Source organism: Rhinatrema bivittatum, chromosome 1, assembly GCF_901001135.1.
Source record: "Rhinatrema bivittatum chromosome 1, aRhiBiv1.1, whole genome shotgun sequence".
NCBI lineage: Eukaryota > Metazoa > Chordata > Amphibia > Gymnophiona > Rhinatrematidae > Rhinatrema > Rhinatrema bivittatum.
In genome coordinates this window covers 639,420,930-640,305,073 of record NC_042615.1, presented here as the reverse complement: position 1 = coordinate 640,305,073, position 884,144 = coordinate 639,420,930, and the positions used below count along the sequence as shown (strand labels likewise).

The window sequence follows — 884,144 nt, the reverse complement described above, 5'->3', positions numbered from 1 at the left end:
AAAATAATAAAACAAAGTAAAAGAAAGAAAATAAAATTGCATTTCCTCGTACTAGCTATTCCTTTTCTTCCGAAGGATGTGAATGATCCAATTGAAAGGTTACTAAATTGCTTGCATGGGATGCATATTTGGCTTGGCAAGAATTACTTACCTTTAAGTATTAAAAATTCAGAAGCTTTAATGATGTACCGCTCAACTTCAGAATACTTACCCTCTTTATCAGTCAATGGGATACCCATATGTTTTTCTTGGTATGTACGTGACTTAGGAATTTTGATGGACTTTCATTCGACTTTAAATCCTCAGATACAATCAGTGTTAGAGTTTGCTTTTTACAAATTAAGATTAGTCAAATGGTTAAAATATCTGCTTTCTGTTTCATATTTCCTTACCGTTGTTCAAGCTTTTACAATTACCTCTCTTGATTATTGTAATTTGCTATACAATGGTTTTCCTAAAATGCAATTAAGGGTCTTACAACTATTACAAAATGCTGCAGCATGGTTAATTAGTTCAAGATCATGCTCTGATCATATTATCCTAGCCTTAAAGTACCTTCATTGGTTGCCAGTACAGTAGAGGGTAACGTAAGTACTGATATTAATATTTAAAACACTTTGTGAGGGTAAACCAAAATATCCAAAAGATTTTTATAACCTTACATTCCCAAGCACAGTTTGAATTCATAGGATCAAGATCTGCTCTTGATTCCTTCAGTTAAGAAAGCAAGATTGATGACTACTCAAATATGCCTTTTCTGTGTCCAGTTCTACATTATGAATGCCTTACCCAGGGAGCTTCAAGCAATTACAGATTTGAAAGCATTTCTAAAAAAAAAATAAGCAAAACTTTGAGTTAGCATATGGATAGTGTTTTATGTGCTTGTTTCTTATTGTTGTGCTGTGTTTCTCACTGACTGTTATGGGAGTCTGTTTAGTGGACCCTTGGGCCGATCTGCTGGAGACTGGGAAAGGTGGTCAATGTCTCTAGTGAATAGCAGGCCGGGAGGCAGATGTTCAGGTAAGACGTAGATGCTCTTCACCCTGGAAGCTGGTACTCCCCGGGAGGAGCCCGTAGGAGTCCAACCACTGGGACTTAGGTGGCTTCACCCTTGGAAGCCGAAGACCCCCCGGAAGGAGCCCGTAGGGGCCCGACCGCTGGTTCTTAGGCGGGTTGTGGACCAGGACAGGTAACTGGAACCAGACTAAGACAGTAGCAATACTGTAACTGGGTTCGGGTTCTGGAACCAGGCAGGAACTGTAGCAAGACTCGGGTAATGGAACCAGGCAGGAACTGTAGCAGGCAGGCTGGAACTGTAGAAGGCAGGCAGGAACCAAGCAGGTACTGTAGCAGGCAGGCAGGAACCAGCAGGTACTGTAGCAGGAGGCAGGAACGAGGCAGGTACTGTAGCAGGAACGGAGCGACGAAGTGAAGCGAGTCACTCCGGGGCACAGTGCAACAGGAAACCGGGAGGCTAACCCATTGCAAGGCAAAAACTGGATGGCCACGGCCGGCTTATCAAGGCCACGGCGTCTAACGTCAGGAGTTGGGTGGAGTCACCACTGGCGGGAAACGGCCTAGGAAAGCACCCAAGTGGCGCGTGCATGTGCCTAGGAGCCGGGCGTCCATCGGAGGTCTCGCAGCAGCACAGCTCCAGCGGGGACGCCGCCAACCAGGCCGTAAACCAGGCCTCTGGAAGCGGGAGCAGGCCCGGGAACCCGGAGGTAAGGGCCTGGCCATGGTGCTGGCCGCAGTGTTCGCGGCCAGAACCACAACAGTACCTCCCCTCTTACGCCCCTCTAGCCGGTCCGGGTTTACTTGGGTGGTCCAGATGAAACTGCCGTAATAAGTCCTTGTCAAGGATGTTACCGGTTCCCAAGAATTATCCTCGGGTCCACAACCCTCCCAGGCAAGCAAGTATTCCCATCGGCGTTGATGAAACCGGACATCCAAACTTCACGCACTTGATACGTGACCTCATTCGGTACTGAGGGATCCGATGGTTCAGGAGTCCGGGAGTGGTACCTGGATAACACAAGAGGCTTCAGCAATGACACATGGAAGACGTCATGTATGCCCATGGAGGAGGGTAGGCGCAGACGGTAAGAGCTGCTCCCACATGTTCGGCGACTCGAAAAGGCCCACAGAATTTCGGTGTGCTAGTCATCTGGATGGGATTTGTAGCTGTAGATTTCTGGTGCTAAGCCAGACACGGTCTCCTGGAAGGAAGATGGGTGCTGGCTGACGATGCCTATCTGCCCACTTCTTAGCGGACAGGGCGGCCTTATGGATCTTTTCCTGGGTAGAGATCCACAAGCTGGCGAAGCTGGTGAGCTGAGAGTTGCACTGCCGGGAGTGCACTAGGTTCAGGCGAAGGTAAGGGCGGATGAAGTTGCTTCCCATAAACAACAAGGAACGACGAACTTCCAGTAGCAGCATGCGTGTGATTATTATACGAGAACTCCGCCCAGGGAGTAATTTAGCCCAATTATCTTGACGTTCGTTCACAAAGGAAAGTCTTCAAAGTTCAATTGGTTCGTTCTGTTTGCCCATTACTTTGAGGATGGAACACTGACGAAAGACTAAGTTGCATATTGAAGCGTTTGCATAAGGCTTTCCAATAACGAGCTGTAAATTGGGGTCCTCGATCGGAGACTATATCCTGCAGGAGACCGTGAAGTCTAAAGATATGCTGGGCAAACAGGCCGGCCAGGTCAGGTGCAGAAGGTAGCTTAGGCAAAGGGACAAAGTGCGCCATCTTGGAAAATCGGTCCACGGTTACCCAAATGACCGAATTACCTCCTGAGGCAGGAAGGTCCACGATGAAAACGGTGGAGATGTGTGTCCGGAATCAGAGTACTGACTCAGTACGGCCCCCACTGCCACATTGGAGGCATCAACTTCCACCACGAAGGGCCAGCTGGGATCCGGATGGCGAAGGCAAGTGTCTAACAAGAAGGCTTCTTTAAGGGCCTCAAAAGCTTGACAGGCAGAAGCGGGCCAATCCACTGCATTAGCCCCCTTTCGGGTGAGGGCAGTTAACGGTGCCACAATACGAGAGTAATTGGGAATAAAGTGATGGAAGAAATTAGAAAAGCCGAGGAAGCATTGCAACGCTTTAAGACCCCTTGGCTGGGGCCAATTCTTGATAGCCGCCACTTTCTCAGGATCCATTCGAAAGCCAGCTGCAGAGACTATATAGCCTAAGAACGGTAGGGACGTCTTCTCAAAGCTACATTTTTCCAGCTTTGCGTACAGACCATGCTCCCCAAGTATCTGAAGCACTTGTCGGACATGCTGACGGTGCAACGACAGATCCTGGGAGTAGATTAACACATCGTCGAAGTAAACAATTACACAGGTGTTCAAGAGGTCCCGCAACACCTCATTCATCAGGTGCTGGAACACCGCCGGGGCATTACATAAGCCGAAAGGCATCACGAGGTACTCGTAATGCCCGTCTCAGGTATTAAATGCGGTTTTCCACTCATCCCCGGGACGGATCCTGACTAAATTGTAAGCTCCTCACAGGTCCAACTTTATGAAAATCTTTGCTCCTTGAAGCCGATCAAGGAGCTCCGAGATTAATGGGAGCGGATAGCGGTCTCGCTTGGTAATAGAATTTAGGCCTCGATAGTCTATGCACAGCCTCAGTGAGCCGTCTTTCTTGCTGACGAAAAAGAAACCTGCCCCTGCGGGCGACTTGGACGGGCGGATAAAGCCCTTGGCCAGGTTCTCCGCTATATACTCGGACATGGCCCGAGTCTCAGGTACGGATAAGGGATAAACCCTTCCTCGGGGGGGCATAGTACCCGGTAGCAAGTCTATAGCACAGTCATAGGGACGATGCTGCGGAAGGATCTCTGCCTTGGTCTTGGAGAATACATCCGTAAAGTCCTCATAAGGTGCCGAAGGCACCACGGCAGAGTGCATCAAGGGAAGTACGGGAGTCCTAGGCACCTTCATACAATTAGCTAGGCAGAAAGGACTTCATTTGACAATCTGTAGCATATCCCACTGAATCGTGGGCGAGTGTTTCTGCAACCACAGCAACCCTAGCACCACAGGGTGGACAGCCTTCTCCAGCACTAGGAAGGTTATCTCCTCTGAATGGATCGCCCCGGTGCGGACCATAATGGGTGCTGTGGACATCTGGACAGGTCCTGGAAGAAGCGTCCCCTGGATAGAGGTAATTCGAATCGGGACCTCCCGTCTATACGTAGGGATTCGCAACTGGGAGACTAAGTCCTGCAGGATGAAATTACCTCCGGCTCCGGAATCCAGGAACGCCATCGTCTCAAAGGAGCCTCCGGGATATTCCAAGGTAACAGGGACAGTACATTGAGGAGCTGTAATACAACCTAGGAGGAGCTCCTCCCGACCTCCTAGGCTTTGGCGTTTTTCCACATGCTCCTGGCAGTGTGCCAAGAAGTGGCCCTTCTGGCCACAATGCAGGCACAATCTCAACGAACGCTGACATTGCCTTTCTTCAGCAGAGAGCGGGGCCCATCCCAGCTGCATAGGTTCGCAGGTGGGAGCGTCTGGACAAGAAGTCTTGGACGAGGGCACAGGTCTCAGCCCACGAGCCGGACTATGGCGAGAGGAGCGTTGCTCCTTGGCCCGTTGTTGTAGGCAGCGGTCAATGCAGGCAGCCATCTCGATCAAGGCGTTGAGGTCCTCCGGCAGATCTCAAGCAGCAATTTCATCCTTTATGCGTCCGGAGAGTCCTTCCAGGAAGATGGCCTTAAGACTACCATCTTGCCAACCTACTTCTTGGGCTAAAGTCCGAAACTCCATTGCATAATCTGCCAAGGAGTGAGCCCCCTGACGAAGTTGCAGCAGGTCAGACGTAGCTGTGGCTGCTCGGGCAGGCTCATCAAAGACTTGGCGAAAGTTCATGATGAACAGTTGTATGTCCATTAGTGAAGAATCATTGTTTTCCCAGAGGGGAGAAGCCCAAATTAAGGCTTTCCCATCAAGCAGGGACAAGATATATGCCACTTTCACCGCATCCGAGGGGAACTGCCGAGGCAACAAGGAGAACCGTACAAAACATTGGTTCAATAAGCCACGGCAGGTCCTTAAATCACCAGCACAATGAGAAGGTGCCGGTAGCTGAGTCACAGAGGAGCTGTGACCCTCGGGGGCCCCGACAGCGGAAGGCAAGGACTCCAAGCACGAGGATAGCCGTTCCACTGTGGCTGCCAAACAATCTATGCAACTCTGGTGCTGTAGCTTCCTCCGGGCCATCCTGGGCAGATCCGAGGGAGCGGGTGCACCCGCCGAGTCCATGGCCTTGCAATCTGTTATGGGAGTCTCTATTTAGTGGACCCTTGGGCCAACCTGCTGGAGACTGGGAAAGGTGGTCAATGTCTCTAGTGAATAGCAGGCCGGGAGGCAGATGTTCAGGCAGAACGTAGATGCTCTTCACCCTGGAAGCTGGTACTTCCCCGGGAGGAGCCCAACCACTGGGACTTAGGTGGCTTCACCCTTGGAAGCCGAAGTCCCCCCGGGAGGAGCCCATAGGGGCCCGACTGCTGGGACTTAGGCAGGTTGTGGACCAGGACAGGTAACTGGAACCAGACTAAGACATTAGCAATACTGTAACTGGGTTCGGATTCTGGAACCAGGCAGGAACTGTAGCAAGACTCGGGTAATGGAACCAGGCAGGAACTGTAGCAGGCAGGCAGGAACCAGCAGGTACTGTAGCAGGCAGGCAGGAACCAAGCAGGGACTGTAGCAGGCAGGCAGGAACCAGGCAGGTACTTTCGCAGGAACGGAGCGACGAAGCAAAGCGAGTCACTCCGGGGCACAGCACAACAGGAAACCGGGAGGCTAACCCATTGCAAGGCAAAGACTGGATGGCCGCGGCCGGCTTATCAAGGCAGCGGTGTCTGATGTCAGGAGTTGGGCGGAGTCACCACTGGTGGGAAACAGCCTAGAAAAGCGCCCAAGTGGGGCGCGCGCACGCCTAGGAGCCGAGCGTCCATCGGAGGGCTCGCAGCAGCGCAGCTCCAGCGGGGACGCCGCCAACCAGACCGCAAACCAGGCCTCTGGAAGCGGGAGCAGGTCCGGGAACCCGGAGGTAAGGGCCTGGCGCGGTGCTCGCGGCCAGAACCGCAACACTGACATTTGTGTTTGTTTGTACCTCACTTCAGATAACTGTTAAGATAAGTAGGTTATAAGAAATTTTAAATAAATTATATAAAAGTTAGAGACAAACTCCATTATGTATATTGTTCCTTATCCACCTTATCCTCCTGCGCTCAGGGAGGCCACCCACCACCACCATCGGGCACCCTGCAGCACCCACAGCCTTGAGAATAAAAGAAAAGAAAGTAAGAATTCACCTGGAACTGAAAAGGGAAGGGCCATGTAAGATCCCGATCAGGAGACCCGCCCCGGAACACCAGGCGTCGCGCGCCAAAGGGGCACCCCCCTTTGTGCATCCCTTCGTGCAATCCGTAGTGCTAGTTCTAGTTAATATCTTTGTAATTGGAGGTCACTCATGTGTGTTTAATATGCATCTTGTTATACTTTTTGCTTAATTGTTAAATGTATTGCAAGTTGAACCTTGCAAACCATTATGTTGGCTTTACCGAATAACGGTATATAAAACTCAACAAATAAAGAAAGAAAGAAAGAAAGAAAGAAAGAAATGTAATAAAACCTATGCTAAAATCCAAGGCTTAAAAAAAGAGGTGGTGGCCTCCTCCTCGCAACTTAAAAACACCTCAAACTCAAACCTCTAAACATCAATGCGCCCCCCCCCCCCCCCCCCAGATTTCCCACGTTAAAAAACATGCACTAAAATGTCTTCTTGCTAATGCATCTCTCTCCATTGCCCTGTAATAGCTAATAACTTTGTTTACATATGATTTGAATGCACCTGCACTAAGCATACCATGGGTTTCTTAGCACAGATATTTTCTGTGCTATAACCATGTAACATACATGAGTAAAGTTAGCTCCAAAAACCTTCGCTAAAACCAGAGTAGGCCCAGCGCGACTTATTACATCAGCTCCTATGAAAGAAATCTGTATTGAATAAGGTACTGAAAGCTTATGAGCCAAGGGTCAGTCTGCTTCTCTCTAACCAGGGATCTCACAGCAAATCCTCAGACAGGGGAGGAATCTGCAGCTAATGAAAGAATGATGTACAAGCCTTGAGCTTCTAAACACAGACACTTAACTGCAGAGAAGGCTCCGTGAACTATTATCTTTCCACCGAGCCATGCGCTGTGTACAAAAGACTCAGTTTCAGAAGTGTATATTATACATGCTTTCCTGTCAAAGATTGCCAGTGTCCCTGTTTGGGAGGGGCTCTCGGTCATGACACAATGGTGGTACCTTGTGGCCAGTATCAGGATGTTTGGTTATCAAGTTGTGGACGGATTCATGATCTGTGGTTTCTGGCCAAGGTCTATAGTTGCAATGGTTGGGCTAGTTAAACCAGAAAATTAGAAAATCGTGAAAAGCTCCTAGGGTATGAGTTGCAAGTTGAAGGCTTATGATGCCATCACCCAAAAGAGACTCAGTCCAGTTTAGCTGGAAGCCCAAAAGAATCGGAAAACTGCTGGAGGCCGTTCCACAAAAGTATTTTTTAAGTTAAAAATTACCTATACAAATGAGCAAGAAACATTTTACTTCCAAAAATGGCAACACAGTCATCTGTTTCGCCTTCCCAAATTCAGTAAGCACTTATGGTGATCTTTGCTGTGCAATGTCTTCATATTTCATAAATTGGCAGACACAGAGCAAATATAAATTATAAATGTGGCACTATACGGTATTAATATTTCATTTGCATATAGAAAAATACTTCGACAGTGCAGTAGCACTTATACAAATTAATTTTTAACTTCCTCAAATAACTTTATGATCACTTTTAATCTATTTTATTTTTATTAAAATATTTCATATATCTTTTTGTATGCTTATTCATCCATTACATTCTGTTAGTGTTTTTTTAAATGTTGAAATATTCATGCCTTTGATTTTTTTTTGTAAAGGTTAAAATGCACATTTTCTCAACTTTTCGAATTTTTTCACAGTCAGGCAATTGAATTTTGTTAAGAGCAAATATGATGAACATCTATAAACATATTCCATACACTTCTCTAAGAGAATGTCTGTGCCAATGGGGTGGAGATGGGGGGTAGCATGGGGACTGTAAACATAGTTTTTTGTGTCTGTTAAAAGGAGTGGACAGGGTTCCATTTTCAATCCCAATGCTAGGAGACATGGCTGACCCGAGACAACCTGTTGTTGTTTTAGTAGTGGTAAGAACAAGAAAGCCAATCATTCAGAGACAGAAGTTGGGGGGGGGGGGGAGTAAGCAGTGAGAGAATATAAAAGAGATAAGAGAGCCAGAGAAGGGGAGGGAACAGGACTAGGAGAGGGGGATAGAGTGTGGTAGAGGAGATGGAGTGGAGAAAGCATGAAAGGTGGGGCTTGGTTGGTGGAGGGGGGGGGGGAGTGTGAAAAAGGAGTGGGGGCAGATTTTGATGTCAGCATCCCACAATGCAGTGGGAGGAAAACTTGGCTGGCCTGAGTAGACTCAGATATGAGCTACAACTTTTCTGAAACATATTGCACAATAAGAAGGGATTATTATTTATTTATTTATTTATTGACTTTTAGATACAGTCATTTACATATTTCAACAGGGGACATTAGAAATACATATTTCAATAAGGGGATATTAGGATGGGTATTACAAAGATCATCCACAAGGTAAGGTTAAAAGTACATGGATAATAAAGGTAATAAGTTAACAAACCATGTGAAAAAGTGTTACATTTATAACTGGAGATGAATCAGAGTTATGAATTCATTATGAGTTAAGCATGTTGAAGTTCGTTTGGGAGTTATGGGGGTTAGTTTCTCCTCTCAAAGGCCCAACCAAGTACAACTGCTCTGCATGTGCAGCAGAACTAAGAGACCATACCAGTTAAGAGGCAGATATCCAGATAAAAATAAGCAGCTTTCATTTTGACCATAAATGTAAGCTGATTCGTAAGAAAGTCAGGGAAAGGAAAGAGAAAGATCCACCTAAGATCTGCTAAGAAAATAAATAAAGGGGGTTGTTTTTCCTCCCTTCTCAACTGTATACCAGTTTCATCTGTGTACCTGTCCAAGCTCATTTCTGCCTGCCTTCATGCATTTTTTTAACACTTTATTTATAAGTTTAATCAAATATACAATAATATATTTGAAAAGAAAAATAGGTAATATACATATTGAAATAGAATTTAAAAGAAAATTAAAGCATAAAAAAAAAGAGAAGAACAATATATATAATCACCAAATTTAGGCCTGGATTTACTAACACCACTGGGCTCTCTGAATCCTGTGGTACAGGGAAGCGGGGGGGGGGGGTCCTGCGATAGCGGCAAGCAATCGCACCTCCATGGTGTGATCGCTGCCGGCGCTGAGCCACGCCTCCAGGCCAAACTGGGAGAAGCTTCAGATGCGGCCTAGCCACAGATGCGGCCACAGATGCGGCCTAGCCACGAAGATGGCAGCGACTCTGTGCCGCGGAAGACAAGCAGCGCTCGATGGCAGCCTCCAGGCTGCAGGAGGAGCGGCGGTGGTGCAACGAAGATGTCAGCAGCCTGTGGGCCGCAGGAGGAGCGGCGGTGGTGCAACGAAGATGTCAGCAGCCTCTGGGCCGCAGGAGGAATGGCAGCGGCAGCAACAGTGGTGGAACTGGTGTCAGCAGTGGCGGCCTCCAGGCCCCGCTGACAGGCTGCTCATGGGCCTATCCCACAAGCAGAATTGTAACAGCACCCCCTCCTCAAAAGTCCCTTCCCCACGTCTTTTTCTACCACAGAGAGGGGTCAATGAACTGAAGCTGGAACTTCTTGTGGAGGACTGAGGCGATGACGAATTCAAAGCTGGAAACATGAAGCTGAAGTTGTGGAAGATCAGGATTCAGAGAAGACGTAGATAAACACTGAAGGCCAACATTGCAGTGGTAAGAATGGAGATGTTCCCTGGAACAGTGGCAGGCACCTCCTGCAGGTCGAGAAGGTTCTAGGACCGGACTGGACCTGGAGATCTGGATGCAGGCACCTCCTGCGGGTCGTGGGATCCAGACAGCTGAGGAGAAACAGAGAAATGAGAAAAAATTTGGCTAGAAACAAGATATCGAATGTCCAGGAAACTGGGAACAAACAAGCTGGTAACAAAAACACAAAAACAATTTTTAAGAAAATTGGGGCACAAATCATTATTGAGAAAAGGTTCTTGGTGATGAACAGATGCAGCACAGCAAGGCAGCATTTCAGATTCTAGAAGTTCAGGGTGGAAGAGATTGAAAACAAGGAGTTCAGGTTGAATCAGATACACAGATGAGGTCGCGTTCTTGGAGTATAGTCTGGCACTTGGTTCTTAGTTGATCAAGACTGAAGTGGAAAGCACACAAGCATCATCTTTTTGGTGATAACAATGATGAAGACCAATGAAACATCAAACTGGAATTTTTAATGCGAAAGTGATACCACTGGAGAGGGGTAGATGAACTTACAGATTCCCCCATGCCCTTGGGTAGGCATGGGTACCAGTAATGCCCAGTGGCACAAGACATCCCATGAACATTGCCAAGGATGGAAAACTGATTGTGGAAGCATGGATATTCCTTTCGATAATAGGTGGTACTTGGCAGAGATAAACAAATGGAAGGAACTTTCAAGGTTACTGATTCCAGGCATTGGCAAGGCTGGATGGTAAGAGAAGTCCCTTTAATTCGGTCAAGGAGAAGATTGTCTCTCAGGAATGTCTGTATATTCACATAGACTTCCAATGGTGGTAAAGCTACTCCCAAGAGGAACTTGGTAATCCAAAGACATCATGGTGATACTTTATTCAGGGTACTAATTCATTGTAAGGTATCTCCCAGTTGACAGCAAGGATGAGAATTCATCAGGTTAGAATCAGATGAGCCGCTTAAGATAGCAGTTAAGCTCTGGAGACAAGGCTCAAGGACAGCAGAGGATTCCAGTAGGTGATCAGGAACAACGATGAGGTGAGCAGTTCAAATTATGGAAAACTCTGGAGAAGATGGTCACAAGAACTCTCATAAATTCAAGGACAGCAAAGTGGAATATCGACTGTGGCCTCCAAGGAAGACAGGGTCCTTCCAGGTGGATAAACAGCAAGACTATACAGGCTTACCAGACAAGGTGAAGGATGGTAACTGCAGTGCTTAGCTTGGCAGCTCGGAATGTTGAGTGAAGGACACTGAGGACTGATGGCGGCGAGTTCAGGATGTAGGACAACTCGCTATGATGGAGATGAGAGATCGAAAGGCGACATCTTATGAACTTGGAATGATGGAAAGGTAGAAATTCTGCATGCACAGCAAGGACTGGAGCGCAGCTGTAGATTACAAGTTGACGCACCATGTTGATGTTATGGAACAGGAAAAACAGCTAGATGATGTCTCTGAAGACCTGGAGTGGAATCCAGGGCTGGAATCACCACTTGCACAGGCAAGGACAAGGTCTTGACTGTAGATGGTCCCAGAGCGAGACGGAGCCAGGTCTAGGGTGCAGGCACCTCCTGCAGGTCGTACAAACCCAAGGACTTGCAGTTGCTGAGTGTACACTCGGATTGGTTATATACTCCCAGAATCTTGAGCATACTTGGCGATGAAGGAGGACTTAGTACTGGATGTGGAAACCTGGGCACAGGCGCCTCCTGCAGGTCATATGGAACCCAGGAAGAAGAGCCAACATTGCAGTGGGAAGAACGGAGATGTTCCCTGGAACAGTGGCATGCACCTCCTGCAGGTCGAGAATGTTCTAGGACCAGAATGGACTTAGAGATCTGGATGCAGGCGCCTCCTGCGGGTCGTGGGATCCAGACAGCTGAGGAGAAACAAACAGAGAAATGAGAAAAAATTTGGCTAGAAACAAGATATCGAATTCCAGGAAACTGGGAACAAACAAGCTGGTAACAAAAACACAAAAACAATTTTTAGGAAAATTGGGTCACAAAATATTATTGAGAAAAGGTTCTTGGTGATGAACAGATGCTAGTTCCTCCTGCAGATGGTAAAAAAAAATTTTCAAGAAAGCTGGTGCCTCCAGCAGTTCGAAGGATACCCAAAAGTTCAGGACACAAAGTTCAGAAAAAATATTTGAATCAGGAACTCTGGAACAAGGCATGGGCCCATCACAGGAACACGCTCACCGGACACATGGCCTTCGCAATCTATTGAGGGTGCGCTAGGGAGCAGTCCCGATTCCTGGGGAGATTGGTGTGCCCTTGGACCACAGCACGACTGCAGAGAGCTCCGTAGAAGTGCCGAGGCAGGCAAGACGTGTCCAAGCATGGGCAGACAGGCTGACCACCGAAGCCCTAACCTCTGCTGAATCGGCACACACCAGGAGAGACCCAGCAATGCAATGCTGGTCTCTGGGGTAGCCCTCCAGCCACTCAATAGCCCTTACGGATCTGCCACCTAGGAGCGGCAGATTCGACAGGACGGACAGAGGTTGAGGACAGGTGATGGTACTGGAACTAGGAGACTTGGACAAGGCTATAAGACTTGAACAAGACAAGGACACTTGGAACTTGGAACTCAGACGAGACGAGGACGCTTGGAATTTGGAACTCAGACGAGACGAGGACGCTTGGACCTTGGAACTCAGACGAGATGAGGACACTTGGAACTTGGATGTAAGATGCTCAGGCATGGACTCAGGGAAGTCAGATGAGGACTCCGGATACTCAGACAAGGACTCCGAATACTCAGACGAGGACAAAGGCTCAGGAAACTCAGACGAGGACTCAGGATGCTCACAGACTTAGACAGGCACAGCCCCTCAGGGCGCTCTACACCACCGACAAGGGCTGGTCATGGACCACCCTGTCCCACTGCGTGCCCTACACAACCTGAAGCGACTGGTCACGGACCATGCAGAGAGCGGGACATGTGCAGGACTGAGGCTCAGGATGAAAGAGGTATCCGGGCAGTGCTCGAGGAAGGATCCAACCGGAAGAGGACTCCAGCCACCGGAAACGGACACCGGATCGATACGGATTTATTCCCAGGAAGGTCAGCTGGAGACAAAGTCTAGGGCGAGGCAAAGCTGAACCAGGAGCTAAGAACTAGTGGTTCCTTCAGGATCAGAAATGGACAAAGGACATCAGGAACCGGACTCAGAACTTGGAACTCGGAACTTGGAGCATCAGGATCAGGACTCTGAACATCAGGATCAGGACTCAGAACCTGGAAACATCAGGACTGGAAAGTCGGGCATCGGATACAACAGGACACTGGTACCTCTGGACACCAGGACATCAGGGTGTCTGAACATCTAAGGCATCTTGACATCTGGGACCGCTGGACATGAGGACATCAGAGACATCTGAAACACGAAGCATGGCTCATCAGGTACTTCTGGACTGAGGACATCAGGACAAGGAACATCTGGAGACAAGCCATCAGAAGACAGGAAAATTGGAACATCTAGAGACAAGGAGATCTGGACATCTGGAGACAAGGGGATGGGATCCGATGAGAGACCAGGACATGGAATGAAGATGAAGGTTCAGGAACCACCAATGAAGACAAGGAATACCAACGAAGAACAGAGTGCCTTTAAGAAACAAGGAAGGATCACGGAAGTCTCCTGGAATGAAGAGCTGGAACGGAGAATCCAGGAGCAGTCCAGCTCCATGACTGGCTCCTTGTGAAGGCGAAGACTGACTGAAAGAAGGCCCTCTTTATAGGGCTGAAGAGGGAGAGGCCTAGGAAACGTCATTAGGTGGAGTCACAGGGCCCTGTCCAGTGCGGGTCCTTTAAATGAAGGGAAGAGGCACGACCGCGAGCCTAGGAGGAGGGCAGGACTTTGGAGAGTGTCATCCATGCCACGAAGGAAGAGCAGGCCCTGACATTGGCGGCTCCCTGCCGCGAAGAGAGAAGATTGAAGATGACTCCCTGCCGCAAGAAGAGGAGCTCTAGAGCGGCCTCCAGGCTGTGGAAGAGGACGTGAACAACGGCGGCCTCCAGGCCACAGGAATGGAACGGTGGCAGCAGCAGTGGTGGAACTGGTGTCGGCAGCGGCGGCCTCCAGGCCTCGCTGAGGTGAGAGGCTGCTTATGGGCCTATCTCACAAGCAGAATCGTAACACATATTAATGAGATTTGTCCAGTGGGAAAGTACTTAGCTGGCTAATTAATGCATTTAAAGCCTGCTAGATAGTATTCCCTCCGCTTTTATTCTTTTTATGAAATTGTTATTATTAAATGTTTGAAAATTAATAAAATTCTGTTGTATTTAATTGTATCAGTAAATAAACTTGAATAGCACTTTTAAATGTTTCTATTAAGAAACACTTTCTCTTCAACAGGAAAGAGGAGTCAATAGGAGAGATTGAATGAAATCATGCCGGCAAGTATTTTATGAACTTATCACTCTTTCTCCGATTTCTCCAATTCCCAAATGTCCGACACCACACAGCATTTCAGCAGACAATACTGCCAGCCTCAGTGCTTGAAAGTGTCTTGTAGAGCTGTGGCCAAGTTCAAACGGCCATCTTCTCTAGGGTCAGGGAGATGACTGGCATGTATGTGTGTGTGTGTGTGCACGAGAGAGAGAGAGAAGAGAAAGATAGATTGGTCAGGAAGGTGACTGGTGTTTGTGTGTGTGTGTATGTGAGAGAGAGAGAGATTGGTCAAGGAGGTGATTGGTGTGTGTGAGAGAAAGAGAGATTGGTCAGGGAGGTGACGTGTGTATGTGTGTATTTGTGTGTGAGAAAGAGAGATTGATCAGGGAAGTGACTGGTGTATCTGTGAGAGAGAGCGATTAGTTAAGGAGGTGACTGGTGTGTGTGTGTGTGTGAGAGAGAGAGAGATTGGTCATAGAGGTGACTGGTGAGTGTGTGAGAAAGAGAGATTGGTCAAGGAGGTGACTGGTGTATGTGTGTGAGAAAGAGAGACCGGTCAGGGAGATGACTGGTGTGTGAGAGACAAATATGTTTGTGAGACAGACTAGTCATGGTCCCTAAGTAAGAGGACCATGAGGATAGACCTTCAGCAGTCATTGCTGCTTCTGGTGTGTGTTATTGGCCTGCAAGGGAAAGGAGTAGGAGAGTTGCTGGAAAGAGTAAGTAAAGATGGCTTTTTAAGTTTCATTCTTGATTGACTGCCATTTTAATTAATGAGTATTATGTGGTTTGTCTGACGCTTGAAATATTTTATTGGTGTTTGGAGAATTTTTAATAAATTTTTATGGTTTTAATGATTGGATGTTTTTCTATTTATCAGTTGTTTTAAAACATTCTAGTTTTAGAATTATTTTATATTTCTTGAGGAATGTATAAATAGAAATGTGTAAACAAACTGAACTGGAAACAGCAAGAAGCTAGACTGAGTGTATGCAGTGCAACAATGGAAAAACAAAAACTAACTTGATGGTCACTTTATTCTGTATTTGGTGAGGGTCTGTCTGTTTCTGTGTGTGTGACCCAGGTAAGGGTATTCTGCAAGATTATAGTTTCTGTGTAGGGATCTATAGCAGCTTGGCTTGTTCTCTTTTCTTAATAGGAGGTGTATTGGTGTTTAGTGCCTAGTTAAATATTTGTAGCATTGCCTTTTCATAGATAGGGTTGTTACTGTTTGAATGAGTTCCATAATACAGGTGTAACTTTGTGCAGATGAATTATTGTACATTATTGCAGATCATGGGAGTCTGTTAAGTGCTATATTTCTGTTTCCATTTCTCCAGTTTTGCACTGTATGCAGATTAGCTTTTTGGGGTTTTCATTCCAGTTTCTGTCTCCATATTTGTAATCTTCAGTCTTTCTGTTCTTGGTGAAGGTTGATTGTGTGTGTGTGGTTGAGGTGAGGTATTTTACTAGCATGTAGGTATTTGTATCAATCTTATTTTTATGTTTTCTCAATAGGACATGCATGTGTTGCGGTCTCCACCGCTTCCCCTTCTTTTGCTCTGAACAGTGCTCACCTCCGCTGCTGGAAACACCGCGTTCCGCATGCCCGGGACTCCTGCGGCTCTGCCGGTTCCACGTGGCGACCGCCATTGCTTGCCCGTCTCCCTGCTGCCTCGCGTGCGCGTGAGGACGCACACTATGTGCGCACAGCTCCTGGAAGTCTGGCCCCGCCTGTGCTATGACGCCACGCCCTAAGCCTGATATAACCGGCGTCCGGACGCCTTCTCTTTGCCTTGCAACGAGGTTCACTACTGCCTAGTAGTTCTGAGTTGCGCTTCGTCTGTTCCTCGTTCCTGACTTGACCTTTGGATTGCCTTTGACTTCACTTCAGCCTGCCGCCTGCCTCCGACCTTGGTCCGTTCCTGACTTCGCTTCTGCCTGCCGCCTGCCTCCGACCTTGGTCTGTTCCAGACTTCGCTTCAGCCTGCCGCCTGCCTCTGACCTTGGCCCGTTCCCGACTCCGCTACAGCCTGCTTCAAGTCCACAGCCAGCTACAGACTCCATTCCAGTCTACAGCCTGCTCCAGTTCACAGCCAGCTACAGACTCCATTCCAGTCTACAGCCTGCTCCAGTTCACAGCCAGCTACAGACTCCGTTCCAGTCTACAGCCTGCTCCAGTTCACAGCCAGCTACAGACTCCGTTCCAGTCTACAAACCCTGCCTCACGGTCCGGCTCGCTACAGGTATCGCTGCCGCCCGCTGTCCTGTCATCAGCTGGCCCTCGACCTGCACTGCCGGCCTACAGACTTTCTTTCTCTCTTTGGACTTTTCCTTCTACACTCCCTGCCCAGGCTTTCTCTGCTATTTGACTCTGAGCGTGCTCCCAAGTCCCAAGGTCCCAGGACCCTACGGGCTCCTCCTGGGGGATTCCTGGTTCCCGGGTGAACACCGACAGCCTGTGGCTCCGCCTCCCGGCCTACCCTGTCACCCTGGGTAGACCGGCTCAAGGGTCCACTATCCTGACTGCAGCACCCAAGTGCAACAGCATGGGAGATAAATTACTGTCTTTTCATAAGGAGAGCTATTACGCCTGGTAGAAGAGAAAGTTTATGTTGCAGTTACTGAGATGACTCCAAAAATATCTTTTTTTTCTTTGGTAAATTGAACTGGGAATGTCCTAGTTCTGCTCTGCACCCATTGTTGGGGAGTCAAGGCAGATCCTGTAGATACAGAGTATGTGTTTACATTTAGCCCCGTGACGATCATGTGTTCAGTGTGTCACGCATGTGAGAACCATCTGTCAGATGTGTCCCACAAGAAAACAGGTTGAGAACCACTGGCCTAGTGTATATGGATAACATCCTGACTACGAGTGCCAATTTCCCACACTACCTGGCAGTGATTAAACATGTGTTTTGAGGGCTTGGCGGGCACTTCAGAGCAAAATGAATTTATCTACTATGTTTCCCATGATTTGCCTCTGGAAAACAACTCAAGTTTTCCCCCAGAGTATATGTACACTTTTAAAAACAATATACTGGGAAATCTTAGATATTAGCAGATTTTATTGACAAAGAGCATTAGACATTGCAGACATAGTAAACAATAGTTGGGATTAGCAAATAAAGACTATATAATTTATTTGGAAGCATGTAGTTATATTACTAAAATGTTATACAACAAAGATCTTCCCATCACCTACCCAGCATATATGAAAAATGTGCCTATACGTGAATTACTACTTAGTGTCTTACATAGAACAATTATTTCTCCGGTACGAGTCCAACTAATGGAAATATCAAGAGATAGCAAAGGTAAGAAATGTAAGTTTTCTCCAGCAACTTTGGGAGATTGTCTGTGGAAGTGTCCGGTAATACTAAGATTTTGGGGAGATGTTATAAGGACTTTGACTAATATGACAAATAAATCAACACCTATCAACAGAGCTTTTGCTCTTTTGGGACATACTGTATTTCAGTGGGACTATTGATAGGAACTGCACATAAATTATTCTTAACCAAAACTTTCCTCATAACTAAAAGATGTATTCTCTTAAAATGGCTGGATGAATCATCTCCAGATGTTGAGATGCGGCACCTGCTCGGAATGGTTTCCATGGAATATTATACAGTGGATCTGAAGTCACAGAAAGCTAAAAAGCTATACGACAAAGTCTAGGAACCTTTTTAAAAGGCGCTTCTACCCAACATCACATGAAAGTATTCTTTTTCCTGAATTGTCTATATCAGTGGTTCTCAACCCTGTCCTGGGGACCCCACCAGCCAGTCGGGTTTTCAGGCTATCCACAATGAATATGCATGAGAGAAAATTTGCATTCACTGCCTCCATAACATGCAAATTTCTCTCATGCATATTCATTGTGGATAGCCTGAAAACCCGACTGGCTGGGGGGGTCCCCAGGACAGGGTTGAGAACCACTGGTCTATATGGACAGTTCATTCTATTGATTACACTTATACTCATCTGTTAGGGCAACTTTATATTTTTAATGTAAGAAATGACGGCGGGGGGGGGGGGGGGGAATAAAGCAGGGATTTCAAATGGAGATCTGGCTAGTTTTTATATTATGTTGTACTAGTGCAAATCTCCAATAAAAAGTTGTTACAAAAAAAATGTGTTTTCTTCAGGAGCTAAACTTTCCCTATATAAAGGTCAGTGGTGCAGGAAATCCCTTAATTACTTGAGAATTTCATATATTACCTGAGGTATTAAATATCTTCTGATGGGCTGCACCTATAAAAGAAGAAAATAGAATCTACAAAAGCTCAAAAGACCAACTGCTTTAACAAAGTTGCATTCCTTTTTGGGAATATGTAAATATTTCAGACAATTCATTGATCAGTATGCTGAGATCTCGTGTCTCTTTCTTTTTAAATCGAGCCCTTAACCCACAGGAAGACTTTACCCTTGCTCCAGGCAGACATAAAATTTGTTGGGTTAAAAAGTGTGCCTCAGGCACACGGGGATTTTTTGCATCACAGGTATTAGCTAATAGCCTCATCTACATGGAATTTACATGTGATAAGCGCTATTAGCTATGCGCAGGTTTGGACATGCTGATCCCCTTATTGCATCGGGGGTTATGGACACACATCCAAAATGCACATCCAAGCACTTGTTAACCTGTACACTAGGCTCAGCGCACAATATTGCATCAGCCTGTTGGTCGTTCTTAGAAAGGATGAAGCATGGACCTGAGCAGGAAGCAGCCTTGGAAAAGATGAAAGACTTCCTGAGCAAGGACCCTTGTCTTGGCTCTAAATCTACTGGCTCTCCAGAATGACATGACCATCTACTGGAAAAGGTGAAAGGACATTCTAAGGTATACAATGCAGACAAAATTTGTAATGATCTTGCTGATCAATTGGCAAGAGGGGGTGCCATCCATATCATTAAATTCATGGCAACTGGAGGATTCTCCACTGCTGGCTGTCAGTGTTGTTACCAGACAACAAGTTAAGTTATCTGTCCCTTCAGTTATACAATGGTATAGTGAACCACCCATCTTTGACTTAGTGGGTGCACAAAACCAGATCCTACCATTGGAAAGTCTATTTGCATATACAGAATCCCAATGATTTCCCGCTGAGGAGGAATGTCAGAGCAATGAGGAGTTGAGAATTCTCTATGCTTCCAGAAAGATCTATTGATCTGAACAAGTAAGAATGGAATCACACAGTGAGTAGTTTTACGAATCCCGGCCGCAGGACTCCACAGCCGGGCCCTCACCTTCCTTGCTGCTGGCTCCTGCCGAGTCGCGGCATTCTCCGGCCTGCCCCAGGCCATGGCTGGGCCTCTCCGCAGTGGCTTCTCCACGAGGGAGATGCCACCGAGCTTCTCCGACAAACCCTGCTCCTCAGGTGCGCGTGCGCAAGGGCTCGGGATTTAAAGGGGCTGCGATGGGAAACCTTGGCCCGGCCCCTAGGATGACGTCAGACGCCACTGGGTATTTAAACCCAGCAGCTGCTCCTATGCTTTGCCTTGCAACAAGGTTCACTCTTTGAGTTACTAGTTGCTGATCCTGCGTTCCTGCTCCTGATCCAGTTCCAGCCTTCGTGTTCTTGTTCCTGCTAGCCCAGTCTCCGTGTTCCTGCTCCACTCCTGTTCTCCTGCTCCAGTTCCTGATTCCTCTTCGGCTTGTCTTCCTGGTTCCTGACTTCGGCTTCGCTCCTGGTATTCCTGTCTGCTGCCTGTCCTGATCCTTGGTTTGTCTTCGGCCTCCGTCAGTCTGCTGCCTGTTCTGACTCCTGATCCGCTACTTCGACTTGCATTGCTGCCGCCTGCCTCGACCTCAGGATTTCCTTGACTTTGCTTCACCTCCGCCTGCCTCGACTTGGATTGTGTTCTGACTATTCTTCACCTGAAGATTTGTTTGGTCTCCTGCCTCTGATCTGCCTCCAGGCTTCGGGTTCCACGGCAGGCCTCCTTTCAGCTGGCTCAAGGGTCCACTTCACAACAAGTAGTACCCCAGTCTTAGAGAAGTATCATGCTGCAGCATGTGCATGATGAAGCCTGTACAGAACATAGAGGTAACAAAATTACTTATAAGCCCTTGAAACAGGTGGTCTACTGGCCAAACATGTATCAGATGTAAAAATGTAAACAAGTGGTTGTTTAACCTGTTGTAGATTCTAACTTATCTCTCCATCACATAGATCATCTTTATTCAGCAAAGGAATAAGCATGTCTTAGTGTTATGTTCAGATAGGTTGGATTGGCCTTATAGTCCAGTCCTCCAGAGCAATGTTCCCTGTAAGGGTTGGGTTGCTGTGTAAAAATACTTTTGCTCATGAGCAATCAATTTTGGTTTCATTACCATGTGAGCTCTACTTTCTTTGATGAAAAAAGTCTTATCAATTTTATGCTCACAACAACACAATCCTTAGAGTGAACATTGCAGCAGCATGCACACAAACATTCTCATATACACACACACACATGCAAATTCACACTTATACTCTTTCACACATATATATGCTCATTCTCATAAACACATACATACTCACTCTTATTCTTCTCATTCACTCCCCAAACTCTCAAGGACATGCATATTAATTTTTCAACCTCTTCCACATACCCACTCATTTCAGTAACTGAAAATCCTTCATTGCTAAACACTTTGGGAAGTAACACAAACCCCTCAGGACTCAAACAGCAGTAGCCTTATCTATGACATGGTAGCAATGCAAATATTATACTATGCCCTAGACACTAATACACTACCTACTGGGAATTAACAGAACAGAGCCCTACAGAACAACTACATACCAGCAGAAATACTGCATCTCAGTTACACATGCAGAACACTGTCAGACCCTCACCTAATACAGAATAAGAGACTACAAATTAGAAACATGCAGACAAAAATAAATGGAAATCCAGAGAAACCATTCTTTGAACAGTGGAATACTGAATAAAATATTAATATGTAATGCACATTCCCAAAGATAACATATGCCAATTACTAAAAAAATTCAAAATAATTTTTTTTTAACCTTTCTTGTCTGATCTTATTTTTCTAATTGGTTGGTTCCAGGCCTTTTTCCCTCTTGTTCCCTTCCTCGGACTTTTCACAATTCCTTTTACAGTGTCTCTTTTTTTCTTTGTTTCTTCTGTCTCCATCTATCTTCTTCCCTCAAATACACACTCAGGCTCTCATTCTCACACATACTGTCTGTCTCTCTCACATACCCAGACTCCCACTCTCACATGCTTTCTCTCACACAGACACTCGGTAGTCTCTCTTTCATACATACACACCAGCTTACTGTCACACGCACACGGATTCTCACTCTCACATGCTATCTCACACATACAGGCTCTCACTCTCACATGTTCCCTCACACACACGCTCTCACACACATGCTCTCTCTCACATACAGAGGCTCCCACTTCCACATGCTCTCTCTCTCACACACACACACACCCTGGATCTCACACACCACATGCAGGTACTTACCAACAAACACAGGCCCCTCATCCCCACACACAATACAGTCAGTCACCCCCTAATACACACAAAAGCAGTCATCCATACACTCAGGCAGTCACCCCACAAATACACCCACATTCACAAGCAATTACCTCCATACACACACTCACAAGCAGTCACCACACATACAGGCAATCACCACCCAGGCTCTCACCCAGTCACACACACATACACACGGGGCCTGGGCCTCATCTTCTGCAGCCAGCATGATGGGGTCCACTGGTAGCCTCCACATCTTCTCTCGCTATCTCTCTCTTCAGCTGCCTCAGGACAGGTTCCGCAGTGGCCTGCCGAGTTGTGGGGTGGGTGGCAGCAGAAGTCGCGTTTATCCGAACATCATCTCAATCCAGTGGGAGTAAGAGAATAGGATCACCTTGCTGGTGGCTGAAGAGAATCAGTAAGTACTGCTTGGAGAAATGTTAGAACTTAAAAGTTTTGGGGAGAAGTAAACTATTGGGATATATTTTTAGTGTGTTTGCTTGTCTGTATTAAATAACTAGTGAGAAGGCAGGCAAAAAAAATAGGAGTTTTTTGTGTTTTGTATTAAATAGCTAGACGGAGGGCAGGAAAAAACCAGGAGTCTGTGTTTCTGAAAGAGCTAAAAAATGAAATTTCAGACTTACTACAATTAGGGGTAGATTTTCAAAGGGTTGCACGTGTAAGATACCTAGCCCTGCCTCCCCTGCGCGCGCTGAGCCTATCTTGCACAGGCTCAGCGGCTTGCGCAAGCCCCGGGACGCGCGTAAGTCCCGGGGCTTGAAAAAATGGGCGTTCTGGGGGTGGGACCGAGGCCTCCGGAACAGCCACCGGGCCAGGGGATGGAGAGCCGGTGCGTGCAAGTTACGCCTCTGGGCAGGCGTAACTTCCTCAATAAAGGTCAGGGGGGCTTTAGTTAGGGCTTGGGGGGCAGGTTAGATAGGGGAAGGGAGGGGAAGGTGCGGGAGGGTGGAAGGAAAGTTCCCTCTGAGGCCGCTCCGATTTCGGAGGGAATGGAGGCAGGCTGCTTGTGGTAAGGCAGACTGCTTGTGGTAAGAGCTGCAAGACTGGCCCTGCAGCACCAGGAGATGATGTTCAAATAAACATGATTCCTGCTGCCTGGGAGGGGGTGTAGGTTGGTGGATGCCGCAGATCTGTTTGGGCAGGGGTTTGGTTTATCCCTGCCCAATCCAATCCCTGAGCAGGGGAGTAAAAGCTATGTGTTGCCCAAAAAAGGTTGTGCGCAGCTTTGCACGAACACAGCTTATGAAAGTAGTCTCTGATCAAGGTTTCCATTTTACTGGGTAAGTGATCAAGCATATGTGGAAATTACTAGGAGCAAGCTCCACATCTGTTATCCAGAGTTTTCAGGATGTTAAAAGAGCTAATAAAACCATTATTAGCATTCTGAAGAAGTATGTATCCTCTTCAAGCAAAGAGTGGGACATTAAATTGCTCCTGGTGCTGATGGCTATGAAAGACACTCCCCACCGCCCTACAGGAGTGTCATCATTTGAAATGATGAGAAGGAGAGAAATGATTTTACCTATGCATCTTCTGCACAGGGCACAAGACACTAATCTAGCTAGTGCAACAACTGCACGTAAATATATGGCATACCTAAGGCAATATCTACAGAGTACCTTTTGCCTTTGCTCAAAAGAACCTCTTAAGATCTCACTAAAGAGTTTGAAATTGGTGATAAAATTTAGGGTGTGCAGGGGGAAAAAAATTCATTTTCATTTTTGGTTTGTTTTCAGGAGGTATTTTTTCCAAAAATTTTGGTTCATGGATTGTTTGATTAATTTCATTCATGAGAAAAAAAACAAACCAAACATTAAAAAAAAAATCAGTCAAAAAAAAAAAAAAAGAGGCCTCTCAGGGCCTCCTGACCGAAAAAATACCAAGGTCAGGATTGCCCCCCGGCCCCCACTTACCAGTGGGGATCTGCCTCCAAAGCCTCTGGTCAGGCCGAAGCCTTAGTCTTGCGTAGGCTAAGGATGTAGGAGGTTGCCGCAACTCGGCCTCAACCCTCTCAAGGCTGACACCTCGGTTGGATCAAGGCCCGATTGCAGGGCCTGGCCTGGAGGCTGAGTCCCGACCCCTGGGCATTGTCCTAGGCCGGAGCCCAGTCCCAGGCCTGATGCTGTGAATGCCAGGCCTCGAATTAGGCCAGTGCCTGCAGTCAGCCCCAATGCCGTGTCCGAACCTGGAGTCCCAACACCTGGACCTCAGCTTAGGCCAGAGCCCAGACTCAGACCCGATGCTGCGACCCAGCCTGGAGGCTGGGTCTCGATGCCAGGGCCTCAGCCTAGGCCAGCACCCAGACTCAAGCCCAATGCCATCACTCAGCCCAAAGGCTGAGTCCCAACATGGGAGCCTTAGCCTGGATCCAGGCCAGATGCCGTACCAGACCCAGAGTCTGTGTCCTGATGCTAGAGTCTCGGCCTGGACCCAGGCCCAATGCTTCATCCCGACCCGGAGGCTGGGTCTCAATGCTTGGGCCTCAGCCTAGGCTGGAACCTGACCCAGGCCTGACGCTGTGACCTAGCCCGGAGGCGAGGTCCTGATACTAGGGCCTGGGCCCAGATCCAGTTCCGACACCACAACCCAACCCAGAGGCCAGGTCCCAACACCTGGGACTCTATCTAGGCCAGAGCCCAGATCCAGGCCCAATGCCAAGACCCGGCCCAGAGGCCAGGGTCTAATGTCAAGACCTTGGTCCAGACCCAGGCCTGATATCATGGCCCAACACAGAGACCAGGTCCTGACCTGGGTGCCTCGACTTGAACCCAGGCTGAACACCGAGGCCTGGCCTGAAGGCTGGGTCCCAACGCTTCAGCCTAGGCTCAGTCCCAGGACTGGAGCCGAGGCCTTGAAGCTCCTTGCATGCTATCCTCCCTAGAACACCTCCTGCCCACCATCGGAATGCCCCCTAGAATTTAGCTGGATAAGGGCTGAATATAGCTGGGTAAGCCATTTAGATGATAACTATTACATTATCCATCTAAAAGGCTTTTGAATATGGATCTCCATGATATTAGGAAAAATCTGACAAACTTTTAAAATGATTGCAATTTGCCATTTTATTAGGGTAACTGATTAATTTAGCACTAAAATACTGGTTCCTTAGATTTTGCTGCCAGTACTGACTTTCATTACTAATGCACTTTTCAAAACTGTCTACCATTTTTTTTTAAGCAATAAAAAGCTAGCTTCACTCCCACAGCTCAACCAAGCACCAGCTTACTGAATCACTTATAGCACCAAACTATGGGCCTTGTTCAAAAAATAAATTTTGCCCCATGGAGAAAGAAAGTTATTTCAAAAAGCTTTGTATCATCTACTCTGAAAGTTGTTTCTTATATGCTTGCCCTGTTATTAGTTTGGTATTCCTGTAAAGGAAATGTGTTAAGGAAGGGTCAGTTGTATTCTATGCGTTTTTACTGGGCAGCATCAATTGCTCCATCCTCAGAAGCCAACAGTATTCACTGCAATAAAAACATTGAATAGAGACGCCCCCCCCACACACACACACACACATGCAGACAAACAAACAAATTAAGGAATAACTCCAAACCCAGCCTCTCTATTCTGACTTCACAGTGATACAAAGTGCCCTGTCTTGGGCAATTATGGAGCTAGAATGAAATGACAAATTGCTAGTAAAGCCCTGTGACAGGGCCCTAGGAGGGCCCTGTCACAGCTCTTTTGCCACATTTAGGGAACTGAAATGCTAGCGGGGTGAGTCACTTTTCCCCCCTCACACTTCCATTCGCTTCATCCCAGGCGCTTGTCAGAGGAAACAAATTCAAAAGCTGCTCCACTGGGCCTCAGAGGCTGCTAGCTGGGGTGAGGGTGGAGTTCAGCTGAACTGAAGGCCCTCGTTCTGACACAAATCATACTGTTCTAGAATGTCTGTCCCCATGGCAACCCGCTCTTACTCTTCCCTAATGAGACCTGTTGAAATATAAAGGGGCATTCAGCTGGAAAGGAGTTATGTTCGCTTTATTAGTTATTTGGGATGCCTTCCTTTTTAATGTATAGCGATGGCGTCTGGGAACTGCTGATCAAGCTATAAACCTTAAATGAAGCTGTACATAAAGAGTAAAGCTAATTGAGATCCTTGCAAAATTGTTATTTCAGCTTCTAATATAAATAAAAAGTGCAGGAATGTTGCTTTTTTTTTTTTTTTTTTTTAAACCTACTTGCGGTCATGCCTGGATTGAAATCCCAGTGACACTGGAGCTTTCAACTAATAAAGCAATCATTAAGCCTGTCAAAAGCCCTCAAGGCCCTTACCAGGCTAATAAATGCCCTGGCTAAGAAAGGTAGGCTAAAACCTTGAACCTTTATAAGAGCTTTATGTGTCCATCAGTCTTTCATATAATAATCATGGTATTTGCACGGATTCCATGTATTTTCTAGACTACTGTGCCAGCTGCTGTCTGGTTCTTCTCACAAGCCCCAGCCTTGTCACGCCTTCAAACATCCATGTGTCAATGACATTGCTCCTGTATACCCCCCCCCCACCCCTCACTACCTCTGCTCCTCCACATACCCCTCACCTCATAACCACTAGTGCCATTCTTCCTACTCCTCCTTCCACCCGGTTCCATGTCTCTCTCTCACTCTCTCTCTCCTTCCCTCCACCTAATACCAGCACTATCTCTCTCTCTCCCTTCCTTAACCCACCTGATGCTGCCACTAGCTCTCTTTCATACCTTCTCCCTTCCTTGCTGTCCTCGCTCACCTTTTGCTTTCCTCCTGGTGCTGAGAGCTCAGCCGAATTAATGTGAGCTGTGCGGTGCCAGTAGCCCCTGGCTGTTCTCGCAGTACTGGGGGGAAGTCAGCCAGTAACACGGTGCCTATGGGATTCAAATTTCATTTCAATTGTAGGGAAGCAGGTGGAGGGAGGAGGGGATGGAAGTGAACAAGAAAAGAAGAGGGAATACAAGGAAGAAGGGAAAAAGCTGGCTAAAAAGGTGTAGGTGTAATCCACGATTGCTTTCTCTAATTAATGCTTCCAGGCACTCTTGTGCAGAAGATACAGAATGATCTAGCAAGGGTGAGTGCTGGGAACACTTAAGAAGGAATAATTCAGAGTCGTAGAGAGTGTTCCAGGGAGCCGCAGGCTGAGAACCAGGGACGCTTTGTACACTGATGATCCTTATGATCTTGGGCAAGTCATTTTGCCCTCCATAGCCCCAGCTACCAGTGCAGGGCCAGATTTACTAAAGTTTTTTTTTCCCATTTTGTGTCTATGGGGAAAAAAAAGTTTAGTAAAAGCCCCCCTTAAATTGTAAGCCTTTTCTGGAGTAGAGACCTATCTACTGTACTAGTATTATAAAGCATGGCTTTAGAAGGAGAGTAATTAAATGCAATAATCAATCCACTCCAGGTTGCGTGCCCTGGCATGATGGAGTTCTTCTTCCACCTGTGAAATTTCCATTTTGGAAGCATCTCTGTTAGAGAGTTTGGCTGTCTGAGTACACTAAAATGTCTCATTTTAGTCCAAAGAGAAGCAAACTAAGATATGAACTCCAACAAATGAGAATATGTGTGCCATGCTAGGAATTTAGTATCCACATCCTAACAATCTGAGTAAACATCCCAATACACTACTACATGTCCTGTGAACTGGAAACTCTGTGTTCTGTGCCACATAAATGAAGTCAGCAAGTTGGAATTTTACTTCTAGGTCTGGGCTATTGTTTAAAGTCATTTAATGGACACACAGAAAGAATCACGGAGAGAAAATTGTCTTTAACAAGGATGGAGTGCATGAGGTCTGTTTCTGCATTTGAAAGTCCATGGCACTGCCGTAAGGAAACCCATAGCCCACTGGTGTGCTGGCCAGAGAAGAAAGGAAGCAGCCTGGGAATGGGAAGAAAGGATAAAGGAGAGAGACTGCCAAGCTTCAGGAGAAGGAAAAAGGTGGATCAGGCAGCAAGAAAATGACAAAACTAGGAAAGATATGCTGAACAACAGAGGGAGAAAGATAGAAGGATGACCTGGGCTCTCAGGAGGAAGGAGGAACAGACAGACCAAGCTGGGCAGAAGGAAGAGGAGAAAAGACAAGTAAGGTCTGCTGTAGCTCAGTGCAGAAAGAGGAGCCTCCACCAAGAGATACTAATGAGGCAAGGGGAGGCACTGGAACTTAACTCAACCCTCTCTTCTGGGTATTGACAAAAGCAGAGGTCTTTTCAAACCTAAAATTTAACACACCTATAGTGAGCTCTGTTATTTTATTAGAGAATCAAGTAATGATTTATTTGACTGGTTTCAATGAGATACATAGCATAAAAATACACCCTTACATAGTAATTTTTATTTGATTATGGGTATAAAGGACAATTTACAATGACTCCACTGGAATTTTCTGACTACCAAATGCAGAACTTGTGGTAGGAACTAGAATTAGCAGCTGAAAAGGGATAATTTACTAAGGAGCATATACACCAAAGAGCATTAGCATTAATGGTCACATTTAACATTTGTTAAGCAGGCTAACATCCATGTACCATGGCCATTAAATGTGTAATTTGCATGCATAATAGCATTCCCACTGGATTTCCTTACATGTTTAATTGCCCCTGGGGGTTCATTATCATTAGTGGCCCTAGTCTTACTCCTTTAGCTAATGCTGTGTAGGTCAGCGATTCTCAACCAGTGTGTCGCCAAGCATCAGCAGGTGTATCGTGGCTCCTGGTATCCTACTGCCCTGGTTGTGCTTCCCTTCTCCTCAGGAGTGGATTGGCTTATTAGAGGATCGGTCATTCCCCGGTGGGCCAATGCAGTTGGTTACGGAGGGACACCATGTGCCACTGCTGGAGGCCAAGCCGGCAGTGGCCGAAGAGCAGAGGGATACCCGGTACCACACCTGAGGCTAGGCCAGAGGTGGCTGAAGAGCAGAGAGAAGCCGCTACCAGAGGCCAGGCTTAGTGGGCAGAAAAATGAGAAAACGCTCCACATGAGAGAGGAAACTTACTTATGTGTGTATGTGAGTGGCAGCTTATGTGTGTGTACGTGTCTGAGAGGCAGCTTTGTGTGTGTGTGTGGTAGAATGAGTGCCTGGGTGCATGAGTGACAGCTTGTGTGTGTGGTAGAATGGGAGCAAAAGCATTTGTGTGTGATTGAGAGCTTGTATGTGACAGAACATGTGTGTGATTGAGAGAGAGACTGGTCGGAGGTGATGTGTTTCTGAGAGAGAGAGACTGCTCAGGGAGGTGATATGTTTTTGTGAGAGAGAGAGACTGGTCAGGAAGATGATTACTGTATGTGAGAGACAGAGGCTGGTCAGGAAGGTAACTGGTGTGTGTGAGAGAGACAGAGACTGGTCAGGAAGATGACTGGTGTGTATGAGAGAAAAAGACTGGCCAGGGAGGTGTGTGTGAGTGAGACAGACTGGTTAGGGAAGTGACTGGTGTGAGAGAGACAGAGACTGGTCAAGGAGGTGACAGGTGTCTGTGTGTGAGAGAGACAGACTGGTCAGGGAGGTGACTGGTGTGTGTGAGAGACAGAGCCTGGTCAGGAAGATGACTAGTGTGTGTGTGAGAGAGAGAGACTCGTCAGGGAGGTGACTGTGTGTGTGTGTGTGTGTGTGAGAGAGACTGGTCAGGGAGGTGACTGGTATGTGTGAGGAAGAGAAACTGGTCAAGGAGGTTCCTGGTGTGTGTGAGACAGAGACTGTGTGTGAGTGATTGGTTGTGGGCCCTAAGGAAGTGGACTGTGAGGACAGAGCTTCAGCAGCCATTGCTGCTTCTGGTAAGTGCTATTGACCTGCAGGGAAAGGAGTAGGAGAGTTGCTGAAGAGGGTAGGTAAAGGTGGCTTTTTAAGTTTATTTTTTTTATTGACTGCCATTTTAATTATTGGGTATTATGTGATGTGTCTGCTGTTTTGAAATATTTTATTGATATTTGGACAATTTTTAATAATTTTTATGAGTTATTAATTGTTGGATGTTATTCTGTCATCAGCTGTTTTGTAAAATTTATTAGTATAGCTTTACAATTATTTCTGTGTGAGGATCTATAGCAATTTGGCTTATTCTGTTTTCCTAATAGAAGGTGTATTAGTGTTTAGAGCCTGGTTTAATATTTGTAGTATTGCCTTTTCATAGATAGGGTTGTTACTGTTTTGAGTCTATTCTATAATACAGGATTAGTTTGTGTGCATTATTGCAGATCCTGGGACTATGTTAGGCGCTATATTTCTTTTTCCATTTCTCCAGGTTTGCACTGCATGCAGAGTGGCTTTTTTGGTTTTCCATTCCATTTTGTCTCCATATTTATAATTTGTGGTCTTTCTGTATTTGGTGAAGGTCAGTTATTTGCGAGTGACCGCGATGAGGTATTTTATTAGCATATAAACATTTGTATCAATCTTAATTGTTGTGTTTTCTCAATAGGACATGCATTAGTGGTAAATTACTGTCTTTTCATAAGGAAGGCTATTGTGCCTGGTAGTAAAGGGAGAGTGTTTTCCTTTTATTGAGATGTTATCAGAACCAGTTCTGCACTCATTGCTGGGGGTTGAGGGGATTCCTGTGGATGCAGAGTGCATGTTTACATTTAGCCCCGTGATGGTCACATGTTCAGCGTCTCACGTATGTGAGAACCATCTGTCAGGTGTGTCCCGGCCGAAAAAAGGTTGAGAACCACTGGTGTAGGTTACAGCATGAAGGGGGGGGGGGGTTTCCATTTGGTATAGCCCCTCCCTTTCAGAGTGCTAAGACGGTCATTCCCTGGATAGGATTTATAAGCAGCTCTCTACTGAGAGACTGCAGGCAGTGTTTTGAGCTGAAGTTAGGTGACAGTACAGGCATGTTTTTTTTAGTTGGTTTTTGGCCTACTTAAAGATTCAGGAAAGCCCTGCCTGGAGATCCTGAGTGAGGTCGGGAGGCTGCACTACCCGTTCACTAACGGTCTGTTTGGCCTTACCTCTGCATTGTTTTGCCAGGTTTTAGCAACATTTTAGTTCTAGGAAGCTCTGAGAGACCCCTGGCTGTTGCCTGGGTTCAGGGCACAGGAAATCCTGTCTTTGGGGGACCCAAGGTAAGGTGTTTGTACTCAAGTTGTACTCAGTTCAAGGGTAAGGATTTTTTTGAAAGAACCAGGAAGGAAGAGTTCTGCTGCCCCTTCCTGCCTGATGAGGAACACTGAGAGGATCCCTCCCATCCAGGATTCTAGAAAACAACTAGAGACACATTCTGCTAACAGTGAGTAACTTCATCTTGAGACCATTTGAAGACACCCAATCAGAGTCTTCAGCCACTGGGGAGAGAGAGTTTGGACTCTGTGCAGAAACTGTGTTTGAACCTTTTGCCTAATTGGAGGGATTTTCCTGTCCCATAAAAGGATATCCTGCTCAGTTGGGAGCATCATTACCTCCACCCCCTGCCTTTCAGTTTTGTTAATAGAGACCCCTTCACAGAGACTCAAAGGTGAAGGGGAGGAATATGTAGAGGCTGATAAGGAAAAAGCAAAGTTACTTAACAAATATTTCTGTTCACTGTGGAAGGGTCTAAAGCACAAATAAGATTGGAAGTGAGGTAAACCTCAATCGATTTTCAGAACAGTATGTACATGAGGTGCTAACTAAACTTAAAGTAGACAAGGCAATTAGGTCGGATAGGATACTCCGAGGGTGCTAAAGGAACTTAGATCCTCGCATCTACACTGGCTGACCTTTTCAATGCTTCCTTAGAGTCTGGAAAAGGGTGGATGTGGTTCCTAAGAACATAAGAACATAAGAAAATGCCATACTGAGTCAGACCAAGGGTCCATCAAGCCCAGCATCCTATTTCCAACAGTGGCCAATCCAGGCCATAAGAACCTGGCAAGTACCCAAAAACTAAGTCTATTCCATGTAACCATTGCTAATGGCAGTGGCTATTCTCTAAGTGAACTTAATAGCAGGTAATGGACTTCTCCTCCAAGAACTTATCCAATCCTTTTTTAAACACAGCTATATTAACTGCACTAACCACATCCTCCGGCAACAAATTCCAGAGTCTAATTGTGCATTGAGTAAAAAAGAACTTTCTCCGATTAGTTTTAAATGTGCCCCATGCTAACTTCATGGAGTGCCCCCTAGTCTTTCTACTATCCGAAAGAGTAAATAACCGATTCACATCTACCCATTCTAGACCTCTCATGATTTTAAACACCTCTATCATATCCCCCCTCAGTCGTCTCTTCTCCAAGCTGAAAAGTCCTAACCTCTTTAGTCTTTCCTCATAGGAGAGTTGTTCCATTCCCCTTATCATAAAAGTGGGAGTGAAGAGGCTGGGAACTACAGGCCAATTAGTCTGACCTCTATAGTGAGCAAACTAATGGAATCGCTGCAATTTTTGGAATCCATTGGTTTGCAAAATCTAAGGCAGCATGGTTTTATCAGAGGTATATTTTGCCAGATGAGTCTGATCAGCTTCTTTGATTGGATGACCAGAGAGTTGGATTAAGGAAGAACACTAGACGTAGTGTACTTGGACTTCAGCAAGGCCTTTGACACAGTTCCGCGCAGAAGACTTCTAAATAAATTGTGCACTCTTGGTATAGATCCTGAAATGACTGAGTTAGACATTGGCTGAGTGGGAGGTGACAAAGTGTAGAGTTTTCTATGAGGAGAGGGTTGTTACTAGTGGTGCGCCTCAGGGATTAGTCCTTCGACCGGTTCTTTTCCACATTTTTGTGAGTGATATAACAGAAGGGTTGTCAGGAAAGGTTTGCTTTTTACTGATGATACCAAAATCTGTAACAGGGTAGACATCCAGGAAGGTGTAGAAAACATGAGGAGGGATCTAGCAAAGTTCGAGGAATAGCAGCAAAGATTTAATTCTAAAAAATGCAGAGTAATTTTTTAGGATGCAAAGGTACAGTATTGGAGGTTAAATTCTTCTAAGCCCAAAGCAAGACTGGGATCTGGGGATAATTGTATCTGATGATCTTAAAAGGGCCAAACAGGCAGATAAAGCAATGGTAAAAGCCAGAAAGATGCTTGGCTGCACAGGGAGAGGAATGGTCAGCAGAAAAAGGAAGGTGATATTGCCCCTGTATAGGTCCCTGGTGAGCCTTCACCTGGAATACTGTGTACAATTCTGGAGACCCCCACCTTCAAAAAGATATAAACTGGATAGAGTTGGTCCAGAAGGTGGCTACTAAAATGGTCAGTGGCCGAAAGCATATGGGGATAAACTTAAATGTCTAAACATGTACACCCTAGAGGAAATGCGAGGTAGGGGAGATATGATAGAGATATTCAAATCTTTCAAAGGTTTCCATGCACAGGAGACTCTAGAATGAGGAGTCATGAGATAAGGGTGAAAGAAGGTAGATTCAAGAGTCATCTTAGGAAATATTTCTTTACAGAGAGTGTGGTGAATGCATGGAACAGCCTCCCAGTGAAGGTGATGCAGACAAAATCAGTATCTGAATTCAAGTAAGCATGGGATAAATACAGGGGATCTCTAAAGTGTGATGCTAAATTAGTTGGACAGATGGGCAGACTGGATGGGCCATATGGTCTTTTTTCTGCCATCATGTTTCTATGTTTCTAGACTGAAGGAAAAAGACTGTAATCTGACATTTGCTGTGGTGCTGATGATTTTGTTAACTGTGCCATTATTTTACCTGATTACCCATTTTTTGGACACTAAACCACTTACAGCACCCACAATGGGGACAGAAAGAGTTACTTCTCCACTGGGGAAAAAGAGGAAGAAGGCACCCCTGTCAGTCCAGGCCCTGAAAGGGAATTTCTTTTCCCCCAACAAACAAAGGACTCAGGCCCTGGGGAAAAGAGACAGTGTAACAGCTAGCAGGAGTGATCCAGCCCCAGAGAGACTAATAAAAACATTTATGACCCCATTGGTGTTAGGACTGCACCTGGGAATGGAGTTACACATGATTTGGTGAGCATATTATAGTGTCAATGGCACTATTAGAAATTTGGCATTGCTGCTCATAAGAGAAAAAAGAGGTTCCCTCTTGCCAGTGAAGAATTTTACATACACTAAACTTCACCCGGTGTATATTTTTATGTATTACATAAAAATATACACCGGGTGAAGTTTAGTGTATGTAATGTATTTATAATCATTTGGTGAGGATCTATATTTAGTTAGATTGTTATATAGTGAAGAATTTTAGGCAACCTAGGGCGAATAGGAAATGGTGGTAGAGGGGTTGAAGCCCAGAAACCTTTACAGTATTTTGGGGTCTGGATTAGAGGCACTTTATGAATTTTGGGAACAGTAAGGCATAAAAACTCAGACACAGAGGTCCTTTTATAATGTAAGAAGGGGGTCGGTGATTCCCTTATTAATGAGCGATTTCACTTTGGGACAGTTAGAGCAAGCAAAATTGAGATACCCAATGAGGCAGCATTACAATGGAAACAATCTCCTTTAATATTTCCAAAGTAATACTGCCATGCAAGGGTAGCAACCACCAGTCAGGTCCGGCGCTAGCTTCTGTGCCACCCTGTGCATAGAGACACTGCCGCTGCCCCATGCCACACCCACGCTGCTCCACCACCATCACCATACCCCAGCAACCTCTGTTTCTTTGACTACTGGAAGAAGATATGAGCTCATATCTTCTTCTAGGGGCCAAAAAAGGAGAGAGCGCTACTGCTCTCCCCATCCTCCATCATGCTCTCTCCGTTCTCAGCCGCCACCAACCGGCTGACCCGCCACCTCCCCGGATGTGCTGCTCCGTGTAATTGCATGATTTGCACACCCGGTCGCGCTGGGCTTGCCGCCAGTCCACATGGATACTGTGAAGGAGTATATAAGAAACTCCCTCAAAACCTATGCCAGAATTACAAATCTTTGATTGTTAACACAAGGGACTGCTGAGGTAAGCAGTCTTTATGCTGTATTTTTGTTTTCACCTGTAAATAAAATGTTTGCTTTTCTGGAACCAGCTGGAGCTGGGCCTCCTTTTTGTACTCCCGGATGTTTCCCAACCCGTGACTGCTCCCAAGCGACCACAGATACCAGTCCACTCAGCATTTCAGGATATCCCTAACAAATATTTATTTATTTATTTATTTATTTATTTGTGTTTTTTCTATACCGGCATTCACGGAAGTTCGTATCATGACGGTTTACATAAAACAAGGGGTGAGCAATACATTATAATATGCATGAGATAGGTTTACATCCAGTTGGAGCAATGTGCATATAAATCTATCTCATGCATATTCATTAAGGATATCCTGAACAACTGAGAAGACTGGTGTCCACAAGGACTATAAGTTGCCTACCCCTGCTGCATAATGTGTACCTTACAACCTAAATTAAAAATCAACAGATAACACTCATTATCCACTGGTTTTACTGTGGATAAATACATATAACTGTAAAAATGATATTTACAAGTATGTACATATTTGATGATTTATTAAGGAAGAAGTGTGGGCTAATATCAGAGTAGGCACTTCTGGACTGCGAGAGTCCCTAAGCAGTCTGGTTTTCAAAATAACCCTAATGACTATCCATGTGTTATCCTCACATTGTGGGGTATACTGGATTAAGCGAGGTTACACAGTTCCCAGGGCAGTTCCTCAATATCCCACATCTATCTTGCTTTCACACACTGTCCATGCCAGCCTCTGGGAATGCCGAGCTTCATCCAGCTGTGGGGGAGGTTCAATCTCCTGGACCCCTGGTTCAATAATAGATATGAACTCACACCCAAACTCTCTCTCTCCCTCTCTCTCTCTCTCTTTTATTTTCACTGGTTGCTAAATACAATAGAAGAGTCTTCTTGGAGGAAAGGCACTCTTGAATAACGTATGGAGTCGAAGGATGGTATTCAACTACAATTTACTTTAATTTAAAAATCAACATCTTGGCTAGGATCATAAAAATCATAAACAGCAAAATAAAAATCCTAATAACAAAAGCAATGGTCTATTTATGCATAGCTCCTCCTCTATTCACTCGTCTTTCTCTAACCAAACTAATTTCCAATATCCCTTCCTCGTGGAGGGTGGGAAAAGTCTCTTCAGGGGTCAGATGGGAAAAAATCCCCTTGTTCCAAAAATTAGATGATTCTAAATACTCTTTAAAAACCCTTACAGCATCAGCAGTCTCATCCTGGATCATTGGTTGTGGGATAAAACAGTCAACTTTCAACTCCCACAGCACGGTAAAACTGGCTTCACGGTTGGAACTAGTCACAAAAATCTCTAGAATAATATTTTCACTTCTAAATTATTTCCCTTGATGTTTGCTGGAAGCAAGCAAAAACCTGTTATGGAGTCTCAGTTTCGTGGACCCTTGGGCCGACCTGCAGGAGACTGGGAAAGGTAGTCAATGTCTCTAGTATGTGGCAGGCCGGGAGGCAGATGTTCAGGCAGGATGTAGAGGTGTTCTTCACCCTGGAAGCTGGTACTCCCCCGGGAGGAGCCCGTAGGAGCCCAACCGCTGGGACTTAGGTGGCTTCACCCTTGGAAGCCGAAGATCCCCCGGGAGGAGCCTGTAGGGGCCCGGCCGCTGGGACTTAGGCGGGTTGTAGATCAGGACTGAGAACTAGAACCAGACTAGGACAGTAGATAAGTACTATAAGAGGGCTCGGGTTCTGGAACCAGGCAGGAACTGTAGCTGGGCTCGGGTACTGGAACCAGGCAGGAACTGTAGCAAGACTCGGGTACTGGAACCAGGCAGAAACTGTAGCAGGCAAGCAGGAACCAAGCAGGTACTGTAGCAGGCAAGCAGGAACAGAGGGAGGAGCAAGGCAACTCACTCCGGGGCACGACGCAACAGGGAACCAGGAGGTAAGCCCGTTGCAAGGCAAAGACTGAGTGTCCGCGGCCGGCTTATCAAGGCCGCGGCGTCTGACGTCAGGAACTGGGCTGAGTCACCACTGGCGGGAAACGGCCTAGAAAGCATCCTAGAAGCAGGGCGTCCATGGGAAGCTTCCCGGCGGCGCGGCCCCCGCGGGGACGCCACCAAACAGGGCGCAAACCAGGCCTCCAGAAGCGGGAGCAGGTCCAGAAGCACGGAGGTAAGGGTCTGGTCGCAGCGCTCGCAGCCAGAACCACAACAAAACCTCCGATCAAACCCAGTCCTTCTAGAGAGGGAGAAATTAGTCTTCCTAGTAAAGTACCGGGCAAAAATATCTCCAAAGCTCTTTCTCTAGCTGCTTCTTCTCCCAGCTCTCAGACACCTCTGGATCTATCCACTAGAAAGCAGAAAGACCCTTTGCACATACTCAGGGGACAATTTATATCCCTAAGACCCATCCCAAAAAAGGGGAAGGCCAAAAGAAGGGAGGAAGGACTCCAAAATGGCAAAATTATTTAATAGCTGGAAAACAGGAACACTATTAGTGGCAGAGACAAGACCCTGGTACACATGAAATGGATTTGCACACAGTTGAGGTAGTGGGCATTTAAATCCATCTTGTGAATATTCATTAGAGATATCCTGAAAACTTGACTGGTTGTAGGCCTTCAAAGACCACAATAGCCCAACTCCTTGGGCTAGTAAACAGTAGTTGTCATAAAGCCCTCCTCTATTGGTGAAAGAAATAATTGCAGCTTTAAAAAGTTTCTACTGTTTGGCAAGTAGGAGGCTATCCTCATGATAGAGCTGCTATCTTCAAACCCCTGTTTCTGGTTCCAGTCTGTTTGCTCATTGACTATTTATGGGCAAATATCTTCATGGGCTTTGGTTTTCCTAATTTAACCACAAAACAAAAACTGCAATCACAATATTTGTTCCTTTTCACCTTTCCTCTTTGGAAGGTCTCATTGCAATTGACTATGAAAATTAATAGCCAGAATTTCCTACTCGGTAGATATCTGCTTCTTTCTAAACCTTTGTCTCAAAATAATGAATAAAAAGCTGCTGTTATCCAGTACCTGAACATTACTATTATTTAGTTATTGATTATACAGTTTATTATTTGTAATGCTGAGTGATAAATGGCAGAACAGTAAAATGTCAGCATATGTTCCAACACTAAAAGATAATGTTGCTATGAAAAATCTGCACGTAAACTGCAATATATTTCTGCTCTGTGTCTCTGCTTAGCCTTATGACACAGCAATGTTTGTTTTTCCCAGATACTCTGTTGGTAAAAGCAAATTGTCAAATGAAATAATACCCGTAACACTGCAGCAGAACATGTCATGGATACTGAGGTGCTAGCTTTAAAATGTACTGCTATTTTCCTTTGCGCTTTGAGAATCATCAAAAGGTTCATAAATCAAATCCAGTAAGACTTTGCTCTCAGTCTTCCAGAAAGCCTCAAACAAATTGTTCAATCTATATACACCACTCTTCAGCCTATACAAGACCACACTGTGCCTACTCTCGGATGGCTTCAATCTACTCACTTCCCCTTGTTGTAGGAGGAAATGGGAGACTCTCAACCCTATTTCCAGGATCCAACCGGGCACAGGTTTTCTTTTCTGGTCCCAAATGGTCCTGTCACAGTTTGTTTTCTTTTATGTACTTTTTACTCTTAGATACAAATTCCAGTTACTTCTCTCAGGCTCCCTGAGCCACTATTGGGGCGTCTCTGCCAACTCTCTCCCCTCTATTCAGCTGCTGCTTTCTCTTAGCTTGGTGATTCTGTGGGAGCCTTGCTCTAACCATGGTAATATACCCTTTCCAAAATCCAGCCCTTGGGGACTGAAGGGTCTATCAGTCAAAGTGTTACCATACCCTGCCTCTGACCATTAGATGACCCCACACTTTCTGGAACCTCTCCTCTTCCATCTTACCTCTATCAATTTCCCTGAGGAGGAAGCAACAAATTATCACCGTTAATCACTCTTCAATCTTCTCTGTGGCACACAGGGGGTCACATGTGCATCTTCGCTGACCTCTTACCAAAAAGAAAGCTGGCCTGCTCGCAGACCTTGCAGACTAACAGCTCCCTTTCATTCACTGAGATCCTGATGCCTCTAATGTGTTTCTTCTTGGGCCTGACTGTTGCTGGGTCCTGTCTCCTCCTCTGTCTCTACCTTGGTTAGCTGCTTCAGGTCTCTCCATGCCTGACTGTTCCTCCCATTTCCAGCTTGTCATCTCCCTCTACTTTCCTTTTCCTAGACCATCCTCCCAATATGGTATTAAGAAGGGAGAGGCTACATTTTAAAGTTTTGTATTCTTATTTCCTAACGTAATCACTCATTATGCAACAATTGTGATAGACCACAATTTTATCTTCAAGAACCATGCAAGCTCAGCATTTGCTCTTTCATTAAGCTGCTAAGTATTTAAAATTTGCTTACAGGCTATGAATCATTTTCAATGCTAGATTAATGAAAGGCTCTGCTTCTGCGTTATTTGATTTGGTTTTTTTTCAATTACATTACTACAAATCTTGATAAGCTCATACAACATGCTTAAAAATACAACAAACATTTTCTACATCCCAGATTTATTTTTAATTCCCTTGGAAGCTTTCACCTGCTTTTTACGTTTCCATCCAATAATGTTAAATCTTTTTATGAAAACAAAGCATCTCACCACTTCCATGGTGATACTGGCACCACTTCCATCCCAAAACAGGACCTGACCTGGTCCCAACATCACTTTCCGATTGTTTTTCATACTTGGGAAGTCATTAGATCTCCTAGAGCCTTCCAGTGGTGTACATAAAGTATTTGGCACCTGGGGTGGATACTTCCTTTAGCACCCCCCTCAGATTCCCTTCTCCATCCCACCCGCCCGCCTGCCCAGTGATCACCGGTTCCCCTCTCCCTCACACAGGTTCTCACTCTCTCTTGCACACACCTTCACACACCCCTGCACACAGGCTTCCTCCATTTCTCTCTCTCATACATATACACTCCTTCATACAGCTCCCTCTCTCACACACAACATGCACCCTCAGTCCCATACATACACACACACAGACACCAACACACTCTCTTTCACTTCCTACCCCGCTCCCCTTCAGAAGCACAGCAGCAGTTTCCTCCTTCAGCCCCCGCGGCTCTACTTCCTGCATCTGTGGTGGGGAGGGTGGGGGGGGGGGCAGTGTTGTTAGTCTTCCTCCTGCTTCAGGCTGCTACTGCATGGCCTTTCCTTCTTCCTGCCTGCATGGACCCACCACTTCCTCTTCCGGGCCGCAGGGGGCGAGAAGAAGAAAAGGCTACGCAGTTGCCAGCTCCAGACTCATGGCGCTCTAGGCAGCCACCCAGTGTACCCATCGCTTGCGGCCTGCTGACCTCCCGGCTGTCACCCGGGGTGGACCACACCCCCGCACTCCTCCTTAGAACGCCACTGGAGCCTTCTGGTTTGAATTCTAACTCTTTGTCTCAAGGCGAGTGCCCAGTATTCTCTATGGCCTGATGAGGACTTCAGAATTTTTATTCAAGAAAGCGACAGTGCAACTATATTCCAAAAGCACTGCGAGAGAGAGAGAGAGCTGCCTCTCCCTTCTCCCTTTGTGAGCAGCGCTGGGGCAGCATATGCAGAAAAGAGGAACTTCATCTCCCGCTCAGCTCTTTTAGCACTGTTAGCTATCATGAGGAGGGGGAAGAAGAACAGACAAGGGCATGAAGGGACTGATATAGGGGCACAAGAGTGGCGGCAGGAGAGAGGAGCATAGAAGATGGATTGGAAGATGGAGGGAAGGATGAGGAGCACAGGGGAGAGAGGCAGAGGACAGCATGGCATAAGGACAAGAGAGGTGAGGAAAAGAGGCAGAGGAGATGGCTCAAAAGCTGGTGTAAAGAAGAAGGTTTTAGGTTTATTGGAGGCTAGGGCCATAAATGGACTTCTAAAAGGCTATAGTGTAGTGAAAGTCCACTTCTGTCTGTGAGAGGAACAAAGATCTTAGGTGAGAAAGTCAGTTCATATCTTAACAGGTCTTTAAACTAGAGGAGGTGGGTGGCAAATGAAAGTCAATTGCTTCATGTTGCAGCCCCAATGAACATTTAAAAATAGTGGAGAAAAAAAACAAACATGAGGACTTTACAAGAAGATCTATAACCAACAGGGCAGATAAGAGCAGTATATATATATGAGACTATACAGAACGTAGACAAGGAGAGGATAAACAGCTGGAAAGAGAGCATCACCAAAGCTGATAGACAAAAAAAAATATCCCAGTACTGCAAGCCCTTATGGCAGAGTCAGATCTATGGTATATGCTCAAACAACAAGAAATATAATATTATAAACAGTAGAATGCAGAAAACATCCAATAACTTCACAGTCGTAGATTGTAACTAACGCTCAGGCAGTGCTAAGCATAGAAAAACAAAGTGCAGCATCACAGGCCATATCATGAGATTTCCACCCCTTTTGCTAAACCCAAATAACCTGCACTAACCCACTCCCCAAACTAAAAAAACAAAACAAACCAGGAACCAGGTTCTAGCATGCTGTAAAAAGTTAGGAATGTATCAGGGGTTCTTGGTCAGATGTGATACCATCTTACTGGATTAACATTAGGATAATGAAAAGATGATGTCTTCTTAAGTGACATATGTATGGTCCTTCATTTTCAGTTTAAACCAATTTTCACCCATAAATTTGATTTTATTTACTGTATTAATTTATAACCCACTTATATATATATAGCACTAAGCAATATACATAAAACACACAAAATCATTAGAAATGAATAGATAAGGCAAAACTACACAGTAGATATTTGGTATATAGGTAAAACTATTATAAAATTAATATAAAACTTATAAAACTTATGACTCATAAGTTTTAAAAGCTTATATACAAGGCAACTCGCAACAACTGTGTAGTCGCAAGTCCTGTTTGATGAGATAAAAAAATTTACAAAAAACTTGTCTAAATTAAAAGGTATTTAAAAGACTCTTGAATGTCTTAGAGCAGCTATCTAGTTGCATAACTTGAGTCAACCCGTTCCAAAGGGGAGGCAAGGCCACAGAGAATGCTCGCTCTCTTGCGGTGCACAAAGGGGCATGTCTTACAGATGGAACTTCAAGAAGGCCGCGATCCAAGCCTCGTAGAAGCCTGGTTGGTTTGTAGATCTTCAACAGCGCGTTGATCCATAGACAACAATTTATACACAATCGATATGATTGTATATTCAATTCTCTATTGGACAGGGAGCCAGTGTAATTCAACCAAAATTAGTGTTATATGCTCTTTCATCTTGTAGCCTGAAATTAATCTTGCGGCTGCATTCTGCAGCAGTTGTAGACTTTACTTGCTGCCTTAGGTAGACCCAGATAAATAGAATTACAATAGTCCACAGTGGGAAGTACTAATGTTTGGACTACTGTGCAAAAAACAGGATACAGTAATGATTTCAAATTATGAATTAGTCTGATTTTAGAAGCCAGCCTTAATAACTGCCTTCATTTGAGGACCAAAGCTCAAGGTTGAGTCAATGATGACCCCTAGACTTTTCCCTTGGTCCATAACTCATAATTCATCTCCATTAATCTTCACAGTTAGGGATGACTGGTTAGGAATGGTCTGTTGAATAACAACAATCTCAGTCTTGGTAACATTTAATGCTACCTTATTACGTGCAAGCCAAGTTTTAATCGTAGTAAGACATCACTGATGTTTCTTCCCAACTATTCTCCAATGGGAATTAGAATTGAATATCATTAGCAAACATGTAAAACCCTGCACAGATACTCTCAAGCAGTTTACATATTAGGGCAAGGTAGTGAGTGAATAATAAAGAGGAATAGGGTTGATCCCTGAGGTACACCTAGACATCATATTATGCCAATTTGAGTGAACTTTACCAATGACTATTTGAGTTTTTCTATTAGTTAGGTAGGAATGGAACCAGTTTAACAACGAGCCAGCAATTCCAGATTCCTCCAGTCTATATAGTAAAATCTTGTGAGCTACTATATTAAATGCTGAGCTAATGTCCAGCATAACTAAGGCAAATTCCCAGATTTTTCAAAGGTCACAACTGGTTTAAACTGATTCACCCTAATTTTAGGATGATTAAAAAGCTGCTCCAGAGATGCAGCTGCAGCGTTTCAAGGCCTCTAACCACTACTGTAAGCCAGGATGGGCCAAAGCACATGCTGTGTGTTTCAAGTGCCACGCATGCCATGTTTAAAGTCCCACCTTCTCACACCCTAAGTAGCTAAAGTACCTGCTGTCTGTAACCACAAATGCATCAAGAGGCCTTGTCCACCAGAAACCCTTCTTGGCAGGCTCCCTGCACAAAAGCAGACATGCAGTGTTGCAGAGCGCAGGAGCCTCAGTATGTATGCTGCTGTGCTGAAGGAGAGAGGAGAAGCCTGGGGCTACTACCAGTAAGATAAATGCTGTTGTAGTGTGAGGGGAGGTGGGAAGGGAGATTCTTGGTGGTTCAGGGCAAGGAGACAGAGAATGACATGTAGGGAATAGGGATGAGGGTAGATAGAGTGATGCTGCAGAGTTGGATGAGTGGGAGAATTTACTTAATAATGTTTTATTGTCCTGGCTTCTGTCCACAAAAATAAACTCCAGTATTTACAGGAAAAATGAGTCAATCGTTTTCAACCGATTTTCTCCTGTTTTTGTTCTCATCACAATAAACCCTCATAAATTTCCAGGAAAAATAAAGAACAATAAAAACCAAAAATGAAGTCCCTACTTATATGCTCCCAAAAGCTCATGTACTATCACATGTTTTGAATGAATTGTTTGTTGGTTCTATGAAAGATATCACAGCCTCTAAAGAATGCAATTCCCTTCACGTCATTATAGAATGGCTAGAATTCTGCACTAGGAAACATGGCTGGAAGGAAGTGAGAAGTGATGAAAGCCCCTGGAATAACTATGAGCTACCCCTGATGAAACGAGGGTTGAGACAAACTGAAAATGAATAGTCAGTTTGCCAGTTGCTCTTCGTCTTTGTTACAATGTTAGATGTTACAATGTTAGATGAAAAACTATACTCTTTATAAACTGAAATATAGTCTTTTGAATGCACTCATGACATTAAGTAATACCTTGTTTGAGCTGCTAATGTTTCCATGTAGTCACTGTGGGCCTCATTTTCTAAAGTATCGCAGGCCTGCGATACTTTAGGGAATAAGGGGCGGGGGGCCGAAACGGGGGGGCGGACCTGCACTAGCCGGCAGCGATCGCACCCAATAGCGCCACCATAGGAGGTGTAGCTATTGGGAGCGAACTCGGACGCGAAAAGGGCCTTACCTTTTCGTCGTCCACGGTGTCTTCGTGGAGTCGGCCCCGGTGACGCCCCAACTCCTCCTCTTCCGGGGCCGACTCCGCCCCCATTTTGGTATCGCACACGAAAAGGGACATTTCGCGTGCGAAACGTCCCTTACCACGTGCGATACGTTTAGAAAATAAGGCCCTGTGTCATGTTTTAAGCGACTTCCTTGCAGTTTCTCTGAACCCCTGAGGTGAGGAAATGTCATGTTTGGGACTAGACCCACAAGCCTTCTAGTGAAGAGGTAGCAGCTCTGCTGATCAGCCTGAATAGTGGCACTTCCATTGGTCAAGCAGTAAGCAGCTCCTGTGTCTGTCTTCTGCTGTAGTTATCTCTCACCACTAGAGGGGCTCATTATACCTGGAGCAATCAGGTTTGGAACCATATCACAAATTACCTTGTGAGCTCCGATTGATTCATAAAGTGTAATATAATGCCATCTTTGGTATGGTTGATTATGGCTCCTCTCAGAGGAACTGTGGGTAAAAGAATTGAAAAACGAATGACTAAACAGTGACATTTGTAAGTGATACACAGCGAGTATCACTGTTTGATGTATTGTTGGGACGTATGCTACGGTACATAATATTGTGTGGCAGAGTGTTATAATTCAGGTCCCTGCTCCCATGAGCTTGCATTTGTGTGAGGATTTGGCAATACATGGACAATGAGTGCTATTGAATTGCTGCATTGTACCTCAGGTTTGCTAATAAAAGTTAGGCACTCATATCAGCTAGCAAGTCCCCTGCTACAAGGAAACCAAAAGGACCAGTCTGTGGGGTGATAAATACTTGTTTCACTGCAGCAGCTTCTACCGCTTCAGAGTCGGATGTTACAGGATTAAAAGCCTTAGGAGCAAGAAGCTTTCCCGTCTCTTCCCGATAACAGAGTAGACCTATTTTGCAACAGTCTTCGGGGCAGAGCCATCAAAGGATTCTCCGCTCCATTTGGGCAAACAAGCAGATGAACAGACTTAAACCAGTTCTCTGTTTGACAGAAAAATGCCAGAGCAGAGTCTTCTAGGCAATCTGCTCTGATTAGTAGCAGCCCATTCATAAGAAAACCAATGTCGGGAGATCACGTGATGTGGTGGGCTCGGTAGGACGCTACCCTCCGAGCTCCGGCTACCCCCTCGCCACATCCTTCCCCATCCAGCGTACTGTTCAACCTGCTGGCAGTCCTAGTACTACTAGGCACTCTTCTGGAGCTTTGCTTTCCTAATACCTTTTCCGGGGCATCGCATGGCGACCCGATCCATCCGAAAAGAGAAGGAGAAGTCGAAGGCCCCTGATCTCAAAATGGCCGCCGCTCAGGAATCAGATCTCCACCCTGAGGGCGAATCGCTGGAAGAAAAGATCTCGCAGGCGGTGGTACAGGCACTGGATGTCAGGCTCCATCAGCTATCTGAACAAATAGCTGACGTTCGTGCCTCACTGAATGAGTTTGACTCTCGCACGGAGCGCATTGAGGGCCGCATGAGCCTTGTGGAGGACGACGTGGGAGCTCTGGAAAAGCGAGTAGATGAGCTAACTAAGCAAGCCAAGGCCAACGAAGAGAAAATTGATGAACTAGAAAATCGATCGAGGCGGAACAACATTCGTTTTGTGGGGTTCCCGGAGTCCCTACCTGAAGCTGAGCTCCCGCGGGTTTTGGAGGCGTGGTTGCTCGGCGTGGTGCCCTCCTTGGCTTCTCCCTCCGGGGGCTTGTTCGAGCGGGCGCATAGGCTGGGCCGGAGGGCCGAGGGGGACATGGCGACGAGACCTCGTGTCATTATCGCTCGATTTCTACACTTTGCACATCGGAATCTGGTCCTGCAACACTATCGGAAAGCTCGTGAATTCCGGTATGAATCTACAAAGATTCTTGTGTTTCAAGATTTTTCGCCCCGAGTCTCTTTGCAGCGGAAAGCCTTCCATGAGGTGTGCTCTGAGTTGGTCAACCGGGACATGCGGTTTGCCCTCATGTTTCCAGCCCGACTCCGGATTACTCACCAAGGCCAAATGAAATTCTTTGATTCGGCGATGGAAGCGCGAGCCTTTGTGCGGGACCTCCCAAGAAGTGAATCTGCCCCGCCACCGTGAATACTCCTGCAGTCGGGAGGGGATCCCTACATCGCTTTTCTCTGGCCGAGCGGGATGATTTCGTGTCAACTTCGGGTCTTTGGGAGGCATTATGGACTACAGACTGCTGTATAGCACAGTGTTCGCTTATGGTTAACCTATTTCTATTTTAAAGTTTTCTTCGTGTTCTTTTTACATTGTTTTGTTCTCAGTTATAGCCTATATAAGGATGCTCTGCAGATATTATGCCAGATCATCGGGATTATGGGATGGTGGCGCACTATACTTGAAGTGTTATTGTATTTGTGGGGCGGGGGGGTGGCCGAACACATTTTTTTTTCCTCCCCGTGGTCTCTAACCCCCTTTGGGGTAGTAGCATTGGTAATGGGGTATAGGGGAATACGTAGGTCGAAATGGTGCCTATGGGGGAGATATGTTGCACTCCCAAGGAGCTTTTTTTGGGGGGGGGGGGGAGGGTAGGGCTGTGGGGTGGGAAGAATCTCTGGTATGTGGGGAAATTTCAGCATTGTTCTTTGGATGGCTGTGGGTTAGCCGATCAACTCATAGTGCATATCTGGTTTGCTGGCTCCTGATGTATGACTCCTGGGCTCGTGGTTCTGGGTGCGCACTACTTAGTGCTCATGCAGCAGCCGGCCAAGTATATCTCTCTGTGTTGTATGTATGGCGTTAAACATGATTACTTGGAACGTGGCTGGCATGGGGACTCCTGTCAAGCGGGAAAAGGTCTTTGCTAGGTTAACCAAATTACAGGCCAAAATTGTATTTCTACAGGAGACACATATGCTTCCCACTGAGATTCTTAAACTAAAGAAAAAATGGGTGTCCCAACTGTACTATGCGTCCGGCTCCTCTAAAAGTAGGGGTGTGGCAATATTGTTTCATCAAAATACTTCTTTCCAACTGTTGGAATCCGTGGTGGACCCTCAGGGGCGTTATGTGATTGTGAAGGGGTTTCTCATGGGCACTAAGGTTTTATTGGCTTCCATTTATGCCCCAAATGCTTACGATCACACCTTTTACACCCAACTTTTGTCCCTGCTTAGCAAAATGGGGGACTGCCCAATGGTTCTGGGAGGGGATTTCAATTTTGTAATGGACCCTGACCTGGACAGAATGCCTGCTAGGGGGGGACAGCAAGCGAGTGAGCGGAAAGGGCCCCGATTTCTGTGCCGTCACTTAGCACTGGTGGATCTGTGGCGAGTACTTAACCCTGGAGACCGGGACTTTACACATATTGCAAAAGCCCACCCTACTAAGTCCCGGATAGATTACTTGCTTGTCTCCGAATCCCTCTTTCCCAAATTTACTAAAGCATCCATAGAAGCACTGGTGATCTCGGACCACTGTCCTGTATCTGGGGTTTTTTCCCCTGGTGGTGGGGCCGCTCCAACACAGTGGAGATTGCCAGCTTCGCTGGCCACTGATCCTGGTTTTCCTGCCTTTTTAAAAGGGAAATGGAAGGATTTTTTTTCCTTCAATCAGCAGCATATAGATCAACCAATTCTTTTGTGGGAGACAGCTAAAACGGTATTAAGGGGAGAGATCATTAGCTATGTTAGTTTCCAGAAAAAGCAGCGGGACAGAGAGATCATATCCCTGGAAAAAAGACTTCGGGTCTTGAAGCGTGGGCTTCATCATACATCAGACCCCAAGGTGACTTCCCAGTTCCGGGAGACTCAGGTTGCTTTGAATGGCTTGCTACATACAAGAGCAGCCCATGTGCTCCGGCACAGACAATTTAACTTTTACCGGTATGGCAATAAGGCCGGCAAATTGTTGGCACGACTGTTGAAAGCGCAGGAAACTTCCAAACATATAGCAAATATTCGTAATACCCAGGGAGACGTGTTAACCAAATCCACAGATATAGCGGCAGTCTTTTCTGACTATTATCAGACACTCTATTCGGCGGATCAGGTTCAGGAAGGCGACATAACTGACTTTTTACAGCGGATTGGCATGCCATGTCTCTCGGAAGCACAAATTCTTGGTCTTCAGCGACCGATTGCAGTAGCTGAGGTCGTGGAGGCGATTCAATTGCTCCCTAATCAAAAAGCACCTGGCCCTGATGGCATGAATTCCACGTTTTATAAACATCTGCAGGAGGAAGTGGCCCCCGTGCTGCAACTCGTATATGAAAAAATGGCTGACCAGCAAGAAATGCCCCCCACCATGAGGGCAGCCACTATTGTAGTTTTGCCCAAGGCGGGAAGGGACCCCCTACTTCCGTCTTCATATAGGCCCATTTCATTACTCAATTTGGATATCAAAATTTACGCTAAAATATTGGCTAATAGATTGAAACCTCTAATGCCTTTTCTGATTTCTCCAGATCAGGTGGGCTTTGTGATGGGGAGACGGTCCACGGTGAATATACATAAAGTAATGACTGCTCTGGAACTTAGCTCTCAGGGCTTGATCGATGAACCGCTCCTGGTCACATGCGATGCAGAGAAGGCGTTTGATCGGGTGGCCTGGCCTTTTCTGCGCCAAGTTTTGACTAAAGTGGGGATTGTGGGTAGGATCTTTGAATATATTAACCTTCTATATTCTAACCCAACAGCGAGGATCTTGGTGAATGGGGACCTTTCAGGGGAATTTGGTTTGCATAGGGGTACCCGCCAAGGGTGTCCCCTATCCCCACTTTTGTTTATCTTAACGGTTGAACCCCTCATCTGCAAACTGAAGGCTGATCCTATAATTACTGGCATCCCCGTGGGGACCCAGTCCTACCTTACACTGTTATTTGCAGATGATATTTTGCTGTTGTTGTCCAAGGCGACAACGGCTCTTCCAGCTGCCTTGGCTATTTTTCAAGAGTATCAAGGGCTATCGGGTTTTAAACTGAATCTCGATAAGACTGAGGCGCTGGACTTGTCCGGCTCCTTGAAAGCTTCTTGGGACCGGTTTCCAGTTAAGTGGGCCGTTTCCACGATCAAGTACCTGGGCATCAATATTCACCCGGATCCTCGACAGTGGTATGTGCTCAATATTCCACCTACGATTCAGAAAATGATCAATAAATTGAGAAGTTGGAAAGCTTTGCCCCTATCGTTACAAGGTCGCATAGCCATTCTCAAGATGATACTGGCGCCCCAGCTATTGTATAAATTGTTGATGCTGCCCTTCCTGCTACGCGCAAAAGACCGTCGTGGCCTCTATCGAGAGATACGTAGTTTTCTGTGGCAGGATAAAAGGGCGCGCCTGTCCATGGCTACCTTGATGGGACCTAAGGTCGAGGGTGGATATGGGCTCCCAAATTTTTATTTTTACTCCTTGGCTGCAAATTGGCGCTTTTTGGGGGACTGGTTGTTTGATACTGCTGAATATACTGACCCTGTTCTGATACGCATGGTGTGTCTCCCGTTAGAACCTAGACTGGTACTTCACCTTTCAGCTGAAGCTTTTTTACGCTTGCCTAGACGATTTCTCTTGGCCCAAACTGTGAGGACGGTATGGGGTATCCTACGTAAGATGCTGGGTTTATCACCGGGTGTATCCCCTCAATACTCACTGCGTGACGGGTCATTGGTGGCTAAATCTTTACTCCCTGTGAACCATTCCTTTAATCTGAGTCCTCATTGGCTCCTAGGTGAGCTGCTGGACATGACCACTGGGACTTGTTATACTTTTGATAAATGTATAACTTTATTTGCTTTCACTCCCCAGCACTTTTTGTTATATGGATCTGTTCGGGCACTGGTGAATGACTTGGTGCGGGGCCTGTCTGGGAAAATCAGTAATGTTAACTATTCTGCTCTTATGACGTGTTTTCAAGCCCGTAAGGGATCTCTCTCGTGCCTTTATTCTTTTTCCCATGTTATACAGGTATACACCATTTACCAACGTTTGCTTCCTAAATGGTCTCGTGATTGTCATGAAGAGCTGGAGGTGCAGATGCTTAAGCATTCGTATTTGTCCATTAATCTTATGACGAACAATGTGGCTCTCCGGGAAATGCAGCAGAGAATTTTTCACCGGATTGTCTACTCTCCGGCTCGAGCAGCCTGCATGGGACTCATAGCTTCTGCGGGTTGTCTGAAATGTTCATACCCTGAGGCTTCTCTCATTCATTGTTTTTGGGACTGTCCCCAGATCCAAAAGTTTTGGACCTCTCTTCGACAGTTCATGTCGCAACTGCTTGGAACTGACATTCAATGGTCTTGCTCTTTTTGTATTCTTAACAATGATGTGGGAGAACACAGTTTAAATGTTGATAACGTGGGGTTGATGGCAAAAGTGTGTCTTATGGCTAAGAAATGTGTATTGGTAAAGTGGGTGGTTGCTGACTCTCCGACTTTTGCAATGTGGTCCTCTCTGATGACAGAAATGTACCAATTGGAATATGGGTCGATGTACAAGCGCTTTTCCCCCCGGAAGAAACGGGTTTTCGAGGAGATTTGGGGGCCTTACTATAGAGCGTTATCACCCCATGTGCGAAAGCTGGCACCCTTGGAGAGCCCATAGAGTCCGGCTACTTTGCAGGTCGGCTAGCCCCGGAGAGGGAGCAGATTAAGGTGTTTTGGTCGCAGGGATGCCACACAATGCCCAGAGATTCTCATGGGGTGGGGGGGGGGGACAGGGGAGGTGTGGAGGGGGGGGAATTCTATTGGAAAACTGGTGTGGGTGCAATTGCTGTGTTATATTATTAATCTGTTGTTTGTTCAATGTGTGTGATTAACCCAATAAATACATTTGGAAAAAAAAAGAAAACCAATGTCACCCCACAGCCCGTGGGGGCACAGAATAGAAACGGTTCTGTTGCAAACGAAATGTCCCGTAGATATTGTGAGATATCAGGATGCCAGGATTGTGTGGCTATCCATCCAGAGCACCAAGGAGAAGGGTGCAGGAACAATTATGCTTAGGTTCTGAATCTTACAGTATCCAGTTCCCCACATGTGTAAATTAAAAGAATATAAGAGAGGTTGGGGGCTTTCCCCCTGGCCCATAGATTGTAATTTGAGGGAAAAAGAATCTTATTCAGATTAAGGCTCACATGAAGTTTTCTTCATTTTTGGTTTCAGTAAGGAACATCATGGTTTTAGTACCTAGTGACAGGGATTTTGAAGGTTGGAATGGAACATGATGCGTGGCTACAGGTCACCGAGGGAGTATTGGTGATACCTTTCTTCTTAGAGCACTGTGTAATACGAGCGTGCCATGATTCTGGCTTTCTTCTTTTTGAGTTCTTTTGATTTCATTTTAGTAATAGTATTTAAGTTGTGGTAGGAATAATTATCATCACTTGTTGGATTTTGTGCTAATAACTATGGTCCCACTCCCATGGGATACCACATAAAAAAAGGAGCAAGTACATCCATAACTTGTTATCCAAAGATGGTATGGACATAACCACAAGAGCTAGGCCTGGGGGAGGGTAATCAAATAGGGGCGAAAAAGATAAAACAAACCCTAATTTTAAGGGAATAGAACAAAATCCATTACCTCAATATCTAAACCAAGAAACTCAATGCTCCTCTACTTTCCTCATTAGGGAAAAAAATTGCCCATCACAATTCTAATTCATGATATCCTTTAATTAGCATGTTTACGCAGCCAATGTCAGAGCATTTACTCATAAGACACTTTTCCTGAAGTCCTAAATGTCATAAAGGGTTACATATCAATTAGCTTAGATGTTTCCGTCTTTTTCAGGAGGGGGCGGGGATCCTGGAACCCAGCGAGCATAAGTCAGAATCTCCAAGGGAGGCCCTGTACTTGACTCTCCATGTGCCCTACCACAGAAACTTTCCTCTTGCCAACAGGCGTTAGGAGATCTAGCTCCTGGCTCGCAGTGCATTTCTCTCTCTCCCATTTCCTGTGTTTTGGGGAATCCGGCATTGAAGTAAGCGGTAGAAATGCTGCATCTACAGCTGAGCTCTTGACTAGTTCAGGGATCTTATTTCCAATCTTCCTTCTTTTGGGTCCAGCTCTACTTGCATTAAGTGAGCTTGACTGGATAATAAGGAGGGAGATCCATCTGCTGCAGTGTTCATTAGAGAGGGCATCGGTGCTAGCTGTGCAGTCCCTGGGGACTGAGATGACTTTGGGCCTTTTGGCTTTCTCCCTGAACCAGGGGCTGCTGAGCGATATCCCCTTTTTTCGCTAACACCCTTACCTGCTTAGGGACAGGGAGCAGCACGGGGTGGAGTTAACTTTTGAGGGTTTTCCCCTTTTCTTAACTTTTTCTTTTTCCTACTTCTTTCCTGACTTTTGTTAAGAGAAGATACTGAGAACCATCGCAGAGCCGCCTGGCAGCCTGGAGGCATACCCTGCAAAAGATTTCAAATTTCACAGACATCTGGATCAACTAAACTGCAGGTGAAATAAAGCTTAGAAGGGGGTTTAGGTATTCCTGATGAGGTCATCTGGCCAGCTGCACCAGGAGAGCAATATATACATATGTAGTAAATTGATTTGTTTTAGTGGTATTGCTCATTTAGCTTTGAACTCATTAATCAGAACACTCTTTTTGTTTATTTTTGTTGTTTCCTAATAGGAGTTCATGATTGGGCTTCTGTGTCCAGGGGGCGGATTGTAATGGAATTTACTGAGACTAGTTTCAAGGCCATGGGCCAACTTCTCTGTGACATCATATTTACAGTTTTGTACTGTGAAATGTTAAAAAAAATTCCTTATGAACAGGCAAGAATCTGAGAACTGTAGTGTCAGCAGTTTTCAGATGGGAAAGTAAACAATTTATTTATTTAGATTTTTTTATATTCTGCTTTTTGGCACTTCAAAGTGTACATCAAAGCAGAAAACATTCAGGTACTATAGGTATTTCCCTATCCCCACAGGGCTTACAATCTAATTTTGTACCTGAGGCAACAATTCAGTGATACCAAAAGCTTGAGAGAGGAAAGAACACCAGAGCTGTGCTTGGAATGGATAAAAACACAGAGAGGAGGTCACGTGAGGGGATGAGCTGAAGCAGACGTGCCGAGCTTCGGCTCCCTGCTCCACGGCATGAAATCACCGGCGAAAGTTCTTTAACACGGCGCAAATATTCACTTCAAATCAGGAAAGGGCAGCACATGTTGATTGTAAACTTTATGAATCGATCGCCGGGAGTAATGACGAGTAAAAGTACCAGAAAAGAGAAAGAGAAGGTGAAACCGGCTGCTGAAAGCAAGATGGCCGCGGCAGCGTGCGAGTCAGGGCAAACGCAGCAAGGCTCCTTAACTGCAGAGGCCTTAAAGGACATAATCGCTACAACTCTGGATGAAAAATTAGCGGGGATATCTGAGAAGTTGTCAGAGGTAAGGGAAGCCCTCACGGAACTCGGACCCCGAATTGACCACGCAGAGGGTCGCATCTCATTGCTTGAAGATGATATGACGGCGCACACGGGGAAATTGAGTAAGCAGGAGGAAATTATAAAAGAATTACAACTTAAACTAGACGACCTAGAAAATCGGTCGAGGAGGGCAAACCTCCGATTTTTGGGGCTACCGGAGACGGTAGATGAAAAACAGCTAGAGACGTTTTTGGAAGACTGGTTACCGGAGGCCGTGGGGGAACCCGAGCTTAAGGGCAAGCTGCATGTTGAAAGGGCGCACAGGGTAGGCCCGCGAAAAGACACAGACAACCGCCCCAGGATAGCAATCGCAAAAATTTTAAGTTATGCCCACAAACAAAAACTATGGTTGGCATCAAGGAAGAAAGGGGAAATCGAATACAAGGGGCATAAAATCAGAATAACCCAGGATTTTTCGACCAAGGTGTCCCAACTAAGGAGAGCATTTTCACCTACCTGCTCTACTCTGATAGAGAAACAGATTAAATTTGCTATGCAATATCCAGCAATCCTCAAGATATGGCATGGGGGGAAAGGACACACGTTTGATTCCCCTGAGGCAGCTCAAAAATTCCTTACCTCGCTTACCTCATAAGGACGCTGCTACTTTTAGAATAAGTATGCTCCCACATAAATAATGACTGTCTGAAATTACATGGTGCTGTCATGGAGCAGGGCCGCTTCAATAACGTGATCTCCAAGAGCCTCTGGAAAGAGGACTTTCTTCATTTAAGTGATCCCTGACAGGGGATTTATTGGGTTGGGGTAATGGGAAGCGGGCGGGTAGGGGTTTGGGAATACAATTTGGGATCTGGGTTAGGGGGAAATCGCACATGTTTTGAACAGAATCTGGACTATGTTGCCACGCTTTTGGAACTGCAGGAGGGGCAGAAATGGATGGGGAAGGTATTCGCTGAGCGTTATTCGGGGCACCTTTGGAGTGCTGAGGGACAGGTTAGGCTGGGAACCTGGGCCTCTCATGATACAGTCTTTCTGGATTTTCCTAAATGTTTTGAAATCCCTACCGATGAGTAAGTTTAGGATAATATCATGGAATGTGGATGGATTGGGTTCTCCAATAAAAAAGACGAAGGTATATCAGCATCTCAGACGACTAAAAGCCAATATTGCCTGCCTCCAGGAAACTCATCTTCAGGACAAGGAAAACAAAAAATTGAGCAGGGAATGGGTTTTGGATTGTTATTATTCTCCAGCTAAAGGAAAAAAAGGGGGAGTAGCTATTTTAGTTAATAAAAATACCCCTTTCACGCTAAGCAAAGAAATAGCGGACCCTGAGGGCCGGTATTTGATGCTTATAGGCACCTTGGCAGGGAAACCCATAACCTTGTGCAATATATATGGCCCAAACACGCCCGAACAGTTTTTTTTCAGTAATATTATTAATTTATTGTTGGCTAATGCGCAAGGAGACATAATGGTGGCAGGGGACATTAACTGTGTCATGGACGCAATGCTGGACAAATCTCAACTTCCAAAAGGATATCGCCAAAAACAACAGACAGGAGTGGTGCAGCTGTGTAAACAGCTAAATCTGATTGATCCGTGGAGAATATTGAACCCGACGACTAGAGATTATACTCATGTGTGGAGAGCTCACGGAACTATGTCCCGAATAGATTATCTACTGGTGGCTAATAACCTGTTCTCAAAAGTGGATTCGGCAGACATAGGAGCCATGGCAATAGCAGATCATGCACCAATCTGGATAGATCTGTGGTCATCCTCGGACAGAAAGTCGCACAAATCCTGGCGCTTACCTGGCCATCTTCTTCAGGATAATGAATTTCATAAGTATTTACAGTCTCAATGGGACATTTTCCAAGAACATAATAGTCAACATAGGGAAGATATATCTTTATTTTGGGAAACAAGCAAAGTGGTGTTGCGTGGTGCAATAATTGCTTATACAGTGCAAAAGAATAAACAATTGAATAATGCAATTCTCGCTTTGGAAGCACAATTACAACAAGCGAAGGCCCAATTGGCAGCGGATCCCTCTAAGATTAATAAAGTATCGTATTGGACATGCTTACAATCTCTGAATGCACATTTACATTTACGATCTGTGAATTCTATTAAATCATCGGATCACTACCTCTTCCGGCATGGTAATAAATCCAGCAAATTATTGTCACGAATGGTCGCAACAAAAAGGAAAAAATCTTACATCACAGGATTGCAATCCCCCTCGAGTACTTATATGACGTCAACAGATGGAGTCTTGGATGTATTAAGGCAATTTTATGAACTCCTTTACCGAGAAGATCGGGACGGAACACAGACAGACGAAGACAACTTTTTCAGGGATATTGAAATGCCATCTATTACAGACCTACAAAAGGAGTTTCTCACTCGACCCATTACAGCGGGGGAGGTGCTGGGAGTGATCAAGATAGGCAAGAGTCATAAATCACCAGGACCGGACGGATTCCCGGCAGGATATTACAAGATTCTACGAGACCAGCTTAAGGAGGTTCTAGCCTCATTTTATAACCAAGCTTGGAGGGGGAATGGCTTTCCACCTAAATTCAATAAAGCCTTTATCACAGTTTTACCTAAGCCAGGGAAAAATCCAGAGCAAGCTGCCTCCTATAGACCAATCTCCCTACTGAACTATGACTTGAAACTCTATGCAAGGATCATCGCAATTCGGATGGGGGCAATCATGCCTCATATTATTTCACCTTACCAAGTGGGCTTTATGAGTGGAAGGAACGCAGGAGCACATGTACTCCGGTTGGTGGCGGCAATGGAGACTTCCCATCACTTCCAGATTCCGGCCATGGCAGTGAGCTTTGACTCTGAGAAAGCTTTCGACCGTGTGTCATGGACTTACATGTTTTCAGTTTTGAAGCGATTTGGCTTTCCGGACATAGTCATCAAGGCAATTTCTATCCTATATGACAATCCAAAGTCGTTCATTGTGGCCAATGATTCCATATCAGCAGAAATCCCAATACAGAGAGGCGTAAGGCAGGGGTGCCCCTTGTCGCCGATTCTATACATCCTTTCTTTGGACCCTTTGCTCCGGAATCTGGCTCATTCCCCGGACATCCATGGACAACAAATTGGAGGGGACAATTTCACAGTAGCGGCTTTCGCAGATGACATGCTGGTTTATATGACTAATCCCATGACGGCCCTGTCACACGTCCTGAAGCTACAATCAGATTTTGGCAAATTTACGGGCTTAAAAATTAATGTGGACAAGTGTGAAGCCTTGGATGTCTCTGGATGCCTGCAGAACAGTTGGCCGGGTAGCTTCCCTTTAAAATGGGTATCCACTTCCTTAAAGTACCTGGGAATCCAAATCCCGGCACAGCCTAAAGATATTTATGCGCTGAATGTAATCCCTCGGAAGCAAAAATTTATTCATAACCTACAAGCCTTGCAATCTCTGCCGTTATCACTCTCCGGTAAAAGTTTACTCCTTAAAATGACAGAGATTTCTAAATGGCTATACCTATTTAGCATGCTCCCACTATGGCTGAAGAAAAAGGATGTGACGAAGATGAATTCAGTGTTACGTAAATATTTGTGGAACAGGAAACGTGCACGAATCCCATTACCAACCCTCATGAGACCAAAATATGAGGGGGGCCTGAATTGCCCTAATTTGAGAGCTTATAATTGTGCAAGCCTTATGAGACATATAAAGGACTGGATATACACAACGGAAGGCTGTTCGCCTACACAATATGTCACGCGTTGGGTGGCTCCCCTGAATCCGGGTACACTCCTACAATGCCCAAAAAAGATGCTGCCACAACACCTCAAGGCAAGTGTGATCGTACAACCGTTAAGATTGGCTTGGAAACATATCTGCCTCTTATTACACATACGACCGGAGAAAACTATTTGTCAATCGATCACGGGGAATCCAATGTTTACACCGGGGACTTTACAAGGGCTTTTTCAGCGCTGGTGAAAGCAAGGATTGTCAACGGTTATACAAATGTTCGATTGGTCAGCTCACCCAGTCCACCTACATAGCTTTCAAGATTTACAGGACAAATATGATATACCTAATGTTGATTTCTATGGCTACCTACAAATCAGAAGCTACATTCACGAACATCTTCAAACCATTTCGTCCTTTCCGACATCCTTCCATCTAATACCTATCTTACAAGGCCCGGACGGTAAAAGATCACGGTGTGCCGAATACTATCAGGCAGTCATGAAACTATCGCACCCAAAAACATTTTCTGCATTACAAGAGAAATGGAATAGGTGGTTACCTAGCCCCATCTCAGAGAAGGGCATGGAGATTTGTTTTCGTAGAATTCCCAAAGTCAGCGAGAATGTAGCTTTACGGGACAAATTATATAAATTCTATTACCAAGCCTTTTATCCTCAGTTCACCGCCTTCCAAATGGGCCTCACCCAAGAAAAAGCTTGTATTCGATGTACGGCAGACAAACCAGATTATTACCATAGCTTCTGGACATGTCCGGTAGTGGAGAGTTTCTGGCAATACCTACAAAAGATCCCGATTAAGTTGTGGGGCATTTCTATACCACTGGATCCCATTTTATGGTTGTTTGGAGTAGGAGCAGATGAGAAGGTTTTCGTGGACCAGTATCAATCTCAATTTTTTTGCAAACTTACTATGACAGCTCTCGACACTATACTAGCCCAATGGCTAACACCAAAACCACAATATCCGGCCGTTTAGAAAATTAAATTTCACCAACTACTTCAACGGGAACAGTTAACGGCATCTCAAAAATCTGTTACATTCCAAAAAACCTCGACAAAAATTTGGAAAGACTATTTGACATTATTGCCGAAGGAAGCGGTACCATTTCTGCAATGCCTAGGCAATATCCGAGGGACTGATTAATTTTGCAATTGTCCTCATAGATCTTGGGACTCTCAGTGTTCTATCTTGGAGATGCCTTACTGACAGTGCAGCTTGGGATGTTGGTTCCTGCAGGGCAAGGGAGGTGAAGGGAAGAAGTATTTGGAGGAGGAAAACTCTAGGTAACGACGGACATCATCCTCCAAAAACTGGGAGACAACATCAGTTTCATTAAAAGATATCATATTATATAAAAGCCTGCTTTTATATTGACTATTGGTTGGTCTTTGATGCTTGTATGTATATTTGTTTGTATGTTTGTTAAAAAAGCAGATGTAACCAAACTTGGATTGCACCACTTTGTCACAAGAACAGGTAGTGTAGAATTGTTTCAGGATAAAGGGTACCAGAGGCTGATTATAGAGAGTACTTGCAGTTTAAGTGGTTGCCTATAATGGATACCCCCTGCAGATGAAGCTATACAAGGTCCAGATTTGATCACCAGTATTATTTTGACCTAAAGGGAGGGGGAGGGTGGGGGGCAGGAGTGGGTGGGAGGTAAGGGAGGAGGGGTGGGAATCTTACAGATTAACTTATCCTGGAACATAGATTTGATACCTAGAGCGTGGGATCCAGAGACTCAGGATTCGTAGGACCAAGGGGGTTTGGGGAGATAGAGAAAATAAAACAGCGGAGGGGCATATCTTGACAAGGAGTGTCGACCCTGAATCACAGAACTCATGTTATGGCAGATGATTAGAAAAAGAGCAGATTGCAGAGCGAACCAATATGTATTTAGCTATCTAGGTTCTCAGATATGAGAGTATATTTGGTTCAGCTAATTACCCAGCAAGTCAATTTTGCCTCATTATTTTGTATAGGATTGTGTAATGTAAAGTCTTTACATACAGTGAGGTATTACAGTTGGGCAAAGGGACACGGAGAGTCTGTTCTGTCTTGATCTTGATCTTGCTCTGTAATGTTAGGTAATGTTTTTTAGGGAACTTTAAGGTACTTTAATGTTCTTTCATGTTCTTTGATGATCTTTGATGTTCTTTAATGTTCTTTAATGTTCATTCATGAGATGTAATGCATGGATATGCACTGCTATGTTATGAGATGACGTGATACTGTTGAATCATGATACTGTTTGTCCAAGTGCAGTCTTGTACATGAATAATATGCTGTTAATAAATATACTTAAACAACAAAAACACAGAGAAGGAGGGGTCATTGCTCCTATCTCAAGCAATTGCCAGTTTTAGTGTATAAAATGTGAGAATAGCTAGAGAGAGAGCGAGAGAGATCATTTCCTGGACATGACAGAGCAGACTAATCCTTTGGAAATGTAAGCTTTGCTATATATATATTTATAGGTATTCTGTTTAGTAATTGTTATGATCTACAGTTAACTCTTCTGTATTATCTAATTTTATTTATTCTGTTATATTCTCTTATTGCTCAAATAAACCTAAATTTCATAAAGACCTGGAACTGTGATTTACTGAGTCAGAGTGCATGTGAGCATCTGTGTGGGGAACTGTGTGTGTGTTTACAATGGGTAAATCCTTGAGGTACTCTTGGGTACTCCTGGGAACAGCCCTCGGGCCAGGAGAGCCTTCCAAGATGGCGACCTGAACGGTTGTGGCGTGAGGAGCTCCTGATATTTTTCAGCGTTACTTGTTACTTACATGCCTCGCACCAAACAGAAAGCCCGGGTGAATAGTGATTGTCCCTTGACAGCAATGAGCTCAGCAGCTGCAGTCTCCGAGAGGACTCCCGTTGCCATTCCCTAGTTCAGGGGAAAGGGGGTCTATTCTGTGTTTTCAGAGAAGGGGGTTACTGGTGCTCCTTCAAGCCCTGCCACTCCCACTGTTTCCTTTCTTCCTGGGAGGGGAAGCGTCTTTAAGGAACATGACGTTTCCTTTTCGGAGGTTACATGTGTCCAAGGGGAGGGGAGGGGGGCTTTCCTGGGGGTTTGTGGATAGCCAGAGTCTCTCTCCCCTGAAGTTCAAGGGCAGCAGGATATCCCTCTTCTTGCTGACTAAGAAGGTATGGACTATCCTGAAATATGTCTTTTTTCCACTTAATGGATCAGTGGTAGTTTGTTACTAGCAATGGTTACATGGAATAGACTTAGTTTAGTTTTTGGGTACTTGCTAGGTTCTTATGGCCTGGATTGGCCACTGTTGGAAACAGGATGCTGGGCTTGATGGACCCTTGGTCTGACCCAGTATGGCAATTTCTTATATTCTTATGATTTTTAGCTACCACTGAGTCAAGGGTGATTGGGAATTGATTTTTTGTCATATCCCTCCCTAATCATTTTTTTGCAGACTGTCACAGGAGAGAGACAGCAGGAAGGCCCCCTCACCTGGATTATCTGCCCTTGGGTGTCATTTCCTTTAAAGAGCGGAGAAATTTTGGCCACAAGGAATTTTCCCACACTCTTCGTCTTTGTCATGGTCTTTAATATTCCACTTATCAGCCATGGTTAACAGGAAGAAAAAGGCTGTTTCCTACAGCAGTTCCGGCACAAAGGTTCATGGTTTTTGTTTTAACTTTTTAGTCTTTTGAGCAGCTATGATTTAGTTTACAGACGTTATGTTTATTTAGTATAATCTATATGTTTTATTTTATGTTGGACTGCGTGTGTTGAGTTGTAAGCCGCTTCAGGCTAAGGCATTAGCGGCCTATAAATGCGAATAAATGAATAATTCCAGCAGTGTGTATAAGGAAACTGAAGCTCCTTTCCCAAAAGCAAGGAGTGGGGGAGGGGCTCTTCTGCTCCAAAGTCCAAATTCTATTTCAGCAACTGGGGAGAAGGATCTTCCAGTGGTTACACTGCTCCTCCCCAGGTGCAAGCCCCACTCAGCTGCCCCAAAGAAAGGACTCAACCTTCTTGCAACTGCTGGTGGTGGTGGTGCTGGGTAGGGGGGTGGGGTTTCAGCCGGTGAGCAGGCCCTGGAGAAGAGCAGATACATGAACCAAAAGAGAGGCTGGAGGAGGGGGAGAAGAAACAAGCAAGCTTGTTTGTTTTTTTAGGCAAGGGCATTGGTGCAGCAGTTGGAAGGGGGGAACAAAAGAGAAAAAAAAGTGGTAGTGGTAGGGGAAAATAGAACATTAATTTTCCCCCCAAAAATCATTATTACTTCAGGCTGGCTGGCTCCTTCATAGTGGCTTATTTTAACTATTGGATACTGGGGGCGGCCCACCTTAGCAGAAAAGGTAAGGATGAGGTAGTGCATAGCCCCACATCCCAAGCTATGTCACGCAAAAGGGGAAAAGAAACGTGTCCAACTGTTTAAAACTGAATATCCTAAGATGTCTATGGATAGGTTGCGGGCTCGGAAGGTTCTGCAAGTTGCCTTTGCTTCAGTGTGAAATAAGCCATCCCAGCTTTCTCAATGTAAATATTAAAGAAGGTGAAAAAATTCAGTCTGTTCAAATAAAATATACTGCTGAAACTTAGAAAGGAAACACTAGCAGTAAAACTACTAGTGTCCTTTAGCTCATTGTTACAAACTGAATTTACACACTTCCAGGAACCTGGGATGGTAACTTTAACACACAAGCGTGTGGATGGTTAAGCGGACATACTCTGGAATTGTAAATCATGCATGCACTTGCGTGCATATGATTTAAAATATGCCTACCGCAAGTGTGTGGGGTCCTAATCTTAAGCCATTACTCAAGCAAACGTACTTCGTGTATTTTCCTTAGGATCTTCTTATCACAGATAAGTGGATTTTAAAACAACTCGCATGAATGACATTCCCAGTTTTACCAAGTAGTCCACCAGTTTGCCCAGTCCATTTCGATGTCATCCAGACCCCTCTGATTCTTCAGCCTGCACTCCCCCAGTGGACTCGGGGTCCCCTCAAGTTGTCGAGTTAGGCTTATAAAGCAATTTCTGCAGACTTACACTTCATCAAGCACAGCAGTAAATGCACATGGCTAACAAGCCGCTGCACGCTGTGGCCACCGGGTTTAAAATATAGATATATGCAAATAACTGTTGACCTGTGCAGATTGCCCAATGCACTATGTGCCAGCTCAGATCACCACTGTGCTTAGGTATAGAGTATTTTTATAGTAAGCCTTCATTCATGGCCCTTCCTCACCACTGATGACACTCCTACATATTGTATCTGGATGGGAAGAAAGGGCAATATGTTGTATTGTATGCAAAATGAGGAGATAAATAACTCCCCTCAGCGTTGCCTCAGAATGTGCTGCAATTATATCCTGTCTACTGAAGCTCTTGGGCAGGGCAGGTTGAGCAGAGAGAGGAGGATGAATGACAGGGCCTATACACAGATCTGAAGGAGGGAGATGAAAATCTGGCACGAACTTCGGGCCTGCAGCCTGCACCCCCCCCCCCCTCCCCCCGAGTGGATAAGAGAATGGGTGCCATGGCCTGAATGGGACTTGAGACTATGACAGATGGTGTATTTCCATCCACTGTGCCACTTTGGCCTGCTGCACCCATGCAGTCGGTCGTCCAACCAGGGGGTATTTGTGGTTACAGCTGAGGGTGTATGCCCCAGGGGACTCCTGAGTTCCCCATACCAGAACGGGGGCACAGAGAGAGGTTCCTCCAGGTACTCCTCAGGGGGGACAGCCCAGCTTCCTCTTCACAGAAACCATGTACCAAGACTTAAAAAAGTCTTGTTAGAAGAGCAGCCGTGTTGACAGGTCACAAGCGTACCCTCTCACTTGAGTAAAGACTTGCCAACTGCGCTGTAACTCGCTCCACCCGGCTTGAACAAGAAAATGACCAGGGGGGTGCCACAGGAGAGAGGGGGTCTGTATGCATAAATCTTTCCAGGGCCTGTAAACGGAAGTGTATACCTGGCTTTTCAGGCACATGAGTCCTTGTCTGCCCTCTTCCAGGGGAAAATACAGGGTATCTGCAGAAACCCAGTGCTTCTTGCTGGCTCAGAAGTAATCCAGCAGTTTCCTCTCACGGAGGCACCTGACCACCAACCTGAGTGGTCGGTGCGCCTGCCCCCGAGGAACCGGGTTGTTATAGTCCTGAACCCGAATGGTCCCATAGCCACACCTTCTGACTTCTTGGGTCGTGGAGCCACAGCGCCTTTCTGGGGCTTGCGGGTCAGGGTGAGGTGCTCTCGCCTCAGGGTACCTCTTTGTACTCTGGATTATGTCAGCGGAAGCACCTCTCCTCTCCAGCTGAGCAGTACACCTTCTAGGGGTGGTCCTCCAGGAAGCTGGATTATCAACTGGCACCTGAAGGATTGTAAGTGCTGCCGATCTACTTCTTGGTGCCCCAGGAGAATTCTGGTGATTCCAGAGGGTGTGCAGGTGCGGCTGCAATATGTTATCCAGAAGGAAGAGTGGCACGACTGAGAGTACAACCCTCGTTCCTGGTTCCTTCAGGGGCTGTAGCCGCTGGGCGGTGCCCCCCTATTTTGATGTCCTGCCTTCGATATTGCCGTCATGAAAGTGAAGAGGATGACTGCTTCCCTGCTCACCTTTGTGGTTGCAAGTAACCCTTTAGGCCCACTATGTTTGCTGTGGCAGAGGCAAAATTGTGAATGTTAAAGCCTGGCAGCCTCAGACATGAAAGCGTGTGCTGCCTACCCATGCCTCCCCTGTCTCATAGGTCCTTTCCTGCTGGGCAGGGTATGCCTGCCCATCCTTTTCTCATAGAAAGTTCTCCATGGTCAAGCGTTGAGATTTAGAAGACACCTTATGACCTTCCTTTGTTTTCTCCTCCTTTCTCAGGGGAGCTTTAGTCTCCCGCTGTGACAGACTCACTGCGCTTTCGCGGCGCGCATTGTAGGAGAAAACGTCGCTAGAGGGAAGGAGGGTTGGGAAGTCTAGTTCTGAGGACTGGAGTCGGAAGTGGATCAAGAAGTTGGTGGCATGGGGGGACTCTTCTAGGTCTTAATTGCAGCTCCTGCTTATTAAGAGGGGCTCTCTCTTCTTCCTCCATTTCCAGTATACCGCCATGCTGTGGTTCAGGAACATCCAAAGGGACCGATGCAATACCATGGGCTCAGCCAAGCGCACTGGTTAACCCGTGGTTGGATGCTCGTCCACAACCCCTTACGCACTAAGGGGATTAGCACGTCCAAAATGCGCATCCATCCTCCCCTTGAAGCTGATAGCACTCATCACGTGTAAATTCATGTTGATGAGGCTTTTAGCTATTTCCCTCTGATGGAAAAATGAAATGTGTCCGACTTTAATATTGTGGTGATATTAAATGGGAGGAACACAAAAAGGAGAACTGACAAAAAAAAAAGTTTGCCTGCATCCCTTTTCCTAATTTGCTGACAGTCACCTCTCCTGGGTGCCTGCTGCTGAGGAGCCGCTAGGGGAGCACAATTTCCCTTAGTGCCTTCTTTTTACCATGGCAGCTCATTTACATATTGCATCAGGCGCCCGGAGAGATCGATCGGTGCGCATTAGGAAAGCGGATGCTCAATCATGAGTGCCTGTTTTCCATGCGCCAGTATTGCATCAACCCCAAAGTTGTTTCTGGTTCCTGATCAACTTCTGCTCCCCCCTTCTTCCTCCTCAACCAATCTTTCTTCTTGGAGGTCTGGGGTACAGTGCATTGCATCCTTCTGAGTGTCCTTTTGTATCATTTTCCTATTCCCTGTTTCCCTTATTGAAAGCTGGCAGAGATCAGTCAGTGATCGATATGTCCAAGAGTCCCCTCTGATTCTCAGAGCTTCCTCCTCTTTGGGGCAGGGGAGGGGGGGGGGGGGGTGACGTGTCCAGTGTCTTTGGGAGAGGGGTTCTGGCCTTTCCTCATGTTCTGCCTCTTCCTCTGTTACTTCTCCCAAGGATTGTTCTGCAGCCAAGAGGTTATCATCAAAGACGGGTGTGATACTTTCTCTCTGAGGTTCACACCCAGCTGCGGGAGGCTCAGTGGCCTTCTCTCTGGGGCCACCTGCAGCAGCAATGGAGTTTCCCAGAGGACTGGGGGTGGCCAGGAATCCTTCCTCCTGGGTCTCTGGGACAGAGGGTTCTGTTCCTCATTACTTAGACGTGTTTAACCCTGCAAGGAGGTGAGTGAGTGTTATGTGTAATTGGGGAACCAATGATACTTATTTATTTATTTATTTTGCACTTTTATATACCGATTTTCCAATAACAGAGCTACTGATCAATTCGGTTTACATTCTGAACAGAACAATGACAAGTTAATGTCTTACAATGAACAGGTAAAAGTAACTTGGATACAGCTATATGGGGTAATAACATAACATAACGTAAATGCTACAGAGCCTAATGTAGGCTAAAACAAAGAAGCAAGGTATCAATCTGGGAATGGATTTAAGTCTGTTAAGGATTCAAAGAAGGCCTGAGAGTTCTGGATATGATCTATATAGTTCTCTGGGGGGGTTACTAAAGAAGGGTCCTTGGCATAAATAGTTCGGCAGGCTGTTGCTTATACTCCGCCTCTCCTCTGTTCCTTACTTGTAAATATCATCCCTCTCATTTGCAGTTCCGGGGAGAGGCCTCCTGTGCCACTTCCTGACTTTTAAAAAAATTAACCAGTGGAGGAGAAGAGGAAGTTCTGAACTTCTCTCCCTTGAGGTGTCCATTGGCCGTTCCTCAGAGTCTGGCAGTGGCTCCAACTGTGAAAAGGGGGGGGGGAAGAGTTGGGCCTGTAGCACTCTGCTGCGGTCTTGGCCCTTGAGGGCAGGAAAGGAGGAAACTAGGAGTACAGTTACCAACCTCGCTTATTTCTCTTGAGTTTGGGCTTTTTTTCAATTTGCAGGTTGCTTCTTATTGGGTGTTTTTTTTTCTGCCAATCGTGTTTTGGGGCTTGGTGGGTGGGATTTATGCCCTGCTGTTGCTGTGGTTGGCTGCTACTGCCGATGAGGCCTGTCCCTAGCAGGCCCACCCAAAATTATTGCAGCAGCATAGTCAGCCAGAGCTCGCAGGAGCATCAGGGCAGACCCTGCATGGCAAGCAACAGCTTTGGGTGACCAAGAAAGCTCTTGTGCTGCACACACAGCAGACCTGGACACTGTAGGGAGTGTAGCACTCAGCTGGCTGCAGTCAAAAAGAAGAGGTATCAGGAGGGGGTAATGAGTGTGAGGGGGCCAGAGATGTGCATGGAGGGGAATGAGTGTGAGGGGCTGTTGTGTTTTTTTTTTTACACCATTTTTTATTTTATCTAATTATGTTTTTTTTTTTGTTTGTTTCTTCTCCCTGCAGAAGATCACCTTTGTAAGAAAGCCTGTCCATGCCCGCTGACTACAGGTAAAAAATAATGTGACATAGAATCCTATAATGGTATTTTTTTTTATTTGTTCTACAGCACTTTGATTTCACCTAACTTTTTTTCTCACATGTTTTGGACTTTTTTTTTTTTTTTCAGAAATAGCGCTTGTTCTCTTATTATAACCTGGCAATCCATCTTGTCACAGCAATAGTGGTCCTGTTTGAGAAGGCTCGGGCATCTGACTTTGTTGTTTTTTTTGTCTCTCGAAAGGGATGGCTTAAGCATTCTGCTTTTCTTATCTCCCTTTTGGCATTGGGGCAATTTTTCAGCTCTAGGTAGGGCCGTTAGAAAAGTGGGGTAAAAACTGGGTAACCAAGCTGCTTTCCCTTCAGGCACAAGCCTCCACAAACAATTCCCACTACCCCTGCAAATGTAATATTCTGATTTAGTAAGAGGTTGTGACGTGTTTTTTTTTTTTTTTTACCTTGCAATTCTAGAGCAGCAGGAACGGAGGGCGGTAATCCTGTCCCTGGAGGGAATTAGCAGCGGCAGGACTCTGGCTGGTGAATAGCCTAGGGGCAAAAAAAAAGCAGCAGGCAAAAAAGAAAAGGGGGTGGGGGAGGGAAACAGCTGATCTCTTTCCAAAGCAAAGGGGGCTGCTGATGGTGATAGAAGTAATTGGGGGGAGGGGGGAGTAGGGAAAAATCTGAGTAGTGGGTCCCCGTCCCCCCCCAAAAACAAAAAAAATCTACTACCACTTTAGGCTGTCTGGCTCTTGCAGCCTCGCTCAGAATGGGCTGACACAGGAAGAACCCATGAAAGCAACGGGGAGTCAGCTGCATTTGCCCGGGAAGAGGCGGGCTGCTAGCTGTTTGTTTTTGTTATCTGTGGGGTTTTTTTTTTATTAATTTTTTTTTCTTTGTACTGAGAGAGGAGGACGACTGGGACTGCGTCCTCCTGCATTGCCCTGGAAAGAGAGAGAGAGAGAGCTGTGCCTGAGAGGACTCCTACCAGAGCCCACCAGATACGCTGTCTCTCCAACGGGATTCAGATAAGGGAACGGGTTTTCCTGAAAGTGTGTAGCAGGAACTGTAGTTGCTTCCCACAACTTTATTGCTCTACCACTGCAGCGTGTGGACATAGATTTCTTCCAGCTTGGAGCACCCGCTTGCAGAGTGTTGCCAGTCACTGCCCAGGAAGCACAGTAAGTTAATAAGTTAATCACAGAAAGAATAAAGCACGTCCTGGTGTGCCTGCTCGTGTGTTTGGGGGCGGGGAGCTGATGGAGAAGCTGGCAGATGAGAGGGAAGGAGAGAGGTCCCAACAGGAAGCAAAAAGGTCTCAGATTGAAAACAGACTTTCTCTTCAGCTGTGGACAAGTGATAGAGCAAACTCCTTAGAGAAACCTGCAGACAGACAACAGTCCCTTGCAAGGCAGAAGGATCATAGACTAGCCCCTTTGTAATCTGGAACCTCAACTCAGAGCTACTGCTCTTTTGAGAGTGCACAAGAGGGGAGAGACACATTTGATAAAGGAAACACATGCACAGAGAGATGATAATTTTGTTTGTGGGGCTGTGTACTTTTTTTTTTTTTCTCCTGAGCTATAGATTACCAGTTATTTTTCCTACCCTCTGGGATTTTTTTCCTCCCATTTTGTTTTGGGCTGGTGGTATGCACATTGAGCAAAGGACAAACTCCTAGTAATAAATATTGAACAGTTTTTTGAGAGACTCCCAATAATTTCAGAATCTGTAAACTGAGGGGGGGGGGGTTCTTTGTTGCAACTTTATTTAATGCATAACTACCTGCAGTTACATTGTTCATTGATGTCCCTACTACTAAATGTGTTACTTATCTGAAGTAAAGAGCACAGAAAATAAATCAGTGTGGTGAGTTTTCCTGGTATACCCCATTCCTGGAGTGGGGTGCGAATCACAGGGTCCCAGAGAAAGAGTTTGGGGACATTTGGATTATCTATCCCAGTGTCACTAACGCAACCCCCTACTCTGTCCCCTCATACCCATGGGTACAAGTGGGAGTGGTGGTGGTTCTTATGCAGCCCCCTCTCCTCTGGCAGAACATATATATACATTGGGGGGGGGGGTGTATTACAATGGCATAGTGTTTTTTTTTTTCTGTAGTATTTTAATAAGGGTTACCTTTTAGGTGTAAAACAGGAACCGTCACTTATGAAACTGAGTTCTTTGCATTTGGTGTATATAGAAAAAGCATGCGTGTACCTTCCTATTGCTCGCCTCTCACCCTGAGCTATGTGGCCAATTCTGATTTCCTTGCAAATGTAATTTTTAATTAGTATGTGTTGCCAGTAGAGCATATATAAATAAAGAAATACTAAACCGACATTACCCGGACAGGAGGAGCTTTCTTCTGTCTGCTTAAGGATCAGAAAGTGTGAACAGATAATCATAACCCAGATTGTTAAATATAGTTGGGACAGTGCAGCAGATGCATGTGCAGAAGAACTACATAAGCAAGAGAGTGCTAATAAGGAGGAAAGGAAATATAAAATGGATTTATAGAAGGGAAATCGTGATCAGTAAACTCAATAGAAGGTCCCATATGGAACAGTATTTGCCTATTCCATTCTGTTCTCTCCCTCCCTCTCATTTTTTAATCTACTAATTTCTTGCTACTAATTCTATACTTCCAGTTCATTTGGAACTAGGCCTGGGATCTGAAACCATGAGCCCCCATTTGCAACCATTGGGGATCTTTCCTTCACCAGGGGTCATGACTGCTGCCCCTCAAGGCTTCTGCTTCTCTGGCATCCCTGGCTGATCCAGGAAGTGCAAGACCTGCTCAGAGAATTGAACCCTGATCCTTTTGAGCCCCTGGGCGCAGGCCCTCATCGTGTTCTCGAGTGCAGTCGTCTTCTCCATTACTAATCTGGCCCTGATCTTTAAGGGTAAGCTGATGACTTCATAGTTTCCAAATGGAAAGTAGGCTTTCCATTTGGATGTAATCACCATCTGAGCACCCAATCCGGTTTTTCTGACTCCCATCCCAGTGCTGACTGTCATCCCCCTCCCTCCCTCGGCATACATTGGGATAACAGTTAAATATAGCATTAGCCTAACATTTCAGGATGGCAAGGAGGGGTAGGCCTGACTCTGTGAACCTGTCTTGCTGCTGTGTGACGAGCTGTTGCATTGATCAGGGGCAGGCAGCATTGCTGGGGTAACAGCAAAGTTTTCCTACAAGCAGCAACACCTGCTGCCCATCTGACACGCAGTATTATCAGAGCTCTGGCAAAAGCTACATCTATGTGCACACGGAGGCTGGCAACGGGAGACTTTTTTTTTTTTGTTTTGCAGAGGAAAGTTGCCTTGCAGGAATATTACCCTGAAGCCAGCATTAAATATTAAATTATAGCAAACAAAAATCTAGTATAGGCAGCTTATGCTTCATTGACTTAAAGCAGCAGTAGCTCCTGTTTACTGCAGAGTGTCTGAAGGCAGGCTTAAACTGGTGAAGGATAAAGAACCACTGGCATGGTCCTGACTACAAAATATAACAAAACAGTTTTACTAAAAAAAAACCCCAAAAAAAACAGAACCCCAGTAGCATGTCTCTGCCTGTCGCCTTCCTCTGGAAGCCACCATGGTTCCCGCTGCCAATCGGATGTCCTTTCTAAAGCACTCTGTCAGTAACCAGGCTGATGGCCGTTTGGCAGCTAGCAGAAGAGGGAAGGAGAATCTGCACAGCTTGCAGGGATATCTTGTTAATATTTTATAGAGTTTTCTGCAGCAGGCTCTGCTTTAGTTAAATAATTCTTAGTGAGCCTGTATCCTGATTTAAGCTTGCCTTCAGACTTGCTGTATATTTATTTAGTTTCATGGTTTGAGAATCATCTACAAAGCATTCTCTCCCCCTGCCCCTTAGCTTCATCTACGATCTGGGAGAATTCTCATGATAAATGAGAGGCTCTAAATTAGTCTAACAACTTTCATCCAAACTGAAATAAGTTAACTAACAATGAGCAAAAGGCTTGGAATAGATAACCTATAAGTGAACCTGACAAATCAGGGGCTCTATCTACTACAATAGGTGAAGTAAAATTTAAGTAAAAATAATATATTATATATATATATATATATATATGGATTGCATCTTCCATAGTGTAGTGTGTGTGTAAGTAATATTACTACTATGGAAGATGCAATCCTTCTAAAACATTGCTATTTAGGGCCAGAGTCCAATAACGCCCTACTCCTGGGGTACTGATATTTTCAATCAGAGCCCTGTACAGCATGGAATGTCAGAAATATTGTCCACTGGTGGTTATGTATTGCTGTGACTTCACATCATTGGTTTAAGAGTGAAACATTTTTTTCACACCCTGTCCTCTTTGGTGCATCTATGAACAATGTGCTGTCTCTCTCTTGGAAGCTGAATAAACCTTTTGCTGCATTGAAATAACTGAGGTTAAGGACAGAGGAATTTTGTTTTTGGTTGGGCGGAGAGGGAAGCAAGCCAACCAACCCATCCCCTCCCGTTGCTCTTCAATCGGGATCAATCTCTCTCCCCTTCCCACACCCTCTTACTCTTTTTTTTTTTTTTTCTTTTTTTTTGTCTTCCTCCCCATCCCCAAGGAGAAGGAGTGCCCTGTTCTCCCCCTCCCCCCCCCTGCTGGCCTGATTGCTGCTTTGACCTGTGTGGCTGTGCAGAGTTTGGTGTGGTTCAGAGTAGCAGTTGGCCCCCCAGAGATGCAGAGGTGGCGGGTGCGGCCAATGCTGCTCTTCCTCTTCCTCCTTCTGCTGGATAGTTACTGCCTACCCAACCCAGCCCTGGATCTCCTGCCGCAACTCTGCAGCAAGGGCCAGGTTTTGCTTGGGCCATGACTTTTGTGGCCTACTCTGTTTTAACACCTATGACGTGAAGTGCTGTTGCTGTTTTTTGTAGTGTTAAGATAAACAGTAGTAACATCGGAAGCTGACGCTTCTTCTTTTTTTTTTTTTTTATATTGATTATACAGCATTTGGCAGTTTTAAGTAAAACTCACTATAAAATGTGTTGCCTACAAAGACAGTTCGGAGAGGACAGGATCCTCGCTGTCTTCTTAGCACAACTTTAACAACTGGGGTCCTGTAGGGTTTCCTCTTGATCCACCAAGTTCAATCTTTATTACAACTCAGTTCGTAAATTACTAGCTGACTTGGATGTGAATTATAGCATTTACATAGATAATATCCAGATTTATTTTTTTTTGCCAGTATGTGCTACTATGTCTAGTCCCTATTCCAGGTTTCTTCGTGTTTTAATCTCAAAAACTGATCGGATGAAAATTAAACTTGCATTGAATCTTGCAAAGACTGAACTGAGAGTCCTCAGTCAGTGATGGATGTAGGATTCTGCCACCCCCAGGCGCACTGATAGTGCTGGTTCCCTTCCCCCTCCACCCACCCCCAGTATGGTTGGACAACAGGGAGCGGGTCTAAGGCACAGCCCCAGTGTTTCTTGCTGCAGCTGAGAGGTAGATTGTGACAAAAATATGAAAATTCTGAAGTACATTGACAAACATTACCATCTTTTATATTATATACTTTGCTTGTATTTGTATAATTTATTGGGCAAAAAAAAATGATTGTAGGTATCAGTACATGGAAGAGAGGTAAGAAGACCATGAATGAAGGGAGGAAGGGCAGAGAAGACTGAGGACCATGGATGGGAGAAGAGGAGAGGGAGGGAAGTTCCAGGATTGAGGAAGGATCCAGGGAGAAGAGAGGTAGGAAGGATTGGAGTTTCCTGGATCTGGAGGATAGAATCCAAGGTAAAGAATGTGACTTGCAGTGTGGGGATGGTGTGAAGAGATGGCAGGTGTGCCTACCATGCTCTGGTCCTGCTCTACCTTGCATCCCCTCTCTCCAATCTGATATAGTCATGGACACACATCCAGAGCCTTCTTTCACACACACAAAAACAGTCTCCTTTCCCCATCCCCCTTTCTCTTATTCAGAGACACATGACCTCCCATCTGATCCCTTCTCACCTCCCAGTGATCTCCCATTCAGTCTATCCTTATCTATCTATCATGGCTAAAGAGGTTAGGGCTGTTCAGCTTGGAGAAGAGACGGCTAAGGGGGGGATATGATAGAGGTCTACAATATCATGAAAAGACTTGAACAGGCAAATGTGAATCTTGTATTATCCAAAAGAGTTATTAACAGGACTATGGGGCACTCCATGAAGTTAGCAAGTAGCACATTTAAAATTAATTGGAGAAAATTATTTTTTACTCCACGCACAATTGAGCTTTGGAATTTGTTGCTAGAGGATATGGTTAAAGCAACCAATGTAGCTGGGTTTTAAAAGGTTTGGATAAGTCCGTAAACTGCTATTTAATTAATAGAGAATAGTCACTGCTTTTGCCGGCATCAGTAGCATGGGATCCATTAAATGTTTGGGTACTTGCTAGGTATTTGAGTCCAGGATTGGCCACTGTTGGAAACAGGATATTGAGTTTGGACCCTTGGTCTGACCCGATATAGCATATCATATGTTCTTATGATCCTCTTTGCTTTACTGGTTCCAGGCTTACCCTCTCCTCTTCTGTTCCCTGCATGCTGCCTGGGAGGAGAAGATCTGGATCAGGAATCGGAGAACTGTTTTCTGCTGAGTGAAACTTAGCACAGTTGAAGGAAGTAAATCTTCAGCCAGCTTGCTGCCTTACAGATTTTTGCCATCCTAGGCATAGGCACAGACCCATTGACAAATCCAGGCATGTCCTCAGCAGGTTTGAATCGCCAGAGATACCACAGTTCTTTAAGTTTGGGGAATTTTCCATTACTATCTATGCTCTGGTGAGAAAACTTGGTGGGTTTTTTTTTTTTTAGATTGGAACCAGTCTCTTCGACCACATGTAAAAGCTGTAGTGAGAGGTGATTTTTTTTTTTTTTAAACTCTGCATAAAATTTCTTGATCCTTCCAATTTTCGCACTGTTGTATAGTCTTTTGTTCTAATGGGCCTTGACTATTGTAGTTCAGTCTCACGAGTTTGAGCCGTGCTAGTGCCTGTAGTCTCATGCTGAATCTGGCGAGACTACAGGTATCAGCTTCATTGCTCAAACTCGCAGATCTGCCATGCCTGCAGGAATGCTTCCAGGATGGTGCAGGGTCTAAAGCTGCCTACGTGTTGGAAGTCCAAGGCTGATTGGGGGGATGTCTCTCGCTGGGGTTCCAAGGCTGGCATTTTCAGGCTGGCTTGTAGGGTCTGAGGCTTTGGGCTATGGGTATAAGGCAAGTTGGAAGCTCCACAGCTGGCTAGGGAGGATCCAAGGGGGCTGGGGATTCAAGGCTAGAGGGTCTGAGGCAGGCTGGCATTCTCTTCTCATCCTTGTTGCACTGGTGTGGGGGGGGGGGGTGGAAGAGAGGAGGAGAGTTGCTGCTGGGCATGGGGGAAAGAGACAGGGTTTGGGGAGATTCTAGAAACATGAGAGCATAAAAATACCAGATGCCTTTATAAATCTGCTTATCTAAACTAACTATTCCGCTTTACAATCTCTGCCACTCACTCAGAGATCCCCCTGTGCTTGTCACGTGCTTTCTTGCATTCAGTACTGTCCTTGTCTCCACCTGCACGGGGAGGCTGTTCCATGCATCCTCTACATCCTCTGTAAAGCAATATTTTCTTAGATAACTCCCAAGTCTACTTCCTTTCTACGCGCATTCCCTCATTTTAGAGCTTCCTTTCCTTTTGAGAGAGGCCTGCCTTCTGTGAAAGGTATTTAAATGTCTATCATATTTTCCCCAATTCCACATTTTCTCAAGGGTGTACATGTTTATATCTTTAAGTAGTCCCCATATGCTATAGAATGAAGACCACTGATCATTTTAGTAGCCACTCTCTGGACCAATTCCAACCGGTTTATATCCTTTTGAAGGTGCGGTCTCCAATTGTATACAGTACATCAGTTGAGGTCTCACTAGGGAGCAATATCACCTCCTTTTTTTTTCCCTGTTGTCTATTCCTCCCTATGCTGCTAAGCATCTTTCTGGCTTTTGCTGCCACCTTAAGATCATCAGATGCAATCACCCTTAAATCTCAATCTTCTTTCACGCTTAGAAGAATTTCACCCTCTATACTATACCTCTCCATTTGTTTTTGTTTTTTTTTGCAGCCCAAATGCATGACTCTGCATTTTGTAGCATAAAATCTTGGCTGCCAGACTCTAGACCATTCCTCAAGCTTTGGTAGATCCCTAATAAGGGGCAAGGAACTTGATTTCTTTTGTAATCCCAAAGAAGGATGGTACCTTTCATCCCATCCTAGATCTAAAAGGGGTCAACAAGATTCTCCAAGTTGGCAGCAGTAAGATGGAAAAAAATATATAAATAAAGAGGTAAGAAGGGGTGACCTTGTCTGGTTGCTTTGACAGTAGACTACTGGCAAGGGCCTTCGAGCACTCCCCCCCCCCCCCCCCTCTATAGCTACAAATGAGGTCATGAAGGGAGTATCCCCGCTCTCTCTGGCAGCTGAGGTGTGGGGAAATCCCAAGTGTAAGGACTCGTCTAGCAGGACTCAAGGAAAGAAAATGATCTGGTAAGTACAATTTTACCTTATGCACTTATTTGCCAATAGAAAAGTGTTAGGCACTCCGGTGCATGGATATTGAAAATGTGCAGTATAGTGCTGCTTTAAGCCTTTATTTGGGGGTCTGCCTGGGAATTACTTGGGACTAGATGTGCATACCAAGGGCCCAGTTGCTCAAGCTTTTTTCCCCCCTAGACACAGAATGAGAGAGAAAAGCCATAGTAAATCAGACTCCAAGTCAGACAACTTCTTTCAGGCCCCTTGTGTAAAGACAATTAAAAAGATTTTCTGCTTTTGGTCACAACCACCTGCCTTCTCTCTTTAGTCTATAGTTTCCTTTTTATAATATCACAGTCTTCGGGATTGTGGGTTCTGCCTAAGAACAAACAATATGTACAGAAGGAAAGAAAGAAACAGAGCATGTTTGAGGTCTTGTTTTTTATTTTCCTCCTTACAACAAATGCTACATGCGTTTCTTAAAATACCAGTTTGCTGCCCTCGGTATTATGCTGTCTGTCTTTTTCAGCATGAGGGCTTCAGGTGGTCAACCCACACTAATAATTAAATTCCCAGGAGACAAAGGAATGTGAATAATAAATTCAGACAGCTTCTTATGTGCTGGGTGTGTCCATAAACACTTTGCTCATTATCACATTTTGGCACAAAGCTGAACTCTACTAAAATATTTCCCAGCCGTCTCCTGGAAGCAAACCTAACCAGCCAGCTTTTCGGGATATTCATAATGAATATGTATGACAGAAACTTTGGATACCTAATGTATGCTTATTCACTGTGGCAATCCTGAAAACCTGACTGGTTGGTTAGATAAGCCTCCAGCAGAGAGTTGGGGAAAACTGCTCTACTAAATGAGAAATCTAATCATATTGCAACACTTTAAAGATGAAATCCCAAAAGCTATCTGCCTTGTACGGCTGAAAATGTGACCACAGAATGAAAAACAGAGTAGTTCTTCTGTTACAAGCCCCAACAGTTTGTATTTCACGCTAATGGGCTGCTTCAGGGAGGTTATATCTGACACATCTAAAATTCTACATCACAAGAAGTTAGAAAGTCTACACAACAGGCATTGCTCTGAGACACATTTCCCTATGTCTCTTTTTCTCCTGATAGACCAGCCCTTACATTTGGGATTTCCCTGCCCCTCAGCTGCTGACGATAGAGGGCACCCCCCCCCCTTCGTGACATTTATTTCTGCTATAAGTGGGGAATGGCCATAGGCTCTTGCCAATAGAACATAAGATTTGCCATATTGTGTATCAAGCCCAGTATCCTATTTCCAACAGTGGCCATCTCACAAGCACCTGGTAAGATCCCAAAAAGTAAATTAGATTATGTACTGCTTATCCCAGGGATAAGCAGAGGATTTCCTCAAGTCCATCTTAATGGTTTATGGACTCTTCCTCCAGGAACTTATCCAAACTTTTTTTAAACTTAGCTACATTAACAGCTTTCACCACATCCTTTGGCAACGAATTCCAGAGCTTAATTATGTGTTGAGTAAAAAAATATTTTCTCCTAATTGTTTTAAATGTATTACTTAGTGGCTTCGTTGCATGTCCGCTAATTTTTGTACTTCTTGACAGAGTAAACAACCGGTTTGTGTTCACCTGTTCCATTCCGCTCATTATTTTATAGATCTCTATCATATCTCCCCTCAGCCATCTCTTTAGCCTTTCCTCATAGGGGATTTGTTCCACCCCTTTTTATCGTTTTGGCCACCCTTCTCTGTATATTTTCTGTTTCTGCTATATATTTTTTTTTTGAGATATAGTGACCATCATTGCACACAATACTCGAGCATTGGTTGCACCATGTAGCAATACAGAAGCATTATGATATTCTCTGTTCTATTCTCCATTCCTTTCCTAATAATTCCTAGCATTCTATTTCCTTTCTTGACTGCTGATGCACACTGAGCAGATTTCAACATATCCATAATGACGCCTAGATTCTTTTCCTGAGTGATGACTCCTAATGTGGAACTTTGCACTGGGTAGCTATAGTTTAGATTCTTCTTCCCTATGTGCATCACTTTGCACTTGTCCACATTAAATGTCGTCTGCCATTTGTGTGTCCAGTCTCTGTCTTGCAAGGTCCTGTTGCAATTTCTCACAATCCTCTTGTGAATTAACAGTTTTGAATAATTTTGTCATCTGCAAATTTGATCACCTCATTCCCATTTCCAGGTCATTTATTAATATGTTTGCAAAAAACAGTGGTCCCAATACAGATCTCTGGGGCACTCCACTAATCCCCTTCCATCGAGAAAATTATTATTTTTTTAAAACCAGTTCTCAATCTACAATAGAACATTGCCTTCTATCCCATGACTTTTTAATTTCCTCAGGAGTCTCTCATGAAGTACTTTTGTCAAATGCTTTCTCAAAATCTAGATAAAACATATATCAACTGCTGTCAAATAAAATGTACTAAATGTAGAACCCTGGATAATATAACATGTGACCAAATCTAAATAATATAAGACCTGTTATATGGATGTCAATTGAAGTCTGAGTGTACCTTCATACGATGCTGATGGGTAATACAGCTATCGTGTCTATGAGCCTAGAATAAGGCTTCAAAATCATTAGGTACCTCAGTGATGTAGCTCTTTGTGTTGGAATGTCCACTTCCAGACTATTTCATTGATGGCAGCTGAAATGAAGCCATTAATCTCACTTATCTTTTATTCTGTAGTCGGTCTAGCACAGCTGACATCTAGATGTTTCGGAGACTAGCTCCTTCTTCAAGGGCTGAATATTCTCAAGAGAGACTCGCAGAACTCTGTATGATTGTGCTATAATGGCAATATTCATTCATCAAATGTAACCTCAGCTTTGAAGTCTACAAACCTTGAAGATGTAACCGTTAGTTCTTGTAGATTTAAACATTATTCTGAAGATGTAAACTTAGATTTTGAAGACTGTAATCTGTAAGCATTTGTATTCATTGTAAGAATTTGTATTTATTATTTAGCTATTTACATTGATCTGTTACCACTTGGTCCTGTTCTCTCCTTTACCTCAAGTTCTAAGTTCCTACAAAGTTAGCCTTGTTATTTTATACCCACTTGTTTGATGTAATTTTCCAATATTGGTTCTGTGTAAACCGAAGTGGTATGTACTAGTACATGAACTCCGGTATATAAAAGCCTTTAAATAAATAAATAAATGTGGACTGTATCATAGCGGTCTGTGGAGCTCCATGCATTGAAAGCAGCCGCTGATACAGTTTTGAAATTAATTTCTCTATTTTATCTGCCATTATACAGTACCCTTCAAAAAGAGATTGACCTTTCTGTAAATCCCTCTGTACCTCATCCGTGAGTTAAAAACAAATGCTTCAACTGTGTGTAGGCTAGAAAATCTTTGGCTTCCAAACCAAACCAAAGGTGGCCTGAAGGTCAGAGAAAGAAGTGATCGCCCCAGTAGCCCACATCTGCCCCAAACATGTGATCCATTTCTCCTCCCATCTGCGAAAAAATGATATTCTGTCCCTGCTGGGAATTCAGTTAAATGACTGATTGGGGATAATCCTGAATAAGCTACCTTGCCTGTTAATTTATATTTCCATCTTTTCTAGATATACATAATACATCCCAAGCATGGAGAAACCTGACCCCAATCTGACACAGGCATTGTCTTCATCCAAAAGATCGAATGTATAGGTATTGATCCCAATAGTCCTTGCTCAATTTGCACCCAGTGCTTCCCTGATCCCAAAATATAACACTCTATTATACTTTTAAGCTGGGACACTACATAATATTGCAAAACATTTGGCACTCCCAGCGCCTCTTCATTCTTGGCTCGATATAGCACCCCTCTAGCCACCCTTGGAGGGCTCCTAAGCCAGGTATAAGAAAACACCTGCTGCTGCAGAGTGTGTAAAATGGATTCCAGGATTATACATTGTAGAGCTTGAAACAGGTAACTGATTCTTGGTAACAACTTCATTTAATTGTCATGATCCTGCCAAGCCATGACAAATTTTAGCCTTTTCCATTTACCCTAGGTCTAGCTGTAAAGACTGAAATAAAAGAGTATAATTATATCTAAACAGATCCTTGAACTCCAAACTGATGTTGACTCCAAGATACTTAACTGGTCCCTTTGTCCACCGAAATGGGTGCTTATTTTTTAGAACCACACTTTGTTCCTTTGAAATATCAATAGGAAGAATTTTAGATTTGTCATGACTTACCCGAAATCTAGAAACGTATCCAAACCGCTCTAATTCCTCAACCACAGCTGTTAAAGATGACTCTGGCTGCATGAGAAAAACCTCAAAACGTGGCTCTTCCGACAAGCCTATTCGGAATCGCAGAAACAATTCGACACAGGTCAAAGAGCAAAATAGCACAATATAAAGTCCACTACCGACTTTATACCCTTAGGACCTTCAGGACCTTATCTGGACAGTCCACCCACCTGCTATGAAAAACCATCTCTTGAAGCATCAGCTTTCCAGCTCATGCTCTTCCCATAGTTATTTTATTTTATATATCTTTTTTACGTTTAATATTTAATATTTATTGATCTACGTTCTTTTGTTCAATAAATTGTTGATTGTTTAATGTTACGCTGCACGTTCTCTGTTCAATACTTTGTCTATTGTTTAATGTAACGCCTTACCGGCGACAGTTTTGTTATATGGAAACCGACTTGATTTGATATGTATATCGAGAATGTCGGTATATAAAAACCCTAAATAAATAAATGAGAGAGAAAATATCTGCATACAAAGAAATTTTGAACTGTTCAATCCTCTCCGCGTGTTGAATAGCTTCCACTAGTGGTTCCATACTCAATGGGGCAGATTTTATAAATCTGCGCACACGCGTACTTTTGTTCGCACACCAGGCGCGAACAAGAGTACACGGGATTTCAATAGATACGCGCGTAGCCATTAAAATCCGGGGTCGGCGCACGCAAGGCTGCCCAAAATCGGCAGCCTGCGCGCGCCGAGCCGCGCAGCCTGCTTCTGTTCCCTCCGAGGCCGCTCCGAAATCGGAGAGGCCTTGGAGGGAACTTTCCTTCGCCCACCTCCCCCCTACCTCTATCACGAAAGTTACGCCTGCTCGAAGCAGGCGTAACTTTGCGCACACCGGGCCGGCTGCCGCGCTCCATGTTCCGGTCTGGGGGCCAGGGGCCGCTGTCACGCCCCCGGGCCGGAACCATGCCCCCGAAACGCCGCGTCCCGGGGCTTGCGTGCGCCGCCGAGCCTATGCAGAATAGGCTCGGCGCGCGCAGGGGGGGTTTGGAGTAGGTTTTCGGGGGGTACGCGCGTATCCCTTTGAAAATCTACCCCAATGCAAATAGCAATGGAGAAAGTGGACACCCCTGACATGTGCCACGGAGAATGGGAAAGGTCTGTGTACCCTCCATTAATCTTTAGGCAGGCCGCCGGTCTGCGATATAACTCTTGTACCCATTGCAAAAATTATACCCCTCTATGCCCATTTTCCCCATTACCGAGAACAAAAAAGGCCAATGAACTGTGTCAAAGGCCTTTTCAGCATCTATAGTGAGTAATAAAGATGGGATTCCCTTAGTTTTAGCTACATGTAATAAATCTAAAATTTTCCTTATGTTATCAGCTGTTCTTACAGGCATGAAACCTGTCTGGTCAATTTTAATAAGCTTCCCAACCATCCCTCACAGTCTCATCGCCCAAATTTTCAAGTCTGTTTGAGCGATTATAGGCCTATATGACCACAAATAATAGGGTCTTTACCCGCTTTGGTAAAATAATGATTCCAGCTACATGCCCATTGGAGTAACAAGACACCCCTCTCGCAGGCAATTAAACATCATAGTTAGGGGACCTGTAAGTAGATCTTAAAATTGTTTGTAAAACAGTGGAGTGAAGCCATTGATCCCCCATGGGATTTTCCCGACTTTAAATCTTTTATCGCCCACTCAACTTCCAATTCTGAAATGGGCTTCCCTAATTGTAGCTGTTCCCTTGTAGATAAAACAGGTAACTTGATCCCTTCTAAATATGAGGATATCTCCCCCCTCCAGTCGCCAACGTTTCTTTTAGAGTATAAATCCTGTATAAAATTGAAGGAATCGTGCCCAGATATCCTTTGCTTCCAATAGCATATGTCCTTCCTTATCTTTTATGCAGTTTATTTTTTAACCTATTGGCTACCATCTTGCTACTTTTATTCCCAAACTCATGTTGTTGCTTAAGCAGGTCCGGACATGATCTCATCCATTTTCTGATCAGGTTTCCACACAGGAATTGACCCAGGAGGGTGTTCTAATTTTACTTAATTCCTGTATTAGAGTAAGGCATTTTTCCCCCTCCCCCCCTCCCCTCCCATATCGCCAGCTTCAGAATGTCCCAGATTGAAATAGGAGATATGTCTGCGGATTCATTCAAGGAAATATATTCTTCTAAATCCTTTCTAATCCACTTATTATTTCCCACATCCTTTATAAGATCCCAAATCCTTCCAGAATCTTCTGCCAAACTTCCTCTCTAATGGGAAAACCTCCCACCAAATGGGTGCATGATCCGACTTGTAATACATTGTTTCAGACCTACACAGGTGAGGCATGAGTCCTTGGCTATTAGAAAGAAATCTATCCTAGAATATGAGTTGGGTGGACGAGAGAAAAAGTGTAACTTCTACTAGATGGGAACATAAGGTGCCAAATATCAATCAGATGCCAATGATTTTAGTTTGAGATCCTACCTCTCTTGCCCCCTCTGACTTTACCAGAGGATGTGTCCAACAATGGCAACCTAGTGATATTAAAGTCTCCCGCTATTAGTGCTTCCGCTGGCATATGCCTAAAGCTTTACACAAATCTCATTGAACATTGCTTTTCGAGCTTTATTTGGGCAGTAAATGTTGACTAAGATAAATCTACTATTGTTTATATCTACATGGAGTATTATATAATGGCAATTTGGATCGTTATAAGATGCCAACACGAACCACTGCTTGATTGGCGAATAGGATCCCCACTCCACTATACCAACTCCCTGGTGCAGTGGGGGTAATGGTGAGAAGCTAGCAATCGCTCATCTCTGCGACGCAAATGTGTCTCCTGAATGAACGCTACTGTTGTGTGTAGCCAATTCAGATCTTGAAACAGCATTTGGCGCTTAAAAGGGGAATTTAGCCCTTTTTGCATTAATAGAAAACATTTTTATATTAGCCATATATCAACCCCCCCCCCCCCCCCAGGTTCGGAGTGCCCTTCTAAGCCTCCACTTACCAACCATGAAAAAAAAAAAATAAAACCTCCCTTGTTCAATTCTTCCACCCTTACCTCTTGTGGCTTTATCCGGCTCCCTTAAACTTGCTGAAAACTTAATTATCTCAACCCAAAATTGCTCCACCCAACATCCCCCCTCCCCCCACCTTGAAATACCTGTCCAGCCCATATAACTAAACTCCATCTACTAGCCTGTAGATCCCTCCTGAAGGGAGTAGTGAGATACCTGTCCGTCCGTCCCCCCCCCCCCCCCCCTTACCCTATAATACATAAAACAATCCCTACCTCTTACCATCCTCCCCTCTTAAACACTTAACCAACTGATTTACCTAAACACTTCATAGCAACCCGCTTTCAAATAACTATGATAAATATCTTTTTAGAGTCCAAGTAATAAATCCATCAGAACTCCTGCAGGCCAATAACCAGCCTGCCTGACACTGGAACTGGAGTCCTCATTCTGCTCAGCCCCTCCTATTCCTGCCAGGATCAGGTGGAAAGGAGTCACTGGATTTGGGTAGACAGCACACCTAGATGAGTTGATGAACCTCCAGAGCCTCAGGTAAGGCTCCCCCCCCCCCCTCCTTTTCCAGTATGTTGCCATTTTGGTGGATCCAGGACACTCAACTGATCCATTTGCATCACTGAGCTAGGAGTAGAGACGCCTGCCGCAGTAGAAATTGTGTAAGCTTCATCTAGGGTCTTGATTTTTGATGTGTAACCCCTTGGATCGTGAAAGCAAAACCATCTATACCACATGCTTTCTTTCCTAAGAAGTACCATCAATGGCTGAAGTTCTCTTCTTCTTAGTGTGCCTGGGGACATGTCATAGAATACCAGCTCGTGCCTTCCCAGGAGAATGGGCTCGACTTTCTAGCACAGTGCATAATATCTTCTTTCATCAGGAAACTATGAAAGCAGGCACTAATATCTCTTGGAGCGTTCCGTGGGGTATTCCCTAGAGCCCTAAGCGCCCTTTCTATTACCATATCTGGCTGTGTATTCTCTATTCCAGGTTCTGCCGCTGCGGAAAGTAGTGCGGAGCAAATCCATTGCACCACTTGCATAGCATTAGCATTTTCTGGTGTTTCTGGGAGCCCCCGAATCCATAGATTAGATCTTCACAATCTATTCTCTAAGTCCTCCTCCATTTTTTATACCATTTCCTCCTGTTTCTTATGTTCAGCCACTTCTGTAGTGATAGAGGATAATTTAGTCCCTTGATCTTTGAGTAGGGCCTCCACGTCTTCTTCCCTCTTGCCCAAATCTAGGAAATCTGATTGGAGATTGGCTGTAGTCGCACAAAATTCTTCCTTTAAAGAGCAGATATCTTGCTTAATATCAAGAAACCAATTATCAAAGTCTTTTTATTTATTTTTTAGTGTCCGCCATTCCACTTTCGCTGGGAAACAGTGTCTTCCGTTTTGGCTTCTTGCATGTCTTATGCCACTGTGGGTAGGCTGTTCAAGGCCTCATATCTTGATCCACTCGCATCAAACGAGAATTGTTTCAGATCCATCTGCTTTTTCTTGCAGGTCATAATCGCAGTAGTTTCAAGGCTGCTATTTGTGTATTTCATGCTTTTAAAATCTGGAGTGTGTAGGTATAAATGCTGAAAACCCGGGAAAGGAGTGGAGAGAAAGCATAGATGTCCATTAGAGACCGATGATGTCACTTCCTCCATCACCTCATCTTTTAACCATGCCGGCAGTTATTTGGCCTTTTTTCTACTTTTTTTGGATAAGTGGCATATGTTTGGCCTGGGCTTCCAAGATGGTGTGTTTAAATAATGTCCATGCCTGATGTAAACTCTTGACCTTTACAGCTGCTTCTTTCAGTTTTTTCCCCCCCTCATTGTCCTCATTTTATCATTTATTTATTAATAAAATTCTTATATACCGTCATTCAGACTGGCCATCACAACGGTTTCCAAGCATAAAATGTAAATAAAACCATAAATAAAAATAACCAGATAATATGCACTTACTCCTTAAAAATAGATTAAATTAAACAAAACACAATAAAATGCATTCATAATAAAATACATGATATTTAAGTGCTTTTATATCTCTCACTCTCAGTTGAAAAAGCTGGCTGCTTCATGTTATATTAATAAATACTTAAAATGGTACTTAGTTAAAATAGTTCTCAGTCAGTCCTCCAAACGCAATTCCAAAAAGCCAGGTTTTCAAATTATTTTTAAAAGATTTCCTATCCGCTTGGATCCTTAACTCAGTAGGAGGCTCATTCCACAGCTTAGGGCCGGCCAGGGAAATACTTCGATCTCTGACCTGACTAAGATGTGCTGAATTTACCGATGGTATTGTTAGAAGCCCTTTATTAGCTGATCTCAGGTTTCTCTGGGGTTTATGTAGATGAATTGCTGTATTCAACCAGTCAGTTTCTTTTCCATAAATAATTTTATGTAAAATGCAGAGTACTTTATATTGGATGCAATATTTTATAGGTAACCAGTGAAGTCTTGGCAAGATAGGTGTTATATGATCACTCTTTTTTGACTCAGTTGGTACCCTTGCTGCAGCATTTTGTAATATTTGTAAAGGGCGTATTGTTGAGGCTGGTAGTCCTAGTAACAGGGAATTACAATAATCAGTACTCGAGAAAATTAATAACTGCAGCACTGTTCTGAAATCTTCATCCGTTAATAATGGTTTCAATCGCCTCAGTGTCATCAGTTTACCATAGCCGCCTTTAATTTTCGCTGTGATATGTTTTTTTAGATTGAGCTCTGTGTCTATAATTATACCAAGATCTCTAGTCTGATCTGATGGTTTAATCGTTATATTGTTTTCATATGATATGTCAGGAAGAGGTTCCTCTTTTTTTTTTTTTTTTTTTTGTCTGGTACAGTGATCTCAGTTTTATTAACGTTTAGGACTAGTCTCATATGTGTGAGCATTGCTTAATAATATTTAGATATATAGCTGTCAGTTTATATGCCTTTGAGTGTATCATTTACTGGGACTAGAATTTGAATGTCGTCTGCATAGATAAAATGTGTTAAGCCTAGCCCGGTTAGCAGGTGGCACAATGGTAACATATACACATTGAACAAAGTAGTTGATAAGGAGGAGCCTTGCGGAACTCCTGTATCAAGGGTAATTTTATCTGACCTTACATTATTAATTTACACTATATATGAACGGTTTTCCAGAAGTGATTTAAACCATTGCAAAGTTGTTCCAGTTATTCCAATTTCTTCTAATCTGTTGAGAAGTATAGTATGGTTAACTGTGTCAGAAGTGGCCGAGAGATCAAGTAATATTAGGAGGTAGCTTTGTCCACTGTCAAAACCCCTTAGTACCGTATCTATTAGTGCTAATAATAAAGTTCCCGTACTAAAGTTTTTCCTGAAACCGAATTGTGTTGGGAAAAGAAATTGTTCTTTTGCAGATGCTGTCAGTTGTTTTTTGACTACTTTCTCTAAGATTTTAGCTAAAAAAAAAAAAAAAAAGGAAGATTGGATATTGGTCTGAAATTATTTAGACTGGTCGGGTCTAGATTTTGATTTTTTAATATTGGTTTGATTGTAGCACTCTTTATTATCTCCCTCCTTTAATGAGAGATTAGTTATTGAAGTTACGATTGGAGCAATTGTGTTCCAATTGCTTTTAACAAAAGTATAGGGACTGTGTCTAGAGCAGTGGTTCTCAACCTTTTTTTTTTTTTTTGGCCGGGACACACCTGACAGATGGTTCTCACATGTATGACACACTGAACATGTAACCATCACGGGGCTAAATGTAAACATGCACTCTGCATCCACAGGAATCCCCTCAACCCCCAGCAATGAGTGCAGAGCAGATCTAGGGCAATACCCTGTACAGCTCACCATACAAAAAAGATATTCTGGTTCTGATGACATCCCAGTAAAAGCAAAACAAACTCCCTTTACTACCAGACGCAATAGCCTTCCTTATGAAAAGACAGTAATTTACCACTAATGCATATCCTATTGAGAAAACACAACAAATAAAATTGATACAAATGCCTACATGCTAGTAAAATAACTCACCTCGGTCACACACCCAGAACTGACCTTCAACAAGTACAGAAAAACCACAAATTATAAATATGGAGACAGAAACTGGAATGGAAAATAAAAAAAACCACTCTGCATGCAGTGTGAACCTGGAGAAATGGAAAGAAATATAGCACCTAACAGACTCTCAGGATTAGCAATAATGCACACAAAGTTACTGTTTTGAGTGTGTTCCATAATACAGGTGTAACAACCCTATCTAAGAAATACAACTATTAAACCAGGTCCTAAACACTAATACATTTCCTATTGGGAAAACAGAATAAGCCAAGCTGCTATAGAGCCCCACACAGAAATAATTGTAAAGCTATACTAAAAATGTTGCAAAACAGCTGCTGAACAGAATAATATCCAACAATTAAAAACTCATAAAAATTATTAAAACGTCCAAATATCAATAAAATATTTCAAAGCAGACATCGCATAATACCCAATAATTAAAATGGCAGTCTATCAAGAAAAATAAATTTAAAAAGCCACTTTTACTTATCCTCTCCAGCAACTGTCTTACTCCTTTCCCTTCCAGGCCAATAGCACTCACCAGAAGCAGCAAGTGCTGCTGAAGCTCTGTTCTCACAGTCCTCTTCCTTAGACGCACGCTCTCTCTCGCTCATGCTCTCTCGCTCATGCTCGCATGCTCATGCTCTCTCATGCTCTCTCTCGCGCGCTCTCGCTCGCTCTCATGCTCGCACTCGCGCGCTCTCCCTCTCGCTCTCTCTCATGCTCTCTCTCGCGCGCTCTCCCTCTCGCTCTCTCTCATGCTCTCTCTCGCTCTCATGCTCTCTCTCTCGCTCTCATGCTCTCTTTTTTTATATATAAGATCTCAATCACACACAAATGCTGTCACCCAGGCTTCCATTCACACGCATACAAGCTCTCACCAAAAACAACTTCTTCCTTCACTGCAGGGATGGGCTCCAGTTCGCTGTGGCTTTACTCCGGGCCTTCTTTTTTCGCCGCCACGGGGATGGGCTCCCGTGGCAGCCTTGCTTGGTTGGGGTTGGGTTTTCCTCTTCGCCGCCACGGGTTTCGACACCGCAATTCCTCCCACTCCACCCCCGGTTATACGATGCCTACCTCACCGGCCAATCAAAGGCTTCCTCCCTTTTTCCTACTTCCACTGGCAGGTGGAAGGGAGGAGGCTTCCGATTGGCCTGCGTAGGGGCAGGCAGAATGAAGGAAGCTTCCCATTGGGGGGTGGGGGGGTGAGAAGAAAGGAGGCTTCCAATTGGCCCGCGGGGGCTGGAAAAAGGGAGAAGGAAAGTACAACAGGGCAGAGGGACACCAGGAGACGCGACACATTGGTTGAGAAGCGCTGGTCTAGAGGATGGTTGGTGGGGTTTAATGTCATAAATCTTTCTATTTCCTCTGAAATTTTCTCAAAGCTTGACCATTTATCTATTTCTTTGATTTGCATATTTATTCCTTGATTTATAGTGGGATTCATGCTCTCTATTAAGTTAGTTATTTTATTCCTGAAGAAATAAGCTATGCCATTACATCTGTGTTCCAAAAACATAATATTGTTATGAGCATGTGTTTTTGTCAAATCAGTGACTGTTGAACAAAATTCTTGGGTTGTGGGTAAATGTTTGAATTTTATAAACAAAATTATTCCTGTTTTGCCTGATTTTATCAGTTTCTTGTAATGAGCTAGAAAAGATTGAGTGTTTGGTCAGATTTATTAGATCTCCAATTTCTTTCCTTTTTTTCTTAATCTTTTTTTACTTCCATGATTTGCTTCTTAAAGGATTTTTGGTTTTTTTGTTTCTTAAATTTGTTTTCAAGGGGTTTATTTTGTCTGCTGTAATCAGTGTTATCATACCAGGAAGTAATGGCATTGGTTGTACTGGAAAGGTCAATATTATCTCTGTAATTTTTAAATTCCTTATTTAGTTCCTCTGTTTTAAATGGAGGGCAATAGCTAAAAGTAGTTGGAGAAAATCTATTTGCGTTCTTTTTTTACTTAAATTTTAAACTACTGTTTATTAAATAATGATCTGACCAAGGTACAGGGGTACATTCAATATTCTTAACTGGAGTTTCTAAGGTGTTTGTGAAAATTAGGTCCAAGCTGTGTCCAGCTTTATGAGTTGAGCCAGAGGGTATTAAATTAAAACCAAGTGCTGCAAACGAGTCTATAAGGGTGCTACATGCTATGGATAAAGGTTTGGAATAATTGTTGGCTTATGGGAAGCTCAGCCAGAAGGTCTTCCAGTTGATAGTAGAAAGATGTGGACTAATGGCATCCTGAGCGAATGCCAAAGCTGGCAGGTTCTTCAGTCAATGGAAGGAGACAGATTCCAGTGGGTTAGATGCCAAAATCCAACCTTGACCAAAGGGCAGGCTCCTATATATTTTTTTGCTTTGGCTCCTGATAGGCAAAGTGATAAGTATAGAGGAGCACCCCTCAGAGGTAATATTGATAGCCCTGGATTGGCTGAGGAAATGTTGGTATGCAGACCTAATAAAGCTTCTAACAGGAACCCCCATGCAACTCCTAGAAAACAGGGATTGCTGTGGGAGGATCCAGTTGCAATGGAAGACTCCTCTCTGTTCTGTCTTACAGCCTGGCTCTTGAAAGGGCACGGCTACAAGGCAAAGTTTATTCCGTGGTGGTTGAGACGACCATACTGAAAGCACATAAGAGTTCAACCTCGTTAGCCTAGCTATTTGAAACTTATTGCTGGGAACATAAAATTTTCCCATGGAGGTTGGACATCCCACAAATCCTAGACTTCTTGCAGAAGGACATGGGCATATGCTTAGCACTCAATTTGCTGAAGGTTCAAGTTGCAGTCATATCCTGCTACAGGGGCTGAATTTAAAAGTACCCAGGTAGCAGCACATCCAGATGTAGTGTGCTTTTTTTGAAAAGAGTGACATGTATATGACCACCTTTCAGACTGATTTTTCCTCAGTAGGATCGCAACTTGGTTCTCAGAATACAATCATTAAAAACTACCTTTATGGTAGCAATCTGCTCTGCCAGGTGCATTTCGGAGTTAGACTTTCATATGCAGAGAACCTTATTTAGTAATCTTGCATCACTTAGTCACCTTCCAACTGATACTCTCCTTTCCATTTGAATCAGATAGGGTTGCTGTCAACATTTAGAAGAAAAGAATATAAGGAAAGATTGCACTTCCTGGATGCCCGCTGGGTACTACTAAGGTGGCAAACTCCTTCAAGAGGTCAGGCAGATTGTTCGTGCTGTTGAGAGGACTGTATATAGGACAGGCAGCCTCCAAGGCCACATTAGCTAGATCAGAGGGGGCCAATTCTGGTCCTCAAGAGCCATAAACAGTTCTGGTTTTCAGTGAATATCCACAGTGAATATACATGAGAGAGTTGTGTGCATGTCCTCCATTGTATGCAAATCCATCTCATGCATAGTCATTGTGGATAATCTGAAAACCCAGCCTGTTTGTGGCACTTGGACTGGAAACACCACCTCCTTGCCTGAGTCCAGGGCACTGCCTTCTCATGGGGGCTGCTGTGCCAGGACCTTGTTGGTGAAGGCAGTGGCTCACTGATCATGTGCAATGCCTTGTCCAGCTCAACCGAAGACTGGGCAGTGCTGGGTGAGAGTGAGAAGACTGGATCATTCCCCTACCATGTTCCACAGCTGGTTCAGCTTGCTCCTGTCCACAGGCTCTTTAACCTGCAGCTGCTTGGAGTACAGGTCCTTGGCGGGATTGGCAGCCATGGGCACTCTGATCAATCACTCTTTACTGTCATAGTTGGCCTGCCAGTAGCCCCAGCACTACTGTTGCTAGCTGTGCACTGCCTTTCACACTAGGCAGAGATGGATTTAGGATTTTTTCCACCCCTAAGCACTTTTGGTGCTTTCACTACCCTACATCCTGCCAGAGTTTATTACAGGATAGCAAAGAGCTATTAACTGCTGAATGAGATTAAACAGAATGGAAAGCAGCCAGTCTGGTGCCCCTAAACATTTGCCGGCATAGGCATAATGGGTGCTGCTTATGCCTAAATCCAGGGCTTGACACTAGGTTGCCCTTTTTCCGGAATCCCATGACTCATGCACTGACTTACTGATGTGCAGTGTGCATGGTTGTGCATGCATACGGGCAGGCAGATAAATGGACACAGCCTCAACAATAGGTGCTGTCCCTTCTTGCAAATCAGTGTCTTTAACAGTCTGTGGGGTTTTTTTTTTAATACTGTTCTTTGCGACACTTTAATTTGGTCAATTCCAAAAAAGGTAGCCTTCTCCTATTTGTCTGTTTCTTTTTCAACCATAAAGCTTTTATTTCTTAACTTCTTGGATTAATGGATAAAAATGCATTTTTTAAAAATTTTATTTTATTTTTTTTAATATAGGTACTATACTCTGATCTGAGAGCTACTAAATGAGAGTTTCAGGAGGGGGGACTTTAGAGGCCTGTCCTAGTTTTTGAACTTGCACCCAATGCAGTAGGATGAATATCAGGATAGCCAGGGCTAGCCTACAGTGTCCCTCCAGGATCTGGGTAGCTTGGTAGCTTTGCTGTCTCGCAACAGCCATACCATGGTTGTATCAAAATGACACTGACACGGGTCTTTGCCTGTGAGCATTACATTAATACCTGTTAGTTTGGTCTATAGTGGCAAGATAGGCACATCAAGATCTCCCCTTACTTCATCACTGTAATAGTAAAAGAACATGTAGTAAAGATGACACTTTTGTAATAAAGGGCTGTTTTCACATTTTTCCACATCTACTTATTCTCAACCAACATATCTCCAGGGGCAATGACTGTTCCTTGTGAATTGTTAATGTATATTGGGTTTTTCACATCTGATGGGATGCACCTGTGTGCAGTGACGAAGGGATAGAGCTATAAAATTAAAATGTAAGAATTATGTCCGGATGTGTCTGATCGAATGCAGATGTTCAAATCCAATTCAGATGGTGGTCTGCCATATAGCAGTAGCATGTCACAGATGTGCATGCCACTGTTTCTTGGGTATAACATATGGCAATGTGGGTTGTTTTTTTTTTTTTTTGTGCATGGACACTATCAGTTTCTGAAAGGAAGTTGTAAATCTTTTCTAGTTATTAGAACAGCTAAATATGGACTATTCAGCTTTACAGTTTAAAAAAAAAATCACTCATTACATGTTCTCTGCAAACCAAAACTGAGTGTTTGCTGTGTCCTGATATAGATGTGGTAAAAGCATTGATGACTGTTGCGTTGCTTTGCATAACTTTAGGACTTCTGTAGGGTAAATTGGACAGAATGGAATCCTCTTGATCTTCATCATGGTTGACATGCCATAGTTTTAATTGTGCCTGTTAATTTCCTTTTCTTGAGTTCTGTTAGAATAGGAACCTCCTGAGAATGAAGCAACTACCAAACTGTATTTCTTCTTTGCTTTTGTCTCTGTTGCTAAACTTCTTCATGGAGGCATAATGATTATATGCTCCTAAGGACAGAAATGACTTTGCTCTGTGTCATTCATCCTGTTGCCACCTCCTTACATCCTTAACTCTCCATGCCTCCTTAGAGGTTGCTGTTAGAGGTCTCTTCTCTCCCCTTCCCCTTTGTTTTAGTTTAGATATTATTTAAGTCAAGATTTTGCTGCACTGCTTTGATAGATTACTGGCACGTGCCTGGATTGCACCTCCCTTTATATAACCAGTGTTGATGCCATGGAAAAAGGTGTGTGTTCTCGTGTCTCCATCACCCAGAAGGTGGAGTAAACCCGTTTGTCTGGATTGGTCAAGCAGGACTCAAGGAAAGGAAATGAACAGGTAAGATTAAATTTCTCCTTTTTAGTTTTTTTTTAATATTCTTACTGTAAATTGGAATTAAAGAATATTATTTTTGATGATGATATCCAACTTTTGGCCTCTTTGAATAAAAGGGAGGAAGGGACTATTTTCCAGTTAAATGAATGTCTGTGAACTATTGCTGCATAGTTATGAGAATGGGCTGGTGTCAAATCCTGAGAAAACAAATTTATTAAGATTGGTATCAGGACAATGGGATTCCTTGTTCCTGGTTAGGGGGCATGGCGTTGTCTCAAAAGATGTGAAACCTTTTTGGGGTAAAGTTAGATTCATTGTTGACTTTGGAAAAACAGATTTCATTAGTGATGAGGATGGCATTTCAGAGATTGAAATGGGTAAGACTGCTAAGACTGTTCTTGGAAACTGAAGTATTGAAAAAGGTAACTTTTATGCCTTTGCATTGTGGCAATTGGATTACTGTAAGACATTTTACTAGGTAAAGTGATTAGGAGGCTTCAAGTAATCCAGAAAGCAGCAGCATGCATAATTTTGGGATATGCACGGAGCGTATCAGCTGTTCCATTTACTTTTGAAATTGCGCTGGCTTTCCATTGTGCAATGGTGCAAATTCAAATGTTTAACATTGGCCTTTAAGGTTTTTACTGGAGTTGGTTCACCCCTTCTTAGAGGTCATATTCAGTGGTATAAAAGTGAGTGAGAGTTGGAGCTCATAGTCTCAAAACTATTTGATTTGGCTCCGCCTCCCAATTGGAGGTCTGCACTCAATTATAGTGGTGGTGAAAAGCAGATCATCTAAGAAAGGGGGTTTCCCTAAGATCACAGGGCTGGCTAGTACTTGCGAGAGCTGTGAGCCTTCAGTGTTGGGGAGCTCACTGTCAGGAGTTGATAGCACAAGGGTGTTGGAGTGCAGAAGAGTCCTTTTGGAACATCAATCGGCTGTAAGCCCGTGTGGTCCAGTTGGCATGTTTGCGGTTCAGCAGCAGATTGCAGGGTCAAGTGGTCTGGGTAATGTCGGACAAAGCAACGACAGTGGCTTACATCAATCTGCAAAGAGGAACCAAGTGCCAGCAAGTGTCGCAGGAAATAGTCCAGTTTATGGAATGGGCAGAACTGCATCTTGAGGAGATCTCAGCCTCACCAATTTCAGGAAAAGACAATGTAAGAGTCTACTTTCTCAGCAGACAATCTGGATCCAGGAGAATAGGAATTGTCAATCGAAGCGTTTCAGCTAATAGTGGATCGCCGGGGCTTTCCATTTTTATGGACATATTGGCGATTGCTTGCAATGCGAAAATTCCTCGCTTCTTCAGTTACAGGAGAGATACAAAGTCTTTGGGCATCGATACCCTCATGCTGGAGTAGCTGGAGGACAAGATGCTGTATGCTTTCTCCCATGGCCCATGTTGGGCAGAATGATTCAGAAGATGGAGAGTCGCAGGGGAATGGTGCTTCTGGTGGCACCACATTTGCTCAGAAGATCGTGGTATGCAGTTTTGTGAAGGTTCCTGTGGACTGTCCCCTCCAGTTTCCAGCACTCAGAGACCTGTTCTTCACGAAGATCCAGATCGGTTTTGTCTTAGGTATGGCCCTTGAGAAGGCTCAGTTGCTGAAGGGACGATATTCTACTGTGATGATTGCCACCTTACTACGAGCAAGAAAGTTCTCCACTTCCTTAGCTTATGTGCGAGCTTGGTGTGAAGATTGTGGGGTTCTTCCTCGTTCAGTTAAGATCCCACTCATTTTGCAAATTGTACAGGATGGATTAAGTAAAGGGTTTGCCCTTAATTCATTAAAGTTACAGGTGGTGGCTTTTGCCTGTTTCTGAGGTCAGGTGATTGGTGGGCCTTTGTCGGCTCATCCAAATGAGGCATGTTTCTTGAAAGGAATGAAGCAATTTCATCCTCCTTTGCGGTTACCAATGCCCTTGTGGAGTCTTAATCTATTTTTTTTTTTTTTAAGCTGTGCATGAGGTTACTGACCTTAAAAACCTGTTTTTGTGGCAATTTGTTCTGCACATTATCTGAACTACAGGCCTCATCTTGTCAGAAGTCGTTTCTACAAGTGACTCCAGGGGCAATACAGCTGCCTTACTGGTCCTTCCTTTTTGCCAGAAGTGGTCTCTGATTTTCATTTAAATCAGTCTATTTCCCTGCTGTCTCTGGACAGAGCAAGAGATGTGAAGGAATATCGCCTATTACAGCCCTTGGATGTCAAGAGACATATTTTGAGGTTTTTAGAGGTTCCCAACCTCTCAGGAAGACTGACCAGCTGATTAGTCCATGGTGGGAGTAAACAGGGTGAGCCGGTGGGTCACGGGCTACAATAGCCCACTGGATTAAGGAGGTAGTCATGGCCGCATATGTGGATGCTGAGCAGCCGTTACCTAGTCAGGTTAGGACTCAGGAAGTGTCATGGGCGGAGGTTAAATTGTTTCCCATTTGACATTTACTGAGGTGTGACATGGTCCTATTTACACACATTTTCCAGTCATTATCGCCTGGATGTGCAGGCCCAGGAGGACACAGCCTTCATACGTGCAGTTTTGACTGGACCACAGGCAATCTCTTACCCTATTCAGGAGTAGCTTTGGTATATCCCACTGGTTTTGGATTCACTTGTCTGATCACTAAGAGGAGACATTACCTCTTACCTGATACTTTCCTTTTTCTTTAGAATAGTCAGGTGAATCCGCCTTCCTACCCTTGGTTGCCAAATAGTTGTGCTATGGTCCTCCTGCGTGGCTGTGTTCCTGTTGGCTGAGGGCTGGAATGGTTATCTGTTAATCAAGTTTGGATAGTTTGTCCACTGGTGGGCTGATGTCACTGCAGGGGTATATAAACCGTAATGTCAGCTTTGCTCCATCTCCATCTGCTGGTAGAGGTACATAACCGACTGGTTTTGGATTCAGAGTGCCTTGCGGGATTTTGCACTTCAAAAACAAATTCAAATCTTTTCCCCCAAAGCTCTAGTAATATACGTTCTATGCAGCAATTTGAACTGAATCTCTCACACATTGGCCAATATCAATAAGCGATTTAGGGACTTAAAAGCCTGAAGATGTACCTCTTCTAAGTCTTCCCCAAGATCACTTCCCCATAAAGTTGTCAGCTTATGTATATGGGAACTGACCACATCTTTATTAAGCATCCTTATCGAAAGAGATATTTTGTTAAATTTTGGATGTCATTTTCCTCATCTGTGAAGCTAACTGCCCAAATTCACTTGCCCCTGCAGCTGACAGTAACTTCTTGCCTGTTAATAAGGAAAAAAAAAAGTTCCTCCAGAAGGGACCATGTTTCTTGCAGCTGAGGAAATGTATATAATTTGCTGGAGTCAGGATCAATCAGTTGCCCCACTCAGTAAAATTTCCTATTTTCCCAGTCAAGAAAGGCAGCTGAGGTGAGCCCATCTGGGAAATCTACATTACCCCGGAAAGGCAACCCAGTCACTTTGCGTTTTAAAATTTTCTCCAGTATTGCTAAGCTTTAGATTTTTTGTTAGCTAAAAGCAATGGGTGTGTCACCTTCCACAGTAGACATTCTGGATTTTATTTTTACTTAAAACAGATTCCTGAATATATCGCAATAAACATGCTACATTATATAAGCACATATCCGGCAAAGCCAAACAACCTTGGTCCTTATCAAAACACAATGTTTTATAACTTGGATGCATGCTTCTTCTTTGCCAGACAAAAAATGTTACCATGGATTTAAAACTATATCTGTTTGCTTTATCCACACCGGCATCATCTGTTTGCAGAACAATATTTTTGGAAGAACTATTTTAATTAATGCTCATTTTCCCAATAAGGACAAAAGTAGTTCTCTCGAACGATGCAATATTCTTTTTTAATGGGTTTCAAAGTAGTAATAAAATTTTAGATTATATAGCCTTTGCAACAAAAGGGTAAGATGAATACCTAGGTACCTAATTGAGACGTCTGCCCATCTTAGTGGGAAGGGAGCATCCCAGTCTGTACTCTCTGTAGGATACAGGGGAAATGCTAAAGATTTAGATGGGTTGGTCTTGAAACCAGAAAAAGTGCCAAATGATACAATTAAATTCAGAATATTTGAAAGAAATAAATAGGATTGCTCAAAAAAAAGATCAGCAAACAAGCTTAGATGTATTGTTGTCTTGCTTGCTTGCTTCCCTCAAAACACTCCATGTTTTATAGTGCAATTGCCAATGGCTCAAGTGACAAACAAAAAAACCCCAAAAGTTATTGGAGCTAGTTTTTGACCAATAACTGATAAAATGTAGTGATACTCTGATTAGTAGTCCTCTTATGTTTCAGAGATGTTCATTTTGTTTGCACAATATATTGGGTGTTTTGAATTGTACACCGATCTGGGCCATGGCATGTAGCAGTATGTAAACTTTACTAAAGAGAGGGATTTTGTCAGATGCCTTCTGAAAATCCAAATATATTATATCAACCAGCTTACCTTTTGTCTGCATGTTTATTTACACCCTCAAAGAAAATCTACTAAATTGGTAAGGCAAGACTTTTCCTTTGCAAAATCCATGTTGACTTCCCCCCCCCCCCCCCCCCCCCCCCCCCCCCATTAAACCATGTCTAGTTGCGTGGTTAGTAATTTTGTTTTTAAGAATAGCTTTGACCATTTTGCCTGGAACAGACATCAGGATCATCTGTCTATAGTTTCCTGGATCACCCTTGGAGCTCTTTTTAAAAACTGGCGTCACATTAGTCACCCTCCAGTCTTCTGCTACAGTAAGATGTTGGTAAACCTACTCCATAAGATAAAATTAGGCATACTTGTTTACTTTAAGAGGCAAAGGGGCGGATTTTAAAACCCCTGCGCGCGTAAATCCTTCCGGATTTACGCGCGCAGGGCCCTCGTGCGCCGGCGTGCCTATTTTGCATAGGCCGCCGGCACGCGCAGAGCCCCGGGACGCGCGTAAGTCCCGGGGCTTCCTGTCGGGGGCGTGGCGGGATGGCGCGGCGTTTAGGGGGCGGCGCACGGTGTTTCGGGGGCGGCGACATGGGCGTGGTTTCGGCCCAGGGGCGTTCCGGGGGCGTGGCCGCGGCCTCCAGAACAGCCCCCGGGACTGGACCACAGAGCGGGGCAGCCAGCTGATGCGCGCAAAGTTAAGGGGGGGGTTTAGATAGGGCCAGGGGGGTGGGTTAGGTGGGGGGAGGGCGAAGGACAGTTCCCGAGCGGCCTCGGAGGGAACAGGCAGCGTGCGCTGGGCTCGGCGCGCGCAGGTTGCACAAATGTGCACCCCCTTGCGTGCGCCGACCCCCGGATTTTATAAGATATGCGCGGCTACGCGCTTATCTTATAAAATCCAGCGTACTTTTGTTCGCGTCTGCTGCGCGAACAAAAGTACGCGCTCGCGCAAGTATTTAAAATCTGCCCCAAATTGAATAATCTTAGCTGTCTCCAGTCCCTACTGTAGGGAGAAGAACGTATTCTGAGACTTTATGTCTCAAGAGGCAGGGCTCTTTGGGTGGCTGTGGGGGTGTGTTTTGTTTTTTGTCTTTTTTTTTTAAACTCCTTTTCCATTCCCTGGGTTACTTCACCACTTCACTCTCCAGGAGGAGCTGCCAATATAAGGATAAGAAAGAGGACATGAATTGCTCATCACTGTAATTTTTGAGAAACAGATTTGCAAGTCATTTACTCAAAATCAAAACTGTGTACTAAAAGGGTAAGCAAGACCGCTATGTTGGCACAACCAAGCAAAACGTCTAATTATAGGGAAACTAGAAAACGACGAGGTGGAATCTAATGTAAATTTCACTTGATTTAAATCTGAGGCTCTGGAAGCACAAGAAAATACATTGTATGATTATTATTTTTGCATTGACTGAACAATGACTTCTCGGGCTGGCTGGAAAAGAAGCATGAAAAGCCAAGGTCTTGTTCTGAAGGGAGACTATTCTCAGTATTGTGCAGGAATACATCCCCTCTAGGGTTCACAGTTCAGGCTATATGGAAACCTTGTAACATTTGGAGGAACAACTAAAAAAAAAATTAGTAACAAACTGGGAATGACTGTGCAAAGCCCAGTAGCCGACGCAGAATGCCTGGTGGCTTACACTAAAATGGAAACAAATAATGAGGATATTATCCTAGCCCTGTTAGACAAATTTGCATTTAGAATATGGATTGAATTTTGGGATAATTATTTCAACCAGAACACCCAAACATTAGTTTCCCGTCTAACTTTTTTGTGCATTAATAAAGGGGTCACGAGGCTTAATGCTGAAAGGTTGCCCTCACTCAAGCTCCTAACACTTCAGGAAAAAAAAAGTCATTTAAGGAGTACCCATTACAAATATATCAAAGGACCCTCCAAGAATTGCACAAGTGAAATTTTGTCAAAGTTGCTTCATCCAAAACAAGGAATCTAAGATTTTACTACCTTCAATGAAATGGGGTTTTTTGTTTTTTGTTTTTTTTTATTACTCCAAGTAGTAAAATTATGGAAAGCTTGTCAGCAGCAGTCCTGGCTGGCTACAACAGTCAGTCAATTGAAAATTGTATGTCTGTTTAGAGAAAAAAAGATGCTAGTGGTTATTTTGACAGTTATAAACCAGGGGGAAAGTTCTACATTGCAACTCTGATCTGATGGCCATATTTGGGATCAGAATAATTTTTTTTCCACTGTTGCAGAATCAGCTACAGTTGCCTTATATACTTTTTTTTTCTCTTTCCCTGAATTTCCATTAAGGTGAATAAAACCCAATCTTTAAAAAAAAAAAAAAAAAAAAATTCAGTATTTTTTTTTTTTTAAATTTGAGAATCCAAACTACTAAGGGGGCCGATTTTAATTCCTACGCACACGGGGTACATTTGTGCGTGCTACCCGGCGCGCACAAATATACACCCGATTTTATAACATGCGCGCGCTACCGCGCGCATGTTATAAAATCCAGGGTTGGTGCACACATCTACACCTTGCGCACGCCGAGCCCGAGGGGAGACCCGATGGCTTTTCCCGTTCTCTCCAAAGCCGCTTCGAAATTGGAGCGTCCTCAGAGGGAACTTTTTTTTTTGGATCCCCCCTACCTTGTTCAATGGAGTTAGGCAGGCGTAACTTGCGCGCGCTGTCTGGCCAGGTCCCGACACAGGCCGCTGTGTCGGGGCACTTGTCCGTGCTCCCGGACCGCCCATTTTAGCAAGCCCTGGGACATATGCGTGTCCCGGGGCTTGTGCGCGCCGCCGAGCCTATGCAAAATGGGCTCGGCGCGCACAGGGGCAGATTTCCTCAGGTCATGAGCGTAGCTTTTGAAAATCTGCCCCTAAGTTTCTTATCTTTCTCATCACAAACATGCTAAACCTACACTTATAGCCTCATAACAATGAATTGACAGCTGACACACTCACACCCAATGAATCACCTACCAAACATGGTCATTCATTATTTTTTCATTTCATGATAATGCTTGTAGTTTGTCCAGTAACTACGTTCTGACTTCTGGAAAGTTGTCCGCTTTCAGTTTTGTTTTTCATCTAATTAAAATCACACATGCAAAGACCATGGACTGGATAGAAATGTTGTGGTTCTGCTGCTCGGCCAAGCAAGGCAGAGGATTTAGTTAAGACAGAGCGAGACAATGCAGTAAAGGACAGGGGCAGAGTAGAAAGGGACAGTGGTTGGAGTGGGCTCTATAGGAAAAGGGAAGGCATGATTCAGTATACACACACCTGCTTCCTATATTCCACCACTATTTGTCACAGAAATGTGAGGGACTCTCTTATGCCCAGAAACAATATCTGGGAATATTTTGAAGAAATTCTTTCCCTGGAGGGAAAAAAAAAACCATGTCCAGTGTAAGCCATGCAGGGCCTAATTACAAGAATGAAACTTCATAATGAAAACTTCTAATTGGGAGAAAATGATGTGGATATGTCTGTAGAATGAGGATGATATTAGTAAATTTAAAGAATACGCTTAGCATTGCAAAGTGACTTCTTGTTACTGTTATATTTGAACTGTGTATTAGTTTCTTTTGTTCATCGACGTGTAAAAGTGGCTTATCAGATCAAATCTTGATTTTTTTTCTGTGCCTTTTTTGTATGTGTTTTAGCAAGTGACTTCTCAACCTGTTCTAGCGATCACATTCACACTATTGTTTAAGAAAAATATGGGAAGTAATATGGCTGAGGGACTTGATTTAAATCACTCTACCTAGATTATCATACAGAGAGCTGTCATGCAATTAGAAGAAGGTGGAACTGAATGTACTCTACTCTTCTTTCAACTTAACCAACTATGGGGCCTATGCAGTAAGACTTGTGTTAGCAATGTAAAATTCTAATGTGCATGTTAAAATGATGCTTAAATTGTATGAAATGAATTTTATTTTAACATAGTCAATGATGGCAGAAAGACACATGGCCCATCCAGTCTGCCCAGCAACGTTTATAGGTTTATAGCTGTTCAGGTTATCCCCACATGTTCTATTTAGGGTTGTAACTGATGCTCCAGCTCAGGTCACCCCAGTGCTTCATTACTATCCTAGGGATCCTTTTTGTTTTGTCACAATGCCTTTTTTAGTTTGAAACTTTTTTTTTTATTGTGATCAGAACACAAATACAGAAGCCAGTGCATATGTGACACTGATGCGTAGGACAAGCAAATAAGAGAATTACAGTTTACAAATGTTATTTCCTCCCCCCCCCCCAAGATAACCATTCCCACCTCATCCCAAACATTCAGAAATATAACTAAACAATGGAGCAGGAAAGAAAAGAAAAACAAAGGAATATACAATAAATGTCCATCCCAAACCTCTCAGGGATAGTTAAGGCTTTGGAGACCAAGATTAAATATACTTGTCCCATACAGACACAAATTTCAGTTTACTCTTAAAAGATCCAGTAGTATCCAAGTTTTCCATTTGCATTAACACATGTAGACTATTCCTCCATGTCCAATATGCAGGGGTCTCCGAAGTACACCAAACAGAAAATACAGCTTCCCCCCCCCCCCCCCCCCAGTAACCATGCCTTATGAAGATGGTGCAGCCGGGGGTGGGTTTTTTCCCCACCCCCGGCTGCACCATCAAATAATACTTCTTCAGGAGAGAGAGACATAGAAGCCTGTATGATGCATTGTAAATGTCTCTTTAATTTATCTCTCTAATTTATCCCAAAGATCTTGTACAACCGGGCAGGACCAAAAATAGTGCCCCAACATACACCTATACTTAGGTGCTATTACCTGCTGTTAATTAAATTGACTTAGAAAATAGCCACTGCATGAAATAGACTTAGTTTTTGGGTACTTGCCAGGGATTTATGGCTTGGATTGGCCACTGTTGGAAACAGGATGCTGGGCTTGATGGACCCTTGGTCTGACCCAGTATAGGCATGTTCTTATGTAGTGCATGTAAGGCATGTCGGATAGTAACAACCTTGCCTTAAATAGCCTAACTTGGTGGCTAGTACACTCACATGAAAAATTGTGTATTGCAATTCCCTTAAATTTTCATTCCCTATCAATCCAGGGAGACTGCCAAACACAGATAACAATTGCTTCCCCGTTTATATGAAGCGGGAGCTCAGTCCTCCATTTCCCAAAAAAGGTTCAAGGGTAGGTGAACCTCAAACTCGAGAGGGCCTTATAAAAACAAGAGACCCATCTTCCGCCTTTCCCCTATTTGAAAGAAATCTTTAACTTGTACCTTTTAAATTAATCCCAAAGATTGTCGCTAGAGAGGGCCCGCCAATAGTGTAGAAGTTGATTATAAGCAAATCACTATCCCATAGTCTTGCCAAAATGTTCAATATCCTGAGGGAAAGAATCTTCCCATCCATATGTACTGTCTGTGCCACATGATTTGTCCCCTTATGTTCCCAATCCACAAAAGATTTAGAAGATAACCCAGGGAGGAAGTCTCCATTGCCCCGCAGAGGTAAAAACATAGATTCCTGAAAACTATGCTGGAATCCAGTACAGAGGAACCGCCAACCATGTTGAAGGGATCTTATAATCCAATGAATACACAAATGGACTGGTATAGACTGGTCTGCTGCATGCAATGCAAAATGCAAGGCTGATGGCGCTAACCACCCTACTTCCCAAGACTAGGGTGTATAAAAAGAGGCATCAAATAGCCAATTCCGAAGATGACGAAGAATACAGGCTATATTATACATCTCAGTGTAGCGACACCCAAACCTCCTGCACTCCAATGAATAGAAATACGAGAACATCTGCCCCGCCACAAAAATCTAGAAATCATAGCATGACCTAATCATATATCCCACTTTTGTAAGAAGATAGGTAAAACTTGTAAAACATAAAGCCAGCTAGGCCAAAGCATCATTTTGAAAAGATTGATATGTCCAGACATCAATAATGGCAGCAAATTCTAACGGAGAAACTTGTCTTTTATAGACTTCAACAAAGGAGAACATTAATGTCATAAATGCGATCCAATTTTAAAGTGAGAAGGATCCCTAAAGAGACAAAAGAACCATCAGCCCACCTTAATGGAAATGCATTTCCTCACAAAGACTACACCTGGGATCAGAAGCCAAAGCCTCGGACTTCTCCATATTGAGCTTAAAACCTGAGGGTGACCCATACACTGACATTACCTCCAGTATCGCAGCCAAGGATTCCAAAGGCTTGGAGAGATGGACTAATAGAGCCAAAAGAAATAACAATGGGGAAAGAGGACACCCCTGCCATGTCCCCCTCTGAATATCAAACTCATCAGCCAAATGGCTATTGACCAGAATTTGCACCTTTGGATTAGAATACAGTAACCGCACAATATCAGAAAAGACCTAAAAAATACCAAATCTATCCAAAATAATAAAAAAAAAAACCCCAGATATTCCCAATCCACGCTGTTGAATGCTTTCTCAGCATCAAAACTGACAAGTAGAGAAGAAGTATGTGCAGAAACGCTTCAAGAGATAGAAATTACCTTGCGCACGTTAAAGGCAGCTTGCCTCCCCCACACAAACCCTACCTGATGTTCCGCTATAAGGGTAGGCAGGAGACAGGCAAGCTGATAAACAAATATTTTGGCAAGCAATTTATGGTCAAAATTAAGCAATGAAATTGGACTATAGGATTCTGGAAGCTGCAAATCATTCCCTTTTTTGGAAGAACTGTAATCGGGGGGGGGGGGGGGCCTTATTGGTATTAAAGGGAAATTGTTTTGCATCTAACAATTGAGAAAATGTGGCCTGTAAAGGGCGCACAACTTGCTCTTTCAATAATTTATAAAATTCTCCCCCGTAACCATTCGGGCCTGGCGTCTTATATAATGCAGCCTGCCTGATCTGCACTTGAACCTCCATGGGCATTATGGGTGGATTCAGAGCTTCTAATTAAGAGTGTTAAGCGAGGTAAAGAGAGAATACTGAAAAACAGACCACTAATCCCCAGGTCACCCTCCCCACCAGCGTACAAATACTGAAAAAAGTCTTGAAAAACCGTATGAATATTGGTGGCATAGTTGATCACCTTTCCCTTGACTAGTCCTAATGAAGCTATCCGGCAAATTATCTCTGTTCGCTTGACCAATGAGGCCAACAGCTTACCAGATTTATCATCATATTTAAACAGTTGATATTTTCAGCCCTCTGATGCAAAAGAGTTCAAAGCCACCTGAGATGACATAAAAGCTGCCTGATAAACTGCAGTTTGCTACCTCATCTAAAACTGCTTATCTTGCCTCACCTGTTTTTCAACATCCTCCACTTCCAACTTTAGGTTATGTCCCCCCACAGAATAACCTTGGCTGCCTCCCAATAAAGAGCAGGATTAGAAATGTTCCTCCTTATGCTCATAAAAATCCTTCACTTTCCCTGTAAGAGAGACCCAAATCCTGCATCCCCATACAGGTGGGCAGAAAACCGCCAATGTCCAGTCCCTCTAGTCATTTCTCCCCAGTGAAAATCCACCCAAATAATAGCATGGTCAGAAATTTCCAAGGGGCCTATTACTGCCCGAGTGATCTGAGAAAACACTGATGGAGAGGCCAAAAGGTAATCAATCCTGGATTGTGTGCCATGTGCTCTGGAGACACGCATGAAATCCCTTTCAATAGGATGCAAAATTCTCCAGGCATCTAAAAGTTCCAGCTGGTCACAAAACCAGGGAATCCCTTTATGCCTGATCACCTTTTCTCCAACCGGACAATGGGACTTTTCCCACAGATAAGCAGGAGCAATTAGCCATACGGTCTGGGGGATGTCCCTCCGGGATGCCAAGCGGAGCTTGACAAAGCTGACAGAGCTTTGCTCTGTGTGTGGCTGCGCATCCTTTCCCGCACAGTGCCATCTTCTCCTCAATGTGCTCTTTTCCATGCTGCAGGCTGCTCGCAGAGCTGCTTCTCTCCTCGGAGATCAGTCTTTAACAAAAAAAAAAAAAAATAAAATAGAGAAACATGCCGCCGAGACCGCCTGGCTTCAAGTTCTGCCAGTGCAGCAAGATAATGTCGGCCACTGACGGGCACAACTTTATGACCAGTTAAGCAGAGGAAAAGTTATAATTAACCAAATAAAGCACTTCAGTGTTATGATGGTCCTTAAGAGGTAGAATATTATTAAGCCTTTGGGTATTGAGAAATTTTAAATTTGGATGCCCAAGTGTGTTTTGTTTTTTTTTTACAAGACTATCCTTTTAGCCACTATCTTCCATTACTCCCATAACCTCCCGCCCCCGTCTCAGGCCAATCCACCCTTTTTCAATTTCCTTGAACCACCACAATCCCCAACCCACCCATCTCCACACCTTTCCCATCACCAGTTTCCAACATCTCCTCCCAGTGCATATTCCCCTATGCTTTTCTTGCCACTCGCTCTATTAGGTACAATCCCTGGCCCCTTATCTGCCTGTTGGCAGAAACCGTAAAGAAGAATTGGTCACATCTGGGAGGTGGGGGGGGGGCAAACTTTAACTAAACCTTTTAAACAATTACCAACCAGACTATAAACTCAGACCAAACTCAAAAGAGACAGATTCGCAAATCCAGATATCAGTGTCCCACTTCTGCCTGTAAATAACCAGCAGTTCAAGTTTTTAGATGTTTCTTCCCTGGTCCTACTTGTTGCCAACGGAATAACACCTCTTTAGTTGAGGAAGACAGACCCACAGTCTTTATTTGTTGCTTGGGAAAGGTCAGCCACCTCCAACCCCTGTGGTTGTCATTGCTGCTATCGCCACTTCCAGCGTTTTTAGCCCTGTAACTGGTACCACTTTCAGTGAATAAGATACCAAGGGGGAAGAGCCAATGGTACCTAACATTCTCTTTATGTGGCTTATTGGTGAATTTCTTCATTTCTTCTCTCCACTTCAAGGTAGCAGGCACCCAGATCACTGTAGATAGCCAGTGAATGTTCTTTCAAGGAAAATGAGCCTTGCACCCTGGCACTGGAGACACTTTTTTTTTTTTTCCTTGATAGGGAAAACTTTTAAACAGACCACAACATCCCTCGGTAGATTCCCCCTTTGGGGCCCCAGTGCCCACTATGCCTAGTCCACTATAATCACTGTAGCTCCCTGCTTCTCCGAGTTAGCTGCGATGCCAACATAGCATCTGTATAATCCTCCCCCTCGGGGACTCCCCGGATCCGAATATTATTTCTTCTAGATCTATTTTCTAGATTCTCCATCCTATCAAACATTTCTGTATGTTGCTGCTGCACAAAACTTTAGTTTCTTTCTCAATTCCATTATCTGACCTGCCTGATCCTCTAACAGTTGCTCTGCCTCATGTACTCTGCCACAGAGTTCTGTTATCGCCTCTCTCATCTCCGACACCACTTCCATGATTTCACTTTTAACCACCAAGATATCGTGGCGGAGTTCTCGAAGCCAGCTTTTCATCTCTTCCGAGTGATCGTCCACTCACTCTCCTTTGTTTTCTCACCTGGCAGACGTTCTTTGTTGGATTCTGAGAGCGAGGATTCCCGTGCAGCCTGCGACTGGCTCATGCGCCGCATTGCCCGGCTTAAAAAGGCACTTACCCTCCAGGGTCTTACGGTAGCCATCTCCCCCAGTTATCTGGTTATGACTTATCGGCAGGATTTTCTGTGACTGGGTCTTCTAAACTTCCACTTTTATATCACATCGAGAGGGAGCAAACAGACTAGGCTTCCATCTCAGAGTGTGACATCACTTCTACCTCTTTATTAACTTTTATAAGATAGTTTAGTACAACAAAGAGTACAAGAATCAGCAACAGTAAATCCCTAACTGCACACACTATGTCCATGAACTCTTGGGTATGCAAATGCCCTTAGAGAAAGAAGCTGGGTTCCAAATTCATCATTTGTTAAGAATTAAAGACGAGGCTTCTGGCTTGGGGCAATAGAGACATCAAGTACTCATGCCAAATATCCAGAGTAAGCTCACTAGGCATCCCAGCATTCTTCTGGCTCTAGCCACCTCCTTGTCCCATTGTTGTGCTACCTTGAAATCATCAGATGTTGTTGTCCTCAGGTTTCTCACCTGGTTTGTGCACATTAGATTTTAACCCATCATCTAATATAGCTCCTTTGGATTTCTATACCCCAAATGTATGACTTGGGCACTTTGGTTTTACATTGAATCTTAGCTGCCAAGCATTTGAGAACTGCTCAAGTTTTCTTATGTCGCCTCTCATTTTGGCTACTCCCTCAAGTGTGTCTACTATGAAGATTTTAGTGTCATCTGCAAAAAGGCAGACTTTTCCTTCTAAGCTTTCTACAATATTGCTCACAAAAATATTGGACCGAACCAGCCCCATGACTGATCCCTGAGGCATAGTTAGGTGGCGTCATTCTAAATTTGGTGGCTTTGCTAGCTTGAGGCCCTGAGGTCCCTCCTGCCTGTGAAGAAAGCAGGCACCCTGTGAAATGATAGATGCCCATTCCAGAAGGGTGGGGTTGAATCGGAGGCTTGAGGTAGCTTCAGAGAGGATATTATTATTCTTATGTGGGGTTGCCCTGAAGGTGGGGGCGCTGTCTCATTTATGCATTTGGGTTTTTTGGGGGAGAAGAGGATTGGAATAAGTATGGAAGGTAATCCTAGAAGAGGCTTCTGCAGTTTGGTGTATGTTAGGGGTTTAGACTTTGGAGTACCCTGGGACTGCAGGGATGGAGGAGAGGGAATCAGCATGATCTTTATAGGATGGGGGTTGGGGACGAAATCCCCTCTGCAAATTGGCCCTTCACTTTGTGGCATCGTGACCCACTAAAATGTTAATACCTGATTTGATGCGGGGGTTAACATTGGCTTTATCAGGCTTATGGTAAATAGCAGATGAAAGGAAGCATACCATGATACGTACTGGAAGCCTGGTAAAAGCCTCATTTCTATATGCTGCTCCTTCATTTACACATTCTCGTGTTAGGGGATCATCTTAATGTGCAACGTGCAGCTTTATTGCACAGCAAGCTATTTTTAGCATGCACAAAAAGGCCTTAACATGCCCGCTAAACTTTTAATTGCATAAGTCCTTGTATGTAAGTAAAACCTCCTGCCTTCTCTCCTGAGGTCCATACTGTGTGTTATGCAACTGAATGGTTTATTTCAAAATAATGAAGGGAATACAATGTGTGTAACATTCTGTATACACACAATTAGCTAGTTACAGTGCTCTGTGATAGTGTGATCCATCTGTGTGTACATTTATATGGATGGCTGGACAACTATGACCAGCCATGTTACATTGTTATATTCTCTAGTCTTATTAAACTCACATTTTATAATAAATTAACGTTCATGGTTTACTCTATTGCTTAAATTCTTTCTCAAGTATTTGGGGAAAATAAACACTCTAGTCCTTATTTCTAAAGATTTTCTCCCATTCTCTGTATTTGAGAAACAGTTTAGTTAAACCGGGCAGTGAAAGCTGTTTTCTCCTGTGCTGGCATACTGCACATAAATCCATTTAAGTGGTCCGGTCGGCTGACCACCCTCAAAGTTGACAGTAATTAAATGGAGCAGGCTTCCTTCATTGTAATGGCTAAACTTAATTTGTTTTTTGGTTGTGGACAATACTTTTCATCTCCCTGTTAAGTGCCAAGTTCTGTGTCTGTTCCAGATAATGCCAACAAACAATTTTGTTTCCTGTGAGCCCATGATCTTGGATCCCTTTGCACTGTGGAGGATGTCATTGACCCCTATCATTCCACTGTACTTCTCAGTGCTGCCATGAGATTGATTTGTCACTGAGCAGTAAAATATTCCATTAGATGAATGAGAATACCAGGAGAGAGGAGGCCACCGGGCCGGAGTACGCAAGCTCTGTTCCTGGAGATAGCAATCAAGATTTAGATGGTGAACCAGTGGCAAACGGAGATAAGGGAACAGAGCCAGATAAGAGGGGAGAAAAATGAAAAGCAAGATGCAAAATAGAGGGGTGTGTGTGTGTATATGTGAATAAATATATTATAATATAATTTAATCTATGTAAATTCATTTTGGGTCTTAACACCTAATGAACTTCTCTCTGTAGCAATTAATTGGAAACCCTGAAGTCTTAAGCTGTCGATCGCTAGCGTGACACCAGAGGAGACGTTCTGCAGCCTGGGTGCTGTACGTGACAGACTGAAGTACTGCTGCCTCATCAAATGGGGGTGCGTAGCGGCACCTACTGACCCTGGGCAGTTCAGACTTCAGAAGGAGCCCTCCGAGGAGGAGGCAACCGCAGGGCAGAAGCACTGTTTTCCTCCTGAAGTCCAGCAGGGATAATTATGTGGGAGGGGGAGAGGAGGAATGTGGGGTGGGCCCACACAAACTTATTTGCCTCTGGCCCTGTATCACCCTAGGGTTACTGCTGTGAACACCAGAACCACAGTAGCCATTTTATGGTGAGCCTCGCAGAGTAGCTGAAGCACTGGCTCCTTAAAAAAAAAACAAAAAAAAAAAAAACTAGTGCCTACATTTTTGAAATATTTTCCCCAGCACATGTGATAGTATTTATCAGCAGTAACAGTTTCATGCGCTGAATTGTTTGGGGGGAACCTGCCTGATACCCTCCTCATTTTCACGTTCCAAAGCTGTCAGTTGCTATGAGGGTGTTTTCCAGGCAACAGTGATAAGCAAGTATTAATCCTCTTTGTTTTTATATACAGCAATGCCTTACCTAATGTTTTTTCTTTGGGCTTTTTGCGTGCACTCTCTCTCCCCCGATGAATCGGGAATAGGAATAAAATGAGAACTCCAGTACTGGCATGCATAAACCAATAAATGTTATTGCATCAAGTGACCATGTTCCCACACCAGAAAAAAAGCAAGACCTTCAAGCTGAGCTGTTTTTCTCTCCGCCTGCTTCTTGCTTTACCTCCCCCTTCCTTTCTCTGCTATTGGTATCACCTCCATAGAGCTGTGACTGGGAATTATCTACACCAGCAGGGAAGAAGTGCAAACTACCCTCACACACTCCTCCCAGGCTGCAAGTCTAATTCTTCCAGGGCTGTCTCTGAAATCACAGGACAGGGAGAACTAAAGGACCTATGCCTAACGCAAAAGTTGTAAATTAAAAGGCCACCTTCTGTCTATAGCCATATACCTTTTTTTTTTTTTCTTTTTTTTTATAAATCTACTGATGGTGCTGTGATGCTATTTCTGATCACAGGATGGTACCTGAGGGAGTCCAGTTTATCAAGGGATGCAAAAGACTGGAGCATGACCTGACAATAACGGGAGCATGAGGTGCACATTTGTAGCCGCTGCCAGCAAGGAACCTTATACTCGTGCAAATTTTGGATCTTACACTCTTGATCTCCCCCAAAGAACAGTTTTCAGGCCTCCCTGGAAAGCATGCTTACAATGGAGGGCCATGATGTGGGAATCCTGTCAGAGGCGTACCTAAAGTATTTGGCACTCGGGGCGGATACTCCCTTGGCACTGCCCGCCCCCCCCCCCCCCCCCAAAAAAAATATAATTTTAAAATTTCCTATACATCGATTAAACTATTTCAAAACAACAGACACATCAAATAACACCCAATAATTAAAATAAGGACTTTAAAAATCTCCTGCTCTCCATATCTGTCATCCTAAGATTGTCTTAGACTGGGGGTACGTGTGCGCATACATGCTTGGTGAGAGACAGAGGGAGCGCGTGTGTGTGGAAAAGCAGAACATCACTATTCCTCAAAACAATACAATCAAGAAATATAAATCAATTGGAATAGTAAAACCATACTAAAAACTTATACATATCAAAACAGATGAGTAGCATTACCAAACACTAATAAAATATTTCAAAACAACACACATATCACATCTAATACTTCTTTTTTATGTTAGTTTAATTATCTCACTCTCCATACCTGGGAACTTTAGATTTCTAGTCATCCTGACATTGTGGATTGAAGGAGAGTGCAAAAACTTTAACCCCTCTCACACACACAAATAGAGGCGCACAGGCTCGCGCACACACCCTCTCATGCACGCGCACTCTCTCATACGCACATGCTTTCACAAAGCTAATCTCTTGCTCTCTCACACACGTTTTAGACCTCTTCTTCAGCGGCTGGATGCAGAGCAGGGTCTCTTCATCTGCCGCTGTCTCCGAGGAAAGGCCGGCAGCATGGCAGGGTTTCTTCATCTGCCGTTAGCTCTGGGCAAAGGCCGACAGCACCGCAGAGACTTGTTTTTTGCTGGTGGGGGAGTAGTAACCCTGGCAGAACGTTACTTCTGTGTGTCGCCGCGAGACCGTGGCAATGGCGCCCCCCCCTTAGTATGCCTCTTGTCAGTAAGCATGTTGTTAATGCCCATCAGCTACAGTAGATCCTGCCTCGGTGGCAGCAAACTCCTCTTGGTGCAAAGAAGCATTGATGCAGATAGCAGCAAGCATTTTCTGTTTAAAAAACAAAATAAAGAGCTCCTATGCAGGAGGGTTAAAAGTAGAGAAAGCTGGAGAGTGATGTGCTGCACATCACTATAGACTCCTACCTAATGCTGTGGAGACAGAGGCCAAGGTTGAATGAAGCTTGTAATGAGTGTGGGCTAGTGTCAGGCTGAGGGCAGTTCTTTCAATAGGGCCTATGAGCTAAAGCTTTTTTTTTTTTTTTATTAAAAATGTATTAATTGCTAATGTAGTTGCTCTAGAGCGATGGACAAATAACATACATAATAAAAGTAAACATTAAAGAAGAAAGGACAAGAATGAGTCAGCTAAAATGACATTAAGAAACAATTTCTGCAAAATTGGATTCTGAGATGAGATTTCATAAGGAAATATTCATCACTACACTACTTTGAACTCAACAGCAAGTAAAAGATCTTAAAATCATAAATAAGCTTGTTTAAAAAACGAATCTTTAGCAAGGTCTTAAAAGACTCTCTCTAATCAGCCACAGCTCGACTGGGAGGGGGGAGTTCCATATTACCGGGGCAGTGACTGAGAAAGCACTGTCCCTCGGGTCTGCAAGACTAGCTTGTCTAATAGATGGCACGTCCAGTATTTTACAATTTGCACAAAAATGGGAAGAACTCCTTGCTGCAGAGCATCTTATGTGATGTGATGTGATTCATTGCTGTACCATACATGACTGGCAGGGTAATTCCTTTTAAGTCATCTATTTGTAATAACTGTATTTTCATCCATAAGATTTTTGTGTTCCCCCACCCCATGGTGAGAAATGCTTTGACTTGCCTATAGTATCTGAAGCGGCTTTGCATGATTGATTTATAAAATTACAGTTTTTAATAAAATTCTCATAAAGGACAATTATCCTTGTGAATCAGAAATCTCCCACCGTGAAGGTGGCAATGAATTAGTACGTTCTGATCCTTAGAGTGATTTAATTCTCTAGATCATGTAAGAAAAAGATGTTTACTCTTGGTTGGATAATCTGCATTTCACTCTATAAGTACTCATTCACAAAGGGCGCTGCAGAAAGGTGTCATACTGAAGTTATGAGGAGCAATACTGTGTTTCTAGCTCCTCTCTGGTCTTACCTCTGTCTTAGATGTGAATTAACCAAGATCAACTAACACAAGAGCCTCCAGCAGGCATGGTTTATAGGATATTCACAAGGAATATTACCGAGAGATCTGCAGATGTTTTGTTTAATAACTGGGCCGCTGTGTCCAGCTGCTGGTTTCCATATTCAGCTGTTGGCAGCCCCTGTATTTGAGTAGATTGGACTCCCATTTTCCAGCACTCTTTGCCCTCCTGGCACTTCCCAGGTCCTTTCCCTGGGTAGTAACTCTCAATACAGAACCTAGCTTTGTGTAACTAACTGTAGTTGGAATTATTTTTTCCTATGTGCACTTTGCATTTTTCTACATTCATTTTCATCTGCCATTCAGTTGTTCAGAATTCTAGTCTCACAAGGTCCATCTGCAGTCCTTGCAGTCCACTGCTGTTTTAGCAAATTTGAATAATTTTGTGTCATCTGCAAATCTTTACTTTGTCCATCATGCTCTCCTATTGTTTCGTTTTTCTTTTTTTTTTTTTAGGTTCATACCTCTTTCTACACAATCTCTCATTGCATTGTTTCTTGTGTCCAAGTCTGCTTCATTTACTGATGATCCTATTACCAACTGTATTCTTCTCAGAAATATCAGTTTCTTTCTTCTCTGGCATGGCACCCTATACTTTCAAGTATGCTTTCATCAGCCCTTTTTTTGACTCTGATGTTAGTTTAAACTGTTAGCCCATCTCTTATGCCTTTTTCTCTCCCAAAGATACAAAGGGCAGTCTAGCAGCAAATGCTGAAAGAAGAAAAGTCCATCTGATGCCATCAGTCCCTGCCAGTCTGACTTCATAGCCTCATACTATCAAATTTGTTCTTTTCCATCTGTTCAATTATCTTCATGCTTCCATTAAATCCTGCCCACCAGCTATTCTTATCCTTTTTAGACCTCAGCAGCCTTTGACACAACAGACCATAATAATTTTCTTCTCATATATTTTTAAATGCCATGATTATATGAATCTGCTTTCCACAACTGAATTCATTTGCGGTTTAAGCAGCATATATGAGCAGTTGCCCTAAAAAATACAAAAAACTTTAAAATATTTTAAAGTTTGATGTGACTTTTGATGTGATTGTCCCAAAAAATCAATCTACTGTTGGAATTTACCCTCAGCTGAGCCATAGATTGATTTTTAGGGGTTTTAACTTGTTTTCTGTAACAATCTTCTTGCCATTCTCTCATCACTGGTATTCCTGGTTTTTCTTTTTATCTCTCTAAGTTCTTAGTGTCCAGTCAGATGAATCCAGAACAAGTGGTTATGCACCTCCTACCAGCAGATGGAGATGGATGAAACTGACGTCACAGTATATATAATCCTGCAGTGACATCAGCCTGCCAGTATTCTCTCCTCCAACCACTCTGAGATCCCGAAGGAATCTGATTACAGCACTTGCCAGTCACCTTCCCGCTGGCTGTCTCCTTCCCTATGTAAAACTTAGCATGCTCCAAGGGATTATATACCCCAAGAAGCCTTTCCCCCAAAAAGGTGGGGTTTTGGCAAGAGGAGGATCCAAAGAATGCAAACCCCACTCCCAATGCCTAAAGATGGAAAAATACTGGGGAATATATTAGTGACTGGCAAAGACCCCGTTCCACATACTTTAGATGTCCCTCAAGAATCTGACTTTTCTCCTGTTTACACCTGGTCTCTGCTTTTTAATCCCTTTCTTTTGAAGAGAAATAAATCTTTTTCTCTCTGGCCCTTCTTCCTTGGTCTCTTCCTTGTTATCCTATTGGCTTTCTGCTGCATCTTCATGGATGCTCTCATACTTTATGGTGAGCTCCTCCAAAACAGAGACCTGCATCTTCTCTTCTTCTCCCCATGTACCTTTTAACTCCTTGCTTTCTCTTGACTCTCTTCCTCTATCCCTTTTGTGGTTTGACCAGAAGTCTTTTAGAAACCATTGACCGTGGACTGTTGTGTGTTTGTTTTTTTAAATAGCCACATTCCTTGCCTTTGCCCCAGTGTTCATTTTCAACACTATATCTATGTGCTTCAGTCCTCTTTCACAGCTTATCTTTATGTAGTTGCCTTCTCTCAGCTGGACTATTGTGAGAGTCTCCTAGCTGATTTTCCTGACTTCCCTGCAGCATCTTCAGAACTCTGCATGTATTCTTTTTCAGCTACCTTGCTACTCTTATGTTACTCTGCTTATCTCCTTGTTATACCGGCTCCCAGAGTGAAGCACTGAATAATTTTGAAGCTTCTTGATTTTACTTTGAAATAGACCCATGCTCAAACTCTACAGTAGTCTTTTCTCTAAGATGTGTGGAGGACTGCCAACACCTCTTTCCCTGCCAGGTGTGCTCCAGCTAATTTTGCAGTTTGAACCACCCAGGTTCCTGTAGTCTGCAGGAGCTGCCAGTCCTGAACAGTGCAAACCATGAAAAGGCTGGAGCGCGTCTGGCAGGGACGAAGGTGTTGGTGGTTACCTGTGCACCCTAAAGGGAACATTGCTTTAAGTTTGTATAATCTTTCTGCTCGTCTGTCACTATGCTCCATCTCACTCAATCCATTCTGAGCCATGCCTACTTCTCCACCTTCCGTGTACCTCTCTTTGGTTTCATTTGAATAAAATATATATATATATGTGTGTGTGTGTGTGTGTGTCCAAGAGGCTTCTCTGTTGGCAAACCTTTGGTCAAAACTTCTCTCTCGTTAATGAGCCCATCCTAATTCTTGACTCGTAATTACATTCTCTTTGGTTCACTGTCATTCTTTTAATATGTATCTTATTGATTTTTCATTGTGCATGTCTTGTTGCAAAGCACCTTGAATAGGGTGTCAAATTATAAATAAATTTTACATGATTTGGTTACTCTTCTATCCTTGGGCATTGTGCATCATCTTTTTGGCATGCTTACATTTTGTTCCTCTAGAGGTCAATTTTCTGAGCCATTTAACTGGCTAACTCACTAACTATCTGGGTAAGTGAATATTTGGGCACTTATACAGCTAAATTTACCGGATATCTTATCTGGCAAAATTTAGCTGGATAACTTAGGGGCATTCTGGGGGCGTTTCAGGGAGGAGCTGCATTAGTTGGGTAAATTATCCAGCTAACTCCAATATTCAGTTAACCGGCTAACAGGTCGATACAGTAAAGTGTGCTCCGTCGGAGCGCACTGTCAGCCTGCTCTGGACGCGTGTTTTCCCTTACCCCTTATTCAGTAAGGGGAGGAAAACACGCGGCCCACCCGCGGCACCTAATAGTGCCCTCAACATGCAAATGCATGTTGAGGGCCCTATTAGGTATGCGCGCGGGATCCAGTAAGTAAAATGTGCAGCCAAGCCGCACATTTTACTCTAAGAAATTAGCGCCGACCCAAAGGTCGGCGCTAATTTCTTCCGGCGCCAGGAAAGTGCACAGAAATGCAGTAAAAACTGCTTTTCTGTGCACCCTCCGACTTAATATCATAGCGATATTAAGTCGGAGGTCCCAAAAAGTAAAAAAAAAAAGTTAAAAAAAAAATAAAAATTTGAATTCAGCCCGCGGCTGTCGGGCCGAAAACCGGACGCTCAATTTTGCCGGCGTCCGGTTTCCGAGCCCGTGGCTGTCAGCGGGCTCGAGAACCGACGCCGGCAAAATTGAGCGTCGGCTGTCAAACCCGCTGACAGCCGCCGCTCCAGGCCAAAAGGAGGCGCTAGGGACGCGCTAGTGTCCCTAGCGCCTCCTTTTCCTCGTTTGCACCGCGTCACCTCATTTAAATACTGAATCGCCCGCACCGGCGAAGGGCCGGTGCGCGCGCCGGGAGAGCGGGCGTTCGTCCGCTCTCCCGCGGTTTTACAGTATCGACCTGTAAGTGTGGTGCCGTAGAAGAGCTGTCCTAAAATTTGCCAGATAAGGTTATCCAGCAAACATTGGTTATGCGGACAGTGTCTGAATATGTACCCCCTACTGGCCAGATTAGCTTTTGTTTTTATCACATTTTCATGCTATTCATCCTTCAGTTTTTCAAGCTTTCTAAATGCTATGTGTGGTGGTATGCAAAGAGAGGCCACTGTGCAAAAATGAACTGAATTTCTGAGTACATGGGGTTTCGTGAAAAGTATTTATTTGAAGTTTTCTTATTTTGGGTGAAGTTAAAGAACAAATTACTACTAATAAAGACTACAAAAAGGAGGTGAAAAATAAATGCTAACCATGTACGTATAGAATGTGAATTGCTGCTTCGGCAGAGGGGAGGAGGGAAGAATAACAGAACAAGAACAAACTAGTCACTGTATATGTGAGACAACAGATTAAAGTAGCTGACTAGAACTAAGGAATTATAGGCAAGGAGACCATGTGGCCTAAACAGCATATTCCTTCCATAAACAGATGCTGTTAGCCTTCATGACTCTAGGCACTTGAAAAAACAATCATGAAGTGTTTGTAGGCCCAGATGGTGCCAGTTAAAACTAAAGGCTACTTGTCTGTCTGCCTGCCTGCCTGCCAGTAAATGATAATTAATCAGGTCTTCTTGAGGAAAATACTCTTAATCAACTATTTTGAAGCCAAAAAAAGGATTTTGGCATATCATCCTCTGTCCCATATTGGCCTCCGGAAGCCATCTTGAAAGACTTGGCTCCTGGAGACTCATGAAGCATTTATATAAACAAAGGTGCCCTGTCTGCCCCAATTTTTCTAGCAGATTATCTGCACCTGCGTTTATTTGGTGAGACAATGTGATGTCAAGCTGTTTATATATAAAAAAATAAATTTACAGTTTAATCACAATCTTTTATAAAGTAATCTATAATGTAAATAGTGCCAAAATAGAGCGACAGGCACATTGTAACAAAGAGAAAATAAAGTTTTAATTAAAAGCTATTTTTTCTGTAGTTATGGAGCTTTCTTCTGGGTACTACGTACATACCTAGCTGATTGGGGAGCTGCCGCAGGAGCCTAGGGCTCCTCAAACTTGGGAAGGGAATATAAACCTCATTGTATGTATTTTATGTGCCAGCCTATAGGAGAATAAAACTTTGAATTACTGTTTTCTGCTAATGGTATGTGTTACTGTCTATCTTGGGAAGGTATAGCTGGTTAACCTTTTATTCCAAAAACTATAAAAAGTAAGAAATACAATATGACTAGAAAAAAGGAGATCAAAAGGTCCAAGAAAAAGGACACATTGATGTTTTGAAGACTCTAGGGGATGTTCTTAATCTTGCAAAGTTAATGAAGTCGGCAGTATACAGTAATGATTAGGATAAATTCTACCAGCAGTTTATAGCCGCTCTTTGCAACTCGCCTTGTGAGTGAACAAATCTCCTCACTTAGTTCTCGTGGTCTTTGAAGGAAGGGCCCTTGTAACAAAATAATTTGTGTATAGCACTGTGTACGTTGACAATCCTATATAGTTGCAATCTTCAGTTTCCTGTGGCAGTTAAGGGATAGATTCTACAGCAAGAGTTAGAAAAATTTGTGGCAGTGTTTATGAAAGTCTGTGGTGGTTTGCATACATTTGTATCTTTTTGTACAGTGAATAATGTAAATGTTTTACATTCTAAAAATAGTTATTTTTCAATTTAGTGTCTGGAATTTTGGGTTGCGAAGAGAGAAGGAAATGTCAGGCTTAGGGAAAGAGGAGAGAAAAGGGAGAGAAGAAAAAGCATGGAAGAGGACACAGGTTTTGCAATTGGTGGAGAGGTGGGAGAGAATCTTAGATGAGGGAGGGAGGATCATGATTGGGGATGGAGGAAGGGAGACTTCCCTCCCCTAGCTTGGGCCTGGCCAGCCGCCTGACCCAGTTCCTGGATTTCCCATGATTCCCCAGGCAACAGGTAATTCCGTGGCTAGAGCTGGATTTTGCAGCCTTTGCTGCTGCCATGGTGTCATGGAAAACAGGGGGCTTTTGTGTAATTAATAAGTGTTAGGTCAGATAGCTCAAACCCTACTAGTGCTTCTTTTTCTTCCTTTGTCTATTTAAAATCCAACATTTTAGTGTTAGCAGCAGAACGTTTGCTAGGACTTATTCTGTCCCAGGCATTTCTTTATGGGCTATGAATCCAAACTGGATGGAAGGAACTTAAGTGGGTCAAAGATATATATTTTTCCTAGTCCTTTGTGCCAACATCATTTAGAAAAGCCACAGGGACAACTTTACAGTTCCAGATTTGCAAAAGGTCAGGTTAAACAAGTAATCTAACAGCTAAATGTGCCTGAGACCAAGAATTGGGAAAACAAACTGTGGAGCTTAGAATCCAACGGGGTTCATTACGAAATGAAGCCTGGTGGTTTTAAAGTTGCATGGGGATGTTTGAGGACTGGAAATGTGTTTTCCTTTGCTGCCTCTCAGCATAGCCACCAGCCTGGGGAGACCTTAAAGACTGCTGGTCTGTAGCAGGACAAGCTAAACAAATAAGAATCTGTGGTGTTCCATGCTGCTTGTTTTCACAGTTAAAATGTATTGGCTAAAGCATTATTACTGAAGGGGAGGGGTGCACTGTGATCATGGAGAACACTTTTAGAATGGTCTCTTCTAGAAATTATGGAACTTGATACTTATAAATTGTTCCTAATGCTTTATTAATAAACTCTTTGGGCCTGATTTTAAAAAGCTTTTACACACTTAAAACTGGATTTTAAACATGTAAATGCATTTTACCCATGTAAGTGGGCTTTTGAAAATTGCTACAATATATGCCATTGAATTGTCCATAGATTTTACATGGGTAAGGGCACTTTATGTGAATAAAAGGCTTTTCAAAATTGCTATGATAGTATTTTATATTTACACATGTACCTCCAAAATGCATAAAACTCAAGGAATACTCCTTTTAGCAGCAGATTTAATCCTCCTGCTTCGGCAATGGTCAGAGCATCTCTGTATTTCTGATGGGCTGGGGGAGCACGGCATAAACCTGCCCATATTGTACAGGTCCTCAGTCTAAGTCTTAGCCAAGAGAGTGCTTTCCTCTGCTTGGAGCTCAGACCGTTCACTTGGGTCTTAGCCAAAAAGCTGAGGAAACAAAATGACAGCTCTCAGATTTTATTTATATACAGTCACACATATACTGCAAAATCATAGTACATCAATGCGGTTTACATATTTATAATACAGGCATAAAATCTAAAACAAAATAAAAAGACAAAATGCCGTTCTGAGATCAACTGTTCAGTCGTGCCCAAGAGACACATCTATTCGCTTCCTCTGCCTAAGAATATGTTAGGGTTCTTACCAATTAGGAGGCCACTGGTACAATAAAATCATAATGGGCACCTTTTTCCCACTGACTGATTTAGGATGATATTGCCCTTGCTGATCCTCCTGTTTCTGGTAGATTTTATAGCAATAAAGTCTTCATCTCTGCAGGATATTCCAGGAGCAGAGTAGATCGAAAATCCTTTGCATAAGCTAGAGTGTGAAAATAGTTGTTACAAAAAGAAATGTCATGAAAGAATGAGTGGCATTTTCATATTCCTTTATTTTTTTTTTATTTTCCAGGTATATTCCATTTTTTAATGTGTACTCACTTGTGTGGGGTACATTTTTAGAATAGCAACTATTGGTTTACAGTCATACAACCTGGCATAAGCCACAGAAAGGTATATGGGGAACAGCACAAAACAGTATGAGTTGAAAACCCCAAGTAGAATTGTAAATATCATAACAGCCTGAGCTCATATTCATAATGAACCTACCATTTACTTGTATTGCGCACCATCAGACCCTGAATTCAAAGCTTCATGTGTGTCTCATAGTCCCATAGAAAACACCTTGACCAAGTCAATAGCAGGCAAAAGTGGGTGAATCAGAAAAATATGGGATAAACCCCAGTCGCCCCCAACACAGTTATTCTTTGCTCTGTCACAGGTTCTGTGACATGGAATAAATTCTGGAAAAACTCCAACAGCAGAAAAGAACTGGAGTAACTTTATGCTCTGGGAGCTCTAAATGCCAAGATAAGCTCCTGTGGCTCACTAATCAAATGTACTCCAGAGGGAAATGGTGGCTTTAAAATGCAAAAGAAAAAAAAAAAAGTGCAGTATCTGCAAATCCATAAGTGAGAGTGGCCACTTACCAAATAGTTTTGCATTTTTTTCAGAAAATGTGATTTTCAACTTTGTAAATTGCTAAAATATTGAGAGAGAACTTGCAAGGCTGCAATACAAATGGAAAGGTTGGGTTCAGAGAATTCATTTGTTTCTTTGCATTGTGTAAGAGTTCGTGCTGCGTATGGACACTGCTTCATCTGGATAGAGCCTGCTGATTCTCCAGACATGTTTAATGCAGAAACTGTCTGGGTTTTTTTTGTGTTTGGTTGGTTTTTTTTTTAAGTGCACATAATTTATGAACACTGTTTAAAAGAGAAGAAGTTTTTCACACAGAACTAATAGGGAATTTTTTCATTTACAAAAATCAGGGCATCTTGTTGGATGAAAGGATTCAGTTGGTTGTATTGTGTGATATGTAGGTTCTGAGCTAGCTCACCTTGAAGAGGACTTCTTGCTGTTGCTATTGAATGTCCATTCATGTCAGTGTGTCTGTCTTGGTTGAGGAAATGGGGGGGATTCTTGTGCTGCTGCTGCTGAGCACAAGGAACCCTCATCCCTGGTGAGATGCTTCATGACATGGTTGTATCTAGTGTTTTTTATTTAACTAGGCTGGGGGTGGGGGTGTCCTGGAAGCTGGAAATCTTGTCTTCAGAGCAGCATATCTCTCAGGTAATTTGGAAAGCATTTTGGAAACTTAAAGTGGATATGAGAGTGCACCCATGTTTTTGGATGCTCAAACATTTAAAATGACGACCCAAGCAATAGTAACTTATTAACTGCTTCCCCATTTCAAAAAGAACTGTCTCAGGTGTTATACAGTAAAATAAATAAATAAATCCAAAAAAGCACAATTAATATAACAATATAATAAAACATAACATAAAACAAATACAGATAAGTACATATTGGAAGGGAAAATAAGATCTCACATGAATCTACATTATTTAACTTAGTCTTATCACCTACCACCATCCTTTAAAAAAAACCAAACCAAACAAACCCATAATTGGTATCCTTATTCCAACTTTTTTATATTAATCAGTCTTGTGTTTTATTTGAAAGGTAAGATAACGTCTTTCTGATCTAATATCTATGGGCAGTAAGTTCCACAAGGTTGGTGCCACAGTTGAAAATGCCCTAGTTTGTAGCTGTACCTATCTCATTTCTTTAAAGGAAGGAATAGTTTACAATACCCCCTGACTTGACCTTAATGATTTGGGGTATACTATCTCAATTTATTGTACAGGTAATCTGGCCCAAAACTTCACAAAACCTGGAAGGGCAGCAAAATTATTTTAAATTGGATCTGAGTGTTCTGCCTCCACAGCATATTTAAATATGTGTGTGTGTGTATATATATATTTCTTTATTACCCTGCTGCCTGCATACATTTGCAATAAAACGAATGCTTATTTCTCACTATGTAATGGACTTATAAGACAGATTCACTGTGAAAATCCAGCAACCATCATATTGCACACCGGTTCCCATGTGTGTATCGGGAAACTTAGAGGAGCTTTGAAGTGCTTCACCGGTTGCTTTTGGATTTTATGTCTCTTATAGAGCTGGTCTATAACTCAGCTGAATACAAGTTAGTTGAATACTTAACTTGTGTATGATGACAGAGAAATGTCCTCTGAATTTAAGTGTTGTCGAATGCCACGTTGAGTTGTAATCAGGGAAAAGGTCCCTTTCAGGTACGTGTATGCGATGTGCCGATTAAGGCTATTTAAATAGACGTCCTGTCAAAGGGTTCCTTTCAGGTCTTCGTGCCGCTCTCTGACAAAAACGCCCGACACTGCAGGGTTTCGGAGTCTCTTCCTTCCTCAGGGGTGCAGCAAGCAAAATGATGTCTAAGATCAGCGCTGATTTTGAAAAATCTTCCTGTCATGCAGTCATCATACACAAGTTAAGTATTCAACTAACTTGTATTCAGCTGAGTTATAGACCAGCTCTATAAGAGACATAAAATCCAAAAGCAACCGATTAAATATCTAGCACGGTGAAGCACTTCAAAGCTCCTCTAGGTTTCCCGATACATACACGGGAATCTGTGTGCAGTATGATGGTTGCTGGATTTTCACAGTGAATCTGTCTTATAAGTCCATTACATAGTGAGAAATAAGTATTTGTTTTGTTGCACATTTATTTTCTCACAATAAGAGGTTCTTTCTTGCTTAGCATTATGCCTGCATAAATTTTGTCATTGCTTAGCTTAAGTTCTCATCATGTTGTAGAGCTAAGCCTCCTTATTAGTTATTGTTTAAACATTGCTGAGCTTCTGATTGGATGTGTTCCTGTTTGCTCCTCCTCTGTCTGTTCTCTTGCTTCTTCCTTGTTGGTCTTTTGCCCCCCTTGGAATTCCAGAGAGACACGACTGCCTTCTGAAAGTTCAGCTTGGAACTGGCTGTAGACAAGCTTGCAGCTCTCTTGAATCCTATGCAGGTTCCTAGAAGCATCACTCTTTTTTTCACCTTGCTTCCTATCCCTCCTGCTGCTGGATCTGCTGTCTGCCGGCAGCAACAACTTCCTCTATGGCTGCAGTCATCTGCCTTTGACTGAGCTCTCGGAGTTCCTCATCACAGCTGTATCAATTCTGCCATCTGTGCAGTTATCTTCAATGCCATTTGCAGCGAGTGTTTATCATTCAATACACGTTTTGGCATTAAGATCTGAGTTCTCGCTGACTTTTTGGAAACTAAAAAAATGATACAGTTTAACTTTTGTATAGGCTCCCAAGGTAGGAAATCGGGAGCTGAGGACAGGACTGAGCCTTAATTGGGCGCAAGTGTAAGGAACGCAATGGGGATATAGCTCTATACGAGCACCTTGTCACCATCCATACTGCTACATTCCTGGACCATTTGCAGCCTGTGAGAGGGAGATCCACACATACGCCATTACACTTGTTCAATTGAGAAGAGATTTTAAATAAATAAACGATAGTCAAACTGCAAATTTTAGCTGGGCTGTTGAACACATCTGTGTAACTAAATCTGATAAGCATATCTTGCAGCTCTTGGTGTTTGCTCAACGAAAGATTACAGGAAAATTGCCAGGCCAGGCAGCATTAGGCACAGTAGATACCATTAAAGGTATCTATCTACTGTGCCAAAGAACTGCGCTGCTTGCACCACTAGGGGCTCTTTTCCTGTTCCTTCAGATTTTCCTTTTTGGTTGTAGCTACTTGGACAGAAATCAATGGCACTATCAAGTGAAGCAGAAAAACATCAAACATGTTCCATGTTTTTCTCATCCATTTCTCACTTTTTTGTCTTGCAATCTGATATTTTTCTTCCTTCCTTCCCCTTTTGCAGTGATATTATGGACAGAATAGTAAAACAAAAAAACAAATATATATATATAGATATAATTTTGTGCTTACCAGTTTTTGGGGGGGCAACTGTGTCCCTGGAAGTGCCCCCTGGCAGTGATCTTCATGGTTAGGTGGGTACTTAGATGGCTGAGGAAGGTTGGAGAAAAGGGGCTGTTCCAGCCTAGGTGCAACGGCCGGTGGCCTTGGGGAAAAGCCCCTGCTGCACTTTTGATGACCCAGCAGAAGCTGGAGGTGAAGTACAGCTCTGCTGTTTCCGCAGCACACAGAACATAATAAATGAGGACATATTCAAGTATTGAAGTGCCCTGGGGAAGTTTCCATCTCACCTAATGAAATTTGAAGGGATATTTGTTTAGGCCAGACGGAGCACAGATAAACAGGTGCCTCAGGGTGTGTGGACAAGACAGTAAAAATATATCTAAAAGGGGGTTGTTTTTTTTTGTGCTTACCTATTGATGGGGGGCACCTCTAGCCCTGGAAGTACACCTTGGCACTGGCCATCATGGTCAGGTGGATAGAGGATGGCTGGGGAAGCTTGCGGAAAAGAGCCGTCAGCCTGGGTGCGGCAGCCCGGGTTCTTGGAAAAGCTCCTGCTGTGCTTTTCATGACTCCTGGAGAATCCATTGGTGAACTGCAGCCTTGCTGTGTCAGCAGCACTGGGAACATGAATGAACCCTCATTTATTTAAGAGTTGGGATGCTCCCACCACCCCTAAAGAAGCTTGAAGGGCACATTTGTTTGGTCTAGAAGGAGCACCGATAAACAGGCTAAGAAAATAAAATGTGCCACAATGGGTCAATTCAAGGTCCATCAAGCCCAGCATCCTGTCTCTGACAGGGACCAATCCAGATTGGAAGTACAGATTCCATAATGTAGATCTAATTCCATTACTCACTCCCAGGGATAGCAATAGTTTTCTTTAGTCTACCTGGCTAATAATATGCTATGGACTTTTCTTCCAGGAACTTGGCCAAACCTCTTTTAAACCGTGCTGTGCTAGTCGCCATGGTCGTGTTCTTCGGCAACAGATTCCCAAACTTGATAATGCACAGAGTAAAAAAAAGTACTTTCGACAATTTGTTTTGAATCTGCTGGTGGTTGTTTTCATGCAGTGTCCCCTTGTTTTAGTATTATTTGAAAGGTAAATAACCATCCTTGATCTGATTTATTACATCCAATGTATATAAAACTATCATGTCCCATCTCAGTCTTCCAAGATGAAGATCCCTAGCGTGCAAAGCCTATCAGGTATCCTGACAAATTGCCCTCCATGCCTGCTTGGGGGCCAATAGTGCATCAGGAGGTACTGATAAGGAAGTTCTCTATCTTCTTAATGGCCAGAGTGGTCAAACCTGTCCCTCCAGGGCAAAGAGGGTGGGGAGTCTACTCCTGGTACTTTCTGATTCCAAAGAGAACAGGAGGATTCTGTCCCATCCTGGGCCTTGAACAAGTTTCTAAAAAGAGAAAAGTTCAAGATGGTTTCCCTGGGCACCCTAATTCCTCTCTTGCAAAAAGAGGACTGGCTATGCTTCCTCAATCTGAAGGAATGATACACTCACATCGAGTTCTTCCCAAGCCACAGGAAGTATCTCAGATTTGTGGTGGGAAAACAGCACTTCCAGTTCAGAGTGTTGCCATTCGGGCTAAGGTCGGACCCATGTGTCTCCACAAAATGCCTGGCTGTGGTGGGGGAGAACCTCTGCAGGCTGGGACTGCATGTTTTCCCTTTATCTGGATGATTGGCTAGTCCAGAGCACATTTCAGGCAGGAGCCACTCTGTCCATGCATTTGATCATTCGGGTGTTAGTTACTAGGGCTAATCATCAACTGCCCGAAGTCCCATTTCAGCCCATCACTTCAGTTGGACTTCATAGGAGCCCTGCTAGACAGGGCTCAGGCAAAAGCCTTCCTGCCACATTCCAGGGCTGTCACCTTGACATCCATAGTGACAGTGATTCAACAGAGCCAGCAAGTGTCAGCTCGGCAACTGTTGAGGCTGTTGGGTCACATGGCCTCAACCGTCCTTGTTATTCCTTGGCATGTTTGCACACACGCAGAGCCCATTGGAGCATGAGGTTGCAGTGGCACCAGGCCACATAACCTCCAGGATCGCATCTGAATCACCTTTCTCTCCGGGACTTTGTCCTGGTGACAGGCACTCTCAAATTTGGAAAGAGGAATACCTTCCAAAATCCCCCTACCCAAATTGTCATCACCCAAGGTGGATGCATCCATGGTAGAGGAGCTCTTGTAGAGGGGCTTCACACTCAGGGCCACTGGTTCGCTCAGGAAGCATGTTGTCATATCAGTTTCCTGGAGCTCCGGGTGATCAGGTACACACTGTGGGCTTTCAGAGATTGGCTGTCCAATAAAGTCCTGATCTAAACAGACAACCAGTAGCTATGTGGCATGTCAACAAGCAGGGAGGCATAGAATCATACCTCCTGTGTCAGCCAGTGGTCCAGATATGGTCTGGACCCTGTCCCTCAGGGTGGTATTCAGGGCCATGTATCTGGCTGGAAAGGAGAACGTGATAGCAAACAGGCTGCGTCATGCCTTCAGACCCCACAAGTGGTCACTGGACCAAGGGGTATTGAACCAGATCTTTCACCTCTAGGGGAGCACAGATGTGAATCTGTTAGTGGCCCCTCTGCAGCAGAAAGGTGACTGTTCTGCTCCCTGTACAGAACTGAGCCTTGGAAGCCTTTGCCCGCCAATGGGGCAAGGGTCTTCTATATGCGTATACTCTGATTTCCCCTAGTGATAAAGATTCTTTTGAAGCTTTGCGAGGACAGAGGGACTATGATTCTCATAGACTCTCATTGGCCGAGACCGGTCTGGTTTCCACTCCTTTGGGAGTTGTCCATTTGGAAACCGATCAGACTGGGGACTTCCCCAGAACTCATCACGCAGAGACAGAGGCAGGTTGTGGCATCCCAGCTTCCAGGCCCTGTTACTCACTGCCTGGATGTTGAGAGGCTAATTCTGCAACTGCTCAATCTCTGAGGATGTGTTTTGGCTCCTGGTAACTTCCAGAAAGCCTTCCGCTAGAAAGTCCTATGGACTGAAGTGGAGGAGGTGTTCCGTGTGGTGTGAGCAGAAGGCCCTGGATCCATTCTCCTGTCCCAACAAAAAAAAAAAAGCTTGATTAACTTTTACACCTATCGGAGGCTGGCTTAAAAACCAACTCAGAGTTCATCTGAGTGCAATTGGCGCATGTTACCATGGTATAGATGGCACACTCACCTCTGTACAGCCTATAGTTGTACATTTCATGTGGGACCTTCAGTTGAAGCCTACCCTAAGGCCTCCCACTGTGTCTTGGGATTTCAGCATGGTGCTGGCTCAGCTGATGAGAGCTCCTTTTGAGCCACTGCGCTCAGGTGACCTGAAGTACCTGTCCTGGAAAGTTATATTTTTGGTGGCAGTTATCTCTGCGTACAAGGTCAGTGAGCTCCAGGCCTTAGTGACTTATCCACCTTACACTGTTTTTCCATGACAGGGTGGTCTTGCATACACACCCTAAGTTCCTGCCTAAGGTGGTGACTGATTTCCATCTTAACCAGTCAATCGTCCTGCCAGCATTCATTCCCAGGCCCCATTTGCACCAAGGCGAACGAGCACTGCACAGTTTGGACTGCAAGAGAGCCTTAGCCTTCTGTCTGGAGCAGACAGAAGCCCATAGACAGTCCACCCAACTTTCTATTTCTTTTGATAGGAATAGTTTGCGAGTTGCTGTTGCCAAACAGACACTATCCAATTGCTTAGCAAATTGCATCTCCTTCTGTTATGCCCAGGTGGGACCGAATCTTGGGATTTATGTCAAGGCTCATTCTGTCAGAGCATCAGAGCATGGCAACTTTGGTGGCCCACTTGTGAGCAGTTTCCTTGGAGGAGATCAACAAGGCTGCAACGTGGAGTTCTTTCCACATACTTGCATCCCATTATTGTCTCTATAGGGATGACAGACATAACAGTAAGTTTGGCCAGTCTGTCCTCAGGAATCTCTTCGAGGTGTAGACCTCAGCTCTCCCTGCCTAGGGCCCATTGTTTGGGTTCAAGCTTATCTCCCCCTCTGTTACAACAGTACTGTGGCTGTTGGTCCCCTTTTGTGATGGGGAGCAGCCTATAGCTAGGCATTCACCCATGTGTGAGGACTACCATCTTGCTTGTCCTAGGAGAAAGCAGAATTGCTTATGTGTAACAGGTGTTCTTCTAGGACAGCAGGATGTTAGTCCTCTCAAATCCCACCCGCGACCCCACAGAGTTGGGTTTCTCCATATATTTTCAATTATTATAATTCTATGTTACAAGACTGAAGAGAGACCCCATGTAGACGTGGTATATGGCATGCTTAGCGTGTCTAGTCAAAGTTCCAGAAACTTTGATATAAGTTTTCCATGCCGGGTTCCATCCAATGATGTCCCTCTTGTGAGGACTAACATCCTGCTCTCCTCTGAGAACACCTCTGCTTTTATTTTTTTGACTGCCACCATGCACTGAGCGAAGGATTTCAATGTATTGTTTACAAGGACTTCAAAGTCCTTTCCCTGGGAAGTGACTCTCAGTACAGAATCCTGCATCATGTGCCTGTAGTTGGGATTATTTTTCCCTGTCTGTATCACTTTGCACTTTTCTGCATTAAATGTAATCTGCTATTCAGTTGCACTGTCTTCTAGTCCCACAAGGTCCTTCTGCAGTTCCTCTCAATCTGCTGCTGTTTTAATAGATTTGAATACTTTTGTCACCTACAAATTTGTCCAACCCACTTGTTTCCTTTTCCAGATCATTTAAGAATGTTAAACAGCACAGGTCCCAGTACCGATCCCTGTGGTACTTCACTAACTTTCTCCATTTGGAAAACTGACCAATTAGCCCTACCCTCTGTTTCCAGCCTTTTTACTAGTTAGAAATCCACAATCAAACACTGCCTCCTATTTCATGTTTTTGTAATTTCCTGAGTAATTTAAATGTCTTCTGAAAATCCAAATCAATGAACCGACCAGCTCACCTTTATCTACGTGTTTGTTTACACTTCAAAAAATTCTAAAAGATTGGTAAGACGGGACTTCCCCTTGCTAAAACCGTGTTGACATTTCCCCACTAAGCCATATCAATCTATGTGGCCAATGATTTTGATTTTAGAATGGCTTCTATCATTTTGCCTGGCACCAATGTCAGGCTCCCCGGTTTATAGTTTCCCTGATCACCCGTGGAGCCCTTTATAAAGAAAAAATTAGTGTTGCATTGGCCATCTTGCATGTTGCATCTGCTCTTCAGGAATTGTGGCAGTTTTAAACGAAAGTTTGCATATTATTAGTAACAGATTAGCAATTTAATGTTAGATCTTTTGGAACTCTGCGGGGTTGCCATGTTAACAGACGTGCTGAAGGCAGCAGCTTCAGCGAAATGGAGAGCCTTATGGCTGTAAACGGGGAAAAAAAAAGCAATGTAAAATGCCAGGGGAGCACGGAGACTGGCTTCCCTGGAATGTTTAGGGACAATATAGCTAATTTTATAAATCTGAAAATGAACTAGAAGTTGTAACCTGGAGTAGGATACTGAAAAGGTTGGCAGATATAAAGATAAGGAATGTGAGGACTTTTTAAAAATGCACTACTTTGAGTGATGGGCAGAGCTGGGATTTGCTCTCTAAGAAAAGAATTGCCATTGAAACAGTTAAGGGGAAGATGGTTGGAGTTTGTGAAAGACAGAGGCATGACTCAGCTCTCCCAGGACCAATATAAAATGTAGAGAAAAATGCCAACCACTTAAGGGGAACATTTATGGGAATATTTAATAACTGATTAGTGTGTGAATGTAAAGGATTGAATGGTGTATGAGTGATTTTGACCGATGAAGTTATCAAGTAGCTCACTTAAAACAAATCAGAGAAAATTCTTTTTCACTCAACACATAATTAAGTTCTGGAATTCATTGCTAGAGGATGTGGTTACAGCAGTTAGTATAACTGGGTTTAAAAATGGTTTGGATAAATCCCTAGAGCAGAAGTCCATAAAATGCTATTAATCAATATGGATTAGTAGCTTGGGATCTATTTATGTAATGTTTGGTACTTGCCAGGTACTTGTGACTTGGATTGGCCACTGGACACAGGATACTAGGCTTGATGGACCCTTGGTCTGACCCAGTATGGCATATCTTATGTTCTTTTGTAAGGTTGTTCCTAACTCCCTCCAACCAAGTATGGGAAAGAGTAGACAATTGCATAGAATAGAGCAGGAATGTAGGAAAAATGTACCCTTGCTCTTATATAGAGGATAGTGTGAAAAAGTGTGTAAGGTCACAAGAGAGACATTTTTCCTAATAGAAAGCTGCCTCTGAAGGAGAAAATATTTTCTCCCATTTATTGATCGCCACTGTCACACTGCTGTAAATCCTCCTAATCCTTAAACCTATTGAAAGCCAAAGCCATTAACAAAAAATAGGTCTAATCCTGCTTCTCAGGTTTTCTCAGTCCAAAGGGGGATTTTTGGGTTATCACGGACATCAGAAAGGGGGAGAGTGGCGAAGCAACTCAGAGGCTTACAGGCAGCTAATTTATTAAAGCTAAAGGAGCAGGCTGTTTCCTGGCCTTTCTGGAAGAGAAATCTCTCAATATGTTAAAAAAAAAAAAAAAGTCTTTCATAAACTAGAGATCAACAGTTTTTTATATTTTAATAAATTATAATAAAGCTATGAACGAATGAATATAAGAATTCACCAACAAGATAAGACAGGGATTCTTGATTATCCATTTTTTTTTGTTAGTAATACAATTTAGTAAGCTATTGAACACCTCTCACTAGGGAACATTTAGAATGCAGAAGAGAGACAGTAATAGGAAAAATGCAGCTTTTTAAAATTAATTTCTTAAAGTCAGGTAAGTAGGAAAAAGGACAGAAGAACACTAATGAAGCACAAAATGCATGCTTAACCCAGGACCATAGCAAGGTAGGTTCAAGAAGATTGAGAGATAAGTGAATTCATACCACACTGAAGAAACAAAACACTTGGGGCCTTTACTTGAGCAAAACTAGTTTTTGCTCGAGTAAATACACTTTACTCAAGTAAGAGGGCTTTTCAAAATTGCTACAATATATGCCATTGAATTGTCCATAGGATTTACTCAGTAAGTGCACTTTACTCGAGTAAATAGCTTTTGAAAATTGCTACGATAGTATGTCACATTTACATGCGTAACTCCTTTGAAAATTACCCCCTAAGCCTAGCCAGATTATAAAGCATTTGTGTACACAATAGTAAATCAGACAGTCTGAGAGAAAAAACAGACCCACAAGGGAAACATTTCTGAAGAAATCCCATGCAAGAGCTTGTAAAAGAAAAACACCAAGAATTAATTTCTCTAACACAAACTTGAAAACAAAATGACAGTACAGCACAAAGAGAAATAGAAACCAATGCTTATCTGACTCAATGTCACATTCAGCAGAAGTTCTTAAAAGGCAAAGAATATAATTGATCATGGTAATTTAAATAATTTAGCTGTTAAGTATTCCTACATTTTAAATGGGTTTTTTTTTTTTCATGAAAAGTGAATTTGACACATTGAAAGTTCCAAATTATCTACTGAGTTATTTACTGCCGGCTGATTTTATTTTCTTTAATGCAATAAAATTGTTAACCTCTTAGATGCTGGACATATCTTACCCTTTGGAGACCGACTGGGTGTTTTATACCCATTTATCATACTAAACCCAGTAGGAAAGAGGGTTTTTAGTTGTGACTCCTCCGAGGAAATCATCTTGGGTCCCTACTTACCTTTTAAACTTATCGGCCTGGGACACCATAGCAGGAGGGACTCCACTCAGAGGATGGTTTATAATATGTCATTTCATATCAAGAGCTTATTGTCATCTCTGCTTCATGTGGTTGATACTGCTGGGTTTCATAAGCTAGTTTAAGAAAGGGCTTCTGTTGCTTCTCAGGTTAGAGACATTGTCCGTCTATCTTGCAGCTCTAGAACACTTCATGGAGATTGCTGTCTAAGACTGAGTTGGGTCTGTAACTTCAGCTACTCCAGGTCAAATCTGGCAAATTTCTAGGTATACAGATTAATAGTTATTATAGATATGTTGAAAGCTAGACCTGTTTGTGGCAGGCAAACATTCTTTAAATACTCTTGAACTAGGCAGGTGGTTCCCAAATTTGACCTGGGGGACACCCAGCGAAGCACATTTTCAGGATATCTATAATGAATATGCATATGAGAGATTTTCATACTCCCTGTATTGCATGCACATTTATCTTACACATATTCATTGTAGATACCCTGAAAAACCTGTCTGGTTAAAGATCCCCCAGGACAGGTGTGGGAAACACTGAGCTAGGCAGATAAATCACCTTGCTGGACATCATCCCCCCTCCCTCAGTCTACAGTTTTCAGTCTTCAGCTTTTGATTTCCTCTCTGCAGTGGTAAGTAGAATGTGCTAGCTGCTGATTAAACATGCTATGAGCTTGCGTATCTCCCCCCACACACACACTTCTTACTGTTCCTTGCTCTACGTTAATATTAGATGAAATAGAAACCTTTCAGTGTTCAGAATAAAATGTTGGAAATAGCAAATAACCATGGGACTGTTCTGATACATGGTTTTTGTCTTTGGGTTAGACTTACAGGGAGGGAATTTTTAGTGTTTTAATTAGCCCCGAACTGAATGCATGAGTTTGTTCTATGTGGAGTCAAGTCATTTTAAGAACTTCACAGATTGTTTCTTTATACAGCACTGTTCAACTGCTAATTGCTGTTGCTAGCACTTTTTTTATTCAGATCGGATCATGTAGGTCAAATTTCTATAGTGTTGGAAAATATATAGCACGATGACTGCAAAAGTTACTAATTAACTATAAGATTATTCTGTAGCTTACAGAAATTTATTGTCAAACTGAGCCATTGTCATGTGGTTCTTAACTTGGCATGGTACGAGATGAGATTTTAAACTTTTCACTTGCTACAGATACACCCGTTCTTAATAGGCTGTGCACATTATTCTTTCCACTGTCTGATTAGGGCTTATTTACATTTCACTTGAGTATAGAACTGCATTGTAAACTAGTAAAGAGAGAATAGCTGTGCTTGAACAGTGATAACCATAAAGCAGCAGTGTTTTATACTTACTACAAACGTTTGAGTTGAGTACAAGGAAAATGCTGTACAAAGCAAAACAGCAGAATCTAGTGGGACCATTTCTACTAAAGTGAAGCTGCAGAAGAGAGAGAGAGCACTTTGTTCTTTCTTTCTCTTGCTCTCGCGCTCTCTCTCGCTCTCTTTTCGCACTCATAACCCACCGTTTGAAATGAAATGCCTTCTGCAATGACTGACTGATTTGGGGAAAAAATTCTTCTTCTTTACCTTTCGAATCACCTGACTGTCCGGGCTGATTCGTTCCGGGCATGATATGCAGGTGCTGTGCCTAGGACCCAAGGAGAGGAGATGGTCACAACGCTGGCAGTCCCTATCAGCCAGTGGAAGGCACTGACAACAATATTTGAAGAGATGCCTTCCAGCCTTTGGGCCAGCAAGGGTCCATGAACTGCCAAGGTATGTAAGAGATTTTAATCTTATAAAATTTGGTGTTTCTACAAAGGAATACTGGAGCTCTCTTTGGCTGTATGATTTCGGTTTCAGCCACCTAGTTGCACTATTTGTATTTAGGGATTTTAGCCTTACATGGTTTATCTGATATTTAAATCAGATAAAATAGGGTCCAAGCTCATGTAAAGACAGCAGAATGTATACACCTTTCTTGAGGCTATAATGAGAATTTTATTCTAATAGCATAAAATGGTTTTATGTATGGTAGGTCTTGTTTTCCGGTTTCTGGGATTTAACAGAGCAAATCACTCTTGTTACAAAGGTTAGGTAAACCCCTGCATTTAACTCAAAAGTTAACTTGCACTCGTCAAATGCAATGTCAATTAAACTTCCCCAGCTTAAAGTAGAAATTTAGCTAGTTTCTTCAGCTGTCCAAGAATGCAAGAAGACATCTCAGGGAGGGTCTTGGACTTGCTCAATGTTTGGAGAATTAGGTCCAGTCTTAGTATGGAGGGCAGCCAGCTAGACTTCCGGCAGGCAAATGACAGGTTAACACTACCTTCCCAGGGCAGCAGACACAGAGGTGCTTACAGATGCTCTGTAAGTTATGCAGGCAAGAGATGGGGCAAAGATAGCTTGGCCTGCCAAGGTTTAGGCAAGGATAAGGTTGGCAGATACTCGATAGTTAATGAAACAGGGTCAGGCTAAGCTGTGTGCCCAATCTTGAAGTTTAGCTTACTTCACGAAAAGTTTCAGGTGCCAAGTTCATGGGTATGGAGTTTGTGTGAACGGAAGCAAGCAGCATGGTGCTGTACATCAGGCCAGAATCTGTAAGTTCAAAGTCTTTTTATTTCTTTTTTGGACTTCATACATATGTATGTGGATATGATCCAAAGATTAATAATCTTGATTGGATGTTGCAACAGTCTTTTGACCTTGGATTGGTGGGCATCATCTTAGCTGATGTGTATATGCATATTCTCACAAAAATGCTGGCATGGGTCAGAAGAGATCTGTTGAACAATATCCAGCTTCATTGCTAGAAACAAGGCCACAGCTTAGGCAAGTTTGTGTTTGGCTGTACCTAAAATTCTAAGGTAAAGATATGAAGAACAATAATCACTGCTTCTTCTCCTCTGTGTAGTTGATAAGAAAAATAACCACTGCTCCTCTGTGTAGTTCCTACAGGCATTAAAACTGCAGGGGCAGCACATGGCTGGACTTCAGTCTTGTGTTTACTCAGACCTCCAGAATTAGGTTCAGTTGCATTCTCCTTTTTAGGGTGACTTCTGTATTATTTCTACCTCAAAGGTTGGAATAATGCAGAAGCAGCAAAACATTTTTTAGTGGAAAGGGAGTTGTACATTTTACATTTATTTAGAATTTGTGAGTCGCCTAACATTCATAAAATTTAACATATAAAAGGCAAATCATAAAATAATAAAATCAAATTTAAACTTCATAAAAACAAAAACATTAATGGGAGCAATAAATAATAAACCAGACCAAAAATAAAAGCTTGACTAAAGAAAAGCTAATTTAAAAAGAGAGGTTTTAATTAGTTTTTTAAAGGTCTTAAAAACATAAGAAATTGCCATGTTGGGTCAGACCAAAGGTCCATGAAGCCCAGCATCCTGTTTCTAACAGAGGCCAAACCAGGCCACAAGAACCTGGCAAGTACCCAAACACCAAGAAGATCTCATGCTACTGATGCAGTTAATAGCAGTGGCTATTCCCTAAGTCAACTTGATTAATGGCAGTTAATGAACTACTTCTCCTCCTCCAAGAACATATCCAAACCTTTTTTGAACCTAGCTACAATAACTTCACTAATCACATCCTCTGGCAATAAATTCCAGAGCTTAATTGTGCATTGAGTGAAAAAGAACTTTCTCCGATTTAGTCTTAAATGTGCTGCTTGCTAACTTCATGGAATGCTCCCTAGTTCTTCTATTATCCGAAAGTGTAAATAACCAATTTTACATCTACTCATTCAAGGCCTCTCATGATTTTAAAGACCTCTATTATATCTCCCCTCAGCCATCTCTTCTCCAAGCTGAACAGCCCTAACCTCTTCAGCCTTTTCTCATAGGGGAGCTGTTCCATTCCCTTTATCATTTTCGTTGCCTTTCTCTGTACCTTCTCCATCGCAACTATATATTTTTTGAGATGCAGCGACCAGAATTCTACACAGTATTCAAGGCGTTGTCTCACTGTGGAGCGATAGAGGCATTATGACACTTTCCATTTTATTAACCATTTCCTTTCTAATAATTCCTAACATTCTGTTTGCTTTTTTGGCTGCTGCAGCACACTGAGCTGACGATTTCAAAGTACTATCCATTATGATGCCTAGATCTTTTTCCTGGGTGGTGGCTTCTAATATGGAACCTAACATCATGTAACTACAGCAAGGGTTATTTTTCCCTATATGCAACACCTTGTACGTGTCCACACTAAACATCATCTGCCATTTGTATGCCCAATCTTCCAGTCTCGCAAGGTCGTCCTGCAATTTATCATGATCTGCTTGTAATTTAACTACTCTGAATAATATTGTATCATCCGCAAATTTGATAACCTCACTTGCCATATATTGAAAAGTACCGGTCCAAGTACAAATCCCTGATGCACTCCACTGTTCACCCTTTTCCACTGAGTCTTAAGAGAATCGCACTGTCTGATGTCTACTGGAAATGAATTCCAGAGGGTTGGTCCTGCCACTGAAAATGCACATTCATGAGTGATGTGGAGATGGATTGTTTTTGGAGATGGAATTTCTAGAAGGCCTCGCTGAGAGGAACGTAGTAGTCGTGTAGTTTGATAGAATTTCAGAATAGCATTTGCCCAGTGACTAGATCTTTTGAAAGTTAGCATGCCTAGTTGATACGCTCTTCGATGGGGAGCCAGTGGAGATCTATCAACATGGTGATGAGATCCTGGCGCTTCAGGCCTGCTAGAACGTGGGCAGCTGAGTTCAGAAGTATCTGAAGAAGGTGAATGGTGGTCTTAGACAAGCCTATGTATAAGCTGTTACAGTAATTAAGAATGGGAGAGATTGACATTTGAAGCACTGTGCGGAACTCAGGAGGATGTAGCAGTTTTTTAAGACCAGAAAGCACTCGTATTCTGTAGAAGCCATGTGAGATGACTTGCTTAATCTGTGGCTGGAAGGAGAAGGTATTATCAAGTAGGACACCTAGACTTTTGATTTGAGATTGAAGTGGAAAATGCTGGTCATTGAAAGGGATAGACTTTTGATGAATGGTGGTATTAAGACTGTGGATGATGATGAACTCTGTTTTGGTCATGTTAAGAAAAAGTTTGTTATGCTTTAACCAGCTGGTAATAGTAGAGAGACAAATTTGTAGATGTTCAACAGTGTCTTGCCATGAAGAGTGTAGATGAATCACAAACTGAATATCATCCGCGTATAATTTGTAAGAATCTGTAACAGAAGAAAATATTTTACAAATTGGTGCCAGATATATATTGAAATAGACAGGCAGAGAGAGCAGAGCTCTGTGGAACCCCAGTTTTTATGGGGAGAGGAGAGGATGTTCCGAAATGTAATAGTTTGAGAATGATCAGAGAGATACGATTTGAACAACTTTAGCACTGCCTGTGAGACCACATTCCTGAAGACTGAGAAGTAGGATATGATCAATGGCATCAAAAGCTGAGGATATGTCTAAGGAGACAAGGAACTGGTGGCTATAGTCAATGCCCTGTCTCAAAGTATCCGTGAGAGATAAGAGAAGGAGTTCAGTATAGAGAAAACATCTGAAACCATATTTGGTGGGGATCCAGGAGTTCAAATTTTTCAAGATGTTCATATAATTGTTTTAAGGCAGCAGATTAAAGTATTTTCGAAAAGAAAGGAAGATTAAAATGGGCCTATGATTGCTGGGGTCAGACGGGTCAAGATGGTTCTTCTTGAGAAGAGACCGAACCATGGCTTTTTTGAACAAGAAGGGAATGACACCTTCACTGAAAGACAAATTGCTCAGTTTAGAGAAAATGGGAGCAAGAACATTTCTAGAGGCTTTTAAAGAGGAAGGAAGGACATTTGACTAGAGGGGCATAAGGTGGTGTTGGAGTTCAAAATTAGTGTTTCAACCTCAGTTGAGGAGATATTTTCAAACGTATCCCAGGAGGCTAAAATAAGTGATGTTGGATTTGTGTACCAGCATGGGACTGAAGAGAAGGAGAAATTGAGTTTTTCAGCCTTAAGATTAAAGGAGATCATGAAAGATTCAGCAGATGTTTTCCAGAGGGGAACTGGAGGAGAGGGGAGGGTTGGTAAGTCTTTTGGCAATGGCGAAGAGAACTTTAGGGTTATAGCCTATTTCTCTGAATTTACGGGAAAAGTGATCTTTCTTCGCTTGTTGAACAAGTGTTTGAAAGGAAGTAAGCTGTGACCAAAACGTTTGGGTAGATTCAGAAGAGGGATGATTCCTCCAGCATTGTTCTGCTTTCCTGAGATTTTTTTCTGGCATTGCTAATTGGTTGTGTTCTTAGCCAGGGGGAAATTTTGGATTTAAAGTGAAATATTTTGATAGGAGCTAGTTCATTAATAGCTGCTTCAAAAATGGAGTCCCATTGAGGTAGTGCCTCAGATTCTGGAATGAAGGGGAGTTGAGAAGTGGAGAGATTTTTTTAAAGGAAGTCAGAGGGGCTTGTACAGTCTGTGGAGCAGAAGGATATTGAAATATAATCAGAAAGTAGTCTGACCAAGGAACTGGGGAAATATCTATTGATTCAACGATAGAGGATCAGGTGATGGCATTTACGAAAATCAGGTCAAGTGTGTGTTCAAGCCTGTTGGTGGGGACTTCGACCAGTTGAAACCAGCTTAAGGACTGGAGTATGTCAAGAATTAGCAAGCATTGAAGTTTCAATGAGTAGATTAAAGTCACCCAGAATAATCTAACTTAAGTCAAATTTGCATAATAGTAATTGCTCAAAAAAAGGAGACAGATCTGAAGATAGCAGTTTTGGCGGGGCATATATTAAGCATATGGTCAACTGGTTAGTAGAAACAAAAAGCATCTCTAGGGATAAATAACCCGAAAGATGTTGTATGTTGACGTTCTAGGTAGATTTATAGATAAGGCCACTACCATGCTTTTTTGGGCGTGGCTACGAAACATAAGAGAAGCCTGGAGGACAAATTTGATTTAAAGTAAGGTGATCTGAGTCGAGTAACCATGATTCAGTGAAACAATAAAAATCTAAGTTATCACTAGAAATGAAATCGTGCAAAGAGTAAACTTTACTTTTCACAGATTGAATATTGAGACATAGAGAAATACAAGCAAAAGGGTCAAGATATGAGGCTCAGTGGAGGTGAACTCAAGAAGGAAGTGGGCAGTGGAGTGCCTCAGGGATCTGTATTGGGACCCTTACTTTTCAATATATTTATAAATGATCTGGAAAGAAATACGACGAGTGAGAGAATCAAATTTGCAGATGACACAAAATTGTTCAGAGTAGTTAAATCACAAGCAGATTGTGATAAATTGCAGGAAGACCATGTGAGACTGGAAAATTGGGCATCAAAATGGCAGATGAAATTTAATGTGGATAAGTGCAAGGTGATGCATACAGGGAAAAATAACCCATGCTATGGTTACACAATGTTAGGTTCCATATTAGGTGCTACAACCCTAGAAAGAGATCTAGGCGTCATAGTGGATAACACATTGAAATTGTCAGTTCAGTGTGCTGCGGCAGTCAAAAAAGCAAACAGAATGTTGGGAATTATTAGAAAGGGAATGGGGAATAAAACGGAAAATGTCATAATACCTCTGTATCGCTCCATGGTGAGACCACACCTTGACTGTGTACAATTCTGGTCGCCGCATCTCAAAGATATATACCGGTAATTGCGATGGAGAAGGTATAGAGAAGGGCTACCAAAATGATAAAGGGAATGGAACAGCTCCCCTATGAGAAAAGACTAAAGAGGTTAGGACTTTTCAGCTTGGAGAAGAGACGGCTGAGGGGGGATATGATAGAGGTGTTTGAAATCATGAGAGGTCTAGAATGGGTAGATGTGAATTGGTTATTTACTCTTTCGGATAATAGACTAGGGGGCACTCCATGAAGTTAGCATGTGGCACATTTAAAACTAATCGGAGAAAGTTCTTTTTTACTCAACGCACAATTAAACTCTGGAATTTGTTGCCAGAGGATGTGGTTAGTGCAGTTAGTGTAGCTGGGTTCAAAAAAGGTTTGGATAAGTTCTTGGATGAGAAGTCCATTAACAGCTATTAATCAAGTTTACTTAGGGAATAGCCACTACCATCATCACATGCTACTATCAGTAGCATGTGATGATCTTAGTGTTTGGGAAATTGCCAGGTTCTTATGGCCTGGATTGGCCACTGTTGGAAACAGGATGCTGGGCTTGATGGACCCTTGGTCTGACCCAGTATGGCATGTTCTTAATAACACTAGAGGTTATTCATATGATATTCAGTTAGTATTCCTTGTAAAGAGCTCCATGAATGATATAGCAAATACTATCGAGACTACTATTGAGGAAGTAAATCGGTGGCTTAAAAATAATGGCCTAATACTGAATATAAAAAAAACAGTGCTCCTACCTGCAGAAGAGGCAATCCAGTTTTTTAAAGTGATTTTGGATGGAAGTGAGGTAGGGGTCTGTAGAAGTTGTCTTGTATTTGGGTATTATTTTGAATAACTCATTTTCATTTCAGAGCCACCTGCAAAGGGTTGTGAGGAATGGATTTTTCAAACTACATAAATTGCTGCATTTAAGGTTTAGTTTTAAGTCAGGATGATTTAAAAACCCTGTTTCATTCCTTTGTGTTATCTTCTCTGGATTATGGGAGTGCTTTGTACATTAGTTTACCAAAATGCCACATGCACTCGCTCCAGTTGCTGTTGAACTCTGCTGCTTGGTTGGTGGTCAGATGTGCATTAAGAGATCATATTTCACCGGTTTTGTATCAGCTGCCCTGACTGTCAATTGAGCAATGGGTGAAATTTAAGATTTTTTTGTTGGTTCATCACATGCTTTATGGCCCTTGTCCCGACTATTAAAAAAAAAAAGTTCTTCCATTGTATCAGTTGCAATGATCTTTAAGATTTAGTAATAAGCGATTGCTGTCATTGCCTGAGCTGTCTGCCAGGCCCCATCATACGAGTACCTGCTTTTTCTTTGGTTACTCAATTTTTATGCAATTTCCTCCCTGATAATATCCACTTAATTTCTGATTGCAAATGTTTCTCTTAGGGCAAGCAGGATAGTAGTCATCACACATGGGTGACATTGGATAGAACCTGGCATGGAAATCATATGTCAAAGTCTGTGGAACTCTGACTAGGCATACTAAGCATGCCCTATACCATGCCATGTGAAATCTGACCTTGCAAACAGTATACAGCCAAATTGACCTAAAACTTTCAGGTCTATTAACATGGTACTGGAACGACTTGTGTTCAGAATTCCAATCTCCCCCTCCCCCATCCCTTGTTCAATGTTGGTGAGACTGAGAGTCACACACCAACCAGTGGAGGAGGATCACGCGTCTTCTACGGTGAAAAATTTTAACAGACCACTCTCAATAGCCTTCCAGATCCCTCTGTATTATCACATAATGTACAAGAATTTTCCGGACCAGCTATCTCTTCTGGTCCATAATGAAAACCATTTCTAGATGACCAAAAGTAGCAAACATTAAAGCGGGTAACCTGTTTTATAGTAGTATTTTTGACAGTTCAGAAACAATTGTCCAAGCTTCATCCTCTTCCGCTGTTTTTAGAAGACATCTAATCTCCTGAATTCCTCTGTAGTCGCCACCTTCCCATCTCCACCCGTTGCCATTTTGGTAGATCTTCCTTTGCTGGAGTTGGAGGTGGTTTCTGACTATGAGGTGTTTTACCCATCATTCCGGCAGCTGCCAAAATGGCCTCTGCCTCGTGCAGTTTTAACTTTTGAGATGACGCAATGAATCGTGAAGGCCAGGCCCAAAGGAACAGCCACCTGAACCGATGCGCTCTTTGCACAATGCTGCTGTTACTTCATGAAAATCCAACCTTTTCTTCAAGGTAATTGGGGCAAGATCTGAGAATACCACAATCCAGTGAGATTCCCACTGCCATATTTGCTTTTGTTACGGCCGTGAGCACCGTGACCAGTCCCTTACCTCCGTGTTCCTGGACCTGTTCCCGCTTCCCTTGGCCTAGTTCGCGGCCTGTTCGGCGGCGTCCCTGCGAGGGCCGCACCGCCGAGAAACCTCCCATGGACGCCCTGTCTCTAGGTGCGCACGCACCACTTGGGCACTTTTCTAGGCCATTTCCCGCCAGTGGTGACTCCGCCCAGTTCCTGACGTCAGACGCCGCGGCCTTGATAAGCCGGCCACGGACCCTCAGTCTTTGTCTTGCAATGGGCTTACCTACCAGATCCCTGTTGCTCCGTGCCCCAGAGTGAGCTGCTTTTGGAACTCACTCCGTTCCCGCTTGCCTGCTACATTACCTGCCTGGTTCCCGCTTGCCTGCTACAGTACCTGCCTGGTTCCCACTTGCCTGCTACAGTCCTTGCCTGGTTCCAGTACCCGAGTCTTGCTACAGTCCTTGCCTGGTTCCAGTACCCGAGTCTTGCTACAGTCCTTGCCTGGTTCCAGTACCCGAGTCCTGCTACAGTTCTTGTTAACTGTTCTAGTCTGGTTCCAGTTTCCAGTTCTGCTCATCAGCCTGCCTGCTCCAGTCTCAAGATCATCAATCTGCCTAAGTCCCAGCAGCTGGGCTCCTACGGGCTCCTCCCAGGGGAGTACCAGCTTCCAGGGTGAAGAGCTCCTCTACGTCCTTCCCGAACATCTGCCTCCCGGCCTGTGGTGCCCTAGAGACTTTGAACACCTTTCCCAGTCTTCTGCAGGTTGGCCCAAGGGTCCACTAAACTGAGACTCCCTAACAGATTGCAAGGCCATGGACTCGGCGGATGCGCCTGTCCCCTTGGACCTGCCAGGGTTGGCTCAGCAGCTGCGGTATCAACAGCAGTACCTCGAGGCCCTTACTGATTCGGTAGGGGAATTGTCAGCTCGGTTGGATGCCAGGAACCCGTCCACCTCCGAACCAGCACCCGAGGGTCAAGACACTTCGGCGACTCAGCTGCCGGCACCCTCTCGTTATGCTGGGGATTCAAGGACCTGCCACGGTTTTTTGAACCAATGTTTCATACGGTTCTCCCTGTTGCCTCGGCAGTTTCCGTCGGATGAGGTGAAAGTAGCCTACATCCTGTCCCTGCTTGATGGGAAAGCCTTGATATGGGCTTCTCCCCTTTGGGAACACAATGATCCCTCGCTAATGGACTTACAACAGTTCATCTCTAACTTCAGTCAGGCTTTTGATGAGCCAGCCCGAGTAGCTACGGCTACATCTGAACTGCTACAGCTTCGTCGGGGGGCTCGCTCCTTGGCAGATTATGCTATGGAATTCCGGACTTTAGCCCAAGAAGTAGGTTGGCAGGATGGAAGTCTTAAAGCCATATTCTTGGAGGGCCTTTCCGGACGCATAAAGGATGAGATTGCAGCCTGCGATCTGCCGGAGGACCTCAATGCCTTGATAGAGATGGCTGCCCGCATTGACCGCCGCCTACAACAATGGTGCCAAGGAGCAGCACTCCTTCTGCCACAGTCCTGCGTCTGGGTCGGTGAGACCCGCCTCTGTACCTAAGACTTCTTGTCCCGACGCTCCCACCTGTGAACCCATGCAGCTGGGACGGTCCCCGCTCTCTGCTGAAGAGAGGCATCGAAGCTGTTTGTTGAAATTGTGCTTGTATTGTGGCCAGAAGGGCCATTTCTTAGCACGCTGCCAGGCGTGTGCGGAAAAACGCCAAAGCCTAGGAGGTTGGGAGGAGCTCCTCCTAGGCTGCGCTACAGCTCCTCAATGTACCGTCCCTGTTACCCTGGAGGATCCAGAGAGACTATTGCGTTCCTGGATTCTGGAGCCGGGGGTAATTTCATCCTGCAGGACCTTGTCTCCCAGTTGCGTATTCCTACGCATAGACGGGAGGCCCCGTTAGAATTACCTCCATCCAGGGGACGCTCCTTCCAGGTCCAATCATGATATCCACGGCACCCATTACTGTCAGCACCGGGGCGATCCATTCGGAGGAGATAGCCTTCCTAGTGTTGGATAAGGCTGTCCACCCTGTGGTGCTAGGGCTGCCGTGGCTACAGAAGCACTCGCCCACGATTCAGTGGGATACTCTACAGATTGTCAAGTGGAGCCCCTTTTGTCTAGCTAACTGTATGAAGGTGCCTAAGGCTCCTGGACTTCCGTTGATGCACTCTGCCTTAGGTCCTCCAGCACCTTATGAGGGCTTCACGGATGTCTTTTCCAAGTCCAAGGTGGAGATCCTTCCGCAGCATCGCCCGTATGACTACGCTATAGACCTGCTACTGGGAACTATGCCTCCCCGAGGAAGGGTATTTCCCTTATCGTTACCTGAAACCCGGGCCATGTCTGAGTATATTTCAGAGAATCTGGCCAAGGGGTTTATCCGCCCGTCCAAGTTGCCTGCAGGGGCGGGCTTCTTCTTTGTTGGCAAGAAGGACGGTTCGTTGAGACCGTGTATAGACTATTAAGGCCTAAACTCTATTACCAAGTGGGATCATTACCCGCTCCCGCTAATCCCAGAGCTCCTCAATAGGCTCCAGGGAGCGAAGATTTTTACAAAGTTGGACTTATGAGGTGCTTACAACTTAGTCAGAATTCGACCTGGAGACGAGTGGAAAAGCGCTTTTAATACCAGGGACGGGCTTTACGAATACCTTGTGATGCTTTTCGGCTTATGTAATGCTCCAGCAGTGTTCCAGCACCTTATGAATGAGGTGTTATGGGATCTTCTGAACACCTGCGTAATTATCTATCTTGATGATGTACTAGTCTACTCCCAGGATTTGTCTTCACACCGTTCGTCCGTTTCCAGGATACCACGAAACCTTAAGTTACAGCGCTGATTTCTATTTTCAAGATCTTTGAGATTTGATTGCACAAAAGCGGACTCGTCCACCACAAGTTGAAGATTATTTGAAGATTTTTTATTTTGTCGGTTTGGGCTTCCAATCGCACATCACATTCATCCATGCGGTGGCCTATGTCCGCCATTTCCTCCTTCAGATCAGCCATCATTGCAAGAAGTTCTTTCTTTGAATCTCTCATGTCCTTTCTAATATCACAAAACCGCTGGCGAAACTCATCACGGGTAGGTGTATTAGTTTGTAGCGTTTCCGGAGTCACTGCCATCGTGGGACAGTCATCCGATTTGTATGCTTGCTTCACCCTAGTTAACTAGGCCTGTCTTGTCGTGCTGCTCCGAAGTCATTTTCACATAAGAAAACTGCTGCAAATCCAGCTCAGCTTTAACAGCCATCGATCTTGTTTTGCGACCAAAAAGTACTCTTTGGTCACCTTCTAAGTTTGATGGTTTTAGATTTGCTTTTGAGGGGATCTGGGTAGCTAGAGCTCCGGATCATGCGGCCATCTTGCTCAGAAGCTACACCTCCCTCCTTATGATGTTAGTCAGAAGCATGGCAATGTCGGTGGCCCCCTTGCGAGCAGTTGACGTCTAGTTCTCTCCACACATTCGCTTCCCTTTACTGTCTGAATAGGGATGGCCGACATGACAGGTTCACCAAGTCTGTCCTCATTAATTTCTTTGAGGTGTAGAACTCAGCTCTCCCTGCCTAGGGCCCATTGTTTGGGTTCAGGCTCCCCCTCTTTTTTTTTACCAACAGCACTGTGGTGGTTGTGCCCGGTGGCATCTGGCTGGTGCTTGTTGGTCCTCTCTCTCGTTTTGTGGAGCAGCCTGTAGCTAGGGATTCAGCCATGTGCGAGGACTGCCATCCTGCTTTACCTAGCCCCAAGATATACATTTTTTATGGTCCTTTAGGATACAGACAAGCCACTAAAAAGGGGTTACATAAGTACACATACGGTCTATATCAAAATAGAAATATGGAAATAAAGTTAAAACAAAGTGATTGAACAGAAAATAATTAGAAATTGGTACTGTAATACAAAGTTAAATTAAATAACTCCATACTCTGGTGTAACATGCTTTAAATTCTTCTGTTTTAAAGAGCATGAGATGATGGTGATGAAGGTAAAACAGAGCAGAATGTCTTTAAAAAAAAACCAAAAAAAACCTCCTGTTAAAACCACCCTTTTAAACAACCCGTTGCTACAATAAATATTGTAATAGATAAATGACCACTTATTGGGAGCTCATCAAGCTCGACTCACATGTCCATGTTACCAAGATTATCACTGGTTTAATTACATACTCTCTTTAAATGCCAAATATATTTTATTGAATTTGGGGATTAGTTGCTAATCTTTACAGCTGTCTAATTTATGGGATCCCGCCCCAAGAAGAGATTTTCAGTTGGCACTTTGGACCATACTGATATATAATGATGAAATCTGTAGTATATAAACTTTAACCAGTGCCAGTAGAATATATTGTCCCTGAAAATTACTATGATGTTGTGAGAGAAGATCAACAAGGAGTCAAAGCACAATGAAATACCATTATAAGAGGTTTAAAGTAGTATAGTAAGACATCTTAAAATAAAACATAATCAGACTGAACAATTTATTTGCATAGGTGGCTAACTTGGTTTATGAGCATTTCAGAGACATTAAAAAAAAAATTCTGCTCTCATAACTTAATTTTCAATTTGTTCAACTGGGACCAAGCCAGCTGGAGGTGGATTTAGCCAGTGGTTGTGAATTTTAGACCTTAGCATATGATTTGCCCAAATCAAGAGTATGGACACATTCTCCCACTTTTGTCTTTATTGAAAGCTGCTGAATTTAATGAATCTGCTTTGCTGAGTGGGCTCCTGTACTTTTTTTTTCCTAGGCCAGGGTTAGACAGCTCTGGTCCTAGAATGTCATAAACAGATTTGGTTTTCAGGATATCCACAAGGAATATGCTGAGATATATTTGCATGCACAGCATCTATTGTAATCAAATATCTCATGCATATTCATTATGGATGTTGTGAAAACCAGACATGTTCATAGCACTTTAGGGTTGGAGTAGCCTACCTCTGTTCAAGGCTATAGTGCTTTTGAACTGCAACCAGGAGACATTCCGTCCTTTCCCTCCGTAGGCTTTTTACCTGGAGGAAGTGCAAAACATCTGAAGAGTTTCCTATACTAACCTAGGGCCTCTGGACCATGTGTTAAAACATTGACTGGGATTTAAGTAAAGAGGATTAACTGCTATAAAGGTGGCCAACTCTGGTTCTCAAGAGCCACAAACAGCATGAGATAATTATGCATATATTGAAGGCAGTGGGCGTTTGATGGTATCCTGTGATTCTTCAGAGTGTGAAATTCTGCAACAATGGTCAGAATTGTTTAGTTTATGTTATGTATTTTCCTAAATCCTCCCAACCTCCTCTGTTAATCTTTGTATATGCCCAATTTCTCCCCCTTCTCCCCCCCCCCCTCGCACCCCCCTTACAATGCTTTGTATATAAAATAATCTACTGCACTTTGCCCAAATCAAGTTCTCTGTAAACTGTTATGTTACCCCCTCCAAGTTAGTTCCCTGTTCTTTGTACAGTGTTTCAAGTTCCTTGTAAACCGATATGACGAATACCGGTATAAAAAAGCTTTAAATAAATAAATATATCCCACCTTTCCATGGTTTAAGCCGAAGAACTGAGATGGCTAGGGAGAACTGTGGAATACAAACGTATTTTCCTAGTAGTTCAGGGGTAGCCAAATTTGGTCCCTAAGAGCCACAAACAGGTCTGGTTATCAGGATGTCCATAATAAATATGCATGTGTGAGAGAGATGCATGCACTACCTCCACTGCATGTAAATGTAATTCATGCATATTCGTTGTAGAGATCCTGAAAACTAGACTGGGTGAATGGTACTGGAGGACTCCAGTGAGAAACACCTGTGTAAGCAAACATATCAAATTAATATTTATCTCAGGTATCTTGACATCCAAATGATCAGAATTGGAGAGTTCATACTGTCCACTCTTTCATTGGCTGATCTATAAATGACTTTATCCTGAGCTGTATAACACAAATGTAATTTATGTCGTATATTTTTCAATTTCTAGATGGTAAATTGTCAGTGCTATAGATAAGAGAATTTATAGACCCTGGTATTTCCGATAACCTATATCAGTATTTCCCATCTCAGTCTTGAAGGCTCATCATAAATTGTGGATAACCTAAAAACTAGATATATGTGAATAAGATAAATGTATATGCATTGGAGACCAGGGCATGGAAATAGTCACAGTGAGTACATGGGAAATATATCTTGAAAAGCAAATCTATTAGATAAGGCTGAAGGACCAGGATGACAATTGTGCCAGGGCGCAGGGCAAAGAGTCTGTCCTATTCTGGGGCTGGTTGTCACTGAAGGAGGGAGATCCAAAGGGGCTTGCTCATTTTGGGAGTAATACTTTGCTAATTTTGCAGCTAGGTTTTGCTATCTACAATGGTGGGTGTCGAGGTAGTGGGTGGTAGTAAATGGTGGTGGGGAAATTCACAATTTAAAATATAATTCCTCTTTCATTCCTAATCAATCCCTGTCTCTCTTTTAGATGACTGTTAGTGCATTTTATTTGTTTTATTACTATCTTATTGCCTGTATTTTTTGACGCATCATGCCTTGGATTTCTTCATAGAAAGGCGTGAAAGAAATTAAAGAATAAAATAGGATGGGAAATGCCGACCTGGATCGGGACCAGGTCTAGGATACAAATAAACCAGGTAAGGTCCTCAGGCAAATGGCAGCCCCCAAACTGGTTGTGAATTTGAGTCAGTCCTGGTCACATGGTAGCAATTATAAGTGCTGCAAAGCAGAGCAGTAGATTGCAGGGGTGAGCTCTGTTCCTACCTTGCTCTTCACGTAGTCGGTGAACGGCCTCTTCTCCAGAAGTAGTAGGACCGGGGGAAACAGAGCAGAAGCAGGCAGCAGTATTTTTTTGCCCCAAGTAAGAATAGCAGCAGACCATGGGGGGGGGGGGGGAACCCTCCCTAATCAAATAAGGTTTTTATTTTTCTTAGCAGGCATAGAGACAAGCTGTGAGCTGCTCTGCAGGGGTGAGGGTAAAGGATCCCCCCTAGAGATGGGACATGCCCTTTGGGTGTGCTGCTGTGGAAGAGGAGGGGGGAGGCCTAGTTATTAAACATGCAACAATCCACTAAACAGAGGTAAATCACATAATCAATATATCAAGTATTTCAAATACACATTTATTAAATGTATACAGAAGCAATAAAATAAATACTGGTCTATGTGACCAAACAACAACATATATAATACATGAGATGCACTCCAATTTTCTATATTCCTTGTTTTCTAAAATATCACAGATCTTAAACATAACATCCAGTCATCCATACATCAATCACTCAGTCATCCCACCTATCATACATAGAACACATTCATACTCCAGCATCCTCCAACATTCATTAAAATAAATCTGTGCAAATAAATATTCCCAAGTTCAAAAGCCATAAACTATCCAATTTGCATATTCCGTCAAGTTCCCAAAACACCAATACTGTCCCTTCCCGATTCTGTCCCTATTCCCAAATCCAAAAAACATGGACTATCCAACTTGCATTATGCACCGTTCCCAATTTTCGATTCTGTCCCTTCCCAGTTCCATTCCAACAAGGTCCCTTGTTTCACCCGTTAGGGTTTCTTCAGGGGATACAGTCATAAAATAAGCTAATTGGAAAACTTTATAATATTCAAACGTTCCGGCTCCAATAGATATCATTCAAATAAGGTCTGCAGATCTAGTGGATAAACTCAAGCGTTACGAGATGTCCAGCAATTTCTGATTCATATAAAGGATATAAATCGTTGGGTCACCTACTTATTTCAATGATATCTATTAGAGCCGGAACGTTTGAATATTATAAAGCTGCTTAACTATGCACTGAGTGAAAAGAAAATTGTCTTCGACTTGTTTTAATTGAGCTACTTGCTAACTTCATGGAGTGCCCCTGGTCATCCTATTATCTGAGAGAGTAAATAACCGATTTACATTAACTTGTTCAAGTCCTTTCATCTCATGGATATCCTGAAAACTAGGCATGTTTGCAGCTTTTGAGGACCTGAGTTTGCCACCCCTGCATTAGTGGTATCCCACTGTCTGCATGGTCTTAGCTCTGAGTACAACGGGGCATATTCTGTAAAACAATAAATAAATAAAATTATGCTCTTGCCAGAGCCATGAGCTCAGAGACATCTGGACCAATAGGAGGATAAGGGGGCATGCTGGCATTGGCCTGATTTTTGCAGGGGATGTGTGCTGGGGATACGGTTAGCCTGGGGAGGTGGGGCAATATATCTCTGAATTTTAATATCGCTATTGAATTTTAAACTGATTAAAGCTAGTAAGTGGAAATAGCTTAACCAAGGGCACCAAATCTTTTTGTGTCTAACTTCCTGTTTTTGATTTGCATGTCAAATGTTTCTGTAGAAGGGATCTTAACCCTAATGTCTTCATTTCACCAGACAAATTATTTAATTGCATTTCAGCATCTAATCAATAATAGTGACATCTGCGCCTTTTTAGAACTTTCTATTCATTAAACTGAGTAGTGCCAAATCTAATACAGATACGTGGATTTTGATTTTAAATTTTATTACTTTCCAAATCCAAGCCTGCTACTCCACCAACACCATTTCTACTTTTCCCAGAGGTATCGCTTTATGGAGAAGGTCAGATAGGCCTCTGTTTGGAATTTTTATTGTGCATATCTCCAACATACATGAAGTAATGACTCTGCAGACTCCTTACATTTTGCACATACAGCAGGTTGTAGCTAGATAGTTTGATGTGGTTTCTCTAGTGTTCAAACTTTAATTGAATTATCAGCCAAAGTGTTCATCTTGAGGCTATTTCCTTTGGAGAAACAAGTTTAGTACTTGTCATTTAAGAATGTTTCCTCCTTTCACCATATGTCTTTGTCTTTCTAGTTCTGGGATGATAGTGTTGTAAAAGCCCAATTATCTAGTACTCAACCAATTGGAATGTCAACTAACCAGTATTTAGCAGTGCAATTTTTTTTTCTTCATTTTAACTGCGTGATTTCATTGGGGGAGGGGGGGTCCACAAGTCAGAGAGGGTGTATACATATTGCTTATTTATGGCCCCACACTGAGCTGGGACCTGCTGCTTTCAACATTTAAAGGTAAGCAAATGAGACTGCTGGGGGGGATGGAGAAGGAAGACAGAGTATGGGAAGGGGCAAGGAAGAGAATTGGGGGAAGGAAGAGTTTTTTGGTTGGAGGGACTGCACTGAAGGTAGAGCTGATGCTTGTGGGCGGAAGGGGCAAGGAAGTGGTGAAGAGGATCCCTTGTTACATCTTGGGACCAATAATTTTTTTTTCTAGAAAAAAAAACACCAGGCTTGCCTATTCTGCAACTATGGCTATTAGTGATCCAGTAAGTGGAGGACAGAAGCAAAAATGTATTGTATTGATGATTATGCATAAACTGGACATGAGTGCCTGGAAAAAGGAGAAAACAGAAGCAGGTTGATGCAGGAATTCAATGTCAGCTTGTCTACAGTCTGATGTCAAGGCACAGAAGGCAGAGTTGTTACAGTTTGTGACAAGTTCTGAGACGAGCAAAACAAGTGATCAGCATTGTGTGCTACTGCTACACAAAGCAAAACTGAAACATTTAGGTAAGGTATGAGTGGTTTTGCTTTAAAACATTTGGGCGGAGCTTCAGTTTATGTTCCAGTACTGACAGAAATCTTTTGCCTTTTCAATCAACAAATAGAAATTACCAGGGCCTGCAACTTTTCAGATGAATAGTTGTCTCGCTTTTACATTTGCCATGGTATCAGAAGGTTTGATATGTTAGGAGGAAAAAAGTTCTGCTGGTCCTGAGGCTGTTGAAAATATTGTGCATTTTTCAAGAAGTTTGTTCAGAAGAATGATTTAAACCCGGCACATCACATACATGCTGATGAAACTGGCCTTTTTTTGGAGGCATTTGCCAGCTTTCTACCCTGGGTGGTGCAGGGGAGACTGGTGCAGGTTTTAAGCAGAACAAAGACTCTGCTTACATATATGCAAATGCAGCAGGATATGTAGAGTCAAACTGTTGTAGGGAAAATATAGGCAACTGAGAGCATTTACTTTTGAAAACAAAGCACAACCCAATACAGGGGTAAACAAACTGGGGTTTGCTCCACAATCCTGAAGTGGGGGGGGGGGGGGGGAGGGGTCCACTGGCTGCCCAATTGTGGAATTAAAAAAAAATGGCTATGCTATGGAGGCACAGTGCAAGTTCAGCAGAGAGGGAGCTGCCAGAATCTTGTGATATCGTTGTAATCATGCCACACCTTTGCTAGATCTCTTTCGATGGGCCAGGAAAAGAAGCTGCTTCTGTTTTTTCACAGGCTTGGGTAGGGAGTTGCTCATTTTGTGGCAGAACTGGACATGGGAGCAGCCACTGCAGTGTTCCACAACCCAGGAAGGCCTGCCACCATCAGGCCTCAGCCCGGGAGGAGTTCTTGCTGCCCTCTGGTCTCTAACCAGGGAAAGAGATCACAGTTTCTGCCCACTGGGGGAAAAGAAGTTGTGAGATAGGGGAGGGGAATGAGCAAAAAAGCTAGAGAGTGAGGAAATGGAAGTGGAGGGTAGAGATGGAGGTGAGGGAAGAAAGAATAAATGCAAAAAGTGTATTTAAAAAAAAAAAGTAAATCAAAACATGAGGAAACTAAGAAAAATAGAAAACATTTGTGAAACCTTTAAAAAAAAAAAAAAAAAGCAAAAATAAAATTGGCCAGGGTAGGATGGAGTTTTTTCAGCGCTTTTTGGCTGGCATGTAAAGTTTTTAGAGAAAATTTCCAGCTCTTGCCATTCTGATGTATGGTTTGCATGTCTGGGGGTAGTTTAGTATGTGTATCTGGTGGACTTTGGTTTGTGTGTGTGATCTGTCTCTGTGTGGTGTGGCTTGTCTGGCTATGTCTTTTTCTGTGTATGTGTGAGGTGTGTCTGCTGTGTGTCTCTGGGTATGTTGTGTCTATGCCTCTCTCTGTGGTGTGTGTGTGTGTGTGTCTTCTGTCTGGGGGTAGTGTGTTTTGGCAGAAAGCTGAGGATCAGCTGGAGTAGTGCATGGTGCTAATGGACGGATATATGGAAATACTGGCAGCGTAATGCTGAGGGCAAGTCATTAGTGCAGTGGTTCTCAACCCTGTCCTGGGGACCCCCCAGCCAGTCAGGTTTTCATGATATCCACAATGAATATGCATGAGAGAAAATTTGCATGTTATGGAGGCAGTGTATGCAAATTTTCTCTCATGCATATTCATTGTGGATATCATGAAAACCCGACTGGCTGGGGGTGTCCCCAGGACAGGGTTGAGAACCACTGCATTAGTGCCACATGAAAACTTTGTACTGACTCTGTGGTGCAAGAAAATAAATGATAGCCAATCACAATATAGTGTCTAGGAAGGAAAAGCAGAGGCTCAGCAAATCGCTGAACACCCTAAGCTCCTCCTTGCTTATGTCCCAATCCTTACAAGGCTTATATACATTTTTTCCTGATTTCCTTTGCCAAATATTGATCTTTTCTAAATACATCATTCTGGCCTGGCTTCCCTTCCCTAGACCACATGCACCCAAACATTCATTCTTTCTTTTGTGTCCAAATGTTTGTTCTCCTTCTGTATTATCTCCCCATGGCTTGTAGGAAGACATTGATCATCCCTTATCAATGCCTGCACTTTCCTTTGTAGTTGGTTTCCACACAGACCACACATGTATCCTACGTGGGTCATTCCCATGTCCTTCACTTTCTGCTGACTTAGCCCACATCCTGCAGCTGCACATATTGTCACATATTGGCACACAAGCTTAGTAGAACACAGTTCAGTAAGCAGCTTTATACAACTTATGGCAGCCACTCTATTTCCTGGTAATATCACCTTTTGCTTATTTGAATTCTGATTTGAATAAGAGTATTAGCTCTTGAAAGCTAGTCAAGACATATATATTATATTTTTATTTACACACACACAGTGATATAGTAATGGTGGCAGAAAAGGACCAAATGTTCTCCAGTCTGCCCACCAAGCTTCTTATACTAGTATTTGCCACACTGTGCAGGTTTACCCCATATTTCTCTTAAGGGTAGTAAATGCTGCCCGGTGCAGTTATCTCTAAGTCTTATGATAAGGGTAGTAATATTTAAAATCAAAACCAAGCAACTGTTAAACCCATAAAAAAAAATTACTGCTAGCAACAGTTTTACTGGATGAGAAGTATTTAAACATCTGACTATAAAGACCAGCTGTAAGAGTCAAAACAATGAGACGTTTATTATAAAGAAATGCATCTTTTCTTTGGAGCAGCAAGCAATACAAAGCAATGGTTGTACGCTCAAGCCTACTCAGCGTTAAACTGCTAGTGCACAGCTTTTTAAAGGGGTACCTTCAGCCAATCAACAGGTGTCTGCATTTACCCACCTCTTATCCCTTGTCCAATTAATAAATTTGTGCATGTATGTACGTGCCTGGTTACTATGGGCAGAAACCACTTATTTGCAAAGAATGAGTCCAGTTTTAAGTTTTGTTTTCTGAAGTATGATGTCATCTGTGCTGGCTGTTAATCCAGTAGGTTTCGTTTTGTGCTGGCTAGTCATACATTCCCCCCTTTGAAGGGTTTGCCTAGGAACCCTTCACACCTATCTGCGTCGCACATTGCCTGTCTTAGGTTGTTCCGCCTGACCAAGGCTATTCCTTAGTGGCTTGACCGACACCAGCACGCCCGAAGCATCTGGGAACTGTCGGCAGCTTTAGGCAGCCGCCGCCCACCCGCTGAGACCGATTACCCACGGAGGGTAGTGTTGGACCTCCCAGGTTTCGGCACCAGATATTTAAACATCTGACTATAAAGACTAATAAAGACCAGCTGTAAGAGTCAAAACAGTGAGACGTTTATTATAAAGAGAAGCCACCTTGAAAATTCAGACAATGCTGCTTGACGTGCTTTGCTTTCGGACTCGGCTGTAGAAGCAGTCCTGGGCTTTTTTTCCCTTATGTCTGCACATCAGTACCCCAGACCATAAAAGTTGGGGCCCTCAGTTGTTGTCTGAATCCAGTTCACTTTTATCCCTCTACTGTTGAAGTGGAGAGTGATGTTGCACTTGTATCAAAAGCATAAAGGCTTATTGGTTAAGGGTAGTAATACCCATTCCTTCTGTTAAGGTAGTAACTGCTGCACTGAGAAGATTACTCCCATGCACTCTTTTCTTCATTTCCATCCTTTAGTCTTTAGGGATCCTCAGTATTTATCCCATGCCCCTTTGAATTTTCTCACACGTCTTCTGGTTTTCACTACCTCCTCCAGAAGGGCATTCTAGGCATTCACCACCATCTCTGTGAAGAAATAGTTTCAGAACCAACGTCAGAAAATATCTCCCTGGAGTTTCATTTTGTGACCCCTAGTTCTACTGATTTTCTTTCCAATGGAAATGGTGTGATGTTTGTACATCTTTAAAACCTTTGGTATCTGAAGGTCTGTGTCATATCACCTCTGTGCCTCCTCTCTTCTAGGGTATACATATTCATACCCTTCAGTCTCTCTTCATAGGTTTTCTGATACTCACCCCACACTATTTTGGTAGCCCTTCTCCAAACTACCTCCATCCTGTCTCTATCCCTTTTGAGATAAAGGCTCCTGAACTCAGTACTCCAGATGAGGCCTCACCAAGGACCTGTACAAGGGCATTATCACCTCCTTGTTCTTAATGGTTATTCCTCTCTCTGTGCAGCCCAGCATTCTTCTGGCTTTAGCTATCATCTTGTCCATTGCTTTGCCATCTTCAGATCGCCAGATACTGCCACGCCAAGGTGTCCTGCTCTTGGTCCATGCATATCACCCCCCCCCCATCACATACAGCTCTTTTGGATTACTGCACTCCATACGCATGACTCTGCAGTTCTTGGCATTGAATCCCAGCTGCCAAATCTTCGACCACTCCTCAAGCTTTCGTAAATCAGTTTTCATTCTCTCAACTCCTTCAGTCGTGTCCACTCTGTTGCAGATCTTGGTATCATCTGCAAATAGTGAATGACAGCAGATAAAGACCAAATTTGTTTGTTTGGTCTGCTCAGCAAGTATTTTTTTAATTTAAATTATTTTTTTAAGGGTAGTAGCTACTGCCTCTCTGTGCAGGCTATTCCCAGGCAGAAATGTAAACTTTGGGTGTAATAGTAAAGTTATCCCATATGTTCTAGCCAGTGTAAGCAGTTGGCTGGTATGAATGGGCAGACTAGATAGGATGTATGGTCTGCTGTCTTGTTTCTATATCTAAGAACATAAGATATTGCCATACTGGGTCAGACCAAGGGTCCATCAAGCCCAGCATCCTGTTTCCAGTGGTGGCCAATCCAGGCTACAAGTACCTGGCAAGTACCAAAACACTAAGTAGATCCCATGCTATTGATTCCAATAATAGCATTGACTATTCTCTAAGACAACTTGATTAATAGCTCTTAATGGACTTCTCCAAGAACTTCTCCAAACCTTTATTAAACCAAGCTACACTAAATACACTAGCCACATCCTCTGGCAACAAATTCCAGAGCTTAATTGTGTGTTGAGTGAAAGAATTTTCTCCAATTACTTTTAAATGTGCTACTTGCTAATTTCATGGAGTGCCCCCTAGTCTTTCTATTATCCAAAAGAGTAAATAACAGATTCACGTTAACCCATTCTAGAACCCTCATGATTTAAGACCTCTATCATATCCCCCCTCAGCAGTCTCTTCTCCAAGCTGAACAGCCCTATCCTCTTTAACCTTTCCTCATAGGGGAGCTGTTCCATCCTGTTTATTATTTTGGTCACCCTTCTCTGTACCTTCTCCACGCATGACTCTGCATGTGTGTGTGTGTATGTATATGTGTGTGTATATGTATGTATATATGTATGTATATATATATATATATATATATATATATATATAAACTCAAGGTGCAGTCTCACCATGGAACAATACAGAGGCATTATGACCTTTTCCGTTTTAGTCATCTTTCTGTTCCTAATAATTCCTAACATTTGGTTTGCTTTTTTGACTGCTGCAGCACACTGAGTCTTTTTCTTGGGTGGTAGCTCCTAATAAGGAACCTAACATCGTGTAACAGCAAGGATTATTTTTCCCTATATGCATCACCTTGCACTTGTCCACATTAAATTTCATCTGCCATTTGGATGCCCAATCTTCCAGTCTTGCAAGGTCCTCCTGTAATGTGTCACAATCTACTTGTGATTTAACTACTCTGAATAATTTTGTATCTGCAAATTTGATTACCTCACACTCGTATTCCTTTCCCGATCATTTATAAATATATAGAAAAGCACTGGTTCAAGTACAGATCCCTGTGGCACTCCACTGTTTACCCTTTTCCACTAAGAAAATTGACCATTTAATCCTACTCTATCCCTTCTATCCCATGACTTTTTAGTTTTCTTAGAAGCCTTTCATGAAGGACTTTGGATTTTCAGAAGGTATTTGACAAACACATTACATCTACTGGCTCACCTTTATCCATCTGTTTACTAACCCCTTCAAAAACAAACGAAGCAGATTTGTGAGGCAAGACTTATCTTGGGTAAATCCATGCTGACTGTGTTCCATTAAACCATGTTTTTCTATATGCTCTGTGATTTTGATCTTTAGAATAATTTGCACTATTCCAGGCACTGAAGTCAGGTTAACTGGTCTATGGTTTCCTGGATCACCCCTGGAGCCCTTTTTAAATATTGGGGTTACATTGGCCACCTTCCGGTCTTCCGGTACAATGCATGATTTTAATGATAGGTTTCAAATTTTAACTAATAGATCTGAAATTTCATTTTTGAGTTCCTTCAGAAGCCTGGGGTGCACACCATCTGGTCCAGGTGATTTGCTACTCTTTAGTTTATCATTCTAGCCTATTACATCTTCCAGGTTCACAGTGATTTGGTTCAGTTTATCTGAATCATCACCCTTAAAAACCATGTCTGGAACCGGTATCTCTTGAACATCCTCATTAGTAAACACAGAAGCAAAGAATTCAGACCTTCTGCAATAGTTTTATCTTCCCTAAGAGCTACTTTAACTCCTCGGTCATCTAACGGCCCAACAGGCTCCCTCACATGGTTCTTGCTTCAGATATATATAAAGGTTTTTTTTTTTAGTTTTTGCCTCTACGGCCAACTTCATTTCAAATTCTCTTAGCTTGTCTTATCAATGTTTTACACTTAACTTGACAATGCTTATGCTTTTTCCTATTTTCTTCAGATGGATCCTTCCAATTCTTGAAGGATGTTTTTTGACTAAATATGTCTAGGTAGTACGTAGGGAGGTCAAGGGAGGAGTTGGGATAAGCAGCATGTGTGTGGAGGGTCATCATGGAGGAATCTGGCTGTTTCTAAATCATTAGTTGGATTTGAATAAATACTATATAAAGTTATAAAAATAAGTGGACGTACTTTTCATGAAAGAAAAACTACTTTACTTTTGTGAAAGACTATCAGATAACTGGCATATTCAGTAAAGCAGCCTGGACTATTTCCCATGTATGACAAATACTGGAGCTTCTGCTGTAGCAATAATATATAAATGAAAGGTTAGTTTAATTTGGTTAGTTCATGATAATATCAGTAGGGAATAGGATGTTGTATTATCTGTATGCCCTGACAAAACTGAAGTTATTGATAAATATATTCTTACTGTAGGTCAAACTTTTGTACACCCTCATCCAGAATGTTTATACCTAATAATACCTCTCTTGGCCCATCCAGTGACCCTATATAGGGAGAAAAGTACAGAAATGTTTTTTCCTTTTGAGAGTGTGCCTAGTGCAAGTTTTTTCTTAAAAGTCAATATATTGCCAAGCAAACCATGTATAGGGAGCTTCATTTTCATTTGGTTTTTTTTTCTTTATTTTTTTCCCCTGGAATTTATCAAGGTTTATTATGACAAAAAAAAAAGGAGAAAATCAGTGGGGGAGAAAATATCATTATTTTTCTGTTTAAATATTGTAGTTTATTTTAGTGGACAGAAGCCTGGATAGTAAACCAGTATAAAACAGACTCTCCCATCCCCTGCCTAACATGTCCCTTTTTCTCCCTGCTGCCACCAACAATCTCCCTTTCTTCCCCCACTGTAACTGCATTTATCTTTTCTGGTGGTGGCTCCAGTTTTCTCATCTCTCCTCCAGCAGCATTCTTGCTATGGCTCCTGCGCTCTGCAACACTGCACTTCTGCTTTTTCTAGGCCAGGGTGCCTGATGGGAAAGGATTATGGGAAGGGCCACTTCAAAGGCCACATTAGTGGCACCAGACAGCAGGCACTTGAAACGTCACACCAGTGATTGTTTACACAGGTGGAGGGGAGAGCGGGATTTGAAACGCAATGCATGCTTTGGTCTGCATTGGCAATTAGCAGTGATGGGAGGCCTTGAAATGCATCTGCAGCTCTGGAGCTGCTTTATAATAAGCCTAAAATTAGGGTGAAAATCAATTTAAACAGATTGTTGCCCTTGGGGAAAAGTCTGGGAATTTATGGGTGAAAATTGGTTTAAATTGAAAATGAAAGGCCTTGGCCATGAAAAATGCTTCATGACCAAAATATCCCTCCAAATGTTTTTTTCTTTTCTTCCTATTTCCCTCTGCAATGTCTGCCAGCCATGCTCTTCCTGATATGATTATGCCTAGGTATGGCCAGGTTCCCCTGGCTGGCCCTGGACCTAGAGAGGTGTGTGCCTCTCTCAAGGTTTACCCTTCGTATTGCTGGTGGGCCAGTAGGTCTACCACTTATCGCAGTCTTCCTTTCCTCTCCTCTCTAGGCTTAGTTGGGCCAGTACTGTGGCTCATTGGCTCCTTTGAGCAGAAGGATCTGAACCTGGAAGCACTGCCTGGAGCAGTGCAGCCTCAGTCGTGGAGCCAGAGCGTCACCCCAAACTTTTAATGCTTTTATGGTATAGAATGCCAGATGACCCTACAGGGTTATAACTCACCCTAAATATTCTGGCGCTGCTTACATTCTACTCGCCCACCCTAAGGTTATTGGGCATAATAAATAAATAAATAAATAAATAATCACTTTTAAATATCTTTCCTGTTTGGTGATACCTCACTGTAATGGTGTACTGCTTTTCTGGATTTCTATGCCCTCATTTTATTTTTGTACTAAATTTTATTTTCACACTGTTATACTCTTTTTAGATTTTTTTGCTGAATCCTTTGTTTTGCCACTGTCCCAGAAATATTGACTCTGTTATAGATCCTTGCTGCTTCTGACAAGTTTTACCTTCCCTGTCAACACCTCTACAAAATTGCTTATGAAGGAATTAAATAGAAATAGTCAGAGGGACTGATCCCTGTAACACTGTGATGGTTATTCTCCTCTCCCTGAAGTGGGTTCTGTTTACCACTGTGTCCTGTTGCTTAATCAGTTTCTAACAGTTTAACACGATTGAATTAACCCCCAGGCTTACCCCTCTTCTTTATGAATCTCCTATGCGTAAAGGTGTCAGTGGCCTTGCTGAAATTTAAGGTGACCAGATCTTTGCTATGCCTGTGATTAAATTCCCTGGCCTCCTATTCAAAATAGTCTCAGATTAGTTTTACATGACCACCCTTCTCCCACCCCTACGGAATGTATGCTATTTTGGATCCTGCAGTGCTCACTCCGAATGCCAGATATTTCACAATCCTTTCTTTCAGTAGTGATTCAATTAATGTACTTACCACTGCTGGCATGTAACTACTCCCTCAGAATTGAATACCACTTCAACAGGTTGCCATTGGGACAAGCTCCTCCACAATGCATATATTTCTAAGTCACAGACTTGAATACATGGATTGTGAACTTACAAATGTTTCCTACTAAAAGCTGCTTCCAACAGATTGCAGGATTCATTAGGCAGTTAATGTGATCTTCTGATCTCCCAAGTACTTACTATAACCTGTCTTGTAGTACTTAGCTGTGCTTCATAACGTAGGATGAAATTATTGGGTTCTAGTTGGAGGATATTGGTTGAGTGACAGGAAGTGAAATGTTCAAAAGACAGGATCGGTCACGAGATGGGAGTTTCCTTTTCTAGTTATGTTAGCTGTTTCCTGTTTGGGACACTCTGTGCCAATAAATGTTGCATCATCTCAAAAACATACTGTTTTCTATGCAGCGTTGTGTCTGAGACCTTTTGCTGAAACCAAACACACAGTCACTTTTGGCAGTATCTGAGAGACCTGTGCTTACTATTTTTCATGGACTAAATCGATTGAAACAAAATACTGAGAAACTATTTTCTTAAAAAAAAACACCTTTTTTTAAATTTGTACTCTTGCTAATATAATACACCTAAAATAATCTACTTCTACAAGATGTAACAGACCCAGAAATTAAAAGTTACAATTAATATCTCCTAAGCTTTAAAGTGTAGGCCTTCAATATTGTATACAAACAAGGAAAAAGTACTACAAAATAAAGTAGAAAAAAAATCAGTATGACAGGTGAAAATTCACAGAAAAACTTTCACCTTATATCAAGTTCTGATCAGTGTAGTTCTGATATATACTACAAACACTAGTGTAGACAAATCAACTTTTCTTTCACTCGATTTTTAGTTTTTGATATTAGCAGGTTGAGCAACATTGAAAAGAATTAGAACCATATCTTGGTATTTAATCTTGTATTTCTTTGGATACTTAAGCATAAACTCTGCTCCAAGCCTCATCAACCCTTGTCTAAAATATAGGAATTTCTGTGCCTGTCTTGAGTTGGTCATGATATGTCTGGATGTATTCTGATTTTTGACTCAAAAATTCTTTCTTTTTTAAGGGATGTCCTAAGCAGATTTATCTGGTTCAAAAAAAAAAACTGTCACAAAACAAAAAGATGTCTTTATCGTCAGCATAAATGTGTGATTTGGATTTCTTGCCACCTGAAGCATGTGATGCTGAAACATTGGCTGGTGTTGCGGTTTCCAACATGCTGGTGGAGTTGTATGTTTTGGCTGCCTGTGCCCCTCATTGCTATCGATTGGGGAAGATTTATTTTGTTTTTGGAGTTCAGTTTTTCTCATAACACTTGAACATATGTTTGTTTCATTGTCTGATGCTGGATCTCATGTGATACCGTTGGCTTTAAAAAGAGGCACATTTTCACATGGGTTAAGCAATTGTTACCTACCGGCACATCAAGATGGATGATACCTCTTGCTTTATGACAGTGTTTTTTCTCATGCTTTGATGGTAAACTCTGGTACACAGAGCACTTTCTCGCACTTATTTTTTCATCCCTCCCATTTTTACTTAAAATGTTAACCAGCAATATTCCTTTTTCCGGAGCAATTTCCAATGTTTTTAATTTGAGTCAGATTGAAGGTCTACTTCTGGTACCTTGCATTGTTAGAAGATATAAAGGAAAAATTGATGTGCATGCTATTAAAGCCTATTAGTTCTACATTGTTTTAGTATGTGCCTTGTGTTTCCTGTTGGCCACCAGCACATAAAGTCTCAATCTGAGGGGAATATGGTCATTGCAGGTAGAAGACACCTTGCCCCTGCTCCATTTAGAACCCTTCAGTCTCACCCTGTCTGCACTACCTATTCTTAACTTTGGGATCACACCTCTGGCTGATTGTACATTTACTTTTACCTCTGCAAATAAGATGAAAATCAACTAGCAAAATCCCCACATTAAACAGCTGGAAGAATCCACGTTTTCACTTTTCTTCTGAATGTTAATAAATTTGTATCCTGATATCAAGGGGTGGGCTGTTCCAAAGAAGAGATGTAGCCATGGAGAAAGCCCCAGCTGTTCCATTAGCAGAGCACATCTTGTGCACAGGTGGTACCTTCAACAAGGTCTCGTGACTTGACCGGAGTTTGTGACCTGTATCTTGCAACTTGTTAGCTAGAGTTGTCTAATCTCTTTAAGGCATGAAAGGTAAACTCTAGAACTTTGACTATCTTTCTAGTTAGTAGCTACAATAGGGAGCCAGTGTAATTGACAGAGGGCCTGAACCTGCTTGCCTACACATACCTGTTATTCTGAAGAATCTGGAGCTTGTCATCTTAGCTGTGCGATCCTTATAAAAGACAGTAATTAATTTGTGATGAAACTAATGAATACATCATCATTTTAAAAACCTTAGGGGCAGATTTTAGAACCTACATGCGCGGCCTACATTTGTGCAGGCTACCCGGCACAAATGTAGGCCGCGCATGTAGGTTCTAAAATCTAGGAACCCAGGAGATCAAAATTAGCTGTAGTAGCTTGCACCAGACACTGACAACATCAAGCAATTATTAGAAATAGGAAGGGTGTAATCATCAGAAATGAGGGAGAATGCTGTTTTCCCCTAGGCAAATGCATGCAGGTGTCCCTGTTGCATAGTCAGATAGTATAGTTTACTTCAATAGTTTTTACTGGTAACGAGCTCTTTACCACCATTGCCTCTGGAACTGTGTGCTGAAATGCTTTGGGTCGCAATAGTGTTTCTGGGCTGAGCAACCTGTCAGTGTTTGTTTGAGGAAAGAAAACCAATGACTGCCAACTGCCCAAGCGCTGAAGACTTAAAGTAACACTCTTATTTTCCTCTTGCATGTCACTATGATGGAAAAGCAGCCATTATATTCCCAACCAGGGCTGCCAGGAGTAACCATCACATCAGTTCACAAAGCTTATAACGTCATAATCTTGTGCATCTCAACTATATTTAGTTTTAAGGAAATAGTACATAAAGTCTGAAAACTGGGGAGATATTACCAAGAATTGTGTAGTACCCAGTTCTTTTTTTTTTTTTTTTTTTTTTTTCCAAATTTGTATGTTTTTATTGGAATAAATTTTGTATATATTTCCAATAAATTGCACGCCATCATTTGAAATTTTTGTAAGGTACCTGTAGCTCCCTGTCAGAATTTTGACCTTTGACAGTTGCAGGTTTAAATAATATTTTAATTTAATTTCATTTTATTTTGTAAATGAATTATATGGATGCAGCACAATGGTTTGGTGCCAAGACGAGCAGTAGTAGCATGAGATTTTGAGAGGGGTACCTAGCTTGCTAAATTGTGATAATCTGGAAAAACTATTATTAGATGTGATTGCTGCAAAAAAAAAAAGTTTGTTTTATTACCAAGGTGGTAGTATTAACTAGACTGTTTAGATTTATTTGCCTGGTTTTTTTTTTTTTTTTTTTAGGTGCTATTGTTCCCTCTTACGGTCTTTATTTCCTAGATGTCTTTCTTTTTCTTTGTATTTGTATTTTTACACCATCTGATTTAAGCTAGGTGCAGCGCTATTGGTTAATCTAATATATACCATCCCTTGTGTCCTTTGAAAATATACAAAACAAAATAGCTTTTTATAGGGTCAGAAAAAAATGGTGGTAGTCCTTTTGTATACATTTTTTAAATCTTTTTCCCACCTAGGTTTGGTGGGATGCATGAAAAATTCTCAGTTTTAGACCTAGCTGTAATGACTGTGTTGGTGGTTGCATTAGGCTTCATTAGTAGTGACAAATATTTTGGCAGCAGTAGCTAGCAGCAGGGATCGAACTCCCCTCCCCCAAGTCTGGGAAAGTGAAGTCCATTGTTCACTGAGAGAGATTTCCCTTGTCAATTTCCTTACATCTTTCTCCCTGGATCACTTTTATCAGTTCTTTCACTGTCCCTCTTCATTATTAATTTTTCTTCCTCACATCTTCCCTTGCTCCTTCCCTATTTTGTAGATATATAAAGGAGAGATAAACAACCAAAGGGGGACTAGTTGGTAATAAAGGAGAGAATGAGATTTGCGAAGATGAGGTGCAGCAGAAGGCAGACATCTTAAGTATTTTGCTCATTTTCAAAAGAAGGGGAAGGTGGATCTTCTATGGCAGGAAAATGCTTCAGTGAATATGAAATGATTATAAACCCATGTATGGAGGAGTAAATACTTGAGATACTTACACAGATGAGTAGATAAGGTCATGGGACCAAATGGAGTAGACCCAATGATACTTCAAGAGCTCAGGAAAGCGCTGACTTTCAGCCCTTTGAACTCTATTCAACTTGTCCTTGAAGATAAGGGAAATTTCAAGGGACTAGAGGAGAATGGATGTAGTCTTGCTACACAAGTAGGAATGAGGAGGAGGTAGGCAACGTAAGACCTGTTAGACTAAATTTAGTAGTAGGCAACACAGTCCTGATAGTAAAGTTAGTTGGATAAACTTATACGGCTATCTTTGGAGGCATATTCAACAGTGCAGTCACGCTTTTGAATATAGCCAGCTATCTTAATTAGTTAGCTGGCTAACTTTAGGTCAGCTCTTTGACTTGACCAGACTTAGCCGACTAAGTTATCCAGCTAACTCTGAATATCGGTTAACTTAATTCATCTCCTCCCGGTTACACCCCTGAACTGCCCCAACTTATCTGGTTAAAGGTAGTGATGGATCATACAAAAATCAGGGTCCTGGAGTTAGAGTATTGATTTTTTTAAAATGGGGGTGTACTTAAGGAAGTGAGCATATCTAATAGGACAGTGGGTTAGGCCAGGGGTTCTCAATTGTCCTCAGGACACACCCCACCAGTCAGGCTTTTAGAATATGCACAATGAATATGCATGTATGCAAATCTATCTTGTGGATATTGTGAAAACCTGACTGGCTAAGTGTGTCCCTAGGACTGGGTTGTGAAGCAATGGACTAGACTAAAAAGAGCTATAGTAAATGCTACAAATCTTTAAGAAAATAAAATTAAGAGGAAAAGGAGATTAATAGTTTCCAAAGACAGTGATTGAAAATGTAGGGGCAAAAAGTGTTGTGTTTGTGGCATTGTGGACCCTTGGTCGTTGTGGAGATGACTGCCCATGGGGAGGGGCCACATGGGGAAATACAGCGGTAGGCTAAACTCAGCAGTCACTGAATGAATGGAAGGCTTTATTGTACTGCTGTAGATAGATGGTATGAAGCAGGAAGGTAAGGCACTGAGGTCCGCGAGGTGCCAATATGTTCAACAGTCTCAGATGTAGAATGTCACCCAGATGTTCAAGAGAGGTGGGGACCCGTGATGCGGGCAACACTGAGTCTGGTGGGTGGAATTGGAGCACCGGATCATAGAGGTACTCACAGGAGTGTGGGCGTCTTCCTGGTAGTGAGATGGTGGGACCGAAGGTCCGTGGTTCAGGATACATAGACTGGTAGGTCCTCGAAGAGCGAGTACCTGATATTCCAGAGATCCTGAAAAGAATGAGCGACCCCCCCCCCGAGGAGTGGTAGTAGAAGCCCTGAAGGATGCTGGAAGTGAGAGACCCCCGAGGAGCGGGTATCTAGAGCTTCTAAGGGAGCAAGGCCCTTGGAGTGTAGAGCAGTGTCTAAGCGTGCAGCTTAGAGTGGTCAGAGCAGCTTAAACCGAAGTCCTTGCTAACTCAAAGGTGGTAGTGAAGCGGAGGCTTTAAATACCCAGAGGTATTGATGTCATGGGGTGGGGACGCCCCTGATTATCCCGCCATGACATGTATTTGAGTGTAGGAGATGTGCGCGCGCCCTAGAAGGCCATGGGAGTGAGCATGGCAGACTGGAACACCCATGCTAAGCTGGAGACACGGAGGCCCGAGGCACTCTTCACCGGAGGCAGCCATCTTGCCCAAGGAGGAGGAAAAGGGAAGAAAAGAGGTAAGGCAGAGCGGTCACAACAAAAAGTAAAGCAAGGGATCTCAGAGTAGTACAGGAAAAAATATCTAGAAAAGGTTAGGGAAGCTGGATAGGCAGTCAAGATGCTGAAGGCAAGAGTGGAAGAAATGGCTAAGGTAGTAAAGAGTGACAAGATTCTCTCTCTCCAAGATTCTGTGAAATGAGAAAGTGCAGAGGTGGCATTGTAAGGCTGGGAAGTAGAAAGGACAACTGTGTGTGGATGGTGATGAGGAAAAAGCTGAAATGCTAAACATACTTTTATTCACGTTTTACCGAAGAAAGGGTTTGAGAAAGACCGCAGATAGTTGGAAGGTATATATATTATACTGGCATATATGCCACGTTATTTATGGAACAGAGTGTTTGTTTGCATGGAATGAATAAAACACTAAAGTAGAAAAAGCTAGGGGACTACATGAGATATATCCCAGATTATTAAGGGAGCTCAGAAGTTCTGGTGGACCTGCAGAAAGATCTGTTCAGTTAGTCTTTGGAGACAGGAGTGGTTCCTTGGCTTTGGAGAAGGGCACATATTCTCTCTTCATAAGCGTGGTAATACAGTGGAGGTGGGAAATTACAGGTGGGTTAGCCTCACCTCTGTGGTAGATAAACTACTACTATTATTACTACTACTACTAAGCATTTCTATTAGCGCTACACAACATATGCAGTGCTGTACGAACATACAAAAAGATAGTTCCTGCTCAATAGAACTTATAATCTAATAGGACAAGCATATAGGACAAGAGACTTGGGATATTTCATAAAGCAAGACAATGGTTAAAAAGAAATATTTATCAAGACTAAAAGCCGAGAATATGGTATAAGATTTAAGTGGTTTCAAAAAGCTGGATCTTTAGATGAGATTTAAAACGGCAAGAGAGGGAGCATGACACACCAATTCAGGAAGATTATTCCAAGTACATGGCACAGCCAGGTGGAAAGTACTGAGTTGGGAATTGGTAATAGAAGAGAAGGACACAGATAGGAGTGACTGGTCGATGAGCGGGGTGTAGAGAAAGGTAAGAGAAGAGAGGTAATGAGGTGCTGCAGAGTGAAGACATTTTGTAGGTGAGAGGAGCTTCAACAGTATGCGGAGTGGATAGGGAGCCAATGCTGTGACTTCAGAAGAGGGATTATGTGAGTAGCAATTTTGACAAAAGATAAGTTGTGCAGCTGAATTTAGGTCAGATGGCATCGGAGAGAGCGAGCTTGGAGACCTGTGAGGAGCAGGTTGCAATAGTCTAAGCGGGAGGAGATGAGAGAGTGGATAAGGTTTCTGATAATGTGTTCAGAAAGGAAAGAATGGATTTTGGCAGTGTTATAAAGAAAGAAATGGCACATTTTAGCAGTTTGGGATATGCATAGAGAAGGAGAGAGACAAGTCTGAGGACTTCAAGGGTATGGGCTGATGGGACCGGGATGATGACTGGAGACTCTACTGAAGGAAAGTATAGTGAAAAATTTTGACTCTGAGGTATGAAGAATCTGAGACAGCATGGGTTTACCTAAGGGAGATCGCATCACAAATCTAGTTTTCTGGTGACCCAATCAAGAAAAAAAAAATTCAGATCAGGATCATGCTCTAGATATGGTATACTTGGAGTTCAGCATCGCGTTTGATGCTGTCCCACATAGGAGGCTGATAAATAAACTAAGTAGCCTAGGGGTAGGTCCCAAGGTGGTGTACTGGATTAGAAACTAGTTGAGTATCCACAATATTAAATGTCCTGTGATTTAGGAACCGGGAACATTTTCACATGCTGTTGGAATGTGACATTATCTACAGCTTGCATATTAAAAGTATATTGCATGTAAAATTTGGCATTTATGCAATATGTTTACCTCCTACTCAGGTTTTATAAGATCACCAAAGGTGGTGTCCCAACTTAAAAACTGAAACATTGGTATAACAATAATACATTTAAAGCAACTAAAACGGGAACTAAATAAAATCTATTCATCTCGACATCTTAATATTGCCAATCTGACCACTTGTCTCAATTCTGGAAAGAGGTATGGCTTAAATTTGTTTCCTAAAAGATGACACAGTTGGCTCTTGTCGAATAGTTGCTGGGAGTTTACTCCAAAGAGATGGGCCAATCTTTGACAAGTGGACCCTAAACTGGAAACTTTTTTTTCTTTTTTCTAAACCTCTTTAAAAGTAAACAAACCAAAAGCACAAAGCAACCTGCTTTGATGGGAATAAAATTGTGGTGACAAAGTGTACCGCTCCAGTTTATCATGCAGATAACTTGGATCCACACACAAAATCTTTAAATGTGTCTAAGTTAATTGGCAGCCAGTGGGAATGGTGTAGGAGGGGGAAATGCTGCTATATACCGTGAGTTGCCATAGATTATTTTTGCTGCCAACTTGTTTTATGGAAATCCATTGCTTTGAAACAAAATATTTAATCCAAAGATAAAATTATTGAAAATCCTTATAGCACTAAAGTTATTCCTTAATAATTGGAAACAAAGTGATCATTATTAATGAACAAGCATGGTGGAGTTTAGTGATACAGGTCAACATAACAGAATAAGGTACTACACTAGTGTTTTGGCTATGTAATCAAATGAGTCCATGCAAAATTAGTGCTTTGAATTCAGACCACAGTATATATTGGTTTAAAATTTGTTAGGTTTTTTGTGAATGTTTAATTTTGTGAGTTTATTTAAAATCATTAATTGCTTAACTGATAAAAAAAAAAAAAAAAAAATCTCTCTAAGCGATATACAACATATGTCTGTCTTGATACATATGTTACAGCTTATTATTCCCAAAATTAAAATTCACCTCCTTAGATTAGAAATCAAACTTCAGCAACATCACCCATTAACCAGGCCTTTAATTATTTGCAGAATTTCAATAGGTCCCTCTTCTCATTCAATTTCAATGGAAGATCATGCCATAGAATTGGTATTGTGGAGAAAAAGGCCCTGTTTTGGAGATGAGTGACAAAAAGCTTTGGCCACTAGAATGTGTAACATCCATTTTTTTTTTTTTTTTTAGACTAACGTAAATTCCTTCCAAACTCATGCCACTTAATCATTTCTGTTTCTTTTTGGACTTGAATTGTCACTTTTTAGGTTCATTCTGCAAAAGGCAAGACCATCTATTTCGGTGGCTCATGCCACATGTTTGGGTGCTGGTCTGGTGTGCATGTACGGTTGTGCAGCATTAGTCAAGTGGCTGTGCATGCTGCACGTCAGGGGAGGAGAGTGAAATGAGCAATGGGAGCCTGAGGCATTGCTGTTTTTTCAAATGTCTACAGGCCCTGCTTCATCCCACCACTGCTGCTGGAGATTTTTTTTAAATTTTATTTTTATTAAATTGTACGTATCTTAAGATACAATTCTGTGTATCGTCTGTGTATTGTATCAGCCATGAATTTGTATTAACATTCAATGTATTTTATCTAAGAATTACAACATAAGATAATTGGGATTTTGGAGAAAAGAAACTAGGTCAGAAAAACTGCATTTAGATAAGATTGAAGGCTGGAGACTCTTTTAGGCTGGGGGCCATGTCACGGACCCCCATCTTGCTGCTGCTGCTGCTGCTGCTGGAGGCTGTCCTGGGCCAGGAGGTATCAGTCATAGACCTCATCCTGCTGCTGCCACTGTGGCCTAACCGACTCCAGGAGACACCAATATGCTGAGGGGGAGGAAATGCAGAAGGGGACACGAGACCTGGAAGTGGAAGTATGAGAATAGGAAAGAAGGAAGGGTTGAGATTCAAAGGGACATAGAAGAGGAAAGATGAGGGGAAAGGGACAGATAGGAAACATGCCTCTGTGTAGTGCTTCTAGCATGCACTTTAGAACTTGTTTGAAACAAATCAGGAAAAACAAAATTGTATAAATTGTGAACACACGGAAAATAAACTGAATAATAGACAACAAAGGGTAGTAGTTAAGAATGTAAGAATTGATTTGCTGGGGCAGACCAAGGTCCATCAAGCCCAGCATCCTGTCTCTGACAGTGGCCAGTCCAGTTCACAGGTACCTGGCAGATCCTATGAAGAAGATTTATTTTGCTGTTAGTCTGTCCCTGGGATAGCAATAGTTTTCTTTAGTCCTACTTGGCTATTCCTCCAGGAGCTTATCTAAACCTCTTACGCTAGTCGCCTTGATCATATCTTCTAGCAGCAGATTCCACAGCTTCATTGTGCACTGAGTGAAAAAGTGCTTTCTGTGATTTGTTTTGAATCTGCTGGTTGTTAGTTTCATGGAGTGGCCCCTTGTATTAGTATTATTTGAAAGGGAAAATAACTATCCTTTATTTACCTCTTAAACCTTACTCATGATTTTATAAACTTCTGTCATGTCCCTTCTTAGCCATCTTTTTCCAAGCTGAAGAGTCCCTAGCCTATGAAGCTTCTCATCACGGGAGAGATGTTCCATCCCCTTTTTGTTGCTCTTCTCTGCAACTTTTCTAGTTCTGCTAGAACTGCCAGAACTGCTGTAATTAAACCTGAGCCAGATCTGCTGTAATTAAAACTGAGAAGGAAAGACATGGACATGATTAATCACATTTAACAACGAACATTGATAACAAACTATGTTACCGAACCTTATGGGACCTATGTAAATGGACAAATTGTAGTATCATTACGTTTATGTGCCTTAATGTAAACCGTTGTGACGGTCCCCACCAAACGACGGTATAGAAAAGACTTAAAATAAATAAATAAATAAACTGTATACGAGGTGTGGTCACTCAATGGCTTGATACAGAGGCAATATGATATTTTCTGTTTTATTGTCCATTCCTTTTCGGGATCATTCCTAACCTATTTGCTTTTTTTGGCTGCCACCATACAGTGATTAGCGCCTTGAGAAGGCTTCCCAACAGGGGTCTGTTTTCGTACCTTTGAGCAGTATTACAGAGGAGTTAGAAGGAAGTTTGCTTTTTGAAATGTCACTAGGATCTGTAACAGAGTGGACAGCAATGAAGGATTAGATAGAATGAGAGGTGGTCTAAGAGAACATGAGTGGTTAAATGCTTGGCAAATGAGATTCAATACCAAAAAAGTGTAGAAATCTGAGGCAGCGATTCATGATGTGGGTTGAGATACTGATGTGCACCAACTTGGAGAGATCTTGGACTAATTACATCTGATGACCTCAAGATTGTGAAACAATATAAGACTCTGGTCAGAACAATAGAGATGCTAGGAATGTATAGGGAGATGCATAATTAGGAGCAAAAAAGGAGGTGATAATGTGTCTGCACAGGTCATTAGTTAGATCTCTTCTAGAATACTGTGTCCAGTTCTGGAAGCTATGCTTCTCTGACAGAATATAGAAAGAGTGGAGGCAGTCCAGATAAGGGCTATCAGAATGGTACAAGATCAACACCAAAAGTCCTATGAGATGACACTTAAGAACCTAAATATGTATATCCTAGAGGAGAAGGGGAATATGATAGACATTTAAATCCCTTCTTGTGAATGCACACAAAGCAAACCTTTGTCATAGGAAATAATGCTCTAAAACAGTATTTGTCAAGCCAGTCCTGAAGTACCCCCTAGTCATTGTAGCTTTCAGAATATTTACAAGGAATATGTGTGAGAGAGATTTGCATGCATTGCCTTCAGTAGGCTGGTGGTAAATCATCCAGCAAGACCACAGGGACCTAGAAGGCCATATGTTTGTGAAACAGCCTCACTAATTTTGGTAGCTGTTTAGATTGTTAGAGTGAGCAATGGAATGTGAGCAGGTTGTAAATTTTTTTAAAAATAAGCTTGATGAGGGATAGGGTTAGATTATGTATGCGAACTTGGATGCTTATCTACACAGGATAGTAAGGAACCTAAAAAGGAAGGCAAAAAAAAAAATGACTTGGATAAGGAGTGATGTTCTACAAGTGCTCAAGCTTCTGTGAGTAGCAGCTGGGATATATCTTCAGTGGTGTGAACAGAAATAACTGAGCAGACCAAATGAGTGAGTTGGTCATTCTGCCATCATCTATGTTGCACTGCATGTTTTTAAACTGCTACAGACTATCTTAAAACATTTCTTTCTTAGTATCATTGCTTTAAGAGCAAGCTATTGACAGTTCTCCCATTCTCTGATAAGATCAAATGTAACAGGCAGATTTTAATACATGCGTGCACTTCCCGACGTGCACACATGGATGCGGGGATTTTCTAACGTGCGCCGGCGTGCGCGTGTTATAAAATTGTTGGGCTGTGCACACGTGCACGCCGGATTTTGTAATCCGCGCGCACAAGGGGGAGTGGAATAATGCAATTTTCGTACGGCGATGCATCCCGGGCTTCCCCAGTTTCCTCCCAGTCCTCTCCAATTAAGGAGCAGATTGGGAGGGAACTTTCCTACCCCCTACCTTAACCTGTCTACCCCTGTGTTTTTTTTGTTTTTTTTAACCTTTTGCTCCTCAACAGGAGCAGTAGCAAGTTGCAAATGGCTGCTGTACGGGTGCCTCAAGGCCTGCCCCCTCCCCGCCCCTTTTCTTCAGCCCAGCACTTCTGTGTACCGCACGGAAGGGCCCGGCTGTGCGCGTGACCCCCGGATTTTACGCCCACAACAGATTAAGAATTTGGCCGTAAGAGTAAATTATTAACCTAAGCAGGGTATGATTATCCTAGGTGAGTAGATTTTTTTTTTTTTAATTGAAATTGTTATTCACTTCCAGTAAACATATATATGGTCATAAAGAAAACTCCATTCTACTGTAACATAAACATGAAGACGCATCATCGCTTGTAGAGTGGAAAAAATACATCATGAATTGCAGTCCTTTACATACATCTGTGATCTTCTGTTTTCCATTGTGTCACCACGACCCCCATCCCTACCTCTGCTCAGCATATTGTAAAATGACAAAGGAGATAACCAAACTAGGAATATGGGAATCCTAATCTGTGAAAGAATAGCCTCTAGCGGTCATTCATCTGATTTTTCCAGTTAACATATGATTGCCAATACTGTGAAAAATTACCCAACTGAGTTATTTTCAATGCTGTTAATTTGTTCATATAATAAATTTTATGTAAATGTAAACACACCTTTGATAAAGGAGTCCTAGGATCCTTCCAGTGGAAGGCCATTTCACATCTGGCTGCTAAACTAATTTGGCCACAAATCTAATTTGTTGCATTCAAAAGTGGTTACATTTAACAGAAAAAGTACTGGATCCTTAGGTACTATCCTCCCCAATATATCATACATAAGCTGTACGATTGCATCCTAAAATATCTTGGTTTACACATTCCCACCACATGTTAAAAAAAAAAAAAAAAAAAAAAAAAAAGTCTCCTGTTTACTACAGCTTCTCCAACACTTATCCTCTAAATTTAGATACAGCTTATGCAGACAGTCTGAAGTCATATACCACCAGAACAAATATGTATAGCCATTTTCAACAAGATTAGCTGAGTAGAGCCATTTTTCACTTGTAAGAAACATGAATCCCACTCTTTTTTTTTTTTTTTTCCCATGACTGGAACCAAGTCCCTTTCTCATGCCAGAATATGAGATGGTTTGTGCTTTAATTCCCCATTCAACAAAGCATATGTTTGGAAATACCTCGAGTCACTCTATGCACTCATGCGCTATAACCTTCAAAAAGGGATTTTCATTTAATCAGGACTTCAAAAGCCTCTTTTGACCTTAACTAATGACTCTGTAAATAAAAATAATCTACATCCGACATTTGTAAAATCCCTCCCAATTATATCAAAATCTACGATCTGGTTCCCATCCCACATTTGCTCTAATTTAGAGCTACCCTTTTCTCTCCACAGTCACAGCCATAGCACTATATCCTGGTGTAAACTCCTTATTATAATGGAAGAATGTTTTATGAAAGTATTTATCTCCTATCATTTGTACTTTCCAGTTCTCCCAAATGTTAAGAGTGAGAGCAACAGCTGGATATAGCAACCTGGGCAGTATTCTTGCCCGCCTGGGAAGCTAAACCATAACCTCTGGAGGTGTTTCATTTAGCATCACCTGCTCCACTCCAATCCATCTCTTACTTTATTCTTCTTTATGCCACTCTAATACCACTTTGAGCTGTGCAGCGACATAGTAATATTGAGGACAAGGCACCCCCAGCCCACCTCTATCCTTGGACAAATATATCACTCGTCTTGCCACCCTAGGTGGTCTCCTTTTCCAAATAAATCGGTCTAATTTGCGTTGCAATGGAGTGATACACCCTTCAGATAAGAAGACTAGCAAAGTTTGGAGTCAATATGAAATTCTGGGCAAAAGGTTAATTTTCCAACAGCAATTCTGCCTAACCAAGAAAAATCCCCCCTTTCTCATCTTAACATATCTGCATCTACTTTGTTCCATAATTTAATCCAAACAAGTCCTTTAACTGGGAACCAATTTTCACTACTTAATATTTCACCCTTTAGTTACTATTTTAAATGGAAAAGTAGCTCTAATGTGTGACATCTGCTCCTGAGTAAGATATTAAAAGCTCTTATTAATCGGCATTCATTTTATACCCTGAAATCCTACCAAAGCTCTGCAGATCAGTTAGTAATAGGGTAAAGATTGTTCCGGTTCCACTAACTTAAACAGAACATCAGTGAACAAAGAAAGTTTATCAACCTTATTCCCTACCCCTAAGCCCCTGGATTTCAGCAGCATTCCTTTCCTCACAGCTAATGGCTCCAAATTGAGGGCAAATAGGAGAGATAGGGGACAATCCTTCCTAGTATCCCTCTATCAGAAAAGTTGGTGAATAACCCCCATTTGTCTTAATGTTTGTACTTGGTTTAGTGTATAATTTTCTTTTCCAACATATATTCCATCCCAGACCATATTTTTCCAACACTTATACACACCGCAGGCGAATAGCTAAGGGTTCAAGAGACATGATAAAGAGCAATGGGGAGAGAAGGCAACCCTGTCGGACTCCACAATGCAAAGCAAGCGATGGCGTCGGGGCTCCATTCACTAGAACGCTAGCGCTGGGCTTACTATAGAGCAACTCAAGCCACTGCAGAAATGCCCCCGAGATTCCATACTGTCACAGTGCCCAGAATAGGTATTCCCAGGACAATGAATCGAATGCCTTTTCCGTGTCTAGGCTGAGGATCGCTGCCTCCTCCCCAGAAGAGTAGCTGAGAGACTCAATCAAGCGCCGCACATTGCGGACACCCTGGCACCCCTGACCAAACCCCCTTTGGTCCCCATGGATGAGAGAAGGGAGTAAACCATTCAGTCGCGCAGCCAAGATAGCTGCCAAAAGCTTAATGTTGACATTAAGAAGAGAAATCGGCCGGTACGAGCCTACTTTGAGCGGGTCTTTGCCCGGCTTCGGGAGGACCACTATGACTGAGTGATTTAAAGCTGCAGACAGCGAGCCGTGGTCCAACAGCTCATTATAAAATGTCCGAAGCGGTAACAGTAAAGAAAATCGCAACGTTTTTATAGAATTCGAGCCTAAACTGTCCTGCCCCACAGCTTTCCCCAATTTGAGTTTCTGTATAGCTGCATGTATCTCTTGTTCGCTAATTAGGGGCATTGAGAGCCAGTAACTGCTCCGAGGAAATGCGCGGTCATGGGTGTGCTGAAATAGGGCCTCAGTGACCACCCGGTCTTGCGATTTTTCCCGAATATAATTGTTGATAAAATTCTAAAAATCGGGCAGAAATGTCCCCTTGGGCAGTATGATGGTTCCCATGCCGATCTTGAATGCCAACAATCGCTTTCCCATGGTCCCGAGGTCGCACTAAATTAGCCAATAATTTACTGGCATGGTTCCCGTACTTATACAACTGATATTGATAGTACTTAAGGGACTTAGATGCCCTTTGGTGGAGAAGGCTGTTGAGGACTTCCTGCGCTTGGTTAACCTGGCCCTTAGCTTCCGGGGTCATATCAACCTGGTGTTTCTGCTGTGCCTTCTTGAGCACCTTTGTGAGGCGCAGTATTTCAGCATTTTGCTGTCTATTGATCTTAGCAACATAAGCAATAATTTCCCCCCGCATAACCACTTTCCCGGCCTACCACAGTGTAGCCGCCGAAATGTCCGGGGTAGTATTAAACTTCACATACTCCTTCCAACAGCGCTGCAAATGGGTATGGAAATCTTGGCTTAAATAGAGATCCAGTTGCATGCGCCAGGAAAACGGGGGCCTCTGGCCTCGCGCACAGGTCAGCAGGACCGATTCTGGGACATGGTCTGATTATAGATATAACCCCAATATTAGACTCCTCCATCCTGGAGAACCACCTGTCCGAGATCAATAAATAGTCCAGGCGCGAATAGGTCTGGTGTGGATTGGAAAAAAAAATATAATCCAACTCCCCCGGATGCAGGACATGCCACATATCCAGGCCTCCCTAAGACCAATGTCTGGGACCTGCCGGTGCACTATTGTAAAGCACTGTTCCAGGTATTGTGGAGTAATGGGCAGGGCGAGGTCCGTGGTCCACTTGGCCTCCAGATGATCCAGTCTGCTCTCCATTCACAAAGTCCAGCCAAGGTTGACCCAGCTGGATATGGTATTGGCCTTGGTCGCAAATGCGGATTCCGCCAGCAGGATCTCTGGTGTCCAATGAAAGGAGATCAAATAATGCCTTGCTTGCAAATAAGCAAAAAAATGTTTGTTAGGTAGTTGATAAGTAGCAGCCAAGGTAGCATAGTCTAGCAATACATGCTTATCATGATCATAACAATGGAAAGCAAACACCGCTCCCTGGCAGGACCAAAACTGGAATAGGGCACTACAGTCCCTTCCCGGCACAAACCCCACATTTCCCAAAAAATGGCATCAACATCGACGTCAGCCCCGCTAAGTCCCTTAAGTACTATCAATATCAGTTGTATAAGTATGGGAACCATGCCAGCTCTTCAGGACGGGCTGCGGGCAAGTGGCTATGAGCCTGATTGGCGCAACCCCCGAGTCTCAGTTGGGGGGGGGGGTGGTAAGAAGGCAGGGGGTAAGTGACAGCAGGGGTAGCATGTGGTGCTGTGCATGGGGATGAGTGAGAAGTAAGTGTTGGATGGTTGGTGGGATTGGATCTGGGGGTAAAATGGAAAATTAAGATGGGATAGAGACATGAGGAAGATATTGATGTTGACAGTTTGTGTTAAACATTTTGATTTGTATTGGTTATTCCATACATTGGTTGTACCTGCTATAGAGCGGGACTCAGTGTCTGTTCATGTTTCATCCCAATAAAATTATTTTGAAAAAAAAAATACACAGTGAACCATATCAAATGCTTTTTCAGCATCAACAATCTGCAAAATTGCAAGACATTGTGTCGTCTGAGCTCACCAGACCAGATTCAACACCCTACATACATTATCAGAAACTAATCTTCCCAGGACAAAACCTGTCTGGCCAAATGAATCAACCCTGGTGCTATAATTCCCAACCTCTGGGACAGAGTTCTTACTAAGATCTTCAAGTCTATGTTAATTAAAGATATGGGTATGTAGGACCTACATAGCTTAGCATCTCTACCTGGTTTGACCAAAACCATGATCCTTGCTCAGTTGGAATCTTCTGCTACATTATTATCCAATAGGGATGTGAATCATTTTTATAACGAATTGAAATATCATACGATATTTCTTAATTCGTTATATATCGGGTAAAAAAAGAAAAGAACATTTTCCCCCTGAATTTTCGTGAAAATCGTTTTTCGGATTAGCGCGCACTAACTCCCGTTGGCCCGCACTAGCAAAAAGTAACAAAAATTAAGAAAAATAAACGTGTTTTTGTTAGTGCGGGCCAACGGGAGTTAGTGTGCGCTAACCCGAAAAACGGCACGCACTAAACCGAAAACCTATTTTTCACGGAAAAAAAACATTGATCTGCGGGAAAACAAGATTTTCCTGTGGTCAGATGAACCCGAAAGCGGGAACGATCGGGCACCCGATTCACATCCCTAATATCCAATAACAAAGAATTAAACGTAGTCAGGGGAACAGCAATGACTGACATTGACTTATAAAAACCTGCAGAAAAAATATCTATTCCTGGGGCCTTCCTTAATCACTTGATGGACCTCCTCCACTGATATTTATTTATTTTTGTTCACAGTTTTGTATTGCATTAAGTAATAAAGTAGGTAAACAATCCACAACCTAAAAAATACAAGAAATTATACAAAATTTTCAACAGGGTAAAGAAAAGGACCAAAACAAGAAAAAATCAATAATAAAATATCAAGAAGGCTGCATTGGTAGATTGACATTCATGAATGACAATAAAATATCAGTTGGCAGTGGATCAACACAGATTAACCAAGGATTCAAAATATTCATCTAGAGGTTTCCACACCTGAGTCCACGAAGCAAGCCGAAATGTAACAGCAACATCATATTACATATTATCATATTTACAATATAAACGAACAGAATTCCACCAAAAATGTTCATTGTGCTTCCAGAATGACCAAAAATTAAATGTATAGTGACCGCAAGGAAAATATCCAATAATTTGCGATGTGGAGGAGCAAGATGGAAAGGCAGAGAGCTGCCCCCCTGGAAAATAACTATGCAGTAAGTGAGAGGCATTTATGTGCAAAACTTGATCTAACACTCCAGACTTGACGCCAGAAGGAGAGCACGGTAGGGCAGTAAAATAACATATGTGATAAGGAGGCCTTAAAGGACAAACAAGACCAACAATGGTGAGAGAATGTTAAACTTGCCCTAAAGAATTTCCAGAGAGTCCACACTACCCCATGGGCCCCAAAAATTGAAGTTTGGGTCGAACTGGAGAACAGTGAAACATGCAAAGAAAGACTCCAAAAAAAGACCACCAATTGAACTCTGCCTGCGGGCAGTCCGTATCTGAGGTCCACAGATTCTGCAACCCAGTTGAAACTTGAAAAAGGATGCCTTTAAAAGATTTATAAATCCGAGAAGCCAAATGACCTAGAGCAGTGGTTCTCAACCGGTGTGTCGCCACACTTCCTGGTCCCCCGCTGGCCCAGCTGCTCCCCCCTACCCAAGCGAAATAGGTCCTCCACCCGGGCGGAATGCAGCAGGACAGCTGCAGTGAGCAGCACCGGCATGCTCTCTTCTCCTCCCCCCCCCCCCCCCGGCGGCCTGGAAGAGGAAGTGGTGAGCAACAGATGCATGCGCAGGAAGAAGAGACCATGCTAGTGCAGGCAGCATCAGCCCGAAGAAGAGAAGAGAGGCACGGCCTGAGGAATGCGCAGCACGGCTCGGAGTAAAACAAACTGTCAACCCCCGCGGACGATGGGACTCCTTTCTCCGTGAGGATTGGGAGGAGGCTGCTGCCGCCACTATTTCAGGTGGGGGGAGAGTGAGTGAATGAGCAAGCATATGTGTTTGAGATCCTGTGTGTGTGTGACAGCATGTATGTGAATGAGAGCCTGTATATGTGAAAGAGAGCCTGTGTGTGAGAGAGCACAAATGAACGTGTATGTGTAAGTTTGTGATTGAAAACCTGTTTGTGTGAAAGAGTATGTGTGTGTGATTGAGGTCCTTTGTGTATGAGAGAGATCATGTGTATGTATGATTTAAGAGCCTGTGTGTATAAGTAAGAGACAGCATGTGTGTCTGTGTGTGATTGTGAGCTGGTTTAGGTGAGGGAGCATGAGAGAGCCTGTGTGTCAGAGAAAGACAGCATGTATGTGTGTGATTGAAAGCCTGTGTGTGTAAGCGTGAAAAGACAGACAGCATGTGTGTAACTATGTAATTAGGAGCTTATATAAGTGAGAGAGAGAAAGCATGTGAGAGAGGAGAAAGTTGCAAGCAAACCATCCCCCCTCCTACTAATTCAAAACAATCTCAGGGCACCTAGATATCAAATGTTCCCAGGTATGAAGAGCAAAACATTTTGTATCCTTATTTTTCATTATTGGGCTTTTGTCTGCTATTTTGAAATATTTTATTGGTATCTAGAAATTTTTGATATGAGTTTTTGATCGGTATTCCATTCATCCGCTGTTTTGAAATAATCTGTTCTTTTTGTTAGTATGGTTTTGCTGCTATTGACTTTATATTTCCTGATTTTGTTTTAGAAGGACTGGTGATGTTTCTTTTTTTCCTTTGTTACACTGCATACAGAGACTCTGACTTGTTGCAGTTTCCAATTCAGTTTTTGTCTGCATGCTTCTAGTTACGTGTTTTGGTCTCTTTATTCTCTGTTAGGTGAGGGTCAGCACATGTGATTCAAGTGAGGTTTTCTGCTGGCGTGTAGTTTCTGTGTAGGGCTCTATAGTAGCCTGGCTTGTTCCGTTTTCCTAATAGGAGGTGTATTGGTGTCTTAAGGCCTGGTGTAATATTTTCACTGTTGCCTTTTCTTAGGGAAGGTTTTTACTGTTTGAGTACTGGAAATTGGTGCTATTTTGGTGTGGGATATTTACTATTTATGCAATTTCTGTTCAGACAGAATACGTATCTTTCCCTTGTCATTCTTAACAACACAAATAATACTGGGCCTTTTATTTTTTATTTCCACCATGAATTGTAATGAGCAGTGTGTCCCACATGTGAGTGTGGTCTGTCAGGTGTGTTATGATGGGAAAAAGGTTGAGAACCACTGACCTAGAGGACCAAAATCTTGATATAGTACATATAATGCAGGGAAATCAGAAAAATGAAACTTGGTGAGAAGAGAGGGAGTCAGGCATTCATGAAGTTGTAGCCAGGCGTGAAACTGAGATTGGGGGAGAGAGTAAGCATCTTTCAAAACTGCGGAGGAGAGAGAATCACCCTGATAGAGGTTAGATACCAGATAGCTCAATTTTGCCAGGTCCTCCAATTAATACCATGACCCTCAATTGGATATGCAGATGAAACCATAAGGATGCCAGTTTTGAGAAGTGCCAGGGAGGGGTGGGGGAGGACATTAGGTGATCGTAGTCTAAGAAAGCTGTATAAGTGGAGGAGAGAATGAGATTGTCTTGACTGCACAAATGGGGGACATCCCTAATGTTTCTAGGGGAAATAGGAGCAATAGCACACATTCTATTGACACCCACCAGGGAATATCAGACAGGGGTAGGAGGTTAGCGAACCACTGATAATCCTGTTGTAAAATGTATGCCTGATACCTGTAGAAATCTGGGAAATTAAATCCTCTGCGATCTTTGTCTGCTTTCAATTAGAGAGCGCAATCTGGGGAGATTTTTTGTGCCAAAGAAAGCAAGCGATCCACTTGCTTATAAGAATCTCCTGGAAAAAAAAATGGGAACCATGGAAAATACAAAATTAGGACGAGGAGCTAGCACCATCTTAATGGTACCTAGACTCCCCCACCAAGTTAAGTGAAGAGGGGACCATTGTACAATAGGGTCACATAACATTTGTAAAAGGGCAACTTCACAGTGGGAGAGAGTGGAGGATAACTGTGAAAAAATGAATACCTAAATACCTGAGGCCTTGGTCCGAGCTATGAAAGGAATAAGCAGACAGATCTTCTCGAGACCCCAGAAAATTTAGAGGCAGTAGCTCAATTTTATGCCAATTTTCTCTGTATCCAGAGAAAGAGGAAAAAGTAGAGCTGAGAGAAACAAGGCGGTAAAGGAAGAAACTGGAATAGCAATAAATACAAAAAAATCATCTGCATATGCGGATAACTTATAAATGTCAGAACCACAGACTCTTCTCGCAATCGCAGGAATATGCTGAATGGCAAGTAGTAGTGGTTTCAAAGCCAGGTTAAAAAGGAAAGGAGATAAAGGGCAGCCCTGCCTAGTGCTTCTATGTAACTCAAAATGGGGGGGAAAGCCTGTTCAGATATAAAAAAGTGGAAGGTGTTGCATATAGGGGAAAAATAACCCCTGTGTTAGGAATTATTAGGAAGGGAATGGTTAATAAAACGGAAAATGTCATAATGCCTCTGTATCGCTCCATGGTGAGACCGCACCTTGAATACTGTGTGCAATTCTGGTCGCCGCATCTCAAAAAAGATATAGTTGTGATGGAGAAGGTACAGAGAAGGGCATCCAAAATGATAAAGGGGATGGAACAGCTCCCCTATGAGGAAAGACTAAAGAGGTTAGGGCTGTTCAGCTTGGAGAAGAGACGGCTGAGGGGGGATATGATAGAAGTCTTTAAGATCATGAGAGGTCTTGAACGAGTAGATGTGAGTCGGTTATTTACACTTTCAGATAAGAGAAGGACTAGGGGGCATTCCATGAAGTTAGCAAGTAACACATTTAAGACTAATTGGAAAAAATTCTTTTTCACTCAACGCACAATTAAGCTCTAGAAATGTAGTTAGTGCAGTTAGTGTAGCTGGGTTCAAAAAAGGTTTGGATAAGTTCTTGGAGAAGTCAATTAACTGCTATTAATCAAGTTTACTTAGGGAATAGCCAATGCTATTAATTGCATCAGTAGCATGGGATCTTCTTGGTGTTTGGGTTCTTGCCAGCTTCTTGTGGCCTGGTTTGGCCTCTGTTGGAAACAGGATGCTGGGCTTGATGTGCCCTTGGTCTGACCCAGCATGGCAATTTCTTATATTCTTAAAGCAACTGGATCCAGGCAAGAAATGTAGGACCAAATCCAAACCATTGTAAGGTAACAAACAGATAATTCCATTCAACTCTATTGAATGCTATTTCCCTAGATGCTGAGAAAGCAGTAGCCGGAGACGATAAGGATTTGACTATTGTCTGGATGTGCAAAAATAAGCAGGTATTATTGGAAATGTCTGTGTTTGATGAAACCTGATTGGTCCAGGTATATAACAGTACCCATAATATCCGTCAAGCGATTAGCTAAAATGTTTGTAAAAAACTTATAATCAGTATTGAGATGGAAGATAGGCCGATAGTTAGACAATCTGAGTATTTCTACCTGACTCTGGAAGCACCACCACACATGTTTCAGCGAAAAATGAGCTGGAACTGGGGAAAGAAGTATCAGTGTAAAAAAAAAAAAAAAAAGTATGAAGCTGAGGGATGAGAAAGTTCTGAAACGTAAGGTAAAAGTCCACAGTGAATCCATCCAGCCCTGGTGCCTTCCCACTCTTCAGTGTGGTAATAGCATTGGAGTTCTCAGCTTGAGATATAGGATGATCCAATCCTGCTTGTTCCGCAGTAAGGGTGAGATGTCCAGCATAGCTCTCTGCTTCAACGGCAGGGGAGAAGAAAAACTGATACTACACGCATATCCAGCATAGCTCCCTGCTTCAACGGCAGGGGAGAAGAAAAACAACCAATAAGGGCTGAATAACATAGTCTGGGTAAAACAAATAAACATGGGTGTAGCTTGCTTATTGCGGCGGTTACTTCCCCTACTACCCCTAACTAATCAAGCTTGATATTTCACTTGGATGCAGCTCCATCACTGCTCTCTACATTAATGGTGGGGGTGGAAGGGAAATAGAACCAAAGAGCTAAGAGAAACATATAAGTATGAGAAAAAATGTGTGAAGCTTGCTGGGCAGACTGGATGGGCCGTTTGGTCTTCTTCTGCCGTCATTTCTATGTTTCTATGTGACAACTGAGAAAGAAATTGATTAATAGCAGAAGTAGAAGAAAGCAATTTGGAGCTATATAAATCATAAGTCATGAAATTCTTGAAAAATATCGCTGTCTGATAACAGCATGGCACCAGATCAAGATTTAAGGGCATGAATATTTTTTCTGCCTTTTCTTTTTAAGGTAGTTTGCTAAAAGTGTTGAGGCCCCCCTTGTTGTTTTCTGCATTGTACTGTTTCTGTATGAACAAGGATTTCCCAGCATGTAAGCTTAAAAGCTTATTGTAAGCATAGTGTGCTTTATGCAAAGCAAGCAGAGTAGTAGGGAATGCGTGAAAAATATTTTCCTGCTCTGAGCTACCTCAACTTTTAGAAGAGAAAGTTCTATTTTCTGCTTCTTGTGAGACCAGATACTGAAACTAATGATATCCCTTCTATTGGGGGCGTTAAATACCACCCAAACCGTGGGTGAGGGAACAACTGGGTTGTTGTCATGAGAAAGTCAACAATTTTAGTGCAGAATCATTCAAGAAAAGCAGAATCCTCCAATAGAGCCAAATTAAACCTCCATAGGCAGTCTTCATGAGAAGGAGATGTGAGAGACATGGAAAGAGAGACTGTTGAGTGATCGGAAACCAGTATAGGGTGAATAGTAGCGGAATGGAAATTGGGTACCAGTGGGCAAGAGATCAAAAAAATAGTCTATCCAGGAGTAAGTGGAGTGAGGGAGAGAAAAAAAATAAAATCTTTATCCGTGGGATGTAATAACCGCCAAGGATCTACAAGGTCAGAGGAGTATATGAGATTAAGCAAAACCTTATGCGCCTTAGCATAGAACATCTTGGCATGGGATTATTTGTCCAGAACCAGATCAAAGGGTTGGTTAAAATTGCTCCCAAGGATCAGTTGGGATGATCCAAAGTCCAGCAGCTGAGAAAAAACATCTTGGAAGAAAGCTGGATCATCTGTATTAGGAGCATACAGGTTAAAAAAATTTTAATTGCTCTGGCTCAATTCCTACCTGAACCATCAGGGTCAGCTGATTGATGAAAGACCTGAATTCCCAACCTTTTGTGGAACAAAAGAGCAACCCCTCGCTTCTTGTGAATAGCGGGAATAAAGAAAACCTCCCCAACCCATGATTGTTTTAACTTGAGAGATTCCAGAGAGGAGATATTAGTCTCCTGGAGCATGGCTATATCAGCTTGCAGTCAGTGGAAATATGACAAATTCTTCCATTTAATAGGGTGTGAGAGACCATTAACATTTAAGGAAACTACCTGTAGGGTGGAATTAGAAGCCATAATTGACACACAAACAAAAGTAGGGAGCTTAGCATGCTCAAGAAAGATGCACATAACACCAACCTGCATGAGAAGAAAGGGTTAGGCAGCCTGTAATAGGAAGAAAAAACAGTGAAGGAAATAAGTACATGACATAGAGAAATATAGTAATCAAAAACCATAGCCAAAAAACGTGGCAACATGTACAAAATGAGACTCAGGGCAGAACCAGCGGCTGGACAAGATCCAACTGGAAAAAGAATGAGAAAAATACCTCTCCCAAGTAAATCTTGAGAAAAAAGAAAGCAAGTTGCTGAGCCATTGTTGAGAGATCAGATCGAATTGCTGCTGTGTTGTCCATGTTTACCTGAAGCATATCCTTAGGTTGCTTCAGCTCCGCGAGGACCAGTTCGGCAGACGCCATAGGTTTTTAACGTGTGTCGCTTTGTCAGGAGAAGGGGGGGGAGGGGGGGTCCTGCTTCCATCATTTAGTACCAGCAACTGCTGCAAAAGTGTCTTCAATCTTGCAAGGTTTTGTGCCGGACATCCCCAAACTTAAGAGAAAGAAGGTCAGAAGACAGACTTGCGAGCAGGACGGGGAAAAAGATGATAAATAGCACAGATCTTGAAAAGCAATTGAATAAAACAGCCGTCTTAGTCACTGCTCAAAAAAGCCCCCTTCTCCACCGATATTTCTTTATTAAACTTACTTTATTGTTTCTCAGTGAGTTGGGGAAGGGAGACCTCTTCAAATATCCCTCAATATACTCCATTTTAACATCCTTCTGTTTCTCATATAGTTCCTGAAAGAACTGAGAAAACTGCCCACTAATACCGTCATTATCCACATTTTCCCAGTTCTATCCTTGGATCTGGGTGATTCGCTGTTTTAGCTTCCTAGCTAATAGCCTACTCGCCCTATTACTACTTTACTTTATCCAATTGGAAAAGTATATCCCCCATATCCAAATTCTTCATTTCAGATCATAAAGCCACCAATTTAGAACTGATTTGAGAAGACTCTTCTCATTTATATAATATTTCCAATTTGCCTATTTCTTGTAGCAGCTTCAACTTAGACTGTTCCTTTTGGGGTTTTTTTCATCTGGGAGGCCCTAGCAATGATTTTCTCCCTAGCTACAGCTTTTAAACATAGAACTACCTCTGAAACTTCTTCATTATCTCTCGGGTATTGTTCAAATTCCAATTTTAAATGAACACAATAATCTCAATCTTCCAAAAAACTTTCATTGAGTATTCAAAACCTCCCAGTATGATCTCCCAAATCCGATAAAGTAATCTAGACTGGTGCGTGATCTGACCATGTAATCCTATATCTGTCACACCCAGATTATTTACTAAAGATTTATCTATCAGGAAGTAATCTATTCTAGAGGACAATACATCCACCACAACATTCTTTGAAAATAGCACTCCTACCCCAACATAATTGTGTTTAGCTGTGGCGGACACAAACTGTTGTGGAAAATACTGCATAGCCATTAATCTCTCATGCTTTTTCTTTAAATGGGTTTCCTGACACAACACAGTATCAGCATGCATCTGTATTTCATCTTTCAAAAAATGTCCTCTTTCCATATGTATTTAACCCTTTTACATTCCACGAAATAATCTTTAATGACTCATACTACAATTTGGATGTCTCATCCCCCAACTACCTGCTCGCTAGGCTGAAATACAAACCCCCTCATAGATAACATAACTACAACCAAACTGATTACTCCATCGCCATCTGAGTTTACATTCACAGTAATGCCACCACCTCCATCTTCCACTTCTACCCATCCTTCCTCCAACCTAAACCACCCTGTCCCCCCTGCCCCACCTCTGTCAAAAATCCATCTCCTTGAGGATTCACACATACCAACTACTCAGGTACCCACCCCTTCCCCCACACATGAATACTTTTTTCAAAAGGGACAACCCTCCAAAAAGAAACTTTTTTCCTAACCATAGGCAGCAAAAAATAACCTGCAAACCGTCGTGTATCTAAGCATTCTCTGATAAGAAATGCACAACCATAATTCAGCCTCCATATTCCAAACACCTCCACTCATCCTTTAGGAGTACAGCTTTGTCTGTATTTATGTGTCTTCATCTCTTGAGGATGAGGAGCCATCTGATTGTCTATGAAGTCGTCTTCCACTCGATTTCACTCTGCCATCTCCCGATTGGCTCTTTGGCATAAGGTGGTGGAGAATTACCTGAAACCTTGTCCACTCGCTTTTTAAGCCCACTGCTTGCAGAATCTTAGCCACATCTTCCACACTTTTAACCCTCTAGGCCACTCCATTGATCGAGAATTGTAATCCAAATGGAAATAGCCATCTATATCTGTGATTATCTTTTCTCAGGATTTAGAGAGTATCTTTAAATTCCCTTTGTATCCTGATATATTTCCACCTTATGGCCTTGCCATTGAAAGTCCTTCAGTTTTTTTGCATGAACCAGTACTTTTTCTTTGAATAATTATGGAAGCAAACCACTATATCTCTCGCCATATTGCCCTGTGGTTCAGCTAGGGCTCGGTGCACTCAGTCAAATTCTATGTTGAGTACTCTCTCTGCTCCTTTATCTTCCCCAAGGATCGCCATGCAAATACTGTTGGCAACTTGAGCACAGTCCGTATACATTGGCCCCTCCGGCAAACCACATATCTGAAGATTGCCGCGCAGTGATCTGTTTTCAAGATCCTCCATCCCAGCTTTTAATTCATCATTCTTTTCTTTCAAGGTTTCTATCCCTTTCTGAGTGTGTTCCAGAGCTGATTCCATCTCCTCCACCCTGTGTTCTGTCATTCACGCATTCTCCCAGGTCCAGGCAATCTTTGCGAAGGTCACGAACAATAGTCAGAAGTCCCTGCTTCAGCATACCCTTGTTTTGCCTGAACTCATTAAACCTGCTTTGAAAAACTGCCCTGGTAAGCATTTCTAAGCCAGGCCCAGACACCAAACCTTCTGTTGCGTCATCTTCACGGTCTCCTGTCTGTCATCTTCTCCAGCCTTCTCCCTGCCGAGGCATCTTCCCTCTGCGCTGCACCAAAATAGTATGAGATTTGCTTTAAGTTAACCAATTTCGTCCTCACCTACATGGTGCAGAAATCTGCAGCTCTGAGTATTTTTAAAAGGCTGTATATTGGTGGATTGCAGTGATTATGGAGGGGTTTGTAAGACGGGTTGGGAGCAAAGTCCTTAGGGAACCATCTGTGCTTGTGACATCACTTCTTCGAGGAGAGTGAATTTTTTTCATTGGGCAAAGTAGTGTCCTCTCTGGTGCAATCAGGGCCCCCAAGAGGAGGAGGTAGTGTCTTCATTTACCAGTCTGGGCCCAGTAGCAATAGTGTCTGATCCTCCTGATCTGGACCCAGGAGGAGCAGATGGTGCCTTCAACCCCTGTTTGGGTTCGGTGAGTTGGGGCTTTGGGGGAGGAGAGGAGGAGCAAAAGTGAAGGTGTAGGGGCAGAGACTTTAATTAGAGGATGGAGGGGAGAGGGGGATGAACAGGTGGTAGGGAAGAAGACAAGAGTAAAGAGATGGAGGGGGAAGAAAGAGAACTATATCTGGGTGAGACGCAGCAGCAGCAGTTCTATACCTCCAGCTACGTTTAAGCAATGAGCATTTGGCTGCACCCCCTCCCCCACTCAAGATGCTGCAGCACCATGGTTGATGTAAAACAAGTGATTTTCATAGCAGGGCAGCAGCCCCACTTGGGTGGCCGCCCATAGCCACTTGCTTACCTATTGGTAAATTTTCCCCTGGGGAGTGGTGGAGGAGGAGAACAAGAAGAAGGGTGTGGGAAGGAGTTGTATGCTCAACAGGGAAGTCGTGCACTCATAGAAACGAAACATAGAAACATAGAAACGACGGCAGAAGAAGACCAAATGGCCCATCAAGTCTGCCCAGCAAGCTACGCACTTTATCCATTTTTTTCCCTTTTTCTCTCTCCCACCTGTTACTATTGGCTTCCAGTACCCTCCAGCCCTAATTCCCCTCCACCCAATTTAGAGAGCAGCTTTGAATCTGCATCCAAGTGACATCCAGCTCAATTGGGGGTAGCAACTGCTGCAACAAGCAGGCCACCCCCTTGCCCCATACTCTTACCCCCTTGCGCCATACTCTTACCCACCCCTGTTTTTATTATTTTGTTTTGGTTTTTTTTTTGGAAATAGCATCCCTCCATCCTTCCGCTCCGTGAAGGTGGAACACCAACTACTGGCCACTGGCATCCCGCTCCGTGAACGCCTCTGTGGCTACTGCCGCTCCGTGCAGTGTTTGAATGCCGCTGTGGCTACTGCCGCTCCGTGCAGTGTTTGAATGTCTCCACTTTATTCATGCCCTCTAGACTTGATGGATCCACAGTGTTTATCCCACGCCCCTTTGAAGTCGTTCACAGTTTTAGACTTCACCACTTCCTCCGGAAGGGCATTCCAGGCATCCACTACCCTTTCCGTGAAGAAATACTTCCTGATATTGGTTCTTAGTCTTCCTCCCCGGAGCCTCAGCTCGTGACCTCTGGTTCTGCTGATTTTTTTCTGATGGAAAAGGTTTGTTGATGTCTTTGGATCATTAAAGTTTTTCAAGTATCTGAAAGTCTGAATCATATCACCCCTGCTACTCAACATATATACTCCTTCCAAAAGAAATTATTGGAGGAGGGGGCAGGTGATAGGAGTCCATAGCAAGTGCATCTTGTCCTGGAAGAATTTTTCAAACCCTGAACCAAAGTCAACCATTTGCTAGCATACAGGCCGATTCAGTAAACTGTGCGGGAGAGCTGGCACTCCGAGGTGAGCACCCGCTCTCTCAACGTGCGCCCAGGCCACTCTCCTGGGCGCGCGATTCAGTATGCAAATGAGGGCCCATGCTAATAAGGAGGCACTAGGGACACTAGCGCGTCCCTAGTGCCTCCTTATTGGCGGAAGCGGCGGCTGTCAGCGGGTTTGACAGCCAACGCTTAATTTTACCGGTGTCTGTTGTCTAACCTGCTGACAGCCACGGGTTCGGAACACGGACGCCGGCAAAATTGAGCATCCATTTTCCAATCTGCGGGCTGTGGGCAGATTTATTTTTATTTATTTTTTTTAAGATTTTTTTTTTTTTTTTAAATTTTTGGGGCCTCCGACTTAATATCGCTATGATATTAAGTCGGAGGGTGTACAGAAAAGCAGTTTTTTCTGCTTTTCTGTACACTTGCCTGGTGCCGGCCGAAATTAACTCCTGCCTTTGTCAGGAGTTAATTTCTGAGAGTAAAATGTGCGGCGTGGCTGCACATTTTACTTTTTGTATTGAGCGTGACTAACTAACTAATAGTCTCATCAACATGCATTAAACTGAGTAAATCATATATCCTCTTGTTATAGAGAAGCTGACTCTTTGCTCAATATATGAAGAAGCCTTGGTCTCTTGCCTCCTTTGCCCACACCAAACACAGAGCTGAGAATTATTTTTCACATTCAAGTTTGTTTGATTGATGCAGTCTTGAAGGGAAAGGTTGGCTCGCTGCCAAGAGAATTTGACTTGCCTGTTTTGGGAATTGGCATGTCTACATAGTAACATACATATTGGTATTATAGTTTATGTACATTAAGGCTTTTATTTTCAGAGCATCTGTCTTTCTTCCTGTGCGAAAAAGTTTAAATGCCCTGCGTGCATAGACAAATTGCAAAGCATTAAATGTGAGCAGTGATGCTGGACCCATGATCCCTTTTGAGTTCTCTGTGCCTGGATAATCCCAATGTATTAAATACATTGTTCAAAGATAATTTATTAAGCATGAACCCTACTTTGAGCTGCATGCTAATGTAAAATTAAAATCTGAATGCTTACATATAGGCAGAAAAGTTATTTTTAAACCTATTTTTCCTGTGTGGGTTAAATAAATTAGGCAATTGGATTCTCATATTAGCTTGTTGCCTTTGGAATCAGTTAATTAGAAATCTATTGAGTGGGTCATGAAATGTCAAGACAGCAGTCCTACTTTGTGATTACATGCTGGAGGTGGCATTAATGTCCCAGAAATGCCCAGTACAAGGCAAGCTTATTTTCAGTAGTATTTAGAGCTGCTAAGAACACATTTTTCATTTTATTTTGAGGCAGAGAGATAATGTACTGTATATATCTGTAAGTGTGTGTGTGAGATACTTTATGGACTGTAATAACCTTCTTGAAAGTAGCATTTCACTCACTGATTCCTTGGCAGTTTATAAGCCTTGGGCAGTTGTTTTCTGGAGCTCTGCCTTGAATCATTTCTTACATAAGTTGGGTGCAAAATAGGCATGGAATAGCCCGCTGTGATACAGGAATTAGCAGCAATATGATCTATGCTCAGGCATCTTTTGAGAATGGAAGGTAATGTTCAGAAAACTGGGTGGGTGGGTGTACCTGGAAAATTTACAGGATTTACTGTGTTCTGGTTGATAGATATTTATGTAGAGGTTTGATCTGGCACTGACTAAGCTAGGTGTGTAGTTTTGCGTCAGCATCTCGTTGGCCACCCTTTGTAAGCCAAAAAGCATTGGCTCTGACAGCTCCTTTGTGATGAACAGTGCATCTGCTAAGTAATACTATGGCTAAGGGTAGAAAATATATACAATCGCACATGAAAGGACTCTTGCGAAGATCTGTCAGGATTCGCACAGCATTTTCATTATCCCACTTTACAGTACTGCAAGGTTTTGCAGCCAGGAGATCCTTATATTGCATATTTTGAGAAAATAAAAATGACACTCATATCCATGTAATCTTTTTTTTTTTTTAATTTAAATTTAAGTGCTGCCACCATTTCACTATATGTTGATTCAAGTAGAAAAGAGAAGGTTATCTTATAGGGCATTTTTATGTATGTATATTCGAGTAAAAAACTGTTTCTTTTTTTTTTTGTGAGGGGGAACTGAAATTTGAGGAAAAATTGATACATAATGCTTTTTTTTAAAAAGTTTTTTATAATATTTAAACTTACATTACTGTTTTCAAGATACAAAATGACCTATGTGCAGCTCAGCATATAAGCATATATACTTCTAAATTTCATAAATATATTGAACAGTTATTTATGAATATAATCCAGGGCTATAGATTGACCTACAAACTGCTGCAGCCTGAGTTTCCGAACAGATCTGAGTTTTTCCCATATGAAAAATTGGGGTTGGAGTTGAAAATAACCTATCAATGCTGTAGTAAATAAAATAACTTTTTCAAAATGTACAAGACATAATCTTTTAGTCAAATACAATTTCATTCGAGGTTAAATGCTTAAAAGCATAAATTATAATTTATAATGCTCTAACAAACTCTACCAGGGGAGGTATCAGATATAGTGCTCACAGTCTCACAGGCTCTTGCCCTATACAGGGCTGCAACCCTTCTCATGTATCGGCACTGTTATATTTTACGTCATCTACCATTACCCCATGGTGAGCCTGTTATTTTTTGTGTATAATAAATTACCAAAAGTTTTTAAAAGAATTTTTGATTTTTTTTACCCGTGAAAACTATTCACCATTATATGTGATCTCTCTATTTAATATCTCTCTATTTAATTACTCAATATTATAACATCACTTATCTTTTTTACTTTGCGCTCATTTGTTTGTTGTCAGCTGGCTTCCTGCCCGACATTGGCAATGTTTCGGCGCAACAAGTGCGCCTGCTTCAGGGGCTTACTGCTCAATATTTCTACAAAAAACACATTTTTTTGTTATTATCTTCTTAAAAATACATTTATTAATGACCAAACTCTAAAGGGTACTTACTATTCAGGTTAACGCTTTTTCACCCACTCTCTCACCACATTCAAATATGGCGCCTAAACGCCTTCTCTATCTCAATGCCGGAAATGCATAGACTCTTTATTTCCTGTTAAACATTGTTACTGCACCTATCAGCTGATTAAACTTAGAACACTGACCAATCGACCTCCTTGTTGAGCCCATCTGGGGCTACTGTTTGTAATTTAAAAATCCACTTCTGCTCATGTTGTAATAAACGTGAGTTTAAATTGCCTCCTCTTTCATCCTGCTCCACCACCTCTAACACCGTACTTTTTAAATTCCAAAAATCATGTGATTTTTCTATACAGTGTTGCACTAACGGGGCCTCCAATCTGTTACGTTTGAGCGCACTCTTATGCTCTATTAAACGAGTTTTTAACTGTCTTGTTGTTTTGCCTATGTAGAAAAGACCACAAGGGCACCATATAGTATAAACTACAAAGCTAGAATTACAGGTTGACTTTTTTATAGGTTTAAACCTTCGAAGTTTATCTAAGGGGATGTTGATATTAGAATGGGCTAAAGGGCACATAAGACACGACCCACATGCAGAATGTCCTTCTCGATTTATTTCATACTGTAAAGAACTCTGAAAATGTGATCTCACTACTTTATCCTTTATATTGGTTCCTCTTTGAAAAGCTATTAGTGGTCGAGATCCAAAGGCTGTATGTACTTGAAGGACATTCCAGTGGCGTCTAATGCTCCGTGCTACCTCATTCGCCCCCTGAGAATACGGCAAAACACACGTTAAACATGACGAGGTTCTTCTCTGTTGTGGTTGTAATAAGTTTTCTCTGTGATTCCAACGGGCTCTCTTGCAAGCTTGTCTTACAATTTTTAATGGATAACCCCGATCTAAAAATCTCTGACTCATTTCTTGTGATCTAACTTTGTATTCTCTTGTTGTCGAACACAATTTTCTAAGTCTTAAAAATTGGCCAAACGGAATACTATTTTTCAAAGGAAGCGGATGACAACTTGAATATTCCAGCATGTATTTTTAAGAAGATAATAACAAAAAAATGTGTTTTTTGTAGAAATATTGAGCAGTAAGCCCCTGAAGCAGGCGCACTTGTTGCGCCGAAACATTGCCAATGTCGGGCAGGAAGCCAGCTGACAACAAACAAATGAGCGCAAAGTAAAAAAGATAAGTGATGTTATAATATTGAGTAATTAAATAGAGAGATATTAAATAGAGAGATCACATATAATGGTGAATAGTTTTCACGGGTAAAAAAATCAAAAATTCTTTTAAAAACTTTTGGTAATTTATTATACACAAAAAATAACAGGCTCACCATGGGGTAATGGTAGATGACGTAAAATATAACAGTGCCGATACATGAGAAGGGTTGCAGCCCTGTATAGGGCAAGAGCCTGTGAGACTGTGAGCACTATATCTGATACCTCCCCTGGTAGAGTTTGTTAGAGCATTATAAATTATAATTTATGCTTTTAAGCATTTAACCTCGAATGAAATTGTATTTGACTAATTGATAAATTTTGAGGTATTGAGCCGTTGTATAGGTTTTATACAAGACATAATCTTGACAGAAATATGAAAATGAGTGGAGATAATAAAAGTAATAAACTATTACATCATTAAAGAAATTATTACACACTCAAACCCTTTTTACAAGTCCTTAAACAGGAGAGATCCAATCCCCAACCCAAAGTAAACAATAAGAAAGAAAACGATAGTCAAATACAACAACCATACCATCTAATGGGGAACAGAGTATGCTTATGACTGGAGGTTGTCGATAGACAGCACAAGGTGTTCTACCAATCGAGAAATGGGTTAATTGGGGGGGGGGGGGGAATAAAAAAAAATGTAGGAATTATTTTGATACTTAATCATGCATTTGCATGGAAATTTCAGGAAAAAAAATACCCCCTACTTGCTGGACCTGCGGCCACATCATAAGAAGTTGTCTCTGCTTAACTTTAAGCTGTAAGAACAATTCAGATCTATGACGAAAATAGTCTCAGTAACCAATCTTTATCAGGTTCAAGAGCTAAGGTCACAATAGGCGTTGCTGGAACTGCCAACTCTGTGTCCGATGTTTCACGCATAGTAGACAGTCAACAATTGGTTCCCTCGCTGGAACTAACTGTACCGTTCTGTTTCCTTATATAACATCAGAAGCCCTTTTAAACTGTAGTAGATAATATATTTTAGACACAGAAGGAACTGCATTTTCAGGAACCTGTAAGATCTCGATTAAGTATTTCCTAAACATCTCTCTAGGAGATATTAGAGACACTTTGGGAAAATTAATAAATCTCGTGTAGATAAAAATTGTTGTCCTAGATCAGCAGTTGTATTTGACAAAACAGAAACTTTTTTCTCCAAATCATTATATATCAATACCAGAGGAGAGAGCTGTTGGGAGATTGAGCTCCGAAGTTCCACTATAGCATCCTAGATAATATCCAATGAAATAACTATAGGTCTGTGAACAGCAGTTTACAATAAAGAAGGTGTTAGCAATGGAGTTGCAATGCCATTACTATTGCTCTCGATGCCTCCCAGTCTAACATCTCGAATAGTGTCCTTTACTGGCTGTCCACATGCGAAGACTGGACTTGCAGCTGCAGAGATTGCCCCATTGCTCCCCACTGGAAACGGCACACCTATTTCCAGGCCTGTTGGTGTCTCCCCCGACTCACAGGCAGGATTGCCGGGTGGTGTTCCCTCAGAGGGGCTTAAGGGTGAAAGAGAGCCAGGGAGAGAGGGGAGCTCCGATTCCCCTCCCACTCCCTCCAGCGGCTATAAAAGATAACTTTTATTGTCTGAAATTACAAACAGTCTTCCTGCAGTCAGTATTATCTGGATTAGGAAAAGAATTCATTTTTTAAGCTCCTTTTTCTTGAGTTTCAGTTTCACTCCCTCTTTCAAATTACCTTTGATTCTCTGAAAAAAATAATCCTGTCAGAATCTCAGAATTAACTAGCAGTAAATATGGATATTCAGTTACATTATTGTTCCATGTTATGAAGTTTGTCATCTTCTACGAAGAATATTAAACCCATGTAAATAATCGTTTACACAGCATCTCTAGTTTTGGTCTCGAATCGGAATCTGTCCAAGAGATGAATAGCATTGTACACGGTGGCCGTATGGGAGTATATTTTATATTATGTCATAGATCACACACAAACAAATATTGCAAAAACAAAATTTAGTTTACTAAATGTAAATATATGGATAATAAATCAGCAAAGATAAGTAATATCAAAATTGAATACAGTAACACAGGTTGTATAAAAGTAGGTAAATAGGAAACAGACAGAAATAAAGATAGAATATTAATCAAAAGATAACAAAGAATACCTCCCTTATGTCTTCCTCTATATAAGCCAGTTTTCTTGGAAACCTGGAATGTTACGAGACTCCGGGACCATAAAAGAAACCAGCTGACTGTTCCTTTCAGCTCATCCAACTAAAATAAGCAAATGCAATGCCTTCTATATATCCCTCTGCAAGTTAGATGTTTCAATTTGCAGTTTAACCATGAAGGTATTTCAGTACTAGTCTTATGATCTTGCTATTTGTTAAGACACCAAATGTCTTAACTCCTTATCAGCTCATTGGTAATGGTACTAGTCTTTAGCATTTGATCTTTCCAGGTGTTGAGATACTAAGGGCCGGATTTTAAGATGTACACCCAATTTTATAACATGCTTGCGCAGCTGAAATCAGAGTGGCCTCAGAGGGAACTTTCCTTCGGCCTTCCCCTATCTAACCCGCTGCTCAGCCCTATCTAAAACCCCCTACCCTTATTTTGTAAGTTAAGCCTGCTGGTGCGCGATCCCCCGGCACAGCATCAAATGGCCGCTGTGCCGGAGGCCTCAGCTCCGCCCCCTGGCCACCCATTCTTAAAAGCCCCAAGATATATGCGCACCGCCGGGGCTTTTGAAAATAGGCCCGGCGTGCATAACCCCTCTACGTGCGTAAATCCTCATGGATTTACGCGCGTAGGGCTTTTAAATGTCTTAGACTTTGATCTCCCCAGAGACACCAGATGTTCACTGAGGCCATCCCAGCTCTCTTGTGGCCAGGATATCTTGGGAACAATGTCATGCCTTTATACAATCTCTGGACTTGAATTATATGCAATATATTGATTCACACTCATCAATCATTAGATTCTGTTCTGATCCATAGCTCTCTATTTGTTGTTTAAAGTCTTTCAGGGATCTAAGCTGTCTAAAATTATCTTCTTACAAGCATCTGATTCACAAGTTAAATTTTTATTTTCATGAATTTTGTTAAACTGAAGATTAGCATGGATTGAAACAAGTTGCTTTGCCCTTTCGCGTGTGAGTGTGTTTCTTGATGTGCTGTGTGTTATTTCCAAACATAGTATAACAATCTAAAAGGAACTTGCTCATTTATTGCCAAAATTCTCACTTTTAACACATATTCTTCAACATGTATAAACCATATTTATTATATATATAGCAAATTAAATACAATTCTAAAATTGTCTATAATTTGTGAGATAATATACAGTAACTAATGACTTGGTAAATTTAACATCAGGATATGCTAGAGACTTAGTTACTGGATGCAATAAATGGCTGCTTCATGGAACAATTTGGTTCAGGAACAGATGAGAGTCGGAGCTATTTTAGATCTAATTCTTAGTGAAACACAGGATTTGGTGAGAGAGGTAACGGTGGTGGGGCCACTTGGCAATAGTGATCATAACATCAAATTTGAACTAATGATTGGAAGGGGGACAATATGTAAATCTACAGTTCTAACACTAAATTTTCAAAAGGGAAACTTTGATAAAATGAGGAAAATAGAAAAAAAACCTTTAAAGTGCAGCTGCAAAGGTTAAGTGTTCAGCAGATGTGGACATTACTTAAAAATATCATCTTAGAAGCACAGGCTAGATATATTCCATGCATTAAGAAAGGTGGAAGGAAGGCCAAACGATTACCGGCATGGTTAAAAGATGGAGGGCTATTTTAGACAAAAAAACAGCCTTCAAAAACTGGAAGAAGAATCCATCTGAAGAAAATAGGCAAAAGCATTGTCAAGTTAAATGTAAGATATTGATAAGACAGGCTAAGAGAGAATTTGAAATGAAGTTGGCCATAAAGGCATAATAAAAACCTTTTTTTAAATATATCCGAAACAGGAAACCTGTGAAGGGAGTCTGTTGGAGCATTAGATGACTAAGGGAAGATAAGGCCATTTCAGAAAGACTAAATTAATTCTTTGCTTCTGTGTTTACTAATGAGGTTGTTGGGGAGATACCAGTTCTGGAAATGGTTTTCAAGGGTGATGAGTCAGATGAACGGAACCAAATCATGGTGATCCTGGACAATGTAGTATGCCAGATTGACAAACTAAAAAGTAGCAATCACCTGGACCGGATGGTATGCACCCCAGGGTTCTGAAGAAACTAAAAAATGAAATTTCAGATCTATTATTTTAAAACTTGTAACCTATCATTAAAATCATTCGTTATACCTGAAGACTGGAGAGTTGCCAATGTAACTCCAATATTTAAAAGGGCTTCGAGGTGTTTTGGGAAACTATATAGATCGGTGAGCCTGACTTCAGTGCCGGGAAAAATAATGGAAACTATTCTAAAGATCAAAATCACAGAACATATAGAAAGACATGGTTTAATGGAAAGGGCCATCATGGATTTACCCAAGGGAAGTCATGCCTCACAAATTTGGAGGATAGAGGTGAACTGGTAGATGTAGTATATTGGAATTTTCAGAAGGCGTTTGACAAAATCCCTCATGAGAGGCTTCTAAGAAAACTGAAAATTCATGAGATAGGAGGCGATGTCCTTTTGCAGATTACAAACTGGTTATAAAACAGGAGACAGAATATGATTAAATGGTCAATTTTCTCAGTGGAAAAAGGTAAACAGGGGAGTGCCTCAGGGATCTGTACTTGGACTGGTGCTTTTCAATATATTTATAAATCATATGGAAAGGGATAAGACAAGTGAGGTAATCAAATTTGAAAATACAAAATTATTCATAGTTAAATCACATGTGGATTATGATAAATTTCAGGAGGATCTATGAGACTGGAATATTGGGCATTCAAATGGCAGATGAAATTTAATGTGGACAAGTGCAGGGTGATGCATATAGGGTAAAATAAGCCATGCAGTGGTTTCACGATGTTAGGTTCCATATTAGGAGCTACCACTCAGGGAAAAGATCTAGGAGTCAGAGTGAATATTACATTGAAATTGTCTGCTCAGTCTGCTGCGGCAGTCAAAAACGCAAACAGAATGTTAGGAATTATTAGGAATGGAATGGTTAATAAAACAGAAAAAGTCATAATGCCTCTGTATCACTCCATGGTGAGACCACACCTTGAGTACTGTATACCAGTAGTCCCCAACCCTGTCCTGGGGGCCCACCAGCTAGTCGGGTTTTCAGGATATCCACAATGAATATGTATGAGAGAAAATGTGCATGTTGTTGAGGCAGTGCATGCAAATTTTCTCTCATGCATATTCATTGTGGATATCCTGAAAACCCGACTGGCTGGTGGGCCCCCAGGATAGGGTTGGGGACCATTGCTGTATACAATTCTGGTTGCCGCATCTCAAAAAGGATAGTTGCACTGGAAAAGGTACAGAGAGAGAAGGGTGACCAAAATGATAAAGGGGATGGAATGGCTCCCCTATGAGGAAAGGCTAAAGAGGTTAGGGCTTTTCAGTTTGGAGAAGAGATGACTGAGGGGGGATATGATAGAGGGCTATAAAATCATGAGAGGTCTAGAATGGGTAAATCTGAATTGGTTATTTACTCTTTCAGATAATAGGTCTAGGGGGCACCCATGAAGTTAGCATGGGGCACATTTAAAATAAATCAGAGAAAATGTTTTCACTGAACGCCTAATTAAGCTCTAGAATTTTATTATCAGAGGATGTGATTAGGACAGATAGTGTAGCTGGGTTTAAAAAAGGTTTGGATAATTTCCTGGAGGAGAAGACCATTAACTGCTATTGATCAAGTTGACTTAGGGCATAGCTACTGCCATCACTAGTATTAGTAGCATGGGATCTACTAAGTGTTTAGGTACTTGCCAGGTAGTTGTAACCTGGATTGGCTACTGTTAGAAACAAGATGCTGGGCTTGAAGGACCCTTGGTCTTACCCAGTTTGGCAACTTCTTATGTTCTTAAACAATATATTTATCAAAAATATAGTGCCTTCTTAAATTTCTCCCAACATAATCAAAATCATTCGTTACCTTATTAACATTACACAATTATCTATAAATACTGCATTTTAAAAATAAACATGTGTACTCCAGTTCTTCAAAAATATTTATAATATTGTCCAGAATTTATAACCACTTTTCCTAAAAGTTCCCTAACTTCTCCTATCTCTCTTATAATTCCCAGTTGTCCCCTCTTCCTTGCAATTCCCTTCTTGTAATTCCCGATGTAGGGACCCTCATTTCACCCTTTTTGGGCTGCTTCAGAGGACGAACCTCTTCGAGGCTTTAATAATAGAAATTGTATAACATTTTGGGATTGTATTTGTATTTATTTAATTTGCTACATATATGTAATAAATTTGATTGTTTATACATATTGAAGTATATTTGTTAAATGTGAACATTTTGGCAATATGTATAAATATGAGCACAAATTCCTTTTGGATTGTTATATTCCATAGGTATAGTGAACTCTGAATGTTTTCCTTCAGTTGTATTAAACCTTACAGATTTCCAAACAAAGCTCATTTTCTTTCACTTCCTGCAGAGACTGTTTGTATAAAGGTTCAACTATCATACTACAGGAGCAGTGTGCTTGGCAAAGTCCCAGACCAAACACCTGCTGCTTGTCCAGTCAAATGCAGTAGCAATGCCGCCATCAGTGGTAACATTTTTACCTTTATATTTTGGCTCTATCAGAGTTGCAGCAGTGTGAATTGGTTGGCAACACACCTAAAATAACATATTAGAGAATCACGTGATATGGTGGTCTGGGGCAGTCGCTTTGCTGCTGGATCCAGGTGCCATCCCCCGAATTTTCACTAATAGTGAAGGCATCTGAGGCAATATCCCTGCAGCACATGATTTCATAAGCTCATATGAATATAGACCATTATATGCAGAAATCTCCCTCTGGAATGCCTGCTAAGCTGGTAAGGAAAGAGAAAGATAAGCTGAAAACGGGAGACGAGAAAATGGCTGCGGTGGCAGAGAACTCAATTCGGTGTGCCATAAACGAATCTGCTGATATGTTATTCATTAATGAATATGCCTGTGGTTGAACCCTATGATATATATGTAACTAGAACTTAGGACATACAGCAGCACGGATATGCCACTGAATGTACACAGATAAGTTATAGCTGGATATCTTTGAATATTGGGCCCTATATTTTTACTTCACTTGGTTGGGGTTTTCTTTCTATTTCAGTGTCTTGCAAGGTCAAGCTTACTAATACAACTAAAACTTTGCTGAGACACTTAAAGCTCCTTTACGCTTTTTTTTTTCCCCCTCTAAATTTGGTCAAAATGCTAACTGCTTCCCAAGCATCTTACAGCCAATTTTGTTTTAGAGTTGTACAGAACTGTTTATTTTCTTGTTCCTCACAGAATATGTCTGCATAAAAAATACTTCCATGGCTTCCATTATGATATGACTTAAGACATTTGGGGGGAGGGCATGTAATAAGATGTACACAGTTTAATTCTTAGTTGCATGCACATTTTTGTGCAAGGAATTATGGGCATAGAGTGTGCTCGGATTAGTCTCATGCAGATCCTATGCTAATGATGTCATTAGCTGTTCTCCCCCTCCCCTTTTTTCACCAATGTAGAGAGCTGCACTTTCCAGGGTAAATCTCTAGGTGGAAGCTGGAGTTCTGGCTTCGGACCTGTTGCCAGGATTTATGCACAGAAAACCTATTTTATGCATGTTTTTTGCACATAAAATGATTAATATGCACAAAAATGTTTCCAGCACTGAAAACACTTATTTGTGTACAAAATTGTATTTTAGGGCAGTAAACACACAAAGCATGTTTCACATGTGTCATTAATACCCTTCGGGTATTTAAAATTCTGTATCATATCTCCCCTGTCCCTCCTTTTCTCCAGGCTATACATATTTAAGTCCTTCAGTCTCATTTAATAAGTCTTTCTTTGCAGACCACACAACATTTTGATCACCTTCTCTGGACCATTTCCATCCTGTCTCGCTCCTTTTTTTAGGTATGGTATCCAGATGTATAGGGGGACCTGTACAGGCCTGGATTTGTCAATAGGAACACCAGGCTTGTGCCGTGGGCAGCAGGCTGGCTGAAGATTTGCTGCCTTTCACCTGTGCTGGATGTCACTCAGCCGAAAGCAGCCCTCTCCTAATCCAGTTCCTCCCCTTCAGGTAGCATGCAGGGAACAGGACAGCCTGCAGCAGACAGAGCAAATGGGGATCACTTTGGGGAGATTAGGGGGGGGGGGCTGAATAGAGATCATTGGAGGGTGGAGGCTTGGAAATGAGGGGGATTGGCTGGGGGCCATATGTCTGTATGAGAGAGAGGGGAACAAAGTGTTCATGTGGGTGAGAGAGAAGGGATTGGTGCAAAGTGTGTGTATGTCATATTGGGTAGGATGTTGGAGAGGAGATGCAATGAGGAGCAGGGCCGAAGCCTGGTCTCTCCTCCTCCCTCCCTTGATCTTGGATTCTATCCCCAGATCCTGTAAACATCCTTTCTTCCTACCTGGCCCAGATCCTTGAACTCCCTAACGCTTCCTATTCCCCCCCTTCCTCAATCCAAGAACTTCCCTCTCTCTCTCCTTCCCTTTCCCCATCCCAGATTCCTATTCTTCCTCCTCTCTCATCCTCCCGATCCCTAGTCCTTTCCTTTTCACACTTGTCCTCCTTTCTCCTCCCACCATTCCTGATCATAGTCCCTTCCTCTCTCCATATTTGTCTTCTCCTTCAACAGATACTTGAGATCACATGTCTTCACCCAAAAAAAATAACAAAATATTATAGTGTAAAGCTACTATATTTTATATATATTACATTATAAAAATAAAGAAATCTTTGCCAATTTGCTTCAGAATTTTTTAATTTTTGCAATAGGATTCATCCCTGAGTTGCCACAGGAAAGTAGGATACAGTGCCTTAGACCAGTGGTTCTCAACCAGTGTCACCAAGGGGTGGAAGGTGTGTCACCAAAAATTTGACATAGCAAGCCTATGTTTTCTATAACAGCCACATGTGCTTGCTGCTTGAGGAGAGTGCAGAGTAAGGAGCTGGTACTTAAATTTCCTCATCACTGCTCCCTGTTGCTGCTTTTCCTTCAACCCTAGCAAATCACTGCCCCCACCAACCGAAGCCCGAAATGGTGCAGGCATGCTGTATCTTGCCCGCCATACCTCCCCCTTTCCTTGACACTTCTTGGAGTTTGTTTTTCTCTGTATGCTTGTTTATAATTTATGGTCTTTAATTCTATATTAGATAAGAGTCAGTCTGCATGTTTGATAGAGGATTCTGCTAACTAGGATGTAGATTCTGTGTAGGAATCTAGAGCAGTCTGGCTTTCTTTGTTTTTCCAATAGTAAGTGTACTGTGTTCTGTATTTGCAGTCTTGCTTTTTCATAGGTAAGGTTGTTGCTGCTCAAGTCCTGTGGGTGTTAGTGCTCTTATGGTATGGCTGGTATATTTTATATAATTTCTAAATGCCTTTTTAGCAGGCTTTTATGTTATTTCACAAAGTGGCTGGCAGGAAAGGGATTTTGAAGGTACTATTACTGAGGGGATATCAGAATTTGAGTATATTTTTTTAATATGGTGAGTTGAAAGGGAAATTTTCTAACTCTGTATAAACGCCTGAAGAGGTCAGAAATTTCTGAGGTTGACAGTGAGATGCATGAGAGTTTGTATCGAAAAACTGTATGCGGCATATGCAGATGTGTCCCAGATTTCTCACTGAAGCAGTAAGAAAGATTACAATTTTTGTGAAAAAATTAACTATTTTATAAGCAGTTATTGAAATTAAAGAATGTTATCTTTCTCCTGCATCATTTTCAACAATAAAATATCTAGGATTTTTTTGTTTAAGTGTAGCTGTTAAATGTAGTGTCACACGCATGTGAGCATCATCTGTCAGGTATGTCATGACGGAAAAAAGGTTGAGAACCACTGCCTTAGACCTTCTTCTCCCTGTTGTCCAACCATGGGGAGGGGTGGGGTGGGGAAGAGGGGTTGACAGGGTCAGCAGTGCCTAGGGATGACAAAATCCTAGATCCCTCACTGGGACCTGTACAGGAGCATTATTGCATCCTTTTTCCTGCAAGGAATGCCATTCCTTAAGGCAGGAGTCACAAAGCTAAATGCTTTCTTCCTCATTTCCATCAGCTTGACTTGTTATGTCCAAGAAAGACAAAAAGTGGGTTTCCAAGCTTTTTTTCTTAAATATACTCCTGATACATTTGCATATTATTTGCTTATTACATTGGGAGATTTTTTTTTTCTGTGTGGGTTAAAACCAAAATCTGCACTGCACTTCAGCACATAGTTTTACCACGTACCTTATTACATCGGGCCCATGGGTAATCATAAAGAAAGAAGCCGGCAAATGTTTTTAAGTTATCAAACAGAGAAGGTTTTTTTTTTATTAATTCAAGTCATGTTATATACACAATCAAATAAAATGAATTGTGTATTATGGGATTTAATAATTTTTATTTTTGACCCATTCTTGTTTCCATTGCTGACATTTTCCTTTAAAGCAAAAATATCCTTCATGCTCACTCCTCTTCTTAGCTTACAAATTACATTTTGTGCACATAAAAGATGGTTTGTGAGCTGGGAGAAGCACATATGAAAGTTATTTTTGTACTGCTTCCCTGATTTCACCAGATTCTTTTCCAGCACCCGCCCGACTCCTTGGAGCATGCGGCAGGAGCAAGGCGCAGCTCCCAGGCATGGGCTGAGCCCCTGGCCCCGGGTAGGAAGGAAGATCCAAGGGCTACAGAAAAAAAAAGAGGAAAAGCAGCCTTCCCCCATCCTTTTATGCGCAGAAATGAAGCCTTTTCAAGAGGAAAGAAAGCTGTCGTTCTAGGGAATATAATATGAAACGCCAAGGGTTTAGACTCAGGAATATTATCAGGAAATAGTTTTTCACAGAGAGGGTGGAGGATGCATGGAATGCCCTCCTGGAAGAGGTGGAGATGACCAGAACTATTTATTTATTTATTTAGCCAAGCCTTTCAGGACATTTAACTCATCTTCCATACAACATTTCTCTCTGCTATCTTTTTCATCAGCCTATCCCTCTCACTCACCCCTCCCTCTGCCTTTAGGATGAGTATTTCAATTCCTCTTTATTTTTGGATGAGCTTATTATCTGATATGTTTAAATAATTTCCCTTGATCTTAAAAGGCTATGTTTAGTCCAGAGTGTTACATTTCTTTTTCCTGTTAAAATTGTTGAATTTTCTAACTTGTTTACTGTATTGGCGAAATTGTTTACTGTATTGGCGAACTTGTTTACTGTATTGGCGAAATTGAAGTTAAATGTAAACCGGTATGATTTGTATCTCTACAAGAATGTCGGTATGGAAAAAAATAAAAATAAATAAATAAAATAGAATTTAAAAAAGATGTGGGATCCCTAATGGCTAAAGGATGGAAACGAAGAAAAGGAGTAACCTGGGGTAACTGGGGAAACCTGAATGGAACAGCAGTTACCTCCGAAAACAAATTTTAAATAAATAGAAAGAAGCTTTCTGGGCAGACTGGATGAACCATTGGTCTTTTTCTGCTGGTATTTACTATGCTACTAGATTCGATCCTTGGTAACTTACATTTCAGAAAAAAAAAAGAAACAAACTAAACCTGCCTTTTTAGTCAATATTTTAATAAATTAGGGGTGATCATGTGATTTATTAGTTATTGACCTATAATTCCCTTGGTACTAAGGAGAGCCAAAATTATTATACATAATTTTTTTTCTTGTAATTATATTATGTTCCTTATGGATTTACAATTGAGGATTTTATTGTTCTGTGACATGGGTCCATTTTGGAGCAGAGTTGTTTGGGATTTTTTCTTTTTAATGCTTATTCATGTCTGCCTTGGCCTGTTCTTACATGTAATTTTGCCATGATGTGTCTATTTTAACTAATTATGGGTTTCTGTAATCTGCTTAGTAATAGATGTCACAATAAGCAAAATAGCAAGACAAACTATTTATAAATAACTGTAACAGGTGGAGATTGAAAGTGGGAGATGGAGTATTTATGGTGGTGATGGTAGAAGATGTATTATTGTATATGGTGAATTTGAAGAAGCTCATAGTAGGATTTGGGATTAGAGATTATTTATGGAAAGAATGAACCTGCAATTACGCAAACAGATGGAGAGAGGGGATTTGTTTTAGGATGTGGGAACTCAGAACTTCTTTATCAAGGTGGGAGATTGAGAACTATAAAAGTGTTTATATTAGATTACAATTACAAAAAATAAAATTTCGACTTTCAGAGAAATGTGAAAAGAGACTAGATTATATAACCAGAGGGACAGAAGATCACTTGCTCATGTTTGACCAAAATTGGGGTTGTCATTGCTGCTTCATATATATATATATATATATATATATATATATATTATGCATTGTGACAAGAAATCTGCAATACAGTGACTTTTCTGTTCTATATACAGATTTTAATCCTTAAGTATTGTTTGAGTCTTCCTTATTGTTAGGGATGTCTGATCCATCTACTACCTCGAAAGGGCACTCACTCTGTCTCTAATTATGAGGTGATTGAGCATTGCACAGTTGATTTTATGTTGGAAATCGCTTTGGGTCATTATTGAGGAAATGCAATTTGTAAATTGAATGAATAAATAGCATCAAAGCCCAAGCCTGCATGCTCTATTGAAGTGAAATTAAGAAATCAGAATCTGGACTAGATCTTTCCCAGGAAGGAGCTCTCTGTTGATCATTCTGACCTTGTTGATTGATATACTTTAGACAAGGATGGAGAATGAGTATCCTCTGTTCATCTCCTGTGGAGGGTCCTAATACTGTCTATAAATGTCAGAAGTTTTATACCCCCACCCACCTCTCCTTTTTTTTTTTTCTTGATCTCTATTTGAGAGGTTTGAATTGCATAAAATGGCTTCTTTAACTTGGGGTTTACATTTGCTTGAATGGAAGGTTCTGTTAGTAGGAAAAGGTTTGTGGGTAGTGTGGTGTGTGTGTGTGAGTGTGTGGTGGTGGTGGTGGGGGTGTTTGTTTTTTTGCAGATGACACTAGTATCAACAGGTTTGGAAGTTCCTGAGGAAGTGGATGGAATAGAAGCTTGAGGACTAGTTGCAGCTAAGATTCAATGCAAAAACAAAAGTGCAGACATCCAGGGCAGCAACCTGTGATGGGACATGAAATACTGATGTCCAAGCAGGAAAGACCTCAAACTAATATCAAATTATCTGAATGTAGCAAAACACTGTGACAAGATGGTGGCCAGATCCAGAAAAATGCTAGGGTTCATAGGGAGAGACAGAGTTGGTAGAAAAAAAGGTTCTGTCACTGTGCAAGTCATTGAGCCTTACCTGGTGTATGTGGCCAATTCTGAAGGCCATATCTTATAAAGGAGAGTGTAGAGGTTGTCTAGAAAAAAGCTACCCTAATTGGACTAAATATATATACCCTGGGGCATAGAAGAGAGACATTCAGATACCTTGAAGGTATAAAATGCACCTTTTCAGTGGAAAAAAATTCCTAGAACAAGAGGTCATGATGTGAGACCCCATGGGGGTAGACTTGGAATAACATCAGAAAATGCTGCTTCACACTAAGGGTGGTGGGTGCATGGAATAGCCTTTCAGGGGAGGTGGTGGAGGCAGATATAGTAATTGAATTCAAAACAGCAAGGCATTAAGCACAGATCATCCCTGAGTGCGAAGAAGTGAAGCAAAATGTATTGAGGGCTATGGCATGCACCAGAAAATAATTTGGGCAGACTAGGTTGGCCTCGCGGTTCTGGTGTGGTCATGTTCTGTCCTTCTATGAGATGACCTTCCTACTGTGGTATACTATGTTTAATGCAGTTATGGGTTTTTTTTGTTACACTTTCTGCTTTCACTCTTTCTATTAACAATTACACAAGACTGAACCCACTAATATAGATAACTGCACAAAACCTGGGTGCTCTCAGCTGTCATTCCTCAGGACCTGAATGCATCTCTGCAATATATCTGAACCCCATGGTTCTGTTAAGCAGAAAAGACTGTTTTGCATGTCACACAGTTGCTTTCAAGGCACTGAGTTAACTATATAATTTTCATTTACATTTTTTTTGGGCTAGAAGTTTCGGTAGCAGATCTTTTTTATGGCTGTGCATGACAGTAGTATTTTATATGCTGACAAATGAAAATAGATATACCTTGAATCTAATAACAAAACTGCAACAGTTTAGAAAAGGTCAGATTTAAAAAAAAATATATAACTTACCCCACTGTTTGCATACTTAATGGATTGTTCAAAGGTCTTTGTTCGTGATTCATACGTTTTGTATCCTCCTTTGTTTGCTGAAGTATATTTATGTAAATATAGATCTGAATTACAGCTGCATGGCTCAGTGACTTACTACTATTTTTAGTCTTTTACAGAATGCTACCAGTCATATGCTGTGCTGTACAGAAACAAGAGAGAGGCCTGCTCTGTGGTGCAAACAGTTTATTGAAGACAGACAAACAAACAAAAGGCTTGAGTTAAAAAGAAAAAAAATCCATGCAGCAGAAAACCATATTTTCATATGGAGATTTCTTTTAAACATAAGAAAATGCCATGCTGGGTCAGTCCATGGGTCCATCAAGCCAGGCATCCTGTTCCCAACCGTGGCCACTTGGAAAATCTGAATGAGACTGAGGTTAATATTCAAATAGTTTGTTCAAAACATTTGCAGCCAGCCAGATAAACTAAAATGTTTACATTTTTCACAGATAACTTCATGGACCAAATTTTACACTCATTGGGGGGCATTCCTCGGATGTGGTTTCATTTTCCCCAGACAATGCTGCCCAGGCAAAGTTACCTGATAGGCTTAAAGTTACAGAGACTACTCTGTCTGGGTAACGTTACACCAGCACAGATTTGGACCGAATATCAAGGAAACGTTACTCAGACCAAGTTGTCTAGGTAATTTTACCCAGACACGGCTGGCTGAATATTGATCATCCGTCCCCTGCCTTGCTCCTTTCTTTCTCTACTTTCAAATGCTCTCATGAACAATTCTTATATGAAAGCAATTGCTATGAACTGAAGCTAAAATGAATAGGGATGTGCAGCAGGGACGGAATCATCCCATTCGGATTCGTAGGGGCCTAAATCCATTGCATCTGTTCTCGGGGGGCCCCCGATCCGTTCATATGTCAAAAATACATTCGTTCCCCCCAAAAAAACCCCATTCCAATCCTTTAAAGTTATTTATCTACAATCCCCCACCCTCCTGCCCCCCCCCCCCCCCCAAGACTTGCCAAAAGTACCTGGTGGTCCAGCGGGGGTCCTGGAGCGATCTCCTGCACTCGGGCTGCCGGTATTCAAAATGGCGCCCATAGCCTTTGCCCTTCCTATGTCACAGGGGCTATAGGCACCATTTTGAATACCCGCAGCCAACAGCCTGAGTGCAGGAGATTGCTCCAGGAATCCCGCTGGACCACCAGGTACTTTTGGCAAGTCTTGGGGGGGTCAGGAGGGTGGGGGGCCTATTGGGGTTCACCATACATTTCGGAACCCCCACGAATACAACAAATATGGCATATATGTTGCGGATTCACAATACATCGAAAACGAATACACACCACTAAAAATGAACTTCTAAACAATTCAACAGAGTGGTCCACTTTAAGGAGCAATATGCCTTTTGTGAAAATATTCAGTCAATCAAAATAAACTTTGCCTGCTTTGAAATGATACTTATAGAAGATACGCCACCAGCAAGGACATGCTTTAGTAAAATGGTAACATGTTTGTTCCACTCAGTGTAGAAGTGTGAACTTCAGGAATCTCTGAATAAGAATGACTGGTATTTTATTTGGCAGGAGGTGCATTTGATCTCCATGTGCATGAAAAGTGTGGGATTTATGGTATGTGTGGTAACTTGGCAGAAACAGCCAGAAGGAATGAGTCGTCGGACTCTGGCTGTTTCCTTTATGTGCAGTTTATTTACAGTGAAAGAGTGTCGAACAAATGCAGCTCACCTTAAGTTCAAGTAGCATGCAGATATCACACATCGCAGGTCTCTGTATAGAATGAGTTCCTGACTGCTCTGCAAGGCCTTTCTAACCCTTCCAGGCCCCAAGTTCTTGCACACTGGTGAGGTTTCTCCCTTCATCCAGGATTCCTTGTGGGTCTGGATCTTGAGGTAGACTAGGTGAAACAGCTGTGCCTGGTCCCTTAAGGTGGTCTGAGGGAGTTTCCTATAGACTCCCTCAGTGTGGTGTTTGCATCGTACATACCATTACCCAATTTTTTTTTTTTTTAAGAAAACCTTCTCCATATTCTCCTGTGCAGTGCTGGAGGGGGTGCTGTATGGAAGGGACACATACATATGTGGTGGTCTTTGTACCCTAGTGCACTCCTTTTGGGGGGGGTGGGAGTGGATTGTGAGATCCAACATCTGTCTGGAAAGGATGTTTCTCTCGTGCCCACTTTGTGTCTGGAGTACTGGTTTGGAGAATGTTTAGTAACCCTGTTAAGGATAGAATATTAATTAAACAGGGAATCCATGCTGCCAAGCAATACTATAGCTTTGTTTTGGAAAAGCACACCTATCCTGGGCAGTGGAAGTCTCAGTAGTTCCAGCTGGCTTTAATTGAAAAGATTACCTACTCTTTAAGAGGGAAAGTTGATAAATATGACAAAATCTGGGGACGGTACTGGATTACGTGAAAATCAGGGGAGTCTGAGGTGGGTAGTGAGTGTATGGTTGGGGTTCCAGATACAGTTATCTGAGATTTACTTCTTGGATTCTTATATATCAGTTGTTACTTTTGTGTGTTTGGCACTACAGTATTGTAATTAACCGTTCCTTCTATGTATATTGACTGTGGTGGTGGTGGTTTTAAAATAGCTTTAAAAAAAGATTCAAGATTTGGTGAGATTTAACAGATTTAAGAGTAAAGTCTCCACCCTCTGGGAATATGTATAAGAAACACAGGAAGTGGAGTGGGTAGATGGGACACCTTAAGTCAGCCCTTCCTTCATTGGTACAACAGGGGCAGCATCTCTGCACTAAAATATAGACCAAACTATCTTTAGACAGGCAGTTGTAAGCCAGATCTGGAAATTAATCCATAAGACATTACTAACTGAAGCTTACACAACTGTTAACCAGTAAGGCACCTTAAAGCTATAACTTTGATGAAACCACTCCAAGTTGAGTTTGAGTTCTGTTTCATTTCTTTGCTGCAAATATTTCTTTGAAGAAATAAATAAGATGTATTGATTCCTAAAATAGTGTTTTATGCTAATAGATTCCTTGTGAGTTGCTACTTTAGGCCTGCAAAAATATATAAGAAGCAGATCTGTTGTTATGGTCCCGAAGCAATGGAGATTTACTCTTTGCTTAGGTTTGGCAACTCCATCCTGTCAGGTGGATTAGTGTCCTCACTGTCCTGGAAGGGAAGGCACCTGTGAGGCTGAACACTTGAGGTAAGATGTCAACATGAGCCTTTCCCCTCCTTGGGTCCCAAACATAGAACTTCTAAGATGATGGTACCTACACCTAAATTAGAGTTGGAGAGTTGGATATATAGTGTTTCTGTTTGATACTACCATAAATCTGCTTCTTTTTCTCTAGTATATGGTAATGTAGGTCTTATAGTGTTTACCAGTATGTTTGGATTGGTCAATCAGCTTTTCTTGATATTTTGGCCAGGGGTAGGCATACAATGGGTACAGCACTGCACTGTAAATGTCCTCATGCATACTCTTTTTGTAGATGTTCTGAAAACCAGACCTGTTTGTAGCACTCCAGAACTGGAGTTGTTTTGCCTTGTATTGGAGTAAAGCAGGGATATAACTGTAGCTAAGCTTATTTTAGGTTAGAAACATCAAACTCCTAACACTGAGTGGAACAAATGTTACCATTTTACTAAAGTATGACCTTACTGGTGGCATATCTTCTATAAATAGCATTTCAAAGCAGGCAACGTTTATTTTGATTGACTGAATATTTTTACACAAGGCATATTGTTCCTTTTGTAAACCCAATTACTATAGTTTATAGCAATTGGTTTCACACAAGAATTGCCCATAAGAGCATTTGAAAATAGAGAAAGAAAGGAGCAAGGAAGGGCCTGATGGTCAATATTCAGCCAGCCGTGTCTGGGTAAAATTACCTGGACAACTTGGTCTGAGTAACCTTTTCTTGATATTCAGTCCAAATCTGCGCTGGTGTAAAGTTACCCGGACAGAGGTTTCCAGGAAACTTTAGGACTGACAACTTGGGCAGAATTGCCTGAGGAAAGTGAAATTCCACCTGAGGAATTGCCCCTAGGGCGGGTAAATTTTGTCTGTGAAGTGATTTGTGAAAAATGTAGGCTGGCTGCAAATGTTTTGGACAAACCATTTGAGTATTATCCTCAGAGTCATTCAGATTTTCCAAGTGAGCTAAATTCAGCTGCAGGGATTTTTTTTCTTTTCACTGGTAAGCACAGGAAGAGACCTGCTTTGAAGCTCATCGTGGGGTGGATAGAAGGGGAGAACGGAGACTGGGTGAGGGAAGAACAGTAGTTGGATTGTGTGGGAAGAGGGGAGGGAGTGTGGGGATTCAGAGATTGCGAGGGAAAAGCTGGGACTTGGAACAGGGATTGAGGGGGGAGACAGCCACTGGAGCGAGAGTGTTAGATTGGCCCGGGTGTATGAGTGGGTGATACGAGTTGGGGCTATTGGTGAGGGGGAAAAAAAAAGAGGGGGGGGGGCCCTATCTGCAAAGGTTTGCCCAGAGCCTTTTTAGTGGTTAAAGCAATCTTGATCCAGGACAGGAGAAGCACTAGTCACGAGTAGATATATGAAATATTAGCTGCAGAACTTTTCAATATATATTTGATCAGAATGTAAAAACCAGTATTTTCCTGATGTAACCCCACCCCGGTATGCCTGTCCTGCATGGGTAAGGCCTTAGACTTATTTATGGTCTCTTTGGGGCAGGGACCCAGGCTAGCAGTAGACACTGTCTTTCTCCTCAAGGTGTGGGTCCTTTGTTGTTTGGGGGTGGGGGGAAGTTACCTTTCGAGGCCCCAAGTGCTAAGGGTGTCTCTGGCAGACTTGTGTACTCCTTGGAGAGGAGTATTCCCATAAGAAAGTACATACTGAGGGCCCGTTGTACAATAACCAGTCCAAAATGAAAGTTTACTTGCAGAAAAGCAGTAGTATATGGGCACAATTGATTCAGTTCTCAGCCCCACAATTAAGCTATTGACCGTTCTTTCTCTCAATCTGTGAAGAAGTATCCCTCACAGGGACCTAGGGTATTCCCACTTCCTGGAAAGTGGATTCCCTGGGTGCAATAGGTGCCCGCTTTTGTTGTGTGGCAGAGATTCCTCTCCAACCCTGGATATTTGCAAATCCTCTTTCTTCTCAAGGGTGAAGACTCCTGTGAGGTGTCCTGTGTTCTCAATTGACTTGTTACTCAGTTTGTTGTTCTCACTGTCTGTGCTAGGATCCCTTCTGGGAGGAATCCAGATGGAACAGCAGCTTCTAATGTTCCCTTCAGGTAGGAATGGACAGCCAAATCTTTTCCCTTAAAACAAGTTAACACTGGAGTGTCCTGGCACTAGGTGACCACCTCCTCTGTCCTCATTGTGGTGTAGAGGGGCAGGTCTTCTCTAACATGGGCAGCCACTAACAAAAACAGCTTTCCCTAATCCCTGTGTCCAGGTGGTGCACAGGGTTTCACCAGGCCGCCTACCAAGAACATATAAAACCCCTGAAAATATACCAGAGGGATATACATCTCAGCTAGTGAGTAGACCCGATGGAAACCTTCCTGCACTGGTCAGCTTCCACAGGCTGGGTTAGCCTGCTTTTCCTGACTGGGCCTGAAAAACAACAAAGGCTAAGTACTTCCTCCTAACTCTTAAGCAAACCATAAAGGACTGCCCAGTCTCCCTCTAGGGAGCTGCTTAAAAAAAACCTCTCAGGGGGACGGCCATTCCAGATCTCTTAAAGGAGGGGATGATTTTGAATGGTATCCTCCCTCTCATACCTGGGAACTCTCCGGATTTGACCTGCAGACTGGCATTCTAATGGAATTGCTGGGTCTCCGGGCCAACACCTATAATCTCCAGGTGCCCTGCTGTGCTAGTGAAGCAGCCAGACTAGAAGGCGTCTGATTGGCCTACATGGGCCAATTGAATGCCTCCTTCCTTTTCCCTGCCCTGTGACCAATCGGAGGCCTCCTTTCTTCTTCCTGTGCCTGCAGACCAATGGTTTGCCGCCTCCCTTTTTCCTGACTGTGCTGGCAGGAAGAAGGGAGGAGGCCTCCGATTGGTCTGTGGGGACAGGAAGAAAGGAGGAGGCTGATAGCAGAAGCAGCAGTGGCATCCACTGCTGCTGCTGTTGGCTGGATGAAGGAGTCCTCCCAACAACCCCAGGAGGAAGTTGCTGCTGCTGGTGAGTTTGGGGTGGGGAGAGGTAGTGATTGGGGAGGGGGGTATGTGTGCATGTGTGTGACTATGTGAAGGGGCATGTGTGTATATATGTGAGGGAGTGTGGATGTATGTGAATGGGTGTGCATGAAGGAGGGAATATATCGGAGGGGAAGAGCATGTCTGTAAGAGTGAGTGTGTAGGAGGAAGAGAAGTGAAAGTGTGAATGAGCATGGGTGTGAGGGTGAGTGAGCTTATGTGTGGAACAAGGAGAGATGTGAGTGTGTGTATGTGGGGAAATGAAGAATAAGAGCATGTAAGAATGAGCATGTGTGTGAAAGTGATCGGGAACATGAGTGTGTTAGTGTGTGTGTGTGTATGAGAGTAAGTTTATGCACATCTGGTCCCTCGCCCCTCCTCGCCCGCTGCATTCACAGTAATCTCAGCGTGACTGGAAATCAAAAGTTCCAGATATGCTTCCCTTTACTGACCTGCAGTGCTCTAACTTAAAAACAAGACTTACCCAGGGCTTACCAGTAACCAAAAATGGCTATCTGTTACACTATTTTCTTTTTTATAGATGCTACTTTCCTGCAGATATTTGAAATTGAAGCAGGGCTTGGTAGGCTTGTATGAATAAGGAACAGCAGAGAGAGAAACTGATGTGTAGTCGTTTTTTTTTTTTTTTTTAACCACTTTCAACCAAGGCTGAAAGCACTATCTGGAAGCATAACTTCCATGAAAATTCACCAAGCAGATCCAAACTTGGGGATGGGGGGTGTGTGGAAGGAAGAAGGGGGTAGAGCATGTGCCTAGCACCTACCATATTGAAAATTGCCTTGATCCGAAAAGGATGGAGGTAACTTTCAACAGGGTCATGGCTGAAAAATGCTAAGCATAGTTTTCACTTCTATCCTTGTGTATTTTTTTTCTATTCTATTTTCTATCCCTTTCCCAACTCATTTTAGCCTAGTTATTGCAACAACTAGCCTCACAAGGGAGCCATAGATGAGGGCCTCTTCCAAACCCGGAATCATGGGCCTTAAGTTGCACTATGACTGGGGCTTGTGAATGCCATCTCTGTGGCATTCCTAGCCTTGGCCAGCTGGGGAAGCAGAGTCTAGGCCTAAGAACTGAACCCAAGTCCTGTGTTTGATAGCGCATAGTGTCTGTCACTAAGCCACTAGGACGACCCATCTAGTTGTGTAACTTTCTATAGTGGCTGTCTGTCTGATTCTGAGCACTTCATGGCAAATCCACCACCTGTTCAGTAGTCTCGGCATTTATTCATGTCTCTTAAAATCTGCTTAGAAATTGGAGCAAATCCATTTTCATGGGTATGAAGTACCTTCTTTTGGATGAAAAGAGTATCATGGGTAGAACCTCCTGTTCAGAAATAGGGAAGTAGCAAATAGGTAATGCTTACTGTTATGAATGTAGGTGGAGAAAAAATGTCAGATTTAGAATATATTAATAGCTCTCAGTAAACTACTGCTATCGACGTGAGTAGTCTCACTTTAATCCTTAAGGTGCAATATTCTCAATTCTGCCACTTAGCCTTGGGGTTTCCCTAATGCTTACTGATAGCTTATTCCAACGATATAACCTTAACTTAGAAGAAGAGGTGAATTTCTGGACCCTAGATAATATGCCCTAATTTCAAGGCAGCACTGAAAGTTCTTTTTCACTGACCTTTCTTCATAAATCATCAGAAAAATTAATTTTAATAGAAAACCTGTTTTTCCTCAGGCTCTAATCATAAGTGTTGTAGAAGGCAATCAAAGTAAAATCCGTCGTCAAGGTATTAACAGAATGTAATTTATGAATAGTGTGGAACTGTTTTATTTAGATTTCTTCAGTGATATTAAATGTATTTAATTTTTATTGTTCCCACATTTTATTTTTTGTAACATGCTCAGTTCAAATTACAGTTCGCCCTAGTTGTTCTTGCCCCCCCCTGTATTTTTTACCTCCCCTTTATTGTTCAACTTTTTACGCATTGTTCATTGTTCTCTATAAAGCTTGTTCAGCTGCACTTTTTGTTCACTGTGAACCGATGAGATGTTCCCAACGTTCATCGGTATATAAAAGCCTCTAAATAAAATAAAATAAAATAAATATCACTTCCACAGAAGCCCATCTGGTGTAGCTAAGGACCTTTGTTTTTAGTTTTTTTACCCAGGAATTTCAGTGTTTATCAAAAGAACAAAAACAGGAGAAATCAGTGGAAATAAATAATTCATTTTTTCAAGGTAAATATTTTTACTGATACATTTCTGGGAAAACAAAAACAATGGAAAGCCAAGGTCCCTGTATAGTAACAGTAGATAATGACAGGAGAAAGGACTGACTCACCCAGTTTGTCCACTTATTCCTGTTCACATAGCTAAAGATGTATCCCAGTTGTCAACCATAGAACAGCCCTGCTTGAAAGACATCACTCCTTAACCAAGACAGTTTTCTTCCATTGCAGTCCACCCCGTTTGGATAGATGAGCATACAAGATCTTATTTAGCTTACCCCCTGCATTCCTCTTTTCTCGTATCTAACCACAAAGCTTTGTAATAATATAAATAGCTACTAATACCAGTGTGGCCAATGTTTGAACATCTGGCTTTCTAGGACCCTATGGCATTTTCAGACAATGCCCCCATTACCACCAATCTGCTGCACGGATATGGTATTCTACCTGACAGCAGTTATGTGAGTAACTGAGTTTATGCTAAGATTTCTAGTTGTTAATATACTTGCAGCCTGCCAGACAGACCTGCCTGCAATTCGTTCACTGTTAGTGCCAAGGTAATGGCCACAAGGAACACCATCTTCCAGGTGAGAAACGTCAGGTCTGCTGACTCGAGCAATTTGAAGAGATGTTTCATAAGTTGAGCCAGGAACATATTGACACCTGTGGTTTACCAACCAGAAGTTTGGTATGCCATAGTCTCTTAAGCTTTGGACACCAAGGAATGGAGAGAAATAGGTTTTCAGTCCACTTGAGGACTGCAGTGATACTTAAGTGCACCTTGACAAACTATGTACCAAGACCCATTGACAAGAGAGAAGCAATTATTGGAGACAGTTTCTGATCACAATTGAAGGGGTCCAGAATGCCAGTCCCACAGCATTCATAGAACCTCTTTCAATTGACACTATAAGGTTTCCTGTTGGACCCTTGAGCAAAGACCTCTGGGTCTATTCAACATTGCAAAGAGATTGGTGAGAGAGTGGTTGGGATTCTTGATTCCACAGATTCTTGAGGGTTAACTGGAAGCCACATATACTGAGATATGCCAAGGAAGCCACTGCCAATATGTAACCTAGCAGGATGAGGGCTAACTGTGCTGACATATATCCCCTTTCCAGAACTGTCTTCATGAAGCTCACTAGAGCCTTAGCTCTCTGATCAAGTAAGAAGGCTTTCTCCTAGAGCAAGGCAATGAAAGCTCCTATGAACTAGATTTTCTGGGATGGGGATCATATTGGACTTTGAGAAATTCATGATGAACCCCAGTGACTGAAAAATCTGAATCATTTGGAGTGACTCCTAGGTGCCCTCTCAGGAAAGGATCACCAGCAAACAGTTGTTTAAATATGGGAAAACAGATTTCCTGCTGCTACAGATTAGCAACCACTACCATGAAGCATCTCAGGAATACACTTTTTGGGTAGCCGAGACACTGAATAGGAGCACTTTGTATTGAGTGCGTCTCCCACCACAAACCCAAGGAACTTCCTACTTCCTTTGGGCTGAATGAATGGGAATGTACACATATTGCATCCCTTAAGTCCAAGACACATAGCCAGTCCTTCAAGAAATGTTCAAGATGATTCTCCCATTCATTCAATTGAGTTAGCAACTTGTTCAAGTTCTGTAGATTCAGAATGAGTCTCAACATCCCCCCACCCATCCCCCAACTTCTTGGGATTTAAGAAGTACCAGCAATAGAACTTTGTGCCATATGCCTTCGAAGAGACAAACTTTATGGCCTGCTATTTCAGAAGAGATGTTATGTCAATTATAGCTGAGCAGACTGCAAGGAGTTGAATTGGGGGTAGTTCAGGGGAGGATGATAAGTACAAGCAGTAACTATACTGTACAGTTCTCAAGATCTACCTAGCCTTCATGATTTAAGTCCATTCCAGCAAGGAGGACTTAACCCTTCCACCTACTGGGCTAGACAAGGCAGGTGGTTGTTAGGAATGACAAAACATGCCCCAAAATTGGGGCTGCAATGGTGGTGGTGCTTTAGGCTATCTCCTTTCTTTTGGGTAGTGCCTGGAAGGGAGCTGCTGAGGTTGAAGTGGTGGGACCCTGTTGCCTCTGAGCAGGATAAAATGGCCGCCTTTGGAAGAAGGGCTTCTTATAAGAGAAGTAAGACCTTCTGGAGGAATGCTGGAATAATGGAGAGCAATTGTGTTGCAAGTTCACTCTGTGGGTTTGGCAACATGAGCACAGAGGGCTGGTATCCCCCAGACGGCTCTGCTGGTGAGATCCGCTACTCCAAACACAAGACTGATATTCTGCAGATTACCTTCCTGACAGGATCAACTGCACAAAGCACTTCATGCCACATGCATGCATTAAGTCAGCACAACTGTAAGATAGCAATAAACTCCTGTAGATTCCAGGACATGTGCTTGATGGTGAAAATTTTGTTGAACCTTCTTCAAAATATATTTAAAAGTTAAGAGAGTGCCTCTTTTTTGACAGAAAAAAAAATATAGCAAGTGATACTTTTTTTAGTGGACTGACTTAATACCTTAATTGATTAGCTTTCGAGAGCTAATATCTTCAGGTCAGAGTTTGAATAAGAAAAAGATGGTATCTGAAAATATAAAGTGAGCCATAAGTGAACAATAAATGGCATTCCAGTGATAAGGGGAAGGAGGGGTATGGATGGGTGATCAGAAAGTTACAAGTAGTATAACCTTTATGGCTCATAATGTGATGGGAACCCTAGTTCACTGCATTCTGTTTAGGGTTGCCAGCTGGCTCCAGATTTTCAGGACAGGTTGATCTACTCCAGGTTTTACTCCATTGCATGCTGTGACTTAGTCTGATTTATCTATTGAATTCCCTAAGAAAAGACTATAAGTACCTGCATGCAGGGGAGTAAAACCAGGACTGTCCTGAAAATCTGGAGCCAGTTGGCAACCCTAGTTCTGACCCTTGTCAGCTCCAAAGTGTCTCATCAATTTAACTTGCTTTCTTGACAAAAAGGACTTGACAGAGAGCTTGGTTTCCTATCACATTATGAGCCATAATAATCAGCAGACGAGGACTGAGACATTTTTTGCCGCTGCCGCAGCAGTAAGAAAACTACAACAGCTGAAGCAGAGCGGGCCGCGGCGTTGTTGGCTGATGAGATCACTTAAGCTCCGGCCCACCAATGCCCCCCCCCCCTTCTCCTATCCCTCCAGATACAGCGTCAGAGGTGAGTCCTCGAAGAACTGAAATTATAACTGGACTTTCCTTTAAACCTGATATTGATATAATGAAGGGAGACTTACCTAGACGCTGTGAGGTGAGGGAATTGAAAGCTATCGAGGAGATTGTGAGGGGGAGCACACCAAGAAGGGAAGCTATGGGGAAGGAAACCTCAATAGATATTCTAATTCCAATGGAGAATCGAAAGCCATTAATATGGACACTCTTTGATATGCTATAAAAAGTCTGGAAACAGCAATAGTAAACCTGATGAAACTAACAGCTGAGTCAAATCAGAGATTTCTAATTATTGAAAAAGAGATGAGCTCACAAGCAAATAAGATTCAACAATGGATACAAGAGTTTAAAAAATGGAAAAGATACAGACTGAGATCTTAAGAGTTGAAGATGTGAATCTAAAGAGATTAGAAAATCTGGAAAACCAGACAAAATTCCTGAATTTAAGAATTCTTAATTTTCCTTTTGTGAGAGAGATCTCAGCGCATGAGTGTTGTGAAAACGAGTGTAGCTGTTCCATCTCTGGTGTTTTCGTGTGTCCTGGGTCCCGATACAGCCACAGAGGAGCTCCGGCAAGAACGAGGCAGGAGAGAGGTGCCCCAGCATGGGCTGAAGATGAAGACCAATTACCTCAACCACAGCCACACCTACATGCAGCAGAAAGAGACCCAAACACAATGTTGGTCTCACGAGTGGTTCTCAGACTATTCCAAGCCCTTTCGGACCTGCCGCACAGAGCTGCAACTGTGACAGGGCAGACAGTGGTCAGAGGATGAGGACATCAAAGACGAAGACTTGAAGTGAGACGAGACTCAGGATACGTGAAGTGGAACATCACTCTGGATACGAAGTAAGACTATACTTCGATACATGAAGAATACAGTCTGGATACGTGGAGTGAAGAGGAACTCTGGTCATGAATATGAAGAAACTTTGGAAGGCCATGAGTTGCTTGAAGAAGACTTGGTCGGTACTGGACATCACGCGCCCTACACAACCTAGCCAGACTGGTCTCGGACCACGAAGGTGGCACGCCCTACACCGCCAGGGTAGGCTGGTCGTGGACCACGCTAGAGGGTCCCCACACAAATTGGCAGAGCTGAGTCTGTACTGCACATCATGCGCCCATATACTCAGCCAATGAAGACAGGTCATGGACCACGCTGGTGGTTCCTCTACAACGAAAATTAAAATAAGAAGCTGAAACCTTTTGGAGACTTGCGCTGCCAGGACGAAGAGAACAACCGGAAAAGGAAGACATTAAGTTGAGACATCTGGAGACCTTGAGACGACGAAGACGTAGCGTGAGGATATCATGAAAACACGGGATCCCACATAGAACGAAGTGCCTTGAGAAGCAGATGACAAGAAGTCCTAAGGAGGACTGGCTCCTTGCGAAGGCAAGGAAGGAATGAAGGCAAGACCTTTTTATAGGCAGAAGAAGCGACTCTCTGATGACATCACTGGTGGGCCTCCTCCCTTGCTGTTCCTTTAAATGCTGCAGAGAGAGCCGGCCTCGCCCCCTAGGAGGAGACAGGAAGTTCAGGACCACGGACAGCGGCCCTGCTACTATGCTGAGGACAAGAAGCAGGCCCCGACACTGGAACTAGGCCCCAGGACAGTCCTGAGGTGAGTGGCAGCATTCAGGCTGCTCAGGATGAAACTCAGACAGCATCGTGCCATAGGAAAGGTCAGGGATGCAGGCCTACTCCCCACGGAGGGGACAAGTAGGGTGGGTGGCCTCCAGGCCACTTAGGAATACTGAAGTGCGGCTCCGGCTGCATATAGGGACTTTGGCGGCCTCCATGCCGCTTGCAGGAGAGGCAGCACGGCTCCAGCCGCGTAAGGGAGTTCCGGCAGTCTCTGGACTGCGAAGATAAAAATAGCACGGCTCCTGCCACGTGGGACAAGCATCGGCAATGAGATGTTTAAGACTTATTTGCTTAAAATATTAAAGATACCTGAAGAAGGCCTACCGGTCTTATCAAGAATCTATTACTTGCCAATGAAAGAAAAAAGGAAGAAGATCAAGAACTGAACAATGATTCAAATCTGACTCAAATATTGGAAATCTCTGACACAGAAATCTTAAACAGAATGACCTTGTTTGTCTCATGCACATTCGTAGCAGACAGAGAACTGATAATGAAAAGATTTCTGCGTAATCGCTTAGAATTGTTTCAAGGCAGAAAAGTATGGATATATCCGGATATTTCAAGACCAACCCAAGAAAGACGGAAAGAATTTCTAACTATGCGACCAGAAGTGTTATCCAGAGGAGCTATTTTCAATCTTAGATACCCTAGTAGGTGTATTATAAGACACCAGAACTCAAAATATATATTTTTTGATCCCCTAGTTGCAGAGGTTCCTAGAACAATAGCCTCTGAGAATCCTGATGTGTGATTAGTGCAGTTATGTTATGTTACCTGCTAATTCACACCGTGAGCTAGTTATAATATTGGAATAATAATTTGTAATTCAAAATCCGCTTAATTTTTTCCCCTATGGATTTCTTAGAAGTTCAGATAAAAAATTCTGTGAAAATTTTTTGTAGTTGTTGTGCTATGATTTAAGATGTACCTGGTGCTGGCAAAATATCTGTATAGATATGATGTTGAAAATGATAAAAACTTAAAAAAACATTATAAGCCTTCCTCCTATCACTAAAATGTCTTTTATAGTTCTCTTATGGTAACCACACTGTTATATTGTCTGTCATATTTTGCTCATTTGAATTCTGATCTGAAGAAGAGTACTAACTGTCAAAAGCTAGTCAAGAAATGTATTACATAAATCCAATAAAATGGTATTGCCTGATACATATTTTTGTTTCTATTACCTTTATTTCTATGCAATCAAGTGGACTAACATGGCAATCTCACTAGTCTATTGAGGCAGGGATGTATCTTGATTTTGTTGCTGGACTAGACTGGAGTGGGTGCTGAGGTGTGACTGCTCTTTGGGCTGAATGAGAGTGAATTCAGATGCAGAAGTATGTTCAGAGAACAGAAGACCTGTCTGTCCTCACTTTGCTTAGAGATTGGTTTTTCCCCCTTGAATGAGTATAAATCAGCTAACTCGTAACAGGTTCTGTTCATTCCTGGCTCATAAAACTCTTGCTTCTGAAATGTTTGTCTCTACTAATACAAAGTCACATTTTCTGATGCTGCAGAAAAGTTCTGCAACAAAATAACTTGTGTAATTTGTTTCTTTGGGATTTGTGACTCTCTAACAAACAGTAACTTGGACTAACCTGGGCATCAACCTTTGAAAATGATCTTAATTGATTTTCCACGTTTAAAAGCCAAAGGATGACTTCTGGGTACAATTTGCGTGGAAAGCTGTAGCGCAGTGACCAATAGCAGACCTGACCTGTGGATGAACGCAGAGTTTGTTTTCACTAGCACTAGAATCACGCAATGCACAGATCTGCCCAGCTTTTCAGAGCAGGTCCAAATGCTGGAGAAAAATCCATCTCTGTGTCTTTAATGAGATATTGACAAGCAGAGTGTGAAAACAATATGGGAATGCATCTTCATTCACCGTGTAACAGTATCATTTTTGACCTCTGAACAGTGCCACAGCTTCAGATGACAATCTCCTACCACTAATGGATTTAAGGCTCTGACATTTTGTCATTTAAAAAGGGGGGGGGGGGGGTGGAAAAAGTCATTGCATCACAGTTAATAGATTCAGGATTCGTTGAAGTTCCTTGGCACTGTCACCCTTCTTCGCCTGCGACAGCCTCATTTCCTCCTTAGCAAATCGAAGCCCTGTAGCTGGAGCCCCGGGAAGTTGTTCAGGCAATTAAAGGCTTCTGTCTCTCAGCACATTGCCCGGTTACCATAGTATCCTCTGCTTCCAAGTCTTCACGGATGATGTCAGGAGACACGCAGGGGCTGTTCAGAGCGTGTACATGAGAATGATTCACCCCTAGCAGAAGAGCACAAGCCCCTCTCGGGCTCCATATACTGCTGCATCTTCTTTAGCAGCGGTTTAGAAAATGCAGACGCAAGAGAGGTAAGCCATTTATACTTCATTTTTCAGCCATTGAAAATTGCTTTTTTTTTTTTTTTTTTTTGCGCTCTGTAAGAGGTATAATCTTCAAAGCAGTATTTCTACCTTCATAATGTATGCATTGTTTTAATCAATCTGTCACCATTCAAACTTAGGAAATCATTTTTACAGGTGTTACTTTTTCTAGTCCTTAAAAAAAAAAAAAAATTTGCAGGTAGAATAACAAAAATAAATTAAAATCCCTGACAGACTGAAGTGAATTCAGCCAGTGAGAAAACAGCAAAGTTAGTGATTCATTTTTTTTTGCCTGTCCTTTGGTTTGTTCTGTAAGTCAGTGCAAATACTCTGAATTGCTTAAAGACTGGTATGTCATGACATAAAAGATCACTGCATTATTGGAATGGAGGGCAAGATTCCAGTGATCATACTAGAACTAGTAAAATTATTCCATTCTGTGCATCTCAATTCCCCAGGAAGATCTCTCCCGTCTGTACAACCAGATGCTTGCCTCTCTTCCTTCAGCAGAAGGAGAAGCAGCTTTAGTCTGTTTTAGATCCATTGCTATTTTCTGCTTGTTACCATAATTTAACAATAAGCATGAAAAGCAGCAGTAGGAATGCACAGTTTTCACAGGCAGTTTCAATAAATGCACAGAGGCAAGGCAAAACAAAGCTCACAAGAGCAACCCTTTCATATGGACATTTTCTGACAAGCAAAATGCTTTATGGGCTCAGCTTGAAAACTAAGCCCAGTGGTTAATAGAAACATAAAGGTGCTTATGCATCTTATAGAATCGCCAATAAAATCTCAGCCAATCAAGTAAACAAGGTCTTTTAAACAATGTGCCTTTGCATTTACTTTTATGGCATATTTGAAGGTTTCAGAGCTGTTGATGTTTTTAAATCAATATTCAACACTGCTGAAAAAAGTGTTGGTGTTTTCATCCGTTGAAAAAGTCTGTGTTTTATCACTCATGGGCTGAGACAGTTGTCCTTTATACAAAACTCTAGGATTCCATCAGATAGTAATCAGTTTGGGGCCATAGGTTTGAACCTTATTTTGTCTTTTTCCCCTTCTGGTATAGGTTTTGACTATGGCACTTTTCCTTGGCCTGGAGGTTAGATTTCGTCTGTGCCTTATTGAAATGGCCTTCAATAAGGTTCTATAGATCTACATTAAGAGTGCCCCCTTTATCTACTATGTAGGTTCAAACTAATGACATAGCCATGGATGGGCTTTGGTGGGGTGGTGGCACTGTGCCCTCTCCCATTTGACTCAGGCCCCCACTCCTAGAAGCAGGACCATGTCCCATCTGAATGACCCTTAAAAGTGCAGCATTTAGAGGCATTGGAATCACTGCCAGTCCTTGATCCACTCCCCCCGCACCTTTAAGGGGATTTGATGTCTTTGGGTTAGATATGTAAAAGTCTGAGGCAGGTAATTATTTATCCCCATTCTTTCATCCCCTTAAAAGTCGAGGAATGCCTGGGCTGGATGGAAGCCTATTTACATCATTTCTCTTTAGCGACCTGAGATATTATCCTGTAGCTACCCTAACTGTGGAGGAAAGTGAGAAACAGCAGAGGCAGGACAGGAAGATAGTGTTGCCAGAAATTGATAGGGTTTTGTAGCCACTACTGTGAAGACTCACATAGAATGGAGGAAGGCATTGTCATAGTGCCCACCCATATTAACACCCAAAAAATTCATTTCTGGCTATGCCCCTGCTTCAAACTCATGACAATTCCTTCTTTACTACTACTATCAATAATGTATATAGCACTCCAAGATGTATGCAGTGCTGTAGAGACATCCTAAGAGAACGTCACTGTCCCATGAAGCTTTCAATCTAGTGGAAAGTCCCAGACTAGCCAGAAAAAAGTTTTCAGAAACTTAAGTAGCAGTAGAGAGGGGGGACAGGGGAAGGAGGTGGAGAATGTGTATAAAGCAGGGAACAGATCATCAGGTCTCTCTGCCCTCTAAAAGTCTGTGGGGTCTAGTTAGTAAGCTGCAATTTCTTTTATCATGGAAGGGCCAAAAAAGCTCTGGGAGGTGCAGTCTCTCGATATATTGTCCCTCCCCAACCAACTATTGCAGCGTTATTGCCGTGTTCTTTTGTATCGCAGGAAAAGTTCTGTGATACAAAAGAACATGGCTGGGGCCATGTTCCTAAATCTGTGATGGCAGCCTCCTACACATGCAGCCCAACATTAATCCCCATAAGAAAGTATTTAAAAAGCCACCAGAGGGTCTTGCTAGACCTGCATCCACCTCAGGGCTGCCTTTTGAGTCAGCCCTGCAAAAAAAAAAAAAAGGAATAAAAAATAGAATAAGTAACTGTGTGGCGATGCCCCTCCCCATTAAATAAAATACCCCCTTCTGGTCTGCCCCCTCTTCCATTACTGATACCCCCACATGGATTTCCCAAACCCCCCAAATTACCCTGTGGGCTAGTATTCCTGCTCCCATACCTTTTAACATGCTAATTGGTGGTGAGTGGATGCCCCCTAGCCCCAGACCCGGACAGTGCCATTTCCAATACAGCTTTTGCCCTACCACATGTTTTAACGTGCATTTATAGCCCTATCACAGCTTAGTAAGTATACCTCACATAAGAAAAACAGGGCGGGAGAATCTCATAAAGCTCTTTCACAGAGCACCCATAAATAGCAGGTTTTAGCCTTGCCCGTGTTCTTTTAGGTAATGACAATTATCTTAGTGTCTTCCGGGCAGTGATTTATATACCTATCTATATTTAATCTTTTCCAGCTGTTCTCATATCATCCTTTTACCTCTTCCCATCCCCAGTAATTAAATTAGTTCCACTTATTTTCAATTTATTTAAATATTTCTTTTTAGAGAATCAGCAGGTCAACAAGGATCAAGATCTGGTTCAAGAACAACAAAAAATTAAATCCTAAAAATAGCTTCTGGATGTATCTTTGTTGAGGCGAAAGTTATTTCCTAGCATCCAACAGGACCATTCCAGACACATGGGATGTTTCCCTCCTACCAGCAGGTGGCAGCAGAGAATGACTCTTTGGCTGGCTTCTCGCTGTATATAATCAGGTGCAGCAGGAAGGGCCCCCAGTAGTTCTCTGCCTCCAGCAGATGGTGGAAGATGCAGAGCAACAGTCTCTTAGGCTGATTTCCCTGGTAGAAGACTGGGCTACGTAGGAGGTAACAGGAATGAGTCAAAAGTTAATCTTCCTGAAGATCCAGGGGTTTCAGACCTAAGGAATCCCAAGTTCTGTTAGAAATGGCTTTCCTTTGCTCTGAATGGGAACAATAAAGAGAGCCGCAGAAAGGTTTTTCCAAAGCTAGCAATGCAGCATGGGGCCGTCAGCTTGCAGTGGTTACTTGGCCCCAACCTCCACCTACTAGGGATGTGAATCGTGTGATCGATCGTCTTAACGATCGATTTTGGCTGGGGGGGGGGGGAAATCTGATCGTCTTAGTTTTTTTGGTTAAAAAATCATTTTATCGGGGGAGGGGGGAGGGTGGGAAAACCGGCACACCAAAACAACCCTAAAATCCACCCCGACCCTTTAAAATAAATCCCCCACCCTCCCGAACCCCCCCAAAATGTTTTAAATTACCTGGGGTCCAGTGGGGGGGTCCCGGCGCGATCTTCTGCTCTCTGACCATGGCTGCATTAATAGAAATGGCACCGGTGGCCCTTTGCCCTTATCATATGACAGGGCAAAGGTAGCGCCGGCGCCATTTTGGTTCCTGGCTCCCGACGTCACGCGTGCAGGAGATCGCTCCCGGACCCCCGCTGGACTCCCAGGGACTTTTGGCCAGCTTGGGGGGGCCTCCTGACCCCCACAAGACTTGCCAAAAGTCCAGCAGGGGTCCGGGAGCGACCTCCTGCACACGGGCCGTATTGCCAATATTCAAAATGGCGCCGGCGATACCTTTGCCCTCACTATGTCATACGGGCCGCTGCTGGGGTTGCGCTGGATGCCTGGCACATCCTTCTCAGTGGAGGGCGCCATTTTGCTGTTTTAACTAACTCCGGTGTGACCCCCAGTGAATAGCTTCTTTAGAAGAAAGAAGACCACCTACGAAAAGGACCTCTGAGGCTTGACCCTAGGCCAAGACTCTGTCTCCAGGCCAAGCCATTCCGGGTGTTGTGCCTGGGTCTGGGTCCAGGCCGATTTCCCAGCATCATGACTTTGCCTCTGTGCTAGGCTGTGGTGTCAGGCCTAGCATTGGGCCCCGACTCAGGTCAAGGCCCAGGCATCGGGACTCTGTCTCTGGCCCAGGCCCTGGTATCAGATTTGGGCCTAGGCCAAGGCCTAGGAGTTGGATCCTAGACGGGCCCTGCATCCGGGTTTTGGCCGAGACTCCGGCATCCAGCTGAGGCCCTGGCGTTGGGCCTAGGCAGAGGTGTCAGGACCAGGCCTCAAAGCCTCAATCTTTCAATAATCTTAGGCATGGGGACCTTCTGTGGTCTGGCTCTAGACCTCACCAGTGGATCCCCACTGCACTGGGTAAGCGGGGACCAGGGAGGATTCTGGCCTTAGGAGGTCTCGTTTCCTTTTTTATTTTTCTTTGTTCTTTTTTTAATGTTTGATTCATTTTTTTAAATAAATACTAATTAAACATTAAATGAAACAAAATTTGTGGGGAAAAGACATCCTGAAAACGAAAACTTAATTTTTTATCCCTGCATATACACACTCACACTGATGAACCTTTTTACCTTCTCTTCTCCCTCTTGTCTTTCACTTCCTTCCTCCCCTTCCCTCTTACTCACCTTTCAGACATTAATTTCCCCATCCCTCTCCTCCCTTCTCAGTCACGCATCTTCCCACTCAACCCTTCCCTGTCATTCACCTCTCAGTCCCTCTGTCACTCATCCCTTCCTCCCATTCACTCTTCTTTTCTGTCACTCTCCCTCCCACTCAGTCCCCTTTCTTTCCCCCTCTCATTCTTATCCCTTCCTTCTGTCACTCCCTCCCTCCTGACTCACTCCCTTTCCTCTGTCACTTTCCCTCCACCTTCCTCATCACTGTCCTTCTGCACTCATCCTTTTCTTCAGTCACATACACCCTCTTTCTCCCTACCCCAGCTCCCTCCCCGACTCACTCTTTTCCCTTCCCTTTCCTCTGTCACGCACCATCCTCACCCCCTTTCCTTCCCTTACTCATACCCCTTCCCTTTACAACCCACTCCTGCCTGCATCATTGCCGTTGTCGTCTTGCCGGCTGGGTACTGGAAGCCTGCTGGCAAATCAGCTTCGGGCCCACCACCATGTAGGACCTCTTGCGGGGGAGAAACCCCTCTAAAATGTCACTCAATCAGCATGTCACTTCACAGAGCTATGGGCCTCTTGCTTCTGGGAGCTGGGAACCCTGCCTGTACATCACTCCATGCACTGCAACACAGGTCCTCATCTTGCTGACGGGCGGTGGGAACCCTCCAGTGCTTCATTAAATAGCACCAACGCTCTGACCTACGTGACATCAGTTGAAGTACATCAAAGACAACATTTGGGCAGGCAACTAGGAGCAACAGGCCACCTATATGATAAGGTGGACCAGAAAGATGGTGATGGGCCAGATGTGGCCTGCAGGCTGCAGTTTGCCCACCCCTAATCTACAGAGACATCTACCAACCAGCAAGCTTATGCTGGGCTCCAGAGGGGGAGCTGTGGTCCAGGCCTCCTTGCCCAGATTGTCACTGTGATAGCCAGGGTGAGAAGGGGGATAAATTATAATGAGGGGAAAAATATGCACTAGGCCTGTGAGTGAAGGCTCTGGTAGTGCAAGAAAAGAAACCAAGCAGAATTTAACACTCATCATCAGGACATACAAACTCAGAAGCTGTACACACGTCTTGACACTTCTCCAATGTTTACAGTTTATGGGTGAATTTATTCCAGCTCTATTGGAATTCAAGAGGCACAACTACTGTTTGATAATAGATGAAGTTCCATTAATGACATCCTACCAACCTTGGATTCCAAATATTTGCCATTTTGTAGAATCTTAGATCAAAAAGATTTCCCATCTTTTAGTTCACAGGGTTCAATTTCTGCAATTGATAGGCTGTCATTTTGATCTCTAGGTGCAGATGTGCATTGAAAGTATATACCATACATATGGCACAGAACTTGTAAACTTAAAACCAATAAAAATAAAGTGTTCTCCATTTTCAGGCTTGTCAGAGTGTGTATTATTGCTTAGCAGCTATAGCAAATCCTTGTATGGTCTCTGCACTATTTTTTGATTACTTAATGGCAGTTAGAACATTGGAATACGATGAGTGAGATTATCAAATTTGTGGATGATACAAAATTATTCAGAGTAGTTAAATCACAAGCGGATTGTGATACATTACAGGAGGACCTTGCAAGACTGGAAGACTGGGCATCCAAATGGCAGATGAAATTTAACATGGACAAATGCAAGGTGTTGCATATAGGGAAAAATAATCCTTGCTGTAGTTACACGATGTTAGGTTCCATATTAGGAGCTACCACCCAGGAAAAGGATCTAGGCATCATAGTGGATAATACTTTGAAGTCGTCGGCTCAGTGTGCTGCATAAGACAAAAAAGCAAACAGACAGAATGTTAGGAATTATTAGGAAGGGAATGGTTAATAAAATGGAAAATGTCATAATACCTCTATATCACTCCATGGTGAGACCACACCTTGAATTCTGTGTACAATTCTGGTTGCCGCATCTCAAAAAAGATATAATTGCGATGGAGAAGGTACAGAGAAGGGCAACCAAAATGATAGAGGGGATGGAACAGCTCCCCTATGAGGAAAGGCTGAAGAGATTAGGGCTGTTCAGCTTGGAGAAGAGACGGCTGAGGGGGGGTGGGGTTATGATAGAGGTCTTTAAGATCATGAGAGGTCTTGAATGAGTAGATGTGAATCGGTTATTACACTTTTGAATAATAGAAGGACTAGGGGGCATTTCATGAAGTTAGCAAGTAGCACATTTAAAACTAATTGGAGAAAATTCTTTTTCACTCAATGCACAATAAAGCTCTGGAATTTATTGCCAGAGGATGTGGTTAGTGCAGTTAGTGTAGCTGGGTTCAAAAAAGGTTTGGATAAGTTCTTGGAGAAGTCCATTAACTGCTATTAATCAAGTTTACTTAGGGAATAGCCACTGCTATTAATTGCATCAGTAATAATGTAGAAAAAGCCTTAGTGGATGATACGAGAGAATAAACTACAATGAACATATATTCATCAGAAATGACACAAGTAATATTTTTCTATGGGACCATTCTATAAACCCCAAATGTTAATATCTTTTAGAGTATTAAATGTGCTCCATTGATAGCTCAAAGGGGTACGGTTTTAATCATTGGTCCAAATTTTTGAAGTGTTTTTTTAAGCATTTCGCTCACAAATTTTTTTTTAAGTGCACTATGTCCCTTAATCAAAGAAATAAATTCATGCCCAACACGGTACCATGTTTCGCAAAACTGCTGCTTCAGGGGCTGGAATCAGTATATTTCAGAATACAAAAATTTCTCTTTTCTTTTCAGTCCCGTAATTATTTTTCTGTAAAACAATAAACGCATGTTTCAATGTCTCAATAAATATAGAGCAAAAATTACAATGGGAAAGCAATTTACATGAGTTGACACCGCTGCTTGTTTCTTCAAGAAGGCATTTTTACCCGTCACAAACTCTGTGTTTTCACAGAGTTAAAGAGCCAGTTTTTGAATTTGTGTTGTGATGATGTAACTCCGATGCTCCATCAGGGAAAATTAAAGGACTGCCAGAGATTACCGGACATGAGGAGCCATGGGGTATTCGGCGGTAGAGATTAGCTTGTCGCAAGCAGACCCAGGGAGGGCTGGAGAACAGTGCAGGATGCACGTAAGCGTGGTTGCAGCTGTCTGCGACCGGGCATAACAAACAGGATTCATTTGCAAGACGACTATGCCATATGCTTGTTCAATTTTTGTCAAATTTTAGTGAGGCATGTGATGATCTTTTGCTCCTTTTAGCGAAGTTAGCCGACTAATTCTTGTTCTGTGCAGAGATGGACAAAAGTATCATGCAAGATCTTGATCGTAATGCTGGAAAGGATTTTATGAATTCCAAAAAACTTCTGAGAAAATCACATGAAATCTAATATAGTCCTATGGACTTTGAATTGTCTGTGTGATTTGCAATGGTACTGTATTTCAAGACAGTGCTTTACATGGAGGTCATGGTTTATGATGACTTTACCTGTCTCTGCTTTTGTATTTTTTCTATATTTGTAGTTTAAAAACTTCAAAATAATTTTTAAAAATACATTTTGGGGATCCACAAGCAGGCTGTCCTAGATTTTGTTGTTAATACAATATGTGTGTTACTTTTTTTAAAGTAGTGTCTATAGAGTTATATTGTTTAATAGTACTATGGAAACTGTGCTTAGCGAGAACATTGGATGTGTAAGTTTAAAAAGTGAAGAGTTGCAGCATCTTGTACTAGCAGAACCAGTAGAACAGTGGTGGCAAACTCCAGTCCTCGAGGGCAACAAACAGGCCAGGTTTTCAGGATAACCACAATGAATATGCATGAGCTAGTTTTGCATACATTGGAGGCAGAGCATGCAGATCTATCTCATGCATATTCATTGTGGATATCCGGAAAACCTGGCCTGTTTGTGGCCCTCGAGGACCGGAGTTTGCCACCTGTGCAGTAGAGGTTTTGGGAGTAATAGAGATGGGCATAAAAGTTATTGGGTAGAAAGAGGGACTGTGAAGGGACTGAGTGCAGAGAGGGTGAGGCTGTGGGGGAGGGTTGTTAAGGATGGTGGGTAGAATGGGGGGTGATAACAAGGGTGAGGAAATAATGAAAATGAAACTGCAAGATGAGCAAGGCAAGGAGGTGGAAGGAGGGTGGGGCACACCTTGTCTTTTGACTCCAAGAACTGTACCATCTGTTAGAAGTAATGTTGTGCCCTCTTCCTTTTGGCAGAAGGCTGTGTAACAGAAACAACTTACATTGTTGCCACTGGAGGACTTTTATTAATCTCATTTATCACTCACCTTTCCAAATATGCTTAAGGCGAGATATAGCAGAATTAAAAAATCAAACCAACCACAGTATAAAACTTTAAAATTAATAAAAGAGAAACAAACACCTCAGTGACATACAGCAGTCTAAAAAAAAGAAAATACATTTATAAGATTTGATATACTGGGTCAGAGCAAAGATCCATCATGCCCTGTATCCTGTTTTCAACATTGGCCAATGCAGGTCAATAGATTCCATGCTGCTTATCCCAGGGATAAGAAGTGATTATCCCCAAGTCCACCTTAAGGGTTTATGGACTTTTCTTCCCATATCAAATGCTAATATAATACTAAAATAAAATATAAAATGAGTAAAAATGAAAATTTAAAAGCAAATCTCATTTAGTAATTTGCACCTACTTGTCAGCCATAAAAACTTGGTTTATCATGGATAAGCAGACAAATTAGATACTTGGTGTTCCATAGAACAATGATTCTTAACCTGGTCCTTAGGCCCTTCCCGACTGGTCTGATTTTCAGTCAATATGCATGAGAGATATTTACATGCATTAGAGCCTGTATATGCAAATATATTATGCATATTATACATTATGGATATGGCCTGGTTTGAGCACCTCTGTGCTAAAGCAGTGGTTCTTAACCTGCTCCTCTAGACCAGTGTAGGCAATTTGGTTTTCTGGCTATTCAGAATGAATGTGCATGCTATTATGGCTCTCCCTTGGTCCAGTCTATGGATTACCCCTTCGCTTGGAGTGGGGAGTTCCACATGAGAAATTATATTTACTAATAGGATTTATCTTCGGGTTCATAGCCTGAGTGGGGAATGAAACAGGGTCCCGGTCACCCTGATACCACAGTTCTGTACCTTTCTTAAACAAGCTCACTTGTGGCACCACAGACCAGATAAAATCATCACACCAGAATAAAACAGTAATTAATTTTACTAGTACTATGTAAGTAGACTGTAAATTCAACCAGAACATTAAATGGGAAAAGTACAGTAGTGAAGTATAATATAAACTTGCAGTTTTATTTTAAATCAAGCAATGCAAAAATAACACTGGGTATGGCCTGTTAGCTAAGGCAACCATCATACTCATATGGATAGTAAAAAGAAAAAAAAAAAAAGGAACGCTAATAGAGAGAGAGGATGGGGTGGGGGGAAAGTAGTGAAGCACACAGCTTTCAAAAATTCTTTATACCTTAGTATGCAGGGGGGGGGACATATCCACCCCAATTCACCAGTTTGTAAAGGGTGTAGAGAAAAAAAAATCAAGAAAATGAATAAGTCCTTCTTGATGGTGGAGCTGGCTAGATGACAATCAAACAGATCAGCACTGCAGTGTGTGAAAGGTCTCTCTCTTTCTCCTGGGGAGCTTCCCCAAATGGTTTACTTAAGAACATAAGAAATTGCCATACCTGGGTCAGACCAAGGGTCCATCAAGCCCAGCATCCTGTTTCCAACAGAGGCCAAACCAGGCCCCAAGAACCTGGCAATTACCCAAACACTAAGAAGATCCCATGCTACTGATGCAATTAATAGCAGTGGCTATTCCCTAAGTAAACTTGATTAATAGCAGTTAATGGACTTCTCCTCCAAGAACTTATCCAAACCTTTTTTGAACCCTGCTACACTACCTGCACTAACCACATCCTCTGGCAACAAATTCCAGAGCTTAATTGTGCGTTGAGTGAAAAAGAAACAGAAAGTGGACCTGGCTTGTCTCTTGCAGAAAGACCACTGCCCATCAGCTTCTCTTTCCCTGCCCTGTCTTGTGTGGCTATGGTAAGGTTTTACGCTTGAGTTTGGCTGAAAGGCTGAAGCAGTTAAGATGAGATACTGAATTTGTGACAAAAGGCAAGGAAATAAACCTTCTCCTTCCTCCAAGATACCCTCTGTACAAAGTTTAAATTACTTAACTCAGTCTTTTAGGAGGGTGATCTAGCCATGTGCTCCTGGGCCTGGATATCTCTAGAAGGGAAGTCTCTCATCTTCTGGCTCCTCTGGCCCTTGTTGGGATTTTACATGTAGCTCAGCTATGAAGCAAGAACAGCTGTCTCTATTTCCTCAGAGCACAGACTTCTGTCTCTCCCTCTTTGATAAAACTGGTCTACATCAATTTTGCTGACTACAAGATAACATGTAATCTTTATGTATTTTAGTGTGCTGAATCCAAAAATCACATCTGTTTCCTCCAGTCACGTCTGGTTTTTCTGCAAAACGCTGTCAACTCATTATTCCTCAATACCATGAAAACCATAGAAAAGGATGCTTGATCCGCTTTTTCTGAAGTGATTACAGACTTTCTTGGCAACTTCAGGGCCGAAAATTATAACCTTTTAGTTCAAAATTCATTGATTGCTTTTCAAAGCCTGGGAGCAAACATGAATGTCAAATTGCATTTGCTTGATAGCCACCTGAACTACATCCCCCCCAAATCTTGGAGCTATGAGTGAAGAACAAGGAGAATGTTTCCATCAAGACCATGGAACTAGATATCAGGTCAGATGGAACACAAACATGATGGCAGACTACTGCTGGTGTTTACAGCGTGACAACCCTGATCATAACTATTCCAGAGCATCCAAAAAGAGAAAACTTCTTCCTAACAATTAAAATTTACACAACCTGTTCTCTTGGTTAGACCATAGATTCGTTTTTTGCATGAAACAAATATATTACGTGCTATCGCTTCTTCAGAACTTATTACCCTTGATATTCAACTTTATAAACTTTAATCAAACATTTCACATTTGTGAAAAAATGACGTATTGCATATTTTTTTACTTCATATTTGGAATCGGCACCTTTCATTTCGGTAAAATCAGCAAAAATAATTAGGTCAGCAGAAAACCTTTTTTCAAATGTTAGACCAGTGTAATTAGTTCTTCATGAGAAGAACTGATTGCAGAGCTGCCAGATACATTCCTTTCTCCCTGGCTCCAACTCCTGGCTGCCCCTGTCTCTCACACACAGACAGAGCCAGCCAATGTGTGCCTTTTCTTCCTTAAATGGTCTCTCAACATTCCTTTGGCTTCCTCCTCTGCTAGCTATGTAGTGCTGTCCTCTGGGTAGGCTAAACAGTAGAGTCATTTCCCCAACTTAATACTATGAGCGTTGTATACTGATTCTTGCAGAACATTTGTCAATCACGGGAGAGCATAGTGGTTTTGATGTATTTTTATCTTCCTTCACCATGGCTGCGCGGCTTGCAGTCTCTGCAGGGTTGAAAACCTCTTTCTGGCAAGTCCAAAACAGATCACTCTGATCAAGACGCAGCTCAGACCATATTGTAAGGCTGCAACATATAAGCTCTTGGGGGCAGGAACCTGGTTTATAGTAGCTTGCTACACTATTTTTGTATGTATCCAAATATATCTCATGCACATTCATTGAAGATATCCTGAAAATCAGACTAGCTAGGTGGGTCTTATGGACTGGCTGAAGAACCATTATTCTATGAAATACCAAGCATCTGTGTTTTAATTTCAACAGTCTCCTAAATCTTATCCTAATCTCAGACAGCAAAGGTCAGGGCTTTCATTTGGCTATGGCTTGGCCAACAGCTGCAGAATCAACTTTTGCCTCAGTATGGTAGTTGCTGGCACTGCTCCCTCTTCTTCTGCCAACACTGCTAAGCTCCTTCCTTGTTGCTTTTCTGTACCTGTTCACCTATGCTGCTCCTGCTACCTCATCCCAACTTCCACCCCCTCCTGTTCCTGGCTGCCCGACAGCCCTGCTTTGATTTGGTAAAGCTAATGGGAAGATGAAGCCTAGGTCCCCAGAGGAACTCTAGAGAGGGAGTTGGTTGGGAGAAGGAGGGGAAATGACCTGCCTGAAAGGAGGGTCTGACAGAGATGATCTAGCATTGGGGAGGTGCAAGGCTGATATGGGAAGGAAGGGAGGAGAGAAAGTTTGAACAACTTATTTTCTCAGGTTGCTTGCTCAGTGTCCAAGCAGGTTGTATTTTAATATGCTACTCGGCCATGTTAATATTATTTTATACAGCAGTATGACGGCTAGAGAAGGAAACGTGTTAAATCTGTTTATTCCTTCCAAACCGTTTTCTTTCTGGACCCTTTCAGGGTATCTGTGCTGGTGCAATTTATTTATTCTATTTAGAATTACTTTTATCTCGCACCCTCCAGAGTTTGGGTAGGGTTATGTAGTATGCATATGTAATCTAAAAATATAAAATAAAATACAATATGTTCTCTAAAAGGAGCCAAGAGGGACTGCAGGTTATCTGGGAGCAAAGCATTCCACATATTCTTTTAGATATATGTTTATAGGCACAGCAGGTACAGTATTTGTGCTTTATAAAATGTACAAGACTGAGGGAGATTTCTGATTGGTTCAGTGTGCTTTCTGACATCCACGTGGTTTAAATTAAATTTGTTCTCATTACTGCGTCTCTTACAGCTATATCCAGGAATGTAAAAACACATATTGGCTAAAGCTGCTATCAAAGCAACCAAAATTCGAAGAGACAACTTCAACAAATCATCTTATAAAACTTGCTTCTTAAGAAAAAGAAAACGGATCCCTTTCTCAATGTTTCATATTTTCTTAAGATAGAATCCAGAAAGAAAGAATCACTCTGTACAAATATAACTGTTAACCAATATTATATATAGACTGAAAGGAAAACATCATATGAGTGCTGTCTTCATTTCTGTCAACATGGCTATCCGGTTTCATCATTTTGTTTTTCTTTGAAAAAATTTTTTTGTTTTAAAGCTCGGTGTATCGGAGCACCAAACAATGTTTTCTTAAAACGTGTGAGAGTCTGCAGCTGCATAACAAGTTAAAGACACTTGAAGTCTATGTAACAAAAACTTCTCTTGAACTTGATGAGCCTATGACTTAACCACTACTTTCAACGTAACAGGGCCAAGATGGAACTTTGAGGGTTTGGGTGGGAGAAGACAATCAGCTTCCCTCTATTTTTTTGTCTATGTAGATGGCACATTCATCCACGCGGTTCCCTCTGCCCATAACCTTGGGGGGGGGGGGGGGGTCTGTCTCCTCCTTTTTCACATATTCAAAACATTGCCAAAGCTTATCATTTCTTAGTGATTAACATTGCTAAAATCTGTCACTTTACTTTTTTGTTTTTTTTTGAGCAGGCTACTAAAACATTTTATACACTCTTCTTTACCTCCTCCTCATACTACTGCAACTTGTGCTTCATGGCCCTCCCACTGAACCATGTTTTTTTTTTTCTACTGCAGTATATTCAAAATTCGACCTCATGACTTATCTTCTGTCAGTGTCGCTGTGATCATGTAACCCCCCCCCCCCCCCTTCTCGATTCACAAGTTTGGCTTCTCATCCACTTCTGGATATGATTCAAGCTTTTCTTACTGGCTGTAACAGCTTGCTAGCAGTCAGGCTTGAAAAGGCCCTGGAGGATGAAGGAGCTGGAATCCGGTGGGTTCTGCACAGAACTTTTATTATGTACACAAACAAGACAGAAGCGACAGGCTGCTTACAGTAGCAGTCCTTACCAAGATTAAACACAGACAGCTCTCATATATCTCTGGTGTCCTTGTCCACTCTGGGGGGTCTCTGTTCCCTCTGAACCTGACTTCTTATCCCCAGGTGCAGGATATGCCCTGAGATCACAATCCTTTCCTGGGTTGTTCCTTAAGGTGGACCAGGCCAGTTATCTGCAGCTGGTTGTTTAAGGCGTGCTTGGACTCTTTCATGTATACTCTTATCACATTTGCCTACAAATGCATTCACCCTGAAGCTCCTCATTACCTATCTCTGCGCCTCTCTCTCTCTCCCTACAATCTTCCTCATGAACTCTGTTCATTGGGAAAGTTGCTCTTGTCTGTGCCCTCCTCCTCCACTGGTGGCTCCATGCTTTCCTTCTTTCTGTGAGGCACTATATGCCTGGAAAAGACTTTCTCAATTGGTTCATCATGCTCCCTGTCTGGCCACGTTTTTAAATCCAGGTTAAAAACTCACCTTTTCGAGGATGCTGCTAAACCCTAATCGCGTCTCTACAATAAATACACTAATATTTTTCTCCTTCTCTAGTAAGGTTTGAGTCAATCTGCTTGTTCAGGGTCAGAATTAGGTGTGCAGCAGAAGCCTCCATGCCTCCGGGAGAAATGCTTAACTGTGAAGTAGAAATGACTTGGAAATGACTTGGAACGCCTGCAAACAGGAGTTAATAGCTGAGCAATAAATGTGCGTCTGAGACGCACATTTATTTTTTTGCATTTGGAGTGAATGAGTAATAGCCTCATTCACGTGCATTTGCATGTGATGAGCGCTATCTCATTCACTCCGCGTCGGACGCGCGTTAAATAGGCGCCATTCCCCCTATTGCATTAGGGGGTGGATTTGCGTCTATTTAACCTGCGTCAGACTGTGGGTTATACAGTGCACTTGGCTGAGTGCACTGCATTGCATCGGCCCCAGGGTTGGGGGGCAGGGAAATTTGAAAAACTGCTGAAAGAAGGAAGGACTGCGAGAGGCTAGGCAAACTGGAGAGAGAAAGGGTGAGATGGAATGTGGAGAGGCTGGGAGAAGTGGGGTTAGGAAGGGGAGAAAGAGAGCCTGGGTGGCCTTTGGGGCTGGGGGAGAAGAACCTGGGCTGAATGTGGAGACTCAGAGTGAAATTGTGGCAGTAGGGAAAAGACAGGAGACTTCAGAGTGGAGAGAGACAATGAGAGAGAGTGGCCGGGAAGAAGGTGGAGGAGAGACTGAGGGGCTGGATAGAATGTGGAGAGAGAGAGAGAGAGAGAGAAAGTGACCTAGGCAGAGTATGGGTAGGGGAGAGATGCTAGGCAGAGGTGATGGTGGGGCAGAGCATAAGAGAGGTTGGGCAGAGTATGAGAATGGGGGGGGGGGGAGGAGAGGCTGGGCAGAATGTGGAGAGACAGAGTGAGAGAGAGAGAGACTGAGAAGAGTAAGAGGCTGGGCAGAGTGAGAGAGTGGGGAGGAGAGGGAAGCTGGGCAGAGTGTGGAGGTAGGAGAGAAACATAGAAATAGGGTAGCAAAGAAAGACTGTTAAGGTCCATCTAGTCTGCCCTTCCAATCAGAGAGAGAGAGAGACTGGACAGTGAGTAGGAAGTGGTGGGGATACAGAGAGACTGGGCAGAGTGTGGGGATTGGGGAGAGAGAGGGACAGAGAAACTTCCGTTCTGATGGCGAAACCGAATGACGGTATACAAAAAAACGACAAATAAATAAATAAACTGAGCAGTGTGTTCAGAGAGGACGCTAGCAGAGTGTGGGGGTGGGAGAGACAGGCTGGGCAGAGTGTGGGGATTGGGGGGGGGGGGGGGAAGAGAGTATTCACAATCTGCCCAGCCTGTTTTTCTATTTTCACTATTAATTATCTTTTGTAATAACTTATTACTGCTTTATACTAGTTATATCGGTATTACAGGCTCACTATCATGTGGAATGCATGATAAACCTCATCATTTACAACTAAAACAAACTCAGAAAGTGCCTGTATATATGCAGGGTGGGGGGAAGTAATTCGGAATATTTGCCACAGGCGCAGAAAAAGCTGCTCCTGGCCTTTTCTCACTGTAAGGGCAAACATTTGCAGTTTCCAAGAGGATTAAACTGTTTGCCCTTAGTCATTATTTATCCTGCTGTCTCTTACAGGTCTTCTGTCCTTTCACCTCCTCAGTAAGGGATGTGTGTGCCCAGCCTCAACTTTCTTCCCTCTGTTCTCATACATATAGGCTAGGTACTTCCACGACATCTATGGAGAGAGAGAAATAGGATTTTGCGTGCTCTGGTGCTTACTGTTGGCTAACCATGAGGTGATGTGTAGGAACAGGACTTGGCCTAGTGCTCCTCTTTGACTGTGTGTCATATTAACAAAAATAATCAAAGCAAAGAGCAATCCTGAGCTGAGAGCCCTGCTTTTCCACAAGGCAGAACCTTGGCCTTCTCATGGTCTGCTTTCCTTTAAAGTTCAGTGAGTGTATGTATTAATACTTTTCTCTCTCTTTTATGATTTCAGCTAATGAGAACTCCTTGATCCCATGTGTGTTCAGAACCATTCAACACCAGACTGTCAGTAAAGGTACGTGAATTTCAAATGGAATTGAAAGCAAAGGGCTCATTTTTTCTACATTTATTATTTTCAAATGACATCTAATTTTTCTGTCATTCTCCAGTGGGTCTTTGTTTAGGCTGGCCATAACGGAATAAGACATTACTCTATTTCTCTTTTTCAGAATGGATTAATATAATCTTTCTGGAAGGTAAATAAGGGACCATGCATACTACAGATCACTGGAACTTATACTGAAGAAAAGATTTATGCATATTCAGACCTCTAAAATCAGTTGTCATCTAAATGTGTATATATGAAACAGAAAAATATATGTAATGAAATAGCCAATCCAAAATCTAACAACGAACAAGCCTAAAAATATTACTGCAGATAATTTACAAAACAAATCAGTTTGAAGACTTGATTACATTAAATTAGTTGAAGATATTCTACAATAAAGCACTTGTGCAACCATTGGGCAGGATTTTCAAAAGCCTACGTGCGCCGGGCCTATATTAAAAAGGCCTGGCCACACGCGTACAGCCCCAGGACGTGCATAAGTCCCGGGGCCGAAGAAAAGGGGTGGGGAGGAGCGGTCCGGGGGCGGGGATAGAGGTCCCCCAGCACAGCGGCCATTTGCTGCTGTGTCAGAGGATTGCATGCAGGCAGGGTGCCGGCGCGTGCAACCTGCCCCAAGGCAAGCACAAGAGGTAAAATAGAAATTTTGGGGGGAGTTTTTGGCTGGGGTAGGAGTAGGTTAGGGGAAGGGAGGTTAGTTTAGGGGGTTGGGAAGTTCCCTTCCATGCCACTCCGAAATTGGCCTGAGAGGGAATGGGGGAAGGCTGCATGTGCCAACCCCCGATTTTATAGCAATCGTGCACCGGCGCACGCATGTTATAAAATCGGGCGTCCATGGGAGATCACGTGATGACTTACACGGAGCAAGATGTAATTTCACTTGCTCCATGTGTCCCTCGAATACGATCGGCATTTTCAGTGTCCTAAATCTCTTTTTCAAGGATCTGACTGCTACGGGATCAGCTCCCTAGGTGGCCTGGAACACAATTCTGCGGCATGCACTCTCGCCTGGTGGGGAGAAACAGAGAAGCAACGGAAAAAAGACGCTCCCACTCTACAATCACTAAAATTGTGGACACCACAGCAGAACTCGGAGCCTCCTCTTTATCGGGGCGGCAGTAGTAGCCACATTAGAGCCCGAATTTAAAAAAAATCTTTAAGTTAGATGGGGTATCTAACAAACGGCTGATACAGTAAAGTCCGTGGGAGAGCGTGCGAATGCTCGCGACTCAGTATTCAAATTAGGCCTGACAGAAAAATAGATAAAAAGAGGCGCTAGGGACACTAGAGCGTCCCTAGCGCCTCTTTTTGGACAGGAGCAGCGGCTGTCAGTGGGTTTGACAGCCGACGCTCAATTTTGCCAGCGTCTGTTCTCAAACCCGCTGACAGCCACGGGTTCGGAAACCAGACGCCAGCAAAATTGAGCGTCCGGTTTTCAAACCGCGGGCCGACTTCAAATTTTTTTATTTTTTTTTAACTTTTTGTAACTTTTGGGACCTCTGACTTATTATCGCCATGATAGTAAGTCGGAGAGTGCACAGAAAAGCAGTAAAGACTGCTTTTCTGTGCACTTTCCTGGTGCCCGGAGAAATTAGCACCTACCTTTGGGTAATTTCTGAAAGTAAAATGTGTGGCTTGGCTGCACATTTTCCTTTCTGAATCATGCGGGAATATCTAATAGGGCCATCAACATGCATTTGCATGTTGCAGGCGCTATTAGGTTTGGGGGGGTTGGACGCATGTTTTCGACCCCTTACTGAATAAGGGGTAACGCTAGCGCGTCAAACGCGCGTCCAATTGCGGGTTAACAGTGCGCTCCACCAGAGCGCACTGTACTGTATCGGCCTGAAACTGGCTGCGTTTGAGAATTGGATGGGGGAAGTGGAGCAGAGTTTCTGCAAATCAAGACGCAATAGAGACGACACCCTCCGGGCTCACAGCAGTACAAGCAACAATCAAAAAACACGAGGACCGATTGGAGGACCTGGAGAACAGGTCCGGACGGAATAACATCAGGCTGGTGGACCTCCCCGAGTCCCTGCCCGAGGCTAAACTGGCCTCCTTCCTGGAAGGTTGGATAACTTCAGAATTGGGCCTGCATCTTGAAAGGGGGCCACTAATCTTTGAGTGGGCACACAGGATAGGAGTGCAACAGGAGCGCTCAGAACGCCCGCGGGTAGTTATCACCAGATTTCTGGACTTTGCTTATAAAGCGGATATTCTCCGGGAAACGCGTGCAGGTAAACAGCTGACCTATGAGAACAAAAACATTTTGGACTTTCAAGACTATTCGGCCAAATTTGCGTTAACCAGAAAGGAATTTTCTCCCGCATGTTCACGTCTTTACCAGCTGGGATTGTGCCTGGAACTTCTCTACCTTGCTCGCCTAAGAGTTCACCTGCCAGAGGGGGTGAGATGGATTTATACCTCTAAGGAGGTGTTGCAGATGGCAGACCAGCTGGAACAGAAGAGCAAGGCCCTAAGGATGAAGGAGGCATCCATGTTTTGTGGTTGCCTGTGATAAGGCCTGGATAATTGAGGTAAACCTGGAGGATCTTGGATCATCTGGAGTGTGCCCTTCTCACAAACATGTTTGAGGACAGAGGAGAACTTAATGTATGGGTTCAGCTTTTGCACACCTAGACATCGGTAAAATAAGGATGGCTAACCTAGATAGAACGCTTTGGTCAATATTCCTCGGCCATATTAAGTAATATGGTGGGTAGAGGATTCGGTGGATTGTTTAAAAATGTATTGACTACTGGGACTGCTTCAGCCTAACTGACAAAGGAGATGCAACATCCTTGGTTTAGGAAGTCTTCGTACGAGTCAACTATGGCACCTCTCTGTACCGGGAGTGCAGAGAGGTATCTGCGAGAAGGATTCTGCAGCACCCTGACTGGCAAACCGTTCTTAGAAGGGGAACTGTAGACTTATACTCTTGCTCTGTTATTTGCCTTTTTTTTTTTTTCTCGCTTTTTATGAATAGCTACATTTACATCTTTGATCGTGTAAAAATGGGCCTAATGGTATTCTCTTTCTGCTCATGATGCCTAGGGCACAATTTGGAGGGCAGCTGGCACTCATTAACTCTTCTTCAGATCTCTCTTAGACTGCTGGCGGTGCTTGTGGGGAACAGGGCATATGGGTACGTGGGTGATCTTAGACTCTATGGGATTAGAGGGGCTGGGATTGGTTGGGGGAAGGGGGAGAAGGGGAGAGGGGAGGGGAACTTATAAGGCAATGTTTGGGATGGTGTTTAGATAGACCTCATCAGAACCAGGTAATTTACCATTGGCTGGCTGTGGATGGGCTCCTTAGCTGTGAAGGAGCTCACTGCTCCAATAGATTACATTTAATGTTCTTTCTACACGTAGTTGCTCATCAATATGCCTAAGGGATAGTTAGTTAGTGTCTTGGAATGTATGTGGGATAGGAACTCCCATCAAACGATGTAAAACTCTCTCTGCGCTGAAAGACAGTGTTTTGGAACTTGTCCTACATCAGAGGAAAGGGAATTCCTCAAATTCCAAATTGTGTTCTATGGGGTGAATTTTCCAAACTTTACACATGCAAATATTAGCATATACATGTATAAGTAGCCTCTACTTGCATATTCTGTATTTTATGAAAGTCAAAAATGCATGTGTATTTACACTTTTGCATGCACATGAACGTGTGTAAAAAAAACAAAAAACAAAAAAAACTCTTTCTGAGGAGGGGGCAACCCTTAATGCACGCATGGTGCTATTTTAAAAGAAATGTGTGTACATTTGCCAACTTACCTTGCATACTTTTGCATCTGCTAATTATCTGGCATAAGTGATATTAAACGTGTCTAGTGTGCAGTACTGACTGGGTGGGAGATCTGAGTAAATTGTGGGGAATTCCGGCTGGTCGCCATGACCTGGAGCAGGACTGGGTGAACTGGTGGACTAATTGGTAAACTGGTTAATTTCATTTACGCACGCTTGTTTTAAAATATGCCAACTTACGCAAGTTAGTCCTACTTTACTTTCACGCATAAAATATTCGTGCCTATGTTTTTAAAATAGGAAAAATATGTGCATTCAATCCTTTGATATACATGGTTTCATTGCATTGCATTTATTTGCGCATAAGCATACAAATGTATGTATGTTGCGGGGTAGAGATAAGTGTATTTTATAAACATGCATATATCTAAGCACAGTTTATAAAATACTTGCATATATCTGCTCATGGCCACAAACCTGTGTAGATGCTGAGACGCACATTTGTTTGAAAGTTATCCTCCCTATGTCCAGCAGAGCACAAATTTATATAAACACCAAGGATTAATAATCAACTTCCAGGGAGAGGATGCCAAGACAACTTAAATGTCCCCTCCTGGTGTCATTGTATGTGAAAATAAATAAATAAATAGTCCACTTGTCCACAGTTCACTTAAAAGTACAGCTTCAGCTGTACTTTTATCCAACACTGGATCCTCATATGTTGCATGGTGAGTGCTTTGATACCCCACAGATCTGCTGTTGAGTGCCCTTCTCCCTCAAAATGCCTGATGCTGGTATCATACATTTTAGTTTTAAATAAATAACACTAAAATGTATAACCTAAATCTTTCATATACTGGACTTCATTGGTACTCAGTGTTGTCCAGCATAATTTTTGGATGTAAGGTTGTCTGTAAATGTTGGTCACCTTTTGGTGTGTATTGTTTTTAAAGAAATAGTTTGTATATGCATACATTATTTCTGTAGCTCATTTTAAGCATTTGCACAGAAAGGCAGATAGAAAAATAAATGAAATATAGCAAACACTTGTGATTTACTGTTACAAATTCCCATACCATGTACAACTTGTAATGAACACTCAGTGGCAAACTGTTATGACTTGTAGGTGTGTGGGCCCTTGAGCCACGGTGAGAGGTGGTACCACCCATAGGGAGGAGCCCTGTGAGTCTCACCGCTGGTAGGCGTGGTCTCAGCAGACATCAGACACAGCTATGGAACAGAGTCTTTATCATAAAGGTAGAAAGGCACAGCCTGCGGAGCGGGGGGGTGCAGGAGAAGTAAGCAGAATAGAGCAGAGGGGTATACCCAGGAGGGGGATACCTCAGATGTGGAGATCTGGTAGTGGCCTGCGAAGCGGGGTATGCCGAGGGTGCTGTAGATGTTGCGGTAGTGGCCTGCAGCGCAGGGTACACAGAGGGTGCTGTAGATGTTGCGGTAGTGGCCTGCAGCGCAGGATACACCGAGGATGCTGTAGTTGTCGCGGTAGTGGCCTGCAGTGCAGGGTACACCGGAGCAGTTCCTCACAAGAGGACCCGGTACTGACCTGACGAAATGGGTATACCGGAGAGGTCCCACAATGAGATAGGAGGTAGAGGTGCTCACAGAGTAGTAGTTCCAGGAGAGGTCCTGGGGACAGGAACAGACAGCGGACTAAGGCAGAAGGCCCTCCGAGGAGCGGATAGCCAGAGACAAGGAAGGGCCCCCCGAGGAGCAGGTACCCAGAGCGTCTCGCCAAACTGTAGTAGCTGGAACAGGAAGTCCGTAAGGTGAAGCAGATTCAGCAACAAAGGAACTCCTTGCTAACTAGTCAGTAGGCAGGGCCGGTCAGCCTATGTACAGCAGGGGTGAACACGTCATCCGGAGGGGACACCCTCGAGGTTCCCGCCATGACGTGTTCAAGACTGACCTTTGTGCGCGCGCCTATGTGATCCCGAAGGCAAGATCGCGGTCGGCAGCGCCCACACTGTCCCGGGAACGCCAGGAACGTCATCTGTAGCTGGCCGAAGCTGCCATTCTCCCCATAGGTGACAAGGCAACAAAGAAAGAGGTGAGCATCAGTGGTTGCAGCCGTCTACGACTGGGCGTAACACAAACAATTATCATACGCAACTTTACATAAAGATACTACCTAAACAAACTTATATTCCATTGAAAAATAAAGGGAACCATCTGCATACAGTGATAATTCATTGAATTTCCTCAGTACCCATGCCATAAAAGTACAACATGCTCAAATACATTTGTCCAGCACAATGCTCATAAAAAGACAGATCAGTCAAGTTTTTTTACTTTAACCCATCCCTGATCCAATCTTCTCAAACATACTGTAAATCCCAGGCATCCATGGAATAGGACAGCGCACATACCATTGTACCTAGTATGTTTTATGATGTCTCCTTAGCTGAAAATATGTCATTTATTGCAATATAAAGCCCATTTACAGTCCATGTTAAACTACTCATATGGGTATCTGCTCTAAATTGTAGAATCACTATCTGAACTTGCTCCTTAAATAGTGAAACATCAGTGTATAGTTACCGTAAGCTCAAAAATGTATAACAAAGAGTTGTGCAAGTGGATTATTGTGGAGTGATTTCCAGCTGTGAAGAGTGCTTATTGCACAGAATGAGTGATGATCAGTGGATTGTTTAGCTGATGGGGTTTGAATTTTGCTTCTGATATAATTGGGTTAGTGTTATATTAAATTAGTTGCATAATTGGACTTCTGTGCATATGTACAAGTGAATGCTAATCATGATTGATAAAGAATTTTAATGAGAAATTAAAAGGGGGAAAAAGAAAAATGTGCACTCCTACAAAACCACATGGATGCTAGGAAATAAAATATCCAACACATGTTTTGGTCACTCTGAAACTGACCCGCGTCTGGGGTAATGTTGAAGGTCGTGAGTGCAAGTGTCCTCACTTAACTGTACTTATAGCAGATGGCTGCGGTTTGAAAGAACAGAATCAATGTTGGCTATGGACATCATCGAATGAGGTTGGAATCATTGTAAAAAAGAATATGGGGAGGGTTATTATGCTAAAAGAATGAGCTCAGAAGCAATCCACTAAGCTTACAGCATGTTAGTAAAATAAGATTTAATGAAGTTGAATAAAAATCTATTGCAATGGTTGAAGGAAGACCTGGGACGATGCATAGATTTGAATTGTAAAGATGCTAAACATGGTTTGCCCACCACTGAATTGGACAATTAATTGTAAAGATAAAGAAGAAAAAGTGTGTGTAAATATTAAAAGACCTTAAATGATACAAATCAAAATGCGTCACGTTCCCTTGCACATTTTGGTTTGTGTATCAGCACATCAAGGCATTTTATACAGATGTTTTGTGTTATATTTTGCATTGGAATCTGGTTCTATTGTACTGTCTTCTTTTATTCACAGAAAAAAATATATTTTCTCTCTGTATGTAAAATATAATCTTTACATTGCTAGTTTTCAACCAGTCACTTTTTCAGCAGTTTCAGCCTTAGTTGACAGTGACAGGGTTGTCCAGTGCAGATCTATTGATTTTGTTCTTTCAGACCGCAGACATCTGCTGTAAACAGCAGTTAGGAGTAGGACACTTGCACTCATGACCTTCACAATTACCCCTGTAGTGGGTCCATTTCAATGTGACATGCTGGGTATTTTTTTCATAGTTCTATTGTATATTTGCTGAAGGAGTGCACTTATTAAATATATATGTGTATATATAATATATGTAATTTGCATTCTTTTCCTAATTTCTCTTGTTTATTGTTCTTCATAAGCATTCAGTTGTACAGATATACAGAAATCAAATCTGATTTAATGTATATTCATGCCTGAATTTGTTTTGTGCTTATCTGTTTTAATGTTACATTTTGAATTTTTGTTTAGATTGGCTATTTGTTTAAATATTTTTTTTGCTTTGATTATTAAGTGATTTTAGAGCTCTGGATATCTATCCATACATCTTTTTTTCATTTGCATACTCTGCCAGTTAAAACAGAAAATGAGAAGTCTTTTGAAGTAATGTATATAAAATTCTATTTTAAAGCTACATTTTCTACCTCTTTCCCTCCTCGCTTGCCTTTCAATCTGTTGATCTTCCTTCATTCTCCTCTGCCTAAAGCATTGCAGGAAAAACTTCTCGGTTACTGTCTCACTGAGAAATCTAATTTGTTTCTACCTCTAATGAATGGGGCTAGGACTATAGCTCTATTCTGAGCCTTTCTGCTGACCAGCTACAATGGGATTTAAGTGATTACTAATTATAACTATTGGGTTAATGACACGTGTACAGTGAGAACTGAGCTGGGACCACAGGATCATTTCACAGCATTCCTCAAACCTGTGCTAATGGCTTAAAGGTGATGGCGGTGTTCTCACTTGTTATCTGGGATTCTGTGCAGAAGATATCTCTTATTGGATCATTGTGGAAACTGTGCAAAGGTATGGTTGGTTGTGAGTTTTGAGACTACACTGACTCCTTCATGCACAAGGATGTTATATAATTCACATGTTGATTCAATAAGATTTACCAAACCTGCAAAAAACAAAACAAACCCCAACAAATCCCCTTTTTCTCTTGAACCAGTTCATCTGTTAATGTGGCTTATTGCATAGGATCTTTTTAAAGCAAACTGCGATGTCAAGCCTAATGCTTTTTTGCAATTGTATACATTTGCATTAAGAAATCTAATAATGGCAGTGGTGGATTGGTTAGAATAGTCCTAAAAGCAAATCAAGATATAAATAATAGCTTTCAGACAGGAAAGTAAGAAAGTATTCAGCATAAAACTCATAACTGCTTACACTTTATACCAAATAGAACTTGACCTTTGAGTATCCTCATATTTTATATTACAAGTTCAGCATCCCATGCCACTTATTGCTGATGCAGTTTGGTTTGTCCCTTACTTAGACTTCTGCACACTCATTAGCTGGTACTGTGAACCATGCAATGTTTCTGGTGCTCATATACTGTATGGAATACATGAAAGATGCATTTCATACACTAAGCCTAGCAGTCAATTAAAAGCTTCAAAATGCAATTAGAAAAATCATAACCATGGAGAGCAAGCAATCCATATACATGGAGTTGGAGCGCTTTGCAACTTTTTGTCCTTTTGAAAATGACATCACTTATTAGGTTGATGTCATCAATATTATAAATGCCAGGCCTAGGGTCAACCTTCAGGCTGCCCTTCAAAATTTCATTACAGTCCGTTCACTGGCAGTCAGATTATCATGTCTCTGGATGGCTAAATGGGTTTAACCATTGAATTAGTGCTTTCCAGCTTTGAGTTTAAAAAAAAAGAAAAGCAATAAAAAGTGTTTTCTTGGTATTTGGCCATAGTCACACAAAATACCCAGTAAGCCCATTAACTCAACTAATAGTGACTGGGCTTTTATATGTAGGATGGCTGCCTAAAACATTTTTATATGCTGAAAACAAACTTGAGGTCAAACTACTATTTTGTTTTTGATAGTTTGCAAATAAAACCTCTTTTATGAGCTAACATTTTTAAATTTAAAATCATTCTTTAATTGTCACAAGCGTACTTAGCTGTGGTTAATTGTAATAATCCATTAAATCCACCCTGACATGATGCCTTATTTCATCAAAATCTGCATCAGGGAGTCTTCTATTTCTACTCAAGCTCACAGGCAATGGTCCGCAGGTCATTTCAAAATTCTCTGAAAAATGGAGAAGAGATGCTGTTCATTAAAGGAAAAAGGAAGTGATGTCATAGAGGAGAAAGACAGGAAATTCCTCCAAAAGCAATTCAATATATTAGTAACTCTTCTAATACCAAAATATTGTGATCCCCATGGATAACCCATGAATTTGTGTGTAGAACTGAGATCGAAAACAAAACCAATTAGATGTCAAAGTAATCCTTGCTGGATCTATCAAGAAAGATGTGGGAACCCATTGTGGATTTTGCCTCTATGATAAAACATCTTCCATCAATGATAGAGCCTCAGGTTGAGGAATATTTATATATAATGCTTCCACTAGTACTTGCCAGGTACTTGTGGCCTGGATTGGCCACTGTTGGAAACAGGATGCTTGGTCTGACCCAGTATGCAATCTATGTTCTTAAGGTCCTTTATTCTTTGTACAGGCTAACATCTGAAAGGTATCATATATGTAGGAACGCGCCTGTATGACACAAGGTTTAAAAAAAAAATAAATTGCCCAAAAAATGGATTAAGGTTCCAAAAGAGATTCTTGACCGGACACTATTGGGCATTCTGATGGCTTATCCACGCTCTTATGTATCTTTGGGCAGTGCAAAAAAATTAAAAAACTTGGAACTTCCACCTTTTAAGAAATGAATCTCTTTGGAGGTAAGGAAACCCTGCTTATAATCCTTAATCAATCAATTCTCTAATAGTATACTAAATTGATGGTGTGGGGTCAGATACTAAAAGCTGATAATTATGAACATCTCCCAATCAGTGCTGTGCCACCACTATGTTTTGTTGACAATCCTGTAAAACAGTAGCCCCACCTTTATCCGCCAGCTTGACTACAATATTAAAGGCTTTAGCCATTGTTAACAGGGCTTGAAGTTCCTCCTATCTTAAATTGACAAACTGATCTGTATTCTCCTGATTCTCTGACTCCTCCAAAAGTGTAATATCACATAACACCAACTCCATAAGTGTAAAAATATGTCTGGCAAACCCAGAGGTAACCAAGCAGACTTTGGTTGGACTATCGAAATATTTGCTGGTAAATTCTGCTTTTGAAAAAATAACCCAATTTGTAAGGAATGGAAAAATCTATATAAATCCACCCAACATTGAAATGGATCATGTCTAGTCAGGACAAAAGACAACCCCCCCCCCCCCCCCCTTGTTACCACCCTAAGAGCATCATTGGATATGGCAGCCCCAGTTAAATTTATTATCACTAAAAATGCTAAGTATTCTTGTGATAATTAAAGAATGATTTGAGTTTGAAATATTGTTGGCTCACTGCAGATGCTTTATTTGTAAAGAACTATCAAAAAATACAAAAAAGTAGTTATTTAAACAATTTATATTCCGCTGATCCATAAATCTCAATGGATTACAAGTAACATACAATAAAATATTTAACGACAGCATCATGGCAAGACTTGTTCCTTTACAACCACATGTGAATGATTTTAACTTTGCTGCAGGTTCATTTGTACTGCAAAACTGCATGCTGTTTATCCAAAATGACACTAAGTGACATTTACCATATAAACTGAGCCACATATACTTGAGTGTTCAGTTTGTCTATGGGAAAAAGCTTAGTAAATCTGGCCCAAAATCTGTGATATAACCACAGAAAATCTCTCATTACAGGCTTTAGAGAGCCACAAGATGCTGAATAGTTAAGTGCTTCACCTCTTGTGTGACTGATACCTGATTTAGCAGAATAAATAATACCTACTATAGGGTAAACTTCATTATTTACAGGCCTGTACTGTTCTATGAAATCAGTGTGCACTGTGTTGCTACCTGTACAGCTTTGCATTGTTTAGTTCCCGGTTTTATGTTCTTATGGCCACTTCCCCCCACCCCAGATACAAATCATTTCCTTCTTTATAATTCGCCTTGTGCCTTTCCTAGGACAAGGCAGAATATGAAACAGAAATGAATACATAATAAATATGATAAAATAATTATCTTACAAAAAAATCTCAAGGCAATTTGCAATATATCAACTAAAAACATACATTTTAAAACAATGAAAATGCATAAAGCACCTAACACATAATCCCCAGGTACCAACCTGGTACTTATCTTTACCTCACTGTTAAGCGTAAATTTACAATAAAACCGTAGGTATCCACCCACGAGACAGGTACCAATAGACATCTTACGTCAGAATTCAAATAGTTCTAGTGATTCAGTTGTTACCAATTATTAATGGCACCTTCATTGTAAAGTTTTTTCTTACTATTTCTTTCTATGTGTGCCCTATTGTAAACCATTATGATGGTAAATAGCTTAATGACGGTATAGAAAAACTTTTAAATAAATAAAATAAATACTAGAGCTTGGATATGAATAATCTTAACAGGCAGAATAAATATTACAAAGGGGTATAATTACAAAGCTGTGACTTTTTTTTTTTTTTTTTTTAATAGTAGGAGGGGCCCAGTATCACGGTGCAATTTTTATCACGACACAAATATTACAAAAAATTCATACTGTGAAACTAGGCCTAATTGTGTGATGGCAGCCCAACAATAGCCAGGGCAGCCATTGTATTAAAAAGACAAGCGACTCGAAACACACTCCCCTTCCAAACCTCCCAAATCACTCCAGGGGTCTTTGGAGACTACTGCCTGCTCCCCCTGCCACCTTGTGAGGCAGCTCTGGCCCCCCTTTGCCTTCAACTCCCCCAGCAGCCCCTATCCCTTACAACCCTCCTTCCCGTTCCAATTAAAATATCCCTGGCGTCTAGTGGCCCCCTCAAGCCCACGCAAATAAAAACCCAGGTTGTCTGGGGGTGCACCCCGACCAGAGGTGACCGCGAGCTATCCAAACTTCAGTCTACACAGCCTCAGCTTCCAAAGGCTCCGTGGTCCTTGCAGAAGTGAACCGGAACACACACACGTCAGAACTCCTTACTATAAATTTATTAGTGATTTGATACAGAAGGAATTTTAATTCAAGACAAGTCAATAAGGTGGGCAAGTAATTAGTTACAAGTAGATTAACTGTGTTTTGAGGGTTGCTGACATAAAATAAATCAATAGACATTGTACTTTAGATTATCTTTATCCCTTAGAAATTTTAACTCAATAAGAAATCAATAAAATTAAAACATGGGGTTTGTGTGTGTGTGTGTGTGTGTGTGTGTGTGTGTGTGTGTGCTGTAAGCAGCCATCCAAGATGGACACTTGAGGGTTGTGCTCCTCGCCTCGAGCTCTCAACCCTCCACCCAGCCCAGCAAAAGAACAGTTTTTTTTTTTTCTGGCCAAATCAAGAGCCCAAAATCGTACCAGATTCTGTGATGACCTCCAAATGGAAAACGACTGATCTGAAGCATTATGGCTTCAGTAAGCAGCTACCCAAGTTTGCTCACCCTGATGAAGGGCAGGCCGAAGGAGCTCACTGTGGGGCCCCCATCGCTGACTGGACACAGACCTCGTCGGCAGAATCAGGCTTATCTGATTTCCCCCAACAGATGAGATTCGGGGATGGTTCATGGAATTCAGAGAGGACCTGAAGCAGCACAAATCCGAAATCATAGACTCCATTGCTAAAATCTGTGAAGATTTGGCAGCCATGAGCACGAGAGTCGATGACCTGGACTCGTGGTTAGAGAGCTACTTGGCATTCATTTCCAACTTGTCGGCTCAGCAACATAACTATAAAAAACCAAAGTTGAACTACAAGAGAAAATTGAGGACCTTGAAAACCGGTCCCGCCGGTGCAATATAAGGATACAAGGGGTCCCTGACACACAAGCATACAAGGACGCAATGAACATGGCAGAAAGGGTACTAGAATTTGCTCTATTAGCTCCCTTTCCACACTCCCATTTATAATTTGGTATAGCAAGTCTCATTTCATTATGAAATATGGAGGCTCAGGCGTGATCATAAAAGCTCCTGGAAACCCTTTACTATCTATCCTCTGTAGGTGCTCCCTAGCCCACTTAAAGGAATCATCTTCCCTCTGGGTGCATTTGAATCCCTCTGATTTACCCTTCCTTTCCCAGTTAAAGGGGTCCATCATCAGATTCAAGCTGAGATGTGGTTCTTCCTTTGACTCTGAGGTAACCTCCCCCTCTGACTCTTGGCCAGCTACAAAACTATACTTGTCCTGTCTCTGTCGCCAGGATTTTTGACATTTTTGAGACCTTAGGAAACAAGTCCATGTCCTTTATGGGGAAGAATTGGGGAAATGGTCACTCCTCATTATTGGTGATGAATGACCCCATTGGTGAGAAGGGTCCCAAAGACTGTTAAATTTCAGACAGTCTCTTCCAATTAGGATGGGGGTAGGGGAACTATTTTGTCAAGGTTGATGGGTGTCTTTAACTGCAGTCAGCAAGTTGGAATGGATATTGTCTGTGGTCGCCATGTATGCAGGTCAACAGTATCATAGTTGATTTAGACCCGTTTCATATAGAAACATAGAAATGACGGCAGAAGAAGACCAAACGGCCCATCCAGTCTGCCCAGCAAGCTACGCAGTTTATCCATTTTTTTTTTATCTTCCCCCCCCCCTTTTTTTTTTTCTCCCCCTCCCCCGTCACTATTGGCTTCCAGCACCCTCCGGCCCCAATTCCCTTCCACCCCTCCACCAATGCAAAGAGCAGTGCCGTATCCGCATCCCAATGAACATCCAGCTCAATCAGGGGTAGCAACTGCCGCAATAAACGGCTACACCCCTGCCCCATACTCTTACCCACCTCTGTTTTGTTTGTTTGTTTTTTGTTTTTTTGTTTTGGTTTTTTTGTTTTTTGTTTTTTTGGAGATGGCAGCCCTCCAACCTTCCGCTCCGTGAAGGTGGAACACAAACCACTGGCATCCCGCTCCGTGAATGCCTCTGTGGCTACTGCCGCTCCGTGCAGTATTTTGCTGCCTGAAGGTGGAACAACTACTGGCCACTGGCATCCTGCTCCGTGAATGCCTCTGTGGCTACTGCCGCTCCGTGCAGTGTTTTACCACCACCTCTATATTTATGCCCACTAGACTTGATGGATCCACAGTGTTTATCCCACGCCCCTTTGAAGTCTTTCACAGTTTTAGACTTCACCACTTCCTCCGGAAGGGCATTCCAGGCATCCACCACCCTTTCCGTGAAGAAATACTTCCTGACATTGGTTCTTAGTCTTCCTCCCCGGAGCCTCAGCTCGTGACCTCTGGTTCTGCTGATTTTTTTCCGTCTGAAAAGGTTTGTCGTTGTCTTTGGATCATTAAAGTTTTTCAAGTATCTGAAAGTCTGAATCATATCACCCCTGCTCCTCCTTTCCTCCAGGGTGTACATTGTCGTTGTCTTTGGATCATTAAAGTTTTTCAAGTATCTGAAAGTCTGAATCATATCACCCCTGCTCCTCCTTTCCTCCAGGGTGTACATTGTCGTTGTCTTTGGATCATTAAAGTTTTTCAAGTATCTGAAAGTCTGAATCATATCACCCCTGCTCCTCCTTTCCTCCAGGGTGTACATATTTAGATTCTTCAATCTCTCCTCGTACGTCATCCGATGAAGATCCTCCACCTTCTTGGTTGCCCTTCTCTGTACCGCTTCCATCTTGTCTTTGTTTCTTTGTAGATACGGTCACCAGCTCATGTTGAATGAGGGTCTTCATGCTTCACAAATCTACCAGGGCCTGTGTTGTGACATCATCTTCTTCGACTGAAATTAGAAAAGCGCTGGTCTCTTGCCTGGGAATATCCACAAAATAACAATAATATGGAGTCACAGCATTAATGTCCATAGCTGCTTCATGGTGGAGACAGTCCTGGGCAAAATGGCCACTTTCTCCACAAGTGAAACATGGGGGTCTCCCTATGTTAGGCTCTGGAATTATGACTCTCATTTGGACCTGCTTTTCTGGCAGCCGGAACCTCTGAACTTAGAATCTCATTGGTCTCTATGTCCAGCCTATAACTCCTCAAGGGAATGCAATGTCTCTGGCATAGTGAGCCTAGTAGTAGTCCTTAGTCACTTCTAAGGCTTTTTCCAGTGTCAGACTCGGTTGTTGATAGACCCACTGCCACAGAATTAACTTTTTGACTTCCTCGCCAGTCTTCCCCCTCCTAACGGAGCCACTCCTAGGTAGGTCACCTTCCTATCCTCCAGCCAGCTGGTCAGTCTAGCGGTTTTAGTCTTCTCTACCTTCTCTGGAAGAGCATTTCAGACCACCACCACGCTCTCTGTGAAGAAATATTTCCTGACTTTGGCTGTGAGTTGTCCCACCCCTAGAGTTTCATTTCCTCTTAAAAAAAAAAAAAAAAAAAAAAAAAAGCTGGAAGACTCAGCGTGTATAGCACTGAATGAAAAGGTAGATATAATTGGCATCTGAGGCCTGGTGGAAGGAAGATAACCAATGGCACACAGTGATACCAGGGTAAAAATTATATTGAAATGATAGGATGGATCACATTGGTGGAGGGTTGGCACTATATTTTAAAGAGGGCATTGAGTCAGGATACAGTTCTGCATGAAACAAAGCAAAAGTTGAATGTTTATGCATAGAAATTCCAGGTGAAAAGGGGAATAAAATAGCAGTAGGGGTGTAATACCATCCACCTAGACAGAATGAACAAACAGAATATGAAATGCTAAAAAAAAATTAGAGAAGCTAACAAAATCAGCAGCATAGTAATAATGTGTGATGTCGGTTAGTCCAATATTGACTGGGTGAATGTAACATCAGGACATCATAGAGAGGTAAAGTTCCTAGATGAAATAAAGGACTACTTCATGGAGCAGCTAGTCTTTAGTGAAACACAGGATTTAATGCAAGAGGTAACAGTGTTGAAGCCACTTGGCAATAGTGATCACAACATGATCAAATCTGACATAATTGGAGGGAGGATACTAAAGAAATCTATTGTGAGGTATAACTTTGAAAAGCGTGACTTTGATAAAGAGGAAAATGGTTAAACAAAAGGAGCAACTGCAAAGGTTTATATTAGGCATGGACCTAAAGTTTGTTTTCAGCCTATAGAAATGTTTTAGTCTGTAGACGCAGTGGTCCTACATATTTAAATCCTAGTCATTATAGTTGAGCTAAGGGGATTTTGGGTGACTGTGGTCCCTTTTCTCAAGACAATTTTAGAATTTTGGGCTTGTTTTCTTATTGGTATTTGGACCAGGTTTTTTTTTTTTCACTTTATTGAACTGTAATATTTATACAATATTCTGAAAGAATTGTGTGTTTAGTAGTTGCCACTTTATAAAATATTTGAACCAGAATAGAAAAGGAAGATAGTCTATTTAGAGTCCTTTCTAAATTGATTGGTTTGCGGAAAAATCTATTTTTAAAAGTTATTTCATGAGTGTATTCTTTGAAGGTACACACTCTTTTTTTTTTTTTAGCTTGCTGTTGTATACAACATGTGCACACATATATAGACCACAAAAAAAGCATGTGTTGTATGTCTGAGAGATGCTATGAAAATGAACAATGCTGGCATTTGCAGTGGATGGTTTTGCTATGGTAATTAAAGCACAGATGGAGCTCCTTTCCTACCCAAGTGTTTGCTGATTGGCAGGTTCAGTGTGATCAACAGTACTGTGTGCTGAACACATTGCAGGAACCATCTGTCTTTTGGTTTGCTTTCATAGCCTGGTCTCAGTAGAATTTAGTAATTATCACGCAAGCCAAATTTTACTGCCCGTTAGGGTATAAGAGTTTTACCTATCGTTTGTGCAGAGGACAATTTTAGGAGTATTGATAGTAGTAAGGGTACTAGTAATTTAAATATTATGGTAACCTATATAAATAGTCTTAAGTCATCTCGTGGTGTACTGTATTTTCAGAATTGGCTCAGTTAGTTCACCATATTTCCAATGTAACCAGTTTCTAACCAAATTAGGCTGTAGATTTTGATTTCTTTTAAGTCTTAAGTACAAATGTAAATATGGCAGATAACCATAATGTTCATGGATAATCAAATTTTAAAATTTTACTACTGGTTTTTAAAGGCATTGGTGGCCTAGTCTCCTCTACTTTAAATGCAGTTCTTAGTCTCTATCTGCCAATTTGGAGTCTCAGGTCAGCCTCACAAAGACTTTACATGTACCATCTTTTAGACAAATTAGGCTAGGTGAGTTCCAGGAATGCCTCTATGTACAAGGCCCAATTTTATGGAATATGTTGCTGAGAGAAATTAAAGATGTGTTCTCTGCTGAAATTTAGAAAAATAGTCAAAAAGCATCTTTTCCAGCAGGCTTTTACTTAAGGCAATTTTTCTTTATAGTACTTTGCCAAAAGCAGTCTATAGTGAGGCTATGCACGTTAGTTAATGCAGAAGAGCAATGAGATTCCCTTGTTTAGTATGTAGCTTTTATTTTATTATTTTATTCTTCTAAGTATTGTGTTAATATTACTTTTTTTAATCTTATGATTTTATATTTTGTTTTGTAGTTTGTGACTTTTAATTGCATTTTATCTGTTTTATGGATTTTTGTATTATGATTATATACTTTTTTTGTAAACCGCTTAGGATTGCAGATTGGTGGTATATAAATTTAATATAGTCTGACCATTTTTTCTTCCCTCTACAATACCACAAATGTTTGATCTCCAAATTTACTGTTGCTTCCCCATAGTTAAAGATCTATTTTTGCTTGTTCCATGTTTGTTGAATTCAGTCCTATTTTTTACTTTACTGCCTCCAGTGGATGCTGATTCCATGCATCCACCACCTTTTCTGTAAAGAAATATTTTCTCTTGTTACTTTAGTGTCTATCTTCTTTCAGTCTTCTATAATGACCTTTTGTTCTAGAACTTCTTTTCCACTGAAAAATGCTTGACTTCTGTGCATTTTTTATACACTTGAGGTATTTGTATGTCCCTGTTCAATATCCTTCTGTCTCTTCTAGGGTATGCATGTTTAGGTCCTTAATCTCTGTTCATACAGTTTATTGTTAAAGACTCTGAACCATTTTGGTTGCCCTTCTCTCTCCTGCCTTCTACTCTGTATCATTTTGAAGATGTGGTTTCCAGAATTATACTAAGCACTTCAGATGAGGTCTTACCAATGATTTGTATAAAGATATTATCATGATTGTATAGAAAGATGTCATCATGTCTGTTGATTATACCTCTTCCTGTATACCCTAAAATTCATCTGGCTGTGGCTGCAGCCTTGCTGTGTTATTAGCAACTTTGAGATCATAGATGTGATCACTCCTTGAACCCTCTATTTGGTACATATCATTACCTTGCTTATCCCCACCCCCTACTCCCCTTTGCACATATATACTGTCTGCTTGGAGTTCAGTGTCTCGAATGAGTTATTCATCACTTCCTTGCAAATCATAGCAACATGATAGAGAAGCCAGGCACATCAATTCACCAACCCAATAAGGACCATTTTAATATGTGTAAAAACTTGTTTTGGAGTAACGATGAGAACCCCTATCAGAGCTGAGAAGCATAAAGGCAACAGACTATATTCAACCAAATTGCCATCTCATATCTAAAAAAAAAAGTCTACTCTGTTCCAACATGGAAAAAATTACATCATATCAGACATTTGTCCCATCTTTCTCTTGTTAATGCAGCAAATAGAAAAAGATAGTTCAGAATACATTCTCCAAGGATACTGGAGGCATCACGAACAGTGGCACATCCACTCATTCATAGAGACCATCATTTACAAGTGCAGCAAATTTTATTGTACACTGTTAGAAATAACTTGTGTAGTAATACGTCAATATTACACTTCAAAGAAATGAGGAAAAATCTTTTGAAATAAAGAATACTAATCAAATAAACAATGAAATAAGTTATTAAATAAACCATGTCTGTGAGTGATTAATAAATGCTAAAGCTGGAATAAAGTAAGATTAAATCTGTCACTCAGCTATATAAGTGACATCCTTGCCATATCTGCATGTGTGGAGGTCTTTTTCTGTTGCTGTAAATCATTTTTCTGCATTGTGGAATGAGACGGGAAGTAGCTACATGTAGTCGGTTACGAAGCTCAGTTTAGGAGCTCTGGGGGGATAATCTAACTACTATCTTATACCCAAAAGGTTAAAAGAGACGTGGACCCTTTCTTTCTGAGTGACATGAAGGGGAATGATTTGATTGGGATCAAACAGCCAATAGCTGATCTTTCTGAGCTGATGAGCCCAAGCAGAAGAGAAGGAAAGTTGCTTCTGTGTCTTTCTGGAAGGACAATGAAATAGGATCACAGTTCCAGTGCTCCTGAAGGAAGACCCTGATTGAGCTTTGCTGGTCTGCTAAAGTATGTGGAATCTGTCTCTGTTGACCCACGTGTATTCTGCCTGCTCGACAGAAAGAATGCTGCTAAGGAGTTGCTGGATTTGAGAACTAGAGTTTACCTCCCCTACAAAACCCTTTTGTTTTCTGCAAATGCAGTGCACAAACATCTGTTGTGACTCAGTCTGGCAGAGTACCAAGTTTCCTAAGAGAGCCCATAGTTTGGAAGGTACGGAAATACCTTTAAATAAATAAATTGAGGAGTTGGATATTTTTGAGAAATAGAATTGCAAGGTAGGTTTAGGGGCTGAATTCCCAGAGATTGCCATGCGAGGAAAGTGTCCAACATCCCCATGAACTGGAATATTAAACAATGAAATGAAAGATATACCGTAATTGGCCCAAACGGTGCTCAGACTAAACTATGCACAGATGATCAGACTAATATATCAGATTCATAGGACTGACAAACTTGGCGCCTCTGTGCAGCCAGAGGATTATAAGCGGTAATGCTCATCTGTACCATTCCAGTCTGCTTAAGGAATTCTGACTTGACATCTTTATCAAACTTGCCAATTGTTGTATAGACCCATGAGTCAATAATTTGTTTGATGGAAAAATTTAGATAGCACTGAAGCGGGAAAATCCAAAGCCAGGGTTAAATCTGGAAAGTAAGGTACATCTACCAGAGTCAAGACTGCTACTTATTAATACATGTTAGTTCATAAGAAACATGTTTAATAATTTTTCCTGTTTAAACATTTTGGAAACTACGTATCCAAACTGAACATCCAGAATGCTTTTCATAAGTAGAATCTTTGCTTGGTTTCTACCTCACTGCTATATTTTCATTTTCTATCCTCAAAAACCTCAGAGATGAGGCTGCATGATATTTTCCTTACAATGATTGCCAAGTGATATTGGTTTCTCACTTTTTTTTTTTTCTTAAAACACTTCCGTGTTCAAAATAAAATTTCTGATTTCCTTTGTTTTCCCCACACAACATAAGCCATATGTGAATTTCAGCAAGTAAATTACAAAGTCTGTATCAAATGTAATTTAATTGGAAATAAAGGAGCTGTTCTTAAATGTGAAAAGAATTTCCAATGGTAATGTAACTGCAATCAGCACTACCCAAACTTTGGCGCTCCTGCTCATACCTTTGAAGCTTGTGCTGATTTCAATCTTTGTATTTTGTTCCCCCCTTCTTGATGGATATGCAAGTATTTTTCTGTGTAATTTTAAAAGGCGAACTTTACCTACTGGTCTCTCTCTAATATTCCTTAAGGAAATAGTGCATAGAACTAACGTTTGGTTTACTTTACTGCTAGCATTCCTTTCCTTGGTGTGAGCTCCAGTTAGTCACGGTTCATTACCATATCCCAGAACTTTTAATTTAGACACTGAGATTTTTATCGATGGGTGGGGGGACAGGTTGGGCGATATGCAAGTAAGCTTTCTCCTCGTTCATACACACATGCTCTATGACACACTGGCATGTTCACTCTTATGCTCTCTCTTACAAACACATGCACACTCACATATTCTCTATCCTTTTCCCATATCTACACACACACATTCACATATATGCCCTCCCCCTCACATATACTCCCTCCCTCCACACTCACAATCTTTCCCCACCCCAAACCCACCAGCAGGAGCAACCTTCTCCTTAGGGGTCCCCATGGTCAATGGAACAACTCCTGTTTCCTGCCATGCCATCTTCTGCTTCTGCCCTGGGCCTACAGGATTGCCCCTTCTTCCTGCTCTGAGGCCACCTCCTTTCTTCCTGTCAGCACGAGCCAATCCAAGGCCTCCTTGCTAGAGGGGGCAGGAGAAAGGGAGGAGGTATCCAAATGGGCCATGTGGGCCAAGCTGATGCCTTCCATTAGAAATCCAGTCTTGGGGGCAAATCTGGAGAATTCCCAGGTGTCTATAACAATTTATAATCCAGTGCTAATTTAGGACCCATCAAAAGGCTAATCAGCTTGTTAGTACATCTTCTGTGCAGAACCGTGACAAGGCCTTACTAAAATCAAAGTACACCTCATCCAGTATTTTCCTCCTATTTAAATCCTTAGTCATCTTTTAAAGAAAGTGATCAGATATATTTGACATTACCTCCCTTTAGTAAGACCATGCTGTCTTGAATTCTGAAATCTGCTGGATTCAAGATAGTCAACTATCCATTAATTTCCCACAGAGGTAAGTTTTAAGTGGATATAGTTCACAATCTCTTCCCTATGACTGCTTTTGAGAAGAGGGATTCTGCCTGTCACTAGTTTTCTAGAACCACTCCCGTTTCCAACGAACGATTGAATAGAACTATTCCTGCCACGTCAGCATCTCTTTAAGCTCCTTTAATATCCTGTTTGAATACTGTCTAGCCTCATTGCCAATGTATCTAATTTCTAGCCAAAACAACCTTCCTAAATTAAGGTCAAGAACATGTTTCTTTTCAGTTAATTAGCTTTGTAAGCTTTAATAGATTTTTTTAATATTCAGAGCTGTTCAAATTTAAAAACAGAATATAGGCTTATGAAACAGGCTATAGTTAAGGGTCCTTTTTTCAAACTATTTTCCCAAGGGCAAACAGTTTTGAATGCAAAGCCTAAAGCTGTTTCTAGATAAACAGTTCAGTAGATCCTATACTTATGGAAAAAAAAAAAAAAGCAAGCTTTTAGTATAATTAACCTTTGAACAGAGACGTGTCTGTGCTCATTTGCAAAACAGAAGGGAGTTGGCTGGAAAAATTCACCTGAATTATTTATTTATAGATGTTAAATTTAAAAGCAGTTATTCATGTTGCCTGCCAGTTATTATGGATGCATGGCAAATAATTCATAGTTGGGGTTCTTGTATAGTCACAGTAATCATTCTTGCTCCTGAGATTGCATAATGATCGTTTTGGTCAGCAAGAGGAAACAGGGAGGATAACGAACAAGTTATCCATATAAATAGCAAGCTTCTGAATATTGAGATGCTTATTGGGCTAGATTTTAACTGGATAAGTGATTATCTGTCTAAAATCAAGCAGGATAGAGAGGCATTCTGGGGGCTTTTCTGTGGCTAACTTAGCCAAACATTAACTTTAGACCTACTTTAGAGCAGGTCTAAAGTTATCTGGCCTTGTATAACTGGATAACTTACTACTTAATCAAATTATCTGCAAAAGATATCCAGTTAAGTAGCAATGTCAAAAAATAAAAAAAGGGCCTGTGGCCTGATTTCCTCCTCCCCTTCAGATTTCATAGATGGCCCCCATCTGGCTATGCACCCGCCACCCTACATTCCTTCCTAAATAAAATGTTCTGGGGTCCGCTGCTGGGCCACCTCTTTCCGGGTTCTATAAATGTATAATTCTGGTGCTGTCACTGGACCCTACAATCTTGTACTGCTACACCCCTGCCCCTGGTCTCTCCCTCTGTCTCCTGGAAACATACAAATCCCTGCCAGGAGTGAGGTCTGACTTACCCCTTCCAGTGCAGATTCTGTCACAAGCTATACTGAAAGCATAAACTGCACACAGATGATATTTCCAGGTTATATTTCTAGCTGGATAACTTGTCTGCTCACTGATTTAACTAAATATGGATCTCATAGTTTTCTTGTTAAATAAAACAGGACATGTAGAGGTCAGTTTTGAATAGAGCTTGTATCTAAACAGAACAACCCAATTTTAAAACATAGGCAGCCATATAATTTAGGTTTGAATATTGAGTTGCTTTGTTAAATATACATGTTACCTTACACATTGCAAAACCAGGGCTGAATTAGCCATGATGTGATGTCGTCAACCAACAGTGCCAAACAGACTCATCTCTCAGAGCTCAGTAATGTCGGATGTCTCCTAGGCCCCAGTAATTAAGGGCCTGGAAGATGGAGGATCTCCAAAGAATGCTCAAGGAATGCACCCATGAGTCCAGTCATAAGAGTCGTTCCTCTGCTCAGTGTTAAGCTTTGAGATTCTTCCAGCCCCCTCCTGTAGCTCCAGATTTGCTGCAGTGGCAGGGTTGTGAAAAGCACAGAAGTGCTTGGTACAGGAAGGAGCATGGACAACGATGCCTAAATGGGGCTCTTCCTGGAGGCAGAGGTCTTTGGAGTCAAAAGGAAAAAAATATGATGCCATGGCTACAAGTCTTTTGATGGTGCTGACTCCTGTCTGCATGGCACCACAAGTGTCTTTGTCCTTTTGTGCAGAATGTTCCTATGGTGCCAGATCACCTTTTCTTCAAGATTTCCATGCATCCAGGGCCCTGTGGAATGCGTGTTCCACACTGAAGCTACCGCAATGGATTTAATAATGAGGCTTGAAACTCCAGTGCTGATTCCATCCATTATAATAATGGTGTTAGTAAAGAAGATTCTGCTGGTGCCGATGTCAATCTGGACAGCAGAGCCTGCCTTAATTGGCAAGGAGGTCTCTGAACCCACCTTCCTTGTTGGAACCAGGTTTTTCAGCTCTACACCAGCTAATGGAGAAAAATCCTATTTGAGTCTTCAAATCTGGTCCAATGAGTACAACAGCCAGTGGATGAGTTTACTGAGTTGGTGAAGAATTTCTTTGCTTCCCTGATTTCTGTGGACAGGAGAGGTGCTTTGGAACCTTTCCTGTTCAAAATGGGTGAGAGATTCCCTCAGAGGATCCCACCAGCTATACACCAAGGCATAGCCCTCTTTAAGAGTTGCCAGCCATAGGTGTTAGTCTTCAAGTTGGGCAAGCTCTCACCTGCAATTGGAAAGTCTTGTTCTGAGATGAGGATGCTTTGACTTGACATGTCTTCTCTAAGATGACAGGTCTTCGACCTGGTTGCCCTCTTTTAGTGTCATGAATAAGGGTCCCTTCACTATTTGGATCAGAAGAAGGTTTGATAATTCTTTTGGACCCCTTGCCAGAATTACCATAGCGCTCTTTACCATCTGAGGACCTTTGCTATTCCAAGTTAACTGGACAAGTTGGCAAAGGCATTAAACATTAATGTCAGGAAGGAAGCGGATCTGAGAATGAAAGTTTTTGACCTACTGGAGCTTATAGTGCCCTCAGCAGATTCAGTGGCTATCCCTGTACACAGATTGCTCCATGATCTCCAGTCCAAGATGAGGCAGAATACTATGTGCCTGCCTATAGCCTGGAAACTAGATCTAAAGTATAGGATGAAACAGCTCCTGGATTTGGTTTGGTACAGTAGTGGAATCAGCTCTCAAGATTGCCAAGAAAACTATGGAAATCTGTCACACACTGTAAGGACACAAAGCTACTTAGACACTTTTTGGAAGAAAGTTTTCCAAAATTACATGCTTAGCTCTCATATAGCAACACATCAGCTGTATATGGTGCAGTACTTACATGAGTATATTAAGATGAAGTCCCTCCCAGAGTCCTTAGACCTAGAGCAAACTGCAGTGCATAAGACAGTTGAGGATGCCGAGGACTGTGAATGGCATCTGGTCCACTTAGTCTATAAAGCTTTCAACGCTGTAGCAAGGACTTCAGCAGCCACTATTGGAGACCATACACTGGATTGGTTACGTGTAAGCATTCTGAAGGAAGATGTCCTTGATCGAATTGGAGATAACTTATTTGGGGACAAAGTCAAGTAGACTAGTGCAGATTAAGTAGCATCAAGCTGCTATTCAGTCCCTGTTGAAAGGAGGTGGAGATCAACTTCCAGTTCCCAGGCTCCAATGCTTCTTGTAGGCATGTTGTTGTTTTTTTTTAATACCAGACACCCCTTCCATTTCTTACCAGCATCCTCAATCCGCCCCTGCCACATAGCAGCAACTGCTTCCTGCCAGAGGGTGGGAAAAGGAAAGAAAAAGTCAACTTAAAATTTTGCAGCAACTGCATATGAAACCTGGACCCAATTTTTTAATGTGTCAACCCCGATGTTCCGTGTTCTCCGGTGGGATGGGGGAAATTTCAATCTTTTCTCTTGGAATAGAAAAAGATCACCAAGGATCATTGGGTTCTGAAAATTGTGGAGTGCGGTTACCGCTTGGGTTTCTCTCGCCTACCCTTGACCCAGTTGTTTTCAGTCTTCAGTTCAGACCCATCTCAGTCAGCCTAGAGGTGGAGTTGCTTCTTCAACAGAGATCAATAGAGTTGGTCCCTCCTCAAGAACAGGGCCAGTGATTTTACTCCCATTACTTCCTTATTACCAAGAAAACTGGGGACCTGAGACCTATTCTGGATTTATGAAAACTAAACATATTTCTGAAGTGCGAGAAGTTTAATGAACTCCCTTCACATGCTTTTTTTCATTTATTCAAACAAGCAACTGGATGTATACCCTGGACCTCAAAGATGCCTATGCTTAGATACCAAATCATTCACACTGGAGATACTTAAGTGTAAGGTTGGTTTTTTTTTGGTCTGTCTATAGTCTGATGTATTCATCAAGTGTCTGGCAGCAGCTGCATACTTATGCTGATGGGATCTGTGACTTCCTATACCTGGATGATTGGTTGGTGACAGATTCCTCCCAGTTGAAAGTTCTGAATTCCAGATAAGCATCTGACTCCTTCAGTCCCTAGGTTTTCTGATTAATTTTGCCAAGTCGAGCCTCGCTTTTGTCCAGAGCATTCAGTTCATAGAAACGTGGATAGACTGATTGTGACCAAGTGTTCCTCCCACAAAAATATATCCACTTATTACAGTCTAAAAATAATCACATGCATTCAAACAGGCACACTCATACATACAAAACATATTAAAAATATACAAAAAAAACCTGCCTCCCGACATGTTTTGCTTAAAAAATGATATAGTTGCACTGGAGAAAAGATGACCAAAATGATAAGTTCTTGGAGGAGAAGTCCATTAACTGCTATTAAACAAGCTGACTTAGGGAATGGCCACTGCTATTACTGGCATCAGTAGCATGGGATCTTCTTAGTGTTTGGGTGCCAGATTCTTGTAGCCTGGTTTGGCCTCTGTTGGAAACAGGATACTGGGCTCGATGGAACCTTGGTCTTGACCCAGCATGGCAATTTATGTTTTTATGTTCTTAATCTCATTTCCTGGCTCACTGCTGCCATCGCTGCCCCTAATTTCAACCCCCAGCCCATGCGGGCCTGTTGCCACTACTGCTAATTCTCCTAGGAGTAGAGCTTCATGAAGAGGCTTAGTCCCTGGGAGACTGCAAGAAAGAAAACTTTCTCATTAGCCATAGGTTGGAAGCTACTGAATTAGAGAAAAGTAAAGCTATTGGGAACGTGATATCTTTGTATGATGCGTGTTCCTTTAGCCATGACTATCTATTTCAGGACACAAATTAAAAGCCTGGCTCTTTTGTCAGGCCTTTAATATTAAATCCAGAACTCAAAGCTGCTAAATTTACTATGGGGAAATTGCCGACATCAACTTCGATGTTCGCCTTAACTATGCTACTACAAACAAATGCTTTGCTAAACTGTTTATTCTTAATTGTCACTAGTACTTCTGCTGTGTTGCTGGTAGAGCTTAGTTTGTATTTGTTGATCTGTTTAAAGTAAGTCCTAAAGGTACACCTTATGTTAAGTTTTGTAATGTGATTTTTTTCTGCTATTCAAATCACAATTGCTCTTTTTATTGTGAAGCTGCAAATAACCTCTTTGTATGCTGCTGTAGCTGCTATTCTAATATGCGGTAACCCTCTTTTGGTGAGTCTCATATTCAGAATGGCGAGTAATAAATCCAAGTAATAAATAATAAATATTCAGGCATCTTTTAGTGATTAATCAATAAGAGGCTATCATGTTGACTAGGTGGCAGTGCTTCGTTCTGCCCTGCAGATTTGAGTTCAGTTCCCAAGCCTAGCTTCTATTCTGTGGGCAGGCTGACTGGCTGATTGATGCTGCTGCAGAGGGTTGATGCTCAGGAAGAGAATTCAGGCTTGGTCACAAACTGCTTCAGTGGAAATTCAAAAAGCTACACTTTGTAAGTAGTGAAGAGTTTCGCAAACCTTTCCTGGTTATTCCATAGCCAGTCGAGTTTTTAGGTTATCCATAATGAATCTACAGGAGATCAATTTGCATACCCTGAAGGTCTAGCATATGCAAATTGATTACATGCATATTCTTTGTGGATATCCTGAAGTTACAACTCTTTATGGGGTTGGGAAGTCCTGATGTAGTACAATACAGGAGAAACAGAAATACATTTCCTATTGTACTGTGCAAGGATATGAGATGTTCAAATATATAAGACCAAAGAAATGGGCAAAGATATATAAGATGCATATATCCCAAAGCTGACAGAGAAAATAAAACTTCATGCAAAAGAATCTTCAGGAAAAGCTTTCTGTAGCCCTTAGGGAAATGGAAGAAAAAAGCAATATAACAGGTCATGTAAGATGACAGAAGATATCGAAGATCACCAGAAACTGAGAATTGTCCTTGTACTTAAGTACTTATTCACTTTTTCCCATTCTATGTCTATGGAAATTGATTTTAGTGAACCAACTCCTTACTGTATTACTTAAACACATGTACAAACTGTCCCGCCAATAAGGTTTCTTAATTTTGAATCATATTTCACAGAGTAGAGGTAGTTATAAATAAGAGCACTCTCTCCCCACCTCTTACATTGTCTCTCTCAGTCCTGGGAAGTTGGCTTCTAGCACTGCAGGGGTAAAGAGAAGGCTGGTGTGTTAGGGAGTGATCCCGCTTCCGGGGAGAGTGGTGTGCCCTTGGACCACAACGCGACTGCAGAGAGGAGCTCTGAGGAAGCCCCGAGGCAGGTGAGACGTGTCCAAGCCAGACGGACAGGCAGAAGACCAGGGACTTGGTCCTCCACCGAACCTGACGCATCAGTAGAGACCCAACAACGCAATGCTGGTCTCTGGGGTAGCCCTCCGGCCACTTGATAGCCCTTTCAGACCTGCCATATGGGAATGGCAAATGCACCAGGACGGACAGAGGTCGAGGGCAGATGATGGAACTGGAACAAGACAAGACTTGAAGACTGAAGACAATCAGACAATTCTTGAAGACGAGGGCTTGATAAGGAAGAGGCAAAGCTGAAGAGAAGATCAGGAACACTGATGAAGATGCTTGCTGGGTGGAAAGAAGAATTAAAACTCAGTTTGAAGGGATCCAGCCATGACCATAGCAGAATCCATCCTGAACTGAGCTTCGGGGACCAGGTGTGATCGGCACAGGCCAACCTGAACAAGAGATGGCTTCAGACCCAGCATGGAAGACTAATCTGAAGGTCATCCGAAGTTGAAGAGAGGACAATCCACTAGGAGGTAGATTTGGACCCAGGATATCCAAGAAGGCTACCCTGATGAGGGAGCTAAAGTCTGAAGGCTTCCTTGACAAAGGAGCAAAAGGGTCTGAATGCTTGGCAGCAAAAAGAACTGAAGATGAGGTCATCAAAAGGATTCTGAAGATGAAGACTACTTGACATGAAGACGTCCGGAACGTCGGGACATCTAGACTTCAACCCTCAGGACACTCAGTCAAGAGCATCGCAGAGGTGTCGAGTGAACTGGAGAACAAGACATCTGAAAAGAGGAAAATACCTCAGCACTGGTATTTTTCTGAATAAATTTGTCAGAATTTAAACCAGTTGTTACAATCATGGATCTAAAAACCTCTAGCAATTCTTTTATTAGAAATATATTTTTTTTTCTTTTTTTTGTTAACTTTTGATTAAAATTCACACAAAATGGTATCTGTTTGATTCAAATCAGTTCTATGCCGACAAAAAAATATTTCTTATAAAAGCTCAGAATTTTTGGAGCAAATTTTGACATCATTAATGTCTTGAATTTTAATCAAAAGTTATCAAACATAAGAACATGCCATACTGGGTCAGACCAAGGGTCCATCAAGCCCAGCATCCTGTTTCCAACAGTGGCCAATCCAGGCCATAAGAACCTGGCAAGTACCCAAAAACCAAGTCTATTCCATGTTACCGTTGCTAATGGCAGTGGCTATTCTCTAAGTGAACTTAATAGCAGGTAATGGACTTCTCCTCCAAGAACTTATCCAATCCTTATTTAAACACAGCTATACTAACTGCACTAACCACATTCTCCGGCAACAAATTCCAGAGTTTAATTGTGCGTTGAGTAAAAAAGAACTTTCTCCGATTAGTTTTAAATGTTCCCCATGCTAACTTCATGGAGGGCCCCCTAATCTTTCTACTATCCGAAAGATATATATATATATATATTTCTAATAAAAGAATTGCTAGAGGTTTCTAGACCTATGATTGCAACAACTGGTTTAAATTCTGACAAATTTATTCAGAAAAATACCAGTGCTGAGGTCTTTTCCTTTATCTATAAAAACTTTTCTTACTTTCATAGTGGTCAGTACAAACATCAATATACACCAGCCATTTTTTCCCTTTTTTATGTGATTATACAGTGGTGGTTCCTTAAGTATTGTTGCAGAACAAGACATCTGGACCTCAGACCCCCAGGTCACCCAACCACGAGCAGCGAGGAGGGTCCGAGAGGCAGAACAACAGGATGATGGACTTCAGGGAAGACAGGACATCAGAAGATGACTTCAGGAAGATCTGAAGGTGAAGACATCAGGAGGGTCAGACGATGACGAAGACATCTGAAGACAAGGACTTAAGATCAGACGAGAGACCAAACTTGAAACGAAGATGAGATGAAGGATCAGTACCACAAAGGAAGACAAAGGAATTCCCACGAAGAACAGAGTGCCTTGAAGAAGTGGAGGAGGACATAGTCGGAGACTCCTGGACCGAAGAGCTAGAACTGAGGATCCAGGAGCAGTCCAACACCAGAACTGACTCCTTGTGAAGGCAAAGAGGAACTGAAGGCTGAGCCCTTTTGTAGGGCTGAAGAGGAACACCCAGGATGACATCATAAGGAGGAGCCAGGAGACTGGCCTTTTAAATCCAGACAAGAGGCGCGGCCCTGCGCCTAAGGAGGCAGGACCAGGGACAGCAGCCATGCTGTGAGGAAGAAAGCAGGCCTGTGAGGAAGAAAGTCATCCTGCCACGAAGTGAAGCTGAGGAGGACTCCACACCGTCCAGGAGGAGCGAAAAATGGCAGTTCTGCCAGCGCTGGAAGATGGAGTGTCGGCGGCCTCCGGGCCGTGAAGAGGAGCTCCGGGGCAGCCCCCCAGCTGCAGAAGAGGAGGAACGATGGCAGCATTCCCTGCCACAAGAAGACTGCGTCGGCGGTCTCCTGGCCACATCAGTACACGGCGGCACGGCCTGCCGTGCGGGGAAAGATGTGTGCGGTCTCCTGACCGCAGGAGCAGCAGCGGCGATCTCCTGGCCGCAAGAGCAGCGTCTGTGGCCCTGGCTGGGTGGAGACCACGGCAATGAAACAGGCAGGCAGACGGAGAAGCAGGCTGAAAAAGGTGAGAGACTGCTCACGGCTAGGCCCACGAGCAGAATCTTAGCATGGTGTCTTAATATTTTTATTAAACTGGAAGATTTAGTCATCCTCAGGTCCTCGGTGAGGGTATTAACCCCCAAATTTCTACAGTTTCTCAATTTCAATCAAAAGGGAAAAGAGGGGCTATTCATAGCTCAGCCCCTATGCTTGGATCTTAGCTAAAAAGAGGGAAACTTTTAAAAATTTGTTCAAGCAAAATAGTTTACTCAGAAAATGTTAAATTTTGCCATAGCAATCATTAGTGCAAGATCACATACTACATTGCAATGTTAAAACAAACAAACAAAACAGCAGTTACATAACAGGTTACAAAAGGCATTTACATACTGACATAAATGAAATGTTATGGCAACTGTTATTGTTCAATATCACATTATCAGATGTATTGCTGTTATACAAAAAATGTCATTGAGTTTGTTCATGCCAGAGTATAGAAAGTATTTAGCTGTTAGATTAACATAGTAATATAGTTATGTAGATGACAGCTAGCCACCATCAATCTGCCAACAGTGATCTTGTTGGGGATTTATAGTTTGGTTGTAATCCATCTATCCTGTGGCCTGCGCTGTTGCTTGATTACTTATTGTAGAAGCCTTTTCATTCCTCATCTTTCTCCTTAAGTCTGTCAATGATGGAGTAAGCCCTGGATCAGTTTTAATCGGGCATAGCTGGAAATCACCTTCCTTTGGAGCACAAGTTGATTCCTGGTGAAGAAGACATTTTGATGCAGCAGAGCCTGCAAATGTTTTGGAGGCTCCCTACATGTGTCTCTTTGGGAACAATCCATAGAATATTGGTTAATAAGTCATACAGTTCGTTAAGATCAGTCTCCAACTTCCCTGGCCACTGCCTTCAATATGTCCTATGTGAAAGGGCACACCCAGAACAGATGAAAGTTTGTCTCTTTTGCTGTACAACCTCTCAGGCACCTGCAGAGGTCCCATACTTTCATGAATGCCTTTGTTGCCAAGTTGTCCTATATGGTCTGCCATGCAATGGCTTTGTACTTGTTTCTCATTCTCATGGATATGAAGAGTTATCGCACAACGGTGCAGGTGGTTTCTGTTAGCTTGGTCAGCGATTTTTGTGCTGTCCTTTGTGAAGATCAGCTTGTAGATAATCATTGGTATCCATAAGACTGGCATGGTATGTTTGTAGTCTGAACTTCTTCAAAAAAACAAATCCTCCTCATAGTACAGAGGCGGCAGTCCAGTTGTAGGGCAGTGAATTATCCTACTTAGCCCAGCCAGTCATCTTCAGACTAGGAGGAAGAATAGGTCATTTGAGGTATTATGTATGGTTTCTGGCGTTTTTATTTCTGATGTAATTGCAGATACTAACTCCAAAGCATGGTGGTGAATTAAGAGACTTCAGGTGCTCTGTGAAGAAAACTGCACTTTTCATATCATCTTCATCTGGAATTCAAGATGGTACAAGTGCCCTGATGAGAGCTGTGGCCACTGTTACTGGAGGAGACCACAGCTGCATGTATACTGTACATGATGAGAATCTTGTTTGATTGCCAGGTCTTTTCTCTCAATAGACAGCTACCTTAGTCTCCATACTCCCAGCTTTTAATTGACTTTCATAAGTCTCTCTCCTGCCAGTGCTTTAGGACTAATTTGTGTAGCCAAGATTAGAACCCTAAGATATTAATCAAATCTATGCTGCTGGGGAAGGGGAATGGATCAAAGGCCAGCTCTCAAAATCTGAACATATTCTCTGACTTCCTATAGTTCAATTTTGATTCCAAAGTTCTTCCAAAGATCATATGTCTGCTGGCATTTTCACCACGGTCTGGTCTGTGTAGGTGGTAATGTCCATGATGTAGAGAGAGCACTTCACATTCTGTTCTCTGTGAGTGCCTGTAACAGGTTCTCTCTGTTGGTGGGGTGCTAGCTTATGTTTTGCAAGAGCTCTATAACTCAAATAGAAGAAGCAAGGGAGGGCAACCTTGATTAATGCTTGACCTGACTGGAAAGGGTTCTATTTTCCAAACATTAAATACTTTGGGAAACTTTGATTAAATGAGGAAAACAGAAAAAAACTGAAAGGTGCAGCTGCAAAGGTTAAAAATGTTCAACAGGCATGGACATTGTTTAAAAATACAATCTTAAGACGTGCATTCCAGATGTATTCCACACATTAAGAAAGGTGGAAGGAAGGCAAAATGATTATGACATGGTTAAAAGGTGAGGTGAAAGAGGCTATTTTAGCCAAAAAAAAATCCTTCAAAAATTGGAAGTAGGATCCAGCTGAAGAAAATAGGATAAAACATAAGCATTGTCAAGTTAACTATAAAACATTGATAAGAAAGGTAATGAGAGAATTTGAAATGAAGTTGGCCGTAGAGGCAAAAACTCATAATAAAAACTTTTTTAAAATATATCAGAAGCAAGAAACCTGTGAGGGAGTTGGTTGGACTGTTAGATGACCAAGGGGTTAAAGGGGCTCTTATGGAAGATAAGGCCATTGCAGAAAGACTAAATTAATTCTTTGCCTCTGTGTTTACTAATGAAGATGTTGGGGAGATGCCAGTTCCAGAGAGAGTTTAAGGGTGATGAGTCAGGTGAACTGAACCAAAGCACTGTGAACCTGGAAGATGTAGTAGGCCAGATTGACAAACTAAAGAGTAGCAAATCACCTGGACCAGATGGTATATATCCCAAGGTTCTGAAGGAACTAAAAAATGAAATTTCAGACCTTAGGTTACAAATTTTAACTATCGTTAAAATCATCTAATGTACCTGAAGACTGAAGGGTGACCAATGTAACCCCAATATTTAGAAAGGGTTCCATGGTGATCGGGGAGACTATAGACCAGTGAGCCTGACTTCAGTGCTGGGAAAACTAAAGATCAAAATCACAGACCATATAGAAATACATGGTTTAATGGAACACAGTCAACTAGGATTTACCCAAGGGAAGTCTTGCCTCACAAATCCTCATTTTTTTGAAAGGGTTAATAAGCAAGTGGATAAAGGTGAACCAGTAGATGTGGTGTATTTGGATTTTCAGAAGGCGTTTGACAAAGTCCCTCATGAGAGACTTCTAAGACAATTAAAAAGTCATGGGATAGGAGGCGATTTCCTTTCATAGATTATAATCTGATTAAAAGACAAGAAACAGAGTAAGATTAAATGGTCAATATTCTCAGTGAAAAAGGGTAAACAGTGGAGTGCCTCAGGGATCTGTACTTGGACTGGTGCTTTTCAATATATTTATAATTGATCTGGAAAGGAATACGAGGAGTGAGGTTATCAAATTTACAGATACAAAATTATTCAGAGTAGTTAAATCACAAGTGGATCATGATAAATTGCAGGAGGACCTTGCGAGACTGGAAGATCAGGCATCTAAATGGCAGATGAAATTTAATGTGGACAAGTGCAAGGTGTTGCATATAGGGAAAAATAACCCATGCAGAAGTTACACGATGTTAGGTTCCATATTAGGACCTACCACCCAGGAAAAAGATCTAGGCATCATAATGAAAAATACATTGAAATAATCAGCTTAGTGTGCTGCAGCACTCAAAAAAACAAACAATGTTAGGAATTATTAGGACGGGAATGGTGAATAAAACTGAAAATGTCATAATGCTTCTGTATCACTCCATGGTGAGACCACACCTTGAGTACTGTGTACAGTTCTGGTCACCACGTCTCAAAAAAGATATAGTTGCACTGAAGAAGGTACAGAGAAGGGTGACCAAAATGATAAAGGGGATGGAGCAGCTCCCCTATTAGGAAAGGCTAAAGAGATTAGGGCTGTTCAGCTTGGAGAGGAGACGGCTGAGGGGGGATATGATAGAAGTCTTTAAAATAATGAGAGGTCTATAATGGGTAGATGTAAATCTGTTATTTACACTTTTGGATAATAGGACTAGGGGGCACTCCATGAAGTTAGGAAGAAACACATTTAAAACTAATCAGAGAGAATTATTTTTCACTCAGTGCACAATTTGAATTTTTTTTTCACTCAATGCACAATTTGAATTTGTTGCCAGAGGATGTGGTTAGTGCAGTTAGGGGTAGATTTTCAAAGGGGTACGCGCGTACCCCCCGAAAACCTACCCCAAACCCCCCCGCGCGCGCTGAGCCTATTTTGCATAGGCTCGGTGGCGTGCGCAAGCCCCGGGACACGTGTAAGTCCCGGGGCTTGCATGGAGGGGCATGTCAGGGGGTGTGCCGCGAGTGATGCGGCGTTTCGGGGGCGGCCGCGAGTGACGTGGCGTTTCGGGGGCGGGCCCGGGGGGGTGGTGCCGGCCCAGGGGCATGGTCGAGGCCTCCAGACCAGCCCCCGGGTCGGGTGATGGCGCGCCAGCAGCCCGCTAGCGCGCGCAGATTTACGCCTGCTTTCCACAGGTGTAAATCTGCCAACAAAGGTAGGGGGGGGTTTAGATAGGGCCAGGGGGGGTGGGTTAGGTAGGGGAAAGGAGGGGAAGGTGAGGGGAGGCAGAAGGAAAGTTCCCTCCAAGGCTGCTCCGATTTCCGAGCGGCCTCGGAGGGAACAGGCAGCGCGCGCTGGGCTCGGCGCGCGCAGGTTGCACAAATGTGCACCCCCTTGCGCGTGCCGACCCCGGATTTTATAAGATACGCGCGGCTACGCGCGTATCTTATAAAATCCAGCGTACTTTTGTTCGCGCCTGGTGCACGAACAAAAGTACGCCCGCACGTACATTTATAAAATCTACCCCTTAATGTAGCTGGCTTTAAAAAAGGTTTGGATAAGTTCTTAGAGGAGAAGTCCATTAACTCTATTAATGAAATTGACTTAGGGGATGGCCTCTGCTACTACTGGTATCAGTAGCATGGGATCTTCTTAGTGTTTGGATATTTGCCAGGTTCTTGTAGCCTGGTTTGGCCACTGTTAGAAACAGGATGCTGGGCTTGACTAACACTTGGTCTGACCCAGTACGGCAATTTCTTATGTTGATACTAAAAATGTCAGTATATATCAACTTGACTTCTTTACAGAACAACTTGCCCATCCCGATCCTGTAGAGCACCCTATGCAGAAAGTCATGTGATACACATTTGTATGCTTTCTCCTGGTCCAGGCTCACAAGAGCAGAATGCAGTCAGTTCACACACAGTATGCTGCATCTTGTCCCTTATCAGGGCCAGGCTGTCCATGTTCCTGCACCCTGAGATGCTGCAGGTAATCACCTGAAAAAAATGCCCTTCAGTCAATGTGATGATTCACTTAGTTTTTCTTTAGTCCCTGCACTTCAAAAATCAGGATTTATAAACAGTATGCTAATAAGATGGATGCCGGAAGGACTACAAATCACAGAAGTCTTAGGAGTAGGTTGCTAGGACGATTTGAGTAAGCAGGTGTGGCAGACAGGGCGTGGCTATGCATTCCTGCAGTAGTAGGTAGCACCTATATAAAATGAGTTCTGCCAGGAATGGAGGAGGCAGAGAAGCACACAGCAACCCAGAAAGTAGGGCCACGGAGATTGAGACCTCAAGACCAGAGAGGTAGCTCAGCCCAAGAGCTTAGTGAAATGAAGGAAGAGTCAGAGGACCGAGATCCAGAATAAGGATTTAATAAGCAACTCACAAGATTAAGTTAAGTGAAGTTTTCCTTTCTAGAGAGAGAAAGCTAAGAAAATTGGTATCTAAGTTTCAGGACTATGTTTTTCCTTGTGAGGAATAAGTAAAAGAAGATTTCCTAGAAGTCCTGTGGGGAACCAGATAGAACTAAATACATGAGAATGCAGGGTAATCATACAGAATCTTGTTCCCCTGTGTTTGAGGGTTTTTTTTGTTTTGGTCACTTAGCTAGTGCTGAGGTAAACAGCCGTATGTTTACTAAGAGGCAGGACTTGTTGCAGTTTAAGTGAGAAGCAAACAGCGGTTTTAAAAAATAAATAAAATAAATAAGATAAGGACATTAAATTTAGGATGGATTATAAGATACTGTGTCTCATCCATAAAATTCTATATAAATGAAGATACAATCTGGTTAGGTACATCTTTATACTTATTTACTCCCCAATGCAATTTAAGATCCTCTAACAAAGGGCTTCTGGTTGTTCCAAGTATATCTCAAGCACATTTAGGAGAGGTGAGGAATTGGGTAATATCTGTGGTGGGTCCATTACTTTGGAATAAGATGTCAGAACAATTACTGATTCAAAATTGTTCAAAAAGTTGTTTAAAACATGGCTTTTTAAATTGGCATTTATTTATTTATTTATTTATTTATTTATTTATTTAATTTAATATTTTGTTATACCGACTTTCATGACTAGAATCACATCAACCCGGTTTACAATTAACAATGTGGGTAAGGTAGAGAGTAACATAGTAATCAATATTCCCAATTCAAACTTCAAATACAGTAAACAATATTATGGATGTGAGAAAGTTACAATAAAACAGGGAAAATTAACTAGGATCTGGAAAGGGGGAGAAACTGAAACAAAGAAATATTTACATTTCAGCCAATTGCATCAATTAATATAGTTGTGTAGCAAAAATGAATATATATGATACAGTTGTGAAGGACGATAATATGGTGCTGTGTATGAGTGGGAAGTTGGTGGATTCTTATTTCAATCCAATTTTTGAATACGAGTTTGTGCTGATGGGTGGAGGTTTTAATCAAGGCCTGGGAATGCTTTTTTGAAAAACCAAGTTTTTAGTCTTTAACTAAATGTTAGAGTGCATGGTTCTTGTCTCAAGTCAGGTGGGATAGAGTTCCATAGAGTTGGACCTGCTGAGGAGAAAGCTCTGAGACTGAAGGATTTATGTTGGTAGGTTTTGGCATGTGGAACCTGAAGTGATTCTTTGTAGTATTCCCTGATGGGTCTGGCAGATGTGTGTTTTTTAAATGGGATTTGTTGGTCGAGTTGAGTGTGTTGGTGGATGGCCTTGTAGATGATAGTGATGGATTTGTACATGATTCTGTAGTGGATCGGTAACCAATGAAGGTCTTTGAGGATAGGGGAGATGTGGTCGATTTTCCTGGAGTTTGTAAGGATTCTGGCTGCTGTGTTCTGTACCATTTGTAGAGGCTTGGTATAAGAAGCTGGGAGGCCTAGTAGTAGTAGTGAGTTGCAATAATCTAGTTTGGAGAAGATTATTGCTTGCAAGATTGTTCTAAAGTCCTGAGCGTGGAAAAGTGGCTTTATTCTTTTCAGAATATGTAATTTGTGGAAGCAATCTTTGGTGGTTTGGTTAATGAATGGTTTGAGGTTAAGACGGTTGTCTAAGATGGCTCCTAGGTCTCTTACATGAGCGGTTTGAAGGAGGGCTGGTGGCTTTGAATGTGTGTTGTTGTTTTCCGGTGATATAAGCAGGTATTCCGTTTTCGAAGCATTGAGGAGTAGGTTTAGGCTGGTGAGGAGGTGTTTGATTTCTAATAAGCAACTATTCCAGTATTCCATTGTTTTCGAGATTGATTCTTTTATAGGGATCACAATCTGTACGTCGTCTGTGAAGAGGAAGTGTTTCAGGCTTAATTTTGTGAGTAGTTGACATAGTGGTAGCAGGTAGACATTAAAAAACGTGGGTGAAAGCGATGAACCTTGCGGCACCCTTCGGGTGGAAGGGTGATATTGGGATTTTGGGATTTTGATATTTGAGAAAATATTTTTTGATATTTGAGAAAATCCATGGCATAAGAAATTTTGAATATACACACTTGTAGTTTATCATTCATTTAATGATTTTATTAGAGGCTTTTGTAATTATATATTTCATTTTTGTTTTTGTTGTGCTTATATATTAGCCTTTTAAAGTAATTTTTATTAATTCTATTTGATTTTATAGCATTCTCATGTAAGAAGTTGCTATTGTAAGTATGCTTTTAGTATTATAAGGTTTTTGTTTTTACTATTCATTTATGCTTTGTTTTATGATTTATGAATGTTAAATTGTAAGATGCTGAACCTTGAATAGCGACAGATAAATTTTATAAGTAAAAAATAAATGATACCAAAGTAAAGCTGAGAGAGAAGCCCAGCAGGGGTTAAGCATTATTTGTTATAGCTGCCTTGGGAGGAGATTGAGTAAGGGATAGCAAGAGATACAGAGAGTCTGCAGCCAACCCTAATTGAATATCAGCTGTTTTGTGTTAAGCCTAAAGCACGGGACTGCTACAGCCTGTGAGGATACTGCGACTGGTGTTTCACTGCTAAGAGGCTGATTTCAGTACAATGTGCCAGCCACTGTGCATGGCCTAACACGACTGGACGCACGCCCATAACACCTGATCCAATGTAGGGATTAGCACGTCCAAATCTCTGCGAGCTGATAGCGCTCATCACATGTAGATGAATGCTATTAGCTAACCCCCACGATCCAATAAATTTTCCTTGAGACAAATGCACCCTTGCAACGCGGCAAATTTTATGCCAGCCCGGGCTTGGCGTAACGGTATGTGACGCTCAAGGGTGCATTGGAAAAAAAAAAAAAGAAAAATCCTACTTTGAGATTCTTCCTAATAGTATCGTAGCGATACTATATAAGAGGAACTAAGTAAAGCAGTATTTATTTAAAAAAAAAAAAAAAATTTGAAAAAAACAATTTTGGACGTCCAGTACACACATAAGATACATGGTCCAGGCCATGTATCTTGTGTGTGTATATGTTGATAGCAGGAGAAAATGGACACTTGTATTTCGATCATCTATTTTCCCAACTGGTTTGATAGGTTGCTTAAAAACCACCTCTCCTGTGCGCCCAATTCCAAGAAGGCGCTAGGTACACACGTTTGTCCCTAGTGCCTCCTTTTTTAGCACAGCCCCTCATTTTAATATTGGATTGGGAGCCCAGGAGAAGTAGCTGGACGCATATTAGGAAAACAGGCACTCGACACCGAGCGTCCGTTTTCTGCGCACATTTATTGCATTGGCCCCCATTGTGTATTATGATTTTTGTTTTGAACTATCTGCCTTGCTGTGAGGAGTGATATGAATCTGCTGAAGTGAAAATGTGCAAAACATCTACCAATAAAAAGCTGCTTTTCTTGAAAGCCCTGCTGTGTTTTTATTTTTCAAAAGGAGGAAAAGGAAAGAATGACCATGCAATCAGAGGGATTGAAACCATGCAGCTTCTGGGTCCTGGGAACAGGAGCTAAAGCCAGATAAACAACATTGGGATTGAGAGTTTAAGGGGAATTAAGCCACTATATAGGAAATCCCAGCTATGCTGAATGTTTCTGACTTAAAATCACAATAAAGGGATTTAAAGTGACATTTGGAGCCTGAAGCTAGTTTGCTAATGGAGCTAGGCAAAGTAGTCTAGACTACTGGAGCATTTCTGAAATCCCCCAAGAGGTTGAAATAAGATAAAATATTTGGTCTATGTTGGAATAAGATGACTGCAAACCAAGGGGCAATACTGCTGGTTAATGCTAAAGAAAGAAGTCAATAAAGGTGCTGAGTGTTCTTCTCTTGAAAGTAGTTGAAGTGACTCCAGGGTCAGCCTTGAGCGCAACCAGCCCATGTTTTAGGGTGGGACCATGAGCAGTGTGTCTTAAGTAAGGCATCTCTAATTACACATAAATATTTTTCTTTTGGTAAATGCTTAACTATTATCCATGCTGTCATAGGATCAGCCTTCTTTCAAGGACCACTCTGCAGGTCAAGCCTCACAGTACCCAAGCATACACCTTGAGATGCCCACCTTGCGACAATTAGCCATTTTCTTTGGCAGGATCTTGTAGTCCATGTTGAGGAGAGAGATGGGGTGCCAGGTTTTTAGGTCGCATCTCTCTCCCTCCTGTTGTATAGAAAAACATAAGCAGTCCCTATCTCAGCATATGGCATACTGCCCTCCTCCAGGGAATCTGATGAATTTTTACATCTTGAGAGAGAATTTTTGGCTATGAGGTAGTCGCTGCCTGAAGGTCTGTCTGGCTTTAAGAATTTGGTGCCTTGACCCAGCTTCTGAAGCATGAGAGATTTGTTAATGCTGCTTTTCTTGTGGGATCTGAAGACTTGGCAACTCCCTCCAGGAACTTGGCAGCCTAAACTGACTAAGGTAGTATAGATCCTTGTAGTTTGTAACACTGCTTATGGCATCCTCTTTCTCACCCCCCTGGGAATTCCATTACCCTCCGACTAAGCTGTGAGACTGTATGTGTGACATGGAACCTCTTTGAGAAAGGAGTAGCTGCATTTTTCATTTCTCTCTAGCTACTCTACTTTGAGGAGGCATCTATGAAAATCATCTTTCATTTCAAAGTGCATTTTAGGTCATATATTCCATCCATGGTGCTGGAGGTTGAGCAGGGTTTGCATTGCATGCCCCTGAATGAACCTCCCTTTGCCCATGCATTCCTGCTGTCCTTTTCCTGAAAAGCTGCAGAACCTCACCTTCACTCACTCTTGCTACTCTCTGATGGCATGGAAGCATTCCTTTGTAGCTTTCCATACCTGTTGGCTTCCTGCAGTTGTTTTACTAACTTCTCACCTTTCAGTAGGGTGTTGAATTTTCAGGAGTTGAGTTCCATTGGAAAGCATCCTTGCATTCCCCCTGGAAATGGTTTGCTCTGTAGTCTATGAAGTCAACGGTCACCATGGAGAACTGTGTCACTTGTAACTGCTAGGTTGTGAAAAGGAAGTTGAGAACACACTGAGTCATCAGATTGAGTCTACAAGACTTTTGTGGAGCTGGGCTATATGGACCTTGGCTTGCCCTGATCATTTCTTTGAGCAACCTGAAGTAAAATCCATTTGGTGCATGCTGCTTGCACTGCATGCTCCCTCCTTGCTCATACAGTTGAAAGTTCCTGCCATCACTTTGGTTCTGGAGGTTATAAGTTGCAGACTAAGGATTGAAACAGTTCCACATACTCGTTCTTGTCATGGGAAGTTGTATATGATGATGAGCCTTAGCTGCTTTTCTGCTATAGTGACTTCCATGATCAGCACTCTTCCATGGATAAGCTCCTGGACAGACTGAGTAGTGAAGTGGCTTCCCCTGAGCCTCTGATTTATAGCTGTTTCCACCAGACAAGAATTAGTGACCCAGGGACTAATGCCAATAAAGGTAAGTATATGACTTTGTATATGGGATACCAAAGTCCAGGAGCATGTAGATTTCACACTTCTGACTGGCTAAAAAGGAATGTGATTTAACATTTTAAAGAGAACAGAGAGAAATGCATAATTGTTTTGAGAATGAAGTTAAAAAAAAATAGCATATCATTTCAGTATATATATTATTGAGAAAAAAATAGCAATATTAGTTACCACTTCCTTGGACTTGGTTGATGCTCATCTGGGCTGCTCTGTCGGTTAGGTCTGTGGGACTATCAGACTTGTCTCCATCACCTGTAGTGTTGCAGGGAACATGACTGCAGGGAACATGACTGCCATATCTTCTAGGGTGCCAATCCAGTGGGTGAACACCTTGCCTTTGGATGTCAGATAATAATAATAATAATAATAGTAATGTCAGAGGTGGGATGGGAAATTATGCTGGTTGGTCAGATAGTGGCTTTATCTTCTTCATTGCTGCTTCTAGGAGGTTATCCACAGCTCAGTGTTTGGGTCCTAGAATTCTTCTTGGATATCACTTCCAAGTGATTATTATAGTCCTAAGTATATGACTAGATATTATTTATTTCTGAGACTAGATATTATTTATTTCTATGTTAGCCATGACTCTGGCTTTTCCTCCTCCCAGTTCAAGTGCCCCTGTTTTATTGTAACTTTTATTCACTTTTTCACTCTTCGCCTATTGTTCACATTGATGTTAATGTGATTGCACCGCTGTTTATTGTAAACCGATACGATGTGATTGGTATCATGAGTGTCGGTATAAAAAAAGCCCTAAATAAATAAATAAATATCATGAAACTTCTTGAGCAGAGGGTTCTTGCTGGCTTTTGTCTTTTTTTTTTTTTTTAAATCTCTGATTTCTTCTGGTTATTCTTAGGTTCTTTCTGATTATCTATTGTATTATTCTTGGTTGTAGAAGTGAAGGTAAGTACTGAGGTATTTTATCCTACTTTCAAAGGAACAAGGATGGATCCTCTTCTGACATTGATATTGGGTGCAAGTCACCAAGGGTTCTGTCCTTGCTGTTGTCTTGCTTTGTGCTATGGTATGGGCATATGAATATTCCTTCTGGGGATACGTACGTACGTACGTATGACTGCTGTCTCCACAGAGGCTACACATGGTGATCTCTTTGCAGTCCTTTTGCCTCATATTTTGGTTTCCTACAGTCTCTGCAGATCTTTATTAAGCACTCTCTTGCCCGGTGACCAAAGACACTACGTCTTGTGAAGATCTGGGGTTGGCCTGGGAGCCCCGGAATCTTCCTAGAATGAAGGTTGTCCAGAGAGCTGGAGCACATTCTCTCCACTCAGGTCTGATCTCTGACAAATGTAGGTCACCCATTTGCCAGTCTAGAAATCTTGATGGTATTCCATCCTTTCCAGACCATTGATGATGTGCAGATCCAGCTGGGAAAGGTGCTTGCCACATTCCTGGGGAATTTGGGGCTCTGGAGACTTCTTACTACAGACTTCTTACTACAGCAGGGAGTCCACATCCATGGATTAAAAAAGGGGCTTCAGGCTTTTTTGCCTGCAGCATGGTCCATATCTCTAATGGTTTCCTGCTGAAATGAAGCTGATGTGGAGCAACCCACTTAGAAAAGCTCTGCAAGCAAAAGATCTCTATGGGAAGAAACTTATATCAAAAAACTTTCTGAAAAGTGCCAAAGGCAAGGTGTACTCATCTATCTACTTCATAAATAGCTGAACTATGCTTTTCAATCTGGGGTCCAGTTTAGGGGCCTTAAGCTGAGGTCTGTCATTTCCCAAAGTGGGCATGTTCTTGGTCATTTAATAACCTGATGAGGTTGTAGAAGAAGAGACTTATGAAAAGTTGGAGGCAAGTTTTCATCAAATCTTTTGAGTAGGTAACTTCTTCAGCTTGATGATTTGGGGTAGAGATCTCTGATCAGAAGGCAGGAATTCAGGCAATTTCAGGTTGAATACTTGTGTTGGCAATACTGGTTCCAAGGCATGTCTTTTGACTGGCTTGGCCCAAGATTATGGAAGCTTCCCAATGATGATGACTCTTTTTTTTCTGGGTTCCACTTAGTTTAGTAAGGTTTCTGGAAAGAGTTCATAAATAGTAGTGAGGGCGAAACTCAGCTTTTGATAGGATTTTTTATTTAATTTTGGAGACGTTTAGAGTTCATCTTGGATTATGTAACTGCATAACTTTAGGAATGCTTAAAATAAGCAACATCCAATCATGGCTGAGTTCTTTGTTTCAGGCTAGGCCAGAGTAAATAGTTTCTGGGGCCTTGTCAAACAAAGCTTATAATCTTGTTTTTCTGTAATGTCCATATTTTCCACGCAGAGGGTTGTTCACCTCCAAAAGAGCAATCCTAAGGGGATTGCCCCTTAAGAGCACTCTGGGAACAACTGGTGCTCCTGAACCTCTTATGTATTTTTACTATTTGGCTTTGGGTAGCAATTTTGATTAAGAACCTCAGGCCTGAGCATGTTTTCGTAGTCTTTTAGTGTAAGTTCTTTTTTTTGGGGGGGTGGGGGGATATGTATGGTATTTGAATTTAGCTTATTGATCATCTGCATCTTACATCTCTGAGTAGTTGGATTTTTTTTTTTTTTTTACTTTTCTTTCTTCCCTTTGTTTGGCAGAAGCTTCTTTAGAGCATATGGTGTGTTTTCAAAACTGGCCAGCTTTGCCCCCCTCCCCTTCAGGCTTTCCATTATTCAACAAGGGAGAAATAAGAATGGGGAGGTGGAGTGGCTGTGGTTTATTGGTCTTTATTGTCTGCAAAGAGACTATTTATTTATTTATAAGACATTTGATATTCTGCCTTTTACCAAGAATGGCCTCAAGGCAGATAGATTATACTAAATTAAAAACAAATTGCTATTGAGATAATTTTCTGTGGTGGTAAAATTTATAGTTGAGAAATGCATTGGGAATGCAAGGTATATAACTTTAAGTCCTTACTTGGAAGAATGAGGAGTTGGAATGGGGTCTCTGCAGGGAAGGCCTGGCTGAAAAATCATGCCTTGTCTTGTTTCCTGAAAGTGAGGTAGCAAGGCTGAAATCGTAGGGATAGTACTAACTTGTTCCAGATTTTGGTGCATAACAGCTGAAAGATAGCTCAAAGTGCAGAACAATCTGGCAAAGGACGGAGACAGAGAGGAAAGAAGAACCATTTGGGAGCATCAGAGGTCTCTTGTGGGTGTGTAGGAGAAGAGAGGTTGGGAAAGGTACTCTAGTGCTTGCTTACTCACACACTTATGGATGAAGCAGAGAGTTCTGAATGATGATCTGCTTTTGATTGGGAGCCATTGCAGTTGGTGAAGTATAGATTTTATGTGGTTGGTTGATCTAGCTTTGACTAAAATTCTAGCAGCAGTAGTTTGAAGGAGTTGGAGATGCTTTGTGCTGTATTGTGTGAGGCTATTAAATAGGGACTTGCAATAGTCAGTTCAGCAGGTGATTACTGCATGGATTACAGTAGGGTTGTTTTTTGAGGTAGTTATGTAGTCAGTGATCTTTCACAGGTACATAAAAGAAGGCCTTACCACATTTGTAATGTGAGATTCTATGGTGAGGTTTTGTTGGAGCTGAACCCCTAGGCTTCATATTGATTGTTTAGGCTGTAGCGGTATGCCCGACAGTAAAGGAAATGATCATATGGGATGACCTTGTTAGCTATTAGTGGTACAACCAGAGGATTGTGAATGCTTCTGGGTTTATACTCCCTGTTCCCCCAAAACTGTGTTTCTGAATTGTCTCTTGTGCATCCAACTCTCAGATACAGAGTCTTTTGAATGTTATTTCCTTTGTTACATTAGTGATTGATTCATTAATAGTACCTTTTCTGTCCAAAATAATGAAGCTGTGGTGTTAAGCAAACTCCAGATACCTCTTAGGGCCCTTGATCTTTTGAACCATCATCAATCTGGGTATAGAGTACATTTGGAATGGAAACTTTTCTCTCTTATGGATGATTTTGTGGCATTGCCTGCTAAGACTGAAGCCATTGCAGTTAGTCCAGAATGTGGCAGCTTGTGGACTGGTCAGATCTAGCCCATGAGATCATATCTTTCTTTACTTTGAGCAGCTTCAATGGCTGCCTATTGCAAGCCAAGCTAAATTTAAGACCTTATGCTTAATATTTAAGGCCTTGAATGAGCTTGGCAAGGATTGCCTCAATGACCATCTTTTTAAGTCTTGGCAATCGTAAAATAAGCTGCTAGTGAATTCATCATTCAGGAAAGTTAAATCTTCATGTAACTCCATCCCAGTGTGCCTATCCCGTATGAGTAGGGCCATGAAAGTATTTGTAAGTTCTTTGGGGCAGGGACCCTGGCTAGCTGTAGACACTCTTTTCTTCCAAGGTGTGTGTGGGTCCTTTGTTGGTTGGGGGGAAGTTACCTTTCAAGGCCCCGAGTGCTAAGGGTGTCTTATAAGTCCATGTACACCTGGGAGAGGAGTACCCCATGAGAAAGTTCACGCTGTGGGCTTATGGTGCAAAAACCACTCCAGACTCCAAAGTGGTGTGCAAATCAAAGTTTACTTTTGGATAATAGAGTAATGGCACAATTTACTTTGTCATTATCTCCACAGGTAAGATTAACTTGATTACAGTTCTTTCTTTCAGTCTGTGCAAGATATTTCCTCACAGGAACCCCAGAATCCTCCACCCTCAAGGGTGTGGAAAAGTGAAGGCCTTGGGTAGGGAAAGTACCTCTTTTAGGTGACAGGATCCCCTTTCAGCCCTGGAGAGTTGAAAATCCTCTTTCTTTCCCCAAAGGCGAAAACTCCATGTGGGTGTTCTCTGTGATGACAGAAAAGTTCTTACTCATAGTTTGGTTTGGTTTCCTGATATCTGGATCCCTGATGGGAGGGATCCTTCTGGAACAGCAGCTCCTGAGGTTCCTTTCAGGTAGGGAAGGGGCAGCCAAACGCTTCGTCCTTGAGTCTCAAAGCAAAATCTCTTCATTTATAAAACAATTTAAAACCGGAGGGTCCTGGCACCGGGTCACAACCTTCTCCGTCCAAATTGAGGTATAGAGGGACAGGTCTTCCCTAATCTGGGCAGCCCCCAAAACAGGATTCCCCAATTCCTGAGTCCAGGTGGTGCACAGGGTTTCACCAGGCCTCCTACCAAGAAAATTGTAAGAAGCCCAAAATATACCCACAGGGATAGCCCAACCAGCTAGTGAGTAGACTGGATGGAAACCCTTTCGACCCTGGCCACATTCCACAAGCTGGGTTAGCCTAATCCCCCTGACTAGGCCTGAAAAACAACAAAGGCTAAAGCTCCAACTACCTCCTAACTTCTCAAAACCATGAAAGGACTGCCCATAGACTCCCTCTAGGGTGCTGCTTAAAAAAACCTCTCAGGGGAGTGGCCAAAGCAGGACTTATCCAAGGCTTATTAGTAACCAAAAAATGGCTATCTGTTACATGCAGTAGTTAATAGTAGAGCTACCATTTTGCACCCTCCCTTTGGAACTGCTTTTCAGAGGAGTTCAGACTCTCAAAAGTGGTGCTTTCTTGTCACAAGCTGCTTAAAACCTTGCTATTTACTCATACATATACAGTCTGTAGTTCATCATGCTTAGAGCTGGGTCTCTTGATTTGTTTTGCTTGATCTCTATTCTGGAATCCATGGTCTTGATTATTCCCTGGGTTTAGAAGAGTGGGTGACTGGCTGGGCGGTAAGGAATCTACAAGTTTCATTACTCTTGGGTAGAAAACCTCAGTGTTGGTGCCAAAAAGAGGACACATTGCTTCTTCCATTGACTTCAATGGACAATGAATGAACAAAACAAATGATATCTTTGTATCTGAACAAAACAAATTACTGAGCCATATGAACTTAAATAACACACTGAACGGAATACCAAGTGGGGGGACCCTTGCTCTTCCACTAGCTGGCCCTAGATCCCTGCCTGGTAGGTAACAGCTAGGAGGGACAGACCATTCCTTGCAGCACCTTCCCCTGAGGATGCCTGCAGTGGTTCTGTCCTTGTCCAGAAGGGGGTTCTGGAGCCTTAGTGTGTGTGTGGTCAGTTTGGTTTAGGCTTTATTGAGCTAGGAGCTGTTTTACTCTTGTTCTGGTTTTGGATTGGGAGATTGCTCTTTTTCCAGTCACTCCTTGCGTGGTAGGGGGGATTTCCCTTCGTGAGAGTAGAAAGGACTTTAGTAAGAAGACTTTTTCAGGATTTTGTTTGTGCCTGGGTGAATCCTTTTCCTGCTGGTGAGGTAAATCGTGAAGCTACAGGGCAAGAAGGAAAGGACCTGGTTATTCCTTTCCAGCCAGTGAGTACTACAGTGACTCGTCATTCAGTGGTGAAGTTTTGGGTTTTTTTGAGAGTTGCATTTTTTTGTACCAGCCCTCCTCACTGTGTGACTGGACTGTGAAAGCCCTGTTGGTGTCCAGAAGAGAAGAGTTTCAAGATCAATTGGAGACCCCAACTGGATCTCCACCCTGGGGAACGCAGGACACAAGCTGGAAACATCTGGAAGTCTGTTGGACTACAGGTATGAGACTTTTTTGGGGGATTTAGGGGACTATCCTCAAGAGGTTTTGCTTCCCAGCTGGGACCTTGCCCCACATACAAGAAAAAGGGGTGAGCTGCTCCCAGGGTGTTAGTGCTAAGGGACATATGCACAGAGTGAAGAAGGGAAAGTTCCCTATGTATGGTCCAGATTGAATACAGATGTGAAATAAGACAAGTAACATATTGATTGGAAGTTTAATTTCTGCAAATCAAATTAAAGTTTCTTTTGAACACCCACATTGTGACCTCCCTGTTTCTACGGTTCTAACATCACCAAAGGGGAAAGTAACACACTTCAGGAAGGATTCCTGTTCAACGCCTGGGCCTGAAAGGTTAAGCTATTCCCCCCATAGAAAGAATCCACTCCGTGGGACTTTTGTTAAAATTGGGGAAGTGGCAAAAGGAGATTAGAAATGTGCATTCGTTTTTTCTGAATTGGAAAATTTCAATGAAATTGTCCAATTTGGCTTTCGGGGACCCCGAAAAATGATTGGGATTTTCCTGTATTTTCACGAAAATTCGTTTTTTGGATTAGGGCGCACTAACTTCCCGTTAGTGCGCACTAACAAAAACTAACAAAAAGTAACAAAAAATAACAAAATCTAACGGTTTTTGTTAGTGCGCTCTAATGGGGAGTTAGCACGCACTAACTCAAAAAATGATTTTTTGTGAAAAAAAACCCCCGAACCATAAAAAAACTACGTTTTCAGCCGCGGCTGAAAAACGAAGAACAACATGAACACAAAAAACGATTCACATCTCTAAAGGAGATAACCCCAAGAGAAATTCTTTTGTGCACCCTTAGACTACCATAAAATCTGAAAAAGGGTTACACTAGCAAATGCTCATTCATTCCTTCTAACTCCTCCAACATCTCCCGTGGCTGACATCGTGCCCTTCCCTCCTACGACAGGCCTTGGCTCTGGTGATGAAGCAGCATGGTTTGGGTAGAAATGGAGACTGAGAGTGCAAAACGGAATGTGAGGATGCTCTTTGCTTGGAGCTCTTCCAATATACAGCAGTGCTGAAAGACTGGACTGCTTCAGCGCTGTCGTGGGAGTGAGGAAGCACAAGATGTGGAAAGATAGAACCTGTGTTTTTGACTGGCGCTATACAAGCAGACAGAAAAGCCACTTTTGTAGCAATTCAGCTGTCCTTTGGAGAGCAGAGTTAAATGCTAGGAAAATATATACAAAAACAGTCAACTCTCTATCATTGTAATTGATTTGCATGCTGGGAAAAAAAATCCTCCTTTTACGTCATTACTGACCTTTTTTTTATTGTTCTCTTAAATGTTGAGGAGGTGCCGAGGCTAAATGATTGATAAAACTTTTATATTATGAAGAGGGATGAAAGGATGAACAGGCAAATGTATCCGTGAACACAATTCCATGTATATTTTGCTTTATTGTTAAAGGACATGCTGGTGTCTCAGGAAGCTTCTTTTGTTTAGTGTTTTGCAAATGTTTGTTGTCATTTCTGCTTTCTATAGCATGTGAACCATCAGAATCCTTGTATAATAAGACCTTGAATTTTACTTAGGGCATCCGAATATGAAACTTAGCATTGGATTTCCTGTGGAATATTTTCTTGTCACAAATAAGACAGTGTGCTTAAACTTTAAAACATGTGGGCTGGTCAATTTATTTCAACAGAACACAAACTGATTTTGTGATGGTTATGAATTTGTGCCAAAAACAGATGAATCATCTCTGCAAAGCTGATTGCTGATCTTTCTTTGTGCGTTTGTCGCTTGTTAGCAATGAAATATGACCATAAACTGCAGCGAACTTAGTACTTTGTCTTATTTTTTTTTTTTGCTGTGTGGTCCCAGAAGAGTGTTTCCCAACCTTTTCAAGCTCAATGCACACCTACGTTAACAAAAATGAGTGGCACACCTGTCTCCATGAAGCAGGCAGTGCGGATATGGAGAGGACTCGTATAGCCAAAAGAAGAGCTAGACGAGCACTGAAAGTCCTATCATTCTCTCGCTCACAAATTTTAAAACAAAGGGAGAGACGGGGCAGAGACATGATGGACCAGCTCCCTCTATATACAAGGGCAGGAGAAAGCAGAAGTCTTTATGTGAGCAGCCAGCTAAGGGCCCAATTCAGCACACTTAAATTTTTACTGCAGCTTAAAAAAAACAAAAACAAACACCTGAAGTAAAAAAAAATTGTATGCTAATGCATCAAGAATTAAACTCTAGGGGTCACGTGATGAGATGTAGCTGAACAGACGTGTCTGTCTCGGCTCCGTGCGCTCCCCTCCTGCAATCCTCAGACATCCTTACTAAAACCTGTCTGATTGTCTCCCTAAACCTCGCGCCTTGAACGTGGATGTCTATAGACAAATTTATGCTGCGAGGATCGGGGAGTATGCCCTTAAAAGGAAGTAAAAAGGAAAAAGAAAAATCTGGCCCGGCGACCCACAAGATGGCGGAAACCACGAGCAAGCCGACGCCTCCAAACACCCCAACCGCTATGGTTCCCCAGGCAGACCTTACTCTCAACGTTACGAATGCAGTGGTGGCAGCACTCGATGGTCGATTTTCTGAGCTCTCATCTCAAATGAAAGAGCTAAAGGACTCCTTTGCGGAACTACCCCCTCGCATTGCCGAAATGGAATCTCGCATTTCGGAATTGGAGGATACCTCCCTCGCCACGCAGAGCAGGGTACAAGCCCTGGAAACCACTGTCGCCACCCAGGCCGAAAAAATTGATGATCTAGAAAACCGTGCTCGAAGGAACAACATTCGGCTCTCTGGCATACCCGAATCAGTGGGAGAAACTAATTTAGAGGCCATACTGGAAGCGTGGCTGCCTGAAGCGTTGGGCCTCCCGGAGCTCGGCCAAGATTTTCACATTGAAAGAGCCCACCGCTTGGGACGACGACGAGATGGAGACAGCCGCCCACGCTTTATAATCGCAAAACTGCTGAACTGGTCGCAGAAACAAAAAATATTTCAGGCCTATCGTACCAAACAACCTTTGAAATATAAAGAGGTGGAAGTACGGTTATTCCAAGATTTCTCAGCAGCCCTAGCCCAAAAGCGCAAACAATTCAGCCCTTTATGTACCGATCTCTTTAACAAAAACATTCGCTTCCAGCTTGCTTACCCGGCCATCCTGAAGTTTCGACACGGCGGTAAGGAACATGTTTTTACGACTGTAGAACCGGCTAAGGAGTGTATCGCGAAGCTCGGAGAGGTCTAAACAAAATGGCTGCGATATCACTGGTGGTGAGTGGGCGAGCGTTTAATTTTTGGTTACCGGCCTTAGACTGAGCATTGCTAAACCTTATCCAGCCTTCCCTTTTTTTTTAATTTTTTTTTTCCTTCTCTCTGTCACTGCTGTTATTTCTGGAAGCGGATATTGGGGACTTGGATCAATCATTGGGGAACTGACGCATCCCGATTCTGGCAAACGTTAAGGAGTACCTGCATCCCTACAAGGGGGTATTGTGGTTATAAACGGGTTTCTTTTACCCTACCAACTGGATACCGTTTGCGGCAAAAGGGGACGAGGGGGCCCACTTGCTGGGACATGCCTGAGCTTGCATGTTGAAGGGACAACACTTCTTAGCGAGCCCCGGATTTGTACACCCGGTTTTTTTTTTGGCGCGGAGCACCAGTTTGTTATGGCAGACGCGGCTCCACTATCAGCTGGCGATTCTTATTATGCGTGCTCCATTGATGTGGGGAAATATTCCGCTAGGAGTCTCGGGCAGGTACGCTAGACAGTTATTGCTCTTCGAACACTGAGATGGCGCGGCGGACGTGGGGAGTTCTTGCGCCCCTGGATGCCAAGCTACAACTGGCGGGAAGTAACGTTTACTCAACACTTTTGGTACTTCTCTGGAGCAGTCCTTCGCCTACCCACCACTTCTATTGACTGATGGTTTCCTGAATCCGGGTTACAGGATTGTTTCTTTTACAATTGATTCTTGCTTTGTCTGTTATTTTTGCAGAGGAGAGGCAGGGGACAACGCTGACTACACCACCAGCAAAGAACAGAATGCTGATATGGTTATGATTGTTGATGGTTTGTTTCTGTATAATATTTGATTGCAGGAGGTGGAGTGCACATCGCATCCAAGTGCACCTCCCTGAGGATTTCCCTGAAGAAGGGACCTCAAGAAGTATAAGGTTATGGTTCTGGGGAAGGGTTTGCGGGAAGGAGGGGGTCGGGGGAGGGGTAAGGGAGGGAGGGAAGGGCAAACGGATGGCGTATGTAACGTGGGGAACTTGCTCAGATTATTTAACATGCTAATGGTAATGCAGAGGATTAAGTCATGGGTACTCGAACCAGGAGTATGCTGGAGTATGGCAGACAGTAATTGGATGGTGGGCTCAGGCTGGGGAGCCTGCCACTTCTTCTCCAGAATGGATCGTGGTTTTCATTTAACTACCAATGTCCGGGTAGGAATCACATGAAACTTGCCAGCCTAAATGTCAATGGCTTAGGAAACCCCATTAAAAGGGCAAAGGTTTTGCAATTTTTAAAGAAAGCTAAAGTGCAAATAGCAGGTATACAGGAAACCCACCTCACAGAGCTTGAATCCAAAAAACTTAGGCGGGATTGGGTTGGCCAATGTTTTTTTTCTGCTGCCTGTGGGAAAAAAGCGGGCGTAGCGATCTTATTCCACAAAAATGTCTCCTTCCAGCTAACTAAAGAAATTATTGATCCAGACGGGCGCTATATTTTTATTACTGGGAAGCTCAATGGGAAAGACATATCGATTGGGAATATCTATGGACCAAATGTACCTTCTTCAAAATTCTTTGCCAATATTATTACTCTCTTTAACACTTATGGCACGGGCAGACAGCTGCTATTGGGGGACTTTAACAGTGTCCATGACCCCTCTATGGATCGATCCTCTAGTAAAATGCCTGGCATACGGTCCACTGCCCCCACTTTCATTAGCCAGATATGCCGTAATTTGAACTTTCTCGATTATTGGAGAGTACTTCACGCTGAGGAAAGAGATTACACTCATATCTCTAAAGCACACGGTTCTCTCTCCCGTATAGATTATATACTGGGAGATTCTATGCTATTTCCCCTTGTCTCTGATACGGGGATTGGTTCCCCAGGGGTCTCGGACCACGCCTTGATCTGGGTTACTATTGACTGGGATGATAACATACCTCATAGCCAGTGTTGGAAATTCCCCACTTATATTAAAGATGACAAAAATTTTAGGGAGTACCTTAAGACTAAGTGGGCTCAATTTCAAGACACTAATAGCCAACATAGAGATGCCCCTGAACTGTTTTGGCAAACGAGTAAAGCTGTTATGCGCGGGGAAATTATTTCGTTTTTGAGACATAGAAATAAGGTTTTGACGGCGAGTATTGTACAACTCGATTCCCAATTGAAGCGCGACAAACAACAACTGATTCAAGATTCCTCCCAAGCCAATTGGGCACAATACCACATGACGTTAGGAAAGTTGCAAGCACACTTGCAACAGAGGGCTCTAAAGTCCTTCCACTTTAAAGAACACTCATTCTACCGATTTGGGAACAAGGCCGGAAAGCTGATGGCAAATCTGGTTCGGGCCCGACATAGTAAAACTTATATTGAAAAATTAAAAACTCCCCAGAACACATGGGCATGCAGGGGTGATGAGATCTGTGAAATCCTACGCACGTTTTACTCTCATTTATACACCGAAGATAGATTGGGGGACTCTGTCGAGGAGCAGGCTTTTTTTGAGCAATTGCATTTACCCCGGCTCACGGAAGCACAACTGAGCCACTTAAATACCCCAATAACGAAATCGGAACTTCTCTTAGCTATAAAAAATAGTAAATCTGGAAAAGCCCCCGGACCTGACGGGTTCACGTATGATTATTACAAAATTTTGGGGGAGGATGTCATTGATATATTACAATCCTTTTTTCAATCCGCTTTAGCCACAGGTAGATTTCCAACGGATTTCAATAAAGCATACATAACAGTACTCCCAAAACCAGGCAAGGACCCACAATTAGCTGCGTCATATCGCCCTATTTCATTGTTAAACTGCGATTTGAAACTGTTGGCTAATGTCTTGGCAATGAGATTGAGTAGAGTTTTGCCAGATTTGATATCTCACTCTCAGGTTGGCTTTGTGAAGGGGCGTGCATCTAGCTCCCATATAGTCAAATTACTTGCAGCCATGGAATATTGTCAGGCTCGTAATATCCCTTCCATGGCTGTAAGTTTTGATTCGGAAAAGGCCTTTGACAGAGTCTCCTGGGATTACCTTTTCTCCGTTTTAAAACGATTTGGTATACAGGGTGCTCTTCTGGACTATATCGCTTTACTATATACTGACCCGTCTTCCCATATCTTTGTGAATGGCATGCTTTCCCAAGCATTTACCCCACAACGAGGAGTACGGCAAGGGTGCCCTCTCTCACCGTTACTTTATATACTCGCTATAGACCCGTTGCTCCGTTACATGGCGCAAGACCCCCAGATCACAGGCCTCGACATTGGAGACCAATCTTTTAAAACGGCAGCATTTGCTGATGACATATTAGTCTTTTTAACCAACCCACGAATAGCACTCCCCCAGGTCCTTGCTCTTCAGATCCAATACGGCCGTTTTTCTGGTTTGAAAATAAATACGGATAAGTCAGAGGCTTTGGAAATAGCTGGACAATTACACACGGCCTGGGGCTCTGCTTTTCCCCTTAAATGGGCACCGGGATGCATAAAATATTTGGGCATACAAATCACGAATTCTATACCCAACCTATATCGAGTGAATATACAACCGGCTCTCGACAAGATGCAGAAACGGTTGTCCAATTGGCAAAATCTTCCATTGTCACTCACAGGCAGGATCCAGTTGATTAAGATGGTTGAATTGCCTAAATGGTTATACATCCTGCAAATGCTTCCTTTATGGCTAACAAATGCTGATGTCCTGGCTATTAACAAGTCCATGCGTAGGTTTATTTGGAAAGGTGCAAGAGCGAGATTAGCCTGGTATCATCTCACCCGGGCAAAAGAGGAAGGAGGACTGGCGTGCCCGGATTACAGGCAGTATAATCTTCTTTGTATGCTGCGACATATTAGGGACTGGTTACTGAGCACTGAATATTTCTCCCCTACGGGATTTCTAAGGGCGTGCTTACACGGCCTTTCCCTAGCAACAATGATACAATTGGATTATGCCTCGGTACCGCCGGATTGCAAACATATGTTCTTGGTGCAGATGGGCAGGAAAGCATGGGGGTACTTATGTGGGAGATTGGGTATCAACTCGTTCCATACAGCCTTTTTACCTATCAGTGGAAACCCCCAGTTTCCCCCAGGAATGGAGCATAAAGTTTTTACACAATGGGCGGCCAAAGGCCTTACACATGTTATCCAGGTAATACATCCAGATACTAACTATTTGCACAGTTTTCAAGAACTTCAAACAATTTTTGGGCTCCCCACACGAGATTTTTTTGCATTCCTTCAACTTAGGCATTACGTGCAGACCCATGGACTGCATTTGATGTCCAGCACCCATAGGACTCAATTGGAGGGAATTTTGGGTTTCAAATTCAGATGGAAGATGTCTTGCTCCACATTCTCTAAAATTTTGAAACATTTGACCGGGCTCACGGCTTTTGATGTTATCAGTGCAAAATGGAGGGGAGTGGAAGGTGTACAGCTGACCCCAATTATTGCTAAAAAATATTTTAGTAACATGAAAAGCCTTACAGAAAATGTACTTCTAAGAGAGCTCCAATTCAAATTTATATGGCAATTATATACCACCAAAGACATAGCATTTAGAATGGGGCTTAGCGACTCCTTTCAATGCTTAAAATGTAAGAATGATCGAGGAGACTTCCTTCATAGTTTCTGGACTTGTGTTGAGCTTCAGCTCTTTTGGGGCCAAATCCAGACGTTCTGTTCCACAGTGTGGGGAACGGTAATCCCTTTGACGCCACAACAGTGGTTGATAGGATGGGAGGAGCCGCAGACAGCTAATCTCAGCAGGCACCTAACTCTCTTCCTGAGCAAAGCGGGTTTACTGGCTAAACAGACTATATTAGCTAATTGGATTTCCACTACACCCCCGCAATTTCGGCATTGGTTGAACAAGATGATTAAATTAGCAGCTTTTGAAGGTATGACTGCTACTATACAAAATAATAGAAAGGACGGAGAATATTTTAAGGTATGGGGGCCGTTCCTTAATCATCAACACTGTGATATCACACCATCTTAGGCTGCTCTAAATAATGTATACTGTACCATGCCTAGCTGTTTGTGATCTACTCTAATACTCTAATACTCTTGGCCTCTGGATACAAGCATTCAACGGGTTTATGTTTGATTCACTGTTTGATTCACTGATGACTCTATACTGTGTATCTCTACTATTAGCCTCTGCAGAAAATGAAAATGAAAATGAAAAAGGAAATGAAACTGACAATGCTATGCAACGGAAAATGTTCTGATATCCTATAGCTGTCCGAGGGGAGGGGGGAGGGGTAAGGGGGGTTGGGGATGGGTGGGTTTTGGAACAGTACAGTATCCCCAGTTACTACTGCCGGTTCCTGACGGGGCATAACACTTGGGGGAATGTGGAATTTATCTGGACCTGCTGTAATTGGTGACAGTTGATATTTTTTACTATGCAAGGGGTTTGATCTTGTTTACCAGACGAAATAATTGTTACCACATGTTGTTTTTGTTGCATTGGTATACCTGTCTTTGGTTTTAATGGATCTGTATGTTCCTTATATTAACAAAATTCAATAAACAGATTTAAAAAAAAAAAAAAAAAAAGAATTAAACTCTACAGTATTCAATAGCATCGCCTTTTTTTAAAACCAAGATAAAATGTGCGTTCAGCCTTTTGCACATTTTAACAGGTGAGAAAAAAGTCTCTTGTGGCATGATTTATGCATACAAAAATCAAACAAATGTTTTGTGTGCATAAAAAGCTTTTATGTGCCTAAAGCATGTGCTAGTTTTGTGTGCATACAATATGATTTATGCTCACAAAAAAGCTTTCCGCACAGAAAACATTTTGTGTGCGCACAAAGCATGGTGTGTGTGTGGTGGTGTGTTTTTGTTGTTGTTTTTTTTTTTTTTTTGCATAAATAAGGATGACAGATCCCGGTATCAGAACTCCTGCTTCTGCCCATAGACTAACACTAACGCTGGTAAAATTTCCAGCACTAAAAAAACACGAGGTAAGCCAGCGCGCCTCTCTGCCGTGCAGGCAGAGTGGGTGGGCTGGGTTAGCTAATGCCTTCATTAGCGTGGGAATTCCATGTGAGGGCACTAAGCAATGTGCAAGGTTTGACAAATACATTTTTGGGCCCAAAACTTGCTGCATCAGGAGTTAGGTATATGCACCAAAAAATGTGCAGCATGACTGCATGCACCTTATTACATCGGGCCCTAAGGGACAGATAGTTTTTAACACAGTTCTTATTCTACGTCCTGAAATTCAGCGCACTGTTTCTTAATGCATAACTATTTTTTTAAACTCTTGATGCAGTAAGCTAATGGTATGTAAATGCATCTGGAGTTTAAAAAGTGCGCAAAGAAAAGGCTTATTAGTGCACAGAAAAACATGATTTATGAGCAAAAATTATGCTTTTTCGGCATTAAATATTATTTATGAGCACAAAATATATTTCCCGCGCATGAAATACAGAGTAAAGGTCCCAAGACTAGCACTAGAAACATTGCTCTACTTCAGGAGTAAAGGTTTCAGCATTAACAGGCCAATACAGTACAGTACGCTCCAGCGGAGCGCACTGTTAACCCGCAGTTGGACGCGCATTTTCGACGCGCTAGCTTTACCCCTTATTCAGTAAGGGATAAAGCTAGCCCACTCTCCGCGTTTCTTTCTGTATCGGCCTGTAAGAGAGCAGGAATTAAGCCTCTCGGCATTGGGGGAGGGTAATAGCTAATGCTTTTATTTACATAACCAGCTGGAAAGTACTGTGTTCAGTTCTGGAGTCCATATCAGAAAAAGGATAAAGACTGGATGGAAGTGATCCAGAAAAAGGTGACCAAAAAGATGTGTGGTCTGCAATGAAAGACTTATCAGATGAGACTGAAAGAACTAAATATGTATAGCCTGGAAGAGAGAAGGCTCAGGGGAGATATGATACAGATACCTGAAAGGTTTAATGAAGCACAAACTTCAAACATTTTCCATTGGAAACCAAAATCAGTAGAACCTATGGTTCACAAAATTAATTCCGGGGGGGGGGGGACACACACACAACTCAGAACCAACATTAGGAGACGGTTGTGGATGCCTAAAATGCCCTTCCAGAAGAGGTGGTGAAGATGGAAACAGTGAATGACTCCAAAAAGGCAGGGGATAAGCACTGTGGGTCCCTATAGGCTGGAGTTGGAAAGTCCGAGAAAGATGCATGAGGGTAGCCTGCACAGAGCGGCAGCTATTACCCCTAGCAGAAGGCATGGGGATTACTACCCTTAACCAATTAGCTTTCATGATTTTGATGCAACTGCAACATCACTCTCCAGGATGGGGGGGGGGGGGGGGGGGGGAGGGAGAAAGAAGGGGAATAGTAAAACTGTCTGAGGTACTGATACGCAGACATGAGGGAACGTCCAGGACTGCTACAGCCAAGTCTAAAAGCATAGCATTTTCTAGCAGCATTGTCTGAATTATCAAGAAGGCTGCTCACCATGTAAAAAAATGTTTTTAGCAGTACTTTTGTTATGGGCTTGACAGTTGCTTGGTTTTGATTATTATTACTACCCTTAGCATAAGGCTTGGGGATTGCATGCACGGAGCAGCAGTTACTACCATAAGAAACTTGCTGGGCAGACTAGATGGAACATGTGGTTTTTTTTTCTGCCATTGTTACTATGTTATGTTACACGGGATTTCCATACAAGTGCGCTAAGCAGTACATACAGATTTTCACACACTTTTTGTGCCACAAACTCCTTATTGCATTGGAAGTAAAGTTTGTGCAGAAAAAATGTGTACACAATTGCGGGTAAAACTGTCTGCTCTGCTGAGTGTAGCTCATCACATCGGGCCCTAAGTTATTTAACTTGGCTGCAGCATATGGCTGCCAGAGCTCCCAGCAGTCAGAGTATGTCCCATCAGTGCTCTGTGCATATTCTCCCCAGCTCACTCACCCTGGGGATGGGACAGAGGCTGGAAGGACTCAGAGGAGGAGGAGGCTCAGGATGAGGAAGAAAAGGAAGTGCAGTGACAAGTGTTTGTGCCACACTAAGCAGACCCCAGCTACCTGTGCCCTGCATGCTACTCATTAATTACCACACCAAGGGGCTCATGCTGTAGTTAGGAAGAAGAGGCACGCATGATTACCCATGTATTCAGAAAGGAGCACCTACATGTTTAAGAGCCACCTTCTGGTGTCTCTTGTTGCGAGGTGCAGAAAACAGAGTTCAGGTGCTGGTCTGAATCGGAGCATCAGGCAGTAGTGACTTTACCACGTCACACTAATTGGAAAAAAAAGTGCAGAAGAATATTCAGCAAGCCTATTAAACTTGATTTCTTATTTTTTTTTTTCTGTATGGGTTTTTCCATCCAAATCCCTTTTGAATTATACTGGGAAGACTGAAAGTCAGATGACCTTCAAATCTTATTGATTAGGACAACAAGGAAACATATCTGGTACTGCTTTACAACACAGTGCTTATGAGCACCCCTATTTTACATGGGGCCACTGTATGTGTGTGTGTGTGTGTGTGTGTCTGTGTGTTACTCAATAACAGAAGAGCACATAAATAGAAAGGAAAATATATTTTTACTTAATTGTCTTGACTGCTGTAGCTGGTGGTGTAGCTTTTTCTCTTGAGCACCCGAATAATAAAAATAATTTTTCTTGGGTTTTTTTTTTTTGGTTTTTTTTTTTTTTTTTAAGAGCTTTTTGATTAGTCGGTTGTCTTATGTGGTGCCGTGTGCATGTACTGCTGTACCAGCTTTGGAAATGAGTGGCCTTGCTAAGGGGAGCAGGCACGGTCTGATTAGAGCAGCGAAAGTAGAGGGGTGGGGGGGGGGGTCTGTGGTCGTGCAACTTTCAGATTGACTCTTCCCACTGCATGAACACACATCTAGGATATGAGCGTGAAGTAAAAGGAACAGAAATGACTGCAAGGCCAGGGGCATTTTAAAATGAAGATGGAACCATAACAGCCAGCGTTATATGTCTTATTCTGAATAAATGTTAAAATATCACAAACCAAATATTTTGAATTAAAAAAAAAAGAAAAATGAAAGGGAGCCTAGGCTGAGAGCAAGGAAGAGAGGAATAAAGGTTTGAAACGGGCTAAGCTAAAAATGTGACCACCACAGTAAATATAGTTTTCTCCCTCTCTTCACTCTGCTATTCTCAGCACTTTTTGGTCACCCTTTTTCCCCCCTCGACCCCATTCTCTCCAGTAACTTTTTGCCATTTTAAGATGTGGAGAAGTTGCAAATGGTTCTAGAGGTTGTTCCCGTCTTCATTCCTCGGCCCAGATTATCTGCAGACCTCTCACATGCACATATAAAGACTTCCTTCCCTTGCCTCCTCTGAAGTACAAGCCCCTCTTTTCACCCTGGCTAACTTTTTGCATTTTGAATTCTTTGTGCCCTTGCTCTTAACTGCAGTCATCCCTTTTTTTTTTTCATTTTTTGGTCTCTGAAAATGCGCAGTTAGCAAATCACCCAACCCATATTAAAAGAAGGAAAAATCACCTTGTGTATTTTTGTATGTGTGTACTGTCTTTGAAATAAACTTCATTTGCACTGGATAATTACACTTAAATACTTCAGTGATCTTTCATTTATTATGTATTGTTAGGTCTGTGGACATTCATTTAAATGTTTGCCGAAGAATTCCTCTTGTAGTATCCTCTGTGAATAATGAACTATAGGGAAAAGAATGCCTATCTTGACCTTTTGCTTTCTCCAGTTACACTGGAAAAATGATAGTGATTTAAATATCAGCAAATAAAAGGAGATGATTTGTTTCCTTATGTTTTGTACACCTTTTAGGTAAATCATTCATACTGCATAATTTACTCATTTTGCTGAGACTGTCGGCATTTAGTTGAGATGATACTGCTGACATAGGGTGGCAGGGGAATTTGGATATTTGACGTCTATTCTGAGTTGAAACCGAGCAAGTTAATTTATTACATTATATAGTGGAAGACCCAGCTATGATATTGAATTGAAGGGTACACAGCTCCAGTTGTGGAAGGGCCATGGATGGGTCTAGTATTTTCCCTGAGAGTGAGCATTTTTCTCTTGCTTCTGTTTCCTTTCAGGTCAACTTGATTGGAAGAATGTCACCATCTTAACCATATCAGTAACTTCCACAAGTGTTCAATAGCATCGCCTTTTTAAATGTCTAACTATTGAAAGGCCTAAAATTCATGCTCATTAGTCATTCGGCACAAATAAGTGCTAGGTTAGATTACCTACGGGTCCTACTCAAAACAGTAAGAAGGGAATGATGAGGTTCTGTAGGGGACCCTCATTGTGATTCTTTATAGACTGTGCAAAGCAGAACTGAATACGATGTCTGTTTTGTGGCTAAAAGATTAAAATACAGTAAATACAGTATATTTGTGGTTCTATGGGACATTGAACCACTGTTTTCCAGCAAGCTAAGTACCACAGGTTGAATATCACTGGCATATATGCCCTGTGAGAATGATATTAAGACGATAGTTTATTCTTTAATCATGACTCCCCTTGATTATTGTAATGTCCTCTTCCTGGAGTTACCACAGACCTCAGTAAGGGGCGCTTCAGTATGTTCAAAATTCAGCTGCATGAGTTATCTCTGGAACTTCAGTGTGCCAACGTATATCTCCAGTTTTAAGACATAACCACTGGCTACCAATTGTGTTGTATCAAGTTCAGGTTTTATTTTTCGTGTTTAAGGGCATAAATGGCTTGGTATCATCTGCTTTTAATTTAGACTTTAAGCTTTATCAACCTTCGAGGCCTCAAAGATCAGGAGCACAATTGTTGTTAGAAGCTCCATTTGTAAATACTTGCAGTTGGATGAATCTTGCGAATGACTCTTTGTGATTCAAGGTCCTGTTTTGTGGAATTTGCTACCAGCAGAAGTAAAAAAAAAAAAAAAAAAAAGAAACATCTCTCCTTAAGTTTAGGAAATTGATTAAAGCTTTGCTATTTAATCAAGCCTAGGAAACTTCATAGATGAAGCAGTACAGGTCTATGTAATAAAGCAGTTGCAGTGCATTTATTTAATTGGAAATGATACAATTAATTATAATCTCAAAGCAAAAGTTACTAGTGGCTACAGTAATCATTTTAGTTTGAGTAATTGAGATAAGCAGCCATTTTTCAATTTTTAGGTTGTCCTGATGACTGTCATTTTGTTAGGTTTTTGGACATATTGTGTACTTTTTATTATTAATTTTTTTTATTGTAAACCACTTAGAAACTTTGTTAAGGGGTATATAAGTATTTTAAATAAATAAATGTAGATAGAGTTGGTGGATTTTCCCAAGGGGGAAGTCTTGCCTCACCAATCTGCTACATTTTTCTGAAGTGGTTAATAAACATGTGGATAATGAATGTAGTAAATTTGGATTTTTAGAAAGTTTTTGACAAAGTCCCTTATGAGAGACTCCTGAGAAAATTCAAGTGTCATGGGATATGAGGCAATGTTCTATTGTGGATTACAAACTGGTTAAAAGATGGTTAAAAGATGGTTAAAAGACTAAATGGTCTGGTTTTTTTTCTCAATTTTTATTTTATTTTATTTTATACAATCACTTGCATACCATAAAGTAATAATATATCAATGCGGTTTACAACTGTGTAATCAGGGCTAAAACCATTCACTACTTCTGCCTATGATGCTATTGGTCCAAAATATCTCAGAAATAGCCAAGTTTTTAAGCTTTTCTTAAATTTGGGAGTAAATAATTCACCTTGCAATGATTCTGGAAAATTAGTCCATAAGATAGGATCACCTATGGAGAAAGTTTGGTCTCTAATCTCACCTATATGCACTGTTTTGATTGAAGGGATTTCTAGTAAAGATCGCGAGGGGATATACATTCTTAAAGCTGCACCCCAAGTCATGGGGTGTTTACCTGATTGATTAACTTATGGATAAGCATGAGAATTTTGTATTCAATTCTTAATGATATAGGCAGCCAGTGTAATTTAGCAAGGATAATATGATCAAACCTTGTGCTTCCCGATAAGCGAGCTGCTGCATATTGTAGCAGCTGCAATTGGCATATTGTTGAATCAGGGAGACCAAGCAAAAGAGAATTACAATAATCTAAATATGCCAGATGCAAAGACTGAACGTCTAAACTCTGAGAGTTCTAACAGGGATTTAAGCCTCTTCAACAAAAGGATCTTATGAAATCCAGTTTAAAAAAATGATTCAATTTGAGCAGACATTGTTAGCCTAGAATCTAACATGACCCCTAGATATCTCACAGCTGATGACATTTTTATTGTGACCTTTTAAAGAAAACTCAAGCTTTACGGGGACGTCTTTGGTTCTAGATAGAAACACTCTCTAATTTAGAAAGATTCAAAACCAATAGAAATAATGTAAATAAGTTACCTCTGTAAATTTTTACGCTACTATCCTTATTTCCTTCCTCTCCCAGTTCTACAACCTTGTTTTATTGTAACTTTTGCTTCCGTTGCACTTGTTAAAAGAACAGTTTTTGCACCCCCTGTTATATGTAAACCGGCATGATATGATCTTATCATGAATGCCGGTATAGAAAAACCTTAAATAAATAAATAAATAAATAGATTGAGACATCCAATACTGAATTGCCTCCAGATAGATTTTCAAATAGTCCATCACGGAGGCAATTGTACCTTTTATTGGAACCAAACATTGAATGTCATCCGCATAGATAAAAAAAAAAAAAAAGCCCCAGACCTGCCAAAAGTTTGCACAATGTAATCAGGTATATGTTGAATAAGGTTGCCGATGGGGCAGAGCCTTGCAGAACGCCAGTAGAGACCTTAATCCGGTTTGAAAAATGTTTTCCAATAGTAATTTGTTGGACTCCGTCATTAAGATATGGCTAAACCATTGTAATGGTTGACCACCAATACCAAGTGATTTCAAACAGTTAATCAAAATGTTATGGTCCAAAGTATCAAACGCCACTGATACATCCAACAATACTAGTAAGTAAACCTGACCACCACCAAAGCTTTGCAGCACAGTATGAATGATGGATAGCAATAATGTCTGTGTTGCTATACTTCCTAAAACCAAATTGATTTGGAAACAGTAATGAATTATCTTCCAAAAAATTTGATAATTGTGCAAAGACAAAATTTTGCATTGATTTGGCAATAAATGGGAGAGATGAAAGTGGCCTATAATTGTAAGGAGAATGTGGATCAAGATTCCCATTTTTCAGTAAAGGCCTGATAATAGCTTGTTTAATTGAGCTTAGCAAGTGGCCTTCTGTCAAAGAAAGAATAACAAGGGGTGCTAAAAATGGAGCTATAACCTCTCTCACCATCTTTAAATGACCAACAGAAATAGGATTTAACTTATTTGGGGTGGGATTTAATTTCATAATACTTTGTTGGACTTCTTAGACAAATATTGTCTCAAACTCATTCCAAACAGAAACAGCTGGAAGAGGAAGATATTCTAAGCCACCGTCAATAGGTAAACAGTTGAGTGGCCCAGAGATCTGTAGTGGGACCAGTGCTTTGATATATATTTTTAAATGATCTGGAAAAGGGAACAATGAGGTGATCAGATTTCCAGAACACACAAAATTATTCCAAGTTGTTAAATCACAAGTGGATTATGAGAAATTGCAGAACCTTATGAGACTGGGCATCCAAATGGCAGATGAAATTTAATGTGCACATACAGGAAAAAGTAATCCAAACTGTAGTTACATGTTAGGTACCATGTTAGGAGTTACCACCTAGGAAAAGGCATCATTGTTGACAATATGTTGAAATCTTTGGTTCACTGGGTGGAAGCGGTCAAAAAAACAAAGGAATTATTAAGAAAGGAATGGAGAATATCATAATACTTTTGTATGCTCCGTGATGCGACAACATGAATAATACTCTGAGTGATTCTAGTTGCCTCATCTCAAAAAAGATATATCGGAACTGGAAAAGATTCAGAGAAGAGCCTCCACAATGATGAATGCAATGGATCCCCTACAAGGAAAGTTAGAGATTAAGGCTCTTCAGCTTGGAGAAGAGACAGCTGAACGAGATTTAAAAACATGAGTGAAGTGGAACAGGTAAATGAAATCAGGTGTTTACTCTTTCAAAAAATACAAAGACCTAGGAGATACTCCATAAAGTTACTAAATAACACAGTGAAAATTAAGGGGTAAATCTTATAAAGTACGCGCGGGCATCCATGTGCATGCAGTTCTTGGCGTGTGCACATGGACGTGCCGATATCAATCCGCGCATGTTATAAAATCCGATGCCCATGTGCTCGCCCAATTTTTATATCAGCGTGCGCATGGGCATGCAGGTGCCCACTTGCAAGCGCAAGGGAGGGATTTTATTTCAAAGCGTGCGGCAACGCGATTGGGCCTTCCCAAGTTCCCTCCCAGTGCACTGAACTTCCCTAACCTCCTAACTATCCTTCCTCCCTCTTTCCCTCTCCTCCCTGGCCCCTAACCCCCCCCCCCCCCAAACTATCTTTTTTAAAATGTTTTGCTGCTTACTTGCTCTCTCCGGAGCCATAGTAGCTTCCGTGCACCAGCAGGTGTTTCAGTGGGACAGTGTCTAATGGTGCTGGCCTGGCCGGCCCCCACCCCGCCATGCCCCTTTTGACTGCAGCTGGTTTTCCACGCGTATCAGGAGATATGCGTGTGGCCGGGCTGCTTAGAAACTGCACACAGCGCGTGTGCAGCCCGGCCACGCGCACATATTTGTGCGCACCGAGGATTTAAAATTTCCCCGTAATTGTAGAAAATGCTTTTTCACTGAACACCCAGTTAAGCTCTGGAACTCATTGCCAAAGGCGGTGAAAAAGATAGTTAACGTAACTGGGTTTAAGAAAGATTTGGACAAGTTCCTGGAGAAAAAGTCCATAAACGGTTATTAACCACATTGACTTGGGGAAATCCATTGCTTATCCCTGGATGTTGGCGGCATGTGGGATCTATAATATCTATCCCTTCAAGTACTTGTGACCTGGATTGGCCACTGTTTTTTTAATGCTTATGTAAATTCTTACAATTTTGGACATTTGGAAAGGAATCCATATTTATACTGGGCAATTTATTTCAATAGGAATATAGTCAGAACTGCAGAAACAGAGTGGGGCCGATGTGATAAGCTGCACTGAATATAGCGTGGCTTTTAACTCCCGATCTAACATGGGTTTGTTTTTTTTTTCAGTACTACGATAACCCCAGTAGGTATTGGGGGTTTAGTACTGAGAAAACATGTAGTAAAGCAGGAGTTAAAACTTGTTCTAGGATTAGCAGGTCACCATGCAAATTGCAGGGTAATGAGTTTATTAGCTATTACCCTGCAATGCAGGGCAGCAGGGCTGGTGCAAGAGTATTAGGCACCCTAGGCAAACCTTCAGTCTTGCCCCCCCACTCTCCAGTCCATATACAATTAAAAATTCATTTATAACAGATTTTACATGGAAAAGGACATTCAAAGTACACTTTTCTCAATTAAAAATATCACTTATAATGTATATATAAAATATAAACATGCATTGCTGTATGCAAACCAGAAAACCCTGCTAAAAGGCAAAAAAAGACACTTGGAATCCATATGGTATTAGATCTATTTTTACACATGTTTTGTGTAGGCTTGGCATGTAGAAAGGCATGAGTAAACTAAACTGAATTACAATTACAATATAGTAAACCTCCCATACCAAAACAGCACTACCTGTGTCATGAACCACGCTGCCCGCGGGTTCCCTGTAAGCAGACTTACCTCCCCACGCTGCTTCTTCACCCGACGCGGCAGGAAGCCGCCGTCGGGCCTTTCCACGTGGCTGGAGCTGTGGTCTCGCTTGCTCCTCGCGGCCCGGAGGCTGCCCTGGATCATCACCGCTTCCGTGGCTGGAGCCGCGGCCTTCCTATGGGGCTGGGTCCGCCCCCGATGCTTCCTCCATCTTTGTGGCGCTAGGCCGCAAGCCCCGGTGCCATCCGGCAGCTGGAGCCGCCCCCGGGGCTCCCCGCAGCGCCTGGAGCCGCTGCCGACATCAGGGCCTGCTCCTCAGGCCCTGCCTGCGTCTGACGCACAGACGCTGTGCAGGCCGCAGGCCATGGTCCTGCACAGCCCCTGTTTCCTGCTCCTTAGGTGCTGGCCCGCGCCTCTGTGCCAGATTTAAAGGGCCAGGCACAGGAAGTGTGCTGGCCCCACCTTCAAGTGGACTTCCTGCTCTAGCCCTATAAAGGGCTGCTTTGTCAGTCTGTTCTTCGCCTTGCATCGTGGTGACTTCCCTCTGGAGGCTCCTGCCTGCCAGATCCTTGTAAGGTCTTCTGTTCTTCGTGGAGCTCCTCGTCTCGTCTGCCTTCGTACGAAGTCTTCATGTCTTGATGTCTTGCCTGAGGTCCCTGACCATGTCCTGATGTTCCGCCATGATCTTCCTTGTCCTGATGTGTCTTCCTGTCCAGGATGTTCTTCCCTGTGTCTTCGTCTGGTGCTCCTGAGCCTTCTGTTCCTGTAGACCGGTGGTCCTCGGATGGAGTATTCCCGAGCTTGCTGCGGTCTGCAGGTGGGATTGGTCCCTGCGCTCCTGAGCCTCTGTTCCTGCCAGCCATGGGGGAAGCTTCGGATGACACCGGCTTCGTCATTGGAGTTCCTCTTTGCCTGGTCCTTCCCTGCACTTGTCCCGTTCTCCTCGTGGTTCGTGACCAGCCTGTAAGGGCTGTGTAGGGCGCGCAGTGGGCAGGGTGGTCCGCGGCTCAGTCCCGCAGGTGGGCTGAGTAGGGTGCCCTGAGAGACAGTGCCAATGTCCATGCCTTGTGTTTTGCCTGTTTGGATGTCAAGTTCCTTGTCCGTGATGCCCATGCATCAACCCAGTGTTGTCAAGTTCCTCTTCATGCCCGTGATGCCATCGAATCAGCCAAGTGTCTTTGTCAAGGATGCCGTTGCATCAACCCAGTGTCTTCGTCAAGATGCCGTCGCATCGACTCTTGTCTTGTCTTGTTTGGATCAAGTTCCTCGCCATGCTTGTGATGCCGTCGCATCAGTCATAGTCCTGTCTACATGTCAAGGCCTCCATCTGCCCTCACCTCAGGCCAGGCCTGCTGCTCCAATGCCGATCAGCGGCAGGTCCGAAAGGGCTCAGAACAGTCTGAGGACCGTTCCCCTACCAACATCACTTGTGTTGGCTCTGGGAGCTTGCAGGCCTGGCAGAGGGTAAGACCATGTTCAGCCATGCTGGAGCATGCCATCAACCTTCGGCTCGGCTCTAGATTCGTCTGGGGTCGGGCTGAGGCCCAAGGGCACACTAAAACACCCTTCTTGACAACCTGCCAGCACTGAAACAGTGTAAACCCTACTAATGAAAAGGCAACACTGTAAATATTACACCAGGCCTTAAAACACTAACACACCTCTTATTAGGAGAGCAGAACAAGCCAGGCTGCTATAGAATCCCTATACAGAAACTACATGCCAGCAGATTGCCTCACTTTGGTCACACTTGCTGAATACAGATAAACCCTCACCAAATAGAGAATAAAGTGAGCCTAAAGTAAAAATAAAACAGTGCAGACGAAAAGTGCTACAAAAAGCTAGAATCTATGTGCAGTGAAACAATGGAAAAATAGAAACATTGCCATTCCTCCTAAAATAAACAAAATCAAGAAATATAAAATATTAGTAAAACCATACTAATAAAAATATTTCCAAATAGCTGACAGAATAACATCCAATAATAAAAGCTAATATTTAAAACAATTGTTCCAAACACCAAAATATATAACACATCAAATAACACCTAATGATTAAAGCTAACAAGGATACAAAATCATCAGCTCTCCATACCTGTCATCTTTTGATTTTCAGATGCCCTGAGATTTTTGTGGATCAGCTGGTGGGGTGGGGAGGTGGGGCTATTGTGCACAAACTTTCTTCTGTCTCATTCATGCACACACATTTCTATTTGTTTCATTTCATTTATTGAAATTTTATATCCTGCCTATGTAAAAAAAAGTATATATTCGGGTGGTAATACAATAAAACACATTTATCAAAGTAAAGCTTCTATACAGTAAAACACAATTATAAAATCAAAATAAAATGTCAATAAACATAAGGAAAACACCAAGATAGCACCAAGTTAAAATAAGCTAATAAAACTGAGAGAATACTACTGTTGAGAGGGGCCTCGAAAGGCCTTGCATTCTGTTGAGAACGGGGTGTTTTAGTGTGCCCTTGGGCCTTAGCCTGGGCCCAGACCTTCAGGGCCGAGCCGAGGGCTGATGGCATGCTCCCGCATGGCTGACGGGCTGACCCTCTGCCAGGCCGGCAAGCTCCCATGGCCAACAACAGATGATGTTGGAATGTGAATGGTCCTCAACCATTCCGAGCCCTTTCGGACCTGCCGCTTGATCGGCATTGGAGCAGCAGGCCTGGCCTGAGGATGAGGGCAGACAGAGGCCTTGACATGTAGACATGACAGCAGGATCGATGCAACGGCATCACAGACGAGGAACTTGACATCCAAACAGGCACAACACAAGGCATGGACATTGGCACTGTCTCTCAGGGCACCCTACTCAGCCCACCCGCGGGACTGAGTCGCGGACCACCCTGTCCCATTGCGCGCCCCACACAGCCCGAGGAGGCTGGTCACGGACCACGCTGAGAACGGGACGAGCGCAGGGAAGGATCCAGTCGAAGCAGAACTCAAACTAAGGAGCTGGTGTCGTCCGAAGCTCCACCCACGGCTGGCAGGACATGACGGCTCAGGAGCACAGGACAACAGTCCACCTGCAGGCTAGTCCATGCTCGGGCACACATCATCCGAGGGACCCCCGGCCTAACAGGTACTGGAAGGCTCAAGAGCGCTGAAGACGAAGACGCAGGAACAGGACATCAAGGAACCAGGAACAACAGGAACAGAAGATCAAGACAAGACACCAGGACACCTGGACGGGGACCTCAGGCAACGAAGACATAGCTTGACGTAGCGAGACAACAAGAACTCCATGGAGAAGACTAAGAAGACCTGATGGAGCTCTGGCAGGCGGGAGCCTCCAGAGTGAAGCAACTCCGATGCAAGGCAAAGACAGACTGACGAAGCAGCCCTTTATAGGGCTAGAGCAGGAAGTCCACTTGAAGGTGGGGCCAGCACACTTCCTGTGCCTGGCCCTTTAAATCTAGCAGAGAGGCGTGCGCCGGCACCTAAGGAGCAGAAAACAGGGGCTGTGCAGGACCATGGCCACTGGCCTGCACAGCGTCTGTGCGTCAGATACAGGCAGGGCCTGAGGAGCAGGCCCTGACGTCGGCAGCGGCTCCAGCCGCTGCGGGGAGCCCCAGGGGCGGCTCCAGCCGCCGGATGGCACCGGGGCTTGTGGCCTAGCGCCGCGAAGATGGTAATCGCATCGGGGGCGGTCCCAGCCCCGCAGGAAGGCCGCGGCTCTGACCGCGGAGCAGAAGAGGATCCAGGGCGGCCTCCAGGCCATGTGGCAGGACAGACCGCGGCTCCAGCCGTGCCGAAGGCCCAACTGTGGCATCCTGCCACGTCGGGTGAAGAACAGCATGTAGGAAGGTGAGTCTGCTCGCGGGGAAACCCGCGGGCTGCGGCGTTCATAACAACTACTTCCAGTGATGTTAGCTAAATTACAATATGCCTGAAACTAGAGAGAGAATATTGCATTCTTTGGTGCTAATCATTATTATAGGTCTGATGAAAAAACCTTGTTTTCAGTACTTTCCTAAATTTTAATTAATATGTGCTTGAATATTTGGAGGGAGAGAATTCCACAGGGTAGGGACCTAATAACTGAATGAGGATTCTGCAGTGGAATCCAAACGACTAGCTGAAAGTGGAATTTGAAGGTAGCCTGACTGAGAAGAATGAAGAATTTGAGCAGGGGAATAAGGTATCAGAGGTTTAGACAAATACAGTGGGAGACAGAGGCTAGAGCGTGAAATGTTAAACACAAAACCTTAAATCTAATCCAATAAATAATAAGAAGCCAATGTAATTGTTGTAATATAGAAGAAATATACATTTTCCAAGTGTGTGTCACCCTTGTTGACAGTGTTCTGGAGTAACTGTTAGCATTTTAATTGAGTATTTGGAATGTCAAGCAATAAAGAATTGCAATAATCTAATTTGGAAATCACAAAAGCATGAATTAATTTCAGGTCTTTAAGATCCAATAAAGGGCGCAGCTGGTGATTTATTTCTGAAGTAGAATAAAGACTTTTGGAATATGGTGAAAATATAATGAGTCATAGATAATCATGAATCAGGCTGCACACCCAGACCAGTAACAACTGATTTAGAGGGAACTGGAGCAGTATGAGTAGTTGAAGCTACTGTTGGGACATTTGATCTGCTGCTAAACCAGAGTGACATTCAGGTCACAGCATAAATGCTGTGACCTGAATGTCACCCTGGATGTCATCCTCACAGATCAAAGGACGAAACCTGTGACTCTGGATAACTGTGGATAGTGACAAAAGAAAGAAATTGAATAATAGAGGAGATAAAATGGAACCCAAAAGGCAGGCCAGTTGGCTCTGAAACCTGGTCATTCCATTCAACCTTTCATGAACTTCCTGATAAATAGGAAGTAAGCCAGGATAGAACTCCACCAGCAAGTCCAATTTCCTCAAGATGAGCAATAAATAATGCGTGATTAATGGGATCGAAGACCTTGCTCATGTCTAGAAAGACTGTGAGCACTTCCTTGGATGAATCTGAATTAAGTCTGATATCATTAGAGCAAGCAGGGCTGATTCCATGTTGAGTCCTGCGAAAGCCAGGTTATGAGGGATGTAAAACATGGTCCTGCTGATGGTTATTTAATCAAACACCATCCCCTTCATAATTGTAGAAATGGCTAAATTAGAAAATGGCCTGTAATTTGCTACTACAATGGGATCTAAAGAATTTTAATTTTTTTTATTTTTTTTTTTTTAGGAGCAGGTGAACTATAGCAATTTACAGTTGATCTGGAAAAGTTCCAAAATGCAGAGAAGCATTTATAATGAGGAAAGTAGACTAGCTAAATTAAGGGCTGGATTTTTCAGAAGTTTAGAAGGCAATAGATCTAATTTAGAGATGGTGTTGTGATCCTTCCTGTGGCCGGAGCCACAGGAGGTCTCTTACCTTCTTGCCCAAGCCTGACGTTGCCAGGCCTTTCCCTTGCGGCAGGAGCCACAGACGCCACTGCCGGGGTCCTTGGATGGCAGGGAGGCCATCCCTGCCAATGCCTGAATTCTTCGCGGCATGGAGCCATCCCCGGTGTTCATCGTGGCTGGGAGCCGCGGACTTTGGTCCCTTCTTCACAGCCTGGAGTCCACCATCGACGCCAGCCATCCTGCGGCCTGGAGGCCGCAGTCCCTGGATCTTCCTGCAGCTGGAGCCGCCCTCGGTCCTTCCTGTGCGGCAGGGAAACCGCCTCCCATGTCGGCGCCTGCACTGATGTCCAGTTGTTCGCCTGTTACTGATGTTCAGTTGTCCGCCTGTTACTGATGTTCAGTTTTCCGTCTGTCCTTGACATCCTGACATCCCTTGGTTCCATTCTTGTTCTGACGTCCATCAGTTTCTGATGTCTTGACGGCCTGATGTCCATCTGTTCCTGACATCTATCCGTTTCTGGTGTTCCGACGTCCATCCATTCTCGATGTCCTGATGTTTGTCCATTCCTGTTCCTTGTCCAGATGTCCTCAGCTCTGTTCGGACCCGTCCCCCGTGGCCTGACCACCCCTGGGGTGTGTGAGCCATTGATAGGTCTTCCCTCTGACAGTGCTATGGAGTTATCTCTTCCCTTGTCTGATTTACTTTGTTCTTGATGTCCGATATCTGCCTTGCATTTGATGTCCTAGCTTGATGCCTACTCGCGTAGTCCATGACTAGCCCAGTGGGGCAGAGTATGATGCTAGAATGACTTTCCCACTTGGAGGTTCCGGACTTTTTAACTATAGGTTTCTTAACCTTGCCCTGTCTTGTTACACCTTGCTTTGTCCAGGATCCTATTGTTCCAGCATCCTATTTCAATGACTGAGTCTTCGTCTACTTCAGCGCCCGAGTCTTCGTCTACTTCAGCGCCCAAGTCTTCATCTGTCTTGCTACGTCTTGTTCCACGTCTCCGATCGGCCATGACCTCTGTCCGGCCTGCCGCTTCAAGCCGCTACCCAGTGGCTAGTCTGAAAGGGCTTGGAAAGGTCAGAGGACCATTCAGAGACCACCATTGCATTGGTGGCCTCACGGAAGCATGCAGGTTCGGTAGAGGGTCAGGATCTCCAGTTTTATCAGCAGGGACTCTCACTGCTAGGGCACACATTCCTTGTCCTGTGCTGGGGGAGCGCTCCCTTCCATCTGCAGCGTAACAAGTGGTGAGGTGAAGAGGTTTCAACAACATATTAACACCTACTGCAGATATTGCACTAAAGAGGAAAAATGAGAAAGACGCCCAGATGTTGTAACAGAGGATGGCAGCACACAACTACGAGAATTAGGGGCAGGAATATTATTGTAAAAATGAATTAATTTTATTGGAAATAAAAAGAAGCAAATGAATTAGCCAAGCCAACTGAGGATTCTGTTGGGGGCAAAGGAGGATGACTTGATAACAAGGCTGCTGTTTTAAATAGTTGCCTTGGATGCAAATCAGCTGCCCTAACCTTTTTGAGGTCCATATTCAAAAGCATTTAACCAGCCAACTCAGAAGTTAGCCGGCTAAATGAATATTTGGGCACATATTCGGCTAAATTCTAGCCAGCTAATAAGTTAGGAAGCTAGAATTTAATAGGATATGTTAAGGGCTTTCCCAGAATGTAACTGGGAGGAGTTGGTATCTGACTCCGATATTCAGAGTTAGCTGGATGACTTAGCCGGCTAACAGGTCGATACAGGAAAGTGTGCTCCGTCGGAGCGCACTGTCAGCCTGCTCTGGACGCGTGTTTTCCCTTACCCCTTATTCAGTAAGGGGAGGAAAACACGCGGCCCACCCGCGGCACCTAATAGCGCCCTCAACATGCAAATGCATGTTGATGGCCCTATTAGGTATGCGCGCGGGATCCAGTAAGTAAAATGTGCAGCCAAGCCGCACATTTTACTCTAAGAAATTAGCGACGACCCAAAGGTCGGCACTAATTTCTTCCGGCGCCAGGAAAGTGCACAGAAAAGCAGTAAAAACTGCTTTTCTGTGCACCCTCCGACTTAATATCATAGCGATATTAAGTCAGAGGTCCCCAAAAGTAAAAAAAAAGTAAAAAAATAAAAAAATAAAAAATTTGAATTCGGCCCGCGGCTGTCGGGCCGAAAACCGGACGCTCAATTTTGCCGGCGTCCGGTTTCCGAGCCCGTGGCTGTCAGCGGGCTCGAGAACCGACGCCGGCAAAATTGAGCGTCGGCTGTCAAACCCGCTGACAGCCGCCGCTCCAGGCCAAAAGGAGGCGCTAGGGACCCGCTAGTGTCCCTAGCGCCTCTTTTCCCTCGTTTGCACCGCGTCGCCTAATTTGCATGCTGGAGCATACTGGATAGCTCGCACCGGCGAAGGGCCGGTGCGTGCGCCGGGAGAGCGGGCGGTTTTACAGTATCGGGCTTTAAGTCTGGTTGGGCTTATCTGGCTAACTTTGCTATCCGGACTGTTTGAATATGGATCTCTTTAGAAAAAATTTTTTTTTTTTTTTGCTGCTAATATTTCAGCTTGATAATGTTTATTAGCCTCAGCCCACTTCTTTTTATTAATAGATGATTTTTTTCTTTTCACTATAGTCATCGTGTCAAACTTGCCTCTTTTAATGTTCTGAGGCCAGAATGATACCCAGGATTGAAAGAATGTTGATGAAACTTATGATGGACACGAGCAATGTTATCAATTTTCTTAAGAACAACACTGCTTCAGAGCTGATGAACAGAAATCTTTATCTACAGGAAAAAAAAATCTAATTCAGTTGCTAGTAAATCCATTTCTACATTTTAACCTGATGAGTGCCGGTTTGTAGTAGTAGTCTCAGTGCTTGTGGGTTCATATAAAAAAATAATTAGAGCACGATCTGTTCAAAGGAAAGCGAGAGAGAAAAATAGAAGTCGCTTTAAAAGATCCGGTTTAGATGGAAAAGTAAGTTCTAGTGTGTGTCCTGCTCCATGGATAGGGAGGTTCACCCATTGATGAAGACCAAGTTCAAGAGACAGAGAGAAAAGTTTTATCAACAGGACAGTCCAAACTTTCAAAATGGATACTGAAATCTCCTAAAATCTGTAAGTTTTGAAACTGGGTAAAGATATCAGCCAGCATTTCCATAGTTTCATCCAGCAAAAAAAAAAAAATAATAATCTGGTGGATTATACAATAGCAGAAAAGCCAGTTTAGTAGGTAAATGTGACTTGAAACACAATTGTATCAATAAAATGGCAAGGTCTCAGTGAAAGTTCCCTTAGTCTTAAGTTTATATAAGAGAGAATTAATTTTGTCAGGAAGTCAGATGATTAAGACCAGAGCAGCATATAAGTTTTGATGCAGAAATGTATGTTTTATTTTGTGCATTTCAAGATTGTTTTTGTACATCGCTTAGATTCATGTTAAGTGATTCAGAAATGTTAATAAAGATAAAGATTATATGTCCTTCATTCTGGTATTATCTGGTAAAGGTTGATACCATGACCTACGTAGAGTTTCTACTCTTATAAGAAACCCTTATGTCAAACTTATCCCTGTGCCCATTTCTAGCCCCCTTATCTATCATCCTTCACTATCTCTTACATGTAGCTTATTAAATGATAGATCTAAGACTAAAGGAATTAACCTATTTTTCATATAAACCTGGCTACAAAGGGGTGACTTGTACTGTTTTAACTCAAGGATACCTGAAATGTTATAATATGCTTGTTTAAACAAAAATGCCTTTAACAAAGACTTAAAAGTTTTCAAGCTGTCTGACAAGCGCAATACCTCGGCAATATATCTTTCAGAGTCTCCTGGGAGCCTGCTGAGAGCTGTTCCTTTTCTCCTGAGCCCTGGCCCGACTTGGAAGTGAGAGGCTGAGTACGTGGTGACCGGAAATGATTTTTAAAAAGCCCGCTGGTCCTGAGTTCAGTCTTCTTGGAGGAGCTGCATCACTTTATAGGTTTCTCTGCCTCCTATCTCTGAGACTGGCCATGGCTGGGCTGATCAGGTTCTCTCTCATTTTCTGGACTCACCAGTCTCTTGGTTATCAGCCTTTGCAGGCCAGAGCAGATGGGCCCTGCCTTACAGCCAGGCTCCGTTCCCAGATCAGAGTCCTAGCAATTCCCAGATTGTTTGAAATTCGTGAGGAGCTTCTTTTCACCCAGCTGCTTGCTGATCTGTCATTTTCAGTGCACATTTACAGTCTTAGGCTTACCGTGCTTTTTTTTTTTTAGTAACGGGGCATTTACATGCCATTAGCTAACTGCATCTAATGGGGGCTTTAATGAAAACCTGTGCTAAAATGTAAAAGATTTTAGTGTTGGTTTTATTACATCATCCTCAGTATGTGAGATGTTAGGAAGACTCCAAATCAATTTCACCCCAGCATGCCTGTCTTTAAAATAATTTTATAATCTGCACTTATCTAACAAAGTTTCTGGGGCAAAGTACAATAATATTCTGTCTATAAGTTTAAAACATACCAGCAAAATAACTGAAAAAAGAGCTGCTGTGCTGCATACACAAGGGGACTTATTCATTCAGAGATATTAATAAGTGCTTGGGCAAACAGTTTTCAATGCTTTTTTTTTTTTTTTATAAAGATTTCAGACAGTCAATAGACCACAACTGCTCGGGGAGAGATTTCTAGAATAATGGCATGGCCACAGAAAACGCTCCACTCCTTGTAATGTCAAGATGAGCCAGTCTGGGGGAAGGCGCCTCCAGAAAGTCTTTGTTTGCAGACCTGAGCATATGGGAGAGCTCGTAAACACGGAGAATGGCATTAGTCCTAGGAACTGAATTATTATGTAGAAGTCTATGAATATGTGAAGCTAATTTAAATTGTATTCGCTTGAGTTGGCAACCAGTATAGTGATGTGGGTGCGCATCCCTGCACCAGTTAATAGCCGAGCGGATGAATGTTGGGCAATCTGCAAAGCTTGGATAGCATTGGCCGGCAGGCCCATATATAAAGCATTACAATAGTCAAAACTGGTTAGTAACAGAGTTTGAAGGACTGTCAGAAAATCTTGTGGTTGTGATAGTAATTTAAGCTTCCTAAGCAAGTGTAATTTATTTGAATGGAAAAAAAAAAGTCATTTTCCACTGGACTTTGATATGAGCATTGATTGAAAGATTTGGATCAATTAGAACACCTGCAGCTAGACTTCTAATGCAGAGCCCTCTAGCTACCCAAGAAAATGCCTGCAGACTGCTTGTACCTATCAGTTATAATTCAGACAAAAACGGTGTACGCATTTTACACAGGCCTGTACCATCCTTGTTTATATACATAGGATATCTATAATGGCAATGGGTTACAAAGTCGTTAAGTATTTTACACTCCCTCCCCTTAGGCCTTAAGTTAGACATGTTCTACACATCCAATAATTTGGCCTATTAGGGGTTTTGTTTTTTTTTTTTTTTTTTTAAGCAGTTACTGCCATGCTTATTTAAATTCTTTACTAATTAGTTAAAAGAAGACCAATAAAGTTAGAGGTGACACCTTTATTAGGCTAATGCATGGGACTCTAGTAGTCTGAAAAGCTGACAACTTTAATTGCTAGCCTTATAAATATTACATCTGTGCCCAGCTACTCAGTTGGGTATCTTTTAATTACTTTTTATTTCTGGTACGTTAATGTGCTACTAGCTTTGTGCTTATTGAATCGAATGTGATCCTGTAATCAAAGTATTCTTAGGAGCAGAGATAAATGGTTGTAGCAGCTGAACGTTTATGTAAGAGGAGCTCTTGAAAAGGGAACATACTATGCTTCCTGCTTCGTGCACCTTTCTGCAGGTGCTTGCTTTTTTTTTTTTTTTTAAATAAATCTTAGTGAGCGAACAAAATGAAGTGCTCCTGAATAAGAGAGACTGATGAGCTGCTGCTGAGGGCGCTCAGAGGGTTCATGTGTGCAATTAACATGTTTGTTTGAGTTGGAGCTCTTCTGTTTAGATACAAGATTAACAGGTTTTGCTTCTCTACATTTTCACAATCAGTAAAAATGTGTGTGTATTCAAATTTAAAATGATACTGCAAAGAATAGAGTAGTGATAGGATTTGCTATAACGTGATCTATATGCAAATGCACAGTGGCTATTGTCACTGAATGTTTATAAGCCGAGCACCACATCAAACTTAGTGGGAAAATAATGATATATAAAAGCGTATTGTAAAGTATACATGATACCATAAAACAGGGGTGGCCAACTCCAGTGTTGAAGAGCCACAAACAACAAACAGGTTTTCAGGATGTCCACAATGAGATATAAGAGATATATTTGCATATAATGGAGGCGGTACATACAAATTTATTTTAATCCTATTCATTCTGCTTCTTGAGGACTGGCATTGGCCAACCCCGCTACAGAAGATAATTTACAATTATTGTGTTTTGAAAATGTTTTTAATGAAGAAGTCACACCCCCTGAATTCTGACAAAGCTAAACTAATAGTTTCACATGTGACGCAGGAAGCACTGAGAAGGGAAAATGTTTTAGCATAGCTTCTCAACCTTTTCAAGCCCAAGGCACACCTACATTATCCAGATTGTTTTGTAGTGCACCAGACTCCATGGAGGAGAACTAGGGAAGCACCGAAAGCCCCATCAGTGTGTCTTACAAAATTTTAACAAAGAGAGAGAGGACGGAGCTGGGCTTTATTTGATAAGTCCAGGATAGGCTCTCAATGAATCGGGGGGGGGGGGGGGGGAAAGCACAATGCAGCAAAAAAAGTAACACCGGCCCTGCAGCAGCCAAGGTAACTCAGACAGGCCGATCCTGTAAGGTGCTTTTTTGACGCGCGGCCACTACCCCTTATGCTTCCCCCCACAAACTAATAGCACTCAACACATGCAAATGCATGTTGATTAGGCTATTAACCATTCACCTGGGAGACCGAAAAAAAAAAAGTGTGGCCGATCCACACATTTTACGCTCAGAACTTAACACCTGAGTGGCCTGAAAAAGGGTACAGAAAAGTTACCTTGGCTGCTGCAGGGCCGGTGTTAGTTTTTTTTGCTGCATTGTGCTTCCCCTCCCCCCACCCACCGATTCATTGAGAGCCTATCCTGGACCTATCAAATAAAGCCCAGCTCCGTCCTGCAATCTGTTGTTGCGTTTGTGCCTGCTCCTCGCCCTCGCTCCACCCTCTCTACTTGTGTGGTGACTCCCTCCAGGTCTGAGGGACAGCTTGCTGCCGTGACATCTCCCTGCCGCGTCCCTCGGAATCCCCGGGCTGGCCTGACGCTGCGGATCCGCCATATTCTTGATGACGTAAGGGCGCGCGCACGCTTGAGTTTGTACCGGCAAGGGCGCGAACCTCGGGGGCGTTCCCCAGTAGTGACATCATCCGCCTCCAACTTAAAAGGACTTTGCTACTACGAATCGAGTTAGCAAGGACTCTAATCATACTCTACTGGCTACGATTCGCCCAAGCTACTCTGCCTTCTTGAACTTACCAGGGGTACCCGCTCCTCGGGGCTCTGCACTCTCTTCTTGAATTCAGATTGCTAAGACGGGATCCGGTACTCGCTCCTCGAGGGCCTACATCCCTGAAAGCTCAGAAGACTCCTTACTACCTGGAAGCGATTGCAGACGTGAATACTGTGAGTTCTATTGCAGATAGGAACCGGTACTCGCTCCATGAGGGCCTATGTTCCTAACCTCTGAATACTCTCTTCTGTCTAAGATGTTATCGCAGGTACGGAGATCGTGAATTACTAATACAGACTGCCACTCTGTGGGAGCCAACCCACTACAGATCATTAACCCCGCTTATGGAGTATTACAACTTGCTAGCTCCTCCCCTTGGGGAGCAGCATTGAACAGATTGCTAACTCCTCCCTTCTTGAGGAGTAGATCTATAACAGATTGCTAACTCCGCCTCCCTGGTGGGGTGATCGCTAACATCTATATTTTAAAACATTGATAAGCCTTCCCCCCCCCCCCCACCCAGAATCCATGGATAAGGAAGTGTATTAGGTACCCTAGGCAAACCTTACAGCCTTGCATACACGGCACCACCCCCCCCCCCCCTCCATGCGCACGCACTCCCACACAAGCACACACACACACACACACACACTCCCACAACCTTTACAGACAATCTCAATTAAATTTTCCATGAAAAAAAGAGTACAGTCTTCTGAGGCAAAAATATCACTTACAATATGCATATTATATTTACATGTACTCCTTTGGTGCCAATCAGAAAAATCTGCAAAAACGATACTTGGAGCTCCTATGTTTCCCTTGTCACGAGCACAACAGGTTGTGTGCCACAGCCACAGGACTGACCTAGGACCGTGTTCCCGGTCGAACCCTTAGGGGAGTAGACACCAGGAGGGTAGTGTAGGGAGTCTTCTCCTTCCTCAGAAAAGGAATATGTCTTTCGACCCCTCTGGGGGTCACAAATCCCCTTTGTGGGGAAGCCCCTGGGGCTATGTTCTTTGCAGATTATCGCCAAACTGGAGCCTCGATTCTTTGAATCGGTGCCTCTTCTTCTAGGCCAGGACCAGGGGACAGTAAAGGCGGTCATTGGAACAGTTTTGCTGGGGTCTCTCCATTGATTACCATGGTGGCCTATCCTATCTGAGAGTGGCAGATTGGTCACTTCTGAATCTCAGCATTCAGTGATTGTAACTCAACTGAAGAGTTTTTCGGGTTTGGGAGGCCCTGATTCCCGTTGCACCCCACTTCCTGTCTCTAGGTGGAGTGTTTCTGGATTTCTTCCATGGGGGATTTGCTCTGTTTTAGCTGTTCCAAGCAGGCTGAGAGCTCTATCTACTGGAATCGGCAGTAAGTTATTTGCTTGGGGTAGATATACAACATAGTGCCGTGTTCTTACCCCTATAGTCCAGCCTTCTGCCTCTTTGTGTTCTTTGCTCCTTCTAACTTCCAGGGAAAGACATACCACTTTTCCCTATATTTTTGCCAAGTTCTGGCCAGTACTGCCCTTAGCTTTTCTCACTTCACTAAGTTGTCCAAAGTGCTTTCCTGCTTACCTGAATGGATGGATAGACCTGCCCTTGACAGGGTTCAGTGTGGGTAAGCTTCGGGCCTAATCTCCCTGCTCAGGGGTTCGGGCTAGCGATCCCATTAAGGGTTTGCCTTTCATTCCCTGAAACTCTTGATGCTGTACTGCATGGTCAACTATGTTTGGTGCTTTGACTCATAGGATTTATCATAGACCCTGCCATTGTTGCTGATTATTCTTCCAAGCATTATTATTTTATTTTTTTTTTGCCCATTGTGCCTATCAGCCAAACATGGGCACACTTCTGCAGATGCATTCTGTCCTTCAGATGCCAGTGGACCGCAGCTTCTTTCTGGTGAGCTCTTGGGCCCCAGTTGGTTTTTCGGTTGTTTTGTAACAATGAAGGAAACTTTGCAGTCTTCATCCAAGAGTCCTTCTCTTGTTTACATCTCTAGATTTTTTCCTGTATCCAGAAAGTTCTAGATTTACTGTTGTCAGGGTTTCCTGATCCAAAATCCTGTTTATAATGTTCTCCGTGATACGGAATAGGTTTCTTGCTGGCACTTGCTTACTCCTCTGCATTAGGTGCCCCTGCTATGCATGGGGGTTTTGTGTCTGTTGTTTCTATGGTTTTCTCTTTATAGAACCTAACTCTTTTCCTGCCTAGACTCCTTTGTGGGTTGGCTGCCTCACAGGTAAAAGGAAAAGAGGTGGTGCTTTTATCACTGTGTGATTTCCTGCTTTTGTCCTGCTTCGACAACCTATAGCTTGGGAATCACCTATGTGTGAGGACTACCATCCTGCTTGTCTTCAGAATAAGCAGAGTTTATCTGTAACAGGTTTTCTCTGAGGACAGTGGGATGTTAGTCCTCACGAAACCTGCCCGCCTTCCCTGGAAGATAGTTTTTCCATGTATTAGCTATATCATGGACTGAGGGACTCTGCCTAGGGGGTCAGTGTGATGATTACAGCTGCACATGCTCAGTAGGGCATGTTTGCAAGTTCTAGAAGTTTTGCGATCAAAGTTCTGGACAGGGCTCCATCCGATGATGTCACACCCATATGTATGTCAATTCAGTCTCTGGTTCCATTGGGAACATCTCTGACTCTCATCACGCAGGAGGAAGGCAGGTTTTGCCATCTGAAAGTACCTTCGCTGGCCCTCTGTGTGGATGCTGAGAGCACAGTAGTCTGTTTCCTCCTTCCCTGAGGTGGAGAATGTTCTGGTTTCCATCATGAAACCTCCAACCAGAAGATCTTGCAGTTTGAGATGGAAAAGGTTCTCATCTTGGTCTAGGAACAGGCAGCTGGATCCCTTTTCCTGTGGCCTGAGGGAGTTGTTTCAGTATCTGTTCTGCCTCTTGTCCTCATGCCTTCGCACCTCTTTAGTCAAAGTTCATCTTAGTACCATTGTGATGTATCACCAGCAGGTGGAAGGGGCTCCAATCTCACTCCACCCTTTGGTATCAAAGTTCATGAAAGGGCTGTGGCATTCCAAACCTTTGATCGGTAAACTTCCAGTGCTGTGGAACCTCAATATAGTCTTAGCTCAACTCATGAAACCTCTCTAGTCAATGGACTTGAAGTGTTTCACCAGGAAAATGGTGATTCTTGTGGCTGTCACTCTGGCATGAAGAGTAAGTGATCTACAAGCTCTGGTTTCATGTTCACTATACCTTTAGCTTTCTCATAATAGGGTGGTTCTTTGAACTCACCTCACGTTCTTGCGAAAAGGGATATCTTTATTCCACATTAATCAAGCTATTGTGCTGCCTTCATTCTTTCCAAGACTACGTGTGCAAAAAGTAGAGCAAGCTCTTCATTCCTTGGAGTGTGAGGGGAATCCTAAGGAGGACTCAATTTTACCATCCAGCTTCTCAACTATTCATGTCTTTTTATCCCAATAGATTGAGAAGGGTAGTTGCCAAATGAACTCTGAATTGGCTAACAGACAGTAAGGTGCATTGTTATACACTGGCAGGCTTATATGGATTACAGATTCTTTCCAAGTAGGAGCCATGGTGACTTAAGTGGCTCATCTTAGGTCTACTTCTATTGAAGACATTTGCAAAGGTGCTACTTTGGTCATCTTTGGCGGGGTTGCGTTGACTTAAGTGTTTGCTCTGCAATACAGCCCTTAGCCCGGGACTCACCAAGTGTACCATGTGTTATGGCTAATTAAGCTTGCTTGTCAATAGAGAAAGCAAGTTTGCTTACCTGTAAACAGGGTTATCCATAGACAGGAAAATGAATTAGCCTCACCATAGAGTCAACTACCTCTCTAAACCTTAAGCTCTGAAAGACTGAGGGGCTCACAGGAACTCTTGTGCATGCTCAGCTTCATCTTTACTGAACTCTGAGAGCTGGACCTGTGACAGCACTGTCAGATGACTTCATCCACGGTTTATAGCGAATTCATCCTGTTGTCTACGGAAAATCCTGTTCACAGGCAAGCAAAGTTGCTTTACCCGCAAATAGGGTGGGCAGTTTTCAAAAAGCCCATTTCTGCATTAAAAGCACTGTTTTACCTGTGGAAATGGCTTTGAAAATTACCCTCATTATCCAAACATCTTGTTGGTATCTAAACATCAATATATAAGAGCATAAGATTGTGTTCCTAGCCTAGAGCAGCGCTGCAGTGTTCTCCATTCCTCATTAGAGTGTGGCAGGGGCCATTAGTTTTAATTTGCTTCATATCACCTCAGTCACTCTGTCACCGAATGCCATTTCCTTGTGCAGAATAGAACCCCAATTACATAGCTCTGTCTGAGCACATTCTGTAGGAAAGATAAGTTCAGCGGATATATTTACACATCAGAGGCAGGAAAAGTGCACTGGAGAGAAATAACCCAGGCTATAAAGTATTCTGTTTTGCTGATGTTCTTGAGTTTGTCAAATGCAAGCAGGTTTCTAGAAATGTGTTTGCTGGGTGGCGGCTGAGGTAAATGATACCTCATTTGGACAAAACACTAATGGGGCGGAATTGACTTCCAATGTCAGTTCTCCCTGTTGCAAATTAGTTTATGTTAACACTTGACAAAGAAGTGCTGTCATAGATTTGGGAAAATGCTTTCTGTGTATCTGGAAAGAGGATTTATGACAGCAAGCCTTCATACGAAAAACATATTAATCAGTGTAACTTAAGATGAGGGAGAATTGGACCAGACTAGGAAACAGTTCAGCTGTTTAAGCACAGATTTTTTTTTTTTTGGTCTAAATAGAAAAATGCAGCCATGTATTAAAACAGGCTCCCTTACAGACATGTTCTACGTATATACAGTTTTAGTTCAGATGTGTTTCTAGATGGAGGTGTTTAAGGAGATATGATTAAAGCACACCTGCTTTCATTTTGCTTGCACATTGGACATTATTTAAAAATAAGTGGAAATCATGGTTTTGAAAGGGTAGGCTGCGGTGTTGCCTTCTGTAGCTTTAGTGGCAGTGGATTATGCTGCCCCTTTGCTTCGTTTGTGAAGAAACAGTCGTCTGGAAATAGAAGTTCTCTGGAGATGGCCTTACTGACTTCCGAATTATCCCTGTGCCCTTTGCACAGCCCCCTCTCAGCATTTGGTGAATACATTTGCTGCTGGGAAAATGGAGCAGGCTTAGCGAACAGGCCAGGACCCAGTACACCAGAGCTTTTGTGTTGTGCTTCTGCAGAAGGGAAGTGGTTCTTTGTTGCAGCTAGTAATTTTCACAGGAATAGACAGTGAACAGGTTCAACAGACATAGGCTGTGTGAAAAAGTCCCGTCCCCCCCCTTCATTTATGTGAGTGAACTACCTATATACTCATTCAGTTGATCCTTTTGACTGAGAAGCTAGGGTTTGCTTTTTGATATTAGTCCAGAGCTTAGTGCTTTAATTAAGAATAATGTATTTTTAGTGCTCCCTGTAGGGGCATTCAAAGGACTGAGTGACTTAACTGACCGCAAGGAAATTACCCAATTAACATTTGTATAGACAATTGGGAAAAAAATTACTCAGGTTGCCACTTTTAAAAAAAAAAAATAAATAATTTTTTTTTTGGATTTGTCAGACGATCCAGTTGGTATTGCAGTTCAATGCTAAATGAGCCTTTTTTGATTCTTTATTTAAGCTCCACTTTGTCTCTGGTGGCTGTAATTGAGGCACCTTGTTTTCTGTGGCAGCTCCTGGGCAGATTCAGTTATACATTCACTTAAACTTGCATGTAGTTGTATATGCAAAGCACCAATTGTATTTGAAAACCTATCAAATTTTAAAAGCATTGCTTTAAAATAAAATACCTGTTGTTTCTCCCCTCCATCCATGCTCCTGCATCCATGATGGCAGCAGTTTTGGGTGGCACCATCAAGATCCTTAGTCCTAGGAAGGGGCCGATGTAAGAAGCTGAGCATTAAAATTGCTCTGAAATTTAGCAAACAATTCCTTAATGCACAAGGTAAATTTTATTTTTCTACCCCTGATGCAGTGAACTAAGGGTATGCTAATGCATTGGGAGTTTGAAAAAAAATGTGCACAGAAAATTCTGATTTATGCACATAAATCACATGTATGGATATTTGTCTAATTTCAAAATCATTCACTCCAATAACACCTGAATGAGAGGAGTGACTTTATAACCATACACACCTCAGTGAACACTTAAGATCTCAAAATAAAGGACTACTGACTGTACCCACAATACAGAGCACACACATCTGTAGCAGATAAGAGATCGTGTATTCTCCATAGCAGGCCCAAAACTCTAGAAATTAGTACCTGAGTCATTACGTTTGATACCAGATAGAGATGTAAATGTGAGCTAAAATCATGGCTATTCAAAAATGCATATGACCTAACTTAAAAACAGAAAGTAAAGAATCACAGTAATAAGAGAGACAAAAAATACGACTGGAAGAATGAAGAATAAATCTTAAGTATGCAAGAACTCTGTACAACATATCTAATATGTGACATCTGTAATATTAATTGATGTATGTACTTCACACCTATGTTCTACATATTTAATTAATATGGAATGAATATTTCATTTAATGCCTGCTTATGAATTTGTTGTGATCTTTACATGGAATGACAGTATATAAAATGTTTGAATACAATAAATAATTTTGAGATTCTTTTTTCCAAAGGGGGGATTGGCTTTAAATCAGCCTACAAAGTATAACATATGAAACAAATTAAAGCAAGTTTCTGAGGACAACTGCTCTGACCTCAGTTTAACTTGGGAAGAAATTAAATGTATCTGCAGACTTAATTATTTACATTCTTGTTTTATTGGTTAAGTTGTTGTTCATACTGTATATTTTTAATTATATAAAGCGTCCTGATCATTTTGGAAAGATGATATAAAAAGACACTTGGAAATAAATTTTAAAAAAGGGGGAGGGGTCACTGGAGAGTGCAAATGATGGGTGGGCAGCATCGTTTTGTGTGACTCAGTTGTGAAATGCATTCATTTGGCATTGTTTCATTACATATAACTTGTGCTAAGATTCTTCATTGTGCAGTCACTGTTTTCACTGACATGGGACCCACCCACCTTCTCTGTGCAAAAACATCTGCACAGTAAGGCATCCCAACAGCCAACGATGACTTCTGAAACTAGACGAGAGGAGTATTTTAGGAGTGGATGGACCATTCTTCCACTACAATAATGTTGTATTCACATTCTCCTTTATACGGGAAAGATGCCTTATCCAGACCCGATTTCTATCCTTCTGTGGTGGTTTCTTACAATATAGATGGCTCTAGGATAATTTATTCTTCAAACCCAGAAATTGTAGTCCATGGTTGTGGCTTAGTTATGAATATTACATGGAAAAGTGGATGGGTCCCAGTCAGAACTAGCATCTACACTATGTAGACATAACCTTAAACGCCGCCCTTTTCCAAGTAAAAATGATGTTGACACAATGTGTCCTGTCTCGAGTTATTTTATCTGAAACTAAACAGAATGGGCACTACCCAGTAGTTGTGTGGCTGTGCTGAGCATTACCATGTGGAAGGCTTAGCTTCAGTTCTCTAGCCTAGCTTTTGCTCCCTGGGCCACTGTTCGCATCGGTGGGCAGCATTCTCAGCCATTGTGCAACAGTGACACCTACTGGCCATCCTGAATGGCGCACGCATATTGGGTTCCAGAAGGAGCCATTACTTGGGGCCCCTCTTCAGGCTGTCACTGCAATGGCTTGTCTCAGTGGGGGCTTATAAAATAGAAGAGAAACCTGGCATAGCTGTGAATCAAGGCTCATACTGCTGTAGTCCAATGGAGGCTGGCTCTCAATAACCTGGAAGCCAAAAGAAGCAGAAGCAAACTGTCAGACCAAAAAAGCAGAAAATCAGAGAGAGTAAAGGTTTAGGGAATTGATATTTCCCCATGAAGTAAGAATTTTTTTTTTTATTAAATCAAAAACCTCCATGACCAGCAGGTATAATTAATGAAAAGCATTCAAGTGCCACATTTTTCTTCCAGTTCAAGAAAGAATATGGATAAAGAAACTTTGGAAAGAAAAAATGTTTTATCTAGGTTTAAAATCTGTATTTGAGAGTTTCAGAAATATAGGTTATGCTTGGACAGTTTAGTGTTCAGGGACTGAATTCACAGCGCCAAGAGACAGTGAATAATAGGTTGCATCAAGGCTGTCTGTCACCCACTGACTATATTTTCTGTGAAAATATCTGAACAATAAGGCATCCTGCCATAAGCTATATTTATTTATTGCATTTCTATAGTGCCTGCCTGGTCATCAAGATCCATCTAGGCAGTGTACAACATAAATAAAATAAAACTCTATACAATTACAATTAAAGCAAACAACCCAAGCTAGAGATTTGTAACGAACAAAATCCACCATAATACATCAGTGAGTATAACTTCATCTGTCATTCCAAAGTATTCATCTATTTTCTGAGAACAGCCAAGTCTTTAATTTTTTTTTTTTCTAAAAGCAATCAAACTGAACTCCTGCCAGAGATGCACAGGTAACTTATTCCACATATAAGGAGCTGCCACTGAAAAAAACTATTTCTACTGAGTCTGGATTGTATGTACAGTAGGCACACATAATAGCCTCAACCTGATGAGATCTTAAATTTCTTGAAGGTGTATACCACCTCAACCAATTTTTCAAATGAAGGGGGTTCCTCATCTTGCAACACTTTAAAAGCTATTGCCAAGTCTTAAACTTATTCCTAAGTAGAGAAGCAACCCATGCAATTTATGCAACAGTGGCATTGCCGGTGCACGTTAAACTACCTGTTGCAATGCATTCTGCAATATTCTGCATCCACTGTAATTTCTGAATGGTTTTAGATGATAAACCCATAAGCAACACATTAGAATAATCAACTTCTGCAAATACCAGTGCATAGACAACAGATTTTATTGCTCACTGGTCAGTAAACAGGTGTAGCTGCTTCACTAATATCAGTTGAACATAAGCATTTCATGCCATACTGCCACTTTAGATTCCAAATCCAATGACAAGTTTAATCGAACACCCAATGTTTTCACTTCAGATATAGATGGAATAGAGAACCCATCAATGACTGATGTATCTTAGACTTCCAGCATCTAAAGAGCAATATGAAGAATTTTGGATTTACTAGAGTTTAACACCAACCTACTGTCAACAGGTTATCTTAGTTTCCCTCAGCCACTCTGTTAATTGTACAATGCGCCTCTCAGGGTCATTCCCAAATGGAACCATAAACTGAATATCATCCGTGCATATATAGGTTATGAATCCATATGAATTAATCAATTGCCCAATGGCTGCGGAAAGATATTAAAGAGAAGTTGAGGATAGTGACAGAGGCATAGCCTAGTGGTTAGAGCAGCAGGCTATGAACCTGGAAAATCCTGGAGCAGTGCTCTGTCGCTGTCAACAGTAACGACTTAAAATGGATAATACTGTTTTCTAAATGTTTTAAGTATTATTAAACCCCTACACAACTAGTGGTGTGTGTTTTTTTGTGTATGTTTAAATTATTCCTTTAAATAATGTATATGGAGTTAGAGGAGGGTTTCATATATAGTGTAGGTGCCCTGCACCACTGCTTAGTGGTTATAATCATCAACCTTCCTCCTCCTTAAGATCTTTTTTTTTTTTTTAATTTTTTTGTATTGCATGTTATCCCGATAACCTGAGACTCTTCCGTGGCAATGATATACTACTGATTTATATGCGTACTCTACGCCATAAACTCTATAAAACTGAGAATAATGTTCAAAAAGAGAAAAACAGACTTCCCCGGTTGTTGTTGGTGTGTAATGTCCGTCCTTTAGTGATAATCCCGACATGAACGATTCATGTTTCAGACGTAAAGCCTTTCCTCAGGGGACTGGATGAACATTAAAAAACCAACTTCACAGGGTCTGAAGCTCTCCTCTCCTTCCGGCGATCGATAGAGGAAGATCGCTATGTGGCAGACACCACTTAAGGAACCGCTGAGAGGAGAGCTTCAGACCCCGTGAAGTTGGTTTTTTAATGTTCATCCAGTCCCCTGAGGAAAGGCTTTACGTCTGAAACATGAATCGTTCATGTCGGGATTATCACTAAAGGACGGACATTACACACCAACAACAACCGGGGAAGTCTGTTTTTCTCTTTTTGAACATTATTCTCAGTTTTATAGAGTTTATGGTGTAGAGTACGCATATAAATCAGTAGTATATCGCCACGGAAGAGTCTCAGGTTATCGGGATAACATGCAATACAAAAAAATTAAAAAAAAAAAAAAGATCTTAAGGAGGAGGAGGAAGGTTGATGATTATAACCACTAAGCAGTGGTGCAGGGCACCTACACTATATATGAAACCCTCCTCTAACTCCATATACATTATTTAAAGGAATAATTTAAACATACACAAAAAACACACACCACTAGTTGTGTAGGGGTTTAATAATACTTAAAACATTTAGAAAACAGTATTATCCATTTTAAGTCGTTACTGTTGACAGCGACAGAGCACTGCTCCAGGATTGTTTTGATTAGTTATCAGTTCGCTGTATTCAGTGGTGTATTTTTTGATATATGAACCTGGAAAGCCAGGGTTGAAATCCCACTGATACACCTTGTGACTTTGGGCAAGTTGCTTCACCCTCCATTGTCTTAGCTTCAAACTTAAAGGCCTATATACTTAAGGTTTTCTCCCATTCTGTGTCTATGGGAAAAATGATCTCAGATTGAAAGCCTTCTGGGGATAGGGAAATATCCACACTGCCTCAATGTAAACCACCTTTTGTGACACTTCACTTTGGTCACAAAAGGTGGAATACAAATTAAACAAAACACAACTGAGGAACTCCATATCAAACTTCTCCAAGCTGTGCAATTTCTTTTCCATTTTATTTTTCAAATTTTACAAATAACACAAGAATACCTTATACCAGCAAATATGAGAAATGTACAATATTAATGGTATACAGAATTAAAGAAGAAGAAAAGAAATGTTCCCTTTACTCATTCCTCATTATAATGAAGAAAAGGAGGAGACCAAGAAAGAAGAGAGCAAACAAATCAATGAAAATATGAAAAAAAAAAGAAACAAATCCCACACCATTTAATCTAATTCCTACAGAGAGCAATCTCTAGGCATGCGAATCCAGGAACGTTCGCAACTGGGTTCAAAAAAGACATAATTAACATTTAGATGGTTCACCAGGCACTTGCATGGATATCACAATATGTATTGTGCCCCAGTGATAGAACCTCAGAGCTCATAGAAAGAAACATATTTCTGCATTCTTGAGTTATTCTGGTAACATCTGGATAAATCCATATTTTCTGATCATAAAAGGAAAGCAATCTATTTTGAAAGAAAAATCTAAGAACAATATTTCTGTCACTCATAAAGACAAAAGACACTAACAAAATCCCTCTTTGTGAAACCTCAATCTGTTGCCAAGATTCAAGAAAATCCGTCAGATCCAAAGATTCTTGGGGTTGAGATTGATTTCCAGTGGTTCCTCCCTCATTTTGTGGCAAATAATATGCCTTTGTAATAACTGGCATAACATCCAGTGGGATCTTGAGAGCGTGAGAATGATAGTTCTTAAATAGATCCACAGGGGAAATCAATTTAATACTAGGAAAATTGAGAACACTTAAGTTCAGACTTCTCAAGGAATTCTCTGTGTTCTCAAGTTTCTTAGCATGGACCATTTCAGACTGAACCAGTTCATGTTGAATCTTATCTACTGCAGAAATTCTTGATTCCACGACTTCAATTTTTGAACCTTGATGAGATCAATGTTTCTGTAGCCAATATTCATTGACTGGTGTCTAAAGAAACCTGTCGGGGAAACTATTGATGCCTCAAGTGATACCAAAGCGTTCCATATAGTGTCCAGTGTAATAACTACTGATTTATTCAAAGCAATTGTAATAGGAAATACCTGGGCTGCACTGCCTTCACTCGGTGGAATGTTAATATTCAAATGCCTAGATGGAACAGGTATGGAGGATAGACCCGGAAGGCTCTCCGCTCTTAGGGGTAGATTTTCAGACGAGCGCGAACAGCCTACTTTTGTTTGCGCTCCAGGCGCAAACAAAAGTACGCTGGATTTTAGTAGATACGCGCGCAGCCGCGCGTATCCACTAAAATCCTGGATCGGCGCGCGCAAGGCTATCGATTTTGTATAGCCTGCGCGCGCCGAGCCGCGCTGCCTCCCCCCGTTCCCTCCAAGGCCGCTCCGAAATCGGAGCGGCCTTGGAGGGAACTTTCCTTTGCCCTCCCCTCACCTTCCCCTCCCTTCCCCTACCTAACCCACCCGCCCGGCCCTGTCTACACCCCCCCCTTACCTTTAACGGGGGATTTACGCCTCCCGGAGGGAGACGTAAATCCCCGCGCGCCAGCGGGCCTGCTGCGCGCCGGGCCGCGACCTGGGGGCGGGTACGGAGGGCGCGGCCACGCCCCCGGGCCGTAGCCACGCCCCGTACCCGCCCCCAAAACGCTGCCGACACGCCCCCGGAACGCCGCGACGACCGGGCCCGCCCCCCGACACGCCCCCGACACGCCCCCCTCCGAGAACCCCGGGACTTACGCGAGTCCCGGGGCTCTGCGCGCGCCGGGAGGCCTATGTAAAATAGGCTTCCCGGCGCGCAGGGCCCTGCTCGCCTAAATCCGCCCGGTTTTGGGCGGATTTAGGCGAGCAGGGCTCTGAAAATCTACCCCTTAATGCCTCTGAAGGGGAAAGTAGCTCTTCAACAGAAAGTGAACCTCTGACACTGCCACAGCAGTCGACCCCTCAGCTATCTCCATAGCTTTCTCCTTCCAGCACTGACACCCCCTGATCAACATCAGAAGGGACTGGTAAAGATTCCATATTCACAGGAATCGAGCTGAAAGGAAGGGGCTGCATTGTCGGTGTTGTGGGGCTCAACGAGATCTCCTCAGCCAGCGGGACCAATGTTCACTCTGCGTTGGTCCCCGCAATGGTGCCCGCTCCCGAAGTAAATGTTGGTGTTTAAGGGAAGAAGCTCTCACTCCTTGGTTGGTCTGAATCCAGCAAAGGAGAAATATGGGTATTATCCCTAAGCTTGGCTTTCCGTCTGATATGAGGCATGTTGAAAAGGAAAAAGCAGCAAAAAACAGAACAAGGAGAGAAAGCGCTAAAAGTGCTTCTCAGTTGGCAGCCATCTTGGTCTCCCCCTCAGAAAATGGAGTCTGGGTGTAGTAGTTTTGCCCCAGTACAGGGGCAAAACTGCTATTTTACCACTGAAACAAATTGATTGTGTCCTATATGAAGATCATCCTACCATCCAGCCTGAGCATCTGACTTTGGGAAAGGAAAGGAGAGTGATCCACCAGATCAAATGCACTTGATAGATACAAGAGAACGAGCAAAGCGGATTCTCTTTGACTTAATAAAGTCAATGCATCATCCAGTATAGATACCAGTATCTTTTCGATGCTGCAACTGATATAGCAGTGTGCCTGACCTTTATCCAAACCCACTATATTCTCTAGCAATTCAGTTTTCTGCATTGTGACCAATGCAATTATTTTAGCAAGAAAAGGAAGACTAAATACAGGTTGGAAGCTACAGCAAAGGAAGGATCCAAATCTTTGTTTTTTTAAAATCAGAGTAATGAACAAATTCCTTAAAAGGAATAGATATTGCATCCTCAAAGATTTGTTCACAATTAACAGCTGCCACAAAGGAACAGAATATAGCATAAGAATTAAATATGATGGACAGGGATCCAGTCTCTTGACAGTAATTCTCACCTGACCTAGCCATCTCTTAAACTCCTGAAATTAGGTAAAGTAAAAGCTTGTGATCATGTTTATTCCTGCAATGTTATACTATCTGTGATCACCCTAAACTGGAGCATTATAATTGAAAAGCACCTAAATTGGCCTTTTTGAAATCTGAACAGGGCTGAGCAGCTAAATTTAGGAACCTAAAAAAAGTGGGAAGCTACAGGGCAGGGAAAAAGTTAGCTGCTTAACACTGAATTTCAGCACAAATCACTTAATTTAGCATGTACATGTAGGCAAATGAATTGCAAGTCTAAATTTAGGACCCTAAGTTTTAAGCACCTAAATTAAAGTGAATTTCCAGCCAAAAATTTAGGATTATAAGTCAGACTAAAAATGTCCCTAAATATAGGGGCCTAAAATGTAAGCACCTAATTTAGAAATTGAGAATTATTTTTAACCTGCTCCCTCTAGTTCTATGCATTTGCTCCAGTTACACAGGGATTATGGCAAAATACAACGAAATAGAACAGATTTACACTCAAACTAAAGTCCTTGTTATGCAGTAAAAAAAAAATTTAAAAATCTGTATCTGTATATATGTATAGTTTGCCTAGATACACATGTAGGAGAAATATTTTATTGAGGTTTAAAGATGTTATAAAATATCTCAAAATTCCTGATGCTTTGCATGTTGCAAACACTTTCGTGGTGAAAGAAGTTAATGCAATTTCACCATCTCTTCTGTTCTTATGAGTGAGTGTGGTGTGTATGCGTAACTCTTGCTTGTCTGATTCTAGCAGATGGTGTGTGTTGCACTATTATGCTGGCTTCTGGAGTGCCCCTTGAACTTGTTTGCTGGGGTGATGGTGGTGAGATTTAGGTGGGGGAGAACAGAAATATGTTATTACAGTGTAATTGAAAACAACTAGGCAGGGTCAAAAGTTGTATAAAGCAGGAGCAAGCCCCAAAAGGTGAAAAAGGTTGTTTGGTATTTGTAAATATATGATTGTGTAGAGTATGCTGCTGGATTTTTTAATTTGTTTTTTTATTAAATTTTGTAATAGGTATACAGAAAGTTTCCATATGCAAACCAAACATGATACAAACTGGATATAAATCCCCCTATTCTCCCGAACCCCTCATGGTGGAGTCTCAGCTAAAATGCTTGCAGTCCGTCTATAGTACACCTGAATATTAAAAATAATAACCAATATACAAAACAAAGCATATATCCCATGTCTCGAATCCCAAGTCATATAATCAAAAATCATGAACAAAAATTACCCACCTAAATCCATAATAGTATATATAGAATCCCTTGAATTCTAGGCCAGTAGTACAGAAAGGTAACATCATTCACATTTTATAGTTGTGATCTGCGAAAGATTTCCAGGTTTTCAAAAAGGAGAACTTTCGATTATATTTGGTAGCGGTTAAAGAGGCCAACAGATAATGAGTGTAATTTTTCCTTGACATCCGATAGCCGAGGCAATTGGTCTGATTTCCAGTGACATGCTATGAGACTACGAGCAGCAATAAAAAAAAAAAAAAACTGGGAGCAGACTCGCTGCCGTGCAGGATTTATAGTGTCAGGATAAGCCTGCAGCAGCGCTATGTCAGCAGAGGGTGGCAATGCGACTTCTAGGAGGTCACTAAGCCACATAAAGTGTCCTCCAAAAGGGTATAAGTTTAGGGCAATCCCACCAAATATGGAAATATGTACCCCGGGCCCCACGGTTATGCCAGCACATGTCTGGTACCTGGGGGTAGATCCTGTGCAATTTATCCGGCATAAGATACCATCTATAGGTCATTTTGTAACAATTCTCTTGTAACAGAGCAGATATCAAACACCATCTGGCATTGTACATAATCTCTCCCCATGGTTTTGCACCAAGAGGTTTACCCAGATCAATTTCCCATTGGACAATAAAGTCGCAAGTTTTCAGCTCTGCCTGGAAGAATATTTGATAAATTTTGGATGTAGACCCCTATATCGTGTTACTATTTAAGAAAAAGGATTCCAACAGAGACCTACCTGGGCGAAGAAAGCTAGATCTCTGTATGGAGCATATGAAATGGGCTACCTGCTCATAGGCCAAAAAGTCTCGTTCATCAAAATGATAAATGTCAGACATCCCTTCTGGAGAGTGAAGATTACCCTGAGACATCATGTGGCCAATAGTGGTTTTCCCCTTCTCCGGCCACAACCGGAGTTGCTGAGTTTGGTAACCAGCAGGCAATAGTACATTATGCAAAAGGGAAGTTTGGTAAAAATAGTTATGATCCCCCACCAATCGCTTCTGGTTTTGCTGCCAAATTCGCAAGGTGACTTCCAAGGACCAGGAAATATCCTTGACGGGTCGCCACGTATTGCGTGGCTGCCACGGCAGAGCTGCTATCGCCATGGGACCTAATAAGGCTTGTTCAATTTGTACCCACTATTTGGGCTCCCTCTGGCGATTAAAATCTAGCAGAGCTCGCAGTTGGGATGAGATATAATACCACGCTATTTGGGGCACTCCCAATCCCCCCTGTAATCGGGGCAAGTAAAGTACTGTGCGTGCCAGTCTTGGAGGGCGCCTCCGCCAAATGAAATAAAAAATCTTTTTTTGCCAGCTGCGTGCTGCTGGATATTTATGTAAAGATTTAGAAGCTCCTGCATTTTCCCTTTCCAAGTAAAGGAAGAGCACTTTAGAAGGGTGAGTATGCTATAGGAAGAAGGACTTGTGAAACTTACCTTTTGTAGTGACTTCACCGCTGGCCTACCAGTTGGGATTTGACTCTATATTTTCTTGGAGGTATTGCTATAGATCCAGTAATGCCTTTGAGGATGGGTTGACGACTCTCCCCTCCAGCCTTTCTTCTGCCGTGGAGAGAAGGAAGTCCCCTACTGAGGACTTCTCCCTCACTGGCTTGGTTTGAAGAATGGCAGAAGTCTTTCCATTTACTTTACTGATGGAAATTGAGATCAGAAATAAGATGCTGGACATTCTCAAGTTCATGGAGCCCCTTAAGGAAGTCATGGCATCTTTGAGGAGTTGCAGATGAGGATGTGGGAGAATCTCCCGCTCTGTGGCTTCCATTAACAAGAATGTGGATGTGGTTTACCTTGTCCAGAAGGTTCATGGATTTGAAGAGGCAGTTATGGCACTACTCTGTGGTGGTCAAATCTGCTCTCAAGAGGGCCAAACGGCCAGGACCTACACCTCAATGCCCCCAGGGAAGGTTTCTAGAACCCTGGATAAACTTGGGAAGGTTCACGAATTCGAAGAGGCAGTTACAGCACAGTCTGTGGTGGTCAAATCCACCCTCAAGAGGGCAAAAAGGATTAGGACCCACACTTCAGTGTCCCCAGGGAAGGATTCTAGAACCCTTGATACTCTTGGGAGAAAGATATTTCAAGGAGTTATGATAAATGCCTGCATAGCTGCCTCCTAGCTTTTTATGGGCCAATATATGTGGGACTTATGAAACAGCTGTAGGAGGTGGCCAAGCAGCATCCTCAAAAGCATCAGGACACCTTCAGTCACTATTAGAGAAGAGAATGTAGCGCAGAAAAGACAGTTTGACCTTTGTTTTTGAAATGGCATCAAAAAGTTTTTGTCATGGGTATTGATGCCTGCAGACTCTCCTAGTTGCGGGACTCAGACTTCTGACTTGAGGCTCAGGAAAGATTTGCAAATGTGCCATGCACTGGAAAGAATTTGTTCAGAGATAGGGTGAAAGAAACTAGCACAGATCCCTGAATGCTTTATTAGCTCTCCACAGCCACGCTGGTCCTGCCCTTCTCTTCCAGGCGATAACCAAGAGTGGGGTAGAGGAGACACTTTTCCAGCTGAGGCAGTACTATTCTCTACCTTCTCGGATCTGTACTCAATAGGCTCCTTGTGCTATCCTTGGCAACATCAGGCCATTAAGTCACAACCAGAACCTTAGTCAACACCTGGGACAGTGTTTTGACCGGATTGCAGAGAGCATGACCTGCATCCCCCATGTCTGTGCTGGAGGACCACCTTGTCAGAGAGAGGCTGAGGTTTTACATAAACTGTTGGCCCAATGTAACTTCAGATAATATAGGTTCTCAGTATCATACGAAAACAGCACAGATTACATCTATTGGATTTTCCTTCAAATCTCTCCTGGACCCAGCTGGGGGTCACTCACTATATCAGGAAATGCTGCAAAATGTACTCTCCTCCCTTTAGAAGGCAAATGCAGTTAAATCCATTCCACCAGGGGAAAGGGGGTGAGGATTCTACTCCAAGTACTTCCTGATTCCAAAGAAAGCAGGAAGACTCCATCCCATTCTAGACCTAAGGGCCTTGAAACAATTTCTGAAAAAAAAAAAGTTCAAGATGGTTTCCTTGGGTACCTTAATTCCCTTTCTTCAAAAGGGACCCAACTATGCTTTTTCAGTCTCAAGGATGCTTATGCCCATATGGAGAGATTCACATATGACAGGAAATATCTCAGGTATGTAGGGGGAGACCTTTACCTCCAGTATGACGTACTGATTTTTGGTCTAGCATCAGCCCCGTGTGTCTTCACAAAATGTCTTATACCTACACAAACTGGGAGTGCATGTCTGTCCCTATCTGGATGATTGGCTGGTCAAGAGCATATCACAGACAGGAGCCACAGAATCAATGTACAAAACCATTCAGGTATTGAAGTTCATCAACTACACCAGCATGTCATCTCAATTAGAGTTTATTGGAGCTCTGTCAGACATGACTCAGGCAAAAGCCTTCCACAACAGAGAGATATCACCTTGAAATCAGCAGTGGAAAGGGTCCAAGTAATTCAGCAGACAGCACTGGACATGTTGAGGATGTTGGGCCTTATGGCTGCAGCTGTTTATGTAATTCCCTTGGCACATCTCTGCATGAAGACAGCCCAATGGACCCTCACACCACAGTGGCTGAAATTCACCCAGTTCTGCATAACAGCATCCATTTTATAAACCGCTCAAGGACACACTCTCCTGGTGGTGGTCTGTCAATTCCAATCTGACCAAGGAGGGTATCCCTTTTCAGATTTCTCCAGTTGGAATTGTTCTTACTACAAATGTATCCAACCTAGATTGGGGAGCCCATCTAGAAAAGCTCTGCACCCAAAACCTATGGTCTGCTCAGGAGAAGTGATATCAGATTATGTTCCTAGAGCTAAGGATGGTACAGTATTTCAGAGATTAGTTGGCCAACAAAGTTTTCTGGTCCAAATGGACAACCAACTTGTGATGTTCTACATCAGTAAGCAGGGAAGCACTGGATTCTACCTCCTGTATCAAGAGATTGTCCAGATGTGAGATTGGGTCATATCTGTGGATGGTGTTCAGGGCCATGCATCTGGCAGGCGTGAAGAATATCCTGATGGACAGACTGTCAGATCCAGGAACTCCATGAATTTGGTGGGGGGTGGGGGGGGGGGGTGCAAACAAAGATATTCCACAAGTGGGGCACACCTGAGGTAGATCTATTTGCACCACCTCAGAACAGGAAGGTTCCACTCTTCTGTTCCAAGAAAAAGTCACAGGACAAACATTTGCCCTCAGTTGCTATACATGCATCCTCTGATACCACTAGTTTCGAAGACTTTGAAGACTGGGGGACCATGATTCTCCTTTTCGCCAAGACAGATTTGGTTCCCATTCCTCTGGGAAATGTCCATCAGGGAACGAATCAGACTGGGGAATTCCCCAGTTCTTATCATTCAGGTTGGTTGTATCATCCCAACATCAGGTCCTTGGCTCTCTCAGCCTGGATATTGAGAGGATGATATTGCAAGCTCTTGATCGTTCTGAGAATGTGTTGCTAATTCTTTTAGTTTTGAGAGGATTCTACTAGGAAATCTTATGGGCTCCTGCTTCATGCAAAAAATACTTTATTACCTTCTAAATCAGGGATGGTGAACTCCAACCCTCAAGTGCCACAAACAGGCCAGAATTTCAGGATATCCATGAGATATGCATGGATATCCTGAAAATGAATATGCATGAGATAGATTTGCATTCACTGCCTTCATTGTATGCAAATCTTTCTCATGCATACTCATTGTAGATATCCTGAAAACCTGGCTTGTTTGTGGCACTTGAGGACTGGAGTTTGCCATCCCTATTCTAGATGTATCAGAGTCAGGTCTCAAGACCAACTATATAAGAGTTCACCTCAATTAGTGCCTATTACTAACATGTAGAAAGTAAGCCCATCTCCGTATAGCCTTTTATTGTTAGATTAAAGTGGGGCTTGCTTCGTTTGAAGCCTCTTATCAGGCCTCTTGCTGTGTCTTGGGACCTCGACATGGTCCTGACCCAGATGATAGAACTCTTTGAGCTACTATGCTTCTATGACTTGAAGTATATGACACAGAAGATCGTTTTCAGTGGTGATATCTTCAGTGTGCAGGGTCAATGAGCTCCATACTCTAGTAACTTATCCACCTTATACCAAGTTTCATTATGATAGAGTGATTCTTTGCACTCATCCCAAGTTCCTGTCTAAGGTGGTGACAGAATTCCACCTTAACCAGTCAAGTGGGGCTTGCTTCATTTGAAGCCTCTTATTAGGCCTCTTGCTGTGTCTGCCAACATTCTTTCCCAGACCACAGGTCCACTAAGGTGAACAATGACTGTAAAAGAGCCTTGCCTTCTACTTGGAGTGGACTGAAGCCCTTGGAAAGCCCACTCAACTTTTTGTTTCTTTTGATGCCAATAAATTGGGGATTATCCAGTTGGCTAGCAGACTGCATATCCTATTATGCCCAGGCAGGACTGAATATGATGGGTCATATCAAGGCTCACACTGCGTTGGTGGCTCATCTGAGATCAGACTCTATGGAAGAGATCTGCAAAGGTTATGACGTGGAGTTCTCTCTCTCTCTCTGTATATATATCCACATCACACTACTGTTTGGACAGGGATTCCCAATGTGACTGTAGGTTTGGCTGGTTTGTTCTGCAAAATCTGTTTGAGGTGTAGAATCCAACTCCACTGCCTCCTAGGGCCTACTGGTTTTTGTTCCAAACTGTCCTCATAGCTTAAAAAAAAAAAGGGGGTGGGGGAGGTTTGTTGCCAGCAAATATAGCTTTGTTCATTAGCACTTTTCTTGTTTACCCCCTTTTTTCGACTGGGGCAATGGTAGGTAGGAATTTGCCACTTGTGAAGACTGCCAACCTGCTTGTCCTCAGTGAAAGTGGAGTTGCTTACCTGTAAGAGATTTCTCCAAGGACAGCAGGATGTCTGTCATCATGAAACCTACCCCTTCGTCGTGGAGTTGGCTTCTCCTTGTAATGTTAAGAAACAAGGCTGACGAGGCCCCTGAGTGAATGCATGGTTTAGTGGCATGCTGATCATATCCAGTGAGGCCCATTGTTCTAAAAACTTTGACATAAAAGTTCTGGGCTGCATTGCATCAGATGATGTCACCCACATTTGAGGACTGACATACTGCTGTCCTCTGAGAACACCTGTTACAGTAAGCAACATTGCTTTATTCTTGAGGTAAAATATTTTATGGAAAACCCCTTTCGCCTCTGTCCCGCTCAGCACAATTACTTGTGGACTGAGGGAACAGTTTGCATGTTGTAACATAGAATTAGAATGACACATTTAAAGTCATAATATGGTGGTAACAGCTGGAGAATGTCCTTTAGGGTAGTGTTTCAAGGCACATGCAAATCTATCTCATGCATATTCATTGTGGATATCCTGAAAACTAGACTGGCTAGGGGAAAGTCTGGGTTCAGCTTGAGAAATACTGCTGTAGGGGAACTGAGATTTAAAAATGAAGTGCATGACAACGGTAAAAAGTGCTCATCTTCTGAGCATTCTCTGCTATTGCGAAACAAGTCATGGCCAGACTTAGGATGCAGGCATCCTGGACATGCAACCCTGAGCTGTCCGAGGGGCAAAAGGATACAAATAAGGAATAAGCTTGGGTAGCTGTGAATGAAGGCTCATGATAGCATAGACTCAGTATAGGCCTGTTCAGTTGAACTGGAATCCCAAAGGATTGACTACCAAGTCAAAAAAGGGAAGGCAGAAATTGGCTTAATACAAATAGCAAAAGAGTCCAATCAAAATGTTCTGGTTTTCAGAATTCCTGGATTATGGTTTCTACTTTGATTATGTTGGTGTGGTGCACATGTCACTTGGAACAGAATTTGATGTTGGTGTTTTTCCATGGAACATTTGTATAGCATTTGGCTTTGATTAATGTATCTCTTAAGTAGAGTTGCCAACTAGCTGGTATTCAGCTAGCTTAGCCAATTTTGTTTAAGGGAGGTTGGTACCCGGCAGGCCCTTAAAACTAGAACAAAAGATTCCCCCCAATAAAATTGGTAACATGGATGTACATGATGATCAAAGATTGTATGTGATTTTTTTATCTACCTATGCAAGTGGAGAAAGGTCGCAAATTAATGCCTTAAAGAAATTCTTGGTAGAGAGGAGAGTGATTCTGAGGAATTGGAAAAGATAAATCCACTCACTATTAGATTGGTTCAAGGAGTTCAGTTCCATTTCTACTAAGTTGTTTAACTGCAGCATGGCCTCAATGCCATCACAATGTGGTGCTGTCACAATACCACTGACACCCTCGAGGCCATCGAGGTGTGTGGCCAACGTGGAGACCCTTGGTCCACTGATGCCTCTCTTTACCACCTCGACTGTCGAGCACCACCGACCGGGCACTGGGTTTGCTATTGAGCACCCTAGTCGTCCCTGAGGCCATCGTTAGCTGGGGCATTCGGAGGTCCTTGCATGAACCTGCAGCCCTCGGGTGGCAGGGGTGTTTGGCCTTGAATGGATCAAGCACAGGGGTCGCCATCTGCTTGAGGCACCCTGGTATGCTGGGGCATCCAAACGCAGTAGTCCCGTGCCCTTGAGGCTCTTGGTGATGTCCTCTGAGGCACTGAGGAGCCCTGTGCTGTGTCTTCACGGCCTATGGCTATTGGACCATGGTGACGACGATCTTGGCATGCCCCACCTGGATGCATACGCCATCTGTGTTAATAGGCGCTGGCAAGGCTGGCTGCCTGTGGGGGTTTGGTCACTTCGACACCTCAGTGATCGTTTTTTGTGCCTCATCCAGTGGCGTAGCCACGGGTGGGCCTGGGTGGGCAGGTGCCCACCTAACTTAGACCCAGGCCCACCCAACTGGCACCGGAACTGCAAGGCTGTCGCGGGATCCCATCCCCACGACAGCGAACAAGAGAACACACGCCTCGCGCGCCATCACGGCACACGTGGGGAAGCGCTGCTGCGGCCGTATGGCCAACCGGTCTTCCTGTTTGGGGGGGGGGCGGAAGCGCCGCGCGCAGCTTCCGCTTCCTCCCCCCAATGCAGGAAGATCAGCTGCCTCTCCTGCTGCCACCCGTTCTCCTGCTATCTTCGGGTCAAACGGCCCGCCGAACTTCCTGTTTGGGGGAGCGGAAGCGCTGCGCACAGCTTCCGCTTTCTCCCCCAGAGCAGGAAGATCAGCTGCCTTTCCTGCTGCCACCGGCCTCCTGCTATCTTCTTCGGGCGTCGGGCCGTATGGTCTGCCGATCTTCCTGCTTGGGGGGGGGGAAGGGAGGGAGGAAGCGGACGTTGTGCGCTGCGCTTCCGCTCCCCCCCCCCGACAGGAAGTTCGGCGGGCAGTACGGCCCGACGCCCGAAGATAGCAGGAGGCCGGTGGCAGCAGGAGAGGCAGCTGATCTTCCTGCTCTGGGGGAGAAAGCGGAAGCTGTGCACATGCTTGAATGTGTATGTGTGGATGAGAATGGGAGTGTGTGTGGGTGAAAACTGGAGCCTGGGTGTGTATGTGGGTGAGAATGGAAGCTTGAATATGTGGGTGAATGGGAGCTTGAATGTGTGTATGTGTGGTTGAGAATGGGAGCCTGGGTTTGTGGGTGGGTGAGAATGGGAGCTTGAATGTGTGTATATATGGGTGAGAATGAGAGCCTGGGTTTGTGTGGGTGGGTGAGAATGGAAGCTTGAATATGTAGATAAGAATGGGTGCTTGAATGTGTGTATGTGTGGGTGAGAATAGTACCTTAAATGTATATATGTATGGATGAGAATGGGAGCTTGAATATGTGTGGGTGAGACTGGGAGCATGGGTTTGTGGGTGAGAATGGGAGTCTGGGTTTATGTGTGTGGGTGAGAATGGGTGCCTGGATGTGCGTCTGTGTGTGCATAAGAATATAAGCCTGGGGAGGGGTGAGAAAGTGAGAACTTGAATGTGAGCTTGTGGGGGGGTGGGGGGGTGGGGGGGGGGGAGAGCATATGAGAGTGACAGCTTGAGTGTGTGAGAGGGAGTCTGTGAGAGAAAGCGTGTATGTGTGTGTGTGTGTGTGTGGAAGGGAAGAAGACAGTAATAGAAGAAAGACACTGAAAAGGAATTAGGAAATGAGCTATAAGGGAAAAAATGGGAAAAAGAGACCAGGGCCAACTGATTAGAAAAATACAAAGATCAGACAACAAAGGTAAAAATATATATCTATATTTTGAGATGTTAGCAATTTAAATATAAGCAACACAACCGCTCTCTCAAAATTTATGGACAGGTAGGAGCCGTGTATAAAATCGTAATAATAAGAAGGCTAAAGTACCACAAATCACCGTGAATTATGTTTGTATCATTAAGTAAACCTCATACTTAGGCGTAGATGTGAATGCTATGCTGCATAATTTGGCATTATTTATCAGTAAAAAAACAACTAGTAGACCTGCATGCCTACAGCCCACCCATGTTAACCTTGTGCCCACCCAAAAAATCAATTCTGGCTATGCCACTGGCCTCATCTCTCTTCTGGGGAGTCTAAAGGTCTTTTGGGATCAGGAGACCACAACCCCATTGCTCCCTCTCCCCTCTGGAAGAGGAGATTCAACTGGGTTCAAGGGCAACCCTTATCTGTTCCTCTCTGGATGCCCAACTGTGCATCCCTTCAAAGGGTGTCCCTCCTTTCTCTGCACTGCTCTGGCTGGCGCCAGCCCTGAGAACCAGTTTTGAAGGTAGTGCTCTCTCTTGGTTGCTCTAAGACGCAGCAAGTCTATTCACGAGGGAACTTGTCCAGTATTGCTCCCTGTTGACACTCTATGGTTTCCCTTGTTCAGGAGTCACGTTGATACCTGCTGGGGGCATATTTTCTTAGGGATTGCTATCTCCAGCCATTCTTGATTGTGAGACCCCTGTGAAGAGAATTCTAGTCCAATAAATGGATGAGCATGCCTTTCACCCTTTTGCCATTTCCATTGCTGAGTGGGTTGGGGGGCTGAGTGACCCAGCAACAGAAGCGCTGCTCTTTGCTCATGGTAGCGTGCAAGCTATTCCCCTTTTTGGGATCACCCTGTTTGCGGATAGAGGAATCCAGGGCCATGCAGCAATTGCCCATTGCTGGACCACATGCTTCCTTGGGGTGAAGTATATGCACTCATGGCTGGGGTAGTGATGCCTCGGCCGAGTGCTTGGCAGTCTGTTCCGAGATCACCCTGGGCCTGCCCTGATGCCTTTTGGGTTTTCGGGCTGGTAATGAAATCCTGTTCTACTGGGGTTTGTGCATGCGACTGCCCAGCTTCCTGTCTCCTAGTGGAGTTTCCGGGATTTCTCCCCTGGGGTGTTTGCTCTGTTTCTGCTGTTCCTGGCAGGCTGAGGGCTCTATCTCAGTGGGTAACTCCCTGCTGGATTCAGCAATGAGTTGTTTGCTTGGGTTTGATAGACAACCTGGCGACTTGTGCTTGCTATACAATCTACCGGTCTGCCTCCTTGTGTTCTTCACTCCTTCTGACTTCCGGTGGTTATGGGGGGGTGGGGGGGGGGGAGGACAAGCTAAGGCACTTGTGGTATATTTTCTGTATACCTCCTGGGAAGGATACACCACACTTTTCCCCATGCTCTGGCCAACACTGCTTTTAGCTTTTCTCATTTCTCTAGGTTGCCCAAAGGGCTTGCCTGCTCCCCTGTGCTATCCTGTGTCAGGATAGATGAACCTGTTCTTGACAGGTACTCTTGGGTGAGCTTCAGGCCTATCTTATCTCCCAGCTTGGGAGTTTTGGGCTACAGATCTGTTTGAGAGATTGTCCCTCATCCCTGGAAACTCTTGCACTGCCCTGTGCAGTCAGCTAGATCTGCTTCGGCACACAGTGTCTGTCCCAGGCCCTACTGCTTGTTCTACAAGCATTGCTTGGGGGTCTTCTGTCCTTTATGCCTACCAGCCATACTTAGTCATTCTTCTACAGAGGCATTCGGTCCTTTGGCTGTCAGTGGACCGCAGTTCCTTCTGGTGGGCTCTCGGGCCCCAGATTTTTCTCGGTTGTCTTTAATACCGAATGAAACTGTGCAGGCTTTGTCCAAGAGTCTTTCTCTTGTCTAGATCTCTGAGTTCTTCCTGTATCCAGGAAGTTCTATAACTACTGTTGTCAGGGTTTAATTTTCAGGAGCCCTGCTTATACTGCTTTCCATGATGCGGAGTTTGCTTCTACTTGCACTCGCATCACTCCTCTGCCTTAGGCACCCCTGCCACACATGAGGGTTTGTGTCTGTCTTTCTCTGGCTTTTTTGTACTCTTCTCCAGCCTGGACCACTGGTGGGTCAGTGCCTCTCAGGCAAAGGAGGGAGGTGGTGCTTCAGCACTGTGCGATTTCCTGCTTTGCCCTGCTCAGACAGCCTATAGCTATGTATGAGGACTACCATCTTGCTTGTCATAGGAGAAAGAGTTGCTTACCTGTAACAGATTTTCTCCTAGAACAGCAGGATGTTAGTCCTTATGAAACACTCCTGCCTCCCCTGGAAGTTGGTTTCTCCATGTATTAGCTATATGATGGACTGAGGGACTCTGCCTAGGGGCAGGGTGATGACTGTAGCTGCACATGCTCAGTAGGGCATGTTTAAGAGTTCTAGAATCTTTGAGATTTCTGTACCAAGCTCCATCCGATGATGTCACCCACATGTGAGGACTAACATTCTGCTGTCCTAGAAGAAAACCTGTTACAGGTAAGCAACTCTGCTATCCTTCAGGTACACATCCTCTCTGCATACACAAGTCCTCACAACCATATCTGCCACCTCCAAACAGCCATGACCGCCAACCCCCCCACCCCCCCCCCCCCCAACACCTACCATACCCTCACTTTCCCCTATCTATTCAACCTTCACCCCACCACATACTCGGCCTATACCCCTCACATATACAACCCCATATCTTCCATCCACACCCAATCATCCATGCACCAGATATCCCCTTCAACCCCCACCACCACAACCTTCCCCCCCTACCAGCATAAATCCTTTCTACAAATCTGTTGGAAAGCATTCTGGAATTTATGCCTTTACATGCTTTACCTATTTGGGGTTGTCTTTGAAATAAAACAGTTATTTTCTACATTTCTGAAATATTAAAATGTAAAGTCAGGTGTAGCAGTCATAGAGAACTGTTTCACTTGTTCTCTGACTACAACAATTTTGAAAACTTCTCTGCGTGACTTCTTGTAACATAGATTACCTTCTAACTGCTCTTCATCTATTTTAGAGTGGTAAATGAGACATTAAATAGAATTTTTACTATCTTATAAAAAGAGGAGGAAGAATATTTTATGTGTGGAAAGTGTACTGTAAATGGGTGACCATACATCTAGCATTTTGAAGCTGGTTATGATAACCTCTGCAGCTGCACTTAAACTAAAACTACATGTATTTACTGTAGTAATTTGGCAAAAAGAATGATGGAGTAGATAGCAGCCTAGTGGGAACAGCAGCGGGCTACAACCCAGGGAAACCAGAGTTCAAATTCTGCTGTCACAACTTGTGACCTTGAGCAAGTTCCTTTACCCTCTGTTGCCTCAGGTACAAAATTAGATTGTAAACCCTGTGGGGATAACAAAATACCTACAGCACCTGAATGTAATCCACTTTGAAGTGCCGAAAAGAGAAATATAAAAATTTAAATAACTACATCAGCCATTTATTTATTTTTATTTATCATGCATACACCATGGTACCCAAGGCATGTCTGGGCCCCATGGCGTGAACACTGAGACAGTCTTTCCAGTGGAATAATGAATGTGTAAGCTTTATTCATGAACCCTGACAAGGGAGTCTAACCCATATATCCAAGCCCCTGTTAAATATATAGCTACAAATATATCTGGTTGGTTTGAGCCGCCCCATCAAGCAAGACCGGCTCTGTTCCTGGGACCAGGTGCCACCCAATCAGAAGTAGGTCCGGGCCTTCCAGAGAGCCCACCCCATGCAATCACAATTGTCAGTCCTCCAGGCCTGTGACACAGCTGAATCTACACTGGCGCCTAGAGCTCAGGTATCAGATGACCCCAGCTGTTCCAGCATCAGCCTTATTGCACATGACACTGCTCATCTTTAACCCTCCCCCTTCCCTACACCACCACAGGACCCAGGTAGCTCGCATAGCTTACCTGGGACCCCCAAACACCAACCTGCAGCCTTGCTGTAATTATATTTACCCTGCTCACAACATTGATCCTTTGTCCCCTTCTACAGGCAGAACCTGTTCACGTAGATGGGCAGATGACAATGCTCTAAAACCAATACATCATCAAGTATTGAACCAATCTTATGCAGGTGTATGCCATCTGGTCAGAATAATTCTGTCTGAGACCACCTCCACTACTGTAGCAAAATTGCATCCCCTGCAGGAGACAGTCTAAACCGTGTGCTATACCTGCCCAAGCACACTGACCCAAGTCATGAGACAATGAAAATGTTTTATTGAGATTATCTAATTAAACCTAGTTGCCCTGCCCTTCCCTTCCTTCCCCCTCCCCCAGCCACAGTTTTACTTAACTGAGCATGCCTTAAATGAAATAAGTCCCCACATCAGAACTCATGAAGGGTTATAGCAGGCGGCTAAAAATCCTAGTTTAATGGGTTGAACTCCCTGGTCAGCAGCACAACCATTAAGATTTGAGTTGCTACCTCAATGTGTGCAGGTCCTGATCATACTTGCTAACGAGATGCTGCCTCACTGTCAGGCCGATACAGTAAGGACGCGGTAGAAAAAGTGCGGCAGTGCCGGGCGCCCGCTCGTTTGCCACGTGCACAGTCCAGATCACATACCGCTTGATACAGTATTTAAAATGGCATGCAAATGCAAGCCGCGTCCATGAAGCGCAATCCACAGTATCCTGGGTGCGCTGGAACCTGTCATTTCAAATGACGTTTGAAATGACAGGTACCAGGAAGTGGATGGCTCTCCTACAGACCCCGCTGCCTTGAGCGCCCGGCGCCAGCAAGCCCCAGCAGCTGGTGATCGGAGGCAGGGAGCGCAACAAAGCACCCTCCTTCGGACGGGCAAGAGAGACGAAATTTCACAGTCCCAAACCAAACCAACCCAATCCAAGCCCCAGCAGAGAGAGACGAAATTTCACAGTCCCAAACCAAACCAACCCAACCCAATCCCCAGCAGAGAGAGACGAAATTTCACAGTCCCAGGCACACTTTCCCCCAGCCCCCGCTCACCTGCCCTGGCCACGGCCATGCAAGCCCCCAGCAGCAGCAGTAGAAGGGCGTCGAGAGAAAGCGGCTTCAGCAGCCCGGGGCGGATCGGGCGCTCCCCATGCGAGGCGGCTTCCAGCAGCCCCGCCAGCGAAGGTGAATATGTGCACGCCTGTACGTCCAATATGGGCGCTCAAGGCAGTGTAGGTGCATGCGTACACGCTGTGACCTGAGCGCCCGGTTGGACGTCTGAGATCACGGGGTGCGCGTATTCACCTTCACCGGCGGGGCTGCTGGAAGCCGCCTCGCATGGGGAGCACCCGATCCGCTGAAGCCGCTCTCTCTTGCCGCCCTTCTACTGCTACTGCTGGGGGCTTGTGTGGCCGCGGTCAGGGCAGGTGAGTGGGGGCTGGGGGAAAGTTTGCCCGGGACTGTAAAATTTCGTTTCTCATGCTGAGGATTGGGTTGGTTTGGTTTGGGACTGTGAAATTTAGTCTCGCTCTGCTGGGGCTTGCCTGACGCTTGGGTTGGGTTGGGTTGGGACTGAATTTGTGTGAAATTTCGTAATTTACCACCTACCCTGACCCTGGCGTTAGTGTGAAACACTAACGCCAGGGTCAGGGTAGGCGGTAAATTAGGTAAAAGATGTGGCAAGATAGCAGGTTAAAAAGGAGATAGTCGGGGCGCACGTTACTGTAAGGGAGGGAATAGCTAATCGGATCGTTTACATACATATACGTGCCACGGGCGGAAAGTGATACACGTCGAGTAAAAGAAGCGGTAAGGATCGGTAAAAACAGATAGCGAATCGCGAGTTAGACTTACGCTGCCAAATTGTGAGTACACACCGGGTTAGAAACGGGGTAACTGCGGCCACACTTTACTGTATCGGCCTGTGTGAGAGGAGGGCATTTGTTCAGATGATGGTAAATCATTTGTGCCATGATCACAAATTGTACTACAGAGCCAAGCCTCTCCTCCTCTGACAGCCCTTTCTTAGTATAGAGTCCCTCCCATGCTGAGATAATGGGCTTTACACATGTGACTGTAGTACTGTGGATTACCTTCCACAGAAGGGCTGGACCCAGCGTCCTCACCTACTGGTAAGGATGTTTTGCACATGATCACATTAACAGGGCCAATGCAGGTGCTCTTAATTTCACCAGGCAACTGCTCACCCAAACGTCTTGAGCTGATTGGCTCTCTGCCTCCAGTAGTGAAGGCAAGTAGACTACTGCACACTGTCTTGTGTCAGGACCTGGAAACAGGAAACACTTACAAAGAAATGAATAGATTAAGGAACTGAAGTAAGGCGCCAATGCTTTGTGCAGCCAATCCATCTGATATCTACAACTTGACATGCCAGAAAACCTATAGGCCAGATTTTAAAAGGGCCACATGTGTGCGTATCGGCAGTCATGCAAGTGCCAGGCCCTGAAAAAGGGGCGGGCTGGGGGGAACGGAAGCTGCTGGGACAGAGGCCATAAGCCGGCAGCTGGCCAGCGCACGCAAGTTGCTTCTGCTCCACGGAAAACGTTTTTAAAAAATTCTTATAGTTAGGGTTCGGGGTGAAGAGAAAGGGAAGGAAGGTTGGGGGGGGTGGGGTAGGGAAGTTCCCTCCCAGTCTGCTCCTTAATTGGAGTAGGCTTGGAGGGAACTGTGGGGGGTCCGCTTGCGTGGCCACAGGTAATATTCGAAAATTCACAAACCCCCCCCCCCCACCGTACGCGGCACATGCACGTGCGAATTATAAAAATCCAGCACGCAAGAGCGCGTGGCCAACAGATGGATGCGCCTGCTTCTTTGAAAATCTACTCCTATGCGTATATTCCTGATGGCAGCTGTGATTACATTGGCAGCTGTAACAGGAGACATTTGCAAAGTATTTCAGAGGACACAGTGGGCAGGTCTGAAGCCATTCAACTTATTTGGCCCTAAATGACTTAATCTACTTCATGCCATACCTGCCCAGCAACCTCATGTGACAGTTTAGTTACAAGGTATTTGCATGGGAGGTCAACGATTAGTAGCCCACATACACAGGAAGACCACCACTTCCCATGCACAAGGCCTACTAACATAGTGGCATAATGAGTCAAGGATGCCTCAAGGGGGACAAATGTATTCATAGGTGGTGCTCAGGGTATGATGGGTTGTAATGGACCTGAATATATTCAGGACGCTGGTCTGGCAAGCCGAGCTGTAATGGCCAAGCCAGTCTGCCCCCAAAGATGCCCCACTGGTGACTAACAGCGTTTGGCCACAAAGGCAGTACCAACCCTACAAACCTGTCCCCCCCCCCCCCCCCCCCCCGGGCTCATGTTGATGGCGCCACTGCTGTGAACATTGTTGGAGCTGAGATAGGGAGGTGAGCCCCCTCTCGTTTCCTGCCAGCATCTTTTTTTCGTGGCTTTGTGGCCCACATGGACCCCGAATGCCAAGAAAGGTGGCAACCTCCAAGTACCCCAGCCAGCATAACACGAGATGAGTTTCAGGTTTACAGCTGAAGGAGTAAACAATGCTCTCAAGCTCCAGGCCCTGTGGACACAGCTGTAGCTACATCCCAAGCCCCACCACTATATGTGATTACATCCTGCTAGAAAACAAGTGCATGCCCATGCCAAGGAAGGACAAATCACCCGTATCCTATGTGGAGGGGTCCCCTCATGGCAACCTGCAGGGAGGGGAGAGAGGTGGGGCAGCTATCGCTCCTGCCAAACCCATTTAGCGACCCTATCCATTCACTTTTGCAAACATATTCAGGCTGATGCAATATTGGCGCAGGGAAAACGAGTGCTCGTGATTGATCGCCCGCTCTCCCAACATGCGCCGATCAACCTCCCCAAGGCACCCGACTTAATATTTAAATCAGCTACTGCACTAAAAAGGAGGCGCTAGGGAAAGTTGTGCACCCCTAGCGCCTCCTCGACAGTGGGCTCCCAGGAAAGGTCGGCTGTCAGGTGGTTAGGAAAACAGATGCTCCATTGTACGAGCATCTGGGCAGGTGTTAATTTGAGGGTAATAATGTGTACATCGGGTGCCCCTTTTTTTTTTTTTTTTTTAATCTGGGGAGATTTGCATGTGATGAGCGCCATTAGCTTTGGAGGAGGGTTGGACTTGCTAATCCCCTTATAGCGTAAGGGGTTGTGGATGCATGTCCATCCATGGGTTAACCAGTGTGGTTGGCTGAGCGCACTTGTATTGCATCTGCCTGATTGCTAGCTCATAGCCACACCGCCTCCACCTTGATGTATCTGCACAGCACCATGCATATCCGGAAATGCTATATAAAAGTTAAGCAATAGGCCAATGCTAATCCCCTCCCCTCCACACCTGAGACTGGGAATGGACAGCATACTTGTAGGCCCAGTGAAAGATACAGCCTATCTAGACAGCCCATCCGCCCCAGCTATTCATCTTTACAATCTCTACCACTCCCTCAGAAATCCTCTGTCCTTATCCCATGCTTGCTTGAATTCAAATACTGTTTTAGTTTCCACCATCTCTGTAGGGAGGTGGCTTCATGGATCACCTCCTTTCTTAGTAAAGAAATGTCTTTGGATCCCTCTTGAGTCTATCCCCTTTCACCCTCATCCCAAAACCCTTTATTCTAGAACCACCTTGCCCTTGAAAGAGGCTTGCCTCCTGTGCAAAGAAATGTTGGAGATATTTAAATGTTTATCATATCTTCTCTATCCCACTCTGTGTTACCCTACTCTGAATCCCAGTGCCTGGGTGGAGGGTTCACCAGAATAGAACAGATGACTTTACAAGGGGCCAACCCCACCCTGCCTGGGCTGGAGGACTAATCGCCCTTCTGTCCCAATAATTTGCAAAATATGAACACCAGCCTGAAGGTGCCTATCTCAATTATTCTTATTGGGGTGCTACCAGAGCAGAGGCAAAAATAAGGGATGCAGGGGATCGAGTTTCACTTTTGTTTTAGATTTAATAAGGCAGGCGAGGAACTCAACTAAACAGATTTCTTTAACATTACAAGCTGCCCAGTCCACTCACTTGACAAGCCACACAGCAGCTATGCCCCTCCACAGTGTCCATTGCTGGTGTTGCCGCTGTATCACTCCATGCCCCAGATACTTCCCAACCAACCCATCCATCAACTTGATAGGCATCTCAGCAACGTTGTGGACATAGGCCCCTTCACACAGCTGCCACAGTGATATGGAAGGTAAAGGTAAGGTAAGGTAAGAAACAGATAAATATTTCTCCTTTAAAGTAACGTCTATCAGAGCAGGGAGGAGAGGTCCCAGGCTGGGAACTGTAGGCTCTTGAAATTCCCCATAATTGTTTCAAATTAAGGGATAACAAAGGGGAAGTTCTCACACAGTGGCTATAGCCTGTTGCGCTTTGATGGGAGGACAGCATCAGAAAGCAAGAAGCCAGCACAAATCATTGCTCTATTAAGCAGGGTGAGGAACGAGTTGAGATCTATACAGCTGAATGCTGCACGGGCTGCACATCACCCATAATGTTTGAATTTCACAGGAAAATGGGGGGAGGGGGGGATATCTCCCTCTCAAGCAATACAACTGGAGGATCAGCAATAGAGTTGCTGGGAGGCAGCTCACTCCACTATCCCTACTTTTGAGCATCATGCCTGTTGGAGACCCTATTCCTGGAAAAGTGGAAGCAGGATAGCTTTCCTATCCTCATGGTTAACTGTGACCAGTGGAAAGATACTAGGAATATGACCTCTCTGTAGAAAACACCCACAGGCAGATAGATACTCCCCAATTAACATCTACTGAGAGTCCTTTGTTTGAAATAAGAGGGGTCCCTCATCTTGTAACTCCAGCCAGTCAAAAGAAAAGTGAAACAGGCTGCTATCCCACAAGATGTGGGAAGATAATTTTAGACAGTTAGCTAGATCTCCAGAAGACTTGGTACCGCAAACAGACAGCTATGGATCAGAACAGGCTCTAATGATGGATGAGTATGAATCAATCTATTGCATATAATTTAAGTACAAAGATTGTATAAAGGCATCACCATTTGTTCCCTTCATTTCTGAGTCATTCTGACAACAATGAGCTGATAAACAGCTGGGATGGCCCCAAGGAACATTTTGGTAACTCCAGGAAGATCAAAGGCTATGACATTTGGTGTCTTTTATCACCTGGGAAAATTAAATGCTAAAGACTAGAACCTATACCAATGAGCGGATAATGAGTTAACACATTTGGTGTCTTTTACCAAATGGGAGATGAAAAGATTGGTACCGTGAAGACAGCGAAACAATGCAACAAGGCGATAGCAAAAGCCAGAAGAATGCTGGGCTGCATAGAGAGAGGAATATCGAGTAAGAAAAGGGAAGTGATTATTCCCTTGTACAGGTCCTTAGTGAGGCCTCACCTGGAGTACTGTGTTCAGTTCTGGAGACCGTATCTACAAAAAGACAAAGACAAGATGGAAGCGGTACAGAGAAGGGCGACCAGGAAGGTGGAGGATCTTCATCGGATGACGTACGAGGAGAGATTGAAGAATCTAAATATGTACACCCTGGAAGAAAGGAGGAGCAGAGGTGATATGATACAGACTTTCAGATACTTGAAAGGTTTTAATGATCCAAAAACAACGACAAACCTCTTCCATAGGAAAATAATCAGCAGAACCAGGGGTCACGATTTGAGGCTCCAGGGAGGAAGATTCAGAACCAATGTCAGGAAGTATTTCTTCACGGAGAGGGTGGTGGATGCCTGGAATGCCCTTCCGGAGGAAGTGGTGAAGACCAGAACTGTGAAAGACTTCAAAGGGGCGTGGGATAAACACTGCGGATCCATAAAGTCAAGAGGCCGCCAATGAAGAGTGGGTGACTCGCCAGAATGATGGCTATTGACACAATACCCTTATTATTAAATAAACATACACATGCTTACTGTGACTCCTACATCGCTCTAAGCTTCAACAGCAAGAGGTAATGGAAAAAAGGATTTGCACTCACAAAGAGGGGAGTAGCTGGCTTGTTACGGCGGTTACTACCCCAAAACCAAATATGCCTGATACTTCACTTTCAATGCATATACAGCATAGCTCTCTGCTTCAATGACAGGGGAGAAGAATAACTGATACTTCACACATCCAGCAGAGCTCTCTGCTACAACGGCAAGGGAGAAGAAAAAGGGTTCGCACTCAAAAAGCGGGGAGTAGCTGGCTTGTTACGGCGGTTACTACCCCAAACCAAATGTGCCTGATACTTCACTTTCCATGCATATCCAGCATGGTTCTCTGCTTCATCGGCATGGGAGAAAGACTGATACATCACGCATTTCCAGCATAGCTCTCTGCTTCAACGGCAGGGGAAAAAAAAAAACAAAAACAAAAAACTGATGCTTCACGCATATCCTGCATAGCTTCAACGACAGGGGTGAAGAAAAAAAGGATTCGCAATCACAAAGCGAGGAGTAGCTGGCTTGTTACGGCGGTTACTACCCCAAACCAAATGTGCCTGATACTTCACTTTCAATGCATATCCAGCATGGCTCTCTGCTTCAACGGCAGGGGAGAAGAAAAAAAAAACCAACAAGGGCTGTACAACATAGTCTAGGTAAAACAAATAAGTATGGGTGTAGCTTGCTTATCGCGGCGGTTACTGCCCCTACTACCCCTAACTAATCAAGCTAGATATTTCACTTGGATGCAGCTCCATCACTGCTCTCTACATTAATGGTGGGGGTGGAAGGGGAATAGAACAAGGAGCTAAGAGAAACAGATAAGAATGAGAGAAAAAATGTGTGAGGCTTGCTGGGCAGACTGGATGGGCCATTCGGTCTTCTTCTGCCGTCGTTTCTATGTTTCTATGAACTACCTTCCTGGGTAAAGTGTGGATTGGGGCCCTTAAGAACATAAGAAATTGCCAAGCTGGGTCAGACCAAGGGTCCATCAAGCCCAGCATCCTGTTTCCAACAGAGGCCAAACCAGGCCACAAGAACCTGGCACTTAACTTGCAGAAGGGTATATAAATCATAGCATTTGCTTATTTTAGTTGGATGAGCTGAAAGAAATACAGAGCAAGTCATTCTTTTTCAGAGTCCCTGGGCCCTAGTCTTCCAGATTTCAAGGAACACTGGCTTATATAGAGGAGAACGTATAAGGGAGGTGTTCTACTTTATTTTTCTTCGATTAATATTTATCTGTTTCCCCATTTACCTGTATTGATTTATGTACAGCTTACTGTGATACTGTATTCAATGCTGATATTACTTTGATTTAGTTTACTAAATTAAATATCTGGATAATAAGTTTTGCCTTACCAGATTGTGTGTAGAGTGTTCTAGGATATAAAATATACCCTCACACGGCCATCGCGCACACATGAACAGCTAGCAAATACCTGCTGCTCTCTGCACTACTCTTGGCTCCTGCATACTCACCTCTGGGAGTGAAAGGAAGCAGGCTTCCAACCCAAATTCCTGGGCCATGGCATGTGCAGGAGGAAGCTGCGGCTTTAAACAAACCACAGGGTAGCAAAGAAGCATCAAGGATGCAGCAGGAAGCTAGGAGCCACCAAAGCTGCTCTTTGCTTTCCAAACCTGCTCACTACGCCCCTCATTCAGGCAGCTTGCCCCCATGGAACCCTCTTTTTCATAAACTTCCTTCCGCCCCTTAATCACAGCCCAAGTCACAACTGGGTGAGAGCAAGACAGAACCTACAAAAGCACAACAAAGCCCCCCAGTTCTATCACATGAGAAAATGATGGCTTTTGCTCCCAAGACTTGCCCATGCACACCTACTCCCCTCCCCTGGCCTACCTGATTTTTGGGGTTTGCAATTTTAACTGCCACAGGGAGTCCAAGAGTTTGCCCTCCATAGCAGCAAGCAAATCCTCCAGGGAGGAGGGAAAGGGAAGCTCTGTAGCTCAGAGGCACAGCTTTACCCTACTGCATATGGCCCAGGGCAAAGAAAGAAGGGCTGAGGATGCTTCTGCCTACCCTCTTATCCTCCCCCCAAATCCCTGCTCGCAGCCTTACTTTAAAAACAGGTCCAATGGGATCATGTCCCTGACAGGAAGGGGGCTAGCTTGGGATGCATGGAAATGAGCCTCCATTCATCCTTGGACCTGCTTGACCCCTCCCCCATAGCAGCATGGGCCTGGTGTGGCACGGGAGCTATGATTACTTGTGCCCCTGCAGGTTTGCTTGGAACCAGACAGTCTTAGGGACTTTTTTTTTTTTTGGGGGGGGGGAGGGTAAAGATTGCTTTTGAATGATTCTTCTCCCTGCTGCTTACTAACATTTTGCGCTCTGGCAGGACGGGGTTTTAATTTTTGATGGATAGCGGGCTTTCTTTTTGCTTGCCCATGGACTGGTGGAAATGCTTTCAAATCTCAGAAACTCGTGCCGTCTTCGCTTGATCTGAGGCAGATTATGGTCGTGCCCCAGTTTTTTGTTTTTTTTCTTCGCCTTACAGGCTCAGGCGACTGATGCGGGAAGTTACAGGAAACATTTCTTCCACCTCCAAGGGCTGCTTTTCCTGTGTGAATGGCGCTCTGGCTCGCTTGCTCCTTTAACGTGCTCTTTTAACTCCAATTGTTTTGTTTTGTTTTTTTTAATTTGAATAACTTGGCAGCATGGTGTGTGGAAATGGTAAGAGTCCTTTTTAATGGATGTTTAATGACTTCAGTTTTCTCCCCTAGCCCAGAGAGAGAGAGAAGATGCCTGCGTGCGACAGAATGTGTGTGTGTGTGTGTGTGCGTCTGTGTGTGACTAGATCAACAGACGGCGCGAGTACCGCCTTCTTTCTCGGGTTGGGCGCAGGCTTCGGAAAGTACTAATGTATTTGAAAGGCTCGTCGGGGATTTGCTGAGCTCTAATGCTGTAACGTGTTAGTCATCCATTATCTGCTTCTCTCTCTCTCTCTCCCTTTTTTTTTTTTTTTAGGTTCTGAATGAAGCCCGACATTGATTTTCGTGGGAGGCCACTCGCAAGCTCAGCGGAGAGAGAGGGAAGTAACCTGCAGCTCTGAGGAGGGGGGGGTTTGGAAAGCAGCAGGAGCAGCACAGCCCACGTTGCTTTAATCTTCTTCGCCGGACGCGAGTGCTGCTTCGTTGACCGTTTGGAAGAAGGGAGCTTCAGTCTTACAGATTTTTATTTTTTTTTCCCCCTTTTTTCGGGGGTGGGTGTGTGTGTGTTTGTTTATGCACGTGTGGGGCTAAGCCACAGAGCCGAGCGACAGGCTGCGAGCGGAGGCGGCTGTAGAGGATGCCTGCGGAGAGCGCCTGTTCCTGAAGCCCTGACTCGCCGCCGTCAGCTGCTGTAATTGTCCGGCGCGGAGCCGGGAGAGCGGCGCTGCCCTTCCTCTACTTCCGTGCTTCGGGGTGGACATGGCCGGCCGCGTGAGCAGCCTCCTCCTGCTGCTGCTGCTCTGCTTCGTGGCTCCCTTCGGCGCTCTGGCGTTCAGAAGCCCCCGGTCCCTCTTTAAGAGGTGAGTGCCGAGGCACCCGCTGTTAGGGGAGGGACCTGCTCTTATTGTAATTATTGTTACTAGTTTAGGGCAATTGCTGCGTGTGTGTGTGAGAGAGAGAGGAGAATTAAAGCATCCTGTGAGGAAAGCATAAGAAGTGGTCCGGCACAAAGAAGTTTTATTTTTTACGTAGTCGCCTTCACCAAAAAAAGTTGCTAAATCTTATCGTATCTACAGGATGCTTTTGTCTCACCATTAGTAAACGGTCTTTGACTGACATTTGTGATTTTATAAGAGAGCAGCATCTATTCAGTTGACATGCAGGGTGTTAACAAAAATTACCCAAAGTGTTCTGATATTTCTTGGAGGAAAACTTAACTTGATTAGTTCAGGAGAATGTGTTTAGCTGCGTGCAGTGGAGTCCCTAGATGTACATGTGCACTTTTATTATTCATATCACACTCCCGATTTCAGTTTTTAAAATATATTGTCTTTTCCTCTCTCAGCTCTGCTTTAGCAGACAGCTGATTTATTTGTGTGCTGTTGGTTATAGCTAATATTGTTTAGATCGGCTTGCTGCCCTCCACAGGGCTGCTGATTGATCTGTCCAGGGATCAATCCTAATTTATTAAACTCTCAAACTCCAGAAATTAGTCATGGCTTTGAAGTGCAACAAAGATATTCACATGCTGGGTTTTATTGCCTTATTTAAAAACAAAAACCTAAAGAAAACAGTGTGTATATGTTGGGTTGCATTTCAAGATGCATTTGCACCCAGTTCCTCCCTATTAGGGAGAATTGTTCACAAGGCAAGGGGGACCACAGCCTTAACCGGAGTACATTCCCCCATGCTCGTTTCTTGGTCTGTTCTGTGGAAGAGAACAGTGATTCAGGCTTCTCTTTTGTCATGTAAATATTCAGATAAAGTTTTCGAAATGTGAGAGAGATCTTCTTTTTTTTTTATCCCCCAACTTCAAGGTATAAGGAGACCTCCAGGTCCCTTTCAGATGATTGCCTGGAATCCACCAGACCTGTGATGTCTCCGGATTCACTGGATTTTTCACTGAATATTCGAATGCCCAGGGTAGTCCCTCAAGAGGTGAGAAACATTTGGAGCTTTTATGTTTGCTGAAATCATTTATACTTTGAAGCTGAAGGGAAAACACCTTTAGGGTATCAGGCAGGCAAGGGAGATGAAAAGGCAATAGGCTGAATTGTATAATTAAATCTAGTGCTGTGATCCCAGAGACTTCTGGGAGGAGCCTGAAATGCAGTAGCAGGTGTAATAGGTAAAGCAACAGTTCTGTCTTAAGAATTTAATCTTTTCTGTTTCTGAGCTCAGTGGCTGCTTCTTGAGGTCTTATTCCTAAGACTCCTATTTTTGTCTTGACATTTTTAGTTTATTTATTCAGAATAAAAAGTGTGGACTCTTTTTTTTTTTTTTTTTTTTTTTAATTAATAGCCATGTCCCTTATTTCACGCAGATCTCCCTTTCAGCTGGTTTTTTTTCTGTATTTATCCTTGCCACATCAGTGGGATGCATGGATGTGATCAGCACAGGGAGGCTCTGATTTTCTGAGGTTGGGGGTGGTTGTGGTGGCTAATTAGGAAGAACTTTCAAAATCTTTTATTTTATATCTCCAAATGTGTAAAATAAATACCAGAACTATTTATTTGGGTTGATTTATAAAACTGCCTTTCCAAGGAAAAGAACAAAAAAGGAGAATCTTAAAATGTATTTATAAAAATGTATATACTGTACATTGCATATATGTTCATGGCAGTTTACATGTGAAACATACATAGTTAAACATATTTAATTGAAAAACCAGTATAGACAATACAAACCTAGCAAAAGTGTCAATGTTCACTGCCTATGGACAATTTAGTCTTTGAAAGCCAGGGAGAAAAGATATGTTTTTAGTTGCTTTTTAAAGGCTTTAGTTCTGTTTGACCAAACCAGGGTTTTCCTCCTAGCAGAGCTGCTTTTGAAAGTCAGTTCTGAGTAGAGATGCAGTTTTGCTATTGTTTCCTCTCTAATGCTTTCCTTATATTGTATGCAAAATTTTGTGAACTCGTTAAATCAAATGGTACAGTAAGACAGTGTCATTGAGGGATGTGGAGAACTTTGTTCACAAGAGGGAAGAGAAATCTAATAGCCCCGGCCCTGGATTCCTGTTAAAGAGCAGAGCAGATTCATGTATGTCAGTTGTTATGCAGAAGCTATTGGTGCCTGAAAGAGTTGTACTTCTGGCTTGGCTTTGGCGTACCATGCTTTGTCCACGTCTATGATTCCTACAGGTGGTGCCTGTTCTCTTCCTGCTGCATGCACTGCTTTTCCTTGATTGAGCATCAGCTGGGAATGCTAAAATATCCATGTAATCCCTTTTTTTTTTTTTTCTTTCCTTGTCAAAGGTAGTCATAAGAGCCTCTACTCCATTGCTGGTTTATTTACATTGGGTTTTCATTAAGTACAAAACTCTGTGATTGATACTGTGCTGTGCAGTGAGAAGATTTATGCCTGTCATTGATGAATAGTGCTTTCCTTCGGAAGAGCTGCATAGGCAGGAGGAGAAGAGAGTTGTTATTGTCACGCTGCAGTAGGTGATGACTCATTGTTGCAGAGAATATTTTTTTTTCTAATACTGAAAAGAAGGGGGGGGGGGGGACTATACCTGCTTCACCTCAGGCTTGTAGCTGCTTTATTCAAAAGCAGTGGAGGCAAGAGTGGCCATCTGATGAGCATGGTCACAAAAAAACGTGTTTGTGGAAATTTTCATTTGCCTGCGAGAGAATCATTGTTGTGTTTTAGTATTTTTATTTAAATAGAAGAGGGCAAATGCATCCCTCAAGTGTCTCCCGAGTTGCAAAGGTATTGGGGTAAATCTAAGGCCTTGGGGGTTGCCTTTGTAGCAACTCCATGACTTATGGCGTACATCTTCTCTGTTTACTAATTTAAAATTCAATTTCTTCTCACACACAGTTAATGCAGAGAGAAAATGCAACCCAAAGCCAAAAGTGTGTCTTTCTGACACTGGTACTTTAAGACAGGTTAACCATTGTTTAATGAGGTCAGCTGTTGGTCAAGTTTAGAGAGAGCAGTAACTACACATTTTTTTTGTATGCTCTTTTTGGTTAGTAAATTAATATATGACGAGTGGATTTTAACTAGTGTACTGAATAGATGTGTGAACATAGTATTCCCCAGACACTCTGGTTTTCAAGATATCCACAATGAATATGCATGAGATAAATTTGCATGTGCGGCATCCATTGCATACAAATCTATCTTTTGTATATTCATTGTGGATATCCTGAAAACCTGACTGACTTGGGAATCTGCTTGAGAAACACTGAGCTACCGGATACAGGACAGTAGGTTTAATTTCCCCCCCAAAACTTTCTTCAGCAGTTGGACAATTTAAAGACTTGCAGAATTGACATTCAATCTTTAGACATATAAGTTATGAATAGGGAGATTCTGTATCACCAGCAAACACAATGGAGTCTATACAATAAAACATGCTATACATTTTTGTTTAGCATGTGAATCAGTAAAAATGTAACATGTATGTTAAATTACATCTTCCTTCTAGCATAAATGTAGTAAAACATTTCCCTGATAGTGAGTCTACACTTGTGTGTGAATGTTGATCCAAAAATGCAATTCCTGAATAGCATGCCAATGCCATGTAGAACTAGGAAAGTTTAAATAGCATGTGCACACTAAACTGAGCATTCTCAGTTATCTTTCCCTCCTGGCTCTATCCGCTGTCTTCAAAAAGATCAAAATCAGACTGCCACATAGAATTGCTTGCCAGTGCTGAAGGGATGCGTGAGTGAGCTGCTGGCCATAGGGAGAGGAGGTTAAAGGAGAACAGAGTTCCAGAAAATGACAAACCAGATGTGAGTGTGCATTTCTATTCATCTGTCTTCTGTATAAGCAAGGGTCTTAAAGGAGTAATGTTGACAAGACGTAGGAGAAGGAAGCATGGAAGAGAATACTGTAGATCCAGGAACCCATCAGAAATGCATTGTCATCTGACCATTCCATTTTGAGTTTCAGGCCACTATTTGTCATCAAGACTTTAAATGTACTATGGTAATGTTTACTGTCATTAGCATTCACACAACCAAAGACCTTTGTCCTCTATAACATAATTGCTTGGAGTGGAAGAGTAGTTTTGTGGTTAGAGAAAAAGGCTATGAACCAGGGAAGCCAGGATTTCAATCCCACTGCCACTCCTAGTGACCTTGGCAAGTCTGTTTACCCTCCATTGCCTCAGATACAAGCTTAAGGCCTGATTCATCAAGGTATTTTCTCATACACATAGAAAGGGAGAAAAGCTTTAAAGGTAGATTGCACTCATAAACGCACGTATCTCGCCACGCAGAAAAATACGTTCTATTTTATAACCTAAACGTGTAGATTATAAAATACTCTCCATGCACGCATAATTTTTTTTATTTATATCTTTATTAATTTTCCATAATTAAAAACTGAACATAAGATACACTAAGTTGGTTCAGTAATCAACCTTCCAAACTTATTAATTTCACAAATAATTAAGTAATTAACATATTTTCTTATGGCATAATCAAATGTAACAGGTACTTTTGTCAACCAAAAACAGAGGTATTAAGATAATTGGGAGATACATTATAACATAATCACCTTTCTAAATTGGTAATTCACAGTTCTGTGCTATTTCTGTTCTCTCACTTACTCGGTAGGGAAGAGGTGGTTAATCTCTTTTGTTCAACAAAATTTAAGTGATCTGGTAGAAAAAATATGAAAACATCTTGATCTCTCTTAATTATGCACTTGCAAGGGAATCTTAGGATAAAGGAATATCCCATAGATACCACTTCCTGGCGATTTACCAAAAACTGTTTTCTCCTCAGCTGTGTGGCAAAAGTATAAATCCGGAAAAATCTTCACTATATTTCCATGATAAGAAATAGGGTATTTGGAGAAATATCTTTTCATAACCTTATTTGGGTCAGAAAAATTTATAAAGGAAACTAGTAATATACCCCGATCAGTTATCAAATTATTTGAAGTTTCTAAAAAATTGGTTAAATCGCCTTGAAAAGGCAGCTCTGAAACATTCAAATTAACATTTTTCTTTGGCAAAAAATAACAGTAACTAACTAATACTTGGCAATTCTTGTTCTGAAAAAAGCAATACTTCCTTTAGAAATTTTTGTAACGATTCAATTGGTATCTCTCTAGCTACTCTCGGAAAGTTAAGTAGACGGAGATTTAAACGTTTGGAATTATTTTCAAAAATTTCTACACGCCTAGATAGTACTTCTCCATCCTTTGCTACAGTTGCCTGAAATTCCAAATTCTTTACTCCTGTTTCTTCCAGGACTTTAATTCTATCATCAAACATTTTAACCACATTTTGTATATTCACTAAATCCTGCAATAAAGTCTATCTTTTTCTCTAACCCTTTAATATTGGTAAACATCACAACCATCAAATCCCACACTCGGTCTAGTCTAACCACTGCAGGACGAATTAGAGTCTCCAAAACCTCACCCCCAGCTGCCTGCTCTTCTCCTCCATTAGCGGCCTCAGGAGATAACACTACTTCTTGCTGTTCTTCACTCTGGCCTGCACTTAATCCCTCTGCAGCTGGGGACTCTCCTCTCTGGCCTTCCAAGGGAACCTCTGTTCCTGCCAAGGGTAGTTTAACCAGTATATTCCCAGGTATCATCTCATTCGCCCTCTGCAAAGGTGGTAAACCCAGATTGGGACTGAGCAACGCCTCCTCTATGGATCCAGATCATCCTCCCACCTGATCTGGTTCAGCAGGTTCCTTGGTTGCTGGTGTATTTAGCACTGATGCTGACATATATCGGACAATCTCTTGTTGAATAGGAGATGGGAGGGGCATTGAAGGATATACCCTAACTTTGCCCTTTCGTTTAGGCGGCATATTAACCATGAAAAAAGTTTTTCCTTCAGCAGAGTTTATCGCATATAGTCAGTATTCTGTGAAATTTTCCTTACCTCTGTGGCAGACAGAATCAGGACACAGAGGATTCTCCTGCTACTCCGTCCTATTCCGGACCAAGCCGCGCACGCCTGGCTTTGGTGGTGCGCCGGCGGCAGTGGCGCATTAAGCCTCTCCCAATGGTGTTGGGGCCTCCGGAGCAGGCTTGGTGTTCTGTCTCTGGTTATCCAGGTAGGCTCACGGTCCAGATTCAGCTGCCGAATTTTTGACCTTTTAAGTGATGAAAAGGAATTCCTTTCTCTCTCTCTTCCTCTGCCCAATGTTCTCCGGACTCTTGCGCCTAACAGGGAGCAGTAGCAAAGTGGCATGAATATGGCTGAGGAAAATCAGAGGCTATGTGCGTCAGTGCTGGCTCCACCTCTGAAAAACCCATGCCTTGCCCCTTTTCCGCCCACTTTTTCTGGGTGCGCGTCCTTCCCAGCTATTTAAAATTCACATAGCTCCCGCTCGGTCCACTTATACGCATAAATGGCCGTTTTTACACTCACGAGGCTTTTAAAATCTACTTTTTAGTGAATCGGGCAGTAAGATTGGTAAGCCCTCTAGGGATAGGGAAATACCTACAATACCGGAATGAATTCATATTGAAGTGCTGAAAAGCGGAATATAAATTTAAAACAAATTGCATTGTATAAATGCGGATATATTTTTGAAATTCTCAAGTGTGTGTTGGTGACTCTTCCCTGTCTCCACCATCTATCTTTCAGGCCGATGCAATAAAGTATGCCCAGCTTAGCGCATAGCTTAATGAGCATTTGGATGCACGTCCATAACCCCCAATTAAATAAGGGCTAAGCGAGTCCAAAATGTGCTTCCAAACAAAGGTGTAGCATCGGCCTGTTTGGGTTCTCCTTTTCTTTGTTTCCTCCTCTCTACTATTCTACATGATAATTTATCTTGTTGCAACAGTCACATCCTCTCCATTTGTCACTGCCTACCCCATCCCACATCTAATTCCCTAGATTCCTGGGAAGGAAATCTGCCAGCCCTGATTTTGGAGGGCAGCCACATCTGACCATGCATCCTTTCTGTTGGGGCTAGCATTGGCCTTGGCGTGCATGGTGTCCTGTGTGGATGATGGGGGGGCCCTGTGAGAGCTAGAAAATTAGGTGATTCTTCCTTAAAGTTGTGCCAGCCCTACTTGTAGGTGAATAGCAGGAGCAACTCAAAGCTCCCTGAAGAGTTCTCTGTAGTCAAACAAAATGATTGTTGACTAGAAAGAAGCCCTAAATGCTTTGACTGCAGCTCTCGGACAAGACTGAATACCTGTAGTGGTTTTTGACCAGGCTGTCTAATCCATATCAATGATCCTCAGAATTAAGCCATTCTGTGGGACCTTGTGGGAAGTATTGGATACGGAAAAAATCTTGTGTCTTTTTTGCATTGTGGACTGTTACATCAGCCTCATCTTTTTGCATACTGGTAGCTGTGCCCTTTCAATAGTGTGCACGCTGAAAAGTTAACACTTGCTCTGAGGGAGGTGTTATACTTTTGGCTTCAATGTTCACACACACACTAAATAGGTAGTGAAGGAGAGCACACCATGTTTTGTGTTCACATGTTAAAGCCTCAGGTGCATGTGATCCTTCATTTTCATGCATTTGTGCTTATTTTAGTGCATACACACTATCTTCTGACCCATTTACCATGCACGCTAAGCTGTTAAACACCTAAAGAAGTAACAGAATTTCAGTGTACATAAGCCTGGCCATAAACTGCAAGAAGCTGCTTTTTGTCAGTAACATTGTGCTGGGATTTTTTGTTTTGGTGAGATTAATGTACTGAAAGTCCTAGTTGTAATGTCTTTTTAATGGAGAATGGGATCAAGTAGTGATATGAATAGCAGCACTTTGAAACTAGTAGTTGCATGAATGATCATCCCATTAAATTCCTAATTTAGAGCCTTTACACCAGAAGAAATACTGCTATGCCTGAGTTCAGCAAGAAATATCAGTAAACCAGAAGCTATAAATAAATTCCAGAAATCTGGTGCCAGTCTAATGGCCCATAACAGGGAGCATAAGCCTAACGCTCAACTAAAGCTGTCAGGTGACTCCATGGCTCTTAAGGGACTGTGATAACACCCATGCACTCTGTGCATGTATGGACATCACAGAAGCTCATGGAATGCAAAGTTGCAAAAGTGGGGCAGACTCTGCCTGCCCCATGACATGGAGTCATCTGATAGTGCTATTCATAGCTCAAGTTCCAGCTCCTTGGGCTGATCAATGCAGGAATTCTCACACCCTGTGCTTGGATCTTAAACAAAAGATCATGAAGTGAGGGAGCTGAGCAGCAGAGCTGGTTACTTTTACACTTCTTTGTCTGATATACTGTCTCCCCTTTGTTACCGGCTCTGCTATTGCAGCCTTGATCAAAGAAGATGATGGAAGTAAGGGGGGTGTTCACCACCAGGAAGTGAAAACTGATGCTGTATAGCATTGGATATAGTAAAGCAGTGTGGTTGGAGCAGTTCAACTCCAAGGAGAAGGAAGTGAGACAGCCGTCAGTAGACACTATAAGAAAAGACATTGTATCTAATGTTTTCTTCTATTGTGGTGATCAATTTTTCAAACTGAAGTAAAATCCTGCATTAAAGAGTGATTTTTAAGACGTGTTACTAGCAAGACTAATGGACATTTAGCATAGGATATAGCCTATAGCGAACTGCACGTTGAAAGCCTTGCTAAGTGTGATTTTTTTTTTTTTTTTAATGCACTCACCTATCAACAATTCTAGAGGTATAGATGAGCTTTTGTGTTAGCATTAACACAGCTGTATACAATTTATGCAATCTGTACTATATTTAAATGACATGCTTAGCAACATTTTTGTAGGTTAGTAGCTAATTTAAATATTTACTATGAAGTTTGCATTATTAAAAACGTTATTATTAACATAGGTGCACTAACACTGATTTAGCTTGCGTTTAACATGCATTAATAGTAATACACTTTGATAAATGGACCCCTTTGTGCCTACATGCAAAACTCTTCAGAAATCACACCATTTACATCTCCAAAAAGAGAATTCCTTAAAGAATGATACTGTACTTTACTTCTATTGATTAGTTAAATTAAGGATGAAAAAAGGGGTGACACACTTGACATTAGTGCTTTTAAACTTACAATTAGGGGCTGTTCAATTTATCTGTCTAAAGAAACATAGAATACACTAGTGCATAAGGCTCCTATAGTCTGCCCAGTTTGGTTTCTGGAGAAGTGTCATAGACACAAGTTGATGTCAAAAGCTTCTGTGAAAAATCATTGAAACTGTGACAGCATAGTCTGCCAGGGGTGTGACATTGAGACTGGCATGACTGGTACACTGGCAAGGTGAGTCAGATGCCTTGCCACTGTTCCAGTTGGAGACCACCTTCCCCTTGAGTTAAGCCCTCGGATATTTATGGTTGGCAGGGTTTAGGTAGTAGTCCCCATACCAGGACTCAGCAGAAAGGCAGTAATGAAGCACCGGTGAACTGGAAATAGGAAGACCAGATGAGTCAACTCAGCAAATCTGGAGAAGTGAGAAATATGTTGGGGGTCAAATCAGCGAGACGAACTCTGAAAGTAGGACTCCAAGGGGGCTGGAAAATGAGAATCAAACTCTGGCAACTTGCTGACTGAAAGTCTGGAAATTATATATGTATAGACAGGAAACACAATGGCTGCCAGAAGGACGTGCGGGACAAGAATTTGGGAGGCCTGACCAGCTAGTCCCTAATGCTCACACATGCCCCTTGATGACACAGTCTCAATGATTGTCCTCAGCCGTCCCTTAGGCTGTCTTATGAGAAAATTCTTAGAATCATTAGCATCATAGGACCTCTTCTTGGGACTATAACTCTTTTCAGTAAATCAGATACTGTTTACTCTTAGGGGATACCCTGGAATCCAGAATATCCTCCACTTCAAACCCAGGTAGATCATTGATCAATGTTGGAGCTGGAGGTGTCAGGTGTCTATGGAAAAGGTCCGGCGTATCTGGTTTCAGTAAACAAATATGAAATAAGTAATCTTGACAGAATTAGGAAGCAGGAAATACATCGCAACAGGGTTGATTCTTTCTGTAATGGCGTAAGAGAATTTTTTTCTGCCAAATTGTGGCTCTCTCCAGATTACTGTGCACCAAGTTCTCTGGAAATGCTGGATTAGTTAATTAGCCACAAGAGCTTCAGCATCTGGGACAGAAGAAGGCAAAGAAATAGGATGCTACTGGCAGATCATAAAGAATGAAGACATCCCTGTAGATTCACTAACATGGTTTTTGTGGGCCAACTTGGCTCAGGGAAGTAACGTCACACAATTATTCTGATAAGCAAAAAAAACAAAGCATTGCAGCAAATGCACAAGGTCTTGACTGACCCACTCCATCAGGCTGTTAGTCTGGGAATGATATCCTGAAGAGAATTGGATATTCATATCTAAGTCCCTACATAAAGCCCTCCAAAATCTGGCAATGAACTAAGAACCTCAATCAGAAACAGTGGAGGCTGAGATCCCATGAAAGTGGACAATTTATTTTACAAAAATGATGGCAAGCTTTGGTGCTGATGACAGCACCAGCTTGGGCATGGAAATGAAATGTGCCATCTGTGAAAAATGATCCACTATCACTAGGATCACCTGTACATTTGGACAAGATCAGAAGATCAGTAATAAAGGCCATGGAGAGATTGATCCAAGGTATCAAAGGAATTGGGAATGGTAGTAATTTGCCAATAGGACTTTCAAGGGGGACCTTGTTTCTGCCTCACACTGGACAGGCCATAATGCCAGTCTTAAAATCTTTAGGTAGGGATGGCCACTAGAAAGTTCTAGAAATTAATTCAGTGGTTTTTTTTAAATAATGGATGTCCTGAGATCTTGGAATCATGTCCTCATTTGAAAACATCAGGGTGACAGTTATCCAGCCTGAAGGTATGGCCAGTTGGAATCGATGCTGGAGTTCCTGAGCTGCGGATTCTTGAAGAATCTTTGCCAAAAAATCACTGGGTATAGTATTCATGACAATTCAAAAAAACTGAAGTGTGGAAGATTCCTCTGAGGAGAACTGTCACTAAAAGGGCATCCACCATGACATTCTTTGAACTGGGAGAGTAAAAAAAAAATAAAAAATCAGAATCAGGCAAAGAACATGGCCATTCAAGCCTGCTGAGGATTCAGTTGTCTAGCGGCCTCAATGTAAAGTAGATACTTTTTAAAAAAAATCTTTTATTCAAATCACAGAGTAATATAATCTTACCTTAACCAAGATGACAGTATCACTCAAGAAGAATAATACAAATACTCAAACTACATGGCTGTATATAAACAGGAGAAGAGAGAAAAAAAATCTTCTGAGATTTTGTTTGCTTACCTTCTTGAAGGGAGGATTCAACATAGACCCACCCCTAGTCAGATTCCACCCCAAAACATTACATACATACCTAGCTGATTCCGTACAAGTTCTTTAAAACAGTTTAGTAATTTTCTCCCATAAGGTAAAAATACCCTTGCAGCATGAGAAATTGCTTAGGGTGTTTTATAGACTGTCGCCCCAATAATTCCATCTGTAACATCAAATCCTTCCATGCTCCTATAGTGGGCACGATCTCTGATTTCCAATGTAACAAAATTTGCTTCTTTGCTAAACAATAGCCACACACAAAAAAAAAAAAATTTCCCTCCTTTGAGGCAATCATAAGTCCCTGTCAGTTAAATGTAAGTAAAAGAGTGATCCTTACCAAGTAATTTCACATCCCATAGTTTGATCCAACAGCCTACATATTGGTCTCCAGTAACTATGCAGTTTAACAAATCCCGTTACATATGACACAAACTTCCCACTTGCGTATTACATTTAGTGTAAAGTTCTGACTCCCACAGATGCATATTGGCTCCTAAAGCTCTGGTTACAGATAGATAGATAGATATAGATATATCTATCTATTTATTTATATCTTATCTATATATCTCTATCTATATATCTATATATATATCTATATGAGGTATTTGTATATCCAAGAAAATGCCAATTTCAGACCAGCTTGATCCACTGAGATTCCTAAAATCTCACTCCATTTTCCAGCTAAATGAACCAAATGAAGATCCAGCAAGCCAGTTTTCAAATGACTAACCCAAATTGCAATTTTATTGAATTTCGGAATGGTGTCCAAAAAAGTATCCTCATCTGATAGAGATAGCAAGCTCAAGTCCCCTTTGCACCATTGAAGGCAGTAATGCCGCCCCTGCAAATAAGTGAAGAATTGTTTGGGATCTCCCAGTCCTTCTGCAGTTGTTGAAATGAATGAAAGGACAATGGCTCATCTGCTCGCTGAGATAAATTATGAAACTCTTTATTAGCCCATTCCCTGAAAATTCCACATTCCCGGCCCAGTATAAGATTACAATTGCCCACTAATGTAAAAAAAAAGGGGAAATCCTGCTTCTCTTGATAGAGGATCTCCACCACATCCAGGCCTTGCACATTGCCTGAAACCAAAAAGGTAACCATAAAAGAGGTCAATTTAGTTCAAGCTAAGAGGATGATATGGAAAGGGCCAATCCTGCATTAAACCCTTTTCATCATATTTATTATGATTAGACACCCAATCTTGAATAGAACACAATAGGCATGCAACATTATATATCCTCAAATCTGGTAAGGCCCTTGCAGCCTAACCCAGTCTCAATGTATCAAACTTGATACAGGCCCATCTCCCTCCCCAAATAAAAGTTTCTATAGCTGACTTAAAAGTCTGAATGTCTTTATCCTTAACCTAGATAGGCAGCATTTGTAGGCGATAAAGACATTTAGGGAGGAACACCATGCCACCTTAGGAGTGATAAGGCAAGGTCTTTCCACCTCTGAAGCTGATGCTTCACCTTATCAAGAATGGAAGTCAGATTGATATACAGAACAGGGTCTAGGCCAACTAGATTTGATACTGAGATAACAGTGGGAAGTCTTTGTTCCATACATCAGGAAAAGAATTATCCAGGGGAAGAACTTCGGATTTATCACAATTTGCAATCCAGCAAAAATCCCAAAAGATTTTATAAGTCCCAATATATCCCTCAGAGATGACCATAGGTTACCAACAAACATTATCATGTCGTCCGCGGACAATCCCATTTTCACATTTTTGTTCTTGAGCTGAATACCCTTAAGATTCCAAATTCACAATTTGATGACACAAGGTTCCAGGGAGAGGACAAAAAGCAGATATGACAAAGGGCAGCCCTGCCTTGTACCCCTTCCCAGAATGAAAACTTCTGATAGCAATCCATTTATTAAAATCTGAACCTGAGGGTAATATAATAACTTCACCCAGCTAATAAAGTGTTGCCCAAGACCACATTTTTCCAGCGCCCACAATAGATATGGCCATTCCACACAATCAAAGGCTTTAGCAGCATCAAGGCTAACAAGTATCCCATCTGGATTAGTGACTACTGAAGACTGGAGTGCCAGTATCACTTTTAATAAGTTGTTATTGGATAGTCTACCTTTAATAAAGCCTATTTGGTCCCTGCTAACCACATCTTGTGTAACCTTATTCAAATGTGTGGCCAGTGTTGCAGCCAAAATTGTAATATCTTCTTTTAAAAGTGAGATAGGCCTATAGGCCTCTGGATTTCCCACATCCTTGCCTGGTTTGGGCAACAATATTACTGTTGCTAGATTGTGACCACTATCAAAATACCCCCTGTCACAAACAGCTTGAAACATATGGCCAAGCCCAGTGGGACCCTGTGATTTAGCTAATTTCAGCTGATTAATAACTGCAAGAATTTCTGCGGCCTGAATAGGGCCTTCTAGCCTAGCCCCTTGCATTAGATAATTGTGGTATTAGCAAATCTTTACAAAACGCACATCTATCTGTTTCTGAGAAGTTATCAGCTGTATAGATGTTCTTATAGTATTGAACAAAAACACATAGTATATCAGATGTTAGTGTTGAGCAGTATGGATAATCTGAGTTATTAATCCTTAGGCCCTACATCATATCTAACCAACTTGGCTAGCAGTTTGCCCAGATTGTTGCCCCACTGGTATAATTTGTATTTATAATACATAATATTCTGCTGTGCTCTGACTGTTAATATGTCATTTAGCTCTCTTCTAGTAGTTAATAGTTTTCGCTTGGTGGCTGCTGCTAGGTCTCTCATATGCAACCTTTTTAAATTATTCAATTTCTTAGTAAGGGTGGTGATTTTTCTTTATCCCTGTTCCTTTATTTATTGGCCTGATAAGCCAAGATATATCCCTTTAATACAGTCTTGGCTGCATTCCATCATCAGTTTTCGATGTCTTCTTAAATTTCACATACTCTTCCCATTTCTCTTTGAGGAAAACTACAAACTGTTTATCCTCATATAACCAAGGGGGCACTGCCATCATCTTGATTTTCTTACATCAGCAAACAGTCCCAAAGAAGAGATAACCAGGTCATGATCAGAGAATGGAATATTTTCAATAGCACTGTATTCCAAGCTAGCAAATAAAGTTTCTGCAATTAAAATATCCAACCTAGTATAAATATGATGTACATGAGAATAATGGGTAAATCCTGCCTCCTCTATGTGAGTGGTACGCCAAGAATCAGCCATTTGTAATTCCTTGCATAAAAACCCTATACTAAATGTTGGCTTGATTTTTCTTTGGGTTTTAGAAGGATTACAGTCTATCCTAGGGTTATCAGTAATGTTAAAGTCACCACCCATAATCCAAGCATAATCCTCCTATTCAATAATTCTAGAAACCAATTGAGAGAAAAAAGAATGGGAATATTTATTAGGTGCATAAACACTCATGAGTAACACTTTTAGGTCCTGCAATATTCCCCGAACAATGACATAGTGCCACTCAGGGTCAGAAACCACCCCTTAATAAAAGAGAGCTACTTGCCTAACACTGCAGCACCCCTTTGGTTGGTTGTGAAAGAGGAATAAAAAGCCTGTCCTAACCGTTCTGTTTTCAATTTTTTGTATTCCAAGTCATTTAAATGTATTTTTCCTGTAAGAGGGCCACATTCACTTTTTTTTTCCTTTTAAATTCCAATAATGTTTTATTCCTCTTTTATCAGCGAATTAAACCCCGCAACATTAAGGGACCCCCACAACAATGCTAGACATTCATAATCTTATGATCCATTTTTGCAGTATACAACTATAGTTGAAGTGGAGGAATCTCCCAGCCTAGACTCCCCACCTTTGTTTTTCCATACCATCGCAAAGGATAACACAACCCCAAAATTAGAAAAAGAAGCCTCAGAATCATCCACACACTCACACTCCAGCATATGAAACAGTAACAGACTCTGAAGGGACATCAATCACTGAAGCGTCATCTAGGTACCAGTAGTCACAACCCCTCGACAAACCGCTTTAGTTCCTCTTTAGTATGGAATGGGTGTTATGCCTGTCGGTCGTAGATGGCTGCGACCGCGTGTACTTCTTGCATCACTCTCCTGCCCTCCTCTGGTCTGCTCGCGGCACGGGCCAGTCTACACCGCCGCGTTCCCTGGGACTCCTCATGGCGGCATGGATGCTGTTACCACCCTCAACGTCTTCAGGCCTTCCTAGGCGCACACGTGCGTGACAACGGCCCCACCTTTGAAGCCTCTTTGGGAACCTCGGGGGTGTCCCTGTTTGTTGACATCATTGGACTGCTGTATTTAAGTTCCACCTTCGCCCCAGCTAGCCAACTTTGCAACAAGTCTAGAACTCCTGCCTTCGTGTACCTGAGACTACGCTGCCTAGCCTTTACTCCTGGACCCTGTCTGGCACCCGCTCCTCAGGGGTTAGTGTGCGCTCCTATGGGGACTCGCTCCCCTGGCCTACCCTGCTCCTCGGGCTGGCTCTGTGCCTCCTGGGTTCTATTCTGCAAGGCTTTCTACTTCTTGGAATTCTCCCTGGAACACTGCGGCAACCTGTGAGTTCCACGACAGGGCTTCCCCCCTCCTCTGGGCCGTGCCTACAAGTATCAAGAGACTCTCGGAGCTTCCCGGCTCCTCGGTGTTGTGCTCTTGGATATTGCTGTGACTGGCAGCCCCCCGCTCCTCGGGGTCGCATCTACACTAGATTGCCAGCATTTCCCCGCTCTCCGGGACACTGCCTACGTCAGCAGTAGGGCAGAAAAATCAGGAAACAGCAGGATTTTGTTCCCCTCATAGACCAGCTCTTTCTTTTTCCTGTATGCTGTGAGAATCTTCGCTTTATCCATATAATTGAGATATTTCACAATCACTTGTCTAGGTCTGTGATTCGATGTAGCATTTAACCCCAGACAGTACACCCACTCCACAGTAATCTGTCTACCAGCTCCTGCTGTCACCAGAGCCTCGGCAGCCAACTTTTGAACCAGTGGCGCAATGCCTCATTCTGCAGAGATCCCAGTAAACCTAATACTCTATTTCTCTGGCTGCAGTTTTCTAGCTTATCTTCCAGCTCCTGGCTTTTTTTTTTTTTTTTGCAGTGCAGGCATTGCTTCCTCCGTATCCTCCAGCCTTTCTTCCTGGTGGCTCACTCATGCATCAATCGCTATTAGTGCCGAGTGATCGCTTAGCCCACTTTTCATGCAGCTTGTCCAAAGAAGACTGCAATTTTTGGAGTTGGTCATTAAAGGCTGCAGAGACCACTTTTGTTAGTTCCTTCAGCAAGACTTCCGATAATTCCTCCATTTAAATAAGCAGGTTTACCGCCATCTTGTCGTCGTGCTGGGCCAATTTTTTAGCCGCTGTCTTTTTTTTGTCTACTCGATGTAACCTGTAGCTGCTTTGATAGAAGTTCGGCAAACTGTTTGAACACTCAACAAGCTTTATTGGTAGGTAAATAGCAGGTAACTTTGTATAAAGTTGCATATTCTCGTGGCTCTCTGAGGAGCCAGAGCGCTGATCCCCACTCATTGCTGGACGTCCAAAGTAAAATAGGTTTTTATGATCCATAAGGGATAATAACTGGAAAAAATAGCTCCATCCAACATATGTCTTTACTCTTCCAAAGCCTAATTTATGGTGAGGAGTTCTTGGTTTCCAACATCATGATTGTGCTCTACTGGAGAAAATTTCTAAGCCCTGCTAGCTGGTGGCTAGCAGGGCTTAGAGTAATAGGCCCCAAATCAGGATTTAACAGGAATGCAATAAAGAAGTGCAAATGAACTGGAAACAGGAAGATCGAAGGAGATGGGTCAGTAGATCTAGAGAAGCAAGGAATGTGCTAGTCAATGTAGTGAGACAAACTCTGGAAACAGAATTCCGAAAGGGGTGGAGAGTGAACTAAGCTCTGACAACCTGCTGACTGGAAGTCTGGAATATCTGTCTAGAGAGGAAACAAGATGGTTGCCAACATGAAGTGTGGGCCAAGGAGTTTTGATGACTGACCGGCTAAGCCCATAGAGACCCTTGTTGGTAGGAGGTGAGAAACTGCTTTTGAGAAACTCACAGAAACTTGGGGAAAAGGTAGTATGTGTGGGTCTGTTTGAAAATGACATTGAGTTGTAAATATAAGCATTTTCAATGTGTAACTTCAATATATTTTTATTTTTGTACAAAGACTGCAACACTGTGTTTGAAGTAGCCTAGTGGTTAGAGCAGTGCACTGGGGATCAGGGAAACCAGAGTTCAAATCCTCCCTCTTTCTATCTGACTTTTTATCTCTCGTTGCCTCAGGTACCCTCTTAGATTGTAAGCTCTCTGGAACAGGGATTTGCAGCTGAATAAAATATTGTAAATTACCTCGAGCTAAACGAGAAAGACAGTCTAGTAGTACAAAGTATGCACTGTCCTTAGTTAACATTCTAGTGGCACCTTCAACATATACTCACTTCTAGGCAATTTAACATCTTGTTTGCTTCAGAAACCACTGAACTGGAGTTTGATAGACAGTTTGTCAGTCCAGGTGGTAGATTTTTCAACTGAAAACTATTGCGACTGATCCAGTTGCTTTTAATTTCAGGGTCATTAGAAGTGTTTCTCTGGCTCTTCACATATTGATCAAAACAGCTTGATATGAAAGTACAGAACTGTATCACTTTGACCCCTGTTCAGGAAAGTATTTTGTGAGGTACTGCAGTAGCATGAGAGGAATAATCATACACAATAGGATGCATTTAAAGGAATGTGACACATTCCCCTGCTGCACTTTGCGGCAGAAGGCCAAATGTTTCATGCTGTCAGCACCTGGGAAGTGTCGATATCCTTTAGCACAGGGATGGGCAAACATATATATGTTATCGAAGCTGAGGGCCGGGATCCCCCTTAGAGCTCTGCGGGGGTGGGGGCATTACAATGCCAAGTATACCCCATAGCGAGAGAACAAATGTAGCAACCATACCAATAAAACAAATAATTCAACACCCCCACCTCTACCTTCACATGCCTCCAGACGGGCATCCATTCCCTCTTTCTCATACACACAGATCTCAGGCAAGCTCCCATTCATTCTCACAGACTCAGAGACCTCCTGGCAGGCTCCCATTCATCTCACACACACACACACACTCCAGCCTCAGAGCCTCTCTGCTGCTGCTGCTGCTGGGCGCCAGGTGGGGAGGAGCCGATCCATGATCCACAAGGCTGCTCTGCTGCTACTCCTCTCTGTAGGCCCTGCATTATAAAAAAAAATTTGCGGATGAGCACTTCCTCCGTGCTGGTCTCGTGTATCGCAAGATCAGCACAGAGAAAGTGTTGCCCTCAAGAGCTTTTAATACTGCAAGTCCAGTTTGCCCAGTGGTGCAGATGCACAGCTTCGGCACTTCTGGGTGAACTAAAGAGACAGGCCTCTTCTTTTTTTCACTGCCAGTAGGATGGGGTCCACCGGTGGCCATGCACAGCTGACTGCAGCTGCATGATGCTCCTCCTCTTCCTGCCATGCTGTGAATGTCCTCTCCAGTCACAGACATCCAAGTCGAAGGCATCAACAAAGGCCTGTGATGGCCTTGTTGAAGACATTGTTACAAGGTGCGGCGGGCCAGAGATAATGGGGCGAATTGAAGAGGAAGAGGGCTGGAAAAAAATCTGCGTTGAGGCCGGATTTGGTCTGTGGGTCATAGTTTGCCCACCCCTGCTTTAGCAAATACCCTGGAATATGTTTACATTTATAAATAAAGACCAAAGAATTTCACAGGTTTTACTTCTAAAATAAAGCATTGTGCATCTGTCTCTGTTGATAATCCAGTGATGCTACAGTATATCGTGATGTAATCAGCCATAAAGCTGTCTTGCTATTGGTCAATACTGTATAATGTGTGAACTCTACATGACGCAATTTTGACTCAGCCATATGATGCAGAGTGATAATTCACAATAGAGACCAAAGAATTCAACTCAAAAAATGCACACATGCAGATGTACATTAATTAAAAAAAAAAAGCTATTCAAAGACCATCATAACCATTCAAAGGGACCACATTAATAAAATTAATGACTGATGTCTCAACCAGTGTGTGGATTATAAGCATTGGTCATTGTCCCATGAATAAATATGGATAATTCTATAGAAATTTTTTTTTTGAAGATTTTTGATATGCACATAATGCCTTAAAGTACTTGAGACACTTATCTAAAACAGCCGCTTTGATGGTAATCAAGTTTAATAATGTCTTCAAGAGGTTAGAAGAAAACCAGCCAAGACCATGTCATCTAGGGACTGGCTGGGAATCCAGTTTGTGTGTTCTGGGGACTATCTGAAGACTAAATCCCGCTACCATTGGAATCCAATATTACAGTAGTTCGAGAGAATAGCTTCTCTATTTAAGAGATTGTGCAAGGGCCCAAGGAAAGACCTTCCCCATATACTGTCCATGAATGGACTAAGCTAGTTATCTAGATGGAATGGATACAACGTTGGTTTTTTTTGTTTTTTTTTACACAATGATGTGAATCTACATCATTTAAAAATATTATTGAAATGGTGTACAGTACTTCTTACCTGGACCTAGGAAACAAACCATACAGAACATGGCAAATCTCAAATAGGAGTACAGTGTAGCCACCAAAAGATTACTTACAGGGTGAAACGAAAATGCTAAACATGACTAGACATGGCGGAAAGACAATTGCTCTGTCAGCAATATAGTTCAGTGCTGTAATGTGCTACGCGCAGACTCAGATGGGGCAGTCAATTAAAAATGAAAAAAGGTGGGAAACCTGGACCTGTCGATCGAAGTTGCTCTGTAAATAAAGAAAACTGAGAGAATGAACGTAAGAGTACAGATAAAGCTACTATGTGTACCAGTTGATGTGATCATTTAAACCTGCCCGCATTACAGTTTGTTAGAAAAATATCCAAAAATGTTCCCGTATGCTTAACACCGACACAATGTCACCTCCCTGTTGTGATGGATGTAAATCACAACATTCAAATTCTCAAATAACCACCTCCCTTCATTAATTAAAAAAACAAATAGTGAGAGTACTTGGACTTTAAACCAGTCAAGCCTTTCCAGGACTTGTCCACCTGAATAATTCAGCAGAGGCCAAAGGTCGTGGAACAGACTGGAGGGGGGGGGGGGGGCGGTCACAGTATTTCTTTTATGTTCCAGCATCTCTTACCTTACTTCAAGGATTAGGCAGAGGCTATAATTTTAGTAGTTTTAATTTTAATATGAGATGTCTTCCTCTTCCTCTCTCTCATTTACCACTTCTGTGGACCTCCTCTTTTATCAACTGATAGATTGGCATACATAAAAACATTAACCATTATTACAATGGTTTGGCCTGGCCTAAACCATATTTTTTTAAATGTTTATGAGCAAGACTGGTCTGGGAAATTAAGAGCAAAAATTGTTTGTTAATTAGGGACTTGTAAAATAAAAGGGGAGTCATGTAAGAGAAAAGGAGGATGCTAAGGAACAGACATACTTGGGAACTCTCCGGATTTGACCCGGAGACTCCGGAAGTCTAATGGAATTGCTGGGTCTCCAGGCCAACACCTGAAATCTCCGGGTGCCCTGCTACTGCTTTACTAGTGAAACAGCCAGCTTAGTAGATGTTTGATTGGCCTACATGGGACAATTGCCTCCTTCCTTTTCCCTGGCTTGTGACCAATCAGAGGCCTCCTTTCTTCTTCCTGAGCCTGCGGACCAATCCAGGCAGGAAGAAGGCCTCAGATTGGCCTGTGGAAACAGGAAGAAGGGAGGAGGCCAATAGCAGAAGCAGCAGTAGAAGATGGTGATAGTGCTGCTGCTGCTGCTGCTGCTGCTGCTATTGGCTGAAAGGAGTCTATCAACCCCAGGAGGAGGTTGCTGCTTCTGGTAAGTTTAAGGTGGAGAGAGTTGTGAGTGAGGAGGTGGTATGTGTGTGTATATGTGAAAATGCATATGTTTGTATATATATATGTGAGGGGGCATATGTGAATGGGTGTATGCATAGGGGAGGAAGTATTATCAAGAGGAGGGGAAAGAACATGTCTATGAGAGTGTGTGTGTTTTGTGGAGGAGGAAGAGAAGTGAAAGTGTGAATGAACGTGAGGGTGAGTGGGCATGTGTGTGAGAAGGGTGTGTATGTAGGAAAATGAGGAGTAAAACTAAGTGAGCATGTGAAAATGTGTCAGAATGAGAGCATATAAGAAGGAGCATGTGTGTGTGGAAATAGATCATGAACATATGAGGTTTAGTGTGTGTGTGTGTGTGCCCCCCCCCCCCCACACATTCACAGTAATCTCAGGGTGACTGGGAATAAAAAATTCCCAGGTATGGGAATGGACCACCATTTTGGAGAATGCATTTTAAATATTTGGCAGTTTTGCTTGGGAAGTAGAGATACTGAAAAGATGCAGCTTGGTCTGGCAGACAGTGCTGAACATGTTTCCAAGGAAGATGAGCATAAAAAAGACATGATTGTACCTGGAAGTGATTCAGTATTTTATCATTTTTTTTTACACATTATTTATAGGCTACAATGACTAGTAGGGGTCCAGCTGTCTTCTGATTGCCTGACAGCTCTCTGCACAGTAGCCTAGGAAGGAGGGAATACACTGTGCATCTGCAGTCATCTCTGCAACAATGTAAACATTCTCACCCTAAATATGGCCATTGGCTCAGAAATGTGGCGTAGCACTTTTCCCCTAGCTTGTAAATCTCATAATTCCCACCAGGAATTATGTCCAGTTTACATTTGAATTGATTTAATGTTGTAGGCATAGCTACTGTAGGTAAAATGTACTTTTATTTGACTACTCTTTGAATAAAATATCCCTTTCTTTGAAGGTATTGAAATCTATTCACTCAATCTGGGAGGATACTGTACATAATATAAATACCCTTAGGTTTGTTAGTAGCTGCTTTTTAAAAGGATCACTCGAGATCTCTTTACAAGCCTTTGTAATTGTAATTAGATTTCTGAAATGTCTTTTTCCCCCCATGAATATAAGCCAAGTTTTGACAGCTTTTAAGCAGGTACAAGCTTTTGAGCTCCTCTTATTAGCTTAGTGGCCCCTTTTTTTTTTTTTTGAGTACAACTGCTCAAAACTGAACTCTATTCCTAATGAGGACTCATCAGTGCCTTATACAGTGATAGAATAATTTCTTCATTCTTTGGTTCTAACCTGTGTAATTCATGCCAGGATTCTTTTAGGTTTGAAGTCTGTGCCAGTGAAGATTTCAGTTGCTTCATTTGAAGCCACAGTGTCAACGTTAGCATAGTAGGAAGACTAAATTTGTTGTAGGCTGAGGCTACTTTTTTTTTTTTATCCCAACATAAAAGTTATCCTGAAATGATGTATACAAGCTTTCTGGCACACAGATCCTTCTTTTGATATGGATACTACTTTCACCGGTCAACTGAAAGTGTGTGTTTTTTTTATTCCACTTAGGAGTTACCATCCAGGAAAGAGATCTAGGTGTCAGTGGATAATACATTGAAATTGTCTGCTCAATGTGTTGCGGCGATCAAAAAAGCAAACAGAATGTTAGGAATTATTAAGAAGGAAATGGCAAATAAAACAATGGATGTTATGCCTCTGTATCTCTCCACGGCGAGACCGCATCTTGAATACTGTGTGCAATTCTGGTCACCCCATCTCAAAAAAAATATAGTTGCACTGGAGAAAGTGCAGAGAAGGGCGACCAAAATAAGTGGCATGGAAGATATGCCCTATCAGGTTAGTTAGGGCAGTTCAGTTTGGAGAAGAGTCGACCGGGGGGGGGGGGGGGGGGGGAGATATGATAAAGGTCTACAAAATCATGAAAGGACTTGAAAACGTTAATATAAATCAGTTATTTACTCTCTCAGATAATAGGACTAGGGGGCACTCCGTGAAGTTAGCAAGTAGCTCATTTAAAACAAATCAAAATCAGGACATAATTAAGCTCTGGAATTCATTGCCAGAGGATGTGGTTACAGCAGTTAGTATAACCGGGTTTAAAAAAGGATTGGTTAAGTTCCTAGAGGAACAATCCATAAACTGCTATTAATTAGTTAATTTATTGTTATTTATGTTTTTACATGGAAACCGTTGTGATGGCCAGTCTGAATGACGGTATATAAGAGCTTAATAAATAAATTAATATTAAGCAATAGTAGCTTGAGATTTATTTAATGTTTGGCTACTTGCCAGGTACTTATGACTTGGATTGGCCACTGTTGGAAACAGGATACTGGGCTCGATGGACCTTTGCTCTGACCCGTTATGGCAATTCTTATGTTATGTTCAGCCTGTAAAGCTCTTTATTTCACTGATTTATAGTCTACAATTCGCAGAGCATCAATGCGGATGACAATAAAAATGCACAATGAAACAAAATACAGAAATATTATTTAAAAGCTTCAGAGAACAAATAGGTTTACAACGCCTTTTGAAACATCTTATAATCAGTAATAACACAAAGCTCATTCTTTAGAGTGAGTGCACATTAACCTAACATGTAAGAGATGGAACTGTTAACAAATGCTGAGAAACAGAACACGGTGGGCAAGCAGGTACATAAGGGATTATGCATTTCTTTAAACAAAAAGAATCAGAATACAGAGAGATATGTACCAAAGACAATATCTTAAACTTCATGCTCTGTTTTATTGAAAGCCAGTGCAATTTTACTAAAGGAGAAATAGTATCACCATATTTTAAGTCAAAAATTAATCTGACCTTTGCATTTTGAGTAAAGAATTTGGGTAATGCATATAATAAATTACAATAATCCAATTGGTCACAAACTATGGACTGAATGACTAATTTAAATTCAGGCAAGGGTAAACCCACAATATCTAGTCTAGATAGCGTTATCACATGAGTAACCAAAGCCAAGTTTTGTGGCGATAGGAGCTAACTGATGGATGTGTAACCAAAACAAGACTGCACTGTAGATGAAATTTGTGGATGAACGGAGAGTTTACAGTCTATAATTTTACGTAAAAATTATGAACCAAAGTTTGTAAAGGAAATTACAGATCACCAACTGGCATCTGAAAGGTAGGGTAAAGTTTCCTCTTCCATACCCATAGAACCTCTGATTTGTTGATATCCAGCTTCATTTTATTTACCCACAGCCAACAGGTTACATACTTCAGACTCCTTTCTCAGACCCTTGGCACCATCTTCCCTGTAAAAAGGAGTCAACCTCTTAAGAACAACCTCCTTGATTCCTGATGCCCACAGCCTGTCAATCAATATCATATGATTGACCATGTTCAAGTTGGCCAACAGATCAAGCAGGACCAGAACCATCCCATTATTCCTGTCACCCTTCAAGTACATATCATCTTGGGAAAAACAGCAAGAGGGTCTTTGTAATTTAGCTGGCACGAAACCCAGAATGGAATTTATCCAGCCAAAAGATTATTAAACAAAAAAAAATTCTAAAAGTTGTGCCAACTTTTATTTTTATCAGCTTCCTCCAAAATGCTAAATTTGAAACAAGTCTAAAATTATCCAGTGTAATTGGATCTGCTCCAGACTACTTCAAAATAGGATGAATAAAAAACAAACAAACCCTTTTAGATCCTTTGGAAAAACTCCTGTTTCAAAACTCCTAGTTTACAATCAGTTTTAATTGTATAATTTACCCACCTTCTGCAGCCCTTATCGAGGAAAGACAGGGGCCTAACTCACATGTAATAACTCCTGGTTCTCATCATTATTTTTGATGTTATCATTAGGTAGTAAGTAAAACTCATCTCAACCAACCTGCAAAGGAGAGATCCTTGTCACACAAGTCTAATTCAAACACTTGTCCATTTCCCCCGTTTTGCCTATCAAGGGGGCACCCTACAGAACAAATGTCTCCGACAAAAAAGCGAGTGTGATCATAGGGGATATTCCATATAGATCTAATCTAGGAGGAGTGTCAATACCCTCTTCTTCTCCTTCATCAAAGTGCATACATACTAAATCTCCATGCATTTCCATATCCTCTGAACAAATTGTCAATTTTTTGTTGAAAATCGACAAACGTATTACACAACATAATAGATGGATTAGGAATTGGTTCATCGTATGCTTCTGAAGGCAGATGCCTAACTGGCGAACAGATCGATTTGTGGCTAATATAAATAGCTTTCTTAAAGTGTATGTTTTGCCTCCTGAGTTGCTAGTTTTTACTTTGTTCTTTCCATGCTCTTTTCTTCTCATCTCCATATTTATTTTATTTTAACTTTTTTGAATAAGAGATTAACCTAAGGTGGGTACAAAATATTAGAATAGCAACATATAATCAGAGATCAGTAGCAGCGTAACAGTACTGATCAGAAGAAGGTGCATAGTAAGGACTAAACTTGGAATTTATCAGCAATAATGGCCAGACTTAGAGCCCAGCTTTCAACACTGTCCTAAGTACAGTATTTGCCATGCATAAGTGGGTGTGTGGAGATTTATGCTACTAATCTATAAACTGTATTTGGTGAGGGTCTGTCCATTTTTTGCATGTGACCAAGGCGTGATATTCTGCTGCTAGCCAGCGTGTAGCTTCCATGTATGGATCATAGCAGTCTGACCTGTTTTTGTCTGGCTAATAGGGCATGTATTCATGGAAAACACTGTTCTAATTTAAACTCAGGCCTATTGTGTTTACAGCATTTCCTCTTCATCAATTATAGGTAAGGTGAATCACTGCTGTTTGAGTCCCAGAAGTTTAATGCTGGTATATGATATTGTAGTTTGCTATATAAGTTCAGAATTTCTTTTTTGCTGGGGTTGTATTATATCACTATGTGCCTGGCAGTGGAGGGATTTTGTGTTGCTTTTACTGGGGTAACACCAGAATTTGAACTTTGTAATATTAGTAACTTAAGACAAATGAGAACATATGAATTGTTATGCTTGGTTAGACAGAGGGGTCCATCAAACCCAGTATCCTGTGGCCAATCCAGGTCAAAAGTACAGTTCTTGGCAGAATCCCAAATATTAGATATATCTCATGCTGTTAACACCCAAGGATAAGCAGTGGTTTTCCTCAAGTCTACATGGTAAATAACAGTTTATGGTCTTTTCCTCCAGGAACTTGTCCAAATTTATTTTTTTAAACCCAACTGTGCTAACTACAGTTTCCACATCCTCTGACAATTGATGTTCCACATCCTCTGACAATTGAGCTTAATTGAGTGTTGAGTGAAAAAATATTTTCTCTGACTTGTAAATGTGCTACTTGGTAATTTCATAGATTGTTCCCTAGTTTTTGTATTTTTTTTTTTTGAAAGAGTAAACAAATTTGAATTAACCCATTCTCCACTCAGGTTTTTATAGACTTCTATCATTTCACCGCTCAGCCATCTTTTCTCCATGCTGAAGAGCCCTGATCTCCTTAGCCTTTCCTCAAGGGGAGTTGTTCCATCCTCTTTATCATTTTGGCCTCTGTACCTTTTCCAGTTCAGCTAAATCTTTTTTGAGATGTGGCAACCAGAATTGTACATAGTACTCTAGCTGTGGTCTCACAATGGAGCAATACAGAGGTATTATGTCATTCTCTGTTTTATTTTCCAGTCCTTTCCTAAGAATTCCTAACATTCTGTTTACTTTTTTGACTGTTGCCGCATACTAAGACGAGGATTCACAGTATTATCCACGATGATGTCTAGATCATTTTCCTGGGAGGTAACTCCTAATATGGAATCTAACATAATGTAATTGTGGTTCGGATTACTTAGCCCCATGTTTCTTACTTTGCACATCCACATTAAATTTTATCTGCCATGTGGATGCCCAATCTCCCAGTCTTGCAAGGTCCTTCTGCAATTTTTCACATTCTGCTTGTGATTTAACAACTCTAAATAGTCTTCTGCAAATTTGATCACCTCACTCATTTTCCCCTTTTTCAGATAATGTATACATTTATTAAAATGCACCTTTTCCAATATAGATCACTAGGAATTCCACTGTTCATTCTCCTCTGAGAAAACTGACCATTTAGTCCTATTCTGTTTCTTATATTTTAATCTGTTTGCAGTCCACAATAAGACATTGTCTCCTGTGCAGTAACTTTTTAATTTTATCAGAGGTGTCTCATGAGGGACTTTGTCAAATGCCTTCTGAAAATCCAAATACACTATATCCACCAGCTTAACATTATCCACATGTTTATTAAACTTTGCAAAAAAAAAATGTAGCAGATTGGTGAGGCAAGACTTCCTTTGGGTAAATCCATGTTGGCTGTGTCCCATCAAAACACTCTCCATATGTTCTGCAATTTTGTTCTTTAGAATGGTTTCTATGATTTTTCCTTGCACCAAATCAGGCTCACCTATAGTTTCCTGGCTCACCCCTGGAGCTGTTTTTTAAGATTGGCATTACATTGGCCACCCTCCAGTCTTCAGGTACAATAGATGATTTTAACAATAGGTTGCAAACTATTAGTAATCTCCAATTTCATTTTTGATTTCTTCCAGAATCCTGGGATGTACACCATCTGGTCCAAGTGATTTCCTATTCTTTAGTTTGTGTTAAATATGAAATTTGTATATGTATCTGAATAATTATATCTGCTGTATTGGGTTGCAGTGGGAGTTGTGGGTGGTATGCAGTAGACAAGGAATGTGAGAGGTATGCAGTGCAAAAAAGAGTGTGGAATATAGAGGAGAACAGAGAGAAGGCAGAGAAGCCAAAGGGAAAGACTGAGAAGGAAAGAGAGGGAGATTAAAGAAGGCAAAAAGCAACAGTGCATGCCAGATAAGAGACAGGAGAAAGAGCAGGCTGGAAGCAATGAGCAGTTTTGCTTTTGTTGTGTAGCTGTTGCTTCAGCCAGAGAGCTGTGCACAAGGCAAGGGCATTCTGGTGAGAAAGCAAAAATAAAACAAATTGTGCTTGCATTGACTTGCAAGCTCATGTTTGACTGGTATCATCTTTGCTTCAAAAAAATCTCATCACTACAATAGGGAAGGAAGAAGGAAATTGGCTAAATATTTGAAAAGAACATTTTGAAGCTTCCACATCTACTTAGATGAAGCAGAACATGAGCACAAAAAGTAAAAACAATGAACTGACACTACTGTGAGTTATTTGATTTATGGATTTTGCTTTACTGGCGAGCCATCCTCCTGATTCCTCTATGTCTTGTGTGTGGGGAGAAGCTTTCAAATCATGCCAACATACCAAGTAAACTGAAATTATATCTTTCAACCAAGCACCCATCTCTTACTAACGAGTAAATATTTCAGGCGTTTCAAAAATCAAATGAAAACCAGTCACATATGATGGAAAGATATCGTAAAAGTGCTGATAAAGCTCTGGAAGCAAGCTATCTGGGTGCCCAACTTTTTTGCAAAAACAAAAATGACCCATACAGTTGCGGATTCTTTAATTTTACCAACATGCGAAGACATTGTGAGCATAATGTTAGTTTCAAATGTAGTCAAAGAAATTGCAAAGGTTCCTCTTTCAGGCAATACGATAAGTCGCCTCAGGGATGACCTGCCTGCTGACATTGAAGCTATTGTACGAGAAAAAATAAAATCAAATGGAAAATTTTGCATCGTAGCATTGACGCCCATGGTCATGCTCAGCTCTTGGCTAATGTCAGGTTTATTGATGTACATTGTAGAAAAGAAAATTTATTTTGCAAACAGCTGCCATGTGAAACAACTGTAGGAAACATTTTCATGGGGCGACAAGAGGATCTTGAAGACTGAGAACTGCACTGGAAAACTGCCCGAGTGTGGGCACAGATGGGACTGCTTCAGTGAGGGGGATGAAAAGGATTTGTAAGCAGGGTCAAGAAATAAAAACCTGATGTGCTTTTATGGTCAGTTTTTTTTCTGCATGGGGAAGCACTTGTGGCTCAAACATTACTGGAAGAGAACTCTTTAGTGTGGGAGAGAGCAAGAAAGATTGTGAACTTCATAAAAGCACAGCCTTTGAAAAGTTAGCTTTTCTCCCTGTTGTATGAGGAGATGAAAGCAGAACTTCATGATTTTGCTTTTGCACATGAAGGCATGGCAGCTTTCCTAAAAATACTGAGGAATCAGTTTGTGGCAGATCTGCTTATTACTTGCTTACCTGGTTAATATTTTCTAACACCTCAATGATCTGAAGAGGAAAATGCAAGGAAGAAATGAAAATCTCTCCAGCACTGATAAACTGATAGCTCTCTGCTGTGAAAATGTAATAAAAGGCTTCACTAGAAACTCTCCCCTTGGCAAAGTGAGCAGATCCAACTATTAGCAGAGTTTTTGGCCAGTGTCATTTCTCAACTTATAAAATTGAAGATTTTGGCTGGGTCTGTGATCCTTGGAACTCATTTGTAAAGAAAAGCACTAAAAATACATTTTTTGGCTCAAGCAACTTACTGAATTAAGGATGGATTGCAGTTTAAAATAAAATTTGGTAATGTTGGACGTGTTCTGTTCATTGTAGATGACAATCCAATTTAATCTCAATTTTATTGCCGTTTTCAACAGTTTACCTGTGTAAGTGAGGTTTTCAAGAATGAAGTACATAAACAAAACCAGAGAATGTTTGTGATCATTTGAGCAGGAGCTCCGAATGTCACTATTATCAATTCCTGCCAGAATAAAGCGATTGTGTACTTCGAAGCAAGCTCAGATTCAGATTGAAAGCTAATTTCTTTCTTCAAATGTTTTCTCTGTTATTCCATGCTGTATTCTGTTCAAGTGAATTACTTAAACAATAGTTTAAAAAAAAAAATATTTCTGATTTATATGATGTGTGCTGGGGGCCAATGAGGTGCATGTGTTGTGCCATGGGGGAGGCGGGCGGAGGTTAGAAACAGCGGGTATATGGTATACTGCAGGTCCAGTGTGCCATTAATTTTTTTGTTTATGCAAGTTTGCCTTGGGTTAAAAATATCGGGAAATACTAGTTTATAAAACATTGCGTATTTCTACCTTCTCATGGGGTGTAAGTAGTTGGTGCGGCATAGCACGCGGACACTGCTGGGTCCATGACGATGACAGGCAGACATGCTCGGGCTGAAACTGGGAAGGAGGCTTCACTTGTACTAGCCTCTTCCTCCGCAGATTAAGCCCTTGGGTTCTGAGGCCAGCAGGGCTTAGACATATGTCTTCAACAGAAGTGGTCCAGGGGGGTTGAGGCAGGTGCAGTCAGACAGCAGCAGTATAGGGCAAGGGTCAAGGCAGGTGGCATAGTGTCTGTATCCAGGCGAAGATCAAGGCAGGCGGCAATCAGGCAGAGTCGGTATTTAGACGAAGGTCAGGGATGAGAGATCAGTCCAGAAGGAAGGGAAGCAGGAGACAAGTGTCAGGAAGACAGACTGGACAAGGTGGTGGACAAGTTAGGGCAGGAACAGAGCAGAGAACAAGGGAAAGTCAAAGCAAGGGACTAGGTACAAGGCAGGAAAAGGAAGCAAGGCAGGATTGGAATACTATAAGAGCAAAGTAGAAGTAGGAACTAGGCAGGAATGAGTTCAGGAGCAAGTAACAATGAACACCAGCGGAGCACAGGAGGTCTTGTTGCTGAGGTGAAGTCTCTCTGTTTGGCTGGGGTTTAAATGGCTGGTTAGCCTGTCATCTGAGGGCACCGCTGGTAAGTTCCCATCACGGGGCCTAAGGAAAGGTTGCAACGTGCACATCTAGAAGAGTGGGGACTGTCAGCATTGGCATGGTGGCATCGATGGCATCTGCGGCTTGGCCTGGTTGGAGATAAAGGTGTGCTAGGCATGGGATGGGTACCATGGTTGGCGCAACATTACATATCCTGGAAACACATGCATATGTGTGCGATGTGGAGATGACATTGCTACTTTGCTTGCTCTTATCTGCACCCGGGGCCTTGAAGTTTCATGAATGGGGGTAGGGTCCTCAGTGCTCCATGAGTAGGGATAAGATATTCCTAGAAATTAATTCACCATTTCTGATGTTTCCTGAGAGGACCAAAGCAGCACCAAAAGTGGAAAACATACCCCAATGCACAGTGAGAGGATAAAATCAGCATGAATAGTTGAGAACGTACTCCAAGGCACAGTGAGTGGAATAAAGCAACATCAAAGGTGGAAAACATACTTTGTGTCCTGGTAAAAATCCCTGTTAAGTTTCAAAACAGCGCTCTGTGGGAATGAAATAAACCAAGCAGCCTTTTCCAGCCTGCTATGATTTCTGCTGTAATTCCTCCCTTGATCGCTACCTAAGACTCACCCCTTACAGATGACCTCATTTCTTGTCTTCACAGGTGCCAATCAGAGATTATGATGATGATGGCCACTACCCTCATGCCACTTCCATCCTCCTGTAGCTTGCCTGATGTCATCAAAAAAGGCCCATAATGATGTGATGTCGAGGCATCATTGATGACGTTGGGCAGGCTACTGGTGGCAGTGGGCCAGATATAGGGAAAGAGTTTTGAGGTAGGAGGGCTATGAAGGAGGAGGAGAGGTGCCAGTTCTGGCCCATTTGCTATAGATTTCCTACCCCTGACCTAGACCTGCCAGAACTTTACCCTGAACCATCACGTTTGCCTAGACCTACCACCCAAAAACTGCAGACAAACGACAAGACTGATTTCAACTGCATGAGTCAGTTATAGGTGTGTAAGTGTTCTGAGAACTTTGGAAATGTATGTGCATATTCTGATTATAAAGTAGCTATTTGCATGTATCTCTGAACCCCGCCTCATAACACTCCTAGCTTGCTCTTTTTCTTTTTTTTTTTGATTAACATTTACATGTGACCTTAATGTTTATAAAATTAACATATACGCAAACATGCTAATTTTATACACATAGCCCCTAGATGCCCCTTTGAAAATTACCTATAAAATAAACATTTCAGTAAACAGTAGGTTGCAGTAGCACATTCAAATTATTCAAAATTGTACCAGGCAATTTATTGTAGTCAATCTAATGCAGATTTCAGCGGTTTCCTAGAGTGGAGGAAATTGGTTTGACATTATAGGCCTGGCAGAAGAGCCAGGCTTTTACTTGCTTCCTGAAATGGGAGTAGTCATGCATTTGGAAGGGCTTTTCTGGGAGAGAGGTCCAAATGACAGATGCTGTTCCCGAGAAGGATTGTTGGTGGTATCTGTCCTTTTCAATTTCTTGTGTCAATGGAGTTATGAAAGCTCCACGTGAGGCTCTTAGTGATCTGGAGGGCATGTATAAAGACAGCTTATTTTTCAAGTAGATAGATTTGTCTTTTAAGAGCCTTGAAAATAGTGTTGGGGTCTTGAATTCGGTTCTGTAGAGGACTGGTGGTCAGTATAGTTTGTGTAGGACAGGTATGATATGGTCATGTTGAGTGTAACCTATCAGTCTTGCAGCAGAGTTTTCTATTATCTGGATTTTGTGGAAGGCCGTATCTGATAGATCTTTGTACAGTGTATTACAGTTATCTAGTCATATGGTTACTATGGAATTGACTGCTGTACTTTGACTCATCTTCTTGATGAGGGTATGTAGTCATCGTAAATTATGTAACTAAAGAGGAGGCTCTTTACTGTTACCTGGATTTGTGGGGATAGGATTAGTTCTAAGTCCAGCAAGACTTTGAGGCTTTTTACCCGTGTGTTTAGTAGGAGCTCATAAGTTCTGAAAGGGATTAAAATCAGAGACTTGTGCATGTTTTGCATTCAGAGAATCTGTTTGTTGAGATTCAGATAAAGATTGTTTAATCCATTCTAGGATGACTGTGAGACATGTACTTAGTGTTTGGTTTTTTGTTTTTTTTTTTTTGTTTAGAGCTGTTGATGGGTCTGGGCCCATTGGTAGTATGAGCTAGACATCATCCATATAGATGTAGGTTTTTATCAAAGGTTTGGATCAGCTGTGCTAGTGGTCTGAGGTATATGTTGAAAAGTCTGGTGATTATATAGAACCCTGGAGAACCCCCATGGTTGAAGATCCAAGATGATGTTTTATCTACCCCTTGGGATCCTGCCACGTACTTGTGACCTGGATTGGCCACTCTTGGAAACAGGATACTAGACCTTTCGTCTGACCTAGTATGACAAATTTTATGTACTTATATCAGTAAAATGTACAGATTGCCTTTCTGTTAGAAAGGAGTTAGAACCAGGTTAGGACCATGCAACCTGGGCCAGCCTCTGCTTGTGATAGCATGATATTGTGATTTGCTGTGACCAAAAACTGTTGAGAAATCCAGCAGCACCAGAATGGCTTCCTAAGGAGTGGTATATGAGGATATTATCCAACAGGGTGACATGTATTATTGCATGGTGTTGTCTGAATCCATATTGGTGAGGTTCCAGCCAGTTTTGTTATGCCAGTCAGTTGTTTAGTTGAGCTTACACTGTTTGTTTGTTTTACTAGTTTCCCCAGAAATAGTATATTTGGTATTGGGCAGTAGTTTTCAGGTTTGTCTGGATCCAGAGTGGACTTTTTAAATAAATGGATGAACCATGGCTATTTTCAAGTCTGTAGGTAGCAGTCCCTCTGAGAGGAAGCAGTTTACAATTTTGGTTGGCTATTAAGGCCCTGACTTGCTAGCTTCACTAAATTGGATGGGCAAGAATGAAGGGTGTTGAGCATAGAGAGACGAGAACTTTTTCAAGACCACCTTCATTGATTGGGGTAAATGAATCCCATACCTTAGTGTATTTGGAGGGGTTTGAACTTATCGTTGTCTCTGTAGGAGATGTCTTAATACCTTCAATGGAGAGCCTTGATTTTGTTCTTGGAGAAAGCAGCCAAATCATTTGACGTTAGTTTAGATTAAGAGGTGTGATTCTGTTGATGTGGGAATTGAAGCAGGCCATTTAGTCTTTTAAATTGTTTCTTGGTTGTATTTGGGGCTTGTTCAGTACACTGAGAGAAGAATCTTTTTGACCTTGGTTATGACCCTGCAGTAGGTTGTCCAGTTATTTATGCCATGTGCGCTCAAGTTTCCTACATTCCTACTTTAAGCCTAGTAATGATCCTGAGAATCAAGAAGTTAATTTCCTCTCTCCTTACTGTAAGCAATATTTTGGAGCAGAAATGTCCAATATCCAAATAAATAGGGCTTAAAATCTGCAGGTGGTGTGATGTATCGCTATTGCGGCTTGACTCTGACAGACCACAGAAGTTGATAAATAGGACAATAATGTTTTGGGTTTTTTTTAAATTTGTTTGGAATGGATGCTGATGCTATCCCTTAAGTTTTGAAAATTAGATCTGGATCATGCGCAGCAGCCGCTCTTCATAATGGGCAAAATTCAAACACTGATTGGACACTGATGACTTCTGACACACAAATCCCCTTGTTGTGGAAGTTGCTTCCTAGTTACAGATATTTGAATCTGGCCCAGTGTTTTCTTTGCTTTGAAATCCTACAGTTACTGTACATCATTGAACATCAACAACTGCAGATGGTCCTGCTATTTCTACAATATATATTTTTTTCAATTCTGTGCTTTTATAGTAGTATCTAGAGAATTTATGCTTATTTTTTACAACTCCTGTCTTATGGCACATTGATCTGAGGTTTGATTTGTGTCATCTGCTTCAGTACACCTGCCAAGTCAAATTAGAGCTATCAGCCATATTTTAACACCTTGTTATGCAGAGTATTACTATAGAATATAGCATGTAAATAAACATTGGTGTGATAGTGTAGTGTGTAATATCAGTTATTCACCTGTGACTAATGGAGTTTTAATAGGATTGATTGATGAGCTCTCGGTGCAATGCTCAAAAGGTTTTACATCATCTGTAAGACCATGAAATACCATTATGAGAGAGCCCTTTTTGCAGAGCTGGCCATCTGCTGTCATTACTATGCAGCCTTTGAAATGTAACGTAAAAAAAAGACGCAGCTACTTGAGAGCACCGTGAATCATGTGAGTAGGAAAATCCTTTATCACACTGGAGGAGGAGAAACTACAGGAAAAGTCTAACTTTTGCCATTTTACATGAAATAAAATGTCATGCGCATTAAGGGGATGATAAGTTATGGTCATGTTCAGTAATGGGATGTAGCTGTACTAGATGCTTCTTTTGATATTATTCAAGTATTGTATTTATTTTGGCAGACCCATGAGACTGAATTAATTGATTCCCTTCCCTCCCTCCCTCCTTCTATTATGGCAGGCCCTCCTACTTTAAAAATCTTTTCCCTAGAGTACACTCTCAATTGCTTTATGCACTATATATACTTGACATATATCAGTGTGATGCCTTTATGGAATGCTGATTAGAATTGGCACAACAGTGCTCACATTTACTTGTGATCTGTAATAGTGACAGTGGCTAAGCAAGGTGAGCTTTTGGAACTGTAAACATAAATATTCCCTCTAAAATCAAATAATCCAAAAGGGTGAGAGAGGATTTTAATGATTCTTGCAATATTATCTGACAATTGTGTTATGTTAGAAAAAGAGTCCTGGTATTCTTGTTATGACTATATTCCTCTGAGGTTCTTCCGGATGTGGTTTATTTATGTACCTATATTCGATGCCCCTGTTCTCTACAAGAAGTCCTGCAAAACCCATTTCCTGGCGTGTAGCCAGATGGACTCAGAACGAATGGGTATAGTATGCTCGTGCTAGCAGTTGGAGACTGATCTGACGTCAGCACGGGTATATATACCCCCACAGGAAGCGTAGCAACTTAGTAATTTCCGTCTCCAAAGCAGTTTGGAGAGCCTGCACGCTCGCTGAGTGTGTTTTCCAAATCTACTTTCTATTTTCTACATTCTACTTTCTTTCAACTAAAACTTCTACAGCATCGAGCCCCGCACTCCTGCGGTGATACCCTAAGGTCCTTCCCCCAGTAGAGTTTCCCGGGGTGATTTCCGTGATCCCCCGGAGGTTTAAGTCCTCGGTCCGGTGGCCGAATCGTGGCAGGGACGTAGCCCCCGGGCGAAGTTCGGGTGAGGCATACGAGGCGCCTCGGTCCCGGCGTGGACGAGGCAGCGGGTGCATATCCTCAAACGCGGCGGTGAAGGTACTTGCCCTCTCCCCCCGCAGCCGGAGACCGCCCGGGTTCCAGCCGGGAAGCGCCGAGGATCAGGTAAGGCGTACATCTCTTACTTCTGGTCTCCGAGGAACAGAGGATAGGCGGCGTGGCACGCCGTGGAGGGCGCCATTTTGTGGGCCTTGTTCAGGTATTGAGCGCCCGTAATAGGCGCAGCTCTATGACTAAGCGCATATTATATTCCTTATTGTGTGTATATTGCCTTATTACTGAGAGCATATTGCATACGATTGAGCGTGTATTGCTAACCGCTTATTGCTGAGAGCATATTGAATACCATTAAGCGTGTATTGCTAACCGCATATTACTGAGAGCATATTGCATACAATTGAGCATGTATTGCTAACCGCTTATTGCTGAGAGCCTATTGAATACCATTGAGCGTGTATTGCTAACCGCTTATTGATGAGAGCCTATTGAATGCCATTGAGCGTGTATTGCTATCCGCATATTGCTGAGGGCATATTGAATACCATTGAGCGTGTATTGCTAACTGCATATTGCTGAGAGCATATTGCATACAATTGAGCGTGTATTCATGACCGCCTATTGCTGAGAACATATTGCATATCATTGAGCGTATATTGTTAGCCGCATATGGCTGAGCGCTTGTTGTCTATATTGCTGCCGCATATTATTATTAAGCGCCTGTTCTATTAAGCGTATATAGCTGCCGCATATTATTATTATTAAGCGCCTGTTCTATTAAGCGTATATAGCTGCCGCATATTATTATTAAGCGCCTGTTGTATTAAGCGTATTTATTTATTTATTTATTTATTTATTTATAGTTTTTATATACCGATGTTCCTGTATAATATACATATCACACCGGTTTACAAGGAACTCAAACTGACGCCTCAGTGGGCAGTTTACATTGCAACAAGATAACAAGATAACAGATAATATGGGGGGGGGCAGCGGAACTTGGCAAAGGATACAGAGATTAAGCATAAATAGCTAAATAGAGGCTAAATAGAGATTAATAATAATTAATAATTATTAATTAATAATTATTAATTAATAATAAATAGCTAAATAGAGATTAAGCATAAAATAGCTAAAAAGCGTATATAGCTGCCGCTTATTATTATTATTATTGAGCGCCTGTTGTATTAAGCGCATATTGCTGCCGCATATTATTAAGCGCCTGTTGTGCTAAGCGCATATTGCTGCCGCATATTATTAAGCGCCTGTTGTGTTAAGCGCATATTGCTGCCACATATTATTATTGTGCGCCTGTTCTATTAAGCGTATATTGTTGCCGCTTTTCATTCAGCACATACTTTTCAATGGAACAGAACGCCTCAGCGTCTTCAGCGGGGGCGCCGCCTGCCTCCGGCATTAAAGCCCTCGGTCTCTGCTCCGCATGCCAGCTTCGAGCCACGCACAGTGAAGAGCCAGACTCCCTATGTGCCCAATGTGAGGAGGCCGTGGGACCCTCGGCCCAGGATCAGTCTCAGCCACGATTTGCTGACAGTTCTCCAGGGGCTACCCCGGATTTAGCGGTCAGCCTCGACCAATCAGGAATCCCGGGGGATCTTGTACCCCGGCGATTAGAGGCTGCTTCAATTTCCTGGGTGGATCTCTTTAAGGGGATTCATGCCTTTGTACAGATGCAAACGGCTTCCCGTCCAGGCCCTGCGGTTCCTGCTGTTTCTGCGGTTGCTGCGGCTGCTGCTGCGGTGGCGGCTCCTGCGGATCCTGTTCCTGGACCTTCACGCCCTTATCGTGAGCGGGACCTTCCCCGCTGGACAGTCCAGATAGGTTGGACCAGGAGGTTTCACCGGACGAGTCCGAACTCCCGGACGAGGGGGAGCTTCCCCCAGGGATTGAGCCATATAGAACCATGAGGCGGTTCTTCCCCAAGGAGGATCTCTCCGACCTGGTGTCTCAGTGTCTGGCGGAGTTGGATATTACAGGTCCCAGTGCTACGGTACCCTCTGCGCAGAACCCCCTGCTGGAAGGTCTTCATCCTACAGCCCGCCATTTTCCATTCTTGCAAGCAGCACAACAACTGATAGATTTAGAATGGGCGGCACCAGCGGCTTCCTTCAAAGGGGGCCGGGCCCTGATGGGCATGTACCCATTGGCACCGGCTATCCAGGACCTGCTGGCTTGCCCTCAGGTGGACGCCTTGATTAGCGCTGTGGTCAAGCGCACTACCATTCCAGTTGAAGGGGGGACGGCCCTCAAGGAGCCTCATGACCAGCGACTGGACGCCATTCTGAAACAGACCTTTGAGGTGGCAGCTCTATCTTTGCGGATCGCAACCTGCTGCACAGTGGTGACACGTGCCTGTTTGTCACAGGTCAGGAACAATGCTCCAGCAGCTGACATGGAGTCAGCTCTCTCGTTCCTCATGGATGCTGCATCAGACCTAGTCCGAACAACAGCCAAGGGGATCTCATCCTCTGTAGCTGCCAGGAGGCAGATCTGGAAATGGTCAGCTGATGCGCCTTCAAAGACACGCCTCACCAGATTGCCCTTTAAGGGCTCTTTCCTGTTTGGCAGCGACCTTGATAAACTGGCCAGCACATGGGGCGCTTCTCCAGTACCTCGACTACCGGAAGATCGGTTCAGAAGGAACCAGCACGCCTTTCGAAGGCCCTCCAGGGGTAGAAGCTCCCAGCGCTTCGTTTCCTACAGGAGTCGCTATCAGGCACCTTGTCCTCAGGCCTGGAATCAGTCCTTTCGGACCAAGCAGCGCAAGAGGGGAGCAGGCCCGGGTTCAGGTCCTGGCCGCACCTCACAATGAGAATCCGCCGATCCATCTGGGGGACGGAGCCATAGGGGGCAGGTTAACCCTCTTCTACCCCAGATGGGTCGAGATTACGTCGGACCAGTGGATCCTCGCCATCATCCGAGAGGGGTATTATCTGGACTTTCATCACCTCCCTCCGGACAAGTTTGTGGAATCTTCCTGTCCCACACACAAGAAGGCAGCATTGGAAGCTACCCTGGCGAGGCTCCTGTCCTTGAAAGCCATCATCCCAGTACCTGCAAGGGAAGTGAATTCTGGACACTATTCCATTTATTTCATGGTACCCAAGAAAGGGGGCACCTTTCGGCCCGTACTGGACCTCAAGTCAGTCAATCGATACTTAAGGGTCCCGAGGTTTCGCATGCAAACTCTGCGTTCCGTCAAGACCGCAGTTCAGCCAGGAGAATTCCTCACGGCCTTAGACTTATCGGAAGCCTACCTGTATATCCCGATCCATCCGGATCATCAGCGTTACCTACGCTTTAAGGTTCTAGGGCGCCACTTCCAATTCCGGGCTCTGCCCTTCGGGTTGGCCACGTCACCGCGGACCTTCACCAAGGTGGTCACTAGAATACCTGGGAGTACAGTTCGACACCCAAGCAGACACAGTCAGTCTCACTACCAAGAGAAGGTTGAAACTTCAGACGCGTATCCAGTACTTGATGGGAGCCAGTCGGCCCATAGCTTGGGATTATCTGCAGGTTCTCGGTCTCATGGCATCCACCATGGCATCCTCCCTGCTCTCTCGCTGGAGCCCTTGTCTACGGAACTATTCCACGCACCTACCTCTGCCTGCCAGAGTCCGGACACAGTTACGGTGGTGGCTGCAGTCCGACCACATGAGCAAGGGGTCGAGGATGTCCTCCCCCACATGGACTCTGCTCACCACAGATGCCAGCCTGAGCGGCTGGGGAGCACACTGCGAAGGACTCACCGCACAAGGGCGGTGGCACAGAGAAGAGTCAGCGTGGAACATCAACCGTCTAGAGGCTCGGGCAGTCCGATTGGCATGCCTTCGATTTGCTCACAAACTGAAGAACAGAGCAGTCAGAGTGATGTCCGACCGCCACCACGGTGGCATACATCAACCGTCAGGGCGGAACCAGAAGCCGACAAGTATCTCTGGAGATCGCCCCACTGATGGCTTGGGCAGAGGCGAATCTTCAGGACATCTCCGCCGTCCACATTGCCGGGAAGGACAACACCACGGCAGACTTCCTCAGCAGAGAAAGCCTAAATCCAGGAGAGTGGCAGCTGTCACCCACAGCCTTCCAGATGATTGTGGATCACTGGGGGATTCCGGACATGGACTTACTGGCGGACAAGTCCAATGCTCAAGTACCCAGATACTTCAGCCGCAAGCGCGACCCGTTCTCACGCGGAATCGATGCCCTGGTTCAGCCATGGCCTCCAGGGACTCTGCTATACACCTTTCCTCCATGGCCTCTGCTGGGCGCCATCATCCACAAGATTCAGAAACACCGGGGCCTAGTTCTTCTAGTGGCACCAGACTGGCCAAGAAGACCCTGGTACGCAGACATGAGAAGACTACTGGCAGGGGAGCCTCTTCCCCTGCCTCCTCTCCGGGACCTTCTACGTCAAGGTCCCATCCTCCACGAGGATCCAGCTCAATTCTCTCTTACGGTCTGGCCATTGAAGAAAAGAGGTTACTCGGAGCCCGTGATAGATACACTCCTCCGAGCTCGCAAGTTTTCCACGTCCCTCACCTACGTAAGGATCTGGAGAGTATTCGAAGCATGGTGCGAAACTCATGGCACCAATCCACATGCAACCACAATCCCTATTGTGTTGGATTTCCTGCAAGATGGACTTCAGAAGGGTCTCTCCCTCAGCTTTATCAGGGTTCAGGTGGCTGCACTGTCTTGCTACGGTCCCAGGAGGGATGGCAAGACCATTGCCAAGCACCCAGATGTTTCTCGCTTCCTGAAAGGAGTCAAGCATATTCGTCCGCCACTGCAGTGGCCTGTGCCCTTATGGAACCTCAACCTTGTTTTGGATTTCCTCGCGGGATCCACCTTCAGACCCCTTCGGGGCCTGTCTCTCCGTTCTCTAACCTTGAAGATGGTGTTCTTGGTGGCTGTATGTTCAGCACGCCGCATCTCAGAGCTACAAGCACTGTCCTGCCGGGATCCATTTCTCAGGATCACTCCGGAGGCTATCCATCTTTGCACGGTTCCCTCCTTTCTACCTAAAGTGGTTTCACAGTTTCATCTTACCAAACCATATCCTTGCCTACCACGGCGGGTTTGAAGAAATCTGAAGAAGGGCGTTTATTACGCCATCTCGACATTGGCAGATTGCTGCCCAGATATCTGGAAGTGACACAAGAACTACGAAAGACGGACCATCTGTTCGTCCTGCACAGCGGGAAGACGCAAGGTGAAGCGGCCTCGCGGCCCACCATCACCCGCTGGATTAAAGAAGTGATCAGAGCAGCTTACGTGGAGGCTGGGAAGTCTCCGCCTCTACGAGTCAAGGCTCATTCTACCAGAGCACAAGCGGCATCCTGGGCGGAATCCAGGATGCTGTCGCCTGCAGAAATATGTAAAGCGGCGACATGGTCCTCCCTCCATACCTTCTCCAGATTCTACCGTCTGGATGTCCAGGCCAGGGAGGACTCAGCATTTGCGAGGGCGGTACTACATGGTCCTCAGGCAGCCTCCCGCCCAGGCTGGGAGTAAAGTTTTTGTACATCCCATTCGTTCTGAGTCCATCTGGCTACACGCCAGGAAATGTTGAGATTACTTACCTGATAATCTCGTTTTCCTTAGTGTAGACAGATGGACTCAGCATCCCGCCCAGCTGCCTGTGTACATGGGTTTCACCGATTCAAGGTAAGCCATGTCATTTGATTACATAAGAGCGTACACTCTACCAGGTGTCAACGCCTTCTGGTTGGGAATGCTGGCGGTCTCCAGCTACTATCAATCAGTCAGGGGAATCCTATTTCCACTATTTCACTGAGCGTCAGTACACACATCCATAACAGCTTTTGCAAGGAAGATTACTAAGTTGCTACGCTTCCTGTGGGGGTATATATACCTGTGCTGACGTCAGATCCGTCTCCAACTGTTAGCACGAGCATACTATACCCATTCATTCTGAGTCCATCTGTCTACACTAAGGAAAAGGAGATTATCAGGTAAGTAATCTCAACATTCCTTTCTGCAGAATTGGCTGGTTCCTGTTAAATCACTGCGGGAGGAGGCCCAGCCAAAGCTCCTGTCCTCATTGACGATCTGTCTCTGTGATCAGAAAAGAACAGTGGCAGGTCAGTGCCTCCATACACTTCCTCCTGCTAACTGGAGCCAGTTTGAACTGTGCAGTTCAAATGCTTAGGCTATGGGTTGATGTAGCCCAAAAGCCTGTACTGCTGTTGTTTTTCTCTGAACGTCAAGCTCATGTTTGCAGTGAATATCAAAGGCGGAGAGGGGATTCTTGTGGAGAGATGATTAGCAGAGAAAATGGATTTTAGGTGTTTTAAGTGCAGCTCAGAGGGTGCGTGGTGGATGTGTGTGGGGTGAGAGTAAAGGGTTTAGAGGGGGAATCGGAGGGGATATTGCAATTGTTATTGAATTAAGAGGATTGGGGGGAGTGTGGGGGGAGTGTGTGGGGTAAGTCAGTGAGTGAGTGAGGGGACTGGAGAAGATGGTTGTTGTTCAATGATGGGATCGGAGGCAGTGTGGGTTATGTATGACCTGGATCATAGATGGTGCAGGGGATGTATGTTAGCAAAAGTATTGGAGAAGGTGTTGGATGAGTGCATGAGTTGATTAAAAGTTGTATGGGGTGCAAATGTGTAGGGAGGGGATTGGTATCAGGAGGGAGGGATTGTGTGAGAGTGGATCTGGCCTCCCTTTCACAATCCAGGACTTTCCTCTCTCTTCCTCACCTTCGCTTTCTCTTTTTGTTTTTCCTCCTATTTTCCTCTGCCCCATCTCCTAGCCCTTTACCTTCCCTCCTGAGATTCCTTCTCAGTTTCCCTCCCCCAAGATGTCACACCCTCCTATCTCATCACTAACCAGTAAAATTCCTTTTCACCTATTAAAAAAAAAACCCAACAAACCTCCAGGCACACAAGAAGTCGTTGGAAAACGACTTAATTTCAGAAATTAAAATGTACACTATGCAAATGTGCTACATTCTTGCCACATAATTTTCTAACTCTTGTGGCAGGAAACTGGGCTGTCCCTATACTTCTCTGTGAGTGCTTTCAGAATAAGGTCTATGCTTTTCTCATAGTCGCATTATTTACTGCCTTTCCTGATGTCTGTTTAGAAATATGCAAGAAAGGAAGAAACCATATGGAAAAATGCTGTGACCTGTAGCTATCGATTAGTCAGTTCTTTCAGATTAATTGAGAAGCAGTTGGTTTCTTGCTTACCCGGGTGCAGTTTTAAACGTCATCCAGCTTTGAGACCTTGATTCTCGGTGCACTCCGGTATACGAGAAGTAGGATTGTTCAGTACCAACCAACATTCTTTCTCTTCGATTTGCCACATAACTTTACATCTTTAGAATGGAGATTGTTTTTGGATATGGTCTGTTGCATATTTATATCTGATTTGATCCAGAATAGTATATATAGAGTGGCACATATTCAAAAGCCATTTAGATGGATAATGAAAAAGTCATGCATCTGAATGCCTTAGCCACATACTTAAAAGATTTATCCGGCTATAATTTAGCCAGGTAAGTCAGGAGCGTTCCTGGGGTGGGAGATAGGCATTCTGGGGAGGAGCAGAGTTAGCTGGTTAACTTTACTGGCTTACTGTAGATGAGGCGTAGGGTAGGGCTAAAGCTAGTCTGATATCACATATCCGGCTAACTCTTATCCGGATATTTTCAGCAGCACGGCTGTACTGCTGAATATCCTGGTTACGTTAGCTGGATATGGGTATCCGGCTAACTTAACTAGCCACTTAGCAACTGAATATTTATCCCAGAATGTACCTTATTGTATATGTAACACTGCAACTTAAACAAAACACACATAAAAGATATATATATATGTTAGCAATCAAACCAAAATTCCCTAGATCCAGAATTTTTTCTGTTACTTTGGGCCTTAACTTTGACAGTTGTTTACTTCAGCTTTATTTGGCAAGTTATCATGAGTTAAGCAGATCTGAAAGTGACTCTGGGCTTATGTGTAATACGTTAAGTGCATTTAATATTTAAATTAATGCTACACAAAGATAACACACTTTTTACTGCAACAGGTTTGTTACCACTGACAGACCATGAATGGATAATATGCGTGTATATTTTATTTCTGCCTTTATTTGGCACCCCTAATGCGGGGCTCCTTTAAACAAGAATCGTAGGGTGCTACAGATAAATCCCAGGGAACTGAATATATGTGTCTAAAACTGAAATATTCCTACATGGGAGAGTCGCTGTAAGCATCAAATACATTTTTTAAAAATACAAGTGCAGAAGGTTTCTACATTACCATCTTAAGATTTTATGAACCTCTTAAATGTATATTACTAGTTTTTGAGAGCAATGCTTCTTGTCATCAGGTCAGTGCAGAATGAGCTAAGTGTGATGTTGTTGTAATGCAAGTTTCACTAAAGTAATGTTTGTTTGCAAAGATCTAATGCAGGGTTCCCTAAACTTTTCAAGAGAGGGGCCATATACCGGTAGGACATCTCAAATCACCCAGAGGACCTGCATCTTTGGGGAACAATGTCCATTCCCCCTTCTCCCATAGCTCCAAAGAAATGGTTGCACGGTTTGGAGCTCCAAGAACCACCTAGCTTTGCCCGACAGCCCTGTAGAACTCATGGCACAGTACTGTCGGTGCTGTACTCCTTGTGACCTTCACAGCTCTCCACTCTTACGCCTGTGCTGCAGTGCAACCTCTCTCCCTGTCTTAGGCCAAGTGGCACGAATGTCAGCAGTGCATAACGCAGCCAATCAGTGGTCGTGCACTGGCATACCCCGCTTATGGCACTCTGACATGCTGCCACTTGTACTTCCAACTTAAAAGTATTTGAGCTGGAGGTAATGACAGAATGTACTCCTGCTGCTGCCACTGTGGGCCAGATGAAACTCTTGTCATTGCTGCGGGCCAGATCAATCTGCTTTTGCTGTTGCTGCTGGAGGCCAGATGAAATTAAGCCAAGAGCCACTTTCAGCCCAGGGGCCATAGTTTGGAACCCTGGCTTTAAAGAGCTATAAGCTAAAAGGATGGGGAAGGGACTGATGTGTGTGCAAAGATGTGAGAAAACAAAGATCAGAATGTATAGTTACAAAAGCACTATGTGCTAAGCATTTTCTCCATGAATATAAAATGGAAAAAAAAAACCTTAGCACTATGTCTGGTAATGTGTGAGAAACCGGTGTCCCTATTAAGTCCCTTTGATTGATGATATCCACCTACTTTTAGATCAAGTGGGAGTTGGGTTTTCTGATCCTCCTTTTTCTGTCTGCAGCATTTAATACCGTTGTAGACCCTGTTCCAGTGTTTAATCCTAGAAGGTTATGGGTACACATAAAATGTAAGAAATTGTCATACTTGGTCAGTCTGAAGGTCTGTCGAGCCCAACATCCTGTTTCCAATAGCGGCCAATTCAGGTAACAAGTACCTGGTACGTACCAAAACAGTAAATTCCATGCTATTAATGACAGTAGCAAGTAATGGCTATTACCCAAGTCAGCTTGATTAATAAGTTTATGTCCAGGAACATATCAAACCTTTTTTAAACCAGCTACATTAACTGCCTTTGACAATGAGTTCCAGAGCTTAATTGTGCATTGAATAAAAGAGAATTTTCTCCAAATTGTTTTAATTGTGCTAATTTTTAACTTCATGGAGTGCCCCCTAGTGCTTGTATTATATGAAAGAGTAAATAACCAACTCACATTTTCCTGTTCTAGCCCTCTCATGATTTTATGGACCTCTATCATATCCCCCCTCAGTCATCATTTCAAGCTGTTGAAGAGACGGCTGAAGGGAGGTACGATAGAAGTCTATAAAATGAGTGGAATGGAACGAGTAAACATTAATCAGTGATTTACTCTTTCAAAAAGTACAAAGACCAGGGGACACACAATGAAGTTACTAGGTAATACATTTAAAGCTAATGAGAGAAAATATATTTTTTACTCAGCGCATAATTAAGCTCTAGAATTCATTGCCAGAGGCTGTGGTGAAAGCTATTAGTGTAGCTGTGTTTAGAAAAGGTTTGGACAAGTTCCTGGAGGAAAAGTCCATTAACCATTATTAAGGTAGAGTTGAAGAAATTTACTGCTTATTTTTGGGATAAGCAGTTTGGGAATCTATCTACCCTTTGGGATCCTGCCAGGTATTTTTGACCCGGCTTGGCCACTGTTAGAAACCGTGCTTGATGGACCTTTGGTCTGACCCAGTATGGCAAGTGTTACCCCAAAAGGATAAGTGCTATACCTTTGTTACAACTACTACACTGATTGCCAGTCCTAACCTCTTTAGTCTTTCCTCATAGGAGAATTGTTCCATCCCCTTTATCATTTTGGTTGCACTTCTCTGTATCTTTTCTAATTCTATCTTTTTTGAGATGTGGTGACCAGGACAGCACACAATTCTCAAGGTGAGGTTGCTTTATGGAGCGATAGAGGAATTATGATATTCTCTGCTTTATTCTCTATTCCTTTCCTAATAATTCCTAGCATTCTATTTGCTTTCTTGGCTGCTCCACACTGAGCAGAAGATTTCAACATATTATCAACGATGATGCCTCGATCCTTTTCCTGAATAGTGATCCCTAATGTGGAACCTTGCATTGTGTAGCTATAGTTTGGGGTACTTTGAATAATTTTGTCATTGGTAAATTTGATTACCTCACTTGTTCTCATTTCCAGGTCATTTATAAATATATTGAAAAGCAGTGGTCCTAGAAAAGATCCCTGGGGTTCTCTTCTGATTGCCTTCCTTCATTGGAAAAAATTACCATTTAAACTTATTCTCTGTTTTTTGTCTCTTAACCAGTTCCCAGTCCATCATAGGACACTACCCCCTATCCAATGACTTTTTAATTTCCTAAGAATTTGCTCATGAGGGTCTTTGTCAGATGTGTTCTGGAAATCCAGATGCACTATAGTCAACTGGCTCAACTGTATCCACGTTTGTTTATGTTCTCAAAAATATGTAGCAGATTGGCTAAATCCATGTTGGCTTTGTCCCATTACACTATGTCTATCTATATGTTCAGCAATTCTGTTCTTTGATAGTTTCTACCATTTTGCCTGCACAGGCTCAGATTCACTGGTCTGTAGTTTCCTGGATCACCCCTTGATCCTTTTTAAAAATGTGCATTACATTGGCAATTCTCCAGTCTTCAAATCCCAAAGAACACACCTGAGAGAATATGCTCACATGCGTGACACTGGACACGTGACCATCATGGGACTTTATATAAGCATATGCTTTGCATCCACAAGAGTCCCTTGCTTCCTAACAATGGGTGCAGAGCAGAACTAAGACATTTCCCTGTACAACTCACCATACAAAAAAATATATTCTGATTCTGGGGTCATCTTAATAACAATAACAAACTCCCTCTACTACCAGGTGCTTTATAAAATAATACAAACAAACCCCATCAAACCTGCCATACCTCAGCAGCACTAAGTCCAAGAAATGAAACCGCAATAACCCTATCCATGAAAAGGCAGAAATTCACCACAAGTGCAATATAGTATTGAGAAAATACAATAGATAAGGCTGATACAAACCTCTAGTAAAAGTACCTCATCTCAGTTACAGACACAGACAGACCTGCATTCACCAAATATAGATTAAAAGACTACAAATGACAAATGTGGAAACAAAACCCAGCATGGACATCCCAAGACCATCTTCTGCATGCAGTGCAAAACTGGAGACTAGAAACAAAAATATATTTTCTCCTACACTAAGCAAAGTTCAAAGAGAGAAGGAATGCATATTCTCAAAACTGACATAGTATGGCCCTTGTACCCATTCATTCCCCTACCTCTATGTCCCCATCATCTCTCACTTCTCCCAACCACTCAATCATCCCTTCATATGCTCATATCCCTCTCCAACATTCCCAACATCCCCATCCCACATTTTCCTCCCTGTGCTCCCTCTCTCCCCTGCTCAACTTTCTGCTCTTCCCTACCCAGAATACATTTGGTCACCTTTCCTACCCCTTCCTGCTCAGCTTCCACTCCCCTCTCCCCCAACTCAGCTGCACCACACCTCCATCTCTCTTCCCTGCCCAGCAGCCCCCAACCCCTCCCTTCTCCACCTCTCCCTATTCAGTAACCCGACTTCCTTTCCCCCACCCCTTCCTGCCAGCAGACCTTAGAAATCCTATCTTCCCTCGCTTTCCTGCCCAGTACATTTCCTCCTCCTTCTGTTTTTCAGCCAGCAGAAAAAACCAGTCCAATCCAGAGTCTTCCTCCTTTATCAGCAGCAGATGAGGGCAAGAAGCATTGAAAAGAGGAAGATGAGGCAGCAGCAGCGGATTTACAGAGCACGCACATTTCTCCCTTATGCTCCTGCTTTCGCATTCAGGCCCCATGGGGTGAAAAGAGCATCGGAGGCCTCACTGCGAGGCAGAGGAAGATAAAGTTGGTGTCCTGCTGGGTCCATAAAAATAGGAGTTGGTGATCTCATGCTCTGATCTGGGTGAAAGAGGAGGGAACAACCTTCCACTCGCCAAGAAGAGGAGAGAAGGAAGCAAGAGCAGCTTCCTGTCATACCCAATAAAAGAGAAGTCAGCCAACTCCTGCCAGGCTGATGAGAAAAGATCAGTCTTCTGCTGGCTCTGCGAGACACCTCCCAGGACTTCACAGCACACTAGTGTGACCCCACACACCTTTTGAGAACCACTGCCATAGACAATTCTAATGATAATTTATAAATTACTTATAGCTCTGCAATTTCATTTTTCAGTTTTTTTTCAGTACTCTGGGATAGTAAAGCAACTGCATCCTTTTTAACAGATGGATGATCTAAAATTGGTAATCCTGGTGACAGTTTTCAGACACCTGGAGTATGGAAGGTGATTGATTTTGGGCCACCAAATATTTATTAAGCTGGCTTCAAATTGTTCAAATACAGCAACCAGACTTTTGATGGAAGGGTGATGTTGGCACCACTTCACATCAATGTTATCTTTACATTGGTTTCCAATTTTTTTTTCCTTTTTTATGAATGAGGTTTAAAATCTTTAACTTAATTTTCTGAGCTCTTGCTGACACAGTTCCTAAATATTTGAGAGAAAATTCCACATAGTGTTCCTTCTAGAGCCTTTTATCCTTGTTAGGCTGATAATACCCTCAGTAAAGGAAGTGAAGAAAAAAAAAACCCCAGATCTAGAATATTTACAGGCCTGGCTCTCATGTAGTGGAGGGAGCTACCTTCCCAATGTAATGTCCAAATAGCATGCTGTTTTGCAATTTACTGAATTATGAGTCTGGGCTAGTAACCTTTTATTCTGTGTTTAACAATATTTTATTTGTTTGTAATTCTCAATTTAATTTGTATAACATTTTATTTATTTTAGTTTTGGTAATATTTATTTTCTATTGTTACTCGCTTTGTACTGATTGATTTTGAAAAGGAATGTCAAACGCTGTCATTAAATTTCAAAGTGTTTGATCATTTTATTTTCAAATATCTTAGGTTCTTGGGTATTTTTAGGTTCATTAGGCCATTAGTAACTTGGCCTGGAAAAATGATCGCTCCCTCTCCCCCACCCCCAAAGTATAATATTGCATTTCTCTGGGAAATTTTATATTGTGACTGTTTAGGTTTGTTCTGCTTTATTTTCTGACCTGTTTTGCCAGTTTAACCTATGTCTTCACATTTTCTGATTTGAAAAATATATACTGTACTAAGAGGATCATAAACGTGACCCCCCTGTGCTGAATCTTTCTCATATTGATTAGTGTAGGATCCAGTGATATGCAGTGGCACAGTTTGCAATGTGAGCTTGCAGGGTTTTGTTCCACTCTTCTTTTTTTTTTTCAGTTTTTTGGAAGCTTGCTTCTTATTAGTTTTTGCTTCAGATTATTAGTTGGTTGCTGGAAAAGCTAGTACTGGAGGATCACAGAATTTTCCTTTCACTGAATTGTCCGTAAGTAGTGGTGGCTGTAGATCTGTAATGATTTTTCTTAGGTTTTACGGTTTTGGTTTGCATTTCTGTACAAGGGGTCCTTGCTCTGATTTTTCTTCTTTGTGCTACCTTAGGTTTCCCCTGGATGTTTTTAAATGACAATTCCAATTTTCCTGGATATTATTTTAGGGTTGAAATGTATTTGGTTTCTTGGTCTCAGAGTTTGTACTTTTAGGTGTTTGTTTATGCTTTTGGGTTATGGTGTCTATAATGGTACCATGTTTCCTAGCTATATAGAAGGGATTTTTTTTGTACACGAAGAATGGAAACCGGAGTTTTGTTTTGTTTTTTTTGACCCAGCAGTTTCCTCCTTTGTACTTCCAGCTCAATTGGAACCAAGACTGGAAACTGCCACCATGAGCCTTCAGTCGCGCCTACATAACATAAGAGCATAAGATATGCCATACCCCGAATATTTTCTCCATTTTTTTGATATCCCCTCCCCCCAACATACTTAGTCTGGCCATTGTAATGGCAGTCCTTGGCTAGGAGCCACGCAATCATGAGCCCTTAACCTCTATTCTTTGTATCCAAGTGACTATCCTAAAAACGATTCTGCTTTACTTTGTAAATCATCATTGGCTTTTTTTATTTCATGAATTGTAGTTTGCATGAAAATCCTAAAACATTCTATGCTAGCTTGTGGGTAAGAAGAACACATGGGATTTCATGAGTCATACATGAAAATATTGCAGTTCTTTGTAGAAGGAGTGAATCATATGGACAGCAGCTGAAACTAGTTTGAATTTGTGTTTCCAGTGCTTTTAGACAAGTTACTGAATTCTCCAAATATATAAAAAAAAAATAATAAAATGATCAGAAAGGATTTTAGTTGCTCAAATTTAGAACTTAAAAAGAATTCTAGTAAGTCATACATTGACTTGGGCAAATAAAAGTAATATCCCGCATTCAAAGGATAGGCACGGTACTTTCAAACTGACATGTGTACACATGTGCGGGGGGGGGAGGGGATTTTATAACATGCACATGATAGAAAATCAGCTACCTGCGCGCACAATTTTATATCGATGTATGCATGTGTGTGCAAATCCCATCTCGAGCGCATAAGGGGAGGAATTTTAGTAGGTATGCGTGGCGACTCAATAAGCCTATTTCCCAGTTCCCTCCCAGTTTGCCCCAGTAAAGTAGCGGACTTCCTAAACCCCCTACCTAACTTGCCTCCTTTTTACCCTACTAGCCCTGACCCCTAAATCCCCACTGATTACCCTTTTTTATTTAACTACTTGCACACTGTCCATTAGCAGAAGCGGTTGTGGGATCCCAGCGAGCGCTAGTGCTCGTAACTGACTTCATGGGTTCAGTCCCAGATCCCGCCCTGTCTCACCCCTTTTTCACCAAACCTTTCTTATCCACATACTGGGAGATACACGTGTGGCTGCGGGCCTCTTAAAATCTGTACAGCCTGTGCGTATCTCCCAGATTTGCTGTTCATAGGGCTTTTAAAATTCACCCTTAAGTATTTAGGAGGCCCTTACCCTGTAATATTTAAAAAAAAAAAAATTACTCTTTATGCATTGCTGATTAAAATATGGGATACACCATCCAAGATAACTTCTCCTTGACAGGTTTTGCAGTCATATGCTTTGTGAAAAGGTTATGACCAAGAATTAACCAATTTCTTTTAAAAAACATATCCCATGCATGTTCATAAAACTATTTGCATAGTCAAACTTATAATTGCAAATATCAGTGACCCCATTATCTCAAATGTATCTATCATTCATCAGCAGCATCTCTAGCCCCAATTGATCCAGATCAGATCTAGGGATTGAATCAAGGACCCTCCGCATGGCAGTGGGGCCAGCCTTGTAATAATTTTAATGCATCCCCCTGCTAAATGAGACAACTTTTGTCCAGGTCTGTAAAGGAAACTCTTTTTTTTTTTTTTTTTTAAATCTCTTGTTTACTCGTCATTAAAATGTTGGGCTACAGAATGTGTAACATTCTTCAGATTTATTGCCATGTGTTCTTGAATTCTTACTTTCAGTAGTCTAATCGTCCTTCCAATGTATTCTTTCCCACTTAATCATGTCAGTTACGAAATTGCTATCACAGTTAATAGTTTAATATTGTAAATCCTATTTTTCTCTTTAAACGTTACTTCTTCTGTAATTGGTATCATATATTTACACACATTATATTTTTCACACTTGTGACACAAATTTCACTTTCTAAGCTATGACCCACTTGCCTTTTGATTTAAGTCTTTTATTTAGAAGATCCTGTTGCATACTTTGAAGTTGCACAAGAGTATTCTTCCTCTAATCTTGAAACATTACCTATCATCACACATTCCTCCTATACTGCTGATATTTTGTGTGTGATAACTCCTCTTCACATCCTTTGTATGCGACATTCATCTTTGTACCATGTAGAGATTGTGAGCTTCTGTTCATGTATTCATTAATACATACAGTTTGACCAGGGATGTTTCAACATCTTCATAAACCATATGTGGGATTTGTTTTACTCATATGTTTGTTTAAATGTGTTTGTAGGCACAGCGATTCTAAGTGAATTCCATAAAATATATGCATAATAAATATTAATCATAACACTTAACAAAAAAGCCACAGACAAACAGCAAAACAAAACCAAACAAACCAAAAGTGACAAAAATAATAGTAAACACTGTTATGAGTTTCCTATATATTTTCTGAATCTAGAGCTGTGTTTCATGTTTTATTATTCTTGCATCCGCTTTTCTGAAACAGGACCTTTTTTTTCCAAAAGTCATAGTCCCTTGAAACTTTTCTCCTGAGTTTCTGGAATTTGACCCTTCATGATTATGTAATTAAAGGCATTTGATACCTTGTAAGATTGAATTTGTTGTGAAAAACAGAAAAGCTTCAGCAATTTCTTTTTATATAGTTGATCTATTATCTATAAAATTACATCCAAATATTGTCTGTCTTCTATTAACAGTAATGTTGATAAAGATAACTTTGTAATTTTTAAATAATTGCAAAATACCATTTGTTAATCTATATTTCCCAACTAAATAAGAGTTACATCATCCGTAAAATGTGTCCAAGTTATTGCATGATCATCAGCCCATCTATTTGAGGATTAAGCACAAACCATAACCTACTATTTCAGGTAGAGGCATGCATAGAATGAAACAAGGCAACACTTATTTCAGTGCCTCAGATCTGGAAAAACAATTCTTCATTAAATGCAAAATAATTACAGGTCAACTGGAAACAGTAGTTCCAGAATAAATTCATGACTATTATCAGTTAAAAATTGGATTATATGATGATCAATGACAGTCAAACCATATCTGTGGTATATAAGGACTTTAACTCTGTTGTGACCATGTTTACACTTCTTATCCCATAATATATGATAGTTCTCGCAAAAAAGGTGTGTGATTCCTCTCAAATCTGATGGTTTAGTAAAGTGTAACATTTTAAGAAAATATTGATCATTAAAATACTGGATCTAAAACTGAGCCAGTACTTGAATGGACTTAACTGGATGGGCATTCATATTTTTATGAAATTTAGGCAAAGAGTAAAAAGTTATTAGTGCGTGATTTATTAATAAGCTATATGCTAACAGCAAACATAGGTTTATGTGGAAGCCATTGTAAAACAATTGCCATTGTCATAGGAAGATGATTAAAGTATTGAATTAAAGCATAGAATGTTTAGATTTTTTACACAAGTCATTTTATCAAAAATTATTTACAAAATCTTGAAATGAAGAAAAATGTAAGTAAACACAATAGCTGCTATTAGGGAGGGGAGAGATCTGATGTTCTGATTTGGATGTGCTGAGCTTTCAGAAAGGGAGTTCTGAGCTGGGTGCCCTGAGGTTTTGGGATGGGGGAGAGATCTGATCTGGGTGCTCCGATGTTTCGGGGCGGGGAGGAATCCAAGTAGACGTCCAGCAGCAGGGGACCTGAAAGCACCTAGTGGGGTTAGTTTTGCTTGGAAGTAATAGCTTCAGTGAATGGGAATACCAACAAAGACATACCCTCTAGCTTCTGGTTCATCTCTTGGCTGATCGCCATCTCTTTAGACTTATTGCTTTGCACTCTGTTTCTTGCCAATTACAAAAATCCTCTCAAGTTTTGTGAGATTCTATTTGCTCCATTATCATATCCACTTTGTAAATATTGATCATATTCCCTCTTAAGTTTACTGTTGGCATAAGTGTTAATCTTTGATAACTATTTTTATTGCCTAGAGCAATTATGTAATTTTACCTGATTAATTGCTCCAGTCATCTAAAACAGATACCCTTTCTTTTTCTGAATCTTTTCCAATAGGGAACTTTAAAAACTACAGCTAATGCTTCAATAGTGTATAGTTATTTTTATTTATTTATTTAAAACATTTTATATACCGGCATTCGTTGTGGACATCATGTCGGTTTACAGTCAACAAGTTAAGTTAGGAAAATTACATTTTAACAGGGAGGTTCAAACTGGGAGATGGGGTTATCTAGCAGCAGAACCTATTTGTTATCTAGCAGCAGAACCTATTTGAGCATTTACTGTCAGCAAATGGTGTAATAACTAGAAAATCTGAAAATGAAAGGTAAGCTTAAAAACGTACTTATTAATTAAAAAAAACAAACAAACCCATAGCAATAGGTGATATACTTATCTGTAAGGCAATTGGATTACAATTTGTAGTCAATGCCACTCAAAACTACAGGCACAAACCTTGGTAAGCAAAATATTACTCTATTATGGAGAGACTGTAGCAGTATGTGTCTTAACAGTACTTAAGACTCTGTCCCTGAACTCTTAATCCTTATAGCTTTAAACAATTACATTTACTCTTTCCTCTGTTAATTCCACTCGTAATCCACCTACTTTAATTCTTCTCAACCATAGCCTTGGTGTCTTAGCTCTTAGCTTCTTTAAAAAGGAGATAGAGCAGCTTTTAAACTAGATGGGTGAAAGCTAACAATCACTCTGAAATATATGGTTCAGAATGATATATCTTTGAAGAACACTATCAAACCAGGGAAGTTAGGGCATCCCGAGGAGAGATTGCAATAAATGCTAAAGTAGCCCAGGTGCCTTTTAAGTAAAAATAAGACAAAGCAGAACAATTCCAAATTACCCCTGACAACTGATAAGCAGGTTGTTAATACAAACAAAATACATACGTTGAAATGTTTGTATACAAATGCTATAAGTCTAAAAGAAAAAAGCTGGGAGAGTTAGAATGCATAGCACTGAATGAAGAGGTGGGTATAATTGTCATCTCAGAGAGCTGGTGGAAGGAGGATAACCAATGGGACACTGTGATACCAGGATACAAATTATATCACAATGATAGGATGGATCAAATTAGTGAAGGGATGGCACTATATGTTAGAGGGCATAGAGTCAAACAGGATAAAAGATGTACAGGAATCAAAATGCTCAGTAGAATCTATGGCCAGAAATTCCATGTGAGAAGGGGAATAAAATAATGGATCTATACTTCTGTCTACCTGGCCAGAATGAACAAACAGACAATGAAAGGCTAAGAGAAATTAGGGAAGCTAACAAAATTAGCAACACAATAATGGGGGATTTCAATTACCCAATATTGACTGGGTAATTGTCATATCAGGGCATGCTAAGGAGTTAAAGTTTCTAGATGAAATAAATGAATCCTTCATGTAGCAGCAGGTACTAGAACTGACAAGGGGAGAACTATTTTAGATGTAATCCTTAGTGGAACACATGATTTGGTATAAGAAATAATAGTGTTAGTCACTTGGCAATAATGATCATAGCATGAACAGTTTTGAATTGATAACTGAAGGGAGGACTCTGAGGAAATATTTTGCAATAGCATTTACCTTTCAAAAGGAAGACTATGAGAAAAATGTTTAGGAAAAAACTAAAAAGAGCAGATGCAAAGGTCAAGAGTTTACATCAGGCATGGACTTTGTTTAAAAATATCATAATGAAAGCCCAAATCAGATGTATTCCATGTATTAATAAAGGCGGAAAAAAGGCCAAATGATTGCTGCAAGATTAAAAGGTGAGATAAGAGAGCTAATCTAGCCAAAAGAACAGTTTTCAAAAAAGTGGAAAAGGGATTGAAATGAAGAAAACAAGAAACAGCATAAGCCAATGGCAAGTTAGATGCAAAGCATTGATTTGGAAGGCAAAGACAAAATTTGAAAATAAGCTTGTTGTGGAAGCAAATATTCATAATAAAATCTTTTTCAGATACATTCGAAGCAAAAATCCTGCAAGGGAGTCAGTTGGACCATTAGATGATCGAGGAGTAAAAGGGGAACTAAAGAAGGACAAGGTCATAGTGGAGAGATTCAATGAATATTTTGCTTCAGTTTTTACTGAGGAAGATGTAAGGCAGATACCCATTCCTGAAGTGATATTTAAAAGTGATGATTCAGAGGAACTGAAACAAATCTCAGTGAACTTAGAAGATGTACTAGAGCAAACTGACAAATTAAGCAAGAGCAAATCACCTGGACTAGACTATATTCATCCCAGACTGTTGAAAGAACCAAAAAATTATATTTCAGAACAACTGTTAGTATTTGTAAACTATCATTAAATTCAGTTACGTTACCTGAAAATTGGAGGGTGGCTAATGTTATGCTGGTTTTTAAAAAAGGTTCCATAGGTTATCTGAGAACCTACAATTAGTGAGCATGAAGTCAGTGCCAGGAAAAATGGTTGAAACTATTCTAAAGAAAATTTTTACTCAACATATAGATAGACATAGTTTAATGGGACATAGGCAACATTGATTTAGCCAAGGGAAGTCTTGCCTTACCAATCTGCTACATTTTATTTGAAGGCATGAATAAACATGAGGATAAATGTGAGCCAGTTGATATAGTTCATCTGGATTTTCAGAAATCATTTGACAAGTATCTCATGAGACAGACGTGAGGAAATTAAAAAGTCATGGAAGAGGAGGCAATGTTTTTATTGTGGATTGAGCACTTGTTAAAAAATAGAAAACAGAGTAGGTTTAAATGGTAAATGTTTTCAGTGGAGAAAAGTGAAAAGCAGGGACCACTGCTTTTTTAACATATTTATAAAATAATCTGGAAAATGGAAACAAGTGAGATGATTAGATTTGCTGATGGTACAAAATTATTCAAATTTGTTAAATCACAAGATGATTATGAGAAATTGCAAGAAGACCTTGCAAGACTGGGATACTGGAAATTGGTAGATGACATTTAACTTGGGTAAGTGCAAAGTGATGTATATAGAAAAAGCAATCCAAATTACAGCTAGACAATACAAGGTTTCAAATTTGTGGTCACCAGCCAGGAAGAGGATCTAGGCATCTTCATAGATATGTTGAAATCCTCTGCTCACTATGTGACAGCCAAGAAAGCCATTAGAAATCTAGGAATTATTGGGAAAGAAATGGAGAATAAAACAGAGAATATAATAATGGCTCTGTATCGCTCTAAGTTGTGACCGCACTTTGAGTATCGTGTGTAGTTTGTTGCGTCCGTCGGTCGCAGATGGCTGCGACTGCTTTGCCTTACCTCCTTTTCTCCCCTTTCCCTCTCTTTGGGCAAGATGGCTGTCTCTGGTGCCAAGTGCCGTGGGCCTCGGCGTTTTCAGACAAGCATGGGCATCCCCATCCACCATGTTAACTCCCGTGACCTCCTAGGGCGCAAGCGCGCACATCTCTGATGCTCAAATACACGCAATGGCGGGAACTTTGGGGGCGGCCCCACCACATGACGTCAGTACCTCCGGGTATAACTAGCATCCGCTTCCGCTACCAATTTGAGTTAGCAAAGACTTCACTTCGCTACTCTGCCCACTGTAAGCTGCTAGCTTAGACGCCTCCTTTCACTAAGGGCCTTGCTCCAGCAGAAGCTCTAGACAACCGCTCCTCGGGGGTCTTTTCTCTTATTCATTTCCAGGATATTGGACCATTGGGTATTCGCTCCTCGAGGGTCTATCTTCTTCATACCCTGCACCATGGACCTTTGGTCCCACCATTCTACCACCAGGAAGACGCCTTCACTCTGTGAGTACTGGTGCTCCAACTCCACCCACCATCCTTGGCATTACCTGCACTGCGGGCTCCTGCCTATCGTGAACATCTGGGTGAGACTATACTTCTGAGCCTGTTGAGCGTTTTGGCACCTGGTGGGTCAGTGCCTTACCTTCCTGCCTTACCATCTATTTACAGCAGTACAGTAAAGACTCAATCCATTCTGTGTCTAACTGTCAGCCTATCGCAGTGGTTCCCCTCAGGGCTCCTCCCCATGGGCAGAGTCATCTCCATTGCGACCAAGGGTCCACAATGCCTCAAACACAATACAATTCTGGTCACTACATCTCAAAAAGATATAGTGGAATTAGAAAAAATATAGAGAAGGGTGACCAAAATGATAAAGGGGATGGAATGATTCCCCTATAAGAAAAACAGCTGAGGGGAGATATGAGAGAGATATATAAAATGAGTGGAGTGGAATAGGTAAATGTGAATCAGTTTATTTTTTTTCAAAAAGTACAAAGACTAGGGGATATTCAATGAAGTTACAAGGTGATACATTTAAGAAACAGAAAATATTTTTTTTTACTCAATGCATAATTAAACTCTGGCATTCATTGCTGGAAGATGTGGTGAAAGCTGTTAGTGTGGCTGGATTTAAAAAAGGTTTGGGCAAGTTCCGAAAGAAAAGTCCTTAAGGTGGACTTGGGGAAATTCACTGCTTATCCCTGGGATAAGCAGCATGGAGTGTATGAAAGTTTTGTTATGTTTGGCGGTTGGCAAGCCGCTGTAGTCACGTTTCGATGCCACTGAGCCTCCACACAGGCCAGGAAGCTGCCGGAACCCCTCTCCCATGCCTACAGCCTCAGTGGCCATCCTAAGCATGTTTGGAACGCCGCCAGCTCCAACCTCCACGATAGTCATGCCGCCAAGGCTCAGCTTTCCCATAGGCACGCCCGCACCCCTGTGCGTGCATGATATTCACTCAGGGGTGGAACACCAGGATTGTCGATCTCTGACTTAATTGCCTTGGTCTTATATAAGCCTCAATCTTGCAACACGTCTCTGCCTCAGCAATGGGTCTCCTGCATCGTTGGTGTAGCGTGTGTTGCCGCTTCATGTTCCTGTTGTTTTGCTTCATCTCTCCAGCTCAGCCTTGCCTTGCTTGCCCAGTCTAGTCTTATGCAATACCTTCTGCCTTCTGTCCTTCCTTGTTGTATCTGTCCTACTCCTCATCTCTCTGCCTTTCCTCGGACTGATGTCTGGATCTGAATTTTGCTGGGACATTGATCATTCTTATTGCCGCCTGCCTCTGACCCTTGCCTGGACATTGATTATTCTTATTGCTATCTGCTTCTGACCCTTGCCTGGATATTGACCATTCTTGTGTACCACCTGCCCTGACCTTAGCCTGGCCATGGATACACACCTATACCATTTCCACAGATACTCTTGCCTAAGACTTGCTGGCCCCTGGAACCCAAGGGGAAAGGGGTTGGTATAGGTGAAGTTCCTATTCAGTCTCTCTCCAGCATAGCTCCACTAGCTGTTGGTGAGTGCCTATGGGGCCAACCTAACCACAGCAGCAAGAGTCCACAGATCTTTCACCTTTTGGGATCTTGCCAGTTACTTGTTATTTGGATGGGCCATTGTTGGAAACAGGATACCGGGCTTGATGGACATTTGGTCAGACCCAATATGGCAAATCTTATATTCTTATGTTCTTAAAGCCTTTTGTTTGTGTCTTTTCTATGTTGACTAGGTTGTAAGCTTCAAGAAGTAGGGATTGTTGTTTATTAGGGATGTGAATCGGGCTTCGGACGATTGAAAATATCATCGGTATTTTCAAAATCATCAGAAATCGGGGGCTCCCACAAAACGATAGGAAAACCCCACGATATTGATCGTGGGGGTTCCCTTATCATTTTGGGGAGGGCGGGAAAAACGGCACACAAAAATAACCCCTATACCCACTCCGACCCTTTAAAACTAACCCCTTAGCTTCCCCCACCCTCCCGATGCCGCCAAAAATTTTTTTACAGGTACCTGGTGGTCCAGTGGGGGTCCTGGGAGCGATCTCCCGCTCCGGGCCGTCCTCCCGCTCCTGGGCCATTGGTTGCCACTAATCAAAATGGCGCCGATGGCCCTTTGCCCTTACCATGTGACAGGGTATCCGTGCCATTGGCTGGACCCTGTCACATGGTAGGAGAACTGGATGGCCGGCGCCATCTTGTGCTCCTCCCATGTGACAGGGGCTGACCAATGGCACCGGTAGGCCCTGTGACATAATAAAGGCAAAGGCTATCGGTGCCATTTTGAGATCGCTCCCGGACCCCCGCTGGACCACCAGGGGCTTTTGGCAAGTCGGGGGACCCTCCTGACCCCCACAAGACTTGCCAAAAGTCCAGTGGGGGTCCGGGAGCGACCTCCTGCACTCGGATTGTCGGCTGCCAGTATTCAAAATGGTGCCGATAGCCTTTGCCCTTACCATGTCACAGGGGCTACCGGTGCCATTGGTCAGCCCCTGTCACATGGTAGGAGCACAATATGGCGCCGACCATCCAGTTCTCCTACCATGTGACAGGGTCCGGCCAATGGCACGGATACCCTGTCACATGGTAAGAGCAAAGGGCCATCGGCGCCATTTTGATTAGTGGCAGCCGACGGCCTGGGAGTGGGAGGACGGCCCGGAGCGGGAGATCACTCCCGGGACCCCCACAGTAAAAAGTTTTTTGGGGGGGTCGGGAGGGTGGGAGAAGCTAAGGGGTTAGTTTTAAAGGGTCTGGGGGGGTTTTTGTTTATCGGCTCGGGTGCAGCCGATAAACAAAAGTGCGATCGGCCCGATGCAAAAAAACCCACATGTGAATCGGAACCGGAATCCGAACCGATTCCGGTTCCGATTCACATCTCTATTGTTTATGTATGTTTATACAACAGAGTATATAATGGGTATGTGCTATACAAATGAATAATATAATAACAAGGAGAATGGAAGATCTTTCTTATTGTAATGATTGTTGAGCACTAAAACTCATTCCCTAAGCAGATGATAGAATCTGTAGCCTTGGAGGGGTTTTTAGAGTAGATTAGACAAATATTTGCCTAGTTTGGTATAGGTACATTGGATCTTGCTAGGCAAATGATAGATTAGAATAGACTATTTCTTGCTATCCCTTCAATCCCTATCTTTCTATGATTTAATAAATTTAAGATTACACGACAACTGACATTTTCAGCTTTTAGAGCAGTATGTGCATTTTTTAATAACAGTGCCTCCATTAACATAGATAAATGTCATACTTCAGGAGCTTGAAAGATGAATTCTGAGAAGCCTGTTGGAAAGTAATTATCCTACTGTGAATTATTAATACTTTAGACTGAAGTGGAAAGATTAGAACTCTGTAAGTTTAGGGTTTTTAATTTTTTTTTTTTTTTACTTAAGTCTGAAAAATTGAAGTGCAAGTGGTTCCAGATTTGATGCTTGAGGGCTAAGTCATTCATTGCTGCATAGAATCACTGCTAAAAATTGTAGAATGCATTCAGTATCAGAACTTTTATGGTGGTTAAATTGGATTTCAATTCTTTGGATTTGCAGAGAGGTTGTTTGAAATATGGCATTTCCTTCAAAGCAGCAGAGATATATTGATAGAGGATTTGAAGCCATGTTAGATTTTCTTGCTGAACTATTTGAAATGCTACCAATGAGCCTAAAGAACTGGTCTTTTTCAGTAGCAGATACTCTTAGAGATGGATTGAATCAAGAGCTAAGTCATTATCACATGCGTCACTCTGCAGCTGTAATGCCTGATACAAGACTTTGAAGCTAATATTCAGAAATCATTAAAACAGATGAATATCCCAGATAACTTGATAAATTAACGGGATCAACTCTTTCTGAATATTGACAATGCTATCCAGGTATACAAAGAATATAGCCAGATAAGCAGTGCTAATTAAGAAAGAAAACAGCTGAGTGGACCTCCTGACCCATCTCTTGCTCCTGCTGGCCCACTTCCTCTTCCCCCAAGCCCTCTGGTAAAATGTAGGCTAGCATTGCAGCCCTACAGACCTGAAAAGCCTCCCTCAAAAATCTATAGTCAAATCACAGGTCTGTGACAAAAGAGGAACCTTTCACATCCCCCGACTCAGCTCGGAACCCCTCAACCCCCAGCCTCATTCATTTACTGGGAGCCAGACCATTATATCCAGCATTGCTCTATTTATTTTTTTTTTATAATTAGTGCTCTTAATGGCTATATTCTTTGAATATAATTGCTTAGGTTAAAGTTAACCTGTACATGTCTAGAGATGGCCCAGTAACTTATTTTGCTAACTCCTAATATTGGAATTAGCTGAATAAGTTATTTGGCTATTTCAACTGTTCCCTGGAATGCCTCCTGAAATACCTTCCAATTTAATAGGATACATGTTATCCCAATAATGACATACCTGGATACATTTTATTCAGATAAATGGCGCTTATATTCTAAAGTCTGTATTTATATGGAGCATGTTTGAGTTATCCAGATAAATGCCTTAGAATATCACTCTCTATTAATATCTTAGTTATGCTTTACACAGTCTCTTGAAATATGAAATTGTCAGTGTCACTCAGTGAATGCCTGCCACTAATTTTACCCTTTAATTTTCCATCAGAGATAGTGAGAGGGAGGATTTTTGCATATTTTGTGTCTTCCCCTAGTTAAGCTTCTGGGGAATATATATATACCCCAGTGGAGCATGCTCTGTCTTCAGAGGGATGGTAGCTTCTGTGAAATAATTTTTCTGCATCCCTGGCAGATTACTCTAGAAGGAGTAGGAGTTGAGTTGGAGATTTTTGGTGGGTCTCTGCTCGCCAGTTCCAGAGGAGTGTTGTGGAGATTTTATTGTTTTTTGCCTTATATCAGGAGGATTAATCAGAAGGAAGAGAAGGAGATTGCTTTTTGATAATGGTCAATCTGCTGAGAGATTGCTCAAGAAGAGAGAAGTATTTTATTTATTGTGATTTTGGATATTAGTGTTTATTTTACAAGAATTGTTTTGACTTTAAGAACTGTTTGTACTTGGGGATTTTTTTCTTTTTGGCCAGCTCATTCTGGAGCTGCAGTCAAGCTGCCCTATCCTTCAAGGGGAAGGACTCTTAAGCATCGATGGTGGTGCAAATAGGACTCTTAAGCATCAATGGTGGTGCAAATAACTGTGAGGAAAAAAAATGGACAGAGAAACCATGCTTTTCCTTGTTTAGATATATTTAGTTTGTTTTTTCTATACTTGCCTGGATCTTTATATATATATTTTTTTAAATTTTTTATTTATGCAATTTTTAGATATATTACATCATATATCAAAAGAAATAAGAGAATCCAAACTTTAACATCATTAATTAGAAACATATACAAGTAATTTTTCCAATGGATCTCTTGATATCAGGTAATATTGGACCAAGTTTTTAAACTTTTATAGAGCTCTTCACTTATTAATCAAAAAAGAAACAGGAAATAAACCATACACATAGGGCTACCCCTACAAATTTAATACAGCAATTCAAGCCTTCCCGTCTAGAAAGTCCCTTAATTGTTCAGGTTCTAGGAAAATATATTTAGCCTCTTGATACTTCAAAAGACATTTATAGGGATATCTTAATATCATACTGGCTCCTCGGTTAATCACTTCACTTCTCATATGAAGAAATTTCCTTCTTCATTCTTGGGTACTTCGGACTAAGTCCGGATATATCCAGATACTTTGCCCATAGTATTGAACAGATCTATTTCTAAAAAAGAATTTTAGAACAAGGTTTCTATCCTGTTCAAAAGCAAAGGACGCCAGCAATGTCCCTCTAGATTTAACTTCAGAATGTATAGATAACTCAATCAATTCAGAGACATTCATAGACGTTTGTTCAGATGTTTCCACAGGTTCTACTGATGTCATTGGCTTCTTTGAAACAAAAAATACTTTAGTAATAACCGTAGTGATATCTTTTGGAATTTTTAAACAAACCTCCATATACTCTTTAAACATGTCCAGGGGTGACATTTTTTTTAAAAAAGGAAAATTATCTATTCGCAAATTTAAATAGCGCAATAAGTTCTCAATATTTTTAAATCTCCTTTCTGAAATGCCTTCGGTTTTAATCAAATTACCCTGAACCTTTTCAATTATTGCAACTTTTTCTTCTAATTTTCCTATTTTTTTCTTTATGTTCACTTGTAGCTTTTTCAACCTTCAACCCTCTTTTATTAAGCTCCAGAAATGCTTGTGTTAATGTTGTAACTGCCAGTTCAATAGAAGTCATAGCATTCCACAAAGAATCTAAGGTGAAACTGGTGGTTTCTGCAATGAAAATGCCATTTTTGGTTGTAAGTGTACCAAATCCTGAAGTGCTGTACTCTCCTCGTTGTTCCTTGCCGGACTGGCCGTTTGGGGGTTCGGTGTGGAGGTGACCACATCTCCCGTCACACCTCCAACTTCTCCCGGCGTCGACCCTCCGTCCTTCTTGTCCGTTTCAGGGTGCAGAGATTCTCTCCTCTCTGGGAGTGCTCGCGATGTTTCCCTCTGCTCCTCCCCCAAACAAACTTTTGGCTGTGTCGGCGTCTCAGGTGCCCCCGGGCTCAGCGAGATCTCATCAGCCTTGGACAGCGATCCGAGCTCCTGCATCGCCGTCCTCTGGGTAAGGTCGAAGAATCTTTCAGTCCTGGGCTGTTGTATTCCTTCTTCCTTAGAAGGAATATTTTCTTTAAGTCAAGCCTTATGCTTCGTGTGTGGCATGATTAGAAGGTAGTTCAAATTAAGGAAATAGCAAAAAGTAAAAGGACCTTAAGCCAAGGATTATAGCGATCCTTTCTCACATCCTATGTGTCAGCCATCTTTGTCCCCCATCTCAACCTGGGTCTTTATCTTGAAACTGTAGCAAATACTACACCATTTGGACTATTGGACTATCTTTATTCCTATTCTTTTTGTGTTTGCTTTTTAGTAAATGGACAGTGAGTACATCTGGAAAGAGTTATTTATTTTTCTTTACTTGGTCCTACTATTTTTACTTCAGAACCTCCTATGCTCTGTTAGGCATCACCACGCAGAAGTGAGAGTTAGATTTAAAGACCATGCCATGGGCCCAGAAAGTTAATCTTTCCCCCCATTTGGACTTGGACCTGGACCCGTAGCATCCCTGGATGAAGCTGCACAGATAAAAAGGGGACCGGCTACATCAATGTCAAGAAATCGTTTCATTTCTAAACTCATTCACATGAGAAGGTTATATCAACTGTGTCATTCTTCTACTTTAAAGAATCATGGCCATGCTGTGGAAGACTGCCTATTAACCAGCTAAGACAGAGTTTGAAGATGAAGATTTCTTCTGAACTTCTGCATTGATTTCTTGGATGCACTGCTGTTCATGGTTTCTGCAAGGATAATGCAGAACAAGCTTGCTTCGATGTTTCCTTTTTATGGGTGAGACTTGTCAGTTTTCTCCTACTCATTTGGGCTTTCAGCTCAGTTAAAATCATTCTTTTCTTGAGCTACAGTACTGACGTAAACCTTTATTTGCAGTTACTAGAGGAGTTTCACCACTTCCCACTAGTCTTGCCACTGTATTCAGCGGCCTTTGATTAGGGGGCCACAGATCACAACCTCCTCAAGTGCAGAAGAGAAGACACCTAAGTCCACCCTTCTCTGCAGCTGAGAAATGTTCAAGGTCAAAATGTTGCTGGTTGGTCCCAGCGAGGATTGTAAAACAGTTTTGGCTAACTTTCTCTCACATGCCACATAAATTAGGGGTGGGGAATATAACCCAGCTCAAAGGGTAGAGATCCTAGAATTCAGAGGTTCATATGTACCAAATGTAAACGGTAGCAGACTAAAGGTCAGAGCGATAGTAACTAAAAGTTCAGGGACCAAAGTTGCTGTGGGATTGTGGAGATCAAAAGTTTAAAACTTGCTAGCCAGCTATAATGGACCCTCACAGGGTCATAGTAATATTCAAATCATCTGAAGGAAATTGAAATGTGGCATACATCCTGTATACAACAGCAGTTACAGAACTAATGTCGTCTTATTGCTCGCCACAAATCAAGCTCTGTAGCAGACAAAGGAGCGGCCACTTTTAGCTATAGTACATCAATGACCAAAATGAAGCATTCCAGCCTGGTGGAAGATCCTGAGGATGTTAAGGTGGAGGTCCTAAACTTCCTGAGAGGTATGATCAACTCACTGTCTGAAAGCAGAGGGAACGAGAAGGTAGTTGTTATCCCCTGATACCAAGAGCCGGGACCAACAGTGTCAGAAAGCATTGTCTGATGTACAGTGCGACTTTAAAATGGCTCTGTGATGATAAAGGTTAGTCTGTACATAAAATGACCTTATGTATTGCCTACTAGCAGAGGCGGATTGGCCTATCGGGGGATCGGGCATCTCCCGGTGGGCCGATCGCTCCAGTCACGTGGTCTGCCATGCGCGGCCGTGACAGAGCCGCACTCGGCAGACCATGTGATGTGTCCTGGGCCGGCCTGGGTGGCGAATACCCGGGCCGGTCTGACATTGTGAATCCGCCCCCTACTAGATAGATACCTGGTTTATAACCTTCAGACTGTATATGCTTGAATTATTATCTTAAATTAATGTTCTGCGGTGAGTTACAGCGTTCAGATTTTAGACATTTATTTTGATTCTGTATTGTATTTGAATAGAACTGGAAATGCCATTTTTGTTTATAGTTTATTTTTGTTTATTCCCATACCACTCCCTGAGTGCCTATGGCGATGCAGCATATAATAAAATGCTCCCTGAAGATGTCCCTTTTGGATTTTCATGAGCAGTGCTGCAAGTGTTTGGGCAAAGGCTATAACATTTCTGTGTGGCTTCCACACTAGGTTGTCATCTTGAGTGATTTGTGCTGTTGATGAGGCTGAAAGCCGCTTGAAAGGCTTAAGTAAGTCCAGCTGGAAACTGGCCTGGACACCTATATAAAAGCTCCATGGAATTGAACTTAATCGTGCTAATGGCCAGGCACCATCAGTGCAGACTTCGATGTCTTCAGCTCTTCAGTCCAAGGATAGTTTCTGGAACAAAGAAGTCCCGATCTCCTTGCTTGATTCCCCATCACAAGGAATTTTGGCTTGTTTCTCAACGAAGATCTCTCACATGTATGTCAGGCAGCAAGCTCTCTAGCATCTCCTTGATAGCAAAATATCTTGAATCCAGGAGTTGCAGGATTCAAAGCAGCATGGTGTCAGATGTGATCGATTTCTTTAATTAGGTGATCAGGCAGATCAAAGGTGTGCTCTGGACGTGGTATATTTGGATTACAGCAAAGCTTTTGGCACTGTTCCATAAATAAACTGAGAAGCCTAGAGGGACCCTCTATGTTTGTTTGTTTGTTTGTTTGTTTATTTATTTATTTATTTATTTATTTATTTAACACTTTTTTATACTGGCATTCGTAGGACACATCATGTCGGTTTACAAGTAACTGAGAAAGGAAATTACAATGAACAAGGGAGGGGCTAACTGGGTAATATGCAAAATACAAAGGAAGAGAGTCAACAGCAGAATTACAACTTTTTGCATTCAAGTTAGGGTTAAATATGCAAAAGAACTTATAAACAAATTAAACGAGGCATGTACACTTGAGAAATTAGCATATGAGGGCTTATTTACAGTATGAGGAGGCAAGTGCACATATGTACAGTTAAAAGCTAGTGAGGGGGAGTAAGGAGGGAGGGGGCAGGGGGAGAGGGGCGGGTGGGGTAGAGTGAAAAGGGGTACATTAAGGCACGGGTACTTTCAGGGAGGGGTTGATTGACTATGTTGATTTTCTGGTCTAAAAACTGGTTGTACTATAAACAAGAAAAGGGTAGTGATAGATTTAGTCTCATATCTTTAAGTTCCTAAAGATAGCTGTTTAGATTTAAGCATGGTATCCTTGCCCATATATATTGCCAATAACATTATTTATTAAATTCTCCTCTGTGGTCTACCTTTTTAGAAGAAAATGTTATGGCTATGATTTGGCAATCCATACAAACATTCACCAATCACTACTGCTGTGATATGACTTCTTGTCAAGATTTTAGCTTTGGACTGTCCATCCTACAAGGTCTGTTTATATATTTGTTCAGTTTCTGTCCTGCCTTTCCAGTAGCACAAGGTGTGTTACGTTAAATACAACACAGAAGAGACCGAATATACCCTACTCCCATCTTGCTATGGCTTATTTTTATTGGTTTCTAAGGTTATTTTCCTGCCCTTTTTATCATGGTTTAAAAAAAAATTAAAGCACAGTGAGGCTTGCTCTCTAACAAAAATATGTTTCTATGCTCTGTCCTTTGGTTGTGTTCATGTTCTATCTCTCACTGTTTTTTCAGACCATCCTTAGCTAGGTAATCCTCTTGGTATGGCTCACTATGACTGCATGTCATTAGAGAGAAATTGCTTACGTTGTCAGTGTCCAAATAATACTTTACTGCACACCAACTTGAATGGCACAACTAAATATAAGTGTTCCAGCACCACAGTCCCTGCACTTTTCCCTTGTTTTATAATACTTATATCCTCTGTCTGTGCAAGAGTCTTAATAAGACTGGAGATCCAACTACTCTTCTGGATTAGGTTGTGCAGTAGTCCCCATGGGCTAGACCCCCCCCCCCCCCCTTTGGAAACCCCTCCCAGATGGCACAAAATTCTATCTTGGCATATAGAGCTAATCTCTCTATCCCTCAGGGTTCTTTGTGGACCCAGATGGGTTTCCTCCCTTGACTGTAGATCTTTTGCTAATAGTCAGTAGATCAATCTTCTGGTGGGCTCCCTGATAGGTAGGAATCTTTGTGAACTGCAGTTCGTGCCAGTCGTCTTAATAGGCAGGAAGAGGAGCAGATAAACACTTCCTTCCAGATGTTGGAAAACAAATCTTCCCCAACTTAAATAATTGCAGGAATCTGCTGCAACGGGTCATCACCTTTGTTGGGCAGATCTTCCCTAAACACTGGGCGTCTTCAGCCAGGTGTTCCCCATTCCCTGGGCTTCGGAAAGGCCAAGGCCTTCAGCAGGGCTCCTCTAAATGAAAGTTCAAAAATCCCAAAATTAGTCTCAGAGCAGCTATTCTGCACCTCATGTGGAGAGTACAGCAGTGGAGCCCCTTTGACCTATCCTGGAGAGGTCTTGAAGGTTTTCCGAAGCTCCACGTAGGCCCAAAATTCAACTTAAGAAAATACAACCTCTCACTCTCAACTTAGACTGCCCTCAGAGCCTATTCCAGAGCTCTGTTATAAAGCCTTTCCACAAGGCTTTTATAACAGGGAATGGGGAAAACCTGGCTGAAGATGCCCAGTGTTTAGGGAAGATCTGCCCAACAAAGGTGATGACCCGTTGCAGCAGATTCCTGCAATTATTTAAGTTGGGGAAGATTTGTATGAGAGGTAAGAAGATTTGTATGAGAGGGCTGTCCTTGAATGGATACGCCCCTTGATTATTTCTAATTGCATTTCACATAATCCCAGGGCATAGTGGTAACAGATCTAGTGTCTGTTAAAAATGCATGCGATCCAGATCTCCTGCATGGCAGCACGTTGCTCTGCCATTCATTGCCATTAATTATCATGGTGGGGAAACCTTACAGCTGAAGTAAAGAGTAGAAAAGGAAATGTTTCTATGGTTCCAAATCAAATGGGTTAATGAGCTGTGAAACTGCAGGGAAACTGGTCGCTGAATGAAATTACACTTTAATATTCTAAAAAGTGGTTAGAGTGTACTCAGTTCTTCATAGAAACATTAATGGTATTGGCAAGCTAATCAATAAGCCAAAATGTATATTTTTGTCCTGCTCAGTGAGTGCCAAAAACTATGGGTATCCATCTTTGTAAAAGGACACTTCATTAATGTACTTGGGGGAAAAAAGAAACAAAACCACGTGGTCTAATGTGTTCTGTCTGCCATTTTGTGGGCAGAATACCCTAGATAATAAACAGGATGAGACCAAATGCCTATGAGTTCAGTACAGGGCGGATGATTAGTGTCTCTCAGTATAGAGCTATTATTATTCCTTTAGAAAGAGACCTGTGCAAGCAATATAGCCTCTTACTGAATCACATTGTACAGAAAAAAAAAGTTTGCTAATGGAATAATGGGGCGTTCGTTTGAAAGTAAGCGAATCAAGAGCCTTAACAAAAGGCCAAGTCGTGTGCTCATCTTGAGCATTTGCACGGGTACTGTTTTGATGTGTTCCAGCAGGCACAAACACTAATGAAATCTTCAGCAAACTTTTTTCTGCTGGGGCCACATTGCAAGTCCCCCATGGACCTCCTCAATGTGAAAAACAAATTCCTAACACTTGTAGGCATTTTAATAGCCAGCAGGCTTAAGCACCATAATTTTAGTACCCGAGGAGCACCTTCAATGATGGATCCCAGCCTCTGACAAAATCAGCACCTTCAACCCAGGAGGTACAAGGCATTTTCCTGGCTAGCAGACTACTTCACCTCTGTCAGAAATGCAGAACCCAGCCAGACTCTCACCAAATAAGAATAAAATGGTCATAAAGTATAAAACCATGCAGACAAAAAAAAACTAAACTGGAAACCACTGCAAGCCAGTGCAATAATGCAAAAATAGAAATATCAACATTCCTCATAAAACAAAATCAAGAAATATAAAATCAGTCATGATATACTAATAAAAATATTTCAAAACAGATGACGAATAAAACATAATTAAGAGGAATAGGATAAAAAATGCTAAACATCCTAAAATCAAGTAAATATTTCAAAGCAGCAGATATAATAAACACCCAATAATTAAAACTAATAAGGATAAAGATTTCCACCTCTTGATATCTAGGAACTTTTAATTTTCGGTCACTCAGATTGTAGTGGAGGGGAGGTGGAGGAACATTTTGCATTTTCTCCTCTTTTTCATATAGACAATCACACAAACACACTCTTTTCTCGCTACCCTCCCTTCCCCTTCCCTCTCAGCTATCAGTCATTCATCCCCTCCACTCACCCTCCCTGTCGGTCACTCACCCTTACACAATAATCCTCTCCTTCCCATTCACCACCTTCTCTTCCCTCTGTCATTCAACCTTCACCCTTGTCACTCAACCCTCCCTGTCTCCCCTCCCCGTCTCCCCTCCCCTCTGTCACTCACTAACACTCAATCCCCATTTCCTTCCCTCATTCTTACATTTTCCTCTATCAGACTCCCTCCCCTCTCAGTGAAGATTCTCCTTCCCCACTCATTCCCTTCCTTGTCAGATGCTCCCCCTCCCCCCACTCATACCCTTCTTTCTCGGTGAAGACTCCCTCCACACTTACTCCCTTTCTTGAAAGTCACTCTCCCCTCCATTCCCTTTGCTCTCTCCCACCCTCTTCCCTTCCTTTCCTTTCCTCATACCCCTTCCCTCCCCACCATGTGACTCACTCTTCCTGCCGGCGGCCTCATGGTCGTCTTCCTGCCGGCTGGTGCTAGAAGCCAGCCAGCCAGCAGGTTAACAAGACCTGTTCTTGCTGGCAAGAGTTGGGAATCCCACCAGTACAAATCTCCACTGCGACACTCTCTTCTTGCTGGCGGGACTTGGGAACCTCGCCAGCATGTTACTCCATGGCGCTGTGGTGCAGGACAGGCCCTCTTCTTACCTCTCATACAACACGGGCTGCACAATATGCATATTTTTTTTCCGATAACAAGCAGAATGGTGGTCCTCCCACCTAAGTGACATTATCTGATGGAGCCCCAATGCGGAAAACTTATTTCAAAGTTTCTAGAACATTGACTAGGCACACTGAGCATGCCCAGTTGCCCTATACAACTCGTCCATGCGGGGTCCTTCTTCAGTCTCTTCTTTTACACAGAGCTGTAAGTGTCGCAGTGTGATTGAGCTCACATTGGCTGTTTTAGCCTTGTCAAACATTTTTGCTCTTTGCATTTTCATGGGCTTTTCCTTCGATTCTGTTGCTGGATCCCTGTCTGTGCCTTCCCGTAGTGTCTCTAGTCAGGGTTTTCAGCATTTTGGGTAAGTTCCTTTTATGGTAGATTTCCCCCATGGTGGCGATGCCTCTATGCCTGCTGGCCATCACTGTTCACCACCATCGCTTTCAACTTTGCAGCCCTTTTATTTTTCCCCATCATGGCCACATCTGGCTTTCGCTGATGCTCCCAGTATCTGAGGACCAGGTTTATTACCGATCCTCATGAGGTATATCTGGGGGAATTGTATGACGTCCGGGATTGCTGCTTATGCACCCAGGTGACCCCAAAGGGTACGCCTGCTTCAACTCGACAAGATAGTTCAGCTCTTCAGATCGATGAAGTCCAAGCTGGTGGCATCGAGGGATCTTGGAGCCGTACCAATGGACACCATGCCATTGACATTGGCGGGGCCATTGGTTCTGCTGATACCACTGGATGATAGGGGTGCCATAGACAGATCTTTGTTGATCTCCTGCGGGCCGAGGATGCCAGGTTTGTCATCTTCGACCTCGGCACCTGGGAAAGAACATGCTGAGCATTGAGGGAAGTCTAAGAAGCATTGGCACCGGTCCCTGTCGATGCACTATACCGGGCGCAGGGATGCGCCGTCTTTAGCCTCGATGTGCCCGAAGCGACCCCGTGGCAAGGAAAGCCCATCCTCTATCGGTGCTGTGGGTCTGCGATGATCTCCATCAGTCCTGGTACCAGTTGTCTATACCCCTCATGGGTCTGAAGAAGATCTGGCCACCCCTCCTTCCTCCCAGTTGGTGTTGGCATGAGCAACGTTTGAGGAGGACCTGGAGCACCGAGTCTAGCTGGTGGTGGAGTGGGTGCTGCAGGGCTTCTGTCCTGTGGCACAGACAGCACTGGACCTTATGCCGCCTGTCATCATACTGCTTCTAGAGAAGCTTAACGTGCTCATCTATGTATTACTGACCCAGCTGGTGCCAGTTCTGAGGACAGCATCGGTGCCTGGTGGGGCATTGAGGCCCTCCCCCTGCTGATATGGTCATGCCTGGTACCTCTGAGAGGGAAGCTTCACTGGAGACGACGAGGCCTGTTGCCCACCTTTCAAGTTGCACCTCTGGATGGAGGCCAAGCACCTCTGGCCTGAAGAGACATCCCTGGGGATGGAGAGAAGATTGAGATCAACACAAAGCACGTAGTTTTGATTAGACAAAACTATGCGCATTGTTTCTGTCAGAAATTTTACCCACAGAGAAAGCAGCTGCACATTTCTGCAGATAATTTTCCTTAGGCAATAATGAAAAAAAACAACTTACCTATATTTTGCTTTCATTATTATGGGAAACCCCACAGATTAAAATTATTACAGGATTTGCCAAATGGTACACAGATAGTTATATAGGGGGTAAACAATCTTGAATCTGGTCTCCCCCTTTTTAAAGTACTCGCTCTTTTCAGAGAATCAAGATAGTGATTTCAGATTCTGAATCGCTGATCTTAAAACAACCCTAATATTCAGTTTTGTCCAAATCATAAAAAAAAAAAAAAAAATTGACAATTTTGCCTTGAAATATTTTCAAATATTTCCTGTAAGTCTGAATATTTGGACTATTACAGCCTAATTCATCCACGGTACTGCATTTCCGTACGTTAAGTGGACGCTTGGAGATTAATGCTAGTATTTTAAAAACTGTGCAGTGGGAGCTGTACAGTGGATCGCTGGGGCCGTACATTTCTAGACCTACTGGCGACTTCTCGCAATGCAAATGTTCCTCAATTTTTCAGTAGCAGGAATGATCTGAAATTCTTGGATATCAATGCTCTTGTGCAGGTCTGGCTGGAAGACAAGCTGCTGTGTGCCTTTCCTGCATTGTCCATATTGAGCAGAATAGTTTGAAGGATCGAAGGCCACAGGAGGATGGTGCTCCTGATGGCACGGGCTTGGCCCAGAAGACTATGGTAAGCAGATCTGCGAAGACTCCTGGTAGAGATCCCCCTTCGTTTTCCGCCACAAAGGAATCTCTTGCAGCAGGGGCCTGTCCTTCAAGAATATCTGGCACGATTTTGTCTTATGGTTTGGCCCTTGAGAGGGATCATTTGTTGAAGCGTGGATATTCTTCTGTGGTGATTACCACCTTTGCTACGAGTTCGAAAGTTCTCTAGTTCCTTAGCCTATATGCGGGTTTGGCCAGTGTTTGAGGCTTGGTGTGAGGATTGCAGTGTTCTTCCTCAGTTAGTTAAGATCCTGCTCATTTTGGAATTTTTACAGGATCGGTTAAATAATGGGTTGGCCCTTAATTCCTTAAAGGTAGAGGTAGTGGCTCATCTTGATGTGGCCCATTTCTTGAAGGGAGTATAACATCTTCATCCTCCTCTGCAGTTACCAGTTCTTTTGTGGAGTTTTAACCTGGTGTTGGATTTCTTGGCGGTCTGCTGCATAGTAGGGATGTGAATCGGTACCGGACTCATTTCCGGTATCGAGTTCGGGTAAAAACCGCGGGAAATCTTTGTTCTCGCGATTCTTACCCGTTTTAATCGGCTGTATCTTGCTGAAAAAAAAAAACCCACCCCCAACCCTATAAATTTAATTCTTTCGCATCCCCCACCCTCCCAAAAATTTTTAAAGGTCCTGGAAAGGAAAAGGAAATTATCAGGCAAGTAGTAATTTCTCATTGCTGGTTGCTTCCTTAGCTCTGCCTCTGCTCTGCTATTGGGCCCATGCCCTTCCTGGGGGAACAAAGTTGTGCCTCCTCTTTACTGCTGGGTCCATATTGTCTTGGGGGACTAAATTCCATTTTCAGTCAGCTGCTGGGTCCACCGTTCAGACTGCAGCTCATATTCATGCAGGACATTCCGCCTTTGTTATCTGAGGAATTCTTTTTCTATCATGTTTGCAATTTTTCCTCATCTCCCTTCTGAATTTTTTTTCCTGGTTTTCTTTTCATTTTACTTTTCTCTGATTCTTCCTTTCTCTGTCACCCCTCTCTGTTCAGCCTTTTTTTACCAAAATCTTTCTCTTCTCACTTTTTCATTTTTCCCACTCTTTATGCTTTCCAACACTTATTCACCCCATCTTGCCTATCTTTTGTTTGTGTCACACCCTTATATCTTCCTTCACAATCTTTAACTTCTCCTGTGCCTATTCTTCCTCCTTTACTTTCTCTCTCACAGTCAATATCTTGCTTGCCTTTCCCATTCTCTTACTCCCAGTCAGTCCTCCATTTCTCTTCTTCTCTTTCAATTATACCCAAACCTCTATTTTCCTGCCTCTAATTCTTACTCTTCCATGTCCCTCGGTGAACCTCAGTCCTCCATTTTTCTCCTTCGGTCCTTCTCTACCTTCCTTTATTTCCATTTTCTCTTTTCAGTCCTTCCTTCCTTCCTCCCTAACCTCTTCCTTCCTTTCGGCAGGACATAGTCTATGGTGTGCACTGTTGGGATACGCACCAGCCCTGCATTGGTCGTGGTGCTTCCTTTGCTTAGAGCTCCAGCTTTCAAATGTTGGTACAGTCACAATGGATAGAGAAGTTGGTAGGATCAAAGTGGGGAAGGTGAATGTATGAGCTTTTTCAGCACACCCCCAGTCTATGCCATCGCTCTTATGTTCTTGTTCTTATGTGCAGCTCTAGCTGGAGTTTTTTGGTCATCACATTTTTGGAGCCCTATATATACTTTCTTGCTCATTATTATGTAGTATAAAATGTTTTAATAAATAGATATGCAATTAGCATATCTCTGTACTGGCAAATATGAAAAGACAGTAAATTTCAGTTCATGAACAAATGGTAACCAAAGCTGTTACATTTTTTTGGTGCAATTTATAGTTTCTATTTCTTATTATTTCTTAGAACTAGATATTCCTATTCCTGTCCCTGGAACAATAATTCTAGTGAATGAAAGAAGACTAAAGCCAGTTTGAAGATTTAAATATTAGAAATCCTCAACTTTAATTTAGATAATTTATAAAGAATATTGTAACATCTTAAAATATATATATAATTATTTTTTTCTTTCTTTCACTCTCTTTTGCAGTCTGATACATATCTCTGCATGTCATATCGACTCCCTGTGGATGATGAAGCATATGTGGGTGAGTATCACTGAGTGAAAAGGAAGTGACTATGGTCAGTGGTTTTCCTTCACTGTTATAAATTTAAGTTAGGACTATCAGAGTTTCTAAAATTCATTCATCATGCTTAATGCAGAAACAAACTAGCGAAAGCCGCTAAGAGTCAAGATAACAGACTGTATCTTTGGGCACTCATGAGTAATAGGAGTTAGAGAGTGGAATGCAGATGTCTATGGCAGCCAATACTAGACAGTCCCATTTGTAAGGTATTGGCTTTCTGTCAGAAGCTGGATGCTTAATTCCACTCCGTTGAGCAGCCTGTTTATTTACCTGCCCCTGTAGGTTGTACATCCTTTGCACTTACAATCAACAATAGCTATAGTAAAATTTTCCCTGTCTAAAATAAAATGGTTTACTTTTGCAAGGTATAAAATGACAGGTGGATGATAAGGATTGACAGTGCTTAAAATGTTTAAATCATACAGGTTGGTCAACAAACTAAGCAGTGTGTCTGCAATTTGATTTTTGGATGACTTTATTTTTAAATAGCCTAGCTTCTGAATGTGAGAGCTATTCATAGTTCAATGATAGGTTGTACAGGGAGGTTTGGTTATTTATTTATTTTTTTTTATTTAACAATTTTATATACCGACCTTCATAGTAGATTACCATATCGGATCGGTTTAATGATGTTATGATAAAATGAAAAGACACAAAATGGTGTACCAAGACAATTTAGAGGAAGCATTTCAAACACTATATAACCACTCCAAAATATACATATCTTGTCAAAGAATTAATGTGCCACCATAATAGTTACTACTGATATTATATCTTTATACCTTTTCATTAATCAAATGGCATCCACAAGTAATGTCCCAAAAAATCTCTTAAAAAAGTTTTGTATGCAATTAAGACTTTTCTGTTTCTGCTTATCCAGCTAATGCAGTCACCCAGACATGGTCCGCATTTCGAAGTATTATTCTGCATTAGGAGGAAATAGAAGGGACTTGTACTGCATCACTACTATACAAAACAAATAATTAGATAAAAACAAAGTATTCTGTTCACCAAAAGCTGCCCCAGTGTTGTTCACCATTCAAACACCGGCGACTGACATTTTGGCACCAGTTTCCAAATCTGAAGGACTAAGAAGGACTAAGAAGGACTATAGTAGATGCAGGTTATATGTGAAAGAAATTTGCATAATTTTTTTGTATTCAGATTTTGAGCACCATTCTATCTCCAGATTTAGTCCATATGGTGTAACAGTCTTCAAAAAATAAATCCAGCATTGTTCTTGGACATTGACACGCATTTCACAATAACCTCCTTTAGGCGACTCTCGTATACGTACAAGAATGCCCTAGCGCAAGTCCTAAAACACACGATGTTCCAGGTAATGCATTACCAATGGAGCTTGTAGTTTTTTTGTGGTAATACAACTCTTGTGTTCTGTTAGTCAAATGCAGATCTTTAGTTTTATTCTACCTATATACACTTTTGTTACATGGGCATACAATGACAGTCCGCAGATCTTGTCAACTTAAAACAATGTCCTGACTGAGGATCTTGCCACCCAGTCCCAACAATAGTAGATTAACAAAAGGAACTCTTGCCACAAGTCTTGTGTTCCCCTGGGAGAAAGTTGTTAATCTCACGCAATAATAGGAAAATGTGAACGCACCGCGTAATTGTTAATATGAAACTTGTTTAAATTTAAACAAAACTGAGATTATCCTATTAAATAGAGATTATCCTATTAAATAGAGAAGTATCTTGTAATGATCATTAGTTTTTCAAAATGGACACCTTTGAAATCGAATTAACCACCCAATCAGATTTAGGTTTAATTATTGATAGTTCCTTGAATATGAGAAAACATATTAGTAGAAAGATTAAAGATGGATATAACAAACTACTTGCTTTGAAGCGTTTAAAAACCCATTCTCTTGCTGGATAATTTTTGTACTGTATTACAATCTCTTATTTTCTAATTTATTTATTTATTTATTTATTTGCATTTCTTATATACCGGCATTCACGATGGGAGTCGCATCATGCCGGTTTACAATAAACAGGGTGTGACAAAAGGATAAATACTTAAAACATTTAACATTAACATGTGATAGAATAGGAAGATAGCAGTTACAATAAAACAGGGACATAATGCAACTTGGATTGTAGAGAAGGTGAAAGAGAAATTAACAATGAGCTAAAAAAGAAATAGCCAAGGTAATACAACTTTTTTTTGAATTACTTTAACTCTTTTATTAGGCTTGCCAGGATGCACTATTAGACCATTACAACTATTACAGAATGCAACAGCGATAGTTCTCTCTGATGGCAAAAAGTTTGACCATATTACTTTGATTTTACCGTAATTTTCGCTACTTAAGATGCACTTTTTCCCCCCCAAAAGTGGGGGGAAAATGTGCGTCTTATGGAGTGAATATTAAAAAAAAAAACTAACTACAACCAATGTTTTTTTTGTCCCCATTCCCCATCCCAAGCCTTTAAATTTAATTAACTACAACCCCCCACACTCCTGACCCCCCCAAGACTTGCCAAAAGTCCCTGGTGGTCCAGCGTGGGTCTGGGAGCAATCTCCTGTACTTGGGCCGTCGGCTGCCAGTATTCAAAATGGCACCGATAGCCTTTGCCCTTATTATGTCACAGGAGCTACCGGTGCCATTGGTCGGCCCCTGTCACATGGTAGGAACAATGGACGGCCGGCGCCATCTTGTGCTCCTACCATGTGACAGGGGCCGACCAATGGCACCGGTAGCCCCCTTGACATAGTAAGGGCAAAGACTATCGGCGCCATTTTGAATACTGGCAGCCGACGGCCCAAGTGCAGGAGATTGCTCCCAGACCCACGCTGGACCACCAGGGACTTTTGGCAAGTCTTGGGGGGGTCAGGAGTGTGGGGGGTTGTAGTTAATTAAATTTAAAGGGTTGGGATGGGTAATAGGGACAAAAAAACATTTTATGCCCTACCCTAATTTGCTCCATAAGACGCACAGATGCCCGGGAACAGAGTCTGTTTAGCATACCATTTTTTTTATTTTTTTATTTTCCCGCTCTGAATCCTAGGTGCGTCTTATGGTCAGGTGCGTCTTATGGAGCGAAAAATATGGTAATTAAATTTTGAATTGAATATAAAGTTTGATGTCTTTTACAAAAATTTGTCCATGGAAAAATTACAGAATGCCTTAATGCGGCATTACATTTTTTTATACCCCACAAAGAAATTTTAGATCCGCTAACAAAGCCCTTCTGGCTGTGCCCTCTGTGTGTTCGGCCCATTTTAGTGAAGTCAGAGACAGAGCTATTTTAATTGCAGGCCCGAAGGTATGGAACCCTTTGCTACCCAACTTAAGGATGCAGGCACATTTTAAAGTTTAAAAAAAAAATCTAAAAGCCTAGTTGTTTGGAAAAGCATTTGATGAAAGCAAATGATTATGACTGCCCTAATAAGGGAGAAAAATTGAGTAAGTGAGAAATTTATTGGCTGTTTAACATAGTTGAGGTAAGGTCTGCTAATATGGTAAGGTCCACCACTGAAATATTGACATGTTTTTTTTTTTTCTTTTTTCTTTTTATCCCATTTAAGTTTCGTGCTGTATTTTACTTTTATGTAACTTATTTTATTTATAGTTTTTACCTTTTATTTGATTTACTATATTTATCCCTTATTTCAATTTGATATTTTATTTTTATTTGATTTTGTGTTGTACTTTTTAATTTCTTTTACTTTGGTTTTATGTAAACCGTTGATTGACTATGGAACAACTGTATATAAAAGTATAAAATAAATAAATATTCCTCCCTCATGTATATACAATCATTGGAGACTGGGAAAATACCGAGTGAAGTTGTAAAACCTTTCAGTGTTTAAAAATGATAGAAACCACCTTACTTAACTATGTGAGAGTATTTTAACACACAGACCATTTTATTTTCTGAATCCTTTTGTTGACATTTAGTAGCCATTGTTGTTCAGTACTGAAGGCTCTTTTATATGCTTTCTTGATGGCTGCAAAAGGATAGCCTTTTGCGAGAAGATGAGCACTTAAGATCATTAGCTTGGATTACAAAGTCTTTCTTGTTAGAACAAATGCAGCATATTTGCATAAACTGACGCACTGGCAATTGAAATCTGAATCTGTAGGGATGGAAACTTGAAAACGTCAAAGTATTTCTTTTCCTAAGCTTGTGATATAATGATGTTTCCAGTAAGTTATGTGTTTTGTAAATTAAAATGTCTAAAAAATAAGTTTTTCTGATCAAGGGTAACAGAAAATTGTACATTTGGGGCTTGTGATGTCACCCAGCAAGATGGATGCTTAGGTGCTTAGTACCGCAGCATCCCCATTTTATTATTGTTATTCTGGTTATGACCTTCTTGTTCTCTATCCTTCATTCTGCCTTTTGGTTATCCCCGCGCCCAGTTACTCTCCCTGTTGAAATGTACTTTCCAACCTTGCAGTTATTATGTGAACCGGTATGATGTCCCCACAAATACCGGTATATAAAAGTTTATAAATAAATAAATAAGCTATTTTTGGAAAACAGATTGTATTTCTGATCTATTTCTTGACTCAGGTGTTTGAGCACTGAAAGCATGGCTATGCGTAAAACATCTGTTGTTCTGCGGCAGTTCTTGATTGAATCTAGTGGGTCTCGTTTTGAGGCTCTTAGCCAGGTAGTCTACATGGTGGAAGAGAACGAGCATCAGCCTACTGATAATGGTGCCGCAGCAGGAATGGCAGAGTCCCTGACAAAAGCTGACTTTTGTAAATGGTTTCGTGACAGTCAGATGGATATAAAATCTATTAAGGATGAACTTCAGAAGACTGTCAGTGAATTGAGGTCAGAGGTCATGGATTTCAATCGCAGGGTGGAAAATGTGGAGGCAGGTATGGAGGAGCAAGCCTCGCAAATGACAGCTGAATGATTGTTACAGAGCTACTACAAAACAATGAGGAATACACCAGTAAATTAGAGGTTCTGGAGAACAGATCTAGGCTTTCCAATCTGTGATTCCGAGGAGTCCCTGAAGTGGAGGAATATAATAATGCCTCTGATGTGGTTCAAAAAATATGCCGGGCTCTTCTGCAAGCTAATAATGAGTGCAGTGATAATGGAGAGCTGCATGAAATTATTTTAAGCCGAGTGCACAGAGCTTTGGCGGGGCTGGGGAGGGGCGGCGGCGCATGCTCCCCATAATGCTCCAAAAGCTTTCATAGCGTGCTTTCATAATTACCTACTGAAGATCTTTCAGCTGGCATGCAAAATGGATTCCTTAAACTGGGACGGCAACACCATATTGATCTACAATAATCTGTTGCCCACAACATTGCAGGAACACAGAATTATAATCAGTAACCAGCTTACTGAATAGTGAGAATATACGCTACCGATGGCTCTTTCCAAGGGGGCTGGCATTTACAGTGGATTCACTTCGAAAGTCAGAACTGAGTCAGAGACGAAGGTTAGCCTACAGGCGGCAGGCATAGCTGTTTCCTCTTTGTCTCAACAAAAACAGCATCAAGAAGTGGAGCAGCCTAAGTGGCAAAGACTCTGGAAGGCAGGCTGCAGGTTACGGCACAACTCAGATGATAATCAATCTCAACACTCTGCACTGACGTGACTGAATATGTAACCGGGCTTTAGCTAGGTTATTATTACTTCCATAAGTGTGGCCTATGGGTTGGTTGGTGAGCCCTTACAGGTTATTTGGGATGCAGGTGGAATCACATGTTCATAAGACTATGTTTTGTGTTTCTATGTTACTGCACTGTTATATCATGCGTGATTAACATACTGTATATATTATTGCTCTTTTTATACTGTTAATCATATAGATGGGGATGGATGCTCATGGAGCTTTGCCAGAATGTCCCTTTTCTCCTTTGGGAAAGGCCTGTTATTTTGAAAGATGGCCAGATGGGTGGTTGAGGAAGGGGAGGGGGAGGGATTAGTGGGGATTTCTTTTAGTCTGTGGCAGGGAAACACATCAGGGGACATGATGTTGACATTTTTAAATGAGATGTCATGGGAGATGTTGAAGGTTGGGCGTTTCTCTATTCTCCTTATATCTATATCATCTCTATCTTTGGAAGTAGCTGATGGAGAAACTTAGGTTTGTTTGTATTAACACTAAAGGGCCTAATTCTCCATCTAAGCGACAGTTCTTTGGGAAAATGTACACTTTAAAGGCTTCTGTGATTTTCCTACAGGAGTCTCATTTACGTAAGAGAAATCAAAGATTATTGGAAAAGTCTTCCTTTCTATACATGTTCTTGGCATCTAGTTCAAAGAGGAATAAATATGGGGGTGTGTGTATTCTTATTTCTAAGGAGGTTATGGTTCATGTAGGAACTGTATTGTAGAATGAGGATGGTAAATACATCCTTCTGTAGGTCTCCTTAAATCATGAGCGATATACCCTTTTGAACAGCTATGCACCTAATATCCATCAAGGCAATTTTTTTGAATACCTTGATTGCCAGCTTCTTTTGCATATAGATATCAGCCTAATAATGGGAGGTCATTTCAATCTGATCTGATCTCCACCACTTGATAGCTCCTCCAGATTGAGTGAGGTGTTGAAACATTTAGCTGAAAAATGGCAGCTTTTGGACTTTTGGTGGGTGTGGCATTCATCTGAACGGAATTATACCTTTTATTCCAAACCACACAATGGGCCGGATTTTAAAAGGATTACGCGCTTAAGTTAAGCGTGTAACCCTTAAAAAAAAACAAAAAAACAAACAAAAAAAAAAAACCCCTGCACGCGCCGAGCCTATTTTGCATAGGCTCGGTGGCGCACACAAGCCCCGGGACGCATGTAAGTCGGGGGGGGGGGGGTGTCGGGGGCGGCACGACATTCGGGGGCGTTCCTGGGGGCATGGTGCCAGCCCGGGGGCGTGACCGAGGCCTCCGGACCAGCCCCTGGGTCGGGTGATGGTGCGGCAGCGGGCCATCGGCGTGCGTGAGTTACGCCTGCTTTGAGCAGGCGTAACTTGTGCGATAAAGGTAGGGGGGGTTTAGATAGGGCCGGGGGGTGGGTTAGGTAGGGGAAGGGAGGGGAAGGTGCGGGGGGGTGGAAGGGAACGGGCAGCACGCGCAGGGCTCGGCTGCGCAAGTTACATAAATGTGCACCCCTTGCGCACGCCGATCCCGGATTTTATAAGATACGCGGCTGGTATCTTATAAAATCCGGCGTACTTTTGTTCGTTCCTGGTGCGTGAACAAAAGTACGCGCGCGCGCTCTTTTTTAAAATGTACCCAAATGTGTATACCCAGATAGATTATTTTCTGGTGGAGATCGGATCCATCACATGATCCGATCACGTTCCAATTTGGTGGGATGCCCTGCGGCAGCCTAATGAAACTGGGTGTCTCTTTTGGAAATTTAATGATACTTTGGTACAAGATAAAGAGACATGTAGAGAGATATAAGATGCCATCTTAGATTTCCTTAAGCTTATTGATGTGAGTGGTATAGTTCCCACTGTACTTTGGGACTGCCTTAAAGCAATTGTGAGAGGGAAGGTAAATGCCATTGCCTCTTATAAGTAAAAAAGAAAGAGGACAGAGGATAGCAGACCTGAAAGCTAAGATTCATGATCTAGAATTGCTTCATAAACAGCATCTTGATAGACATACCTTGTGCACTTTGGACGCTCTTAGGCATGAATTGAAGATGGTAGAAACTGGGGAGACTGTAAGCTAGATAGAATTAAACAAGTGCATTATAAGTATGGGAATAAGGCAGGCAAAATATTGGCCCAGAAATTGAAAGCTAAAACTGTAAAACTCAGATTTTGAAAACTAAAGATCAGAAAATTAATTTTGTGATGGGATAGACCGAGAGAGTACACAGGTTCACCCTATTTAATGCTGAACTCTATGCTGGGGATCTCAATGTTTTAGACAATAGTATTGAACAGTATCTTGAAGATATTTAACTTCCCCGTTTGAGTAACTTATATAGGGAAAGGTTGGATAGCCCAATATTGACCTCTGAAGTACTCTTAGCCATACAGGATCTGAAAGTGGGTAAGGCACCAGGGATAGAAACATAGAAATGACGGCAGAAGAAGACCAAACGGCCCATCAAGTCTGCCCAGCAAGCTACGCACTTTATCCATTTTTTTTCCCTTTTTCTCTCTCCCACCTGTTACTATTGGCTTCCAGTACCCTCCAGCCCTAATTCCCCTCCACCCAATTTAGAGAGCAGCTCTGTATCTGCATCCAAGTGACATCCAGCTCAATTAGGGGTAGCAACCGCTGTAACAAGCAGGCCACCCCCTTGCCCCATACTCTTACCCACCCCTGTTTTTATTTTTTTGTTTTGTTTTATTTATTTATTTATTTATTTTGGAAATAGCAGCCCTCCATCCTTCCGCTCCGTGAAGGTGGAACACCAACTACTGGCCACTGGCATCCCGCTCCGTGAATGCCTCTGTGGCTACTGCCGCTCCGTGCAGTGTTTGAATGCCTCTGTGGCTACTGCCGCTCCGTGCAGTGTTTGAATGCCTCTGTGGCTACTGCCGCTCCGTGCAGTGTTTGAATGCCGCTGTGGCTACTGCCGCTCCGTGCAGTGTTTGAATGCTGCTGTGGCTACTGCCGCTCCGTGCAGTGTTTGAATGCCTCCACTTTATTCATGCCCTCTAGACTTGATGGATCCACAGTGTTTATCCCACGTCCCTTTGAAGTCGTTCACAGTTTTAGACTTCACCACTTCCTCCGGAAGGGCATTCCAGGCATCCACCACCCTTTCCATGAAGAAATACTTCCTGACATTGGTTCTTAGTCTTCCTCCCTGGAGCCTCAGCTCATGACCTCTGGTTCTGCTGATTTTTTTCTGACTGAAAAGGTTTGTCGTTGTCTTTGGATCATTAAAGTTTTTCAAGTATCTGAAAGTCTGAATCATATCACCCCTGCTCCTCCTTTCCTCCAGGGAGTACATATTTAGATTCTTCAATCTCTCCTTGTATGTCATCCTATGAAGACCCTCCACCTTAGAGTATACTCTAAAGTTTTATAAAACATTTCAGTCTCTCTTAGTTAAGTCATTGGTGGGTGTGTTTAATCATTAGAGAGATGGGGGTAAACTACAATGGGATGATATTGTGGCAGAGATTACTGTGCTTCCAAAAGATGGGAAAGACCATATGGTATGTAGCTTGTACCAGCCAGTGTCTTATTAATGTTGATTTGAAGATTTTGGCTAAGATTTTAACACAGCGGTTATGGCAGGTAATAACTTCCTTAATAAATAGTGACCAAGCAGGCTTTATGCCACGACATATGGCTGGCAAAATATCCGAAAGATTTTGAATTTAATGTCTTATGCTCCGGCCCGTCAATTGCCTTCTTCTTTTTACAGTGAACGTGGAGAAGGCTTTCGATCGGGTTCATTGGCCCTTTCTGTTTTTGTTAATGGATCAATTAGGGATCGGACAGTGCTTCATTGGGTGGGTGAAGGAATTGTAGAGGTGCCCAGAAGCCTGCATAAAGATCAATTGGGGTTACTCAAATAATTTTCCAGGTGGCAGAGGAACAAGACAAGGCTGCCTGCTCTCTCCTTTGTTCACATTTAGTGTAGAATAATTTGCGGAGAGGATTATGTGGAGTGTGGGTGTGCATGGAATCAGATTAGGTATAGGTCATTACAAAATTTATCTATATGCAGACAATATCATATTCATTCTTACTAAACCAGAGTCTTCTCTGGCAGCTGTAGTTATTGAAATGAAGGAATTTAGGACAGTATTGGGCTGTAAAGTGAATATGGAAGTCAGAGATATTGAGAATACACTTCTAGGATCATGCTGTCCTTGGGTTGAAAGGCGCATTTCCCTTTAAGTGGGCAAAGAGTCATATTCGTTATCTTGGGGTCAATGTAAGTTCTGATCAGAATGAGCTTTTCCATTTTAATTATAGACCACTCATTCAATATATTGAAAAGGATTTGGAAATCTGGGATAGACATTCCTAGTTGTGGTTGGAGACAATAGCAGTCATGAAAATGAATACACTACCTAAATTATGCTATTTATTCCAGACAGTTCCATGTCTTATTTAAGACTTTACTTAGAGCTTGGCAAATGCTCTATTTGGAGAAAAAGACCTCCACGGGTGGCTTCATCTGTTTTGCTTCAGGCCAAAGTTGATGGGGGCTTGAGGGTCCCAAATCTTCTAAAATATTATGTGGCTTCTCAGCTGAAAGCTATTGTAGATGGCCATATATTAGAAAATAGAAAACAATGGGTGGAAATAGAACAGGTTCTGCTGGGGGATATTCCTCTTTTTTTCTTTCTTCTTGTTGGGATCCTGGCAGTAGATGGTAGATTATCAGATGCCTCCATTTGCAGAATGCACATTATTAATCTGGAAAAAAAAACGGAGACTGGTGTTAATGAGGCCCAGGGATTTTTATTTTAGTTCTCCCATTAGATACACCCCAGACTTTCAAAAGAGGGCTGAGAATCTGGCATTCCTGTGATGGGCATCTCTGGGACTGGTCCAATTAGGGCAGATATGGAATGAGAATAAGGTATGTGATTTCACTGAGCTTCAAGGGATTTTTGGGGTTCTGGCTGGTGATTTTTGCATATCTTCAATTATTACATTTTTTAATGTCTAAATGGGCACATTCTGCATTGTTACTGGGGAAATCTTAAAACTTAAAATTCAAACTTGTGTGGGATGTTGTATGTACTCAGCAGAATACTGCTATCGATACCACTGTAAGTTTTATGATGCAGACTCTATAGATGTTAAAGACTTTGTCCTGTATTTTGACAATTGTTAATAAAGAAAATTTATAAAATTGTAAATTTGGGTCAACTCTATTCAACCAATTATTGAAAGATTGTAATTGATCAACTGTAGATGTCTAGAGAGAGAAAATATCTATGATTTTAGACCAATGTGGATGAACTGAAAACATGGAGAGGAAGATAGGAACTGTTTCTCGAATTGTGCTACATATGAAATTAGTACACTGGGGGCCATAGTAGTCCCCATTGCAAAGCCATGATGTTGTAAATAGAATTAATTTAGAAAATGAAAATAATTACCGGTATGTTCTAGAGCAATTTCAGCTATTTTATAAATGAGCTCTAAGGGACTTCATTGAGCTTGTGGATGCTGTGCTAACACCTGTTGTATCATGATCAAGGCAGTCTGCTGAGGAATATGTGTGCATAAAAAGCATATGTCCAAGGTGACAAAATGAAATCTGAATGTTTTATATTGACTGTCAGTACAATATTAAGCATATGTTTTGGGTCTTTAATATAAGATCTGGTTTTGGTAACCTCTTCCTTAAAAAAAAAAAAAAAAAAAAAAAAAAAAAAAATCTACAAAAGATGACAAGGGTTCCAAAATAGACCCAATAGAAGCTACAATAAGTCTTCCAGGATGTTATCTTGGCCAGATCTTATGGTACAGCTTTTACAGTATGTGAAACAGCACATGATTCCAAGTGGTTTTAGTTAAAAGGGAGCAAACTTATATATTTTTTTTTTACAGATGAAGAATTCATGAATAAGTGGATTTCCAATCTTAAGTGTGCATTGTACCATATGCTCCTGATCATAGACACTACAAAAAAAAATCAGAGGACCTCAAACAAGTGGTTCAAACATTAAAAAAGGCTCTTCAAAGCTTAGTTTCTGTTGAAGAGTTTGACAAGTCGTATACAGCGCACTCAGCAGCAATTGACCAATTTAGATCCTCTGAGCGGAAAAATACATACATCTTACAGAACCAAATATGACTATAAATCAGGAGTTATTTATTCTTGGCAACAGCTGAAATGCTCTACAAAAAATGAAAGGGTGGCATTCCAAGCCTCTTCAGGTGATTCATGAACAGGATAGATGAGGATATATCTCATGATGCCTAATTACGGATACGCATTTGTCCAATATCCTCTGGTCCTTTTGTGGAGGCGGGCCAACCTTGGCCATAATGTCAAATGATAACCCTTCCTTCAAAACCTTTTCCTGCATATGAGAAAATGACTTTTGAAGGAAGGGTTATCATTTGCGCCTTTTTATTTCTACAGCTCATTCCAATGTAGAATACACGTTTAGATTCTTTACTCTTACAAATATATCTCTTTCCACAATACCCCATTTTAACTTTGGAGACATCGGTAGTCTAGCTGAAATCTTGCTGGATACTTCTGGGACCTATATGGAGTTGGTGTTGGCAGAAGTCACTTCGTTGGAACAATATGGAGTTGGTGTTGGCAGAAGTCACTTTGTTGGAACAAAATATACCTAGTCTTTCCTATAACCAAATTCATTTGGAAATGTTGGAGCTTAAAGAACTTTAGGCTAACAAAGACTTTGTAATAAAACCCACTGATAAGGGAGGAACTATTACTATCCAAACTAGAAATCAATATATTATGGAGGTGAGACATCCATTGGGTGATATTTGGTACTTTAGTAAATTGGATCAGGACCCTGTGGAAGAATTGGACTCTTATTAATAAGGAAATTGTGGTAGGAGACAGAGATGTTTAACCAAAGAGAAATTTCCTTTTTGACAGCAAATAAACTAAGAACTCCAGAATTCTATACTGTACCTAAAATTCACAAAAAATTGATTAATCTCCTGGAAGACGTATTTAGCTTGTATTGGGTCTATTTTGGAACCCTTGTCATCTTTTGTAGATGGTTTTTTCTTTTCTTTCTTTCTTTTTTTTTGAAGGAAGAGATTACCAAAACCAGATTTTACATTAAATACTCAAAACATATGCTTAATATTGTACTGACAGTCAATATGAAACATTCAGATTTCCTTTAGCTCACTTTGGACATATGTTCTTTGTACATGAATATTCAACATACTGCCTTGATTGCAATACAACAAGATAGCACAGTGTCCACAAGCTCAATGAATCCCGTCCAAGTTCATCTATAAAATGGCTGAAATTGCTGTAGAAAAAAAACAAAGGAGAGCTGTAGCTGCACTCAGCATCAATAATACACAAAAAATAAGTGCAGAAAGAGTTTATTGGTCCACATGTAAAATTTCATCAATAAAGGTTAAATATTTCACAAGGCGGCAACTCCTGTATACATATATGTCTTTAAAGGGTCCCCCGACATGGACCCCGTGTTTTGCCGTAAGGCTGCGTCGGGAGGGACAGCAAATTTTAACATCAATTTGTAAATAAATATATAGAAACGAATTACATTAGAATGAGACTATTTATTTTAATTAATTTATTTATTTATTTATTTATTTATTTATTTATTTAACAACTTTTAATATACCGACGTTCGTATGGCACATCACGCCGGTTTACAAGTAACTCAAAATAAGGAGGAAATTACAATGAACAGGGGGCAGGGGGTGGGAGCAGGCGAGAAAGAGGAGAGGGGTAAGGGAGACAGGAGAAGAGGGAAAAGATAGGTAGCATGAAATAGAGAATAAAAGAACAACCGTTAATGGGGCAAGCCGAATCTACACAACTACGGATATTGGTATGTCGTTCTGTATGTAATACTTCAGCTTGCCCTATTTGTTTGGTCTCATTCTAATGTAATTCGTTTCTATATATTTATTTACAGATTGTTAAAATTTGCTGTCCCTCCCGACGCAGCCTTACGGCGAAACATGGGATCCATGTCGGGGGACCCTTTAAAGACGTATATGAATACAGTGGAGTTGCCACCTTGTGAAATATTTAACCTTTATTGATGAAATTTTACATGTGGACCAATAAACTTTCTGCACTTATTTTTTATGTGAAATTGCTGTAGGACATAATTATTTTTGTTTTTTAAATGATTTCTATTTACAAGATCACGGAATTGTAATGGGGGTTACTATGGCCCCCTATGTAGCTAATTTATATGTAGCGCAATTCGAGGAACAGTTTCTACATTCTCTTCTATTTTTTTCAGTTCATCAAACATTGGTCCAGATACATGGATGATATTTTCTTTAGACATCTACAGTTGATCAATTACAATCTTTCTTTGGTTGAATATAGTTGACCCAAATTTACAATTAACTGTAACACATGATCAGAAAATTCCTTTTTTAGACAATTTAATTTACAAAACACATAATCGACTGGAAACATCGTTATAGAAGAAGCCTAGGGAAAGAAATACTTTATTGATGTTTTCAAGTTTCCATCCCTTCAGATTCAGATTTCAATAGCCAGCAGACCAGTTTCTGCGACTATGCCACATTTGTTCTAGCAAGAAAAACTTTGTAATCCAAGCTGGTGATGTAAGTACGTGTCTTCTCACAAGAGGATATCCTTTTGCAGCTATCAAGAAAGCAAATAAAAGTGCCTTCAATGCTGAAAGACAATGGCTACTGTATGATCAACAAAAAGATTCAGAAAATGAAATGGTCTGTGTGTTAAAATACTCTCACATAGTATCATTATTAAACATTGGAAGACTTGCAACCTTACTCGGTATTTTCCCAGCTTCCTATGATTGCATATACACGAGGAAGGAATATTAAGGATTACATGATGTGTACACATTTTCCTATCACAGTGAGAGATCAACAGCTGTCTCTCAGGGGACACAAGTTTTCTGGTAAGTGTTCCTTTTGTTAATCTACTATTGTGGGGACTGACTGGCAAGATTCTCCAGTCAGGATGTTTAAAGTTGACAGGATCTATGGATTGTCTGTCATCGTTTTTGGTATACTTCATGGTATGCCCTTATAAAAAGATGTATATAAGGAGATCAAAATGAAAGATACACATTTGACTAATGGAATACAAGAGTTGTATTACAAGAAAAGTACAAGTTTCATTGGTAACGCATTGCTGGAACAAGATCATGTGTTTGAGGACTTGCACTGGGGTGCTCTTGAATAAATCTATTAGTCACCTAACGGAGATAACCATGAGATGTGTCTCAATGTCTCAGAACAATTCTGGATTCATTTTTTGAAGACTTTTACATCATATGAATTCAATCTGGAAACAAATAGTACTCAGTTACCTAAATAAAAAAAGATATATTAATGCAAATTTCTTTCACACATAATCTGCTTCTACTATATAACCCCTTCATAGTCCTAGAATTACTTCCAGTTTTGAAATTGGTGCCAAAATCTCATTAGATTCCAGTGTTTGAAGGATGAGCAGGCCCAAGAAAAGGAGCTACTTCCCCTGTCGCAGTCTGTCATGGGAGAAGCTGCTGCATTATTCCATAACCCAGAAAGAGCTGCCATTCTCAGGTCCTAGCCCAGGAGAAGTTCCAGTTGCCACAGAGTCCCTACCCAGGGAGAGAAATCACAGGTGCTGCCTGCTAGGATAAAGGTGGTGATAAGGTAGGGGAAGGGAATGGGCATAGAGGCCAGAGAGAGGGAGGAGATAGGGGAAATGCTGGGGCATTAGTAAACACTGAATGCCAACAGCCAGTAAGAGAAACATCTGTAGCCTTTTATTATAAGATCTCTCATAGGAATAGTATAGCTTACCAAACAATGCAGAGTAGACTCCAGCTCGGATCTCTTGAGCAGTTACTTAGTTAAATACATCACCGCCTCTAAACTTGCACACCAATGGGTTAGTTTGTTTTATTTATCACAAAAAAGGAGGCTTATGAATTTCACACAAAGTATTGAAAATCAAGGAAAATAATCTAATATTAAATTAATCACCAAGAACACGGCAGCATAATTTTTCTAGGTTGCTACTCAAATTTCCATCCACTGCCTCTCACTATCCAGTGGCCCCTAAGCGGTATCCGCAGTGAGCATTCTGACTTCATTCATTTGCCAGTTTTGAACTGCTAGTTTCACTATACTTCTCTACCAAACCTTTATTAATATCCTCAATCAAGTCTCAAAATATTTGAACATTAAAATCAAGCAATGCACTTATCTGAAACCAAAAAACTGTCGGGGTCTTACTATCATTCAGCATTCTTGAACTTAACATACTGGTCGACCTTTAACGTACTTTTTAGCATTTCAACAGACTTGGCTATTCCTACAAGTCTGATCAATGCAGTTTCATGAACTTGGTTTCTTTACCGCCACCAGACTAGTCTGGCTTCATAAAAAAAAAAAACCTTCTCAGAGCACCTTACATTCTCCTATTTGTTGTTTTAGTGTGATGATATATGTTCCAAGCTGCAGTATCACTGGCCTCCATCCCATCTCTTAGGTTGGTCCCATGCTTGCCCAGCCCATGGAGTAATGGGTTAGGAGTAGGGATGTGAATCTGGTGCCCAATCGTTCCTGCTTATGGGTTCGTCTGGCTGTGGGAAAATTTCGTTTTCCCGCGGATCCCAGTCTTTTTTTTTTTTTTTTTTTTTTAGTGAAAAATCATTTTTCAGGTTAGTGCGCACTAACAAAAATAGCAAAAAGTAACAAGAAATAACAAAAATAAACGTTTTTTTGTTAGTGCGCGCTAGCATGTTAGCGCGCTAACCCGAAAAACAATTTTTATGAAAATTCGGGGGAAAGTGATCTGTTTTTTTTGTTTTATTTACCCGATATATTAACGAATTTAGAAATATCGGATGATATTTCAATTCGTTAGAAAAATGATTCACATCCCTAGTTAGGAGTGGAGGCTCTGGTTGAGCTGTAACAGTCAGAATTCCTTTTACTCTGGGGAAAAAAGAGGATAATAAGTTTCTTCTTTGAGTGGCGATCAGAAAGTTCAGTAGCAACAGGAAGTAGTTGATACGATTGCATAAATTATTAAATTGGTGGTGGATGGGGTTTATCACACATCGTAGTCAAGGCATAAGACAGTAAAGCAAATTAACTGCAGTAATAATTATGCACCTCAGTTGCTTTCTCTTAACTTAGGAAATCTTAAAAATCCTAGCCCTATTTTAATTGGATAATCTACAGCTTGTTGAAGGAGCAGAAAATATTTGGAAAATGAATATGACTTTATTTCAGATGGCAAATATAAGAAGAGACTAAGATAGTCAAAGCAGTTCCAAACCTTGGGCCATCAGAGTACAGATGGATTAGTCTTATTGCAGCTGGACCTGCCCCTTGGACCTTCGTGTAGACATACTTGAAATAGGGAGATACAATTAAAATATTGATATTAAGAATCATTTATATTTCTGAATTCAAAGTGGTCCCTCCCTAGGGGGAAGGAAGCAGAAAATGGACAATTTTTGTCTGTACTGCAAGCAATTAGTATGGTTCAAAGAACTGTACAGTTAGTTCAATGTTTGTGGGAAATGGATAGGCCTCCAGTACTAGTTCACCAGAAGGGTGTGGGTTTTGTATTACTATTCTTGCTAGGGACTGTATTCCTGTTTCTCCAAGGACAAGCAGGATAGTGGTAGTCACATATGGAGGACATCATCCGATGGAGCCTGGCACAGAAAACTTTTATCAGAGTTTCTAGAAACTTTGGCTGGCATGCTGCTAACCACTCATCCACGTAGGGTCCTTCTTGTCGTGAGCTCACACTTTTTTTCACAGTCTCTTCAAGTGTTTTCAGAAAATTTGCTTCCCGCGTAGCATAGGGTCCCTCGTATTTTTGTCGGTTCCATTCTCTGCGACCTGGTAAGTTTTTCGCTTCTTCATGGTCTATTACTGACTTTCATCTCCCGGTGTCTGTCGACCATTGACCGCGTGCCGTGTACTTTTTCTGATGGTATCGACTGGTTTTCGCCAGTGCCCCTGGACTGTGTCCATCACAGACCCACATGAGGTCTGTGTTCTCTGCCTGGGGGCATCCCATAATGTCAGCGGTTATGACCTCTGTGCTCCTCTGGCCTAGGGAACAGAAGCATTTCACCTTCATGTTTTCCAGAGAGGCAAATAGGTCTATGTCCAGGGTCCCCCATAAGCAAAAGATCTTGTAAGCCACCTCTTAACTGAGGGACCACTCGTGGGGTTGAAAGGCACGGCTCAGGGAGTCTGCCAGGGTGTCCACCCCTGGGATATACACTGCCCTGAAGATGTCGCCATTGTCGATGGCCCACAACCAAATGTGGGCCATCGACAATGGCGACAATGGGGGGAAAAGGATCGCATTCCTACCTGTTTGTTCAAATACCACATAGCCATCTGACTGTCGGTCTGCAAAAGAGCTACCTTGTTCAAGAGCCACTCTCTGAATGCTTGGAGTGCATAGCGAATCACGTGCAGCTCCATGAAGTTGATTTGAGACTGCAATTCTTGAGCAGACCAAAGACCCTGGGTTTGGAGACCCGCCAGGTGTGCACCCCACCCTGTCCGAGTCACATCCATGGTGAAGGTGACCTGGGGTTGTGGGCTCCGGAAAGGGATTCCCTTTTCTAGGTTGGTAGAAGTCTCCCACCACAGTTGAGATTGATGTAGCAGTGTGGTGATTATAACACACGCACACATGTCTTGCAAAGCCTGGCACCATTGGGAGCGGTGTCCACTGTACCCTGCGCATGTGCAGGCGAGCAAAGGGGGTGACATGCACTGTAATGTGGCTCAGCAATTGGAGGAACTGGTACGCCTAGCATGAGAGCACCCGGCGACAGTTTGAGCAAGGGCTGCGAGGGCCTTCACCTAGGCAGTGTCCAGCCAAGCCCCAATGAAGTCCAGTTGCAAGGACAGTTGGAGATGGGATTTGGGATAGTTGTTGAGAAATCCCAGGGTCTCCAAAATTTGGATCGAAGTGTGCAGGGCACTCTACACCCCCTGTCCAGAGGTGTGGGAAGACATGGATCCCCTGTCTCCGAAGATATGCACCTACAACTGCCAGACACTTGGTAAAGACATGGGGCGCAGATGCCAGGCCAAAGCGTAGAACGAGATACTGGTAAAGACTCCCGATCAGGAATCAAAGGTATTGCCAATCCACCAGAAAGATGGGAATGTGGGCGTATGCGTCTTTTTAATCTAGGGAGCAGAGCCAGTCCCCCGCCTTCAGGAGGGGGAATCAAGGTGCCCAGTGAGACCATTTTGAACTTCTCCTTTACCAAGAAATGATTTGGGGCCCGCAGGTTCAAAATGGGACGGAGTTCCCCGGTCTTCTTGGGGATTAGAAACTACCTGGAACAGAACCCTTCGCCGTGCTGACTGGGTCCTAGCCAGTACCAAGACAGAGAGCTCTACCCAAAGGATTTGTGGGTTCCTTGACAGTTCCCACCAAGGACACGGAGGTGACAGGGTGGTACTCACTGGAAGTGCAACCTGTAGCCCTGATGGATGATGGACAGTATCCAGAGGTCCGATATTATGGAGGGTCATCGGGCTGCAAAGAGCTGGAGCTGACCCCCAACGGGTGGGGTTGGGGGGGGGGGGGGGGAGTCGGCTCATGCTCCCTGTGGTTGCTAGAGGTGTTCAGGGCTGCCTAGGCCTCGCCCTGGGAGGAGGCCATTGAGGTCTAGCCCTTGGAGCCAGTGGGTAGTATTTTCATGGCCAATAGGAGTCTCTTTTGTTATTGCCAAGGGGGCTTCTTGGGTGGTTGGGTGTCAGATGTACTACCTATAAACTGCTGGAGGGTCTCCTGATAGTCCTTCAGTTGTACCACTGCCTCCTTGATTCTGTCCCCAAACAGATTTTCCTCTGTGCTTGGCAAGTCAGCCAGGCAGTCTTGGATCTCTGGGCGCAAGTCCAAGGCATGAAGCTTACACTGTCTGCTTAGCTCCTATGCCCGCTGCAGTGCTCCTCATGGCTTTCTCGAAGCCATCATAAGCAGAGCGAACCTCAAGCTTATCGCACAATTTTCTGAAAATCCTCCTGGAATTGTTGTGGCAGGCACTCACTGAATTCCAGAGCTTGGTTCCAGAGGTTCCTGGAGTACTGCTCCTTGTACAATTGGTAGCAAGCAATCCAGGCAGTTAACATAGTGCCCTGAAACACCCAGCATCCAAGGCCAATGACAAAATGGCTTGAGGCGGCGGCAGCAGCATCAGGACATCCCCTGGGGAGCTGGGGGGGGGGGGGGGGCACTGATCCTTCCACCAGTGTCAGTGAGGCCGCTGAGAGGTTTCCGCAGGGTTGGAGGGAATTGCTTCCTCCGCCAGAGACCGCTTCGGAGGAGGCACCAATGCCAATGCCGTCCTTGGCCTGGCTTCAATGACAGCTGTCAATGATCCCCACGGTCCTTCCCCATGGGGATAACTGGCATCCCTGCCTGACCCCGCATTGTAATGTGAAAGAGTCCGTAAGGGTGCCATTCAGCAGAATACCCGCTCTAGGGTTACTGTATAGTACCTCGAGCCAGGTCATAAACGAGCCTGAGAGGCCATATTGCCGCAAAGCCCAAAACAGGTATTCCCAGGATATGGAGTCAAAGGCTTTCTTGGCATCAAGACTCAATATCAAAGCCTCTTTTGTCGGGTGATAACTGAGGGCTGCTATGAGGTGCATCACATTTTGGACACCCTGTCGCCCCTTAATGAATCCAGTCTGGTCTGTATCAATTATAGCAAGGAAGCACCCATTTAAATGCTTGGCGAGGATGGTCATTAAAATCTTTATAATCTACATTAGTCAGGGAGATAGGTCTACACGAACCTACCTCCAAAGGGTCTTTGTCCTTTTTGGGCAAGACCACAATGACTGCACGGTTGGCCTCATCAGGGAGCCCTTTACTGATGAGCAGCTCATTATAGTGTTGTGACAGGGGGGACAGGAGTTGAAATTTCAAAATTTTATAATATCTCGATCCAAGTCTGTCTTGGCCCGCCACTTTCCCCACCTTCAACCCCTGTATTGTTGCGTATACCTCACTGTCACTAATAGGTGTGTTCAGTGCCACTAGCTGATCTGCAGTCAACTGCGGCCAGTGCATCCCCTGAAAAAAATTGCTCTTTGACGGCCAGATCAGGAATCTTTTTAGCATACAACATTTTAAAATATTCCCGGATCCTAGCTGATATCTCTACTGGCGTTGTCTTGTGCCCACCATCCCGACCGCAGATACCGCCATCCCGTCCGCTGATTCTGAGGTTGCACCAAATTAGCTAACATTCTGCTCGCTTTGTTGCCATACTTATATAGCTGAAATTGATAATACTTCAGTGATTCAGAAGCTCTTTGATGTAAAATAGAGTTGTGTGGTATGCGCTTGATCCACCAGATCTTTATTGGCGAACGACCTGGTGTGTATATGTTGTTGCTGCGCTTTTTTGAGCACGCCAGTGAGTTGTAAAAATTTTGCATTACGTTATCTATTTACTTTGGCAACATAGGCTATAATATGACCGCACATCACTGCTTTCCCAGCCTCCCAAAGGAGTCCTGGGGAGACTTCCTTGGAAGTGTTAAACTCCACATATTCCTTCCACTGAGCCTGCAGGTGGGCATGAAACTGTTTATCCAAGAACAAGTCAGGACGCATACGCCATGAGAAAGGATCCCGAGGTCCTTGCTCCCCCTTTAGCATGAGAATCACCGCGGCTTGATCTGAGAATGAAATAGCACCAATGCTAGCATCTACAACTCTGGGGAACATGCTTTCTGATACTAATAAATAATCTAAGCGGGAATACGACTGATGTGGGTTAGAGTAAAAGGTAAAATCCAACTCGTTAGGATGCAAGATCTGCCATACATCTAGTGTATGGAGTTCTTGACACAAAAAGTTTAACCACAATTTAAGATCATTGGCCATAGCAACCTTAGATGTTGGCAGTCAAGTTGTTTATTTGTCACTGTGTTGAAGTCCCCCTCTACCACCAGAGTATGCCCCAGAAAACTTGTCAAGATGCTCACAAGCCCTGATTAAAAACTCATGTGAATACACATTAGGAGCATAGAGGTTGCAAAATACCACTCGCTGTTGATAGAGGACTCCAGCAGCTACCACATAACGTCCCTCTTTGTCATGGCACACCTGGGTAAGCTGAAAAGGCAATTGTTTATGTATGAGAATGGCAACTCCTCGCTTAAGAGCAGAAAAAAGATGAATAAATGCACTGCCCCACCCATTCACGTTTTAGTTTCCCATGCTCTACATCAATAAAATGTGTTTCTTGAAGGAACGCTACCTGAGATTGCTGACGTCGCAGCATGGAAAGTATTTAGACCTTTTTATTGGGGAGTGGTTACCATCCACATTAAGGGATGTAATTTTAACCGTTGCCATGATCACTACACATGTATTGCCCAACAAGGAGGGTTTTCACCCCCGCTTTAAACACACATTACAGAGCGATCCTGGGGCTCCCCAGCCTGAGCCCGTAGATCCAGTAAAGTCAAGACATATGGTGCTATTCCCTGATCTCGATCCCATCCCCCCCGGTCCCCCCCCCCCACACACACACCACAACCCCATCCACATCCAGACACCCATGCAACCACTACAGATGCCCCAAGAGGCACGGGGACCTTCCCAGTCTGGAATTATCTTCCAAACGAGGATAAGTACCCCCCTCCAACCCCTCCCCCCTTCTTGCCTCCCCCGCTTCAGACCAATGTAAATCAGTAAGTCCTCCAAATGATTCAGTCCTTCCAGGCCCAGGTCATAAGCTCCACTGTAACAAAAGGATCACAGGGTCTGGCACTGAGATATTCTCAAAAAGAGAAAACAGGAACTGTGCGAACCATCAAAGACACATTCTACTTGTGCAATATCAAAGAACTCAGCGATCTGAGAGCTCTGTCCACAGTTTAAAACAAACCGCCGGTTCTCATCGCCACTCATAGCAATTGCACAGGCTGTAACATTTCACTTATGTCCAGTTAACATTATTTAAGCCATTCCAGGGTTATCTAGCGTGGCCAGGAAGGTTGAGGCTTCCTCCTTCGAGTTAAGGTAAAGCACCCTATTGTCGTGGTGTACCCGCAGTTTCGCCGGGTATAGGAGGGAAAAACGAATTCCCCTTTTATAGAGATCCAAGCAAGCCGGTGACATTTGTTTCTTCTGCGCTGCCATAGCTGCGGAGAAGTCATTGAAGAGCAATATTTTGTGGCCTTGGTAGTCCACCGAAGACTTTTGGCGAAAAGCGTGAAGCAGCAGAGTTTTATGTGTCCAATTGAGAATGCGCGCCATAACCGGTCGAGGTCTACCCGGTGCCTCGTGGGGCAGTCCCACCCGGTGACCTTGTTCACACCGCAGCTTGTCATCCGGGAACACCAGGCCTAGTTCACCAGGGAGCCATGTTTCCACGAATTGTATCAGCTCACCTTCTTGCACCGATTCCGGCAGATCAATGATTTCAAGATTATTTCTTTGGCCTCTATTTTCTTGGTCCTCCAGCTTATCCAGAAGGTCTTTGTGCTGAGCCTGGAGCATCGCCACGTGCCTCTCTGAGTCTGCCAGCTGGTCCCCATAGTCGGAAAGCACTTGCTCAGCCTGGTCCAGGCGCTTCGCTTGCCCTTCTAGTGTCCCCTTTAAGTCGTCCATAGAAGCCTGGATCTTAATTAGCTACACATCCAGCGCCAGGGAAACGCTTTGAGAAATCTGCTGGAGTACCTCTTCTGAAACTGCTGCCAGCATCTTAGGGGCCTCTGTCGCCGCCGCCATCTTAGCCATGCTTTGCCGCCACTCCTCGTAGGTCGCTGTCTCATACCACCCACGGTATGCCAAAAATGTTCGGTGGGGACGCCTCCCTGAACAGAAATTCCTTAAGATCGACAATTTTCTGTTTAGTTAGTGGGGGAAACTCAGAAGGGCGGCCGCCATCTTGACCATGCTGCGCCGTGCTCTGTTCCGCTCCCCAATGGCCGCAGTCTCTCATGCCACCTGTGGCGCGCCGAAAAATCTCTGGGGGAGGGGGGGCATGAACCTTTGAGGCCCTCCCATGCAGGAACGCAGTGAAAACACCGTTTTAAAAATGTTTTTAGCAGGGGAAAACTCTGAGGGGGGCCGCGGAGCTCAGACCCGGAACTTCCTTGCCGGTGAAGTCATCACCAGAAGCCCATCACATCTAAATTCTATTAGCATGCAGCGCTCAAAGGCTGATATAAAAAAAAAACAAACAAAAAATCCTACTTTCTGTGAATCCTCCTATTAGTATCCTAGCGATACCTCCTATTAGTATCCTCCTATTAGTATCCTAGCGATACTAATAGGAGGAAGCACAGACAGTAGAAGTATGTCCAGCTCAAGGTCTTAACAAAAAAACAAAATCCTGCTTTCTGTGGTTCCTCATAGAGGGAACCACAGAAAACAGCATCCCCAGTGGTCTGGCCAAATCAGAACCTCTGCCGCCAGTGAATGAAGGCATGAATATATTAAGTGTTGGGCACTTGATATTATTTTATTCACTCCTTCACTTCCTGCCGATTGGTCCCTTCACTGTCACATGACAGTAAAAGGACCAAACCCCTTTCAGAAGGCTGTCCTGAAAGGAGATTAGTCCTTTCGCTGACAAATGTCAGTGAAAATGAGCAATCAGGAACAGCCTTGCCGATGGTGGAGAGGGAGCTCTGGCCAAGCTGTGCTAGACTCGCAGCCATTTCTCCTGGGCGCCCGATGCAGAATGCTAGGGATGTAAAAATTACCCATTGCACGTCCCTTTTAGCGCGGCAGCTCATTTGCCTATTGCATTGAGTGCCCAGGACAGGTGGATGTGCGTACATTCAAAAAACATGCGCCCAGTTTGGATGTACTTTTTTTGTGCGCTGATATTGCATCGGCCTGTGTATGCATGGTGTACTTTTGACTTCAGTGAATCATTGCTTTTCAGCCAAATTCTTTTGTTTCCCATTTGTATCCTCTGGTTTCATACTCAAATGTGTAAAATATTACATAGCTCATAGCTGGCCACTGTAAATCACTCTCAGATTTATTTACTTAAATACCGTATGTATTTTTGAAGCATAACAATTTTTTGTGTGGTATTTGCTGTTTCATGCTCTTCATTAAGTACCTGAAGTATGGAGAGTTCACGTTTGCAATGAGTTATGTAAGAGAGACAAAAGTGTTTCAAAAATAAAGCAGAATCATTTTATACTAGTCTGAAGTGCTGCAGTGATATTTGTATTTGAGAAGTTTCTCTACTGAATGTTTCTTATCAAAACTAAACATAGATGAGATCAAAATTGGGGAGGGGGGATGTAAGCATACTTGAACCTTGTTCATTTGCAAAATGTCTGTAGGTATCTGAATATTTGCAAGCAAACATTTGATTGTAATTTTATCTTTGTATTTTATGCAGTTTTTGCTTCCTAAATGAGAGCTTGATAAAATGACAATTGGTCCAACATAAAACCGCCTCTTTGGTGGTTTTTACACTCACCCTTGGCAGTATTTATACTCTGAACTCAAGTGCAATATCTGTGCATGGAGATCCAGGAATCAGGTGGCAAGCAGCGAGTTAAAAGAAGCATGCCATTTGCTACCTCTCAAGTGTGACTTTGTTTTTGGAGAGGTCCCTTGTGCCTACCACTACAAGGTTGCTCAAACCTGTATGCCTAATAAAAGCACAGATGTATTAACCAACCAACCTTCCCTATCTTCTGCACATTTGAAAGTCACACATTTACATGAGAGAGGAATCCATCTTTGAGGATAATTGACCTACTTTTGCCCTCTAAATCTCTAAACTACAGATAGGTTGGGAGTGTGAATGTGCCAGTTTAGTTGTTTTATGAATACATAACAAACAGTTCTTAACATGAGACCCATATTCTTCTTTATTTTTTGGCAGGGAGAGGAGCCACTTTAGAACTCTCATGCCTTGGGCTTGATGCAGAAGTGTTAGCTATGCCAAATCTTTTTTTTTTTTCCTTTGGAAAAAAAAATGCATGGCCTTTCTTTAATACATTTCTTTCTTCAACCCACATTAATTCAGTTAACACACTAATGTTACAAAGAATGGGGATGATATTTCATACAGCACGTATCTGAACATCAAGCAGAAATGATCACATTTTTTCCTCCTAATTGTACTCTTCATATAGGCACATTGGGTATATAATTATCCAGTGTTTACATGCTTGCAGTCTGGCAAAAAGTACTTACATAAATGAACAACTGGTGCTGCAGCCAGTTTGAAAATGCAATTAACAAATAACATTATAGTAATTTTCTCCTCAAATCTTCTGCTCATCATAAAATAATAAACTGATTATTTACTATATAACCTTTTGGTTTTAGGCCTGGTTTAATATTTGCATAATCATTAAAGCTTTTAAGCAATGATTCTCATATAACAAAGCATTTGCAGCGCACTAATTAATGCGCAGAAGGTTCACACAGCACATTTAAACTCGAACATAAAAATAAGGATATTGCCACTGTAGTGATCCAGCCATCATACTTTGTATATCAAACACCTTTAGAAAGTAGATATTCATATTGTCACTTAGACAAACTGTGATGATGCAGAATAAAATAGTAATGCAGTCCTAATTACAATGCTTTCTTTGCCCTTTTCATACTCTGTACTTCATCATTCGAATGTCAGTACATCAAGACTCACTCTAATCAGCAAGACTCTAAGGGCCTGATTCATCAAGGCATTATCCCATAGACATCGTATAGGAGAAATGCTTCAGTGAATCAGGACCTAACAGTTTTAAATCTTATTTATTATGATTTAACTTTTTTTTTTTTTTTACAGAGATTCACCCAAGCTGTCTTAAAATAGAACTATTAGTCATAGGAAGAGTAATTTTAAAAGTTGTTTCCTCAGATGAAACTGAGTTTTACCAGCAGAAATGTCCTGTTTTTCAAATTGCCTGTCCAATATGCAGGAAAACTTATGTCTGTGTTGTCTTCACACATAAATTTCCCTGGATTAAGCAGAGGCAAATCTGAGAGTGGAGTTGGAGCATGTAAATTTGGTGCGATAATTTTCTAAGTGGACTTATGTGCATAAGTTTGGTTTAAAAACCTGTATAACTTATTTGCACTTTTGGTCTCTAATTTAGGTGGACTGTTTGAAAATTTTCGCCTAAGACCAGAGATATTGACTTAGTTGTCTACCAGGGTATTTAGGGGCTATTAATTTTGTCAAGACAGTGCCCAAAGGCACCCCTTAACAATCTTATGACATTTGAGGTTAGAAACTGTTCCTCTCTATTATTTGACCTTTTATTTGTATATTTGAACATGCACAATATTGAAAAACACTTAATTTCTACAGGCTTTTAAACTACAGATCAGCTCTCATCTCCAGCTGATCAATATAACTTAAGATGTCTTGTACAAATCAGGGATCCTATGTGTGAAGTTTTTCTAAATGAGCTTTCCAGTCCTCACACTTTAAGGCTCTAGAACATAGAAGGGAATACTATATCTGGTCAGGATGCCTTCTCAATAGGTCGTCCATGACATGGATTCAGTTTGAAACTGAGTGGACCAAGGTGACTACTAATTATTATTATTATTTATTAGATTTGATTGCTTGCCATTTCTTAATACAGTAAATCAAGGCAATTTGCTATAAACCTTAAAGTAAAACAACAAAATAGTCAATAAAATATAAACAGCATGTCTTAGATAATAAAACATGAATAAACAGTATATCATAGATAATAAAACCATAAAATTAAATGGAGCATAAAAGTAAATAAATCTTTGATTCTTTGACCAAAAGTTGTCATTAATGTATTGTACTGGTTTTGGGTCTTCCAAATTCCCGTTTAAGGGTCTTACAACTGATTCAGAATTGTGCCACTCATTTAATTTCTGATTCCCCCTTACGTGAGGATATCTTACATGATTTTGCTGCACTGGTTACCTGTTGCTTAATGAATGAGATCCATAATCCTCACGTTGATCTTCAAGGCTATATGTGATCTTGCTCCATCTTGCATTGTCTCTGCTATACAGCCTGTTCAGCTTCTCCGCTCATCCACTCAACATTTCTAGTTTGCTTGGCTGGCTGAGTCCAGAGAGAGAATCTTTGGTATAGCAGGCCCTACTGGCTGAGAAGAATTTGCTTCATTTAAGATTTAAGAATTTTTCTAATCACTTTACTATGGCTTTCCTTGTATGATTATTTATTTGATGCTTTGGCATGCATTTTTGTTTCTTCTGAATAATAATGCTATATTACTTTTTCTCTTGTCTTCGTTTATTGAATTGTTGTTCCATGTCCTAGTTCATCCTTTTATTATGCATGTGTGTTGTATTCTGCTGAGGTCTGTAGATCAGCGGATTATAAATTGTTTAAATAAAGATTGCATGTGCTTTGGAAATGTTTAAAACTGTTTTTTTAACAGTCAAAAGTAAGGATGAAAAGAAGAAAAACTAAAACTGTTTTCAAGTAAATGTTGCTGGAATCAGGGATCACCTCCGCAGAAGCAACACAGGGACTGCAAGGCAGGACTGGAGATGGTCCTTCTGCCTATCCAGCCCCTTACCCTGCAGGTTGAGTTCTGGGGGCTGGCAGGACTTTCCTTTTAATGAACATAATGGTGATGCAGGCATGGACACTATACAGGCTGGGAGCTGGATCCAGGTGCTGACAGGCTGGTATTGAGGACAGCAGGGGCTGGATACAGGCATGGCTAAATCAAGGCTGGTACTGATGATAGGAGTGGGCTGGATACAGGCAGGGCTTGAACCAAGGACAAGGGCAAAGCCTGGGAAACAGACAAAGGACTGGACTGGTCAGGACAAGGACAGGACTAGGACATGCAACAGTAAACCAGAATGCCCAACAATGCACGAGACAGGGCAGGATAACACTAGTAGGCCCAAAGGCCGTAAGGCAGGTCAGGAAGTGTCCAGAAGGCCACTAAGCAGTGCAGGAGAGCCTAGAAGGCTCCAAAGCAAGGCAGGAAGCCAAGGTAGGCTACAGAGCAAGACCAGGAGGCCAAGATAGGTCACAAGTCAAGGCATAAGGCCTGGATAGACTGCATGGCAGAATAGTATAACCTGGCCAGCCTTGCCTTGCTAAGGAGCTGAGGTGACTCCATGAAGAGGCAAGGAGGGAACTGGTCAGTCTGGGTTAAATAAGGCTGGTACTGCTGCATCAGGTGATCAGCGAAGAGATGGCTAGGGCAGCTATGAGTGGGGCTTGCTGAAATCCTCTGCTGATGGGGAGGCTGCATAGCAGGCAGATCCATGATAGTAAAATGTGCATGGTGTTCTTTGATGTGTTAGATGTATCTGATCTCTAGGAAAACTCCAGTGCACTCAAAGCAGTAAAGCACCTGAATGACAAAAGATGGAAAAAAAACCCCCAAAACAAACTAAAAATGATTAGATGCACTCAATAACATATGAGTGCAGAAAATGGTCAGTGGAATTCGAAGAGAAATGGGGATGTTCTTTCTGGAAATGTGGCAAGAATGAATATAGGTGATTAGTATTAATGGTAACATCACCAGATGGTACAGGAAACTTCTAGAATATTCTAGAGCTTTGGAACAGCTCCTCTGAGGAGCATGTTGCACAGGTCATGTACCCAATATATTGATTGTTCACAGTGCTTTTGTTTTACGGATGTAATCTTTCATCTCATTCAAGAGTGGAACATGCTTTACATAGCCCTAAAATAAAATGCATACAGTTGGCTCCCAAGATGAGAAAACGTTATTTTTATTAGTAAGTAGAAATAAGGATCAACATACATCTGAAGAGAAGCAGTGACAAGTAAAAATTCTTTATAATTTTAAGTAAGCTGAAAGATAATTGGTAAATTTTCAAAAGCGTAGCCAGGACCTACATGCATAAAATAAGGAATTATGCATGTAGATTGGCAGAATGTACTTATACAGATTTTCCATCACATAAAACTAGCCTTATAAGTTCATAAAGCACATAATTTTGTCTGTTTAAAAAGGCATTCTGGATCCTCATATGTAACCTATATTTTTGAATGGTGTACATAACTAGGTATAAGGGAGGAGGAATAGCCTAGTGGTTAGAACAGTGGACTATGAACCAGGAGACCAAGGTTCAAGTCCCGCTGTCGCTCCTTGTGACCTTGGGCAAGTCACTTTACCCTACATTGCCTCAGGTACAAAAACTTAGATTGTAAGCCCTCTGGGGATAGAGAAATACCTACAGTACCTGAATGTAAACCGGTGTGAGATCTCAATTGAGATGAATGTCGGTATATAAAAATAATAAATAAATAAATAAACTAGGTGGCTGATAATGTGGGTAACTTGTGCCATCGTTTTGAAATGAGAGATTATATAAAAATGACAAAAAAGCTGACACTTTATAGACTACTGATTTATTGAGGCATTAGCTTTCAAGGATAAGACTCCACTTCATCATATGCATCAGCAGATGAAGATCAGCACTATTTTGCCAAGTCCCCTCCCTCCCACCTAAATTCAACTATAACCATCGGGCTGAAAGGCCTCTTGATTCCTCTTTCACCCACTCAAATTGAAAATTAGCCCTGGAGCTGACAGCCCCCCAACTACACTGTATGTATGTATATACTGCTGAATGTAGTTTAGTTTACTTTATTTATAGTTTTAATGTTATTAACTATGTTTCATTGTTTAATATTTTGGATTGTAAAGCTTGTTGCTAATTTAATGTTCATTGTAAACCGAGGTGGTGATTGCTAACGAGCCACGGTATATAAAAATCCATAAATAAATAAATACACCCCCCCCCACACACACACACACACACTGCAAGAGGGAGGGGGAATAAAAGGGCTGTCTGATCTGCAGTTATCTTTTGAGTTCTGGAGAGGGAGAATGTTGGTGAGCACTGCCTTGACAAATCTAGGCTGGCTATTGCAGTGCATATATGTGGTTGAAGAAGTTAAATGTCTAATAATGAAAATTTAAGCCAATCAGATGTAGCCAGTTTTCAAAGGTGCCAATTAGGTGCTTAACTACCATCTGCACAGTGCAGTTTGACAGGTATGGTTCTCACCACGCATCAGGAAAAATACATTTATATACTGGTCAGTCATGCGACTGCCAGAAATAGAATGGAGATGGCAATCAAATTTTTTGACAGTGACTTGCTGTCAGACTCCACCCTTGAAAGCCTTTATAGAACACTTTTTTCTCAGTATAGTTCAGCAATAAAAACAGGTTCTATCAATTTCTGCAGACCTGTTTCCAGCTAAATTATTCACTCATGACAAAGTAGCATAGAACATAGCAGATAAAGACCATATGGTACATTTGGTCTGCCCATCCACATTTCCTGTTCAGCTTTATATTTAATTCCTCTCCCTTGGAGATTGTTTGTGCTTGTTTCATGTTTTCTTGAATTCTGATATTGTCCTTATCTCCAGGACCTCCACAGGGAAGCCACTGCATGTATCAGTCACTCTTTCCTTAAAAAATGTTGCCCAAGACTCAGGAGTAATCTGTCTGCTTTTGCCCTCATTCCATGGCTCCTTTGTTACTGAGCCTCCTTTCCATTGAAAGAAGCCCGATTCCTGTGCATTTATTACATAAGAACATAAGAACATAAGAAAATGCCATACTGGGTCAGACCAAGGGTCCATCAAGCCCAGCATCCTGTTTCCAACAGTGGCCAATCCAGGTCATAAGAACCTGGCAAGTACCCAAAAACTAAGTCTATTCCATGTAACCATTGCTAATGGCAGTGGCTATTCTCTAAGTGAACTTAATAGCAGGTAATGGACTTCTCCTCCAAGAACTTGTCCAATCCTTTTTTAAACACAGCTATACTAACTGCACGAACCACATTCTCTGGCAACAAATTCCAGAGTTTAATTGTGCGTTGAGTAAAAAAGAACTTTCTCTGATTAGTTTTAAATGTGCCCCATGCTAACTTCATGGAGTGTCCCCTAGTCTTTCTACTATCCGAAAGAGTAAATAACCGATTCACATCTACCCTTTCTAGACCTCTCATGATTTTAAACACCTCTATCATATCCCCCCTCAGTCGTCTCTTCTCCAAGCTGAAAAGTCCTAACCTCTTTAGTCTTTCTTCATAGGGGAGTTGTTCCATTCCCCTTATCATTTTGGTAGCCCTTCTCTGTACCTTCTCCATCGCAATTATATCTTTTTTGAGATGCGGCGACCAGAACTGTACACAGTATTCAAGGTGCGGTCTCACCATGGAGCGATACAGAGGCATTATGACATTTTCCGTTTTATTCATCATTCCTTTTCTAATAATTCCCAACATTCTGTTTGCTTTTTTGACTGCCGCAGCACACTGAACCGACGATTTCAATGTGTTATCCACTATGACACCTAGATCTCTTTCTTGGGTTGTAGCACCTAATGTGGAACCCAATATTGTGTAATTATAGCATGGGTTATTTTTCCCTATATGCATCACCTTCCACTTATCCACATTAAATTTCATCTGCCATTTGGATGCCCAATTTTCCAGTCTCACAAGGTCTTCCTGCAATTTATCACAATCTGCTTGTGATTTAACTACTCTGAACAATTTTGTGTCATCTGCAAATTTGATTATTTCACTCGTCGTATTTCTTTCCAGATCATTTATAAATATATTGAACAGTAAGGGTCCCAATACAGATCCCTGAGGCACTCCACTGTCCACTCCCTTCCATTGAGAAAATTGCCCATTCAATCCTACTCTCTGTTTCCTGTCTTTTAGCCAGTTTGCAATCCACGAAAGGACATCGCCACCTATCCCATGACTTTTTACTTTTCCTAGAAGCCTCTCATGAGGAACTTTGTCAAACGCCTTCTGAAAATCCAAGTATACTATATCTACCGGTTCACCTTTATCCACATGTTTATTAACTCCTTCAAAAAAGTGAAGCAGATTTGTGAGGCAAGACTTGCCCTGGGTAAAGCCATGCTGACTTTGTTCCATTAAACCATGTCTTTCTATATGTTCTGTGATTTTGATGTTTAGAACACTTTCCACTATTTTTCCTGGCACTGAAGTCAGGCTAACCGGTCTGTAGTTTCCCGGATCGCCCCTGGAGCCCTTTTTAAATATTTGGGTTACATTTGCTATCCTCCAGTCTTCAGGTACAATGGATGATTTTAATGATAAGTTACAAATTTTTACTAATAGGTCTGAAATTTAATTTTTTAGTTCCTTCAGAACTCTGGGGTGTATACCATCCGGTCCAGGTGATTTACTACTCTTCAGTTTGTCAATCAGGCCTACCACATCTTCTAGGTTCACTGTGATTTGATTCAGTCCATCTGAATCATTACCCATGAAAACCTTCTCCATTACGGGTACCTCCCCAACATCCTCTTCAGTAAACACCGAAGCAAAGAAATCATTTAATCTTTCCGCGATGGCCTTATCTTCTCTAAGTGCCCCTTTAACCCCTCGATCATCTAACGGTCCAACTGACTCCCTCACAGGCTTTCTGCTTCGGATATATTTAAAAAAGTTTTTACTGTGAGTTTTTGCCTCTACAGCCAATTTCTTTTCAAATTCTCTCTTAGCCTGTCTTATCAATGTCTTACATTTAACTTGCCAATGTTTATGCTTTATCCTATTTTCTTCTGTTGGATCCTTCTTCCAATTTTTGAGGTATTTAAAAATCTCTGTCATATCTCACCTTTCTTTCCTTTCCCCCACATGTATACTTTAACTTTCTTCCATATACTTTAGGTTGCAGATCATTGACCTTCCAGAGACTATCGCTGCTCTCTGGACTAACTCTATTCAGTTTATATCCTTTTAAAGGTGCAGTTTGCAGAACTATATATTGTACTCCAAATAAAATCTCATCATAAATTTATATAGAAGTGATGTCATCTTCTTTTTCTTGCTGGTTATTCATCTCCATGTGTATCTAAACATCCTTCTGACCTTTAGCATCACCTTATCTTTCTGTTTGGCTATCTTAAGATTATCGGATATGATCGCCCCCAGATCCTGCACTTGTTTTGTGTACAGAAGAACTTTACCCGCCATAGTGTACTGCTCCTATAGGTTTTTGCAACCCAAATGCATGACCCTGCATTTTTGAGCTTTAACTCTTAACTGCCAAGCTCTAAATGTTCCTCAAGCTTCAATAGATCCTCCTCATGTCTTCCACATCTTCCAGGCTGTCTACTTTGCTGCAGATTTCATCTGCAAAATTGGCTAACTTTCCCCAACAGCCCCTCTGCAATACTGCTCATGAAAATGTTAAATAGAATTGGACAGAATCCTGTGTCATACTACTGGAACTCCCTCCTTTCCTCACAGTGAATTCCATTTTCCACTATACTTTGAGCCTCCTCCTCAATTAGTTTCTATCCCGTTCAGTCACTTTAGGGCCCATACCTAGGACACTCAGTTTATTTTTAAGTTGCCAGTTTGGAGCAGAATTCTAGTGCTCTTCCCAATTTAACCCTCTGGTTACCAGGTCAAAGAAATTGTTTAGGTTAATCTGATAAGACCTACCTCTGGTAAAGCCATTCTGCCTCAGATCCTGATATCCATTGAGTACCAGAAACTGCATTGTTTTAGCAGTGATTCCATTCATGTACTCACCACTGAAGTCAGACTAACTGGCCTCTGGTTCCCACTCGCCTCCTTACTTTTACGTTTTTGAAGAGAAACCACACCTGCCTGTCTCAGTTGAAAAACATCAGACAGCAGAGTTGCCAGAACTTCACTGAATTCCTTTAATGCCCTTGGCTGCATCCTGTCCCCATTCAGGGCTGGTACAGTCTCAGCAGCCCGAGGCCAAAAGGGAGAAAGCCAATACTGCCTATGGTATCTCGATTGGTAGTGGAACTGCCAGAGGAAAAAGGAGGCAGACTCTGGCTCTTCCTTAAGTGCAGTTTATTTACAGTGAAACTGAGAAAAGTGCACAGCAAAACAAAAGAAACAGAGAAGCTCGCCTTGGAGTTCAGGTCTCACAGTTAACACAGCGCAGTGCAAAGTAAAACACACAATGTAGGCAGCTCTCCTTGACTAGGCAAGTCCCAATATTAAACAAAGTAGGTCTTTAACACTTAAATGTAGCAGGTCTTCTCATACGGTGGGTTTCTGTCTGTTGCCCAGGGTCTGCTTAACCCTTCTATGCCCTGAGATCTTATGCTCTTTTGAAGGGCTCCTCCCTTCACCCAGGATTCCCTGTGGGTCTCAATCTTAAGACAGCTGTGCCCAGTCTTAAGGAAGTCTGAAGGAGTTTTCTGTACATTCCCTTACACTGCCAAAGAAGGGCGTGCTGTGCTGGAGCTGCTGCCAGTAGATAAGTTCGGGGTGGGGGTTGTATGACCGAAGGTCGGCCTAGGGCAGCACCAAATACTCTTGCACTAGCCTTGTCCTCATTGTTTATCTACTATTAGTTTTGCCAACTCCTCTAGAACAATCTTCTGAAAGTTGTTTGAGGTCTATCTCACTTTTATTCCTATTTGTGGCAGTTTTTTGTGATCCTACTCTGAGCCCTTCCGAAAATGAATACTGAACAAAAATATATATTAAGTAATTTTGCTTTTTCCTTTTCTGCCTGTGCACATCCCCCCTTAACCTTTTGAGTTTTATATTCCCATTCTAGCACTTCCTGCTGTCACTAATATATCTGAAAAACAATATGTTCCCCTGTTTTATTGTATTGGCTGTTTTTCTTCTATTTGCGCCTTCACTTTCCTGACTACGTTCCCAGATTCTCTTACCTTTTCCAGTTATTGTTGTCCGTCTTCCTGTTTCTGCAATCTCTCATAGTTTATGAATGCTAAACCTTTTCCCTTTCCTTTTCAGCCATTCTTTAGTAATCCAGAGTGGCTTCTTTTTACTTTACCCTTTATTTACTTTCTAACAAAAGGGTTGTTGCCTTTTCAAAATCACCTTTTAGTTTAGCACACTGCTCTTCTACTTTGCTTATGCTATTCAGGTATGTGACTGCTACCTCTAATCACTTCTGTAGTGAACTACGCAGTGTGAACAAAAACCCATGAGACTGTCCCTTCTCAGTAGAGCTTTCAATCTAATCTAGACAAACAAATATGGCAAAAGAGACTGTGAAGTTAATTTATTAAGAAAATAGTTAAAATCAATAAGGCTGTAAGTGGGGTAATCTGGGGTTAAGATTTAAAGGCAGCTTCAGAAAGGTGGGTTTTTAGATTGGATTTGAATAAGACAAGAGAGGGAGCATGACACACTTATTTAGGAAGTCTGTTCTAATTGTATGGTACAGCTAGATGGAAAGCACATTTGGGAATTGGCAGTAGAGGTGAAGGGCATAGATTAGGAGTGACTTGCCCTGATGAAGGGTGTAGAGAAATGAGAGAGGAGAAATAGTGAGGAGTTGCAGAATGAAGGCTCTTGTAAATGAGTAAGAGGAGCTTGAACTATATGCAAAAATGGATAGGGAGCCATTGTAGTTACTTGGAAGAGGTGTTATGGGTGTAGCTACTGGTTAAAGTTAAGTTCCACAGCTGAATTTTGGATAGATTGTAGTGGAGAGAGATGGTTCACTGGGAGACCTAGGAGGATCAGGTTGAAGTAGTTTAAGCAGCGGGTGATGAGAGAGTAGATAAAGTTTCTGGTAGTATGTTCAGAAAGGAAGGAGTGAATTTTAGTGATTTTGCAGATGACACAAAATTGTTTAGAGTAGTTAAATCACAAGCAGATTGTGATAAATTGCAGGAAGACCTTGTGAGACTGGAAAATTGGCATCCAAATGGCAGATGAAATTTAATGTGGACAAGTGCAAGGTAATGCATATAGGGAAAAATAACCCATGCTATAGTTACACAATGTTAGGTTCCATATTAGGAGCTACCACCCAAGAAAGAGATCTAGGCATCACAGTGGATAACACATTGAAATTGTCGGTTCAGTGTGATGTGGTAGTCAAAAAAAAGCAAACAGAATGTTGGGAATTATTGGAAAGGGAATGGTGAATAAAACGGAAAATGTTATAATGCCTTTGTATCGCTCCATGGTGAGACTGCACCTTGAATACAATTCTGGTCGCCGCATTTAAAAAAAAAAGATATAGTTGCAATGGAGAAGGTACAGAGAAGGGTGACCAAAATGATAAAGGGGATGGAACAGCTCCCTTATGAGGAAAGACTAAAGAGGTTAGGACTTTTCAGCTTGGAGAAGAGATGGCTGAGGGGGGATATGATAGAGGTGTTTAAAATCATGAGAGGTCTAGAACAGGTAGATGTGAATTGGTTATTTACTCTTTCAGATAATAGAAAGACTAAGGGGCACTCCATGAAGTTAGCATGTGGCACATTTAAAACTAATCAGAGAAAGTTCTTTTTTACTCAGCGCACAATTAAACTCTGGAATTTGTTGCCAGAGGATGTGGTTAGTGCAGTTAGTGTAGCTGTGTTTAAAAAAAGATTGGATAAGTTCTTGGAGAAGAAGTCCATTACCTGCTCTTAATTAAGTTGACTTAGAAAATAGCCACTGCTATTACTAGCAAAAGTAACATGGGATAGACTTAGTTTTTGGGAATTTGCCAGGTTCTTATGGCCTAGATTGGCCACTGTTGGAAATAGGATGCTGGGCTTGATGGACCCTTGGTCTGACCCAGTATGGCATGTTCTTATGTTCTTACAAAGAAAGAAAAACGTCACATTTTAGCAGTGTTTTGGATATGTGTAAAGAAGAAGAGAGAGGAGTTGGAAATGACTCCAAGGCTATGGGCTGAAGGGGCTGGAAGAATTACAGTATTTTCCAAGGAAATAGAGAAAGGGGGAAGTGGATTGGGTGGTGATGGTGGTGGGGGGAAGAGAAGGTATTTTATCTTGGCCATTTTGAGTGGACATCCAGGCAGCAATGTCAGATAAGTAAGCTGACATTTGGTATAGGATTTCTGATGTAGAGGTAAATCTGGAAATCATCAGCATAAAGATGGTATTGAAAGCCATTAGAGGAGATCAGAGCACCAAGAGAGAGAAGAGAGAACTTCTTGCAGAGCCTCACTCCATCTTTAAACTTGTTTTTCCCTGAAAGTCCAGGACCCTTGCCTTTGCAGTAGCCACCATTCCCTTTGCTCTAATGCTAAACCCCACCATTCTGTGATCACTGGATCGCAGGTGATCCCCATTAAGTCATCTGAAACACTTCCGGTTTGTAAGAACCAGGTCTAGTATTGCCCCTCACATGTTGGGGTCTGTTGCTAGTTGCCAGAACAGTTCTTCCTGCAGAGAATCCAGGATCTCTCTGCTTCTAGACAAAGGGTGGGCAAACTTTGGCCTGTCACCACATATTTTGCTACCCACGAACCTATATACTGAGCTTCTTTATCTCTGGCCTGCTGATCTCAACCTGCCTGCCCAATGTCGTTATCAGAGGCCACACACTGCACTCGCCCTGCAGATTGAGGATGGCTCTGTTACAGCACAAAGAGTGGAAGAGGCTGCCAGCAGACGAAGAGTAGAATTGGCCTGGTGTAAGTGAGAGGTAGCGAGTGTGTGTGATTGAGAGGGAGCTTCAAGGGGAAACCCTCATAATCCCCTCAGCCCTTGATACAGCTGAGGGCCAGTAATATGGCTCTGGTTAAAAAAGTTTGCCCATTCCCTGTTCTAGATGAAACCACAGCTGGGATGTCCTAATCAACATCTAACAGCTTGAAATCACCTGGTAATAGCACTTCCCCTTTCATAGCAATGCTGTGAATCTTTTAAACTAAGGAGGTAATTTTCAAAGGAGTTACATGCATAAATGTGGCATACTATCGTAGCAATTTTCATAGGCCATTTACTCACACAAAGTGCACTTACAGAAGTAAACCCTATGGACAATTCAATGGCATATATTGTAGCAATTTTCAAAAGTCCACTTATTTGAGTAAAGTGCATTTATTCGAATAAAACCCAGTTTTATGCATGCAAATGCTTTTTAAAATCAGGCCCTAAATCTTTAGTATCCATTTATTCTACCTGTGAAGGAGGTCTGTATATCACAAGCAGAAATAGATGTTCCATTTCCTTTTTCCAGATTAATGCACAATGCCTCCTCCTTACCTTGTAAGTCCTGCAATTCTGTTGCCTTTTTTTCTATATTGGTTTCCTCCACCTTCTAATCTGGGTCCTTAAAAAGCAAGTAAAAACTGTTCCATTCACCACGGGATCTGTTCAGAGTAGAACTTCATCCCAGGAGATCTATTACAGCCTTTGTTTGACCATGACCACTTAAGAACCCAGTAACCCAGGTACGGATTGGAACTCTTCTACCTGCCAGGGTTTATATGTAGAATATGGTTGTAGTCCTTGGCAGCTCCATAGGTTGTTGGCCTCTATGATCACATGGCATGCAAGTGTATATGTTGAAGGGAGTTTGGTGAATTTGTTTGTGCATGGTGGGATGAATGTGGGAGATTGCAAATGTGTTTTTTGGAGGGTGTATGTTCCTGCTGGCAGTTGCTCCTGCCCATGGAATTTTATGCATGTAATTTCCTACTAGTGGGATTTTATGTGCGTAAGCTTTTCCAAGCATGTGCAGACAAACAAAGATCGCAAATAGATGCCATCATTGGGAGCCTACAACATTCCTCTAGTGCAGTGATGGTGAACTCCAGACCTCGAGTGCCACAAACAGGCCAGGTTTTCAGGATATCCACAATGAATATGCATGAGAAAGATTTGCATACAGTGGAGGCAATGCATGCAAATCTTTCTCGTGCATATTCATTGTGGATATCCTGAAAACCTGGCCTGTTTGTGGCACTCGAGGACTGGAGTTCGCCTTCACTGCTCTAGTACTTCACTGTAAAGAATGCCTAAAAATGCATATAGCCATATATTTTCCTATGTAACTATTGTCATCTAATGCATTTTAAAATATCAGGTACAATGCACAACATGTAGGAAAGCTGATTAAATGAAAGTACCTGGAATATACTACCTATAATGTCAAATCGCTGATACTTATTTTTGTAGTGTTACTAGATGTACGCAGGACTGTACAAATGTACTTAGGAGAGAATTCCTGCCTTATGGAGCTTAGTCTAGCGATGAAATATACACAAAACAAGTAAGGGTTTTCAGGAAATCTTATTTATTACAGTAAACATGGTTAAAATTGGCAAGACTGAGAGCCAGAGTTCTTAAGATTTAAACAACTTGAAAATAGTTTTTTTTAGGTGGAACCTGAATATGATCGAGAGGGGGCATGACGTGCCCCTCCAGGGAGGCGTTACCAGGAATACGCCATAGACGGGTGGAACATGCAGAGTCGGCAGTGTAGGAGAAGAGCACATATAAGAATAACTTACTAAAAGAATGGCGGTAGCAAGGAGATGCATGGGGGGAGAGGTAAGCGAGGAGTGGTAAGGAGGAGCTGCGGAGTAAAGGCACTTGTAGGTGAGGAGCAGAAGTTGAGCTGTATGCAGAAACAGATGGGGGAGGCAATGTAGAGACTCAAAAAAGAGGGATTACAGGATTGTAACAGTATTGGAGGTTGACGAGACATGCAGCTGTACTTTGGATGGGCTGTAATGGAGGAAGATGGGCGTGTGGCAGATTGCAGCAGTTTGTGAGAGGTGCTTAAGAATGAGATATGTTTGGTAGTGTGTTCAGAAAGGAAGAGATGATAGAGAAAGAAATAACACATTTTAGCAGTGACTTAGATGGGTGCTGCCTTCTCTCCCTTGATATTTAATAACATATGCTATGCTCAGTAAGGTTGAGGTTAATTTTATGATGGCATACACAATTGTTTAACTCATTTCAGTTGGGTACTGGGAGAGAGAGGTCTTGGAGCAGTGGAACTGCAGTTATCTATGAATGGAGACCTAACACATATTCAAAATCACAAGCTGCTATCTTGTTTTAACTGATTTCATTTTTGGCAGACTGACAAGGTATTCGCTCGCTCGCTTTCTCTCCAGTGTCTGAGAAATCTTTATGGTAAGATGCACTCAGCAGGTTGGATTCTATCATTTGAATTCATTTATAGGACTTTGTTCCATCCCACTCTTTTTTTATTTGGAGAGTAAGAATTTCTTAGAGGATTTTTTAAAATCAGCTATGTAATGGGATTTTGTTTAATTTTCAACAAAGCCACCAGAGCTATGAGAATACTTTCTCCCCTGTTTCTCCCCCTGACAAGCCAGCAATCTGTTCTGTCCTAAGATGAACAGATACATATACCTGTTCTCTTGCTATATATAGTGATCACACATGTATATCTTTATGATGCAGTTTCTATAATTTAGTTATGTTATTCCTCTATCTATATACAGTTTTGAGGATGAAAATTGATTTGCTTTCTAAGATAGTTTATCATTTTGTCTTACAGTTGATTTCAAGCCTCAAGCAAGCATGGACACTGTTCATCATATGTTACTGTTTGCCTGTAATGTACCTTCTTCTCCTGAAGATTATTGGTAAGGGTTCACATTTATTTTTCCCTATTTAAATGATTTAACTTCAGGTACAGTAATTATCTTGCCAGTCAGTCTGCTCCATTCGTCCACACATTTAAGCCACCGAGTCAGCTAATGCTATTTACTTTTTCTCCTTTCTTATGAAAGGTTTTGTTTTTTAATCAGCTATGGCTAGGCTTTTCAATTTCATTCTCAAGGGAACAGCTTATGTTAATGGAACGTGGTACTAGTGGATGTGTGTTTGACTCTCATCCAATGTTATCCTTCTGGGACACATTTTTCTATTAATGTATTCTCTGCCACCCTTTTTCCAAGTCAGCTTTGCTGTTAGTGCTGTCAGCTGTACACTTCCTCCACTCAGCTCTGACTACCCTAAGACCCTCAGGAGCATTCATCTCATGGCACGCCCAGTGCCTCAGACCCACAAACGTCAGCGGTCGTCATGATTCCAAACGCTGCTCTCTGTGTGGCAGAGCATAGCAATCTGAAGGGAGGCCATGTCTGAGCTACTGCACGGGGTTGATTTACGTTATCAGCTATCGCTGGGTTTCGATGGTGGCAGCAATGTCTATAATTCTTTAATTATTTGTTTATGTTGAAAGATATATTGGTACGGAAGTAGAGCTTCGCAGAGTTACTTCTTTGTTGAATGCAGTTAAGTATCCCACAATTGGTTTCCGTAAATCACGCAACACGGAAACCCTCCTCATTTCTCTTACAGACCATATTATTATGGGGTTAGACAAAGGACACTCCTTTTTACTAGTCCTGTTAGACATCTCGGCGGCATTCGACACCGTCAACCATACCATCCTGCTGGATCACCTAGCAGATATCGGCATCTCCGGATCTGCCCACAACTGGTTCAAGTCCTTCCTCAACAATAGGAGTTTCAAAGTCAAAATCAACAATAAAGAGTCACCCCGAACAAAATCAACTCTGGGTGTACCACAAGGCTCCTCCTTATCCCCTACCCTCTTTAATATATACCTCCTCCTCCTCTGCCAACTGTTAACAGATCTCAACCTAATTCATTATCTGTACGCAGACGACTTGCAGATTCTAATCCCTATAACAGAATCAATATCAAAAGCGCTCACTCACTGGAATAATTGCCTTCTTTCCATCACTAATCTACTCAACAGCTTAAACCTGGTTCTCAATGCCTCCAAGACAGAGCTGCTCCATATCTCCTCAAATGAAAACAATATCGCCCCACCATCACCACACTCTTCTCACATTACCTGCAAGCAGGTTAGAGACCTTGGGGTAATACTAGACAATCGACTAAACCTAAAGAAAATGGTCAACACAACTTCCAAAGACTGTTTCTACAGACTACAGGTTCTAAAACGACTTAAACCACTCTTATTCTTCCATGACTTCAGGACAGTCCTCCAAGCGCTACTATTCGCCAAAATAGACTACTGCAGTGCCCTTTTCCTAGGCCTCCCCAAATCCACTACCAAACCACTGCAGATGATTCAAAACGCGGCAGCGAGATTGCTGACCAGTACCAGCCGCGGCGAACACATCTCACCCATCCTCAGGAACCTACATTGGTTACCAGTTAATTTCAGAATTCTATACAAATCAATCACCTTAATTCATAAAACCATCCATCATCATCTTCAACTCGACCTGGAAATCCCATTCAAACTCCACTCCTCCAACAGACCAACTAGGGATATTCTCAAAGGCACTCTGAAATTTCCCCCCACTAAAGCCTCACGCCTCTCTACAACCAAAGACAGAGCTTTTTCGATAGCTGGCCCATCTATCTGGAATAGCATCCCATCAAATCTCAGACTGGAGCCCTGCCTTTTAACTTTTAGAAAAAGACTTAAAACCTGGCTCTTTCTCCAAGCCTTCACCGATCCACCAGACATTCACTAGTTTGACCTTCACTCTTACCCGACCTGGCATTTACACTCAAGAATGGACTCTGACTCTTCCAGGTTAAAGCACCTATTAAGCTTTTAACCGTACACTCTACGGTAACACTTTATATTTCTCCTGCCTTATCTTCCTTCCAGCTTGTCGCAAGCTTCCAAGTTCTCTTTCCCTGTTGATTGTAACTTTGACTTATTCCCACCTATTGTTTAGCTCTAGTTTACTTGAATTGTTACTCCAGTTATTCCCTGTTAAATGTAAACCGATCCGATATGGTTATTACTATGAAGGTCGGTATAAAAAACTGTTAAATAAAATAAATAAATTGTGAGCCTCCCTTTTTCTTAGGAAAAAAAACAGGCAATTGATCTCTCAGGGAACCCTGACCTGGGCAGTTTTAGGGGTATTTTTTTGTGTGTGTTTTGTTTTTTTTTAACCCAGCCTGAATCTAAGATCTCTGGCAATCACTGCAGTCCCTCTCGCAGTATAATGAGGTAATTTTATCCATGGCATCTTTTCTTGATTAACAAATGTTGAATAATTCTTTTAGTTTGGCTTTCATCATTATATTAGTCTTTAACATTGATTCATGAATTTTTTTTTTTTATATGGACATTGATTTGAGGGGCAGAGCAAAGAGTCACTATGAAAATCATGGTACAGAGTTATAAATGTTGAAGCTTATCTTGTTTCAGAAATTGATTTCCTGTACATGAGCTTAAGTGTACAAGAGGCTTAATGTATAAATACCATGTTGTACAGACCTGCTAGCAGAGTGCATTGCTTACTAGTTCTTTTTGGGAATTCTGTTTTTGTCATCCATCTGGTGCTACCATTAATTCTGTCCTGTTACACATCTTGCAGACTCACACTGCTCTCATCCCCTTTCCAGGACAAGTTTTCCATGACGGTTATAGTCCTACCTAGCTAATGTCTGTTCAGAAAGGACAGGATATACAGCAAATGGGGGAGGAAGAATTACATTAAAGCAACTTTAATGCAGGGAGTATAAAGAAGGAAAGAGGCACTGTGTTTTATCTCAGAAATGGGACGTGACATTTCCTTTTATGCCAATGTAATCTACAGACCTGCACAAGCAGAGCTGGATGGGGATTTAGTCAAATACACTCATAAGGATGGTGGTGGCTAATTCAGAAGCAAGGTTCCTGGACTTCAGGAAAGCTAACTTTAAAAATGGTGTGGGTGGGGGTGGGTACCTCAATGAGTCTTCGCTTTTCTCTCTGTATGAATTCCCTTGGTGCTCTGACCCCTAATAACTTTCAATACCGTCTTTATGCTGATGATTCCCAGATTTATCTCTACACCAGAAATTTAAGCAGAAATCCAATCCCAGATCTGTTTACTTCTCTGAAAGGAAGAGGTGTTAACCGGTGGAAGATTTTACTGTGAAATGAGTTAGTTGGAACACCTCATCTGCAGAAACAATTAGAAGTAGAGAGATACTGGACTTTCTTCCAGTTTCTTTCTTCAAGCAAATGTTAGCAGAACCCACAATAGAGAGGGCAATACAAAAGATGGTACTTCAAAAAGGGGAAAAGTGCGTCTATTATCACAGTAGGTGATTACTTGAGCTCCAGTGATGACTAAACAGTATGGTTTAATATCTGAGCAAAGTTAGAGTCATGGAAATATCAAAGTGCTGGACATCAAAAGTATGAATATTAATAAGGACTTAAATATCTACAGAGAACATGAGAGAGAAGGGATATGGTAGAAGCCTTCAGATACCGCAAATGTATTTTTACAAATAAGCAAGTATTTTTTTTTTTCAGTAGAATGGAAGACCTAGAACAAGAGATCATGATCGGAGGTTAAAAGGTTGGGGATAGGGAATAGACTGAGAAATATTTCTTTACAGAAAGGGTAGTATCTGCATTGTATGGAACAGCCATCCAGTAGAGGTGGTGGAGGCAGAAACACTAACAGAATTTAAAAAAGCATGAAATAAGCACAGAGGTTCCTTTGGCGCAAAGACACGAGGGTAAGGCCAGAGATAAGTGGGGTCTACTGTATTGCAACAGGAAACAAATTGGGCAGACTTAATGGGTCTTATCTGCTTTCAAGTTCTGTGTTTGTGTTCTTGTTTGGGTAATTTGACTGAGGACTATAAAGGAATTATTTGCCAAAACTGAACCATTCAGTGCTGCTAGGCCTGACAGTAAAAACCCCATGAAGGAGCCTGTGACAGGCAACTTAGATGACAGCATAAAAACACCAACTAGCCGATCCAGTCTTCTGAATTACTGCTAAGCATGACTGCTTTTTAGATATTGCTCCTTACCCAAGACTGTTTTTGTTATCTTCCTTCTTTGTAGTCCCTGCCATTTTGGGTACACGAATCCCCTATTTAGTTTTCACCCAGCACCCCCTCCTTTCCCATGTGTAATCACAAAGTTTTGTAATATCTAAGTAGCTAGCAATACCAGAATGGCTGTTGTCCAAACATCTAGCCACCTCCTCCAGTAGGATCTTTGTCCTGAGACTCAGGTCTTCCATTTAAATGCACAAAACCGGGAACCGACCACAACAATGCGAAGATTTTACTTACCAAATGCTGGAGGAGCAGACTCACGAAGGGGGACCCCGGAGCGGGAAAGTACCAGCAAAAAAAGAACAATGCCTTTCTTTTTAGGAAAGAAACCTAAGAGCTCCAAAAACCCACAAGGCAACTGCATCAGGGAAAAAAAGGAGACTGAAGGGGGATCCCGCATGGCTGTGGGGATAGTGGCATGCTGGGCATCTGATGTCGCCCATCTGTGAGGACTACCATCTTGCTTGTCCTGGGAGAAACCTTTGTGCTAACCTGAGCGCACGATATTGCATCAGCCTGTTAGTCTTTCCATAATTAGAGAACCATCTTCAGTACCAGGGTTTCCAAGCCAGGCTTGCCATGCACAGGCTGAAAATCCTGATCTGGATCCCAAGAAAAAGCTATAATGCATTACAACATCTCTGAGATTTTAAAGAATTCAGAAGCATTCCATCTCAGCTCCATCCTCCAAATGGACAAGTATTTCTGAGTAAAAGAACTGATCAGGCTTTCCTGGAAAACCCGCAGCTACAACTAAAACAAGAATATAGTACAAACAGCTGAAAAGAGAGGACACTGGGAAGAAGACATTCAAAAAAACAGCAGCATGACAACAAGAGAGAACATTTTATTCCAAAATATTTGCAAATATACCCAACAAAATTAAATGTATGAGGGCAAAAAATAAAAGCTTCTTCAGAAATGCACAAAAGATTATGATGCCTCTCCATCTTGCTCAGTGTGCAGCGATGGCCAAGAAAGCAAATAGAACGTTAGGAGTTATTAGGAAAGGAATGGAGAGTAAAACAGAGAATATCATAATGCCTCTGTATCATTCCATGGTGCGACCACACCTTGAGTATTGTGTGCAATTCTGGTCACATTATCTCAAACAAGATATAGCAGAATTAGAATAGATACAGAGAATGTCGATGATAAAGGGAATGGAATGATTCCCCTATGAGGAAAGACTAAAGAGGTTAGGGCTGTTCAGCTTGAAGAAGAGATAGCTGAGGGGGGGATATGATAGAGGTCTATAAAATCATGAGAGGTCTAGAAATGGGTAAATGTGAATCTGTTATTTACTCTTTTGGATAATAGAAGGAATAGGGGGCACTCCATGAAGTTAGCAAGTAGATCATTTAAAACTAATCAGAGAAAATTCTTTTTCACTCAACGCACAATTAAGCTCTGGAATTTGTTACCAGAGGATGTGGTTAGAACTATTAGTGTAGCTGGGTTTAAAAAAGGTTTTGATGATTCTCACAGGACAAGCAGGATGGTAGTCCTCACATATGGGTGACATCACAGGATGGAGCCCAATCAAGGAACACTTTTGTCAAAGTTTCTAGAACTTTGACTGGCACCTACTGGGCATGCCCAGCATGGCACTAAACCTGCAGCCAGCAGGGGTCCCTCTTCAGTCTTCTTTTTTCCATGCAGCAGTAGCCACGTGGGCTAAGGAGCTCCACAGAGATTCCTGACAGGAATTTTCCTCACGGAATTACTAAAAACGTTCATACCCCACAGGGGTCCCTCCTTCAAATTTTTGGCTCTGCGGTACGCCGGTAACTTTTTACCCATTTTTCAGTCTATTCCCATCAAATTCAGCCCTTGCGGCCTACTGGCCGTAGACCGTACTGCGGCTAAATTTTTCAAAAGCCAAGGCGTCGGGGTTCCGTCTGTGCCCGCACTGTACTCATAGCATGTCCATTACAGACCCGCATAAAGTCTGTGTAATGTGTCTCGGGTGCGAGCATGATGTCCTGACTTGCACCAAATGTGCCTTAATGACACCAAAAGGTCGCAAGGCCAGAATGGAGAAAATGGAACTTCTCTTTCGTTCTCAAACTCCGATGCCGTTTATTGCATCGACGTCGTCTGAACCGGCACCGTTCACTTCGCGCCAGTATCGGCCACCAGCAGGTGACCGTCCGGCGTCGACGACTTCTCGGCCTTCAACTACCTCTAACTCCCCTCAGGACCGAGGGGATCATAGAGGTAGTTGTCTCGGACCATCAAGGACCTCGCCATTGTCCGAGCCGCCATCAAAGACACCCCGTCCAGAAAAGTCACTGACCCTTTCTGCGACCGGGTCACAGAGGCAACCCTCACCCAGACGGGTATCAGGAGCTACGCCTTTAACAGTGGTCCCTCCGGCTATGCCTCTGCCTCCTTCTTCCCTTCCGGAGCCGGGGCTGCTTGCTCCAGGTTTCCGTGAAGAATTGGACCGGATGGTTCAGGAGGCCATCGATAAGGCGATGCACCAAGTTCCTCTGCCACCGAAACCGGTGCCGATTGTGGAACTGACCACCGATCCGATTCCGGCAGCACTGGCACCGCTGCTCTCGAAGATGGAAGCGCTTATAGCCGCTTTTCCACCGATGGATCCTGGGTCATCGATGGCTCCGGTGCCTTCCCCGCTTACCCTGTCACCGGGAGGGGAAACACTGTTCCGCATTCCTCCATCGGGAGTGCTACCGATACCTCAACCATCGATGCCGATGCGCCCATCAGCACCGCCAATCCATCCATCGATGTTCTCGATGTCTGCACCGGTGCCCTCGATGCCCTCATTGCTGCCCCCAGCACTTCCCTCGATGCCTTCGGAACCTAGACTGGGACCTTCAGGAATACCATCGTCCTGTCCTTCTCAGGCTCCTAGAGGGGGCAGGTCCTGATCCCTATGACACCTGGACCGACGATTCTTCTCAGGACTCTGATGACTTGCCATTGCTGCCTTCTCCTACTGAAAGCAGGAAGTGTTCTCCTCCAGAGGACCTATGCTTCATAAATTTTGTGAAGGAAATGTCTGAATTAGTTCCCTTCCAACTGTAGACTGAACAAGATGACAGACATCAAATGATGGAGCTGTTACAATTCCTGGATGCTCCCAAGGAAATAACCTCCATCCCTATTCACTAGGTTCTTTTGGATCTCCTCAAAAAGAGCTGGGAACACCCTGGTTCTGTTGCTCCACTCAACAGAAAAGCTGATACCACTTATTTGGTCCAATCAGCCCCAGGATTCCAGAAACCTTAGCTGGATCACCAATCTGTGGTGGTAGACTCTGCCCAAAAAATGGCAAAAAGAGCAAAACCCCACTCTTCCTTTCCCCCAGATAAGGAACAGAAATTCCTGGATGCCATCGGCCGGTGTGTCATCCAGGGATCGATGCTTATCTCTCGGATCGCCTCCTACCAGCTAGATATGACCCAGTACAACAGGGTCTTATTCAAGCAGATACAGGACTTTGCAGATTCCCTGCCTAAGCAATTCCAAGAACAACTTCTAACCCTAGTACACAAGGGTTTTGAGGCAGGGAAGCATGAAATAAGATCTTCTTATGATATCTTTGACACCACTTCCAGGGTCTCTGCAACTGCTATTTCGGCAAGAAGATGGGCCTGGCTTAAGTCTTCGGACTTGAGCCCTGAAGTACAAGATAGATTGTCTGATCTGCCCTGCATAGGAAACAATCTGTTTGGGGAACAGATTCAGCGGACGGTGGCGGAACTCAAGGACCATCATGAGACCCTTCGCCAGCTCTCTGATGCCCTCTGAGTACTCCTCCAAACAGCCTTTCAAGAAGGATACTAAAAAATCATTCTTCCGTCCAAAAAAGTCCTATTCACCACAGTCTAGGACTCGTTCCACGAGACCTTTCCAAAAGGCCCAGTCTCGTCAACCTCGTAAACAAAAGCCACAAGCAGCTCCTCAGCCGGGTCCTGCTTCCGGTTTTTGACTCCTGCATAGAGAGCAGCAGCCAGTTTCCACTGCCTCACATACCAGTGGGAGGGCGATTATGCCATTTCAACAACAGGCGGCACACAATCACCTCAGACCAGTGGGTCCTTACCATAATCTCTCAAGGTTATCGCCTGAACTTTCTCTCCATTCCACCGGACTCCCCATCTCTACTGGCATGGAGAACATCCGACCACTCACTACTCCTGGAGCTGGAGGTCTCCCTCCTCCTCCAGACCAGAGCAATAGAACCAGTACCTTACTCTCTCAACAAGGCCTAGGATTCTATTCCCGGTACTTTCTAATCCCCCAAAAATCGGGAGGCGTTCGTCCAATTCTGGACCTACGTGCCCTCAACAAGTACCTCCAACGAGAAAAGTTCAAGATGGTAACCTTGGATTCCCTCCTTCCTCTTCTGCAAAGAGGAGACTGGCTCTGCTCTCTCGATCTCCAAGACGCATATACGCACATTGCGATAACTCCATCTCATCGCAGGTTCCTGAGATTTCTAGTAGGCCCCAAGCACTATCAATACCGAGTGCTCCCATTCGGCCTGACATCTGCACTACGAATCTTCACCAAGTGCCTCGTAGTAGTAGCAGCCTTCCTCAGGACACAGGGTGTTCACGTCTACCCCTATCTAGATGATTGGTTGATCAGGGCTCCCACTCAGCAAGCTGCTCTGTCGTCCCTATGTCTTACTTTACACACTCTGATTTTGCTAGGATTTCTCGTCAACTACGCAAAATCCTGCTTAGTCCCATCTCAAAATGTATCATTCATAGGGGCAGACTTGGACACCTTGCAGGCAAAGGCATTTCTGCCTCGACAGCGAGCTCTCACTCTCATCTCCCTCGCACACCAGCTACAATCTCAGCAACGCACGACTGCACGCCACTTCTTTATCCTACTGGGACACATAGCATTTTTGTCAGCATACGGTAGATTCTGGAATAGCAGTGTTTTTTTATATGCCAGCAGAAGGCGGTATAGCAAAAGTAATAAAGCACTGTCATACTTCCATCTCACTGTTGTTAGAAGAGCAGCACAGCTCTGTTGCTTCTAGTTATTCAGCATTGCAAAATCTTATCTCCCTCAATTATCCCCCCCCCTTTCTGTCTACCCATCTGAAGCCATGTTTTGAGAAATAGGCATTTTTTGAAAACTGGCTTTTCTTGTAATTTTCCCCATCTGCTGTTTACCTCTTATATCCTTAGCCAGGGAAGTCAGACTCAGGCTAAGTAATTCCATTACATATTCCACCCCCTGAACTCTGAGGACTCACACTGACACCTGCTGGATGAAAATTTTCAAAATCTAAGGTTATATTGGTGTCAACACTATTCAACGCAATATAAATAACTTGTTTATTACATTATTTATTTTATTTATTTATTTATTTAAAGTTTCTTTTATACCGATGACCGTTTACACATCGCATCGGTTTACAGTTAAAAAGGAACAAATGGGCAGAACACTTACATATAACATTGAAAAAACAGGTTAACTTTTGGGCAGGGCCCTTACATGTAACTGAGATGTAACATAAATGCATTAAACGCTGGCCTCTTAAGAAATAACAAATATAGAAGACCAGGACTACTACCATATTTGCAAGGAAAGCTAATTCTATTAGTTTATTGCTCCCTCTGTGCAGCTAGTCAGATAACATCAAACAGGAATTTCTAACCCTCATCTAAGCTTTATTTCGTCTGTATGTTAGTTGCTGCTGAAGGCCGTCCAAATTGAAATCTTTAGCAGGATGTGCTTCTATGCTGCCTGGAAGCTCTGGGGTGATTCTTAGCATCTCCTGTTATCTGTTGTAATCTCTGCACTGTTGGTTGTATACGAGATTGGCTCATCTGAATTTATGCGGAGGCATGTCTTGTCAGAGTTCATGTTCATATCTTATTGGCTCAGTTCAGCATCAGGCCCTCTTTGTTCATCATGCCCTGCTTAGCAAAAGTTCAGTTTTCTTGAAATGTACATTTCCATGTTGTCTGAATTCTGGTCTCAGGTCTTTACTTTCAGCATCTCTCACTGACAGTTCACACCCTGCTTTATTATATTTTGTATGCATCTGGAACAGTTAAACTTAGGTGATCACCTCTCTCTTGATATCTGGATGCTTTGCGGCAAAGAGCATAGCATTCACTCGTCAACATTTCTTTTGACCCAACCAGCAATATAAGGAAGGCAATGATGTACAATAAGAAAATTTGTCATATTAAGGAATGCATAGCCATGTGAAAACCAAGAAAATATGTAGCATCAATAGCATAATGATTATATATTTAAGAAACGCAAAATAAATTACTGAGCTATAAAAAGCAAAATGTTTTCAAATTGTATAGCAAGTATGTGCAATTTGTCATTAGCTAAATGGATAAGTAAATATTTCCTTTCAAGTAAACTGGATGATTTTGGGAAAGCAGCAAAATCCTTGCAAGGAGTGGTTTGGGAATCTAGTATAGTTATTTACATAGAAGTTTCTAAATTATCAAGTGCTGTTTCCCATTTTACAACTTAATGTCTGTGAATACCTGATATGAGAGGAAAGAACAACCTCCGCCAAAGCCCATGTTAGGAGTTGGAGAGGAGAGGCATAAATACACTTAAGTCACCCTAGTTCTCCCCCTTATTCCCCTCAAACCCCATTCCACAGGACAATAGACAATATAGGACCAATAGCTTGTTCATACAGATTCCACATATAGGGCATTACACAAACTCTTGAAAATGTAAAAAAGGGAAAGAAATAAGCATGCAGAATCATTTGTGGAAAAATCAATAAGAAAATCACAACAAGAAAAACTTTACAGATCTGTGCAAAAAGGTATTGATATTAATTATTTAAACATGGGAAGGAGGGGAAGGAACCTCATCTTAATTCCTGGAAAAAAAATATGTACAAGTTAGTTTTAATTACAAGTTACACCTTACATACATATATACACGTACAAACTCTATCTTTCTTTGGACATGTCCAGTCCAAACACGCACATGTTCATTTATTAAGTAATTGCGTGTGGGGAAAGAAAAAGCTTAATGTGATTTTCCTCTTTCAGAGTTCTCTGTAAAGAGAAGTGAGGGAGCATCTTGGTTCTTGCAACTTCCGTTAAAAGGAGGACAAATGCCATCTTAGTACAAATTCTCACATAAAAAAAGTTTAATTCAATATTTTAAATCAAATTGCAAGGTAAGACACAAATTCTTTGTTTCTAAACAAGGCAGAAAATGCCTACTTCCTGTCCTGGGTCTTATCTGCATTGATTTATAAGACCCAGATAAGAAAAAAAAAGAAAGGTAGAGCATTAGATTGGAAATCAAAATCAATGCAGATAAGACCCAGGACAGGAAGTAGGAAATGCCTATAGATTGTGACGTACCCTTGTAGCTAGACTTCTTATCCTGACCTGATTAAGTCCGCCTTAAGATCCATACCTTGTTAACTAAAATCTTGTTAATTAGATTTATTAAGTATTTATCTTAATTAGAATCTTGTTAATTATAGATTTATTAAGTATTTATCAATTCCCGCTCGGAAGTATTTATTTATTAGCTATATTGAATATTGTTTTGTTTTTGTTTTTTTCTTTGGCAATGGGCAAGTTCTTAGCTCTGGCTTCCTATGCATTTACTTGTCTCTCACATTGTTCCATGTAACGCTCTTATACAAAGTTTTGTTCATTGTAAACCGGTGTGATTTGTAGTTTTTTACAGGAATATCGGTATATAAAAGTAATAAATAAATAAAATTTATTATTAATTTACACAGTGTAAAGGGGTATAAATCTATTGCTGTTTTTGTCCCTATGTCCTTACTCCCTCTATGTCCATGCCCTCTATGTCCTTACTTTCTATAACTTTCTTTCTTTGCTAAATAATTTTTTTTTAGGAAAATTAAATTTTCACTCTAATTCACAAGACCACAGACTGAAATGAGTAAATTTTGATAGCGCATATTTTCCTTATCTTCTCGTATTTCCTACCCATTCAAGCGAGATTTGCCTCAAAAAAGCAAAAATACACATGCTGATGCAATACAGTGTGTTCAGCCGAGCGCACTGTTTAACCTGTGATTGGACTCTGGTTTTGGACACGTGTCCACAACCTCTTAGCGTGTCCAGAATGAGTGTCCAAACCCCCCCCCCCCCAAACTAATTGCACTCATCACATGCAAATGCATACTGATGAGGTTATTAGTTGTTCTCCTCCTATTCCAAACAAAAAAAAAGTGCGCCCAATGCGCACATTTTTACCGTCAGAAATGAATGCCTGCCCAGAGCACAAAATACTGCTTTTCTGTACTTTGACTTAATATTGTGGCAATAATAAGTCTGAGGAACAAAAAGGATGAGAATGTAAAAAAAAAAAAAAAAAAGTGTGCTGGCGGTCAGGTTAGCAAAAGGGATGCTTAATTAATGAGTGTCCATTTTCCTAACCCATGGCTGTGTACAGCTTAGGAAAATGACTCTCATAAAATTGTTTTTCTAACCTGATGACAGCCATCTCTCCTGGGCGCCTGCAGCCAAGGAGGTGCTAGGGGTGCACATTTTTCCCTAGCGCCTCCTTTAATGCGAACTCCCCCCCCTCATTTAAATATTCGATCACGCACCCAGGAGAAGTAGCTGAACTACATATTAGGAAAGTGGGCACTCAACACTGAGCACCCGTTTTCCACGCAGATTTATTGGATCTGCCTGTCAGTGTTAGTTGACCCGTCAGACCAAAAAAAACCAAAACCTGCCTTCATGAATTGTCCATGAATTATACTTAAAAAGAAATGATGCCAAACATTTATATATCGACCAGCAATAGGCACTCATCTTACGAACAACTGTTTCCTATTCAATGTTTAATGTAAGGGATTTGTATTTCTAGGCCTGCTTCTGTTCGATTGCTTCAAGATAGCGCAAGATGCCATCTCCCATTCTGAGACACTCACTCCCCCCCTGTGCTCCCTGTTCTGCACATTTCCAAAGCAAACAAGCTCATTTTGGTTTCAAGAGAAAGCAAGAGAGTTTAGCAAGCACAAAGGAGGAACAAAAATTAGCAAGGAGCTAACAGCTCAGAACATTAATAAAAAGCAGTTTCAAGAAAATTAATTAATTTAGACCCAAAAACTGGCTTTGTGCCCAAAATGCCAGTGCACCAGTGTGGTGGCTGCATGTCTTTAAATTTGCAAATTAGTCATCTTAATGAGAGAAAATGTTAAGGGCAATGAACATTACTGCCATTTTCTTTCTAATATGCAAAAAAGTTTGCTAAGCTAAATTTACATTTTACATGTGTAAATTGGCCTGTCTGAAAATGTTGCCCATCTGCCAGGCTATAAAATTATATATGGGCTTCTAAAGCATGCATATTTTTTTGCTGGGTTAAAATAAGGCATTCACATGCTATTTTATACTTTCTTGGCTGCCTGAACAAATAGGTGCAAAGTATAGAGGCGCTTTTAGTGCATGTGATTTTATATTAGCAGATTTTTGAGGGGAAACCTACGTTTAGCTTCACTTTGAAAATTAGTTCTCATGTACTTTACAAGTATGTGCCCCAAAAATTGCACAGTGTAAGAAGATTAGAGGGATCATGGGCCTAGGGTGGCTAAAATGTTTTCAGAAACTTTAAAGTCAATAAAGAATCCTACTGAAAAAAAGAGGGATGTTAAGTCTCTTGTTTTACTGTCTTTTTTTTTTTTTTGCAGGAGGTTTAATCTTTGTGCTTTGACAATGGTCGTTATATTTTAGTGACTACAATGGAGTTGGGTTGCAGAGCATTAATCCCTAATATTGTACAGGCTCTCAATCTCAGCCAAGAGGGCAAAGGGTCTGTTCTCAGACTATACACTTAGATTCCAGCCAAAAAGAGGCTAAGAATGATAATCAAGTGTATTCAATCTGACAAGAAAACAGAGTATTCTCATTTTACTGCCAAATTATCTAAAAATGTTTTACTAATACTGCTGTCCTCACATTTAAAAACTGTATGGCAGGTGTGAGATTTGGGCCGGGGGGGGGGGGGGGGTAGGGGTGGGGTGGCAACGGATGTTCCCCCACCCCTTCCAGTCTATCTGGACCTCTTTGATTAATTGGAAGGAAAGGCACTTGGTGCTTACCCACTGTGAAATTCACTGTTTACCCTCTATGCCCCCTTTAAAAAAAAAAAAAAAAAAAAAAGCCTGTCTTTTCCCTGGGACTTCTGGGTTTAGCTTGCCAGAATAGTTGAAAGTTGCAAGGGTTAGCCTGCTTCCCATTCTTTTCACCTCATTCCCCATCACCTCTTCCCAGAGAAAAACAGTGAAAATACTAACCTCAAAACATGAAAGTTCCTGAATCCTAGAAATTATGGTCCTAAAAATTTAAATATGACATAAACCCGTGTTGCTTTAAGTAGGACATTAAGAAGTTCATATTCAGCTTCTGGGCAGCTGGCAAAGTTAGCTGGATAAACTTACGTAGCTAACTTAGCTGGGATGTTCTGTGGTACTGGTGTGCCATTGAACACATTCAACAATTTCAAAAATAGCCGGTTAGGTTTATCTAGCTAACTTTAGGACTGCTCTTTGGCTGTCCTAAATTTATTAAGCAATGTGACAAGGCGATAGCTAAAGCCAGAAGAATACTGAGCTGCATAGAGATATAAATAACCAGTAAGAAAAAGGAGGTGAAAATCCCCTTGTACAGGTCCTTGGTGAGGCTTCATCTGAAGTACTGTGTTCAGTTCTGGAGACTGAATCTGAAAAGGGACAGTCAGGATGTTGGCGTTCCAGAAAAGAGTGACTAAAATGGTGGGGGGGGTCTCTATCAAATGACTTATGAGGAGAGGTTGAAGGACCTAAATATGTATACCCTGGAGGAGAGAAAGTGCAGGGGAGATATGATACAGACCTTCAGATACCTGAAAGGTTTTAATGATGCTCAATCAACAAGCCTTTTCCTTTGGAAAGAAATCAGTAGAACTAGGGATCACAAAATGAAACTCCAGGGAGGATGACTCAGAACCATCAGGAAATATTTCTTCATATAGAGCGTGGAGGATGCCTGGAATGCCCTTCCGGAGGAAGTGGTGAAGACAAAAATAATGAAAGATTTCAAGGACCATGGAATAAACACTGTGGATCCCTAAAGGCTAGAGGATGGAAATGAAGAAAAAAACGCATGGAGGTAACTTGCTGGTGTGGCGGTTACTACCCTTAACCAGTAAGCCTTCATACTGTTGATGCAACTCCATTATTCTCTGCTTCAATGGCAGGGGAATTAGATTCAGACAGCAACCAACAAGGACATTGAATTTTATGGTCTGGGAAAACAAATAAGCATTGGGGTAACTTGCTGATGCTGCTGTTACCACCCTTAACCAATAAGCCTGATATTTTTGATGCAACTCCAACATTGCTCTCTGCTTCACCGGCAAGAGGTAATGGAGAATTGGATTCAGATAGTAATCAACAAGGGTCCTAATTTTGATGGTCTGGGAAACTAATAAGTATGGGGGGGACCTGTATGGTGCGGCAGATATTACCATAAGCTTGCTGGGCAGACTGGATGGACCATTTGGTCCCTTTCTGCCATCATTTCTATGTTTCTATAACTCTGAATATCAGCATTATCCAGCTAACTTAGCCGTGGAACATCCCAGGATCACCCTTGACATAGTTGGATAAGTTTATATCTGGCTATGGGCCTTATTTTCTAAGGCTATCGCAGGCTTGCACTAACTGCGCATGCCTGCGCTACCTACATCGAGGCGGAGTCGGCCCCGGAAGAGGAGGAGTCGGGGCATCACCGGGGCTGAGACTGCAAGGACGGCGCGGACAGCGAAAAGGTAAAGAGCCTTTTCGCTGCCTATTTCGCGCCCAATAACTTCACCTTTTATGGTGTAGTTATTCGGCGCGATGCCGGCAGCGATCGCACCGTGGAGGTGCGATCGCTGCCGGCTAGCGCAGGACCGCCCCCCCCCTTTCCCCCCCCCCCCGCCCCCTGTGACCACCGGATTTCCAGCCCTATATTAGGAGCGATCAAACCTGTGGGGTTTTCAAATCTCAGCGCTTGTCTAGCTAAGTGCCAAACACTGAAAATGAATTTGTTTCTACCTCAGTATAATGTGGATGTGACTGAATTTAATGGTAGGAAAAGTGATGATGTGGGGAAGAGGGCAGGCTGAAAACATATGTAAGGAAAGGTCTGGGAAAAATAATTGTGTTGCTAGTTAATGTAGTACAGGGTCACTGATACCCTGTATGCTGAGAAGGCCTTGCAAGCAGTATGGCAGAGTCATTAGCTGGACTGGCTGATTTTTAATTTGCTTGCATACTTTATATACGTTGAACTTTCAGACATTACAAAATGTGATGCCTCAAGCAATACCATCTCATTTTTGCCAAGTTCCTCATTACAGTAGGTAACTGATACATTGTGTGCTACATTTAAATATTATCCACTGTAAACCGCTTTTTTTTTTTTTTTTTTGTATTTTAGTGAAAATAAATTTCTGCTAACTAAACATTTATTAAATTTTTTTTTTTAGGGATTGTGGTTCGGGAACAGCTTTGGGAATATGCTCTGATAAAGTTAACATTTTGTACGCTTGGGCAAGAAATGCTCCACCCACTAGACTCCCCAAAGGTAGGTTGTTTTTTGTTTTCTTGAGTTTCTAGTCTTTGTTCTTTTGAAGCATTTGGAGCTTCTCTTTAGTAGGTTGACAAGGAAGTGATTTGTTTTTTTTTTTTTTAATTAAATTTTGAAAAAATATTTATTCTTGAATAATACAATGGAACCTCATAACGAAGCATTAAGTAATACATTAAAATATGTCGCTAACTTCTTATTCCCTGGCTGTCAAAAGAGGTAAGTGACTGCATGAAGCACCTGGTCCGGGACTAAAAATGCACCTAGTAAGGAGGTGGTGCATTAACGCTCTTTGCTGCCACTACTGCTACAGTGAAAATAAAAGCTCTTCTGAGCTAATATGCAGTCACTAAATTGTGCCTGCATTTTCGAAGGAGGTTTCCCCCTCCTGCAGCTGGCAAACTGGAACTTCAAAGAAGGATCCCTCTGCAGCTAAATGGAACATTGGAGGGTCACAGAGTGCCTGGGTGCTGGTTGATCCTGTGATAGCCTGCCTTCTCCCCACCTTCCCTGGTAACATACTAAAATACTGTTAAATAAATCAGATTTATTTCTTACATTCTTTTCATTAAAAATGTTGAAAGTGAGATTGCAAAAATTATATAAATGCAGTCAACAAGTCAAACCAATAGGAGCCAGCCCTGAGGGGCTTTAAATCAGCATTACGTCCGGCGCCATTTCCTCCTCTTCATCTGCCATGATCGGGGAAGGCCTGCGCAACCGGCGCCGAGCCCCGCCGGGGGAAGGTCTGGGCTTCACTCTCCCCACCCGGGGGAACCCGGCGACGATAACGCGGCAAAAGAAAGATAAGTAAAGATTGCATCTTTAAAAAAAAACCTAAAGACGCATCTAAACAATTCAAAAACCGCGCCGAAAGGGAGCCCCGCCCCCGATCCAGCTCCACCAATAGGAGCCAGCCCTGAGGGGCTTTAAATCAGCATTACGTCCGGCGCCATTTCCTCCTCTTCATCTGCCACGATCGGGGAAGGCCTGCGCAACCGGCGCCGAGCCCCGCCGGGGGAAGGTCTGGGCTTCACTCTCCCCACCCGGGGGAACCCGGCGACGATAACGCGGCAAAAGAAAGATAAGTAAAGATTGCATCTTTAAAAAAAAACCTAAAGACGCATCTAAACAATTCAAAAACCGCGCCGAAAGGGAGCCCCGCCCCCGATCCAGCTCCACCAATAGGAGCCAGCCCTGAGGGGCTTTAAATCAGCATTACGTCCGGCGTCGCGCGCCGAAGGAGCGCAACAAAGGGGCAAGCCCCTTTGTTTCGCCCCTTCGTACAGCCCCGAGGAAGTCCCGAGCCATACCCGCGGAAGAATCTATTGCCAGATATATCATTTCGGCGGCCTACATCCCGCCTCCCACCTGCACCCAACCGCTTCCTCCTCCTCCCTGCCGAGGCTTGCGCGATCGGCGCGGCCCATCCGGGGCAAAAGCCTTCTCACCAGACACTCGAGGTGAGACGTGCAGGAGAGACAGGGGGCAAAGAACAAAGATACCTAAAACGAAACTAAAACTAATTAGCCACTCCAGCAGCACTCATTCAGCCTCTAGCAGCACATCCAGTCTCCAGCAGCACATCCAGTCTCCAGCAGCACTCATTCAGCCTCCAGCAGCACATCCAGTCTCCAGCAGCACTCATTCAGCCTCCAGCAGCACTCATTCAGCCTCCAGCAGCACATCCAGTCTCCAGCAGCACATCCAGTCTCCAGCAGCACTCATCCAGTCACTCCAGCAACCAGCATTCGTCCAGTCACTCCACCATCCCTCTAGCAATCTTCTAGTCACCCCTGCATCCAGCATTCTTCCAGTCAATCCAGCATCTAGCACTCATCAAGCCACTCCAACACCCAGTAGTCATCCAACAATCTTATCCACCTGCAATTTCTTCGTAAAAAGACAGCATGCTACAAACTTTCCCCATTCAGATCATCCCTCACCTACTCACCCACAGAGCGAATACACCCGTGCTCAATCCACGATCAAAGAGATCCCTGATTCCAATCATGATCTCCCCTCTAACACAATTCCTAGGATTATCTCTAATCACCTTAACCCTTTTCAACTCCCAGTCGCTCTCAAAAAGATCTCATTTGCTCAACGACCTCCTCCTGGACACCCAACCGGACATCTGTGCCATTACAGAAACATGGCTAAAAAACACAGACACCGCAATTATTAACCAGTTGCCAACACAACAATATGACATCTTCTCTATCCCCAGACCTAAAAAAAGAGGGGGTGGAATAATGTTAATAGCAAAAAAAGAACTGAGACTGTCCCAACAAGCCTTCAAATCGACGACCAAATTAGAAATCGGACTATTCAAATCCTCCCAGCTTCAAGTCTGCCTTATTTACGCCCCCCCGGGGCTCCTAGAATCCGACCCTTCTCCACTCATCGAAACCATAGCCAAACACATCAACACTAACTCACCGGCTATTATCTTAGGAGACTTCAACATCCATGTTGACTCCCCTACCCTATCATCTAATTGCGAAGCTCTTCTCCTTTCTCTCCAGGCTATGGGATTCAAACAAATTATAAACAACCCCACACACAAGGCAGGCCACACACTTGACCTGATATTCACTAACGAAACCGTCTCGCCCATCACCCCTCCTTCCTGCTCTCCCATCCCCTGGTCAGATCACTCGATGATAACTACAAAATTATATATAAAACAAAAATTGACCCCTATTGTTACTAAATCCTCGATCCAGTTCAGGAAACCCTGTTCCATGGACACTCTCAACAACAGCCTGGCCGAAGAACTAATTAAACTGGACTTCTCAGATGCGGATACCGCTATGGACTCCTGGCAAACTATTACACACTCAGTAGCTAACAGAATTTGCCCTGTAACAACAAAAGTTATCAACCCAGCCCGCACGAACAAGAAACCCTGGTTCTCAACCGAACTAAGGAAACTCAAACAGGATCTACAACACAAAGAACAACGCTGGCGGAAAGATTCCTCCCCTTCCTCACTTGCTTCGTACAAAACTGCAATGAGCTACTATAGGACATCCATTACCCGCACCAAACGAGATTTCTACGCCAAAAAAATACACGGCTTCTTATATGACCCTAAAACTCTGTTCTCATATGTAGCTGCCCTTACCACACCTATGCCCCTCACCATCCCAGAAGAAGAAGCCCAGAACAAATCTACAGAGTTGGCTATCTTTTTTGATAACAAAATCAAAAACCTTCTTGCCCCCCTGGCTTCAACTAACATGGCTCCAAACCCTTCGCAACCATTAAGCCTCGCAACTAATAACCCTCCACCAAATATCCACAGACCGTCACTAGAAATTCTTGAACAGACATCCTCCCTGGAAATTGAATCAATAATCAAGAAAATGAAACCTTCCACTCATCCTCTGGACCAAATACCGACCAAACTACTTCTCACCATCCCTAACACCATTGCTAAACCGCTGGCAGACATCATAAATTGCTCCCTCAATCAAGGATCGGTCCCGGACTCCTTAAAAATTGCTTCACTTAAACCCTTACTTAAAAAACCCAACCTGGACCCAGCCGACCCTGCAAACTTCCGCCCCATTGCAAACCTACCTTTTATAGCCAAGCTAATGGAAAAGCTTGTCAACATCCGACTCACAGACTACCTTGACTCCCACAATATTCTCTACCCCTCTCAATTCGGATTCAGGAAACGCCTAAACACAGAATCCCTCCTTCTTTCTCTAACGGACAACATCCTGATGGGCCTTGACAAGGGACAATCTTACCTGCTAGCCCTTCTCGACATCTCTGCTGCGTTCGACACGGTAAACCACAATATCCTCATTAACCGCTTAATGGAAATAGGCATATCCGGCTCTGCACTGCTCTGGTTCACATCCTTTCTGAACAACAGACACTACAAAGTCAAAATAAATGACAAAGAATCTCACTCCATTCCATCAAACCAAGGTGTACCTCAGGGTTCGTCTCTTTCCCCTACCCTGTTCAATATATATCTACTCCCTTTATGCCAGCTACTCAATAGTCTCAATCTCACCCACTTTATATACGCGGACGATGTACAAATCATAATCCCCATTTCAGACCCCATCTCTACTCTAAATTTCTGGAACAACTGCTTACACGCCATCAACCTTCTGCTCTCGAGTCTCAATCTGGTCCTAAATACTTCCAAACGGAACTACTGGTTATCTCCCCTTGTGACAACAACCCCCTCGCAAATAATGCTAGCATCCCATTAGCAAACCAGGTTAGAGATCTTGGGGCCACCCTTGACTCTAGAATGAATTTCAAAAAATTCATTAACGCCACAACCAAAGAATGCTTCTTCAAGCTACAGGTCCTGAAGCAACTTAGACCGCTCTTACACTTCAAGGATTTCCGTTCGGTGCTTCAAGCCATACTGTTTTCAAAGATAGACTATTGTAATGCTCTATTACTTGGTCTGCCTGCTTCGTCCACCAAACCTCTTCAGATGCTGCAAAACGCAGCGGCTAGGATCCTTACAAACACTCATCGCAAGGACCATATCACACCAATACTAAAAATTCTACACTGGCTGCCCATCCAATATAGAATACTTTTCAAGGCTCTCACCATCATCCACAAATCAGTCTACCAGCAATCCACTCTCCAACTCACCTTCCCACTTGAATTACATACTTCCGCAAGACCGATCAGAACTGCCTACAAAGGTTCGCTCAAGGCCCCCCCCAACAAATCATCGGTCCACAACACTATTCACAAGCGAGCTCTTTCAACAGCAGGTCCACTACATTGGAATTCACTTCCACAAGACTTACGCCAAGAACAATGCCATTCAACTTTCAGAAAGAAATTGAAAACCTGGCTTTTCGCAGAAGCCTACCGCTGAAGGTTCTCCTCAACCATCACTGACTCTCACTCCCCCACCCCTCCCCTATCCCTTCCCCCCACCCAACCTCACCCTTTCCTTCTCCCTCTGGACATACCAGGCTAATAACTGCCTAGGACAAACCTATGTTTTGTATCTTACAGTTTTTGTTGATTTATATATTTATCTCTCTCTAATTGTTTCTTAGTTTAAACTCTGCACTGTCTTCCATTGCCCAGGTTCTATGCTCCCTGTTTAATGTAACTTTACTTTCTACCTTGATGTTAATTGGTTTCCCCTCAGATACATTGTAAACCGGTACGATAAGACCTAGTCTTGAGCATCGGTATAGGAAAAGAAATTAAATAAATAAATAAATAAATAAACCAATATATTATTAAAAATAATCAAGTAAATACATTTTAAAAAATGTGTACATTCAAATAAATCAAGTACTTAGGAGCCATACTCAGCTGAGCATGACCGAAACTCCCATCCTATCCCAGTCCAGAACGGACTTACAGATTTCATCAAGATTATAATAACTTTCTTTTACTGTTGGGTTATAATTTTCGGTTCCATATCAATTGCATTCAAGCTTTTTCAGGAGGTATAGTAGAAATACGTCAGTGACTAGCAATTTTCCTTCTTGCTGCTACCAACATATGGTTAATTAAAGAGAAATCTTTTTAAAGTGGGGAAGGAACTTGCTCCTCTAAATATCCCAACAGTCCTACAAGGGTCTACTGGTAGCAACTGCCCCACTACCTCATGAATCCATGATAGGGCATCTGTCTAAAAAATTTGGATTATTGAAATTTGCCACAATATCTGAAATAAAGTCCCTCTGCCACCACAATTCTACCAGTATATGTCAGATTCTCATCTTGTAGAGTATGACAGGAGTATAGTAGTCGGCAAAAAAACAAAGTGGAGAAGATGAACGGTATACCTGCTGGTAAAGGATCATATATAAATAGTATAGCGCTAAAAAATTGTCGGATCATTGTAGAGGTGCTATAAATCAAGACATAATCAGTGAGGAATATTTCCAAATACTTTATTCAAAGATGCTGTAGATCTTGGTCCCTGATGTGGAGCGTGTTTCGCCACAAGGGCTGCATTGGGAGGGACTGAAGCCCAAAGCTAGTAACACGGCGTCAGTGAAAAATTCAATTGAGCACCTGCAAGTTCGCATGAGTAGAGGGGCTCGACCGGCTTAATTGCCCGGATCAAGCAGGAGCATCGAGGACTCAGTTCCCCGAACAACAATACAGTGTAGATTGAAGTCGTACAGTTAATTGCTTGTACATTTAAAGGAGCCGGTATCGGGTACAACAGTGAAATAACATGGCAGGACACCGTTAAGCAACCAGGAGCGGGACACCCATCATGAAGACAGTTCAACCAGGAGCGGGACACCCGTCATGGAGACAGTTCAAGAAGAAGTACCATCTGTAGACAAGTTTATAGCTGTTTTTGTGTGTTAGCACTTATAGAATTATCCTTCCAAAACGTTTTATAAATTCCCCATCCATTAATGACCATTTATTATCCAGCTTCAGTCTCTTAAATGGCATTTTAAAATAAGAAATGCACTTGTGTTACAGTTTAGACACCAGGCTTTTGCTCTGTGAATTAGAAACTAAGAGATGCTCTATTGCATGTTTCCCAGTAAGGATCTTTGGTCATTAAGCCTTTTAATTGTAAATGTTCTGAAAACAGGAACATTAGAGGAATCAATTTTCTCATTCATTTCCTGAAAGCTTTGGATTGAGCTGCATTGAGACAATTGACCCATTTTTACACATTTTGCCACATGTCAAGTCCTAAATGACAACATCTCAGGTGGGTTCAGATATTCCCATAATGGGATTGTAGTGGTTTACAAATTTAAGAATCATACACAATTTTTGACATAAAACGTGTATACATGACATTTAAAATATACATTAGTATCTATTAATGTATGCATATATGGTGATATTACAGGTTTTATATTTAATCATCCATATTTATATATTATGATTCTATTCCTTCAAATGCTGCCTTAAATAGCCAGGTCTTGAATGCTTTTTTAAAAGGTTTTACAGCTTTTTGGCAGGCTTGTGGTATTGTAGGGGCTATTGGATATCCCTTAACTCCCCATTTACATAGTAACATAGAAATGACGGCAGAAAAAGACTACATGGTCCATCCAGTCTGCTCAGCAAGTTTCTTATGGTAGTAACTGCCACTCTGTGTGCAGGTTACCCCCATCTTTCTGCTGAGGGTAATAACCGCCGCTCTCTTCAGATTACTGTTAAAGGTAGTATCTGCTCTGTACAGGTTATGCCCAAGCCTTATGTTAAGGGTAGTAATATTTACAATCAAAACCAAGCAACTGTGAAACCCATAACAAAATTACTGCTAGCAACATTTGTATGCGATGAGTAGCCTTCATGATAATTCAGACAATGCTGCTTGAACATGCTTTGCTTTTGGATTTGGCTATAGAAGCAATCTTGTGCTTTTTCTCTGTCTGTATATCAGTATCCTGGACCATAAAAGTCGGGGCCCATCATTGGCTGACAGCTGAATAAAATTCTCTTTTTTTTTTTTGCTCCAACCGTCAAAGCGGAGAGCAATGTTGCAGTTGCTTCAAAACCCAACTTAAAGAACAACCTTATATATGAGAAAATCAATGTATATCCAAATGTATCAAAATTTCTTCCTCAAATATAAGACTTGCTATGACAGATACATTAAATGATAAATCCTGCAACCTTCATATATGCACCTCAGTTCCCTTGTATGTATCGGGTAACCTCTGTGGAGCTATGAGTGTTTCACTGTGCTTTTGATTTAATCATCGGTTGCTAAAGGATCTAAAGTCTATTATAATAGCTGTTATATGAATACAGCTATAAACAAGTTACTAATGTACTTAACTTGAAAGTGGTGACTTGTAGAATGCCGCTTTTGTGATGTTCAAAGACAAAGTTCCCGCTCAGGTACTGTTTTGCAATTTGCCGCTGTGATTATTGAAATGTCCGTCTTGACTGAGGGTTCCTTTCAGGTCTTCATGCCGCTTGCTACCATATACGCCCGACTCTGCAGGGTTTCGGAAATCTTCCTTCTTCAGGGGTATACCAAGCTATTATATATGGCAAAGTGATAAATGCATAATAAACATTTTAGATGCAAAAAGAACATATAATCTTCTGGCTTCTACAACACTACAAAAACTGTCTAAGCCTTATATAGAGGCGCACTGTGGTGGAAGAAATCGTAGCTTAGATAGACTGTATTTAGTCTGTATTTAATCCAGTACCTTTCCCAGTTTTGATTTTCAAATCAGCGCTGTTGTGAAAAATCTTCCTGTCACCTCAGGGAAAATTTCAGCATCTGACGTAATCTCGTGCATGCGCTGTCTTTTAACTAGTTGAAAAAAGACTGCAAAATCACGTGATGATTTGACAGCGCTGTTCTGAATAATCAACATCCATGATACAGGTGTCCAAAATATAGAGTATTTTAGGGCGTTATGACATCGTGTGCTATTCTATTTTAAAACGAGGCTTATAGAACATCGAAGCCATCTCAACACTAAGGATGTCAAGGCTCCAATAGTAGCACATAGCATCAGTAAACAACATGAGTTTAAAGATTACAAATGGACCATTTTGAAACATATCACAGCATCGAAGAGGGGAAGGGACCGGAAAGCAAAACTTAATTTAAGAGAACTTCTGGATTTTCAAGTTACAAGCAATTGAACCGGTGGGACTAAATGATAAAATAGAATGGCACATATTGTCATTGTGAGAAATTTTGATACATTTGCAGTTGCTTCAAAAGCATCAGCACTAACTGGATAAGGATAGTAATCCCCATGCCTTATGTTCCTTATGTTAAGGATAGTAACTGCCACTCTGTAACATTTACCTCTATACACCCTTTTCTTCATTTCAAGCATCTAACCTTTAAATATCCTCAGTGTTTATCCCATGCCCTTTTGAATTTGTTTACTATTTTCATCCTTACCACCTCTTCCAGAAGGGCATTCTAGACATCCACCACCCTCTCCGTGAAGAAATATATCCTGATGTTGATTCTGGATCTTCTCCCCCTGGAGCTTCATTTCGTGACCCCTAGTTCTGCAATTTCCTTTCCAACAGAAAAGGTTCAAAATTTGTGCATCATTAAAACCTTTCAGGTATCTGAAGGTCAGCATCATATCTCCCCTGCACCTCCTCTCTTCCAGGGTATACATATTTAGATCCTTCAGCATTTCCTCATAAGTCTTCCAATATAGACCCCACACCATTTTGATCACCCTTATCTGGACTGCCTCCATCCTGTCTGTGTTCTTTTTGAGATACGGCTCCAGAACTGAACACAGTACTCCAGGTGACTCCTCACCACGGACCTGTACATCCTTGTACATCCTAGCATTCTTTTGGCTTTCGTTATCGCTTGTCATATTGCTTCACATCCTTCAGATCACCAGATGATATCACTCCATCTCCCAGTCCATGCACATTAGTCTTTCACCACCCATCACAAACAGATCTTTTGGATTTCCACTCCCTAGATGCATGACTCTGCACTTCTTGGCATTGAATACCAGCTGCCAAATCTTCAAGCTTTCTTAAATCAATTTTCATTCTCTCTACTCCTTTAGGTGTATTTACTCTGTTGCAGATGTCAGTATCATCTGCAAATAGACAAGTTTTACTTTCTATCCATTCCACAATGTCTCTTACAAAGATATTGAACAGAGCTGTTCCCAAAACCGATCTTTATAGTACTCCATTTAACACCATGCTCTCTTTAGTGTAGGTTCCATTTTCTATTACATGCCATCTCCTTTCAGTCAACCAGTTTATAATCAATTCCACCACCTTGACGTCCATTCCAAAGATTCTTATTTTATTCATACGCCTCCTATGTGGGACTGTGTCAAAAGCTTTGCTGAAATCTGAGTAAATCACATTGAGCACTTTCACTTGATCCGATTGTCTTGTCATCCAATCAAAAAAATCAATGGATTTGTTTGACAGGACTTTCCCCTGGTGAATTCATGCTGCCTCGGGTCCAGCAACGTACTGGATTATAGATAGTTCAGATCCTTTCTTTCATCAGAGTCTCCATTAATTTTTCCACCACATAGGTGAGGCTAACTGATCTGTAGTTTCCAGCCTCGTGAAGCAGGACCTCACCTGCTCTTCTCCAATCTCACGGCACACACTCTTTTCCAGGGATCTATTGAACAGATCTGTCAGCAGAGCCGCCAGGACATCTCTGAGTTCCCTAGTATAATGGGATGTTCCTCAAGCAGCCCCATGGCCTCTCCACTTTGTTTTCGTAGTTCTCACAGAACAAGCAGGATAGTAGTCCTCACACATATGGGTGACATCACAGGATGGAGCCCAATCACGGAACACTTTTGTCAAAGTTTCTAGACCTTTGACCGGCCCCTACTGGGCATGCCCAGCATGGCACTAACCCTGCAGCCAGCAGGGGTCCCCCTTCAGTCTTTTTTTCCGCGCAGCAGTAGCCATGCAGTTAAGGAGCTCCACAGAGATTCCTGACAGGAATTTTCCTCAATGAATTACTAAAAACTTTCATACCCTACAGGGGTCCCTCCTTCGAATTTTTGACTCTGCGGTACTCCGGCAAGTTTTTACCTGTTTTCGGTCGATTCCCATTGAGTTTGGCCCTCGCGGCCTGCTGGCCGTCGACCGTACCGCGGCTCGAGTTTTTTCATGGCTATGACATCGGGGTTCCGTCGGTGCCCGGACTGTAATCGCACCATGTCCATCACAGACCCTCATAAAGTCTGTGTAATGTGTCTCAGATGTGAGCACGATGTCCTGACCTGCACCAAATGTGCCCTAATGACACCCAAAGGTCGCAAGGCCAGAATGGAGAAGATGGAACTTCTCTTCCGTGCTCAAACCCCGACGCCGTCTATTGCATCGACGTCATCAGAACCAGCACAGTCAAATTCGCGCCAGTATTGACCACCGGCCGGTGACCATACGGCATCGATGACTTCTCGGCCTTTGACTACCTCTACTCCCTCTTAGGATCGAGGGGATCGTAGAGAGCGACATTGAAAGCCTCGGACCATCGAGGGAGCGAAATCATCGACCTCTCCATCGTCCGAGCCGCCGTTGAAGAAACCCCGTCCAGAAAAGGCACCGACCTTTTCGGCGACCGGGTCACTGAGGGCAACCCTCACCCAAAAGGGAATTGGTAGCCGCAACTCCGCCTTTAATGGTGGTCCCTCCAGCTATGCCTCTGCCTCCTTCTTCTGTTCTGGAGCAGGGCTGCTTGCTCCAGGTCTCCGAGAAGAACTGGACCGGATGGTTCAGGAGGCCATCGACAAGGCGATGCATCGACTTCGAGTTCCTCTGGCACCGGTACCGATTGCGGAACCGACCTTCGACCCGATTCCAGCAGCGTTGGCACCACTGCTCTAGAGGATGGAAGCGCTCATGGCTGCTTTTCCACCGATGGATCCCGGGTCACCGATGGCTCCGGTGCCCTCCCCACTTGCTTTGTCATCGGGAGGAGAAACACCGTTCCACATCCCTCCATCGGGAGTCCTACCGATGCCCCAGCCATCGATGCCGACACGTCCATTGATGCCATTGTGTCCGTCGGCGCCACCAGTCCATTCATCGATGCCTTCATCGGTGCCTCCAATTATTCCTTCGGATCCTTCGGAATCTAGACCAGGACCATCAGGGATTCCACCGTCCCGTCCCCCTAGGGCTCCTAGAGGAGCAGATGCCGATCCCTACGATACCTGGACAGATGATTCTCCACCAGACACCGATGACTTGCCTTCACCACCTTCTCCTTCTGAAAGCAGAAAGCGTTCTCCTCCAGAGGACCTTTCCTTCATAAACTTTGTTAAGGAGATGTCTGAATTGGTTCCCTTCCAATTACCGACTGAGCAAGATGACAGGTACCAAATGATGGAGTTGTTGCAATTCCTTGATGCTCCCAAGGTAATCACCTCCATCCCTATTCACCAAGTTCTTCTGGATCTCCTCAAAAAGAACTGGGAACACCCTGGCTCTGTTGCTCCAGTCAACAGGAAGGCTGACACCACTTATTTGGTACAAACAGCCCCAGGTTTTCAAAAATCTCAATTGGATCACCACTCTGTCATCGTGGAATCTACCCAAAAGAGAGCAAAGAGATCAAAACTTCATACTTCCTTTCCCCCAGGAAAGGAGCAAAAATTTCTAGATGCCATTGATCGCCGGGTCTTCCAGGGCTCAATGCTCATCTCTCGGATTGCCTCTTACCAGCTGTATATGACCCAGTACAACAGGATCTTATTCAAGCAGATTCAGGACTTTGCAGAGTCCCTACTGCAGCAATTCCAGGAACAGCTTCAAACTCTAGTAAACAAAGGTTTTGAGGTGGGCAAGCATGAGATAATATCATCTTACAATATCTTTGACACTGCTACCAGGGTTTCTGCAGCTGCTATCTCGGTGAGAAGATGGGCCTGGCTCAAGTCTTCAGACCTTCGCCCTGAAGTTCAGGATAGATTGTCTGACCTGCCCTGTATGGGAGACAATCTGTTCGGTGAACAGATTCAACGAACAGTGGCAGAACTCAAGGACCATCATGAGACCCTGAGACAGCTCTCTCTGATGCCTTCTGATTATGCCTCCAAGCAGCCATTCAGGAAGGATACTAAAAAGTCATTCTTCCGTCCAAAGAAGTCCTATCCACCACCGTCTAGGACTCGTTCCACGAGACCCTTCCAAAAGGCCCAGTCTCGTCAGACACGAAAACAGCAGCCACAAGCAGCTCCTCAGCCGGGCCCTGCTTCTGGTTTTTGACTCCTGCATAGAGAGCAGCAGCCAGCTTCCACTGCCCCAGATACCAGTGGGAGGTCGATTGTGCCATTTCCTCAACAAGTGTCGCACAATCACCTCAGACCAGTGGGTCCTCGCCGTAATCTCTCAGGGTTATCACCTGAACTTTTTCGCCATCCCACTGACCTCGGCTGACGTGGGGAACATCCGACCACTCCTGGAACAGGAGGTCTCCCTCCTCCTCCAGTCCAGAGCAATAGAACCAGTGCCCTTTCCCAACAAGGCCTAGGATTCTATTCCCGGTACTTTCTAATCCCCAAAAAATCAGGAGGCGTTCGTCCAATTCTGGACCTACGTGCCCTCAACAAGTACTTCCAACGAGAAAAGTTCAAGATGGTAACCTTGGGTTTCCTCCTTCCTCTTCTATGAAGAAGAGACTGGCTCTGCTCTCTAGACCTCCAGGACGCATACACTCATATTGGCGATAACTCAATCTCATCGCAAATACTTGAGATTTCTGGTAGGCCTCATCACTGTCAGTACCGAGTGCTTCCATTCGGCCTCGCATCTGCACCACAAGTCTTCACAAAATGTCTCTTAATAGTTGCAGCCTTCCTCAGGACTCAAGGTGCTCACGTCTACCCCTATCTAGACGATTGGTTAATCAGGGCTCCCACTCAGCAAACTGCTCTGTTGTCCCTGCATCTTACCTTACACACCCTGATTTCGCTAGGATTTCTCGTCAACTACGATAAATCCTGCTTAGTCCCATCTCAAACCTTATCATTCATAGGGGCAGATTTGGACAACTTGCAGGCAAAAGCTTTTCTACCTCGACAACGAGCTCTCACTCTCGTCTCTCTTGCACACCAGCTGCAGTCTTAGCACTACACGACTGCACGCCGCTTTCTCATCCTACTGGGGCACATGGCGTCCTCAGTGCAGGTCACTCCGATGGCCAGCTTAGCTATGAGAGTCACGCAGTGGACTCTAAGGTCACAATGGACTCAATGCATTCAGCCCCTGTCAACCATTGTCAACGTCACCGATTCACTCCGTCAGTCTCTAGCCTGGTGGAAAACTCAGATCAATCTCCTCCAAGGCTGACGCTTCCAGGCTCCAGACCCTCAAATAATTCTCACCACCGATGCTTCCAACCTCAGCTGGGGAGCTCATGTGACCGATCTGCAGACACAAGGATCTTGGTCTCCAGAGGAAGTCAAACACCAAATCAATTTCCTGGAGCTGCAAGCAATCAGATATGCTCTCAGGGTATTTCAGGATCACCTCTCCAACCAGGTGGCCATGTGGTACATCAACAAACAGGGAGGGACGGGCTCCTACCTCCTGTGTCAGGAAGCTGCGCAGATATGGGCGGAAGTCCTCTCCCACTCGATGTACCTCAGGGCTACCTACTTGCCGGGTGTGGATGATGTGTTAGCAGACAAGCAAAGTCGCACCTTTCAACCGCACGAGTGGTCTCTCAACCCCTCAGTGGCGGACTCGATCTTCCAACAATGGGGTTACCCTCACATAGATCTCTTTGCGACATGTCAAAACTGCAAAGTAGGGAACTTTTGCTCTCTCACTCGCAGCCAACACTTGCAACCAAGAGATGCGTTCTCCCTCTCGTGGGCAACAGGTCTCCTATATGCATTCCCTCCACTTCCCCTTCTCTCGAAGACTCTCATGAAGTTATGTCAGGACAAGGGAACCATGATTCTGATAGCACCTCACTGGCCATGCCAAGTGTGGTTTCCAATACTTCAGAATCTCTCCATTCGCAGGCACATTCCCTTGGGAAAGGACCCGCTTCTGATCACTCAAAACAACGGATGCCTGTGCCACCCCAATCTTCAAGCCTTGTCCCTGACAGCATGGATGTTGAATGGTTAATCCTTTCTGAATCAGTTTCCCGTGTCCTGATTGCTTCACGGAACCCTTCCACGAGAAAATCTTATTCTTACAAATAGAACAGGTTTCAGTCATGTTGTTGTTCTCAATCCCTTGACTCCTTTACCTGTCCAATCTCGAAGTTTCTGGACTATCTCTGGCACTTGTCAGAGTCAGGTCTAAAAGCTTCCTCCATTAGAATGCATGTTAGTGTGGTGGCCACCTTCCATAAAGGTGTTGGGGGTGTTCCTATATCAGTACAACCCCTTGTAACACATTTTCTGAAGGGCTTGCTTCACCTCAAGCCTCCACTGCGACCTCTGGCCCCTTCTTGGGACCTCAACCTGGTTTTGGGTTGGCTCATGAAACCACCATTCGAGCCTCTCCAATCCTGTGAACTTCGCTATCTCACATGGAAAGTGATTTTCATTTTGGCAACCACTTCGGCTCGCAGAGTTAGTGAGTTGCAGGCCCTAGTTACCTATCCGCCTTACACTAAACTTCTGCAGGACTGGGCAGTACTCCGCACTCACCCTAAGTTCTTGCCTAAGGTAGTATCGGAGTTTGATCTCAATCAATCCATTATACCTCCTATCTTCTTTCCCAGGCCCCATTCCAATCCAGGAGAGCAAGCTCTGCATACCCTTGACTGCAAACGGGCTCTAGCATTCTGCCTAGACCGTACAGCTGCCCACAGGAAAAGCACTCAATTGTTTGTCTCTTTCCATTCCATCAAATTGGGGCAACCTGTGGGTAAGCAGACTCTCTCCTCCTGGTTAGCGGACTGCATATCCTTTTGCTATCAGCAAGCGGGCATTCCACTTCAAGACCGTGTTAAAGCACACTCTGTGAGGGCCATGGCGACATCAGTAGCACATCTACGCTCTGTGTGCTTTCTGACATTTGCAGGGCTGCCACCTGGAGTTCTCTCCATACTTTTACAGCCCACTATTGCTTGGACAAGGCCAGAAGACAAGATTCCATCTTCGGCCAATCTGTCCTGCGTAACCTGTTCACAACTTGACGTACCAACACCCTTCCGCCTGCTCGGTAGGGTTCAGGATGCCCTCGGCCAAATTTCACCCCAGTCCTAGTGCCTTGCACACCTGGGTACATTTGGTGCATACTCGGACATCCTCAGCTCAGTACCCCCCACCATATGTGAGGACTACCATCCTGCTTGTCCTGTGAGAAAGCAAATGTTGCTTACCTGTAACAGGTGTTCTCACAGGACAGCAGGATGTTAGTCCTCACAAAACCCGCTCGCCGCCCCACAGTGTTGGGTTCGTTACGTTTCTTATTTTAGTTTTCGGCACTTCCTGTAGCTTTTTCAACAAGAGTGAAGGGGGACCCTTCTTGGCTGCAGGGTTAGTGCCATGCTGGGCATGCCCAGTAGGGGCCGGTCAAAGTTCTAGAAACTTTGACAAAAGCCGTGATTGGGCTCCATCCTGTGATGTCAACCATATGTGAGGACTAACATCCTGCTGTCCTGTGAGAACACCTGTTACAGGCAAGCAACATTTGCTTTCTTCCCATACATTCTGTAAAATGAGTTGTCTACCCCAGTCCCATCTGTGGTCTTGTCAACTAGCAATGGTATAGTAGAACTATGCCAGTGATTAGCAATTATCCTTCTTGCTGCTACCAACATGTAGGGATATCTTTTTAAATTGAAAAGGAACTTGCTCCTCTAAATACCCCAACAGTGCTGCAGGTTCTACTGGTAACAACTGCCCCACTACCTCATGAATCCATGACAGGGTTTCTGACCAGAAAATCTGGATTATTGAAATTTGCCACAATATCTGATGTAAAAAGTCCCTCAGCCACCACAATTCTTCCAGTATATGTCAGAGTCTCATCTTGAGTATATGACAGGAGTATATGACAGGAGTATATGACAGGAGTATAGTATAGTATAGTATAGTATAGTAGAACCATCTGTAGACAAGTTTATAGCTGTTTCCTTGTTCATTAGCACTTATGGAATTATCCTTCGAAAACATTTTATACATTCTCTAGGGTCTTTATTGAGCATCAAACTGAAGTATTTGTTTAACATTTCTGCCATTTCTTTATCTGTTTCTACACAATGCTCCTTGTCACTCAGTTTCACTATACCACTTCAAGCCTTCCTTCTTTCTCTAATATATCTGAAAAAATGTTTTGTCACCTCTCTCTACCTCTTTAGCAAACTTTTTTTCTGCCTGACCTTTTGCTTTCCTGATTTCTTTTTTAGTCTCCCTCAGTTTCACCAGGTATTCTTCCTTTTGTTTGGGATCCTTTATACTTCTTGAATGCTATTCTTTTTGCCCTTATTTTTTCAGCCACCTCCTTTGAGTACCAAATTGGTTTCCTTTCCCTTGTATTTTTGTTACTTTTCTGACATAAATTTGTTGCCTTTGTAATAGATCTGTTTAATTTGGCCCACTATTGTTCCACCTCACTCATTTTTTCCCAGTCTTTTAATTCTTCCTCCAGGTACATCCCCATTTTGTCAAAGTCCGTCTTTTTGAAATTCAAAACTCTAGTATCTTATTTGCAATATAAAACTATACTGTCTGATCACTAGTGCTCAAGGAGGATTCTTTGGACATTAGAGACATTATCCCCATTAACGAGTACTAGGTTGAGTATCAGGCCCTCCCTCATGGGTTCCATTATCATTTGATTGAGCAGAGCCCTTTGAAGGGTATCCATAATCACTCTTCTTGCAGATTCTGCAGAAGGGATACTCCAGTCCACATCCAGCAGATTAAAATCTCCAGTGATCAACACTTCTCCCTTCTTTCCCCACCTTTTGGATATCTTTCACCAAGTCTTGGTCCAGGTCTTCAGTTTGGGTTGGAGTCCTGTAGACCACATCAATGCAAATGGAAAAACCATCATCTGAATCTTGCCCCTAGGTGTCACCCTTAAGCAGTGACCGCAACTCCTCCTAAATTCCCTAAAGTATTATGTATTTTTAGCGAAATAAAACATGTATATCAAACTTTTTTTTTTTAAACCGTATTTAATTTAAAAATGCGCAGTACTTCAGGTAATCTATGAAGGGCATTAACACTCAATGGAAAAAAATAAATTTAGAATTGTTAAAACGCAAACAGTTCATTACAATAAATTAGAGGGCCAGCCTAGTAGCTCAGAGGCAGTACGGTTGTAAATGGATTTTGTAAGTGGAATAGCATACTCCAAGTTGTACAGATCTTTGTAGGTTGTATGGTTCTGGGGAAGCCATTAGTAGTTATGTCTGTGGATGAGAATGATTCATCCTCCCCTCTCCTCTCCCCACTCTAATAAAATCTTGCTGCCACTTCACTGCCCAGCTACCTGGCATGCAGCTTGCTAAAAAAAAAATGGTGGTATCATGCGCTCATGTATCATGAGCTTGGCAGAATTTTGAAGGTGCTCGAAATGTCATTTTCAGTGGCTGACTTTCCAGCAAGAATGTGTGCATCATGCATGCCAGAGTGTGGGTGGGTGGGTGTGTGGGGGATTGAGGATGCAGACTCTTGTACTAGAAATTCTATGCATGCCATCTCTGCATGTAGTCAGGCTTTATACCTGAGACGCAGGATCTGATTTCAACCCTCTTCTTCCTATCTGATCACATTCTGGAAATCTTTTCTTTCTATACTTGATCTTATTGAATTTTGGATTACAATTTTGCTTCAAACTCCTTTCCTGAGGAATCTTGCTGTTGCCAGATATTGATCTGATTCATCAGGGAATGGTTTTATTTGTTACCTTCCATCTCTCTTGTTTTAACCCATTTTTCCATATTTTGGCAGATAGAGAAAGAATATAAATAATATTTATTTATTTATTTGAGGCTTTTTTTATACCGATAACTGTTTACACATCGCATCGGTTTACATGGAACAGTAGGAAAAGAACAATTACATGGAACAGAGAATAACATAGTATAAGATATCTAAAAAATGGTTAACAAGGGAGAATAACTATGGGAGGTAGTAATAAAAATATTAAAATTGAGTATGATGAGAGGTATATAATATGCATGCTTTGACTACACTTTTAAGTTATCCAGTGATATACCAGATTATTAGTCTTTAAGTAGAAAATGATACCCTTGATGTTTTCTTTTCCCTGATTTTCTAAAGAAAAGTTGACCCAAGATGTTTCCGGATCTGGAAGAAATATGTCACATGCAAAACAGTAAGAATGTGCATTTGGTTTAAAACAAATGCGCCAATCTGGATGAATGAGGCCATTATTGGTCCATTCCAAATGGAATGGACCCAAAATGGCCCCTCAGAAAAAAAAATTAAATGTTAGGGTATTTTTTGTTTAAAAGATCCCCCAAAAATCCTTTCAGTCCCCATCAGCCCCTCAGCCAAGCCTTGGGGGCTTGCCTGGGCCCATTAGACCCCCATTTCACTCCACAAAACCAGCCTCAAAGTCCAGGCCTACCTAGCTAGACTGAACTGAGCCCAGTTAAGGGTCTCTACAGGTTTCTCTGACCAACCTCCTCCCCCCCCCCCCCCCCCCCCATCTAGCTTACTGGGCTGGGGCCCTCTCTGGTCCCCACACTTGCCTTCCATTGGGTAGATGGCCAAAAAAAAGGGGCAGGAATAATGCCCGTTTCTCCTGTACCCAGGATTCCTTTTAAAAATGTTGCTGGCTGCCTAGAGGACAGCGCCAAAGTGATGTCACCCTTGGTGCCTGACTCAAGTACGCCTGGCACCATTATGTTATATGGCCTTGCAGTTGTACAGCCTTACAAAATAATGATGCCGGCCGCACCTGAGACAGGTGTCTAAATGACATCACTCCAGCTCTGTTCTCAGGGTGGCCAGTGTTATTTCTTTTTAAAAGGAATCTGTGTGGGCACCCATCATGGAAAGGGGTCAATGGAAGTGGGAAAGTCTTTGGCCGTGGAAAGCTAGGCTGGCAGATCAGAGGGCTCTGGGGAGGCCACCGGCTGGGCTTGGTTCAGCCAAGCTGAGTAGACCCAAGCCCTGAGGTTGGTTTTGTGAGGTGGGGAGGGGGTTGGAGCTATCCTAGTTAAGCTTGACTGGGGCCCCAAGGCTTTGTTGAGGGGTGGGAGGTGGGTTGGAAGGCCTCTGGGAGGCCCATGTCAGTATTGTTTTTTGTTTGTTTGTTGTGAGGGGGGTTTGTTTGTTTTTAAAGGTTTTTTTTTTGGGTGTTTGGGAAAAATAAACCAGAAATGAAAACAAAGCAAAACGTAGTTACTGGACCTGCTTATCCCTACACAACCATCTGTTTTCTGTACTACTTTCATGGCATTCTGAGTATGAAAATCAAAATAGAAAATTAATTTCTACCCTCAATTCAAAAGCATTATAAATGTAACAAGGAATATTGCAAGAGTGACTAACAACATTGTGTGTGACCCAAAAATGTATACCCTTTCTATTTATCATCAGAATTACTGATCACACATTGAGTCTGTCATTATGAAAGAATCATGGGCCTGAAGAATTTTGTGGCACAGTGATAGATGTATAATTTGACTAGATTGATTTACACACATTTGAAATCACATGGTTTTGTGAACGGCTTCATCATTATAGTAGATGAGAATTATTCTTTCTGCAGTTAGTATTTGCAGAATTTTTTTTTTTTTACTTTTCATCCTGATCTTCTCCCTGAATTAGTTTGGTATTATATAAAAGTAATAATGCAGCCTTAAAGTTATATAGCCAAAATAGAGAGACAGCTTTTAAAATTATATTTTCTGTTCTTTGGTTAAGGTGTTGGATTCAGAGTTGGAGGAGAGGTCGGCAGTAAATATTTTGTGCTCCAGGTACATTTTGGAGATAACCATGCATTCAAAGGTAAGTGCTGCCATTTTTTTTAATCCTCTGGTATAATTCTGAGACATATTTTTCTTCACTATATATATCTGTACTGTACACCATACTATTTAAAATGACAAGTTATGAAATACAGTATTCCATAAATAACCAGCTAAAACTGCTTAGCAATAACATTAAACATGAATGTAGACAGCTTGTGGGTTGGGAAGTAAAGCAAGTCATGATATCTCAAGAGCTGTGACATCATTGCAGATAACCCACTACAGTGCCAAATGGCTTTTGGAATGGTGCATGGCAGTAACTCATTCCTTTTCATTCCTGTAGAGTCAGTTTAAACTACTGAGACTGCTCAGCTTGAACATAAGTGCTTTCTGGTCATACAAAACTGGTACTGATGCAGTGTTTTAACTGAGATGGGGAGCACCATTACAGATTTGGAGCATCTATAAAGCACCTAAAGGCATTTAAGCCAATTAAATTGTTCAGCTGGCTGTCCTACCCCACATCTTTTATGTACATAGCCTCATCTTTCACAAGTTAATAGCAACTCGACCACTGTAGGGGATAAGTTGATGGTTTGGTATGTGAATCAAACGTTTTGTTTAAATGGGTAGGCATATAGGACATTGAAGGTGCTTATGATATCATTATATTGGGCACAATAGTCTAGGTGGTGTTTCACCAGTAGCCTATATAGAGGCATTATCACCTCCTTTTTTTTTTCCTACTGATTTATGCCTCTCCCTAAGAACCCTAGAATCCGTCCAGCTTTGACCACTGCCTTGTTTCACTGTCGCTACTTTGAGATCAGCCGACATGATCTCTCGAAATATCTCTCTTGATTGATGGACATCAGTATCTGTACTGCCCCAGTCTCCATCATGTACTGCTGCTACCTTGGATTGCTGTACCCTCAAATGCATGATTCTGCACATTTTTTTTGTTTGTTTTACGTTGAATCTTAACTGCCAAGCACTGAAGCTTTCTTAAATCTCTTCTCTTTATTTTTACTGTCTCAGGAGTTTCTACTCTTACAGATCTTAGCATTGTCTGACAAAGGCAAGCATTTTCCCACTAACCCACTCCAACATCACTGTCAAAAACTAAATAGAACTGGCCCCAGGACAGATCCATGGAGCCCTCATATTAAGCCCCATTTTTCAAAGTGAATTTTATTTTTTACAATCCTTCATGTTTGTTACTCAACTAGTTTTTAATCCAGGCTTGACTCAACTCCAGACTGCTGCGTTTATTTATGAGCTTTCTATACACGACAGTATCAAAAGCTTTGATGATATTTAAGTACATCACATCAGTACTTGCCTCTGATCTAATTATTCTGGTTACCCACTCAAAGAAGTCCATCAGCTTTGTTTGACATGAACTTCCTTTGCTAAAACCCATACTTCTTGTATCCTCTCAAGTCTGTTAGTATTCCTAACACCCAAGCAAGATGAGGCTGACTAGCCTGTAATTTCCATAATACCTGTTCTTCTCCAGTCCCATGGAAGTACTTCTATCTCCAAAGATAGATTTAACAGAATGATCAGTAGACTTGTGAGAACTTTGCTGAGTTCTCATCATATCCCAGGATGTTTCTCATCCAGCCCTATAGCTTTGTCCACTTTTAGTTTTGTTAGCTCCATGCAAGCACTCTTTTTTTTGTAAATGGTGTAGTGCCTACACCCTTACCATATGTACCCATTTCAACCACCTATGATCCTTTTCCACCCCTTTGAGCAATAAGCAAAATTCTTTAGTATTTCAGCTTTTTCCTTATATAGTCCTTTTGTTTTCTTCTCAGTCTCTCAATCTTCCCCTGTCCTTCCTCCTTTCACTGACATATCTGAAAAAATTCTCATCTTGCTTTATTGCCTTCGCTATCTTTTCTTCTGCTGACATCTTTGCCATATTGACGCTTTCCTGCTTCTCTGTTTTTCCAGATGCTCTTGTCCTACTTTTTCTTATAATGCCATGCTTTTTTACCTTTTTTATTTTAAAAAGTCAGAAATACACGTAGAGAGAGAGAGGATGGCAGAGAAAAGATTACCATGGGCTGGATGTGCTTGGGTATTTTTTAGTCATTACATTTGTAAAGGTTTATTTGTTTGCTTTATGTTTGAGAGGCATGCGTAAGATCAGGAAAGAGACACAAAAGCAGTATTAACAATTAAAATAAATTTACTCCTGGTAATATGAGAGGAAAATCATCTTTCTTGTATTCATTTTAATATGTCTGATCATTTTAGATTTCAATTTATATTCTCAGGTAGTTTGGAATTTTTTTCTTTTGCAATCCTGATTAAAAGATCATTGATAGAATGATCTGATCTGGAAGAAATGTTCTCCAGGAAGTATACACACTTAGAATGGAGCGATATAGGTGAAATATAAACATTATTTAAAATAAATATTCTTTGTGATGTGCTGTTTTTTGTATGTGGAGGTGCACAAAGGATCCTTAGTTGCAAAAAATGAGGCGATAGCGGAAGCATGACCTATTGACATCACAGGCTATTGGGGTAGCTGGGTTGGTACAGCAGGCCACTACTACCCAGTTCAGTGGTGGCAGGGGTATCTGAATGTATTCTGCTTTGAAATGCCAGATTTTAGCCTGGTGGCAGACCTGGAGGAAATAGAGGAAGACCATAGGGAACATAGCAGAGCAGTCCTAATTCCACACTGGCAGCCCTTGTGCTGCGCTAGAGGAGCAAGGACATCAGGAAGGAGAGCTTCAACTTAGTATAGCAGCAAGTGATCCTGTAGCCTGGACCTGCCTTCCAGGAGACGTATTATCTTGCACAAAGGATATGTCTCCAGGGCCAAGCTCAGATTGGAAGGTATAGGACTGCCATTATTAGCAAATCAATCATTAGAAATATAAATAGCTGGGTGGTCAGTGAGTGAGAGGATCACTTGGTAATTTGCCAGTCGAAGGTGGTGGGTCTCATGCATCACCTAGAGAGAATAAGGTAGGAAATGGCTGTCGTAGTACACGTGACTACCAACAACATAGGAAGATGCAGGAGGGGGAGAATCTGGAATTCAAATTTAGGATTTAGGTAGGAGATTGAAATCCAGAATCTACAGGCTAGCATTTTAAAAAATGTTCCCAGTTACAAAGTAGGACATGAGGATTTTAATGCATGAATGAGATGATGGTACAGGAAAGAGGGTTTTAGATTTGATAGGAACTGGGATCATTTTGGGGAAGGGGATACCTATTCCAGTGAGATGGGCTTACCTTAACCAGAGTAGAACCAGATTGCTAGAGCTAACATTTAAATAGGAGAGAGAGCAGCTTTTAAACTAGATCATGGGGGAAAAGCTATCTGATGCTCAGGAGCGCATGGTTCAGAGTGAGATCTGCTAAAGACGCTGTCTAAACAAGAAAGTTAGAGTATTCCACTAGAGAGATTGTGGTAAGGGCTGAAATAGCTCAGGTGGATTTAAATTTAGGGCAGACATATACAAAGACTTCAAATTATCTGCATTAACTGCTATTATTAAGCAGATTGTCAATAGAAATAAAAAGCATTCTTTTAATTGTATACAAATCTCAGAATTCTAAGAAATAAGATTGGAGAATTCAAATGAAGATACAGGCATAATAGACATCTTCAAGTTATGATGGAAAGAGGATAACCTGTAATTCCCAGATACAAACTGCATCAAAGTAATAGCGCACACCAAATTAGGAAGGGTGGCATCATATGTTAAGGATGGCAGAGTCAAGCAGGGTAAAAGTTCTACAGGAAACAGTCTGGACTCCGGAATCTTTATGAATAGAAATTCCATGTATGATAGGGAAGAGTATAACAGTGGGTGATATATCACATTCTCCCTGGCCAGAATAAAGAGTGTGAAATGCTAATACAATTAGAAACATGATAATGAAGATTTAAATTACTCCAATATTAGGTTATTGACTCATTAGGGCGTGCTAGGGAGTTAACATTTCTAGATGCCATTAATGATTGCTTCATGGAGCAGATGTTCCTGGAACCGATGAGAGGGAAACTACTTTAATTCTGGTTCTCACTGCAACGTCGGACTCTGTAGAAGGAGTAAAGGTAATGGAGCCACTTGGTGATAGTAATCATAAGGCAATCACATTTGACTTAATCACTGGAAGGGGATAGCAAGTAAGAAAGGGAGACTATGACAAAATAATGAAAATAGAAAAAAAAAAAAAAAGGAGGGTTAACAGTTTGCATGAGATGTTTACAAATACTATCTTGGAATCCCAGATAAAATATATTTAATATGTTAAAAAAAAAAAAAAAAAAGTTGAAGGAAGACCAAACGATTGCCAGCACGGTTACATGGTGAGGTAAATAGGCTATTAAAGGAAAAAAAAAGTCATCTTTGAAAAAATGGAAGGCAGATCCAAATAAAAATAGGAAAGAACATAAGCATGGGCAAGTTGAGTATAAAACATTAAGGCAGGCCAAAAAAGAATTTGAGAAGAAACTTGGCCATAAAGGCAAAAACTAATAATAAGCTTTCAAGTTCCTCAGAAGCAAGAAGCTTGTGAGGGAGTCAGTTGAAGCACTAGTCTACTGGGGGGGGAAAAGAGGGCTCAGGCAGTATGGGACATAGCATTCTTTACTGGGGAGGATGTTGATGATCTTTAAAAGTGATTATTTAGAGGAACTGAAAAAATTATTGAAACTGGAAGATGTAATAGAGCAACTTCATAAACTAAAGCATAACAAGTCAGCAGGCCTGGATGGTTTTCAACCCAGAGTTCTAAAAATTCAAATATGAAATTGTAGACCTGTTAGTGATATGTAATCTGTTATTAAAATCAGCCGCTATGCCTGGAGGGTGGCCAATGTAACATTTTTAAAAGGGCTCCAGGAACTATAGACAAGCCTGTTGTCTGTGCCAGGCAATATAATAGAAGCACTGCTTAAGAACAGGTTTACTGTTTATATAGTCATGGTTTAATGAGGAAGAGCAAACACAAATTCAACAAAGGGAACTGCTGCCTCATCAATGTACTAGAAATTTTTGAAGGTGTAAATCAGGGTTAGGCAGCTCCAGTCCTTGAGTGCCACAATTAGTTCTGGTTTTCAAGATGTCCACAATGAAAAATGCATGAGAGATATTTTCATGCACTACCTCCATTGTATGCAAATATCTCATACATATTCATTATGGATATCCAGAAAACCAGACTTGTCTATGGCACTTGAAGACCGAAGTTGCCTACCTCTGCTGTAAATAAACGTGTAGATAACAGCTAGATGGTTGATATGGTTATTTGGATGTCTCCGCTCGTTAACTCCTTCCCTCCCGATACCTAAACTCACGAGCTGCTAGCAGGATGATGATAGGAATTGGGGGGCATCCTGAGCTTGGACTGCAGCTGTGGGAATGACAGGAGAGGTTGATCTAGCTTCTATGGTCATCGTGTGCATGTTTCAAAGCATGACAGTGGGATTTGGGATAAGCAGCATGGAATTTATCTATACCTTGGGATCCTACCAGGTACTTGTGACCTAGCTTGGCCACTATTGGAAACAGGATACTGGCTTGATGGACCTTTGGTCTGACCCAGTATGGCAAGTCTTGTGTTGGATTTTCAGAAGGTATTTGACAAAGTCCCTCACGAGACTCCTTAAGAAATTAAAAAGTCAAGGGTTAAGTGATTTCCTACTGTGGCTTGGTATTGTTAAAAAAACCAAACAAAACAAAAAAAAAAAAACCCAAGAAAACTAGTTGGACTAAATGACCAGCTATCTTCAATGGAGAGAGGTGAAAAGTGGAGTTCCTAGGATCTCTGTACTGGAACTGGTGCTGTTTGCATTTACATAAGTGATCTGGAAAAGGGAGTGATGATTGAGATTGAATAATTTTGTGCTTTTACAAATTTGACAAAGTTGTAACAGGAACAGACTGTGAGGAACTGTAGAAAGACCTTGCTGAACTGGGTATCTAAGTGGCAAATGAAACATAATGTGGACAATTGCAAAGTGATGCACATGGGAAAAAATAATCCTAACTATAGGTACACAATGGGGTAGATTTTATAAATTTATGCGTGCGTGTATTTTTGTTCGTGCACCAGGTGCGAACAAAAGTACGCAGGATTTTATAAGATACGCGCGTATCTTATAAAATCCGGGGTCAGCGCACGCAAGGGGTGCACATTTGTGCAACCTGCGCGCGCCGAGCCCGGTGCGCGCTGCCTGTTCCCTCCGAGGCCGCTCCGAAATCGGAGCGGCCTCGGAGGGAACTTTCCTTCCACCTCCCCTCACCTTCCCCTCCCTTCCCCTACCTAACCGACCCCCCCCCCCCCCCCCCCGGCCCTATCTAAACCCGCCCCCTACCTTTGTTGGCAGATTTACGCCTGCCGAAAGCCGGCGTCACGCCCCCGACATGCCTCCTGCCCACCCCGAAATTCGTGCCGCCCACCCAACACGCCCCCTTTGCAAAGCCCCGGGACTTACGCGCGTCCCGGGGCTTGCGCACACCGCCGAGCCTATGCAAAATAGGCTTGGCGCGCGCAGGGGGGGTTTGGGGTAGGTTTTCGGGGGTTAAGCGCGTATCCCTTTGAAAATCTACCCCAATGTTGTGTTATTGTCAGCACTCAGGAAAATGATCTTGTGGGATAATATGTTAAAATCCTCGTTCAGCAAATTGTGTGGTCAAAAAAGCAAATGTAATGTTGAGAATTATTTAGGAAGAAATAAAGCATAAAACTGAGAATATTGATCTATTGTGCAACCACATCTTGAGTATTGTGTGCAGTTCTGGTCACCTCTTCTCAAAAAAGATATAACAGAACTAGAAAAAGTCAGAGAAGTGCAACCAAATCATAAAAGGGATGGAATGGCTCTGTTTAAAAAAGAAAAAAATGGAATGGCTCTGTTTTTAAAAAATGAAAAAAAAAAAAAAGGCTAAACTGGTTAGTTTTTCAGCTTGGAGAAGGGGATATGATAGAGGTTTAAAAAATCATGAGCAGGATAGAACGGGTAAATAGGGAATGGTTATTTACCCTTTTAAAAGTACTCTGACTAGGGGACATGCCATGAATTGAACAAGTAGGAGCTTAGAGGCTTATATCCCTCTTCCGCCTCCGGTTGAGGAACCGTCGCTCCCTGTAAATAGTTATCCTTTTTCCATGTGTTCATGTTTTTTCTCTTGTTTGCATCGTTTACAGTTCTATGTAATGGCACTGCCAAAAAGTTCTATGTAATGACACTGCCAAAAAGTTTTAAGTTATCTGTAAACCGACACGATGTGCAAACGGTTGTCGGTATATAAAAACCTATAAATAAATAAAATAAATATAAATATCTAGCAGATTCCCTGTTATAGGGTACGTGGTTGCTTCTGGGGGGGGGGGGGCCTTTGAGCTTCAGTCTTCGTTGAGCTGGGTCATGGGGCTTCTCTGCATGGCCTGCGTTATGGCGGGGGAGATTCCGGGAGAATGTTCAATGGTCTCCGGTGGGACATCTGATACTCGTCTAGCCTTGGGAATGTCTTCCATGACTGAATAGTTATTGCTAAAGGGGCTTGGTCGGGAAGAGGCCTCTGATGTCAGCCTTTTAGGCCATGTTCCTGTAGCTGCCTCTATTTTTCACCAGCAGTGGAAGGGCTCAGAAATGGAGTCTGAGTATCCTCTGGTCCTTATACCTGTCCCCCCCCCCCCCCCCAATCCCCTGATTCATTTTCCCTCGGACCAGTTTAGTTCTGTTGCAGAATTCTCCCCAGAGTTTTTTAAATTTTTACATCGGGCATTCTGTGCTATTCAGAAGCCTGATGGGAAGCCCGAATATTCTGCAGGGACTGTCAAGACTCTTTTTGTGCCCTGACTTTGGGCAAGCATTCTCAGGGATTGGCAGAACCCACTCTCCCTAGACCTGGAAAAACATCAAGAAGACCCTGAGGACTGGAGGAAAGGGAGGTTATCTTTAATAAGGAAGATGACACAATTATCAGTCTCTTTCATAAGGAAGAGATTATAGCTTTGATTGATCTGGTGGTTTCTTGCCCTGGAATAGCAGATGCTAAGGTTGAGGAGGCTCCTGTATGGAACCAGGCTGGCTGGTTTTACCTGACAATGAAAAGAGGTGCGTTCTGAGGTGCAGAAGATGGTGTTAGTGAAGTGGAAGTCTTATCTCAAAAGTGTGAAGAATCTTCTTAAATTTTTTCCTCCCCTCCTGAAGTGGTTAAGCACGGGTGGTTGCTGTGGTCACAGCTGTTACTAGATGTCATGGCACTTCTCTAAAGGACCCACAGGATAGAGATTCCCTTGAAGCATTTGTTTACTTCCGTAACTGGCAGCTCATATTTCTATTTGTGGTGGTTTTATGGTTCGGGTGTTCTTGCACTGGATACAACAGCTATAGGAAAGTGAGGAGATACTTAGATGTAGGCCGCTGCTGCTGTTTTGGTGGATGCCTTGTATGATCTTCTTCAAATTTTTTCTCTGTAAGCTTCAGCTGGAGCAACTAGGAGACTTCTTTAGCTTTGTAACTGGTCTGCAGATACTTGATTAAAGTCTTGGTTGGGGAAGCTTCCTTTTGAGGGGAGGCTATTATTTGGGAAAGATCTGGAACAACTGGTAAAGAATCTGGGAGATCTAAAGCCTCAAAACCTCTCTGAGGATAAGCCTCGCTCCTTCTATCAGTCTGCTAGAGATGAAGGTTAGTTTTGTGATTCTAGGTTGTGTAAGCCAGGTAAGCAGTGGCTTTGTTCCTTCTGAAGTTCACAAGCCTTGAGGAGCAGGGGTTTCTGAAAGCCCAAACCTGACTCTGTCTCCTCCTTGGGAATTGGTCAGCTTCTCAGTGAAGCTTGCAGGGTCTACTTACTGGTCCTTCCAGTAGGAAGTTACCTACAACTTTTTTTTTTTTTCACCAGGAGTGGACCTGGATAACCTCAGATCAGTGAGTGTGAGAGCTGATCCACCTCAGCTATGCCTTGGAGCTCCATGCTCAGATTCCCAATATGTGGTCTCTCCCTGGACTTCTACTGTCAAGTGTATCTGAATTCAAGAAAGCATGGGATAAATACAGGGGATCTTGGAGGGAGTGATGGCAAATTGTAGGGACTAGATAAATTGGACAGATGGGCAGCTAGATGGGTCACATGGCATTCCTCTGCCATCATGTTTCTGTGTTTCTGAGTAAAAATCAGTCTGTGATACTCAGATGAGGCTCTAGCTGTTCCAAATTGTGCTTCCAGTTTATTTTTCTAAGAGAAGGCACAGTAGCTACTCTATCTACTTTGTGGTTCCCAGGAAAGACTGAACTTACAGACCCATCCTAGATTTCAATCTGATTTCCTGTCTCCAGATGGAGGTGCTTCATTCAGGCTTCATGGAAGTTTGCCAGGGCAAGTATCTGTCTTCCCTGGATCTCTTGGAAACCTTTTTTCCTATTCCCATCAAGCACGAAGATCAGAAGTATCTCTGTTTTTGTGTTCAGGAGCATTTTCAATTCAGGGCACTGATTTTGGGTTGGCTGCAGCTCCATGGGTCTTCACCAAGATCATGGTGGTAGTGGCAATGTGTTTGAAATAAGAAGGGATCAATGTTCATTCCTGATTGGACAGTTGATTAATTAGGGCCAACTGATATCAAGAAGGTATTCAAACATCTGACCATGATCCAAATTTCAGAAAACTTGGACTGGGTAGTCAATTTTGTGAAGAGCAGTCTGGTACCTTCTCAGTCATTGAAATACCTGGGACTTCACTTCAACACTAAGGCTGGCTGGTTTTACCTGACAATGATAAGAGTAGACAAGCTGATACTTCAGGTGTGCAATTATCTTTCCCTTCTATTGCCAAGATCTTGGGATTAACTTCACCTGTAGGGTTCCATGGTGGCCACTCTGGACTTGTTCCCCTGTGCCAGGGCTCATATGAGACCTCGCCAGCATTTTCTTCTATCTCAGTGGTCGCCCTAATCTTAAAATTACGAGCTGTCTCTGCCATTGCAATCTGTGGTGATAAGAATTGCATGGTGAACAATCCCTCAGAATCTTTTGTGTAGTTTCAGTCTGATCTCTCCATCTTGTATTGTGGTCCAAATGAATGCAAGCATGTCTGGCTGGGGTTTTCATCTGGACTAGTTGACATAGGGATTCTGGTCTTCGGAGGAGGCAACCTAGTCCTTCAACAGGTTGGTAATCAGGGCCATATGGTTAGCTCTGTCTCATTTTCTTCCCTTGATACAAGGGAAAGCAGTATGGGTGCTGTCCGACATTGTTACAGTGGTAGCATGTGTGAACAGACAGGGTGGCACCAGGAGACTGGAGTGTCTGAAGAAACAAATCTTCTTTTTCCCTGGGCAGAAGAGAATGTAGCTTTTGTTGGCAACTCAGATTGCAAAATACGAAAATGTACACATGGACTATACAGGAAAACTTTGGATCCCGGCATGTGGGAGCTCAACCAAGATGCCTTTCATCATATTGTTCTCAGGTGGGTTTTGCCTCACATTGATTGGCTACTTGCAAGAATACTAAAAGTCCCACAGTTTTTCAGCCATTGCAGGGAGCTTGGTTCCCATGAAATAGATACTTTGGTTCAGCCTTGGCTGGAAGGGGAGCCTCTTTACTTGTTCCCTCTTTGGTCTCTGATTGGCAGGGTTCTGCAACAGATAGAAATGGAGAGCAGTCATGTGATTCTGGTGGCTCCAGATTGGTCTGTGGCTCCTTGGTATGCGGATCTGATCAGGTTTCAGGAATACCTTCCTCTGCACCTTCCAGATGCCATGGACCTTTTGATTTAGGGCCTGATTGTTATAGATGACCCTTCTCAGTTTTTTCTTACAATTTGGATCTTGAAAAGGTATGTTTGAGGAAGAAGAGCTAATCTTCTTCATTTATTTCCACACTTATGAAGACTTGTAAGACTTCTGCTTCCTTGCCTTGCATTCACATGTGGCGCATCTTAGAGATGTATCTTCAAGGTGTTCTGCAGGTAGCGCTTAATATCTTCTTGGCACTCTGATGTTCCCGGTATTTTGGCTTTTCTTCAAAAGGGTTTGGAAAAAGGACTGGCTTTGAATTGCCTGAATGTTCAGGTTGCCACTATCTCCTATTACAGGGCAAAGATTTGCAGGTGGCTGTTCATCTGGACATGTCCCATTTTTTATGGGGAGTTAAACAACATCTTCCATTTCAGCCTTTGGTTCCTCAGTGGGATCTCAGTCTTGCTTTCAAGGCTTTAGTTACTTTTCCTTTTGAATCTCTGAAACAGGTTTCTTTGAAAAATCTTCCCTTGATTTTTCTGGTGGCCATTTGTTCAGCTCAGCACATTTCAGAAATCAGGTGCTGTCTTGCAGATATCTTTTTCTCATTATAGGATTCAGATTCTGAGTTCTTTTATTTCTTACCCTCCTTTTTACCGAAGGTCGTTCATTTGAATCAGTCAGTTATGCTTCCAGCCTTTTCAAGGGCAAAAACAGGCTTTAAGATTTCTGGGTGCTCTGGTACTTATCAGGTATCTGGAGGTGTCTGATTCCATATTGGAACCAGTAGCAGTGAGGATTAAGGTGTTTGCACACCCCTGAAGAAGAGGTTAATTCTTTGAAATGCAGCCCATGAAGGGTACTGGGTACTATTGGACAAATGTAAGGCATGTTGGAACATTAATTTAAAAGCAACAAGGATATTACCAACAGTAATGCCATTACCAGTCTGGTTCAGATTAGAGTGATTGAATCACTATGGCAGAGCAAGAGGATATAACAACAAGCTTCTTTGAATGGTAAGTTTTTAAGTATATCCAGTCACCCAAGGAGATGCACAAAAGTTGAAATGGTCCAAACTTGAATGAATTTGTAAGAAGCAACTCTTTCTATTTACAAGAACGGTACTCCTTTGCTCATCTGTCAAACATAATAGTTCTCAATAGGGTCCCCCGACACGGACACCGTGTTTCGCTGAAAGGCTTTGTTGGGAGGGACAGAAGATAAGAATTTTTAACAACTTAAATATAGAGTCACATTCAAACATTTGACGGAACAAGGAGAGCCCGTGTCGGGGGACCCTATTGAGAACTTATGTTTGACAGATGAGCAAAGGAGTTGCCGTTCTTGTAAATAAAAAGATTTGCTTCTTACAAATTCATTCAAGTTTGGACCTTTCCAACTTTTGTGCATCTCCTTGGGTGACTGGATATTTTATCATTGGAGTGCATTTCCTCGGTTCTATTCATGAAGTTTTTAAGTATATACACGAATGAAAAATGAGTACAAGAAAATTTTAGGCGCATAGATAAAAAGGTTCAAAAACATTTTTCCTTAGTTTTAAGATAACATGGTATATAAGTGGTAACGATGAGACTATGGCTGACCACTTAAGAAAATTGTTCATGCTGGTAGTCGAAATTTGAATGTTCCCCTTGCATGTGACATATATTCAATATGATTTAATTATGTGCGTGATATTTAATAATGGCTATTGTCTCGGTGGAGGCTAGATCCAATTTTTATTCCTGTTCTTTTTTCTGAGTCCTTTTTTGTTTCTGCTTTTAACAGAGTTAGTGTGCTTTTGGGAGCTGTTAAATGGTTGGCTGCTAATTGATTGGCTCTAAATATTAATAAAACTGAGGCTATCATACTGAAACATTTTACCTCAGAAGTGACCACTGAAAATTTTAATTTCTCAACAGATTTGTAACCTGGATATATTGTTTGATCTAGGTTTATCTTTTCACCTTCAAATACGAATTGTTGTAAAAATTGCTTTTTTCAAACTTCCTAAATTGAGTAAATTAAAACCTTTACCTCCTGCGGAGGATTTTAGAAGTGGTGTGCAAGCACATGTTTTGAATTACATTGACTTCTGTAAATGTCTATTCAGGGCTTCCCATGTCTATTATCAAAGCAGCAGCAAGTCTTCCAATCCGTCTCCTTAATAGTTTTTAAGAGTTTCACAAAGTGCTGAACCTCAGATGCCTTGGGATCCTTAGTTCACTTTTAAAAATCTGTAGACCAACACATGCATTAAGATCTTCTGGTCAGAACATTTTAGTTATTTTAAGTAAAATTGGTGCATTTGGATGAGACCAGAGAGAGATCCTTTTTTGTTGCTAGTCGTTTAATGTGGAATGATCTTCCACAACAATTAAGAGAGGAGATTTTTTTAATCATGTTATTATATTTGTTTGAGTGTTTTAAGATTTTTAATTTTATTCTTTCTGGTTGTGTTTTGCGATGTTGATGTTTCATATTTTTATTTTTGAGTGTTTTAATATGTACACTACTTAGAATGAAGGCCATAGCAGTTTATAAATACATTAATAAAGAAATATATTTTGGGTTACCAACTCATTCTTTCATTGAACAGCCAAACCCCTTCTCCATTTCTTCCCCCAACCTCCATAGATCTATGCTCCTCTTTCCCTGCTCCAACTCTCTCTTCACCTCTCTATTCGCTCCTGAAGTGGGGGAAGTTTTGGAGCAGATCTCTGGCTCAATGGCAGCGATAGCAGATTGTGAGGGAGTGTGCGGCCTGAAGCATTGTGTACTCTCAGCCCCCCACAGTGCTCTTCACATGCGGGCTTCCTGTGTGGTATGGAAAAAGGTGAGGCATGGCAGGACCCACTGTAAGGTCTATCTGGTAGACTTTAAAACCCCTACTCGTGTCAAAGCCGGGAGATATGCATGTGACTCGGCTGACACGCAGACAGGGATTTTAAAACCCGCATAGGTATGCGTGTATCTCCCACCATGCACACAAATCATAGGCGGGCCAAGTCAGCGTGTAAGCATTTACTTGCACAAGCGCGTGTCGGGGTCCCTTACTGCGTAACTTTACTTCTGTTATGGACAGCATGTAAGTGATGTAACAAAACAAAAAAAAGCTAGGCTAGACAGTGGGATTGGCTCGGGGCTAATAGGATAAAAGGGAGGCAAGTTAGCTAGGGGGCTTAGGGAATCCTCTCCTTTACTGGGGCGAACTGGGAACAAACTGGGGAAACAGGCAATTGCATCAGCGTGCGTATCTTCCCCCCATTTATGTGCTCATTGCCATTTGTGCGCAGTTGCGCACACGTCAATATAAAATCATGTGCAAGTACGTGCGTATGGCTGATTTTATAACGTGTGCATATACGTGCATGTGTTATAAAATCACTGCGTCCATGTGCGCACGAGTCTTAAAATTTAAGTCTGAGTGTAACATCTCAGTCACCTTGCTCATAATCTGCTGCTGCTGCCACCCCACTGAGCCCAGGAGGGGGAAACAGGGAGTGCCTGCTGCTGCTGAGGAGGTAGTTGCTCTGTAGTTTGCTGCTGATTGCAAATTTTAAAGGTCCTGCCAGCCGCCAGCTTCCCTTAATTAAAATAAGGCAGGTCGGCGACCCTAGACACACTTATTGATTTTACTGCTTGTGTGTTATGTTACCAGTATTGTTCATTTTGATTTGTATCCTATTTTACAAAATATGTGGTCAGTCAAAGGCATATTTAAGTCTATGGAAAGGGCTTTCAGGTGTTTCAGAAAATAAAAAATATCTCTTCTCTGCTTATTTAAACGATATTTTCTTTAGTCTTTTTGAAATCGTTTTCCCTATTTAGTAGGCATTCTCCTGCCACAGATTAATAGTATTCTGGTGACAGGATTATGATATATTGTGGCTCATAAACTGCTATTAAATCGGCAGTTGGGGCTAAATACTTAATAACTGAAGAAAATGGATTTGCTTTGCATTAGGAGACTGCAAGGCGCTCTTTTTACAGTAAAGCTTTTTTTTTGTTTGTATAAAATCACAATTGGATTAAACTGTATTTGTTTCTGCAGGATTTTAGTCCCTGTAAGGAGCAATTTTAAAACTTGCAGTGCTGTGGATAATTTGTATCCGTGAAGGGTGCACTAATTCTCAAAGGGAAAATACGCATGCATTTTTTTTCCTTTTGAAAATTATCCCAGAAAATCTACCATATGTGGTCAATATTATTTGAGAGAGTGCAAACTCCTCCCCAGCCCCTCCCCTGGGATCGCCTACCCCTACAGCAAAAGTATGCGCGTACACGTACAGGCCCTGCACACGGAGTTTCCCCTGCATGTCGGGCAGGCAATTTTCTAAAAGCCCATTTCTGCAGGTGAAGCACAGTTAAGTGTGGAAATGGCTTGGGGAAATTAACCTCCCTGTGGTTAGCAAGCCCATAAAGATCTGATAATTTGCTACCAATCAAGCTGCCCTAGAAAGTTTTACTTAACTAATTTGTTCTATTTGCAGATGACAAAAATTGGGCCTCAATCACTTACTCTCCCCTTCCTGTTATAAAGTAGTATTTTCCTTGGTGACGAGAAATTTTTCCTATTCTGTTTACTTATAATCCCTAATAGATTTGCTGTTTCTTCCAATTTTAGTCAGGGTAAATTTTGCTCTTATTTTTTATAAGGCTCCCAATTGATGCTATTATGCACACTTATTTTCTCAAACCTCCTAAACAGGCGGTACTCTATTTACCAAGGGCCGGATTTTATAAAATTGCGCGAGGGCGTACTTTTGTTCGCGCTCCAGGCGCGAACAAAAGTATGCTGGATTTTATAAGATACGCGAGTAGCCGCGCGTATCTTATAAAATCCGGGGTCGGCGCGCGCAAGGGGGTGCACATTTGTGCAACCTGCGCGCGCCGAGCCCGGCGCGTACCCCTTTGAAAATCTACCCACAAGTTGGAATGAAGGTTTATTTTGCACTAGCTGGCTCCTGTTAATATATATTTCCTCCTTGCTGCCTAATTGTTCAGATGTGTATGTGTAGATTTGAGACAGGGGTGGGGAACGGGGAACAGCTCTGTCACACACACATTCAAACAGAAAGAAAAGTCATTTGATAATTATCTGTACAGTTGAATGCCAATGATTATCTAGCTTACCATAAGAGAGCACAGAGGTTATTGGTCATTGTACGCCTTTATTGGTAACACAGTTCTCATGTTTATGTACATTTATTAGCTTGTATTGACTGTTGGTACAAATGGTTTTTGGAGACATTTCCTAAATAAAAACCGTTAAAACTAAAAAAAAAAAAAAAAAGAAAGAAAGAAAAGACACAGTCAGTCAGGCAAACTTCCCTAGCAGAAAGAAATAGTTTGGTTAAGCAGGTTAGATGGACCCCCAGGGTTTTTTTTTTAACTAGTGCCAAATTCTAATCTCTGCAGTTCCTGCTTCAACTACTGACCTCAAGCTTCCCTTCCTCCCCTTTTGCTAATTAGTTGCTTTGTAGAATGATATAGGTAAAAGGTCAAGAAGCAGGGACGTATGTCTGCAAAGATAAGGCTATAGGTTAACAATATCAAAAGTAAAAGAAACCGGTATCTTAGGTTAAACTTGAAATGAGAATATGGTCACATTTTTTCATAAGAGGATCAGCCTCACATTTAAAAGAAAATGTGTATTAAAATAAAATTGTTCTGCCTACTCTCAGAACTGTACTGCTGTCTTCTACCAACACCCCCATTACTTTTGAAGACCTAAAAAGAAAAGAGAACTTTACAGTGGTTCCTTCTGATACCATCTCCTTTTTTCCCTAAATTCTAGGGCCAATTTTATTTCTGTGGGTAGCCTGTTGAACCCCCTCTGCTTTGTGGTGCTGTTCTCCCCCATTTCCCAGGCGCTATACATTTCAGAGGTTTGCACAATGCACATGCTGATCACTGTACTGTGCAGTCCGGTCTGAATGACGCAGGAGGGGGGGGGGGCCGCTATACTAACTTACCAGTCTAAACAGGCCCGCAATTGCCTGAAGCACCAAATTTTGAAGGCTTGGAAATACCCCGGCCAAAGAGGGGAGCAACTGTGCTAAGGATGACCCTGCTCCTGCCGACAATTCAAAGGGGACTCTGAGGGAGGGGGAGGGGATAGAAACTTCTCCACCCCCAAAGATTCCAATTTCCAAGCTCTCCAACCCTGCCTATAGGTTCCAAAATTTTAAATGCAGCTCTGAGTGTAAATATGGCACTGAATTCTGGCCTTAAACATGGCACTGAATTCTGCAAAATAGAATTTTGAGGAGATACTAGACTTTGGTAAAACTGCACCATTCTGCACAAGGCATTAAGCATATTGGGCCAATAGGATTTTTTTTTCTCTACATGTTTCCCAGGAATTGAAGCATAACATATGTGTAATGAAGTTGACATGTTCAGAAACATTACCAGTTTGATTAATATGTAATATTGATAACCTAACTCATAGAATGCACTGCTGACTGGTAATTTTCTCAGGTTTTCTCCTAAATTCTGCTACTCAGACACATCTGCCTTTAGCATAGAAATATTGTAGTTTTTGATACATTTTGGGGAAACCCCTCATCTGACGCATTTGTATGTGGTTTGGAGTTTGTTTCTTTCTGTACTTTCAATAGGAGAAGCAGCCAAGCTGTTTAGCAGAACTCCAAGAGCAAAAGCCATCATAAACCATCACAGCAGAAAACATGTTTTTTGGTTTTCAGTGTTGCAAGCTGTGTTTCTCTTTCTCATCCTCAGAATAGATGTTCAACATATTTATTGCTTTATTGATGTTACTTTATAGTACTGCATGCAGACAGCTTGGTTGGTATCCTAGCAAGGCAGTATTGAGAGAGAGATTCAAAGCTGTTCATCAGTACAGAGTCCTCGCTTTCATTAGCAACCTGCATGTTTGAATATTTAAAAATTTCTTGTCTGTTGCTGAAACATAAAATTAAATAAGAACTTTTCTGAGATGTCTTCTAAAGTAACTGTCTTAAAACTGAACTTGTGTACATCATCAATCTGTCCGTAAGTGTTCACTTTTTCTGCCCTTTTGGTAAGGAGAGATATGAATGTGGAGGGTGGAGTAATGATGTGGAGAGGAAGAAGTGGTTGCTATTAAAGTGCAGAGAGCATCAGGCAATGCCGATTACTAATGGTTATGTCTTTGGAAGTACTCAGTTGTGCTGAAATGGTCAAGAGTAAATTGCTTTACAAAGTGCAGATAATTTTCCTTTGCCTGGTTTTCCCCGAACATACTATAAATGGATTATTTACATAATGGGAGCAAGTCCATGAATATATTAAAGGTTTTTTTTTAATCTGTAGACTTGCATGGCAAATATTTCTAATTTAGCTACTGTGCTATATATTAATGCTTGCATGTAGTTGATGGAGCTATCATGTTATCTTATTTTCTTTTACTGTGGCCATGCACTTATATAGACATACTTTAATAAGTCCTTGAGGGTCTTTGTTTCATCATCATTGTTTATTTATGTCATATTTATCCAGCCAAGGATTTCAAACCATGTAACAGCAAAAATTTGCACATAGTTCAGTCACTAAATCTTACTGTATTTAGGAAATAGGTATTGTAAAAGGGATACTATGGATAGGTATTATAAATAGGATAGGCATGCTACTATAAATATTAATACAAAACATTTAGATTCAAGATGCAAAAGGTAGGTTTAGCATAATTACAGTGAATATATCTGTGGAGTCTTTGGAAACCAGGGAAACTTAGATTAGGGGACTGATTAGGGATACAGGACCTGGATGGGGCTAAAGGCCTGAATGTGAGAAGGTATGGGGTAAGTCTGATATCAAGTGACAAGAGTATACCAGAGGGTGTGGGGACAGATCCTGAAAGTTTTTATGTTCTGGTATTGGAGAGTTTGATTTCTTTGGGAGCTGGTATCGCTAGCTGGCTTGGGTTTATGAGTACAGGAGAGGGTGTGTGTAGGTAGAGTCTGTTATTGAGGTAGGATAGTGCCCAGCGTTTAAGGGTCTTGAAAGTTAGGACCATGATTTTGAAAATGACATGGTAGTGTGCTGGCAGTGGAGGGTTTTCTGGAGTGGTGTGATATGGTCAAACTTTCTGGCACCTAGCATCATATCGGTTTATTGTGTTCTGCCAGAGTTTTAGCCAATAAATGATCTTTTTAGGCAGTCCAGTGTAAAGAGAGTTGTAATAGTCCAGGTGGAAGATTACACAGGTCTAGACCAATGTTTCCCAACTCTCTCCTGGACGCACACCTATCCAGTCTGGTTTTCAGGATTGCCACAATAAATATGCATGAGTTTACATACACTTAGTCTTCAATGTATGTAAATCTATCTCATGCACGTTATATTAATGGACATCCTGAAAACGTGACTGGCTAGGTGGGTCTCCAAGAGAGTGTTGGGAAATACTCTCCTGGACCACTGTTGCAAAGGTGAGATTATCAAAGAAGTGATGGAGATGGTGAAGATGAAAAAAGGCAGATTTTATTCCTGATTGTATTTGGGCTTCCATAAAGAGTCTGAAGTCTAGGGGAACATCAAGGTTATGGACTTGGTTGCTGAAGGACAGCAATGTGCTCTCCAGGATTATTTTGAAGTGGATATAGATGTAGTCCTTTTCCAGTCTACAGCACTTTCAGTTTGTTGAAGTGGAGCCAGATTATTTTCCTAAGCAGTTGTTTAGGTCTGTGATTGCTTTGTCCAGATCTGAGTGTAGGAAACACAGTAGCTGGATATCTTCTGCATAGGTGTGTTAGGGAAAGTTGAACTCCCTAACAAGTTTAGGGGGGGGGGGCATGCAAATGAGTTGGGGAGAGGAAGGATTCTTGCTGCACACCACATGGGAGAAGGTTGAGGTGTGAAGAGGCTTGTCCGAAGGAGAGAGTCTACTAAGACTGTGCCTGAGAGTCCTAGATCTTAGGCAAGAAATTAGTATTTCCATGGTCATTGGTGTTAAATGCAACAGATATTCAGGAGTACCATTTAAGACTGTCTGGCCCAGGGTCTAAGCAGAGTTTTAGTTCATCAGTCACATTGATTAGAGCAGACTCTGTACTGTGATGGGGTCAAAAACCCAATTGTAAAAGGGTCCAGGTCATTTGTTGCTTGCAGAAAATGAGTTAGTTTTAATATTACAGCATTTTCAATTATCTTGCTGAGGAAAGGTAGGTTAGTGTTACGACCATGGCTGCTATGCAGCTGCCTCACCACCAGAGGTCACCCACGAGCATGCTCTCCTGACTGGTTCCCCTTGTCTTCTCTATGTTCCACACTTCCCTTTATAACCCTGCTTAGCATTTCCATCGATGCTTCTGCATCGAGCTCTCTTGGGCTCCCTGCTCTAGCCTTCCTTGCCTTGCTATGCGTGTGGCCTTCGGGCCTTCTGCTCTGCCTGCCTTACTGTGCGTGTGGCCTTCAGGCCTTCTGCTCTACCTGCCTTGCCTTGCTGTGCGTGTGGCCTTCGGGCCTTCTGCTCTACCAGCCTTGCCTTGCTGTGCATGTGGCCTTCGGGCCTTCTGCTCTGCCTGCTTTGCCTTACTGTGCGTGCGGCCTTCGGGCCCTCCACCCTGCTGTGTGTGTGTGTGGCTTTCAGGCCCGCTGCCCTGCCGTGTGTGTGGCTTTCGGGCCTCAGCCCTGCCGTGAGTGTGTGGCCTTTGGGCCTCAGCCTTGCCGTGAGTGTGCGGCCTTCGGGCCCTCAGCCCTGCCGTGTGTGTGCGGCCTTCGGGCCCCTCTACCCTGCCGTGTGTGTGTGGCCTTCGGGCCCTCAGCCCTGCCGTGTGTGTGCAGCCTTCGGGCCCTCTACCCTGCCGTGTGTGTGTGGCCTTCGGGCCCCCTGCCGTGTGGTGTGTGGCCTTCGGGCCCGCTGCTCTGCCGTGTGGTGTGTGGCCTTCGGGCCCTCTGCCCTGCCGTGTGGTGTGTAGCCTTCGGGCCCTCTGCCCTGCCGTGTGTGTGTGGCCTTTTGGGCTCCCTGCATGTCTGCCGCCTGCCCTGACCCAGCCTGAACTCTGACTCTGCTTGCCTGCCGCCTGCCCTGACCCAGTCTGGAATTTGACACTGCTTTCAGCCTTACTCTACTCCACTATCACCATCATCAGAGACTTTCCAGCCATCCCTATCTCTCTCCACCTGGAGTCACTCCAGAAGGTGGTATTCACTACACCAGAACACAGCCCAAGCGTAACAGTTAGAGACTGGATAGCAATTGCTCAAGAAATTGGGGTCCAAGTTAACTTCTTTAAAGTGTCTATCACGGTTTTTTTTTTAAAGCAAGAGTATTGCCAGCCGTATGATATACAAGAAAGTTATTTAATTTAACCATTCCAGCTGTTCATCATTAGATAACACTGCTATCTCCATCCAGATATTTCTTAAGTATGAATACTGTACCAAAAGATAAAGAATGAAGTTCAGCTGAGGGAACATAGCCATGTATAATGTGCACAAATGTTAATGCAAGCATATGTGTAAATACAAAAAAAAATTAAACTGTCTTTAGGGAGTAAAGAAAGCTATTAATAAAACCAATGAAGGATGAACTAGTCATAAAACTTATTGTTTGAGCATCTCAAGTATGTTAGTTTAAATAGTTTTCTCTTTACATTTATTTATTTATTTATTTATTTATTTTTTTTTTTTAAATTCTTTATTTCTCGTTTTCAAAACAAACAATAAAATATAGTTTGCATAGAAATACATGTATTGGGTTACATTTATATTTAGGAAACATCTGTACTGCTTACAGTATTGAATAATCAAAATCTATAATGAAACCAAAATAAACCCCAATATCATTTAATATCAAACATAATTGAGAGTGATTTGCACTTAAACCGATAATCAAAGGGGAGTTAAAAAAAGGAAAAGAAAAACAATTCAGGGCCAACATATTACCTGCTATTTTCCATTCAATTTAAACTCGAAATAGGGGAGGAGGATGGGATTTTCCTTTGCTCTATAAATTCTTTTAGTTGTTCCGGTACAAAAAAAATGAATATATCATTCTGTTTTTTCACTATACATTTACATGGAAATCTTAATGTAAAGGCATAGCCTAATTCAATTGCCTCTTGGCGTAAGGCCAAGAAGGCTTTCCTTCTCAATTGTGTGGGATATGCCAAGTCGGGGAATATCTTTATCAATTTTTCCATATAGTTAACAGGATACTTTTGAAAGTATGTCTTCATTATTAGATTTATCTCTTTAAGTGATGAAAAATTTACCAACAGTGTACCCCAATCAATGATCTGAGCACTGGACTCCAGAAAATTGGTGAGGTCTCCTTGGAATGGTAAATCAGATCTATTGTTCACATTTCTATTTCTAGGGAGAAAATAACAATTTACTATATTTATGGTTTCCCCAGAACCAATGCCAAGTTTATCCAATAGAAACTTTTTTAGAGTAGCTAAGGGTAATTCCCCTATGACTCTTGGAAAATTTAAAAAACGTAAATTATATTTCTTGGCACTGTTTTCTAGAGATTCCAACCTTCTAGTAACTGATTCTCTGTCCCTAACTACAGCTACCTGGAATTCTATATTTTTCTTTTGAATATTTTCTAAACTCTTTGTCCTGTCAACTACATCCTTAATTTGTCGCTGAATTTGTAACATTTCCTTCTGATTCCCACTCATTAGCATATCAACCTTTTTATCTAAAGCCTTTATATTTAGGGACATTCCCTCCATCTTTTCCCACAAAACTTCGAGTGTTACCACCGCTGGACGGGTGGGTAACTCTGGATTATAACCTGGTATAGATGGTTCCATGTTCCTTTCTAAAGGAATTACTGACTCCAAGTCTCTTCCTCCACCACTTGGAGTTGCTCCGTTGGTGATAATAGAAGCTTGCTCATTGGTGACCTCTGCTATAGCTCCCTCAGAGCTTATTCCCACCAGTCTTTCAGCAGGAGGTATGCCGGTGTTTGGGCTTAGTGAAGCCTCGTCTGGGGGCACAATCAGCCCTCCCAGGCTGAGTGGCACATCAGAGTCCTTGCCATTCACCTCATTTAAAGCAGGAGAGAGTAAAAACCTGCTGATTTCCTGTTGGATTGGAGATGGTATGGGAAGTGAGGGAAAAACTCTCACTTTCCCTTTACGTTTTGGAGGCATTCTCAAAACGATTACCAAGAGGAATTTTAGCAGAAACTCTTATTATGTGGCCTAAGGATTTAGGTGCATAGATGGTCATTCAGAGAACCGGAAACATATTCTGTAAAAGAAAAAATAACAAAGTACCTTTAGCAAGTACCAAACCTGCAGATGTAAATCCAGGCATAGATCCAAGCGTCCGGGCGTTTCCGGGCGAAGCCGGGCAAAAGCCGTTGCTCAGCGCGCCCCTTTAGCGCGCGCGGCTTCAGCAGCGCGCCGCTGACGTCCTGATTTTAAAGTGCCACTTCCGGGCTCCGCCTCTGGGTCCGCCCCTCCGCGTCTCCGCGTCGGCAGGGAGCTGGAGTACTGCAGACAGGTAGGAATTCCTGCCCCCGTTCTCACAGCTCGCAGGAGATGGTCGCGTCTTTGCTCTGCACTCACAGTTTGTTCCAGGACGCCCCGCTTTAAAGTTCCACTTCCGGGCTCCGCCTCTGGGTCCGCCCCTCCGCGTCTCCGCGTCGGCAGGGAGCTGGAGTACTGCAGACAGGTAGGAATTCCTGCCCCCGTTCTCACAGCTCGCAGGAGATGGTCGCGTCTTTGCTCTGCACTCTCACAGTTTGTTCCAGGACGCCCCGCTTTAAAGTGCCACTTCCGGGCTCCGCCTCTGGGTCCGCCCCTCCGCGTCTCCGCGTCGGCAGGGAGCTGGAGTACTGCAGACAGGTAGGAATTCCTGCCCCCGTTCTCACAGCTCGCAGGAGATGGTCGCGTCTTTGCTCTGCACTCTCCTACATTTATTTTAATAGTAGTACAGTGGGTTCGTTTAGTCTCTGCATTCACCTTATTTTTCACTTACGGTGTGCATGCTCGCATGCATACTGTCAAAGTATACACGTATATTCTCACAGGACAAGCAGGATGGTAGTCCTCACATATGGGTGACATCATCAGGATGGAGCCCAATCACGGAACACTTTTGTCAAAGTTTTTAGAACTTTGACTGGCACCTACTGGGCATGCCCAGCAATGCACTGATGCTGCATCCAGCAGGGGTCCCCCTTCAGTCTTCTTTTTTCCGTGCAGCAGTAGCCACGCTGGTTAAGGAGTTCTCTTGAGATTCCTGACAGGAATTTTCCTCACGGAACTTCTTTCAAAATTTCAAAAACATTCTACCCCATAGGGGTCCCCCTATCGATATCCATACTCCGTGGTCGAAAGGTAAGGTTTTACCCTTGTGGTCGATTCCCGTCGAGTTATCCCTTCGGGGCCTACTAGCCATCGACCGCACCGCGGCTAAATTTTTGTCTGAGTCATGGCGTCAGGTTTTCTTCGGTGCCCCGACTGTACTCTAACAATGTCCATCACTGACCCACACGGGGTCTGTGTTGTGTGTTTGGGGTCTGACCACGATGTCCTAACTTGCACCAAATATACCCAAAAGACGCCGAAGGGTCATAAGGCTCGTTTAGAGAAAATGGAGTTCCTCTTTCAGTCAAAAACCCCTACTCCATCAATAGCTTCGACCTTGTCTGAGCCGGTGGCATCTACCTCTCGCCAGCACCGAGACACCTCTGCCTGTCCAGCATTGATGATTCCAAAGGTTTCGATTTCCTCCTTGCCTCCTCAAGAAAGGGACCGAGGAGAACATTGTGAAAAGCGTCGACATCGGCATCGGAAGGCTCAGTCCGCCGATCCAGGCAAGCCCTCTGCATCAATATTGACAGAGCCACCAACAAAGAAGCCCCGTCCAGAAAAGGCCCCATTCTCTTCTGTGACTGGGTCACCGAGGCATTCCCCACCTTCAGTGGTGCCAGGATCCGTGATTCCACCTTCACCGGTGGACCCTCTGGCTGCGCCAATGCTGCCTCCTACTCCAGTGCCGGGGTTCCATGCTCCCAGGCTTCTGCAAGGAATTGGATCGGATGCTCCAAGAGGCCATCGGTAAAGCACTTTAGGGCTTCTAACATCCATCGACACGAGTACCGGTCCCTGAGCCGGTCACCGATCCGATTCCCGTAGCGCTCACACCGCTGCTGGGCAGACTGGATGCGTTGATCGGTGCCCATCCACCGATGGAACCGAGAGCACTGGTGGGTCCGGTGCCTTCCACACCGATTCCATTATCATCGGATGATGAAGAAACAGATACCCATTCCACCGTCTGGCATTTTACCACCAACTTGTCCATAGATGTCACCGAACCCTTCGGTGCCTCCATCGATGCTGTCAATGCCTAGGCCTGGTCCTTCAGGATTAGCACCTTTTCTCCCCACTGGGAGACCCACTAGGTGCTGGAGATCAGCCCTATAATCCTTGGACCGATGATTTGTCCTAAGATAGATGATCTACCATCAGAGCCCTCTCCCCCAGATGAAAGACGGTCTCCACCAGAAGATCTATATTTTATTAATTTCATCAAGGAAATGTCTGAAACCATTCCTTTCCAACTTCAGACAGAAGAGGACTCTAGGCACAAGATGCTGGAAGTACTCCAATTTCTAGATGCTCCTAAGGAAATCATGTCTATACCTATTCATGAAATCCTGCTTGATCTCCTGAAGAGAAACTGGGAACACCCATGTTCGGCTCCACTGTCAACTGCAAGACAGATGCCACCTATCTTGTGCAGTCAGCTCCTCAGTTCCAAAAGTCACATTTGGATCATCACTCTGTTGTTGTTGAATCAGCCCAGAAGAAGGCACGATATTCAAAACCTCATTGCTCCATACCTCCAGGGAAGGAACAAAAATCCCTGGATGCTTTTGGCAGTCGTGTCTTCCATGGCTCAATGCTCATATCTTGCATTGCCTCTTACCAATTATACATGACCCAGTATAACAGAGACCGTTTTAAAAGGATCCAGGATTTCTCTGATTCTTTACCAGAGCAACTCCAGGCTCAACTTCATACTCTGGCTCAAAAAGGTCTGGATGCTGGAAAGCACGAGGTCCGCGCTGTGAATGATATCTTTGACTCTGCCTCTAGAGTGTCTGCAGTGGGGATTAGTGCAAGAAGATGGGCCTGGCTCAAATCCTCGGACAAGACCAGAAGTCCAAGACAGGTTAGCAGATCTACCCTGTGTGGGTGATAATCTCATCAGGGAAAAGATCCGAGAGACCGTGGCGCAGTTGAAGGACCACCATGAAACGCGCCAACTTTCTTCTGTGCTGTCTGAATTTCCTTCTGACCCTAAGAGAACTTTCAGGCGTGATTCTAAGCGGCCGGCCTACAAGCCAAGGAAATTTTATCCTCTGGCTTTTAGAGGACACGCCCTTCCAGACCTTACCAAAAATGTCAATCCAGGCAGACTTGGCCTCAAAAGTCTCAGCCAGCTTCTCAGCCTGGACCAGCGTCAGGGTTTTGACTCCTTACTAGAGAGTGTAAGCCAACCTCCTCTTCCATCCATACCGCTCGGTGGTCGGCTCTGCCACTTCAACATCATTTGGCATACAGTCACCACAGACCAGTGGGTATGTGCTGTAGTCACTGAGGGTTACCACCTAAATTTCCTGACTGTTCCAGCGGACTCTCCACCTTGGCTGATGTGGGGGATGTCCGACCACTCTCTCCCTTGCTCGAACAGGAAGTCTCATCCCTCCTCAAATCTCGAGCAATAGAACCAGTACCCCTCTCCCAGCAGAGGCAAGGGTTTTATTCCCGGTATTTTCTAATACCAAAAACGTCAGGTGGCGTATGCCCGATACTGGACCTCCACTCCCTAAACACATTTTTGCAGAGAGAAAAATTCAAAATGGTAACCTTGGGCTCTCTACTTCCTCTTCTACAAAGAGGAGATTGGCTATGCTCTCTAGATCTCCAGGATGCTTACACACACATCTCAATTACTCCATCTCATCGCAAGTGCCTGCGATTCCTGGTCAGCCCTTGTCACTTCCAGTATCGTGTACTACCATTCGACCTAGCATCCGCTCCATGAGTATTCACCAAGTGCCTGGTGGTGGTCGCAGCCTTCCTCAGGAATCAGGGTCTGCATGTCTACCCTTATCTTGAAGATTGGTTGATAAGGGCTCCGACTCAGCAGGATGCACTAGCCTCCCTGCATCTCACTATCCACACCCTGATCTCCTTAGGGTTTCTAATCAACTATCCCAAATCCAAGATAGTTCCATCCTAAACCCTATCCTTCATAGGGGCCGACCTAAACACTATACAGGCGAAAGCCTTCCTCCCCAGGATCACGCTTTCACCATAGCATCTCTAGCGCATCACCTACAGACTCAAGTATCTTCAACTGCTCATCACTTCCTCATACTGCTGGGTCACATGGCGTCCTCTGTGCATGTCACTCCAATGGCTCGCCTAGCCATGAGAGTGATGCAGTGGACCTTAAAATACCAGTGGATTCAAGCTTGTCAGCCAGTGTCCAGCATTATCCAGGTTACCAAACAGCTCCGTCTGTCACTAGCCTGGTGGATATACCACTCCAATCTCATTCAAGGCCTTCCATTTCAGGCTCCAGAACCTCAAATTACCTTAACAGAAGCATCCAACCTCGAGTGGGGTGCACATGTAGGTGACCTGCAGACTCAGGGGACCTGGTGTTTGGCTTCCTCTGGAGACCGAGGAAGCCAAACACCAGATAAATTTCCTGGAGCTACGGGCGATCAGATATGTCTTCAAGGCTTTTCAGGATTGCTATAAAACAAAACCATCCAGATTCAAACCGACAATCAGGTTGTGATGTGGTACATCAACAAACAAGGGGGAATGGGCTCCTATCTCCTATGTCAGGAAGCTGCACAGATATGGACATGGACCCTTTCCTGCTCTATGTGCCTCAAAGCAACCTACTTGCCGGGAGTGGACAATTTTTTTGGCAGACAAGCTGAGTCGCGCTTTCCATCCGCACGAGTGTTCTCTCTACCCCACGATAGCGGACACAATATTCCAATGCTGGAGTTACCCTCGCATAGACCTCTTTGCGTTGGTCCATAACCACAAAGTAGACAACTTCTGCTCTCTCATTCACAGTCACCACTCGCAACCAAGAGATGCTTTCGCCCTCTCCTGGGCCAGCGGTCTCCTTTATGCATACCCTCCACTTCCTTTCATTTCAAATACTCTCGTGAAGCTCTGGCAGGACAAGGGATTAATGATCCTGATAGCTCCCCACTGGCCACGCCAGGTGTGGTTTCCAGTTCTCCAGGACCTATCAGTACGCCGGCACATTCCTCTGAGGAAGGATCCCCTTCTAATAACTCAGAATGAAGTGTACCTACGTCACCCCAACCTCCAGGCTCTGTCTCTGACTGCCTGGATGTTGAAAGATTAATACTCCAACCTCTTAACCTTTCAGAGTCGGTATCCCGAGTCCTGGTAGCTTCACAAAAGCCTTCAACGAGAAGATCTTATCGCTCTAAATGGAAGAGGTTTACGGTCTAGTGCACTTCCATGTCCATAGACCCCTTCACTTGTTCCACTGCAAGGTTCCTAGACTATCTCTGGCACCTGTCAGAGTTAGGCCTAAAAACTTCCTCTATTAGAATGCATATTAGTGCAGTGTCTGCGTACCATAAGGGTATAGGAGATGTCTCCATTTCAGCACAACCATTAGTATCACGCTTCATGAGAGGCTTGCGCCATTTAAAATCTCCACTGCGCTCTCCTGCCCCTGCTTGGGACCTTAATGTGGTTTTGGGATAGCTCATGAAACCTCCGTTTGAGCCTCACCACTCCTGTGATCTCCGCTATCTCACCTGGAAGGTAGTTTTTCTTCTTGCGATCACGTCCGCTCGCAGAGTTAGTGAATTACAGGCATTAGTTACCTACCCGCCTTACACTAAAATTCTGCATGACAGGGTAGTGCTCCGCACTCACCCTAAATTTTTGCCGAAGGTAGTGTCGGAATTTCATATTAACCAATCTATTATCCTACCTACCTTTTTTCCCAGACCCCATTCAAACCCAGGAGAACAGGCTCTGCATTCTTTGGACTGCAAACTTGCTCTAGCTTTCTATCTGGACCGCATGTCAGCCCACAGGAAATCCACTCAATTGTTCTCCATACTTTCGCAGCCCATTGTTGCTTAGAGAAGGCTGGTAGACAGGATTCCATCTTTGGCCAGTCTATTCCTCGCAACCTGTTTTCAGCTTAACTTCCCAACATTCTTCCACCGTCTTGTTCAGGATATCCTCCTAACCAAATTTCCACCCCTGTTGTGCCTGTTGCATTGCTTTGGGTTCTTTTGGTGCTTTGCTCGGGCATCCTCAGCTCTGTACTCACCCGTATGTGAGGACTACCTTCCTGCTTGTCCTGTGAGAAAGCAGAGTTGCTTACCTCTAACAGGTGTTCTCACAGAACAGCAGGATGTTAGACCTCACGAAAACCGCCCACCACCACGCAGAGTTGGTTCATTTACGTTTTCTTATTTTATTTTTCGCACGTACTTTTACTATAAGACGAGACTGAAGGGGGACCCCTGCTGGATGCAGGGTCAGTGCATTGCTGGGCATGCCCAGTAGGTGCCAGTCAAAGTTCTAGAAACTTTGACAAAAGTGTTCCGTGATTGGGCTCCATCCTGATGATGTCACCCATATGTGAGGACTAACATCCTGCTGTCCTGTGAGAACACCTGTTACAGGTTAGCAACCTAGCTCTCCAATACATATTTATTTATTTATTATTTATTTTTAATTTTTATATACCGATATTCCTGTAAAGAATACATATCGCACCGGTTTACAAGGAACTGAACAGTCGCCTCCAGGGCGGAAATACATTAAAACAGTCGCCTCAAGGCAGAATACATTAACACAAGTATACAGGAAAACTATTAAAAGTATACAGGAAAACTATTAAAAAACATTTACTCGGATACCTATGCATACACACACACAAATATTCAAGAACAGGTACAGTGTTGAGGGAATAAGGAGGGAGCAAATACAGAGATAGTTTGAGAAAAAAAATTCAAGAGAAGGAATCCTTAAATCCAACGTAGAATCTTTAATTATTCATTTATTTTTTTTTTTTTACATTTTATACATAACATTTTTCATGGGATTAATAATCTGAGAAAGGGCTAAATCTGATGGGTTGTAGGTAAGTAGCATTTGAGCAACCCACGTTTGTTGCCCAATCACAACTCTGCAGACTGTTGGGATTGGGAGCAATGTACTGATATTAGGATGGGAGAGAGAGTCCCAGGCACTGCTCTGATAACTAAAAAGAGAGAGCGTACTTGATGATATCCCAGACAGCTGCATCTTGCCCTACTAGTCATAGGAGAATATTGTAGCATCTTGTCCAGATCGGTGATGAGTGGGAGGGAATGAAAGGTAGAACAGTCTATAGACAGTAATGAAGGCTATGATGATGTGAAGAAAGAGGAAGAAGTAAAATATGAGGGGGAAAAATGGATGTGCTGGTTAAGATCACAGAGGAAGAGTGGTCAGTGTGAGAGAAGAGAAAAATGCTCTTCAGTCATTAGTGGCAAAGCTGATGGCACGGAATAGAGGAGCGCCCATGGTTTTGGAACAGAAGAAAGCAGGCAGCTATCTGTTCAGAAGGTTGCATAGAAAAGATTATTATTCTGTGAATTTTAAGAAAAGTCAGGTAATTTAAAAATTTCTTCCTGAAGTCATGGATAGATGGTGATGTTTAAGTGCCACAGATTTGGACATAATGGAGACTGAAGAATTAAGCCATAGACCTTTGTGATTATCATTATTGAAAAAGGCAATGTCATTGAGGAGAACTACGTCAGAATGAATGAGATGGTAATGGTTGCAGACAGTGGGCCATAGATGGGAATATGTAATGGTATAGTTTTCAGTGTAAAAGAATGCCAGAACCCTCAGTTGTTGACTGAGGAAGATCATACACAAAATCAAACCTTATGAAGCAGAAGTTATACATTTATTATTATAGAGAAGCATTAATATATAAAACAAACAACTTTAATACAGTTTTATCATTTATAATAATCCTCAATATTACACATTTTTAGCATTAAAAAATACCTAGAGACAAATATACGTAGAATTGTTTAAGGCAAGTATTGGAGTAACCCATTGTAATTTTGTTCTGAGAATATATATATCTCTGTATAAGATTATTCAAAAGATTACAGTACCTCTGCCCTGGAGAGTTTATGATCGGAGTTTGATTGCAAGGCACTTAAGCTGAAGGTCATAAACTGGGAGGTAGGTAGCGGAACTGGACTGGGTAGAAAAACTTTTTTAGGGAGAAGTGCTAGTGTTGATGATGATTTTACATAGTAAAATCATCAAAGGGGCGTGGGATAAACACTGTGGATCCATCAGGTCTAGAGGAAGTGTATAAAGAGGAGGCAGCAAAACACTGCACGGAGCGGCAGTAGCCACACAGAGCAATCATAAACTGCTCCCTATCACACGGTATGTACCCAGATGACCTAAAAACTGCCTCAATCAAGCCACTGCTAAAAAAAACCAAATCTAAACACATGTGATCCCAACAACTTCCGCCCTATTTCCAACCTCCCATTCATAGCTAAAATCATGGAAAAATTGGTAAACACCCAACTATCCAACTACCTAGAGGACCACAGTATTCTGTCCCCAAACCAATATGGTTTTCGCAAAGCCGCAAGCACCGAAACACTACTACTCTCTCTCACGGACTACCTCCTTTCTGGAATTGATAAAGGCCAAACATTTTTACTAATCCTCCTTGACTTCTCGGCGGCCTTCGACACCGTCAATCACGCCCTCCTTCTTAAAACAACTGGCAAACATTGGATTGACAGGTGCTACACTAAACTGGTTCAAAACATTCCTAGAAAACAGAGGATATAGAGTCAAAATCCACAATAAAGAATCCCAATACCACCCTTCTAACAGAGGAGTGCCGCAAGGTTCATCACTTTCATCCACGCTCTTTAATGTTTACCTGTTACCACTATGTCAACTTCTTACAAAATTAAGCCTGAAACACTTCCTGTTTGCAGACGATGTACAGATCGTGATTCCCATAAAAGAAACAATCTCAAAAACAATGGAATACTGGGACAGTTGCTTACTAGAAATTAAACTTCTCCTCACCAGCCTAAACCTCGTACTCAATGCTTCGAAAACGGAATTCCTGCTCATATCACCGGAAAACAATAACTCACTTCCAAAACCACCCACACTCCTTCAAACAACCCATGTAAGAGATCTAGGAGCTATCTTAGACAATCGTCTCAACCTCAAAACATTCATTAACCAAACCACCAAAGATTGCTTCTACAAATTACATATTCTGAAAAGAATTAAACCACTTTTCCACGCTCAAGACTTTAGAACAATCTTGCAAGCAATAATCTTTTCTAAACTAGATTATTGCAACTCATTACTACTAGGCCTCCCAGCTTCTTATACCAAACCCCTTCAAATGGTTCAGAACTCTGCAGCCAGAGTGCTTACAAATTCCAGGAAAATTGACCACATCTCCCCCATCCTCAAAAACCTCCATTGGTTACCGATCCACTATAGAATCATGTACAAATCCATCAACATCATATACAAGACCATTAACCAACACACACAACTCGATCTACAAATACCACTTAAAAAATACACTTCCGCCAGACCCATCAGGGAATACTACAAAGAGTCACTCCAAATTCCAAATGCCAAAACCTTCCAACATAAATCCTTGAGTCTCAGAGCCTTCTCTTCAGCAGGTCCAACTCTTTGGAACTCTATCCCACCGGATTTGAGACAGGAACCATGCTCTCTAACATTTAGAAAAAGACTAAAAACTTGGCTTTTCAAAAAAGCATTTCCAAGCCTTGAATAAAACCTCCACTCTTCAACACAAACTCGCATGCAATAACTGGATCTAAATAAGAATCCAACTACCATAAACTTACGCACATCATTACCTGCTGAGTTTTATTATATCATTATCATTCACTACTGTGTCATATTTATTCTCTTGGTTACTTATTTTACAGTTTCATATTTATGTACCGTCTCATTTATTCACATAGGCTTATTTATTCACTCTGCTATACTACTACACTAATTGGCTGAAATGTAAATATTGCATTGTTCAATCTCTCCCCTCTTCCAGCTCCAAGTTAATTTTCCCTGTTTTATTGTTTTATTGTAACTTTCTCACACCCTTTAATTGATTCTCTGTATTTAAAGTTCACAGTTCTATTGGGAATATTGTTATCACGTTACCTTATGCTTTACACACATTGTTAATTGTAAACCGGGTTGATGTGATGCCAGTCATGAAACTCGGTATAACAAAAACAATAAATAAATAAATAAATTCACGGAGCGGGATGCCAGTGGCCAGTGGTTGGTGTTCCACCTTCACGGAGCGGAAGGATGGAGGCCTGCCATCTCCATATTTAAAAAAAAACATGGGTGGGCAAGAGTATGTAAAATTAACGAAGAGTTCGTAAGCTATAGGTACTACCAATTATTAGGCTTATTCAATATTTGTTGATAGATAATGTGGCTTTCAATGCATACTTCACTTTCAATACATATCCAACATAGCTCTCTGCTTCAACAGCAGGGGAGAAGTAAAACTAATAGTTCACGCATATCCAGCATAGCTCTCTGCTACAATGGCAGGGGAGAAGAAAAACAACCAATAAGGGCTGAATAACATAGTCTGGGTAAACAAATAAGTATGGGGGTAGCTTGCTTATTGCGGCAGTTACTACCCCTAACTAATCAAGCTTGGTATTTCACTTGGATGCAGCTCCATCACTGCTCTCTGCATTAATGGTGGGTGTGAAAGGGAAATAGAACCAAAGGTTACTAGGAGCCAAGAGAAACAGATAAGTATGAGAAGAAAGAAGTGTGAGGCTTGCTGGGCAGACTGGATGGGCCGATTGGTCTTCTTCTGCCGTCATTTCTATGTTTCTATGTAAATTATGATGGAGCCAGAAATTGAACATTTATTAGCATAGACATATTAAAAATTGAATAGAGGCATGAGGTAGATTAAGAAAACTAAATGGTAGATAAGAGTTTGGAAGAGAAGCTTTGAAGTGGTAAAGAATGCTCTCACCAGAGCATAATGTGGATAGCAGAGCTACAATGAATCAGAGGCAGTCATGAAGGTGGTTCAGGAGATGGTCTTATTTTTAAAATCGCTTGTGGATGAAGGAAGAGGAGGAAAAATAAGAAGTAAAAGCTGTCAGCAATGAGGAAAAGGTAGACAAACTCATGAACAGTACTGTTTCCATTTAGGGGAAGCAAAGGTAAATTGGAACTGCCCAAGGATGCTGCTGTGGATGTACTAGTCGAAATGAAAGCAGCAGGAAACCTAGAGCGCTGTTGAATGTTTTTACCTGTAATACAGTTGCTGCAAAGATTTTGTTCTATAAGTATTTGGTTCACTTGCTTCATTTAATATTAACAGCTCTGTCTTGGTAAATTAATGCATAAAAAATATTTAATTATGTCTGGTATGGGTAATATACCATTAATATTCCATTTGGTAATGTCAATGAGCACTTTAAGTTTGTAATTGGAAATCCCTTACTGATTTATGTGGTAGATGAAATGAAATGTAGATCAATGCATAGTTAATGGAAAATAATTGTTTCCTTTAAAGATTGCCTTTAGCATGAGGGTTTGACTTCAGCTGATTTTTATATGGTGGTAAAATCATTTACCAGTTTACCAGATTTACAGGTCAGCAGTTAAACATCATCATGTAATAAATCTTAATGAGTTTATGAAATGAATTCTTTATTATAGAGCCCAATATTCAGTTAGCTGGATAACTTACTGGATAAAAGTCCTGCTAAATATATGTACCCAAAGTTATCTGGCTACATGTAGCTGGATAACTAAAAATAAATCTAACTGGCTATGTTTTAATATAACCAGTTAGATTTTTTTTAGCTGTATGGCCTTTTGTGGCCGGTTAACTAGCTACTTAGCCAGATTCTTAGAACAACAGTATATATATATTTTTTTTATTTAACAGTTTTATATACCGAAGTTCTGGTAACAAAGTTACTAATCACTTCGGTTTACATTACAACAATAGATTGACAGTATTTAGAATAATGTCTTACAATGAACAGGATAAATAGAACTTGGAGAAAATAAAAAATAATAACTTAGTAAGGGTAATTATATACAAAGTAGTGGACCTTCCTGGAGATCAAAGCTTAGACATTAAGTTTGAGATTAAGAGAATGCTTGGTTGAACAACCAGGTCTTTAGTCTTTTTTTAAAGATAAAATAACTAACTGTATATTCAAAGATATCTGGTCAAGTAGCACCCCACCCCCCAAAAAATATATATAAATGGGCCTGTGGCCTAATTCTCTCTCTCTCTCTTTCTCTCTCTCTCTCTCTCTCACCTCCCCCAGATTTCAGATAAGACTCTTTTGGACCATGCCCCCCTCACCCCCTAATCCTCTCAAATGTGGCTAATCATGTCCTGGGGTCCTCAGGTTGGACCACTCAACCCCTTTCCTGGTTCTGTAAATAGATATTAAATAAAGGGCCCCCCTGGATGCTCCTCACCCGAAGTGCAAGTGCTTGGCCAGCCCCTCCCATCCCCCTGATATCTGCAAATCCCTGCTGGGAGCGAGATATAAATTTACCCGCTCCCAGTGCTCCAGCACTGCTTCTGTAGTAATCAGCACTTTAAGTATTAGAGATGTGTATCGTACCGGCAATCGCTTCCCGTGTCGTTTTCCTAGAACCACGGGAAACAAAATTTCCCGTGACCCGATCCCAAAAAAACAAACCCACCCCGATCCTTCAGATTTAATTATTTACAATGTCTTTTAAATGGTAGTAGAGTCCTGAAACTTCCAGTTGTGCTGCTGTTAGGGTCAATGAGGTCAGTTTATAAGGGCCCAGGTATTCTGGATCTTTTCAAGTCTTGTGGGTGTAGTTCTTTCAATAGACCAGGTCTCCTAGGGTGTAGGTGGGTGCAATCTAGTAGCGGCATCCAATCAATCTTGAGGCGTTGGGCTCTCAGTTGCGAAAGGGTCTTCTGCAAACCAGAAACATAGAGAAAGTATCAGAATACAAAATTACATCAGGGGTATACAGGTGGTCCATGAGATGCATGGGGTGCCAAGTACAGAGTTGAAATGGGATCAGACCTATTTGTTCCATAGGTGAATTCCTGAGTGCCAGTAATGTTGCAGGCAGAGCCTTCAACCAATTGCCAGGTAGGGCATTGAGGATTTTTCTCATCTGAGTTTTTAAAAGACCATTAAACCATTCTATCAAGCCAGAAACATAGCGGCACTTGATTCGGAGATCTTGAGTTAACAGTGAGAGTAATTCATTGTGAAAATGTGAACCATTGTCTGTACAAATACAGGTAGGAAGCCCAAAACATGGGGTGGTATTTGAGTTAGCAGCATGTGTGCCAGGACTTCTGCTGTTTCTTTTTTACAGGGGAACGCTTCCACCTATTTAGAGAGAGGGCACACCAGAATTAGTAAATAGCGGTACCCCATATCCCCATATCAGAAAAATGTGCATACCATTCCAGAAATGGTCCCTGAAGCTCTGGCAAATTACCTGTGGGCACTCGTGTTCCCTACTTGTGATAGAAACATAGCATTGTACACAATTTTTAACAAACTCAGTACATTTTTACTCTAAATTTGGGGTTTAGAGATAAGTGGACAATTGCAAAAACACTGCAGGAGACAGGTGTTCAGGGTAATTCATTGCATGCATAGTAAGGGAGGAGGATAGCCTAGTGGTTAGGGCAGTGGGCTATGAACCAGGAGACCAGGGTTCAAGTCCTGCTGTCGCTCCTTGTGACCTTGGGCAAGTCACTTTACCCTACATTGCCTCAGGTGGGAACCATGGCAACCCATTTGGAGAATATCACACATTCCATTTCCCTCTTCTTTCACATTCCTGTGTTTCCAATGCTGAAGTTTCACAGGGTGCTTAGTTTTGCATAGAAATTACCTCCTGAATATCAGGATGAGCTTGGGACTTACTTGCAAGTAACACAAATTAAGCTGGCTGTCAATTCCTGAGCTGCCTTGTCTGCCTGATCATTACAGTAGGAAATCTAATTCTCTTTTCCTGTGTGGGCTCTTAAGCAAGAGACAGAAGCTTTCAGGGCTCTTAAGCAAGAGACAGAAGCTTTCAGGCCCTCTAATAATTCTAGACCCTCTGGTCCCCACAAAACATCTTTTTTTTTTTTTGTAATTGCAAAGTTTTATTAAATTTATCAAAGGTGTAGATACAAAAACTGAATCAGATATAAAAAAGAACGTTGTGAAAGTACAAGGACAAAAGCCCGATTCCCCTCTCCCGCCCCTCCCATAGAGTTTGCATAAAGTTATCAGATATCATTACCTTAGTAGCAACTTGATGAAACAATTCAAGAAGAGTCATATCAAAAATACCAAAGGCTGGATATCAACAGCAGCAAATGTCAATGAGCGGAAATACTGGGCATAAAGTACACAGAAAGTCAAAAGGATTAGAACAATCAAGATGGCTTAAAAGACAACAGGACTGTCAAAACAAAGAGTCAATTCCCTCAAAAACAAATTTAAATGTTCAAGACAATCAGACATCAACTGCCCCCCCCCCCAGCCTGAAATTCAGTAAAAGGACCCCATTACTCTATAACTTGCTGAAAAGGGGGCACAGTGACTTGTGGGATAAAACCAACCTGATTGGAATGAACTAATGCTGGAAGAGAGTGGTTCAAACGCAAGGCTAGGACCCTGTCCAATATCTTCAGATCCAAGTTTATCTACAAGATAGGTCTGTATGACCCACAGAGTGAAGGATCTCTGCCCGGCTTTGCTATAACTGAGATTCCTGCTACATTAAAATGCGTGGGGAAGGAGCCACCACCCCATATGAAATTAAACATGTCTATCAAGGGTGCAACCAACACATGAGAAAGTCGACGATAATTCCCACTAGAAAACCCATCTAACCTTCTGATTTGCCAGACGTAAGCAATTTTATAACAAGAAGGACCTCAGGGATGGTAATAGGACTGTCCAAATATTGCTTTTGTTCCGGCGTAAATGAGGGCAGAGTAATTCCCTGAAGATATTGGTCAATATCCACATCATTGATAATAGTGTCTGTGCTATAGAGGGAGGCATAATACTTAGTAAAAAACCCCTAATCTCAATTGGAGTGTTTATGGACATTCCCACTTGTATCTTTGATCTTAATTATAGAATTTTGTGCAACCTGAGCTTTAAACTACAGGGCTAAGAGGCGGCCAACTTTATTACCCCCTTCATAGTAGGCTTGTTTAACCCTATCTAACTGAAGCGTTAGCAAATCTTCATCCAGCCTTTGTAATTCAATTTAGCCGACAACAACCTATCCTATATTAAAAGGGGACTGCTTATGCGTATGTTGGTGGGAAAGATGTTCTATTTTAGCCAATAAAAATAAACGTTTCTGTTCCTTTACCCTTCTATGAGAAACCACCTTAGAAGTGAGGATGCCCCTCGCCACCACTTTGGAGTATTCCCAAATCAGTTCTTTGGAGGTCGAGGAGTATTCATTTAAAAAAGTATTCTTGTAACTCGTCTCCCAGTACTTTAACAAATGAATACTCGTGAACTAAGGTTTCATTCAGATGCCAACAACACAGCCCACAGTCTAGATCATGAAAAAGTAAATCTAGCCAAGTAGGTGCATGGTCAGACCATGTAATGGTGCTGATTTCCACAATGGACATCCGAGATTGCAAAGTTTTATCCACCAGAAAATAATCGATACGGGAATAGGTAGAATGTGGGGGTGAGTAAAAAGAATAGGTACGGGAGTGCAGAAACCTTTGCCTCCAAATATCAATAAGGCTCCAATCTGACAGGGTAGTCCTATGAGGATGAGAAATATCCAAGTTCAGCCATAGGGTAAAATTAAAGTCCCGCGCTAATATAATAAAGACCGCCCCATGAGAATCCAATAGTTGCCTTATGAATTTAAAAAAGGGTTCTTGATCATGGTTGGGGGCATAGATGGACACCAGAGTAAAAATATCTGTCCCCAACTGGCTTTTTAACAATACATATCTACCATGAGGGTCTGAAAGCTGGAATAATAGATCATAAACCAGATGTGAGGATATCAGTATGCCCACCCCCGAAAATTTTGCTCCTTTGGTATTAGCTGCCAAGAATTTATGTGGGTACTCTTTAAGCATCAAACAATACTCATAACACTATCTTAAGTGTGATTCCTGTAAAAAGGCAATAGCTACTTTATGGGAGGCTAATTCCTGAGAGAGCTTATGTCATTTCTTAAGGGAATTAAGACCCTTAACATTAAGCGATAAGTCTAGCAGCCAAATCTAAGGATGCAACCACATAGCCTTAAGAGAGAAATAAGCGCTCAGTATGCCAGCAAAAAAGAACTGAAATGTTTCCTTGAGAGTAAGGAGATAAAGAAAGGAGCAAAAGGACAATCAAAACTCCAAACCCCAATGACCCCCCTACTAACCACTGATCCGCCCATCCCATTTGGTGAATCCCTCCTCATAACGGGGCTAGGCTGCAGATCAAGATAAACGCACATTCCTCCCCGCTCCAAAAATAAGAGAGCTTAGCTAAGACTCACCATCACCCTACAAAAAAGTAATGTGCCATTAAGATATGAACATAACTGTATCTATGTACAGAAACTTAATACTGGAAATGGTATGCAGAACATAACATTTCAAAATAGAAATAAATGCAAAAATTTAAACAGATAAGAACAGCCTCAGCCTTGGTTGGAAAGCGCAGAACGTGATTCCTCATAATGGCGCTGCGGCCATTTTCCTCCTTGCCTCGCTTGGCGTCATCTTGGAAAAGAATCAGTCATCATCGCAGCGGGTCCTGGAGGTGAAGAAAAAGTGACGGGCAGGTCTGCTTGCTTTTGAAGATTTGGAGAGGGATCTTAACTGGTATGAAGTTCCCTTGTACATGAACTGAAGAACAAATGGAAATGCCTACCGATAGTGTATGCCTTCCTTGCATAGCACACCTGTAACTTCCCGGAGTTCGTAGCATCATCTTGAGTGTAGCCAGAGCTAGGTCATCATATATGTTTAGCTTATGTCCCTCCCAACACCAATTGTTCTTTTCTGAGTTTCATCTATAATGCTTGATTTCTGGGAGAAACTATGCAGACAGATAATGTCTCTTGGCTGATTTGTTGCATTTGGGCTCCAGAGCCCTGTGCGCAGGCTCTGTTTTGCTAACCGGATCAGATCGGGAGGCAACATCTGGCAGTCTGGCATGGCCAGTAAATATGTAGGCATAGATTGCTGCCGCCGTGGCCTTGCAATCATTGAACTCCTCTGTTTCTGGAACTCCCAGATTCGTATATTGCAACGTCTCGAGGATCCTCTAGGTATTCTATTTTGTTTGCTAAAATAGAACATTCAGGTAGTATAGACTTGTGCTGTGCACTCAAATTGGTAAGCGCCACGCCATGATGTTCAGCTCGGGAATGCAACTCGTCTACGCAGTGCCCCCTCACTGCTAAGTCCTCCCTGACTTCTGTTTATAGATGCCAGTAAGTCAGTTTTATGTTGCATATCAGTGCGAAGTTCGAGAAACCAGGTTGACTGATTCCATACCGGGTTGGGAAGGAATAGAGAGGATCTTAGAATCTTTTCCTTCAGGGTCTTCCCCCGATGATGCGGCATGCTCGGCACTATCACTTCAGATCCGAAGAATGCTTGCTGAAGGAAATTGTTTCTTGAGCTCAGCACAATGATGGCGAACAAAGTGTAAAATATGTGCCTGTATTTCTTGCTATATTTTTCCTTCCATCTCCACTATGCTATCTAGTCACTTTTGGACCTACTGTGGCAGCATTTTCTTAAATGCTTGGTAAAACAAGGGTAACATACTTTGAGCATCAAAGGGAGCCTGTTTGCCAAGACCATTCCTCTTTTTGAAAGGATGACAAAAACACTAAGATGTCATGAGAATTATCCCAGCGATGGGCCATTAAACCTGACAAATCTTTAATAGTGGGGTAGATCTTTCTCATAACCTGCCAGATCTGCAACTGAAAAAGATTAAATGCACCTCCTTCGGGGGCAGACTGTAAAAGTGTCACATCTGCTAAGCCTGCCTCTTTAAATAATTGGTCAGTATTTACCCCAGGGAGGGAGGCTAGTACAGCCTTCAGGTTTAACATACAGTGTATAACCAGAAGTGGCTTTTTCAAAGGCATCTATCCAGGATCATGCACCCAAAGACAGAGCAGGCAGTTTAGCAACTGGATTGGTCATATCTGTAAAAGCCCATGGCACGTATTTAGGAATAGTTGGCTGGCAGCCATCTGGCCTACCATACATCAAGGGAAGGAGCAGAGTAGCAGGGTTCTCACATTTCTCCTCATATTTTTCCCATACTTTCAGCCCATCCTTCATATAGGACATGTCCCACTGGGGATCGGCTAGATAAGATTTGATAATGTACTCATATGGAAGTGGGAGAAGGATTTCTCATGGGGAAAAGGTGTAATTTGAAGAGCCAAAGCTTCTGTTCGGCTGGCCTAGTTGTCCACCTAGGGATTAACGAAATACCAGTTATCACCTTCAGCCTGGGTTATTATTTCTTTAGGTGTTAAATTATTTTTCACTTTGGATTCTAAAGTATTCTTTGAAAACTGTGCTTGGGACAGTCTCAGACTAATACTTGCCTATGTAGTTAGTTACCCACTCTAGTCCATAGCTGTGTTTGGGGCTCCCTCTCCTGACCCTCTGGTTCTGTAGACTGTGGGCAAGTTTAGTCAGTCTGCATTTGGAGCTCAATGTCATGGTGACACTCTGACTGAACATACTATGGACAGTCTTCCTTCCACTCCATTTCATCAACAGATTCTATGTCCTCTTCTTTCAAGCCCTTACATCACCTCTCCGGGTCGGGGGAAGGGTCTGCCAGTATCGTTTTAAGAAGTAATTATTAGGGTCTGACAGATCAGAGGCTCTTATGGGCATTTTTAATGTGTACACAATCCAACAGGTGTGTTGCAAAATCAATTGCAAAGGTCCATATAAAACAAACCAGAAAAAACAATTTAAACAGGTAAAGTTCAATAATTCCAAAATGCCAAATCTTTATTGAAATGTCAGTCCCCAGACATAGACTGTGTTTCGCAAAAGCTGCATCAGGAGGGACCAATTACATGTGGTAAAATAAAGCGGCATTACATTCTTGAGAAATGTCTGCGAAAACAAAATTGATTGAACAATTGTTAGGACCAAAGAAAGGATGGCATGGCTACAGAGGCAACTGTAAAAACACAAGGAAATACATACCCCATTAGATACATCAAGGGGAATTTCCAGAGGATAATGTGTAACCATCTGGAAGAAGTTTCCTTCTTTTCAATGGGGGCCAGACTAGTTTTGGAGGCTGCCAGTGTTGATGGGACAGCAGTGACACATTTGGGGGCAGGAATAGGCTTATAACCACTAGCAACAGGGATATCATCTGTTGCCATCAATTGCAAATCAGAGTATAATGCGGCTGTCTCTGTCCCTAGAACTGAACTTGTCATAAGCTACCAGAGTGGTAACTATTTCACAAACATATGGGGTATGCTGGGCAATTTGTCTTACTTTAGTATACCAATTCCCAAAGTCCTTAAACCTGCAAATGTTTCCCAGGGGACTACCCTTCTTATGCTACTGTAAGTAATCTCGGAGCCCCGCCAGTGAGGCTGCTGTCAAGTAGCCTTCCTGTAGCCAACATAAAAAAGGACTAGATTTTACTGCCTTAAACCACTTTTTGTTGTATTCCAGTACAAATTTTTATTTAAAGGAAATGCTACATAAACTACATCTACAGACAACATTAGAGCAGAATCAGGTATGTCAACAAGCAGGGAGGCACATGATTGTAACTCCTGTGACAGGACGCGATCCAGATCTGGTCATGGGCCATGTTCCTGGCTGGGTCAGAGAACGTGGTAGCAGACAGGTTGAGTCGAGCTTTATGACCCCAAGAATGGTCCCTAGACTTAGGGGGTAGCAAATTGGATATTCCACCTCTGGGGGAGCCCGGACGTAGATCTGTTTGCATCACTCTGCAACAGGAAGGTGCCTTGGTTCTGCTCCCAGACTGCAAACCAGCCTCTGATGCCCTGACCCGTCACTGGAGCCAAGGGCGTTCTTTATGCATATCCTCAGATTCCCTTAGTGGCGAAGACTCTCTTGAAGCTTCACGAGGACAGGGGGACTATGATTTCATAGCCCTTCACTGGCCGAGACAGTTCTGGTTTTCACTCCTATAGTAGTTGTCCATCCAAAGACTGATCAGTCTGGGGACTTCCCCAGATCTGATCACTCAAGACCAAGGAAGGTTGCGGCATCCCAAACTCTAGGCCCTGTCGCTCACAGCCTGGATTTTGAGAGGTTAATTTTGCAGCTGCTTGATTTTTCAGAGGATTTGTCTCTGGTCCTGGTAGCTTCTAGAAAGCCTTCCACTAGAAAGTCCTATAGACTGAAGTGGAGGAGGATTTTTGTGTGGTGCAAACAGAAGACCCTAGATCATTCTCTTGCCCTACGCAAAAACTGCTTGACTACCTTCTACACCTGTCAGAACCTGGCTTAAAAAACAGCTCTGTTAGAGTTCATCTTAGTGCATTTGGTACATACCAGCAAGTTGCAGATGGTATGCCCATTTTTGTACAGCCTATAGTTGTATAGTTTCATGCGGGGCCTGCTTCAATTGAAGCCTCCTCTATGGCTTCTTGCTGTGCCATGAGACCTCAATGAGGTATTAGCTCAGCTGATGAAAGCTCCTTTTGAGTTGCTGTGATCTGAATTACCTGACCTGGAAGGTTGTATTTCTGGTGGCAGACTGGCTGGACCATTTAATCCTTTTCTGCTGTGATTTCTGTGTTTCTATATAAAAAGGATAGATAAAAGATGGAAGTGGTCCAGAGAGAGTCAACCAAAGTGATGTGGGGAGGAGACTGGAAGAGTATATGTATAAGCCTGAAAGAGAGGAGAGACAGAGGAGATATGATACATACCTTTAAATACCTTAAAGGTATAAATGATGCACAAGAATCAAACCATTTCTGATTGAAAGGAAGCTGCAGAGACAGGGGTCAAGACCTGAAACTCTAAGGGGGTAAACTCAGGAACAGGAGCAATGGTCTGATATATTTCATGGAAAGAGTGATGGATGTATGGAATACTCTCCCGGAAGGAGGTGGCGGCAAGAACAGTAATGGAATTGAAAAGGGCATGAGATAAACACAGATGGTTTCTAATGGAAATGAAGAAAAGGGGTGACCTTTGTTAACTTTGGATATAACATTTCTGAATGGGGGTAACCTGCATGGAGTGGATATTACTACCCTTAACGGAAGGCATAGGGGAATCCTGCATGAAGTGACAGTTACGACCCTAAACAACTTGCTGAGCAGATTGGATGGACATTCATATACTGTTACTATGAAAATCACCAAAACTTTCTTTTCCCACTGTGCAGTACCCTTATAACTTGGAATAATTACTAGCTTTTGTGAGTCAGCATACTAAATGAACAGGAATATTTAAACAGCAGAAGCAAAAGGGGGAGGGCCTTGAAATCAGCCATTTCCTTTCTGAAAATGTATTGTTAAAAAGGGGCATTCTCATATCTGCACTATGTTAATACTACCAGTATCCTGCTGTAGTTGTGTAGTAACTATTTACATAATGATACTGCAGCACCATGATTTCCAGCTGCCCCCGTAGAAAGGAACAACCTAACCTTAAAGAGAAAAGACAATAAGGAAAACCACAGGGTTTTGTTGCACAAAATTGTATGGCGTCTATCCCAGTTATGCTTTAACTTGTGAAATTCACCATGTTTCATAAACAGTTTGTTAATGTTTAAACTGTTTTATTGAAGAAGACAGAATACAATTATTGTGCAGTGTGTGGTGTTTGACGCACACAGTTTGTTCAAAGCCATCTGAGTTCAAATTGATCTGAAAGCAGGTTTAAAAATGAGTCATAGCATTAGAAAGATTTTCAGCAAATTAGAAATGATTTGTGTATAGAATAATCATTTGCCCCTGCTCCATTGGCTTTCACCTTGGTTCCATATCTGTCAGTTATCTTCAGTCCTGAATCTGATCCTACCTCTTGAAAGAGTTTAAAAGGTTCAAATAGTGGAGAAAATAAAATATTCTCTGTATTTTACAGTTATTTGGCCAGAACCAGCTGTTTTCTATATATTTGCCTATAAGAGTACAGCCTCTTGTGTGTTAGGAGAAAAGAAAGGACATGAAAAAATGCTCATAGGTTGGGTACAAGAGAGGGGAAAAAGTGTTCAAGTTAGCAGAGGATTTTACAACTGTAGATTTAAGTGAGACCTATTCTTAGTGTTGCTATTTTAATGTTTGTCAAACCTTGAATACTATGTACAGTTCTGGTCGCCGCATCTCAAAAAAGATATAGTTGCGATGGAGAAGGTACAGAGAAGGGCAACCAAAATGATAAAGGGGATGGAACAGCTTCCCTATGAGGAAAGGCTGAAGAGGTTAGGGCTGTTCAGCTTGGAGAAGAGATGGCTGAGGGGGGATATGATAGAGGTCTTTAAGATCATGAGAGGTCTTGAACAAGTAGATGTGACTCGGTTATTTTCACTTTCGAATAATAGAAGGACTAGGGGGCATTCCATGAAGTTAGCAAGTAGCACATTTAAGACTAATCTGAGAAAATTCTTTTTTCACTCAACGCACAATAAAGTTCTGGAATTTGTTGCCAGAGGATGTGGTTAGTTCAGTTAGTGTAGCTGGGTTCAAAAAAGGTTTGGATAAGTTCTTGGAGGAGAAGTCCATTAATGGCTATTAATCAATTTTACTTAGGGAATAGCCACTGCTATTAATTGCATCAGTAGCATGGGATTTTCTTAGTGTTTGGGTAATTGCCAGGTTCTTGTGGCCTAGTTTTGGCCTCTGTTGGAAACAGGATGCTGGGCTTGATGGATCCTTGGTCTGACCCAGCATGGCAATTTCTTATGTTCTTATAAGGAGAGATGGTTCCACATAGATATCTTTATCTATTCTTGCATTATCAGTTATTTTTAGTAACTTTTTATTTACTGAGTTTAGAATATATGCAAGATCACACACATATACAAGAAGTTTAACAAAAAAAAAAAAAAAGAGGGAAAAATATCAGTAATACATGTGGGCAGCAACGACATAGGAAAATGTAGAAGGGAGGTTCTGGAAGGCAAATTTAAGCTCTTAGCTAGAAAGCTGAAATGCAGATCTTCCAGGGTAGCATTCTCTGAAATACTACCTGTTCCATGTGCAGGTCCCCAGAGACAGGCAGAGCTCCAGAGTCTCAATGCATGAGTAAGACGATGGTACAAGGAAGAGGGATTCAGTTTTGTAAGGAACTGGGAAACCTTTTAGGGAAGTGGGAGTTTTTCTGAAGGGATGGGCTCCACCTTAACCAAGGTGGAACCAGCTGCTGGCACTAACCTTTAAAAAAAGTAGAGAAACTGGAACAAAGGGGAAAGCCAACAATTGCTCAGCAGCGCAAGGTTCGGAGAGAAGAATCTTCGAAGAATACTAATGAAGCATTAGAGTTAGGGCATCCCGACAGTGAGGTTCCAATAATTAGAAATGTACTACATGTACCTATAAGAATCACCTGTGCTAAAAGATTCCAAATTATCCCTGTTAACTGAAAAGCAGAATGTTAATACAGACAAAAAAAACACACTTTGACATACTTACTCATACTACTCGACCTATCAGCTGCATTCGACACAGTTGACCACAAATGCCTGATACGACTTGCAAAAATTGGACTAGCCAACTCAACCCTAAGCTGGTTCAGATCCATCCTCCACAACCGAGCATTCCAAGTCAAAACTAACATCAAATCAGATCTAACACCACTAGAAACCGGAGTACCACAAGGTTCCTCACTATCGGCAATACTACTCAACATCTACCTTCTCCCATTATGCCAACTCCTATCCAACCTCGGCATCACCCACTTCATATACGCCGGCGACATACAACTCATCATACCAATAAAAGGCACAATTGAGAACGCCCTCACCCTTGCAGCCTCACATCTAAATAATATTTTAAAAACCTCCTAAACCAGTTGAAACTCTGCCTCAACATGAACAAAACAGAATGCATTCTCCTCCAAAGAAAAACTACAATAACTTACACACACAACTTCATACAAATTGAAAACATGAACATCAAACCAGCGACAAAGTAAAGAACCTTGGAATCTGGATAGACCCAGAAATAAACCTCAAGAAACATATATCTGCAAAGATCAAAGAAGGCTTCTACAAACTTCTAATACTAAAGCGACTAAAACCACTATTAAACCATAACGATTTCAGAACCACACTACAATCCCTAATCCTGACAAGCCTGGACTATTGTAACTCCCTGATGTTAGGCCTACCCAAAGCAACCACACGACCTCTACAAGTCCTTCTAAATGCGGCAGCCAGAGTCCTTGCTGGTAACAAAAAAACAGACCACATCACCCCTGTCCTAAAATCTCTGCACTGGCTCCCCATAGACAAAAGGGTTGAATTCAAAGCGCTAACCATGCTACATAAAACCATATATGGGAAAGAAATCAAATGGCTAAACGAAGTAATACACCCACACATTCCACGACGAAACACAAGATCTGCAAACAAAGCATTACTAGAAATTTCCCCAGTTACAGCAGCCAAACTCACTACAAACCGTGACAGAGCATTCTCAATGGCAGCCCCTACCCTCTGGAATAAACTCCCAGAAAACATACGACTACAGAGTGACTGAAAAACCTTCTGAAAACACCTCAAAACATGGCTATTCCAACAAGCCTACAGAGAAGACATCGGATAAGAAAAATATGAACACAGCCATCAACTTGCAAATCACGCTAAAACCCTCTTAGCACATAGCTCATCAGCGAACTTCATTTAACTCACTACCAATTTCTGAACCCACTACCAACCCACCCTTCAGAATCCTTCTGTACTTCTTATTTATGACCTTCTACAGTGATCATATACAAAAATCAATTACACTTTTACACCTTACAATTGTTATAACCTTCTACAGTGATTACAATTACAATTGTTATATCCTTCTACAGTGATCACATACAAAAATCAATTACACTTTTACACCTTACAATTGTTAAACTTTATTAGGCTTTTTTTCTTGTTAAACGTTCCTATGTATTATTGTTAAACGTTCCTATGTATTATTGTTTCACCTACATAACGTTATATGTACTGTTCCTATCATAAACCGTTGTGAAGGCCAGCTCCAAACAACGGTATATAAAAGCACATAAATAAATAAATGTCTGTATGCTAATGCCAGAAATCTAAGAAGTAAGATGGGAAAGTTAGAGCGTATAGCTGTGAATGATGACATAGACTTAATTGGCATCTCAGGGACATGGTGGAAGAAGGATAACCAACGGGACAGTGCTATACCTGGGTACAAATTATATTGCAATGATAGAGAAGAACAACTTGCTGGCAGGGTGGCACTTTATATCCAGGATGGCATAGAGTCCAATATGATAAAGATCCTGCAAGAGACTAAATGTACAATTGAATCTTTATGGGTTGAAATCCCTTGTGTTAGGGAAGAGTATAGCAATAGGTGTATTCTACCGTCCACCTGGCCAAAATGACAAGACGCACAGTGAAATGGTAAGAGAAATTAGGGAAGCTAATCAAATTGGTAGTGCAGTAATAATGGGAGATTTCAATTATCCCAATATTGACTGGGTAAATATAACATCAGGAAATGCTAGAGAGAGAAAGTTCCTGGATGGAATAAATGACAGATTTTTAGAGCAATTGGTTCAGGAACCGTAAAGGGCGGGAGCAATTTTAGATCTAATTTTCAGTGAGTCGCAAAATTTGGTGAGAGAGATAACAATAGTGGGGCCACTTGGCAATAGTGATCATAATATGATCAAATTTGAATTAATGACTGGCAGGGGGAAAGTAAGTAAATCCATGGCTCTAGCACTAAATTTTCGAAAGGAAAACTGATAAAATGAGAAAAATTGTTTTAAAAAAACCCTGAAAGCTGCAGCTAAAAAGGTTGAGTGTGCAACAGGTGTGGACATTGTTAAAAAAAAAAAAGAAAAAAAAATACCATCTTAGAAGCTCAGTCCAGATGTATTCCATAGATTAAGGTCTCAATACAGATCCCTGAGGCACTCCACTGCATACTCCCTGCCACTGATAAAATTGTCCATTTAATCCTGCTCTCTGTTTCCTGTCTTTTAGCCAGTTTGTAATCCATGAAAGGACATCGCCACCTATCCCATGACTTTTTACTTTTCCTAGAAACCTCTCATGAGGAACTTTGTCAGACGCCTTCTGAAAATCCAAGTACACTGCATCTACTGGTTCTTGTTTATCTACATGTTTATTAATTCCTTCAAAAAAGTGAAGCAGATTTGTGAGGCAAGACTTCCCTTGGGTAAAGCCATGCTGACTTTGTTCATTAAACCATGTCTTTCTATATGTTCTGTGATTTTGATATTTAGAACACTTTCCACTATTTTTCCTGACACTGAAGTCAGGCTAACTGGTCTATAGTTTCTCATATCGCCCCTGGAGTCCTTTTTAAATATTGGGGTTACAATAGCCACCCTCCAGTCTTCAGGTACAATGGATGATTTTAATGATAGGTTACAAATGTTTACTAATAGGTCTGAAATTTAATTTTTGAGTTCCTTCAGAACCCTGGGGTGTATACCATCCGGTCCAGGTGATTTACTACTCTTCAGTTTGTCAATCAGGCCTACCACATCTTCTAGGTTCACCGTGATTTGGTTCAGTCTATCTGAATCATTACCCATGAAAACCTTCTCCATCATGAGTATCTCCCCAACATCCTCTTCAGTGAACACCGAAGTATATGTTGAAAAAATCATGTAATCTTTCCACGATGGCCTTATTTTCTCTAAGTGCCCCTTTAACCCCTTGATCATCTAATGGTGTAACTGACTCCCTCACAGGCTTTTTGCTTCGGATATATTTTTTAAAGTTTTTACTGTGAGTTTTTGCCTCTACGGCCAACTTCTTTTCAGATTCTGTCTTAGCCTGTCTTATCAATGTCTTACATTTAACTTGCCAACGTTTATGCTTTATCCTATTTTCTTCTGTTGGATCCTTTTTCCAATTTTTGAATGAAGATCTTTTGGCTAAAATATCTTTTCACCTCCCCTTTGAACCATGCCGGTAATCGTTTTGCCTTCCCTCCACCTTTCTTAATGTGTGGAATACATGTGGACTCTGCTTCTAGGATGGTATTTTTTTTAACAATGACCACGCCTCTTCCACACTTTTTACCTTTGTAGCGGCTCCTTTAAGTTTTTTCTAACTATTTTTCTAATTTTATCAAAGTTTCCCTTTTCAAAGTTTAGCACGAGAGCCATGGATTTGCTTAGTGTTCCCCTTCCAGCCATTAATTCAAATTTGAACATATGATCACTATTGCCAAGCGGCCCCACTACCGTTACCTCTCTCACCAAATTCTATGCTCCACTGAGAATTAGATCTAAAATTGCTTCCATTCTCGTCTGTTCCTGAACCAATTGCTCCATAAAACTGTCATTTATCCCATTCAGGAACTTTATCTCTCTAGCATGTCCCGATGATACATTTACCCAGTCAATATTGGGGTAATTGAAATCTCCCATTATTACTGCACTACCAATTTAGTTAGCTTTCCTAATTTCTCTTAGCATTTCACAGTCCGTCTCACCATCTTGACCAGGTGGACGGTAGTATACTCCTATCACTATAGTCTTCCCCAACACACAAGGGATTTCTACCCATAAAGATTCGATTGTGCATTGTCTCATGCAGGATGTTTATCCTGTTGGACTCTATGCCATCCCAGACATAAAGTGCTACACCGCCTCCCAGGAGCTCCTCTCTGTCATTGTGATATAATTTTTTCCCCAGTATAGCACTGTCCCATTGTTATCCTCCTTCCACCATGTCTCTGAGATGCCAATTAAGTCTGTCATCATTCACTGCTATACATTCTAATTCCCCCATCTTACTTCTTAGACTTCTGGCATTAGCATACAAGCATTTTAAAGTTTGTTTTTTGTTTGTATTTTCATTCTGCTTTTTAATTGATAGTGATAAGTTAGAACTTTTTAGCTCAGGTGAGTTTTTAGTTACAGGCACTTGGACTACTTTTCTTATTATTGGAACCTCACTGTCAGGATGCCCTAATTCTAATGCATCATGAGTATCCTTTGAAGATACCTCCCTCCGAACCATGCTCTGCTGAGTGACTGTCTGCTTTCCCCTTTGTTCTAGTTTAAAACTGCTCTATCTCCTTTTTAAAAGTTAGTGCCAGCAGTCTGGTTCCACACTGGTTAAGGTGGAGCCCATCTCTTCGGAAGAGACCCCAAAACATTCCCCAGTTCCTTACAAAACTGAATCCCTCTTCCTTGCACCATCGTCTCATCCACACATTGAGACTCCGGAGCTCTGCCTGCCTCTGGGGACCTGCATGTGGAACAGGGAGCATTTCAGAGAATGCTGCCCTGGAGGTTCTGGATTTAAGCTTTCTACCTAAGAGTCTAAATTTGGCTTCCAGAACCTCCCTCCCACATTTTCCTATGTTGTTGGTGCCCACATGTACATAAAAGCCGGCTCCTCCCCAGCACTGTCTAAAATCCTATCTAGGTGACGCGTGAGGTCCGCCACCTTCAAGCCAGGTAGGCATGTTACCAGGTGTTCCTCATGCCCACCAGCCACTCGGCTGTCTACATTCCTAATAATCGAATCACCAACTATGACAGCCAATCTAACCCTTCCCTTCTGGGCAGTAGGTCTTGGAGACACATCCTCGGTGCGAAAGGACAATGCACCACCTGGAGAGCAGGTCCTTGCTATATGATCTTTTCCTGCTGCACCAGGTTGATGCTCTCCGATCATGAGACCTTCTTCCTCCAAGGCAGCACCAGGGCTGCCAATCTGAAGTTGGGAGTTGGCTACTATGTCCCTGAAGGTCTCATCTATATACCTTTCTGTCTGCCTCAGCTCCTCCAGGTCTGCCACTCTAGCCTCCAGAGATTGGACTCGTTCTCTGAGAGACAACAGCTCTGCATAGCATGCACATGTACAATTTCTCACCGGCGGATATAAAAAATCATACATGTGACACTTGATGCAAAAGATTGGGAAGCCCCCTCTTGCTGATGGACTGCTACCTTCATCTCAAATTTGTTCAGTTGCTAGTTTAGGTTGCTATGGGGATAGGAATGTGTCTAATTAACGTCCTTTAAATGTATATGTTTGGTAGTGGCCTACAGGGGAATGATCGAAATCTCAATAAGGTTTTTATTTTTTTTTTGTGTGAAAGTGGTACTTGCCTATAAATTAAAGGATGAGCTAGGGGTACGTGGGTTGGGAAACAAACAGTCTAACTTCAGTTAGTCTGCCAAAGTGACTCACTGCTCTCTTGATAAACAAATGTTGGTACCTAATCAAACCAAATCACACTACCTTAACACCTTTCCAAAGTGAGTAACTGAACTGAACTTTTCAACCTTTTTACTTAGGTATGCACTGCTCCTAGCTTATTTCTAGCTTCTGGCTACCTTTTTTTTTTCTTTTGTTTTTAATATGCAAACACATTAACTACTGCTTATTAGCTGCATTACTGACTGACTATTTAAAAATACCAACAGTAACTTCTGTTTATTCGCTGCCTTACTGATTATTAAAAGCACAAACACACTAAATAATATTCCCAAATAGTTAACTTCGTCCCAGTACTTTTAAAAAAGAAAATTTCCCAAGCAAAAAACTTACTGATTCCTTTCAGCCACCAGCAGGGTGATCCTCTCCTCTCAGTGCTGAGTAACTGGTTTGTGTATAATTTACCTGGGTGAAATCCAGTTTGTTCTGGCTTTCAGCGATACTGCTGTGCTAATCCTCATCAGAAACCAAAGTAGGTATCCCATGGACCCATGTAAAGCAGAAATACAGTGTGGACAACTTCAGAGTGAGCCCAGGGAAGAGGTCATTAAAGACTTGAGTTCTGTCCTTAAAAAGGTTGCACACCTTTTATTCCAAAAACCTAAACATTTGTTCAGACCGCCAATGAGACTCATAAATAAGATTCAAACAGGAAGCAGCAGGCAGACTGACATGCTGAGCAATCTAGCGATTTCTTCTAGTTTAAAGCACTCAGCTGCTGGAAAACAAAATTTTTGAACACTGGTATAACTATGGTATTCATTTTGTTTCAGCTTCACCACTTATAATAAAAACTGATTAGTTACAGAAGCACGTGTCAGACTTTATATGTCTATAAGGTATTACAAGAGGAAAAGCATATGTCAATCGAACAGTCCCTTTTGGAAATGTCAAACTATGATGGTTTTAAAAGTGCAAAAATAAATCCAACACAGAAACGATATAAAATCCATGTCATTCAGCCCAAACTTGAACTGCATATAGCCCAAAGGCCTGATGACAGCACTGCCATGAGGAAACCGGAGCTTGATTCCCAGACTGGGCCTCTTCTAATCAGGCCCACAAATGGCTGAGGTCACACAGGAGTCACACTTTACCTAAGAACATAAGAACATAAGAAATTGCCATGCTGGGTCAGACCAAGGGTCCATCAAGCCCAGCATCCTGTTTCCAACAGAGGCCAAACCAGGCCACAAGAACCTGGCAATTACCCAAACACCTAGAAGATCCCATGCTACTGATGCAATTAATAACAGTGACTATTCCCTAAGTAAACTTGATTAATAGCAGTTAATGGACTTCTCTTCCAAGAACTTATCCAAACCTTTTTTGAACCCAGCTACACTAACTGCACTAACTACATCCTCTGGCAACAAATTCCAGAGATTTATTGTGCGTTGAGTGAAAAAGAATTTTCTCCGATTAGTCTTAAATGTGCTACTTGCTAACTTCATGGAATGCCCCCTAGTCCTTCTATTATTCGAAAGTGTAAATAACCGAGTCACATCTACTCGTTCAAGACCTCTCATGATCTTAAAGACCTCTATGATATCCCCCCTCGGCCGTCTCTTCTCCAAGCTGAACAGCCCTAACCTCTTCAGCCTTTCCTCATAGGGGAGCTGTTCCATCCCCTTTATCATTTTGGTTGCCCTTCTCTGTACCTTCTCCATTGCAACTATATCTTTTTTGAGATACGGCGACCAGAATTGTACACAGTATTCAAGGTGTGGTCTCACCATGGAGCGATATAGAGGCATTATGACATTTTCCGTTTTATTAACCATTCCCTTCCTAATAATTCCTAACATTTTATTTGCTTTTTTGACTGCTGCAGCACACTGAGCTGACGATTTCAATGTATTATCTACTATGACGCCTAGATCTCTTTCTTGGGTGGTAGCTCCTAATATGGAACCTAACATCGTGTAACTACAGCTAGGGTTATTTTTCCCTATATGCAACACCTTGCACTTGTCCACATTAAATTTCATCTGCCATTTGGATGCCCAATCTTCCAGTCTTGCAAGGTCCTCCTGTAATGTATCACAGTCTGCTTGTGATTTAACTACTCTGAATAATTTTGTATCATCTGCAAATTTGATAACGTCACTCATCGTATTCCTTTCCAGATCATTGATATATATATTGAAAAGCACCGGTCCAAGTACAGGTCCCTGAGGCACTCCACTGTTTACCCTTTTCCACTGAGAAAATTGACTATTTAGTCCTACTCTCTGTTTCCTGTCTTTTAACCAGTTTGTAATCCACGAAAGGACATCGCCTCCTATCCCATGACTTTTTAGTTTTCGTAGAAGCCTCTCATGAGGGACTTTGTCAAACGCCTTCTGAAAATCCAAATACACTACATCTACCGGTTCACCTTTATCCACATGTTTATTAACCCCTTCAAAAAAATGAAGCAGGTTTGTTAGGCAAGACTTCCCTTGGGTAAATCCATGTTGACTGTGTCCCATTAAATCATGTCTTTCTATATGCTCTACAATTTTGATCTTGAGGATAGTTTCCACTATTTTTCCCGGCACTGAAGTTAGGCTCACTGGTCTATAGTTACCCGGATCACCCCTGGAGCCTTTTTTAAATATTGGGGTTACATTGTCCACCCTCCAGTCTTCAGGTACAATGGATGATTTTAATGATAGGTTACAAATTTTAACTAATAGGTCAGAAATTTCATTTTTGAGTTCCTTTAGTACCCTGGGATGCATACCATCCGGTCCAGGTGACTTGCTACTCTTTAGTTTGTCAATCTGGCCTACTACATCTTCCAGGTTGACAGTGATTTCGTTCAGTTCGTCTGACTCATCACCCCTGAAAACCAACTCCGGAACTGGTATCTCCCCAACATCCTCACTAGTAAACACGGAAGCAAAGAATTCATTTAGTCTTTCTGCAATGGCCTTATCTTCCCTAAGAGCCCCTTTAACCCCTCGGTCATCTAATGGTCCAACCGACTCCCTCACAGGTTTCTTGCTTTGGATATATTGATCTGTACTGAATGGATTGTACTGATCTGTACTGAATGGATTGAACATGTCCTTTACTTTGCATATAATTTTTATGAAAAAGAATTAGTTTTGATTTAAAAAAATTAGTATGCATTAAAGCTGGGTTGGAGACATGTGCACAGCATTTGCTAAAGACAAGAGGAGAACGTGCAACTTCTTTTCATTCCTCACCCATATGGGCACTATAAAAGAATACAGATCTTCCACCTTTTAGCTTCAAGGCTTAACTTCTCAGAATGTTCCCCAGTTGCGTCTCATTTTTGCAGCCACCCTTATGAATCTCTGGACAGGAAATACAATTTAATTCTCACCTTCTAATGTGGCTTCCTTTTCCTCTTCACAGTCTCTTCATAATGTTTCTGAAACCTCCTTTTACAAGTCCTCAGAACACCTGGGTCCACCAATTCATAGGCTGAACATAACACTCTCATTACCACCGGATTCATTTAACTTCAGTTCTCTTCAGTTGCTGGAAACTTCTGACATGCCAAATTATTGAACCAGTGCAAGGCATGTAAGAAACTTTTGCAGCTAAAAGAAAGGAGGATCCCTCAGGGCATGCATGAGAGGATGACCATAACATGGCACCGGTGCCCCTACAGCTGCAGTACCGTCCTCCAACCCTAAACCTAAGCTCCCAAGTATTTCTTTCATTTCAGCGCTTCAAAGATTCTCTTCTCTTCTGCTTTCAGAATTCAAGATGTATTGAAATGACTTTTGATAACTGGATTCTTTTTTCCTCAACCACTGAAAAACAACAGATTGTATACAAAAAAAAAAGCAATAAAAGGGTTACGAAAATGCCACCATATCAATAACTTTCCTAGGAAGTACATATATCATCTACATTATAATATTTTCAGAAAAGAAATAAAAGAATAGAACAGATTTTGGTGTTACTGGAGCATGGTTTAACACTATGCTAATAAAACGCAAAATGCGCCAAATCGTTTCTCCACCCAAATCACAAACTAAGTCTAGTGAGATTGCCAGGAAAAAAACTATCCTAACAGAAAATGACATTCTATCCAGTTTGGTATTTAATAATTTTCAAAGTAAATAAAAATTGTCAGTGTTTTATATCTAGTACAATTACAATGCCAGTATATAGTTACTGTATCTAGGTCCAAAGCAAACTCGTATGCCAGCACACCATCTGATAACATCTTCCTGCCTAGATTCTTCCCTCATACTGTAAGCTGACAAATGATGAAGCCAGATTTTGTGGGTGGATTTGATGGTAGACTTAACCCTTCCCTGCTGGACAGTAGCCCTGGGAGCCACATCCTCTGTGTGACGTGTACATGTCAGTAGACCAGCTACTAAGAGCAAAGTGGGAAGAAAATGGAGGCGTTCTAGCTGCAGCAGCAAAGAGGGAGATAGGCGAAAGAGAAAAATGAACCAGAAGGATGGGAGAGAAAGAAAAGTAAAGGGGTGTGGGATTAAAGATAGAAGTGAGCAAATGAGTGGCTGAGTTCCTATTATAGATATTTAGGCCCAGGATCAACTTTATGCTTCCTTTTCTCACTTCTACCAGTCATGCCACTTTTCATACATCACCCCATTTGCTGTCCTCAATCCTCTCCATTTTTCCATTTGGTCTGCTGGAAGAGGCTCTAGGCAGAAGTGGTGCCCCTGGAGCCAATCCCACAGCCTGGAAGCTGCAGGAGTGGTGGTGAGTACAGAGCCAGCAGTGGGGGAAGTGAGCATCTTACAGTGGGATGCTGATTGCTAACAGCGGTGTCCTGCTTTCAGCCTCTAGCTGTGTCACAAAGTGAAATCTCTGTTGGAAGTCTAGAGCAGAGTGCCAGTTTAGAGAAGACATATGTATGGAATGTAGCACTTCAGGTGATGCCACCGTGATGATTTTCTGTATTAATCTTCCCTCAAGGAATGAAATACAAAATAGTGCTAAATTGGTTCTCAACCCCCCCAGCCAGTCGGGTTTTCAGGATATCCACAATGAATATGCGTGAGAGAAAATTTGCATTCACTGCCTCCATAACATGCAAATTTTCTCTCATGCATATTCATTGTGGATATCCTGAAAACCCAACTGGCTGGGGGGGTCCCCAGGACAGGGTTGAGAACCACTGTGCTAAAAGATGAATCCTTGATTATGTGCTTGTACTGATAACTAAAATTATTTTATCTTATTGCCAATCTAATATGTAGCCAGCCCCCATTTGTGCATAAAAACATCATCCAGGAGTGTTACAGGTTTCCAAGGTTCAAGTCTGGTGGAGAGAGAGAAATCTTTCTGGGCCCCTACTGCAGTCACTACCCTTTCAGTCTGATGGCTCACACTCCAGCTGCAGTGTGAGTCATCCCACCACATGCAAGAGTGTCCAATATAGGAGCAAGGAAGCAAAAATTTCTCACTCCAGCATTGGGTACTCTGGAATTTGGAGCCTTGTTTGACTCCATTCATCAAGAGGCATCTGTCTTACTTAGTCCTGGAGGCTCTAATCCTCCATAGATGACTGACTTCAATCAGCTGGGAGATGGGGAAGTAGATCAAGGGATTGTATCAGTTCCTTGCCCTTCCCCTGTTGGGAATTCTGCAGTTGAGGGTGAGGCCTTAATATCTACATCTTCAGGCTCTTCATCCCTGGTGAAACTTACAACTATTACCATAGACTCAATATGGACTGTGGTAGCTAGGCTAGAATCTGCTTTGCCCTTATGTATTGATATTATATTGGGATGTTTAGGAAATTTGGCAATTCAAGTAAATGATCATGCCCAAAAATTATCAAATCACGCTGAATAAATATCTGAGATTAAAGAGAAAGTTGATACAATTTGTGAAACCAGTGCCTCTTTAATCAAAGTAAACCAGTTAATTCATAGAAAAAATTGAATACTTTGGTAACTATGTTAAGAGATTAAATTTAAGATTTTTTATTTTCCCCTTCTTGAAATGTTGCATAGATTGATTTCTTAAAGGCTCTAAGAAATGATACTATCATAACAAAGCTTAATTATTTACCTGATGTCAAAGATAAAAATTCTATAGAAAAAGCTGAAGATGTGTTGCGGTCCCGGGCCATGCCCCGGTCCCTCCACCTACCTCGGGGGCGGCCCGGGGTGTTTGCAGCAGGCCTTCCAGCGTGTCTCTCCCTCCTGGCCCCGCCCCCTGACGCGCGCGCGGGGAGGAGCCCCATTTAAAGGGGCCAGCGCAGGAAATACCTCTGCTGAGCTGGGAATGACGTCAGACGCCCTCAGGGTACAAGTACCCTGCAACTAGCTCTCTTCGGTGCCTTGCAACAAGGTTCCTGGTCTTCGGCCTGCTGTAGCTGTGTTCCTGGTTCTTTCTCTTTGTCCCGCTTCTGCCTTGCCCTCCTTGCTGGATTGCTTCTTGTGGACTTCGACCCCTGGATTGGCTTTGGACCGCTCGCTGGACTTGGACCCCTGGATTGGCTTTGGACCGCTCGCTGGACTTGGACCCCTGGATTGGCTTTGGACCGCTCGCTGGACTTCGACCCCTGGATTGGCTTTGGACCGCTCGCTGGACACCGACCCCTGGACTGGCTGTGGACCACTCTTTGGATTCAGACTCCTGGACCGACTTCTGGATAACCTATGACCTGCTGGAGGCGCCAGCCGTCCGGAACCCACGACCTGCAGGAGGCGCCTGCATCCGGACCATCTTCCACCACCGGGGAGTCGCCTAAGTCCCAGCGGCCGTGTCCCTATGGGCTCTTCCTGGGGGGACTTCGGCTTCCAGGGTGAATCTTCACAAGTCCCAGCGGCTGGACTCCTAAGGACTCCTCCCGGGGGAGTACTGGTCTCCAGGGCGAAGAATCTTCGACTTCCGGGGTCCAACGTCCGCCATCCTTCCAGTGGGTACAGAGTTCTTGGTTGCATAGAACTCCTCCGTGGTCCAGCATCTCAAAGCACTCCGGCCTTCCGAACCACCTCCTGGTTGGGACACTTGCTGCTGACTACACAGCACACCATCTTCTGTCCCAGCCGGCCCAAGGGTCCACGAGTACAAGAAGATGTTCCTTATAATCAGCCATTGTTAATCTTTTTTGTTTTCTGGAACATTCTAACTCAAAAGTTAAGCACAGGGCAACTTTTCTTGTCATTTTTGCATGTGAATTTGATAAACAGTGGACCTTGAAATTGTTTCTTTTCCCCTAAGGATCTGGGACATAAGATCTCTATTTTCCCGGATGTTGTCAGGAAGTCTCAAATTTGTAGAAATATTTTCCTTTTTCTAAAAAAAAAATTTGAGTTTTAGCATTAGGTGCTACCTTTTCGCTGAAATTCCCATGCAAGTGCTTAAATATGCAGGTGCTAAATATGTCGTCTTTGACCCCATGCAGTTGAAAAGTTTCAATCAAAATAAGTCAGTTCTAGCCAATGTTAGTGCTGTCAAGAGTCTGATAATGTTGTCTTACTTAATGTATTCTCTTTTTACATACATCTTCTTTGTATCAGCTACACTCTTGTACTTTTTTCCCCTTTAATTGATTTTTTTTTTTGCTATATTGTTTTTGCAGCAGTAATTTGCTTGAATCAAGAAATAATCTTGAATGCATTTTTTTTTTAAATTTAATAAGGATAAAGTTAAATTTGAGTGGAGGAGTAGCCTAGTGGTTAGAGCAGTGGGCTACGATCCAGGGAAACCAGGGTTGAAATCGCACTGCTCCTCCTTGTTACCTTGGGCAAGTCTTTCTGTTGCCTCAGGTACAAAAACTTAGATGGTAAAGCCCTCTGATGATAGGGAAATACCTACAGTACCTAAATGTTATCCATTTTGAAATGTAATATAAATCAAATAAAACAAATTATCAGAAGTATAAAAAGAAATAAGCCGATGTTCATCCAATCACTGGGGGGCTGCAAAAATAACCGCATAAGATCTCACCAGTCTCCCTTCTCTTGTGCTACCATCCATATAAAAAATATCCTCAGTGAGGATAGTGTAACCATTGTGTAGCTCCAGCATACGCTGGTCAAGTTGGAAAAGTATCCCCAAGTTCAAAATTATTAGAACAAATACAAAAATCCAACTGCAGAAATCTCCATCAGGTCTCTTGATGTCTCTAGTACAGGTGTCCAAAAAATGTCTCACCCTTGCTGCTGCTTGTCCTCAGGGAAAATAAATTTCTCCAAATTCAGTCCTTCAGGATCCCAAGGTGAATGCCCTTCCATTCAGGTTGAACCAGTATGTATCTAAAAATCTTCTCTCTTCTTCCAAAGATCCAAAAGCCCCAACTGTAGATCCTAACCTCCAGGGATGAGGAAAAAATGAATCCTGCTTCAGACTCCTTCCTTCAATCTCAATTGCTTGAGACTCATGGATGATCTCTAGCTTCTGTAATCCACTAACCCTCTCATCAGCTCCCAACCCACTAAAAACTAAGCTTGCTCATGGGGATTTTTATATCCCACACAAGCATCTCCCAAAAAGGTGGGGTTATGGCAAGGGAAGAATTAAAAACAAAAATGTCAAAACCCCCCACCCACTGCCCATTGCTGGAAAAATTAATTGGCATCAAATGTTGACTGGCATAGCCCATCACAAATGTACTTAAAATTCTCCACAAAAAAAGATTTTTGCCTGCCTGCATACATGCAACCACATCTAGGAAGCCCTCAGAAGGACAATAAAATCTTGGACAAAGACTTTAAACTAACCTTCTTAAACATCCTCTGAGCCCTGTATTCTTTACTTCATGAAGTTAGCAAGTAGCTCATTTAATACAAATCAAAGAAAGTTTTTTCACTCAGTACATAGTTAGAATTCATTGCCAGGGGATGTGGTTTCAGCAATTAGTGTTACTGGGTTTAAAAAAAGGTTTGGATAAGCTCCTAGAGGTTAAATCCATAAATTGCTATTACGGTAATTAATAAGCAGTAGTAGCTTGTGATCTTTCTAATGTCTGGGTACTTGCCAGGTACATGTGACTTGGATTGGCCACTGTTAGAAACAGGATACTGGGCTTGATGGACCCTTGGTCTGACCCAGTATGGCATTTGTTATGTCTTATGTCACTAATGTTTGCATATCATTTTATGCATAAGACTTACATTTCCTGCAGAGGTAAAAACCATTCCTGCTATTTCTTACAACTTTGTGGCTCTCTTGCCCAGTTCTTAAATTTGGCCCTATGACTAAACATTTCTAAATAGAAAAGGGATATGTTGTAACCTTCAAATTTACACAAAAGTATAAATGTTCGTTCAATATAAATTAAACCTAAAATCAGACACAGCGTCTCACGCACATTTCAAAATGGCTCTCTAACTCTACCCCATTGTCATCTTGCTATTTAAACACTATTGGATAACAATTCCTTCCATTTAAGGGCAATAAAAGCGGACCTAAATCCCCTGAATCAAAGAATTTTTATTTTTTTTTAAATGGTCCAAGTCAGTCTCTTTATTAGGTCCATAAGGTTCAACAGAATGTAGCACAAAAATCCTATGCTTTTACCTTCGAAACAAAACCTGGTCGTCATTACTACTGTGACTATTCATGTGGGGCTTTTCAAGCACAACAAATCGAAGATCTTAAAAAAATATGTAAACCATTAAGACAGTGAGAGACTAAAAAAGCTTCCACCTTTTGACACCATATACAACTCTTGCGCTCAATAATCCTGTTTTAAAGCTCTCTTACCCATATAAATTAATTTACATAGACACCAAACTATGTAAAATTAACTGACAGAATTGCACGACATTCTAGCATTTGGTTTTCATCTTTTTAACTGTGAAAGAGGTAGCAAATCACTTTCATAGTTTTGACGACATATTGAATAAGGTCCACGTTGAAAATGCCCTTTCATTACATCAGATGTAACCTCAGTTCATGACTCACTATCAAACATAGAATGTATAATCCTATTACAAATATTACGTCTTTGTTAACACAAATAATGGAAGTGTTAGAAAAATAGAATACCCTAGTAAAATTTAACAATGTTTTCTAATATTACACTATACTAATGAATCTGTGGAGAATAGGGTAACATGCAGATTAGCTGGGAGTCTTCTTGTCATGTTGTGGGTTGCAATAAAAGTTCTCTCTGAGTACATTGAACCCTTTTATATGGCTTATTAATAACTGAATGAAGATACACACTACTCGCAAACCTCTTGAACTTTTCCCTGATTTTTTTTTTTTGTTGAATGCAGTTTACTTAAACATAAAAATTGGTCAACAGGTAAATTATCCCTTAATTTATGAGGATGACAACTAGAATAAGATAACATTTTTTTCAAGTTCCTACCTTATGCCTTTGTTAACAATTTTATTATAAATGTTCTCTGTATTCGACTATGGAAATATTTTTTTCCTGCTTTTTCTGTTTTATGTAAACCGGTATGATTTGCATTTTAATGTAAGAATGTCGGTATATAAAAATTATAAATAAATAAATAAATAAACATGATTGGATCAGTAGATTTTCTATAATTAGAAAATTCAAAATGATCATTAAACAAACTAAATGTTATGTCCAAAAAAGAAAACATATATTATTTATAGAATATGAAAACTGTAAATTGAAATCATAATTATTCAACCAAACAGAAAGCAGGCAATAGTTTTAATCCCCCTGTTCACAAAATCAAAATATCTATGAACCTTTGCCAAAACTTAATATATTGCTTAAATTGACAATAGGGAAGCCAATGCTTTTCAAAGTTACCTACATACAAACTCACCACATTGGGGGCCAGCATGGCCCCCACGGCAATGTCCTTAATCTGTTGGAAATATTGCCCATCAAATCTAAAAAAATTTTTTGTTAAAGCAAACTTCACCAACACACATAAAAATGAGAAGGCTGTCTAATATGGCCAGATCGAAACTCCAACACATCAAAAAGAACCTGAATCACTCTTTATGAGGAATACTGGTGTATAATGAAGAAATATCAGTGGTCACCAAAGACTAATCTGAAAAGGGCCATCATAGGACTCGAGAACCCCTATAGTATCAGCTGAGTCTCTTATATAAAATGGTAATTTGGGAACAGTAATCTCAAAAACTTGTCGTCAAAAACAAAGGTTCTAAAAGTGAACCTTTAGAGGCGAAAATTAGTCTTCTAGGAGGGCATTGTAAAGATTTATGGATTTTTGGCAAAATGTAAAGTACTGGCATAACTGGCATCTCAGTCTTCAGGAACTCTAATTCCTTCTGTGTGATCCATTGAGACTGAACTGCCACTTGTAAAATGAAGTCAATATGTTGCTTTAGGGTCAGTAGCAAAAGGTTGATAAAATATCAGATCAGTAAGTTTCTAATAATCTTCAGTAGTATACTTCATGCTGTCTATCCATTACTACAACCGCCCCATCTTTGTCAATGGATTTTATATCTTTACTTATAGCCATACTTAACTCAATCAAAGCTTTCAGTTCAGGCATAAAAAAGTTGTTAGAATACCTAAAATGCTTCATCTACAGTGTGTTGGAGAATTAATGTGTTAATTGTTTGGGATATTTTTGCATCTTTTGATTGGAGTTAAATTGTGATACAGGGAGGCTGCTGTGCTATTTGTCACGTAGTTTATACATTTCTTTGACCTCACTAGTTTCCCCTCCCAGTTTATAAATTTGCTTGGTTATCTTTGTTCTCCGAGTGCATCATATAGTTTGCTTTGGAACAGGTCAGTGCAGTATCCTATCTTTATTCTGCTGATAAGCCTGCTATTTAAAATTGCTGTCTCATATTCTCACTCAATTCTGGTCAAATTTTAGTGAGTCATACAACATGTACTCTGCTTTCAGATTTTTTTTTTTACTGCTATTATCTTAGAATGAGCAGAAAATGAATTTTTAAGAATAGTTTTTGAATATCTTGCTTATGCAAATGTTCAGTCATTCGCACATCAGCTTTGTTAAATCTATACTAAGCCTCCTTTCTCCTTCCACATTATGTAGCATGACTTCCTATTGGTTGTAGAGCTAGGGTGCATAAAGAGGCTATTGGGTATTCACTGATTACGAACGGAGACAGTGGAGTGGAGACATAGCCCAGTGGTAAGAGCAGTGGACTGAAGACCAGTTCATATCCCGCTGATACTCCTTGTGCAAGTCACTTTACCCTCCGGTACAAACTTAGGGCTTCAGCTACTAAGCATTTTCCTCAGAGGACAAGCAGGATGGTAGTCCTCATACATGGATGACATCATCAGATGGAGCCCCGATGCAGAAAATTTATGTCAAAGTTTCTAGAACTCTGACTAGGTACATTGAGCATGCCCAGTTTGCCCCATATCACTGTCCACATGAGGGTCCTCTTCAGTTTTTTTCCTTTCCATGATCTCACTTTGCCTGTTTTTAGCTTTGTGGAAAACTTTTTTGTGCTTCACGTTTTTTCCCTTTGATCTATCACAGGGTCCCTCTCAGTGCCTTCCTATAGTGTCCCTAGTCAGGGTTTTAGGAGTTTCAGGTAAGTTTCCTTTTGCGGTCTATTTCCCCCGTGGTGGCAGTGCCTTGGTGCCCGATGAACATCACCGCCTGTCACCATCGATTTCGACTTTGCAGACCCTTTGGTTTCACCTGTCATAGCCATGTCCAGGTTTTCGCTGATGCCCGAGGACCATGTCTGTCACTAATCCTCATGAGGTGTGTATCCTCTGCCTGGGGACATCGCAAAACATCCAGGGTTGCTTGCTTATATGCCCAGAAGGACCCCGAAGGAACATCTGCTTTGACTTCACCAGATGGATCAGCTGTTTGGGTTGAGGAAGTCCTAGGCATCCGGCAACATTGGCATCGAAGGACTTTGGAACGACATGTATGAACATTGCACCATCGACATTGGCGGGGACCACTGGTGGATAGGGGAGCTGGAAACAGCTGTTCTCCTTCTGGCTGAGGGATGCTGGGTGCATCATCTTTGGGCTTGGCACCGGGAACGAATGGGTTGAGCATCGAGGGAAGCCTAAAGAAGCATCGGCATTGGTCTACATTGATGGCACGGTGCTGGGCACGGGATGCACCGCTTTTGCTGCAATGCCCCTGAAGCAACCCAGTGGCGAGGAGAGCCCATCCTTTATTGGTGCTGGTGGTCTCCAGTGGTCTTCACTGGTCCTGGTGCCAGCTGCCAATCCCCTTCGAGGGTCCGAAGAAGATGTGGCCACCCCTCCTTCTTCCCAGTCGATGTTAGCATTGGCAATGATTGAGGAGGAGCTGGAGTACAGAGTCCAGTTGGCGGTGGAGCGGGCGCTGCAGGGCTTCAGTCCTGTGGCACCGATGGCACCGAACCCAGTGCTGGCCTCTCTACTGAAATAGTGGTCATTGCCGGTTCCTCCTCAGGGATCAGCAGAGATGCCAAGTTCTATAAACCTCTGTCCAGTTCTACTGGTGCCTCCTGGATTAAGGCCGAGCACCTAGGGCCCCATCCCCTGTAGCATATAGTGAGGATGAGGGTCCCTGTGACCTCTGGGGGGGAAGATCTGATGAAGACTTCCTCCAAGGACTCTGATGGTCTCCTGACAGACCCTTCTCCTCCAGATGAATGAAGAAAGGACTTGACCTTTGTGAGAGTGATGGTGGAAGCATCCCATTTCAACTTTTGACAGAGGACGATACCAGGCAGAAAATGCTTGAGATCCTTCAGTTCGTGGAGCCTCCTAAGGAGATTGTGGCTGTCCTGGTACACGAGATATTTAAGGAGTTGCTGCTCAGGATATGGGAACACCCCCTCACAGTGGCCTCTCAATAACAAGAAGGCAGACAGGGTCTACCTTGTCCAGAAGGCTGCCAGATTCAGTAAGCATCAGCTACCTCACCAATTGGTGGTGGTCGAATCTGCCCTCAAGACGACCATGCACCTTCAGGAAGGACCTATTCTTTGGCATCTCCAGGAAGGACCACAGAGTGATGGATGCTTTTTGGGAGGAAGGTGTTCCAAGCAACCATGTTTATTGCCCACAGCGCTGCCTCAGCTCTACATGAGCCAGTTACTCGCAGTCATCTGGAAGCAGGTGCAAGAGCTGGCTGAGTAGCTGCCTCAACAGCAGCAAGACATCCTCAAGTCGCTGGTACATAAGGGTATGAGTGTGGGAAAACTCGAGGTCAGTGCGACTTATGATATTTTCAAAATGGCATTGAGAATCTCTTAAATGGGAATTGATGCTCACAGAATGGCATGGCTGTGGACCTCTGATCTCTGACCACAGATACAGGAGCGACTCACTGATGTGCCATGTACTGGAGAGAATCTCTTCGAAGATAGGGTAAGGGATGCTGTGGCCCAACTTTGGGACCACTATGAGACCCTCCAGCAACTGTCCACCAGTACTCCAGACACGTTGTCCTCATCCAGGAGGCCATTGAGACTGGGGCCATGGAAGTCTTTTGCCAGAGGAAGAATACTATCCTTTGCCTCCTCGCTTATCACGCAGCAGTGAGCCCTGAAAGCCCAGCCATCTCCTCAGTCAGCTCTGGAGACAAAGTTTTGACCGGGCCATAGGAAGCATAAGCCAGTTGCCCGTATCCAGGACAATGGAATTTCTGGTCGGGGGCAGGCTGTGGTTTTTTGGGATCTAGTGGCTCAGTGTAACATCAGACTAGTGGGTTCTGTCCATTGTCCACCAAGGGTACTAATTGAATCTATTGGGTGTCCTGCCAAATTATCCTCCGTGCCCACACTGGGGGCCGGTAGCGCAACAGGAGGTGCTACAAGCGGAGCTAGTCTCTCTCTTAACGGTCAAGCCTGTACCACCATGGCAAAGAGGGTTGGGATTCTACTCCAGGTATTTCCCGATTCCAAAGAGAACAGGAGGGCTCCGTCCCATCCTAGACTGAAGGGCCTTGAACAAGTTTCTAAAAAGAGAAATGTTCAAGATGGTTTCCCTGGGCACTTTGATCCCCCTTTTGCAACTAGGGGACTGGCTATGCTCCCTCGACCTAAAGGGGACACACAATCATATAGAGATCTTCTTAGGTCACAGGAGACTTCTCTGGTTTGTGGTGGGAACCAGCACTTCAGCATAGAGTGTTGCCATTTGGGCTTGCATGCTCCCCAAGGGTTTTCACAAAACACCTGGCCGTGGTCACCGGGTGCACCTCCACAGGGCTGAGAGTTCATGTCTTCCCTATCTAGACTATTGGCTATTCAAGAGCCACATCTCAATGGCAGAGGCCCATCAGGTCCATGCTCTTGACCAGTCGAGTTGTGTTGGAGGGTCACTAGGCCTAGGTTCTTTCTCAACTCCACAAAGTCCCTTGTTAGTCTGTCACCCTCAGTGGATTTCATAGGAGCCCCTACTAGACACGGCTCAGGCCAAGGGCCTTGCTGCTCCGCCAGAAAGGTCCTTGCCATGGTGATCAATGGTGGCAGAGATTCAACAGAGCCAGCAGGTGTTGACCTGGCACATGTTGAGGCTGTTGGGCCATATGGCCACAACCATCCATGTTGCTTCCTTGGCACGTTTACACATGCACAGAGCCCAATGGACCCTGAGGTCACAGTGGCGTCAGGCCACTCAGAGCCTCCAGGATTGTATCAGAGGTACCCCTGTCTCTCCAGGTCTCATTGTCCTGGTGGAGGGTACTTTACAATCTGGAACGGGGGATCTTGTTTTGGAGACTCCCCACTCAGATTGTCCTAACCATGGATGCATCTACCCTGGGATGGGGAGCTCATGTAGATGAGCTTGATACCCAGGGTCTTTGGTCCACTCAGAAGCATTCTTTCCAAATCAACTTCGTGGAGCTTTGGGCAATCAGGTACACACTATGGGCTTTCAGAAATTGGCTGTCTAACAAAGTTGTCCTGATCCAGACAGACAACCAGGTAGCCATGTGGTATGTCAACAAGCAGGGAGTCACGGGATCGTACCTCCTATGTCAGGAAGCGGTTCAGATCTGGTCGTGGGCCCTGTTCCACAGGATGGTGCTCAGAACCATGTACCTGCCGGGATGGAGAACGTGGTAGTGGACAGGATGAGTTGAGCATTCAGACCCCACAAGTCTTCCTGGACCAGGGGGTAGCGAATCAGATATTCTGCCTCTGGGGGAGCCAAGACAAAGATCTGTTCACGCCCCCCTGCTAAAGGAAGGTGCCTTGGTTCTACTCCCTCTACAGGTCAGATGGCAAACCAGCCTTGGATGCCATTGCTTGACATTGGAGGGAAGGGTCTTCTATATGCATATCCTCTGATTCCCTTAGTGGTGAAGACTCTCTTGATGCTTTGCATGGACAGAGGAACTATGATCCTCATAGCCCCTTATTGGCCGAGACAGGTCTGGTTTCCATTCCTACAGGAGTTGTCCATCCGGAAACCGATCAGTCTGGGGACTTCCTCAGATCTCATCATGCAAGATTAAAGAAGGCAGCAGCATCCCAACCTCTAGCCCCTGTCGTTCATAGCCTGGATGTTGAGAGGTTAGTTCTTCAGCTGCTTGATCTTTCAGAGGATGTGTCTCAAGTCCTTGTGACTTCCAGAAAACTTTCCACTAGAAAGTCCTATGGACTGATGTGGAGGAAGTTTTCTGTGCGGTGTGGGCAGAAGGCCCTAGATCCATTCTCCAGCCCCACACAAAAACTGCTTGATTAACTTCTTCACCTATTGGTGACTGGATTGTAAACCAACTACTTTAGAGTTCATCTGAGTGTGATAGACACAAACAATCATGGTGTAGAGAGTACGCCTATCTCTGTACAGCCTATAGCTGTATGTTTCATGTGGGGCCTGCTTTAGTTGAATCCTCCCCTAAGGTCTCTTGCTGTGTATTGGGACTTCAACGTGGTGTTATCTCAGCTGATGAAAGCTCTTTTTGAGCTTCTGTGCACCTATGACCTGAAGTACCTGACCTAGAAGGTCATATTTTTGGTGCAGTCACTTCAGCACACAGTGTCAGTGAGCTCCAGGCCTTAATGACTTATCCACTTTATACTAAATTTTATCGCGACAGGGTGGTCTTGCATATGCACTCTAACTTCCTGCTTAAGGTGGTGACAGATTTCTATTGTAACCAGTCGATTGTCCTTTCAATATTCTTTCCCAGGCCCCATTTGCACCAAGGCGCATGTGCTCTGCACTGTTTGGCCTGCAAGTGAGCCTTTGCCTTCTATCTGGAATGGACAGAAGCCCATAGACAGGCCACCCACCTTTTTGTTTCTTTTGATAAGAATAGGTTAGGCGATGCAGTTGTAAGCAGATTGCATCTCCTTCTGTTATGTCCAGGCGGGGGCTGCATCTTTGGGGTCATGTCAAGGTTTATTCTGTCAGAGCCATGGCAGTGTTGGTGGCCCACTTGTGAGCAGTTCCCATGGAGATCTGCAAGGCTGCGACCACACCTTGACATCACATTACTGTCTGGATAGGGATGGCCGACTCGACAGTAGGTTCAGCCAGTCTGACCATCGGAACCTGTTTTAGGTGTAGAGTCCAACTCTCCCAACCTAGGGCCCTTTGTTTGGGTTCAGGCTGACTCTCCCTCTGTTACCAGCAGCACTGGTGGTGTTGTGCCCATTGGCACCTGGTTAGGTGTCTGTTGGTCCCATTTTGTGTTGGGGAGCCGCCTGTAGCTAGGTAGTCACCCATGTGTGAGGACTGCCATCCTGCTTGTCCTCTGAGAAAGCAGAATTGCTTGCTTACCTGTAACAGGTGTTCTCCAAGGATAGCAGGATGTTAGTCCTCACGAAACCTGCCTGATACCCTGCGGAATTGGGCTTCTCCTATCTTTTTATTTTTAATCGTAATTCTATGAAAGGAGAGGCTCTCGTGCTAAACTTTCAAAAGGGAAACTTTGATAAAATGAGAAAAATTGTTAGAAAAAAACTGAAAGGAGCAGCTACAAAAGTAAAAAAAATGGCCAAGAGGCGTGGTCATTGTTAAAAAATACCATTCTAGAAGCACAGTCCAGATGTATTCCACACATTAAGAAAGGTGGAAAGAAGGCAAAACGATTACCGGCATGGTTAAAAGGGGAGGTGAAAGAAGCTATTTTAGCCAAAAGATCTTCATTCAAAAATTGGAAGAAGGATCCAACAGAAGAAAATAGGGTAAAGCATAAACATTGGCAAGTTAAATGTAAGACATTGATAAGACAGACTAAGAGAGAATTTGAAAAGAAGATGGCTGTAGAGGCAAAAACTCACAGTAAAAACTTTTTAAAATATATCCGAAGCAGAAAGCCTGTGAGGGAGTCAGTTGGACCGTTAGATGATCGAGGGGTTAAAGGGGCACGTAGAGAAGATAAGGCCATCGCGGAAAGATTAAATGATTTCTTTGCTTCGGTGTTTACTGAAGAGGATGTTGGGGAGGTACCCGTAATGGAGAAGGTTTTCATGGGCAATGATTCAGATGGACTGAATCAAATCACGGTGAACCTAGAAGATGTGGTAGGCCTGATTGACAAACTGAAGAGTAGTAAATCACCTGGACCGGATGGTATACACTCCAGAGTTCTGAAGGAACTAAAAAATGAAATTTCAGACCTATTAGTAAAAATTTGTAACTTATCATTAAAATCATCCATTGTACCTGAAGACTGGAGGATAGCAAATGTAACCCCAATATTTAAAAAGGGCTCCAGGGGCGATCCGGGAAACTACAGACCGGTTAGCCTGACTTCAGTGCCAGGAAAAATAGTGGAAAGTGTTCTAAACATCAAAATCACAGAACATGTAGAAAGACATGGTTTAATGGAACAAAGTCAGCATGGCTTTACCCAGGGCAAGTCTTGCCTCACAAATCTGCTTCACTTTTTTGAAGGAGTTAATAAACATGTGGATAAAGGTGAACCGGTAGATATAGTATACTTGGATTTTCAGAAGGCATTTGACAAAGTTCCTCATGAGAGGCTTCTAGGAAAAGTAAAAAGTCATGGGATAGGTGGCGATGTCCTTTCGTGGATTGCAAACTGGCTAAAAGACAGGAAACAGAGAGTAGGATTAAATGGGCAATTTCTCAGTGGAAGGGAGTGGACAGTGGAGTGCCTCAGGGATCTGTATTGGGACCCTTACTTTTCAATATATTTATAAATGATCTGGAAAGAAATACGAGTGAGATAATCAAATTTGCAGATGACACAAAATTGTTCAGAGTAGTTAAATCACAAGCAGATTGTGATAAATTGCAGGAAGACCTTGTGAGACTGGAAAATTGGGCATCCAAATGGCAGATGAAATTTAATGTGGATAAGTGCAAGGTAATGCATATAGGGAAAAATAACCCATGCTATAATTACACAATGTTGGGTTCCATATTAGGTGCTACAACCCAAGAAAGAGATCTAGGTGTCATAGTGGATAACACATTGAAATCGTCGGTACAGTGTGCTGCGGCAGTCAAAAAAGCAAACAGAATGTTGGGAATTATTAGAAAGGGAATGGTGAATAAAATGGAAAATGTCATAATGCCTCGGTATCACTCCATGGTGAGACCGCACCTTGAATACTGTGTACAATTCTGGTCGCCGCATCTCAAAAAAGATATAATTGCGATGGAGAAGGTACAGAGAAGGGCTACTAAAATGATAAGGGGAATGGAACAGCTCCCCTATGAGGAAAGACTAAAGAGGTTAGGAATTTTCAGCTTGGAGAAGAGACGACTGAAGGGGGATATGATAGAGGTGTTTAAAATCATGAGAGGTCTAGAAAGGGTAGATGTGAATCGGTTATTTACTCTTTCGGATAGTAGAAAGACTAGGGGGTACTCCATGAAGTTAGCATGGGGCACATTTAAAACTAATCGGAGAAAGTTCTTTTTTGCTCAACGCACAATTAAACTCTGGAATTTGTTGCCAGAGGATGTGGTTAGTGCAGTTAGTATAGCTGTGTTTAAAAAAGGATTGGATAAGTTCTTGGAGGAGAAGTCCATTACCTGCTATTAAGTTCACTTAGAGAATAGCCACTGCCATTAGCAATGGTAACATGGAATAGACTTAGTTTTTGGGTAATTGCCAGGTTCTTATGGCCTGGATTGGCCTCTGTTGGAAACAGGATGCTGTGCTTGATGGATCCTTGGTCTGACCCAGTATGGCATTTTCTTATGTTCTTATGTTACGAAACTGAAGAGGAACATTGTGAGGACACGTGGTATAGGGCATGCTGGGCATGCTCAATGTGCCTAGTCAAAGTTTTAGTAACGTTGACATAAGTTTTCCGCATCGGGGCTCCATCTGATGATGCTATCCATGTGTGAGGACTAACATCCTGCTGCCTCTGAGAACACCTGTTTCAGGTAAGCAACTCTGCTTTCCCATAGGCACAAAATGGGGGAAACGCCTCAGTAAATCAGGCCCTTAGATTATAAGCCTTCTGGGGACAGGAAAATAACTGCTGAGCCTGAATTTAAATCGCCTTCTATTACCAAGGAAAAGCTGTGAGCTAAATCTAAACAAATATGTAACTAGTGAGGGAGGTGTAAAGGAAAATACTCTCCATGAAAAAGTGGAAAGAAATATAGAAAAATTTTGAAATTGAAGGAATTTATTTTAACAAATGTGTTATGTTTCTAGGATTTACTTCATGCCAAAAACCTTTTGGTGGAGGGCACTGGTCAGTAGGAATGCAATTGCATTTCGTGGTTGCTCAGTTCCAAAGAAATCCATTGATTTTGATGGTCTTTGCCATGGATGTGTGGAATTACACCAATTTATGGAAAGCCCACAGAAGAGTTCCATTGATCTGTCTGGCAGGCTGCAAGTGACCAGAAATATCTAGAAGACCTAACAAACCCAGGCACTCGTGTAGTCAGGTCTGTCTCTCAGGCTACACGGGATTTATTAGGCCAGATGTTTGGGAAATGACTGTTAATATTGGTGGTTATTTAGATGATTGCAGAACTTTGTGGTTAGATGAAAAAAGGTGGGATTCTGGAAGGAACTAAGTGAGGATATTGTATGCTTATCTACCCAAGATGATGACTCTTCTCGTTACGGATATCTTTCAAGTATTCTGAATCTTTGGCTGGCAGCTGGGATATCCTTAGAGTGGACAGAATAATGCAGGCTGGATGGTCCAGTTGGCCAATTTTTTGCCATCATCTACTGTAGTAGTATTTGGCCATGAATTGCACTATTTTTTTTCTTTTTAAAAGGTTTTTGGTCTAATTAAAAGTTTGCACATTTCTGCTAGTTAATATTCTATACATGCATGGCAGAAATTCAAAGGAAATCTTGAGAATATAATTTATGATTTAGCATTCTTAAAGCAGAAATCCTGATTGGGAAAAATCTGTTTATAAGAATGTTATTTTGAGAACAGAATGATAAACACATTCAGGCTTTCCCTGGTTTATTAATGGTTTTTCCCATTCCATGTCTTTTATATCCTGGTGTTCCACTTTCTCTATGGAGGTGTAATACAATAGTTCCTGACTTCTTCATTTCCTGCCTCGATTCTTGTAAAGAAGAAATAACACAGTAGCTAACATTTTGCATATCCTTCAGGGCATTTTTGTCCCATGCTTGTGTGTTTCTGGAGTGTTGAGCATTTTGTGCAGTTGGAGTTCCATCTAATGTAGTCTGTAGAATTTCAGTTCAGTACTGGAAGCCCTGGGGAGTTCAACCCCTGGGGAGTTTAACCATGTGTGACCCTTGAGAACAATGTTAGAATTTTCACTCCAAAAGACTAGCAGGGGGATTTCATGCAAGTAGGTGCCACCAGCAAAGTAAGTAGAAGGGAATAGGAGGAGATCTGGTTGTCTTGTGTGTAGCTGCTGGAAGGTACAATGACCCACAGTGATTTCTGCCAGTTTGTATACCAATAATTACTGAGTGACTCGCTTAGATATATACTTCCTGCCACCCTTTCCTCCTCATCCTTTTGAATTTGTTCTTTGCACTCTGCAGCTTTTACTTCCTTTCAGTCTGCTTGTGCTTCTTTTCCTCCTGCTGCGTCTTTTCTCTTTGTAGCAGCACCGTCTGTTGCTACTCAGCCCTTTCCTCTTTCTCCCCACCGGTGGTGTATAAAATTCCCCAACTACAGCACTGACACTGCAGCATAATCAGCTGTAAGTGCTTATCTTCACAATCCTGCCGCTTCTGTTTCCTCTTGTGATCTGATAGTTCTCAGTATGAGTGACAGGAATCAGTGAGCCACAGGAGGAGACAGCAGCGTGGGCGAGAGAAACATTTCCTGGCAGCTCCTGGAGACCGTGTCTCTGTATGTTAGTGCCGCAGTGACGCTATTTGCACAGCATTGAAGGAGAGGAGCTGTGCCAGCATGAGAGGCTGGGAGTCTGGAGAAGCTGGGCCTTTTCTGGAGATCTAGAACAGGATCTCTGAACTCTTGTTACTCGAGGTCAAAGCCAGAAAGCCCCCAGATATGCTTGTGAAATGCATAGGGAAAAAGAAATACCTCATGTCTGTCTCCCGGTCCTATAGTAAGGCTATTTTTAATAGCAGTCAACCTGTTGGTTCTGTTTTGTTTTAGAGTTCTGCAAATGAAAATGTAATCAGTTATTAGGTTTACAGGAATAATGTTAGCCTTTTGTGATTGATTTGCATTTAAATGACAACATTCAAGGTAAAAATTAAGGATGGCTTTATTTCAGCAAGTGAACGTGCCTATTTGACAAGGCAATGTGTTTTGGAGCTCTAGAAATCCTTATTTGAATGAGAACCTCTTGCTGCACCAAAGCATTGGTGTCATCGCACCCCCATCCTGCTCCTTCATCTGCTGCTACAGGCACAAAAATAAGCCGCCAATCAAAAGGAGGCTTATAAGCAGTGTCCTTGGTTTCCCATGATGCCTTGGCAAAAGCTGCAGAATCTGACCCACGCTGTGGAATTGGCTGGTCCCCCATGGAATCGTGGGAAGCCAGGAGATGGCAACTGGCCAGGCACACACATGTGCACTTCCCTTCCCCTTCCCTGCTGATCGGGTTGGCAGGAGGAACGTTGCTCCTATTGCCTCATCCTACTCTGCTGCCAGAGTCTGACTCACACTTTAAACTATTCAGCACTCTGGTACTCAAGAGCAAAGGAGAAGGATGTGGCCCAAGACACAGTTGCTGTCATTCTGCTGGCCCGATCAGCATCCATTGGGGGTAGTGTGAATTGAAGAAAAGAGTGAAGATGCAAAGGGAGTGGGAGAGGTGCTAGGGAGATCCTGAATCGATATGGTCAAGAATGATTGAGTGCATGTGTGTCAACATCTGGGATGGAAGGATGAGAGAGAGGAGGGATCATATTTGGGATAAAGAGAGAAAGTGAACCTGAGTGGTACAGGATGTGAGGGGGAGCAGAGCTGAAATTATGGAAAGGATACCTATCCCCCCCCCCCCCCCCTTCTAGATCCAGAGCTACCTTCTTTCTCTTTTATCCTCGTCCCTGGACCCCAGAGCCTCCAACAAATCTCCATCAAATCTCAGAACCTACCTTCCTTCCTTTCTCTTCCCTTCTCCACGTAGTCCAGCCTGCGCAACAAGCCTTACTTCATAGCTGCTCTTTACCGCAGCTTGCTCTGAACGAACGCTGTTTCCCTCATCCATTTGGCCTGCATTTTAAAAGAACAATTTTGTTTAATTTGTAAGCCCCATGCTGCCACAGGGCACCTCTGCTTTGATGATAGTTATTAGCCTGATTGAGACGAAGAAAGGTTTACTTATTAATGAAGCCCAGGGTGTGTGTCTGCAGGAACCCTGCATCCAGGCAGCTCTCCTTGTGAAGACATTCACTGCTCTCAGCCCTGTCTCACCAAGCACAGGGGGGCAGCATTCATTTGTCTGCGCTTATCCAGACTTGAGATATGATCACCTGGAGAGTAAAATTATAATTTCCCTGGAGAACCAGAGATTGTTTTTAAATGGTGCAGAATGAATGTGAATCATTTTTTTTCTTTGGGGAGGGGGGGGTGCAGAAGGGGGCAGGTTTTGGAGTTATTAACCTTTTCCTAATGTTGGCATTTGAATGTACGTCATTGGTGTGCCTGTGGGGGAGAGACCTGGGCATATACTAGAAAACTATTTGAAATGAAACTTTGAAGTGATGACGTCATTGAGTTTCTGTGCATACTCTTAAGTGGCGTGTGATGTAAAATAGCAGTTCCCGTCTCCCGCTGTGGATAGATCTGATGGGGATATGAGAGTTTTTTTTCGTTTGTCAGTGGCCTGTGTGGTGGACCTGATGCTGTCTGGAATGGGCTACAGGTCTTCTTTCCATGGGAAATCTTCCAAGGTTGGCATACACTGATGGGGCATGTCCTCCTGAATGTATGTTTGCTTTTCAGTTGGATCTGTGTGTGAGAGAGGTTTCTCGTAAACATTGAAGGGGCACACGTGCACAGTCCACAGCATCTGAAATGAGGATGCGCTGTATAGTTTGAAGAAATGTTGAAGTAGCTCTGTAGGAATACTTGCCTTAACTATCTTCTGAAAGCATTTTCATAATAGTTTTGGCCTCTGATCAAAGGTTTCTGAATTCCAATATGAGGTGATTTAAACTGGGGTGGGGGAGGTGTCATGAATTATCCTGATGCAGGACACACCGGCTGGTTGATCAAGGAAGAAAAAATATGGCTGTGCTGTCCAGGCTTGGTGCCACAGAGGGCATTACAAGGTCAGGAGGGAAGGAGCACAGTATTGACGTCATATGTAGGCCACAATTTAGCCACACGTCTTTAGCAAGCCTGGAAAAGTAGCTGCTTCCACTGTGGTGGGTCCAGGCACGGAAGAAGCCATTGCAGTATTCCACAACCCAGGAAGAGCTTGCAAACCCTCAAGCCCCCAACCTGCGTGGAGTTCCTGCTGTCGCTGGGTCTCTACCAGAGAAATAGATTGCAGCTGCTGCCCACCTGGGAAAAAAGAAGAGGTGTGAGGTAGGAGAGGGGAAAAAATATGGGGGAGGGGAGCTTAGGTGGGAGAATAAAGGCAAAAAGTATTTAAGAAAGGAAAAAAAAAAAAGGTGAGAAAACTAAGAAAAAATATAAAAATAAAGAGAAAAATAGGAACAATTAGAGAAAACAAAAATACAAAGAAAAATGTCGTGATGGAGTTTTTCCCAGCTGCTAAAACGTTTGGCTGACACTTGAGTTAAGAACATAAGTTCTTTTGAAAAATGTTCCACCCCTTTCCTTTTGTCTGTCTGTGACCTGTTCGTCTGGCATCTGTCTGGTGTGTGTTATATGGTCGGTCTGCTTGTGTCTGCATCTGGTTGTGTTTGTGTCTGTGCCTCTCTCTGTGTCTGAATGTGGTTCCTCTGTGTCTGTTTAGGTATGAGGTTATCTGTTTTCTGGCTGTACCTGCCTCAGTGTGTGTATGTGTTTGTTCCTTTCAGCAACTTGAAGAGAAACAAAATAGATGCTTTGAGCCACTGGTTAGCAGTGTGGCTGCCTGCTAACTGGTTCAAGAGCCAATTGGTTGGCAAAAGAATTTGACATCAGACCAAGACTCCAGAATACACTCTGTGTATGTGTGTGTGTGTGTGTGTGTATATATATATATATATATATATATCCAAAAAATGACACACAGAAATAAATGTGATCCAAAAAATGAGCAAAACAAAAAAACACACAGTTTTAAAGGAAGGGGGGGGGGGGGGGAGCCAATTCATAGCCTTTTGCCAACATTATGCTGCAACTATGCATAACAGGTAGGAGATTTTAGTCATCACTGGCAAAAAAACCCCATCCAGAGTGTCTCATAAATAACTGATATTAACTCAACAAAATGAATTCTGTTTCCTGAAAAATAAAGTCCACCACACACAAATGCTAAAATGCCCCAACAAAGACCTTCATTTCACCTATAACAAGCTTCTTCAGGGGAGTTGCATAATATCACAGAAGGACTTATTTTGTGGCGTCGAGTTCAGAATTCTTGTTCATATCTTAACAATCGGGGTGTCTACTTAGTTAAAAGCAATTTGCCTTAACCTTTGTGAATAATGGGTCAATCCTAAGCTCATGCCCCAAACTTTGTGTGTAGTTGGCTTTATTTTCCAGCCAGCACAATTCATTCATTCATTCATTAATTATGTTGGGTTAATATTTTTTACTTGTGAAACATTTTGGATGGGGTTTTTTGTGCCAGTGATGATTAAAATCTTCTACATAGTAGACATAGTTGTAGCATCATGTTGCCAAAAGGTTATGAAATGTCTTTTTCATCCTTTTAAAACTGTTTTTTCTCTTTTTTTTAAGAACATAAGAAGTTGCCATACAGGGTCAGAGCAAGGGTTCATCAAGCCCAACATCCTGTTTCCCACAGTGGCCAATCCAGGTTACAAGTACCCCATGCTACTAAAGCTAGTAATAAACAGAGGCTATTTCCTAAGTTAACTAAGTTTCTCTAGGAACTTATCCAAATCTTTTTTTTAAACCCAACTATGCTAACTGCCTTAACGTTTATAAAATGATGGGTTGGGGGGGCCTAACCATTTGCATAGTTGGAAGTGGGGGGGTGGTGGTCATGGCTCAGAAAAACTCCTCACCCCTGGTGTGTTTCGCTAGAGAAAGAGTGCCTCTTGTGGAGGGTGTTTGTCTGTCCGTTCATCCATTACTTATGTAGCAGGGATCCTTCTCCTTGGCAGAACTCGATGTAATTAGGTAGCAGGATGTTTTGCAAGAGGTCAGTGCTGCTGCTGCCAATTTTCAGCAAGATCCATCATGTAGAAGGTCTCCTGAGATGTCCAGAAAGTGAAAGAATAGGAGGTGAAATGCTTCCATGTTTTACATTTTTAGCATACTCATTTACTGTTTATTGTGACGTAGAGTACAATATTTCCAGGCTCAGAGCTGCTAAAAATGCTAAGGGCCAGATTTAAGGATTAGGCTATGCCCTGCAAACATTGTTATTTATTTATTTATTTATTTGCAACTTCTGGGTGGGAAAAAATTGTGCAAACGAAACCCTGTGCAGAAAAGCATTGTGTAGTCCTGGGGGAATTCTGCGCTACTGCAGAGAAGACCCCGGCATGCTGCGAACAGAGTACGTCCCGCGTGTGCCGCAAAACACACTCTATTTGTGGCAAAGATGGAATGCCCCCATGTGCCGCGAACCGGAGTGTGCTCTGCTCACTGTGAAGATGGAAGGCTCCGGTGAGAGAGAGTGTGTATGTGTGAGAGAGGAAAGGGGAAGGGAAGGGTGAGAGAGAGCATGGCAGGTAAGAGAGCAGGGGGGGGAGATGCTTGAGTGTGGGTTTCAGAGAGAGGGAGCCTATATGGGGATTGTGAAGGAGTGTGTATGTGTGTGAGAGATTGGGAGCTCGTGTGTATAAAAAAAGGGATCATGTGTATGTGAGTGTGCTAGCTTGTGTGAAGGGATTGTGTATGTGAGAGACAGAGCCTGTGTGAAGGGGTGCGTGAGAGAGAGACATAGGTAGCTTGTGTGAGGATTTATGTGTGAGAGAGAAAGGGAGCTTGTGTGGGTCTGTATGCAACAAAGAGGGCCCTGTATGAGGGGATATGTGTGTGTGCGAGAGAGTGAGGGAGCCTGTATGAGGGTGTAAGTATGTGTACTAGAGAGAGGGAGCCTGTGTGAGGGGCAGTACTGAGAATGGGGTCAAACTCTGGGACTGGCAATAGAGTGGAAGAGGTTGAGCCTAGAGGTGGAGGGGAGAGATCCTGGTAGGTGGAGGAGTTGGGGCCTGAGAGGGCAAAGTGGCCAGGGGAGTAGGGAGAGCGAGTGGAAGGGACATTCTTACAGTGAATTTGTAGGGAAATTCTGCTCAAAATATTTAAAATTTTGCATCTTTAAGTAATAACTGTTTTCTGTATTAATTTTAAATGTAATTACTTAGACTGTCATGTAAATTGTGTTGTTTTGACCAATATAAAGTTTACAGAATTTTAAGTTTTTGTGCGCAGAATTTTAAATTTTTTTGCGTGGAATTCCCCCAGGAGTAATTGTGGCACTTTAGCTCAGGCTTTCTACTTAACCCTTGGAGGCAATTTTAGAATTACTCAAAAAATGTACTTGCAGGTCGTGTGCTTTAATTCTGACTGATCATTATTGTTGGTCTTTCGAGTTTGGATATGCACCTTTCTGTCTGGTGGAAATTGCCCTCACAAAGGGAAATGTATAGATTGTAAATGACGCTTTCCCGGCATACTGATCACTTTCATGTACAAGGCCAAATCGATTCAGCTTTGCAGTGCGCTGTGCCCAGTTGAATCGGCAGTCTGAAATTTGCTCTCCCACATAGTAACATAGTAATGACGGCAGAAAAAAGACCAAAATGGTCCATCTAGTCTGCCCAGCAAGCTTCCCAAGGTGGTAACTGCCGCTCCGTGCAGGTTGCCCCCACGTTTCTGTTAAGGGTAATAACTGCAGCTCCATGCAGGTTGCCCCCACGTTTCTGTTAAGGGTAATAACTGCCGCTCCATGAAGGTTAAGCTTTTTTATTTATTCCCATCCTCCTAGCCTTTAGGGATCCACAGAGTTTATCCCATGCCTCTTTGAAATCCTTCACGGTTTTAGTCTTCACCACTTCCTCCGGAAGGGCATTCCAGGCAAACAGCCTGCGCCTTGTTCCACAACTCATCTGCGTTTAACTGCATTGAGAGGATGCATTCCTGGGGGGTGGGGTGAGAGGAAAAATATGCTTTTAAATGCCTTTTCCACATCTTTGCACTTACCTATCCAGCAAGAATCTACCCCCACAAAAAAAAACAACAAAACAGATGCAAGTAAGCTTGAGTACTCGGCCTTCCCTGACAGTTATCAAAAGGAAGGTGCACATGTGCGTTCCCCTTTAAATACTGGTGCAAAGCCCATGGTTAGAGAGTACCTGCGAACTGTTCAGATCCAGACTCTGATTATTGCCCCTTCCTTGTATAAATAATGGAAAGACTCGGTTGTTACTGGCTGAATAAACCTGACATCTGTTCTTTTATATCTGTTTAGATAATCACAAGGATTGCTCTGGTGTTACTTTACAGCTGACCCGTCAGAAGTAAGTAGTAATAGACATTTGTACATGTTCAATTTGTAATTTAAAAAAATATATATATTTACTATTGTACATGAAATGGAATCGACCAGTCAGTGAGAAACAACTCATATGATTTCCTTACAGTCTTAAGAAGAAATTAGACATCTCTGTTAACCAACTGGATTGTTTCATTTGCTGGAGATCAGTTATGCCTATGAGCATTGCGCATCCTTACACCCCATTCCCATTGGTTCTTCAGGCTTTCGTGCTCCTCCACAAAGTCTAATTAATTTTTGCGAAGTCACTTCAGCGCTCAGCTTTTGTAAAACACGGTGGTTGCAGCACAGTGTTTCCATCAGATTACAGTTAAAAATCCCTGATTTTTATATGCCAACTCTGGCACCCACAGCAGGTGAAGGGCTGGGGTTTGCTCTCTGGACCTGGCTCCTGCTGCTTGGGTTGGTCAGGCAATCTTTGCAGCCACCCCAAAGATGGAGTCCCAATCATCACTCAGAAGCCTCTCCTGCTGAAAGGATAATGGGAGTACTTGTGCTGGGATCAGGAGGGCACCTTGGCCTGCGCCCCTCAACTAGAGGACTGCTGATGCACCAGCTGTGCTCAAAGGTAGGTGGATAGAGGTAAAGTCAATAGAGAGGCCCACGCTAGGCCATCATGAATTCAGGCCCCCATAGTACCTCCAATTCGAAGCTTCCCGAGTCCTGTGGCATAAGTGTCAGTGAACTGAGCTGAAGGATGTGAATGGGCAGAAAGCCCAAGCAATAGGAAAACGTGTTGCCCCTCCCTGTCTCCCATCCCCAACCTTTAAAATAAAATTACATATTCCTTTTTGAGATAGGGTTGGTGTAATTGATTGTTTGTGTAGTAGTAGTAGTGGTAGGAATGTTTTGATTTTTGTCTGGTTTGCTAGTAGGGAGTGATTTTTCAAGTTCATCAAACATCTTATCTTGGCTTTGGCATGTGTTCAGTCTGTGAGATGTTTGCTGCCTCCTAAACTGCTGTAGGCCAAACATTATCACTTCCATAGACAACACCTTTAATGGTTTTTAAGTTGTAAAATATCACAGACTGTAAGAAAGTAATGTGCTCTTCATGTTAAAGGCAGCAATCATTTTGTCAGGTTTGATGATTTCTGTAATTGTGTACATATTTCATTGAAGCTGTGGTTGCAAGACATAGTATGATATATTATGCAATATATCAAATTTGCTGTGATGAAGGCATAAAACAATAAACCGGTTTTACAAAGAGCTTATTAAGACATTCTTGTTGTACGTTCTGATTGCATGAGCGGTCTTGTAAACTGATTTTGAATACATTTATTTAGTAAAAATAAAAAATGCTTTCATCTTGGGGATTTTCTCCATGGGCATAAAGAAAACAAGTGTATTATATGGTAAATTAAATGTTCAGTTTCATTGCAAGCAATTTATTTGATTGGAACATTGAACATGAGTTTCCTTAGAAATTATTGGCTTCCATCATTTAAAAGTTTGTAATTTTTTTTTTTTTATAGACTAATGGTTTCAAAGAAATTCTGAAAAAATAATACAAACTTACACCAATTGGTGATTGTCATTTTATGGCCTGATTTTACCATGGAGTCTTCAACTTCTCCAGTAGGGTATTAATGGATGGGAAATATTCCTCTCTAGAGGTCTTTAATAATGTAATTATTATTTTTCAGAAGAAAACTGACACGTTCCTAGGATTTTGTTCCTCTTACTTTGTTCCTCATCTTTTCTATGGTATTTGAGCATCTGCAGTGAGTGCCGAGGCAGAGTGTCTTGTTATGACATGGTTGTGCATGGTATAGTGACATGCCTGGAGTCTTAACGACTATACTGTTTAGCTTAGGTACGAAATTAATGTTGTGTTTTTTTCTCCAGACAGCCTCTGATTGCTGGCATATATCTTTTGATGTCTGTGAACACTGTTATACCGCCGGGGAAGAAAGGTGAGTGAAACTATAAATTGAGATTTGTCTAATTCTGTTTGCAGCACTAGATACAGTTGGCTAAAGAGAGTGCAATAATTACTTTGATATGCCACAGAGGCACTGCTGATAGTCAGGGATCCCGTGTACCGGATTCCAGAGTTAGTCTGTGGCCTCTGGCCAAGAAAAATCACGGTAATGTTTGGGCTAGTTGGGAGAGGGTTAAAAATGGGAAGAAATCCTCTGAGCGGCTGTGAAGGAAGACTCTTAGCACCACGGCACCAGTTATAGTGGGTTCTGATTTGAACTGGAAGCCCAAAGGTGCAAGAGAAAATTGCTGGAGCAAAGCAAAATGACTTGAGAGGTTATAAAGAGATTTGTAATAAAGAAGGGACGGTTTTAATTCACAAAATTGAATCCTGGCAAGCAGACAGGCAGTGGTAGTTTAAATGATATTAAATATTCAATTTATACTAATTAATTATGTATTGGGATTTGGATATAAGCAATATACAGGAATAGATATTAAAACATGCCACAAAATGCAGTTCAATATAATGTAAGGCACTTTTTTCCTAAAAATGTTTTATTTTTATTTTGACTGCTGGAAAATTGGTACATAGTTAGATATGTTAGTTTGATTACAGAATATATATAGTCCTTCTTCCAGCATTAATATAAACGTGAGACCCGTAGGCTTTATTTAAACCAGAACACTTCAATGCCCCCTGTTTGTGCAGGGGACCACACTAGAACTGGCATAACCAAAATCAGGTACCTAGTTTTTCTGATATGAAAATAAAAGAAAGAAAAGAGAGCATTAAAAAGGGACCATCTCTTTTTGAGGGAGGAGGGAAAAAAACCCCCGCACATCCTCGCGGGAGACCGTATCCCTGGCAAGAGAGCTTCGGGGTTACTCCCTCTTGTGCAAGGTATAACTCCAAGACTCATTTCTAACAAGCTGGGTCATCTCACTGACCTGTTCATTCCCACTGCCTAAAAGAAACATTGAGTTAGCCAGGAATTGAACCTAAAATCTTCTGATATGTAGTCAGATGTATTCTGCATTGCACCACAGGTGAACATCTACGTAAATATTTTTTTCCTTTTGATGCAGGCTGGTACCTACTAGAGGGCTTCGTCACCTTTGCTACCGAACCTACAGCCAGTTGGGTTTTCAGGATGTCTATAATGAATATGCATGAGGTATATTTGCATGCATTGGAGACCCGGTAAATCCAAATTGATCTCATGCATATTTAAGGTGGATATCCTGAAAATCTGATTGACTGTGGAATCCCCAGGAAAAGTTTGGAAAGCCCTGATCTAGTGCCATGTACAATATACAGGCAGTTCTTATCAAGAGATTAGCGAGGCATGTTAGCCATGGACCCCATGCTGTTTAAAAAAAAAATAAATTGTGTTTATCAGACAAAGATAAGGCCTCTGATTTACTTTGTTGGGCGTCTAACAATAGTACAATTCATGCAAGGTTGACACATTAGTGGCAAAATATCTAAAATCCTTATAATACGGAATGGTTTATCAGACAAAGATAAGGCCTCTGATTTACTTTGTTGGGCGTCTAACAATAGTACAATTCATGCAAGGTTGACACATTAGTGGCAAAATATCTAAAATCCTTATAATACGGAATGGTGTGCAAAATGCTTGTAATGGACCCTTCAATCTCATTACGACTAGTAGCCCTAGTTTAACTCTCTTGGTTAGAGCAGTTTAGGTCGGATAAGTGGGGAGGAACCATTCATATGCAGCTCCTCCCTTTGAGCGTGCTGGAATGGCCGTCCCCCTGTTTAAGGGTTTATAAGCAGCTCTCTACTGAGATACTGTGGGCAGTGCTTTAGGTTTTTGGAGCATTAGGTGGCAGTAAGGAGCACTTGTTTTGCTCTGGTTTTTCATGCCTACATGGAGGAACCAGGTAAACCTTAACAAGTTCAGGACATGGTTCTTACCAGTCCACTTACTGGCTGGTTGGGACTTCCCTCTAGGTTGTTTCAGGATTTTTACATTTTTTGTGCTAGGGGCCTTGCGAGACCCCTGGGTATAATATTTGGATTCAGGGCATGTGGCACCCTGTGTCTGGGATGCCTTTGGTAGGGAAGACCTGCCCCTTCGTACCCTCTACAAGGAAAAGAGGTATGGTGGTGACCTGCAGCAGGGAGGCACTCCAGCGTTATCTGCTTTGAGGGAAAAGGAGCTTTTCTGTAAGAACCAGGAGGAAGAGTTTTGGCTGCCCCCTTCCTTCCTATCTTGGATCAGTGGGAGCCTGTTCCAGACAGGATCCTTCCCATTGTGGGATCCATGAGAGATAAGGAAGAATAGCACCGAGCAATCATCAAACTGTGAGTAAAGAACTAATTGAGAACTTCGAGGATACCCAAAAAGAGTTTTTGCCTTTGTGGGGGAGAGAGGATTTGGACTCTGTGTATGGACAGTGTGTTATTCAGTTTAATTACCAGTTTTCAGCAGGGTTTTCTGTCCTAATAAGGGAATCCCTGGCCATTTGAGGAACTTCACTTAGCCAAGACCTGGAGGCTGAGAGTTTCTCCGTGCCCTGGTATGTGAGACACCATCACAGATAGAGTAAGAGACTGTAAAATGGGAAAAGACTGTAATTAAAAGATCTCCTGTGGTGCTGAGAACTGATTTAATTGTGCCATATATCATCTGCTTTATCACCAGTAAAGCATTTCATTTTTAGATGGTCAACCATTGACTCCAGTGTATTATTTGGCACTTGCAGTACACACAGTGGAGGAAAATTCGGTATATCTCTACCAGGGAAAGAAAGTAAAAAGAACATCAGCACTCCGGGCCTTGAAAGAACTATCATTCCCCCGTCAATAAAGGATCCAGACTCAGGGGGTAAAAGACTATACACTAGCTAGCCAGGAGTGGTTTCACCCCCAAACAGACCCCCAAAAATTCCTTTCTGGCACCATCTGTGTTTAGCAGCCACCCAGAGATGGGGTTACATGCAGATACTCAGTTCTCTTAAGAATTTATTTTCTTGTGCCTTTTTTTTTTTTTACTTCCCAGCACTGTGTTTCTTTAATATATGTCCAGTTGAAAGATCTGTGGCTAGTAATTACCTATAAATCTCCTGCAATCTTTCTCACAGGTGCTAGCTGTGGTTCTGGTACGGCCGACAACCTTAGTGGTGCTTAGTCACTTTGATGAGTGCATTATCTGTGTTGGAAGTTGTGACATGAATAAGCCCATGGCTCTTGTTTGAAACTGACTGATGATTATGCAGTCCCTTATCGAAAGCTCTAATAATGCAGACTCTGCTTTTAATTGTTCAGCTATAGTTCCTCTTTTCTTTTAATGGTCTCAGTTATGGGTGAGCAGACCACTGAAAAGGCTGTATGACTAGTTCCTTGCCGTATACTAGCAAAGACAAAACTTGGAGCAATTCTAAAATCTTAGTGGGCCTTGAAGGTTTTAGCTTGGAATATTCTGGATTTTTATTCGTGCTATGCTTGAACAAAACCAGACATGAGTAATGCATCTGTGAATAAAATAATACTATTTATTTCCTTTTATTTTACTAGTGGTTTATTCGGATATTGCCTGCCCATATAAAAAGTACACAATGCATCCATTTGCATACAGAGTCCACACTCACCATTTAGGTAAGAATTTCTTGCATAATATGTACATGAGGTGTTCCAATTTATGCTTCTGATTTGTGTTCACTTTGTCTTCTCCATTGACAAGCAGGTATGAATTGGTTATAACATGAGTGATGTTATCCAATGATGCAGACATGGACCCAGATCTCAGAGCTCAGTAAAAGTTGTACTGAATATGCATGGGAGTTTGTGTGAGTACACTACCTTGTGAGTTCCTCAGTCTGTCTTCATCTGAACTACCTTATGGAAGTGTCCCAGTTTCTCTTTCTCTGTTTGAGATTTGTTTAGTTCATTTCTTGGCCTTTCTACCTCATTGCATCTATTTTGTTTCTTTAAAAAAGAACAAAAAGAAAAGTAGAAATTATGGAGAAATCCAAGGCCAGAAAGACTGCCTACATTTCTGGGCACCAGATATCCATTATGGATACACACATTCCAATTGATTTTGCTGCCTGGGCCCATATTATGATGCACCCAGTATGTCCCTGAGGGCACAACAGTATCATGCTTGGAAGACAGAGGTCTTGTGGAAGGCAACAATAAGTAAGACTCCATAGCCATGAAGTGAGGGGTTGATGGAGTTTCAGCACCGGAAGATGCAGTAGGATTCTTCCTCTTTCCCATAAGTCTGGGAAGGCCTCCCTACCCTGTTGTACTGGTTCCTGACAGCAGCTGCTATTCCAGTACCACTGGGGAAGACTGAGGTACCTAAGCGCCTATGAGTGAAAGCCCTCTGTTGGGCCCATGACTCTAGATTGGGAGGACACCCAGGCACCAGTAAAACTCTGGAATTGTTTTCCTGATATTACTGGTGGCCCTGGATAGCACAGAATGTCCACCATTATGTTGCGTCCTGTCCCAACTGTGCTGCCCACAAGCCTTCTCACTCTTGACTTTGAGGACTATTACAATAGCTGTCAGTTCCTGAGAAGCTGTGGTTTCACATAGTGATGGATTTCACTATGAACTTACCACCCTCCAATGGCTATACAGTAATATGGGTCGTGGTGTACTGCTTCACTAAAATGGCTCACTTTATATCTCTCATAGGATTACCTTCCACTCCTGAATTGGCTCTTCACTTCTTTCAACACATATTTAGTCTCCATGGCTTACCCGAACACATGCTTACGGACTGGGGAATCCAATTCATGGCTAACATTTTAAGGAAACTTTGCAAGAAATTCAGTGTTTCGTTAGATATCTCCTCCCTCCCACAAACCAACAGCTAGGCGGAGTAGACCAACCAGATTCTTGAGGGTGTACATACATGAAAGGCAAGATGACTGGCCGTCCTCTGCCATAGGCAAAATTCTGCCATATCAACCACATCGGAGAGCCATTAGGCTCATTGTTTTTCAATATAGTCTATGGCCTGCAGCCACAAATTCCTATACCAATCTCTCTGATGGTCCCATACCCACATCTAATATCATGGCTCAGAATCAGCGGGGTCCCAAAGAATAGATCCAATCCTCCTTGCTCATAACCAGGGAAAAACAGTGGCTTTCCCAAGTGTACATAACTAATAATGGTTTATGGATTTATCTTTGAGCAACTTATCTAAGCCCTTTTTGAAACCAGCTATACTAACTGTTTTCACAGCATCCTCTGGTATAGAGAGAGAGATCTAGGGGGAGTTGCCATAAAATCATGGGAGGAGATCAGAGTGCCAAGGGAAGGAGTATAGATAGAAAAGAAAAGAGGGCCTCTGTGGGCAAGCGGTCTTGGAAAGGAATTAGGCAACTTTGGACTGCAAGAGAAGCCCTAGTGTATTATTCGAGTAGGACTCAACCTCACTGTCAAGCTATTTGGCTGTCGTGTCCTTTGATCCCAATAAATTGGGAAAGGCAGTTGCTAAAAGAACTCTAATTAGCTAGTGGTTTCTATCAACACACTGTTATGCTGCTGGCTGGCATACAGATTTCAGAATAGGTCATGGGGACTTCAGTGGCTCGTCTCAGGTCCACTTCCATTGAAGACATATATAAAGCTGCTACTTGCTCATTAATTAAGGGCCTTCACATCCCATTACTGTCTGGATGGCATGTCCTGAAGAGACAGTAACTTTGGACAAGAAGTTCTGTGCAGCTTGTTAACCCACTAGTCCACTCTCCACTGGTGGGGTCTGGGTTGCCTGTTTTTAGTAGTTGCTCTGTAATGCAGCCCTCAGTTTGGGAATCCTCGAGCATTAAGGCTAATTCATGGCTGCTTGTTGACAGAGAAAACAACATTTTCTTGCTTTTAAACGGGGTACCCCATAGATAGGATGTTTATACATACCTTATACCAGCCCACTTCCCTGGAGAGTCTTCTACCTCGCTAAATATTAAGCTCTGGAAGAGTCTGATGGATTCATAAGGCAGGGCACATGCTCAGGGACTCCTGTGCATGTTGAGTAAAACTTTTACTGAGCTCTGATTGCTGGGTCTGTGTCGGTGCCATCAGATAACATCATCCATGCATTATGGCTGATTTATCCTGCTTTCTAAGGAAAAACCTCACTTGCTTTTCGCGTTGGGTAAGCTGCCAATGAAAATGGTTTGTATGTTAGGCCCACCTCACTACTACTGACAGAAACTACCATCTTAAACATCTTTCAGCAGTCTTCTTTTTATAGTACTCTTTTCCTTAGCCAGCTCCTGAAATGGTTTGTATGCTTCTTTCTCTTTCCTAGTGCACCCTGGAGGTCAGCTTCTGATATCTTCTGCTTCTGTCACTTCCCTCCACTACCACCACCATGCTATGGTGCTGTGCCATTCTCTGTGAATGGGCTTCCTTTAGGCTTGTATTACTGGAACATTTCTCTAGCCCCATGTGCACAAGTTTCTAGGGACCCACACTGGGTTAGGATGAGCAGTGTTTAAGACAATCTACAAGAACAATTTGGAAGAGCATAGAGTAATAGTGGTCCCTTGAAGGCTGAAAGTTTGTATTGCCCTATGAACAGCCTGAGGGGGCTGTGGTTTGTATTATAGTGACCTGCCTCCTTTACATTCAGCAAACATCCTCAAGCAGTCCCAGTGCTTAATCCACAATATGGGAAAAAGAGCTAATCATGTTGCCTCTGAGGAATAAACTGAAATTTGTGGAGTGGAGGATGGGGAGGGGTTGTTTTTGTATTGGTTTTTTATTTAGTCTTACAGACTGATAACAATAAGATGTGCTCAGTAGAGTAGAGTATACAGTTTAATCTCCAGTTTTGCATACATTTTTTTTTATGTGCAAACTTTACTGCTGATAATAGCAAGGAGTTCAGGCCTAGAACTGTGCATATTCCTTAGTGCCCTCCCATGCTAATGAAGGTATTAACTATTACTCCTCAATACAGACTTACCTTGTGTTTTTTTAGTGCTGGAAACTTAACTCCTAGCCCGAGGTGGAGTAAAGCTCCCAGGGCTAATGTTAGTCTATGGGCACAAACTGGAGTTCTGATGCCAGAACCTGTAGTCGAGATTTTATGTGCAGAAAGCATGCTTTGAGCAGAAAAAACAAGTTTTCTGTACATAAAATATGATTTATGTTTGAAAAAATCTTTCTGCGTTGAACAGTTTCTGTGTCCTTAAGTTAGATATACAACAAAAGATATTCTCCCAACTTAGGTGCACAGCAAAAGTTATGCACCTAACTCTCTGCTCTTTACTACGTGCAGAATACATTCTTTGTGTGCATAAATCATATTTTCTATGCAGAAAATATGATTTATGTGCAGAAATAATTTGCTATGTATAGTTTGCGCATAAATCTTATTTTATGTTTGGAAAACGGGATTTGTGCGCATTAAACCATCTTTTCTGCACCTAAACTTGTTTTTCTGTGTGCTGGCTTTTCTTTGCACACATTTTCTGGTCTGTGAGCTTTTTTAAACTCCCAGTGCTTTAGCATACCATTAGCTTACTGCACCAGGAGTTTACCAAAATATATGTAACTTGTGCATTAGGAAACTGTGCGTTGAATTTCCGTGCACAGTTTTAACATTCAGCTTTTTGCATTGACCCCTTAGTGTATGAGGGGATCTTTGGAACAATTTACTACCTGATTTCTTTTTGAGTCTCAGCTTTGTTCTCTTTGTATGTAAGAAATGATGCAGATGGGCTTTCACATACATTTCTGCACTAATGATATGTTACTGTAATGTGGTTGTTACTGCAGTGATATCTTGGGATTAGCACAGGTCTTAAGATTGGTGTGACTTGGAACTTGTAATGATATGATTGATCAGATGATTGAGCTCCATATATTTATTGCATTGACTTCTGCTGATTTGGAACATTATTTCCAGCTGGAACTTTTAAAGTAATTCCCATCACTACTGTTGTTCAGCTAGCGTAATTAAATGTAGTAGCAATCTTCTCCATCTGATAAGAAATTGGTGGTTTGAGCTATCTAGCTGCATTTCTTAGGGGGCATAATTGTATTCATTGTAGTTCTGGGATATTCTTCTCTCACTGTCTGACATGCTGCTTGTTTGAACAGAGTGCTATGATATTTTAAATAAGACAGGTAATTGGAGATAGCAAAATTTGAGCCTGATTTACTAAGCTTTTTTTTCCCCATAGGCATAGAACGGAAGGAAACCTTTAGTAAATCAGGCCTTTAGAGAATGACTATCCATGTTGCTTTCATGTTTAATGCCGAAGTTCATTTATTGCAGGTCAAGTAGTAAGTGGCTACAGAGTAAGAGATGGGCAGTGGACACTGATTGGTAGACAGAGCCCCCAGCTGCCACAGGTATGTGGATTTTTGTTGCAGGTTTGAGGCAGCTGCAAATTGTGAAAGGCAGGAAAAGCAAGCATCTGCTGTTCTTGTCATGCAATATGTTCAGGTTTTATTTTTTTTTTTTTTTACTTTGTAATGTACAATTTACAATATCAAGAAAGAGAATCATACAAATACATACAATCCATTAACAGGCATTGCATATGATAATACATCTATGGATAACGAGCAGGGTTCCATGCTTATATATAGTAAAACCCTGAATTACTGCTTCTGGTAGGTCATGCTCATATTGAAAACGTGATGACATGGTATAGCGCAGTAGCAATATTACAGTTGTATACATTTTCTCCAGGCAGTAAACCCTATGAGGCATAAATAATGCTGCATTTTGTCAATAATTTCTAGCCAGGAAAACATTCTCAGTCTGAGAATTATTTCAGAGGTATGCAGCAGGCAGAAGATGCTCTTATGTAGTCCTGAAACAACCTAAATTAATCACAGATTTTACAAACATTTTTATTTTTGAAATTATGTAAGTGACTTGCTTGCAAGTCCCATGTTATATGAGCAGACTGAGTGCATAGTTGTGTGAAAAATAGTTCACCAAAAATAAAATGAATTAAAAGAAAACCATTGAACTAATGATGACTAAAAGATGGCCTCTTCCCATGGGAGGGACAAAGCTTTAGAACTAGGAACCATTATTTGAAACTCTAAGGGGGTAGAGTCAGGAGACGCATCAGGAAGTATTTCTTCATGCAGGGGTGGTGGATGCGTGGAATACCCTCCCAGAAGAGTTGGTGAAGACAAGAATGGTAACAGAGTTCAAAAAAATATTGGATAAACACAGAGGATGGAATTGATGAAGCTGGGTAACCTGTGGTAATTCTCGGTGTAACATTTCTGCATGGAGATATCCCTCAAGGGCAGACTGCATGGACCACTTGGATCTTTATCTGCCATCATTTACTATTTAAGATATTTTATAAAGGTATTGCCTTCACCAAATTACATGTATAAGGGGCATTTATTTTATTTATTTAAAATCTTTTATATACCGCTTATACAACTTAGGTAGGTCTAAGCTGTTTACATAGGCAACATACATAATTGTAAGTTAGAACTACAGCACATACGTAAAAACAAAGCAATACGTCAAGTAAAATTAAAATACACAGCAAATACAGATATTAAAAAAGCAGGGTAAAAGGACAAAGATGTAAAAAGTACGACAAAAAGACAAAGAGCATTTAAACGGTCATGCGGAGCATAAATTTGTTTTTAAAGCCTTGGGTGAAGTAATGGGATCCATTAAAAATTACTAGATCAATTAAAAATTATTGCTAGTTTAGGTCCCCGCTCCCCCCTCCTTTATTTATTTATTTATTTATTTATTTATTTATTTATTTTCCTAAAAGAAATTTATCCAACATTAAGACTTTATCATGGAACACTTTTAGCCACTTTCAGGAAATCTAACAAGACATCTTTAGAACATTCTGATGCTCCATTACTGAAAACATTAGGGTGCTGTCAACAGTTTCTACTTTGAAGAACCAGGAGAAGAGAGTATATACTGGTGGGCAGAAAATGGTGGTTCAGCTTTATTAGGCTTCTAAACATTCTGGAGTAACTGGCATGATGTGACCATGGTCACAGCTACACAACAGCGTTACAGCTGCATTAAGCTTTCAACAAGCTCCTAGCAACAATGAGCATGATTTAGACAGATATGGAGGATAATGGTAGGAACAAAGACAAGACTTTGAGAAAAATAAACTTGTGCAGAAGGGAGAAGGGGGTTGGTGTTGATTTAAATATTGGAAATCTATATATCCAAAATGACAGAAATGCAAAGAGGATAAAAACTGCGCAGCCTGGAGGGCCAATTGGTCTTTATCGTTCATCATTTACTGTGTTTGCTGTGGATGTTGCCGTGGTGTTCTGTGCCTGGGGTGAAGTTGCTTTGATGAAAGTGCCTTGAGTGTTCAAGCTAGCTTTTGGATAGATGATGGAGAAAATATTTTCAAAGTGCTACGCTGGGTAAGATGTGGAAGAGGAGAATACCATTGCTCTGCTCAGCTGTGAGAGAGCTAGTAATGCAGCAGTTCACTTGTGTTCCTCTTGTAGGCATTCTATCCCGTGGAGCACCCGCTCGATGTTAGCAACGGTGACATGTTAGCAGTGAGATGTGTTTTCAGCGGTGAAGGAAGGTCCACAAACACATACATTGGGTACGTTAAGCAGTGTCACTGCTGCTTGTGAGGCTATGCTTTTGAACCACAATTGTTGCCAGTGTGTGTGAGAGGGACTCAGCTGGTAGTCTGACAGGGAAAAGACATGTTTTGCTGTCTGGTTCGTGTGAAGACTGAGAGACCTCTTCTCTTTCCATAACCTGTTCTATTGTTAAAAAAAACCCCCAAAAAACATAAATGCACAATCACATATACAGTATATATAAAAGGTCAGATTTCTTAGTGTTTGAAGGTAAGATTCCTGATGATGATGTCTTTGTGTAATGCCATCACTCGGGTTCACTACTACCTTTCATTATCATAAAACATATCTTCAACAACACTACCGGAAAGCATCCAAGATGAGGGATAGCATGTCTCCAGCAGAGTAGTGATCTCCTGCTGTGATATGGCATATTGGCTGCTGCAGTACAATGAGAATTTATGATACAGTGTGCTAAACATAGTTCATGCATAAATTGTATTGCTGTAAGGTCCCAGCCCTGGAAGAATTTGTAATCTGTTTAAGCACAGAGAGTTTATCTGACTTTATTCAAGGTCAGAGCGTGAGTAGTGAAACTGGATCAGGCTTTCCTAACTGTTCTGTGAGCACTTAACCCTTTTGTCCACTGTCATCACATGCGGAGGTTTAACCAGGCAGAAAACATACTTCTTGTAATAATATAGCTTGTTCTACTTCTATTTAAAAGAAAATGGTACCCTCTGTGAACTATATAATTATACAAAAGTACGCTCAACAAGCAGAAAAACCCTACATCAGTTAAAAACATTTATAGTAGACTTATTCTTTTTGAACTTCTTTGAAAGGGTACTGCTGTGCATTAAAAAAAAAAAAGAGTAGTACTGTAAATGAGCACTGTAATAATTTCCCACAGGAGACAGTGAATTTGGAAACGGCATCTGTTTTTCAGTTCTTCCATTTGCTTACTTTTTTTTTTTTGGGTTCAGCATGTTATGGAAAAGTAAGAACAACTTCTAATGTCCTGTACTGATTTCACTGCAGAGCTAAAACAGTAGTAGGTTCTACAATTGCTGTACCACATCAGAATAGACAAAAATGAAGACTTCTGTCCAAAAAGTCATGTCATGCTTTCTGTAGTGTTCATTTTCAGTAATAACTTTAATAAATTCGTGGCAGTTTTGCAGTTCACTTGAGACAGCCTTTGTCAGAGTAAAAGCTTACTTTTAAAGGTAAAAGGATCCTATTGGTTCATATTGTATGTATAATGACATTTATGATGTGGTAGCTGATGTGCACTAGTCAGGGCCTACTATATATATAGATAGATATATAGATATATATAGATATATCTACAGAGAGAGAGAGAGAATGAATGAATGAATTTTGGACACACTTGCTAACAGCTGCTCCACCTAGTTCAGAGGAAATGCAAGGGAGATTCTTAAGAATGTAAAAATATAATGACTTGATGGTAACATTACTAATTGATTGTGGACTATGTATTTCTGCTCTGTCTACGCTCTGCAGTACCCAGGGGATATTATCTTAAGTAGCATGGGATCTACTTAATGTTTGGGTACTTGCCAGGTACTTGTAACCTGGATTGGCCACTGTTGGAAACAGGATGCTGGGGTTGATAGACCCTCGGTCTGACCCAGTATGGCAACTTCTTATGTTCTTAAGTTGTGTCCTGAATGAATGACCAGAGTTCTGATTTTGTTCTAATTGTACTGCACTTTTGTGAGTCAGCAATATCTGGATGGGCTAAATCAGAACCTGCACCTTCTCTTGGAGTTCCCCACCACCCTTCAAACACTTTGTTCTCAAATTGGGGCTCAGCAATCTGATATTTCTGTTAGATGACATATGGCATGATACTATACAACTGCTTGAGGTAGTAGCAGTTTTATTCATGCTTTTTGGCCAAGTGCCTTGCTTTCAGTTAGTCTTTGACCTGTGCAGAGGTCCTAGCAGAATGCAGGCACACACATAGCAGAAGGAGAAACTCTTTTTTTTTTTTTTTGTTTATTGCATTTTTATACATAGTATATGAAAAACATCATTATACATCATGAGACTCGTATATAACAATACAAAATATGAAGATGAAGTACAATTACAATATTCATAACAGGGAAACTGAAACCAGAATTACATCTCCATGGACCCCCCCCCCCCCCCCCCCCCGATATCAAATATTGAATAGTGTAGGGTCATCTCTATATATCATCTATTTCAGCCTGATGTGGTCTCTGAGTATAAACTTGGTACAGTATATAATGCTATGTACCAGCACATGAACACTGCCACAAATATCCTTTTCTTAGCGTCCAGACAGATGAATCCAGAACCAGTGGGTTATGCACCTCTACCAGGAGATGGAGACAGAGCAAACTGATGTCACAGTATATATACACCTGCAGTGACATCAGCCTGCCAGTATTCTCCATCTCCAGCAGATGGTGGGCGTGCATCTCCCTACTGGGGATTGCTTCAGCTTTTAGAAGGAGAATTTGCAAAGGGAAATTAATTGCCCTGCCCTCCTGCAGTGATACCAAATGGTCCCTCCCCCAGTTGAGAATTCCTGAGGTGATTTCCATGGTCCCTCAGATGTATGCTGTTTTTTTTTAGCTGGCATGGACTTAGCTGAACAGCTTGAAGGCAGTAGGTGCAGGAGGCTGAGTGCAGCGATGACAGCATATGTCCTCTCCCCCCGCAGCCAGAGACTGTGTCTGTACTCAGCCGGGAAGGGCAGAGCTCAAGCAAGTGTTAAAAAAAAAAAAAAAAAAAGAAAAGAAATAGAAAGAAAAGCAGAAACAGACAGAGTGGAGGGGTTAGTTTAGGACTTCCTCCGCTTGACACCCCATCCCAACATCCATTCCCGCTCTCGTGTGGTTAGGGGAACTGAGCAGCCTGGCGGGTTGAGCTGGCGAAGTATGATGACCATACCAGTGCATGAGTTTTGAAAGTGCTCTCTGTGGCAACACTGTGGCTTGATTCAGAGTGATATGCTAGGTAGGTGGAAGTGGTCAGGCATAATAGCATAAAGGTAGCATCCGTTCAGTTGACTGACCTTGTTCTCCTTCTGCCCAGCACACACACCCAGGCATATTTTGAAAAAAAAAAATCTTCAAACAAGACTAAGAAGAAGCAAGAGAGCTGAAGAGCAGGAAGTTAATATTTTGAAAAGTAAAGCTAGAATGACTGCTTTTGGAATTATCATAAAGGATGAAGCAGCATTCACAGTTTGCACAACCCCCAAGCTCTATGAATCTTTGTATCACTCTGTACTTTTCACTGATCGAGTTTTATTTTTTTGTTCCTCGTAAAGAAAGAGGAAATCTCACCACATGGGTTGAAACTAAATAGTTGTAAAACCTGATGGGGGCCAACGCAATAAAGTGCACCTAGCCTAGTGCACAGGTTTACACGTGGTTGGACGTGTGTTTTGGATGCATTAGACTAGTACCCAATTCAGTACGAGATTAGTGCGTCTAAAACATGCACCCAAACAAATGTGTAGATGATAGCGCCCTTACATGTAAATTCCATGTACATGAGGCTATTAGCTATTACCCCCCCCCCATGAGGAAATCGCAGGGCGCTCAATGCACACTTTCTAACGTGGCAAATTTAACTCCAGTCCCAGAGGTTGTTTAAAGTCAATACGTGAGTCAAGGGCCCATGAGAAATAAAAAAAAAACAAAAAACCAAGCAAACCCAAAAACCTGTTCTCTGTGATTCCTCCTACTTAGTATCATTGTGACACTTAAATTTACTGCCTGTTGTGTTGAAAAATAAATATATATTGACTTGATTTAAAAAAAAAAAAAAAAAAAAAGAAAATTCTTCTGGATGTAAAAGGCAAGGGGTGCTTTAGCTATGGGTGCATTCAGCAACCTCAGCAAAATGGGCCAGAAGAAGTGGGATAAAAACCAGACGTTTGTTTTCAGCGCCCATTGTAATTGTGGGTACTCAGTACATTTGAGTTCTAGGGATGCACAAGTCTCCCCTATGCATCCTTTTTTGTGGAGCCCCTCATTTAAATACTGCATCGGACGCCCATTGGATGCAATTATGTACTCTTTAGGAAAATGGGCGCTCAATACAAGTGCCCGTTTTCAAAGCGTGTCTTATTGCATCAGCGCCTTTATAGGGTAGCATATTAGGCTAATAACGCGCACACAAAAAATGATTAAAGTGCACCCTTAAAGCCTGATATCATGTAGTAAGGAGTTATTTTCCATTCATCAATATACCATATGCCATACCTTTCAGGGCAAGAAATGTTTTCTTGAAGGATAAAGATATTGTGACACAGATTAGCAGTCATGGATTTTTCTTGTTTTAAGTGCTTTTATTTCACACTGCAACAAATCATCAACCTTCACCTTTCACAATCCCAAACAGGTCATCTGTTCAAGGGCCTGCCTTCTCTTTTTACTCACGTAGGACAGCTTTAGTAAGGAGCTACCTTCTCCTGAATCCCACAGCCTTTCATTGCTTTCCTTTCCCCCAGTTATATCACTCACCCAGAGGGGGAGACTCCTTGTATCCAGAATTCCCTGTGTTAAGGTGGACTAGGACCAGACCGCTGGGATCAGTCTTTTAGGTGTTCTGGGGCCCCTGTGCATATACTTTGTCACATACTCTACCCCTCAGCTCAATCTTACTAGGCTGTGCCAGATCTACCTCCCTGAAGTGAGAAACAACTCCTCTTATTCCTATAAATTTTTTTGGCTCTCCACAGGGGAGTCCCATTTCCCCATAGTCCTTGTATCCTGGACTAGTTTGAGCCTCCTTCTTTGGTTCTTTCAAAGCCTAACCATCTTAGTTTGGTTGGGGTATTTCTTAACGTCTGCTCTGTTTGGGCAAGTCCTGAGGTAGTCCCAGAGCACCTCAAATTGTAGGTAGTTCCATCCTATCTCTACTGGGTATGGGAATTGAGGCAGTATTCTGCCCTCTATATGGGCCTGCCCTGTAGTAGTTGTTAGTACCAATTGACAGGTTGGGTGCTGTTGTTGGTCCCCATGTACAAATGTAAGGGTTGCCACCTCCTTATAGCTGATACCCAGGCTTCAACTCAAACCCTTCAAAATGAGTGTCTTGCCGCACCATGAATCTATCAATGCTTGGGTGGGGACTTCATTTAGACTGGGATCATGAAGTCCACCATTCCTAGATGTGGATCATCCACCAAGTTGCATCTTTGCAGCTTCACCAAGGTATGGGCCCACCCTTCATTCTCCAGGTGGGGGCCATCCTTGTCAATATGCTCCTTCAACTGCTGCCACCAAGGAGGACTCCTCTTTGGCTGACACTGCGCTTTCTTGCTCTGCTTAGCTAGTTGGTGATCCCATTCTAGATCTTCTAGCCATAGGCGGCAGTCATTCGTATGGTCTGTAGTCTTGAAGTGGGAGCATTCCCAAGGGACCTTCTCTACTTTAAGCTTATTGCTTTCCTCATGGGTTTCTCCCTCTCTTTCCTTATCATATGAGGACAACAGTTTTCTTCATGCTCATTCCCCAGCATTGAGAGAACAAAAGAAAAAAGGGAGCAGTGTCATTACTCAGGTTGACAGGTTGACTTCCTGGCTCCTTTTCTGTTTCAACTGATGTCATCTCTCCTGTTAGTATATGCTACCTTCTCTTGGTTATGCTATATGACCGGGCCAACAAAAAACTCCTTCCTCGATACCGGCAGTCTTTGGCCAAATGATCTTGCCTGTCACAATTGAAACACATTGAGGAACCTGTTGGCTGAATTCCAAGGTAGGTATGTCCTGCATGGTTTCTGGCTTCTGCTACTCTTTTGGTCATGATCAAGCATCTGTACGTTGTGTCCCTTTACTTTAGGCCGTACACCAGGAGAGTCTGTTGCGAGTTGGGCTTGATAGAAGGCATTGGCTTGTCTCTATGGTGGATTCCAGGGTAAGCTTGGAAAGCTTGCAAACCCATTGCCAAATGGCTGTTGCAGGCCTTCTGTTAATTATTCCAGCAAGATGATGTTGGCCGCTTCACAGTATGATTTCCCTTCTGGCTTTAGCCATTTTCACTCAAGGTATTTAAGCTGATGAAATAAACTCCTGTTGTTCTGTGTAGGGTCCTTCTTCAGAACAGCAGCTGATAAGCAAGAGTAATATGCCGCTTGGTTGTTGCTGGTCAACAGGTTTCCCAGATAAATGGTCCAAACAGTCCCAGGCCACTTGGCTAGTCAGGTGATCCACTCAGAGTTCATTAAAAAAAAAAAAAAAAAAAAAAGCTGACTGATCTTCTCCCATCCCTAACTTTGGTATCATGGAAACTGTTGAAGTATTTAAAGTGGCAATAGCTTGTGTGGAGACCAAGATGGCCACCGACTGAAGAGGATGCATAGACGCTCTCTCTGTGAATTCCTTGACTCTTGTTTCCTACAAACACAAAATGCCACATACTAAAAGAAAAGCTAAACTCTGGCATCTTCACCTGTATCAGAATTACAGCAACCACGGATAGAGGCGTTTTTTGCGTCACCCCTGCTTCAAGCACTGGAGGGAGGAGCCGCTTCAACTACCGGCATGGAGCGAATGTTGGAGCTGATGGCAGAAGAAACATCGTTGGGCCCTGGTGCACCGACTGTTCCAGAGCCATCATTCAAGACTTCAGATGATGATTCTGATTTGACGGTCTCCCCATTATCCTTGATTGGAGAGGTAATGCTGGAGAAAAGAATGGAGACCCCAAGAAGGGATGCCCATTTTGACACTGCCTTCGGAGAGTCCCTTGACACGGGACTCCACAGGCTCCACGGCAGCTCTCCACAAGCCTGAAGCTCTGAAAAGTGGCAGAAACCCCACGGAATTAGGTATGCCCAATGTCTCAGTCACTGTTAAATAAACCATCTGTGATAACACTAGATTCTATATGGAATGCCTTGACTTCTTTAGAGAAAGCTATATTAACTTCGATACTTCGATACTAAAATTAAAGTTTTAGAAACAAGAGTCTCTACTATAGAAGTTGCTCAGAGTAACTTGATACAATCAGAGATTATTCATTCAAAGAAACTGGAAAATATGGAAAATTCCTCAAGGATTTTGAATCTAAGAGTTTTGAATTTTCCCTACTTGCATCTGGTATCAGCAAAGGATCTTTCCAGGAATTTTCTTATTCAAGTTCTTAAAATGCCAGATGAAGCATTACCCGCTATTACAAAAATTTATTATTTACCTTCACTTAAGGATGAAACACTTGGGAATCCTCCTCAAGAAGTGTCTTTAAATATCACAGATATTTTGGATTTAACTCAAGAGACTATTATTCAAGCAAGAAGGACGTTACTTGTAACTTTTGCGTTTATTTCAGAGAGAAATTCAGAGCTAAGATTCTTTTTTCATAATCAAAGTCACTTATCCCATGGGCAAAGAGTTCAGATATTTCTTGACATAGCAAAGTTCACACAGGAACGGCAAAAGAAGTTTCTTTCAATGAGAGAAGAGGTGGTGTCATGAGGAGCAAAATTCTCTCTAAAATATCCATGTAAATGTCTTTTTCAATTTCGAAATTCCAAGTATTTGTTCTTCGAGCCCTCTCAGTTAAGAGCATACTTGAATTCACACTCCTAAATTATATCGCGTGGGGGGTCCATCTAAAAGTTAATGTAGAGGATATCTCTTGAGTTTCTTCTTATTTGATTACCTTTGTTCGCTTAGTAAACCCTTGGTCTCCTCGATTTCTTATTAAGAAAATATGTAGAGATTTGATACATTTGTAAAATATGCTTGGTAAAATTAATATTCCTGGTTATGTATCTCATCTCATGACATATGTATCTTTTATGTTTATTGGAAAGATAATAAAAATAAAATTATTAAAAAAAAAGTGGCAATAGCTTGAAAAGGTTCTGTAAGGGAATTTTGTTGCTTGGTTGCTCCTTCCTGCAAGACATCCAAGGTTGTTTGTAGATTGCTCAAATTCTTTAGGAGGCATTGTTGTTGAGCCCCCTGGGCTTACACGATGGCCTGCATCTACATTTGTCCCTCAGCGAGGGCCTGAATCACATGCTCCATGCTCAAAACATTTTCCACTTTATTTTTACCTCATACATAATAACTCCTGCCTGTTAAGCTCTTACTCACTCACTTGTCTCCTGACTACTCAGGCGGGGCTACTCTTTATGGCCTGTTATAAATTCAAGTTGCTTCAGTGAGGCCCCAATTAAACAAACAAAACAAACCTCTCCTTGATCACTGTTTTGTGTTACTATACCTCTCAGCATTTCCTGTCTTGAGGCGTGGATCTCTGACTGTATAATGCGTAGCACAGAAAATATCCACGCTGAGACAGATGAGCAGTGAAGGCATTTTTCTCTTAAGTGTTATTTCACAGTGCAGCAAAATATCAGAATTCATCTTGCACAAATTCCAAACAAATCAGCTATTCGAGATGCTGTCTTTCCTTGTTTACTCCTGTAGCTACTTTTTCCTGGAGTCCAGGGCCTCCCTTTGTTCTTCTTCTCCCTTTACATTATATATCCCTTATGCAGAAAAGACTCCTTGTATCCAGAATTCCCTGTCTTAAGGTGGACTGCAACCAGGCAGCTGGGTCAGGGGCATATAATCTGTCACAATATATATAGGTACATTGGTATATATAGGTACATTGCAAAAAAAAACAAATCAAAAATCCAGCTAATGGAAAGTCTCCAGAGGACTTACACTCTAAATTTGTACCTGAGGCAATGGAGGATAAAGTGACTTGCCCAAGGTCACAAGGAGTGACAGCAGGACTCAAACCCTGGTCTCCTGGTTCATAGCCCACTGCTCTAACCACTAGGCTATTCCTCCTCCCTTAACATCCCCATAAACTGCATGGAGCAGCAGTTACTACTCTTAGCAGAAGGCATAGATTGACCTGCACGGAGCAGCAGTTACTGTTTTAGCTCTATCAGGCCACACAGTCCTTAGGCCCCATGGCGACAATATCCCCTGAATGTTCTTTTGCATACTTCAAAAAGGATTCAAGGTGAGCATTCTTAATTAATGGCTTCCTTATTACCCCACTGCCATACATTTCAGGCCAGATTTATGGAGTGGTATCACATGCACATTTTATTTATTTATTTAATTTATTTATTTTGAACTTTTTTATACCGACCTTCGTGTTGAAAGAAAACATATCAAATCGGTCAAATTTTGACCAGTCCTGGCCATGGAAGCCTGTAGCTCTGAGTCATAATTGGTCTCTTGGTTTCCCTCTGATCAATCTCTTGTCTATTTGTTTGGTCATCCAGTTTGGAACGATGGCCTGATCTAGATAGGGTCTTGGTAATGCCTTCCACTTCTTAATAAATGTCTTGACTGTTCTCTAAGGGATATTCAAAGACTTTCCAATTCTTTTATATCTATCCCCAGGTTTGTGCCTGGAATTCTTTGGTCAGCTCCTTGGTGCTCATGATAGTGTGTTTCAAAGCAAAGATCCAAACAGCATAGAGATCCAACAGGAATTGCTGAATGTATCTGTTATGTGAATCAGTACAATTTAACATTGATGGGGCCAGTTCAGCTGGTATGTGCTTTTGAAGGCAATTGTTGACACCAGAACTTTGAGTTGACTTAGAAAATAGCCACTGCTATTACTAGCAACGGTAACATGGAATAGACTTAGTTTTTGGGCACTTGCCAGGTTCTTATGGCCTGGATTGGCCACTGTTGGAAACAGGATGCTGGGCTTGATGGACCCTTGGTCTGACCCAGTTTGGCATGTTCTTATGTTCTTAAGTATTTCTGATTGCTACAGAAGTAAGAACATAAGATTTTCCATATTGGTTCAGACCAAAGGTTCCATCAAGCCCTGTATCCTGTTTCCAACAGTAATCAATCCAGGTAATGAGTATCTGGCAGTATCCCAAAGGGTTAATAGATTCCATGCTGAATATCCCAGGGATATGTAGTGCATTTCCACAAGTTCACCTTAATGCTTTATGGACCTTTCTTGCAGGAACTTGACCAAAACTATTTTAAACCAAGCTACACTAATAGCTTTTACCACATCCCTTGGCAATGAATTCCAGAGATTAACTATGTGTTGAGTAAAACAAAATATTTTCTTCTATTTCTTTTAAATATATTCACCTAGAGACTTCACTACATGTTCCATAGTCTTTGTACTTTTTGAAAAGTAAACTGATTTACATTCACCTGTTCCATTCTGCTCCTTATTTTATAGACCTCTGACATGTCTCCACTCGGCCATCTCTTCTCCAAGCTGAAGGAGCCCTAACTTCTTTAGCCTTTCCTCATAGGGGAATTTTTAAAAATGCATTGACAAGAGTTGCACATAATATTCAAGATGGATGAAAACACTTATCCAACCAAACTATTTCATGTTTTTATTTCTACCTTATTTTCTAAGGAATTCTGGAAGATATTTCTCACTCAGTAATTGCAGGGTCAGATGTGTGGGTACATAGAGCAAACACTGGTTTATTGCATTTTACTTCCAGGCTATAAAGCAAAAAAAGGTGAACATTTTGGAATGGGGTGTAGACTTTCCAACGCCATTGTAAGTTTAAATATTTTCTTTCAAAACTGTAGAAAACAGTTCACTTGCAAAAATTGCTATACAAAAGTTATATAGGAGGATGACAATGTTCAAAGGAATTTACCTGGGTTACTAATCAGATACCCAGGTTGATTCCTCAGTCAAATATTGTCCTCCCTTCATTGGGTAGAAATATGTGTAAGCTTTCACAGTGCATATACTTTTAGGTGTTGGGAAAAAGTGAGTCTGAAGTGGGATTAGGGAAGTGAAAAATACACAAAGGTATTTCATTTTTAAATCCCCTCGAGGTTGATATTCTGTGCCACTTAGCAGGCTTGGCTTCCCTGACTTGGCTTCTGACTATACATTAATTAGTCCCGAGTTTTATGAACTGACACTATTTAGTCAGGAACATATGATATTATTACAGCCCTGAGTATATGATATTTACATATTTGAAATAATCCAGTCCTGAGTACATGTTTTATTATAATCCTGAATATTTGACTAGATATTATTTATTTCTGAGTTAGCCATGTCTCTGACTCTTCCTCTTCCCAGTTCATGTGCCCCTGTTTTATTGTAACTTTTGTTCACTTGTTCTCTCTTCGCCTATTGTTCATGTTGATGTTAATGTTTTTGCACCATCGTTTCTTGTAAACTGATATGATATGATTGGTATCATGAATGTCGGTATAAAAAAGCCCTAAATAAATAAAATAAATAAATAAATGTAAACTTAGCCGGTTAAGTTAACCAGATAAGTTAGACCTGCTTAATAGCAAGTCTAAAGTTATCCAGATAAGACATCCAACTAATTAGCGACCCATTCAGCAGCATAGCTGGTTAAGTTTTTCCTGGCTAACTTACTTAATTGTTTTGTTTTAAATATCTACCTCCTCTTGTATTTTCCAATGTGAATTTTACACCTGTGGTAGAGCAAATACAAAGTTTGTGCCTACTTTCACATTTGCAGTTTTCTTCAGCCCAAATTTTAGTTTCCCTTTGAAAATTAACTTGCAGGTCTGCAGATATTTTACAAAAGCGCCTTAGGACCTGCAAACTAATTGGGCAGATTAAAAATTGCCTCCAAAAGAGCTCAATTCTAGTGCAAGGACAAAATGTTAAAATATGAATAAAAGGGAATACCACTCGACATCAGCCATTGTTTTGGCATCACAGATGCTTGCCTTGGCTTCATTTCTTCTCCCTACAAAATCCCATAAGCAATGTCAGATCAATCTGTTGTGTTTTACAGGCTGCAAAACTTATATAGAGCCCTCCACACACAGAGCATTTTTATGGGCCTTGATGGGGAAGCATTTTCAGTCCCCGCGGATAGCTTGCAAGCCAATGCTTATTTTGTACCTGTGGGGCCTGCAAGTCTGTTTTCACAGGAAAACTCCCTGCTCTTTCCCTTTGAAAACCCAGTGGAGGGCTGGTGCCACAGATAATATTTTCACTCTGCATACTTTACAGGTGCAAAGCAGGGTGAGGTAAAGTGTTCGCAGGGATCTGAAAATGAAATCCCCATGTGTTTTTTGTTTTTTTTTAGGGGGAACCTGCTCTAACCCTGCCCCCTGGTATAACCCCTGAATATGGTAGATGAGGGGGTGGGATTTTCAGAAGGTGTTTTTCTACAGGTAAACACTCTTACTCATAGGGCAGCTTTCCAAAGATTTTCTATGTGTGTTGATGAGGAGTGTTCAGTTCAGCACAGGCGATTGTACAGAACCATAGGTTTTTGTTGTGCAGTGTGTGGGGACATGTTTATAAATTTGTGGTCTGTATGATGCTGTACAATAGGTTGATCTGACTCTTCTTTCTTTATAATGGCATGGGAAATGGTCAACACCTTCCATGGCATGTTTAGTTTGAAAATGGTTTGTTCTGTACCTGAGCCATATAAGTTTATTAAGTGAACCAACAGGATGTGTTTAGCATCCTGAAGTCTTGAAACGGACTACTGAGATTGTGAGGTGGGTGGTAACATTTGTTGGTGCCTAATTCAAAAAGCCACAGCGTTCATATTCCCTTATTCTGTGAAACTGGAGAGTCTACTGAGGTGGCAGCTGTAGGGAATATTGCTACAGTTCTCTTAAGAGGTAAGTATTCAAAATCATTTTGGTGAATAACACAAGTTATCCATTTAAATGGGAAGTTTTGAATATTCCAGTTGCTTATCTGGCTAGCCAGATAAAGTCATTATCCGGTTAAATATAGCTGAATAAGAAAGAGGCAGGTTGGGGGCATTCCGGGGCAGGGTTAAGTTGTCTAATAATTTATCTGGCTAAGTCAGATATTTGCAGTTAGCCAAATAAGTTATTTGATTAAACTCAAGACATGCCAGAGAATAGGTCTAAAGTTATCTAGGAGTATGTTCCCAGATAACTTTGGGGCCGGCTATTTAGCTGGATAAGTGGGACTTTTGCGGCTAAGTAGCAGCCACTGATTATGGGCCTACATTCAACAGCCGCACTTAGCTGAATAAGTCCCTTTTACGGCTAAAAGTTATATAAGAAAATGCCATACTGGGTCAGACCAAGGGTCCATCAAGTCCAGCATCCTGTTTCCAACAGTGGCCAATCCAGGCCACAAGAACCCGGCAAGTACCCAAAAACTAAGTCTATTCCATGTAACCATTGCTAATGGCAGTGGCTATTCTCTAAGTGAACTTAATAGCAGGTAATGGACTTCTCCTCCAAGAACTTATCCAATCCTTTTTTAAACACAGCTATACTAACTGCACTAACCACATTCTCTGGCAGCAAATTCCAGAGTTTAATTGTGCGTTGAGTAAAAAAGAACTTTCTCCGATTAGTTTTAAATGTGCCCCATGCTAACTTCATGGAGTGCCCCCTAGTCTTTCTACTATCCGAAAGAGTAAATAACCGATTCACATCTACCCGTTCTAGACCTCTCATGATTTTAAACACCTCTATCATATCCCCCCTCAGTCGTCTCTTCTCCAAGCTGAAAAGTCCTAACCTCTTTAGTCTTTCCTCATAGGGGAGTTGTTCCATTCCCCTTATCATTTTTGGTAGCCCTTTTCTGTACCTTCTCCATCGCAATTATATCTTTTTTGAGATGCGGCGACCAGAATTGTACACAGTATTCAAGGTGCGGTCTCACCATGGAGCGATACAGAGGCATTATGACATTTTCCGTTTTATTCACCATTCCTTTTCTAATAATTCCCAACATTCTGTTTGCTTTTTTGACTGCCGCAGCACACTGCACCGACTATTTCAATGTGTTATCCACTATGACACCTAGATCTCTTTCTTGGGTTGTAGCACCTAATATGGAACCCAACATTGTGTAATTATAGCATGGGTTATTTTTCCCTATATGCATCACCTTGCACTTATCCACATTAAACAATAAGGTGTGTACTGGGTGGATTAGGGATGGAGTGAGTTAGTTGTATAACTTATATGGCTAACTACTGATATTCGGAGTTAGCCGCATAAGTATACGTTTAAGTTTAGACGCCCCATAGAAAGATCTAAACCTAACTGGGTAGACTTATCCAGCTAAGTGCCTGTACATACTTGTATATTCAGCGGCTTCACTCTGCTGCTGAATATACATCGTAACTTAAGAACATAAGAAATTGCCATGCTGGGTCAGCCAAGGGTCCATCAAGCCCAGCATCCTGTTTCCAACAGTGGCCACACCAGGCCACAAGAACCTGGCAATTACCAAACACTAAGAAAATCCCATGCTACTGATGCAATTAATAGCTGTGGCTATTCCCTAAGTAAACTTGATTAATAGCCGTTAATGGACTTCTCCTCCAAGAACATATCCAAACTTTTTTTGAACCCAACTACACTAACTGCACTAACCACATCCTCTGGCAACAAATTCCAGAGCTTTATTGTGCATTGAGTGAAAAAGCATTTTCTCCAATTATTTATTTATTTATTTTATTTTATTTTATTTTTAATTTTTATAGACCAAAGTTCTTGTAAGAACTACAAATCACTCCGGTTTACATAAAACGATGAACTGCCCAAAAGAGAAAGGGGCTTTACATGGAACCATAGAACAGTTGGAATAATATAACCAATGTCAGTTTAACATAGTAATAAATAAATAATATATATATAGTTAAACTATTTAACGTAGAAAAATAATGACATATTAAAGCTACAATAACAAATACAATAAAATTATGGTGAACTTTTGGACTCAGAGATTGTTGTACAGAGATTGTTGTACAGTTGCAAAGACATGATAATAAGACTTGGTGTGGTGTCCATGATTTGGGGATACCTAGTATTTAGTAAGTCCTCCCGTCTAAGTAGCATTGAGAGTCTGGGAAGGCTTGTTGGAAAAGCCAGGTCTTCAGTTTTTTTTTTGAAATCTTGGTGACTGGGTTCTAGTCTTAGATCTGGGGGGAGCGCGTTCCACTGGTGGGGGCCTGCTGAAGATAGTGCTCGTTTGCTCAATGATGATTTTAATTGTGGGGCCTGCAGTGTTCCTTTGTATGCGCTTCTAATTGGTCTGAAAGATGTATGCGGTTGAAGTTGAGAGCTTAACATGATCGGGGCCAGTTTGTATGTCGCTTTGTGGACGATTGTGAGTACCTTACAGAGTATCCTGTGTTTAATAGGAAGTCAATGTAGGTTACGAAGGATTGGGGTGATATGATCCCTTTTGTTAGAGCTTGTGAGGATTCTAGCAGCGGAATTCTGTACCATCTGTAATGGTTTGATGTTGTTGATGGGTAGACCTAGCAGAAGGGAGTTGCAATAGTCGAGCTTCGATAATATGATGGATTGCAGTACTAGCCTGAAGTCGGAGAAGTAAAGGAGAGGTTTTAGTTTTTTGAGGACTTGCAGTTTGTAAAAGCAGTCCTTTGTGGTAGTGTTTACAAACTTTTTTAGGTTTAGTTGGTTGTCTAGCCAGGCTCCAAGGTCTCTGACATCAGGTGAGAACACGCTATTTGAGTTTGGTGGAGAGAGGCTAGATGAGATTGTAAGGGGGTCCTGGGAGACAATGAGCATTTCAGTTTTATTGGCATTCAATACTAAGTTGAGACTTGAGAGTAAGTCTTTAATGGGCTGTAGGCATTTGTTCCAGTATGTGATGGTTTTTTGAAGGGATTCTGTAATCGGGAGAAGGATTTGTATGTCGTCTGCATAGAGGTAATGGGTAAGCTTCAGGTTTGAGAGTAGGAGGCAGAGAGGGAGGAGGTAGATATTGAAGAGGGTGGGTGAAAGTGAGGATCCTTGTGGGACTCCTTGATCTGTAAGGACTGGGTGCGATTCTTTGTTGTTTATCCTGACTTTGTAGAATCTGTTGCTTAAGAAGGACTGAAACCATCTGAGAGCTGTGCCTTTGATCCCTATATTGGCTAGTTGGTCTATAAGTATAGTGTGTTTTACCGTGTCAAATGCAGCAGACAGATCAAGAAGAACAAGCAGGTAAGATTGTTTTTTCTCCAGGTTAACGAGGATGGTGTCAGTGAGAGATAGTAAGAGAGATTCGGTGTTTAGGAGTTTTCGGAAACCATATTGAGCCAGGGAAAGAATGTTATGATCTTCCAGATATTCTGACAGTTGCTTGTTGACAATTTTCTCCATCAATTTGGCGATGAGCGGTAAGTTTGCGATAGGTCGAAAGTTTGCTGGGTCCGATGGAGAGGCGTTTGGTTTTTTTAGTAGTGGTTTGAGGATTGCCAATTTTAACTGGTTAGGAACTAAACCTTGAGAAAGGGATGTGTTAATAATTTCTGCAATTGGTTTAGAGATGGTGTTTGGTATGGCGATTAGAAGATTTGTTGGTAATGGGTCTGATGGGTGGGAGGATGGTTTGAGTTTCTTGAGTATATTTTCTATCTCCAGTGAAGAAGTGAGCTCAAATGAATCCAGGCTTGTGTTTTGTTGAGGAAGGGCTATGAGATGGTATTTAGGGGTGAGGCTGTTGGTTGTGATTGAATGGGTAAGGTTGGTGATTTTTGTCTTGAAGTAGTTGGCGAGTTCGTTTGCTTTGTTGAGAGCTTGGTGGTCTGGGATGGTGGGAGGAGATGGTTTGGTTAAAGAGGAGACGTAAGAGAAAAGAGCCTTTGAATCGAAAATGAAGTTGTGGATTTTTTTTGCGTAGAATTCTTTCTTTGTTCTAAGGATAGAATTCCTGTAAGTGTTGAGGAGGGATTTGTAGATGGCATGTGTTGAAGTGGTTGGGTTTTTTCTCCACCTTTGTTCTTTTTTTCTTAGAGATTGCTTAAGGGATTTAAGTTCAGGGGTAAACCAGGGTTTTCTGTTGTCTAATGTGGGTTGTATGGTTTTGGTTGAAGTTGGGCAGATTTGATCTGCAATTTTATTGTTAATATTGATCCATGAGGTGGTTGCAGTTGTTGCGTCTGTGAGGTCTAGTTGATTTAGTGCTTCAGACATCTTTTCACTGAGTATGTCTGGAGAGCATGGTTTCCTGAAGAGGATGGTGGATTTGGTCGAGACTTGAGGTGGTGGGTTGTTGATCTTAAGGGTTGTGTGGATGACTCTGTGGTCTGACCATGGAACTGGTGAGCAAGTGGGCCCAGGATGGCCGAGCATTTGGAGCTCAGGTAGGAGGAGGGGGCAGTGATAGGGCCTCTACGCCCACATTTTTTTTTTCTGAAAACCTGCCACTCCACTTAACCAGTGATATTATTTTGCAAATAGGTACTTAAGCCTACATTTATCCGGCTAACCTTAGATGGATAACTTTACATCCAAATGGTGATATTCAAAAAATATCTGGTTAGGTTTAAAGTTATCTGGCTTTTGTTAGCTGAATATCTTTAACTAGGGATAAATCCAGATAACGTATTTGGCTAACTCTAGCTGGATAAGTTATCTTTTTGCTGTTTTTGTTTTTTTTTATTATTGGCCTCTAAGATTTTATTTCTTAGAGTGTAATTTATTTACTGTTTCATACTTAGAACAAGAATTTCTACAATTTGTCAAGATCTAAAGTAATTTATTAAGAGTTCTATAAGTTAAACATAACTGAGTTGGTATTTACACAAGCGATTCTAAATTTAACACAACTGATTATTGACTAAAAGTCTGCATAGATTTCTTAAATCAGATAAATTTCAGTCTAACTAACCCCTGATTAATTAGGATTAATTCTCTGACCTTCTTAATAATAATTAGAAATTAGTTTGTTGTTCTCACCACACTTAACACACCAGCAGTTGAAGAGTTGTGTAGTTTTTCTCTCTCTCTCTGTCTATTGAGATGTGGTTAGGAAGGCTCGGTGTCTCAGTGCAGGCATCTCAGGTTAGTATCTGTAGGTTCATCACAGGAGACTGGTAGAGGTGCAGCAGCTTCTTCATCAGCATCTCAATGTGAATGCTGGCCCTCATGGTGTCTGCTGCCATTGGTAATGCCTGCTTTTGATTATGTGCTTTTTTGGTTTCTTTGGTTTGCTTACTTCTACAGTAATTTGAACAGGTTTAATGCATATGGATGAAGAAGAATCACAACTTTTGATTGGAAGATTCTCACTTTTTTTTTTTTTTTTTTGCAAAAGAGTTCACTTTTGCATAGAGAATTAATTGGTCTCAGAAACGACATTAGTGATAAGTCTTCTAATCAGATTTTAACTTCACATGAAGAGGAGATTTATCCCGTGAAGCTGAAACAGTTGCCAATGTTAGGTGATATTCCCCTTTTCCATATTTTTACATTTTGTCTGTGCAATAAAATTGAGCACTTATTTATTTATTTTTTATTCCAGTTTTTGTACGCTTTTGCATGTGAACTGTGTTCTAGATTTTTAAATTAATTAAAAATGTTTAAGCGTACATAATTACAAGCTTTGATGGAAAGCTTTTGACCATTTTATTCAGTGTATGCCTTAATAGCTTGATATAATACCCTATGCCTGTTTAAGGATGTGCATTCGTTTGTGACGAAATAGAAAATAGAGATGATATTTCCTATTTTGTCGTGGTTCGGAGGGGTGACGAAACGATAAGAAAATCCACAAAATTTCAATTGTTTTTCTTATTGTTTGGGGGGAGGGGCGAAAGGGCACATTAAAAAAACAAAACAAAAAACCCAAACCCACCCCCAACCCTTCAAATTTAATTAATTGCAACCCCCCCCCAAGACTTGCCTGACCCCCCCAAGACTTATCAAAAGTCCCTGGTGGTCCAGCGGGGTCCCAGGAGCAATCTCCCCCTCTCAGACCGTCGGCTGCCACTAATCAATGTGACAGCGGCCGGCCAATGGCATTTATAGCTTCTGTCACATGGTAAGGGCAAAGGGCCATTGGCGCCATTTTGATTAGTGGCAGCCAACGGCCCGAGAGGGGGCGATCGCTCCCCGGACCCCGCTGGACCACCAGGGACTTTTGATAAGTCTTGGGGAGGTCAGGCAAGTCTCGAGGGGGGGTTGCAATTAATTAAATCTGAAGGATTGGGGCAGGTTTCCGAAATAAATCCGGCCCGAACCGCGGGAAAATGAAATTTCCTGCGGCAGGCCGATAACGAAGGCTGAACCAAAAGGTTCAGCTGAATCACATCTCTAATGCCTATAAAATGTTTTTTCTCATATGTTGTTTTTGACCTGAAATTTGACAAGACTTAGATAAATAGGTGTCCATTTTTTTCCCCCCTCTGGGTAACCTTTTGTGCTTTTTTTTTTAATTTGCAGTTTTATTGTTTACCTAAATCTTTCTCTAGTAAAATTCTTGCCTCAGTTCCTTTTTATTTCCTCTCATTCCATTCTCATCAGCCATCATGCAAGACTCCAGTATATTTTGTTTCAACTCTGTATCCCCTCCTCCTATGTGTAGTTCTAATCTTACAGCAAGAATGTGCAGGCCCCCTGGGAGCCCCTATCAATCTTAGCGGGATATCAATGTTTAAAAATCATTATTTTTAATGGTACGGCGCCTATGGACTAGGAATACCACTGCAGCAGCTTTTCCATTCTTGGTCATCCCAGGGAGCAGGATAATAATTATTGAGCCATTAGGCACAGACATTGTTCCTGGGAAGCTGTTACTCTGTTTAATATCAGTAATTTTAAATCACACATTTAGAAGCAGTGTTTCAAAATTAGAGATGTGTGTGATGAAATAGTTTTCATTGCTGTGCATCCTCAATTTCTTTAACTCTAATGAAGAAACCATTTCGTTGACAATTGTCAGGCAGAGATTAGAGAAATGGAATGAACTTTCAAGCATAAGCAGAACTTGCTAGGCCCAGGGGTTGACCTTTTTTGTGTCTGAATGACTCTAAAATTTCAACGCTAGAAAAACTCTTTCTCCTTCTTTTCCTTTCGCTGGCATCATTATTTGTTGCCATAGTGAATAAATGAATTCTGCATGACACTACTTGGAAAAGTCAGCATTGACGTGCTTTGCCAGGCAACAAACCATCCACCCCCATGTATTCTATTTGTGTCAGGTTGCTGGGAAATTATGAATGCTAATTGAACAATATATACATATTCCTCACTATAAGCAAATTTACATAGTGAGCCTGTTGTATAGCTGTGTATTATAATTCTTAAAAATAACGAAGGAAATACTTAGCAGCTGTATGCTCATGAATATATACATTAACAAACCTTGGGGAAAAAAAGCAGCCCTTATTTAGGTTACCAGAAAGTTATTTTATTTTTCATGAAAAAACAATTCTGCTTGCTTGCACATCTCCCATGAATTCCTTCTGAATTTTATGTTCCCTAACTAACCCGAATTCATCTAAAATTAGTGCAGAGGGCATCAACTAAACATTCCTGGAGAAAGATGCAGCACTTTATATAGCAGTATAGTGAAACTGCCTTGCATCTGTAATTTTGGGCACCTGCTAGATAAAAGGTTTGGCTGAATATGAAATACTGAGTGCACTATTTGCTCAGTACTTCAATTCATCACCCAAATCATCATAAATGAATATTCTTCCATTGCTGGATTTCACATTTTGGTTTGTAAAAACAAAATAAATGGTCAAAGTGGTTTATAATAAGTTCTTGTTCATCTTAGCATCAAGCTGTATATTTAAGCATAAGTACAGCAGTGGATGACATTTATTCCCTTCTGACAGAGCAAATGCATTGATTGTTGAAAAGAATAGACTTCTATTAAATAGGAAACTGCAGAAAGGCAGAGATGTGGTATATTAACTATCAAACCACTCCCTTTTGGGCAAGCATTTAAATTGTTCTAACTGAAGATTCGTGGGATGATTATGGAATTGCTGTGACTTCATATCCAACAGTGGAAATAGGCACAAGCTACAAATGACAGGCTTGATATGTTGATGCAGTGATGTATTTATAGGGAGCCATAAAATATGTGCTGCAGTGGAACCTTTTATCATTTGGCAAATTTACAGCTTGTACTTTGGCACAAGGCAAAACTTATAGATATTGTTGATTGTTTTGATGTTTTTATTAACCAACATCTTTTCTTTTTGATACTTACTACTGTGCTATTGCATGGATATAGTGGCACATCCAGCGACGAAATGTGCAATTTCTACATTATGTTTTACATGGAGGAAGAGCATGCCATCTCCTACATGAGCTGTGTACAGGATGGCAGACCAGAGATGTTCAGAAACATCCCACAAGAGGCAAATATTCCAATTCCAGTCAAGCCCGATATGATGATGATGCACCATGGTCACCATCATGAAGGTAATTAAAAGCCAAACATATGTGCCTGCTCAGTAATACTTATATTATTGTCATGTGTAGTAAAATGGAAGCGGATGACGTTTTTATTGCATTTCCAATCAGGACCAGTGTAACCTTTCTTTTTTTTAACGTCAAACTAGACAAGTGAAAATTCTCCACCCCCCCCCCCCCCCCCCCAAAAAAAAAAATGCTGGAGCAGGGACTGTGGAGCAGTCTGCACTCAGTCCACGTAGCCGCCTCTCTTCCTCTTCCTCCATCCACATGAGGCTTTCTTTTTGGAGTGGCACGATAGAGTTGGGACTCTTTTTTGCTGCTACTTCAGACAAGCTGCCCTAGGCAACAGCTTGCGCTGTCTAGTTGGTGACAACAAGCCATAACTTGGCAATGATAGGCAAGATGAAGCAGCATGGATTGAGTTGCAGCTTATCAGGAAGTGACTCTTCAGAATGACTCCATTCTCCTCTCTTTGATGCTATACTAACAAGAAAAATTAAAGTAAAACAGGAGATATAAGCCCATTCCGAATGAGGAAATTCTATTGGCATGACAACAGTGCATATGTTGCCAAAGTAGTACATAAAGTGGTCAAAAATAAAATAGGATGAAGGAAAAAATATACTAATAGTGATAAAATAATTGTTCTTATTTTCTTAGAACATGCCTACACCTTAAAATGTCCGTGGAAATGTGATTATCATTGGATTGTATAACTCTGGCAAGCTTTATTATTATCAAGGGTCGGTCACTGCAGACGGTAAATTCAACTTCTAATCAGAAACTATCAGAGGGGCTAAAAACATATCAAGGCAATGCATCACTGAAATAATTAAAAATCAATTATGGATATCAAAATTCTTCTTTTCTAAAATGTATATTTCACATTGTACAAGCCATGAAAGTGCCCTATTAAAAGGATTATTTTCTAGATGATTATTTATCAGATTTATATTGGGGTAGATTTTCAAACCAGCGCGGGCGCGTCCATGTGCGCGCACTACCCAGGCAGTCTCACATTAAATATACATTTATGTGCTTTATAAAAATGAATAAGGCACTAGCATATCAAATTAAATGTGCACTTGATAAAGATATCAGTCTAACTATTCCCAGCATTAGTAAGATCAAATTTCCTAAATTTTGCTGCAGAGGTAGACAACTCCGATCCTTGCATGCTGCAAATAGGTCTGGTTTTCAGAGTATCCACAATAAATCTGCATGAGATATATTGCATACAATGGAGGCAGTGCATATAAATATATCTCATTCATATTCATTATAGTGTAACGCCTGGGCAGGATGGATTCTGGCATCTGGGGCATATAGGAAAAGAAAGGCTGGACCCCTTCTGCATTCAACTCCTCCTCTCTCTAGCTCTCCACGGACAGCATTTACTCTGAGTTTCAGGATTCCACGAGGGGGACGAACAGTAGATCTTATACCCAATTCTTGCAATACAAGCCCTTTTCCATCCTCTGTACACAGCACTAACAATCAACACAGTCTGTTCAGCCACAAAACACACTGAGGAGGAGGAGGATGGTTTCCAACTTTTTATTAATAGTTGATTTGATGACAGTAATATTTCCAGCTTCAATTCGGATTTCAATTTAAGTCAATAAAAAGCAGAAAAATTAATAAGCTTGTGACCTCACTTCTATAGCAAAGCCTTCAGATTCTCTTGGAAGCACTCTTATTTAACACTTGTCATCCTTCTCACAGTTTCCCAAATTTTTTACTCCTCCCATATTGAAGATAGTTCAGTCCTCTTTTAGATTTCCAGTGTATTCTAAGCTTCTCCCCAATGTAGATGGTCAGAATACAGTCCCAGTATTTTATCAGATCATAGAACCAGTTTCCATTCCTTTTCCACCTAAGGGCCGATGCAATAACTGCACGTAAAATCACGCGTCCAAATTGGGCATCCGGTTTTTTTTTAATGCGTGCACAGCCACTTCTCCTCTGCGCCCGATGCCATATGGTAATGAGGTGCTGTGCTAAAAAGGACATGCTGAGAATCAATTGCGCGTCACTAGCGCGCCCTTGGCGTTGGGCGCCCAGGAGATGTGGCTGTGCACACAGCCATGGGTTAAGAAAATGGATGCCCAATTTACAAGCGTCTGTTTCCGTAACTCGCACACAGCCACGGGTCAGGAATACGGACACTAGTAAATTGAGCGTCCGTTTCCCTAAGCTGGTCATGCTCGAGACTTTTTTTTTTTTTTAATGTTTCTGCTTTCTGTGGTTTCTCCTACTTTAGTATTGGTGCGATACTAAAAGTAGGAGGAACCACAGAAAGCAGGATTCTTTGTTTTTTTAGTGAGCCCTTGACGCTCGGCAAGACTTAACACCAGCTCCTGGGTTGGCATTAAATATGCCGTGTTAAAAAAGTGCGTGTGGGCGCATGGCAATTTTTTGCATCGGGGGTAATAGCTAATAGCCTCCTCTACGTGGCATTTACATATGATGAGAGCTATTTGCTACTCGTGAGTTTGGACACGCGTTTTAGATGCACTAATTCCCTTTTTACATCGGTCATTAGTCTACTTTTAGATGAGACACCACTCTCTCCCAAGGTTTTGGTTAATGAGTCCTGGATACCAAGGGCCATCAGCTCCCAATGGAAAAATTGTCTCTGAACACAACATGGGGAAAAATCAAGCAGGAGAAAAACTTCCTTATCTCCCAACAAAGGAGATAGTCCAAAATAGTTAAGATAAATTTAAACTCATCTGCATTGGGTCACTGTCAGGTCCATCGTCTGAAGGAGAGAGGAACGCACTGCAAGGCTTCCCTAACACGTGACCAGCCTTGAACCCAGGGACACCCCAATCCACTGGAACAAGGGAGACCAGGCTTTCACAGGGAATTCTCCAAAAATGGATATAAAGAGTAAAATCAAACAGAATTAGGTCAGATAGGAGGATTACCTCACCAGAGAACATTCCTTACTCCTGTCCTATAAATAATAAGACAAATTATATAGCAGGAGACAAGCTCCTGGTTGCAGCAAAATCAAAATCCATGAGGATAGATGGTGCTTGGGGGATGATAAACAGCTACGACATACCATCTCCATCTTCAGACAGTGGGGGCACAAAACCCAAACCTCTCCTTGCTAAATTCTACCTAAACCTCCCCAGCTGGCTGGTACACTCCAGTTAGTTAGGGAAACCAAGGGTTTCCTGAAATGGATATCCTGAAAATCAGTCCAGTTTGCAGCATTTGAAGACCAGATTTATGTACTCCTCCCTTACAGTTTTGAAGCTCTCCAGGTATGCCTGTGGATCAGGTCAGCCTTTTTTTGGCTGCAAATAGCAGGAGACCAGCAGTATTTATTTTAATCAGCAGGAGGTCAGATTTCTTGTCTTTTAAAAGGGTAGCAGATCAGGCACAATGAGGCTTACGAGCAATGATGAGGGGTCCAAGCATGTCTAGTAGGTCTGGTAGAAACCCTGGTGATGTCCAGTGATGATTTTGTGTCTTTGTTCTGTTCTTTTTAAGGTTCAAATTTATATTTCTTATTTTAATTAATGCAAATAAATTGGCTAGAAGATGAACAATTTAATTGGTTCAGAGCAAGTTTTTTCAAACACGCAAGGTTCAACATCTGGTTAGTTCTGAATTTGAACACATGCTGGCAGGAATGTCTGACAGATAAGGATGTAGTCATTTGCTTGTTCCACAACTCTATATGTGGAAAGATTATAATGCAGACTTTGTGCTAACACACTAGCAATTCCTGCAAGTTAGACGGTTCTCTTTCTTCACGAACATGGCCAAGTATCCCATAGTCCTTTGCATTCTGACTCCATGTTTCACCAGTCATCTTAGAGAAATCCTTTAAAAACAAATGTGGTCCTACAGGCAGTGGGAAAAAGAAGATTGTGGCTCATGGAAATGGGAAGAGGGTTGAAAATATCAACATTTGGAAATAAAGGCATAACGGCTCAGGGGAAGGATTTACTTGCTCATTTTAGGCAAGGTTGAGTACCCACCTAGATTTTGATGAATTTGTAACAGAACCTAAGGCTCTCTAAATTTTTGGTTGAAAATTTTCCTAAATCTAGGCAGCTATGTTTTAGTGCTTTGAGGTGCTCAACAATGGCTAAAAATTGGCCTCATAGCTTTTTGATTGATCTTGGATTAAAAAAAAATTTAAAAATTGTATTAATCACATATGTTTTGGAGAAAAATGCATGCCTTATTCACCTTTATGTTGTATATTATTTCACTATTGCTTGATAGCTGCCTATCACATTAAAGATCAAATGAAAGAAATAGCTGTATCTTAGTGGAGTTAATCAGATTTAGTAATATTTTTAAACTTTTCTCTTTAGGAACAGGGAGCACAGATGGGGACACTGAACTGCAGCAGCCCAAAAGGGAAGAAGAAGTAGTATTAGATCAAGGTAAGCGCTGTGGGCAGGATATGTTTTCTTCAAGCCCCGAGAGTAGAGGTGGATCAAATTATCATTGTCGGAAATTACTATTCAAAATCCTGCCTCTAGTTGTGAGGATCACCATGGGGTGGAATTTACTGTAGTACAGACCTAGGGAGATCCTAGAAATAATGAGTTGCTGATTCCATAGGCATTGGAATGGATTGGGTGATACGAGCCATGGGCTGACCAACTCTCTGCAGGTCAGTCAGTCTCTGTGCGCTGGAGTCAGTGCTGCTTACACCACCAGTCGGAGCCCCTGCAGCTCAGGTAGTGTTGTCCACCCTAGTCACAAAGATTTATGTGGGACAGAGAGATATGTTGTACCGGATAGAACTGCCAAATCACCTCCCGCCACTATCACATCTGCTGCTGAGTCCTCTGCCTTCCGTCTTCATTGCATCTACTGTCGTGAAGAAGGAGAGAGAGGTGCACTGCTGCCTGCAGGGGGTGGGGGGGGGGGGGGGCCTGGACTAGTGGCTTCTCTGGCTAGGAAGCCAGAGTGTGGAATATGGATACTGCTGGGGAGGGGGAGGCCATAAAGGATCAGGGTGATGCTGGGAAGGGAAGGCAGAGAGAGTAATGGAGTCAGGAGATGTTAGGTATATTGGGCAGAGGGTAGGTGAGAGAGGGAATCAGAGGATTGTTGGGCCAGAGGGTGATGGAGAAGAAAAAGGGATCTGGGGATGCTGAGCAGGGAAATGGGAGGAGATGAGGCAGAGAGATGGGTGGAGCTTGCTTGGTTTGTTTGGGGGGGAGGGCCCAATCAAAATATTGTTCTGCTGCCCCTGACAGATTTCTTTCAGGAGCTTTTGTCATTTTTAGTGCGATTTCCTGAGTTTCTGTATTACCATGCTCCAATAAATCATGCCCCAGGTGATTGCTGGAATGAAAAGTGACGTGTAGGAGCATAATAACTGATGACCCTGATTATTTAATGCTTCTCTGCCTGAGAGAACCTTGGCACTCAGCAGCACATCCTGATGCACAGATAGCAATGATTTAGGTTATGTTGTTTTATTTTATAAACAGCGTTGAAAAGCATGCACTGCAACCCTGGTTTATACTTCACAGCTTGAATAATTCATGAAACAGTGATCAGTTACTGGTCCACAGCCTATTGGGTAAAATTCATTTGTGCAATCTAATTATGCTAAACTTTCCTAATATTGCTTTAATTTGCTTAATCACATTGTAATTTATCGGTTTTTTTTATACACATACTGTGCCTGCACTGTTCGTAAATATCCCATAGGCTGTTTGTAGCATTCAGCAACACCATTTCTTTAGTATCGCTTTGAGAGAAAAAGAAAGAGGGGATGCCTTTACTAGGCAAAATAGGCCTCGCATTTGTGCTAAATTTACATTTCTACTGATACATTACTTTTTAAGATATCTGAAATATTTTGTTATAAGGCAATTCCTAAAAGTACATTTGAATTGTGCTGTGAAAGAAAAACTGCTTTACTAAGAAGCCACTGGTTGGTAATACATCTCTAGCAGACATGTTGTTTCTATGGAAACCGAGGCGTGCTGGTGTTATCCATTTTAAGCTCATTTTTTCCCCGAGTAAGATATCAAAACCCGAGGGAGATGAGATGTGCCAGTGTACTGTGCTTAAATGTCAGGTTAAAATTTTTAAAAAGCTAATGTGTAGAGTGTTTGGTATTTTTGTATGTGGTGAGCAAAATGCTCTGTGCTTTAAAATGTAATTTTCTTTGGCTCATGTTTACAATAAAATAATAGTTCATTGTATTCTCTGATGGGGAAAGCGACTTGTTTGGAATGCATCAGCATTTCAACTTTGTTGTTTGGTAAACTCATTACAAGGTCCCTACTCTCTATAGCACTTCTGAACTTACAGTATAATTGCTTCATTACCTGCCCTGTGTTTTGCACTTTCAAGTCTAGATAACTGAGTCCTGGGTAATTCGCAAACTACTGCACAAAACTATAAAGGAATGGAAGGTGGAGACTCTTATGAGCTCCCCATGGAGATTTTCAGTGGGTTGCTATCACAGATAAGATTGGAAATGTCTCTCTGGGGTACCAGAACAGTTTTTCAAAAAGTGAAACCTTAAAGTTGTCTCAAGTATAGCTGCTGTGTGACTTCCACCTCCCATGCATGCCATTTACTAGCTAAACCATGTTTCCACACGCATTGCTCAGTTACTGCACACTGAGAATGGAATAGGAGATGGCAGCATGCTTTCTTGTTGGAGATGATGTTGACACACTGTCAGAGAAACAAAGGATATGACGGCACATAAGAACCATAAGGCCATTTAGTCTGCCCAACTTACTGTCTGCTGTATGCTGTGCACCACAGTTAATCCTTGGCTTTCCATTGAATTCTTTGCAACTAGAGATCCACATGTTTTTGAATTCTGTTTCTATTTTTGCTTCTACTATCTTCCCTTCAAGGCTGTTACTTGCCTCCACCACCCTTTTCACAAAAGAACATTGTCTAATGCTTTCAGTCGAGTGCCCAGTGGCATATGTGTTGGCAGATGAAATTTAATGTGGAAAAGTGTAAAGTGATGCACATTGGGTAAAAAATGCCAGCTATAGATGTATATTGCTGGGTTCTGCATTGGGAGTCACCACCCAGGAAAAAGACCTTTGGATTCTTCTGGGCAATACATTGATATCCTCAGCTCAGTGTGTGGTGGCTAGGACAAGCTCTAGGCTAATTAGCACCCTGTGCGAAAACTGAAATTGACTTCTCCCTATCTTGGCAGCAGCTCTGGCACAGCACTCCCTCCTTTAGCAGTGGGTCCACACTGTACACCCATCTCTCTGCTACACACCCTCCCCCTCTCGCGCACACTGTTGCTTACCTCTCTGCCTAGCACCAGTTGCCCTCTTGCCCACAGTGCCTAGCATTTCCCTCTGTCTTCCTAGTAGAGATGTGAATCGTGTGATTGATTGTCTTAACGATCGATTTCGGCTGGCGGGGGAGGGAATCGTTTCGTCGCGGTTTTGTTTTTGTAAATATCGTGTAAATCGGGGGAGGGCGGGAAAACCGGCACACTAAAACATCCCTAAAACCCACCCCGACCCTTTAAAATAAATCCCCCACCCTCCCGAACCCTCCCAAAATGCCGTAAATTACCTGGGATCCAGAGCGGGGGTCCCGGTGTGATCTTTTACTCTCGGGCCTGCGGTGCGTTGTAGAAATGGTTCCGGCACTACCTTTGCCCTGTCATATGACAGGGCAAAGGTAGTGCCGGCGCCATTTTGTTTTTTGTCCCCCGACGTCAGGAGCGTAGGAGATCGCTCCCGGACCCCCGCTGGACCCCCAGGGACTTTTGGCCAGCTTGGGGAGGCCTCCTGACCCCCACAAGACTTGCCAAAAGTCCAGCGGGGGTCCGGGAGCGACCTCCTGCACTCGAATCGTGTTGCCGTACGGCCGGCGCCATTTTGCACAAAATGGCGCCGGCTGTACGGCAAAACAATGAGAACAACTGAATACAACATCTCTTTCCACCCCCAGCAGGCCTGTCTCTCTCTCTCTCTCTCAGCCAGGGATAGGCTATCTCCGATGTCATCACATTCCAAGACGGGATCTTCAGCTTCCTCTGTGCCGGTGAAAGACCGGGCAGAGCAATGCCGCAAATGCCATCACTGGTTGCTGTCGATGCACGGTGCTGGAACTGATGTGACATCAGTGGCTGCTATGCTGCCACTGAAGCGATCCCGTGGGGAAGAGGCATCCTCCTCTATCAGACCTGGGAGTCCCAGGCATTCCCCACCGATAGCGGTGCTGGGCACCGAGCCTCCCTGGGGCTCTGAGGAAGCTCTGGTGATGCCGCCGCCGCCTCCTTCCGCATTCACTTCACTGGAGTTTCAGGAAGAGTTGGACCACAGGGTTCAGATGTCGGTGCTCCAAGCCCTGCGGGGTATCGAACCGGCACCGGTCCCCATGCTGGTGCCGGAGCCTGCACCGTCTCTTTTGGCGCCCCTGCTAGAGCATCTGGATGTCCTTTTAGGCATCCTTCCGGTGCAGCCGGTGCTGGGAGGATCATTGGTTCCTCAGCGGCTTCCGATGCCCCCCTCTGGAGTGATATCCATTATTGGATCCTCCCAGGAGGAAACTTGCTGTGGCTGTCAGCACCTACGGGACCACTGGGCGTCTGAGACTTTGGTACCTTTAATACTCTTGGGGCCATCATTGCCTCTGGTACCTTCGATGCCCTTGGTGCCCAAACCGAGAGGCCTGGGCAGGGATCATCCTCTCTGGCCCTCAGGGGATCTTAGCGAGGAAGACGCCCTGTATGACTCCTGGGGGGATGAAACCTTGGAGTCTTCGGATGATAACTCCGAAGATATTCTTTCAGAGCCCTCTCCTCCAGATGAGGTGCAGATCTCCCCTGGAGGATCTTTCCTTTGTGAGGTTTGTCTGGGCCATGGCTGAAGCTATCCCATTCCAGCTCCTCATGGAAGAGGACGCCCATCACAAAATGCTAGAGGTCCTCCAGTTTGTAGATGCTCCAAAGAAAATAGCTATCTCAGTCCAAGATATTTTTAAGGAACCTGTCAGAGAACCCATACATCTGGGAACCTCTCCCAATCTGATCATACAGGATTGGGGCAAACTGTGCCATCCTAACCTCCGGGCATTAGCCTTGATGGCCTGGATGTTGAGGGACTGCAGGACCTTTCTGACAATGTCTCTCAGGTGTTGATAGCTTCCAGGAAGGCTTATCGTCTGAAGTGGAGGAGGTTCTCCATCTAGTGCGAGGGTCAAGGCTTGGATCCTTTCGCTTGCCCCATTCTGAAGCTTGATTATCTGTGGTGCCCCTCGGAGGCTGGGTTGAAGACCAACTCGGTCAGAGTGTACCTGAGTGCCATCAGTGCTTACCATCAGAGTTAGTGGTACACCCATTTCTGTGCAACCCATTGTGGGCCAATTTCTGTGGGGCTTGCTTCAGCTGAAGCCTCCCCTTTGACCTCAACATAGTATTGGCGCAGCTCATGCATGACACTTTTGAGCCTTTGCGCTCCTGTGATCTGAAGTTCCTGTCCTGGAAGGTTCTCTTCCTGGTGGCGGTCACTTCGGCGCACAAGGTTAGTGAGCTTCAAGTGTTGGTTATGTATCTGCCCTGCACAAAATTTTCATGATAGGGTGGTCCTCCGTTGCATCCGAAGTTCCTGCCTAAGGTGGTGACTGATTTTCATCTTAATCAGTCCATCATTCTGCCCACCTTTTTTCCGAGGCCCCATTCTCACCAGGGCGAACGGATTCTGCATAGTTTGGATTGCAAGAGGGCCTTAGCTTTCTATCTTGAACGCACAGCAGGCCACAGGCAGTCCCTACAGCTCTTTATATCCTTTGACAGCAACAGGTTAGGCATTGCGGTAGGCAAGCAAACTCTGTCCAAGTGGCTGGAAGATTGTATCTCCTTCTGCTATGCAGGCGGGCCTTCAGCTTGGAGGCTGCATAAAAGCTCGCTCTGTGCGAGCCATGGCAGCATCGGTTGCACATTTACGAGCAGTTCCCATTGCCGAAATCTGCAAGGCCGCAATGTGGAGTTCCCTACACGTTCGCTGCCCACTACTTCTTGGACAAGGATGGTCGACATGACTGTAGCTTCAGCCAGTCTGTCCTTCGCAACCTCTTCCAGGCTTAAACCCAACTCTCCCTGCCTAGGGCCCATTGTTCGGGTTCAGGCTGTCTCCCTATGTTACCAATAGCACCGCAGTAATTTTTGTGCCAGTTTGGCACCTGACTCAGTGCCTGTTGGTCATGGTTGTGACAGGGAGCAGCCTGTAGCTTGGTATTCACCCATCTGTGAGGACTAACATCCTGCTTGTTCTAGGAGAAAGCAGAGTTGCTTACCTTTAACAGGTGTTCTCCTAGGACAGCAGGATGTTAGTCCTCAGGAAACCTGCCCGCCACCCCGCAGAGTTGGGTTCTCCTATGGTGGTGGTTTTATTTTTTCACTTGTGAATTCTGTGTTATGAGACTGAAAGGGGACCCCATGTGGACACGCAAATAGTGGCATGCTCAGCGTGTCAGCCAAAGTTCTAGAATGGTTGACAAAGGTTTTCCATGCCGGGCTCCATCTGATCAAGTCACCCATCTGTGAGGACTAACATCCTGCTCTCCTAGGAGAGCACCTGTTACAGGTAAGCAACTCTGCTCTTTCCCTCTCCTCTTTCCTACCCAACAGTATCTTCCATTTTCTCTCCTCCCTGCAGACTGCTGCACTACAGAGAGAAGCTTATTTCCTCCTGTATGGTGTTCCTGAGTGTCTTGCTTGCAGACAACATAGGGAAGAGCCCCTCGAGCATGGCACTTTGTTTGGCTATACAGATTGCGCACCCCAAAAAAAGCCAGCCTTAGTGGAGGTGGTCAAAAAGCAAATAGAATATTAGGCATGAAAAAATGAAGAAAAAAATTGAAAAGATCATATTTTCTCTGTATTAATCCATGGTACGACTACACCTTGAGTATTGTATGCAGTTCTAATAGCACCATCCCATCAGAATGAGTTCAGGATAATGTCTCTCTTCATGTATGGGTTGAGATCTTTGAAAATTCTATTAGATATAGAAACTTGCATTTTGTCAATTTCCCCAAAAGTAGATTTGTGTCTCCCTATGAAATGATTTAAAAAAAAACAAAAAACTTCTGAGATCTTGAAAATTTTACCCAGGATATGCCTTCTATTCATAAAGTACAATATATTTCCTCTCAAAAACATTCTGCTGTATCTAAGAAGCAGATCTAAATGTTCTGACACCCTCTGGTAGGTTAGATGTCTGTTTTATTAGAAAGTTCTCAGGAAGATATAGCGTCACCTTTACCTTAGAGATGGATAGGGATTTGAGATTAAAGTTGTTTGTTCACAATAACTTTATCCTGCTTTTTAGGAGGGAAAGTGAATGTTTTTCCTCTTTTCTAAGCAGACTCTGGCACAGAGGAAGAAATCTTTTTTTTCAATTAATATCTCAAGTCCTTGAGTTGGGAGCTACTTATTTCCTTAAGTTTCCTTGCAAATGTATTCTCATTTGTCAGGGGAATAAGTTTATTTTTTATGATCCTGCTCAATTAATAAGATTTCTTGAGGATAAATCTGGGACAGTGTGTAAAGAATTAAAGTATTCATTGAAGGATGTACAGTACAAATGTTTCATTTACTAATCATTTAATATCTTTCTCCCCATTTATGGACTTTCGTTCCCTAATGTTGTTGTGCCTTTTTTTTTTCATTATAATTTCCTTTTTTTTGCCCGTCATGAAGGGAACTTTGTATGTACTGCAAGATTTTTCTGTTTATACCATTTATGACAATTCTATAAATAAATAGTTAAAAAAAAAAAAAAAAAAAAAGTACGGGAACTAGAAAAGGTGTAGACTAGAGGGTGACAAAAATAATAAAGGGAGTGAAACCTATGGTGAGAGGCTACGCAGGCTAGGTCTCTTCAGCTTGGAAGAGAACATGATAGAAGTTTGTAATATCAAGAGGGGAGTGAAAAAGATAAAGGATGATATTTACCCTTTCAAATAATACTAAAATGTGGAGATGCTCCATGAAACCAACGACCAGCAGATTTAAAGCAAACTGTAGAAAAGTACTTTTTCATTCAGCATACAGTCGAGCTTGTGGAATCTGTTGCCAGAGAGCATGGACAAGGTGAGTAGCATAGTGAGTAAAGGTTCCTGGAGGAAAAGTCCATAAAATATTACTAGCCAGGTAAAGGAAAGAAAGCTATTGCTATCCTAGGACATAGGTCTACTTCATGGAATCTGCCAGGTACCTGCAACCCAGACTGGCCTCTTTCGGAGACAGGATAGAAACATAAGTGACGGCAGAAAAGGACCCTACCGCCCATCCAGTCTGCCCAGCAAGCTCCCATAGTTCTCAGTTTCCCATACTTATCAGTTACTCAGACCACCAAGGTCAGGGCTCTTGTTGGTTACTGTTTGAGTCCAGTTTCCTTTCCCCACCTGTTGTTGAAGCAGAGAGCAATGTTGGAGTTGCATCAGAAGTTTGTATCAGGCTTTTTGGTTAAGAGTAGTAACCGCCGCATCAAGCAAGTTATTCCCATGCTCTTGTTGGTTGCTGCTTGAGTTCAGCAATTGAAGCAGAGAGCAGGATGCTGGGCTTCATGGATTTTGGACTGATCCAGCATTTAATTTCTTATAGGTGCCAATTCTGGGGGTTCTGTTGGTGCTAAAGCATACCCAATATCAAGACGGCCTCCTACATCGCCTCTTCGATTTCTCCTCTCCTTACAGCTTCTGTGGGTCCGAGAGAGAGGCACAGGACTCGAACTTCAGAAAGAACACTTTAGCTTTATAATCTTAACTCAGTTTGCAAGGGAAAAAAGTGACTTGCATAAATGAGCAGCTTTAGATTAGGAATGATGGAGCTGAAACACTTTTCCATGGTCACACTGGGTTGTGAGTGATTGAAGGGGATGTAGGCTGTGAATGAGAGAAGGGAGGAAAGCAGTATGAGTGGATCATCCCTCCCTGATCCTGGATCCCCTCTTTATCCACTCCTCCTCCTCCCTGATACCCCTTCCCTATCATTCCCTTTGCTGCTTCTCCCTCTGTTCCCTGATTCCTCCTATTCTCCCTTTCCCTATTCTCTTCCTCACCTCCTCCCTTCCCATCACCGGTCACTAAGATCCTTTTAACCCCCCAAAAGAACCAAATAAATTAACTGGATGCACATGTCAGAAAATGACTTTATTTTCATAAAGTAAAATAAAACTATGGTTTAATATGCAAAAATATACAGATTTATGCAAATGTACCAAATAATTGCTGCAGACTTTTCAGAAATTTACCACAAAATTTTCCAACTCTTCCTGCAAAATCGGCCCTTGTGTTGCCATAATAAATTCAGATCTGTGATTATAGTCTAGGGAACTGGACAATCTGACATTCTAAACCAAATTTAGCCAAATTTGGAAATGTATAGAGGGAGAGGCTGGAGATTGTGGCAGGATACATGGGCTTTATAATTTTTCCTATAATCTGCCATATATATAAGATATATAATTTGATTTTCTCTAACTGCAATTAGAATATTGAATGCTATCCGCTGCTTTACTTTTTTGCTCAACTATTTCAGTATTTCTTTTCCATTCATATTTTAATATAATCTGTCAGCAACAGGGAGTTATGTAATTGATGTCCTTTCTTTTAACTGCAGTTATCTAATGCTGTGATAATGTTCGCTTTTGTTTTAAAAACAACAGGATTCTTCCTCTAAATTCTGCTCTTTCCAGCAGATACCTCTTTCAAGGTATCTGCTGGAAATATGTTTTTGAGGGAAAAACACATTTCCAGCAGATACCTTGAGAGAGGAACTAAAACACAAAATTTAGAGGAAGAATCCTGTTGTTTTTAAACAAAAGCGAACATTATCACAGCATTAGATAACTGCAGTTAAAAGAAAGGACATCAATTACATAACTCCTGTTGCTGACAGATTATATAAGGCATTAAAATATGAATGGAAAAGAAATACTGAAATAGTTGAGCAAAAAAGTTAAGCAGCGGTTTGCATTCAATATTCCAATTGCAGTTAGAGAAAATCAAATTACATATCTTCTATATATGGCAGATTATAGGAAAAATTATAAAACCCATGTATCCTGCCACAATCTCCAGCCTCTTCCTCGATACATTTCCAAATCTGGCTAATTCGGTTTAGACTTTAAGATTGTCCAGTTGAGTTAATGTATACTGGAGATTGAGGAGGATACCTTTAAGGAGCTGATGTTTGAACAGCTCATTTCTATTGTCTGATGTCAGCAGCAGGGAAAAAAAAATATGCAGCGCTCTGAGTTGTGTGAAATTTGTGATTCTCAGACTGTGGCTGTGGAGCCACACGCCACTCACTGGAACACCGGTGCACTTTTGCATTTTTTAAACCCACATAGAATTTAAGGGAGTGAATAGTTTACCTTTTCAAGGCTGATGCGAAGAGGTGACTTGGCTAGCTGCTGAAGATTTTTGCCAAGTGAACAGTTCATTGCATAAATAATCACATGGAAGCTTATTGTGGTCTGTAAGTTCAACTGCAACATTGTAAACAGGAAAAACTGATGTATAGGATTAGACCCTATCAAGCTTAGCTAAGCTTTTTAAGCATTTTCACTCCTCTGGTGCAATCTGCCAGGAAGGGTTCGTTGATGAGACACTCAGCAAGTTATAAAGACAGTAGGGGAAAACTGATAGCGGAATTTGAAGAGATAATAAAAAGAATGATAGCTGTTGTTTATACCTGGGGCAAATTCATATGGTGCGTATGATTGCTAGTGCTGGCTGAGGTTAGACTTGAGGACTGAAATAAATATACTGTGGAGGAAGATGAGACATGTGAGAGGCTGTCAAATACCTTAGAGCTGCTAATGCACATGACATGCACATTTTTCAGTTAAATGGAAGTTCTAGCACAAGGGTTTGAGGCAGAAGAGGGGTAGATTTGAGAGTTACATAAAGAAATGTCTTCAAGGAAGGTTAATACATGTATAGAATGGCTCTCATTGGAGGGAGTGGAGGCAGATACGATATTTAAAGAAGGGTATTCGACAAGTGCAGAGGATCCTTGGTAATGAAGCAATTATAAATCTGAAGATCAAGAGAGGACCCAGCATTGTTGTAAGCAGGGAGAATAAGTAGCTTTGTGCTATTTTTATCTTTTTATTTAATGTATTCCATGTTTTATGTGAAACGTCCCTCCCTTCTGTTCTGTTGTTGGTTTTGCCCTGTTTTCCTATGGATTTACTAAATTAACTTCAGATAAATATTGAACTCTGAGGTAGCCAGCAGTATCCATTTGAGTACTTATTTTCTTGCTTTTTAACTGTTAAACTGATCAGGTGAACACCTACTGCATCTTCCATGACTAGCCTATTAATCAGACCAGTTGTCTGACTCTTTTTAGTTAACTTGAGAAAGCAGAGCAGAAGCAAACCATAGTTTCTGACAGAAGTAAAAGTGGAAGCGCGAGGGCTGAAGATTGCAGCAAGCATGGGTGGAGCATGGCCACTTGTACCAGTGTGCTGTGTCTCTAAAGGAGGAGCTCATTTCTGTCACTAAGAAACATTTGGAAAAGATTGTGTGTGGGAGTCTAGATGATCTCCATTCGGATGCCACTTTAGATGTGTGGAAATTGATGGGATAACCTGGAAGATAGCAGAAGCTGTTAGTTACTGCTATGGTTTATGTGGAAGGGGTGGTATAACCCCCTGTCTGGAAAAGTTACACAAATCATTAATTTGCAGGGTTTAAATTTGGAAAGAGGGCCAATGGGTTCTTATAGGATATGTTCTCTTTTAAGAAGGATTGCGGAGAGAAATCCTGTAGCGGGAATGATTCTTTCAGTATAAAAAGGCTGGTTGGGAATTTGTAGAGAGATTTGAGTTTGAGAACCCAGATGGGGACTGGGTTTACCCAGGGTGGCATGGAGAGGGCCCTCAGGGGCTTTCTTCTCAGGAGAAAGGCCCAAGGCAGAAGTAAATGTCTCTCCTCAGGGAGAAACGAGTACAGGGCCAACCGGAGTCCTGAAAGTAGAAAGGAGTCTGGAGATTCCACAGTCGATGGGAGGAAGGTAGAGTGAGGAAGACACAGAAGAGGTACATGCTAGGGACACCAGGGAAGGCCTGGGCTTTTGCTTGGATGGGACCAGAAGAAATTACTGATGGATTACAGAGTTTGTATTAAGAATGAAGAGAATTACTAAGCATCCAGTGAGTGAAAACTGTAGCCCTTACGATGGTGTAATTGATGTTAAGATCGTGTGGAGCACAGTCTATTGATAAGCAGAAGAAACAGTGGAAACAGTGTGTGGTAACTGTATCCTTTTGAGTTTGTAGAGCTATTAGATAGAAGAGTGGGGAAAAGTATTTGCAAGCCCTCCTAACTTAGGGGACAATGTATACAATTGGCAAGGATTCAACGGTTAACCTTTTTCTATACTTTTTGTAACCTCCACAGTCTAGCTTTGCAAACCTCTGTAAACAGTCAGTGAATTTCACTGTTTATACTCTGACTGCTGGTGAGACCAGAAATAACATTTTTGTTGTTGAATATACATGCAGAATGAGTTACATTGTGACAGATGAATCTGATCAATTTCTATTCTTTTCCATTTTAGAATTGTAATCCCTGTAATGGTTGAATCCAGATAATAGATGGAGAGGCTATTTCAAATTTCTGTTTTTAGCTGGACATTGATATTATGCTAAGAGATATGTGGCGGGCAACATCTCTCTCAAGGCCCTTAGCATTGCTATTGGTGTTTTCTGTATTAAAGTTTTTGCACACAGCATAGATAACAGCATAGATAATCATTAGCCATTACTCAGTGAAACACGAGAATTTTGGTGGTTTCCAACAATACTCTTTACTGCCAATTTATAATTGTTGAAATAAAGTTCTTTATAGCTCATTGTTTTACTTTGGGATGGCACAAGTGTTTTTTAAATAAATGTGTGTCTTCTTTAAAGTGCTGTATAAGTTCAAGATGTTGAAGCAAATTGATTTACTATTTAAGTTGCTAGTTTATTCCCTTCCATTGAATACAGGACAAGTTAATGGCTTCCTTCCCAATGTAGGTGAATTATCAATTGATGGAATTCATACACAGTCATTTTATCTTCTTTTTTTATTTATTTTTATTTAATTTTTATTGACGTTTTAAACAAATAACATTGAAACAATGTCTCCAGAAAAACACAGAAAGGAAATAATTCCAACTATAAATCATACTAAGAATTAACAATTTTATCTGAATATTATAAGTATAGATGGGAGAGCAATTCCATTAAAACAGATTAAACAGGAAAATATTTCTACTACTACAATTACAGCACAGTGAAACTTGCACCTTTCTTTATATAACCAACTCCCTCTTGGAGTTATTCCTAGGAGTGGGAATCTAAATACAACCTTAATTGCTCGGGCTCTGCAAAGATATATCTATTGTTTTGAAACACTATGATATACCTACACGGGAATCTCAAATAAAACTTGGCTCCCCTTGAAATTATTTCAGTTTTCATCTGTAGAAATGATTTTCTCTTCTCTTGCATCATCTTCGTGATATCATAAAATTGCAAATGTTGATTGCGAAAATACATTCGAAGTATCAAGTCTGTATCAGACACCTGTGTAAAGGAGACCAATAACGTTGCTCTGGTTTCAATATTTGTCTCATATGATTTCTCTATTATATCCGATAAGATTATCTGCAGATTCTGGAGACAGATCTTTTTCTTTCTCTTTTGATGGTAAATATATTATTTTGGATCCCACCGGGATTGATATTTCAGCAAGTCCTAAAATGTTTATTAGGTAGCTTTTAAGTAAATCTTTAGAAGACATCCACCTGATCTTTGGAAAATTGAGGAACCTCAAGTTAGATCTTCTTAATTCGTTCTCAATGTAATCCATTCTCTTTGTAGTAAAAGTTTCTGATTTTATCAGATTACATTGTACCTCTTTTACTTTTTTCACCTCTGAATCAATTACTTTTAACTTTGTTTCCACTTCCACCATCTTATTTTCCATACATCGAACTTCATTCAAATTTTCTTTCACGTGGAGGTTAGTTCATTTATAGCTCTGTTCATTGTAATCAATGCTTTCCAAACTTCCTCTAAAGTAATTTTTACTGGCATTTTCGCAGTTGAAGCAAGCATTACTTGTATTTCCGTTTTCTTTACTCCTACCTCCAAAGGGCGTCTCTCCCCTTCCGAATGCCAATCCTCCTTGCCACCGGCCCTTGGAGCCCTGAAGAATCAGGCTCTCCGAAGTAAGCAGCCACTCACCGCTACTTCTCGGGGCTATTGGGGTCTTTAGAGTCACTTGACCCATCGGCGTTCTCAGTTGTTCTCAGATGGCGGGGTTGGCATTGTTGGTGCACATGGGCTGAGGGATATTTCCTCTGCCATGGAGTCCAACAGCTGCTCTCCACTGGGCTCACCTGTGGCTCCTCCTTCCGGACCCGGGTGCAAGGATCTCTCAAAAGCTTCCTCAATCCGTGGTTGTCGCATAGCAATATTTGGAGTAGAGGTAAAGTTTTCTCTGATTTTAGCTTTTCTCTTTGTGTGGGGCATCGTGAAAGGAAATTGTAATAGTAGAAGAAAAGACTTTTCAGAGATTTCCACAGAGCTGAGCTGCCTACATGCTCACTGTGCGGCAGCCATCTTGCTCTCAGAGCCAGACATTTTATCTTCTACCTCCTCCTCAGTTTTTTCTCCTTTGAAATCTTTAGTTTCCTCACAGTACTGAATGTATCAGTTCTCCTCCTCTCCCCTTCATGGTAACAGGATGTTACTCTTGTAGGTCCTTTTCGCCTTCTCCAACAGATGTACCTTGGGCACTGGATGAACTCCAACTCCTCTTCTCATCTCCCCTTCCTCTTCCTTCCTCTCAGAATGGGTGGAAGTCATTCTTTCCTTGGATCATGATAATCTCAGGTTCATCTTGCAGGATGTGAACCTTTTCCAGTTGATAGTAGAATAGCTTAACTGAGTTAAATTAGCTTAACTGAGTACCAAGTTGCCTCCAAGTTGCTATAGGGTGGATTGAGAGGGTAGAATGAGACTGCCATCCAAATAAAAAAGCTCCTTGGAGGCATCAAATCAATATAGAAAATGAGAGAACAGCTGACATGCTTCCGCTACAAAAACAAAAAGGGAATCCACAATGTAAAATGGTGACATATCCATTGCTAGCTTACATATGGAGGCGCTGCAAATTCACAAGGTTACCATTATGTCTCTCCCCACACTAATGGTATTTCCTGACTACACGCTAGTAGGGACTGAAGGATCCCTATAGACTTTACTACCTTCCTCCTCAAAAAAGCGACCAAAAGTGGTTTAAATAAAGCTATCAATGTAGCATAATACATTCAAAATTCTTTGATTGGGTGACTAGAGAATTATATCAAAAGCATTCACTGGATGTTGTTTACTTGGATTTCAATAAAGCTTTTGATCCTGTCTTGCATAGCAGGCTCATAAATAAACTGAGCAATCTAGGAGTGAGCCTTAAGGTAATAGACTGGAGTAGAAACTGGTTGAGTGGTAGACAAAAGATGTTAATGACAAATATAATTCACTCTGAGGAAAAAGTGATTAGCAGTGTACCTTAGGGATTGATTCTGAAGGCAACCCTGCTCAATATCTTTGAGTGATATTGTTGGGCATTTGGACACAATTTTTGTCTTTTTGCAGCTGATGTTAAGATTTCCAAAATAGTGGAGTCGCCTGAGGGAGTAAATGGAATGAAAAATGATTTAAGAAAGCCTGAATATTGGCTAACTGCTTGATAAGCTAAGTTTTAATACAAAAAAATGCAGCTATGCATTTTGGGTACTGAAATTCAGGGGACCTGAGACACTAATGTCCATGAGCAGAAAAGAAACCATGAGATGATTATATCGATAATTTCAAGGTAGGAAACAGTGAGACAAGGCAGGAACCGGAGTCAGAGGGGATGCTAAGGTGCACAAGAAAGGGTGTAACTAGTAGAAAAGAGAAGGTGATTATGCCATTATAAGGTCACTCGGAGTATTGTGTCCAATTCTTTAGCCCTTCTGGAGGGATATAGATAGATTTGAAGTGGTCCATTGAAGGGCTACTAAAATGGTGGCAGCTCTTATGAGATGAGGTTTAGAAATCTAAATGTGCATACCTTAAAGGAGAGGTGAGACAGGGGAGGTATGATAGAAACATTCAAATACCTGAAAGATGATAATGCACAAGAAGCAAACCTGTTTCATGTGAAAGGAAGTGAGTGGTGGCAGCTAAAACAGTAATAGAGTTTAAGAACATAACATGAGAATTGTCATTCTGGGTCAGATCAAGGTTCCATCAAGCCCTGTATCCTATTTCCAACAGTGGCCATTCCAGGTCACAAGTACTGGCAGGATCCAAAACAATAGATAGATGCTACTAATGCCCAGGGATAAATAGTGGCTTTTCCAAGTCTATCTGATTAATAAGAATTTATGGACTTCTTTTCCAAAAATTTGTTCTAACCTTTTTTAAACCCAGCTGCTCTAGCTGCCTTTATCATATTCTCTGACAATGAATTCCAGAGCTTAATTGTGTATTGAGTGAAAAATTATTTTCTTTGATTTGTTTTAAATGTGCTATTTACTAACTTCATGGAGCATCCCCTAGTTTTTGTATTTGAAAGACTAAATAACCAATTCACATTTACTCATTGCATTCCATTCATGATCTTATAGACATCTATCATATCCACCCTCATATCCCCATCTCTTCTCCAAACTGAATGCCTTAACCCCTTTAGCCTTTCCTTAATAGGGAAACCATTCTATCCCATTTATCATTTTAGTTGCCTTTCTCTGTACCTTGTCCAGTTTTTGAGATGCGGTGACCAGTGTTGTACACAGTAGTCTAGGTATGGTCTTATCATGAAACAATACAAAAGTATTATGACATTATACGGTTATTCTCCATTCCTTTCCTAAGGAATCCTAACATTGTTTGCTTTTATTTGACTGCCGCTGCACAGTGAGCTGAGGATTTCAAAGTATTCTATTCGATGATGCCCAGATCCTTTTCCTATGTTGTAACTGCTAATATGGAACCTGACATCGTGAAACTATAACATGGGTTACTGTTATGTTCTTGAACTGTTATGTGAGTCTTGAACTTAATTGTGGACCCTTGGGTCGAGGTGAGCAAAGACTCCGCCCACAGGGAGGAGCCCTGTAGGCCCTTACCCCAACAGGCAAGGTCTCAGCAGAGAGACAACTTTATTGTACAGCAAATAATTCTTGTAGAGCAAGCAGACGAGGCTGGAATCATCAGATCAGTTCCGTAGAACTCCGCAGCGCGGAGAATCCCGGTGAATACCTTATCTAGGCTGGTTTGTGCTGGCTGTCCCGGAAGTGGTCCGCAGCGCGGGGTAGGCCAGGAGCCGCTGTTAGTGTGCACAAGACACGATTGATCCGGTAGTGGTCTGCAAGCGGGGTAACCCGAGAATCCGTGCCACAAAGGTATTGTACTCACACCGAGAAGGTAGAGGCAGATGTAGCAAAGCCCCAAGGATGACTGTAGCAGGAGTAGATGAGAACGATGCAGGAACTCACTGAAATGAGAAGAGAGAGATGGCTCTCTGAGCAGTGGATAGCCCTGAGTGCGGCAACGCCTCCGAGGAGCGGGTACCTAGGTCACTCAGTAGTCAGTGAGGAAGTCCCAAGGTAGCGGAGCTAGCAGGACGAGATTCCTTGCTAACTCATAGCTCAGATGGTCAGCTGCGTTTAAGTATCATGAGCGGGTGATCTCATGCGGTGGGGACTCCTCCGAGGTTCTCTCCATGATGTAGTTAAAAGGATGGCAGGCACTTGCGCGCCTAAGTAACCCCAGATGAAAGATGGCTGCCAGGAGAGCCCACGCCGTCCCGGGCATGCCATGAGGGCTGGCGTGTGGAAGCAGAGGCCGCCATTCTGACCAGACTTGGAGCTGTGTATAGAAAGGAGGTGAGAGCAGCATAGGTCGCAGCCACATGCGACCGGGCGCAACAGTTACTTTCCCCTATATGCATCACTTTGCATTTCTCCATGTTAAATTTCATCTGCTATTTGGATGCTCAATTTCCCAGTCTTGCAAGGTCTTCCTGCAATTTCTTACAATCTGCTTGTGATTTCATTAGTCAGAATAATTTTGTGTCATCTGGAAATTTGATCTTCTCACTCATTGTACCCTTTTCTAGATCATTTGTAAATATATTAAAAGGTACCGGTCCCAGTATAGATATCTGCGACACTCCACAGTTTACTTTTCTCCTCTGAGAAAACTGACCATTTATTCCTATCTTTCACCCGGTTTGTAATTACTACAGGACATTGCCTCCTATCCCATGACTTTTTATTTTTCTCAGGATTGTCTAATGGGGGACTTTGTCAAATGTCTTCAAAAATCCATATAACTACATCCACGGGATCACCTTTATCCAAAGGTTTATTAATCCCTTCAAAATAATGTAACTGATTGACTTCCCTTGTGTAAACATGTCCCATTAAAACATGTTTCTCTACATATTCTGTGATTTTATTCATTAGAATAGTTTCTATGATTTTTCCTGACACTTAATTCAGGCTCTTTGGTCTATACTTTCCCTGTTCACCCTGGAGCCCTTTTTAAAGATTTGCATCACATGAGCCACTCTGGAGTCTTCAGGTACAATAGATGATTTTAATGATAGGTTACAAATTACTAGCAATAGATTTTCAATTTCATTTAGTTTTTTCAGAACTCTGGGATGTAAACCATCTAGTCCAGGTGATTTGCTATTCTTTAGTTTGTCAATCTGTTCTATTACATCATTCAGGTTCACTGTGATTTTGTTTCAGTTCTTCCAAAACATCATCATTACATACCATTTCTGGCACAGGTATCTCCTCAACACCGAAGCAACAAATTCCTTTAGTCTTTCTTCTATGGCCATGTCCTCCTTAAGTGCCTCTTTAACTCCTCAGTCATCTAATGATCCAACTGATTCCCTCACAGACTTCTTGCTGTAGATATAATTAGAAAGGTTTTTATTATGTTTGTCTTTAGCGCCACCTTCTTTTCAAATTCTTTTTGCCTGCCTTATATTTTTCCTTTGTTTCCATTTGTCTTCAGTTAGATCCTTTTTCCAACTTTTGGAAGAATATAAATATTGCCATGCTGTGTCAAACCAAAGGTCCATCAAGCCTAGCATCCTGTTTCCAATAGTGGCCAATCTAGGTAGCAAGTACCTGGCAGGATTCCTAAGTTCAATAGATTCCATACTGCTTATCCTAAGTTCATTTTAATAATAGACTAAAATAGCCTCTTTTACCTCATCTTTTAATCATGCTGGCAGTTGTTTGGCCTTCCTTCCGCCTTTTCTAATGCATGGAATATATCTGATCTGGGCATCCAAGGTGATATTTTTAAACAATGTCTACATCTAAAATAAACTCTTGGCCTTTGTAGGTGCACCTTATAGATTTTTTTCTATCAATTTTTCTCATTTTCTCAGTCTCCCTTTTGAAAGTTTACATTCTCCCTCCAGTTATCAACTCAAATTTGACTTCCTTATGATCAATGTTGCTGAATGACCCCCACTACCTTTACCAAATTCTTAGTAGAATGGACCAAATCCTGCATTCTACTAAGAATTGGGTCTAAATTGTCTCCCTCTCTCATCTGTTCTTGGACCAGCTGCTCAAGGAAGCAGTTATTTATTTCATCTAGAAATTTTACTTCCCTTGTGTGTCCTGATATGACATTTACCCCGCCAGTACTGGGGTATTTGAAATCGCCTGTTATTGTGCTGTCATTTATTTATTTAGCATTTTTCTATACCGACTTTCCAATAACAGAATTATTGATCAATTTGGTTTACATTCTAAACAATAACAGTGACAAGTAAATGTCTTACAATGAACAGGTCGAATTAACATTTGTTAGTTTCCCTAAATTCCATTAGCATTTCATCATTTGTCTGTTCATTTTGGCCAGGTGGATGGTAGTATACCCCCACCGCTATACTCTTCCCCATGATACATGGACTTTCCATCCATAAGGTGTTGTGATTCTGCCTGTTAGGCAGCCTCCCAACCATCAGAGGTCCCAAGGATTTATATCTACTCTCGCTCCAATCATAGTTTCTGTGATCCCATGACTCAGCAGGGCTCAGTCTATTTAACCCTTCCTCTCGCCAAGCCCGGGGCCTCGTTGAGTTTGACTCCCTGCTCAGCCCCACGTCTGCATATGCCTTGCGGCCTTCCCAGACCTGCTATCTTCCTTCAGCTATTGCGTAGCCACAGTCTTAGTCTTAGCCTTAGCCACAGCTTCAGCCTTAGCCTTAACTTCAGCAACTGCCTTAGCCTCAACTATAGTCCAAGCCCTAGCCCTAGCCTTAGCCTCAGCCTAGCTATAGCCTCAGGCCTTTTGCCTAAGTGATCCTCGAGTCTCATGTTTGTGGCCCTCAGGCCCTCAATGTAATCTGTCTGGCCTAGTCCCTGCTTGCTTGTATCTTGTCCCTGTATCCAGCCATTGTCTTAATCTTAGTCTTGTTTCAGACTCCAGCCTTGCCTTGCCTCGCCTCAGGTTCTGCATAGCAAGTCAGGCCATTTCAATTTCAGTCACAGTCTAAGTCCTGCCGGCCACCAGAACCCAAGGGCTCAACTTGTGGGGGAGGTGGCTGGTATAGGCAGAAGATTCCCTAGCTCCATCCCACCTTGCCCTGAGAGCCTGGACTGTTCCGGTGGGGGTTCCCCAGCCTAGCTGAGTCCTCAGTTATAACATAAGGATTCTACTATGCACTTATTCTCCTGCAGGATCTTTGTCCTGTTGGACTCTATGCCATTACTAAAATAAAGCGCCAAACCCCCCCAAGTTGATCCACTCTGTCATTAATATAATTTTTACCTTGGTATAGCACTGTCCCATTAATTATCCTCCTTTCACCAGGTTTCTGAGATGCCAATTAAGTCTACCTCATCATTCAGTGCTATACATTCTAACTCTCCCAGCTGACTTTTTAGACTTCTGGAATTAGCATAGAGACATTTCAAGGTACATTTATTTGTCTATACAACTTTCTTTGCAGTTGACAGGAATAGTTTGGAAACTAACTCAATCTGTTCTTTATTTTTAGTCAAATGGGCTGCATATGCTTTTATTAGGGCATCCCATCAGAAAGGTTCTAACTCCCCTGTTATGTTAGTATCCTTTGGAGATACCTTCCTCTCAACCATGTGCTGCGGAGTGACTGTCTGCTTTCCCCCATGTTATAGTTTAAAAGCTGGAGCGGCCAGAATATATAGCAAAGTGATTAATATGAAATGTTTGAAGTCTATCAGTAATACAAACATCCATGTGATTCTCTTGTATAACAAGCTACAGTGCCAGGAAAAATAGTGGAAAGTGTTCTAAGCATCAAAATCACAGAACATATAGAAAGACTTGATTTAATGGAACAAAGTCAGCATGGCTTTACCCAGGGCAAGTCTTTCCTCACAAGGAGTTAATAAACATGTGGATATAGGTGAACCGGTAGATGTAGTGTACTTGGATTTTCAGAAGGCGTTTGATAAAGTTCCTCATGAGAGGCTTCTAGGAAAAGTAAAAAGTCATGGGATAGGTGGCGATGTTCTTTCGTGGATTACAAACTGGCTAAAAGACAGGAAACAGAGAGTAGGATTAAACGGACAATTTTCTCAGTGGAAGGGAGTGGACAGTGGAGTGCCTCAGGGATCTGTATTGGGACCCTTACTTTTCAATATATTTATAAATGATCTGGAAAGAAATATGACGAGTGAAATAATCAAATTTGCAGATGATACAAAATTGTTCAGAGTAGTTAAATCACAAGCAGATTGTGATAAATTGCAGGAAGACCTTGTGAGACTGGAAAATTGGGCATCGAAATGGCAGATGAAATTTAATGTGGATAAGTGCAAGGTGATGCATATAGGGAAAAATAGCCCATGCTATAGTTACACAATGTTAGGTTCCATATTAGGTGCTACCACCCAAGAAAGAGAACCTAGGCGTCATAGTGGATAACACATTGAAATTGTCAGTTCAGTGTGCTGCGGCAGTCAAAAATGCAAACAGAATATTGGGAATTATTAGGAAGGGAATGGTGAATAAAATGGAAAATGTCATAATGCCTCTGTATCACTCCATGGTGAGACTGCACCTTGAATACCGTGTACAATTCTGGTCGCCGCATCTCAAAAAAGATATAATTGCGATGGAGAAGGTACAGAGAAGGGCGACCAAAATGATAAGGGGAATGGAACAGCTCCCCTGTGAGGAAAGACTAAAGAGGTTAGGACTTTTCAGCTTGGAGAAGAGACGGCTGAGGGGGGATATGATAGAGGTGTTTAAAATCATGCGAGGTCTAGAACGGGTAGATGTGAATCGGTTATTTAGTCTTTCAGATAATAGATTAGGGGGCACTCTATGAAGTTAGCATGAGGCACATTTAAAACTGATCGGAGAAAGTTCTTCTTCACTCAACGCACAATTAAACTCTAGAATTTGTTGCCAGAGGACATGGTTAGTTCAGTTAGTATAGCTGTGTTTAAAAAAGGATTGGATAAGTTCTTGGAGGAGAAGTCCATTACCTGTTGGAAACAGGATGCTGGGCTTAGTGAACCCTTGGTCTGACCCAGTATGGCATGTTCTTATGGTCCTACCTGAGAATATTTGAGTTGTGGTTTCTGATATTGTATTGATTAGTGTATGTTAGGGGGGTGAGTTGGTGGTATGTGTCAACTTTTTATTTTCTAGCCCTCGCTCCAGTCAACCTACACACATACACATTCTTTTTCAATTTCTGTCTCTTCCTCCCCTTCTCATCTGCAGATATGATCTTAGCACTCTCCCCCTTCCATACTTCTTCTCTATAGAGCTCTCCCATGCTAAGCTTAAGCATACAGGGCTCATGCTTCAGCCCCTCCTATCCCAGGCAGTATGCAGAGAACAAGAAAGAAATGGGTGAGGCTAAGGCTGGAACAAATAGAGCAAAAAACAGATGTGCCAGTCTGCTGCTAATTCATGCCCTCCACGACTATTGTTCCCCCACTCTTTCCCTCCTGTCATACTAGAAACATGAGGGAAGAGAGTGGAGTCAGAGCAAAGCAAAAAAAAGAGCTATTCTGCTCCCTGATCAGCCCCTCCCCTCCTGTTATATTCATCCCAGGCAGCCTATAGGGAACAGGCAGGGAGGTGTTGACACCCAGGGATTTACCACTTGCCTCCAGAGACCTGGAGATTTCATTGAACCCCATAGTCTCTAAGTGAAACCTGAATAGTTCCTAAATATAAAAATAGAATCAACTAGCAGATAGATCTGTCTGGCAGGCTGCAAGTTCAGTAATAAATAGAAATCCTAGTGGAAATGCAGACATCCATGTAGCCAGGTCTGTCTAACAGAATATGCAGAAAGCTTAGGAGGCTGAATATTTGAGATTATCCATTCTTGTACTGCTGGCTATTTAAATTATTATGGAACTTTGTGGTTAGGCATGGGAAATCTGGCTGCTGGAGAGAACGAAGTAGAGATCTTTTACCCAAGATGGTGGAGTACAAAGGAGGCAGACAAAAATACTATCCTGGATAAGGAGAAATCTTACAGATGGTAACTCTGTGGCTAGCTGCTGGGATGTATCTTTGGCGGTGTGTGGACAATCATAGGGCCAACTAGATGGCCAGATGGTCTTTGCCATCATTTTCTACATCAATAATTAATTCATGGGTCCCTTTAACTATGTAACTTTGTGAAATGTTAGGTATTTGCGATGTCTGTTGTCTAGTACTTTATCATAAATATATAGGCAGGACATTGCTAGAGAACACAGTGCACCAGGCAAGGGTTGACATTTGTGCCCCTTCCCTTTATCCTGTCCTTCTCCTCACTTCCATCTCGCAGTGCTAGCTTTCCCCAGTTGGCTGCTGTGCATGTCTTGGGAGGGGGAGGGAGAGTATAAAGAAAAGGGCTGAGTGATGCCCAGTTTACCCCCACTTTCCTCCATCTTCAAGAGAGGCCTTCTGGTCTTCCCCTATGAATAGGAATGCACATACGTGTATATATTTTGGTTTAATTTATGGTGATCCTGTCTCTTTGCCATTCTTATTTTAATTAGGTGAGCTTACTGTTTAAATCAGCATCTTGACTTTTGTATATTATAAAAGGAATAAACAATATTATGTAGTGATTTATAGTAGTGTGTTGTTTTTTGTGGTTTGTTTTTTTTTGGCAAAAGTAGAGATTGGTTATCTTGTAATCTTCTAGAATAGCTAAATAAGTTTTTTGGTTTGTTTTTTTTAACAAGTATAAAATACATGGTGATAAACTCCATTCAGTGAATATATATATATTTTTTTTAACAGTAATCAAAATGATTGTGTGTCACAAATTTTCAGAAAGTTACATTTATTTTCACATGATTTAACATGCAAGGCCTTGGGGCTGCAGCTACCTTCCCTCCTGTTAGAAGAGATTCTTTATGACTTGAGATCTAAATGTGTGGGGTCTGAGCTATGAGCAGAGGTCATTCCCTTCTTGCCTTTTTTGACTGAGATCAAGAACTTGTATACTGAGGGGATGAAGGGTATAAATACCCTTCCACCCAACCCCGTTGGAGACACAAGAATGTAATGATCATTTTTCAAAGCAAAAAGATTAAACCACCTGCTTTTAAAAAAAATGAAAAGATTGCATAGCTCGTAATAGTTAATTGTTGATGGTCTAGAGGAAAAAGGACAAGTAATCTTAGAGCTACTTTTTTATTCATGTCAGGGCTAGCAGGGCTTGGTTAACAAAGGCCATTTCAGACTGGAGGTGCATTCCTGAAGAGGCTAGGCCTGAGGCGTGGTGGAGCCCAAGATGTGGACAGCAGGAACACCGGACCAAGATAGCAAGGCAGGAACACGGTCAGGAATCAGAGCTTACATGGGGTGGATGCGGAGAGGTTTATTGGCCCAGTAATGTCTGCCATCTAAGAGTTCATTATATGTGGGTCTCAATCAAGGGCGCACCCACTTTCCAGTTCTTTAGCCTCCTTTCCCTCGGAATCCATCCCTTGTGCCTTTGCCTCACCACCATGGTGAATTTCACATCCCCTGTGGCCTTTTCCTAGGTCCTCTGCCTCCTACTGTCATTTGGCTGGTCTCAGATTCAACAGAGCTCTTTAGGGGGTGGCAATAAGATACAGATCAGTGCTGGGCTTGTGAGGCTTATGCATCCCTGTGACAATCCTACCCTTTTGTCCCACGGGCTTCCTATTAGCAAAGAAACTCATGTGAGCGTGTGCTGTTTTTTCTTTCTCATATTGATAACACTTCAAGAGCTCTGCCAGACCCGGGACTAGGCCTTGCTTTTTTCAGATCTGTGCAGCCAGCGGCAGTAGGTCTGCGGGGCCCCTTCTGGTACTGGTATCCTAGGCCATTGCCTTGGTTGCCTCATGCTCCCCCCACCCCCTTACTCCCAACCTGTTCCAGTGATAGCCCTGGTGACTCCAGTTTTGTTGTCAGCTATTAGCTAACTCTGGCTGAATATAAAGGATTGCGTTCTTTAACAAGTGCCGTATGCAGTGTCTCTATGGGTACAGTTTGATGAAGCAGGTGAAACTGGTGCCTTGGCACCTTGCTGATAATGAACTAGCTACCTGGACATTTTGGCATTTTACTGTAATTGTTTTTATATGGTGTGGGAAATGATGTTACACATTCAGTAACAAAGTAATTCACTGTGCTGCAAAAGGGTTGTTTTTTTTTTCCTCTCTCAATGACAGAATGATAAATTTCCAAGCAGGTAGACAGACTTTCACCACAACTATTAACAGCACATAAATGTGCTATCCTGCATATCCTCAGTTTGAAATCACCACATTTGTTTCTGTTTATGTATTTTTATTGAGTTCATAATTTTTTTTCACAGTTTTGAACAGTCTTCAGTAACTCATCTAGGAGGATGCTGCCACCATATTGAATAACATAGTTTTCCTATGCAATAACATTTTTATATCAGCAAACAATATAACACCAAGCCTTTTTTTTCTGCAACTGAATCCTCCCAAAACAAACTATAAACTGTGAAATTACCTTTGATTCCTCTCATACCTTGCATTTCACACAAAAATACTGATTTCCTCTCAAAGGAGCTAAAAAAAAATAGAGCAAACACTATGGGCCTAATTCACAGAGTCTCTTCTATCATTCTGTGAATACTGATAAATACCCAGCTAAATATCGAAAACAGTCTGTAAAACTAATCACCTCCCTCTTCTCTCACATGCATTTGCTTTCTAGTCTCACCATCTCACCTTTCCAGATACATTTTTGCATTTTGCTTTTCCTTCCCTATATCAGTCCTATCATGTATTCCCATTCAATCCTCTTAACAAACATACTATATATGTTAACTTTCCCATACCCGCATCACTCAATTACATTTTTGCAACTTTGCACAGTTTTGCATCATTCTCCAAAGCAAACTTATAAACTACTGCAAAGTTCACATCAAGACAGTATCTCTCCTCTCAGATCCCAGCAATTCATTGTCTCAGTAACTTAATACAGTCAATTGACCCCTATTAATATTACCAATATTTAGTGTTATGTCTCCAATAATCTCCTAGATTAAATTTGTAGATTTTCCAGTATTATTCCCCATTACATTATCTATTAAGACCTAGGTATTTATGACCTCTGCAAAGCAAAACATACTCCCTATATAATCCTTGATACATAATGTATTTTTTAAGCCATTTCCTCCAAATTCTCAAATTAATCCATGGTCATTAATAAAGCTCAATGCATCACATTTAGAGTCAATATATATTGATAAATTGTTGCACAAAATGTTGCTACTCCATTTGTTTGCTTCTTTCTCAGGAATTCTCTGAAAGCCTTTACACTTTACAAATAATGCAGCACGATTTTTTTTTCCTGGTCAATTTACAAATACAGTAATTCTTCTTAATCTTTGGCACAGATTCACCAACAGCTTCTACTAATTATAATTTCTATAGCATTACTACACATACATAGCACTGTACAAATGCACATAACAGACCAGAACCTTCTCAGTAGATCTTACTCTAGTCGAGGCAAACATACAGGACAAGTAAGAGACTGGGAATTTCATTTCTTAAGAAAATGATTGAAACCAGCAAGCTGTGATCAGGAGATCCAAGGTTTAAGATTTAGAAGCAGCTTCTAAAAATGGGGTTTGAGACTGGATCTGAATAAGGTCATACAGAGATCATGACACACCAACTTGGGAAGTCTATTCCAAGCATATGGTGCAGCAAAGTAGAAAGCGTGGAGCCAGGAGTCAACCACTGATCAACTGCTGACTTTCTGCCATTGCCACCTTTTTTTGTGCATGTAAAACATCAAATCTGACCTCCATTAAGTTTGCCACTTTTAGGTCAGTGAACATGTTCTCACACCCCTTGTTATATAAAATATGCTGCCACGGATATTCTCTTTACACCTGCATTCTCATTTCTTCATTGCTATATTTTCTATTAAAGATGTAGTTTGTTGGTAAAACTGGTTGATTCATATTTATTTATTTATTTATTTATTTATTTATTTAAGGTTTTTATATACCGGCATTCATGATAAAATCACATCATGCTGGTTTACATTAAAACAGTGGTGCATAGAAAGAAAAAACAAACTGGAACTGTAGTGCGGAAGAAAGCAGTTACAAAAAACAGGGATGCTTAAACTGGGAGAGGAAGGAAAAAGAAAAGGTTAATAGCATTTTAAATATTTACAACGAACAGTTAAAAGAGCTGGTTGTGTTATAAAGTTAAATGATAAACAAGAACTTAGCTGCAAGATTTCCATATAGTCCTAGATTAATAAGATGCATTCTTAACATTCCCATTACAGGTTGTACCCCAGGAATTATGCATACACATAATTAACATCTCCATAATCACGCAATTCCCCTATAGTGTATGTACTTTTTATCTTCAGTACTTTGGGGGTTCACTGCTGGTCTCAGTGTGTCTTAGAAGTGTATGCCAATACTTCTGGAGATCCTGAATGAGCCAGCTCGGTCTCTCCCATCAGAGTGTCTGTCAGCCAGGCATCTACCATTATAGCCCCGATTGGTCACACAAAAGTCATCCACATTCCTCAGCTCTTGGCAGAGTGCTGTGTGCCTGCATCCAAGATGGCTGCCCCAGTGCTCAAGAGCAGATATCACAAGTGAAGCAGCAGTGGCCATCCTGACCCTGGGGTCTGGGGAGGTACACTGGGCCCCCACCAGTGCACCTCCAAAGACCTGGCTGGTTGGAGAGGAGAGAGAATGTTTGTCATTTTTAACATTTTTTCTGGTCTTTCTGGCTACCAGTATGACATGGTTTGATGTATAATAATAGTAAATAATGTTTAACTGGCACATAGAATGTGGTTCATGGTTGCTATGTATTTAGTTTTTAGTGTTCCAACAGTATTATAAATACTGTTCTGTTTAATCATGAGTGTAAAAAAAGTATTTACTTTTGCATACGTTTTTTAGCATATGATTTAAAATGTTTTGATGCACAATTGTCCATGGTGTAACATGTCATGGGACACGCACACACGCCACTAGATGCCACTAATCCTGTACTTGAAATGGATCACTTCCGGTATGATCCATTTCTTCAGGCCCTCCCACCAGGAGGCCTTGGATTGGGTGATTGAGTGCTATTTAGCCCAGCCATTTTGACACTCAGGGGGTTCAGTTAGAGAGAGCAGCTGCAGAGTAAACATGTATTTTTTCTGCCATGGTAGGGCCGTTCAGCCTTGCCCAAAGGAGTTTTCTTTTAAAAGAGATACCTCATCCTGCACTCCCTGCCAGAGGGTCCTTCTTATAATTTACAGTGAGATAGACTTTTAAACCTGATACCCCTTTGGGGTGAAGGGGCTCTCTTCAGGCGACCCAAGACCTGTGAGCCTACTCTACTCCCTAGGTAGGCAAGCATCAGTGATGGGTCCTGTTGCGAGAGAGAGTGAGGGCAGAGACGATATCCACATTATTAAAACTTATTTTTTGGAACTAGTGGGGAGGTTTTTGGATCCACTTCCCCACTGGGATTTCAGTGCACGATTAATAGCCTGGTCCCCAGATTTTTTCCACAAGAGAAATCACCTGAAGTAACAGCTGAGGAATAAAGTAACAGCATAACCAAAGGAAGAAAGTATAAGAAGAGGAGATCCCATCCGGATTTCCACCCAAGGAATCTGGACAAGCTAGGTGTTCACAGGAAAGAAACATAGAAATGACGGCAGAAGAAGACCAAACGGCCCATCCAGTCTGCCCAGCAAGCTTCACACATTTTTTTTTCTCATACTTATCTGTTTCTCTTAGCTCTTTGGTTCTATTTCCCTTCCACCCCCACCATTGATGTAGAGAGCAGTGATGGAGCTGCATCCAAGTGAAATACCAAGCTTGATTAGTTACTGGTAGTAGGGGAAGTAACCGCCGCAATAAGCAAGCTACACCCATGCTTATTTGTTTTACCCAGACTATGTTATTCAGCCCTTATTGGTTGTTTTTCTTCTCCCCTGCCGTTGAAGCAGAGAGCTGTGCTGGATATGCGTGAAGTATCAGTTTTTCTTCTCCCCTGCCGTTGAAGCAGAGAGCTGTGCTGGATATGCGTGAAGTATCAGTTTTTCTTCTCTCCTGCCGTTGAAGCAGAGAGCTGTACTGGATATGCGTGAAGTATCAGTTTTTCTTCTCCCCTGCCGTTGAAGCAGAGAGCTGTGCTGGATATGCGTGAAGTATCAGTTTTTCTTCTCCCCTGCCATTGAAGCAGAGAGCTATGCTGGATATGCGTGAAGTATCAGTTTTTCTTCTCCCCTGCCGTTGAAGCAGAGATCTCTAAAGGTAGGATTTTTGCAGTTAAAAGGGAACCCTCTCATTAGGATTCCATGGGACAGCCGTTGGGAGAGTATGGGCACTTACATACACAGAAAAAACCCTGTAACTAAAGTCAGATGTACACTATGAATTTGAACATATAGACTTTACTTTAACTTTAAGAATCAGCAAACTTTATTTTAACACCCAGACCTGGTCCTGTCTGACTTCTTATAGCCTCTTACCTCATGAGAAGCACTTAAAGTACAGCACACACTGGTGACTTCCTTTCATCGTTTGGGCCATAAGCGAGAGCTTCCCCCCATAAAAAGAGGCCCCCCCCCCAGGAATCGTCAGCATGGGAGTGAATGGTTACCTGGAGCAGCCCCAGAAGATATAAATAAGATTATGTGCCTTTGGGTCTTAAAACACCCCACTAAGGGCTACATATACATGTATATATGTATTGAGGCAACAGAGCGGTATTTATTTACTTATTGGAAACATTTATGGCCTTCTCAATCCAATGCATTTGGCAGCTAAAAAAAAATTAACATTCAAAATTGTTACATAAAACCTACAGAAAAACAATATAAGATTTAAAAAAAAAAAAAAACCCCTTAAATTAAAAAAAATAAAAAATATGCGAATTTATAAAATCAGCAAAAACAGTACATTGACGTAAGAGTATGAAATAAAAATATAACTAGGAATTCCTATTCTTAAATGCCTGTTTTAAAATGTTGCATGCAAATAAATCTCTGCCTCTGTGTGGGTGTGTCTGTAACTCGAAATGATATTTACATGTGCATATAGGGATTAGGGATGTGCATTTGTGATGCGCAAAATGAGATGAGTAAAGGTAATTTGTTGAATTCTGGGGGTCCCAGAAACAAATCTAGGCCCCCCCTGAATGAAATGAACCTTATTCATTGCATTTGTTTTAAATGAATGCATCTGGCCAGAGCCTAGGCCCAAACCAGGAGCCGGGGCTTCACCTAGGGCATAGGCCAAAGCCCAAAGCAGGGGCCCCAGCCTTGGCCTGAGCACGATAATGGGACCTCTGCCTAGACCTCAGCTGAGAACAATTACTTAACTGATCCGTTAGGTATTCGCAGAAGTGGCCAAGCCAGGACCCAACGCCTGGGCTTCAACCTGGACCCAGGCCTGATGCTGGGCCGGGTCCTCACACCAAGGCCTAGGCCAGAACCCAGCCCCAAGTTTGACACATGGCCCAGCCCATAGACCGTCCTGATGCCTGTGCCTTGACCCGGATCTAGACCTGACACAGGGACCTGGCCCAGAGTCAGGGGCCCCAATGCCATGGACCAGCCCAGAGTCTAGGTCTGAATGACAGGTCCTCAACTCAAATTGAGGCCCAATGCTGGAGCTTTGACTCAGAGGGTCAGGCCCTGGCCTTGAGCCCAGGACTCAGAGAAGTTCCAAAAATGTTCTCTTCTTTCTTTCTTCTTCAACTGATGACATTCACTGGGGTGAATGGGGCTAGGTGTGAATAAACTTGTGGATAAAGGTGTGTCAGTTGACAATAGTATCTGGATTTTCAGAAAGCATTTGACAAAATACTCTTAAGGAAATTAAAGTCATGGGATAAGAGGCAATACTTTATTGTGGCTTGAGAACTGGTTAAAAAAATTAAAAAATAATAGTATAAGGATAAATGGTCAGTTTTCTCAATTGAGAAATGTGAATAATGGACTGCTCCAGGGATTTGTATATAAGAACATAAGATTATGCCATACTGTGTCAGACCAAGGGTCAGTCAATCCCAGTATCCGGTCTCCAACAGTAGCCAAGACAGAAGTACCTGGCAAGTACCCAAATATTAAATAGATCCCATGCTACTAATGCCGGCAGCAAACAGTGGCTATTCCCTATTGATTAATAGGGATCTTATCTAGGAACTTATCCAAACCTTTTTTAAACCCAGCTACACTAATTTCCTTAACCACATCTTCTGTCAATGAATTTGAGCTTAATTGTGCATTGAGTGAAAAATAATTTTCTCCAATTTGTTTTAAATGTGCTACTTGCTAATTCATGGAGTGCCCCCTAGTCCTTGTATTATCCGAAAGGATAAATAAACGTTTCACATTTACCCGTTCAAGTCCTTTCATGATTTTGTAAAACCTCTATTATATCCCTCCTCAGCCATCTCTTCTCCAAGCTGAGCAGCTCTACCTTCTTTAGCTTTTGTTCATAGGGGAGCCATTCCATCCCCTTTATCATTTTGGTTGCCCTTCTCTGTACTTTCTCCAGTGCAACTATATCTTTTTTGAGATGTGGCGACCAGAAATGCACACTGTATTCAAGGTGCAGTCTAACCATTGAGCGATACTGAGGCATTATGACATCCTCTGTTTTGCCATTCCCTTCCTAATAATTCCTAACATTGTTTACATTTTGGACCACCACACCACAATGAGCCAGCGATTTCAATGTAATATCACTATGATGCCTAGATCTTTTTCTTGGGTAGTAACTCCTAAAATGATACCCAGCATCATGTAACTACAGCATGGTTTATTTTTCCCTATATGCATTACCTTGCATTTCTCCCCATTATATTTCATTTTCCATATGGACACTCAATCTTAGTTTTGCAAGGTCCTCCTGCAATTAAAATCCACGTGATTTAACTACTCAGAATTATTTTGTCATCTGCAAATCTGATCACCTCACTCATCTTACCACTTTCCAGATCATTTCTAAATATTAGAAAAAGCTCCAGTCCAAGTATCCATGAGGCACTGTACTGTTTAATTTTTCCACTGTGAAAACAAACTATTGCATCCTATTTTCTGTTACCTGACTTTTAACCAGTTTGCAGTTGACAAAATGACATCTCCTCCTTTCCCATGACTTTTTAGTTTTCTTAAAAGCCTCTCAGGAGGCACTTTGTCAATCATTGTCTGAAAATCCAAATACATCTACTGGTTCACCTTTATCCACATGCTTATTCACCCCTTCAAAAAAATGTTGCTGATTTGTGAGGCAAGACTTCCCTTGGTTAAATCCATGCTGGCTGTGTCCCATTAAGTCATGTCTATATGTTTTGTGATGTCATTCTTTATAATAGTTTCCATGATTTTTCTCACCTCTGGAGCCCTTTTTATACATCGAGGTTATATTGGCCACCTTCCGTTCTTCAGGTACAATGGATGATTTTAATGATCGGTTACAAATTACTTGTAATAGGTCTGCAATTTCATTTTTTAGTTCTTTCACAACCCTGGGATATATACCTTGTGGTCCAGGTGATTTCCTATTCTTCAGTTTGTCAGTCTGGCCAGTACATCATCCAGGTTCACCATGATTTAGGTCAGTTCATCTGAATCATTATCCTTAAACTGTCTCAGGGTATCTCCCGAACATCCTCCTTAGTAAACACCGAAGCAAAGAATTTATTTAGTTTTTCCATTATGACCTTATCTTCCCTAAGTGCCCCTTTAATTCCTCGATCATCTAATGGTCCAACAGACTCCCTCACAGGTTTCCTGCTTCAGATATATTTTAAAAAGATTTTAGTATGAGTTTTTGCCTTTGATAAACTTCTTTTCATTATTTTCAAATTCAATGCTTATGCTTCATCTTGTTTTCTTCTAATGGGTCCTTCTTCCAATTTTTGAATGAAGATCTTTTGGATAAAATAGCCTCTTTCACCTCACGTTTTAACCATGCCGGCAATCGTTTGGCCTTCATTCCACCTTAATGTGTGGAATACATTGGACTGCACTTCTAAGATGGTATTTTTTAACAGTGTCCAAACCTGTTTTACACACTTAACCGTTGTAGATGCAACTTTCACTTTTTTTTCTGTTTCTCATTTTATCAAAATTTTCTTTTTGAAAGGTTATTGCTAGAGCCGTAGATTTACTTAACTCCCTTCCAGTCATTAATTCAAATTTGATCATGTTGTGATCACTATTGTCAAGCATTCCCACCACTGTTACCTCTCTCTCACCAAATCCTGCACTTTACTAAGAATTCGATCTAAAATAGCTCCCTCTCTTGTCTGTTCCTGAATCAATTAATTCATAAAGCTGTCATTTATTCCATCTAGAAACTTTCTCTCTCTAGCATGTCCTGATGTTACATTTACCCAGTCAATATTGGGGTAATTGAAATCTATAATAAATCACATTGTATCAATCAATTTTTTATAATTTTTGTGAAAATAATTTGTAAATCAATTTATCTTATCTTTATGTGAATATATTGGACCTTCATACTACCCACAGTTTGCAAGTATGTAACTTGTAATTTTTACCAATGCGGGTCTTTTTAATCATTGGTCCATAGCATATAGATTTTTGTATTTGCAAATTTTTCTTTACTTTTAATTGTTTATTATAAAAGATGTGGAAAAAGTACTTCCCTTAATACAGTAAAAAAAAAAATTATTTAAATTAGGCCTGGTGGTAAAAAGAGGTGCTAGGGACACTAGCGCGACCCTAGCGCCTCTTTTCGGACAGGAGCGGCGGCTGTCAGCGGGTTTGACAGCCAATGCTCAATTTTGCCGGCGTTGGGTCTCGAGCCCGCTGACAGCCATGGGTTCGGAAACCGGACGCTGGCAAAATTGAGCATCCAGTTTTTGAGCCACGGGCCTATTTCAAATTTTTTTTTTTTTTTTTACTTTTTTAAACTTTCGGGACCTCCGACTTAATATCAAGGCGATATTAAGTCGGAGGGTGCACAAAAAAGCAGTTTTTACTGCTTTTCTGTGCACTTTCCCGGTGCTGGAGAAATTAGTGCCTACCTTTGGGCAGGCGCTAATTTCGGAAAGTAAAATGTGCGGCTTGGCTGCACATTTTACTTACTGAATCGCGCGGGAATACCTAATAGGGTCATCAACCTGCATTTGCATGTTGCGGGCGCTATTAGGTTCGGGGGGTTGGACGCGCGTTTTGGACGTGCTATTATCCCTTACTGAATAAGGGATAAAGCTAGCACGTCCAAAACGCGCGTCCAAATGCCGGCTAACAGTGCGCTCCGTCGGAGCGCCCTGTTAGCATTTTGGACGCGCTCCGTCGGAGCGCACTGTACTGTATCAGCCCGTAAGTTTGTACCTGAGTCAGTGGAGAGTAAAGTGACTTGCCCAGGGTCACAAGCAGTGATAGTGGGACTCAAACCCTCGTCTCCTAGTTCATAGCCCGCTCCTCCACTTCTAACCATGCGCAGGAAGATTTTCAGCCAAGCCAGTTTACCTGGCTAAATAACTTTTGAAAATTGTCCTCAAAATGTCTTCTCTCTTATTTCAAACTAAAGTTCCTGTGTTTCTAGCTTTGCAAATACTGTGACATCTCTAATCTTTTAAGAAGAGATCCAATAACGTGAAGATGTCACTTTAGTGAACTGCCATCTTTTATTCTTGGTTATTCCTCATGTATAACGGCAACAAGTTAAAATTCACAAGCAGTATTAAGTTAGTAATTGGAGCTTTGACAGCTTCTGGTAGTGGGGGTTTGAGGATTTTAATGCAGTGCTGCTGACATTGCTTTCCTCTTTTACTTTAAATGCCGTCCCCCTTCCCCTCTTTTTCAGATACCAATGGTTTGTTCTGTTACAGTGAAAGGATCTTGTTTCAACCAGGAGAAAATGTAGAAACCTGCAACCCGAAAACTTGCAGCATAAATAGTGTATGAGCCCCCTGAATACCATGCTCTTCATAAATCAGTTCCTTGGATGCTGTCAGTTTCCAGAAAAGTACTTTAGTAATCATTTGCTATTATTGTCCTTAATTTGGCTCTTGGTGGCTTATTAAGGAAGAAGCACTTGCAGTGAAATGGCAAAATGTGCTGAAAGTATATTTTTCAAAATGGCTAATGGGATTTGTTTGTTTATTATGACATGTGTTAGTTTGTACGTTCAGCTTGAAGATTTGTGAGGGGGACCTGAGCATTAAGTGTACTGGTTCCAGCCAGGTATGTTGGCAGTGCTCACTAAATATGCACTAAATACAACTCTGCCTGAACTTTTCCTGCAGCTTGCCTGCTCTTACTTGAGAACTGCTAATTCCGAGCTGAGGATAAAATATTAGTTGTTTACCAACTGAAACTTGCAGTTATATACGTCACTAGAGCAGTAAACATGGTAAGCTGAGGGGAAAGTAAAATGCAGATTGTGATAAATTGCAGGAAGACCTTGTGAGGCTGGAAAATTGGGCATCAAAATGGCAGATGAAATTTAATGTGGACAAGTGCAAGGTGATGCATATAGGGAAAAATAACCCATGCTATAATTACACAATGTTAGGTTCCATATTAGGTGCTACTTCCCAAGAAAGAGATCTAGGTGTCATAGTGGATAACACATTGAAATCGTCAGTTCAGTGTGCTGCAGCAGTCAAAAAAGCAAACAGAATGTTGGGAATTATTAGAAAGGGAATGGTAAATAAAACGGAAAATGTCATAATGCCTCTGTATTGCTCAATGGTGAGACCGCACCTTGAATACTGTGTACAATTCTGGTCGCCGCATCTCAAAAAAGATATAATTGTGATGGAGAAGGTGCAGAGAAAGGCGACCAAAATGATAAAGGCAATGGAACAGCTCCCCTATGAGGAAAGAATAAAGAAGTTAGGACTTTTCAGCTTGGAGAAGAGACAGCTGAGGGGGGATATGATAGAGGTGTTTAAAATCATGAGAGGTCTAGAAACGGGTAGATGTGAATCGATTTTTTACTCTTTCAGATAATAGAAAGACTAGAGGGCACTCCATGAAGTTAGCATGTGGCACATTTAAAACTAATTGGAGAAAGTTCTTTTTCACTCAACGCACAATTAAACTCTGGAATTTGTTGCCAGAGGATGTGGTTAGTGCAGTTAGTATAGCTGTGTTTAAAAAAGGATTGGATAAGTTCTTGGAGGAGAAGTCCATTACCTGCTATTAATTAAGTTGACTTAGATAATAACCACCGCTATTACTAGCAACGGTAACATGGAATAGAATTAGTTTTTGGGTAATTGCCAGGTTCTTGTGGCCTGGATTGGCCATTGTTGGAAACAGGATGCTGGGCTTGATGGACCCTTGGTCTGACCCAGTATGGCATGTTCTTATGTTCTTATGCCCTCTAGTTTTCTGTGAGCCTGTTAGATGGATAATGCTAGGAATTTACAGAAAATGTCCTAGAAAATAGATGTGTAATGGCCCTCTGGGCTCATTACCACTAAAGCCTGGGTGACTTCTTTAGTTAGTGCAGTATAGGTTGGTAATTAAGGGGAGGCACTATTCGTATACATTTCCTCCCTTTGAGGGTACTGGGATGGGCATTCCCTACTATGTGATAAAAGCAACTCTTTCCTGAGAGCACTGGGAGCAGTACAGTTTGGTTTTAGAGTTAGGAGGAAGTGCTGGAGCTTATTCTTTGTTGGATTTTTGGGCCTACCCATGGGATCAGGTACTGCCTGCCTATAATCTCTGGGCAAGGTCCAGAAGCTGCTTTGCAGTCCACACCTTGGCTGTTTGGTAGGTTTTAGGGTTGATTTTGGGTATTTTTTAAGTTTTTTTTTTTCTTTGTATGAAACCTTACAAGACCCTTGGGTGTTTGTCTGGAGGGAGGTCATGGGGAAGCCTCCTCCTGGGGGGCCCAGGATAGGGAAGACATGCCCCTCTGCACCCCCCTGGAGGACAGAGGTATGGACATTCTGGTGTTTTGAATAGTTTTTTTGGACAAAAGATGTTTTTGTTAGAAGAATTGAGAATAGGTTTTGCTGCCCCTTCCTGCCCTTCCGGATGAACATCAAGAGCTGCATTTTCCAAATGAATCCCTTCCATCATGGAATTTGAAACAGTAAAGGAGATTGAGAAAGAGACGTTTGGATAACCGTGAGTAATATCAATTTCAAATTACAACTGAGGAACCTTTTTGTGCCTCCAAGTCTCCAACTCTTCTGATGACGCTTTTTCTGGAATCCTAGTGCGAATCATCCCACTTGCTCTCTGAAAGATAATGGTTGGCTGGATAACAGGGCAAGAAGACGTGGCAAGCGAACCTCAATTGTATATCACACTGGCAATTGCCTTTCCTTCCTGGTTTACTTCTCGGGCTCACCTAGCTCCGGTTCCCCAGTATCCAATTGAAACAAACTTGACAGTGGACTACCTTAATATAATCAGGATTTTTTTCTCTTCTCAGTTTCTCAGGCTGGATGTGCACAAGGAAAAAAAACAACAAACTTAACAGGTTAGAGTCTCTAAAATAATCAGGCTTTTCTCTTTTCAGTCTCTCAGGTTTTCTGAGAGATAATACTCAGGTTTTCTGAGAGATAATACTCAGGTTTTCTGAGAGATAATACCCAACTAACCGTTCCTGACAAAAGCTGGATTATTTGCCTCTGCCCTCCTGTGTGACATTTCTTAAGATCTCTCTCTCTTAGTCTTCACTGTTAGGGCAAACCACAAACACCCACACAATCAAGGCTGAGTTAACAACTTGTGCTTTATCTTACTGCAGTCCTCCTTCCTCACCTTTGCAAACCACATTCTCCTCCTGAGGACACTCTTTTTCCATGAGTTCCTCTGCGTGCTCGTCCTTCTGCATTTGGGCTTCCTCCCCTTCCTCGTGACTCTTTGCCGGAAGGAATTTCATCTCCTCCTCCTCCTCTTCCTGTCTCCATGGGGACTTTGGTATCCACTTCTCTCTCTCTCCATGCTGACTGACTTCTCCCACCCCATCATATATTCCATTCTCAGCCTATCACTCTAGGACAGTGGTCCTCAAACCTGTCCTGGAGGGCCACCAGCCAGTCGGGTTTTTGGGATATCCTCAATGAATATGCATGAGAGAAAATTTACATGTTATGGAGGCAGTGCATGCAAATTTTCTCTCATGCATATTCATTGAGGATATCCCAAAAACCTGACTGGCTGGTGGCCCTCCAGGACAGGTTTGGGGACCACTGCTCTAGGAGATCGCACCTATCTGTCTTCTCCTCCTTCCCAGGTGTGGGGATAACCAGGCTATAAATAATTGTTTTTCTCATCCTAGTGGGGGTTGACATTTTTCTTGCTCTTGTTTGGCTGTACCATTTCACTTCTCCACAGACCCCCACTTAGAGTCTTCATCCCTGGGAGAGAGAAATCTGGGATTTTGTGCAGAGACTATGATGATCATTTTTTCCATTCAGTTGGAGGGGGGGTTTTCCACTCAAAAGAAGATACATCTGCCCACTTGGGATCCTCATCATCCAAGCCTGGGATAGTAAGGGTGTCGCTTGCCCTGGAAGAGAGAGGAGAGACCTATGCACAGATACTGAGAGTAAAACCTATAATAGCCATCTATGGGATTTAGACTACACCTTCAGTAAAGTTTCATTTTAGACGCTCACCCAGAGTCTCCAGTGTCATTTGGGCACTCACTTCCATCTGAGGATTAGAAAAAAAAAAAGCAATACTTCTCCCAGGGAACAGAAATAGTATCACCCCTGCCACCTAAGGCCCTAAAGGAACCGCCTCCCCATCATGATTAAAAGAGCCAGACTCTGGGGAAAGATGGTGTGAAAGGGTTTTGAGCTAGCCTCTGGCCTCAAAGAGAGCAAAAGTTACTTTTATGGCCCCATCAGTATAGCATGATTACCCAAAGATGGGATTACAGAGGTAATTTTGCAGGCTTCTGTTTTGTATAAAGGCATTTATTTATAGTAAAGCACCCTGGCATGGAGCGTTTAATAAATAAATGTTTTTGTCTTGAGGTTGGAGTTGTTGCTCTCTGCCTCCTTTCGCTTGTGGCTCTTGGGATCTTTAGTTGACTATTCAACTTCAAGGAGGAATGTTTGACATCTGTGCATGATGCAGAACACATAGTGTGATGCTGTCCGAGACTGAGAATTACAGCAACAAAAGACATGGCAGAAACAAAAAGAAAGATTGTAGGAGATTCCAGAAAATTGTGGGAGTGTCTGAAAATTGAGGAATTTGTCATTTTCTCTTGCTTGTACCTTTCGCCAACTCTACCTGTAGGACATTTGTTGAGTTCCTGAGGAGTGTGCACATGTACAGCCCACAATTCATGCAGTTTCACTTCTGACTGTAAGGGATTTATAGCTGTCCCACTCCACTCCTCAATTACAATGCATGCATCAAATCTCTTAAGGACGGGATTTGAGAAACCCCTATTGACTTGGCCTCCTTCAAGATTATACTCTAGGGTGCCTCCATGCTGTGATTACTGATCACATGTAAAATGCTAAAGAAATTTTCAGGGGAGACTGATTCATTGTTGAAACAGTTATTATTTGATTGTATGTTCTTGTGATTGTTTCACTATTTTAAATAATGAACTCTCTGCCCTGTGGCCCTCATAAACTGTAGTGTCATCAGGAAAATACTAAGCATGTAAAATTCATCAAAAGTATAGCCATAAAACTGATGTGGAAATTATTTCCTCAGAAGAGTCTGGAGAAGGAGAACAGACTAAGAATGGGCAGCATCAATCCAATATATTTAATAATGTTATTTCTGCACAAGTAGTCAAACCACCAGAGGTTACAATGGACTCTATCTGGGCTGCGATAAAAGCATTAGAATTGGCAATTGTTAAACTAACTAAAGCAACAGAAGTCTCCAATCAACGTTTTACTAAACTGGAAACTGTGATGGCAAAAACAACAGGGGAAATACATCTCTTAGAACAAAGAATGGAAAAAGTGGAGACATGTCACCAGAGATTTACTAAAAATGAGATTTTGTATGACAAGAGGCTTGAAGCAATAGAAAATACTTTAAAATATTTAAATTTAAGAGTATTGAATTTCCCAAAGTTAGATCTTATTTCACCTTTGGAAATGTTTAAAGAGTATCTTATATATATTTTGCAAATGCCTCAAGAATCCATCCCACCAATTTCAAAAATTATATTCCATCAAGAAATAAAACAACTATAGAGGAGAAATTAGAAGAACCCAAATTGAATTTGACAGCAGTTTTAGAAACAACAATAGAAACAGCAATTGCAACAAGAGCAACTTTACATGTTACCTTTGCATTTGCATCAGATAGGGATGCAGTATTTCGTTTCTTTATGCGAAAAAGATCTGAAAAGTTTCATGGGGCTCCAATTTGGATATACCCTGATCTTTCCAGACAGACACAATTAAGAAGGAGGAAGCTGTTAGCCTTAAAAATTGAAATTGAGAAAATGGGTGGGAAAATGACACTTAGATTTCCATGTAGATGTGAGATAGTACATTTAAGTCAAAAATTTATTTTTTATGAAGTTTCACAGGTTAAGATGTTTTTGGATTCGATTGCCCAGGGGTCCTTAGTTTTGGAAACGGAAGTTAAGTAATGGAAGTTAGTGCGGATCTTAAATTCAATTGTTAAATGTTTGGAATTTCCAAAAATTTACCTTATAACCGCTTTATAATTTCCTTATACTTCTCAAGTTGTTTTTTCTTCTTTCATTTCTTAATACAGATAAATAATTGCTAATTTATTTAAGGAATGTATGGTTTAATACACCTGTTAAATCATTTCTATTGTTAAAAGGCATAAATAAAAAATTAAAAAAAAAACAAAACTGATGTGGAATCAGAATATACCTAATGTAAGTTGCGTGAAGATTGAAAAAGACCTTTTGATTTTAATAAAGTCATGTAATTTTGCCTACTAAAGCAATATAACTTTTTAAAATCTTCTGTATTTTTGTAACTGTCCAACTAAATATTAACTTTAATCTGACTTCTCCACTGATGCACCCCAGCTTTACATTGCGATTGATCTGCTTTGTCACACTTCCCCACTACACGCTCACTGTAGTCCCTTTACCACTGGTTAGGGGAAAAAGGCTGCCAAATGCTACTATCTACTGTTTGTTCTGGCCTCTGGAGGCTAATTGATGAAAGATTCCTTTGTATCAAATCTACTTTTCTTTTAAAGGACAAGTATGAAAAAATACTTTTCATTATTTTTCTCCTTTGAGTGGTGGTGGTGTGTGTGTGTGTGTGTGTGTGTAAATAGGGAGCCTCCAGTGAAGAAAGCTTTTTCTATTAAGTGCACAGGAATCCTGGCTTACAGCCAGAGTAGAATGATAGATAGTGGCCTATGCTGTTCAGGCTGGGCATTAGGAAACACATTCTATAGCTTTTGCTCAGTGGGCTGTCCCCTATAATCTGGTGTGCTTGAGGCTTTGATAGATGAACTGGTAAGTCTGCACAAATTGCAGATCATACATCACAGCCAACCTGTGGAGTATTTTGTGCATGGTAATAGAGAGAAGCATTATGTCTTCTACCAAAGTAGTATGAGGAGGCATTTTTTTTATCATGTTAATGATTACTTTGAAAATGGTTTGCCTGTTATGATAAACTTGTACCCAAAGAATACTAGTTATTCCAAAAACACAGATGTTTCTCTAACCTTCAATGTTATAGCAGTGCCCAATTCTAACTGCAGAGTATGGGGCACATCCCAGACCCCTCAGAGCCCTTAAAAGGTAAATAAATTGGTTTTACTTCTAAAATGTTGTCCTTTTAGGTGTTTATCACTGACTGTCCCATACACCATACCACCAAACCTCATTTAATTATTACAAATGGAGAGGAGAGGAGGAATAGCCTAGTGGTTAGAGCAGTGGGCTACGAACCAGGGTTTGAATCCCACTGTCGCTCCTTGTGACCTTGGGCAAGTCACTTTACCCTCCATTGCCTCAGGTACAAACTTAGGTAATGAGGGGCGGGGGCTGAAACGGGGGGGGGGGGGGGGCGGTTTCACACCCATTAGCGCCACCAAAGAAGGTGTAGCTATTGGGCGTGAAGTAGGATGCGAAAAGGCCCTTACCTTTTCGTCGTCCGCGGCGTCTTCACAGAGTCTGCCCCGGTGACGCCCCGACTCCTCCTCTTCCATGCAAGGAATACTTCTGGGATAATTCTGTGTAAAAAAAATTAAAGGTTCTGTACAAAAAATGTAAAGATTCCGCAAAAGTCTGTACATTTTATTAAAATTGCTGTCTTTGAGTGATAATTTAATGTCCAATACAGAAAATAGTTATTAAAAAAATGCAAAAATGTAAAATAAAATGTGCAGAATTCATCCAGGAGTACTGTAATAGTACATTATAAGGTATGGCCCCTCCCTCTACCAATCTCTCTCTAGACTTCCCAACTTACTTGCTTCCTCCTTCCCTCTCACAAGTTTGAGCACCCCAACTCTCCTAACCATTCAACACTGACCCCCACCCCACCCAGGCTTGAACCCCTCAGATTCCTCCTTTTCTTCCTACCCCACACTCCCCAAGTTCTCTCTCCCCAGTTTTGCTCCCCCTCATCTAGATCCCACCATTCATGTTTGCTTTCTCTCTCTCCCAGGCTCAATTCTCCCTCTTTTCTCTTTCTTAGCTCTTTCCTTCCTCCCATCCTCAACTTTCTCACCCCCAGCCTCAACCCTCCCAGTTCACTCTCTCCAGTTCTTACCCTATTGTCCTCCCCATCACTGGTATTTGATGGGGAGGACAATAGAGTAAGAACTGGAACTGCTTTTTCGCTTTGCTTCATCCCACTGCATTCACACACACTTTTCCTTCCACCCCCAGCATCTTATCCCTTAGTTTTCCCTCTCTTTCCATCCAGGTCGATTTTTCCTCTCCCCCCCCCCCCAACTGGATCTCTCCTCCTCCTCTAGGCTTGACCCCCACCACTGGTTTGCTCTGGTTCCCTTTTTGCAGTTCAAAAACACGGACTTTGATGAAATGGGGAAGTACCTGGAGGAAGAACTAAAAGGTTGGGAGAACAAGAGAGATGTGTATCAACAGTGGACCAATCTAAAAGAAGCAATTATCAAGGCAAGTAATCTATATGTTAGAAAAGTAAAGAAAAGCAAAAGAAAAATTATACCTATCTGGTTGTCAAAGGAGGTGGCTGACAAAATAAAAGCTAAAAGAACAGCATTCAAGAAATATAAAGGATCCCAAAGGGAGGAGCACAAAGAAGAATATCAGATACAACTGAGGGAGACGAAGAAAATAATCAAGACGGCAAAAAGTCAAGAGGTAAAATGAGGTGACAAATCATTTTTCAGAATCATCAGAGAAAGGAGAAAAGTTCAAAGTGGTATAGTGAAATTGAAAGGTGAAAAGGATCAATGTGTAGAGAGAGATGAAGAAATGGCAGAAATATTAAACAAATACTTCAGTTTGGTGTTCACTAAAGAGGACCCAGGAGAAAGACCATCGCTAGTTAACAAGAAACTGGAGGGGAGTGGAGTAGATGTAACTCCGTTTACAGTGGAAAATGTGTGGGAAGAGCTGGGGAAACTGAAAGTGGACAAAGCCATGGGGCCTGATGAGGTTTATCCCAGGATACTGAGGAAACTCAGAGATGTGCTGGCTGGTCCACTGTGTGACCTGTTCAATAGATTCCTAGAAACGGGAGTGGTTCCGAGTGATTGGAGAAGAGCGGTAGTGGTCCCGCTTCACAAGAGTGGGAGCAGAGAGGAAGCTGGTAACTACAGGCCAGTTAGCCTCACCTCGGTGGTGGGAAAAGTGATGGAGTCGCTGCTGAAAGAAAGAATAGTGAACTATCTACAGTCGGGAGAATTGCTGGACCAGAGGCAGCATGGATTCACCAGGGGAAGATCCTGTCAGACAAATCTGATTGACTTTTTCGACTGGGTGACCAGGGAATTGGATCAAAGAAGAGCGCTCGATGTCATCTACTTGGATTTCAGCAAGGCTTTTGATACGGTCCCGCACAGGAGGCTGGTGAATAAAATGAGAAGCTTAGGAGTGAGTGCCAAGGTGGTGGCCTGGATTGCAAACTGGTTGACGGACAGACGACAGTGTGTGATGATAAATGGAACTTACTCTGAAGAGAGAGCGGTGTTAAGTGGAGTGCCGCAAGGATCGGTGTTGGGACCGGTCCTGTTCAATATCTATGTGAGCAACATAGCAGACGAGATAGAAGATAAGGTTTGTCTGTTTGCAGATGACACTAAGATCTGCAACAGTGGTGAAGACAAGAACTGTGAAGGACTTCAAAGGGGCGTGGGATAAACACTGTGGATCTATAAAGTCTAGAGGATGTGAATGAAGAGTGGGTGGCTCGAGGGAATGACTGCTACTACCTGGAGATAATACCCTTATTCAATAAACATACACGGTTAATGCGACTCCAACATTGCTCTAAGCTTCAACGGCAAGAGGAAATGTGGAAAAAAGGATTTGCATTCTCAAAAAAGCGGGGAGTAGCTTGCTTTACAGCGGTTACTACCCCAAACCAAATGAGCCTGATACTTCACTTTCAATGCATATCAAGCATAGCTCTCTGCTTCAATGGCAGGGGAGAAAGACTGATACTTCATGCATATCCAGCGTAGCTCTCTGCTTCAACGGCAAGGGAGAAAGACTGATACTTCACTTTCAATGCATATCCAGCGTAGCTCTCTGCTTCAGTGGCAGGGGAGAAAGACTGATACTTCACTTTCAATGCATATCCAGCATAGCTCTCTGCTTCAACGGCAGGGGGGGATGAAGAAAAGGGGATCTATACAGACAGCAACCAAGGACTGAATTACATAGTCTGGTAAACAAATAAGCATGGGTGTAGCTTGCTTATTGCAGCGGTTAATACCCCTAACTAATTAAGCTATTTCACTTAGATGCAGTTCCAACACTGCTCTCTACATTAATGACGGGTGTGGAAGGGAAATAGAACCAAAAGGTTACTAAGGGCCAAGAGTAACAGATAAGTATGAGAAAAAAAAAGTGCGAAAGCTTGCTGGGCAGACTGGATGGGCCATTTGGTCTTCTTCTGCCATCATTTCTATGTTTCTCCACTCCACCCCCTTCCAGGGTCCATACCATACTCTCTTCCCCACACGCTCAAACCCACCGCGTGCTTTTCTTCATCTTTCTGCTATCTCTTTTGGAGCTGTGCAAGTGGACAGATGCAGCAACCTCTTTCTTCTGGGACAGCGCAGGCTGACTGCTGCAGCAGCCTTTTCCTTTCAGGTCAACATGGTTCACTCCTACAAATTTAAATTCTGCGCAAGAGGAGATTGCGCAGAATCTCCTCTTGCGCAGTGCCTTTGTTTTTATTCCTACAGTGCAGAGTGTCAAGGAAATGGTGCTGTATGCCAGAAGAAATAATCAGACTATTTTTCACAGATAAGTTATTCTTCATTTGAAGGATATTTTAATGATGACCCAGACTTTCTTCCAGATGTGATGACGACTATGTATTTGCAAATCACAATTCCTGTGAATGTTCATAGAGCAGCGATGGTGAGGGGTTGAAGGGTGCCAGCAGCCAAGATGCCAAGTTCCCCAGTGCTACGCGGAAGAGGAGTATCCTGTGGCCGGGATAATAGAGGTAGATCTTAAGGCTTCACAGTTGTAGGAACCACAGCCACCACCCCCTGAGAACATCTGGATGCTGTCACCATAAGAGGCGAAATGACAGGTTGTGACAAAAATCTCCACAGCAGGCATGTAGCAAAATGGCAGCTAAAAACATTGAGCATGAATGAGATGAGCCAACATGACCCAAGCCAGGGGGACAAAATTTCAGTAATTTTTGCCCTGTTTATGTCTGATAATATTATCTCCGTAATTGGGAGAAACTAGATTTAGAGAATGGTATAAAAGTCATCCTTATAACATAAAAACATGGAAGGGGACAGACCTACTGTTTGCGGTGAGGAAAGAGCCTGCTTTGAGGTACACATCGCCCTGCAAGTAAGAGTTTGGGTTCCATCTGACTCTGAAAGTCTCGCCGCATGAACGGGGCAACTGACGTCATTTCCACCTGACGCTGAGAGAAGCCCATAAAACCGGCTTGGCAGTGGCGTGCAGTCTCTGCCAGCGCTCAGCTTTGTCCTGAAAATCTGACAACTCCTTCTCAGACGGATATCTCGACTCATCCGAGTAGATTCTGTCCTCACAAGGGGCATCAAGGTAAATGGTGTTTTATTTACAACATAGTCATATTTTGGTCTAAGTTCCTGGAATCCTATTCTATTTTTCCTTATTGAAATGCCTCACAAGAGGAAGGGCAAGGTGAGGATTTTCCCTTCTGAATCCTCTCTACCCTTAGACCAACGTGTCATCACTGAGTTTGCTGTATCCACCCCTCAATCAATGCGGATAAGCCTCATTGGTGAAACGGATAAAGGAGTACCCCTCTCGCCTGGGGAAATTTCATTTACGCCGCCAGGGCCTAGGACACCACAGCTTTTCTCTTGATTGGACTCAAGTCTTGGGGGACAGCAAATAATTTAGCAAGTTCCCTGGTTGAAGGAAGTTTGGAACCAATCCTTGTTGGAGAGCCTGTAAGGAGTAGTACACAAGTTACATCTTTAACTAGTGCAGAGGCTGCAGGAGGAAATCAGATGTCGGAGTCCCAACAGGGAATACAACAACACTTGGCACTGCCTAGGAGTATAACTGCTTCAGTCTCCCCTCAGATTGTGATAAGACCAGTAGTAGTGACATTGGAATCCCTATGGGATATGACTGAGAGGTTAATGCAGGCTCTTCAGGAACAATCCTAGCGATTAGAAGTTGTTTCGACAAAGCTAGATTTAGTAGCTGGTGACCATCAGAGAATACTTGCAGAACACTCTCTTAATATACAATCCATGGGTTCAGATATACAGAAGTTGGTCAGTAAATGCCTCGAGAATTCGAGAACGTTTAGGTACCGTAAGAAGAATAGAAGCTTTAGAAAACTATTCAAGACGTTTGAACCTGAGGGTTACAAATTTTCCTAAAATATTAGGTTCCCCCATATCTGTTACAATTAGGAAATATTTTGTAGAAAATCTAAAAATTCCATTGGATAAAATACCAGTATTGAGTAAGAATATTTTTCTTCCTTTTCAAAAGAAACAGGGTACATCTATAGTTTCCAATAATGATTTACAATTGAATAATTTGACTGCCTTCTTGGAAGCCTCAACAGAATAGGTTCTTGAGAGGGCAACTCTTTTGATTACTTTTCTTTCCTATCAGGATCTTAATTTAATAATGAAACACTACTTCCAAAACTTCAACACTTTCTTCTATGATGGTCCAGTTTGCAAAAGATACACAAGACCGCCGCAAGACGTTCCTAAATTTGAAAAAATAAGTTATGGATAGTGGAGCTTCATTCTTTTTGTGTTACCCCTGTAGGTGTGTCATGAAGAAGGGGAATAATACTTATGGGTTTTTTTCAACCCTGATCAGCTGTGTAATTTCCTAAATAGCCAAAAGACCCCTCAGACTTGATAAAACATCTAGTCCAGTAGGCTATTAGAAATAAATGGGAGTGTTATAATCACTATTTTCTTTCCTTTTTATCTGTTCTAAGTTCAGGATCTCCGAATTTCTATATCCCCTTGGTTTAAAGAATTGTGTATTCATGATTGAGATGGATAAGTTTATTATTTTTAAATTTTCTTTGTATAAATCGCTTGGCAAAGATCTCTAATAACTTACTTTACAAAGATGTATTGCTTTATATGTAATTTGAAAATTAATAAATAAAAATAAAAACATGGAAGCAACTGGCTGGTATTGAACTGAAGGCATTCATAGGTCTTCACATTTTAAGTGGCTTGTTTTATGGAGGCTACAAAAACCTTCATGCACCTTAATTTCATGCCACAGTGAGTCTGGGAAGATTCCTTCAATTATCTGTTTATTAACCTCTTTGTTCCACAAAATCAAGAGAACCTTGATACATGAAAACATGGCAATCACAATGAATTATTATAAAAGAAAAAAGAAGAAATACTAATATAATATTGCAATAAATCCATTAATTTAGTCCATATTAAGGGAGGAGGTAAACAGAAGAAAAAGTTACTAAAAAATTCAATTGCTTCTCTGAGGCCTATCCCAAAGTTTTAAGGAGCTATCGCAGAAGGAGAATTTCTATTTTGTTAAAAGCTCTCCAGCTGTATTCGGTCAAAAAAAAACCACAACACATTTACTACCATCCAGTTTCACTATATACTTACAAAGAAATTGTAGAAAGAAATTGTAGAAAGAAACATTCTCCTCCTATTTTGCTTCCTTGACTACATCAGGGAAAACTGCAATCTTTTTGCCCAGGAAAACAGAATCTTTGACATGAAAAAACAGCCTCAAGATCAGTTGCTTATCAGAGTCATGGACAAAGCTTACTAATAAAGTAGCTCTGTCCATAGTGTCAGACTGCGTCTGCTCTAAAAATGCGATAGTCTGGGAATGTGTTTTGATGATGATGTTACATGGAAGGAAAGGAGAGCTGTGAACAAGTTTGCTTGCTTCTGTGATGTGTGGACACTATGGAGGAGCTTTGAAAATGGGATGCGTCAGGATACGTTTACCTGCAGAAGGAAGAGGCGCATTCTGGGGACAAGGAATGGATTTACATTGCATATATTTGATTTTTAAAAGTGCGCTCTTAAATGCTCACATACAAAGATATAGCTGCCCAGGAACAGGTGTAACTTCATGAGCATATATCAGCGTGTGTACTAAGGAGACCCACAAATATTCAAAGCGGTTTTGTGTGCATAAACCTGGGGGTTGTTATAATATTAACCTCTATGAGGTCAGTATTCAAAGCCATAAAAGTTATGAAAAAAGGTGCATTCTGGGGCATACAAAGTTATCCGGCTAACACAGGTGACTTTCAACTATAACCAGCTAGCAGGGTCATTCATCAAAATACGTTAGAGCCCTAACGCCCGCAATAACACAGGTGTTATTTAACACAACGCGCTCTGACCTTGCAAATTTCTAAAATGTATTGATGCGGGTAGATTTCGGGAGGAGTTTGGGCGGAGTAAATGAAAATGAGAAGTGCTAACGCTGCGTGCGATAGGACAATGCATGCGTAATGCATGCTATTGCGGGTTGTAACGCTGGAAATAACTACGCCTTTTTTCCTAGCGTTATGTCTGCGATAGCTATGCATTGTGCCTGAAATGGGATTTTTCGCAAATCCTGTTTCGGGGAGGAGTGGAGAGAGAGAGAGCTAGCCTTTGGGGTGGCACACATATTAGTCATCTATTTATACCACTATAGGAGCGTCATCTGGTAAGTCAGGGTGAGGTTTCGGTGGTGGTCTAGGGTTTGGGGGGGGGGGGGGGGCAGTTTTATATGCACAGTCAGACGTACAAACACCACAGTACACATCAGTGAACATTTGATGTGATTTGGAATGAGAAAAGGTACACAAAGATGAGATTTGTATAATGTATTCTCTCCCTAGCTTGAGAGCACCCAGGTAGAGAGTCTAGCAATGGTAGAAGCTATAAAGAAATGCTACAGATTTAGGTACCAGGGGGAAGGGGTCTGGAAGTGAAAGGGTTGGGATGGGTGGAAGGGGAGGAGCATATGGAAAGAAAGATATATATATATATATATATATATATATATTGTGTGATGGAGTGCAGCGCTGCCGGAGGCAGGAATGGATAAGATACCATAAGGCAGCTAGTAATACTAGAGCCCGCCAGCAGGTGGAGCAGGTGAAGGCGGAAACTACAAATCCCAGGTTCCTAGAACCACCACCTGACCTGTAGGGAGAGCCTGGAGGTGAGCAGGTGTCAGACTTAGACACTAATGAGTCACACAGGTGAGCCTGGGGAGCTAGAGGAAGGGGGCGTGCCTAGGTAGCGGCAGTGGCCAGAAAAAGCCAGTGCCAGGAAGCAAAGGGAGAAGGAAATGGAGGTAGGTTCCGGGGGAGAGGAATCCTCCAGCTGTCTCAGGGGCACAGCCTAGCCTGGAAAGGGAAACAGAGAACCTGTACCCTAAGGGAAGTTAGGGCAGGGGTGTTTGCGGGTGGACTGGAGAGCCGGGGGGGCTCAAACAGTGCCTTTGCTCCAGCACCTGTGTCAAGGGGTTAGACTGCTGGAGAGCGGGGGCAGGGTCATTTGTTCAGCTCCTGAGGGGACGGAGCCAATGTAACAGATTCAGCTACTCTGCTTTATAAAATTGCTTTGAGGAACCTCTTTCTCTCCGTGTTATCTTTGGGGGTTGGGGGACTGCTTCAACCCCACTCCATTCAAAGAGAACCCAGAAGCCCCGCAAAACCAGGGCCTGCGGAGACCTGAACCCAGGGAGTCCTGTGCGACTGAGGGACTCCAGGGATATCCAGGACTCGCGAGGGGCCTGAGCTGGAGGCAGCGGAGCGGCACCCAAGGCAGCACGGGCGGTGAGCCTTCACAATATATATATATATATATATATATATATATATTTATATAAAAAAGGGACCCAGGAAGCAGAGGGGGTGGGGGATTTTATTGACTGACTCATGGCTATTTTATGATAAATAATATATCTGATCACTCTTCTTTTTTTTTTTTTTTTTTAATGCTACACTTCTTTCAAATTCTGTCAGGGGTGTATGTAAACTTATGATCACAACTGTACTACCTTTATCAGAAGGCTTGGGGGAATCCTACATGGAGCGGCAGACTGGAAGAACCATTTGATCTTTTTCTCTTGTCATTACTTTGTTACTTTAAAATGGATGTAGACAGGGTAATGGCAGTCTAGAGAAAAGCTACCAAAGTAGTGTGACGGCTACATAAGAAGTGTCGTGCTGGGTCAAAGCAAGGTCCATTGAGCTCTGCATCCTGCCTCTTGACAGGTCAATCCGAATCACAAGTTCCCAGCCAGTCTCAAAAGTAGATCTATTTCTTGTTCACTCACAGGGATAGCAATAGGTTTTTTTTTAAATAGACCTGACTAATGTTTTATGGACTTTTTCCTCCAGGAACTTGCCAAATCTCTTTTAACCCCCACTTGGCTAATCACGTCCTTTGGCAACAGATTCCACAGCTTAATTGTGCCCAGAGTAAAAAAGTACTTTATAAAATGTATTTTAAATCAATTGATTGTTTCATGAAGTGTGCCCTTGTTTAGAGTATTAATTATCCATTCCACCCTACTCAATAGTTTTATAAACTTCTATCTTATCCCCTCTCAGACTTCTCTTTTTCAAGTTGAGGAGCCCTAGCCTGTGTAGCTTCTCACCATACCCTTTATCATTTTTATTGCCTTCCTCTATACCTTTTCTAGTTCCAAAGTTGTTTTTTTTTTTGTTTTTTAAGATGGGGGCAACCAAATCTGCACACAATATTCAAGGTGTGGTCATATCATGGCTTGATCCAGAGGCAATATGTTTTCTGTTTTCTTCTCCATTCCTGTTCGGATCATTCCTATTTGCTTTTTTGACTGCTTCTGTACACTGAGCTGAGGATTTCATTGTATTGCCCACACGGACTCCAAGGTCCTTTTCCTATGTGGTCATTCCCAATATATAAACTAGCATTGTGTACCTATAATTGGGATTATTTTTTTCTGTGTTCATCACTGCACTTTTCTACATTAAATTTCATCTGTCATTCAGATACCTAGTCTCGTGAGGTCCTTCTGCAATTCCTTATGATCTGCTGCTATCTACACCAGAAGTCCTATAAAATAAAACTTAGACCTAAATATGTATACAGTAGAGGAAAGGAAAGGCAAGGCAGGGGAATATGATAGAAACATTCAGATACCTTAAAGGTACTAAAAATGCACAAGAAGCAAACCTTTTTCAGATGATAGAATGCTCCAGAACAAAAGGTCATGGTATGAGGGTCCAAGATTGTAGACTCATGAGCAACTTCAGGAGCTATTTCTTCATGGAAAGGGTGGTAGATGCATGAAATGGCCTCCTCGGGGAGTTGATGAAGTTAGAAATTATGACAAAATTCATGGAAGCATGGGACAAACATAGAGGATTATTTATTATGAAAAATTGAGAAGAAAGCTGAAGCTCAGCTGGTCTATGGAACTGGACAGACTTCATAGATCTTGAGGTCCTTATTTGCCATTATATAATATGTTTCTTTGCCTCTGTCCCCTAGAATGATCTCCCTTTGCTTTATAGTTTTCTCAAAGTATGTGAGATTTTGTGACTGAAAATGTGAGCCTATTCTGAGGTGTACATTCTACCACAATTAAGATTACACTAAGAGCTCTGGAAAAGTTAAGTATATAGGGCCTAATTTTCAAAAGCATTTACACACTTAAAAAGGGGTTTTACATGTGTAAATGCACTTTCAGTGTAAGTGGGCTTTAGAATATTGCTACAATATATGCCATTGAATTGTCCTTAGGTTTTACAATGTAAGTGCACTTTGCGTGGGTAAATAGTTTTTGAAAAATGCTACAGTAGTATGTTACATTTACACATGTAAATCATTTTGAAAATGAACCCCATTATTTTCACACTGAAAATCAATTTTACAGTACATTGTTTAAAGATACCACACTAATTTAACTTTGTACAAGCAACTGAACCAAAAATTGCAGCATTAATATTAGTTACTGTTTAGTAAATACTCTTAAAGATGTACTTATGTACTCTAAGTATTGCCAAAGTAAGCACAGCAATCAGCAATGTTAACTCACTTAAAAATGTTGTCATTGCTTTTGAATTTTTGAAGGCTGCTCCCCTCTAATTCATCATAACTCCTAGGAGCAGCCATGTTGGGAATAATGTTACATGGAATGGAATCTAATTGCTTGTACAGCGTTTGATGATGATTGTGACAGAATAGTTAATATGGACCGACATGTGCAGTCAGTGTGAGATTGCAGAATTATTTACCTGTAACAGGTGTTCTCCAAGACCAGCAGGATGTCAATCCTCACAAGTGAGTGAGATCTGAAGCAGTGGCATAGCCAAAAATGACTTTTTTGGAGGGACCAAGGTTAACATGGGTGGGCAGTTGAAATACAGGTCTAGACCCTACTATTTGTACTGTTATCAATAAATAATGCCTTAAGAGTGCATCTGATAATGGATTTCTAAGTAGTTTCTTCATGAGAGATGCTTTAAAATATTTTAATTTTACTATTTCAAGCACTTACCAACATTAAAAAATACCTTAATCTATATTTAATTTATTTTACATTTATTGCAGTTTATAAATAAACTTCTGTTACTTTTTACATGATGTGTAACAGAAACATCAGAACCAGTTATGTAATAAAACAAACATAAATGTATTCTTTTACGAATCCTCTTTCCAGAAATGCAGAGCATATCATAACTATAGTAAAATAGCAATAATCATAATAATCATAAGAACTTAAGATTTGCAACAGGTGCAGAACAGAACTAGGACATGCAAAAAAAAAAAATATTCAAATGCTAGTGCCACCTCAGTGACAGCAAAACAAGCTCCCTCCAATGCCAAACATTTTGTGAAGTAAGACAAACCCCACCATCACCTAGAACCTTTCCATGCCATAGTATAACCGCAGTAATAGGCATATGAATCGTTTTTCTGACGATTTAAAATATCGTACGATATTTTCAAACTAGTCAGAAATCGGGGGCTCCCCGAAACCGATAGGAAAACCCCATGAAATTGTTCATGGGGTTCTCTTATCATTTTGGGGAAGGGCGGGAAAAATGGCACACAAAAACAACCCCTAAACCCACCCGACCCTTTAAAACACATCCTTTAGCTTCCCACCCCCCAAACTTTTTTAAAGTACCTGGTGGTCCAGTGGGGGTCCCGGGAGTGATCTCCAGCTCTCGGCCGTCGGCTGCCACTAATCAAAATGGCACCGATGGCCCTTTGCCCTTACCATGTGACAGGGTAGCCGTACCATTGGCCGGCCCCTGTCACATGGTAGGAGTAATGGACGGCCGGCGCAATTTATTTTATGTCATCTCGTTATCTTCCATGTGATTATCGTTATGCTAACTATTTCATGTTTTTTTTATAGTATTTAATGTTTATTATTACTATAACTTTCATTATATAATATTATTTCCCTTGTTAGTTGCATCCATTACACTTCTCTTGTTATGCCTTTACCCAGTTATACCCCCGTTTCTTCCACCCCCCCGTTACTTGTATTTCTTAGTTCCTTGTAAACTGATATGACGTACCCGCGAATGTCGGTATAAAAAAGTTGTTAAATAAATATAAACAAAACTGAACTGGAAAGCCTGAGAAACCAACCTCAGCCTCAGTGGACACTGGATTACTGAAGTAACAGCAAATACAAATATATAAGAAATGCACATTCCCAAAGATGGCATATTCCAATTGCTGAAAGTCAAAATAATTTTTTTTTTTTTTACCTTTGATGTCTGATCTTATTTTTCTAATCAGTTGGTCCTAGTCTTTGTTCCTCTTATCTATCTTTTCCTAATTCCTTTTTCAGGGTCTCTTATTTTTTCTGTTTCTTCTCTTTCCTCTTGTCTTCTTAACGCTAGCAGCCGCCACATGGCCATCGTCCCTGCCTTCTGGCCCCTTACTGTACCATAGACAAAATTATGCATTCGTTTTGTAAACATAGAAAACACCAAAACTGTCATTGGTATAATAAGGCCGCAGCTTTTATTTAACACATCATGAAAAACTTCCTTGGATACCCAAGCCGGTATGATGCCTCCACTGCTGACTGCCTTAGGGACCAAGCAAGGCAGCCTTACTCCATGGGCCCCCTGCCTTGTCCCCAAGCAAGGGGGCCCTGACCATTTCCGCACCCCCACCTTTTTAGCACTGCCCAAGGCACTGCTCTGCTACTACGCCATCCTGTGATGTCACCAGCACCACCTGCAATATGCCCAACTGGCCGGGTAACCGCCCCCTCCCTCTCAGCTGCGACATTAACCCCCAACAATGAATAACGCTTTGAACTGTACTAACTAACATAAGTATGCTGTCTGCTGAATATGTTAAACTGTCATAACAAGGTGTATGTCATCATATTGCAATCTTAGCATAATACACAGCGTTATTTCTCTCTTCGTGCATCCACTCTTTACAGACATTCTCAATTTTTAACACTAACTTAGTTCTTGGGGTGGGTGGGTTTCGCCGGCGTGCAATCAAAAAAGGGGCTCTCGGGCCTCCATCGCAGCCCTTTAAAGGGCCAATGATGTCATCAGCCGGTGCCGCCAATGCTCCCTCTATGCACTGCAGCCCGGGGCGGGGCTTAGTGCCGCAACCTCGCACTCGGGCGGGGAGGGGTGGGATTGTCCCGATCTTAAATCACGCACCGATGCTTCCTCACACGTTGCCCCGTGCCTCTCCTCTGCCCCCTTTTCATCGTGCCGCCGTCCACGGTGGGAGGCCAGTGCTTCGGTTAAGGGTGGGCTCTGGCCAGGAGGTTCAGGCCCACCTATTTCCTTCCTCCTTCATTCACATGCATAGATTCTCTCTCACATGCATTCTCTCAAATATACTTTCTCTCACTCAGGCTTCTACTCTTGCATGCTCTCACTCTCACATGCAGGCTCTCACTCGCAGGTTCCCACTCCCTCACACTCTTTAACCCAGGCTCCAATTCGTACACACAGGTTCCCACTCTTCACACGAAGGTTTCTACTTCCACACACACTGGCTCTCTTACATGCTCACTCCCACATATTGTCTCTCACACCAACGTGCTTTCTTTCATACATACACACACAGGCTCTCCACTCGCATGCTGTCTCTCATATACAGGCACAGAGGCTTCTCAGGCTTCTTACTCCCATACTCTCTCTCATACATATAACCAGGCTTCTCACTCACACACACACACTTTTCACACCCATGCTCTTTCACCTACAGGCACACAGATGCTTCTCACTCCTATTCTGTCTTTCTTACATACACATGCACACACTCTCTATTAGGGCCTCTCCCTCTCTTTTGGGCCTCCTTGCTGCAAGGCCTCTTCTCTGGCTGTGCATGTCAAGCTCTGTGACGGCACTGAAATAGTCATGACTCTCTTCTCAAGCCACGCGGGATGAGCTCCGTGACGGTCGGGCCATGCGGGAAGAGCTCCGTGACGGTCGGCCTCTTCTCGGGCCACGCGGGAAGAGCTCCGTGACGGTCGGGCCTCTTCTCGGGCCACGCGGGAAGAACTCCGTGACAGTCGGGCATCTTCTCGGGCCACGCGGGAAGAACTCCGTGACGGTCGGGCCTCTTCTTGGGCCAGGCCTCGGACTGTGTGGGATGTTTCGCGATGGCCCTGTATTGGGCCTCTCTTCTCAGGCGCCGGGTATCTCTGATTGGGTGGGCCAAGGCCCACCCAGGCCTGCCCATGGTTACATCACTGATAGGAAGGATCCTGAATCAGAATTGGGGAGATTGCAACCTATCTGCATACTTCTATCTGTCACGGTGTTTGACGCCAGAAGTCACTACAACCCACCTTAGGCCTGAGCTCTCTTCCCACACTCTGTGAGCAGCTGGCCAGATACTGGGGAGATTGCAGGCCTCTCTCTATTTCCCGTAGATCCACTACATTTTCTCTGCCTGATGTTAATCCTCCTAATCTTATTCCCTGCTGCAAACCACTACTAACATCAAGTCCACTTTCCCAATTCCTGTATTTTTGATCTCACCTGCCATTCTGTTATCTGCACTATCCACTGCTATTAAACTTTAAAGTTTTCTTCCTCTCATCCAGACATCTCTACTCTCCCTGACAGAATCTCATCCTTGTCACTGTCATCATACCTTGATGATTCTCCTTTTGGGGATATTGATCCCAATCCTGGCCCTCCAAGGCAATTTCTACCCAGTAGGTGCATATCAAAGCATTCCCCCTCAAATTTTATCACTATTCCTCTTTGCCCTCCCTCATCCCTTCCTTTCTCGTGCTCCCTGCGAGGGAGTTGATTGGGCCGTTAGATGATCAAGGGGTTAAAGGGGCAGTTAGGGAAGACAAGGCCATCGCAGAAAAATTAAACAAATTCTTTGCTTCAGTGTTTATTGAAGAGGATGTTGGAGAAATACCCATTCCGGAGACTGTTTTCAAGGGTGATGATTCAGGTGAACTGAACTAAATCACTGTGAACCTGGAAGATGGAGGGCCAGATTGAAAAACTGAAGAGTAGTAAATCACCTGGACTGGATGGCATTCACCCCAGGGTTCTGAAAGAACTAGAAATTGAAATTTCAGATCTATTTCAATTAATTTGTAACCTATCATTAAAATAATCTGTTGTACCTGAAGATTGGAAGATGGCCAATGTAACCCTGATATTTAAAAAGGGCTCCGGGGTGATCCAGGAAACTATAGACTGGTGAACCTGACTTCAGTGCCAGGAAAAATCATGGAAACTGTTATAAAAAATAAAATAATAACACATTTAGATAGACATGTTTTAATGAGACCACAGCCAGCATGGATTTACTCAAGGGAAGTCTTACCTCACAAATCTCCTACATTTTTTTTTTGAAGGGGTGAATAACGTGGACAAAGGTGACCGGTAAATGTGGTGTATTTGGATTTTCAGAAGGCGTTCGACATAGTCCCACATGAGAGGCTTCTAAGGAAACTAAAAAGTCATGGGATAGGAGGTGATGTCCTTTTGTGGATTGCAAGATGGTTAAAAGACAGGAAACAGAGTATGATCAAATGATCTGTTTTCACAGTTGAAGAATATAATCAGTGGAGTGCCAAAGGGATCTGTACTTGGACCAGTGCTATTTAATACATTTATAAATGATCTGGAAAGGGGTTCAAGTGAGGTGATCAAATTTGCGGGTGACACAAAATTATGCAGAGTAGTTAAATCTCAAGTGGATTGTGATAAATTGCAGGAGGACCTTGCGAGACTGGAAAATTGGGCTACCAAATGGCAGAAAAAATTTAACGTGGACAAGCGCAAAGTAATGCATATACAGAAAAATAATCCTTGCTGTAGTTACACAATGTTAGGTTCTATCAAGGAGTTGCCACCCAGGAAAGAGATCTAGGTATTATAGTGGATAATACATTGAAATCGTCAGCTCAGTGTGCTGTGGCGATCAAAAAAGCAAACAGAATATTAGGAATTATTAAGACGGGAATGGCAAATAAAATGATGGATGTCATAATGCTTCTGTATCTCTCCATGCTGAGACCGCATCTTGAATACTGTGTGCAATTCTGGTCACCGCACCTTAAAAAAGATATAGTTACACTGGAGAAAGTTCAGAGAAGGGCAACCAAAATAAGTGGCATGGAACCAGCTGCTCTATGAGGAAAGGCTAAGGAAGTTAGGGCTGTTCAGTTTGGCGAAAAGATGACTGAGAGGGGATATGATAGAGGTCTTCCAGATCATGAAAGAACTTGAAAAAATTAATGTAAATCGGTTATTTACTTTCTCAGATAATAGGACTAGAGGGCACTCCATAAGGTTAGCAAGTAGCTCATTTAAAACAATTAGAAAAAAATTCTTTTTCACTCAGCTCATAGATAAGCTCTGGAATTCATTGCCAGAGGATGTGGTACATACAGCGTTTAGAGCAACTGGGATTAAAAAAGTTTTGGTAAGTTCCTAGTGGAAAAATCCATAAACTGATGGTAATTAATAAGCAATAGTAGCTTGAGATTTATTTAATGTTTGGATACTTGCCAGGGACATGGATTGGCCACTGTTGGAAACAGGATACTGGGCTTGAGGACCCTTGGTCTGAGCCAGTATGGCATGTTCTTATGAGAATCTCCCCACCCCCCCCCCCCCCCCCCCCAATAACAACACACACACACTGCAGCAGCATTTTCATTATCAGTGGTAGCTCCAGGCTTCTCCTTCTCTTCCTTGGCAGCATGGTTACCGAGGCTCCCTCACTCTGCAGCACTGCACGTTTGCCGTATACAAGGCCAGGGATCCTGCTGGAACATGCTTCTGGTAAACAGGGCCTGCTTGAAATGCATTCACGACACCAGACAGCAGGCACTTTGGCTGCTTTTGGGGTGAGGAGGCAGTACTTGAAATATGGCATGGGTGGCACTGGAGGGGTGAACACTTTTACTGGTGGAGGATGGGACTTGAAACACAGCATGTGCTTTGGCCCATACTGGCTTTCAGCAGTGGCTGGAAGCCTTGACACAATCTGGAGCAGCTTCTTAATCAACCTAAAATTAGGGTGACTATTGGTTTAAACTGATTGTCACCTTTGGAAAATTCTAGGAATTTATGGGCAAAAATCAGTTTAAACTGAAAATGAAGGACCCTATTGATGCTTCATAAGTCGGGTTGATAGCTCTGATGCCTACAGCCCTTTATTGGACTAAAGAAATAGTTGCTTCACTTGTTGCTGATAGGAAACAATCTGCTGATTTTTAGTTCTGTTTGTTAATAGATTAGTATTACTGCAGGGAGGAGGCGTGTTGGTAGATAATAGACCTTTGAGCTGACTGTCCTTGGGTTAACTACTATAGAGCGAATCTCAAAACAGTCTAGTGCCCAAGGTCTCAGCTATTGCTGGGATAGATTGTGCTGTAGGTTCTTGCTCTGTGCTTGTAAATTCAGGAATGCAACAGCCTTAATAGCGTTCTTATTTACCATTAATTTAAAAAACAAAACAAAAAAAAAACAAAAAACACCCAAACCTCCCATATTCCATCTTCAGAGTAACAGTGAAATTACTTCAGCGTTTGGGTGTAAACCTGGGAACACATATCTGTAATTACTCTGTGTCACATTATATCTATTTCATTTCTTGTTTTATAAACCTTTGTTTTCCTTTGAATATTTCCTCATTCCAGCTGGTATTTTAAAAACTGTCAGATGTGCTTTTTTATGTTTTTATAGAGTCCTTAAAGTCTTTGTGGGAAGGAGTGAGGGAATGTTTTGACACGTAGACACATAATTAGCTGAACGCCTCTGCCATGGTTACAGATGAAGCAAGAGAAATCCTGTTCAGATATTGTTTGCTATGTTCATTTTGTTAAAATTGGCCCTAATACCTCCATAATTAGTTCCTGACAGCCAATGATTTCACCTGCGGTTTTCCGCTTGCAAGGGCAGGGATGGAGAAGGCTGATTTTAAATCACCGAGTGAGTACAGTTTGTAAACATGACAGAACCTGTTAGGGTCATTCTGGAGAGGCTGGATCCCTTCTCAGTGCTTTGGTTTAAACTGTCATTTTCATAGTCGGACCCTACCAAATCACATTTAGCTATTGTTTCCACTGCTTAGCAATAATATCGTAAAGAATTTTAGGAGTAGCACAGTGGCACAATTTAAATAATGGGAATTTTATTCAGGGTGGCGCTAAAATAATTTTTATTATAAAAGCAAAAAGTAGAAAGACTGAAACTTTGCAATTTATGAATTGCAGTGAAGGTCAGGGAATAGTTTGCTATTCCTGTTGCGCAACAGTTTGTTATTCCAGCATTTGCTATGAACTTGGTAAAAACTGTAGCTGAACAGGTAACATTTATTTATTTAACATTGTTTATTGCCTGCTTTCTGGAAAGATCAAAGAGTGCAGACTAATATTCATGAAATAAATACAGGTTTACACAATAAAAAAAACCATGAAAAGACAACATAGGCAAAACAACCATATAATAAACTTGTGACTACACTTCTGCAAATTAAAGAAAAAAAAATCAAAATATTTGTAATTAAATGCAAATTCTCAGCTGGAATGGGTGAAACTGCTCCACAGTGGAAATCTTAAAAACTCCCTGGGTCAATTACAAGCTCCTCTTCATTTCACAAGAGAGAGACCCTCTCAGTTGCATCAGAGAGCAGATGGATGTAAGGTACTCTGTTTTTACAATCCAGTGCTCTTCAGTTTATCATTTGATCCTCTTCCTGTTACTCAGTTTAAAGCCCATGTTTTCATCTTAAAGAATGGTGTATGAGAGAACATTTCTCAGATCCTATATCCCCCTTGCTCTACAAAGGGGTCTGTGCTGTGAAATTCAGAGATGCACAAAACATTTTGAAAAGGCGTAAAATTCTTACTGGGCAGGGTTGAAAAGTCCCAAAGGTGGCTCAGCTATTTTTCTGTGGCATTAGAAATATGCTTCTTGGCTAGCTGATAGTATGTCATGTGTATGATCAAGGGATTTTGCAGGATTGAGGCCTGAATATTTTCTTATTCATCTTTCCTGTCGTTGACCCAAAGCCTTTGCAATCATTAGCTTGTAATTAATTTAGGAATATCAGACAACTCATTTATTTTTTTTTCTGTATATACCATCTACTTCCATGCTTTTGGCTCCACATTTTTTTTTAAAGTAGTGCACAGCAGATTACAAAAATACTGGTGAGTGGTAATATTGCACATTAATGTTACCTATTTATTTGAAGATCAGATGTACAGATGCAATGTACAGCCATCAAGTTTATAGAAAGTTGGGTTTCGGTAGTGCATTCTGTTGATGATCTTGCCAAGAGATTGCAGTACATCTGCTCCTCTCCTTTTCTTTGTTGTAATAATCTAGCTGCTGATATTTTCTCTGGCTCCATTTCCTGAAATTCATGCCTCTTTTCTTAAATGGCCTTAGAAGTGATTAAATTGGTAAAGTGGCAGAGTTATCCAGTATGCCTTCACTTTTACGAGGCTCTCATAAGTTGTCACCTGACTTCAAGATCCAGCAAAAGCCTATTGTAAATCTCCTTTATTGAAACTGCTTGCAATAGTGCAAGACTACTGCTGTGAAAATAATATAGCTGAAAGTTGTTTCTAAATATCTGCTGAAACTGGATGTTATCCAAATTTAACACAACAAAGTTTGATCGGATCTGATACATAGATTATCAGCTGTTAAAGAGGTAAAACATGGATTTAGAAGGGACAAACACCTGAAGGATGCTTTTAAGTATTTTTATTGCATGCATGCTGGCAATTTCTGACATTTTGCAGTCTTGTTATAATCCTTTTTTGCCTTCCTCTCTTATCTTTTCTCTTTTTGTACAGGTGATTTCTATTCACTCATTTCCAAGCTGCTAGGCGAAAGGGAAGATGTTGTGCATTTGCATAAATATAATCCCACAGAAAAGGCAGAGTCAGATCTTGTAGCCGAGATTGCTAATGTAGTCCAAAAGAAGGATCCTGGTTGGTCGAATGCCAGAGATCGTGCCGGGAGGGCCGATCCTGTTCTTGTCAGAGACAGGATTCACAAGTTCCACCAGCTAGAGTCTACCTTGAGGCCAGCAGGGGGCAGGCTGTCCTCACTGCAGCAAGCTGAGTCTCATGCAGGGGGCCACTGGGAGAAGGAACATGCAGGAGGTGGGTTTAGGAATTCTTTCTTGGTCATGAAATGCTAATAAAGGCTCTGATCCACATTAGCTGAATCTGAAGGGAATGCCAAGAAAGTCTGAAATGCCCTGCTGTAAATGCACAGTTCTGCGCACACAGTCAAAAAAATTTTTTTGTGCTGAGACAACTGTGCTTGGGGTAAAAAAAAAAAAAAGTACATTAATCAAAACAGATTTTCAGTATATGGGCTGATGAATTGGGATCAGCTTTTTGTGGTGATATCCTATCCTGATCAGTGCTGTTTCTCTTAAAAAGTCTGAGAAAAGTGGTATTAAATCTAAACATTAGACTTGGGCAAAGGACCTTACATGAGGTTGGTCTTCACTTTTTGCATCTGACAAAAATTTTAGGAAGCAACAAAGCTTGTAAGTTTCATTAAATGGCATGGACATCCTGCAGTCCTTTTCCATGACACTAGCTTTTCTCTATTTGTGGTAGTCTTTTCAATTCAGATTATAAGTCTGACTGAACATCCCTGCAGCACCCTGTGGGAATTCTTATTTGAGTTGATGTGTTAGAGATAAAAGCTTTTATAAGCTTTGTGTTGTTTCAATATAAATTATCATCCAGACTGGAAACACGCCTCGTTGCTTCTGTAGCATTATCCAAATAGTCAATAGTTATTAGATTAATTTTTATTTTCAATGGTTCCTATAATTAGGAGGCCATGACTCATTCCCTTCAGGTTTCTATGATGGCAAACCGTAATGGTGTTCTTGTTTTAATTGTGTTGTGGTCTTTTGATATGACTTTGTGCAGGCTTGTTTGCTAATGTGGACAGCCAGATAATGCGACGTGTGAAGTTTGAGTCTCCTTAAAGTCACTGCTCTGTAGGTACAACCGTGCTGGGTTTAAGCATAGGCAACCTAGGCATGTGTTTAGGTTGCCAAATTCTGAAGGTGCCTAGAAAAACTGGGATTCCGCCTGCTGCTTTCTGATTTCCAAGGGAGAACCCCCCCCCCCCCCCCACACACACACACCCCCTCAGTGTTCTGTGTACGGGTACTGTAATCTTAAATCAGACCCTGTGCATGGCAGGCATCTGTGCATGGGCTACAGCAGAGGCTGTACTCCTAATACCCAGCACGCAACCTGATGCTTCCAAATGCGCCTTCACCTAAAATATCAATTGTTCTCAACCTGCCATTGTTTTTCCCTTTTGCAAAATTAACAAACAGCAGCTTCTGCTTACCTGTGAGCAGGGCTGGCATGTCCATTAGGCGAACCAGGCTGTCGCTTATGGCACTGACCCTTAGGGGGCGCCAGAGAGCAGCCATGTGATGCTGCGAGCAGGATATCACTCGCGGCAAAGAGGAGTAGAGATTCATTGGGCTGCGAGCAGCACGCAAATGAGGTAGGAATCGGGGCAAGGTGGGGGTGGCAAGACCCGGGGGGGGGGGGGGGGGGGGCGCAAGGCAGAAGTCGCTTAGGGCGCCTACTACCCTTGCACCGGCCCTGCCTGTGAGGAAGTGCTTTGGTCAATCCAAGGAATTCTGTGCAGTAGGATAAAAAAAAAAAGTTTTTCTAGATCTCTGTGTTAGTTAATTTGAATGGAAATCTAGGGAAGCAATGAAATAGAGAGAAGCCCGCATGTTTAAGACACAGAAGGCAACTTATTCCCCATATCATTCCCTCCCTCCCCCAACCCAAAAAATGTTTACTTTCAGCAATTAAAATGTAAGTATTGGAAACCTGGCATTTATTAATGAGAGAAAGTATATAAGAAAAGTTTGGTTTTCTGAGCTAGTGAGCATTGGAGAGTGGGGAAAATGCTGAATCCAAGTTGCAGGCAATTCATGTCTTATTGCTGCTAGTCGGGACCACAAAACAATAGTAGTGCCTGAAAAGTCTCAGCACCACAGAACACACATTTCAAATGAGGATCAACTATGTAAATTTAAAATCGCGAAGAAAATAAGTATTCCAAAGTAGTTTGGGACACCTGCCACCTCTCATTGAATCTTTAGCTCAGATCATTTGAAAACCCAGCTGAGGGTCATGGCTACATTTCTGTAGCGATGCATACAGGCTGATGCAATAAGACCTGCGTTGAAATCCACACTGATCTATTTTTGTCATGTGCGGGATGTAATAACAGCCACGTATGCTAATTAGATGTGCGCATAAAATCCAGGCACACCAAACATATGCACCATATCATGCGCAGAAACACGTGCTCATGGCCCTGTGTAGTGAATCATGCTAGCATATCCACAGAGAAAACCGCATGAACACCCCCGATTGATTCTCTGGGCGAAAGCCTTTCTTTTTCAAAAAAATGAATGCTAATGGTCCAGAAGTTGATGTGAAGGTTTGTAGAGCAATATCTAACTCCTTCATTTATTTATTTATTTATTTAAAAGTTTTTATATACCGCACAATGGATAAATATATATCCGTCTAGGCCAGGGGTGGGCAATTAATTTTCCCATGGGGCCGCATGAGAAATTGGGATGGTTTTAGAGGGCCGGACTAATATAATTAACTCAGTTCTCAATAGCCCTACTTATGAAAAGACAGCAGTTTACCACCAATGTATGTCCTCTGAGAAAACACAACAAATAAGACCGATACAAACGCTTACATGCTAGCAAAATATCTCATCTCGGTAACAGACACAGAACCGACCTAACATACTCCCAGGATCTGTAGTAATGCACATAAACTAATCCGCACACAGTTACACCTGTATTATGGAATACACTCAAACAGGAGCAACCCTATCTATGAAAAGGCAACACTACAAATATTACATCAGACCCTAAACACCAATACACCTCTTATTAGGAAAACAGAACTAACAAGCAGCTATAGATCCCCAAACAGAAATAATTGTAAAACTATACTAATAAGCAGAATAAATGTTTCTAAACAGCTATGAACAGAATAACATCCAACAATTAAAAACTCATAAAAACTATTAAACATTCTCCAAACACCAATAAAATATTTCAAAAAAGCAGACATCACACAATTAAAATGGCAGTCAAGAAAAATAAACTTAAACCCACCTTTACTTACCCCCTCCAGCAGCTCTCCTACTCCCCTTCCCTGCAGGCCATGGCACACACCAGAAGCAGCAGTAGAAGCTAAGCTCTATACTTATGGTCCTCTTCCTTAGTGCCCATGTCTCTCACACACACACCATACCAGTCATGCCCCCATGACCAGTTTCTGTCTCTCACACACCAATCATCTCCCAAACAGTCTTTGGCACACACACATCAGTCACCTTCCTGAACAGTTTCTCTCATGCCATACACACACACACACACACAGACACACACACACACAGGCTTCCCACTCCCGTGTTCTACTTGCATATATGGTCTTCTCACTCTCATAATCACTTTCTCTGTCTCTCTCTCACACACACACACACACTCACTCACCAGTCTCTCACTCCCATGCTTGTTCTCTCCACATGCACAGGCTTCTCATTCCCAAAATCACTTTCTTTCTCTCTCTCACACACACACACACCAGTCTCTCACTCCCATGTTCTCTTTCAGATATACCGGCTTCTCCCTCCCATGATGTGTCTCACACACACCCGGGTTTCTCACTCCCATGCTCACTCTTCACATGCACAGGCTTCTCATTCCCATAATCACTTTTTCTCTCTCTCTCACACACACACACACACACACACACACACACACACACACACACACACACACACCAGTCACCTGATCTCACTCATGCATACACACACACACAGGCTTCCCACTCCCAAGTTCTCTTTCAGATATACAGGCTTCTCCGTCCCATGCTGTCTCACACACACCCAGGTTTCTCACTCTCATGCTCACTCTCTTCACATGCACAGGCTTCTCATTCCCATAATCACTTTTTCTCTGTTACACACACATACATACACACACACATACACACCAGTCTCTCACTCCCATGCTTGTTCTCTCCACACGCACAATCTTCTCATTCCCATAATCACTTTCTTTCTCTCTCTCACACACACACACACACACACACACACACACACACTCACCAGTCTCTCACTCCCATGTTTTCTTTCAGCTATACAGGCTTCTCCCTCCCGTGATGTGTCTCACACACACCCAGGTTTCTCACTCCCATGCTCACTCTTCACATGCACAGGCTTCTCATTCCCATAATCACTTTATTTCTCTCTCTCTCACACACACACACACACACACACACACACACACACACACACACCAGTCACCTGATCGCACTCATGCATACACACACACACAGGCTTCCCACTCCCAAGTTCTCTTTCAGATATACAGGCTTCTCCCTCCCATGCTGTCTCACACACACCCAGGTTTCTCACTCTCATGCTCACTCTCTTCACATGCACAGGCTTCTCATTCCCATAATCACTTTCTCTCTGTTACACACACACCAGTCTCTCTCATTTCCATGCTCACTCTCCACGTGCACAGGCTTCTCATTCCCTGAATCACATTCTCTCACATTCACACACACCAGTCTTTTTCTCTCACACACACAGTCACCTTACCAAGCAGTCTCTCTCTCTCTCATGCATGCACACTCACCCAGGTTTCTCACTCCCACAACTCCAGGCTTCTTATGCTCATGCTTTCCCACATACCCAGACTTCTCACTTCCATGCTTTTTCTCTCACACACACACACACATCAGTCACCTCCCTGACTAATGCCTCACACTCTCACATACACATCAGTCATCTCCCTGAGCAATCACTTTCATTGTCTCTCACATACACACACACATCAGCTCTCTGACCACTCAATCACACACAGGCTGGCTGGCTGCTTCTCACTCTCTCTTACTCACTTCCTCTTCCCTACATATGTCACGGAGTTTTTTTGCCGGTCCGCGGCGCGCGCTCCCGGTCTCTCCCGCTGCCGTTGCCGCTGGGCTGTCAGCACGTTCAAGCCCAGTGGGAACGGCAGCGGTGTTGGAAGAAGCTGTGGCACCCGCGGCTGGCCTTTTCTTCTTCCCGCGCCTGCCCCCCTCCCGTGACCCGAAACAGGAAGTGATACACGGAGCGGTGCGCGGGAAGGAGAAAGAGCCGTGCCGCGTCGGCTGCAGCATCGGCCCCCGAGCAATTGAACCAGCCGGCAATCGAGAAAGGAGTCAGCAGCATGAGCCCCCGCAGGCCAAGAAAGAAGAATCCCTTCGGCCGCGGGAGGCTCAAAAAAAACTCCGTGACATATGTAGGAAAGAAACTCGAGCGAAGACACGCTGCCCGATTGGCCGGTGCTGGGCAAGGCTTGCCCAGCACCGGCCAATCGGACAGCGTGCCTTCGCTCGAGTCACTCCCTCCCCCCCCCCCCCCCCCCGGACGCTGTAAAAAAACAAACCAGTTCATTCTCCGCTCCCTCGCTCCCCGATTGGCCGGCCAATCGGGGAGCGAGGGAGCGGAGAATGAACTGCTGCCTTCCCTCTGCAAGGGAAGGCAGCAGTTCCTCATTCCCCGTCTGCTCTCAGCAGTGGGCGGGCCGGATTCAGACCGTAGGCGGGCCGGATTCAGCCCGCGGGCCGCCCCTTGCCCAGGTCTGGTCTAGGCGGTTTACACATGGTCAAGACATACATAATTTAAAATACAAACAATTGTTAAGATTAATTGAAAACATGATATTATACAAATTATTGTAGCTAGAAAGCTTGGATAAATAAGTAAGTTTTCAGCGATTTTTTAAAATCTCTACGGTTAGAAGTTAGTCATGATCAGACTCTGGCCACTAGCATATAGTTATAATGTAAACCGGTGTGATTTGTATTCTTACAAGAACTTCGGTATAGAAAAATTAAAAATAAATAAATAAATAGCAAGAGTTTGAAATGCAGATCAGCGATTCTGTCTCATTGAGAAGCTGCCTTCTCTCTACTAGTTGCATCCACTGCTTGGCTGACTTGCAAAGGCATAAAAAAAAAACTGCTCTCCAGGCTGGTGCTTTCACTTAAGTCCTGCCCTGACTCAGGTGCTAAGAATCTGCATTAAAAGTCTCCTCACTGACCTGATTTCCCTGGTAGCACGGCTCCCTGCATTGCTCGTGAATAGATAATCACCTCCTTTACATGCCATTAGCATCACTCGCGCAGAAAAAAACATGGGTCGGTAAGCACGCTTGTACACGCTTTTTTCCCCACGCACAAAACCCTTATTACATACCCATAAAGGGCTTTGTGCTGGAAAACACGGGTACAGACCCGCGGCAGCTTCAGGGCACTTTATTACATCGGCCCCTTAGTGAGCTAGCAGGTCTCCATTTGACCTTATTCCCAAAACTTGCAGCAGAGATCAGAAGCAAAGCATAAAACTTCTGAAGTAGAAATTCAGGTCAGTAGTGGCGTGCCCCAGGGATCTGTACTAGCACCAGTGGCATGCAATTCATTCATTAACAATAAGACTGTGAAGAATTGCAGGGGGACCTTACAAGACAGGGAAACTAAGCATCCAACCTGAACACAAAATTTAATGTGACCAGAACAAAGTGATACAAATAGAGAAAAATGCTGGGTTCCACTCAGGTTAAGGATGATGGAGTTGTGGACAGCAGTGGCGTAGCCAGAATTGATTTTTTGGGTGGGCACAAGGTTAACATGGGTGGGCTGTAGGCATGCAGGTCTGAGACCTACTAGTTGTTTTCTTATTGATAAATAATGCCATATACTGCACCCTAGAATGGCTTAAGTATTTTGCACCAGCCATTATGTGTCATGTATGAAACTTTAAAATAATTTCCTTCAATTATTTCAAGTATAGAAAACAATCAGATCCAATCATGTAATAAAACAAAAATTAATGTATTCTTTCATGAACCGTCTTTGCAGAAACCCAGAAATCTTCATAAATACAATAAAATATAATTAATCATCAGAACAGGTGCTGCGCAGAGCTAGGGCAATTCACATTACAGCTAACATGAAAAAAAAAATTCAAATTCTGGTGTCATCTCAGCAAAAAATAACCCTCCACTGCTATTTTGTGAAGTAACGCAAACTCTTGCATCTAGAACCTTGCCAAACAATCACAGCACTGAATCTCAGAATTCAAACAGCAACCTTATGAAAAAGCAGCAATGCAAATACTACACCAGGCCCTAGAACATTAATACATCACCTACTGGAATAACAGAACAAGCTGGACTACTACTACAGAGAAACTATATGCTAGAAATACTGCATTTCTGTCACACACAGGCAAAACTGAGACCGACACTTACCTAATATAGAAATAAGAGACTATAAATTAGAAACAGAAACATGCAGATAAAGCCAAAATACAAAACCTGAGAAACTAAAATGTCTGAACGGTGGTATACTTGAGAGCAAAATTCAAAAATATAAGAAATGCACATTCCTAAAGATGACATATTTAAATTGCTAACATCTGAAAAAAAAAATATATATATTTTTTTTTTTCACCTTTGTTGTCTGATCTTTGTATTTTTTTAATCAGTTGGTCCTGGTCTCTTTTTCCCATTTTTTCCCTTGTCGCTCATTTCCTAATTCCTTTTCAGTGTCTTTCTTCTACTACTGTCTTCTTCCCGTCCACACACACACACACACACACACACACACACACACACTTTCTCTCACAGACTCCCTCACACACTCAAACTCTCACTCTCATATGCTCTCCCCCTGCCTCAAGCTCACATTCTCTGCAGACAAAAATACAAGGTCTCACTTTCTCACCCCTCCCCAGGCTTATATTCTTATGCACACACAGACGCACATCCAACCACCCATTCTCACCCACACACACACACACATTCAAGCACCCATTCTCACCTACACACACACACACATTCAAGCACCCATTCTCACCCACAAATTCAAGCTTCCATTCTCACACGCAAATTCAAGCTTCTATTCTCACCCACATACATTCAAGACTCTATTCTCACTACCATACACACCCAGGCTCCGATTTTCACCCACACACACACCAAGGCTCCCATTCTCATCCACACATACACATTCAAGCCTGTGCACAGTTTCTGCTTCCTCCCCCCAGAGCAGGAAGATCAGTTGGCCTCTCCTGCTGCCACCGGACTCCTGCTATCTTCGGGCCGTTCGGCCGACCGATCTTCCTGCTGGGGGGGAGGAAGTGGAAGCTGTGTGCGGCGCTTCCGCTCCTCCCCCCCAAACAGGAAGATTGGTCGGCCATATGGCTGCAGGACCGCTTCCCCATGTGTGCCGTGATGGTGCGCCAGGCCTGGGTCCTCCTCTTCACTGTTGCGGGGATGGGATCCCGCGACAGCCTTGCAGTTCCGGTGCCAGTTGGGTGGGCCTGGGTCTAAATTGGGTGGGCAGCTGCCCACCCAGGCCCACACCACTGGTGGACAGTACATTGAAATCCTCAGCTCAGTATGCAGCAGCAGCAGCAGCAGCCAATAGAACATTAGAAATGATTTGGTATGGAATATAGAATAATACTGAGAATATCATAATGCTTCTGTATCGATTGATGATGCAGCCAGACCTTAAATATTGTGTAAAGTTCTGGTTTCCCCCATCTAAAAAAAAAAAAAAAGATATAGGAAAACTAGAAAAGGTTTCAGAGAACATGTTTAAGGGAACAGAAGGGCTTCCTTATGAAGAAAGACTTGACAGGATAGGGCTCTTCAGCTTGGAGAGGAGACATCTGAGAAGGGATTTGATCAAGGGTGATAAAATCCTGAATGGTGTGGAACGGGTTATTTACCTTTTAAATAGTTCTAGAACTAGGGGATATTCCCTGAAACTAAAAGGTGGCAGATTTAAAACTAATATAAGAAAATATTTTTTTTGGTTTACCTACAATAGAAGTGTGGAATTTGTTGCCAGATGATGTGGTCAAGGTTATTATATAGCTGAGTTTAAAACAGTTTTGGACAGTTTCTAGAGACAGGTGCATTAACAGCTATTGGCCAGGCAGACATGGGGATCGCCACCACTTACTTGTGGGAGTAAGCAACAGGGAATGGATCTGCCTGGTACTTCCAAGCAACGCAGACCTGACCACTGTTGGAGAGGATGCCAGACTCGGTGGACTATTAGTCTGACCCAGCATGGCATGACTTATGTGCGGGCTGTGCACCAAGACCCTAACATGCAAGCTAAAGAAGTCTCCAGATGACATTGAGTACTTGCTAAAATTAGCACATTGCCTGCATGTAACTAAAGGAATGACATATATGTGAAACCCCTGGGCGGATTGACTCCCATAGACTATACCCAGGGGCACATAGGAAATGAGATGGATCCTACCTGCTTAGTTTCTCCACGGATACCATTTACATATCTGAGTTCTAGGGCTTCCTGGGGGGGGGGGGGGAAGCTTAGCTCCATGGCCCTTTTGCATTAAACACACACTGGCCGATTCAATAAAAACGCAGGAGAGCAGACGAGCGGCTACTCGCCGGTGCGTGCGATTCAGTATGTAAATTAGGTGGTGCAGTAGAAACGGGCAAAAGGTGCTTTGCTCCTTTTGACCTGGAGTGGCGGCTGTCAGCGGGTTTGACAGCCGATGCTCAATTTTGCCGGCGTCGGTTCTCGAGCCCTCTGACAGCCACGGGCTCGGAAACCGGACGCCAGCAAAATTGAGCGTCTGGTTTTCGGCCCGACAGCCGCTGGCCCAATTTAAATTTTTTTTTTCACCTTTTACACCCTTCGGGACCTCTGACTTAATATCGCTATGATATTAAGTCGGAGAGTGCACAGAAAAGCAGTTTTTATTGCTTTTCGGTGCACTTTCCCGGTGTCGGCAGAAACTAGCGCCTACCTTTGGGTAGGCGCTAATTTCTTAGAGTAAAATGTGCGGCTTGGCTGCACATTTTACTTACTGTATCCCGTGCGCATACTTAATAGGGCCATCAACATGCATTTGCATGTTGAGGGCGCTATTAGGTGCCGTGGGTTGGATGCGCGTTTTCTGCCCCTTACTGAATAAGGGGTAAGGGAAAACGCACGTCCAAGGGTAGGTTAACAGTGTGCTCCGTCGGAGCGCACTGTACTGTATTGGCCTGACAGTAAAAGTCTCTTTTCCTTCTCTGTACACAGAACTGATAATAGTCACTTTTGCATCCAAAAATCACTCTGAGAAGCAATGTGGTTTCCAACTTCTTTACTAAGGGTTGATTAGAAGACTGAAGAATATTTACAGCACTCAAATCAGATTTCAAATAAAGTCAAAGAATAATTAGGCAGAAGAAAGATTAATAAATTTGTGACCTCACTTTTCTAATAAGATCTCTGATTCTCTATGGAAGCAAATTTCCTTAACATGTGATCTTCTTTTTACAGTTATTCAGATTGAAGATAGTTCAATCCTCCTTCCATTCCCAAATCTATCACCACATCTCCCCACTGTAGAATGGTTAGAATAAAGTCCCAATAATTTATCAGAACATAATTTCCAACTCTCATACCGTTCCTGAAGTTGTCTTTAATATTTTAGATCTCCTTATGAAAGAACCAATGGGGACTCTCCTCTTAAGGGTCAGCAGTTAACAATGTTCTCAGAAACCTTTGGCTCCTTCCCTGCAGCAAGGGAGAGGACTCTACTTGCTCAAATGTGACCTTCTCTCATCAGGCTCTTCCTAGGTGAGACACCTCTTCCCAAAAGAATGGAAACTGAGTTCCCTGGTACCAAGGGCACTCAGTTCCAGGTGGAACAAAAATAGACTTTCACAAAAAGGGTAAAACACAAAAAAAGAGACAGGAAGGGTGGAAAAAACTTCCGTGCCTCAAAGATGAGATACTTACTGATAGAAAAAGCAACTGAAGGTTGAAACTCCTCTGAATCAGGTCACCAACAAATCTGTACTCTGCAGGAGTGCTAGAACACTGCCAGAGTCTTCCCTACACCTTGGTCTAACCTTGCACAGGGACATCCCAATTCTGTGTGAAGGGGTACCAAAGCTCTCACGGGGAACACTTCAAAATACAGACAAAAAGAGTAAACACGGCTTCAAATACGTTAGTCTGACTAGCTGGTTTTAAGGGAAAGACACACTAGCTTCTCTCACTCATTAAATTACAAAATTTACCAAACCCCAAGGCAGAGAGCTCCTACCTCCAGGAGGTCTAATCAAAAAATCCCACAACCTAAAATGGTGCCAAGTGGTGAAAAAAGGATAAGGCAACACCAACTCATTCCTCCCACATGGGAGAGCAAAATCCAACCCACGGTTAAATAAATCTATCTGAACCTCCCCAGCTGGCTAGTGCGTTCCTTCTGGTGAGGAAACCAAGGGTTCCTTACATATGCAAATTAGGCATTAGAGGGCATACAAGAAACAGTGTGGTATACTAAAGCCTAAATTTTAAAACCCATCTCAAAGCAGGTGTTAAATATTTGTATGCCTCCAAGGCCAGTACACTAACATTTAAAACTGGGAGAGGCCCTAGCCTTGAGGCTAACCTTGACCCTCATCACATATATACCCCATGATCATGGAGACATAGTGCTCCGATAACCCTCTACTCCACAACAGAGCCATTCCCAAGGCCACAGTGCCCTGAATCCCCACCCACCCAAAACACAAGTATCAGAGGGCTAACATGAATCAAAGCACTCCCTCTCTACAAGTACAATGGCACATAAAAATGTAGTGCATCACTTAAGTGATTTTTTATCATGTGCAGACAAAAGGGATGAGTTTTTTTTTTTTTTAATGTTTTACTGCATCAGCCTCTAAATGTGAGAATTCAAGAACCTGGTCACTCGGGTCATCCATATTTTCATACAATTCTGATAAGGTGGTGATTCTAGAGTTCTGAGCCACACTATAAGTGCATAGTTTGGTAGAAGGTAGGAGGTGTATCGAGGCTATTATGCAAATTTATCTTGATTTGAAAAATTACATGGTTATGAATCAGAAAAAAAAACCCCCCAAAATGAAAACCCTGCAGAACTAATACTGGTTACACTTCAAAGAAAAACATTCCTTCGTGATGTCAAGGGATATTATGAAAGCAAAAACTGGGATGTCAGCAAATCTGACTATCCAGTTATATAATTAATTTTTAGGTACTTATCTTAATTTATAAATAGTTACTCAAGTAAATTTGACATCATTTGCATAATCTAACCAGACTTGGCATGAAAATCTTTCTTTCACTGGAAACAACCAGCTCAACCACTGCTTAAAGAAATTAAGTATTTTTTATTTATTTATTTATTTATTTGTTTGTTTGTTTTTAGCTTTTTAGGAGTTTAATATAAGTAACTAATGAAATGTATTTTCTTTGAATGTTGACCCGATTTGTATTTGCACTTGTGCTAGCCAGACACATAGGTAGACCAGTTTACACAGCGCCACCTGTTGGTAGTGAGTGGCTGAAGTAATGATAGACAACACTTCCAGGGAGAATAGTCTGGCACTTGCACTATAATTGATCTACTTTACATTCTTATTGCAAAAATAAGTTAACTTCATCTAATACAAAGTAAGTTAACTTTGGAAAAGGAAATAATTTGGCATATTTTAATCTTTTTTTTTTTTTTTTTTTCATTAAAACATCAAAAGGCAAATACTGGATCATCCAACAATCTGCATAGACTCAGTGGCCAGTCCTGCTATTAATTCTGGTGGACCTCATATAGAGTAATTTTCAAAATCATTTCCTCAGATAAAACAGTACTTTATTGGTGGAAACAGGGTGTTAGAAAATTGCCCTATCCTATGTGCAGTAAAATTACCAACAAAACGGCATAACGTTTGTAAAATTGCACCCAAAGTGAAAGGAGGCGCTCCTGTGGGCCAGAACTAGGGGAGGGGTGTGTGAGTCTGTGCATACTTTTACATATTCAAAAACATTGGCGTAACTTTACCTGGAAAAAATATCCACATTAAAAGGAGGTGCAAAGTTGTACATGTATTTTCTCTCAGACAATTTTAAGAGAGAGAGGGTTCTCTTTGAAAACTGGTACATAGCCGTGGGCAAAATGTAACTGCTGACTTTGCACTTCTGTGGGCAGCTTGAAAATGACCCTCTTAAGTTACTATGTGGTGTGAATGAGTGACCTGGTTCTGAAACATTCTTAAGTTTTATTTTGCTAAATTTAGTGCTTTAAAGTGCAGTTATCAGCCAAAAGATGTTTGCTGTGAGATAAAGCTACTGTTAAAAACAGTAACATAGCATAATCTGAAATTCAATAACTTAAGGCCTTTCTTTTCAGTAAAATGTCAGTCTATTAAATGAGCAAATAACTACATAAGACTTTGCTATACTGAGTCAGACCAAAGGTCCATTAAGCTCAGGATCCTGTTTCCAACAGTGGCCAATCCAGGTCACTGGCAGGATCCCAAGAAGTAGACAGATTCCATGCTGCTTATCCCAGGGATAAGACGTGGATTCCTGCATCTCCCATCTTAATAATGGTTTATGGACATTTCCTCCAGGAACTTGTCGAAACCAAATACCTGGAGCTGTTCATCCCACTGCATTTTTTTTTTTTTTTTAAATAAAGCAAACAAAAAATATTCAGACAAGCTGTGGGACTATCCAGTTTTGTCCTTTTATGCTTACATTTTTGCACACCACATAATTTTCAGACCAGAAACCTGAATGCTTCTAGTCTTTCCATCACTGGTGGCTCATGCTTGCATATGCCAGTGAGATCATCTCGCCTAAATTGAAACAGGTCGAGCAAATCTCTGCTCACCCAGCACAGTCACAAGAACTCTTGCTCCAGCAGTGCAGTGCAGTGCACTGCCCAGAAAGATTCACTGAAAAACTTTGTTCTGTCTTGTGTGGGAGGAGAAGGATGGGGCCCATGGGCTTTATATCCCCAGTTGCCCTTAAGTTTGTGGATGGTTAACTCCCCCCCTCCCCCAATGAAGCTATGAGATTACGGCTCTTCCAGGTGGGGGTGTTGCCTTCTATGACAAACGCTGGGCACTATGATGATGCAGCCACTGGAATGAACTTGGGGTAACAGCATTGCGCTGGCACCCCTACAGCCTGCCCTTGTCGATGTCCTTTCATACAAGCCTAGGGGGCGGCTGCCTACTTTGTCTCTTTATAAATCCTCCTCTAGTTGCTCCGCTGGCCAGTCGAGTTTTCCCTGGATAGGAAGCCCTAGGAATGATGACCTTGCTCACTCCAGTACACTTTCTGGGCTGGGGAGGTAAAGGCTGGTGGAAGAAGAGGAAGAACCGGAGAGTGGCCCTTACAGATGGAAGTTCGGCATGGCCTTACTGCAAGAACTGCAGAAAACTAAAGTAGTAGAGGTAGCCATGGCAGTAGCAAAGGGGAAGAGAGAATGTATGTGTGTGTGTGTGTGGGGGGGGGGGGGGGAAGCAAGGAGAAGAGAGGAGGAGGAGGCAAGACACAAGACAGTCTTGGGATGAGAAATGAGGAGAGGGAGGTGAAGGGAAGAAAAAGGAGCCGAGACACGCTAAGTTAGGTTAAGGAAAGAAATGTAAAGACAAGCAGGGAGGGGAGTGAGGTAGACAGCGAGGAACACAGATGTAGAAAAGAGAGAAAAGTTGAAGAAATATATGAAAACTTTGGAAACAATAGTGAATGGAGAAGGCCAAGAAAAGAAAGAACAAGTAAAAGAGCATTAGATGTTCAACCAGACATATAAGATAAGGGGATGATGCAGGGACTGTGGGATGGAAGCAGTGAGGGGAAAGGGTAAAGACTGCAGTGCTCATAGCAGCTGCCACCGCCTTTCACACAAGTCCTTTTTTTTGTTGTTGTTTAACTGTACTATGCAGCACTATTTTAGTTCCCCATGGTAACAAATATTCTGAGCTGAAATCAAAAGATCAGCCATGGTTCTGAGTGCTAAAAGCTTTGACAGGTTACAGAAATCCATAACATACCAGCAACATAGATTAGAGAGTGTAGTGCTAAGTTTTATAATGTACCCCTGAGGAAGCATTTTAATTTAGCCAGCTCTTCGTAGCTAAACCAAAGTGCTCCTCTAATATGTCCGTGCTCTTAATCATCCTTCCTTCTCAGTGGTGCATCTTGCCTGTCTTTCTCTGTGCGGTCCCAAGGACACACACCGTTCCCCCCAGTGGTGAGTTTCTGCTAATTCAGAACTTACCAAAAATCTCCTGCTTCCGCTCTGCATAAATAGTAACACATAAGGGAGGTTTGATAGTGGAACGGAGCATGAACAAAGAACACACGTCACTTTGCATCCCCCATGGAGATGGGAAGTGATTAGCTGTATATATTAAAAATATCTTTCAGGTTTTCATTGCATTTAATCTTTATTATGTAGTGTTAAAAATAGCTAATGAAGTACTTGTCATGCTTCTCCGAGTAGCAATGAGCATTGATTCCCTTTGAATCCTGCCACTCAATACTGTGTCACTGCTGTGTGCTCTGTATTCCCCTCCCCCCCCCCCCCCCCCCATTGTCTTTCTATTTTCTTGCTGTGCAATTCAGGGTTTCTCTGGCTCCCTGAAATATAAAACAGTACAAGTCACAAGGAAACATGATTTCATGGCACAGGGAGACTCCAGGAAAATAGGAAGCATTTGCTGAAAACTACACTGCTTGAAATTTAGAAATTTTTACATACTCAGAGATCAAGTCCAAGAGATTATTTCTCAGGCATCAAATATAAAATAGTTTTGCTCTCTCTAAAGTGTTTTTTTTCCTTAATTTTTCATCTTACCATCACTAATGAATTCTGTATGCTTAGATGATGATATAAGTAATGTTGAATATTGGATTGCTACTTCTACTCCAGTCCTTATTGCTTCTGTAGCACTGCTCAATATACACAACACTGTTAAAAAAAAAAATCGCATGAAACAGTCTCGTTTCAGTAGAGCTTATAGTCTGATCAAGACAAACATAGAGGGCAAAAGAAATTTTGGGAATTTCATTTACTAAGAAAATGATTAAAACCAATAAGACTGTAAGTGGAATAATCAAGGATTAAGATTTAAAAGCAGCCTCAAAAAGTATTTTTTTTTAGCGGGGCGGATTTGCAGGTCGGGGGATCAGGCATTCCCTGGTGGGCCAGTCGCCCTGGTCACGTAATTTCAGCTCCTGCTGAGTGATTGCCGCAGAACTGGATTGCGGCTCGAGGGAAGTCTGTGTGTCAGCGCAGCCCGAGGGAGGTGTCAGTGGGGCCGTGAAGGAGCCCAACCCATCATAGCCCGGGGGAAGTGTTGGTGCGGCTTGGGAGAGTTCTCAGCGGGATCGCGCAGTTTGAGGATGGTCTCTGTACGGCCCGAGGCCCAAAGAAAGGCCTACAGGCTCGGCAACAGGAAGCATCTGGCAGTTGCAGGGCCGCTTCCTCCCACTTTTCCCTCCCGCAGTAAATGAGCAGCATGGGCTCAGCCAAGGCCCAGAAGAAAAGAGGATGCCTGAGAGTTGTGTGTATGTATATGAGAGAGAGGGCCAGCATGGGTGTATGAAAAAGAGAGAGCCTGAATATGTACATGAGAGTGAGCCTGCGTGTGTGTGTATGAAAGAGAGAGAGCCTGAATATGTACATGAGAGTGAGCCTGCGTGTATGTGTATGAAATAGAGAGAGCCTGAATATGTGCATGAGAGTGAGCCTGCGTGTGTGTGTGTATGAAAGACAGAGAGAGCCTGAATATGTACATGAGTGAGCCTGCGTGTGTGTATGAAAGAGAGAGAGCCTGAATATGTGCATGAGAGTGAGCCTGTGTGTGTATGAAAGAGAGAGAGCCTGAATATGTGCATGAGAGTGAGCCTGCGTGTGTGTGTATGAAAGAGAGAGCCTGAATATGTGCATGAGAGTGAGCCTGCGTGTGTGTGTATGAAAGAGAGAGAGCCTGAATATGTGCATGAGAGTGAGCCTGCGTGTGTGTGTATGAAAGACAGAGAGAGCCTGAATATATGTGCATGAGAGTGAGCCTGCGTGTGTGTATGAAAGAGAGAGCCTGAATATATGTGCATGAGTGAGCCTGCCTGTGTGATTGAAAGAGAGAGAGCCTGAATATGTGCATGAGTGAGTCTGTGTGCATGTATGAAAGAGAGAGAGCCTGAATATGTGCATGAGTGAGCCTGCATGTGTGTATAAAAGAGGGAGCCACGTGCATGTGTTTATGAAAGAGAGCTTGAATATGTGCTTGAGTGAGCCCTGCATGTGTGTATGAAAGAGAGAGCCTGAATATGTGCATGATTGAGCGCCTGCATGTGTATGAGAGAGAGCGTGCCTACTTGTGTGCATGAGAGAGTGAGAGCCTGCATGTATGTATGAGAGAATCTGCATGTGTGTGTGAAAGCCTGAATGTATATGAGAAAGAGAGTGCCTATGTGTGTGTGAAGGGGGGAGAGAGAGGGGATAAAGATTTTGTGGCCTTCTTTACCCAAATCTACGGCAATCACTAGAAAATCAATAGATGCCAGATATTTATTTTAAAAATCTCCAGCTCTCCATACCATTAATTATTTTTTTATTTTAAATTTTGGGGTGTTATTTCATGCCTGCTGTTTTGAAATATTTTATTGGTGTTGGGAACTATTAGAACAAATTTATGTGACTTTTTAAATCATTAGGGGCCCAATATTGAAAGTAACTTGGCCAGATATAACTTATCTGGCTAAATTACATAGTATAATCAGCAGCACGGCCTTGTTGCTGAATATACACACATATATTTTATTTAGCTGTATCAGTTATAACCGTCTAAGGTAGCTGGTAAACTTATGCATCTAAGACAAAATATTGCTACTTAGTTGCATAAGTTATGCAGCTAAGTCATTCCACCCACTGCCCGCCCACAACTTATACAGCTAACTTTTTAGCCATATAAGGGACTTAATGTGGCTAAGCAGCAGCCACTAAATGTAAGCACGTATTCAGCGGCCGCTACTTAACCACACAAGTCCTACTTATCTGGCTAAGTAGCACTGAACGTGCTTTGAATATTGGGCCCCCTATGTTTGTCGACTGCTTTGATATATTCATTCTTTTTAAGGTTTTAATATTATGAATGATGTCTTATATCTCTTGATTTTATTGCTTGCTATTTTGTGAGTTTTGATTGTTTCTGTTTTCCTAGGGTTGCACTGCATAATAGTCGGGTTGCTTGTGGTTACAGAGCATGTTTGTGAGCGAGAGAGAACGAATGAGCCAATGAGCATATGTTTGAGCAAGAGGACTAGTTAAGCCAGTGAACCTGTGTGTGAGTATAAAAGAGCGATTGAGCCAGTGAGCATGTGTGTGAGCAAGAACATGTGTGTGTGTGTGACAGAGAAAATGTGAGCCAGTGAGCATGTACGAGAGACAGTGTGTGATCTAGTGAGCATGTGTGAAAGAGAATATAAAGGAGTTTATGTGAAAATGAACCTGTGTGTTAGAGAGAGAAGAAAGTTGTGCAATTCTTCCACTCAGGGTGACTGGAATCTAAAGATATGGAGAGCAGGGGATTTAATTTAGCTTTAATTTTAATTATTGGGTTTTTTTCCTGTCTGCTATTTTGAAATATTTTATCAGTGTTTGGGAAATTAAAAACAATGTTATATGTTTGTATTCATTGCATGATCTTTTCATCAGCTGTTTTGAAATATTTATTTTTTTTATGAGTTTGGTTTTACTATTATGTTTGATGCTTTATATTTCTTGATGCTATTGTTTGTTTAGTGAGGAATGATATTTATTTTCCATTCCATAGATTCTGGCATGTTAAAGTTTCAAGTTCAGTTTTTGTCTGCATGTTTCTATTTATACTGTATTATCTCTTCATTTTGTATTTGGTGAGGGTCTGTCTGTGTTCTACATGTGTGACTAAGGTGAGGTATTCTGCTAAGCAGACGTGTGAGGTGGCCCCAAACGATTTGCATGGATGGAATGGGGGTCTACAGCTTTGTTTGCTCACTGCTGGTCTAGAGTATGCTCTATTTCTTAGTTATTTAGGAAAAATGTGACGTTTATTTTGGAGATATTTGAGTCAACGTGGCGTGTTGATGCATGTGCTGCAGAGAAAGTGCACAAAGGAGTAAGATACCCCTTGGGCTGGTTTTGAAAAAATCCCCCGGGCTGATATTTTCCTGCAGTCTGCCCCTGGTTTTTAGATTGGATTTGAATAAGGCAAGAGAGGAAGCATGGCACACCAACCCAGGAAGACTCTTCTAGCAATACAGTACAGCCAGGTTGAAAGAACAGAATTGGGAGCTGACCTAGTATTAAGCACTTACTGTAAATTGAAATCCCTCAAATAAATGATTTAGCATAATTAACCAAAATGTCAGCAATGAGATTCAGCAATACGGACTTGGCACCTGTAGAACTTTGAGTATGATAAATAAGGAGTAAAGCCAATTTTTTTCTTTATCCCATTCAATTTGACTAATAAGCATTTTACTCCCATTATTTATTTTACAAGTGCTTGTACTGAAGTAATAGATTTCCTATACATGATCCCCTCCCAATTTAACACCATGCAGAATATTAACACCTGAAGGGGCCAGCTGACTAAAGTTAATTCCTCCTCCTCTCGTAAGCCATGTTTTGATCATGCACAACAAATCCAACTCATCCGTTGTGAGTCGGTGTGATCGTAAATGCCACTTTCCCCATGCTGAATGAATTTTGATGAGAGCCATTTCAAATCTAGTATCATACATCATTAGAAGCAATCCCATCTGCATCAAGGGAATTGTAATTACATGTTGAATCTTCCTAACAGGTTTAGACTTCTATTTCCCTCTATTAGCTACATAACGATTTCTTCTGCATACTGTGGGGATATTTGCTATGCCCATTATCTGTTCACTATCTATTCCTAGATGCATAATTATATACCCACTGGCCCCGTATACTAAGCTATCCAATTTCTGTCAGCCCCTAAAGAAAATGTGTATTCACTAATCAAAATACATTTAAAACGTAATACTCACAGTCCCCAATTAACAAATATAACACTAGTCGCGCGAAGGGGCACATAAAGGGACACATCCCCCCTTGTCAGCGAACACGTTGCCCTTGCTGGGCTGGCTTTTGGCAAATGCCGATCCAGAAGCGATGGAGGCAGGACTGAACCCAGGGTCACTCTAGCACTGGGCAAGGTCAGAAAAGGCAGGCAGACGCTGTTAGCGAGAAAACAGTAGCCAGGGGATGCTCCTGTCATCAGGAGGTGGGACTTATCTAATATTACATAATTGATGAATAAGAGGAATTTTTGTTTTATGCTGCTGGCTTAAACTTTTCCCTGTTGGCTCAAATGCTGACCCACCCTTATTAGCTCAGCTACCTACCTTCTTTACTACTAGCTCTTAAAATGAAGGTCACATTTAAAGAAAAATCTAAAAAAAAATAGAGTGCTTTCTGTTTTTAACTTTCTGTAATCCAAAAATGGAGATAAGACATTTTAAGGAACATTTAAAAACTGGTCAAATAAAATCACAAAAGAATTGAAGTAAAATTATATTTCACACACACAATCCTAGCAGTTTCCACCACTGACTTTTTTTTAAAAGAAGTCACTTAGCCTATGTATGTCTGAATTAGCACATATCTGGCCTAAGGAGTACATTTGCCACTAGGTGAAAACTTGTTCATGCCAGAAGATGAGCAAATAGTGCGCTGCTAAGTGATGTTTGCTTAGTACTTAAATCTGACTCACTAAAAACTGAACACTGGCTTTTCACACAGTTGTCTCTAGCTACACAGATCTGTGGCTAGCAGTGAGAGTAACGAGAGTAGTTTTATAATAGTGGAAAACCATGCTTATGCATGGATGTTCTAGTGCAGAGGTTCCCAACCTGGAGTCCTCCAGAAGGCATCCAAGAAAGTTTAGCCGGGGAGAAAATGAGCGAGCTGCTGCTACCTGTCATTAGTTGAGCTTCTGCCACAGGCCAGGAGTGTGAGATTGGGGCCTATTATGGCCCCCGAAATGTTACCCCACATTGCTATAGACCAGGAGGAGGGAGGGTCAGAGAAGGACCATTTGAACCCATTAGAAACCACAAACCCCATTGCCGCATTTTTGGCAGAGGTGGGAAAAAGAGAGAGAGTGATTGCCGCTCTCAGGAATCAGAAACCCCAGTGCTGTACTTTGTGAGGATGTGGGAAGAGAGGGGCCGATTGCGACTGTCAGAACTTTTGTAGCCCCCACTGCACACTGAGGAAAGGTGGATTATCACAGTGGTGAGAAACATTTCCCACTAGTGCCACTTGCTCTCCTCCTGGCCTGACAGAAAGAGAGGGGAGAGAGAACTACATCATGAAAAGTGAGAATGGCTCAAAGGAAGAAAAGAGAAAATGGTTCTGGAGTTGACAGTAAGAGGGGAAAGGCAGAGGGGAGAAGGGGGTGAAGGAAGAAAAGAGGATAAAGAGAGAGACAGGAGTGCATGATTGATCTGGTTAAAGGAAGTTGCGTGAGAGTGGATGGCAGCCTATCAGGGAAAAGGAAGGAGAGGACCCCCTGGAATCATGCTGGACAGAGACAGAGAGAAAGGGAGGGATAGAGAACCACCATGGTCCAGGAAGGAAGAAGGGAAAGATGTCCACCAGGGATCAAGGAGGAAGGGGGTAGAGACAACAGCCAGGTGTGGATGAGACATTACACACAAAGTTTATTTAGGGGGACACAGACAGCCAAGGAGCTCTCATAAAACTTCTTCCCTTTGAAAAGCAGGCTATTTTGCTTTTTCTAAAATCTAAATTACTTTGTGACTTTCATTTTCTGTATATGTTTGAAAGAATCATAAAAGAAATTAAAGTATAAAAGAAAAAGTGGTCAATTTTCAGGGATAGTAGGTTTCAAAACTTTTTATGTGGATAACCACCTGTGCTTCAAAGCAGGCGAAAAGTACGCAGGAACAAAAGTACTACCTTTCTCTTGTCTGCCTGAATTTTCAAAAGAAAATTCCGTGGGCAGTTTCCCTTTGAAAATGAGATTACAGGTCTGCAAGTACTGGCGCTGATTTTCTGTCAGGTCTCACCAAGCTGCCAACCTGGAACTTTTTTGAACTTGTTTCCTTTTCCCAATTGCAACTGGATTGGAAGGTGGAATGGATTCAGCCTGCAATTATGAGGGCAAATTTTAAATAGTTTTGGAAACTGCGCTCTCCACATAGTCAGTTTAGATGATAGAGAATTTATACATTACGAATGATTCTGAAGTGCATATCATTATTTCTTTTATTATGGCATGTAAAAATGAAAGAGAATTGTGTGTGTGTGTGTGGGGGGGGGGGGGGGGCATGAAACTTTGTGAAGTTGAAAAAGGAGTCTGTGTTCTCTGAAAGGATTGGGAACCCCTGTTCTAATGCTTTACAACTTTGAGCTGACTGAAAATGACCTCAGCATTATCAGATCAAGGTCATTTTCAGTACTATAAGGTGCCGGGTGCATGTTTTACCATCGCCCCCTCAGGTTTGTACGCAGTTGGTGAATTTTCATGGATGTTACTCTGTCCATGAGCAAACTGAAAGACTGAATCACTGTTATATTAACAAATTGGGGGGGGGGGGGGGGGGGCGGGGAGAAAGAGTTAGTTTTTTTTCCCCTCCCAAAGATCTGACCACTTCCTCTTGTTCATTTAAGCTTCCAGTTCAATTGAAACCAGTCTCTGCTGAAGCTATGATGCCATGGATTTTCTTGTACTGTTGCCCTAGATCCCAAACCTCTATCTAGCTAAGCCATTGCAATAGCAGTCCTCTGACCTAGTGCCTGCACATAAATGCACTTTTAGCCAGCCAGTAGTGTCACTATTGTCCACTGGTTACATTTTCTCCTGACTCAGGGGCTGTATAGCTCTTTCTGGCTTTAAGGAGCAAAACTGGACTCAGCCAGGCCTACTCCTCATTCTTAGAAGAAATTGCTTATCTGCTCGAATGACCGTGACCTAGTCAAGGTTGCTGGTGAAACTTCAAATTTAAATACGAAAAAAAAAAGCTAAACTGTTTTTGACTGAAAAAGTTATTCTGTTGCAGTGTTTTTATTCAGATTTTATAAATTTAATTGCGACCATTTTGTTTCAAAGTCACATTTTAACAAACTTAAGCAACATAGGGACACTTTTAAGCTATGAAGATCTCTCCACTTGTCCTAAGAAGATTTTTAATGTCTGTTCTGTATTCTGAATGTTTTTGCATGTTATTTGTGGAACATTTTTCTCTGTGTCATCAGTGTGACTAAAATCAAGGTTGTCATGTTTTTTATTCCTGTTGGCTGCTTAGCACAGTATTTCCCAATGTTTTCAAGCCCAAGGTGCACCTAAATTAACAAAAATGTTGTGTGGCACACCAATCTCAATGGGGCAGGCAGTGCAGAACTCACATGACCCAAAGAAGAGCTACAGAAGCACTGAAATCCCACCAGTCTTACTTTGAAATTTTAAAACAAAGGGTGAGCAGAAGCAGACACACACATGAACTCATCACAATGTGCTTGTTCCTATTCACCCTCCTTTGCCTCAGAATGTAAACACTCTGGAGGCAGAGAAATACCTACAGTACCTAAATGTAATTTGCCTAAAGCTACCATTGAAAACACATTAAATAAATCCATACATATATACAAGTGCAAGAGAAGAAGTTGTTGTGGGTAGCTGGCTTGGATAGTTACCTTGACTGTCACGTTTGACTGCCAGAGCTCCTCCACTGCTGCTCCTCCCAACACATGGAATGAGTTACAAAATATATACAGTGCTCAATATATGCTTTCCTTGTCTCTTTGAACCTGGGAATAAAACAGAGATGGAAGGACTCAAAGGATGAAGCTCAGGAGGGAAGATAAGGAGGTGTTGTGTGCATTGCATGTGCCGAACAAAGCATGGTTATTCATGCCCTGCATGCTGCCCATTAATTACCACACTCCATGGACAAGCAGGATGGTATGCGTGAAATCATATGCGTGACATCATCAAATGGATCCCGGCATGGAATACTTATGTCAAAGTTTCTAGAACTTTAACTTGGCCTTATTGAGCATGCTCAGCATGCATTATATCATGTGACCACACAGGGTCCCCTTCAGTCTCTTCTTTTCCGTGGAGCCTGCACCTTTGTGGTTGACTGAGCTTGCTTTTTTGGGGGCTACTTGGCTTGTGTTGGAAAAATTTTTTTACGGTTTTCTTTGCTGTTTTTCTGTGTCTGCCTTGTGCGATCAAAGCCGGGTCCCCTCTATTCTCGCTTTAGCTCCCTATATAGGGTTTTTGATTATTTTCGGTAAGTTTCTTTTCATCTTGATACCCCTGGGGCAGCAGTGTGGTCAGTGCTCGCTGGCCATTGATGTCTGACACCATCAATTTTGACATCACATCTCTTTTCTTTTGTTCCATCATGTCCATCTCCAGTTTTAAGCGATGTCCCCAGTGCACGAGGACTATGTCTATCATGGACCCCCATGATAGATGTGTCCTCTGCCTGGGGGCATTGCATGGTGTCTGGGGTTGCAGCAAGTGCACCCAGATGACCCCAAAGGGGATAAACGATCTGACTCTATAAGATGGAGCACTTCAGGTCAGAGAAGACTGAGCCATTGGCATCAGAATCATCAAGGGACCACAGAGCCTCACCAATCGACATTGGCGGGGCCGTTGGTTTCATCGATGCAATCAGCTGAAAGGGGCTCCGGAGACCAGCCATAGTCAAGCACTTCCAGGTACAAAATGTCAAGTTACTCATCGTCGGCCCATGTTGAGCACCGAGGGAAGCTGAAGACACTTCAGCATTGGTCCCCATCAATGCAGGCTGCTGGTCATGGGGATATGCCAGCTCAAGCTGAGATGCCCCCAAAGCAATCCCACGGTGAAGAGAGCCAGACCTCCATCAATGCCAGGGGTGTGTCATGGACTCCATCAGTTCCGATGCCAGCCACCGATCCTCCTCTCGGTTTTAAGGAGGATCTGGTCACACCTTCTCCAACCCATTTGGTTTTGGCATTGGTAATGTTTAAGGAGAAGCATGAGAGGCATGCACAGCTGGCGGTCGAGAGGATGATGCAGAGCATTGGGCACCACGGCACCGCTAGCGCTGACACCATTACTCTTGGAGCCACTGCTGGAATCTCTGCATATGCTCAGTTGGTGTTGTTTACCGGGATGGCATCAATGCCCATCAGGGCACCGCTACCTCCCCCTGTCGATTCGGAGGTAATGATTGGTTCCCTTGACGAGGACGCTCCGCCCAGGCTGGCTAAGACACCAAAGCCTGCAGCCCCTCATCCAGTTCTCTGTGCCTGCTCCATTGGGTGAAGGATGAGTACCCAGGGCCCCATTCCCAGTTGATGACAGTGGGGATGAGGGTATCTATGACCCCTGGGGAGATGACTCAACAGAAATATCCAACAGTGCCTCTGATGGTCTCCCCTCAGATCCATCTCTTCCAGAGGAGCGAAGAAGGTCTCCGCCTGAGGACCTCTCCTTCGCATGTTTTGTTAGGTTGATGGCTGAGGCCATCCCCTTTGTTATTAACTGAAGCAGAGACTGGGCACAAAATGCTCGATATCCTGCAGTTCGTGACGCCTTCTAAGGAAATCTTGACAGTTCCAGTTCACAAGATCCTTAAGGAGCTGCTGTTGAGGATGTAAGAACAATCCCCCTCTCAGTGCTTCCTGTGAACAAGAAGGCGGATGCGGTCTATCTCATCCAGAAGGTTCCCAGGTATGACAGCTACCCCACCTATCAGTGGTGGTTGAGTCTGCTTTCAAGAGAGCCAAGTGTTCTAGGGCTCATTCTTCAGCACCCCCAGGAAAGGATCACAGAGCGATGGACAGTTTTTGGAGGAAGATTTTCCAGGGGGCACGATAATTTCCTGCATAGCTTCCTACCAGCTCTACATGAGCCAGTTCTCACAGGATATCTGGAAGCAGGTGCAGGAGATGGCCGAGCAGTTGTCTCAGCAGCACACACTCCTCTTGATGATGCATAAGGGCTTGGAGTGCAGAAAACGTGAGGTCTGTGCAAACTACAATATATTTGAAATGGCATCGAGGGTCCCTGCAGCAGGAATCGGCACCTGCAGAATGGCATGGTTATGAGCCTCAGACCAGAGGTACAGGAAAAACTCACTGACGTGCCATACACTGGAGAGAATCTCTTTGGAGATTTAAGGATGTGGTGGCCCAACTTCTGGACCACCATGAGACCCTTCAGCAACTCTCTGTAGCAGTCCTGATCCGTCCTCTTCATCTAGGAAGTTAGTGAGATCAGGGCAGAAGAAGTCTTCCTTACACCAAAGGAAGTACTATCCTCCACCTTTGCACTCCTATCAGCAACAACAGAGCTCTCGCGTCCACACCAAGCAGCAAAGTGCTCCAAAGCTCCAGGGATGGGGTTTTGACTGGCTTCTAACAGGTGTAGCCTAGTTACCCATACCTGGGGCAATGGATCTGCAAGGTGGAGGATGGCTGCAGTTCTTTACGAACCAGTGGCCCAGTGTAACTTCAAACCATTGGGTTCTTTCTATCATCCTATCGGATGCCCCACCAAATTGCCCTTCAAACCCAGTTTTGGGTCCGGTAGCGCATCAGGAGATATTACTAAAGGAGGTCTTCTCCCTCTTAATGGCTAGCATGGTCAAACTCATTTCACTAGGACAAAGAGGGTAGGGATTTTAATCCAGGTCCTCCCTGCTTCCAAAGAAAACAGGAGGACTCCAACCCATCCTGGGTACTTGCCAGGTACTTGTAGCCTGGATTGACCACTGTTGGAAACAGGATGCTGGGCTTGATGGACCCTTGGTCTGACCCAGTATGGCAACTCTTATGTTCTTATGACCTAAGGGCCTTGAACAGATTTTTCAAAAAAGAAAAATTCAAGATGGTTTCCCTGGGCACCTTGATCCCCTTTCTAAAAAGAGGAGAATGGCTATGCTCCCTCAATCTGATAAACACAACACTCACATCAAGATCTTCCTCACTCACCAGAAGAATCTCCCATTCATGGTGGGAAAACAGCACTTCCAGTATAGAGTGTTGTTATTTGGGCTCACGTCTGCCCCACATGTCTTTATAAAATGTCTGGCGATATCTGAGGCATGGTTATCACAGCGGTGAGAAACATTTCCCACTAGTACCACTTGCTCTCCTACTGGCCTGACAGGAAGCAGTTCAAATGTGGTCACGGGCCCTGTCTCACAGGATGGCACTCTGGACCATGTACCTGGCCGTAACAGAGAATGTATTAGCGGACAGACTGATTCATGCCTTCAGACCCCATGAATGGTCTCTGGACCATGAGATTGCAGATCAGATCTTCTGCCTCTGGGGAAGCCCAGATATGGATCTCTTTTTTTTACTTTTGGTGGTGGTCACTTCAGCATGCAGGGTCAGCGGACTCCAGGCCTTAGTGATTTATCCACCTTATATTAAGTTTTTTCTTGACAGGGTGATCTTGATTACACACCCTAAGTTCCTACCTTAGGTGGTGATGGGCTTCCATCTTAACCAGTCCATCATCCTGCCAACATTCTTCCCCAGGTCCCATTCATACCACGGCGAACAAGCCCTGCACAGCTTGGACTACAAGAGAGCCTTAGTCTTCTATCTGGAGGAGACAGAAGCCCATAGACAGTCCACCCAACTTTTTTCTTTTGAAAGTAATAAGTTGGGCATTGTTGTCAAACAGACGCTCTCTAATTGGCACGTCAGTGAGTTTTTCCTGTACCTCTGGTCTGAGGCTCACAACCATGCCATTCTGCAGGTGCCGATTCCTGCTGCAGAGACCCTCGATGCCATTTCAAAAATATTGTAGGTTGCACAGACCTCATGTTTTCTGCACTCCAAGCCCTTATGCTTCAGCAAGAGGAGTGTGTGCTGCTGAGACAACTGCTCGGCCATCTCCTGCACCTGCTTCCAGATATCCTGTGAGAACTGGCTCATGTAGAGAGCAGCCTGTAGAGAGCAGACTGAATGTCCTTCTATTATGCCCAGGAGGGTATGAATCTTGGGGGCCATGCTATAGCTCATTCTGTTCAAGCCATGGCAGTGTCGGTGGCCCACTTGCGAGCAGTTCCCATAGAGGAGATCTGCAAAGCTGCAACGTGGAGTTCTCTTCACACATTCACATCTCACTATTGATTGGATAGGGATGGCTGACTTGGTGATAGGTTTGGCCAATCTGTCCTCCTGAACTTGTTTGAGCTGTAAAACTCTACTCTGTTCTGACCTAGGGGCCTGTTTGTTTTCAGGCTGTTTCCTCCTCTTGTTACCAACAAAACCCTTGTTGTGCCCATTGACATTTGTTTTGGGTGTTTTGTTGGTCCCCTTTTTATGTTAGGGGGCAGCCTGTAGCTAGGGATTCACCCATGTGTGAGGACCACTATTCTGCTTGTCCTCGGAGAAAGTGGAGTTGCTTACTTGTAACAGGTGTTCTCCGAAGACAGCAGAATGTTAGTCCTCATGAAACCTGCCTGCCACCCCATGGAGTTTGGTTTCCACTAAGTGGGATTCTTTACCTTCTGTTATTTTTCCCCTGAATTCTATGTTATAAGACTAAAGGGACCTCACGTGGTAGCTTGGAATATACTGGGTATGCTTAATGAGGCCAAGTCACAGTTCTAGAAACTTTGACACAAGTTTTTCATGCAGGGTTCCATTTGATGAGATCACCTATGTGTGAGGACTAACTTCCTGCTGCCCTCGGAGAATACCTATTACAGGTAAGCAACTCTGTTTTCCATGGCACACCCAATGAGATTTGAAGGCATACCAGTGTGCCATGGCACAATTGTAACATTCTTAGAGCGTTTCCCTTCCCTCCCCTCCCTCCTAGTTTTGTCTACAGGATATAGTGATCATGTATATCGTTATGCAAGGGCAGGAGCATAGCGTTCCTACAGGGCATGGCTTCTCAACCCAGTCCTCTGGATATACCTAATCAGTCAGGTTTTCAGGATATCAGCAGTGAGTATGCATGAGATAAATTTGTATGCACTGCCTCCATTGTATGCAAATCTATCTCATGCATATTCATTGTGGACATGCTGAAAACCTGATTGGCTAGATGTATTCCAAAGACTGGGTTGAGAACCCCTGCTACAGAGGAATGACAGATCATGATTTATTTAATTATTATACTAAAGAATGATTAATCTATCAAGAGATTTGGCCTTCAGTTCTTTAATATAGTACCTGCACAATAATAGTGACAAAAGAATCATGAATAGTATGGGAAACAGAATAATCGCATATGTGACATCAGTTAACTGGTTCTGAAGACTGGTTATGCCCCATTTTGATCATTTTATAAGAGGTTCTTGCATGAAGATATATACATTTCAAATCAGGGACTAGTGCATTATATTGGGAGAGGAAAGTAGAATGTCCATCTGTCCAGATTTGGAATTATTGTAAAGCATTTTCCAGCTCAAAGCATTTACAAAAAATGTCAGTTATAAGGAAATAAAACAGAATTTTGTGGAAGTTGATTCCAGATGTTCACTTCATTTTTGAGGTTTTTATTTAATTGTGGAAAGAATTGTACTCCAAAATGAGCTCAGCTAATGACAATTAACTGGAAGTTAGCTGAACTAAAATACTGTCATCTAGCACTGTGTACTCCATGGTAGAGGCAATATTAAATTAGGCATGGACTTCTTGCCTCTGCATGTCTCAGAGTAAGATAATTCCTTTGCCCCATACTGTTTTCTGACTATCATTGACCCCTCACCAATGTCTGTATTAAGAGAAATAGTTTTCCTTCTAATTATGAGCCAGTCAACACCCAGAGCTTTCAATCATCCTCCTAGACCTCTCAGATTTCCTGGAATTACCCACAGGTTAGGAACATGGACTGTCTAAAGTTCATTTGCTGATTTGCTATCTGTGTAGCACAGTGCTGTACAAAATAATTCACATGACTGCAATAAAGCCTTTCTCCGAAGTTCTGCCACCTTAAGTTTGCACACATGAAGATTTTTTGGTTTTGGATTTTTTTTTGAATGATAGGTTTGTGCTCTTTATTGTAGCTATATTTCCTAATTATAAACATCTCCCCTAAGTTTGCTTGTATGTTTATGCCATGTTCCGGATTTATTTGTAGTTAGTGTGAAACTCACATAGGACTGGCACAGAAGACCTCAGTTGACTTTGATTCATAATGGTGGGAATGGCTTAGTAAGAAGAGCCATTAGAAATACTAAACACAAAACTCTCCTCAGGGTAAAAAGAAAATCTGAACAGAAAAAAACAACTTACATGTATAAATTGACTAACAAGAAAAAAGTTACGCACTCAAGCTGAGAGGATATGGATGGAAATCAGGAAGGACATATAACTTGCACACATCTACCTACTGTATTTCTCAAATACACAGTCCTTGTCTCACAAACACACACACACACACACACTCTTTCTGACACACCCACACTTTCACCAGCATACACATGCAGACAAAATAAAGCTCTCTCAAATATACACAGCTTCAGTGCCACCCACACGCAGTCTCCCTCTCTCACACAAAGCTCTCACAACTCTTCTTGTTTCGCACACACAAGCACATAAATAAGGTCTCACTTTCACTCACAAAGCCTCTCAATGTCTCACACAAACACATTTTTGAAATTTGTGCTCAGTGTAAAAAATACCTTTGGAAATTTTATGTACTCCAGAGTACACATTTCCAATCTTGTTTTTAGCTAATTCAGCTGGCAGTTAAAACAAAAGACCAATAAAATTCATTCCATGGCATAGGAAAAATAGAGGCTTGTAGACTCAAATGCAGGAATAGACACCATCTTGCTGAATTTGACATGCACCTGTTTTTCTGTTGCCACAGATTGCACATGCATAATTTTCTGGCAATGGAAAGTTAAGTATGTACTTCAACAAAAACATGAACAGAAAATGGCCTCAGCACTTCCTGTAAAAGAAAATGCCCAAATTGTATGCCAGTACTGCTACTTTAAGCTGCTACTTCAGAGTAAAAAGCAGAATTGCTCTGCTGCCCTCTTTCATGGTCACAAAATATGACAAGGCAGATACACAATAGCTTGCAGGTTTATCTGAGCATTATTAAAACAAAATATTGTCTAAAAATAGGTTGGATGTCTTTTATCCACCAAAAACATGTACTGTAAGTATTTGCAGTAAGGAAAATAAATTGTGCAGTGGTTTTTTTTTTCAGGACAGCGTTTGTTCATTAAACATGCATTACGTTTACCGCTTTAAGCAAGAGTAATTTCAGTGACAGAAATTTTGTGAGCCACAGACTCTTCTCAAGAGCTTTCAATTTTCAGAAAGATTTTAAGATCTGCTAATTTAATCTTTGCTTCATCTACTTTCTAGATTTCCACTTAAAAGAAGCTGTCGATTGGCCGGGACTAAACCGAAAACTTGGTCAAGTTTCTGGGTTGGCTCTGGATTCTAACAACAATTTGGTTATTTTCCATAGAGGAGATCATATATGGGACCAAAAGTAAGTACAGTGTTTAACCGATTGATTGATTGACTGACTCTTGGTATTTCAAAAAGATATTGGGAATAGAACATAAAATTCACAGTTTATCCAAGGAATGGATCTAGTGGCATAGGACATGTTTCCATACTGCGTTGCCAATGTTTCTCGGTTTTCCAGAGAGAATGCATCCATACAATCTCTTGCTCTCTTTAACTACTGAGATTATTTAGTGTATGTATATGTGATGAGGGTGCTTATGATGCAGATTTTTCTGCCTTGGGAACTGAACTCAATTGTATAGACTGTTGAGCAGATTTCAGTTGGTAAATGTTTGTTGTCCATTTACTGACTTGTTCCAAGACTCCCACTGGCAACCTAGATAGAAAAAGCATTGTCCCATGCTCTTGTGCTAATCCAATGAGTTAATCAGTCTCCATACATGTGGGCATGCTATTAGAGGAGATGATATTTATCAGTACAATCTGATCTTAGAATAGCACAACCTGGGATATGACTAATGCATCATATATAAATCTTCCTTTCACACTAAATGGCACAAAGTTGTGTATTTGTTTATTAATCTCTTTGAAACCTAATGTTTAAAAGCAGTTGTCTCTGCTTTGGCAAGATATTTGGTCTTCAGGGTGCCTTGTGGTGAAATAGGAAAGTACAAAATATGAAAGATTTGGATTTTGGTTAAAATGTGTGCTTTTATTTAAAAAAAACAAACAAAAAAAAACCTGCTGCAATATTGTTGGTGTAAGTTTTCTTGGAAGGTGCCTGGTGTCTTTCATGATCATTTTTTTTTTTTATGTTTAAATCTTTTATTAAGAATTCGTTTATAAAGGGTGCCATACAAATAATGGTATCAAACATGACAAACAATAGGCAATGATCGAAGAGTGAGCCCCAGAGGGAACTGGCAAGTAAATACAAACATCCATGATGGAAAACTATAAGAAAAAGTTATTGTACCATAAAAAGCAGTTACAACAAAATATTAACACGAAAATGACCATTGACTAAGTAAGCACCAGAAAGAAGAAAAAAGGAAAAGAGTAAAAGAAGAGAGTAAGATTGAAAATTAAGACTTATAGTATACACTAGACTGAGAAAGGACAGAAGAAATAATAGGAAACAAAAGAAGAAAGAAGAGAGAAAAGAGAAAATGAGGAAGAAAAAAGTGAAGAGAGAGAGGACCCATACAATAATAGGTGGACAAGCTAGCAATTAGTTTTCATGATAAATTATTAGGATGGGAGATAAGATACACGTCCAATGGTTTCCACACTTGTGACCATGAGGCTAAACGCCTAACTTTAATTGCCATAGCTTTTTCATATTTTACAAAAAGACAGACCGAATTCCACCAAAGGGACTCAGAAAGAAAATCACTCCTTTTCCAATTTGAAAGAATATTATGATGTGCAACTGTCAATAAAAAATCGAGAAGTTTGCATTGAGCTGATGTAAGGGAGAGGGCCGGATGAGCTCCTTTTAAAATAGTAAGGGAGTAAGATAAAGGAGAATTTACCTTGAGGATATCAGAGATAATTTGCCAAATTTGTTGCCAAAAAGAGAGCGTATATGGGCAAGAGTATAGCATATGTTGTAGCGTGGCTTTAGGTGATCCACAGGACCAACAAGCATGGGAAAGAAGAACTCCGGCACGGTGTAGCTTCCACGGAGTCCATAGGGCCCGATGCATAATAAAGAACACTGATTGTGTCAGACTAGTGGATAGCGAGATGCGCATCATAACATTCCAAATATGTTTCCAAGAAGTGGGGGATATGGAAATATTAGCGTCCTCCGACCATACCTTAAGTAATATAGAGGGAGATGAGCTTAAAAACAGGCGTTTGAGTAATTTATATAATCTAGAAGCCAGATGACCTTGGGGGCCATGTTCTCTATAAACCTCCAATAAAAATGGGGTTGCAGTAGGATATATAGTCTTGCCTCTCAATGATGAGAAGATATGGTGAAGTTGAAACCATGCAAAAAACTGTGAGCCGGGCAAGTCAAATTTATCTTGCATAGAGGAAAAAGAGCGAAAGACAGAATCATCATAAACGTCTGACACTGACCAAATGGAAGCCCTGCTCCATAAAGGCCAGTGAAATGGTCGGTTATTAATACAGATAAGAGAATTGTGCCAAAGCGGTCCATATCTTGAGGATCTCAAAGTGTATTGTTGCGGAGGACGCAGCCTTTCCATATCCCCAAATGCTTTATGCAGCGAGCACAGTATAGGATTGTCAACCTTCAATAATGAAAACAAAGTACCTGGAAAACATTCCATAGGAAGTGGAGACAGAAAATTACGTTCTAACAGTAGCCACCGAGGACCTTCCAACTGAGGGAAAAAGCGGGAAAAATAGAAAAAGCCAGGTTGCAGAATAAAAGCTTGGTGATATCTATAAAAATCAGGAAAGTTGACTCCTCCTTCCTGTTTGCACGCTTTTAACTTCCGTAAAGCTATCCTAGGGGTTTTAGAACGCCAAAGAAATGAGGACAGGAGCCTATCTACTTGTAGGTAGAAGTCAGCAGGGAAGAAGATTGGGATCATGGCTAAAACATAATTTATCCTTGGTGCTAGCACCATCTTTATCGTTTCTAGACGACCCCACCAGGTGATATATAGAGGCGACCATTTAAGTGTGGAATCCCTAAGCTGTTGTAGGATGGCTGTGGCGCTATGTGTGACCGTATCATCGGGGTCTGTATGGAAACGAATCCCTAAATATTTCAGGCCATTTTTAACCTTTTGAATCTGGTATTTTGTAAGGTCTATCAGTGCACCAGTATAATTAAGAGGTAACAATTCTGTTTTATGCCAATTAATTTTATATCCCGAGAGGGATGAGTATTCTGAGATAACCGAAAAAAGCTTAGGTAAGGAGGAGTCAGGATTTGTAAGGAAAAGGAGGACATCGTCAGCATAAGCAGACAATTTAAATACATCAGAACCCACCGTTATACCAGTTATATCAGGATGAATTCTAATGGCTGTGAGTAATGGTTCCAAAGCCAGGTTGAAAAGTAGTGGAGAGAGGGGGCATCCTTGTCTCGTTCCTCGATAGAGTGGAAAGTGGGTGGATCTCCGATTGTTGATATATAGAAACGCAGATGGGTGATGATATATATGTTGGATCCAAGAAAGAAAACGAGGTCCAACGCCATACCAGTGCAAAATATGAAATAAGTAAGGCCACTCGACTCTATCAAATGCCTTCTCTGCATCTAATGAGACGGCTACTGATGGTATGGGTGAGTGAAATTGGGAGTGATTCAGATGGAGAAAGAGTCGAGAGTTATTAGTAATTAAACGACCTTTTATGAAGCCAGATTGGTCCAGATGAATGACTGATGGTAGTATAGTGGATAGCCTTGTAGCTAAAATTTTTGCAAAAATTTTGTAGTCGGTATTGAGAAGTGAAATTGGGCGATAATTAGCAGTAATTGAATCATCTCTACCTGGCTTTGGAAGCACTATCACTGAGGCCTCAGTAAAGACAGTAGACGATTGTGGATGAACCAACATGGAAGAGTAGTACATATGTAGATATGGAGCTAAAGTTTGTTTAAAGGCCTGAAAAAAGTCAGTGGTGAAACCGTCTGGTCCTGGAGCTTTCCCTGATGACAAAGAGGAGATAGCTGTGTTGATTTCCGACAGATGAATCGGGGTATCCAATTGTGTTGATTGAGCCTCTGAGAAAGTGGATCGGGGAAGCTCTTGGAGAAAAGTAGCTAAGCGTGACGGAGAAAAATCAACCTCAGATTGATATAAAGACGCATAAAAATCTCTGAAAGCTTGCAGTATTTCAGCTTCTGAGGTCACTATTTTCTGAGGCTGTAGTTGAATCCGTACAATTTTCTTCTTATCTGACCTCTTTTTTAAAAGAGAGGAGAGAAGATGACCACATTTGTTATTCTCCGAATAATACCGAGCTTTGGTGTGGAAAAGGTGAAGTTTCACTTGCGCACTGAGTGACTGGTTATACTGATAGCGAGCAGTTATTAGCGACTTGAGAGTAGTGGGAGACGGGTTTTGAATGTGAATTTTCTCCAGGGCGTCTACTTCCTGAGAAAGAGCCTCCAATGCAGCCTTATGAAGCTTATGTTTATGACTGGTGTAGCCGATAACTTCTCCTCTAATGGTTGCTTTAAAAGCCTCCCAGACGGTAGGAATAGAGATATCCGGTGTAATATTAAGCTGAAAATATTCCTCCATTTTAGTTTGAAGGGAGGTGACAAAGGTCTGATCAGCCAGAAGAGAGGAATTAAATCGCCATTGACGATCTATCTGTATAGGAAGTTGAAAGGCACAAGTAAAGGTCGTTGCAGCGTGATCGGAAACCAGGATGGGATGTATTGTCGGTTTTCGAATTCTGGGAATCAGAGTATTAGAGATTAAAAAATAATCTATCCTCGAATAGGAGGAATGAGGAAATGAGAAAAAAGTAAAATCAATTGCTGTTGGGTTGAACAACCGCCAGGGATCGGAGAGCCCATAGGTATGGGCCAGATGTTTAAGAGTCTGCGTGGATTTAGATATTGAGAGTTTAGCAGTCGAACGTTTATCGAGGAGGGGATCCAGAGGTTGATTGAAGTCGCCGCCAATAATAAATGGAGCTGGCTCCAGATCTAGTAAGTGAGTGAAAGTCGTGTGGAAAAAATTGGGATCATCCTGGTTAGGAGCATACAAATTTAGGATGGTAAACTTCTCATTTTGTAGTAAGATTTGTAGAAGGTTCCAACGACCATCAAGATCGGATTGTTGATGAACAATTTGGGCTCCTAATCGTTTGTGCAACAGTACGGCTGTACCCCGCTTTTTCTTGACTGCTGGGCTAAAGCAAACCTGACCAACCCATTGTTGTTGTAATTTTTTTGATTCCGCCTCGGTTAAGTGAGTCTCTTGTAACAGTGCTATATCAACTTGCAGTGAGTTTAAGTAGGTAAGAACTTTCTTTCTTTTGATCGGGTGGGAAAAACCATTGACGTTGAGCGATACCAATTTAAAGTTAGAGATTGTAGTCGCCATAATGGGAAGCAGCATGAAAAAACCGTGTATCTTGTCCTGCCGTGAAAAATAGTAGCATCACCAGAGAGAATGGGTCCTTAGAGGAAAAAAGAAGTAAAAGACGTAGTAGATAGGGAGAATATGTAAAGTAGGAGCTTCCATTCATATATCGTAGCATTACCAAGTATAGAAAAAAAATGGAATGGTAAAGCCAAAAGCAGAAGCAAAGCAGTGAAATCACAGCAAGCATTGCACTTCAGTGAGCCTCTCTGCAGACAGATGTCTCCCGACCTTCCGCATCCATGACGTTAAAATAAAAAGCTTGATATCTTTATCACATAGCCAACTCTGTATAGTCCTTAAAGCAAAGTAACAAAGGAGGGATAAGGGGATGAAAACAGCCACAGGAGAAGGAATTGGGGTAATGGAACTGACATCTTAAATCAGGTGTTAATAGAGTAACATGACTATAAAAGTCAAAGAAAAATTTTGCAGTCCAGAGGAATTGAAGTAAAAAAAAAAAAAAAAAATTATAAAACAAATTTCCTCGTCGCAGACATTCTCCCCTGTAGAATGTGCTGAGCTAGGGAAAAAAAAAAGCAGTCTTGGAATGAGTCCACGGATAACGTGAAACATTAAAAAAAATAAGCAATTCCATGGATTCCTACTGCTGAATACAGTTAAGACACTAAAAAAAAAACCAGTGTCTACTGACTAAGGAGATATTGCAGTATAACGTATCATACATACTCAAGTTATCATTTCAGCAGTCGTATCCTGTTCCGCTAAGAAGTGTTCAGCTTCCTGGACAGTATGAAAAAGTTTGGTCTGATTAGAGATTGTGATTTTCAATTGTGCAGGGTACAAAATCCCATATTTTGCCCCCATTGCTTGCAATCGCGGCCTCATAGCCAGGAAGGCCTTCCGCCGATCTGCCGTCGACTTCGCCAAATCAGGCACAAACAATACTGATTGCCCTTGATATGTAAGTGGGGCTTTATTGCGCGCCGTGGTTAGTATCAGTAAAGCTTGCTGGTAACGTAAAGTCTTAAAGATGATCGGTCGAGGAAATTTTGAAGTGCGTGTGTTACGAGAAGGAATCCGATGAGCGCGCTCAATTTCGAATGGCTGCTCAAAAGTAACATGAAGTAGTGACGGAATGCAGTTAGTAAGAAAGGTAAGCATATCCGTACCTTCTGCTCCTTCTGGTATGCCCAAGATTCGCACATTGCTCCGGCGATTCCTGTTGGATAAGTCTTCAACTTCTCTCTGTAATCTTTCAACCTCCTTAGCGATGCGCGGCAGAGGCGCAGTAGTCACTAACAATGACGCCGTTTGCGATTCCAAATCCTCTAATTTAAGTTGAAAGGAACCCAGTTGGGATGTCACAGCTTGGAGCTCAGAACGGATCGCTGCCGTCGCGTCTATATTAACCTGAATCATCTCTTTAAGTTGTTTAAGCTCGACGAGCACTAAATCAGCAGACGCCATTGATTTCGACGGTGAGGCCTTGTCTGGCGTGGGCGGATCTTGTTTAGCCCGTTTTGTGCCCGATGCGGCAGCGAATGCAGCCTCTATCTTACCAGATTTCGAGCTAGACATCATAGGCGAAATAATAAGAGGAAAAAAACGAAAAAGTATGTCAAAAATATAGGCTATGTGAAGCGGAGCGGATGTAAGTCTCACGGAGCAGAAGGTTTAGGCAGCCATCTTGTCTTAGCGCGAGAGCGCCCCCCTCGTCTTTCATGATCATTAACCTACTAGGGAAAGTCACCATTCAGCTAGCCTGATATCCCTCCTATCCTACCCCTCACTCACCCGCTCCATGTGCAGTTTTTCTTATATAGATGCTTTGTGGGACAGTAACCAAAGTTCTTATTGCTTGGCTCAACTAATTGAAGTACTCCCTTCCCTCAATTAAACCCCATCTCTTAACCCACCTTTGAGACTTTAAATCTTATCCCTGGTTCTCTAGTTTCTAGTAGATTGTTTAGAATTGCAGAGAACTGAATTAAGCTAGCTTGAAATTGTTACGATTTTGTCTGCTGTGCAGCCTTATCGTACCCTGATTCTGACTACTATGCTGTCGCCCCACCCTCAGAGGCCTCTAGTGAGTTCTGTTCAGAGTTATCCAAACCATCTTCTGAAAGGTTTTCTGACTCAGCCTGTCTTGCAACCTCCGCTCCACCAGGCATCCTCAGCAAGCTTACCTTCTAGCTTTGCCAAGCTCCTCCTCACTGCTTGCACCACACCCAAACTCCAGCCCTATGTAACCCAGCTCTGCCATTCTACTCTTGCTTCTCATGGAGTCACCCGTAGCTCTTTCCTTGCCTTGCCTTATGTCCTCTGGGACTTCTTGCTTCCTGCTTCTTTCCTAGTGGTCTTGGACATTCTGCTATGTTGCACCTTTCCCTGTGGCCTTCAGGCCTGCTCTCAGTTCTTACCTTGCTCTGTGGCCTACCCTAGGCCTTGCCTTGCCCTGTGGCTTTTGGGCTTGACATTACGTTACTTCTTGCTCTGTGGCCTCTCCTTGATTTCTGGCCCTTGGGTCTTATGCCTAGCGGCCTATGGGATTTCCATATTGCTGCCTTCAGGCCTTTGTGTTCGTTGTTCTGTGTTATCTTATCTAGTTCTTGTCCAGTCTTGTCTGGTCTAGTCCTTGACTGGTCCTGCCCATGTGAGCCTTGTAGTACTGCCCTGCCCAATCCTAGTCTTAGTATCTTTTCCCTGTCTTGCCTATGTATTGTTGAGCCCCGGCCTGAACCTATTTCTAGTCCCTCTCCAGTTCCAGCTTGTATCTGTATTCATTCCCAGTCCCAGCTTTGTGTCCTGTCCCTATACCTATTACTCAGACTCCAGACTATCTAGCCTGACTAAGACTTGCTCCAGACTATCCAGACTCTCTAGCCTTGTTCTAGTCTGACCAGCCTTGCTCTTGCCTGCATATACTTACCATGTTATACTGCTGCAGCAAAGACCCATTGTCCCCCAGAATCCAAGTGCTTAACCTGTGGAGGAGGGAGGGAGGTGGCTAGGCGGAAGACCAGCCCAAGTCCTGCCCAACATCCAGCCATGATGTAACCCAGGTCTAGAAATCCTGCTCCTAGGGTGATGTACACCAAGTCCAGAAATCCTGACAGAAATGTTGTTCAGTCTGTGTCTCTTTCAGGGGTCTCGGAGTTTAGTATTACTTAAATTATTTTAGTAAGCCTTATTCCTTGTAGCTTTTACCCAATTAAAGTTGCCTCCTCTTCAGTTAATCCCACCTATAATCCACTTGGTTTAGTTCTTCCTAATCATGGCCTCACTGTTTTAACTCAAAAACTCTTATTTTTGTCTGTATGTCTTGTAATATTCCATACAGAACTGGGACTGATATTCCATACATATGTCATTGTATACAAGAAGGGGCTGCTTAGAAATTACTTTTTCTTAGTGTTCAGACAGGTGAATCCAGAACCAGTGGGTTATGTAACTCTACCAGCAGATGGAGACAGAGCAAAGCAGACATCACAATATATATTCTCTGCAGTGACATCAGCCTGCCAGTATTCTCCAGCAAATGGTGGGCGTGCCCCTCCCTACTGGAGATTGCTTAAAAAAGAACAAAAAAAAAGGATTTTCAAAGGAGAAGAATTATTTGTCTCGCTCTCCTTGTGGTTCTTCCCTCAGTTGAGAATTCCTGAGCTTATTTCTTGAATCCTTCCCTCAGATGCCTTGATCCAGTAGCTGGTTTTTCAGCCGGCATGGTCTTAGCTGTAAAAAAAAAAAAGTTGAAAGGCAAGTGGGTGCAGGAGGCAGAGTGTGGCGGTGATGTCCTTACCCTCACCCCCCCCCCCCCCGGTAGCTGAAGACTGATCTTGTACTCTGCCAGGATGGGCTGAGCTCAGATAAAGGGGGAAAGAGGAAAGAGAGAGGAAGGGGAGTTAAGTAGGGCTTCCTCTTCCTCCCCTCTCCGGTCTCTGTGCTCGGCATGCCAAACCGACGGTTGTTCTTGCCTCCAGGGGAGCTTAGGGAATGTGGGCAGCATGGTGGATTGAGCAGTCTTTTATGGCTAGGCCCCACTCTTAGGCTTGTCTTGTTTGCTGTGTGGTAGGTTGCAGCGGCATTTTTGTGTATTTTTTCTGCACGCAAATCTGCCCTCTTCAGTTCCGTCTGTTCGTGCTTGTGTGCTTGGCTGTGCGTTCAGGTTGTTCACCTGATTGTGTGCCTAAATTGGGCGCCTAGTTAGGCATCTGGTTAGTTAAGCACATAGGAGCACCTACGGGGTGCCCAGGTGTGTGTGAGCACACATACGCACATGCTTATTTGTGCACACTTTCTGAGCGTCATGGTGGGAGCTCAGTTTGTGCGCTTATCAAGGCACAGTGTTGAGCCCCTTAATTTTGGGCACCTAGTTTTTTGCAGTGTGAAAGAAAAAAAAAAGACAGCTGAGCGCACTATTGACAGAATGGTGTCAATTGCAAAGATGTTTAAGCACCTTGCCCTATGTGTTGCTTGTCGTATTTGGGCATCCCAACCTGGTGTCCCCTCTAACTTGTCAGTGCTGTTTTGGAGTCTCAGGGAGAATTGCCTCCATCTGATTTTACTAAGCCCGGCTCTTCCCAGCCTGCTATGGGAATGGAGGAAGACTTGCCAGAGGTGTCGCTTGAATTTGGGATTCCCCTAACTTGTTCATCAGCAGAGAAGGTAGTTCAGTGGGCACATGTCCGATGCCCCCTGGTTTTGGCATGAATCCCTCTACCTTTACTTGGATAGAATTTTTTCAATGATTGCAGTCTCTTCTTCAGGTGCAGTGCCCGGGCTCAGCCAATCTTGACAAATCAGGATCGCAGTCTGCAGATTCCCTCATGCCTGGTGTTGTTGGTTAAGTGTCAGAGTAAGCCTAGATCTGCTGCAGGCCTTCCCAACAAGGACCCAGATGGCATGGATGATGAAGCCGATCCTTCTTCCCTGGAAGATGGGAAGTTGCTCCCATATATAGCCATAGAGAACTATGGCTCCAAGCCATAGTTCTATATGGCTTGGAGCCATATAGAACTATGTTGCATTTCTTTCATAGAGATAAGTTACTGGCTCTGATTCCCATACATTGAAGGTGCTGGAAGTTCCAGAGGCTGAATTTGTCTGAGCCAAAGAAAGATCCCATTTTGATTTCTTTGCGTAAAGCCTCTTGTTTCTTCCCTATTATGGAGGCCATTCAAAAATTGATTGATCTTGAATAAGACACCCTGGAAGCTAATTTTAAAGGGGGATGAGTCTTGGAAGGACTGTACACCCTGGATCCAATTGCAAGAGAGCAATTGTGTTTTCTGAAGGTGGATGCGCTTGTGTGTGCCATTACCAAGCGGACAACTATCCCGGTAGAAAGGGGAGTGGCCTTGAAGGATGCACAGGATAGGAGAACTGAGGCTATCCTTAAGCAGGCTTTTGAAGCAATGGCAATGAATTTTCAGATAGCTTCCTGTTGTTCCCAGGTGGCTTACTCTTGTTTACTGCTCTCTCAGGAGATCAATGAATCTCATGTGAATTCCAAGGCAGTGATGGAACCAGCAGCTGCCTTTTGGTCCGCACTTCAGCCACAGGGATGGTTTCGGTAATAGTGGCTAGGCGTCAGCTACTGCTGAAAAATTGGTTGACTGATGCAACCTCGAAGTCCTAGGTTCCTTGATTACCAGCATGAGAGGTCATACTAGGGGGTTCAGACGTTTTTGACCCCATAGACGAGCGGCTTTTCAGAGGACTTGACCTTTGGGTAGATCTCAGTCATTTTGTCCCTGGTAGCCCAGACAGAGCGCAGTCTCAGGTTGTGGAGCACCCCAAGCCTCCCAATGAAGGTGTGCTCACCTACTCCTGGGAACAGGAGATAAGAGGTTGCCTCTCTCTTTTTTCTATCTGAGGTGGATCGAGATCACGTCAGACCAGTGGGTTCTGGAGGTAAGAGATTATGCGCTGGAGTTTCACAGTGTTCCTCGGGATGTGTTCATGGTGTTGCCCTGCAATTCTCTGCAGAAGAGACAGGTAGTGAAATGTACGTTGTTAAGACTTTCAGCCTGTGGGCTGTGGATCCAGTGCCAATATCTCAAGAAAATACAGGCCGATATTCCATTTATTTCGTTGTGCCCAAGAAGGAGGGCTCTTTTCGTCCCATCCTGATTTTAAAGGGCATGTGACTCATTTTTGCATGGAAACCTTATGCTCCGTGATAATGGCAATACAATAGGTGGAGTTCTGATGTCTCTAGATCTGTCCGAGGCATACCTGCATGTTCCCATCCGGCTAGAGCATCAACGATTTCTGCGTTTTGCAGTTTTGGGATGTGATTATCAGTTTTGAGCGCTACCTTTTGCTTTGGCCACTGCGGCCAGAATGTTTTCCAAGGTTATGGTGGTGTTGGTGGTGGTGGTGCTGGTGGCAGAGGTAAGAAAGGATGGGATCCTGGTACACCAGTACTTGGATGACTAGCTGATTTGGGCCAAGAATCTGGAAGAGAGCCTCCAAGTCTCGCGCAAGATGATCTCCTTGTTTCAGGAGCTAGATTGAGTCGTGAACCTGGCCAAGAGCAATCTTCAGCCATCACAATCACTAAAGTATCTCGGTGTTCAGTTCAACATGAAACAGGGCAGAGTGTTCCTACTGGAGGGGCCGTATTCAGAAGCTGATGGCATAGATGTGTCTATTGACAAACACAATATGCCCGACAGTGTAGTTTTATCTACAGGTGCTCGTATTATTGGTGGCAACCCTGGAGGTGGTACCAGGGCCGAGGGCACACATGCGTCCTTTTCAGCACAGTCTGCAGTCTCATTGGAGCCCACAGTCTCAAGACTATTCGATTTGGCATCACCTGTCGATGGAGGTCTGCACTGAACTGCAGTGATGGTTAAAAGCAAATCATCTGAGAAAGAGGGTTTCCTTAAGATCACCAGACTGGCTAGTACTCAAGACAAATGCAAGTCTCCAGAGTTTGGGAGCTTACTGTCAGGAGCTGACAGTGCATGGGCGCTGGAGTGCAGAAGAGACTCTCTGGAACATCAATCGGCTGGAAGCCTGAGTGGTCCAGTTGACATACTTGCAGTTCAGCAACAGATTGCAGGGTTGAGTGGTCCAGATAATGTTGGACAATGCAACAACAGTGTTTTACATCAATCAGCAGGGAGGAACCAAGAGCTAGCAAGTGCTGCAGTGGGCAGAAGTGCATCTTCAGGAGATCTCAGCCTCGCACATTGCAGAAAAAGACAATGTAAGAGCTGACTTTCTCCACAGATACTCTGGATCCAGGAGAATGGGAATTGTCAAACAAGGTGGTTCAGCTAATAGTGGATCACTGGGGCCTTCCATTTCTGGACCTACTGGCGACTGCTCACAATGCGAAAGTTCCTTGCTTCTTCAGTCACAGGAGAGATACAAAATCTTTGGGCATTAATGTCCTCATGCTAGAGTGGCCGAACGACAAGCTGCTGTACGCTTTTCCCTTGTAGCCCATGTTGGGCAGAATGATTCGGAAGATCGAGAGTCACAGGGGGATGGTGCTTCCGGTGGCACCAGATTGGCCCAGAACACCGTGGTATGCAGATATGCGAAGGCTTCTGGTGGACACTCCCCTCTGGTTTCTGGCGCACAGGAATCTACTTCAGCAGGAACTTGTTATTCACGAAGATCCGAGTTGATTTTGTCTTACGGTATGGCACATGAGAGGGCTCAGTTGCTGAATCATGGATATTCTACTGCAATGATTGCCACATTGCTACAAATGAGAAAGTTCTCTACTACCTTAGCCCTATGTGCAGGTTTGGTGAGTATTTGAGGCTTGGTATGATGATCAAGGGTTTCTTCCTCGTTCGGTTAAGATCCTGCTCATTTTGGAATTTTTGCAGGATGGATTGAGTAAAGGATTGGTCAGTTCATTAAAGGTATAGGTGGCGGCTCTTGCCTGTTTCCAAGGTCAGGTGAGTGGTGCACCCTTGTCGTCTTATCCAGAAGTGGCCCGTTTCTTGAAAGGAGTGAAGCATCCTCGTCCTCCCTTGCCTCCGGTTGTCTGTTAATAATCACGTTTTTGTTAGTTTGTCCACAATTAGCTTTTGCAGAGAATACTGGCAGACTGATGTCACTGCAGGGGTATATATACACCGTGATGTCAGCTTTGCTACGTCTCCATCTGCTTGTAGAGGTGCATAATCCACTGGTTCTGGATTCACCTGTCTATACTAAAGAAAAGGAAACTATCAGGTCAGTAGTAATTTCTCCATATAACTAGCGTTGTCCTTAAAACATTCCAGATCCCAAATATCATATTTGATAATATTTAATTAAAAGTTGTTCATCCTTAATTTGATCCCACCTACATTAATTCTTCTTCAACATGGCCTGGCTGTCTTAACTCAAAACCTCATTTTCTATTGTATATTCAGTTTGTCCTGAACAGATTGTAAATTCCAAAGAGTTGGGACTGTATGTTTTTGAATAGTGCTATGTATATTTGCTATGCTCTATACAGATAATAAAAGAAATTCAAGTGACATTCATAAGTGGGGGATGGTTAGCACAGCCACTTGCATCTACTGTTGTGCCATAAGGGTGGGACGGTGCACCAGGAGAGAAGGTGGAGAGAAAAACAATATTCTAAGTTGTGAAGGAAAAGCCAGAGATTGCTTGTGATCAATGGCAGTGATTTCCAACCAGTGTGCCTCACACCGGCAGCTGTGTCACTGTCCTCTGATCCTGCGTGATCAGATCGGGGGAGGTGCCCAGCTGTAAGTGCTCCCAGAACGATAGGTCACGCGGGATCGAGAACCAGACTTGTCGCAGGCAATTTGGGGCAACCAGAATCATGGTGCCCCCCCCTATCCTGCTGGAGCTTCACGAGAGTCTTCCACACCAGTGGGAGTGGAGGATACGCATACAGTAGGCCCTTGCCCCAAAACCAGGCAAAGACATCCAAAGCTGGTTCCCCGTCCTTCCTGTACAGGGAGCAGAAGTGGGTCACTTTGTAATTCCGGAGGGAATCAGGGCAGAATGCGCCACCCGAACCTCCGGTCGCTGGCCCTCACTGCCTGGATGTTGAAAGGGTAGTCTTGCAGTCCCTCGACCTTTCTGATAATGTGTCGCAGGTACTGGTGGCTTCCCGAAAGCCTTCCACCAGGAAATCTAACTGGTTGAAGTGGAGGAGGTTCTCTGTTTGGTGTGAGGCGACAGGTCTAGACCCTTTCTCGTGCCCCACTCCGCGACTATTGGACTATTTGTGGTCCTTATAGGAGTCTGGGCTACAGACCACCTCGATTAGGGTTCACCTGAGTACTGTCAGTGCTTATCACCAGTGGTCGCTCAACCCGACGCCTGTGGGGCGTTCCGGACATGGATCTTTTTGCTTCCCTCCCCCCTCCCCCCCCCCCCCCGGAAGGCTACTGCCTTAATTCTGGGTATAGTCAGAGCCCCTAGTTTCGTGCGATGCTGTGGCATGGGCCTCAAAATATGGCCCTTGTCATAGGATTTGCTATTTCCTATGAAATTGTGAGAAACAGAACAAAATTTAAATTCCTATTCCACCCAGAAGAGAAATTGGTAATTGGGCAGAATAGAAATTTCTATAAATAAATAAACTAGGAAACCATAAGGAAAGAATGGGGATGAGGGGGCACAAGCACACAAAGGCCTCTCTCCCTCTTCCTCTGCACATGGATCCTCATTGTTTCTATCTGTGCTGATCCTCTGTACCATTACTCACCCCTCCTGCCCACTGGCTGATCCTCTGTCTTGGACAACCAGCCAGTTTGATTGTCTCTCCCACTTGCAGAATGAATACAGTGGCGCTTCATAACTTGTCTTCCTCCTCTTGCTTCCTAAGCCAGGTTTGTGGTTTGAAGCGCTTGGTGTTGCAAATGGTTTAAACCAAAAGTCTGGGCTGGATGGCAGGAGGAGACAAACGTGGCATGAAGCACTTCTCTGTTCCTTCTGGAGAGAGGAGTATCTGATTAGGAAGCAGGGAAGAGAAGGCAAGGGAAATGATTGTGCAGCAGGTAGAAGGGATGATGGTGTGGATAAGAAAGACTTGGAAAAAGAGAGAGGAAGATATGATAGGGATGGGAGAGAAGAGGATAGGCGTGGAAGAGAGAGAGAAATAAGAGAGGATGGGGTAAAGGAGTAGACTGAGGATGGGAAGACATGATACAGGGGAGTGAGGTCTGGAAGTGGGAGCAAAAATGGTAGATCGGTAGGAAGCAGAAGGGGGAAATGGGGAAGGGATATCTTGGGTGAGAAAGTGAGTGAGAGAAGATAGGAATATGAGGGCGGGAGAAGGAGAAGAGAATGGGACGTATGAGAGTTTGGATATGAAGTTGGTGGCAAGACAGGGTTGGAACTGGGAGGTAATAGGAATTGAGACTGGGGAATAAGAGTCTCGTAAGAATGGAGAAAATAGCAGAAGGGCAGAGGCAGGCAAGAGAAAAAGCACCTTTAGGAGGGAGAAATGAAGGTAAGAAATAGGACAAGGAATGAAAAAAGGTTATACGAGGAAAATAAACTAGCCAGACACACAAGAAAGGCTGAAAAACTATTTCTGTAATGGAACATTGTTTTACATATTAAATCATGTAAGTGTTATGCAAATTCATGAAAATATTTCACAGAATTGCCACAGGGTTTTTAACAATTTTCAGTAGGCTTTATCCCTGAGCCGCCACAGAAATGTGGGGGTGTTCGGCATAGTGTTGAATTTCATGCTATAAATGTTTAGTATTCATTTCTCCAAAATATTCAGCTATTCATGGATGTGAGATTGTGCTGCTTGCTTGTTGTTGTTAATGCAAATTGCAGGCAGATGAGCCTGCTGCTGTCTGGCCAGCAATTTTTCCCAGAAAGAAAGAACGATTAAATTTGGCTGCTTTCGGTGAAAAGCAGTATTCACTGCCGCTCCTCCTTGCCTAATAATCTGGATCACTTGTTTTACCTCGATCCATTGCATTCTTTTTGCTTTATTTAGCAGACAATGCTCTCCATCATTCAGCGTTAACAAAGCTAAAGCTAGTCTGCTTTAAAACGTGTAGAAGCATGAATGGAGAATAATAATTGTATTCATAAGTACTTTTGAATGAGTCCGTAGTGCTCTGTTTTAGTACCGATTCAGTGCTTAAATAGCATATTGTGCAAAAAGGTTGCAGTCTAAAAGATGTTAACCCTCTGGACATGGCATGAATGGTGCTGGCATATTAATCTATATTTAGAAAAAAGAAAAGAATTAAGGTATGATGTAGTATTCATGTATTTAAGATTAGCCGTATTAAGCGTCTCTGTCATTTCTGCTTTTCAATGCTAGAATTCAAACTTTAGGAGAAGCACAAGGTAGAGACGTGCAACCAAGCTCTCTCATAAATCTTTATTTTACTCTGTTGTGGGGCGAAGCCATAACTAAATTTTTGGGGGAGCCACCTCCACCCCTTACCCCATCGTATGTGGGTCTTCATGGTTGTGATTAAAAAAACCCTTTCATTTTCTTGCAACACTCTTTCCTGTCTCTTTGCTCCCTCCTTGCCATGTCTCTGCTGTTTCTCATGATCCTCTGTGATGATGGCAGCAACTTTATATAAGAGTTAATACTTTAGGATGCTGAAAGAGCAATTATGTAAATAGGATTCCACCCAACCTAGGTGTTCCTGAATTTTTAAGGAGCTGAATGGAGAGGGAATAGTTACATGCCCAAAGCAAACAAAAATACTTTAATAAACTTTTACATGTCTAGCCCAAGGGCAGTAGTGTTTCCCATTCAAGTTAGCCCCCTTAAAGGTGCAGGGGGATCATGGACTGGCAGTGATTCCAATGCCTCCAGGCCCTCTATCTGCTGATTCTTTAAGGGGCTGACAGATAAGACCAAGACCCTGCTGCTAGGGATGGTGGCTTGAGCCAAAAGTAAGGGGCACAGGCCCCTGAAGCCCACTCGTGGCTTCACTGCTGCCCCGTTGTCTATTAACTTGTCAAGCTTGCCATGGAAATATTTGGAACTGTAAGTCCATCAACAACATTGGGGTAACAGCCTGTGTTGCTTGTCAGCAGTTCTGACTGTGTCGCTAGGGGCAGATGGAGCCAACTTGGATTCTCTTGCTTTTCTTTGAGCCCCTCGCTTGTCATTCATGGTGTGAAATTATCTGAGTTTCATGAGAAACTGGAACCCTGCACCCATAACTGCATTGGGGCTATACCAGGACTAGTTCAGCTTGTCTCCAATGTCTTGGAACTCCTGTATCCTGCAACCTGGCAGCTGTGGACAGGAACCAAGACATAACTGAATGAGAAGAAATGTTGACCTTGACTCTTTCCAAAAGCCATGAGGGAAGGCTTGGCTTTATTAAAAATAATAATAAAAGTTATGGACAAAAATAGAGCTTTAAAGCAATAAATTGCATTTCTACCTATTTCAGTATGGAAGTACAAATCATCAGAACTGAACCAAAGAGAAGTTAGGCAGCAATTTTGAATAACCTGTGCTGCTGAAAATGTACATGGTACGTTATACCTGCATACCATGTAGCAATTTTTCAAAGAGAAAAACTACCTGTGTAATTTCCCTTTAAAAGTCACCTATAAGGTATGAGGGTTAAAAATTCCCAATTAATCTGCTTTTTCTACAGGATGCAAAACCCACATAGTTTTGGAAATCAGATCTATGCATGTTGTATCCCCATCTCCCCTAGGAGTGCCTGCTCGCAGTCCAGCTGAAAGTACATACATGTGTTCTTTTAGCTGGGCTGAGGAGGGCTATTTGTAAACAGGTTAATTTACCCAGGTAAATGGCTTTGAAAATGGTCTGCTCGGTGACTAGTAGCATTTACCGGTCCATGTGTCCATGTTCTCTCTTACTGCTGCATGGTTTTAAGTTCCCACAGAAGAACAAGCTAACTGTATTACTTTGTGCTTCTATGTTGACAAAGCAAGATCAATATTCATTTTTGTTAAACTAGATGCATTATTAATAAGCATCTATTTTAGGGGTCTATTGCTACCTTTCTTAAAAAGGTCCAGGAACAATATGTTCAAACAAAGTGGCATGAAATCACCAATCTCTGGGTATTTTTAAGGCCAATACTCCTAAAGATTGTGCAGGTTTGAGATAGTGCATATGCTTCTCAGCTATGTCTCACCTTTTTGGTAATGTGCGCCAGATTTGCTTTAATTTGATCACCTTCCAATATTAAAATCTGTGCAGTAGTGAATAAACTAAGTATTTGAAAAGATTCATGTAGTGTTTTGCATATATGGACAGTAGATTTCTTTATACAGACATAGTGCCCAATGTTCACTGTATACCATTGTGTCAGGCCAGACAATCTGCCCTGTCTGCTTGCTTCAGCAGTGAATCATCTGGTTAACAGCGTGAGAGCTTGTTTAGTTTGATGTAGACACTGCCACAGATGCCAGTCAGTGAGTTGCTGGGTAGGGTAAGAAGAGCTACTTTGAAAAGTTCTCTTCCTTATGGAATGGGCATGGTACTGATCAGAGAAGACCAGTAGAATTTTCACCAACCCTTCCCATTTTATAGAGAGAGGAACAGAAGTCTTTGTGCCCTTTTACAGCTGCAATGGACTCATCTTTCAGCAACATGCTGACCCATCAGCGTACTTTGGTTTAATTCTCCTTATTGTTAATATAAGCATGGTCATTGGAGTATCTGCAGCATAACCAACATCCTCACCCTAATAACTGCAAATGAATCATTTAGAAAAACTGGCTAGATACAGGTGGATGGCAAATCACAAAGAGCAGTATTGCGAACCTGTTCGCTCAAAACGCCAAAAATCACAAAAGGCCTGCTGATGCGGTCCCGTCTTTCTACAAAAAATGTTTCTAACAAAAATGTTTCTATAATATTAGTGTGGTGTAAAGTGACGTACTGTTTTCAAAATAGATTTGGCGATACCTTTTGTGATTTTTGGCATAGATACAGGTGGAAACAGCAATCTGTTAAATTATAGAATTGGTGGTTATTTTCACCCTAAAATATGAGAACTAGAATCAAAAAATGCAACCTCTCTGCTGTGCATTCCTACCGGTAGATATCCCAGTTCTGCTGTGTTTTGCTTATGCTCTGGAAAAAGGGCATTGTTTTGAATGACTAAATGGGTTTTGCGAGTACATGCTGTCTTCCTATCCTGTGTGGCAGAGTTCATATATAATGGCTTTCAAACCCTGGGAGAGGAAAGAAGTGAAATTCTGAATGGGAAAATGAACTGAAAAAAAGTCTCTACTGCAAAGATTTTCTTCCTATTGGCTAATGGATCAGAATTCTAGTCCATGGTGAAAGAAATGAATAAGCAGGAACTGGCAGTCTGAATTGTTTGTCAGCGCACAGAGCCAAGATACCCAAAGACTGCAGTTGAAATATCTTCCTTCACCACACATTGTAGACTCTCCTTGTGTTCCTGCTTCTGTTGTGGTATAAAAAAAAAAAAAAGTTTGCAATCGTGATTTTCTAGAGTGCGATGTTGGCCTTCCTGATGGATCTTTTTAAAATCCTATCTTTGCTTCATTTTGGTGGTGCTCTATATATCAGGGTTAATGTGTGCAACGTAGTGCTGTATCAAGCATTCATAGTAATATGGTAAATGATAGCAGGTAAAAGACCATCCAGGTCTGCCCAGCAAGCTGCTTATGGTAGTAACTCCCACTTCATGTAGGTTACCCCATGCCTTCTGTTAAGGGTAAAAACTTCCACTCCGTGCAGGTTAGCACCATGCAGAAATGATACACCTGAAGTTAATATAGATCACCTCATTTTCTTCATTTTCATTTCTGTCTCCTAACTTCCAGGGAACCGCAGGGGATTCAGTCACCATTCTCATCTTTACCACCTCTTCCAGGAGGGCATTCCATGCATCCACCACCCTCCCCGTGAATAAATAGTTCCTGATGTTGCTTCTGAGTATTCTCCCCTAGAGTTTCATGTCATGACCCATAATTCTCCAGTTTCCTTTCCAACTGAAAACGTTTGTTTGTGCCTCAGGGATTTGTACTGGGATTGGTGCTTTTTAATATACTTCTAAATGATCTGGAAAGGTGAACGACTAGTGAAGTGATCAGATTTGCAGATGACACTAAATAATTCTGATCTGTTAAATCACATGCGGATTGTGAAAAATTGCAGAAGAACCTTGTGAGATCTGAAGACTGGGCATTTAAATGGCAGGTTAAATTTAATATGGACAATTCCAAATTGATGCACATGGGGAAAAGTAACCCACGCTGTAGTTACACAATGTTAGATTCCATATTAGGACTTACCACCCTGGAAAATGACTTGGGTGTCATAGTGAGCAATACTTTGAATCCTCGGTTCAATGTGTGGTGGCGGTGGTAAAACAAAACAAAAAAAACCCAAAACACAAGGTTAGGAGTTAATAGGAAAGGAATGAAAAATGTTGAATGTCTTAATGCCTCTGTATCACTCCATGGTGAGGCTGCACCTAGAGTATTGTGTGCAGTTCTGGTTGCTGTATCTCATAAAAGATATAGTTGTATTGGAAAAGATACAGAGGGCGACAACCAAAATGATAAACAAGATGGAATGGCTCCCCTATGAGGAAAGGCTAAAGAGGTTGAGCTGTTCAGCTCAGAGAAGAGACACCTGAGGGAGTATATGGTAGAGATCTATAAAATTATGAGTGAAATAGAACAGGTAAATGTAAAATGGTTATTTACTCGTTCAAAAAATACAAAGAATAGGGGGTACTCCATGAAATTAGTATGTAGCACATTCAAACGCAACACACAATTAAGCTTTGGAATTTATTACTGGAGGATGTGCTTAAGGCAGTTAACTTAGCTGGGTTTAAGTTTGGACAAGTTCCTGGAAGAGAAGTCAATAAACTGTTAACTAAAAAGACTTAAGAAATGGCCACTACTTATCACTGCACAATAGCAGCATGGGATCTATTTATTGTTTGGGATCTTGCCAGATACTTGTGACCTGGATTAGCTACTGTTGGAAACAGCAGACTGTGCTTGTTGGACCCCCCAGTCTGACGACGGTCCAGTATGGCAAATTCTTATGTTCTTATGTTAATACCTTTCAGGTATCTGAAGGTCTATATCATATCTCCCCTGCACCTCCTGTCCTCCATGTTTACATATTCAGATCCTTCAGCCTCTTCTCATAGGTCTTCCAATACAGAGCCTACACCATTTTGGTAGCCTTTTTCTGGACCACTTCCATCCTTTCTCTATCCTTTTTGAGATATGGTCTCCAGAACGGAACATAGTATTCCAGGTGAGACCTCAACCAAAACCTGTACAAGGGCATTATCACCTCCTTATCCCTGCTGATTATTCCTCTCTCTATGTAGCCCAGCATCCCTCTGGCCTTAGCCATTGGCTTGTCACATTTTTTTTTTGTTTTGTCTTCAGATCGCCAGATTCTATCACCCCAAGGTCCCTTTCCTAGTTCATGCACCTTAGTCTTTCACCCCATCACATACAGTTCTTTTGGATTACTGCACCCCAAATACATGACTCTGCACTTTTTGGGCAATGAATCTCAGCTGCCAAACCTTTGACTTCAAGCTTTCTTAAATCACTTTTCATTTTCCCTACTCCTTCAGATGTGTCCACTCTGTTGCAGATCTTAGTATCATCTGCAAAAAGGCCAACTTTTCCTTTTAATCCCTCCACAATGTTGCTCATGAAGATATGAAACAGAATCTGTGCCAAAACTGATCTCTGGGGCACTCCACTTTTCTCTTGTCAGAGTAGGTTCCATTTATCATTACATACTGTCTCTGGCCAGTCAACCAATTTATAATCCATTCTGCCACCTTGGTACGTACTGTCAGGCTTCTCATTTTATTCATGAGCCTCCTATGTTGGATCATATTAAAAGATTTGCTGAAATCCAAGTAGATCATGTCAAGTGCTCTTCTTTCATCTAATTCTCTAGTCACCCAATCAAAAAAATCAGTCGGATTCATTTGGATCTTCTGGTGAAACCATGTTGTCTCAAGTCCAGCAACCCACCATATTGTAGATAGTTCACTATCTTTTCCTTCAGCAGTCTCCCCATTAATTTTCCTACCACCTAGTTAAAGTTATCCAGCTTGGAGTTCCCAGCCTCCTCTCTGCTACTACCTTTATGAAGTGGGACCACTACCGCTCTTCTCCAATCATGCAGCACCACACTCATTTCCAGGGATCTATTGAACAAGCCTTTCAACAGATCTGCCAACACATCTGAATTCCTCATCCCATCACAATAACAGTGCTTTAGGGAATAATGGAAAAAAAATCATAGGCATATTCACAAAAGTTATTACTAGGGTTGCGAAATGGGAGAAATACTGCATGGACTAGGAATGAAGAAGTCCTCTACAGCACATGTAGCATGGACACTCCGAGTGTAACTTAAGCCACTGAGCAACCTTAGTATATTTAGAAGACCGTGTGCCATTGTGTGTTCAAAAGGTTTTCTTTTATGTTCACCAAATGGGCACCTTGCAGGCTGCACAAGGTGCTTTCCTTTCCGATCGGTTGTGGGTATTCTCCAGTGTTCAACGTTGACGTGGTCTCTCTTGTACTCTGGAAGCGATTAAGAACTTTAAATCAAGTACAGTCTTCAAAATGCTGTTGAAAGTGGTATGAACTTGGTTTCTGAATCAGATGCTAAAATGTGCTCATTGGTATCGATTCTCTCATATCTTTTCTTTCATTTTTTTTTCCAGTTCATTTGACAGGAACTATGTGTACCAACAACGGGGAATTGGACCCATTGAACAAAGCACTATTCTTGTGGTAGACCCAAGCAGTTCTGTGATACGCAAATCTACTGGCAAAAATCTGTAAGCTTTATTGCACTGTATTACCAAAATGCAAGATTATGTGTGTGTGAGGCACTTTTTTAACATCAGTAAAAGTTATTTTACAGAGTGTAGTTGGATCAGCAGTATGGGGGGAAATATGTAGTGCTGAGCTTTTATAACTAGTACGTAGTTTTAAAATCCCTTTGCTTCAATGTCCAATTTGCTTTACTTATTATTTAGCAATGATTGTTAATTCTATTCCTGTGTTTTTCATATACAGACGTTCAGAATTCACACTGCTTATTTCCTTAGAACCTGTCTAAAAATAGGATTTAGAATGTTTCTCTAATGTAGCCCCCAATGTAATTTTTTGCAGTCAGAAAAAGCACCCTCCACGTATTTTATTCCTTCCATTGGGGACCTAACTCACTGCTGTTGTATCGCTCCCTGTTCTCCAGCTCCTTGCACAACTGCTGCCGACTCCATGGCTCTGCATGAGTTTGACCCATGTGGTGCCTGGGCTCCCCGAACATTCAGTATCCCCTCCAAGCCCCCATCCCACCTGATCTCCTGCTTATTCCTTCTACCCTACTTCCCCTCCTCAGCTGGCAGGAAGAGAGTTGAGGAAAATACTTCCTCCACCTGCCACAAAACTTTGAACAGCAGAAGCAGGGAGGTATACGGCTGCGCTGTCCTCGCTTGCCTGCTGAGATGGAGGGAGGAATTGGGGTGGGAGAGAGGGTTGTTTTGTGCACAATGGGGAAATGGGTGAGTGTGTCAGGAGATCGTACAGTGAGGCCATAAAAAATGTTGTGGTGAGAACCTCTGATTTACAGCGTTCTTTTCATTTCCATGACAGCAAAAACTACCACAACATAAAAAAATCAGCCTGAGTTTTGGGAACAGATGAGCATATATATAGTTTAGTTATGGGCCCCTTTTCAAGCATCACTGATTGGAGATGAATTACATAATGACCCCTAAGGAGAACATGCTCTTCAAAATGTCAGTATGACGACATCATCCAAACTGGCGGGGGTGTTGCATGAATGCTGAAAGTAGTTTTGACAATATTTTGTATAGGATAAAATAGCAATGCACAAGTAAGGAAAATGGACAGGCCACATGGGCCTGGAAGGCTTTATCTGATAGCCTATTCTGTGTAGCACAGGGGCTTTACCTAAGGGATGCAGAGCTTTACTCTGGTTACCAAATTTCTTGGCTCAACATTCTTCCATCATTGATTGATAAGGCCCTATTAATTAAGCATTGCAGAGAACTAACTGCATGGTAGTTGATATTTTTGGCAATGTTCCCAGCTTAAAATGAATGATTGTGCACCACTCTGTTTTTAATTGTTCTTTTTTCATGTATGATTGCAGCTTTTATTTACCACATGGCATGAGTATAGATAAAGATGACAATTATTGGGTCACGGATGTTGCTCTGCATCAGGTTTGTTTCATATCATTTCACAGTGTCTAAGAAGCATTGCTATGGTACGATAGTATGACTGTGCCAGCATTAATGCTACATATTTATGATGTTATTTTAAGCAGTAATTGTCTAAAGCTACCATTTATATAGCATTGGCTGACTGCTCATGGAGGGTAACTTTCAAAGTAAAATGCAGATGTAGCATACTATCATATCAATTTTCAAAACCCCATTTTATCCACATTAAGTGCACTTGACGAAGGTAAATAGGCTTTTGAAAATTGCTATGATACTATGTTATATTTACATTTACATTTCCCTTTGAAAATTACCCTGAAATGCCTTAGTATCTGCTGCATTCATGTTTAAGTCTTTTCATAACTGGCATGGTTCTTACAGATTTTCCCTTTCTTTTTATGCTTGTAAATCTTTAAAAGGTATATAAGCTGGGAGCTAGTGGCAAAGAAGCTCCCATCTTAATTCTGGGAAAACCCTTTCAACCAGGCAGTGACAAGAGTCACTTCTGTCAACCAACTGATGTGGCTGTGGATCCTATTACAGGCAACTTTTATGTGGCAGACGGCTACTGCAACAGCCGAATCGTGCAATTCTCATCCAATGGGATGTTCATTATGCAGTGGGGGGAAGGTATGTACAAAAACCACATGATACCCTGTACTTGTGCTTGATCATTGCTGTGGCAGCTTGTGACCTGGAGATGCTTTTTAGGTTTTTTATAAGGGCATAGTATATGACGTTCTGGTTTCTGTAGCATGTCAGAAATAGAGTTGTGATATATTTTTTTTAATCCGTTCGGTTTGTTGACAAATACATAGGGAAACAGCAATATAACGAATAGAAAGGCCATCATTAACCATGTATGCATAATTTTCGCTCCATTATTCTATAGCAAATTTCCCCTTCCCCATAGGAAAAATAGATAAAATCATCCATCTGTCTGCGTGGAGGAGGTGAGGTGGGAATTTCTAAGACATGTGCACCCTTCATTGGGGGAACTGCATGTTCTTGCACTCTAAGATGGATCATACGAATCAAGAAAAGAGCACCTAAAGGTGGGGAAAGAGAGGAGGCGTCCTCCTCAAACTTTGCACCATACTTTGGAGCTGCTTTGTCTTCATCTCCTTCAGAATCAATCTGAGGAGCAGCAGCAAGGCCCACACACGAAGTCTCATGCTCTGTCAGTTTGGAAGAGGCTGGGCTGGGACAAGTAGGAGAGCACCCGCCCTCTGAGAGGTGGAGTGGCTCTGGAACGAGTTCAGACTACAGGTCACACCAGCCTTATGAATACTAAAAACCGTTTTTTGTGGGAGGGGAAAATTACTGTGGGAATTCCCGCCCCCTTCTTGCCCCCCCCCCCCCCCCGCCCGTGATGTTTCTCACCTCCGGTAATAAAATATTGTGGCTTAGTAAACCCCTTAATCGAAGGCTTTGGGGTAACCACAGATCGGCAGCAGCTAACACACACACACCACCACTGTCACACACACACACACTTCCCCTTACACCCTTGTTGGGCAGATTAGATGGACTGTTTTGTTCTTTATCTGCCATCTTTTACTATGTTGTTATTTCTGCTGGTATTTCCTGCAACAGTATTGCTGCTTGCTACAGTATGCAACAGCAATTCCCCAGCATCTATACAGATAAATAATGGTTTCTGGTGGGTGGCCTGGCCTTGGATAATAAAGAATTGGGGATTGTCCTTATTGTGAAAATTGTTAATAATGCTTTTCTAACTTGGAATCTAAGTTCTGGGGAAAATACATGCATCCTTTGTCCTGAAAATAATGTCTATATTGAGCTCTATGCACTATAGGAGTTTTTAGCCACTTAATACATCTGTTTCTAAAATAACTTCTATAATTACTATCTGAACTTGAATATATTTTTTGTGACTATTTAAAAGTACAGTAAAGTATTGATTACCTGAACTGCTGCAGTGACAGCTAATTATTGGAAGGTCAGTTACTCGAGATTTCATTTCACCACAGAGTGGCTTATAATCCTTTTATTATCTCTCTTGTTACTGGCCAAGACAGCAGCAAAGAGTAAATCAAAGAGCCTCCCCGTTCCTTTTTTTGAACACTCAAATAATGATAGTAGATAAGGACCGCAAAGTCTGTCTGTAATCTGCCCATTCCCGGTACACCACCAAACAGTCTATACTGGATCTCAGGCTTTACCCTCTCATCTTTATATCTAAGGAGTGTTTCCTAATCCTCTCCTGGAGATCCACACTTAACTGGTCTGTTTTTCAGGATATCTGGGTCTCCAATATATGCAAGTCTATCTCATGCATATTCATTGTGGTAATCCTGAAAACACGACTAGCTAGCTGTGCCTCCAGGAGAGGGTTGGGAAACACTGATCTAAGGATCCTATGAGCTAACAGAGATGTTTGGGTGCATACTATCTCTAAAGCCTTGAAAACTGAGTAAAAACACGTAGTAGACACGTTGACATTTTGGTAGAGAAATGACAGCATTCCATTCAGCTGTCTCCTGACTGTTTACTATATCCTCATTTAATCTACTTGCAAAATATTATTTGGGAAATTTGACCTAGGCTGGGCTTTTAACTTAAAGTTTACCCAAAAAAGTACATTTCTTATCTTGTTAACCTTTGTTTGTTTAACGCTTTCGTAAACCGACATTCGTTTGCACATCACATCGGTTTACATTAGAACTATTGAAATAGGAAAGGAAATTACTTCTTAACAATTCGCGTAACTATGACTTAACAATATGAAACAACTATGTAGTAGTTAGAAGGGTGGAAAGGAGGTAGGAACATGAGATCAAAGGCATATAGGAACAAGTAAATGAAAATTGGTTCTTACCTGCTAATTTTCGTTCCTGTAATACCACAGATCAGTCCAGAGAAGATATAACTTTAAGATATACGGTTGGAACACAGACATTGGAAGTAAGCTCTGAACTTGCCAAGTTGGGAAAAATAAATCCAGCATGAGATTTTTTTTTTCTTTACAGCATCTTCATCGGGGGTAGCAAAACCTGGGCAGTTCCGTATTCCTCACAGTCTGACTCTTGTTCCGGATCTCGCTCAGCTGTATGTGGCTGACAGGGAAAATGGACGAATTCAATGCTTTAATTCTGAAACTGGCAAATTCTTGAAAGAAATCAAACACAAAGCCTTTGGAAAGGAAGTCTTTGCTGTCTGCTATGCACCAGGTAATGTCTGTGATTGGCTGTATGTGTTGTTTTTCCCTACATTGAAAACATGGAGAGGATGATATTCAGAAGCCAATAAGACAGATAACAGAAGAGTTATCCATCTATATGGCAAAGTGGTGATATTTGAAGCTGTAGTTGTCTAAATTCTAGCCACATAACAGGGCAGGCGGGAGATGTTTCAGGGTGGATATTCAGAGTTAACTGCTTAACCTGTGTGGTTATTTCTGGTTGCACCATAGAGCTGTCCTAAAGTTAGTCAGATATACTTATCTGGCTAACTTTAAGATAGCCAGGTATATTCCGCTTTGTGGTTGTGCCACTGAATATCCCGGTTATGTTAACCGGATAGATATATCCGGCTAACTTAACTAGCTGCTCTACAGTTAAAAATGGACCTCAGGGTTTTTAAAATATAATTTTTTAATGCCTAATTATGAACCAGATTAGACTAGTGTTCATAGTTTAACAATTGTACTGGTATATCAAAGTCAGAGTATGCAGATGGAGTGGTGGTAGTCAACTGGACATATTATCATGAAATTATTAAATGCATATGGGACATGATATGATATTAAAAAAACAATATATTTCACAAGCAGATCAAGTGTAAAGTAACATTGTTACGCATGTAGAAGTTGGAGAAACAGTTTTAAGGTCTAGATACTGTAGAATGTAGCTAATATTCATTATACAGTGTAATAAACTAGTCTAATGGCATCACATTTATATATTGTAGATCATGGGGAGTAAAATGACATAATACAGGTGCCACCTCCCTCCCAAAAAAAAAATAATAGATTTTTCTCATTTCTAAGCCTACAGTGAATTGAGATGTTACCAATGTGAAACCCTCTCATAGATAAGGAGTGGAGGAGTAGCCTAGTGGTTAGAGCAGTGGGCTATAAACCAAGAGACCAGGGTTCAAGTTCCACCGTCGCTCCTTGTGACCTTGGGCAAGTCACTTTACCCTCCGATGCCTTAAGTACAAACTTAGATTATAAGCCTTCTGGGGATAGGGAAATACCTACAGTACCTGAATGTAATCCACTTTGAAGTGCTGAATAAAGTGTGAAAAGCGGAATATTAAAAAATATAAATAAATAAAAGATAAAAGAAAGGCAATAAAGACATTGGATTGGTTGATCATGATCCATGAAAGTGGATCCATATTGTTTCCTTTTGGGACCCAGTTTTGAGCTGTAACCAGTATCATAGAACCAACCAAAAATGACCATGACTACACAATCCAATGCAAAATATGTTTGTTTATTCGGCATGAATGCTGTGTGTCATAAACAATTCACAAACTGCCCTCTATTTGCCTTGCTTTGTACTTTTGACTCTCCTGGTTGAGTGACTGCAGTGTTGCTATAATTCTTGACCCAATTTGAAGTCTCCTTAAGATAGTGATGGCATTGCACCATTGGTAGCAATCAACTAGGGGTGTGCATTCGTTTGCAACATATTGGCAATCCACAACGTATAGGGCCATATTCGTTATATTCGTTGCGTCGCGAAATGTATCGCGATTCCCATAAATACAACGAATCTTCACCGAATTATTCGGCCGTCTAAAGGAGCAAATTTAAACAAAACCCCCACCCTCTTGACCCCCCCCCAAGACTTGCCAAAACTCCCTGGTGGTCCAGCGGGGGTCCGGGAGCCATCTACTGCACTCACACCGTCGGCTGCCTGTATTCAAAATGGCACCGATAGCTTTTGCCCTTACTATATCTCAGGGGCTACTGTTGCCATTGGTCGGCCCTTGTTACATGCTAGGAGCACAAGATAGCGCCGGCCATCCATTGTTCCTACCATGTGACAGGGGCCGACCAATGGCACCGGTAGCCCCTGTGACACAGTAAGGGCAAAGGCTATTGGCGCCATTTGGAATACTGGCAGCCGACGGCGTGAGTGCAGTAGATGGTTCCCGGACCCTCACTGGACCACCAGGGAGTTTTGGCAAGTCTTGGGAGGGTCAGGAGGGTGGGGGGTTGTAGTTAATTAAATTTTAGCCGGGAAACACATCAGAATGGAATGCATGAACGGATTGTGGGGCCCCCCTTGCCGAATGCAATGTATCTGCCCTCTGAAGAATACCGAATGTAACGTATGTGGTCCCTCTGCACATCCCTACAATCAACACAAACAGAAGAGAATTCAGAATGAATAGTAGTGCATTAAAGCACAGAAAGAAAGGCTAATAAACAAAATAAATAAAGTGCTATCTTTTATTGAACTAAATACATTTTGTGATTAGCTTTCAAGCGTAGAAACAAATTGAGCTGAACAAAACTGCTTGGTCCTTTCAACTGGTGCCGACAGTAGCAATATCCATGCAGATGCTTTTAATTTGCTTGTTTAATTTGTCAGTTGCTATGTAGAAGCAACTGGTCCAATACCTTTGGACCATATTCCCAGTACATCATCTTTAGTTTTTATTGAATTTAAGTGATACACTTCAGTATGATAATGTTGTATCACCGAGGATAAACAAAGAAGCCATATAAATGCATCTACAACTATATGGTAATCATATGGTAACCCAGTGAATTTAAACTTATAAGATATTTTTCTCTGTATGTTGTAACCTTCTAGTTAAATCCAGTCTGATTACACATTGTCAGTTATTCAGATCTATTATTGCTATGCTAGTTAAATTCTCAGCAAATTAAAAAATATGTATATATTTTTTAGAACATTTTTCAAAGTGATATACAAACCAGGTTGCAAACTAAGAGGCCTATTTACGAAAGATTTTTTCCCATTCTGTGTCAATAGGAAAAAATGCATAGTAAATAATCCCCTTAGATTGTAAGCCCTTTGTGGATAGGGAAATACCTACAGTAACTAAATCTAATTTATTTTGAAGTGCTGAAAAGCAGAATATAAATTTAAAAAAACCAAAACATACCAAGGTTATGATATGACAGTCCTAATACATAGACTCAAAAGACATGCAAGTTTGGTCAAGGGATAGCACAATAAGATGTAATCTGGGTTTGTATCCACCAGTACTTAGAAATGGCCATTGCTGTCTTAAAATGAGAAGTTTGAGTGGGGTAAATCATCAACTCACTTGAGGAAATTGACTTGGAGGGTGCCATTGTATTTTGATAGTTCGTTATGTTCTGTTATAAGCAGCTTTGGGTCCTTTTTGGAGGAGGGGTGACATATAAATTGAAAATGTAATGTAATTCTGGGGATTCAGAATCCATTGTGTCCAAGATGGTCAGGGACACACTGTATATAACACAAACAGAAGTCTGCTTCATGGTGTTGTCTTATGCTGGATGGACTCCATATCAGACTACTCTAGGGTTTCATTGTTCATCCTTCCTTGTAGAAGAGAAGGGGCAGTGCGGTAAGGGATCCAGGAGTTTAGGGAATTGGATGAAAATGTTTGCAAGCATTCAGACAAGTAGCAGATGAGGCTTACTGTTAAATGGACAAAGGCAGAGGAAAAGACCGTGTTTTTATCCATTTCAGAAAGTTTGATTGTTTTGGTCCCTTCAATGAATGCACGCATGAGTGGTTTTGACATTTTGACCTCTCATTTGTCAGAGTTGAATTGCTATCCGGTCTCTCTCAGTCGATCCTTGATGGAATATTGATCCTTCCACTATGGAGTTGTTCTGAGTGAATGCTACAAATATGAATAGTTTTACCAGCAGATGCATTAAATACATTGGCTTCAGCTGCTTCACATATATCTGAATAGTCCACCTCTGGGGATAATTCAATTAATTTTTGGCAGGACCACAGTAGTTAGCTATTCAAACTGTTATGCTTTGTTGTGTACACATGGTCTTCTCACCCAGCTTGTTAAAGTTAAGCTTTCACTTCTTATTCGGAGGTCATTACTAAAGCAGACATTTGCCCTTTGCATCCCTCCTCCTTGAACTACGGCTACTCTAACAAGAATACATTCAGGCCAATACAGTAAAGTGTGGCCGCAGTTACCCTGCTTCTAACCCGCTTTCTACTCACAATTTGGCCGTGTTAGTCCAACCCGCAATTCACTATCCCCTTTAACCCATCCTTACCGCCTCTTTAAATCAACGGGTAACCCTTTCCGCCCGTGGCATGTATATGAGATGTAAATGATCGGATTAGCTATTCCCTCCCATACAGTAACGCGCGGCCCGATTATCGCTTTTTAAACCTGCAGTTTTGCCGTGCGTTTAACCTGCTAATTTACCGCCTACCCCTACCCCTGCATTAGTGTGGAGCGTCAGGCAAGCCGAGATGAAATTTCACGGGCCATGGAGCAGCCCCAGCCAGCCCCGCTTCACTGCCTGACCCGCTAACTCCCCGGGACAAGACCGAGCAAACTTCCGCCAGCCCCCGCTCACCTGCCCTGGCCGCGTCCATCTCCTGTGCTGACAGCTCCGGAGCAGCCCCAACCAGCCCTGCTTCACTGCCTGACCCCCTAACTCCCCGGGACAAGACCAAGCAAACTTTCCACCAGCCCCCGCTCACCTGCCCTGGCCGCATCCATGGATGCCGATCTCCCGCGCTGACAGCTCCTGAGCAGCCCCAGGGGCTGACTGACCCCCTAACTCCTCCCCCTCCAGGACTCCTTCCTCTCAACAGGCCAGGCCATCCTCCCCCTGACTCCCCCCAAAACTTTCCGCCAGCCCCCGCTCACCTGCCCTGGCCGCGTCCATCTCCCTCGCTGACAGCTCCGGAGCAGCCCCAGTCCTCTCTCCCCTCCTCCCGGGGGCAGCCAGCGGCGGCGAGAGCGGCTTCGGCAGCCCGGGGCGGATCGGGCGCTCCCCATGGCTCCCTATTCTCTAAAAGGTAATGCGTGCATGCCGTGACCTCGGACATCGCACGCCGTGACCTGAGCGACTGGCTGGACGTCCGAGGTCACGGCGTGCACGCATTACCTTTTAGAGAATAGGGAGCCATGGGGAGCGCCCGATCCGCCCCGGGCTGCCGAAGCCGCTCTCGCTGCCGCCGGCTGCCCCCGGGAGGAGGGGAGAGAGGACTGGGGCTGCTCCGGAGCTGTCAGCGCGGGAGATGGACGCAGCCAGGGCAGGTGAGCGGGGGCTGGCGGAAAGTTATGGGGGGAGTCAGGGGGAGGCTGGGGCTCAGGGCGAGGATGGCCTGGCCTGTTGAGAGGAAGGAGTCCTGGAGGGGGAGGAGTTAGGGAGTCAGGGGGTCAGTCAGTCCTACTCCTGTATCCACTTCCTGGTACCTGTCATTTCAAATGTCATTTGAAATGACAGGTACCAGCACACCCAGGATACTGTATAGGCGCTGTATAAGTGCCTATACAGTAAAATGGATTGTGCTTCATGGACGCGCGTTGGACGCGGCTAGTATTTGCATGCAATTTTAATACAGTATCGAGCGGTAGGTGATCCTTACTGTGTGTGCGGCAAACGCGGGTGCGCCCGGCACTAACACACCTCCTCCTACCGCTCCTTACTGTATTGGCCTGATTGTTAGAGTTGAACTGCAGTGACAATTTTGAGTGTGGCACATTCAGAATGCTTTTCTTACTGCATCTCATGGTATTGCACTGAAATGCTGACCATAGTGGCGAGGGGTGACAGGAGCTGCAAGAGATCACACAGCTCTTCACTGCTGCTGTTTCTCCTCCTGCCGTTGCTCTATCTTTCCAAGACATTTGAACATAACGTAAGAAATTGCCATGCTGGGTCAGACCAAGGGTCCATCAAGCCCAGCATCCTGTTTCCAACAGTGGCCAATCCAGGCTACAAGTACCTGGCAAGTACCCAAACCCTAAGTAGATCCCATGCTACTAATGGCAGTAAAAGCAGTGGCTATTCCCTAGCAATTCATGGACTTCTCCTCCAAGAACTTAAACAACCCTTTTTTAAACCCAGCTACACTAACTGCACTAACCACATCCTCTGACAACAAATTCCAGAGTTTAATTGTGCGTTGAGTGAAAACGAACTTTCTCCAATTAGTTTTAAATGTGCCCCATGCTAACTTCATGGAATGCCCCCTAGTCTTTCTATTATCTGAAAGAGTAAATAACCGATTCACATCTACTCGTTCTAGACCTCTCATGATTTTAAACACCTCTATCATACCCCCCCTCAGCTGTCTCTTCTCCAAGCTGAACAGTCCTAACGTCTTTAGCTTTTCCTCATAGGGGAGCTGTTCCATCCCCTTTAATCATTTTGGTTGCCCTTCTCTGTACCTTCTCCATCGCAACTATATCTTTTTTGAGATGTGGCACAAGGAGGGAAAAGTCGGGGCTGTGCACATTCACTGCTCCCAATGCTACCGTTCTTCACGGACTCAGGGAAGACTGAAGGACGAGAGACAAAGGGAGAAAAGAGAGCTGCAGAGACAGACAGTGATGGAGAGAGAGATGGATTAGAATTAGAGCAATTAGTGAAGGTAATGTTGAAAATGGTGTGAAAGTATCAAAGAATTCAGCAATATGGAGGAGACTTGGAAAACATGAAAGATTGGAAAGGGAAGAAATAGGGATAATGAGAAGGTAATGGAAACATAAACAAGAAAAAAATAAAGAACCAAAATGAATAAAAGACATTTTTTAAAAAGCCTAAGCAAAAAAAGAGCATCAGATGCATTCAACAGACATTGGGAAAGAGTTTTATTTTTTAAAGGAGAAGACTAACTCTTAAAAAAGAAAAAGTTAATACACTTGTCCAACAGAGCTACCAAATGATATAACATCATAGCATATACAAGACTGCACGCACAGGTATAAAAGTGTACCCTGAAAAAAACTCTGCATACTCTGACAGGGCCACAAAAGTAAAAGGAAACATGGTATGTGGCACATGTAATAAAAAATCATGTACAAAATACACACACACACAATTAAAAAGATGAAAAACGTAATTATTTAACAGCCTCATGTTTCCGTGTGTACACTCTGATAATAACCCCAGTTATGTGATCTGCCTCTGTACATGTCATCCCCAAGCCAAGAAAGCAGAGAGTCCACTTCCAGACCTAGCCCTTCCTAAACAGCACTGAAAAAAAACAAAACCCAAAATACTGTTTTTGCCTTTGGGCCTCTTCTTCATCTGGTTCCTTCTTTCCCCCCCTGAAGTTCATACAGCTGGAGTTAATAGTTTTTGTTGTCAGGACTACTTTTTTATTACAAGAAAGGGATGAAGCTGTCAAGATAATGGATTAGATGATGAGGGCATGGGTGCCAGCTGTGACAAATGCAGTGATTGTGGACTGATTGCTGTTTAGAAGCAGGCCTGCTATGTCACTTTTCAGAGCTGCATCACTGGGCAGAAGTAATAGGCAGGGCGCTGGCTCTGTCTGTGGAAAATATTTGTTGATGTCTGTGCCTGTGTAAGCTATAAGTCATGCAGTGTTCCAAAAAAAAAAAACAGACTGAGAGACTGTTACATGAATCTAGCTCGATCTGCTGGACAAAATCTGCTACAGAAAAATACATAAATTGGCTTTTTGAAAGTAAGGCAACTTTCCTTTGATATTATATAAAATGTGCTGCTTTCCATTCACTGGCGTTAGTTGGAAAAGCAAGCTAAAAATCCAAATTATTATTATTATTCTCCTGTAAAATAGGTAGCAGTTTTTCTCTGATGCTGCCGGCACATCTTCTCACCTTGCTTGCATTCCAGCCCAAGGGGCGGTAGTTGTGTGGCAGAGTGCTTTTTCCCTTGTCAGATGCTATTTCAGTTCCTGTATATTGACTTGGATAGATAGGCTCGAATAAAAGAAAATTCAGACACCTGGTGCATTTTCGCTCCAGCTTCCTAGAATAAAACTCCTGCTTTCTTCACGTTTACAACTCCTTCATGATCCAAAGAGAGGAGTTTTTCACATGTACAATTCTAAAGATTGCAATAATGTGTCTTCAAGAATGTTTTGATAGTGCTCTGGAGCGTGTGTGTGACTTCTGAATAGAATATCTGCTCTCTTGAGTCACCAAATGATGGTGTTTGCAGTTGCAGGTGGTGTGCTGTACGCGGTTAACGGAATGTCATACCATGGTGAGATGGTTCCAGTGCAAGGTTTCGCCATGAACTTCTCCAGCGGGGAAATAATAGATACTTTTGTTCCTGATTCAAAGGTACGTTCTGAATTGATTTTAGTTTTAAAGGTGGGGCACTTTCCTTGACAAGAACATATAATCTATTTTGTATCTGCTCCTCCCTTTCCCAGTTCCAGAAGGAGGTTTTGCAAACAGTCTGCATTGCATTATTGTAGGTAATTTGAAAATGGCATTTTCTCGTGTAGCCAAAAATGAGAACAGCTCTTCTTCACAGGGATGCCCCTCATACTCAGAACTTAAGATAGCTTATCATCTGGTCGGCTGAAAGTAAGCCTTTAGGAAGGACACAGTATAGAGAAACCCAGACACATGTTGAGTGACAGGTACAATGGTGGCTGCTTGTTTTTAGGGTAATCCTACAGATTTACCATATTGACCTACTGCAGCTCCAGTAAATTTATTGATACTATTCATGGTGCCAGCTATTGACAGAAGCTGGAAGCAGCCGGTACTGTTCTCCTAGAAGCAGCCAGCATTTTTGTTTAATAAAGTTACAAGGAAACAGTTGCTTCATGATAGGTTTGTTTTGGAAACGTCTTATTTTCCTCCAAGCCTCAGATTCCGGCCCAGTTACATCCTGCCCTCGTTAATGTTGCCTCTGGTAGCAGAGTCTGAGAATCAAACCTGAACCTCGTGTGGGCACAGAAGTGTCATTGAAGCATAAAGCTGGCTCGAAGAGATTTTAGTATCTGAAGCATTTAGATGGTAATACTTCAGTACTACCTGCACTGTTACATTCATATTCATGAAGATAATAGACAACATGATGCAAAAAACCTGGAATAATTCAAATGCTTTTTTTTTTAATACAAAAATTGAAAGATGTACAGAAACATTGACCTGTCAGGATCCAGCATTTCTTGGCTGTAGAAGCGTAAGAGAAGATCTCCCTAGAACATCCAGTTTTGAGGGCCTTCTCTTTTCCTGCCACGTTTATAATCTGCACACTTTTGACTGTATCCTGCAATGTTCAGTTATTAATTAAATGATATTCTACTTCTTCATAATCTCAATAAACTTGCAGCAGCTGTGAGCAGGCACAGATGGTGCCTGCATGTTTGCTTTGCAAACAAAGAGCAGTTTATTGTTTTTATATGGAATTCCTCACTTCATTAGACTGTAATGACAAAGGGATTATGCAAAGGCCATAACATTTATATGATGTGCAAACTAGGACTTAAAATCCATGGTGGAAGGTATCATATAGGGACCATGCACCATTTCTGGCATTCACAAATTTTTTTTTTAATTTGGCAATATCAATATCCACACAAAATCAGCGTACAATTAGAGAGAGACCATCATAACACCCGGCCGCAAATAGACATACATTTACCCATAAGCTTGTGTGGGTCATTTATAATCATGGGGATCAAAGCACGGCAGTTCAAAAAATGTTTTGTATCATTTTTATGCATATAAAATCAGAGCCAAAGAGAAAAGTGATCATAGTCTTCATTATCCAAAACTTTTTCGGTTTCAGTACTTAACAGGAACCCAAGCATTTGGCTGCAGTGCTTAGCAGGAACCCAACATAATGCTATGTTTCGAATTACTTCTGCATCAGGGGTAATTCGTTCGCTCTGGACTCTTTTGCAGTGGTTGTTAATTCACTGTCCCCGCCTGTGTTCATTTCTCAAAGGTATGCTCCTTTCTTATACAGCATTTAGGGCAAGATTCATCAAAGTCTTTCCCATAGACACAACATGGAGAAAAGCTGTAGTGGATCGGGCCCTTACTGTACGCCATGCTATAGAGCTGCAATCCAAATTAAATTTGGAAATGTTGTCCTCAAAAAAACTTTTATTTATTTAACCATTTTTATAGCACACCTTTCTACAGAACTGCACAAAGCAAAGAATGAATTAAGGATATTTATTTATTTGTTTAACATTTTTATATACCGAGGTTCTAGAGACAGAATCACTAAGCACTTCGGTTTACAGAGAACAATTGAAATGACTGAAAGTGAGTCTTACAGAGAACAAGGAAATGAATAACTGGGATGTTACTCAATTTAAAAACTCATTATGGTATAGAAACCTTAAATAACAGAATCATCAATAAAAGAATGGTAGTCAAACATGTAACAGTTGAATAAAATGATTAGAGTAATATGTGATTAAATCTGAGGTTGTTTAGTCGTGAAAAACATAATAAACTGAGACAGGGAGGATAGGAAGGATTAAGTCCAATTAATCGTAGGCAAGGGTGAAGAGCCAAGTCTTGAGCCTTTTTTTGAAAGTAATTGGGCATTGTTCAAGTCTAAGGTCTGAAGGAAGAGAGTTCCAATGATTCGGGCCAACTGTGGAAAAGGCTCTTTTATTTGAAAATTATTTAATTGGAGGTGTTTTTAGAGAGCCTTGTTGAGCAGCTCTCAATGGACGGGAAGATGAATATAGTTGTAAAGGGATCCGGAGGTCAAGGGGGAGTTTTTGTAGATGGATTTGTGGATGATTGAACAAGTTTTGTAGAAAATTCTATATTTTATAGGGAGCCAGTGAAGACTCTTTAAAACTGGAGTGATGTGGTCCCTTTTATTTGATTTTGTAAGAATCCTAGCTGTGGCATTCTGTAGCATTTGAAGAGGTCTAAGGGATGTCGCTGGGAGACCAATTAAAAGGGCATTACAATAGTCAATCTTTGAAAAAATGATTGCTTGCAGAACTGATCTAAAATCACTGGGGTGAACTAGAGGTCTGAGTCGTTTTAATACTTGAAGTTTGAAGAAACAGGCCTTCACTGTGTTGCTGATGAAGCTTTTGAAATTGAGTTGGTTATCCATGATAACTCCTAAGTTTCTGACTATGGGAGAAAAAGAAGGTGTTGGAATTGGTTGAGAGTTGGAGAGTTGGTAGTTGCCATCTTGGGTAATAAGGAGGAATTCAGTTTTGTTGGTGTTGAGAATTAAGCAGAGGTCAGCAAGAAGATTGGAGATGGAAGTAAAACATGAATTCCAAAAATGAAGAGTTTCTTGCAATGATTTGGTAATTGGAATGAGTATTTGGACATCGTCCGCATATAGATAGTGGGTTAGATTCAGATTAGATAATAATTGACAAAGAGGGAGTAAATAAATGTTAAATAAAGTCGGAGATAAGGAGGATCCTTGAGGGACTCCTAAAGTGGAGCAGATGGGTTGTGATTCGTAGGGGCCGAGTCGCGCCATGCGGGGAGGGCCCCCCTTTAACATGGCGCTTGCCGAGGGGAGGGCCCCCCCCCGCCGGTTTCCTTCCCCCCCCTCCGGTTTCCTTCCCCCCCCTCCGACGACGCTCACCTGGGGGACCGGGAGGCCGCGCGGCGGCGCAAGGGCGGCACGGGTCCGGAAGTGGGGCGCGAGCGCAAGTGCGGCCCGGCAAGGCCGCGGCATCGTGGGGGCGGGGGAGGAGCGTGATGACGCGCGCGGCACGGCGAGGCCGCCGCGTCATCGCGCGGGTGACGTCAGCCTCGCTGGTATCGCGAGGCTGGCGCCCCCCCCCCTTTTAACCAGCAGCGAGCGCTGAGCCCGGTCTTTTTCCGGGACAGCGCTCGCAATATTCGGATCGGGGTCGGCAATATTCGGATCGGGGTCGGCAGGCGGAAGGGCAAGCAGAGAGGGCCCGAACAGCGGCCGGACAGCGATCGGCGGCGCGAGCACCTCGGAGCCGCTACCCAGCAAAAAAAAAAAAAAAAAAAAAAATATATATAGATAAATAAACCACGCGAACGGAGCGAAGCGGAGGCCAGTGGAAGATCCGGGGGAGACCCGAGGGAGACCCACGGTAGCGAGCGAGCCCGGTGACCACGTGGGGAGGACCGACCACGTGGGGGAGCAGGACACGAGCCCCGATTCCCGGAGCGGTGAGTTTTGGCCAGCAGGAGCCAGCACACCAGGCAGCAGGAACCAGACGCTGCGGCCACGTGAGTAAGGGAGACGGAAGCAGAGAGAATACTAGGTGGCAGCAGCGAGAGGGCAGCCTAGGAAGGCGCAGAACGACCCTCGGAGCGGATCAGGCAGACGGCAGCCGGCACAAGGACCCGGGACGGAGCCAGCAGCGACGCAAGGACTCGGCCAGCGCCCCCTCCCACCCCGCAAACTGCGAACTGTGAGTACAACAAAATAACAATAATAAATTTAAAAGAGTTTCGTGTGTGGATTAATCACGAGCATGCCGGGCAGAGGAGCAGCAAGGGCACGGGGGGGTGCACGGCAGCGGCAGGCCGTGAAGCCACACGGCAAGCAGGCAGACCCTGCTCTGGGCAAAGGGAAGGGCAGAGGGGGAGCCCCAAGGACCCCGAGACCGCCGAACAGGAGCAAGAAGGGAGCAGGACCGACGGAGACGGCCCGGGCGGAGAAGGGTCGAGGCAGGCAGCGGCAGCATAACTCAGCCCCGGCTGGACAAAACAACCCCGGAGGGCCCACGCCGCAGCGGGAAATGGGAGCGGGCGGAGTGCCGCAGTGGGGATGGCCCATGTGGACAGCGATGGGTCCAGGAGCCATGCCAGCGATGGGTGCAGGGGCCATGTCAGCGATGGGGGCAGCCTGCCCACCTCCGGAAGCATTGACCCAAGGCGGCCAGGGCGGAAGCACATACGGCTCACAGCAATGGCAGCAACACATGTACCCCCCATGGTGGCAGGTACCACCGCCATGGTACAGCCCGGTAGTCGGCGGAGCGGCGGCTACACAGGACAGTGACTCCGGAGCACAGAAATCGGCCGGGTCAGCGCAAACGCGCGGAAGGACGACCAAGAAGGGACAACAACACGGAAAACGAATCGCGGCGCAGAACAAGAGCAATGCGGAAGCGTCGGCAGGGATGGACATTGGCGAAGGCGCGTCAAGCTCAGACGAGGAGGGTGAGAGCCGAGCGCCAGAAGCGCGACTGGCAGTAGCGGTGGAACCGGAGGCAACAGTGAGAACAGGCGGTGGAGAACGGAACACGGACGGAGCAGCAAAGAGAAAGGGTAATAAGAGGAGGAGGCCCGATAGTGAATCCTCCGCTAGTTCGTCAGAGGACGAGACAGAGGGGAATGGAGCGGAGGAAGGGTCCGCGGCGATGGGTCAGCGGGTAACCACGGGCGCGTCAGTGGTAGCAGCGTTACCCCCGTTAGCCGACCTATGGGAAAGTGTCCCGGGGGATTTGCGCAGCAAAATCAGGAAAAGGGAGTACATTGATATCTTCTCCATCTTAGAGGGCAGGAAAGGGGCATCGGAGAGGAAGAGGAAGGGAAAGAAGGACGAGAAGAAAGGGGGGGAAGTGAAGGTAGCAAAGAATATCATTAACTGGGTCAGAGCCTACCTCAGAATGATTAGCGTGATAGGAAGGGGGGACCCGTCCCAGTATGTACCCATGCTTAGCTATGCCGATGCGATACTCGAGGCCTATAAGGAGTACCAAGGGTGGTGCTGGCTAAACTACGACGAGCAGTTTAGGGATAAGATGGAGGGTAATAGGGGCTTGTCATGGGGAACACAGGACGTGGGCCTGTGGTTACGGCAGATGTCCAGTAAGGTACTCGATATAGGTGGATCTCACACCGCGGGAAAGATAGGCATCGGAGCGGCAACGCCAGGGAGTAGTTCATGGGGGGACAGCGGAAATGCCAAGGTGTGGGGAGACGGGGGAAATGGCAAAGTGTGTTGGAGGTTTAACAAGGCGGGATGTACCTTTAATGACTGCAAATTTAAGCACATATGTTCCATCTGCGCAGCACCACACCCGGCGAGCAAATGCGCCAGGAAGGGTCATTGGCCAGCGGGGGGGGTTGGCGGAGGCGGAAAGCAATGAGGCGGTGGAGAAGGCATGCTCGCCGGTGAAATTGGCAATCATGGAAGAATGGCTGGCAGCATACCCCAAGCGGGAGGAGGCTGCCAGGCTTAGGGAGGGTTTTCGCGACGGCTTTAAGATACCGTTTCAAGGGCGCATCAGGAGCGCAAGTTTAGGGAATGCCGCTTCGGCAGGGAGACATGCGGATATTGTTCACCTGAAGGTTATGAAAGAAATTGAGTTGGGCCGAATGGCGGGTCCATTCGTGGACCCGCCCTTCCGAGAGATGATATTTTCACCATTGTCTGTAGTACCTAAGAAGGAACAAGGTGAATTTCGGCTAATCCAGAACCTTTCATACCCTCCAGGTGATTCGGTTAACGATCACCTTCCAGAGGCTGCCTGTAAGGTACAATACACATCTTTCGATGCAGCCATTGCTCTGGTAAGGAGATGCGGGCAAGGGGCAATAATGGCCAAGGCGGACATAAAGTCCGCATTTCGGCTGCTGCCCGTGCATCCGGATAGTTTCCCGCTCCTGGGTTTTCACTTTAAGGGCAGATATTATTTTGATAAATGTATGCCGATGGGGTGTTCCGTATCTTGCGCATATTTTGAAATGTTCAGCACATTTCTACATTGGGTATTACAAAGGCGGGCAGGGAACAGTAATGTGGTACATTACTTGGACGACTTTTTGTTCGTAGGCCCGGTCAACAGGAACACTTGTGCAAAATTGCTAGCCACATTTCAGGACTTGGCACAAGAGTTCGGGGTCCCGTTGGCGCAAGAAAAGACGGAGGGTCCAGCGACCACCTTGTCATTCCTGGGCATAGAGATAGATACCCAGGCTATGACGTCAAGATTACCAATTGAAAAAGTGCGCAAGCTGCGGAACATGCTGCGACAGACGTTGGCATCCAGGAAGATCACCCTGACCAACATGCAATCCATAATCGGAAGTCTAAATTTTGCGACCCGAGTCATACCAATGGGGAGGGCTTTTCTGAGACGGTTAGCAGACGCGACAAAGGGAGTAAGGCGCCCGTACCACCATATCAGAATAACACAACCCATCAAGGCGGAAATTGCAATGTGGCTCCGCTTTCTAGACAACTTTAATGGCGTATCAATGTGGCAAGAAGAGCCGGTTTCAAATCAGGACTTAGGTATATTCACGGACGCGTCCGGAGGATGGGGCTTCGGGGCGTATTGGCAAGGCGCTTGGTGCGCGGCCCCATGGCCACAGGGATGGAGGGATGGGGGTTTAGTAAAAAACATAGCTTTCTTGGAGCTTTTCCCCATACTAGTAGCAATCACAGTGTGGGCGCACAAATTGCAAAATAAAAGTATAGTTTTCTGGTGCGATAACATGGCAGTAGTGACGGTACTGAACAGGCAGACAGCCCACTGCGCGCGCGTGGCAGATTTGCTTAGGGAGGTGGTGTTGCGGAGTTTGCAGTTGAACATAACATTAAGGGCGAAGCATGTACCCGGTGTCCGAAATCAGGTGGCCGACGCGTTATCAAGGGCTAAGTGGGATCTTTTTCGCCAACAGGTGCCGGAGGCAGAGGCGGAGGGAGTCCCAATACCAGACCACCTATGGCTAATTGGAGCGAGGTCGGGCAGGGATTGCTGAGGGCGTCGGTGGCCCCGGCAACCTGGAGAGCATACTGCAGGGGTTACGCTAGGGTGCAGGAGTTTCTCCAGGGGCAAGGTGGTACGGTAGGGATAGTGAGGGCGGAGCAGGTGGCGCAATTCATAGCATGGGCAAAGGAGTCAGGTTGGTCCAGAGGGGCCACAATAAACCACTTGGCGGGTTTCGCCTTCTTTACGAAGGCACAGGGCTTGGGGGACCCGCTCAGTTTCTTCCTAGTGAAAAAGCTATTGACAGGATGGGCGAGGGAGGTGACATGGCAAGGGGATAAAAGGAGACCCATAACGCACGAGGTCTTGGTAAAAATGTGGTATGCGGTTCAGCAGGTGTGCACCGAGCCATTGGAGGCAGCATTGTTTAGGGCGGCCTTCTGTACGGCGTTCTTCGCCGCCTTAAGGGTAAGTGAGCTGGTGGCACCATCTAAGAATGATGCTGGTAATAACGGCCTATTATATAGCAACGTGCAGGTACACGAACGGTTATCAGGCTTCGGATACACAAATCCAAGACCGATCAGAAGGCGAGAGGGGTGGACATACAACTGGTGAAGGCGGGGGCGCAGGTAACCTGTCCGGTAAGGAACATAAAAAATTACGTGCGCGCCAGGCCTAAGGGGGGGGACCACTTTCTGGTCCACGGGAATGGAGTACCGCTGACCAAGTATCAGTTCACAGCGGTGTTGCGCATGGTATTGGAACGCATAGGTTTGGATCCAAGGGAATATGGAACTCATTCATTCCGGATCGGGGTGGCGACTAGCGCGGCGCAAGCGGGGTTGCCGATGGAAACCATTCGCAAAATTGGGCGATGGCAATCCGCAATTGTTAAGAGATACGTGAGGCCGGATTCCGTGCAATCAGTGAACTAATTCTGTTAATTTCACCCGCAGATACATGGAGCCAGTTGAAGGTAGCATGGATAGTGGGACACTCCTTCGTGAGATGGGCAGCCAAGCGGGCGCAGGAAAGGACATATGGCCTACATTTGGGCCTGGCCCCGAAAGGGGTCAGGCTAAAATGGCTGGGGAGGTCAGGGATGAAGTGGGCCCAGCTATTGACAGAGCTGCATCGCAACTTGGGGCTGTCGCGTCAACCGGACGCGATAGTCATCCACCTAGGGGGAAACGATATGGGGGCGCATACAGCCAAGCAGTTAATCGACATGATAAAAGGGGATTTAGCAGCGATCAAGGAAATGGCGCCGGGGGCTACCCTCATATGGTCGGACATCATACCGCGGATAAAATGGCAGGGCAGCAAGCTATGGGGAAGGGGCAGAAAGAAAATTAATAGACAGGTGGGGCTATGGGCTCAGCAAAACGGCATACATCCAATTAGGCACGATTGGGCAGACGAGCCATGCGCAGGCTTATATCGGGCAGATCAGATACACCTGTCTGACATTGGCTACGATATCTTTAATAACGCCATACAGGAAGCATTAGAGCGGGCCTTGGTGTAAGGGAGGGGGAAGTTGGGTGGGCCGCAGCAATGGGGGGGGGGGGCCCGGGACAAGTTGGCCCTGTCCTGGGCTGGTGGCGGGGGTACCCGAGCCGGAAGGTGGAGGGGGACTTCGAGGACAAGGTCGGAGTGGACCGGAAGTCCTCGGGAAAGAAAAGGGGCGTGTATTGGGCGTGGGCAGCCCGGAGGAATGGCCCCCCGGCTATGGCACGGCAGGGGGCCGTAAGATGGTGGCGGACTGGCTTATCACGGCGGACGCCTGTTTGGAAGCCCGGATCACAGGATCGGTGAACACTGACGGCTCGGGTGCCGGAAATTATAATATGTTAATTTGTGTTAATGAAATTAATAAATGCTGCGGCCTTGTTTTCACCAAAACGGAGTTTGTGTAATATATATTGGGGTCCGGTAAAACGGACGGGGGAGGCGGGGGGACGGACACGGAAGTGCAAGCTGCCCATGTTAGTAGGGGCCGAGTCGCGCCATGCGGGGAGGGCCCCCCTTTAACATGGCGCTTGCCGAGGGGAGGGCCCCCCCCGCCGGTTTCCTTCCCCCCCCTCCGACGACGCTCACCTGGGGGACCGGGAGGCCGCGCGGCGGCGCGGCGGCGCAAGGGCGGCACGGGTCCGGAAGTGGGGCGTGAGCGCAAGTGCGGCCCGGCAAGGCCGCGGCATCGTGGGGGCGGGGGAGGAGCGTGATGACGCGCGCGGCACGGCGAGGCCGCCGCGTCATCGCGCGGGTGACGTCAGCCTCGCTGGTATCGCGAGGCTGGCGCCCCCCCCCCTTTTAACCAGCAGCGAGCGCTGAGCCCGGTCTTTTTCCGGGACAGCGCTCGCAATATTCCCCACCCACCCACCCAGACTAGCAGGACTGAAGGGACCGAAGGGGAGGGTCGTGAAGCATAGGGAGCAGTAGGGGCGAGGTTGATGTTAATAAAATGTTGTATATGTTTGACATTAGTCGCAGCAGTGGCGGGGGTACCCGAGCCGGAAGGTGGAGGGGGACTTCGAGGACAAGGTCGGAGTGGACCGGAAGTCCTCGGGAAAGAAAAGGGGCGTGTATTGGGCGTGGGCAGCCCGGAGGAATGGCCCCCCGGCTATGGCACGGCAGGGGGCCGTAAGATGGTGGCGGACTGGCTTATCACGGCGGACGCCTGTTTGGAAGCCCGGATCACAGGATCGGTGAACACTGACGGCTCGGGTGCCGGAAATTATAATATGTTAATTTGTGTTAATGAAATTAATAAATGCTGCGGCCTTGTTTCACCAAAACGGAGTTTGTGTAATATATATTGGGGTCCGGTAAAACGGACGGGGGAGGCGGGGGGACGGACACGGAAGTGCAAGCTGCCCATGTTAATTATTGTTAATTTTGACTTTATAACACCTGTCTTGGAGGAAGGATTTAAACCAACTGAGAATGGTGTCTTTGATTCCTATCTCAGTTAGTCTGTTAAGGAGGATCTCATGGTTAACAGTGTCGAAAGCCGCTGATAAATCAAGGAGAATAAGGAGGCAAGGTTGTTTTTTCTCCCGGTTGAAAAGAATGTTGTCAGCTAGAGAAATTAGTAAGGATTCTGTGCTACGGTTTTTGCGGAAGCCAAATTGTGAAGAAGCTAGAATGTTGTTGTCATTTAGGAAATCTGAGAGTTGATGGTTTACTATTCTTTCGAGGATTTTGGCAATAAAAGGGAGATTTGCTATTGGACGGAAGTTTGCTAAATTTTCAGGAGATAGATTAGGTTTTTTTAAAAGAGGTTTCAGAATGGCGAGTTTGAGTGGGGTAGGTACTAAGCCCTGCATTAGGGAGGCATTAATGATTTGAGCGATTGGTTTAGCGATAACTTTGGAGCATGCTATGAGAAGGTTAACAGGAATAAAATCAAGAGGGTGGGAGGATGGTTTAAGTTTCTTAATGATGTTTTCAACCTCAATGGAGGAAGTTGGTTCGAAGGCCTCCAGACTTGTGGCTTGTGATGAAGAAGAAGAGAGAAAATTATGATATGGAGGATTTTTTTAAGGTCCTTTATTGGGTTCAGGAGGTTGGAAATTTTTTCCTTAAAGAAAGTGGCCAGTTCTTCAACTTTGTTTGCAGCATTTTCTTCTGGAATGACGGAAGTGGGTGGATTGGTGAGGGCAGAGACCAAGGAGAAGAGAGCTTTAGGGTCATAAATGAAGTGGTGTATTTTTTGGGAATAAAAATCTCTCTTTACCTGGAGGATGGAGATCCTGTATTGGTGCATGGTGGTTTTGTAGGCTGAGGTGTTAGCACTGGTTGGGTTTTTTCTCCAGATAAGTTCTTTGTTTCTGAGTTCTCGCTTTAAATGTCTAAGTTCTGGTGTGTACCATGGCTTTTTCTTTTCTTTGTTAGAGTTACTAGTTTTGGAAACTACAGGGCAGGTCAGGTCAGCAACTTTTTTTGTTATAGTGGACCAGGATGTGAGGGCTGAGTTGGCATCTGATATATTGAGATGTTTTAGTTCTTCAGATAGAAGTGAGTTGAGGGTATCCTGGTTGCATAATTTTCTGAGTTGTATCGATGTTTTCTGTGAGGTTGTAGGGCTTGGATGGAAGATGGATAAGGAGGTAGTGATTAGTTTGTGATCAGACCATGGGATTGGTAAGCAAACTGCTTGAGAAGAAACGGTAAGAAATTGGTTGATGAAGATTAGATCAAGCGTATGTCCTGCTTTATGGGTGGGTTCGTTTATTAATTGTTGAAATCCCATGAGGTTGAGAGTGTTGATGAAAATTTCGCAATTGGAGGACCAGGGTGTAGCATCCACATGAAGGTTGAAATCTCCAAGTAGTATAGCCGGAGTATCTGAGTTGATGTGTTTGGCGATACATTCTATTAAATGAGAAGGGTCTGATTCTAGATGGCCTGGAGGAGCATATATGAGACCTATTTGCAAGTGAGGAGATTTAAAGACAGCAAATTCGAGAGAGGGGGATGAGTTGGTTGTGTGAAGGGATAAACCTAGGCTTTTTTTGGATGCTAATAACAGACCACCTCCCCGTTTTTTTGGTCTGGGTACCGAAGAGATATCATATGATTGTAGAGGAAGTTGGTTGATTAAGACTATGTCCTCTGGTTTTAGCCAGGATTCTGTGATGGCACATAAATCTGGTTGCTCTTCAACAAGATAGTCATGAAGTAGGTGTGTTTTTTTAGTTAGAGATTGAGCATTCAGTAGGGTTATTGAAAAAAGGGAAAGACCAAGGAATTGGTTTAGTGGAGAGAGCATGATTGGTAGGAGCCTTTTATGTTTCGTTTGAGGTACAGAAGGTGAAGCTTGTTTATTTGCTGGGAGTCTCCTACTTTTGTACATAATAGGAATGGCATTGATTCTCATGGTTAATAAAGTGAAGCTGAGGATAAAATAGGAAGCAGAGAGAAAAAATAGAATGTAGTTGTAGACATTTACTAATAACAATTAGTGTGGAGGTATATCAATAAAGAGAATCAAAGTAAAACGTTTTGGGCTTTACTTGGGCTTTACTTGGGGCTGTACGAAGGGGCTTTACTTGGGGCTGTACGAAGGGGCTTTACTTGGGGCTGTATGAAGGGGTGTCGCGCGCCAAAGGCACGCGACACCGGAGTGAAGGAAAATTTAAAGTCCTTTCTGACTCCCTGATTGGCTGGTGATGTAAGTGGGAGGGACAGCAGAAAGAGATGAAGAACATAGTCATTCACTTAGCTATATTAGGCCACTTACTGCGTGAAAAACGCAGTTTTTACACTGAAAATGGCCTAACTCTGGGATAACATAAAATGTGTGAAATATCTCATGTTATTCCAGGTCTGGCAGTGCGCATATTTAATTGAACTCATCAGAATGCAAATGCATGCTAATGGGCTCATTTCTGCCCTAAACTATGCTAATCACAGGCTGTGTTATTTGACTTGAACTTAGCTACAATTTAACTACAACTCCTAATTTCCCACAGGTGGATTGGGATGCTAGTATACATCTCGATAGACCTGTGGCCTAGCCTTAAAGGGGCCACTAGAATGTACCCCCATACCAATGATATAAAAACCCTCAGGGGTCTGCATAGACCCCCACTATACCACCACCACCCCACCGGGCTGCCCTTGCAGGCATCCTATTTAAAAAAAAATTAATAATATTTTTATATGCTGGCGGCAAGACCCACCCTGCCCCCAACCTCACATCACTGCCAACACCCGGTCCCGGGAAGCTGGGAGGATGGGATTCTTGCCCCAATCCTAAGCGCCCCCCCCTTGTTTTAAAAAAAATTGTCCTGATGACCCAATGGACCACCCCATACCACGTCCTTACCCATCAAAATCTCCTTGGTGGTCTAGTGAACCCCAAAGCCCACTCCCTCGGACACCCCATTACCTTAATAAATAGGCTCTGGTAGTCCAGTGGAGGCCAGGAGTGCCCACTAAGCTCTGGGCCTGGGCAGCAGTCATTTTCCAAAATGGAAAAATACCACAAATTAATGAATGGCCTCGAAGTAAGGTCATGTGATTTGTTGAAACAATGCAAAGTGAAAATTCCAGAGGCAAAATTTGAACTGAGAAATATATTTCTCTCTATTTTCCATGATTCTCTGTGGAAAATACAGAGAATCGTGCTTGAAAGAGAGAACTAAAAGTAATATTGTCAGTGGAAAGCACTATTCCTTCCTGAGGACCAATATATTTTTTTTCCATTTTTGGATGAATGCGGCAATTGTGGTATTTGTTTAATGACTCACTGGGGTTCATCATCAATAGTGCCGTTAGTTTAACTCATTTAGGGGCCGATGCAGTATTTGTGCATAGAAAACTGGCATAAAATTTGCTGCATTACAACCAGCGCATTAGCCACGCAGGAAAGTTTTTGGATCTCAGATATTAGCTAATAGCCTCCTCTACGTGGAATTTACATGTGGTGAGTGCTATTAGCTGCACGGTGGTTTGGAAGCGCTAATCCGCGTATTGCATCGAGGGTTATGGACGCTCATCCGGTCGCATGTTAAGCCATGTGCCAGCCACAGTGCATGGTATTGCATTGACCCCTTAGCTAGGGGACCAGAGAGGTGGAGATTGTTGGACCTACCATTTGGTTCAGCCCCTCCCTTTGAGGGTGCTGGGACCAACGTCTCCCTGGTAAGGAAATAAAAGCAGCTCTCTCCTGAGAACTTTGGAGGCAGTTTGGAGGAAGTGCAGGAGGTTTTTTTCCTTTGTTGTATTTTTTTGGAGGAAGCTGCCCTTCCTGTCCACTCACTGACTGGTTGGGGTTTCCTCCAGAGTTGTTTTGGGATTTCAGAGATTTTTTTGTTGTTGTAAGAAGCCTGCAAGACCCCCCTGGTTGTTGTCTAGAGAGATGACATGTGGGAAACTTTCCCTGGGGAGCCCAGGATAAGGAAGATCTGCCCCTCTGAAACCTCCTGGAGGACAGCGGTATGGTGGTGACCCAACGCAGAGAACTTCCGATTTTTTTTTTTAATTCAGTTTTTGGGAAGAGAATTTTGGTTGAAAGAACTGGGAGGAAGGGTTTGGCTGCCCCCTCCTGCCCTGGAGAAGGCTCATCAGAGAGCTGTGTGTTCCTGTATGGATCGCTTCCATCTAGGGATTTGGAGAGAGACTTCTGGAGAACTTGCGAGTAAGATCAAATTTGAGTCTTCACCCTGGGAGAGAGGAAATTGGTTTTACCAGCATTGGAGGGGTTTTTTCCTGCCCACCTAGGAACCTCATTGTATCCATGCCCCGGAGGCAAGGGTTTCTGCCCCTGGTAGTGAGAAACCTTCGCACAGGTAGAGGAAGTCCGCTTGTGAACAGAGAAAGATCAGCTCTGCGGTGCTATGAACTGTTTGAACTGTGCCATTTACTTGTCCGATTCACCTTCAGTAAAGTTTGCTTTTGGACACTCACAGCTGGTAAAGGATTTATACCTCTCCCAGAGGAAAGAGTGGGCTGTGTCTCACCCCTGCCACTCCGGGTCTTGAAGGAGGAATTTCTTCCCTGACCAATAAAAAATCTAAGCCCCAGGGAAAGAGATTTGTGAGAGAGCCTGCCCCAAGAACTATAAATTCTTTTATGGCTCCATTGGTGTTTAGCCAATGGTTGGGCTTACATTTGCTTTTTCTAGAACAGATCAGAAAGAAATTCAGGATAGTGCTGCAGCATGCCATGGATCATTGCCTGTTACCTGAGATCCTGATTGCCGCAGAGAGGGTAATTCATTTTATGTTAGGTTATGTATCTTTTCTGTTACAAACTTAGGGCCTAATTTGTTAAGGCCCTTTTCCTATTCTATGTCTATGGGGAATAAAGCTTTAGTAAAGTAGGCCCTTAGTGTGCCACAGTTAACGTTATAGTACTTCTGTAAATTATATCCAGTAGTCTGCTGTGGAAAGCTGTTTTGAAATGACGAACTTTAAACAATAGGACATGGCTCTGAAAGTCTTTCTGCTCCCTCTCAAGTCTTTCGTTGGACTGTTGGTATATGTCTTCACTGCCAAACACTACCATTAGAAAAAAGTAATATTTATAGAGTTTTGATAGATAGATAAATTTGCCCACGTTGTATATTTTAAATAACATTAGAAGGCTAAGAGTATCTCTAACAAACCATCTTTGTATATCTGAAAGTGGGTTTTTTTTTTTTTTTGGCACAGTGTGTTAATTGCCTATGCATCAGGCCATAGGTGATGTACAAGAATTAAAGCATGCATAAATCAGTTACTACCAAAACAATGACATCAGCCTCAAAATAAAACAACATAGAATGAACTTGCGTTAATAAAACACAACAGCTCTTACAGTCCAACATTACTACCACCAGCAAGACAGCAGACTATAGCAAAAGCAATACGAAGACCACAGCAAGCAAAAATATGGCTGCTTTTAAAGAGGAATGTTTTTAATTAGGATTTAAATGTTTTTAAACAATCCTGTTACCTGATATCTGTGAGCAGTAAGTTCCAAATGGTGGGGGGGTCTACGATGAAAAAAAACATGCTCCAGTGTCACTGTCAGGCGAGCCTGTCATGCCGTGGGAATATCCAGGAGGCCTGTTTACTGGGTTCCTTCCTTCTCTTCTTTCTTCCAGCAGGATGTTAGGAATTAAGAAGGGAATGAAAAATAAAATGGAGGATGTCATCATGCCTCTGTATTGCTCCATGGTGAGACCACACCTTGAATACTGTGTGACGTTCTGGTCACCGAATCTCAACAAGGATATAGCTGCATTGGAGAAAGTGCAGACGGGCGACCAAAATGATAAGGGGCATGGAATGGCTGCCCTATGAGGAAAGACTGAAGAAGTTAAGGCTGTTCGGTTTGGAGAACAGACGACTGATGGGGGGTGGGGGCGATATGATAGAAGTCCTCAAAAATCATGAAAGGACTTGAGCAAGTTAATGTAAATTGGTTATTTACTCTCTCAAATAACAGAAGGACCAGGGGGTACTCCAGGAAGTTAGCAAGTAGCTCATTTAAAACAAATCAAAGTAAATTCTTTTTCTCTCAGCGCTTAGTTAAGCTCTGGAATTCATTGCCAGAGGATGTGGTTACAGCAGTTAGTGTAAATGGGTTTTAAAAAGATTTGGATAAGTTCCTAGAGGAAAAATCCATAAACTGCTCTGATGGTAATTAATAAGCAATAGTACTTGTGATCTATCTAATGTTTGGGTACTTGCCAGGTACTTATGACTTGGATGGGCCACTGTTGGAAACAGGATACTGGGCTTGATGGACCCTTGGTCTGACCCAGTATGGCATATCTTATGTTCTTATGTTATGTTCTTATGTACCGGCACATACACCCTGAAAAAAAGCTCCAATGATAACAATAACAAAATAAAGGAAAAATTCCAGGATCGTTTTGAAAGCTGGCTCATGATGCCAGAATTCCAATAAAAGGTACTGGTACCTTTTCCTCCATCTGTTTGATTTACCCTGTAGTCTCTTAACATGTATCCTGCATGTGTGTGCTGGCACCTTTTTTTTTTTTCTTTCCCCCAGAAAGAAAGCTATGGTATCATCTGGGTACTTGCCAGGTTCTTATGGCCTGGATCGGCCACTGTTGGAAACAGGATGCTGGGCTTGATGGACCCTTGGTCTGACCCAGTATGGCATGTTCTTATCTTTTGTATAGTGCGTAGAATTTGTATAGACTCCCACTCTTCCTAGTCTGGTCATTGCATCAATGGTCCTGAGCCTGGAAGCGATGCACCAGGGTTCCAGAACCCTCTATCATGGAATGTAAATCTTGCTGCCAGATATCATCCTTAAGTGACCATGATTCCTCCTTCTCCCCCCCCCCCCCCCCCAGGCTGTGAAAGCTGCCTTGGCAGCATCCTCAGCTGACTTGGGGTACAGAAGGTCCAATTCAGGAATTGAACCAGGGACCCGCCACATAGCACTCCCACGAGGCTGGCCGAAAAGTGTACTAATTTTATAAAATTTTGACATTGAAAATTTGTCTTAGTGGCTAAGGAATATTAAACATCTACGGCCAATTTGCCAAAGCTTTGTGTTTACTTTAGATCTTACTGTAACAATTTTGTGCTGTGTTTAAATATCATGTTTTGGGGATATATATATATATTTCACTAAAAAGGCAAAATGTGAGAAAATGCCTAGGTGCTTGCTAATGAATAAATAAGAACCTAAGAAACTGTCATGCTGGGTCAGACCAATGGTCCATCAAGCCCAGCATCCTGTACCTAATCACCAAGAAGATCCCATGCTGCTGATGCCAGTAATAGCAGAGGCCATTGATAGCAGGTAATGGACTTCTCCTCCAAGAACTTATCCAAACCTTTTTTAAACCCATCTACACTAACTGCACTAACCACATCCTCTGGCAACAAATTCCTGAGCTTAATTGTGCGTTGAGTGAAAAAGAATTTTCTCCGATTAGTCTTAAATGTGCTACTTGCTAACTTCATGGAGTGCCCCCTAGTCCTTCTATTATCCAAAAGTGTAAATAACCGACTCACGTCTTCTCGTTCAAGACCTCTCATGATTTTAAAGACCTCTATTCTATCCCCCTCATCCGTCTCTTCTCCAAGCTGAACAGCCTTAACCTCTTCAGCCTTTCCTCATAGGGGGCTGTTCCATCCCTTTTATCATTTTAGTTGCCCTTCTCTGTGCCTTTTCCATTGCAACTATATCTTTTTTGAGATGCGGCGACCAGAATTGTACACAATATTCAAGGTGTGGTCTCACCATGGAGCGATATAGAGTCATTATAACATTTTCCGTTTTATTAACCATTCCCTTCCTAATAATTCCTAACATTCTGTTTGCTTTTTTGACTGCTGCAGCACACTGAGCCGACGATTTTAAAGTATTATCCACTATGATGCCTAGATCTTTTTCATGGGTGGTAGCTCCTAATATGGAACATCATGTAACTACAGCAAGGGTTATTTTTCCCTATATGCAGCACCTTGCACTTGTCCACATTAAATTTCATCTGCCATTTGGATGCCCAATCTTCCAGTCTCCCAAGGTCCTCCTGTAATGTATCACAGTCCGCTTGTGATTTAACTGCTCTGAATAATTTTGTATCATCCACAAATTTGATAACCTCACTCGTATTCCTACATCTATTTTTTGTTGCCCAGTTCAGTTGGACTCAGCCTCTTTTGGTCTAAGGTACTATGAGCCTTCATTTGCAACAACCTGGGAGCTTTTCCCCTATTGTACATCTGCCATCTGCAAGTCAGCCAGCCTCCCTGTGACAGTCCTCAACTGGGGTTCTCAAACTCTTTCTGGAACTCAGTTAGTTTGGACCCTAATTCCAGCCTTTAGCTGTTGCAATTGCACAATAACTGAGAATCCCGCCCCCTCAGGGACTGTGATCATTACCCCTGCAGAATCCCAAGTCCCAAACAGCCCAGAAATCTAACCTAGAAATCGAATCTGTTTTGCCACTGCGAAAATATATTTTTAAATGAAACATATGTCATCTATTTTTCAGTGCCAAGAAGTGCAGTCATGCATCTGGGGTGTGGTAATCCAAAAGAGTTGTATGTGATGGGGGTGAAGGGCAGTTGTGCACAGAGCAGGAGAGGGACCTTGGGGTGATAGTGTCTGATCTGAAGATGGCGAAGCAATGTGACAAGGCGGTAGCAAAAGCCAGAAGAATACTGGGCTGCATTGAGAGAGATAAAACCAGTAAGGTAAAGGAAGTTGTAATACCCTTGTACAGGTCCTTGATGAGGCCTCACTTGGAGTACTGTGCTGAGTTCTGGAGACCGTATCTCAAAGGGGACAGAGACAGGATGGAGGCGCTCCAGAGAAGGGTGACCAAAATGGTGGTGGGTCTCCATCAAATGACTTATGAGGAGAGGTTGAAGGTCCTAAATATGTATACCCTAGAGGAGAGTAGGTGCAGGGGGAGATATGATACAGACCTTCAGATATCTGAAATGTTTTAATGATGCACAATCAATGACAAATCTTTTCTGTTGTAAAGAAATCAGTAGAACTAGGGGTCACAACATGAAACTCCAGGGAGGATGACTCAGAACCAATGTCAGGAAATATTTTTTTACAGAAAGGGTGGTAGATGCCTGGAATGCCCTTCCGGAGGAGGTGGTGAAGACAACAGTAAAAGATTTCAAAGGGGCATGGGATAAACACTGCGGATCCCTTAAGGCTAGAGTATGTAAATGAAGAAAAGAGTGCATGGGAGTAACTTGCTGGTGTGGCGGTTACTACCCTTAAACCAATAAGGACAACACCAAGAAAACAGAGATACCACCCGGTCCACCCATGAAATCTCAGCACAACCACGAAACCTATAATAGTCATTCAAGAACTTTTTCCTATATATAATAACTATTTATTTATTTATTTATTTATTTAAGGTCTCTTTTATACCGACATCCGTTGACACATCGCATCGGTTTACAAAAAACAAAAACATTTGGGCAGAGCCCTTACATATAACAGCGGAACAAGATTAACTTTTGGGCGGGGCCCTTACATATAACCAATAGAGTACATTAAACAGGGGGGTGAAAACTAGATATAAATATAAATCAATATGAGTAAACCAACTATATACACAGATAGGAGAGTTCAAAGTACAAAAAACAGCAGGCAAATTCTTAGTCTTAACTCGAAGGCATTCATAGTCATAGCTCGAAGAGTATATATTATAGAGGAATTCTCTAAAGGGGAAATTCTAATTTTTCAACTATGATACTATGATACTCTCTGTTAAAACCCCAATGTTACTTTGTCCTCATATATTTTTCCTGTAAACCGTTGTGATGGCAAAACCGAATGACGGTATACAAAACATATTAAATAAATAAATAAAATAAATAAGCCCTTATCCTGTTGTTGCAACTCCATCACTGCTCTCTGCTTCAACAGCAGGGGGAAAAGAAGAAAAGGGAAATTAGATTCAGACAGCAACCAACAAGGACATTGAATTGCACAATCTTGGAAAACCAATAAGCATGGGAGTAACTTGCTAATATGGTGGTAACTACCCTTAACCAATAAGCCTTTATGCTGTTGATGCAAGTCCAACATTGCTCTCTGCTTCAGTGTAAGAGGTAAAGGGGAACTGGACTGAAACAGCAGCCAAAAAAGGACCCGGACTTTGACAGTCTGGGAAACTGATAATTATAAAGGTGGCTTGTAGGGCCAGTAGTTACAACCATAAGCTTGGTGGGCAGACCGGATGGACCATTTGGTCCTTTTCTGCCGTTATTTCTGTTTCTATGAAACTTGCTGTTTTCCCATTCTGTAAGAACAATAGGTAAATAAAGAAGAATGCTTGAGTAGATGTATATTGGTAGATTTTTCTTAGGAAGAGTCAAGTTACAATTTCTCCAGCAATCTCTTCCTCCTTGGCAAGTTGCTTCACACTGCATTGCCTGAGGTTCAAACATAGGAGGTAATTTTCAAAGGCGTTACAAGTGTAAATGCAATATACCATCATAGCATTTTCAAAACCCATTTTCTCATGGTAAGTACATTTAATGCGGGTAAAACCTATTGACAGTTCAATGGCATATATTGTAGCAATTTTCAAAAGCCCACTTACACAAGTAAAGTGCATTTACACATTTAAAATCCAGTTTTGAACGTGTAAATGCTTTTGAAAATTAGCCCCTTTGATTGCAAGCTCTCTGGGAAATAGGGAAATACCTACGGTACCTGCATTTAATCTGCTTTGAAGTATCATGAAAGGTGAAGGTTGTAGAATTGTAGTTTACAGTTAAGCAATGGAGCAAATGGCCTAATTCAGAACAGCCTCCCCGACCAGTACTCTTATTTTGGATAACAGTATGCTAAAATGCAGCCATTTCAGGGTAGCAACAAAGCCATGAAAACAGAAAATATAAACATATTTTTTTTTAAATTGAAACTCCTGTGGTTGTCTGAACCTGACTGCATAACCCATGTGAATGCATTGTGAGTGAGGTCCTATTGTACCTTTGTTTGTGGATTTTGATAGTCAAGGAATGATTGAAGGCAATAAGGTGAATAATTTTATCAGTGCCATCAGAGATTTTATATGCAATATCTACAATTTACTATATACTTTTGATAGTGCCTCAAATTGCTGGGAGCCTCTGTAATCTGGAACTTTCTTCATGCCAATCAGTAGATTTGTTGGTGCTAAGTTTTACCTTGTGACTAAATTGAACAGTTTGCTTTTTAAAGGACAACATTGCAGGATGATAGACAAATTGTCCATGGATCAATAAACCAATAGTATAGCTGGGTTTAAACAAGACATGGACAATTTCTGGTAGGGCAGATCCATTAACAGTTATTAGTCAGGTAGATATGGAGGTTGTCAGCTCTTCCTTCTGGGAGTAAGCAACAGGGAATGAATCTCCCCATTAGGATCTGCTGGGAACTTCCAAGTGACATGGAGTGGCCTGTGTCTGACAGAATGCTTGCCTCATTAGAGCATTGGTCAAACGCAGTATGGTACTTACACTTTTTAACTGTTACTGTGTGTTTTTGCTTTGATAGGGTTTTGTCATGCCCCACGATATTACTGCCTCAGAAGATGGAATTGTGTATGTGGGAGATGCTTTTGCCAACACAGTATGGAAGTTCATGCCTACAGAAAGTATGTTTTAATTTCTTTGCTGTTATATCTCTGCTATTTTCTAACAAAAGAGTGCTTAGTGAATCTGAGATATAGCCAGATGGTAAACGCCTTCTGTTAAATGGGGTAGATTTTCAGAACAATGGGTTTTATTTTATTTTATATAAAAAGATTTCTACCCCACTTCTACAACGCTCGAAGTGGGTTATAGCATAAACATTCATAAAAGTTTACCAGGAAAACAAAATAATACAATGAAACAATTTCAATACAATAAAGCTCAGCAGGTGATATGTACAAATTTACACATGATTAGGCTTCAGTGTCATTCTTCATCTTGAAATAAGGCTTTCACCAAGGTTATTCGGACAGGCTGTATAATAGTGACTTGGATACTGCTTTTCCTGATGAAGTATTGCAGTTATCAGAGGAGAGCTCGGCTCTAGTGACTGGCCATGTCTTAGGTTAGGAAGGAACGTACACAGTAAAATGCGCATGTGCATACACATTAACAAGAAGTGAATATTGTGATATGTGAGTATGTGAGGATCAAAAGTATAGTGTGATTTTACATAAATAAAAATTATGATATACATTTGTGTATGTATATGTGTGTTTGTGATCTTGTCAAGTGCATATCGTGATATATATATGTGTGTGTGTGTGTGTGTATGTATGTGCGCGCACATGTGGGAGTATATTTGAACTTGCATTCTCACTTGAGCATGCTATCAAGACTGAAATAGATCTCAGGTTTGACTGCAGAGAGTGTATTTGACTTGAAATTTCCCAGATAATCATTTGGTTAGGGGTCTTTCTAATGCCTCATGTGGTCTTTACAAGCTGTGTTGTATTGCAGAAGCAGAACATCGTTCAGTGAAAAAGGCTGGAATTGAGATACAAGAAATAACAGGTATGGCTAGCCTAAGAGCATTCAGACCAAGAGCTGAGAGCATTCTGATTTCCTTTGACTTGTCATTTGTCTTTTCAGAGATCTAGAATCACTTTGTGTAGCATAAGATTGAGCTGCTGTACAATACCATTTTTTGAAATTGTTATTGGTGATTACTTATTTGAATGCCAATAGACATAGTCTGTTTCCACCTGTACAAGAGTATTCAAGATGAAATAATGCTGTAATTACAAAGGAGCATTTTAACCTAGCCAGCTCCAAAAGTCAGTACGTTAGGTGCTTCTCTTAAGTATGTTAGTGTAGTGTTTTATACTATTAGAAGGAGAGAATGACATTTTAGAAAATAGTTAGTTTGTACAAAACTTGAAGGTTATGCATATGCCAGTAGAGTTTGATGGTTGTTCAGTAGTTTTGCAGCTTCCCCAATGAGCCTATTCAGGGAGCCCCATGATCCAACAGTGACTCTCATAAGCTGAAAGAGAGCCAGAGAGCACCAGAAGAAACCCCTAAGGCTACATCAAAGATATCTTTCTATAATGTGATCAGGAAGAGGGGTGGCAAATTCTGAAATATTCTTGACCTCTACCAGTACTTTAACTCTATCTGTGTTTCCAAGACCTCCTGCTAGTTGTCCTTGATGGACCAGGAAGAAAGGAATATACATTTTAAGAGACTGCAGATCCTGTCCCTGATCAGGATTTAGGATGGCAGAGCTTTGGATACTTCTAAAACAAGCTGCCTTCCAAAATGCAACTGCTAGATATGAGCAAACTGTGATTGTATGTTTGCAAAGTATTCACTCCGACTGGAAAAAACAGCGCGCACATATGGTTCAGTTGTACACAGGGCAAGTGATGCAGTTACAGGCTGCAGAGCATTCTCCAGTTTGTGTAAGACCCTGCTTATAGGGAATTGCCTGTAGTTCAGCCGCCAATAGTATCTGCACTTCCTGTGGGGTGTTTATTTTTCTCTGGTCCCTGTGGACTGAGCAGAGGATTTCAGTTTTTCTTGGCATCAGAAACTGGAGCATAGCCATTTTGGAGAGGGGTTGATTAGCCAGTTTGGGATGCAGGAGGATCAGAGAAAGAAAGGAAATAGCTGTTTCTGTTCTCAAAAGACAGAACCTAAAGGGATCCAGAATTCAGCTCTGCTCCAGGACAAAGGAGAGGGAGTTTGGAACTCCATCTGCTGTATTCTTTCCTGCTGGAGCTGTGGCCCAAGGGGACTGTATTTTCCCTACTGCCCTGGGCCAGAGTGGCAACTGTACACACAGTGGGGACTTTGATAACCATCCTATGGGAAGAAGATGTTGGTGAGACCTCACTTGGAATACTGTGTACAATTCTGGAGACTGCACCTTCAAAAGGATATAAACAGGATGGAGTCGGTCCAGAGGGTGGCTGCTAAAATGGTCAGTGGTCTTCATTCTAAAGCATATGGGGATAGACTTACAGGCCGCTACAGTAAAAGTTGCGGGAGAGCGGGCGTGCGCACAGGCCACTCTCCTGTGCGTGCGATTCAGTAAAAAAAAAAATTCAAATTAGGGTCCGCAGTAAAAAGAGGCCTAGGGACACTAGCGCGTCCCTAGCGTCTCTTTTTTGACAGGAGTAGCGGCTGTCAGCGAGTTTGACAGCCAACGCTCAATTTTGCCGCGTCGGTTCTCAAACCCGTTGACAGCCACGGGTTCGGAAACCGGACGCCGGCAAAATTGAGCATCCGGTTTTCAACCCACGAGCCGTGGGCTGATTTAAAAATTTTTTTTAATTTTATAATTTTTAGTTATTTTTTACTTTTGGGACCTCCGACTTAATATCGCCATGATATTAAGTCGGAGGGTGTACAGAAAAGCAGTTTTTACTGCTTTTCTGTACACTCTCCCGGTGCCGGCAGAAATTAACGCCTACCTTTGGGTAGGCGCTAATTTCTGAAAGTAAAATGTGCGGCTTGGCTGCACATTTTACTTACTGAATCGCGCAGGAGTAACTAATAGCGCCTGCAACATGCATTTGCATGTTGCAGGCGCTATTAGTTTCGGGGGGGGGGGGGGGGGGGGGGTTGGCCGCGCGTTTGACGCACTATTACCCCTTACTGAATAAGGGGTAAAACTAGCCCGTCGAAAACACGCGGCCAAACGCGGGTTAACAGTACTAAATTGGCCTGTTAAAGAGCTGAACATATATACCCTAGGGGAAAGGCAAGATATGTGATAGAAACATTCAGATATCTCAGAGGTTTCCATGCACAGGATATGAGCCTTTATCAGAGGCTGTGGAACAAGGGGTCATGAGATGAGATTGAAAGGGGGGTAGACTCAGGAGTAAGCTTAGGAAATATTTCTTTACAGAGAGGGTGGTGGGTGTGTGGAACAGCCTCCCAGTTGAAGTGGTGGAGACGACAACAACAGTATCTGAATTCAAAAAAGCGTGGGAGCAATGCAGTGGATCTCTAAAGAAGTGATGAGAATTATAATGCTAAATTAATTGGGCAGATGGGCAGATTGGATGGCCTTTTTCTGCTGTCATGTTTGTATGTTTCTGTGTTTCTATGTTTCATGACCAGTGCTTAGTGGTCACAGTATTAAGTGGTGATGTTTGTGAACCTGCAGGACCCCTCCTTTTAGTATTTTCATGCTCTTTTGCTTGTGAAACCCCCCCGAAAAATCAGTGCTTTTGTTAAGGGGCCTCTAACTAATTCATTCATCCTACTCCAAAGAGACTCAAAGGCGTTAAGGAGCATTGGTTGCCTAACCTAAAAAAACCCCAAAAAACCCTTAAGGGGAAGGATGTTTTGCTTTCCTGTCCTTTCCCTTTTGCTGTCCTCTTCCTATTTTTGTTGGGAGGACTCTGTGGGTTGATTAGGAAAAATAACTTTCCCCATTTATCCAATGGTTGCTGTATAGTCATTTCCATGTTTATTTTGGTATCTCTAAGTAAAAGAGCAAAAAAACTGAACTGTTTCTAGTGTGCGGAAATTCGTGATATTTTCAGATAGAAGGAAAGGGTTTGGGGGGCTGCAGCTATTTGGAGAAAATCCGAAAAGGACTCTAGGGAGCCCCAGACATGGTGTCGGGGTGAGCTGAATACCTGGTTCCCTCCCCACCAGGTCAGTGAACTTGCAACAAATACCCCCTGTTCCTTATTTACTGTTACCAGGAACCTGGGTGTGTGTTGTTTTTTCTAGGGTATTACTGTGCTCCCTTGGCCCTTGTATTAGTAATAGTAAAAATCAGGTTATCCTTGTATGGATCTTTACCACTTTGAGAGCAATTTTCAAAGCATTCTACGCAGATAAATAGCTATTTACCTCATCTATCTGCTGTCTGAGAATTACCCACCCTTGTGTAGGTAAAAGTATGCATGTTTTTCCATAGTGTGTACCTTCTACCCTCACTGAGCAGAGGCATCCATGGGGGTGAGGCTAGTACAGGAACTGCTACTGCCGCTCCGTGCAGTGTTTTGCTGCCGTGAATAAAAAGGCAGCAAAACACTGCACGGAGCGGCAGTAGCCACAGAGGCATTCACGGAGCGGGATGCCAGTGGTTGGTGTCCCACCTTCACGGAGCGGAAGGATGGAGGGCTGCCATCTCCAAAAAAAAAAACAGGGGTGGGTAAGAGTAAGGGGCAGGGGTGTGGCCTGCTTGTTGCAGTGGTTGCTACCCCTAATTGAGCTGGATGTTCACTTGGATGCAGATACGGCGCTGCTCTCTACATTGGTGGTGGGGTGGAGGGGAATTAGGGCTGGAGGGTACTGGAAGCCAATAGTAACAGGTGGGTGATAGAAAAAGATAAAAAAAAAAAAAGGATAAAGTGCGTAGCTTGCTGGGCAGACTGGATGGGCCATTCGGTCTTCTTCTGCCGTCATTTCTATGTTTCTATAATTAGTTCCACTGCTTTAATCATTTTAGGAGTTTTCAGTTTACCTGTAGACATATGTGAATCACAGAGTGCTAGGGAATTTGACAGCAATGTCAGTCATTGGTATGGCCCAATTGATTAACTAGCTTACACAACAAAAGGGACACATTCTGGATTTATTGTTTAGTCCTGTGTCAGTGCATTGTGTACAGCAAGTGAGAGTGAATGATGTCCCATGGTCTGATCATTTCCTGATACTATTTTCTGACAGGTTAGTCATGCACAAAGGTGGTTAAAACCATCAGAACACAAGTTGATTAGATAAATTCCAAAATTATTTATTTCATTTATTGATGTTTGATATTCTGCTTTTTACCACGCATGGTCTCAAAGCTGATTACAATAGAATTAATTATGTAATCTGTTTTAACAGACAACAATGATTGAGCATCTGTACATTTTGAGACATTCATATACAGTTTCTTCATTGTTGGCCTAGAAATAGGAATACCTGTGGTAATTAGGTTGTTGGACAGGAGGTTTCTCTTGGGAATGCTTGGCTAAAAAGCCATGCTTTCGCTTTTTTCCTAAAGGTGAGGTAGATGAGCACTAAATGTTTAATAGAAGCATGTTCCACCTCTTTAGTGCATAACAGCTGAAGACTTGAAGTCTAGTGCAGGATAGTCTGACAAGGAAGATGCAGAATATAAGAATTGTAAGTTAAATAAATAACCCAGTAGTTTGTTTAAGACATGATTGTAGTCTAGTTGTTATGTTCTGTGTTTTTGTTGAATGTTGTTATATGCTTAATAAATAATTTTGATAAATACACTTAATAAATAATTTTGAATATAAAAAAAATAGCCCAGTGGTTCAGGATGTCTCAGAATTGGTTATTAATTAGTATAGCAGGCTAGCTGCTTTATATGATAGAGTAGCCCTTGAGAGAAAGGTCCAAAAAAGAGAAAATAATGGGTGTCCTGTCGTTTAAACAAGATCTGGTTAATAAAATATAACTCTATAAGGTGGCACAACACTGATGTAAAGGAAAATTCTCCATCAACAAGCAGGACTGAATTAGCCATGACATGTGGAGTGACATCATCTGATGGCACCAATGGACCCATCTTCTCCAGCTCAGTTAAGTTTTACTACGGAGCATGCATGGGAGTTCCCCGTATGTGCTGCCTTGTGAGCCTCTCTTTTTTTTTTTATGTCTTGAAGTTCTTTATCTTTCTGCTTTTGCATTCTATTTTCAGTTTTTTCTTTTTGACTCGCTGTCTCGGTAGACCCTCAACAGTACTTTGCAGAAAGAAGAAAAGTGCGAGATGTCAGATTCTAAGAGGGCCACACCCACTAGTTTCAAGGATTGTCTGTGGCTGTAAGATTATTTACTTATTTATTTGATTTATATTCTGCTTTTTCAGGTACTTCAAAGTAGGTTATATTCAGGTACTGTAGGTATTTGTGTCCCCAGAGAGCTCACTGTCTAAGATGTCCATCACAGATGGCCATGACATTTGCTATAAGTGTCTGGAACATAATCATGACTCCACCAACTGCTATCATTGTGAGAGAATGTTGCTTAGATCCCAGCAGAATTGAGGATGGAAGATAGTGGAACTCCACAGGGTGGTCAGTAAATAGAACCATTCTTCTGTTTAGCGTTAGACCTCTTTTAGCTCCCTCCATGCTGAATCGAGTAAAGATTCCTTGAGCAGGGTTCCCTGCCTATGGTGCCAGACTCTGGATCTGCCATAGCCCCAGAGTCGAGCAAGGCACGGAAGTGCTGAACACAGGAGTTGGCGCACTGAGGGGGCATACTCCCGAGCCTCGTCTCCTCCTGGTGAGGTTGCTGAGGAATCCTTCTGTTTAGAACTGGGAGCAATATAAATGGTATTCTTAGGCAAGAAGTATGGCATCCATAGTGGTGGCCAGAAGATTGCTTTGGTTCTGCAGCTATTCTGTGGTTTCAATATCTAAGTCTAATTTGACAAAGCTTCCCTTTAAAGGCAGTCATTTATTTGGTGAAGATCTTGAAACAAATGGGCAAGACTTGAGGTGAGTCCAAAGTACCAAGACTTCCAGAAGATAGGCCAAAGGGATCTTCGCAGTCAGTCCTGATCTGTAGTAGATTTTGGAACAGTAGATTTCAGCAGGGACATTTGTCTGGTGGTCAGAAGACTCTGCCCTTTGGCATATTTCACTCAGCTAAAAGAGTCTCTAAGGAGACTTCCTAAGGGACTGCCAGTTCCTCACATAACTCCCAATGAGGTCTTGAGGGCCCAGTCTCTAATTCCAGAGATTTGTGACCACCTGTCAAAATTTTATTGGTGTTGGGTCCAAATCACTTCAGATCAAAGGATATTAGAAATAATTTAAGATGGTAATGCCTTGGAATTTTCCTATCCTTTTTTCAACACTCTTGTGTTTCCCCGTGTCACACTGTCCAAAAGTGATCAGCGATAAAAGCAACCCTCAGGAGACTTCTCTCTTTGGGAGCAGTGATACCTGTTCTGAAACACCAGTAGGGTCTGGGATGGTATTCAATTTATTTTGCTGTTCCTAAGAAGGAAGGAAGGATCCTTGCATCCCATTCTGGATTTAAAGCAGGTCAACAGGTTCCTCAGGATTTCTCATTTCATAATGTAGGCAATGAGACAGGGGGCTAGTTCCTGTTTGGACCTTACAGAGGCTTATGTACACATCCCGATAAGGGAGGTGCATCAGAAATATCTTCATTTTGCGGTGATATAAGGCATTGAGAAAGCAAGGGATATTGGTTCATCCCTACCTGAATGATAGTCTCATAAGAGTGAAGTTGAAATAAGAAAGTATGTGGACCATTGAGAAAGTATGAGAGTAGTAGAGTTTTTACAGGAATTTCACAAGAGCAGTTGTGAATTTCACCAAGAGCAGTTTAGTTCTATCCCAAATGCTGGAATATTGGGAGCTCTGTTTGACATGGACTTAGGTCATGTTCTTCTGACATGCCAAAGCATTCAGAAGCTGCTACAACAAGTTCTATTGTTGATCTCTGTCAAGAGCCCATCAATTTGGAGTTACCTGCAGCTTTTGGGGTCCATGGCAGAGCTTTGTTTCTATTTCCCTGGGCAAGGGAGCATAGGCTCTTCAGAGAGCACTGTTGTCCAGATGGGGCCCCTCAATCTCAGGAATTACTCTTAAAGCTTCCTGTACCGGGCCATGTCAAAGAGAGTTTGAACTGGTGGCTGGATTCCAGGAATCTGGAGAAGGGAGTGGAACTAGAATCCCCGGGATGGATTACATTGATGACAGAAGCCAGTCTATCTGGCTGGGGGACTCGCTATCCTAAGTCACTTTGCTCAGGGTCCATGTTTGCAGGAAGAATCGACATGGTCCATCAATCGTTTGGAGACCAGAGCAACTTTTGTTGTCTCTCTTGCATTTTGTATCTCTTTGGTTTATGAGAGGATTTGGAGAATTTTTGAGCAATGATACTCTAATAGGAAAGTTTCTCCCTAGATGACATCAGTGCCTTGTATTCTGGAGTTTTTGCAGGGAGATCTGGTGAAAAGGCTTAGCACTTAAATTCTTGAAGGCACAGGTTGTAGCTATTGCATGCTATAGAGGCTGTATGTTTACAAAATTGTTGTCATCTCATCTGGAGGTTTCGCATTTCCTGAGATGAGTGAAACCTATTAGATTCACAGTAAGGGATCTACTTCCATTTTGGAATCTGAGCTTAGTTTTATCCTTTTTGGCTAATTTTCAATTTAAGCCTATCAGGATGATTTTGTTGAAGCTACTTACCATGAAGGTGTTTTTTCTGGTGGTGATTTGTTCAGCTAGGAGGATTTCAAAGTTGAAGATGTTTTCTTGCAGTGAAGCATTTTTGGTGTTCACAAGGGCATATGGTCAAAATTCATACAGTACTGTCCTTTCTTCTGAATGTGGTACTGGCCTTTCATTTGAATCAGGTTGTCTGCCTTCATTTACTAAGCAGGAGGATAAGAGTACAAAGTGCTTCATTATTTGGATGTGAGGCGAGTTCTTTTGAGATATCTGAAAGTCATGATGTGATATTGAGCGGTCTTTATATGACAGAGCAGTCTGAATGCCAGACCTTTGCTTTAGAAGATACTTGTATTATTTACAGCACAACAGAAAGCCAAGAAAAAATTGCTTACTTCACTAGTTTGACCCTGTCACGAAGTTAGGGTATCCAGACTTATAAATTAGTGTCTGATCTAGTCTGCTTACCTTAGCAGCATAAAATCAAGAGTTACATTACTTGCAAATAGGACAGACTATTAGCAGGAGCCGCCTACTCCTTGGATAGGAGAAACACTCCTTTACACATGAATAGTTTTTGGAAATCAGATCTGTTCATGTTATTCAGTGGGCATAGGAAAGGCACAGCAGCAACCAAGGCTTCTATTGCACATTGGATTAAGGATGTCATTGCTGCAGTTTGCGTTGATTGGAGTAATCCCTTACCTCAGGAAGTCAGGGCTCATTCTTCTAGGGATCAGGTGACCACTTGGGCAAAATTCTGATTGGTTTCCCCACAGGAGCTTTGTAAAGCAGTGGCTAGATCTTCTTTATATTCTTTTTCAAAGCATTATCACTTGGAAATGAGAGCTAGAGAGGAGACATTCTTTGCCACAGAGGTATTGAAAGCAGGTTTGGCAATGTTCCACCGTATATAGGAGTAGACTGGGTACATCCCATTCATCTGGACTGGTTTGACTGGATGAAGAGGAAGGAGAAAAATTTTCATACCTGATAATTTCCTTTCCTTGAGTTCAGTCAGACCAATCCAGAACCCTTCCTCTTCTGCCAAACATTTTGATTCCTGATTACTGAGAACAGAAGTGAGTGATGGTCAGTTCATGGTAAGCATGAAAGTATCGATCTGTACATAGTTTGTTTGTCCTGTCATGTTTTTGTTGTTGTATATGGGAAGCCTTCTGGTTAATGGGATTTAAATTTCCAAAGTTAGCTTGTTACAGGTAATACTGGCAGGCTGAGTTCAGCATGGATGCATATAAGGGTTGACCATCTAACCTGTTAATCTCAGTCTCCATCTGCTGGTCGGTAGGCATAACTCATTCATCTGGACTGTTTGACTGGACTCTAGAATGAATAAATTATTTTACTTGCCTAAAGGAAAACATAGATGGAAGCTCCTGAAGGAACATAAACACCTTCAGACAATGTTAATTGGAAAACCGGGCAGGATGTGCATGATAGGCACACTTGGTGGTATTTGTTTTTAACACGATACTAATATGATCATGCATCTTGACTTTTGGGACAGAGAATTTGAATATTTCCTGACTTTGCTAGGATGAGATAGGCAAAAAGGAATTTGTTTCTTGCCATCCACCAAGAAACTCAAGTTCTTTCTGCAACTTTTTTTTTCTTTGCTTTCCATGCAAATGTATTATTAATTATTATAATGTGAGTTATGCATTCTTTTTTTGTGATTTAAATTTTTGATTCCAAAAACAATGCACAAACTTAAATAACAATAGAATTGCTTAGATATATAAAAATTAGGAAATCAATACAATTTTCCCGTCCCATAACCTCTAAGACCCTCCCCCGCTTAACCAATCCAAACATGCCGAAAATAGGGAAGATTCTGCATTAGAAAACAGTTCAGTTGCTCACCATTTCTACTTTTCTGTGTCCATGATGGATACTGTTGCCAGATTTTCATAAATTTGTCCATGTTGTCCATTTGAGCTGCTGTCAATTTCCCAAGGTAAATATTGAAAACAATTCCGGCTCTACTTTCAGGATAGTTGGGCAATCCACTTATTTCCAATGTGCAGCAATCACCATGCGTGTAGCTATTGCGATTTGAGAAAGAAATATTTGCTGGTACTTAACTGAGATCCAGTGGAGGAAAAGAAAGTAAAAAGAAACAAGGACTTTTAGGCACCTTACATTGTATGATTTCATAAAAGAGATTTAGTACACTATCCCAAAATGTGGATATTTTTGTATAGCACCACCAAATATGGAACATGGTGCCTTCTTGTCCACAATCTTTCCAGCACCTGTCAGACACATTTGGGTAAACCTTATGAAGTTTAACTGGTGTCACATACCAGTGGAAAAGTAATTTATATTCATTCAAAACCAAAAGAGCTGCTAAGGAGCTCTGCCTTAGATAAATAAAGCAGATATCCCATTCCGCTTCCTCTAAAAGACTTCCAATATCACTTTCCCAAGCTTTGAGATGTGTTGGTTTAGACTTCAATTCCCCTAACAAGTAAATATGTAATTTAGATATCACTTTTGTACTAGGTTGAGACGAGAAGTACAAACCTTCAAACAATGATTTATTTCCTATTAAATGTGATTTAATATGACTAAAATTCACATCATGGGATAGTTGCAAGTATGCAAAATAATCTGCAGGATTCAAATGAAACATTTCGCTAAGTTTATTAAACCCTACCATTCTGCCTGCGTCCCAAACTGACCAATAAACTGTAACCCTAAATTCCTCCACCGTCGGAAGGAATTGGAGCTTTAACCCAGCTTTAAAATCGCATATCGGAGTCCCAGCTGAAAAGATGCGGGTACCCAAAAATGTCCCTTTCCACCGATCCCTTATTTTGTATAGTTTGCTTAGTATAAGGGGAAATTAGAGAAGGCAATATTCTATAATGTGTTGGGAGCCAAAATTAACTCATAATTGCAAGCAAGTGCTTGTTCAATGGTTGCCCACTGTTTACAGTTTTTTACCTTATGCCGTTCCACTACCATCCTTAATTGTGCTGCTACATAATGCTTTTTGAAGTTGGAAATTCCCAGACTGCCCAACGCTTTAGGTTGTTATAAAATGTCTCGCCTCCCTAGGTGGCCTTCGTTTCCAGATAAAACTGAATATCCAAGCCTGGACAGTTTTCAAAAATGCCTTAGTTAAAGCTATAGGTAAGGTTTGGAAAAGATATAAGAAGCTAGGTAAAACATTCATTTTAATAGAGGCTATCTGCCACAACCATGACAAATTGTATCTATCCCACAATTCTAAGTCCCTAAACACCTTATCTACTATGGTTTTATAATTCAGGTGTAATAAATCTGCTCTTTACTCAAATGTACTCCCAGATATTTAATAGAAGTAGTTGCCCATTTAAATGGAAAAGTTGCTTGCAGTTGTACTTGTTTGGCCTCTGATAACCAAAGAGATATGTCTGACTTATCAATATTAATTTTAAATCTAGATACTTTGCCTTAAGACTGCAATTCCACTAATAAAGCATGTAATGATGTAATCAACAAACATAGAAATATTGTATGATGTATCTCCCTCCTGTATTCCCTTAATATCTATAGTGGTCCGAATCCTTGTGGAAAATGGCTCCATCACCAATGCAAAAAGTAATGGAGACAAGGGGCATCCCTGACTTGTACCCCTCTGAACTAAAAAGGGTGTAGAATAGCCTCCTTTAATCTTAATCTCGCTTCTGGATATGTGTATAACTTTTTAACCCAGCAAATTAAATTGGTACCCAAATCAAATTTTTCTAATACTCAAAATAAAAACGTCAATATACTCTGTCAAAAGCCATTAATAATGAAGTGAGAGATTGATGACACACCCACCAAATTAAGTCTAAAACCCTCCTGACATTATCAGATGCCATACGCCCAGGTATAAACCCCAATTGATTTTTATGGACAATAGAAGGCAATAATTTCCCTAAACAATTGGCTAACATTTTCACCAAATATTCAAGATCTATATTAAGCAAAGATATAGGGTGATATGATCCACATAATTTGGCATCCTTCCCTGGTTTGAGTAGGACTGTAATTCTAGTGACATCAGTGTGGGGAGCTATCTGTGTTTCTCCTAATAATTAAATGTTTTAATTAACAATGGCACCAGTTGATCAGCAAAAACTTTATAAAATTTGCCTGTATACCCATCTAGGCCTGGTGATTTCCTACTTTCAGTTCATTTATAGCTTGCTTAACTTCCATTTCTGCAGTGTTTCTATTCAGTAAATCCTGGTGTTCTACTTCAATACCAGGGAGTTCCACCATAGATAGATATTCATCTATTTAAACCAGTGATATAGATGAACCTTCTTTATGCAAATCATCATAGACTCTCTCTAATTTGTGAAACTTTTTAAAAGGCAGTTGCCCCCAAGATTTTTGATCTTGAGTATTTGGTTCGCTGCCCTTTGCATTTTTTTTAAAGATTGGGCCAATTGCTTCCCAGCTTTATTCCTGCCCTCAAAATAGCATTGCTTAGTCAGGTCTAGTTGATGGAATATCTCTGACATATTCAATTGTTGCAGTTCCTGCCTTGCCTTGAGTAACTTTATTAGATCCAAGGCTTTTTTGTGTTCTATGAGCCTGCTCCAAGATTTTAATTTGAGTTTCCAAACCACACCTAATTCTATTATTTTCTTCTTTTCTTGTAGCTGGCTCTCGCAATCAGATGTCCATATAACACAACTTTAAGACCTTCCCACAAGGATACTGCTGAAATAACACCATCACCATTGAATTCTACGTACTCCTTAATTAACATTCTTACATAAATCTATATCTTGTAATAAAGCCTCATTCAGATGCCAAAAACGTCTCCCTATGTCATCTTATTGTAAAACTATGGTTGCAGATGTAAATTTAGATACTAATAACTTTGGCATCCAACACTGTTAAAAACAAGTATGGTGGGGTGGGTATATCAATTCTGGAATACGGATCGTGTGGTTTTGAATAAAAGGTGCAATCTCTTGCATTGGTATATAAAAATTGCCAGATATCAATTACCCCAAATTTACACATTAAAGCTTTCAAGCCTGATCGTTGGGAATTGGGAACAAACATTTTCCCCGCTGACGTGTCAACATTCAGATTTAACACTATATTGAAATCCCCTCCAAAAATGAAATAGTCCCCTGTGTCACTCTCTAATTTTGTTTGTAATTCTTGAAAAAGTTTAGAGTGATCTACATTAGGACCATAAACATTCACAAAGATATACATCCCATTAGGATTAGACATTTGTAAGATTAAGTATCATCCATCTGTATCCTGATATAAGACTTGAAATGCTGCACAGATCTTATTAGAGACCAATATACCCACCCCCACCAAACTTGTTTTTAACAGAGTTGGATGCCAAAAAATCCTGTGGAAAGTATTTACTACATTTCACAATCCTTCGTCCCTCTTTCTTAAATGTGTTTCCTGAACAAATAGCACATCAGCTTTTAAGTGCAATGCTTCTTTAAACAACAATCTCCTTTTATAAGGAGAATTAAGTCCCTTAGCATTGATGGAGGCAAACCTAAAATGTGCCATATAAAATAAGGTAAGAAGTTAGTCTAAAATATAAAATAATAATAGAAATTAAGGATTAACATTTGCCGTCAGTGCCCAAGAAACTGATATCTGGCCAATAAAGATACTACAAAGCATAACAGGTATAGAATCTCTCTAAACCGAATACAGAAATATCCTTGGTTAAGTGTCTCCTCATCCCCTTTCCTCCCCCCCCCCCCCCATACCATCCTATACAATGGCAGCAGAGCCCTTTCTGACTCCATCAATAATTAAGGAATGTGGGTGAGATGTCCAAAACAAAAACCACAAATACAAAATAGATCCTGTAAAAGACCCATCTGGATTAAGTACCTTCTGAAAAACAGTACTAAAATATATAGACAAAATCTATAAACAATTGTTTAGACCAAGCATGGAACAACTTATGCTGGAGTCAATATAGCAAATGCCAGGATTTAAATCGCCAGCAGTCTATTATAATAGAACCTGTAGACTGATTCGCAATAACTCAAATATAAAAAAATGAACAGCCAGTGAATAAATAGCAAGTAGTTCAGGTTTCAGACATCTTGGATGAATTTGACCCTCTAGAGAGTCTCTGTAGACGACGATGTCCGTTGGTGGCTCTTTGCCATTTCAGAGCTTCTTTAGTATGATCAGTTGTGCTATCAGCTGGCTCCTCCACTATATTGGCAGTTATCCCCACAGCCTGTAAAATCTTTACTGCTTCAGTAGGGGGTCTTGATATGAGAGGTAACACCGCTGATGGTGAAAGTGAGTCCAAAGGGGAATAGCCATCTGTATCAGATGTTCTTCTTTCTTAAAGCATCAGCAACCATATTTAGAGACTTCCATTTTTGTAATGTTAGTGTAGAGAGTTCAAAATAAACTGCTACTTTATGACCCTGCCTTTAGTGGCCCTGAGGACTTTCTCCTTCACCTGATAACTCAGGTAGCAAGTGATTATATCCTTAGGTAAATTACCTCTTTTTGGACCTAAAACATGGACTCTTTCAATGCAAATATCACTGCAGCATTCCTCCCCTCCTTCTTTTGAAAGGAGAGGTTTGCTCAGGGATTGCACCACCGCTATGGCATCATTGTAATCTTCATGATCAGGGATCCCTCTAAAGCAGAGGTTGCATCTCCTGGACCGATTCTCCAGATCTTCTAGCTTTTCTTGTATTGTAGATTGCATTAAATGAAAGATCGCAGTTTAACAGTCGATTCTGCTTGCTCTTCAGCCTGGGTTTCCAGCTCATCCACTCTTCTCCCTATGTCTTCTATGTCACTTTTCAACTCTGTCACAGTATGGAGGATTTCTTCTTTCACCCCTTGTATATTCACAATAAGATCTGTAAACCACAAGGTGAAGTCAGTGTGAGATAAGCCTTCCAGTAGATGAGAGCTGAGGGCATTTGAAAGTTACACAGTTTTCTTTTTAGCCAGCACAGGCCCGCACTTATCGCCATCTTTAGTCTCTCCTCCACTGGTTTAATCGTGCTTTAAGAATATTGCCATAAGTCCACTGATGTCTTTCTCAATGTCATTAGGATTGGGTCCGTAGCTATTCAGAAGCCCGAATCTGTTTAAATCACTACTGGAGGTCAGATAAATAGAAAAAAATAGCAGGGGGGTAAGAGGGAGCAATCAACTCAGGCTCCCCTCATTGTCTGTGATGTCTCTTCCTCCAAGTTATGTATTTTTTATTCCTGATCAGCTAAGATCATTTCTTGAAGCTAATAGAATTGCCAAGGTCAATCAAAGTGTGGAGGCAGCTGTTAGTGAAGGCTAGGCAATGTGATTGTTCCCCGCCCAAGTTCAACATATGCTAAGCTTTTTCTGTATTTTCTGTATTTCTTTATGTTCTTAATTTCCTCATTTTCTCCTACTTTAATTTAGAGGTCTATTGTGCATATACTTGTCAGATGAATATTAGTTTTTGTTTTCGTCAAGCAATTTTCTTTATATTTAGTTGTATTAAAGTTATCTGTTATTGGTATTTACAATGAATTTTTTTTCTTGTAAATTGTGAAATTTTAAATCAACAAATAGTGTTAAGATTCTTATCAGCTGTATTATTTGAGATATATGTTTGGAGCCTTTAGGTAAACTGTCATCCCTGGGCATCAGCTATTATATATATGCTGCTGATATTAATTTCATATACCATGTAATTCAGATGGGAGGCCCCCTGGTGGAATGAATTAGTCAGTGCTTAAAAACGATACAGAAGTAGATGGGCTTGAATAAACTGATACTGAATATACAGAAAACAGTGTTCTGGCAAATATTCCTCATTTGGAGGTTGTTACAAATGAGTTGCAGATTTCATTAGAAACTTGAGATTTGGAGGTTTATCTGGACTCTAGTTTGTGTTTAAGATTACAAATTAAAATGGTTGCCAAGTCTGCCTTTTTTAAACTCCGAACGATTAGACATTTGTTTCCCAATCACATTTCAAACGATTATACAGGCATTAGTATTAAACAAATTGGACTACTGCAATTGCTTTTATTTAGGGTTCCCAAAAGTCCTCTTGGATTTGGTCCAAAATGTGGCTGCACGGCTAATTACTGGATATGGTTTTAGGGAGAGTATTATCCCACATTTGAGGGAATTACATTGGTTGCTTACTATTATTCATAAAACTATTTATGGAGAGGGAGCTTGTTGTCTTGATGATTTGTTGCCATTTTATATTTCTGCTTGTCTGTTGCATTCAGCAGGACAAAATCTATTGGCTATACCATCATAAAAAGAATATATATATATTTCAGAAGCAGTTTAGATTACTCATTACCGAACGAATTGAGATGTGCGTCAGATTATTAAAATTTTAGGAAGAGTGAAGGCAGTTCTTTTTAGACAGGCTTATGACTGATTATTGACTAGATGTCTTTAATTTATGTATTTTATGTTATGTTGGGGTTTGTTGCTATTTATTACATAGTTTGTAATCTCTCCCCAGAGTGCAGGTCCAGCACAGGTGGGGACATAGTTATTTATCTGCTCTACACACAAGGACCCTGGTTAGTTCCTCTGAATCTTCCCTTCCCAAGGTGCAGGTTCTTTTCACTAGGAGCAGAAAGGAGTCCTCTCAGGTCCCAGTGCGGGATGGCTAGCCTTATGCGTTGAATTCCCTGGGCCTGGTGAATTTTTACACAATGTGCTAGGTGCCATGTGCTAAGTGCCAAAGAATACACAGGGATCACTGAGTAAGTGTCCAAAAATAATACTTTACTGCAAACAGCCTGGTTGAATGGCACAAGTATTTCCAGCTTCACAGTTATAGCTCTTTATCTCCCTCTTTTTACAATGCTGTGTCCTCTATCTGTGCAGGAATCTTGAATGAGGCCAGGAATCCAGCTGCTGTCCTGGGTTAGGTTAAGCAGTGGTGCCTTCAGGTTAGGACCCTCTAGGGCCTCTTGGCACAGAGAGTTAATGTCTCTATCGCCCCAGAGTTGATTGAAGATACCAGATGGGTGTCCTCCCCTATTTCAGATTATTTTATTACTCACAGTTAGTTGTATCTTCTCTGGAAGGGGAGCCTGGGTGGAAGGGATCCTAGCTGGAGCATCAGGTCTACTGATAGGAAGAGGGGCAGAAAAAATACTTCCTCCCAGGTCTTGAGAAAAGAACTTCTTTGTTCCCCAAAATAGATAATTTTGGATGTCCTCTGCAACAGGTCACCACCACTTCAGGGGCAGGTCATCCCTAAGCCTGGGAGTCTTCTACTCATGGTTCTCAGAAAGGTCCAGGCCTTCAGCAGGGCTCCTCAAATAAAGGTTCAAAACTCAACTCAATCCCTGGACAAAACACTCTGTTCCTCAGGTGGAGAGTATAGCAGTGTAATCCAAACCCACCCTGGAGAGTCTTAGAGGGTTTCCAAGGCTCCAGGTAGGCCAAAAAGTAACTCAAGATAAAAAGCTCTAACCTCTCTCACTAACATCCAACTTAGACTGCCCCCAGAGCCCAATACAGAGCTCTGCTATAAAACCTTTCCCCAGGGGTATCCATTACAGCTCTGCCATTGGGAGGGCTGTCCCAGAATGGATAATCCCCCTAATTAGTTTCCTAACTGCACTAGATTGAATCCCAGGGCTTATTTGTAACTCAGAAAGTGGTCCGGCTTATATATTGATCAATTATTACTGTGAATGTTTGGCTCTAATTTGCAATGGTCAATTGCATTGGAATTTGCGGAATATAAAATGAGTTAGTTAAATTAGTTTGGAAGGGGAAAAGCATCAGAAGAAAAATGCTTATCATTCTTAAGGTGCTACTAGACACATGTAGAACTGTACAATGTGATAAGTATTTAAGTATAATAAATACCTGCCCCAAAAGAGCTTACAATTTAATTGGGTACTTAAGTAATGCAAGATAGAGACTTGCCCAAGATCACAATGGGTGTCAGTAGAGGAAGCAGAATTTGACCCCTGGCTTTCCTAGCTCTCAATCCATTGTTCTAAGCCACTTTTCCTCCCACAGGTTCAAATCTCTGTGGATACTTTTTCCCTAAGCAATTGTTAAAAAGAGAGTATGCTTCTACTTTTCCCTGTAATTAGAGAATGAAATAGTGAAGCTGTCAAATTTTCTAATCTAACTGGTCTGTAGACCATGTAACAAAAAATAAATCCTGCCGTCATTCTAGAGGGAAGGGGAATAGGGGCTTCATGTTGGTGGGAATTGCTGTTCTCGGAACAGATGGTCATTGGTGGGATAGGAAATCTCCCATGCTAATTGGCCCTTTCACTTGGGTCTACTTATCACAGGGGATTTCCAAAACAGGTAGACAATTTTAAATTTTAATGTGCAAAATAAAGAATTAACACATGCTTGGGAGGCAGGTGTTAAATATTTGGTGTTAGGTGCATGCTAAATAGCTTCTGAAAAGGCATACCACGCTATTTTGTGTCTGTCTGCCTAAAGCTTTACTTGCATGTGACATTCCTTCATTTACATGCAGACATTTATTTATTTATTTATTTATTTACTTACTTACGGGTTTTTATCTACCGACATTCGTAGGTGCATCATGCTGGTTTACATATAACGGTGTAACAGGAAAAAGAGTTACATAAAACAGGACATGAAATATTTTAGTGCATAGGCCCCTATGTGTTACTGTTGAAAGATGGCTGGTTCTCCTTTCTTCCACCTGACCCCCACTGGAGGGGAAGAGTGGAGAGGTGGGAGTGGGATTCTGTGAAAGCTGCTTCTGAAGCAGAATCAGCACATTTAAGGAGCAAAAGCCAGTCTTGATAACCAAACCCAGGGCTCCCTTGCTGCTACAAAACAATAAGGCCAGCCCAGAACTTTATGAAAAACTTCACTCTTTGTACTCTACAGTAATATATAGTATATATTAACCTTCTAAATTTATTTATGCAATTCCTTTCAATTTCCCTGAACTCCTGGGAGCAGCCTTGATAGCAGTAATAACATTTGATATTCATGGAATTTTCTAGAATGAGCCACAGTAATTATTTCCAGGGTCAATCATTTCTTCTTGGTTAATGTCCTTTGGTGTCTTAAGGTCCTTATCAATGTATATAATGGACTGCTGAAGTAAAAAGAAGGTAGGATCTTTGTCCAAGAATTGTAGCCGCCTCTCATTAGTCTAGAAATAAAGAGGGAGGTCTATGATAATACTGAAAGTGGGTGAATTGTATTGGCTATTTGTAAATTATCTTGTGAGGTTTCTCCCATTTCTTTAGGCTTGCATCCTAATTGGAATCCACTGCAACTACAACACTATAAACCTTCAGTTGCCACTACCAAGCGTTTTCCCCCATTTTAATATCTTGCTTCCCTCCATTCTTGCCCAGCCATCATGTGGGCAGTTATTGACCAGGAGCCACAGGCAATGTTTCCCCTCTGGAACCTGACTCGCCAGCTGGGTGCAATGACTGGGACTGGGATTCTTTTACCAGAACATGGGCTGGTAGAAACCATTTGAATGACAGGGGCCTGCTATCTAGATTGTCAACAGCCGAGCTTGGGGGCAGTGTATGAAAGGTTAAAGAATGACTTTGTTGTTTCCTTCAAACACAAGAATTCTTCAGACTCATCTTCCTTTAAAACAGTATTTCCCAACCAGTGTGGCATCAGAAAAGACACCACTGCCTGCTACTCGGATCCAGACCAACACCGGGGCTTTCAGCACCTCACAGCAACAAGAGACACCACCAGTGGCTGTTAAACTTGTAGATGCACCTTTCTGAGAATGTGTGTAATCTTGCATGCCTCTTTCTAACCGCAGAATGAGGCCAGAGTGTGATTATTAATGGGCAGCGTGCAGGTCATGAATAGCCAGGCCCAAACAGTACACACAACACCGCCTTATCCCTTTTCTTCCTCTTGAGCTTTCTTCTTTGAATCCTCCTGGTCTCTGTGTTATCCCCACACTGAGTAGGACAGGTTGAGAGCGTGTTCTGAGCACTGGATGTCTCTCATTCTGAGTGTTCGGAGGAGCTCTCTGAGAGCCACAATGCAGCAGCCAAAGTGAATAACTGAACTGGTTGCCCACATCACACCGATTTCTCTCTTTTCCTGTACTTGTATGTAGAGGGACCTGTTCATTGTGGCAAGTTCAGGTATGTGTCTGCCCCCTCTCTCTCTCTTAGTTTAACATTTGGAAGATAGACTGGTGGGGTTGTCAGTGCTTCCATAGCTTTTCTTTTGACCATATTGGTCCACACCATGTCTGCATTGCCAGCCCCATAAAGGTCGGTGTTCTATGCATCAATTTTGTTAATGTAGGTGTACCTTGGACTTGAAAAGGTTGGGAAACGCTGCTTTAGAAGAGAACATGCCATGGAAGGATGCACTCTATGATATGGTTAATGTGTAGATCAGAGCTACCCTTAAGAACATTTAAAGAGCAGTTAGGCTAAACCTTTATCTCCTGTTGAAATACATTGAGAGCAACTGTTTTAAGGAACAATAACAAAAAAAATAATAAACTGGTCAATTTGCTATCCAAAATGAGGGGACTATCTCTTGTAAGGAGAGAAAGTTAGTACATGTGTTTTCTCTAATGTATCATTTCTGGTTTCTCTGAATAGATAGTCATTATTAAGAAATTGTCTGGCAAGCTTGGTAATTACAGCCTCTGTTCTGCAAAATTAAAGACGTGCACAGTAGTCAAATATTGCCCTAATATTTTTTTTCCAGCATGAGGAAAAATACAGTAGAACAGATTGAACAGAGGTGTTTGAATGTCACTCGGACAATCCTCAGCTTCATTTTGTGTAAAATCAAATGTAAGGCCCAAGTCCTCGTGTCAGGACAGTTCCTTCTTGGTGTCTTGTCTGAGATCATGAATTTGTAGATTGTGAAGGGTTTGAGAGGGGATTCCCTGCTCTGTCACCCAGGCCCACAGGGGGACACACATTTGTTTGTACCCTGGCCAAACTAAGAGGATTAAACCTGTAAAAAAAAAAAAAATCCTCAAAATAAAGGCCTATGGTGATTGAATATTAAAAATTATTGATGAAATAAGTTCTGTTCTGCCCCCTTCCTCCCACCCCTCCAAAAGTCCTTCACCATTTTTTTTACTTCTCCCTCCGTTCTGCAGACCCACACCAAGCTGGGAGTATCTTTTCCAGGCTCCAGCCACAGGTCTTCCCCTGGTAAGGAAGCCCAGCCTGTGTAGCAGATGCCGTCTGCAGTCCCACTTCCTCTGCATTCTCCCCTGTATCTTCGAGAGTCCGGCCTGGAGTCTGCCTTCTCATATGTGGCCACCCCTGCACTGGCTGAGGTTACATGATGATCCATGGCGCAGACCCCAGCACACCTTAACTGGTGGCCATTTACTTTCATCCTGCGCCTTTACCTTTCCTAGAGCCCCCTGGCATGCCTTAACTCTTTCACTGGAGGACAAACCTGCAGCACTATACCAGCGACTCCTCAGCTCTTGCTCAGCATCCACCCTCATTAGAACCTCCTGCAGCACTCAGCACGCGCTGCTAGCCACTTCCCACGCCTTCTTCCAGTCAGTCTAGACGGAGAGTATTGTTTGATAGTGTCATTTGTGCTTCCCTGTTGGTCAATTATATCTAGTGCAAGGATTTTAATGCCTCTCTTTTTTTTTTTTCTTGTAAAGAAACAGAAATTCTAGAAACCAAAGTGAACAGTAAACCCAAAGTGACCGAACTCGTGAAGGAGAAAGAAAAACAGAAAAGTGTTGAGCAGACAACTGGCACAGGAGTTTCATTTGTCCTCATTACAACTTTATTAATAATTCCCCTTGTTGTCCTGCTTGCGATTGCGATATTCATACGCTGGAGAAAAGTGAAAGTCTATGGAGGTTAGTAAAAACTGTCTCTTCCTTGATCACTGCTTTACACTTAGCTTGCACTGCTTGGTGTCTACACATCCTAACCATATTTGACAACTGACCATTTTATCCACAGCTCTTGTTAATTGCATTTCGGCTTTAGGTTCCATAAAAAAAAGATAACTAGCTATTGAATTGAAGAACAGGAACTTCCTGAAAGGGCCATTTCGAGGGGAAAGCAGGAATCTGAGCAACTACTTTGAGCTTCATGCTTTGGGGGTGGGGGGTGAGGATGGAGAGTGACTCTGTGCATCAGCAGTTTCTGACAGTCTCTGGTGGGTGTGCCAAAATCCACACATCAGTAGCTTCTGGCAGACCTGGTAGCCCAATGCTGGAAAATTCCTTCCCTGCCGTGCCACAAGTCCTTGGTCCTTTCATGTCAGTCCCGAGGCGTAATCCTCCCTCTGCTTTTTCCCGCCGGCAGAAGGAAAGCAGTGCTTCTTACTTGTGTCTTCCTCCTCCTTCTCCTGCCAGCTTTAATAAAATTAGTCTGAATGCGCAAGGTTTAGCGCATTCAGACTTCAAAGGGAAGCTGGCAGAGGAGCCAGGTATCCCAGCACTGCTCTTCTCTGAGTGCAGGTGAGATAGGAAAAGGCTTGTGCTAGGGAGGATTGTGCCAGAGGGAGAGTGCAGGGAAAAAGGCATGAGTTTGGAGGGAAGCCCGCCTTCCCCTTTCCCAAGTTGGTCCTGCTTCTGAAATGCAGAATTATTATCACAGCAGAATATTTCATGTGCAGAAAAACAAAATTTCATTAGAAAGGACTAATTTTGATGTACTATTTTCTGGTTGCTTTCTTGTCCATAGTGAGAGCACTGGGCTTCCCTGTAGTGTCATTTCACATTCTCTGAGTGTATAACTAGCACCCCCCCCAGACACACGTGCACATATACACACGCTTCCGTCTTCCCCATCATCAAAAGCTGACAACATATCTAGGTACCACGAGTGTCCACATATTTCATGGATAGTTCATTTTTCTGTGCGCTATCCATTCATGGGTATTAATTTTCCAAAATTTCCTTAGAGCATAACAGCTTCAAAATATATCTCATTATCATCCCAAATCATCTTGGCCATTTCTTGCTTTGGCCTGCATCAATGGTGATGCTCTGAGGCTGCTGGTGTATCATAGAGCTTCCTACAATTTTTGCCTCCATTCTGGTTGGCAAGCAGTGGATGTATGGCTCCTTGTCTGTGTCCACTGTATGGTGCTGCTTTAGGGGGTTATTTTCCAACTCGCGTTATGGCCTTTTCGCATGCGTTAAGGCATTTTCGAATGCGAAAAACACCTTAACGCATGTGAAAAGCACTATAATGTGTGGTGCGATACTAATTTTTAAAGGGGGAGGAGTTGGGGGCAGGAGTTTTGGAAAAGTGGGCTGGCTTCACACAGTTTTAATGCCGAAAATAACTACACCTTTTTCATTGGCGTTAAGCTGTGCGATATGCCCATAACACAAATTGCGATTTTTTTCGCAAATTGTATTTTGGGCATTTTTAAGCTGGGAAGGGCTCTGAGATGGGGGGAGGGCCAAAGAGGGGAGAGAGAGAGAGCCTCTGGGGTTGGCACCATAGTAAGCAGCTATTTATGCTACTATAGGAAGCCCACCTAGTTACTCGAGGTGAGGTTTAGGTATTAGAGTAGGGGTTAGGGGCTAGAGATGTGAATCGTGTGATCGATCGTCTTAACGATCGATTTCGGCTGGGAGGGGGAGGGAATCGGATCGTCACAGTTTGGGTTTTTTAAATATCGTGTAAATCGTGTAAATCGAAAACCGGCACACTAAAACATCCCTAAAATCCACCCCGACCCTTTAAAATAAATCCCCCACCCTCCCGAACCCCTCCAAAATGCCTTAAATTACCTGGGGTCCAGTGGGGGGGAGGGCGGGAAAACCGGAACACTAAAACAACCCTAAAACCCACCCCGACCCTTTAAAATAAATCCCCCACGCTCTTGAACCCCCCCAAAATGCCTTAAATTACCTGGGGTCCAGAGGAAGGGTCCTGGTGTGATCTTTCACTCTCGGACCTCCGTGCATTGTAGAAATGGCGCCGGCGCTACCTTTGACCTGTCTTATGACAGGGCAAAGGTAGCGCAGTCGAATCGTGTTGCCGTACGGCCGGCGCCATTTTGCGCAAAATGGCGCCGGCCGTACGGAAAAACGATTCGCGGTAGGAGATCGTTCCGGACCCCCGCTGGACTTTTGGCAAGTCTTGTGGGGGTCAGGAGGGCCCCCCCAAGCTGGCCAAAAGTCCCTGGGGGTCCGGGAGCGATCTCCTACGCTCCTGCCGTCGGGGGACAAAAAAGCCAAAATGGCGCCGGCGCTACCTTTGCCCTGTCATATGACAGGTCAAACATAGCGCCGGCGCCATTTCTACAATGCACGGAGGTCCGAGAGTGAAAGATCACACCGGGACCCTTCCTCTGGACCCCAGGTAATTTAAGGCATTTTGGGGGGGTTCGGGAGGGTGGGGGATTTATTTTAAAGGGTCGGGGTGGGTTTTAGGGTTGTTTTAGTGTGCCGGTTTTCCCGCCCTCCCCCTTCCCCTTCCCCCGATTTACGATTTTTTGACGATAAATCGGGGGGAATTGTTATTGTATCGCGGCTCTAACGATTTTTGACGATTTAAAATATATCGGACAATATTTTAAATCGTCAAAAAACGATTCACATCCCTATTAGGGGCCACTTTGACATGCAGAGTGAGATGTACAAACAGAACAGTGCTCTCTTGTGAAGATTTGATGTCCTTCGGAGTGAGGAAACTCACACAAAGATGAGATTTGTACAGTGTTCTCTCAACCTAGCTTGATGGACTCTCTACCTGGGTAAATAGCTAACTACTAGAAGGGCCTTGTAGATAGTCTCTCTTTCTCTCTCTCTCTAGTGGTTGTAGGTAGGAAATGCAATAATTGTGGTATTACCGCAAAGTGCGAAAAAGTTAACGCACTTTGCGGTAATACCTATGCGAAGCGCTAAGATGGCGCACGTTGCGATAAATAGGCTATTACCATAAAGCACGCCCCTCTTCCTATCGCATGCGATACTTTGATGAATCTAGCCCTTAATCTATTACAGGAATGTCCCAGCTGCAGTCCTCAAAGACTGCGAATCGATCAGGTTATCAGGAACTCCCTAATAGAGAGATTTGCTTGCACAGTGCCTCCAGTGTGTGCATGTTCTTGAGGGACATTCTGAAAACCTAACTGCTTTGCTGCCCATTTGGACACTTTTGCTCTTTCGTATCAAAATTTTAAAAAGTGTTACCTGTAGCAATCTAAATGAAATGAGAACATGCCATTAATACTGTTCATTGTAGTAGGAGGCCCAGGTAATGTTGCCTTGGGGTTTTCAGTGGAATGGAATGACGCAGATAAGAAATGAAATGAATCATCACCAGTAAATATGTAAAGTTAGACGCTGATATATATATAGTTGAATGAAAACCTAACTTCAGTTCTGATGGATCACATACTCAATGAGATAAATTTTTCAGTTTTCATACTGATTTTGCTAATTGTAATTCAGAAGTTTGAAATGTCTTAGACTAGTGCTTGTATAGATAATGTACCATGCTGTGTAGCTTTGCATACTGTATAAGGTATTGCCTGGGGTAAACCAGCAGGCTCTCCAGCCTGGTACACATGGTGCCTGGTACACATGATGCCATTAAAAATGTGCAAACTTCCAATTTTTTCATTCGCTGGAATATTTTACAGGGCTTTTTTTTTTTTTAAGCCAGCAAAATATTATTGTTTGCTAATGATCTTATATTTAGAACTATATTTTGTAATGTAACATTTCTGAAGTTTCTGGTTATTAAAACTATGATCCTACTCATGGATACTGAAATTGTCTCACTCTCTCACATCTAACTAGCTGTTTCTTTGCCTTAAAAAAAAAAAATAGAAGGTGCATGTAGGGGCCTAGGAGTTCTCAGAAATGGGGTGTAGAGTTTATATCTTATAATTTTAATACACAAAAATCAGACTAAACCTTGCAGCATGCCACAGTGGTTTTCCATATTTCCACAGGGCTTCTCAAACTTTGTATTAATAAGTCTGGTCTCTGAGACATTCTCCTGCTGACCTAGGAACTTCATAAGCAAATGGCAGGGGTCGGAGAGCTAGAAGAGAGAGTGATATCTCAAAATATTTGGTGCCTCACCCTTAGTTTGGGCTTTAGAGAACCACACAACCTTATGGTCCTCTCATGGCTTAATTCTTCAAAACACAAGGAGCTGGAATCAATCCTGCATTAGGGATGTGCATTCGTTTTGAACGAATGCGCAATCCGCAATGTATATGTCCCTATTCGTTGCATTCGTGGGGTTCTGAAATGTATGGCGAACCCCCACGAATGCAACGTATCATTAACGAATAAAACCCCACCCTCCTGACCCCCCCAAGTCAGGAGGGTGGGGGTTGTACTTAATTAAATTTAAAGGGTTGGGATGGGGTTTTTTTCCAACTTTAATGGGAAATGAATACCATATGTAACTAATGGAGGAATCGGGGTCCCCCGAAAACGGATGCAAAGGATTTGGGTCCCGACGAATACGAATACTGAATCGGACGAAGCCGTCTCTGCTGCACATCCCTATCTGGCATATCAAATGTACCAAAATAACAAACGGATTGTATTAACAATTGTAATCCAGCTGTAATCCAATTAAATTCAAATTTTAGATTTCAATTTTAAATATTTAAATATCTTGCTGAGACTACGCATCCTAAAGAAGAGAATTTCAGAGACATGTAGCAACACATTTGGGCATAAATGATCTTCTGTAGTGACTCCTGAAGAAGCAACTTGTGCTTGCGAAACACCGGCCGGTCAGGTGAGTCCACTACATCACAATATTGTTCTCGTATACAGACAGACAGACAATTTGCCTTTCATTATAACTTTTTGGTTGAACAAAATTGGCTTTTGAAACACTTTTGAAACACTTTGGTGTTCCCTCACAAACCGCAAATGATTGAAAGGTCCGGGCGGCTTTAACTTCACAGTAAAGCATGCCGACAGGCTTGCTGATGCGGATTTAAAAACGAAATCTAAAATTTGAATTTAGTTGGATTACAACTGGATTATAATTAATACAATCCTCTTGTTAATTCTTCAAAAGCCAACCTTGCATTCTAAATAGAGGTACTATATCATTGAGAAGGCTTTTGCTTATATGTGGTTGAAACTATTATAAAGAACAGAATTGCAGGCATAGTTTAATGGGACAAAACCAACATGGATTTAGCCAAGAAAAGTCTTGCCTCAAAAATTTGCTACATTTTTTTGAGGGTATAAATAAACATGTGGATAAAGGTGAGCCAGCTGATATAGTGTATCTGGATTTTCAGAAAGTGTTTGACAAAGTACCTCATGAGACTTTTGAAGAAATTAAAAAGTCATAGGCTAGGACATAATGTTCTATTAAAGATTGAGAATTGGTGTAAGATAGAAAACAGAGAGTAGGGCTAAATGGTCAATTTTCTCAATGGAGAAAGATGAATAGTGGAGTGCCCCAGGGATCTGTACTGGGACTACTGTTTTATTACATTTATAAATGACCTAGAGATAACAAGTGAGACAATCAAATTTGCTGATTGTGAGAAATTGCAAGAGAACATTGCATTCTCACAGGACAAGCAGGATGGTAGTCCTCACATATGGGTGACATCACAGGATAGAGCCCAATTATAGAACAGCTCCCAATCCCCTTTCGAGTGATGGTTGCCTCGGTGACCCGGACACCGAAAAGGTCAGTGCCTTTTCTGGACGGGGTTTCTTCAACAGTGGCTCGGACAATGGCGAGATTGATGATTTCGCTCCCTCAATGGTCCGAGACTTCTGATGTCGGTGGCGATGTTTCTCTCTACGATCCCTTCGATCCTGAGGGGAAGTAGAGGTGGCTTTGAAGGCCAAGAAGTCATCGATGCCAGACGGTCACTGGTCGGTGGTTGATACTAGCGCAAAGTTGACGCTGCCAGTTCTGATGACGTCGATGCAATAGACGGTGTCGGGGTTTGAGCACGGAAGAGAAGTTCCATCTTCTCCATTCTTGCCTTGCAAGCTTTTGGTATCATTAGGGCACATTTGGTGAAGGTCAGGACATCGTGCTCACATCCAAGACACATTATACAGACCTTATGAGGGTCTGTTATGGACACGGTGCGATTGCAGTCTGGGCACCGACGGAACCCCAACGCCATGACCATGAAAAATTTGAGCCGCAGTACGGTTGACGGCCAGTAGGCCATGAGAGCCAAACTCGACGGGAATCAACCGAAAATGGGTAGAAAACTTACCGGAGTACCGCAGCTTGAAAAATTGAAGGAGGGACCCCTGTGGGGGTAAGAAAGGTTTGTAGTAATTCCATGAGGAAATTTCCTGTCAGGAATCTCTGTGGAGCTCCTTAACCGCGTGGCTACTGCTGTGCGGAAAAAAGACGACTAAAGGGGAACCCCTGCTGGCTGCAGGGTTGGTGCCATGCTGGGCATGCCCAGTAGGGGCCGGTCAAAGTTCTAGAATCTTTGACAAAAGTGTTCTGTGATTGGGCTCCATCCTGTGATGTCACCCATATGTGAGGACTAACATCCTGCTGTCCTGTGAGAACACCTGTTACAGGTAAGCAACATTTGCTAATCTAGGGAAGGCTGTGCATCCAAATGGTAGATGACATTTAATGTGGGCAAGTGCAAAGTGATGCACATAGGGAAGAGCAATCCAAATTATAGCTACACAATGCAAGTTTCCATATTGGAAGGAATAATCCAGGAAAAGGATCTAGTCATCAGTGTGGATAATATGTTGAAATCTGCTTGGCTGCCACTGCACAATCTGAATTGTGCAGCGGCAGCCAAGAAAGTAAATAGAATGCTAGGGATTATTAGGAAAGGAATGGAGAATGAAACAAAATATGTCTCTGCATCATTCCATGGTGAGACTGTACTTTGAGTATTATGTGTAGTTTTGGACACCGCATCTCAAAAAAGATATAATGGAATTAGAAAAGGTACAGAGAAGGGCAACCAACATGCTAAAAGGGGATGGAATGAGTTCCCTTTGAGGAAAGGCTAAGCAGGTTAGGGATCTTCGGTTTGCATAAGAGAAGCTGAGGAGAGATATAATAGTGGTCTGTAAAAGAAAGGGTAGGTGGAACAGGTAAATGCAGATATGTTTACTATTTCAAAAAGTATAAAGATTAGGGAACACATAATGAAATTATACATTTAAGACAAATAGAAGAGAATTTTTTTTTACTTGGCGCATTATTAAACTGGAATTCATTGCTAAAGGAAATGGTAAAAGCTATTAGTGTAGCTGGGTTTAAAAAAGGTTTGGAAAAGTTTTTGTAATAAAATTCCATAAACCATTATTAAGCTAGACTTGGGAAAATCCACTGTTTATCCCTGGGATAAGCAGCATGGAATCTGAGCTTTTAGGATCCTGTGACCTGGATTGGCTTCTTGCCTTGATGAACTCTTGGTCTGACCTGGTATGGCAAATCATATGTCCTTAGAATGGTAAATGCACATCAACTTAACATTCACTATGTAAGCAACTTTCTATTGCTAATTGTTAATGGAAACCCACTGGGTAGGTGACTCTATGGACTTGCCGCTCATCTTTCCAGTGAGTCAACAGTTTGAGAGACGTCTTCTGTTGCCCAGTCAGCTGTTTATGCCCAGCATCTTTACGCCCATTCTTACTAATCCAGCACTTTATTTTTATATAGCGCTGGTAGGGTACACAGTTCCTTGCCAGATTAACATAGATAAGTTGATAAAGGGACACAGTATACTGTAGATATTAGTTACAGAAGGTAAGAATGTTCTCTGCCCAAAGTGCTTACTAACTCAATGGGAACAAAGAAAGACAAGATATAAGGAGGGCTTGAGAATGAGTCAGACCAAGGTCCATCAAGCCCAGCATCCTGTCTTTGACAGTGGCCAATCCAAGTAGCAAGTACCCGGCATATCCCATAAAATAGATCTCTTTCCTGTTATTTACTCCCAGAGACAGCAGTAGCTTTCTTTATTCTACCTGTCTAATAATGTGTTAATAGACTTTCCCTCCAGAAACTTTTCCAAACCTCATTTAAACTCTGCTATGCTAGCCACCTTGATCACACCCTTTAGCAATAGATTCCACAGCTTGATAGTGCACTGAGTGAAAAACTACTTTCTATGATTTATTTTAAATCTGCTGGGTGTTAGTTTCAAGTTCTTGTTTTAGTATTTTTGAAATGATAAATAATTTGTCCTTACCTGTTTACTCATGATTTTATAAACTTCTATCATGTCCCTTCTCAGTAATTTCTTTTTCAAGCTGAAGATCCCTAACCTGCATAGCCTCTAATTATAAGAGTTGTTCCATCCCCTTCTTTATTTTGACACCCTTCTCTGCACCTTTTCTAATTCTGCTGGATTTTGTTTTTTGAGATGGGACAACCAGAACTGCCCATAATGAAGATAACGTTCAGAACTGCTTGCAGGTGCTCATTTATGCGTGTATATGGACACATGCAAAGTTGCTACTATATTTTATAACCTGTGCAGATGATATGTGCAGCTTATAAAATATTAGTACATATGCACACACACATGCTCAAGCATGTAAAAGCCATGAGCCGTGCAAGTTCAGACTTATCCAGATAATGCTGATTTATTCGGTTAAGTAGCGGCACTTAGCTGGATAAGTCAGAAAAGCGTTACTTAGATGGACAAATAGTGCTTTTTAGACTTATCTGACTAAGTAGTGCATGATGATATTTAGTCGGAAAAATCAGAATATAGTTGGAGAAATGCCGCTGCTTATCCAGATAAGTTCAAATTTGTCTAAATAGTGGCAAAAGCATTACTTAACCTGATAAGTTGGAATTTAGCAGGATAAGTGTGTGCAAACGATATACTCTTGTATTGGACTTCAAATTTTAAAAGGACATGCAAATAGATTTTACTCGCTCTAATTATATGCATTTACCTCCCCATGCTGCTAAGTCTGCTTTTACATGTATAAGTCAGGGGATTTTATAACATGCGTGCAGCAATGAAATAACCAGTTTTACCAATTAGTAACCCAGTTTGCCCAGTCTGTCTGCAGCTCGTGAAGACCCTCCTGGCTTTTCAGCCTGCAGTCCCCCTTTTCACCCAGACCCCCTATTCAGTCTTTTTTTAACTTTTAAAATGTTTATGATCACTTACACCAGATATTGAGCAAGAGTAAATACACATAAGTAAAAGACCTATACACATTACTTTGCCAGTTTGTAAAACAGCAACTTATGTAAATGCCAGGAGCACCCCTTTTTTACACATGCGAATTTGCTCACGGACCCTGATTTACTCACGTATTTTGTGGTTTTTAGAATAGCATGCACTCATGTATATGCTATTTAATGTGTGCAAGTGCTCATTTTACGTGCATAGCACTTGAAAATTTACCTTTAATGCTCAAGGTGCAGTCACGCATCATGGTTTGATACAGAGGCAATATGATGTTTTCTGTTTTATTCTCCATTCCTTTTCAGATCATTCCTATTTGCTTTTATGACCACTGCTGTTGCAAACTGAGCCGAGTATTTCAACATGATGTCTGCAGAGTCCAAGGTCCTTTTCTTGGGCGGTGGCTCCCAAAACAGAACTCAAGATTGTGCCCTTGTAGTTGGGTTTATTTTTCCCTATGTGCATCACTATTCACTTGGCCTCATTCAATTTCATCTGCCATTCGGATGGCCAGTCTGCTAGTCTTAAATGGTCTCTGTGGCAATTTACAATCCACTGCTGTTAATGACTTTGAATAATTTTGTGTTATCTGATCACCTTATCGGTGGCTCCTTTTTCCAGACCATTTATGAATATGTTACACAGCACTGGTCTCAGTACTGATCCCTGTGGTACTCCACGAGAAGAAAGAGAGAAATGTAAATAATAGGGTTCCCCTTCCTTAATATGGCTCTTGTGGACTGTAGTCATTCAGTATTGGAAAGTGCACTGCTTTATCCAGTGCTGGAGAGAATGCTTACGTCACTGATACCTGGAATGTTCTCCTTGCAGCTGAGACAGAACACAAACTTGAATCAAGTTCAGGAGGACTCTTGGGAAGACTTCGAGGTATGTAAAATGACTTAGAGCTATACAACCACTCTAACTGCCTTGAATACTATAAACCAGCTGGGAAAAATATGTAGGCAGTCAGCCGAGAGCAGACAGTTTATATATGGGGGTTTGGTTTTTTTTTTTGCTATAAATACTAACATTTTAATAAAAAAAAAATAGAATTGAAAAACCTAAACTCATACCAAATAGCTAGGTAAAATAAAATAGTAAAACTTAACTTTTGTAAAAACATTGTTTGAAACTTGTGAAACAAAAAAATGCCCAAAACTAATAATGTTGTATATTATAAGAAAAGTGGTATCAAAATTGAACAGGTCACAGTATTGCCAGCTCGTATTTATCAATAGTAACCCTTAATATAACTGAAATAAAACTTGTCTTTTTTCAAAATATTGTAATGAAAAAAAATAAAGAAAACCACATCTTCATCTTCAATGAAACCAGAAGATTACCACACATTTCAGTCTTCGAAAGTTTAATGGATTTTTATAATCAGCTTATCTTTTACATTCTTTCTTCTAAAGTCTTCCTAGAAGCCAAAATGGCCTGACCCCCCTGGTGTTTTAGCAATTTACCTGCCTCATGGGTCTAACTTGTTAAACAAAAAGGAGGCAAACATTTGTCAGTTAAGACACAAAATTTTCCGAGATGCCTTCTGTGGGACACTGATTGCTCTTCTATAGATGGAGCAACTGAAACAACCTGTGTATTAGCACCAATAATTAAAAGTTATAGCTTTAAAAATTTCAACTGGCTGATCATCCTAAGTCAATAGAGACAAAAAAACTGCAATATAATTGTTGTCCTTCATTATCTATGTAAGTGACAGGAAAGCTTATGCGGAAGCTCATTAATTGTCATATATATTCTTTTAGAAAATCTTGTGCTGATAAACTGTTATTGTATCAATTGCTCATGATCTGATTTACTAATCCATGATAATGCCACATTCTTCTCTCATTTAAACAACCTGCATGAAAACTCCAATAATTAAGGGGTAGATTTTAAAAGGAGCACACGTGCGTCCATGTGCGCGCAGTTCCCGGCTCGCGCACATAGAAGCGCTGATTTTATAACATGCGCACTGGATTTTAAAACCCACACGCGCATGTGTGGGCAGCGGGGAGGGGGGGTGAATTATAGTAAATTACGTGCGGCGACACAATCGGGCCTTCCCTAGTTTCCTCCCATTCCGCTCCAATTAAGAAGCAGACTAGATGGGAACTTTCCTAGCCCTAACCCTACTCTTCCTACCTCTTTCCCTCTCTACCCCGGCCCCTAACCTAACCCTAACTATCCCCTTTTTTTTTGTTTTTTTACTTACTGCTGCATTGGAGCAGAAGCAACTTCCGCGCGCGCCGGACACTGCCAACGAGCGCTTCCCCGGAAGAGCAGCTAATGGCTGTTATCCCGCCCAGACCACGTCCCAAGCCCGCCCCTTTTTCAGGGCCTGGCACTTGTGCGCATATCAGGACTTACACGTGTGGCCCGGCCACGTGCGTAATTCCTGATTTTTACGCACGCCGCCCTTTACAAATTCGTCCTTAAATCCTTAATTCGTATAAGAAATTCCAGCAAGTAGACAATATCAAATACTAGAAGACCTCAGTGAGGACTCTCCTTATTGGAAACAAATAATATGAATCTACCTAAACTAATATACTAATTCTTGGTGACTACTCTTTTTTTATGTGCACTATATCAAAGGCTAGGAGCCCTCAATGGGACCTTTCCTTCATTTGAATACATTTTCATCTGAAACTACTCAGAGAAACATGAACTAAAATACTAAACAATAACTATTTTCTATTATGTATATGCATGGTCAATTTCCAGCTATTCCTAGTACAATGAGTTGTTAACATTATATCCATTATCTTTAATATTATTGTGTATATTGCCTAATCTATTGAATAGAAATATTTCAACAAAAAAATGTTTGTGAGGGTTCCTTTCTCATAAGCAGAAGTATCTCTCTACTGGAATATAGAGTACATTTGTATGCCCATTTAACCCTCAGTCTATCATGAAGTGTTTGGTGGGGATTCAGACTCCATAAATCCACATCACTGCAATTATGTGTCCCTTTGGACTGCAAACCAAATATCCAATAAATAGAATAATTGAACTCTGGCAAAACATAATTTATTAAATAAAATTTTCAGTAAAAAAAATCCTTTCCAATGAAAACACATTTTTATTTATTTATGTTTTTTAATTAATTTAGGAAAAAACTTTTTCTCAGGAATAAACATGGCAAGTGATATTCAGCACTGCTTAACTGCATAAGTTAGGACTTACTGCCTAAATAACGGCGGCTGAATATCTGGCCCCACTGAACAGCAGACACTTAACTAGATCAGTGGTTCTCCTCCTTTTTTTGGCCGGGACACACCTGACAGATGGTTCTCACATGCGTGACACACTGAACCATGTGACTGTCTCGGAGCAAAATGTAAATATACGTTCTGCATCCTTAGGAACCTCCTCGACCCCCAAAAATGGGTGCATAGCAGAACCAGGGCATTACCCATACAACTCACCATACAAAAAAGATATTCTTAATAAAAGGAAAACAAACTCCCTTTACTGGCAGGCACAATAGTCCCCCCCTTATGAAAAGACAGTCATTTATCACTAATGCACAACAAATAAAATTGATACAAATGCCTACATGCTAGTAAAATACCTCACCTCAGTCACACACGCAGAACTGACCTTCACCAAGTACAGAAAGACCACAAATTATAAATATGGAGACAAACTGGAATGGAAAACAAAAAAAATCACTCGGCATTTAGTGCAAAATGGAAAGAGAAATATAGCACTTAACATAATAATGCACACAAACTAATCCGCACAAAGTTAAACCTGTATTATGGGACACACTCAAATAGTAACAACCCTATCTATGAAAAGGCAACACTACAAATATTAAACCAGTCCCTAAACACTAATACATTTCCTGTTGGGAAAACAGAATAAGCCAAGCTGCTATAGAGCCTCATAGAGAAATAATGGTAAATTTATACTAAAAATGTTATAAAACAGCTGCTGAACAGAATAGCATCCAACAATTAAAAACTCATGAAAAGTATTAAAACATGTCCAAATATCAATAAAATGTTTCAAAACAGCAGACATATCACATAATACCCAATAATTAAAATGGCAGTCAATCAAGAAAAATAAACTTAAAAAGCCACCTTTACTTACCCTCTCCAGAAACTCTCCTACTCCTTTCTCTTGCAGGCCAATAGCACTCACCAGAAGCAGCAGTGGCTGTTGAAGCTCTGTCCTCATAGTCCTCTTCCTTAGGGCTCACAACCAGTCACTCACATATACAGTCTCTGTCTCACACAGACCAGTAACCTCCCTAACTAGTCTCTCTTCCTCACACACACACCAGTCACCTCCCTGACCAGTCTCTGTCTCTCACACACACACACCAGTCACCTCCCTGACCAGTCTCTGTCTTTCCCACACACACACACACACCAGTCACCTCCCTGACCAGTCTCTCTCTCAATCACATACATGCTCTCTCAATCACACACATGCTCTCTCACTTACATACAAGCTCTCAGTCACACACAGATCCTCTTGCTCCCATTCTACCACACACACACACACACAAAGCTGCCATTTATACACACACAAGCTCACATAGAGCCTCTTCTCATTGGCCCAATAACCCTGGCCTCTGCTTATCAGCTGCTGCTGGCCTGACCTCCGGCGGTGCACATGGTTTCTTCACTCTTCGGCCCCAGCCGCCTGGCCTCCAGCGGCGGTGTACAGGGTCTCTCCAACTCTTCAGTCACCGCCGGCCTGGCTTCCGGCTGCTGCGCAAGGCATCTCACCACTCTTTGGCCCTGCCCCTGGGGAGAAGGGAAGCCAAGTGGGGCAGTGGGACACCGGAAGCCGTAACACACTGGTTGAGAATCGCTGAGCTAGATAATTAGTTATCAGGCTAAACAGCCAACTAAGTGGCAGGCGGGGCAGGGGTTCTGGGGAGGAGCTGACTTAGCCGGATAAGTTATCCAATTAACTTGGACATTCACAGTTAGCCACATAACTTATCTGGCTAAATCTGGTCGGCCCATAGGGTTGTCATAAAGTTAGTCGGCTAAACTTATCTGACTAATTTTAAGATAGCTGGGTATGACTGTGCTACTGAATATATGACTAACAGGTCGATACAGTAAGGCAGCGGTAGAAACAGTGCGGCAGTGTCAGGTGCACCCTTCTTCCCCGCACGCACAGCTCTCTTGACTTAGCGCCTGATACTCTCTTCTAATTGCATGCAAATGCATGCCGAGGCTGTGAAGCGTTAGGGGTTAGGCCCGCGCAACCCATTTTACTGTATAGGTGCTTAATACAGCGCCTATACAGTAACCTGGGTGCGCTGGTACCTGTCATTTCAAAAGACATTTGAAATGACAGGTACCAGGAAGTGTAAAAAAAAACCCCAAAAACCAAAAATATGTAAAAACCTGAGTGTTAAAAAAAAAATGTTTAAATACCTGTCACTTTCGTGCGGTCTTCCAGGCAGCGGCGGGAGCCGGAGGGCCGCGTGGGTCCAGGCGGGCGGCGGCGGGAGCCGGGTGTTCCATCGGGCGGGTAGGCGGCAGCGGCATCCGGGGGGCAGGTGGGCCTTGGGCGGGTAGGCGCGTGTTCGATCGGGCGGGTAGGCGGCAGCGGCGGCGGGATCCGGGGGGGGCCTTGGGCGGGTAGGCGCGTGTTCGATCGGGCGGGTAGGCGGCGGGATCCGGCTGGGCGCGTGTTCAAACGAGGCCGCGGGCCGGGTCACACAGGCGCTCATTCATCCAGGCGGAGGAGCCGGTGGTGAAAGCAGCCTCCGGCAGCCCCCACCTGCAGTGAATGAATGCGCGCCTGTGCGACCCGTGCGATTCGGCGCTCACCGAATCGCACGGGTCGCACAGGCGCGCATTCATTCACTGCAGGTGGGGGCTGCCGGAGGCTGCTTTCACCACCGGCTCCTCCGCCTGGATGAATGCGCGCCTGTGTGACCCGGCCCGCGGCCTCGTTTGAACACGCGCCCAGCCGGATCCCGCCGCCTACCCGCCCGATCGAACACGCGCCTACCCGCCCAAGGCCCCCCCGGATCCCGCCGCCGCTGCCGCCGCCCAAGGCCCCCCGGATCCCACCGCCACTGCCGCCGCCCAAGGCCCACCCGCCCCCCGGATCCCGCCGCCTACCCGCCCGATCGAACACGCGCCTACCCGCCCAAGGCCCCCCCGGATCCCGCCGCCGCTGCTGCCGCCGCCCAAGGCCCACCCGCCCCCCGGATCCCGCCGCCGCTGCCGTCTACCCGCTCGATTGAACACGCGCCTACCCGCCCAAGGCCCCCCCCGGATCCCGCCGCCACCCAAGGCCCACCCGACCGCCGGCTCCCTCTGCCTGGATGAATGGCCGTGCGATTTCAGCGCTGAAGGCAGTCACATGTCGTGACTGCTTTCAGCGCTGAAATCGCACGGCCATTCCTTCACTGCCGGTGGCCGTGCATTCATCCAGGCAGAGGGAACCGTGGGCCGTTTTCGCCACCAGTTCCCTCTGCCTGGATGAATGCCCGTGCGATTTTGGCGCTCATGCCATGAGCGCCAAAATCGCACGGGCATTCATTCCGGCGGGGGCCGTACGTTCATCCAGGCAGAGGGAACCAGAGGCCGTTTCGCCGCCCGCTCCCTCTGCCTGGATGGATGCCCGTGCGAAATCGGGAGGAAGGGAGAAGGGACTGCCGTAGCAGGCCCGAGCCTTGCTACTTTTTTCGTTTTGTTTTTTTTTTTTGCTTCGGGAGGAGGGGACCGGACGGGGCTGCAGGAGACCGGACTGGGGCTACACCGGAGACCGGACGGGACCAGGGCAGGTAAGCAATGTTTTTTACACTACTCTAACTCCTACTAGGGGGAGGCGGTAAACTAGCACGTTAAGGCCGCGGCAAAACAGCGGGTTACGGAGGAGGTAGTATCAGCGCCTGTTACAGTATCGGAGGGGAATAGCTAATTCCTTCATTATACAGCTTTTTCGTTCATTTACATGCTGGGTGCGGAAAGGGTTATGCGTCTGTTTTAGGAAGCGCTAGGGATGCGTGAAACTGGAGACTGTATCGCTGAATCGCCTTACTCGTCTGTATTGTGCGCTTCCAGCACGTTACAGACGGGCAATCTTTAACTGAACGTTACTGTATCGACCTGTAAGTTAGCCAGATAATTTTATCCAGCTAACCACTGAGCCCCATAGTGGCTCAATATATACCTTATACTTTTTAGTGACTCAGTATTATACAATAAGATATACCCCAAAGCATGAATTTGTTTCACTGAACGCAATCAAACACAGATTTATAGACGTTATGTGCTCTCAGCACACAAATCTTTTGCAGTCCTCATAATGTCTTCATGATCTGCAGTCTGCTGCTCTAGGTCATTCAGCACAACTTGCCCTTTTTCCCTTAGCAAGTCCAGTTGTGGACACTAAGTTGTCATTGTCCATCTGTTTTGCATTTGCAAGTAGTTGTACACATACAAAGTGATTCAGGTAGTCCATCTCATCTTTGCTTTTGTTGTACTCCATAATAACTGTTTTTCTTCCTCCCCAACTATGGTCATGTCATTGTGCGTAGTAGATAGCAACATCATTGCTTTAGATTTCCTAGGCACATATGAAACTAAGGAATGATCTCCATCAAAACAAAAATGGATGAGAATTTCTCTTTTTTGGAATTAGACTGCATTTTATTTGCAATATCAGCTGTATGTCTCCTGATGTGCTCAGGTAGGTCAGGTTTTTACTCAGCAAATTTTCTATTAGGTTTTTGCTAGTGAAAATGTTATTACCTGCAACATTCCTTCCTGATTTTATTTATACCAGGGCCTAACAAGTTTTTGTATAACATGACTGCCTGTTTGTGCTGTTCTTCTCCAGCTTGTTTGCCCAAGTAGATATTCCCATTCAAAGAAAACGATGTTGCCTCATCATAGCTCCCCCAAATCTTAAACAAAGGAGCATAGAACATTATGGCAGAAAATGCCCATACAGTCCATCCAGTCTGCCCATTCACAATCCCTTCTTCTCCCTCAGAAATCCTCTGTGCTTGTTCCATGTTTTCTTGTACTCACACTGTCCCAGTGTATCGACATGCCTGTGTCTGGGCCTCAAGGGGGCACTGTCTTCAGCTGTCTCTTGTCTTCTAGGCAAGAGTCTTATGACAACTAGTGGGTTTGGCATTGTAGAAGTATGAGGGCAGTCAGTCGGTCGTATCCTGAGCTATCTCCTTTTCTAAAGTCTGGGCTCCCTTTCTGGTCACCTATCACCTCAGCAACCTACTTCACTTCCCTAAAGCTTAAAGGGTTAAACTCGAAGCCCTATAACTCTAAACTTACCTTTATTATTCTGTTTTCTCTCCAGTCATCATACAGCCACTCAAATATAAGAACACAACTTTATTTCCTTTCCTTAATTACACAACAGGGTTAGGTATTCATCCCAATACATCACAAATTTTAGGAAATCCCAATTAGCTTCAGTTCAGGACTTAACACACTCAGTACCTGAGATCAGGTTACAGCTGACAGAAGCATTTAAGCTTTTTACAAACTTCCATTAATCTTTAATACCTGTATTCACAGTTTAAAGTTCTACAGAATGTAAATATTAAAAACACTCTAAAGCAATACTCTGGGACTAAACACAGTTTTTGTGGCAGGAAAGTCCTTAATACTTTAATTAGCTATATTAAAAATAATATCTAAGCAGCAGAACAGCCGGGTTTATGAGGTAAGAAAGCAACACTTTGAGTTAATCTGGAAAGAGTAAACGAAACACCCATTTGTACTAGTGCAGGGGGTGGTTTTCAGGAAATCCCTAGAGAATATGCATGAGATATATTTGTATACCACCGAGGTGCAATGTACCTGTAAATCTATCCCATGCATATTCATTAGGGATAGCCTGAAAACCTGACTAATTGGCAGCCCTAGCGGATTGGAATTACCCATCTTTGCAGTAGTGCGATTATACAGACCTCCTCCTCGGGCAGAAGAAATGGATAGACATTTCATTGAAGACGCTCACAAAATTACTATGAAAGCAGAGGTGGTGTTACTCCTGATAATTTTCAGTCTGCCAGATGCCAATTGGGACATCCCAGCTATGGTGGCGGTGTCTAGAAAAAGAAGGATCTTGAATTCTTTGCAGCAAGAACTGTTCCAACACCTGATAACAGAACCCACATGCAAGGAAATGATATTCGATATGGTGCTTACAAATGAGGAAGGTGCTTTTGATGTCAATGGGGGATCATTTGGGATCCAGTGATCACCGCATGCCGTGGCTCAATATTAGAGCACAGCCAGTGATGGTTCATTCAAAGGCAATGGTGGCTTAAATGGATGGGATAAACTAGGGGAGGATTCAGAAGTGCAATGGGTACAACTTAAAGATATTGAGGGCAACAAACCTTTTTGTTAGGAATGTAAACAAAAGGTAAGAGGTAAAGAGACCACTGTGATTTTCTAAGGAAGCGGCTGAAAAAATAAGAGAAAAAAGGTTTGCATTTTAAAATTACAAGAAATTGCAAAGAGAATAAGACAGGCAACAATATCTGGAAAAGCAGGGAAGGTAATAGGAGAATGAAGGCACAAAAGGAATTAAAAAAAAAAAACTAATACAGTAAAGCACGATTGTTTTCAGTATGTTAGTTACAGGCAAAAGTGGTATTGTAAGACTCAGAAATGAAGGGAAGAAATTTGTAGAGAAGGACAAATTTTGCTTAACAAATATTTCTATTCAGTATTTATTTACTGAGAAGTTGTTGAAGTAGGACCAGAGAAAGCTGTTACAAATGGTGAGGTAGACCTCTGCAATATTGCTTTTGAAAATGTTGATGGCAAATTACCACAAAATAATAGGGTAATTTGTTGACTGCAATAATGAATACTGTAAACATCAAGGGCACTCAAAATGAATTTTGTTTTAAATCCCACATGCTGTCAAAATTATATCGTGGTTAAATGAGGACCTTCATAACACCTGTGCTCAGGTTACTATATTTCATTCACCATTTAGCACTCATGGGTCATTTTTAATCATTGGTCCTAATGTCAACTTTTTACTATTGATCTCCTGTTTTTGTACTTTTGATTAATTGCATATAAAATGTGGAAAAGTTACTTCCCTGTATGACTGAGTATAAACAAAATACCTGATGTGATATCACGTTTCGTAGGTGTCGCATCAGGGTACAATCTTCATAATTCTACCATGGATGTATTTCACATTACTGAAATGGCGATACTTGTTTTGGCAATACTTATTTCGGCACAGCATTCTATTTAGTTAACAGTGCAAAGCACTTTTGAACTTTTTCAAAGCGTGAAAGTATATCCATCAACTCCTGTCTTCGTCACGGCACGTATGAAATGTGATATCACGTCAGGCATTTTGTTTACCCTCATTCATACAGGTAAGTAACTTTTCCACCTTTTATATGCAATTAATTAAAAATACAAAAAATAGAAATCAGTAGCAAAAAGTGGACATTAGGACTAATGATTACAAATGACCCATGAGTGCTAAATGGTGAATGAAACCTGAGCACTGGTGTTATGAAGGTCCTCTTTTAACCTATATATAATTTTGACGGTGTGTGGGATTTAAAACAAATTTGATTTTGAGTGTCCTTGATGTTTACAAAAATGTTGACTAAGGACCAATCCCTGCAGCACATCACTAGTAACCCCGCTTTCCTCGGCATGAACTCCCACTTACAACTGCGCTTTGTTGAATTAGACCTCAGTTTTCAGAAGATTGCATTCACAAGGAACTAGCAAAGCTAAAAGTGGATAACGCGATGGGGCTGGATGGGATACAGCTGATGGCATTTAGAGGTATTCTTGCAGTTCCACTTTGACCTTTTTAGTGCTTCTTAGAGTTGGGAGGGTTCCAGAGGATTGGAGATAGGCAGACAGGTTCCTTTTCACAAAAGTGGAAGGAGGAGGATGAGAACTACAGGCCAATTAATCTGACCTTGGTGGTGAGTAAATTAATAGAATCTCATCTAAAATCAGAAGATAGTGCAATATCTGGAGCCCAGTGGATTACATAATCCAAGGCAACATGGCTTTACCAGAAATTAGTCTTGTCAGATGAATCTAATCATTTTTTTTGACTGGGTGACCAGCAGATCAGGGGAGAGTGCTAGATGTAGTGCACTTGGATTTCAACAAGTCCTTTGACATGGTTCCACGTAGACAACTTATAAACAAACCGAGCACCCTAGGAATAGGCCATAAAATGATTACATAATAAAATTCATTGCGTGGGAAGCGATAAAGGGGTAGTGGTAAATGGAATTCACTCCGAGGAAATGAGTGGGGGGGGATGTTTACCAGTAATGTGCAGCAGGGATTACTCCTCAGTCCAAGTCTATTCAACATTTTTGTAAGCAATATTATAGACAGGCTATTAGGTAAGGTCTGCCTTTTTGAGGATATCAGCAAAATTTTCACCAGTGTAAATACCCTGGGAGGTGTGGAAAACTTGAGGAAGGATTTACTGAAGCTAGAATTTGGCAGCTAGGATGTAATGCAAGAAAATGCAGGGTCATGCATTTGAGTTGTAAAACTCCAAGGGAGCAATATAGTATAGGAGGTGAAATTCTTCTGTGCAGAAAACGAAAGCAGGATCTGGGCATGATCATATCTGATGATCAGATGGTCAGATAGATAGGTAAGCAGAAGGATATCTAAGTACATAGTGAGAACAACAGCCAGCCAGGAGGTGATAGTGCCTGTGTATTAATTTCCAATGAGACTTTATTTGGAAAATAAAGTACAATTTTGGAGACTGCATCTGGCAAAGGATATAAAACCAATGGAGTTGGTTCAGAGAGCAGCTACTAAAATGGTCAATGATCTTCATTATAAAGCATTTGGGTACAGATAAAATCTAAATACATATACCCTAGATGGAAGGAGAAATACGACTGAACTATTTAAATACCTTCAAGAATTAAATGCATAGGCGGCAGGCCTCTTTCAAAGGAAAGAAGGGCTAGAATGAGGGGTCATGGGGCAAGGGTGAAAGGGGTAAAATCAGAAGTAATTTAAGGAATTCTCACAGGACAAGCAGGATAGTAGTCCTCACATATGGGTGACATCACAGGATGGAGCCCAATCACGGAAAACTTCTGTCAACGTTTCCAGAATTTTGACTGGCCCCTACTGGGCATGCCCAGCATGGCACTAACCCTGCAGCCAGCAGGGGTCCCCCTTCAGTCTTCTTTTTTCCGCGCAGCAGTAGCCTCGCGGTTAAGGAGCTCTGCAGAGATTCCTGACAGGAATTTTCCTCACGGAATTGCTAAAAGTTAATTTGCCCTACAGGGGGGTCCCTCCTTTAACTTTTTTCAGACCACGGTACTCCGGTAAGTTTTTACCCATTTTCCGTCTATTATCGTTGAGTTTGGCCCTCGTGGCCTACTAGCCATCGACTGTACCGCGGCTCGATTTTTTCTATGGCCATGGCGTCTGGGTTTCGTCGGTGCCCGGACTGTACTCGCACCATGTCCATTTCAGACCCCCATAAAGTCTTGACCTGCACCAAATGTGCCCTAATGACACCAAAAGGTCACAATGCCAGAATGGAGAAGATGGGACTTCTCTTCCATGCTCAAACCCCAACTCTGTCCATTGCATCAACGTCGTCTGAACAGACACAGTCAGCTTCACGCCAGCATCGACTACCGGCCGGTGACCATCCGGCATCGACGACTTCTCGGCTTTCGACACCCTCTACTCCCCCTCAGGACCGAGGGGATCATAGGGAGAAACATCGCCATCGGCACCGTAAGACTCGGACCATCGAGGGAGCAAAATCATCGACCTCACCATTGTCCAAGCCGCTGTCAAAAAAACCCCATCCAGAAAAGGCACCGACCTTTTTCGGCGACCGGGTCACCGAGGCAACCCTCGCCCGACAGGGCATCGGGAGCCGCGACTCCGCCTTTAACGGTGGTCCCTCCGGCTATGCCTCTACCTCTTTCTTCTGTTCCGGAACCAGGGCTGCTTGCTCCAGGTCTCCGAGAGGTACTGGACGGATGGTTCAGGAGGCCATCAACAAGGCGATGCAACAACTTGAGGTTGCTCCGGCACAGACACCAGTACCGATTGCGGAACCAACCTTCGACCCAATTTCAGCAGCATTGGCACCGCTGCTCTGCAGGATGGAAGTGCTTATGGCTGCTTTTCCACCAATGGACCCCGGGTCACCGATGGCTCCGGTGCTCTCCCTGCTTACTCTGTCATCGGGAGGAGAAACACCATTCCGCATCCTTCCATCGGGAGTTTTGCCTCAGCCATCAAGGCCGATACGGCCATCCCCACCAATTCCATCAGTGCCGATATGTCCATCAGCGCCATCGAGCCATCCATCCATGCCTTTGATGCCTTAATCGTGTCTCCGGTTTTTCCTTCGATGCCTTCGGAGCCTAGACCGGGGCCTCCAACCACCCCATCCCCTTCTAGTTCCTAGAGGGACAGGTGCTGATCCTTATGATACCTGGACTGATGATTCCTCACCAGACACTGATGATTTGCCATCACCACCGTCACCCACTGAGAGTAGAAAGCGTTCTCCTCCAGAAGGACTTCTCTTTCATAAATTTTGTGAAGGAAATGTCTGAATTGGTTTCTTTACAATTACAGACAGAACAGAACGATAGACACCAGATGATGGAGTTGCACCAATTCTTGGATGCTCCCAAGGAAATCACCTCCATCCCTATCCACCAAGTTCTTCTGGACCTCCTCAAGAAGAACTGAGAACATCCTGGCTCCATTGCACCAGTCCACAGAAAAGCTGACACTACCTATTTGGTGAAGTCAGCTCCAGGCTTTCAGAAGCCTCAATTGGATCACCAATCTGTGGTGGTTGAATCTGCGCAAAAGAGAGCAAAAAGGTCAAAACCCCTGGCAAGGAGCAGAAATTTTTAGATGCCATTGGTCGCCGAGTCTTTCAAGGATCAATGCTGATCTCCCGAATTGCCGCTTGTCAGCTTTATATGACCCAATATAATAGGGTCATTTTTAAACAGATACAAGACTTGTCAGACTCCATGCCTCAGTCACTTCAAGAATAACTTCAAACCCTAGTTAACAAAGGGTTTGAGGCAGGCAAACATGAGATCAGATCATGTTATGACATCTTTGACACTGCAACCAGAGTATCTGCAGCTGCTATTTCAGCAAGACGATGGGCCGCTCAAGTCTTCAGACCTTCGCCCTGTAGTCCAGGACAGATTGTCTGACCTCCCCTGCGTAGGGGACAGTTTCTTTGGCGAGCAGATTCAAAAGACAGTGGCTGAATTAAAGGATCATCATGAGACTCTGAGACAGCTCTCGTTGATACCTTCGGACTATCCTTCCAAACAGCCTTTCCGGAAGGACTCTAAAAAGTCATTCTTCAGCCTGAAGAAGTCCTACCCACCATCAAGATCCCGTTCTACGAGACCATTTCTCAAAACACAGTCTCATCAGACCCGGAAACAAAAGCCACAAACAGCCCCCCAGCCGGGCCCTGCTTCTGGCTTTTGACTCTCACATAGAGAGCAGCAGCCAGCTTCCGTTACCCCACATACCAGTGGGAGGTCGATTATGCCATTTCAACAACAGATGGCACTCAATCACCTCAGTCCAGTGGGTTCTAGCGATTATAGCTCAAGGATATCATCTCAACTTTCTCTCCATCCCGCCAAATTCCCCGCCTCTAATGACGTGGAAAACATCCGACCATTCACGGCTTCTGGAACAGGAAATCTCCCTCCTACTCCAGTCTGCAGTAATAGAACCAGTACCATCACCTCAGCAAGGCCTAGGGTTCTATTCCCGGTACTTTCTAATCCCCAAAAAATCAGGAGGCGTTCGTCCAATCCTGGATCTACGAGCCCTAAACAAGAACCTCCAGAGAGAAAAGTTCAAGATGGTAAGCTTGGGCTCTCTTCTTCCTCTTCTACAAAGAAGAGACTGGCTATGCTCTCTAGACCTTCAGGATGCTTACAGTCATATCGCGATCATTGCATCTCATCGCAAATACCTAAGGTTTCTAGTAGGCCATAAGCACTATCAGTACCGAGTGCTTCCATTCGGCCCCGCGTCTGCACCAGGAGTCTTCACAAAATGCCTCGTTGTAGTTGCAGCTTTCCTCAGGACTCAAGGTGTTCATGTCTACCCTTACCTAGACGATTGGTTAATCAGGGCTCCGACTCAGCAAGCTGCTCTGTCGTCCCTACATCTCACCTTACACACTCTCATTTCGCTCGAATTTCTCATCAATTACGACAAATCCTCCTTAGTCCCATCTCAAACCTTATCGTTCATTGGGGTAGACTTGGACACCTTGCAGGCAAAGGCTTTCCTGCCTCGACAGCGAGCTCTCACTCTTGTGTCTCTGGTGCATCGGCTGCAGTCTCAACACTCAACAACTGCACAATGTTTTCTCATCCTCCTGGGACACATGGCGTTCACAATTCAGGACACCCCAATGGCCCGCTTGGCCATGAGAGTCATGCAGTAGACTCTACGGTCACAATGGACTCAATCCATTCAGCCTCTGTCGACCATAGTCCACGTAACTGACTCACTCCGTCTGTCTCTCGCCTGGTGGACAAATCAAATCAATCTTCTACAGGGCTTGCCCTTTCAGGCGCCAGACTGGATCTTTGGTCTTGCTGTGCACCAAAAGAACACCGAATTCCTCGGCGATAGACTGGAATTCTCTTAGCAGGTGGTAGCAGATGTTTGAATCTCTTGACCCCCATGAATATGAAGTCTTCTAAATAGTGAATAATGTTGTCTGATGCTATTTTTGTGCTGTCACCCAATGCAGAAATGAGCTAAATAGCTTGAAAAACGCACATGAGACTGAACATCCCATAGGCATGCATTTACCAAAGTAATATTGCTTCCTGAATGCGAACCCAAGTAAAGGGAAACTTCCTGGGTGTACTGGAAGGAGTCTGAAGGCCGATTCTTTGTCAGCTTTTGCCTTAAGAGCCCCCGCGCCACATGTTCTGAGCAGCGCCACATGTTCTGAGCAACACCACTGCTGAATCAAAGGATTCATACTGTGCCGAGCACTCCTCAGGGGGCAATTTGTCATTTACAGATGCTCCTGGGGGGTATGACAAATTCTGAATGACTGCCAGTGGCGACAGGAACATGTTCTGGAACAGTGCTGCCAATTCGATCTCTAGCTTCTTTTGCACTTTGTCTGCATGTTGGGTTGCAGATGATGTATTGTTAATCTTTGTTCCCTTTATCTGTCCTTGGAATGGAATGATGAATCCTTCCCGAAATCCTCTCCATATCTTCTGTGCATTTTGATGGCATGGGTAAAGTTCCAGCCATGGTATCATTGCCTCCAGCTTGATGGGTGAGGGTGCTTTTTTGAACTGCAAGCTCTGATTGTTTTAACCTTACTCCCTGTCATAGGTCTTTTTGGGCACTTCATCAGTGGGTGCGGAGCTGCACATGCTGAATAGGCATGCTTAAATTTGCAGTCTTGAAATGTGCATGCTGTTTTGTTATAACGCCAGCATGTATTGTCCTATGACTGCATCTGCCTGACTGAATGCCTGCTGGGAGATGACCTTCTTGGGTTTCTTGAGCGTATTCCTTGATCCACCATTTTGCATGTCATCTGCTGTATCCAGAGACTGATATCTTGAGTTCCCCATGCCATGAACCAATTCTCCATTTTGTCCCAGAATTTCTCGTCATAGTTGAGCCAGACACAATCTTTGTGCTCTTGGTAAGCTTGGAGGATGTTGACAGCTTAACTTAACATGGGACCATATAGTGAAGGGTCCCGATGTCCCACCATGCTTGTCATGTGAAGAAATGCCTTTATCCAGTTAACGATATTCTTTGGAATTCTCATATCCTTTTCTATCGGAGCCGATCCGTCCTTCAATTTCTTTCTGTCCTCAGATCTGCGTCGTCCATGCAGTATACTAAAGATATCTATGTATTTTCTTTTTTGAATTCTTTGCGCAGTTCCTTGGGCACACCTCATAGTTCTGATAGGGTAGTGAGTGTAGGTAGGCCTCTGGATTCCTTGTCTACTGCCTTAGTCATCGGTAGCGGGTCACTGCCACTTGCGGAGTCTGAAGATGATGTGGAAGAAGAACTGGGGTCTTGTGCTTCGCCTTGCGCTTTTTCCCAGCTGTCGCCATGTTGTTATTCGCACCTGCAGAACCCGTCTTCTGCCCTCTCTCCCCGTCCTTATCCCCAGACTCACCAACGTTGCTGTCTCCCGTCTGTAATGCTTGATCTGTTTGGCTGGTGGTTGCTCTTTTATCTGTGCTTAGTGTCTCCTGCTGCGTTCCTTTGTCGCTCTGTGCCACTAGTCCATCAGAACCTCCCAATACTAATGCTGGAGCGCTAGTATGGGCTTCCGATATGCCTCTTGCATTGTCTCCTTCGAGTGACCTCGGTCCGGTTGGGTTAACCTGTGAGGCGGTACAATATGCCGGCACGCCTTCTTGATTAGGAAAGGCACCTTGTGGTGGTGCCAGCCAGGACCACCATGGCGACTGATAGACGTTTTGGCTACTCATTCCGCCGTATGCTGCATAATCCCATGGCCTCCCCACTTGGTTCCATCCTGAGAATGAACTGGGAACACTGTGGCCCCATGGCGCTCTCGGATGCCAGTTAGCGCTGTCGAAGTTCTGCCATATCAGGTATGGCAGACTGCCGTGTCTGTGCTTTTCTTGCAATCAAAAGGGGCTCCTGGGCCTCCGTCGCGGCCCTTTAAAGGGCTGATGACATCATCAGCCGGCATCTCAGACGCTCCCTGGACACTGAAGCTCGACAACACTCAACTGCACGTCACTTTCTGATCTTACTGGGTCATATGTCCTCCTCGGTGCATGTCACTCCCATGGCCCACCTGGCCATGAGAGTAATGCAGTGGACTCTAAAATCGCAGTGGATCCAGTCTTCTCAGCCAATGTCCATCTCACCAACCAGCTCCGCTTATCGCTGGTTTGGTGGATAAACCAATCCAATCTGCTTCAAGGCCTTCCATTTCAGGCTCCAGACCCTCAAATAACCTTGACAACAAATGCCTCTAACCTCGGGTGGGGTGCACATGTTGCAAACCTGCAAACTCAGGGCATTTGGTCTCCTGAGGAAGCCAAACACCAGATAAATTTCCTGGAGCTGCGTGCAATCAGATATGCTCTCAGGACTTTTCAGGATCTCCTTTCCAACCAGGTCATCCTGATTCAAACCAACAACCAGGTGGCCATGTGGTACATCAAACAGGCAAGGGGGAATGGGCTCCTACCTCCTGTGTCAGGAAGCTGCACAGATATGGGCGGAAGCCCTTTCCCACTCGATGTACCTCAGGGCCACCTACTTGCCGGGAATGGACAATGTGTTGGCAGATAAGCTGAGTCGCTCTTTTCAACCGCCTGAGTGGTCCCTCAACCCCACTCTAGCGGACTCAATATTCCAACGTTGGGGTTACCCTCACATATAGACCTCTTTGCGTCAATTCACAACCGCAAAGTAGGGAACTTCTGCTCTCTCACTCGCAGCCAACACTTTCAGCCAAGAGATGCTTTCTCCCTCTCGTGGGCCAGCGGTCTCCTTTATGCATACCCTCCACTTCCACTCCTTTCGAAAACTCTCATGAAGTTGCGAAGGAACAAGGGATTAATGATCCTCATTGGCCACGCCAGGTCTGGTTTCCAATTCTCCATGACCTATCAGTACACCGGCACATTCCTCTGGGGAAGGACCCGCTTCTGATCACTCAGAACAACGGCTGCCTTCGTCACCCCAACCTCCAGGCCCTCTCCCTGATGGCCTGGATGGTGAAAGGTTAATACTTCAACCTCTTACCCTTTCAGAGCCGGTTTCACGTGTCCTAGTAGCTTCTCGAAAGCCTTCCACAAGGCAGTGTTATTGTTACAAATGGAACAGGTTTATGGTATGGTGTACTTCCATGTCCATCGATCCCTTCACTTGTTCCACACCAAAGTTTTTGGACTATCTCTGGCACCTGTCAGAGTCAGGTCTCCAAACTTTTTCTATCAAGGTACATGTCAGTGGGGTTGCTGCCTTCCATAAAGGTGTCCGGGATGTACCTATTTCAGTACAACCCCTTGTAACACACTTTTTGAAGGGCTTGCTCCTCCTTAAACCTCCACTGCACCCTCCGGCCCATTCCTGGGACCTCAACTTGGTTTTGGGGCGACTCATGAAAGCGCCATTTGAGCTTCTCCAATCCTGTGATCACCGCTATCTCACTTGGAAGGTGATTTTTCTTTTGGCGATCACATCTGCTCGCAGAGTTAGTGAATTACAGGCCTTAGTCACCTACCCCCCTTATAATAAACTTCTGCATGATAGGGTAGTACTCCGCACTCACCCTAAGTTTTTGCCTAAGATAGTATCGGAGTTTCATATCAATCAATCCATTATACTACCCAGCTTCTTTCCCAGGCCGCACTCAAACCCTGCATATCTGCATATCCTTGACTGTAAACGTGTGCTAGCATTTTATCTAGACTGTACAGCTGCCCACAGGAAATGCACTCAATTGTTTGTCTCTTTCCATTCCATCAAATTGGGGCAGCCTGTGGGTAAGCAGACTCTCTCCTCCTGGTTAGCGGACTGTATTTCCTTTTGTTACCAACAGGCAGGCATTCTGCTTCAAGACCGTATTAAAGCACACTCTGTCAGGGCCATGGCAACATCAGTAGCGCACCTACACTCGGTACCGCTTGTTGACATCTGTAAGGCTGCTACCTGGAGCTCTCTCCACACCTTCACAGCCCATTATTGTTTAGACAAGGCTGGCAGACAAGATTCCATCTTCGGCCAGGCTGTGCTACGCAACGTATTTGTAGGGTTCAGGATGCCCTTTACCAAATTCCACCCCAGTTCTTGTGCCTGTTGCATGTCTTTGGGTATATTTGGTGCATTGCTCGGGCATCCTTAGCTCACCCATATATGAGGACTACCATCTTGTTTGTCCTGTGAGAAAGCAGAGTTGCTTACCTGTAACAGGTGTTCTCACAGGACAGCAGGATGTTAGTCCTCACGAAACCCGCCCGCCACCCCGCAGAGTTGGGTTCGCTTACGATTTATTTTATTTTTCGCATGTATTTTTTACTATAAGACTAGACTGAAGGGGGATCCCTGCTGGCTCCAGGCTTGGTGCTATGCTGGGCATACCCAGTAGGTGCCAGTCAAAGTTCTGGAAACTTTGACAAAAGTGTTCCGTGATTGGGCTCCATCCTGATGATGTCACCCATATGTGAGGACTAACATCTTGCGGTCCTGTGAGAACACCTGTTACAGGTAAACAACTCTGCTTTCTCAGACAGGCACACACATACACCTTTCCTCTAGTTTAGACAAGATCTCCCAGGCTACCACCTCTTCTGCTACCGGGCAAGATGGGATCTCCTGGCAGCTGTGAGGTCTCTTTTTTTTTCTTGGGCTGCAGGGCAGGATGGGATCACCTGGAGACTGTGGGCCTCCTCCACTTCTGCCACTGTGCAGGATAGGATCTCCCAGTGATTGTGGGGCCTCCTTTACTTTAACCGCTGGATGGGATCCCCCAGTGGTCATAGGCCTTCTGCAGTTTGGCCTCCAGGCAGGATGGAATCCCACGGCGGCTGCAGGTTATCAATTTAGTTTGCAAATAAAAGCCCCTGTATGCCCCCTACTGCCTGGCAGCCAGGGACCTTACCCTGGGTATGCCACTGACCACTTGGCATCTTGGCTGTTGGCACCACTAGCTCCTCTCCTCCACTACTGGATGAACTGTAATGAGAAATATGATCTTCAGGTTCAGAGCAGTCATCACTCCCTGGAAGAAAGTCTAAATGATCATCACTGAAATATGCTTCAAATGATGAATCACTGCTATTATCTGTGTAAAACAAACAAACAAAAATTTGATTATAGCTTCCGACATGCAGCTCTGCTTCCTTGACTCGTTGGACTATAGAAAATAATGGCATAATGAAATGTCAGAAATAGTACACTATTTCCCATTCACCATGAAGAATACCAGGCATGGCATTGCTTTGCCAAGTCAGAAATAGGACAGGATTCCCATCCACCCTTGAGAAATGCAGGCATAAAAAAACCTACATGATCATCCCTTTTACCCCATGGCATAGAAGCAATCAGAAGTATTTACTGTTGAGGCACAATCCATTATGCCTAAAATTATTTGTGTATAGATTTCTGCTTCTTTCTTGATTCTCCTTCTTTGCATGTACCATGGAAGCCCCTATTTACCTGCAAGAGGAAAGAATGCATGTGATTTTTTTTTTTTTTTTTTTTGCGAGGTCAAAGTGGTAATGACTTTGCTTCCTGAAATCAGAAAGGCGGTCATGAGGCTAATATCTTTCAATATGTTCAAACATTCAATGAGAGGAGATGAAGAAAATGTCTGACAGCAGAAGTAACTCTGGATCCAGATGAGATTAGTAGTTTAGAGACAGAAAAGCAATGTTTTCTTTCCTGCTTAAAAGCACTTTGCTTCTAAGCACAGCATAATAAGATTGAGGTTATAGTTAACTTTGAACACACCCTGACTGTTAGGTCACCAAAAAAATGAATATATTGAGTCATGCTTGGAGTGTATAACACACTGGTGTCAGCCAAATATATATACTCTTACACACACAGTCCAGACACAATTATAGTGTGATACATATGACAATGAATGAATTATTATTGGACCATCATACTAAGCACCCAGTCAACTGACCTTCATTGCTTTTTAAATAATCATAGGTCCCAATTGCTCAGTTTTTTTTTTTTTTTAATAAGTTTCATGCAAATAAAATATATAAACAACTTATCTTGCAGTAGCTGCTTCGTGCATTGTAATCCCAAGAATCCCAACATGCACCAAGTTTCAAAGGTTGATTTTGCATCAGGGGATTGTCATGTTCAAACTGTATACTAGAAGGAATGAAAATGACATAATAGAATACTAGCTTATAGCACATCACAAAAGAAACTGCACACACTGTTGCCTGCTTTTGCATCTCTTCACTGGGTTTTAATCCAACCCCAGAAGTTCTACCTTGCTTCTTATGACCCAAAGCCTTCATTATGGCCCAATCGTTGATTTTTTAGAGCATGATGTCATCAGTATCTAGTCAAATTTGCAAGGGTAATTGTTCCAACCAGAAAAATGGAATTTAATGATATCATCAGTCTCTGTTTGGATGTAATTTTAAATGAGTGAATACCATTCTACTTCAGCATTTAAAATAATAGAATTAACTGTATCAATCTAGAGTTGTTCCCTAAAATGTAATCTAGCCTTTGAGCTTTTTCACTCTGAAGGATTGATTTGCTAAATTATCCACCATCGTAGATCTGTAGAATCATGTGAAAAATCAATGCAATGGGGGGACCATAGGTGCTTGTAATTTCTTTGTAGATATACAGCTTTTGTGTTCAATCAGGGAAATTTTTATCATCCTTCTTGTGCGTCCAATATATAAAAAACCACATAGCTATTGGATGGCTATACCACCACTACTTTATTAGTCTGGCAAGATCCAAAATCTGGACGTTATTATGTCAAATGAGGGAACACCAATTGCACATCAAAAAACGTGGTGTACGCCATGTATGGTTTTTTATATATTGGACGCACAAGAAGGATGATAAAAATTTGCCTGATTGAACACAAAAGCTATATATCTATAAAGAAATTACAGGCATCAGTGGTCACCCATTGCATTGATTTTTCACATGATTTTACAGACCTATGATGGTGGATAATGAGCAAATCAGTCCTTCAGAGCAACAACAAAATTCAGAGGCTAGATTAGATTTTAGGGAACAACTCTGGATTTATACAGTTAATTCGATTATTCCACTAAGAGGTGGATCTTAAAGAAGTACGCGCATGCGTACTTTTGTTCGTGCAACCGGCGCGAACAAAAGTACGCTGGATTTTATAAGATACGCGCGTAGCCGCACGTATCTTATAAAATCCGGGGTCGGCGCGCGCAAGGCTGCACAAAATCGGCAGCCTGCGCGTGCCGAGCCGCACAGCCTGCCTCCGTTCCCTCCCGCTGCCCCCCACCTTCCCCTCCCTTCCCCTATCTACCCCACCCCCCAGCCCTACCTAAATCCCCCCCTACCTTTTGTTGTGCAAGTTACGCCTGCAGGCTGCAGTGCCGGGGGACTCGGGACCGCCCTCCCGGCCTGCCCCCAAACCATCACCACACCCCCGGACCGCTCCCTGACTCCAGACACGCCCCCGGACTGCCAACACGCCCCCCCGGACACGCCCCCTCCTGCCCCTTTTACGAAGCCCTGGGACTTACGTGTGTCCTGGGGCTTTGCGCGCGCCGGCGGCCTATGCAAAATAGGCGCGCCGGCATGCGAGTGCCCTGCTCGTAAATCCAGCAGGATTTACGTGCGCAGGGCTTTTAAAATCTAGCCCATAGTTTAAATGCTGAAGTAGAATGATATTCACTCATTTAAAATTAAATCCAAATAGAGATTGATGATGCCATTAAATTCCTTTTTTCTGTTTGGAACAATTACCCTTGTAAATTGGACTAGATACTGATGATGTCACACTCTAAAATAAATAAATAAAATAACAGTTGGGTCATAATGAAGGCTTTGAGGCATAAGAAGCAAGGTGGAACGTCCAGGGTTGGATTTGAAGCCAGTGAAGAGACATAAAAGCAGGTGAAGGTGTGTGTAGTTTCTTGTGTGATGTGTTATACGCTGGTATTCTATTTTTGTCATTTTCATTCCTTCTAGTATACTGTTTGAATATGACAATACCCTGATGCAGAATCAACCTTCAAAACACGTTGAGTTTCTTGGGATTACAATGCAAAAAGCAGCTATTGCAATATAAGTTGTTTATACATTTTAATTGCAAGAAAAAAAATTAGCAATCAGGACTTATGATTATTTAAAAAGCAATGATTGTCAGTTGACCGGGAATGTTTAGTATGATGGTCCAATAATAACTCATTCATTGTTATATGTATCACAATAAAATTGTGTTTGGGCATTGTCTGGAACAGTCATTCCTGGAACCAGAAGCATAAGTTTGATTGAAATACTTAGTGTTATGCAAGTCAACTCCTTATGGGGAAATCCATTCAGGTGAGGGTACAGCTGGACTTCTTGCATGGGTCCATTTAGACTCTACCAGTTTTTTAAGCTCAGAGGCCAAGCCATTTGTATAATTAAAAGAAACTTGATGGTATTGTGTACTGGGGAGTCAGTGACAAATACCTAAAAAAACCCCAAAATCTTGGAAACCAAACCAAACAACTTACTCATCTTTTAGACCTCTGTGGGATCCAGATGTTCCCCATAACCAATAGATGAACAGGGTATTCTCTTTATAGCACCCATATTTTGTGCTTGTATTTTAAAATGAGTGTAGAACACAATTAGCACAAACTCGAGAACTATCCAAAGGGGTAGATTGTCTTTCAGCTCTGAAGGTTACAGCTATCATAACACATTAGTGTTTTCTGTAACTTTTTGAAAGATATTAAATTAGAAAACTTTGCACTTTTCTCATACTAATATTCAATAAGAAACTTCACAAGTATCTGCGTGAAGTACAACTTGAGTTACATCCATTAAACCATAATTAAAAAAAAAGATCTATCCTATTGCCATTCCACAGCACAGTATCTCTTCCATCAATATATACTCCTTGCATGGGGTAGCTCCAAATCAAATATTTTCAAATTTTTCAACTTAAAAATAAGCAATGTCAGGATCCATTGTGCCACATGGTAGTACATTAGATTTCTTCTAGAAATTTTCTTTAAACAAATAAATCATAAGAGTAATCTTAGCCAGTTAACCCACAAAGGCAGCGGGTCTCCTCTTTGGATTACCTCTTTTTATCACATTTTCTTCAATAATACTAGATTGTAAACTCCATTGAGCAGAGACTGTCTCTTATAAGTATTTGTACAGTTCTATTTGAAGAATATTTGTATATAAAGTCCTTGTCCAAACTGACCAAAATTACTTCTGATGGCCCTAAAAGAAAATATGATATGAATAATATATATTATATAATGGTATGTTGGGTACAAATGCTTTTGAAAATACATCAGTAAAATAGACCAGGGGTGGTCAATCCCGGTTGCCTAGTTTTCAGTATATCCATAATATGCATGAGAAATTTACATACAGTGGAAGCAGTGTATGAGATCAATCTCAAGCACATTCATTATGGATATCCTGAAAATTGGGCTTGCTTGAAACTCTTGAGGACTGGAGTTGGCCTACTCTGAAATAGAAATAGACCAGATGGGTATACATCGAAGAGTGCTGAAAGAACTGAAAAATGAAAATGCGGAATTGTAAACTATCATTAAAATAGTCTACGGTACCTGAAGATTAGAGGGTTGCCAATATAATGCCAATTTTTAAAAAGGAATCCAGTGGTGATCGAGGAAACTACAGACCAGTGAGTCTGACATCTGAGCCAAGCAAAATAGTAGATACTATCATAAAGAACAAAATTGCTGAACGTATAGATAGACAAATAATTTAATGGGACAAAGCCAACATGGATTTAGTCAAGGGAAGTTTTGCCTTATGAATCTGCTACAATTTTTTGATAAAAATGAGCTAGTTGATGTAGTGTAGCTGTATTTCCAGAAAGCATTTGATAAAGTCCCTCAAGAGAGACTTCTTAGGAAATTAAAAAGTAATTGGATAGGGAGTAGTGTCCTGTTGTGGACTGGGAACTGGATAAAAGATAGAGTCAATCTCTGTTTTCTAATAGAGAAAGGTGAATAGTGGAGTGCTCCAGGGATCTGTTGTGGAACAACTGCAAATGACATGGAAATGGGAACAGTGGGTGATATGATCAAATTTGCCAGTGACACCAAATTGTTTAAATTTGTTAAATCACAAGAGGATTGTGAAAAATTGCAAGAATTCCATGCAAAACTTGGAAACTGGGCATACAAAATGGGAAATGAAATGTAATGTGGACAAGTGCAATGTGATGCACTTAGGGAAATGTAATCCAAAATATAGTTATATGATGCAAGATTCCACATTAGGCGTCACCATCCAGGAAGAGGATGTAGGTGTCATTGTTATGTTGAAATCTTCTGCTCCATGTGCAGCAGCAGTCAAGAAAGCAAATATAATGTTAGGCATTAATAGAAAAGGAATGGAGAATAAAACAGAAAATATAGTGCCTCTGTATCGTTCCATGGTGCAACCTCATCTTGAGTATTGTGTGCAGTCATGGTCACTACATCTCAAAAAAGATATAGCAGAATTAGAAAAGGTACAGAGAAGTGTGACCAGAATGAAAAAGGGGATAGAATGATTCCCCTATGAGGAAAGCCTAAAGAGGTTAGGACTCTTCAGCTTGGAGAAGAGATGCCTGAGAGGAGATGATATAGAGGTTTATAAAACTGAGTGAAGTAGAATGAGTAAACATAATCGGTTGTTTACCCTTTCAAAAAGTACAAAGTCTAGGGGACACACAATGAAGTTACTTAGTTGTACATTTAAAACTAATAAGAGACAATATTTATTTTTACTCAACATTTAATTAAGCTCTGGAATTCATTGCTAGAGGATGTGGTGAAAGCTGTTAGTGTAGCTGCGTTTAAAAAAAAAAGGTTTTGGACAGTTTCCTGAAGGAAAAGTCCATACACCATTATTAAGGTAGAGTTGCAGAAATCCAATATTTATCCCTGGGATAAGCAGCTTGGAATCTATCTACCCTTTGTATTTTGGGCAATATATAGAAATTATATTTCTTTTTCTGTCAAAAAGCCTTGTATTCTAATAACATCCAGGACAGATCTAATCATATTTTGAATCTTTGTTATACGATTAGCTGGCAAGGTGTGATAATATGACATATCAGTTACCTATCTTCCACCCTCTGCTGTTTCTTCCGTATGATCAGTCTTTCTCACCATTAATAATGGCAGCTAATAAAATTGAAGTTTTCTGGCAAATAAGATATAGAAATTTAGACTATGATAGCAATTAAGGACTTCAAAATTCATCTAGTTTACTTTCCTTCTGCAAAACTGCAGACCCTGCTTGATCACTGGTTTTCCCCCAAACTTCTCCACCACTAAAGATCCTTTAGGTTTAACCCATGCTTTCTTGAATTCTGATTTTTTTGTTGTTGCTGCCATAGCCTTCATTGAGAGGCTGTTCTATAAATCTCTCACCCTTTCGATAAAGAAATACTTCCTCATTTTGTTTCTAAATCTATGCCTTTCAGCTTCATACCATGACTCCTTGCTTTAGAACACAATTTTCATTGCAAGGGGCATAGGGGCTCCTTGGCACTGCACCCAGACATTGCGTGTTTTCTTAGAGGGGCGAAGCATCTCCGTCCTCCATTGCGTCATCCCTGTCCGTCCTGGAACCTCAATTGGGTACTCTCCGCGTTGTGCTCGTCTCCTTTTGAGCCCATCAAACAGGCAACCCTCAAGGATCTCACATTGAAGACAGTTTTTCTTGTTGCAATTGCTTCGGCACGGCGAGTCTCGGAGTTGCAGGCGTTGTCTTGTAGGGAACCGTTCTTAAGGATCTCCGATTTCGGGGTCTCCTTACGAACGGTCCCTTCCTTCTTACCCAAAGTGGTTTTGGCGTTCCATTTAAATCAGTCCATTGAGCTTCCCGCATTTGATGTCAAAGAGACGTTGGAGCCAAAGATGCAGGATTTGCGGAGGTTGGATGTCCGGAGGGCACTACTCCGCTATCTTGAAGTCACCAATCCGTTCCGGGTGACGGATCATCTTTTTGTCCTGTTCTCAGGTCCAAAGCGTGGGGGTGCAGCTTCCCGGACTACGATTGAACGATGGCTCAAGGAGGCCATTGGTTCAGCGTACATAGTACGGGGGAAGCCGGTGCCTGAGGGTCTCAGGGCTCATTCGACCCGTTCCCACGCTGCTTCATGGGCGGAATCTTCTCAGGTGTCGCCTCAAGAGATTTGCAGGGCGGCTACTTGGAAGTCATTGCATACTTTTACACGGCATTACCGGCTGGATGTTCAGGCCACCGAAGCCGGGGGTTTTGGAGAGAGGGTACTCCGCGCGGGACTCTCTGCTTCCCACCCTCGGTAAGTTGGCTTTGGTACTTCCCAGGTGTCCTGGACTGATCCTGGTACGTACAGGGAAAGGAAAATTAGTTTCTTACCTGATAATTTTCGTTCCTGTAGTACCAAGGATCAGTCCAGGATCCCGCCCGTGCTGTTCTGAAGAAACGGAGAGTCCGCTCGTTGTTTTCTGTCTTTATTCGGATTGTTGTTTTCGCTTTCTCGGTTGAGAGTTTTGTTCCAGTTGGGGGTTTTTGGAGTTGCTCCCCGTTGGGGATAGGTTACCTAGTTAGTTTTCCTGTCCTTTTGCTACTTTGACATAACGTAAGACTGAGGGGCTGTGACAGGCAAGTGGCCATATATGGCTGAGCCCGACAGATCTTGCTCTGTCTCCATCTACTGGTGCGGAGTCACAACCCAGATGTCCTGGACTGATCCTTGGTACTACAGGAACGAAAATTATCAGGTAAGAAACTAATTTTCCTTTAATACGTCTGCATAGCCATTCAAAACAAAACTGGTAATGGAAAAGTAGCATACGTTTTCAAGGTAGTGTACGGCTTTCCTTATTTAAAATAAAGAGAATAAGGATCAGTTAGGAGCTCAGGGCTGCACACTGCCATGCAGAGAGATCTGGCTTCGATTTCTGGCTCAGGCCTTCTGCAGTATTGACACTTAATGGTCTGATTTAGGCCTCCTGACTGCAGGGCATTGGAAGGAGCCCTAGCAGTGCAGGGGTTTTGGACAGTGGGTGATATGATCTGGAATTCATTGCTAGAGGATGTGGTGCAATTGCAACAAGAAAAACTGTCTTCAATGTGAGATCCTTGAGGGTTGCCTGTTTGATGGGCTCAAAGGGAGATGAGCACAACGCGGAGAGTACCCAATTGAGGTTCCAGGACGGACAGGGATGACGCAATGGAGGACGGAGATGCTTCGCCCCTCTAAGAAAACGCGCAATGTCTGGGTGCAGTGCCAAGGAGCCCCTATGCCCCTTGCAATGAAAATTGTGTTCTAAAGCAAGGAGTCATGGTATGAAGCTGAAAGGCATAGATTTAGAAACAAAATGAGGAAGTATTTCTTTATCGAAAGGGTGAGAGATTTATAGAACAGCCTCTCAATGAAGGCTATGGCAGCAACAACAAAAAAATCAGAATTCAAGAAAGCATGGGTTAAACCTAAAGGATCTTTAGTGGTGGAGAAGTTTGGGGGAAAACCAGTGATCAAGCAGGGTCTGCAGTTTTGCAGAAGGAAAGTAAACTAGATGAATTTTGAAGTCCTTAATTGCTATCATAGTCTAAATTTCTATATCTTATTTGCCAGAAAACTTCAATTTTATTAGCTGCCATTATTAATGGTGAGAGAGACTGATCATACGGAAGAAACAGCAGAGGGTGGAAGATAGGTAACTGATATGTCATATTATCACACCTTGCCAGCTAATCGTATAACAAAGATTCAAAATATGATTAGATCTGTCCTGGATGTTATTAGAATACAAGGCTTTTTGACAGAAAAAGAAATATAATTTCTATATATTGCCCAAAATACAAAGGGAAGATAGATTCCAAGCTGCTTATCCCAGGGATAAATATTGGATTTCTGCAACTCTACCTTAATAATGGTGTATGGACCTTTCCTTCAGGAAACTGTCCAAAACCTTTTTTTTTTTAAACGCAGCTACACGAACAGCTTTCACCACATCCTCTAGCAATGAATTCCAGATCATATCACCCACTGTCCAAAACATCCTCTGTCACCACACCCAGATCATATCACCCACTGTCACCACATCCTCTAGCAATGAATTCCAGATCATATCACCCAAAGTTCCCATTTCCATGTCATTTGCAGTTGTTCCACAACAGATCCCTGGAGCACTCCACTATTCACCTTTCTCTATTAGAAAACAGAGACTAAATAAGTTTGGTGAAGTGTCTAAATAAGTGGGGCATATAAAATAGTGCAAAATCCTTGAGTAGTTGCAAATGAGGGTGTATAGCACAGTTCCCAGCCTTGGTGTCAACTAAACTGGAAGCCTAAAGGAGCAGAAGGAAACTGCTGGGTCCAGGGAAAAAAAAAAAGGGTTAGAGGTAAATCTTAAAACAGTACACGCACGCGTACTTTTGTTGGCGCAACCGGCGCCAACAAAAGTAGGCCGGATTTTATAAGATACACACGTAGCCGCGGGTCGGTGTGCGCAAGGCTGGGCAAAATCGGCAGCCTGCACGCACCGAGCCGCGCAGCCTGCCTCCGTTCCCTCCGCTTCCCCACACCTTCCCCTATCTACCCCATCCCCCAGCCCTACCTAATCCCCCCCCTACCTTTTGTTGTGCAAGTTACGCCTGCTTGAAGCAGGTGTAACGTGCCCGCGCCGCCTCGGCATCTCCCGGCACAGGCTGCCCCGGACCACCCCCTGACCCCGGACACCCCCAGGACACGCCCCCAGACTGCCAACACGCCCCCGGACACGCCCCTCCCGCCCCTTTTACGAAGCCCCAGGACTTGCGCGCATCCCGGGGCTTTGCGCGTGCCGGCGGCCTATGCAAAATAGGTGCGCCGGCACGCAGGGCTTTTAAAATCTAGCCTTTAGTGTTCAGTTTTCCTGCCCTTACTGGACTGACCTTAAGGAAAAGTTAAGTTGTGAAAGATGAAGAGTTATTTAATTCCTAGGTGAAGATGCAAATTGTTGATCAGAGCATCAAACTCACTCTCTATGCCACAGCTTACCCAGTCGTAACTGGGCAGTAGTCACAGTAGTCTGGTTTTGTCTCCCTTATTTAGTTTATATACTGCCTTCCTCCCCGAAAGGGACCCAAACTTATGTATGTTTAAAAGTAGTAAAACACATTAACATTAAAAATCATCAGTAAACATAATAAAATACATCAAAATTGCATTATAAAAATACAAAATAAATCATTTATACTGCTGGTTACATCCCTCACTTCCACAAGTGGTGTGAAAAGCAGTATTTACCTGTCTAAACAATACTCCTTCTAAACATCCTAAAATACGTAATTCATTTCATCCTTATAATTAAAAATTAAAACACAATCAGAAAACAAACTTAGACCTCCATTATGTATTTCCTACTTTCTCACTTTCCTTCTCATTAGCACTTCAGTATCCATCTGCCTGCCAGCACACTCCAAGTACTCTATTTAAATATTGTGCAGATAAATCATTCAATCATTCACAGACCATAAGACGTGGCAGCCAAACAAGATGACCATGTGTTGAAAGGGCACCTAGAACTTTCCTGCCAAAAACAGGCAGGCCGCCCTGGTGCAGGAATCCAACCACTCTAGATTCTGATAGTAATGATGCACCCACTGTCGAGGCCTACAACTCTGCAAATCCTTGAAATGCAAAAGATCAGATACCAAAACTCAAAGCCAGACTTGTTGACCCAGAGGTGACTGAAGATATGGTGCTGGCCAGCAAATTAAGATCGATTCACAGTGAAAGGCTCTATGCAAGTTAGCAGTAATAGTAACAACCATTGTACCAAGTAATGTCTTGTTTTGTCAAACATGTTATGTTTTTACAGGTAAAGGCAGTGGAGGCCTAAACCTAGGGAACTTTTTTGCAAGCCACAAAGGTTATAGTCGGAAGGGCTTTGACCGACTGAGCACAGAAGGGAGTGACCAAGAGAAAGACGAAGATGATGGCACAGATTCTGAAGAAGAATATTCAGCACCACCACCACCACCAGCACCAGCACCAGTGTCATCCTCATCCTGAAACTGACTTCCAGTTCTGCGTTGAACGATTTTACCCATGAATGCCAGATTCATTTATTAGTAGCACGTTTAAGGTTCTGTATTTAATTGTAACTGTACTGGTCTCTGTGGACTATACATTGTCATGGTTTTCTCTTTTCTTTAAACCAGGAAAGGGTGTCACTTACCAGTGCCATTTCTGTCTTTCTGTGAACACCTAAATCATGAAAAGAATCATCTATTATTACATTGTTGACTTGAAAAATTAGCTATGTGTTTTGTAGACAAGTCCATCCTTTTGCTTTTAATCCAGTATTTTCCAGTAGCATTTTGGGTTGCCAATTTCTATGTTCTGTTGTGCCTTTCCTGTTCAGCATTCTAAGCATATTGCAGTACAGACACACGTGCCACATGAAAACAAAGCTGCTAAATCCTCTTCTATTTTTTTAAATCACTGCATTATTATATTGCATCCAGGCAAAGAAAGGAAAAGTCTCTAAAGAGTTTGCTTGTGTTTTTGGTGGTGTTTCTAGGATGTCTTCTTTTTTAGATGGTGATGCTGTTTAGAACACTATTTTCAGAAACTGAATGTACTTTGTGTAATAAAGTGTTCGCAGAGCATTAGTTGCAGAGTGTACTTTGGAGTTTTTACAGGTTGGAAAGGGTGTGCCCTTTTTTTTTTCTCAAATTCAACTTTTTAATGATAGATATACAGTATTTTTGTGCTCCCTTTTTAAAATTTTTCCACCAGCCAAAAAGGAGAAAAAGTGATTTTTTTTATTAAAGTTGCAAGATACTTTGTTATATAGCAGGAGACATAAGCAAGATAAGCAGTTTGCATAAGTGCATGAACTCAAACTATCTTTATGCACTTCAGTAGGATCCGTGCCTGTATACTGAAAATACAGGTTATTTAATAAAACACAATCTTAGCTAAAAGGAAAACTGTCTCTCAAATTGCATATGCTAATTAGTTTAGTGGATCAGTATAGGCAATTAAGGTTAGTTATTTTACAAACTTTATTTTCTTTAGTCTGTATTTCCATACAGTGATCACGCAGCTCTCAAACATTTGTTAGGTTATGATTTTAAAATGAAACACTGGAAGCTCAACATACATAGACAAACATTATTATTGTTCATTAATACAGGTCTGATAATTGCATATTATAGGGCAGGTATAGAATCATTTAGATCTGACACGAGTACATTTAACAATAATGTAATGCAGTAAGCACAGCTGTGTTTTCAGCTGTCCAAAATGATTTCACTCTTAGGCTGCTACTCCCATTTACCATAGAGGAGGTGCAAGAGGTCTGTTCCTTAAAGGTTAATCTGTTTTATCCATTATCATGTCTTATTAGCAAAATGCATGATGTCTTAAATCTGCAACTTTTTAACAGTATTAACTAAATTTATATGTGCAAAAATAAGGCATGATACATTGCAGAAGGATCTTGTGAGATTGGAAGATTGGGCGTTCAAATGGCAGATGAAATTTAATATGGACAAGTGCAAGTTGTTGCATATAGGGAAAAATAACCATTGCTGTAGTTACATGATGTTACATTCCATATTAGGAGCTACCACCCAGGAAAGAGATCTAAGCGTCCTAGTTAATACATTGAAATCGTTGGCTCATTGTGCTGTGGCAATCAAAAAAGCAAATAGAATGTTAGGAATTATTATGAAGGGCATGGTGAATAAAACAGAAAATGCCATAATGCCTCTGTATCGCTCCATGGTGAAAATGCACCTTGAATACTATGTGCAATTCTGGTTGTCTCATCTCAAAAAACATATAGTGGCACTGGAGAAAACACAGAGAAGGGCAACCAAAATAATAAATGGCATGGAACCCCTCCCCTATGAGGAAAGGCTAAAGATGTTAGGGCTATTCAGTTTGGAGACGAGATGGCTAAGAGGGGATATGATAGAGGTCTACAAAATCATGAAAAGACTTGAATGGGTAAATGTGAATCGGTTATTTACTCTTTCAGATAATAGACTAGGGGGCACGCCATGAAGTTAGCAAGAAGCACATTTAAAACAAATCAGTTAAAATTATTTTTCACTCAACGCACAATTAAACTCTGGAATTCATTGCCAGAGGATGTGATTAAGGCAGTTGGTGTAGCTGGGTTTAAAAAAGGTTTGGATAAGTTCCTGGAGAAGTCTATAAACTGCTTTAATTAATAAGGAATAGCCATTGCCAGTATTAGTACCTTGGGATCTATTTAATGTTGGGTACTGGCCAGGTACTTGTGAATTGGATTGGCCATTATTGGAAACAGGATACTGGGCTTGATGAACCCTTAGTCTGACAGAGTATGGTATATCTTAATTTCTTGCCATAAATTTGACCACTTTTATCATGAGTAAATGGACTTATCGCATTTCACTTTATCACAGTGTGGTTAAGCCAAGCAAGGTTTTGGAAATTTTATATAAAAACATACCAGAAACAAATAAAAGCAACAGGCCTGAGATTCAACACCATTTAGCTGGGTAGGTACCTCCCATACACACAAAATGGTAGAAAAGCTTTAATGAATCTGACCCTAAGTTTGAATTTAGCTGGCTAAATGGCACCATGTGAATATCCAGCTGCAGGGTGGGGTGGGGGACACTTGTTTGGCTAACCTAGGCAGATAAATGCAGATATTCAGTGTTCCCTGTACGTACCCAGATCAGTCCAGACCATGGGTTAAGCCCCCGTTCCAGCAGGTGGAGACAGTTCAGAATTCTGAGGCATGCCTATATAAGGACAGAACCTACCTCGGAACCCTCAGTAGTCAACTGTCTCCAGCAGCTGGAACATCTCACTCTCTCGGTTCCCTGTTTAGCTTGCCCTCTCTGTCTCCTCTTTTCTTTGGGGCAAGCTCACGCAAGTACCTTTTTTGTCTACTTCATATTAATAAAAAAATTTTAAAAAATTTGTTTTGAGAACTTTTCTCACTGACTGTGTTTAGGGCAGACACTTCTGTCTCCCTCGCTCTTGGGGTTCCTAGGGGGGCTTTGCCCCTTGATTATTATCAGCCTAGGTTCCCTTCCCGGTGACCTGTGTGGGTGATACTGGTGGTGCCAGTCCCTCTCCCCACTGCTGCCGTGCCCCGAGTGGTCTATTCCTCGGATGTGCCTTTCAGGGATGAATTTCATTCCCGTCTCTGTGATGTGACAGAAAAAAAGTTTTAGTTCTTTTTCCACAGAGCTTTGTTTTTCATACAGTTCTTTAAAAAAAAAAAAAAAAAAAAAAAGTAATAGAGAATATTTACTAAATTTAAGGCAGCAGTTTTATTATTTGAGGAGAGAGCGGGGTTCAATCTCCCGCCTAACTCCTCTTAATTACATCGCAGCTCCTGCTCTCATGCCGCGGCCATTGTGCTGCAGTGCTTGTGGAGAGTCTGTCTCCCGGCTCTCTCGTGAAGGGGTTTGTTCTCGGGGGGTGAGGGTCCCTCTCTTGAATCGCCAGCAATTAAGCCTCGGGGAAGGATTCCCCGTCGTGCTGCCAAGCCTTTTTCGTCTCAGGATCGCGCGGCTACGGCGGCCATGTTGGATTTTTTTTCTTCCTGCTTCTCCAGATGCAGGGGACTCAAATTTTTCCCTTTTTGCGCCCGATTTGAGCCCGGTTCACTCTCGGGGTGCTGGCTCTGACCCCCCCCCCCCCCCCCATAAAAAGTTCGGCCCGGGCCCGTTTTTCTTCGGATTTTGTACTTTTGATGCATGATTCATATCTGGCCTGTCTGCAAAGGGATATGGACCCCCTCCTATTGCCACCCCCCTCCAATTCCACCTAGGCCTTCCTCTGAGGAGGTTTTGGACCCTCAGGGCCTCGTTAGGGTTCGCGTGGTCCCAGGGGCCCCCCCTCCCGCCTCGGACCCACCCCCCCCTCCTCCTGTGGACCCTCACGATATTGGGGATGATGATGATTCTACTCCCCCTCCCCTAGAGGGTGATGATCCGCAAGTTCTGCGTTTATTTAGGCGGGAAGAATTGGCGCCTCTTATTCCCTTCGTTCTTCAAGAACTGGGAATTGACCCTCCCCCAGAGGATTCTGTGGCTGCAGCTATGACTCCAAACGCGGACCCGGTCCTGGCGGGACTTAGGGCCTTACCGCGTTCTTTCCCTTTTCATCCCATGCACCGCTTGCTCCGTCTCAGGGAATGGGAGTCTCCTGAGTCTGGACTTCGTGTTGGGAGAGCTATGGATAAGCTATACCCTCTTCCTGAGGACTGCTTGGACATATTAAAAATTCCCAAGGTGGATTTGTCTGTCACAGCTGTGACAAAGCGCACTACCATCCCAGTGGTGGATTTGACTGCTTTACGGGATATTCAAGACCGTAAGCTTGAATTTTATTTAAAGCGCATTTTTGAAGTTTTAGCTCTTGGTGTCCGAGCAACTATTTGCAGCAGTCTCATGCAGCGGGCAAACCTTAGGTGGATGCAGCACCCAGGACCTCCCGTCTGCTCAGGCTGAGCAAGCTGAACGTTTGGAGGGTGCTATTGCTTATGGGGCAGATGCTCTGTATGATTTGCTTCGGGTCCAAGCTAAAGCTATGGTTTCAGCGGTATCTGCCAGACGTCTTCTCTGGTTGCGCAATTGGTCTACTGATGCTTCCTCTAAGGCTCGGTTGGGCAATCTTCCTTTTAAGGATAAGTTGCTTTTTGGTGAGGACCTGAAGCAGCTTATTAAATCCTTGGGTGAAAACAAGGTCCATAAGCTGCCAGAGGACAGTCATAAACAGTCAAGGTCTTTTGTCCCGTCTCGTTCTCGCTTCAGGGGCAATCGCCGCTATGTCAGCAGAGCCCGTGGTTCTTTTCCCAGGGCTGCAGTTTCCAGGTCCCAGTTTTGGTCCCATTCCTTTCGTGGACGCCATGGTTTCCGAGACGGCCATCAGCAGTCCACTTCTTCTAAGTCTACCCCTCAATGAAATTCGGCCAGTCCATTCCTCCGAACGAAACTTAGGTGGGCGTCTTTCCATGTTTCTCGAGGAGTGGGCCAAAATCACTTCCGACCTCTGGGTCCTCGACGTGATCGAGCACGGCTACGCATTAGATTTTGCCAGACACCTGTCGGATCTCTACATCGTTTCCCCTTGCGGCCGCTTCAAGCGGCCTGCGGTTTGCCACACCTTGTTCAATCTTCAGGAATTGGGGGCAATTGTTCCGGTTCCAGTTCACGAAAGGGGCGCCGGCCAATATTCAATTTACTTCGTTCCCAAAAAAGGATGATTCGTTCTGTCCCATTCTGGATCTCAAAAGGGTAAATCAGGCCCTCAAGGTTCCCCTTTCAAGATGGAAACCCTGCGGGCGGTGATAGCAGCGGTTCGTCCCAGGGAATTCATCACTTCTCTGGATCTGAAGGAGGCTTATTTCCACATTCCCATTTGTCAAGAACATCAGAAATTCATTCGTTTTCAGATTCTAGGTCAGCACTTCCAGTTTCGGGCTCTCCCGTTCGGTCTCGCCACTGCTCCCCGCGTCTTTACAAAGATCATGGTGGTCGTTGCAGCAGCTCTTCGCCGGGAAGGAATTCTGGTCCATCCTTACCTGGACAACCGGTTGATAAGGGCCAAGTCCGCCGCTCTCTGCTCCCTTGCAGTAGACAGGGTTTTAGCCCTTCTCACGTCTCTCAGCTGGATAGTCAATTTCTCCAAAAGCTCTCTTTGACCCTCTCAACGACTAGAATTCCTGGGCGCCCTTTTCAACACTCGAGTCGGGAAAGTTTTTCTTTCGGACTCACGAACACTCAACTTGATCAATCAGTTGAACACTTTCATCATTCTCCCGCTTCCCACAGCGTGGGATTACCTCCAGGTTCTAGGAACCATGGCTTCCACGATCGATCTCGTTCCTTGGCCGTTTGCTCATATGCATCCTTTACAAACAGCTTTGTTGTCCCGTTGGAAGCCAATATCCGAGGACTATCAGGAGATTCTCCCTCTGTCCGCATCTACCATCGCCAGCATACAATGGTGGTTTTCCCCGGCTCACCTTTTCAAGGGAATGCCTCTTTTGACTCCCTCTTGGGTCATAGTAACGACGGACGCCAGCATCTCCGGCTGGGGGGCTGTCTGTCAGTCTCAAACCACTCAAGGGTTCTGGTCCCCTTCCCAATCTCGATGGCACATCAATCGCTTAGAAGCCCGAGCGGTTCGTCTGGCCCTCAGGTTTTTTCTTCCTCTGATTCATCACAAAGCTGTCTGAGTACTATCAGACATTTCCTCCACTGTAGCTTACATAAACTGACAGGGCGGATCTCGGAGCTGTCTGATGGCAAAAGAGACCAGCAAGCTTTTTCTTTGGGCAGAGAGACACTTGGATCGTCTGGCGGCTTCCCACATAGCGGGGAGGGAGAATGTTCAAGCCGACTTTCTCAGTCATCAGCATCTCGATCCCAGCGAGTGGGAGTTGTCGGACGTCGCGATGGATCTAATTGTGCGCAGGTGGGGTCCCCCTCACCTAGACCTCATGGCAACGCTAGCCAACGCAAAGGCTCCACGGTTCTTCAGCCCGTGGAGGGAGCATTGTTCAGAAGGGGTGGACACGCTAGTTCTTCCCTGACCCTCCGACGTTCTTCTCTACGTGTTTCCTCCGTGGCCGTTAGTGGGAAAAGTCCTTCAGAGGATAGAGCTCCATTGCGGTCCGGTCATTCTCGTGGCTCCAGAGTGGCCTCAAAGACCATGGTTCGCGGACCTGGTGAATCTCTCTGTGGACGGTCCACATAAGGAAATATGAAGAAAAACTAGAGAACAAATACAGCTAGTGTTATATTGGAGCTAATTTAAGAAAATTCCACATAGAAACTATGTTGTCTTCCCACATTATATTTACATTTCCCCCCCTGTCAGTTCCTTAGATATCAGGAGCGTGCATCCAGAAACAACCTAAGTTTTTCTGGAGAATTGAAGACATAGCTATTGTCCCCATGTTTAACCAGACATTTACATGGATATTTTAGATTGAATTGTAATCCTTTTTGCAAAGCTTCAACTCGCATCTCAATAAATTTCTTCCTACGCAACTGAGTTGTACGAACAACATCTGGAAAGATTTGTTCGGGATATCCATAAAAATCATTCTTTTGATGTTTAAAATGAGTTTTTAATACCAAATCTCTTTCTAAAGAGGAAGAAAATTGCACCAATAAAGTTGCAGGACGGCGTGAACAAAGGGTTGTCCCTCAACTCCATCAAGGTGCAACTGGCTGCCCTGGCCAGCTTCAGATCCAGGATGGACGGCACCAGCTTAGCGGCCCACCCAGACATCTCCCGCTTCTTAAAAGGGGTCAAGCACATTTGGCCACCTCTAATGTGGCCGATACCCCTATGGAATCTCAATCTAGTATTAGACTTCCTAGCCGGAGCTTCGTTCAGACCAACTCGCGGCCTGTCCCTACAGCTCCTGACCTTGAAGATGGTGTTCCTCGTGACAATCTGCTCAGCCCGTCGAATCTCCGAACTTCAAGAACTATCATGCCGGGAGCCGTTCCTCAGATTCACGCCGGGATCCATACAGCTGTGCACTGTACCCTCCTTCCTGCCAAAGGTGGTTTCTCACTTCCATCTAAACCAAACCATCTCGCTGTCATCTCCAGACAAGCATAAGGACTCTGAAGACTCACACCTTCTTCGCCATCTGAATATCGGCAGACTCCTAGTCCGATACCTCGAAAGATCGGAACCTGTACAAAAGACGGACCATCTGTTCGTTTTTCACAACGGGAAGAAGCAAGGGGAAGTGGCCTTGCGGGCAACCATTGCCTGCTGGATCAAAGAAGTAAGGTGGCCTATGTAGAGGCAGGGAAGCCTCCACCTCTACAAGTCAAGGCCCATTCCACAAGGGCCCAGGCAGTGTCCTGGGCAGAAACCAAGATGCTGTCACCCGCAGAGATCTGTCGGGCAGCAACATGGTCCTCCATCCACACCTTCTCGAGATTCTGCTGCTATCAGGAGCACACTATACCCATTGGTCCTGAGTCCATCTGTCTACACTAAGGAAAATGAAATTATCAGGTAAGTAATTTCTACAATTTACCTAATGGAAGGACTGGCCCTGTAAACAGAAAATAAAAAGTTAAATTCATCATACTAGAGAGGTTGGATGAGGATGGGTAGTAACATTGCTAGCAATAACAACCTGAGGGACCATGTTCTATTTTACTGTCATGAGGAGGAAACATTGATCCAATTACTATATGTGACTACAGCTTTAATAGCTACATTCTATACCTAGTCTTACTACTTTGTGTTTTCATATAATCCAAGGAAAGAAGGATGGTTTAGAGCAGGGGTGGCCAACTCTGGTCCTCAAGTGCCACAAACAAGGCAGGTATTCAGGATATCCACAATGAATATGCATGACATAGATTTGCATGCGTTGCCTCCATCATATACAAATCCATCTCATTCATATTCATTGTGGATATCCTGAAAACCTGGCTGGTTTGTGGCTCCTGAGGACCAGAGTTGACCACCCCTAGAGTTTTAGACCATGAAGCAAGTTTAACAATATCTATTCCCACACTGGTGTTAACTATGCTTGTATACTAGATGATGTATGGTACAATTTGTACTGCTCTGGCCAAATAATGGTATATACCCAGTGACTGCAAAGCTGTTTCTTTTGCTGTTTTTGTATACATAGATCATGCAGCAGCACCCCCTTGGCATGTAAAATATTAAATCATTTAAATGACACTTCTGATGGTGAGCATAATGGCATCCCCTGCCTCTGTTAAGTGCTTATCGCTACTGGAAGGTAGTACATTAGATGACTGGTCTAATTGCAGGTTATTTTTTGCTGTTGCTGCATACAATGCCAGAAAAAAGTAGTAAGTTATATTGTGTACAAGTCACAAATACTGGTCACTCTTTGCCAGAAATGGGATTTTTTTTTTATTTTTTTAAACAATATATTTATTAAGGACACAGCAGCAATAATACAATTATTTTGTCATTTTTTAACAAACAAAAAGAAGATGATTAAAAGTGCATAACAAAGTTTATGCAAGGCTTTCACCATTGCTGCAGACCACTTAACTTTAATTCTCCACACTTACAACACACATACTTCATACCAGTCATACTCACACGCCACGTAGCTGCCATTGTTAGCAACCTCATAAAGACACTCCTATTGTGAAATTTCATGTAGTAGATACAAGAAAAGGAAAAAGAGAAAAATTTAAGTCAAACCATCTTCAATACTTTTTCCCATAATTGAAAATATCCTCTTTGTTTGGAAAGAATCTTACAGCCATTTATTGCTTTATGTTGTATGGATACTACAGCAGCATGGATTGACATTATCACCTTCTAAGTGCCAAACGTGGTCAGTTCGTCATTATGTCAGTGAAAGAGAATAATCTTTTTTTCCAACATTATTGATAATAAACCTGCATCCATGCCTAGGCAAAATACTATGTCTGTCAAACAGGTGTAGATATAACAATTTGCCATTCCAGTTCACAGTTGTCCCCAACACTAGTTCCATAAAGGTTGTCACCTGATTCCAGAACACTTGTAATTTATGGCATTCAGTGAACATGAGACATAAATTGCCAACACGATGATTACACTTTAAACAAATATTTGAATCCCACAGATGAATTTCTCTAGGATTAGTAGGTAGTAAATAGAGGTATATTGCTACAAAGGCAGCACTGATATCTGCTTCATCTAATGCTGACCCCCAAGTCTGCACTCCACTGCATTGCTAATCTGGACAGAGAAGATATCTTAAGTTGTTGCCTCTGAGAATGTGATCAAACTAAGATCTCCATTGCATAACTTTGAACAATTATGAGGAAGCTGCAAATAGGTAAAAATGTGATTAGAAGGAATTTCCCATTGTTCCAATTGTTGGAATGAATACATACAAAGTAACTCCAGATCAAGCAATATATAGACCCTTCTGTTCCCACATATGAAACACTGAATTATCCAGCCCAATAGGGAGATCTCTATCACCTGTAAAATAAAAAGGGGGGGGGGGGGGGTACACATTATGCACTTTCTTTATTTCTTCCCTCCACCATTTCCACACTTTCCAAAAAGCTGTCACCCAAAATTTAGAAATGTTTTATATCGCCTTCTCTAGGGAGATGTTAAATCAGTGATAAGCTTGAAGGGTCTGGTCCACTCTTCCTGTAATCCCTCTTTGTCACATTTATATTTCATTGACACCCAGTCTTTAACATATCTCATGAGGCACTCTGTATTACAGATTCTCAAATCAAGAATGACTAATCTGCCATTCTTTTTATCTCCCATTAAAGAGTCAAATTTTAACCAAGCCTATTTGTTGCCCCAGATAAAGGAAGATATCATAGATCTAAACAATTTCACTTCCGGATTTCTCAGCTGTATGGGAATCATTTGTAAACAGTACAATATTTTATGTAGAACGACCATCTTGACCACTGCTTAACGTCGTATCGGCCTCAAAGGGAAAAATAACCATCTATTAAATATTAACAAAGCTCTTAATTTATGCAAGGTATCAATGATGTTATATTTATACAAATCTCATCTGTATGCGTCAACCACATACCCAAATAGCGCATTTTACCTAGAGTCCATTATGAAGGGAAAGACCCTTTTCATCTGGATTGCAATCCCAGGTCTAAACGAAATGTCTCAGACTTACTATAATTGATTGTGAGGCTGGAAAAGGCACCAAACATTTAAATATAAATAATTATTTCTGAGAGTCTGTCCAAAGGATTTTCGATAAAGAGCAACATGTTGTCAGTGAATAAGTTTGATTTGTTTTCTCTTCATAGAGATGACCTGGAAGACCTGCATATCATGATGTGTAATAGCAAAGGGCTACAGAGCTAGCACATGTAGCAATGGGGACAAGGGGCAACCTTGCCATATTCCTCTGTGCAAAGGGAAAATATTAGTGTGTGCCATTTACCAATATTTGTGCAGTAGGATCAGCATAAAGCAACTGCACCTATTTCATAAACCCACCACCTAAAGATGGTCAGTCTTGAATTTGTTACTCATATTTATAGCCAGCAAAGTCTTTAATAAGTTGGAGGAAGAATGGCCAACAATAAAACCAGATTGGTCCTGGGAAACCAGGGAGGAAATGCATCTATTTACTCTAAGAGCGATAACAGCTGTTAAGATTTTTATGTCTTCATTAAATAATGAGATGGGCCTATAAGATTCCAGGTATAGAACATCCTTGCCCAGCTTTGGCAACAAGCACAGTTGCCAAATTATGACTCATTTCAAAATGCTCAGCTTCTTGTGCAGTATTGAACATTTCCTTTAGGTGGAGTAAGGATTCTGTCACCTAAAATTTTATACATCTCCACCCAAAAACTATCCGGACCCGGAGACTTCCTAAGTTTCAATTTTGCCCCAATTATTTAGATTTCTTGTTTTTGAATTAGGGGTTTTTAATGCCACTTTATCAACTTGAGTATCTGATTCAATAAAGTTTTTTTTCCCATAGATACAAAATGAGAGAAAAGCCTTAATGAATATGGCCCTGAATTAGCTGAGGAAGGACAATGTCATAGAAAAATTTCTGTGAGATACCAAGAAAATTATATGCGCTGATAGATATATATACAGAGAGGGATTCAAAAAGTCAATGTATTGAAAAACTCTGCTAGAAATCACCTTTTCTGTAATAATTTCACCAAATTCAATAATGCCTTTGATTGTTAATTTATAAGCTCTCATATGAGTTGACCATGTATTTTTAATATGTTGTATAATGGTGTGCTCAGCTGCTTCAAACAAAAATTTTTTTTTTAGGAAGAAGGGGAAAGTTTCATACTTTATCTCTTTTCACTCCAACTAATTGGGTGATATAGTTGTTTGTAATCATCAACGATCCTCCTCCAACCATTTTTTTTATTTTGTGTATAGATATTGCATGTGAATTTAAAAAGTTTGTGCTGATAATGCCGTGTCAGTCTTAATGCCATGTCAGTTTTATGGCTATATTAATGCCGTATCAATCTTAATGCCGTATCAGTTTTAAGACTGTTATGAGCTCACTTCTGCTATTCAATTATGCACTCGCTTTTACTGTTTAAACTGAATTAATGCCATGTCAGTCTTACAGCAGTTTTGCACTAGCTTTTGCTGTCAGAGCTTTTGTGTTTAACATGCGACCAATTTGTTCTATTGAGTGGCTGTAACCCTCATAAACCTGACATCTGTTTGCTGGCTGTGACCCAACGTGTCTGCGTTTCAGATCCTGAAAGGATCTTTCCTCAGGGGCTGTACTTTCTTTTAAGTTGTCTGTACTCCTCGGCGCATCGATATTCAAGTGAGATTCCTTTTAAACAACGGACTGTCTTATCGGCATATTTGTCTTCTTCAAATAAACTTCTCCGGCAGACCAGTGAGCTGTTGCCACCAGTGCTTTTAAAGCCCTGATCGCTGAAGCTGGTTTTAAATATTGCTCAATGTCTCAAAGGAACAACCAATCAGAGATAGCGTTATCACTACATCATAACGTTTGTTTAAACTAGCGAACCCCAGTCAAGTTCCTTGTTACGACTGCCTGGTGCTTGAGTCTGTGAGGTGAAAATCCAGAAAGCTTCTCTCCAGTTCAATATAGCTATCTGATCACCTCTTCTTGATGATGGCTGCATGTGGTCTAAAATAGACCATTTTAGTTGTGAAAACTCATGTTTATTTTGTATGCAATGTGAAACTATCAGCGCAGATAATGTTGCCATATGTAATTTAGATTTGTGTTCATTGAGCCTTATTCTAATTTTGCGGGTGGTTCTACCTATATAACCTTAGGGCAAGTGCAGATTATGGCATATACAACATGATCTGAGTAGCATGTGGTCCTGTTTCTTCGCACCACTTTGTATCCAGTTTTTGGATCGATCCAAATTATCCCATCAATGCTGTTGTGGCAATGGGTGCACTGACCACATTTGTAGTGACCTCGATCTGCTGACTGAACATTTGAACGAGACTGTGCATGAATTAATTTGTCTCTAATATTCACACCTCTTGTGGTCACTATCAATGGAAGTTCCTTGAAGGTATCATGCAAGGCCAAAATGTGCCAATGGTGGCGGATTGATGATGCTATTGCTGAAGTGGCCACAGTTTGTTTTAGTACACATACTAACTGGGGATCTTGATTTTTAGGCTTGTATTGGAGTAATGCCTGTCTGAGTACTTTGCCCGTTTGTAGGCCTGTTTGATCACCCTCCTGGAGTAACCCCACTCAAGAAATCTGTCACATAGAATCAATGCCTGGGTTTCAAAATCACATATATTGGAGCAAATGCATTTAGCATGGAAAAATTGACTAGTAGGTAAACCACATTTAAAAGAGTGTGAGTGATGACTATGGGATTTTAGAAGATTGTTCCTATCGGTTGGCTTCCGGTATATTGATGTAATTAATTCTCCATGATGCAACCATAATGACACATCAAGAAATGACACCTGTTGGTCTGACTGATGTGCTGTGAATTGAAGATGTACATTCTTTGTGTTAATCCAACTACAAAATGATGTAAGATGATCTGCTATATTTTTCCATATAAAAAAACCCCAAAAAGACCCAAAATATATCGTTGTTTCTCGATGCTGTGTCAACTATACAATTTCTTTAAATTGAAAGATGCTGCATCAGCAAGCCAGACAACAGCAGTATTGTAACTTGCCGTCCGGACTACTCGTCACTTGCAGCGTATTATATCGATTTTTGTATATTATTTATAAAGTATTTTTTTTAAAGTCCCATTGTAAAATGATGATTATAAGAGTCCCAAAACCTTAGGAACACACATCTGTGCCTTGAACCATAGTTGAGAAGCCCCGACAACGGCCGGTGTTTTGCGATGGCTGAATCGTTTCTTCAGGAGTAATTTAAAGCTTCAATCTTAGGACAGATGCTTCTTCCTGGACGCGAACGTCTCCAGAAAATGTTTCGCGATATGTGGTCCCACATTCAGCCATCGCGAAACACCGGCCGTTGTCGGGGCTTCTCAACTACGGTTCAAGGCACAGATGTGTGTTCCTAAGGTTTTGGGACTCTTATAATCATCATTTTACAATGGGACTTTAAAAAAAACACTTTATAAATAATATACAAAAATCGATATAATATGCTGCAAGTGACGAGTAGTCCGGACAGCAAGTTACAATACTGCCGTTGTCTGGCTTGCTGATGCAGCATCTTTCAATTTAAAGAAATTGTATAGTTGACACAGCATCGAGAAAAAACAATATATTTTGGGTCTTTTTGTTATGTTTAGTTTTGATGGATAAGACTTTTTTTGTTCTTTTGGTTTGGATCTATATAGCGACACCAGATTATGTCCTGTCAATATTCAGACGTGTAAATGAAGTCGTCTTCAAATTGTGCCATATAAAGGTTCGCTGTGGTCTGAGCTTATGGAGATCCCATGGGAATTCCATGGGTTTGTTGATATATCTCTGATTCAAACATAAAATAATTGTTGAACAGAACTGTCTCACATAGTTGTAGAATGAAACTGGTGGATAGCCGCTGGTGCCCAACTCTGATAAGCGTTGCCGTATGACATCCAATGCCTGATCCTGGGGTATGTTGGTATACAATGCAGATATATCCATGGTGACTAACCAATAATGAATGTCTTGTTCAATGGTTAACTCCTGTAGTTGTTGTAAAAAGTGAATCGTATCTTTAATGTATGATTTCGTGTTTAGGACATAAGGTTGTAAATTTTATCTATCAATATTGCTGGTGCCTCCAATATAGATTCATTAAGTGATACTATGGGGCGAATAGGTGGATTCAGGATGTCCTTATGAATTTTAGGACTGAGTATATTACTGGAATGAGTGGATATTCGATGACCAAAAACTTTCTCTCTTTATCTATTAACCCAGATCAACTACAATCAACTACAAACAACTAGATCACCCAATTGGTTGGAGTGAAAAGAGATAAAGTATGAAACTTTCCCCTTCTTAAAAATGATTTTTGTTTGAAGCAGCTGAGCACACCATTATACAATATATTAAAAATACATGGTCAATTCATACGAGAGCTTATAAATTAACAATCAAAGGCATTATTGAATTTGGTGAAATTATTACAGAAGAGGTGATTTCTAGCAGAGTTTTTCAATAGAAAAATTTTTGACACTCCTCCACAGAGGATTTCTTGCTAGTATATAGCAGTCAATAAAAGGATTCAGATGCTTGTAAAATCATAGAGATATCATGGTATATCTTATTATAAGAAAGACTTTTTAGATTTAACATTTTTTAATAAGTTAGCCAGTAACTTGGCAGATTTATTTCCTTACTGAAAGAGTTTGAATTGAAAATATAAAAGCTTTTAAGGCTAAGCAGAATCTATCAGGATATCCAATTCCCTACAAGCATCAAGCATTTGTTATCAATGGGATCAAGCAATTGAACATGAAGGTGTTTAAAGTATGTTAATTGCTTAGACCTAGATTTATCAAATCGCTATAAATATAGTGAAAATAGGGCCCATGATAAAAAAAAAAAGGGGGGGGTGTGTGGTTAGGGTAATTCACAGGCTGCAGCATCGCATAGCTAAATACCGCACACGTGTCAATGCGCATGATGTTGTCACCATGGGGCGCTTTGCATCAGCACATGCCATGTCATTTTATGCGCCTCACGTAAATTAGTGCATGGTGTGTTATTTTTTTCGTTTATAGATATAGGTTTCCTGCAGCTGCCTCTTTGAGGGTGTGTCAAGGCATGAGTTAGAGAAGAGGAGGTGAGTAGTGATCAGTAGATTAGGAGTTAGTTGTGATTTCTGAATGTGTTGTCCTGTTCTTAAGTGTTTTTCCTTCTGTTTACCTTGACATTTGTCTTTTGTCTGTGTGGGTGAAAGTTTTTGTTATTTTGCCAGTTTGTCTTTTTTTGTGGAGGAGTTGAGTAGAGGTATGGAAGAGGTGAGTGGAGGAGGGGGAAGTGTGTGGAGAAGGAGTGAGGAGATGAGTGGAGGTTGTGGAGAGGATGGAGCATAAGAGGCATGAGGAGGGGAAGGAGATGAGGTGGGAGGATGAGGGCAGCATTGCTAAGGAAAGATGAGTAGAGACGGACAGGAGTAGAGGGAGGCAGGTGGGAAGGGGATAGGCAGGTGAGGATGAAGGGAGGAGGATGGCAGGCTAGGGATGGGCCGAGGGGAAGGAAGTTGGCACGACCAGGAGGGGGGAGAGTGAGGACACCTTTCCAGAAGTGGAAGTGGCACCCCCTTCTGGCAGCCAGGCAACAAGACGCCCTCGTTTTAGGGCTATCAAATTCAGCATCCAGGAGAACTAGATGGTCATTGCAGGGGACCTGCACCATTATGCAAGGGTCTTCGGCAACTGGGCAGCCATGATCTTGAAGGGCCAGATATGGCGTAACATAATCTAGGGTATCACTATGCACGGTGGAGTTCTATGAAGTGGGGAGCAGGTGAGACAGGTAGCGGGACATCAAAGTGCAGCTGAAAGTCAAGGTGACAGCAAGAAATAAATATCAAAGACGGACTAGAGTGTAAGCTAGTTTAGGGGTGCCAGGGACCTGTCTGCTACAGGACACTTCCAATTGCTCTCCCACCTTACTTCATGATCCTAAGTCAGGAAAAGACAATGGGCCAGATCTTAAAGATGTGCGGGCGTAGATTTGTTCGTGCAACCCGGCGCAAACAAAGCTACGCCCGATTTTATAACATGTGCATGCAGCCGCATGCATGTTATAAAATCCGGGGTTGGCGCGTGCAATGGGGTGCACACTTGTGCACCTTGCACGCGCCAAGCCCAAGGGGAGCCCTGATAGCTTTCCTCATTCCCTCCAAGGTCGTTCCGAAATCGGCGCGGCCTTGGAGGGAACGTTTTTGCGATTTTCCCCCCCCCACACACCTTCCCCTATCTAGCCCACCCCCCCAGCCCTAACTAAATCCCCCCCACCTTTTGTTTCCGAAGTTATGCCTGCCCAAAGCAGGCGTAACTTGCACGCACCGGCTCGCCATCCCCCGGCACAGGCTGCTGTGCCAGAGGATTCGGTACCGCCCCCGGACCGCTGCCTCGCCCACGGCCTGAACATTTTTGAAAGCCCGGGAAATACGCGAGTCCCAGGGCTTGCGCGTGTTGCCGAGCCTATGCAAAATAGGCTCGGCGTGCACAGGGGTAGGTTTTCAGGGGTTACGCGCGTAACCCTTTGAAAATTACCCCTATGTGTATTCTTCTCAGAAACAGACTTTTATCAGGTTTGGCAGGATATAGCATTTAGAAAAGAGCAATAATTCCTGGCTCTAACATCCTGGCCACTAAGCACCAGTTTTCCCTAAAGAAAGTTCTGTACCATGGGTGGTAAGAAACATGCCATAAATCTTAGCCTGCTTAATATATTAACACTTATGGCTAGCTAACTTACCTTGGCACAGCTTCAGGCAATCTCCCCTGTTTACCTCTGAAGCAGGCTCTGGCTGGAGCGTAGGGACAGGCAAAGAGACTTGACTCTGAGACGGGTTCTGGAAGAGCTACCGGCTGCGTTCTGGGAAAGAGACTAGCTTCTGGCTCTGGTAATTGCTGGGTTGTCTGGGGCTTGCTCTCTCCCCTCACCATCTCTGACTGCATGTCACTCTCTGCACCTGAGCAGGGTGTCTCCACACTCCGGTCTTTTAGCTACACCTAGTCTTCTCTCTTCTCGATACCAGGTAGTGCTGGTCTGCTTCAGGGCTCCCCTTTCAATTTCTTTCAGGGGTCCCTTCTCTGGTTTTAGGGTCGTTCTCAGGATTCGCTCCCCTCAGGGTTTGCTTCCTCTGGGGGTCCTTCGCTACCAGATTCTTATTTTACCCCCCTGTTTATACTTCCCACTGATAAATATGCATAAGCTCATGTATAATCACGTGGTGGATGGAGGGTCTTTGCTGCATTGCAGGTCTTTTCCCCCTTTCTTCTTCAGTGGGGGGTCATGCCATGTTGCAAGTCTTTTTCCCCCACCTTATTTCTTCAAGCTGTGTGCCAAAGTATTTTTCTTTCTCAGACTGCCCCCTATGATCTCTATTGGCTGATCCATGTCTCCTGCTTAGGGGCTTAGGTTGTATTGTCCTTCTGTCTTCTTTTTTTATTTACACAGACACTTACAAACAGGCACATCTTGATAAAGTATCCTTCAGTGTATCTGGGCAAAAGTTCTTTCTCTTACTGTGACAGTATTTGGGGCCTGTCAGCATCTGTCTCCATCCTTCTTTGGCTATTATGATTCATATCGGTTGCTTTCAATGGTAAAACATGAGATATCTCCCCCCATTTCCTCCTTCTTAAGCGGGTTGAGCCAGCAATGGGGTGTATCTTGCTTAAGCCCAACTACCAGGCTACTGTGCAGGCCTCAGCTGTATGACATGTATTACCACCAATGATGACAACATCAACATGAGGTAGGAACAATTCAACAATAATAATAATCATGACACTTATAAGGAATCATATTAGTAATAAAATGGGAGTGATGTAATAATGTAATAGGATAATAGTGAATAAATCATTGCTATAATGAGGACAGGCAAAAGCTATAATGAAAAATAAATGAGGAATAGTAACAAGAAATATGTATGGGTGATTAAGAAATAAGGAAATAGTATAGTTCTCACAGGCTGTAGAAATAGGAGGTAGGGACATCATCTCAGACTTGAGGTAGAGTGATGTGTGTACAGCCCTCCTTCCCTGGTCTGGAAAGTGAAAAAGTGTGATTACTGATTTGTGCCTCATACAGTTCCAGAGATGGGGGCTATGGGAGGTTTTGCAAGCACATAGCTTTACAGGGAGACCTTCTCCAAGAGTCTCATTAGGGCCCATACCCTTTTGAAGAGTGTGATTGAAAATAGGATGTGGGCTATGATCACCATGGCTAGGGCAGGTAAGGCTTAAGACAGTATATAGTCAGTTTGTAAAATGTCTTCATCTCTGGAATCATAATTGTAGTCAGTAATTTCTGCTGTGTCTTGGTCTACAGACAGTTCCATAGTATGAGAGTCTCTATAGCCTAAAATATATACCAGGTTTTCAACAAAGTTGGTTTCTTGGCCCAACTAGGATTTCTACCTCTGTGGGAACTGGGTCTGGTTCTAGGTAGTATAAGGACACAACCCTCTACAGTAAAAATTGAATTCTTAGGTACTGTGACTAAAGAAACATTACTGGGTAAGGGAACCTTACTGGTAACATCATGATTTTTAGAAATAGCAAGCTTTTTTAGAGGCGTGATAAACATTATTTACAACAGCAACCATGGTTTTGGAGAATTTATCATACTTTGTCATGGTAATCTTACATTTCTCTCGGACGTTGTCCAAGGACAAACCACACAGAGCTTCTGTAGTATCCTTAAGGAAAGGCTTACCGGGACACAGTGTATGTCCTTTGTTGGCATAAACCTAAATTAGGACACAATGTATGTCCTTTGTTGGCATACAGATTCTTCTTCCAATCAAAGATTCATTAGATACAACATTGAAACTGTGGGACATTTATAATAGTTCCATAAATCAACTCCTTACCCAGATGTCACTTTCTCTTAATAACTCGAAAACAGAGATTCTGTACATTTGTAATACGGTTACGGACAAAATTACACTTGAAATCAGTTCTAGTTCACGCCTTTACAATATCAAACAAGAGGTTAGGAGTCTCAGTGTTATTTTAGATAATGAATTTCATTTAAAGGCATTTGTAAAGAATATAATTAAGGATGGTTTTTACAAATTGCAGATTTTAAGGAAATTGAAATTACTGTTGCATCATAATGATTTTCGAACTGTGCTTCAAGCTTTGTTATTGACAAAATTGGATTATTGTAATGCACTTTTTTGGGCCTACCGCTAGGCACCATTCGCCCACTGCAACTTTTGCAAAACGCAGCTGCATGTCTACTAATTCTAAAAAGTTCAATCACATCACCCCAATCCTGATGAATTTACATTGGCTTCCCATTCATTTTCAAATTAAATATAAATGCCTGACATTGATACATAAAACTATTTATGGCAACAATAATGAATGGTTAAACGCAATGTTTCACATTCATACACCTGTACGAAATCTTAGGTCCCTGGGTAAAGCACTTCTTTCAGTTCCATCGCCTAAGTCAGCACATCTTAATGCAGTTAGAGAGAGGGCCCTTTCTATAGCTGGGCCGAAACTCTGGAATACTCTTCCACTTGAGTTAAGGTTAGAGGAGAATAGCCAGTCTTTTAAGAAACAGGTAAAAACATGGCTGTTTGTACAGGCTTTCAACAGCACAGTATGATTCCTTTAGTGACTTCCCCAGCAACATGTAAACATGTATAATACCTATTTTAACCCTATTTTGGTCTAATTTTGAGTGGTTTATGTATTTTGTTATTTTAGAATGATTAGGATATAATTTTTATATGCTTTTATAGGGTGATTGTAATTTTAGTTTATTATTTTATTTCTATTTTATTTCTTGTCATTTTACTCTATTGAGTGATTTTAGGACATGTCGTTAAACTATGTAAAATGACATGAAATGTACACAATATGTTCGGTATATAAAAATGCCTAAATAAATAAATAAGCCTAAATTAGGAACTAAATATTGCTGTAAGTTGTCACTCTGATAGACTAGAAGAGCAGGGGTGCCTAGGTACCCACATTATTTATTTATTTAACATTTTTTTTATATACCGACATTTGTTGGGAACATCGTATCGGTTTACATATAACATTAAAGCAGCATTAAATAGCTTTACAGGGAACAAAGATTAACAAAATAATGTTTGGAAAATACATTATAACATATAAACTTTGGAACATTTAGACTCAACAAGGTAATATTGATGTTTAAAATTACAAGTTTTTTCAAGTTACAAAGAACAAGGATTAAATATAATACATAGGAATAGTTGGAAAGTGTAACAATTTATACATTTAAATGTAGTGGAGTAACCACAATAAAGTGACACAGAAATTATGATTTAGTGGAGTGATATGTTTGTATAATAATTGAAATGGGGGGAGGGTTAAGAGGGATTGGCGAGGGGGGATTATGGTAGTGAAGGGTGGGAGCGGCAAATTTATTGACAGGTTTTAGTTGTTTGTTTGAATAACCATGTCTTGAGTTTTTGCTTAAATTTTTTGGGGCAAAGTTCTTGTCTTAAGTCAGTTGGCATAGTGTTCCAGAGAGCTGGTCCAGCAATAGAGAGTGCACGTTGCTTCATTGTATTGAAGTGTGTAGATTTAGGTGATGGAGTGCATAGTGTTGCAAGGTATTGTGTTCTGGTGGGTCTTGTGAGGGTACGGAATATTAGTGAATCATTGAATCATTGCATGTTTTGATTATGTAGGGATTTGTGTATGATGGTCAGGGCTTTATATTGTATTCTATATACTACTGGTAGCCAATGTAGCTCTTCAAGAATAGGGGCAATGTGATCCCTTTTACAGGTGCCAGTTGCTACAAAATGCGCAGCACTGATACTATCTGCAGGGGGTATGTCATAGTTTTAGGAAGATTCAATGAGTCCCCGTAGCTTTCAAATGAATTTAATACAAAGAAATCTTTATTTATCAACGGCAACTCTGTTGCTTGAAACAGCACAACTATTTGAAACAGGGTGCCCCGTCAGTACAATGTTGATAAGTTGATGAACTCCACACTAAACTGTTTGTCCCTCTCGACGCAGCCGGGTTTGGCGAAACACGGGTCTGTGTCGGGGGACCCTGTTTCAAATAATTGTGCTGTTTCAAGCAACAGAGTTGCCGTTGATAAATAAAAAGATTTCTTTGTATTAAATTCATTTGAAAGCTGCGGGGAGTCATTGAATCTTCTGCATCTCGCTGGATGTTGGTACTGTTTATATTGGAGTGCAGCTCCTTGCTCCTGTTTTGTGTTGTGGATAGTTTTAGGAAGGCCAAGAAGTATAGCATTGCAGTAGTCAATTTTTGCAAGAATGGTGGATTGGAGCATGTTATAAAATTGGGTGTAGATTTGTTCGCGCCGGGTTGTGCGAACAAATCTACGCCCGCACATAACTAAAAATCTACCCCTTAGTAAACAGGCAGATAACTGTGAGCATATATTTGTTACCACTAGAGGATCTGACTACAGGCGCGGCCCCCGGGTCCGTAAAGGCACTCTGTGTTTGGCTGAAATGGGCTGGAACCTGCAGCAAGTGAGAGAACCTCTTGTGTATGATTTTACATCCTGGTACATGTGCGGCCAATAGGCTACTTATTTCAGGATATCATAAGTGATCTGATCACCTCGGTGTCTGGCACATGGCTCATCATGAGCATGCTGAGGCATAATCCCCGTATGGGACTGTAGGACCACCCATTATGTGATTCCCTTCTTACTGGTCCTTATCAGTAAGTCTTTTACTATCTGAAATTGATTTCTGGAAGCATGGAAGAGCTGTAACTCCTCTTATGTTTGACAATCTGCTTTACTGAGGGGATTTGCATCAGGAGCCTTAATGAAGGTATAGAACTTTTGCAGGGTAGGAGCTCCTATTTGGACACTCACTAGGTCAAAGGCGGGCAATTCACTACACCATTGGGGTGTGGGGATAGAGACCTGTTTACCTTGAAGACTGGTGTCTTTTTTCACTTCTACTGTGGGAGAATCCTTCATTTGCCAGAGCCTATCTGATGTGGCACCCTCCTTGGCAAGTTGGTCTGCAAGGTTGTTGCCTATCTTGTCAGTACCAGTGACTTTAGAACTTTTTCCAGTAGACTGTCATTTCTTTTGCTTGCACTAACTGAGGCTAGGAACAATTCTCGGTGTTTGACTGGTTTCTTTTTAGAAATGAGCATTTGATTCGCTTTCCAGTTAGGCAGATGTATCATGAAATTATGTCTGATATAGTCAGAATCTGTGCAGATTACAATGGTCTGTAAACCATGCTGTACAGCCATTTGTATAGCTATCAGGGCTGCAGTGAGTTCTGCATACTGATTTTATTTGGATCCCAGAGCATAGCTGAGGGCACTAGAGGGGCGATTCTCCTGCCATGTTATTACTACTCCGGCTATTAATTTGTGGTCACTATTTCTATGGAATATATACTTTAGGAAATCTGTTGCACATTTCTTCATCATAGGCGTAATAATGGTGGGGTTCTGTTGTCTTGGTCTCAGGTTCAGAGATCAACTCTGGTTCTTCTTCAGCAGTGCAATCGTGTAATTTGGCTAAATTTTGAGCTACAACGCTTTCATGTCCTTGGGCATATTGCACCTCAAATGGCCAACCTTAAAGAGCAAGTGTCCAGGAAGCAATTTTGCTGCTGGAGACCTGACCAGCTTTGATTAAGTCATTGGTACAAAATTTATGGACTGATGGCAAGTCTCTACTATTATTTTCTCCTCTTGTACATAGCTTCTGAGTGTTGAAGCACCCATACTGTGCTTAGCAGGGATTTCTCACACTGAATATTTCTTTTTCCCTTCTGTCATAGCTTTACTGGCATATGCAATGGCCCGCCGGTCAATATCATATTTCTGGTACAAGATAGCACTCATGCACTGTGAAGGCTAATTCCAAGGAAGAAGCTCCACCCACTTTCTGGATAAACAAGATGGAGCTTTACCCAGGATTCCCTTCACCTCATCCATGGTTACTTGCTGCTGAGATCCCCATTGCCAGGGTTCCTCCTTCCTCAGGAGTTTTACCAGAGGCTGTGTGATCTCGGTTAACTGATCTATGTAATGTAGTAATTGCATATTCTCAGGAAAGAACATAACTCTTTCAGAGTGGTGGGTGTTTTTATTTTTTGGAAGGCTTCTATTCTTTTCTTTTGTGGATGTAGTCCCCCCACTGAGACCTCATATACTTACAGGCCGATACAGTACAGTGTGCTCCGGCGGAGCGCACTGTTAACCCGCGATTGGACGCGCGTTTTGGACGCGCTAGCTTTCTCCCTTATTCAGTAAGGGGTAATAGCGCGTCCAAAATGCGCGTCCAACCCCCCCCCCCCGAACCTAATAGCGTCCGCAACATGCAAATGTATGTTGATGGCCCTATTAGGTATTCCCGCGCGATACAGAAAGTAAAATGTGCAGCCAAGTCGCACATTTTACTTTCAGAAATTAGCGCCTACCCAAAGGTAGGCACTAATTTCTCCGGGCACTGGGAACGTGCACAGAAAAGCAGTAAAAACTGCTTTTCTGTGCACCCTCAGACTTAATATCATGGCGATAAGTCTGAGGTCCCGAAAGTTTAAAAAAAAAAAAAAAAAGTAAAAAAAATAGAATTTTTTTTTTTAAATAGGCCAGCGGCTGGCGGGTCGAAAACCAGATGCTCAATTTTGCCGGCGTCCGGTTTCCAAACCCATGGCTATCAGCGGGCTTGAGAACAGACGCCGGCAAAATTGAGCGTTGGCTGTCAAACCCGCTGACAGCCGCTGCTCCTGTCCGAAAAGAGGTGCTAGGGACGCGCTAGTGTCACTAGCGCCTCTTTTTACTGCTGGCCCTAATTTTAATAAATTAAAATACTGTATTGCGCGCACAGGAGAGTGGCCTGTGCGCGTGCCGGGAGAGTGGGTGCTTGCCTGCGATTTTACTGTATCAGCCCGTAAGTAATTAACCCCCTCATTTATCAAAATGCGATAAGGAATTTTCGCATGCGTTAAGGCCTTATTGTATGCAAAAAGTGCAGTTAATGCATGCGATAAGCCCTTAACGCATGCGAAAATGCCTTTAACGCATGCGAAAATGCCTTTAACACATGTGATAGCACCATATCAAATGGTGCGATGCAAATCTGAAAAAGAGGAGGAGTTAGGGGCGGGAGTGGGCTGGGTTAATCATTTTGCTAAGCCCCATCGCATGGCTTGAACGCCAATTTTAGCTACAACGTTTTCAGTAGCGTTAAGCCATGCGGTAGCTTGCGTTACGGTTGTATCACCCATTGCGATGTTTCTCAGATGCTGGTTTTGGTAGTTTGAAGCTCCCAGAGAGCCAACCTAGCTATCAGGAACAGAGAGAGAGAGAGAGACTAGCCATAATGCCCTCACACTAGATAGGTATTTATATCCCAATGGGCGGCCCACCTAGTAACTCGAGGTGAGGTTTAGGTATTAGTGTAGGGATTAGGGTCACTTTGACATTCAAAGTGAAATGTACAAACAGAACAGTGCTCTCTAGTGAAGATTTGATGACCCTTGGAGAGAGTCCATCAAGCTAGGTTGAGAGAACATTGCACAAATCTCATGTTTGGGTGAGTGTCCTCACTCCGAGCTGAGTGTTTATGGTTTCCACAAACCTGGTTCATTCTGAGCTATCTCCACTCGCACTTCTATCTCATCCGAGATGGAGCAAGTCTGAACTGAGCTAACTGTTAGGACTCTTTCAGCCTGGTTTTCGCCTGTCTCACTTCCATCAAATTCCCCTTGACAGTAGGAGGTAGTTGTTTTCCAATTGAACCTTAGAAGCTTGATCATCATATAGCCAAATAAACTGTAAGTTGATAAGGCCTTTAGGCAGCGTTTTGCAGGACTCAGGGGGCTCTTCTCTAGGGTATACCTCAGTGTTCCCAAGTAATTTACCTATGACCAACAGATATAGCTCTAAATCAGGGAAGGATTCACCAATTAGGGACCTTAGGTGTTCTTCTTCTCTCAGTGCGATTCGGCTTGGGCTGGTATTTGTCACTAACAGATACAGTACTGTGTGCAACACCTCCATAGATGGTATGCTTCCCACAGACAACCCAGATTCTAAAAATCTGGTGTTTGGTGAGAATAAAGTCAATTTATCTAACATTTATTGAGCTTTGGTTATTCTGATTTTGAGGGGATAGCAAATGTTGCTTACCTGTAACAGGTTCTCACAGGACAGCAGGATGTTAGCTCTCACATATGGGTGACATCATCAGTATGGAGCCCAATCACGGAAAACTTCTGTCAAAGTTTCCAGAACTTTGACTGGCCCCTAATGGGCATGCCGAGCATGGCACTAACCCTGCAGCGAGCAGGGGTCCCACTGCAGTCTTATTTGAAAGCTACAGGCAGTGCCGAAAAATAAAACAACAAAACATTATGAACCCAATACCGCGGGGCGGCAGGCGGGGTTTTGGGAGGACTAACATCCTGCTGTCTTGTGAGAACACCTGTTACAGGTAAACATTTGCTTTTTCACAGGACAAGCAGGATGGTAGTCTTTACATATGGGTGAATACCGAGCTGAGGATGTCCGAACATGCACCAAATGTACCCAAAGGCGTGCAACAGGCACAGCAACTGGGGTGGAATTTGGGAGAGGGCATCCTAAACCCCACCCGGCAGGCTGAAGGATGTAGGTACGTCACGTTGTAAATAAGTTGCGAAGGACAGATTGGCCGAAGATGGAATCTTGTCTTCCGGCTTTATCCAAGCAGTAGTGGGCTGCAAAGGTGTGGAGAGAACTCCAAGTGGCAGCCCTGCAAATGTCAGGAAGTGGCACCGATCATAGGTGTGCTACTGAAGTCGCCATGGCCCTCTCAGAGTGTGTGCTTTAACACGGTCTTGGAATTGAATGCTCGCTTGCTGATAGCAGAAGGATATGCAGTCCGCCAACCAGGAGGAGAGAGTCTGCTTACCCACAGGCTACCCTAACCTGTTAGGGTGGAAAGAGACTAACAATTGAGTGCTTTCCCTGTGGGCAGCTGTATGGTCTAGGTAAAACGCTTGAGCACGTTTACAGTCAAGGGTAAGCAGAGCCTGTTCTCCTGGGTTGGCATGGGGCCAGGGAAAAAAGGTAGGTAGTGTGATGGATTGGTTTAGATGAAAATCTGAGACTTTAGGGTGAGTGCGGAGTACCACCCGGTCCTGCAGAAGTTTAGTGTAAGGCGGATAGGAAACTAGAGCCTGCAATTCACTAACTCTGTGAGCTGAAGTGATAGCCAAAAGGAAAATCACTTTCCATGTGAGAAATCGAAGGTCACAGGAGTGAAGAGGCTCCAACGGTGGTTTCATAAGCCGACCCAAAACCAGATTAAGGTCCCAAGAAGGGGCCGCAGGACGTAGTGGAAGCTTGATATGGAGCAAGCCCTTCAAAAATCGTGTTACAAGGTGTTGTTCTGATATAGAGACATCCCCGACACCTTTATGGAAGGCGGCTACCGCACTGACATGCATTCTGATGGAAGAAGCCTTTAGACCTGACTCAGATGCCAGAGATAGTCCAGAAACTTCGGGATTGGACAGGAAAAGGGGTCAAGGGACTGAGAAGAGCACCATGACGTGAACCTTTTCCATTTATAAGAGTAAGATTTTCTCGTGGAAGGCTTCCGTGAAGCAATCAAGACACGCGAAACTGGTTCAGAAAGGATAAGTGGTTGAAGGATTAACCTTTCAACATCCATGCCGTCAGGGATAAGGCGTGAAGATTGGGATGGCGTAGGCTCCCGTCGTTCTGAGTGATCAGAAGCGGGTCCTTTCCCAAGGGAACGTGCCTGCGGATGGAGAGATCCTGAAGTATTGGAAACCACACTTGGCGTGGCCAGTGAGGTGCTATCAGGATCATGATTCCCTTGTCCTGACGTAACTTCATCAGAGTCTTTGAGAGAAGAGGAAGTGGAGGGAATGCATAGAGCAGACCGGTTGTCCACGAGAGGGAGAATGCATCTCTGGGTCGAGAGAGTTTGCTGCGAATGAGAGAGCAGTAGTTTTCCACTTTGCGGTTTTGTGGGGACGCAAAGAGGTCTATTCGAGAATATCCCCATTTTTGAAAAATGGAGTTCGCTACTGAAGGGTTGAGAGACCACTCGTGCGGTTGAAAGACGTGACTCAGCTTATCTGCCAGCACATTGTCCACTCCCGGTAAGTAGGTGGCCTTGCGGTACATCGCATGGGAGAGAGCTTCCACCCAAATCCGTGCAGCTTCCTGACACAGAAGGAAGGAGCCTATACCTCCCTGCTTGTTGATGTACCACATGGCCACCTGGTTGTCTGTCTGAATCAGGATGACCTGAGTTGATATGCTCTCAGGGCTTTTCATGATCGCCTATCTGATTGCTCGAGGTACCAGGAAATTTATTTGGTGTTTGGCTTCCTCTGGAGACCAAGAGCCTTTGTGTCTGCAGATCAGCTACGTGGGCACTCCACCCGAGGTTGGAAGCATTGATGGTGAGAATGATTTGAGGATTTGGAACCTGGAAGGGCAATCCCTGGAGGAGATTGGTCTGATTTTTCCACCAGGCAAGAGACAGACGGAGTGAGTCAGTGACATGGACAATGGCCGACAGAGGCTGAATAGCTTGAGTCCATTGAGACCTCAGAGTCCAGTACATGAGTCTCATGGCCAAGCGGGCCATTGCTGTGACATGGCCTGACGACGTCATGTGTCCTAGGAGGATGAGAAATTGGCGTGCAGTCGCAGAGTGCTGAGACTGCAGCTGGTGAGCAAGAGATACAAGAGTCAGTGCTCGTTGTCGAGGCAGGAAAGCTTTTGCCTGTAAGGTGTCCCAGTCTGCCTCAATGAACGACAAGGTTTGAGATGGGACTAAGTAGGATTTGTCGTAATTGACGAGAAATCCTAACGAAATTAGAGTGTGTAAGGTTAGACTGAGGGACAACAGAGCAGCTTGAAGAGTTGGAGCCCTGATTAACCAGTCATCCAGATAGGGATAGATGTGAACACCTTGTGTCCTGAGGAAGGCTGCGATAACTACGAGGCATTTTGTAAAGACTCGTGGTGCAGACGCTAGGCCGAATGGAAGTACTGGGTATTGATAGTGCTTGGGGCCTACTAGGAACCTCAGGTACTTGCGATGAGCTGGACTTATCGCAATATGGGTGTATGCGTCCTGGAGGTCCAGAGAGCAGAGCCAGTCTCCTCTTTGTAGAAGAGGTAGAGGCAATCCCAAGGTGACCATCTTGAACTTTTCTCACTGGAGGTACTTGTTGAGGGCCCATAGGTCCAGAATAGGATGGATGCCTCCCGATTTTTTGGGGATTAGGAAGTACTGGGAATAGAACACTAGGCCTTGCTAAGAGTATGGAACAGGTTCTATTGCTTTTGACTGGAGAAGGAGGGAAACCTCTTGATCCAGAAGAATGGAGTGTTCAGATGTTCTCCACATCTGTAGAGGTGGGAAGTCCGGTGGCAGGGCGAGAAAGTTCAGATGGTAACCCTGAGCAATGATTGCCAATACCCATTGGTCAGATGGGATTGAATGCCACATCTTGTGGAAGTGATACAATCGACCTCCCACTGGTATGTGCGACAGAGGAATCTGGTTGCTGCTCTCTAGGTGGAAGTCAAAAACCTGAAGCAGGTCCTGGTTGAGGAGCTACTTGTGGTTTTTGTTTACGGGCTTGACAAGACTGCGGTTTTTGATAAGGTCTCGTGGCACAAGATCTGGTTGGTGGCGGGTAAGACTTCTTCCGGCGGAAGAATGACTTCTTAGAGTCCTTTCAGAAGGGCTGTTTTGAGGAGAAGTTGGAAGGCATCAAAGAGAGCAGTCTTAGGGTCTCATGCTGGTCCTTTAATTCTGCCACCATCCATTGAATCTGTTCGCCAAACAGATTATCTCCGACACAAGGCAGGTCGGATAACCGGTCTTGTACTTCTGGGCGAAGGTCAGAAGACTTGAGCCAGGCCCACCGTCTCGCCAAAATAGCAACTGCAGACACTCTGGTAGAAGTGTAAAAAATGTCATAAGATGTTCTAATCTCATGCTTGCCTGCCTCAAAACCCTTGTTTACTAGGGTTTGTAATTGTTCTTGAAATTGCTAAGGCAGGGAGTCTGAGAAATCCTGTATCTGCTTAAAAATGACCCTGTTATATTGGGTCATATAAAGCTGATAGGTGGCAATTCGGGAGATGAGCATGGCCCCTTGGAATACTCTGCAACCAATGTTATCTAGGAACTTCTGTTCCTTTCCAGGAGGAACAGACGAGTGAGGCTTTGACATCTTTGCCCTCTTTTGTGCAGACTCTACCACGACCGAGTGGTGATCAAGCTGTGATTTTTGAAAACCTGGGGCTGACTGCATCAAATAGGTAGTGTCAGCTTTCCTATTGAGCCAGGATGTTCCCAGTTCTTCTTGAGGCGATCGATAAAGACCTGATGGATGGGAATAGAGGTGATTACCTTGGGGGCATTCAGGAATTGGAGCAACTCCATCATCTGGTGCCTATCATCCTGTTCCGTCTGTAATTGAAAGGGAACCAATTCAGACATTTCCTTCACAAAGTTTATAAAGGAGAGGTCCTCTGGAGGAGAATGCTTCCTACTCTGTGGGTGAAGGTAAATCGGTGTTTGTTGAGGTATCTTAAGGATCAGCACCTGTCCCTCTAGGAACTAGAGGGGGACAGGGTGGTTGGATACCTGAAGGTCCTGGTCTAGGCTCCAAAGGAATTGGAGGAATTATTGGAGGCACCGATGATGGCATCGAAGGCACCGGTGCAGGCATCGCTGGATGACTCTGTGGTGCCAAAGGACGTATCGGCACCTATGGATGGGTCAGTGGCGAGGGACGTATTGGCATCAATGGCTGAAGCAGAACTCCCGATGGAGGGATGCGGAATGGTGTTTCTTCTCCCAATGATGCTGTCAGTGGGGAGGGCATCGGAGCCATCTGAGACCCGGGATCCATCAGTGGAAAAGCGGCCATAAGCGCTTCCATCCTGGATAGCAGCGGTGCCAGTACTGCCGGAATCAGGTCAATGATCGGTTCCACAGGTGGTGCCGGTGTCTGTGCCGGAGGAACCTGAAGACGTTGCATCGCCTTGTCGATGGCCTTCTGAACCATCCGGTCCAGTTCTTCTCGGAGACCTGGAGCAAGCAGCCCCGGCTCCGGAACAGAAGAAGGAGGCAGAGGCATAGCCGGAGGGACCACCGTTAAAGGCGGCGTCACGGCTCCCAATCCCCGATCGGGTGAGGGTTGCCTCGGTGACCCAGTCGCAGGAATGGTCGCTGCCTTTCCTGGATGGGGTTTCTTCGACAGCGGCTCGGACAATGGCTAGGTCGATGATTTTGCTCCCTCCATGGTCCGAGTGTTACAGTGTCGATGGCGATGTTTCTCCCTGCGATCCCCTCGATCCTGAGGGGGAGTAGAGGGTGTCGATGGCCGAGAAGTCGTCGATGCCGGTCAGTCACCAGTCGGTGGTCGATGCTGTCGCGAAGTTGACGGTGCCAGTTCTGACGATGTCGATGCAATGGATGGAGTCGGGGTTTGAGCACGGTGCAGAAGTTCCATCTTCTCCATTCTGGCCTTGCGACCCTTCGGTGTCATTAGGGCACATTTGGTGCAGGTCAAGACATCATGCTCGCATCCTAGATACATTACACAAACTTTATAGGGGGTCTGTGATAGACATGGTGCAGGTAGAGTCCGGGCACAGACAAAACCCCGACGCCATGGCCATAGAAAAAAATCGAGTCGCGGTACGGTCGACGGCCAGTAGGCCGTGAGGGCCAAACTCGACCGTAATAAACGGGAAACGGGTAAAAACTTACTGGAGTACCATGGACTGAGAAAAGTTAGAGGAGGGACCCCTGTGGGGCAATTTAACTTTTAGTAATTCCATGAGGAAAATTCCTGTCAGGAATCTCTTCAGAGCTCCTTTACCGCGAGGCTACTGCTGCGTGGAAAAAAGAAGACTGAAGGGGGACCCCTGCAGGCTGCAGGGTTGGTGCCATGCTGGGCATGCCCAGTAGGGGCCAGTCAAATTTCTGGAAACTTTGACAGAATTTTTCTGTGATTGGGCTCCATCCTGATGATGTCACCCATATGTGAGGATTACCATCCTGCTTGTCCTGTGAGAAATAAATAAATAAAATCTCAAATTTGTTCAGTTCCTAGTTATGTTTTAGGTTGCTATGGGAGTAGGAATGTGTCTAATTAGGGTCCTTTAACTGTATTAGTGTATTCACTATATAGCTGGTAGTGGCCTATAACGGAATGATCAAACTCTCAATAAGGTGTGGGGAATTTGTGAAGTTGTAAGGCTGATATTTTTTTTTTGTAATTGAAAGTGGCACCTGCCTATAAATTAAAGGATGAACTAGGGGTGGGAGGGTTGGGAATCAAACACACTAACTTGTTTATTAGCTGCTTTACTGACCATTAAAAAAAAAACAAAAAACAAAACAAAACCCCACACACACTAACTTCTGTTTATTAGCTGCTTTACTATTTAAAAAACAAACACTAATTTCTGTTTTTAAGCTGTCTTACTATTTAAAAAAACACACTAAATAATATACCCCAATAATTTACTTCTCCAATACTTTTAAAAAAAATGTCCCAAGCAGACCTTACTGATTCTTTTCAGCCACCAGCAAGGTGATCCTCTCCTCTCAGTGCGCACACTCTGCACTTCATGAGCTGTGCAATAGAAGTCATTTTACCACATCACGCAATATTGCCTAAACACTGCCCTTTGTCTTATTGTGGGCGTTATGCATGCAATATTATAGCATTTTGATGAAGCTAGGGGTAAGTTAGCCAGAAACATTTGGTCTACCACAAGAGCAGTTCTAAAGTGGATTGGCCATATGGCTGCAAATGACCAAATTATTTTCATCTTAACTGGCTATATGGAAAAGAATATAGCCAGTTAAGTGGCAGAGGTTTTTAAAAGAAAAATGCTTCTACTTTGGGTCTGTGTCTAATTCCCCAGCCCTCAGGAAAACTTTCCAACTCTGCCCTACTTGGATGAGATTCTCCAAACTCCTTTGAAATGAATTGTTAGGGATCCAGGATCAGCCTCCCCTCCCACTCCCCAGTTCACTGGAAACCTTGGAATCAAACCTTTTCTGATGGAAAACAATCTGTGGAACTAAAGATCATGCTTGAAAATCCAAAGGGGTAGACTCAGCAACATTAGGAAATATTTTGCCATGGAAAGGATGATGGATGTATGGAATGCCCTCCCGGCAGAGGTAGTGAAGATAAAAATAGTAATGGAATTCAAAAGAGCTTGGGATAAACACAGAGTATCCCCTAGTTGCTGGAGGATGGAAATGAAGAAATGGGTGAACCTTTCGTAACGTTATGTGTAACATTTCTGCATGTGGGTAACCTGCAGTGTGGGTAACCAGAAGTGTGGGTAACCTGCATGAAATGGCAATTACAGCCCTAAGCAGCTTGCTGGATTTTGATCTGTAATTTACTATATTACTATATGAACTATTCACTTCTATATGTAAAGCTCTTCCATCCCTGACCCTCATCCATATGCATTGGCTATGCCAACGTAATTACTAGATAAAGATAAGCCAAAATAGACAATGGCAGTCAACACCTGAGGACTAGCATCAACATCAGAGTTGAGAAAGAAGCTGTTGCATCCCTGCTTGATCTCTTGCTATATATGCTGACATCAGTGCATCCCAGTTACAAAATTCTTGCTTCCTGACCACCACAGAGAGAGAGAAACCTCATGGTACTTAAATCACCTTTTACCAACGTGGTAAGAGAAAAAATCTTTGACTTCTACTCATATTAAGGTCAGAGAGTTCATCCTAACTAATTAGAGGTTAGTTAGCCTGTAATATTTGCGAAGTAACAAATCTGTGCAAAATTTAGTCACTGTTGTGCCAATTTAGAATCTGTAAAGGTTTAGCTAAATCATTAAAGGAATTGCTACATATATTTAATCAATTATGTTTAGTAAAATTTGTAATAGTTACTTAAATGTTAAAAAAAAAATAAAAAATTGAAGTCCATGTTTTAAGTATAAAGTGGTGAAAATTTATATCTAAGAAATAAGCCCTTATAGATGTCTAAAAATTATCCCGACATCTATAAAAAAAAAAATCTGAAAATGAAATATCTGCCAATGGGAAGTGATTTCCTGCTAGCTGTAGAGAGGGGTCTGAACAACTCTACAGTTGACATCACCTCTTTAGCACTGCTTCAACAGATAAGTCGAACACAGAAACCAGAGATCCTAACTTTGGTCATGGTACCAGTTTATTGGTAAATGTCACTAGAAGTAGTCAACTCATACAGGTGAATTTTCAAAGGAGTTATACATGTAAATGTAATACTATCGAAGCAATTTTCAAAATCCATTTACCATGTCAAGTGCACTTAATGCAGGTAAAACCTATGGACAATTCAATAGCATATATTGTAGCAATTTTCAAAAGCTACTTAATGCAGGTAAAGTGTATTTATACATGAAAATTCTGTTTTAAGCTTATAAATGCTTTTGAAAATCAGGCCAAGGTTTGCACCAGTTTACAAGATCAAACTGGCAATGCCACAAAACAGGGAAGGTTGCTTAATACAACATGGGGCAGATTTTCAAAAGCTACGCGCGTAACCTGAGAAAATCTGCCCCCTGCACGCGCCGAGCCTATTTTGCATAGGCTCGGCGGCACGCGCAAGCCCCAGGATGCGTGTATGTCCCGGGGCTTTGAAAAAGGGGCGGTCTGGGGGCGTGGTGGTGGTCCCGAGGCCTCCTTCGTGCAGCCGGCTGGCGTGCGCAAGATACGCCTGCTTCAGGCAGGCGTAAGAAATAAATTAAGGTAGGAGGGGGGGTTTAGGTAGGGCTGGGGGGTGGGTTAGATAGGAGAAGGGAGGGGGAAGGTGGGGAGGGACCGAAAAAAAAGTTCCCTTCAAGGCCGCTCCGATTTCAGAACGGCCTTGGAGGGAACGGGGAAAGCCATTGAGGCTCCCCTTGGGCTCGGCGCACGCAAGGTGCACATGTGTGCACCCCCTTGCGTGCACCGATCCCCGGATTTTATAACATGCAAGCGGCAGCGCACACGTTATAAAATCGGGTGTAGATTTGTTCGCGTAGGGTTGCGCAAACAAATCTACACCCACGCATAAGTTTTAAAATCTGGCCCTATGTGTATCAGCTAAGTGGCTAACACAAATGTTTTGGTGCATCTGAGATGTTGATCGAATGATTGCAAAATGATCTTATCTATCACCATACTGAATATCATTAGAACCTGTGCAGGCCATGTACATAACTGCACATCTTCAAAGGCATGAGGAGGAAATTGCTCTAAATCTATGAATAGCTCATGTGAGACTGATAAAGCTCTGCTTCAGCAGGGGAGGTTGGGAGGGCCTCCAGGCTAGCCTGCTTCAGAGTAGTCCAAGTCTGAGCCACTGATGTGCATCAACAAGGAGTGCTGACATGATAAATCTTCAGCTTGACGCTTGCCTATGTCAACTCGTGAGTCAAGATGAGCTTTGGTAATGACTTGCTTTACCATTTTGGTCAAAGGATAGATCCTGAGGCAGGCACAAGTCCTGCTCATGTTTCAGGATTATCCTTGGTCCAAAACTTCAAAGCAACTGAGGATTGCTTCAATGAGGTCTAGTTACCTTCATGACCCTGGGCCTTCTCTGAGTTTGTTTTTAGTAAGCCCAGTCAGAAACTATCCCCAAACAGGAAGGTTTCAAGTCTTTCCTACTTTTGCCCTAACCACTCTTGGTGGCATCTTGACACAGAAGTGGAATGAAGAGATACTGCTGGCTTGCTTTTTGACAAGTCAGGAAAAATATGATATAAAATTGAATTCTGAAGAAATTTTCAAAGAAGAAAATGGGCCAAAGAGGATCTGAAGGTAGCAATTGCAAAATCTTAGGATCTGAAGGTAGCATTTGCAAAAGAAAATAAAAATCTTAGGATCTGAAGGTAGCATTTGCAAAAGAAAATAAAAATCCTTAAAAGTGATGAAAACCTCAGGAAACTAAGGGTCTGATTCACTGAGGCTTTTCTCCCATTCTGTCTATGGGAAAAATACTTAGAGAATCAGACCCTAAGAAAGAAAACTTGTGAAATAAAATGCTTGAAAAAGGAAGGAACATACACAAAACAAAAAAGAATGAATAATAGACCTAAAACAGCTGCAGGTGCAATCCAGTGGGATGCCCTTAGACAATGAACTGAGGAGCTACAAGTTCAGGTATGTTCAGAAAATCATGCATATATCCAGAAAACTTTCCTGAAAGTGCTGTTAGGATACTTACAGCCAGCATGAGACTAAGTCATATGACTCATCTGTGTGACTCCTTTGCAACTGCTTGTCATCAGAGACATACAGCACCTTTTAACTGAAAAGAAACAAATATATCAGCTAGTAACCTTTTGGCATATGGACTGTATGACAAATGGCATGAAGAATGCAGTTATCGCAGGGTACAGGAGAAAAGGGAGATAGTGTCTTCCTGAAGGTCTCATACAAAGTCACTGGCATCACATCTGCTGTCAATGGCCTGCCATTTCAAGAGTGTCAGTGACACAGCATTCACTGATAAGGGACTTGTCACTTTATAAGAACTAGTTCATTTATCTTAAGTATTGAAATAAATGCTTCAGTTAGTCTTGGCAAAAGCCAGCTAGTGTTCACAAATAATTTCCAAATAGAATAAACATCTACTCACATACAGGAGTAGGACATGTTGTGAAGGTCACATGAAGGAAGTGAAGATGAGATGAAGACTGACTTACCTTTTCAATGTAGTACTCTAGTCCTGGTAGTATAACCAGATAATAGTCTAAAGACAATTCCTACTGGATAAATACCAAAAGGATTAAAAACATTACAATTAGTCAATGAGAGTGACTAGCATTCCATTACAGAATTTACAGCAGTGGGAATTGGAGAGGATGAAGGTTGAATGGACATAGTAATCAAACAAAAGTATGGCAAACTGTACTGTTTTTCTTGATGGCTGGCAAGGCTGGTTGGGGCCTTGGCTTCCAGATTAACGTTATGGGCTTTTTCCCCATAGGCTTTTTTATTTAGTTCATCCAACTGGTCTTCTTCCATCA

The 884,144-nt window shown here is 42.6% G+C and overlaps 1 protein-coding gene and 1 long non-coding RNA gene across 4 annotated transcripts; one reads left to right on the top strand and one right to left on the bottom strand.

Moving 5' to 3' along the window:
* Window positions 1–11,781: 11,781 nt before the first annotated feature.
* LOC115081782 lies at window positions 11,782–20,358 on the bottom strand. Its single transcript, XR_003853871.1, has 3 exons — window positions 19,653–20,358; window positions 18,624–18,656; window positions 11,782–11,873 (listed from the first exon to the last, which is right to left on the bottom strand). It is a non-coding gene; the product is annotated as an uncharacterized LOC115081782 (long non-coding RNA).
* A 47,065-nt stretch (window positions 20,359–67,423) lies between these two features.
* PAM (peptidylglycine alpha-amidating monooxygenase) lies at window positions 67,424–848,051 on the top strand. 3 transcript variants are annotated; one of them, XM_029572646.1, is made up of 27 exons: window positions 67,431–67,662; window positions 240,189–240,251; window positions 358,708–359,251; window positions 360,209–360,329; window positions 435,415–435,472; window positions 476,427–476,514; window positions 493,235–493,332; window positions 513,648–513,731; window positions 594,777–594,825; window positions 596,712–596,779; window positions 600,334–600,414; window positions 605,069–605,145; window positions 607,267–607,370; window positions 628,335–628,525; window positions 632,863–632,934; window positions 694,976–695,287; window positions 726,468–726,597; window positions 749,305–749,421; window positions 750,765–750,837; window positions 751,257–751,467; window positions 753,831–754,031; window positions 761,978–762,102; window positions 783,927–784,026; window positions 784,865–784,918; window positions 806,195–806,398; window positions 816,490–816,546; window positions 847,256–848,051. In XM_029572646.1, exons 3-27 carry the CDS (start codon window positions 359,151–359,153, stop codon window positions 847,447–847,449), a joined length of 2,970 nt encoding a protein of 989 aa, XP_029428506.1. In that variant the 5' UTR covers window positions 67,431–67,662; window positions 240,189–240,251; window positions 358,708–359,150; the 3' UTR covers window positions 847,450–848,051. The 3 variants fall into 3 exon arrangements, with proteins under 3 accessions (XP_029428524.1, XP_029428506.1, XP_029428514.1); XM_029572654.1 differs by lacking the exon at window positions 694,976–695,287 and having other exon boundaries at window positions 67,437–67,662; XM_029572664.1 differs by lacking the exons at window positions 806,195–806,398; window positions 816,490–816,546; window positions 847,256–848,051 and adding an exon at window positions 797,211–797,374 and having other exon boundaries at window positions 67,424–67,662.
* The last annotated feature ends 36,093 nt before the right edge of the window (window positions 848,052–884,144 follow it).

Excerpts from the sequence above, each read along its gene's own strand:
- PAM (XM_029572646.1), top strand. The coding sequence starts at position 359,151 with ATGGCCGGCCGCGTGAGCAGCCTCCTCCTGCTGCTGCTGCTCTGCTTC. Across the intron at positions 513,732-594,776 it reads AGATAACCATGCATTCAAAG|ATAATCACAAGGATTGCTCT; the intron begins GTAAGTGCTGCC and ends ATATCTGTTTAG. Across the intron at positions 607,371-628,334 it reads TCCACAAACACATACATTGG|TGGCACATCCAGCGACGAAA; the intron begins GTACGTTAAGCA and ends GCATGGATATAG.